At 40.6% G+C, this 917,500-nt stretch overlaps 3 protein-coding genes across 6 annotated transcripts in view; 2 read left to right on the top strand and 1 right to left on the bottom strand.

Annotated features, from left to right (window-relative positions):
• LOC128650146 (methanethiol oxidase-like) overlaps window positions 1-147,229 on the bottom strand; it is a 169,632-nt gene extending 22,403 nt beyond the window's left edge. The window contains exons 1-11 of one of the 2 annotated variants that reach the window (XM_053703868.1): window positions 147,206-147,229; window positions 67,764-67,817; window positions 67,160-67,272; window positions 66,721-66,906; window positions 42,826-42,946; window positions 38,819-39,001; window positions 38,559-38,740; window positions 17,901-17,979; window positions 16,329-16,450; window positions 1,254-1,346; window positions 1,024-1,142 (exon numbers count right to left, since the gene is read on the bottom strand). In XM_053703868.1, coding sequence (XP_053559843.1) covers window positions 1,024-1,142; window positions 1,254-1,346; window positions 16,329-16,450; window positions 17,901-17,979; window positions 38,559-38,740; window positions 38,819-39,001; window positions 42,826-42,946; window positions 66,721-66,906; window positions 67,160-67,272; window positions 67,764-67,817; window positions 147,206-147,209 — 1,256 coding nt within the window. In that variant the 5' untranslated portion in view covers window positions 147,210-147,229. Of the gene's footprint in view, window positions 1-1,023; window positions 1,143-1,253; window positions 1,347-16,328; window positions 16,451-17,900; window positions 17,980-38,558; window positions 38,741-38,818; window positions 39,002-42,825; window positions 42,947-66,720; window positions 66,907-67,159; window positions 67,273-67,763; window positions 67,818-99,171; window positions 99,197-147,205 lie in introns of those variants that run through there. The other variant, XM_053703876.1, reaches the window with a different exon arrangement.
• Window positions 147,230-280,948: 133,719 nt separating this feature from the next.
• RFX5 (regulatory factor X5) lies at window positions 280,949-777,837 on the top strand. Its single transcript, XM_053703857.1, has 11 exons — window positions 280,949-280,994; window positions 283,046-283,327; window positions 325,593-325,726; window positions 399,937-399,970; window positions 494,532-494,614; window positions 645,687-645,809; window positions 646,129-646,245; window positions 669,541-669,622; window positions 669,851-670,049; window positions 689,309-689,409; window positions 776,498-777,837. Exons 2-11 carry the CDS (start codon window positions 283,271-283,273, stop codon window positions 777,464-777,466), a joined length of 1,899 nt encoding a protein of 632 aa, XP_053559832.1. The 5' UTR covers window positions 280,949-280,994; window positions 283,046-283,270; the 3' UTR covers window positions 777,467-777,837.
• A 71,688-nt stretch (window positions 777,838-849,525) lies between these two features.
• PI4KB (phosphatidylinositol 4-kinase beta) overlaps window positions 849,526-917,500 on the top strand; it is a 126,259-nt gene continuing 58,284 nt past the window's right edge. Inside the window, exons 1-3 of one of the 3 annotated variants that reach the window (XM_053703827.1) lie at window positions 849,526-849,729; window positions 857,263-858,203; window positions 883,622-883,666. In XM_053703827.1, the coding sequence (XP_053559802.1) occupies window positions 857,289-858,203; window positions 883,622-883,666 (960 nt within the window). In that variant the 5' untranslated portion in view covers window positions 849,526-849,729; window positions 857,263-857,288. Of the gene's footprint in view, window positions 849,730-853,337; window positions 853,359-857,262; window positions 858,204-883,621; window positions 883,667-917,500 lie in introns of those variants that run through there. The other 2 variants (XM_053703836.1, XM_053703845.1) reach the window with 2 other exon arrangements.

Here is a 917,500-nt window from a genome sequence, read left to right as displayed (position 1 = left end):
GACGCCAGCAAGGTGGAGGTGGAGTACTGGTTTGGGCTGGTATCATCAAAGATGAGCTTGTGGGGCCTTTTCGGGTTGAGGATGGAGTCAAGCTCAACTCCCAGTCCTACTGCCAGTTTCTGGAAGACACCTTCTTCAAGCAGTGGTACAGGAAGAAGTCTGCATCCTTCAAGAAAAACATGATTTTCATGCAGGACAATGCTCCATCACATGCGTCCAAGTACTCCACAGCGTGGCTGGCAAGAAAGGGTATAAAAGAAGAAAATCTAATGACATGGCCTCCTTGTTCACCTGATCTGAACCCCATTGAGAACCTGTGGTCCATCATCAAATGTGAGATTTACAAGGAGGGAAAACAGTACACCTCTCTGAACAGTGTCTGGGAGGCTGTGGTTGCTGCTGCACGCAATGTTGATGGTGAACAGATCAAAACACTGACCGAATCCATGGATGGAAGGCTTTTGAGTGTCCTTGCAAAGAAAGGTGGCTATATTGGTCACTGAATTGTTTTTGTTTTGTTTTTGAATGTCAGAAATGTATATTTGTGAATGTTGAGATGTTATATTGGTTTCACTGGTAAAAATAAATAATTTAAATGGGTATATATTTGTTTTTTGTTAAGTTGCCTAATAATTATGCACAGTAATAGTCACCTGCACACACAGATATCCCCCTAAAATAGCTATAACTAAAAACAAACTAAAAACTACTTCCAAAACTATTCAGCTTTGATATTAATGAGTTATTTGGGTTCATTGAGAACATGGTTGTTGTTCAATAATAAAATTAATCATCAAAAATACAACTTGCCTAAAAATTCTGCACTCCCTGTATATATACACAGTACATACAAATACACACACAAACACATATATATATACAGTACATACAAATACACACACAAACATATATATATACCGTACATACAAATACACACACAAACATATATATACAGTACATACAAATACACAAAAACATATATATACAGTACATACAAATACACACACAATAGGAAATTCTTACTTGACCATATCAGGATAAAACTGCTTGTCCCAGACACTGTACAGTGAGGTTGTCACATAAAGTCTCTTCCCGTCCAGACTGAGCTGAATCATCTGAGGGCCACCATTAATCTTCTTCCCCTGATAAGCACAAACCATGGTTAAAAAAATGCAGAGATGGTGGAGTATAATAGAGGTAATATTTATGGCAGCTGGATGAGCTGGGGAGACTTTGTAATATTTGAGGTTTACCTTCACTACTAGTGGTTCAGGTTGCATTTTCAGCTCCTTGTCCTCCTTAACAATGACTTTACCACCTTTTACAATGCTGCCAGAGAGAAAGATCTGAAAACAAAGAACACGTCCGTAGCATCAACTTGATGTATTAGTTAGAATTTATAGAGTTAAAACATGTGAGCTGGGATAGGAACAAGGGAAGAGATAATGAGAGATGGGATAAACCGATTCCCAAACATTTTAGTCTATTAGCAAGTACATGGGGAATTTACTTTTTATTAGTCTTCATAAAATCCACAAACACTGCTATACAATGATTAGGTACCACAATACCTGGTACTACACTATATTGATACATCCAAAATACTAAAGACTTAGACACAATTTAGTGATAACAGAAGAAACATATTTAGTTAGTTTAATGTTGAAAACATTCTAGGTCCAGAAGCATTAACATTTTTTTCTTAAAGGAATAGTCTAGTCAAAATTAAACTTTATAATTCAGATAGAGCAGTGTCTCCTACACCCAGTCCTCAGGACCCTTACTCAGGCCAGATATTCATTATATCTTAACTAGAGCACAGGTGACATAATCAGCTCACCCATCAGATCATTACTTCACCTGTGCTCTAGTTAAGATATAATGAATATCTGGCCTGAGTAAGGGTCCTGAGGACTGGGTTTGGGTAACATTGAGATAGAGCATGCAATTTTAAGCAACTTTCTAACTTATTCCTAATATCAATTTTTGTTCATTCTCTTGTTATCTTTATTTGAAAAAGCAAAAAATGTAAGCATAGGAGCTGGACCATTTTTGGTTCAGAACCTAGGTAGAGCTTTCTGATTGGTGTCTAAATGTAGCCACCAATCAGCAAGCGCTACCCATGTGCTGAACCAAAAATGGGCCGGCTCCTAAGTTTTATATTCAAATAAAGATAGCAAGCGAACAAAGAAAAATTGATGATAGGAGTATATTAGAAAGATGCTTAAAATTGCATGCTCTATATGAATCATGAAAGTTTAATTTTTACTAGACTATTCCTATTTAATTTTTCAAGCAGAGGATGCTGCTTTATCCGTGCAAAGTTTCCTGATCGCCGGAAACAGAAGTTAAGAAGCAAGACCGCTTAAGCGTAAGAGCACTGCTCCTTAACTTCTCCGCCACCTTTAAGGTGGTGGACTGCAATGTGATGATTGACACCCCCTGCTAGCGGCCAATTGGCCTCGAATGTGCAGGGGACGGCATTGCAAAAGCATTTCACAAGAAATGCTTGTGCAATGTTAAATGTCGACAGCATTTAATAAATTGACCCCTTAGGCTTAATTCAACACATCTCCATTGTACATGAGAGAGAAAGTCTTTGCTAGACATAATATATTTCTGGATATACTTATCAAATATAATTAATACTATGTCTGAGAAGATTAGTAACTAGGATGTAGGAATGATTCAGTATAAATAACACTATATATCTATAGCAACTAATACATTTGTTATGTTGGGATAGCTTCCATCCAATAAATATTTAAAGCATGTTCTTTAAACGATGCAACCTGGTGGTAACTTCCAGACGGCTTTCAAATATGGCTGCAATATTGTGAGCTGCTCCAGATCTTAGACTCATTTATTAAATATCTTAGTTATCCTGTGAAGCCTTACAGATATCAAGTCAATAAGTATTACTGCACAGTTTGAAGCCATATTAGTATCTGTCAGCTACGATATGCTGGAGCTAAACCTGAGGCTTGCTCCTCTAAATCTACCCCCCCATCAGCAAAGCTCTTCTCTCTCACAGCATAGTACCAAGGTGTACTGTATTTCTTTGAGAATTGAATGGCACTCAAAATTCAAGAACTTGGAGAGACATGTTGTGTAATATTGGAGTAACAGTTTAATAAGCTACACATACTACTCGATACCTACTTTGGAGAAAGCTTGCAAGCCTGTGCTAATAAAGATGGTGATCAGAACCTAGAGTTTATACAGAAGAGACATTTAGCTGGCATTGCTGTAAGGTATTTCTCAGGCTCTATCAAGGAAAATTCTACAACAGAGAACCCGAATTATACACAGTCTCTAGAGAGGCCTATACTAAAAATATGCAGAGAGATGGGAGAACCTGGGGTTCCTACGCTAGAGAGCTCAAATTGTGTATGGGCTATGGAGGTAAAAAAACAGCATTGAGAATGTGTACAGAGGTGGGAGAGTTTAGATCCATCTGCTCTAGGGTCATTGTTTACATGAAAGAGATGATGTAGGTTGGTGATGTAGTTGACAGCCTCTCGTGTTCAGTAGAACACTTATAGTGGACACCTATCCTTCCCTTCTCAAGTTGCAGAGAGATTATGGGGCTCAAAGGCAGAACAATGCAGTCTCTGACATTGCATCCTCCCAGGGATTTTCTGGGACTCCTCTGTTCCAATATTACCACTACCTATGAGAATCTGTGGGTGGAAGATGCAATATTTTTATATCCCTTCTCAGGCAGATCTGATCCGAACATAGGAGTAGGCTTATTATGTGGACGCAATTACAGCTCCCCAGTTATTTACTCTATTTAATGTGGATTGCTGACCTTTTTCTCAAGGTTGGTCAAATCTGCAGTAGTGAGGAATTGACAGTTTGATATGCCTTTTTGTGACTTACCGTCAGAGATAAGTATGATTTATATATGCCGAGATCTCAATACCATGCAGAGAACTAGTTATCTAGTTATTTCTAAATGAGGAGTCCTAAACTAAACTTTGTCTCTGTTAATATATATAATCCTGTTGATGTTCATATTAATATAGACAGTGTTAAATAGGAGGCTACTGCATTTGTCTGCTAACACTACTTATAGTTAAATGTTTTCTTTATTGCTTGACATCAGGTTGCCATTTCTATTTTAAGATGCTATGGTTTTTGTAAGATTTATATGGGCCAGTTTACACTGCCATCTGTCTATATTTTCCCTTACTAGCAAGAAGCTGCTATAAAATTAACCACAATGGTGTTGATACCATATTTTAGCTGGTATTTGTGGGCTTATGGAAGCCTGAGCAAAATTTGATAGTTATTTTAATCGCTGAGTCATAGGTCAACATTCGGTATCAATCGTGCTCTATAATGTATATTTCCCGTTTTCTTTATCATAATCTGAATTCTACAGTTTGTAACCTATTCGGTTTTTCAACTTACAGTTTATGGTTTTTTTTCTAATGGTTTTAACAATGTTACTTTGTTAAATATATATGTTACTGGGTCCAATAGTGGCACATTTTGTTATTTTCCCCTAGTTTTCCCCACTTTCATCTGATTTATATTTGGGGTGGTCTAAGAGAGGCCATTGTTTTTTGTTGTTGTTTTTTTTTTAGTTACGCAGTAATAGCTTTATATGAAATAGTAGGAGATAAGCATGGAGTAGTCCATAATTCTGTGCTGTGGTCCAGTATAAGGACTGTGAGGTCGGACATGGAAAGTATGCTAACATATACTATCAAAGTGCTCATAGGAGAGCTGCTACTAAGACACATGAGTCAGAAAACCTTAAGAACTCGTTAAGGGGATCATTTCCATAACAACTCCATGTCTCTCTTACTTACTTGCGTAGTTAGAAGGTAGATATATGTCCACTAGTTGATGATGCATGGGGTCATGTGGTTAGTCCTTGGCAATACTTGGGTATTGATGAATTTATTTGTCCCCCAAGTAGACAATGGGCAAAAGAAGACAGACAGGAATATATGTGTATACTCTCTAAGGAAGTAGAACATCTGCCTAGTGTTTTATGGGGCTACGTATACCTATGTGTTGTATAAGCCAGCTCAAGTGGGAGAATAAAATTGCTGAATCATTTTGTAAGCTAAAAGAGTAGTGAAACATTATTATGCAAATCTAGCCAAATAGAGGAGTGAGTAACAATATACCCTGTATTGAACAATAACACAATCACCCAATTTAACTAATGCCAGTCCTGTGAACATTTACAGTGCTAAATGCATGAGCCAAGAATCCGCAGCTGAAAAGTAAGGTAAGTCTTAAAGGCTTTGATGAGTACAATACCAACTGATCCAGCTGGATCCTCTGCGCTCTATCTGCCATCTCCGGCAACCATCCATGGAGTGAGAGTTCATCATTCGCCAAGACATACTTTCTGTAGGATCAAGATATCCAGCTGCAGGTACGATAGTCTCCTCCAGACAATAATAGAACATTGGCAGCTGCCGACTCTCAGAGGTAAGTGCGGGCCCGCCATCTGCTACTACGCTGGCCTGGCTATTCCTCCTCTCGTCAGCGTAGATATACTTCTGCGATTGTCGCGTCACAGCACTAGGCTCTGCGACAGGATTTGGGGTTGAATGTTGCTGGATCTCGGCATAGCGATATTCAGCCCCCTCCCATGCTGTACTAGTCAGATGGCTGACATCCAGCTGCTCATGAGAAGGAGCTGTTACCATGTCTGTTCCATTAGCCTCCAATATAGGAACTCCTTTCCATGCTGTTGGGTAGAAAAAGTTGTCAGTCATAGCACCTATTATAGCAGGGAGCAAGGTATCCACCCACTCTAAATCTCTCAGAATGCGAGTGCATCTCCTGTGCCCTCTTCAGATCACCCCACAGATTTTGAATTGGATTCAGGTTTGGGCTCTGGCTTGGCCATCCCAAGACTTTAATCTTCTTCTGGTGAAGCTATTAATTTGTTGATTTTGATGTATGCTTTGGGTCGTTGTCATGCTGAAAGATGAAGTTCCTCTTCATGTTCAGCTTTCTAGCAGAAGCCTGAAGGTTTTGTGCCAATATTGTCTGGTATTTGGCTACCTTGATTAAGCCCCTGTTCCAGCTGAAGAAAAACAGCCCCAAAGCATGATGCTGACACCACCATGCTTGACTGTGGGTATGGTATTCTTTTGGTGATATGCAGTGTTGTTTTTGTGCCAAACATATCTTTTGGAATTATGGCCAAAAAGTTCAACTTTGGTTTCATCAGACCAGAACACCTTTGCAACATGCTTTTGGGAAACTTCAGATGTGTTTTTGCAAAATTTAGCCGAGCTTGGATGTTTTTTTTTCGTAAGAAAAGGCTTCCGTCTTGCCACTCTACCCCATAGCCCAGATATATGAAGAATACTGGCGATTGTTGTCACATGTACAACACAGCCAGTACTTGCCAGATATTCCTGCAGCTCCTTTAATGTTGCTGTAGGCCTCTTGGCAGCGTCCCAGACCAGTTTTCTTCTCGTCTTTTCATCAATTTTGGAGGGACATCCAGTTCTTGGTAATGTCACTGTTGCACCATATTTTCTTCACTTGATGATGACTGTCTTCACTGTGTTCCATGATATATCTAATGCCTTGGAAATTATTTTGTAAGCCAATCAATTGCATCAGCCAATAGGATTTTTTCAACCTTAATTCTGATTGGCTGATAGAATTCTATCAGCCAATTGGAATCTAAGGGACGCCATCTTGGATGACGACACTTAAAGGTACCTTCATTCAGCAAGAAGACGTCGGAAGAAGAGGATGCTCCGCGACGGATGTCTTGAAGATGGAGCCGCTCCGCGTCAGAAGGATGAAGATAGAAGATGCCATCTGGGTGAAGACTTCTGCCCATCTGGAGGACCACTTCTGCCCGTCTGGAGGACCACTTCTGCCGGCTTGCTTGAGGACACCTTGCCACTTGGATGAAGACTTCTCCCGGTAAGTGAATCTTCGGGGGTTAGTGTTAGGATTTTTTAAGGGTGCATTGGGTGGGTTTTATTTTTAGGTTAGGGCTTTGGGCAGCAATAGAGCTAAATGCCCGTTTAAGGGCAATGCCCATACAAATGCCCTTTTCAGGGCAATGGAGAGCTTAGTTTTGTTTAGTTAGGGTTTTATTTGGGGGGGTTGGTTGTGTGGGTGGTAGGTTTTACTGTTGGGGGGGTTGTTTTTATTTCATTTTCAGGTAAAAGAGCTGATTTCTTTGGGGCAATGCCCGCAAAAGGCCCTTTTAAGGGCTATTGATAGTTTAGTTTAGGCTAGGGGGGGGTTTATTTTGGGGGGGCTTTTTTATTTTAATAGGGCTCTTAGATTAGGTGTAATTAGTTTAAAAATCTTGTAATTTGTTTTTTATTTTCTGTAATTTGTTGTGTTTTTTTGTAATTTAGCTAATTGTATTTGATTTATTTAATTGTATTTCATTTAGGTAATTTATTTAATTGTAGTGTAGTGTTAGGTGTTAGTGTAACTTAGGTTAGGTTTTATTTTACAGGTACATTTGTATTTATTTTAGCTAGGTAGTTAGTAAATAGTTAATAACTATTTAGTAACTATTCTACCTAGTTAAAATAAATACAAACTTGCCTGTGAAATAAAAATAAAACCTAAGCTAGATACAATGTAACTATTAGTTATATTGTAGCTAGCTTAGGGTTTATTTTATAGGTAAGTATTTAGTTTTAAATAGGAATAATTTAGTTAAAGGACCAGTCAATACAGTAGATTTGCATAATCAACAAATGCATGATAAGAAGACAATGCAATAGCACTTAGTCTGAACTTCAAATCAATAGTAGATTTGTTTTAAATAAATTGCAAAGTTATGTCTATTTCCACTCCCCCAGTATAATGTGACAGCCATCAGCCAATCACAAATGCATATACGTATATGCTGTGAACTCTTGCACATGCTCAGTAGGAGCTGGTGACTCAAAAAATGTAAATATTAAAAGACTGTGCACATTTTGTTAATGGAAGTAAATTGGAAAGTTGTTTAAAATTGCATGCTCTATCTGAATAATGAAAGTTTAATTTTGACTTGAGTCTCTCTTTAATGATAGTAATTTTATTTAGATTTATTTAAATTATATTTGTTAGGGGGTGTTAGGGTTAGACTTAGGTTTAGGGGTTAATAAATTTAGAATAGTGGCGGCTACGTTGGGGACGGCAGATTATGGGTTAATAAATATAATGTAGGTGCCGGCGATGTTGGGGGCAGCAGAATAGGGGTTCATAAGTATAATGTAGGTGTTGGAGATGTCGGGGCGGCAGATTAGGGGTTAATAAGTGTAAGATTAAGTTGGTTTAGACTCAGGGTTCATGTTAGGGTGTTAGGTGTAAACATAAAATGTGTTTCCCCATAGGAATCAATGGGGCTGCGTTACTGAGCTTTACGCTGCTTTTTTGCAGGTGTTAGACTTTTCTCAGCCGGCTCTCCCTATTGATGTCTATGGGGAAATCGTGCACTGGAGTGCGGTATGCAGCACAATTTTGCTCTACGCTCACTTCTTGCCTTTTAACGCCGGGTTTGTAAAAACCTGTAATACCAACGCTGCAGGTAAGTGAGAGGTGAGAATAAACTGCAAGTTAGCAATGCACCCCTCTTACCGCAAAACTCGTAATCTAGGCGATAGTCTCTTAATGAACTGAGGGCACTTAGTGCTTTCGCACGCCCTACTAAGCTACTTTCCAGAAGATCCACAAGAAAGAAAAAGGTTTGTACGGTTTTACTCCGAGCACTTAGTGCAACTGCACGCTCACATAACTCAGCCAGACCTTTAATGAAAAGACAACAGTCCTGCACTGGTAATCCCAGAGAGGAATCACTTACGGATCCAAAGCTTCCCAAGCGAACAGGTCTGTCCTTTCAACACTTGGCCTGTCTTGCTGATTGAGCTGTCAAACATAGGCTTTAAATCCGATGACAGTGCCGACTGCACTGCATTGAAGACTTTGCTGCCTTGACACGATAATCTCTGTGATGTGTGTGAGATGTTTACTTCCAAACTCACGTGTTAACCATTCTTGGCTTCCAAACACTTATCCTGAGACTTGGAGGGACTCGGTACACAGCAAACCATCTACTTCTTACACCTGTGAGTTTTCCACTGCGGGCTGATGACGCATTTCACCCCTCCCCTTAAATAGCGTGTCATCCTTATTAAAGACATACATATACTGTTGCAACTATAACACAATGTTGCAAATTAGTCATATCTATTGCCTAAAGATTGAGCATGGCCTTTAAATTAGACTAAATATTATATCAATTGATTGCTTATTTACAGAAACTGAATACATTACTTTAAAAAATAACCCTTGATGGATTACTTTTAAAGTTCTTTGCCAACATTACAAAATCTAAACAAATAATCCTTATAATGAGATAGAAGGCACCTGAAAAGTTTTTGCAGAGTGTTCAAAGAAAACTTGCATATTCAATTTTATCATTTAAACCTCTAGGTGTTAATGTATTTAAGACATATATCCACTTTGCCTCCTTTTAGAGTAACACTCTGTCAATATTACCTCCTCTCCTTCTACTCTTAACATGTTCAATGCCAATCACTGATACATCACCCATGTTGGATGCATGTTTCTCAAGAAAATGTCTTCCTATTGGGCTATCAATGTTCCCATTTTTTATATTATTTCTATGCTCCCTGACTCTCTCTTTTATTTCTCTTGTGGTTTTCCCACATAGAAAAGGGGGCACGAGCAGTAAAGGAGATAGATCACCCCTGTGGTATTGCAAGTAATCTATTGTTTGATTTTAAATACATGATTTACATCCATAAAAAATGTCTTAGTTTTCATCCGACTACTGCAATATACACATTTCCCACAGGGGTGGCATCCTACTCTAGGCTGTGCAGCTGTTAGCCATTTTTTTACAGGAGTACCTCTCTCATACTCACTGTGAACCAGATTGTCTCTCAGGCTTAACACCTCACTGGTATCTCTGAGATAGGACGGCATTAATGTCAGGAATGGCTTCAAAAAGAAGTCCACATATTTACTGACATTTTCAGTAGGGCCTCCTATGTCAGAGATAATGGGTCGCCCTGGAGGCTTTTCCAAATTTTTATGCAATTTGAGTATACAGTAGAATGTGGGGAGGATTGGAAACTTTCGATACATAAATTGATGTTCTTTGGAGAAAATCAAACCTTCTCTTAAGGCATCATTAAGGATGAACAGGAGTTAATTGCAAGATTTTTTATATTTAGCTCTCTCAATCTGGATATACTGCTGAGGGTCACTTAACTGTCTCATAGCCTCATTTAGGTACAGAGTTTTGTCCATTATGACAACATTTCCTCCCTTATTGGATAATTTTATGACTATGTCATCACAATTCTTGAGTTCATTTAAAGCTGTTCTTTCTGTCTTACTTAGGTTATCGCAGACTATACTTGTGTTACCTATAGCCTGTATATCTTTCTCCACACACTTGACAAAGCTTTGAATGCTAGGAACTAAGCAAAAAGCTGGCATATGACAAGATTTATTATAGAAATTTGATTTCACTGGGAATCTGTCATCCTCCTCCATCAATGGTTCCTCTTGTTCTGATAAAAGAGAAACTAGGGTTTCTAAGGTTTCTTTATCTGCATTGCCCTCAAGGGCCCGGCCTTTTATTATTTGTTTTTCACTCCAAATTTTTTAAAAACTAATTTGCGAGCAAATAGTTTTATGTCTTTAGTGACCTCAAATTTATCCAGCCCTGTAGCAGGGCAAAATGACAACCCCTTAGATAGTACCCTAATATGATCATTATTGAGTGAAAAGGACGACAGATTCACCACAGTGAATTGATTCTCCTTTGGGGATTTTCCTATAATTGATCCAGTCTCTCCTGGTTCTTCGTCATCATGCGTGGATAATTTCTGTTGCCCCTGAACCTCCTGTTCCTTCCTCGTCTTGCCCTTCCATAGCGCATATCTTCTCTGGGGCCCACTCTATCCTCCTCTCCTTGTCCTACACTGAAAGGGGCCCCTGTGTTCATAGTTGCCCTTATATTCTGTGTGTTCTGATCTAAATCACAATCTGAGATGTCAGTTCCAGAATCATAATTCCCTCTTACTGATGGTGGATTATGGTAAATATACATTTTTCCTTTCTTAAAATAATCCTGATCTCTCATCAGTTTTCTTCTTTTCCTGAACTTAATTTCACTATGTAGTTTGTCTATACTTTTTTGGATATCTTTGTTCAATTTTTCAGAAGCAGGATCTTGTGCAAACACATTTACCTGTTCATAAGCTTTTAATTTCTCCAGTTTACTTGCAGCTAATCTTTTTTTATCTTCCTCTATCATGAGCTCCATGAGTTCTATTGTTAAGATAGCATTCCAATTTTTTAGTAAAACTCATTAGTAGCTTCTATACCTCTTAAATTCAGGCCGGGATAGCACTTACCGTAATTCGTGTTTTTTATTAATATAGTCCCATTGAGAGTGCTGCCTTGGTAATATTAATTATATATATATATATATATATATATATATATATATATATATATATATATATATATATATATATATATATACAAAAACTCTTCAGATATATATTGAAATATTTATTTAAGAATAAATAACATACGCCTAGATTTAGAGTTTTGTCGGTACAGACCCGCGTAGCTAACGCTGCTTTTTTTTCCAGCGCACCCTTAAGACAACGCTGGTATTTAGAGTTGTCTGAGTGGCTGCGTTAGGCTCAGAAAAGGGAGCGTTGAGCATAATTTAGCTCCACTTCAAACCTCAATACCAGCTTTGCCTACGGTAGTGGTAAGATGGAAAAACGTGCTCGTGCACGATATCCCCATAGGAAACAATGGGGCTGAGCTGGCTGAAAAAAAAAAGCAAAAAAGCAGCGTTCAGCTCCTAACGCAGCCACATTGTTTCCTATGGGGAAACACTCTCTAAGTCTGCACCTAACACCCTAACATGAACCCCGAGTCTAAACAACCCTAATCTTACACTTATTAACCCCTAATCTGCTGCCCCTGCTATCGCTGACACCTGCATTATACTAATAACCCCTAATCTGCCGCTCCGGACACCGCCGCAACCTACATTATAGCTATGAACCCCTAATCTGCTGCCCCTAACACCGCCGACACCTATATTATATTTATTAACCCCTAATCTGCCCCCCCCAACGTCGCCGCTACCTAACTACAATTATTAACCCCTAATCTGCCGACCGGACCTCGCCGCCACTATAATAAATGTATTAACCCCTAAACCGCCGCACTCCCACCTCGCAAACACTATAATAAATTATATTAACCCCTAATCTGCCCTCCCTAACATCGCCGCCACCTATCTACAATTAACCCCTAATTTCCCGCCCGCAACGTCGCCGCTACTATAATAAATGTATTAACCTCTAAACCTAAGTCTAACCCTAACACCCCCCCTAACATAAATATAATTTAAAACGAAATAATATTCCTATAATTAAATGAATGTATCCTTTTTAAAACTAAATACTTAACTATCAAATAAACCCTAATATAGCTACAATATAAATAATAATTACATTGTAGCTATTTTAGGATTTATATTTATTTTACAGGCAACTTTGTATTTATTTTAACTAGGTACAATAGCTATTAAATAGTTATTAACTAGTTAATAGCCACCTAGTTAAAATAGTTACAAAATTACCTGTAAAATAAATCCTAACCTAAATTAAAATTAAACCTAACACTACACTATCATTAAATTAATTAGATAAATTAACTACAATTAAATACAATTACATTTAATGAAATAAACTAATCTATAATACAAAAAAAACAAACACTAAATTACAGAAAATAAAAAAATATTACAAGAAGCTTAAACTAATTACACCTAATCTAAGCCCCCTAATAAAATAATAAAGCCCCCCAAATTAAAAAAATGCCCTACCCTATTCTAAATTACAAAGTAATCAGCTCTTTTACCTGTAAAAAAAAATACAACCCCCCCAACATTAAAACTCACCACCCACATACCCCTACTCTAACCCACTCAATCCCCCCTTAAAAAAACCTAACACTAACCCCCTGAAGATCTCCCTACCTTGAGTCATCTTCACCCAGCCGAGCCGAATTCTTCATCCAATCCGGGCGATGTGGTCCTCCATCCGGGCGAAGTCTTGATCCAAGCGGCAAAGAAGAGGTCCTCCATCCGGGCGATGTCTTCCTCCAAGCGGCATCTTCTATCTTCTTTCTTCCGGCTCCATCTTCAGACCGCCGACGCCGAACATCCACCTTCCCTGACGGACTAACGACGAATGACGGTTCCTTTAAGGGACGTCATCCAAGATGGCGTCCCTCGAATTCCGATTGGCTGATAGGATTCTATCAGCCAATCGTTATTAAGGTAGGAAAAATTGGATTGGCTGATTCAATCAGCCAATCAGATTGAAGTTCAATTCGATTGGCTGATCCAATCAGCCAATCGGATTGAGCTCGCATTCTATTGGCTGTTCCAATCAGCCAATAGAATGCAAGCTCAATCCAATTGGCTGATTGAATCAGCCAATCAGATTTTTCCTACCTTAATTCCGATGTATTAATTAGGGTTAATACATTTATTATAGTAGTGGCGACGTTGCGGGCGGGAGATTAGGAGTTAATAATTGTAGGTAGGTGGCGGCGATATTAGGGAGGGCAGATTAGGGGTTAATACAATTTATTATAGTGTTTGCGAGGTGGGAGTGTGGCGGTTTAGGGGTTAATACATTTATTATAGTGGCAGCGAGGTCCGGTCAACAGATTAGGGGTTAATAATTGTAGTTAGGTAGCGGCGACGTTGGGGGGGCAGATTAGGGGTTAATAAATATAATATAGGTGTCGGCGGTGTTAGGGGCAGCAGATTAGGGGTTCATGTAGGTGGCGGCGGTGTCCGGTCGGCAGATTAGGGGCTAAAAAAATGTATTAGAGGGTTTGCGATGTGGGGGGCCTCGGTTTAGGGGTACATAGGTAGTTTATGGGTGTTAGTGTACTTTGTAGCACAGTAGTTAAGAGCTTTATGTTCCGGCATTAGCCAATAAAACTCTTAACTACTGACTTTTTTGCGGTTGGAGTCTTGTCGGGAGAGGGTCGACCGCTCACTTCTTCCAAGACTCTAAATACCAGCATTAGGCAAATCCCATAGAAAAGATAGGATACGCAATTGACGTAAGGGGATCTGCGGTAGCCTCGAGTCGCGGAAATAAAGTGAGCGGTAGACCCTTTCCTGCCTGACTCTAAATACCAGCGGGCGGTGAAAAGCAGCGTTAGGACCCCTTAACGCTGCTTTTGACGGCTAACGCCAAACTCTAAATCTAGCCGATATTCTTCTATGTGAAGAACATTGGAATGTGAAATATTAAAGGGATATGAAACCCAAATTTTTTCTTTCATGAGTCAGATAGAGCATGCCATTTTAAGCAACTTTTTAATTTAAATGAGAAAGTTGCTTAAAATTGCATGCTCTATTTGAATCATGAAAGAAAAAAATTGAGTTTTATATCCCTTTAATAATTCATGTCGGGTTCAGTGTTCTTAAAGATACACAGCCAGGTTACCCCGCAAGTATGGGTGTTAGTTTTTTTTGCAGCTTTTGTGCTCCATTGAAGTCTATGGGGCCGATTTATTATAGTGATAGCGGACATGCTCCACTGTAGCTGATCATGTCCATTGCACATCGATACATACGCTGTCAGCATTTATCATTGCACAAGCATTTCTCGTGAAATGCTTTGCAATGCCACCCCCTGCACATTCGCAGCCAATCTGCCGCTAGCTGGGAGTGTCAATAAACCCAATCATATCCAATCATGCTGAATGCTATCCACCGCCTCAGAGGTGACAGACGAGTTAAGGAGCAGTGGTCTTAAGACCACTGCTTCTTAACTCCTGTTTCCGGCGAGCCTGAAGGCTCGTGCAGAAACAGATGCATATGAGGCTTGGTAAATCGGCCCCTATGGGAGAAGAAGTTAACGCGGATGTGATATTTTTTTGTGTGTGGGGTTTACGCTTGCAAACAAACTTTGTTTGTTTGCAAACAGGGATGCTAAATTGCGCTCCACGCGTAATCTATCCCTAAGACCTATATACACCCTAATCTTCATTTTCATTTTTTTTATTGAGACCATTATGACACTATATGTGATTCTAATGCTCAGTTCGGTCTTTACTTTTTTCTTTCAATTGATTTTTATATTTTTAGTTACCAATAAACTTAATTTTATATATATATATATATATATATATATATATATACTGTATATATATATATATATATATATATATATAATCCACACATTATACGTTGGTATTTAAAGTCTATTACATCACTAGATCTGTTTGCATCGACTTGACAAATTACATACCTACCAACATTTGTGCCTGGTTAAGAGGGACTCAGGAGAGGCCTGACACAATTGTGTGGGTGGACCCAATTTGGGAGGGGTGGGAATGTGGGTAGTTAGTGGAGGGTTGTGGGTGTGTTTGGGTAGTTAATGGGTGTGACTGAGCAGTTTGTGGGCATGTCTGGGTGCTCTGTATGTAGGGCTAAGAAAAATTCTGAAGATAGTGACATCTCAGAGGGACAGAGCTTAGAATCAGGGAATGTCCCTCTCGAATGGGGACAATTGGAAAGTCTGAAGTACCAATGGTTGTGACTACAATATCTTGAGTTGGTTTGACAAATATAGACTTTAGTTTTGAAGCTATTTTAAAAAGTACCATTATTTTTAAACTACTTTAAAAGCCCAAAATTAATTAAACCATCAAGGGGCCTTAACATCTTTCACAGAACCTGCAACATGGTCTAAATAATCACTATTATTAATTGACAGCTCAGAACTTAAGAGTAAAAAAATAATATTGGCTCTTACAACTGACGACATTGACCAGCTATTTCTAACCCCTGTCGCAATAACACTGGTACCTATATAAGTACTACTGTTACTGGCTAGTAAAAATAAACCACAACCTTTTACCAGTTGTTTACAATATCAAGCATTCCATGAACATAGTTAGCCATAAAAGTGATTTAAACCACTATTAACGATAGCGGGAATGTAGTTCTGAGGTATATTATCAATAAAAATGGTTTACTTTAGGTTTCAAAAAGTACTATATTTTAGAGTGCTGTTTAGGATTGCGATCGAGCACAACACCTAACTCACCACATGTAACAAGTGCACAATGAGCGTGCTAGTAGCTCTCCCTGCATTATCGGTTAAAAGAAAAGCAATAATATTATATTTATCTATTTATTTCAATTCCATTTGCTACTCATTAGTTTTCACAAGGCACATACATACCCACTGTATTTTCGTCATTACCACACTGTTTGGACTCACCTGCCCGGTCAGTTTGGGCTCTTTAGGGTTTGTGATGTCATACTGTCTGATGTCACCATGTAGCCAATTACTAAAGTAAAGAAAGCGATCATCCAGTGAAATGAGGATATTAGTGATCAGTCCTGGAAGGAGAAAGACATTGAAGGAACACACATATTTGAAGAAAGTCCCTAATAACCTATAGGGAAAGTGGGAAAAAATATAGGTAATATTCCTGAAACCCCTCTCCGAGTAAACCTATGTATCAGAGAAGGTAGTGCCTAATGCCAGACAAATTAGTAAAGTTTACAGGGAGAGAGAGAAAGAAGCATTATTGGGCACACTTAAAAGGTATATTACCCAGTAAAGTAGGGTGGAATGTATGTGTAGTGTATGTCAATGGTTAAAACATAACATTTATTAATGACTGTATAAAAAATATATATTGTGGACCATGCCACCATTAAAGGACCAGTCAACACTGTAGATTTGCATAAGCAGTAAATGCAAGATAACAAGACAATGCAATAGCACTTAGTCTGAACTTCAAATAACTACTAGATTTTTTTCTGACAATTTTAAAAGTTATGTCTTTTTCCACTCCCCCTGTACCATGTGACAGCCATCAGCAAATCACAAATGCATACACGTACCATGTGACAGCAATCAGCCATTCACAAATGCATACACACTTATTATTGCACATGCTCAGTAGGAGCTGGTGACTCAAAAAGTTAAAATATAAAAAGACTGTGCACATTTTGTTAATTGAAGTAAATTTGAAAGTTGTTTAAAATTGCATGCTCTATCTGAATAATGAAAGTTTAATTTTGATTGACTGTCCCTTTTATGCTAAAATATGACACAATAATTAAAAAATATATATAAAAAATATATTGGTAGCACTGCAAACTCTCCTATTATGGAGTAATCTCCAACACATCAATTACTGAGCTGTATATATTAGTATAGAGGTAACCTAAATAAATCCATAAACAGATATAGCTAGGGATAAGTGCGGTCTTGAAAATAGGGTAATAGTGCTATGTGGCGTTAGTCAAATGAGCACCAAGTCATATATAGATTCGCCTTAAGTAAAAGCTATTAAATAATTGCCAACAATTAGCAAATTACCAGCAGATGCGTTCGCACTGCTTCTCTCCTCTAATTGTTTAGTTTAAAAATATAGCTGGTAATTTGCTAATTGTTGGCCCATATTTTGGGCAATAGATATAAAATATATTTGGGATCTGTTAGCGGTTTTTGAAGAATAGTGCGGTGGCAATTATTTAATAGCTTTTACTTAAGGTGAATCTATATATGACTAGATGGTTATTATATAATAAAACAGAAAAAAAATATTTTCATTTAAAGTAAATTACTTCATAACTATATACAGTATAAAAAATATCATCACACGCACAAACAATGCAACTATATTTTACAGAGTGTTTCTTCACATTAATAAAGGTAAATGCATACACAACCAAACCATTATGTTACATGGTCCCTCCAGTTCCAGAGATTAGATCAATCATTAACTTTGCCTTCTACAACTGGAGATTAAAGCATTGTCCTTTAAACCTGACTCACCTGGCATTTCTTGCAAGGCCCATCCTTCCACCTTTTTGCTCTCCACTTTAATCACCTTGTCTGCTGCCCACTTGCCATCCTGTCGACAGAAGAGATTGCAAACTGATTCATCAGATCTTCACCTCTGAAGTGACAAGATTTGTTAATCACTCAACCAACACAATTTTAGCTCAGTCCCTAATCTTGTCTTGCCTTGATTAATGTAATCGCTAGGGATGGGCGAATGTTTCTAAAAATTCTAAATTTAAAATGAATTTTGATACATTCGTTCGTTTGAATCGAATTTCGAATGTTTATATAACATTCTAATATTCTATTTTCGAATTTTCGTTTTCGAATTTTTCAATAAAATTCGAAAATATTAGTTTGAATAATAGAATGTTTAGCTATGTATTCATTCAATTTCGAAATGTAATATTTGAATTTGAATGTGACATTCAAATTCAAAATAGTATTTCTAGTCTACAACTGTGTTTAATAAATGTAATATTCAAATTCGAATGCTATGATCGAATATGACATTCGAATTTGAAATAGTATTTCTAGTTTACAACTGTGATATTCAGTTTAAATGTGATATTTGATTTGAATGTGACATTCGAATTCAATATAGTATTTCTAGTCTAATACTGTTTTATAAATGTAATATTCAAATTCGAATGTGATATTGGATTCGAATGTGATATTCAATTCGAATGTGATATTCGATTTGAATGTGACATTCAAATTCGAAATAATGTTTCTAGTCTACAAATGTGTTTTATAAATGTAATATTCAAATTCGAAAGTGACATTCAAATTCGAATGTGACATTCAAATTCGAATGTGACATTCGAAAACTGTAAATAACATTCGAAAATCGAATTTTTAAGAATATTCGTTCTTATCAACATTATATTATGTAAATCGAATTTCTACTATAACATTTGAATTCGAATATAAACACATTCGCCAATCCCTAGTAATCGCCTCTTTTGTGTTATCCCAGTGCTTTGCCTCTCTCGAATCAATCATGAATACTGCCAAAAGAATCCTTTAGCCATTCCTCTGTCAGACCTCATAATTGAACCTTATACGCTACAGAATAAATTTGAAATACTGTCCTTATTTTACAAAACACTTTAAAGGAGCACACAACAGTGAATATCAAACTTACTTAAAAATATGTTTACAATATTATTATCAGTTATTTGTAGAACGCCAACAGATTCCGCAGCGCTAACAATATGCTTGCATTCGCATAAAATGATCACAAGTTTTGTGATAACTTCTCAAGTGCACTTGACTGACCAAACATACACCAGTAGGTTTTGTGCACACACATCCAACACTAAGTAAAAGTGTTGTGTCCCTTTATTTATTATGCACTAACCAATAATTCCGAACACCTACAATTTTTTCCTAACCCTCTTCTTCTACTAACTATTATTACCTCTTTCCCTCTTCCACCATTAACACTTATCTCATGCTATATCAGCACTGTGGAACACTCTTTAAAGAAGAAAAGAAAAAAACTTTTACCACGCTTTCCAAAAGATTAAACAATTGGGTATATTCTATTCCAGAAAAAAGGGAATAGGCAGCACTCCAGTGATCCTTGAATAAAAATGTATAATCCTTTATTTCACAGACGATAAAAACATGCACTCAAACAGCGATCACAATGGGAGGAGGAGGCGGAGTCCTGACATGTTTTGTGCCGTGCGGCACTTAATCATAGGATAGCTCCACACAAACATAGCACACCTTTTATGAGTGATTGTAGCCAATCACAGTTCTAAACACAAATGTTCCCTTGGAAACAACAAACAGGTATATGTGCACTATACATGTGTTACAAATATATGTAAAAAATCTATTAAAATCAAAATAAAAGATATAAAACTACATCTCTGATTAAAGGTTTTACAGATACATATATTATATCAAATTCTGATGGTCAGCCTAAAAATAACCCAAATTAAACAATCTTAAACAATCTTAGACAATCTTAAATAACCTCCACACAAAATCAACATGATTGTCGTTGTGTGGATTAATATTACATATGCATGTAAGCTTCTAATAGTTACTTTCTAATTGTATATACATCCAATTATATGTTTACCTATGTAGTGTCAAAGTCTAAATCACGCCCAACTACAATTTAATAGTGACCTGAAACTGTGACAATTGATACCGGTATACTGTTGTTAACAGATAATAGGGAAGCGAAATACCCAAAATTCATCTATATGACACCAAAAATTGATCAACATCAAGTAAAATCTTATTGGCATCTTGGTATCTTTTTATATTTAAATGCTTATTAAGAGTAACCACCAAAATTCAACTACTATTTTTTGTAAATAGTTCAAAAGAAATATGTTGTAACAACCCATATAAAGAATGGGGTATCTAGATACCAAACCCCCTATGGGTCAATATAATGGTTTCTTAAGGCCAGAATATATACATGTACCAACAAGACTATAAGATAAATATAATACGTTAATGCTACACAAGATTCCAAAAGGGGTTATTCTACGAAGTAGCTAATGTCCCATTCTTTGTTCAGTCCCAAAGGTGCCCTGGTATCCAATTTCCAGATCAAATTTTTTTTTTTTAGTTTTCAAAAAAGCTTTATTTAAACCACAATGTCATACATGAAATGCGATAAAAATAACATAACAAAGCTTGAGACATTCAGAGTAGCGAAATAACCTACAGTGTTGTAAACTGTCGGCTATACTAGTGCTAGTGTCACACATTTTATGTTATAACAATTGTTCATTGTTCCTTGCATTGTTGGGTTGAGCAAATATTGAGTTCAGTCAATACGGGGTTGACATATAGCAGATTCATGTCATACCAACAACAGGGCTAAACATTGCTAAAGTCCATTCTTGTTCCATAAACACAGAACCCTACTTATCTATATATTATATAAATAGCTAACAGAAAACAAACAACAGGGTTTTAACCATTCATGTCTCTACATACAGTAACTATAGAGAATAATTAGGTGAAACTGAACCACTTGCTTCATGTTCCTTAGTTTATGTTTGTGGTGTACCTCTGAATGTTAAGCTGCAGAGAAATGTTGTTTCCACATGAGTGTCATTAATTTGTGCGTTTCCGTGGTGCCTGATTGTAAGTGGTGGTATCTTTCCAAGTGGAGAAAAGTCTCCACTTGTGCTCTCGATTCCTCTACTGTGGGTATTGTGTTCGATTTCCAATGTTTGGGAATTAACAATTTGGCACTGTTAATCATTAGAGTAAGGAAGTGTTTGGCTATGTTATTGTTGATTTTGGGGAGAGACAGATATAGGAGGATTAATGGATCATTGGGTATTTGCTTTCCCATCATATCTGACATAGTCCCATTATATGTCTATCAATTTGGACCCATTGCTTGTGTGTGTTGTTTGTGCACCATTCTACTACATTTTGTAGGGCTATTGCTGTTTTGTACGTATAAATATTTGGAACACCCAGCCCTCCACTCTCTTTGGGCATATACATTGTTTGTTTAGCTATTCTTGGTTTAATTCCCTGCCAGATGATTTGTTCCACTAAGGATTGAATCTTAGATAGGTATTGATATGGGAGGTGTATAGGGGCGGTTTGCAGTAAATATAAGAGCCTGAGGCGGACATTCATTTTTATTACATTTATTCTGCCTATCCACGAAATGGATTTGCTCTTCCAGCTAGAAAGGTCTGCTATTAATGTAGTTTCTAGTTATATAATTAGCCTGGAATACTACTTTGGGGTCAGTCGCAAAAAAAGTATTTAAGTTTCAATCTTAGTATTTTTAGTGGCCAATTTTGTGTCAGTTGTTGAAACACTTTTTCATCATATGTTAGATTTAACATCTCAGATTTATTGGTAAATATTAGAAAATGAGATACTCTCCCGTAAATCTGAAATATTTCTAGTGTCTTTGGTAAGGACTTCTCCAGCTCTGTAAGTGTAAGTAGGACATCGTCAGCATACAGAGCAAGCTTGTGTTCTGTGTCCCCCACCTGTATGCCTTTGATTTGTGTATTATTTCTTATTTTTTGTGCCAGTGCTTCTATTGAGATCGCGAAAAGGACTGGAGAGAGTGGGCATCCCTGCCTAGTACCATTTCTAATGTAAAACTTATCTGACAGTATACCATTTACTTTAATCTTAGCCATAGGACAGGTGTATAGGGAGAAAGCATGTTGAATAAATTTGTCGCCAAATTTCATTTTATGCATTACTGCTTTTAGGAATTGCCAATTTACCCTATCAAAAGCTTTTTCTGCATCCGTAGATATCAGGACCGCCGGTATTTTGTTGTGCTTAACATGAGATATAAGTTGTAAAGCCATTAGGGTGTTGACTTTGGCTTCTCTCCCTGGGATAAAACCTGCTTGATCTGTGTTTATTAACTTGGGTAAAAACTGGTTTATTCTATGAGCTAAGATTTTAGCAAAGATTTTAACGTCCAAATTCAATAATGAGATCGGGCAGAAATTCTCAGGTCTATTTGGTTCCTTCCCTGGTTTCGGTATCTTTGAGAAAGCGCCAACCGGCATGAAACGCATCAGATGACGTCACCTGCATCCCTGTCTTTCAACAAGTTGTGAGTGTTTGTGTTTTAACACAGTTCCTGTGCGAACTTTTAATGCATACCAAATAAATTTTTCATGATTATTTTACCTAAGTGCTTTGTGCATAGTGTTTGAACCAGCTCTTATCCACTGCTACGAACTAGCACTCAAGAATACTGAGTCTAATCTTATGCTTTGTGGGAGTCCGTCTCCTTTTGATATACCTGGTTTCGGTAAGACAGTAAAATGAGTAATATGAACATGCTTTCTGGGAATCCATTAGTGTTCAGGAGTGAATTGAACATGTTTGCTAACGGAGATATTAGATGGTGGGGAAATGTTTTGTAGTACCTCATGCTAAATCCATCCAGTCCCGGACACTTACCACTTGGCATGGTCTTTATAGCTTTTTTTATTTCAACTACAGTTATAGGGAGTTCCAAGCTCCTGGTTTCCTCTGCCTCTAGTTTAGGTAGATTGAGATCTGATAGGAAATCCTCAATACTCTAATGTAGTTGCCTCCGGTATGTTATACAGCGATGTATAATATTTTCTAAATGTCTCTGCAATGCTTTTGCTATCCTTGTGTATAACCCCATGTGTGTCCTTAATGTAGTGGACATGTGTGGTGGTGAGTTGACGCCGCCTCAAGGCCTTTGCTAATGATGTGCCTGTCTTGTCCCTTACATCAAAGTATTTTTGTTTTAGGAAGGCGGCCTTTCTTTGGTATTCTTTTGTGAGGTAGTTCCTCAGGGAATGCCTGACCTGTGTTAGTGATGCTAGAATGTCTGTGGATTGCGGGTTTAGCTTGTGTTCTTTCTCCCAATATCCTATTTGAGCCAGTGTGGAGTTTAGAAATTGTCTGTTTTCTTTTTTTTCTCTTGCCTTCCTTGCTATAAGTTCCCCTCTGACTACACACTTGTGTGCCTCCCAGACAATCCTGTCAGATATGTCCTCCAAGCTATTTTCTTTAAAATAGTTATCTAGTGTCCTATCGATAGCTTGTTTAGTTAGTGGGTTTCCCAGCATATGTTCCCAGCATATGTTCATCTAATCTCCATGTATATGTTTTCTGTGGCATGTCTGGCCATTCCACTACACATTGTACCGGGGCGTGGTCCGTCCATGTGATGGATAGAATCTTAGAATCTGTAATCAAAGATAACCCTAGTTGATCCGAGAGTATGTAGTCTATTTTGGTAAACGTGTTATGTGGGTTTGAATAAAACGTGTAGTCTCTGGTGTGTGTGTTCATTGCTCTCCATACATCGTGTAGCTTCAATTGGTGTATATAGCTCCTAACAATCTTGATCACTAGTTTGGATGTGCTAGTGGACCCAGTAGATGTGTCTACCCGCAGATCCAACGGTAGGTTGAAATCCCCTCCCAAGAACAGTGTCCCCTTAGTATGGACAAGCAATGAATTAAATATTGTTTTAAATATATGATGCTGGTCTTTGTTTGGCAGATATATATTTGCTATGGTGACGACTGGTCTGTTAAATAAGAGGCCCACTAAAATTATGTATCTTCCATTTTTGTCTTTTTCTATGTACATGGATTGAAATTGGACAGAGTTTTTAAATAAGATGCCAACGCCACCTTTTTTGGATGTACGCAAGGCCAAGAATATGTTCCTATATTTGTGTGATAGTATTCTTGGCTCTTTGCCTCTCTTAAAATGTGTTTCCTGTATAAGCAGGATGTCACCCGTGTTTTTGTATAGGTCTCTGAAAACCATAGATCTCTTTTCCGGACTATTTAAGCCATTTACGTTCACTGTTGTAAGTGTAAGTGAGTACATGTTTGACATCTTTTCAGTTTTGATTACTCTAGAATTATCTGGTGTAGATATAAGTTCTTGCTCTGTTAATGTTCATTTCCCTGACTGATGTCTGGTATTCTAGTGTAATTTATCTATCCCAATGTCTTGGTGTATGCCCTGCATTCAGCACTATGCTTCTTTAATAGTATAATCAACAGAACAATATTCAGTGCTATCCTTGGAAGTGATGATGCTGACGGAGAATCCCCACCGATAAGGAATCTTCTGCTCTCTTAGTATCGATGTAACAAAGTGGAGTTCCCTTCTCTTCTGTAGCGTTGTCGGACAAAGATCCGCAAAAATCTGTATATGGTTGCCTGCATGAGTGAATTTCTGTTTCTGCCTGGCATGGCGTATAATTTCCTCTCGATCCTTGTGGTTAAGTCATTTTAAGATTATGTCTGGTGGAGCTTTTGGTGGTGGCTTTGCGCGCAAAGCTCTATGCGCTCTCTCTCAATGCAGACATCCGGGGAATCATTTTTACCTTTGAGTGTTCTAAACAGATCCTGGAGGCATCCTTCTATGGCATTCTGTTGTACTGATTAGGGAACACTCTGTATACGTAGGTTGTTACGCCTACCCCTGTTATCAAGGTCTTCAGCCCTTTCTAGCAAATGATGAATGGTCTCCTCCTGCTCCTAAGTTACCCTTGAGATATGCTGTATATCCTTAAAGGTGGTATTATGATTTTCCTCCAATGTTGAAACCCTGCTAGTAACTTTTGACAAATCTTTTTTAAGCTCACCATACCAGCCCTTGACTTCTCCAATGATTTCTTTTATATCCTCCTTTTTACACGAGGTTCTAAGATGATCCTTGGTTAGTGGGGTACTGTTTCCTGGTTCTATTGGTAACTTTTGTGGTGCCAAAGTTTCCTGAGCTGTTGTTTTCTCCATTTCTGTGTTTGTAGAGGACATATCTTGAGCTTTTAGATATTGATGAATAGATTTGGACTTGTTGTTTTTGTCTGGTCTATTCAATCTGTGGCCAGGCATGACCACAGCCAATAGCGTAGTTAAATGGGTTAGATTGTAATGGACAAGTAGTTGCCATAAACACTTGGGTAACGTTATAACAGGGAGCCTGCACGTATGACACACAAAATTATTTGTGCAGGAGATGCTGTAATTGCTTTTGTGCCTGCAATGCACACTGACTGCTGTATAGTGCTAAAGTTCTGGAACCTGCATGTGCACAGACAGATAGGAGGTATATTATCCTTATAGAGGTGCTGCACAACATGTGGGTATCTCTGTCTGTATATCTGCTAGTGGTTTCTTCACTAATGGTTTTTAGGACCCTTAGAGTTGTGCTTTTAGTGACAAGCAGCCTTCTGTAGCAATGTAATCCCTATCTGCAGCTTGCTACTAGTCTGTATGGTTGAGGGAGGCTAGTTTACAATAAGCCCTAGCCTATTTTCTTTATCATTTTCACCCCACTGCAGTTAAGGTATACAACCGGAGACCGCTCACCCCTCTTTCTGTAATCGCTCTCTGTGTGGGACCTTGCCCTCCGTGTATACCGCTCCAGCGGATCACTGCTTCTTTGTGGCCTGCTGTGCCCATTTATTACCGCTCCGTATAGCAGAGAAGGGTCCGGTAGTGTTATTTATTGCGGCCACCGCACTCAATGTCCTATGCCCTCCTCCACTCCACCTCCAATTTAATATCCATTGCGGAGCCCCCTCTCACCTCCTATTTTGTCCCAGGATCGCTAGATTTCCTTACCACACTGTGTGGCTGTGTCGGAGCGCCACCTGGGTGCCATGTCCATTGCTGTTGGCTGTGTGCGCTACGCTCCTGTAGCTATACTTCTCTGCAGGCTCCCTCTCCATTTGTGCTGGAGTTGATCAGTGAGCCCCCGTTCACTTTTTGTAATGGCCAAGTAGCTTTTTTTTATCTTGTTTGGGCAGTGGGGCCTAGGAGCTAGTGTATCAAGCGGCCATCTCCCTGTGCGGCCAAGCTCCACCCCCTAGACAGGATCTTATATCTATTACCACCTCTGAGTGGCTTTCTCGATATATCAATGACTCTAATGATAAATTTAGACTCATTTGTAAAGTGAAAACAGTTGAAATGCCGTGCTACACTAGAATCTTTATTATAGTTATTAATGTCTCTTTTATGCTCACCTATCCTTGACCGTAGTCAACGTGTCATTTGTCCTATGTATTGTTAATACAAAGCACACATTCTAAGAGATAAATAACAAAACTTGTGCTGCAATTAGCATAATGTTCAATTCTAAATTTTTCATTCGTTGTAAAGCTCTTAAAATCAACACCTGATTAAATTACTTTACAAGTGGCACAATTCCAGGACAGGCACTTGAAAATACCCTTTTAGATAACCAATTACTCTCTACTCTCCTTGAACTACTGTTAATCATACTTGGGGAAAGCCTGTTAGCCAAGGTAGGCGCCTTTTTAGAAACTAATTTGACTTTGTCTATCACATCTGACAGCACCTCATCTCCCTTCAAGATGAGCAAATTATTTTTATTGCTATTACACAACTCATCATGCTGTAATGAAAATTCTGTTGAAAAAACTATTGTTTCCTTATTAAATGTGCATTTTTTTGGTACACGACCATCTATATTAGAATTGATGATGAGCTGCTTTTAACATCATCTAATGTTTGTTGTAATATTGGTAAGTCATACCCCCTAGCACTTAATCTATTTATTAGTTTGTTTGCTTGAAGATCAAATAACTCATCCGAGTTAGTGTTTCTTCTCAGTCTGAAAAAACTGGCTTCTTGGTATTGATTTGATCAAGTGCTTGGTGTGACATATAGATGACTTTGGGGTATTTCTTTTCCCTGTTATCTGTTAACAACAGTATACCAGTATAAATTGTCACAGTTTCAGGTCACTATTAAATTGTATTTGGGCGTGATCTAGACTTTGACACTACATAGGTAAACATATAATTGGATGTATATACAATTAGAAAGTAACTATTAGAAGCTTACATGCATATGTAATATTAATCTACAGAACAACAATCATGTTGATTTTGTGTGGAGGTTATTTAAGATTGTCTAAGATTGTTTAATTTGGGTTATTTTGAGGCTAACCATTTGTAAGGACAACACAAACTTGTGAACAAGGAACACTATCAACTGAAGTATATCTTGGTATTTGTGACAAGTGGTTAACACTATCTACTACCAAGTAGATAGGAATTTACTGCTCAGCTTGATATAGCCTAAAACAAGCTTATTACATGCATCACAAGTGCATGAACAAAGCTGGCTAAAGGCAGCAACTTACAAAGTAATGGTAAAGAGGAAAATATTAACACAGTAAGGAAAACGGCTGTAGTCAGTGAGAATAAGAATCTTATAATAACAGCATCACTTAACAGGAGCAACGGCAGAATCTTAACTGGAAGATTTAACACATGTATCAATATGTGTTTTACTCATTACCTCCCGAGCAGGATAGGGAGCTGGGTCAGTGGAGCAGGCTAGTTATGCTGATTAGGCTCTGAACAGCTGTCCCTGGAGAGCAGTGCAAACTTGAAGTGTTCTGTCTGGAAATTCTCACAGCGTGATGTGAAAGCTGCAGGTACGCTGAGCAGATGCGGCCATGTCAGATGAGGTCACGACCCAGGAGTGTAGAGCAGAGACTGCTGTAGATAGGATCTAAAGTTAAAACACAAGGTAGCTAGATTAGCAACAAGGAGTTAACAAATCCAGACTGGAATAGGCTAGCAAACTATTGGAGACAACAAACTTCAATAAACCAGCAAGGAGAAACGACAGCTGGTAGGATTTATACAGATGCACTTAGTGGTTTGTGAGTAGATTAGTTAAGGTGGTAGTGAGGGATGATTGTAATGAAGTTTTAAGAGGAATAGGAAGATGATCCTGACATACTCCCCCCACAAAGAAACCACAGAGAGGTTTCATGGACCAGGTCTATCTGGATGACGGTTATGGAACTGTGAGACAAGACGAGGGGCAGAGAGGTTAGATGCGGGTTCCCAAGAGTCCACTGATGAATCATAACCGGTCCAATGTATGAGGTATTGGAGCTGTCCACAGAAGCGCCTGGAATCCAAAATACTGTCCACCTCATAATCAGTGTCTGGCAAAGGAATATCTTGGGAAGAAGCCTGTACTTGTGAAGAAGCTGAACAGGGTTTGACTAGGGAAACATGAAAGGTTGGATGAATGTGGAAAGTGAGAGGCAACTGTAACATGACAATGACAGGGTTCAGAACGGTGGTAACTGTGTACAGTTTCAAGTTAACAAGATCTGTGACTTGAGGGTTATTGGAGTAAGCTTTATGTAGAGGATCAAAATGAGGATGGTAACCATAATTAATGTAGAATGACGAGAACCCTGTACTGGTATTTGTGGAGTTATTGTATGCGAATTCCGCTAGGGATAGGAAGGAAGACCAGGTATCCTGTTGGTGTGAGCAATAACAACGCAAATATTGTATCAACCATTGATTAGTCCTTTCGCATTGGCCATTGGTCTGCGGATGATACGCAGTAGTCAGAGCTTAATGCATGTTGAGTGCTTTACATAAGGATCTCCAGAACCTGGAGGTAGACTGGGATCCCCTGTCACTAAGAACTGTTTTAGACAAACCATGTAGCCAAACTATTTCTCTAAGAAATAGGTCAGCAGTTTGTTGAGCAGACGGTACAGTTTTGGTTGGTAAAAAGTGAGCTACTTTTTAAAAGAAATCTACAATGACAAAACCTCCTGTATAGCCTTGGGAGTTGGGTAGGTCAACTATAAAGTCCATGGAGACACTGGACCTTGGTTGGTTTCCAATTGGTAATGGAACTAACATACCGACTGGTCGTTGGTGAGAGGGTTTAGAGGTTACCAGGAGGATAGGTGATCACAAAATCAAACAGGGAGAAGTAAAGGCTCCAGCAGAGTTGTTGCACTGATAAAGTACGGTTACTTTGGAGGTATTGGAGATTTTTGTGATCAGTAAGAATCACTATAGGGAGTAAAGCCCCTCCAGTAAATGTCTCCACTGATCGAAGGAGCTTTTGATGGTAAGCAACTCCTTTTCCACAACTGGATAATTCATCTTAGATGGAGTCATGAGCCTTGAAAAATATGCAACAGGATGTAGGGTGTCTTTCAAAGAGGATCTCTGGGACAGCACAAAGGCTATTGCATAGTCTGAAGCATGTACCTCAAGAACAAACTGGCATAAAGTGTCTGGTATTTGTAGGATGGGTGCAGTGACAAAACTTTGTTTGAGTTGGTTAAAAGCACACTGGCAATGTGCAGAACAATTGAAGGAACTATGGAGTTTCGTTAAATCAGTTAATGGCTTGCAGATGTTGGCAAAGTGAGGAATGAACCTCCTGTAAAAATTGGCGAAACCCAAAAAACGCTGGACCTCCTTTTTTGAGGAAAGCACTGACCAGTCTGTAACAGCTGAAATTTTATTTGTTTCCATACCAATACCTAAATGGTTAATGTGATACCCTAAAAAGGAAATGTCAGGAGAGTTGAAAGTGCATTTTTCTAATTTTGCATAGAGGTGGTGTGTACGTAGTCTGGAGAGTACAAGTCTAACATGGTTAATATGGTCTAACTGGTTACTAGAGTAAATCCGGATATCATCTAAGTACACAACCAAAAAGGTATCAAGGACATCACGAAAAATTTTGTTAATAAAATTTTGAAATGTAGCCAGTGCGTTACACAAGCCGAATGGCATAAATGTATACTCGTACAGGCCATAACGGGTCCTGAATGCAGTCAGCCATTCGTCACCGGCTCTTATTCTAACAAGGTTAAAGGCTCCTTGCAGGTCAAGTTTAGTGAAAAATGTTGCGCCACGGAACCTCTTAATCAGCTCGGGTATGAGAGGAAGAGGGTACCTGTTTTTCTTGGTACATTTATTTAATTGCCTATAATCTATTATAGGTCTGAGGGAACCATCCTTGTTTTTCACAAAAATATACCTGCACCAGCTGGTGAGGTAGATGGTTTGATAAAGCCCTTCTTTAGGTTATCGCTAATGTATTGCTTAAGGTGATCCAACTCAAGTTTTGATAGCGGGTAAATATGGCCATAAGGTATAGAGGCACCTGGTAAAAGATCAATAGGGCAATCATAATGGCGATGTGGGGGTAAGGTTTCTGCCTCTTTTTTATCTAAAACATCTAGGAAATCCTGATATTGTGTAGGTACTAGGGTGTGAGAAACCTGTAATATGTTTGAGGTAGGAAAACAAGTGTTTTAACATTAATGAGATGCTAGAGTAATTGTGAGGTTATTCCAGTGTAAAGTAGGGTGATGTAAGCGCAACCTGGTGATACCCAGAACGATAGGAAAGATAGGTGAAGATATGATATCAAATGGCAGTGTCTCAGTATGACCTTTGGTAATGGAAACCAGAAGTGGGACTGTTTGTTGGGTAACTGGGCCTGATGTAAGTTGGGAACCATCAATAACTTTCAGAGGCACTGGCATGCATTTCAAACAAAAAGGAATTTTATTATTTTTAACCAAATCAAAATCAATGAAATTGCCGCTGGCATCCGTGTCAATTATGGCTTCGGTGTGCACTCTGTGCTGGTCCCACTGAAAAGTCAAAGATAACATGATGTAAGAGGTAGGTGTTGATTTACCGTAGAGAGAGTGGAGTTTTCTTACCAGATTTCTGTTGACAGGGTAGGGCACTCCTTAATGATGTGGTTGCTGGCAGCGCAGTACATACACAAATTTAGAGAGCGTCTTCTGTTTTTCTCGTGAGGGGAGAGAGGTCCAAGTAGGAAACTGATATCCATGGGATGTTCAACATCTTTGTATACAGGAGAAGAACCTCTAGATGAAGATGAGCTGGCAGCGAGTTTCTCTAATTTCCGTTCTGTAATTCTCCTATCTAAGGTGACAGAGACAGAATATAGCTCTTCCAAATCTTCTGGAATACGGATTCTAGAGAGTTCATCTACAAATGCACTTAGTGGTTTGTGGGTAATTTAGTTAAGGTGGTAGTGAGGGATGATTGGAATGAAGTTTTAAGGAGGAATAGGACGATGATCCTGACACCATCAGAATTTGATACAATATATGTATCTGTAGCAGAGAGGTAGTTTTATATCTTTCATTTTGATGTGAATTAATTTTTTACATATATTTGTAACACATGTATAGTGCACATATACCTGTTTGTTATTTCCAAGGGAACCTTTGTGTTTAGAACTGTGATTGGCTACAATCACTCATAAAAGGTGTGCTATGTTTGTGTGGAGCTATCCTATGATTAAGTGCCGCACGGCACGAAATATGTCAGCTCATATTTGATTGACATATTTCTCACAATCAGAGGTCAGGGAAGTATGGAAAGGTCATACACTCCACACTAGAAGACCTGGTACACTTCATTTGTAATAAATAAATGATTTGGGTGGTATAGGAGTGGAAAGGCGTCATGCCATAAGAAAACACATTGCACTGCTTTTCATGTTAAGGTTTTTGCTCATGCTAAACTACAGTGTTTCCTGATAATAAAAATTAAAAGTACAACTCAAATCACACCTTCAAATCATATGACTCACACATTCGGCACTCTTCTTGTGAACCAATAACCAAACATGACCAAGTTTTGGGTACAAAAGGCTGCAGCCCGCATTTATTAAACAAACAAATGTTTACAAATAACACAACCACCTAACCAATGTGGTTACAAAAAACCCTGGGGTGCTGTCCATCATCCACCACACGTGCCTTCCACTGGCTGCTGCCAGGCACGCCCCCTTTTCTTAAACTCTCCCCATCGTCCGATGAGGTACCATTACCACATAAAACTAAGCCTGATAAGGCCAGCACCCGCCCCCAGCTGCGACTTCCAAATTCTTAAAACAGGGAGGGAGGGAGCTTTTCCCGCTTCAAAAGGGGAACTGATGCTGGCTTCCGCCTCACAACCCTCAATACTTATACCAGCTCCTCCTCCCCTAAACTCTGCCTAGCAACCCACTGCTATTGGCCTGTAGTGTGGTCACATGCCCCTGCTCTCAATTCATTCCTTCCGGGGCTTCTTTGACTCACACATTTGGCACTCTTCTTGTGAACCAATAACCAAACATGACCAAGTTTTGGGTACAAAAGGCCGCAGCCCGCATTTATTAAACAAACAAATGTTTACAAATAACACAACCACCTAACCAATGTGGTTACAAAAAACCCTGGGGTGCTGTCCATCATCCACCACACGTGCCTTCCACTGGCTGCTGCCAGGCACGCCCCCTTTTCTTAAACTCTCCCCATCGTCCGATGAGGTACCATTACCACATAAAACTCGCCTGATAAGGCCAGCACCCGCCACAGACCGACCTACCGTTGGACACCGCCCAACCGGGCTAAGGCCTTCTGTACCCCTTCTTTTAGGTTAAAATTAAATAAGTGCAACCCTACTTCGTTGAGATGCACCCCATCCTTAATAAAAAAGCATCTGCCTGATTCCCCTTCAAATTCAACATGGCGAATGCCAAAACCCCCCAACTGAGAAACAAAACCTGATAGCGTCCTGTTAACCTTTCTTCTGGATAAGTCCAGCCTCCTGACATCCCAAGCTGAACGCCATTCCAACCTTGTCTCAATTTCTGACCACACAATTATCACCTTCGGGAACAAAACCTTCAACCTACGCATGCCACCCTTCAACTGGTCAATCAAATCTTTTTGAGCCATAAACCCCAAGTCATTTCCTCCAGCGTGTATCACCAAAATGTCAGGAGGCTTGTACAGCCTGGCATACTTACTCACTGTAGCCACTACCCCTTCCCATCTGAGACCTCTTACCCCAAACCACTTTACCCCAACCTGTTCCCGAGGAAGTCCCAACTGGATTCCCCCTTCCTTTGTTGCTGCTGCCTTTCTCGCCCAGTAAATGAAAGAATGTCCAACTATCCAACACTGAACTGGACCTGTCGAGAAAAACAAAACTATACTATCATGTTTGGCCGAACATAACGTTTAAAACACCCCGACTTCCACCTACCCACCTTCTTCACAACTTCCTCACTCAAACCCAATTCATGCGCCTCAGTTGCCGCGCCTATTCTAAACGAATGGCATCCAAAGTCTTTGGGATCCACCCCTGCCACGGACAAAGCCCTCCTAAGCACCGCCCCAAACTGATATTTTGACAATGCTCCTCCATCCTCATGCCTCAGAAGAGGGCCCTCACCTCTTGGCCTGATCCTCAGATAATCCACCAGTGAACCTACCGGGCAACAAACACCCCCGATAGCGAATAACTTGATTGAGCGGCCCACACCCTCCTGATCTGTCTTAGATTTTCTAAGCCAAATAGACACTTCTTCCCTTGATATCACCACATCTCTCAACCCGATACCACCATTGTCCTTTCTATTGGCCCCTACCAATTCCAACACCCTAAAATCCCCGAAAAAAGCTAATACAAAAGCCACCCGGAACAAATAATACTCAAACTTCGAATTGCACACCTCCTCCAAAGCCCCAACTACCTTTAATAGTAAACCAAATACAAGTGGACGTCTTTTGTCCCCCACAGCTCCACCTCTACAAACACCTCTCACCGCCAATTTTACCCAAAACTCCTTGGTTAAATCGACCCAACCCATCAGCTTAAACAGAAAGGCTAACGCCGCCACCTGACGATTCACCATGGACTTTGACATCTTCGCCTCTTTCCATTCCTGCACCCAATCAACTAAGTACCACACCCATTCCTCTTTTGACAGCCTGATCCCATCCCTGTACAACCTACAAAACCACCGTTTCTATACTGGCATGTAAGCTCTTAACGTACTCTGGGCTAAAGCCCCTCTCGCCAATTTCAAACCTTTAAGAAGTCCATCTGCCACAATGCCCTTGGGCATTCCTCCCCATCCAACTTCGCCTCCGGGGCTGCTTCCCGAAACTTCTGCCACTGCAACCGGGAAAGAGAGTCAGCAATCACATTTTGCTTCCTGGGTACATGCACCGCCCGAAAAAACACATTCCCCCTCAAGCATTCCAGGACAAACACTCGGAGAAGCCGAATCACCGGCCTCGACTTTGCTGTCAACTTATTGATCGCAAATACCACTCCCAGATTGTCAGAGTGGAAAGTCACCTTCCTATCCCTCAGCTCACCATTCCATACCATCACAGCCACCACCAACGGAAACAATTCTAGAAACACCAAGTTCTTGGTTAAACCTTGTTCCCTCCATTCCTCAGGCCATGTATCCACACACCATCTGCCGACAAAGTATGCCCCAAAGCCATGGGCTCCTGAAGCATCCGTGTATAGGTGCAACACCTCATCCGATACCGGCCCCTCCTGAATGAGCGACCGCCCATTGAACTCCTCCAGAAACACCAACCACACCCTTAGATCCTCCTTCAAATCATTTGAAAGCCGGATCCTGTGGTGCGGTTCCTTCACCCCAACCGTAGCCAATGCCAGGCGCCTTCCAAACACCCTTCCAACTGGGATCACCCAACAGGCAAAATTAAGCTTGCCCAGTAGCGATTGCAACTCTCGCAACGACACTTTCACCTTCCCCAGCATCCCATTTATGACCTTTCTCAGATCTACCACCTTCTCCCAAGGTAACGAGCACTCCATCAAGACTGAGTCAATCTGGATCCCCAGAAAACTCAACTTAGTCACCGGCCCTTCCGTCTTTCCTGGTGCAATCGGAATCCCAAATTGCTCAGCCACTTCAACAAATGTTTCCAACAATGTTTCACAAACTCCAGAATCAGCCTCCCCCACAAACAGGAAATTGTCCAAATAATGGACCATCGATGACCTGCTCGCCTTTTTCTTCACCACCCATTCCACGAACGTACTAAATTTTTCAAAATACGCAGAGGATATGGAGCATCCCATGGGTAAACACAAATCCACAAAGAATTCCCCTTGAAATTGGCAACCCAATAAATGATGACACACCGGATGGACTGGTAAAAGCCGAAAGGCTGCCTCAACATCCACCTTTGCCAACAATGCTCCTACCCCCGCTCTCCTGACCACACTCACCGCCTTATCAAATGATGCGTAACGTACTGCAGTCAAAGACGGGTCAATCCCATCGTTAACAGACGAGCCCTTAGGATGAGACAGGTGGTGAATCAACCTAAATTGTCCCGCCGTCTTCTTTGGGACCACCCCTAGCGGGGACACCCTCAAGTTCGGGAATGGAGGGTCCCTGAAGGGGCCCGCCATTCTCCCCAGCGCCACCTCCTTATCCAACTTAACTTGAACCACCTCTGGGAATTGCTCAGCCGATTTCAAATTCCCAGGCACACCCGATCCCTTTGACCCCTCAAACGGGATACGAAACCCTGAACTGAAGCCCGTCAGTAACAGCTCCGCATCCCCCGCTCTACCCTTTGTCTTACCGTACTGTCTTAGCCACGGGGCCATCTCTCTTACCCTCTTCGGGGTCCGAGCCCGCAGCAGCACCCTCACCTCCATTCCCTTTTCCTTTCTGGAAACATTTTGCCCCAGAGTGCGCACCTCCGCATCCTGAGCACTCGTGCTTGTATTTGCACGCCCCTCCAAACCTACACACCCCTTCGTTAAACTGGAAGCAGAGGCCTTTTTTAATTGCCACCGCTGTGGCCCCCACGGCCGTTCCGCTAGCCCCCGTTCCTCCGCTCCGAAAGGACTGCCCCCTCAAAGGAGTCATCAACTCTAACCACACCCCCATCTCCCTGTCATCCCACCGCATCTCTGGTCGTACCGCCAGCCTCTGGCGGAACTGTTCATCATATCGCCACCAGGCAAGCCCCCCATATGTCCTCTGAGCCCCTGCTATTTCATCAAAATAACAAAACATAGCCAAACTCTGCTCTGGGAATTTCTCCCCAATCACGCTGGCTAATATGCAAAAGGCCCTCGTCCAGTTTGAAAAAGTTTTAGGTAATTTCCTCCACTTTTTCTTTCTCTCCTCCTCTTCCTTTTTGCCCTGTTCCCCCTTTGGATCCTCCTTTATCTCAATAAAGTGATCCAACGGCAACAATGAAAAAACCTCTACAAACTCTCGTTTCCATATCTTTTCTTTAACCTCTTTACTCAGATGGATCCCAAGCGGTCCTACCGAGCACAAGCAAGGCCTTCGCAAAGCTTGATCCGCCACAATTAACACTTCACAGCTTGTAACCGGCACCGACCCTCCTTTATCTCCCCCACTCCCCGAAGGGGTTCCCACCACCGGTACACTAACCTCCTTCACTGCCAGTACCCATGCTCCCGCTGCTGTCTCCACATCACTCCCAACCTTCCTTTTGTCTTCTAATTGAGCCACCAGCTCCTTCAGACCTTTCATCACCGTCTCATACACTCCCCCCAACTCTTCTTTTTTCTTCCCCCCCTGCAGGGAACCCGCCGTCTCACCTGGCGGCCTAGTCACAGGCTCCTGCACCACCATTGCAGCCTCTCTCCTTCTTTCCGCCATGTCACCTGCAGATCTTCTCCCCCTATCATCAATGTTATAAGACATAGAGATTTCCCTCCTTCGTGTATGTTCTCGATCTCTATCCCGCCTGCCCCATGTGGGGGACGTGTGCCTTTCCCGCTCCCTGTAGTCTATCCTTGGCGTCCGGGATCTCTCCCTCCGCCGTGCCCCTCTGCTCCTGCTCCTGTCCCTTCTGCTCTGTCCACATGAACCTCCACCTGATCTCTGTGAAGAATGATTAATATGATGTCTCTGCCCCCTAGTGTCCTCCCTCTCTCTTCCCCTACCCCTCTCTCGTTCCTCCCTAATCCCCTCAATTTCTCCCTCACTCTGAGTTACGTGTCCCCCCCCCAGGCACCAGTGAATTGAGCAGCTGCATTAAAGTAGCCATCTCTCCTACCTGTGCCGATCTCTCCGGTTCCGTCTGCTGTCCCAACTGCGACTCTTCGCCAGCAAAGTCACTGTAAGATTCATTCATCCACAGGACGTCCTCCTCCAGCTCCTGTAATGAAGACTGCTCCACAGGCAACCCCGGCCTTTCCACCGGGACGCCGTCCGACTCCTCCGGCTACCTCCACCTCTGGCCGTCACAGACCTCCCTTGTCCCAAAACTCCCCTCCTGTCATCCGGACTAAGCCGCACCGGCAGCTTTGACCGCCTCACCGGCCGACCGTACCGCTCCTGACCTGATGTCCCCGCTGGCTCGACTGTCGCCGTCCCTGCACCTGAACCGCTGTCCTCTGAAAAGAGCCTCTGCTGGAGCCAGGTAACACCTTTTTCCGCTACCAAGGTCCTTACCTGTTCCAGCAAAAGGCTCACGCTCTCCATTCTGGCTGTCAGCTTTTCCCGCTTCAAAAGGGGAACTGATGCTGGCTTCCGCCTCACAACCCTCAATACTTATACCAGCTCCTCCTCCCCTAAACTCTGCCTAGCAACCCACTGCTATTGGCCTGTAGTGTGGTCACATGCCCCTGCTCTCAATTCATTCCTTCCGGGGCTTCTTATACTTGTACACATTGAACACATGATCACCTATGTCTGTTTATACTTGCAATTAATTGTGTAGACAATTTTAAATATTTTATTAAATTATTCAAAATTATAAACTGCACACACCATAAACATATATTACTGATTACATTTAAAAACCTGCCTTCAATATTTAATCTGGCCATGTTTTACTGATACATTAACATCAATAATGTCCTGAAAAACTTTTTTTTTTTATTATAAATGTAATCACAAGCCTTATTTTCTTGTGTTATTTTTGTAGAAAGTCCCTTTTTAGCACATGCAACTAGCACATGGTTATACAGACATGGGACACACACACACAGGAGACAGATATGAGCTATATGACATGAAATAAACCTGGCTTCGTAGCTGGTAGTGCAATTGAATACTTTACTTGTCTACATTAATGTCCTGGCTCCAACTCTCTTTCCTGATGCCAAGTATCTAGTTATTGACCAGTAAAACCGGCTGGTTGGAGCACAGCCTTTGAAAATAGTAGCCTGTAATTGTTACTATAGGTTTTGGGCACAGTATTCTCAAGGACTGGTAATTTTGTTACTTAACCATACCTATTTTGTTCAGTAAAAATTCTATTAGTACATAGGCCTCATTTTTAATGAATGTAATCAATAAAAGTATTATTGTATTAATTTGTTACTATGCCATATTCTTTTTTTTTCCTAGTAACTGAATTTTTATTTGGTTGTACTCAGATATTTTTGTCCTAAGACAAATAAAAGACTAGTCAGGATATTTTTGCAAAACTCAAAATTATTTTTTCCAATTCTACTTTACCTCCTAACAGCATACACAGCTTTGCCCTCACCTTGCCTTTGTAGAAGTGGAAAACAGAGCTGCTTAGGGCACAACAAACAAAGCCTTGTTCTTCATTTGGATTATGGAGGAATTTGATCTCCAGTGGTATCAATCCATCTTGCCCCAAGTCCAGTGTCTGTATAAGAGTATGCTTGGTCCAATCCCACACATTCAAACTATGTCCATAGTGACCTAAAAGTAAAGACATCTTGTAGCAGCAGATTGAACAATCGTTTTGGGAGTTTGGTAACCTTCAGTCCACTTTCTTACCTGCTGCAACATCTTCTATATTAAACCCCTTCAAAAAGGCTTTGGGGGAACCCAATTCAGAGCTGATCATGACATTATGCCGTGGCTGGTACCAGAAATCATAGCCAAATTTTGCTAAATTGCCCTCTGCCTCCCAGTTTCCCTTCACCTCAAATGTCTCTCCATCCAGCAACACAAAACCACCTGAAATGGAAAAACACAACTAGAAATATTGCTGAAAATAGCACACAAAGAAAGAAAACCCCTGAATTACTATGACCTAGATTACGAGTTTTGAGCGCTATAGGGAAAATAAAGAACACCACAAAATTGGCGTTATTTAACCCCCTATAGCGCTGCCATTACAAGTTTAAAAAAACCCGGCTTGCGTGTGCGATATGGAGATTTTAAGCTCCATACCGCAGCCAAATACAAGCAGTGTTTTGACGTGTTTGTGCATGCTTTCCCCATAGACATCAATGGGGAGAGCCGGCTAAAAAAAAGCCTAACACCTATGATTGAGGAAACAAAAGCTTGGTAACGCAGCCCCATCTATGTAGAAAAAGAAAATACAGTTCAAACCTAACACCCTAACATAAACCCTGAGTCTAAACACCCCTAATCTGCCGCCCCTTAGATCGTTGCCACTTACATAATGTTATTAACCCCTAATCTGCTGCCCCCGACATCGCCGCCACCTACATAATGTTATTAACCTCTTATCTGCTGCTCCCGATATCGCCACCACCTAAATAATACTATTAACCCCTAATCTGCCACTCCCAATGTCACTGCCACTATACTAAAGTTATTAACCCCTATTCCGCCACACCCCAACATGGTCGCAACTATATTAAAGTTATTAACCCCTATTCTGCTGCTCCCCAACATTGCAGCAACTAAATAAAGTTATTAACCCCTAAACCTCTGATCTTCCACATCACTACCACTAAATAAACCTATCAACCCCTAAACCGCCAGCCCCCACATTACAACCTAAATTAAACTATATTAACCCCTAAACCTAACTCTAACGTAACCCTAGCCCTAACGTAACCCTAACCTTAACACCCCCTAACTTTAACATAATTAAAATATAGCTAAATTTAAATTACAATTATTAACTAAGTAAACCTATTAACCCCTAAACCGCCAGCCCCTAACTTTGCAACAACCTAAATTAAACTATTAACCCCTACACCTACCCCTAAACCTAACCCTAACACCCCCAAACTTTAACATAATTAAAATAGATCTAAATTAAATTTACCATTATTAACTAAATAATACCCATTTAAAACTAAATACTTACCTGTGAAATAAAACCTAAGCTAGCTACAATTTAACTAATAGTTATATTGTAGATAGCTTAGGTTTTATTTTTATTTCACAGGTAAATTTGTATTTATTTTAACAAGGTAGACTAGTTAGTAAATAGTTATTAACTATTTACTAACTACCTAGCTAAAATAAATACAAACTTACCTGTGAAATAAAACCTAACCTGCCTTACACTAAAACCTAACATTACAAAAAATTTTAAAAAAAATACCATTACAAAAAATAAAAAAACTATCATTACAAAAACAAAGAAAATTATCCCAAAAAATAAAGATTATTTCTATTATAATACCCTTTAAAAAAATAAACACCCCAAAATAAAAAATCCTAATCTAGAATAAACCACCAAGGGCCCTTAAAAGGGCCTTTTCGGGGGCCCTTAAAAGGGCCTTTTGGGTGGCCCTCAAAAGGGTCTTTTGTAGGGCATTGTACTGAGATAAACAGCTTTTTTGCTCCAAATAAAATACAAACATGCCCAAACACTATACAAACCCCCCCCCCAAACTACCAAGGGCCTTTTGGGGGGCCCTTAAAGGGCATTTTGTAGGGCATTATCCTGAGATAAACAGCTCTTTTACTAAAAAAAAAACAGCCCCTAAAAATATACATTACACAAAATAACAAATTAACAAAAATAAAAAAAAATATTTCTATTCTAATACCAATAAAAAAACACCACAAAATAAAAAAAACTTAATCTAGAATAAATTATTAATGGCCCTTAAAAGATATCAGCTCTTTAAGTGAAAAAAAATAAAAATACCCACTAACATTACAAACCCCCACGCCCCAAACACACAAAAAAATATCTAAAAAAGCTAAGCTACCCATTGCCCTGAAACGGGCATTTGTATGGGCTTTGCCCTTAAAAGGGCATTTCGCTCTTTTACAAGCCCAACTCCTAATCTAAAAAAAACCACCCAAAAAACCCTTTAAAAAGGCCTAACACTAACCCCTGATGATCCACTTACAGTTTTTGAAGTCCCGCTTCAACGATTTTCATCCCGACAAAGTCTTCATCCAGGCGGCCTTTTCAATCTTCATCCAGTCGGCTACGTCCTGATTCAAGCGGAGAGAAGTCTTCATCCAGGCGGCCTCTTCAATCTTCATACAGGCGGCATCTTCTATCTTGATCCCAGAGGCATGGAGCAGGTCCATCCTGAAGACGTCCGAAGCAGAGCATCCTCTTTATACGTCGTACACTGAATCTTCAATGCAAGGGACGCGATTCAAGATAGCGTCCCTTGCATTCCTATTGGCTGAAAAATTTGAATCAGTCAATAGGAATTAGGGCTGCTAAAATCCTATTGGCTGTTCAAATCAGCCAATAGGATTTAAGCAGCTCTCATTCTATTGGCTAATTCGAATTAGGGCAATGGGTAGCATAGGTTTTTTAGAAATAGGTTTTTTATTTTGGGGGGTTGTTTGGGTGGTGGGTTTTACTGTTGGGGGGTCTTTGTGTTTTTTTTTACAGGTAGAAGAGCTGAAATCTTTGGGGCAATGCCCCACAAAAGGCCTGTTGGTAGTTTATTGTAGGCTAGGTTTTTTTTTATTTTTGATCATTTCATTTGTTAATTTCCGTAATTTGGTGTTTGTTATTTTTTGTAATTACTTTGTCTTTTTTCAGAGTAGTGTTAGGATTTTTTTAATGTGTAGTTTAGTTTTATTTAATTGGTAGTTAATTTAATTTTAGTTTAATAATTATACTAGTTTAATTGTTAGTTTAAACTTAGTTTTTTTAATTTGACAGGTAAGTTTTAATTTAAATTAAGCTACAGTTAAGGGGGCGTTAGGTTTAGGGATTACTAGTTTAAATTAGTTTATTGCGATGTGGGGGGCTTTCGGTTTAGGGGTTAATAGTTTAGTTTAGTATATTTCGTTGTGGGAGGCTTGAGGTTTAGGGGTTAATAGGTTTATTATAGTGGCAGCGGCGTAGGGCTTAATAACTTTAGTATAGTGGGGGAAATGTGGGCGGACAGCAGATTAGGGGTTATTAAGTTTATTATAGAAGTGACGATGTTGGGGAGTGGCGGAAAAGAGGTTAACAATTTTTTTAAGTGGCATCGATATCGGGAGTGGCAGATTAGGGGTTAATACATTTATTATAGTGTTTGCGATGTGGGAGGGCCTCGGTTTAGGGGTTAATAGGTAGTTTATGGGTGTTAGTGTACTTTTTAACACTTTAGTTATGAGTATTATGTTACAGCTTTGTAGCGTAAAACTCATAACTACTGACTTTAGATGGCGGTACAGATCTTGTCATTTTAGGCTGTAACGCTCGCTTTTTAGCCTCACTGCAAATCGTAATACCGGCGCTATGGGAATCCCATTGAAAAACATCATTTTTAGGAGTGTGGGACTGACGTTGCGGTACAGGCTAAAAGGCTTGCAGTACAGCTATACCGACAAGACTTGTAATGGCGGCGGTGCTGTTTTAACTCTGAAAATACCATATTTTCAGCCTTAAAAGACGAACGCACAAACTTGTAATCTAGGTGTGAATTAATTATACCCTATTATACTCGTATATCAACTGCATTAGCCAATAGAGAAGAAAAAGGGTTATTTAGGGATATTAACATATGGGGAATAAAATGTTTGTCCAAATAACTTGTACTATAAAATAGCACCACATTTGTCAGTGCAAATTCTTCAGATGTTCCTAATTCATGTCCATTTATGGGCACCTTTGGCATTTCCTGATGGGTCCCCCAGGGCACTGATCATGATTTCCCCGCTACCAAGGCAGTGGGAGGTGTGCAAGTTAGCTAGTTTGCACTTTGAGAACACATCTTCCGGCTCCACAACCTGCAAATTCAAGGAAATAATCAAAACTATTCAGCCAAAAAAAAACAACACATATCTGCAGGGACAAAAATATTAAAATTCGATAAAGAATTGTGGTAATGTTAATTACCCAGCATATAAGAAACAGTCAGTTAAAAAAAAACTTCTATGATTGTTTCTAGTCAATTTAATAAATAAAAAGGGGCACAGATGGATGTAAAGAATGAGCATACAGTTTGAAAAAAAGGTTCCAATTTACTTCTGCTATCAAAACTACTTAGTTGTCTTGGTATTCTTTGTTAAAATGCAGTTATATCAAGTAGCAGATAGCAGCACTACCAATATTAAAGGCAAAGGCCCCTATTTATTAAAAGTCTTGCGGACCTGATCCGACAGTGCGGATCAGGTCCGCAAGACCTCGCTGAATGCGGAGAGCAATACGCTCTCCGTATTCAGCATTGCACCAGCAGCTCACAAGAGCTGCTGGTGCAACGCCGCCCCCTGCTGACAGGCAGCTGTCAATCCACCCAATCGTACTCGATCGGGTTGATTTCTTGCGATTCCTGTCCACTTGCTCAGAGCAGGCGGACAGGGTTATGGAGCAGCGGTCTTTAGACCGCTGTTTCATAACTGCTGTATCTGGCGAGTCTGAAGACTCGCCAGAAACATGGGTCGTCAAGCTCCTTTCGGAGCTTGATAGATAGGCCCCAATGTATTTATTAAGCCAAATATGTTGCTTTTAATATTGGCAGGGCCGCCATCAAGGGGTGAATAGGGTGACTCCTGTAAGGGGCCCAGTTAACCAGGGGGCCCCATGAGGTAAGCACAACTATTATTTTAAAAAAATATTTTTTTTTTCTCTACATTTTGGCAGCTACCAGAGGGTGCTACAGCAGAGTGCTATTGAGCGTGGGAAATGTCATTACAAGGAGTAAAGCATTAGCATTTGAGAGGATTTCTGAGTGTGTGCACAGTTTGAGACAGACTTGGCACTTCAGTTTGTACTGTGTGTGCCAGAGTCAGGCGGCAGATCACTTTTATTTGCAGAGTAGGTAGGACTTATTTATTAAATGTTTTTTATTTCTTTGTGCAATTTCAGATTGTAACTTCCACGTGGCAGTTGTGTGGTGGGGCCAAAGGTCCAAAAAAACACATTTTATTTAGCAATATGCAGCACTGTATTTATGATGGTTTGACATTGCTGTATAAATTCTATATTTAAAACCATGCAGAAATGTTTCCTCCTCAATACACAAATGTGTAGGTGCCATTTTGGCAGATATGATTTTTTTTTATTTATATATATTTTAATTACATTCCAGTTTACTGCCCTTTATGCAAGGACTTTCCAGATGCCAGGAGACATTTTATCTAAGATTGTTACATCTGCATCAAATGTTATACTCTCTGGCTAAGATTGCTCAGTGTTTGAATGAGACAGGTTAACTTAACACTGTTCAGTTTACACTACAGCTGACTCAATTTTGAAATACATACAAACAAGCCTAAATCCTGCATTTAACCAGATTTAATGGTATGAGACCTAGTGCCACAGTTTATGGTTCCACCAAGAGCATACAGAGTACAGCATTTTCAAATTCCATACTGATGACAGATGGGAACATTTGTACACCAGATTTGAAGTGGTGCTCTTGGTTGGGGAAAATGTGGGGAAAAATACCCCAAACATACGTCAACCTTTCAAAAGTACTTTTCTTCATCTACCCATTCTGACAGATCAGTAATGTACAATTTTGAATTCACAGAAGTATTTTTGTTTGCACATTTACAAATATGATTCTTTAAAAAGTGATCTCTTAAATTCTGCTTTTTTTTTTTTTTATCATGCATGTCACACACTGTTGATTTAGGGGATGGCAATGTGCAGAAATTTTATGTCTTTGTGCTTTTGTTGGTGTCTCTATGAGTGTGTATGTAATTTTTTTTCCGTGGATCTCTCTGTGAGGGTTTTTGTGTCTGTCTTTGTGCATTTTCTGTGGATGGACCTGTGAAGGGGTGTGTGTACGTATGTCTTTGTGTGTTTTCTGCGGATGTGTGTGTATGTCTGTATTTTCTGTGGGTGGGTGTGAGTGTGTATGTCTTTGTGTGTTTTCTGAGGCTGTCTCTGTGGGTGTTTCCTTGGGTGTATGTGCAAGTTTGTGTGTGTGTGTCCATTGTCTGTTCCTTTTTAGGACATTTTGACCTTACTACTGATTATTCACACCTTTCTACAGACTTTGAGACTAATGAGATCTTTCTGGAAGTCACCAATCCACCACTTAACCTTTAAATAATTGTTTAGGCAGTTCAGGGCCCTTACTTTCAGTCACTGCATGCTGTTGTCATAATATAGTTGGCATCTTCCTTGACAAAAAGATAATCAGAATTCCATATTTTGCCTTGTAAATCTCCCTTTTTGACAAAACTGTAGTCTACCTCATTACTTGTCAGGAAAATGTAAACAAGTGTTTAGTGTCTGTGTGGGTGTCTGTGTCTGAGATTGTTTGTGTGTTTCTTTGTGTGTATGTTAGAGTGGCTATATGTGAATCCTTATGTGTGTCTGTGTGTTTCTGTGTTACTACCTTTACAACATTTCCAAGTTTGACTACACTTAAAGGGACAGTCAACCCAAAAATCGTTTTAAGTTATATATATAAAGTTTCCAGAGATCATTATTTACAAATGTCGCCCAGTTTTGTAATATATTGCGTTTGCAAGTAAAATCACTTACTGTTCACGCCGCTGCCGTTTGAAAATGTCCATCTGGCCCCTCTCCTATTTCGTCATCAGTGACATCATCATCTTCTTGTGATCCCTGTAATTTTTCTATCGTCCTCGTAACCTGCTTTAGCGCATGCGCAATGCACCTATTGTACTGAAGGGGAACGAGACACAAATACTAGATACAGCTACCATTCATAGGACCTTAAAAGATGCAGGTTAGCAGCACACACTCTGCACAGAATACATTTTCTGTTTAACCTCAGGACTAAATATAGGGGAAACAAGAGTACAGTCGTCAGTAGAAATAAATAATGCATGGAAATAGGTAACAACCAATGAGGTTGGCCTGACAGGTAAGAAACAAGAGAGTCCAGTAAAGTGAAAGCTGGGACCCAATAATCTGTCTTGTGATTCTGTTTATCGTTCTTTAACATCTCTGTATTTTTACTGAACTCCTTGTCAATCTAGATTAGGACGGCAGATCTAGGCTACATTTTGCAACTATCAGAAGTGATTAGTGTGAGTTGATTGAAATCAGATCATACATCTCACTCTACGAGCAGCTCCCGCAAAAGCGCTCACTTCTGTTGCTCACAAACAGATAAGAAGATCACTCAGGGGGCGGAGCCAGCGCTCAATGGAGTCGGCTGCACGCGAGTGAGCTCCCGGATCCCGAAGGGCAAGCTATACAATCTAGTGCCCTAACCGCAACGGACCCATGGATTTCTAGATGCCAACAGCCACTGACCCTCGCAGGGACGTTACAGTATACCCGTGGCAAGAAACAAAGCATCCGGTGGACATACCGAGCCCGGACTAGGCCACGTGGGTAGGAGACCTCAGGGCTGCTGCTAACGGCCATGATTAGCTGACACGGACAAGAATCTCTGCCAGATCACAGCTCCACGGAGGCTTCAGGTAATGGGGCCACAGCTACTATACTTTTGCAGACTGGGGACACAACACAAAGAGTGACATTAATATAGCGGAAAGCAGCAAGGAGTATGCTGTTAGGCAATACGCCATTTTATTAATACCGATGAGTTAACACAGCGAAAAAAGGTACAGGATTATCTCGGCTCATGCATTGGGAAGCAGCATTTAGGATTGCAATTCTATAAAAAACCCTACACCGGGTTATTCATTGGCATCAGGGTCTTTTTGTAAGCTGGAAAGAACAGGCTTGAATGTACACAGCAGCAGCTGAGGCCTTATGATATGGTACTGTAATCCCTTTGTTGGCTAGGCATTTTCACCATTATGATAAGGAGCAAGAAAGAGTTATAACTGTCGAACTGTGTCGTGAAGATAGTACTATAGTTCAGCTATACACAATTTGCTAACAGCAGCTCCTGTCCCTTCATATAAAAACACTATCCCAGCACCATGTCTCCTAAAAAAGGAAACAAGTCTGATAAAGCAGCGAAAAAACAAACACCCTCTACACCCTCTGTTAACGATTTTTTCAAAAATGTAGATAATGTATCAGGAATACATAAAAAGCCTGCAATCAAGAGATTCATCGCTCTCTTCAGATTCAGAGGATGAGGCTCTGGACAATGCAATATCCATTCCTAGAGCTCTCCTTAAGTCACTGCCTTCTAAAAAGGACTTTTCTAATTTAGTGAGTCAAGTCAAGCAGTGCATCAGGGAAGAAATCTCAGAAATAAAAAAGAGCTCTCAGATGTGGGCCAAAGAGTGGAAAAGCTAGAGGGTGACACAGACTCGCTTACTGCGAATGTGACTACTTTTCAATCTCAGATTTCACATCAGGCAGAGGTCATTGCGCAGTTAGAAAACAAAGTCGATGACTTGGAAAATAGAAATCGCCGCAACAATGTCAGGATCAGGGGAATCCCTGAGTCTGTTGCCCCCTCTGCATTAGAGCAATATATACAAGGCCTGTTTTCATATTTAAAAGATGAAGATGCTGAGGTTACTGTTGCTTTGGATAGATTCCATAGAGCTTTGCGTGCCAAACCTCTGGGAGACCAGCCACCAAGGGATATCATAGTCAGAGTGACAAGCTACCCGATAAAAGAAAATATAATGAAAAAGGCTAGAGAGAAGCATCCTATAACATACAAATTGGATAAACTGCAAATTTTTGAAGACTTGACACCACTAACTCTTCAAAAAAGAAGGGATTTTCGCCCTCTTACAAGTAAATTAAGACAGCACAATATTCCATACAGGTGGGGCCATCCCTTTAATCTGCAGATCATGTGGAAAGGAAGAAGGTGGGTCTGTAATAATCCAGAAGATTTTGGAAGAATATGTACAGACCTGGAAATAACACCCCCTTCCTTGCAAGACATCACCCCAGCCTCTTCTACTACAGCTGGTCCGGCTCCGCCGCCTCTCCCACAGAGGCTTGAATGGCAGAAACACCAAACGAAGAATTCAGCCACAAGAGATCCTAAGATGCACAAGCATCTGATTGATGGACGATGACCTTCTAGAGGACTAAGTATATAAGTTATGTAATTTTTCTTGGTGATGTGCCTTGCCTTTTCTTGCAGTTCGAGTATGGTTCGGTCCTGACCGTTTACCAGCATAACTAACCTTAAAGTTAAGATAACTCATTCTGGTAATGTTTAAGCAGTTTTGAATACTACTGTCTGTTTTAGTTAACATAATGATAACATTGTTTGCCAAGTTGTAATTGTTGCCCGAAGGGGATCCTTTTCCCCTACCCTCAGAATTACCTTACTAGGTTTTCTTATGTGCACCAGTTGTATACTACAAATGTTCTGTTATTTTATGAGTTTTATTTATGTTATTTTAGCCCTACAGGCTCCCCAAGGAGAGAATCAGGTAATGCTGAATGTTTCTTTGATGGTTTTAGTGCATAATTTGCAACATGTAACATATCTTTGGTTCACGTTCACCACAGTAGGATGACTACACACACCTCACAGAATGTACAAGTAATCACTCAGAATGTGAAGGGTTTCAATTGTCCCAACAAAAGAGCTATGGGTATTCAGGACCTTAGAAAGAGAGGGGGGAAGATTTTAATGCTACAAGAGACGCATTTCAAAGCACACAAAATACCAAAGTACTTCTCTAGTCATTACACGCAACATTTCCACAGCACTAATGAAACAAAAAAATAAATGGAGTTAGTATCCTGTTGCATAGATCTCTACCCTTTCAACTTATCAAACTGGACAAAGATAGGGAGGGCAGATATCTAGGAATATCGGGCTTGCTATTTGGGAGGCCGATTACCCTGGTTAATGTATATGCCCCCAATCAAAGACAAGGTGCTTTCATATCAACCATCACTAACAAAATCATAGACCTAACTAAAGGGCCACTTATAATGGCAGGAGACCTGAATGCAACCCTAAATCCAGATATAGATTGCTCCAACCCCTCACTGCGTAGAAATTCAAAAGACCTCCGATCTATCTGGAGTAGCCTAAAAACACTCACCCTTCATGATGTATGGAGGTATTCACACCCTAATACTAGAGACTACACCTTTTTCTCCAACCCACAAAAAAGTCATTCTAGAATAGACTATATCCTGGTGGATCATCTAGCTCTATCCTTAGTTAAACACGCTAACATCAGCCACACCTCTTGGTCAGATCACTCTATGGTAAATTGTCTATTACACTGGCCGTCGATTCCCCTAAAGCCATTTAATTGGAGATTAGACGACTCTCTGCTACTGGATCCAACTCTAGTGGAAAAGTGCACAAACCAACTAGACTCCTACTTTACAATAAATAGCATCCCCGAAACTAGTAAGGCTATAGTTTGGGAAACACATAAGGCTTATATTAGGGGGGAATTTATTAAAATGAAAGCTCAGAAACTGAAACAGCAGTCTATTATCTATAAAAAGTTAGCGCAGGAGGTCTCAGAGGCAGATTTTCAACTGAAGCTCAATCCTTCAGACGCATCCTTATTAGCCAATCTGCATGATAAGCGCAACAAACTAAATGATCTTCTCCAGATTGAATCCCAAAGACTCCAGCTATTTCTAAAACAAAAATACTACACCGAAGGTAACAAAATGCTAGCCAGAGCCCTTAAAAAGCAAAAAATAAAAACTTTCATACATTCCCTTGTTTCTGAGAAAGGAAACAACATATCGATAGGTAAGGCATTCCACTCTTTTTACCACAAATTATACAATCTCTTCCCTAAAAGATCACCGCATAATCTGAAGTGTGAGGAATACCTAAAAGACATCCCCCTGCCCAAATTGAAACAAGCAGACATTGAGATACTGGAAGCCCAAATTACAAACACAGAAATAATTGAAGTCATCTGGGAAATGAAACCTGATAAAGCCCCTGGACCTGATGGTCTATCTAACCGTTACTACAAAACATTTGCCAAACAACTTATCCCCCACTTGTTGAATCTATTTAATGACATAACAGTTTCAAGCCAATTTCTGGACACAATGCTACAAGCTCATATCTCAGTACTCCCAAAGCCCGGTAAACCTCCAGATAGACCTGCCAATTTTAGGCCCATTTCATTGCTCAATGTAGATATGAAAATGTTTGCCAAGATTTTAGCTAATAGAATAAACAAATTTCTGCCTGACCTGGTACATGGTGACCAGGTTGGATTTGTTCCAGGGAGGGAAGCTAAAGATAATATTAATAAGACTCTCAACCTTCTAGACTTCCTTAAACACTCTAATATACCCTCAATATACCTCTCAACTGACGCGGAGAAAGCGTTCGATTGCTTAGATTGGACCTTTCTCCTGGCCACACTTCACAAATTTGGATTCCCCATGAAATTAATACAGCAAATTCAGGCCCTGTACCTCAATCCTTCGGCTCAGGTGTTAGTTAATGGCACCCTCTCAGAACCCTTTGAAATTCGTAATGGCACGAGGCAGGGTTGTCCCCTGTCACCCCTCCTGTTTGTACTATCTCTAGAACCATTGGCTGTTAAAATAAGAAACAACTTGCAAATCAAGGGTATCAATATCTCAGACCACGAGTACAAGCTGGCCATGTTTGCGGACGACGTCCTAATGACCCTGTCGTCACCGCTGACATCCCTTCGGGCAGTACAGACTGAACTGGAGAAATATGGGGCAGTTTCGAATTTTTCAGTTAATAACTTAAAGTCCGAGATATATCCCATTAATTTAAACGAAAAAGACCTTACCACCATTAAACAGAATTTCCCATTTAAAATTCAGGTAAAGGCTTTGCGCTATTTAGGCATACACATCACCTCAAATTTAGAAAACCTACGTAAATTGAATTATGGTCGACTGCAGGAGGAGTTTCAAGTTTTAGTCTCCTCATGGCTCCCAAAACACATATCATGGTTGGGAAGAATAGCGGCAGCTAAAATGATGCTGCTACCAAAAGCCTTATATGTAATGCAAGCCCTTCAAATCCCAGGTGTAGATACAGATATCCGCAAATTGCAAAATATTATGAATGCGTATATATGGCACAGAAAACCACCCAGATTAGCAAAAAACACCTTATACTCACGCAGAGAAGAAGGAGGCCTGGGGGTACCATGCCTTCAGGCTTATAAGCAGGCAATATCCTTAAGCAAAGTTGCGGAATGGTGTAGGCAAATATCCAACTAGAATCGCAACTGTTAAATGTCACTCAAATAGGTAGAATGTGTTGGGCCCCTCAGAAATTGTCTTGGTCCTTGCTAGAACTTTATCCGAATATAAGGGAGACATGGATGTGTTGGATCGCAATGCGCGACAAGTTGAACATTATCTCCACGACATATTCACCTTTGACCACTCTCTTATTCAATAAAGAACTCCCCATTGAACAAAGAGGGATAACAAAACAGGCTACACACACCTTAGGCATGTCAGACTTTCTCCCAATTTGTATGATGGTGGAGGGAGGGAAAATAACACCTAGGCAGACATTAGTGGAGAAAGGCTTTGACGAATTTAAACCATGGTTGCTTTACCACCAAACCAGGCACTACATACTCTCACACAGAAGAAAAGCAGACATGTTGAGGCAGTTGACTCCATTTGAAAACATTTGCACTTCACAACACCACCCAAAAAAAGTGATCTCACTGATGTATGGGCTTGTTCTTAGGTCTACCCTTCCACCCAGGCCCACCTATGTTCAAAAATGGGAGAGGGAGTTGAATAATGCCTTCTCCAACAAGACATGGATGTCCTGGTATCAGGCTACAGCCAGATCGGGTCATTCAGCAGCAGTCCTAGAAACTAACACTAAGCTTACTAGATGGTATTTAACCCCCGCTAAACTGAAACACATGTTCCAGAATGCAAACGGTAGATGCTGGAGGAGATGTGGTCTGGAGGGCACTATGCTTCATGTCTGGTGGAGCTGTGAAAGCCTGCGCCCATTCTGGGTTGAAGTTCATAGACAAGCATGTTTAGTAATTGGCACACAATTATGTCTTACCCCAGAAAGGATTTTGTTTAATGCAAACTTGGATATCCCATGTAAAATTAGAAGACACTTATATCAAATCATGATCAATGCAGCGAAAAAACTCATTCCCAAAAATTGGAAATCCCCTCACATCTCATCTTTAGCAGAGTGGAAAGCAATGGTAAAGAGCACACTTATACTAGAAAAGCTCCACTACTTTAGGATAGGGAACATACACCTCTACCATGACATGATCTTTCTTTGGGAACAGTACCTAAATGCCAGTTGATTTAATAAAAAAAAAAAATAAATAATATGAAACAGGGGGGGGGGGGGGTAAGGGGTCGAGATATATGATATAGGTAATTATATGCACGGGTTAAGAGTGGTATCTCTTCTTGTGGGTGCTTGTTCTGTTGCCTCTTTTTCGCACCTGTGTATATGTTATCACCAAAGGTCTGTTTATGGTAAAAATAATACGCTGACAACAAAGGACATTCCATGCAAGACCCCATCTGGGAAACCCCCTTGACATGTTGAGACTTGTTGCAATCTTTTCATGGACATTTCGAAGAAATAATATGCACATAGGAAAAACTGTTGCTCATAGCAGCACCTGAGAGTTCTATCTGTCTTATTGTTACTTTTTTGTTTGTTTCGTTAATTTTTGTTTTTCTCTCTGTAAAAACTCAATAAATATGAATAAAAAAAAAAAAAAAGAAGATCACTCAGATGAAATTTTTTTTTTTTTTTAAATATGGTCCTCCATTTCAAAATGATGGACTCCCCTATTCTATCTGCCAGTCTCTCCATCTGTACTGGCAAAAATATATAGTATAAGAATTATATTAAATCAATGCAGCAGTGTAAACAGAATCTTGCAAACTGCTTTTAATTTTCACAATTCTTAAACGTTTTCATCTGAGTGATCTTCTTATCTGTTTGTGAGCAACAGAAGTGAGCGCTTTTGCAAACGGGAGCTGCTCGTAGACCTGTTTTTCATGCATTATTTATTTCTACTGACGACTGTACTCTTGTTTCCCCTTTATGTTTCCCCTATATTTAGTCCTGAGATTAAAAAGAAAATGTATTGTGGGCCCCAAAATTTCTAGTGGCGGCCCTGAATATTGTTAGTGCTGCTATTTGTTACTTGATATCATTGGATTTAAGACTGTGGTTTTGGTCCTTCATAGCCTGCACACCTGATGAATAATACCCTGGTGCTGGATTTTATTACAAGACCAGAGACTCCTATTTTGCACATCTTTCTTTATACTACTCAATGCAGCTTTTAAAAGTAATGATACAGAAGAAAATGAATCCAACATTAAAACAATGAAGATAACAAAGAGTTTATATAGGTATCCAATGATGATTTGGATCGGTAGCTGCTGGAACCTTACGGTAACGTGCATCGATTTTAATCTAGCAAGTATCAGTTTTGCTTGTGACAGTTTTTGTGTGCACATTGGAACGTTATGTTTGGGCTAACTGTTGTGAGCTCATGAATATGTGTGCTTTGGCCTTCCTTATACGTTCCATATTTAAAATGCTGCCCTAAACTAACAGCTATAAATGGACATTTTGTGTTGATTATATACATCTGATGCTAACTACCATACTGCAGTATTAATGACAAGTAACAGAAACAAGTATTATTCACTCTATCACCAGCTGCTCGTTGCATGAGTAACGGCCCAGGTTTTAGCTCCAATTACCCACTGCATTTGTCCAAGAACTTTTGGTCCACTACTACAGTTTCGCCATTTCTTAAATGAAATGGATACTTTGGAAAATACAGAAAAAATGGACCAATAAGATGAGTCATAGCTTCCATAAACTGTCCAATACGTTCCCCAACTTCCTCTTTCTTTTGCTGCTCGCTGCAGATAAGTCATATTTATTGCTCTGTTTTAATGTGTTTTTATTTATCATAATAAAAATGTTTACTCTATAGCTTTTATTCGTTTTATCCACTTATCTTCCCCTTTTTCTGATACCTCTTTTCATGTTCATTTCTAGTTTAATTTTTATATAAATTTTATTTCCAATTTTATATTTCATAATTTTCTTGTTTTATGTTTTACTATAATCTACCGCCACACTACAGTTTGTTTTTCTGGTGTTTTTAATCATCTTTCATTAGCCTTGCCTAGTTTCCATTGTTCCTGATGCCTTTGACGGTTTTGTTCCGTCTCGTGCGGTTGCCCGCCATCTTGTGACGTCACCATCTTCCCGCCTCCTTTTTTCTCGCCCTCTGACGTTGTTTATATCTGTCCTCTAACATCATTGTTGACTCCTTCATAACGAGTGATGGTTAAAGATATTCTTTGCTTCTTGCTTACCTAAATAATTAAATTAGTTTCATTATAACCACTAGGTGGAGGCAAAACTTTACTGTTGGTTTTTTCTTGCAGACTTTGCTTATTCAGTCTGAGGGAAAGTTTATTCATAAAACATATATTTTTCTGTCATTTTGAATAACTGTTTTTCAGAGGTCTTTTACTGAAGTTCTTACTTACTACATTTTAATTCCAGTCATATTATTAATTGACAATTTTATTGTTAACATATATTTATTAATATATTTTTATTTATTCAATTTTTAAAAATGTCTCAAGTCCCTGAATCTAATGAACCTTTAACTGCACAGTCTGTGTAATTAATGATTGACAATTCTATGGGTAGATGACTCACATGTCAAACCTTTTGTCTCAACAGCCTAACCCTAAATCTATTTTTTTTTTTTTCAAAGTTTTTATTAGTATATTCAAGGAAATGGGCATAACAACAAGATACAATGATGTTTGATATACAGCATTATACACATTATATGGTCCAGACTTGTCGTCCGAACGTATAGGTAGAACAGGTGACAAAGAATGATGTGTTAAACAGAGATGACGTTATGTCCGGTCATACATTATTGTCTAAGGAGGAACATGGGTTTAAACATATAACTTGTGTAGATCATTAAGTCAGATAAAAAATGTTAACACAATATTAGCGTTATAATCATATAGAAATAAACTTTGACCTGACTATATTATCATGTCTGTGGTGTATCCTATAACTATTTATGTTTTCTTGTAGTTTTATATGATATTTATTATGTCGTCTATAAGGGCAATTGTGAAATCTTTATAAATATGTCTGGGAGGTAGAGGAGGACAGAGAAGAGAAAGAAGAATAGAAAATTGAACGTCGGGGAAGAGGGGAAAAAAAAAAAGGGGGCGGAAGGGAGGGGAAGGGAAGGTCTTTGTTCCCATCGGGAATCCAACTCAAGGGTACTGAGGACCTTCTTCTATAAAAAAAAAATTCCAGTACGCTAGCAGTAATTCGTGTTGGTCTAGTTTATGGATTTTTAGGTAATGATACCGCTCCAATGTCAAGAGGTCATCTACCTGGCTTTTCCATTCCTGTTCGGTGGGGATTGTTTGAGTTTTCCAATGTTTTGGGACAAGTTTTTTGGCTGCTGTTAGCATAATGAGTAAGAGTGTTTGTTTGCCTTGGCCTACTAGTCTGGGCAGAGAGCAGAATAAGAGGACCTCGGGTGCTGCGTTGATCTGCGTGCCCACAATTTCAGAGATTGTTTTGAAAACAATGGCCCAGAACCCCTTCAGGAGAGTGCATGACCACCATATATGAAGGAGGGAGCCCTCTTCGCCACAGGCCCTCCAGCAAGAGTTATTCAGTCTGGGGAACATTTTGCTTAATCTTATCGGGGTCAAGTACCATCGGCTTAACAGTTTCAGATGAACTTCTTGTACTGTTGCCGAGACCGATGAGCACTTGGTTAAAGTGAATGCCTTCTGCCAGGTGTTTGCGTCGATATCTTTATTTAAGTCTCTCTGCCAAGAGAGAGTATATGAGGGGAGAGTTGTGGGGGATGAATTAACAGTAAGTTTATATAACTTAGAGACCAAGTGTCCGGGGTAATTGTGTTGAATAGGTGTGCTTGGGTTTTCAGTTTGCCTTTATCTGTAATAAATTGAATGGTTCCTAATTCATAGGGTTTGGAAATTTTATTTCCCAAGCTGTGATAAGGGAGTTCCACATTCTCGATAATAGGGGTGAGTGAGGCAAATTTGGAAGAGATATGCATGCTGGTAGCTGTCAGTTTGTCCCATTCGGAAAGAATGTCTGCCGTGATTAGATAGTTTTGTAAATGTTTAGGTCTTTTCTGGTGGGGTGACCAAGCTAAGGTGGCCATATTGTTTAAGTTAAAGATGTTTCTGTCGATCTGTATCCACTTTTTGTTGTCACTGTTGTGTGCCCATTCTACTATATGTCTAAGTGTGATCGCGAGTCTGTAGGCCTGAAGATTTGGAACCCCCAATCCACAGTCTCTAGGTAAATATAGTGTTTTTTTCGGTGTTCTTGGTTTTGCTCCCGCCCAAATGTATTGTTCTATTATTTTCTGTAATTGAGTAACGTAGTTTTCATGTAATGGGATAGGTAGGGCTTGCATTAGGTAGAGTATCCGAGGGAGGACATTCATTTTTATAACTCCAATCCTGCCTAACCATGAAAGGGGTTTATTCTTCCAAGTGGAGATGTCATGAGTTATTTCGTTTTTTTAGGGTTATAATTCTGTTTAAATAGGTCTTGCACTGAAGTAGTCAGGTATATCCCTAAGTATTTCAGTCTATGTTGGGCAATGGGGAGATTGTATTTGTTTCTCAATTCCTGTACTATGTGCATTGGGGAGTTTATATTCAGGATTTCCGATTTGGTGATATTTAATTTGAAGTTTGAGAATTCTCCAAAAGTTGTTAATTAATTTAGTAGTTCTGGGATGGAGCTTTCTGCTTTGGTAAGTGTAAAGAGGATGTCGTCAGCATATAGTGCCTGTTTATGTTCTGTTTGCCCTATTTTGAGTCCTTTTATTTTGTCATTAATTCTAATTTTTTGCGCTAAGATTTCTATGGAAATGGCAAAAAGGAGAGGGGATAGGGGGTACCCTTGTCTGGTGCCGTTGTTGATGTCAAAGGGATCCGAAAGGGCTCCGTTCACTCTAATCTTAGCATTAGGATTGGATTATAGGGCAAAGGATAGGTTTAAGAAGGAGGCTGGAATTCCCATCGCAATCATTGCTTTACGCAGAAAAGACCAACGAACCCTATCGAAGGCCTTCTCTGCATCGGATGAAAAAAGGATCATGGGCGTCCCTGAAATTTTAGCGTGGTTTATTAATTGTGTAACTTTAAGGATATTATCTAGGGCTTCGCGTCCGGGTATGAATCCAACTTGGTCATTTGATATTAATTTCGGGAGGTATTTATTTAATCTATTGGCTAAAATTTTGGCGAGTATTTTCATGTCCGTATTGATTAGGGAGATTGGTCGAAAATCCTGGGGGCAAGTGGTTGGTTTCCCTGGTTTGGGGATTACAGTGATATGGGCCTCAAGAAGATTTTTGGACAAGACGGGGTTGACTCTTAGACTGTTAAACAAAGTAAGAAGATGAGGAGAAAGTATGTCTGTGAATTTCTTATAGTATCCTATAGTGTATCCGTCCGGTCATGGGCTCTTACCCGAGGGAGAGTCTTTAGTCAGAGGATTGGGGTCTTTAGTCAGAGGATTGCCACTAGCGTCAGAGATATTATATAGAGAACTATAATAGTTTCTGAAAGTGGAGGCTATTTGTTTATTACTCTTGGCTATGTAACCATCAGTAGTTTGTAGGAAGTGAATGTGTGTAGCTAGTTTTTTCCTCCTGAGGCACCGCGCTAGCAGTTTCCCCGGCTTGCTTCCCCCTTCATAATAATGTTGCTTTAAGTATAATGCGTTACGTTGGTGTATATTTGTTAGGAGGGTCTTTAAGTCTGTTCTAGCTTTGAGCAACTCGCTTTTAATATTTTCATTATTCACGTCTTGTTTGTGAGTTTTTTCAAGTGTTTGAATTTTATCTAATAATTGGGTATGTTTTTCTCTGGCCTGTCTGAGAATCTTTGTTTTTTGTTTTAATAGTGTGCCTCTTAGCACAGTTTTATGTGCCTCCCATTCACATTGAAATGATGTGGAGGTGTTTTTATTAATTGTGAAGTATTCTAAAAGGTCTCTTTCTATCTCTGCAAGGTTGATTGAATCGTCCAAGATGGAGTCATCTAGTCTACAAATCTTGGTGGTGATGGGGAGATCTGGCCATAATATGGAGCAGGTCACTGGGGCATGATCCGACCATGTTATGTTCCCTATTTTACATCTGTTATTTAGCGACAGGCAGTTGGCATCAGTGAAGATATGATCTATCCAAGAGTAACTATTGTGCGGAGGGGAGTAGAAGGTGTAATCCCTGAGTTCTGGATATCGTGAAGGGCGAGGTTGTTAAATGAGGTCTTAATTGCTTTTAGTACAACTTTAGGTACACACAAGGTCCCCTTGGAAGAGTCACTTTGTTTGGTCCAAAATTAGATTTGTTATTTTTTTTAAAAAGTTTTTGTGTGCTTGATTTGGGGCGTAGATATTCAGCAGTGAGAGTTGTTGACCAAAGAGAAGGCCTGTCAGAAGTATGTAATGCCCTTCGGGGTTCCTGACTGTTTGGAGAATCTGAAATGGAATGGATTTATGGATCATTATACCCACACTGCATTTTTTTTTTGGACCAGAGGCAAAACAGGCTATGGGAAAATTCGGGGTATTCCATTTAGGCTCTTTACCCCTTTGAAAGTGAGTTTCTTGGATCATAAGGATCGGGCTCTTGAGTTTAGAAAGTTCTCTAAGTGATATTGATCTTTTTCCCGGGCTGTTCAGTCCTTTTACATTTATTGATGTCATCTGTAAGGAGTGGTCTTGGAATCTGCTAGGTCTGTTAGTCATTGTCATAAGAGATGGAGAAGGGGATGGGGGAGGAAAAAAAAAGAGGGAACTGAAAAAGAGAAGGGTAAAGAAAGGAGAGAGAAAGTTATTAGGAGAGAGTGAGATTATAGTCTTTAAAGGTGAGGAGCAAAGAGTGAGTAGTTACTCAGAAGGTAGGTGAAATACCCATCTGAGAGTTGCAAGATTAGCGAGTCTCCTTCGCAGAACAGGTCTGGTTAAAGGAAAGAAAACAAGTGGGGGTAGTATCTCCTTTACCGGCAAGGAGAGGTATGTTATTAAATGCTGAATTGTCTGAAAGGCATATAAATAAAATGGGGAAGGGGTGAATATATAAGTGTGTTCATATGGGTGGACTACTTTGTATCAGTCTATTAACTCTTATGGGACAATATTAAGCTTTAGTTGTCTACAGGTGTGCTTAGAGGGTATTTAAACCTAAAAAACAGTGAGAAACAGGAAACATTCAACAAAAGGGTCTAATTACATAAGATTATTTCCTATATAAACTTATTAATGCATTTTAAGATCATCAGATATCAGTGTCAAACACCTAGATACAACCAATGCCATTAATTTCAAGGAGAAAGATAAAGACATTAAGGTATAATAAATAACAGTTTTATAACACGTTTCACAACAATCGGATGGTCCAGCATGATGGTTTTGAAATTTCTAAGTCCAGGTTAGTGTACTCTCAGGCGTAAGTTATTTTGTGTAAAGCGCTAGAGAGGAGGCAAATGGTTGCGCAGATCTGAGAAGAGTAAAGCTGCTGTTATGTGTAGTCAATCTTTTATGCATGTATCTTAGGGAATGTTCACTCTGGAGGTTCTTGTCTCATGTCGTATATGTGGTGGAGAATAACGGAGTGAGAGTTATAAAAGCAGAGTTTACTTCCTATGTGTGGAATGTCTTCTGTATAATATGGTGGTGTATGTTTTCCAGCGAGTAAATCTATTTGTCTAACTCCGCAGTATTGTCTATAGAGCGTGTGGTATATATACAGTAAATAGTTGTTAAACAAATGTAAGACTCAGAGCTGTAGTCTGGAGTCATGAAATAACAACAGTGCATAAACAGGAATAATAAATATAAACAATTTCAAGATAACAAGTAAAAGCAGTGTGTTATAACAAATAACAATTATAGGACAAGGTTACCAGCAGCCGGGGGAGTCATCCTGAGACTTCTGTGAGTTCTATGGGGAGGTAAGGGAGACCTCAAGTCTCCGAATAGTTATCAATATGTCCCAACGAGGCTAGGGGATAGTACTAGATGCAAAGGGGTACGTCCCATGGGCAGGTGTTGGTGAACAGGTGGTGGTGTGAATGTCTCCAAACAAAGTGGGGAGGGGTGCTGGTCACGTTGCAAAATTGGGTAAGGGGATACCCAGAGTGATGTATGATCCTTTATTTGGTTGCAGTCTGTGAGCTAGGGCGCCTCTCTTGTGAGCATTGTGCAGAGTCGGTAGTGTCTCTAAAGGCTGATGAGAGCGAGAGTTCATCATAGAAGTGTGTAGGGTCATCTCCGGGTTTGAAGATAGCTGTTTTATTGTTACATGTCGCGATTAGTGACACAGGGAATCCCCATCTGTACTGTATCCTATTTTTCCTAAGGATGGTGGTGATGGGACTTAGTTCTTTTCTTTTTAGGAGTGTTGTTTGGGAGAGGTCTGAGAAAATTTGTATTTCTTCGCCTGCGTGAAATATCGGATGTTTCAATCTTGCGTGTCTAATGAGTTCTTCTTTGTCTTTGAATCATAAGAATTTAACTATGATATCCCTAGGTGGGGCTTTGGGTGGAGGTCTCGGTCTTAATGCCCTGTGAGCCCTTTCCATAGGGATATCTTCTGCAGAAGGGTCTTCCCTAATAATTTTAAACAGGGCTTGGAGATAACCTTCAATAGCAGGGAGAGAGACTGATTCTGAGACTCCTCTTATTCGCAGATTATTGTGTCTGCATCTATTTTCTAAGTCTTCTAGCTTGTCAGCGAGACTGTTGATCTTATGGTCATGTTCTTGTGTGATAGATGAGGTTTTTTGAAGTTGTCTGTCAGTGGTTGTCTGTTTTTCTTCTAGAGCCACAACCCTTTGGTCGAGGACACTTATGTCCTTGTGGAGGTCGCTGAATAGAGATCTCATTTCCTGCATAACCTCCTTAATGTCCTCTTTTGAGGATAAATGCAGAATGTCATTTTTAGAAAGATACATATTATTACTGTGGTCCATAAGTTGTGTCTGGTTTGTTGAAGGTGCTGTGGGGACTGACATTTCACCTGTGGTGTTTGTGGCAGGGGCTACTGCAGGTTTAAGGCAGTGGTTTAGAGTTTTATTCGATGTCAGTTTGTCTGTCTTTGACTGCCTTTTGCAAGGCATCACATATGTAATGGAGCTGTGATTTAATTACAGGTGAGTGAGATGTACGTATGTCTCACCCCAGTCTCAATGAATTTTAATGTGGAGCGGTACTGAGGTTAGGTAGATTAATCCTAAGTAGCCTTCTAGGTGCCTATCCCTTCTTTCCAATGGTATGCGCTGTGTTATATGAGCGCTGCTTATAATGGGTGACAGTGTGTGATTTTATGCCTCTTTAGTGTTGTCCCCTCTTTTCTTCTATCCCCACTGAGCTGGAGAATTTATGGGATAGGTATAGTCTCAAACTTACTTGCGTTGCAAAACGTTTGTGCTGATGTCTCCTCCGGGTCTGTGTCTCCTTTCTTTATGTGCTGCGTTGGCAAAGAAAAGCAGCCCATGTGGAGTAAAGATGGTGACCGGGACGTCCTAGATGAGATGCGGTGTGGATGCAAGAAAGATCCGTGTAGTCACTGCTCTATATGTAAGTTTTTCTTGACCTTTGCAACTCAAGGTTTTTATGTCCTCTTAATGTAAGGAAGAGGGAGTTTCATTTGCTGCAGCCTGCTGATTTCCTATAGTCGGGTGTCTGCCGCAATAGCCGTCAGAGGATCGGTGGCTGTGTTAGCTGGAGAGTCTGATCGCGGGTTAGTAGCCCAAAGTTTGCCCAAAACTAGCAGTGTGATCTTGGGAGTACCCCCAGTTATTTAAGGGGGAAGTTATACTTTTACATGCCCTTCTTAGAGATATTTGCCGGATTTGGAGATGGGAGCTTTCTTAGAATGCAGCCATCAGCCTGCGTGGCTAAACTCCGCTCCCCTAAATCTATTTTTAAGAGAAAAAGACCTTGTTCTGTTTCGGTTTTGGCTAGTAAAAAAATTACTTTCTAAATCTCATCAGACACTTGCTGACACTTCAATTCCTGGCGGTAAAGGAAGAAAAACATCCAAAAAACCTTAACCTAATCCCAAAGGGTTACAAGTGGGATCAAAAAATACTGAGACTTTATCTGTTAAAAAACATAAAAAAGGGGTTTTATCCTCTAATTCTAATTCTTCTACTGAAGAATTATCTAATTCTGATTTTGAGGATTTATCCGATAACTTGTCCTCAGACTCAAATTCTCCTAAACCTAAAAAATTAAAGAAATCCCCCCAAAAATCTAAATCTTCTAAAAAAGAAAATTCAAAATGTTTTGATTGCCTTGGCAATCCTAGATTTTGTTCAGATGATCTTCATCATCCCAGATCATCTGAATGGTGTCCCTCTCTTGAAGTGGCCTCTTTTATTGACTTTCAATTAAAGTTTCCTCTAAAAAAAGTTGCTCGTAATAAAATGAGAGCAGAACACCCTCGTCCCCTTCTCCCCAACAACGCTTGTTTAACTCCCGAAATGACCCAAAAATTATAAAATGTATAGGATCCCCTGGTTATAGGGTTAAGAAAGGTATGGATATGGCATGGAAAACATGCAAGGACAAACTTTTAGATTCTGTTGGCGCTATTTCAAAACGTTTTGAAATTTCAGAAAAGGCTGTTATTGAGAATTCCCCTCTTGACCCCTTTTTGGTAAGAGAATGGGTTCAAATAATTCTCTCCTTTATAGGAAATACCAACACAGCTATGATTGTCGAACGTAGAAAAAATATTCTACGTAAAATAGACCCTAAAATTTGTGACAACGCCATAAATTAATTAGACTCTGACTCTAATGGTCTTCTTTTTGGGGTCATTTTTCTAAAAGACCTTAATAATTATATTAATGCATTCTCAAATTCAAATAAAGTAAGAACTTCAGTTCGTAAGATTTTTTTATCCAAGCAGTTTTTCTGACAGGGCCGGGAAAGGCAGAGGTCGCTTTCCTGGCCGCACAAATTATCAATCAAGACCTCAATTCCAATACCAACAACAATTCCAACAACACTTCCAACTATCTTTTCAAGATCCCTCTACTTTCCAGTTCTTCCCGTCTCGTTCCAGACCGTGGTTCCAAAGAGGTCAATGATCCCGGGCAAGATCTCGACCCCCTGCAAGTAAGTTTTCCCTTTCCTTCTTCCCTTCCTTCTTTCCCAGAAAATCTTGGTGGCAGACTCGCTTTTTTTATTCAAAACTGGAGTCTAGTAACCTCAGATCCTTGGATTCTTCAAACAGTTCAAGGTGTTTTCATAGAATTTTCTTCCCCTCCTGTCCAGATTGTAAGACCTCATCCCATTCTATTCTGAAAAGAGGATCAAATTCTTGTTCAGTCAGAAATTTCAACTCTTTTTAAAAAACAAGCCATTCAAATCACCAAATTCTCTCAGGATTTTTTCCTCAGCAATCTTTTTCTTGTAAAAAAGAAAAACGGTCAATTCCGTCCTGTCATAAATTTAAGGGAACTAAACGCTTTCATTTCCTATCATCATTTCAACTTTTACTTTTTCCTGTGGAGTTTACTTGCCTTCCTTTTGGCCTTTCTTAAGCTCCTTGGATTTTTACGAAATTATTAAAACCTGTTATGGCTTGGTTAAGACTCAGAGGAGTCCGTCTAATTATTTACTTAGACGATATTCTCATTATGAACCAGAGTTTCATTTCTCTTCAAAATCAATTATCCCTTACCATTTATCTTCAGGAGAATCTAGGTTTTATAATAAACAAACAAAAATCTGTTCTGATTCCTACTCAGTCCTTGATTTTTTTGGGTTTCACCATAGATACTTCCAAAGCAATTCTCAGTTTACCTTCGGACAAAATAAAAAATATCAAGAAAGAAATTTCTTGTACTCTCTCAGCTCAATTCACTCCTATCAGGAATATAGCCAGAATAGTGGGGTTACTTTCATCCTCTATTCAGGCTATATTTCCTGCTCCCCTTCAATATCGGGAATTACAACATCTCAAAATCTGCCATTTACAGAAAGGGTTTTCTTACTCTCATTTAATTCAACTTTCTCCAGAAGCCAAGGAGGAACTCTCCTGGTGGCTTTCTCATATGGAGGTTTGGAACGGGAGAGCTATTTTTGGCAATTTTCCAGACCTTATAATCTAATCCAACGGCAGCAAATCCGGCTGTGGTGCTCGTTGCGGCCCTTCTATCACAGGAGGGAAGTGGTCTCTGAAGGAGAAATGAATCCATATAAATTGTTTAGAACTGCTAGCGGGTTCTTTCGCTGTCTAGAGTTTTGTGAGGTTCGTTATCTAAACCGTTTGGAGGGTACGAAGTCCAGAGATCTGTCCAATATTACCAAAGATTTCATTTATCTGTGTTTAGACAGGAATATTTCTGTGAAAGCAGATTATATCCCAGGTCTTTCAAACACATCAGCGGATTGGGGCTCCTGCTTTCTAGTGGATTACAGCAATTCGAGACTCGCCAGAGGTATCTTTCTTTCTCTGTCTCACCTCAGAGGTCCCTTCATTCTCGATCTTTTCGCATCTCGTCTGAAATTCCAAATTCTCCCCTACTTCAGTTAGAGACCGGACCCAGAGGCAGCAGCAATCAATGATTTTCTTCAGCTCTGGCCTCCTCAAGGAGCCTATGCTTTCCCTCCCTTCTCAATGATTTTGAAAACAATTTGGGTAGTTCGCAGAGACAAAATTTCTCTTCTTCTACTAACCGTCCTTTGGCCGACTCAACCATGGTATCCTGCTCTTCTGGAAATGTCTTTCAAACTTCATATTCTTCTCCCTCATCTTCCACACTTGTTAACCAACCCAGAAGGAGTTTTTCACAATCTCATTCTTCAAGACTCCCTATGTCTCATCGCTTGATCAATTTCGGGGATTCCTCTCCTCTCGAAGGACTTTCTGAAGGAGCTAAGACTCTCATGTGAGAATCTTGGGCTCCAGGCACCCGAAAATCCTATTTTTATGCATGGACAAAGTGGTCTAGCTGGTGCATGGTTAGGAACTTGGATCCCCTTTCAGCGGATATAAGTCATATTATTAATTTCTTAACATCTCTTTTTGAATCTGGTTTAGCTTACAGATCTATCAATTTATATTGTTCTGCTATTTCAGCTAAATATGTCTTATTAAATAATTTTCCTATTGGTCAACATCCCCTTATTTGTAGACTTTTAAAAGTCATTCATTTTTGGTTTTTCAGCGTCAGACAAGAAAGAGGAAGTTGGGGAACGTATTGGACAGTTTATGGAAGCTATGACTCATCTTATTGGTTCATTTTTTCAGTGTTTTCCAAAGTATCCATTTCATTGGCTACTTATATTAACTCTGTGCTATCTTTATTGTTTTAATGTTGGATTCATTTACTTCTGTATCATTACTTTTAAATGCTGCATTGAGTAGTATAAAGAAAGATATGCAAAATACTCGTCTCTGTGTCTTTAATAAAATCTAGATTATACCTTCACAAAGTTAGGATAATCGGAATTACATTGGACTGTTTGTTAAAATGCAGTTAGGTAGGTTTAGGTGCGTGCATGTGTCAAGACCGCAATATGGCAGCAGTTTTTCAACAATACTTCTAAAGATTTTATAGATTTGCATTAGCACTAGATGGAAGCAGCGCTAGACACGTGCACACTACCTACCTAGGTATGCTCTTTAAAAAAGAATTATTTGAGAATAAAGTAAATTTACGTATAGAAGTAAACTGGAAACTTTCTTACATTGACTCTATCTGAATCATGCAAAAACTAATATGGGCTTCATGTCCCAATATCACTTAAAGTGATAGCAATGGTGCCCTAAATAATGCACTGCATGTGAAATATGGCAGCGTATACATCCGCACTCTTAGCCTGCCACCCTTCTCTAAACTAATGTATTTAATGTACACTTCCCAACATTCCTAGCTAGTATCAATGACTGGAATATTTATAGAGAAGGGAAATTGGAAAGTACAGGACAGTCAGAAGATCAAGTATTACTGTTGTGAAATACCTTGTCAAGTTCTGATCGAGAGTTTTATTTCTAAAAAACTGATAGGCCCAGAAGTAATATTATAGCCATTAATAAAATGGGTAACAAACAAACTTTATTAGACCTTATAACCAAATGACAGATAATTACAATTTCTATTAAAGGGACAGTGTACTGTAGCAGGAAATGCAGCTACTGTATTTGAAATGACAAACTAAGGTAAAGGATTGGTATGATCCATTTTACCTATGATGTGTATTAAATGGCTTACAATTAAATCATTTACCTTAGTTTGTCGTTTCAAATACAGTAGCTGCATTTCCTGATGAAAACTCCACTTACACTAAAAATGTCAATACAGCAGTAATGGCTCCACAAAAATGACATTAACCAGAAGCATCAGTGGGGGTGGGAGAAGCAGGGAGAGACGCAGAGTGCCCAGCCCTTTTTAAAGGGTGTTCCTGCACCAGCTTTAAATACAATGGACTCTTATCTGCTGCTTGCCTGAATACATTGCCCCTTTAACTGCTGTGTTTATCCATCTATATTTGTTTTGTTTTTTATTTCTGTGCACATTATTCTGATTGGAGGCTACACATTGTTTATCAATGAATAACTTGTAACAGTGTTGTTATCTGGCAGTGGCATTTCCATACCTTGTGAATACGAGGGGCTCGAGGGTCGGTTCCCACATCTATTACATAGACACGGGAAGACACAAGAGAAGGTAGGATCAGTTTGTTCCTGGACTTAGAAGGTTCTCCAAAGCAGCTGCTGCAGGCGTTCCAGCCGCTGTGGTGCAGCTCATCATTAAGGTTGGGCATTGGCAGGCGGTGAATAACCTGCAGAATAAGTCAAACTGATTTATTATTGCCAAAACAGATCTCCCTTCATGATTAAACTACATATCCCCTAAGATCACGCTCCAATGCTTAAATACATTGCTGCAAATTAAGCAGCTTGTTCAGATTATTTGTATAATTTTTAAGAAAACCTACGTTACAGAATTAGGTTTTCTACCTCTCTATAAAGCATGGGATGAGCTAGAGGTGTTTAATGTCCCTATAAGTGGCTAAGTGGTCTTTGGCTACTTACTTGTGAGTATGTTGGGGATTTAGGATCAACATCCACAGTGGCCAAGTAGTCAGGCTTATTTATGCCAGTGCAACTATAAATACAGGACAAGTAAACAATCTGCTCCCGTGGACCTGTGAGGAAGAAGAATCAATTTATCACTCAGATATACAAGAAAATACTTTCTTTATCACTAAAGGACTATAGACACTGAATGTAATAGATATATAGAGCAGGAGCATCCAATATAAGGAAACAGCAAAAACTAGAATGAAGAAGCAGAAACATAAAATACAATGAAAGGAGAGAAATGGGGAGAGAAAGAGAGAGGAAAGAGATAGAAGAAAGAGGAGGGAAAGATGGAGAGGAAGAGAGGAATGATACAGACAGAGATTTGAGAGAATGAGAGAGAGAAAGATGAGAGAAGAGAGGAAGAGGAGAAAGAAGTCAGAGAGAGATGAGAGAGAGCGCAATTATAGACTAAGAGAGGTTGGCAATGAGCATTGAAAACAAAAAAAATGAAGAGGCAGTAAGAACATGTGGGTAGTGACAGGACATGTGTAAGTTGGCAAGGAAAAGAGAGGACCTGGAATAAAGGAGAGAACAAGTAAGTTACTGACATTACCTTTCATTGCATCAAGAGGCGACTTGTAACCAGGACCACATAATTCACAGTTAGCTAAAGTGAGAAAAAGAACAGTCTATCAGAGTCAAGAAATAACAAAGCTGTTATAAACAGAGCTGAGCTCAGATGTTAGTGTGCACATTCCAAGACAGATCTGGAACATACTCTAGCTTAGAGCAAATTACTCTGCTAGCAGTGTCATTGGGTATAGAACCGAGCAATAGCCAGAGACCTACAGGATAATAAGTAAGCTGTATAGTTTCCAGAGTAAAACGGATCTCTGGTTAATTTTCTGAGCACTAATTGCTACCGCGAGCTCACGGTAGCAATAACCAGACGGTAGCGTTTCAATAACTTATGCTTGTGGTATTACAGCGGCCTCCAGCTAACTTGTCCCTAAGACATACCCAGCTCAGCAAAGCTGAGGACCAATCAAGCAATGGCAAATAACTATCGTTAAAATTACACCAACCCAAAGAGATGATTGAATTTGTATCATGTCCCACAAATGTATGGTAGAATACTAGGGCAACTTTTTATGTATCTAATTCTAATAAACATGGGACTAATCAAACTCTGATTATTGCTTTATTCTTTCTAGATAAAAAAAGATTAGTAATAAATTTGGCTTAGAAATTAATAATTTCGTTTGTGTTCTTACAAAAGAAAAAAGGATTTTTTTTCCGTGTATTACATGCAAATCTTGCCAACATTTCCAAAAAAAGAAAAGCTTTACATCCTTCATAACAAAATTTTTTATACAAAATCAATAAAACCATTAGGTGTACGTATAGGGATGTGGTCTATCTCATTGAATGTAAATGTGGGATCCAGTACATAGGATAGTCAGAGAGACCCATAAAGGAAAGAATAAGAGAACATATGAACTCGATTGAGAATATGGATTTAGAAAGAAACAAAGATCTCCCTGTCCCCAAACATTTTAAAATTTGTAACAAAGGAAACCTCAGTAATTTTAAATTTATAACAATAGATAAAGTAGAGAAGAACTGGAGAGGAGGTAATAAACACAGAACCCTATTGAGACTTGAAGCTAAATGGATAACTAACCCCGTAGGGACTGAATATAGATTTTGAGTTAGGGAGTTTTTTAACAGATTAAATACTGCAGTTTTTTAAAGTATTTTACAGATATATATATATATATATATATATATATATATATATTTATACTTGTATATATATAATTATATTATATAAGTTTTCTATATATAATCTTCTATATATAGCTGATCTGTAGTGGAGTGTTTAATTATTAGGCATAGTTTCTGCAGCCTAGCTTAGTATTTTCTCAAATACTTCAACATAGAAATAATAAACAGTAATCAATATAATATAAATAATAATATAATATAAATAATAAAAATAAAATAATATAAATAGTATTATCAATTTGTACTGCAGAGAATTGTACATTATCTCTATAAAACTAATGAAATAGTGCCATCTAGTGGTAGATGCTTTTTTTTGCTAGGTTAAATGTTTCTTAGTATCAGTGAAAACGCTCCTGAACTTTGAATGCATCTATAAGACTATTCTCTGTAACTATTATAAACTAAATATAATGAATTTGTTACATATAATTATTAAGAAACAAAAATATTAATTTGATTGCAAGGGAGAATATTATTTTTATCCCCATTGTGTGCAAAATCTCCTTTTCTTCCATTGTGTGCATAATGCCACATAATTCTTTTTACCCAATAAAATTAGAATTTTTATTTGTAAGAACACAAACGAAATAATTACTTTTTAAGCCAAATTTCTTATTAATCTTTTTTACCTAGAAAGAATAAAGCAATAATCAGAGTAAAAAGATTTTATCCGTTGTGAAAATATGAGCGCTATTCCAACAACATAAGAATACTATGGGGCATATTTTTCAAGCTTCGTATGGAGCTTGATGCCCCTGTTTCCACGCGAACCTTCAGGCTCGGCGGAAACAGAAGTTATGAAGCAGCGGTCTTAAGATACGCTACTTCGTATCATGTCCGCTCGCACATAGTTAAATATGCCCCTATATCTTTAAGCGCTCTCTTACTAAAATATGTTGCATCATCTGTGGGGAACTGTCTATTTTAGAAGAATTATTTTATCAAATTGTAAAAAGAATTAATTTGATACAGGAAATGTATTTAAAATCAATTTGGATATAGCATTCTAATTGAACAAGAACATTTGGCTAGAATTTACCACACCTCCATGACTCATAAGATAGCAATGTAAATTATCTTGGATCAAATGTGTCCAAAGATTACCACTTGACCAGGAAAAACCCCTGCTGTTTGTGAACACAGAAGAGAAACCCAGGTTGAGTCCCATTGTCTAGAAACTATTGTGAATAAACTTACAAACAAATGGGCCCTCACTCATATGTTAATGAGATGCCTGCTAGTCTAAGTGACCAACTCAGACCCTCCCTCTTTATACACAAAAGACAAATGTCTATTAGGAAAAGAAATGTTTAAATGTGAGAAGCTAACAGTCTGAATTGTGTGTATATATATATATATATATATATATATATATATATATATATATATACAGTATGTTATATCAAATTATATTCCAATGCTATACAAATAGATAACTGATAACCAGTGTATTTAATTGTAATGGAAGCTTCCGTTACTTTTGTACTTGGAGAGGAATGCAGGCCAGCCACCTCCCCAATGACTATGGACCCTGGAACTTGAGGGGATTCTATGATTTGTGAGGCAGGTGTCCAGTGTACATTTGGGGTACTTTTACCCTGGATTCAGGTTTAACCCGTTTCCACGAATTCCCAGAGACTCTAAGAACTGAAGAGCCTTGAAGATTCATGTGTTTTGTTGGAGTATAAGGTGACAGCCCAATCCAGCATTGTCTGCTGCAACCCCCCCCCCAAGACTCAGAGACTCAGAATGTTGAAACCTCCTGCTCTAATGCTGGGTCCCCCTGTTGTTATCTAATCTAGGTGTGAAGTGTCTTTTTGTTATTGTCTGAGTCATCCATTGTCCTTTTGTAAGTCAGGATGTGATTAGAATCTTGTTTAACTAACCATTGTCTGGTGTTTGTCTCATTGTATAATATTTGTTTCTATTGATTATGTAGTAACTACCCCCATTTGTTGGAAATGTATAAAAGCTGCGTTTTCTGTGCAATAAAGCAGTTCCTATTTTGACCCTCAAGCATTCAGTCTTGGCTAATGTTCTTGGGGGTAGCTATAACAACTTGCGTTATTCTAATAGCGGAAGGTATCCAGTGGAGGTTCATGGGTTGGCGTTTGGTGGCAGGAAGCTCACTTTAGCGGGTATACCCAGTCTGGGGTACCAAGATCCACTACAATAATGTACCACATATTTGAATGTATAGATAAGTTAAATATGGAATTAAGTATATGCAATATCCAGTATGATATGTATGTATGTGTGCCTATTTGTATATATATATATATATATATATATATATATATATGTGTGTGTGTGTGTGTATCTATCTATGTATGTACTTGATTTGGATGTGTATGTATTGTATATGAAGATATATACTGAGTACCTGACCAAGTATCTATCTAAATCATGAGGATTACATTTTAAACTGGTACATTTTAGTTAAACAAAAACAAAATATTGAATATATGGAGATTGATATATATATATATATATATATATATATATATATATAAATATATATATATATATATATATATATATATACAGTATATATACAGTATATATACATAAATATATATATATATATATATATATATATATATATATATATATATACAGTATAAATACAGTATATATATATATATGTATATATATATATATATATATAATATATCACTCTATGTTAAAACCTATGTATACCTCATTTTAAACAAGGTGACCATATGCACAAATGATAAGCCATAAAGACGTGAATACTTATTTAAGTATATTTGGTACATTTATGAAGTCTAGCTCACAGATTAGATAAATTAATATGTGTATATATATATATATATATATACATATATATATATATATATATATATATATATATATATATATATATATATATATATATATATATATAGAGAGAGAGAGAGAGAGAGAGATAGATAGATAGATATAGATAGATAGATAGATAGATAAAAACAAATAATCCTAAGAATAATAAAATATAAGAAAGTTACACAAGTTCAATTTATAGCACAACTCATCATCACCATCTTGTGGTGAATTAGTGAAAGTACAACCAGCTATACTTAGCATTGAGTGAATTTTTCCAAGGGGCTAATTAGCATTCATCCAATCAAAGCATTACAGATCCTCACACATCTGTGAATAGCTGTTGGAGATTGGGGCAGAGTTGTAGTTCAGGATAAATTGGGCCACTGAGCATTCACAAGGGACTCTGGGTTGCATGAAAGAAGGGTGGATACGCTGTCCAATTTTCATCTGAAACAGAATTTTGAATCCTGGTTGTATCCATTCTATATTTTGGTATCCTTGGAAACTTTTTGCCTGTTTTTGCTGTGGATTAAGAGATTTTGTGAAACCGGATGCAGAGAAAACACATAGCGTGATTATTGATAACCCAGGGCTTGGAGGAGCAAACATTTGGGGAAGTATAAAAAGTATATAATTATATTTAAACAGTTGTGGCATTAAGGAGGTGTGGATCTTTAGAATTGGCAGAGTCTTATTCAGCTGGAAGGTTTGTCACTTTTATGTCTGATGAGTGACTTTTGTTAGCTGGATCTCCAGCCAGGGCAGAAACAAGGTAATGTGCAGGAATTCCAGGAGGTATTTTTGTAGAGTTCCCCAATGTGGTTGATGCAGAAACAGACGCAGTGGTATGGGTAATGGATGTAGTTGGAGTTATACTCCCAATGACCATCTGTTTCAAATCAGCTACCATTTCTTGAAGTGTGTTAGAAACGTTTGTTTGTAGAATAGATGTATTCTCCATAGCTGGGTCATCTCCAGGGGTATCATACAGTTTGCTAGTGGAAGTATAATTTGTTCCCTTAACATCAGAGTCCATTTTAAACTTGGCTGTATCTCGACTTGATCCTCTAGGAGGTCTTACTGGACACCCTGTGATGCGGTGACCAGGTCCCCCACAATAGAAACAGAGGTTAAGTTGTCTTCGCCGTATTTTCTCCTCTTCTGTTAAGGGTTCTTTAAAACCTTTCCTTGTTTGGGAGGTAACTTTAGACAAGGTTTCGGTTGGGAGAGATAACATTTCCACCAGCTCTCTTTTAGGGTCTTCACATTCTGTCATGTTCTGTCTCAGGATATCATGTGAGAGCCTCATTGTCTGGAACAGTTGCTTTAAGGGAAGATTAGTAGAAGCCATACTGATTGAAAATGATAACAAATTTATTTAAACAACAAAATACTTTGATTAAGCAAATATTTGCAGAATCTTTAAATATACTACTCAGGTATGTTAAGACCACATACGGCAGGAGTGAAAATAAACAAAGTAAGCAGAGATGCAAATTCAAAAAAGGAAAGTCTTTCTCCTGGTAATAACTGAAATGTAAGATTTACACAAGGCAGAAAACAACTTGTAAACTGGTAACAGGTTTAAAGGTAAAGTATTTCTCCTGGTAATTGCTGAGTGCAGGAATTGCACAAGGTAGGAAACAGACTTGTGAACTGGTAACAGATTTAAAGGTAAATTCTTTCTCCTGGTTATAGCTGAGTGTAGGAATTGCACAAGGCAGGATACAAACTTGTGAACTGGTAACAGGTTTAAAGGTAAAGGCTTTCTCCTGGTAATACCTTGTAAACAGGTGCAAAGGTGAAGTCTTTCTCCTGGCAATAGCTGAGTGCAGGAATTGCATAAAGCAGGAAACAAACTTGTAGATTGGTAACAGGTTTAAAGGTAAAGGCTTTCTCCTGGTAATACCTTGTAAACAGGTGCAAAGGTGAAATCTTTCTCCAAAGAAGTACAGGAAACAGGTTCTGACTTGACAAAACAGATCCAATGTGAAGACAAAAATGCAGACTAAAAGCCATCCTTAAATAGGGAGGTTTTGCACAGGGTTAGTTCTGATTAATTCCAGAATTGAGAACACCTGTGTGTTGCACAGGTTTAAAAACAAGTAAGGCAAATAGTTATTTATCAGATCTTTTAATATCCATGCTATTGCTAGAACTGGCTGTGGCTCAACATGTAATCAAACAGAAATAGCAACCACAGAGCCACAGGTTCAAATCCCCACACAGCCCTTCTAGGCAGAATGCCTCCCAGACCTTTTCTTTTTCTTTTTAGTCTGGAGGCTTGGTTCATGACAGATTTGTACCCATAGGATCAAAGCAAAGTGTCGTAGCATATCTTATTTCATATTGTATCAGAGAGTTTGTTTTGTGAATAATTAAGTTGTATATCGCTTGTTAGTAGCTTGTTTAATGTTTAATAAATCTGTATACATTTTTCCAAACTGAACCCTTTTTGCTCCACAAATATAATTTGATGTGTTTAAAAATATATGACCTAAATAGAACTACTAAAAAAAAAGATAATACAAATACAGTATATGGGAGATTACTGATGAGACAATAGTAAATTATTTTGTAACATATATATATATATATATATATATATATATATACACTAACATGTTGAAGGTTACTGCCGAGATAGTTATAATTAATATTGTAATCTAAAATATACAACACCTTGGAGGCACGGCTGACAATCAGTGATATTTTTCACAGCGTTATTATTTTGTGTAGTAAATTAGTATTTTTACTAACAAAATTATATTGTACAAACAGTGATTTCTTAGAAATTAAACAAGCATTTTTATCTTATTTAATACCATACTAAAAATAGCTATGTCCTCAACAAAAAGTGATTCTAACATTTCAGTACATGATGAAAATGTGCCCTCCCCAAGATCCTCTGTTCATGAAATGGTTCAGGCAGGAACTCTTAAAATCAAAGCCATGAGCCACCTCATGGATAGGCTTGATATTGGGGATGATGTATACACGTATATTAAGGGGTTTAAGGCTAAGAACAAAGGTTTAGTTAAAGATATGTGGGTTGAAGATGGTGAATTATACCAAGTGTTACTGAAGCTTAATAAATGCATGGAATTAAGAGGACGTGATGAAATAATTTTCAAAACTTGGCTGATCCTAATGTATTTGAGCTGTGAGATGACTTTCCAAATGGAAGGACAAAACAGACAATTAGGACAGCTAAGGGGTGAAAATTATTCATTGCAAGAATTTGAAGAAGCCTTTGTTAAAGGAAAGTTAGAGATTCTAGAAGCTAATAAAAAGATTTCTGCATTAAATTAATATAATCAAAAAATTATGGCTAAATTAAAAACTTTAGAAGAAGATTATGAAAAATGCCAAAATGAAAAAAAAAAACGTTAAAAGCTAGATATCGTGGGGCTGAAAAAGAATATGAACAGGAAATAAATGAATTAAATTGACAAATCAACAGCTATAGGGAGCCTTTGAATAATAACACTAGTGCTGAAATTATTAACTCAGTTAAGGACTGGGTCAGAAGGGAGTTTCAAAATATAAGGCAGGAGGATAAACAAAAGTCCCCAAATTATGGCCCTAATTCAGACCCAGAGATATCTTTTCCCCTTAGGCAATTACCTAACTCTGAAGGACAAGATAATTATTACATCTCAGAGGAAGAGGTCAGTTACTATAGTGGGTCAGAAGGGGGGGGCTAGCTTCTCAGACAGCCCATATCAAAATGCACAGGTGAAATGTCAGCATAGTAAATATAGGACAGATAAAGGGTGCTCTAACTTAAACAATAAGATCCCAATGAAATCCGGTAATGAACTTAATAAAGTGTATGACACCCCTACGATAATCAAGTTCCTAAGTAAAGCAGTACACCCATTTTCCAAAAGGGGGACCACTTCCATAATTGATCATTTAGAGGCTTATGAAAATGCCTTAGCTGTATTAAATGTAAATGATGGGCAATTTAAAATTGAATTTCTGCCATGGGTATTTGAGGTTAAGCATCATAAATACTTTGCTTCACTAAAAGATATGAATGTTAGATCTTGGAGTGAAATAAAGCAACAGTGTAAAAGAGAATTCGGCCCATATCGTACAGCAACCGCAGCTAAGGCAGCGATATACAATTTGAAATGTGGCACAATCAGAGCCCAATTGAATTCCTTTCTACACTGGCCAAAAATTATCTGAAATTTGAGAGCTCAGAATGTGTTAACTTATTTTATGAAGCCCTACCCCCTCATATCAAAGTAAATTTGGCTAGAGACTTTGATGAAAACTGTTCATTAGATTGAAAGATTAGGGAAAGTACAAAATGATATGCCATACAGCAAACTAATGACCATGAGGATAAAAGAGAGAAAAAGCCCAATCCTAAAGTAGTGACTGAAACTAGGGTGTCACCTAGCCGCTCAATTTAGAATCCAAAAAGAAGATTTATGCAGAAATGGCCAGAGAAAATAGGCCTAGCCCACAAGGTTTTAAATCTGCCCCTTCCCCATCAAGGGCTGAGGCGCAGAAGGAATATACCCAAGAGGGGGGGGGGGGCATGACCAGATAATTAGGTATCCCCAAAGAGAAGAATACCCACAAGGTAATAGGTATCCCCGTAGAGGTAGATACAATAAGTGGTGCAGATATTCTGAGGGTAACAAGTCGCCCCAGTTAAATAGTGCACCCCAAGAAATTAACGCAAGACAAACTGAACCCCAGGGGCAACCACGCCAGGATAGAAACAGCGGCCCTGATTCTGAGGGGAACCAATGGTCTAGGAATCACTACTATGGGGCATCAAGAGATAGGCCCAGGGGTAGAGGTAACTTGTACAATCAAGTAGATCAGCTTAGTACGAAGCTAAATCGATTGAGCGAACAATTCGCTAATATGAGTCAAGCGTTTACGGCTCAGCAACCGAATAATACTTTTTTAGGGGTACAGCCAGTGGTCAACAGTGGGCCACAGGCACAGTCATAAATACTCAGATATTATCTGAGGGGAGAGAAATATCAAATGAAATAATGAATGTTAAAAATTATACTAATCAAATTCTCTCCCTACAGCCCAGCAACAAAAGGCCTGAATGTCATGACAGGTATCCCCAGTCTGGAAGTATTAATGACTCTTCTATTTTTCAGTTGTCCCCAAGCATTATTCCCACAGATGAACATGCAGAACAATCCCTACAGGAGGGAGTATCCCCTAACTGCAGTGCAGTATACAGGAAGCCCGTTATCCCTATTACAGAGGAGGCGGTTGATAAGGATTGTGCTTCGTCAGGTAATGTAATGATTCTAAGTAAACCTTGCGAAGTAGACCAATGTTTAAACATAATAACTTTATGTGTGAAATGGTAGAAACTGCAGGGAGATATTATGTATCAACTGAGATCCAGATTTCTGTTACTCACCCTATCATGCGATAAATTGATATTTGATCTTAGGCAACTATTCTATCCCACAGATACTACACACAGCTAGATGAGCTAACACCCCAAAAAACCTAAGTTAAGGGAATTTGATGTTTCACTAATAGGTGTTGGGGGTGACTCCCTCAAAGTTTGGGGTACGGCACGGTTAAAACTAAAGCTGTGGAACAGTGTCATAAGACACTCTGTCATTATAGTGGATCTGCCAACTGATCGTTTAATCATTGGTATTGATCTCCTGAAGCGATTAAGCACCATAATTGATTGCATAAATAATGTAATTTGGTCACAAGTAAAAAGACCTATTAATTATGAGCGATCCACCATGTCTCACACCAGACATAACTGTCACATGGTGGAAGAGAAGCCAGATGCTGTGGAGATTCAATTCAGGAATAACTCGATACCTTAAGTAACTATCCTGCAGATAGATGATCAGACTCCCCTAAGTGGCTCTGATGATCATACTTTTAAAATTCCACCTGGAAAGATAGCCAATATTTCCTTAGATGGCGAAGTATTAACAATATCTCTCCACACGGGGGACCCTAAATCCCCTAAAGGGGGAAAACATTAACAATTCCTCGCAGAAATTGTGAAAGTTAAAGAGGATCTATTTATCCCTATGCAAGTACATGACCTTGGGAAAACCTAGTATGCCAAATTGAGTTTAAAACAGGAAGCTAGCTATATAAGCGAAAGCTTATTAGCGCAGATAGCTGAACCTAAAGTGATTAAATATCTTTCTCCCCAAGACCATTGCGTCCACGGCCTGGATGACGGGTCTGAAAGCTATAATATCACAGCTAAATGTTTATCTATCTCTATAGGTAATAAATCAGCAAAGCACCTGTTTTTAGTTTTAAATACTCCCCATAATCAAATATACATTGGCAATGATCTCTTACATAGATATGCCATACAAATAGATTTGATTAACTCTTGCCTCTGGAGCAGGTTAAAGTGGGACCCTGAAGTATTCCAGGATGAAAATGCAGCCCTGAAATCTAATCAGCACTTACCATATGAGGTGAATATGCAGGTGTCTAATGATATTTTAATCCCTGCTGGGGCTGATAAATTTCTTTTACCCTTACAGGTAAAAAGGTGTCAGAGATTTAAAAACTTCTGAAACGGTAAAATGCATCTCCCATAGAGTGCAAAATCTGGGTATAATAATGACCCATACTCCCATGGTAAATATTGGAAATTATCCAATACATGTTATTGTGCATTACATGACCCCACAGGATATCACCTTATCCAAGGGAACTACCATGGGATATGCGCTGGAATCCAGTTATTACACTTTTGGATTCCAGAATAATATAATTGGGCTGAAGAACATTTAATAGAACAATCCTTTGCATCTACACCAGAGGGGCTATTTACAATTCAGTCTATTTATCCCTTCAGCTCAGAGGAAGGCATCTGTAAAATTGAAGAAGCCTCTCTAGTATTTGATCAGCCGATCAAAGCACAAGAATACCCCAATACCCAGAGTCATGGGGCAATGTAAATTACAATCAAGGGGACCTCACCTCTAGGTTGGAAGAAACCTATGAAATAGGACAGCCTGATTTCAACAAATAGTCGAAGAGCAAATATCTTTAGCTAATGGCTGTTCCAGTGATGATGAACGCCAACAGTTAAGAGAACTCCTGATACCAGAACATTTTTTCTATGGATTCTTATGACTGCGGGACTACAGACTTGCACATTGCAAGAATCCAAACAGATCTCAATGCACCACCTGTTTTTGTTAAACAATACAGACTTCCTTGCAGAAATCATAAGGAACTTGAAAGAAAGGGGTATTATCCTACAGGTGTGCAGCTCTTATAACAATCCTATTCTAGGTGTTCTTAAGCCCAATGGACAATGGCGTTTGCGTGCTGATTTAAGAAAGCTAAACAAACGAGTGTACATGTCTGGATGGCCTGTGCCCTATATTGACCAGTGCATAGCACAGATGCAAGGATCTAAAATATTCACTGCCATTGATTGTGCACAGGGATATTGGACCATAAAAGTACATGAAGAGGACCAGTATAAGCTTGCATTCTCATTCCAAAAGGTCCAGTATGCATTCCAAAGACTCCCATTTGGATACATAAATTCAGGGCATAAGGCTATGCCTGATGCACTGGAAAGGGGGATTTTATCTTATGTTGATGATAAGTTAATCAAAAGCACAGACTTTGAAAGACACATCACGGAGCTTAAACATGTCCTCAGCCAACTTAAAAGGGCAGGCGTCAAGCTATCCCTACAAAAAGCCCAATGGTGCCGTAACCGTATGAATTTCTTGGGACATGAAGTTACTTCTGAAGGGTTAAATCATCAGAAGAAAAAGGTGGAAGCTATAACAAATTCTAAAAACCCAACTAATTTAAAGGAATTAAGATCATTTCTAGGTATGACAAATTATCCTCGCAAATGTATTGACAATTATGCAGAATTAGCTAAACCACTGCTACATCTTCTAAAGAAGGATGCGAAATGGCACTGGAGTGAGATTTAAGAGACAGCCATAAGAGAGCTGAAGAGAAAACTCACTCAAGCACCTTGCTTAGCCTACCCTGAAGGCGGTAAACTTTTCTACCTGGTCAGGGTGGAATTAAGTTTGGCATAATTGGCTTAAGGAGATTAGCTAGGATTTTGGTAAAGATCTTAAGGTCTTGATTTATGAAGAATAAAGTTACAAAACTTGGTCAAATGGGGGACTAGTGTGTTTTTGAAGAGTTTATAATATTCCCTTGGGAAGCCGTCAGGACCCGCCGCTTTACCCGGTATCAAATATTAAATAGCCCCCAGGATCTCCATAGGGGATATTGGGGCATTAAGTGCAGTTCTTTGTTCCACCGTCAGCGAAGCCAACAAGCAGTCTCCAAAGAATGTTGCAGTCTGGTTCATTGTCCTTGCATTGTGAGTCACTTTTTTCCCATCGTATAGTTTACCATAAAAGTTTGCAAATGTGTCAACTACTTCCTAGGGATGGGAAGTCAAGATTCCTAGTTCCATTTCTATTATGTGTATTGCTGATGCCCTGCATCTTTCCCTGATCTTATGTGCCATAAATTTGTCTGGCGTATTCGCATAGACAAAGTATTGTGATTTGAGCCGATGTGCCGTTCTCGACACTTGTGAGTTAAGTATCGTTGTTAGGGTATGTTTTTTATCTTGTAGGATGCGTAATGTCGCTGTTTTTTTGGTCACTCTGTGTTGTCTCTCCAATGTTTCAATTTCTTTGTGGAGTTGGTCAAGTTGGCTCTGTTCTTCCTGTTAACTTTGGCTTTTACTTGGCTCAACAGTCCTCTAAGTGCTGCTTTATGAGCAGCCCATAAGTACATTGGATTTATTGTAGAGTCATTGTTAATCGTACAATATTCTGTCATGGAGCGTAGTATGTCATTGTGAGTCTGAGTGTTTTTTAAGAGTGTATTGTCATACGTCCAGGTCCTGCTTCTATTTGTATCTCTTAATCCCTCTAAATCAACTGAGATTACGGAATGGTCTGACCACATGTATGCGTATATGCTCGAACTGTGTAGCATAGGTTGAAGTATCTGGCTAATATATATGTAGCCTAATCTGACGTAGGGGTTATGAGCAGTGGAATAGAATGTAGTATTGGTGGTCGCACCATATAGTGTGTTCCATGTGTCTATCAGGGTATGTGGTGCAAGTGAGTCCTGTATTGTTTTGACTATGCGGTTGTGACAGTGGTTTTTGTGAGTCAGTGGCTTGTCATTTGATGGTTGGAGTAGAGTCATAGTTATGTTAAAGTCCCCTGCTAATATAATTTTGGTTTGTGACCACTGTGTCAGGAGATGGACAATGTCTGCAAAGAATGTATGTTGGTTGTCATTGGGGGCATAAATGTTACATAGGGTTACTTTCTAGAATGCGCCCTCTCACTATCAGGTATCTTCCGTCTGGATCCGCCGTTGTGCTGTCATGAAAGAAACTCACAGAAGAATGGATTAGGATAGAGACCCCGCAAGTGTTAGTGGGTGCCGTCGAATGAAAGTGTGTAGTGAAGTGTTTAGCCCAGTATTTTGGTATATTTTCCCTGAGAAGGTGAGTTTTCTGTAGAAACACCAGTTTGGCGTTCAGTGCCCTATACTGATTCATTGCCGTCCTGCGTTTAATATCAGTATTTAGCCCCCTAACATTATGGGATATCAATTTAATCTTAGTATTCATAGGTAATTGCACTATTTTGTTCTATTATGTACTGTGAATCGAGCTTGTGTGTGGAGGTCAGTAAGCAGATTATCTTACCCCAGGTCCCCTGGCCCAATGGGTTACCTTTCACCGTGTGGACTTGCTTCCTGGAGGAGTCGCTGAGAGGGGGAGAGAACAATAGGGATACATAACTAATTATTAAAAAATCAACATTTAACTGGTCCCCAACAGTGGGACAACTTGTTTGTAATACAAAGTAATTCAGAGTTCGAAAGTTTGCCACTCGACCCTATGCAGTGGGGAACAGGTATTTGCCCCCATTTCTGTACCTTTGTTGCGGCAGAGACCACGGAGCAGTCCCACCTCGATAATGTCTAAGGCAGTCAGTAGTAGTGAGGAAGCCTGTTTGACCCATGTCTCTGAATATTTTTAGATAAAAAGTTTAAGAGTGGTCAACTCCTCAGCCTTTTTTTTGTGTCCATAAACACCTGTCTCATATCTATAGGACTCAGTGGTGTGTCCTACAGCCCTTGAATCTGTGTCTCACTGAAGAGGTTAAAGAGAGCCACAATACCTCTTCTCTGGAATCATTTGTTTTTTGCCTCTTGTGGTTGACCTTCTGCCAGGACATTTGGGCGGTAGAGGTTGTGGTGGTACTTTTCTGTAGCAATGAAACATTTTGTTCCGGAAGGACCGGGGACTCCAAGCCCAACACCCTGCATACTTCCGGTATATCCTCCTATTCCTTGATGTTGATTGTTTTGGAGTCTTTTATGATGGTTAGAACAAAGGGGAAGCCCCATCTATATGGGATCTGCTGTTTTCGCAGAATGATGGTAAGTGGTCTCAGCGTGCCTCTCCGCTGCAGGGTGTGTAAACTCAGGTCTTGGTAGAACTGAATCACGTTCCCCTGGAATTTGAATTTTGGGTTCTTCCTTGAAGCTTGAAGTATTTTTTCTTTGTCTGGAAAAAAAGGTAAATTTGACAATTACATCTCGTGGGGGTATGCCATTTTTCATTTTAGCCTTGAGGGCTCTGTCTGCTCCTTCAACATGGAATGTGTACTTGGGAGGCGACCCTGTTATTTGGCTGAAGAGTTGTGCAATGTATGCTGGGATGTCTTTGCTAGCTACATCCTCTGGAACCCCTTTTAACCTGATGTTGTAACTGTTTGTGATATTTCATCTACGTTTTCCACCATTGCATCTTTTTGGTCCTCCAATATATCAATCCTGTTCCCCATATCTGTGAGGTCGGATTTAATTTTAGCTAGGCTAGAAGTCACGGAGGTATGAATTGAATCTATCTTCTCCCGTAGCTTTTCAAAATTATCCGCAATATCTTTCTTGGAGACCAGAGTTCGTAAGTCTGCTTTGGTGATAGGGGAGTGATCTTCAGTTTTTTGCACAGAGTTTTGATGTGATTCGTCTTCTGCTTCCACATCTTTATTGGTTTTAGATGGATGAGAAGGCTTAAAAAAAGAAGACATTGTAGAAGATGTGCCGGAGTTTGCTGTTTTATCTCCTTTCCTCCCTCTTCTAGTGGCCATTTCTCTAATAGGTTTAACACCTCAGCCTCTGGCTGCAGCTTGTATCAGTGATTCAGAACAGACATATATTTGGACCAAAGAAGACAAAGGACCTCACCTCCTCTCCTCCCAAGATATGCCGTTGTAGTTGATGAATCAAGGAGCAAGCGGCCTCTGTAGCTAGAGTTAGGGATTCGACAGAGTTGGAGTAATTATGGAAGTTGCATGGGTATCTTTCAGTGAGCCGTATTCATGTGACAGACAGGTGGGTCTCGCCGCAGCCCCGCTTTTTCCATATGGTGAGGCAGGTGTTCCCCAATATTTTTCCCTAGGGTCTTCATGTTAATTGCGTTAGGCCCAGAAAGTGACTCAGCCGACCCAATCAGTGATCAGTCTGTAGGGATCCTCAGTGGGCTGGTGTGTGAACCACTAATTGTCCCAAAGTGTCTCTGCAAAGCAGGGGACTTTTGACCTGTAGCAGGGTTGGCCTTAATTAAGTAGGGTGCAAGTTCGTCACATTTGCAGTGTTGGTCCCCTATCAAGCCAGCTTTTATAAGGCTTCTCTCAGTGTCTAAAGTCCTGTGCATGAGGAATTAAATATAAGGCCCGCGTCCTTCTGTGTAAAACTGACAGCCACCCCCAATGGACAGTTCAACAGCTTGTTATAGGAGTCTCCCAGGCCAAAAGTCAGGACCCCTAAATAAGGTGTTTTGGACGGGTTGTATGGCTTTCTGTGTGGGCCAGGTGTTTTTAATACAGCAGTGTCCACCTCCATGTGCTTTCGTTTCTTGGTGAGGCGTTCTATGCATGTGGGGCAAACTGTTGCGCACTTACTTATCTCCTAAAATGGTGGCGCTCCGTGTCTGTTTCCTCTGCTGAAGACTGCGGATGAGAGCGGGGTTTCAGCAGATGGCTGTGTGACTCCACCCGGTAAAGTTACCCTGTAGGCCCGGGTGGTGGGTAGATGTGGCTGCTCCGGGATGGTGTCTCCTCACATCTGATATGGGCAGAAAAGCTGTTGGGCCATGTGGCTTTGCTGCTTGATTAGGCCCGGTATAGGCCGCAAGTGTCAGCTGCAAGATGGGTTGCGCCACAGGCGCTTCTTTCCGTCTTACCTCCTCAAATTTTATCCAAAAAGTCTCTATTGGAAACCCGGTGTTATGGGATCCCTTCAGCTAGGTAATCTCTAGGTGTTTTGGGTGGTAAATACCCTTTTTAAAACTTTAATACTGTGTATACCACAGGAGCTCAGCTCAGGCACGTCTGTCCTCTTTGCTAGCTGGCTCCACCCCCCGATAGATTTATATTTAGAGGATCTTAGGAAAGCAATTAACACCCTGCTATGAGACATAGGCTGGGTATCTTTCAGCTCCTTCCTTTAAGTTGGGAAAGAGTGGCGGCGAGATTTAAATCTCTGGTGGTGAGAGGCAGCGTTTGGTTGCAAAAAGGAAATGGAGAACAGGGGGAGTCATGACAAGGCTGATGGGAGGGGCGGTCCACCACAGGTTTGCCTGTGTGCCCTTCCCCCATGTAGGTAGGCCAGAAGAACTCAGAAACCCCTAAGTATCATTTCCTACCGAGCAGAGAGCCCTCTGCAGTAGTCCAGAAGCCGCTGTCCTCTTGTTGTCCTGGGTTTTTTATAGATATTTTGATATGCCACCATAGTTGGGCTTGTCAACTCGAGTTATATATTTGTACTTAATAAAGTTTTTTATACCCACGAAAAGTGTGTCAGTTTCAATTATTTATTATTATGTTAGTTATTTAATATTATTTAAGTCGGTTAAGTCTTAGACTGGGGAGAGACTGTGTAGGCCTTTTACCCTTAAGTTAGTGTACGGACCTTTAATGGGCCTGTAGTGGGCTAAGGGTTAAGGCCTTAGGGAAAGGGACAGGAGAAGAGGTGGTGTATAGTTAGCAAAAGTCTTGCAGATCAGTGGGAGGCTTCCTACCTTTAAAAAGCCATGCTTTTTTTCATAATAGAGTTGTCCAGCCTCTTTCTCCTGTGATCCTGAAGTGAAAGGTTTCCCCCTCCCTCCCCTTTGCTGGAGGCACATAAAAAAATAGAGAAGCAACAAACAAAATCACAAATTACATAGAAATACTAGTTAACGTAATGGCGGGAACGGTTTTAATCAAATCCATTTGTGTAAGATCATTACTGTAATATAGGAACCTCCCTCGGATGACTAGCTGGTCTATGTGTCTAGTGGTCACCGAGCCTTATGAAGGAGAGTATGACACCCTAAGGCAAGAGGCAGCAACTGGTTGCAAAAATGAAATGGAAAACAGGGAGACTCATGGCCAGGCTGACGGGAGGGGCAGTCCACCACAAGTTCGCCTGTGTGCCCTTCCCCCCATGTAGGTAGGCCAGAAGAACTCAGAAACCCCTAAGTATAATTTCCTACCAAGCAGAGGGCCCTCTGCAGTAGTACGGAAGCTGCTGTCCTCTTGTTGTCCTGGGTTTTTTAATAGATATTTAGATATGCCGCCATAGTTGGGTTTGTCAGCTCGAGTTATATATTTGTACTTAATACAGTTGGCTGTGACGGCCTGTTTTTTTCTACCCACGAAAAGTGTGCAGTTTCAATTATTTATTATTATGTTAGTTATTTATTATTATTTAAGTCACTTAAGTCTTAGGGGCCTATGTATCAAAGGTGTTGCTGACCTGATCAGACAGTGCGGATCAGGTCCGCAAGACCTCACTGAATGCGGAGAGCAATACGCTCTTCGTATTCAGCAATGCACCAGCAGCTCACAAGAACTGCTAGTTCCACGCAGCCCCCTGCACACTCGCGGCCAATACAGGGAGTGCAGAATTATTAGGCAAGTTGTATTTTTGAGGATTAATTTTATTATTGAACAACAACCATGTTCTCAATGAACCCAAAAAACTCATTAATATCAAAGCTGAATAGTTTTGGAAGTAGTTTTTAGTTTGTTTTTAGTTATAGCTATTTTAGGGGGATATCTGTGTGTGCAGGTGACTATTACTGTGCATAATTATTAGGCAACTTAACAAAAAACAAATATATACCCATTTCAATTATTTATTTTTACCAGTGAAACCAATATAACATCTCAACATTCACAAATATACATTTCTGACATTCAAAAACAAAACAAAAACAAATCAGTGACCAATATAGCCACCTTTTTTTGCAAGGACACTCAAAAGCCTGCCATCCATGGATTCTGTCAGTGTTTTGATCTGTTCATCATCAACATTGCGTGCAGCAGCAACCACAGCCTCCCAGACACTGTTCAGAGAGGTGTACTGTTTTCCCTCCTTGTAAATCTCACATTTGATGATGGACCACAGGTTCTCAATGGGGTTCAGATCAGGTGAACAAGGAGGCCATGTCATTATATTTTCTTCTTTTATACCCTTTCTTGCCAGCCACGCTGTGGAGTACTTGGACGCGTGTGATGGAGCATTGTCCTGCATGAAAATCATGTTTTTCTTGAAGGATGCAGCCTTCTTCCTGTACCACTGCTTGAAGAAGGTGTCTTCCAGAAACTGTCAGTAGGACTGGGAGTTGAGCTTGACTCCATCCTCAACCCGAAAAGGCCCCACAAGCTCATCTTTGATGATACCAGCCCAAACCAGTACTCCACCTCCACCTTGCTGGCGTCTGAGTCGGACTGGAGCTCTCTGCCCTTTACCAATCCAGCCACGGGCCCATCCATCTGGCCAATCAAAACTCACTCTCATTTCATCAGTCCATAAAACCTTAGAAAAATCAGTCTTGAGATATTTCTTGGCCCAGTCTTGACGTTTCAGCTTGTGTGTCTTGTTCAGTGGTGGTCGTCTTTCAGCCTTTCTTACCTTGGCCATGTCTCTGAGTATTGCACACCTTGTGCTTTTGGGCACTCCAGTGATGTTGCAGCTCTGAAATATGGCCAAACTGGTGGCAAGTGGCATCTTGGCAGCTGCACGCTTGACTTTTCTCAGTTCATGGGCAGTTATTTTGCGCCTTGGTTTTCCACACGCTTCTTGCGACCCTGTTGACTATTTTGAATGAAACGCTTGATTGTTCGATGATCACGCTTCAGAAGCTTTGCAATTTTAAGAGTGCTGCATCCCTCTGCAAGATATCTCACTATTTTTGACTTTTCTGAGCCTGTCAAGTCCTTCTTTTGATCCATTTTGCCAAAGGAAAGGAAGTTGCCTAATAATTATGCACACCTGATATAGGGTGTTGATGTCATTAGACCACACCCCTTCTCATTACAGAGATGCACATCACCTAATATGCTTAATTTGTAGTAGGCTTTCGAGCCTATACAGCTTGGAGAAAGACAACATGCATAAAGAGGATGATGTGGTCAAAATACTCATTTGCCTAATATTTCTGCACTCCCTGTAGGCCGCCACCAGGAAGGTGTCAATCAAACCGATCATACTCAATCGGGTTGAATTGTGGCGATTCCTGTCCACCCGCTCAGAGCAGATGGACAGGGTTATGGAGCAGCGGTCTTTAGACCGCTGCTTCATAACTGCTGTTCCTGGCGAGTCTGAACACTCACCAGAAACACGGGCCCACAAGCTCCATACGGAGCTTGATAAATGGGCCTCTTAGACTGGGGAGAGACCATGTAGGCCTTTTACCCTTAAGATTTTGCTCTGTGTGACATGTTATAGCCATGTGGTGTCCAAATACTATTGTTTACCTGGGGAAAAGATTATGTTGAGGACACACATTTATTTGGATGGTTTATTTTTTTTGCAATAACCACCATAATAAATTTGTGTCCTCAATATAAGCAAGGAGAAAAATAAGCTAGCCAGCCTGGGTCAGTGTCTAAATGCAGAAAAGAATATTGTGTAAATATCACTTAATCTACTGCAGTGCAGCCTGTACAAAATGCTTATAAGCTTGGTTAGTGTCTAAATGCAGAAAAAAATAGTATGTAAATATCACCTGATCTGCAGCCTGTACAAAGCGGCTGACTAGTTTATTTTTATTTTACAGGCAAGTTTGTATTTATTTTAACTAGGTAGAATAGTTATTAACTATTTAATAACTACCTAGCTAAAATAAATACAAATTTACCTGTAAAATAAAACCTAACCTATGTTACAATAACACCTAACACTACACTACAATTAAATCAATTCCCTAAATTAAATACAATTAAATAAATTAAATAAAATTAGCTAAATCACAAAAAAGCCCCACTAAATTACATAAAATAAAAAACAAATTACAAGATCTTTAAACTAATAACACCTAATCTAAGAGCCCTATCAAAATAAAAAAGCCCCCCCAAAATAAAAAAAACCCTAGCCTAAACTAAACTACCAATAGCCCTTAAAATGGCCTTTTGCGGGGCATTGCCCCAAATGAATCAGCTCTTTTACCTGTAAAAAAATACAAACAACGCCCCAACAGTAAAACCCACCACCCACACAACCAACCCCCCAAATAAAATACTAACTAAAAAAACCTAAGCTCCCCATTGCCCTGAAAAGGGCATTTGGATGGGCATTGCCCTTAAAAGACATTTAGCTCTATTTCAGCCCAAAGCCCTAACCTAAAAAATAAACCCACCCAATACACCCTTAAAAAATCCTAACACTAACCCCCGAAGATTCACTTACCGTGAGAAGTCTTCATCCAAGCGGCAAGATGTCCTCAACGAAGCCGGCAGAAGTGGTCCTCCAGATGGGCAGAATTGGTCCTTCAGACGGGCAGAAGTCTTCACCCAGACGGCATCTTCTATCTTCATCCTTCCGACGCAGAGCGGCTCCATCTTCAAGACATCCAGCACGGAGCATCCTCTTCAAACAACGTCTTCTTCAGAATGAATATCTCTTTAAGGGTTTAGTTTAGGCTAGGGTTTTTTTTATTTGGGGGGGGGGGGGGCTTTTTATTTTGATAGGGCTCTTAGATTAGGTGTAATTAGTTTAATGATCTTGTAATTTGTGTTTTATTTTCTGTAATTTAGTGGGGATTTTTTTGTGATTTAGCTAATTTCATTTAATTTATTTAATTTAGGGAATTGATTTAATTGTAGTGTAGTGTTAGGTGTTATTGTGTGTTATTGTTGAAGTAATATCTAGATAGATACCGTGCACATTTCTGGAGCAGTACATGACAGGGAACTTTTTTTCCACCTACTGTTCTTGCAAATTTATAACATAGTTTTAAAACTGCTGCCATTTATTGCTCCAGTCATTTGCACATTCCTACACCTCCCTACTTGCTTATCAGCCCACCTGTAACCCCTATAAGCACCCCCTGTGTAACTTACGTAAGCCCCATTAGCACCCCCTGTATCCCCTATAAGCATCCCCTGTGTAACTCACGTAACCCCATAAGCACCCCCTTAGCCCCCCAGGCACGACAAGTCGGCGGCACAGGATGGACCAATTTGTAAATTCAATGTAGGTGGGCAAATCAAATGGAATACGGACCGATCAGATAATTCATAGGAAAAAAGCATTACTGTATTATCTGATTACTCCGTGTAGTCACTGTCTTGACAACCAAGGAATTGTTCGTGCATGCGCAATGAAGATTACAAGCCATAGAATTCCTCGACTCTTTGTTCTAAAATAAGTCACCTTAAACAGCTGTTTGGAGGAGGTTGGGCCTCTTGCGCATGTGCATTGAGCGCCACACACCTCCAACAGCTGATTTCACGTCACCGGAAGTGACGTAGTACCCGCATTCTTATGGTATACAACTTATCTTAGAATACAGGCCTTGCAGGCAAACAATTTCTTAATAGATGATTAACAAATTTATCTAGTTACTTCAAAACTAATTTTTTTCAAAAATAGGAGATCCCAAACTTTATTTAAATATGTCTGTGTTCATGCAATCCACAACAGGATACTAAGGGCGTGATCCGATAAAGATCGTAGTTTGTGGTGCAAGCGAGGGAACCCCCGCCGCCCGTAGTTTAAGCTCGCAACTCGAGCTATCCCATATACGGCGCCGTCAGATGCTAAAGTGCCGTAAGTCAGATAAACCAGCGATGTCCAGAAATCTGCGTAAGTACAAATTTCTGGAGTCGCCAGTGACTTACGGCACTTTAGAAACTGCCGGCGTCTACAAAACCTGACTAAGTTATGAAATCACCCGTACTGTCTAACACGCCTCCCAAACATAGCCCGACATGTCTAACCCTCTATCCGCTATCCCCCCTCACTCTCCTAATAATAAATGCATTAACCCCTAAACCGCCGCTCCCGGACCCCGCCGCCACCTAATAAAGTTATTAACCCCTAAACCGCCGCTCCTGGACCCCGCCACCACCTACATTAACTACCCCCTAATATGAGTTCCTACCCCGCCGCCAGCTATATTACCTACCCCCTAATGTGAGCCCCTATACCATCGCCAGCTATATTACCTACCCCCTAATGTGAGTTCCTACCCCGCCGCAAACTACATTACCTACCCCCTAATGTGAGCTCCTACCCCGCCGCCACCTACATTAACTACCCCCTAATGTGAGCCCCTATACCGCCGCCAGCTATATTACCTACCCCCTAATGTGAGCTCCTACCCCGCCGCCACCTACATTAACTACCACCTAATGTGAGCCCCTATACCGCCGCCAGCTATATTACCTACCCCCTAATGTGAGCTCCTACCCCGCCGCCAGCTATATTAAAATTATTAAACCCTAATCTAATCCCCCTACCCCGCCGCCAGCTACATTAAATAATTAACCCCTAATCTAATCCCCCTACACCGCTGCCACCTATATTAAATTAATTAACCCCTAAAATACTAAACTATCCCTACCACTAAACCTAAGTCTAACCCTACAAATAGCCCTGAAAAGGGCTTTTTGCGTGGCATTACCCCAAAGTAAACAGCTCTATTGGCAGCCCTTAAAAGGGCTTTTTGCGGGGCATGCCCCAAAGAAATCAGCTCTTTTACCAGCCCTTAAAAGGGCTTTTGGCGGGCATTGTCACAAAGAAATCAGCTCTTTTGCCTATAATCTAAATCCCCCTACACCGCCGCCACCTATAATAAATGTATTACCCCTAATCTAATCCCCCTACCCCGCCGCCAGCTACATGAAATAATTAACCCCTAATCTAATCCCCCTACACCGCCACCACCTATATTAAATTAATTAACCCCTAAAATACTAAACTATCCCTACCACTAAACCTAAGTCTAACCCTACAAATAGCCCTGAAAAGTGCTTTTTGCGTGGCATTACCCCAAAGTAAACAGCTCTATTGCCTATAATCTAAATCCCCCTACACCGCCGCCACCTATAATAAATGTATTACCCCTAATCTAATCCCCCTACACTGCCGCCACCTATATTAAATAGATTACCCCTAATCTAATCCCCCTACACCGCCGCCAGCTATATTAACTATATTAACCCTAATTATATTAGGGTTAATATAGTTAATATAGTTATTATATTATATATATTAACTATATTAACCCTAATTATATTAGGGTTAATATAGTTAACATCGTTATTATATATATATCCTATACTATAAAAGGCCAAGTGTGTGTGTCCGAAGCTGTCATGCGCAGTAGAGACAGCACGATGACAAACGCACCAAAAAAAATTCCCTACCCTATTCTAGATTAAAAAAGTTAAAGGGACACTGTACCCAAAAAATTTCTTTTGTAATTCAGAAAGAGCATGCAATTTTAAGCAACTTTCTAATTTACTCCTATTATCAATTTTTCTTTGTTCTCTTGCTATCATTATTTGAAAAAGAAGGCATCTAAGCTTTTTTTTGGTTTCAGTACTCTGGACAGCACTTTTTTATTGGTGGATGAATTTATCCACCAATCAGCAAGGACAACCCAGGTTGTTCACCAAAAATGGGCCGGCATCTAAACTTACATTCTTGCATTTCAAATAAAGATAGCAAGATAATTAAGAAAATTTGATAATAAAGAGCGTAAAAGAGAGGGGTGAGAGAGAGAGCGGAAAAGAGAGGGGGAGAGAGAGTGCAAAATAGAGGGGGAGAGAGAGCGCAAAAGAGAGGGGGAGAGAGAGAGCGCAAAAGAGGGGGGGAGAGAGAGCGCAAAAGAGGGGGGAGAGAGAGAGCGCAAAAGAGGGGGGGAGAGAGAGAGCACAAAAGAGGGGGGGGGGAGAGAGCACAAAAGAGGGGGGAGAGAGAGCACAAAAGAGGGGGGAGGGAGAGAGCACAAAAGAGGGGGAGAGAGAGCGCAAAAGAGAGGGGGAGAGAGCTCAAAAGAGAGGTGGAGAGAGAGAGCTCAAAAGAGAGGGGGAAAGAAAGCGCAAAAGAGAGGGGGAGAGAGAGCAAAAGAGAGGGGGAGAGAGAGAGCGCAAAAGAGGGGGAGAGAGAGAGCCCAAAAGAGGGGGGAGAGAGAAAGCGCAAAAGAGAGGGGGGAGAGAGAGAGCTCAAAAGAGAGGGGGAGAGAAAGCGCAAAACAGAGGGGGAGAGAGAGCGCAAAAGAGGGGGAGAGAGAGAGCGCAAAATAGAGGAGGAGAGAGAGCGCAAAAGAGAGGGGGGAGAGAGATCGCAAAAGAGGGGGGGAGAGAGCGCAAAAGAGGGGGGGAGAGAGAGAGCGCAAAAGAGGGGGGAGAGAGAGAGCGCAAAAGAGGGGGGAGAGAGAGAGCGCAAAAGAGGGGGGGAGAGAAAGAGCACAAAAGAGGGGGGAGAGAGAGCGCAAAAGAGGGGGGAGAGAGAGAGCAAAAAAGAGGGGGAGAGAGAGCGCAAAAGAGAGGGGGAGAGAGTTCAAAAGAGAGGTGGAGAGAGAGAGCTCAAAAGAGAGGGGGAAAGAAAGCGCAAAAGAGAGGGGGAGAGAGAGCAAAAGAGAGGGGGAGAGAGAGAGCGCAAAAGAGGGGGAGAGAGAGAGCCCAAAAGAGGGGGGAGAGAGAGCGCAAAAGAGAGGGGGGGAGAGAGAGAGCTTAAAAGAGAGGGGGAGAGAAAGCGCAAAAGAGAGGGGGGAGAGAGAGAGTAAAAGAGAGGGGGAGGGAGAGAGCGCAAGGGGTGGGACCGCTGTACCCTGCAAAAAATGGCCCGTGTGAACGGGCTTTAGGACTAGTTAAGTATAATAACCCTATCTAACTCTAACATCCCTAACTAAATTCTTATTAAAATAAATCTAATTAATATTAATATTATTAATTAAAATATTCCTATTTAAATCTAAATACTTACCTATAAAATAAGCCCTAAGATAGCTACAATGTAATTAATAATTACATTGTAGCTATTTTAGGGTTTATATTTATTTTACAGGTAACTTGGTATTTATTTTAACTAGGTACAATAGCTATTAAATAGTTAATAACTATTTAATAGCTACCTAGTTAAAATAATTACCAATTTACCTGTAAAATAAATCCTAACCTAAGTTACAAATACAGCTACACTATCAATAAATTAAATAAACTACAAATATCTAAACTAAGATACAATTAAATAAACTAAACTAAATTACAAAAAACAAACACTAAATTACAAAAAATAAAAAAGACTACAAGATTTTTAAGCTAATTACACCTATTCTAAGCCCCCTAATAAAATAATAAAGCCCCCCAAAATAAAAAAAATTCCCTACCCTATTCTAAATTTAAAAAGTTAAAGGGACACTGTACCCAAAAAAATTATTTTGTAATTCAGAAAGAGCATGCAATTTTAAGCAACTTTCTAATTTACTCCTATTATCAATAAGCTTTTTTTGGTTTCAGTACTCTGGACAGCACTTTTTTATTGGTGGATGAATTTATCCACCAATCAGCAAGGACAACCCAGGTTGTTCACTAAAAATGGACCGGCATCTAAACTTACATTCTTTCATTTCAAATAAAGATACAAAGAGAATGAAGAAAATTTGATAATAGGAGTACATTGGAAAGTTGCTTAAAATTTCATGCTCAATCTGAATCACAAAATAAAATTTTTGGGTACAGTGTCCCTTTAACAGCTCTATTACCTTACCAGCCCTTAAAAGGGCCTTTTGCGGGGCATGCCCCAAAGAAATCAGCTCTTTTGCCTGTAAAAAACAACCACAATACCACCCCCCAATATTACAACCCACCACCCACATACCCCTATTCTAAACCCACCCAAACCCCCCTTAAATAAACCTAACACAACCCCTCTGAAGATCTCCCTACCTTGTCTTCACCCAGCCGGGCAGAACTCTTCATCCGATCCGGGCGATGTCTTCAATCAAGCGGCAGAGAAGAAGTCTTCCATCCGGGCGATGTCTTCAATCAAGCGGCAGAGAAGAAGTCTTCCATCCGGGCAATATCTTCAATCAAGCGGCAAAGAAGAGGTCCTCCATTGGGGCGAAGTTTTCTTCCAAGCGGCATCTTCAATCTTCTTTCTTCGCTCAGCCAATCGGATTGAACTTGAATCTGATTGGCTGGAGTTGCAGTGGCGGTAAATATGCCTGTACGCTCCCTTTTTGGAGCCTAACGCAGCCCTTCTGAGAACTCTAAATACCAGCGTTGTTTAAAAGGTGCGGGGGAAAAAATACACGCGTAGCTAACGCACCCCTTTGGCCGCAGAACTCTAAATCTAGCCGTTAGGGTTTATTTTATAAGTAAGTATTTAGATTTAAATAGGAATATTTTAATTAATAATATTAATATTAATTAGATTTATTTTAATAAGAATTTAGTTAGGGATGTTAGAGTTAGATAGGGTTATTATACTTAATATATATATATATAATATAATAACAATATTAACTATATTAACCCTAATATAATTAGGGTTAATATAGTTAATATATATAATATAATAACTATATTAACTATATTAACCCTAACATAATTAGGGTTAATATAGTTAATATAGCTGGCGGTGGTGTAGGGGGATTAGATTAGGGGTTAATCTATTTAATATAGGTGGCGGCGGTGTAGGGGGATTAGATTAGGGGTTAATACATTTATTATAGGTGGCGGCGGTGTAGGGGGATTTAGATTAGTTGCAAAACAGCTGATTTCTTTGTTACAATGCCCCGCAAAAAAAGCCCTTTTAAGGGCTGGTAAAAGAGCTGATTTCTTTGGGGAAATGCCCCGCAAAAAGCCCTTTTAAGGGCTGGCAATAGAGCTGTTACTTTGGGGCAATGTCACGCAAAAGGCCCTTTTAAGGGCTGGTAATAGAGGTAATTACTTTAGGGGGATTAGATTAGGGGTTAATGTATTTAATATAGCTGGCGGCGGTGTAGGGGGATTAGATTAGGGGTTAATACATTTAATATAGCTGGCGACGGTGTAGGGGGATTAAATTAGGGGTTAATACATTTAATATAGCTGGCGGCAGTGTAGGGGGATTAAATTAGGGGTTAATACATTTAATATAGCTGGCGGCGGTGTAAGGGGCTCACATTAGGGGGTAGTTTAATATAGCTGGTAGCGGGGTAGGAGCTCACATTAGGGGTTATGTAATGTAGCTGGCGACGGTGTAGGGGGATCACATTAGGGGGTTATACATTTAATGTAGGTGGCGGCGGGGTCCGGTGGTTTAGGGGTTAAATACTTTATTAGGGATTGCGGCGGGGGATCGCGGTTGACAGGTAGATAGACATTGCGCATGCGTTAGGTGTTAGGTTTTATTTAGCAGCTAGTTTAGGGAGTTACGGGGCTCCAATAGACAGCGTAAGGCTTACTAAGATTTCTCCATTTTCGCCACGTAAGTCCTTACGCTGTATATTGGATACCAAACTGCGTGGGTTTGGTATACCTGCCTATGGGCCAAAAAACTATGGCCAAAGGCAGAAATATACGAGAGTAACTTCTAGGTTACGCCATATATAGGATACCAAACCCGCGCAAAATTCGGCGTCGCTGGCATTTGCGGGTGACGCTGCATATCGGATCGAGGCCCAGGGGGTCAATTTATGAAGCAGCGGATGCTGCTTCCGACCGTCTCCGCTTCAGATCCGCATAAACGGAAGTTAAGAAGCAGCAGTCACAAGATTGCTGCTCCTTAACTTGTCCGCCACTTCTAATGCGGCGGACAGCAAATAGCCCGATCGGATATGATCAGGTTGATTGACACCCCTTCTAGAGGCCAATTGGCTGCAAATTTGCAGGGGGTGGCATTGCACAAGCATTTCACTAGAAGTGCTTGTGCAATGAGAAATGCCGACAGCGTATGCTGTGTGCATTTATCGATGTCCGCTTGCATGTTAAATCGGCGCCATAGCTTCTTAAAAGGTAGTTTTTTGCTACATATAAGAGCATATTTTAAATTGCATATATTTTAAATGTTCATTTTTGTGCTGAATAAGACACGATTTGTAAGCCAATCAAGTGACAGGCACACAACCACCATTCACTGGCTGTTTTCTGCTTAGAAGGCGCTCCTGGTATACAAACTTAAAGGGACATCAAACACCTTCTGTTTTTGTATAAAAAATTTATTTTGTCCCAGTTCCTTAGAGAGGCCAAACTGCAGAAATTGTAACCAAGGTTTTAAAAATGCTCCAAACTGACAACCTGTTTATTTTGCAGCATTTGGAGGGTACAGGATTTACTTTTCAGCCTATTTTTTAAACAGAGATGTGTAATGTAATTTTGACTATGTGTTCAACCTCTTTGTGGCTGTTAAACAATCATTAAAGCATTTTATTATTAAACAAATGATCATCGCAAACTATCATACAATTTCATAAATATGTCACTTTTTTTTCTATCCCGTTTTCTGGCCCCCAGTATCATATGACAGATATCAGCCACTCACAGACTAGTATACATTATTATTATTATCAGGTATTTGTAGCAGATTCTGCAGCACTATAAACAAAGGCGGCATACAAGGCATAACATTTATAGGGATTAAATGGGTAGAGGGCCCTGCCGAGAGTTGTACTGTTGTTGTCGGCTCTTATGAAGGTGACCTACAAACAGCTGGGCTTATAGGCTTACATGTAAAGGGGTTCAAGGGGATAGCAATGGAGTTAGGAATATTTACTGTAGGTTGTATGCGTCCCTGAATAGTAGAGTCTTTAGGGAGTGCTTGAAGTTTTCTGGAGAAGTCCTGTAAATGGGAATGTGAGGTGGTAACATGAGAGAGAGAGTAAGAGATTGTGAGCAGAGTGAAGGGGATAGGAGGGAAAGTATCTGGAGACAAGGTCTGAGATGTAGGGGTAGCAGTGCACTTGAGGTCTTTGTCTGTTGGAGTGAGAATTGTGTGTTTAATCCTGGAGGCAAGAGGAAACCAGCAAAGGGGGTTGTCAGAGAGGGGCAGCAGATGAAGAGAGACGTGTAAGGAAGATGAGCCTGGCAGAAGCATTCATTATGGATTGTAAAGAAACTAGGTGGCAGCAAGGGAGACCAGAGAGGATGGAGTTGCAGTAGTCAAGGCTGGAAAAGATGACAGAGTAGATTAAAATCTTAGTTGTGTCTTGTGTAAGGAAATGTCTAATTTTATAGATGTTTGTAAGATGAAAGCAGCAGGCTTTAGCCAAGGACTGAATGTGAGGAGTGAAAGAAAACTCTGAGTCAGGTTTGATCCCAAGACATTGGGCATGTGGAGTAGGGGTAATGACGGAGCTTTCGACAGTTATAGAGAAATGGGGGGTGGAGATTTTGGAAGAAGGTGGGAAAATTAGGAGCTCAGTTTTGGAGAGATTAAGCTTAAAGGGACACTGAACCCAAATGTTTTCTTTTGTGATCGAGAGAGCATGCAATTTTAGGCAACTTTCTAATTTCCTCCTATTATCACATTTTCTTCATTCTCTTGGTATCTTTATTTGAAAAGCAAGAATGTAAGTTTAGATGCCGGCCCATTTTTGGTGAACAACCTGGGTTGTTCTTGCTGATTGGTGGAAAAATTCACCCACCAATAAACAAGTGCTGTCCAGGGTCCTAAACTAAAAATTGTATGGCTCCTTAGCTTAGATGCCTTCTTTTTCAAATAAAAATAGCAAGAAAATGAAGAAAAATTGATAATAGAAGTAAATTAGAAAGTTGCTTAAAATTGCATGCTCTATCTGAATCACGAAAGAAAAAAAATTGGGTTCAGTGTCCCTTTAAGGTAGTGAGAGGACATTCAAGATGAGATATGAGAAAGACAATTAGTGACACGGGTCAGAAAGAAAGGAGATAGGTCGGGTGCAAAGAGGTAGATTTGGGTGTTATCGGCTCACAACTGATCTTGAAACCTGTGGGACTTTATTAAGGAACCTAATGATGACGTGTAGATTGAGAAGAGGAGAGGACCAAAGACAGAGCCTTGCGGTACCCCAACAGAAAGTGGTAACAGGGCAGAGGAAGCCCCAGAGAAGGCTACACTAAAGGTACGGTTAGACAGATAGGAAGAGAACCATGAGAGAGCTGTGTCGCAAATGCCAAAGGATTGGAGGGTTTGGAGCAAAAGAGGGTGGTTGACAGTTTCAAAAACTGCAGACAGATCAAGGAGGATAAGCAGAGAGAAGTGGCCTTTCGATTTTTCTTTAAGTAGGTCGTTGGTAACCTTAATGATTGCTGTCTCTGTGGAGTAATGGGGAGGAAACCCAGATTGAAGTGGGTCAAGGAGGTAGTTTAATGTAAGGAAATGGGATAGGCGTGCATATACTAGCTTTTCAAGAAGCTTAGAGGCAAGAGGGAGTAGGGAAATAGGGCCGTAGTTGGAGGGGAAGGTTGGATCAAGAGAAGGTTTTCTTGAGGATAGGTGTGACCAGTGCATGTTTTAGAGATGAAGGAAATATACTGGTGCTAAAGGAAAGGCTGAAGATGTATGTGAGAATAGGTGTAAGGGTAGAAGAGAGGGAGGGGAGTAGCTGTGAGGGGATGGCGTTGAGGGGACAGGTAGTGAGGTGAGAGGACAGTATAAGGCAGAAACTTCTTCCTCGGTAACAAGGCGAAAGAGATACATTTATGGCTTTGTAGGTTTTGGATGATTGTGAGCTTTTGAGCTGGTGGGAGACTGGTAGTATATTGAGAGCTGATTTCATTTCTGATGGAGTCAATTTTGTTATTGAAGTGGCTGGCAAAATCATGAGCTGAGAGAGAAGCTGTATTAAGAGGTGGGGGTGGGCGGAGAAGAGTATTGAAGGTGGAGAACAGATGTTTTGGGTTTGAAGAAAGAATAGAGATAAGAGTAGAGAAGTAAAAACCAATACAAAGTATTAACAGCGCAACTGAGGATTATAAATGTTGACATTTGGGTTTAAATGACAATTTATGATTGTAGATTTTATAATATATATATATATCTAAAATCAAACAAAAGATAATAATAGTAGTAAAAAATAATAATGATATTAAAATATTATAAGATTAATTTAAAATAACCATAATTCATTTATATATATTTTTTACCACATTAAGGTAAAGAATCTTTAGGAAGTCCCAATTCAGATATAACTGTTAATACAGAATCCAGGGTTCACTCCAAGGTCCTTGATATGTGGGTTGCAACTGCTTTCAGAGGTGTGTTCCCGAACACTCTCTTATTCAAGGATCCTGTAGCAAAAAACAAAAGAAAAAAGCGCAGCCCCCATCAAGGTAGACGTTTTCAAACTTTTATTGCACACGCTGCAAATATTGCACTTACAAGATAAAATTAAAAACAAGCCTTGATCCCACTCAGGGGAAGAAAGTAACGAGTCCCAATCCAATGTGGATAACTCTGGTATTGTCCAGTATGTGGTTGCTCGTTCGCTCTCTCTATCAACGTTCCTTTGTTTTGGAGCCGTCCAAAGCTCGCCCCCAACACGTGTTGTTTGCACTTAGCAAACTTCCTGGTGTCATTTCCTCTTGAGAAAGTTTGCTAAGTGCAAATGAAACGCGTTGGGTCGGAATTCAGCCTGAGGAAACAGTACATGATACTGAGAAACGCGTAGCTGTGTTTTTAATGTGTTTAAATAAACACTTTTGTTGATACAAACTTGCTACATTGCTTTTTATTTGGATATCCCTGTTTGGACTAACTCTCCAAGTGCTGGAGGAGTTTTAGTGCCTATCCTGACATCCATACACCTTAATGTTGCTGGTGACTACTACCCTGGCTGCTGAGAGCTTTAGCCTGAGAGGAGAGTTTACCGGACAACTCTGAGGTTCCGGTCTGCCCAGTCAGCACTACATCTTGGTGCTTTTTAACACGTGAGTGCATTTGAGTTACAACTCTGAATTTGGTATACCAAACGGAATTATGCTATGTGGCGCCTTCTCTGTTTCTTTATAGCACTGCAAAGTTAAAGTACTAACAGTTCCTGCATGTGTCGGCCGACGACTGAATGAAGGTTCCTTTAAATGACGTCATCCAAGATGGCGTCCCTTCAATTCCGATTGGCTGATAGAATTCTATCAGCCAATCGGAATTAAGGTAGAAAAAATCCTATTGGCTGATGCAATCAGCCAATAGGATTGAACTGGCATTCTATTGGCTGATTGAAACAGCCAATAGAATGCCAGCTCAATCCTATTGGCTGATTGGATCAGCCAATAGGATTGAAGTTTAATCCTATTGGCTGATTGCATCAGCCAATAGGATTTTTTCTACCTTAATTCCGATTGGCTGATAAAGGAACCTTCATTCAGTCGTCGGCCGTCGTTTGAAGAGGATGCTCCGCGCCGGATGTCTTGAAGATGGACCCGCTCTGTGCCGGATGGATGAAGATAGAAGATGCTGTCTGGATGAACACTTCTGCCCGTCTGGAGGACCACTTCTGTCCGTCTGGAGGACCACTTCTGCTGGCTTCGTTGAGGACTTTGGCCTGGTTGAGTGAAGACGTCTCACGGTAGGTTGATCTTCAGGGGGTTAGTGTTAGGTTTTTTTTAAGGGGGGATTGGGTGGGTTTTAGAGTAGGATTGGTTGTGTGGGTGGTGGGTTTTGATGTTGGGGGGTATTTGTACTTTTTTTTTACAGGTAAAACAGCTGATTACTTTGGGGCAATGCCCCGCAAAAGGCCCTTTTAAGGGCTATTTGTAATTTAGTGTAGGGTAGGGCTTTTTTTTATTTTGGGGGGCTTTTTTATTTTGTTAGGGGGATTAGAGTAGGTGTAATTAGTTTAAAAATCTTGTAATTATTTTATTATTTTCTGTAATTTAGTGGGGGGGTTTTCGTACTTTAGATAATTTTATTTAATTGTAATTAATTGTATTTAATTTAGTTAATTAATTTAATTATAGTGTAGTGTTAGGTGTAATTGTAACTTAGGTTAGGTTTTATTTTACAGGTAAATTTGTCTTTATTTTATTGAGGTAGTTATTAAATTAATAAGTTAATAACTATTTAATAACTATTGTACCTAGTTAAAATAAATACAAAGTTGCCTGTAAAATAAAAATAAACCCTAAGCTAGATACAATGTAACTATTAGTTATATTGTAGCTAGTTTAGGGTTTATTTTATAGGTAAGTAATTAGTTTTAAATAGGAATAATTTAGTTAATTGTAGTAATTTTATTTAGATTTATTGTAATTATATTTAAGTTAGGGGGGTTAGGGTTAGACTTAGATTTAGGGGTTAATAACTTTAATATAGTGGCGGCGACGTTGGGGGCAGCAGATTAAGGGTTAATAAATGTAGGTAGGTGGCGGCGATGTTAGGGACGGCAGATTAGGGGTTAATAATATTTCACTAGTGTTTGCGAGGCAGGAGTGCGGCGGTTTATGGGTTAATATATTTATTTTAGTGGCGGCAATGTCCGGTTCGGCAGATTAGGGGTTCAAATATTTATTTTAGTGTTTGCGATGTGTGGGAAGGCTCGGTTTAGGGGTTAATAGGTAGTTTATGGGTGTACTTTTTAGCAGTTTAGTTAAAGGGACAGTCTACACCAGAATTTTTATTGTTTTAAAAGATAGATAATCCCTGTATTGCCCATTCCCCAGTTTTGCATAACCAGCACAGTTATATTAATATACTTTTAACCACTGTGATTATCTTGTATCTAAGCCTCTGCAAACTGCCCCTTTATTTCAGTTCTTTTGACAGACTTGCAGTTTAGCCAATCAGTGCCTGCTCCCAGATAACTTCACGTGCACAAGCACAGTGTTATCTATATGAAATACATGAACTAACACCCTCTAGTGGTGAAAAACTGTTAAAATGCATTCTGAAAAGAGGTGGCCTTCAAGGTCTAAGAAATTAGCATATGAACCTCCTAGGTTAAGCTTTCAACTAAGAATACCAAGAGAACAAAGCAAAAGTGCTGATAAAAGTAAATTGGAAAATTGTTTAAAATTACATGCTCTATCTGAATCATGAAAGTTTATTTTGGCCTAGACTGTCCCTTTAAGAGTTTATGCTACGGCGTTGTAGTGTAAAACTCTTAACTACTGACTTTTAAATGCGGTACCAGGCTTTGACAGTAGAGGGTCTACCGCTCACTTTTGGTCAGACTCGTAATGCCGGCGCTATGCAAGTCCCATTGAAAATATAGGATACGCAATTGACGTAAGTGGATTTGCGGTATTTCAGAGTCTGGCCAAAAAAGTGAGAGGTGAGCCTGTCATTTCAAGACATGTAATACCAGCGGGCGTTAAAAAGCAGCGTTGGGACCGGCCAACACTGCTTTTTAACCCTAACGCAAGACTCGTAATCTAGCCGTACATTTTGTGTCTTATTTCTGACACAATTTTAATAAAACATCATAAACATTTTGTGGGATATAAATATCAAACATTTTAAGAATAATGCAGCTACAGAATGTAATTTAATGGAAAAAAAACAAACAAACATACTTATAGGAACCATCATTAGGTAAATATTAGGCAAATATTACAATGATCTTAAAACTATTCATTTCTTTGTTGCATGTAAAATGTATTAGTTTTTTTTATTAAATTGTCCTTAAAAACAGTAAGGAATTAGTTGTGAATTTACTTCTAATTTATTATGAATTTAAAAATCTTAAATTATGCTTACCTAATAATTTTCTTTTCTTCTGAATGGGGACAGTCCACAGCTGCATTCATCACTTTTGGGAAATACAGAACCTGGCCACCAGGATGAGGCAAAGACACCCCAGCCAAAGGCTTAAATACCTCCCCCTCTCCCCTCATCCCCCAGTCATTCTGCCAAGGGAACAAGGAACAGTAGGAGAAATATCAGGGTAAAAAAGGTGCCAGAAGAACTAATCAAAAAGACTTTAAGGCCCACAGATAAAAAATGGGCGGGAGTCCACAGATGCATTCATTACGTTTGGGAAAACAATATCTAAGCTTATAGAGGACACTGAATGCAACGTGAAGGAACAAAAAGGCGGCCCAATCGGAGGGCACCACAGTCTGACACAACCTGGATTCCTGATAAAACAGAAGCAGGAAGAACAAAAATATGGAAGAGGACAAAGTAACTGCCCATCAATTAGAACCATAAGGATCCCAGTTAGAGATCACGCTAAATTCTGGACTCCACTGAGCACAAAAGTCTCTGAGGAGACCAAAGTCCCACTCTCTAGAAGTGGACAAGTAAAAACCTCTGCATGAACAATGGAAAGGGAAACAACAAACCAACTCCCACACCACATTTTCCCTAACTGAAAGAAGGGAAGAATCAGACAAGAAGGTCCAAAAGAACCTCCAGAAACAATCCCTGAATATTCAAGGACAAAACAGAGGGAGGTCCCTAGTATAACTCAAAAAAGAGCAGCTACCAGGCTGCAAGAGGGCAAAGACCCATAGAAAATACTCTACCGACGGAGGAGAGCAAAGAAAGGAAAAATTCCAGATCACCTCCTACTACTTTACCATATCAGCTAACTAGCACAGAGAAACTGAAAACTAGCACAGAGAAAAAAAAACGGGAGCAGAACAGGAATGGAATAGTAACATCCTTCTATGCCACAAGCAAATTTGCAGGCTTCCATTGAACAGGCAATCATACTAAACGTCCAACCAATCGGGTAGATTTAGAGTTCTGCGTTAGGGTTAAAAAGCAGCGTTAAGGGGTCCTAACGCTGCTTTTTAATGCCCGCTGGTATTTAGAGTCAGGCAGGAAAGGGTCTACTGCTCACTTTCTTTCCGCGACTCGAGGCTACCGCAAATCCCCTTACGTCAATTGCGTATCCTATCTTTTCTATGGGATTTGCCTAACGCCGGTATTACGAGTCTTGGAAGAAGTGAGCGGTAGACCCTCTACCGCCAAGACTCCAACCGCAAAAAAAAGTCAGTAGTTAAGAGTTTTATGGGCTAATGCCGGAACATAAAGCTCTTAACTACTGTGCTATAAAGTACACTAACACCCATAAACTACCTATGAATCCCTAAACCGAGGCCCCCCACATCGCAAACCCTATAATAAAATTTTTTAACCCCTAATCTGCCGACCAGACATCGCCGCCACCTACATTATAGCTATAAACCCCTAATCTGCTGCCCCTAACATCGCCGACACCTACATTATATTTATTAACCCCTAATCTGCCCTCCCAACGTCGCCGCCACCTACCTACACTTATTAACCCCTAATCTGCCAATCGGACATCGGCGGCACTATAATAAATGTATTAACCCCTAAACCGCCGCTCTCCCGCCTCGCAAACACTATAATAAATTTTATTAACCCCTAACATCGCCACCACCTACCTACAATTATTAACCCCTATTCTGCCGCCCCCAACGTCGCCGCTACTATAATAAAGTTATTAACCCCTAAACCTAAGTCTAACCCTAACCCTAACACCCCCCCCTAACTTAAATATAATTTAAATTAAACAAACTAAATTTACTATCATTAAATAAATTATTCCTCTTTAAAACTAAATACTTACCTATAAAATAAACCCTAATATAGCTACAATATAACTAATAGTTACATTGTAGCTATTTTAGAATTTATATTTATTTTACAGGCAACTTTGTATTTATTTTAACTAGGTACAATAGCTATTAAATAGGTATTAACTATTTAATAGCTACCTAGTTAAAATAATTACAAAATTACCTGTAAAATAAATCCTAACCTAAGTTACAAATACACCTAACACTACACTATCATTAAACTAATTAAATAAATTACCTACAATTATCTAAACTCAAATACAATTAAATAAACTAAACTATAATACAAAAACAAACACTAAATTACAGAAAATAAAAAAAAATTATAAGAAGTTTAAACTAATTACACCTAATCTAAGCCCCCTAATAAAATAAAAAGCCCCCCAAAATAATAAAATGCCCTACCCTATACTAAATTACAAAGTAATCAGCTCTTTTACCAGCCCTTAAAAGGGCTTTTTGTGGGGCATTACCCCAAAGTTATCAGCTCTGTTACCTGTAAATAAAAATACAATACCCCCCAACATTACAACCCACCACCCACATACCCCTACTCTAAAACCCACCCAAACCCCCCTTAAAAAAACCTAACACTTACCCCCTGAAGATCTCCCTACCTTGAGTCGTCTTCACTCAGCCGAGCCGAATTCTTCATCCAAGCGGGGCAAAAGAGGTCCTCCATCCAGTTGAAGTCTTCATCCAAGCGGGGCAGAAGCGGTCTTCCATCCGATTGAAGTCTTCATCCAAGTGGAATCTTCATCCATCCGGAGCGGAGCGGCAGCATCCTGAAGACCTCCGACACGGAACATCCATCCTGGCCGACAACTTCCCGACGAATGACGGTTCCTTTAAATGATGTCATCCAAGATGGCGTCCCTAGAATTCTGATTGGCTGATAGGATTCTATCAGCCAATCGGAATTAAGGTAGGAAAAATCTGATTGGCTGATTAAATCAGCCAATCGGATTGACCTTGCATTCTATTGGCTGTTTTGATCAGCCAATAGAATACAAGGTCAATCCGATTGGCTGATCCAATCAGCCAATCGGATTGACCTTGCATTCTATTGGCTGTTTTGATCAGCCAATAGAATACAAGGTCAATCCGATTGGCTGATTGGATCAGCCAATCGGATTGTACTTCAATCTGATTGGCTGAGTGAATCAGCCAATCAGATTTTTCCTAGATTTTTCCTAGATTTTTGTCCGGTCGGCAGATTAGGGGTTAATAAGTGTAGGTAGGTGGCGGCGACGTTGAGCGGGGCAGATTAGGGGTTAATAAATATAATATAGGTGTCGGCGATGTTAGGGACAGCAGATTAGGGGTTCATAGCTATAATGTAGGTTGCGGCGGTGTCCTGAGCGGCAGATTAGGGGTTAATAGTATAATGCAGGTGTCGGCGCTGTCGGGGGCGGCAGATTAGGGGTTAATAAGTGTAAGATTAGGGGTGTTTAGACTCGGGGTTCATGTTAGGGTGTTAGGTGTAGACTTAGAGAGTGTTTCCCCATAGGAAACAATGGTGCTGCGTTAGGAGCTGAACGCTGCTTTTTTGCAGGTGTTAGGTTTTTTTCAGCCAGTTAAGCCCCATTGTTTCCTATGGGGATATCGTGCATGAGCACGTTTTTCCAGCTTACCGCTACCATAAGCAGCGCTGGTATTGAGGGTTAAAGTGGAGCTAAATTATGCTCAACGCTCCCTTTTCTGAGGCTAACACAGCCATTCAGACAACTCGTAATACCAGCGTTGTCTTAATGGTGTGCTGGAAAAAAAAGGCTCGTTAGCACCACGGGTCATTACCGACAAAACTCTAAATCTAGGCGATAATAACTAGCCAACTGAGTAGCTAGCAAACTAGCACCAGGACAATCCTGTAAAGGAACCAGAGAAAAAAACTCAGAAAGCAGGGCGGACCAACTCCCCCCCCCCCCCCACACTAGAAAACGGGTAAGGAAGGGCAACACCCTGACCATAAGAAAGAACCAACTACCTGATAAGGGAAGGTTCCACTGCAAAGCCTCCCAACCAAAGCAAGGATCCTTCAGGAGACAAAATGCGTGGTCGATGCTCAAACAGAGCAGTCAAAAATCCTGACCCCTACTCCGATCGAACAGTCCTATCACAGAAACGACTGTAAAAGTCCCAAAGGACAAAGAGATTAAAAAACCATGCATCGACAAGGCCCAGAGATCAGATAAGGAATCTCCAACTATGAGTTTCTCAGGAAAGAAACAGGAAGAAGGCACCAACAGCCAGAGAGACTAACTCTGGATCCAGGATACTGATCCCCATTACTCCTCAGAAACCCAAAGGGAGGGTATACTGCATACAAGAGAAACCCTTGACCCACTGAACTCCTAGAGTCAGATAAGGAAATCTACCTCAGGAGAAGCCAACTAGATAGGCGCAGTAGACCAGATCCTTCCATATAGAAGGAAAAACAAAGAAACCCAGGAATAGTAGTAAAGAAATTCCCAGGAAAAACTCCTCCATTTCTCCAGAGAGAGAAAAAGAACCACCCCAGTAGGAACAAGGAGATTTCCCCAGGACCGGGAAAAAAAACCTGCTACTGAACGTCGGACAGATCCAAAACTATTAAAATCTTGAAATAAAAGTAACCTAAAAATGCCAAGTCAAAGACAAGGACTAGGTTAAAAAAATCGGACCCCCGAAACCAGGTGCCGGATCAAGACCAAAATCCCTGCGGAACAACCACAAAGTTAGGAAAATACATTTGCACCAAAGTTGATGCATACCATACCCCCATGGGGTCTTGAATTCTGATCTCTCATAATGCATCCCAGTGGTAGTCCACTCAGCCCCCTTAAAAGGCCTCAGAGACAACCCCCACAAGTCCAAAAACAAAGGAATGACCCAAAAGAGATCAGAACTCCAAGATTGAGAGATATGACAGTCTTGAAAGATCCCGTCCAGATCAACCCTCAGAAAACCTACAGTTCAAGCAATTAACGAATGAACTCCTATCAGTAGATGGCAAGAGAGACTGCATAACAATCCCCAGATGCCCAAGTATATAGGATCCAAAGGGGATACTGCAAGGAAAAAAAACGTCCCTACCCCAAAAGGCAAGGGTTAGCGAAAAGCAAAGCAATCCTCAAAAAAGAGGAGAGAAACACTGGCAAAAGAGATCTGTAAAATGGACAAACCAATCCACAAGGCATACCAATAGGGGGGAATAATCTCCCGCTACACCAGGTACTGGAGCTCTCCAATCATTGGTGCTGCGTTAGGAGCTGAACGCTGCTTTTTTGCAGGTGTTAGGTTTTTTTCAGCCAGTTAAGCCCCATTGTTTCCTATGGGGATATCGTGCATGAGCACGTTTTTCCAGCTTACCGCTACCATAAGCAGCGCTGGTATTGAGGGTTAAAGTGGAGCTAAATTATGCTCAACGCTCCCTTTTCTGAGGCTAACACAGCCATTCAGACAACTCGTAATACCAGCGTTGTCTTAATGGTGTGCTGGAAAAAAAAGGCTCGTTAGCACCACGGGTCATTACCGACAAAACTCTAAATCTAGGCGATAATAACTAGCCAACTGAGTAGCTAGCAAACTAGCACCAGGACAATCCTGTAAAGGAACCAGAGAAAAAAACTCAGAAAGCAGGGCGGACCAACTCCCCCCCCCCCCACACTAGAAAACGGGGTAAGGAAGGGCAACACCCTGACCATAAGAAAGAACCAACTACCTGATAAGGGAAGGTTCCACTGCAAAGCCTCCCAACCAAAGCAAGGATCCTTCAGGAGACAAAATGCATGGTCGATGCTCAAACAGAGCAGTCAAAAATCCTGACCCCTACTCCGATCGAACAGTCCTATCACAGAAACGACTGTAAAAGTCCCAAAGGACAAAGAGATTAAAAAACCATGCATCGACAAGGCCCAGAGATCAGATAAGGAATCTCCAACTATGAGTTTCTCAGGAAAGAAACAGGAAGAAGGCACCAACAGCCAGAGAGACTAACTCTGGATCCAGGATACTGATCCCCATTACTCCTCAGAAACCCAAAGGGAGGGTATACTGCATACAAGAGAAACCCTTGACCCACTGAACTCCTAGAGTCAGATAAGGAAATCTACCTCAGGAGAAGCCAACTAGATAGGCGCAGTAGACCAGATCCTTCCATATAGAAGGAAAAACAAAGAAACCCAGGAATAGTAGTAAAGAAATTCCCAGGAAAAACTCCTCCATTTCTCCAGAGAGAGAAAAAGAACCACCCCAGTAGGAACAAGGAGATTTCCCCAGGACCGGGAAAAAAAACCTGCTACTGAACGTCGGACAGATCCAAAACTATTAAAATCTTGAAATAAAAGTAACCTAAAAATGCCAAGTCAAAGACAAGGACTAGGTTAAAAAATCGGACCCCCGAAACCAGGTGCCGGATCAAGACCAAAATCCCTGCGGAACAACCACAAAGTTAGGAAAATACATTTGCACCAAAGTTGATGCATACCATACCCCCATGGGGTCTTGAATTCTGATCTCTCATAATGCATCCCAGTGGTAGTCCACTCAGCCCCCTTAAAAGGCCTCAGAGACAACCCCCACAAGTCCAAAAACAAAGGAATGACCCAAAAGAGATCAGAACTCCAAGATTGAGAGATATGACAGTCTTGAAAGATCCCGTCCAGATCAACCCTCAGAAAACCTACAGTTCAAGCAATTAACGAATGAACTCCTATCAGTAGATGGCAAGAGAGACTGCATAACAATCCCCAGATGCCCAAGTATATAGGATCCAAAGGGGATACTGCAAGGAAAAAAAACGTCCCTACCCCAAAAGGCAAGGGTTAGCGAAAAGCAAAGCAATCCTCAAAAAAGAGGAGAGAAACACTGGCAAAAGAGATCTGTAAAATGGACAAACCAATCCACAAGGCATACCAATAGGGGGGAATAATCTCCCGCTACACCAGGTACTGGAGCTCTCCAATCATTTATCTGATCCTCCCCCCTCGAAATGGAGGACTCTAGCTCCAGTCCAAGGACATCAGGAACAACAAACATACTGCCATCACAGAATTCTTAACCCCAGCAAACAACGTAAGCAATGCAGGGACCAAAAACTTAGGATTGAGTACGACCAACATCGGATGCCCCACCAAGATGATATAACGTAGTACCAACCTGATATCAAAGATAGAAGGGCCTCCTGTGACTCATAGAAAACAAGAAAAAAACAACCTCAGAACAAGAGGTAAGCAAACTGGGCCAGCCCGATGTCAAGGATACAAAATGTCTGATGTAACCTCAATGAACAGAGTGAACTAGTACCCAACCAGGACCAGCCTGCTGACTAGGGTACAAACAAACTGTTCAAGTATTAACTGAAAGTTCTAAACCCTAGAAGGGCTCCGACTAAACAAACAAACAAACAGCAAACAATAAAAGCTCTAAGGCTCAAATATTGACTCTAAACATTTGTATTTATTTATTGTCTTGCTTTTTGTGACTTCTGCCGGAAACAACAACCATTGCGACCTACATCACTAGTATCAAAATCCAAGAAAGGAGAAAAAAAGTTTCCGTAAAGGAAAGGCTGCAACAGTCTCGAGCACTCGAAATAAAAGAAACACATTCTAACCGGATCAAAAGAAAGTAAGGCTGCACCCGCAGGTGAATACCAAGAAGAGGAAAAGAAACACTAACAGAGCCAGACTGTCAGAGACCTGATTCCTCAAGAACTCATAACTGGGAATAGATACAAAGACAAAGACAATTAGGAGTATGATCCACATTCCTCCACTCGTCTAGCGCTGTTCACCATCAGAATCAGAATATTGAGGATCCGGTGGCAAATAAAGACTAAAGTCCTCCCAAGCCTCCAGTACCTGCCTCAACAGTACACGCAGGCACCACAGACTGACTCTAAAGGCAAAACTTATACCCGGTTGGGCATTAGAGAGCCCCGATCCTGAAGGCTGTACCCAGAAGCCTCAGAGGGAACCACTCCCCCAGAGGAAAGACCAGTCTCAACTGGCACCCCCAGGAAAAAAGGACATGAATAAGCTCGACACTGGCCCTCAAGAAGATGTAAATGCGCCAACACCACCAATATGGCCATGCGCAACCGAGCAGCAACCTCTGGTGGAAAGAAACCTCCTTTCTGAGAAGGGGTAATGGTATTTGGGACAACTGCCTGTGTAGGAACAGAAAAATCCAGGCAATGCACCTCCCGCAGTGGAGGCTCCTCTATAGGAGCACATGAACATGTGAACCCAGCCCATAGCCTTGCTAATTGAACAGCTTTCGGGGGGGGGTGAGAACCAGCCATCACTTGACACTCACACACTGAGAGCTGGGTGTCTGGGAGGAGGAGCTTTGTCAGCTTCAGAAAGTGTGGAGATGCTGAGAAGCTGCTCTATTAGTTAGCTGCTGTTAGGTATGTAAACATCCCACTCCCCACCTTACCCATGCGATCCGGTGCCCCAAATAAACTCCCTCCCTCCCCCTCCATGCGATCCTGTCCCCCCCACGTCTCCATTTATAATAGTAAGTAGCCTAACAGCATTAGATCTTCTCATGTTTTATACTTGTTAAGTCCTGTATCAATATGTGCAAGTGAAATGGGTGAACTAGTATCCTGTGACTTATAGGACCACTCAGCCTCACACCATACCTCGGATTCACTAAGACTGAACTTATTGGAATCCTGTTGTGCTCATCGTACTGAGGGTCTCTACTGTAGGGATACATAGAGAAACGGAGGCGTCACGCAACTTAGGTAGAGGTAAACAAGGGAGATAAGAAGTACAGGAGTACTTCTGAGATTCAGATTTCAGAGTAGTATTGGCTTGTGGTAATTTGCCAGAACATCATCATACAAACATCCCAATCAAAGTAAAATATATACAAGGCTCATACACCCCCCTCAAGGAGCCGCTCAGCGGATCAAGGTCCAGGACGGTCTGGGTTCCTTCGGTGGAATAACAACAGAAGATGAGGAGCAGACACATTGGTACAAGGCTCCCAGGAATCTTCCTCAGGACCAAACCCCTTCCAGCTGACCAAATACTGAAGCTAGTTTCGGAGGTAACGGGAGTCCAGGATGGAATCAATTTCATACTCCATATCATCTGTCATCAGTGGGGTATGTGTTGAAGCCTGGTTTACACCTCTGACCATACCATAAGGTTTCAACAGGGATACATGGAACATTGGATGTATCTTCAGAGAAGTGGGCAAGAGCAAAGTAACTGCGTTAGCATTGATTACCTTTACGATCTCATAGGGCCCTAAATAGAGTGCACCAAGTTTTTTGGTTGGTATTCTTAACCTGAGGTTCTTTGTACTCAACCACACTTTGTCACCAACTTTGTAGTCGGGAGGCCTTGAACGACGTAGATCGTAATGGCGTTTCTGTGAGGCTTGAGCCTCCTATAATACCAGTTTCAAAGAGGCAAATCCTTTGGCAATGGAATTCACTGTATCTGTTACAACAGGCATTGGAGAATCACTCAAGGAAACTGAGTTATATGTTGGATGAAAACCATAATTCACATAGAACGGTGTTGTTTTTGTAGAAGAATTAAGTGAGTTGTTATGAGCAAACTCGGCAGTAGCTAATAAAGTATGCCAATTGTCTTGCTCTAATGTACAGTAGCAGCGGAGATACTGTTCCAATGACTGATTAGTTCTCTCTGTCTGCCCATTGGTTTGTGGATGGTATGCGGTGCTCAGTCTTTTAGTTATATTAAGAAATTGACAAAGTTGATTCCAAAATCTAGAGGTAAACTGTGATCCCCTATCCGTGGTGATTGAATCAGGTAAACCATGCAGTTTTACTATATGATTCAAGAATAATGCATCAGTTTCAGAAGCTGTTGGGAGACCTCTATGTGGTAGGAAATGAGCCATTTTAGAGAAGAGATCCACCACCACTAAAATGGTGTTATAATTGGAGGATGGTGGTAAGTCTACAATGTAATCCATTGCAATGTCAACCCACGGTCTCTCAGGTATAGGTAGAGAAAGAAGGTATCCATATGGGCGATTATGCTGATGTTTTCTAGTGGTACAAACTAGGCAAGTTTGAACAAACCGAGTGACTGTGTCAATCATCTTGGGCCACCAATAAGTCCTCATTAACAGATGCAAGGTTCTGTGGACCCCAGGATGACCCGCTAAGAGTGAATCGTGAGCAGTGGCAACAACCTCCTCCCTGAGAGCTGGTGGAATGTATAATTGATTGGCATGATAGAACAGATCATCAGCATGTTTACTCAAACCAAGACGGTTTAGAGTTGGATCGAGTCTTTGTTGTTCTTTCAAAGCAGACTTAAAATTGTCTATTAGACAAATGATTTTATCCTCGGGTATAACTGATTGCGGAACTTCCTGTTTTAGGGTTTGGTAATATGTTAAGTCCTGTATCAATATGTGCAAGTGAAATGGGTGAACTAGTATCCTGTGACTTGTAGGACCACTCAGCCTGACACCATACCTCGGATTCACTAAGACTGAACTTATTGGAATCCTGTTGTGCTCATCGTACTGAGGGTCTCTACTGTAGGGATACAGAGAGAAACGGAGGCGTCACGCAACTTAGGTAGAGGTAAACAAGGGAGATAAGAAGTACAGGAGTACTTCTGAGATTCAGATTTCAGAGTAGTATTGGCTTGTGATAATTAGCCAGAACATCATCATACAAACATCCCAATCAAAGTAAAATATATACAAGGCTCATACACTCCACAGTCACACATAGATGTGTACTATAAATGCTGCTAGAATATAGTCACAATATGCAGGTATGTGTTCTGTATAAACAACTGACAGGTTAGGCAACGAATAAGGTATGCAGAAAGAATCAGTTCAAAGCAGGAGTAGTTGCTTAAGCCTAGAGAGGTAAGACACAGTATGTGGCAAAATTGGGAGTAGGTATTTAGATATGCTCTATGTATATATATATATATATATATATCACAGTTTTCAACACAGAGAAAGTTTGCACTAGACAAAGTAGGAAGTCTCCGTATTATTAGTGAACAGTCTATAGCTGAGTTTCATATGAAGGCTATATTATAAGGACCCAGGCAAGTATAGTACTGAAAGTTAGAAAATAAGGTATACAGACCAGGAATCTGGAGAGCACTGAACCAGGTAAGTGCGAGAGAGAGTCCGATGGAGCTGTGACAAGCAAACACAGCTTGAGGAGGGAGAGAGGTGCAGATGCTGAATCTGCAGGACCGGATGCCGGTTCTGACGTCACACGCTGATCGGAGCAGCAGGGGAAACGGCTCTAAGGAACAGCTTTGTAGTTCCAGGGTAGCTTGAGCTGGAATGGACCCCAACACCTTGAAGGCTGATCAGGATCACGGTAAGGTGAGAGGGAAACGGAGGGGATCCAAGCAGAGGTGCAGGGATTAGGCTAGGTGTCTTCACAGGCTCTTGAGAGTATCAAGTGCAACAAATTACCAAGCATAGATTAGAGTGAGGAGGAGCCTTAAATAGGGGTATGTACAGCAAGTCTTAAAGGGACAGTTCATATACCTGACATAGCCCTGACAATACTATAGGACAACTTACATTTTTGTAGCTTTGCTAAAAATAAAAAAAAATCCAGAGAGCTCTTATATTCAGAAATTGTTTATATTGTCAAGGTATTTGAAATATTATTAGATGATATACACAGGTATACTTATTATTATTTAATAGATCTGTGGCTGTGTACATCAAATAATTCATTTAATTTCTAAAAACTTCAAATGGCACTGTGTGAAATTTAGCCCCACTGTTTTTGGTTACATAGGATGAATCATAAAGGTAATATCAAAGAAGGATAGATTGTCAGATAGATGACCCCATACAGTGAGTGGGGACGGGGTGTCTGGGATCTGTCTTTGAGGCTTAATGAGATGCTCGCAATTTCAAGGAAATGGAAATTAGCATGATGGAGCCTCAAAAGTACATGCCCATATATGGGTTTCCTGCCCAAGGTGTAGCTGATCCATCTGTGAATATGTTTGAAGCTACAAACATGTTCAAGAAATTATAACTTTTTACAACTACTTGTAAAATGATCCCTGCTGTGTATGGAGACAATGAAAATTTGACCAGCAAAGAAACATGTTATAGTGTAACTACTTGAATTCAAATTTTTTTTTTATACAGCATGAAAATTTAAATAACTATATAACAATCTATAATCTGCTGGATTTTTTTATAATTTTAAACACTGCATAGAAATGAATGTGTGTATGTATTCATATATTTTGGAAGCATAGAATGTTTTAGGATTTAAAATGAGCATTCTAACAATTATCTCTTTCATTCCAGGCATCTAAGAAGTACATATCTAATTGATATTTTAAATGATATCCTGAATATTTTATCCTCTCAAAGAGATATACAGATATGAAATATTAATCTGTATGGAATAATAACCTCTGTATCGCTATATTTTTCAGACATATAATAACAAGATGAATGAATGTGGACCATATGAATATGAATATGGACCATAGACAAGATTCATGCATTCAGGATTTCTTAGAAATATAAAATATATTATATTCATGTTGGGAGGCAGTGCAGTACTGAATATGAAATATGCTGTGGTTTTTATATGAATATACATCAGGATTTTAAATGCTATTAATTTTGGAATAGTTAGCAGTATAAATTACTTTCATGTAATATGATATTAAAAAGAATACTGACGTTTCATATTAAAATAATCAGAAGGAATAATGTGACATAGCACAATACATTTGAACATTTAAATTATTAATGTAAAGAAATTATGGCATTTATTACACATTTTAAAGAAATATTTTTAAATGTTAGAAATGATTAAATGAATCTATTTGTTTGTCTGCTGCCCCGATGGCCAAAATCCGGTGTTGCAATGCAAGAATTACAACCAAAAGACAATTGGTTGCTAACAGAGATGCATTTTTCCCTAACAACCATATATCCCAGGTTGTCCAATCAGAAGGGACAAGGATACGTAAGGGCTATCCAATTCGTCAGTGATGGTACAAAACAAAAAGGGGTGGGGTAATATCACATGATAAAAACCCCAAGCATAGAAAAAGAAGGGGCTGTCTGTGTGCAAAAGCTGTGACTGATAAAAACTTGGCTGCATTATCTACAGTTACAAAAGGCATAATAGCTACCTTCTTTTCCACATGCAACAAAAACTCAATTTTGGTATTCTGAGACAAATTGGATAAACAAAGAAGTTTTTGGGAGATTGAACTACAATTTGGTTCAAACTGGTGACGTATGGTTGTTATAATTTTTTTTTATATTTTAAACAAAGGTAATTGGTAAAACCATAGTCAAATTGTTGCAATAAGTGATAGATTGAAGAGAGCAGTTTGTATTTTAGCTTATATTCATAGCCTGTATATTTTAACTAATCCTACATTTTAAGTTGTTTATCGTTGCAAAAAAAAAAAAAATTATATATATATATATATATATATATATATATATCTTAGAATTGGTTTTAATTTTAAGTAACTAAGAATTTGTTCCAGTTTAAATAAATTGACATTTAAAGTAACTGTTTACATTAAGAATATATGTACTTTTAGTATCCTAATTAGAATTGTATTAGAATCAATTGTATCTAAATAGCTGAGTACATTGCTTGAATGTTAGTAGCTGAATATATTGGAGTCTCATTGTGATATTTTAAATTCAACTCTGATTTGGGAGGCTATTGTGAATAAGGCAACCTTTATGAACTTTGCATAGCATATTTTAATAGATTTAAACGTGTATAGTATTGACTCATACTCTGGTTCCTACAAATATATTTCAATGTGTTTATAGATATCAACTAATAAAAAGAATTCAGGAATTTATATTATTAATTTTATGGTTTCTAGTATATGCATATTTATTAAGGGTTTAATTTAAAGAGAGATTATTAAATATATTGTGTTATAACCCTGCCATATATTGACAATATAAAAAGTGTTTTTTGTTTTACTTTAAACCCTCACGGCTAGATTTAGAGTTCTGCGGCCAAAGGGGTGCGTTAGCTATGCGTGCTTTTTTTCTCCCGCACCTTTTAAATACCACTGGTATTTAGAGCTCACAGAATGGCTGGGTTTTCAGTGCGTTAGGCTCCAAAAAGGGAGCGTAGAGCATAATTTAACGCCACTGCAACTCTCGATACCAGCGGTGCTTACGGACGCGGCCAGCTTCAAAAACGTGCTCGTGCACGATTCCCCCATAGAAAACAATGGGGCTGTTTGAGCTGAAAAAAAAACATAACACCTGCAAAAAAGCAGCGTTCAGCTCCTAACGCAGCCCCATTGTTTTCTATGGGGAAACACTTCCTACGTCTGCACCTAACACCCTAACATGTACCCCGAGTCTAAACACCCCTAACCTTACACTTATTAACCCCTAATCTGCCGACCCCGCTATCGCTGACACCTGCATATTTGTTTTAACCCCTAATCTGCCGCTCCGTACACCGCCGCTACCTACATTATACTTATGTACCCCTAATCTGCTGCCCCTAACACCGCCGAGCCCTATATTATATTTATTAACCCCTAATCTGCCCCCCACAACGTCGCCTCCACCTACCTACAATAATTAACCCCTAATCTGCCGACCGAACCGCACCGCTACTATAATAAATGTATTAACCCCTAATCCGCCTCACTCCCGCCTCAATAACCCTATAATAAATAGTATTAACCCCTAATCTGCCCTCCCTAACATCGCCGACACCTAACTTCAAACATTAACCCCTAATCTGCCGACCGGAGCTCACCGCTATTCTAATAAATTTTTTAACCCCTAAAGCTAAGTCTAACCCTAACCCTAACACCCCCCTAAGTTAAATATAATTTTTATCTAACGAAATAAATTAACTCTTATTAAATAAATTAATCCTATTTAAAACTAAATACTTACCTGTAAAATAAACCCTAATATAGCTACAATATAAATAATAATAATATTGTAGCTATTTTAGGATTAATATTTATTTTACAGGCAACTTTGTAATTATTTTAACCAGGTACAATAGCTATTAAATAGTTAAGAACTATTTAATAGTTACCTAGTTAAAATAATTACAAAATTACCTGTAAAATAAATCCTAACCTAAGTTACAATTAAACCTAACACTACACTATCAATAAATAAATTAAATAAAATACCTACAATTACCTACAATTAAACCTAACACTACACTATCAATAAATTAATTAAATACAATGCCTACAATTATCTACAATTAAACCTAACACTACATTATCAATAAATTAATTAAATACAATACCTACAAATAAATACAATTAAATAAACTAACTAAAGTACAAAAAATAAAAAAGAACTAAGTTACAAAAAATAAAAAATATTTACAAACATTAGAAAAATATTACAACAATTTTAAACTAATTACACCTACTCTAAGCCCCCTAATAAAATAACAAAGACCCCCAAAATAAAAAAATGCCCTACCCTATTCTAAATTTAAAAAGTTCAAAGCTCTTTTACCTTACCAGCCCTGAAAATGGCCATTTGTGGGCATGCCCCAAATAATTCAGCTCTTTTGCCTGTAAAAAAAAAAACATACAATACCCCCCCCAACATTAAAACCCACCACCCACATACCCCTAATCTAACCCAAACCCCCCTTAAATAAACCTAACACTAAGCCCCTGAAGATCTTCCTACCTTATCTTCACCATGCCAGGTTCACCGATCCGTCCTCCGAAGTCTTGATCCAAGCCTCCGAAATCTTCATCCAAGCCCAAACGGGGGCTGGCGATCCATAATCCGGCTGAAGTCTTCTATCAAGCGGCTGTAGAGGTCCAGAAGAGGCTCCAAAGTCTTCATCCTATCCGGGAAGAAGAGGAGATCTGGACCGGCAACCATCTTGATACAAGCGGCATCTTCTATCTTCATCCGATGACGAACGGCTCCATCGTGAAGACCTCCAGCGCGGATCAATCTTCTTCTTCCAACGTCCAACTGAAGAATGAAGGTTCCTTTAAGGGACGTCATCCAAGATGGCGTCCCTCGAATTCCGATTGGCTGATAGGATTCTATCAGCCTATCGGAATTAAGGTAGGAAAATTCTGATTGGCTGATGGAATCAGCCAATCAGAATCAAGTTCAATCCTATTGGCTGATCCAATCAGCCAATCAGATTGAGCTCGCATTCTATTGGCTAAGTCTTTTTGACTTTTTGTCACACAACTGGCTAAACAGTAAAACAGTGAAACAGTACTTCCATGAGACATTCTGACATTCAAAAACAAAACAAAAACAAATCAGTGACCAATATAGCCACCTTTCTTTGCAAGGACACTCAAAAGCCTGCCATCCATGGATTCTGTCAGTGTTTTGATCTGTTCACCATCAACATTGCGTGCAGCAGCAACCACAGCCTCCCAGACACTGTTCAGAGAGGTGTACTGTTTTCCCTCCTTGTAAATCTCACATTTGATGATGGACCACAGGTTCTCAATGGGGTTCAGATCAGGTGAACAAGGAGGCCATGTCATTAGATTTTCTTCTTTTATACCCTTTCTTGCCAGCCACGCTGTGGAGTACTTGGACGCGTGTGATGGAGCATTGTCCTGCATGAAAATCATGTTTTTCTTGAAGGATGCAGACTTCTTCCTGTACCACTGCTTGAAGAAGGTGTCTTCCAGAAACTGGCAGTAGGACTGGGAGTTGAGCTTGACTCCATCCTCAACCCGAAAAGGCCCCACAAGCTCATCTTTGATGATACCAGCCCAAACCAGTACTCCACCTCCACCTTGCTGGCGTCTGAGTCGGACTGGAGCTCTCTGCCCTTTACCAATCCAGCCACGGGCCCATCCATCTGGCCCATCAAGACTCACTCTCATTTCATCAGTCCATAAAACCTTAGAAAAATCAGTCTTGATATATTTCTTGGCCCAGCTTGTGTGTCTTGTTCAGTGGTGGTCGTCTTTCAGCCTTTCTTACCTTGGCCATGTCTCTAAGTATTGCACACCTTGTGCTTTTGGGCACTCCAGTGATGTTGCAGCTCTGAAATATGGCCAAACTGGTGGCAAGTGGCATCTTGGCAGCTGCACGCTTGACTTTTCTCAGTTCATGGGCAGTTATTTTGCGCCTTGGTTTTTCCACATGCTTCTTGTGACCCTGTTGACTATTTTGAATGAAACGCTTGATTGTTCGATGATCACGCTTGAGAAGCTTTGCAATTTTAAGAGTGCTGCATCCCTCTGCAAGATATCTCACTATTTTTTACTTTTCTGAGCCTGTCAAGTCCATCTTTTGACCCATTTTGCCAAAGGAAAGGAAGTTGCCTAATAATTATGCACACCTGATATAGGGTGTTGATGTCATTAGAACACACCCCTTCTCATTACAGAGATGCACATCACCTAATATGCTTAATTGGTAGTAGGCTTTCGAGCCTATACAGCTTGGAGTAAGACAACATGCATAAAGAGGATGATGTGGTCAAAATACTAATTTGCCTAATAATTCTGCACTCCCTGTATTAACCCCAATTCCGCCGCTCCCCAACATTGTCACCACTATAATAATCCTATTAACCCCTAAACTGCTGCCCATCTACAACAAAATATACTAAAATAAACTATTAACCCCTAAACCTCTGGCCTCCCACATCACTACATAAATATATTAACCCCTAAACTTAATCCTAATGTAACCCTAAGCCTAAGTCTAACTCTAACACCCCCTAACTTAAATATAATTAAAATAAATCTAAATAAAACTTACAATTATTACCTAAATAATTCCTATTTAAAACTAAATACTTACCTATAAAATAAAACCTAAGCTAGCTGCAAAATAACTAATAGTTACATTGTAGCTAGCTTAGGTTTTGTTTTTATTTCACAGGTAAGTTTGTATTTATTTTAACTAGGTAGACTAGTTAGTAAATAGTTAATACCTATTTAATAACTACCTAGTTAAAATAAATACAAATTTACCTGTAAAATAAAACCTAACCTGCCTTACACTAAAAACTAACATTACAATAAAAGAAAATAAATTAAATGAATAAAATACAATTATCTAAATTACAAAAAAATAAACACTAAATTACACAAAATAAAAAATGAAATTATCAAAAATAAAAACAAATTACTCCTAATCTAATAGCCCTATAAAAATAAAAAAGCCCACCCAAAATAAAAAAAAATCCTAGCCTACACTAAACTGCCAATGGCCCTTAAAAGGGCCTTTTGCAGGGCATTGCCCCAAAGAAATCATTTCTTTTACCTGTAAAAAAAATACAAACAACCCCCAACAGTAAAACCCACCACCCACCCAACCAAACCCCCTAAATAAAAATCTAAATAAACTTAAGCTAACCATTGCCCTGAAAGGGCATTTGGATGGGCATTGCCCTTAAAATGGCATTTAGCTCTTTTAAGTTGCCCAAACCCTAAGCTAAAAATAAAACCCACCCAATAAACTCTTAAAAAAACCTAACACTAACTGCCAAAGATCCACTTACAGTTTTCAAAGACCGGACATCCATCCTCATCCAGGCAGCAGAAGTCTTCATCCAAGCGGGCAGAAGTCCTCATCGAAGCAGGCAGAAGTCTTCATCCAAGCGGGCACAAGTCTTCATCCAGACGGCATCTTCAATCTTCATCCATCCGGTGCAGAGCGGGTCCATCTTCAAGACATCCGGAGCGGAACATCCTCTTCTTATGATCACCACTGGAAAAACAGAATTTATGCTTACCTGATAAATTACTTTCTCCAACGGTGTGTCCGGTCCACGGCGTCATCCATAACTTGTGGGAATATTCTCTTCCCCAACAGGAAATGACAAAGAGCACAGCAAAAGCTGTCCATATAGTCCCTCCTAGGCTCCGCCCACCCCAGTCATTCAACCGACGGACAGGAGAAAAACAGGAGAAACCATAGGGTGCCGTGGTGACTGAAGTTAAAGAAAGAATTTCATCAAACCTGATTAAAAAACCAGGGCGGGCCGTGGACCGGACACACCGTTGGAGAAAGTAATTTATCAGGTAAGCATAAATTCTGTTTTCTCCAATATTGGTGTGTCCGGTCCACGGCGTCATCCATAACTTGTGGGAACCAATACCAAAGCTTTAGGACACGAATGAAGGGAGGGAGCCAATCAGGTTACCTAAACGCAAGGCACCACGGCTTGCAAAACCTTTCTCCCAAAAATAGCCTCCGAAGAAGCAAAAGTATCAAATTTGTAGAATTTGGCAAAAGTGTGCAGGGAAGACCAAGTCGCTGCCTTACATATCTGATCAACAGAAGCCTCGTTCTTGAAGGCCCATGTGGAAGCCACAGCCCTAGTAGAGTGAGCTGTGATGCGTTCGGGAGGCTGCCATCCGGCAGTCTCATAAGCCAATCGGATGATGCTTTTCAGCCAAAAGGAAAGAGAGGTAGCAGTAGCTTTTTGACCTCTCCTCTTGCCAGAATAAACGACAAACAGAGAAGACGTTTGTCTGAAATCTTTTGTTGCTTCTAAATAGAACTTTAAAGCACGAACTACATCTAAATTGTGTAACAAACGTTCCTTCTTTGAAACTGGATTCGGACACAAAGAAGGCACAACTATTTCCTGGTTAATATTCTTGTTGGAAACAACCTTTGGAAGGAAACCAGGTTTAGTACGCAACACAACCTTATCTGAATGGAACACCAGATAGGGCGGATTACACTGCAGAGCAGATAACTCAGAAACTCTTCTAGCAGAAGAAATAGCAACCAAAAACAGAACTTTCCAAGATAACATCTTGATATCTATGGAATGTAGAGGTTCAAACGGAACCCCTTGAAGAACTGAAAGAACTAAATTCAGACTCCAGGGAGGAGTCAAAGGTCTGTAAACAGGCTTGATCCTGACCAAAGCCTGAACAAAAGCTTGAACATCTGGCACAACTGCCAGGCGTTTGTGTAACAAGACAGATAAAGCATAAATCTGTCCCTTTAGAGAACTCGCTGATAATCCCTTATCCAAACCTTCTTGAAGAAAAGAAAGGATCCTAGGAATTTTGATCTTACTCCATGAGAATCCCTTGGATTCACACCAACAGATATATATTTTCCATATTTTATGGTAAATTTTTCTAGTTACAGGTTTTCTGGCTTGTACCAGAGTATCTATCACAGAATCCGAAAACCCACGCTTAGATAAAATCTAGCGTTCAATTACCAAGCCGTCAGCTGGAGGGAAACTAGATTTGGATGTTCGAATGGACCCTGTACTAGAAGATCCTGTCTCAAAGGTAGCTTCAATGGTGGAGCCGATGACATATTCACCAGGTCTGCTTACCAAGTCCTGCGTGGCCACGCAGGAGCTATCAAGATCACTGAGGCCCTCTCCTGTTTGATCCTGGCTACCAGCCTGGGAATGAGAGGAAACGGTGGAAACACATAAGCTAGGTTGAAGGCCCAAGGCGCTACTAATGCATCCACTAGAGTCGTCTTGGGATCCCTGGATCTGGACCCATAGCAAGGAACCTTGAAGTTCTGACGAGACGCCATCAGATCCATGTCTGGAATGCCCCATAATTGAGTCAACTGGGCAAATATCTCCGGGTGGAGTTCCCACTCCCCCGGATGGAATGTCTGACGACTCAGATAATCCGCCTCCCAGTTTTCCACTCCTGGGATGTGGATAGCAGATAGGTGGCAGGAGTGATCCTCCGCCCATTTTATGATTTTGGTCACTTCTCTCATCCCCAGGGAACTCCTTGTTCCCACCTGATGGTTGATGTAAGCAACAGTCGTCATGTTGTCTGATTGGAATCTTATGAATCTGGCCTTTGCTAGTTGAGGCCAAGCCCTGAGAGTATTGAATATCGCTCTCAGTTCCAGAATGTTTATCGGGAGAAGAGACTCTTCCCGAGACCATAGACCCTGAGCTTTCAGGGAGTCCCAGACCGCGCCCCAGCCCACTAGACTGGCGTCGGTCGTGACGATGACCCACTCTGGTCTGCGGAAGCTCATTCCTTGGGACAGGTGGTCCTGGGTTAGCCACCAACGGAGTGAGTCTCTGGTCTTCTGATCTACTTGAATCACTGGAGACAAGTCTTTATAGTCCCTATTCCACTGTTTCAGCATGCACAGTTGTAATGGTCTTAGATGAATTCGCGCAAAAGGAACTATGTCCATTGCTGCAATCATCAACCCTACTACTTCCATGCACTGAGCTATGGAAGGTCGTGGAACAGAGTGAAGAACTTGACAAGCGTTTAGAAGTTTTGACTTTCTGACATCTGTCAGGAAAATCTTCATTTCTAAAGAATCTATTATTGTCCCCAAGAAAGGAACTCTTGTCGACGGAGACAGGGAACTCTTTTCTATGTTCACCTTCCACCCGTGAGATCTGAGAAAGGCCAGAACGATGTCTGTGTGAGCCTTTGCCTTTGAAAGAGACGATGCTTGTATCAGAATGTCGTCCAAGTAAGGTGCCCGAGTACCTTTGTGAAAATCCTTGGAGCAGTGGCTAGCCCGAATGGGAGAGCCACAAACTGGTAATGTTTGTCCAGAAAGGCGAACCTTAGGAACTGATGATGATCTTTGTGGATAGGAATATGTAGATACGCATCCTTTAGATCCACGGTAGTCATAAATTGACCCTCCTGGATTGAAGGTAAAATTGTTCGAATAGTTTCCATTTTGAACGATGGCACTCTGAGAAATTTGTTTAGAATCTTTAAATCCAGAATTGGTCTGAAAGTTCCCTCTTTTTTGGGAACTACAAACAGATTTGAGTAAAACCCCATTCCTAGTTCCACAGATGGAACTGGGTGTATCACTCCCATTTTTAACAGGTCTTCTACACAATGTAAGAATGCCTGTCTCTTTATTTGGTTTGAGGATAAGTGAGACATGTGGAACCTTCCCCTTGGGGGTAGTTCCTTGAATTCCAGAAGATAACCCTGAGAAACTATTTCTAGTGCCCAGGGATCCTGAACATCTCTTGCCCAAGCCTGAGCGAAGAAAGAGAGTCTGCCCCCTACTAGATCCGGTCCCGGATCGGGGGCTACTCCTTCATGATGTTTTGGTAGCAGCAGCAGGCTTCTTGGCCTGCTTACCCTTGTTCCAGCCTAGCATCGGTTTCCAAGCTGGTTTGGTTTGCGAAGCATTACCCTCTTGTCTAGAGGCTGCAGAGTTGGAGGCCGGTCCGTTCCTGAAATTGCGAAAGGAACGAAAATTAGACTTATTCTTGGCCTTGAAAGGCCTATCTTGTGGGAGGGCGTGGCCCTTACCCCCAGTGATGTCTAAGATAATCTCTTTCAATTCTGGCCCAAAAAGGGCTTTACCCTTGAAAGGGATATTAAGCAACTTTGTCTTGGAAGATACATCCGCTGACCAAGACTTTGGCCAGATCGCTCTGAGCGCCACAATTGCAAACCCTGAATTTTTCGCCGCTAATCTAGCTAACTGCAAAGCAGCATCTAAAATAAAGGAATTTGCCAACTTAAGTGCGTGAATTCTGTCCATAACCTCCTCATACGAAGTCTCTCTACTGAGCGACTTCTCTAGTACCTCGAACCAGAACCACGCTGCTGTAGTGACAGGAATAATGCACAAAATAGGTTGTAGGAGGTAACCTTGCTGTACAAAAATCTTTTTAAGCAAACCCTCCAATTTTTTATCCATAGGATCTTTGAAAGCACAATTATCCTCGATAGGAATAGTAGTGCGCTTAGCTAGTGTAGAAACTGCCCCCTCGACCTTAGGGACTGTCTGCCATAAGTCCTTTCTGGGGTCGACCATAGGAAATAATTTCTTAAATATAGGAGGGGGGACAAAAGGTATGCCGGGCTTCTCCCACTCCTTATTCACTATGTCCGCCACCCGCTTGGGTATAGGAAAAGCGTCGGGGTGCACCGGAACCTCTAGGAACTTGTCCATCTTGCACAATTTTTCTGGAATGACCAGGTTGTCACAATCATCCAGAGTAGATAGCACCTCCTTAAGCAGTGCGTGGAGATGCTCTAATTTAAATTTAAATGTCACAACATCAGGTTCTGCCTGTTGAGAAATTCTACCTGAATCAGAAATTTCCCCATCTGACAAAACCTCCCTCATGGCCACTTCAGATTGGTGTGAGGGTATGACAGAGCAATTATCATCAGCGCCCTCCTGCTCTACAGTGTTTAAAACAGAGCAATCGCGCTTTCTCTGAAATGCAGGCATTTTGGATAAAATATTTGCTATGGAGTTATCCATTACTGCCGTCAATTGTTGCATAGTAACAAGCATTGGCGCGCTAGAAGTACTAGGGGCCTTCTGCGTGAGCAAAACTGGTGTAGACACAGAAGGAGATGATGTAGAACTATGTCTACTGCCTTCATCTGATGAATCATCTTGGGCAACTTTAACCCTTAAAATGAGCCGTTTACAGTTTTAACCCCTCTACAGTCCCAGCTACAGCCTTTGCTGCGACTTTACCAAACCCAGGGGGGTATACGATACCAAATGAAGCCTTCTAGGAACCTTTTCAACCACTTCTAGACCCACACACATGCAGCTGCATGTCCTGCTCTCAAAAGTAACTGCGCAGTAATGGCGCGAAAATGAGGCTCTGCCTACTACATAGAAGGCCCTTCCTGACTGGGAAGGTGTCTAAACCAGTGCCTGACGTAAAAAAACGTTCCCCAAAGTTATAAAGTGTGAATTTCAACTTCAAACTGTATAAAATGCCCAAATAAAGCAATCGATCTAGCCCATAAAAGTGTCTACCAGTTTTATAGCCCATATTAAGCCCTTTATTCTGTTTGAGACTAAGAAAATGGCTTACCAGTCCCCATGAGGGGAAAATGACAGCCTTCCAGCATTACACAGTCTTGTTAGAAATATGGCTAGTCATACCTTAAGCAGAAAAGTCTGCCAACTGTTTCCCCCAACTGAAGTTATCTCATCTCAACAGTCCTATGTGGAAACAGCAAACGATTTTAGTTACTGCTGCTAAAATCATATTCCTCTCACAAACAGAACTCTTCATCTTTTTCTGTTTCAGAGTAAATAGTACATACCAGCACTATTTTAAAATAACAAACTCTTGATAGTAGAATAAAAAACTACAACTAAACACCACATACTCTTCACCATCTCCGTGGAGATGCTGCTTGTTCAGCAGGCAAAGAGAATGACTGGGGTGGGCGGAGCCTAGGAGGGACTATATGGACAGCTTTTGCTGTGCTCTTTGCCATTTCCTGTTGGGGAAGAGAATATTCCCACAAGTTATGGATGACGCCGTGGACCGGACACACCAATGTTGGAGAAATTAAGGTTCCCTTTAAGTGACGTCATCCAAGATGGCGTCCCTTACATTCCGATTGGCTGATAGAATTCTATCAGCCAATAGGAATTAAAGGGGAAAAATCCTATTGGCTGTTGCAATCAGCCAATAGGACTGAACTTTCATCCTATTGGCTGATCCAATCAGCCAATAGGATTGAGCTCTCATTCTATTGGCTGTTCCAATAGATGAGGACTTCGATGAGGACTTCTGCCCGCTTGAATGAAGACTTCTGCCGCCTGGATGAGGATGGATGTCCGGTCTTCGAAAACTGTAAGTGTATCGTCGGGGTTAGTGTTAGGTTTTTTTAAGGGTTTATTGGGTGGGTTTTATTTTTAGCTTAGGGTTTGGGCACTTCGTAAAAGAGCTAAATGCCCTTTTAAGGGAAATGCCCATCCAAATACCCCTTTCAGGGCAATGGTTAGCTTAGGTTTATTTAGTTTTTATTTGGGGGTTGGTTGGGTGGGTGGTGGGTTTTACTGTTGGGGGGTGTTTGTATTTTTTTTAACAGGCAAAAGAGCTGATTTCTTTGGGGCAAATGCCCTGCAAAAGGCCCTTTTAAGGGCCATTGGCAGTTTAATGTAGGCTAGGTTTTTTTTTATTTTGGGTGAGCTTTTTTATTTTGATAGGGCTATTAGATTAGGAGTAATTTGTTTTTATTTTTGATAATTTCATTTTTTTATTTTGTGTAATTTAGTGTTTATTTTTTTTGTAATTTAGATAATTGTATTGTAATAATTTAATTTATTTTATTTTATTGTAATGTTAGGTTTTAGTGTAAGGCAGGTTAGGTTTTATTTTACAAGTAAATTTGTATTTATTTTAACTAGGTAGTTATTAAATAGTTAATAACTATTTACTAACTAGTCTACCTAGTTAAAATAAATACAAACTTGCCTGTTTAATTAAAAATAAAACCTAAGCTAGCTACAATATAACTATTAGTTATATTGCAGCTAGCTTACGGCTAGATTTGGAGTTTTGTCGGTAATGACCCGAAAAGCTAACGCCGGCTTTTTTCTGGCTGCACCATAAAAATAACTCTGGTATTGAGAGTCCACATAAAGGCTGCGTTAGGCTCCAAAAAAGGAGCGTAGAGCATATTTAACGCAACTTCAACTCTCGATACCAGAGTTGCTTACGCAAGCGGCCAGCCTCAAAAACGTGCTCGTGCACGATTCCCCCATAGGAAACAATGGGGCTGTTTGAGCAGAAAAAAAAACCTAACACCTGCAAAAAAGCTGCGTTCAGCTCCTAACGCAGCCCCATTGTTTGCTATGGGGAAACACTTCCTACGTCTGCACCTAACACTCTAACATGTACCCCGAGTCTAAACACCCCTAACCTTACACTTATTAACCCCTAATCTGCCGCCCCCGCTATCGCTGACCCCTGCATATTATTATTAACCCCTAATCTGCCGCTCCGTAAACCGCCGCTTACATTATCCCTTTGTACCCCTAATCTGCTGCCCTAACATCGCCAACCCCTATATTATATTTATTAACCCCTAATCTGCCCCCCACAACGTCGCCTCCACCTGCCTACACTTATTAACCCCTAATCTGCCGACCGGACCTGAGCGCTACTATAATAAAGTTATTAACCCCTAATCCGCCTCACTAACCCTATAATAAATAGTATTAACCCCTAATCTGCCCTCCCTAACATCGCCGACACCTAACTTCAATTATTAACCCCTAATCTGCCGACTGGAGCTCACCGCTATTCTAACAAATGTATTAACCCCTTAAGCTAAGTCTAACCCTAACACTAACACCCCCCTAAGTTAAATATAATTTACATCTAACGAAATTAATTATCTCTTATTAAATAAATTATTCCTATTTAAAGCTAAATACTTACCTGTAAAATAAATCCTAATATAGCTACAATATAAATTATAATTACATTGTAGCTATTTTAGGATTAATATTTATTTTACAGGCAACTTTGTAATTATTGTAACCATGTACAATAGCTATTAAATAGTTAAGAACTATTTAATAGTTACCTAGTTAAAATAATTACAAAATTACCTGTAAAATAAATCCTAACCTAAGTTAGAATTAAACCTAACACTATACTATCATTAAATTAATTGAATAAAATACCTATAATTACCTACAATTAAACCTAACACTACACTATCAATACATTAATTAAATACAATATCTACAAATAACTAAAATGAAATAAACTAACTAAAGTACAAAAAATAAAAAAGAACTAAGTTACAAAAAATAAAAAAATATTTACAAACATAAGAAAAATATTACAACAATTTTAAACTAATTACACCTACTCTAAGCCCCCTAATAAAATAACAAAGACCCCCAAAATAAAAAATGCCCTACTCTATTCTAAATTACTAAAGTTCAAAGCTCTTTTACCTTACCAGCCCTGAACAGGGCCCTTTGCGGGGCATGCCCCAAGAAGTTCAGCTCTTTTGCCTGTAAAAAAAAACATACAATACCCCCCCCAACATTACAACCCACCACCCACATACCCCTAATCTAACCCAAACCCCCCTTAAATAAACCTAACACTAAGCCCCTGAAGATCATCCTACCTTGTCTTCACCTCACCTCACCAGGTATCACCGATCCGTCCTGGCTCCAAAATCTTCATCCAACCCAAGCGGGGGCTGGTGATCCATCATCCGGTGGCTGAAGAGGTCCAGAAGAGGCTCCAAAGTCTTCATCCTATCCGGGAAGAAGAGGCGATCCGGACCGGCAACCATCTTGATCCAAGCGGCATCTTCTATCTTCATCCGATGACGACCGGCTCCATCCTGAAGACCTCCACCGCGGACCCATCTTCTTCCGGCGACGTCCAACTGAAGAATGACGGTTCCTTTAAGGGACGTCATCCAAGATGGCGTCCCTCGAATTCCGATTGGCTGATAGGATTCTATCAGCCAATCGGAATTAAGGTAGGAATATTCTGATTGGCTGATGGAATCAGCCAATCAGAATCAAGTTCAATCCGATTGGCTGATCCAATCAGCCAATCAGATTGAGCTCACATTCTATTGGCTGTTCCGATCATTTTTTTCAAAACATCATTGCACCAGCAGTTTGCAGCCTCAGAGCAGACAGACCAATTATGGAGCAGCGGTCTTTGTTAAATCTACCCCTAAGTGTCTTAGTTATAGCATGCGTACATTGTATCAGGCTACCTGTAAATGACAATAGACTCTGCCATACATTGTAAAGTATTGTGTACAGTTGTGTAATGTAAAAAGTTTTTTTTATTCTGCAGTTTGTTTGCAATACTGGGTTTGTTCATTACATTTTTTTAAATGGTATATTTTTTATCCGATTAATGGGAAAAAATAATCGGAAATGTATTTTGACCTGAAAGTTACGTCATAAATGTACATTTAGTTTTCACAATTTATATATTGTGAACCCCCATTTAAATTACCAACGAGCCGCCACTGACCTCATGGGACACAGAATCTTCAGAGGCGGATGACTCCCAGACGGAGAGAAGAGCACTCTATTACGGCATACGGAGGTTAAATGATTTGGCTGGATTACCCGGGCCTCCTAGCAATCTAAGCAGGGAACAGAATCCGAGAAATCCTCCTCAGAAAAATCAGAACCCTCCATAACTTGACCGGGCAAATTTGGACAAAAGCAACTGGCACCTCACACCCCCAATGGCTGGGGCACTCACCCCCTCCTATGACCCAGACAAGTACAGGACAGACCCTCTCCACCGACACTCGGTTAGAATATGGAAATGGAGTACGAAAACGTGACCACTCTCGGTCACAAAGTGCAACCCACAGGCCAAGGAAAAGCGCGCCAGTCACTTCAAGAATTGCGTAAAATCACATAACAAACATGATTAAAGTCCCCCACTGTTCAATAACCCGCCTCAGGAGATATTAACCCTAGATTCCATAAAGATAAAGGAGTCCCACTGAAACCCTGTGTTCTATCATTACATTATATTCCCACAGAGAAAGGAAAATAAAAGATCTTACCATAATCTATGCGGTGGAACAGTAACACGGTCCTTCAAGTTTGACAGATAGTAGCGTCACTTCTGACATGGACTTGAGTGAAGAAAAGCAGGCAGCGAAACTAGTCAATGCTGATTGCTTATTGAGCTGTTAATATGAGCCGGGATGGTTTTGCAGAAAGACTATCCCTGCATCTCCGGACTCTAACTTTCATCCATGCTCTCACTGAGAGGCTGACAGGACTACTTAAAAAAACTGTCCAATCTCGACGAGTACTACCTTCCATAAGAGACTACTCCATAATCTTCCAACACTTCTCTGCCAACCTCTTGTGACGAAAGGCAAAGAATGACTGGGGGATGAGGGGAGTGGGGAAGTGGGGAAGAAATTTAAGCATTTGGATGGGGTGTCTTTGCCTCCTCCTGGTGGCCAGGTTCTGTATTTCCCAAAAGTAAAAATGAATGCAGCTGTGGACTCTCCCCGTTTTAAGAAGAAAATTTTAATTTTTTTTTAACGTAATAATTATTAAATATGTTCAAGTGCTGTTATTTAATAAGCATTATTGTAAATGTACTATCCCATCATGATTTTTTATATAAAAGATGACACCACAAATTGATATATATATGTGTGTGTATACATATATTCTTTTTAGGTTAAAACGGAGAGCGCCACACACTAAAAGAATTGCTTACTTAGTTGCAATCTGTTACATGTATGCAAGTCGCTTCTATATATATACTTACGGCTAGATTTAGAGTTTGGCATTAGCTGTCAAAAGCAGCTTTAAGGGGTCCTAATGCTACTTTTGGCCGCCCGCTGGTATTTAGAGTCAGGCAGGAAAGGGTTGAACGCTCACTTCCTTACCGCAACTCCAGGCTACCGCAGATCCCCTTACGCCAATTGCATATCCTATCTTTTCTATGGGATCTGCCTAACGCCGGTATTTGGAGTCTTGGAAGAAGTGAGCGGTAGACCCTCTGCCGACAAGACTCCTACCGACAAAAAAAGTAAATAGTTAAGAGCTTTATGGGCTAAGCCAGAATATCACCCATAAACTACCAATGTACCCCTAAACCGAGGCCCCCCCACATCGCCGCCACTGTAATAACATTTTTTAACCCCTAATCTGCCGACCGGACACCGCCGCCACCTTCATTATACCTATGAACCCCTAATCTGCTGCCCCTAACATCGCCAACACCTATATTATATTTATTAACCCCTAATCTGCCCCCCCCAACGTCGCCGCTACCTAACTACAAGTATTAACCCCTTAAGGACCAGCGACGTACCCTGTATGTCGCTGGCCTTTTTTTGGGACTTGATTGCTTTATAGCGTGGTCTTGCCACCAGCATTGAGACTGCTCTATTGCACAAAGCCTGCTGGAGGGAGGGAATTAATAGCGTGTTCTTGCTTGTGCTATTATGTCCTGATAAAACCCTTAACGACCATTGACATACAGGGTACATTGTGGTCATTAAGGGGTTAAACCATAATCTGCCGACCGGATCTTGCCGCCACTATAATAAATGTATTAACCCCTAAACCGCCGCACTCCCACCTCGCAAACACTATAATAAATATTATTAACCCCTAATCTGCCCTCCCTAACATCGCCACCACCTACCTACAATTATTAACCCTTAATCTCCCGCCTGCAACGTCACCGCTACTATAATAAAGTTACCCTAACACCCCCTAACATAAATATAATTTAAATTAAACGAAATAATATTCCTATTATTAAATAAATTAATCCTATTTAAAACTTAATACTTACCTAGAAAATAAACCCTAATGTAGCTACAATATAACTAATAATTACATTGTATTTATTTTAGGATTTATATTTATTTTACAGGCAACTTTGTATTTATTTTAACTAGGTACAATAACTATTAAATAGTTAATAACTATTTAATAGCTACCTAGTTAAAAAAATTACCTGTAAAATAAATCCTAACCTAAGTTACAAATACACCTAACACTACACTATCATTAAATTAATTAAATAAATTACCTACAATTAGCTAAAATAAAACACAATTAAATAAACCAATCTATAATACAAAAAAAAAAAAAAACACTAAATTACAAAAAATAAAAAAATATTACACCTTATCTAAGCCCCCTAATAAAATAAAAAAGCCCCCCAAAATAAAAAAAATTCCCTACCCTATTCTAAATTACAAAAGTAATCAGCTCTATTACCAGCCCTTAAAAGGGCTTTTTACGGGGCATTGCCCCAAAGTAACCAGCTCTTTTACCTGTAAAAAGAAAATACAAACCCCCCCAACATTACAACCCACCACCCACATACCCCTATTCTAACCCACCCAAACCCCCCTTAAAAAAAACCTATCACTAACCCCCTGTAGATCTCCCTACCTTGAGTCGCCTTCACTCAGCAGAGCCGAAATCTTCATCCAATCCGGGCGATGTGGTCCTCCATCCAGTAGAAGTCTTGATCCAAGCGGCAAAGAAGAGGTCTTCCATCCGGGCGATGTCTTCTTCAAAGCGGCATATTCTATCTTCTGATTGGGCATTGGGGGGGCAGATTAGGGGTTAATAAATATAATGTAGGGTTCAGCGAAGTTAGGGACAGCAGATTAGGGGTTCATAGGGATAATGTAGGTGGCAGCGCTGTCCGGTCGGCAGATTAGGGGTTAATAAGTGTAAGGTTAGGGGTGTTTAGACTCGGGGTTCATGTTAGGGTGTTAGGTGTAGACTTAGAGAGTGTTTCCACATAGGAAACAATGGGGCTGCGTTAGGAGCTGAACGCTGCTTTTTTGCAGGTACGCCTAATGGCGTATTTAAAACAGTGTAGCAAAGTTTAAAATGCTAGGTATAAACGATGCCTATCGATCCCCGCAAAACCACAATGTGTTGATTCACAGGATAAACATACGTTGTTTGAACACACAGAATAGGTGACCTGAGGAAGGGGCGTGAGCCTGAAATGCGTAGTGGTAACGTATACACAAGTCTGGCCAGGCAAGTGTTCACAGCTTTTTTTGCTCTATATTTGAACAGATTACTATTGTTTTTTTATTTATATGTTTTATTCTGTGTGTTCAAACAACGTATGTTTATCCTGTGAATCAACACATTGTGGTTTTGCGGGGATCGATAGGCATCGTTTATACCTAGCATTTTAAACTCTGCTACAGTGTTCTAAATACGCCATTAGGCGTTTGTTATGAGATGTGTTAGGGTGGAATACAACCATTTAATTGACACACCTATGTGATAACAATGTTTTAACAAACATTTTTGTTGATTCGTATTCATCAGATATGTTTGTTAGAAATATTTTTTAACGTTATTTTTCAATAAAAGAAAGCATTTTATCTATACATTGTGATTTCTGAATTTGTATATGATGTAGACAGCGCTGTTTATATATCATTAAACATATATATATATATATATATATATATATATATATATATATATATATACCAAAAGAATAAAATATATAAATATAAAAGGCATATTACAATATCTTGACTTGTTTTAGGGAATGGGTTAATTTTGTTTTGTTTCAGAGAAATCAATCCATGCATATAATAAAATGCACATCTGACCCTAGATTACTATTGTGCTTAAACCCTGAGCAGAATAACGCTGGTTAGCCAATCAGGAACAGCAATTGCTCAGTCACACATCACTGGCAATGTCCTGTGTAGGAACTTCAATGCTTGCATTTCCTTAGAAGGATTTTACCTATGAGATAAACCCTTTAAGGCGGTTGAACACATGGTTAGCTAGGATCAATAATGCAAAAATGACATGTTCTAAAATGCAATGTCACAATTAGTATGTCCCTTTAAGTACTGGCAGACTCATATGAGTGTTTCCCAATAATTTCTTTTGGAAAAACTTTCATGTATTTTTAAAATGAAAACACTGTGAACTAAGTCTAATTGACAATTATGTACAATTCTGTATTTCTTAAATTCATTTTGTGTAACATTCTCATTAGATGACCTGACTATTCCCTGGGTATACATTCATCATATCCTGCATGAGTATCAAGTGAGACAATGGTGTAGACAAGAAAACAATGCAATTCACTGGAACATGGTAAATTCTGAATTTACTAATACAGGTCAGATGAACACATTGCAAGCACAAGGGTATGGGTAGTTCTGGTGCCAGTACCATTACAGCTGAGACATGAAAGTAATCTAAATGCTGGCTGATTAAAGGGACATTATACACTCAAACACTCGCTGCTTGGAAGAAGACTTCACTGCCTGGAACAGGACCTTCTCCGCCGGTCTTCAGGACAGGTAAGGACCACTTGGGGGTTAGACTTAGGTTTTTTTAAGGGGAGATTGGGTGGGTTTTAGAGTAGGGGTGTGTGGGTGGTGGGTTGTAATGGGGGGGGATTGTTCTTTTTTTTACAGGTAAAAGAGCTGATTACTTTGGGGCAATGCCCCGCAAAAGGCCCTTTTAAGGGCTGGTAATAGAGCTGCTTACTTTTGTAATTTAGTTTAGGGTAGGGAAATTTTATTATTTTGGGGGGCTTTGTTATTTTATTAGGGGGCTTAGATTAGGTGTAATTAGCTTAAAATTCTTGTTATCATCTTTTTTATTTTTTTGTTTAGTGTTTTTTTTTTTGGTTTACTTAATTGTATTTTAGTTTAGATAATTGTAGTTTATTTAATTTATTGATAGTGTAGTGTTAGGTTTAATTGTAACTTAGGTTAGGATTTATTTTACAGGTAATTTTGTAATTATTTTAACGAGGTAGCTATTAAATAGTTATTAACTATTTAATAGCTATTGTACCTAGTTAAAATAAATACAAAGTTATCTGTAAAATAAATATAAACCCTAAAATAGCTACAATGTAATTATTAATTATATTGTAGTTATCTTAGGGTTTATTTTATAGGTAAGTATTTAGTTTTAAATAGGAATAATTTAGTTAATAATATTAATATTATTTAGATTTATTTAAATAATAATTAAGTTAGGGGGTGTTAGGGTTAGACTTAGGTTTAGTGGGTAATACATTTAATATAGGTGGTGGCGGTGTAGGGGGGTCAGATTAGGGGTTAATATTTTATGTAGGTGGCGGCGGTGTAGGGGGATCAGATTAGGGGTTAATATATTTTATGTAGGTGGCGGCGGTGTAGGGGGGTCAGATTAGGGGGTAATATATTTAATATAGGTGGCGGCGGTGTAGGGGGATCAGATTAAGGGGTAATATATTTAATATAGGTGGCGGTGGTGTAGGTGGGTCAGATTAGGGGGTAATACATTTAATATAGGTGGCGGTGGGGTCCGGGAGCGGCGGTTTAGGGGTTAATAATTAGGCTTATTGCGTTGGGGGGTTGTCGGTCTAGGGGTTAATACATTTATTGTTAGGAGTGAGAGGGGGGATTGCGGATAGAGGGGTATACGTGTCGGGCTATTTTTGGGAGGCATGTTAGACAGATAAGGGAGATTTAAAAGTTTAGTAAGTTTTTGTAGGCGACAGAAGTTGCTAAAGTACTTACACTTATTTCTGGACATCGCTAGTTTGTCCGACTTACGGCACTTTAGCAACTGCCGGCACCATATATGTAATACCCCGATGTGGGAGGTGAAACTACGGGAGGCGCGGGTTACCTCGCTTGCGCCGAAAAGTACGCCGTATATCTGATTGCGCCCCAGACTCCTAACCAAGCCCCAAAGTTTTATGAGAATACCATCAGCTACCTTCTCCAGCTTGCTCCTGTTTGTGTAAAGGGTCTTTTCATATTCAAAAGAAGGGGGAGGGGGAGTGTCTTATTTCCCTCTGTGGGCTTTCCAACTACCTTTTCAACAGAGCCAAACTGTTAGCTTCTAAGTAAGTTTTTAAACAGTTTTATACTGGATTTTTATATCAGTATCTGTGGATCTTATTCTTGATAGTAGTGTCTATTACATGTAGTTATATGAAAATGAGTGTATACTGTCCATTTAAGCACAGAAGATATAATAAATAATGTAGTGCAAGCTTAGTAAGAGGTCAATGTAAAATAGAAGTGTGAATGCATGATGTGTGATTGAAGTGGGGTACAGTGTAAGTGCAGAGGCTGTATGAATGTTGGTAGGATACAGGGTAAGTGCTGGCTGTGTTTGGGGTACAGTGTGAGGGCAGGCTGTGTTAATATATAGGCAGGGTACAATATGAGTGCAGGTTGTGTGAATGTAGCCAGGATAGAGTGTTAGTGTAAGTGGTATGAATGTAGGCCGGCTACAGTGTTTGTGTAAGCTGTGTGAATGTACATGGGTACATTGTGGGTGCAGATTGTGTGAATTTGGGGGGTACAGTGTGAGCACACTCTGTGTTTGGGATTAGTGTGAATGTTGTGGGGTAGTGTAAATGCAGGCTGTGTAAATGTAGGTTGGTACAGCTTGAGTGCAGGTTGTATAAATTTAGTGGGGTGCAGTATGAGCGCATGTTGTGTGAATATTGGAATACAGTGTGAGTGAAGGTTGTGTTAAAGTAGAGGTGTGCAGTGTGAGTGCAGGTTTGTGTTAAAGTAGAGGGGTACAGTGTGAGTGCAGGTTGTGTGAATGTAGTGTGGTACAATGTGAGTGTAAGTTGTGTGAATGTAGTGGGCTATGGTGTGAGTACAGGTTGTGTGAATGTAAGGGGTATCGTGTGAGCACAGGTTGTGTGAATGTAGTGGGGTACAGTGTGAGTGCAGGCTGTGTGAATGTAATAGGGTATTGTGTGAGCATAGGTTGTATGGATGTAGTGTGGTACAGTTTGAGTCCAGGTTTTGTGAATGCAGTGGGGTAAAGTGTGAGTGCAGGTTGTGTGAATGTAGTGGGGTACAGTTTGAGTACAGGTTGTGTGTATGTAGTAGGGTACAGTGTGAGCACAGGTTGTTGTGTGTATTTAGTGGGGAACAGTGTGGATGTAGCTTGTTGTTATGTGTATGTAGTGAGGTACAGTGTAAGTGCAGTCTGTGTGACTGCAGTGAGCAATAACAGTAATGTACAAGTGAGGCATGTAGTGTAGTGGGGTACAGTGTAAGTGAAGGTTGTTGTATGAATTTAGAGTGGTACAGTGTGAATGCAGGTTGTTTGTATGTAGTGGGGTATAGAGTGAGTGCAGGTTGTGTGTACGTAGTGGAGTGCAGTGTGTGAATGTAGTAGGTTACAGTGTAAGTGCAGGTTGTGTGTAGGTAGTGGGGTACAGTTTGAGTGAAGGTTGTGTGAGTGAAGGTTGTGTGTATGTAGTGGGGTACAGTATGAGTGCAGGTTGTTGTGTGTATGTAGTGGGGTACAGTGTAAGTGCAGGTTGTGTATAGGTAGTGGGGTACAGTGTGAGTAAAGGTTGTGTGTATGTAGTGGGGTACAGTATGTTTACAGGTAGTGTGTATGTAGTGGGGTACAGTGTGAGTGCAGGTTGTGTGTATGTTGTGGGGTACAGTATGAGCGCAGGTTGTGTGTATGTTGTGTATGTAGTAGGGTACAGTGTGAGTGCAGGTTGTGTGTAGGTAGTGGGGTACAGTTTGAGTACAGGTTGTGTGTAGGTAGTGGGGTGCAGCATGAGTGCAGGTTGTGTGTAGGTAGTGGGGTACAGTGTGAGTACAGGTTGTGTGTAGGTAATGGGGTGCAGTATGAGTGCAGGTTGTGTGTAGGTAGTGGGGTACAGTGGGAGTGCATTTTGTACGTATGTAGTGGGGCATAAAGTGAGTGCAGGTTGTTGTGTGTATGATGTGTGGTACAGTGTGAGTACAGGTTGTGTGTAGGTAGTGGGGTACAGTGTGAGTACAGGTTGTGTGTATGTTGTGGGGCACCTTGTGAGTGCAGGTTGTGTGTATGTAGTGGGGTACAGAGTGAATGCAGGTTGTGGGGTACAGTGTAAGTGAAGTCTGTGTGACTGTAGGGAGCAATATCAGCAATGTGCAAGTGAGGCAGTGTGAGTGCAGGATGAGATACAATATAAAAAGTGAGAGCAGACAACTGAAACATAAGTTAAGACTTCTTGAGCACAAAAGCAATGTGAGTATAACAATAACGTGTGTGTGCAGGTTTAGTGTAAACAGGTGGTATGGTCAAGCAGGTGACATGGGGCTCCAGTTATCATTCATATTCTCCTATATTTTTTCCGAAAAGCTCTCATGAGAAATAATTCCCCTATTTATTGTAGCCCTTTGTCATTTTGCTGCAGGGATTAACTGCACTTTGCACTTTGCCCTTTGCTCAACCCTGCATCACATGGTAGTGAGAGCCAATCAGAGGCTGGCAGTTTTTCAGAGACTTCCTGTGAGGAGAGTTTAGTCAGAGCTGTTCAGGGCTGCTGAAAGATGTGTGTGTAATTCTGCCTGGGATGATAAAGGCTGCATCCAGGACCCTGCATGCTGTGAACACTCAGCCTGATGTCACAGTAAGAAGCAGCTGCATTGGGACTAGAGTGAGCTGTCATTCCAGACTGTCAGCACTTAAGTGGAAATAAAGCATCCAGGACCCTGCATGCTGTGAACACTCAGCCTGATGTCACAGTAAGAAGCAGCTACAGTAGGACTAGAGTGAACTGTCATTTCAGACTGTCAGCACTTAAGTGGAAAAGCAAGCAGCAGAGAAAGCAGCCAGACCTTTTCTAGAACATTCTACAGGAGGATTCAGGTTGTGGAACAGTTACAGTTATCCCTCACACTAAACATATATCTGAAACTTACTAAGGGCCCCAACGTGCACCACCACAAGTGACTTTACTTAGCAGTGTATTTTGGGAAAAAGGGTACCCTGCAAAGTTTGGGACTGTTATGTTATTTATATGTTGTTCTATTTGCATTTAAATATATTCTGTGTTACTTTATAATCTGCTTCTGTTTATTATTGCATGTTGTGGGGAACTCATTGTCTCAGTGTTGTGGGTTCCCTGAGAATTGTTATCACTGAATGGAGGCACTGTATGTTACATTAATCAAGATGTCCCAGACTCCCTACTCCAGCAGAGACTTAGGTCATTCCTGTGAAGCCACAGCGTCAAAGGTGACCGTCCAACCTGTATCATTCTCACCAAAGATAGATAAGGAAGGGGTTACAGATGGAGGCACTGCTGAGATGAACTGGGACAGTAAGAAGTGTTTAAGCAAGACCCCTGTTCCATCACCCAGAGATGTTAGAGAGTGGGCTAGAATAATGAGTATTCCTCCCCAGAAGGTTGTGGCTGTGCAAACTCCTATTTGACTCATCTGGAGGAAGTTTATAGATGCCCTAAAACTGATCCCTGGGTTGGAAAACCCTGCCATAGTTCAGGCTAAGAAAACAGGAACTCATGGTGTGACCCTTGTTTAGGGGGATCAGGATATAAATCCAGAAAAAGGAACAACTAGAATCCCTATACCTGGAGCAGACCCTAAAGGGTGCCTGATAGTATACCCAGAAGGAGATTCTGACCACGAGGAGGGTGATGATTCTGACCTGATATTTCAAAATAGTGACAGTGAGTCTGAAGATGATTTAAATGTAAATGATTCTGAAGGCAGTTCTATAGTAAGTGAAAGGAGACTAAAGAATGATTCTCCTAAGCAAGAGATTTCTTCTCCCATAACAAATGTACTTAAACAATTAGCAGTGGAACTGACCCAAGCTCAACACATTCACAATTACAAGAGATTGAAGATTTTCTCTGGGATTGACCCTACTCCTGCTTCAAATCCTGGAGAGACACTACTTTGCAGCTTCTTAGAGAATGGGCTTGTTCTGAGGATGTGAAATGACAAAGGCTCATAGAAGGTTTAAAAGGTCCGGCCTTAGACCTGGTAAGACACCATCAAATTATCCATCCTCAAGCTTCTGCATCAGAGCTCCTTCAAATTATAATGACTGCATATGCAGAGGAAGAAGATGAGTTTGAGTTGAGAGAACGATATGCAAATACAATTCAAGTAAAAGGTGAAAAACTGTCTGCCTATGTTGTGAGAGTAGAACTCATAGTAGGAACATTAGTGGAGAAAGGGATCATTCCCGCATCTGAAATTGACAAATACCGGTGCAAACAGCTCCTTAGAGGAACACTACCTGGAGACTCCTGTGCAGCCACCTTGGAGAATCTTTTATGTATTAAAAAGGTTCTATCTTTTGCTGAAGAAATGAAGGAAGTAAGGACTATAGAGAAGACTCATCTTACTCATTCACGGATAAGAGCTCCTGAGAAATCCTCTGCTCAGGACAGTTCCCAGAAAATCAAAAGTACAAAAGAGAAAAAAAGAACCTCAACCCAGAAATTGTGAATCAATCAATTCAACTACCCAGGATAATAAACATGACAAACCTCTCAGGTGTTTTAGATGTAATGGACTTGGGCATATAGCATCCCATTGTACACATAAAGAAGATGTTCTTCAGGTTGAAACCTTTGTCACAGATACCTTACCCAAAAGAAAAGTTTCTAGAAAAAAAAGTGGACTCATTGGAAGAAGTGTCACATTAAGAGCCTGGAAACAGCTGCAAGTATCAGAGTTGGACCCAAGCCATTGGTATCACTTATGGTTGAGGGCATCCCAGCTTCTGCATTGCTAGACACTGGATCCCAGGTGACCATTATCTTCAGATCATTTTATGATGCTCACCTACGTCACTTACCTATTGCCACAGCTAAAGATGTCAGTTTATGGGGGCTAGGTTCACAAGCCTGTACAGTAGAAGGAGTAGTCATAGTGCAGATTGTCATCCCACAACTGAACACTGGAAAGACTTGCTCCATGGATGTGGAGGCTCTGATGTGCCCTACCCCTAAACAATCAAGTTTCTCCATTCTCCTGGGAACCAACACTAGTATGGTTCAAAACTTGTTTAGATCCTACTTGCATGAGGTAGGAAATGTAACCATTAATCAGTTGGCTGAATTGGAACCTGCCCTAAGACACGAATATCACAAATTAGCTCAAGAATCACTGACTGGGCAGTTCCATTACTGGGGCCCCCAGCCTTTGACTTTACGACCTGGAGAAATGAAATCTGTTAAAGCTGTACCCACCTTACAGGAGGGTATGATTAATTGTGCACAGATCTATTGTGTAGAATCTATTCCTGAAGAGGACATTCGAAAGGGCTGGATGATTATGCCTGAAGTCAAGGATTGGCAGAAAGGCACAACAGGCATTTTTGCAGTAACTGTCTGTAATCTGTCCCCAAGAGATGTCCATATTGATCATTGTCAAGAATTGGGAATCCTTCACCTCTTAGAGGAAATAACACCAATTTCTGCCCTTCCCATAGAACCAGCAGTCAACTCCTCAGGAGAATTGGAGTTTGATTTTGAAGACTCAGGTTTACCATTTGAATGGAAAGAGAGATTGCTTAAAGCTCTAAAAACCAGAAGAGGAGTCTTCTAAACTAAAGACATGGATGTAGGGTGTTACAGGAGTGCACAACATACCATAAGATTGACGGACTCTGCTCCCTTTCATGAGAGGTCTCGATGTATAGCATCACGCAATGTGGAGGATGTGAGAAACATCTTGCAAGAAATGGAAGATACTGGCATTATCAAAGAATCTAGAAGTCCCTATGCTTCTCCCATTGTAGTGGTGAGGAAAAAGAATGGCTCTGTGCGATTGTGTATAGACGATCAAACTTTAAATAAACAAACAATTCCTGACCAGTATACACTACCCCGAATAGAAGATCTACTGAATGCTCTATCTGGTAGCAAATGGTTTAGTGTATTGGATCTCCACTCTGGATATTATCAAGTTCCCATGAAAAAAGAAGACCAAGAGAAAACATCATACATCTGCCTTTTGGGTTTTTACCAGTTTACCCGTATGCCACAAGGGATTACCGGGGCCCCAGCAACTTTCCAGAGATTAATGGAAAAGACCCTTGGGGACCTTAGCCCAAGAGAGTGCCTTGTTTATCTGATGATATAATAATTTTTGGAAGAACCCCTGAAGAACATGAAAATCGGTTGCTGAGGGTGTTAGATCGATTGCAGGCTGAAGGTCTGAAGTTATCAGTTGACAAATGCAAATTTGCAAGAAGCTCAGTGACTTATGTTGGACATATAGTTTCTGCAGAAGGTGTGGCCACAGACCCAGCAAAAATAGAAGCAGTGGTAAATTGGCCAACACCAAAGAATATTGAAGAGCTACGTTCATTCTTGGGGTTCTGCGGTTACTACCGTCGTTTTGTAGAAGGTTATTCCAAGATAGCCATAAGTCTTCACAATCTTCTGAAATTGGAGCCTGGAGAGAATGCCAAGCAGAAGAGCCTGCATTCCAAGAAACCCATAGGAGATAAGTGGACTAATTCCTGTGAAGAGGCTTTTCAGCTACTTAAAAGTAAGATGACTGAAGCTCCTGTACTGGCATATGCAGATCTTGAGAAACCATTTGTGCTTCATGTAGATGCCAGCATGGAAGGGCTTGGAGGCATTCTCCACCAGGCACATCCTGAGGGGCTGAGGCCTGTTGCCTACATTAGTCGGAGCTTGTCTAAAGCTGAAAAGAATTACCCAGTGCAAAAAACTAGAATTTCTGGCATTGAAGTGGGCTATTGTAGATAAACTACATGATTACCTGTATGGTGCAGAATTTGAGGTGAGGACCGACAACAATCCCCTCACCTATATCTTGACCAGAGCTAAACTAGATGCCACTGGACATCGCTGGCTTGCAGCTTTGTCCAACTATAGCTTCTCATTGAAATACAAGCCTGGATCTACTAATGTGGGAGCTGATGCTTTATCTCGGAGACCTGGACTTCCTCCAGAGACAGATAAAGAAGATTGGATTGAAATTCCTGGCCCTGGAGTAAGGGCATTGTGTCAGACCTCTATCACTGAAGATGGATGGGTTAACTTTTCTGAATTGAGATGCATCGACTCACTCAGTTGTAGTGCTGAGGTAGTTCCAGAGGCTATGTGTTACCCAGTTAACCTGCCCCAGTGGACAAGCATCAGTAATGAGGATAAAAAACAAACTCAAGCTCAAGACCCAACAGTGGGCGCATTATTAAAAGCTGTTAAGAATGGGTGCCAAAAATACTTGAACTGTTTACCTGCTGAGTTGCAACAACTATTCAAGAGAGAATGGAGCCATTTCCGTATTGAGTAGGGACTTCTCTATAGGCTCATTCAATATCATGATCACCCAGGATGATGACAGTTGGTATTACCAGAAAAGTATAGAGGAATGGTACTAAGATCCCTGCATGACCAACATGGACACCTGGGGGTGGACAAAACTTTTGGATTGGTGCAAGATCGTTTCTTCTGGCCAAAAATGAGAGAGTCTGTGGAGAGGCATTGTCATAATTGCCGAAGGTGTATTCAGAGGAAAACTCTACCTATCCAAGCTGTGCCAATGGGCCACCTAAAGAGCTCTGGCCCCATGGATCTAGTCTGTATGGATTTTCTGTGTATTGTGACTGATTCAGCAGGAGTAGGAAATTTACTGGTAGTGACTGATCATTTCACCAGGTATGCTCAAGCTTACCCTACTAAAGACCAGAAAGCCACCACAGTTGCCAAAGTGCTATGGCAGAAGTTTTTCATTCACTACGGGTTACCTAGCCGAATTCATTCTGATCAGGGTCGTGACTTTGAAAGCCAACTCATAAAAGAACTTTTGAAACTGCTAAACATTGAAAAGTCCAGAACTACTTTACCATCCTGAAGGGGATGCTCTTCCTGGAAGGTTCAACCGTACAGTGTTGGACATGTTAGGGACCCTTAACGATACAGAGAAAAGAACCTGGAGTAGGCATGTTGAAGCCATGGTTCACGCATACAATTGTACAAGACATGAATCTACAGGATATTCTCCTTATTACTTGCTTTTTGGTCGAGAAGCAAGGCTTCCAATAGATCTTCAGTTTGATGTCTCTTCTAATGGAATGGCCCCTGTCCCACATTACCAGTATGTTTGCAACTTGAAACAGAGTCTACAAAGAGCCTAGGACCTGGCAGAGAAGGCTAGTTCCCGGATTAACGAAAATAACAAAAGACGTTATGACGCTAAAGTCAGGCATAGTGAAATTCAGCCAGGAGATAAGGTATTCCTTAAAAACCTAGGTATTATCGGAAAACACAAACTCGCTGACCGGTGGAAAGGCACCCTTTTTGAAGTGGTTTCCAAGCTTCTAGGACTTCCTATATACAAAATAAAAGGGCCTGAAGGCCGAATTAAGGCATGGCATCCAAATCATCTGTTACCTGTTGGTTAACCAGAAGTGAAGGAAGCAGATAATTCTAGTGAAGGAAACCATGACAATGCAGGTTTAGATCAAGAGTGGTGGACACCTCCTGATGCTCAGCCAGAAGCTTCTGACCCTCCTGTTGCTTCTCCTCAGTCAGATCTTAATCCTGAAAGCCCCAACTTCATCCCTAGATCTACTGACACAGATACATATTCTATGGGGAGACCTAGGCCTCAAGCTATAGCACCTTTTCCAAACAGAGCAGTGAGAAGATCTACTTCTGGAGAAATTCAACAGTTGCCACAAAGAGACTCAAGAGGAAGTCAAAGACATAGGCGTCCACCAAGATTATTCACTTATGACCGAGTAGGGGAACCCACATACTGGCAAGAGTCCCACTCCAAGGTCATACAAGTATTACATACCCTTGAAACCTTGAATACATTGTTAGGTACAGGAACACAGCTGTATTAGATTAGTTTGTTACTTGTGCCAGAGTGATGTTTAATTATTTAATGTATCTACCCTGCAAGTGGAAGGCAGGAATTTTACAGGGGGGAGAATGTAGCCCTTTGTCATTTTGCTGCAAGGATTAACTGAACTTTGCACTTTGCCCTTTGCTCAACCCTGCATCACATGGTAGTAAGAGCCAATCAGAGGCTGGCAGTTTTTCAGAGATTTCCTGTGAGGAGAGTTTAGTCAGAGCTGTTCAGGGCTGCTGAAAGATGTGTGTGTGATTCTGCCTGGGATGATAAAGGCTGCATCCAGGACCCGGCATGCTGTGAACACTAAGCCTAATGTCACAGTAAGAAGCAGCTGCATTGGGACTAGAGTGAGCTGTCATTTCAGACTGTCAGCACTTAAGTGGAAATAAAGCATCCAGGACCCTGCATGCTGTGAACACTCAGCCTGATGTCACAGTAAGAAGCAGCTACAGTAGGACTAGAGTGAACTGTCATTTCAGACTGTCAGCACTTAAGTGGAAAAGCAAGCAGCAGAGAAAGCAGCCAGACCTTTTCTAGAACATTCTACAGGAGGATGCAGGTAGTGGAACAGTTACAGTTATCCCTCACACTAAACAGATATCTGAAACTTACTAAGGGCCCCAACGTGCACCACCACAAGGGACTTTACTTAGCAGTGTATTTTGGGAAAAAGGGTACCCTGCAAAGTGTGGGACTGTTATGTTATTTATATGTTGTTCTATTTGCATTTAAATATATTCTGTTACTTTATTATCTGCTTCTGTTTATTATTGCATGTTGTGGGGAACTCATTGTCTCAGTGTTGTGGGTTCCCTGAGAATTGTTATCACTGAGTGGAGGCACTGTATGTTACATTAATCAAAATGTCCCAGACTCCCTACTCCAGCGGAGACTTAGGTCATTCCTGTGAAGCCACAGCGTCAAAGGTGACTGTCCAACCTGTATCATTCTCACCAAAGATAGATAAGGAAGGGGTTACATATCATTCAAAAATTCAGTTTGACTGTAAAATTCTGCTTCTCTGTTCTCACTCTCCTTGGAGAACATGTTCTCCAAAAAAAGGTTTACATTAGATCCTTTTAATCGTATTTCATATAGTTCTCATTAATTCTCCTACTTACAAATGTATCATTTATATTCTCCTGTGGAGGACTGAAAGTTCTCCTACAAGTTGCTTCATTAAAGTTCTCCATAACTACTGTGGAGAACAGTATTAGAAATCTATTCTCTACCAGTGTAGAAGCAGTTACACAAAAAAAAGAGAGTGCAAAAATTATCTATAACAAAGCGCAATAATAATGTTGGCGTGATAAAAATATATAATGGAGCACCAAAATTTTATCTATTGGAGCATAAAAATAAGATCTAAAAGAAGCACTAAAATTGAAGCACATGAAAATGTAGATCTATTTTCTTACTTGACAGTTTGCTGAAGAGGGGCATTTACAAATCTACTAGAAAGGCTGTAAAGATATTTCTATTAGTTTATATATGATTGACAGGGAGAATAGTTGCTTATTTTTGGTGATAAATAAGGAGAAGATACTAATCAGACTGGAGAAAATTATCATTAGTTCTCCTCAGCTCTCCTAAGGAGAAAAACAACATTTTTATGATAAATAAGGGCGCACATGTGTGCCTCTCCTAAGGAGAGCTGCAGAGCATTGATAGAAGAACAGAAAGGAGAATTCACAAAATTATGGATAAATGGAGCCCATGGTAGTAGAATGAGTATTATAAGTGTATGTAAATCTCACCCATCGTAGCTGTCTCCTGTTTCAGCTGCTGATCTCACCTTTCTAATCAGACTCTGATGTCCTCTCCTCTGATATACTCTGTGGGAGGGATAAGGGGAGGGGAAAGCAGCTCTGAGGGAGAAGTAGGGGGACTCTGGCTGTGCTACTGTGTCACAGGAGGAAGAGCAATTACAAAACCTAATGTCTGAGAGAGAACTTTGGCCGTGTTTCTTTTAAGAGAAGGGAGGCAAGAAGTGTGAGTGTCTGAGGTGTGTGTTAGACGGCAGCTCTTACTGCATAAATGTAGAATGTATTGTTTACTTACATATTCTGTCATGCAGCATGGGATATATATGCTGTGTTATTTGGGTTAAAGGGACAGTAAACACCTTAAGATTTGAATATAAAATGTTTAGTTATGTGTAGTAAAACTGCTTTGCAATATACTTTTATTATTTATTTTGCCTCCTTTTCATGCAAAGTAACTGAAAATTGCAGATAATTTTTAATTATAGAGCTAGAAATGCACCATGCTGCGTTTTCAAGGCTAACCATGCTACACATTTCTCACTAACTGTCTATAAATGATAAAAAATGCAAAAAATTATACTAACTTAAAGGGACATGAATCACATAATTTTTCTTTCATGATTCAAAAAGAGCATACAGTTTTAAACTTTCTAATTTACTTCTATTATCACATTTTCTTTATTCTATTGGTATCTTTTGTTGAAAAGCAGGGATGTCAGCTCAGTAGCACTATATGGCAGAAGTTTTACTAAAATGTTATCCATTTGCAAGACCACTAGATGGCAGCACTATTTCCTGCCATGCAGTGCTCCAGACACCTACCTAGATAAATCTTCAACAAAGAATACCATGGGAACAAAGCAAATTTGATAACTGGAAACTTTTAAAAAATGTTATGATTTGCCTCAATTTAAAAAAAGGGTATCATATCCTTTAAAGGGATGTTAAACAGTAAATCCATGCTAGACATAATAATGTATTCAAAGCAAAGATTAGAATAATATGTAGATACTTTTACAATTATGGTAGTTGTTTAAATATTGAGACTATAAAGTGTAAAGGTTTAGTTTCTATAAAATACTCTCCTTTTTATAAAGTAATGGGCACTGCCGGGTTTGAACTAGTTTTCTATTTATCTCTGTTTGTACAAACAAAGCTGTTGACACCCATTTTTTATTATCCTATGTTAAACATAGCATTGTTTGGATATTCTCTTCTATTGCCAGTTTCATATCTGTCCGTAATGGTCTTCAGCAGGGGAAAGAGATAAGGGGCAACCTAAGTTCCAACATGGTGGCACCCATTACTTTATATAAACTCAGTGGAATTTAAAACCAGATTTTCAGAGTTAAAGTACAGGAAAAGGGAACAAACTATCGCCTAGATTTAGAGTTCTGCATTAGCCTTTAAAACCAGCGTTAGGGGGTCCTAACGCTGGTTTTGGCCTACCGCTGGTATTTAGAGTCTTGTAGGTAAGGGTCTAACGCTCACTTTCCAGCCGCGACTTTTCCATACCGCAGATCCCCTTACGTCAATTGCGTATCCTATCTTTCAATGGGATCTTTCTAACGCCGGTATTTAGAGTCTTGGCTGAAGTGAGCGTTAGAAATCTAACGACAAGACTCCAGCCGCAGAAAAAAGCCAGGAGTTAAGAGCTTTCTGGGCTAACGCTCTTAACTACTGTGCTCTAAAGTACACTAACATCCATAAACTACCTATGTACCCCTAAACCGAGCCCCCCCCCCCCCCCCCCGCATCGCCGTCACTCTATTAAATTTTTTTAACCCCTAATCTGCCGACTGCACACTGCCGCAACCTACATTATCCCTATCTGCCGACCGAACCTCACCGCTACTATAATAAATGTATTAACCCCTAAAGCTAAGTCTAACCCTAACACCCCCCTAAGTTAAATATAATTTAAATCTAACAAAATAAATTATTTCTTATTAAATAAATTAATCCTATGTAAAGCTAAATACTTACCTGTAAAATAAACCCTAATATAGCTACAATATAAATAATAATTATATTGTAGCTATTTTAGAATTAATATTTATTTTACAGGCAACTTTGTATTTATTTTAACCAGGTACAATAGCTATTAAATAGTTAATAACTATTTAATAGTTACCTAGTTAAAATAATTACAAAATTACCTGTAAAATAAATCCTAACCTAAGTTACAATTAAACCTAACACTACACTATCAATAAATTAATTAAATAAACTATCTACAATTATCTACAATTAAATCAACTAAACTAAATTACAAAAAAAATCAAACACTAAATTACAAAAACAAACAAACACTAAATTACAAAAAATAAAAAAAGATTACAAGAATTAACAAGCCCCCTAAAAAAATAACAAAGCCCCCCAAAATAAAAAAATGCCCTACCCTATTCTAAAATAAAAATTTTACAGCTCTTTTACCTTACCAGCCCTTAAAAGGGCCTTTTGCGGGGCATGCCCCAAAGAATTCTGCTCTTTTGCCTGTAAAAAAACATACAAAAAAACATACAATACCCCCCCAACATTACAACCCACCACCTACATACCCCTAATCTAACCCAAACCCCCCTTAAAAAACACTAAGCCCCTGAAGATCTTCCTACCTTATCTTCACCACGCCGGGTATCACCGATCCATCCAGAAGAGGGTCTGAAGTCTTCATCCTATCCGGCAAGAAGAGGTCCAGAAGAGGGTCAGAAGTCTTCATCCTATCCGGCAAGAAGAGGGCATCCGGACAAGTAGACATCTTCATCCAGGTGGCATCTTCTATCTTCTTCCATCCGGCGTGGAGCGGGACCATCTTGAAGCAGCCGACGCGGATCCATCCTCTTCTAACAACGTCCTAAGTCCGAATGAAGGTTCCTTTAAATGACGTCATCCAAGATGGCGTCCCTCGAATTCCGATTGGCTGATAGGATTCTATCAGCCAATCGTAATTAAGGTAGGAAAAATCTGATTGGCTGATTGAATCAGCCAATCAGATTCAAGTTCAATCGGATTGGCTGATCCAATCAGCCAATCAGATTGAGCTCGCATTCTATTGTCTGATTAGTTAGAATAAAATTATATTTAACTTAGGGGGGTATTAGTGTTAGGGTTAGACTTAGCTTTAGGGGTTAATACATTTATTAGAGTAGCGGTGAGGTCCGGTCGGCAGATTAGGGGTTAATAATTGTAGGTAGGTGGCGGCGACATTGGGGGCGGCAGATTAGGGGTTAATAAATATAATATAGGGGTCGGCGGTGTTAGGGGCAGCAGATTAGGGGTACATAGGGATAATGTAAGTAGCGGTGGTTTACGGAGCGGCAGATTAGGGGTTAATAATAATATGCAGGGGTCAGCGATAGCGGGGGCGGCAGATTAGGGGTTAATAAGTGTAAGGTTAGGGGTGTTTAGACTCGGGGTACATGTTAGAGTGTTAGGTGCAGACGTAGGAAGTGTTTCCCCATAGCAAACAATGGGGCTGCGTTAGGAGCTGAACGCGGCTTTTTTGCAGGTGTTAGGTTTTTTTTCAGCTCAAACAGCCCCATTGTTTTCTATGGGGGAATCATGCACGAGCACGTTTTTGAAGCTGGCCGCGTCCGTAAGCAACTCTGGTATCGAGAGTTGCAGTGGCGTTAAATATGCCTGTACGCTCCCTTTTTGGAGCCTAACGCAGCCATTCTGTGAACTCTCAATACCAGAGGTATTTAAAAGGTGCGGCCAGAAAAAAGCCAGCGTTAGCTACGCGGGTCGTTACGACAAAACTCTAAATCTAGGCCTAAATCTAGGCGTAAGTAATGAAAGTATATTGCAATGATTTTTAACTACACATAATTAAAGATTTTGGGCCAGATTATAAGTGGAGTGCAAAATATCACTTTCGCTAAAGCAATATTTGCACTACACTTTGTAATACCAGTGCACGCAAAAGTGCACTGGTATTACAGGTGAGGTGCAATGCAAATGTGACTTGTGAAAGTGATTTAAAGCCAAGCATGGCACATGTTTATTTATTGAATAAAAACTGCTATGTGGGTACAACACTAAATGGTCTGTGGGTATGAAGGTTTTCTGAAAAACTGTTGATAGAAAACTTTGCTGTCAAACTGTCGGACATTTGCATTAAAGATGGAAGAGCTGGTGAAGGACTTGATGCACTTCAGTAGGAGACTAGTTGTTTGCTTGCTGCACAGGTTAGCAGTTACCAAGAAATAAGAGGCAAGACAAAGAAGTAAGCCACACGGCAAAGCAGCAGAAAGCAAAACCAAGAATTCAGAGCACCAAGGGTTAAGTAATATTATAGAAGGTCTCTAGGCAGAGCATGGTTCAGCAACAGGTAGTCAGTCCAATCTTTCAGAGATTCAAAGGGTTAAGCAATAGAGTAGTTATTTAGGCAGAGCAGAGTCAGCAGCAGGTAAACAGTTCAAACTTTATACACTAGAATAGGAGCATCCAAGAGTACACACAGCATAAATTATACTAGGGCAACTAAAGATTGAAGGAGGTTACCTTAAAAAAAGCACAGACTCACGGCAAGGAGGGTGCACAAGTGTGCACAGAGTCAACCAGAGCATCGCTCGCAGCAATGGCATCACTACCACGCGCCATACAACAACCTCCTGCAGCCATGGCAACAGCTGGAGGAGTGGAAGTGGCAGAACTAGGGAGTGGAGGTGGCGGCATGACAGGACTAACAAATGTCCAACAACAAGTATTGCTGCCATCTGCAGTTACCCAAACTATGGACAAAGAACAACACATAAAAATAAATTACTTTATGTATAAGAGAAAAGTGGCCACAGGAACAGTGGTCGGGGCTGCTAACCTTATGTCTTAGTGGGAAAATCTATGAGGATTTGTCCAACAGCCAGACCCAGGATTATAGCAGGCTGAAAAATAGATATCCTTACCTGCCTAGGAGTTACATTAGCAATTTGTGCCCAAAGGTTCAATAAATGGACTTATGATGAGGGTAAAAACCCAAGGGTGCAGATGTATGACTTGTTGATACTTGCACAGTAATGATTACATTCGGAGCTTAACTCAGCTACATAAGTTGTGGAGACAGTTGTGATGGATCGCTATCTCAGGACTCGGCCAACAGGACTTTCTGTACAGAGTTTGGGACATGGTGAGAAATGACTACCCAGATTTTCACCACAGAGATAAGGACAAAATGTGGATTTAGAGCCAGGCAGTGAATAAGAGTTACTTCTAGTATGCTTGGGTAATGAGACAGAACCCTCAGAAATTAATTATGCTCCTATAAGAGACATACAATTTCAAAACCTGGAAATCAGTCTAGTCATTTTCATACTGCCAGTGGGAAGACCATAGTTTAACAAGTGCAAGGGAAAATGTACAGATGATAGAAAGAACTATAAATTATCCTAATTTTAAAGTGAAGCATTTTCTTTATAGAGTAGCAATGATGAGACGGAGCAGTTGTTGGTTCCCAAATCCCACAGAAATATTTTCCTAAAGCGTGCTCATAGTCATGTGTTGGGGGGCATCTTGGAATTGTAAAAACCAGGTAGCTAGTACTTGCAAGGTTTTATTGGCCAGGTATTTTTTCTGCAATAGAGAGCTTTTGTAATTCCTGTCCAGAATGTCAGCAGAAAGCTTCATTTAAAGGTTTTCAGAACCCATTAGTACCTCTACCCATTATAGAAATTCCTTTTGAGCATATTGCGATAGATTTAGTAGGACCTTTACTTAAATCTACTAGGGGGCACCAATGTATTTTAGTTATATTAGATTATGTATCCTGAAACAGTACCTTTACAAAATACCTCTTCTAAAACTAAGAGTTGATGGTGGGCATACCAAAGTAGGGTTGCCACCCATCCCTTAAAATATGGAATTGTCCCGTATTTGAGAATAAAATAGCGCATCCCATTTTGAATCAATACGGGATGAGGTTTGTCCCGTATTTTCCTAGTTGTCGTCCTTGAGCCCACGCAAGGGCCGCCATTAGTGGGTGACTGGAGTCAGGGGCCCGGTTAGCCAGAAGAATCCCTGTGAGCCCGGTCAATCAAACACACTTACTGGGAGGCTGACCCAATGATCCTTGTGCAGTGCACCCGCACAGTGATTTTGTTGGCACTGGACATTTGTTAGTAACAACGTGCATCACAGGGGAAGTAATAGCTTTAGAGTCCCCAGGGCGCCAAAAACAGAGATAGGGGCGGCGACAGTAGCAGCGGTAGGTCAGTTTAGAGGGATCAACTAGAAGTCATTTTATGTCTGACTCTCTGCACAGCTACAAGGTATGGGCAGTTCAGCTGCAGGTCATCACTGCATCCTCAGTGCTTGGGGAGGGGGCAGCCCGGGCAGGGGATTTAATGTTGCTTAACTTTGTCTGGAGATGTTGGCACAGAGCACATGTAATCCCCATCCGCTTACATATTTACTATATGAATATATATATATATATATATATATATATATATACATATATATTACCTTGCAATTTGTTGTGAGGCCTCTTCCATGTTTCAAACCCTTCTTACAGCTGAGAGCAAATGGTACAGTTTAGTGAGAATAAGAGAATATGCTATTGCCCCAAGGGGTGTGGCCCCCGCTGCAGCAGGCGTCCCTTATTTTTCTGTATTGAAGGTGTCAACCCTATACCAAAGGGCTTCTTCCAGAACAGGGGACCCCTTTTATATCAAATGTAATTAAATAATTGTTTAAAATTCTTAAAATTAAAGGAACACTGTACCCAAAAATTTTCTTTTGTGATTCAGATAGAGCATGCAATTTTAAGCAACTTTCTAATTTACTCCTATTATCAATTGTTCTTTGTTCTCTTGCTATCTTTATATGAAAAAGAAGGCACCTAAGCTTTTTTCTTGGTTCAGAACTCTGGACAGCAGTTTTTGATTGGTGGATGAATTTATCTACCAATCAGCAAGGACAACCTAGGTTGTTCACCAAAAATGGGCCGGCATCTAAACTTACATTCTTGCATTTCAAATAAAGATACCAAGAGAATAAAGAATATTTGATAATAGGAGTAAATTAGAAAGTTGCTTAAAATTGCATGCTCTATCTGAATCATGAAAGAAAATTTTTGGGTACCTTGTCCCTTTAAGCAGCTTAGAATGTCAGTACATTACCCCCTAACTGACAGGCTGGTTGAGAGGTTTATTAAAAACACTGAAGGCTATCTTGCATAAAATGATAGACAAAGAAGACAAGGATTGGGATTGTTTGTTGCCATACCTCATGTTCTCTATTAGAGAAGTGCCTCACAAGGTTTTCGCCTATCAAGTTATTATATGGTAGACACCCCAAAGGTATATTAGATATCACTAAAGAGGCATGGGAGCAGGAACAAACGCCTCTCTGCAGTGTTATAGAACACATTGCACAAATACAAAAGCGAAAAGAAGCATAATGCCAGTGGTAAGAGAAAATATTGAAAAAGCACAGAAGGCCCAGGAAGTTAGTTACAATAGTAATGCAAGGCTAGGGGACATACAACCTAGGGATAAAGTTCTTGTACTGATCCCTACAGTTAAATGTAAGTTCCTTGCAAGCTGGCAAGGACCATATGAAATTTTTTGGGAAGGTTATGAGGTAAACTATGAAGTAAGAAAGCCAGGCAGGAGGAAGCCAGATCAAGCTTACCACATAAATGTAGTAAAACCCTGGGTAGAAAGAGAGGTTATAATGAGGGTACAAAACAAACCTACTCACAAAAGAATCAACTGGATGTACATATAAGAGACTCTGGCATCTCATCAGAATCAGGAAATTAGGGAGTTTGTTTCAGAAAATAGAGATGTTTTCTCCCCAGTTCCAGAAAAAACACATGTTCTTAAACATGACATCATTACTGAGCCAGGGAAAATGATTAACTTGAAGCCTTAAAGGGACAGTCAACCCCCAAAATACAATTACTGTATTCAATTACTGGCCACACAATTACTGCATCCATCCTTATTCTCAATTTGTAGTCCACACAGAATCGTTTTTTTAAAAATAGTAAATTATAGCCATTTTCTTCCATTGTCTTCTTCCCCAGAGCTTGTTTCAAATTCTCTCATGCCTGCCAAACTTGCACATTCACATTGTCTTTTTTTTCCAATACAGGAAGTGGTGGGGGTCATTTTTAGTGCTGCCCCAGTCCCACAGCTATTCCGGATGCTTATCAGTATCCGCTACAGTTCTGTGATCAAGCAAGGGCACATGATATATAAATGTTATAATAAATAATAATTAATAATTGTATTAAGTATATAGTACATTTAAACTATAATTAGCAGTTGATATAACCTAACTTTGTGGCTTTCAATTTAACAACTTGAATTTGAACCAGTGACCCAGAGGTACAAAAGGTACTGCAGATACTTTAGCTATCATTCTGGAAAAAAGCAAGCTAACAAAAGCAATAATACTGGGAAAAGTCAACAAGTCCCTAAAAGTAATGACGACTTGAAAGAACACCCCAAATCCATTCTGAAAAATAAACAAAAAAGAAAAGTAGTATTCAGTAATGATGGAGAGTCCACTGATTCAGATGTTACATCTAGGGGTACTGGGATTTCTTCCAGCTCCTCTATTCCCTCTTCTCTCTCTTCCTCCCCTCCCTCTCTTCTTCCTCTGCTTTTTTACAGGTGCCAGCGGTGGACGAACAAGAGAAGATCCAACGGACAGGTCGAATAAAAACAAGGAAAACAATTCCAAAAGAGAAAGAAGAAAGAGAAGATGGAGAAGCAAAAGGTCAAGTAAAGAACAAAAAGAAGAAGTGAAGTTACCAATTGAGTCATCTGTTGAAGAGACCTCAGCTGCATCTCCCTATGATCTAAGTGTGGTCAATATTTCGGACTATTCATTATCCAAAGAGGAAACTAAAGTCTTATCTAAAGGACTTGGGTTTGCACCCACTAACAAATTTTCAAGTTTTAATACATTGTTAGATGTGAACAAATTTGTACGCAAATTGTCTCTCAAAAGGTTTTTTGCACAGAATAGAACCAATGATATACCACCAAACAAAAATGTAGCAAGTCTTCAACATAATTCTAATGTTTCTCATTTAGCATTTCAGAATGCATGTGCTTTAACTACTCTAGAAGATCTATACTCAGATAATTATAATAATCAGGACTCCAATCCTCATCTAGTACCGAGACCCAACAAACATAATTCTGAATTTTATCCAAAGAATTCTAGGGGCCCTTTGGTAAATGCATTTCAAAAAGCAGTTCAGGCTGATATACTGCGGCTAGAAAGTGAAATTGGCAATAATGCTGCCTCCCCCAATCTCACATATAAAGAAAGACTAGCTGTTAAGTCTTTATGTGACAATAACAATATTGTTATACGTAATTCTGATAAGGGAGGCAGCATTGAAGTCATGAATAAGACCAGTTATTTCAGTGAAGCCTACAGACAGCTGTCTGACATAGGCACATACCGTCTATTGAACAGCAATCCCACTAATATCTTCAAACATAGTCTTAAACAACTAATAGCTGATGGTATTACCTTAGGAGTTTTTAAAGAACAAGACATGAATTCCTTGCTACCTGAAAATCCAATATGTCCCGTGTTTCACCATGTACCTAAAATACACAAAAGTTTAGATTCCCCTCCAGGTAGACCCATAGTGGCAGGAATTGGTTCCTTGTTTGAACCATTAGGAGAATGGTTAGATTCCATATTACAGCCTATTGCCACTTCCCAACTCAGTTATCTTAGAGATAGTTCACATCTTTTAAACACATTAGATGACATTAACTGGCAATCAAACTTCACTTGGGTTGTTATAGACATAACTTCCTTATACACTTCTATCCCGCAAAATTTGGGTATTCAGGCCGTTGAGTTTTTTCTACATAGGGACTCTAACTTGGAATCCCCCATTATTGAATATGTTTGTGAGGTATTGAGATTTCTTTTGTCGCATAATTATTTTTTATTCGACAATCAATACTATTTACAAACTTGTGGTACAGCCATGGGGGCTAAATATGCGCCCTCATTTGCTAACATCTTCGTTGCCTGGTGGGAGTTACTTTATGTGTATACGCCAATGAACCCTTGGTGTGAAGATATAGAATTACTGGTACGCTATATAGATGACCTTCTTTTCATAGTTAAAAAACCTATTGATGATACACTGTTTTATGAATTTATTGATTTTTGCAACAACAATGAAATGGGTCTAAAATTTACTGGGGTTTTTAGCAGAGTAAGTGTGAATTACTTGGACGTAACCCTTCAAATTATTGATAATCATATAGTGACCAAAACATTCAGAAAAACTACAGCTGGCAACACAATACTTCACGCCACCTCTCAACATCCACAACACCTTATTGAATCTATACCCAAATCACAATTTTTAAGACTTAGACGTAATACCAAATCTGATGAGATCTATGATCAGCAATCCATAGAACTCAGAAACAGATTAACTAGAAGAGGGTATAAGTTTCATAAGTTAGAAAAATGTAGAAAAATGGTTAGTACTCATCATCAAAATGTTCTACATACTAGGCCAAAGGAAAATAGCTTTGATGACTCAATAGTGTTTACGACTGAATACAGTCAGCAATATCAGGATATAATAAACATATTAAAAAAGCATTTACCAATACTAGCTACAGATGATGTACTTGGTGAATACATTCACAAATTTAAATTTGTCCCTAAAAAATCTAAGACATTGGGACAAATATTGTCTCCTAGTATGGTCAAGAATACATCCCAAGGTATGCCAAAAAACTGGCTGTCCAAAAAAGGTACTTATAAATGTGGGGCCAAAATTTGTTATGCGTGTCCTAACATCCTACAGGGTGACACCTTTCGCTGCTCTGCTGATAAAAACACTTACAATATAGATTTTTATGCTAACTGTTCTACTCAATATGCAGTTTATTTACTTACATGCAAACTTTGTTTCTGCCAGTATGTAGGCATGACATCACGTCATGTTAGAACTAGATTTAATGAACATATTAGGGATACTAAGAATTATGAATCTGACTCTGCTGTTGCTAATCACTTTAATTATGTTCATTTTTCTAATCAAGCAGAATTGGCTTTGCAAATCATAGATATAGCTATAGTTCCCCCAAGAGGAGGCAATAAATCCAAGATATTAGAGAAGAAAGAATTATATTGGATTTTAAAACTCAAAACATGCCATCCCATTGGCATGAATAGGGAATGCGATATCAGTTATTTTATTGATAACTAGATTATGTTAAATTATCAATGTTTGATATCTATGGCTTGTATTTCCCTCTTTATTGTTTCTTCCCTTTTTTTGTTAGCATAATATCACTGTGCATCAGCTAACTGTACAATGCTTTTACATTTGTTTTTTCTGCTAGCAATAACATAGAAAACCATACAAATTAATATTTTTGTAATCAATGGTGCAAATTCCTTTATCTTAAAGAATATATCTTTTCTCAACTTCATAATTCTCGGTTTTGAATTTTGTATCCTGATGCATTAAGTAGCTCCATTACTGGCTCTTACATTTAATGACTGTGTTCTTTGTAATTTTGTTTATCAACTATTAATTACAATTGTCCTGTATCTACCCAGAACCATCTATGTTTTTAACCTGTTTTTATCTGGCTGCTGAAGGGTTAACCTTTTCTCTGTTTAGCCTATAAATTGTTAAGGTTGTAACATAGACAACAGTCTATGAGTAAGCGCCACTAGGGGGCGCGAAACGCGTAAGACCTTGTTGTTCTGTTTCCCCTGCCTGTCAGTCTGCCTTTTTAATATGGCCAAGTGCCTTCAATAAAGACTTTGTTTTTTACTACTTACGCTTGTGGGTCTGTTAAGTAGTGCCTGCCGCCTCCTCTTCTTTTATAAAGTTCTTGTACTGATCCCTACAGTTAAATGTAAGTTCCTTGCAAGCTGGCAAGGACCATATGAAATTTTTTGGGAAGGTTATGAGGTAAACTATAAAGTAAGAAAGCCAGGCAGGAGGAAGCCAGATCAAGCTTACCACATAAATGTAGTAAAACCCTGGGTAGAAAGAGAGGTTATAATAAGGGTACAAAACAAACCTACTCACAAAAGAATCAACTGGATGTACATATAAGAGACTCTGGCATCTCATCAGAATCAGGAAATTAGGGAGTTTGTTTCAGAAAATAGAGATGTTTTCTCCCCAGTTCCAGAAAAAAACACATGTTCTTAAACATGACATCATTACTGAGCCAGGGAAAATGATTAACTTGAAGCCTTAAAGGGACAGTCAACCCCCAAAATACAATTACTGTATTCAATTACTGGCCACACAATTACTGCATCCATCCTTATTCTCAATTTGTAGTCCACACAGAATCGTTTTTTTAAAAATAGTAAATTATAGCCATTTTCTTCCATTGTCTTCTTCCCCAGAGCTTGTTTCAAATTCTCTCATGCCTGCCAAACTTGCACATTCACATTGTCTTTTTTTCCAATACAGGAAGTGGTGGGGGTCATTTTTAGTGCTGCCCCAGTCCCACAGCTATTCCGGATGCTTATCAGTATCCGCTACAGTTCTGTGATCAAGCAAGGGCACATGATATATAAATGTTATAATAAATAATAATTAATAATTGTATTAAGTATATAGTACATTTAAACTATAATTAGCAGTTGATATAACCTAACTTTGTGGCTTTCAATTTAACAACTTGAATTTGAACCAGTGACCCAGAGGTACAAAAGGTACTGCAGATACTTTAGCTATCTGTCAGTTCACCTGCTATGTACTAACCCAGGAATTATATGCAGTGTATACTTCTGCACGACACACAGATATGTAGGTTGTATAGTTTTTATATATAACATTTTAGGTGTGTTTGCCATTTAGATTTTTGGCATTAATAAGACGCACCAAATGGGTGCAGATGAAGTAAATGACTTCATGTGTGTTATTGTTTGTCCTTTGCTTTTTGGTCACATTGATTAGGGGATCCCTGTTTAATGCTATATATATTAATAATGTGGCTGTGTAGTTGATAGATGGATTTGTACAGTAAATGGAATGTATGGCTTGTTTAATCTGAGCCTCTGCTCCTGCACTCCGCGTGCACTGGTGTAGCAGAGAAACTTGAGCTGAGGGGCAGAAATGAACTGCTGTGACCAGTCATATATCATGTGTGCATGTCCCAGGGTTATCATCTGTTGTTACACTCCACAAGCTTGATTGTGGACAGGAAACACTATGAAAATGATCCCGCTGGCAACTGAGCATTCTAAAATTTACGGTGCAAGCTAACCCTTGTCAGCTCGGGTTACAGGCACACTTTAATTGACTTGTGAGCTATAAGCAGAGAGAGGCAAAGGATTTAAGAGGGAATGGCTCTTACCTGTTGCACAGGCAGTCCGTCGCTGAAATGGGAACCTTTACATAGTTCCATGAATAGAAAGGCTGCAAGCAACGATATAGACAAACTGCACATGCGCAATTGGCTGTAAACGCGCATGAGTCGTCTTGGCTGACAAACATGAGATTTGCGGCTGAAATCATTATCCAAGTGACGTAGATATAGGAGGAGTTTGGGATCCATGTTTTTCTCAAAACGGCAGTTTGCTTTTAAAAAAAAAATGTGATTCCGTGTGGACTACAAAGTGAGAATAAGGATGGATGCACTAATCGTGTGACAAGTAATTGAATACAGTAAATGTATTTTGGGTGTTGACTGTTCCTTTAAAGAATACTAGAGGCTAGAAGAGAGTAAGATAATGCAAAAGTAAGGAAGAGGCTAGACTTAAGGGTGATTGAAGTATCACAGAATGAATGTAATAATCCCATTGTTCTAGTGCCTAAGCCAAATGGTGAAATGGTGTAATGGTGTAATGATTTTCTTAAATTTAATACAATTTCTAAGTTTGATGCTTACCCTATGCCTTGGGTTGATGAATTAGGGCCCCCCAGATATTTAAGTACTTTAGATTTGACAAAAGGTTACTGGCAGATTCCCCTGACTGAAATTGTAAAGCAAAAAATGACTGCAGTGAGCAATCAAAACAGACTTTAAAGGGACAGTCTACTCCAGAATTTGTATTGATTAAAAATATAGATAATCCCTTTATTACCTATTCCCCAGTTTTGTATTACCAACACTGTTGTATTATTATACATTTTGCCACTGTGATTGCCTTGTATCTAAACCTCTGCAGACTGCCCCTTATTTTAATTCTTTTGAAAGACTTGTTTTTTTAGCCAATCAGTGCTGACTCACTTATAACTCCACAGGCATAAGCACAATATTATCTAATATGGCACACATGAACTAATGCCCTCTAGCTGTGAAAACTGTCAAAATGCAGTGAGATAAGAGGCAGCCTTCAACAGCTTAGAAATTAGCATATGTGCCTACCTAGGTTTAGTTTTCAACAAAAAATACCAAGAGAACAAAGCAAATTTTATGATAAAAACAAATTGCAAAATTGTTTAAAATTGCATACCCTATCTGTATCATGAAAGTTTCATTTTGATTAGACCGTACCTTTATCAGAAAGGTTGGTAAAAAGTGTTATATTGTTTGCTAGGCTATTCTAACTAGGTTAGTTAGGATTGCAGCATGTTTACTTTGCGTTCTAAAAGAGCTAGGCTTTTCTATTGTCATAAAGTTGTTTTTTAAATTACCTGTAAAAGTGATTTAAAGCCAAGTGTGGCACATGTTTATTTGTGGAAAAGAAGCTGCTCTTTTCTGCAATTTCAAGTCTGCAAATGTTTACACTATAGAGGATTGTGTTGGTTTTCCTGAAACCAGTTATCCCATGTGATTGATGTATCACAATATTTACAGTACATACACAGTAATATACATGATTAAATATTAAAATTGAATAAAAATTATTTTTCTTGTTTTCAGATTTTTGAGAGGAAAGAGCTCCAAAGTATATATACTTATGTATATATGTAAAAATTAGAAGATAGTTTGGCTTTTGAGAATTGAAATCTTAGTTCCAATTCTATTGCGAGTATATTTAATAATTATCGTTGGTGTAGACCCTCAAAGACAAAATTTAAATAAGATAAAAGAAAGAAAAAAGTGATGAGGGCTCGGGACAGTCCTATACAAAGCGAGGGGATATAGCACTCTTTTATTTAATCAAAATACATTTTATTTAAATAGATGCATCTATTTAAATAAAATGTATTTTCATTAAATAAAAGAGTGCTGTAAACCCCTCGCTTTGTATAGGACTGTCCTGAGCCCTATCGCGTTTTTCTTTCTTTTATCTTGTTTAAACTATGTATATACTAGTCGATAAGCCTACCCAGAGGGCAGTCTAATTATTTTTTAAGCTACAGATGTAGAAACAACCTATTTTGTAACTCTGTTTTTATATAAATATTTAAGCTACAGGTGTAGCAATACTGTAATTCTAATGGACAATTGTCTTAAATATATCAAAAAATATTTTCTATATAATAAACTACAGATATAGCAACACCCTATTTGGACAAACTACTGTCCGAAATAAATCCAAAATTTCTGCTCTTCAAATTATTTCTATTTTAAGTATACAGGGAGTGCAGAATTATTAGGCAAGTTGTATTTTTGAGGATTCATTTTATTATTGAACAACAACCATGTTCTCAATGAACCCAAAAAACTCATTAATATCAAAGCTGAATATTTTTGGAAGTAGTTTTTAGTTTGTTTTTAGTTTTAGCTATTTTAGGGGGATATCTGTGTGTGCAGGTGACTATTACTGTGCATAATTATTAGGCAACTTAACAAAAAACAAATATATACCCATTTCAATTATTTATTTTTACCAGTGAAACCAATATAGCATCTCAACATTCACAAATATACATTTCTGACATTCAAAAACAAAACAAAAACAAATCAGTGACCAATATAGCCACCTTTCTTTGCAAGGACACTCAAAAGCCTGCCATCCATGGATTCTGTCAGTGTTTTGATCTGTTCACCATCAACATTGCATGCAGCAGCAACCACAGCCTCCCAGACACTGTTCAGAGAGGTGTACTGTTTTCCCTCCTTGTAAATCTCACATTTGATGATGGACCACAGGTTCTCAATGGGGTTCAGATCAGGTGAACAAGGAGGCAATGTCATTAGATTTTCTTCTTTTATACCCGTTCTTGCCAGCCACGCTGTGGAGTACTTGGACGCGTGTGATGGAGCATTGTCCTGCATGAAAATCATGTTTCTCTTGAAGGATGCAGACTTCTTCCTGTACCACTGCTTGAAGAAGGTGTCTTCCAGAAACTGGCAGTAGGACTGGGAGTTGAGCTTGACTCCATCCTCAACCCGAAAAGGCCCCACAAGCTCATCTTTGATGATACCAGCCAAAACTAGTACTCCACCTCCACCTTGCTGGCGTCTGAGTCGGACTGGAGCTCTCTGCCCTTTACCAATCCAGCCACGGGCCCATCCATCTGGCCCATCAAGACTCACTCTCATTTCATCAGTCCATAAAACCTTAGAAAAATCAGTCTTGTGATATTTCTTGGCCCAGTCTTGACGTTTCAGCTTGTGTTTCTTGTTCAGTGGTGGTCGTCTTTCAGCCTTTCTTACCTTGGCCATGTCTCTGAGTATTGCTTTTGGGCACTCCAGTGATGTTGCAGCTCTGAAATATGGCCAAACTGGTGGCAAGTGGCATCTTGGCAGCTGCACGCTTGACTTTTCTCAGTTCATGGGCAGTTATTTTGTGCTTTGGTTTTTCCACACGCTTCTTGCGACCCTGTTGACTATTTTGAATGAAACGCTTGATTGTTCGATGATCACGCTTCAGAAGCTTTGCAATTTTAAGAGTGCTGCATCCCTTTGCAAGATATCTCACTATTTTTTACTTTTCTGAGCCTGTCAAGTCCTTCTTTTGACCCATTTTGCCAAAGGAAAGGAAGTTGCCTAATAATTATGCACACCTGATATAGGGTGTTGATGTCATTAGACCACACCCCTTCTCATTACAGAGATGCACATCACCTAATATGCTTAATTGGTAGTAGGCTTTCGAGCCTATACAGCTTGGAGTAAGACAACATGCATAAAGAGGATGATGTGGTCAAAATACTCATTTGCCTAATAATTCTGCACTCCCTGTATTTCTTTATATACAACATTTTTAGTAAAACAGGCATCAATTCCATTTATAAATTTCCCTTGTTCTTGTCCGTCTCTGACCTTAACTTTTACATCTGCAGAGCTTTTTACCCGTGAAAAAGCTAAATATAACTGTCCATGGCTAAAAACTGGCTCTGGCAAATAGATGACAACTCTAAATTTTGTCCTTGAGCTTTGTTAATGGTCATAGTGAATGATAATTTAACAGGGAATTGTCTTCTTCGTAATACAAAAGGAAGTTCTGTATTACTTGGGGCTAAGTCTTTTTGGGGAATGAAAACATTTTGCCCTTCAGCTGTACCTGTTAATAATTGTGCAATAATTAAATTTTCCCTCAATGCTTTCACAACCTATCTGGTGCCAATACAAAGACCTCTTTTGGTGTTAAGATTACGCAAAAAACGAATAATACTACCTATTTCAAGATTGAGTTTATGAACTGGCATTCCAGAAGGACCCAATTCATTTAAAAACTTAACTGGGTAATGTCAGTATATGGCCGGGTTATAATTCAATTTATTTAATAATTATTCTTTAATACAAACCCCAATAAAATGCATATACAAAACAATTAAAATCAATATTTTATTCCTAAATTCTTTATATTAGTTAAAGTTATAAACACATTGAATTATATTTATAGGAACCAGATTATGAATCAAACTATACAAACTTAAACTGTTAAAATATTCTATACAAAGATCATACAAATATACCTTTTCAAATGACCGTATTCACAATAATCTCCCAAATCAGAGTTGCATTAAAATACCACAATGAGATAACAAGGTATGGATTGTTAACTTTCAGACAAATATAATTAAGCTACTTAGCCCACAAATGATTATATACAACTCTAATTAAAACACCAGAAGTTATAAATTATTAATGCAAACAGCCAATTTATCTGAGCTTATCTACAATAAGGTAAATCCTAAAATATATCTGTAGAGCTGCAATCTGACTATAGTCTTAGAATACCTTTGTTTAAAAGATTAACAATATAGAACAGTCATACATCACCACATAACATCACCACATAACCAAATGATTATTCAGTTTCCAGAATTTCTTGTGGGTCATCTATGGAGGGTTTACTCAAAATTTGCAAAGGTATAGACCTCAAGAATTGTTAATCTTTCTTTGTTCAAGAATGTGTCCCCAAAAATGGCAGAGAATATACTTGGCACCAAAGCCTATGTATTTTTCTCTCCAAAAGTTATTGCTTCTTTGAGTCTGTCTGTATCCTCTTGTCTTAGAGTGTGCATCCCACTTTATCCAAAAATAAAGAAAGCCTCCTCCTTTTCCTTAATCACTCCCACAGAATTTTGATAGGCCCTCTGAGCTTGTCTTTCCATTGGCCCTAACAGAGCTTGTCTCTGATTCGCTCTGGGATCTGAAAATCTCATAGGCTATTTGGTTTGGCATATGTTTTAAACAGTCAATTCATTTGGGTGTCATACCAGTTTGCTGCAGTTCAATTATCTAACCTATTAGACACTTCCTTACACAAGACACAACTAAGATTTTAATCCACTCTCTCATCCTCTCCCACCTCGATTACTGCAACTCTGTCCTCTCTGGTCTCCCCACCTACCTCCTAGCTCCTTTACAATCCTTAATGAATGCCTCTGCCAGACTCATCTTCCTTACAAGTCGCTCTTCATCTGCTGCACCTCTCTGCCAATCTCTTCACTGGCTTCCTCTTGCCTCTAGGATCAAACACAAAATTCTCACTCTGACATACAAAGCCCTCAACTGCACTGCTCCCCCCATATCTCAGACCTTGTCTCCAGATACTCTCCCTCCCGTCCCCTTCGCTCTGCTCACAACCTCCTACTCTCCTCCTCTCTTGTCACCTCATCACACTCCCGTTTACAGGACTTCTCCAGACTGGCTCCCATCTTGTAGAACTCTCTGCCTCGCTCCACAAGACTCTCCTCTAGTTTTAAAAGCTTCAAATGCTCCCTAAAGACTCTACTGTTCAGGGATGCATACAACCTACGCTAACCTTTCTTTATACCAGTTCCTCTCCTCCATTGCTATCCCCTGAACCCCCCTAGCATGTAAGCTTAAGAGTCCAGCTGTTTGTTGATCACCTTCTCAAGAGCTGACTACAACAGTGCAACTCTTGGCAGGGCCCTCTACCCATTTGATCTCTATAACTGTTTTTTTGTACTCCGCATTTGTTAATAGCGCTGCGGAATCTGTTGGCGTTCTACAAATAATAATATAAAATGTTTATCAAATTCACTATTTCTTTATATTAATAAACCTGTCTGGTCATATATCTGTCTCATCTAATATAACTTAGCATGTATTTATAGAGGCCAAAGATGAACATACTTCCAGTGTTCTAGTCTTTTCATTATTTTTACTTAAAATAGAATTCCAGACGGCTCCTATATTCGCCACATAGCTTGATATTTGAAGCACTATGGATCCTGCCTTAATTGAGCCTATTAAATTTTAGATGATCGCAACTTTGAGCACCCGAAGCACATTCTAGGGCTGAGGCCTTTTATTAAACCCCCGGCGAGGTCCATCTGGGCCTTGTCGTTAGGCAGCACGCTGTGCTGAACTCAAAGCATCCAACCCCTAATCTGCCTGATTACAGATCTATGTTGAAGATTATGGAAGGGGCTACAGATATTTTGAGGGAGCTGAATGGTTTGTTAACGGAACATCACGCTACACTCGAGACTATTTTGCAAGAAGCATTCAGACTTGGGGACAACCACTTACTTCACGCAGCCACTCAGTGGGAGCCTGTATTGACAGAGAGGGAGAACGCTGACATTCTTGATGGCAATCTAAAACCCTGGAGCCCACTACCCACTCCTAAAAGATTGGCAAGGGACCTACAAAGTACTTTTGTGATACCCAATGGAGCGGCTGACAGTGACGGAGCTTTACAGCTAGACGGTGGTGTGATTTGTTACATTACCTGGCCGGGTGATTGTGTGACCACTACATTGGCGAGCCAACTACCTTTTATATTGCCGCAATGGGCTTTAGATCACATATCAGTGCGTTCTCCAGCGAGTGTCTTTTCCTGGAACATTTTGTACAATCAGCTGGAAGGAACGCACTGTTCTCATGTATTTATACTGCCTACCATCCTTCTTTATGCAGTGCCGCTACATTTACAATGGGATCCTGGCGGTATAATTCAAGAAGTTTTCTTTTCATCAGAGAGAGAGGCTGGTGTGAGCGGGACAACTTTTGTACCAGTGTAAATTCCATGGCTGTTTAACTTACCAGACACCCGTTTCCATTGGGTCCTGCTGCACTCTGGCTGGGTTCCTGGCAGATCGCACTGGTCTGATCCGTGTGACAATATCACTAGACTTTAAGGATACAACCCCCCTTATTTACCAATTCTGAGCCTAGTATCTGATATACTTAATATCCCAACTAAGATTTTATTATATAGTTGGCAATTGTTTTATTGTGAAAATGTGACCATGGTTCCCTTGTTATAACAAAATGTAAGCCAGTAATTCATGCCAGGCCACTTTAGGTTCTTATAGTGAACCTTTCAGAGTTAAATACCTAAGGCACGTTAATTGTCTCACATCTAGTAACATTTTGTGATCTGCTTAATGTTTACCGCCATCCATCTATATATGCATAATACTTTTTGCTCTTAACGATGTCCTGATTTAACATTGCTATACTGTTTATACCCACCGTCGTAGCCTTTAGGGCTACTTCTTCATACATTTCCTTACTAAGCGATATTATAGCCATTTTTTATGTTTCTGAAGGGATGTCAAGCTTAGTAATGTGGTAGGAGCTTATCATATGAGAAGTATATTATATAGTCATTGCGCCCTGTAGGTAATGTATTTTACTACTGAAGCTTCATTTGAGCAATGTGTATTATTTGTGCAAGAAAAGCTTTGTGGAGTCATAACAGTACTTACTACCTATACAAGGATATCAAGCTCAGCATTATAGTAGGAACTAATCATATGGGTACTACATTCTATAGTTACTGTCTCCTGTATTTCCTGTGCGTTTAATCTGTTTATTTTTAATGTTCATATAGCAACTCAAGGACCATTTATCCCCTATTTACAGGTCCCTCACATACTTATGTCTTATTTATTGCTTAACACCATATACAGTGATGTGTCCACTTCTTGAATGTTACATTACTTATGTACTTCTTTACTGCTTATTATAGAAAGTGTTTTTCAGCCACAGATTTATTTATGCTCTAGAATATATTACAGCTTTTGAACTTTACTTACACCTATAATGCTTTAGTGAACCATTTTAAGATTGTGTCTTGTTCCCAGCGGCCGGGGTGGCAGGACATTTATCCATCTCATTACTCCTTTAGTTCTTACTAACCATTTATAAAATCCCAATATGGGTGGATAGTTACTCTGGAACAAGTTCTAGGCATGATTTGTTATTTTAGACTTTGGCTGATTAATATGTAATTCACACTGGGTTGAGCAGTGGGGATTCCTTCTTTGTGGCTACCTTACATATTACCCCCTCTTATTTTTATAATAAGCTATATTCTTCAAGTTTGAAAGTAGCTACACCTCCTGTTTAGCTCTTTAAGGTTATATCCCAATTATATTTCGGGCAGAGTTTTACCTAAAATCTTTTAACGCTATCCTACCTTGTTAAAGTGTTAATCATAAATATAGTTTCAAAAAGTAAGAAAACAAGAGGTCCTTCATCTGGGGTCCATGAGTGGCCCTGACACATTAATGTTCACCTACCTTATATCATGGTTAATGCAACTGTGTGGTCAAAGAGTGGCCACTCAAATCATTTGGTGGGTAAACAGTTTAAGCAGCACTTACTGCCTGTACTGACAGTGTAAGTTGCCATTAATCATACTGTGCATTTCTATGCTTTGTTTTAACAGCCTACCCTGTAACAATTTATCTTCTCCTATATGTATGTTTTTGCAGCTACTAACTGTATGTTTTGAAAAGAACTTCAATAAAAAATATAATATAAAAACATAAAAAAATAAACATTTATACATTTATTATACAGCCATTTATCAAGCTCATTAAATATTTATCTGATATGTTACTGTTTCAGATCAATACATATATATATATATATATATATATATATATATATATATATATATATGTTTTTAATGTGATCTGAAATCTAGTTTCCCATGTCATACAGAGACTTAAAATCTCAGCTTGTCTGGGAGCTTGGCAGGGGATCATTCACACCTATATGAGATTAGCTACATCCTTTTTTTAAAAAAAACTGGTTCTTTTTCTGAATATATTTAAGCTTCAAAAGAAAATCCAGTGAGCCATGGTGTTAAATTATCACATGTCTCTGTTAGTGAAGGTTGGCATATGCTTCTCCCAGATCAGAATGTATATTGAGAATCTTCAAAGGGCTTCTGAGCATATTTTCCACCAAAACACAGAATATTCGGCTCCATCACCCTAGGGGTTTGTGCTGAATTAATGAGACCAATGCTCTCTTTTGAATCCTTTAGAGTTATTAGGTAGAGAGGGGGGGTCTGCTGTAGTTACCGTCTCACAACTAAATGGATCATTCCCTGCCCAAGACAAATCTATATACATTAAATTATATATATATATATATATATATATATATATATATATATATTATTTAATAACACTCACAGATATCCTGACATAAATCCCTCTTACAATTTCAAATAGATGTAGGACACATGTATTTGAATTGGCTTAAAGTCAGTAGTACTTGGTGAGTGTATTGACAGTATGCATTATAGACAGCCTTCTATTAAGAGAGTCCGTTATTTTTGAGCCCTTATGCTCATTAGCTAGGCATCTTTAAACTACAATATTTCTTTAGTGCATTTGGGGGTATGACATTTATCTCTCTATGACTTGTAGTTGGGATCTAGGATGGCACGCTCGCAACTGATTAATATGGACCCATTTATACAAAAAAGTATAGTTTTTAGGGATCCTAATTTTATAGGTGACTGGAGATAGTGTGTCTCTGTATTGGAGTGGTTAGATTTGTGTCCATAATTACTCTTAGTGTTTGAAAAATTAGGTCTGAAATTCTCAGTGTAATTATTATATGTGTTCCTATAATTTCTATTTTGTTCTCTTTTATGATTTTTATTCTGGACAATAGTCCAACTTTCTGCATCTAGACAACAGACTTGATTATTATTATAATCTATTTGGTCCCTCTGTAATTTTTTACTTTTACTTTGAACAATGTCATTTTGGTATTTGTCAGTACGTTCATTGATATCTTTGAGGATTTTTTCATATTCAGGGTTGTTCAGATGGACTAATAAGTCTTTCTGTATTTTTTCAATATTCTGACTGCATACATCTGTAAGTTTAAGTCTAGTGACTTTGTTTGTCCCATATTTAGAAGATAAATCATCCTAGGTTATATCACATTACACACACTGTTCTTTCATTATCGTTACAACACACGAGTTCTTCATCCAGCATTCAGAATTTCTAGTCACATGCGACTGCATCATTTGCACATTACATCTCCAATTTATTTCAGTCACACAGATCATATATCCGACTTCTTAGATAGCTCCATCTGTTTGACAATTACCTCTCATACACAAGGTCCCGAGTTCGAGTCCGGTCAGGTTTGATGAGGATTAGAGATAGGGTAATATATTATAGTTTTGTTATACAAGTGGCAGAGGTTTAATTTACTTCATGTCTATCAGCGTATTTCGCTTTAACATATTGTCTTTTCAAATAATTACAATTGATATCTTTGATGGATACAATCTTTCTAGGCAACGATCCACTCAGTAGACTTTCAAGCAACCAACAAAAATTTAGATACTTTTGATGTCTTTTGTAGCCGCATTGCCGCATATATTTATTTATATATTTTTCTATTACATTTCATGTTTTTATATTTTTATATACCTTTATTTACTCTGATTATTGTGATTTTCTGCAAATGGAGTTTCATTGTGTCTAATTGTCAAATGCAGTTTAATGAATCAGGAATTAGATCTTATATGTTATATAGAGATGACCTCTATTATTATATCCGGGTAAACTTTAGGTTTAAATAGGATCTGTTACCATACCTTATTATGCCTGATGAAATGGTCCTCTGCTGCCCGAGAAACGCGTTGCAAAAAGAAATAAAGACAACCTGTTTTTTAAACCACGACCCGGCTTTTTGTGGTACCTGTATCTGTTTATCCGTTTGACATACTCATCTAAAATCTGTGCGTTGACACAGCAAGTTTTCCGATACGGACTTTAACCTGAAACCAGCCTTTGGGAGAATACTCCTGCCTCCAGAGCACACACCTGGTTGTTTTGTTCGGGAGGATTCATGCTGTTATCCCTGATGCTACTATCCAGACTCCACGGGTCTCACGTCTGAGACCCCCAGCGTACTGACTGCTGGTTGTGAGCATCATGGGTATGTTGAAGCATGAGACCTCTGAACTTGGTGGGTGCCACCCATTGCTGGATGCCAGTTTTGGAGGTTCTAATTAACAAACCATCCTGTAACTTGAATTGTGATTTCATTAAGATTCTAAGATCTTCCTTTCCCATACTGTCCTCTTTTGAGATGGGGTTGCTTTCAGGATCTTCTATGTGTTTATAGAAGATGACTTCAATGGGGGTCTTCTTTTTGACTAGTGATCAGGTCCTCACTAGGAGAATCCTGACTCCATTGTACCAGGTTAGGCTCACTCTGTTGTTTAGCCTGGTTTCTGGTAATGGCTTCTACCTGAATTGCACCCATTAAGTGGTCGATGTTAAGGAGTTCTCCAGTTATGGCTCCTTGTTTGGCTAATGAATCCGCAAGATCATTGCCTTCCTTATCAGGACCTGAAACTCTGGAATGACCCTTTGTCTTTTTCCAGTGTATGGTTAACCCATTGGTCACCACTAGATTATCAATCTCGCTGAACAACTTGCCATGTTTGACTGGTTTGTTGTTAGTTTTCTGCATGCCATTTCTTTTCCAAGTTGGCAGGTATTCAACAAAACTGTCACGCACATATTTTGAGTCAGTAATGACCACAAATTCATGACTATCTTTTTCAATAGCCATTTCAATGATTTTTAGAACAGCAGTTAGTTCTGCAACTTGACTATATCTTGGTCCAATGTTGAAACCTACAGAAATATTTGGGAATCCATTTGTCCAAGTTATACCAATGCCAGGGACTAATCTGCAATCATTATCAATAGTGGCATGGTAAGAACAACCATCAACATATACCCAAGGTAATGTTTAACAATGGTCCTCATTGTATATTTTATACGGGGAAAGCAATTGTTCCTCCAGGAAATCATCTTCTACAAACTCTTCCCCATGATCCTTAGCAGTACAGTCGTGGAGCTCAGCAAGCCCCTGTGTGACTGGATTCTTTTTATTCTGCTGGTAGCGAATTTCTAAAGGCCAGCCTTATAAGGAAAGATCCAAGCTGTTATGTGGCTATTACACAAATTTCCATCTCTTATTCTCTCACTTTGCAGATATAGCAAAGGCTGGTGGGCTGTTTCTACAATAAATTTCTCCCCCTGTATATAGCTGCGGACATTTTGGAGAGCCCATACAGTAGATAAGAGGGCTTTTTTTGCAATCGCTACATTTTATTTCTACTGGGGATAGAGTTTGCTGGCATAAGCAATGACTTTGCTTAAATTATCATGCTTTTGGTATAAAACAGCACTCATGCTTATATCTGTGTAACCTTTTTCTAAGTAGAAAGGTGTACCACCTTCAGGGTATGCTAAGCAAGGTGCTTGAGTGAGTTTTCTCTTCAGCTCCTTGATGGCTGTCTCTTGAGTCTTACTCCAGTGCCATTTCACATCCTTCTTTAGAAGAAGTAACAGTGGTTTAGCTAATTCTGCATAATTTTCAATAAATTTGCGAGAATAATTCATTTAAAATAAGTCATACCCAGGAATGATCTCAATTCCTTTAAATTAGTTGGGTTCTTAGAATTTATTATAGCTTTCACCTTTTTCTTCTGAGGATTTAACCCTTCAGAAGTAACTTCATGTCCTACATTTACACGCGTGCGGCACCATTGAGCTTTTTGTAGGGATAATTTGACACCTGCCCTTTTAAGTTGGCTGAGGACATGTTTAAGTTCTGTGATGTGTTTTTCAAAGTCTGTGCTTTTGATTAAAACATCATCATCATAACATAAGGTCCCCCTTTCCAGTGCATCAGGCATAGCCTTATGCATGAATACAGCAAATTCATGTCCTAACTTTATGTATCCAAATGGGAGTCTTTGGAATGCATATTGAACCTTTTGGAATGAGAATGCAAGCTTATATTGGTCCTCTTCATGTACCTTTATGGTCCAATGTCCCTGTGTACAATCAATGGCAGTGAATGCTTTAGATCCCTGCATCTGCGCTAGGCACTAGTCAATATATGGCACTGGCCAGCCAGACATGTACACTCGCTTGTTTAGCTGTCTTAAATCAGCACACAATTGTCCATTGGGCTTAAGAACACCTAGAATAGGATTGTTATAAGAGCTGTGCACCTGTCAGATAATACCCCTTTCTTCCAGGTTCCTTATGATCTCTGCAAGAGAATCATATGAGGCTAAAGGAAGTCTGTATTGTTTAACAAAGACAGACGGTGCATTGGGATCTGTTTGGATTCTTACAATGTAGTCTGTAGTCCCACAGTCATAAGAATCCCTAGCAAAAATATCCTTGTACTTCAACAGTAGTTCTCGTAGCTGTCAGCGTTCATCATCACTGGAACAGTCATTAGCTAAGGAAATTTGCTCTCAGGGTAACCAGACACCCTAAGTAAATAATGCTCCCAAAAATATTAACGCTGAACAAGTTGAACGCCAAAGACAACTGTGTCAAAATAGGAACAATAGCTATGATTCTGAGGGTTCCCAAGGATCCAGGAATCAATACCCTGGGATATCAAATAATTGGTCTATGGGTAAAAATGGCTTGTCCGTTCAAGTGGGCGAAAATAAGTCAATTATGTACCCTATTTACTAATATGAGTCAATCTTTGATGGCTCAGAACCCTAACAAACCCTTTTTAGGGGTAGAGCCAGTGGTCAGCAGTGGGCCACATGTACAGTCATAAATACTGCAGCATTACCTGAAAGAGAGGGGAGAGATATACCAAATAAAATTATAAATGACAATAATGGTACTAATAATGTTCTTTCCCTAAAGACCGGAAAAGGACAATCTGAGCCATAATGCTTCGAAAAATAAATTTACAAATTCTGAGCTTTCAAATATGGGGTAATCTTTGGCCATACTGTATGCACTTTTTAGTACAGAAAGGAATTCTATAGGGCTTTAATTTGGGCCACATTTTAAACTGTATACAGCTATTTTCGCTGTGGTTTTGGTGCAATATTTCCCGAATTCTTTTCTGCACTGATGTTTTGTTTCACTCCAAGAATGAATATTCATATCCTTGAGTGAAGCAAAGAATTTGTAAGGTTTACCCTCAAACACTCAAGGCAGAAATTCAATTTTTGACTGCTCACTAGTAACCATCATTATGGATAAAGCATTTTCATATGTCTCTAAGTGGTCAATTATAGAAGTGGTTCCGTTTTTGAAAACTTTAGGTACTGCATCCTTTAAGAAAGTAATTATTTTAGGGGTGTCATATACCTTATTAGACATATTTTGGGCTCTCCTAGGGATCTTATTTTTGGGGCTGGAGCACCCCCTATCTGCCCTATATTTATTATGGGGAGACCCCTTACGTACATTAGTACTACGTGGGCTATTTTGATAGCTGGTTCCACCCTCTGACTCACTACCAGAGATTCTGTCCCCTTCCTCTGAGGTATAGCAGTTCCCTGAATTTATAGCATGAGGTCACTGTCTATTTGGAAAGTGTATTTCTGACCCAATAGGGGTCCTTTGTTTAAATTCTTCCCTAAATTTCTGCAGTTCCTTTCTGATGTATTCTTTAAGAGATTTAGAATTATCTGCATTGTCCTCATTGCTAATAGAGGGGTTTTCATTGTGACGATACAGCCTTTTTATATCACTTAATTCTCTCTGGCTTTATGTGAGTTCCTTATGCAAATCTTCTATCTGAGCTAAATTCTGTTTATATTTTGTAAGGTGGCCATGTTTTGGGCAAACTCATCAATTTTATCCTGGATTAGTACTGCCTCTTCCTCATCTAACCTTAATGAATAATTTTCCCCCCTCAGTTGCTCCAATTATGAATTTTGTACTTCTATTTTATTGTACATTTCATCGTTCTCATAGAGGAGCAGGCCCCAAGTTTTGAAAATTATTTTGTCACTTTTCCCCTGCTTTTGAGGTTGGCCCAATTTAAACAGCCCTTGAAATATTTCACTTGCGCCGCACCATATATCATTTGCAATATTTTTGGCCTTAGTCTTCAGCATCTTAATGTAAGCACCTAATTCTCCCTTAATATTTAATTTATTTTTAAGGTGAGAAATGGCTTCTGTTTTAAGCGTTTCTGCCTGACTAACAGGTGATTTTGGGGAACATATTTCAACACTATGTATAGAATTAATTGATTCACTTCTAGTAACAGACATTATTATTATATTGGCTTAGTATTTAGTTAAACTAAAACGCTAATACAATTTTGCCCAATAAGAGAAAAAAAAAAATTCAAAATTTTTGAAATATGAAACATTAATTTTTTAATCAATTTTTCAAAAAAATTATTTTAATAATATTTCAAGATATTAACATTAATTTTGAAATATTTGATCATAAAAAATCAATAATTTGTTGTTTTAAATCAATAATTTGTTGGGGGGTTTTTAAGATAAATTTTACAAAAAAAAATCCTCTTTTTTTTCTTTTTAATAATTTCTATTTACTAATAATAATCATCTACTGCAGCACCTCCAAATAATATGTCAGTATATGGCCGGGTTATAATACAATTTATTTAATAATTATCCCTGAAAACAACCCCCTAATAAAATGCATATACAAAACAATTAAAATCAATATTTTATTCCTAAATTCTTTATATTAGTTAAAGTTATAAACACTATGGCCCCAAGTTATCAAGGTCTGTCGGACCTGATCCGACAGTGCGGATCAGGTCCGACAGACCTCGCTGAATACGGCGAGCAATATGCTCGCCGTATTCAGCATTGCACCAGCAGCTCACAAGAGCTGCTGGTGCAACGATGACCCCTGCAGACTCGCGGCCAATAGGCCGCCAGCAGGGGAGTGTCAGTCAACCCGATCATGCTCAATTGGGTTGATTTCTGGCGATGTCTGTCCGCCTGCTCAGAGCAGGCGGACAGGTTATGGAGCAGCGGTCTTTGTGACCGCTGCTTCATATCTGCTGTTTCTGGTGAGCCTGCAGGCTCGCAAGAAACACGGGGCATCAAGCTCCTTTCGGAGCTTGATAAATATGCCCCTTGGATTATATTTATAGGAACCAGATTATGAATCAAGCTATACAAGCTTAAACTGTTACAATATTCTATACAAAGATCATACAAATATACCTTTACAAATTACCTTATTCACAATAATCTCCCAAATCAGAGTTGCATTAAAATACCACAATGAGATACCAAGGTATAGAAACATAGAAACATAGATATTGACGGCAGATAAGAGCCATAGGCCCAGCAAGTCTGCCCGACCTTACCTAACAGTATAAACTTATCTAGTTGGTAGGATAGCCTTATGCTTGTCCCATGCATTTTTAAAGTCCCCCACAGTGTTTGTTGCTACTACCTCTTGAGGAAGTTTATTCCATAAATCAATCACTCTTTCTGTAAAGAAGTGCTTCCTCAAATTACTCCTGAATCTACTACCCTTTAGCTTGAGCTCATGACCCCTTGTTCTTGAATTTTCCATTTTATGTAAAATACCCACAGCCTCAGTTTTACTAAACCCTTTAATGTACTTGAAAGTTGCAATCATATCACCTCTTTCCCTTCTCTCCTCTAAGCTATACATATTTAGGTCATTGAGCCTATCCTGGTAAGTTTTATTTTTTAGACCATGTATCATTTTGGTAGCCCTCCTTTGCACAGATTCAAGTTTGTTAATATCCTTCTGAAGATATGGCCTCCAGAACTGCACACAATACTCAAGATGAGGCCTAACTAATGATCTATAAAGTGGCATAAGAACCTTACTATTTCTGCTGCAAATACCTCTACCAATACATCCAAGAATTCTGATAGCCTTACTCGCTGCATTACTACATTGTTTACTAAGTTTTAAATCATCTGAAATAATAATTCCCAAATCCTGTTCCTCCTCTGTAACAGTCAGTAAAGTGTCATTGAGTCTGTAATTAACATTTGGATTTTTCTTCCCTAAATGCATTATTTTACACTTTGCTGTGTTAAACTTTAGATCCCAGTCGTTTGTCCAATCCTCCAAATGTTGTATATCACTTATCATTTTGTCTACCCCCCCCTGGAACATCCACTCTGTTGCAAATTTTTGTATCATCTGCAAAGAGACATACTTTCCCCTGTAGCCCTTTGCTGATATCGCAGATAAATATGTTAAATGATTGTTAACTTCCAGACAAATATAATTAATCTACTTAGCCCACAAATGATTATATATAACTCTAATTAAAACACCAGAAGTTATATATATTATTAATGCAAACAACCAATTTATCTGAGCTGAAATAAATTCTTATTTATCTACAATAAGGTAAATCCTAAACTATATCTGTTTAGCTGCAATCTGACTATAGTCTTAGAATACCTTTGTTTAAAATATTAACAATATAGAGCAGTCATACATCACCACATAACCAAATGATTATTCAGTTTCCATAATTTCTTGTGGGTCATCTATGGAGGGTTTACTGAAAATATGCAAAGGTATAGACCTCAAGAATTGTTAATCTTTCTTTGTTCAAGAAAGTGTCCCCGAAAATTGCAGAGAATATACTTGGCACCAAAGCCTATGTATTTTTCTCTCCAAAAGTTATTGCTTCTTTGAGTCTGTCTGAATCCTCTTGTCTTAGAGTGTGTATCCCACTTTATCCAAAAATAAAGAAAGCCTCCTCCTTTTCCTTAATCACTCCCAAATAATTTTGATAGGCTCTCTGAGCTTGTCTTTCCATTTGCCCTAACAGAGCTTGTCTCTGATTCGCTCTGGGATCTCAAAATCTCATAGGCTATTTGGTTTGGCATATGTTTTAAACAGTCAATTAGTTTGGCTGTCATACCAGTTTTAATCCCCTAGGGGGCAGCAGACAAAGACAAACAGTTTCATTCAAATATTGCTGCAGTTCAATTATCTAATCTATAAAATGTTTAACAAATACACTATTTCTTTATATTAATAAACCTGTCTGGTCATATATCTGTCTCATCTAATATAACTTAGCATGTATTTATAGAGGCCAAAGATGAACATATTTCCAGTATCATACTAGTAAGCAATTATACTGTAAATTATTTGGCTCTTCACAGAATCATTTCATTCAACATCCTGGCATTATATTGTATCTTAACGTGAACATAGTATATTTCATGTTACTAATAATTTTTGAGTGTATAGATTTATGTCTATGACCAATTTTCGTATGACATCTTGTTGTCTGAAAAATAAAGAAACAGATGTTATTTTAAAATAAACATTTATACATTTATTATACAGCCATTTATCAAGCTCAGCAAATATTTATCTAATATGTTACTGTTTCAGATCAATACATATATATATATATATATATATATATATATATATATATATATATACTGTATATATATATATATATATATATATATATATATATATATGTTTTAATATGATCTGTGTATTTTAAATTATTATGAGGATTTAGACATAATTTCTTTATCTGAAATCTAGTTTCCCATGTCATACAGAGACTTAGAATGTCAGCTTGTCTGGGAGCGCGGCAGGAGATCATTCACACCTATATAAGATTAGCTACATCCTTTTTTTAAAAAAAAAACTGGTTCTTTTACTGAATATATTTAAGCTTCAAAAGAAAATCCAGTGAGTCATGGTGTTTAATTATCACATGTGACTGTTAGTGAAGGTTGGCATATACTTCTCCCAGATCAGAATGTATATTGAGAATCTTCAAGCAGCTTCTGAGCATATTTTCCACCAAAACACAGAATATTCGGCTCCATCACCCCAGGGGTTTGTGCTGAACTATTGAGACCAATGCTCTCTTTAGAGGTATAAGGTAGAGAGGGGGGGGTCTGTTGTAGTTACCATCTCACAAATAAATGGATTATTCCCTGCCCAAGACAAATCTATATACATTAAAATATATATATATATATATATATATATATATATATATATATATATATATATATATTTATAACACTCACAGATATCCTGACAGTGATTATCCCTATCTTCCTCTGATTCATCATCAATGGAATCAGTACTTAAGTAAGTAGAGGTTTCACCTTTTAACAAACTCAAAACTTCCTCATTTATTTTATCAACATCACAATTTTTTGGATATAAAATGGCCATTTTTGAAAACTTAAAAGCATCAGAATCTTTTAACTCTTCACCAAAAATCTCATTTACAATGGAGTCTTTGCAGATCATTTGGGATGGAATTTCAAAGATGCCTTAATGAAAACCATGCTTGTTTGTCCATCTCCAAGCTTTAAAAGCCAAGAGCTAAACTCTGAATCAACAGATCTTACATTATTAGTCAGCTTCAAAAGTTTAAACTTATGCCAGTGTGGATTACATTTTATGCTGGCTTAAACTACAGGGAGTGCAGAATTATTAGGCAAGTTGTATTTTTGAGGATTAATTTTATTATTGAACAACAACCATGTTCTCAATGAACCCAAAAAAACTCATTAATATCAAAGCTGAATAGTTTTGGAAGTAGTTTTTAGTTTGTTTTTAGTTATAGCTATTTTAGGGGGATATCTGTGTGTGCAGGTGACTATTACTGTGCATAATTATTAGGCAACTTAACAAAAAACAAATATATACCCATTTCAATTATTTATTTTTACCAGTGAAACCAATATAACATCTCAACATTCACAAATATACATTTCTGACATTCAAAAACAAAACAAAAACAAATCAGTGACCAATATAGCCACCTTTCTTTGCAAGGACACTCAAAAGCCTGCCATCCATGGATTCTGTCAGTGTTTTGATCTGTTCACCATCAACATTGCGTGCAGCAGCAACCACAGCCTCCCAGACACTGTTCAGAGAGGTGTACTGTTTCCCCTCCTTGTAAATCTCACATTTGATGATGGACCACAGGTTCTCAATGGGGTTCAGATCAGGTGAACAAGGAGGCCATGTCATTAGATTTTCTTCTTTTATACCCTTTCTTGCCAGCCACGCTGTGGAGTACTTGGACGCGTGTGATGAAGCATTGCCCTGCATGAAAATCATATTTTTCTTGAAGGATGCAGACTTCTTCCTGTACCGCTGCTTGAAGAAGGTGTCTTCCAGAAACTGGCAGTAGGACTGGGAGTTGAGCTTGACTCCATCCTCAACCCGAAAAGGCCCCACAAGCTCATCTTTGATGATACCAGCCCAAACCAGTACTCCACCTCCACCTTGCTGGCGTCTGAGTCGGACTGGAGCTCTCTGCCCTTTACCAATCCAGCCACGGGCCCATCCATCTGGCCCATCAAGACTCACTCTCATTTTATCAGTCCATAAAACCTTAGAAAAATCAGTCTTGAGATATTTCTTGGCCCAGTCTTGACGTTTCAGCTTGTGTGTCTTGTTCAGTGGTGGTCGTCTTTCAGCCTTTCTTACCTTGGCCATGTCTCTGAGTATTGCACACCTTGTGCTTTTGGGCACTCCAGTGATGTTGCAGCTCTGAAATATGGCCAAACTGGTGGCAAGTGGCATCTTGGCAGCTGCACGCTTGACTTTTCTCAGTTCATGGGCAGTTATTTTGCGCCTTGGTTTTTCCACACGCTTCTTGCGACCCTGTTGACTATTTTGAATGAAACGCTTGATTGTTCGATGATCACGCTTCAGAAGCTTTGCAATTTTAAGAGTGCTGCATCCCTCTGCAAGATATCTCACTATGTTTTACTTTTCTAAACCTGTCAAGTCCTTCTTTTGACCCATTTTGCCAAAGGAAAGGAAGTTGCCTAATAATTATGCACACCTGATATAGGGTGTTGATGTCATTAGACCACACCCCTTCTCATTACAGAGATGCACATCACCTAATATGCTTAATTGGTAGTAGGCTTTCGAGCCTATACAGCTTGGAGTAAGACAACATGCATAAAGAGGATGATGTGGTCAAAATACTCATTTGCCTAATAATTCTGCACTCCCTGTATAGTTGATCTACTTCCGTATGCAACAACAGGAAGAGTTTGTCTGAAATCACCTCCAAGCAGAATAGTTTTGCCTCCAAAAAGTTTGTTGTTATTCATCAACTCTTGAAGGAGTTTGTCGACACATCTGAGTGCATCACTGGAAGACATGGTTGATTCATCCCTAATAATAATCTTTGCAGTATGGATCATTTGGGCATCATTAGATGTTTGCCTCATGAAAGAGGTTGAAGTATCCAACAAAGGAACTAACAACTTAAACTGGAAGTGGTATGTTCGTTCACCTTCAAGCAAGTTTGCTGCAATACCTGTTGAAGCAACTGGTAATGCTACCTCACTATTTCCTCTAAATGTCCTCAACAAAGTCTTGTATAGGTAGGTTTTACCACTACCACCAGGACCATCAAGGAAGTAACAACTTTGTGGTAAACTGTAATTTTCCAATGCAGCAATGATTTCTTCAAAACTTTCTCTTTGAAGGTCATTAAAAGATTCCTTCATTTGAACTCCAGTATAACTTTCAAAAGAAGCATCATAGAGAGCTCTGTGATTTTCAGGTAAATTGTTTGGAGGATTTGGTAAACCAAAATCTTGACATTTTTTTCCATGAACAATTAAAATATCCTGAATACCTCTAAGTGCATAATTCAAACAATTTTGACACTCTGGTGTGTGACCTGGGTGTCTTGAAAAGTCTTCAAACAGTTTTTCTTTGTACTTTACAAAGATTTGGTGGAGATGCTAAAGCACAAATATGAGCAAAAAGCTCTTTAAGCAGTCGAGGCATCATTTCACTTGCAGCTTTAGGAAGAGTTAAATCCCATGATTGATCATCTTCAAAAATACGTTTTTGAGCTGCTTCTTTAAATGTGTGAAATTGAACACCATCAACTGTTCGGATATCTTCAAAAGAAGTTGCTCCTTTAACATGAAGTAAAAGCAAGCATAAACAAAATGTCTCAACATCTGATATTAAACTTACAGAGTACATGCGACCAATAGTGTTATTTGCTCGATGTTTTACTCTTTTTTTCCATGTTGTTGTCTTTTGATGGAAAACAAAATGCTAAGGAATATCAGTGTAAAGATATGCATGAGCTGACAAATATTATTGGTTTAATTTAAACCAATCAGTCAAAGTTGTGTCTCTATAATGTATTCTTTCAACTGCAGTTTCAATGTTCTCCAGGAAGGTGAACTTGTAATTGCACAATCATATGATATTGATGGTGCATATGAAAGCCAAAAAACCGCCATGCTGCTTCTGGAGAACTAACATATCTGGAATCCATAAATGTTATCTCATCATGAAAAAGTGTTTCATGTTCTTTAATTACAATATTTGCACAGTCATGCCCTTTATAAATATATTTGAATATTATGTACTTTACACTTTTTATAGAATCACAGCTTTCAATATTAATATGGCAGTAGTATTTTAACCCCTTAATGACCACAGCACTTTTCCATTTTCTGTCCGTTTGGGACCAAGGCTATTTTTACATTTCTGCTGTGTTTGTGTTTAGCTGTAATTTTCCTCTTACTCATTTACTGTACACACACATATTATATACCGTTTTTCTCGCCATTAAATGGACTTTCAAAAGATACCATTATTTTCATCATATCTTATAATTTACTATAAAAAAATTATAAAATATGAGGAAAAAAATGAAAAAAACACACTTTTTCTAACTTTGACCCCCAAAATCTGTTACACATCTACAACCACCAAAAAACACTGTGCTAAATAGTTTCTAAATTTCGTCCTGAGTTTAGAAATACCCAATGTTTACATGTTCTTTGCTTTAGTTATAGGGCCATAAATACAAGTAGCACTTTGCTATTTCCAAACCATTATTTTTCAAAATTAGCGCTAGTTACATTAGAACACTAATATCTTTCAGGAATCTCTGAATATCCATTGACATGTATATATTTTTTTTTTAGTAGACATCCCAAAGTATTGATCTAGGCCCATTTTGGTATATTTCATGCCACCATTTCACCGCCAAATGTGATTAAATACAAAAAATCGTTCACTTTTTTACTAATTTTTTCACAAACTTTTGGATTCTCACTGAAATTATTTACAAACAACTTGTGCAATTATGTCTTAAATGGTTGTAAATGCTTCTCTGGGATCCCCTTTGTTCAGAAATAGCAGACATATATGGCTTTGGCTTTGCTTTTTAGTAATTAGAAGGCTGCTAAATGCCACTGCGCACTACACGTGTATTATGCCCAGCAGTGAAGGGGTTAATTATTGAGCATGTAGGGAGCTTTTAGGGATACTTTTAGCTTTAGTGTAGTGTAGTAGACAACCCCAAGTATTGATCTAGGCCAATTTTGGTATATTTCATGCCACCATTTCACCGCCAAATGCGATCAAATTAAAAAAAACGTTATATTTTTCACAATTTTAGGTTTCTCACTGAAATCATTTACAAACAGCTTGTGCAATTATGGCACAAATGGTTGTAAATGCTTCTCTGGGATCCCCTTTGTTCAGAAATAGCAGACATATATGGCTTTGGCGTTGCTTTTTGGTAATTAGAAGGCCGCCAAATGTCGCTGCATTTCACACGTGTATTATGGCTAGCAGTGAAGGGGTTAATTATGTAGCTTGCAGGGTTAATTTTAGCTTTAGTGTAGAGCTCAGCCTCCCACCTGAAACATGAGACCCCCTGATCCCTCCCAAACAGCTCTCTTCCCTCCCCCACCCCACAATTGTCCCCGCCATCTTAAGTACTGGCAGAAACTCTGCCAGTACTAAAATAAAAGCTATATTTGGGCTTTTTTTTTTTTTTTTTTTTTTGCATATTTACATATGCTGCTGTGTAGGATCCCCCCTTAGTCCCCAACCTCACTGATCCCCCACCAAAGAGCTCTCTAACCCTCCCCCTCTGCCTTAATGGGAGCCATCTTGGGTACTGGCAGCTGTCTGCCAGTACCCAGTTTAGCAACAAATGTGCCTTTTTTTTTAATAAAATGCCCTTTTCTGTAGTGTAGCTTTCCCCCCCCCAAAAAAAAAACCAACCCCCCACCCCTTCCTGATCCCTTAGTTGTTTATTTCTAAATTTAAAAATGTTTTTTTTTTTTACTTTTAACCGTTTTATTTTTCTGTAGTGTAGCGGTTCCCTCCCGCTCCCGCCACGTGCACGCGCGCGCTCCCGTCTGTTCCGCCCCCGATCCTGCCCCCCTTCCCTCCACTCGGCACATCGATGGCCGCCCACCCGCCTCCCAGACTTGCTCCCACCCACCAACGATACCGGCCACCGATGTCCGGTGCAGAGAGGGCCACAGAGTGGCTCTCTCTGCATCGGATGGCCAAGGGGGGTTATTGCAGGATGCCTCGATATCGAGGCATCACTGCAATAACCGGAAAGCAGCTGGAAGCGAGCAGGATCGCTTCCAGCTGCTTTCCAGACCAAGGACGTACGCCACACGTCCTCGGTCATTAACTGTATTATTTTTGAGGACGTGTGGCGTACGTCCTTGGTCATTAAGGGGTTAATGTCAAGTATGGGTTGTATGGTACAACCCAAGAGTTATCAAATTTTTTACCATTTATTTCAATTGAAACACTTTTTTTGCTTCTCTTGTAACCTGGATGACCATCTACATTGATCAAAGTTTCTTCTTGGAAAGATTTTGGAAATTGCTTAGAGCAAACACCATCAACCATACATGGCGATCTTAGATTATGCTCCCTACAGGGCCCATGTATCATGTGTTTGGTAACAATTGCATGTAACCGTGGATTGACTTTAATGTAAGGTATTTCTGAACAAATAAAGCTATCAATTACTTGTGCATTTTTAGACTTATCTTGTGCACATAATTTAAGCAAAATATGTGTATGAGGTAATCCACGCTTTTGATATTCAATTACATGAATTTTGGCAGCTGGTTTACCTAAAACATGTTTCTTTGTGATATCATCAAGAAGTTCTAGAAGTTTTAAATGAAAAACTCTTGCCACTAAATCAGGTCGAAATTCAACTGCTCTACCTTCTTTCAGATTTACAGCAATGTCAGACCATTTTGGGTTACATGTCATAGCCATGGCATCTTGGTAATTCTGTACCATGTTTCTGGGACTACCTTGGAATGTAGATGGAATACTTCCTGTATACTGTATACTTTTCAACCCTTAATTTTGACTGATTTTGTCTTCCATATTTTAAATTATTTCTGTTTTAACATATGCATCTACAAAATACTGCTGAGTCAATTTGCCAGCTCTCAGAAATGGGTCAAACTCGTGACGGATGGAAAGTATATATCCATAAAATTGCATTTGTGTGACCCTTTCTCTTAGCTTTGCTAAGGATTGAGTTCTTATATTTCTAACAATAGTAGGGTTGTAATTAATGGGACATTATACACTCATTTTTTATTTGCATAAATGTTTTTTAGATGATCTATTTATATAGCCCATAAAGTTTTTGTTTTTTTTATGTTTAGTTTTGCTTATTTTTCATTCTGATTTCATTCTGATTTTCAGACTCCTAACCAAGCCCCAAAGTTTTATGAGAATACCGTCAGCTACCTTCTCCAGCTTACTCCTGTTTGTGTAAAGGGTCTTTTCATATGCAAAAGAAGTGGGGGGAGTGTCTTATTTCCCATTTGCAGTGGGCTTTCCAGCTACCTTTTCAACAGAGCTAAACTGAGAATTTCTAATTACGTTTTTAAACAGTTTTATACTACATTTTTATATCAGTATCTGTTCATCTTATTCTTTATAGTAGTCTCTATTACATGCAGTTATATGAAAATGAGTGTATACTGTCCCTTTGAGTTTCATTTTAGGTGATCAACTTTGATTCCCAAAAGGGAAAAGAAGTGAATTACAGCATTGGCTCCAAATTTGGATCTAAAATACTTATCCTTTTTGGGGTTTTTTCATTGTTAGGACTTCGACAATTAATAATAAGATCTCGCTCAAGAGGAGGTTCACATCTGCATTTTGGAAAATAATAGCTACCTCATTACACCGAGGAGCATTATATCTATGTTGATCGTTTTTGCGATCTTGTACTTTTGCCATGGTCACAGTTGCAGGTGCAACACCATTTTGAGATGCATCTTCTAAACATAACAAAAACTGTTGATGACACAATTGTGTCCAACTCTAGGGGGCGCTTTACCAGTCGAAATTGTTACTTGTGTATATAATACATCCCATTAGGTTAATATACTTATTGTGTTAGATATGCAGATTCATAAAAAACATCAAATATAAAAAGCAAAAGATGCAGTGTGCACAGTAGTACACAATATGTCCATAGAATAATTATTCTTATCTGAGTCTTTGTTTGAAATTCCTGTGTGTTATATAAGAGTCCCAAATCCAGTCCTCTGTACTGATAGACTTGTGTTACAGCAGTGGATAGATAGTTGTAGTCAGGGCAGCTCTTCTGGCTGAAATCTTAACAGTTTCCCAGCAAACTGATCCTCCAGAGGATGTTGTGGCTCAAGTTTGCCAGGGATTGATCCAATAAAGCTCAGGCTTCCATGTTATAAGACATACTTTTTATTAAAAACAATAGTAAAAACCATTGGGTATGTACATTAGTCAAATGATAAAATGGTAAGTGCAACAGTTTGCAACGTGTTTCTCAGCTCAAACCTAGCTGTTTCATGCCTGCTGGGAAACTGTTAAGATCTCAGCCTGCGCCACTTACCACATTTGGTGCTGCTCCACTTGTGAGTATATTTTTACTCCTTGTCATTGATATTGGTGTTTGTCTATGCAGTATTACACTAGGAGGCACCTTCTTTTGTGAGCTTCATTCACAGATATCTTAGATCTTCTAAACATTCCTGTTCTACTTCATACAACATTTTACATGCTTCAGCAAAATGATTATTTTGAGTCATAAAATAACTCAACTCAGTCATTAATTCAGGGTTACAACTAGTATTTTCATCAATCATAAGGCGCTGTTGTGCAGCCTCATCTGGATCAAGAATATATAGTTGTGCAAACTTTCTATTATCCTCATTGGAAGGATGAAGTGATACAGTTCTGTGATATATTTGTCCATTAATTCTAAAACAGTAAGAGCCATAACCGAGGAGGAGGAGCAATATTCGCCCCCCATTTTTTTGAATGTTTAGGACTTCCTGTCATTAAACTTTCTATCAAAGAAGCAACTTTAATAGGTTCAATATTTACTTTTCCTTTGATGCAGTATTGAGTTAATAGTTTGTCTGCTGGCTGCTTTTTTGCAAAATGTACAGTATCACAGTTGGTGCATATAACATTTAGCTCTCCGCAGTTATGATGATCTAATGAATCATCATATCTTGCAAGTAGACATGTGCGTTTCGATTCGTTCCGAATCAAAATTCAGCCGAATTTGTTAAATACAGAGATTCGGATCGATTCAAATTTCCGAATTACGGTAGTACTGAATCTACCGAATAAAACCGAATTTGTTCGGATTTATTCGTTACATTCGGATGGCCATGGATTACACTAGTATTTTACAGTATATTAGGTTATATCACTCTGCTATGGGTTACACCTAACATACAGTACATAATACTAGTCTAATACACAGCACATCCCACCTAACACATACCAAAATTCTGAATTTCCGAATCGAACCGAACCGAATCCAGACAAATTTATTAGAATACGAATGAATCCAAAACGAATTAGAAACTAATTCATTCAAATTTTTCCAAATTAGAATCAATCCGAACCGAAATTCGAAAACATCCGAAATGATCCGAACCAAATTTTTCGGCCATGCACAAGTCTATTTGCAAGTGCTGCAATGTGTTGAGTATGTTTTGCCAAAATTGTACGATGGCGTTTAACATTACTTGTAGTGATGTAGCGAACCTAAAAATTTGGGTTCGCGAACGGAGAACTTGAACTTCCACAAATGTTCCCGAACCGGCGAACTGGGCAAACCGCCATAGACTTCAATAGGCAGGCGAATTTTAAAACCCACAGGGACTCTTTCTGGCCACAATAGTGATGGAAAAGTTGTTTCAAGGGCACTAACACCTGGACTGTGGCATGCCGGAGGGGGATCCATGGCAAAACTCCCATGGAAAATTACATAGTTGATGCAGAGTCTGGTTTTAATCCATAAAGGGCATAAATCACCTAACATTCCTAAATTGTTTGGAATAATGTGCTTTAAAACATCAGGTATGATGTTGTATCGATCAGGTAGTGTAAGGGTTATGTGTAAGGGTTACGCCCGCTTCACAGTGCGCAGTGTAGGTGATATACCTGCCCTGACCATGCTTTGCAGACCAGGTATCAGTGGTCAGATGGACCCTTGCCCCAACACTGTGTGCCAGACATGCCATTATAGCAGACTTATATGGCTTTGGCGTTGCTTTTTGGTAATTAGAAGGCTGCTAAATGCCACTGCGCACCACACATGTTTTATTCCCAGCAGTGAAGGGGTTAATTAGGGAGCAGCTTGTAGAGTTAATTTTAGCTTAAGTGTAGTGTAGTAGACAACCCAAAGTATTGATCTAGGCCCATTTTGGTATATTTCATGCCACCATTTCACTGCCAAATGCGATCAAATAAAAAAAAATTGTTCACTTTTTCACAAACTTTAGGTTTCTCACAGAAATTATTTACAAACAACTTATGCAATTATGGCATAAATGGTTGTAAATGCTTCTCTGGGATCCCCTTTGTTCAGAAATTGCAGACTTATATGGCTTTGGCGTTGCTTTTTGATAATTAGAAGGCTGCTAAATGCCACTGAGCACCACAGGTGTTTTATGCCCAGCAGTGAAGGGGTTAATTAGGGAGCATGTAGGGAGCTTGTAGAGTTAATTTTAGCTTAAGTGTAGTGTAGTAGACAACACAAAGTATTGATCTAGGCCCATTTTGGTATATTTCATGCCACCATTTCACGGCCAAATGTGATCAAATTTTAAAAAAACTTTTTCTCAATGAAATTATTTACAAACAGCTTGTGCAATTATGGAAGAAAAAGGTTGTAAAAGCTTCTCTGGGATCCCCTTTGTTCAGAAATAGCAGACATATATGACTTTGGCTTTCTGGTAATTAGAAGGTCGCTAAATGCTGCTGCGCATCACACGTGTATTATGGCTAGCAGTGAAGGGGTTAATTAGGTAGTTTGTTGGGAGCTTGCAGGGTTAATTTTAGCTTTAGTGTAGAGATCAGCCTCCCCCCTGACAACATCAGACCCCCTGATCCCTCCCAAACAGCTCCCTTCCCTCCCCCACCCCACAATTGTCCCTGCCATCTTAAGTACTGGCAGAAAGTCTGCCAGTACTAAAATAAAAGGTTTTTAATTTATTTATTTTTTTAGCATATTTACATATGCTGTGGTGTAGCATCCCCCCTTAGCCCCCAACCTCCCTGATCCCCCCCAAACAGCTCTCTAACCCTCCCCATCTGCCTTATTGGCGGCCATCTTGGGTACTGGCAGCTGTCTGCTATTATTTAACAGTCAAAAAAGTTTTTTTTTTAAATGTACACTACTGTTACAACAGATATGAGTGGTGGCACTGGGCAAGTGGGCACAGTATACGCTGTGAGCCTGACACACACGCTGGCAGGCAGGCAACTGCAATTAGATTACACAGGGAAAAAAAAAAAGCAGACTGATGTTCTAGCCCTAAAAAGGGCTTTTTGGGGTGCTGTCCTTGCAGCAGAGATCAGATGAGTCCTTCAGGACTGTAGTGGACACTGAATACACTAGCCTAGCTATCGATTTCCCTATTAAATCAGCAGCAGCTACACTGTCCCTCCTCTCACTAAGAATGCAGCTTCCAAATGAATCTAAAATGGATGCTGTCCAGGAGGTGGGAGGGTCTGGGAGGGAGGGTCTGCTGCTGATTGGCTGAAATGTGTATTCTTACTGTGATGTACAGGGTCAAAGTTTACTCAATGATGACGAATAGGGGGCGGATCGAACATTGCATATGTTCGCCCGCTGAGGCGAACGGGAACTATTCGCCAGCGAACAATTTGCGACATCACTAATTACTTGCACTAAGTTTCCTTTTATTTTCCCTTTCTATATTGCTTATGCTAAACTGTTTTTGTGTTTCTGATTGTACATTTTCTGAACGTGCTTTTCTATGAGCATAAGCATTTTTTTGTTGTTCTTTATGTCTCAGATTTTCTGTCATATTTGCTCTCTCTTTTCTGAACTGCTTTTTCTTCCCTTAAATGGGCCCTTTCTTCATCAGTTTTTTTTATTTTTATTTATTCTATCTCCCTCATTTAATTTCATTTTTGCATCAGATTGTTGTTCTAAAGATAATTTTCATTTAGGGGGCATGTTTTCTTAAAATTATTTTTATTTTTTTGATCTATATATTGAACCTACAGCAGTAGCAAAACCCTGACTTATATATATATATATATATATATATAACCAACAGGTATAGTGACAACCTTATCTGGATGGACTGTTTTTCTCAATATATGCCAAATATATTATAGATAATAACGGCTACAGATGTAGCAATGATATTTATTTATGTTATAATGTTACAGATATAGCAACACTTTATTTTGCAACACTGCTTTTATCTATATATATTATATATATATATATATATATATATCCTACAGGTGTAACGACACCCTTATTTGAATGGACTTTTGTCCTAAATATATTGAAAATATGTCATTTCTGATAAAGCTACAGGATATATAATAAAGCTACCAAAGTAGCAAAAAAGTATTGTGAAAACTGCTTTAATCTATATATATTTATTTCTACATGTATAGTAACAGCCTTTTTTATGTTCAACTGCCCTATATATATAATAAATATACCAGTTTAGGTAAAACCCTATTTGCCATACTTATTGAAAATGTATATAAATATATATATATATATATATATATATATATATATATATATATATATATATATATATATATATACATAACCAACAGGTATAGTGACAACCTTATCTGGATGAACTGTTGTCCTAAATATATGCCAAATATATGATATATTATAGCAACTATTTTTATTTATGTTATAATGTTACAGATATAGCAACACCTTATTTAGCAATGCTTCTTTTATCTATATACAGTATATATAAATTAATGTTCAGGTGTTGTAACACCTTTTTTTTGAGGAACTGATTTCCTAAATATATTTATGAAATATACATGTAATCTAAAGTTATATTTAGAGGACCTATTTGGACAGACTACTGTCCTTAATAAATAATTGTTTTGTAAATAATTATATAAATCTCTATGTAATATATATAATCTACAGATATAGATATTTTGTTTTGTTTTTATAAAAAACATACGGCTAGATTTAGAGTTCTGCGGCCAAAGGGGTGCGTTAGCTACGCATGCTTTTTTTCCCCCGCACCTTTTAAATACCGCTGGTATTTAGAGTTCACAGAAGGGCTGCGTTAGGCTCCAAAAAAGGGAGCGTAGAGCATATTTACCGCCACTGCAACTCTAAATACCAGCGTTGCTTACGGACGCAGCCAGCTTCAAAAACGTGCTCGTGCACGATTCCCCCATAGAAAACAATGGGGCTGTTTGAGCTGAAAAAAACCTAACACCTGCAAAAAAGCAGCGTTAAGCTCCTAACGCAGCCCCATTGTTTCCTATGGGGAAACACTTCCTAAGTCTGCACCTAACACCCTAACATGTACCCCGAGTCTAAACACCCCTAACCTTACACTTATTAACCCCTAATCTGCCACCCCCGCTATCGCTGACACCTGCATTATACTATTAACCCCTAATCTGCCGCTCCGTACACCGCCGCAACCTACGTTATCCCTATGTACCCCTAATATGCTGCCCCTAACACCGCCGACCCCTATGTTATATTTATTAACCCCTAATCTGCCACCCCCGCTATCGCTGACCCCTGCATATTATTATTAACCCCTAATCTGCTGCTCCGTACACCGCCGCAACCTACGTTATCCCTATGTACCCCTAATCTGCTGCCCCTAACACCGCCGACCCCTATATTATATTTATTAACCCCTAATCTGCCGTCCCCAACGTCGCCTCCACCTACCTACAATAATTAACCCCTAATCTGCCGACCGGATCTCACCGCTACTCTAATAAATGTATTAACCCCTAAAGCTAAGTCTAACCCTAACACCCCCCTAAGTTAAATATAATTTTTATCTAACGAAATAAATTAACTCTTATTAAATAAATTATTCCTATTTAAAGCTAAATACTTACCTGTAAAATAAACCCTAATATAGCTACAATATAACGAATAATTATATTGTAGCTATTTTAGGATTTATATTTATTTTACAGGCAACTTTGTATTTATTTTAACCAGGTACAATAGCTATTAAATAGTTAATAACTATTTAATAGTTACCTAGTTAAAATAATTACAAAATTACCTGTAAAATAAATCCTAACCTAAGTTACAATTAAAGCTAACACTACACTATCAATAAATAAATTAAATAAAATACCTACAATTATCTACAATTAAACCTAACACTACACTATCAATAAATTAATTAAATACAATACCTACAAATAAATACAATTAAATAAACTAACTAAAGTACAAAAAATAAAAAAGAACTAAGTTACAAAAAATAAAAAAATATTTACAAACATTAGAAAAATATTACAACAATATTAAACTAATTACACCTACTCTAAGCCCCCTAATAAAATAAGAAAGACCCCCAAAATAAAAAAATGCCGTACCCTATTCTAAAATTAAAATAGAAAAGCTCTTTTACCTTAGCAGCCCTGAAAAGGGCCCTTTGCGGGGCATGCCCCAAAGAATTCAGCTTACAATACCCCACCCCAACATTACAACCCACCACCCACATACCCCTAATCTAACCCAAACCCCCCTTAAATAAACCTAACACTAAGCCCCTGAAGATCTTCCTACCTTATCTTCACCACGCCGGGTTCACCGATCGATCCAGAGGAGCCTCCGATGTCTTGATCCAAGCCCAAGCGGGGGCTGAAGATGTCCATGATCCGGTTGAAGTCTTCATCCAAGCGGGAGCTGAAGAGGTCCATGATCCGGCTGAAGTCTTCTATCAAGCGGCATCTTCAATCTTCTTTCTTCCGGATCCATGTTCATCCCGCCGACACGGAATATCCATCTTCACCGACGACTTCCCGACGAATGACGGTTCCTTTAAGGGACGTCATCCAAGATGGCGTCCCTCGAATTCCGATTGGCTGATAGGATTCTATCAGCCAATTGGAATTAAGGCAAGAAAATTCTGATTCCAATCAGATTGAGCTCGCATTCTATTGGCTGTTCCGATCGGATCAGCCAATCGGATTGAACTTGATTCTGATTGGCTGATTCCATCAATTTTCTTACCTTAATTCCGATTGGCTGATAGAATCCTATCAGCCAATCTGAATTCGAGGGACGCCATCTTGGATGACGTCCCTTAAAGGAACCGTCATTCGTCGGGAAGTCATCGGTGAAGATGGATGTTCCGCGTCGGCGGGATGAACATGGATCCGGAAGAAAGAAGATTGAAGATGCCGCTTGATAGAAGACTTCAGCCCGATCATGGACCTCTTCAGCTCCCGCTTGGATGAAGACTTCAGCCCGATCATGGACCTCTTCGGCTCCCGCTTGGATGAAGACTTCAGTTGGATCATGGACATCTTCAGCCCCCCGCTTGGGCTTGGATCAAGACATCGGAGGAGCTCTTCTGGATCTATCGGTGAACCCGGCGTGGTGAAGACAAGGTAGGAAGATCTTTAGGGGCTTAGTGTTAGGTTTATTTAAGGGGGGTTTGGGTTAGATTAGGGGTATGTGGGTGGTGGGTTGTAATGTTGGGGGGGGGTATTGTATGTTTTTTTTTTACAGGCAAAAGAGCTGAATTCTTTGGGGCATGCCCCGCAAAGGGCCCTTTTCAGGGCTGGTAAGGTAAAAGAGCTTTTCTATTTTAATTTTAGAATAGGGTAGGGCATTTTTTTTATTTTGGGGGTCTTTGTTATTTTATTAGGGGGCTTAGAGAAGGTGTAATTAGTTTAAAATTGTTGTAATATTTTTCTAATGTTTGTAAATATTTTTTTATTTTTTGTAACTTAGTTCTTTTTTATTTTTGTACTTTAGTTAGTTTATTTAATTGTATTTATTTGTAGGTATTGTATTTAATTAATTTATTGATAGTGTAGTGTTAGGTTTAATTGTAGATAATTGTAGGTATTTTATTTAATTAATTTATTGATAGTGTAGTGTTAGGTTTAATTGTAACTTAGGTTAGGATTTATTTTACAGGTAATTTGGTAATTATTTTAACTAGGTAGCTATTAAATAGTTATTAACTATTTAATAGCTATTGTACCTGGTTAAAATAAATACAAAGTTGCCAGTAAAATAAATATTAATCCTAAAATAGCTACAATATAATTTATATTGTAGCTATATTAGGGTTTATTTTACAGGTAAGTATTTAGCTTTAAATAGGAATAATTTATTTAATAAGAGTTCATTTATTTTGTTAGGGTTAGGGTTAGACTTAGCTTTAGGGGTTAAAAAATGTATTAGTTTAGCAGGCAAGTTTGTATTTATTTTAACTAGGTACAATAGTTATTAAATAGTTATTAACTATTTAATAACTGCCTAGTTAAAATAAATTCAAAAATACCTGTAAAATAAAACCTAACCTAAGTTACAATTACACCTAACACTGCACTACAATTAAATAAACTAAATTAAATACAATTAAATTAAATTATCTAAAGTACAAAAAAACAAACACTAAATTACAGAAAATAATAAACAAATTACAAGATTTTTAAACTAATTACACCTAATCTAATCCCCCTAACAAAATAAAAAATCCCCACCAAAATAAAAAAGCCCTACCCTACACTAGTTTACAAATAGCCCTTAAAAGGGCCTTTTGCGGGGCATTGCCGCAAAGTAATCAGCTCTTTTACCTGTAAAGAAAAATTACAAATCTCCCCCCCAACATTAAAACCCACCACCCACACAACGAACCCTACTCTAAAACCCACCCAATCCCCCCTTAAAAAAACCTAACACTAACCCCTTGAAGATCACCTTACCGGGAGACGTCTTCACCCAACCGGGCCGAAGTCCTCAACGAAGCTGAGAGAAGTCTTCATCCAAGCCAGGCGAAGTGGTCCTCCAGACGGGCAGAAGTCTTCATCCAGACTGCATCTTCTATCTTCATCCCTTCCGGCGCAGAGCGGGTCCATCTTCAAGACATCCAACGTGGAGCATCCTCTTCATCCGATGGCTCTTCTGGAATGAAGTTTCCTTTAAATTACATCATCCAAGATGGCGTCCCTTCAATTCCGATTGGCTGATAGAATTCTATCAGCCAATCGGAACTAAGGTAGAAAAAATTGGAACAGCCAATAGAATGCCAGCTCAATCCTATTGGCTGATAGAATTCTATTAGTCAATCGGAATTGAAGAGACGCCATCTTGGATGACATCATTTATGTTTAAAAAAAATGTTATTGAAATTATAACATCATATAACATCACATCAATTTACCACCTGTATCACGAGCAGTTTAGTGGTAAGAGCATTATACAAATAGCTGGATTGAAGCTAACAGTTTTACATTTTACCAGGTGGCTTTGAGGCTTGTTTTCTCAAGGTAGCTTTTTAAGAAACTTATAACATAGGGTTTAACAAACATTTTTAACTATAACAGGATAAAAACAAGAAGACCCCAAGTTATACTCTAATAGTTTTCTCTGAAACACCTTGTATCTAACTTGGGTTAGAGATATTAAGGCCAGAGTGAGCCCAAGAAAGAAAGAAAGAAAAAAGAAAGGAAAAGGAAAAAAAGATCAGCGAGAAAATTTGATTGAGTTGCCGAGATTTGCTTCCCTGCCTGTCCCCCCTCACGGGCCAGCGGCTGTCAATACCATCTCCCATTTATCAAGGAGAAGGTTACATTTAAGTGCTAGGTCCTTTATTTAGTGTCCAATAAAACCAGATCTTCTCGAATTGTGTCTGTGTGTCTAGTACCTGTGATGCAGACTCATACATTCGGTATGTTAGGGAAATCCTATTTTGAACTTCTTCCCAGGGGGGGGCCGAAACCTTCCAGTATTTTGCAATACTCACTCTAGTAACTGTGCATATAATTCTGATGAGCGTGTTTATCTGTTTGTTAAATTTGGGAAGGGGTATGTGTAACAGTGCATGAGTTGGTGCCAGGCAGATAGTATTCTCTAGGACCGAAGTCAGAAGTTTTAGTCCGAATTTCCTGTATTTCCTTACATTCCCACCACATATGGTAATAGGAACCTATTTCCCCACATCCCCTGTAGCAATATTTGTTGTGACTAGTAGATACATGGGCTGTTTTAACCGGGGTCAGGTACCATCTGAACATGGTCTTGATTGTGTTTTCTCTCAAATCAGTACTCAGTAGTCCCTTACAGGCTTAATGGAACAAGTCGTCCCACCACCCCCTGTCTTTGTATATGTTTAGGTCAGATTCCCAGTTAATGAATAATTTAGACTTGTGTGGGTTTCCAAATGTTTGTATCTGTATGTATAGTTTGGATATGGCCCCTTTAGGTCTGTGGGAAGATTTGAGTAGTGATGTTTGGCTGAAAGTCTCTGGTGTATTTGCAAATCACAGAGTTAACCTGTAGGTACTGAAACCAGTGTAGCTTTATTGTATCGAGTTGTGTCTGTATCTGGTTAAATGTTTTGGGTTTTCTACCATCCATCCAATCTGCCACTCTGTACAGTCCCTTATTGGACCATTTATCAATTGTAAAATGTAGGTCTACAGGAGTTAGAGATCTAATTGGACGCACTAGTGTTTGGTTGGATAGTAAATTTTGTTGTTTAGTCAGGAAGGACCACATCTGAGATGTATGTATTGTAACCTGTGAGCCAGGTTTGTTTGATAGTTCTCTTGAGGGGTAATCCCTCCACAGAACATCGTCTGGATATAATGAATCTCTTAGCTTGGCCTCTAGGTCAATCCATTGGATGACATCATTTAAAGGAACCTTCATTCCAGAAGAGCCGTCGGATGAAGAGGATGCTCCGCGTCGGATGTCTTAAAGATGGACCCGCTCCGCGTAGGTGTAATTAGTTTAAAAATCTTGTAATTTGTTTATTATTTTCTGTAATTTAGTGGGGGGTTTTGTACTTTAGATAATTTAATTTAATTGTATTTAATTGTATTTAATTTAGTTAATTTATTTAAATATAGTGTAGTGTTAGGTGTAATTGTAACTTAGGTTAGGTTTTATTTTACAGGTACTTTTGTATTTATTTTAACTAGGTAGTTATTAAATAGTTAATAACTATTCAGTAACTATTGTACCTAGTTAAAATAAATACAAACTTGCCTGTAAAATAAAAATAATCCCTAAGCTAGATACAATGTAACTATTAGTTATATTGTAGCTATCTTAGGGTTTATTTTACAGGTAAGTATTTAGTTTTGAATAGGAATAATTTATTAAATGATAGTAATTTTATTTAGATTTATTTAAATTATATTTAAGTTAGGGGGGGTTAGGGTTAGGGTTAGACTTAGATTTAGGGGTTAATAAATTTAGTATAGTGGCAGCGACGTTGGGGGCGGCATATTAGGGGTTAATAAATATAGGTAGGTGTCGGCGATGTTAGGCCCGGCAGATTAGGGGTTAATAATATTTAACTAATGCTTGTGAGGCGGGAGTGCGGCGGTTTAGGGGTTAATATATTTATTATCATGGCGGCGATGTCCGGTTCGGCAGATTAGGGGTTAAACAAATGTATTATAATGTTTGCGATGTGGGGGGGGGCCCTCGGTTTAGGGGTTAATAGGTAGTTTATGGGTGTTAGTGTACTTTTTAGCACTTTAGTTAAGAGTTTTATGCTACGGAGTTGTAGTGTAAAACTCTTAACTACTGACTTTAAAATGCGGTACCAGTCTTGACAGGAGAGGGTGTACCGCTCACTTTTTGTCAGACTCGTAATACCGGCGCTATGCAAGTCCCATTGAAAAAATAGGATACGCAATTGACATAAGTGGATTTGCGGTAATTCCAAGTCTGGCAAAAAAAGTGAGCGGTACACCTGTACCTGCAAGACTCGTAATACCAGCGGGCGTTAAAAAAAAAAAAAAGCAGCGTTAGGACCTCTCAACGCTGCTTTTTAACCCTAACGCAAGACTCGTAATCTAGGTGTTAATATTTTAAATGTCTAAATGGCATGAGGAAGGGGTGTGGTTAGTCACGAGCGACACACGTGATTTGCAGTGAGCGAGAGAAGTGGTTTTCCACAAACATTCAGTGTTTGATTGACACTGACGTATATGTAAATTCCTATGCCCTTTAAATATTTTTGGAAGTTGTGATCAGCAATTTCCATAACTCCGCCCACACATAATTTATAATGTAACAATGCAGAGTTACTGTATCAATAATGTAGACACTAACACTGAAAAAATAAGCATTTATATCAATAATGTACAAACTGACACTTATACATACACTTCCTTTCGATACATATGGCTAAATTATTTAAAGTGTCAGTATGTACATTATATATATATATATTACAAATGCTTATTATTGTATTGTACAGTAAAAATTAATAACCGCTAATCCGAGAACCTCCACATCGCAATTTACCTAATACATGTAATATTAACCACTAAACCGCCAAATACGCAGATTGCAATATAAAATGTATAAATTAACTACTAATCTGCCATTTAAATAAACGTAAATAAACTAATTAACATATTAAATATTAAACTGCAAATAACCCATAACACAAAAGTCTAATTTAAACAATTAACCTATAATCTGCCAACCCACACCCAGAATGCAAACTATTTTTTCTAATAACTATCCCCCCTAACCTAACACCCCCATAAATTAACCCTAATTAAATTATAATTTTAAAATAATTAAAAACCTAATTTATTTTTAAAAATATCTAAATTTATAAAAAACAAAAAAAATCCTAAAATTACAAAATATTTAAAAAATCTAAGTTTACAAAAAATAATAAAAGCTACGATTACAAAAAATAAAAAAGACTAACATTACAGAAAATAAAAAAACTAATTACCAAAGTTTAAAAAATGAAACCTAATCCCTATGAAAATAAAAAAGCTCCCCCAAACAAAAACACCCCCTAATCTAAGAATAAACTACCAATAGCCCTTAAAAGGGCCGTTGTAGGGCATTGCCCTAAGTTTAAAAGCTCTTTTAAGAATTAAACATACTAAGACCAGTAACAGTAACCCCTCCCCCACCAAACACCCTAAAATAAAAAACCTAACACTAAAAAACCCTAAACTACCCATTGCCCTGAAAAGGGTATTTGTATGGGCATTGCCCTTAGAAAAAAATAAAAAACCTCCCAAAAATTAAAAAAAAAACTAACACTAAAGCCCCAAATAGATACTCAAGGGTCCTGAAGTCCGGCGGAGAAGATTCTCTTCCAGACGGGTCCATCATCTTCATCCACAACGAATGCGGCGTGGGGCGGAGATGCGGAGCGGTGTTTCCAGATGTGGCAATCCTCGGAGGCAGCAATGGTCCTTGGCGGTAAAGGTCCTTGGCAGCGGTCCCCGGCAGCAGTGCTCCTCGGAGGCATGGATGTTCTTCTTCATGCGATCATCCGTCGTACACTGAAGATTAAATCCAAGGTACCCCATATTTATAGGGGTACCTTACATTCCTATTGGCTGACATTTTCACATCAGCCAATAGGATGAGAGCAAGTAAAATATTATTGACTGGTGTACAGCCAATAGGATGAGAGCAAGTGAAATCCTATTGGCTGTTCACCAGCCAATAATATTTCACTTGCTCTCATCCTATTGGCTGGTGTGAAAATATCAGCCAATAGAAATTTCAAGGTACCCCAATAAATATGGGGTGCCTTGGATTTTATCTTCAGTGTGCAGCTGAGGATCACATGAAGAGGAACCTCCACACTGCTGAGGAGCACCACCGCTGAGGAGCACCACCGCCAGGGACCGCTGCCAAGAACAATCACCACCAAGGACCTTTGCCACCTTTTTTTTAAAGTAATGTAGTTGTTTTTTTTAAGTAATTAAGGGGTTAATCTAGGGGTTGTTAAGTTATGGGATTTAATATTTAAGTTATTTATTTGCGTTGTGGGGTTAGTGGTGTAGGAGTTAATAGTTAAATTAGATTAGTGCACTGGTGGTGGATGGCGGTTTAGGGGTTAATAGATTTATTTGCTTTGTAGGTTTGGCGGTGTAGGAGTTAATAGTTAAATTAGTTGACTACGTTGGTGGTGGATGGCGGTTTAGGGGTTAAGAACTTTTATTTGTTTAGAATCGGTCGATTAGAATTTTTACATATACTTATTGCAGGCGATTAGTTTTTTTTTAAATACCTGATGCGGGGGTATATACTTATTAAGAGTGATTAGTTTGTGTTTTTTTAATACTGAATGCGGGCAATTATTTTTTTTATATATATAGTTATTGCGGGCGATTAGTTTTTTTTTTTTAATACTTGATGCTGGCGGTTCGTTTTTTGTTTTTGTAATGCTCAGTTTGCCTTCACTGCATTCCTAGTGGATTCCGAAAATGGCACCCAGCTATTATTAAAATGGCACTCAGCTATTATTTGGCCTCACGCTGCCAACATTCCATTGAGGATGCGTGCGCAATTGCCTACGGCGACGGACATTACAAATGCAATTATAGTATAGATGTGTATACATGAGTATATATATATACCTTTTAACCCTTATAACTTTTTTAATACTTATATTAATATTTTTATTATTTAGTATATATATGAGTGTAACTGTTTATTTTAATGTATTTATGTAGTGTTTAATACAACATATTTTAGCCCTAACCCTTTATGCAAGGTCTTCAGTCGCGATAACGTATGATCGTAAATTTATTCGCATTTACTTTCAAATTCTTATACACATGCAAGTTAACTTTATCTAGCCCATAGTTGGAGGTTAAATGGAGATATGTAAATATGCCTACCCCTTAAAGGCTCTTATCCCCCAAGCTGTGGGTGAAAAGTTCCCTGTGTTCAGCTTTCTTTGTTTTACTGGCCCATCTCTAGGAGGATGGAGTGCTTGGTCTCGAGAGCGCTGGTTGCAGTGGAGAAGTACACACCAGAGAGTCAGACGGTGTCTTACTATCATGAAGGGTCTTTTTGTCAGGAGGGCGGAATTTTGTCCACTCTTCTGAGGTAATGTATTCCCAGTCTAACGCTGAGTTTTCATTGCAGCACAGATTTGGATTTTGGTTTACTCACTAAGGGGCAGATTATGAGTGGTGCGCGAGTTACGTGCAAGCAAAAATGGTGTTTATCGTCGCTGTTTGCGAGCCTCAGGTATAGCGCTCGTATTACAAGTTTAAAGTGAATGAAAATGTGTGAGTGCAATTGCAATTTACACTAGAATTACCACATCCTCAGAGCTCTGGTTATCTGTTTCGCGAAACAAAAAAAGTTGCACAAGACACATAAAAAATTAATTACAAAGTACAGTTACACTAATAATAACACTATTTAATTAAAAAAATTGAACAAGGGGGCGTAGCTTGCAGCCCGTTATGGCGGTCACATTGGAGTGAGCTTCGTGGCGGTTAAGGCTGAAACAGCACTTTTAGGAGAGCGAAGAAGCACCTCTAAGCCACAAAAGTTGGGAGTCAACTTCCCAATACCTGCTGTACCTCCGGATCTAGCTTTTAAACCTGTGCATCTTCTATCGCACAGCATTAGCCCTAACGCTGGTTGCTGCGCCATCAAGGCCTACAGGCGAGCGGATCGGAACAGAAGAGTACAAACGGCAACAGCACACATCGCCTATGTGCCGAAAAACAGCTAGAGGGTGATTTCCAACCGATAGAATGCATTACAGGTATGCTGTCTAAAATCTAACCCTGTCACTGTGAATGATGCGTCATTAAGGCCTAGAACTTCACTCAGTCACATCGTGAGGAGGCCGCATGAGAAGCCGCATTACAGATTACTCTAGCACACAGCTGAGGGTGGATTAACGTCTCACTATACACATTGCTTAACTTGCTGCATGTTATGTGACTGCCCAGACTCAAAACCTGCCCATGCAGATTAATGTCTAACAATATATTGCATATGTTACTTGGATGAACTATTTGCACTTTAACCATACCCTGAAAAGTTGAGAGTATGCAGTGTTTGAAGTAACTCTAACACATATATATCACAAGTTAACCCCTTCAACTACATGGATGGGACCCTGTTTCATGCCTAAAACATAAGAAATATCCAAATGAAACGAATATAGTTTGCCTGAGCAAATACTTTTTCATTCTATACAGTGCTGTTGACTTTGCAACATTCTCTATTCTATAAGGGATATTTTATCTTTATATTTAAGTGGCCTAGCAACAATATACAATCTATATTGACATCTCTTTGTCAGGAGACAATCAAATCATCTACCTACTGTATATACCTGAAGATATTAGCATGTCTGTGAGGAAAATGGGGAAAGCATCAAAAGGCTCAAAATGCTCTAAGAGCTCGCAGAATCCTAATATAATGAAAAAGTTCTATAAACCTCTTGAGGCTACTCGCACTCTTGTTACAGATACCCAAGATAATGTCAGCGATTCTGAGGAGTCCATACACTCATCTATTTCGACTGAAACCTCTAGACCTCTTACAAAAGCGGCTTTAAACTCCCTACCCATTAATGATGACTTTGCTGCTCTACTAACACAAGTCAGTCAGTTAATAAAAGATGGTCTCAAAGAGGTCAGGAAAGACATTAACAATTTAGGAGATAGAATAGAATATTTGGAAGAAGGATCAGAGCATGTCAACTCGGAACTTGAGATGTTTTCAAGACATTCATACCAACAAAATGTCACCATTGAGAATCTCCAAGCCCATGTCGAAGATAATAGAGGGAGAAGGCAAAACCTCAGAATCAGGGGCATACCAGAAACAATTCAGCCACAGCAACTGGGGGACTATTTACAAAGATTGTTCCAGTACATCACTGATATGGCAGAGTTTACTCACATACCCTTAGATCGGGCACATTGGGCACTTAGACCTCTCCCAAAGAATTCTGACCCACCGAGGGATGTGATTTTGTGATTTTGACTCCACATAAATCCCTGCTTCTACGCCCACTTACCCAATTTTAGAAACTTTGTAAAACTAACATCTCATTGAGAGGAACTCTAGCCTTGTCAAGACGTATATATCATGCATTGCCAAGATTTACCCAGTCATGGCAAGAAGAATTAAATACAGAAATTGCTCCAGAAAAATGGTATAAAATATTTGACTTTGCATTTAGGTCTTCTACGTCTACTCAAATCCTTGAAATAACTATAAGATCCCCTCGAGGTGGCATTTGACACTTGTTAGAATAAAGCTGATCTACTCCAGGCTATCCTCTAAGTGCTGGAGGGACTGTGGGGACATTGGAACCTTGTTACATGTTTGGTGGTCGTGCCCCTGTCTGCACCCCTTTTGGACCGCTCTTGCAAAGGCTCTGCAACCAATAGTTGACTCCACATTTAAATTCTCATATGACAATACTATTTAATGAGAAACCCAAGATCTCCTGTAAATGTAGGCTTTCCCTAATTCAGATCTGTATAAATGGGGCAAAATCTTTAATAGCAAGAAAATGGAAATCTAACATTACACCCACTATTTCAGAATTGAAGGATAGAACACATTATGCAAAATAGACAAGATCCGTTTCTTAATATCAAATTTTATTGGGAAACTTTACAAGCACATTGGAGGCAACAAACATAGCTTACACTTTCATCATTGGAAATGGTACAAACATGCAAGGTCGTAACCTCCCTTCCCCCTCCACCCTCTCCCTCCTTTTTTCTTTCTCATCTTCATCTTCTCTTTCTTTCTCTCTTTCTTCAGTTTTTTAAAATTGGTATAAGCCTAGTGGATGGCAGATGTTGACACAGTTTATCCTATGTATTAGATATCCAAGCGTTTAAATGCATCAGTTGTTTACAAGATGATGTTTACAGGCTTTTCTTTAAGCATATAATTGTCAATTTATTTTTCTCTCCAAAATAAGCCTGTGGAATGTGATCTGAAAAATATGTAATTTTCTGCTATGTATTCAGAATTTTCTCAAAAAAACCTATTTAAAAAAAAAATTGCACAAAAAAGTTTTAAGGGCTCAAAGATATGAGGTCTCAAGTGTTAGAAAAAAAAGGCAGTCAAAGGACTTGGAGACACATATACATGTCTAAATATATATATATATATATATATATATATTATATATATATATATATATATATATATATTACTATATATATATATATATATATATACATATACAATATATATGTACATATGTACTGTATATGTGTATAAATGTATTCACAGACATATATAAACATATAAACACATAAATACATACATACACACATACTGTGTATATATATAAGTGCATTAGAGCCCTTTGCAGTTAAGTAGATTAAAACATGTTAAAGCATATTTATGCAATATTAATTTTAAATAAAGTGGTATACTGTGTATTTACTGTAAATATTTCACATTCCAATGTTCTTCACATAGGGGAATATGTTATAAGTATTTATAAATAGATATTCCTATATATGTATATATCTATACCTATATATAATCATTTATGTATGTATATATCAACTTTTAATAATAGCGCTACCCAAAGCACATAAAAACCTTATTTCTAACAGAGTTAACGTTCGAGCAGGAGAGTTAAATACCCCTCCACTTGTAATTTGGATGAAAATGGGAAAGCAGCTTTTAGTTTGCCGAACTTTACTACTTCCCCACATATCTCAGGGAGTATGTATAATAATGCAGTCTATTCTTCCTTGGATGGTCTGTGTGTACTTGAGAGACATCGGTTTCAACTACACAATTATACAAACTCTCAGCTAAATAGATGTTCTGGATCAATACTTATTATTATTGCCTAATTCACTAACAGCTTGATAACAATGTTACAGAGTTTACTGTTTAATATAATTACACTTTATATGCATATACAGGATACTATGATAGTCTCATGCTGGAACATTTGACTAGCATAGTTTCTTTGTCTGATGGTTATGTGGGGAGTTCCTTACATACTTACTATTTTGCATTGTATCCATCAGTATTGTGCTATTTTGCTACTCCTATCCAATATATATATATATATATATATATATATATATATATATATATATATATATATATATATACTCTGTTTGGTTATGGTAATTTTACATTGCCTTATACTTCCTGCTTCCTGTTCCTACCTCTGACCTGGATGTAGTTCTATAGTTTAACACGATTCCTCACACTAACAGCTTGTAGTGTCTTCATTTCTATACATGAAACATAATGTCAGAAGTTGCTAGAATCAGGACTGAGCCTCTTTTTTGGAGCACAGCAGCTTTGGGATACAGCACAGTTTTGTGAGTTACAGCCTAAAACTGTTCTTTGTGGATTTTCTGATATTTATTTTCAATAAACTACTTTGGTGTGCATCAAAACGTCTACAGAGCACGTTGCTCACATTACAAAATCATTGCCTAAGTGTTGTATATAAACCTGGACCTGAAATGTACATTAGTGACACTCTTAGCAGAGCTACAGCACCAAGTGGTACACCTGAGAGTGCGCAACACACAGTTTGCAATGTTCAACAGGACCTGTATGTCCAGTTGCAGATTAAACATTCAGACTATTTAAATATCACAGACCAACGATTGCTCCAGATAAGACAGCACACAGAAATCGACGAGAGTATGCAGCTACTTAAGTATGTTGTTCTGAATGGCTGGCCAGATTCAAAGGCAGCGGTGCTATTAATTGTAAGAGAATACTGGATGTTCCGAGACAAAATTCCTAAATCATTAAGATTGAAGATATTGACATGTATTCATGCCAGTCACATTGGTGGAGAAGCATGCTATAGTCAGGCACAAGATACCCTATATTGGCCAACATGCAAAATGAGATTAGAGACTTTCAGCTAGATTACGAGTTTTGTGTTATGAGTGAAAAAGCCTCCTAATGCTGCTTTTTCCCTACCGCTGCTATTACAAGTTTCCGAAATGCCACAAAAATCACTGTCTGCGCTCAAATCCATAACGTAAACCTAGACCCAGTAGTTAATGATATATCGATAACAAAAACATCCACAAATCACTTCAAAAACACAAAGTACACTTACACTCATACAAACACTCGACAATATTTATTTTTTTTTTTTTTTTTTTTTTTTTTAAACAAATTTTTATTGAGGTTCTTTACCAAACATACAAGTATTGCTTTTCCGTACATAGTAAAAAGGAAAATAGGTTATTACAGAGTAAGCTGCCAAAACAAGATCACATAAGTACATAGTATAATTAAATGACAGATTACCTATTAGATATAATCAATAAACTCTGTTCAAACATGAAACCTGCTGTAAGATATAAGCAGCCACACAGGGACCGCCAAGATAATGTAGTACAATATAGGGCAGGAAAGCAGTAATGTGATAGGGCCACTCATGGACCCCTAATGAAGAACCTCTATTTTATGTTTTTAAAGCTATAATTAGGAAATATTGTAAATGATCAGGTAAATATCAAATATAAATTGAATAATGGTATAAGAGCTACTTAGAGATATATAGCAACAAGGTAAACCTCAGTGTAAGCTCAACATTTATATGAAAATTGCTTAGGAAAACCTTGCTTGTGAGAAAGGAAAATGTTACTAAACTAAATCCTGCTCAGCTTTGGAGGAAGTAGTGCCAATATGAGTTTATAATGCAAGACATAATTATAAAAAGGGGAAATAAGGTGTGGTATTGGCTAGAGAAACCACAGAATTCACTCTCCTAAAGTAGGAGATATATTAAAGTGGGGGGGGGGGAGGTGTAAATTAAGTATGGTAGACCAAATATTTAAAGTAAAGGCGCCATATCAAATCTAGGAGTTACACTTACTCTATGCTATATATAGGTATTCCATGGGTATATTGGATGCTGGTAGGTATATTGTGGGGGAAGAGGAGGTAGTAATGCAATATGCAAAGCGCTATAACTAATCTAGGAGAAGCCAGGGTATCTAGGAGTTAGAGGACATATAAGTAGGAGCTAGTAGAAAGATGCCTTACTCTGTATGTAAGAGCCTAGATGTTAAAGGCACCAAGCCTACCACTGGTTAGGGGGCTTATTTATTATAATGTGGAGAAAACAACTGTTTACGGTAGCACCTAGCTGGGGTCCAGCCCTCACCAAGGTTGTTGCCTTACTTTCTGGGTATCTGTCATAGGATAATAAAGAAAGAGGTTACTACTCCCCTCATAGAAGGCTAATTATGAGCAAATAGCTGTAACTGTAAGATAGATCTTCCGTCAAGAGGTTGCTGCTCACTAATCACAGATATGGTAACCTTGTATAATATATAAACATGACTCAACATTTATGCGCTATATTTGATGTTAACTCTGCAGAGGAAGAAGTACTAAGGATAAATATGCTTCCACCTCAATACAATGTTATAGTGAACAGAGTGGTCCGTCCTGTCTCGGCCGCCGACAGGCCAACTCACCAAACAGTAGTCCAGAAGGGGGAGCTAGGATGATCATCAAATACTGGAGACCCTCTGAGAATGCTAATAGTTAAAAATTAGTGAGCCAGCTAGCAGCATGGTCGTCATCATAGCGGCATAGTAAAAGGAGTAGTACCTGCTTCATAGCAGCATAACATGTAAGAGGAAGTGGCTTTGTAGGGACATATTATAACAACAGTGACAGATCTATTGCTAACAATGGGTTAATAACTCTGTGAGGCAAACAGTAATCACCAAACATAACAATGTTGACTCTTTGATAAAAAAGTATTAGTAAGGCGTGATATCCTTGAGTGACAAGTTTATCACCAAACATAATAATGTTGTCTCACTAATAAAAAAGTACCAGTGAGGCATGATACCTAGGAGTGACAAATTTTGGAGCATGTGCAGTCTCCATATATCAACATATACTGTATTGCTATATTCTCATCCTGTGAACACAGTCTACTTTAGTGCGAAAATGTAGTGACATCTGCAACTCAGTGAGCCACCTTGGCAGTAAAACATCAAACATAAAACATATGGTGGCTCAGACATGAAAGTACAAAAACGTATGCCCCCTTATTAAGACAATGTGCTCCTTATTGCAAAAGAGTGTCCCCCTATTCCCTGTTACCGCAAGTGTCTCTCTCGTTGGGAGCCCTGCAGCACCAGCAAAGTCTCTTGTTTATCCTACCCCAGTCGGCCAGGGTAACTGAGCTCCTCCACAGGGTCGATAGTAGTTACCGAAATTAATCTCCGGTAAAATGCCTCTTCTGCCGTATAGAGGAGTAACACCTATGACGCTGCGCTCTTCAGGCCCCTTCATTGCTTGACCAATATGAGTGAATGGCACAGCAAAATAGAAAGCGGGAGTTAGTCTGCAAAAGGAGACCATGTGGAGATGAGCCCTTGTCTCCGGTGTCCACACTAAACCGCTGCAGAGCATGTCCAACAGCGGGTCTTGTAATGCGAAGGTAGAGTTTAGTCCACAATCAGCTACACGCCACTCAAGCTCAGATTTAGTGTGGGGCAATGAGGGGGATCTCTGTGTTAGCTGTAAAGATGGCGGCGGCTGCGTGATGGTTAGAGCTGCTGCGCTCCTCTCCTCGTAGGCAAGTTGCCATGGCCCGGGACATTAGTGTAGTTAGCGGAAGGGCTAAATGCCGCAGCCACTGCCTCCAGTAAAGAATCGTTTATGCCCGGTTCAGTAAGTCTTGAAGTTGGGAGAAGGAGCTCGGCCATGCTTTCGCATACACAGCTTCTCCTCAAGAAGTAGAAAGCCTGGGTTGAAAGAGTGTAGATATTTAACGCTGTAGGGTTCCTCCAATAGTGCCCGGGTGGTAATCTTCAATGAATGTCTACAGAATAAAGACATAGGAGGATGTTGTCAATATCGAAATTAGTAAGATCGTGGTAGATATCAGGAGCTCTGAAGATATGCGTCCAGCTACTTTGGCGGTTGGCTCCGCCCCCCCCGACAATATTTATTTTTAATAATAAAATTTTTCATGTCAAAATAGAACGGATCAAAGTTACGAGATCTCGGTTGTTCGAAAAAAAATGCACAGAAACCCATTTTACATTGACTTACATAGACAGACGGGAACATACACTCATATAGCTTCATCTAACTACAAATATTATCACATACATACACAATTAGATACATACAAACAATATACAGCACATTACCTACACAAAACAGATTTTTAATAGGAAATTAACACGATTTAGCTGCTTTTTCACTCAAGAACATGACGTCACTCACTTTACCCTTAACACAAGTGTTGGGTTTTATTTCTATGGACATTTCTCTCCTCCATTGACTTCTATGGGGAAGACGTGCTCGTGCACGTGACAGGCAGATTTACCTAACGCACTTAAAATTTGCAGACTTGAAAACTCGTAATACCAGCGTTAGAATTGTGGTGCTAATTCATTCATTCTTGCGTTAGTCCCGCTATGACAAATCGATCAAGAAATTACTAGTTCCCTATGGAGTTATGGCTTTTACTTGTGTGAACATCACTACAACATCACATTCTTAAAGGAAATTACATTACATTAACTAGAAATCACTATCACCAATACGAAATCAGTTTACAGAATTAAATCATATTTAAACGGACAGAAAATTATTTTTTACAATTCAGTATTCACAAACAGTAGCCAATTGTAAACACGTCTCATTTACGTCTATTATAACATTTCATTTATTCAACTCATATGCTTGGATGAACACCATATCTACATAGGCTCAACAGATGATTGATGAATGCACATACATGCCTTTTGACATTGACTCATACATGTGCATTGATATTGAGGCAAAAAAAACACATATAAACAATGAACACATTTACATAATATAACTACATTGGAAGGTTGGTTAACATTGTATTCCCTCTCGGAATCACGAAAGATCAATTATGGATTTAGTGTCCCTTTAACATCACGATTTACTCATAATATAACATTAGGAATTATGTACAATAATAACATATCATTAGAACATATTACAGTTCTCGCTTTTTTTGAAGGAACAACAATTCTATACTGCTTTATATAAATGAACATATGTGGGAGAGAATCAGCATACATACATAGATGTACATAACACGCATCACACAACAACAAAGCACACATTTATCTTTTTTAATCAGCACACAAGAAGAATGATGAAAAATACAACAAGAGAATGAAGATTTGGAAACTACACAGGCAGGTTGATAATATGATGACATCATTCGAAGCTTCAACCATACAGATTACAGCATTTGGACTGTACCGCCCCTTTCACCAGTTTCTCACTCAATACTACATATATGTAAACAAGAGGGTTGGAAGATCTTCATTGTTATTGCGATTACAATGGGACGCGTAAAATATTGACATCTTGCCAATCACTTATATATGCAATATTATAGATGTCACCCATTACTTTATCGTTTTGCAACAATATTGCAGCAACATTGATCGATCAGATTCTATGCCATGTCTATGCACATTATACACAACTATGCACTTTAATTCATGTTAGCCTGGACGTGTGCTTTTTACTATAACATTGCGTTTAATAAGTATTTATTATGCATATGAACAAACATTACGAAGATGCACTGTATATGTAACATTTTACACTTTCACATTACGATTCATTGGGGGGAAATAAATTTCATCAAACACAAGAAAATCTGACCACTTTGAAAGCATTCGCGCTGCTGAGATACAATCAAGTGTATACAATCAGCAATTATTACGAACACGCTACCATTGGACATATTGCACTATAAATCCCCCAAACATGGCCAAAGCATCCCTTGTGATCGACATTGTATCAAATCACTTTTGTGTTTTTGCATACCTTGTTACTCCTTGTGTGTTTGCTCTGCTGTTTGGCTTTGTGCTGCTTAGCTAGGCAAATATGGATGATCCGCAGTTAGTTGGTGCTGGTGCACGAGTTGTGTACAACAGAATCAGGCGTGCTCTGCGTCTCCAAGAGAGACAAAGGGCTCATCTGGTTAGAGGTCCTCCTGTTCACAGGGTGAGGCCCACATTGAATAACATGAGCGACTTTGAGGTTTATGACAAGTATAGGCTCAATCGCAATCAGCTCATTAGCCTTTACGATGTACTTAAACCTCATCTGGAGCCACGTAGACTTATGCGAACTGCAATCCCTGGCATGACCAAGATGCTAAATTGCATACATGTCCTGGCCTCCAGAAGTTTTCAATCCGGAGAGGGGTACATGCATGGGCTGTCTCAGGGTACCTTCTCTGTGGTTTTTGACAACTTTCTGGACTCCATGGTACGAGTCAGTAAGTTTTACATAGGATTCCCTCAAAATGATGGCGATTGGAGGTGCCTGAAGAGGGAATTCTATGCAATAGCTCGAATGCCCAGTGTCTTGGGAGCAATAGATTGCACCCACATTGCGCTACATGCTCCAGCAGATGACCTGCCCTTCCGAAATCGCAAACGCTTCCATATTCACAGACCCACTTTCAGCTGACACTGCCCTCTGCTTCAGCTGAATTCTAAAGTATACTTACAACAAGTCTTTAAAGAACATTCACAGACCCACTTTCAGCTGACACTGCCCTCTGCTTCAGCTGAATTTTAAAGTATACTTACAACAAGTCTTTAAAGAACATTCACAGACCCTCTTTCAGCTGACACTGCCCTCTGATTCAGCTGAATTTTAAAGTATACTTACAACAAGTCTTTAAAGAACATTCACCGACCCACTTTCAGCTGACACTGCCCTCTGCTTCAGCTGAATTTTAAAGTATACTTACAACAAGTCTTTAAAAAACATTCACAGACCCACTTTCAGCTGACACTGCCCTCTGCTTCAGGTAGTCTTTGCAAGATAATTATCTCATTATATTTCTTCCCTGTTACTAATAATATGTATGTTGTAATATGTATTGGCTATCATTTTTATTCTGTATTTTAAAAGCATATTGGAGCACATTGATGGGCCATATATCTTGCTTGTATAATGGTTTAATTTTCCTCAATGGATACCTCTCTTATCTCTATAATTTGTGATATTTCCCTGTGTTTTCTGACTGTATGACCCCTAGCACCCTCCCTTAACTTTTTTTGCAGACCAATCTAACACTAATTTATCTCTCCCCCAGGTGAATTTTAAAGTATACTTACAACAAGTCTTTAAAGAACATTCACAGACCCACTTTCAGCTGACACTGCCCTCTGCTTCAGGTAGTCTTTGCAAGATAGTTACTCTCCCACCCTGCCCCTCACCCCACCCACCCCAGGTTCATTCCCTCATTTATAGATAGTCTCCCACACACCTTTCATTCTCCTAAACTGACAGCTGCAACACTAATCAGCACATCCTTCCATTCACTTAACCCTTTAGAATACATACCCTCTCTCCCTACAAATAGCTATATATCCCACATCAATAGTGTGTGAATATATATGTGTGTGTATATATATATATATATATATATATATATATATTTTATATTGTACTATTTTTGTTTTATTTTCATCTACACACCTCATAGCACTAACATGTATCAAAATATGACCATACTGATATTCGTGACAACCCTTTTCTCACTCCAATTTTGTTCACTTCATTACCGCCATAAGCACCCACCTCAAACTGGAAAACAAATTATCATACACCATGGCCTACTCTGTTGCTGTAACTTATCTGCTGAGTGCTGGTGGAGAGTTATAAAAAATAGCCCTCCTACCCCCACCTCACAAAATTATAAAGTATGCCATTCACTATATATCCAAACAAAAACTATGTCCAAATTCCTATTCCTTATGCTACTTGCCCTTGCAAATGATGTAGAGTCCAGCCCTGGTCCCCCAGCAAATTCCATTCCTAGCCTTCCAGCTAAAAAAGGCCTCTCCTTTGTGCACTGTAATATACGCAGCTTACTTCCAAAAATCGATGCACTGCAAGCTTGGTGTTTACAATACAAGCCAAAAATCATTGTAATCTCTGAATCATGGCTAAATGCAAAAATACCTGACTCTGCCATTGCAATACATGGGTATTCATGCCATAGAATTGACAGAGCAAAGAGAGGAGGCGGCATTGTAATTTATGTTGACAACTCCACAAAGTTCACCCCCATACAAAAATCTAGCTCTCCTGCCACCTTTGATTTCCTTTCTGGCAAAATTGAGATCCCGTGCAGTAAATCAATCATTGTTCCAGGAATCTACCGCTCACCTAGCTCCCCTGTGCATTCCATTTCAGACATAGCACAGCTCCTTAGTGAATCCATAACTCAAAAACCCAAAAAGTGAAATTTTGGTTTTTGGAGATTTTAACATCGATTGGCTGAATCCAAAAAATAACAGTTGTCACTCACTGTTTAAATCTTTGCAGCTAACGCAATTAATCTCCTCCCCAACTCGCATAAACATCAAAAGCCATAATCATACCTTGCTCGACTGGATTCTCTCCACTTCTCCCGACCGAATCCAGGAGGCAGGTGTTCTCCCTAACAATTTCAGTGACCACTGCTTAGTGTACTGTGTGCGCAAAATAAAGGCTACTAAATCCTCTCCCAAGGTTAAAATCACCAGGTCCTTCAAAAAATGTAATCTTCAATAATTTCTAAATTAGATCAAGAACCTCCCCTGGCACAGATTAAACCTAATCCCAGATCTAGACTCTGCAGTTGAATTCTTTCAGTCTGAACTCCTACAAGTTTGGAATTTACATGCACCGCTGCGTAAGGTGAGAGTAAAAGTGGCACACTTGAATAGGATCACAGCTGACCTCATTCAAATGTACCAATTTCGGCTCTATGAATGATCACTGTGTATATAGACAATGGCGAAATATATGTACTAAATAAACAAAATTGGTTAAGGCTAGGCACATATTTCTGTGAAAATCTGCACAATAATATATCTAACCCTAGAAAGTTTTGGAAACTCATAAGTAACTTACAAAATCCACCAATCCACTCCCAACCCTCCACTGTCAATGTGGATAACCAAAACCTGCAACTCCCCTTAAAAGTAGCAAATGCCTTTAACAATTATTTTGTCGGATGATCCACCACCCTGATTGACAAACTAATAAATGGCACGCATCCTGAAGCTACAAATGTGGATCAGGCCCAACTAAAACAGCAAAGACCCAATATAGAGAAGTTCAATTTTAGACCTGTACCCTTCAATGTCATTAAGAAACACCTCAATAATCTAAAAATGAAAAACCAGTCAGGACCTGATCAAATCCCAGCAATGCTGTTGAAGCTCGGTGCGCCGGCAATTGCTAAGCCTGTCACAACTCTAATTAACGAATCCTTGGTGTCTCAATACATACCCAAACTCTGGAAAACTGCAAGAGTAGTGACTATTCATAAAAGTGGGGAGTTAACCTTGGTTTCTAACTATCGCCCTATATCATTGCTTCCAGTATTGTCAAAAATCTTAGAAAAATGCGTCCATACGCAATTATGCGAGTATTATCAACTTTCTAACTATCTGACCCCTGATCAATCAGGTTTTAGACCGAATCACTCCACTACAACTGCCCTCCTAAAAGTTTGCAATGACATCCAAACTGGCATGGAACAAGGAGACCTAACTGGAGCTATTTTCCTTGATTTTGCTAAGGCTTTTGCAACAGTGGACCATGACATACTACTTCTCAAACTAAAAAACTGTGGTATTGTTGATCGCCCGTTAACCTGGTTTAAATCATATGTATCAGATCGATCACAATATGTCTCTGTTTCTAACAGTGACTCCCTCCCTCTCCCAGTCACGTGTGGTGTTCCCCAAGGTTCCATTCTCGGCCCCCTACTATTCACATTATTTATAAATGATTTGCCTAATGTCTGCAAATCCTCAACTGTACACATGTACACAGACGACACGGTAATCTATGCAAACAAATCTGATCTGCCGCAGCTTGAAGCAGTGCTCCAAGACCAGTTCACAGAGGTAGAAAAGTGGATCTCGAAAAACAAACTCTTCCTAAACACTGACAAAACTGTCACAATGATCTTTGGAACGGGACCTAAATTACAAAAATTACAAAATTCCCATCTTCGCATCAAAACAAAATCCAATTGTACGCTGACCACAGTCCACTCTTTTTTAAATACTTAGGTATGTTGTTAGACCCCAATCTATCTTTTGGACTCCACATAGAAAAACTTGCCTCTAAACTTTATCCAAAACTAGGTGCCCTGTACAGAAACAAATCCTGCCTCAGCCCTACAGTAAAGGAAAAGATTGTACAGCAAATGCTGATACCTATCTTGGATTATGGAGATATAGTATATGCACCTGCTCCGCAAACTCACCTTGATAAACTAAATACATTGTATAACTCGTTCTGACGCTTTGTGCTACAATGTAACTACAGGACCCACCATTGTGACATGCTAAAAGAACTAAACTGGCTGTCGCTGGAATCCAGGCGCACCCTCCATCTTTCCTGCCTTGTGTTTAAGAGCTTTTCTGGGAAGCTCCCACCCTACCTGAGCAGAATGCTCTCCCCTGCTATTCCCACCTCCTATAACCTCCGATCCAATAACAGCACGTTATTTAGCTTGCCTCAATACAAAAAGAAAGCAGCTCGATCCTCCTTTTCCTACAGAGCGCCACAATTATGGAATGACCTCCCTCACACTTTAAAAACTTCCCCAAGCCTAAAATCCTTTAAGAGCTCCCTCTATACATATCTCAAAACAGAATGCTCCTGTCACGGTTGATTAAATATTTTGTACCTGCTCTATGTTAAATGTTTGCATATATTGTGTATTATTATTGTTTTTGTATTTTATTGTACCCTATTGTATCAATGCAATGTTTTGTGGTCCCAGGACATACTTGAAAACAAGAGAAATCTCAATGTATCCTTCCTGGTAAAATATTTTATAAATAAAAAATAAATAAATATTCTCAATGTGCAGTTTGTTTGTGACGCACGGATGCGGATTATGCAGGTGTGTGCGAATTTCAGCGGGGCTTGTCATCTTGCCCGCATCCTCAGACAGTCGTCCCTGTGGCGGCAGTTTGAGGGCAGACAGTTTCCCCATGGATGGCTTGTTGGTGAGTACTTGTGCACAACATGGTTAATAAAACTTACCAGGATAGGCTCAATGACCTAAATATGTATAGCTTAGAGGAGAGAAGGGAAAGAGGTGATATGATAGCAACTTTCAAGTACATTAAAGGGTTTAGTAAAAACTGAGGCTGTGGGTATTTTACATAAAATGGAAAATTCAAGAACAAGGGGTCATGAGCTCAAGCTAAAGGGTAGTAGATTCAGGAGTAATTTGAGGAAGCACTTCTTTACAGAAAGAGTGATTGATTTATGGAATAAACTTCCTCAAGAGGTAGTAGCAACAAACACTGTGGGGGACTTTAAAAATGCATGGGACAAGCATAGGGCTATCCTACGAACTAGATAAGTTTATACTGTTAGGTAAGGTGGGGCAGACTTGCTGGGCCTATGGCTCTTATCTGCCGTCAATATCTATGTTTCTATGTTTCTAGTTAGACAATTGCCACTGTAACCTTCAATAAAGTTGTGTTTGTGTAATGTGCAAAATGTGCAGCTATAGGATGCGCTTTAACCATTTAATTGTCTCTTTCAGCAAATGTCTAGTTTTTGCTCCAAACAGATATGTAGCATGTCCTAGCTTAAATGTGCAGCTCTAGGATGCAATTTAACCATTTCTGTCTCTTTTAGCAAATGTCTCGTTTAGGCAAAATATGCATATGTAGCATGTCCTAGCTTAAATGTGCAGCTATAGGATGCGATTTAACCATTTATTTCTCTTTCAGCAAATGTCTAGTTTTAGCTCCAAACAGATATGTAGCATGTCCTAGCTTAAATGTGCAGCTCTAGGATGCAATTTAACCATTTCTGTCTCTTTTAGCAAATGTCTCATTTAGGCGAAATTTGCATATGTAGCATGTCCTAGCTTAAATGTGCAGCTATAGGATGCGATTTTACCATTTATTTCTCTTTCAGCAAAGGTCTAGTTTTAGCTCCAAACAGATATGTAGCATGTTATATCAGAAAGAAGAAAAAACTCCAAAAGCTAGATATCGATAAACGATAATGTTATAAAACAGTATAGGCTAGGATGCAGCACTATGCACAGTACTTATGTAAAACAGTAATAGAAGCATTTATTGGGTATACGTTAAAAGTCCACACATGAATTGTGCATTAACAAACTCACAAATTGCTGACAGACACAGGCAAAAATTACGTCACCTGACGTCGCTTTCTCAAAGATGATATGTAGCATGTCCTAGCTTAAATGTGCAGCTCTAGGATGCAATTTAACCATTTCTGTCTCTTTTAGCAAATGTCTCGTTTAGGCCAAATACACATATGTAGCATGTCCTAGCTTAAATGTGCAGCTATAGGATGCGATTTAAACATGTATTTCTCTTTCAGCGAATGTCTAGTTTTAGCTCGTTGGTACCGGTCACTGCTGGAACTTGAATGTCTCTTTCATCTTCCAGTGAAAGAGTGAGTCTATGAAGCTGTTCTTCACTAAGCAGATTAAGTTCTCTTTTGGATGTCCCACAGCATTGCATGAAGAGGAGACGCCATCTCTGATGGAATCTTAAAGGGACATTAAACACTTTGAGATGGTAATATAAAATGATAAATTGTATATATAAAACAACTCTGCAATATACTTTCATTATTTATTTTGTCCTCTTTGCCTGTAATTCCATTCTGAAATTGTAAGCTTTTCAGTTCCTGTTAGAAATGGAAGTGCAGAACACTGTTAAATCCAGCACAACCATTGGCTGCACACTCTAGTGACTTATTTATAACGGTCCCTAATTGGCCACAGCAGAGAAGGTAACACAAGTTACAACATGGTAGCTGCCAGTGTTTTATAGACACTAAAACTTTACACTTATTTTGTCACTTTTTAAACAACTAATGAAACTTTAAAAAATACATCTACATGTTAGTCATGGACTAATCTTTTCTTTAGCACAGTGGTGCAGGTGTTAAACAAACACTGTGTATAAGACCCTCAAAGTAAAATAAAAACTGTTTAAAAACAAGTTCGTGGGAACGTCTTAGTATAAATAAAAATGCTTTATTTTACAACACAACGTTTCTCGGTCTTAGGTGACCGTTTCATCAGATGTATATGATACACCTGATGAAACGGTCACCTAAGACCGAGAAACGTTGTGTTGTGAAATAAAGCATTTTTATTTTTACTAAGACGTTGTTCCCACGAACTTGTTTTTAAACAGTTTTTATTTTACTTTGAGGGTCTTATGCACAGTGTTTGTTTAACACCTGCACCACTGTGCTAATTTACCTACCGGATTAGGCTATCTCTACCAAAGCCTGCTAGAGCTAAGACCACATCTATGATCTGTGATCCTGTGGGGAGAGAAATACATTCGGTCTCCATCCGAATACCCCAAAGAGCGGATTAACAACTGCAAGAGTGGAAGTCAGCTGGACGACTCTAAAGGTTCCAGAAGGCGTTTGTGACACTTCTCAAGTGTCTGGGAGCTTGTAAGTACCAGCTATACTTGCGCATTTGAAGCTTGTTTATTCTACTGATCTTGCACTATGGTGGCGCCTTCTTTCTTATTTCAAATTTCTACAGATTCCTTCCTTTTGGGACACCAACAAAAGTCTTGAAGAAGTTGCAAGCCATCCTTTTACGGTTATTGAGATTATACCGAACTGAAATACTGTTGTTACCATTGGAGAACATTCATATATCACTATCAGCTAAGTTACTGAGTCCGTCTGGATATTATTAGTTGGTTTTGGAACTTTTAATCACATTTTCATTCACTGTGATTTTGTTGTAATTTTTATTTTTTAGGTTTAGTGAATCATTTATTCATCATATTTATCTCTATATATTTTTTTCTGGTGCACTGTTCGTACATTTGTTTTATATTGTTGTAATCTTTTCTTTGAATGCATCATTCTGTCTAGCATGTATTTAGTGTTTAATGTCCCTTTAAGACTTGCACTCACAAGGCAGGCGACACTCAGAGCTCTCCTTGTAGCTCTACTCACAGGTTCATGTTGGTCTCACGCTTCCCTCTCACCAGTGGCACAACGTATCCAGGACGAACCCCCAAAATGTTACTGGTCTCAAACATGTGACAATGAGAGGCAGTAACTGTAGAACAATGAGAAGCAAAAGCAGTTATTATTCTGGCTCTTTCTTTTCTTCATTTCCAATTCTAGCCAGAATGTCACTTGCCCCCTCATTACAGCATCAGGTGCCACCTACAGAACACCGTTTACAGAACTCATAGAAACTTCAAACAAAGAAAAGAAATTGTGTGGTGTATATTTTTAAATAGTTTCCACAGTCTAATTTCCAGTGCATCACACTAACAGGCCATGTTTTGAGGATATCTGAAATGGAGCACAGGTGAAATAATCAGATGATTAGTAAACATGGTTATTTTACCTGCTCTCATCCATGGTAATCCAGAAAACCTGGCCTGTTGTGGAGGCCTGAGGACAGATTTGAAAACCAGTGGTCTACACTGATTGGATGTTAGGAATAAAATTACATTTTGGCAGTGGAATAAAATGTAGGTTTAAAACTGGTTTATGCTAAAAACTGACATTTTTGGAAAGTATGTCCCTTTAAGTTCTACAAATTCAAAGATTTACTTTGTGTTACGTTAGTAACTTGGACCGATCTTTTTTTTTTTTTTAATGATCTCAGATAGGTCAGCATGCTAAGGCACTGTGGCTGAGCTCTGTAGCAACCCAAGGGTTGCAGGTTCGATCCCCGGCCACTCAGCCTTTCATCCTTCCGAGGTTGATAAAATGAGCAGCACCTTGAGACCCTTACGGGTGATCAGCCCCGCTTTACAAGTACCCAATACATAAATACATCTGTATGAAAACAAAAGTCACAATGTTCTATTATAATTCTAAAAACAACTATTTTACATATTTTAATTAAGAATGTGACATTTAAATGATTAAAATTGCACTTATAACAAATATTAATCAACTGTAGAGTAAATATATAAAATAATATAAACATGTTGAACAAACAAAAACATCATGCAACACAGGCAAATTCAAGCTGAACTGTAACCCTTTGGCTCCCAGAGAAGGCTGCAATGCATTTTGTAATAATGTGGCATAACCCTCTCTACAGCTAAGTGGTTAAAGATGTTGCTGCTTTAAGGGACATGGTAATAAAATGATTAAGAGTGAAAACATGTATCTAAACTAACTCTAAAGGTGTGATATAGCAACTTAACAAAGGGGATTGTCCTCTCAGCCAATCCCAAGGTTTAGACATAACAAGTTAAGAAGAAAAGCGCGCTACAAAAGCAATCACAGCCACCAATATTTTACTAAATTGAAACAGGAAATTAATAAAAACAGATCACATTAATACTCAAATTAGACAATAAATTCAGAAAAGCATTTTTTTGTAGAAAAAGAGGTTGAAAAGATATCCTTAATAAACCACTTATCCTATACTATAAAAGGCCAAGTGTGTTTGTCCGAAGCTGTCATGCGCAGTAGAGACAGCACGAGGACAAACACACCTGGCCTTAAATCCCTACCTGATCTGCCGACTGCAGAGCAGAAGCGCGTGCGGGGGCGTGGCCAATCATGAAGGGGGCGTGGCCTAGCGTGAAGGCCCCAAGGGTTGCAGGTTCGATCCCCGGCCACTCAGCCTTTCATCCTTCCGAGGTTGATAAAATGAGCAGCACCTTGAGACCCTTACGGGTGATCAGCCCCGCTTTACAAGTACCCAATACATAAATACATCTGTATGAAAACAAAAGTCACAATGTTCTATTATAATTCTAAAAACAACTATTTTACATATTTTAATTAAGAATGTGACATTTAAATGATTAAAATTGCACTTATAACAAATATTAATCAACTGTAGAGTAAATATATAAAATAATATAAACATGTTGAACAAACAAAAACATCATGCAACACAGGCAAATTCAAGCTGAACTGTAACCCTTTGGCTCCCAGAGAAGGCTGCAATGCATTTTGTAATAATGTGGCATAACCCTCTCTACAGCTAAGTGGTTAAAGATGTTGTTGCTTTAAGGGACATGGTAATAAAATGATTAAGAGTGAAAACATGTATCTAAACTAACTCTAAAGGTGTGATATAGCAACTTAACAAAGGGGATTGTCCTCTCAGCCAATCCCAAGGTTTAGACATAACAAGTTAAGAAGAAAAGCGCGCTACAAAAGCAATCACAGCCACCAATATTTTACTAAATTGAAACAGGAAATTAATAAAAACAGATCACATTAATACTCAAATTAGACAATAAATTCAGAAAAGCATTTTTTTGTAGAAAAAGAGGTTGAAAAGATATCCTTAATAAACCACTTATCCTATACTATAAAAGGCCAAGTGTGTTTGTCCGAAGCTGTCATGCGCAGTAGAGACAGCACGAGGACAAACACACCTGGCCTTAAATCCCTACCTGATCTGCCGACTGCAGAGCAGAAGCGCGTGCGGGGGCGTGGCCGATCATGAAGGGGGCGTGGCCTAGCGTGAAGGCCCCAAGGGTTGCAGGTTCGATCCCTGGCCACTCAGCCTTTCATCCTTCCGAGGTTGATAAAATGAGCAGCACCTTGAGACCCTTACGGGTGATCAGCCCCGCTTTACAAGTACCCAATACATAAATACATCTGTATGAAAACAAAAGTCACAATGTTCTATTATAATTCTAAAAACAACTATTTTACATATTTTAATTAAGAATGTGACATTTAAATGATTAAAATTGCACTTATAACAAATATTAATCAACTGTAGAGTAAATATATAAAATAATATAAACATGTTGAACAAACAAAAACATCATGCAACACAGGCAAATTCAAGCTGAACTGTAACCCTTTGGCTCCCAGAGAAGGCTGCAATGCATTTTGTAATAATGTGGCATAACCCTCTCTACAGCTAAGTGGTTAAAGATGTTGTTGCTTTAAGGGACATGGTAATAAAATGATTAAGAGTGAAAACATGTATCTAAACTAACTCTAAAGGTGTGATATAGCAACTTAACAAAGGGGATTGTCCTCTCAGCCAATCCCAAGGTTTAGACATAACAAGTTAAGAAGAAAAGCGGGCTACAAAAGCAATCACAGCCACCAATATTTTACTAAATTGAAACAGGAAATTAATAAAAACAGATCACATTAATACTCAAATTAGACAATAAATTCAGTAAAGCATTTTTTTGTAGAAAAAGAGGTTGAAAAGATATCCTTAATAAACCACTTATCCTATACTATAAAAGGCCAAGTGTATTTGTCCGAAGCTGTCATGCGCAGTAGAGACAGCACGAGGACAAACACACCTGGCCTTAAATCCCTACCTGATCTGCCGACTGCAGAGCAGAAGCGCGTGCGGGGGCGTGGCCGATCATGAAGGGGGCGTGGCCTAGCGTGAAGGCCCGTGAAGGGTGCGAAGCATAGCGTGAAGGAGCGTGAAGGGGGCGAGGCCGTGAAAGGGGAGAGAGAGAGAGAGAGAAGGGAGAGAGAGAGAGAGAGAGAAGGGAGAGAGAGAGAGAGAGAAGGGAGAGAGAGAGAGAGAGAGAGAGAGAGAGAGAGGGGAGAGAGAGGAGAGGGGAGAGAGAGAGAGGAGAGGGGAGAGAGAGAGAGAGAGAGAGAGAGAGGAGAGGGGAGGTAGAGGGGAAAGAGAGAGGGGAGAGAGAGAGAGAGAGAGAGAGAGAGAAGGGAGAGAGAGAGAGAGAGAAGGGAGAGAGAGAGCGAGAGAGAGAAGGGAGAGAGAGAGATAGAAGGGAGAGAGAGAGAGAGAGAGAGAGAGGAGAGAGAGAGAGGAGAGGGGAGAGAGAGAGAGGGGAGATAGAGGGGAGAGAGAGTGGAGAGAGAGAGAGAGAGAGGTTGAGAGAGGGAAGAGAGAGAGAGGGGAGAGAGGGGAGAGAGAGGAGAGAGAGAGAGAAGGGAGAGAGAGAGAGAGAGAGAGAGAGAAGGGAGAGAGAGAGAAAGGGAGAGAGAGAGAAGGGAGAGAGAGAGAGAGAGAGAGAGAAAGGGGGGGGAGAGTAGAGGGGAGAGAGGAGAGGAGAGAGAGAGAGAGGAGAGGGGAGATAGAGGGGAGAGAGAGAGGGGAGAGAGAGAGAGAGAGAGAGAGAGAGAGAGAGAGAGGTTGAGAGAGGGAAGAGAGAGAGAGGGGAGAGAGAGGGGAGAGAGAGAGAGGGGAGAGAGAGGAGAGAGAAAGGGGAGTGAGAGAGAGGGGAGATGGAGAGAGAGAGAGAGAGGGGGGGGGGGGAGATGGAGAGAGAGAGAGAGAGAGAGAGAGAGAGGGGGGAGATGGAGAGAGAAAGAGAGGGGAGATGGAGAGAGAGATAGAGGGGAGAGAGAGAAAGAGAGAGGGGAGATATAAAGAGAGGGGAGATAGAGAGGGAGAGAGAGTGCAAAAGAGAGGGTGGAAAGAGAGAGCACAAAAGAGAGGGGGAAGAGAGAGAGCTTAAAAGAGAGGGGAGAGAGAGCGCAAAAGAGAGGGGGGAGAGAGAGAAAGCAAAAGAGAGTGGGAGGGAGAGAACGCAAGGGGTGGGACCACTGTACTGCAAAAAATGGCCCGTGTGAACGGGCTTTAGGACTAGTAGGTTATAAAGGAGAGCTAATGAGTCCCAATGTGCAAGCTTGCAAAAACAAATGTTATAGCAAATGTAGAACAGAGTCTTGGGAAAAACTTTTCCATATACTTTCCAGCTATGCTGGTATCCAGAGAAGGAGTTGTAACCACTCAACCACAAATAATAAGAAAATGTTCTTAGAGGGACATAAAACAAGTTGGGATAGAGACAAAATATAATAATATGAACTTTAATTACTTTACCTGCAAATCTATACTGCAGTGCCTCGCATTAACCCTTTCTTTTTTTTATATATATTTTTTATTGAGGTTCAAAGTAAGGCATACATGAAATGAGAAACAAAACATAAAGATGATGATGTACAAGCTTAATATAGTTCAAATCTGTAAATAAGCAATATATTTCTGAGGAGAGATTTGAAAACATAATATACAGGTATAATGCCTAATATTCTAAGAGCCTCCTAACTGACACAGGAGGCCACTCTTGGACCTCAATTGTAATCTTATAATACAATATAGGAGGCTATTTCTAGCGATAGAGGCCACTTTTGGGTCTCCAAACAAGAACCTCATTTTCTGATTTTAATAGACTAGTGTTAGTATTATAATAAATGCGGCCACCTATATATATTAGAGGTATATATTAGGGGAAGATTATAGGGGATCATGTTATATACTTTATAAGCTAATAGTACATCTATCAAGATGATCCTGCAAGTCCTATAGAACCATCAGTGAAATGTCTTCATCTCAAATGATAGGGAGATCTAAGGTTAACCATATATACAGTCACAGGGCAACAGTTTGAGTACAGTATGAATTGTAACTGGGCATGCTGAGAAATGTAGATAAATATAACTCAGAGTGTAAGTATAGAGTGCATAAAAGAAAACAATAAGGCCATTAGGCTGAACATAACTGGAAGACTAGAGAGCTTATTGTGAGGCTACTGTAGTGCAACTAACTGAAGCTAAAGTTGAGTGCAATCTACTATTACTGTGTTATTGGTCTCAAGTATGCTACTGACATGACCATACAGCCGTATATAAGAATATAGCATTAATTCTACTGAGGACAAAAACTTAATAATTTGCAGCCGCCTCCATAAAGAAACTATTATGGTCAGAGCGCCCTGCCTCGGCCGCTGGCCGGACAGCACCCCAAGCTATATACATAATTAAGGAGGTCGGTATGGACAAATTACATCTCTATGTCATACTAAAAAGCCTCAAGTAAAAATATGGCTGAAGGAATCTGAATACTACTTAGAATTACTAGAAGCGTGACTGGAGAATAGATCTAAGTAACAGTAACAAGTCTAAAACAAAAAATGATGTGGAGACTTCAAAAAGCAAACAATGTTATACTTAAGGATAAGGAATATTTGAGGTTTTTAACCAGGTCATAACATATTGAACTGGTAAACAAACTTAGCCAAAGTTGCATTTAACCTATTCCTATTTTCAGCATATAAATCCCAGGGCGAGGAATCAAAGCCCGGAGGCAGAGTCTATAAGACAGTGGTGTGTCCGCTCTTCCGACGAGCTCCGATGGCCCTGAAGTGGGCTGGTCAATTACCCCAAGTCCAGCAAGCACCAATGACTTCTTTAACACAGAAAGGTTAACACATCGTTGACTGGTAAAAGTGTTCCGCTTTCCCTCACAGGCTTTGTTCCGATCCGCAACAGGCTCTAGATTAGAGTAAGTCCCAGTAGTTATTGCGTTGCCTTCTGTCTGGGCCACTACTAATTTTAAGCGTTCTTGCTTCTCCTCTACGCGTAACATGCAATCGGTAAGTTCAGTCATGCTTGGTTCATTTAGGCGTACTGATTTTTTCCCCTCCTCTGTAGCGAGTGACATCCAACTCTCAATCCGGTCCTGTGGCTCCCCACCCCGGGGTGGGCACTCACTTATGGCACTCCATGTTGTGGAGAAGGTGGTCATGAGACGCTGGAAGTGTTGGTTAATCAGGAGTTATAGCGTCGACCAAAGCCCTGTCACAAAACTCCATGTTATGATTGCGTGTAATAGAGACCCCTAATCTTCTGAATAATGCAATAGTTGGCAGGTGGTATAGTGTTCGGTAAAGCACATACAGTGCAGCTTCACGACAGGGCCAAAGGCGCCCTGCCGGGGGTTATAGTGAAGGCCGAGTTCTCAAAACGGCTCCAGGCACCGATGCCAGCAGCGATTCTTGCGGTTCTAGGCACAGTATTTGTAGCTTCCTGAGTGTAGGACAGTTTCTCTTAGACAAATATATGAATCGGTCTGCTGAAAGGTAAATTATTTTTAAATTATCAAAGAAAAGCTGTAGCAGCATGCAGCAGTGCGACTGATCATGGCCGCTGCCCGGAAGTTCCCCCCTAACCCTTTCTTTTATGTTTCTGAATTGTAAAGCTCTAACTCCCCCCACACATTTCCTTCTATGACTGTATCTATATCTATTGTGTCTTTGGTGGAATACAAAAATGCATAGGGATTATCTGCTGGAGCATACCTAGAAGATGTGAACTCAGTTGAAATACAATGCCTGAGTCCAAACACTTATAAGAGGAGTGGAGTTGGCTGCTCCAAGCAGCTTAACTATGTAATTAATTTTGCTTACTTTTGAAAATTATTTTAAAATACTTGCCAGCAATTTTTAAACAATTTTTTTTTATGCAAACTATTTTTAATTAATTAGCCCTTTTAGAAAATGCACAGATCTCAACCTGTTTTATGTCCCTTTAAGTACATGGTCAGAATCCAAACACAATCACAGTCATCCAAAGCTCACCTTCCATATCCAGCTAAGTGTTGGTACTTCTCTCACTTTCTTGTGGTCCACACTTGCTGATATGTACTCTTAAGGTGCAAAAGAGTGAAGCCTCCTTGGCGTCCCAACTCCACTCTGAGCAGTGAAATCTTGTGTCTCTGGTCACTTGATTCTCTCAACCAATCGGATTCTCTTTTCTCTGTGTTCACAACGGAACGGTTCAGATAAAAAAAAAAAACAGATAGCTCTGTATTAAAAAGTCAGGAACCTGCCCTGCTGCAATCATCAAAGTGTTTCAGCCACCTGTGGGCCTTTATCAAGATGATTTTATGTAGCTTATACAGGTTTATATACTCTCTGAAAGATAGTGGGAGTGGTTACGTGATGTCATTATTAATGATTGAAGGAAGCATAGCGTGTTTTGGTGAAATAGATACAAAATACTAATGCTAAAAAATCAAAGAATAATGTACTTCAGATAATGCAATATTAAACATAATATGTGGACTAGACAGCATTCAACATGTATATAGTTGTTAGCGTCGATTTGCTTGAAATATGTTTGTGTTTGTATCTGGTTATCGACTATTATAGTTTCAATATGCAAAAAATTAAATTTTTGTTTGCTTATTTCACTGGTGAATATTAAACCCAAATTGTTATTGTTCATATCTTCTAGGAATAAATGTAATAGTTCAACGTCTCCTTTCCAAATAATGAAAATGTAATCTATGAACCTTTTGTAAAGCACCATATTCGGCCTCCTTCAATGAAAGATTTTTCATAATGCCCCATAAACTGGTTTTGCATAACTTGGTGAGAAATTGGTGCCCATAGCTGTTCCTTTTAGTAATTTTAAAATTAAAATAGTTGGGAGCGGAGCTAGCCATCAGAGGGAGCGGACATATGTCTGTAGCTCCTCGGATAAATCCTTTTCAAATGTTAAAAAAAACTGAGAAATTGGCAAGAAGAAGATATTTTGCATAACTAAGAGACCCACAGGGCAACCTATATCCATTAGCGGAGTGATAAAATCCTTGCCACGCTTGTTAATGGAGGATTCCAGGAGGCAACATATTTCTGGGCCTATAATCAGGTAGGGCAGTGTGGACCCTCTTCCAGGGCTATTGCATACTTGCCACCTTAACAGAGAGTCCAATACAAAGTGAGGGAGTCCGTGTACCATCGGCTATAGCCGACTGCCAGCTGAGGGGCAAGGAGAAAGGGGCTGTTAATGGTGAGGCCTGAGACCGCCACGCAGTAATACTCACCGCACTGACATGGAGGAGGACATCTACGCCACCATACAGACTCTATTTGCTGAGTATGAGCAACGAATACTCAATAGATTTGATGGTCTAATCGCAAAGGTAGAAGCCGAGTGCACAAAAGAGAAGCTCATTGTGACTGCTATGGAGGAAGATGTAGATGTTGGTGCATGGCCTAGAGATGTGCAGCTGAATGCTGGGGAAATCTGCATCGTATCTGTTTTACCTAAGTTGAAGCAACCGCAGGATGGAAGTGTGGGAGAAACTGGTGGATCACCGGTCCTGCTGGACTGCAACTTGCTGATCCCTAAGATAAAAGCCTGTGTTAGCAGAGAGCTCTCCACCAGTGGCTCTGATATGGCAGGAATTACTGATGCTTGCCCCTGGAGGGGTTTACTGATTGCTACTGCTGCCTGGCATGCAAGCGGGAGGGGGGCTAGGGCCCGCGAGTATGGCCCTACTAATGTGTATGAAGAGTTGACAGCCTCCTGTCATAGCATTAACACAGAGTTTTTCATGGACTGGGGCCGTGAGAAAAGCTGCGCGCAGGTTTTGCTTATGGAAGTCACCTTTCATTCGATGACCCTGCAATGTGAGGGCTCTTGGCACTTTGAAGCCTGCATGAAAGACGGAGTCGGTTAATAACTTCAATATAGCAGTGGATGCCAAATGTTCAGGCTCAGTATAATATTTTGACTATTAAATATGCCTCTCACTGAGCTTAGACCTTGGACACATTAAACACTTATATTATAGTAGAAGCTGTGGAATTTACATTCATGAAGGATAATATCTGAAATTTTGTAGATTCTGTGTTTATACTCTCTCGATGTTTTGGCTAGGGGAAGGTTAGATATACAGTATATAAATATTACTTAAACTCCATTTCAGGTTCTCCAGCACTGTTCATATTGATATATTATACACATTTTCAACTTGTATACTAAAGGGGGATAACACTGTCTAGTTAGTAGTAGAAGGCAGAACATGTCATATTTTTTTTACAGTGGGAACTTCCTTGACCCCCCACTTGTAAAGGCTAAGGGGGAGAGGGATTATTCAGGTCTTCTTATGCACCTTGTTATTATTTTAGTTATATTATGGTTTATGGTTACCTATGTGTCTAAACTCAGGTATAGGCGTTTGCTATGTATAGGTAACTTATGTTTCCATATTTGCATAATATGCCATTTGTGCATATTTAACACCGTATCTGGCATACATAATCTCATAGGGCTAAGGTATCCAGCAGCAGCTATTTCCTTATGATATTCTGTATATATGACTGCCTCTCTGTCATCAGCGGCCGGGATGATAGAGTCGCAAAGGCTGCCTAGCACAACCCTTTTGATAAGATATTGCAGATGAATAAAATTGATATTCCTATTTTTATAGTTTTCTAAGACTTTTTTAATTCTTTTATCAAATAATTTCAGGTTTTCACCTTTTTTCATTCACTGGGAAAAAAGTAGATTTATTCTTTAAATCGGTGTGAATAAACTTACTCCCATTTACATTTGCTAGTAAAAGCAAAGGAGAGGCCCAAACTTAGTACCTTTTTCTCCATTTTACTGATGCTGAAGATCACCACCCAACCAACCCCCCCAAAAAAAAACTAACTTTAAAAAAAAAAAACTAAGCTACCCATTGCCCTGAAAATGGCATTTGTATGGGCATTGCCCTTAAAAGGGCATTTAGCTCTTTTAAGAATGCCCAAAACCATAATCTAAAAAAACCCAAAACAAACCTAAAAACGTTTTAAAAAACCTAACACTAACTCCCGACGATCCACTTACAGTCTCTGAAGTCCGGACATCAAGACAGCGAGAAGTCTTCATCCAGGCGGCGAGGTCTTCATACATCCAGACGGCGTCTTCTATCTTCATCCAGGCAGTATCTTCTATCTTCATCCCGGCGGTGCGGAGCGGCTCCATCCTGAAGACATCCGGCATGGAGCATCCTCTTCATACGGTCGCCGCCGTATACTGATTTTTTAATGCAAGGGAGCCTTTTCAAAATGGCGCCCCTTGCGATCCAATTGGCTGATTTGATTTTGGAAATTTAAATAAGCCAATAGGATGAGAGCTACTGAAATTCTATTGGCTATTCAAATCAGTACCTCCACACCTCAGCCGTAACTGAGATGCCTACCTGCTCACTAGCTCCTGCGGCTAAAATGACTGAGACTGTAATGCAGCAATTCCATATTGAGGAGAAAACACACAGCCCCAAAGCGACAACGCTCCAGAACACAGAGAGCGTTACGTAATTGGCAAAATGATCTGCACCACAGAGGGTGTGAAAAAATACACGCCACCTCCTCCTATAAGAAGCCGGCAAACTGAAGGACCTATAATCATTCAGATAAAATTATATTAAAGATTTCCAGCCTCCAAAAAGTAAGTTAAAAAACCTTTATTTGTTCACACAGGGTCCATAATACAGCAACAACATTTCAAACCAGCAATTGGTTCTTAGTCATGTATAAGAACCAATTGCTGGTTTGAAACGTTGTTGCTGTATTATGGACCCTGTGTGAACAAATAAAGGTTTTTTAACTTACTTTTTGGAAATCTTTGAATGATTATAGTGATACTGGGACTTGGTTAATCCCATTTCAGTGCCCCTTCTTGGAGAGTGTGCTGTCTTCCCTTGTGGATTTTGCAAACTGAAGGACCTACCCCAGTGTCTGAAATAGTGGCTAAAAATGGCGGTCGGATCACACTCTGATAGCGATCTTCTGACTGTCTTAAAAATAGCCCTTAGTCTCCAAGAAATAAGGAGACCTAAATGCTGGTATACACCCGACCAACAACACCACCAACTTTGATCCCGCCTAAGCCCAATAGGAGTTCAGTGCCCATTAAGTTAACCCCCTACACTATGAAGGAGATAACCCAGTCTCTTATCACACGCCTTAAAGGGACAGTACACTGTAAAATTGTTTTTATATTATTGTGTTTTCAATGAGTTGTTATACCAGCTGCAGAGTATGAAATGTATGAGAAATTGCATTTTCGAGTTTATTTGTGTATATGAAGAAGCTGGTTTTGTGCTTTTAAACCACAGTCTATTACAATGGGTTGAGCGTCAGGTAATATCAGGTCTCATTATGTTATAACTGTGTACACACACTTGCTTCCTTATCTTATTTTTGTCTGTAAAACCAAAGCTCAATCTTTAAAGAGAACAATGGAAAATTATCATTTTATTACTAACTATCCTGCACCCCACTGTGAGTGTAATTTCTTCTGCTGGCTGTGTCTACTTAGGCTTATCAATAGCCTAAACTCCAGTATATAAACTTTCAGTATAGGAGGAGATACCACAGGCTAAATCAGCTATTTGAAATGCTGAAATAAGGGTAAAGGAGCTACTTGTAAACAATGTAATACCCTCTAGCAGGTAAAATGAATAATTGGGAATAATTTAAAGGGGATACATTTTTGGGTGAATTGTCCCTTTAAGTGCCTGCCCTCTGCCTTATACAATCCCACTCTAAGGATTATGTTTGTCCCAATAAAATCATGCAGGTTGATATTAAAGGACTTTCTTCTGAATTTAGGATCTTCCTCTCCTTCCTCACGTAGAAGACAAAGGCACTTACCTGCTAATCTGCTGTCCGGAAGGAAGACAGCTCCCAGGCATGACAGGACATATCTTCCTCACAGAGGCCTGTGGACAAAGAAAGAACAGAGTAAGCCTACTCTGGCTTTCTATACTAGGCAGCAAAATGTTAGGAAAGCACAACAAGAGCCACCTTACAAGTTCCTAACTGCTTTAAAGCCACCACTACCCTACTGCAGAGAATAACGTGGAGTACAGCTAGACCCTAAAATATTGCTTGAAGTGCAGAATTCCAATTTTCTGTAGACACCAAAACTTCACCTCCTCTTGCACCAAAGGCTGCAAGAGAATGACTGGGGGTTGTGGGAAGGGGAGTGATACTTAGCAGCTTGGCTGTGGTGCTCTTTGCCTCCTCCTGCTGGCCAGGAGTGATATTCCCAACAGTAAATGATGAAGCAGTGGACTCAGAGTCACCATATTTTAGGAAAGAAAATTATTATAGATACTGTATATATATATATATATATATATATATATATATATATATATATATATATATATCATGGATTATTTAGCTTTTTTACAGCATGTATAATACTTTTTAATAATTATTATTAATATCAAGTTTGGGTAGCAGAAAGGGCCAATAAAAAAACTTTGAACATCAGGGGCTGTAACATTATAGGTACCCGACTGACAACAATCATTAGACACTAGTCACCTGGTATATATATATATATATATATATATATATATATATCACTCTACATGTTAGAGTCTTTACATCAGTAAGATGAAGAAATTATAGAAACAATAATATGAAAAATTACATTACAGTACAGAGTAAATAAACCATCAATAACATAAAAAAATTTGCTGCAAGAGTGTCCGACTAAATTTTTTTTTGCTTAGTTCCTGTAAGGATTCCAGTCCTGCTTTTACCTTTTGCTCCAACTCACCTCCCTCACCTGTACTTAAGGCATCACCACGCCCCAAACAAGTGCTTAGTTGTTGAGAATTGTATATCTAAGCTCAGTGCACTGTTTGCTATAAGCTATTATATAATAGAAGAATATTTACACTTGTTATTTCAATTCCTGGATTACAAATACCAGCTGCAGTTTGGTCCCACAAAGGATTGTTAATAACTTGTTACATTACAGTCTGAACGAATCCTTATTCAAGAACTTATACACTGTGTGCAGAATTATTAGGCAAATGAGTATTTTGACCACATCATCCTCTTTATGCATGTTGTCTTACTCCAAGCTGTATAGGCTTGAAAGCCTACTACCAATTAAGCATATTAGGTGATGTGCATCTCTGTCATGAGAAGGGGTGTGGTCTAATGACATCAACACCCTATATCAGGTGTGCATAATTATTAGGCAACTTCCTTTCCTTTGGCAAAATGGGTCAAAAGAAGGACTTGACAGGCTCAGAAAAGTCAAAAATAGTGAGATATCTTGCAGAGGGATGCAGCACTCTTAAAATTGCAAAGCTTCTGAAGCGTGATCATCGAACAATCAAGCGTTTCATTCAAAATAGTCAACAGGGTCGCAAGAAGCGTGTGGAAAAACCAAGGCGCAAAATAACTGCCCATGAACTGAGAAAAGTCAAGCGTGCAGCTGCCAAGATGCCACTTGCCACCAGTTTGGCCATATTTCAGAGCTGCAACATCACTGGAGTGCCCAAAAGCACAAGGTGTGCAATACTCAGAGACATGGCCAAGGTAAGAAAGGCTGAAAGACGACCACCACTGAACAAGACACACAAGCTGAAACGTCAAGACTGGGCCAAGAAATATCTCAAGACTGATTTTTCTAAGGTTTTATGGACTGATGAAATGAGAGTGAGTCTTGATGGGCCAGATGGATGGGCCCGTGGCTGGATTGGTAAAGGGCAGAGAGCTCCAGTCCGACTCAGACGCCAGCAAGGTGGAGGTGGAGTACTGGTTTGGGCTGGTACCATCAAAGATGAGCTTGTGGGGCCTTTTCGGGTTGAGGATGGAGTCAAGCTCAACTCCCAGTCCTACTGCCAGTTTCTGGAAGACACCTTCTTCAAGCAGTGGTACAGGAAGAAGTCTGCATCCTTCAAGAAAAACATGATTTTCATGCAGGACAATGCTCCATCACACTCCACAGCGTGGCTGGCAAGAAAGGGTATAAAAGAAGAAAATCTAATGACATGGCCTCCTTGTTCACCTGATCTGAACCCCATTGAGAACCTGTGGTCCATCATCAAATGTGAGATTTACAAGGAGGGAAAACAGTACACCTCTCTGAACAGTGTCTGGGAGGCTGTGGTTGCTGCTGCACGCAATGTTGATGGTGAACAGATCAAAACACTGACAGAATCCATGGATGGCAGGCTTTTGAATGTCCTTGCAAAGAAAGGTGGCTATATTGGTCACTGATTAGTTTTTGTTTTGTTTTTGAATGTCAGAAATGTATATTTGTGAATGTTGAGATGTTATATTGGTTTCACTGGTAAAAATAAATAATTGAAATGGGTATATATTTGTTTTTTTTTAAGTTGCCTAATAATTATGCACAGTAATAGTCACCTGCACACACAGATATCCCCCTAAAATAGCTATAACTAAAAACAAACTAAAAACTACTTCCAAAACTATTCAGCTTTGATATTAATGAGTTTTTTGGGTTCATTGAGAACATGGTTGTTGTTCAATAATAAAATTAATCCTCAAAAATACAACTTGCCTAATAATTCTGCACTCCCTGTACATCCTGCCACATTGTATCATCTCTCCAGGACTTGCTATATTGTTACCAGCAAAAGGATTCTACTCACTCCAGCTACGGTACTTGTAAAACTTGTTCATTACTTTGGAGCCGTTATTTTAAAGGCTATTACAAATGTCATATTTCACCTGAACATTCTTAAATTGAATTTGTCTCTGCAATAACTTCTAACTGTCACAGACGTCTGCCTTAACTTAAGGATACAATGACTTTATCATTAATTCCATACCGGGCCGCCACAGACTTTCTCTGACGTCACACAGCTGTTCATAGTTCAGCGTGTCGCACCCCTCTCACTACTCACTCAGGACTGTGTTCATTTTCATGCTGCCTAACAATACACAGCGAGTTGTGCCTCGCAGCAGGTCACGATCCTGTCAGCACCTGCAGCTCTGTCTATCTCATGTCTCTCACGCAGCAGTGGTTTAATCTCTGAAGATATCTCTCCTATATGGGCACCATCTATGCAAATGTTGAAAGTTATTGCTAAAACTATTTTCTCTTACAGAGTTTCATTACTTATATGGTATAACTACATTATATAACCATATAAAGACTTCCTCCAAATCTTTATAAATATCACTCTGAGTTAATACAGTCTATGCTGATATAATAGCCTGTACTCCAGTTGTGAAACATATATAATTTTATTAAACTCTGCAATTGTGATTCAAACTTCCAAGGAACCTGATATAACAACTAAGCCATATATTATGGATCCAGCAGAGCTTCCTCAAATTGTTTATAATTTAACACAAAGAGTTTATCAGCTCAGCCAACCCTTTAGAGAGCTACAACTAGAAAATGAGACTTTAAGAAAAGTCATAAAATATACTGTCTCTACTAAACAGAGCCTCCCTGACAACCAGTCAGAACCATTCATTGCACACCCAGATTTTTTCCATGGAGATAGAAATCTGTACCGTCAATTTAAAAATGCTTGTCTGCTTAATTTCACTCTTAAACCAAGGACATACCCAAATGATAGGGTTAAAGTCCTTACAATGATAAGCTATCTAAGAGGAGAACCCCGCATTTGGGCAGACACTCTCTTTGAGACGAATAATCCAGTACTCTCCTCATTTTCATCTTTCCTGGACATCATGGATGAATTATATTATGATGCTAAACTACAGTACACTGCTGAGAAAAAGATGAGGAACTTAAAACAAGGTATTAAACCTGTTGAAAGTTACATAACAGAATTCAAGCATTATTCTATTGACTCCCAATGGAACGCCATTGCCCTTAAAAATCAGTTCAGTCTTGGACTCTCTGATGCAGTAAAAGACGAATTAGCCCGAACTGAGTTACCTGAAACACTGGAAGGCCTTATGAAGCTTAGCAGGCAAATCGATAGGAGATTACGTGAAAGAAGATTTGAACGCCAATACCCTGAATCAGTGTATAAGAAGGATAAGGTTCCTATCCATCCCACCCCTAGCAGTTCTCATACAGGTTCAACCGCTGCTGAAGCAATGGATATAAGTTTTATCAGAGGACCTCTAACACCTGAAGAATGCATCAGAAGGAAGACTAGTGGCCTCTGCATGTATTATGCATCCTCATCTCATACTCTCAAGGATTGTCCTTCTTTGACACACAACAAGAAGTGTAAGTACAATACCAATCTTTCTATCCAGTCAAAGCATAACAAACCTCTTCATTGTTCTCTACTTCTCTCTCTACAGTGGGCAAATAAATATGTGACCATTCCAGCCATCTTGGACACAGGAGCACAAGGAAACTACATTGCCGCTCTCTGTCACCACATTAAAAACACACCATGAACATCTCACCTTTGATGTAATCACTTCTCCATTATTTCCTATAGTGCTTGGGCTAGCTTGGTTACAGCTACACGAACCAGTTATCAACTGGAAATCTTTAGACGTCCACTTAAATTCTGAATTTTGCCAACAAACCTGTCATAGAACCTTTTTCCACAGTATCTCTTCCACCTCTGAGACCCAGATACCAGAAATGTACAAGCAGTTTTCTGAAGTTTTCAGTAAGAAGGAAGCAGACACCCTTCCCCCACACAGAATCTACGACTGCCCTATCGAATTGAAACCCGGCACCACACCACCCACTGGGCATTTATACCCTCTCTGCCAACCAGAATTGGATCATCTGAAAACCTACCTTGATGAAAACTTAAAGAAAGGTTTCATCCACCCCTCAGTTTCACCTGCTGGAGCAGGAATGTTCTTTGTGCGGAACAAAGACCAATCTCTTCGTCCTATTATTGATTTCAGACAATTGAACAAAATCACCATAAAAAAATGATACCCCCTCCCTCTCATTCCTGAACTCATAGAGAGACTGAGGCATGCTCAGATATTTACTAAATTAGATTTGAGAGGGGCGTACAATCTAGTACGTATTCGAGAGGGGGATGAATGGCTTACCGCTTTTAGAACTAGGTATGGGTTGTTCGAATATCTAGTCATGCCTTTTGGCTTAACCAACGCACCCGCAACTTTCCAGTTCTTTATCAATGACATTTTCCATGACCTCCTTGACACCTGTGTTGTCGTGTACCTAGATGACATTCTAATCTACTCCACAAATCAAGAAGAACATATCAAACATGTTAGTTGGGTTCTAGCAAGACTCCAAGTCCATAGGCTCTACGCCAAATTGGAAAAATGCATTTTTCACACCAATAAAATAGAGTTTCTTGGCTACTCTATCAGCCTGAACAGGATTCAGATGCAAGATAACAAAGTGGAAGCAGTAAAATCTTGGCCCACACCTTCAACAAGGAAAGAACTGCAAAAATTCCTTGGGTTCAGTAACTATTACAGAAAGTTCATCCGCAATTTCTCAAAAATAGCGAAACCCCTGACCAAATTAACTAGTGCTAATTGTGTGTGTTTCATTTCCATGGTTATAATCACATAATTTTTTTTGGAGGCAAAACACTGCCTCACAGTGTGAAAACATAGTGGTAATTCAATCAGAGATATTTTATATTCTATTTTAAGTTAGATATTTTTATTGTTGATACCTCTCTCTCCCCCCTTTTATCTTGTTTACTTCAGCATTTTTGCGCACTTATTTCTCCTTTTTTCTACTTTTGATAAGGAACTTTTAGCCATTAAAAGAGCCTTTGAATTCTGGAGACATCTTCTTGAAGGTAAGTCCCTACCCATAGTGATTTACACAGATCACCGGAATTTAGAATATTTACAAAATAACAAAACTTTATCTGGATGTCAAGTAAGATGGAGTCTTTACTTCAGTCATTTCAATTTTCAAATTATGTATAGGCCGGGATCAAAAAATGGGAAGGCAGATGCACTCTCTCGAGGAGATTCACAACCTTTTTAAGAAGACTCGCCTACCAGCATTCTTCCCCCTACACGTTTTCTTGCGATATTATCTCAACAGGATAAGGAATATCAATCTGATTTATCATCAGAGGATCAAACCCTATTAGATAGTCTAAGCCTCCGGGATGGTTTCTACTTCCATGGTTCTAGACTATATATCCCAGAACGTTTCAGACAGAAAATAATCAAGGAACATCATGACCCCCCGCTAATTGGTCATCCAGGTATCAAACGCACTAATGAGCTTATTGCCAGAAGTTATTGGTGGCCATCAATGAAAACCAGTATAAAAGAATACATACAACAGTGTACAACCTGTACAGTGTCGAAACCAGAGAGAAGACCACCCTACGGGTATTTAATTCCTCAGGAACTACCAGAGTCTCCTTTGACTCATTTGGGAATGGATTTTATAGTCGACCTACCTCCTAGTTTAGGACAGACTACCATTTTAGTCGTAACAGATCATTTCACTAAAATGGCACATTTTATTGCTTATCATAAGTTACCCACTTCCATAGAAACAGCTTACTTATTTCTAAACCACATTGTGCATTACCATGGGTTACCATCCATCTTGACTACTGATAGAGAAACTCAGTTCAATTCACGGTTCTGGAAAGCTCTCACTAAAGCACTCCAAATTGATCAACGGTTAAGCACAGCCTTCCACCCTCAGACAAACGGCCAAACTGAAAGACTAAATCAGTGGCTTGAGCAATATCTACGTTGCTATTGCTCATATCATCAAAATAAATGGACTTCTTTTCTCTCCATGGCTGAATTTGCCTACAATAATACCATCAACAGCACTACAAATTACACTCCCATTTTCGCTAATTATGGATTTAACCCAAGATTCACTCTCCAAACTACCTCTACACATGAATCACCTTCTGTTGATGTATTAACGCAAAACCTTGCTGAAAATTTCCAACACTTACGAAATAACATCAAACATGCTCAGGCTTCACAGAAAAAATTCTATGATCTACGACGTAGAGCTTCACCCAAATATTCAATCGGGGACTATGTATGGTTATCAACCAAAAATATTAAAATGCACTTACCAAGTAAAAAATTGTCTGGGTTGTTCCTTGGTCCATTCAAAATTGTACATATCATCAACGAAAATGCAGTCCGGCTTGACTTACCTGATTCTTTGCCCATCCACCCGACTTTTCACGTTTCGTTATTGAAACCTTACCTAGGAGATAAGCCTGATGCACCTCTTTTACCCCCTTCTCCTGTACAACTAGGCACCGATGTCTATGAAGTTTATGATCTCTTGAATTCAAGACATTATAATGGGGAGTTACAGTATTTGGTACGTTGGAAGGGGTTCGCCCCAGAGGATGACACTTGGGAACCTCATTTACACATTAATGCTCCGAAGCTTATTTCTCGTTTCCATAGACGCTATCCTAATAGACCTAAATTCCAACCCGTGGTCGGCTTGCTTGAGGTGGGGAATCTGTAAGGATTCCAGTCCTGCTTTTACCTTTTGCTCCAACTCACCTCCCTCACCTGTACTTAAGGTATCACCACACCCCAAACAAGTGCTTAGTTGTTGAGAATTGTATATCTAAGCTCAGTGCACTGTTTGCTATAAGCTATTATATAATAGAAGAATATTTACACTTGTTATTTCAATTCCTGGATTACAAATACCAGCTGCAGTTTGGTCCCACAAAGGATTGTTAATAACTTTTACATTACAGTCTTAACGGATCCTTATTCAAGAACTTATACATCCTGCTGCATTGTATCATCTCTCCAGGACTTGCTATATTGTTACCAGCAAAAGTATTCTACTCACTCCAGCTACGGTACTTGTAAAACTTGTTCATTACTTTGGAGCCGTTATTTTAAAGGCTATTACAAATGTCATATTTCACCTGAACATTCTTAAATTGACTTTGTCTCTGCAATAACTTCTAACTGTCACAGACGTCTGCCTTAAATTAAGGATACAACGACTTTATCATTCATTCCATACCGGGCCACCACGGACTTTCTCTGACGTCACACAGCTGTTCATAGCTCAGCGTGTCGCACCCCTCTCACTACTCACTCAGGACTGTGTTCGTTTTCACGCTGCCTAACAATACACAGCGAGTTGTGCCTCGCAGCAAGTCACGCCCCTGTCAGCACCTGCAGCTCTGTCTATCTCATGTCTCTCATGCAGCAGTGGTTTAATCTCTGAAGTTATCTCTCCTATATGGGCACCATCTATGCAAATGTTGAAAGTTATCGCTAACACTATTTTCTCTTACAGAGTTTCATTACTTATATGGTATAACTACATTATATAACCATATAAAGACTTCCTCCAAATCTTTATAAATATCACTCTGAGTTAATACAGTCTATGCTGATATAATAGCCTGTACTCCAGTTGTGAAACATATATAATTTTATTAAACTCTGCAATTGTGATTCAAACTTCCAAGGAACCTGATAGTTCCCGAACCCCACCTGTTGCTTGATTAGGAAGTATTTAGGGCATCAAAGCTTTAGATTATCATGTGTAGTTGTAAAACTGTGTCATACTCTATAAACTTAGGTGTGTATATGAATAAACAACCAACAACTTATGTAATTATAATTTAGACCATTTCAATGCTATGTTGTGGAATGGCAAAATACTATCATCTGTCTAACCCACTACAGATCAGGTGGGTGTCACATAACCATACATGCAAATAAATTAGTAAAATGGTATATTGGTAGGGACTAAACAGCTGTCCATAAGTCTCATCTGAAGCTCATACTGGCCTTCCATCACCAACCCCTACAATACCTTGTGCCCCACAAATATTCTTAGGACTATCAAGGCTTCTATATGCAGGTGTTCTTTATGGAAGCCTGGAGCATCACCACATCTGAGATCACTTATAATCTGTAAGGCTGATTGATGTCTCCTCTGGAGAAATCACTATGAGCCCCAATACAGGATCTATAATTACATTATTTGAAACCAGCTCTGTTCTTACCCTCAGCTTTCACCATCGCAGTATCACTACGGGCTCTTCTTCTGCAGGTCCTTTGCACCTCTCCAGGACAGCTCTCTAGTTGGTGTGACCCTACTACTGCTAGGGCTAGACAAACAGGTTGAGGTCTTGTCTGAGGCTACTACTGCTTCTAGACTATCATAGCCTGGTATCTCCTCTAGCATAGCACTGGAATAGTTCTCATTTATATCTGGCTCCTCCACTGCACCTAGATCTTTACAATTAGCAAAGGAGTCTGCTTTTAAGATGTAGACCTCGAGATTCTGGTAAAACAATTCTCATTCATCTGATTCAGATTAATAAAATGTTCCTCCAACAACTCGCAAATAACTTCTTTAAATGCTTGTACACTGATGACATCTTCAATTGTGGTGCCACACTGCACAGCAACCTAGTCACCTGGGAGGAATGTGCGGCAGCCAAATGATCACATCAACTAAACAGCCAAGACTGAAATACCAGTGATCCTAAGGTCTTGGAGGCTTCTATTCACTTACCATTACCTAACTTAGACACCTATTTACCCTCCACGTTTACCTCATGTATTAAATAACCACACAGACACTGTAATTTTGGCGAAAAAATTGAAAGGTCACTATTTAATAATTTTTTTGCCAGCAAGTGGCAGTTTTAGAATTAGAGAGAAAAATTTCACTAGCATAAACAAATATTATAATTCTCATAAAATGCACTAGCATTGGCACACAATATGAACTTTGGGTCCCACGTATCAGGGGGAATACCACAAACCCCCCTGTGGCAGAGCAGGAGGGGGTAAGGAGAACCCGTGGCATAGCCCGCCCAGTAGATAGACCACCAGATAACCCCTCTAGGCTAGTACATGCCACAGGATCCTCCCATCCCCTCGCTGCCCCACCCACGTGCCAGAAACGAATTTCACCGAAATACCACAAAACACAGATCAAAACTAAAAAACAGATGCAAATAATCTTAAATTCCGGTTGGCGTAGACCACACGAGTCACCTGCCCCCTTCCATTGCAGCTGCACTCTTCCCCATAATGAGGAGCACGGGCGGTCTTACGTCGACTCACCCTTATAATCCAAAGTTGAGCCAGGAGCTCCTCGAAGACACGTTTTGCCGCCTCAGCGGCTGGCTCTGCCCCCAATAATATGCTATTTTAAAAAACAAAATTCCACGCTCTATCCAAATCATGAAAGTTGTCTATTTAAAAATTGTAAAACATATTAAACCATAACTAATATAATATAATATAGTAAATACAAGTTAATACTTTACACAAGTACACAATTTTTTGTATTGGATTGTATTTGGTATCACATTAGGCAAATACCCTTTGATGTTTGTTGTTTTTTTATCGTGTAAACTTTATACACACATCCAACAACGATCCTCAGAATTAAATTGATACTGGGCTACTGGGTTTATTGTGAATGGTGGTGTGATGAATTAAATTAAAGGTGCAGTAAAGTCAATATTCAGGAGCAGCAATGCACTACTGGGAGCTAGCTGGATACATTGGGTGAGCCAATGAAAATAGCATCCACCAGCTGCTCCTGAGCCTACCTAAATTTACTTTTCAATAAAGTAACCAAAAGAACAAATAAAAATGCCATAAACACAGTCATGTTGGTGTCTGTCTTTAGGCCGGGGCATGAATAGTAGTATATACTTCTAATAAATACGTCTCCAATGTAAATGTTAGTGGAAATATGTGAGTCTTAATCTGTGAGTATGATAATGCAATACAGTAAACATGGATAAAACGCAGAAAACCTTTTTTATTATTTATTCGTTTTAGCTAAAAGGATATAGCCTATAGGTAAACTAGTTTATTGTAATTTTTAATGCCCATCAACAAATCTTAAAAGACAGCGTGATAAGTGTAGCAATTATAGCAATGAGAAAGGTGTGGTAGGATTTGAATGCCCATCTATAAATCTTTAAAGGTTGGATTATAAAACAAGTAGCAAGTACAGCAATGTTTCCTAGGTATGCCCACTTGGTAATAAGAATGGATTACAGGAACACAAATGTGTTGTGTAATTTAGGACAATGGATAAAACAGGTTATTATTATTATTATTCTTTATTTATAAAGCGCCAACAGATTCCGCAGCGCTGTTCATAGGTAACAAAGATAAAAGGACAGTACAATATGAGACACCAGACAAAATTTAACAAACAAATACAGGAGGAATTGGGAGCCCTGTTCCTGTGGGAACTTACAATCTAAATGGATAGGAGGGTGAGAAACAGGAGGTGGGGACTGCAAAGGTGGGAATGATGTTAGTGTGAAGTTAGATGAGGGCAACTATTAGGCAAGTGGAATTCATTAGTTACTGATTTGGTTATAGGCTTCCCTGAACAAGAAGGTCTTTAGGGAGCATTTAAAGGAGGAGAGATTGGGGGAAAGTCTGACAGCTCGAGGAAGTGCGTTCCAGAGGGTTGGTGCCGCACAAGAGAAGTCCTGTAGTCTAGCATGAGAGGAGGTGATGGTAGAAGAGGCAAGGAGTAGATCGTTGTTGGATCTTAGGGGACGGGCTGGAGTATATTTGTTGATGAGTGAGGACAGGTATGGGGGGGCTGCATTGGTAAGGGCTTTGTAGGTCAGAGTGAGAATTTTGAATTTAATTCTGCTGTGAATGGGGAGCCAGTGAAGGGACTCACAGAGGGGTGCGGCAGATACAGAGCGTCGGGAGAGGTGGATTAGCCTAGCAGAGACATTTAGGATGGATTGAAGGGGGGAGAGGCGGGAGAGAGGAAGGCCAGTTAGTAGGTTGTTACAGTAGTCAAGCCGGGAAATTACTAGGGAATGGATTAGCTGTTTAGTAGTTTCAGCACTCAGAAAAGGACGAATTTTGGAGATATTGCGTAGGTGGTTGCGACAGGATGAAGAGAGCGATTGGATGTGGGGTATGAAGGACAGATTGGAGTCAAGTGTAACTCCTTGGCAGCGGACTTGGGGTGATGGGGAGATAATGGTGTCACCCACAGTGATAGTAATGTTAGAAACTGGAGTAGAATTAATTGTGGGGGATTAGAAGAAGCTCAGTCTTGGACATGTTGATTTTTAGGTGGTGAGAGGCCATCCAAGAAGAAATGCCAGATAAGCAGTCGCTGATGTGGGAAAGGACAGAAGGAGAGAGTGCAGGGGTGGATAGGTAGATCTGAGTATCATCAGCATAGAGGTGATAGTTGAAGCCATGGCTACTAATAAGTTTACCCAGTGAGGAAGTATAAATAGAGAAGAGTAGAGGGCCTAGAACAGAGCCTTGAGGTACTCCAACAGACAGAGGCAATGGAGAGGATGAGTCGCCAGCAAATGAGACAGAAAAGGACCTATTAGAGAGATAAGAGTGGATCCAGGAGAGGGCAATGTCACAGAGCCCAAGGGAGCTGAGAGTCCGTAGGAGGAGGGGATGGTCAACAGTGTCAAAGGCAGCATACAGGTCAAGTAAGATAAGTATAGAATAGTGGCCATTGTTTTAGCAGAAAGAAGATCGTTAGTAACCTTGGTGAGGGCAGTCTCAGTTGAGTGTTGGGGATGGAAGCCAGATTGCAGGGGGTCAAGCAATGAGTTTGAGGATAGGAAGTGTGTTAGGCGATCGAAAACTAGTTTTCCAGGAATTTAGAAGCTAGCGGAAGTAGTGATATGGGGCGGTAGTTTGCAGGAGAATTGGGGTCGAGGGAGGATTTTTTGAGGATGGGGGTGACCTTTGCATGTTTGAAGGATGATGGAAATGAACCAGTAGTAAGGGATCGGTTGAATATGTGAGTAAGAGCTGGGGTGAGGGTAGAGGACAGAGAAGGTATTAGATGTGAAGGGATAGGGTCAAGGGGGCAGGTAGTTAGGTGTGAGGAAGATAATAGGAACTGACTTCATTCTCAGTCGTTGGGGGGAAGGTACTGAGAGTGTTGGAGGGGGTGACCGGGGGTGGAGATGAAAGGTTGCAGTCTTGTGGTGGGATGTTACCTCTGATGGTAAGTGTTTTTTTGAAAAAGTAGTTTGCCAAGTCTTGAGCACTAAAGTCAGATGAGGGGGGTGGATGAGGTTAGAGGTTAGAGAAATACATTCCTAAAATGCTCAATACTGCTACTCCCTAAATAAACAAATGCTCCTCAAAGCATGTGTCAGATATAGCTAGTAAAAATAGAAACAAAAAGGGAGAGCGCTACAACGATAGCTGATTGAGAGAGCAATGTAGATGAGTTAAATAGCTGAGACTGTGGATCACTTATGAATAAAAGGTGTGCATACAAAATGACCTATATCTATATTCTGATGGTGGCTGATACGTAGATATGTGAGCAATGAGATATAAGGTGAAAACAAGAAGTGTGTAATGTGAGGATCTGAATCAAATAAATAGTTTATACCGAAAGAAGAATTATCAAAAGTTTTTACTTAATAAGCGCAAAAGAAATATGACATAGTAACAACAAAATTACAATAAAATGAGTTTAAAATGCTGTTTGAGAAGGAATTTCAAACAGTTGGTACCATCTTCGGTTCCATATGTAACTTAACAGCCAAGACTGCTGGAGCTTCCGGAAGCTCAGACGTATATATACGTTGTGCAGTACGATAGCCAAAGTTCAATTGTGACAGGCGGTGATACACACAGTGGGATCGCACTTCGGTTCCATAAGTAACTTAACAGCCAAGATTGTTGGAGCTTCCTGAAGCTCAGACGTATATATACGTTGTGGGGTATTATATCCAAAGTACAGCACAACGTATATATACGTCTTTTTGGGGGAAGGAGTTCAATTTGACATTTGAACAACGTGTAAAATGTTTCATTGTTGCAAGTGAAACATTATTGCAATATACATTCAATATTTATTTTGCAGCCTTTTGTTGTAAAATACATCTAAAAATGTGTTTGTTTCCCTTTCTCCCAGGGAGACTTGGGATAATACTTTTAGGCAATGTATGTGAGCTTTAGTTTACGTTTCCCTCCCTCCCTAAGCTTCTATGGTGTCACATGGTTTTAAAAGTTAGATTATCCATTTTGCATCAACAATCATGATAGGGAAACCATTCTTTGCAATAGTAACTAAATTGAATCAGTTGTAAACCACCTTAAGGAAATAAAAGAGTGCAGTCTACCGCAGTCTGCCTATGTGCAAACAAACACCTAGATTACGAGTTTTGCGTTAACAGGGGTGCGGTGCTAACAAGCAGTTTATGCTCACCGCTCACTTGCAGACAACGCTGGTATTACGAGTTTTTAGAAACCCGGCGTTAACCGCAAAAAAGTGAGCGAAGAGCAAAATTTAGCTCCACATCTTACCTCAATACCAGCGCTGCTTATGGTAGCGGTGAGCAGGTAAAACGTGCTTGTGCACGATTTCCCCATAGGAATCAATGGTGGAGAGCCGGCTGAAAAAAAACCTAACACCTGCAAAAAAGCAGCGTTCAGCTTCTAACGCAGCCCCATTGATTCCTATGGGGAAATATTTTTTATGTCTACACCTAACACCCTAACATGAACCCCGAGTCTAAACACCCCTAATCTTACACTTATTAACCCCTAATCTGCCGCCCCTGACATCGCCGCCACCTACATTATACTTATGAACCCCTAATCTGCTGTCCCCAACATCGCCGAACCCTACATTATATTTATTAACCCCTAATCTGCCGCCCCCAATGTCGCCGCAACCTAACTACATTTATTAACCCCTAATCTGCCGCCCCAACGTCGCCACCACTATAATAAAGTTATTAACCCCTAAACCTAAGTCTAACCCTAACCCTAACACCAACTAACTTAAATATAATTTAAATAAATCTAAATAAAATTAATACAATTCACTAAATTATTGCTATTTAAAACTAAATACTTACCTATAAAATAAACCCTAACCGCTAGATTTAGAGTTCTGGGGCCAAAGGGGTGCGTTAGCTACGCGTGCTTTTTTTCCCCCGCACCTTTTAAATACCGCTGGTATTTAGAGTTCTCAGAAGGACTGCGTTAGGCTCCAAAAAGGGAGCGTTAAGCATAATACCAGCGGTGCTTACGGACGCGGCCAGCTTCAAAAACGTGCTCGTGCACGATTCCCCCATAGGAAACAATGGGGCCGTTTGAGCTGAAAAAAAACCTAACACCTGCAAAAAAGCAGCGTTCAGCTCCTAACGCAGCCCCATTGTTTCCTATGGAGAAACACTTCCTAAGTCTGCACCTAACACCCTAACATGTACCCCAAGTCTAAACACCCCTAACCTTACACTTATTAACCCCTAATCTGCCGCTCCGTACACCGCTGCAACCTACATTATCCCTATGTACCCCTAATCTGCTGCCCCTAACACCGCCGACCCCTATATTATATTTATTAACCCCTAATCTGCTGCCCCCAACGTCACCGCCACCTACCTACACTTATTAACTCCTAATCTGCCAACCGGACCTCACCGCTACTATAATAAAGTTATTAACCCCTAATCCGCCTCACTCCCGCCTCAATAACCCTATAATAAATAGTATTAACCCCTAATCTGCCCTCCCTAACATCACCGACACCTAACTTCAAGTATTAACCCCTAATCTGCTGACCGGACCTCACCACTACTCTAATAAATTTATTAACCCCTAAAGCTAAGTCTAACCCTAACACTAAATTATAATTTTTATCTAACGAAATAAATGAACTCTTATTAACTAAATTATTCCTATTTAAAGCTAAATACTTACCTGTAAAATAAATCCTAATATAGCTACAATATAACGAATAATTATATTGTAGCTATTTTAGGATTAATATTTATTTTACAGGTAACTTTGTATTTATTTTAACCAGGTACAATAGCTATTAAATAGTTAATAACTATTTAATAGCTACCTAGTTAAAATAATTACAAAATTACCTGTAAAATAAATCCTAACCTAAGTTACAATTAAACCTAACACTACACTATCAATAAATTAATTACATACAAATACCTACAATTAAATACAAATAAATACACTAACTAAAGTACAAAAAATAAAAAAATAATTTACAAACATTAGAAAAAGATTACAACAATTTTAAGCTAATTACACCTACTCTAAGCCCCCTAGAAAAATAACAAAGCCCCCCAAAATAAAAAAATGCCCTACCCTATTCTAAAATAAAAATAGAAAAGCTCTTTTACCTTACCAGCCCTTAAAAGGGCCTTTTGCGGGGCATGCCCCAAAGAATAATGCTCTTTTGCCTGTAAAAAAAAAAACATACAATACCCCCCCCCAACATTACAACCCACCATCCACATACACCTAATCTAACCCAAACCCCCATTAAATAAACCTAACACTAAGCCCCTGAAGATCTCCCTACCTTGAGTCGTCTTCACCCAACAGGACACCGATGGACCAAAAGAAGACATCCGGAGCTGCAGAAGTCTTCATCCAATTCGAGGGACGCCATCTTGGATGAAGTCATTTAATGGAAACGTCATTCGGCGAGTAGGCGTCGGTAGAAGAGGACGGATCCGCGTCGGCTGGAAGAAGATGGCTCAAGATGGATGAAGATAGAAGATGCCGCTTGGATGAAGATGTCTACCGGTCCGGATGTCCTCTTCTACACGGATAGGATGAAGACTTCTGCCGCTCCGGATGTCTTCTTTTGGTCCATCGGTGCCCGGTTGGGTGAAGACGACTCAAGGTAGGGAGATCTTCAGGGGCTTAGTGTTAGGTTTATTTAAGGGGGGTTTGGGTTAGATTAGGGGTATGTGGGTGGTGGGTTGTAATGTTGGGGGGGGTATTGTATGGTTTTTTTTTACAGGCAAAAGAGCAGAATTCTTTGGGGCATGCCCCGCAAAAGGCCCTTTTAAGGGCTGGTAAGGTAAAAGAGCTTTTCTATTTTTATTTTAGAATAGGGTAGGGCATTTTTTTATTTTGGGGGGCTTTGTTATTTTATTAGGGGGCTTAGAGTAGGTGTAATTAGCTTAAAATTGATGTAATCTTTTTCTAATGTTTGTAAATTATTTTTTTATTTTTTGTAACTTGGTTCTTTTTTTATTTTTTGTACTTTAGTTAGTGTATTTATTTGTATTTAATTGTAGGTATTTGTATGTAATTAATTTATTGATAGTGTAGTGTTAGGTTTAATTGTAGATAATTGTAGGTATTTTATTTAATTAATTTATTGATAGTGTAGTGTTAGGTTTAATTGTAACTTAGGATAGGATTTATTTTACAGGTCATTTTGTAATTATTTTAACTAGGTAGCTATTAAATAGTTATTAACTATTTAATAGCTATTGTACCTGGTTACAATAAATACAAAGTTGCCTGTAAAATAAATATTAATCCTAAAATAGCTACAATATAATTATTATTTATATTGTAGCTATATTAGGGTTTATTTTACAGGTAAGTATTTAGCTTTAAATAGGAATAATTTATTTAATAAGAAATAATTTATTTTGTTAGATAAAAATTATATTTAACTTAGGGGGGTGTTAGTGTTAGACTTAGCTTTAGGGGTTAATAAATTTATTAGAGTAGCGGTGAGGTCCGGTCGGCAGATTAGGGGTTAATACTTGAAGTTAGGTGTCGGTGATGTTAGGGAGGGCAGATTAGGGGTTAATACTATTTATTATAGGGTTATTGAGGCGGCAGTGAGGCGGATTAGGGGTTAATAACTTTATTATAGTAGCGGTGAGGTCCGGTCGGCAGATTAGGGGTTAATAAGTGTAGGTAGGTGGCGGCGACATTGGGGGTGGCAGATTAGGGGTTAATAAATATAATATAGGGGTTCGCGGTTTTAGGGGCAGCAGATTAGGGGTACATAGGGATAACGTAGGTGGCGGCGGTGTAGGGAGCGGCAGATTAGGGGTTAAATTTTTTTATTAGAGTGGGGGCGATGTGGGGGGGCCTCGGTTTAGGGTTACATAGGTAGTTATGGGTGTTAGTGTACTTTAGAGCACAGTAGTTAAGAGCTTTATGAACCGGCGTTAGCCCAGAAAGCTCTTAACTCCTGGCTTTTTGCTGCGGCTGGAGTTTTGTCGTTAGATTTCTTACGCTCACTTCAGCCAAGACTCTAAATACCAGCGTTAGAAAGATCCCATTGAAAACATAGGATACGCAAATGGCGTAGGGGGATCTGCGGTATGGAAAAGTCGCGGCTGGAGAGTGAGTGTTAGACCCTTTCCTGACTGACTCTAAATACCAGTGGTAGCCCAAAACCAGCGTTAGGAGCCCCTAACGCTGGTTTTGACGGCTAACACCGAACTCTAAATCTAGGAGTAAGATAGCTACAATATAACTAATAGTTACATTGCAGCTATCTTAGGGTTTATTTTTTATTTTACAGGCAACTTTGTATTTATTTTAACTAGGTACAATAGTTATTAAATAGTTATTAACTATTTAATAACTTCCTAGTTAAAATAAAAGAAAATTCACCCATTAGCATCTAAATCATGAGGTATTCACTACAGCATGCTATTTATATTGCAGATACTGGCAAAAAAAGTTTTGTATTTTTTGTTATTACATAAATTACTAGGCATTCATTTAAGGTATTGCTGCACAACCTTCTGATAAAGTTTAGCTTTTACACTTCAGAGCAACCAATTTAAAGGGAATTCAGGAAAATCTTAGCTGCAAGCACACAAGAATGAGGAGAGATGGGGCACATAGGATGTTAATTATATTGCATTTGATTTCATTAACATATATCACTAGCCACCCTGCAATGCTTTGTGTTTAATCCCTGCAAATGGATTAAACACATAGGGAAATTACCATTCAGGAAGGGCCACACTGTACTGCTTGTCCTGAACAAACACACATGTATAAGAACTATAGGATGTTAATTATGCTGCATTTGACCTCATTAACATGCAACACTAACCACACTGAAATGCTTTGTGTTTAACTCCTGCAAAGTGGTTAAACACATAGGTAAATATCCACTCAGGAGCCACACAGTACGAGCGGACACGGCCCTGAATGAATGAGCAGTGGTGATTACCGATGCTGCTGATTAGGTGATCATCACTTTTCTGTCAGGACCAGCAGTGCTCTGTGTTTGAACCCCTTTGCAATAGCATTAACATTACATGGTCTTACAAGTTATGTAATTATTTTACTGTAATTGTTCTTTAATCTCCAACACGCATCTTTAAAGAGAAATTAAACACTTTCAGATTCTAATATAAAGTGTTTGCAAAAAAAAAGAAAAAAAAAAGGAAATGTATCAAAATCATGATTTTTTTTTTCGGTGGGGGCTGGGCATCCTGCATTCTTACACTGGGGCCCCGAGGATTCTAGTTATGCCTCTGTATGTGTGTGTTATATATATATATATATATATATATATATATATATATATATATATAATTTATGGCTTATTTCTGCTTCTCAGTGTCTGAGTAGCTCTATGTTTATATAGGTTTAGGCCATAAATCTGTCCACATCTTTAAGGAAATAATTAAGTTATCCCTATAAACTTTTTTCTTCTTCTTGTAAAGCATTCTTTTTAACCCCTGAATGCAGGGTCGGAAATACCATTGGGCAGCATGTGCAGTGGTACCAGGGCCCAAGAGCTGGAGGGGGCCCAAAAAAGACAGTCTATACATAGGTCTATGCAGATTCTGCACAATCCTAATGCAGGGAAGCCTTTTATTATGGCAAGTTGCAGGTCCATCTATCCTCAAAATCATTATATTGAGCAGAATCTATTTTTACTTTTGCTTTTTATTTAGTTACCTTGGGGGGGGGGGGCTTAAAAAATCTTGAACTAGTGCCCTCTGTTGAGGAGGTCCACTACTGCATACTAGTGCACACAACATAAAATGCATGAATTTACATGAATTCTGCACACAGTTAAGTTTGCTAGTTTGTTTAGGGACAGTAAAGTCAAAATTAAACTTTCAGATAGGGAAATCAATTTTAAACAACTTACCATTCCAATTTACTTTTATCATCAAATTTGCTCTGTTTTCTTGATATTCTTTGTTTAAAGCCTCTGAATTTTGACAGTTTTTCACAGCTTGACAGCGGTAGTTAATTTGTGCCATATAGTCAACATTGTGCTCACGCCTGTGGAGTTACTTATGAGTCAGCACTGATTGGCTAAAATGCAAGTCTGTCAAACGAACGGTCTGTCAAGGGGGTAATCACAGAGGTAAAAGTATATTAATATAACCATGTTGGGTATGCAAAACTGGGGAAATGGTAATAAAGAGATTATCTATCTTTTAAAACAATAACAATTCTGGAGTAGACTTTCCCTTTAAAAGTATGTTTAGAAAGGTTTATATGATTTGGGTTTATTATAGGGTTAAAAGCATATGATTAGACAAACATATGTATGTGTATAATGTTTTAAATGTTATCTCCAATAAAAAAGGTAGTTATTCTAGATTAGAAATGTCAAATTTACCCTCAAGATATACTTATTTAGGTCTCAGATTGGATTTATTATCACCATGGAATTTTGAAAGAAGTTCAGTATAAAATAGTGGTTTTACACATTTATAGAAATATAACACTAGTTTAAATCATAACTTCATATTTACTGTGTATGTATATATATATATATATATATATATATATATATATACACATACACACAGTGGGGGGTAGTTAGATGGAATCAGCCAATCAGATTGAGCTCGCATTCTATTGGCTGTTCCGATCAGCCAATAGAATGCGAGCTCAATCTGATTGGCTGATTGGATCAGCCAATCGGATTGAACTTGAATCTGATTGGCTGATTCCATCAGCCAATCAGAATTTTCCTACCTTAATTCCGATTGGCTGATAGAATCCTATCAGCCAATCAGAATTGAGGGGACGCCATCTTGGATGATGTCCCTTAAAGGAGCCGTCATTCGTCGTAGTCCGTCGGTGAAGAAGGTGGTTCCGCGTCGGCGGAAGGAAGATTCAAGACCCGGCTTGGAAGATGACTTCGCCCGGATAGAAGACCTCTTCAGCGCCTCTTTGAAGATGGCATGGGCCGGATCGAAGACTTTTCTTCAGCGCCGCCTGGATGATGACTTCATCGGATGGAAGATTTCTTCAGCGCCGCTTGGAGGATTAACTTCTTCCGCTCCGGATGTCCTCTTCAGTTCCATCGGTGGCTCGGCTGAGTGAAGACAACTAAAGGTAGGATGATCTTCAGGGGATTAGTGTTAGGTTTTTGTAAGGGGGGTTTGGGTTAGATTAGGGGTATGTGGGTGGTGGGTTTTAATGTTGGGGGGGGATGTATTTTTCTTTTACAGGCAAAAGAGCTGTTTTCTTTGGGGCATGCCCCCACAAATGGCCCTTTTAAGGGCTGGTAAGGTAAAAGAGCTTTGAAATTTATTTAATTTAGAATAGGGTAGGGCATTTTTTTATTTTGGGGGGGTTTGTTATTTTATTAGGGGGCTTAGATTAGGTGTAAGTAGCTTAAAATTGTTGTAATATTTTTAACATGTTTGTAACTTTTTTTTTTATTTTTTGTAACTTAGCTTTTTTTATTTTTTGTACTTTAGTTAGTTTATGTAATTGTATTTAATTGTAGTTATTTGTAGGTAGTTTATTTAATTAATTTAATGATAGTGTAGTATTAGGTTTAATTGTAACTTAAGTTAGGATTTATTTTACAGGTAATTTTGTATTTCTTTTAGCTAGGTAGTTATTAAATAGTTAATAACTATTTAATAACTATTCTAACTAGCTAAAATAAATACAAAGTTACCTGTAAAATAAATACAAATCCTAAGATAGCTACAATATAATTATTAATTACATTGTAGCTATCTTAGGGTTTATTTTACAGGTACGTATTTAGTTTTAAATAGGAATAATTTATTAAAGTATAGTGTAGTGTTAGGTGTAATTGTAACTTAGGTTAGGATTTATTTAACAGGTACATTTCTCTTTATTTTAGCTAGGTAAGCTATTAAATAGTTAATAACTATTTAATAGCTATTGTACCTAGTTAAAATAAATTGAAAGGTACCTGTAAAATAAATATAAATCCTAAGATAGCTAGAATATAATTATTATTTATATTGTAGCTATATTAGGGTTTATTTTAAAGGTAAGTATTTAGTTTTAAACAGGATTCATTTAGTTAATAAGAGTTAATTTATTTAGATTTATTTAATATTTAAGTTAGGGGGGCGTTAGGGTTAGGGTTAGACTTAGGTTTAGGGGTTAATAATTTTATTACAGTGGCGGCGGCGTAGTGGGGGGCAGGATAGGGGTTAATAAATTTATTATAGGTGGCGACGGTGTAGGGGGGGGCAGATTAGGGGTTAATAAATTTATTATAGGTGGCGACGGTGTGGGGGGGGCAGATTAGGGGTTAATACATTTAATATAGGTTGCGGAGGGTTCAGGGAGCGGCGGTTTAGGGGTTAATACATTTATTATAGTTGCGGTGGGCTCCGGGAGCGGCGGTTTAGGGGTTAATATGTATAGAGTAGCTTGCGGTGGGCTCCGGGAGCGGCGGTTTAGGGGGTAATAACTTTATTTAGTTGCGGCGGTGTAGGGGGGGACAGATTAGTGGTGTTTAGACTCTGGGTACATGTTAGGGTGTTAGGTGTAGACAGCTCCCATAGAAATCAATGGGATGTCTGTCAGCAGCGAACTTGTACTTTCGCTATGGTCAGACTCCCATTGATTCCTATGGGATCCGCCGCCTCCAGGGGTGGCGGATTGAAAACCAGGTACGCTGGGCCGTAAAAGTGCCGAGCGTACCTGCTAGTTTTTTGATAACTAGCAAAAGTAGTGAGAATGTGCCGCACTTGTGTGCGGAACATCTGGAGTGACGTAAGAATCGATCTGTGTCGGACTGAGTCCGGCGGATCGATGCTTACGTCACAAAATTCTACTTTTGCCGGTCTCGAGCCTTTGATAACTAAGGTGTATCAGCCTCGCCACAAATACGATGCGGAATTCCAGCGTATTTGAGGTTGACGGCTTGATAACTAGGCCCCAGTATCTCACAAAAGTGAGTACACCCTTCACATTTTTGTAAATATTTTATTATATCTTTTCATGTGACAACACTGAAGAAATGATACTTTGCTACAATGTAAAGTAGTGAGTGTACAGCCTGTATAACAGTGTAAATTTGCTGTCCCCTCAAAATAACTCAACACACAGCCATTAATGTCTAAACTGTTGGCAACAAAAGTGAGTACACCCCTAAGAGGAAATGTCCAAATTGGGCCCAAAGTGTCAATATTTTGTGTGGCCACCATTATTTTCCAGCACTGCCTTAACTCTCTTGGGCATGGAGTTCACTATAGCTTCACAGGTTGCCAATGGAGTCCTCTTCCACTCCTCCATGACAACATCACAGAGCTGGTGGATGTTAGAGACCTTGCGCTCCCCCACCTTCCATTTGAGGATGCCCCACAGATGCTCAATAGGTTTTATGTCTGGAGACATGCTTGGCCAGTCCATCACCTTTACCCTCAGCTTCTTTAGCAAGGAAGTGGTTGTCTTGGATGTGTGTTTGGGGTCGTTATGTTGGAATACTGCCCTGTGGCCCAGTCTCCAAAGGGAGGGGATCATGCTCTGCTTCAATATGTCCCAGTACATCTTGGCATTCATGGTTCCCTCAATGAACTGTACCTCCCCAGTGCCAGCAGCACTCATGCAGGCACAGACCATGACACTCCCACCAGCATGCTTGACTGTAGGCAAGACACACTTGTCTTCGTATTTTTCACCTGGTTGCCGCCACACACATTTGACAACATCTGAACCTAATAAGTTTATCTTGGTCTCATCGGACCACAGGATATGGTTCCAGTAATCCATGTCCTTAGTCTGCTAGTCTTCAGCAAACTGTTTGCAGGCTTCCTTGTGGGACGACAGCCATGCAGGCCAATTTGATGCAGTGTGCAGCGTATGGTCTGAGCACTGACAGGCTGACCCCCCACCCCTTCAACCTCTGCAGGAATGCTGGCAGCACTCATACGTCTATTTCCCAAAGACAACCTCTGGATATGACGCTGAGCAGGTACACTCAACTTCTTTGGTCGACCATGGCGAGGCCTGTTCTGGGTGGAACCTGTCCTGTGAGAAACTGCTGTATGATCTTGTCCACCGTGCTGCAGCACAGTTTCAGGGTCTTGGCAATCTTCTTATAGCCTAGGCCATCTTTATGTAGAGCAACCATTCTTTTTTTCAGATCCTCAGAGAGTTCTTTGCCATGAGGTGCCATGTTGAACTTCCAGTGACCAGTATGAGAGAGTGTGAGAGTGATAACACAAAATTTAACACACCTGCTCCCCATCTGAGACCTTGTAACACTAACGAGTCACATGACACCGGGGAGGGAAAATGGCTAATTGGGCTCAATTTGGACATTTCAACTTAGGGGTGTACTCCCTTTTGTTGCCAATAATTTAGACATTAATGGCTGTGTGGAGTTATTTTGAGGGGACAGCAAATTTACATTGTTATACAGGCTGCACACTCACTACTTTACATTGTAGCAAAGTGTCATTTCTTCAGTGTTGTCACATGAAAAGATATAATAAAATATTTACAAAAATGTGAGGGGTGTACTCACTTTTGTGAGATACTGTATATATATGGCCATATATTGCTTAAGCCAGCCACCAACTTACAAGGTGTCCTAACGTTGACTGGGCCTAACATAAGTGGATGTGCTGCAATTTTCTATTTTGTGTAATTATTTGGTTGGTTGCACCCCTAAGAAGTAATATAAATAAAATCATTTTGTAAGGTGTGCTGAACCATTTGCATTTGTATTTAAAGGAAGACTAACTCTCATTATAGTACATTGGAAGTGTTTATAAAGCCAGAGAGGCTCATTCTTAAATGCATAGTTAAAGCAGGAATGTTTCAGCCCAGAAAGGCAGCGCATTGCAGTGTTAGGACCAGTCAACGTCGGGACACCTTGTAACTTGGCGACTAGCTTAAGCAAAATATGGCCATATTGTGTGACTAAGATCCCAATTTTAAAATATGAGCTTAGGTGATTTTTTGCAATATTTAAAATGTTTTGATAATATAGAAGTGGATGTGCAGCAATATTCTATTTTGTATAAATATACTGTGTATATATATATATATATATATACATACACACACACACACAGAGAGAAATGCACTCACAGGAACGAACAACCAGCTCAATACCATTGTTAGCCTGTTCTATGGCGATTTACCACCTGGGCGCAACTTCTTTTAGCCCAGCAATGCTTTTCACAGAGTAGAACTTTCCTGTGGACTCCTTGCTCAGTGTGCTTAGAGGAATACTGCTACACCTCACTGACGAGGCCCAATGAAGGCCGAAATGATCGTCTGGGGTTGCTGTGTTCCTTGTTCAGAGAGGAATTGCCTGGTATTTCGGCGCTGGACTGACTGTAATAGGCGGGATCAGACTGATATACTACAGGAAAGTTCTACTCTGTGAAAAGCATTGCTGGGCTAAAAGAAGTTGCACCCAGGTGGTAAATCGCCATAGAACAGGCTAACAATGGTATTGAGCTGGTTGTTCGTTCCTGTGAGTGCATTTCTCTCTGTGTGTAGTTAGTCTCCCTATGGGAAAAAGGGGCAACCAGACGTGGACTCCTTGCTCAGTGTGCTTAGAGGAATACTGCTACACCTCACTGACGAAACCCAATGAAGGCCGAAACGATCGTCTGGGGTTGCTGTGTTCCTTGTTCAGAGAGGAATTGCCTGGTATTTCGGTGCTGGACTGACTGTAATAGGCGGGATCAGACTGATATACTACAGGAAAGTTTTACTCTGTGAAAAGCATTGCTGGGCTAAAAGAAGTTGCACCCAGGTGGTAAATCGCCATAGAACAGGCTAACAATGGTATTGAGCTGGTTGTTCATTCCTGTGAGTGCATTTCTCTCTGTGTGTATATATATATATATATATATATATATATATGCACATACATATATGTCTTTTATATGATGCATCTGTCCCACAAATGTGTATTGAATGTATCAGTACTGTACATGTACTTTATGTAGGTGGGAGAAGTGCGTGTCTGTGCATTAGTGTGTGTAAATCTGTGTCTCTGAATGAGGGTCTGATAGTTTTCTATGTGTCATCTGTGCCTGAGATTTGGAAAGTGTCAATGAGTGCTTGTATCTGTATGTGAATGCCCATTGGTGCCTATGTGTCTGTAGATGTCTATGGATGCCTGGGAGGAGGGAGAATTGAGAATTTTGAAATTTTGCCCTGGCGGACAGATTTTCTAGAAACGGCCCTGATTATATTATTTGATGTTTATTAAGTTAGAATACATGTGGGCCTCCTCTTTGTGTCTCATTGGCATCCGGTGATTATAGCATTCAAGGTGTTAATACGAGAGATCAGTAATTTAAATAGGAAAGCAACATGGCTTTAGGTGTGCATGAAAACTGCACACACTCCATGCAGCATGAAAAATAATAGGTAACGTGTGATCACTCGAAATGTAGGTTTACTTAGTTTAGAAGAAATTTTAGATGTCTTTATTTAGTTGTGAATCCGGTTCCGGTGTGTACAGACCTTCAATTCTACCAGCCTACATGGTCACTGTATTTTTAAAGAGGCAATGAATGTAATTAAAATCTTTTTTTTTAAATCAGTGGTTTAAAATCATTGCAGAAAAAACTGCTCAAAAGCTTTCTTCTAACCCCTGGAAAAAAAACCCTGGCTGGCACATTCCACCAGCCCTCATTTTTTAAGGAATGTAAACACTTTGAGATTACAATACAACATTTTAAATAAAGTGTAGTAAAACACCTTTGAAATTTACATTGATTATTTGCATCCTTTTTTAGAAGACAATTCTAAAATATGTACACTGTGCTGATATGTTAATTTATAATAAAGGGACAGAAAAGGCTTGTAATTACAAGGTGTTTTATGCCCCTTTAAAGGGACATGAAACCTAAAATGTTTCTTTCATGATTCAGATAGAACGTACAGTTATAAACAAATTTTCACCTTTACTTATAGTAACTGCAAAATGTCCCTCAGCACTGTCCTGTGGTGGGTCTGACTCCTGCTGGCCATGTTCTGTGGTGGGTTTTGTTGGCTATGTCCTGTGGTGGGTTCTGCTGGCTGTGTCCTGTGGTGGGTTCTGCTGGCTGTGTCCTGTGGTGGGTTCTGCTGGCTGTGTCCTGTGGTGGGTTCTGCTGGCTGTGTCCTGTGGTGGGTTCTGCTGGCTGTGTCCTGTGGTGGGTTTTGCTGGCTGTGTCCTGTGGTGGGTTTTGCTGGCTGTGTCCTGTGGTGGGTTTTGCTGGCTGTGTCCTGTGGTGTGTTCTGCTGGCTGTGTCCTGTGTTGAGTTTTGCTGGCGATGTCCTGTGGTGGATTCTGCTGGCTGTGTTCTGTGGTGGGTTCTTCTGGCTGTGTCCTGTGGTGGGTTCTGCTGGCTGTGGTCTGTGGTGGGTCCTGCTGGCTGTGGCCTGTGATGGGTTCCACTGGCTATGGCCTGCTGGCTGTGGCCTGCAGTGGGTCCTGCTGGCTGTGGGTTCTGCTGTGGCCTGCGGTGGGTCCTGCTGGCTGTGGGTTCTGCTGTGGTCTGCAGTGGGTCCTGCTGGTTGTAGGTCCTGCTGTGGCCTGTGGTGGATCCTGCTGGCTATGGGTCCTGCTGGCTGTGGGTCCTGCTGTGGCCTGTGGTTGGTTCTGCTGGCTATGGGTCCTGCTGGCTGTGGGTCCTGCTGTGGCCTGTGGTGGGTTCTGCTGGCTATGGGTCCTGCAGTGGGTCCTTCTGGCTGTGGTCTGTGGTGAGTCCTGCTAGCTGTGGTCTGTGGTGAGTCCTGCTGGCTGTGGCCTGCGGTGGGTCCTGCTGGCTGTGGGTTCTGCTGTGGTCTGCAGTGGGTCCTGCTGGTTGTAGGTCCTGCTGTGGTCTGTGGTGGATCCTGCTGGCTATGGGTCCTGCTGGCTGTGGGTCCTGCTGTGGCCTGTGGTGGGTTCTGCTGGCTATGGGTCCTGCTGGCTGTGGGTCCTGCTGTGGCCTGTGGTGGGTTCTGCTGGCTATGGGTCCTGCAGTGGGTCCTTCTGGCTGTGGTCTGTGGTGAGTCCTGCTAGCTGTGGTCTGTGGTGAGTCCTGCTGGCTGTGGCCTGCGGTGGGTCCTGCTGGCTGTGGCTTGTTTATATGTGTGTATGTATTATTTGTTTGTGAATATGTATATATGTGTGTATGTAGGGTTCCCAATGTCAGGGTTTTTCCCTGTTGTGTTTGCAATGTGCTGCTGGCAGCCATTTTACTCAACTCTCTTCCTGACTATGGTGCATTGTGGGGGATGCTACTCACTTCCTGCACTTCCTTTTATGGCCAGATTGGTGTGCATCATCCATGTGAGACAGGATGCAGTCTCAGAATTGTGATGTCATCACTTATTATTTAAAGGGCCTCTGTTCAGTATGCTTTGCCTTTGCGTTGTCTCAGACCTGTTTGTGAGAGTTCCTGTGTATTACCTGGCTGCCTGACGTCCTTCCTGGTTCCTGATCCCTGGCTTGTTCCTGACTCTGCTGTTTTCCTTGTTCCTGATTCCGGCTCGTCTGACTATTCGCTTTGGTTCCTGACTCGGCTCTTCTGACTACCAGCTCTGGTTTTGACTCCTGGCTTGTTATTTGACTTGTGGACTTTTTATTGTTTTTTGCTATTAATAAAGGTGTGATTATTTTTTGCACTTCTCATCTCAGTCTGATTCCTGGCACCCTGACAGCTAGCTCAATCCTATTGGCTGATTGCATCATCCAATAGAATTTTTCCTACCTTAATTCCGATTGGCTGATAGAATTCTATCAGCCAAACGGAATTCAAGGGACGCCATCTTGGATGATGTAATTTAAAGGAACCTTCATTCTTCAGTTGGACTTCGTTTGAAGAGGATGCTCCGCATCGGATGTTTTGAAAATGGAACCGCTCCGCGCCGGATGGATGAAGATAGAAGATGCTATCTGGATGAAGACTTCTGCCCGTCTGGAGGACCTCTTCTGGCCGGCTTCGATGAAGACTTCTGCCCGTCTGGGGGACCACTTCGCCCGGCTTCGTTGATGACTTCGGCCCGGCTGGGTGAAGACTTCTCAAGGTAGGGTGATCTTCAAGGGGTTAGTGTTAGGTTTTATTAAGGGGGTATTGGGTGGGTTTTAGAGTAGGGTTGGGTGTGTGGGTGGTGGGTTTTAATGTTGGGGGGTATTGTACTTTATTTTACAGGTAAAAGAGCTGATTACTTTGGGGCAATGGTATATATAAAAAAGTGTGCGCAAGAGAGCACCAAACTACTCCAACCCTAAAGTCAGTAAAAGTTTGGACTGTTTAAAGGGAAGCTGTGACTGGAGCAAACTCATCTTGAAAAAGCCCTGTAAGAGGGAGAAACGCGTTGATGATAAGCCACAGCTATCCTGTACTTTATACTATTCCTACAAGGACACTAATACCATGCTGAGAAGTACAAGGTTTTAAAGTCAAGTCTCCTGTGCTTTATGCCATTCTACAAAGAGCACTAAGACTGCACTGGGAAAGACACGGTTTCAAGCCAAGCCTGTTCCAATACTGAACATCAAAAGCTCGAGGACTGCAAGAGGTCTTGAAAGAGAGATTCAGCTGCAAGTCTCCACGGAGCTACAAGTTTAACCCTGCGTGCTGATTTGCACTAAGAGCGGGGATTTTTTTACTTCAATTATCTACAATATAGCGGCCGCTATACTCCGTTTGTCAGCGATCCTGACCAATAGGATCTCCTCTTGGAGACAACACCCCTGACCGGTGACGTCACAGGACACGCATACACCTCACGGAGGTGTTATCGGACCAACAGACTGAACTCTAGAAGGTAACACGTATGAATCTTACCTGGAACTGATCCTTTTTGATGTGATTTTTTATTTTCGAGGGGCCCATGTATTCTATTTAAGATAATACAGAGACTTAATCCACCATATTGGCAACAGCATTTATTTGTTTTTATGCTTTTATCCAATTGTATCGGAGACGTCCGATTTTAATTTCTTTACATTTATGTATTCTATCTTTGCAATTATGTATTCTATCTAATTGTTTGATTAAATACTTTGGCATAGCCATTTATATATTTATTATTGTGATTTACTGCCGCACCTTCAGCTTTTTTTAGCGCTTCTCCATAAACTTTGTTCTTTTATTACTTTGGGCAATGCCCCGCAAAAGGCCCTTTTAAGGGCTATTTGTAATTTAGTATAGGGTAGGGCTTTTTATTATTTTGGGAAGCTTTTTTATTTTATTAGGGGGATTAGATTAAGTATAATTAGTTTAAAAAAACGTGTAATTATTTTTTTATTTTCTGTAATTTAGTGTTTGTTTTCTCCAACATTGGTGTGTCCGGTCCACAGCGTCATCCTTACTTGTGGGATATCTCTTCCCCAACAGGAAATGGCAAAGAGTTCCAGCAAAGCTGGCCATATAGTCCCTCCTAGGCTCCGCCCACCCCAGTCATTCTCTTTGCCGTTGCACAGGCAACATCTCCACGGAGATGGTTAAGAGTTTTTTGGTGTTTAAATGTAGTTTTTATTCTTCTATCAAGTGTTTGTTATTTTAAAATAGTGCTGGTATGTACTATTTACTCTGAAACAGAAAAGGATGAAGATTTCTGTTTGTGAGAGGAAGATGATTTTAGCAGACAGTAACTAAAATCGATTGCTGTTTCCACATAGGACTGTTGAGATGAAGTAACTTCAGTTGGGGGAAACAGTTAGCAGACTTTTCTGCTTAAGGTATGACTAGCCATATTTCTAACAAGACCATGTAATGCTGGAAGGCTGTCATTTCCCCTCATGGGGACCGGTAAGCCATTTTCTTAGTCAAACAAACAGAATAAAGGGCTTAATATGGGCTAAAAAACTGGTAGACATTTTTATGGGCTAATCGATTGCTTTATTTGGGCATTTTATTCATATTTATACTGACAATTCGCATTTATAAACTTGGGGAACGTTTATTAAACGGCAGGTACTATGTTAGACACCTTTTCCAGTCAGGGGGCCTTCCTAGTTGTAGACTGAGCCTCATTTTCGCGCCATTACTGCGCAGTTGTTTTTTGAGAGCAGGGCATGCAGATGCATGTGTGAGGATCTGAAATTTGCTGGAATAGCTTCTAGAAGGCGTCAATTGGTATCGTATTCCCCTCTGGGCTTGGTTGGGTCTCAGCAAAGGCTATAGCTGGGACTGTATAGGGGTTAAATTTGTAAACGGCTCCGGTTCCGTTATTTTAAGGGTTAAAGCTCTGAAATTTGGTGTGCAATACTCTTAATGCTTTAAGACACTGATTTTTGAACAATTCCTTCATACTTTTTCACATATTCAGTAATAAAGTGTTTTCTGTTTAAAATTTAAAGAGACAGTAACGGTTTTGTTTTAAAACGTTTTTTGTGCTTTGTTGACAAGTTTAAGCCTGTTTAACATGTCTGTGCCTTCGGATTATGTTCTATATGTATGAAAGTCAATGTGTCTCCCCATTTAAATTTATGTGATAATTGTGCCATAGCGTCCAAACAAAGTAAGGACAGTACTGCCACAGATAATGAAATTGCCCAAGATGATTCCTCAGATGAGGGGAGTAAACATGATACTACATCATCTCCTACTGTGTCTACACCAGTTTTGCCCACACAGGAGGCCCCTAGTACATCTAGTGCGCCAATGCTTATTACCATGCAACAATTAACGGCTGTAATGGATAACTCCATAGCAAATATTTTATCCAAAATTCCTACTTATCAGAGAAAGCGCGATTGCTCTGTTTTAAACACTGAAGAGCAGGAGGGCGCTGATGATAATTGTTCTGTCATACCCTCACACCAATCTGAAGGGGCCATGAGGGAGGTTTTGTCAGATGGGGAAATTTCAGATTCAGGAAAAATTTCTCAACAAGCTGAACCTGATGTTGTGACATTTAAATTTAAATTAGAACATCTCCGCGCACTGCTGAAGGAGGTGTTATCTACTCTGGATGATTGTGACAACTTGGTCATTCCAGAGAAATTATGCAAGATGGACAAGTTCCTAGAGGTTCCGGTGCACCCCGACGCTTTTCCTATACCCAAGCGGGTGGCGGACATAGTAAATAAGGAGTGGGAAAAGCCCGGCATACCTTTTGTCCCCCCCCCCTATATTTAAGAAATTATTTCCTATGGTCGACCCCAGAAAGGACTTATGGCAGACAGTCCCTAAGGTCGAGGGGGCAGTTTCTACTCTAAACAAACGCACTACTATTCCTATTGAAGATAGTTGTGCTTTCAAAGATCCTATGGATAAAAAATTGGAGGGTTTGCTTAAAAAGATTTTTGTACAGCAAGGTTACCTTCTACAACCCATTTCGTGCATTGTTCCTGTCACTACAGCAGCGTGGTTCTGGTTCGAGGAACTAGAAAACTCGCTTAGTAGAGAGACTCCATATGAGGAGGTTATGGACAGAGTTCACGCACTTAAGTTGGCTAACTCTTTTATTTTAGATGCCGCTTTGCAATTAGCTAGATTAGCGGCGAAAAATTCAGGGTTTGCTATCGTGGCGCGCAGAACGCTTTGGCTAAAGTCTTGGTCAGCGGATATGTCATCCAAGACAAAATTGCTTAACATCCCTTTCAAAGGTAAAACTCTATTTGGACCAGAATTGAAAGAGATTATTTCAGACATCACTGGGGGAAAGGGCCACGCCCTTCCACAAGATAGGCCTTTCAAGGCCAAAAATAAGTCTAATTTTCGTTCCTTTCGCAATTTCAGGAACGGACCGGCCTCTAATTCTGCATCCTCTAAGCAAGAGGGTAATGCCTCACAACCCAAACCAGCCTGGAAACCAATGCAAGGCTGGAACAAGGGTAAGCAGGCCAAGAAGCCTGCCGCTGCTAACAAAACAGCATGAAGGAGTAGCCCCCGATCCGGGACCGGATCTAGTGGGGGGCAAACTCTCTCTCTTTGCTCAGGCTTGGGCAAGAGATGTTCAGGATCCCTGGGCGCTAGAAATAGTTTCTCAGGGTTATCTCCTGGAATTCAGGGAACTACCCCCAAGGGGAAGGTTCCACATGTCTCACTTATCCTCAAACCAAATAAAGAGACAGGCGTTCTTACATTGTGTAGAAGACCTGTTAAAGATGGGAGTGATACACCCAGTTCCAATAAAGGAACAAGGAATGGGATTTTATTCCAATCTATTCGTAGTTCCCAAAAAAGAGGGAACTTTCAGACCAATTTTGGATTTGAAGATCCTACACAAATTTCTCAGGGTACCATCGTTCAAGATGGAAACCATTCGAACGATTCTACCCACTATCCAGGAAAGTCAATTTATGACTACTGTGGATCTAAAGGATGCGTATCTACATATTCCTATCCACAAAGAACATCATCAGTTCCTAAGGTTCGCTTTTCTGGACAAGTATTACCAGTTTGTGGCCCTCCCATTCGGGTTAGCCACTGCTCCAAGGATTTTCACAAAGGTACTAGGGTCCCTTCTAGCGGTTCTAAGACCGAGGGGCATTGCAGTAGTACCTTACTTGGACAACATTCTAATACAAGCGTCGTCCCTGTCAAAAGCAAAGGCTCATACAGACATCGTTCTGGCCTTTCTCAGATCACACGGATGGAAGGTGAACATAGAAAAAAGTTATCTGTCTCCGTCGACAAGAGTTCCCTTCTTGGGAACAATAATAGATTCCTTAGAAATGAGGATTTTTCTGACAGAGGTCAGAAAGTCAAAACTTCTAAGCACTTGTCAAGTTCTTCATTCTGTTCCTCGTCCTTCCATAGCACAGTGCATGGAAGTAGTAGGGTTGATGGTTGCAGCAATGGACATAGTTCCTTTTGCACGAATTCATCTAAGACCATTACAACTGTGCATGCTCAAACAGTGGAATGGGGACTATACAGACTTATCTCCAATGATTCAAGTAGATCAGAAGACCAGAGATTCACTCCGTTGGTGGCTGACCCTGGACCATCTGTCCCAGGGAATGAGCTTCCGCAGACCAGAGTGGGTCATTGTCACGACCGACGCCAGTCTAGTGGGCTGGGGCGCGGTCTGGGAATCCCTGAAAGCTCAGGGTCTATGGTCTCGGGAAGAGTCTCTTCTCCCGATAAACATTCTGGAACTGAGAGCGATATTCAATGCTCTCAGGGCTTGGCCTCAACTAGCAAAGGCCAGATTCATAAGGTTCCAATCAGACAAAATGACGACCGTTGCGTATATCAATCATCAGGGGGGAACAAGGAGTTCGCTGGCGATGAAAGAAGTGACCAAAATAATTCAATGGGCGGAGGATCACTCCTGCCACCTGTCTGCGATCCACATCCCAGGTGTGGAAAACTGGGAGGCGGATTTTCTGAGTCGTCAGACATTCCATCCGGGGGAGTGGGAACTCCATCCGGAGATCTTTGCCCAAATAACTCAATTATGGGGCATTCCAGACATGGATCTGATGGCGTCTCGTCAGAACTTCAAGGTTCCTTGCTACGGGTCCAGATCCAGGGATCCCAAGGCGACTCTAGTAGATGCACTAGTAGCACCTTGGACCTTCAACCTAGCTTATGTATTTCCACCGTTTCCTCTCATTCCCAGGCTGGTAGCCAGGATCAATCAGGAGAGGGCCTCGGTGATCTTGATAGCTCCTGCGTGGCCACGCAGGACTTGGTATGCAGACCTGGTGAATATGTCATCGGTTCCACCATGGAAGCTACCTTTGAGACAGGACCTTCTTGTTCAGGGTCCATTCGAACATCCAAATCTGGTCTCCCTCCAGCTGACGGCTTGGAGATTGAACGCTTGATTCTATCGAAGCGTGGGTTTTCAGATTCTGTGATAGATACTCTGGTTCAGGCCAGAAAACCGGTAACTAGAAAGATTTACCATAAAATATGGAAAAGATATATCTGTTGGTGTGAATCCAAAGGATTCCCATGGAATAAGATAAAAATTCCTAAGATTCTCTCCTTTCTACAAGAAGGTTTGGAGAAAGGATTATCTGCAAGTTCTCTAAAGGGACAGATCTCTGCTTTATCTGTCTTACTACACAAAAGACTGGCAGCTGTGCCAGATGTTCAAGCATTTGTTCAGGCTCTGATTAGGATCAAGCCTGTTTACAGACCTTTGACTCCTCCCTGGAGTCTAAATCTAGTTCTTTAAGTTCTTCAAGGGGTTCCGTTTGAACCTTTACATTCCATAGATATTAAGTTACTATCTTGGAAAGTTTTGTTTTTGGTTGCAATTTCTTCTGCTAGAAGAGTTTCAGAGTTATCTGCTCTGCAGTGTTCTCCGCCCTATCTGGTGTTCCATGCAGATAAGGTGGTTTTGCGTACTAAGCCTGGTTTTCTTCCTAAGGTTGTTTCTAACAAAAATATTAACCAGGAGATAGTTGTACCTTCTTTATGTCCGAATCCAGTTTCAAAGAAGGAAGGTTTGTTACACAATTTGGATGTAGTCCGTGCTCTAAAATTCTATTTAGAGGCTACAAAAGATTTCAGACAAACATCTACCTTGTTTGTTGTTTATTCTGGTAAAAGGAGAGGTCAAAAAGCGACTTCTACCTCTCTTTCCTTTTGGCTTAAAAGCATCATCCGATTGGCTTATGAGACTGCCGGACGGCAGCCTCCTGAAAGAATCACAGCTCACTCCACTAGGGCTGTGGCTTCCACATGGGCCTTCAAGAACGAGGTTTCTGTTGACCAGACATGTAAGGCAGCGACTTGGTCTTCACTGCACACTTTTGCCAAATTTTACAAATTTGATACTTTTGCTTCTTTGGAGGCTATTTTTGGGAGAAAGGTTTTGCAAGCTGTGGTGCCTTCCGTTTAGGTAACCTGATTTGCTCCCTCCCCTCATCCGTGTCCTAAAGCTTTGGTATTGGTTCCCACAAGTATGGATGACGCCGTGGACCGGACACACCAATGTTGGAGAAAACAGAATTTATGCTTACCTGATAAATTACTTTCTCCAACGGTGTGTCCGGTCCACGGCCCGCCCTGGTTTTTTAATCAGGTCTGATGAATTATTTTCTCTAACTACAGTCACCACGGTACCATATGGTTTCTCCTATATATATTTCCTCCTGTCCGTCGGTCGAATGACTGGGGTGGGCGGAGCCTAGGAGGGACTATATGGCCAGCTTTGCTGGGACTCTTTGCCATTTCCTGTTGGGGAAGAGATATCCCACAAGTAAGGATGACGCCGTGGACCGGACACACCGTTGGAGAAAGTAATTTATCAGGTAAGCATAAATTTTGTTTTTTTCGTATTTTAGATAATTTTTTTAAAATTGTATTTAATTGTAGCTAATTTAGGTAATTAATTTAATTATATTGTAGTGTTAGGCGTAATTGTAACTTAATTTAGGATTTATTTTACAGGTAAATTTATCTTTATTTTAACTAGGTAGTTATTAAATAGTTAATAACTATTTAATAACTATTGTACCTAGTTAAAATAAATACAAATTTGCCTGTAAAATAAAAATAAACCCTAAGATAGCTATAATGTAACTATTAGTTATACTGTAGCTATCTTAGGGTTTATTTTATAGGTAAGTATTTAGTTTTAAATAGGAATAATTTAGTTAATTGTAGTAATTTTATTTAGATTTATTTAAATTATATTTAAATTAGGGGGGTTAGGGTTAGACTTAGATTTAGGGGTTAGTAACTTTAATATAGTTGCAGCGATGTTGGGGGCAGCAGATTAGGGGTTAATAAATGTAGGTAGGTGTCGACGATGTTAAGGGCGACAGATTAGGGGTTAATAAAATTAAACTAGTGTTTGCGATGTGAGAGGGCGGTGGTTTAGTGGTTAATATATTTTTTTATAGTGGCGACGATGTACTGTTTGGCAGATTAGGGGTTAAACATTTTTATTTAGTGTTTGCGATGTGGGGGGGGGGGCCTTGGTTTAGGGGTTAATAGGTACTTTATGGGTGTTAGTGTACTTTTTAGCACTTTAGTTAAGAGTTTTATGCTACGGCGTTATCCCATAAAACTCTTAACTACTGACTTTTAAATGCGGTATCAGTCTTGACAGGATAGGCTGTACCGCTCACTTTTGGTTAGACTCGTAATACCGGCGTTATGTAAGTCCCATAGAAAATATAGGATACGCAATTGATGTAAGTGGATTTGCGGTATTTTCAAGTCTGACCAAAAAAGTGAGCGATACACGTGTACCTTCAAGACTTTTAATACCAGCGGGCATTAAAACGCGGCGTTAGGACCTCTTAACGCTGCTTTTTAACCCTAACGCACAACTCGTAATCTAGCCGAAGGTAAATTGTAAAGGTGTATTTTTATGGTCTTTGTATAGAATATTATATCAGCATAAGGGTGTATAATTTGATTCATAATGTTTATAATTTTAACTTATCGTAAAGAATTTAGGAATAAATATTGATTTTAATTGTTTTGTATATGCATTTTAATTGGGGGTTGTTTTAAAGAATAATTATTAAATAAATTGTATTATAACCCGACCATATACTGACAGATTCTATAATGAAAAAGAGATAAAACGCTGAGATGCTGATATTATCTCTCCCTCTAGAAGTTCAAATCCAAGTGGTCTCCTCTTTTAAGAAATCAAATTGGTTCAATCAACAGATAATTAGAGGTATCTTCCTAGCTGGCTGGCAAAGAAGGAGTTAAAATTTATTTTCCCTCCCCTCTCCCCCTTGTTTTTCCCCCTCTCTCCACCCTCTCCCTTTCTTTTATAATCTAGTCCAGTGCTTGTGCAGATTGGCATCCCTTCCCCTACATGGATCTTTTCTCTTTTTTGTTCATTCTTTATTTTGGGGTTTTTGCTTTTCTTTTTCTTTCCTTTCCTGTTTGGTGGGTAATGCATGCAAGCTCAAGTGGTAATTCCTGTTTTGCTTCTGTAGACATGGGATTATCCACAATTTTTCTGTACTGAATACAACAACTAGTTTAGTTGTGCTTTAAGATGGTCTTACATGTCATCACATAGCAAGTGCCTTTATACATGGTTCCTCCCTTCAGGAGTTAAATACCAACTTTTTATTTACTCTGCTTTAAATGACCAAGTTGAGTGTACTGATAATCCTTGTATTATGTTTTTTTTTCTGTTTTCCTTCTGTGTATGCGATAAAACACAGATTATGGGGGCGTGGCTAGGAAGCAGCCATGATCGGTCGCAATTTATGAAGCTCCAAGAACATCTCTGACAATCTGTGGGAAATCATAGAGGACAATTCTCATCAAAGCTTACACCTAAGAGATCTGGCTAACTTACCTTCTAAGGAATAGAGTGATGCCAAAATAACTCCACTTAAGCCCTCTGTGGTTGGATCAAGTCCATTATGTGCCCAGGCAGAGGCCATCGTTTGTGCTCATAACACCCCTCCCTCCTCCAGCCTTCAGGGTTGGAGCAGCTCTTGGTCTGATGATATTAAATTTTATCTGTTAAAACATATACTTTACAAAACAAACAAACCCAGCACCTGATTTTCATGCTATGGAGCATATAGCTATTCTTCTAAATGAACTAACAACGTGACTAGACCAACATCACGAGGCCTGCATGAATACACTGAAGACTGCAGTTAGCTCCTCCTCAGATGTGGTACCTGCCATAACTTTACACGCAATCAATAATACTACTCTGTTTATTGGGAGCAATGCTGTATGGGCCCCGGCATCAACCTCTGGTTGCGGCAGGTACATTGCATTATCGCAACCAACTGAGGGGAGATTCTGATTATGGCAAAGCTCAGAAAGAAGCAAAGGAAATAATAGCAGCGACTCTTAAACACATCAGGTTCAAGGAAGTAACAGCAAAAATGGAGGTGTCTCGAGAGCTTACAGAGATACAAACTCAGGGTATATCACTTAGATCACTTGAACGGACTTCACTAATCTATTTTAGTCGAGTTTCTGATACACAGATCAATGGAGGTTCCGGACTCAGACAGATATGGCCATATGGTGACTCTCTACAGTCAGTACCGTGTTTTTTCAACACATCATTTCAGAATACTTTCCTGACTTTCTCATTCTTCACCAGATCTGATGTGGGGAAAATATTTACTGCCTTTAAAAGGATGCTTGTGCAACGTTGGGCTATAACGACCAGAATGGTCTGATATGCGTATACAGTCCTTGGACTCAAGTATTTAGAGACTATATGTATTTAACGTTCTTTATATATATTTTTTTTTTTATTAGCCACAGGGCTTGAGGTGGATATTATTTCGGATGACGACCTCAGGGTCAGAGAATTGGGGAATACTTATACTTTAAACATTGTGAATCTAATTTCATCTGTAAGATGACAAGTTCAGCTTTGACCACCAAGTCTAACAGTCTAATTTATATTGATGACAACCCCCTAATGTTTGTACACAAGCACACAGTCCACATAAGAGGCCTTATTTCTTATATTTGTAATTATGGCACCAGGAGTAGCCAAGCTTCATAAGTTATAATAATGATTACAACAGAATTATATTCACTTACAAGTTGAAATGTAGTCCTTAACTCTTGCTTGTCCCCAAAAGCTCTAGAACATTGAAACACCTCAATTTATAACCCAGGGCATCTAAATTGGATAGTGAGATGACTTTAATCAGATTAATCTCTAGTACAGACACTTAACTTCTCAAATTACATCTCAGCTTCATCAGTCTATGTACAGGCATAGTTTGTGCAAGTAATACCCCAGTTAACGCCTTGTTTGAATATAAGTCAGGGTACAATCCCCAATATACTCTGGAGTACCTTTAAAATAAAAATCTTGGTTTGCCGTAAACAGTTAATTCTACACACTTTATAAATTCCTCTACAACCACTAGCCTCATAGAAGAAACCCTTATAGTCTGACAGAGTACAGCATATCAAAAATTCAATTTTATTATAAAGTCCCTTCCAAGCTACTTCCTTCCTAAAATATGCTTCCATAAGATATATTAGTACTCCGCAAATTAAAATTCACAGTGTTCCAGGTGTCCGGTGAGCGATTACTTGTTATAATAACCCACAGTAAGAGATTTTACTAAACATACTTGATTCCAGAGTGGGTCTCATTTAAGTTGGTTTTGAGGTTTCATATATCCATTATATTCATAAAAGTTATGCCAGAAACTGTTTTTATCTTTCTAAAAATTAGGTTTTAAATATGCCTTTTTTAATACTCCATAAATTAAAATTGACAGTATTGCAGGTGTATGGTGAACGAATATTAATTATAATAACCCACAGTAAGAGATTTTACTAAACATACTTGGTCCTAGAGTGGGTCTCATTTGAGCTGGTTTTAATGTTTCATGCTTGTATCAGAAACTAACCCATCTTTATATATGTGCTAAGGCCCAAGAGTGGCCACTCTCATTGCTAATATTCCTCCTAGACCTCCTAGACATGTGCGCCGCTGAAAAAAAATTTAGTTTTGTTTCATTTTAAATTAGTTAAAAAATAATTTTGTTTTGGCAAATTAGTTTAGTTAAGTTTAAAAAAAAATTGTTTCGGCAAATTAGTTACGTTAAATCGGTTTCAGATCCGTTCGTTTTTTCGGATCCGTTAGTTTTTTCCGGATCCATTCTTTTTTCATATGCATTATTCTATTCTGAACTAAGTTATAGAATAATGCATATGAATAAAGAATGGATCCAAAAAAAGTTTTAATTTAACGTAACTAATGTGCCGGGAAATCGCCAACACTACCTAAACCTATTAACCCCTAAACCGCAGCCCCCCACATCGCCAACACTAACTAAACCACTAAATAAAGTTATTAACCCCTAAAGCACCATTCCTTGACATCGCCGACACTAACTAAACCTATAAACCCCTAAACCTCACCCCCCTACACATCGCCAACACTACCTAAACCTATTAACCCATAAACCGCCATTCCCAAATATCGCCAACACTAACTAAATCACTAAAAAAAGTATTAACCCCTAAACCGCCGTTCCCCGACACTAACTAAACCTATTAACCCCTAAACCGCACCCCCCACATCGCAACAACCTAAATTAAACTATATTAACCCCTAACCCTAACCTAACACCCCCTAACTTAAACATAATTAAAAAAGAGCTAAATTAAAGTTACAATTATTAACTAAATAATACCTATTTAAAACTAAATACAAACTTACCTGTGAAATAAAAATGAAACCTAAGTTAGCTACAATATAACTAATAGTTATATTGTAGCTAGCTTAGTTTTTACTTTTATTTCTGAAGTAAAATTGTATTTATTTTTACTAGTTATTAACTATTTACTAACTACCTAGTTAAAATAAATACAAACTTACCTGTGAAATAAAAGTAAAACCTAAGTTGCCTTACACTAAAAACTAAAATTACAAAAAATAAAAAAACTACCATTACAAAAAAATAACAAACAAAATTATCCAAAACAATAAAATTTTTCCTATTCGATTACCCCGTTTTAAAAAAAAACCAAAAAAAAAAACCCTATAATCTATAATAAACTACCAAGGGCCCTTAAAAGGGCCTTTTGTAGGGCATTGCCCTAAAGTTAAGAGCTCTTTTGCTAAAAAAGAAAATCAAACACCCCCTAACAGTATACAAACCCCACCCCCCAAACCCACAAAATAAAAATAAAGTTGTTAAACCTAATCTACCCATTGCCCTGAAAAGAGCATTTCTATGGGCATTGCCTTTAAAAGGGCATTCAGCTATTCTACTGCCCATTAAAAATAAAAAATGGCTATTCTTAAAAAAACAACCCACCCCAAAAAGAAAAAAAAAATAACAAACAAATAATTCAAAATAATAAAAATTATTCCTATTCTAAAAAAAAGAAAACACCCCAAAACAAAAGAACCCTAATCTATAATGAACTGCCAATAGCCCTTAAAATTGTCTTTTGTATGGCATTCTCCTAAAGTTAACAGCTCTTTTGCTACAAAATAAAAACAAACACCCCCTAGCATTACAAACCCCCAACCACCCCAAACCCACAAAATAAAGAGCCTAACTAAAAAAACCTTATCTATCCATTGCCCTCAAAAGGGCATTTGTATGGGCATTGCCCTTAACCCCTTAGTGACCAGAGCACTTTTCCATTTTCTGTCCGTTTGGGACCAAGGCTATTTTTACATTTCTGCAGTGTTTGTGTTTAGCTGAAATTTTCCTCTTACTCATTTACTGTACCCACACATATTATATACCGTTTTTCTCGCCATTAAATGGACTTTCTAAAAATACCATTATTTTCATCATATCTTATCATTTACTATAAAAAAAATTATAAAATATGAGGAAAAATGGAAAAAAACACACTTTTTCTAACTTTGAACCCCAAAATCTGTTACATATCTACAACCACCAAAAAACACCCATGCTAAATAGTTTCTAAATTTTGTCCTGAGTTTAGAAATACCCAATGTTTACATCTTCTTTGCTTTTTTTGTAACTTATAGGGCCATAAATACAAGTAGCACTTTGCTATTTTCAAACCATTTTTTTTTTCAAAATTAGCGCTAGTTACATTGGGACACTGATATCTTTCAGGAATCCCTGAATATCCATTGACATGTATATATTTTTTTTTAGAAGACATCCCAAAGTATTGATCTAGGCCCATTTTGGTATATTTCATGCCACCATTTCACCGCCAAATGCGATCAAATACAAAAAATCGTTCACTTTTTCACAAATTTTTTCACAAACTTTCAGTTTCTCACTGAAATTATTTACAAACTGCTTGTGCAATTATGGCATAAATGGTTGTAAATTCTTCTCTGGGATCCCCTTTGTTCAGAAATAGCAGACATATATGGCTTTGGCATTGCTTTTTGGTAATTAGAAGGCCGCTAATGCCACTGCGCACCACACGTGTATTATGCCCAGCAGTGAAGGGGTTAATTAGAGAGCATGTAAGGAGCTTTTTGGGGTATTTTTAGCTTTAGTGTAGTGTAGTAGACAACCCCAAGTATTGATCTAGGCCCATTTTGGTATATTTCATGCCACCATTTCACCGCCAAATGCGATCAAATTAAAAAAAACATTAAATTTTTCACAATTTTAGGTTTGTCACTGAAATCATTTACAAACAGCTTGTGCAATTATGGCACAAATGGTTGTAAATGCTTCTCTGGGATCCCCTTTGTTCAGAAATAGCAGACATATAGGACTTTGGCATTGCTTTTTGGTAATTAGAATGCTGCTAAATGGCGCTGCGCATCACACGTGTATTATGGCTAGCAGTGAAGGGGTTAATTAGGTAGCTTGTAGGGAGCTTGCAGGGTTAATTTTAGCTTTTAGTGTAGAGATCAGCCTCCCACCTGAAACATCAGACCCCCTGATCCCTCCCAAACATCTCTCTTCCCTCCCCTACCCCACAAATGTCCCCGCCATCTTAAGTACTGGCAGAAACTCTGCCAGTACTAAAATAAAAGGAAAATTTGGGCATTTTTGTGCATTTTGTTTTAGCATATTTACATATGCTTCTGTGTAGGATCCCCCTTAGCCCCCAACCTCACTGATCTCCCACCCAACAGCTCTCTAACCCTCCCCCTCTGACTTAATGTGCACCATCTTGGGTACTGGCAGCTGTCTGCCAGTACCCATTTTAGTGAAAATATGTTTATTTATTTAAAAAATTTCCCTTTTCTGTAGTGTAGCTTCCCCCCCCCCAATACCAACCCCCCACCCCTTCCAGATCGCTTAAATGCTTTTTTAAAAAAATGTTTATTTCAATTTTTAATTTCACTTTACTCCTAACTTTTTTTCTGTAGTGTAGCGGTTCCCACCCGCTCCCGCCCCGTGCACGCGCCCGCCCGCCACCCACCGTGCACGCGCGCGCACCCATGCGCGCCCCCGAAGGCTCCGCCCCCGATCCCGCCCCCCTCCACCTTCCAGATCTCACCGATGGCCGCCCACCCGCCTCCCAAGTCGGCTCCCACCCACCAACGATACCGGCCATCGATGTCCGGTGCAGAGAGGGCCACAGAGTGGCTCTCTCTGCATCGGATGGCCAGAAAGTGTTATTGCAGGATGCCTCGATGTCGAGGCATCACTGCAATAACCGGAAAGCAGCTGGAAGCGAGCAGGATCGCTTCCAGCTGCTTTCCAGACTGAGGACGTGCAGGGTACGTCCTTGGTCGTTAACTGACAATTTTTAGAGGACGTACCCTGCACGTCCTCGGGCGTTAAGGGGTTAAAAGGGCATTCAGCTCTTTTACTGCCCTTAAAAGGGCATTCAGCTCTTCTAAGATTGCCCATTAGCCTTAATCTAAAAAAAAAAAACACCCCAAAAAAACCTTAAAAAAACCTAACACTAACCCCTCTTTAGGTACTCAGTTACTGAAGTCAAGCTTGAACAATCTTGATCCCAGCCGCTCTGTCTTCCTCCAGGCGGCTCCATCTTCATCCATCGAGGGACCGGCATCTTCTTCATCCCTGCGGAGGCGAAGCGGTCGATGCATGGAGGCAGAGGTCCAGCAAAGGTCCATCTTCATCCAGGCGGCTCCATTTTCATCCATCGAGGGACCGGCATCTTCTTCATCCCTGCGGAGGCGAAGCGGTCGATGCGTGGAGGCAGAGGTCCAGCAAAGATCCATCCTCATCCAGGCATCTCCATCCATCGAGAGACCAGCATCTTCTTCATCCCTGCGGAGGTGGAGGTCCAGGCAGAGGTTCATCAATCTGACGTGGAGGTCCTCTTCATGCAATCGTCTGCCGCAAACTGAGGATTCAAATGCAAGGTACCCCTTTTATACTGAGGGTACCATTACATTCCAATTGGCTAAAAAAATTAATCAGCCAATAGAAATTACAGGTGAAACTCGAAAAATTAGAAAATCGTGCAAAAGTTCATTTATTTCACGAATGCAACTTAAAAGGTGAAACTAATATATGAGATAGACTCATTACATGCAAAGCAAGATAGTTCAAGCCGTGATTTGTCATAATTGTGATGATTATGGCTTACAGCTCATGAAAACACCAAATCCATAATCTCAGAAAATTATAATATTGTGAAAAGGTGCAATATTCTAGGCTCAAAGTGTCCCACTCCAATCAGCTAATTAAGCCATAACACCTGCAAAGGGTTCCTGAGCCTTTAAATGGTCTCTCAGTCTGGTTCAGTAGGAATCACAATCATGGGAAAGACTGCTGACCTGACAGTTGTGCAGAAAACCATCATTGACACCCTCCATAAGGAGGGAAAGCCTCAAAATGTAATTGCAAAAGAAGTTGGATGTTCACAAAGTGCTGTATCAAAGCACATTAATAGAAAGTTATGTGGAAGGGAAAAGTGTGGAAGAAAAAGGTGCACAAGCAGCAGGGATGACTGCAGCCTGGAGAGGATTGTCAGGAAAAGGCCACTCAAAAGTGTTGGGGACTTTCACAAGGAGTGGACTGAGGCTGGAGTCAGTGCATCAAAAGCCACCACACACAGACGGATCCTGGACATGGGCTTCAAATGTTGTATTCCTCTTGTCAAGCCACTCCTGAACAACAAAAAACGTCAGAAGCGTCTTACCAGGGCTAAAGAAAAACAGACCTAGTCTGTTGCGCAGTGGTCCAAAGTCCTCTTTTCTGATGAGAGCAAATTTTGCATCTCATTTGGAAACCAAGGACCCAGAGTATGGAGGAAGAATGGAGAGGCACACACTGCAATATGCTTGAAGTCCAGCGTGAAGTTTCCACAGTCTGTGTTGATTTGAGGAGCCATGTCATCTGCTGGTGTTATTCCACTGTGCTTCATTAAGTCCAGGGTCAACGCAGCCATCTACCAGGAGATTTTGGAGCACTTCATGCTTCCTTCTGCAGACGAGCTCTATGGGGTTGCTGACTTCATTTTCCAGCAGGACTTGGCACCTGCCCGCACTACCAAAAGCACCAAAATCTGGTTCAATGACCGTGGGATTACTGTGCTTGATTGGCCAGTAAACTCGCCTGACCTGAACCCCATAGAGAATCTATGGGGCATTGCCAAGAGAAAGAGGATACATGAGACTGAACAATGCAGAAGAGCAGCTGAAGGCCGTTATTGAAGCATCCTGGTCTTTCATAACACCTCAGCAGTGCCACAGGCTGATAGCTTCCATGCCATGCTGCGTTGAGGCAGTAATTGCTGCAAAGGGGGCCCAAACCAAGTACTGAGTACATACAGTATGCATGCTTATACTTTTCAGAGGTACGATATTGTTCTATGTGCAATCCTTGTTTTATTTATTGCATGTAATATTCTAATTTTCTGAGATTGTGGATTTGGGGTTTTCATGAGCTGTAAGCCATAATCATCACAATTATGACAAATCACGGCTTGAGCTATCTTGCTTTGCATGCAATGAGTCTATCTCATATATTAGTTTCACCTTTTAAGTTGCATTAGTGAAATAAATGAACTTTTGCACGATATTCTAATTTTTTGAGTTTCACCTGTAGAGCTGCTTAAATCCTATTGGCTGTTCAAATCAGCCAGTAGGATTTAAGCAGCTCTCATTCCTTTTGGCTGATTTGCATCAGCCAATAGGAATGAGAGCTGCTTAAATCCTATTGGATCTTCATCCATCGGTCCCTCAATGGATAAAGATGGAGCCGCCTGGATGAAGATTCTCACCCATGGATTTTGTTTAGAGTTTTTATAGCAGATATGTCTTTCCCTTAGGTATGGGTATACCCAAGAAAAAGGTCAGTTGTAGGTATGATGGAGTGATAACTTCTATCTTAAAAAAAACACATCAACATAAGCTCACTAGGTAAATATGGTAGGGTGGATGATGTGGCATTTCTTAAAACAAGCTGAGAACAAGCTGTTCCATGCATGTATAATTGGCTTGTGCACATGTTTAAAGCAGAATCATGAATCTGGAACCAAGACAAACCCAAAATTAAAGGTTGATCTGGGATTTGTATTAGTTCTTTGTGGAGTACCTGAAAAGGCTAGCAACTAGGAAATGTTTTGATTGCTACTATTCCAGAATCAAGAAGTTGTCTTCTACTAGTTGTATTTTTGAAGAGTGACTTCTTTTCTGTGGAATAATGCCTTATAAATATTAGCAAATGTAAGGTTCAAGAAAGTGCTGGCAGCACCAGAATAATTTGGTTGTTAATATGCTAATATCTTCTAGTCAGGGGCTTGTCTAAGACAGGTAGGATAATTTAAGAGCACGTGCCCTTTCACACCAAAATACACATGGAATCTCTGAGTCTTCCTTCTAAGACTTAGCTTAAAGGGATATGAAACCCACATGTTTCTTTCTTTCATGATTCAGATAGAGCATGCACTTTTAATTAACTTTCTAATTTACTCCTATTATCAGTTTTTCTTCGTTCTCTTGGTATCTTTATTTGAAAAAGCAGGAATCTACATTTAGCCATCAATCAGCAAGCGCTGAACCACATTCCTATTTTTCAAATAAATATATCAAGAGAACGAAGACAAAATGATAATAGGAGTAAATTAGAACAAATTGGGTTTCATATCCCTTTAAAGGGACATGAAACCCAATTTTTTCTTTCATGATTTAGAAAGAACATGCATTTTCAAACAACTTTCTAATTTACTTCAAGTACCTAATTTGCTTCATTCTCTGTATATCCTTTGCTGAAAAGCATATATAGATAGGCTCAGCAGCTGGTGATTGGTAGCTGCACATAGATGCCTCATGTGATTGGCTGACCCATGTGTATTGCTATTTCTTCAACAAAGGATATCTAAAGAATTAAGCAAATTTGATAATAGCAGTACATTGAAATGTTGTTTAAAATTTGTATTGTCTGCATGAATCATGATAGAAAAAAAATTGGGTTTAGTGGTGTGATAACCATATAGTACTGCAGCCCTATGGGTTCCACTTACTCAGTATGGGGGGAGTACTGTTGGAAAGGACAATACAAATATTGGGTTTCACTGGAATATTACATCTGCTACTTTCTCTTTTTTTTGTTGCCACTTGGAGTACCAAGATTTCAAATGGGTACATAGAGCTATAAAAATGGATGCTAATGTCCTAATTACTGTGTTTGCATTTAAAAAAATTCGTCCAGTAGGTGAATGAAAATTGTATTTCCATGATAAATGACAGTGTCACAAATAGACTGGCAATTAGTTATGCTTACCTTCTGTGCCCTCAGTTGTATGGAACGGACATATCTGTGTGGTGTGAAAAGTTGTTCATTACACTGCCAGCCCTATAAACAGACTTGTTCTTTCCCTGGCTGTTCTGACAGCTTCCAGGTTCCTTCCTGAATTTTGTGTATCATGAGTCAACCATGACTCCTGTTCACCCTATACTAACCATTGGGCTAAGCTCTCTAGCCAAGCTTCATAAAGTTCAAACTCCTCTGCCTAGTTCCAGAAATGATAGGCTTCAACACAAGTGTCAACTCATCTGTAAAGCATTAATTTGTGTCAGCACTAATCAGTGTAACCTACCTACCCACTGCCAAGCTTCTTTATTTCTTGAATTATTAGACCTTCTTTAGCCAAGATTTTCAGTTCAAGATTGGAGTCAAGTAACTGCTTGTTTTTTTGTTGTTGTTGCTATGAAGTATTCAGGATTTTTGTTTTCAATGTATCAATAGTGTTTCACAGTAACAATTTACTGTTTTACTTGGCAGCCCTGCTGCTAGATCATGTGTCGTTACGTCACGTCATTACTATATACATACAATTCACAATGTATCAATTTTAGGAAAAAATAAAACGTATTTGCTACTTGCCATCATGCAAAACACATGCAGTCAATACTATCATTGTTTAGTTAATTTATGTTTATTCATTGCATTGATAAAATGAAACCTGCTTATATTACAGATAACAATGTAACAAAGTTTGCTATACTGTAAAGTTGCATGCGTTGATCTTTTAAACTGGGCGTGGCCTATTTACTCCTCTACACATCAACTATACTCGAATGTTGTGACACAAAGCACACACCCTTTTTTCTGCGCGCCCTTGCTGGCTCTGACAATTTGCAAATCCATACTCTGTTGCTAAGGAGAAAAACAATAGTAGAGCCAATGAGGATTAACAAATTCTTGTTTCCGGGCAAACTATTGCATACGGACCAATCACATTTTGAGATGTGGAGAAAGTACTCTGTCCTGTCAACCAATAAGAAAAAAAGAAAAGGCGGAAGACTCCCGAGACGGCGGTAGGTTGATTCCCGGGTATTTTGTCCCCGTGTCCGTGGGTTGTGGTGATGGGTTACCAAAAGAGTGGGTCACATTACCAATCTGTTTATTCGTTTGATGGGGATAAATACGGTAGCAAGGTGTATACAAGTCATAAGACAGGAGGGTTGGGATTGAGGTCGTAATTAAGCTTCAGCAAGAAGCTATGAGGGGTAATTTAGCAGCAGGGACACACTTGCGGTGTAATAAGACATCAAAAGGTAGTCATGGAGACTGTTAGGCACTAGTCAGTGCATGTGTAAGGCAGTAGCAGTAGGGAGCAGATATAAGGAAGGGCGTAAATAAGTGTTATGCGGTAGGTGGCCTCAGGCTTATGCCAGCAGGAAGCAGACAAGAGGTAATTATATGACAGGGTAGCTGTGAGTTGTATTATGACAGCAGGGGGGCAGATTTATACAACCATTTGGAAGACATTAGAGAGCATAAGATTTAGGGCCAGTTGTAACAATGTAGCAGATGACACGTTAATAAAATAACATAAGGTTAGGACTTAGGGGACAAGCGTGAGTATGTTTAGGCAGTGGGGTACAGATATATGGATGATATCAAACGTATCAAAAAACGTACTTTTTGAATTTAAAACGTTTAGTAGAATGGTTTTCCTGTAAAAACAACAAAACGCCATGCACTTGGTTTAAAAATGTTACAATATTAGGAATCTTCTCCAGTCTCTTTTAAACGAACCCCTTTTCCAACCAACCTGTGGCGCACGCAAAGCCCACCTGTCAATAAGGCTAACCTGGGTCTGGCAATGACCCTTAAAGTAAGTTAGCAATTATAAAATCATATGCACAACATTTACTACATTATAAAGTGTGACAAATATGCAGTATTTACCCCAATGTGATCAAGTAACAGAACATTGATTAAAACTTTTTTCAGACACACACATAATTGATCTATAAACTCATTGACAGACAGTAACACAAAGCAGTTAACCCTTGGTGACTGGTAATGAAGCAAACCCATGCATAATTTTGCTGCCTATTCTTTAACCCATACAGAAAAAGAAGTAGCATGATAAATTTAGCCATTAAAGGGACATGAACCCCATTTTTTTCTTTCATTATTCATGGAGAGCATACATTTTTTCCCAATTTACTTCCATTATCTAATTTGTGTCATTATCTTGGTATTATTTGATAAGCATACCTAGGTAGGCTTAGTAGCTGCTGATTGGTGGCTGCACATATATGCCTCATGTTATTGGCTCATCCATGTGCATTGCTTTTTGTTCAACAAATTGATAATGCACAGGAATGGGGAGCAGTGCTAAAAATAGCAATTAGAGGACCTACTATGTGATATACAGTAGGTAATACGGGGCCAGATCTCCAGATCTGTAATGAAACAAATAGTGGTAATACATGTTAAAGTTATTCCATTAATTTAATGAATGCTTTCAGTAATGATAGTGCAATGCAGGATGGGAGATCTCCAATGAAATCTCTCAAAAGAGTGATGTATATGCCCTTAGTATACACTCAAGTGAAAGACAACTCTTAAGAAATAATGAAAATAATTTAATATGAATGATTATACAACAACAATAAAAATATTATTTATCCGGTTTTTCAACAAATTCATAAACAATTTGACTTGAACCAAATGGTTAAAAAAATCTGAAAACAGATGAAAAAAAAAGCGTTATTGATAGCAAAGTTCAAGTACCTGTCACATAATGTAGATCCCAAAGAGGGTGGGGAAAATCAGTTGTGTTCTCCAAATAGGAAATGTGTTCTTCAAATAACAGATACTCGGTCCAAAGTTTGTGAGTGGTGAGGGTGGGTAAAAACTAGGTTACCTTTTCTCCGCTCTGAAAAGTGGTGTGTAGATCATTCAATGTCCTTTGTGTCAGCCTGAAAAGCTGCGTGATTACACGGACATCCATTTTCCTATATGTTGAATGGATCTCCGTGTGGAAATAGAAGAGGATGTTGGTTGCATTCTGGGTTTTCGGTAGCCGTTAGTAATAGTCCTTTTATTTTCTTTTTTTTCCCTCATAATATAGCCGTTGCCGGTATCAGCCAAGTCAGCCTGTGTAGCTGAACCGGGAAATACAAAAGAATGCCAATCGGGGTACGCCTTTACGCGTTTCAGCTCTGAAAGCTTTTGTCTAAGAGTACTCTAACGGCTGCCGAAAACCCAGATTGCAACCAACATCCTCTTCTATTTCCACTCGGAGATCCGTTCAACATATAGGGAAATAGATGTCCGTGTGATCACACAGCTTTTCATGCTGACACGCAAGACATTGAAGGATCTACACACCGCTTTTCAGAGCGTCGAAAAGGTAACCTAGTTTTTACCCACCCTCACCACTCACAAACTTTGGACCGTAGTATGCTATTTGAAGAACACAATTCCTATTTGGAGAACACAACTGATTTTCCCCACCATCTTTGGGATTTACATTATGTGACCGGCACTTGGACATTGCTGTCAATAACGCTGGAATTTTTTTGCATCTGATTTTTAAATTTTGTAAAAAAAATTTTGGTTTTCAAAAGAGTTTTATTGAGATAAAGTAAGTTTTCACTTCAAAATTGAAAATAAAATAATGTTCTATGATAACTCTGTGTGCATGTGTGAAGAGGGTGTAGTTTAACAAGTTTTCCATTGTGGTATAACAACCTCAGTAATGTAGCTTGTGCTGTTTTAGCAGATATTGTAAGGTGACAAGTATCTGCTACTAAAACAATATAGTAAAAAAAAAGGTTATGCAGCTACTATAGCCTTTACACACCTAAACTTTTAAAAGTTATATCCTGCTGTTTTCCCCTCTGCAGCTCCGTCCGCAAACCGCTCAAGGGTAGTTATCTTTTGTTAGTAGGTTCAGATGTTATACGTGTGCTACATTTTCCAACATTTAGAATCAAACACAAGGAAAGAGGCGCCGTATGTGTGAATCTGAAACAGCCAACATCAGATAGAAAACATGTGCAGGGTACTCACAATATGAAAAGGCACTCCAATGTGCCAATAGGAGCAGGCTGGTATTCACAGCAAACCAGCTGGCTGAACAGGCAATCCAGGATAACCAAAGTGAGAGACTCAGAATCTGGATCCCACGATATGGAGACAGGAGCTAGGTGCAAACAAAGGCACACCACTGTGTGAATCTGTAGGAGTACACTGATAAATTCACAATCTGTACAGGGTACTCACATTCTGTAGCGACACTCAATTGGGCTAGTGGAAGCAGGCTGGTTTTCTCAGCAAACCAGCTGGCTGTATAAGGAGTAAAGCAGGAGCCTCCGCAGTCCTCCGGATAAAACAGGTAGCTCAGAAATAATCAATTTGGGATGAGGATATATGATTTAAAAAAGGTTTAATAAAGAATAAAAACAATTAAAAATACATATATCACTCATGTGCAGTATATAAGTGACATGCAACGCGTTTCTCGGAATCAACCGTTTCCTCAGGCTGATTCCGAGAAACGCGTTGCATGTCACTTATATACTGCACATGAGTGATATATGTACATGAGTGATATATGTATTTTTAATTGTTTTTATTCTTTATTAAACCTTTTTTAAATCATATATCCTCATCCCAAATTGATTATTTCTGAGCTACCTGTTTTATCCGGAGGACTGCGGAGGCTCCTGCTTTACTCCTTATACAGCCAGCTGGTTTGCTGAGAAAACCAGCCTGCTTCCACTGGCACAATTGAGTGCCGCTACAGAATGTGAGTACCCTGTACAGATTGTGAATTTATCAGTGTACTCCTACAGATTCACACAGTGGTGTGCCTTTGTTTGCACCTAGCTCCTGTCTCCATATCGTGGGATCCAGATTCTGAGTCTCTCACTTTGGTTATCCTGGATTGCCTGTTCAGCCAGCTGGTTTGCTGTGAATACCAGCCTGCTCCTATTGGCACATTGGAGTGCCTTTTCATATTGTGAGTACCCTGCACATGTTTTCTATCTGATGTTGGCTGTTTCAGATTCACACATACGGCGCCTCTTTCCTTGTGTTTGATTCTAGATATATTAACCTTTGGAGGGTGAAGATTGAGTGCTGCCTCTGGTTTTGAGAAGACGGATATTTCTACCTTATTTGAGCACCTAGGACTTTGATCTTGTCTTTCATCCAGGACCTAGGACTCTGGTATCTAGTAGTGTGCATACACACACCAATACCATATTTTGTCATATTTGTTATCTGTGTATTGATGGTTTGAAACATATATTTCTTGGTAGCGCCCCCTATTGGGTTTTTCCCTTTATTTTCCAACATTTCAACATATAATGCTTCCGGTATATTTGTCTAGTTGCTATAGTACGTAATTATCAACATATGAACTACCTTGGTTAAAAACTAAACACAAACAAAGCCATATTGTATTGTAAACTAATAATTATCAGTTACTCTCAGTGTCTGAGCAGGGTATGTAAAGGCATTAACTGATAGTTCATTCTTGATTTTTCAACCCCCCATGTCTGTCTGATCATGGAAACTATGTTTAGGAGAAGCTTGTGCGACTTCTTTGAGAAACTTGCCAGGCCGCAACATGTCTTGCAGGGCCAGTGTTCCCGGGTGTATAAGGTGAGATTGTGGGAGTTGTGGGACACTTTATGCCATTCATCTTGCCTGAGTCTAGAAACTTTACTATGGATGCCTCGTGGTAGTCGCCTGTCAGAATGCTATTGAACAGAGAGCTTGGCGGTTTGTCGCATGTTTCTCTCAAGGGGCCCCTCTGAACCCCTTCAGAGGTGTATCTCTGCTAAGCAGGATAGTTAAGTAGGAGTTGAGCGATATCAATTTACTATAAGTTCTCTTGTATAACCAGCGGATTATAAAATGATCAGCAGGAGCTCAGGGAAAGTGCGACCATGCAAGATCGTGTTTTGGACACGCCCCATATTTGAATTTTTTTTTTTTAACCACTTGGTCCTAGTCAAATTGTTTATGAATTTGTTTTTAACCTTTTAAAGCCCTTATGGCATTTTATTCCATCCTAACCGCACTGGGCTTTAGCGCCGTTAGGACGGAATAAAACGTCCTTGCCGTTTGGCTGTCCTGAAGCCAACAGCGTTTCCTGGATCTGATAGCAGTCTGGAGGGCGTGCCTAGCGTCATAGGGACGCCCCCCATGACCCGATCCCATAACTGAAATCTCACGATCGTGTGCACGATCGCAGGATTTTAATTTGTCTACATCGGAATGTTGTTCCGTTGTAGGCAAATTGACCCTGTCACGAAATGGTTACATTTGTTGAAAATCCGGATAAGTAATATTGTTTTTATTGTTATTGTATAATCATTCATATCAAATTATTTTCATTATTTCTTACAAGTTGTCTTTCACTTGAGTTTATACTAAGGGCATATACATCACTCTTTTGAGAGATTTAATTGGAGATGTCCCATCCTGCATTGCACTATCATTATTGAAAGCATTCATTAAATTAATGGTATAACTTTAACATTTATTACCACTATTTGTTTCATTGGAGATCTGGTCCCGTATTACATACTGTATATCACATAGTAGGTCCTCTAATTGCTAGTTTTAGTGCTGCTCCCCATTCCTGTGCATTGTGTTTCTAGATTAACACTTAGGGAGATTAGTGTTCTTTGGGAGTTCCAGCTATATTAGGGGTATAGTGTGAGGCAGACTATTGTATATTTCCTTTCAACAAATTGATATCAAGCGAATTAAGTAAAATAGATAATAGATATAAATTGCAAAGTTATTTAAAATTGCATGCTGTATCTGAACCATGAAAGAAAACAAATGGGTTTCATGTCTCTGCCGACTATAAGGCACCATATGTGAGAATTGAATCTTGAAAGAAAGAGGAAGAGTGTGCAGTGATTGGCTGCCATCTATGCAGTAGGCCAAATGTACACCTATCTGGAGGGATTGGGATAGCCAATGTGAGGCTGGGATCTCACTGCCCACAGACTAGGGCTTTAATGATGGCATCAAGAATATGAGTGTGGCATAAGCCACATAAAATACAGCTTGATAGGCTATTGGTTCAGATTGACTGGCTTCAGATTAAATTTTTTAGGCTTTATTGCAGTCTGGCACCCTGTATTTGTTGAACCTTGCCTACATCTATCACATTCCATGAAGTAGAATAAATAGGCCGAAGACAGTTTGGGTAGTAAGACATCATGATAGTCAGACATTACAGGTAATAATGTGAGTCAGAATCTAGCATGAGATTTATAAAGGCAGCATGGAGGAGTCAAGAACAATACTTGTAAGTCAATTATTATTATTGGTTATTTGTAGAGCGCCAACAGATTCCGCAGCACTATAAACAAAAGCGGAGTACAACAAAACAATTATAGGGATCAAATGGGTAGAGGGCCCTGCCAAGAGTTGCACTGTTGTAGTCAGCTCTTAAGAAGGTGATCTACAAACAGCTGGACTCTTAGGCTTACATGCTAAGGGGGTTCAGGGGATAGCAATGGAGGAGTGGAACTGGTATAAATAAAGGTTAGCGTAGGTTGTATGCATCCCTGAACAGTAGAGTCTTTAGGGAGCACTTGAAGCTTTTAAAACTAGAAGAGAGTCTTGTGGAGCGGGGCAGAGAGTTCCACAAGATGTGAGCCAGTCTGGAGAAGTCCTGTAAACGGAAGTGTGATGAGGTGACAAGAGAGGAGGAGAGTAGGAGGTTGTGAGCAGAGCGAAGGGGACAGGAGGGAGAGTATCTGGAGACAAGGTATGAGATATAGGGGGGAGCAATGCAGTTGAGGGCTTTGTATGTCAGAATGAGAATTTTGTGTTTGATCCTAGAGGCAAGAGGAAGCCAGTGAAGGGATTGGCAGAGAGGTGCAGCAGATGAAGAGCAACGTGTAAGGAAGATGAGTCTGGCAGAGGCATTCATTATGGATTGTAAAGGAGCTAGGCGGCAGGTGGGGAGACCAGAGAGGACAGAGTTGCAGTAATCGAGGCGGGAGAGAATGAGAGAGTGGATTCAAATCTTAGTTGTGTCTTGTGTAAGGAAGTGTCTAATTTTAGAGATGTTTTTAAGGTGGAAGCGGCAGGCTTTAGCCAATGACTGAATGTGAGGAGTGAACGAAACATCTGAGTCAAATGTGACCCCGAGATATCGGGCATGCGGGGTAGGGGTAATGATGGAGTTGTCAACAGTTATAGAGAGATTGGGGTGGAGAGTTTAGAAGAAAGGGGGAAAATAAGGAGCTCAGTTTTGGAGAGATTTAGCTTGAGGTAGTGAGAGAACATCCAGTTGGAGATGTGAGAAAGACAGTTAGTGACATGGGTTAGCAAGGAAGGAGATAGGTCTGGGGCAGAGAAGTAGATTTGGGTGTCATCGGCATACAAATGATATTGTAAACCTTGGGACTTTATTAGGGAATCTAGTGATGATGTGTAGATTGAGAAGAGAAGGGGACCGAGGACAGCGCCTTGCGGTACTCCGACAGAAAGTGGTGACGGGGCAGAGGAGGCCCCAGAGAAGGCTACACTAAAGGTACGGTTTGACAGGTAGGAAGAGAGCCACGAGAGGGCTGTGTCACAGATGCCGAAAAATTGGAGGGTTTGGAGCAAAAGAGGGTGGTCAACAGTGTCAAAGGCTGCGTACAGATCAAGGAGGATAAGCAGAGAGAAGTGGTCTTTTGATTTTGCTGTAAATAGGTTGTTGGTAAACTTAAAAATTGCTGTCTCTGTGGAGTGATGGGGACGAAATCCAGATTGCAATTGGTAAAGGAGGGAGTTTATTGTAAGGAAATGGGATAGGCATGCATAAGCTAGTTTTTCAAGAAGCTTTGATGCAAGAGGGAGGAGGGAAATAGGGTGGTAGTTGGATGGGGAAGTAGGATCAAAGGAATAGATAATGTAAGAAGCCACCAAAAGCAGAAATTAAAAAAGATAACAGGTTCAAATGATTTAGAAGTCAAAATTAAACTTCCATGATTCAGAAAAAAGGTCCATAAATTCCAGCACACTTCTGCAATCAAATGTACCCCTACCACTTGGACTCCTTTGTGGAAAAATAGTCAATATTCAGGAGAGCATATTGACAAAGACTCTGGAGTTTGTGTTTTTGTTAAAGGGGCAGTAAACACTTTGTAATTAAAAAATTTTTCCTGGCTTGCAATAAATTAACATACTGATTGTGAAACAAATGCATTAAAACATTGTTTACTGCAGTTGTTTTTCAAATAGCCAAACTCTACCCACTATTTGCTTTATTTGTAGGAGCCTGTCAGGGCTTGTTATTGGAGACGCAGCTAGAAAGATTTGTTACCAACAGTTCCACTGACTTCAGTTTAATATCTGATAAACTATGCTGAAGCGAATTAGAGGCAGATGTGTGGTATTATGACCCTGGGGAAGTCTCCCTAAGGGTTATGGGGAAACATGACATGGACTCCTTGCCCATTGTGCTTAGAGGAATATGGCTGCACCTCACTGACGAGACCCCAAGAAGGCCAAAATGATCTTCTGGGGTTGCCATGTTCCTTGTTCAGAGGAGGATTGCCTGTTTTTTTGTGGCTGGACTGATCTTGCTAGGCGAGATCAGGCAGATATACTTAAGGAAAGTTCTCTGTGAAAAGCACAAGTGAGGTAAAATAGGCTGCTCTTAGGCGATAACTCGCCATAGAACAAGCTATTGAGCTGTTGTTCGTTCCTAGTAGAGCGATTCTCTTTCTCTATTCATTTGTATTATGACCCTGGGGAAGACTTCCTAAGGGTGATGGGGATACCAGATGTGGACTCCTTGCCGAATGTGCTTAGAGGATTATGACTGCATCTTACTGACAAGGCCCACAGAAGGCTGAAACAATTGTCTGGAGTTGCCATATTCCCTTTTCAGTGGAGAATTGCCTGGTATTTCTGGACTGGACTGTCCTTGCTAGGCAGGATCAGACTGATATACTTCAGGAAAGTTCTCCTCTGTAAAAAGCACAAGTGGGCTAAAAGAGGCTGCTCTTAGGTGGCAACTCGCCATAGAACAAGATATACTGAGCTGTTGTTCGATCCCAGTAGAGCGCTTCTATTTCTGTATGCAGATATGTGGTAGGGTTAGGCTTGTAAAGCTTGACCTGTGCACTTCCAGTCCTCAGAATGCAGCTATCTGTTAAGTACAATTATGGAAGATATGTAGCAGGGTTAGACATGAAAAGTCTGCATTGTGCATTAGAATTAGAAACTCCACAATTGTGCATAGTAAAATAACACACTTAGTAATAATAATAATACCCTTTTGTTACTATTTTCCCCACCTTTCCAGTACTTCTGAAATTGTGAACTTTTCAGTTCCTGTTAGAAATTGAAGTGAAGAACACTGTTATCTTCCATACAGCCATTGGCTGTAAACTCTAGTGACCTATTTATAATAGTCCATAATTGGCCACAGCAGAGAAGGTAACCTAAGTTACAACATGGCAGTCTCATTGTTTTATAGACACTAAAACGTTACACTTATTTTGTCAATATTTAAACAGCTAATTAAACTTTAAAAAATACATCTACGTGTTATTCTCAGACTAATATTTTCTTTGAATGCATCATTCTTTCTAGCATGTATTAGTGTTTAATGTCCCTTTGAGATTTGGACTTTCTATTTTATATTTGAATACATTTAGATCCAGCAGTGATTTTACAAATTCTGATTATGTTTTGAAAGTTTCTGTGTTAAACACTTTAATTTTTGTGTTTCACAAATCATACTTTGTATATTTCTGCGAATCTATTAAAAATTACATTGCACTTTGTATTTTCTCTATTATAAAATAAGACACAGCTTCAGAAAGTGGAAGGGACACGGGAGTTCCCAGGGTATACCTGAAGCTCTCTCTCATTTTTTGTGTGAAATCCTGTAAGAATTTTACACAAACTGGCCTCACTGAATTATCTTGCCCGCTGTATTCACGTGAAGTTTTCTCAAAATTTATAATACACTTCTTTAACTGATAGAGCAGTAATATATACTAAACTAGTGGCACAATAAGTTAAATTGTAGTGAAAATATTTGAGTTTAATTTTTATTTGCTGCAATATGAGACTTTATATTAGCCTCATGTGTTCTCCGTTTAACTTCTCTCTCTCCTGTGAAATTCTGTATCCCAGGGAGCCTCATTACTTTCTTGGGAAGGTATCTCTTATCTCTCTGGGAGTTCCAGGTTATGCCGTATTTCTTAAAGAATTCAGTGAGTTCAGCCCCTGTGAAGTCTGCACTATAATTTCTCTCCAAACTAGAGAATTGTTAGTTATCAGGCCCATAGAAAGTAATGGAGCTCTCTTGGAAACTGAAGCTGACAGTTTTTCAGTTTTATTTTAAATAGAAGAAATACAAAGTGGAATGCAATTTGGAAAAGATACACACACATATATACAAAGTATGATCCTAATTTGTTAAAAGTTACACAGAAACTGTAAAAGCATAATCAGAATTTGTAAAATGACAATTCTAAATACACTGCTGTATACAAAATAGTGCAAAGTTTAAATGTATTAAAACGTAATCAGAATTCTATAGTAGTATAAAATACAAAGTGTAAATGCAGCACAACTGTCTTGTCATGCAGTGCTATATTGCAAAGTATAGCAAACCTTTTTAGAATTTCACTTGGGATTTCGCAGTGCTAGAGGATCATTTTATATAATCTCCTGTGAGCGGAGAGGTTTTTATAATCAGGCCCTAAGTATGGCCAACTGATTGTTGAGAGAGCAGCGCTAATCTGCATCCATAATAAACAGCACATAAAAACTGCTACTCAAATATCATCTGCTGCCCTTTTATGTGAGCTCCCTGAGCCTAGCTCCCATGCTCAGCCCTTCCTGTAGCGCTAATTGTAAACTAGAATGAACCACAAATAGTGCATATAGGTATATATATATATATATATATATATATATATATATATATATATATATATATATATATATATTTCTCCAACATTGGTGTGTCCGGTCCACGGCGTCATCCATTACTTGTGGGAAATATTCTCCCCCACAGGGAAAGGCAAGGAGAGCACACAGCAAGAGCTGTCCATATAGCTCCCCCTCTGGCTCCGCCCCCCAGTCATTCTCCTTGCCGCTCTGAACAAGTAGCATCTACCACGGGGATGGCGAGGAGTTTGTGGTGTTAGTTGTAGTTTTTTATTCTTCTATCAAGAGTTTGTTATTTTAAAATAGTGCTGGCTTGTACTATTTACTCTATAACAGAAAAGTGATGAAGATTTCTGTTTAAGAGGGCTATGATTTTAGCAGACAGTAACTAAAATCCATTACTGTTATCACGCAGGACTGTTGAAACAAGAGAACTTCAGTTGGGGGTAACAGTTTGCAGACTCATCTGCTTCAGGTATGACTGGTCTCCTTCTAACAACACAGGCTAATGCTAGATGACAGTCATATTTCCCCTCAGGGGAAAAGGTAAGCCATTTTTCTTTCACCTCAGCAAAAAAGATAACAGGCTTCCCCTTTTTGTTTTTTATGCTGGTAGACACTGTTAGGGGCAAAATCGATTGGTTTTTATTACAATATGATACCATTTGAAATATTTTATAAGCTCACATACACTGGGGAACGTTTTTTATTGATCTGGCTTGTTTTAGACACCTAAATCTAGTCAGGAAGGCCCCTTCACTCTAGTGTGCTGAGGGAGGAAGCCTCATTTTGGTGCTTCAGCTGCACAGTTGATTTACAAGGCAGTGCATGCAGATAGGGTCCTGTGGCTCAGAAAGTGACTCCAAAAGGCTTTTTTCTATGAATGGTGACCCCTAAGGAAGGTAAAAAGCTGCAACAAGGCTGTAGCAGGGATTGTAGTGTATAAAAACGGTTAAATCCAACAATTAGCTCCGGTTTGCTTGTTTTAAGAGCTAGAGTCTCCATATTTGCTGTGCAATACTTTCTAAGCATTAAGACACTGGGGTCCAAATTTCAGAAAAATCGGATATTGCCTTCATAGTTTTGAATGTTTTTTGAACATTCAGAAATAAATGTGTCATTTTATTATTTAAAGAGACAGTAACGTTTTTGTTTAAAATCGTTTTTATTGCATTGTTTGCCTGCCTAAATCTGTTTAACATGTCTGTTCCATCAGATAACCTATGTTCTGTGTGTATAGAGACAAATGTGGTTCCCCCTTCGAGTGTTTGTGATAATTGCACCATAGCGTCCAAACAAAATCAGGACAGGTCCGTTATTTTTCATAATGTTGCCCAAGATGATTTATCTAATGAAGGTAGTGGGGATAGCTCTACATCCTCTCCTTCTGTGTCTACACCAGCTTTGCCCGCGCAGGCGACACCCGCGCCAGTGCTTATTTCTATGCAACAATTATCAGTATTAGTGGATAATTCTATAGCAAATCTTTTATCCAAACTGCCAGCTTTTCAGAGAAAGCGTGATTGTTCAGTTTTAAATACAGATAAAAAGGATGAACAATCAGACGCTGACGATGCCTTATCTATTTTACCCTCGCATCAATCGGAATTGGCTGTAAGGGAAGGTCTGTCTGAGGGTGAAATTTCAGATTCAGGAAAAATTTCTCAACAGGCAGAACCTGATCTAGTGGCATTTAAGTTTAAACTAGAACATCTCCGCGCTTTGCTTAAGGAGGTATTAGCTACTCTGGATGACTGTGATTCCATGGTAGTACCAGAGAAGTTGTGCAAATTGGACAAATTTTTAGAGGTCCCAGTGCACGACAACGCTTTTCCAATACCTAAGAGGGTAGCGAACATAGTGGAAAAGGAGTGGGAGAAGCCAGGTGTACCCTTTGCCCCACCTCCTATATTTAAGAAAATGTTTCCCATAGTAGACCCTAGAAGGGACGCATGGCAAACGGTCCCGAAGGTTGAGGGAGCTGTTTCAACACTAGCGAAGCGCACAACTATTCCTATAGAGGACAGCTGCGCTTTCAAAGATCCTATGGATAAAAAATTGGAAGGATTGCTTAAAAAGATTTTTGTTCAGCAAGGGTTCATCCTTCAACCAGCTACGTGTGTTATTACTGTCACTTCAGCGGCGTCCTTTTGGTTCGAAGAACTAGAAAGGTCGCTCCAGAAAGATACTTCCTATGAAGAAGTCATGGACAGAATTCACGCATTAAAGTTAGCTAATTCCTTTATATTGGATGCCGCCTTTCAAATAACGAAATTGGCGGCGAAAAACTCAGGTTTTGCTATAGTAGCGCGGAGGGCGCTTTGGCTAAAATCCTGGTCGGCAGATGTGTCGTCCAAGACTAAGTTACTGAATATTCCTTTCAAGGGTAAGACCCTTTTTGGGCCGGAATTGAAGGAAATTATTTCAGACATCACTGGGGGTAAGGGCCATGCCCTCCCACAGGATAGGCCTTTTAAGGCTAAGAACAAGTCTAATTTTCGTTCCTTTCGCAATTTCAGGAACGGACCGGCTAATAACTCCACTGCCGCTAGATAAGAAGGTAACGCGGCCCAGCCCAAACCCGCTTGGAAGCCCATGCAAGGCTGGAACAAGGGTAAACAAACCAAGAAACCTGCTGCTGCTACCAAGACAGCATGAATGGGTAGCCCCCGATCCGGGACCGGATCTGGTAGGGGGCAGACTATCTCTCTTCGCTCAGGCTTGGGCAAGAGATGTTCTGGATCCCTGGGCACTAGAGATAGTTTCCAAGGGATACCTGTTAGAATTCAAGGGACTTCCTCCAAAGGGAAGGTTCCACCTGTCTCGCTTATCTTCAGACCAGATAAAGAAACAGGCATTCTTACATTGTGTAAGAGACCTATCAAAGATGGGAGTGATAAACCCAGTCCCCTCCGGGGAACAAGGTCTAAGTTTTTACTCAAACCTGTTTGTGGTTCCCAAAAAAGAGGGAACTTTCAGGCCAATTCTGGATTTAAAGATATTAAACAAGTTCCTCAGAGTTCCATCCTTCAAGATGGAAACCATTCGGACAATCTTACCGACAATCCAACAGGGTCAATTTTTGACTACTGTGGATCTAAAGGATGCGTATCTGCATATCCCAATCCACAAATCTCATCATCAGTTCCTGAGGTTCGCCTTTCTGGACAAACATTACCAGTTTGTGGCTCTTCCATTCGGTTTAGCCACCGCTCCCAGAATTTTCACAAAGGTGCTAGGGTCCCTTCTAGCGGTCCTAAGGCCGAGGGGCATCGCTGTAGCACCTTATCTAGACGACATCCTAATCCAAGGGTCGTCCCTTTCCAAAGCGAGGGCTCATACAGACATTGTGTTGGCCTTTCTCAGATCTCACGGGTGGAAGGTGAACATAGAAAAAAGTTCACTGTCACCGTCCACAAGGGTTCCTTTTCTGGGAACAATAATAGATTCTGTGGAAATGAAGATCTTTATCACAGAAGTCAGAAAGGCAAAGCTTCTAAAAGCTTGTCGAGTTCTTCATTCTATTCCTCAACCCTCCATAGCTCAATGCATGGAAGTAATAGGACTAATGGTCGCAGCAATGGATGTGGTTCCTTTTGCTCGAATTCATCTAAGACCATTACAGCTATGCATGCTCAATCAGTGGAATGGGGACTATACAGACTTGTCTCCCCAAATTCAAGTAGATCAGGTAACCAGGGACTCACTTCTCTGGTGGTTGACCCAGGATCACCTGTCTCAGGGAATGAGTTTCCGCAGACCGGAGTGGGTCATCGTCACGACCGACGCCAGCCTCTTGGGGTGGGGCGCGGTCTGGGACTCACTGAAAGCTCAGGGCCTATGGTCGCGGGAAGAGTCGCTTCTCCCGATAAACATTTTGGAACTAAGAGCTATATTCAATGCGCTCCTGGCTTGGCCTCAGCTAGCGGAAGCCAGGTTCATAAGATTTCAGTCGGACAACATAACGACTGTTGCGTACATCAATCATCAGGGGGGAACAAAGAGTTCCCTAGCGATGAAGGAAGTAACCAAGATAATCCAATGGGCAGAGAATCACTCCTGCCATCTATCTGCTATTCACATCCCAGGAGTAGACAACTGGGAGGCGGACTATTTGAGTCGTCAGACTTTCCATCCGGGGGAGTGGGAACTCCATCCGGAGGTCTTTGCTCAGTTAACCCAATTATGGGGCATTCCAGACATGGATCTAATGGCGTCCCGTCAGAACTTCAAGATACCTTGCTACGGGTCCAGATCCAGGGATCCCAAGGCGACTCTAGTGGATGCATTAGTGGCGCCTTGGTCGTTCAACCTAGCATATGTGTTTCCACCGTTTCCTCTCCTTCCCAGGCTCATAGCCAGGATCAAACAGGAGAAGGCCTCGGTGATTCTGATAGCTCCTGCGTGGCCACGCAGGACTTGGTATGCAGACCTGGTGAATATGTCATCGGCTCCACCATGGAAGCTACCTTTGAGACAGGATCTTCTAGTACAAGGTCCATTCGAACATCCAAATCTAGTTTCTCTGCAGCTGACTGCTTGGAAATTGAACGCTTGATTTTATCCAAGCGTGGGTTTTCAAATTCTGTGATAGATACTCTGGTCCAAGCCAGAAAACCTGTGACTAGAAAGATTTACCATAAAATATGGAAAAGATATATCTGTTGGTGTGAATCCAAAGGATTCTCCTGGAGTAAGATTAAAATTCCAAAGATTCTCTCCTTTCTCCAAGAAGGTTTGGATAAAGGGTTGTCAGCTAGTTCTCTAAAAGGACAGATTTCTGCATTATCCATCTTGTTGCACAAACGACTGGCAGCTTTGCCAGATGTACAAGCTTTTGTTCAGGCTTTGGTTAGAATCAAGCCTGTTTACAGACCCATGACTCCTCCTTGGAGTCTAAATTTAGTTCTTTCAGTTCTTCAAGGGGTTCCGTTTGAACCTTTACATTCCATAGATATTAAGTTATTATCTTGGAAAGTTCTGTTTTTGGTTGCTATTTCTTCTGCTAGAAGAGTTTCTGAATTATCTGCTTTGCAGTGTAATCCACCATATCTGGTTTTTTCATTCAGATAAGGTTGTTTTGCGTACTAAGCCTGGTTTTCTTCCAAAAGTTGTTTCCAACAAGAACATCAACCGGGAAATAGTTGTTCCTTCTTTGTGTCCGAATCCAGTTTCAAAGAAGGAACGTTTATTACACAATTTAGATGTTGTTCGTGCTTTAAAGTTCTATTTAGAAGCAACAAAAGATTTTAGACAAACCTCATCTTTGTTTGTCGTTTACTCTGGTAAGAGGAGAGGTCAAAAATCTACTGCTACCTCTCTCTCTTTCTGGCTGAAAAGCATTATCCGCTTGGCTTATGAGACTGCCGGACGGCAGCCTCCTGACCATATCACAGCTCACTCTACTAGGGCTGTGGCTTCCACATGGGCCTACAAGAACGAGGCTTCTGTTGACCAGATATGTAAGGCAGCGACTTGGTCTTCTCTGCACACTTTTGCCAAATTCTACAAATTTGATTCTTTTGCTTCTTCAGAGGCTATTTTTGGGAGAAAGGTTTTGCAAGCCGTGGTGCCTTCCGTTTAGGTAACCTGATTTGCTCCCTCCCTTCATCCGTGTCCTAAAGCTTTGGTATTGGTTCCCACAAGTAATGGATGACGCCGTGGACCGGACACACCAATGTTGGAGAAAACAGAATTTATGCTTACCTGATAAATTACTTTCTCCAACGGTGTGTCCGGCCCACGGCCCGCCCTGGTTTTTTAATCAGGTTGAAAATTTTTTCTTTATACACTACAGTCACCACGGCACCCTATAGTTTCTCCTTTTTCTCCTAACCGTCGGTCGAATGACTGGGGGGCGGAGCCAGAGGGGGAGCTATATGGACAGCTCTTGCTGTGTGCTCTCCTTGCCTTTCCCTGTGGGGGAGAATATTTCCCACAAGTAATGGATGACGCCGTGGACCGGACACACCGTTGGAGAAAGTCATTTATCAGGTAAGCATAAATTCTGTTATATATATATATATATAGGAATATCTGTTTAGAAATACATAGAACATATTCCCCTATGTGCAGAGCATTGGAATGTGAAATATATACAGTAAATACATATTATATCACTTTATTAATTATGAATATTGCATAAATATATTTTTACATATTTTCCTCTACTTAACTGCAAAGGGCTCCAATGCGCGCACACACACACACACACACACACACACACACACACACACACACACACACACACACACACACACATATATAAATGTCAAAAACGAGAGCACTCACCAGGACTGAGGACGAGGTTAGAATCCTCGAAACGTCACTTTGTCAAATAAAAGCTGTGATTGCTTTAATGTGTTAAGCCCTGGTGAGTGCTCTCGTTTTTGACATTTGTAAAAAAGGCACGCTGTGGCATTGGATGCACCCTGGGCGGTTATGAAACATTGATTGCAGAGTTCATTTGGAAATTTGTATATATATATATTTATATGTGTATATATGTCTGTAAATACATTTATACACATATATAGACATACATATCCATCTTTAGAGATGTATATGTATGTATCTCAATGTTAACGCCCTTTGCTTGCCTTTTTTTTTCCTAACACCTGAGACCTCATATCTTTGAGCCCATACAACATTTGTGTGCAATATGTTTTATAAATAATTATTATAAAATGTGTTGTTATAAAGGAAAGTGTAATGTATTTTTGATGTGTTTTGTAACACTTTGTTTTGCGAAGGATGTGGTAACCCGACAAGCGTTAACTTGAATTGCACTCAAGCGATTAGGTTTACTTTCAACTAATACCAGCACAATTTAAACTGCGTGCAAACGATTGCGAAAACCCGATATTGCTTGCGCGCTAACGTTTGTGCTCCACTTGTAATCTGGCCCATTATGTGTAATTTATATCTATGCCCAAAGGTTATTGGGCAATACTTAAACATGAATATTTGCATTAACAGTGGAGAACCTTTAGAGATGAGATCTATTGGTACCTGTTGTATGAGTAATATTTATGTATGCACATACGTTTATCTGGCAGATACTGAACATTTATTATGAATAGTTTCATTAACAATGTACACTCTGTATCCACTTTGTAAGTATACAAAGTCTCTGCTTATTCTGGACATGGATTTACAAGTCTAATGTGTACCTGTTGGTCTATATGTGATGCTTCTCTAGTTAGTAAGACCACATGAAAGGCTAAATATTTGTGAATGCTAACATATATACTACATATTGGTGTTTATATCATGTACAGATTTAGAACTTTGTAAAACTTATGTATAAGTTAATATATTTTAAGATTCACAAAAAAGTTTTCCTTACTTGATCAGTGATCCTATTGCATGTTGTCAATTATCATTCAGAGGTGGCAACCTTTATAAAGGAATTTGAAGTATATGGGAATAATTAATCCCAGTACCTGTGTCGCCTCAGGGTCAAGGGTTTCACCCCAATCTGTTTATTGTCCAAAGGGACTTACAGTTCTGTCCTAGATTTAACAATCCTAAACATGTTTGTCAAGGTTCCCATATCTATAATGAGAACTTTACAGACAAAGTTATCCTTTCTCCAGAAGGGTAGATTTATGGCTACTATAGATCTCAATGATGCATATCTGTTCATCCCTATACACAGGTATCACTTTCAGTTCCTGAGGTTTGCATATCTGCAAAAAACTGTCAGTTTGCCACTCTGTGTTGGGTACAATCATATCATAATTTAGGGCATTTCACTATATCTGGACGACATACTAGTGCAAGACTATTCCATGTCACTAACTATTGCTCATGCATACAAGCTTCTATTTTTCTTCAAGATCATAGTCAGAGAATCAATCCCTAAGGGCTCATTATATCCTGCTATAAGGCTAGCATTTATCGGAGTCGTAATAGACTCAATTATTATGCATCTAGTTCCTGACGGTAGTTTGCAAAGTAAAGCTTAAAGGGCCACTAAACCCAAAATCTTTCTTTCATGATTCAGATAGAGAATACAAATTTAAACAACATTACAATTTACTTCTATTATTTATTTTGCTTCATTTTTTATATATCCTTAGTTGAAGAAAAAGCAATGCACATGGTGAGCCAATCACACGAGGCTTCTATGTGCAGCAACCAATCAGCAGCTACTGCACATATCTAGATATGCTTTTCAGCAAAGAATATCAAGATAATAAAACAAATTAGATAATATAAGTAAATTAGAAAGATGTTTAAAATTGCATTCTCTCTCTAAATCATGAAAGAAAAAATGTGGGTTTCATGGCCCTTTAAGAGGGCATGTCTCTCCCTACAAAAGACTCCATTTCCATCAATAACTCAGTGCATGGAGATGGTGGTTCTTATGGTAACTGCTTCAGACGCAGTTCCTTTTGCCTCTTTTCACTGGAGACCTATTTGTCTATGCTACCTCAGTGGTCAAATTATTATCTACATTTAGAATAACAGATTGCTTTGGATTTCTCTATCAGAAAATCTTTATCTTGGGGATACAGCATCTTTCTTTGACCAGTCGGGCAACTTTCCTTCGTCAGTCGTGGGCAATTGTACTTACGGACACCAGTGTCTCAGGCTGGAGGGCAGTCTGGGCTTCTCGAAGAGCGCAAGGAGTTTGATCTCCTCTAGAGACAAGGTTTCCAGTTAAAGTTCTGAAACTTCTAACGATTCATCGGACTACTAAGACCTGGCCCCTATTGAAGGAGGACAAGTTTATCCACTTACAGTTGAACAATATCATGGCAGTGGTCTACATAAATCATCAACCCTCTAAGCACAGTTTACTGACCATGCAGGAAGTGTCTCGCAATTCACATACCAGGTGTACACAACTGGGAGATGGATTATTTCAGCAGTCAATCAATCTATCCTAGAGAGTGGTCTCCCTATCAGGAAACTTTCGATCCCTTAGTGATCAAATGGGGCTTACAGAACATAGATCTGATGGCCTCTCACTCAATTAAAAAGTTTCCAAGGTATTGTACGACATCAAGAGACCCAAAGGCTCACGATAGACACCTTGGTATGTCCATGGGATTTTCATCCAGCATACCTATTTTTTCTGTTTGTTCTTCTTCCAAGAGTCAGTGCTCGGATCAGACTGGAGTAAGCATCAATGATCTCAATTGCTCCAGCCTGGCCCTGCAGGACATGGTATGCGGATCTAGTGCAGATGCTCTCATCTCTTCCATGGATTCTTCCTCTAAGACAAGACTTATTGTTTCAAGATCCTCTTTTTTTTTTTTTCCATCAGGATCTCAAATCTCTAAATTTTAAATGGGCAGTAAAATCCAAATTAATTTTAAACAACGTTCCAATTTACTTTTAGCATCAAATGTCCTTGGTTCTCTTGGTATTCACTAAGGGATCGAAAGTTTCCTGATAGGGAGACCACTCTCTAGGATAGATCGATTGACTGCTGAAATAATCCATCTCCCAGTTGTGTACACCTGGTATGTGAATTGCGAGACACTTCCTGCATGGTCAGTAAACTGTGCTTAGAGGGTTGATGATTTATGTAGACCACTGCCATGATATTGTTCAACTGTAAGTGGATAAACTTGTCCTCCTTCAATAGGGGCCAGGTCTTAGTAGTCCGATGAATCGTTAGAAGTTTCAGAACTTTAACTGGAAACCTTGTCTCTAGAGGAGATCAAACTCCTTGCGCTCTTTGAGAAGCCCAGACTGCCCTCCAGCCTGAGACACTGGTGTCCGTAAGTACAATTGCCCACGACTGACGAAGGAAAGTTGCCCGACTGGTCAAAGAAAGATGCTGTATCCCCAAGATAAAGATTTTCTGATAGAGAAATCCAAAGCAATCTGTTATTCTAAATGTAGATAATAATTTGACCACTGAGGTAGCATAGACAAATAGGTCTCCAGTGAAAAGAGGCAAAAGGGGGGGGCGGAGCCAACCGCCACAGCAACAAGACGTGTCATTGCAGAGCTCCTGAAGCCTGATCATTAAAATATCAATTTATAACGTTCTAAGAACATATATCTTTTTATGTCCTACTCTTAATATATACTAGAGCATGGATTACATATCATGGGCCTAATATACAACATATTTACTTTGGAGACGACGCAGAGGTCCGCTATCCAGCTTAGACCGTGACGAGGAGTATGTCATTACATTTGAAACGCTAGACTTTCCCTCGATTGACTAACTTATCACCCGCTCCATCATCTAGCCTGTCAATAGTACCTCTACCGTACACTGAAAATGGAGGAGCTTTCTACACACCTTAAAGGTTTATTGCTAGGATTATGCAGTAAGGCTGACAGACAGTTTTATGGCTTGCGATCTCTCATCGCTGAACTGCGCAACCAAGATGGCGCCTCGCACCTAACTAGTTACGATCCCAATGTGGCAAGCCCAGCAGAAGAATTGTTGTCACCAACTCTGCTCGTTCAAGAACGAGCACAGGAGGGGAAAGACGGACAGGTCTCCACAAACACTGTAGCAGGGGCAGTGAGTTCTGACTCAATGCAATTACGCACAGACGACCCGTTGCTCTATACTACCGATTCTTCAGGACTAATGAGAGCTGTTCCGACCGCTACCGAGATACACCCCCAGCTCTCTCTATATCCCTACCTGAGATCACAAGAGCCCCCTATATCTAACAAACTCAAGTACTTAGAGGATGCAGGTGACTGCTGCGGACAAGTAATGGAGAATCCATACACTCTGCTTAAGATAGTTTCTGCCCGGGAGAGAGGAGACTGGGCAGCGGACATGGCTTTTATTTATGAGAGAAGTGTCCCCCATAGCTCCCCTGCACGGATGCACCGACCCAATACCAGAGTCCATCTTGAGGCCTTCAGGGGCTCCCAAAATAGCGACAGAACTGGAGTTGGTTAGAGAACTGACCTGCGGTCAAACGACTGATCCCTGGGGAGACTCGATAAGAACCCACCAATAACAACTTTTAACCCCCTTGGCTGATAGCCTCAATACTTGTACGGGCAATAAGTTTTGGCAAAGGACACGCAGCCATCAGTGGTGCTTACGTTCAGAGCTATACCCGGGACTTTTGTGGGCTGATTGCATTCACAAGTATCACTGTACAACAAAACGTTTCATTTAACACGCTTTGATTCTGGGTGCTTACGTTATAGTTTTATTACTGCTCCTTGCTCCCTCATTTTGTCTCCTAATTCACGGTATTCCTGTTAAGCAAAACAATTTAGCATGTATTTACCTTTTTGCTCCTCATATTGATCTATCTTGCATACTTGTTAAATGGTTAGTTTAATTCTCTATACGTTCTCGCAAAATCATTAGTGGTTTTTTCAGTGTATATATCACTCTACGCTGATGTATTTATGCCATAATGTTATATCTTCTTTATTAATGTACAATCTAACGCAGGTCTCAGTCAATCTCAAAAAATTGCTATGGTTTAATATTGTCCAAAGAGGTCAAAACAGTCTTGGCTGTTGTTTAAGAGAGTTAAAGACAGGTGATTAATATATTATGTCCATAAGCCAGCCGCTACTTCTCTCATCTCATAAAAATCCCCAATGTAGGATCACTGCAAAATATACATATATTTCTACTATAGGACACATGGTCTAAGCTTAAGTCAATGGGTCTACTTACAATGTATTTATGTAAATACACAAGTCTGACTATAGTTATATAACTTTCACAGATCCATGTAGAATAATTACACTCGGTACAAGATAATATTTAATAGGTAGCACTGCCTTAGGACCCCTATATAGCTACTCCTTATTGTGTTAAGATGTTACTGTCTGCCACTACATATTTCTAAGTAGCTTAACTCTCAATGGCACAACTAACTCATGTTTACAATGGCCCTGAGCACAGTGTGGTGTGCGCGGGCTCTTTTCTCTTGTGCATACAATACTGCATATAGCGCTCTTTAATTTTAACTAAGGGTCTGAACCAGTTCACACATTGTTTTATATATCGTATAGAATTTAAGGTTCCTGTCAGACGCATGATAAATTAATTGTACCCTAAGGATGTCTTTCAGCTAGTATTGTCTAAGCATATCTCCATATACCAAATATAAGTGCTTATTTGGAGCCCCTGGCTATTCTATATGTATACCTAGGGATCCAAGCTAAGGTTATTCTGCATCATTGTATATTTTACCTTAAATAGCCCTACAAGGAGCAGAGACTTAGAATTAGTTCTGTGAGTAACTCAGTAAGGCATGTCTCTTGACATATATATCACAACTAGTTACCCTGTATAATGCTATACTACGTAAGGTCAACATGTGTTTGATGTATTACTTATCTTGTTCTTTAAAGTTTACTGGAGGGGTATCTAATAGCGCGCCAATATACTGATATTTATATATCTTTTATTGTACTATGGCTATGTACTTTGAGAGGATATAGTTAATTGTACAGTTTATGTATTCCTATGCACCTAGGTCTAGGCACTGGCTTATATGTAACTGCAGCACTGATGGTACGCTTTTTAGTACACCTGTTTGCAGTCCAGATCCTCCACTGACATATCAGGCCTATAAATATTCTCACCTGCTCACTATTAATGTTTGCATTTCTATCTCATCTGTTTGCAGCTCAGATCCAACTTTGACATATCAAGTTTATAATAATTGAAATACAACAGCTACATATCATTAGGTGAGCTAACTAAGGCCTATTGGTAAGACGCCATGATACTTTCTATTAGATGTTAAGCTATATTTCCCATCTGATTATTGATAGGCTTATATAGCATTACTGCTCTCCATTTATAAGCGGCAGGCCTTCTTAGGCACGCAGCCCACTCACCCTTACTGTAAAGGGGAGTACTTTGTTGCAGTAACCAGTACTTGTTTTTGTCTGTATCTCATGCCTACCCATATATCAAGTATATTCAATACATTAATAAGTTGATGCGCACCAGTTGCTGATTATGAATCCCTGCCTACTTGTCTAACTTTACTATGACTAAAGCCAGCATATTTCCCTAACCTCACGGTCCATAGTACACAAGTCGTATTATAACAATAGTACTAAGTTTTTCTAAGCCCTGATAAAATTCCTTTACTAGCTATTATTGCCTCAACCTTATGGATATGACCATATTATTAGAGGGGAAACTTAACGACAGAGAATAACCTAATCTACACTATGACCCGCAAGATATAATTCTCTCCTGACAGGCCTGAGGTCTCTATGCTCGAGCACTCCTAAGTTCCCACCATGTACCTTAACCTATTTACACTCATATATGGCTCCGCCCTCCACCCCTTCCCCTATGTGTATAGCGGTGCTTACCCGCTGAATATCCCCTTCCCCCCTATATATCTCGGCCCAAGAGTGGCTGATACATATGCTAATTCTCCACAGGCTGATATCTTGGACCCAGATAATTCTTCCTCTATTTTCTATTGTACTGTGGAGATCATCCGTCAATAATATAACATAAAATGAAGTTCTATTTTATCTCGCCTAAACTATTGTCTATCTTCATATTAAGATCTGATATGTATTTATCTTGTTGCATGTGCATATTGCTTTTTCAATAATGCCTGTGTATAGACAATGTATTACTCTTTTTGTTGTAACTTTGGCCTTAGGGCGAATCTTGTTTGTTGATCTATGCTTTAACTTCAATAAAAAAACTATTTAAAATAAAAGAGGCAAAAGGAACTGCGTCTGAAGCAGTTACCATAAGAACCACCATCTCCATGCACTGAGTTATTGATGGAAATGGAGTCTTTTGTAGGGAGAGACATGCCCTCTTAAAGGGCCATGAAACCCACATTTTTTCTTTCATGATTTAGAGAGAGAATGCAATTTTAAACATCTTTCTAATTTACTTATATTATCTAATTTGTTTTATTATCTTGATATTCTTTGCTGAAAAGCATATCTAGATATGTGCAGTAGCTGCTGATTGGTTGCTGCACATAGAAGCCTCGTGTGATTGGCTCACCATGTGCATTGCTTTTTCTTCAACTAAGGATATATAAAAAATGAAGCAAAATAAATAATAGAAGTAAATTGTAAACTACGTAGGCTCATATGCTAATTTCTAAGCTCTTGAAGACTGCCTCTTATTTCAGTGTATTTTGACAGTTTTCCACAGCTAGAGGGCATTAGTTCATGTGTGTCATATAGATAACATTGTGCTCACTCCCGCAGATTAATTTATGAGTCAGAACTGATTGGCTAAAATGCATGTCTGTCAAAGGAACTGAGAAAGGGGGCAGTCAGCAGAGGCTTAAATATAAGGTAACCACAGAGGTAAAAAGTATATTAATATAACCGTGTTGGTTATGCAAATATGGGGAATGGGTAATAAAGGGATTATCTATATTTTTAAACAATTAACATTTTCAAGTAGACTGTCCCTTTTTAAAGGGACATTGTACACTAGATTTTTCTTCCCATAAATGTTTTGTAGATCATGCATTTATGTAGTCCATCTAGGAGTGTTTTTGTAACAATGTATAGTTTTGCTTATTTTTTAATAAAGTGCTGATTTTCAGACTCTTAACCAAGCCCCAAAGTATCAGATGTATACACGCGTTTACAAACTCCTGCTCTCTCTTCTCTGCACACTTTTGCCAAATTCTACAAATTTGTTTCTTTTGCTTCTTCGGAGGCTATTTTTGGGAGAAAGGTTTTGCAAGCCGTGGTGCCTTCCGTTTAGGTAACCTGATTTGCTCCCTGCCTTCATCCGTGTCCTAAAGCTTTGGTATTGTTTCCCACAAGTAATGGATGACGCCGTGGACCGGACACACCAATGTTGGAGAAAACAGAATTTATGCTTACCTGATAAATTACTTTCTCCAACGGTGTGTCCGGTCCACGGCCCGCCCTGGTTTTTTAATCAGGTTGAAAATTTTTTCTTTATACACTACAGTCACCACGGCACCCTATAGTTTCTCCTTTTTCTCCTAACCGTCGGTCGAATGACTGGGGGGCGGAGCCAGAGGGGGAGCTATATGGACAGCTCTTGCTGTGTGCTCTCCTTGCCTTTCCCTGTGGGGGAGAATATTTCCCACAAGTAATGGATGATGCCGTGGACCGGACACACCGTTGGAGAAAGTCATTTATCAGGTAAGCATAAATTCTGTTATATATATATATATATATATATATATAGGAATATCTGTTTAGAAATACATAGAACATATTCCCCTATGTGCAGAGCATTGGAATGTGAAATATATACAGTAAATACATATTATATCACTTTATTAATTATGAATATTGCATAAATATATTTTTACATATTTTCCTCTACTTAACTGCAAAGGGCTCCAATGCGCGCACACACACACACACACACACACACACACACACATATATAAATGTCAAAAACGAGAGCACTCACCAGGACTGAGGACGAGGTTAGAATCCTCGAAACGTCACTTTGTCAAATAAAAGCCGTGATTGCTTTAATGTGTTAAGCCCTGGTGAGTGCTCTCGTTTTTGACATTTGTAAAAAAGGCACGCTGTGGCATTGGATGCACCCTGGGCGGTTATGAAACAGTGATTGCAGAGTTCATTTGGAAATTTGTATATATATATATTTATATGTGTATATATGTCTGTAAATACATTTATACACATATATAGACATACATATCCATCTTTAGAGATGTATATGTATGTATCTCAATGTTAACGCCCTTTGCTTGCCTTTTTTTTTCCTAACACCTGAGACCTCATATTTTTGAGCCCATACAACATTTGTGTGCAATATGTTTTATAAATAATTATTATAAAATGTGTTGTTATAAAGGAAAGTGTAATGTATTTTTGATGTGTTTTGTAACACTTTGTTTTGCGAAGGATGTGGTAACCCGACAAGCGTTAACTTGAATTGCACTCAAGCGATTAGGTTTACTTTCAACTAATACCAGTACAATTTAAACTGCGTGCAAACGATTGCGAAAACCCGATATTGCTTGCGCGCTAACGTTTGTGCTCCACTTGTAATCTGGCCCATTATGTGTAATTTATATCTATGCCCAAAGGTTATTGGGCAATACTTAAACATGAATATTTGCATTAACAGTGGAGAACCTTTAGAGATGAGATCTATTGGTACCTGTTGTATGAGTAATATTTATGTATGCACATACGTTTATCTGGCAGATACTGAACATTAATTATGAATAGTTTCATTAACAATGTACACTCTGTATCCACTTTGTAAGTATACGAAGTCTCTGCTTATTCTGGACATGGATTTACAAGTCTAATGTGTACCTGTTGGTCTATATGTGATGCTTCTCTAGTTAGTAAGACCACATGAAAGGCTAAATATTTGTGAATGCTAACATATATACTACATATTGGTGTTTATATCATGTACAGATTTAGAACTTTGTAAAACTTATGTATAAGTTAATATATTTTAAGATTCACAAAAAAGTTTTCCTTACTTGATCAGTGATCCTATTGCATGTTGTCAATTATCATTCAGAGGTGGCAACCTTTATAAAGGAATTTGAAGTATATGGGAATAATTAATCCCAGTACCTGTGTCGCCTCAGGGTCAAGGGTTTCACCCCAATCTGTTTATTGTCCAAAGGGACTTACAGTTCTGTCCTAGATTTAACAATCCTAAACATGTTTGTCAAGGTTCCCATATCTATAATGAGAACTTTACAGACAAAGTTATCCTTTCTCCAGAAGGGTAGATTTATGGCTACTATAGATCTCAATGATGCATATCTGTTCATCCCTATACACAGGTATCACTTTCAGTTCCTGAGGTTTGCATATCTGCAAAAAACTGTCAGTTTGCCACTCTGTGTTGGGTACAATCATATCATAATTTAGGGCATTTCACTATATCTGGACGACATACTAGTGCAAGACTATTCCATGTCACTAACTATTGCTCATGCATACAAGCTTCTATTTCTCCAACATAGGTGTGTCCGGTCCACGGCGTCATCCTTACTTGTGGGATATTCTCTTCCCCAACAGGAAATGGCAAAGAGCCCAGCAAAGCTGGTCACATGATCCCTCCTAGGCTCCGCCTTCCCCAGTCATTCTCTTTGCCGTTGTACAGGCAACATCTCCACGGAGATGGCTTAGAGTTTTTTAGTGTTTAACTGTAGTTTTTATTATTCAATCAAGAGTTTGTTATTTTAAAATAGTGCTGGTATGTACTATTTACTCTGAAACAGAAAAGAGATGAAGATTTCTGTTTGTAAGAGGAAAATGATTTTAGCAACCGTTACTAAAATCGATGGCTGTTTCCACACAGGACTGTTGAGAGGAATTAACTTCAGTTGGGGGAACAGTGAGCAGACTTTTGCTGCTTGAGGTATGACACATTCTAACAAGACGATGTAATGCTGGAAGCTGTCATTTTCCCTATGGGATCCGGTAAGCCATTTTTATTACAGACAGAAAAAAAGGGCTTCACAAGGGCTTTTTAAGACTGTAGACATTTTCTGGGCTAAATCGATTTATATATAAACATATTTTATACTCCATAGCCTTGAGGAATTATTTTAATCTTGGGAATTTTGTAAAATAACCGGCAGGCACTGTATTGGACACCTTATTCTCTAGGGGCTTTCCCTAATCATAGGCAGAGTCTCATTTTCGCGCCTGTATTGCGCACTTGTTTTTGAGAAGCATGACATGCAGATGCATGTGTGAGGAGCTCTGATACATAGAAAAGACATCTGAAGGCGTCATTTGGTATCGTATTCCCCTTTGGGCTTGGTTGGGTCTCAGCAAAGCAGATACCAGGGACTGTAAAGGGGTTAAATATAAAAACGGCTCCGGTTCCGTTATTTTAAGGGTTAAAGCTTCCAAATTTGGTGTGCAATACTTTTAAGGCTTTAAGACACTGTGGTGAAATTTTGGTGAATTTTGAACAATTCCTTCATACTTTTTCGCAATTGCAGTAATAAAGTGTGTTCAGTTTAAAATTTAAAGTGACAGTAACGGTTTTATTTTAAAACGTTTTTTGTACTTTGTTATCAAGTTTATGCCTGTTTAACATGTCTGAACTACCAGATAGACTGTGTTCTGAATGTGGGGAAGCCAAGGTTCCTTCTCATTTAAATAGATGTGATTTATGTGACACAAAATTTAGAGAAAATGATGCCCAAGATGATTCCTCAAGTGAGGGGAGTAAGCATGGTACTGCATCATCCCCTCCTTCGTCTACACCAGTCTTGCCCACACAGGAGGCCCCTAGTACATCTAGCGCGCCAATACTCCTTACTATGCAACAATTAACGGCTGTAATGGATAATTCTATCAAAAACATTTTAGCCAAAATGCCCACTTATCAGCGAAAGCGCGACTGCTCTGTTTTAGAAAATACTGAAGAGCATGATGACGCTGATGATATTGGTTCTGAAGGGCCCCTACACCAGTCTGAGGGGGCCAGGGAGGTTTTGTCTGAGGGAGAAATTTCAGATTCAGGGAAAATTTCTCAACAAGCTGAACCTGATGTGATTACATTTAAATTTAAGTTGGAACATCTCCGCGCTCTGCTTAAGGAGGTGTTATCCACTCTGGATGATTGTGAGAATTTGGTCATTCCAGAGAAACTATGTAAAATGGACAAGTTCCTAGAGGTCCCGGGGCCCCCCGAAGCTTTTCCTATACCCAAGCGGGTGGCGGACATTGTAAATAAAGAATGGGAAAGGCCCGGTATACCTTTCGTCCCTCCCCCCATATTTAAAAAATTGTTTCCTATGGTCGACCCCAGAAAGGACTTATGGCAGACAGTCCCCAAGGTCGAGGGGGCGGTTTCTACTCTAAACAAACGCACCACTATACCCATAGAAGATAGTTGTGCTTTCAAAGATCCTATGGATAAAAAATTAGAAGGTTTGCTTAAAAAGATGTTTGTTCAGCAAGGTTACCTTCTACAACCAATTTCATGCATTGTCCCTGTCACTACAGCCGCGTGTTTCTGGTTCGATGAGCTAGAAAAGGCGATCAATAATAATTCTTCTTCTTATGAGGAGATTATGGACAGAATTCGTGCTCTCAAATTGGCTAATTCTTTCACCCTAGACGCCACTTTGCAATTGGCTAGGTTAGCGGCGAAAAATTCTGGGTTTGCTATTGTGGCGCGCAGAGCGCTTTGGTTAAAATCTTGGTCAGCGGATGCGTCTTCCAAGAACAAATTGCTTAACATTCCTTTCAAGGGGAAAACGCTGTTTGGCCCTGACTTGAAAGAGATTATCTCTGATATCACTGGGGGCAAGGGCCACGCCCTTCCTCAGGATAGGTCTTTCAAGGCCAAAAATAAACCTAATTTTCGTCCCTTTCGCAGAAACGGACCAGCCCCAAGTGCTACGTCCTCTAAGCAGGAGGGTAATACTTCTCAAGCCAAACCAGCCTGGAGACCAATGCAAGGCTGGAACAAAGGAAAGCAGGCCAAGAAACCTGCCACTGCTACCAAGACAGCATGAGATGTTGGCCCCCGATCCGGGACCGGATCTGGTGGGGGGCAGACTCTCTCTCTTCGCTCAGGCTTGGGCAAGAGATGTTCTGGATCCTTGGGCGCTAGAAATAGTCTCCCAAGGTTATCTTCTGGAATTCAAGGGGCTTCCCCCAAGGGGGAGGTTCCACAGGTCTCAATTGTCTTCAGACCACATAAAAAAACAGGCATTCTTGCATTGTGTAGAAGACCTGTTAAAAATGGGAGTGATTCATCCTGTTCCATTAGGAGAACAAGGGATGGGGTTCTACTCCAATCTGTTCGTAGTTCCCAAAAAAGAGGGAACGTTCAGACCAATCTTAGATCTCAAGATCCTAAACAAGTTTCTCAAGGTTCCATCGTTCAAAATGGAAACCATTCGAACAATTCTTCCTTCCATCCAGGAAGGTCAATTCATGACCACGGTGGATTTAAAGGATGCGTATCTACATATTCCTATCCACAAGGAACATCATCGGTTCCTAAGGTTCGCATTCCTGGACAAGCATTACCAGTTTGTGGCACTTCCGTTCGGATTAGCCACTGCTCCAAGGATTTTCACAAAGGTACTAGGGTCCCTTCTAGCGGTGCTAAGACCAAGGGGCATTGCAGTAGTACCTTACTTGGACGACATTCTGATTCAAGCGTCGTCCCTTCCTCAAGCAAAGGCTCACACGGACATTGTCCTGGCCTTTCTCAGATCTCACGGATGGAAAGTGAACGTAGAAAAGAGTTCTCTATCTCCGTCAACAAGGGTTCCCTTCTTGGGAACAATAATAGACTCCTTAGAAATGAGGATTTTTCTGACAGAGGCCAGAAAAACAAAACTTCTGAACTCTTGTCAAATACTTCATTCTGTTCCTCTTCCTTCCATAGCGCAGTGCATGGAAGTAATAGGTTTGATGGTAGCGGCAATGGACATAGTTCCTTTTGCGCGCATTCATCTAAGACCATTACAACTGTGCATGCTCAGTCAGTGGAATGGGGACTATACAGACTTGTCTCTGACGATTCAAGTAAATCAGAGGACCAGAGATTCACTCCGTTGGTGGCTGTCCCTGGACAACCTGTCACAGGGGATGAGCTTCCGCAGACCAGAGTGGGTAATTGTCACGACCGACGCCAGTCTGGTGGGCTGGGGCGCGGTCTGGGGACCCCTGAAAGCTCAGGGTCTTTGGTCTCGGGAAGGATCTCTTCTACCGATAAATATTCTGGAACTGAGAGCGATATTCAATGCTCTCAAGGCTTGGCCTCAGCTAGCAAAGGCCAAGTTCATACGGTTTCAATCAGACAACATGACAACTGTTGCGTACATCAACCATCAGGGGGGAACAAGGAGTTCCCTGGCGATGGAAGAAGTGACCAAAATCATTCAATGGGCGGAGACTCACTCCTGCCACTTGTCTGCAATCCACATCCCAGGAGTGGAAAATTGGGAAGCGGATTTTCTGAGTCGTCAGACATTTCATCCGGGGGAGTGGGAACTCCATCCGGAAATCTTTGCCCAAATTACTCAACTGTGGGGCATTCCAGACATGGATCTGATGGCCTCTCGTCAGAACTTCAAGGTTCCTTGCTACGGGTCCAGATCCAGGGATCCCAAGGCGACTCTAGTAGATGCACTAGTAGCACCTTGGACCTTCAAACTAGCTTATGTATTCCCACCGTTTCCTCTCATCCCCAGGCTGGTAGCCAGGATCGAGCAGGAGAGGGCATCGGTGATCTTGATAGCTCCTGCGTGGCCACGCAGGACTTGGTATGCAGACCTGGTGAATATGTCATCGGCTCCACCATGGAAGCTACCTTTGAGACGGGACCTTCTTGTTCAAGGTCCGTTCGAACATCCGAATCTGGTCTCACTCCAACTGACTGCTTGGAGATTGAACGCTTGATCTTATCAAAGCGAGGGTTCTCAGATTCTGTCATTGATACTCTTGTTCAGGCCAGAAAGCCTGTAACTAGAAAAATTTACCACAAAATATGGAAAAAATATATCTGTTGGTGTGAATCTAAAGGATTCCCTTGGGACAAGGTAAAAATTCCTAAGATTCTATCCTTTCTTCAAGAAGGTTTGGAGAAAGGATTATCTGCAAGTTCCTTGAAGGGACAGATTTCTGCCTTGTCTGTGTTACTTCACAAAAAGCTGGCAGCTGTGCCAGATGTTCAAGCCTTTGTTCAGGCTCTGGTTAGAATCAAGCCTGTTTACAAACCTTTGACTCCTCCTTGGAGTCTCAATTTAGTTCTTTCAGTTCTTCAGGGGGTTCCGTTTGAACTCTTACATTCCGTTGATATTAAGTTATTATCTTGGAAAGTTTTGTTTTTGGTTGCAATTTCTTCTGCTAGAAGAGTTTCAGAATTATCTGCTCTGCAGTGTTCTCCTCCTTATCTGGTGTTCCATGCAGATAAGGTGGTTTTACGTACTAAACCTGGTTTTCTTCCGAAAGTTGTTTCTAACAAAAACATTAACCAGGAGATAGTCGTGCCTTCTTTGTGTCCGAATCCAGTTTCAAAGAAGGAACGTCTGTTGCACAATTTGGATGTTGTTCGTGCTCTAAAATTCTATTTAGATGCTACAAAGGATTTTAGACAAACATCTTCCTTGTTTGTTGTTTATTCTGGTAAAAGGAGAGGTCAAAAAGCAACTTCTACCTCTCTCTCTTTTTGGATTAAAAGCATCATCAGATTGGCTTACGAGACTGCCGGACGGCAGCCTCCTGACAGAATCACAGCTCATTCCACTAGGGCTGTGGCTTCCACATGGGCCTTCAAGATCGAGGCTTCTGTTGATCAGATATGTAAGGCAGCGACTTGGTCTTCACTGCACACTTTTACTAAATTTTACAAGTTTGATACTTTTGCTTCTTCTGAGGCTATTTTTGGGAGAAAGGTTTTGCAAGCCGTGGTGCCTTCCATCTAGGTGACCTGATTTGCTCCCTCCCTTCATCCGTGTCCTAAAGCTTTGGTATTGGTTCCCACAAGTAAGGATGACGCCGTGGACCGGACACACCTATGTTGGAGAAAACAGAATTTATGTTTACCTGATAAATTACTTTCTCCAACGGTGTGCCCGGCCCACGGCCCGCCCTGGTTTTTTAATCAGGTCTGATAATTTATTTTCTTTAACTACAGTCACCACGGTATCATATGGTTTCTCCTATGCAAATATTCCTCCTTTACGTCGGTCGAATGACTGGGGAAGGCGGAGCCTAGGAGGGATCATGTGACCAGCTTTGCTGGGCTCTTTGCCATTTCCTGTTGGGGAAGAGAATATCCCACAAGTAAGGATGACGCCGTGGACCGGACACACCGTTGGAGAAAGTAATTTATCAGGTAAACATAAATTCTGTTTTTTCTTCAAGATCATAGTCAGAGAATCAATCCCTAAGGGCTCATTATATCCTGCTATAAGGCTAGCATTTATCGGAGTCGTAATAGACTCAATTATTATGCATCTAGTTCCTGACGGTAGTTTGCAAAGTAAAGCTTAAAGGGCCACTAAACCCAAAATCTTTCTTTCATGATTCAGATAGAGAATACAAATTTAAACAACATTACAATTTACTTCTATTATTTATTTTGCTTCATTTTTTATATATCCTTAGTTGAAGAAAAAGCAATGCACATGGTGAGCCAATCACACGAGGCTTCTATGTGCAGCAACCAATCAGCAGCTACTGCACATATCTAGATATGCTTTTCAGCAAAGAATATCAAGATAATAAAACAAATTAGATAATATAAGTAAATTAGAAAGATGTTTAAAATTGCATTCTCTCTCTAAATCATGAAAGAAAAAAAATGTGGGTTTCATGGCCCTTTAAGAGGGCATGTCTCTCCCTACAAAAGACTCCATTTCCATCAATAACTCAGTGCATGGAGATGGTGGTTCTTATGGTAACTGCTTCAGACGCAGTTCCTTTTGCCTCTTTTCACTGGAGACCTATTTGTCTATGCTACCTCAGTGGTCAAATTATTATCTACATTTAGAATAACAGATTGCTTTGGATTTCTCTATCAGGCTGGAGGGCAGTCTGGGCTTCTCGAAGAGCGCAAGGAGTTTGATCTCCTCTAGAGACAAGGTTTCCAGTTAAAGTTCTGAAACTTCTAACGATTCTTCGGACTACTAAGACCTGGCCCCTATTGAAGGAGGACAAGTTTATCCACTTACAGTTGAACAATATCATGGCAGTGGTCTACATAAATCATCAACCCTCTAAGCACAGTTTACTGACCATGCAGGAAGTGTCTCGCAATTCACATACCAGGTGTACACAACTGGGAGATGGATTATTTCAGCAGTCAATCGATCTATCCTAGAGAGTGGTCTCCCTATCAGGAAACTTTTGATCCCTTAGTGATGAAATGGGGCTTACAGAACATAGATCTGATGGCCTCTCACTCAATTAAAAAGTTTCCAAGGTATTGTACGACATCAAGAGACCCAAAGGCTCACGATAGACACCTTGGTATGTCTATGGGATTTTCATCCAGCATACCTATTTTTTCTGTTTGTTCTTCTTCCAAGAGTCAGTGCTCGGATCAGACTGGAGTAAGCATCAATGATCTCAATTGCTCCAGCCTGGCCCTGCAGGACATGGTATGCGGATCTAGTGCAGATGCTCTCATCTCTTCCATGGATTCTTCCTCTAAGACAAGACTTATTGTTTCAAGATCCTCTTTTTTTTTTTTCCATCAGGATCTCAAATCTCTAAATTTTAAATGGGCAGTAAAATCCAAATTAATTTTAAACAACGTTCCAATTTACTTTTAGCATCAAATGTCCTTGGTTCTCTTGGTATTCACTAAGGGATCGAAAGTTTCCTGATAGGGAGACCACTCTCTAGGATAGATCGATTGACTGCTGAAATAATCCATCTCCCAGTTGTGTACACCTGGTATGTGAATTGCGAGACACTTCCTGCATGGTCAGTAAACTGTGCTTAGAGGGTTGATGATTTATGTAGACCACTGCCATGATATTGTTCAACTGTAAGTGGATAAACTTGTCCTCCTTCAATAGGAGCCAGGTCTTAGTAGTCCGATGAATCGTTAGAAGTTTCAAAACTTTAACTGGAAACCTTGTCTCTAGAGGAGATCAAACTCCTTGCGCTCTTCGAGAAGCCCAGACTGCCCTCCAGCCTGAGACACTGGTGTCCGTAAGTACAATTGCCCACGACTGACGAAGGAAAGTTGCCCGACTGGTCAAAGAAAGATGCTGTATCCCCAAGATAAAGATTTTCTGATAGAGAAATCCAAAGCAATCTGTTATTCTAAATGTAGATAATAATTTGACCACTGAGGTAGCATAGACAAATAGGTCTCCAGTGAAAAGAGGCAAAAGGAACTGCGTCTGAAGCAGTTACCATAAGAACCACCATCTCCATGCACTGAGTTATTGATGGAAATGGAGTCTTTTGTAGGGAGAGACATGCCCTCTTAAAGGGCCATGAAACCCACATTTTTTCTTTCATGATTTAGAGAGAGAATGCAATTTTAAACATCTTTCTAATTTACTTATATTATCTAATTTGTTTTATTATCTTGATATTCTTTGCTGAAAAGCATATCTAGATATGTGCAGTAGCTGCTGATTGGTTGCTGCACATAGAAGCCTCGTGTGATTGGCTCACCATGTGCATTGCTTTTTCTTCAACTAAGGATATATAAAAAATGAAGCAAAATAAATAATAGAAGTAAATTGTAAACTACGTAGGCTCATATGCTAATTTCTAAGCTCTTGAAGACTGCCTCTTATTTCAGTGTATTTTGACAGTTTTAAACAGCTAGAGGGCATTAGTTCATGTGTGTCATATAGATAACATTGTGCTCACTCCCGCAGATTAATTTATGAGTCAGAACTGATTGGCTAAAATGCATGTCTGTCAAAGGAACTGAGAAAGGGGGCAGTCAGCAGAGGCTTAAATATAAGGTAACCACAGAGGTAAAAAGTATATTAATATAACCGTGTTGGTTATGCAAATATGGGGAATGGGTAATAAAGGGATTATCTATCTTTTTAAACAATTAACATTTTCAAGTAGACTGTCCCTTTTAAAGGGACATTGTACACTAGATTTTTCTTCCCATAAATGTTTTGTAGATCATGCATTTATGTAGTCCATCTAGGAGTGTTTTTGTAACAATGTATAGTTTTGCTTATTTTTTAATAAAGTGCTGATTTTCAGACTCTTAACCAAGCCCCAAAGTATCAGATGTATACACGCGTTTAAAAACTCCTGCTGACTCCTGTTTGTATAATCTGTCTTTTCATATGCAGGGGAGGGGGTGTCTGCTCTTCAGGTTTTCCAGACCCTTTTAGTGGGTGTCCCAGCTTCACCTAGTCAATAGTGCTAAACTGGGAGCCTTTTAAAAGGTTTTATACTGGATTTTTAGATCAGTTTCTGTGCATATTTTCTTCTTTATAGTAGTGTCTATTACATGCAGTTATATGAAAATTGGTGTATACTGTCCCTTTAAGTTGGGAGTAGCTAAGAGTGGGGATTTTTAATTTGGTGGAGTTATGTTAAGAATTAAGGGGTTAATTGCAGGGTTGTTTTCTAGCAGTTAAGGAATTTATTGTGGTTAGGGTTAAAAAAAAACAAAAAAAACAATGTACTGAAAGAGTTCCCCTTGTACTGAATTCCCAGTAATCTGTTTTACCTGCTGCAATACTGGCTATAGAATAGCTATGTAAATAGCATACAGCAGCAAAAACAGCCTCCCTGTGTGGGCAGGAGAAAGAAATAGATTTGTGTCCGTTTAATTTTAAAGGGTGTTCCTTCACCAAATGTGAATACAATGTAATGTTCACAGCCAGTTACCTGTGTAGTCTCTGTAACTTGTGTTTAAGTGAATGTAAACTTTGATGAAATAGTGCCCAGTTTTTAAAAATACTATTAAAAACAGGGGCACTTTAATTCATCAAAGTTTACATTGCAGTGGATTTTACAAATACTTACCTTCCTCTCCTGAAACGCCGGATTGCCGATCCTGCCGCCTGCCTCTTCCTGCTGTACTTACACAGCAATGACGAAACCGGCTTACTCCAATCACGGTCTCACCAGGTGGATGCTCCTGGGGGGGAAGCCGTAATTGGAGGAAGCCGGTTTCGTCATTGCTGATGAAGTACGGAGGACCTGCAGGTGGGGGATCAGCGATCCGGTGTTTCAGGAGAAGGCAAGTATTTGTAAAATCCGCTGCAATGTAAACTTCGATAAATGAAAGTGCTCTTGTTTTTAATATTATTTTTAAAAAACGGGTACTATTTCATCAAAGTTTACATTCACTTTAAGGGTTCATCTTAATTAAGGATTATTGTGTTTGGGGCTCAGGGGCCTAGCAGTTTGGGTATTTTTATTAGGTATGTGCAAATTCATTATTTGGATATTCATTTGTGAAATAAGTTCCAAATATGGCTGCCTGTAGCAACATTTGGCTGTTTTCAGCGCTAGATATATTAGTGTTTAAAATGTGCTGAATCACTTGAAAGTTATGCAGTTTAACTGTAAAAAGCTGACAACCAAATATCACCTGAACATCTCTATGTAAAAAAGGAAGGTATTTTACCTTAATTTTTTTTTTAGCTCACAATAGTAAGTGCTCTTTGAACTGTTATGCTGTACCTACTGTCAGCTTCATAATGAAAAAAAACCCAGACAATCAGCTTTATCAGGGCTAGCGTCACACTTTTGCTTTACTGTGATCTAATGAGATTTCACTGAAATCTCCAGATATTTCATAGTAAACTTCCTTAAACTGTGAAGGGAAATAACATGACTGTGCCTGCACTTACCTGATTGGCTAGTTAAAGTCCCTTTACAATTGGATGTGACTACTGAGGACATTTTGAAGTAAAATAACTTACTTTCTTTCATGTAATTGGCAAGAGTCAAGGAGCTAGTGACATATGGGATATACAATCCTACCAGGAGGGGCAACGTTTCCCAAACCTCAGAATGCCTATAAATACACCCCTCACCACACCCACAATTCAGTTTTACAAACTTTGCCTCCCTATGGAGGTGGTGAAGTAAGTTTGTGCTTGATTTTCTTCTGTGATATGCGCTTCTCAGCATTTTGAAGCCCGATTCCTCTCTGAGTACAGTGTTTGTCAGATGGATGTGAAGGGAGTATCACCTATTGATTCAATGGTTTTCCTCACAGGAAATCTTTTCATAGGTTCTCTGTTATCGGTCGTAGAGATTCATCTCCTACCTCTCTTTTCAGATCGACGATATATTCTCATATTCCATTACCTCTACTGATACTGTTTCAGTGCTGGTTTGGATATCTGCTATATGTGGATGGATGTCTTTCGGTAAGTATGTTTTCATTAATTAAGACACTCTCAGCTATGGTTTGGCACTTTATGTATTAATATAAAGATTTCTAAATATATGTACTGTACTTATATTTGCCATGAGTCAGGTTTATTTATATTTCCTTTTGCAGACTATCAGTTTCAAAATTGGGAAAATATTTAGGAAGTTATTTTTTCTTACCTGGGGTATAGTCTTTTCTTCAAATTGACTGCTTTTTCATTAAATTTCATGGGCAAAATTAGGCTCGCGAGGTCGCAAAATGCTGATATTTATTCTTGGCGCAAGAATTTTTTTGGCGCGAAGGTACGTTTGGTGATGCAAATTCGTCATTTCCAGCTTCTTAGTTGATGCCAGGTTTCTTTGCACAAGTTTGCTTCTGCCATGACGCGAGTTGCTTCATTTCCGGATGTTGTTAGAGCCAAAAAAAAATTAATTTTGCGTCATACTTGGCGCCAAATAATTTCATTATTTAAACCTCACTTCCTATATGCCTCTTGCCTTTTTTATGCTCAGAGGGCTATGCTGTTTGCAATTTTTCCCATTCCTGAAACTGCCATATAAGGAAATTGATAATTTTGCTTTATATGTTGGAATCCTGCTGCATGATAACAGTTCTACCAAAGCTAAATGTATCTGTTGTAAATTGGCAGAGATTATATCTCCGGCTGTAGTATGTAACAGTTGTCATGATAAACTTACATGCAGAGAATGTATCCATCAGTGCTAGTACAATGCCTGTTGTTCCTTCAACATCTAATGTATATGATATCCCTGTGAATATAAAAGATTTTATTGCTCATGCGATTCAGAAGGCTTTGTCTGCTATTCTGCCTTCTAATAAACATAAAAGGTCTTTTAAAACTTCTCATAAAGTTGATGAACTTTCAAATGACCGACAACATACTGAATTATCCTCCTCTGATGAGGATCTATCTGATTCAGAAGATCCTACCTCAGATATTGACACTGACAAATCTACTTATCTCTTTAAGATGGAGTATATACGTTCCTTGTTAAAAGAGGTGTTGATTACTTTGGATATTGAGGAATCTAGTCCTCTTGATACTAAAACTAGTAAACGTTTAAATTCTGTTTATAAACCTCCTCTGGTTACTCCAGAGGTTTGTCCAGTTCCTGATGCTATTTTTGATATGATTTCAAAGGAATGGGATAGGCCTGGTACTTCTTTTATTCCTTCTTCTAGGTTTAAAAAGTTGTATCCTTTGCCTGCAGCTAGATTGGAGTTTTGGGAAAAAATCTCCAAAGTTGATGGGGTTATCTCTACTCTTGCCAAACGTACTGCTATTCCTATGGAAGATAGTACTTCTTTTAAGGATCCTTTAGATAGGAAACTTGAATCTTATCTAAGGAAAGCTTATTTATTTTCTGGCTATATTGTTAGGCCTGCTATATCTATGGCTGATGTTGCAGCTGCATCAACTTTTTGGTTGGGAAGCTTAGCGCAACAGGAAACATTCTGATTTGTCTAGCATTGTTCGCTTGCTTCAACATGCTAATCATTTTATCTGTGATGCTATTTTTGATATAATCAAAATTGATGTTAAATCTATGTCTTTAGCTATTTTAGCTAGAAGAGCTTTGTGGCTCAAATATTGGAATTCAGTTTGAAACCTTCTTCAAGTTGGAATAAATCCAAGCCATTTAAGAAACCAAAGCCAGCCCCCAAGTCTGAATGAAGGTGCGGCCCTCATTCCAGTTCAGCTGGTGGGGGGCAGATTAAAATATAGATATATAGAAGTTAGATCTGTAGCAGTTAAAAACTACCCATGTTGGCAATGAGTTAAAGATTGCTTTCACTGGTACTGCTCCGGATACGGAGAACGATGCAGATTGGAGATGGTTCAAGTGCACAGAGTATAGTGCTATTAAAGTTCTCCTATGAGCGAGTTTGATAAGATATAGCAATTGTCACCTGTGAGACGCTTATTATCCTCAATAATAATAATATTAATAAGGTTGATCTCTATGGATAAAAACTGTTGTTGGGGATCCCTATTTGAGGGGTTAGTGTCCCATGATCAGACTAAACTATATACGTTTTTTTATTGTTGCTTGGTTTGACAGCTTAGTGATGTGGAGAAGAGGCGTATTCTGCAGGTGACGTATTGGTTATGGGAGTGGCATCCCTTCGATGTTATCGGGATGGCCCCGCTCCGGGTCTCATCAGATTGGAGTCTTTGGTGGCACTGATGCGTTTGGGCTCTAGGCGGGCGATGTTGCACAATCGTGGTGTTTGGGGAGGCATCGGATTTTCTTATGTTGGTGCCGTGTGTTGGTTGAGACGAGGGCGCATGTGTAGATAGGGGTGTGTAGCTGTTGACGTTTTTTGATTGGCCGGTTGGTCGGGGACAAATTAGCCTATCACTTGCACCCACGTCAGACGCCATACAATTAGGGATTATCTGTCGTTTTGCACGATCAGTCTGGGTGATTGCAAATAGTTAAAGTACAAAATTTGACCAGTATTAGTGGGATAATGTGAAAGGATCTACATTGAAATACTCGATATTGAGTAGAGAGACTTGGTTACGAGTTTATGAAAACATTATCTGTATGTCTGTGCTATATGACAAACACAGCAGAAAGATAGGTCTGAATGGTTTATATTAAATAGGATTGAGTGGCGAGCACTAGATGAAGTGCGGTCATATATATGTAGATGTGCACAGTTGATCCAGTGTGTATTTATAATAATAATAATAATCTATCTAATATATTATTCTCTCCCAATGGGGTATATTGTTAATTTATCCATCGTTCTAGTCTTTCCCATTGGGGTATATTATATCATTTTTATTGGGGTATGCTATGAGAAGTGTCCAGGTGCTTCAACTTATGAGCAATTAAACAAAGGGCTTTTGTGATTGGTTCTTTTTGTTTTATGGGGGTGGGGAGTTACAGGTAGCTCAGGTTTATTTAAGATGTGTGTTTAGAACAGAATACATGCCTGATGAAACAGTGTATACCGAGAAACGCGTTGCATGCTGTTACTCATAATGCATGAGTGATATATGTATTTTATAATTGTTTTTATTATTATTAAATCCATTTTTATCATATATCCTCAATTCTATTGATTATTATACTATCTGAGCTACCTGTTGATCCGTTATCCTGTCTGCTGTGGAGTATCCTGCTGCATATCTGACACAGCCAGCTGGTTTGCTGTGAAAGCCAGCCTGCCCCTATTGGCACATCTGAGTGCCTCTACAGAATGTGAGTACCCTGCACTGGTTGTAAACTGACTATTGGGTCCTTACAGATTCACACAGTTTGTGCGCCTTTTTGTTTTTTTTGTACCTAGCTCCTGAGCCTTATACTGCTGGACTGACTATCTACAGTCTGCTAAGATACACAGACTTCTACCTTACGATTCCCTGGAGTGCCTTGCACAGCTAGCTGGTGTGCTGTGAATACCAGCCTGCATCTACAGGCACATCTGAGTGCCTTCCTATATTGTGAGTACCCTGCACTTGTCCTTTCTTTTGATGCTGGTTGTCACGGATTCACACATACGGCGCCTCTTTCCTTATTTTTTATCTTATATTTCATGGTGTTCTTCTCATAAAGTCTCCTGGCATTCTTTTAGAATTCCTAGAATTTTACAGTTTCTTCAGGATGTTTTGGATAAAGGTTTGTCTGCAAGTTCCTTGAAGGGACAGCTTCCTGATATTCACTGTTTTGTGCAGGCTTTGGTCCGTATCAAGCCTGTCATTAAATCAATCTCTCCTCCTTGGAGTCTTAATTTGGTTTTGGAGGCTTTACAGGCTCCTCCTTTTGAGCCTATGTATTCTTTGAATATTAAACTACTTTCTTGGTGTTGTTCCTTTTGACTATCTCTTCTGCTAGAAGAGTTTCCGAGTTATCTGCTCTTTCTTGTGAGTCTCCTTTTCTGATTTTCCATCGGGATAAGGCAGTTTTGCGCACTTCATTTAAGTTTTTACCTAAAGTTGTGAATTCTAGCAACATTTATAGGGAAATTGTTGTTCCCTCTTTGTGTCCTAATCCTAAGAATTCTTTGGAGAGATCCTTACATTCTCTGGATGTTGTAAGAACTTTGAAATATTATGTTGAAGCTACTAAAGATTTCAGAAAGACTTCTAGTCTATTTGTTGTCTTTTCTGGTTCTAGGAAAGGTCAGAAAGCTTCTGCCATTTCCTTGGCATCCTAGTTAAAGCTTTTGATTCATCAGGCTTATTTGGAGTTGGGTCAGGCCCCGCCTCAGAGAATCACAACTCATTCTACTAGATCAGTTCCACTTTGTGGGCTTTTAAGAATGAAGCTTCAGTTGATCAGATTTGCAAAGCAGCAACTTGGTCTTCTTTGCATACATTTACTAAATTCTACCGCTTTGATGTATTTGCCTCTTCGGAAGCAGTTTTTGGTAGAAAAGTTCTTCAGGCAGCTGTTTCAGTTTGATTCCTCTGCTTATGAGAAACATTTATTTTTTTGGATGTGGATTTAGTTTTTTCAGCGGAAAATGGCTGTTTTTATCTCTCCCTCTCTAGTGACTCTTCTGTGGAGTACCACATCTTGGGTATTACTATCCCATACGTCACTAGCTCATGGACTCTTGCCAATTACATGAAAGAAAACATAATTTATGTAAGAACTTGATAAATTAATTTCTTTCATATTGGCAAGAGTCCATGAGACCCACCCTTTTTATGATGGTTAAGTTTTTTTGTATAAATTATATTTCCAGTTCCTTTTTTGATATTTTTTACTCCTTTTTCTATCACCCCACTACTTGGCTATTAGTTAAACTGAATTGTGGGTGTGGTGAGGGGTGTGTTTATAGGCATTTTGAGGTTTGGGAAACTTTGCCCCTCCTGGTAGGATTGTATATCCCATATGTCACTAGCTCATGGACTCTTGCCAATATGAAAGAAATTAATTTATCAGGTAAGTTCTTACATAAATTATGTTTTTTTACAGGAAAGTTCAGGTGATATTTTCTAGTAGGCTCTACTGCATCACTTTCAAGTGCTTCAATATTTGGGTGTCATGTCCCTTTAAGTGTAAAATATCATCTGGATTTGCACAGATATTTACTGCTACCCAGTGTATTTTATGATATTGTCTTCAATAAATATATATATATATATATATATATATATATATATATATATATATATATATATATATATATATATATGTATTTAAATTTAAGTGGATTTATTTACACTATTTTACTGCTTTTTGTGTTTTTTTTTGTTTTTTTTAAGATAGTTCAAACTAATAACCTGTGCCTATGGAAGTCCATAGTTCTGTGTCTTTATATAATATAATTAAAAAATTAAAAACTACAAATTTTTTTTGTCTAAACTGTGTTTGTGTATTTATATTTAAGGTAATTCTAGAAATTAGTAAAAGAGTACATTTATAATTGTCCCAAGGTTTAAATATGAGATTTCTACTTAAAAAAAAGTAGTTATCTCCGGATTTCTCTACTTCTGCCGTGTATTGCATTGTGATTGTTATCAATATTATAACTTTTTTTTTAGAATATTATGCAATCTCTGGCTTCTTTTTATACAATGATAATCCTCACTAGATTTTAACTGTTTGAGGTTTCCAGCAAAAATGTAAATGATAAATGTAAGAAAACAGTTCATTAAAGGGACAGTAAAGTGAAAATGGAACATTCATGATTCAGACAGAGCATGTCGTTTGAAATGTCTTTCTTCTTTACTTCTATTCTTAAATTTTCTTAATTTTGTTTTAACTCTTGGTTGGCTCAGAAGTATCAATGCATTACTGGGAGAACCAATACATTTTTATAATAGAAGTCAATTGGGAAGCTGTTTAAATTGCATGCACTATGTTAACCATGAACGTTTTTTATTTTGACTTTACTATCCCTTTAAGCGAAAACCTTATTTTCAATTCTGCAGAAATGTAATTGCTCTGAATTATTTAGAAAATATTTGCTTAGTCGTCTGTCTTTGCAGGCCCTTCTGAAGAGGGTGATGGCAGAGGACGTGTTATATGAAAAAATCTCTAAGAAAGGAGACTTAACATCTGGAGGCTCCCAGGGAGAGACTGAACCAAACAGCCTTCTGCAGAAATTGAAAAACAAAATCACGTAAGAATAAAATTACTAAACTGTATTTAATGAGTTAGTATCTTCTATGATGGTCAAATGTTGTGGATACTGGTGTTGAAATTATATGTATGGAAGGAGCAGAAGGCAAGGAGTCCAAAAGGCTTACAATCTGATAGTTGTGAAGGCAGCAAAATGTTAATATAATATAAATTCAAAATTGATATTTAGGTAGCTTCTTTGGTAAAGTAAATTCTAAACAATTTTCGGAGTATATTTTATTAGAGGAAAATCATTAAGTTGCATTTGCTGCTTTTAAATCTTTGGTGAGCTGTAACCACAATTTTAATAATCAGAAACTGCTTCTTTATTCTCTCCGCCACCTCAGATAGGGCAAAATAAATAACCTGTTCAGGGTGATTGACATGACCTGCTTTTATGCAATTTTGCCACGTGTGCTGCTGCATCACAAATGGCGATTGCAGAATCAGAGGTTCTCTTCTTGAGAAACTGTCCTTCTGCAATCTTGATAAATTTTCCTCCTAGTCCGATACTTTTCAAATCAGAAAAAGGACGTCCATCCCCAACCAAGCAGACATTTTGATAGAGGAGATCAGGCCATTACGGAGGAGGCTAGAAGTAAGTGACATTGGGCTGCAATATTTCCTAAAAGGCCTTAAATAATTTTGCTGTAACAAAATGTAAGGGACAAACAAAACAAAAACACATGTGCTGTATATGGATAAGACAGAAGACCCTACCAGCCTCTATCTACAGTATCTCCTCACTGGATATGCTTCACTAAGCATACATGAACCCACTGGAATCTAGAGCATCAGATCTCTGTTTTCACTTTAGGGAACCAGATCTCCCAAGCCTACTGTATGTTTCAGAGTAAGTCGCAAAAATAGAAAAACTTAACACACTTATATGGTGTATGTATGAAAAATAATTACAATTTAAATAGACCTGAAAAACAAATTGGCATATGGGCAATCAAGTAGTTAAATCAGTGTTGCATAACACACACTAGTGATTTAATCCCTTACTTGCCCTTAAATCACATGCAGCAGCCATTTATTGAGCCATTAAGCCTCCATGATTTTCCCCTCACTCAGTGGGTACAAACAAAACTAACACCATTTATTAAATAGCAAACTAGAAATTCTATATGCTAGCTAACTCTATTTCGGTACTGTTCCTTTTAGCCTAGACCACAGCTTGCTTGACAAATTTGTGTAAAATCTAGGAGCCAGACATTTTAAAGTTTTGACTGGGTGTAAATATGTGTATGTATGTGTGTGTGTGTGTGTGTGTGTATGTATGTATGTATGTATATGTATGTGTATGTGTGTGTGTGTATGTATGTATATATATATATGTATGTGTGTGTGTATATATATATATATATATATATATATATATATATATATATAATGTGTGTGTTAATGCATATTTAACACACAGGCAACTCTGGTAGGGGTCTTCCCATATGCTTTCCATGCAGGGGTTAAAAGGAAAGAGTTTGTTTTCAGGGGAACTGATTATAGCATGGCCCTGCCATTCATGGATCATGCTTTCAGTAAGTTAAAAAAAAAATCCTCTTAAAATTCAAAAATATGCAACATTAACAGAGCCACACAAAACCTGAGTTTCTAAAATGTTCTGAAAACATAATTATCTGATCTTTCATTGTTGTGCACTTTGAGCCCTACACATTGCTCAACTTGTCAAGTCTCACATCATCTTCTCCTCTCCCCACATAGCACATAATTATAGTAAAGTGTTTGTAAAATATGGTTCTGAGGCAGGATTATTGCAAGGGAACTGAAAAGACATGACTGCACTCCCTGTTATTCTACCTAACCAGTGAAGGCTCCGATTTTATAATAAAAAATAGAAAGAGGAGGGAGTGGCATAATCCCAAGGACAGTTGAAAGCTCACCTTTCTCACTCTGGGCTGAATTTTCAGCTTTCTAAATCCACCCCCCCCCCCCCCCTGCTCCTGTCAGGCACTGGAGTTCATCTGCAGGTACTTACTGAGCTAAACTGAACTGGTACTGGTAGAAGTGAGGCATTTATCACATCCACTTTACCGTTTTTTATGCTGTTATTGCAGGATTCTTTAACTATGCAGATATTTCATTGCACTTTCTTAAAGGGACACTCAATCAAAATTAAACTCTCATTATTCAGATAGAGCATGCCATTTTAAACAACTTTCCAATTTACTTCCATTAACAAAATGTGCACAGTCTTTGTATATTTAAACTTTTTTAGTCACTAGCTCCTACTGAGCATGTGCAAGAATAAGTGTGTATGCATTTGTGAATGGCTGGTGGCTGTCACATGGTACGTGTATGCATTTGTGAATGGCTGGTGGCTGTCACATGGTACGTGTATGCATTTGTGATTGGCTGATGGCTGTCACATGGTACAGGGGGAGTGGAAATAGACATAACTTTTAAATTTGTCAGAAAAAAAATCTACTACTCATTTGAAGCTCAGACTAAGTGCTATTGCATTGTCTTGTTATCTTGCATTTGTTGATTATGCAAATCTTCTGTGTTGACTGGTCCTTTAATATATGCCAAAGCCTGCATATTATCTTTGATATTTGATTGTCATGTGAATTATACTGTGAAATGAAAACCGTTCCATGGGCTTCCGCATAAATTTTTCTGGAGGGGGGCAAAAAAGTGATTTTATATATATATATATATATATATATATATATATATATATATATATATATATATATATATATATATATAATTTCAAACAGCTGATCCACCCACCTAGGGACAACTACCTGGGTGCAGTTATGTACAGATTTCCTCAAATGAAGTGCACTCACAGGAACATTTGGCTTTTTGAGATCCAAATGTTCCTGTGAGTGCACTTCATTTGAGGATATATATATATATATATATATATATATATATATATATATATAAAACATTATTCCAAAATCCTACTAGTCTTAGCTAACTAGTACACTCTACATTTTGAAGTCACTATATGCTAAACTTTAATAAACGTTCATACACTTCTTGTATGCACACAGATACATTGGCACTGTCACTCACATATACTGATGCACAATGAAACAAACAAGCTGACATAAAAATGGAATGGAATTTGTATTGAGGCAGCAGGAAAAATAAAATAATAAAAAAATATATATATATCACGAGCACACAAACACATATCCATACTTACCATTGTTTATTTATTTATTACACATACATAAAAGTAAAGTTTAGTCCATGCTCATAGGTCTTAAAAACATGCAATCAGCCAAAATAACCCACATATAGACACATTAACCTGTTTTCATATCACCTTATACTCGGCAGCATATGCACCAGGGTGCAAGTGATGTCTTAAAAAAGGATCCTGGAGAATGGGTCCCATCACAAACACCATACTGCCTTACAGCCTGTTTTTATTTAACTGCAAGTAACATTTTCTTAGGCTGCTGCAGGAAGCAATAAGTCCCAGAATTGTGTAGTCTAAGGAGTGGTTAAATGAGCATGCACACACAGAATTGTGTAGTCTAAGGAGTGGTTAAATGAACATGCACACACAGAATTGTGTAGTCTAAGGAGTGGTTAAATGAGCATGCAATTCAAATCCAATTTCCCTGTTTTTGTGTCATTTGTACTACAAGTCTCTCTTTGGTATGTGAACTGGGTCCCTGCATTAAAATCCTGCCAATTACCTGTTTTTGTGTCATTTGTACTACAAGTCTCTCTTCAGTATGTGAATTGGGTCCCTGCATTCAAATCCTGCCAATTTCACTGTTTTTGTGTCATTTGTACTACACGTCTCTCTTTTTTGCATTTGCCTGTAGTCTGTGTAATAATTTATGTATTTACTCTGCTCATCATGTCTTCATCTGTGATGTTCAAACCTTGCAAATATTTGTTATGATTCCTAATTTTATAATTTCACTAATGGTATAACCCCAGCCTCCCCCAAATTCTATTGTCTGTTATTTTTAACTTCTCACCTTGAATCAAATTTTCCCAATTGGCCTTTGACTGTCTTTGATCATGTCATTACCTAATTTATTGCATTCAGCTGAATGCTCTGGCCTATACATTTAACACTGCTTTTGGGAAAGCAATGAAGGTGTTAGCAATACAGGCTTAAGTAGCAGTATTGTAAGATCACCTGTTCACATCTCTTAAGTGAACATTTATAAGTGAGGCACAACAAATTATACAAGGATTGAACAAGTATTGGACAAGGGGTAAGGCAAGTTCTGTTTTTATACTGAGTTTTATACATTGACTATTTTGTAAAAATGCTAAATATCTTCATATTCCATTTTGCCACCTTTTGTCTGTTTAACAAACTACTTTACTCAATTACTCCTTACCCCTCACCACCTGCACTGCTCATTAGTCCATCTCTCTTAACCTCACATTACTTTTGTATTCATGAACTTCACACATTCCTAAAGACTCCCTCTCCCCCTTGCAACTCATCACAAAAACAGTCTCACTACTGCAAATCCGCATTTCATCTCATGTCAGTCTCCCTCTTGCCCTTACTAGGTGCTGGCAACATCTACCCTAATCCTGGTCCCCCACATTTTCCTTGCCCTGCACACCCATGTGTACCCTTCAATAGACTTCAAAAACAAAACTCTAGTAACCCTAATCTCATTCCTCTTGCATCTAAAGCCACCACCCCCTTCAATTGCGCACTTTGGAACTCTCGCTCTGTTTGCAACAAGCTCACTTCTATCCATGACCTCTTTATCTCCCACTCTCTCAATCTTCTGGCTCTCGCAAAAACCTGGCTCTCTCCTTCAGACACCGCTTCCTCTGCTGCACTGTCTTCATATTCCTTTTTGCCACCTTTTGTCTGTTTAACAAACTACTTTACTCAATTACTCCTTACCCCTCACCACCTGCACTGCTCATTAGCCCATCACTCTTAACCTCACATTACTTTTGTATTCATGAACTTCACACATTCCTAAAGACTCCCTCTCCCCCTTGCAACTTATTACAAAAACAGTCTCGCTACTGCAAATCCGCATTTCATCTCATGTCAGTCTCCCTCTTGCCCTTACTAGGTGCTGGCGACATCTACCCTAATCCTGGTCCCCCACATTTTCCTTGCCCTGCACACCCATGTGTACCCTTCAATAGATTTCAAAAACAAAACTCTAGTAACCCTAATCTCATTCCTCTTGCATCTAAAGCAACAACCTCCTTCAATTGCGCACTTTGGAACTCTCGCTCTATTTGCAACAAGCTCACTTCTATCCATGACCTCTTTATCTCCCACTCTCACAGAAACCTGGCTCTCTCCTTCAGACACCGCTTCCTCTGCTGCACTGTCACAAGGGGGTCTCCTCTTCAGCTACACTCCTAGGTCTGACAATAGACAAGGAGGTGGTGTTGGTATTTTACTTTCCTCTCGTTGCACCTTTCAACAAATATAGCCCTTCTCTTCCCTCACATTTTCTTCATTCGAAACACACGTTTTGCTTATTCTCTCCCCTCTCTTTACGCGTTGCAGTCATATACCGCCCCCTGGCTCTGCAGCTCTATTTATAGATCACTTTGTCGTTTGGCTACCTTACTTCCTTTTCTCGGATACCCCTGCCCTCATTCTCGGTGACTTCAACCTCCCTGTTGATAATCCCACTGCCTCCTCTGCAAATCAACCTCTGCAACTCACTTCCTCTTTTGGCCTGTCACAATGGACTGACTCGCCCACTCACAAAGATGGTCACTCCCTTGATCTGATTTTCAGCTATCGATGCACTATCTCAAACTTCACAAACTCACCTTTTCCTCTTTCTGACCACCACCTCCTCACTTGTAACATCACCTCCCTCCTTCTACCCCTCAGACTAAACTTCACAGAAGTATCAAGTCAATAGATCAGCAACAGCTCGCTAGCTCTGTTGAACCTCTTCTCTCTTCTATCCCCTCTTTTTTCCTGTCCTGATGAATCTGCCACTATAACTCCACCCTTACATCGGTCCTTGATAATCTGGCCCCACCTACCATAGCTCGGAAAACATACACTCATCCTCAGCCCTGGCATACTCCTCTGACACGGTACCTACGTAGATGTTCCTGTACTACTAAGCGACACTGGAGAAAATCTCGGAGTTCTGCTGAATTTCTTCACTATAAATTTGTCTTGAACTCTTACTATTCTGCCCTTAATCTATATAAGCAACATTACTTCTCCACTCTTATCTCTACTCTTTCTTCAAACCCAAAATGTCTGTTCTCCACATTCAATACTATTTTCCTCCCACCCCCACCTCCCACCACAACATTTCTCTCAGCTCAAGGATTTTGCAAGCTACTTCAACAACAAATCGACTCCATCAAAAATGAAATCAGCTCTCAACACACTACCGGTCTCCCACCCCCTCAAAAGCTCACAATCATCCAAAACCCACATAGCCATAAATTTAGCTCTTTTGCCCCTGTTACAGAGGAAGAAATTTCTGCCCTTATACTATCCTCTCACCTCACTACCTGTCCCCTCGACCCCATCCCCTCACAACTACTCCCCTCCCTCTCTTCTACACTTACCCCTATACTCACACACATCTTCAACCTCTCCCTCAGCACTGGTATAGTTCCCACATCTCTTAAACATGCATTAGTCACACCTATCCTCAAAATAACTTCTCTAGATCCAACCTCCCCATCCAACTACCGCCCTATTTCTCTACTCCCTCTTGCCTCAAAGCTTCTTGAAAAACTAGTATATGCACGTCTATCTTATTTCCTTACATTAAACTCCCTCCTTGATCCACTGCAATCTGGATTTCGCCCCCTTCACTCAACAGAGACAGCAATTGTTAAGGTTACCAACGACCTACTTACAGCAAAATCCAAAGGCCACTTCTCTCTACTTATCCTACTTGATCTGTCTGCAGCCTTTGATACTGTCGACCATCCTCTTTTTCTGAATACCCTCCAATCCATCAGCATCTGCGACACAGCTCTCCCTTGGTTCTCTTCCTTTCTGTCTAACCGTACCTTTAGTGTGGCCTTCTCTGGGGCATCCTCTGCCCCGTTACCTCTTTCTGTTGGGGTACCGCAAGGCTCTGTCCTCGTCCCCTTCTCAATCTACACTTCCTCATTAGGTTCCTTAATAAAGTCCCATGGGTTTCACTATCATCTGTATGCCGACGATACCCAACTCTACCTCTCTGCACCAGAACTATCTCCTTCCTTGATAACCCGTGTCACTAACTGTCTCTCTTATATCTCATCTTGGATGTTCTCTCACTACCTCAAGCTAAATCTCTCCAAAACTGGGCTCCTTATCTTCCCCCCTTCTTCTAAAATTTCCACACCACATGTCTCTATAACTGTTGATAACTCCATCATTACCCCAACCTCACATGCCCGATGTCTTGGGGTCACACTTGACTCAGATATTTCTTTCACTCCTCACATTCAGTCTTGGTCTAAAACCTGCCGCTTCCACTTTAAAAACATTGCTAAAATCAGACATTTCCTTACACAAGACACAACTAAGATTTTAATCCACTCTCTCATCCTTTCCCGCCTCGACTATTGCAACTCTATCCTCTCTGGTCTCCCTAGTTGCCGCCTAGCTCCTTTACAATCCTTAATGAATGCCTCTGCCAGGCTCATCTTCCTTACACGTCGCTCTTCATCTGCTGCACTTCTCTGCCAATCCCTTCACTGGCTTCCTCTTGCCTCCTGGATTTAACACAAAATTCTCACACTGACTTATAAAGCCCTCAATTGCATTGCTCCCCCCTACATCTCAGACCTTGTCTCCAAAAACTCTCCCTCCCGACCCCTTCACTCTGCTCATGATCTCCTACTCTCCTCCTCTCTTGTTACCTCCTCACATTCCCGCTTACAAGATTTCTCCAGACTTGCTCCCATCTTATGGAACTCTCTGCCTGGCTCCACAAGACTCTCCCCTAGTTTTAAAAGCTTCAAGTGCTCCCGGAAGACTCTACTATTCAGGGACGCATACAACCTACACTAAGTTTTCTATCTCCACTGCTATCCCATTAAACCCCATAGCATGTAAGCCTATGAGCCCAGCTGTTTGTAATCCATCTTCATAAGAGCCGACTACAACAGTGTTACTCTCGGCAGGACCCTCTACCCATTTGATCCCTGTAATTGTTTTTATATACCATCTATGTTCATATCGCTGCAGAATCTGTTAGCGCTCTACAAATACCTGATGATTATAATAATAAATAATAATAATAGTCTAAGGAGTGCTTAAATGAGCATATACACACAGAATTGTGTAGTCTAAGGAGCGGTTAAATGAGCATGCACACACAGAATTGTGTAGTCTAAGGAGCGGTTAAATGAGCATGCACACACAGAATTGTGTAGTCTAAGGAGCGGTTAAATGAGCATGCACACACAGAATTGTGTAGTCTAAGGAGTGGTTAAATTAGCATGCACACACAGAATTGTGTAGTCTAAGGAGTAGTTAAATGAGCATGCACACACAGAATTGTGTAGTCTAAGGAGTAGTTAAATGACCATTTTCAATTAGTTAAACTTTACAATCACTTTAAAAGCAAACTACAATACAAGACACTGATCAAGACAGTAAACCATGTTCTTTATACATACAGACCAGACAGTTTGTCTGATTTATGCTTATCTCCAGCAATATCTCAGAAATACGCATTTATTTACAAGAGCAACATAATCAGTGATTTTATAACAGGCTTACACATTATCCATTTGCTATGAAAGTTTAGTCCATGCTCATAGGTCTTGAAAACATGCAATCAGCTGCCAAAATAACCCACATATAGACACATTATCCATTTGCTATAAAGTGTTCCTTCTCTAGTAACATACAAACCAGTATAGAGGTGTCTGTTTTTATGCTTATCTCCAGTAATATCTCAGAATGACAAAATTATACACAAGTAGAGAACAACATAGTAAGTGATTTTATATAAGAGCACACTTACACATACAGAACAGTGTACAGCTTGTCTTTTTTATGCTTATTTCCAGCAATATGTCAAAAATACAAATTTATTTACAAGTAAAGAGCAACATGATCAGTGATTTTATATAAGAACAGGCCTACACATTATCCATTTGCTATGCAATGGTACTTCCTGCAGTAAGCAAGGGAGGGAAATAGCTGTACAATGTATGCTGGGAATTTGAATCCAGAACTGCAGTAGCACAATACTGAGAGACATCTAAAGAACTACACATTCCAGAATGCTTTGTAACTCCCAGAATACTGTGCTTCTTCCTCTGAAACTGAATTACTTTCAAAGCATTAAAATACATAGAAATGGACATTAAATTGTCTTTTTCCCCCTGAAGTTTTACTCCAGGTGGGAAGGAAAAATCTAGAGGGGGGCAAATGCCCCCTTTTGCCCCCCTTTTGTGGACACCCATGAACCGTTCTGTTATCCTTTTTTATTTTTGGAGTACCTCTTTCTATGGTCTGCATACATTTATTGAACACTTCTTGGGGATAACCCCTATATAGAAACTTTTTCTGTATTTCTAGCAGTCTCTCTTCTAACTGTGGCTTCTCTGTTCCTGTTAATCCTGAATAACTGACTTTTTGGAAGAGACTCTACTAAATTTCTTGGATGAAAACTATTAAAAGCTGATAGTGTGTTCTTATCTGTATCTTTGGTATAAAGATCAAATTCTAGATGTGCATCCTTTTCTTTTTAATGACACGATGAGTCCACGGATCATCTTAATTACTTATGAGATATTCACCTCCTGGTCAGCAGGAGGCGGTAAAGAGCACCACAGCAAAGCTGTTAAATAGCTCCTCCCACCCCAGTCATTCTCTTTGCCTACGTTAGTGTAAGGAAGTAGTAAAGTTAGTTGTTGGTAAACGATTCTTCAATCAAGAGTTTATTATTTTTAAAGTAGTGCAATATTGTACTGCTGTGTTCTAGGGTGTAGCTGTAGTCCATATCAGTTTCTTCAGTAGAGCAGTGGTGGCTTTAGAGCAATGGGAACTGGTGGGACATAATTCTTACTACGCCTCCCATATTGATGCTGCCCTACTTCTGAAAGACTGAGGGATCTTACTCAGTTTTTTTTTTCTTTATCACAGGTCCATAGGAGGGAGAGGACCTCTTAAACTTGGAGCTGCCTTCACTGTCGGGCAGATGAGGAGGTAAGTGCTAACCTAGTATCTGGGGGACTGTTCTCCGAAACGGAGGCACTTTACTTATGATGGGACAATAAAGAGTTTCATGGATGGGGACTTTATTAACAGTGTAGGCGCAGGCACTGGGGCTGAACACATTGGCTGTTGGTGGTTCTCATCTCCCAACGCTTTTAATAATGCATGCGACTGGGAGATGGCTGAATTTGGCACACCCACGATGGGCAGGACTAGAGGGAGAGCATTGCGCGGCCTTTTTGACGTTCTTTCTGTTCTGTGGTAACCGCGCACTTAGTATTGAAACTGCTTGTCTGAATTTCTACTTCACATCTCTGGTAGTGGGTGTAGAGCGGGAGAACAGCCAGACATTCATAACGAAGTTTGATGCCTGTGTTAACCTGCAGAGTTCCGGTTTCTACAACTACTGCCTATGTAGTTAGAGTTGTTTCTCTAATCAGGTAGGCACCTCAGCAAAGTACTGCTGAGGTATAGAGGCGTTCTTAGGGCTATTTCTATTTTGCAGTACATATAATAATAAGATTTAAAAAAAAAAAAAAATAGGCACCGGCTGGGCCACGCAGGTTTTGGTATGCAGTTCTGGTGGACATGTCGTCTCTGCCACCTTGGAGACTTTCGTTGTGGAAGGACCTTCTAATCAAGGACCCTTCCTACACCCAAATCTAGTCTCTCTGAAGCTGACTGCTTGGAGATTGAACGCTTAATTTCTTTCATGTAATTAGCAAGAGTCCATGAGCTAGTGACGTATGGGATATACATTCCTACCAGGAGGGGCAAAGTTTCCCAAACCTTAAAATGCCTATAAATACACCCCTCACCACACCCACAATTCAGTTTTACAAACTTTGCCTCCCATGGAGGTGGTAAAGTAAGTTTGTGCTAGATTCTACGTTGATATGCGCTTCGCAGCAGGCTGAAGCCCGGTTTTCCTCTCAGAGTGCAGTGAATGTCAGAGGGATGTGAAGAGAGAATTGCCTATTTGAATACAATGGTCTTCCTCTAGGGCAGAGCTTTCCAAACTTTTCATGTTGGTGACACACTTTTTAGACCTACATCATTTTGCGACACAGTAATTAATTCAGTTGTACTAGCAAAAATGAGGTTAAACTAACTTGTTTTAAAATATACGGACACATACATAAATTATATAATAATAATAATAATATGTATTTACAAGTCACAGTATGTATGTGCAAGAATTAAAAAAAAGTTTAATAACACCAATGGCTAATTACTATTTTAATGGCATTTATGAGGTTGATGGAATGAACACAATTTCTGAATATTTAGTGGAATATTAGATTCGCATTTTATCATCAAGCATTTTTAAGCTTCCATTTCCTATCCATATATCAAGAGCAGGAGCAGCAATGCACTACTGGGAGCTAGCTGCAAAAAAAACCCTCTGACTTCAGCTCAGCATTAAAGCTGCCGCCCTCAGAGCTCCGTGAGCCCTACTGACTACTGCCCGCGCTGCAAACACACTGCTGTCCCGCTCACTGACTACACATGCAGTCACAAGCCAATTAAGGAGACTACACGTGCAGTCAGGAGCCAATGTGCCGCCAAAGCCACCAATGGGAATAGTTTCAGTTCCCACTGAGCTGCGCCAATTGGTTAAGATGATCTCTGACCCACTAGGTATCAATCATGTGTCAACCATGTGATATGCATAGCAGGCAGGCGGAAAGTCAGAAACCAAAAAAAACATTAAAAAAATTTTATTTAAAAAAAATTGTGCTGAAGCAGGGACACACCTACACACTGCTGCCGACACACTAGTGTGTCCCGACACACAGTTTGGAAAGCACTGCTCTAGGGGATCTATTTCATAGGTTCTCTGTTATCGGTCGTAGAGATTTCTTCTCCTACCTCCCTTTTCAGATCGACGATATACTCTTATATACCATTACCTCTACTGATTCTCGTTTCCGTACTGGTTTGGCTCTCTACTATATGTAGATGAGTGTCCTGGGGTAAGTAAGTCTTATTTTTTGTGACACTCTAAGCTATGGTTGGGCACTTTATATGTAAAGTTCTAAATATATGTCTTTAAACTTATATTTGCCATGATTCAGGATAATCAGTATTCCTTCATTCAAACTGTCAGTTTCATTATTTGGGATAATGCATATGAATAAATATTTTTCTCTTGTTAAGTGTATCCAGTCCACGGATCATCCATTACTTGTGGGATATTCTCCTTCCCAACAGGAAGTTGCAAGAGGATCACCCACAGCAGAGCTGCTATATAGCTCCTCCCCTCACTGCCATATCCAGTCATTCTCTTGCAACTCTCAACTAACATGGAGGTCGTAAGAGGACTGTGGTGTTTTATACTTAGTTTATTTCTTCAATCAAAAGTTTGTTATTTTTAAATGGTACCGGAGTGTACTGTTTATCTCAGGCAGTATTTAGTAGAAGAATCTGCCTGCGTTTTCTATGATCTTAGCAGAAGTAACTAAGATCCTTTGCTGTTCTCACATATTCTGAGGAGTGAGGTAACTTCAGAGGGGGAATAGCGTGCAGGTTTTCCTGTAATAAGGTATGTGCAGTTAAAATATTTTTCTAGGGATGGAATTTGCTAGAAAATGCTGCTGATACCGAAGTAATGTAAGTAAAGCCTTAAATGCAGTGATAGCGACTGGTATCAGGCTTATTAATAGAGATACATACTCTTATAAAAGTGTATTTTAAAACGTTTGCTGGCATGTTTAATCGTTTTTTACATATGTTTGGTGATAAAACTTATTGGGGCTTAGTTTTTTCCACATGGCTGGCTTGAATTTTGCCTAGAAACAGTTCCCTGAGGCTTCCCACTGTTGTAATATGAGTGGGAGGAGCCTATTTTAGCGTTTTTTTTGCACAGCAAAAATTACAGACACAGACATCCAGCTTCTTCCTGCATGATCCAGGACTTCTCTGAAGGGCTCAAAAGGCTTCAAAAGTCGTATTGAGGGAGGTAAAAAGCCACAGTAGAGCTGTGGCAGTTGTGGCTGTTTAAAAAACGTTTTTGTCATTTGTTATTCCGTTTTTGGTATTAAGGGGTTAATCATCCATTTGCAAGTGGGTTAATCATCCATTTGCAAGTGGGTGCAATGCTCTGCTAACTTATTACATACACTGTAAACATTTCGTTAGTGTACCTGCATTTTTTCACTGTTATTTCAAAATTTGGGAAAATTTGTGTTTCTTAAAGGCGCAGTAACGTTTTTTATATTGCTTGTAAACTTGTTTTAAAGTGTTTTCCAAGCTTGCTAGTCTCATTGCTAGTCTGTTTAAACATGTCTGACACAGAGGAACCTACTTGTTCATTATGTTTGACTAACTCTCCCCACGTGTCAGACCCTTCGCCTCCCGCTCAGGGGACGCACGCTAATATGGCGCCAATTACATCAGGGACGCCCATAGCGATTACCTTGCAGGACATGGCTGCAATCATGAATAATACCCTGTCAGAGGTATTATCTAGATTGCCTGAATTAAGAGGCAAGCACGATAGCTCTGGGGTTAGGAGAGATACAGAGCGCGCAAATGCTGTTAGAGCCATGTCTGATACTGCGTCACAGTATGCAGAACATGAGGACGGAGAGCTTCAGTCTGTGGGTGACATCTCCGACTCGGGGAAACCTGATTCAGAGATTGCTAATTTTAAATTTAAGCTTGAGAACCTCCGTGTATTGCTTGGGGAGGTATTAGCTGCTCTGAATGACTGTAACACAGTTGCAATTCCAGAGAAATTGTGTAGGCTGGATAGATACTATGCGGTGCCGGTGTGTACTGACGTTTTTCCTATACCTAAAAGGCTTACAGAAATTATTAGCAAGGAGTGGGATAGACCCGGTGTGCCCTTTTCCCCACTTCCTATATTTAGAAAAAATGTTTCCAATAGACGCCACTACACGGGACTTATGGCAGACGGTCCCTAAGGTGGAGGGAGCAGTTTCTACTTTAGCAAAGCGTACCACTATCCCGGTTGAGGACAGTTGTGCTTTTTCAGATCCAATGGATAAAAAATTGGAGGGTTACCTTAAGAAAATGTTTATTCAACAAGGTTTTATTTTACAGCCCCTTGCATGCATTGCGCCTGTCACTGCTGCGGCGGCATTCTGGTTTGAGGCCCTGGAAGAGGCCATCCAGACAGCTCCATTGAATGAAATTATTGACAAGCTTAGAACGCTTAAGCTAGCTAACTCATTTGTTTCTGATGCCATTGTTCATTTGACTAAACTAACGGCTAAGAATTCCGGATTCGCCATCCAGGCGCGTAGGGCGCTATGTCTTAAATCCTGGTCAGCTGACGTGACTTCTGTGTCCTAGTGAGCTGCAAACCGATATCCATACAGCACAACTGATCTAGAGCCAGTCTGATAACCAGAAAACATCACACTGTAGGATTTAGACAGCGGAGAAGATATACATAAATCCTTACACTTTAAATCCTGCAGTGGCTCCAAACACCTTGACATATAAACAAAAAGACAGAGCAATACAACCAACTAACATTACAAAAAAGCCCTCAGTATAACGCTCTACAGCTAACCCAGATTCACTGTAATTCCTCTACACCTATATTTTAACATCTGCTCCTTTTACTAAGAAGTAACCCAGACACTCCTGTCAGCAACCAGCTATAACATAACAGAAGTATTATAGAGGGGTCTGCTCTCAACTCCCTCTCCTCCCCCTTTCCTGCCAGCCCAAAGTGGTGGTAGGTCATACCCCCTGAACCTTTCTCCGAGATAATCCTGTGAGGATACTTGCCCTGAGGAGAGGGGGATCACTGAATTATAATACTCTAAAACCAACCTCAAGGTTATAATACACTTAGGATAAGTGAACTTTAATAGACACAACGGGAACTGGGAAGTATATCTTTCAGCATACCCCAGTGCCCAACTGACATTAGCCCACCCCCTGAACTGCCTACAGAATAACATAACTTGGGGTTACATGTGAAATAGAATGTAAACAACACTTTGAACTTATATTGGGGGATCCGAAAGCTGTCTAATATAATGAACATAACATCAATATAAATCACATCATGTCCTGAAGACTGACATACACACCTCTTGTAATCCTAAATGAGCTGCCTACCTAAGAAAAACATCTAAAATCAAATCTGGGTCAATCCAAACACTATATAAGAACATATTCTGCACAACTTGTAGCCCGGCAGAAAACAGTTACTCTAGAGGACAGCAAAATTACCCCTTCTCATAAACACTACCACTTGTTTGGCTATATCTACTTTACGACAAGATGGCTTCTAAAAGACCCACCAAGGGAGACAAAACGATTAAAACGACGGCTGTGTCCACGTTCTTCAAGCCATCCCAGACAGCTAAACACCTGACAGACACAGAAGCGGAGGAGGAGCTGGACACTGACCGTCAGCAATCACCACAAGACAAAAGTCCGCTGACAAAAGCTGATCTCAGGAATTTAGTATCCAAACAGGACATTGCAGATAATTTTGATAAGCTATGGGAGAAAATTGATTCTATACACTCATCTGTGACCAATAGCCTTTCTGAAATCAAGTCCGATCTACAGGAAATGGGCAATAGGATTGAAACACTAGAAGATCAAAAAGGACTCCATGGTGGAACAAATGGATGAAATGTCCCAAACCATGTCCTCACAACAACAATTATTGGAGGAATTTCAGGATAAAATGGAAGATCTGGAAAATAGGAGTAGGAGGAACATTCGTCTTAAAGGAGTTCCAGAGGAAGTAAATCCTACAGAAATCCCAAGCTATCTTGCTCAACTCTTCACCCAAATTACAAATTCTCCAGCTGACTATGTCTTCCACCTGGAAAGAGCACACAGGGCATTAAAAGCTAAACCTAAACCAGGTCTGCCCCCAAGAGATATAATAATTAAACTAACCTTCTTCCCGGACAAAGAAAAAATTCTGCAGGCAGCAAGAAAACACCCAACATATAAACACCAAGGCAACGTCATACAATTTTATCAGGATCTCAGTGTCAGGACACTGCAAAGAAGAGGATACCTACGCCCTCTTACCACGCTCCTTAGAAAACACCATATTCCATATAGATGGGGGTTCCCATTTGCCCTACACATTATAAAGGACTCCAAAACAATCACACTAAAAGACCCAGAGGATATTCCTGAGATCTGCAAGATTTTATCATTGGAAGCACCCAATGCTCCCAAACACGACACCAAGTCAAGAAAAAAACAGAGACCCAGACAGGCATCCAGATTCTCTTAAATGGCAGACCTTCAGTCACAAAAAACAAAAAATAAAGGAAACAAGAGGGAAAATCTCCTAGATGATATCTTATTCATCTCAAAGATACAAAAACACAAAATCTACTTCTTTTGAAGCCTGAGAGGCAGCAGGATTGGCTGAATGAACAATGGTCAGAGATAACCCCCAGATCACCTTTAGAGCGTCTGAAACTACAGTTCTCTGGTATATTCCCAACTGTTACTCAGAGGCTCCTATTAAGTATTACTTACAAAAGTTACCAGATGTTATGGAAATATAATTTCCCCCAGGACAATTTAGCATAATATTAGTTCTTGTTTAATTTTATGATGCATAGCAGTTTACCTTCTAGAGGTCCTAATGTTGAGGACCCCGAAGTATTGTTTATTATGTTATTAACATTGTATTTCTTTCCTAGCTCCTTTCCCATTCCCAGTGACGACACAGCACAACCTACCAATTACACACCAGATCGACTACATTCGGTAATACCAGATTCACAACCCGAAGATTCACAGGTAATAAAATTCTCTTTGCACCAACTCAAATTAGACACTCTAACATGATCCCCACAATAAAACTAATATCCCACAATGTAAGGGGGACTAAATACTAATATAAAAAGGCGAATGGCGATGACACAATATACATCCTTACACGCCAACATTTTATTTCTCCAGGAGACTCATTTGCTCAAAGACAATATCCCAAAATATTGGGCAAAGAACTTTGATACCCATTTTCACTCAACAGCAACATCTAAGAAACGGGGCACATCCATCCTCATACACTTCTCACTTAATTTCAAACAAGAAGATATTATCGCAGACACTGAAGGGAGGTACATAATAGTAAAAGGTAGAATTTCGGATTCGGAGATCACCCTATGCAACGTTTACGCACCAAACGAAAATCAGCACAGCTTCTTTCAACATATTTCACACTTACTTACACAATGGTCCCATACCAAAATTTTTATAGCAGGAGATTTCAACATTACCATGAGGCCTATCAGTCCAACTGAATCTAAACCCTTAACTAATAAACAAAACAGACACAATCGCATTGTCAAATCAATACAGGAACATCTACTACCTCATTCCCTGATAGAAACCTGGACAACTTTATATGGCCTAACCAATGACACTACGTTTTACTCAGCACCACATAAATCCTATATTAGATTAGACTATATATACGTAAGCCAGATATTGCAACCTCTATTACATAACTCTCAGATACACGCTTGCGTATGGTCAGATCACTCAATCATTTCTCTACAGGTGGAGGGTTTGTGTGATCCAAACAGAAGTAAAACATGGACCTTTGATAAGTCGTACATTAGAAACCTCAAACACATGACAATGTACTTAAACTATTAACTGAATACTGGCATATAAATACAGATACAGCTACAAATCCAGGGATCACGTGGGCGGCTCATAAAGCAGTCTTAAGGGGGATACTCATTAAAGAAAAAACACTACAGATTAGAAAATATAGACAACAACTAAAACAACTCTATACTGAAATTGAGGAACTAGAAAGACGACACAAACACACTAAGACAAAGGCCACTCAAAAAGCTCTCCACTCGAAAAAAACAGCACTAGCTACACTCCTCCACTCACAAGCCACTAGAACAATACAACACCAACAATCACAATATTTCATTTTCGCAAACAAACCGGATAGATACATGGCACACAAAATTCGTGAACGCTGTAGGGCCTCAGTGATCTCCGCGATTGAGACACCTAACAACACAGTAACCTCACACCCACAAAAAATAGTAGACACTTTTGCAGCATATTACGGTAACCTATATGATGGGAACAAGGTTATACACAATTCAGAAACAGAGACACGTACCTCAACTTTCTTCAATCACAACTTGTTGCACACTATATCCAAAGAACAAATAGAATCTTTAAATTTGCCCATATCCACTAGGGAGGTATTAGGGGCTATCAAAGATCTTAAGCCGGGAAAGGCGGCGGGCCCGGATGGCTTTCCCGGCGAATATTATAAGTTGTTTAGAGTGACATTGATTCCACATCTTGTCAAACTTTTTAACTATATCATGGATGGGGGGGTCATTCCACCTGAGCTCCTGGCTGCAAAGATAGTTGTGATCCCCAAACCAGGGAGGGATCATAAAAAATGTCAAAATTACCGCCCAATATCCCTAATTAACCAAGATCTTAAGATATTTACAAAGATATTAGCAAACAGGTTAAAACATATTATACCATATATGGTCCACCCAGATCAGGTGGGTTTTATTAAAGGAAGCCCCAGATAATATTCGCAAAGTCGCCAACTTAATTCAGACCTTAAAAGAGACACGAACGCCTTCTCTGCTCCTATCATTGGACTTGGAGAAGGCGTTCGATAGAATTGACTGGGAATATATGTTCTTAGTAATGCATAAGATGGGGTTTGAAGGAGCAATCATAAAAGCATTAAGGGCTATTTATTCAGTACCAGGAGCTCAGGTCTCATCGGCTGGATACAAATCACAATCTTTCCCGATTCGAAATGGGACTAGACAAGGATGCCCTTTGTCTCCGTTACTTTTCGCTCTATGCATAGAGCCTCTGCCCGCCAAGATTCGCTCGCAAGTAGACATTTCGGGAGTTAAGATGGATAAGGTAGAACATAAGTTAGCATTGTTTGCTGACGATATTTTGTTGACCGTCACTAACCCCTTAGTATCGTTACCTAACCTTTACCAAACTTTAACAACATTCTCTGTCATTTCGGGATTTAAAATAAACGCAGAAAAATGCGAAGCCCTGCCTATTGCGATTCCCCAACAGACTCAGACATTATTAGAAACCAATTTTAACTTTAAATGGACGAAACATTCCCTAAAATACCTTGGAATTCACCTCCCTGCCTGCCCCTCACAACTATACAAAGTAAACTATATCCCATTGTTCAAACAAATTAGAAAAGATTTATCAAAGTGGAAAACCTATAAATTTTCATGCCTAGGTAGAGTGGCTGCGGTTAAGATGACTGCCTTGCCGAGGATCCTGTATCTCTTTAGAACGCTCCCTATCCAAATTGTAAAGGCAGATATAGACACATTACAAAAAGAAATATTAATGTACATTAGAGGAGACAAAACGAACAGGATAGCTAAATCAATCCTAACTAGACATAAGAAACTGGGAGGTGTTGGGGCCCCTAACTTAATGGAATACTACCATGCTGCCAGATTGGCGCAAGACAGCCTACTGTTAAAAAGAAACAAAGAGATTATCTGGCCTACCCTAGAAACAACACTAGGCAGATGGGGGGAAACTGATGCCATTATTTGGGATCCTGAGAGAACACAACCCAAACAAGAGTCATATAGGCCTTACACTACAAATCTTACAATATCCACTTGGAAATAAGCAAGAACCAAATACAACCTCATGCCACAATACTCCTTATACATCCCGATAAAATATATTTTACCCAGCGAACTCTGGGATCAGCTTCAGAAATGGGAAAATAAGGGTCTCTATAGAGTGGCAGACTTCATAGAGGGTGGAACTACACTTACATTCAATCAACTTCAGGAAAAACTGACCCCCTTGAAATTGAGATGGTACCTATACCTACAGATACACTCAGCCACCCAGTCATATTTGAAACATCCAAGAGAAAAGACTACCTCACCACTAGAACACTTTTGTAAATCGGAAGACCGAGACAAGCACGCTATTTCTATTTTTTATACAAACATACAGGCCTCGCAGATTAGTGCCAAAACCTCCACTATGGTGGCATGGGAAAGAGAATTGCACATCTCTAGAGAAATTAAAGAGTGGGAAATAATATTCCAAAATGCAGAAAAGGGACTCATAAGTGTAGACCTTAAGGAAAATGTAATTAAGACTATACATCGATGGTATCTTACACCCACAAGAACGGCTCATATGCACACACATGGAAGTGCCCTATGTTATAGAGGATGTGGAGAAATAGGAACATACAGGCACATGTGGTGGGACTGCAGAAAAATTACAGGGATATGGACACAACTATCCTCCTTTCTCAGTCGCATATTGAACGAAAATATAGATCTCACAATCCAACAGGCCCTCCTACATATACATATAAATAAACTTAATAAACATATCAACACATTTATTAGGATACTGTGTACAGTCACGAGGACTTGTATAGCCAGGCATTGGAAAACAGGTAGTCCAACCTGGACAGAGGTCTACAATAAAATTCAACATACATACAACATGTATGAGTTGGCATCACACACTTTGGACAATAGAGAGGTAGTCCTAGCGATATGGTATCACTGGATAGCTAAATAAAACATGGACACACAAGAATAACGATAGATATTTCATCTACTGCAGAACATATAACGAAAACCAACCGGAGCTGTGTCGTCACTCCCCCCCCCGTCCCCCCTCCCCTCTTCTATCCTAACTTATATAACTATGCCTTCTCAAGGCATTGTATCTCCTAAAGTTGATTTAGGTTGAGATAATGCAGTTAACTTTAGATTCCACGAAAAAAATTTAAAGTAACTCAACAAAAGACTAACATGGAAGCTAGATGTGATAATTGTTCTACCCCTTCAGAGAGACTACTCGATACCAGGGAAGATACATAGACAAGGCATCATTAGAAATAGATGACCTCTGAATACTAACACCTATCTTTTATTGAAGAATTTAAGAAGACAACATAATTTATGTAAGAACTTACCTGATAAATTCATTTCTTTCATATTAACAAGAGTCCATGAGCTAGTGACGTATGGGATATACATTCCTACCAGGAGGGGCAAAGTTTCCCAAACCTTAAAATGCCTATAAATACACCCCTCACCACACCCACAAATCAGTTTAACGAATAGCCAAGAAGTGGGGTGATAAGAAAAAGTGCGAAGCATATAAAATAAGGAATTGGAATAATTGTGCTTTATACAAAAAAATCATAACCACCACAAAAAAGGGTGGGCCTCATGGACTCTTGTTAATATGAAAGAAATGAATTTATCAGGTAAGTTCTTACATAAATTATGTTTTCTTTCATGTAATTAACAAGAGTCCATGAGCTAGTGACGTATGGGATAATGACTACCCAAGATGTGGATCTTTCCACACAAGAGTCACTAGAGAGGGAGGGATAAAATAAAGACAGCCAATTCCTGCTGAAAATAATCCACACCCAAAATAAAGTTTAACAAAAAACATAAGCAGAAGATTCAAACTGAAACCGCTGCCTGAAGAACTTTTCTACCAAAAACTGCTTCAGAAGAAGAAAATACATCAAAATGGTAGAATTTAGTAAAAGTATGCAAAGAAGACCAAGTTGCTGCTTTGCAGATCTGGTCAACCGAAGCTTCATTCCTAAACGCCCAGGAAGTAGATACTGACCTAGTAGAATGAGCTGTAATTCTTTGAGGCGGAGTTTTACCCGACTCAACATAGGCAAGATGAATTAAAGATTTCAACCAAGATGCCAAAGAAATGGCAGAAGCTTTCTGGCCTTTCCTAGAACCGGAAAAGATAACAAATAGACTAGAAGTCTTACGGAAAGATTTCGTAGCTTCAACATAATATTTCAAAGCTCTAACAACATCCAAAGAATGCAATGATTTCTCCTTAGAATTCTTAGGATTAGGACATAATGAAGGAACCACAATTTCTCTACTAATGTTGTTGGAATTCACAACTTTAGGTAAAAATTCAAAAGAAGTTCGCAACACCGCCTTATCCTGATGAAAAATCAGAAAAGGAGACTCACACGAAAGAGCAGATAATTCAGAAACTCTTCTAGCAGAAGAGATGGCCAAAAGGAACAAAACTTTCCAAGAAAGTAATTTAATGTCCAATGAATGCATAGGTTCAAACGGAGGAGCTTGAAGAGCTCCCAGAACCAAATTCAAACTCCAAGGAGGAGAAATTGACTTAATGACAGGTTTTATACGAACCAAAGCTTGTACAAAACAATGAATATCAGGAAGAATAGCAATCTTTCTGTGAAAAAGAACAGAAAGAGCAGAGATTTGTCCTTTCAAAGAACTTGCGGACAGACCCTTATCCAAACCATCCTGAAGAAATTGTAAAATTCTCGGTATTCTAAAAGAATGCCAAGAAAAATGATGAGAAAGACACCATGAAATATAAGTCTTCCAGACTCTATAATATATCTCTCGAGATACAGATTTACGAGCCTGTAACATAGTATTAATCACGGAGTCAGAGAAACCTCTATGACCAAGAATCAAGCGTTCAATCTCCATACCTTTAAATTTAAGGATTTCAGATCCGGATGGAAAAAAGGACCTTGTGACAGAAGGTCTGGTCTTAACGGAAGAGTCCATGGCTGGCAAGATGCCATCCGGACAAGATCCGCATACCAGAACCTGTGAGGCCATGCCGGAGCTACCAGCAGAACAAACGAGCATTCCTTCAGAATCTTGGAGATTACTCTTGGAAGAAGAACTAGAGGCGGAAAGATATAGGCAGGATGATACTTCCAAGGAAGTGATAATGCATCCACTGCCTCCGCCTGAGGATCCCGGGATCTGGACAGATACCTGGGAAGTTTCTTGTTTAGATGAGAGGCCATCAGATCTATCTCTGGGAGCCCCCACAATTGAACAATCTGAAGAAATACCTCTGGGTGAAGAGACCATTCGCCCGGATGCAACGTTTGGCGACTGAGATAATCCGCTTCCCAATTGTCTACACCTGGGATATGAACCGCAGAGATTAGACAGGAGCTGGATTCCGCCCAAACCAAAATTCGAGATACTTCTTTCATAGCCAGAGGACTGAGAGTCCCTCCTTGATGATTGATGTATGCCACAGTTGTGACATTGTCTGTCTGAAAACAAATGAACGATTCTCTCTTCAGAAGAGGCCAAAACTGAAGAGCTCTGAAAATTGCACGGAGTTCCAAAATATTGATCGGTAATCTCACCTCCTGAGATTCCCAAACTCCTTGTGCCGTCAGAGATCCCCACACAGCTCCCCAACCTGTGAGACTTGCATCTGTTGAAATTACAGTCCAGGTCGGAAGAACAAAAGAAGCCCCCTGAATTAAACGATGGTGATTTGTCCACCACGTTAGAGAGTGTCGAACAATCGGTTTTAAAGATATTAATTGAGATATCTTCGTGTAATCCCTGCACCATTGGTTCAGCATACAGAGCTGAAGAGGTCGCATGTGAAAACGAGCAAAGGGGATCGCGTCCGATGCAGCAGTCATAAGACCTAGAATTTCCATGCATAAGGCTACCGAAGGGAATGATTGTGACTGAAGGTTTCGACAAGCTGTAATCAATTTTAGACGTCTCTTGTCTGTTAAAGACAGAGTCATGGACACTGAATCTATCTGGAAACCCAGAAAGGTTACCCTTGTTTGAGGAATCAAAGAACTTTTTGGTAAATTGATCCTCCAACCATGATCTTGAAGAAACAACACAAGTCGATTCGTATGAGACTCTGCTAAATGTAAAGACGGAGCAAGTACCAAGATATCGTCCAAATAAGGAAATACCACAATACCCTGTTCTCTGATTACAGACAGAAGGGCACCGAGAATCTTTGTGAAAATTCTTGGAGCTGTAGCAAGGCCAAACGGTAGAGCCACAAATTGGTAATGCTTGTCTAGAAAAGAGAATCTCAGGAACTGATAATGATCTGGATGAATCGGAATATGCAGATATGCATCCTGTAAATCTATTGTGGACATATAATTCCCTTGCTGAACAAAAGGCAATATAGTCCTTACAGTTACCATCTTGAACGTTGGTATCCTTACATAACGATTCAATAATTTTAGATCCAGAACTGGTCTGAAGGAATTCTCCTTCTTTGGTACAATGAAGAGATTTGAATAAAACCCCATCCCCTGTTCCGGAACTGGAACTGACATAATTACTCCAGCCAACTCTAGATCTGAAACACAATTCAGAAATGCTTGAGCTTTCACTGGATTTACTGGGACATGGGAAAGAAAAAATCTCTTTGCAGGAGGTCTCATCTTGAAACCAATTCTGTACCCTTCTGAAACAATGTTCTGAATCCAAAGATTGTGAACAGATTTGATCCAAATTTCTTTGAAAAAACGTAACCTGCCCCCTACCAGCTGAACTGGAATGAGGGCCGTACCTTCATGTGAACTTAGAAGCAGGCTTTGCCTTTCTAGCAGGCTTGGATTTATTCCAGACTGGAGATGGTTTCCAAACTGAAACTGCTCCTGAGGACGAAGGATCAGGCTTTTGTTCTTTGTTGAAACGAAAGGAACGAAAACGATTGTTAGCCCTGTTTTTACCTTTAGACTTTTTATCCTGTGGTAAAAAAGTTCCTTTCCCACCAGTAACAGTTGAAATAATAGAATCCAACTGAGAACCAAATAATTTGTTTCCCTGGAAAGAAATGGAAAGTAGAGTTGATTTAGAAGCCATATCAGCATTCCAAGACTTAAGCCATAAAGCTCTTCTGGCTAAGATAGCCAGAGACATAAATCTAACATCAACTCTAATAATATCAAAAATGGCATCACAGATGAAATTATTAGCATGCTGGAGAAGAATAATAATATCATGAGAATCACGATTTGTTACTTGTTGCGCTAGAGTTTCCAACCAAAAAGTTGAAGCTGCAGCAACATCAGCCAATGATATAGCAGGTCTAAGAAGATTACCTGAACATAGATAAGCTTTTCTTAGAAAAGATTCAATTTTTCTATCTAAAGGATCCTTAAACGAGGTACCATCTGACGTAGGAATGGTAGTACGTTTAGCAAGGGTAGAAATAGCCCCATCAACTTTAGGGATTTTGTCCCAAAATTCTAACCTGTCAGGCGGAACAGGATATAATTGCTTAAAACGTTTAGAAGGAGTAAATGAATTACCCAATTTATCCCATTCCTTAGCAATTACTGCAGAAATAGCATTAGGAACAGGAAAGACTTCTGGAATAACCGCAGGAGCTTTAAAAACCTGATCCAAACGTATAGAATTAGTATCAAGAGGACTAGAATCCTCTATTTCTAAAGCAATTAGTACTTCTTAAGTAAAGAGCGAATAAATTCCATCTTAAATAAATATGAAGATTTATCAGCATCAATCTCTGAGACAGAATCCTCTGAACTAGAAGAGTCCAAAGAATCAGAATGATGGTGTTCATTTAAAAATTCATCTGTAGAGAGAGAAGATTTAAAAGACTTTTTACGTTTACTAGAAGGAGAAATAACAGACAAAGCCTTCTTTATGGATTCAGAAACAAAATCTCTTATGTTATCAGGAACATTCTGCACCTTAGATGTTGAGGGAACTGCAACAGGCAATGGTACATCACTAAAGGAAATATTATCTGCTTTAACAAGTTTGTCATGACAATTAATACAAACAACAGCTGGAGAAATAGCTACCAAAAGTTTACAGCAGATACACTTAGCTTTGGTAGATCCAGCAGGCAGTGGTTTTCCTGTAGTATCTTCTGGCTCAGATGCAACGTGAGACATCTTGCAATATGTAAGAGAAAAAACAACATATAAAGCAAAATAAATCAAATTCCTTATAAGACAGTTTCAGGAATGGGAAAAAAATGCCAAACATCAAGCTTCTAGCAACCAGAAGCAAATGAAAATGAGACTGAAATAATGTGGAGACAAAAGCGACGCCCATATTTTTTGGCGCCAAATAAGACGCCCACATTATTTGGCGCCTAAATGCTTTTGGCGCCAAAAATGACGCCACATCCGGAACGCCGACATTTTTGGCGCAAAATAACGTCAAAAAATGACGCAACTTCCGGCGACACGTATGACGCCGGAAACGGAAATGAATTTTTGCGCCAAAAAAATCCGCGCCAAAAATGACGCAATAAAATGAAGCATTTTCAGCCCCCGCGAGCCTAACAGCCCACAGGGAAAAAAGTCAAATTTTTGAGGTAAGACAAAATATGATAATTTAAAGCATAATCCCAAATATGAAACTGACTGTCTGGAAATAAGGAAAGTTGAACATTCTGAGTCAAGGCAAATAAATGTTTGAATACATATATTTAGAACTTTATAAATAAAGTGCCCAACCATAGCTTAGAGTGTCACAGAAAATAAGACTTACTTACCCCAGGACACTCATCTACATGTTTGTAGAAAGCCAAACCAGTACTGAAACGAGAATCAGTAGAGGAAATGGTAAATATAAGAGTATATCGTCGATCTGAAAAGGGAGGTAAGAGATGAATCTCTACGACCGATAACAGAGAACCTTATGAAATAGACCCCGTAGAAGGAGATCACTGCATTCAATAGGCAATACTCTCCTCACATCCCTCTGACATTCACTGCACGCTGAGAGGAAAACCGGGCTCCAACTTGCTGCGGAGCGCATATCAACGTAGAATCTAGCACAAACTTACTTCACCACCTCCCTTGGAGGCAAAGTTTGTAAAACTGATTTGTGGGTGTGGTGAGGGGTGTATTTATAGGCATTTTAAGGTTTGGGAAACTTTGCCCCTCCTGGTAGGAATGTATATCCCATACGTCACTAGCTCATGGACTCTTGTTAATTACATGAAAGAAATCTAAATATTATTAGAAACGAGTAGAGCATTGTAAAAGATATTATATTGGCTGAATTATTTGTTCCATAAGAATTGTTATACTGTTCGACTGCTTCCTAAACACCATGATGATGGAGATGCATGTAAAGGAATGTATGTTTGTAACTGTTTTATCATTTCAAAACAATAATAAAAAATATTCAAACATAAAAACAATATAAATTTTGGTCCACAGCACTCCTTTATTTAAAAAAAACTTTAACCTTATTTCATCATCATTAAAAACACAGCAACGTTTCGGAATTTCCTCCCTTATTCATGCTTAAAGGACCAGTCAACACAGCTGAATTGCATAATCAACAAATGCAAGATAACAAGACAATGCAATAGCACTTAGTCTGAACTTCAAATGAGTAGTAGATTTTTTTCTGACAATTTTAAAAGTTATGTCTTTTTCCACTCCCCTGTACCATGTGACAGCCATCAGCCAATAACAAATGCATACACGTACCATGTGACAGCCATCAGCCATTCACAAATGCATACACACTTATTCTTGCACATGCTCAGTAGGAGCTGGTGACTCAAAAAGTTTAAATATAAAAAGACTGTGCACATTTTGTTAATGGAAGTAAATTGGAAAGTTGTTTAAAATGGCATGCTCTTTCTGAATAATGAAAGTTTAATTTTGATTGAGTGTCCCTTTAACATTCACATTACTGTTTATTAGTCTTTTCAGGTCATTCTATTATTACACTCTGGTGCCATCTAGTGGTTAATTTCTTGCTTTTTATATATATTTTTTTTAAAAGGCTAGCAAAAAAAAAATCTTCACAATAAAAAATATATATACATTGTTTCTCATGTTACAATAACACTAGATTTCATTGTGTCAATTCAATGTAATCATAACACTGATGCAGCTTTAATTAATATTGAGGTTTCCATATTCTTATTAATCTATTGCAATACTGACCAATCAAACTCCCTATTTAACCCCTTAGGGGCCATAGTATCTAGTTTGTAAATCCAGAACATTTCCATTTGCTTCAACAGCTTTTCATGATTTGCCCCATTCCTTTGTGACCTTATGTGATCTATTATTTGCCACCTTAGTTGGCTGATTTGGTGCCCTTTCTCTAAAAAGTGGTTGGATACTGTGGCTTCTTTGTCCTCACACCTTATGTTGGAGCGGTGCTGGCTCATTCTTTCACACACTCTTCTAACCGTTTCCCCTATGTAGATAAAAAAAAACATGGGCATTTAATAAGGTATATAGCATATGTGGTTTCACATGTAAAGAACTTATTTTGAATTTATTGTCACTCCTGGGGTGTACAAATTCACTGCCCTTGATGAACGAGCTGCAGCTCAAACAGGGAAAACATCCCAACTGTTTTTTGCCTATAAATGTTTGTTCTTTCTTATTTTTGGGGCCCACATCTGATCTCGCTAGATGATCTCTTAGATTATTTACCCTTTCATATGCTGTTATTGGGGGATTCTTTAACTCTGCAATTGTTTCATTGCACTTTTTTGGACACCAGGGGCGCGATCCGATAAAGATCGTAGTTTGCGGCGCAAGCAAGGGAACCCCCGGCGCCCGCAGTTTCAGCTCGCAACTCAAGCTATCCTATATACGACGCTGTCAGAGGCTAAAGTGCCGTAAGTCTCACAAACCAGCGATGTCCAGAAATCTGCGTAAGTACAAATTTCTGGAGTTGCCAGTGACTTACGGCACTTTAGAAACTGCCAGCGCCTACAAAACCTGACTAAAGTTATAAAATCACCCGTACTGTCTAACACGCCTCCTAAACATAGCCCGACACGTCTAACATTTTATCCGCTATCCCCCCTCACTATCCGAACAATAAAATATGTATTAACCCCTAAACCGCCGCTCCCGGACCCCGCCGCCACCTAATAAAGTTATTAACCCCTAAACCGCCGCTCCTGGACCCCGCCGCCAGCTATATTAAATCTATAACCCCCTAATGTGAGCCCCTACCCCGCCGCCATCTATCTTACCTACCCCCTAAAGTGAGCCCCCTACCCCGCCGCCATCTATCTTACCTACCCCCTAAAGTGAACCCCTACCCCGCCGCCATCTATCTTACCTACCCCCTAAAGTGAACCCCTACCCCGCCGCCATCTATCTTACCTACCCCCTAAAGTAAGCCCCCTACCCCGCCGCCATCTATCTTACCTACCCCCTAAAGTAAGCCCCCTACCCCGCCGCCATCTATCTTACCTACCCCCTAAAGTGAACCCCTACCCCGCTGCCATCTATCTTACCTACCCCCTAAAGTGAGCCCCCTACCCCGCCACCATCTATCTTACCTACCCCCAAAAGTGAGCCCCTACCCCGCCGCCATCTATCTTACCTACCCCCTAAAGTGAGCCCCTACCCCGCCGCCATCTATCTTACCTACCCCCTAAAGTGAGCCCCCTACCCCGCCGCCATCTATCTTACCTACCCCCTAAAGTGAACCCCTACCCCGCCGCCATCTATCTTACCTACCCCCTAAAGTAAGCCCCCTACCCCGCCGCCATCTATCTTACCTACCCCCTAAAGTAAGCCCCCTACCCCGCCGCCATCTATCTTACCTACCCCCTAAAGTGAACCCCTACCCCGCCGCCATCTATCTTACCTACCCCCTAAAGTGAGCCCCTACTCCGCCGCCATCTATCTTACCTACCCCCTAAAGTGAGCCCCTACCCCGCCGCCATCTATCTTACCTACCCCCTAAAGTGAGCCCCCTACCCTGCCGCCATCTATCTTACCTACCCCCTAAAGTGAGCCCCCTACCCCGCCGCCATCTATTTTAAAAATATTAACCCCTAATTTAATCCCCCTACACCGCCGCCAGCTATATTAACTATATTAACCCTAATTATATTAGGGTTAATATAGTTAATATAGTTATTATATTATATATATTAACCCTAATTATATTAGGGTTAATATAGTTAATATTGTTATTATATTTTATATATATTAAGTATAATAACCCTATCTAACTCTAACATCCCTAACTAAATTCTTATTAAAATAAATCTAATTAATATTAATATTATTAATTAAAATATTCCTATTTAAATCTGAATACTTACCTATAAAATAAACCCTAAGATAGCTACAATATAATTAATAATTACATTGTAGCTATTTTAGGGTTTATATTTATTTTACAGGTAATTGGTATTTATTTTAACTAGGTACAATAGCTATTAAATAGTTAATAACTATTTAATAGCTACCTAGTTAAAATAATTACCAATTTACCTGTAAAATAAATCCTAACCTAAGTTACAAATACACCTACACTATCAATAAATTAAATAAACTACAAATATCTAAACTAAAATACAATAAAATAATCTAAACTAAATTACAAAAAAAAAAACCTCATTAAATTACAAAAAATAAAAAAAAGATTACAAGATGTTTAAGCTAATTACACCTTTTCTAAGCCCCCTAATAAAATAATAAAAAATTTCCCTACCCTATTCTAAATTTAAAAGTTCAAAGCTCTTTTACCTTACCAGCCCTTAAAAGGGCCTTTTGTGGGGCATGCCCCAAAGAATTCTGCTCTTTTGCCTGTAAAAGAAAAACACAATACCACCCCCCAACATTACAACCCACCACCCACATACCCCTATTCTAAACCCACCCAAACCCCCTTAAAAAACACAGTGACTGCTCCACAAGCTTTGTTAAATCTCAGAGACAATAGATATAACTCTCACATCAATGCCTTCTTCAGAATAATCTTTACAATAGTTAGAACTTCTATTGCTAAACACTGGAAGACAGGGGCCTCAGAATGGACGGAGATCATCAACAGGATTAACAGTATATACACTATGTATGAGACAATTGCTCACCTACAAAATAAGATGGATGCTTGTGGCAAAGTCTGGTTCTACTGGATAATGGGGAGATCCAATAATGCACCTGATTGACCTTTACAATGAGGGGGAACAGGAGACTATTTCATATATGAGACATCACTTAACTTAGGACATGGGGGTGGAGTCATGGAGGAGGAGGATGGGAGCTGAGCTTGCAGCGACCTATAAAGGTTATTGTTGTTTTTATTTCCCTTTTTTGTTTGTTTTTTGTTTTATTTTTTATTTATTTTTTCCTTTCTCCATCCACACATCTGTATGAGCTTTTGTTTAGATACTATAGTGGATAAAAAATTTGTTTAATAAGTTGCAATTAGACGGATTGCTGTGGGTCTTCTCGAGACACGGAACTTGTTCTGATATAATAGAGACTATAAATTGATAACACCCGGTGTTGGAGCGAAGAAAGAAGATTGAAGATGCCGCTTTGCTTGAAGACATCGCCGGATGGAAGAAGACATCGCCGGATGGAAGAAGACTTCACTGCCGCTTGATTGAAGACATCACCCGGATGGAAGAAGACTTCACTGCCGCTTGATTGGACATCGCCCCGGATCGGATGAAGAGTTCGGCCCGGCTGGGTGAAGACAAGGTAGGGAGATCTTCAGGGGGGGTAGTGTTAGGTTTTTTTAAGGGGGGTTTGGGTGGGTTTAGAATAGGGGTATGTGGGTGGTGGGTTGTAATGTTCGGGGGTGGTATTGTGTTTTTCTTTTAAAGGCAAAAGAGCAGAATTCTTTGGGGCATGCCCCGCAAAAGGGCCTTTTAAGGGCTGGTAAGGTAAAAGAGCTTTGAACTTTTTTAATATAGAATAGGGTAGGGAATTTTTTTTATTTTGGGGGGCTTTATTATTTTATTAGGGGGCTTAGAATAGGTGTAATTAGCTTAAAAATCTTGTAATCTTTTTTTTATCTTTTGTAATTTAGTGTGTTTTTTTTGTAATTTAGTTTAGATTATTTTATTGTATTTTAGTTTAGATATTTGTAGTTTATTTAATTGATTGATAGTGTAGGTGTATTTGTAACTTAGGTTAGGATTTATTTTACAGGTAAATTGGTAATTATTTTAACTAGGTAGCTATTAAATAGTTATTAACTATTTAATAGCTATTGTACCTAGTTAAAATAAATACCAAGTTACCTGTAAAATAAATATAAACCCTAAAATAGCTACAATGTAATTATTAATTATATTGTAGCTATCTTAGGGTTTATTTTATAGGTAAGTATTTAGATTTAAATAGGAATATTTTAATTAATAATATTAATATTAATTAGATTTATTTTAATAAGAATTTAGTTAGGGATGTTAGAGTTAGATAGGGTTATTATACTTAATATATATATATATATATATATATATATATATATATATATATATATATATAATATAATAACGATATTAACTATATTAACCCTAATATAACTAGGGTTAATATAGTTAATATATATAATATAATAACTATATTAACTATATTAACCCTAATATAATTAGGGTTAATATAGTTAATATAGTTATTATATTATATATATTAACTATATTAACCCTAATTATATTAGGGTTAATATAGTTAATATCGTTATTATATTATATATATATATATATATATATATATATATATATATATATTAAGTATAAGTAACCCTATCTAACTCTAACATCCCTAAACTAAATTCTTATTAAAATAAATCTAATTAATATTAATATTATTAATTAAAATATTCCTATTTAAATCTAAATACTTACCTATAAAATAAACCCTAAGATAGCTACAATATAATTAATAATTACATTGTAGCTATTTTAGGGTTTAGTATTTATTTTACAGGTAACTTGGTATTTATTTTAACTAGGTACAATAGCTATTAAATAGTTAATAACTATTTAATAGCTACCTAGTTAAAATAATTACCAAGTTACCTGTAAAATAAATCCTAACCTAAGTTACAAATACACCTACACTATCAATCAATTAAATAAACTACAAATATCTAAACTAAAATACAATAAAATAATCTAAACTAAATTACAAAAAAAACACACTAAATTACAAAAGATAAAAAAAAGATTACAAGATTTTTAAGCTAATTTACACCTATTCTAAGCCCCCTAATAAAATAATAAAGCCCCCCAAAATAAAAAAATTTCCCTACCCTATTCTATATTAAAAAAAGTTCAAAGCTCTTTTACCTTACACAGCCCTTAAAAGGCCCTTTTGCGGGGGCATGCCCCAAAGAATTCTGCTCTTTTGCCTTTAAAAGAAAAACACAATACCACCCCCGAACATTACAACCCACCACCCACATACCCCTATTCTAAACCCACCCAAACCCCCCTTAAAAAAACCTAACACTACCCCCCCCTGAAGATCTCCCTACCTTGTCTTCACCCAGCCGGGGCCGAACTCTTCATCCGATCCGGGCGATGTCCAATCAAGCGGCAGTGAAGTCTTCTTCCATCCGGGTGATGTCTTCAATCAAGCGGGCAGTGAAGTCTTCTTCCATCCGGCGATGTCTTCTTCCATCCGGCGATGTCTTCAAGCAAAGCGGCATCTTCAATCTTCTTTCTTCGCTCCAACACCGGGTGTTATCAATTTATAGTCTCTATTATATCAGAAACAAGTTCCGTGTCTCGAGAAGACCCACAGCAATCCGTCTAATTGCAACCTTATTAAACAAATTTTTTATCCACTATAGTATCTAAACAAAAGCTCATACAGATGTGTGGATGGAGAAAGGAAAAAATAAATAAAAAATAAAACAAAAAACAAACAAAAAAGGGAAATAAAAACAACAATAACCTTTATAGGTCGCTGCAAGCTCAGCTCCCATCCTCCTCCTCCATGACTCCACCCCCATGTCCTAAGTTAAGTGATGTCTCATATATGAAATAGTCTCCTGTTCCCCCTCATTGTAAAGGTCAATCAGGTGCATTATTGGATCTCCCCATTATCCAGTAGAACCAGACTTTGCCACAAGCATCCATCTTATTTTGTAGGGTGAGCAATTGTCTCATACATAGTGTATATACTGTTAATCCTGTTGATGATCTCCGTCCATTCTGAGCCCCTGTCTTCCAGTGTTTAGCAATAGAAGTTCTAACTATTGTAAAGATTATTCTGAAGAAGGCATTGATGTGAGAGTTATATCTATTGTCTCTGAGATTTAACAAAGCTTGTGGAGCAGTCACTGTGGTTTTTTAAGGGGGGTTTGGGTGGGTTTAGAATAGGGGTATGTGGGTGGTGGGTTGTAATGTTGGGGGGTGGTATTGTGTTTTTCTTTTACAGGCAAAAGAGCAGAATTCTTTGGGGCATGCCCCACAAAAGGCCCTTTTAAGGGCTGGTAAGGGTAAAAGAGCTTTGAACTTTAAATTTAGAATAGGGTAGGGAAATTTTTTATTATTTTATTAGGGGGCTTAGAAAAGGTGTAATTAGCTTAAACATCTGTAATCTTTTTTTATTTTTTGTAATTTAATGAGGTTTTTTTTTTGTAATTTAGTTTAGATTATTTTTATTGTATTTTAGTTTAGATATTTGTAGGTTTATTTAATTTATTGATAGTGTAGTGTATTTGTAACTTAGGGTTAGGATTTATTTTACAGGTAAATTGGTAATTATTTTAACTAGGTAGCTATTAAATAGTTATTAACTATTTAATAGCTATTGTACCTAGTTAAAATAAATACCAATTACCTGTAAAATAAATATAAACCCTAAAATAGCTACAATGTAATTATTAATTATATTGTAGCTATCTTAGGGTTTATTTTATAGGTAAGTATTCAGATTTAAATAGGAATATTTTAATTAATAATATTAATATTAATTAGATTTATTTTTAATAAGAATTTAGTTAGGGATGTTAGAGTTAGATAGGGTTATTATACTTAATATATATAAAATATAATAACAATATTAACTATATTAACCCTAATATAATTAGGGTTAATATATATAATATAATAACTATATTAACTATATTAACCCTAATATAATTAGGGTTAATATAGTTAATATAGCTGGCGGCGGTGTAGGGGGATTAAATTAGGGGTTAATATTTTTAAAATAGATGGCGGCGGGGTAGGGGGCTCACTTTAGGGGGTAGGTAAGATAGATGGCGGCAGGGTAGGGGGCTCACTTTAGGGGGTAGGTAAGATAGATGGCGGCGGGGTAGGGGCTCACTTTTAGGGGGGTAGGTAAGATAGATGGCGGCGGAGTAGGGGCTCACTTTAGGGGGTAGGTAAGATAGATGGCGGCGGGGTAGGGGTTCACTTTAGGGGGTAGGTAAGATAGATGGCGGCGGGGTAGGGGGCTTACTTTAGGGGTAGGTAAGATAGATGGCGGCGGGGTAGGGGCTTACTTTAGGGGGTAGGTAAGATAGATGGCGGCGGGGTAGGGGTTCACTTTAGGGGGTAGGTAAGATAGATGGCGGCGGGGTAGGGGGCTCACTTTAGGGGGTAGGTAAGATAGATGGCGGCGGGGTAGGGGCTCACTTTCGGGGGTAGGTAAGATAGATGGCGGCGGGGTAGGGGCTCACTTTAGGGGGGTAGGTAAGATAGATGGTGGGGCGGGGTAGGGGGCTCACTTTAGGGGGTAGGTAAGATAGATGGCAGCGGGGGTAGGGGTTCACTTTAGGGGGTAGGTAAGATAGATGGCGGCGGGGTAGGGGGCTTACTTTAGGGGGTAGGTAAGATAGATGGCGGCGGGGTAGGGGGCTTACTTTAGGGGGTAGGTAAGATAGATGGCGGCGGGGTAGGGGTTCACTTTAGGGGGTAGGTAAGATAGATGGCGGCGGGGTAGGGGTTCACTTTAGGGGGTAGGTAAGATAGATGGCGGCGGGGTAGGGGGCTCACTTTTAGGGGGTAGGTAAGATAGATGGGCGGCGGGGTAGGGGCTCACATTAGGGGGGTTATAGATTTAATATAGCTGGCGGCGGGGTCCAGGAGCGGCGGTTTAGGGGTTAATAACTTTATTAGGTGGCGGCGGGGTCCGGGAGCGGCGGTTTAGGGGTTAATACATATTTTATTTGTTCGGATAGTGAGGGGGGGATAGCGGATAAAATGTTAGACGTGTCGGGCTATGTTTAGGAGGCGTGTTAGACAGTACGGGTGATTTTATAACTTTAGTCAGGTTTTGTAGGCGCTGGCAGTTTCTAAAGTGCCGTAAGTCACTGGCAACTCCAGAAATTTGTACTTACGCAGATTTCTGGACATCGCTGGTTTGTGAGACTTACGGCACTTTAGCCTCTGACAGCGTCGTATATAGGATAGCTTGAGTTGCGAGCTGAAACTGCGGGCGCCGGGGGTTCCCTTGCTTGCGCCGCAAACTACGATCTTTATCGGATCGCGCCCCTGGTGTCCAAAAAAGTGCAATGAAACAATTGCAGAGTTAAAGAATCCCCCAATAACAGCATATGAAAGGGTAAATAATCTAAGAGATCATCTAGCGAGATCAGATGTGGGCCCCAAAAATAAGAAAGAACAAACATTTATAGGCAAAAAACAGTTGGGATGTTTTCCCTGTTTGAGCTGCAGCTCGTTCATCAAGGGCAGTGAATTTGTACACCCCAGGAGTGACAATAAATTCAAAATAAGTTCTTTACATGTGAAACCACATATGCTATATACCTTATTAAATGCCCATGTTTTTTTTTATCTACATAGGGGAAACGGTTAGAAGAGTGTGTGAAAGAATGAGCCAGCACCGCTCCAACATAAGGTGTGAGGACAAAGAAGCCACAGTATCCAACCACTTTTTAGAGAAAGGGCACCAAATCAGCCAACTAAGGTGGCAAATAATAGATCACATAAGGTCACAAAGGAATGGGGCAAATCATGAAAAGCTGTTGAAGCAAATGGAAATGTTCTGGATTTACAAACTAGATACTATGGCCCCTAAGGGGTTAAATAGGGAGTTTGATTGGTCAGTATTGCAATAGATTAATAAGAATATGGAAACCTCAATATTAATTAAAGCTGCATCAGTGTTATGATTACATTGAATTGACACAATGAAATCTAGTGTTATTGTAACATGAGAAACAATGTATATATATTTTTTATTGTGAAGATTTTTTTTTTTGCTAGCCTTTTAAAAAAAATATATATAAAAAGCAAGAAATTAACCACTAGATGGCACCAGAGTGTAATAATAGAATGACCTGAAAAGACTAATAAACAGTAATGTGAATGTTAAAGGGACACTCAATCAAAATTAAACTTTCATTATTCAGAAAGAGCATGCCATTTTAAACAACTTTCCAATTTACTTCCATTAACAAAATGTGCACAGTCTTTTTATATTTAAACTTTTTGAGTCACCAGCTCCTACTGAGCATGTGCAAGAATAAGTGTGTATGCATTTGTGAATGGCTGATGGCTGTCACATGGTACGTGTATGCATTTGTTATTGGCTGATGGCTGTCACATGGTACAGGGGAGTGGAAAAAGACATAACTTTTAAATTGTCAGAAAAAAATCTACTACTCATTTGAAGTTCAGACTAAGTGCTATTGCATTGTCTTGTTATCTTGCATTTGTTGATTATGCAATTCAGCTGTGTTGACTGGTCCTTTAAGCATGAATAAGGGAGGAAATTCCGAAACGTTGCTGTGTTTTTAATGATGATGAAATAAGGTTAAAGTTTTTTTTAAATAAAGGAGTGCTGTGGACCAAAATTTATATTGTTTTTATGTTTGAATATTTTTTATTATTGTTTTGAAATGATAAAACAGTTACAAACATACATTCCTTTACATGCATCTCCATCATCATGGTGTTTAGGAAGCAGGTCGAACAGTATAACAATTCTTATGGAACAAATAATCAGCCAATATAATATCTTTTACAATGCTCTACTCGTTTCTAATAATATTTAGATGTCTTCTTAAATTCTTCAATAAAAGATAGGTGTTAGTATTCAGAGGTCATCTATTTCTAATGATGCCTTGTCTATGTATCTTCCCTGGTATCGAGTAGTCTCTCTGAAGGGGTAGAACAATTATCACATCTAGCTTCCATGTTAGTCTTTTGTTGAGTTACTTTAAATTTTTTTCGTGGAATCTAAAGTTAACTGCATTATCTCAACCTAAATCAACTTTAGGAGATACAATGCCTTGAGAAGGCATAGTTATATAAGTTAGGATAGAAGAGGGGAGGGGGGAAGGGGGGGGGGAGTGACGACACAGCTCCGGTTGGTTTTCGTTATATGTTCTGCAGTAGATGAAATATCTATCGTTATTCTTGTGTGTCCATGTTTTATTTAGCTATCCAGTGATACCATATCGCTAGGACTACCTCTCTATTGTCCAAAGTGTGTGATGCCAACTCATACATGTTGTATGTATGTTGAATTTTATTGTAGACCTCTGTCCAGGTTGGACTACCTGTTTTCCAATGCCTGGCTATACAAGTCCTCGTGACTGTACACAGTATCCTAATAAATGTGTTGATATGTTTATTAAGTTTATTTATATGTATATGTAGGAGGGCCTGTTGGATTGTGAGATCTATATTTTCGTTCAATATGCGACTGAGAAAGGAGGATAGTTGTGTCCATATCCCTGTAATTTTTCTGCAGTCCCACCACATGTGCCTGTATGTTCCTATTTCTCCACATCCTCTATAACATAGGGCACTTCCATGTGTGTGCATATGAGCCGTTCTTGTGGGTGTAAGATACCATCGATGTATAGTCTTAATTACATTTTCCTTAAGGTCTACACTTATGAGTCCCTTTTCTGCATTTTGGAATATTATTTCCCACTCTTTAATTTCTCTAGAGATGTGCAATTCTCTTTCCCATGCCACCATAGTGGAGGTTTTGGCACTAATCTGCGAGGCCTGTATGTTTGTATAAAAAATAGAAATAGCGTGCTTGTCTCGGTCTTCCGATTTACAAAAGTGTTCTAGTGGTGAGGTAGTCTTTTCTCTTGGATGTTTCAAATATGACTGGGTGGCTGAGTGTATCTGTAGGTATAGGTACCATCTCAATTTCAAGGGGGTCAGTTTTTCCTGAAGTTGATTGAATGTAAGTGTAGTTCCACCCTCTATGAAGTCTGCCACTCTATAGAGACCCTTATTTTCCCATTTCTGAAGCTGATCCCAGAGTTCGCTGGGTAAAATATATTTTATCGGGATGTATAAGGAGTATTGTGGCATGAGGTTGTATTTGGTTCTTGCTTATTTCCAAGTGGATATTGTAAGATTTGTAGTGTAAGGCCTATATGACTCTTGTTTGGGTTGTGTTCTCTCAGGATCCCAAATAATGGCATCAGTTTCCCCCCATCTGCCTAGTGTTGTTTCTAGGGTAGGCCAGATAATCTCTTTGTTTCTTTTTAACAGTAGGCTGTCTTGCGCCAATCTGGCAGCATGGTAGTATTCCATTAAGTTAGGGGCCCCAACACCTCCCAGTTTCTTATGTCTAGTTAGGATTGATTTAGCTATCCTGTTCGTTTTGTCTCCTCTAATGTACATTAATATTTCTTTTTGTAATGTGTCTATATCTGCCTTTACAATTTGGATAGGGAGCGTTCTAAAGAGATACAGGATCCTCGGCAAGGCAGTCATCTTAACCGCAGCCACTCTACCTAGGCATGAAAATTTATAGGTTTTCCACTTTGATAAATCTTTTCTAATTTGTTTGAACAATGGGATATAGTTTACTTTGTATAGTTGTGAGGGGCAGGCAGGGAGGTGAATTCCAAGGTATTTTAGGGAATGTTTCGTCCATTTAAAGTTAAAATTGGTTTCTAATAATGTCTGAGTCTGTTGGGGAATCGCAATAGGCAGGGCTTCGCATTTTTCTGCGTTTATTTTAAATCCCGAAATGACAGAGAATGTTGTTAAAGTTTGGTAAAGGTTAGGTAACGATACTAAGGGGTTAGTGACGGTCAACAAAATATCGTCAGCAAACAATGCTAACTTATGTTCTACCTTATCCATCTTAACTCCCGAAATGTCTACTTGCGAGCGAATCTTGGCGGGCAGAGGCTCTATGCATAGAGCGAAAAGTAACGGAGACAAAGGGCATCCTTGTCTAGTCCCATTTCGAATCGGGAAAGATTGTGATTTGTATCCAGCCGATGAGACCTGAGCTCCTGGTACTGAATAAATAGCCCTTAATGCTTTTATGATTGCTCCTTCAAACCCCATCTTATGCATTACTAAGAACATATATTCCCAGTCAATTCTATCGAACGCCTTCTCCAAGTCCAATGATAGGAGCAGAGAAGGCGTTCGTGTCTCTTTTAAGGTCTGAATTAAGTTGGCGACTTTGCGAATATTATCTGGGGCTTCCTTTAATAAAACCCACCTGATCTGGGTGGACCATATATGGTATAATATGTTTTAACCTGTTTGCTAATATCTTTGTAAATATCTTAAGATCTTGGTTAATTAGGGATATTGGGCGGTAATTTTGACATTTTTTATGATCCCTCCCTGGTTTGGGGATCACAACTATCTTTGCAGCCAGGAGCTCAGGTGGAATGACCCCCCCATCCATGATATAGTTAAAAAGTTTGACAAGATGTGGAATCAATGTCACTCTAAACAACTTATAATATTCGCCGGGAAAGCCATCCGGGCCCGCCGCCTTTCCCGGCTTAAGATCTTTGATAGCCCCTAATACCTCCCTAGTGGATATGGGCAAATTTAAAGATTCTATTTGTTCTTTGGATATAGTGTGCAACAAGTTGTGATTGAAGAAAGTTGAGGTACGTGTCTCTGTTTCTGAATTGTGTATAACCTTGTTCCCATCATATAGGTTACCGTAATATGCTGCAAAAGTGTCTACTATTTTTTGTGGGTGTGAGGTTACTGTGTTGTTAGGTGTCTCAATCGCGGAGATCACTGAGGCCCTACAGCGTTCACGAATTTTGTGTGCCATGTATCTATCCGGTTTGTTTGCGAAAATGAAATATTGTGATTGTTGGTGTTGTATTGTTCTAGTGGCTTGTGAGTGGAGGAGTGTAGCTAGTGCTGTTTTTTTCGAGTGGAGAGCTTTTTGAGTGGCCTTTGTCTTAGTGTGTTTGTGTCGTCTTTCTAGTTCCTCAATTTCAGTATAGAGTTGTTTTAGTTGTTGTCTATATTTTCTAATCTGTAGTGTTTTTTCTTTAATGAGTATCCCCCTTAAGACTGCTTTATGAGCCGCCCACGTGATCCCTGGATTTGTAGCTGTATCTGTATTTATATGCCAGTATTCAGTTAATAGTTTAAGTACATTGTCATGTGTTTGAGGGTTTCTAATGTACGACTTATCAAAGGTCCATGTTTTACTTCTGTTTGGATCACACAAACCCTCCACCTGTAGAGAAATGATTGAGTGATCTGACCATACGCAAGCGTGTATCTGAGAGTTATGTAATAGAGGTTGCAATATCTGGCTTACGTATATATAGTCTAATCTAATATAGGATTTATGTGGTGCTGAGTAAAACGTAGTGTCATTGGTTAGGCCATATAAAGTTGTCCAGGTTTCTATCAGGGAATGAGGTAGTAGATGTTCCTGTATTGATTTGACAATGCGATTGTGTCTGTTTTGTTTATTAGTTAAGGGTTTAGATTCAGTTGGACTGATAGGCCTCATGGTAATGTTGAAATCTCCTGCTATAAAAATTTTGGTATGGGACCATTGTGTAAGTAAGTGTGAAATATGTTGAAAGAAGCTGTGCTGATTTTCGTTTGGTGCGTAAACGTTGCATAGGGTGATCTCCGAATCCGAAATTCTACCTTTTACTATTATGTACCTCCCTTCAGTGTCTGCGATAATATCTTCTTGTTTGAAATTAAGTGAGAAGTGTATGAGGATGGATGTGCCCCGTTTCTTAGATGTTGCTGTTGAGTGAAAATGGGTATCAAAGTTCTTTGCCCAATATTTTGGGATATTGTCTTTGAGCAAATGAGTCTCCTGGAGAAATAAAATGTTGGCGTGTAAGGATGTATATTGTGTCATCGCCATTCGCCTTTTTATATTAGTATTTAGTCCCCTTACATTGTGGGATATTAGTTTTATTGTGGGGATCATGTTAGAGTGTCTAATTTGAGTTGGTGCAAAGAGAATTTTATTACCTGTGAATCTTCGGGTTGTGAATCTGGTATTACCGAATGTAGTCGATCTGGTGTGTAATTGGTAGGTTGTGCTGTGTCGTCACTGGGAATGGGAAAGGAGCTAGGAAAGAAATACAATGTTAATAACATAATAAACAATACTTCGGGGTCCTCAACATTAGGACCTCTAGAAGGTAAACTGCTATGCATCATAAAATTAAACAAGAACTAATATTATGCTAAATTGTCCTGGGGGAAATTATATTTCCATAACATCTGGTAACTTTTGTAAGTAATACTTAATAGGAGCCTCTGAGTAACAGTTGGGAATATACCAGAGAACTGTAGTTTCAGACGCTCTAAAGGTGATCTGGGGTTATCTCTGACCATTGTTCATTCAGCCAATCCTGCTGCCTCTCAGGCTTCAAAAGAAGTAGATTTTGTGTTTTTGTATCTTTGAGATGAATAAGATATCATCTAGGAGATTTTCCCTCTTGTTTCCTTTATTTTTTGTTTTTTGTGACTGAAGGTCTGCCATTTAAGAGAATCTGGATGCCTGTCTGGGTCTCTGTTTTTTTCTTGACTTGGTGTCGTGTTTGGAGCATTGGGTGCTTCCAATGATAAAATCTTGCAGATCTCAGGAATATCCTCTGGGTCTTTTAGTGTGATTGTTTTGGAGTCCTTTATAATGTGTAGGGCAAATGGGAACCCCCATCTATATGGAATATGGTGTTTTCTAAGGAGCGTGGTAAGAGGGCGTAGGTATCCTCTTCTTTGCAGTGTCCTGACACTGAGATCCTGATAAAATTGTATGACGTTGCCTTGGTGTTTATATGTTGGGTGTTTTCTTGCTGCCTGCAGAATTTTTTCTTTGTCCGGGAAGAAGGTTAGTTTAATTATTATATCTCTTGGGGGCAGACCTGGTTTAGGTTTAGCTTTTAATGCCCTGTGTGCTCTTTCCAGGTGGAAGACATAGTCAGCTGGAGAATTTGTAATTTGGGTGAAGAGTTGAGCAAGATAGCTTGGGATTTCTGTAGGATTTACTTCCTCTGGAACTCCTTTAAGACGAATGTTCCTCCTACTCCTATTTTCCAGATCTTCCATTTTATCCTGAAATTCCTCCAATAATTGTTGTTGTGAGGACATGGTTTGGGACATTTCATCCATTTGTTCCACCATGGAGTCCTTTTGATCTTCTAGTGTTTCAATCCTATTGCCCATTTCCTGTAGATCGGACTTGATTTCAGAAAGGCTATTGGTCACAGATGAGTGTATAGAATCAATTTTCTCCCATAGCTTATCAAAATTATCTGCAATGTCCTGTTTGGATACTAAATTCCTGAGATCAGCTTTTGTCAGCGGACTTTTGTCTTGTGGTGATTGCTGACGGTCAGTGTCCAGCTCCTCCTCCGCTTCTGTGTCTGTCAGGTGTTTAGCTGTCTGGGATGGCTTGAAGAACGTGGACACAGCCGTCGTTTTAATCGTTTTGTCTCCCTTGGTGGGTCTTTTAGAAGCCATCTTGTCGTAAAGTAGATATAGCCAAACAAGTGGTAGTGTTTATGAGAAGGGGTAATTTTGCTGTCCTCTAGAGTAACTGTTTTCTGCCGGGCTACAAGTTGTGCAGAATATGTTCTTATATAGTGTTTGGATTGACCCAGATTTGATTTTAGATGTTTTTCTTAGGTAGGCAGCTCATTTAGGATTACAAGAGGTGTGTATGTCAGTCTTCAGGACATGATGTGATTTATATTGATGTTATGTTCATTATATTAGACAGCTTTCGGATCCCCCAATATAAGTTCAAAGTGTTGTTTACATTCTATTTCACATGTAACCCCAAGTTATGTTATTCTGTAGGCAGTTCAGGGGGTGGGCTAATGTCAGTTGGGCACTGGGGTATGCTGAAAGATATACTTCCCAGTTCCCGTTGTGTCTATTAAAGTTCACTTATCCTAAGTGTATTATAACCTTGAGGTTGGTTTTAGAGTATTATAATTCAGTGATCCCCCTCTCCTCAGGGCAAGTATCCTCACAGGATTATCTCGGAGAAAGGTTCAGGGGGTATGACCTACCACCACTTTGGGCTGGCAGGAAAGGGGGGAGGAGAGGGAGTTGAGAGCAGACCCCTCTATAATACTTCTGTTATGTTATAGCTGGTTGCTGACAGGAGTGTCTGGGTTACTTCTTAGTAAAAGGAGCAGATGTTAAAATATAGGTGTAGAGGAATTACAGTGAATCTGGGTTAGCTGTAGAGCGTTATACTGAGGGCTTTTTTGTAATGTTAGTTGGTTGTATTGCTCTGTCTTTTTGTTTATATGTCAAGGTGTTTGGAGCCACTGCAGGATTTAAAGTGTAAGGATTTATGTATATCTTCTCCGCTGTCTAAATCCTACAGTGTGATGTTTTCTGGTTATCAGACTGGCTCTAGATCAGTTGTGCTGTATGGATATCGGTTTGCAGCTCACTAGGACACAGTCTATTTATGTTAAATAATACAATACTTTATGTCATTGGTCATCCATTACTTGTGGGAATATTCTCTTCCCCAACAGGAAATGGCAAAGAGCACAGCAAAAGCTGTCCATATAGCCCCTCCTCAGGCTCCGCCCCCCAGTCATTCTATTTGCCGCTCTGAACAAGTAGCATCTCCACGGAGATGGTGAAGAGTATGTGGTGTTTAGTTGTAGTTTTTTATTCTTCTATCAAAAGTTTGTTATTTTAAAATAGTACTGGTATGTACTATTTACTCTGAAACAGAAAGACATGAAGAGTTCTGTTTAAAAGAGGAGTATGATTTTAGCAGCAGTAACTAAAATCAATTGCTGTTCCCACGCAGGACTGTTGAGCCCAGAGAACTTCAGTTGGGGGGAACAGTTTGCAGACTTTTCTGCTCAAGGTATGACTAGCCATTTTTCTAACAAGACTGTGTAATGCTGGAAGGCTGTCATTTTCCCTCATGGGGATCAGTAAGCCATTTTCTTAGACTCAGAAAGAATAAAAGGGCTTATTATGGGCTATTAACTGGTGGACACTCTTTAGGGCTAAATCGATTGTTTATTTTACAGACATCACTGGGGGAAAGGGCCATGCCCTCCCACAAGATAGGCCTTTCAAGGCTAAGAATAAGTCCAATTTTCGTTCCTTTAGCAATTTCAGGAACGGACCGGCTTCCAACTCTGCAGCCTCTAGACAAGAGGGTAACGCTTCCCAGACTAAACCAGCTTGGAAACCAATGCAAGGCTGGAACAAGGGTAAACAGGCCAAGAAGCCTGCTGCTGCTACCAAAACAGCATGAAGGGGTAGCCCCCGATCCGGGACCGGATCTAGTAGGGGGCAGACTCTCTCTCTTTGCTCAGGCTTGGGCAAGAGATGTTCAGGATCCCTGGGCACTAGAAATAGTCTCTCAGGGTTATCTTCTAGAATTCAAGGAACTACCCCCAAGGGGAAGGTTCCACATTTCTCACTTATCTTCAAACCAAATAAAGAGACAGGCATTCTTACATTGTGTAGAAGACCTGTTAAAGATGAGAGTGATACACCCAGTTCCAACTGTGGAACAAGGTCAGGGGTTTTACTCAAATCTGTTTGTAGTTCCCACAAAAGAGGGAACTTTCAGACCAATTCTGGATTTAAAAATTCTAAACAAATTTCTCAGAGTTCCATCGTTCAAAATGGAAACCATTCGAACAATTTTACCTACAATCCAGGAGGGTCAATATATGACTACCGTGGATTTAAAGGATGCGTATCTACATATTCCTATCCACAAAGATCATCATCAGTTCCTAAGGTTCGCCTTTCTGGACAAACATTATCAGTTCGTGGCTCTCCCATTCGGACTAGCCACTGCTCCCAGAATTTTCACAAAGGTGCTCGGGTCCCTTCTAGCGGTTCTAAGACCAAGGGGCATTGCAGTGGCACCTTATCTGGACGACATTCTAATTCAAGCGTTGTCTCTTTCCAAGGCAAAGGCTCATACAGACATTGTTCTAGCCTTTCTCAGATCTCACGGGTGGAAGGTGAACGTACAAAAGAGTTCACTGTCTCCGTCGACAAGAGTTCCCTTTTTGGGAACAATAATAGATTCTTTAGAAATGAAGATCTTCTTGACAGAAGTCAGAAAGTCAAAGCTTCTAAACGCTTGTCAAGTTCTTCTCTCTATTCTGCAGCCTTCCATAGCTCAGTGCATGGAAGTAATAGGGTTGATGGTTGCAGCAATGGACATAGTTCCTTTTGCTCGAATTCATCTAAGACCATTACAACTGTGCATGCTCAAGCAGTGGAATGGGGACTATACAGACTTGTCTCCAAAGATTCAAGTAGACCAGATGACCAGAGACTCACTCCGTTGGTGGCTGTCCCAGGATCACCTGTCTCAGGGAATGAGTTTCCGCAGACCAGAGTGGGTCATTGTCACGACCGACGCCAGTCTATTAGGCTGGGGCGTGGTCTGGGATTCCCTGAAAGCTCAGGCTTTATGGTCTCGGGAAGAGTCTCTTCTCCCGATCAACATCCTGGAACTGAGAGCGATATTCAATGCTCTCCGGGCTTGGCCTCAACTAGCGAAGGCAGGATTCATAAGATTCCAGTCAGACAACATGACGACTGTAGCTTACATCAACCATCAGGGGGGAACAAGGAGTTCCTTGGCGATGAGAGAGGTATCCAAAATCATCAAATGGGCGGAGGATCACTCCTGCCACCTATCTGCAATCCACATCCCAGGATTATCTGAGTCGTCAGACTTTCCATCAGGGGGAGTGGGAACTCCACCCGGAGGTGTTTGCCCAGTTGACTCAATTATGGGGCATTCCAGACATGGATCTGATGGCGTCCCGTCAGAACTTCAAGGTTCCTTGCTACGGGTCCAGATCCAGGGATCCCAATGCAACTCTAGTGGATGCATTAGTGGCGCCTTGGTCGTTCAACCTAGCTTATGCGTTTCCACCGTTCCCTCTCCTTCCCAGGCTTGTAGCCAGGATCAAACAGGAGAAGGCCTCGGTAATTCTGATAGCTCCTGCGTGGCCGCGCAGGACTTTGTATGCAGACCTGGTGAATATGTCATCGGCTCCACCATGGAAGCTACCTTTGAGACAGGATCTTCTAGTACAAGGTCCATTCGAACATCCAAATCTAGTTTCTCTGCAGCTGACTGCTTGGAAATTGAACGCTTGATTTTATCCAAGCGTGGGTTTTCTGATTCAGTGATAGATACTCTGGTCCAAGCCAGAAAACCTGTGACTAGAAAGATTTACCATAAGATATGGAAAAGATATATCTGTTGGTGTGAATCCAAGGGATTCTCCTGGAGTAAGATTAAAATTCCTAAGATCCTCTCCTTTCTCCAAGAAGGTTTGGATAAGGGATTGTCAGCGAGTTCTCTAAAAGGACAGATTTCTGCTTTATCTGTCTTGTTACACAAACGACTGGCAGCTGTGCCAGATGTACAAGCTTTTGTACAGGCTTTGGTCAGAATCAAGCCTGTTTACAGACCTTTGACTCCTCCTTGGAGTCTAAATTTAGTTCTTTCAGTTCTTCAAGGGGTTCCGTTTGAACCTTTACATTCCATAGATATCAAGTTACTATCTTGGAAAGTTCTGTTTTTAGTTGCTATTTCTTCTGCAAGAAGAGTTTCTGAATTATCTGCTTTGCAGTGTAATCCACCCTATCTGGTGTTCCATTCAGATAAGGTCGTTCTGCATACTAAGCCTGGTTTTCTAGCGAAAGTTGTTTCCAACAGGAATATTAACCAGGAAATAGTTGTTCCTTCTCTGTGTCCGAATCCAGTTTCAAAGAAGGAACGTTTGTTACACAATTTAGATGTAGTTCGTGCTTTAAAGTTCTATTTAGAAGCAACTAAGGATTTTAGACAAACCTCATCTTTGTTTGTCGTTTACTCTGGTAAGAGGAGAGGACAAAAAGCTACTGCTACCTCTCTTTCTTTCTGGCTGAAAAGCATTATCCGATTGGCTTATGAGACTGCCGGACGGCAGCCTCCTGAACGAATCACAGCTCACTCCACTAGGGCTGTGGCTTCCACATGGGCCTTCAAGAACGAGGCGTCTGTTGATCAGATATGTAAAGCAGCGACTTGGTCTTCTCTGCACACTTTTGCCAAATTTTACAAATTTGATACTTTTGCTTCTTCGGAGGCTGTTTTTGGGAGAAAGGTTTTGCAAGCCGTGGTGCCTTCTGTTTAGGTAACCTGATTTGCTCCCTCCCTTCATCCGTGTCCTAAGGCTTTGGTATTGGTTCCCACAAGTAACGGATGACGCCGTGGACCGCACACACCAATGTTGGAGAAAACAGAATTTATGCTTACCTGATAAATTACTTTCTCCATCGTTGTGTCCGGTCCACGGCCCGCCCTGGTTTTTTAATCAGGTTTGAAAAATTTCTTTCTCTATATACTACAGTCACCACGGCACCCTATAGTTTCTCCTTTTTTCTCCTAACCGTCGGTCGAATGACTGGGGGGCGGAGCCTGAGGAGGGGCTATATGGACAGCTTTTGCTGTGCTCTGTTGGGGAAGAGAATATTCCCACAAGTAATGGATGACGCCGTGGACCGGACACACCGTTGGAGAAAGTAATTTATCAGGTAAGCATAAATTCAGTTTTTTTTTTTTTTTGTCAATGTGTTTGGTGTTACTTCAGGGGAGCTTATTTATATCGTCACTGCTGTTGATATTAGGCAGTACGGAACTTTAGGGCACTCATTCAAAGTTTGAGACAGCTGTGATGTCTAGTTCCTGTTTTATAGCATATACGATTATGTCCACAATATCTAGGGGGTTCCCACTCCCTTGCTCTAATTGATAGGCAAACGGACTGTTGTAACTCATGGGCAACCAGGAGTCTCACAAACTCTTATAGCGCAGCTGAGCCTCTGCTTTCTGTTTCCCTGCTGCGTCTCTCACCGGAGCCAGTCCACACTGTCTCTTCCGGTTTTACTACTGTGTCGTCACAGAACAATGGCGCTTTTTCGCGCTCTTTTGCTCCGTACCGCCAGATACAATGGCTAATAAGGAGAGTGCCCCTGAATGATCCTCCAACTCACCGGCCCTTTCACTCGATCACCTCCTTTGCAGTCGGCAGGAGCTGATCAATATGTAGAATCCCCAGGTTCCGCTTCTGTAGATGGGTAGCTGTGGCGTCTGTTCAGTTAGCTCCCTCAATAGGGAGAACAGAGTATAGATTTCCCACTCCTCCGCTGCCACAGACTAACCAATGTCCCAATGTATATACTCAGTCTCAGAAATCTAACTGTAGCTCGCTTTTATATGGCAAAAGTAGTAAAAGTATGCAGGAGCTCAGTCAATCCACGTCTGTGCTTCTCTTAGGCTAGCTCCGCCCCCCATTTATATTGTTTTTAAAAGGACATTCTGAAGCAAAAATGACATGCTCTAATGTGCTAGTTAGTGTCAGTAATTCAAAAATTACATACTGTAACAATTTAGAGCATGCCATTTCTTTCATAAGATGGTGAGAGACCACGAACCATGCAAAGTCCAAAGATGGGTATAGCACTCACAGGGGAGTGTGCAAGCCACTCAGGGGAGCCACTCACTGCCCCAAACAGAGAAGCCAAAAAAACAAAAGATGGTGGCAGCACAACTTCTTTATTGGAGCTCAAACAAATGCAGAAACAGCAGCGACGTTTCGGGTGTGTAACCCTCATTCACACATCACACAACAGAGCTTTAATCCTTCCCAATTTCCCATGATTCCGTAGTCAATTTTTAGCCTCAAGCAATGTTATGGTGAAACTTGAAGTGCTGATTTACACGTCGATTTGAAAGGGGTTCTCAGATAAATGTGAGGTCCATTACCCACCCCTCAGAAAGCCGAGAACAGGACAGAGGGGTTGTAAAGGTAGTGAGAGTAAATCTTAGCTTAGTAGCCTGCAGTAGGTGTTGCTGGGATTCATCCTGCTGCATCCTCCTGTTGGCCTTGTTGGTGTACTCCTTATCCAGATCCTATGTCAGTGAATACTACACAGGATGGACTTTTCTACTGGAAGCAGGTCTCCTGCAGCTTGGTAAGCACGGAAGAGTGAGTGCTTGCAGTTAAGTAGGTATTTGCACTCTCATAGCCCACCGGCTATAAGCATTAACATGTACACGATTCACATAATCTGGGGACATAGTTACATACATCAGATAACACTACAAACAGTTTAAGCACTTTTAAACACATTAACTGTAAAATTGAGGTGCAGGTTTTAATACATACTAGAGCTCTAGTCCATTTTTGAAGCTGGGGAGCTAATTTTCTGAAGTTTCAGAACTTCCTTTTGTGCAGACCTCAGAGGGTTAACTTTTTCCCACCAAAACTGTACTCTTTTAATCCTTTCCCTCACAAACACAATGCAATCTCTACTGAGCGTTAGCATGGTAAGTACCCTTACTAACAAGAGGTTTGCATAAAGTTATAATTATTTAACCCTTTATTGAATCAAACTATAATTTTTTTTATATTTTAAAATACATTTTCTCTTGAAGAGACACTACCCATTTTTTACTGACTCCCTCTCAGGGACTTCAGTCTTTCATTGTGCTAATATTTGTGTGTTCTCCTGGGGGTATTAACCCGCTCTGTGCCTGTTATATTTCTGTGCTACTATCTAATTTTAGATTGCATGTTCTTTCTATTCTAAATCATTATGGAGCAAACTGGTGCAGATAAAGTATTAAGACATAAAGCTGATCTCTTACAAAGGGCGATCTACTGACAGTTTAACCCCCTTCTCATGTGTATGTGCTATGTAAGGAGGTGGTGTTGTGTCTCTACTCAGCTTTGTAACCTATTTGCTGAGTCTTTGTCTATTGCTATACAAAACAAAGAAAAGTGGAGTACGGATAAAAACAGAGATCCGTTTATTAACTCATGCAGGATCAGCACACGACAGGTAAGTAAAAAAACAAAGCCATAGGTAGAGAGACTAGGTCTTACATGTTTCGGCTGGATGCCGCCTTAGTCATAGACCTGTGTCTATTGCTAGTCAGGGCTATGCATTGTTGCACTGAGGGATTTGTTAGGGACTTCCTAAAACGTTTACTGTAGAATTTTTTTAATGTAGCCTAACATGAAAAAATGTGCCGAAACAGCAATCAATTACCACAGAACTTTGTACAAGCAAAGTTTATCACTGCCCAAACATATTCTAGAAGTTTCATGAGTTTTGGATTCCCAAACTGTAATTAAATTGCGAGTCAACGGATTCATCCTTTACTTGTGGGGGATATTATCCTTCCCTACAGGAAGTGGCAAAGAGCACCACAGCAGAGCTGTCTATATAGCTCCTCCCTTAGCTCCATCCCCCAGTCATTCTCTTTGCCTACTCTAAGTACTAGGAAGGGTAAAGTGAAAGAGGTGATACAATATTAGTTTTTAATTTCTTCAAGCAAGAGTTTATTTTAAATGGTACCGGTGTGTACTATTTACTCTCAGGCAGCAGATGGATGAAGACTGCTGCCTGGAGGATGATGATCTTAGCATTTGTAACTAAGGTCCATTGCTGTTCCCACAGAGGATTTGGAGTACATAAAACTTCAATGTGAGGAACGGTTTCATGCTATGCAGCAATGAGGTATGTTCAGTCATATTTTTCTGGAGAGACTGTGTATTTCAGAAAGGCTGACATTATACCCAGGAGGGTAAGGGTAAGCAGTAATCCTATAGCTAAAAGAAGGGCATTACTTAGCTTGCATATGGGGCCAATTACTAATATGGTTGACACTGAATGACAAATGTTTGTGAGCAAACATTTTTTTGTTGATTTGGGAGTGCTTTAACGTTTTTGTGGGCCATAAACGTTTTTTGGGCAATTTTATTAGGGCACACATGGCTTAATTTTCTGGTTTTAGACCCACATGGCTAGTTATAACCGCTCTGGTGCGGTTCTTTAAGGCTGAGGAAACATTGAGTGAGATGGGCGGGGCCTATTTTCGCGCCTCAGTTGCGCTGTTAGTTTTGTCAGTAAGCAGCAAGCTCTAACTCCTGAGGGCCCTGGTGTATGTTTTGGGCCAAATCGAAGCTTTTACCCCACACTTTCGATCCCTGAGGGCAGGTAGGGCCACAGCAGGGCTGTGGCAAGGTGCTGAGAGTGTTTTTTTCCGGATCTGGGCCTATTTTCGATCCGGTTTGGAAATTAAGGGGTTAATTGTTAAAAAAAATTGTGGTGCAATCTTAACTACCTATAGTGTGTCTACATCCAAAAGTTTGAAAAATTTGGTGCATGTTTAGGCTGTTTTGCAGAACATGTATGCTTTTTTTCTCTTAAAGGCACAGTACCGTTTTTTAAGATTGTTATTTTTTTCACTTAATAAAGTGTTTTCATGCTTGTTTGTAGTCATTACTAGCCTGTTCAACATGTCTGACATTGAGGAAAGTCAATGTTCAATTTGTTTAGAAGCCATTGTGGAACCTCCACTTAGAATTTGTCCCTCATGCACTGAAAGGTCAATAAATGGTAAAGAACATATTTTAGCTACTAAAAGTATGTTGCAGGATGATTCTCAGTCAGAAGAGAATCAGGTTATGCCATCTAATTCTCCCCAAGTGTCACAACCGTTAACGCCCGCACAAGCGACGCCAAGTACTTCTAGTGCGTCTAATTCTTTCACCCTGCAAGATATGGCCGCAGTTATGAATACTACCCTCACAGAGGTTTTATCTAAGCTGCCTGGGTTGCAGGGGAAGCGCAGCAGGTCTGGTGTGAGAACAAATAATGAGTCCTCTGACGCTTTATTAGCCATATCCGATGTACCCTCACAATGTTCTGAAGTGATTTGCTGGCTTAGGGAGAGATTTCTGACTTAGGAAATAAGTTCCCTCAGACAGATTCTGATATGACGGCTTTTAAATTTAAACTAGAACACCTCCGCTTATTGCTCAGGGAGGTTTTAGCGACTCTGGATGATTGTGACCCTATTGTAGTTCCAGAGAAATTGTGTAAAATGGACAGATTCCTAGAGGTTCCTGCCTACACTGATGTTTTTCCGGTCCCTAATAGGATTTCGAAAATTGCTACTAAGGAGTGGGATAGACCAGGTATTCCGTTCGCTCCCCCTCCTACTTTTAAGAAAATGTTTCCCATATCAGACATCGTGTGGGACTCGTGGCAGACGGTTCCTAAGGTGGAGGGAGTTATTTCTACCCTGGCTAAGCGTGCAACTATACCTATTGAGGACAGTTGTGCTTTCAAAGATTCTATGGATAAAAAATTAGAGGGTCTCCTGAAGAAAATATTTGTTCATCAAGGTTTTCTTCTCCAACCTATAGCGTGCATTGTTCCTGTAACTACTGCAGTGTCCTTTTGGTTTGAGGCTCTGGAAGAGGCTCTTCAGGTTGAGACTCCATTAGAGGATATTCTGGATAGAATTAGGGCTCTCAAGCTAGCTAATTCTTTCATTACAGATGCCGCTTTTCAATTGGGCCTTTCTGGACAAGCATTACCAGTTTGTGGCTCTTCCCTTCGGGTTGGCCACGGCTCCCAGAATTTTCACAAAGGTGCTAGGGTCCCTTCTGGCGGTTCTAAGGCCGCGGGGCATAGCTGTGGCGCCTGATCTGGACGATATCTTAATCCAGGTGTCAACTTACCAACTAGCCAAGTCTCACACGGACATCGTGTTGGCTTTTCTAAGATCTCACGGGTGGAAGGTGAACGTAAAAAAGAGTTCACTTATCCATCTCACAAGAGTTCCATTCTTGGGAACTCTGATAGATTCGGTGGACATGAACATTTTTCTGACGGAGGTCAGGAAATCAAAGATTTTATCCATCTGCCGAGCTCTTCATTCCATTCCTCGGCCGTAGACATAGTTCCGTTTGCTTGCTTGCATCTCAGACCACTGCAACTTTGCATGCTCAAACAGTGGAATGGGGATTATGCAGATTTATCTCCTCAGATAAATCTGGACCAAGAGACCAGAAACTCTCTTCTTTGGTGGTTGTCACAGGATCATCTGTCCAAGGGAATGTGTTTCCGCAAGCCAGCGTGGGTCTCAGGAGGAGACTCTCCTCCCAATCAATATTCTAGAACTGAGAGCGATATTCAACGTGCTTCAGGCGTGGCCTCAGCTGGCGTTGACCAGATTCATAAGATTTCAGTCGGACAATATCACGACTGTAGCATATATCAATCATCAGGGGGGAACAAAGAGTTCTCTAGCGATGATAGAGGTTACCAAAATAATTTGATGGGCAGAGACTCACTCTTGCCATCTATCAGCAATCTATATCCCAGGAGTGGAGAACTGGGAAGCGGATTTTCTAAGTCGTCAGACTTTTCATCCGGGGGAGTGGGAACTCCATCCGGAGGTGTTTGCACAATTGCTTCAGCAATGAGGCACACCAGAATTGGATCTCATGGCGTCTCGTCAGAATGCCAAACTTCCTCGTTACGGGTCCAGGTCAAGGGATCCTCAGGCAGTACTGATAGATGCCCTGGCAGTACCCTGGTCGTTCAACCTGGCTTATGTGTTTCCACCTTTTCCTCTCCTTCCTCGTTTGATTGCCAGAATCAAACAGGAGAGAGCTTCAGTGGTTTTGATAGCACCTGCGTGGCCACGCAGGACTTAGTATGCAGACCTGGTGGACTCTGCCACTGAGACAGGACCTTCTGATTCAAGGTCCTTTCCAGCATCCAAATCTAGTTTATCTGCGTCTGACTGCTTGGAGATTGAATGCTTGATCTTATTCAAGACGGGGTTCTCTGAGTCGGTCATAGATACCTTGATTCAGACTCGAAAGCCTGTCACCAGGAAAATTTATCATAAGATATGGCGTAAATATGTTTATTGGTGCAAATCCAATGGCTACTCATGGAGTAAGATCAGGATTCCTAGGATTTTGTCCTTTCTCCAAGAAGGATTGGGGAAGGGGCTATCAGCTAGTTCCTTAAAGGGACAGATATCTGCTTTATCAATTCTACTGCACAAACGTCTGGCAGATGTTCCAGATGTTCAGTCGTTCTGTCAGGCTTTAGTTAGAATGAAGCCTGTGTTTAAACCTGTTGCTCCGCCTTGGAGTTTGAATTTTGTTCTTAATGTTCTTCAAGGGGTTCCGTTTGAACCTATGCATTCCATAGATATTAAGCTTCTATCTTGGAAAGTTCTGTTTTTAGTTGCTATCTCTTCGGCTCGAAGAGTTTCTGAACTATCTGCATTGCAATGCGACTCGCCTTATCTTGTTTTCCATGCTGATAAGGTGGTTCTGCGTACCAAACCTGGATTCCTTCCTAAGGTTGTTACTAATAAGAATATTAATCAGGAAATTGTTGTTCCTTCTCTGTGTCCTAATCCTTCCTCTAAGAAGGAGCATCTATTGCACAACTTGGACATGGTTGGACTCGTCGTACCTTTATAGAAGAAAACTAAATTTATGCTTACCTGATAAATTGATTTCTTCTATGGTAAGACGAGTCCACGGCCCGCCCTGTCATTTTAAGACAGATTATATTTTTTTGATTTAAACTCGGTCACCTCTGCACCTTGTAGTTTCTCCTTTTTCTTCCTGTACCTTCGGTTAAATGACTGAGGGGTGGAGCTAAGGGAGGAGCTATATAGACAGCTCTGCTGTGGTGCTCTTTGCCACTTCCTGTAGGGAAGGATAATATCCCCCACAAGTAAAGGATGAATCCGTGGACTCGTCTTACCATAGAAGAAATCAATTTATCAGGTAAGCATAAATTTTGTTTCTCTTGTTAAGTGTATCCAGTCCACGGATCATCCATTACTTATGGAATATATTCTCCTTCCCAACAGGAAGTTACAAGAGTCCACCCACAGCAAAGCTGCTATATAGCTCCTCCCCTAACTGCCATATTCAGTCATTCTCTTGCAAGCCTCAACATAGATAGGAGGTCGTGAGAGTCTGTGGTGATTTATACTTAGTTTATTCTTCAATCAAAAGTTTGTTATTTTTAAATGGCACCGGAGTGTGCTGTTTATCTCAGGCAGTATTTGGAAGAAGAATCTGCCTGCGTTTTTCTATGATCTTAGCAGACGTAACTGAGATCCATTTGCTGTTCTCACACATTCTGAGGAGTGAGGTACTTCAGAGGGGGAATGGCGTGCAGGTTTTCCTGCAGATAAGGTATGTGCAGTAAAATATTTTTCTAGGAATGGAATTGACTAAGAAAATACTGCGGATACCGAAGTAATGTAAGTAAAGCCTTAAATGCAGCGATAGCGACTGGTATCAGGCTTATTAATAGAGATACATACTCTTATAAAAATGTGTTTTAAAACGTTTGCTGGCATGTTTAATCGTTTTTTAACGTACATTGGTGATAACACTGTAATGTTGGTATAGCCTTAAATGCAGTAAAAGCGACTGATATCAGGCTTATTAATAGAGATACATACTCTTGTAAAAATGTGTTTTAAAACGTTTGCTGGCATGTTTAATCGTTTTTTAACATATGTTTGGTGATAAAACTTATTGGGGCCTAAATTTTTTCCACATGGCTGGCTTAAATTTTGCATAGAAACAGTTAACTGAAGCTTCCCACTGTTGTAATATGAGTGGGAGGGGCCTAATTTAGCGCTTTTTTGCGCAGTTAAAATTACAAAATGAATTATCCAGATTCCCTCAGCAGTCCCATGAATACTACAGGACATTTCTAAAGGGCTAAAAAGATTTCCAAAATCGTTTATAGGGAAGGTAATCCACAGCTCTGCTGTGGCAGTTTTGTTGTGTCTGTTTTTAAAAACGTCTATGTCGTTTTTTTTATCTGTTTTTTGCATTAAGGGGTTAATCATCCATTTGCAAGTGGGTGCAATGCTCTGTTACCTTATTACATGTACTGTAAAAATTTCGTTTTACTGCCTTTTTTCACTGTTTTTCAAATTTTGACAAAATTTGTTTCTCTTAAAGGCACAGTAACGTTTTATATATTTGCTTGTTAACTTGATTTGAAGTGTTTTCCAAGCTTATTAGTCTCATTATTAGTCTGTTCTAACATGTCTGACATAGAGGAAGCTCTGTGTTCATTATGTTTTAAAGCCATGGTGGAACCCCATCTTAGAATGTGTACCAGATGTACTGATTTCATGTTAAACAATAAAGATCATTTTTTGTCTTGAAAAACATTATCACCAGAGGATTCTGTCATGGGGGTAGTTATGCCGACTAACTCTCCCCACGTGTCAGACCTTTTGACTCCCGCTTTAGGGACTCACGCTCAAATGGCGCCAAGTACATCAAGGGCACCCATAGAGTTTATTTTACCAGGGGATTCTGTCGAGGGGAAAGTTATGCCGATTAACTCTCCCCACGTGTCAGACCCTTCGACTCCCGCTTCAGGGACTCGCGCTCAAATGGCGCCAAGTACATCAAGGGCGTCCATAGCGTTTATTTTACAAGACATGGCAAAGGTGGTGAATAATTAGTCAGACTACCTGAAATTAAAGGAAAGCAGATAGCTCTGGGGGTAGATACAGAGCATACAGACGCTTTAAGAACCATGTATGATACTACCTCACAATATGCTTAGTCTGTGGGTGATTGTTTTGACTCAGGGAAAATGATTTAACCTGATTCTGATATTTCTACATTTAAAATTTATGCTTGAGAACCTCCACTTGTTGCTCAGGGAGGCTTTGGCTGCTCTGAATGAATGTGTACAATTGCAGGGCCAGAGAAATTGTGTAGACTGGATAAATAATATGCAGTGCCGGTGTGTACTGATGTTTTTCCAATACCTAAAGAGGTTTACTAAATTTTTTTTTAATAAGGAATGGGATAGACCAGGTGTGCCGTTCTCTTCCCCTCCTATTTTTTAGAAGAATGTTTTCTAATAGTTACCACCACACGGGACTTCTGGCAGACAGTTCCTAAGGTGGAGAGAAGAGTTTCTACTCTAGCTAAGCGTACCACTACCTCTGGCGAGGACAGTTGTGCTTTTTAGATCCAATGGATAAAAAATGTTTATTCAACAGGGTTTTATCCTGCAGCCCCTTGCATACATTGCTTCTGTCACTGCTGCTGCGGCGTTCTGGGTTGAGTCTCTTGATGAGGCTTTACAGTTAGCGACTCCATTGGATGAATATATTTGTCAAGCTTATGCTAGCCAATTCCTTTGTTTTCTGATGCCTTTGTTCATTTGACTAGACTAACGGCTAAGAATTCTGTTTTTTACTATACTGGCGCGCAGAGCTCTATGGCTTATATCATGGTCAGCTGTCATGACTTTAATAAATAAGCTACTTAACTTCCCTTCAAGGGGCAGACCCTATTCGGGCCTGGTTTGAAGGAGATTATTGCTTATATCACTGGAGGAAAAGGTCATGCCCTTCCTCAGGATAGGAATCAAGGGCCAAAAAATGTCTATTTTTCGTGCCTTTTAAAACTTCAGGGCAGGTGTGGCATCCACTTCCTCTAAGGCAAAGCAAGAGGGAATTTTTGCTCAGTCCAAGGCGGTCTGGAGACAATTGGACCTGGAACAAAGATAAGCAGGCCAAGGAGCCTGCTGCTGCCTCTAAGGCAGCATGAAGGAACGGACCCCTATCCGGTAACGGATCCTATAGGGGGCAGACTTTCATTCTTCGCCCGGGCGTGGGCAAGAGATGCCCAGGATCCCTAGGCATTGGAATTTATATCCCAGAGATATCTTCTGGATTTCAAAGATTCCCCCCCCCCCCAAAAAAAGGGGAGATTTCGCCTTTCACAATTATCTGCAAACCAGATAAAGAAGGAGGCATTCTTACATTGTGTACGAGATCCATCCAGTTCCAAGAGAGGAACAGGGACAGAGTTTTTACTCAAATCTGTTTGTGGTTCCCAAGGTGAGGGAACCTTCAGACCTATTTTGGATCTAAAGATCTTAAACAAATTCCTCAGAATTCCGTAATTTAAGATGGAAACTATTCGTACCATCTTAACTATGATCCAGGAGAGTCAATAGAGGACTACAATGGATTTGAAGGATGCTTATCCTCACATTGTGATGCATAAAGATCACCTTCGTTTTTCAGGTTTGCCTTTCTAGACAGGCATTACCAGTTTGTAGCTCTTTCCTTTGGGATATCTACAGCCCCAAGAATCTTTATGGAGGTTCTGGGGTCGCTTTGGCGGTCCTTAGGCCGCGGGGCATAGAAGTGGCCCCTTAGTTAGACGACATCCTGATACAGGCGTCAAACATCCAAATTGCCAAGTCTCATACGGACGTAGTACTGGCATTTCTGAGATCACATGGGTGGAAAGTGAACAAGGAAAGAGTTCTCTATCCCCAATCTCAAGGGTTTCCCTCCTGTAGAAATGAAAATTTACCTGACGGAGTCCAGGTTGTCAAAGTTTCTAAATTTCTGCCGTGTTTTTTCATCCCATCCGCGCCCTTCGGTGGCTCAGTACATGAATGAAATCGGCTTAATAGGTAGCGGCAAGGGACATAGTACCGTTTGCACGTCTACATTTCAGACCGCTGCAACTATGCATGCTCAGTCAGAGGAATGGGGATTACTCAGATTTGTCCCCCTGTTGAACCTGGACCAAGAGACCAGAGATTCTCTTCTCTGGTGACTATGTTGGGTCCATCTGTCCAAGAGTATGACCTTCCGCAGGTCAGATGGGACAATTGTTACAATGGATGCCAGCCTTTTAGGTTGGGATGCAGTCTGGAACTCCCTGAAGGCTCAGGGATAGTGGACTTAGGAGGAGACCCTCCTTCTAATAAATATTCTGGGAGTGATATTCCATGCTCTTCAGACTTGGCCTCAGTTAGCAACTCTGAGGTACATCATACTCAGTCGGACAATATACACGACTGTGGCTTACATCAGCCATCAAGGGGGAACAGAAGTTCCCTAGTGATGTTAGAAGTCTTACAATAATTCACTGGACAGAGACTCACTCTTGTCTATCAGCTATCCATATCCCAGGTGTTGAGAACTGGAAGGTGGATTTTCTAAGTCGTCAGACTTTTCTTCCGGGGGAGTGGGATTTCCTCCGGAGGTCAAGACCAAGCAGGAGAGGGCTTTGGTGTTTTTGACAGCGCCACGCAGGACCTGGTATGCAGATCTGGTGGACATGTCATCCTTTCCATCACGGTCTCTGCTTCTGAGACAGGTCCCTCTACCTCAGGGTCCTTTCAACCATCTAAATAGAATTAATCTGAGATGGACTGCCTGGAGACTGAACGCTTGATGTTATCAAAGCATGGCTTCTCCGAGTCAGTCATTGATACCTTAATACAGACATGAAAGCCTGTCTCTAGGAAATTTGAACATAGATATGGTGTAAATATCTGATTGTTATGAATCCAAGGGTTACTCATGGAGTAAAGCCTGGATTCCCAGGATATTATCTTTTCTCCAAGATGTTTTTGAGAAAAGGGTTGTCAGCTAATTCCTTAAAAGGGACAGATTTTTACTCTGTCTATTTTTTCGCACCAGCGTCTGGCAGGTATTCTAGACGTTCAGGCATTTGGTCAGGCTTTGGTTAGATCCAAGCCTGTGTTTAAAACTGTTGCTCCACCATGGAGCTTAAACCTGGTTCTTAAGGCTCTTCAAGAAGTTCCGTTTGAACCTTTTTTGTTCCATAGATATCAATCTTTATCTTGGAAAGTTCTTTTTGGATAGCTATTTCCTCGACTCGTAGAGTCTCCAAGTTATCTGTGTTACAATGTGATTCTCCTTATCTGGTCCTTCGTACGGATAAGGTAGTCCTGCGTACCAACCTGGGTTTTTTCCTAAGGTGGTATCTAACAAGAACATCACTCAAGAGATAGTTGTTCCATGCTTGTATCCTAATCCTTCCTCAAAGAAGGAACGTCTATTACACAATATTGGACGTGGTTTGTGCTTTAAAGTTTTACTTACAAGTTACTACAGTTTTCATCAAACGTTCACCTTGTTTGTTGTCTATTCTGGTCAGAGGAGAGGTCAAAAGACTTCAGCAGCCTCTCTGTCTTTTTGGTTAAAAAGCATAATTCATTTAGCTTATGAGACTGCTGGACAGCAGCCTCCTGAAGGGATTGCAGCTCATTCTACTAGAGCTGTGGTTTTCACTTGGGCCTTTTTTAAATGTGGCTTCTGTTGAACAGATTTACAAGACGGAGTCTTGGTCTGCGCTTCATACTTTTTCAAATTTAACAAATTTGATACCTTGCTTCTTCGGAGGCTATTTTTGGGAGAAAGGGTTTTTTTTGTTTTTTTTTACAGGCAGTGGTAACTTCCGTTTAAGTACCTGCCTTGTCCCTCCCATCATCCGTGTACTTTAGCTTTGGTATTGGTATTCCATAAGTAATGGATGATCCGTGGACTGGATACACTTAACAAGAGAAAACATAATTTATGCTTACCTGATAAATTTATTTCTCTTGTAGTGTATCCAGTCCACGGCCCGCCCTGTCGCTTTAAGGCAGGTATTTTTTCATTTGAACTACAGTCACCACTGCACCCTATGGTTTTTCCTTTCTCTGCATGTTTTCGGTCGAATGACTGAATATGGCAGTTAGGGGAGGAGCTATATAGCAGCTTTGCTGTGGGTGGACTCTTGCAACTTCCTGTTGGGAAGGAGAATATATTCCATAAGTAATGGATGATCCGTGGACTGGATACACTACAAGAGAAATAAATTTATCAGGTAAGCATAAATTATGTTTTTTTGCTTGCTTAATGTTGCTTAACGTACAAAAATTACCTTTAAAATCATTCAATTGCCACCAAATTTTCCACATTACAATATTCCAACCTCACACGTGCACCAATTCTAAAACTTTTAATGTAATTTGTTTAAAGGGACAGTACACTGAAACATTGTTTTTATATTAATGTATTTTCAATGACTTGCAGAGTATAAAATGTATGAGAAATTGCATTGTAAGGTTTATTTGTGTATATAAAGTAGCTGGTTTTGTGCTTTTAAAGCAAAGCCTATTACAATGGGTTGAGTTATCAGGTTATATCATATGTCATTATGTTATCACATTGTGTGCACACACTTGCTTCCTTATCTTATATTTGTCTGGAAAACTAAAGCTCAATACATAGAGAGAACAATGGAATATTATGATTTTATTACTTAAAGGGCCATAATACCCAAATGTTTAAACACTTGAAAGTGATGCAGCATAGCTGTAAAAAGCTGATTAGAAAATATCACCTGAACATCTCTATGTAAAAAAGAAAGATATTTTACCTCAAAAGTTCCTCAGTAGCCACCTCCCATTGTAAAGGATTTCTAAGCAGCATTTTAGTGTGTCTGTCCTGGGACATCTGAAGGGATGAGCATCGTGCACTCTCATATTATTTCACCAATCAGGTAAAGGAAGCTTACTATGAATTCTCATGAGAGTTAAGTCAAATCTCATGAGATCACAGTAAGAGTTCATGACCTCAGCACTGCTGATGCTGATTGGCTGCTGTTCATTTCTTCATTTTTTTTTTATTTTTACCTGCAGCTGGGAGCAGGTGAAGTATAACTTTTTACACAGAACTTACTCTGCTGAGCTGAGGAGATTGTGAGGTAAAATATCTTCCTTTTTTACATAGAGATGCTCAGGTGATATTTTCCTGTCAGCTTTTTACACTTATACTGCATCAGTTTCAAGAGAATTAGCATATGAGTATTATGTCCCTTTAACTATCCTGCACCCCACTGTGAGTGTAATTTCTTCTGCTGGCTGTGTTTACTTAGGCTTTTCAATAGCTGAGACTCCAGTATCAAAACTTTCAGTATAGGTTTGAAACCACAACCTAAAACGGCTATTTCAAATGCCAAAACAGGGGTAAAGAAGCTACTTGTAAACAATTTAATACACTCTTAAATGGGAGAACATTTTTGGGTGAACTGTCCCTTTAATGTAAAAAAGCACTTAATGAGACAAAAAATGCCTAAACAACAAGCAACGTTTTTCACTGCCCAAGACTAATCTAGAAGTTTCATGTGTTTTGGATTCCCACACTACAAATACATTTGTGTTTTAAGTGCATGTTTTTTGCTTAACGTACAGAAATGACCTTTAGTATCACTCAATTGCCACCACGTTTCACATTACAATATTCTAACATCACACAGGTGCACGGAAAAGTTCAGACCTTTTGGGTGAAACACGCTCCAAATTATACACATTTTACTCTTTCTGCCAAGTTTAAAACATTTAAAAGTGCTTAATGAGGCCAAAAAATGCCTAAATAACAATCAATTGCCACAAAACTTGGTACAAGTTTATCACTGCCAAAGCCTATTCTAGAAGTTTCATCAGTTTTGGATTCCCACACTACAAATAAATTGCGTTAAGCACATGTTTTTCCTTGTTTAATGATGCTTAAAGGGACAGTATACTGTAAAATAGTTTTTCCCTTAATGTGTTTACAATTGCTTTGTTTGCCAACTGCAGAGTAAAAATGTATGAAAACTAGCTTTTTAAGGTTTATTTGTGTATATTAATGCTCTGATTTTGTGTTTTGAAGCCACAACCTAATAAAATGGGTTGAGCTTGTAGGTATAATCTGATATTATTACTGTATAACATTGTGTAAATATACATTCTTCTTTATATTATATCTGTCCATAAAACAATCACCAGTACTTGGAGAGAACAATGGAAAATCAACATTTTATTACCTTATCTCTGCTAAATCCCACTGGGAGTGTAATCTCTTCTGCTGGCTGTGTTTACAAAGCTTATCTATAGCTTGGACCTGCGGCCACAAACTTTCAGAATAGGTGGGGATACCACATGCTAAATTAACTATTTCAAATGCTAATATAAGGGTAAAGGAGCTACTTGTAAACAATTTAATACACTCCAGCAGGTAAAGTGGATCATTGGGAACAAATTAAAGGGGAGAAAATTTTGAGTAAACTGTCCCTTTAAGATACAAAAATGACTTCAAAAAATAATTTACCTAAATTGACAGTGTGTTGCAGACTCATCAATCATTGATTTAGGGAGACACATTTCTACATTTGAATTGGGTAGTAAGCAATTTTTAGGGCTCCCCAGAGTTGGCCCCTGTTAGAACAACAGCCTTTCTGAGGTTTCAGTCAGACAATGTCAAAGCAGTGGCTTACATGAGTAAAAGTAGCCCGCATTCTGACTTCAACAGAACACCATCATTACATTCAGCAATCAATTGTGGACAATTGGGAAGCGGACATCCTCTGTCCTTGAATCAGGACAAGATTGTTATTCATTGGAGAAGGCCAGATATAGACCTCATGGGCTCTTGATTGTATTACAAGTTACCTATTGTGTGCAAAATCTTGAGATCCACAAGCGACTCTAATAGATAGATTAGTGGTTCCCTGGTCATTCAGTATGCTTTATATCTTTCCTCCTTTTGTTTTACTAACTAGGATAATAGCCAGGATAAAACAAGAAAGGGCCTCAGTAATCCTAAATGCCCTAGCATGGCCTCGCAGGACTTGGTACACAGACCTGGTACAAATATCCTCCAACCAGCTTTGGCATCTTCCTCTCTGGAAGGACAGTCTCTCACAAGTCCTTTTTTTTCCATAAAGATCCTTAAATCTCTCAATTTGACAGCATGGCGACTGAAGCCTGATTTTGTCTCAGAGAGGTTTTTCAGGTCAAGTGATTGTCATTTTGATTCAGGTTAGAAATCCTGTTACAAAATGAAAGTTTTCCTTTACTGGTGTTTGTCTAAGAATTTCTCTTAGAACTATTTTAGAATTCTTTGAATTTTTGCAGGATGGTCTGATTAAAGGGACATTAAACACCTCAAGATTTTAATATATATTCTTTAATTACATGTAGTAAAACAACTTTGCAATATACAGTCCTGGCCAAAAGTTTTGACAATGACACAAATATTAATTTTAACAAAGTCTGCTGCTTCAGTGTTTTTAGATCTTTTTGTCAGATGTTACTATGGTATACTGAAGTATAATTACAAGCATTTCATAAGTTTCAAAGGCTTTTATTGACAATTACATTGTTTATGCAGAGAATCAATATTTGCAGTGTTGACCCTTCTTTTTCAAGACCTCTGCAATTCGCCCTGGCATGCTGTCAATCAATTTTTGGGCCACATCCTGACTAATCGCAGCCCATTCTTGCATAATCAATGCTTGGAGTTTGTCAGAATTTGTGAGGTTTTTTTTTGGTTCACCCGCTTCATGTGGATTGACCACAAGTTCTCAATGGGATTAAGGTCTGGGGAGTTTCCTGGTCATGGACTCAAAATATCGATGTTTTGTTCCTCAAGCCACTTAGTTATCACCTTTGCCTTATGGCAAGGTGCTCTATCATGCTGGAAAACACATTGTTTGTCACCAAACTGTTCTTGGATGGTTGGGAGAAGATGCTCTTGGAGGATGTTTTTGTACTATTCTTTATTCATGGCTGTGTTCTTAGGCAAAATTGTGAATGAGCCCACTCTTTTGGCTGAGAAGCAACCCCACACATGAATGGTCTCAGACAGAATATCAGTCTGTTCCTGATGTTTTTCCTGGAAATAAGTGGCTTCTTTTCTCCAACATTGGTGTGTCCGGTCCACGGCGTCATCCATTACTTGTGGGAATATTCTCTTCCCCAACAGGAAATGGTAAAGAGCACAGCAAAAGCTGTCCATATAGCCCCTCCTCAGGCTCCGCCCCCCAGTCATTCTCTTTGCCGCTCTGAACAAGTAGCATCTCCACGGAGATGGTGAAGAGTATGTGGTGTTTAGTTGTAGTTTTTTATTCTTCTATCAAAAGTTTGTTATTTTAAAATAGTACTGGTTGTACTATTTACTCTGAAACAGAAAGAGATGAAGAGTTCTGTTTAAAAGAGGAGAATGATTTTAGCAGCAGTAACTAAAATCAATTGCTGTTCCCACGCAGGACTGTTGAGCCCAGAGAACTTCAGTTGGGGGGAACAGTTTACAGACTTTTCTGCTCAAGGTATGACTAGTCCTTTTCTAACAAGACTGTGTAATGCTAGAAGGCTGTAATTTTCCCTCTTGGGGATCGGTAAGCCATTTTCTTAGACTCAAACAGAATAAAGGGCTTATTATGGGCTATATACTGGTTGACACTCTTAGGGGCTAAATCAATTGCTTTATTTAAGTATTTTGTGCAGCTTTAAGTGAATTTTAACTTTGTTAATGTTGGGGAACGTTTTTAAGCGTCAGGCACTTGTTAGACACCTTCCCAGTCAGGAAGGGCCTTTCACTGTAGTAGGCAGAGCCTCATTTTCGCGCCATTATTGCGCAGTTTCTTTTGGATGCAGTGCATGCAGCTGCATGTGAGAGGGTCTGATTCTCATTGAAAAATGTTCCTGGAAGGCTGATTTGGTATCGTATACCCCCCTGGGATAAGTGAAGTCGCAGCAAACGCTGTGGCTGGGACTGTAGTGGAGTTAAAATTGTTAATTGACTAAAACGGCTCCGGTTTCCTCATTTAAGGGGTTAAAGGCTTGAAAATTGGGGTGCAATACTTTGCATTAAGACACTGTGGTGAAAATTTGGTAAAGATTGGATAATTCCTTCATAGTTTTTCACATATTCAGAAATAAAGTGTGTTCTGTTTAATATTTAAAGAGACAGTAACGGTTTTGTTTAAAAATGGTTTTTGTGCTTTATTACCCTGTTTAAGCCTGTCTAACATGTCTATACCTTCAGATAGATCATGTTCTGTATGTATGGAGGCCAAGGTGGTCCCCCCTTCAAATGTATGTGATAATTGTGCCATGGCGTCCAAACAAAGTAAGGACAGTACTGTCACATTTAGCAAGGTTGCCCAAGATGATTCATCAAATGAAGGAAGTAGGGATAGTTCTTCATCCTCTCCTTCTGTGTCTATACCAGTTATGCCCGCGCAGGCGACCCCTAGTACTTCTAGCGTGCCAATGCTTGTTACTATGCAACAATTGATGGCAGTAATGGATAACTCCATAGCTAATATTTTATCCAAAATGCCAGCATTTCAAAGAAAGCGTGATTGCTCAGTTTTAAACACAGTAGAGCAGGAAGGCGCTGAGGATAATTTATCTGTTATACCCTCACACCAGTCTGAAGTGGCAGTGAGGGAGGGTTTGTCAGAGGGAGAAATTTCTGACTCAGGAAGAATTTCTCAGCAGGCAGAACCTGATGTTGTGACATTTAAATTTAAGTTAGAGCATCTCCGCGCATTACTTAAAGAGGTGCTATCTACTCTGGATGATTGTGGCTCTTTGGTCATTCCAGAAAAATTGTGCAAGATGGACAAATTCTTAGAGGTCCCGGAGCACCCTGATGCCTTTCCGATCCCTAAAAGGGTAGCGGATATAGTGAGGTGTGGGAGAAACCAGGCATACCCTTTGTCCCTCCTCCAATATTTAAGAAATTGTTCCCCATGGTTGACCCAAGGAAGGACACATGGCAAACAGTTCCTAAGGTTGAGGGGGCAGTTTCTACCCTAGCCAAACGCACAACTATTCCCATTGAGGACAATTGTGCTTTCAAAGATCCTATGGATAAAAAATTGGAGGGTTTGCTTAAAAAGATTTTTGTTCAGCAAGGTTACCTCCTCCAACCTATTTCGTGCATTATTCCTGTCACTACGGCGGCGTGTTTCTGGTTCGATGAACTAGAAAGGTCGCTTAATATGGAGACTCCATATGAGGAGGTCATGGACAGAATTCACGCACTTAAGTTAGCTAATTCCTTTATTTTAGATGCCGCTTTGCAATTAGCGAGATTAGCGGCAAAAAATTCAGGGTTTGCAATTGTGGCGCGCAGAGCGCTCTGGCTAAAGTCTTGGTCGGCGGATGTATCCTCCAAGACAAAATTACTTAATACCAGAATTGAAGGAGATTATTTCAGACATCACTGGGGGAAAGGGCCATGCCCTCCCACAGGATAGGCCTTTTAAGGCTAAGAATAAGTCCAATTTTCGTTCCTTTCGCAATTTCAGGAACGGACCGGCTTCTAACTCTGCAGCCTCTAGACAAGAGGGTAACGCTTCCCAGGCGAAACCAGCTTGGAAACCAATGCAAGGCTGGAACAAGGGTAAACAGGCCAAGAAGCCTGCTGCTGCTACCAAGACAGCATGAAGGGGTAGCCCCCGATCCGGGACCGGATCTAGTAGGGGGCAGACTCTCTCTCTTTGCTCAGGCTTGGGCAAGAGATGTTCCGGATCCCTGGGCACTAGAAATAGTCTCTCAGGGTTATCTTCTAGAATTCAAGGAACTGCCCCCAAGGGGAAGGTTCCACATGTCTCGCTTGTCTTCAGACCAAATAAAGAGACAGGCATTCTTACATTGTGTAGAAGACCTGTTAAAGATGGGAGTGATACACTCAGTTCCAACTGTGGAACAAGGTCAGGGGTTTTACTCAAACCTGTTTGTAGTTCCCAAAAAAGAGGGAACTTTCAGACCAATCCTGGACTTAAAAATTCTAAACAAATTTCTCAGTTCCATCGTTCAAAATGGAAACCATTCGAACAATTTTACCTACAATCCAGGAGGGTCAATATATGACTACCGTGGATTTAAAGGATGCGTACCTACATATTCCTATCCACAAAGATCATCATCAGTTCCTAAGGTTCGCCTTTCTGGACAAACATTACCAGTTCGTGGCTCTTCCATTCGGTTTAGCCACTGCTCCCAGAATTTTCACAAAGGTGCTAGGGTCCCTTCTAGCCGTTCTAAGACCGAGGGGCATTGCAGTGGCACCTTATCTAGACGACAATATAATTCAAGCGTCGTCTCTTTCCAAGGCAAAGGCTCATACAGACATTGTTCTAACCTTTCTCAGATCTCACGGGTGGAAGGTGAACGTAGAAAAGAGTTCCCTGTCTCCGTCAACAAGAGTTCCCTTTTTGGGAACAATAATAGATTCTTTAGAAATGAAGATCTTCCTGATAGAGGTCAGAAAGTCAAAGCTTCTAAACGCTTGTCAAGTTCTTCACTCTATTCTGCAGCCTTCCATAGCTCAGTGCATGGAAGTAGTAGGATTGATGGTTGCAGCAATGGACATAGTTCCTTTTGCTCAAATTCATCTAAGACCATTACAACTGTGCATGCTCAATCAGTGGAATGGGGACTATGCAGACTTGTCTCCCCAGATTCAAGTAGACCAGGTAACCAGAGACTCACTCCGTTGGTGGTTGACTCAGGATCACCTGTCTCAGGGAATGAGTTTCCACAGGCCAGAGTCGGTCATTGTCACGACCGACGCCAGTCTATTAGGCGTCTGGGACTCCCTGAAAGCTCAGGGTCTATGGTCTCGGGAAGAGTCCCTTCTCCCGATAAACATCCTTGAACTGAGAGCAATATTCAATGCGCTCCGGGCTTGGCCTCAGCTAGCGAAGGCCGGATTCATAAGATTCCAGTCGGACAACATGACGACTGTAGCTTACATCAACCATCAGGGAGGAACAAAGAGTTCCTTGGCGATGAGAGAGGTATCCAAGATCATCAAATGGGCGGAGGTTCACTCCTGCCACCTATCTGCAATTCACATCCCAGGAGTAGACAACTGGGAGGCGGATTATTTGAGTCGTCAGACTTTCCATCCGGGGGAGTGGGAACTCCACCCGGAGGTCTTTGCCCAGTTAACCCAATTATGGGGCATTCCAGACATGGATCTGATGGCGTCCCGTCAGAACTTCAAGGTTCCTTGCTACGGGTCCAGATCCAGGGATCCCAAGGCGACTCTAGTGGATGCATTAGTGGCGCCTTGGTCGTTCAACCTAGCTTATGTGTTTCCACCGTTTCCTCTCCTTCCCAGGCTCGTAGCCAGGATCAAACAGGAGAAGGCATCGGTAATTCTGATAGCTCCTGCGTGGCCACGCAGTACTTGGTATGCAGACCTGGTGAATATGTCATCGGCTCCACCATGGAAGCTACCTTTGAGACAGGATCTTCTAGTACAAGGTCCATTCGAACATCCAAATCTAGTTTCTCTGCAGCTGACTGCTTGGAAATTGAACGCTTGATTTTATCCAAGCGTGGGTTTTCAAATTCTGTGATAGATACTCTGGTCCAAGCCAGAAAACCTGTGACTAGAAAGATTTACCATAAAATATGGAAAAAATATATCTGTTGGTGTGAATCCAAGGGATTCTCCTGGAGTAAGATTAAAATTCCAAAGATTCTCTCCTTTCTCCAAGAAGGTTTGGATAAAGGGTTGTCAGCGAGTTCTCTAAAGGGACAGATTTTTGCTTTATCTGTCTTGTTACACAAACGACTGGCAGCTGTGCCAGATGTACAAGCTTTTGTTCAGGCTTTGGTCAGAATCAAGCCTGTTTACAGACCCATGACTCCTCCTTGGAGTCTAAATTTAGTTCTTTCAGTTCTTCAGGGGGTTCCGTTTGAACCCATGCATTGCATAGATATTAAGTTACTATCTTGGAAAGTTCTGTTTTTGGTTGCTATTTCTTCTGCTAGAAGAGTTTCTGAATTATCTGCTTTGCAGTGTGATCCACCCTATCTGGTTTTCCATTCAGATAAGGTTGTTTTGCTGGTTTTTCTTCCAAAAGTTGTTTCCAACAAGAATATTAACCAGGAAATAGTTGTTCCTTCTCTGTGTCCGAATCCAGTTTCAAAGAAGGAACGTTTGTTACACAATTTAGATGTAGTTTATGCTTTAAAGTTCTATTTCGAAGCAACAAAAGATTTTAGACAAACCTCATCTTTGTTTGTCGTTTATTCTGGTAAGAGGAGAGGTCAAAAAGCTACTGCTACCTCTCTTTCTTTCTGGCTGAAAAGCATTATCCGATTGGCTTATGAGACTGCCGGACGGCAGCCTCCTGAACGAATCACAGCTCACTCTACTAGGGCTGTGGCTTCCACATGGGCCTACAAGAACGAGGCTTCTGTTGATCAGATATGTAAGGCAGCGACTTGGTATTCTCTGCACACTTTTGCCAAATTCTACAAATTTGATACTTATGCTTCTTCGGAGGCTATTTTTGGGAGAAAGGTTTTGCAAGCCGTGGTGCCTTCCATTTAGGTAACCTGATTTGCTCCCTCCCTTCATCCGTGTCCTAAAGCTTTGGTATTGGTTCCCACAAGTAATGGATGACGCCGTGGACCAGACACACCAATGTTGGAGAAAACAGAATTTATGCTTACCTGATAAATTGCTTTCTCCAACGGTGTGTCCGGTCCACGGCCCGCCCTGGTTTTCTAATCAGGTTTGAAAAATTTCTTTCTTTATACACTACAGTCACCACGGCACCCTATAGTTTCTCTTTTTTTTCTCCTAACCGTCGGTCGAATGACTGGGGGACGGAGCCTGAGGAGGGGCTATATGGACAGCTTTTGCTGTGCTCTTTGCCATTTCCTGTTGGGGAAGAGAATATTCCCACAAGTAATGGATGACGCCGTGGACCGGACACACCGTTGGAGAAAGTAATTTATCAGGTAAGCATAAATTCTGTTTTGATGCCCTTTTTGACACCAGGCCATCCTCCAAAAGCCTTCGCCTCACTGTGCGTGCAGATGCACTCACAGCTGCCTGCTGCCATTCTTGAGCAAGCTCTACACTGGTGGTACCCTGATCCCGCAGCTGAATCAACTTTAGGAAATGGTCCTGGCGCTTGCTGTACTTTCTTGGGCGCCATGAAGCCGCTTTCAAGCACCACCATCCTTTTAAAACTTCCAGTCTGTTATTCTAACTCAATCAGCGTGACAGAGTGGTCTCCAACCCTGTCCTCATCAATACTGACACCTGTGTTAACGAGAGAATCACTGACATGATGTCATCTGGTCCTTTTGTGGCAAGGCTGAAATGCAGTGGAAATGTTTTTTTGTGGATTAAGTTCATTTTCATGGCAAAGAGAGACTTTGCAATTAATTGCAATTGATCTGATCACACTTTATAACATTCTGGAGTATATGCAAATTACCATCATAAAAACTGAGTCAGCAGACTTTGTGAAAATTAATATTGGTATCATTTTTAAAACTTTTGTCCAGGACTGTACTTTCATTATTTATTTTGTTCTCCTTTCCTGTAATGTAAATCTTAATATTGTAGGCTTTACAATTCATATTAAACATGGAAGTGGAGACATAGCTATATTCCACACAGTCATTGGTTACACACTATAGTAAGCCATTGTAACCATTCCTAATTGGCCTCAGCAGAAAAGGTAACCTAAGTTACAATATGGCAGCGCCTACTGAGTTATAAACATTACGTTTACCTTTATTTTTTCAATGTTTAAACAACTAATATACTTTCTAAAAATACATGTATAAATTATTCCCCGGCTAATCTTTGCTCTGAATACATCATTCAAGCAATTATTTATTTAGTGTTTAATGCCCCTTTTAAGGGTTTATCAGCCAGTTCCTTTAAGGCCAAATCTCTGCCTTTTCAGTCTTGTATTACAAAGAAGATTTCGAGACTTCCTGTCAAGCCTTCGTTCAGGCTTTGGTCAGGACAAGAACGGTTATTAGGCACCTTAAAGGACATGAAATTCCAAATTTTTCTTTCATTATTCACATAGAGCATGCAATTTCAAATAACTTTAAAATGTACTTCTTTTATCTAATTTACTTTGTTCTTTTTGTATCCTTTCATAAAAAGGATACCCAGGTGGGCTCAGGAGCAGCCGTGCATTACAGGGAGCTAGGTGCTAACTAGTGGCTGCACATATATATGCCTCTTCTCATTGGCTCACTGGATATGTTCAGCTAGCTTCCAGTAGTGCATTACTGCTCCTTAAACAGAGAATACCAAAATAAAGTTGGACAGTTGTATAAAATTGTATCCGCTATCTAAACCACTAAAGCAAAAATGTGGGTTTCATGTCCCTATCACTTGGTTTTGAGGGTTATTCATGCCATTTAACCTAGGCATGGTCTGGATGTTCAACTGTTGTCTTGAAAGGTTCTCTTTCTCTTGGTTATTTCCTCAGCTAGAAGAGTATCTGAGTTTTCTGCTCTAGTTTGTGATTCTTCTTATCTGATTTTGTTCATCATGATAAAGTAGTTTTAAGATCAAACTACTCTTTCCTTCCCAAGGATGTTTCTTCTTAATACTTCAACCAGGAAATTGTATTCCCATATCCATGTCCAGTGCAAAAAAATGCTGAAAAAAGATTTCTTCATAACTTAGATGTAGTAAGGGCCTTGAAATTATATCTTCTAGTCACAAAATAATTCCAAAATCCTTCTCCCTCTTTTATCCATTTATCAGGTCCCGCAAGGGAGAAAAAGCTACTGCAATCACCTTGCCAATTTGGTTTAAAATTTGATTTTTGGGCTTTTATTGAACAGATTTGCAAGGCAGCTACTTCATCTATACATACCTTTACCAAATTCTACCATATTGACACATTTGACCCGGCTGATGCAGCTTTTGGTAGGGAAGTTCTGCAGGCCTCTGTGCCTGTGTAGTACCTCTATCTGCCATAACTGTTTTCCCGCCCTATTTCATGGTGGTCTCGTGGACATCATAGCTTGGGTGTAGGATCCTACATGTCATAGCTTATGGACATTTTATGAAAGAAAACAACATTTATGCTTACCTGATAAATTAATTTCTTTCTTTAATGATGGTGAGAGTCCATGAGATCCACTCTTGTTTTTTCATAACAGTTGGCGTTAGTACCAGTTTGCAGTTTGCCCTGCTTTTCCTTTCCTATTTCTTATTTTCTCTTGGCCAATACGTATGACTAAGGAATCATGGGAAAGTGGGAGGGATTAAAACTCTGTTGTGTGGGGTGTTTTGTCTCCTCCTGTAGTACTAGACTTTAAAGGGACATTAAACACTAAATACATTTTCTAAGCATAAAATTGAGGTTATTCCCCGCCTCCCTCTCGTCATGGGTGTCACCATGTTGAAATCTATCTTTCATTACATTCCAGTGCTGACCTGTGTGCACATGTGCAGTAACTCTCCTTCAGATACCTGCAATGTAACTTCCAAATTCCAAGGTTCCAAAATGGCGACACCCAAAATTAGAGGGAGGTGCATGACATGTGTTTAGTGTCCCTTTAATCCCACATATGTTGGCTCATGGACTCTTATCATCATAAAATAAATGAATTGTTCAGGTAAGCATACATTTTCTTTTTGTGTGTGAGACTACCCCTTTCATTAAAAATATAAAAGATAGTAACAATATTATTTGTAAATTGCTATAAATAATTAAACACATCCACAAGTACAAATTAAAAAGAAATGTTTTGCAAGTATTCACATAATCTACTATAGAAAACTACTTCTTACAGTTTTACAGAGACATGCAATGTTAATTTGGAGAAGTAGAAGCGTGCTCTTAGCTTTACATAATACTTTTTTAGTAATTATATTTAATGTGTTTCTGATACATTTTGGGGATAGTCTTGTATGAAAACATTCTCACCTGTCTAAATGAATACACATATCTAACTGTTAACTCTTCCCAATTATGTTTCAACAGCAAACCAGTGCAGATTAAAGTGGACAGTATACTGGTAAGTCTTTTCTGAAACAACTTAACCCATTTATGCTCTCTAAGAAAATATTATTATTAAAAGATTTATATATTACAAGTAAAGATTATATAGTGAGCCAGGAAGTAGCACTTTGTATAGTCGAGTACAAGCTGGAACTGTGTAAGTCCAGAAAATGGTATGTCCATTCAAGCAGAGAGTGCACGTTAAGACCAGAGCTCACTGCCAAGCTCCTAAAAAGGTGCAACTAAACAATATGTCCACAGCACTCACAAAAATACAAATTTATTTAAAGTAACATATCCAAAATATAAACAGCAATGTTTCGAGTAGTGTACCCCTAGTCATGCAGTCTTAACTGCATGACTAAGGGAACACTACCCGAAACGTTGCTGTTTATATTTTGGATATGTTACCTTAAATAATTTTTATATTTTTGTGAGTGCTGTGGACATATTGTTTTGTTGAAACTGTGTAAGGCCTGCAAATGGCAGCTAGCAAGTTTAAATTCTAAGTTGAATTTTAGCAATTTATAAAATAAAACATTTTCTTGGCTATTACTAGTGACAACTTTTTGGGGGAAATGGATAGAGCTGACCACTCCCCAAACTTACGGTATAAGATCCTCTTCCTACTCTTAGTTGTGTCCATCCAAGTGTGGTCAGGGATAAAAAAAATTATTTTTTAAGACACGATGAGTCCACGGATCATCTTAATTACTAATGGGATATTCACCTCCGGGTCAGCAGGAGGAGGCAAAGAGCACCACAGCAGAGCTGTTAAATAGCTTCTCCCTTCCCTCCCACTCCAGTCATTCTCTTTGCCTAGGTTAGTGATAGGAAGTGGCAAAGTGAGGCGAGGGCTGTTGCTTCCTCATGGTCATTCATGAATGAAGCTTCTGTGGAACAGATTTGCAAGGCTGCAACTTGGTCTTCTCTTCACACTTTTTCAAAGTTCTACAAATTTGACACTTTTGCTTCGGCTGAGGCCGCTTTTGGGAGAAAGGTTCTTCAAGCAGTGGCGCCTTCCATTTAGGTTCCCTGTCTTTTCCCTCCCGTATCATCTGTGTACTCTAGCTTGGGTATTGAATCCCATTAATAATTAACATGATCCGTGGACTCATCGTGTCTTAAAAAAGAAAAGAAAATGTATGCTTACCTGATAAATGTATTTCTTTTTTGACACAATGAGTCCACGGCCCGCCCTGTTTCTTTTAGACAGGTTGTGGGTTATGTAAACTGCAGACACCTCTGCACCTTGGTTTTTCTTTTCTCTTCCCAACTTCGGTCAAATGACTGGAGTGGGAGGGAAGGGAGGAGCTATTTAACAGCTCTGCTGTGGTGCTCTTTCCCTCCTCCTGCTGACCAGGAGGTGAATATCCCATTAGTAATTAAGATGATCCGTGGACTCATCGTGTCAAAAAAGAAATACATTTATCAGGTAAGCATAAATTTTCTTTTCTACCTACCTCTGTGCCCCTAGGCAGAACATGCTGTGATCGGAAATGTTATCACCGAAAATGCAGCATATCTGCAGAAAGAACGAGACACATGCAGGAGCTGTTTACGCTTTTGCTTTGCATCGCTGCTCCACATCAGGTTGTTCCCTGGCAGCACTTTGTAAATTTTTCTTAACACAGTGCACTCAGAGTAGAGCACTTTTTGAAGCAGCTTTTACAATTGCTTTATTCTTCAGTTAAATCAACACATTGTCATTGAGCTGGTGCTTTAGTGTAACTCCCTAATTTTAAAATGGAATTTAATTTCAAAATGACCTGCAGAAATGTTTTCACAAAAATAAACCTTATTGCAGAAAGTGAAAAAAAATTCTGCCTCTGTGTGGTGTGTTCAGTAGGGACTGCTGTCATTAACAGGCTGCATTGTGGTTGTAGTTTACTTCAGTATGGTGAGCTCCGGTGGGTGCCAGAATCAATGTTATGCTTGATGCCATGGGGTTACACTGTAAGGGTCACAGTAGTGTGCAAATGCTTTTTTCAAACACTGAGCATGTGCTATGCTGTGACTGCTGGGAGCCTGCTGCCTCTGTATCTTACACCGAGCTGGCATTTACTTCCACACCATAAATCTTAAATGGCAGTGTGTGCGTTTTATCTCTGTTTCAATCACTACTGATTTCAGGTTAACAGCGTATGCTAGATGTATTCCACTCATGTCTGATGTTATTTGGCTTCTTTTAGGTTTTATTTCTGAAGGCCATAGATTTGCAGATTTGTATTGTTTGATTTATTGTTTTTTAACACTTAGCCCACACTCAAACCCACTTGTGAACTCTGAACTAATTAAGTTTGGCAACATAAAAATGATGCTACTTATGTATTGGCAGGATCATCTTTTCTAATCCCACCGTTCCTGGAAATCCTACTAAATCTATGGATGAGCACTACTCTGATTCTCTGAAGGAGGAATTCTAAATTCTGATGTTTCTCATGTCTGTGCTTCAAAAAAGTCTTCTGCTCTCTTTGTGCTTATCAAGCCTATAAAGGAAACTTTGGGTATTTCTGTTATTTAAACTTCCACTTCCTTGGGCTGTTTAAATCTGAAATTAATTATTGGTGGAGTTCCCTATATCAGAAGTTGGTTTTTGGTTTTCTACAACGCCAAGGACAATATTTTGTCATCTTTCTGTCCTGGCAATAAATAAACCGCGCTACAGACTTGATGTTTGTTGCCTCCAAATGTATGTTAAGACATCAGAATGACAAACAGGTTATTCGTTTTTCCTCGTGGACTTTGCCTGGAGTATGGTGTCTGCTAAAACAACTATTTTAGATGGATAGTTCAAGCCATTTCTAGGTACTTTTTATCACAAACATTGTTCCAAAAGAGCTCAGGGCACACTCAATTAGGGTAGCGGCATCTTCTTAGGGTCAGGAGGTGGATGCAACCTATAAAATCTGTCACATTTTAAAGTCTCACACTTCTGCTAAATTAGGTTGGATGAAAGTTCTGTATATTTTGTTCTTTTATCCCCCTATTTTTGGAGCATCTTGCTCGTGAGTATTAACCAGGGAGAGCAAAGATAACTAGAAATTATTTAACACCGAATACAGCAATTCCTGTACATTTAATTTTTTTGTTATTAAAGATTTTCAACAAATACACACAAAACACATATAGAAAGAATATTTAACAAACCACTGCCGAGGTAAGCCGTACTATCAAAAGGACATGTTCATTTCAGAAACATAATTATGTAAACAGATAAATTTAAAAAAAACATCTAATAGGAAATCTTAAGATCCAGTAATATTCCAAAATGGTTTAAGTAAACATATCTTGTATTTAAGATGAATATTCCGTCTTGAGACACACTGCTAATCATTCTGTTCTCATATTGAGGATAAATATTCCTCACAAATAAACCTCATTGAATGAAAAATATCTGTACGCTTGGTTTGTTGGCAGCAATATTTTTTGAGAGATAACTCCTCTTATATAACAATGTTAGCATCAATTTGTTAATGTATAGGGTTTATTAACCCCTTAATGACCACAGCACTTTTCCATTTTCTATCCGTTTGGGACCAAGGCTATTTTTACATTTTTGCTGTGTTTCTGTTTAGCTATAATTTTCCTCTTACTCGTTTACTGTACCCACACATATTATATACCGTTTTTCTCGCCATTAAATGGACTTTCTAAAGATACCATTATTTTCATCATATCTTATAATTTACTATAAACAATTTTATAAAATATGAGGAAAAAATGGAAAAGAACACACTTTTTCTAACTTTGACCCCCAAAATCTGTTACACATCTACAACCACCAAAAAAAACCCCATGCTAAATAGTTTCCAAATTTTGTCCTGAGTTTAGAAAAAACAAATGTTTACATGTTCTTTGCTTTTTTGGCAAGTTATAGGGCCATAAATACAAGTAGCACTTTGCTATTTCCAAACCACTTTTTTTCAAAATTAGCGCTAGTTATATTGTAACACTGATATCTTCCAGGAATCCCTGAATATGCCTTAACATGTATATATATTTTTTTAGAAGACATCCCAAAGTATTGATCTAGGCCCATTTTGGTATATTTCATGCCACCATTTCATCACCAAAATGCGATCAAATAAATAAAATTGTTCACTTTTTCACACATTTTGTTACAAACTTTAGGTTTCTCTCTGAAATTGTTTACAAACAGCTTGTGCAATTATGGCACAAATGGTTGTAAATGCTTCTCTGGGATCCTCTTTGTTGAGAAATAGCAGACATACATGGCTTTGGCGTTGCTTTTTGGTAATTAGAAGGCCGCTAAATGCTGCTGCGCATCAAACGTGTATTATGGCTAGCAGTGAAGGGGTTAATTAGGTAGTATGTAGGGAACTTGCAGGGTTAATTTTAGCTTTAGTGTAGAGATCAGCCTCCCACCTGACACATTACACCCCCTGATCCCTCCCAAACAGCTCTCTTCCCTCCCCCACCCCACAATTGTCCCCGCCATGTTAAGTACTGGCAGAAAGTCTGCCAGTACTAAAAAAAAAGCTGTCTTTGATATTTAAAAAAAAAAAAAAAGGAATATTTACATATGCTGCTCTGTATTATCCCCCCTTAGCCAACTTCCCTGATACCCCCCCAAACAGCTCTCTAACCCTCCCCCTCTAACTTATTGGTAGCCATCTTTGGTACTGGCAGCTATCTGCCAGTACCCAGTTTATAGTAAAATCTTTGCTTTTATTATTTTTTTTTAATATTTTTCTGTAGTGTAGCTTGCCCCCCCCCCCAAAGACCAACCCCCTCCCAGATCCCTTAGATCGTTATAGTTTAAATATTTTTGGCCCTCAATGCCACTTTGTTTCCCCATCATTTTTCTGTAGTGTAGCGGTTCCCACCCGCTCCCTACACGTGCACGTACCCGCCCCCCCCCGTGCACACGCGCCCGCCCGTGCGCGCCCCCGGGGTTCCGCCCATGATTCCGCCCCCCCCTCCACATCATACGGCCCATCGATGGCAGCCCACCCGCCTCCCAGACTGGCTCCCACCCATCAACGAAACCGGCCATCGATGTCCGGTGCAGAGAGGGCCACAGAGTGGCTCTCTCTGCATCGGATGGCCAAGGGGGGGTTATTGCAGGATGCCTCGATGTCGAGGCATCACTGCAGTAACCGGAAAGCAGCTGGAAGCGAGCAGGATCGCTTCCAGCTGCTTTCCAGACCGAGGACGTACGCCATACGTCCTCAGGCGTAAAGTGTATTTTTTTTGAGGACGTATGGCGTATGTCCTTGGTCGTTAAGGGGTTAAATAAAAGTATTAAAGGATCGAATTTTAGCTTATACAATAAATCCAAATTTTTGAGAATGATGGTCTAGAAGAAGTTTATAGGTTAATGATATCCCCCTTCTGTCTGTGTTTGTGTATAGCATACTTGTTCAAACACTGTAAGTGACCTGTTAAGTTCCCTTTTGTCTGCACTATGAGAGAGGAAGTGGGAAAGCTGTAGGTAAGACTACCGGCTATTGAAGGTCGTAAATCCTTTATCTGTAATCTAATTTTTTCCCATTAGTTTACCATTTATTAAAACACTATAACAGGAAAAAAGTGAGTGCAGTGTCCCTGCCAGGTGGTTCTGTAGGTAAGTCTGTATTCTTAGGAGGGGCGTCAATGGAGACTGTATAGAGGATATAGTTTGTCTTAGTCATCAAGGTATCCCAAATTAGAAAACTTTCTTGGATTCATTTTGGTAATTCCAAAGCGAATTGCTTATTGGATTTACGAAGCCAACATGCTCCACCCAATCGGATACCATTAGTCAGCTGATTTTCTAGTGTCATGCAAATACAAATTATTTCCAGCCACCAAAAACTTTAAAAGGACCTTTATTCCTTATGCAGAGTCCATAGGAAAATAAAAAAGGTTTCAAACCTGTTATATAGGCTCTTAGTCTCTTTTATACTTGTTCACATCTCATTAATTAATCACAAGCTGAACTCTGCTGCCATCATGTGGTCACTATAATATATGCAAATATATATTTACCTGTATGATTCAGCTTGTATATAATGTGGTGAATTCTTTTACAGTCTTTGTGTTTACCACCTCAAATAGAAGTTTATTCCATGAATCCACCACCCTTTCTGTAAAAAAATACTTCCTCAAATTTCTCCCGAATCTGATACCCTCTAACTAGATTGTGACCCCTTGTTTTGGCATTTATTTTTTTGAAAAATGCTTTCAGCTTCTATTTTAAGTCCCTTCATATATTTGAAGGTTTCTATCATGTCACCTCTTTCTTTTTCAAGATACGATGAGTCCACGGATTTCATCCTGTATAAATAGCTCCTCCCAACCCAGTCATTCTCTTTGCCTGTGTTAGTTAGATAGGAGCTGGCAAAGTGAGGTGTTAGTGAAGATTCTTCAATCAAGTGTTTATTATTTTTTAAGTGGTGCCACTGAGTGCTACTTTGTGCTAGGGTGTAGCCTAGACCAGATCAGTCTTTTCAGTTAAAAGAAAAGCATTTGGTGGCTTTAAGGCAATGGGAACTTTTGGGACATAATTCTCACTGCGCCTCCCATATACTGTTGCTGCCCTATTCGGGGAAAAAACTTTGAGGGACCTTGCTCAGTATTTTCCTTGTTCTCCTCAGGTCCATGTGAGCAGTGGGACTTCACACGCCTGGGAGCTGCCTTTGCTGTCGGCAGCTGCTGAGGTAAGTGCCATTTTTTTTTTTATTTCTGGGCCGTAAGATATCCCCTTAGAGGATATTAAGAACTCAGAAGATGTGGCCACTCATATATGTATACAAGCCCTTTGAGCAGAGATGGGCTTTACTTAAGGTATGTTTTCCTTTAGACAGCACATGTTAAGATCTCCCGACGGTCCCATTATTTACATGCCGCCCTGGAGTTGGCTCTGTTGATATTTCCCTAGGCGGGATCATTGTCTCAGGCCTGGGCTCAGATTCCCCTTGTTTATTTATAGACAGCACATGTAAAAATCTCCCGGCGGTCTCATTATCTACATGCCGCCCGGGAATTGGCTCGGTTGATGTTTCCCTAGGCGGGATAATTGTCTCAGGGCCTGGGTTCCGATTCCCCTTGTTTATTTATAGACAGCACATGTAAAAATCTCCCAGCGGTCTCATTATCTACATGCCGCCCGGGAGTTGGCTCGGTTGATGTTTCCCTAGGCGGGGTAATTGACTCAGGGCCTGGGTTCACATTTCCCTTGTTTAATTTTGAACAGCACATGTAAAATTCTCCCGGCGGTTTCATTATTTACATGCCAGCCAGGAGATGGCCCTGTTAATATTTCCTTAGGACGGGACAATTGCCTCAGGGCCTGGGTTAGCTTTCCCTTGCTACTCTGTCACATCTCCCGGCGGTTACAGAATAGAGCAATGCCGACCGGGAGATGCCTAATGAACAATTTTGTTTCCTAATGGCCCTGTTAATATTTCCTTAGGACGGGACAATTGCCTCAGGGCCTGGGTTAGCTTTCCCTTGCTACTCTGTCACATCTCCCGGCGGTTACAGAATAGAGCAATGCCGACCGGGAGATGCCTAATGAACAATTTTGTTTCCTAATGCTTTAGGAAATGGGAGTTTTGGGGGTTGTTAAGTGTCCTTTTACTTTATTGTGCACTTTAGCTCTTCTGCCGGCGATTACAAAACAATTTCCGACCGGGAGATGCTGACATGGTTAACTTTTGTATACGCCCACGAAGGACGGTCCTTGGTGGTGTTTTTCACATTGTGCGCCTTTTGTTGTCTCCCGGCGGGTCCATAATTTTGCCACCGGGAGTTATCTGATGTGTTTAAACTTCTGAACTCTGTTTATCACACGTTATTACTCATCTCCCGGCAGTTCAATCAGATTAAAGACATGCCGACCGGGAGATGACTGAGTGGTAAATTCTGCATACGCCCACGAAGGGTGGTCTTTGCAGGTTACATTGCGCGCCTTTTTTTCTCCATTACAAGACAAGATATAATCCCCGTTCAAAGAGACCTTATAACATGACACATTTTTGTTCATCTCCCGGCAGGGCTTTAGTTCAATACATGCCGACCAGGAGATAGATATGTCAACACAGTAGGATGGTCATTGTGAAGTATTGCGCCCTGTCTCCCATCTCTATATGGATCATTTTGATAGGGATCGAAGGAGATGTGTTTTCCATATTTCAGCCGCAATGTAGTCTATTTATTAGTTACACACACCCTAATAGTCTTTGTGTTCCAGTGGGACTCTGGTTTATAGTTCATACTACTCAGAGGGAATTACTACTGAGGGGTATTGTTCACCTAGCAATATTTTATACGCTGTTTTGGCCCTATTTTCTGCAGCTTCTTAATAAGGAATAATGTTGTCCTTTTAAAATTTAAAGTGATAGCATCACATTTGCTAGTGTTGACTTTTATGTTAAATTCTCCTTCTAAGGTGACTTTTAGAAATCTGGTGACACCGGTCAATGCTTTCCGCATTTTTCTGCCTATAGCGTCCGCTATTTTTGTTCACCCACAGGCGGTGCTCTGCGGTTCCTTGCATAGGCATTGCTTTGATGTCCTTAGTAATGTATAGTTGCAACAATATTGATATAAATATGGGTCCGGTTCTGCATGTCAGAAATAAGATGCTCTTTTTGTAGTTTAAAGAGACAGTACGATAACAAGAAGAAGAAAAAAAAAAAAAAAAAGATTTTTGCAACTGTTTGATGTTATGTCATCCTTGGATAGTATGGTATAAAAACTCACTTAATTTAATATTAGCAGCGCCTTGAGACCCTTACGGGTGCTTAAACTACCGTCATGGGTGCGGTGACATTTTGTTTAGACAATCTCATTGAGTCGCTTTAGTTAGAGGCTCCCTTGGAGGAGATACAAGACAAGATAAAGGTGATGAAACTTGCTAATGCTTTTATTACAGCCGCTTCTTTGCAGGTCTTAAGCTGGCGAATAAGAGTTCGGTTTTCGACTCTAGCCCGCAGGGCCTTATGGCTAAAGCCTTGGTCCGCGGATCTGTTTTCTGTTTTACTATCTTTACAAAGGTAAGACCTTGTTCGATCCTGCTCTGAAGGAGTTCATCTCTGGTATCTTGGGAGGTAAAGACCATCTTCTCCCGCAGGATAAGAAGATTAATCTTAATTTTAGATTTGGCCTTCATTTTTATTCCTTTCGGAATAACAAAGGAATTGTTTCTCCTTACTTCGCCATGCAGGAATAACCTAAGCCTGCATGGAGGCCCAACCCTTCTTGGAAGTCCAAGCAATCCGAGAAGCCCGTTATTGGAACTAAGTCAGCATGAAGGGCATGCTCCCAATCCGAGGCCGGATCTGGTAGGGGGCAGTCAGACTTGGGTGCGGGATGTTTAGGATCCCTGGGCTTTAGAATGGTATCCCAGGGGTACAAGTTGGAATTCAACGATTTTTCCCCTATCGGCAGGTTCCTGCCTTCAAGTTGAAATGAGGGGCATTCTTACGTCGCATAGAGGATCTCCCTGTTAGGGGAAGTGATCGTTCCTGTTCCGGCACAGGAACAGGGTCATGGTTTTTATTCTAATCTGTTTGTGGTTCCCAATAATGAAGGAACCTTCAGACCGATCTTGGACCTCTAGAGCCTAAACGAAATTCTAAGAGTTCCGTCTTTCAAGATGGAAACGATACGTTCCATGTTACCGCTGATTCCAGAGGGTCAGTTCATGTTCATTACTCCAATCCTCAGGGGGGAACAAGAAGTTTCCTAGCGATGACAGAAGTATCCAAAATAATTCAATGGGCGGAGACCCATTCTTGTTGCCTGTCAGCGATCCACATCCTGGGAGTAGACACTTATGTTAGGGTCGGTGTTATGTTAGACCATGTTAGGGTCGGTGCCACTACTGTATAACATGTTTTAGATCAATTACATTATATTTTTATCCAAAAACAAAAATACAACTATATAAACATTAAGTGAAAAATGAATTGGTTCTCTCTCACCCTTTGTCTCTCAGGTGATTAATGTTATTTGTATTTTTAATATGGTTCATTGAGAAAGCTATGCATGTCGCTATGAAACACGTTTGACTCTTTATTACTTTAAAAGAAAAAAGCATCATACACAAAGTGGATGCTTTTACAATGCACCTGATGTTATATTGCTCCTTTGATTGCTGTCATATGTATTGTAACCAAGCTTTGCTGCTTATGAATTTTTTTAAGGGACTATTACCACCCAAAAACAAATTATTTTTGAATGTCTGAGTTAGTAGCAGATATATTAGATAAGCAGTGCAAATTTTCAAATTATGTGAAAGTTTTAAATAATTGAATAAAAATAATAATGAATTGTTTCTAACTGTAAGCTGCAACTCTTACAGGGATATGAAACCCAAAAAAGACAGAGCATACTAATTTTAAATATGTTTCCAATTTACTTCTATTATCAAATTTTCTTAGTTCCCACGATATTCTGTGTTGAAGTGATACCTAGGTATATATATATATATATATATATATATATATATATATATATATATATATATATATATATATATATATATATATACACACACACACACACACACACATATACATACACCGTTCAACCCTTCCCAGTCCAACACCATGTCATATACCATATCATATTAAAACACTTTTTAAACATATATTTCAATTAGGGATGCACCAATACCGATACTAGCATCGGGATCGGTGCCGTTACTGAGCATTTGCATGAATACTCATACTCGTGCACAATGCTCCGATACCGGCACCGATACTTTTGGCAAGGTGCCTACTCTGCCTGCTGTTTTGGCCAATTTCTACTCCCTTGCAGCATGCCTACTCTGTTACAGGCACAGCGCTGTGAGGGGAAAAAGAAGGGACGCAGGAGCCGTAAATTATGTCACTCCAGCCCCGGCATCATTACAGGTGTGCGAGGGAGCAGTGTGCTGGATGGTGCGTTGGATGTGCCATATAAGCACTAACAGGATCAAGGGCCAGCTACAGGACAGACAGATTAGGTAGGAAATCGATTGGCACTGCACCAACAACAGTGTTCTGTTCTAAGCCTGGTGCAGAACAGGACACTGTTGTTGGTGCAGTGACGATACCATGGTTGTACATGCAACTTTAAAGCTAGAGGATACATATTGCTGTGGAACTTTGCATTTTTGTGTACCATTCCAGCACAGACCTGTTTTATAATACTGGGATAAAGGTGGACACTGGATTATATAACGCTAAAATAACCCTTACCTAAAGTGCCTGAACACTTTGCATACAGAATGATGAAAGACAGTGCCGTTAATCACACTCCCTTATATTGCAATGCTCATAGATACCGGCTAGTGTATAGATCAAGCCTGGTGCAGAACAGGACACTGTTGTTGGTGGAGTGACGCCATGGTTTACATTTTACAATACTGGAAAAAAGGTGAATATAACCCTAAGGTGCCCCCTGAACATTTAGCAATGCATACAGAATGATAAAAGACAATATTATTAATTTTCTATAATCTCTTTGGAGAAGGATTATTGACTTTTGCTTGCTTGCACCTTAATATTTTCTATTAACTTATTCTAGCATTAAGAGGTGCCACTCAAACTATTTAAAAAAATATATTTCTTTCCTAAGACAGGGAGAGTCCACAGCGTCATTCCAATTATTAGTGGGATATTCACTCCTGGCCAGCAGGAGGAGGAAAAGAGCACCCCAGCAAAGCTTCCCTTACCCATAACCCCCAGTCATTCTCTTTGCCTCTGTCAATGGAGGACGTGAAGTTGGTGCCTGAAGATATTTATTCCTTTTTCGGGTACTTTTCCCTGCAAGCAAGGATTGGGGTTTAGCTGGGTCCACGTCAATCTCTTGAGTAAGAGTAGTGGTGACTTTTAGGCAGTTAGAAAGCGGCGATGCAGTCCTTGCTTTGTTTTATAACATATTTGTTGCCCTCGGTATAGAAAGCCAGAGTTGGTTACTCTGTTCTTTCTTTTTCTACAGGTCTCTGTAAGAAGTATGTGTCCTTTCACTACTTGTGAGCTGTCTTCCTGCCCGACAGCTAGATTTGCAGGTAAGTGCTTTTGTCTTCTAGGTACTGGAGACTTGCACATGGGACATTTATAATCCTTTAGTAAGGATTCTTTGGGGCAGTTTGCAGGCACTATTTGTATGTGATAAGAGACTAACGGCCTAGCAGGGCCTCTAACCTTAAGGCTATATGATTTTAATTTGATATAATTTCATGTGGGGAATGTTTTAAAATGTCTTCCGCTTCTGAGAACTGAGTGGTGTCATTTCTGTGAGTTTCTCTTGGTTGCGGCTGTGAGATATCATCTGGCCGACTGAAAAGTCCTTAGTTCGTTCAGTCTCTGAAGGTTATGGTAGGGCACCTCAGCTTCTGAGGTGTATTTATTTGCCTAGCGTTTTGAAGAAAAAACGTTTTTTCTTAAAGTGACATTCCTTGCTTTTTGGGCCTTTATCAGCTATGGATAATGAACAGGGGTCATTTCCTTTCGATAAATGCGTATTATGTTTGGAGGCCCAAATTGTCTTACCAATGCAATTTTGTTCCTCATGTTTAGAAAAAAACGTTAAAATGTAAGGATAAGTTACTTGTTTCTGAGCCTAATGTCTCAGAATGATGCTGTTCAGGCAGTGCCACAGCTTTCTCCTCACACGTCCCAAGCATCAACGGCTTCACATACAGTGCCCTGCAGTTCCTCTTAGCCTCCTGGAGGAGGTAATTCGCCAATAGATTTTGCCGCCCAGATATCTTCTGCGGTATCTGCGGCTTTAGGAAATCTAAACATTTTTCTGAGTTTAAGGTGTCTGTCCTGTCTGCTGCTGCCAGGTTGACCTCCCTCATAAGTCTGATGAGGAGGATACCTCGGTAGCTTCTGAGGGTGAAAACTCAGATTCGGACAGTATAAATCCTTTGACTGATTCTGAAGAAGTAAACTTCAGATTTAAGCTTGAACACCTTCGTTTACTGCTAAAGGCGGTACTGCCTACATTGGACGACTCCAATTCATCTGTTGCTGTCTACCCTAAGAAATCTAATACGCTTAACAGATACTATGATGTTTCTTCCTCTGGGAAATTGTGTTTCCTGTTCCAGACCGTGTGTCGGAGATCATTGCGCAGGAATGGGATAAGCCTGTGATACCTTTCTCCCCATCTCCCATTTTTAAAAAGATGTTTCCTGTTGTTGACTCCATTCTAGACTAATGGCGCATGGTGCCTAAAGTAGAAGGGGCTATTTCTACTCTGGCTAAGAGAACCACTATTCCTATTGAGGATAGCTGTTCTTTTAAGGATCCCATGGACAAAAAGCTGGAGGCTTATATAAAGAAAATGTATGTTCATCAGCTTCTACAATGGCAACCTGCAGTTTGTATTGCCACAGTAACAAGTGCAGCAACTTATTGATGCAATGCTTTGTCTGAATTGATTTTAGAGGAGACTCCGTTGGAGGAGATCCAAGATAGGATTAAGGCTCTTAAGCTAGCCAATTCCTTTATCTCTGATGCTAACATGCAAGTCATTAGACTAGGAGCCAAGATGTCTGGCTTCACTGTACTAGTCTGCAGGGCTTTGTGGCTGAAGTCTTGGTCAGCTGATGTTACCTCCAAGTCCAAGCTCCTGTTGCTACCTTACAAGGGTAAGACCCTGTTTGGTTCTGGTCTGGTCGGACATCATTTCTGAAATTACGGGTGGAAAAGGGGTCCTTTCTACCACAAGACAAGAAGAATATACCTAAGGGACGTCAGAGTTCTAATTTTCGTTCCTTTCGTAACTTCAAAGGTCAAAAGTCTTCCTCTCCCTCCTCTAATGAGGAGGAGTCCAAGTCCTCTTAGAGACCCAATCAGACTTGGAATAAGGGTAAGCAATCAAAAAAGCCCTCAGCTGAGACTAAGTCAGCATGAAGGGTCTACCCCCGGTCCAGGATTAGATCAAGTGGGGGGCATACTTTCCTTGTTTCTCCAAGCATGGATACGAGATGTCCCAGATCCTTGGGCTGTGGACATAGTATCTTAGGGTTACAAAATAGAATTCAAATCTCGTCCTCCCAGGGGCAGATTTCTCCTCTCAAGGTTATCTGCGGATCAGGTAAAAAGAGAGGCATTCTTAAGCTGCGTGCAAGACCTTTCCTCCCTGGGAGTGATTGTTCCAGTTCCAGTAAGGGAATAGGGTCTAGGATTCTATTCAAATCTGTTTGTGGTTCCCAAAAAAGAGGGAACTTTTCGACCCATTTTAGACCTAATTCGTTCCATTCTTCCTTTTGACCAAGAAGGTCAGTTCATGATGACCATAGACCTGAAGGATGGGTATCTTCATGTTCCCATTTACAAGGATCATCAACAGTTCATGAGATTTGCTTTTCTAGACAAGCACTTCCAATTTGTTGCTCATCCGTTTGGCCTTGCCACGGGTCCCAGAATTTTCTCAAAGGTTCTGCGGGCTCTTTTAAGGGAATTGCAGTGGCACCTTACCTGGAGGACATATTAGTTCAGGCACCATCTTTTCAACAAGCAAACTCTCATACAGATATCTTGTTGTCTTTTCTACGTTCCCACAGATGGAAACTGAATCTGGAAAATAGTTCCCTTGTTTCAGCTACATGAGTGTGTTTCTTAGGGACCATCATAGATTCCCTAACAAACTTTTCTCTTCTTGCCTCTCGCTACAGTCTACTGTTCGGCCATCAGTGGCTCAATGCATGGAGGTAATTGGTCTGATGGACATCATTGCCTTTGCTCGATTCCATTTGAGAGCTCTGCAGTTATGCATGCTCAGACAATGGAACGGAGACCATTCAGATCTGTCTCAGAGGATAGATCTGGACCAGTTGACATGAGACTCTCTCTCGTGGTGGATTTCTCAGGGCACATGCTTCCAGAGACCCTCCTGGGTGATTGTGACCACGGACACCAGTCTGCCTTAAAGGCTCAGGGCCTATGAACTCGGGAGGAGTCTTCTCTCCCCATAAACATCCTGGAGTTGAGAGCGATCTTCAATGCTCTGATGGCTTGGCCTCAATTGTCCTTAGCCCGGCTTATCAGGTTCCAGTCGGACAACATTACCTCAGTGGCTTACATCAACCACCAGGGAGGAACTCGGAGTTCCTTGGCCATGAATTAGGTGACTCAGATTAGTCAGTGGACGGAAGCTCACAATTGTCTTCTATCCGCCATCCACATCCCAGGAGTGGACAACTGGGAGGCAGATTCTCTGAGCAGACAGATATTTCATCCTGGGGAGGTGTTCTCCAGGTTAACCCTCAAGTGGGGGGGTGGAGTTTTTTTTTGACTGTTGAAGATATACATACAGTATTGTACAGTAAGGTAAATGCAGTCATATATCCTATATACAATGGATTGTAATAGAAATTAGTAATTGCAATTAACACACCGGAAAAAATGATAAACCTTCGAATAGAAGGCTAAGAAATACATGTTGTGTAGAATATAAAATATCACGTCAACCCTCATAATTTTCCAGCCCCCTTCAAACTAATGAGGCCACTTTTGGACCCCTAGGACAAATAAATTGGACATTAGGGGGACCATAATAATATGACGCCACTTATGTACCTCCAGAACGCTATTAAAACGTATCAACAATGAATATATATATATATATTAACAACAGATGTATCTAGGATATTGAGGCATGGCGCAAAATATAAAATTGAATCTGGAGACCTGTAAAGTTATATTGAACTTCTAGGTGCTGGCTAGGGGCTCTATAAAACTCAACCACAATCTCACGATACAATTATTGGGGAAAAGATGTGGGTAGATTAGTCAAGGGGTGCACTTCCACCAATCTGTTGTATAAATGGCTAACATGTTAGTTAAGACGTAATATATATATAAAAAAAGAGAGCTAGTGTTACTACGACTATAGGAGGAAATAAAACTCAAAAGGTATTCAAAATGTATCATTTGGGGAACTACACCGAGTATCATGTCTCGGCAGAACAGCTTTGATATGTATAGCATTATCCTGTCATTTGAGCATGGGCCCTATGCTCTACAACAGGGGACTGGTTTACATGATCTGATATGTGTCCCACTATGTAGATTGATTATCACAACATAATTGGATATAAGATAATAATAGAGGATAAACAACCCTGGATATCAGTCCACCCAATATGGTGCTATATGTCAAAAGCAAACTCAGCAGACTAGTTAACTGGGAGTATCAAAGGCAGAATAGGCAGAAATTATATATTGTGCAGCAATGAAGAGGGGAGATAAAAAAACAAGATGCTCTCAAAATAAATGATTACCTCATGTCTGTCACAATCTGAGCTGAGTATATAAACATGTTAGTGACATCACATCTGTGCAGGACAAAACTATGCCAGAGGGTTAACATACATGTCAAAGTACAGTTGTTCTCATAAGTTTACATACCCTGGCAGAATCTATGATTTCTTGGCCTTTTTTCAGAGAATATGAATGATAACACAAAAACTTTTCTTTCACTCATGGTTAGTGTTTGGCTGAAGCCATGTATTATTGATCAACTGTGTTTACTCTTTTTAAATCATAATGACAACAGAAACTACCCAAAAGTTTACATACCCTGGTGATTTTGGCCTGATAACATGCACACAAGTTGACACAAAGGGATTTGAATGGCTATTAAAGGTAACCATCCTCACCTGTGATCTGTTTGCTTGTAATTAGTGTGTGTGTATAAAAGGTCAATGAGTTTCTGGACTCCTGACAGACCCTTGCATCTTTCATCCAGTGCTGCACTGACGTTTCTGGATTCTGAGTCATGGGGAAAGAAAAAGAATTGTCAAAGGATCTGTGGCGAAAAAGGTAGTTGAACTGTATAAAACAGGAAAGGGATATAAAAAGATATCCAAGGAATTGAGAATGCAAATCAACAGTGTTCAAACTCTAATGAAGAAGTGGAAAATGAGACGTTCTGTTTGATAATATACTGCATTGATCTTGCCATCAATTCTGACCAAATTTCCTATGCCTTTGTAGCTCACACATCCCCAAAACATCAGTGATCCACCTCCGTGTTTCACAGTAGGAATGGTGTACCTTTCATCATAGGCCTTGTTGACTCCTCTCCAAATGTAGCGTTTATAGTTGTGGCCAAAAAGCTTAATTTCTCTTGTTAAGTGTATCCAGTCCACGGATCATCCATTACTTATGGGATATTCTCCTTCCCAACAGGAAGTTGCAAGAGGATCACCCACAGCAGAGCTGCTATATAGCTCCTCCCCTAACTGTCATATCCAGTCATTCTCTTGCAAGCCTCAACCAAGATGAAGGTCGTAAGAGGAGTGTGGTGTTTTATACTTAGTTTATTCTTCAATCAAAAGTTTGTTATTTTTTAAATGGTGCCGGAGTGTACTGTTTATCTCAGGCAGTATTTAGAAGAAGAATCTGCCTGCGTTTTCTATGATCTTAGCAGAAGTAACTAAGATCCATGGCTGTTCTCACATATTCTGATGAGTGAGGTAATTTCAGAGAGGGAATGGCGTGCAGGTTTTTCTGCAATAAGGTATGTGCAGTTTAATATTTTTCTAGGGATGGAATTTGCTAGAAAATGCTGCTGATACCGAACTAATGTAAGTAAAGCCTTAAATGCAGTGATAGCTACTGGTATCAGGCTTATTAATAGAGATGCATACTCTTATAAAAATGTAATATAAAATGTTTGCTGGCATGTTTAATCGTTTTTATATGTATTTGGTGATAAAACTTATTGGGGCCTAGTTTTTTTCCACATGGCTGGCTTGAATTTTGCCTAGTAACAGTCTCCTTAGGCTTTCCACTGTTGTAATATGAGTGGGAGGGGCCTTTTTTAGTGCTTTTCTGTGCAGATAAAAATACTGACAGAGACATTCAGTTTCCCTCTGCATGATCCAGGACATCTCTGGAGTGCTCAAAAGGCTTCAAAGTCGTTTTTGAGGGAGGTAAAAAGCCACAGTAGAGCTGTGGCAGTTGTTGTGACTGAAGAAAAAAAAAAGTTTTTGTCTTTTATTATTCCATTTTGGGTATTAAGGGGTTAATCATCCATTTGCAAGTGGGTGGCAATGCTCTGCTAACTGTTACATACACTGTAAAAATTTCGTTAGTGTAACTGCCTTTTTTCACTATTTCAAATTTTGACAAAATTTGTGTTTCTTAAAGGTGCAGTAACGTTTTTTTATATTGCTTGTAAACTTGTTTAAAGTGTTTTCCAAGCTTGCTAGTCTCATTGCTAGTCTGTTTAAACATGTCTGACACAGAGGAAACTACTTGTTCATTATGTTTGAAAGCCATGGTGGAGCCCCATAGGAGAATGTGTACTAAATGTATTGATTTCACCTTAAAAAGTAAAGATCAGTCTTTATCTATAAAAGAAATATCACCAGAAGATTCTGACGAGGGGGAAGTTATGCCGACTAACTCTCCCCATGTGTCAGACCCTTCGCCTCCCGCTCAGGGGATGCACGCTAATATGGCCCCAATTACATCAGGGACGCCCATAGTGATTACCTTGCAGGACATGGCTGCAATCATGAATAATACCCTGTCAGAGGTATTATCCAGGTTGCCTGAATTAAGAGGTAAGCGCGATTGCTCTGGGGTTAGGAGAAATACAGAGCGCGCAGATGCTGTAAGGGCCATGTCTGATACTGCGTCACAATATGCAGATCATGAGGACGGAGAGCTTCAGTCTGTGGGTGACATCTCTGATTCGGGGGAAACCTGATTCAGAGATTTCTAATTTTAAATTTAAGCTTGAGAACCTCCGTGTGTTGCTTGGGGAGGTATTAGCTGCTCTGAATGACTGTAACACAGTTGCAGTACCAGAGAAATTGTGTAGGCTGGATAAATACTATGCGGTACCGGTGTGTACTGATGTTTTTCCTATACCTAAAGGCTTACAGAAATTATTAGCAAGGAGTGGGATAGACCGGGTGTGCCTTTTTCCCCACCTCCTATATTTAGAAAAATGTTTCCAATAGACGCCACTACACGGGACTTATGGCAGATGGTCCCTAAGGTGGAGGGAGCAGTTTCTACTTTAGCAAAGCGTACTACTATCCCGGTTGAGGACAGTTGTGCTTTTTCAGATCCAATGGATAAAAAATTGGAGGGTTACCTTAAGAAAATGTTTATTCAACAAGGTTTTATTTTACAGCCCCTTGCATGCATTGCGCCTGTCATGGCCGCGGCGGCATTCTGGTTTGAGGCCCTGGAAGAGGCCATCCATACAGCTCCATTGACTGAAATTATTGACAAGCTTAGAACACTTAAGCTAGCTAACTCATTTGTTTCTGATGCCATTGTTCATTTGACTAAACTAACGGCTAAGAATTCCGGATTCGCCATCCAAGCGCGTAGGGCGCTATGGCTTAAATCCTGGTCAGCTGACGTGACTTCGAAGTCTAAATTACTCAACATTCCTTTCAAGGGGCAGACCTTATTCGGGCCTGGTTTGAAGGAAATTATTGCTGACATTACTGGAGGTAAGGGTCACACCCTTCCTCAGGACAGGGCCAAAGCAAAGGCCAAACAGTCTAATTTTCGTGCCTTTCGAAATTTCAAGGCAGGTGCAGCATCAACTTCCTCCGCTTCAAAACAAGAGGGAACTTTTGCTTAATCTAAGCAGGCCTGGAAACCTAACCAGTCCTGGAACAAAGTCAAGCAGGCCAGAAAGCCTGCTGCTGCCTCTAAGACAGCATGAAGGGAACGGCCCCCTATCCGGCGACGGATCTAGTAGGGGGCAGACTTTCTCTCTTCGCCCAGGCGTGGGCAAGAGATGTTCGGGATCCCTGGGCGTTGGAGATCATATCTCAGGGGATATCTTCTGGACTTCAAAGCTTCCCCTTCACAAGGGAGATTTCATCTTTCAAGGCTATCTACAAATCAGATAAAGAAAGAGGCATTCCTACGCTGTGTGCAAGACCTCCTAGTTATGGGAGTGATCCATCCAGTTCCCGCGGACGAACAAGGACAGGGGTTTTTATTCAAATCTGTTTGTGTTCCCAAAAAGAGGGAACCTTCAGACCAATTTTGGATCTAAAGATCTTAAACAAATTCCTCAGAGTTCCATCTTTAAAATGGAAACTATTCGGACCATCCTACCCATGATCCAAGAAGGTCAGTACATGACCACAGTGGACTTAAAGGATGCCTACCTTCACATACCGATTCACAAAGATCATCATCGGTTTCTAAGGTTTGCCTTTCTACACAGGCATTACCAATTTGTAGCTCTTCCCTTCGGGTTGGCTACAGCCCCGAGAATCTTTACAAAGGTTCTGGGCTCACTTCTGGCGGTTCTAAGACCGCGAGGCATAGCGGTGGCTCCGTATCTAGACGACATCCTGATACAGTCGTCAAGCTTTCAAGTTGCCAAGTCTCATACAGAGATAGTTCTGGCATTTCTGAGGTCGCACGGGTGGAAAGGGAACGAGGAAAAGAGTTCTCTATCCCCACTCACAAGAGTCTCCTTCTTAGGGACTCTTATAGATTCTGTAGAAATGAAATGTACCTGACGGAGTCCAGGTTATCAAAACTTCTAAATGCTTGCCGTGTTCTTCACTCCATTCCGCGCCCTTCGGTAGCTCAGTGTATGGAGGTAATCGGCTTAATGGTAGCGGCAATGGACATAGTGCCATTTGCGCGCCTTCATCTCAGACCGCTGCAATTATGCATGCTGAGGTCAGTGGAATGGGGATTACACAGATTTGTCCCCTCTGCTAAATCTGGATCAAGAGACCAGAGATTCTCTTCTCTGGTGGTTGTCTTGGGTACACCTGTCCAAGGGGTATGACCTTTCGCAGGCCAGATTGGGACAATTGTAACAACAGATGCCAGCCTTCTAGGTTGGGGTGCAGTCTGGAATTCCCTGAAGGCACAGGGATCGTGGACTCAGGAGGAGAAACTCCTTCCAATAAATATTCTGGAGCAATATTCAATGCTCTTCTGGCTTGGCCTCAGTTAGCAACACTGAGGTTCATCAGATTTCAGTCGGACAACATCACGACTGTGGCTTACATCAACCATCAAGGGGGAACCAGGAGTTCCCTAGCGATGTTAGAAGTCTCAAAAATAATTCGCTGGGCAGAGTACCACTCTTGCCACCTGTCAGCAATCCATATCCCAGGCGTGGAGAACTGGGAGGCGGATTTTCTAAGTCGTCAGACTTTCCATCCGGGGGAGTGGGAACTCCATCCGGAGGTGTTTGCTCAGTTGATTCATCGTTGGGGCAAACCAGAGGTTGGATCTCATGGCGTCTCGCCAGAACGCCAAGCTTCCTTGTTACAGATCCAGGTCCAGGGACCCAGAAGCGACGCTGATAGATGCTCTAGCAGCGCCTTGGTTCTTCAACCTGGCTTATGTGTTTCCACCGTTTCCTCTGCTCCCTCGACTGATTGCCAAAATCAAACAGGAGAGAGAGCATCAGTGATTCTGATAGCACCTGCGTGGCCATGCAGCATTTGGTATGCAGACCTAGTGGACATGTCATCCTTTCCACCATGGTCTCTGCCTCTAAGACAGGACCTTCTGATACAAGGTCCTTTCAATCATCCAAATCTAATTTCTCTGAGACTGACTGCATGGAGATTGAACGCTTGATTCTATCAAAGCGTGGCTTCTCCGAGTCAGTCATTGATACTTTAATACAGGCACGAAAGCCTGTTACCAGGAAAATCTACCACAAGATATGGAGTAAATATCTTTATTGGTGTGAATCCAAGAATTACTCATGGAGTAAGGTTAGGATTCCTAGAATATTGTCTTTTCTCCAAGAGGGCTTGGACAAAGGATTATCAGCTAGTTCCTTAAAGGGACAGATTTCTGCTCTGTCTATTCTTTTGCACAAGCGTCTGGCAGAGGTTCCAGACGTCCAGGCATTTTGCCAGGCTTTGGTTAGAATTAAGCCTGTGTTTAAACCTGTTGCTCCCCTGTGGAGCTTAAACTTGGTTCTTAAAGTTCTTCAAGGAGTTCAGTTTGAACCCCTTCATTCCATTGATATTAAACTTTTATCTTGGAAAGTTCTGTTTTGATGGCTATTTCCTCGGCTCGGAGAGTCTCTGAGCTATCTGCCTTACAATGTGATTCTCCTTATCTGATTTTTCATGCAGATAAGGTAGTCCTGCGTACCAAACCTGGGTTTTTTCCTAAGGTGGTTTCTAACAAGAATATCAATCAAGAGATTGTTGTTCCATCATTGTGTCCTAATCCTTCTTCAAAGAAGGAACGTCTTTTACATAATCTGGACATAGTCCGTGCCTTGAAGTTTTACTTACAAGCTACTAAAGATTTTCGTCAAACATCTACCCTGTTTGTCGTTTACTCTGGACAGAGGAGAGGTCAAAAAGCTTTGGCAACCTCTCTTTCCTTTCGGCTTCGGAGCATAATACGCCTAGCCTATGAGACTGCTGGACAGCAGCCCCCTGAAAGGATTACAGCTCATTCCACTAGAGCTGTGGCTTCCACCTGGGCCTTTAAAAATGAGGCCTCTGTTGAACAGATTTGCAAGGCCGCGACTTGGTCTTCGCTTCACACTTTTTCCAAATTTTACAAATTTGATACTTTTGCTTCTTCGGAGGCTGTTTTTGGGAGAAAGGTTCTTCAGGCAGGGGTTCCTTCCGCTTAATCCTGCCTTGTCCCTCCCATCATCCGTGTACTTTAGCTTTGGTATTGGTATCCCATAAGTAATGGATGATCCGTGGACTGGATACACTTAACAAGAGAAAACATAATTTATGCTTACCTGATAAATTTATTTCTCTTGTAGTGTATCCAGTCCACAGCCCGCCCTGTCCTTTTAAGGCAGGTCTAAATTTGAATTAAACTACAGTCACCACTGCACCCTATGGTTTCTCCTTTCTCTGTTTGTTTTCGGTCGAATGACTGGATATGACAGTTAGGGGAGGAGCTATATAGCAGTTGGGAAGGAGAATATCCCATAAGTAATGGATGATCCGTGGACTGGATACACTACAAGAGAAATAAATTTATCAGGTAAGCATAAATTATGTTTTTGGACTCATCACTCCAAATGACTTTGTGCCAGAAGGTTTGATGCTTGTCTCTGTGCTGTTTGGCATATTGTAAGCGGGATACTTTGTGGCATTTGCGTAGTAATGGCTTTCTTCTGGCGACTCGACCATGCAGCCCATTTTTCTTCAAGTGCCTCCTTATTGTGCATCTTGAAACAGCCACACCACATGTCCTGTATTTCACCTGAAATTATTTGTGGGTTTGTCTTTGCATCCCGAACAATTTTCCTGGAAGTTGTGGCTGAAATTTTAGTTGGTCTACCTGACCATGGTTTGGTTTCAACAGAACCCCTCATTTTCCACTTCTTTATTAGCGTTTGAACACTGCTGATTTGCATTCTGAATTCCTTCTTTTTATATCCCTTTCCTGTTTTATACAGTTCAACTACTTTTTCCCACAGATCCTTTGACAATTCTTTTGCTTTCCCCATGACTCAGAATCCAGAATCGTCAAAGCAGTACTGGATGAAAGATGTAAGGGTCTGTCAGAAGTCCAGAAACTCATTGACCTTTAATACACACACACTAATTACAAGAAAACAGATCACAGGTGAGGATGGTTACCATTCAAACCCCTTTGTGTCAACTTGTGTGCATGTTATCAGGCCAAAATCACCAGGGTATGTAAACTTTTGATCAGGGCAATTTGGGTAGTTTCTGTTGTCATTGTGATTTAAAAAGAGTAAACACAGTTGATTGATAATAAATGGCTTCAGACAAACACTAACCATGAGTGAAAGAAATGTTTTTCTGTTATCATTCATATTCTCTGAAAAATGGCCAAGAAATCAAAAATTCTGCCAGAGTATGTAAACTTATGAGCACAACTGTACATACAATCATATGAACAAATGTTAAAAAAACAAAAGCAAAAAAGGAAACAGAACTGACTAATTGTGCAGGCAGATGGTAGCATTAGATCAATATCCACAGGTACCCCAAATTGAACATACATATTGAAATCTTAAGCAGTCCTGTAATCTAAAACATCTAGCAATTTAACTAAGACCAAAGTCCTTCTTTCAACAAAAAAGTCATTAGGACCTGTTTCGAGTGGAAAAGGATTTTCTGATAATTAGGAGACTCCTGAGTAAGATTTCACTGCATAGTAATATGTTTCTTAAATGATAATCACCCTACTCCAGTTTTGAAATGGATGGTGAAGATAGGATTAGTGGCCCAGTTCAGTGATCGGTCTTTCCTGCCAGAATACAGGCTTAGTGTCATGAAGTGCTCACCAGTTAGTTTCCAAGTTGGCTGCTCCACCATCTGCCCTGGAATTGAGTTTGCAATTGCACAGTCCAAATAGTGGCACTTTGTAGGTAGAGAAGGCACATACATACATATATATATATATATATATATATATATATATACACATACAGTATATATATATATATATATATATATATATATATATATGATTGATGTCCATTGATCTTCACGGCTGCACTGCTTCCAGCATATTCACAGATCAGGAGATTCTCATTACTAGACTCTTTCCAGATCTCAGGAGTCTCCGCCATCGCCGCACTCTCCAGCCGCCACAGCAGCTCCACATGCCCGATCTCCCTCACCGGGTGACAGAACTCGGAAGGCATCGCAGAGGTAGGTAGTGGCAGTATGAGATGATCTACAGGGTCATCCTCCCGCATAACATCTGTCACAACCGATGGGGTCTCTGTGCTGCTAATTGCATGTTGTGCCAGCATCGGAGTAAACAAGACCTCAATGTCTCTGAGGAGACTGCGGAAGTGCTCCTCCATACCTTTACACAGCTCCTCCTGAATCAAATCGATCCTTGTCGCCATGGTAGTACCTTTCATACACCAAATGATTGTAGCTCAATATCCTAAGTAACTTTTATGCGCAATGCACTGTTCTTTATGCAGCTCACGTCGGCTACTATACCCGGATCTACCAGGGGGGTTAGGTGAAGGCCTCAAGCGCACACACGTTGCCACTGCAGACCCACCGTTCTAGTACCTCAGCACTTGAGTTAAAGACTTTTAAGCAGGTCTAGATGTTAATTAGGTTATTATTAGTTAATTCTTGTAATTCTTGATTATGGATGGAAATTTTATACACTGATATACAGCGGATTCATCAGTGAGTCCTCAGAGTGCTAGAGTAAGTTGGCCATCTTGGTCGCTTCCCGGAAGCGCCCCCTCGAGCATCTGTAATTCTAATAGCTCCTGCATGGCCTCGCAGGATCTAGTTTCAGACCTAGTGAAGATGTAATCTCTTCCTCCTTGGAGGTTACCTCTGAGAAAGGACCTTCTAACTCAGGGTCCTTTCCTCCATCCAAATCTCGTTTCTCTGAAGCTGACTGCATGGAGATTGAACACTTAGTTCTGGCTAAGCATGGGGTTGCTGAGTGAGTCACTGATACCGTGCTTCGGGCACGCAAGCCTGTTACTCATAAAATGTACCATAAGGTATGGTGTAAATACCTTTTTTTTTTTATAACTTTATTTTTATTATCAATAGGCATACAAGCGTCATAACCAACATATATTTCCACAATGAGTTACTACTCAACAAAAAGATCAAAAGTATACTCCGGAGACAGTAAAAGAAAAGTCTCTGAATCGTGATGTTCAGTTGGTAAATAGTTCCTGAGTTTTCACCCCTCAATGGGGGCAACATGTCTTCCTATTGCCTATTGAAAAGTTTTTTTTTTGTTTTTTTTTTAACTTTTAATCAAACCTTTGGTATCTACAACATCCCGTAGTCATCTTTCAGCTTCGGGATGGACGACAAAGGAAAGTAGAGAGAAAGCGAAAAGCATAAATCACATTAACATACATAGCTAACCATTGCTGCATTTTGTAGCTGAACCGTTAATATATACAGTGAGCTGATCACTAGGCATTCATACTCGTCTGACACTCATCGCACATATCCCTTTTTTCCGTCTCCTAGGCATTTGCCTCATCTATCCAAATATTCCATTCACCCCTAAGATTCGCTTCTAGCATATATACAGTGTTCTTAAGGGGGTACAGGATTTGTCTCTGGGTCGGGACATCTAGAAACCGTAAAAACAGTCTCCATTTACAAATAAAGCGTGCCACACGTGCATTAACATCAAAGAGAGTATCACATTGTTCACGTATCAGGTTCGTCAAGATCATTTGTTTAAGAAATGTGATGGACGGCGCTTCTTTATGGAGCCATTTGTGGAATACACATTTTCTAGCTATCAGTATGCTGTTAATAAAAAAATTCTTATCCTGTCCTGTAACCGTCAATTGGTCCAAAAATAGAATCTGCCTAGGGGTGAGGGTGATAGGTCTAGATGCTATTCTGGAGAGCTGAAAGATATTTGGCTCCAGTAAGATATTTGGCTCCAGTATCTGCGGATCTTGGGGCAATACCAGGTGTAGTGTAAAAAATCTGTGTTTGGATAAGAACATTTCCACAGACATTAGAAAAATCTTTTCCTCCATTTACTTAGTCTACTCGGGGTAAGGTAGTCTTGGTATAGCACGCGTATTTGAGACTCTCTAAAGTCTGCCGCCAGGGTTGCGGACCAGGTAAGGCTTAGGCTATTGTAAAGCGGCTTCGTGGAGGACATATCAGGGAATTTTCTACTCCATATAGCTAAGAGGTTAGATTGTGTTGTAGGGACTTTAGTTTGTATTAAGGTACTGTAAATAGAGTATATGGCAAAGTTATGCGTCAGAAACTGTACAATTGTTCGAGTTAGGGGAGATCTGTCCAAAACGACTCACAATTCTGTAAAATACCATTAATGTAATGTCGGATCTGAAAGTAAGCAAATCTATTAGTGTATGGAATTAAATATTTTCTACATAAAGCGTCAAAAGGTAGCACTGTTTTAGTATTATCGTCTAGTAATTTGCCTATGGTATCTATGCCCAAGGATTTCCAGGTGGTAAAAACAGTGTACATTGAGCCAGGCAAAAATCTAGGATTTCCCACAATAGGTAAATTTTTAGTGTGTCTTGGGTTCCAAGCCAAGGTCTTATTGATTGCTCTCCAACCCAAAAGTATGTCCCGAAACATCGGATGGTATTGGATAGCTGTTGGTAGCTCAGACAACGCGGCGTGCGATAGGAAGAGGGGGGACACCTGTGCAAGCGAAGCCTCTTCCATGTGAATACTGGAAAAGTGCTGAGTATTCAGATCCCAGTCCAATATAAACTTTGCCAAGGATGCCCAGTTATAATAGAGGAGATTAGGTAGGCCCAGTCCGCCCTTCAAATATGGAAGACATAGCTTGTGAGTGCCTATTCTGGGTTTGCCCCCTTTCCATAAAAAGGTCTGAAAAATGCCATTGAGAAATGAGATATCTTTCCGTCGCAATAAGAGGGGCAGCATCTGCATCGGGTAAAGGAGCTTGGGCAAAATCATCATTTTAACAATGTGAACTCTACCTGTTAAGGAGAGCGGTAAAATTTGCCAAGCAATCAGGTCGGTTTTAATTTGTTGGATAATAGGGGTGATGTTCTGTTGATACCATTGCTGTGGGTTAGCAGAAATGTGAATGCCCAAGTAGGTTAAGTGGGTAACTACCGTTCGAAAGGGGTAAGACATCACTGCATCCTTTGGTTTTCGATTTAACCATAAAATCTCTGATTTTGAAATGTTTATTTTATAGCTCGAGAATTCATCGAATCGAGTCCAATATTAGTGGAACATAAGTTTGTGGGTCTGCGACAAAAAGCAGCATGTCATCCGCATAGAGAGCAATTTGGAGTTTATGAGAGTTCAGATTGATACTGGGAAAAATTTCACGCAGGTAAATCGACCAACGGCTCTAAGGCCAGATTGAATAGGAGCGGAGAAAGTGGGCAACCTTGTCGGGTTCCCCTCTGAAGGTATACTGGTGAGGAGTAAAGGTTATTAATTAGTAAATAGGCTACCGGATTGGAGTAAATGTTTTTAAGAAAGGCAGTGAAATGACCTGATATTCCGAAGCCTTCCATGGAGTAAAAAAAGTGTGCCCACTCCACCCTATCGAAGGCCTTCTCTGCGTCCAGGGACAGCAGGAAGGCATCCAGGAGAGACTGAGTCGCTCTGTTTCGTTTTGCTAACCAGTAATGGGTTATCACATGAAGGACTCTCCGAATGTTAGCCACCGAGGATCGGTTAGCAGTGAACCCAGTTTGGTCCGAGTGCAGTACATGAGGGAGGAGATGTTTCAGTCGATTGGCTAGTAGTTTGGTCAGAAGCTTTTAATCGTCATTCAGAAGGGATATGGGTCTATACGAGTCAGGTAGTGTGGGATCCCTACCCGATTTATGTATGACTGTAATGTTTGCAGCAGAAAAATTAGCAGAGGGGGCGCCCTGCCCTGTAAAATAGTGGTCAAATAGCGTAGTTAGCGCTGGGGAGATCTGGTCAGATAAGAGCCATCAGGTCCAGGGGCCTTCCACAGAGCCAGTGATTTAATTGTTTGGAGTACCTCTTCCTGGAGGATTGGGGCGTTTAAATGATCCAACTGATCCGCTGTTATTTTGGGAAGAGTAATTTTATCCCCAAAAAATTTCTGCGCGCCTTCTTGAGTCGGTTGGGATCGGTACAATTCAGTGTAATAGTTTGTAAATTCTGCTACTATGTCAGCTGGATTGTTCGTTAGTTGGCCTTGGCTTTTGATGACCCCTCTATTTGCTTGTTTGATTTTGACTAAAGAGGCTAAAAACCTCCCAGATCTGTTACCATGTCTCAAAAAGTAGCCCTGATTTCTTTTTTCTTGACGTATTGTATTTTGCAACAAAAATGTGTCTCTCTCCCTCTTTGCAGCAAAGTAGGAAAGTCTATTAGTTGGGGTGGGGTGTTGGCAATAGCGGGCATAAGTTGTCGTCAGTTGTTCGGTGAAGTGTTCCTCTCTACTGTTGTGAAGGCGTTTCTGTTTAGTAAGGTATGCAATTATGTCACCTCTAAGGACCGCCTTGGCTGTCTCCCAAAAAACAGTAGGTGTGTCTATGTGTGATCTGTTATCGGTCACAAAGTCGTCTCATTGTCTCGTGAGGTACATGTTAAAGTCAGGAGATTTTATAAGATGATTCGGGAAGCGGAAAACTCTCTTGTTGGTTGGTTGGGGGGACTGTAAAAGAGTCAAAAAAATAGGGGCATGGTCAGATATGGTGATATCAGTAATTTTGGCGTCTGTGACCAGCAGTTCCAGAGATTCAGAGGTGAGGAAGAGATCAATTCGGGACAGAGTATTATGCGGTCTAGAGGCACATGTATAGTCCCCTGCCTGTGGGGTTACGTCTTCTCCAAATGTCTTGCACACCCAATGCAGTGTAAAAGGTGTCAAACACTCTAAGGGGAAATACTGTCATGTCTCTTTTAGTAGTGGTGGGGGCAGGGCTAGTCGGGTCTCTAAACCTATCCAAAGCTGGGTTAGGTGTCAGGTTGAAGTCCCCGGCAATGATAATTTTGGTGTCTAGAAATTTAGCTAGAGAGGTAGTGAGTTTGCGCCAAAATGTGGGTGCTCTTTGATTAGGGCCATAAACATTGCATAGAGTATACCAATCACCTTGCCATTTTAGTTTAATAATGATGAATCTCCCCTCGGGATCTATTATTAATTCATCCTTCTGGTACTCCAGGCCTTTACGGATAAGTATAGCCACCCCTCTGCTAGAGCTATTATAAGGGGCACTAAAGACTTCTGAAATCCATCTAGCTTTTAATTTATCATGTTCTAGGGCATTAAGGTGAGTCTCTTGGAGAAACATGATATGGGCCTGAGTTTTTTTAAGATACGTCAAAATAGTTTTCCTTTTAATGGGAGAATTAATTCCCCCCACATTCCAGGAAATTATTTTTACTGCCATCTAAGACCTGTTAGACATGGAATCTGAGAGTAAGGTGAGCAACCCTTACATACCTTTTTATAGAAAAATGCGGGGAGATGACTATATTGATATCTCTCACTATTGTCAGAGTCATGGCATGGAGCCAAATGCAGCAATAAATACAATAACCAGTGAAATAACATCATAAAAACAGTGAACAGTGTATAAACAGTAAAACTCAACATAATACAATACCAGTCCATGGCACATTCTTCTTGCGCCATAATTTAGGGCCTTTTGGTCAAGAGTGTAAGTCCTAACTTGCAGTTTGAAGAGGACCAGTCACCTGGCAAATTCAGCCAGGAGAGTCATTCCTAGATGGAGAGGAAGGAGCAGGTGGGTCAGTTTCCTGATCCAGAAAGTCTTGCGCTTCTCCTGGCGAGTCAAAGAACTTGAATCCTTTTGTAGTGCGTAGTTTTAGACGAGCTGGGAACATCAAGATGGCTTGGCGTTTTTCTTTATGCAGTGAGCTGCACAAAGGGGCAAACTCTTTCCTTTTCTTTGCGACTTCTGAGGAGTAATCTTGAAAGAAATAAAGTCTTTTATCATCATAAAGCAGCATCTGAGTCTTCCTGTAAGCTCTGAGAAGATGGATTTTTGATTGGAAGTTTAAATATTTTATCATCACTCCTCTGGGAGGTGTGTTTTTACCAGTCCCAGCTGGTCTGTCGCCTCCAATGTGGTGGGCTCTCTCTGCTTTCAGTGGTAGGTGCTCCGCCGGAACCTTTAGTAAGCTGGGAAGTGAATGCTCGGCAAAGTAGAGCAGCTCTGAGGGGCGAACAGATTCCGGTAACCCCACCAACCTGACATTGTTCCTACAGGAACGGTTTTCCAGATCATCAACTTTTTGTTGGAGATATATGTTCTGCTGAATCAAATCTTTAATCTAGGTTGCTGAGGAGTTATGGCTATCTTCTAGGTCAGAAATTCGCTGTTCAGCACCTGCCAGCCTAGAGTTGAATTGTTTCACCTCAGTTGTCAGAGTATCCATACCCTTCTGTAGATTATCCAGTTTAAACAAGAGTTAAGAATTGAGTTGTTGTTCTCCAACTGCAGATCCTGTGTCTGTATGAGGAGTTGTTAGCTTTACAGGCGAGGGAGATGAAACAGGGTCAGGAGGTGGTTTGGCTTTTTTGTCTTGCTGGGCCTTGCTTCTGTTAGACATTTTTAAAGTAGTTAAGTATTTGTCCATACAACTTCACAAATTGCACACAGCACGAATAAATTGCTCAAATGAAAATCTAAGACAGTTTGCATGTAACAGTGCAAAGCCCAAGTTCAGGGCAATTGTGTCCAAGTCCCTTCAGCAGTGAAACAGCAGCAGGAGAAATAAATGAGTGACTCTCTTCAGATTCAGGCCTACTAATTGCTTGATGGGCCCAGCAAGAAAATGTAAGATACACCTTATCCTCTTTCCTCCTTATCTTTATGAAGTATTGGCTGGCAAAGGTGGGTCTTTTTAGGTTAGAATATAACTCAGGCTATGTATGCTTATATCTGGGTGGTTGTCGGTGTGTCAGCGCCCACACAAGCTCCGCAAATGCACATCACCTTGAGTAAAACAGGGGGATCAGTGCTGTTCAGCAGGTAAGACTAATAAATGATTTATAACAGGTTATAAAAGTGCCTCCTACGACTTGTAGATGAACGTGGCGTAGTGTTAGACTGGTCCCAAAAATCTGAGGGCACCTTAGAAGGGTTAGTTGTCGCTGGCACTGCACTTTAGGGTGCTTTTAGCGAGTAGTTAAGTAAGGCTTTATATGTCGCCAGGTTAGTTTTTAAGGCGATTTAACAAAGTCACTGCTCTACAACATCTGTTGGAGGGTATTTCTACCTCCTCCTATATAGTTATGGCACAATCGAGAGCTATGTCGTCCCCACTTGTTTATATCCCTTGCGTTTATGAGGTTATGCGCTTACTGTAACTGCGTAGCAAGCAGCGGCAAAATGGCAGCCTTCCGCCCAGTAGCATCCAAGAGTGTTGCAGCTTCTCATGAGCGGTGGATCCTGTATCTCTCTTAGGTGAGTGTTAGTGCTGATTTTACAGCAGTGCAGGTTAAAAAATCTGTCTCTATCACAATCGCAGCGCAGCCCTGCCGCCAAGAGTATCGGTGTGTCCCGGTGGGGGAGTAGATGTCTCTGACTCCATGCGTATTGGTGTCCGGACAGGGTAGTATGGTCTCCTGTCAAGGTATTGTCGCTTCTGGGGCTAAATTAAGAGCAGTTTCTCTTGTTAAGTGTATTCAGTCCACGGGTCATCCATTACTTATGGGATATATTCCCTTACCAACAGGAAGTTGCAAGAGGATCACCCAAGCAGAGCTGCTATATAGCTCCTCCCCTCACATGTCATATCCTGTCATTCTCTTGCAACTCAACTAGATAGGACGTTGTGAGAGGTCTGTGGTGTTTTTTATTTCTTCAATCAAAAGTTTGTTATTTTAAATGGCACCGGAGTGTGCTGTTTGTTCTCAGGCAGTATTTGGAAGAAGAATCTGCCTGCGTTTTCTATGATCTTAGCAGAAGTAACTAAGATCCACTGGCTGTTCTCGCACATTCTGAGGAGTGGGGTAACTTTCAGAAAGGGAATAGCGTGTGGGGAATCCTGCAAACAAGGTATGTGCAGTAAATTATTTTTCTAAGGAATGGAATTGACTCAGAAAATACTGCTGATACCGATGTAATGTAAGTACAGCCTTAAATGCAGTAGCAACTGGTATCAGGCTGATGAATGTATGTACAATAAGTAATTTTCTAAGGAATGGAATTTGACTAAGAAAATACTGTTAATACTGAAGTAATGTATGAGCCTTAACTGCAGTAGAAGCGACTGGTAGCAGGCTTATTAATAACACTACCTAACTTTTAAAGTGCATAAAACGTTTACTGGCATGTTATTCGTTTTTTTGTGAGGTACTTTGGTGATAAATCTTTTGGGGCATGATTTTCCACATGGCTGTCGTTTATTTCTATATAGAAACGGTTAACTGAGGTTTCCCACTGTTGTAATATGAGTGGGAGGGGCCTATTTTAGCGCTTTTTTGCGCAGTAAAAATTCAGTTTCAGTCTTCCTGCTTCTTCCTCCTTGATCCAGGACGTCTCTAGAGAGCTCAGGGGTCTTCAAAATTCATTTTGAGGGAGGTAATCAGTCACAGCAGGCCTGTGACAGTGTGTTTGACTGTGATAAAAACGTTAATTGTTAAATTGATTATCCGTTTTTGGGTATTAAGGGGTTAATCATCCAATTGCTAATGGGTGCAATGCTTTGCTAACTTAATACATTTACTGTGAAAATTTGGTTCATTGTTATTTCAACTGTGAAGATTTTTTTGTGCTTCTTAAAGGCGCAGTAGCGTTTTTTATATTGCTTGTGAATTTATTTGAAAGGATTTTCCAAGCTTACTAGTCTCATTGCGAGTCTGTTTAAACATGTCTGACACAGATGAATCTGCTTGTTCACTATGTTTGAAGGCCAATGTGGAGCCCCACAGAAATATGTGTACTAAATGTATTGATGTCACTTTGAATAAAAGTCAATTTATATCTGTAAAGAATTTATCACCAGACAACGAGGGGGAAGTTATGCCGACTAACTCTCCTCACGTGTCAGTACCTTCGCCTCCCGCTCAGGAGCCAAGTACATCAGAGAGGCCCATACAAATCACTTTGCAAGACATGGCTGCTGTTATGACAGAGGTATTATCTAAATTGCCTGAATTAAGAGGCAAGCGCGATAGCTCTGGGTTAAGGACAGAGCGCGCTGATGATGTGAGAGCCATGTCTGATACTGCGTCACAATTTGCAGAACATGAGGACGGAGAGCTTCATTCTGTGGGTGACGGATCTGATCCAGGGAGACCGGATTCAGAGATTTCTAATTTTAAATTTAAGCTTGAGAACCTCCGTGTATTGCTAGGGGAGGTATTAGCGGCTCTGAATGATTGTAACACGGTTGCAATTCCAGAGAAAATATGTAGGTTGGATAGATACTTTGCGGTACCGGTGTGTACTGACGTTTTTCCTATACCTAAAAGGCTTACAGAAATTATTAGCAAGGAGTGGGATAGACCCGGTGTGCCTTTTTCCCCCCTCCTATATTTAGAAAAATGTTTCCAATAGACGCCACCACACGAGACTTATGGCAGACGGTCCCTAAGGTGGAGGGAGCAGTTTCTACTTTAGCTAAACGTACCACTATCCCAGTGGAGGATAGTTGTGCTTTTTCGGATCCAATGGATAAAAAATTAGAAGGTTACCTTAAGAAAATGTTTGTTCAACAAGGTTTTATCTTACAGCCCCTTGCATGCATTGCGCCTGTCACTGCTGCTGCGGCGGCATTCTGGTTTGAGTCTCTGGAAGAGGCCATTCGCACAGCTCCATTGGATGAGATTATGGCCAAGCTTAAAGCACTTAAGCTAGCTAATGCATTTGTTTCTGATGCCGTTGTACATTTAACCAAACTAACGGCTAAGAACTCCGGATTCAACATCCAGGCGCGCAGAGCGCTATGGCTTAAATCCTTGTCAGCTGACGTGACTTCTAAATCTAAATTGCTTAATATTCCTTTCAAAGGGCAGACCTTATTCGGGCCCGGCTTGAAAGAAATTATTGCTGACATTACTGGAGGTAAGGGTCATACTCTTCCTCAGGACAGGGCCAAATCAAAGGCCAAACAGTCTAATTTTCGTGCCTTTCGTAACTTCAAGGCAGGAGCAGCATCAACTTCCTCCGCTCCAAAACAGGAAGGACCTGTTGCTCGTTACAGACAGGGCTGGAAAGCTAACCAGCCCTGGAACAAGGGCAAGCAGGCCAGAAAGCCTACTTCTGCCCCTAAGACAGCATGAAGAGAGGGCCCCCTATCCGGAAACGGATCTAGTGGGGGGCAGACTATCTCTCTTCGCCCAGGCTTGGGCAAGAGATGTCCAGGATCCCTGGGCGTTGGAGATCATATCTCAGGGATATCTTCTGGACTTCAAAGCTTCTCCTCCACAAGGGAGATTTCATCTTTCAAGGTTATCAGCAAACCAAATAAAGAAAGAGGCATTTCTACGCTGTGTGCAAGACCTCTTAGTAATGGGAGTGATCCACCCAGTTCCGCGGACGGAACAAGGGCAAGGGTTTTACTCAAATCTGTTTGTGGTTCCCAAGAAAGAGGGAACCTTCAGACCAATCTTGGACCTAAAAATCTTAAACAAATTCCTAAGAGTTCCATCATTCAAAATGGAAACTATTCGAACCATCCTACCCATGATCCAAGAGGGTCAATACATGACCACAGTAGACTTAAAGGATGCCTACCTTCATATACCGATTCACAAAGATCATTATCGGTACCTAAGATTTGCCTTTCTAGACAGGCATTACCAGTTTGTAGCTCTTCCCTTCGGGTTGGCTACGGCCCCGAGAATCTTTACAAAGGTTCTGGGCTCACTTCTGGCGGTTCTAAGACCGCGAGGCATAGCGGTGGCTCCGTATCTAGATGACATCCTGATACAGGCGTCAAGCTTTCAAATGGCCAAGTCTCATACAGAGATAGTTCTGGCATTTCTGAGGTCGCATGGGTGGAAAGTGAACGTGGAAAAGAGTTCTCTATCACCACTCACAAGAGTTTCCTTTCTAGGGACTCTTATAGATTCTGTAGAGATGAAAATTTACCTGACGGAGTCCAGGTTATCAAAACTTCTAAATGCTTGCCGTGTCCTGCATTCCATTCCACGCCCGTCAGTGGCTCAGTGCATGGAAGTAATCGGCTTAATGGTAGCGGCAATGGACATAGTGCCATTTTCGCGCCTGCATCTCAGAACGCTGCAATTATGCATGCTAAGTCAGTGGAATGGGGATTACTCAGATTTGTCCCCTCTGCTAAATCTGGACCAAAAGACCAGAGATTCTCTTCTCTGGTGTCTTTCGCGGGTCCATCTGTCCAAGGGTATGACCTTTCGCAGGCCAGATTGGATGATTGTAGCAACAGATGCCAGCCTTCTAGGTTGGGGCGCAGTCTGGAGTTCCCTGAAGGCTCAGGGATTATGGACTCAGGAGGAGAAACTCCTCCCAATAAATATTCTGGAGTTGAGAGCAATATTCAATGCTCTTCTAGCTTGGCCTCAGTTAGCAACACTGAGGTTCATCAGATTTCAGTCGGACAACATCACGACTGTGGCTTACATCAACCATCAAGGGGGAACCAGGAGTTCCCTAGCGATGTTGGAAGTCTCAAAGATAATTCGCTGGGCAGAGTCTCACTCTTGCCACCTGTCAGCGATCTACATTCCAGGCGTGGAGAACTGGGAGGCGGATTTTCTAAGTTGCCAGACTTTTCATCCGGGGGAGTGGGAACTTCATCTGGAGGTCTTCGCTCAACTGATTCATCGTTGGGGCAAACCAGATCTGGATCTCATGGCGTCTCGCCAGAACGCCAAGCTTCCTTGTTACGGATCCAGGTCCAGGGACCCGGGAGCGGCGCTGATAGATGCTCTGACAGCCCCTTGGGTCTTCAACATGGCTTATGTGTTTCCACCATTTCCGATGCTACCTCGACTGATTGCCAAGATCAAACAGGAGAGAGCATCGGTGATTCTGATAGCGCCTGCGTGGCCACACAGGACCTGGTATGCAGACCTAGTGGACATGTCGTCCTGTCCACCATGGTCTCTACCTCTGAGGCATGACCTTCTAATACAAGGTCCTTTCAAACATCCAAATCTAATTTCTCTGAGGCTGACTGCATGGAAATTGAAGGCTTGATTCTATCAAAGCGTGGCTTCTCGGAGTCAGTTATTGATACCTTAATACAGGCACGGAAGCCTGTTACCAGAAAAATTTACCATAAGATATGGCGTAAATATTTATATTGGTGCGAATCCAAGAGTTACTCATGGAGTAAGGTTAGGATTCCTAGGATATTGTCTTTTCTACAAGAGGGTTTAGAAAAGGGCTTATCTGCTAGCTCATTAAAGGGACAGATTTCTGCTCTGTCTATTCTCTTACACAAACGTCTGGCAGAAGTTCCAGACGTCCAGGCTTTTTGTCAGGCTTTGGCTAGGATTAAGCCTGTGTTTAAGACTGTTGCTCCCCCGTGGAGCTTAAACTTGGTTCTTAAAGTTCTTCAAGGGATTCCGTTTGAACCCCTTCATTCCATTGATATTAAGCTTTTATCTTGGAAAGTTCTGTTTTTGATGGCTATTTCCTCGGCTCGAAGAGTCTCTGAGTTATCAGCCTTACATTGTGATTCTCCTTATCTGATTTTCCATTCAGACAAGGTAGTTCTGCGTACTAAACCTGGGTTTTTACCTAAGGTAGTTTCTAACAGGAATATCAATCAGGAGATTGTTGTTCCATCATTATGTCCTAATCCTTCTTCATAGAAGGAACGACTTTTGCATAATCTGGACGTAGTCCGTGCCCTGAAGTTCTATCTACAGGCAACTAAAGATTTTCGTCAAACTTCTTCCCTGTTTGTCGTGTACTCTGGTCAGAGGAGAGGTCAAAAAGCTTCGGCAACCTCTCTCTCCTTTTGGCTTCGTAGCATAATACGTTTAGCCTATGAGACTGCTGGACAGCAGCCCCCTGAAAGAATTACAGCTCATTCCACTAGAGCTGTGGCTTCCACCTGGGCCTTCAAGAATGAGGCCTCTGTTGAACAGATTTGCAAGGCTGCAACTTGGTCTTCGCTTCACACTTTTTCAAAGTTTTACAAATTTGACACTTTTGCTTCTTCGGAGGCTGTTGTTGGGAGAAAGGTTCTACAGGCAGTGGTTCCTTCCGTTTAAGTTCCTGCCTTGTCCCTCCCATCATCCGTGTACTTTGGCTTTGGTATTGGTATCCCATAAGTAATGGATGACCCGTGGACTGAATACACTTAACAAGAGAAAACATAATTTATGCTTACCTGATAAATTTATTTCTCTTGTAGTGTATTCAGTCCACGGCCCGCCCTGTCTTTTTAAGGCAGATCTAAATTTTAATTAAACTCCAGTCACCACTGCACCCTATGGTTTCTCCTTTCTTGTCTGCTTTGGTCGAATGACTGAATAGGACATGTGAGGGGAGGAGCTATATAGCAGCTCTGCTTGGGTGATCCTCTTGCAGCTTCCTGTTGGTAAGGGAATATATCCCATAAGTAATGGATGACCCGTGGACTGAATACACTACAAGAGAAATAAATTTATCAGGTAAGCATAAATTATGTTTTTTGGGGGGTTTGGAGCCTTAGTATCGTAGCTCCTAGTCCCGGCGACCGCTCTCTATGCCCGCCCACCGGAAGCGTGTAAATACCTTTTATTGGTGTGAATCTAAGGACTACTCTTGAAGTAGGGTCAGGATTCCTAGAATTTTGTCTTTTCTCCATTACGGTCTGGAGAAAGGATTGTCAGTCAGTTCTCTGAAAGGTCTGCATTATCTATTCTTTTACAGAAGCATCTGGCGGATGTGCCAGATGTTCAATCTTTTTGTCAGGCCCTGGTCAGAATCAGGCCTGTGTTTTGTTTGTTTTTTGTGTGTGTTTTTTAAAAAAAAGATTGAGATATTTGTCAGTTACAAACAATGATAGAAGTCCAATGACAAGCAAGAAAAGAAGTAAAAACAATGCACATATTGTATACAGTGAACTTACAGGTATAAATAGAAATTAATAAAACTGCCTAGATTAGGATACAGTATAGTATTTGAGTATATCCTGAACATGTATACGTTGTTAGCTGCTATCTTTCTAAACACATTCACAAGAAAAGTATATATGAGCACAGAGTTATAATAAAACATTGTTCAAGCGAAATTACAGCTTTATAAGGCTGCTCTCAATAACAGACTCAAATACATCTGAATCAAGTTCACTGCTCTGGTAGTAATCTCTCTATATAAAACTTCAAAAATAGCATATATGGACATATTCTTATATCTCTTTTCTATATATATAATATAATTATGTGGTAACTACTGAACTGGCCTCTTTTGGACCAACTTAAACACTAAAATCATATCTAATTGTAGTTACATAGGGACCACTCTGGGGCCACATGGTATAATTTATAAATTGAGCATATGATAATGCTTATATAGTGGTTGCTTATGGTGAAGAAAATAAAGAGTAAATATCAGTAACACTGAGTATAGTTTGGCAACCATTGCTAGATGTGAACACGGTAGAACATTTGATCTAGGCTGTAAAGGCTAGATTGAAACATTTTGGATGGTTGAGTCAAATGGCCCCTTCCGGTAGCTCCCACTTTTTAGTAGTTGACAACTCTATTAAATTTAGTATTAGAGCCTTACACACTGGATTACATACAGAATAGAATACAATACAATAAACCTCCCTATGGCTAAGGTATGACTTGTACCATAGTGAATATATATGTACTGAGAAAAGGGGAACACTCTTATATGAAACTCCTGGGCAGGGGAACAAAATGTATAGTTAACTCTAAGGGCACCCACTGTTTATGCAAAATTGACATGTACTATCTGACAGGTTGTGAATTCTAAAAAACCCAATTTGAGCAAGCTGTGTAAGACTCGCAGCCAAGTCCCATAACGAAGCATTAAACTAGAAAGTTATTGATAAATTGAGAGCTGAATGGCACATCGAGACAGACCGTACGTCTGGGTTCAAATGGAGTACTCAATCTTAGATAGTGTGACCGCACCTGAATTTGAGCAGGTATGAGAAACAAGTAACCCAGTCCCATAGCGAGGTATCAAACTAGAAAGTCCTCATTATTATATGGGGAACTGAATGGAATAACAAGACAGTCAGTATGTCTGGGTTTGTCAGAGTAAAGTTACCCAATCCCTAATCGAGTGATTTTAAGCTCTCTGCTGGTATCGCATGGGCTCAGGGTATTTCGGGGTATTTCCCTCGGAGAATCCGAGCCGCCTGGGTGAGTATATGTGATCGGGGTCGCATCTGTCTCTGCTGGAAAGAGCCCCCCAGGGGAGTTTAGGTCACCGGTCATCACCGGTGTTCTAATCAATGGATGACTCCATACAACGCTTCGGGTGGCCGGCCGTATCCACTCACTCTAGTAACTGCTTCCCCTCAGATGCTCTCCCACTCCTGGGAGTGATGATAACAGATGCCACGTCCAAGTCTCCATCTCTTTGGTGCCAAAAAATAGCTTCCTGCTGCTTCATGTGCGGTTTCTCCCGTGGAGCTGAAGTACACTGAATATTCTCTGCCATGCTGGGAAGAGGTTGCAAGTGGTTATGCTGTGTGTCAGGCGCCATTGCATCCCCCATTTGTAGCTCCGTTTTTGGTTGTTGCTGAGGGAGGGCTTTCGTTAGAGATATAAGGTGAGCAAAATTGTCCAATTTCTCTTTGGTGCTACAAAATACCTTCCTGCTGCTTCATGTGCGGTTTCTCCTGTGGAGCTGAAGTACACTGAATATTCTCTGCCACGCTGGGAAGAGGTTGCAAGTGGTTATGCTGTGTGTCACTTGCCATTGCGGCCGCCATTTGTAGCTCCGTTTTTTTGGTTGTTGCTGAGGGAGGGCTTTCGTTAGAAATATAAGGTGAGCAAAATTGTCCAATTTCTGAGCCAGGGTGGCCAAAAGGGCTTGTATAGTGTTGCATGATGTCTAATCCATGTCTTAGCTGATTATCCCCTTTACTGCCGGGAATAATAGAGGTGTGGTGCGCAGCTGCAATTAGGTGCCTTCTAATTACCAAAAAGCAATTGCAAAGCCATATATGTCTGCTATTTCTGAACAAAGGGGATCCCAGAGAAACTTTTACAAATATTTGTGTCATGATTGCACAAGCAGTATATTGAAACAAAATTGTCATTCACCCTCAGTCTGGCACGGCAAAAGCAAAGGCTGAAAAGCTGTTTATCGTAGTACACCTGTGCTACGCAAACGGATCACTGCTGACGTTGTAAACCGGAACCGCAAAACAAGCAGGACAGATGCATTGAAGCAGTTGCTGTTTTCCTAACCACAGACTAAACGGTTCAAAGCAAGGGAACAGACTTTGCAAGTAGACACTACAATAATACAACTAAAGAAAAAATATTTGACATTAGTCAAACTCTACACATATAAGAGATATATTGTGGAACCCAAAAAATACACTGGGACTGATAATCACTACTAAACTTCCAAATAGATACATATGTACCATGTCAAGTCTGTAAAAATTGTCAATATTTACTGTTGATTTACATATCTTAAGAAGTTATATATATGCATACTCTCCTAGATTTCGGCATCCAATAGGATTAGATTTTTATTTTAAATATTTTTTAGATATTTTAGATTATTTTAGATGTTAGGTCTAATGTATGAGCTGTAAATATTTATTTTTTGTGTTATATTAAATTCATGTTTTTACTACATTAGAATGTGTTATTTGTTAGACTTATAACGCTTACCCACACGGGTCTTAATGCCCTGCTGACATACCTAACTGGTGGTTAACCCTTCCATCTTTAAAATAACCCTTATAGCACTATCATTTTTATTTCATTTTTATTTCATTTATCTGAGCAACATATTATTGCATTTCATACTTTATATGCTTCAGACTGTTTAGGATGATTAACGGTCATCAGACTCTTTAGTATTACTATTAGATACAAGGTCTAATCACATAAGTATTTAGGAATATTGAGCAACATCAGATACTTATATAAGTACATAATTAACCCCACACTCTCTTAGCTTATAGCGCTATCCCTACCATTTCCACTTCTATTTACATACTAAGGTAATTTTTTTGAGGTTATATCACCTACACGGGGATTAGCAATAAGAGACTGAGTGTAGTATCTTTGAATTAACTCTAGATATTCCGTCTCATCCATGTCTTCACCTCCTAGTAATAGCAGTTAAATGGACCTGCTTTACTCGGCGAACCTGGTGGGTGGGGGGGGGGGGTTTCTGATGGCAGCCGCCGCCTTGCCTGTCCAGGAGTCCTGTTTAGTGGTTCTGTAGGTGTGATCTCCGTTAAATAGGTATAATTAGATTCAGTTGAGCTTCATAAAATCAGATCCATGAGAAAGGATTCTGGTTTTTAAGTTGGATATTGAATAATCACTGTAATCTCCTTATGAGATCTGGAGCTGTCAAGTTTTGCGTCTGGACATGGTGGCTGCTAGGACACGTCCCCCAGGCCTGTGTTTTAACCTGTTGCTCCTCCTTGGAGCCTTAACCTAGTTCTTAGAATTTTGCAGCAGGCTCCCTTTGAGCCAATGCATTCCATAGATATTAAGCTGTTATCTTGGAAGGTTTTGTTTCTTATCGCTATTTCTTCTACTCAGAGAGTTTCCGAACTCTCGGCTTTGCAGTGCAATTTGCCTTACCTTATTTTCTTCATAAATGGAAAGAGTTCACAGCTGCATTCATTACTTTTGGGAAATTCAGAACCTGGCCACCAGGAGGAGGCAAAGACACCCGAGCCAAAGACTTAAATACTCCTCCAACTTCCCTCATCCCCCAGTCATTCTTTGCCTTTCATCCCAGGAGGTTGGCACAGAAGTGTCAGAAGTTAGATTAGTCTCTTATGGAGGGTAGTATTCTTTGGCATGGGACTAGAGTTTTAAGTAGTCCTGTCATCAGTGGCGTATTTATGTCATTTAAAATTCTGCTGCCCCCCAAAGGTTTTAGGCCTTTTTTTCCCCACATAATATTTTTTTGGGTCAGTGTGTAAAATGTTTTTGTTTTGTTTATTCATAACAATTCAAAAGAAAATGGGCTAGCAAAACACTTGCATACAGGTGGGTTGAATTGCATGCATCTCATACCATTTTCTCCCTGAGAGAAGAGAGAGAAAAGAAGAAGGGGAGGGGAAAAAAGGGAGGGAAAGGAAAGCCGGAAGGGAGGGAGAGGGAGACAGAAGAGAAAAGTGGTGAGGGAAAGAAAGGAGGGAGTTGAGGGAGAAAGGGAAAGAAGGGAGAGAGGAATGGAGGGAAAGAAGAATACACTTTGAAACAATCACTGCCCTTTACATGCAACAAACATACACTAATTACCATTATTCAAGTAATGAAACTTTTAAAGTGTCCGTTTACTATTTACTCCATGGGTTCATGGATGCAGAGAAAGCTAGCTATTGGTAGCTAACATACATTAGCACTGAGAGTTTATGATTAGACATCACAAGCTGGACGCATACAATCTGTTAGTTACTAAGACCTGCAATAAGTACTGTGCTTGCAGACCCACCACATCTGATAAGGGGAGACAGCATATCGGCCCAAGGTCTTCTCCTCCAGCATCACCTTGGAAGCATATCCCCGGTCAAGTTTCTGTCAGGGTGCCAGGAAACAGACTGAGACAAGAAGTGCAAAATTAATCACACCTTTATTAATAGCAAAAAATAATAAAAAAGTCCACAAGTCAAATAACAAGCCAGGAATCAAAACCAGAACTGGTAGTCAGATGAGCCGAGTCAGGAGCCTAAGCGAATAGTCAGACGAGCAGGAATCAGGAACAAGGAGAACAGCAGAGTCAGGAACAAGCCAGGGATCAGGAACCAGGAGGGACGTCAGACAGCCAGGTAATACACAGGAGCTCTCACAAACAGGTCTGAGACAATGCAAGGGCAAAGCATACTGAACAGAGGCCCTTTAAATAATAAGTGATGACATCACAATTCTGAGACTGCATCCTGTCTCACATGGATGATGTACACCAGTCTGGCCATAAAAGGAAGTGCAGGAAATGAGCAGCATCACACAGTATGCACCAGAGTCAGGAAGAGAGGTGAGTAAAATGGCTGCCAGCAGCACATGGCAAACAGGTCAGGGAAAAAACCCTGACAGTACCCTCCCCTCAACGAACCCTCCCCCGCGGGAGGACAAAAGGCTTATTTGAGAAACGGGCATGGAAGGCACGGAGGAGGGCGGGAGCATGAACGCTCCTCCGGACCATAGCCCCTCCAGTTAACCAAATACTGTACGCGGCCCCTGGACATACGAGAGTCAATAATGCTGCTGACCTCATACTCCTCATGGTTGTCAACAAAGATAGGGCGGGGACAAGGCAACACAGTGGTAAACCGATTACAAACCAATGGTTTCAAGAGGGAGACATGAAAAACATTGGAGATGCGCAATGCAGGAGGAAGGTCAAGAGCATAGGCCACAGGATTAAGGACCAACAAAATGGGGAGCCAGTTTATTGGAAGGCACACAAAGGTTCAAGTTGCGGGAGGACAGCCAAACTCTCTCACCAACCTGGTAGGAAGGCGCGGACAGATGCCTATGATCAGTCTGGAACTTTTGGTGATGCATAGAACGATGAAGGCAATCCTGAATCTGCACCCACGTGGAACGGAGTAGCCGGAGATGCTACTCCAAAGCCGGAATACCCTGAGACATGAATGAACCGGGCAACAAGGATGGTTGAAACCCATAATTCGCCATGAACGGGGATAACTTGGAGGAAGCATTAATAGCACTATTACGAGCAAACTCTGCCCAAGGTAACAGTTCAGACCAATTATTGTGGTGATCTGAGACATAGCAACGGAGGAACTGTTCCAGAGCTTGATTAGACCGTTCCGCAGCCCCATTGGATTGTGGGTGATATGCCGAGGAGAAGGAAAGCTGGATCCCCATTTGAGCACAAAAGGAACGCCAAAATCTGGAGACAAACTGGCTACCCCGGTCCGACACTATCTCCTTGGGTAACCCTTGTAAACGGAAGACCTCACATGCAAAAATAGAAGCAAGCTCCTGAGTGGTAGGCATCTTCTTCAAGGGAATGCAATGTGACATTTTAGAAAAACGGTCAACCACCATAAGGATAACAGTATTGCCATTGGAAACAGGGAGCTCGACAATGAAGTCCATTGAAAGATGTGTCCAAGGACGCTCACCATTAGCAATAGGTTGAAGAAGATCCACAGGAAGACATCGAGGAGTCTTATTCTGTGCACAAACTGAGCAGGAGGCAACATATGCAGCAACATCAGAACGAAGAGCTGGCCACCAGAATTGTCGAGTGACAGACCAAATCATTTGGTTCTTGCCTGGGTGACCTGCGGCTTTAGGATAGTGGCAAGTTTGCAAAAGTTTAGTTCGAATTTTCTCTACAAAACACTTACCACTAGGTTTCTCAGGAGGTGCATTAGTTTGTGCAGCCAGGATCTCCTCCCCCAAGGGAGAAGTCAAATTAGTACGTATGGTAGCCAAAATATGGTCAGGAGGTATAATTGGAGTAGGTACAGACTCCTCCTTGGACAGAGGCGAAAATTGTCGAAAGAGGGTATCAGCCCTAACATTCTTACTACCAGGCAGGTAGGAGACCACATAATTAAACCGAGACAAAAATAGCGCCCATCTGGCCTGTTGGGGCAACAAACGTTTTGCTTCAGATAGATAAGTTAAATTCTTGTGTTCAGTAAGAATGAGCACTGGCACGCTAGTACCCTCGAGAAGATGCCTCCATTCCTTGAGTGCCAAAATTATGGCCAGTAATTCCCTGTCGCCACTTTCATAATTGCACTCTGCTGGAGACAATTTCTTAGAAAAGAAGCCACACGGATGCAAGGAACCGTCAGGCGTAGGACGTTGAGACAAGAGGGCACCTACTCCAGTCTCAGACGCATCGACCTCAAGAACGAAAGGCAGGACAGGGTTAGGATGAGCCAGAACTGGAGCAGCAGCAAAGGCAGTCTTAAGACTATCAAAGGCCTTAATGGCAGTAGGTGACCAATGGAGTGGATCATTCTCTTTACGGACCATGTCTGTGATAGGTTAGACCAAGGAAGAAAAGTTTTTAATAAATTTTCTATAGTAATTGGCGAACCCCAAAAAACGTTGAATAGACCGAAGACCAACTGGGCGAGGCCACTGCAGAACTACAGATAACTTGTCAGGATCCATGGAGAACCCTGCAACGGAGATAACATAACCTAGGAAGGTTACTTGAGTCTGATGGAACTCACATTTCTCGAGTTTACAAAACAGGCTGTTCTCACATAGTCTCGGAAGAACCGTGTAATATCAGAACGATGAGGCTCAAGTGTGGGTGTGTGTATGAGGATGTCTTCTAAGTACACCACAACACACTGTTGCAACATATCTCGTAGGACATCATTAATAAATTCCTGGAAAACAGCAGGAGCATTACATAGGCCAAAGGGCATTACAAGTTGCTCATAATGCCCGCTCCTGGTGTTAAATGCTGTTTTCCATTTGTGGCCCTCCTTCATCCTAACAAGATTGTACGCTCCTCTCAAATCAAGTTTAGTAAAGACCGTTGCTCCCTTGAGGCGGTCAAAGAGTTCCGTAATGAGTGGAATAGGGTAAGCATTCTTAATGGTAAGACGATTAAGACCCCTATAATCGATGCATGGTCTTAACTCACCACCCTTTTTCTTCACAAAGAAGAAGCCAACCCCTGCAGGAGAGCAGAATTTGCGGATGATCCCCCGCAACAGTGCATCGGCAACATACTCCTCCATAGCACAATTCTCCGCAACAGACAGAGGGTAAACCCGGCCCCGAGGAGGAATGGCTCCGGGTTGCAGGTCTATGGCACAATCGTAAGACCGGTGAGGAGGCAACGTACCGGCACGCACCTTGTCAAAAACGTCTAGGTACTCCTCTGGCAAATGAGATACCGAAGACGTGCACAAGACTTTAACTGGTTTCCGAAGACGAGTGGAAATACATTGCGGAGACCACAACAACATTTCGGACCTGCGCCAGTCGAGACTGGGATTGTGCTTTTGGAGCCAGGGATAACCCAGAATAACCGGAAAATGCGGAGAGTTTATCACCTGTAACTGGAGGGTTTCAAAATGGTGAGCCACATCAGCCATGGATAACAGAGCAGTTTCATGAGTAATGAGTGCGGACTGAAGGGGCCTGCCATCAATGGCCTCAATAGCAAGCAGAGCGGACCGAGGCAAAACAGGAATGGAGTGCTTTGATACAAAAGCACTGTCAATGAAATAGCCCGCAGCACCGGAGTCAACAAGAGCCTGGGTGACTATGGAGGAGTCCACCTAGGAAAGGACAACCGTGACTAAAGGTTTCTCCTTTAGCGGTTCCGGGAACAAGGATAAACCACCCAAGGTCTGCCCCTGACAGGACCTTAGGTGTGAGCGTTTCCCGGCCGTGTAGGACAAGACTTCAAAAGGTGGCCCTGTAACCTGGCCCTGTAACCCACAATAGAGGCAGAGCCCCTTCCTCCTCCTAAAGGCCCTCTCCGCCGCGGAGAGACGCGTGAATCCCAACTGCATCGGCTCAGTAGTACCTGGTGACTCTGGACCAAGAGGCATGGGAGGAGAGGGAGGCATGGGTAGGAACGAACACGTAGGAGACAACGGAACAGGAGGCTTCCGCAAGCGCTCCTTGAAAGAGGGCCTCTCACTTAGTCTGATGTCAATTAGAATCAAAAAAGACACAAATGACTCGAGATCTTCTGGTAAATCTCTGGCAGCAACTTCGTCCTTAATCGCATCAGAGAGCCCATGAAAGAAGGCGGCAACAAGGGCTTCATTGTTCCAACCTACCTCTGCTGCAATCATACGGAACTCAATGGCATACTGAGCAACAGATCTTGTACCTTGCTGAATGAACATCAAATACCCTTCTAAAGGAGGCCACAAATTCAGGGTAATTTGAAATCACAGGTTTATTAGTCTCCCACAAGGGATTAGCCCAGGCAAGAGCTGTGTCAGAGGGTAACGAGATGAGATATCCCACCTTAGCTCTGTCAGAGGGATACTCCTGAGGTAACATCTCAAAGTAAATGCCCACCTGGTTCAAAAACCCTCTGCACTGATTAGGATCGCCTCCATATCGCTGAGGTAGAGGTGCAGAACCGGACATGCTCCTGGTAGGACTAGGTGCAGCAGTGGAAACAGGAGCAGCCATAACTTGCAGGACACTTTGGTCCAAATGTGCAGTGCGAGTCAGCAGGGTTTGCAGGGATAGTGCAAATTGATCCAAACGGCGACATCCATGCTGGAAATTATGGCAGGTAAAGGTGGATTATTAGCACCATCAGGATTCATGGCCCTTGCGTAATGTCAGGGTGCCAGGAAACAGACTGAGACAAGAAGTGCAAAAATAACCACACCTTTATTAATAGCAAAAAATAATAAAAAAGTCCACAAGTCAAATAACAAGCCAGGAATCAAAACCAGAACTGGTAGTCAGACGAGCCGAGTCAGGAGCCAAAGCAAATAGTCAGACGAGCAGGAATCAGGAACAAGAAAAACAGCAGAGTCAGGAACAAGCCAGGGATCAGGAACCAGGAGGGACGTCAGACAGCCAGGTAATACACAGGAGCTCTCACAAACAGGTCTGAGACAACGCAAGGGCAAAACATACTGAACAGAGGCCCTTTAAATAATAAGTGATGACATCACAATTCTGAGACTGCATCCTGTCTCACACGGATGATGTACACCAGTCTGGCCATAAAAGGAATTGCAGGAAATTAGCAGCATCACACAGTATGTCAGGAAGAGAGGTGAGTAAAATGGCTGCAAGCAGCACATGGCAAACAGATCAGGGAAAAAACCTTGACAGTTTCTCACCAAGAACGCTTCCACTGCAAAAATGCCTGTGGCTCTAAATAACGGTTTACAGGAGCACTGCCTGTAGAGAGCGACCTTAATCAGCACATGTGCCTTGTCTTCTCTGTAAAAGCCTGCACTTTATCGCTCACTGTACTGTTTGCTGGCTTATAGAGAGAGGATAGGAAAGATGTGCTGCCCCTCCCAAATCTACTGCCCTAGACACAGGCCTTGTTGGCCTAGGCCATAATACGTCCCTGCCTGTTAGTCTTTCAATGAAAGCATGGATGAAAGTTAGAGTCCTGAGATGCAGGGAAAGTCTTTCTGCGAAACCATTCTGACTCATATTAACAGCTCCACAAGCAATCAGCATTGATGAGTTTCGCTGCCTGCTTTCTTCCCTCAAGTCCATGGCAGAAGCGATGCTACTATCTGTCACACTTAAAGGGCCGTGTTCCTATTCCACGGCGTAGATTCCGGTAAGATCATTTTTTATTTTACTTTCTTCATGAAATGTTCTGTATTACAGATGTTTTCCCAAGGGGCTACCACCTCGCGGGACTAACTTATAATACAGGGTCTCAGTAAGGCTCCTTTTGTATCTTGGAATCAAGGGTAATATCTCCTGAGATGGGGTTATTAAACAGGCTTTTTTTTAAAATCATGTTTGTTATATGATCCAACCTGCTTATGTGTAGTGTTATTTCGGCTCATGGCTTGTGGAACATAACGGCTTTTGGAAAGTGACACGACCTTACGGTCGGGCGTGCTTTTTTTGGCCTATACGGTTCACCTGGTGATCGGGCGTGGTCACGTTTTTGGGCTCCATTTCCGCATTCCTGACCGTGTGGCGATAGAGAAATTCTGGTCTGCTGGTGTCTGGTTCATAGGAGGTGGTAAGTGCCCCAGCCATTGTGGGCGTCAGAGGCCGTTTAGATTCTTTAGTCCACTTTTTTGTATCAATATCCTAGTTATGGAGGAGTTTGATATTGTGGAGACGGATGTCTTCTTTCAAATTCTACTCCTTGCGCAGAATGCGTATTGCCCCGGATGTTACTAGCCTATCAGTTATGTTCTAAATGCCGTATTACAGTGCTCAATTCCTCGGGATCGGGGAATTAAGGGCACGCTGAGCCATCCGCCTCTTGGGCTTCTGTCCTCTGAGTGGCGAGTTCCCTTTTCACCATTTCTTACTACACATGCAGGTAACACACTTTGCTTATCCTTCTCGGGAAGGTGGCTTGTTCCCACCTGGGGTTTTCAGCACAATGTCACATGTCCATTATTTTGGAGCTGGCGAATCTGCAACTTCCAGAAAGTTGCTTCAGATATTGTTAGTGTTCTGTTATCCGAGGCTCCTCAGGCATGGGATGGCCTGTTCAGCTCTCTGGGGGAACGACTGTCCCTGAGGCTTCAGGGGGTTAACCTTCGGGGCCGGATTTGTCTTTTGCTCCGCCGGGGGTATACTGTGCTTCTCAGTATAGACTGGCGCGCCTTCGTGATATATTGAAGCACACTTTGGCGTCATTGGAGGATCCCATCCTTACTGGATCTGAGAATTCTCGGTCTTCTTCTTCGAATAGCTTTCAGTAATAGATATAAGGGGATGAAGTATTCCTCTTATAGGCTTATCTGTTGAGTATCTTTTTCCAGTTCTGAGCTTGGAAGAACAGGGTCCCTGTTGGGGCGTCTGTTCTTATTGGGCGATAACATACCTTTTTTTTACATGCCTTTTTTTAATCACTCCGGTTAGGATAATTGTTTTATTTTTCCTTCAGGAATTTTATTTTCTGGAATAGATACTCGTGACCTTTTAATCGCACTGTTTACTTCTACGGAAGTTTGTTCTAGAATGTTTATCTGCCATTTAGTCTCCCTCTGGGGGTGAATATATGAGGCCTATGGTTCTTGGTTGCAGGTTAGTCCTGCTTGGGTTCAGATCCTTCTGTCCCTATTTCATACTTGTGGCGTCTGTTCTGCCGGGCTGATCCGGTTAAGGCGTCGAGTGCTTCACATTATTATTATTCTTGTTATTAATTTACAAGTTCTGCTGAGCATTCTGGAAGAACCTAAGGGTTTGTGTGTCATGGAGGATTGGTTCAGTCCTCATTAGCCTTTTTAGCTGGTCTGGGATTCGGTGGAGTTCCGCTGCGACAAACTCAGTCGTTTCCGATGTCTGTCGGGACTTAGAGTGTTCCTTCCTGCGAGGGTGAAGGTTTGGAGGATTTAGGGCCTCCTTGCCTTTTAAAGGCTTTTTGGCCGTTATCCTTCGCGGTTTAGCTGCCTTCTGGGAGGGCCTGTGGAGTTAGTTTTTTCCCTATCGGGGACGATAGGCTGTGTTGTCTCCTTCTCCAAGCTTTGCTTAGGGTTTTTTTTCTGCCGGGGTTGGGATGCTTTGCATTCTTTTTCCTTAGGTAGGTTCCTCTGGTTCTCTGAGGTGTTTATGGAGACGTTTAGGGGCATGGCGTCGCCTCGCGGTTAGCTCTAGCCTTGTTCTACTCCCTTTTCAGACGATTTGGTCCTCAATATTTTCCCTTGGTCTTGGATGTCTTGGTGTTGTTCTGCACGCCTTTTGGGCTCTAGAGTCTTGTAGCGACTCTGTTGTGCTCTAGCTCCTTTTGGAGTGTTGGGCTCCGGCAAGGGTTATTCTCTTCCTTTGAGTTGGGAATTTTCGAGTGACTCTTGTTTTCTGTTTTTCCGGGTTAGTCCGGTCATTCCCCTGTGAGGTCTTTTTTCAGACGGGGTATTTGTGTTCCTTGGGGTGTGGTTGGTCCCACACATTTCTGGGCTCGGGCCTATGGTTTTGTCTTGGATCTTTCCGGATGTCCGGAAAACTTATGATTCTGTGGCTGGTTCAGTATGTTCCAGTTTTTCCAGGGAACCTTGGCTATGACTTATGGCCTAGTTAGTTGAGCTGCTTGCAGCTTGGCCAGGATCTGTGCGTTTTTTCTATACACTCCTTTTGGTCTGTCCTGTATTTTGAATGATGGGTGCTCTCCTTCATGGGATTTCTTCTGTGTTTCGTTGTGTCTGGATGATTTTCATTCAGCTTTTGTTTTCTTCAGGCTACGGCTTCCTGTTTGGGGCTTGTGCGCTGTTGTTCTCTGTGCTCTCCCCCTTGGTGGGGGTAGTTTTGTTCTCCTTTAGGAGGGGGACTTCCCTCTCTCGGGAAGTTGGCTGTCCTGTCTTTTGGGCAGGTGATTGAATATGGTATTTTACCCTATAGTGGGTTGTTCTGTTCCATCTGCGGAGAGTGAAGTCTCGGTGTTGAGACTGTCATTAGTATTGTGCTAGGTCTTATGGCATTCTACTGCATTTCTCCGTTCAACTCTGAGGTTCTCTTGGGAAAGACTTCTGGGTTGGCACCCAAACTCTATTGGGCTGGCTAGGTCCGTCTCATTCTGTCCTTTTTCTGGGCCGGAGATTGGGGTCTTTTTGTTCCCCTGCTTGTTAGATCTGCCTGTCGCTGGGCTGGTCTGGTGTTGGAGCAGACTCTGGGACCTGGGGTTAGTTTTCGGGTCTTGAGGTACGGTGAGCCACTTTGAGGTTTCAGTGCTTCTCCATGTTCCAGTTACACAAGTAGCTTTGGTGGCTTGTGGATAGCCTGTTATGTGTCCACTGTTCAGTGGATGTTTCGCAGTTTGAAGGTGGGGTTGGTTCTCTGATCTGGTATAATGGTTAGAGCAACAGCTTAGGTCTTTTGACAACTCAGGTTTGATTCCCATTTCTGGGAAGTGTACTTTTATCAAATCTACTTCAGCTGCTTTTTACTTACTCTGCAAGTATTTTGGTTTACAAGTCATTTCATGCAGGTGTTTTCTATCTGGCTTTGCATCACATATTTTGGCTCTTGCGACTTGAGGACTTCATCTTCAGTTGTTATTTAGGGTGCCTTTGCACTGTAATCAGATAAGTTTTCTTCTATTTGCAGACCCCGGTCCTAATCTTGTGGTTTATGTAGTCTTTGGGGTCTGGGCGTTGCCTCCCCTTGTTTCTCTGGACTGGTTTTTGGTCTCTGTGAGCTTGACTTGGTTCTGGAGTTGTCTCCGGTATCCTTGTCTGGTTTCTCTGTGTTCTCTTCCTTTGGGAGTTTACAGTAGTTGATCCCTTTTTCTTGTAAGGGGTGTGTTGTGGGGGACAGACTGCTGGGCGATAGTGTCTCCCAGAGGCGTGTTTTGGTCAGTCGAGTCTATTTCTCTTGTTAAGTGTAGTCAGTCCACGGGTCATCCATTACTTATGGGATTATATCTCTTCCCCAACAGGAAGTTGCAAGAGGATCACCCAAGCAGAGCTGCTATATAGCTCCTCCCCTCACATGTCATATCCAGTCATTCTCTTGCAACCTAGCTAAAGATAGGTCATTGTGAGAGGGCTGTGGTGTTTTAAACTTAGTTTTATTTCTTCAATCAAAAGTTTGTTATTTTAAACGGCACCGGAGTGTGCTGTTTGTTCTCAGGCAGCATTAGAAGAAGAATCTGCCTGCGTTTTCTATGATCTTAGCGGATGTAACTAAGATCCACTGGCTGTTCTCATACATTCTGAGGAGTGAGGTAACTTCAGAACAGGGGAATAGCATGCAGGGCCCCCCTGCAAGGAGGTATGTGCAGTAAATTATTTTTCTAAGGAATGGAATTGACTGAGAAAATACTGCTAATACCGATGTAACGTAAGTTCAGCCTTAAATGCAGTGGTAGCGACTGGTATCAGGCTGATGAGTGTGTGTGTGTACACTGAAGTATTTTTCTAGGGAATGGAATTTTACTCAGAAAATACTGTTAATACTGAAGTAATGTATGAGCCTTCACTGCAGTAAAAGCGACTGGTAGCAGGCTTATTAATAACACTTCATAACTTTACATATTCAAAACGTTTACTAGCATGTTAATCGTTTTTTGTGAGGTACTTGGTGATAAAACTTATTGGGCATGATTTTTACCACATGGCTATCGTTTTTTCTGCATAGAAACAGTTTACTGAGCTTCCCCACTGTTGTAATATGAGTGGGAGGGGCCTATTTTAGCGCTTTTTTGCGCAGTAAAAATTCAGTCACAGTCTTCCTATTGCATTCTCCATGATCCAGGACGTCTCTACAGAGCTCAGGGGTCTTCAAAGTTCGTTTTGAGGGAGGTAATCAGTCACAGCAGACCTGTGACAGTGTGTTTGACTGTGATAAAAACGTTAATTATTACAATTGTTATCCGTTTTTGGGCATTAAGGGGTTAATCATCCTTTTGCTGGTGGGTGCAATCCTCTGCTAACTTTATACACTTACTGTAAAAATTTGGTTGCTATAACTAATTTGGTTCATTGTTATTTCAACTGTGACAGCTTTTTGTGCTTCTTAAAGGCGCAGTAGCGTTTTTTATATTGCTTGTAAATTTATTTGAAAGTATTTTCCAAGCTTGCTAGTCTCATTGCTAGTCTGGTTAAACATGTCTGACACAGATGAATCTGTTTGTTCACTATGTTTAAAGGCCAATGTGGATCCCAATAGAAATTTGTGTACTCAATGTTTTGATGTCACTTTAAATAAAAGTCAAACTTTGCATGTAAAGAGATTATCACCAGACAACGAGGGGGAAGTTATGCCGACTAACTCTCCTCACGTGTCAGTACCTTCGCCTCCCGCTCAGGAGGTGCGTGATATTGTGGCGCCAAGTACATCAGGGAGGCCCATACAAATCACTTTGCAAGACATGGCTACTGTTATGACAGAAGTATTATCTAAATTGCCAGAATTAAGAGGTAAGCGCGATCACTCTGGGGTAAGAACAGAGCGCGCTGATGATGGGAGAGCCATGTCCGATACTGCGTCACAATTTGCAGACCATGAGGACGGAGAGCTTCATTCTGTGGGTGACGGATCTGATCCAGGCAGACTGGATTCAGAGATTTCTAATTTTAAATTTAAGCTTGAGAACCTCCGCGTATTGCTAGGGGAGGTATTAGCGGCTCTGAATGATTGTAACACGGTTGCAATTCCAGAGAAATTATGTAGGCTAGATAAATACTTTGCGGTACCGGTGTGTACTGACGTGTTTCCTATACCTAAGAGGCTTACAGAAATTATTAACAAGGAGTGGGATAGACCCGGTGTGCCTTTTTCACCCCCTCCTATATTTAGGAAAATGTTTCCAATAGACGCCACCACACGGGACTTATGGCAGACGGTCCCTAAGGTGGAGGGAGCCGTTTCTACTTTGGCTAAGCGTACCACTATCCCAGTGGAGGATAGCTGTGCTTTTTCAGATCCAATGGATAAAAAATTAGAAGGTTACCTTAAGAAAATGTTTGTTCAACAAGGTTTTATCTTACAGCCCCTTGCATGCATTGCGCCTGTCACTGCTGCGGCGGCATTCTGGTTCGAGTCTCTGGAAGAGGCCATTCGCACAGCTCCATTGGATGAAATTATGAACAAGCTTAAAGCTCTTAAGCTAGCTAACTCATTTGTTTCTGATGCCGTCGTACATTTAATCAAACTTACGGCTAAGAACTCCGGATTCGCCATCCAAGTGCGCAGAGCGCTGTGGCTTAAATCCTGGTCAGCTGATGTGACTTCTAAATCTAAATTGCTTAATATTCCTTTCAAGGGGCAGACCTTATTCGGGCCCGGTTTGAAAGAAATTATCGCTGACATTACCGGAGGTAAGGGCCATGCTCTGCCTCAAGACAGGACCAAATCAAAGGCTAAACAGTCTAATTTTCGTGCCTTTCGTAACCTCAAGACAGGAGCAGCATCAACTTCCTCCGCTCCAAAACAGGAAGGAGCTGTTGCTCGCTACAGACAGGGCTGGAAAGCTAACCAGTCCTGGAACAAGGGCAAGCAGGCCAGAAAACCTGCTGCTGCCCCTAAGACAGCATGAAGTGAGGGCCCCCTATCCGGAAACGGATCTAGTGGGGGGCAGACTTTCTCTCTTTGCCCAGGCTTGGGCAAGAGATGTCCAGGATCCCTGGGCGTTGGAGATCATATCTCAGGGATATCTTCTGGACTTCAAAGCTTCTCCTCCACAAGGGAGATTTCATCTTTCAAGGTTATCAGCAAACCAAGTAAAGAAAGAGGCGTTCCTACGCTGCGTACAAGACCTCTTACTAATAGGGTGATCCACCCAGTTCCGCGGACGGAACACGGGCAAGGATTCTATTCAAATCTATTTGTGGTTCCCAAGAAAGAGGGAACCTTCAGACCAATCTTGGACTTAAAGATCCTAAACAAAGTACTAAGAGTTCCATCATTCAAAATGGAAACTATTCTAACCATCCTACCCATGATCCAAGAGGGTCAGTACATGACCACAGTGGACTTAAAGGATGCCTACCTTCACATACCGATTCACAAGGATCATTACCGGTATCTAAGATTTGCCTTCTTAGACAGGCATTACCAGTTTGTACCTCTTCCCTTCTGGTTAGCTACGGCCCCAAGAATCTTTACAAAGGTTCTGGGCTCACTTCTGGCGGTACTAAGACCACGAGGCATAGCGGTAGCTCCATACCTAGACGACATTCTGATACAAGCGTCAAGTTTCCAAACTGCCAAGTCTCATACAGAGATAGTTCTGGCATTTCTAAGGTCGCATGGGTGGAAGGTGAACGTGGAAAAGAGTTCTCTATTGCCACTTACAAGGGTTCCTTTCCTAGGGACTCTTATAGATTCTGTGGAGATGAAAATTTACCTGATGGAGGCCAGGTTATCAAAACTCCTAAATGCTTGCCGTGTCCTTCATTCCATTCCACACCCGTCAGTGGCTCAGTGCATGGAGGTAATCGGCTTAATGGTAGCGGCAATGGACATAGTACCATTTGCGCACCTGCATCTCAGACCGCTGCAATTGTGCATGCTAAGTCAGTGGAATGGGGATTACTCAGATTTGTCCCCTCTGCTAAATCTGGATCAAGAGACCAGAGATTCTCTTCTATGGTGGCTTTCTCGGCCACATCTGTCCAAGGGGATGTCCTTTCGCAGGCCAGATTGGACGATTGTAACTACAGACGCCAGCCTTCTAGGTTGGGGCGCAGTCTGGAATTCCCTGAAGGCTCAGGGATCATGGACTCAGGAGGAGAAACTCCTCCCAATAAACATTCTGGAATTAAGAGCAATATTCAATGCTCTTCTAGCTTGGCCTCAGTTAGCAACTCTGAGGTTCATCAGATTTCAGTCGGACAACATCACGACTGTGGCCTATATCAACCATCAAGGGGGAACCAAGAGTTCCCTAGCGATGTTGGAAGTCTCAAAGATAATTCGCTGGGCAGAGTCTCACTCTTGCCACCTGTCAGCGATCCACATCCCAGGCGTGGAGAACTGGGAGGCGGATTTTCTAAGTCGCCAGACTTTTCATCCGGGGGAGTGGGAACTTCATCCGGAGGTCTTCGCCCAACTGATTCATCGTTGGGGCCAACCGGATCTGGATCTCATGGCGTCGCGCCAGAACGCCAAGCTTTCATGTTACGGATCCAGGTCCAGGTCTGACAGCACATTGGGTCTTCAACATGGCTTATGTGTTTCCACCATTTCCGATGCTTCCTCGATTGATTGCCAGGATCAAACAGGAGAGAGCATCGGTGATTCTGATAGCGCCTGCGTGGCCACGCAGGACCTGGTATGCAGATCTAGTGGACATGTCGTCCTGTCCACCATGGTCTCTACCTCTGAGGCAGGACCTTCTGATTCAGGGTCCTTTCAACCATCCAAACCTAATTTCTCTGAGGCTGACTGCATGGAGATTGAACGCTTGATTCTATCAAAGCGTGGCTTCTCGGAGTCTTTTATTGATACCTTAATACAGGCTAGGAAACCTGTTACCAGAAAAATTTACCATAAAATATGGCGTAAATATTTATATTGGTGCGAATCCAAGAGTTACTCATGGAGTAAGGTTAGGATTCCTAGGATATGGTCTTTTCTACAAGAGGGTTTAGAAAAGGGTTTATCGGCTAGTTCGTTAAAGGGACAGATTTCGGCTCTGTCTATCCTTCTACACAAACGTCTGGCAGAAGTTCCAGACGTTCAGGCTTTTTGTCAAGCTTTGGCTAGAATTAAGCCTGTGTTTAAGACTGTTGCTCCGCCGTGGAGTTTAAACTTAGTTCTTAACGTTCTGCAAGGCGTTCCGTTTGAACCCCTTCATTCCGTTGATATCAAGCTGTTATCTTGGAAAGTTCTGTTTTTGATGGCTATTTCCTCGGCTCGAAGAATCTCTGAGTTATCTGCCTTACATTGTGATTCTCCTTATCTGATTTTTCATTCAGACAAGGTAGTTCTGCGTACTAAACCTGGGTTCTTACCTAAGGTAGTCTCTAACAGGAATATCAATCAAGAGATTGTTGTTCCATCATTGTGCCCTAACCCTTCTTCAAAGAAGGAACGACTTTTGCATAATCTGGACGTAGTCCGTGCCCTAAAGTTTTATTTGCAGGCAACTAAAGATTTTCGTCAAACTTCTTCCCTGTTTGTCGTTTACTCTGGACAGAGGAGAGGTCAAAAGGCTTCGGCTACCTCTCTTTTTGGCTTCGTAGCATAATACGTTTAGCCTATGAGACTGCTGGACAGCAGCCTCCTGAAAGGATTACAGCTCATTCTACTAGAGCTGTTGCTTCCACCTGGGCCTTTAAGAATGAGGCCTCTGTTGAACAGATTTGCAAGGCTGCAACTTGGTCTTCACTTCACACCTTTTCAAAATTTTACAAATTTGACGCTTCTTCTGAGGCTGTTTTTGGGAGAAAGGTTCTACAGGCAGTGGTTCCTTCCGTGTAAAGTTCCTGCCTTGTCCCTCCCGTCATCCGTGTACTTTTAGCTTTGGTATTGGTATCCCATAAGTAATGGATGACCCGTGGACTGACTACACTTAACAAGAGAAAATATAATTTATGCTTACCTGATTAATTCATTTCTCTTGTAGTGTAGTCAGTCCACGGCCCGCCCTGTTTTTTTTTTTTTTTTTTACGGCAGGTCTAAATTTTAATTAAACTCCAGTCACCACTGCACCCTATAGTTTCTCCTTTCTCGTCTGGTTTCGGTCGAATGACTGGATATGACATGTGAGGGGAGGAGCTATATAGCAGCTCTGCTTGGGTGATCCTCTTGCAACTTCCTGTTGGGGAAGAGATATAATCCCATAAGTAATGGATGACCCGTGGACTGACTACACTACAAGAGAAATGAATTTATCAGGTAAGCATAAATTATATTTTTCTGCGGTCTCTAGCGAGGCTTGTGACCTTCTGTGGGTCAGTGTCCTTTTTCAAAGATTTCTCTGCTTCGGAAGAACCAGGTTTTTTGCTGGGTAGGGGTTTCAGGCCTGGTGCCCTCAGAATGGGCCGCCTTTTGTACCCTCCCGTTTTTGCATTCAGTGTCCTCTATAGCTTGGGTATTGTTTTCCCAAAAGTAATGAATGCAGCTGTGGACTCTTTCCATTTATGAAGAAAAACAAAAATTATGCTTACCTGATAATTTTCTTTTCTTCAGATGCAAAGAGTCCACAGCTCCCCGTCCGTGTTTTTATGTGGGGCGGCCGTAATTTTTGTTGTTCTGGCACCTTTTCACCCTGATATTTCTTCTTCTGTTCCTTGAGGGAAGTGGGAGAAGTATTTAAGCCTTTGGCTGGGGTGTCTTTGCCTCTTCCTGGTGGCCAGGTTCTGAATTTCCCAAAAGTAATGAATGCAGCTGTGCACTCTTTCCATCTGAGGAAAAGAAAATTTTCAGGTAAGAATAATTAGCTTTTTCATGCGGATAAGGCGGTCCTTCGTACTAAATTGTTTTTTGTTTGTTTTTTGAATCAGCTTAATTTAGAAGGTTATGAAGTTAAAGTTACAGGTTGTGGAGACACAGCTCCAAATTAGTACAGACAAGGCGAAACACAATACGTTATGTTTTTAAGCTAATTCAATTTTATAAATAACTTAACTCTGGACTGGAACAACCAACGCACACCCAAGTAATTTGTCTCTCGAATTAATAAATATAGCAGAAAATATAGGAAATACCAAGGGCCCCCATGCATTTTCATATGGAGGAATGATCAACAAATCAAATATACCCTCCTCCCAACATGGCCAATATCAAACACCAGACCAATCTAGCTATCTTTAAGGTATGTTTCCCATATTGTTAGGATTTCCGAATATACACCCATCCTGTCGTGTTTTAAATAATAGAGCTCTTCGAGGTGAATTAGTTCAGATACCCTTTGTACCCACATTTCTATTGTGGGAGGGTACTTTTGACCTCCAGTTTTTGGCTATCAGAAATTTTATACTATTTGACATTATAAAAAATAGTTTGAGAGAGGGTTTATGTCTTATTTTAGGGGGTTTGTTTAATTGCCAAAGTAGGGGATCTAGAGGGAGTTGCATTTCAAGTATGTCCTCTATTTCAGATATAACATATCTCCACAGGTTTTGAATGCTCGTGCACCACCACCACATGTGAGCCATTCCGCTATTGACATGGCCATAAATTGTTTTTTTTTTTTTTACTAAGGTGGTTTCGGATAGAAATATTAGAGACACTGAACCCAATTTTTTTCTTTTGTGATTCAGATAGTGCATGCAATTTTAAGCAGCTTTCTAATCTACTCCTATTATCAAATTTTCTTCATTCTCTTGGTATCTTTATTTGAAAAACAAGAATGTAGGTTTAGATACCGGCCCATTTTTGGTGAACAACCTGGGTTGTTCTTGCTGATTGGTGGATAAATTCAACCACCAATAAACAAGTACTATCCAGCGCCTAAATAAAAAAATTTCTGGCTCCTTAGCTTAGATTCTTTCATTTTCAAATAAAGATAGCAAGAGAATGAAGAAAAATTGTTAATAGGAGTAAATTAGAAAGTTGCTTAACCCCTTAATGACCGGACCATTTTTCAGTTTTCTTACCCTTAATGACAATGGCTATTTTTAAATTTCTGCAGTGTTTGTGTTTAGCTGTAATTTTCCTCTTACTCATTTACTGTACCCACACATATTATATACCGTTTTTCTCGCCATTAAATGGACTTTCTAAAGATACAATTTTTTTCATCACATCTTATAATTTAATATAAAAAATATATAAAATATGAGGAAAAAATGGAAAAAAACACACTTTTTCTAACTTTGACCTCCAAAATCTGTTACACATCTACAACCACCAAAAAACACCCATGCTAAATAGTTTCTAAATTTTGTCCTGAATTTAGAAATACCCAATGGTTACATGTTGTTTGCTTTTTTTGCAAGTTATAGGGCAATAAGTACAAGTAGAACTTTGCTATTTCCAAACCACTTTTTTTCAAAATTAGCGCTAGTTACATTGGAACACTGATATCTGTCTGGAATCCCTGAATATCCCTTGACATGTATATATTTTTTTTTAGAAGACAACCCAAAGTATTGATTTATGCCCATTTTGGTATATTTCATGCCACCATTTCACTGCCAAATGCGAGCAAATAAAAAAAAATTGTTCACTTTTTCACAAATTTTGTCACAAACTTTAGGTTTCTCACTGAAATTATTTACAAACAGTTTGTGCAATTATGGCACAAATGGTTGTAAATGCTTCTCTGGGATCCCCTTTGTTCAGAAATAGCAGACATATATGGCTTTGGCGTTGCTTTTTGGTAATTAGAAGGCCGCTAAATGCAGCTGCGCACCACACGTGTATTATGCCCAGCAGTGAAGGGGTTAATTAGGGATCTTGTAGGGACCTTGAAGGGTTAATTTTAGCTTTGACTGAACGGGAGTCACCGTGATAATACTATCACTGGGCTCCTATAGGAGGCGCTAAAATCTAGTATAGACAATAATACAGTATTAGTGAATAAAAATGTAGAAAACGGCTGGCATTGGTACAAATGACAATATTTTACACTAGTGTGCCAGCATGAATAATAGATTGTGAAAAATGAACAATGAACAATATAAAATAAAAATATATAATATATACGAATCAAATGGTATATGCAACCCAATCTGGAAAGTCCAGCAAGACTCTTCAAATGTCCATCAGTGCTTGAACAGGCTGCTCTCTGTCTTCACCCAACTGGATGATGTATTAAACGAGGCGGCACTCTCTTGTGCCAGTAGAAGCAGGCTGGTTTTCAACAGCAAACCAGCTGGCTGTGTGTCTCCCAAATCGATCAGGAATGCTTATCTCCTTGGTGTCAAACACCGGCTAAAATACTGCAGTGGAAGGAGGAGGGAGGGCTATAGTGCCCTTAGGTTACTGTGATGGGGATAATAACACCAACGCCAGACTTATGTAAAAGTTAAAAATCAGTCTTTTTATTATACACAATAAAAATACCAAATGGTATAACAGATTACAGCTGGGTGATGACAAACTATCTCCCCATGGACCATACAAAATAGCGACGCGTTTCTCGGGGAACACCCCGTTTCCTCAGGCTTGTATGTATGTTGTATGCATAAATGCCCTTTATATAGGGCTTAGTAACCTAATATTCAGATGAATCCTCCCCTTCCTTTATCCGAATTAACCTATCATGTCCTTCCTTTCCAAACACTCCCCATTGTTGTGGAGTTGTAACAATAATTAGTTCTAATCGTATATCATGATTGAAATAAATATCATACAAATTCATATGCCTATGTGTCCCTAATAGTAATATGTAAAAAAGCACTTGGATCGTTAATAACCGATCTCGATCTCAATATAATTGTAATGTGCAAACTGGACATTAGTTCCAAAACATAACCAATAGGGTTACAGCTATATCGGGGGCCTGTTCCCACATTGCGATCCCATTGGTTCCACTATCGGTTGTATGGCATTGCAATCCCATTGGTTATGCCATGGACTGTGTATTGTGTTGTCATGACGTAATGTCATGTGATCAGTAGTGTGGCTGATAGCTGTAACATAATATTGTAATGACGTAATGTCATGTGATCGGGGGTGTGCCCAATTGCTGTTGCCGTCGTACCGACATCACTACGGAATGACGTATGTTCACCTGATCACTACGACCCAAATTTGTGTAGTTTATAGTATTATGGTTGCTAAGGGCGATATAATTACGCCCATATCTGAATGGGGAGCCAGTGACCAAGCGCCACCATAACCCATATCCTGCTATTGGACAAAAGTATATCGCTGGTATCTAACCAACAGTAATATGTAAATACTATAAATTAGTAAGTGTATTAGACTAGTAATAAGACTAACAATTATGAATCTAAGACAATCCTACATAGATATGGAAAATAAATTAGGAGTGTAACAATAAAATTAATTTATCTTATCAATTGGTGAAATTATAAAACTAGACTACAGAACTACAGGGTACACTATAATTAAGTGGTATTACGAGGTCAATGTGTTGCCCTAATACATAGTGTTGTGTATAATTTGAAGTTGATAACCATCTCTTAAATATTAATAAAAAGAGAAGGTGATCGCTGACTAGTAAACAGTACTCCAAATATCAAAATAATAAGTGTGATATGAAATTATCTGTGTAGGTGACTTGTATCCCCATTGGAATAATGTGACATACAGTGTGCTGGGGATATAAGTGTATATCAAGTTGCAAAGCTATATCCAAGAGTGAATTATATTTAAATAATTATCAAAAGGTAATAGTGTTACCCCCCTATGATCCCTGGGGGTATATATAGATAAAATATATATGTAAAGAGGTGAAAAAAGAAAGGTCAAAATGTTGTGATTAGAATACATTGTGTAGGATGTGCTTAGTCTAAAGTAATAACTATAATAACAGTTTCCCTATAGGTAACAATTTTCTATGGTAAAGGTTGTAATACTTGTATATGTGAACCAACAACAATGGGGTGTCGAAAAGTCCAGCTCACAAACTGCTCATCTAGCCTTACATTTATTCATACCTCTAACCATACATGTATTGATTGTAGCAAAGTCTCACATATAAATATGAATATGAACAAATATATATTTACACAAATGCTGCAGAGTCTATAACCTCGTTGAGGCCAATGGGAAATAGACTATTGAATTTATAGATCCAATAGGTTTCCCTTTGTCTCAATTTGGAAAACCTATTGTACAAATTGCTAGGGGGGATTTTTTCCAATGGAGTAATTTTAAATGGACATTTACCAGGAATATAACTATTGCAGATATGCCTAGAGACACTATGTTTCAACGATCTAGATTCAATATTCCTCAAATGTTCACTCCATCTGATCCTGATCTTTCTACAGGTCCTACCTATATACTGGATCCCACATTGGCAGGACAATGCATATATTACATAATTGGAATCACAGGATAGTCGATTTTTGATAGGTATTAACTCTTTTGTATGGTTAACTAATATATCACTGTGACCATGTGTTATATATTTGCACATGTGGCATCGTTTCTTCCCACATCTAAAAGTCCCTATTTTACTAAAAGTGTGATTATTATGAGTCTGATCTCTCGGTCCTATGATATCAGTAGCTTTCCTTTTAGACATCACCACCTTACTAGGTGCTAGTTTTTGTTTGTAAGTAGGGGCTCTCTTAAACACTAATTTAGGTTGTGGTGGAAGTGTTTTCTTCAGTACAGGGTCTTTGAGAAGGATCGGCCAGTGTTTCTTAAGGACTTTATTAATGATTTTATGGTTAGAGTTGTATTGTGTAATAAACAAAGGTTGTTTATTGGCAAAAGTTTCCTTATCTCTGTCTAATGATGTGGCAGAGGATAATAATTGTTCCCTATGTAGATTCTTGGCTTTCTCATAGCCTTTTGTGACTAGTTCTGCAGGGTATCCTTTTTCGATGAATCTACATTTCAGGATCTGCGATTGATGTTTATATTGGTCAATAGTACTGCAGTTTCTTCGCAGTCTGCAAAACTGACTATAAGGAATATTAGTTTTCCATTTTGTTAAATGGTTGCTTGAGAAATGTAGGAAATTATTACAATCCACCTTTTTAAAAAAAGTGGACGTGGAAATATTCTCTTCTAGATCCCAAGATAGAATGACATCAAGAAATTCTATGTTTTCTTTTTGTAGATTGTGAGTAAAACTAATACCCATATTGTTATCATTTAGATGGGATACAAAATCTAAGGCTTCTGATTCTAAACCATCGAAAATAAATATCAGGTCATCTATATAACGGCCATAGAACACCAGATTGCCCCTCCATTGCGAATTATATATGTAGTGATCTTCATAACAACCCATAAAGAGGTTGGCAAAACTAGGGGCAAATCTGGTGCCCATGGCCGTTCCCCTGATCTGTAGGTAAAAGGAATCAAGAAACTGAAAATAATTGTGTTTTAGAATAAAATTGATAAGGGAAATCAGGTATTCTTTTTGGTTTAGAGGCATGTATAAATCTCTATTCAAATAGTGCAAGGTTGTATTAATCCCCAGATCATGGGATATATTCGAATAAAGTGATCCAACATCACATGTGAGCCAAAGGTACTTCTTGTTTTTATCTAATTGCACAAGAGAAAGCTTATTGAGCAGGTCTTTGGTGTCCTTAATATAGGATGGTAAGGTAATGACATACCTCTGTAGGTAGATGTCAATATATTCTGACAATCTGTCGGTGATGCTGTTCATGCCAGCTATAATGGGCCTGCCAGGAGGCTCTATTTCATTCTTGTGCAATTTAGGTAGATGGTAATAAAAAGGTGTACTCGGATGGTCAGGGGTTAGGTATCTTTTCTCTTTTTTGTTTAGAATCTGTGAGTTAAAGCCTTTTCTCCAACATAGGTGTGTCCGGTCCACGGCGTCATCCTTACTTGTGGGATACTCTCTTCCCCAACAGGAAATGGCAAAGAGCCCAGCAAAGCTGGTCACATGATCCCTCCTAGGCTCCGCCTACCCCAGTCATTCTCTTTGCCGTTGTACAGGCAACATCTCCACGGAGATGGCTTAGAGTTTTTTAGTGTTTAACTGTAGTTTTTATTATTCAATCAAGAGTTTGTTATTTTAAAATAGTGCTGGTATGTACTATTTACTCTGAAACAGAAAAGAGATGAAGATTTCTGTTTGTAAGAGGAAAATGATTTTAGCAACCGTTACTAAAATCCATGGCTGTTCCACACAGGACTGTTGAGAGGAATTAACTTCAGTTGGGGGAACAGTGAGCAGTCTTTTGCTGCTTGAGGTATGACACATTCTAACAAGACGATGTAATGCTGGAAGCTGTCATTTTCCCTATGGGATCCGGTAAACCATGTTTATTCAGAAAGTAAATAAGGGCTTCACAAGGGCTTATTAAGACTGTAGACTTTTTCTGGGCTAAATCGATTCATATATTACACATATTTAGCCTTGAGGAATCATTTAATCTGGGTATTTTGGTAAAATAATATCGGCAGGCACTGTTTTAGACACCTTATTCTTTAGGGGCTTTCCCTAATCATAGGCAGAGCCTCATTTTCGCGCCGGTATTGCGCACTTGTTTTTGAGAGGCATGACATGCAGTCGCATGTGTGAGGAGCTCTGATACATAGAAAAGACTTTCTGAAGGCATCATTTGGTATCGTATTCCCCTTTGGGCTTGGTTGGGTCTCAGCAAAGCAGATACCAGGGACTGTACAGGGGTTAAAGTTATAAACGGCTCCGGTTCCGTTATTTTAAGGGTTAAAGCTTCCAAATTTGGTGTGCAATACTTTTAAGGCTTTAAGACACTGTGGTGAAATTTTGGTGAATTTTGAACAATTCCTTCATACTTTTTCGCAATTGCAGTAATAAAGTGTGTTCAGTTTAAAATTTAAAGTGACAGTAACGGTTTTATTTTAAAACGTTTTTTTGTACTTTGTTATCAAGTTTATGCCTGTTTAACATGTCTGAACTACCAGATAGACTGTGTTCTGAATGTGGGGAAGCCAGGGTTCCTTCTCATTTAAATAAATGTGATTTATGTGACACTGAAAATGATGCCCAAGATGATTCCTCAAGTGAGGGGAGTAAGCATGGTACTGCATCATTCCCTCCTTCGTCTACACGAGTCTTGCCCACTCAGGAGGCCCCTAGTACATCTAGCGCGCCAATACTCCTTACTATGCAACAATTAACGGCTGTAATGGATAATTCTATCAAAAACATTTTAGCCAAAATGCCCACTTATCAGCGTAAGCGCGACTGCTCTGTTTTAGATACTGAAGAGCATGAGGACGCTGATGATAATGGTTCTGAAATGCCCCTACACCAGTCTGAGGGGGCCAGGGAGGTTTTGTCTGAGGGAGAAATTTCAGATTCAGGGAAAATTTCTCAACAAGCTGAACCCGATGTGATTACATTTAAATTTAAGTTGGAACATCTCCGCGCTCTGCTTAAGGAGGTATTATCCACTCTGGATGATTGTGAGAATTTGATCATCCCAGAGAAACTATGTAAAATGGACAAGTTCCTAGAGGTCCCGGGGCTCCCAGAAGCTTTTCCTATACCCAAGCGGGTGGCGGACATTGTAAATAAAGAATGGGAAAGGCCCGGTATACCTTTCGTCCCTCCCCCCATATTTAAAAAATTGTTTCCTATGGTCGACCCCAGAAAGGACTTATGGCAGACAGTCCCCAAGGTCGAGGGAGTGGTTTCTACTTTAAACAAACGCACCACTATACCCATAGAAGATAGTTGTGCTTTCAAAGATCCTATGGATAAAAAATTAGAAGGTTTGCTTAAAAAGATGTTTGTTCAGCAAGGTTACCTTCTACAACCAATTTCATGCATTGTCCCTGTCACTACAGCCGCGTGTTTCTGGTTCGATGAACTAGTTAAGGCGATCGATAGTGATTCTCCTCCTTATGAGGAGATTATGGACAGAATCCGTGCTCTCAAATTGGCTAATTCTTTCACCCTAGACGCCACTTTGCAATTGGCTAGGTTAGCGGCGAAAAATTCTGGGTTTGCTATTGTGGCGCGCAGAGCGCTTTGGTTGAAATCTTGGTCAGCGGATGCGTCTTCCAAGAACAAACTACTTAACATTCCTTTCAAGGGGAAAACGCTGTTTGGCCCTGACTTGAATGAGATTATCTCTGATATCACTGGGGGTAAGGGCCACGCCCTTCCTCAGGATAGGTCTTTCAAGGCCAAAAATAAACCTAATTTTCGTCCCTTTCGTAGAAACGGACCAGCCCCAAGTGCTACGTCCTCTAAGCAAGAGGGTAATACTTCTCAAGCCAAGCCAGCCTGGAGACCAATGCAAGGCTGGAACAAGGGAAAGCAGGCCAAGAAACCTGCCACTGCTACCAAGACAGCATGAAATGTTGGCCCCCGATCCGGGACCGGATCTGGTGGGGGGCAGACTCTCTCTCTTCGCTCAGGCTTGGGCAAGAGATGTTCTGGATCCTTGGGCACTAGAAATAGTCTCCCAAGGTTATCTTCTGGAATTCAAGGGGCTTCCCCCAAGGGGGAGGTTCCACAGGTCTCAATTGTCTTCAGACCACATAAAAAGACAGGCATTCTTACATTGTGTAGAAGACCTGCTAAAAATGGGAGTGATTCATCCTGTTCCATTAGGAGAACAAGGGATGGGGTTCTACTCCAATCTGTTCATAGTTCCCAAAAAAGAGGGAACGTTCAGACCAATCTTAGATCTCAAGATCTTAAACAAGTTTCTCAAGGTTCCATCGTTCAAGATGGAAACCATTCGAACAATTCTTCCTTCCATCCAGGAAGGTCAATTCATGACCACGGTGGATTTAAAGGATGCGTATCTACATATTCCTATCCACAAGGAACATCATCGGTTCCTAAGGTTCGCATTCCTGGACAAGCATTACCAGTTCGTGGCGCTTCCTTTCGGATTAGCCACTGCTCCAAGGATTTTCACAAAGGTACTAGGGTCCCTTCTAGCGGTGCTAAGACCAAGGGGCATTGCAGTAGTACCTTACTTGGACGACATTCTGATTCAAGCGTCGTCCCTTCCTCAAGCAAAGGCTCACACGGACATAGTCCTGGCCTTTCTCAGATCTCACGGATGGAAAGTGAACGTGGAAAAGAGTTCTCTATCTCCGTCGACAAGGGTTCCCTTCTTGGGAACAATAATAGACTCCTTAGAAATGAGGATTTTTCTGACAGAGGCCAGAAAAACAAAACTTCTAAACTCTTGTCGGACACTTCATTCCGTTCCTCTTCCTTCCATAGCGCAGTGCATGGAAGTAATAGGTTTGATGGTAGCGGCAATGGACATAGTTCCTTTTGCGCGCATTCATCTAAGACCATTACAACTGTGCATGCTCAGTCAGTGGAATGGGGACTATACAGACTTGTCTCCGAAGATACAAGTAAATCAGAGGACCAGAGACTCACTCCGTTGGTGGCTGTCCCTGGACAACCTGTCACAAGGGATGACCTTCCGCAGACCAGAGTGGGTCATTGTCACGACCGACGCCAGTCTGATGGGCTGGGGCGCGGTCTGGGGATCCCTGAAAGCTCAGGGTCTTTGGTCTCGGGAAGAATCTCTTCTGCCGATAAATATTCTGGAACTGAGAGCGATATTCAATGCTCTCAAGGCTTGGCCTCAGCTAGCGAAGGCCAAGTTCATACGGTTTCAATCAGACAACATGACGACTGTTGCGTACATCAACCATCAGGGGGGAACAAGGAGTTCCCTGGCGATGGAAGAAGTGACCAAAATCATTCAATGGGCGGAGACTCGCTCCTGCCACCTGTCTGCAATCCACATCCCAGGAGTGGAAAATTGGGAAGCGGATTTTCTGAGTCGTCAGACATTGCATCCGGGGGAGTGGGAACTCCATCCGGAAATCTTTGCCCAAATCACTCAACTGTGGGGCATTCCAGACATGGATCTGATGGCCTCTCGTCAGAACTTCAAGGTTCCTTGCTACGGGTCCAGATCCAGGGATCCCAAGGCGACTCTAGTAGATGCACTAGTAGCACCTTGGACCTTCAAACTAGCTTATGTATTCCCGCCGTTTCCTCTCATCCCCAGGCTGGTAGCCAGGATCCATCAGGAGAGGGCGTCGGTGATCTTGATAGCTCCTGCGTGGCCACGCAGGACTTGGTATGCAGATCTGGTGAATATGTCATCGGCTCCACCATGGAAGCTACCTTTGAGACGAGACCTTCTTGTTCAAGGTCCGTTCGAACATCCGAATCTGGTCTCACTCCAGCTGACTGCTTGGAGATTGAACGCTTGATTTTATCAAAACGAGGGTTCTCAGATTCTGTTATTGATACTCTTGTTCAGGCCAGAAAGCCTGTAACTAGAAAAATTTACCACAAAATATGGAAAAAATATATCTGTTGGTGTGAATCTAAAGGATTCCCCTGGGACAAGGTAAAGATTCCTAAGATTCTATCCTTTCTCCAAGAAGGATTGGAGAAAGGATTATCTGCAAGTTCCTTGAAGGGACAGATTTCTGCCTTGTCTGTGTTACTTCACAAAAAGCTGGCAGCTGTGCCAGATGTTCAAGCCTTTGTTCAGGCTCTGGTTAGAATCAAGCCTGTTTACAAACCTTTGACTCCTCCTTGGAGTCTCAACTTAGTTCTTTCAGTTCTTCAGGGGGTTCCGTTTGAACCCTTACATTCCGTTGATATTAAGTTATTATCTTGGAAAGTTTTGTTTTTGGTTGCAATTTCTTCTGCTAGAAGAGTTTCAGAATTATCTGCTCTGCAGTGTTCTCCTCCTTATCTGGTGTTCCATGCAGATAAGGTGGTTTTACGTACTAAACCTGGTTTTCTTCCAAAAGTTGTTTCTAACAAAAACATCAACCAGGAGATAGTCGTGCCTTCTTTGTGTCCGAAACCAGTTTCGAAGAAGGAACGTTTGTTGCACAATTTGGATGTTGTTCGCGCTCTAAAATTCTATTTAGATGCTACAAAGGATTTTAGACAAACATCTTCCTTGTTTGTTGTTTATTCTGGTAAAAGGAGAGGTCAAAAAGCAACTTCTACCTCTCTCTCTTTTTGGATTAAAAGCATCATCAGATTGGCTTACGAGACTGCCGGACGGCAGCCTCCTGAAAGAATCACAGCTCATTCCACTAGGGCTGTGGCTTCCACATGGGCCTTCAAGAACGAGGCTTCTGTTGATCAGATATGTAGGGCAGCGACTTGGTCTTCACTGCACACTTTTACCAAATTTTACAAGTTTGATACTTTTGCTTCTTCTGAGGCTGTTTTTGGGAGAAAGGTTTTGCAAGCCGTGGTGCCTTCCATTTAGGTGACCTGATTTGCTCCCTCCCTTCATCCGTGTCCTAAAGCTTTGGTATTGGTTCCCACAAGTAAGGATGACGCCGTGGACCGGACACACCTATGTTGGAGAAAACAGAATTTATGTTTACCTGATAAATTACTTTCTCCAACGGTGTGTCCGGTCCACGGCCCGCCCTGGTTTTTTAATCAGGTCTGATAATTTATTTTCTTTAACTACAGTCACCACGGTATCATATGGTTTCTCCTATGCAAATATTCCTCCTTAACGTCGGTCGAATGACTGGGGTAGGCGGAGCCTAGGAGGGATCATGTGACCAGCTTTGCCATTTCCTGTTGGGGAAGAGAATATCCCACAAGTAAGGATGACGCCGTGGACCGGACACACCGTTGGAGAAAGTAATTTATCAGGTAAACATAAATTCTGTTTTTCCAATAAGGTGTTAAGAATTTTTATATACTCTGTGGTTGGATCATACTTTAGTTTAGTGTAATAATTGGTATCCTCTAGAATTCTACAGGCTTCTTTTACATAGTCAGAATAATTCTGCAGCACTATGCCCCCGCCCTTGTCAGCCTGACGGATGACCAGGTTTCAGATTAATTTTAGCTTTAGTGTAGTGTAGTAGGCAACCCAAAGTATTGATCTAGGCCCATTTTGGTATATTTCATGCCACCATTTCACCGCCAAATGCGAGCAAATAAAAAAAAAAGTGAAATTTTTCACAATTTTAGGTTTCTCACTTAAATTATTTACAAACAGCTTGTGCAATTATGGCACAAATGGTTGTAAATGCTTCTCTGGGATCTCCTTTGTTCAGAAATAGCAGACATATATGGCTTTGGCGTTGCTTTTTGGCAATTAGGAGGCCGCTAAATGCTGCTGCGCACCACACTTGTATTAAGCCCAGCAGTGAAGGGGTTAATTAGGTAGCTTGTAGAGAGCTTGCAGGGTTAATTTTAGCTTTAGTGTAGAGATTAGCCTCCCACCTGACACATCCCACCCCCTGATCCCTCCCAGACAGCTCTCTTCCCTCCCCCACCCCACAATTGTCCCCGCCATCTTAAGTACTGGCAGAAAGTCTGCCAGTACTAAAATAAAAGGTGTTTTTTTTTTTTTTTTAATTATTCAGCTGTGATGGACCCCTGCCTTAACCCCCAACCTCCCTGATCCCCCCCAAACACCTCTCTAACCCTCCCCACCTACCTAATTGCCACCATCTTGGGTACTGGCAGCTGTCTGCCAGTACCCAGTTTTCCCCAAAAAATAAAGTGTTTTTTTTTTATTTTTAAATGTTTTTTTTTCATTTTTTCTGTAGTGTAGCTGCCCTCCCCCAGTACCCCCACCCCCCTAACCCTACCAGATCCTATTATTATTAAAAAAATTTTACTGTTTGCTGCCCCCCTCCCTCTTACCAAAATTCATTGGTGGCAGTGCCAGTGATTGCTGCGCGCGCGCGTGCACGCACGCAGCCCCCCCCCCCCGCACGCTCCCGGCATCCGGCGTGCACAATGCACTTGAAGGAACCGGATGCCGGGTAGCGATGGGCCGCCCACCCTCCTCCCTGTAAGCTCCCACCCACCAACGAAAGGCCCCATCGCTACCGGTGCAGAGAGGGCCACAGAGTGGCTCTCTCTGCATCGGATGCTTTTTAAAGGGTATTGCAGGATGCCTCAATATCGAGGCATCACTACAATACCCTGAGAGCTGCTGGAAGCGATTGCGATCGCTTCCAGCACTCTCTTAGACAACTGACGTACCAGGTACGTCCATTGTCACTAACTGCAAGTTTTTGCAGGACGTACCTGGTACGTCAGTTGTCATTAAGGGGTTAAAATTGCATGCTATATCTATCTGAATCACAAAAGAAAAAAATTGGGTTCATTGTCCCTTTAATCAGGAAATTGTTCTTCCTTCTCTCATAAGGAACGTCTGTTGCATAACTTGGATGTTGTGCGTGCTCTCAAATTTTACCTACAGGCTACCAAGGATTTTCGCCAGTCTTCTGCCCTGTTTGTTTGTTTTTCTGGAAAGCGTAAGGGTCAGAAGGCTACTTCTACTTCTCTTTCCCTCTTGTTGACAAGTATGACTCGTTTTGCTTATGAGACTGCTGGACAGCAGCCTCCTGAGAGAATTACAGCTCATTCCACTAGGGCTGTCTTCTCTTCTTGGGCTTTCAAAAATGAAGCTTCTGTGGAACAGCTTTGCAAGGCGGCAATATGGTCCTCTTTGCATACTTTTTCCAAATTTTATACTTTTGCCTCAGTTGAGGCCTCTTTTGGGAGAAAGGTTCTTCAAGCAGTGGTGCCTTCTGTTTAGGTATACCTGTCTTCTTCTCCCTCTCTGTTTATTCCGTGTCCTCTAGCTTGGGTATTGGTTCCCACTAGTAATTGGAATGACGTTGTGGACTCTCCATGTCTTAGGAAATAAAATAAAATGTATGCTTACCTGATGAATTTCTTTCCGGACATGGAGAGTCCACGACCCCATCCTTAAGATTAGACAGTGATTTTTTACTAAACCTCAGACACCTCTACACCTTTGTGTTATCTTCTTTTCCATTTCCCTTCGGCTGAATAACTTGGGGTTATGGGTAAGGGAAGTGACACTTATCAGCTTTGCTGGGGTGCTCTTTGCCTCCTCCTGCTGGCCAGAAGTGAGTATCCCACTAGTAATTGGAATGACGTCATAGACTCTCCATGTCCGGAAAAAAAGAAATTTATCAGGTAAGCATATATTGTATTTTTATGTGGCAGCAAACAAAAATATTGTATACTTGGCAAACTTATAGGGACAGCAAACACCTTGTAATTGAAAGACATTTCTGTTGTCTTGCTATAAACAAACATACCAGCCAGGTTTAATAAAATTTACAAAGGAACATAGTTACATGCTGCACTCCTTAAAAAGAACTTGCCACTAACGTTTAAAAATGAATTATTCTAATTGCTAGATCGCCTGTTAATAATGTTATACTGCTAGTTCTTTTCGTGCACAATTATGTTACTAGTCAAATGTAATCTAGCCCATAGCGTTGTTCCCCATGATTAAACAGTGCACTGGTATATTTTATACTGTATTTGCACTTTTGGTTGGTTGTGATATTTTACATTTGTTATGTAATATTTATTGTTGCTTATTATATTAATAATATTTTATTAATATTTTATTTAACATGTTCTGTGAAGTTTTTACAAATAAAACAGGTGTTATATATTTCATAATGTCTTTTGAGTTACAGTTCTTCATATAAAAAAGCTACCTTGAATTATTAGTTAGTTTGTAATACTGTATTGGGCATGGGAAACTGTCACATGACCATAAAAAAGTATCAGTAATTGGTATCAGCGAGTACTGAAAAAAAAAGTATCGGTACTTCTACTCAGTCTTAAAAAAATGGTATCAGAGCAACCCTATTTTTAATATTAAACATATATATTAATTTACACACCCACACGTGGGTGCGTGGGTGTGTATATATACTGTATGTATGTGTATATATATATATATATATATATATATATATGTGTGTGTATGTATAAATATATATATATGTGTGTGTGTGTTATAATTATTTTAATGTTTTACATGTGTTTAGTTATACTTTTATTCTAGCCCTAACACTTTACTTCAAGCTAAATTTTTTAGCGGTTATGTGTTGCATTAGTGTTACACATAACTCTCACAACTTGTAATATGAGATATATTTCTTTCATGTAATTAGCAAGAGTCCATGAGCTAGTGACGTATGGGATATACATTCCTACCAGGAAGGGCAAAGTTTCCCAAATCTCAAAATGCCTATAAATACACCCCTCACCACACCCACAAATCAGTTTTACAAACTTTGCCTCCTGTGGAGGTGGTGAAGTAAGTTTGTGCTAGATTCTACGTTGATATGCGCTCTGCAACAGGTTGGAGCCCGGTTTTCCTCTCAGCGTACAGTGAATGTCAGAGGGATGTGAAGAGAGTATTGCCTATTTGAATTCAATGATCTCCTTCTACGGGGTCTATTTCATAGGTTCTCTGTTATCGGTCGTAGAGATTCATCTCTTACCTCCCTTTTCAGATCGACGATATACTCTTATATATACCATTACCTCTACTGATTCTCGTTTCAGTACTGGTTTGGCTTTCTACTACATGTAGATGAGTGTCCTGGGGTAAGTAAGTCTTATTTTCTGTGACACTCTAAGCTATGGTTGGGCACTTTTATATAAAGTTCTAAATATATGTGTTTAAACATTTATTTGCCTTGATTCAGGATGTTCAACGTTCCTTATTTCAAACAGTCAGTTTCATATTTGGGATAATGCATATGAATAAATCAATTTTTTCTTACCTTAAAATTTGATTTTTTTCCTGTGGGCTGTTAGGCTCGCGGGGGCTGAAAATGCTTCATTTTATTGCGTCATTCTTTTTTACCGGATGTGGCGCCATTTTTGGCACCAAAAGCATTTAGGCGCCAAATAATGTGGGCGGCTTTTTTGGCGCTAAAAAATTTGAGCGTCATTGTTGTCTCCACAATATTTAAGTCTCATTATTTATTGCTTCTGGTTGCTAGAAGCTTGTTCATTGGCATTTTTTTCCCATTCCTGAAACTGTCATTTAAGGAATTTGATCATTTTTGCTTTATATGTTGTTTTTTCTATTACATATTGCAAGATGTCTCAGATTGACCCTGAATCAGAAGCCACTTCTGGAAAAACGCTTAACTGAGTTTCAGTTCTACCAAAGCTAAGTTCATTTATTTTAAATGTTATAAATGTTTATCTTTAGCTATGGTTTGTAATAAGTTATTATGATATACTTTTACATGCAGAATCCATTAGTATTTATGCTTTATATATTTCCATTCTTACATCTTATGTACAAGAAATATTTAGAAGATTTATAAGAAATATTTTTCTGATTCTATTTTAAAGGCTTTGTCTGACTTCGTGCCTTCTAATAAAATTCTTAGGTCTTTTTCACTTCTTTTTTAATTATTTAAGTTTCAAATGACCAACAACATACTGATTTATCCTTCTCTGATGATGTTTTTTCTCTTTCAGAAATTTTCTTCATCAGATGTTGACACTAACAAATCTACTTTTTTATTATTTTTCTATTATTAAAGTACATTTGTTCTTTGTTGAAAAGGTGTTGATTATTTTGGATATTAAGGTAACTAGTTCTTTAAGACTAGCTGACACTATTTCTGCCTATTTATTTCTTCTGTGTTTTCAGAGGTTTTCTTTCCAATTCCCCATTCTAGGGAATGGAATAGGCTGAGAATTTTCTTTTATTCCTTCTTCAAAGGTTTTAAACTATATTCTTTGCCAGCAGTTAAATTCAATTTGGAGGGTTCTCCAATTTATTGGGGCTATCTCTACTTCTACTAATTATGCTATTGTTTCTATAGCAAAATAGTATTTATTTTCCTTTAGATAGTTGTATCTTATTTATGGAAAATTATTTAGTTTCAGGTACTTTTCTTGGTCCTGTGATTTATTTGGATATTGCAATTGCTTCATTTTTTCTGTTTACTTTAAGATCAAGTATCAGATTATGATTTATTTTAGCATTGTTAAGGGACAACATTTACTAGACTAGGTGCTATTGCATTTGTCTTGTTGTTTTGCATTTATTGATTATGCAAGTCCACTGTTTTGACTGGTCCTTTAAACTGGACTATCATGCTATTAATTTCATTTGTGTCTTCATTTTATTGAATATTTTCGCAAATGAGGGTTAATCTATGTCTTTAGCTATTTTAGCTAGAAGAATTTTGTGATTTTTTTTAAAAAAAAATCAAAAATAAAATCCATATTTCTTTTGTTCTAAGATAATCAATTATTTGTTTTATAATTGGATTCAATTCTTAACTGTTACTCTGGGCTTCAAGATTGAGTTCTAAGACTAAAACTTTAAGCTTATATTAGTTTGGTTGTTCTTATTAAGGAACGAATTCCTGAGTTCTTTCCCAAGTAACATGTTTATAATTAGGGTTCGAAATCAGCTCCCTAATATTGCAATGTACGTGCCGTATTCCAGCTTGGCTGGTAAGGGGCAGGTTAAGACTTCTTTGAAATTTATTTGGTTCTATTTTGTCCAAATTTCTTTGATTTTATTCCAGTAAGGCTAACACTTTCTTTAAGTGTGTTTCTGTCCTATATATTTTGGGTACTGTTGAAGCATGGCTGGACACCCATGGGGTTCAAGCGCTGCTCAGACCTGGAATCTTCTGGGAACCGGGTTTGGAGTTTTATTCAAATTATTTTGCCTTTTTATGGTCATTGATAGCATTATTTGTTTTCATTAGATACAATAAATGCATATTTTCATTTTTCTGTTTTCATTCAGATTATTTTCTGAGGATGCAGAATCTCATATGATTCACTTGCTCTTCAGGACATAGTTAGAGGATCTTTTTTTCGAAAGCTCTTGATTCCTCAAGGCATAATTCTATTGGGTTCCGTCTGTCGGTACCTTTAGTCTCTATTATTTCCTTCAGTTGCTATATATGCATAGAAGTTTTAGGTCTTATGGCCACAGCATTGGATTCAATTCCCTTTGCTCATTTTCACTAGAAAGAACCTTTCCTGTCTTTTATGAGTGTTGTTTCTTCTAGAACATGGTTGGAGGATCAATTTACCAAAAAGTTTGTTGATTCCTCAGACAAGGTAACCTTTTTAGGTTTCCTGATAGATTCAGTGTCCTTGACTCTGTCTCTGACGGACAAGAGATGTCTGAAATTGGTTTCAGCTTGTCGAAACCTTCAGTCTCAATCTTTCCCTTCGGTAGCCTTATGCATGGAAATTCTAGGTCTTATGACTGCTGCATTGGACGCGGTCCCCTTTGCTCGTTTTCACATGCGACCTCTTCAGCTCTGTATGCTGAACCAGTGGTGCAGGGATTATACAAAGATATCTCAATTAATATCTTTAAAACCGATTGTACGACACTCTCTGACGTGGTGGACAGACCACCATCGTTTAGTTCAGGGGGCTTCTTTTGTTCTTCCAACCTGGACTGTGATTTCAACAAATGCAAGTCTGACAGGTTGGGGAGCTGTTTGGGGGTCTCTGACAGCACAAGGGGTTTGGGAATCTCAGGAGGTGAGATTACCAGTCAATATTTTGGAAATCCATGCAATTTTCAGAGCTCTTCAGTCATGGCCTCTTCTAAAGAGAGAGTCATTCATTTGTTTTCAGACGGACAATGTCACAATTGTGGCATATGTCAATCATCAAGGAGGGACTCACAGTCCTCTGGCTATGAAAGAAGTATCTCGAATTCTGGTATGGCGGAATCCAGCTCCTGTCTAATTTCTGCGGTTCACATCCCAGGTATAGACAATTGGGAAGTGGATTATCTCAGCCGCCAGACGTTACATCCGGGCGAATGGTCTCTTCACCCAGATGTATTTCTTCAGATTGTTCAAATGTGGGGACTTCCAGAAATAGATCTGATGGCTTCTCATCTAAACAAGAAGCTTCCCAGGTATCTGTCCAGATCCAGGGATCCTCAGGCAGTGGATGCATTGTCACTTCCTTGGAAGTATCATCCTGCTTATATCTTTCCGCCTTTAGTTCTTCTTCCAAGAGTAATTACCAAGATTCTAAAGGAGTGCTCGTTTGTTCTGCTGGTGGCTCCAGCATGGCCTCACAGGTTTTGGTATGCGGATCTTGTCCGGATGGCCACTTGCCAACCGTGGATTCTTCCGTTAAGACCAGACCTTCTATCACAAGGTCCTTTTTTCCATCAGGATCTCAAATCCTTAAATTTGAAGGTATGGAGATTGAACGCTTGATTCTCAGTCATAGAGGTTTCTCTGACTCTCTGATTAATACTATGTTTCAGGCTCGTAAATCTGTATCTAGGAAGATATATTATCGAGTCTGGAAGATTTACATTTCTTGGTGTTTTTCTCATCATTTTTCTTGGCATTCTTTTAGAATTCCTAGAATTTCACAGTTTCTTCAGGATGGTTTGGATAAAGGTTTGTCTGCAAGTTCCTTGAAAGGACAAATCTCTGCTCTTTCTGTTCTTTTTCACAGAAAGATTGCTAGTCTTCCTGATATTCATTGTTTTGTACAACCTTTGGTTCATATAAAACCTGTTATTAAGTCAATTTCTCCTCCTTGGAGTTTGAATTTGGTTCTGGGGGCTCTTCAAGCTCCTCCGTTTGAACCTATGCATTCGCTGGACATTAAATTACTTTCTTGGAAAGTTTTGTTTCTTTTGGCCATCTCTTCTGCTAGAAGAGTTTCTGATTTATCTGCTCTTTCTTGTGAGTCTCCTTTTCTGATTTTTCATCAGGATAAGGCGGTGTTGCGAACTTCTTTTAAATTTTTACCTAAGGTTGTGAATTCTAACAACATTAGTAGAGAAATTGTGGTTCCTTCATTGTGTCCTAATCCTAAGAATTCTAAGGAAAGATCGTTGCATTCTTTGGATGTAGTTAGAGCTTTGAAATATTATATTGAAGCTCCTAAAAATTTCCGAAAGACTTCTAGTCTATTTGTTATCTTTTCCGGTTCTAGGAAAGGTCAGAAGGCCTCTGCCATTTCTTTGGCGTCTTGGTTAAAGTCTTTGATTCATCATGCTTATGTCGAGTCGGGTAAAACTCCGCCTCAAAGGATTACAGCTCATTCTTCTAGGTCAGTTTCTACTTCCTGGGCGTTTAGGAATGAAGCTTCGGTTGATCAGATTTGCAAAGCAGCAACTTGGTCTTCTTTGCATACTTTTACGAAATTCTACCATTTTGATGTGTTTTCTTCTTCTGAAGCAATTTTTGGTAGAAAAGTACTTCAGGCAGCTGTTTCAGTTTGATTCTTCTGCTTATAATTTCATTTTTTTTTTTTTCTTTATAAGATTTAAACTTTGTTTTGGGTGGGGATTATTTTTCAGCGGAATTGGCTGTCTTTATTTTTTTTTTTTTTCTTTTAAAGCTTTTTTATTGAGGAATATGCATCACAACAAATATTACAACATAAATGTCCAGGGACTATACATGTATACATACAATACTTTTGTTGTATCAACATCGTGAGTGTATACATTATTGGTGAACTAAAACATCTGGAATGAGCATATCAGAATTAAAATATAATGACATTTACATAAACCTCATTTTCAGTTATTATGAACAAACCTAAATGTAGGGACCGGGGTAAAATTTCAGTCCCATACATGAGCTCAACTTTCTATAAACTTCATAGAGTCAGTTCGAAAATGCCTTTCAACACACTTCTACTAGTGACCCTAATGCGGATTCCCAGGCGGGGGAGATTTTCCTTAAGAGGGTGGAGAGGGGGGGGGAGAGAGACACGGGTTAGGGCATAGCATATTATGGGGGGGGGGTAGAGGGTGAGGGGGAGTGGGAAAGGGGAAGGGAGGAAGATGGTCAGGCTTTGACAATAAATTCAAGAAGGCGGGAGTCGTCCATTACCCACTACATTATAACTAGGTATGGGAGATTGAATGCGTTAAGGTGGGTGGTCGGGGATTATCTCATGTCTACATGTTGAACTATGATTTCCCTGGTAAGTAAACCAAGGCTCCCAGATCTGCCAATATAGGTCCTCTTTGTCCTTATTAAAATAGAAACTTTGTTCCATTTTGGCGTATATCTGTATTATGGATGTAACAGTTGAAATATCTGGAGGGATGGTCTGCTTCCAGGCCCTTGCTATTGCCAGTTTCATGGCCGCTAGGACAAAGATGATCAGTTTGGAGACATGGGTTGGAACGTTGCTTGGAAAGATGTGCAGAAGAGCTATTGCGGGGGTGAGTGGGATAGAGAGCCCCAGGTTGGTACAAAGGTTAGCTATCTGACCCCACACGGGTGCGAGTGTTGGGCAGTCCCACCATACGTGTATATCTGAGCCTCTTTGCATGCATTCTCTCCAGCACAGAGGGGACGTTGTAGGAAATATTTGTGACAGTCTCGAAGGGGTGTAGTACCATTTCAGAAATAGCTTCATGTAGGCCTCCACGGTGTTTGCACAGTGAACCGTCTTTTTAGTTAATGTCATAGCTGTGCGTAGGTCCTTATCTGTAATTGGTCTGGATAAGTCTCCCTCCCAAGCCCTTAGTTGCCAGGGTCTGTCTCTGTTAGTGGACATCTGTAGGAGGTCATAGTGAAACGATATGAGTCTAGGAGTTTTGATAGGAAGCTGCCACAGTTTTTCCCAGTTAGTCAGGGGTCTATTTAGAGTCTTGGTGAATCCCCAGGATGTCATAAAAGTGTAAAGTCTCGAATATTCAAAAGAGACCCAAAGAGGGGGTTCTGGGATAATTGTTCCGATAGTATGTGGAGGGAGTAGAGTACCTGCGGGGTATAAGTGGGAAATCGAATGCAGGCCCCACTCACACCATTGTAGGACATGTGTGTCAGGTAGAGCTGTCAGCAAAGCTGACAGGGAATGAATGGGGGACGGATGTGGGGCAATGTCACGTAGGTTTCTAAGGTGATGCCAAACTTTTAGAGTATCTCTAACAATGGCGTTTTTTAGTCCCAGATCATCAAGGCAGTGGCTAGGGATCCAGGGTAAGTCCGCCAGCTCTAAGCCCAAAGGAAGGGCTAGTGCTTCTATATTTTTCCATCCCTGTGGTTCTCCTTTATTTGCCCATGCCATGATATGTGATAACCTGGTTGCTTCATAGTAACCACGTATGCTAGGCATTGCAACCCCTCCATGTTCATATTTTTTTTGTAGTATTTTCGCCGCAATCCGAGGTTTAGATTTGCCCCAAATATAACGTTGTCCAAGAGATTGGAGCTTGTCTATCAAAGCAGTGGGGACATTTAGTGGGATGCAACGAAAATAATATAGGATTTTAGGCAAGATCGTCATCTTAAAAGATGCAATACGACCCAGCCACGAAATCTCTTTAAGACTCCAGGAAGAGGTGAGCTCAGTGACCTCTCTGATAAGATCTGTGTAGTTAACATTGATCACCATTTTCGGATCCGGACCAAGTTGTACCCCCAGATGTCGGATAGTGGTTCGTGACCATCGGAAGGAATATGATGTTTGTAATACATCCAATTCAAAGGTTGGAATGCATACCGGCAGAGCCTCCGTTTTGGAGACGTTAACTTTGTAGTAGCTGTGAGCTCCAAACTCGGCGACAATATCAAAAAGTGCCGGCAGGGAGCCTATTGGGTTCGTTAGAAATAGTGTCACATCATCCGCGTATAATGCTATTTTCTTCTGTTATGTGTGATCAGTCCACGGGTCATCATTACTTCTGGGATATAACTCCTCCCCAACAGGAAATGCAAGAGGATTCACCCAGCAGAGCTGCATATAGCTCCTCCCCTCTACGTCAGTCCCAGTCATTCTCTTGCACCCAACGACTAGATAGGATGTGTGAGAGGACTATGGTGATTATACTTAGTTTTTATGACTTCAATCAAAAGTTTGTTATTTTACAATAGCACCGGAGCGTGTTATTACTTCTCTGGCAGAGTTTGAGGAAGAATCTGCCAGAGTTTTTTACTATGATTTTAACCGGAGTAGTTAAGATCATATTGCTGTTCTCGGCCATCTGAGGGAGGTAAAGGCTTCAGATCAGGGGACAGCGGGCAGATGAATCTGCATTGAGGTATGTAGCAGTTTTTATTTTCTGAATGGAATTGATGAGAAAATCCTGCCATACCGTTAAAATGACATGTATGTATACACTTCAGTATTCTGGGGATGGTATTTCACCGGAACTACTCTGCTAAAGGTCACTAATACTTTTAATAACTATTTATCATGTTAAACGTTTTTGCTGGAATGTAGAATCGTTTACATTGCTGAGGTACTGTGTGAATAGATATTTGGGCATTATTTTCCACTTGGCAGTTTTTTGCTTGTAATTGTGACAGTTTCGTTTCTCTTCACTGCTGTGTGGGAGAGGGAGGGGCCGTTTTTGGCGCTCTTTACTACGCATCAAAAAATTCCAGTCAGTCACTTTTATTTTTCCTGCATGATCCGGTTCATCTCTGACAGATCTCAGGGGTCTTCAAACTTCTTTGAAGGGAGGTAACTTCTCTCAGCAGAGCTGTGAGAATTCTTATAGTGACTGTGCATAAAAACGTTGCTTTGTACTTTTTATGTCAAATTTAATTATTGTTATTTTACTAATGGGAACAAACCTTTGCTAAGAGTTGTGTTGTTTTAAAGTTTGATGCTATAACTGCTTTTCAGCTCATTATTTCAACTGTTATTTAATCGTTTAGTACCTCTTTGAGGCACAGTATTTTTTTGCTAAAAAAGATTATAACCAAGTTGTAAGTTTTTTGCTAGTGTGTTAAACATGTCTGACTCAGAGGAAGATATCTGTGTCATTTGTTCCAATGCCAAGGTGGAGCCCAATAGAAATTTATGTACTAACTGTATTGATGCTACTTTAAATAAAAGTCAATCTGTACAATGTGAACAAATTTCACCAAACAGCGAGGGGAGAGTTATGCCGACTAACTCGCCTCACGCGGCAGTACCTGCATCTCCCGCCCGGGAGGTGCGTGATATTATGGCGCCTAGTACATCTGGGCGGCCATTACAGATAACATTACAAGATATGGCTACTGTTATGACTGAAGTTTTGTCTAAATTACCAGAACTAAGAGGCAAGCGTGATCACTCTGGAGTGAGAACAGAGTGCGCTGACAATGCTAGGGCCATGTCTGATACTGCGTCACAGCTCGCAGAGCATGAGGACGGAGAGCTTCATTCTGTGGGTGACGGTTCTGATCCAAACAAATTGGACTCAGATATTTCAAATTTTAAATTTAAATTGGAGAACCTCCGTGTATTACTAGGGGAGGTCTTAGCAGCTCTTAACGATTGTAACACCGTTGCAATACCAGAGAAACTGTGTAGGTTGGATAAATACTTTGCGGTACCGGCGAGTACTGACGTTTTTCCTATACCTAAGAGACTAACTGAAATTGTTACTAAGGAGTGGGATAGACCCGGTGTGCCGTTCTCACCCCCTCCAATATTTAGAAAGATGTTCCCAATAGACGCCACCACTAGGGACTTATGGCAGACGGTCCCCAAGGTGGAGGGAGCAGTTTCTACTTTAGCTAAGCGTACCACTATCCCGGTGGAGGATAGCTGTGCTTTTTCAGATCCAATGGATAAAAAGTTAGAGGGTTACCTTAAGAAAGACAAAGCCAAAGCTAAGGCTAGACAGTCTAATTTTCGTCCCTTTCGGAATTTCAAAACAGGAGCAGCATCAACCTCCACTGCACCAAAACAGGAAGGAGCTGTTGCTCGTTACAGGCAAGGCTGGAAGCCTAACCAGTCCTGGAACAAGAGCAAGCAGGCCAGGAAACCTGCTGCTGCCCCAAAGACAGCATGAACCGAGAGCCCCCGATCCGGGACCGGATCTAGTGGGGGGCAGACTCTCTCTCTTTGCCCAGGCCTGGGCAAGAGATGTTCAGGATCCCTGGGCTCTAGAGATCATATCTCAGGGATACCTTCTAGACTTCAAATTATCTCCCCCAAGAGGGAGATTTCATCTGTCAAGGTTGTCAACAAACCAGATAAAGAAAGAAGCGTTTCTACGCTGCGTACAAGATCTGTTATTAATGGGAGTGATCCATCCGGTTCCGCGGTCGGAACAAGGACAAGGGTTCTACTCAAACCTGTTTGTGGTTCCCAAAAAAGAGGGAACTTTCAGGCCAATCTTAGATTTAAAGATTCTAAACAAATTCCTAAGAGTTCCATCGTTCAAAATGGAAACTATTCGGACAATCTTACCCATGATCCAAGAGGGTCAGTACATGACCACAGTGGATTTAAAGGATGCTTACCTTCACATACCGATCCACAAAGATCATCACCGGTACCTAAGGTTTGCCTTCTTAGACAGGCACTACCAGTTTGTAGCTCTTCCATTCGGACTGGCTACGGCTCCAAGAATCTTCACAAAGGTTCTGGGTGCCCTTCTAGCGGTACTAAGACCGCGAGGGATTTCGGTAGCTCCGTACCTAGACGACATTCTAATACAAGCTTCAAGCTTTCAAACTGCCAAGTCTCATACAGAGTTAGTTCTGGCATTTCTAAGGTCGCATGGATGGAAAGTGAACGAAAAGAAGAGTTCTCTTTTTCCTCTCACAAGAGTTCCATTCTTGGGGACTCTTATAGATTCTGTAGAAATGAAGATTTACCTGACAGAAGACAGGTTAACAAAGCTTCAAAATGCATGCCGCGTCCTTCATTCCATTCAACACCCGTCAGTAGCTCAATGCATGGAGGTGATCGGCTTAATGGTAGCGGCAATGGACATAGTACCTTTTGCACGCCTACACCTCAGACCGCTGCAATTATGCATGCTAAGTCAGTGGAATGGGGATTACTCAGATTTGTCCCCTACTCTGAATCTGAATCAAGAGACCAGAAATTCTCTTCTATGGTGGCTTTATCGGCCACACCTGTCCAGGGGGATGCCATTCAGCAGGCCAGACTGGACAATTGTAACAACAGACGCCAGCCTACTAGGTTGGGGCGCTGTCTGGAATTCTCTGAAGGCTCAGGGACTATGGAATCAGGAGGAGAGTCTCCTTCCAATAAACATTCTGGAATTGAGAGCAGTTCTCAATGCCCTTCTGGCTTGGCCCCAGTTAACAACTCGGGGGTTCATCAGGTTTCAGTCGGACAACATCACGACTGTAGCTTACATCAACCATCAGGGAGGGACAAGAAGCTCCCTAGCAATGATGGAAGTATCAAAGATAATTCGCTGGGCAGAGTCTCACTCTTGCCACCTGTCAGCAATCCACATCCCGGGAGTGGAGAACTGGGAGGCGGATTTCTTGAGTCGCCAGACTTTTCATCCGGGGGAGTGGGAACTTCATCCGGAGGTCTTTGCCCAAATACTTCGACGTTGGGGCAAACCAGAGATAGATCTCATGGCGTCTCGCCAGAACGCCAAACTTCCTCGCTACGGGTCCAGATCCAGGGATCCGGGAGCAGTTCTGATAGATGCTTTGACAGCACCTTGGAACTTCAGGATGGCTTATGTGTTTCCACCCTTCCCGCTGCTTCCTCGATTGATTGCCAAAATCAAACAGGAGAGAGCATCAGTAATTCTAATAGCACCTGCATGGCCACGCAGGACTTGGTATGCAGATCTGGTGGACATGTCATCCTGTCCGCCTTGGTCTCTACCTCTAAGACAGGACCTTCTGATACAGGGTCCATTCAAACATCAAAATCTAACTTCTCTGAAGCTGACTGCTTGGAAATTGAACGCTTGATTTTATCAAAACGTGGTTTTTCTGAGTCGGTTATTGATACCCTGATTCAGGCTAGGAAGCCTGTTACCAGAAGGATTTACCATAAAATATGGCGGAAATACCTATACTGGTGCGAATCCAAAGGTTACTCCTGGAGTAAGGTTAGGATCGCTAGGATATTGTCTTTTCTACAAGAAGGTTTAGAAAAGGGTTTATCAGCTAGTTCATTAAAGGGACAGATTTCAGCTCTGTCCATCTTGTTACACAGACGTCTGTCAGAAAATCCAGACGTCCAGTCCTTTTGTCAGGCTTTAGCTAGGATCAAGCCTGTATTTAAAGCTGTTGCTCCACCATGGAGTTTAAACTTAGTTCTTAACGTTTTACAGGGTGTTCCGTTTGAACCCCTTCATTCCATTGATATAAAAATGTTATCTTGGAAAGTTCTGTTTTTAATGGCTATTTCCTCGGCTCGAAGAGTCTCTGAGTTATCAGCCTTACATTGTGATTCCCCTTATCTGATTTTTCACTCAGACAAGGTAGTTCTGCGTACTAAACCTGGGTTCTTACCTAAGGTAGTCACTAACAGGAACATCAATCAAGAGATTGTTGTACCATCCTTGTGTCCAAATCCTTCTTCAAAGAAGGAACGTCTTCTACACAATCTGGATGTAGTTCGTGCCCTCAAGTTCTACTTGCAGGCAACTAAAGATTTTCGCCAAACTTCTTCCTTGTTTGTCGTTTACTCTGGACAGAGGAGAGGTCAAAAAGCTTCTGCTACCTCTCTCTCTTTTTGGCTTCGTAGCATAATACGTTTAGCCTATGAGACTGCTGGACAGCAGCCTCCTGAAAGAATTACAGCTCACTCCACTAGAGCTGTGGCTTCCACTTGGGCCTTTAAGAATGAGGCCTCTGTTGAACAGATTTGCAAGGCTGCAACTTGGTCTTCGCTTCATACTTTTTCCAAATTTTACAAATTTGACACTTTTGCTTCTTCGGAGGCTATTTTTGGGAGAAAGGTTCTTCAGGCAGTGGTTCCTTCTATATAATGAGCCTGCCTATCCCTCCCGTCATCCGTGTACTTTTGCTTTGGTATTGGTATCCCAGAAGTAATGATGACCCGTGGACTGATCACACATAACAGAAGAAAACATAATTTATGCTTACCTGATAAATTCCTTTCTTCTGTTGTGTGATCAGTCCACGGCCCGCCCTGTTTTAAGGCAGGTAAATATCTTTTAAATTATACTCCAGTCACCACTTCACCCTTGGTTACTCCTTTCTCGTTGATTCTTGGTCGAATGACTGGGACTGACGTAGAGGGGAGGAGCTATATGCAGCTCTGCTGGGTGAATCCTCTTGCATTTCCTGTTGGGGAGGAGTTATATCCCAGAAGTAATGATGACCCGTGGACTGATCACACAACAGAAGAAAGGAATTTATCAGGTAAGCATAAATTATGTTTTCACAGCCTCACTGCCAAGTTGGACACCTCTGATTGCGCGTGATTGCCTAATAGCCTGAGCCAAAGGTTCAATGGCCATGGAGAAAATTAGGGGTGACAGAGGGCACCCTTGCCTAGTGCCATTAGTGATATGTATGGTCGGAGAAGCAAATCCCAGACCTCTAACCGTTGCAGAGGGGTAAGAGTATAGAGCTTGTATTGCCGTGATCACTACGTCAGGTATGCCAAATTGGGCGAGCGTGTACCACAAGTATTCCCATCTGACCCTGTCAAACGCTTTCTCTGCGTCTAGTGACAGGGCCAGCATGGGTATCTTCAGCCGGGATGACTCTGTAAGTATGTTCAACATTTTCCGAGAGTTGTCTGGGCCTTCCCTACCGAACGTGAACCCGACCTGGTCCGTGTGGATCACCTTTGGAAGTAAGCTATTAAGGCGGTTAGCCCATAGTTTTGCATAAAGTTTAACATCGCCATTTATTAACGAGATTGGTCTATAACTCGTACATAACGAGGGGTCTTTGTCTGGTTTAGGAATGGGCAGGATCACTGCCTGTAAAAATTCTTTATGAAATGAACCTGCCTCTCGGGCTTCGCAGAAGACCCTCAAGAGGATCTTGTTTAGTTCTGTTTTGAACAGTTTGTAAAAGGCTGCCGGGAAGCCATCAGGACCTGGAGCTTTGTTATTCTGAGTATGCTTGATGGCTAGGTTAAGTTCCGTGAGGGAGAATGGAGCTTTAAGTGTCTCTCTATCATCCTCTGGGAGAGCCGGCAAACCTAGGCCCTGCAAAAAGTCCACAACCTCCTGTGCGGAGGATTCCTTGTTAGCCATTGAAGGCTTAAGATGATATAGTTCAGAGTAGTAGGACGCAAACGTCTCTCCAATTTCTTTGGGTGAGAAGACCGAGGTAGTGTCTCTTTTGAGTGACAGAATTCTAGCTGCCGCTGTTCTGCCTTTTAATTTGTGAGCAAGAAGGGTCGAAGCCCTGTTACTTTGACAGTACATCAGCTGTCGAAATCGGGCATAGGAGTCTTTAACTCTCTGTAGTTCCCTATCCGCCAGTTGTGCTCTTAGTTTCCCAATCTTATCAGCCAGATCTGTAGTTGGAGAATTTTTATTCTCTTGTTCTGCAGAGCGTAGCTCAACCATGAGGAGACCCAGAGGTAGACCGGCTTGGCGTCGTAATATTGTCTTTCTTCTGATACATATCCCTCTTATGTATGCTTTCAAAGCAGCCCATACTGTTTGAGGGGACATATCTGGGGTCTCATTTATTCTCAAAAACTCTATAATAGAGGCTTGAAGTAAGGCTCTAAAGGTTTTATCCTGGAGCATTTGTTTCGGGAGTTTCCAACTAGGTCTAGACTCTGTGGTGAAGTCTGTAGAGAGAGTAAACGTAAGAATGTCATGGTCCGACCAAGGGCAAACCCTAATATGTGACATTAAGACTTTATTCAGGGTCCACGAGTCAGTGAAGAAATGGTCAAGTCTTGAGTATGAATTATGGGGTCTGGAAAAGTATGTATAGTCTCTGTCATCGTGGTGGAGCGCCCTCCAAATGTCGTATAGATTATGCTGGATAATGTATTGTCGAAATTTATTAGCAGTGGTTATAGAGTATGCGTCAATTTTTTTCCCTTTCTGAACTTTCTTATCTAGTAGGGGATCCCAAATCATATTGAAGTCGCCCCCTAGGATTGTCGTTCCCGTCCTGTGTTTCTCAATTTTGACCAGTATCCCTTTCAAGAATTTAGATTGTAATTGATTTGGGGCGTATATATTGGCAAGGGTAAACAGGATACCATTTAACCTGCAGTTAAGCAAGATGAATCGTCCCTGATTATCTTTCTCTGCATGGATATGTTCGAAATGTAGGGATTTATGTATGGCAATTGCTACACCTCTTGTTTTCTCAGTATGGGAGGCTAGGACCACTATAGGATATTCAGGGGTTCTGTATGGGTTCTGGGTTGTCGCAAGCCAATGAGTCTCTTGCAGAAATACAACTTGTACTTTCAGAGACCTCATGATATTGGTAAGCATGCTTCTCTTTTCTTGTGAATTAAGTCCTTTGACATTTAAAGTTGCAAAGGAAATACTATTTGAAGTCGCCGCCATCTTTAAGTTTAGGAAGGGTAATGGGGGGGGGATAGGCAATAAGGGACAAGGAAAGGGAGAGGAATTAGGTATGTAACTCACCCCGCCTGGGTCTGCGCACCTGAATGTGGCACTTGATGAACTCTAAGTTCAACGTTCGTATTAGTGGGCAATACCAACACCTGGGGTGCAATGAGAAAAAAGTAAAAGAGAGAACGTGAAAATGTTGAACAAAAGAACTGGACAAACAACTGTTGAACGCAGACAGTACAAAGTAAGGCTATAGGTTTGAGCCAATCGTAATTGTATGAATTGGGTGAGATTTAATAACTGTAGCCAATATGGTGAACCACTGGATCACCAAGAGGAGAAGTGTGTCTGAATACAAAACTGACTTCTCCAGTCCCCGTACAAGGGGATAGCACAAATATATTTGCGTATATGGAGGGGGGGGGTTAGTACAAGTACGTGACTTGTAGATGTAGATTGACTGTCATTGGGGGAGTATGAACAAAAAGAACAAACCATTGTCTTTACAACAAACTGAATAACATATTATCTTTCTATTAGCATAGTGATAGATATCATTAGTGTTATGAAATACACCATGTTTTCTACTATCCCTAGGAATAATTCAATTTAGCAACAAGTAAATGTTCAAGGGAGGTCTAGCTACCTGGATAGTATAATGGGGTAGGGAGCACCCTTGAGTCCCAACCGCGAGGAGATAATTACTTAGGAAATCAGGTATCTCTGGGTAAACAGCCCCTCCTTCACGGGGAATCCCGGGTCGCCCTACACCATTCAGATAATGAACAATTAACACATGATAAATATATTCAACCATATATACATTTTGCTCAATTTCAGATGGAGAAACATTGTGGTAACAGGAGTTGTTAGGTGTAAAGACCAGAGCTATCTATCTCTCATTTAGTATACTTTTGGAGTCCAGGAGTGAAATCTAGAGCACTAGCTCGGATTCTTGTGACCTGTGGGGTGTCTGTACGACTAGGTTTCTGCGATGATTGAGCCGTGTTCGTGGTTTCAGAGCAGTCTCTAGAGGTCGAAGAGTTTGCTTCTGATCGGGGTTTAGCTGAAGTTAGGCCCCAACTCTGTAGCAGGTCAAACCCCTCTTTAGGGGTAAAAATTGTGTGAGTCTCACCATCTTTAGAAACTATGAGCCTTGTTGGGTATCCCCATCTATATCTGACATTATCCGCTCTTAGGATCTGGGTAATATTCCTGAAGGATCTCCTTTTCTGCAAGGTGTAACTGGAGATGTCCGGGAATACAGTAATTTGGAGGAATTTATCCGGGAGTTGAGGTTTATTAACCAGTTCTCTCAGTATCTTCTCTTTATGGGTGAAGAAATGAATCCTAGCTAGGACATCTCTGGGCTTGTCTTGGGAAACAGATCTAGGCCGTGCTACTCTGTGGACTCTGTCTAACAAGAGGCCTGGTGGATCCAAAGAAGGTAGCAGGATATTGCAGAACTCCAAAACATAAGACTCCAGTTCTTGGGGGCCGATTTCCTCTGATATACCACGAAATCTCAGGTTATTTCGTCTGGAGCGGTCCTCCATATCGGCTAATTTTAACTCCAGATCAGATATCTGTATCGCTAGGTTTTGAGAGTAAGCTTGTAGGTGGGCATGATCCACAGCTAGGTCTTCTTGTTTGCGTTCTAAAGTTTCAGTGCGTTCTCCTAATGCCCCAATTTCTCTACGAAGCTCAGCTGTAGAACCTTTAATTTCTTTTGTTAGCGTGTCTTGAAGGAGGTTCATACGTCTGGTTAGGACATCAACAATGTTGGCAGACAGAGCATCCGGCATAGGGGATTGAGAGTCCATGCTGCCCTCAGATTCGCTGCCTTCCAGTGCAGAAGCTGATTCCCTATACATTTGGGATTTCCCAGCGTTGTGATTCTTAAAATGATCTGCAACTGTTTTCCGGGGTGGGTGGGACGGTTTTGATTTTCTCTTAGAAGCCTGGGACATATTTTAGAGCCTGTTTTCCGTGTCAGACCAGTGTGGTTGAGCCTTCGCTCTATAGTATAGAGAATAGTAAGTAGGACAATGGTGAGGAGTGTCTAACTAAAGTCCCCCTGACGTCAATCTTGATTTAGGCGGCCATTTCCAGCAGGTTGTTTACTGCCAGAGTGGATTCTGTGGGTATGCCCTTGAGTATGAGTAGATCCCAATCAGTCCGCTGCTGAGGTCAGCAGAGCGAAATTCTCAATGTACACCCTCTCCAGGGGAAATTACCCACACTGGGTCCAGACGGAGAAAGGAATGGGGGTATGACCTACTGTGACTGCGCACAGCAGGAAAGGGGTGGAGAGAGTGCTCAAATTGTTGTAGTGGTGAGCTTCTGGTCTTTAACACCTAGTGAAAAATAACATCTCTAGACCTGTAAAACAGTGATACATTTGAGAGGACAAAGTGCCACCTTATACTATATATCTGTGGAAAGGTAACCTCCTATAGTAATAGGTCTGTAATGAGAGAATTAAGGTTAGGTTAAACATTAAACATTATGAACCAGGTATGTAACCTAAAACATAAAAAATAGATGTTAATAGGGAAACACAGATTTTGTAGCAGTAATGTTACCCAATTCTGAATAGTGCACCAAGCAGGATGTGCCAATTAGTGTAGGAAAAGTCCACAGCCAATAGGTTATCACTTAATTCAGAGGGATAAAGGGGTACAACACCAGGAGAGAGGGTGGGCAGACAAACTATTCCCTCAGAGAGTTGGATTAAATACTGAGGCGTGGATGTTGGGACCTAGGTAGGTTGGATCTAGATGATGCAGAAGTCTAAACTAAGTGATTCAGGTGTCTAAACCAGTAGAATTTATCCCCTGTCACCGTGGCTATATTACTGATTCTACACACAGCAAGGAAGCTCTATACATAGCAGGTAAATTATACATTGAAATACTTAACAATATATAGATACAATTCAAACTCAGAAGGCTATCTGAGTACAGGGCAGGTACAGCTTATAGTCCCGGGATTGCAGTTAGGTAGTAGGTAGATGAATGGCACAGTCACCTAGGTGTGCAGGACGTTGCCCTCTAGTTTAATCTATCAATACTGCTGTTCATAGGAGAAAGTCCATTAGATCCATAGTGGGCACTATCATAAAGCGTGCAATCTGGGGGGAATAATGTTCATCAATAGGCTTTGATTAAACAACCAACCAACTTTTCTGTTGCAGTGGGGTTAATAGCAAGGCTGGGCTGGCTCTCTCACATAGTACCTGGAGGATATATGTAGACGGCACCTCTGCCGAAGGTGTGGTGGCTGAGAAACAGAAAGGGTGTCTTTGTTATGTGCTAAACTTTACGTGGCCCAGTGTGAGTGCATAATCGGTTGGCTTAGAAAATAGTTACAGTTTATGAGGCCGGTAGACTGATATAAAAAGTCTGTTATGATGCAACCTGATAATGGAAGCCCTTTTTCTGGTAGTCTGGGCTATCCTTTTAGAGTTCTAAACAGCAGGGTTTGATTGTGTAAGGTGTAGATACGTGCGCAAGGCACTCTTACCCTGGTCCGTCCTAGGCCCACTGCAGAGGAAGGGCCGGTGTGAGGCCGCAAGATGGCGGCGATTCGCGCCCTGAGGGAAATGGCGCACTTTCAGATTAAAGTTCTCCGTCAGGTTTTTACTGCGGATCGATGGTAGCTTCGGCTTGTAAGGCGGGGTAAGCGGCCAGCTGGTATAGGGTAACGGCCCAAATCAGGCCCAGATATCGAGACTCACCACTTGATGCCTATCGCCTGAGTCCTGGAGTAGCTGCGGCCTGACCCGGAGCGGAGCCCCGGCCCTCCGGGTAGTCACAGCGAAGAAAGATGTGTCAGCCGATCGAGCGATGTCACACTTCAGGTAGTGGGAGCTCTCCTTATGTCAGCTTCTCGTGCGCGCTTAAATCTGCACCAAAATCTGCGGTCCGGGCCACAGGTAAAGTGTCAGTCCGACCTGTGTCAGCAGGAGTAAGTCATCCTCAGGAGTAACCTCTGACTCCCACGGGGGGCAAAAAGTCTCCAATAATGCCCCAGAGCGGAGCCCCGACCCTCTGGGGACTTGGGATTATCGCCGGTTAGCTTTGCACGGTTTCTCAGAGACCAGTTGCCTCCCGTGCTGCTTGCGCTGGTAGGGAAGCCTGCAGATTTTCTTGTTAAACAGATGTTCTTTTCACTTTGTTCTTATGCCACTTGATGTTAGTGCGCCTCTGGGTGCCAGGGATAGTGAAGTTTCACCCTTTTTAGATAATTCGGGCTATTAATTATTATTTATAAGGCAGAAAACAGGGAGAGCTCACAACTCATGCTGCCATCCTGTTCAGCGGTTAGCTCCGCCCCCCTGGCTGTCTTTATTTTATCCCTCCCTCTCTAGTGACTCTTGCGTGGAAGATCCACATCTTGGGTAGTCATTATCCCATACGTCACTAGCTCATGGACTCTTGCTAATTACATGAAAGAAAACATAGTTTATGTAAGAACTTACCTGATAAATTCGTTTCTTTCATATTAGCAAGAGTCCATGAGGCCCACCCTTTTTTGTGGTGGTTATGATTTTTTTGTATAAAGCACAATTATTCCAATTCCTTATTTTTTATGCTTTCGCACTTTTGTCTTATCACCCCACTTCTTGGCTATGCGTTAAAATGATTTGTGGGTGTGGTGAGGGGTGTATTTATAGGCATTTTGAGGTTTGGGAAACTTTGCCCCTCCTGGTAGGAATGTATATCCCATACGTCACTAGCTCATGGACTCTTGCTAATATGAAAGAAATGAATTTATCAGGTAAGTTCTTACATAAATTATGTTTTAGCACACCCACGCTATTCATTGAAAACATAGGGCGCTAAAGAGATATTGGACATGATAAACATTCTCTGGTAATTCTGTTTTACTATTCACTTGTAATACTAGATTTGCACTATTCTGAGTGCGGGTCAGCAATATTGATTGCGCCTCCTGTGCTTTCAATAGAGCTTCACTTGTAATCTAGGCCTATGTATTTTCATCAAAAACATTGTAAAAATAGCAAGATTTAAAGATTATACTAAATATTTCAACTGTTTAAGCATAGACCTATGTAGTTTTTAAACATTTTGTTTTAGTCAGTTGGTTTGTTATGCAAAGTTAAAATTTGTAACAGAGATCACTTTAAAAAAGCGTAAACAACTAAATTGTATGAATTAAAATATATTGCAGTATATTGTTCCTATTCAAATTTCAATTGCACTATTGTGCATTGTGAACTTTACTATGATTTCTATTTAATTTAACCTTTTGGATTCTGAGTGAAGTTTATTATACAATCATTAACAACATTTCTATGATGTTATATTTGATCTTTCTATGATGTCATATTTTATCTCTACAGCTAGATGTGCAGAAACTCTCGGATTATGATAAACTGTACCTGTATCTACAACTGCCTCCAGGACCCAGTTCTCCAGAGAAAAGGTAATACACTAAGCTCACATTTTAGGGGAAAGTAAGTTATCACCAAAGTTATTGAAATCTTCAAGATTTAGAAATCAGTGGTTATGTGATAGAGAGGACTACGTTTTATCCAGATCTGTTCAATTTGCATAATCTTGTTATTGGACCGACTGTATAAAGGAACAATACCTGTAGTTGTGGAAGAAGCAAGAAATGGAAGGCAAATCAGATGGAGACTGTAGAATAGCAGGCCAGAGTATAAATGATGACGGTGAAGCAGCAATAAGAGTATATAAACCCAATCCATTGAATGGCAAACAAGGAAATTTAAACAAGAGATGCTGCAAGTCTAGCACAATCTGGTATATACGTGGAGTCTATTAAAGAGCAAACAGGGTTGATGGAAATTGAGACACTGCAAGGCTGGAGAATTCTTGCATATTGTTAAGAGCACAGTTCAACAAGCTAAGCAAGGTAATATGTGTTCTCGTGTGAAGGGGGTAAAGTTGTAGCAGTATACAATAATAGGAAGGATCATTTACAGTAAGGGCTAGATTACAAGTGGAGCAGTATTTTACACTCCCGCTCAACTGTTGCTCTAGACTTAATCTTTTCTTTCATGTAATTAGCAAGAGTCCATGAGCTAGTGACGTATGGGATATACATTCCTACCAGGAGGGGCAAAGTTTCCCAAACCTCCTATAAATACACCCCTCACCACACCGACAATTCAGTTTTACAAACTTTGCCTCCCATGGAGGTGGTGAAGTAAGTTTGTGCTAGATTCTACGTTGATATGCGCTTCGCAGCAGGCTGAAGCCCTGTTTTCCTCTCAGAGTGCAGTGAATGTCAGAGGGATGTGAAGAGAGTATTGACTATTTGAATACAATGGTCTTCCTCTAGGGCAGGGGTCAGCAACCTTCGGCTCCCGGATGTTTTGTAACTACATTTCCCATGATGCTCAGATAGCCTAAAGAGTGTCTCAGCATCGTGGGAAATGTAGTTCCAAAACATCTGGGAGCCGAAGGTTGCTGACCCCTGCTAGGGGATCTATTTCATAGGTTCTCTGTTATCGGTCGTAGAGATTTCTTCTCCTACCTCCCTTTTCAGATCGACGATATACTCTTATATACCATTACCTCTACTGATTCTCGTTTCAGTACTGGTTTGGCTAGCAAAAACTATATGTAGATGAGTGTCTTGGGGTAAGTAAGTCTTATTTTTTGTGACACTCTAAGCTATGGTTGGGCACTTTATATGTAAAGTTCTAAATATGTGTTTAAACTTATATGTAGATGAGTGTCTTGGGGTAAGTAAGTCTTATTTTTGGTGACACTCTAAGCTATGGTTGGGCACTTTATATGTAAAGTTCTAAATATATGTGTTTAAACTTATATTTGCCATGATTCAGGATAATCAATATTCCTTCATTCAGACTGTCAGTTTCATTATTTGGGATAATGCATTTGAATAAATATTTTTTTCTTGAAAATTCCTTGAAAATTTTCAATTTACTTTTTTTCCCTGCGGGCTGTTACGCTCGCGGGGGCAGAAAATGCTTCAATTTATTGCGTCATTCTTGGCGCAAACTTTTTTGGCACAAAATTTTGACATTTCCGGTGCCGTAGTTGATGCCGGAAGTTTTTTTGTAGTTACGTCTTACGCATGTGTATTCAGACGTTTTTTTGCGCCCAAAAATGTGGGCGTCGTTTTCGGTGTCAGAGGATGTGGCGTCATACTTGGCGCCAAAAAATATGGGCGTTGTACTTGGCGCCAATAATGTGGGCGTCATACTTGGCGCCAATAATGTGGGCGTCATACTTGTTCCACTTTTTTCTCACATTGTCTCTCTTTTTTGTTGCTTCTGGTTGCTAGAGGCTTGTTTATTTTGCATTTTTTCCCATTCCTGAAACTGTCATTTAAGGAATTTGATAATTTTGCTTTATATGTTGTTTTTTCTATTACATATTGCAAGATGTCACAACCTGACCCTGGATCAGAATCTACTACTGGAAAGACGCTGCCTGATGCTGGTTCTACCAAAGTTAAGTGCATTTGTTGTAAACTTTTGGTAACTGTTCCTCCGGCTGTAGTTTGTGTTAGTTGCCATGATAAACTTTCCAATGCAGATAATGTCTCCATTAGCAATAATCCTTTACCTGTTGTTGTTCCTTCAACATCTAATGTTCAGGATGTCCCTGTTAATGTAAAAGAATTTGTTTCTAATTCTATTAGGAAGGCTCTGTCTGTTATTCCTCCTTCCAGTAAACGTAAAAGGTCTTTTAAAATGTCTCATATTTCGGATGAATTGTTAAGTGGCCGCCATCATTCTGGCTTATCTGTTTCTGATGAGGATCTATCTGGTTCAGAAGATTCTGCCTCAGATATTGATACTGATAAATCTTCATATTTGTTTAAGATGGAGTTTATTCGTTCTTTAATTAAAGAAGTGTTGATTGCATTAGATATGGAGGAGTCTAGTCCTCTTGATACTAAGTCTGCTAAGCATTTAAATTCAGTTTTTAAACCTCATGTAGTTATTCCAGAAGTTTTTCCAGTCCCTGATGCTATTTCAGAAGTGATTTCTAGGGAATGGAATAGTCTGGGTACTTCATTTACTCCTTCTCTAAGGTTTAAGAAATTTTACCCTGTGCCTTCTGATAGATTAGAGTTTTGGGACAAAATCCCCAAAGTTGATGGGGCTATCTCTACTCTTGCTAAACGTACTACTATTCCTACGGCAAATAGTACTTCCTTTAAGGATCCTTTAGATAGGAAGCTTGAATCCTTTCTAAGGAGAGCTTATTTATGTTCAGGTAATCTTCTTAGACCTGCTATTTCTTTGGCTGATGTTGCTGCAGCTTCCACTTTCTGGTTGGAGGCTTTAGCGCAACAAATATCAGACCATAATGCTTATAGCATTGTTAAACTTCTTCAACATGCTAATAACTTTGTTTGTGATGCCTTTTTTGATATCATTAGAATTGATGTCAGGTATATGTCTTTAGCTATTTTAGCTAGAAGAGCTTTATGGCTTAAATCTTGGAATGCAGATATGACTTCTAAGTCAACTTTGCTTTCTCTCTCTTTCCAAGGTAATAAATTATTTGGTTCTCAGTTGGATTCAATAATCTCAACTGTTACTGGGGGGAAGGGAGCCTTTTTGCCTCAGGACAAAAAATCTAAAGGCATATATAGGGCTGCTAATCGTTTTCGTTCCTTTCGTCAGAATAAGGAGCAGAAGCCTGACCCTTCCCCTAAAGGAACGGTCTCCGTTTGGAAACCTTCTCCAGTCTGGGATAAATCCAAGCCTTTTAGAAAGTCAAAACCAGCTCCCAAATCCGCATGAAGGTGCGGCCCTCATTCCAGCACAGCTGGTAGGGGGCAGGTTACGATTTTTCAAAGATGTTTGGATCAATTCGATTCACAATCTTTGGATTCAGAACATTGTTTCACAAGGGTACAGAATAGGTTTCAAGGTAAGGCCGCCTGTGAGAAGATTTTTTCTCTCACGCATTCCAGTAAATCCAGTGAAGGCTCAGGCGTTTCTGAAATGTGTTTCAGACCTAGAGTTGGCTGGGGTAATTATGCCAGTTCCAGTTCTGGAACGGGGTCTGGGGTTTTACTCAAATCTATTCATTGTACCAAAGAAGGAGAATTCCTTCAGACCAGTTCTGGATCTAAAAATATTGAATCGTTATGTAAGGATACCAACATTCAAAATGGTGACTATAAGGACTATTCTGCCTTTTGTTCAGCAAGGGCATTATATGTCTACACTAGACTTACAGGATTCATATCTTCATATTCCAATTCATCCAGATCATTATCGGTTTCTGAGATTCTCTTTTCTAGACAAGCATTACCAGTTTGTTGCTCTTCCGTTTGGCCTAGCAACAGCTCCAATGATCTTTTCGAAGGTTCTCGGTGCCCTTCTCTCTGTAATCAGAGAACAGGGTATTGCGGTATTTCCTTATTTGGACGATATCTTGGTACTTGCTCAGTCTATACATTCTGCAGAATCTCATACGAATCAACTTGTGTTGTTTCTTCAAAGACATGGTTGGAGGATCAATTTACCAAAGAGTTCCTTGATTCCTCAGACAAAGGTAACCTTTTTGGGTTTCCAAATAGATTCAGTGTCCATGACTTTGTCTCTAACAGAAAAGAGACGTCTGAAATCAGTTTCAGCTTGTCAAAACCTTCAGTCTCAATTGTTCCCTTCGGTAGCATTGTGCATGAAAATTCTAGGTCTCATGACTGCTGCATCGGACGCAATCCCTTTTGCTCGTTTTCACATGAGACCTCTCCAGCTTTGTATGCTGAACCAGTGGTGCAGGGATTATACAAACATATCACAATTAATATCCTTAAATCCCAATGTTCGATCTTCTCTAACTTGGTGGTTGAATTACCATTGTTTAATTCAAGGGGCCTCTTTTGTTCGTCCAACCTGGACTGTAATCTCAACAGATGCAAGTCTTTCAGGTTGGGGAGCTGTATGGGGATCTCTGACAGAGCAGGGGGTTTGGGAATCTCAGGAGGCGAGATTACCAATCAACATTTTGGAACTCCGTGCGATTTTCAGAGCTCTTCAGTTCTGGCCTCTTCTGAAGAGAGAATTGTTTATTTGTTTTCAGACAGACAATGTCACAACCGTGGCATATGTCAATCATCAAGGTGGGACTCACAGTCCTCAAGCTATGAAAGAAGTATCTCGGATACTTGTATGGGCGGAATCCAGCTCCTGTCTAATTTCTGCGGTTCACATCCCAGGTGTAGACAATTGGGAAGCAGATTATTTCATTCGCCAGACGTTACATCCGGGCGAATGGTCTCTTCACTCAGAGGTATTTCTTCAGATTGTTCAAATCTGGGGACTTCCAGAAATAGATCTGATAGCCTCTCATCTAAACAAGAAACTTCCCAGGTATCTGTCCAGATCCAGGGATTCTCAGGCGGAAGCAGTGGACGCGTTGTCGCTTCCTTGGAATTATCATCCTGCCTATATCTTTCCGTCTCTAGTTCTTCTTCCAAAAGTGATTTCCAAAATTCTAATGGAACGTTCGTTTGTACTGCTGGTGGCTCCAGCATGGCCTCACAGGTTTTGGTATGCGGATCTCATTCGGATGGCTAGTTGCCAACCTTGGACACTTCCGTTAAGACCAGACCTTCTCTCTCAAGGCCCATTTTTCCATCAGGATCTCAAATCATTAAATTTGAAGGTATGGAAATTGAACGCTTGATTCTTAGTCATAGACGTTTCTCTGACTCAGTGATTAATACTATGTTACAGGCTCGTAAATCTGTGTCTAGGAAGATTTATTATTGAGTCTGGAAGACTTACATTTCTTGGTGTTCTTCTCATAAATTCTCCTGGCATTCTTTTAGAATTCCTAGAATTTTACAGTTTCTTCAGGATGGTTTGGATAAGGGTTTGTCTGCAAGTTCCTTGAAAGGACAAATCTCTGCTCTTTCTGTTCTTTTTCACAGAAAGATTGCTAATCTTCCTGATATTCATTGTTTTGTACAGGCTTTGGTTCGTATCAAACCTGTCATTAAGTCAATCTCTCCTCCTTGGAGTCTTAATTTGGTTCTGAGGGCTTTACAGGCTCCTCCGTTTGAACCTATGCATTCTCTGGATATTAAATTACTTTCTTGGAAAGTTTTGTTCCTTTTGACCATCTCTTTTGCAAGAAGAGTTTCTGAGTTATCTGCTCTTTCTTGTGAATCTCCTTTTCTGATTTTTCATCAGGATAAGGCGGTGTTGCGGACTTCATTTCAATTTTTACCTAAGGTTGTGAATTCTAACAACATTAGTAGAGAAATTGTTGTCCCTTCATTGTGTCCTAATCCTAAGAATTCTCTGGAGAGATCTTTACATTCTTTGGATGTAGTAAGAGCTTTGAAATATTATGTTGAAGCTACTAAAGATTTTAGAAAGACTTCTAGTCTATTTGTTATCTTTTTCTGGTTCCAGGAAAGGTCAGAAGGCTTCTGCCATTTCTTTGGCGTCTTGGTTAAAGTCTTTGATTCATCATGCTTATGTGGAGTCGGGTAAGTCCCCGCCTCAAAGGATTACGGCTCATTCTACTAGGTCAGTTTCTACTTCCTGGGCTTTTAGGAATGAAGCTTCTGTTGATCAGATTTGCAAAGCAGCAACTTGGTCTTCTTTGCATACTTTTACTAAATTCTACCATTTTGATGTTTTCTCTTCTTCTGAAGCAGTTTTTGGTAGAAAAGTACTTCAGGCAGCTGTTTCAGTTTGATTCTTCTGCTTATAATTTCAGTTTTTTTTCATTATAAAGATTAAAACTTTTGATTTTGGTTGTGGATTATTTTTTCAGCGGAATTGGCTGTCTTTATTTTATCCCTCCCTCTCTAGTGACTCTTGCGTGGAAGTTCCACATCTTGGGTATCTGCTATCCCATACGTCACTAGCTCATGGACTCTTGCTAATTACATGAAAGAAAACATAATTTATGTAAGAACTTACCTGATAAATTCATTTCTTTCATATTAGCAAGAGTCCATGAGGCCTACCCTTTTTTGTAGTGGTTATGATTTTTTTGTATAAAGCACAATTATTCCAATTCCTTATTTTTGATGCTTTCGCTCCTTTCTTATCACCCCACTTCTTGGCTATTCGTTAAACTGAATTGTGGGTGTGGTGAGGGGTGTATTTATAGGCATTTTGAGGTTTGGGAAACTTTGCCCCTCCTGGTAGGAATGTATATCCCATACGTCACTAGCTCATGGACTCTTGCTAATATGAAAGAAATGAATTTATCAGGTAAGTTCTTACATAAATTATGTTTTTGCGCGTCGGGTGGCGCTCGTGTTATAAGTTGATATTAAACTGTTTTCTCTTGCACACTAACCCGGCATGCGTAAAAAGCACCCTACTCCAGCCCAAACCCAATATAGAAAGTGTTTGGGTAACTATAGAAACTGAAGGGAAACAGGTGATTAGAATAGGAGTAGTATATAGACCACCATTACAGGATGAAGCATCAGACAATTTATTAAAGATTAAATAGCCAAAATTACAATGAAGGGCAACGTTATAGTAGTGGGAGACTTTAATATGCCTGATGTAGACTGGGAAGTACCTGTTGCCAAATCAACTAGAAGTAATTATATATTCTGGAATCTTTACAAGGGGAATCTCTTGAGCAATTCGTAAAAGAACCAAAAGGAACTATATTAGATTTAGTACTTACAAACAGTGATATGGTATCTGAGGTGTCTGTGGGTGAGAACTTAGGCTCTAGTGATCATCAGTTTGTATGGTTTAATATTCAGGCAAAGGTACTGTGCAACCATGGTCTAAAGTCTAAGACTTTTGTTTTACTAACTGATTTTTCTTACATGGGCAGATACCTAGATGAATCTCTAAAAGGGATGGCACAGATTACAGGAGTACAAGAACAGTGGGAACACTGTATTAGCCTTGTTTGTAAAAGTAAAAAAAAAGAAAACCAATATGGTTTTCAAGAGAAGTAGCACATGCAGTTAAGACAAAAAGATAGTCTATAAAAAATTCAAACTCACTGGCTCAGAAGAGGATAAGGAAAAATGGAGAACCCATCAAAAAATGACAAAGCAGTTAATCAGAAAGGCTAAAGCTGATGTAAAAAGAGAAAATAGCACAATCTGTAAATAACGGTGACAAAACCTTCTTTAGATATATCAGTGAAAAGAGAAAAACTAACAGAGGGATAGTTAGACTCAAGAATTATGATAGAGTAGTGGAAGAAGATAAACAAATTGCAAATTGTTTAAATGATTACTTTCTTTCCTAACATATGGTGAGTCCACAACGTCATCATTTAGTGTTGGGAATATCACTCCTGGGCAGCAGGAGGCAAAGAGCACCACAGCCAAACAGTTAAGTATCACTTCCCTTCCCACAAACTGCCAGTCATTCTCTGTGCCTTGGTGCATGGAAGAGGTGAAGTTTTAGTGTCTGAGGAAATTGGATTTCTTTTACTTCAAGCAAGATTTTTAACTAGTTTAGAAAGCTAGAGTAGGTTTACTCTGATCTTTCCCTTCAAAGATTGGGTCACGTTAGTCTCTTCAGTAGGGCAGTGGTGGCTTTAAAGCAGTTAGGAACTTGTGAGATGGGCCTTGCTGCGTTTTCCTAACATATTTGCTGCCCATGGTATAGAAAGCCAGAGTAGGTTTACTCTGTTCTTTCTTTTTTCTACAGGTCTCCGTGAGGAGTGGCATCCTCTCACACCGGGTAGGCTGTCCTCCTGCTGGACGGCTAGATGCAAGTAAGTGCTTGATCTTCTATGTTTGGGTGACATGCACTTCTGACAGATTTATGCTGCATTATATTTGGGACATATATATCCTGGGGAAGGATATTCTTGGCAGGACGCAGGCACCCATGGTGACTAAAGGAGACTAGGGGTTAATACTTTATGGGTTAACCTTTTAATACTTTGTATTTGTGATTCCTATATCGGCAATATGCTCTGCACTCTTAATAGCCTCATTTGTATTGTAAGAGAGGCACAATTATGTTTACAATGTACTAGAGGGGTGCTGACAGTAATATGAAGAGGTGCAAATGTTTTACTTTTTTTTTTTCAGCGAGGAGGCTCTCGCTGAGTTTTGTGTGTTTTCTTGGCTGACAGAATGAGGCGCACAGATTTAGCTGCACAATTCATTTCTGTGCCGTGTTTGTTCGTGCCTCCTTCCTTTGTATGGCGGCAAAGCGCCATTTTCGTCTCTCTCTCTCTCTCTGAGCCAGTTATGTGACCACGCCCCCTTTTCTTCTCCGACATAACGAAGCGAGGTATGTTTTTCACATGGATTCAGTTAGATGTCCCAGTTAGACAAGCATAACCCAGTGACCAATAGAGGGTGTTAAAGTTATAAAATTATATAATAAATGGCTCTGCCATCAACAATTCAAGTTCCCTAGAGAAGGGTTCATAAATAAAGTAAATTTCCACTGATGTTTGGTTTTAATTCAAGCCTAATATTTGAGACACTTTTTTAATGATCCTGGAACAGAGGCCTGTTCCTTTTAAATGTATGTGTTTGTCTCTTGAGATACAGAATATAAACTTCCAGGTGTGTCTCATACCCTTCTGTCAGGTATATAAGTAATAAATACCAGGACATGGTTGGCTCTATGTTTATTAATATAGGCTGGTCATGCCTTGGGGCACATTTTGTTTGACATATACAATTCCGTGCTGCATAACTAATTGTTTATCTCTGAGCCAAGGTTTTTTTCTCCAACATAGGTGTGTCCGGTCCACGGCGTCATCCTTACTTGTGGGATATTCTCTTCCCCAACAGGAAATGGCAAAGAGCCCAGCAAAGCTGGTCACATGATCCCTCCTAGGCTCCGCCTACCCCAGTCATTCTCTTTGCCGTTGTACAGGCAACATCTCCACGGAGATGGCTTAGAGTTTTTTAGTGTTTAACTGTAGTTTTTATTATTCAATCAAGAGTTTGTTATTTTAAAATAGTGCTGGTATGTACTATTTACTCAGAAACAGAAAAGAGATGAAGATTTCTGTTTGTATGAGGAAAATGATTTTAGCACCGTAACTAAAATCCATGGCTGTTCCACACAGGACTGTTGAGAGCAATTAACTTCAGTTGGGGGAACAGTGTGCAGTCTCTTACTGCTTGAGGTATGACACATTCTAACAAGACGATGTAATGCTGGAAGCTGTCATTTTCCCTATGGGATCCGGTAAGCCATGTTTATTAAGATAGTAAATAAGGGCTTCACAAGGGCTTATTAAGACTGTAGGGGCTAAATCGATTCATTATTAACACATATTTAGCCTTGAGGAATCATTTATTCTGGGTATTTTGATATGATTATATCGGCAGGCACTGTTTTAGACACCTTATTCTTTAGGGGCTTTCCCTAATCATAGTCAGAGCCTCATTTTCGCGCCGGTATGGCGCACTTGTTTTTGAGGACAGCATGGCATGCAGCTGCATGTGTGTGGAGCTCTGATACATAGAAAAGTCTTTCTGAAGGCATCATTTGGTATCGTATTCCCCTTTGGGCTTGGTTGGGTCTCAGCAAAGCAGATTCCAGGGACTGTAAAGGGGTTAAATATAAAAACGGCTCCGGTTCCGTTATTTTAAGGGTTAAAGCTTCCAAATTTGGTGTGCAATACTTTTAAGGCTTTAAGACACTGTGGTGAAATTTTGGTGAATTTTGAACAATTCCTTCATACTTTTTCGCAATTGCAGTAATAAAGTGTGTTTAGTTTAAAATTTAAAGTGACAGTAACGGTTTTATTTTAAAACGTTTTTTGTGCTTTGTTATCAAGTTTATGCCTGTTTAACATGTCTGAACTACCAGATAGATTGTGTTCTGACTGTGGGGAAACCAAGGTTCCTTCTCATTTAACTATATGTATTTTATGTCATAAAAATTTTTTAGTAAAAATGATGCCCAAGATGATTCCTCAAGTGAGGGGAGTAAGCATGGTACTGCATCATCCCCTCCTTCGTCTACACCAGTCTTGCCCATACAGGAGGCCCCTAGTACATCTAGTGCGCCAATACTCCTTACTATGCAACATTTAACGGCTGTAATGGATAATTCTATCAAAAACATTTTAGCCAATATGCCCACTTATCAGCGAAAGCGCGACTGCTCTGTTTTAGAAAATTCTGTAGAGCATGAGAACGCTGATGATATGGTTTCTGAAGGGCCCCTACACCAGTCTGAGGGGGCCAGGGAGGTTTTGTCTGAGGGAGAAATTTCAGATTCAGGAAACATTTCTCAACAAGCTGAACCTGATGTGATTACTTTTAAATTTAAGTTGGAACATCTCCGCGCTCTGCTTAAGGAGGTGTTATCCAATTTGGATGATTGTGATTATCTGGTCATTCCAGAACCACTATGTAAAATGGAAAAGTTCTTAGAGGCCCCGGGGCCCCCCGAAGCTTTTCCTATATCCAAGCGGGTGGCGTACATTGTTAGTAAAGAATGGGACAGGCCCGGTATACCTTTAGTACCTCCCCCCATATTTATAAAATTGTTTTCCTATAGTCGACCCCAGAAAGGACTGATGGCAGACAGTCCCCAAGGTCGAGGGGGCGGTTTCTACTCTACACAAGCGCGCCACTATACCCATAGAAGATAGTTGTGCTTTCCAAGATCCTATGGATAAAAAATTAGAAGGTCTGCTAAAGATGTTTGTTCAGCAAGGTTCCCTTCTACAACCAATTGCATGCATTGTCCCTGTCACTGCGGCCGCGTGTTTCTAGTTTGATGAGCTAGGAAAGGCGATTATTAGTAATTCTTCTTCTTATGAGGAGATTATGGACAGAATTCGTGCTCTTAAATTGGCTAATTCTTTCACCCTAGACGCCACCTTGCAATTGGCTAGGTTAGCGGCGAAAAAATTCTGGGTTTGCTATTGTGGCGCAGAGCGCTTTGGTTAAAATCTTGGGCAGCGGATGCGTCTTCCAAGAACAAATTGCTTGACATTCCTTTCAAGACCAAAAATAAACCTAAGTTTCGTCCCTTTCGCAGAAACGGATCAGCCCCAAGGGCTACGTCCTCTAAGCAGGAAGGTAATACTTCTCAAGCCAATCCAGCCTGGAGACCTATGCAAGGCTGGAACAAAGGAAAGCAGGCCAGGAAACCTGCCACTGCTACCAAGACAGCATGAAATGCGGGCCCCCGATCCGGGACCGGATCTGGTGGGGGGCAGACTCTCTCTCTTCGCTCAGGCTTGGGCAAGAGATGTTCTGGATCCTTGGGCGCTAGAAATAGTCTCCCAAGGTTATTCTCTGGAGTTCAAGGGGCTTCCTCCAAGGGGGAGGTTCCACAGGTCTCAGTTGTCTTCAGACCACATAAGAAGACAGGCATTCTTACATTGGGTAGAAGACCTGCTAAAAATGGGAGTGATTCATCCTGTTCCATTAGGAGAACAAGGGATGGGGTTCTACTCCAATCTGTTCATAGTTCCCAAAAAAGAGGGAACGTTCAGACCAATCTTAGATCTCAAGATCTTGAACAAGTTTCTCAAGGTTCCATCGTTCAAGATGGAAACCATTCGAACACTTCTTCCTTCCATCCAGGAAGGTCAATTCATGACCAAGGTGGATTTCAAGGATGCGTATCTACATATTCCTATCCACAAGGAACATCATCGGTTCCTAAGGTTTGCATTCCTGGACAAGCATTTCCAGTTCGTGGCATTTTCTTTCGGATTAGCCACTGCTCCTAGGATTTTCTCATAGGTACTAGGGTCCCTTCTGGCGGTGCTAAGACCAAGGGGCATTGCTGTAGTACCTTACTTGGACGACATTCTGATTCGAGCGTCGTCCCTTCCTCAAGTAAAGGCTCACACGGACATTGTCCTGGCCTTTCTCAGATCTCACGGATGGAAAGTGAACGTGGAAAAGAGTTCTCTATCTCCGTCAACGAGGGTTCCCTTCTTGGGAACTATAATAGACTCCTTAGAAATGAGGATTTTTCTGACAGAAGCCAGAAAAACAAAACTTCTAGACTCTTGTCGGATACTTCATTCCGTTCCTCTTCCTTCCATAGCGCAGTGCATGGAAGTGATAGGTTTGATGGTAGCGGCAATGGACATAGTTCCTTTTGTGCGCATTCATCTAAGACCATTACAACTGTTCATGCTCAGTCAGTGGAATGGGGACTATTCAGACTTGTCTCCGAAGATACAAGTAAATCAGAGGACCAGAGACTCATTCCGTTGGTGGCTGTCCCTGGACAACCTGTCACAAGGGATGACCTTCCGCAGACCAGAGTGGGTCATTGTCACGACCGACGCCAGTCTGATGGGCTGGGGCGCGGTCTGGGGATCCCTGAAAGCTCAGGGTCTTTGGTCTCGGGTAGAATCTCTTCTACCGATAAATATTCTGGAACTGAGAGCGATATTCAATGCTCTCAAAGCTTGGCCTCAGCTAGCGAGGGCCAAGTTCATACATCAACCATCAGGGGGGAACAAGGAGTTCCCTAGCGATGGAAGAAGTGACCAAAATCATTCTATGGGCGGAGTCTCACTCCTGCCACCTGTCTGCTATCCACATCCCAGGAGTGGAAAATTGGGAAGCGGATTTTCTGAGTCGTCAGACATTGCATCCGGGGGAGTGGGAACTCCATCCGGAAATCTTTGCCCAAGTCACTCAACCGTGGGGCATTCCAGACATGGATCTGATGGCCTCTCGTCAGAACTTCAGAGTTCCTTACTACGGGTACAGATCCAGGGATCCCAAGGCGGCTCTAGTGGTTGCACTAGTAGCACCTTGGACCTTCAAACTAGCTTATGTGTTCCCGCCGTTTCCTCTCATCCCCAGGCTGGTAGCCAGGATCAATCAGGAGAGGGCGTCGGTGATTTTGATAGCTCCTGCGTGGCCACGCAGGACTTGGTATGCAGATCTGGTGAATATGTCATCGGCTCCACCATGGAAGCTACCTTTGAGAGACCTTCTTGTTCTAGGTCCGTTCGACCCACTCCAGCTGACTGCTTGGAGATTGAACGCTTGATCTTATCAAAGCGAGGGTTCTCAGATTCTGTTATTAATACTCTTGTTCAGGCCTGAAAGCCTGTAACCAGAAAAATTACCACATAATTTGGTATATCTGTTGGTGTGAATCTGCAGGATTCCCTTGGGACAAGGTTAAGATTCCTAAGAGTCTATCCTTCCTTCGAGAAGGATTGGAAAAAGGATTATCTGCAAGTTCCTTGATGGGACAGATTTCTGCCTTGTCTGTGTTACTTCACAAAAAGCTGGCAGCTGTGCCAGATGTTCTAGCCTTTGTTCAGGCTCTGGTTAGAATCAAGCCTGTTTACAAAATTTTGACTCCTCCTTGGAGTCTCAACCTAGTTCTTTCAGTTCTTCAGGGGGTTCCGTTTGAACCCTTACATTCCGTTGATATTAAGTTATTATCTTGGAAAGTTTTGTTTTTGGTTGCAATTTCTTCTGCTAGAAGAGTTTCAGAATTATCTGCTCTGCAGTGTTCTTCTCCTTATCTGGTGTTCCATGCAGATAAGGTGGTTTTGCGTACTAAACCTGGTTTTCTTCCAAAAGTTGTTTCTAACAAAAACATTAACCAGGAGATAGTTGTGCCTTCTTTGTGTCCTAATCCAGTTTCAAAGAAGGAACGTTTGTTGCACAACTTGGATGTAGTTCGTGCTCTCAAATTTTACTTAGCAGCTACTAAGGATTTCAGACAAACTTTGTCTTTGTTTGTTGTTTATTCTGGTAAACGGAGAGGTCAAAAAGCAACTTCTACCTCTCTCTCCTTCTGGATTAAAAGCATTATCCGTTTGGCTTATGAGACTGCCGGACGGCAGCCTCCTGAAAGAATCACAGCTCACTCCACTAGGGCTGTGGCTTCCACATGGGCCTTCAAGAACGAGGCTTCTGTTGATCAGATATGTAAGGCAGCGACTTGGTCTTCACTGCACACTTTTTCTAAATTTTACAAATTTGATACTTTTGCTTCTTCTGAGGCTATTTTTGGGAGAAAGGTTTTGCAAGCCGTGGTGCCTTCCATTTAGGTGACCTGATTTGCTCCCTCCCTTCATCCGTGTCCTAAAGCTTTGGTATTGGTTCCCACAAGTAAGGATGACGCCGTGGACCGGACACACCTATGTTGGAGAAAACAGAATTTATGTTTACCTGATAAATTACTTTCTCCAACGGTGTGTCCGGTCCACGGCCCGCCCTGGTTTTTTTAATCAGGTCTGATAATTTATTTTCTTTAACTACAGTCACCACGGTATCATATGGTTTCTCCTATGCAAATATTCCTCCTTAACGTCGGTCGAATGACTGGGGTAGGCGGAGCCTAGGAGGGATCATGTGACCAGCTTTGCTGGGCTCTTTGCCATTTCCTGTTGGGGAAGAGAATATCCCACAAGTAAGGATGACGCCGTGGACCGGACACACCGTTGGAGAAAGTAATTTATCAGGTAAACATAAATTCTGTTTTTTAGGATGATGCGGTTTAGGCAATGCCACAGTTTTCTCCTTTTACGCCCCTAGCCTCAATGGCGTCACATGCAGTGCCCTGCCGTTCCTCTCTATCTCCTGGAGGAGTTATTTGCCTGCTGAATTGCTGCCCGGATATCTTCTACGGTATCTGTGGTATTATCTGCTTTTCCTATACTAAGGGAAATCGCAAGAGGAACATTAGAGATTCAGATAGTATGGTTTCTGTTCCGTCTTCTGCTACTCAGGTTGCCTTCCTCATAGGTCTGATGAAGAGGATACACAGGTAGTTTCTGAAGGTGAAACCTCAGATTTGGACAGTATAATCCCTTCATCTGATGCTGAAGTGGTATCCTTCAGACTTATGCCTAAACACCTCGTGTATAGTTGAAGGAGCTTTTGGCTACTTGGGACGACTCCGATTTCTTGTTGTCTACCCTAAGATCAATTAAATTTAATATTTTCTGGGATTCCTTTGTAGAAGTTTTTCCTGTTCCAGACCGTGCAAGGGGATTGTTTTCGCAGGAATGGGAGAAGTCAGAGATTCCTCTTTCCTGTCTCCTGTCTTTACCAAGATGTTCTACTGTTGCTGTCCCTATTAAATATCTTGGCGCACAGTGCCTATAGTAGAAGGAGCATTTCTACTCTGGCTAGGAGACTTCAATCCCTATAGAGGCTATCTGCTCCTTTAAGGATCAATGGACAAGCTGGAAGTGTATATTGCAGTTTGTATGACCACTGGATCAAGTGCGGCATCCTTTGGGTGCAGCGCCTTGTCTGATACCTCTTTAATAATTACTTCTTTGGAGGAGATCCAGGAAAGAATATGTATCTTCAGCTAATTCTCCCCTTCTGTTGCTTCCATGCAAGTCATTTGTCTGGGAGCCAAGATGCCCATTTTTGCTGTACTAGCACTCAGGGCATTGTGGCTCATATCTTGGTTGGATTTTCTCCAAGACAAAGCTTTTGGCGCTCCTTACAAGGGTGAGATGTTGTTTAGTCCTTGTCTGACAGAAATATTTCTTGCGGGTGGAAAAGGGTATTTTCTACATCTAGCTAAGAAGCATGGACCTTATGGGTATCAGAGTAGAGTTCTACTGCTGAGTTTAATTCAACATGAAGGGCTTGCCCCCGATCAAGGATTGAATATCTGGGGGGGGGGGCTTAATTTTGTTGTTCTTTAAGCGTAAGGATCCAAGATGTCCCAGTTAGACTGTGGTCATTGTATCTCAAGAGTTACTAATACCTTCCTTCCTGAGGCAGGTTCCACCTTTCATGTTTATCTGCAGTACAGATTAGAGAGAGGCAATTTTGACTTGCGTTTGGACTTCTAGACTTAAAGTGTCTCTGCAAGTTTTTTCAGGGTACGTCCTTTGACTTGGAAACCTTTTTGTTTCTTTTTTACTTGGGTCAAGGAATGTCCGTTCATCCGACCATAGACCTAAAGGATGCGTATCTTCAATTTCCTGAGATTTGCTTTTCTGAAAGACTTTTTCAGTTTTTCGGCCTTGCCATGGTTCCCTGATTTATATCCCTCTGGGCAGTGATCAGGTTTTGGGGAATTACAGGGGCGCCCTTTCTTGACATTTTGTTTCAGGCGCCATAATGTGAACAGATAAACTCTCATTCGGAGATCTTGTTGTCTTTTCCATGTTTCCTAGGATGGACAGTGAATCTGGGAATGAGTTCCCTTATTTCAGCTACAGGGGTAGTTGTCTTGGGGACCATATTTTCCCTATCTTTGGTAATTTTTCTGGCAGAGATGAGAAAATCAAAGATTCTCTCCTCTTACCTTCTCTGAGTTTAATGTTTGGCTCTTAGTGGCTCAACGGAAAGAGGTACTTGGTCTAATGGTTGTCTCCATAGACGTTTCCCTTGTTTGGTGTCATTTGAGAGCTCTGCAGTTATGCATGCTCAGGCAATGGAATGGGGACTGTGCAGATCTGTCTCAGAGGATAGATCAGGATCAGTCTGCAAGATATTGTCTCCCATGGTGTTTTTCTCAGGAACATCTGTTTCAGGGCACATGCTTTCGGAGACCTTCCTGGGTGATTATGACCACAGACGCCAGCCTGCGTCTGGGACTCGTTTCGGACGCAGGGACTATGGACTCGGGAGGTGTCTGCTCTCTTCATAACATCTTGGAGTTGAGAGCGATTTTCTATGCTCTGATGGCTTGGACTCAGTTGTCCTTAGCCCGGTTTATCAGGTTCCAGTCAGACAACATAACCTCAGTGGCTTGCATCAACCACCAAGGAGGAATTCGAAGTTCCTTAGCCATGAAGGAGGTGGCTCGGATTATTCAGTGGGCGGAAGCTCACATTTGTCGTCTATCTGCCATCCACATTCCAGGAGTGGGCAACTGGGAGGCGAATTTCCTGAGCAGACAGGCTTTTCACCCCGGGGAGTGGGCACTCCTTGCGGAGGTGTTTTACAGCTTAACCCTCAAATGGGGGGTGCCAGAGCTGGATCTGATGGCATCTCGGCCAAGCTTCCAAGGTACGGTTCAGGGTCAAGAGATCCACGGGCCACTCTGATAGATGCTCTAGCGGTTCCTTGGGATTTCAGTCTAGCATACCTATTTCCTCCGTTTGCTCTCCTTTCACGAGTCATTGCTCGTATCAAACAAGAGAGAGTTTAGGTCATTCTAATAGCCCCTGCATGGCCTTGCAGGATCTGGTATGCAGACCTAGTTGAGATGTCTTATCTCCCGCCTTGGAGATTGCCTTGAGGAAGGACCTTCTAATTCAGGGTCTTTTCCTTCAACCAAATCTCGTTTCTCTAAAGCTGACTGCTTGGAGATTGAACGCTTAGTTCTGTCTAAGCGTGGTTTTTCTGAGTTGGTCATTGAGACCATGATTCAGGCTCGCAAGCCTGTTACTAGATAGAGATATACCATAGGATATGGCATAAATATCTTTCTTTGTGTGAATCCAAAGGCTACTCTTGGAGTAGGGTCAGGATTCCTAGAATTTTGTCTTTTCTACAATAAGGTCTGGAGAAGGGTTTGTCAATCAATATTCTGAAGGGTCAGATTTCTGCATTATCTTTTTTGTTGCACAAGCGTCTGGCAGCCGTGCCAGATGTGCAATTTTTTTGTCAAGCCTTGGTCAAAATCAGGCCTGTGTTTAAGACTGTTGCTCATCCTTGGAGCCTTAACTTTGTTCTTTAAGTTTTGCACCATGCTCCGTTTGAGCGATTCCATAGATATTAAACTGTTATCTTGGAAGGTTTTGTTTCTTATTGCTATCTCTTCTGCTCGGAGAGTCTAGGAACTCTCAACTTTGCAGTGTGATTCGCCTTATCTTCTCTTCCATGCTGTTAAGCGGTTCTTCGTACTAAGATTTTCTTCCTCAAGTGATTTTGGATAGTAATATTAATCAGGAAATTGTTTCCTTTGTTATGTCCTAATCCTTCTCATAAGAGAAGTTTCTCTGGGAAAACGTCAAGGTCAGAAAGCTACTACTGCTTCTATTTCTCTCTGATGAGAAGTATAATTCGTTTTGCTTATGAGACTGTTGGTCAACAGTCTCCTGAGAGAATTGCGGCTTTTTCCACGAGAGCTGTCTCCTCTTCTTGGGTTTTCAAAAATGAAGCTTCTGTGGAACAGATTTGCAAGGCTGCAAATTGGTCCTCCTTACATACTTTTTCCAAATTTGATACTTTTGCCTCGGCTGAGGCTCCTTTTGGGAGAAAGGTTCTTCAAGCGGTGGTGCCTTTTGTTTAGGTCTGCCTGTCTTGCCCCTCCCTAGTCATCTGTATCCTTTAGCTGGGGTATTGATGACGTCGTGGACTCGTCATATCTTAGGAAAGAAAACAAAATTTATGCTTATCTGACATTTATTTATTTCCGGATATGGTGAGTCTACGACCCTGCGCTTTGTTTTAAGACAGTTATTTTTTTTTTACTAAACCTGAGGCACCTCTACACCTTTTATGTTACTCCTTTTTCTCCATTAACCTTCGGTCGAATGACTGGGGGTTTGTGGGAAGGGAAGTGATACTTAACAGTTTGGCTGTGATGCTCTTTGCCTCCTCCTGCTGGCCAGGAGTGATATTCCCAACAGTAAATTATGACGTTGTGGACTCACCATATCCGTAAATAAATACATTTATCAGGTAAGCATAAATTCCTCCTGCTATGCGCATCTCCAATGTTTTTAATGTCTCCCTCTTGAAACTATTGTTTTGTAATCGGTTTACCACTGTGTTGCCTCGTCCCCATCCTATCTTTGTTGACAACCATGAGGAGTATGAGGTCAGCAGCATTATTGACTCTCGTATGTCCAGGGGCCGTGTACAGTATTTGGTTCACTGGAGGGCCTACGGTCCGGAGTAGCGTTCTTGGGTTCCCTCCTCTGATGTTCATGCTCCCGCCCTCCTCCGTGCCTTCCATGCCCGTTTCCCCAAAAAAGCCTTTTTTCCTCCCACGGGGGAGGGGTCGTTGAGGGGAGGGTACTGTCAGGGTTTTTCCCTGTTTTGTTTGCCATGTGCTGCTGGCAGCAATTTTACTCACCTCTCTTCCTGACTATGGTGAATTGTGGGGGATGCTGCTCATTTCCTGCACTTCCTTTTATCGCCAGACTGGTGTGCATCATCCCTGTGAGACAGGCTGCAGTCTCAGAATTGTGATGTCATCATTTATTATTTTTAGGGCCTCTGTTCAGTATGCTTTGCCTTTGCGCTGTCTCAGACCTGTTTGTGAGAGCTCCTGTGTATTACCTGGCTGCCTGACGTCCTTCCTAATCCCTGGCTTGTTCCTGACTCTGCTGTTTTCCTTGTTCCTGATTCCGGCTCGTCTGACTATTCGCTTTGGCTCCTGACTCGACTCGGCTGACTACCAGCTCTGGTTTTGACTCCTGGCTTGTTATTTGACTTGTGGACTTTTTATTGAAAAGTAGACACCCTAGGGTATTTCAAATGCTGGTATTTTAACACTTTCCATGCACTAATTCTTTGTCAAACTATTAGGCAGTCATTTTTTGTGTGTTATTTTTCACACACATTGTACTTTAGACATGAATTCTCAGCTCCTGTTATGTGTTACTGCCAAAGAAGACCCCAATATGTGTTCACCAACATCTCCTGAGTACAGTGATACCACCTATGCATAAGTTTCTTGGCTTGTTCGGGGGGTGTAATGCCAAATGTCCAACATGCGTTTGTGATTTTTTTTTCACATTTAACATATTTTCTTTGCCTATTGTCTTTTTGGGGGTATTTTAACATACCCCAATTTATTTGTTTCCATGAATGTGCATATTTTTGAAATTTTTGAAATGTTGACACCCCAAGGTATTGTATATGGTGTGCTTTGATGCATTTGAAGTAACTGTTTTAGCTAAAAAAAATTGGAGAAAGTGTATGGTGGCATTTTTTCAATTTTCATTTTTACACACACATTGCTTTTTGACTATGATTTAGGAGAGACTGTTGTAAGTTAGTGCAAAAAAATACTTCAGGTTGTTTTCTGCTAGGCACCCTGAGTACACCTATGCCCCCCATGCATAGGTTTGCCAGGATTTTGGGAAGGTTATGTTACAATTTTATGACTTGTGATTTTAGTTATTAAGTGAGAGTATTTCTTCTGATAGGCCTATCTTTAGTTTGGGGCCTATTGTAAACCCCACTTTTATTTATTGCCATGAATGTGCATATTTTTGAAATGTTGACACCCCAAGGTATTGTATATGGTGTGCTTTGATGCATTTGAAGTAACTGTTTTAGCTAAAAAAATTGGAGAAAGTGTATGGTGGCATTTTTTCAATTTTCATTTTTACACACACATTGCTTTTTGACTATGATTTAGGAGAGACTGTTGTAAGTTAGTGCAAAAAAAATACTACAGGTTGTTTTCTGCAAGGCACCTTGAGAACACCTATGTCCCCCATGCATAGGTTTGACAGGGGTTTTTGTAAAAAAAAAAAAAAAGAACAGCCCCATTTTAGAAAAAAAAATATATTAGTGAAATGTAAAAATCTGGCACATTAAAAGTAAAAAAATAACAACAAAAAATTTAACCGTAAACATAACAAAAAAAAAATAACAGCAAATGTATTTATTTTTTAAAAATTGACCATTGTATGGTACCGCTTGAAGCAGTCCCCAATGCAGAGTCCAGGCTGTCCAGGGCAATCAGGACAGTGATATACAGTGTCCCTTCTCTGCCCCCTCTTGGTACAGACTCTGCATTTTTTTTGTGGTCTCTGCTTTGCGGCAGTAGGGGGGATTTTAAAAATAAAATGAGTAGCCCCAACTCTGCTCTCTCCCATCACCGCCCGGGGAGCAGGTGCATCATGGTACAAAATCCCCGAAATGATCTGGAGCTGAAATTGTAAAAAAGTCTGTTTCATTCCGGGGTTTGCTTTTTTGAACAACAAAAAAGCGTTGTGGGTTGCAATCTGCATTAGGTAAATTGCAACCTTTTTGTACCAGGCCCTTGTCTTCCGCATAATTAGGTAGGGCTGCAGCAGCTGATCTGCCAGATCAACCCCACCCATATGTCGGTTATAAGACTTGATGCACACTGGCTTCCTTATGATCTCAGCTCTGCCACGTACAGAGACCGCCACCGTCCTCTCTGTGTGGATGGTGGTAAGAAGGTATACATCCTTCTTGTCTCTGTACTTAAGTGCCAACAGCTCCTCTTGGCGCAGAGCTGAGGTCTCCCCCCTTCGTAGCCGGGTGCGTACAAGTTGTCCTGGGAAACCTTTGCAGTTCTTTTTAATAGTACCGCAAGCTACTGTATCAAAGCAATACAGTAGCTTGAACAAAAGGACACTTGTATAATAATTGTCTAAGTACAAGTGATACCCTTTGTTCATTAGGGGTAATATCAGGTCCCAGACAATCTTGCCAGTGGTTCCCATATGTTCTGGGCAACCTGGAGGGTCAAGGTGGCTATCCTTTCCCTCATACACCCGGAAGGCCTGAGTATACCCAGTCTCGCTCTCACAGAGCTTATACACCTTTACCCCATACCTGGAGCGCTTGGAAGGAATATACTGCTTGAATCCCAGCCTTCCCTTATACTTCATCAGGGATTCATCAACGCATATATTCCTTCCAGGTGTATAAGCCTCTGCAAACCTGGCAGAAAAGTGGGTAATCAGGGGGTGGATTTTATACAGCCTGTCAAATTGGGGATGCTCCCTAGGGGGGCACAGGCTGTTGTCGCTGAAGTGCATGAAATGAAGAATCATTTCATATCTCTGCCTCGACATACTCTGGGAGAAAATGGGGGTAGAGCAGATGGGGCTACTGCTCCAGTAGGAGCGAACGGAGGGTTTCTTTATGACGCCCATCAGCATAGTCAATGCCCAGAATTTTTTAAATTCTGGCACATTGATGGGGGCCCATTGCTGCTTTGCCAAATATGTTTCAGGCTTTGCAGCACGGTACTGATGGGCATATAAATTAGTTTGGGCGACAATGTTCCCCAATACATCATCACCCAGAAACACCTCCAGAAACTGTTGGGGGCCAAAACCTGCCACATCTATATTTATGCCAGCATTTGCTGTGAAGGGTGGGATATCTGGCCTCTGGAGATGAGGCGTTACCCACTCTTCAGCGGCAATGGCAGCAACACGCCTCCTTCTAGCAGGGGCACTGGCAGGGGGGCTAGCAGGGGGGCTGGCAGGGGGGCTAGCAGCCACAGATACATCACTATCAGTTGAGACTGCATTTAATGATGTATCTGAGCATATGGCAGGGTCAAAATTGGGGTCTGAGTCAGACATAGAGGCATTTGACTCTGACGCAAGGATGGCATACGCCTCCTCAGCACTATATCTTTTCTGTGACATTTTTGTATCTGTCACAGAAAACCAAAATTAATTAATTAACTAAATGGCCTTTGGTTTTTTTTTAAAAAAAGTACAGCTATGCTAATGCCAGTGATTTATAGTGATCACTGGCAAGCTAGGGGTTAAATACTCTTTAAATTAAATTAAATTAGCTAAATGGCTCTGAAAGGAGCCTTTGGGTTTTTAAAAAATTACAACAACAAAAATTAACCCCTAAAAAAATGCACAGACAGCAAAAAAGTACAGCTATGCTAATGCCAGTGATTTATAGCGATCACTGGCAAGCTAGGGGTTAAATACTCTTTAAATTAAATTAAATTAACTAAATGGCCTTTGGGTTTTTTTAAAAAAAAGTACAGCTATGCTAATGCCAGTGATTTATAGCGATCACTGGCAAGCTAGGGGTTAAATACTCTTTAAATTAAATTAAATTAGCTAAATGGCTCTGAAAGGAGCCTTTGGGTTTTTAAAAAATTACAACAACAAAAATTAACCCCTAAAAAATGCACAGACAGCAAAAAAGTACAGCTATGCTAATGCCAGTGATTTATAGCGATCACTGGCAAGCTAGGGGTTAAATACTCTTTAAATTAAATTAAATTAGCTAAATGGCTCTGAAAGGAGCCTTTGGGTTTTTAAAAAATTACAACAACAAAAATTAACCCCTAAAAAAATGCACAGACAGCAAAAAAGTACAGCTATGCTAATGCCAGTGATTTATAGCGATCACTGGCAAGCTAGGGGTTAAATACTATTTAAATTAAATTAAATTAGCTAAATGGCTCTGAAAGGAGCGTTTAGGTTTTTAAAAAATTACAACAACAAAAATTAACCCCTAAAAAATGCACAGACAGCAAAAAAGTACAGCTATGCTAATGCCAGTGATGTATAGCGATCACTGGAAAGCTTAGGGGTTAAATAGTCTTTAAATTAAATTAAATTAGCTAAATGGCACTGAAAGGAGCCTTTGGGTTTTTAAAAAAAAAATACAACAACAAAAATTAACCCCTAAAAAAATGCACAGACAGCAAAAAAAAGTGCAGCTGTGCTACTGCCAGTGATTTATAGTGATCACTGGCAAGCTAGGGGTTAATGGCTCTGAAAAGAGCCTTTGGATTTTAAATTTTTTAACAAATAAAAGAAATAAATCTCTCTCTGCTGAAATACAGGTCTCTCTCTCTCTCCAACAAAATAGCAAGTGAGGAGAGGGAGGGAGATCCACACTGATCAGAGTCAATATTTACAAATATTGACCTGATCAGACAAATGGGAGATTTTATTATTATTTTTTTTTTTTTTCTAAGAAGGCTCAGATTGGGTGACCCTAGCTTGCCCCTATGGTGAGACAGGCTAGGGACACCCCCAGAGGCCCCATGATGCACCGGGCATCGCCATTTTGGAAGCCTCATGGGGGAGGGGGGGGGCTATATGTGGGGGCTTTTTATTTTATTACCGTTTTTTTTTTTTTTTTTAATTTTATTTAATTTATTTACTAACTAAGTGCCTCGACCCACCGAGGCACTTAGCACACTAGCAGAGCATCGGAAGCGTGTCCGATCGCTTCCGATGCTCTGCTGCACTGCCGGGCTCCACGTGGAGCAAAACCGGAAGTGATCACTCAAGGGGGAGTGATCAATCCGGTCCCGGCACTCCGTAACAGCACTGCAGGGATGCCCAGACATCGAGGCATCCCTGCAGTACTGTAATAGTGCCTGGAAGCGATCTTGATCGCTTCCAGCACTCACTTTAGCCGAGGACGTGCAGGGTACGTCGTCAGGCGTTAACTGCCTTTTTTTTTCAGACGTACCCTGCACGTCCTCGGTCACTAAGGGGTTAAACATATTGATGTAATATCACTGTCTAATTTCAGGTTGTGTAACATCTATATAAACTAGGGTGCTTTGTGGTGTCCTGCTATACAGATGCTGAAGGGTTAATAATTTAACCCTTGCATGCTTATTTCGGTACTTGCTGTAAGGGTTCTTTCTATGCCAATTATGTGCCTGATGATTTAAAAAATGCTAGGATTTACCATCACTAAAAATAAAGGCCACCTTCATTCATCAGTCAAAAAAAAGCTAAGCCTAGTTTCTCTGGCAACCCATAGCACTGATCATTTTTTCAATTAGGTGACGTTTCCACCTCTTAGCCAATAGCCATGCATGCCTATCAAATACAGAAAGTAGAAAGATATACCAGAAGTTATTGGATGTGAGACAATGTATTCCACTCTAATCCTCTGGTATAACTTCAGTGTTTCTTTCCTAAGATATGGAGAGTCCACAACGTCATCAATTACTGTACTAGTGGGAATATCACTCCTGGCCAGCAGGAGGAGGCAAAGAGCACCACAGCAAAGCTGTTAAGTGTCACTCCCCTATCCATAATCCCCAGTCATTCTCCTTGCCTTTGTCAATGGACAAAAAGCTGGAGGCTTATTTGAAGAAGATGTATGTTCATCAAGGTCTTCAATGGCAACCTGCAGTTTGTATTGCCACTGTGTCAAGTGCGGCATCTTTTTGGTGCGACGCCTTGTCTGATTCAATTTTGGTAGAGACTCCTTTGGAGGAGATCCAGGACAGAATTAAGGCTCTAAAGCTAGCCAATTCTTTTATTTCTGATGCCACCATGCAAGTTATTAAGCTGGGAGCCAAGATATCTGGCTTCGCTGTACTAGCTTGCAGGGCGTTGTGGCTAAAATCTTGGTCAGCGGATGTTACTTCTAAGTCAAAGCTTCTGGCGCTTCCTTACAGGGGTAAGACCTTGTTTGGACCTGGTCTGGCAGAAATAATTTCTGACATTACTGGTTTAAAAGGCAGGTTTCACCTCTAAAGATTATCTGCAGACCAGATAAAAAGAGAGGCATTCTTGAATTGCGTTCAGGACCTTTCTTCCCTGGGAGTGATAGTTCCAGTTCCTGTAAGGGAACAGGGTCTAGGATTCTATTCAAATCTGTTCATGGTTCCCAAAAAAGAGGGAACTTTTCGTCCTATACTAGACCTAAAGTGTCTCAGCCAGTTTCTCAGGGTACCGTCCTTCAAAATGGAAACCATTCGTTCCATTCTTACCTTGGTCCAAGAGGGTCAGTTCATGACAACCATAGACTTGAAGGATGCATATCTTCATGTTCTCATCCACAGGGATCATCACAAGTTCCTGAGATTCACATTTCTAAACACTTTCAGTTTGTGGCTCTCTCATTTGGCCTTGCCACAGCTCTCATAATTTTCTCAAAGGTTCTGGGGGCTCTCTTGGCAGCGATCAGGTCTCAGGGAATTGCAATGGCGCCCTACCTGGATGACATATTGGTTCAGACGCCATCTTTTCAACAAGCAAACTCTCATACAGAGACCTTGTTGTCTTTTCTATGTTCCTACTGATGGAAAGTGAATCTGGAAAAGAGTTCCCTTGTTCCAGCTACAAGGGTAGTTTTCTTAGGGACCATAATAGATTCCCTATCTAGAATAATTTTCTGACAGAGGTCAGAAAATCCAAAATTCTTTCCTCTTGCCTCTCTCTGCAGTGTACTGTTCGGCCATCAGTGGCTCAATGTATGGAGGTAATTGGTCTGATGATTGCTTCAATGGAAATCATTCCCTTTGCTCGATTCCATTTGAGAGATCTGCAGTTATGCATGGAGGCAAAGAGCACCACAGCAAAGCTGTTAAGTATCACTTCCCTTCCCACAACCCCCAGTTATTCTCTTTGCTTTAGGTGCAAGGAGGAGGTGAAATTAAGGCGTTTTTTTACATTGAATTTAAAAAATAAATAAAAATAAAGATTTAATTTCTTTCATGTAATTAGCAAGAGTCCATGAGCTAGTGACGTATGGGATATACATGCCTACCAGGAGGGGCAAAGTTTCCAAAACCTCAAAATGCCTATAAATACACCCCTCACCACACCCACAATTCAGTTTTACAAACTTTGCCTCCCATGGAGGTGGTGGCAAAATGCCTATAAATACACCCCTCACCACACCCACAATTCAGTTTTACAAACTTTGCCTCCCATGTTTGCCTCCCAAGTTTGTGCTAGATTCTACGTTGATATGCGCTTCGCAGCAGGCTGAAGCCCGGTTTTCCTCTCAGAGTGCAGTGAATGTCAGAGGGATGTGAAGAGAGTATTGCCTATTTGAATACCATGGTCTTCCTCTAGGGGATCTATTTCATAGGTTCTCTGTTATCAGTCGTAGAGATTTCTTCTCCTCGACGATATACTCTTATATACCATTACCTCTACTGATTCTCGTTTCAGTACTGGTTTGGCTATCTACTATATGTAGATGAGTGTCTTAGGGTAAGTAAGTCTTTTTTCTATTTATGACACTCAAAGCTATGGTTGGGCACTTTATATGTAAAGTTCTAAATATATGTGTTTAAACTTATATTTGCCATGATTCAGGATAATCAGTATTCCTTCATTCAGACTGTCAGTTTCATTTTTTGGGAAAATGCATATAAATTTTATTTTTCTTACCTTAAAATTTTCAATTGACTTTTTTCAAAAATTGCGGGCTGTTAGGCTCGCGGGTTCAGAAAATGCTTCTATTTTTTGCGTCATTCTTGGCGCGAGACTTTTTTGGCGCAAAAATTTCGTCATTTCCGGCGTCATAGTTGGCGCCGGAAGTTTTCACGTAATTGCGTCATTTTTTTGACGTAGGTGTATTGCGGACGTTTGGTTTTTTTTTTGGCGCCAAAAAATATGGGCGTCATTCTTGGCGCCAAAATATGTGGGCGTTATACTTGGCGCCATTTTTTTTCACATTATTTCAGTCTCACTTTTTAGTTGCTTCTGGTTTTCTAGAGGCTTATTTCATTTTGCATTTTTTCCCATTCCTGAAACTGCCATTTAAGGTATTTGATAATTTTGCTTTATATGTTGTTTTTTTCTTTTACATATTGCAAGATGTCACTACCTGACCCTGGATCAGAATCTACTTCTGGAAAAGCGCTGCCTGATGTCGGTTCTACCAAAGCTACGTGCATTTGTTGTAAACTTTTGGTAACTGTTCCTCCGGCTGTAGTTTGTGTTAGTTGTCATGATAAGCTATCCAACGCTGATAATATTTCCATTAGTAATAATCCATTACCTGTTGTTGTTCCTTCAACATTTAATGTTCAGGATGTTCCTGTTAATGTTAAAGAATTTGTTTCTAATTCTATTCGGAAGGCTCTGTCTGTTATTCCTCCTTCTAGTAAACGTAAGAGGTCTTTTAAAACTTCACATATTTCAGATGAATTTTTAAATGACTGCCATCATTCTGACGTATCTATTTCTGATGAGGATCTATCTGGTTCAGAAGATTCTACCTCAGATATTGACACTGATAAATCTTCATATTTGTTTAAGATGGAGTTTATTCGTTTTTTACTTAAAGAAGTGTTGATTGCATTAGATATGGAGGAGTCTAGTCCTCTTGATATTAAAACTACTAAGCGTTTAAATTCAGTTTTTAAACCTCATGTAGCTATTCCAGAAGTTTTTTCAGTTCCTGATGCTATTTCAGAAGTAATTTCTAGGGAATGGAATAGTCTGGGTACTTCATTTACTCCTTCTCCAAGGTTTAAGAAATTGTACCCTTTGCCATCTGATAGATTAGAGTTTTGGGAGAAAATCCCCAAAGTTGATGGGGCTATCTCTACTCTTGCTAAACGTACTACTATTCCTACGGCAGATAGTACTTCGTTTAAGGATCCTTTAGATAGGAAGCTTGAATCCTTTCTAAGGAAGGCTTATTTATGTTCAGGTAATCTTCTTAGACCTGCTATTTCTTTGGCTGATGTTGCTGCAGCTTCAACTTTCTGTTTGGAGGCTTTAGCGCAACAAGTGTCAGACCATAATGCTTATAGCATTGTTAAACTTCTTCAACATGCTAATAACTTTATTTGTGATGCCATTTTCGATATCATTAGAATTGATGTCAGGTATATGTCTTTAGCTATTTTAGCCAGAAGAGCTTTATGGCTTAAGTCTTGGAATGCAGATATGACTTATTAGTCAACTTTGCTTTCTCTTTCTTTCCAAGGTAATAAATTATTTGGTTCTCAGTTAGACTCAATAATTTCAACTGTTACTGGATGGAAGGGAGCCTTTTTACCTCTGGATAAAAAATCTAAAGGCAAATATAGGGCTGCTAATCGTTTTCGTTCCTTTCGTCAGAATAAGGAACAAAAGCCCGACCCTTCCTCTAAAGGAACAGTTTCCGTTTGGAAACCTTCTCCAGTCTGGAATAAATCCAAGCCTTTTAGAAAGTCAAAATCAGCTCCCAAATCCGCATGAAGGTGCGGCCCTCATTCCAGCACAGCTGTTAAGGGGGCAGGTTACGATTTTTCAAAGATGTTTGGATCAATTCAATTCAAAGTCTTTGGATTCAGAACATTGTTTCACAAGGGTACAGAATAGGTTTCAAGGTAAGACCGCCTGTGAGAAGATTCTTTCTTTCACGTATTCCAGTAAACCCAGTAAAGGCTCAAGCGTTTCTGAAATGTGTTTCAGATCTGGAGTCAGCTGGGGTAATTGTGCCAGTTCCAGTTCTGGAACAGGGCCTGGGGTTTTATTCAAATCTGTTCATTGTTCCAAAGAAAGAGAATTCTTTCAGACCAGTTCTGGATCTAAACATATTGAATCGTTATGTAAGGATACCAACATTCAAGATGGTGACTATAAGGACTATTCTGCCTTTTGTTCAGCAAGGGCATTATATGTCCACAATAGACTTACAGGATGCATATCTTCATATTCCAATTCATGCGGACCATTATCAGTTCCTGAGATTCTCTTTTCTAGACAAGCATTACCAGTTTGTTGCTCTTCCTTTTGGCCTAGCAACAGCTTCAAGGATCTTTTCGAAGGTTCTCGGTGCCCTTCTTTCTGTAATAAGGGAGCAGGGTATTGCGGTATTTCCTTATTTGGATGATATCTTGGTACTTGCTCAGTCTTTACATTCTGCAGAATCTCACACAAATCAACTTGTGTTGTTTCTTCAAAGACATGGTTGGAGGATCAATTTACCAAAGAGTTCCTTGATTCCTCAGACAAGGGTAACCTTTTTGGGTTTCCAAATAGATTCAGTGTCCATGACTTTGTCTCTAACAGAAAAGAGACGTCTGAAATTTGTTTCAGCTTGTCGAAACCTTCAGTCTCAATCTTTCCCTTCGGTAGCTTTGTGCATGGAAATTTTAGGTCTCATGACTACTGCATCGGACGCAATCCCTTTTGCTCGTTTTCACATAAGATCTCTTCAGCTTTGTATGCGGAACCAATGGTGCAGGGATTATACAAAGATATCACAATTAATATCCTTAAATCCCAATGTTCGATCTTCTCTGACTTGGTTAGATCACCATCGTTTAGTTGAAGGGGCCTCTTTTGTTCGTCCAACCTGGACTGTTATCTCAACAGATGTGAGTCTTTCAGGTTGGGGATCTGTGTGGGGATCTCTGACAGCTCAGGGGGTTTGGGAATCTCAGGAGGCGAGATTACCAATCAACATTTTGGAACTCCGTGCGATTTTCAGAGCTCTTCATTTCTGGCCTCTTCTGAAGAGAGAATCGTTTATTTGTTTTCAGACAGACAATGTCACAACCATGGCATATGTCAAATATCAAGGGGGGACTCACAGTCCTCAGGCTATGAAAGAAGTATCTCGGATACTTGTATGGCCAGAATCCAGCTCCTGTCTAATTTCTGCAGTTCACATCCCAGGTATAGACAATTGGGAAGCGGATTATCTCAGTCGCCAGACGTTACATCCGGGCGAATGGTCTCTTCACCCAGAGGTATTTCTTCAGATTGTTCAAATCTGGGGGCTTCCAGAAATAGATCTGATGGCCTCTCATCTAAACAAGAAACTTCCCAGGTATCTGTCCAGATCCAGGGATCCTCAGGCGGAAGCAGTGGATGCGTTGTCACTTCCTTGGAATTATCAACCTGCTTATATCTTTCCGCCTCTAGTTCTTCTTCCAAGAGTGATTTCCAAAATCGTAATGGAGCGTTCGTTTGTACTGCTGGTGGCTCCAGCATGGCCAGACCTTCTGTCTCAAGGCCCATTTTTCCATCAGGATCTCAAATCATTAAATTTGAAGGTATGGAGATTGAACGCTTAATACTTAGTCATTGAGGTTTCTCTGACTCAGTGATTAATACTATGTTACAGGCTCATAAATCTGTGTCTAGAAAGATCTATTACCGAGTCTGGAAGACTTACATTTCTTGGTGTTCTTCACATAAATTCTCTTGGCATTCTTTTAGAATTCCTAGAATTTTACAATTTCTTCAAGATGGTTTGGATAAGGGTTTGTCTGCAAGTTCCTTGAAAGGACAAATCTCTGCTCTTTCTGTTCTTTTTCACAGAAAGATTGCTAATCATCCTGATATTCATTGTTTTGTACAGGCTTTGGTTTGTATCAAGCCTGTCATTTAGTCAATCTCTCCTCCTTGGAGTCTAAATTTGGTTCTGAGGGCTTTACAGGCTCCTCCATTTGAACCTATGCATTCTCTGGATATTAAATTACTTTCCTGGAAAGTTTTGTTCCTTTTGGCCATCTCTTCTGCTAGAAGAGTTTCTGAGTTATCTGCTCTTTCTTGTGAATCTCCTTTTCTGATTTTTCATCAGGATAAGGCGGTGTTGCGGACTTCATTTAATTTTTTACCTAAGGTTGTGAATTCTAATAACATTAGTAGAGAAATTGTTGTCCCTTCATTGTGTCCTAATCCTAAGAATTCTCTGGAGAGATCTTTACATTCTTTGGATGTGGTAAGAGCTTTGAAATATTATGTTGAAGCTACTAAAGATTTCAGAAAGACTTCTAGTCTATTTGTTATCTTTTCTGGTTCTAGGAAAGGTCAGAAGGCTTCTGCCATTTCTTTGGCATCTTGGTTAAAGTCTTTGATTCATCATGCTTATGTAGAGTCGGGTAAATCCCTGCCTCAAAGCATTACGGCTCATTCTATTAGGTCAGTTTCTACTTCCTGGGCTTTTAGGAATGAAGCTTCTGTTGATCAGATTTGCAAAGCAGCAACTTGGTCTTCTTTGCATACTTTTACTAAATTCTACCGTTTTGATGTTTTATCTTCTTCTGAAGCAGGTTTTGGTAGAAAAGTACTTCAGGCAGCTGTTTCAGTTTGATTCTTCTGCTTATAATTTCAGTTTTTTTTTCATTATAAGATTAAAACTTTTTGATTTGGGTTGTGGATTATTTTTTCAGCGGAATTGGCTGTCTTTATTTTATCCCTCCCTCTCTAGTGACTCTTGCGTGGAAGTTGGGTATCTGCTATCCCATACGTCACTAGCTCATGGACTCTTGCTAATTACATAAAAGAAAACATAATTTATGTAAGAACTTACCTGATAAATTAATTTCTTTCATATTAGCAAGAGTCCATGAGGCCCACCCTTTTTGTGGTGGTTATGATTTTTTTGTATAAAGCACAATTATTCCAATTCCTTATTTTTGATGCTTTCGCTCCATTCTTATCACCCCACTTCTTGGCTATTCGTTAAACTGAATTGTGGGTGTGGTGAGGGGTGTATTTATAGGCATTTTGAGGTTTGGGAAACTTTGCCCCTCCTGTTAGGAATGTATATCCCATACGTCACTAGCTCATGGACTCTTGCTAATATGAAAGAAATGAATTTATCAGGTAAGTTCTTACATAAATTATGGGTTTTTTTATGATTTAATTCCGGGACCCTGGCACTTAAGTTGGTTTCCTATCTACACCTTTTTCTGGGACTAGTATTCTCCTGAGTTCAGGAGGAATCAAACAGGCTGGCAGGGCACTGTGGGCATAGTTCTAAGAGAAAGGTGGTATGAGAAAGGCTTTTATTCAAATTTATTGGTGGCTCAGTTACAAGGGATACTTGCTCTGTGTGTTAGTATGCTGGCCGTAATGGTGTGCGTTACATATGGTCTCCGGTACATTTTTATCATTTAGTATGGAGACCGGCCGTAGTGCTGTAATGTCGTCATAGGGACGGGTCCTTCTTCCCCAGATGTGGCGCGTGCTTTCTCTTGGTGCCTTTTCTCTTTGAGAGAACGATCTTCAGAGTTCCGACTGTGTTTATATTCATTAAACTGCAATATGGACCTAGAGCCTATATCTGCTCAGGACTGCAAGCTTTGTTTACAGGCTCAAGTTGAACCACCCTTGCCTTTCTGTAGTTCTTGTGTTGAAAGAACTTTATTACACAAAGATAAATTGTTTGATTCTGAGCCACCATTCTCTCAAGGGGATGCTGTCTAGGTGATGCCACAGCCTTCCCCTCAAGTGTACCAAACTGTGCCATAATCTCTCACAGTGCCCTGCGCTTCTTCACTTTTGAAAGCTGAAATTGCGTCCCAGGTATCCTCAGCGGTATCTGAGGCGCTAGCGGCCATCCCTATGCTACAAGGGAGGCATAAGAGGAAGATTATTGATTCGGATAGTAGGGTATCTCATCCGTCTCAGGTTAACCAAGTTGCTCTTTCCCATAGGTCGGAAGAGGAGGATACTTTGGTAGCCTCTGAGGGTAAACTCTCAGATTCGGATAGTGTAAATCCTGCTTCTGATGCTGAAGTGGTTTCTTTCAGATTCAAGCTTGAGCACCTTCGTGTTTTACTAAAGGAAGTTTTAGCTACTTTGGACAACTCCAATATGCCTATCGTGGTCAACCCTAAGAAGTCAAGTAAATTAAATAGATACTTTGATGTTCCCTCTCCTGGGGAGGTGTTCCCAGTACCAGACTGTGCCACGGAGATTATTACCCGGGAATGGGAGAAGCTAGGAATTCCCTTTTCCCCCTCTCCTGTCTTTAGAATTTTTTTTCCGATGGCAGACTGTTCCCAAGGTGGAAGGGGCTCTTTCAAAGATAAAAAGCTGGAGGCCCTTTTGAAGAAGATGTATACTCATCAAGGGTGTGCATTGCTACAGTAACCAGTGCGGCTGCCTATTTGTTTGAGTCCTTGCAAGCTGACACCCCTTTGGAGGAAATTCAGGACAGGATAAAGGCTCTAAAGTTAGCCATTTCCTTTATCACGGACACTTCCTTGCAGGTCATTAAAATATCTGTTTTTGCTATCTTGGCGCGTAGAGCGCTATGGCTTAAATCATGGTCTGCGGATGTTTCTTCCAAATGTAAACTTTTGGCTATTCCTTAAAAGGGAAAGACCTTGTTCGGGCCAGCATTGGCAGAAATTATCTCCGATATTACGGGAGGTAAAGGCTCTTTTCTGCCTCAAGACAAGAAGAACAAGATGAGGGGACACCAGACTAATTTTCGTTCCTTTCGTAACTTCAGGGGTAAGTCTTCCCCTGCCTCTACCAAACAGGAACAATCCAAGCCCTCTTGGTAGCCTGGTCAGTCTTGGAACAAGGGGAAGCAATCCAAGAAACCTGCAGCTGAATCCAAGTCAGCATGAAGGGGTTGCCCCCTATCCGGGATCGGATCAAATGGGGGGCAGACTCTCTGTTTGAGCATGCTTGGGAGCGAGATATCCCAGACCCGTGGGCGGTGGACATTGTTTCTCAGGAGTACAATTTAGAGTTCAAACTTTTCCTCCCAGAGGCAGGTTCCACCTCTCAAGATTATCTGTAGACCAGATAAAAAGAGAGGTGTTCTTGAACTGTGTGCAGTACCTACCTCTTGGGAGTGATAGTGCCTGTACCAAGTCAGGAACAGGGTCTCGGGTTTTACTCAAACCTGTTTGTGGTTCCCAAAATAGAGGGAACCTTCAGACCCATTCTAGATCTAAAGTTAAACAAGTCCCTCAGAGTACCGTCCTTCAAGATGGAGACTATGCGCTACATTCTGCCCTTGATTCAATTCAAGAGGGTCAATTCATGACTAACATAGATCTGAAGGATGCGTACCTGCATGTTCCCATTTACAGGGATCATCACAAATATCTGAGGTTTGCTTATCTAGACAAACACTTTCAATTTGTAGCGCTTCCATTCGGCCTTGTTACAGCTCCCAGAATTTTCTCAAAGGTCCTGGGAGCTCTATTGGCAGTAGTTCAGTCTCAAGGAATTGCAGTGGCGCCTTATCTGGATGACATTCTGGTTCAGGCGCCATCCTTTCAACTAGCAGAATCTCATACAAAGACGTTGTTAGTGTTCCTTTGTTCCCACGGTTGGAAGATCAATCTGGGGAAAAGTTCCGACTACTCTGGTTCCGACTACAAGAGTGACCTTCTTAGGAACCATTATAGATTCTCTAGCTATGAGGATTTTTCTTACGGAGGTCAGAAGAGCCAAGATTCTGTCCGCTTGCCTGTCCTTTCAGTCAGCGGCACGACCATCAGTGGCCCAATGTATGGAGGTAATCGGGTTAATGGTGGCATCCATGGACATAGTTCCGTTTGCGCGGTTCCATTTGAGGCCTCTGCAGCTATATATGCTCGCTAAGTGGAACAGGGATTATACAGATCTATCTCAGGTTGGGGTGCCGCCTGGAACTCGTTGAAGGTGGAGGGACTTTGGTCGCAGGAGGAATCGGCTCTCCCCATAAACATTCTGGAGTTGAGAGTGATCTTCAATGCCTTGATGGCTTGGCCTCACCTGGCCTTAGCCCAGTTTATCAGATTCCAGACGGACAACATAACCTCAGTGGCCTACATCAACCACCAAGGGGGAGCTCGGAGTTCCTTAGCCATGAAGGAGATGGCACGGATCATCCAGTTGGCGGAGGCTCACAATTGCTGTCTATCTGCCATCCACATTCCAGGAGTGGACAATTGAGAAGTGGATTTTCTGAGCAGACAGACTTTCCATCCCGGGGAGTGGGAATTCCACCCAGAAGTGTTCTCCAAAATGGGGGTTACCAGAAGTGGATCTGATGGCGTCTTGTCAGAACTCCAAGCTCCCAAAGTACGGTTCGAGGTCGAGAGAGCCTAAAGCCTTTCTGATAGATGCTCTGGCAGTTCCTTGGAACTTCAGGTTGGCATATCTGTTTCCTCCGTTTGCTCTCCTTCCGCGAGTCATCGCTCGGATCAAGCAAGAGAGAGCATCAGTGATTATAATTGCTCTTGCGTGGCCTCGCAGGATCTGGTATGCAGATCTAGTAGAAATGTTGTCTCTACCTCCGTGGAGACTACCTGTCAGGAAGGACCTTCTGCTTCAGGGGCCCTTCCTTCATACGTATCTCGTTTCTCTGAAGCTGACTGCTTATGGATTGAACGCTTGATTTTAGCCAAGCGGGGTTTTTCAGAATCGGTCATTGAAACCATGGTTCAGGCTCGTAAGCTTGTTACTAGAAGTATTTACCATAAGATATGGCGTAAATATCTTTATTGGTGTGAGTCTAAGGGATATTCTTGGAGTAAGGTCAGGATCCCAAAGATTTTGTCGTTTCTCCAGGAAGGCCTTGATTTCTGCTCTTCCCATTCTGCTTCACAAGCGTCTGGCGGACATGCCGGATGTCCAATCCTTTTGTCAGGCACTGGTCACCTTGGAGTCTTAACCTTGTTCTTAAAGTTTTACAACAGGCTCCGTTTGAACCTATGCATTCCATAGATATTAAGTTGTTATCTTGGAAGGTTTTGTTTCTTACTGCTTTTTTTTCTGCTCAGAGAGTTTCTGAACTCTCAGCTTTGCAGTGTGATTCCCCTTATCTCATATTTCATTCAGATAAGGCAGTTCTCCGTACTAAGTTTGATTTTCTTCCTAAGGTTGTTTCGGACAGGAATATTAATCAGGAAATTGTTGTTCCTTCTCTCTGTCCTAATCCTTCTCACAAGGAACATCTGTTACACAACTTAGACGTTGTGGGTGCTCTTAAGTTCTATTTGCAGGCTACAAAGGACTTTCGTCAGTCTTCTGCTTTGTTTGTTTGCTTTTCTGGAAATCGTAGGGGTCAATAAGCTACTGCCACTTCTCTTTCTCTCTGGTTGAAAAGTATTATTTGTTTGGCATATGAGACTGCTGGTCAGCAGCCTCCTGAGAGAATTACAGCCCATTCCACCAGGGCGGTGTCTTCTTGGGCCTTCAAGAACGAGGCCTCTGTAGAACAGATCTGTAAGGCTGCAACTTGGTCTTCTTTGCACACTTTTTCTAAATTTTATAAATTTGATAATTTTGCCTCGGCTGAGGCTTCTTTTGGGAGAAAGGTTCTACAAGCAGTGGTGCCTTTTGTTTAGTTTACCTGTCTTGTCCCTCCCTTATCATCTGTGTCCTCTAGCTTGGATATTGATTCCCAACAGTAAATGATGATCCCGTGGACTCACCGTGTCATAAGAAAGAAAGCAAAATGTATGCTTACCTGATAGATTTCTTTCTTTCTTGACACGGAGAGTCCACGGCCCTCCCTGTTTTTTTCAGACAGTTTTGTTTATATAAACCTCAGGCACCTCTGCACCTTGTGCTACTTCCTTTCTCTCCTTTTCCTTCGGTCGAATGACTGGGGGTTGTGGGAAGGGAGGTGATACTTAACGGCTTTGCTGTGGTGCTCTTTGCCTCCTCCTGCTGGCCACGAGTGATATTCCCAACAGTAATTGATGATCCCGGGGACTCACCGTGTCTAGAAAGAAATACATTTATCAGGTGAGCATGGTTTTTCATGCTGATAACGCGGTTCTTCGTACTAAAGTGGGATTTCTCCCTAAAGTGAATCAGGAAATTGTTGTTTCTTCTCTAAGTCCTAGTCCTTCTCATAAGGAATGTTTATTACATAACTTGGATGTTATGCATGCTCTAAAACTCTACCTATAGGCGACTAAGGATTTTCGCCAGGCCTCTGCCCTGTTTGTTTCTCTGGAAAGCGTAAAGGTCAGAAAGCTACTGCTACTTCTCTTTCTCTCTGGTTGAGAAGTATGATACGTTTTGCTTATGAGACTTCTGGTCAGCAGCCTCCTGAGAGAATTACGGCTCATTCCACGAGGGCTGTCTCCTCTTCTTGGGCTTTCAAAAATGAAGCTTCTGTGGAACAGATTTGCAAGGCTGCAACTTGGTCCTCTCTGCATACTTTTTCCAAATTTGATACTTTTGCCTTGGCCAGGGCTTCTTTTGGGAGAAAGGTTCTTCAAGCTGTGGTGCCTTCTGTTTAGGTCTGCCTGTCTTGTTATCCCTCCCTAGTCATCTGTGTCTTCTAGCTTGGATATTGGTTCCCACTAGTAATTGATGACGTTGTGGACTCTCCATATCTTAGGAAAGAAAACAAAATGTATGCTTACCTGATAAATTTATTTATTTCTGGATATGGAGAGTCCACGACCCCACCCTTAAATTTAAGACAGTTATTTTTTTACTAAACCTCAGGCACCTCTACACCTTTGTGTTATTCCTTTTTTCCCATTTTCCTTTCGGTCGAATGACTGGGGATTATGGGTAGGGGAGTGACACTTAACAGCTTTGCTGTGGTGCTCTTTGCCTTCTCCTGCTTGCCATGAGTGATATTCCCACTAGTAATTGATGATGTCGTGGACTCTCCATATCCGGAAAGAAAGAAATTTATCAGGTAAGCATAAATTTTGTTATCAATTCCCTCAGCCTCTCTTAAGGGGATAAACCCTCACACAATATCCCCTATATAAATGCAAATGTAAACAAGCTATGAGAATCTCACAATCAATATACTCTAAAAAATGGGAGAACAACCACCAGTGGTAAAATAAAACTATAAAATTCAATAAAAAAATCCAATAAAAAGTTCCATTATGGCAGAATATTCTGGGTTTGTAGATTATTCAAATAAAATCCAATAAAGTGTTGAATAAGACCTAACAGTGCGAAGCTCAATATTTTGTATTCAGTCTAAAGAAGCCACTTTTAATGGTATTTCACACAACTCCACAACCAGTTGGGCCGTTTCTTCCCACGGAGTTCCAAATTGGGCAACTACCACCCTGTGCTTACCTTACACAGTCCCTGGTGTTCCGGCTTATATTTTACCCCTATGGTGTATCAGCCGCACCTTCTCGGCGTTCTGTGTTGTCTTCTGTTAGGTATAGTACTCCTGTGTATTTCGGAGTTGGGCTGTTTCCGCTCCGTGTGAATGCAGCGTCTGACCTAGAAGTCACGTGATCCTCTTTGCGGCCAGCTATTGGTTAAGTGTGCTACCAGCTTCAGGATAATGCTTCTTAGCTTAGTAGTGAAGCCACAACAAAACAAAGGCACCTTTTCATTAGTTTTTGTTTTGTTTGTTTTTTAAACGCTAGGATTTATCATCACTTTAAAGGTATACAAAACCCACATTTTTTTTTCTTTTATTCAGATAGAGCATGCAATTTTAAGCAACTTTCTAATTTACTCCTATTATCAAATTTTCTTCGTTCTCTTGCTATCTTTATTTCTTCTGTTAAGTGTGATCAGTCCACGGGTCATCATTACTTCTGGGATATTACTCCTCCCCAACAGGAAGTGCAAGAGGATTCACCCAGCAGAGCTGCATATAGCTCCTCCCCTCTACGTCACTCCCAGTCATTCTCTTGCACCCAACGACTAGATAGGATGTGTGAGAGGACTATGGTGATTATACTTAGTTTTATATCTTCAATCAAAAGTTTGTTATTTTAAAATAGCACCGGAGTGTGTTATTACCTCTCTGGCAGAGTTTGAAGAAGAATCTACCAGAGTTTTGCTATGATTTTAGCCGGAGTAGTTAAGATCATATTGCTGTTCTCGGCCATCTGAGGAGTGAGGTAAACTTCAGATCAGGGGACAGCGGGCAGATGAATCTGCATAGAGGTATGTAGCAGTTTTTATTTTCTGACAATGGAATTGATGAGAAAATCCTGCCATACCGATATAATGTCATGTATGTATACTTTACACTTCAGTATTCTGGGGAATGGTACTTCACTAGAATTACACTGTAAGAAATACATAAAGCTGTTTAATAACTAGAGATTATGTTTAACGTTTTTGCTGGAATGTAAAATCGTTTTCATTTGCTGAGGTACTGTGTGAATAAATGTTTGGGCACTATTTTTCCACTTGGCAGTTGCTTAATCTGTTTTTCTGACAGTTTCTGTTCTCCCTCACTGCTGTGTGTGAGGGGGAGGGGCCGTTTTTTGGCGCTTTTTCTATGCATCAAATATTTCAGTCAGCAACTCATTGTATTCCCTGCATGATCCGGTTCATCTCTACAGAGCTCAGGGGTCTTCAAAACTTATTTTGAGGGAGGTAATTTCTCTCAGCAGAGCTGTGAGAATTATAGTTTGACTGAGATAAAAAACGTTTATTCTGTAATTTGTTTCCTGCTTTCAGAATTTGTTATCTTTGCTAATGGGATTAAACCTTTGCTAAAGTTGTGTTGTTTACAAGGATTGAGGCTATAACTGTTTCAATTTATTAATTTTCAACTGTCATAGATCTTCTGTGCTTCTTAAAGGCACAGTACGTTTTAATATATTCTAATTGAATTGTATTTCCAAGTTGCAAGTTTATTTGCTAGTGTGTTAAACATGTCTGATTCAGAGGATGATACCTGTGTCATTTGTTGCAATGCCAAAGTGGAGCCCAATAGAAATTTATGTACTAACTGTATTGATGCTACTTTAAATAAAAGTCAATCTGTACAAATTGAACAAATTTCACCAAACAACGAGGGGAGAGTTATGCCGACTAACTCGCCTCACGTGTCAGTACCTACATCTCCCGCTCAGAGGGAGGTGCGTGATATTGTAGCGCCGAGTACATCTGGGCGGCCATTACAAATCACATTACAGGATATGGCTACTGTTATGACTGAGGTTTTGGCTAAATTACCAGAACTAAGAGGTAAGCGTGATCACTCTGGGGTGAGAACAGAGTGCGCTGATAATATTAGGGCCATGTCAGACACTGCGTCACAGGTGGCAGAACATGAGGACGGAGAACTTCATTCTGTGGGTGACGGTTCTGATCCAAACAGACTGGATTCAGATATTTCAAATTTTAAATTTAAACTGGAAAACCTCCGTGTATTACTAGGGGAGGTGTTAGCGGCTCTGAATGATTGTAACACAGTTGCAATACCAGAGAAAATGTGTAGGTTGGATAAATATTTTGCGGTACCGACGAGTACTGAGGTTTTTCCTATACCTAAGAGACTTACTGAAATTGTTACTAAGGAGTGGGATAGACCCGGTGTGCCGTTCTCACCCCCTCCGATATTTAGAAAAATGTTTCCAATAGACGCCACCACAAGGGACTTATGGCAAACGGTCCCTAAGGTGGAGGGAGCAGTTTCTACCTTAGCTAAGCGTACCACTATCCCGGTGGAGGATAGCTGTGCTTTTTCAGATCCAATGGATAAAAAGTTAGAGGGTTACCTTAAGAAAATGTTTGTTCAACAAGGTTTTATATTGCAACCCCTTGCATGCATTGCGCCGATCACGGCTGCAGCGGCATTCTGGATTGAGTCTCTGGAAGAGAACATTGGTTCAGCTACTCTGGACGACATTACAGACAGGCTTAGAGTCCTTAAACTAGCTAATTCATTCATTTCGGAGGCCGTAGTACATCTTACTAAACTTACGGCGAAGAATTCAGGATTCGCCATTCAGGCACGCAGGGCGCTGTGGCTAAAATCCTGGTCAGCTGATGTTACTTCTAAGTCTAAATTGCTTAATATACCTTTCAAAGGGCAGACCTTATTCGGGCCCGGGTTGAAAGAGATTATCGCTGACATTACAGGAGGTAAAGGCCATGCCCTGCCTCAGGACAAAGCCAAGACTAGACAGTCTAATTTTCGTTCCTTTCGTAATTTCAAAGCAGGAGCAGCATCAACTTCCTCTGCACCAAAACAGGAAGGAGCTGTTGCTCGCTACAGACAAGGCTGGAAACCTAACCAGTCCTGGAACAAGGGCAAGCAGACTAGGAAACCTGCTGCTGCCCCTAAAACAGCATGAATTGAGGGCCCCCGATCCGGGATCGGATCTAGTGGGGGGCAGACTTTCTCTCTTCGCCCAGGCTTGGGCAAGAGATGTTCAGGATCCCTGGGCGCTAGAGATAATATCTCAGGGATACCTTCTGGACTTCAAATACTCTCCTCCAAGAGAGAGATTTCATCTGTCAAGATTATCAACAATCCAGACAAAGAAAGAGGCGTTTCTACGCTGCGTACAAGAGCTCTTGTTAATGGGAGTAATCCATCCAGTTCCACGATCGGAACAGGGACAGGGGTTTTACTCAAATCTGTTTGTGGTTCCCAAAAAAGAGGGAACTTTCAGACCAATCCTGGACTTAAAGATCCTAAACAAATTCCTAAGAGTTCCATCGTTCAAGATGGAGACTATTCGGACAATTTTACCTATGATCCAAGAGGGTCAATACATGACCACTGTAGATTTAAAAGATGCTTACCTTCACATACCGATTCACAAAGATCATTATCGGTACCTAAGGTTTGCCTTCCTAGACAGGCATTACCAGTTTGTGGCTCTTCCATTCGGATTGGCTACAGCTCCAAGAATCTTCACAAAGGTTCTGGGTGCTCTTCTGGCGGTACTAAGACCGCGGGGAATCTCGGTAGCTCCATACCTAGACGACATTCTGATACAAGCTTCAAGCTTTCAAACTGCCAAGTCTCATACAGAGTTAGTGCTGGCATTTCTAAGGTCACATGGATGGAAGGTGAACGAAAAGAAAAGTTCACTCGTTCCACTCACAAGAGTTCCCTTCCTGGGGACTCTTATAGATTCTGTAGAAATGAAGATTTACCTGACAGAGGACAGGCTAACAAGACTTCAAAGTGCTTGCCGCACCCTTCATTCCATTCAACACCCGTCAGTGGCTCAATGCATGGAGGTAATCGGCTTAATGGTAGCGGCAATGGACATAGTACCCTTTGCACGCTTACACCTCAGACCACTGCAACTGTGCATGCTAAGTCAGTGGAATGGGGATTACTCAGACTTATCCCCTTCTCTGAATCTGGATCAAGAGACCAGAAATTCTCTTCTATGGTGGCTTTCTCGGCCACATCTGTCCAGGGGGATGCCATTCAGCAGACCAGACTGGACAATTGTAACAACAGACGCCAGCCTTCTAGGTTGGGGTGCCGTCTGGAATTCTCTGAAGGCTCAGGGACAATGGAGTCAGGAGGAGAGTCTCCTGCCAATAAACATTCTGGAATTGAGAGCAGTTCTCAATGCCCTCCTGGCTTGGCCCCAGTTGACAACTCGGGGGTTCATCAGGTTTCAGTCGGACAACATCACGACTGTAGCTTACATCAACCATCAGGGAGGGACAAGAAGCTCCCTAGCTATGATGGAAGTATCAAAGATAATTTGCTGGGCAGAGTCTCACTCTTGCCACCTGTCAGCAATCCACATCCCGGGAGTGGAGAACTGGGAGGCGGATTTCTTAAGTCGTCAGACTTTTCATCCGGGGGAGTGGGAACTTCATCCAGAGGTCTTTGCCCAAATACTTCGACGTTGGGGCAAACCAGAGATAGATCTCATGGCGTCTCGACAGAACGCCAAGCTTCCTCGTTACGGGTCCAGATCCAGGGATCCAGGAGCAGTCCTGATAGATGCTCTGACAGCACCTTGGGACTTCAGGATGGCTTACGTGTTTCCACCCTTCCCGTTGCTTCCTCGATTGATTGCCAGAATCAAACAAGAGAGAGCATCAGTGATTCTAATAGCACCTGCGTGGCCACGCAGGACTTGGTATGCAGACCTGGTGGACATGTCATCCTGTCCACCTTGGTCTCTACCTCTGAAACAGGATCTTCTGATACAGGGTCCCTTCAAACATCAAAATCTAACTTCTCTGAAGCTGACTGCTTGGAAATTGAACGCTTGATTTTATCAAGACGTGGATTTTCTGAGTCAGTTATTGATACCTTAATACAGGCTAGGAAACCTGTTACCAGAAAGATTTACCATAAGATATGGCGTAAATACCTATATTGGTGTGAATCCAAAGGTTACTCTTGGAGTAAGGTTAGGATTCCTAGGATATTGTCTTTTCTACAAGAAGGTTTAGAAAAGGGTTTATCTGCTAGTCCATTAAAGGGACAGATCTCAGCTCTGTCCATTCTGTTACACAAACGTCTGTCAGAAGTTCCTGACGTCCAGGCTTTTTGTCAGGCTTTGGCCAGAATTAAGCCTGTGTTTAAAACTGTTGCTCCACCATGGAGTTTAAACCTTGTTCTTAATGTTTTACAGGGCGTTCCGTTTGAACCCCTTCATTCCATTGATATAAAGTTGTTATCTTGGAAAGTTCTATTTTTAATGGCTATTTCCTCGGCTCGAAGAGTCTCTGAATTATCAGCCTTACATTGTGATTCTCCTTATTTGATTTTTCATTCGGATAAGGTAGTCCTGCGTACTAAACCTGGGTTCTTACCTAAGGTAGTTACTAACAGGAATATCAATCAAGAGATTGTTGTTCCTTCTTTATGCCCAAATCCTTCTTCAAAGAAGGAACGTCTACTGCACAACCTGGATGTAGTCCGTGCTCTAAAATTTTACTTACAGGCAACTAAGGAATTTCGACAAACGTCTTCTCTGTTTGTCATTTACTCTGGGCAGAGGAGAGGTCAAAAAGCTTCCGCTACCTCTCTTTCTTTTTGGCTTCGTAGCATAATTCGTTTAGCTTATGAGACTGCTGGACAGCAGCCTCCTGAAAGAATTACAGCTCATTCTACTAGAGCTGTGGCTTCCACTTGGGCCTTCAAGAATGAAGCCTCTGTTGAACAGATTTGCAAGGCTGCAACTTGGTCTTCGCTTCATACTTTTTCCAAATTTTACAAATTTGACACTTTTGCTTCATCGGAGGCTATTTTTGGGAGAAAGGTTCTTCAGGCAGTGGTTCCTTCTGTATAAAGAGCCTGCCTATCCCTCCCGTCATCCGTGTACTTTTGCTTTGGTATTGGTATCCCAGAAGTAATGATGACCCGTGGACTGATCACACTTAACAGAAGAAAACATAATTTATGCTTACCTGATAAATTCCTTTCTTCTGTAGTGTGATCAGTCCACGGCCCGCCCTGTTTTTAAGGCAGGTAAATATTTTTTAATTTATACTCCAGTCACCACTTCACCCTTGGCTTTTCCTTTCTCGTTGGTCCTTGGTCGAATGACTGGGAGTGACGTAGAGGGGAGGAGCTATATGCAGCTCTGCTGGGTGAATCCTCTTGCACTTCCTGTTGGGGAGGAGTAATATCCCAGAAGTAATGATGACCCGTGGACTGATCACACTACAGAAGAAAGGAATTTATCAGGTAAGCATAAATTATGTTTTTTTTTTTAAAAACAGGAATGTAAAGCTTAGGCGCCGGCCCATTGGTTCAGAACCTAGGTTATGCTTGCTTATTGGTGGGTAAATGTAGTCACCAATAAGCAAGTGCTATCCAGGGTTCTGAACCTAAAATAGGCTGGCTCCTAAGCTGTACATTCCTGCTTTTTGAATAAAGATAGCTTGTCCTACCTGGTCTGTGATAACAACAGATGCAAGTCATTCAGCTTGAGCAGCTGTCTGGGGGTCTCAGACAGCACAAGGAGTTTGAATTTCTCGGGGGGCAAGGTTGCCTATCAATGTTTTGGAACTCTGTGCACTCTTCTGGGCCCTTCAGGCTTGGCCTCTTTTGAAAAGGGAGCCTTAGTTCCGTTTTCAGACAGACAATATTACAGCAGTAGCTTATGTCAATCGTCAAGGGGGAACTTGTAGTTCTCTAGCCCTGATAGAAGTAACTTGGATATTCTCTTGTCCAGAAACTAATGCCTCATCACTGCGATTCACATCCCAGGTGTCAACAACTGGGAGGCAGACTGCCTCAGTCGTCAGTCCCTACATCCTGGAGAGTGGTCTCTCCACCAAGATGTGTACCTAGCGAGGTCCAGTGATCCTCAGACAGAAGATGTTCTATCATTTCCCTGGTCTCTCCAGCCTGCTTATATATTCCCCCCCCCCCCCGACTCTACTCTCCAGAGTGATTTCCAAAATAAAAATTGAAGTCATTTGTAATCCTAATAGCCCCAGCGTGGCCACGAAGGATTTGGTATGCGGATCTGGTCCGAATGTCCAGTTGCCTGCCTTGGTTTCTTCCTCTAAGGCTAGACCTTCTGTCTCAAGTTCCCTTTTTCCATCCAGATCTAAAGTCTCTTGATGGCATGAAAATTGAATGCTTAGCTCTCAGTTATAGAGAATTCTCTGACTCTGTGATCAGCACCATGATTCAGCCTTGAAAGCCTGTTTCTAGGAAAATGTATCACAAAGTTTGGAAAACTTATATTTCATGGTGTAACAACCATGATTATTCCTGGCATTCTTTTAGAATTCCTAGGATTCTTTCAGTTTTTGCAGAATGGTTTAGATAAAGGTTAATCTGCCAGTTCTTTGAAAGGACAAATCTCTGCTCTTTCTGTATTATTTCATATGAAGATTGCTAACTTTTCTGATGTTCATTGTTTTATTCAGGCTCTAATCCGGATTTAACCTATTAGGCCTATTTCTCCTGTTTCTGAATTGTCTGCTCTCTCTTGGGAGTCTCCTTATCGAATATTCCGTCAAGATAAAGCTGTTTTCTTTCATGTAATTAGCAAGAGTCCATGAGCTAGTGACATATGGGATATACATTCCTACCAGGAGGGGCAAAGTTTCCCAAACCTCAAAATGCCTATAAATACACCCCTCACCACACCCACAAATCAGTTTTACAAACTTTGCCTCCTGTGGAGGTGGTGAAGTAAGTTTGTGCTAGATTCTACGTTGATATGCACTTCGCAGCAGGCTGGAGCCCGGTTTTCCTCTCAGCGTGCAGTGAATGTCAGAGGGATGTGAAGAGAGTATTGCCTATTTGAATTCAATGATCTCCTTCTACGGGGTCTATTTCATAGGTTCTCTGTTATCGGTCGTAGAGATTCATCTCTTACCTCCCTTTTCAGATCGACGATATACTCTTATATATACCATTACCTCTACTGATTCTCGTTTCAGTACTGGTTTGGCTTTCTACTACATGTAGATGAGTGTCCTGGGGTAAGTAAGTCTTATTTTTGTGACACTCTAAGCTATGGTTGGGCACTTTTATATAAAGTTCTAAACATTTGTGTTTAACCCCTTAATGACAACTGACGTACCAGGTACGTCATGCATTAACAAGCAGTTAATGACAATGGACGTACCTGGTACGTCAGTTGTCTAACAGAGTGCTGGAAGTGATCACAATCACTTCCAGCAGCTCTGAGGGTATTGCAGTGATGCCTCGATATGGAGGCATCCTGCAATACCCCTTTACAAGACTCCGATGCAGAGAGAGCCACTCTGTGGCCCTCTCTGCACCGGTAGTGATGGTGCCGATGGTGCCTTTGTCCGGTGGGAGGAGGGAGCGTGCGCGTGCACGATGCACGCGTGTGCACGTGGGCGCACGTGCACATGCACGCATTAGCCACACTGACAGCAATGAAAAAGGAAGGGGAAAAAAAGTTATTATTTTTTTTTTTTACATTTAAAAGGATCTGGGAGGGGGAGGGGGTGGGGGTATTGTGGGGGGGCTGCTACACTACAGAAATAATTAAAAATAAAAATAAAAGTTATAAATAAAATTAAAATACTTTGGTTTGTGGGGCCAAACTGGGTACTGGCAGACAGCTGCCAGTACCCAAGATGGCGGTAATTAGGTAGGGGAGAGGGTTAGAGAGCTGGAGGGGGGATCAGGGAGGTTGGTGCTAAGGCAGGGGTCCATCACAACTAAAATATTTTATAATTTTTATTTAAAAAAAAAAAAAAACTCTTTTATTTAGTACTGGCAGACTTTCTGCCAGTACTTAAGATGGCGGTAACAATTGTGGGGTGGGGGAGGGAAGAGAGCTGTTTGGGAGGGATCAGGGGCTGGGATGTGTCAGGTGGGAGGCTGATCTCTAAAATTAACCCTGCAAGCTCCCTACAAGCTACCTAATTTAACCCCTTCACTGCTGGGCATAATTCACGTGTGGTGCGCAGCAGCATTTAGCGGCCTTCTAATTACCAAAAAGCAACACCAAAGCCATATAAATCTGCTATTTCTGAACAAAGGGGATCCCAGAGAAGCTTTTACAACAATTTCTGCCATAATAGCACAAGCTGTTTGTAAATAATTTCAGTGAGAAACCTAAAATTGTGAAAAATGTAAAGTTTTTTTTTTATTTGCTCGCATTTGGCGGTGAAATGGTGGCATAAAATATACCAAAATGGGCCTAGATCAATACTTGGGGTTGTCTACTACACTACACTAAAGCTAAAATTAACCCTACAAGCTCCCTACAAGCTCCCTAATTAACCCCTTCACTCCTGGGCATAAAACATGTGTGGTGCGCAGCGGCATTTAGCGGCCTTCTAATTACCAAAAAGCAACCACAAAGCCATATAATTAAAATTAAAATTTAAAAATTAAAAGTGAGAAAGAGGGCGCCACATAGCGTGATACTGTTGTTACAGGTTCAGAAGGCAAAGAATACAAAAAGGCTTACCGAACAGCTCTGCACCGTTCTGTGACCGGTGCTATCAGGCAGACTAACACTCTCAGTGGTTAGCACACTGGGTGGCCTCGGATATGGTGCAGACAGGTGGATCTCAGCGTTACTAAATTAGCACACTGGGTGGCCTCGGATGTGGTGCAGACAGGTGGATCTCAGCGTTGCTTGATTAAAGCAAATCTCTGCAACATGTATACTGCAGCCTCCAATGGGTTTTAGAAATAAAATACCTCTCCAGGTAAGGTAAATGATCGTGAGAGACAACTTCCGTATAATAAAGTTAAAATCTTTAATCAATCCAGGTTTTTGCTACGCGTTTCTAGACCGATGGTCTTTTCCTCAGGCATAAAAACAAAGGATATATTTACAAACACATTGCAACCTTATATACAGGTGAATAAAAAACGGAAGTTGTCATAGTTTCAAAAAAGAGACCAATCGTGGCCAAACAAACCCTGTGAATCTTATCAGCATTGATTGTAAAATCTGTAGACTGATAGTTAGTGTCAATATATGTCACAATATAGTTAAAAAATGTTTCTAAACTGTTTCGAATATCTGTCACCGATTTTTAATATTGAATATGTAAAGTGTGAAAAAATGACTATAGTTGTTTCTCACAGTTGTATGTGTATGAGAGTTGGTATATGTATAAATAAAACATATTTGGATGTGAGATATTTAAAAAGAGCATGTGGTATTATTTAGGACTGTTGTGAATAGCGTAAAATGTAATAGAAAGGAACGTAATCTGATTACAAAAGGGAATACAGTTAGTACAAGAATTGGGCTCGATATTGATAATTTAATTACGAACCTCACGGCTATGGAAATTAATACACTATAGTTTTGAAAGTATGTGTATATAAATGGTCTGTGTATAATAGTCTTCAATATTTCTCTGAAATTAATTCATCAGTGTATTATCTTTTTTGATAACATGTAGATCCAAAATTTATTGAATTATCAATAGGAAAAGTGTTGTGATTCCAAATAACAATAGGAATAAATTGTTAAGGAATAGATTGTTAAGTATGATGTACCAAATGAATACAAAACAAGTTAAAAGTTGATAACCTGTAGTTTAGTTAATGATTGTAACGGTACCTAGTTTTTGCGCCAAAAGTACAAAATTATATACCTCATTGTAAGTGGAATATGTGTGTTTACCACTCCATCTGTTGTGCAATATATATTATTAATGTCAAGCAATGCATGTTTTGTTATTGCATATATTTGCCATTCTGTGTATTATGGATAGAAGAATACTTGGTGAGTGTACGGAGTATTATAAGTTTCTGTTATGCTAAAATTGTGGGAGCTGAGTCGTAAACTGATAAGGCTAATAATATTCTCCAATATATAATGTCCAGCTGAACATTACATTAATATGTAATGAGAAATAGACCCAATTAAAGTGCCACTAATCACTATGATTGTTATGTTGGTTTATAGTATATTAATAAATTTTAATCTAAATCCGAGTGTGAATGTTATTGATAGTCTTTGATCTTATCGGTTATGGATATCAGATTTAGGTGTGTTTATTAGTGTTTCTGGATGTTAATTGAAGGCTGCTAGATCTAGGTTCGCATTTAAACCTTCAGGAAATAGTGTTTTTAACTTAAAAATCCAGAAGGTTTCTCGTTGTCTGAGTTTATTGGTTCTATTATAATCTACTGACCTGGGAATAAAATCTATGGGAATAAATTTGAAAATGTGGGGGTTGCCTTGGTGTTTTGTTAGACAATGGGTTGGAACACTATGTTTGATTTTCGTTTTCTTGCAATATTTGCAGTTGCGAAAATGTTCCCCCCATCTTGTCTTGGCTTTCCTGGAGGTGCGGCCTATATATTGCAGGCCGCAAATGCACTCTAATAAATAAACGACAAAAGATGTATTGCAATTATAAAATCCCTGAATGGGATAAATGTCTCCGGTGGTATGAGATTTGAAGGTTTTAGTGCCGTGTTTGATATATTGACAGGACTTACAACCAGTTCTTCCGCATCTATAAACTCCCTGTAGCCCAAAAATACGAGCCCAATTCTTGTACTAACTGTATTCCCTTTTGTAATCAGATTACGTTCCTTTCTATTACATCTTACGCTATTCACAACAGTCCTAAATAATACCACATGCTCTTTTTAAATATCTCACATCCAAATATGTTTTATTTATACATATACCAACTCTCATACACATACAACTGTGAGAAACAACTATAGTCATTTTTTCACACTTTACATATTCAATATTAAAAATCGGTGACAGATATTCGAAACAGTTTAGAAACATTTTTTAACTATATTGTGACATATATTGACACTAACTATCAGTCTACAGATTTTACAATCAATGCTGATAAGATTCACAGGGTTTGTTTGGCCACGATTGGTCTCTTTCTCCTGTTAAGTGTAGTCAGTCCACGGGTCATCCATTACTTATGGAATATTTCTCTTCCTAACAGGAAACTGCAAGAGAATTACCCAGCAGAGCTTGCTATATAGCTCCTCCCCTCACCTGTCATACTCAGTCATTCTCTTGCAGCCTAACTAGATAGGAAGCTGTGAGAGATCTGTGGTGTTTTTTAACTTAGTTTATTTCTACAATCAAAAGTTTGTTATTTTTAAATGGCACCGGAGTGTGCTGTTTATTCTCAGGCAGCTTTAGAAGAAGAATCTGCCTGGGTTTTTTTTCTATGGTCTTAGTAGACGTAACTAAGACCCACTGGCTGTTCTCATCTGAGGAAAAGTGAGGTAACTTCAGAGAAGGGGAATAGCATGCAGGGTCCCCCTGCAACAAAGAGGTATGTGCAGTAAATTATTTTCTGAGGAATGGAATTGACTGAGAAAATACTGCTGATACCATTGTAAAGTAAGTTCAGCCTTAAATGCAGCGATAGCGACTGGTATCAGGCTGATGTGTGTGTGTGTGTACACTGAATGTATTTTCTAAGGAATGGAATTGACTCTGAAAATACTGTTAATACTGAAATAATGTATGAGCCTTAACTGCAGTAAAAGCGACTGGTAGCAGGCTTGTAAATAATAATACATAACTTTTAAATGTATGTTTAAAACGTTTACTGGCATGTTAATCGTTTTTTGTGAGGTACTTGGTGATAAAACTTTTTGGGGCTTGCTTTTTACCACATGGCCATCTTTGTTTTCTGCATAGAAACAGTTTCTGAGCTTCCCCACTGTTGTAATATGAGTGGGAGGGGCCTATTTTAGCGCTTTTTTGCGCAGTAAAAATTCAGTCACAATCTGTCTACTTCATCCTCCATGATCCAGATCGTCTCTAGAGAGCTCAGGGGTCTTCAAAATCCATTTTGAGGGAGGTAATCAGTCACAGTAGTCCTGTGACAGTGTATTTGACTGTGAGAAAAACGTTAATTATATAATTGTTATCCGTTTTTGGGTACTAAGGGGTTAATCATCCATTTGCTGGTGGGTGCAATCCTTTGCTAACTTAATACATTTACTGTGAAAATTTGGTTGCTATAACTATTTTTGTTCATTGTTATTTCAACTGTGTCAGTTTTTCTGTGCTTCTTAAAGGCACAGTAACGTTTTTTATATTGCTTGTAAATTAATTTTGAAAAGTATTTCCAAGTTTGCTAGTCTCATTGCTAGTTTGTTTAAACATGTCTGACTCAGATGAATCTCTTTGTTCACTATGTTTAAAGGCCAATGTGGAGCCCAATAGAAATTTATGTACTAATTGCATTGATGCTACTTTAAATAAAAGTCAATCTTTACATGTAAAGAAATTATCACCAGACGACGAGGGGGAAGTTATGCCGACTAACTCTCCTCACGTGTCAGTACCTGCGCCTCCCGCTCAGGAGGTGCGTGATTTTGTGGCGCCAAGTACATCAGGGAGGCCCTTACAAATCACTTTGCAAGACATGGCTACTGTTATGACAGAAGTATTATCTAAGTTGCCAGATTTAAGAGGCAAGCGCGATAGCTCTGGGTTAAGGATAGAGCGCACGGATGAGATGAGAGCCATGTCAGATACTGCGTCACAGTTTGCAGAACGTGAGGACGGAGAGCTTCATTCTGTGGGTGACGGATCTGATCCAGGGAGACTGGATTCAGAGATTTCCAATTTTAAATTTAAGCTAGAGAACCTCCGCACATTGCTAGGGGAGGTATTAGCGGCTCTGAATGATTGTAACACGGTTGCAATTCCAGAGAAATTATGTAGGTTGGATAAATACTATGCGGTACCGGTGTATACTGACGTATTTCCTATACCAAAAAGGCTTACAGAGATTATTAGCAAGGAGTGGGATAGACCTGGTGTGCCTTTTACCCCTCCTCCCATATTTAGGAAAATGTTTCCTATTGACGCCACCACACGAGACTTATGGCAGACGGTCCCTAAGGTGGAGGGAGCAGTTTCTACTTTAGCTAAGCGTACCACTATCCCGGTGGAGGATAGTTGTGCCTTTTCAGATCCAATGGATAAAAAATTAGAGGGTTACCTTAAGAAAATGTTTGTTCAACAAGGTTTTATTTTACAGCCCCTTGCATGCATTGCGCCTGTCACTGCTGCGGCAGCATTCTGGTTTGAGTCTCTGGAAGAGGCCATTCGCTCAGCTCCATTGGATGAAATAATGAACAAGCTTAAAACACTTAAGCTAGCTAACGCATTTGTTTCTGATGCCGTTGTGCATTTAACCAAACTTATGGCTAAGAACTCCGGATTCGCCATCCAAGCGCGCAGAGCGCTATGGCTTAAATCCTGGTCAGCTGACGTGACTTCTAAATCTAAATTGCTTAATATTCCTTTCAAAGGGCAGACCTTATTCGGGCCCGGCTTGAAAGAAATTATTGCTGACATTACGGGAGGTAAGGGCCATGCTCTACCTCAGGACAGGGCCAAATCAAAGGCCAAACAGTCTAATTTTCGTGCCTTTCGTAACTTCAAGGCAGGAGCAGCATCAACTTCCTCCGCTCCAAAACAGGAAGGAGCTGTTGCTCGTTACAGGCAGGGCTGGAAAGTTAACCAGTCCTGGAACAGGGGCAAGCAGGCCAAGAAACCTGCTGCTGCCCCCAAGACAGCATGAAGAGAGGGCCCCCTATCCGGAAACGGATCTAGTGGGGGGCAGACTTTCTCTCTTCGCCCAGGCTTGGGCAAGAGATGTCCAGGATCCCTGGGCGTTGGAGATCATATCCCAGGGATACCTCCTGGACTTCAAGACTTCTCCTCCACGGGGGATATTTCATCTTTCAAGGTTATCAGCAAACCAAACAAAGAAAGAGGCGTTTCTACGCTGTGTACAAGACCTCTTACTAATGGGGGTAATCCACCCAGTTCCGCGGACGGAACACGGGCAGGGATTCTATTCAAACCTATTTGTGGTTTCCAAAAAAGAGGGAACCTTCAGACCAATCTTGGACTTAAAAATCCTAAACAAATTTCTAAGAGTTCCATCATTCAAAATGGAGACTATTCAAACCATCCTTCCCATGATCCAAGAGGGTCAGTACATGACCACGGTGGACTTAAAGGATGCCTACCTTCACATACCGATTCACAAGGACCATTACCGGTATTTGAGATTTGCCTTCCTAGACAGGCATTACCAGTTTGTAGCTCTTCCCTTCGGATAATCTTTACAAAAATTCTAGGATCACTTCTGGCGGTACTAAGACTGCGAGGCATAGCGGTGACTCCGTACCTAGACGACATTCTGATACAAGCGTCAAGTTTTCAAACTGCCAAGTCTCATACAGAGATAGTTCTGGCATTTCTGAGGTTGCATGGGTGGAAGGTGAACGTGGAAAAGAGTTCTCTATTACCACTTACAAGAGTTCCCTTTCTAGGGACTCTTATAGATTCTGTAGAGATGAAAATTTACCTGACAGAGGCCAGGTTATTAAAACTTCTAAATGCTTGCCGTGTCCTTCACTCCATTCCACACCCGTCAGTAGCTCAGTGCATGGAAGTAATCGGCTTAATGGTAGCGGCAATGGACATAGTACCATTTGCGCGCCTGCATCTCAGACCGCTGCAATTGTGCATGCTAAGTCAGTGGAACGGGGATTACTCAGATTTGTCCCCCCTACTAAATCTGGATCAAGAGACCAGAGATTCTCTTCTATGGTGGCTCTCTCGGCCACATCTGTCCAAGGGGATGACCTTCGCAGGCCAGATTGGACGATTGTAACAACAGACGCCAGCCTTCTAGGCTGGGGAGCAGTCTGGAATTCCCTGAAAGCTCAGGGATTATGGACTCAGGAGGAGAAACTCCTCCCAATAAATATTCTGGAGTTAAGAGCAATATTCAATGCTCTCCTAGCTTGGCCTCAGTTAGCAACTCTGAGGTTCATCAGATTTCAGTCGGACAACATCACGACTGTGGCTTATATCAACCATCAAGGGGGAACCAGAAGTTCCCTAGCGATGTTGGAAGTCTCAAAGATAATTCGCTGGGCAGAGTCTCACTCTTGCCAACTGTCAGCGATCTACATCCCAGGCGTGGAGAACTGGGAGGCGGATTTTCTAAGTCGCCAGACTTTTCATCCGGGAGAGTGGGAACTTCATCCGGAGGTCTTTGCTCAACTGGTTCGTCGTTGGGGCAAACCAGATCTGGATCTCATGGCGTCTCGTCAGAACGCCAAGCTTCCTTGTTACGGATCCAGGACCATGGACCCGGGAGCGGTGCTAATAGATGCTCTGACAGCCCCTTGGGTCTTCAACATGGCTTATGTGTTTCCACCATTCCCAATGCTTCCTCGTTTGATTGCCAAGATCAAACAGGAGAGAGCTTTGGTGATTCTGATAGCGCCTGCGTGGCCACGCAGGACCTGGTATGCAGACCTAGTGGACATGTCGTCCTGTCCACCGTGGTCTCTGCCTCTGAGACAGGACCTTCTAATTCAGGGTCCTTTCAACCATCCAAATCTAATTTCTCTGAGGCTGACTGCATGGAGATTGAACGCTTGATTCTATCAAAGCGTGGTTTCTCGGAGTCGGTTATTGATACCTTAATACAGGCTAGGAAGCCTGTTACCAGAAAAAATTACCATAAAATATGGCGTAAATATTTACATTGGTGCGAATCCAAGAGTTACTCATGGAGTAAGGTTAGGATTCCTAGGATATTGTCCTTTCTACAAGAGGGTTTAGAAAAGGGCTTATCTACTAGTTCGTTAAAGGGACAGATTTCTGCTCTGTCTATTCTTCTACACAAACGTCTGGCTGAAGTTCCAGACGTTCAGGCTTTCTGTCAGGCTTTAACTAGGATTAAGCCTGTGTTTAAGTCTGTTGCTCCGCCGTGGAGCTTAAACTTAGTTCTTAATGTTCTTCAAGGCGTTCCATTTGAACCCCTTCATTCCATTGATATCAAGTTGTTATCTTGGAAAGTTCTGTTTTTGATGGCTATTTCCTCGGCTCGGAGAGTCTCTGAGTTATCTGCCTTACATTGTGATTCTCCTTATCTGATTTTCCATTCAGACAAGGTAGTTCTGCGTACTAAACCTGGGTTCTTACCTAAGGTAGTTACTAACAAGAATATCAATCAAGAGATTGTTGTTCCATCTCTGTGTCCTAACCCTTCTTCAAAGAAGGAACGACTTTTGCATAATCTGGACGTAGTCCGTGCCCTGAAATTCTATTTGCAGGCAACTAAGGATTTTCGTCAAACTTCTTCCCTGTTTATCGTTTACTCTGGACAGAGGAGAGGTCAAAAGGCTTCGGCTACCTCTCTCTCTTTTTGGCTTCGTAGCATAATACGATTAGCCTATGAGACTGCAGGACAGCAGCCCCCTGAAAGGATTACAGCTCATTCTACTAGAGCTGTGGCTTCCACCTGGGCCTTTAAAAATGAGGCCTCTGTTGAACAGATTTGCAAGGCTGCGACTTGGTCTTCGCTTCACACTTTTTCAAAATTTTACAAATTTGACACTTTTGCTTCTTCGGAGGCTATTTTTGGGAGAAAGGTACTTCAGGCAGTGGTTCCTTCTGTTTAATGTTCCTGCCTTGTCCCTCCCTTCATCCGTGTACTTTAGCTTTGGTATTGGTATTCCATAAGTAATGGATGACCCGTGGACTGACTACACTTAACAGGAGAAAACATAATTTATGCTTACCTGATAAATTCCTTTCTCCTGTAGTGTAGTCAGTCCACGGCCCGCCCTGTTTTTACGGCAGGTCTAAATTTTAATTAAACTCCAGTCACCACTGTACCCTATGGTTCCTCCTTTCTCGTATGCTTGGTCGAATGACTGAGTATGACAGGTGAGGGGAGGAGCTATATAGCAAGCTCTGCTGGGTAATTCTCTTGCAGTTTCCTGTTAGGAAGAGAAATATTCCATAAGTAATGGATGACCCGTGGACTGACTACACTACAGGAGAAAGGAATTTATCAGGTAAGCATAAATTATGTTTTTTTGAAACTATGACAACTTCCGTTTTTTATTCACCTGTATATAAGGTTGCAATGTGTTTGTAAATATATCCTTTGTTTTTATGCCTGAGGAAAAGACCATCGGTCTAGAAACGCGTAGCAAAAACCTGGATTGATTAAAGATTTTAACTTTATTATACGGAAGTTGTCTCTCACGATCATTTACCTTACCTGGAGAGGTATTTTATTTCTAAAACCCATTGGAGGCTGCAGTATACATGTTGCAGAGACGCTGATTTGCTTTAATCAAGCAACGCTGAGATCCACCTGTCTGCACCACATCCGAGGCCACCCAGTGTGCTAATTTAGTAACGCTGAGATCCACCTGTCTGCACCATATCCGAGGCCACCCAGTGCTGATAGCACCGGTCACAGAACGGTGTAGAGCTGTTCGGTAAGCCTTTTTGTATTCTTTTCCTTCTGAACCTGTAACAACAGTATCACGCTATGTGGCGCCCTCTTTCTCACTTTTAATCTTTAGAAATCTTCACGCCGAAGACCAGAGGAGCTTTGCCGCTGACATCTTTTTGCCATATACTGGTTTTGACTTTCTGCCCGATTTCACGGGAGCCATATGGTTTGTGCACAGTTTTAACATTTTGTATTCACCCAGCGCACCCCGTTCTAGGTTCCCCTCGGGGTTCTTGGTTTGACAAAGCCATATAAGTCTGTTATTTCTGAAAAAGGGGATCCCAGAGAAGCATTTACAACCATTTGTGCCATAATTGCAGAAGCTGTTTGTAAATAATTTCAGTGGGAAACCTAAAGTTTGTGACAAAATTTGTGAAAAAGTGAACTTTTTTTTTTTTTTTATAACATTTGGCGGTGAAATGGTGGCATGAAATATACCAAAATGGGCCTAGATCAATACTTTGGGATGTCTTCTAAAACAAAATATATACATGTCAAGGGATATTCAGGTATTCCTGACAGATATCAGGGTTCCAAAGTAACTAGCGCTAATTTTGAAAAAAAGTGGTTTGGAAATAGCAAAGTGCTACTTGTATTTATTGCCCCATAAATTGCAAAAAAAGCAAAGAACATGTAAACATTGGGTATTTCTAAACTCAGGACAAAATTTATAAGCTATTTAGCATGGGTGTTTTTTGGTGATTGTAGATGTGTAACAGATTTTGGGGGTCAAAGTTAGAAAAAGTGTGTTTTTTTCCATTTTTTCCTCATATTTTATCTTTTTTTTTTTTAGTAAATTATAAGATATGATGAAAATAATGGTATCTTTAGAAAGTCCATTTAATGACGAGAAAAACGGTATATAATATGTGTGGGTACAGTAAACGAGTAAGAGGAAAATTACAGCTAAACGCAAACACTGCAGAAATGTAAAAATAGCCATTGTCATTAAGGGTAAGAAAATTGAAAAATGGTCTGGTCATTAAGGGGTTAAACATTTATTTGCCTTGATTCAGGATGTTCAATATTCCTTATTTCAGACAGTCAGTTTCATTATTTGGGATAATGCATTTGAATAATCAATTTTTTTCTTACCTTAAAAATTTGACTTTTTTCCCTGTGGGCTGTTAGGCTTGCGGGGGCTGAAAATGCTTCATTTTATTGCGTCATTCTTGGCGCGGACTTTTTTGGCGCAAAAAAAAAAAATTCTATGTATTTCCGGCGTCATACTTGTCACCGGAAGTTGCGTCATTTTTTGACGTTTTTGCGCCAAAAGTGTCGGCATTACCGGATGTGGCGTCATTTTTGGCGCTAAAAGCATTTAGGCACCAAATAATGTGGGCGTCTTTTTTGGCGCTAAAAAATATGGGCGTCATTATTGTCTCCACATTATTTAAGTCTCATTGTTTATTTGCTTCTGGTTGCTAGAAGCTTGTTCACTGGCATTTTTTCCCATTCCTGAAACTGTCATTTAAGGAATTTGATCAATTTTGCTTTATATGTTGTTTTTTCTATTACATATTGCAAGATGTCTCAGATTGACCCTGAATCAGAAGATACTTCTGGAAAATCGCTGCCTGATGCTGGATCTACCAAAGTTAAGTGTATTTGCTGTAAACTTGTGGTATCTGTTCCTCCAGCTGTTGTTTGTAATGAATGTCATGACAAACTTGTTAATGCAGATAATATTTCCTTTAGTAATGTTACATTACCTGTTGCTGTTCCATCAACATCTAATACTCAGAGTGTTCCTGTTAACATAAGAGATTTTGTTTCTAAATCCATTAAGAAAGGCTATGTCTGTTATTCCTCCTTCTAGTAAACGTAAAAGGTCTTTTAAAACTTCTAATTTTTCAGATGAATTTTTAAATGAACATCATCATTCTGATTCTGTTAATGATTCCTCTGGTTCAGAGGATTCTGTTTCAGAGGTTGATGCTGATAAATCTTCATATTTTTTCAAAATGGAATTTATTCGTTCTTTACTTAAAGAAGTCTTAATTGCATTAGAAATAGAGGAATCTAGTCCTCTTGATACTAAATCTAAACAATTAAATAAGGTTTTTAAATCTCCTGTAGTTATTCCAGAAGTTTTTCCTGTCCCTGATGCTATTTCTGAAGTAATTTCCAGGGAATGGAATAATTTGGGTAATTCATTTACTCCTTCTAAACGTTTTAAGCAATTATATCCTGTGCCATCTGACAGATTAGAGTTTTGGGACAAAATCCCTAAGGTTGATGGGGCTATCTCTACTCTTGCTAAACGTACTACTATTCCTACGGCAGATAGTACTTCCTTTAAGGATCCTTTAGATAGGAAAATTGAATCCTTTCTAAGAAAAGCTTACTTATGTTCAGGTAATCTTCTTAGACCTGCTATATCTTTAGCGGATGTTGCTGCAGCTTCAACTTTTTGGTTGGAAGCTTTAGCGCAACAAGTAACAGATCATAATTCTCATAGCATTGTTAATCTTCTTCAACATGCTAATAATTTTATTTGTGATGCCATCTTTGATATCATTAGGGTTGATGTCAGGTATATGTCTCTAGCTATTTTAGCTAGAAGAGCTTTATGGCTTAAAACTTGGAATGCTGATATGTCTTCTAAGTCAACTTTGCTTTCCCTTTCTTTCCAGGGTAATAAATTATTTGGTTCACAGTTGGATTCTATTATTTCAACTGTTACTGGGGGGAAAGGAACTTTTTTACCACAGGATAAAAAATCTAAAGGTAAATTTAGGTCTACTAATCGTTTTCGTTCCTTTCGTCACAATAAGGAACAAAAGCCTGATCCTTCCCCTACAGGAGCGGTATCAGTTTGGAAACCATCTCCAGTCTGGAATAAATCCAAGCCTTTTAGAAAGCCAAAGCCAGCTCCCAAGTCAACATGAAGGTGCGGCCCTCATTCCAGCCCAGCTGGTAGGGGGCAGATTACGATTTTTCAAAGAAATTTGGATCAATTCGATTCACAATCTTTGGATTCAGAACATTGTTTCACAAGGGTACAGAATAGGCTTCAAGATAAGGCCTCCTGCAAGAAGATTTTTTCTTTCCCGTGTCCCAGTAAATCCAGTGAAGGCTCAAGCATTTCTGAAATGTGTTTCAGATCTAGAGTTGGCTGGGGTAATTATGCCAGTTCCAGTTCTGGAACAGGGGCTGGGGTTTTACTCAAATCTCTTCATTGTACCAAAGAAGGAGAATTCCTTCAGACCAGTTCTGGATTTAAAAATATTGAATCATTATGTAAGGATACCAACATTCAAAATGGTAACTATAAGGACTATTCTGCCTTTTGTTCAGCAAGGGCATTATATGTCCACAATAGATTTACAGGATGCATATCTGCATATTCCGATTCATCCAGATCACTATCAGTTTCTGAGATTCTCTTTCCTAGACAAGCATTACCAGTTTGTGGCTCTGCCGTTTGGCCTAGCAACAGCTCCAAGGATTTTTACAAAGGTTCTCGGTGCCCTTCTGTCTGTAATCAGAGAACAGGGTATTGTGGTATTTCCTTATTTGGACAATATCTTGGTACTTGCTCAGTCTTCACATTTTGCAGAATCTCATACGAATCGACTTGTATTGTTTCTTCGAGAACATGGTTGGAGGATCAATTTACCAAAAAGTTCATTGTTTCCTCAGACAAGGGTAACCTTTTTAGGTTTCCAGATAGATTCAGTGTCCATGACTCTGTCTCTGACAGACAAGAGACGTCTAAAATTGGTTTCAGCTTGTCGAAACTTTCAGTCTCAATCTTTCCCTTCGGTAGCCTTATGCATGGAAATTCTAGGTCTTATGACTGCTGCATCGGACGCGATCCCCTTTGCTCGTTTTCACATGCGACCTCTTCAGCTCTGTATGCTGAACCAGTGGTGCAGGGATTATACAAAGATATCTCAATTAATATCTTTAAAACCGATTGTACGACACTCTCTGACGTGGTGGACAGACCACCATCGTTTAGTTCAGGGGGCTTCTTTTGTTCTTCCGACCTGGACTGTGATTTCAACAGATGCAAGTCTGACAGGTTGGGGAGCTGTTTGGGGGTCTCTGACAGCACAAGGGGGTTCGGAATCTCAGGAGGTGAGATTGCCAATCAACATTTTGGAACTCCGTGCAATTTTCAGAGCTCTTCAGTCATGGCCTCTTCTAAAGAGAGAGTCGTTCATTTGTTTTCAGACGGACAATGTCACAACCGTGGCATATGTCAATCATCAAGGAGGGACTCACAGTCCTCTGGCTATGAAAGAAGTATCTCGAATACTGGTATGGGCGGAATCCAGCTCCTGTCTAATTTCTGCGGTCCATATCCCAGGTATAGACAATTGGGAAGCGGATTATCTCAGTCGCCAAACGTTACATCCGGGCGAATGGTCTCTTCACCCAGAGGTATTTCTTCAGATTGTTCAAATGTGGGGACTTCCAGAAATAGATCTGATGGCTTCTCATCTAAACAAGAAGCTTCCCAGGTATCTGTCCAGATCCAGGGATCCTCAGGCAGAGGCAGTGGATGCATTGTCACTTCCTTGGAAGTATCATCCTGCCTATATCTTTCCGCCTCTAGTTCTTCTTCCAAGAGTGATTTCCAAGATTCTAAAGGAGTGCTCGTTTGTTCTGCTGGTGGCTCCAGCATGGCCTCACAGGTTTTGGTATGCGGATCTTGTCCGGATGGCCACTTGCCAACCGTGGACTCTTCCGTTAAGACCAGACCTTCTATCGCAAGGTCCTTTTTTCCATCAGGATCTCAAATCCTTAAATTTGAAGGTATGGAGATTGAACGCTTGATTCTCAGTCATAGAGGTTTCTCTGTGAAATAAATGTGATAACAAAAATCATAAAAGGAAAACCAAATAAAGTTCTGAATAAAGGATATGTCTGTGTCCTCTGGATGAGTTTTTCAGCTTGTTAGCATTCCTCAGTGAGATCCCATAAAAAAGGAAACAGAAAATTGCAACATAGTGTGAATCTGTAATGGCACTTTGAGGAAGTAGTTGTTTTGTAACAAATGACTACTCACATTTGTTGGAGCTTTCCACTAAGCTCAAGGATATGCGCACTCCCACTTTATACTGATGGGAAAACAGTACACTAGGCAAAACTTGGATACAAATTTATTTTAAAATATATAAAAGCGTCACATAAGCCTTGATAACACCACAATGTAAGGGTACAAAAGCAGATATGCTGTAATAAATGCTTCAAATCGCCAAACTTGCAAAGAGGTAAATGGATCAGCAGGAGTGTGACCGCCGAAACCAAAACCTCTTTAGTAGCAAGACAGTAGCGCTAAGCCCCCAGGTGTCCTGGCTAGTGTAGAGACGTGATAAAACTCAATATAGAACTGTTCTATATTGAGTTTTATCACGTCTCTACACTAGCCAGGACACCTGGGGGCTTAGCGCTACTGTCTTGCTACAGTAGCGCTAAGCCCCCAGGTGTCCTGGCTAGTGTAGAGACGTGATAAAACTCAATATAGAACTGTTCTATATTGAGTTTTATCACGTCTCTACACTAGCCAGGACACCTGGGGGCTTAGCGCTACTGTCTTGCTACTAAAGAGGTTTTGGTTTCGGCGGTCACACTCCTGCTGATCCATTTACCTCTTTGCAAGTTTGGCGATTTGAAGCATTTATTACAGCATATCTGCTTTTGTACCCTTACATTGTGGTGTTATCAAGGCTTATGTGACGCTTTTATATATTTTAAAATAAATTTGTATCCAAGTTTTGCCTAGTGTACTGTTTTCCCATCAGTATAAAGTGGGAGTGCGCATATCCTTGAGCTTAGTGGAAAGCTCCAACAAATGTGAGTAGTCATTTGTTACAAAACAACTACTTCCTCAAAGTGCCATTACAGATTCACACTATGTTGCAATTTTCTGTTTCCTTTTTTATGGGATCTCACTGAGGAATGCTAACAAGCTGAAAAACTCATCCAGAGGACACAGACATATCCTTTATTCAGAACTTTATTTGGTTTTCCTTTTATGATTTTTGTTATCACATTTATTTCACTTTTTTTTTTCTTTGTGATATTTGGTATATTTATTGTAATCATAGAGGTTTCTCTGACTCTGTGATTAATACTATGTTACAGGCTCGTAAATCTGTATCTAGGAAGATATATTATCGAGTCTGGAAGATTTACATTTCTTGGTGTTTTTCTCATCATTTTTCTTGGCATTCTTTTAGAATTCCTAGAATTTTACAGTTTCTTCAGGATGGTTTGGATAAAGGTTTGTCTGCAAGTTCCTTGAAAGGACAAATCTCTGCTCTTTCTGTTCTTTTTCACAGAAAGATTGCTAGTCTTCCTGATATTCATTGTTTTGTACAGGCTTTGGTTCATATAAAACCTGTTATTAAGTCAATTTCTCCTCCTTGGAGTTTGAATTTGGTTCTGGGGGCTCTTCAAGCTCCTCCGTTTGAACCTATGCATTCGCTGGACATTAAATTACTTTCTTGGAAAGTTTTGTTTCTTTTGGCCATCTCTTCTGCTAGAAGAGTTTCTGAATTATCTGCTCTTTCTTGTGAGTCTCCTTTTCTGATTTTTCATCAGGATAAGGCGGTGTTGCGAACTTCTTTTAAATTTTTACCTAAGGTTGTGAATTCTAACAACATTAGTAGAGAAATTGTGGTTCCCTCATTGTGTCCTAATCCTAAGAATTCTAAGGAAAGATCGTTGCATTCTTTGGATGTAGTTAGAGCTTTGAAATATTATGTTGAAGCTACTAAACATTTCCGAAAGACTTCTAGTCTAATTGTTATTTTTTCCGGTTCTAGGAAAGGTCAGAAGGCCTCTGCCATTTCTTTGGCGTCTTGGTTAAAGTCTTTGATTCATCATGCTTATGTCGAGTCGGGTAGAACTCCGCCTCAAAGGATTACAGCTCATTCTACTAGGTCAGTTTCTACTTCCTGGGCGTTTAGGAATGAAGCTTCGGTTGATCAGATTTGCAAAGCAGCAACTTGGTCTTCTTTGCATACTTTTACTAAATTCTACCATTTTGATGTGTTTTCTTCTTCTGAAGCAGTTTTTGGTAGAAAAGTACTTCAGGCAGCTGTTTCAGTTTGATTCTTCTGCTTATGATTTCAGTTTTTTTCATTATAAGATTAAAATTTTGTTTTGGGTGTGGATTATTTTCAGCGGAATTGGCTGTCTTTATTTTATCCCTCCCTCTCTAGTGACTCTTGCGTGGAAGATCCACATCTTGGGTATTCATTATACCATACGTCACTAGCTCATGGACTCTTGCTAATTACATGAAAGAAAACATAATTTATGTAAGAACTTACCTGATAAATTCATTTCTTTCATATTAGCAAGAGTCCATGAGGCCCACCCTTTTTTTGTGGTGGTTATGATTTTTTTGTATAAAGCACAATTATTCCAATTCCTTTTTTTAATGCATTCGCACTTTTTTCTTATCACCCCACTTCTTGGCTATGCCTTAAACTGATTTGTGGGTGTGGTGAGGGGTGTATTTATAGGCATTTTGAGGTTTGGGAAACTTTGCCAAACCTCAAATAAATTATTTCCTCACACCACATTAATAGGGAAATTTTTGTTATCTCCTTGTGTCCTGATCCAAAAAGTTTTTACTGAACGATCTTTTACATTCTTTGGATGTTTTTAGAACATTGAAATATGTTGATTTCAGACAGACTTCTGGTCCACCAGACCTTTGATAAATATCCCCCTATATATTGAGTTTGTCATAAAAGACATATTTATTTTTGGGTTATGGATTAATTTCTCAGTGAAAAAAGCTGTTTTTCTTTTAATCCCTCCTTTTATTGTTACTCATGGACTTCCACATCTTGGGTATTAGATCCCATATGTAACAGCTCGTAGACTCTCTCGCTACCTATATGAAAGAAAACATATTCATTTCTTTTATGGTGGCAAGAGTCCACGAGAGCCCCACGAGCAAATCTTTTCCTGCTCCTCATTTTGGCTTTTACTCCTCCTAATCACCTTACCACTTGGCTATACATCAAACTAAGGTATGAGTGAGGTAGTAGGGGTTTTATAGTCTTTTGAGGTTTGGGAAACTTTGCCTCCTCCTGGTAGGAATGTATAGCCCATACGTAACAGCTCATGGACTCTAGCCACTGTGAAAGAAATTAATTTATGAGGTAAATTATGTTTTTTGGACTATTGCTTGCATATAACCATTGCAGCAGTGCACTACTGGGAGCAAGCTGAGCACATCTTGTGAGTCAATGACAAATGTGTGTAGCCACCAATCACTAATGGTGGGTTGCTGTTGCTGAGGTTATGTACACTTTCTTTTCAACAAAGATAACCAAGAGAACAAACTAAATTTCATAGTGGAAGTGAATTTAAAAATTACATGCTCTTTCAAAATCATTAAAGATTGCATTTGACTCTCCTATCACTTTAAGCAATCAGTATGGCTAAATTATACTACTAGTATTTAATGAGCTTGTTTTGGGGGTCCATGGAATATTTTTTTCAAATGTTGGCAACTATGAAGCAGGTGAAAGTAGACTTCTAGGATATTGATATATACTGAGCCATTGGGGAAAGGAGAAACCTTGACACACAGATTTTGATGGTATATAAGAACAAAGAGGCCTATTGAGCCTGCTCATATTTATTTATAAAGTTCCTAGGACTGCCTTATGCATATTTTAGGCATTCTTGACATCTGTTAAAAGGGCATTAAACTTAAATTTTAATCTCACTGTCAAATTTTTAATTAAGGAAAACAAAACAAAATTGCAGTATACTGAGCCTGTAACATTCTATGCAGTTGGATCACATAACATGCTTATTCACATAAGTCCCAAATTGTACACCGACATGGGTTTTCACAAATCTTTTCAAGTAGAGTGTACTTGAACTGCTCTTTATTTGCAAAACCTTGTAAACTAAGTTAACAAATAACATTGCAGTGGTTAAAGGGACACTGCATTGTAATTTTACCACCAAGGGCCAGATTACAAGTTGAGCGCACAATATTGATTCTGCGAAAGCGATATTAGCGCTTAACTTAGTAATACCAGCGCTATTACAAATGAGGTGCAATGTGAACGTGACCTTGCGCGCTTCCATAGGCTCCAATGGGAGATACGGCATGAGAACTGGCGCAGCGAAAGGGGTAAGTCACACAGCAATGTGCAGCAAATATAAATATATATGTATATAAGCACTTCCCCATAGATAACAAAGTAAAGGCACTTTAAAGTGCCATTTTTTTTTCTATCACTCCACATCCGTCAACTTTCCGCCCTCATAACTGCTTCTTGCAGTTATTTTATTAAAAAATAAAAATGCTCATTTTTTATTTTTTTTATTATAGACTACACATTTATACAATTAACCAGAAATCTGATCCCTGGCTAATTTTATGAGCGCTAATTGCTACCGCAACCTTCCAGTAGCAATAATCAGTCACTTGTAATGGCTGTTTATTTATCGCGTGCCCGTTTGCAGCCGCACAATAAATTAGCTTTCCACTTGTAATCTAGCCCTAAATGTGTTATTAATTTCCTTCTATTTACAGTGAGCGTCCATAAGAACATTCATAACCTATGGGACATACTCTACCTGGCCACCAGGAGGAGGCAAAGACACCCCAAACCGAGCATTAAATATCCCTTCCACTTCCCCTACCCTCTCAGTAGTTCTTTGTCTAGTGTCGTGGAGGTAGGCAGAGAGAGGTGCTCTACAGAAGGGTTCTACAAGCTGTGGTGCCTAGTGATTAGGACTGCCTTCCCTACTTTTTCCCTCCCGAGCATTCGTGAACTCCATAGCGTCAGGAATAATGCACAATCATATATTGCAAGTGGGAGTTAAAAATGGTTTACTGGAGAAGCTTAACATGGTCGACTTTTTTTTAACTTGCCATCTACTTTGAATGTAAAGCGCAGGATGTGCTATTATCACCTACCTGAAGTAATGTGTTACACGCTTGAAAAAATAAAACGGCAAAAATATAATAAACATATGTTATTTAACTTATATTTAAATGTATTAATTGCAAAATAGAGGTTTATTTATTACTGAAATAAATGTTTTAAAAGTGATTTAAAGTGATATATGATAGGGTGCTGGTCTGGGAAGGGCTCAAAGGTGTGTATGTATATGTGTTTATATGTATGTATGTATGAGTGCAGTGTTTGTCACTTATTTCAACACAAAACCATACTATAAACTTAAATGAAGAACTCTGCTACTTTAATGGAGGTTTAGCATACCTTCTGCTTAGCGCTCAAGCAATAGCCAACATTATTTTTTCAGCTCATCCCCATAAAAGTGTATTAGGAGCAGGATTTAGCACATCGGCAATATTCGACGATGTTAGCGCACCCTAGGCTTTGACTAGACTGCTAATTTATTACTTTCAACACGTAATATGTGTGCAAAAATAAAAGCGCAATTCATTTTTCTTGAGCAGTGTTATCTCACAAAAGCACTGATATTTTTGTGCTCCATTTATAATCTAGAAACAGATTTTACAGTACAGTTTTAATTGCTGAAATATACTATGAGTTAAAAAGGACATTCCAGCAAAAGTTAGAATCCCCATGAATAGAAGCATTTTTGTAATATACATACATTTAATTAAGTATGCGCCATGCACAAACATTTTTAACACAGCACTGGCTCAGAGCGCCCAAGATGTTTTTACCATCTGGTAATGATTTAATTTGTTAATTGCTGACATGATACAAGCTCCACTGGTAGTCTGAGCAGCTGCTGTATTTAAAATGCTTGTGCACGGACTATATTTAGCTATGCTTTACATGCATAAAATAGTGATAACTTTTACTAGAAGCATTTTTGCCAAAACATGTATATTGAAAATATGTTTCTATTCAAAGATGTAATTAATCTATGTGCATTTACATTTTGACCGTAATGTCCCTTTGTGCACATGCAAGCAGTTCTTAGGTAAAGAGTACATTTTAGCCAGAATTCTTCACTCTGGATGTCCTATTACCTCATTGTCCCCCTATTCCAATGCATAAGTTTTCATAAGAAATCAATGAATGCTAGCTCAGGTGATTTCTGTTGTTGTTTAATAGGCCTTTGCAATCCATTAGAACATTGGTTGTTAGAATAAGTAAACTGCTCAAATGATGGTAATGATTTAACAGGAAGACCTGGTCAGACACAAAGAAAACTTAAAGGGACATTCGGGTCAAAATTTAAATGAACATACGTAGCTGAATTACATCTATAAATAGAAATATATTTGCAATATACATATATTGGCAAAAATGGTTTTATCATGCATTTTAAATATTGCAGCTACTCAGAGTGTCAGTAGAGCTTGTATCATGTCAGCAATTAACAAATTGAGTCACTAAAACATTATATAAGCACCTTAGAATCTTTAAACAAGTGCTGTGTTTAAAATGCTGGTGCACAGAGAATATTTAAAGGGACAGACAACACCAGAATTTTTGTTGTTTAAAAAGAAAGATAATCCCTTTATTACCCATTCACCAGTTTTGCATAACCAACACAGTTATATTAATATACATTTTACCTCTGTAATTTCCTTGTATCTAAGCTTCAACTGACTGCCCCATTATTTCAACTATATTTTGACTTGCATTTTAGCCAATCAGTGCTCACTCCTAGGTCACTTCACGTGCATAAGCTCAATGTTATCTATATGAAACACATGAAATAATGCCCTCTAGTGGTCAAAATGCATTCAGATTAGAGGCAGTCTTCAAGGTCTAAGAAATTAGCATATGAACCTCCTAGGGAAGTTATTTATAATTACATTCCCTATTTAAATCATTAACTTTTTTTTGGACTTGACAGTCTAGACCCAATATTGTGGCCTGTTAGGGAGGCCTGAGGATAGGTTTGAAAACCAGTGCGATAGAGCATACAGTCTTAAACAGCTTTCTAATTGACTTCTATTTTTCAAAGTGTCTTCATTCTCTTGGTATCCTTTGTTGAAAATAAGGGAGGTAAGCTCAGGTTCATGCACATGCTGCCATCTAGGTCACTGGATGGCAGCACTTTTTCCTGTTTTGTAGTGCTCCAGACATGTGCATGCTACCTACCAAGTTTTTTTAACTACCTACTTGGGTATCTCTTCATCCAAGAATATCATGAGAACAAAGTGAATTTTATAATAAAAGTAAATTGGAAATTTTTTAAAAATTGTATGATCTGTTTGAATCGTGAAATAAATTTTTTGGCTTCATATCTTTTTAAGATTTTTAAACATTTGTATCACAATTGAAAATTCTAAAGTCTGTGTTTTACGTTGTGTACAGGTGTTACAGTCTGAATTATCTTAATGTGAAACCTTATCCATATGTGAAATCACTTGAAAGTAATACAGCATATCTGTAAAATCTGACTACAAATATCACATGAACATCTCTATGTAATGAATGAAGATTTTTTACCTAATTTTTAACTAACCAGAGTATGTGCTCTGTGAGCAGCTATCCTTCAGCTACTCTTTTTTACTGCCATTTGCATGAGGGTGGGCGGACAGCTAATCAGCATCATTAGTTCACACTTCTTTTTACTGCAATTTTGTTGTCTTTTTCCATAAACTTGCATAGTTTTATAGTAAGCTTCCTTTAACCCCTTCGGGACCGAGGACGTGCCAGGAACGTCCTACAAAAAAATACCCTTAACGATCTGGGGTTTAATGCGGTGGAAGCGATTGTGATCGCTTCCAGACACTTTTAAGGTATTGCAGTGATGCCTCGATATTGAAGCATCACTGCAATACCTTTTTTACCCACCATGGTGCCGATCGTTGGTGGGTGGGAGCAGCTGCAGGGAGGCGGGTGGGCGGCTCATCGCTGGCGGATATAAGGCAGAGGGGGCGGGATCGTGCAAGGGAGCATATACTATTTAGCATATGATGGCAGACGGTGATCTGAGCGCAGGAGCCGCTCAAACAGTATTGCAGTGATGCCTTGATGTTGAGGCATCCTGCAATACTGTTCCTGACTGCTGGGCACCATTTTGATCGCTCCCATGGAGTGATCACTTCCGGTTTGACTCCACGTGGAGCCCAGCAGTCAGGCAGAACATCAGAAGCCATCAGTCAGGCTTCTGATGCTCTGTAAGTGTGCTAAGTGCCTTGGTGGGTCGAGGCACTTAGTAAAGTATAGTAATAAAAAAATAAAAAAAATAAAAAATAGCCCCATATAGGCCCCCTCCTCCCTCCCCCATGTGGCTTCAAAGATGGCGATGCCCAGTGCATTATGCGGCTTCTGGGGGTGTCCCTAGCCTGTCTTATCATATGGGGCAGGCTGGGGTCATCCAATCTGAGCTTGCTCTATAATTTAATTTATAATAATAAAATATCCCATTTGTCTGATCATGTCAATATTAGTAAATATTGACACTGATCAGTGTGGATCTCCCTCTCCTCACTTGCGTTTTTGTTGGAGAAAGAGAGAGATCTGTGTTGAGAGAGAAAGAGATTTATTTTTCATTTTTTTCTTAGTAATTTTTTGTGAGACCCAAAGGCTCTTATCAGAGCCATTTAGTTAAATTAAATTTATTTTTTTAGTAATTAACCCCTAGCTTGCCAGTGATCACTATAAATCACTGGCTCTTGCACTAAAGCACTTTTTTGCTCTGTGCATTTTTTAGGGGTTAATTTCTTTTAGTAATTTTTTGTGAGACCCAAAGGCTGTTATCAGAGCCATTTAGTTAATTTAAATTTACATTTTGTGTTGATTTTTTTTTTTACTAATTTTTTTTCTCTGTGACAGATACAAATAAATCATGTCACAGAGAACATATAGTGCTGAGGAGGCATATGCCATACTTGCGTCAGAGTCAGACGCCTCTATGTCGGACTCGGACCCCAATTTTGACCCTGCCATATGTTCAGATACATCATTAGATACAGTCTTAACTGATAGTGATGTATCTGTGGCTGCAACCCCCCCTGCTAGCCCCCCTGCGAGCCCCTCTGCCAGAAGGAGACGTGTTGCTCCAGCTGCCATTGCTGCTGAAGGGTGGGTAATGCCTCATCTCCAGAGGCCAGATATCCCACCCTTCACAGCAAATCCTGGCATAAATGTGGATGTGGCTGGATTTAGCCCCCAGCAGTTTATGGAGGTGTTTCTGGGCGAAGATGTATTGGGGAACATTGTTGCCCAAACTAATTTATATGCCCATCAGTTCCGTGCTGTAAAGCCTGACAGTTATTTGGCAAAGCAGCAATGGGCCCCCGTCAATGTGCCAGAATTTAAAAAATTCTGGGCGTTGACTATGCAGATGGGCATCATAAAGAAACCCTCCATCCGCTCCTACTGGAGCAGTAGCCCCATTTGCTCTACCCCCATTTCTCCAACATTGGTGTGTCCGGTCCACGGCGTCATCCTTACTTGTGGGATATTCTCTTCCCCAACAGGAAATGGCAAAGAGTCCCAGCAAAGCTGGCCATATAGTCCCTCCTAGGCTCCGCCCACCCCAGTCATTCTCTTTGCCGTTGCACAGGCAACATCTCCACGGAGATGGTTAAGAGTTTTTTGGTGTTTAAATGTAGTTTTTATTCTTCTATCAAGTGTTTGTTATTTTAAAATAGTGCTGGTATGTACTATTTACTCTGAAACAGAAAAGGATGAAGATTTCTGTTTGTGAGAGGAAGATGATTTTAGCAGACAGTAACTAAAATCGATTGCTGTTTCCACATAGGACTGTTGAGATGAAGTATGTGAGGATCTAAAAATTGCTGGAAAAGCTTCTAGAAGGCGTCAATTGGTATCGTATTCCCCTCTGGGCTTGGTTGGGTCTCAGCAAAGACTATAGCTGAGACTGTATAGGGGTTAAATTTATAAACGGCTCCGGTTCCGTTATTTTAAGGGTTAAAGCTCTGAAATTTGGTGTGCAATACTATTAATGCTTTAAGACACTGTGGTGAAATTTTGGTAATTTTTGAACAATTCCTTCATACTTTTTCACATATTCAGTAATAAAGTGTTTTCTGTTTAAAATTTAAAGAGACAGTAACGGTTTTGTTTTAAAACGTTTTTTGTGCTTTGTTGACAAGTTTAAGCCAGTTTAACATGTCTGTACCTTCAGATAAGCTATGTTCTATATGTATGAAAGCCAATGTGTCTCCCCATTTAAATTTATGTGATAATTGTGCCATAGCGTCCAAACAAAGTAAGGACAGTACTGCCACAGATAATGAAATTGCCCAAGATGATTCCTCAGATGAGGGGAGTAAACATGATACTACATCATCTCCTACTGTGTCTACACCAGTTTTGCCCACGCAGGAGGCCCCTAGTACATCTAGTGCGCCAATGCTTATTACCATGCAACAATTAACGGCTGTAATGGATAACTCCATAGCAAATATTTTATCCAAAATGCCTACTTATCAGAGAAAGCGCGATTGCTCTGTTTTAAACACTGAAGAGCAGGAGGGCGCTGATGCTAATTGTTCTGTCATACCCTCACACCAATCTGAAGGGGCCATGAGGGAGGTTTTGTCAGATGGAGAAATCTCAGATTCAGGAAAAAATTCTCAACAAGCTGAACCTGATGTTGTGACATTTAAATTTAAATTAGAACATCTCCGCGCACTGCTTAAGGAGGTGTTATCTACTCTGGATGATTGTGACAACTTGGTCATTCCAGAGAAATTATGCAAGATGGACAAGTTCCTAGAGGTTCCGGTGCACCCCGACGCTTTTCCTATACCCAAGCGGGTGGCGGACATAGTAAATAAGGAGTGGGAAAAGCCCGGCATACCTTTTGTTCCCCCCCCTATATTTAAGAAATTATTTCCTATGGTCGACCCCAGAAAGGACTTATGGCAGACAGTCCCTAAGGTCGAGGGGGCAGTTTCTACTCTAAACAAACGCACTACTATTCCTATCGAAGATAGTTGTGCTTTCAAAGATCCTATGGATAAAAAATTGGAAGGTTTGCTTAAAAAGATTTTTGTACAGCAAGGTTACCTTCTACAACCAATTTCGTGCATTGTTCCTGTCACTACAGCAGCGTGGTTCTGGTTCGAGGAACTAGAAAAGTCGCTCAGTAGAGAGACTCCATATGAGGAGGTTATGGACAGAGTTCACACACTTAAATTGGCTAACTCTTTTATTTTAGATGCCGCTTTGCAATTAGCTAGATTAGCGGCGAAAAATTCAGGGTTTGCTATTGTGGCGCGCAGAGCGCTTTGGCTAAAGTCTTGGTCAGCGGATGTGTCATCCAAGACAAAGTTGCTTAACATCCCTTTCAAAGGTAAAACTCTATTTGGACCAGAATTGAAAGAGATTATTTCAGACATCACTGGGGGAAAGGGCCACGCCCTTCCACAAGATAGGTCTTTCAAGGCTAAAAATAAGTCTAATTTTCGTTCCTTGCGCAATTTCAGGAACGGACCGGCCTCTAATTCTGCATCCTCTAAGCAAGAGGGTAATGCCTCACAACCCAAACCAGCCTGGAAACCGATGCAAGGCTGGAACAAGGGTAAGCAGGCCAAGAAGCCTGCCGCTGCTAACAAAACAGCATGAAGGAGTAGCCCCCGATCCGGGACCGGATCTAGTGGGGGGCAGACTCTCTCTCTTTGCTCAGGCTTGGGCAAGAGATGTTCAGGATCCCTGGGCGCTAGAAATAGTTTCTCAATGTTATCTCCTGGAATTCAAGGAACTACCCCCAAGGGGAAGGTTCCACATGTCTCACTTATCCTCAAACCAAATAAAGAGACAGGCATTCTTACATTGTGTAGAAGACCTGTTAAAGATGGGAGTGATACACCCAGTTCCAATAAAGGAACAAGGAATAGGATTTTATTCCAATCTGTTCGTAGTTCCCAAAAAAGAGGGAACTTTCAGACCAATTTTGGATTTGAAGATCCTAAACAAATTTCTCAGGGTACCATCGTTCAAGATGGAAACCATTCGAACGATTCTACCCACTATACAGGAAAGTCAATTTATGACTACCGTGGATCTAAAGGATGCGTACCTACATATTCCTATCCACAAAGAACATCATCAGTTCCTAAGGTTCGCTTTTCTGGACAAGCATTACCAGTTTGTGGCCCTCCCATTCGGGTTAGCCACTGCTCCAAGGATTTTCACAAAGGTGCTAGGGTCCCTTCTAGCGGTTCTAAGACCGAGGGGCATTGCAGTAGTACCTTACTTGGACGACATTCTAATACAAGCGTCGTCCCTGTCAAAAGCAAAGGCTCATACAGACATCGTTCTAGCCTTTCTCAGATCACACGGATGGAAGGTGAACATAGAAAAAAGTTCTCTGTCTCCGTCGACAAGAGTTCCCTTCTTGGGAACAATAATAGATTCCTTAGAAATGAGGATTTTTCTGACAGAGGTCAGAAAATCAAAACTTCTAAGCTCTTGTCAAGTGCTTCATTCTGTTCCTCGTCCTTCCATAGCGCAGTGCATGGAAGTAGTAGGGTTGATGGTTGCAGCAATGGACATAGTTCCTTTTGCACGAATTCATCTAAGACCATTACAACTGTGCATGCTCAAACAGTGGAATGGGGACTATACAGACTTGTCTCCAATGATTCAAGTAGATCAGAAGACCAGAGATTCACTCCGTTGGTGGCTGACCCTGGACCATCTATCCCAGGGAATGAGCTTCCGCAGACCAGAGTGGGTCATTGTCACGACCGACGCCAGTCTAGTGGGCTGGGGCGCGGTCTGGGAATCCCTGAAAGCTCAGGGTCTATGGTCTCGGGAAGAGTCTCTTCTCCCGATAAACATTCTGGAACTGAGAGCGATATTCAATGCTCTCAGGGCTTGGCCTCAGCTAGCAAAGGCCAGATTCATAAGGTTCCAATCAGACAACATGACGACCGTTGCGTATATCAATCATCAGGGGGGAACAAGGAGTTCCCTGGCGATGAAAGAAGTGACCAAAATAATTCAATGGGCGGAGGATCACTCCTGCCATCTGTCTGCGATCCACATCCCAGGTGTGGAAAACTGGGAGGCGGATTTTCTGAGTCGTCAGACATTCCATCCGGGGGAGTGGGAACTCCATCCGGAGATCTTTGCCCAAATAACTCAATTATGGGGCATTCCAGACATGGATCTGATGGCGTCTCGTCAGAACTTCAAGGTTCCTTGCTACGGGTCCAGATCCAGGGATCCCAAGGCGACTCTAGTAGATGCACTAGTAGCACCTTGGACCTTCAACCTAGCTTATGTATTTCCACCGTTTCCTCTCATTCCCAGGCTGGTAGCCAGGATCGATCAGGAGAGGGCCTCGGTGATCTTGATAGCTCCTGCGTGGCCACGCAGGACTTGGTATGCAGACCTGGTGAATATGTCATCGGCTCCACCATGGAAGCTACCTTTGAGACAGGACCTTCTTGTTCAGGGTCCATTCGAACATCCAAATCTGGTCTCCCTCCAGCTGACGGCTTGGAGATTGAACGCTTGATTCTATCGAAGCGTGGATTTTCAGATTCTGTGATAGATACTCTGGTTCAGGCCAGAAAACCGGTAACTAGAAAGATTTACCATAAAATATGGAAAAAATATATCTGTTGGTGTGAATACAAAGGATTCCCATGGAATAAGATAAAAATTCCTAAGATTCTCTCCTTTCTACAAGAAGGTTTGGAGAAAGGATTATCTGCAAGTTCTCTAAAGGGACAGATCTCCACTTTATCTGTCTTACTACACAAAAGACTGGCAGCTGTGCCAGATGTTCAAGCATTTGTTCAGGCTCTGGTTAGGATCAAGCCTGTGTACAGACCTTTGACTCCCCCCTGGAGTCTAAATCTAGTTCTTTCAGTTCTTCAAGGGGTTCCGTTTGAACCTTTACATTCCATAGATATTAAGTTACTATCTTGGAAAGTTTTGTTTTTGGTTGCAATTTCTTCTGCTAGAAGAGTTTCAGAGTTATCTGCTCTGCAGTGTTCTCCGCCTTATCTGGTGTTCCATGCAGATAAGGTGGTTTTGCGTACTAAGCCTGGTTTTCTTCCTAAGGTTGTTTCTAACAAAAATATTAACCAGGAGATAGTTGTACCTTCTTTGTGTCCGAATCCAGTTTCAAAGAAGGAACGTTTGTTACACAATTTGGACGTAGTCCGTGCTCTAAAATTCTATTTAGAGGCTACAAAAGATTTCAGACAAACATCTTCCTTGTTTGTTGTTTATTCTGGTAAAAGGAGAGGTCAAAAAGCGACTTCTACCTCTCTTTCCTTTTGGCTTAAAAGCATCATCCGATTGGCTTATGAGACTCCCGGACGGCAGCCTCCTGAAAGAATCACAGCTCACTCCACTAGGGCTGTGGCTTCCACATGGGCCTTCAAGAACGAGGCTTCTGTTGACCAGATATGTAAGGCAGCGACTTGGTCTTCACTGCACACTTTTGCCAAATTTTACAAATTTGATACTTTTGCTTCTTCGGAGGCTATTTTTGGGAGAAAGATTTTGCAAGCTGTGGTGCCTTCCGTTTAGGTAACCTGATTTGCTCCCTCCCTTCATCCGTGTCCTAAAGCTTTGGTATTGGTTCCCACAAGTAAGGATGACGCCGTGGACCGGACACACCAATGTTGGAGAAAACAGAATTTATGCTTACCTGATAAATTACTTTCTCCAACGGTGTCTCCGGTCCACGGCCCGCCCTGGTTTTTTAATCAGGTCTGATGAATTATTTTCTCTAACTACAGTCACCACGGTACCATATGGTTTCTCCTATATATATTTCCTCCTGTCCGTCGGTCGAATGACTGGGGTGGGCGGAGCCTAGGAGGGACTATATGGCCAGCTTTGCTGGGACTCTTTGCCATTTCCTGTTGGGGAAGAGAATATCCCACAAGTAAGGATGACGCCGTGGACCAGACACACCGTTGGAGAAAGTAATTTATCAGGTAAGCATAAATTCTGTTTTTCTTCCAAAGTATGTTGAGGAAGAGGTATGAAATGATTCTACATTTCATGCACTTCAGCGACAACAGCCTGTGCCCCCCTAGGGAGCATTCCCAGTTTGACAGGCTGTATAAAATCTGCCCACTGATTACCCACTTTGCTGCCAGGTTTGCAAAGGCTTATACACCTGGAAGGAATATATATGTGTATTAATCTCTGATGAAGTATAAGGGAAGGCTGGGATTCAAGCAGTATATTCCTTCCAAGCGCTCCAGATATGGAGTAAAGGTGTATAAGCTCTGTGAGATCTAGAGTGGGTATATTCAGGCCTTCCGGGTGTATGAGGGAAAGGATAGCCACCTTGACCCTCCAGGTTGCTCAGAACATATGGGAACCACTGGCAAGATTGTCTGGGACCTGATATTACCCCTAATGAACAAAGGGTACCACTTGTATTTGGATAATTTTTATACAAGTGTCCTTTTGTTCAAGCTACTGTATTGCTTTGATACAGTAGCTTGCGGTAAGTTTCCCAGGACAACTTACACACACCCGGCTACAAAGGGGGGAGACCTCAGCTCTGCACCAAGAGGAGCTGTTGGCAGTTAAGTACAGAGACAAGAAGGATGTGTACCTTCTTACCACCATCCACAATGAGAGGACTGTGGAGGTCTCTGTACGTGGCAGAGCTGAGAGCATAAGGAAGCCAGTGTGCATCAAGGCTTATAACCGGCATATGGGTGGGGTTGATCTGGCAGATCAGCTGCTGCAGCCCTACCTAATTATGCGGAGGACAACGGCCTGGTACAAAAAGGTTGCAATTTGCTTAATGCAGATTGCAACCCACAACGCTTTTTTGTTGTTCAAAAAAGCAAACCCCCGGAAAGAAACTGACTTTTTTACAGTTTCAGCTCCAGATCATTTCAGGGATTTTGTACCAAGAGGCACCTGCTCCCCGGGCGGTGATGGGAGAGAGCAGAGTTGGGGCTACTCATTTTATTTTTAAAATCCCCCTCTACTGCCGCAAAGCAGAATCCTCAATAAAAATGCAGAGTCTGTACCAAGAGGGGGCAGAGAAGGGACACCACCTTTTACTGTCCTGATTGCTCAGGACAGCCTGGACTCTGCATTGGGGACTGCTTCAAGCAGTATCACAAACTAGTACATTTCTTTTTTAAGACACAATGAGTCCATGGATCATCTTTATTACTAATGGGATATTCACCTCCTGGTCAGCAGGAGGAGGCAAAGAGCACCACAGCAGAGCTGTTAAATAGCTCCTCCCTTCCCTCCCACTCCAGTCATTCTCTTTGCCTACGTTAGTGATAGGAAGAGGTAAAGTGAGGTGTTAGATTAGATTCTTCAATCAAGAGTTTATTATTTTTAAAGTAGTGCCAGAGTGTGCTACTTTGCTCTAGGGTGTAGCCGTAGTCCATATCAGTCTCTACAGTAGAGCTTTTGGTGGCTTTAAAGCAATGGGAACTTGTGGGACATAATTCTCACTGCGCCTCCCATACTGATGCTGCCCTGACTAAGAAAACCTGAAGGATTTTTATTCAGGATTTCCTTTCATTCCAGGTCCATGGGAGGGAGATGATCTCTTAAACCTGGGTCCTGCCTTGCTGCCAGGCAGAAAATGAGGTAAGTGCTAATTTTTTTTCTGGGGGTAGAGATCTCAGAGAAAGTTTGGGCACTTTCTAAAATTTACATTTAACCTCATTTAAATTGGATTCAGATTCTCCTAGTTTAACAGGGGACATTAAGGCAGTTGGGACGCAGGCACTGGCATGTTTTTCATTCCCGGTCTAATAATAAGACTGACTGGGTGAAAGAGTCACTATATCTGCACACATTTACATTTGGCTTGCATTGTAGTCTCCTACAGATGGAGCATTAATACTCATTAGACATGTGGAGTTGTCTACAGGCTTAGAGGGCTGTGCGATGCTTATGTATCATCAGGTGCACAGAGGAGTCTCTACTCATGCTGGAACTAAAGGGCTGAGCAGTTTAGAGGAGTGCAGGCACATGTTGCTGTTCGGTTTGTCTGCTTGATCCCTGGGGGCTATAGTGTGATAATGGCGACCGGGAGATGACATGTTTTCCTCTTTGTTCATGTACCCTACCGTTACCACGATAGAGATGGAGCTTTATTTTTTATTTTTCCCTTCAATGAGGTCTTGACTTTGCTACCGGCGCCTTTACTTAGTACAATGGCGACCGGGAGATGACTTGGGTGACGCCCATGAGGGGCGGAGTTGTTAAAAAACGGCACCAATGTTTTTTTTCCCCCTCCTGTCAGTTATGAGTATAATCTAGGAGTGGAGGGTGGCGCCGTATAGAAATCCCTTCCTTTCTGTCACTTCCGGTTATCGGAAGACACAAAGGAATTTCTGTCTAAATGTTTGCGTTTCAGTCAGCGCTATGCATAAACAGGCTGTCTGTCACTTCAGCTGGTTTAGCTGAGGTATAGATAGAGTATTGTCGTTCCTCTCATACATCTTAGACATGTTTGTCCTAGTGAAAATAAAGATGTTACCTTTTAACATTTAAAGGGACAGTATCACTTGCTATATGTTGATTTTTATTAGCAACTGGTTAAGTTTTAATTTTATTATTCTGCTATATGTAAGGCAGGTTAATTAAAGATGTGTACATTAATTTTTCTATCTCACATGCAGTGCCATGCGGTTACTTGCAATTTCCATCTGGAATTGCTACACAAAACATTGCTTCTTTAATGTCATGGCGATGTCTATGAACAGCAATATGGCATGCTGATTTAGCTTGCTTTTGCACACAGAAATAAAAAGTTACTTTTAAAATTTAAAGAGACAGTAACGTTTTTTATGTGTCAATTTTTCTGAACCTACTCCTTCTAAGGTGTTTGCTGTTTAGGAGTATGTGGACAATGGTCCATCTATGCCACTTATTTCTCTATAGTGTCCCACAAAATTTTTATGGTTCACATGCAGTGCCCTGCGCTTCCTTTCACACTCCACCCGGAGTTATCCTGCATTTCATGCATTATATGTTTTTACCACGTGGTAGAAAACATTACTAGAGGAATTATTATCAATCATGATTGATTCAGTAGTTGCTATTCCGAATGGTTCTTCCCTGTTGCATGAAAGAGAAAGATGTTTCGGGATTATCTGAGAGAGAATTCTCAGACTCAGATGAATAATGTCTTTATTTGATCCTGAGGTTGTTTTTCTTTCAGTTTTTAGCTTGAACACCTCCATTTGTTACATTATGAGGTTTTTAGCTACCATGGGCGACTCCGACACTACTGGTGTAATCTATCCTAGTGCGTCCAGTAAGTTATAAGGAATGGAAGAGACGTATTCCCTATATTTAAAAAGATGTTTCCCATAGCCGACTCAGGAAGGAGTAGTTTCCAGCTTAACTAAGAGAACTACTATACCCTTAGAGGATAGTTGGGTTTTTCAAGGGTCCTATGGACAAAAAAGAAAAATTAGAAAAGGGTTGTACACCAGGGCTTCCAATACCAACCAGCTGTGTACTTTGATACCGTCACTAGTGCGACAGCATATTGGTTTGATGCGTTGTCTGATGCTACTAAGTCGGAAACTACCCTGGATAAGATCCAGGATAGGATAAAAGCTTTCAAATTGGCTAATTCCTTTATTTCAAATTCTTCCCTTCAAGTTATCAAACTGGGAGCATATATTTCAGCTTTCTCTGTTCCAGCTCACGGAGCCTTATGGTTAGAGCCTTGTTCTATGGATGTATGCTCTAAGTCTTCGTTTTTAGCGATTCCTTACAAGGGGAAGACCTTGGTGGGACCTGGCTTGATGGAAATAATCTCTTTTGAAATTTACATTTCCTCCGAGAGTCAGGTTTCTGCTTTCAAGATTATATGCAGATCAGATAAGAGGAGAGGGGTTCTTACACTGCGTAGGAGACCTTTCAGTCCTGGGAGTGATTGTTCCAGTTCCAATACAGGTATAGGGTCTGGGTTTTTTATCCCAACCGGTTTGTGGTTCCCAAAAAAATAGGGAACCTTCAGACCACTTTTTAGATCTCAAGAGTCTAAACAAATTTCTTAGTGTTCCGTCCTTCAAGATGGAAACTATTCGTTCCATCTTCCCTTGATCCAAGAGGGTCAATTTATGACAACAGTGGATTTAAAGGACGTGTACCTTCATGTGCCATTCACAAGAATCTTCTCTTCTAAGGTTCTAAGGTTTGCCTTTCTAGACAAACACTTCTAGTTCGTGGCTCTTCCTTTCAGTCTTGCCACAGCTCTGGGATCGCTGTTGGCGGTGCTTCAATTACGGGGCATTGCAGTGGCGCGCTATCTGGATGACATCTTAGTCCATGCGCCATCCTTACAGCAAGCAAGATTTCACACAGACATTTTGTTATCCTTCCCATGATCTCACTGGTGAAAAAGAAGGTAGCCCCAAGCACAAGGGTAACTTTCTTGGGAACCATAATCGTTTCCATATTAATTAGGTTTTTTCTGACAGAATCTCAGAAAATCAGAGATTATCGATACTTGTCTAGTCATTCAGTCCACTCCTCGGCCTTCAGTGGCTCAGTGCATGGAGGTAATCGGACTGATGGTGGTGGCAATGGACACCATCCTGTTTGCTCGGTCTCATCTCAGACCTCTGCAGTTAAGCATGCTCAGGCAATGGATCGGAGATTATACAGATTTGTCTTCTCGAATACTACTGGAGCAGGAGTCAAGGGACTCTCTTCAATGGGGTTGTCTCTAGATCATCTTCCCCAGGGAAAATACTTTCGCAGACCATCTTGAGTGATTGTGACAACAGACGCCAGTCTTCTAGGGTGGGGAGCAGTTTGGGGCTCCCTAAGAGGTCAAGGGGTTGGACTCAGAGTCTGTTTTTTCCTATAAACATTCGGGAGCTGAGAGCGATCTACAATGTTCTTCTGGTCTGGCCTCAGTTAGCTTCGGTCCAGTTTATCAGGTTCCAATCGAACAAGATAATGTCAGTAGTTTACATCGATCATCAGGGAGGAACGAGGTGTTCCTTAGCGATGACAGAGGTATCCAATATAATTCAGTGGGCGGAGGCCCATTCTTGCTGCCTGTCGGCGATCCACTTCCCAGGGGTGGACAATCTGGGAGGTGGATTTCCTGAGCAGACAGACCTTTCATCTGGGGGAGTGGGAACTACATCGGGAAGTGTTCTCCAGCTTTTTCCTCCGTTTGATTTTCTTCCTCGGGTCATTGCTCAAATCAAACAGGAGAGGGCTTCAGCGATTCTCATAGCACCGGCTTGGCCTTGCAGGATTTGGTATGCGGATCTGGTGGAAGTGGCATCTCTGCCACTTTGGAGACTTCCGTTGAGGAAGGATCTTCTGTTTCAGGGACCTTTCCTCCTCCCAAATTTAGTTTCTCTGAAGATGACTGCTTGGAGATTAAATGCTTAATCTTATCCAAGCGGGGATTTTCTGACTCGGTCATAAAGTCCATGATGCAGGCTCGTATGCCTGTGACTAGAAGGATTTACTATAAAATTTGGCGTACATACCTTTATTGGTGTGAATCCAAGGGCTACTCATGGAGTAGGTTTAGGATTCCTAGAATTTTTCTTTTCTCCAAGAAGGTTTGGAGAAGGGTTTATCGATGAGTTCCCTAAAGGGTCAGATCTCGGCTTTGTTTATTTTGTTACACAAACGTCTGGTGGATGTCCCAGATGTTCAACCTTTTTGTCAGGCCTTGGTCAGGATCAGGCCTGTGTTCAAACCAGTTACTCCTCCATGGACTCTTAATTTAGTTCTTAAGGTTATTCAAGGGGCTCCGTTTGAGCCTATGCATTCCTTAGATATTAAGTTGTTATCTTGGAAGGTTTTGTTTCTTGTTGCTATTTCTTCTGCTCGGAGAGTGTCAGAACTCTCGGCATTGCAGTATGAGTCTCCTTATCTTATTTTCCATCCACGATAAGGTAGTTTTTGGTACTAAATTAGGATTTCTTCCTAAAGTAGTTTCTGATCGGAACATTAATCAGGAGATTGTTGTTCTTGTGTCCTAATCCTTCTTCTCACAAGGTGAGACTGCTGCACAATTTGGACGTGGTTTGTGCTTTTTAGTTTTGCCTGCAGGTGACTAAGGACTGTCGTCAATCTTCTTCTTCGTTGGTGGTTTTCTCAGGAAAACGCAAGGGACAGAAAGCTACGGCTACTTCTTTTTCTTTTTGGGTATCATATGTTTTTGCATATGAGACTGCTAGACAGCAGCCTCTCGGGAGAATTTTGTCTCATTCCACGAGGGCTGTTGCTTCCTCATGGGCGTTCAAAAATGAAGCTTCTGTGGAACAGATTTGCAAGGCTGCAACTGGATCCTCTCTTCACACTTTTTCAAAGTTCTTCGAATTTGGCCCTTTTGCCTCGGCTGAGGCCATTTTTGGGAGAAAGGTTCTTTAAGCAGTGGTGCCTTCCATTTAGGTTCCCTGTCTTGTCCCTCCCGTATCATCTGTGTACTCTAGCTTGGGTATTGAATCCCATTAGTAATTATGATGATCCGTGGACTCATCGTGTCTTAAAAAAGAAAAGAAAATTTATGCTTACCTGATAAATGTATTGCTTTTTTGACACGATGAGTCAACGGCCCGCTCTGTTCTTTTAAGACAGGTTGTGGGTTATGTAAACTTCAGACACCTCTGCACCTTGTCTTTTCCTTTCTCTTTCTAACTTCGGTCGAATGACTGGAGTGGGAGGGAAGGGAGGAGCTATTTAACAGCTCTGCTGTGGTGCTCTTTGCCTCCTCCTGCTGACCAGGAGGTGAATATCCCATTAGTAATTAAGATGATCCGTGGACTCATCATGTCAAAAAAGAAATACATTTATCAGGTAAGCATAAATTTTCTTTTTTCTTTTTTTTTACCTTTGTCGTTGTGTTTTTTTTTTTTTTAGGTGGTGGGGGGGGTTTGGTTACGTTTACTGTTACTGAGTTTGTTTGTTTGTTTTATTTTTTATAAGTTCTAAAATTAGTGCTGTATTTTACCAAAACCCCTGTCTAACCTATGCATGGGGGGCATTGATATACTCAGGGGGTCTTGCAGAAAACAACCTGGAGTGTTTTCTTGCAATAACTTGCAACAAGCTCTCCTAAATCATAGTCAAAAAGCAATCACCTAGATTACGAGTTTTGTCTGTAATGCTGAGCAGTTTTCCCTCACCGCTCACCTACAGACAACGCTGGTATTACAGGTTTTTTTACAAACCCGGCGTTAGCCGCAAAAAAAGTGAGCGAAGAGCAAAATTTAGCTCCACATCTCACCTCAATACCAGCGTTGCTTACGGTAGAGGTGAGCAGGTAAAACGTGCTCGTGCACGATTTCCCCATAGGAATAATTGGGGAGAGCCGGCTGGAAAAAAAACTAACGCCTGCAAAAAAGCAGCGTAAAGCTTCTAACGCAGCCCCATTAATTCCTATGGGGAAATACATTTTTTGTCTACAGCTAACACCCTAACATGAAACCAGAGTCTAAATACCCCTAATCTTACACTTATTAACCCCTAATCTGCCGCCCCCGACATTGCCGACACCTGCATTATATTATTAACCCCTAATCTGCCGCTCCGGACATTGCCGCCACCTACATTGTACTTATGAACCCCTAATCTGCCGCCCCCAATATCGCTGACACCTACATTATATTTATTAACCCCTAATCTGCCACCCCCAATGTCGCAGCAACCTACCTACACTTATTAACCCCTAATCTGCCGCCCCCAAAGTCACTGCCACTATAGTAAAGTTATTAACCCCTAAATCTAAGTCTAACCCTAACACCCCCCTAACTTAAATATAATTTAAATAAATCGAAATAAAATAACTATCATTAACTAAATGATTCCTATTTAAAACTAAATACTTACCTATAAAATAAACCCTAAGCTAGCTACAATATAACTAATAGTTTTAGGATTTATTTTTATTTTACAGGCAAGTTTGTATTTATTTTAACTAGGTATAATAGCTACCTAGTTAAAATAAATTAAAATTTACCTGTAAAATAAATCCTAACCTAAGTTACAACTACATCTAACACTACACTATAATTAAATAAATTACCTAAACTAAATACAATTAAATACAATTTAAAAAAATTATCTAAAGTATGAAACCCCCCCACTAAATTACAGAAAATAATAAAATAATTACAATTTTTTTAAACTAATTACACCTAATCTAATCCCCCTAATAAAATAAAAAAGCCCCCAAAATAATAAAAAGCGCCCCCCAAAATAATAAAAAAGCCCTACCCTATACTAAATTACAAATAGCCCTTAAAAGGGCCTTTTGCGGGGCATTGCCCCAATGTAATCAGCTCTATTACCTGTAGAAAAAAAGTACAATACCCCCCCAACATTAAAACCCACCACCCACACACACATCCAACCCTACTCTAAAAACCCACCCAATACCGCCTTAATAAAACCTAACACTAACCCCTTGAAGATCACCCTACCTTGAGAAGTCTTCACCCTGCCCAAAGCGGTCCTCCAGACGGGCAGAAGTCTTCATCCAAGCCGACCAGAAGAAGTCCTCCAGACGGGCAGAAGTCTTCATCCAAGCCGGCCAGAAGAGGTCCTCTAGACCGGCAGAAGTCTTCATCCAAGCCGGCCAGAAGAGGTCCTCCAGACGGGCATAAGTCTTCATCCAGGCGGCATCTTCTATCTTCATCCATCCGGCGCGGAGCGGCTCCATCTTAAAGACATCCGACGCGGAGCATCCTCTTCAAACGAAGTCCAACTGAAGAATGAAGGTTCCTTTAAATGACGTCATCCAAGATGGCGTCCCTTGAATTCCGATTGGCTGATAGAATTCTATCAGCCAATCGGAATTAAGGACTTTGAAGAGGATGCTCCGCGTCGGATGTCTTGAAGATGGAGCCGCTCCACACCGGATGGATGAAGATAGAAGATACCGTCTGGATGAAGACTTCTGCCCATCTGGAGGACCTCTTCTGGCCAGCTTGGATGAAGACTTCTGCCCGTCTGGAGGACCACTTCGCCCAGCTTCGTTGAGGACTTCGGCCCGGCTGGGTGAAGACTTCTCAAGGTAGGGTGATCTTCAAGGGGTTAGTGTTAGGTTTTATTAAGGGGGTATTGGGTGGGTTTAGGGTAGGGTTGGGTGTGTGTGGGTGGTGGGTTTTAATGTTGGGGGGTATTGTACTTTTTTTGTACAGGTAATAGAGCTGATTACTTTGGGGCAATCCCCCGCAAAAGGCCCTTTTAAGGGCTATTTGTAATTTAGTATAGGGTAGGGCTTTTTATTATTTTGGGGGGCTTTTTTATTTTATTAGGGGGATTAGATTAGGTGTAATTAGTTTTAAAAAATTGTACTTATGTTATTATTTTCTGTAATTTAGTGTTTTGTTTTTTTCTGTAATTTAGATATTTTTTTTAAATTGTATTTAATTGTATTTAGTTTAGTTAATTTATTTAATTATAGTGTAGTGTTAGATGTAATTGTAACTTAGGTTAGGATTTATTTTACAGGTAAATTTGAATTTATTTTAACTAGGTAGCTATTAAATAGTTAATAACTATGTAATAACTTTTCTACCTAGTTAAAATAAATACAAAGTTGCCTGTAAAATAAAAATAAATCCTAAGCTAGATACAATGTAACTATTAGTTATATTGTAGCTAGCGTAGGGTTTATTTTATAGGTAAGTACAGGTAGCCCTCCGTTTACGCCGGGGTTAGGTTCCAGGAGGAATGGTTGTAAATCGAAACCGTTGTAAATTGAAACCCAGTTTATAATGTAAGTCAATGGGAAGTGAGGGAGTTAGGTTCCAGGAACCTCTCAAAATTGTCATAAGTAACACCTAATACATTATTTTTAAAGCTTTGAAATGAAGACTTTAAATGCTAAATAGCATTATAAACCTAATAAATACATTGTATCAACAAACTAAGTTTAATGAACAAAAACATTTGCTAAACATCACCTAATAAAATAATTACACAACAGACTGCATTATCATCAAACTAAGTTTAATGAACAAAAACGTTTTTTACTTGCATTTTTCTGAAATCAGTTCTCTGCATTGTTAGCATGTTAGATAATATTGGGTCTGACTCTGCACCTATTCTATGCATTTCAATCTGCAGTGATTAAGCAGTTAACCTCACCTGAAGCTGCTGGACAGGAAGATAATAGGGAAGTGCCTGCTAAATTTTGCTCAACAGATCTGGTCTGATCTGTGTACACAGATCAATTAAAGGCTGTTAAGTTGCATAACTTTGCTGCAAAACAAGCGGACAGCTCCACCTACTGGTTATTTTAATTAGTGCATCGCTTTCCAAAAGCTTTTCAATAGCAGTCACATGACTGAAAAAAAAAAAGGTTGTTATTCTGAAACGGCGCAAATTGAACCGGCGTAAACCGAGGGCCACCTGTATTTAGTCTTAAATAGGAATAATTTAGTTAATGATAGTTATTTTATTTCAATTTACTTTAATTATATTTAAGTTAGGGGGGTGTTAGGGTTAGACTTAGATTTAGGGGTTAATACATTTAATATAGTTGCGGCGACGTTGGGGACGGCAGATTAGGGGTTAATAAATGTAGGTAGGTGTCGGCGATGTTAGGGACGGCAGATTAGGGGTTAATAAAATGTAACTAGTGTTTGTGATGCGGGAGTGCGGCAGTTTAGAGGTTAATATATTTTTTATAGTGGCAGCAATGTCCGGTTCGGCAGATTAGGGGTTAAAATTATTTTTTACTGTTTGCGATGTGGGGGGGGGGGGCTCGGTTTAGGGGTTAATAGGTAGTTTATGGGTGTTAGTGTACTTTTTAGCACTTTAGTTAAGAGTTTTATACTACGGCATTAGCCCATAAAACTCTTAACTACTGACTTTTAAATGCGGTACCAGTCTTGACAGGAGAGGCTGTACCGCTCACTTTTTGGAAGACTCGTAATACTGGCGTTATGCAAGTCCCATTGAAAATATAGGATACGCAATTGATGTAAGTTGATTTGCTGTATTTTCGAGTCTTACCAAAAAAGTGAGCGGTACACCTGTACCTGCAATACTCGTAATACCAGCGTTAGGAAAAAAGCAGCGTTGGGACCTCTCAACGCTGCTTTTTAAGGCTAACGCACAACTCGTAATCTAGCCGATTGTGTGTGTAAAAATGAAAATTGAAAAATTACAACCATACACTTTGTCCATTTTTTTGGGCTAAAACGGTTGCATCAAAGGCCATCAGAGCACTCCATATACAATACCTTGGGGTGTCAACTTTTCAAATATATACACTTTTATGGCAATAAATAAAACTGGGGTATCAGAAGAAATACTCGAACTTTCAATTCAAATTACAAGTAATACAATTGTAACTGAACCTTCCCAAAATCCTGGCAAACCTATGCATGGGGGGCATAGGTGTACTCAGGAGGTCTTGCAGAAAACAACCTGGAGTGTTTTTTTGCAATAACTTAACAGTCTCTCCTAAATCATAGTCAAAAAGCAATGTGTGTGTAAAAATGAAAATTGAAAAATTACCACCATACACTTTCTCCATTTTTTTTGGCTAAAACGGTTGCATCAAAGGCATCAACGCACTCCATATACAATACCTTGGGGTGTCAACTTTTCAAATATATGCACATTCATGGAAAGCAAATAAATTGGGGTATGTAAAAAGACCCCCCAAAAAGACGATAGGCAAAGAAAATACGTTAAATGTGAAAAAAAATCACAAACACATGTCAGACATTTGGCATTGCATCCCCCAAACAAGCCAACAAACCTATGCATAGTTGGTATCACTGTACTCAGGAGATGTTAGTGAACACATATTGGGGTCTTCTTTGGCAGTAACACATAACAGGAGCTGAGAATCCATGTCTAAAGTACAGTGTGTGTGTGAAAAATAACACAAAAAAAATGACTACCCAAAAGTTTGACAAAGACTGGTGGTTGAATTAGTGCATGGAAAGTGTTAAAATACCAGCATTTGAAATACCCTAGGGTGTCAACTTTTCAAAAATATATGGTTTGATGGGGGTAAATTACATTGGCTGGCTTCAGAAATGTCCTAAATAGGACAATGGTGCATGGGATGTGAAAATTCCAAGTTGAAAAACTGGAATGCGCCCCCTACAAATAAGGCCTTTTAGCCCCCAGAGAACCAAACACACGTATACATCGGTGGTATCACTGTACTCAAGAGATGTTGTTGAATACATATGGAGGTGTTTTTTGGCAGTAACACATAACAGGAACTGAGAATCCATGCCTAAAGTACTATGTGTGTGAAAAATAACACACAAAAATGACTACCCAAAAGTTTGACAAAGACTGGTGGTTGAATTTGTGCATGGAAAGTGTTAAAATACCAGCATTTAAAATACCCTAAGGTGTCTACTTTTCAAAAATATATGGTTTGATGGGGGTAAATTACATTGGCCAGCTTAAGAAATATCCCAAATAGGACATGGGTGCATGATGACAGATGTGAAAATTCCAAGTTGAAAAACTGGAATGCGCCCCCTTAAAATAAGATCTTTTAGCCCCCAGAGAACCCGACACACCTATACATGGGTGGTATCACTGTACTCAGGAGATGTTGTTTAACACATATTGAGGTGTTTTTGGCAGTAACATATAACAAGAACTGAGAATCCATGCCTAAAGTACAATGTGTGAAAAAATAACACAAAAAAATGACTACCCAAAAGTTTGACAAAGACTGGTGGTTGAATTAGTGCATGGAAAGTGTTAAAATACCACCATTTGTGTCAGGGCTGCACATTTCCTGCACTTCCTTTTATGGCCAGACTGGTGTACATCATCTGTGTGAGACAGGATGCAATCTCAGAATTGTGATGTCATCACTTATTATTTAAAGGGCCTCTGTTCAGTATGCTTTGCCCTTGCGTTGTCTCTGACCTGTTTGTGAGAGCGCCTGTGTATTACCTGGCTGTCTGACGTCCCTCCTGGTTCCTGATCCCTGGCTTGTTCCTGACTCTGCTGTTCTCCTTATTCCTGATTCCGGCTCGTCTGACTACTCGCTTTGGCTCGTCTGACTACCAGCTCTGGTTTTGATTCCTGGCTTGTTATTTGACTTGTGGACTTTTTATTATTTTTTGCTATTACTAAAGGTGTGATTATTTTTGCACATCTCGTCTTAGACTGATTCCTGGCACCCTGACAATTTGAAATACCCTAGGGTGTCTACTTTTCAAAAATATATGGTTTGATGGGGGTAATTTACATTGGCTGGCTTCAGAAATGTCCCAAATAGGACATGGGTGCATGATGACAGATGCGAAAATTTCAAGTTGGAAAACTGGAATGCATCCCCTAAAAATAAGGCCTTTTAGCCCCCAGAGAACCCGACACCTATACATTGGCGGTATCACTGTACTCAGGAGATACTGCTGAAGTCACCCTTAACGTTCTCAGTAAAGGTATTCTTAAATTGCTATTTTGTCAAAAAATCAACCCTTTTTTTTTTTTTTTTTTTTCTTCAAACTTTGGAATAGCTTGGTGGTAAAATGGTTGTCAACATACCCCATGTTTAATACCTTAGGTTGTCTTCTTTTAAAAATATATATATATGTGAAGGGTTATTCAGGGATTCCTGACAGATATCAGTGTTCCAATGTAGCTATCGCTATTTTTGAAAAAAAAAATGGTTTGGAAATAGCAAAGTGCTACTTGTACTTATTGCCCTATAACTTTCAAATAAAAAACATGTAAACATTGGGTATTTATAAACTCAGGACAAAATTTAGAAACTATTTAGCATGGGTGTTTTATGGTGGTTGTAGATGTGTAAGAGATTTTGAGGGTCAAAGTTAGAAAAGGTGTATTTTTTTCCATTTTTCCTCATATTTTATCATTTTTTATAGTAAATTATAAGATTTTATGAAAATAATGGTATCTTTAGAAAGTCCATTTAATGGCGAGAAAAACAGTATATTATATTTGTGGGTACAGTAAATGAGTAAGAGGAAAATTACAGCTAAACACAAACACCGCAGAAATGCAAAAATAGCCTTGGTCCCAGACGGTCAACAAATTGAAAAGTGGTTTGGTCACAAAGGGGTTAAAGTAAGGAAGGATATAAAGCAACATTACCTGTGTATGCCAGATACACACTCCCTAAGTCCTGGGACAAGTATCCTGTGTATAATATACATCTGTTATCATGGTTTTCAACATGTCTATAAAGATAAAATTGCATACTAACTGCAGAAGAGCTTAAAGTATGTCCTGTTTACAATGAGAAAATAAATATACACTATATGGCCAAAAGTATGTGGACACCTGAGCATCACACTTTTATGAGCTTGTTGGACATCCCATCCCAAAACCAGGGACATTAATATGGAATTGCCCCCTCTACCTTTGCAGTGGGGTTGAGGTCAGAGCATTGTGCATGCTACCTAAGTTGCTCCACACCAAACTCGTCAAACCATGTCTTCATGGACCTTGCTGTGTGCACAGAGTCACAGTCATGGTGGAACAGTAAAGGGCCTTCCTTAAACTGTTGCCACAAAGTTGGAAACATGCCACTGTCTGAAATTTATTTGTATCCTGTAGCATTAAAAGGACCCTTCACTGTAACTAAGGAGCCTTGTTCAGAACCTGAAAAACAGCCCAGACCTTTATCCCTCCTCCACCAGACTTTATAGTAGGTACTATGCATTGTGGTAGGTAGCGTTCTGCCGGCATCCACCACACCTAAATTCTTGCAAGACCGTGAAGTGTTATTCTTCACTCCAGAGAATATTTTTCCATGGCAGCGTGCTTCACACCTCCAGCCGACTCATGGCATTACACATGTTGATGTGAGGCTTGTGTACAGCTGTTTGGTCATGGAAACCCATGAAACTACTGACAAATATTTCATGTGCTTATGTCGTTTCCAGAGTCAGTTTGGAACTGTATAATCTGTTGCATCACTCATTACAACTAATTTAAACACGCTACGAGCTACAACACTAAGCAGCCCCACTCTGTGAGTTTGCATGGTCTGCCACTTTGTGGCTGGTCTGTTGTTGCTCCTAAACCCTTCACAGTAATAGCACTTACAGTTGTCCAGGGCAGATCTAGAAGGGCAGAAATTTCACAAACTGACTTGTGGCAAAGGTAGCATTCTATGACAATGCCTCATGTAAAAGTCACTCTGCTTTTCAATACGACCCATTATCATATTCAATATATATTGAGGTAAATAAAGTCCTGGGTGTGCAACCGCTCTGAGCCGCTGCTTGTACCCCCCCGGGGGGACTGTGTTTTAACTGTAAATATATATGTATATGCTTTTTTTACATATATATTTGTGTTAATATGTGTATATACACATATAAACACATAAATATATATGTATATATTCATATACATATATATTTTTAATTTGCTGCCCTACGCTGTGTGACTTACCCCCTGCGCTGCCCTCTGTGATTTGCATTGTCTCATGGCATTAGAAAGAGGCTGAAAAAAAAAAGGCAAGTCCAGCACTCCTGCCAATGGGTGCAAGCTGAAGGGCACTATATTCACCCCAGCAATATCAGAAAAGTCCAAAACTGCAGCACTCCAAAGTATCAAAAAGACTTTATTTCAACAGAGCAACAGGCAAAAAAATCCACAAAGTTTTGGTTAGCAGACCTTAATCATGTGGTTTACAGCATACATACAACATATTTCCTTTATACCCAATAATGGGAGGAGCTACTAGTAACCTTCATAAAGTAAATTTGCTTTTACTACTATATACAGCTGAGACCTGGCTCTGTGAAGCCTTGGCTCTGAGATTCAAAGTGTCTCTGAATTATAAGTAGCCGAGTTAAGAACTGGAGTTAAATCCATAATGCTATCATCTAGAATGCTCTACTAACAACATGAAGCATTGTTCTAACTATTCATCATCTCATCTCTCCACAGGTATGCATTTCCTTCTCTGCATTTTTTGCCCTGGTTGTTATCCCACATCCCTTTAATGTTTTTTCAATATACTGGTATGCATTTCCTTCTCTGCATTTCTTGCCCTGGTTGTTATCCCACGTCCCTTTAATGTTTTTTCAATATACTGGTATGCATTTCCTTTTCTGCATTTCTTGCCCTGGTTGTTATCCCACGTCCCTTTAATGTTTTTTCAATATACTGGTATGCATTTCCTTCTCTGCATTTCTTGCCCTGGTTGTTATCCCACGTCCCTTTAATGTTTTTTCAATATACTGGTATGCATTTCCTTCTCTGCATTTCTTGCCCTGGTTGTTATCCCACGTCCCTTTAATGTTTTTTCAATATACTGGTATGCATTTCCTTTTCTGCATTTCTTGCCCTGGTTGTTATCCCACGTCCCTTTAATGTTTTTTCAATATACTGGTATGCATTTCCTTCTCTGCATTTCTTGCCCTGGTTGTTATCCCACGTCCCTTTAATGTTTTTTCAATATACTGGTATGCATTTCCTTCTCTGCATTTCTTGCCCTGGTTGTTATCCCACGTCCCTTTAATGTTTTTTCAATATACTGGTATGCATTTCCTTCTCTGCATTTCTTGCCCTGGTTGTTATCCCACGTCCCTTTAATGTTTTTTCAATATACTGGTATGCATTTCCTTCTCTGCATTTCTTGCCCTGGTTGTTATCCCACGTCCCTTTAATGTTTTTTTCAATATACAGGTAGTCCTCAGTTTACGCCGGGGTTAGGTTCCAGAAGGAATGGTTGTAAATCGAAACCGTTGTAAATTGAAACCCAGTTTATAATGTAAGTCAATGGGAAGGGAGGGATATAGGTTCCAGGCCCCTCTCAAAATTGTCATAAGTAACACCTAATACATAATTTTTAATGCTTTGAAATGAAGACTTTAAATGCTAAACAGCATTATAAACCTAATAAAATAATCACACAACACAGACTTCACTTGCATTTTTCTGCAAACAGTTCTTTCTATGCATTCCAATCTGGACAGGAAGTTATTGTTCCTTTGAAATCTGCTCGATACCTCCGGTCTAGTTAAACTGATTAATTTCAGCTTGCTTGTTTTTGCTGCAACACAAGCGGACAGCTCCACTTACTGGCTATTTTAATAAATGCACTGCTTCTCAATGCTTTTCAATAGCAGTCACATGACTGGAAAAAAAGGTTGTTATTCTGAAACGGTGTAAATTGAACCGTTGTAAAACGAGGGCCACCTGTACTGGTATGCATTTCCTTCTCTGCATTTCTTGCCCTGGTTGTTATCCCACGTCCCTTTAATGTTTTTCAATATACTTGTATGCATTTCTTGCCCTGGTTGTTATCCCACGTCCCTTTAATGTTTTTTCAATATACTGGTATGCATTTCCTCTGATGTCTGAATTTATGACTTTTTCTGTATAATTGTTATCAGCTCCATTGTATAATTTCTGCGTGCATCCCCCAGCCATCTGCTTACCCCCCTATCTAATTTACAAGTGTGTAACTCCAGTCTACCTAACTAGTCTACTTGTAACACAGCTGCCTTGAATCAAATCATTCCAACCCTAATTTGACTACTAAATACAGCTGAGACCTGGCTCTGTGAAGCCTTGACTCTGAGATTCAAAGTGGCTCTGAATTATAAGTGGCCGAGTTAAGAACTGGAGTTAAGAAACTGGAGGGGAAACCTCACCAACAGGTAATCCTCACTAACTATATACCTGTACAGTGCTCTTTATGTCCTTTCTGCTCTTTCTGTCTGCCATCTTCCTAAAACTCACTGCATGCCCTTATAACATCAATAATCCCCACACTATCCTTATCTCTCCCTCCCTTCTTTCATCCCCTATGCTGTCCTCTCATGAACTACTCTGTTTCCTTAGAATTACTTCCCCATCTAACTTTCCTGTGTCTAGTCATACCCGCTCCTACAAGTCTCACTCTCACCTTCTGTCACTCTCACTGCTACTACTGCTTGCTTCTGGTGACATCTCTCCTAACCCTGGCCCTGCAGCAATCACCACACTCTTACACTCTCGCTCAGTCCCCCACAATACAAACTCAAGGTCACGCAATCCCAACAATCTCATCTCCATTAACCCACAGCGCTTATCACCTCTCTTTTCTTGTGCCCTCTGGAATGCACGCTCTGTCTGTAACAAATTTACAACTGTTCACGACCTGTTTGTTTCTAACGCTTTCAATCTTCTAGCAATTACTGAAACCTGGCTTTCTTCCTCTAAAACATTGCTTCTATTGCTGCTCTAACGCACGGCAGTCTCCACTTTAGCCACACACCTAGGCCAGGTGAGAGATATGGTGGCGGTGTTGGAATCTTACTGTCCCCCACCTGCTCCTATCAGCACCTGCATCCTCATCCATCTCTCTCCTTCTCCTCCTTTGAAGTCCACTGCATCCACATTTTCTCCCCCCACTCCCTCAAGGTGGCAGTTATCTATTGCCCCCCTGGACCAACCTCCCAATTCCTCAACAACTTTGCTGCCTGGCTTTCTCACTTTCTCTCTACAAATACACCTGCTCTAATCCTAGGGGACTTCAACATCCCCATTGATAACCCATCTCTACCCCTGCTGCCTCTAAACTTCTGTCACTCACAAACTCATTTAGTCTCTCACAATCCACCCTATTCCCTACTCACCGTGACGGACACTCTCTTGATCTGGTATTCTCCTACCTCTGCTCCCCTTCTGATGTCACCTGTCGCCCATTTCCCATCTCAGACCACCATCTGCTCACCTATAATCTCAATGTACAGGCTAAACCTATTTCTACTCCCCGCCTCCGGCACCTGTAGAAATCTGCACACTGTGGATCCTCTCCAACTTTCTAACCTTATTCAAAAACGCCTTCCCCACACTTCCACGGTATCCTGCCCTGACCTTGCTACAAGCCACTATAACAATACTCTCTCCTCTGCACTCGACACCCTTGATCCTCCACAAATACGCAAAACCCCGCGTCGCCAGCTCCAGCCCTGGCACTCTCAGCAAACACGCTATCTACAAAAATGCTCCTGTGCTGCTGAACGTGACTGGAGGAAATCCCGCTCTGAACCAGATTTCCTACACTATAAGTTCATTATTTATTCTTACTCCTCTGCCCTTCACTTAGCCAAGCAAAACTACTTCTCTTCTCTCATATCTTCTCACTCCTCAAACCCTAAACGTCTCTTTTCCACTTTAAACACTCTCCTCTATCCACCTGCACCACCCCCCTCATCTGACTTTAGTGCTCAAGACTTGGCAGACTACTTTTTCAACAAAACACTTACCATCAGAAGTAACATCCCACCACAAGACTGCAACCTTTCATCTCAGCCCCCGGTCACCCCCTCCAACACTCTCAGTACCTTCCCCCCAACCACTGAGAATGAAGTTCCCTAATATCTTCCTCACACCTCACTACATGCCCCCTTGACCCTATCCCTTCACATCTAATACCTTCTCTGTCCTCTACCCTCACCCCAGCTCTTACTCACATATTCAACCGATCCCATACTACTGGTTCATTTCCATCATCCTTCAAACATGCAAAGGTCACCCCCATCCTCAAAAAAACCCTCCCTCGACCCCAATTCTCCTGCAAACTACCGGCCCATATCACTACTTCCGCTAGCTTCTAAAGTCCTGGAAAAACTAGTTTTCGATCGCCTAACACACTTCCTATCCTCCAACTCATTGCTTGACCCCCTGCAATCTGGTTTCCGTCCACAGCACTCAACTGAGACTGCCCTCACCAAGGTTACTAACGATCTTTTTTCTGCTAAAAACAATGGCCACTATTCTATACTTATCTTACTTGACCTGTCTGCTGCCTTTGACACTGTTGACCATCCCCTCCACCTACGGACTCTCAGCTTCCTTGGGCTCTGTGACATTGCCCTCTCCTGGATCCACTCTTATCTCTCTAATAGGTCATTTTCTGTTTCATTAGCTATGGCTTCAACTATCGCCTCTATGCTGATGATACTCAGATCTACCTATCCACCCCTGCACTCTCTCCTTCTGTCCTTTCCCACATCAGCGACTGCTTATCTGACATTTCTTCCTGGATGGCCTCTCACCACCTAAAAATCAACATGTCCAAGACTGAGCTTCTTCTAATCCCCCCAACTAATTCTACTCCAGTTTCTAACTTTACTATCACTGTCGGTGACACCACTATCTCCCCATCACCCCAAGTCCGCTGCCTAGGAGTTACACTTGACTCCAATCTGTCCTTCATACCCCACATCCAATCGCTCTCTTCATCCTGTTGCAACCACCTACGCAATATCTCCAAAATTCGTCCTTTTCTGAGTGCTGAAACTACTAAACAGCTAATCCATTCCCTAGTAATTTCCCGGCTTGACTACTGTAACAACCTACTAACTGGCCTTCCTCTCTCCCGCCTCTCCCCCCTTCAATCTATCCTAAATGCCTATGCTAGGCTAATCCACCTCTCCCAACGCTCTGTATCCGCCGCACCCCTCTGTGAGTCCCTTCACTGGCTCCCCATTCACAGCAGAATTAAATTCAAAATTCTCACTCTGACCTACAAAGCCCTTACCAATGCAGCCCCCCATACCTGTCCTCACTCATCAACAAATATACTCCAGCCCGTCCCCTAAGATCCAACAACGATCTACTCCTTGCCTCTTCTACCATAACCTCCTCTCATGCTAGACTACAGGACTTCTCTCGTGCGGCACCAACCCTCTGGAACGCACTTCCTCGAGCTGTCAGACTATCCCCCAACCTCTCCTCCTTTAAACGCTCCCTAAAGACCTTCTTGTTCAGGGAAGCCTATCACCAAATCAGTAACAAATGAATTCCACTTGCCTAATAGCTGCCCTCATCTAACTTCACACTAACATCATTCCCACCTTTGCAGTCCCCACCTCCTGTTTCTCACCCTCCTACCCATTTAGATTGTAAGTTCCCATGGGAACAGGGCTCCCAATTCCCCCTGTATTTGTTTGTTAAATTTTGTCTGGTGTCTCATATTGCACTGTTTTTTTATCTTTGTTACCTATGAACAGCGGTGCGGAATCTGTTGGCGCTTTATGAATAAAGAATAATAATAATGTTCAATAAGGTAAACGGTTTCCCCAAAGATCAGGCTGTATATTTAAAAGAGTATATATATCTCATATTATATTACAAGTCTTTTTGATACTTTGGATTGCTGCTGTTTCTGATACTTTTCTGAGAAAGAGGCTCCTATTGGAGCCTATGGAAGTGCCCTCATGTGAGCGCAAGCTTCCAGGCAATGCAAACACGAGGTCGCATTCATATTGCGCATAACTTGTAATACCAGCGCACATTTTCGTGCCCTGGTATTACTGAGTGGAGCGCAAATATCTTGCTCGCAAAAATGCAATTTTGCGTTCCACTTGTAATCTAGGCCATTATCGATGGCGTGCCCGTTTACAAAATGTTGTTGGTATGGTGCTGCACTTTGTACTCCTCATCCAACATCTCATTCATACAGTCTCCTTTTACTCTGGTATTATATGTGGCACTGCTAATAAATAATGCGTTTGTTAGATCCAAAGCAGAGAGATCTTTAAAAGCAGTAACTGTATTTACTCCTTGGTATGCATATCTGTGGCGCAAACATAATATAAATCTGATTTTGCATGATTGAGCTAACACTCAGATGAAGCATACATTATCATTGATCTGTAAGGAAAATCTTTACTCAAGGTGTCTCAATATTAAAAGGACAGTCTAGTCCAATACAAACTTTCATTATTCAGATAGGACATGCAATTTTAAACAACTTTCCAATTTACTTATATCACCAATTTTGCTTTCTTCTCTTATTTTTATTTGAAAGCTAAATCTAGGAGATTCATTTGCTAATTTCTAAGCCCTTGAAGGACACCTCTTAGAACAGGGCATTTTGACAGTGTTTCATATATATAACACTGTGCTCATGCACATGGAGTTCCTAGGAGCCTGCACTGATTGGCTAAAATGCAAGTCTGTCAAATTAACTGAAATACGGGGCAGTTTGCAGAGGCTTTGATACAAGATAATCACAGATGTAAAAGGTGTATTAATATAACGGCATTTGCAGAATTTGTTGGCGCTTTATAAATAAAGTATGATGATGATAATTGTTGAACAGAATGTGAGGTACTTGGGACTCTTTCATATTTGGTGGCCCTGTAAACATATATTTCTTTCATGTAATTGGCAAGAGTCCATGAGCTAGTGACGTATGGGATATACAATCCTACCAGGAGGGGCAAAGTTTCCCAAACCTCAAAATGCCTATAAATACACCCCTCACCACACCCACAATTCAGTTTTACAAACTTTGCCTCCTATGGAGGTGGTGAAGTAAAGTTTGTGCTAAGATTTCTACGTTGACATGCGCTTCCAAGCATTTTAAAGCCCGATTCCTCTCAGAGTACAGTGAATGTCAGAGGGATGTGAAGGGAGTATCACCAATTGAATGCAATGGTTTTCCTCACGGGAGATCTATTTCATAGGTTCTCTGTTATCGGTCGTAGAGATTCATCTCCTACCTCCCTTTTCAGATCTACGATATACTCTCATATACCATTACCTCTACTGATAACTGTTTCAGTACTGGTTTGGCTATCTGCTATATGTGGATGGGTGTCTTTCAGTAAGTATGTTTGTTATTACTTAAGACACCCCAGCTATGGTTTGGCACTTTATGCATTTATATAAAGTTCTAAATATATGTATTGTACTTATATTTGCCATTAGTCAGGTTCATGTATTTCCTTGTGCAGACTGTCCGTTTCATATTTAGGGAAAATTAACATATTAAGAAATATTTTTCTTACCTGGGGTTTAGTCTTTTTTTCAAATTGACTACTTTTTTTCTTGCAAGTCTTTCAGGTTGGGGAGCTGTTTGGGGATCTCTGACAGCACAAGGGGATTGGAAATCTCAAGAGGCGAGATAACCAATCAATATTTTAGAACTCCGTGCAATTTTCAGAGCTCTTCAGTTTTGGCCTCTGTTGAAGAGAGAATCGTTCATTTGCTTTCAGACAGACAATATCACAACTGTGGCATATGTCAATCATCAGGGTGGGACTCACAGTCCCCAAGCCATGAAAGAAGTATCTCGGATACTTGCTTGGGCGGAATCCAGCTCCTGTCTAATCTCTGCGGTGCATATCCCAGGTGTAGACAGTTGGGAGGCGGATTATCTCAGCCGTCAGACTTTACATCCGGGGGAGTGGTCTCTCCATCCAGATGTGTTTTCTCAGATTGTTCAGATGTGGGGTCTTCCAGAGGTAGATCTGATGGCCTCTCATCTAAACAAGAAACTTCCCAGATACATGTCCAGGTCCAGGGATGTTCAGGCAGAAGCAGTGGAATGTGCTGACACTTCCATGGTGTTATCAACCTGCTTACATTTTTCCGCCTCTAGTTCTTCTTCCAAGAGTGATCTCCAAAATCATCATGGAACAATTGTTTGTGTTGCTGGTGGCTCCAGCATGGCCCCACAGGTTTTGGTATGCAGATCTTGTTCGGATGTCCAGTTGCCAACCTTGGCCACTTCCGTTAAGGCCGAACCTTCTGTCTCAAGTTCCATTTTTCCATCAGGATCTCAAATCATTAAATTTGAAGGTATGGAAATTGAATGCTTAGTGCTAAGTCATAGAGGTTTCTCTGACTCAGTGATTAATACTATGTTGCAAGCTCGTAAATCTGTCTCAAGAAAGATTTGTTATCGAGTTTGGAAGACTTACTTTTCATGGTGTTCTTAGAATTCCTAGAATTTTACAGTTTCTTCAGGATGGTTTGGATAAAGGTTTGTCTGCAAGTTCCTTGAAGGGACAAATCTCTGCTCTTTCTGTTTTATTTCACAGAAAGATTGCTAAACTTCCTGATATTCACTATTTTGTACAGGCTTTAGTTTGTATTAAGCCTGTCATTAAATCAATTTCTCCTCCTTGGAGTCTTAAAGGATTACTTTCTGTTATAATTTTTAAGCTAAACAACTAACATATTAAAGTTAATAAACATTAATTAAAACCTACTGACCAATATTTTCTCCAAAACGAAGTTTCATAACGTTCTAAAAGTTATATATTTTATTCGCCGATGATGTCACGTTATCCTGCCCACTATTTTCAGCACTGCATGTTCAAAATACTTAAACCAATAACTTTGTGTTTAAAGCGCCATTTTGAAACCTAGGTATTGTAAACGGATTGGTACAGAGCAAAGGATACCCACGGAGTGGGTTTGGAAAACAATTAAATTTGCAGACAAGATTTCTGATATACGGTAGAGATATGTTAATGAAATGCTATTGATAAAAAGCGTATTTGGGGTAGTTAGTTAGTAACAGGCATAGAAAATATTTACTTACAGTGGCCCTTTAATTTGGTTTTGAAGGCGTTACAGGCTCCTCCATTTGAGCCCATGCATTCTTTGGACATTAAACTACTTTCTTGGGAAGTGTTGTTCCTTTTGGCTATCTCTTCTGCTAGAAGAGTTTCTGAGCTATCTGCTCTTTCTTGTGAATCTCCTTTTCTGATTTTTCATCAGGATAAGGCGGTTTTGCGGACTTCATTTCAATTTTTACCTAAGGTTGTGAATTCTAACAACATTAGTAGATAAATTGTTGTTCCTTTCTTGTGTCCTAATCCTAAGAATTCTTTGGAAAGATCCTTACATTCTTTGGATGTGGTAAGAGCTTTGAAATATTATGTTGAAGCTACTAAAGATTTCAGGAAGACTTCTTGTCTATTTGTTATATTTTCTGGTCCTAGGAAAGGTCAGAAGGCTTCTGCTATTTCCTTGCCTTCTTGGTTAAAGCTTTTGATTAATCAAGCTTATTTGGAGTCGGTTAAGACCCCGCCTCAGAGAATTACAGCTCATTCTACTAGATCAGTCTCCACTTCATGGGCTTTTAAGAATGAAGCTTAAGTTGATCAGATTTGCAAAGCGGCAACTTGGTCCTCTTTGCATACATTTACTAAGTTCTACTGTTTTTATGTATTTTCTTCTTCAAAAGCAGTTTTTGGTAGAAAAGTTCTTCAGGCAGCTGTTTCAGCTTGATTCTTCTGCTGATGTTTTAAGTTTTTCTTGTCATTGAAAGAATAAACTTATAATTTGGGTTGTGGATTATTTTTTTCAGCGGAAAATGGCTGTTTTTTATTTTATCCCTCCCTCTCTAGTGACTCTTGCGTGGAGTTCCACATCTTGGGTATTTCTATTCCCATACGTCACTAGCTCATGGACTCTTGCCAATTACATGAAAGAAAACATAATTTATGTAAGAATTTACCTGATAAATTCATTTTTTTCATATTGGCAAGAGTCCATGAGGCCCACCCTTTTTATGGTGGTTATGATTTTTTGTATAAAGCACAACTATTTCCAAATTCCTTTGTTGATGCTTTTTACTCCTTTCTTTATCACCCCACTACTTGGATATTCGTTAAACTGAATTGTGGGTGTGGTGAGGGGTGTATTTATAGGCATTTTGAGGTTTGGGAAACTTTACCCCTTCTGGTAGGATTGTATATCCCATACGTCATTAGCTCATGGACTCTTGCCAATATGAAAGAAATTACTTTATCAGGTAATTTCTTACATAAATTATGTTTTTTTGTATAGATTTTTGTATAATCTATATTTAAAGGGACAGTAAAGTCAAAATGAAATGTTAACTATTCCGATAGTCCATGCATTTTTAACAACTTTCCAATTTATTTGCTTTGTTCTCTTGGTATCCTTTGTTAAAGAGTACACTCAGGCGCAGCAATACACTACTGGGAGCTAGCTGAACACATCTGGTCTGCGACCACAAATCACCAGCTAGCTCCACCAGTACTAGTAGTGCTTTTTTTATTGAATAAGAAAAACAAGTTATCATTGACAAGATAATCTGTTATCAACACAGTTTACAAAGTATACACAATCAGCAAAAAAAACCCATCAAGTTTAGAAGGATATCTAGGTGAAATTTTTAACGATACATATGTTGCAATAAATATAATCCAATCCAGATCTTGTCTGGGCTACAGTATAAAGAGTACTAGTTGTGCTTTGCTGCTCTTGAGCTTACCTAGGTATGATTTTCAATAAAGGATACCAAGAGAACAAAGGAAATTAAAAAGCTCTATCCATGAAAGTTTAATTTTGACCTCCAAAGTGGGAGTGGTGGGTCCCTACACTATGGAATATTGGTTTGCAAGGAAGAGGAAGGAATTAGTCCCTACGCTACAGAAAAAATATGGATTGGAGGGGGAGGTGGGTCTCTAAACTACAGGAAAATATTGATCGCTGGGAGGGGTAGAGGGCGAGTGGGAACTCTACACTACAAGGGAAAAAAGTAATCATTTGTTACTGGCAGACTGGCTGCCAGTAACAAACATGGCTGGGTGCAGAGGGAGGGGGAAAGGTTAGATATCTGTTGGGGGCAGTGAGGAGGGATCCCTACACTACAGAAATGAATAAAGAAATAAAAGTTGAAAAAAAAGCAACCATTAACTGCATACTGGCAGACTGTCTGCCAGTACCTAAGATGGTGGTGACCAGTGATGAACATACTATATATCATTAATAGTGATGTCGAATAGTTCCCGGCGAACATAGCATGTTTGCGTTCGCCGTGGCGGGCGAACATATGCGATGTTCGATCCGCCCCCTATTCGTCGTCATTGATTAAACTTTGACCCTGTACCTCACAGTCAGCAGACACATTACAGCCAATCAGCGGCAGACCCTCCCTCCCAGACCCTCCCACCTCCTGGACAGCATCCATTTTAGATTCATTTGGAAGCTGCATTCTTAGTGAGAGGAGGGACAGTGTAGCTGCTGCTGATTTAATAGGGAAATCGATAGCTAGGCTAGTGTATTCAGTATCCACTACAGTCCTGAAGGACTCATCTGATCTCTGCTGTAAGGACAGCACCCCAAAAAGCCATTTTTAGGGCTAGAACAGCTTTTTAAAAATCAGCTTTTTCTCTTGTAAGGTGTATCCAGTCCACGGATTCATCCATTACTTGTGGGATATTCTCCTTCCCAACAGGAAGCTGCAAGAGAATCACCCACAGCAGAGCTGTCTATATAGCTCCTCCCCTAACTGCCACCTCCCAGTCATTCTCTTGCAGCTCTCGACAAGGGAAGCAGCTAGAGAGATGTGGTACATTAATGTAGTTTATCTTCAATCAAAAGTTTGTTATTTTCGAATGGTACCGGAGTTGTACTATTTTAGGCTCAGGCAGAAAGTGGAAGAAGAGTCTGCCTGTGGTCTTTGATGATCTTAGCAGGTTGTAACTAAGATCCATTGCTTTTCTCACACATAACTGAAGAGATGGGTAACTTCAGCTGGGGGAATAGCGTGCAGGGTCTCCTGCTCTGAGGTATGTGCAGTTTTAAATTTTTCTAGAGAAATGATAAGCTAGAAAATGCTGACAATACCGGATTTTTTTAAGGTAAGCCTGATTACAGTGATTTAATAACGACTGGTATCATGCTTGCTGTAAAGGGTAATATTTTTATTATTTACTCACATTACTGAATAGATATAACGTTTGCTTGAGGTGTATAAACGTTTATTTCATATTGGTGATAAAACTTTATTCTGGGGCCCAGTTTTTCCACATGGCTGACTAGTTTTTTAAGGCCCTCTCACTGTGAGTACAGATTGGGAGGGGCCTATTTTCCATTAGTTTTTGCAGCTTGAGACATCCAGCTTCCCTGAAGGAGTCCCCTGAACATATAGGACCTCTCTAAGGGGTTTTTGTACCTTCCAAAGTCGTTGTATGGGCAGGTAGGGCCACAGTAGAGCTGTGGCAGTTTGTTGTGACTGTTTAAAAACGTTTATATCGTTTTTTTGATCCGGTTTTGAAACTAAGGGGTTAATCATCCATTTGCAAGTGGGTGCAATGCTCTTTCAGCCTATTATACACACTGTAAAAATTTCGTAAGATTTACTGCTTTTTTCACTGTTTTAGCAGTTTCTGTGATTGTTTTTATTTTTTTGCTTGTTCACAGTTATTAAAGTGTTTTCCAAGCTTGCTGGTCTCATTACTAGTCTGTTTAAACATGTCTGACATAGAGGAAACTCATTGTTCATTATGTTTAGAAGCCATTGTGGAACCCCCTCTTAGAATGTGTACCAAATGCACTGATTTTACTATAGATTACAAAGACCATATTCTGGCTTTAAAACATTTATCACCAGAAGAAATTGACAAGGAGGAAGTTATGCCGTCTAACTCTCCCCACGTGTCAGATCCTATAAAACCCGCTCAGGGGACGCCAAGTACATCTAGCGCGCCCATTGCGTATACCTTGCAAGACATGGCGGCAGTTATGAATCATACCCTTACAGAGGTATTATCTAAACTGCCAGGATTGCAAGGAAAGCGAGACAGCTCTGGGACTAGAATAAATACAGAGCTCTGACGCTTTAGTAGCTATCTCTGATACACCCTCACAATATAATGAAGCTGAAGCAGGGGAGCTTCAATCTGTGGGTGATTTTTCTGATTCAGGGAAGATACTTCAATCTGATTCTGATATGTCTACATTTAAATTTAAGCTTGAACACCTCCGCGTATTGCTCAGGGAGGTTTTAGCAACTCTGGACGACTGTGACACTATTGTAGTCCCAGAGAAGTTATGTAGATTGGATAAATACTATGCAGTACCTACTTACACTGATGTTTTTCCAATCCCTAAAAGGTTTTCTGAAATTATTACTAAGGAATGGGATAGACCAGGTGTACCATTCTCTCCCCCTCCTGTTTTTAAAAAGATGTTTCCTATAGATGCCGCTACACGGGACTTATGGCAGACGGTCCCTAAGGTGGAGGGAGCAGTTTCTACTCTAGCTAAGCGTACCACTATCCCTGTCGAGGACAGTTGTGCTTTTCTAGATCCAATGGATAAAAAATTAGAGGGTTACCTTAAGAAAATTTTTATTGAACAAGGTTTTATCTTACAGCCTCTTGCATGCATTGCCCCAGTCACTGCTGCCGCTGCTTTCTGGTTTGAGTCCCTAGAGGAGGCTCTACAGGTTGAAACCCTGTTGGAAGATATTATTGACAAGCTTAGGGCCCTTAAGCTAGCCAATTAATTTGTTTCTGACGCCGTTGTTCATTTAACCAAGCTAACGGCTAAAAATTCAGGTTTTGCTATTCAGGCGCGCAGGGCGCTATGGCTTAAATCCTGGTCAGCTGACGTGACTTCAAAGTCTAAACTTCTCAACATTCCCTTCAAAGGACAGATCCTATTCGGGCCTGGACTGAAGGAGATCATTTCTGACATCACTGGAGGAAAAGGTCACGCCCTTCCTCAAGACAGGTCCAACAAATTAAGGACCAAACAGTCTAGTTTTCGGCCCTTTCGAAACTTCAAGAGTGGCGCAGCTTCAACTTCCTCTAACACAAAACAAGAGGGAACTTTTGCCCAGTCTAAGCCGGTCTGGAGACCTAACCAGGCTTGGAACAAGGGGAAACAGGCCAAGAAGCCTGCTGCTGCCTCTAAGACAGCATGAAGGAGCAGCCCCCGATCCGGAAACGGATCTAGTAGGGGGCAGACTCTCTCTCTTTGCCCAGGCTTGGGCAAGAGATGTCCAGGATCCCTGGGCATTGGAAATTGTCTCCAAGGGTCATCTTCTGGAATTCAAAACCTCTCCACCAAAAGGGAGATTTCATCTCTCACTTTTATCTGCAAACCAGATAAAGAGAGAAACATTCTTACATTGTGTTCAAGACCTCCTAGTTATGGGAGTGATCCACCCAGTTCCGCAGGAGGAACAGGGACATGGCTTATATTCAAATCTGTTTGTTGTTCCCAAGAAAGAGGGAACATTCAGACCAATCTTAGATCTCAAGATCTTAAACAAATTTCTCAGAGTCCCATCCTTCAAGATGGAGACTATTCGAACCATCCTTCCTATGATCCAGGAGGGTCAATACAGGCACTACCAGTTTGTGGCTCTTCCCTTCGGGTTGGCCACGGCACCAAGAATCTTTACAAAGGTTCTAGGGTCCCTTCTAGCTGTCCTAAGGCCGCGGGCTATAGCAATAGCCCCTTACTCAGACGACATTCTGATACAGGCGTCGACTTTTCAAGTTGCCAGGTTTCACATGGACATTGTTCTGGCATTTCTGAGGTCACATGGGTGGAAAGTGAACAAAGAAAAAAGTTCTCTATCCCCTCTCACAAGAGTTTCCTTCCTAGGAACTCTGATAGATTCTGTAGAAATGAAGATTTACCTGACAGAGGCCAGGTTGTCAAAACTTCTAAATTCCTGCCGTGTCCTTTATTCTACTTCTCGCCCTTCAGTGGCTCAGTGTATGGAAGTAATCGGCTTAATGGTAACGGCAATGGTCATAGTGCCATTTGCCCGCCTACATCTCAGACCGCTGCAACTCTGCATGCTCAGTCAGTGGAATGGGGATTACACAGATTTGTCCCCTCTACTAAATCTGGATCAAGAGACCAGGGATTCTCTTCTCTGGTGGTTATCTCGGGTCCATCTGTCCAAGGGTATGACCTTCCGCAGGCCAGATTGGACAATAGTAATGACAGATGCCAGCCTTCTGGGCTGGGGTGCAGTCTGGAACTCCCTGAAGGCTCAGGGCTCGTGGACTCAGGAGGAGACGCTCCTTCCGATAAACATTCTGGAACTAAGAGCGATATTCAATGCTCTTCAGGCTTGGCCTCAGCTAGCTGCGGTCAGGTTCATCAGATTTCAGTCGGACAACATCACGACTGTAGCTTACATCAACCATCAAGGGGGAACAAGGAGTTCCCTAGCAATGTTGGAGGTTTCAAAAATAATTCTATGGGCAAAGGTTCACTCTTGCCATCTATCAGCTATCCATATCCCAGGAGTAGAGAACTGGCAGGCAGATTTTCTAAGTCGACAGACTTTTCATCCGGGGGAGTGGGAACTCCATCCGGAGGTGTTTGCACAGTTGATTCAACTTTGGTGCAAACCAGAACTGGATCTGATGGCGTCTCGTCAGAACGCCAAGCTTCCTTGTTACGGGTTCAGGTCCAGGGATCCCAAGGCAGCGCTGATAGATGCTCTAGCAGCGCCTTGGTCTTTCAACCTGGCTTATGTGTTTCCACCGTTTCCTCTGCTCCCTCGTCTGATTGCCAAGATCAAGCAGGAAAGAGCTTCAGTGATTTTGATAGCTCCTGCGTGGCCACGCAGGACTTGGTACGCAGATCTGGTGGACATGACATTCTTTCCACCTTGGACTCTGCCGCTGAGGCAGGACCTTCTACTTCAAGGTCCCTTCAAACATCCAAATCTAATTTCTCTGCCTCTGACTGCTTGGAGATTGAACGCTTGATTTTGTCAAAACGTGTTTTTTCCGAGTCGGTCATTGATACCTTAATTCAGGCTTGAAAGCCTGTCACCAGGAAAATCTATCATAAGATATGGTTTTAATATCTTCATTGGTGTGAATCCAAGGGTTACTCATGGAGTAAAGTCAGGATTCCCAGGATAATGTCTTTTCTCCAAGAAGGATTGGAGAAGGGATTGTCAGCTAGTTCCTTAAAGGGACAGATTTCTGCTATGTCTATTCTTTTGCACAAGTGTCTGGCGGATGTTCCAGACGTTCAGGCGTTTTGTCAGGCTTTAGTTAGAATCAAGCCTGTGTTTAAACCTGTTGCTCCGCCATGGAGTTTAAATTTAGTTCTTAAAGTTCTTCAAGGGGTTCCGTTTGAACCTCTGCATTCCATAGATATCAAGCTTTTATCTTGGAAAGTTCTGTTCTTGGTAGCCATCTCTTCGGCTCGAAGAGTTTCAGAGTTATCTGCCTTGCAGTGTGATTGCCCTTATCTGATCTTCCATGCAGATAAGGTAGTTTTGCGTACCAAACCTGGGTTTCTTCCTAAGGTGGTATCCAATAAGAATATCAATCAAGAGATTGTTGTTCCGTCACTGTGTCCTAATCCTTCTTCAAAGAAGGAACGTCTATTACACAATCTTGACGTGGTTCGTGGTTAAAGTTTTATTTACAAGCTACTAAAGATTTTCGTCAAACATCTGCATTGTTTGTTGTCTACTCTGGACAGAGGAAAGGCCAAAAGGCTTCAGCAACTTCTCTTTCTTTTTGTTTAAGAAGTATAATCCGCTTAGCTTATGAGACTGCTGGCCAGCAGCCTCCTGTAAGAATTACAGCTCATTCCACTAGAGCGGTGGCTTCCACATGGGCCTTTAAAAATGAGGCTTCTGTTGAACAGATTTGTAAGGCGGCGACTTGGTCTTCGCTTCATACTTTTTCTAAATTCTACAAATTTGATACTTTTGCTTCTTCGGAGGCTATTTTTGGGAGAAAGGTCTTACAGGCAGTGGTGCCTTCCGTTTAAGCGCCTGCCTTGTCCCTCCCTTCATCCGTGTCCTATAGCTTTGGTATTGGTATCCCACAAGTAATGGATGAATCCGTGGACTGGATACACCTTACAAGAGAAAACAAAATGTATGCTTACCTGATAAATTTATTTCTCTTGTGGTGTATCCAGTCCACGGCCCGCCCTGTCATTTTAAGGCAGGTGTTTTTTAATTTTTAAACTACAGTCACCAATACACCCTATAGTTTCTCCTTTCTCTTGCTTGTCTTCGGTCAAATGACTGGGAGGTGGCAGTTAGGGGAGGAGCTATATAGACAGCTCTGCTGTGGGTGATCCTCTTGCAGCTTCCTGTTGGGAAGGAGAATATCCCACAAGTAATGAATGAATCCGTGGACTGGATACACCACAAGAGAAATACATTTATCAGGTAAGCATAAATTTTGTTTTTTTTATTTTCCTGTGTAATCTAATTGCAGTTGCATGCCTGCCAGCGTGTGTACATTTAAAAAAAACAACACTTTTTTGACTGTGAAATAATAGCAGACAGCTGCCAGTACCCAAGATGGCCGCCAATAAGACAGATGGGGAGGGTTAGAGAGCTGTTTTGGGGGGGATCAGGGAGTTTGGGGGCTAAGGGGGGGATGCTACACCACAGCATATGTAAATATGCTATAAAAAAAATAATAAAAATTTAAAAAACTTTTATTTTAGTACTGGCAGATTTTCTGCCAGTACTTATGATGGCGGGGACAATTGTGGGGTGAGGGAGGGAAGGGAGCTGTTTGGGAGGGATCAGGGGGTCTGATGTGTCAGGTGGGAGGCTGATCTCTACACTAAAGCTAAAATTAACCCTGCAAGTTCCCTACAAACTACCTAATTAACCCCTTCACTGCTAGCCATAATACACGTGTGATGCGCAGCAGCATTTAGCGGCCTTCTAATTACCAGAAAGCAACGCCAAAGTCATATATGTCTGCTATTTCTGAACAAAGGGGATCCCAGAGAAGCATTTACAACCATTTGTGCCATAATTGCACAAGCTGTTTGTAAATAATTTCTCCAACATTGGTGTGTCCGGTCCACGGCGTCATCCTTACTTGTGGGAATATCTCTTCCCCAACAGGAAATGGCAAAGAGTCCCAGCAAAGCTGGCCATATAGTCCCTCCTAGGCTCCGCCCAACCCAGCCATTCTCTTTGCCGTTGCACAGGCAACATCTCCACAGAGATGGTTAAGAGTATGTGGTGTTTAGTTGTAGTTTTTTTATTCTACTATCAAGAGTTTGTTATTTTTAAATAGTGCTGGTATGTACTATTTACTCTGAAACAGAAAAAGATGAAGAATTCTGTTTGTGAGAGGAAGATGATTTTAGCAGACAGTAACTAAAATCGTTTGCTGTTTCCACATAGGACTGTTGAGATGAAGTAACTTCAGTTGGGCGAAACAGTTAGCAGACTTTTCTGCTTAAGGTATGACTAGCCATATTTCTAACAAGACTGTGTAATGCTGGAAGGCTGTCATTTCCCCTCATGGGGACCGGTAAGCCATTTTCTTAGTCTCAAACAGAATAAAGGGCTTAATATGGGCTATAAAACTGGTAGACACTTTTATGGGCAAAATCGATTGCTTTATTTGGGCATTTTATACATGTTATGCTGGTAATTCACACTTATAAACTTGGGGAACGTTTTTTAATGTCAGGCACTGTGTTAGACACTTTTTCCAGTCAGGAAGGGCCTTCCCAGTTGTAGGCTGAGCCTCATTTTCGCGCCATTACTGCGCAGTTACTTTTGAGAGCAACACATGCAGATGCATGTGTGAGGATCTGAAAGTAGTTGGAAAAGTTCCTAGAAGGCTTCATTTGGTATCGTATTCCCCCCTGGGTTTGGTAAAGTCGCAGCAAAGGCTGTAGCTGGGACTGTAGAGGGGTTAAAACTGTAACCGGCTCCGGTTTCGTTATTTTAAGGGTTAAAGCTCTGAAAATTGGTGTGCAATACTTTGAATGCTTTAAGACACTGTGGTGAAAATTTGGTAATTTTTGAACAATTGCTTCATATTTTTTCACATATTCAGTAATAAAGTGTGCTCTGTTTAAAATTTAAAGAGACAGTAACGGTTTTGTTTTAAAACGGTTTTTGTGCTTTATTGACAAGTTTAAGCCTGTTTAACATGTCTGTACCTTCAGATAAGCTATGTTCTATATGTATGAAAGTCAATGTGTCTCCCCCTTCAAAATTGTGTGATAATTGTGCCATAGCGTCCAAACAAAGTAAGGACAGTACTGCCACAGATAATGAAGTTGCCCAAAATGATTCATCAGATGAAGGGAGTAGACATGGTTATACATTATCTCCTTCTGTGTCTATACCAGTTTTGCCCACGCAGGAGGCCCCTAGTACTTCTAGCGCGCCAATGCTTATTACCATGCAACAATTGACGACAGTAATGGATAACTCCATAGCAAATATTTTATCCAAAATGCCTGCATATCAGAGAAAGCGCGATTGCTCTGTTTTAAACACTGAAGAGCAAGAGGGCGCTGATGATAATTGCTCTGTCATACCCTCACACCAATCTGAAGGGGCCATGAGGGAGGTTTTGTCAGATGGGGAAATTTCAGATTCAGGAAAAATTTCTCAACAGGCTGAACCTGATGTTGTGACATTTAAATTTAAATTAGAGCATCTCCGCGCACTGCTTAAGGAGGTATTATCTACTCTGGATGATTGTGACAACCTGGTCATTCCAGAAAAATTATGCAAGATGGACAAGTTCCTAGAGGTTCCGGTGCACCCCGACGCTTTTCCTATACCCAAGCGGGTGGCGGACATAGTGAATAAGGAGTGGGAGAAGCCCGGCATACCTTTTGTCCCCCCTCCTATGGTCGACCCCAGAAAGGACTTATGGCAGACAGTCCCTAAGGTCGAGGGGGCAGTTTCTACTCTAAACAATTGCACTACTATTCCTATCGAGGATAATTGTGCTTTCAAAGATCCTATGGATAAAAAATTGGAGGGTTTGCTTAAAAAGATTTTTGTACAGCAAGGTTACCTTCTGCAACCCATTTCGTGCATTGTTCCTGTCACTACAGCAGCGTGGTTCTGGTTCGAGGAACTAGAAAAGTCGCTCAGTAGAGAGACTCCATATGAGGAGGTTATGGACAGAGTTCACGCACTTAAGTTGGCTAATTCTTTTATTTTAGATGCCGCTTTGCAATTAGCTAGATTACCGGCGAAAAATTCAGGGTTTGCAATTGTGGCGCGCAGAGCGCTTTGGCTAAAGTCTTGGTCAGCGGATGTATCATCCAAGACAAAATTGCTTAATATCACCTTCAAGGGTAAAACTCTCTTGGGCCAGAATTGAAAGAGATTATCTCAGACATCACTGGGGGAAAGGGCCACGCCCTCCCACAAGATAGGCTTTTCAAAGCCAAGAATAAGTCTAATTTTCGTTCCTTTCGTAATTTCAGGAACGGACCGGCCTCTAATTCTGCATCCTCTAAGCAAGAGGGTAATGCTTCACAGACCAAACCAGCCTGGAAACCGATGCAAGGCTGGAACAAGGGTAAGCAGGCCAAGAAACCTGCTGCTGCTAACAAAACAGCATGAAGGAGTAGCCCCCGATCCGGGACCGGATCTAGTGGGGGGCAGACTCTCTCTCTTTGCTCAGGCTTGGGCAAGAGATGTTCAAGATCCCTGGACGCTAGAAATAGTTTCTCAGGGTTATCTTCTGGAATTCAAGGAACTACCCCCATGGGGACGGTTTCACATTTCTCACTTATCCTCAAACCAAATAAAGAGACAGGCATTCTTACATTGTGTAGAAGACCTGTTAAAGATGGGAGTGATACACCCAGTTCCAATGGCGGAACAAGGAATGGGATTTTACTCAAATCTGTTCGTGGTTCCCAAAAAAGAGGGAACCTTCAGACCAATTCTGGATTTAAAAATCCTAAACAAATTTCTCAGAGTACCATCGTTCAAAATGGAAACCATTCGAACGATTCTACCTACAATCCAGGAAGGTCAATTTATGACTACCGTGGATCTAAAGGATGCGTACCTACATATTCCTATCCACAAAGAACATCATCAGTTCCTAAGGTTCGCCTTTCTGGACAAACATTACCAGTTTGTGGCCCTCCCATTCGGGTTAGCCACTGCTCCAAGGAATTTCACAAAGGTACTCGGGTCCCTTCTAGCGGTTCTAAGACCAAGGGGCATTGCAGTAGTACCATACTTGGACGACATTCTAATACAAGCGTCGTCCCTTTCAAAGGCAAAGGCTCATACAGACATCGTTCTGGCCTTTCTCAGATCTCACGGATGGAAGGTGAACATAGAAAAAAGTTCTCTGCCTCCGTCGACAAGAGTTCCCTTCTTGGGAACAATAATAGATTCTTTAGAAATGAGGATTTTTCTGACAGATGTCAGAAAGTCAAAACTTCTAAACGCTTGTCAAGTTCTTCATTCAGTTCCACGTCCTTCCATAGCTCAGTGCATGGAAGTAGTAGGGTTGATGGTTGCAGCAATGGACATAGTTCCTTTTGCGCGAATTAATCTAAGACCATTACAACTGTGCATGCTGAAACAGTGGAATGGGGACTATACAGACTTGTCTCCAGTGATTCAAGTAGATCAGAAGACCAGAGATTCACTCCGTTGGTGGCTAACCCTGGACCACCTTTCCCAGGGAATGAGCTTCCGCAGACCAGAGTGGGTCATCGTCACGACCGACGCCAGTCTAGTGGGCTGGGGCGCGGTCTTGGAATCCCTGAAAGCTCAGGGACTATGGTCTCGGGAAGAGTCTCTTCTCCCGATAAACATTCTGGAACTAAGAGCGATATTCAGTGCTCTCAGGGCTTGGCCTCAGCTAGCAAAGGCCAGATCTATAAGATTCCAATCAGACAACATGACGACTGTTGCTTATATCAATCATCAGGGGGGAACAAGGAGTTCCCTGGTGATGAAAGAAGTGACCAAAATAATACAATGGGCGGAGGATCACTCCTGTCACCTATCTGCGATCCACATCCCAGGAGTGGAAAACTGGGAGGCGGATTATCTGAGTCGTCAGACTTTCCATCCGGGGGAGTGGGAACTCCACCCGGAGATATTTGCCCAGTTGACCCAATTATGGGGCATTCCAGACATGGATCTGATGGCGTCTCGTCAGAACTTCAAGGTTCCTTGCTACGGGTCCAGATCCAGGGATCCCAAGGCGACTAGTGGATGCACTAGTAGCGCCTTGGACCTTCAACCTAGCTTATGTGTTTCCACCGTTTCCTCTCATTCCCAGGCTGGTAGCCAGGATCAAGCAAGAGAGGGCCTCGGTGATCTTGATAGCTCCTGCGTGGCCACGCAGGACTTGGTATGCAGACCTGGTGAATATGTCATCGGCTCCACCATGGGGAAGCTACCTTTGAGACAGGACCTTCTTTGAGACAGGACCTTCTTGTACAGGGTCCATTCGAACATCCAAATCTGGTCTCCCTCCAGCTGACGGCTTGGAGATTGAACGCTTGATTCTATCAAAGCGTGGATTTTCAGATTCTGTGATAGATACTCTGGTTCAAGCCAAAAAACCGGTAACTAGGAAAATTTACCATAAAATATGGAAAAGATATATCGGCTGGTGTGAATCCAAGGGATTCCCATGGAATAAGATAAAGATTCCTAAGATCCTTTCCTTTCTACAAGAAGGTTTGGATAAAGGATTATCTGCGAGTTCTCTAAAGGGACAGATTTCTGCCTTATCTGTCTTACTACACAAACGACTGGCAGCTGGGCCAGATGTTCAAGCATTTGTCCAGGCTCTGGTTAGGATCAAGCCTGTTTACAGACTTTTGACTCCTCCCTGGAGTTTAAATCTAGTTCTTTCAGTTCTTCAAGGGGTTCCGTTTGAACCTTTACATTCCATAGATATTAAGTTGTTATCTTGGAAAGTTTTGTTTTTGGTTGCTATTTCTTCTGCTAGAAGAGTTTCTGAGTTATCTGCTCTGCAGTGTACTCCGCCCTATCTGGTGTTCCATTCAGATAAGGTTGTTTTGCGTACTAAGCCTGGTTTTCTTCCAAAGGTTGTTTCCAACAAAAATATTAACCAGGAGATAGTTGTACCTTCTTTGTGTCCGAATCCAGTTTCAAAGAAGGAACGTTTGCTACACAATTTTGATGTAGTCCGTGCTCTAAAATTCTACTTAGAAGCTACAAAAGAGTTCAGACAAACATCTTCTCTGTTTGTCGTCTCTTCTGGTAAAAGGAGAGGTCAAAAAGCAACTTCTACCTCTCTTTCCTTTTGGCTTAAAAGCATCATCAGATTGGCTTATGAGACTGCCGGACGGCAGCCTCCTGAAAGAATCACAGCTCACTCCACTAGGGCTGTAGCTTCCACATGGGCCTTCAAGAACGAGGCTTCTGTTGATCAGATATGTAAGGCAGCGACTTGGTCTTCACTGCACACTTTTGTCAAATTTTACAAATTTGATATTTTTGCTTCTTCGGAGGCTATTTTTGGGAGAAAGGTTTTGCAAGCCGTGGTGCCTTCCGTTTAGGTAACCTGATTTGCTCCCTCCCTTCATCCGTGTCCTAAAGCTTTGGTATTGGTTCCCACAAGTAAGGATGACGCCGTGGACCGGACACACCAATGTTGGAGAAAACAGAATTTATGCTTACCTGATAAATTACTTTCTCCAACGGTGTGTCCGGTCCACGGCCCGCCCTGGTTTTTTAATCAGGTTTGATGAATTATTTTCTCTAACTACAGTCACCACGGCACCCTATGGTTTCTCCTATTTTTTCCTCCTGTCCGTCGGTCGAATGACTGGGGTGGGCGGAGCCTAGGAGGGACTATATGGCCAGCTTTGCTGGGACTCTTTGCCATTTCCTGTTGGGGAAGAGATATTCCCACAAGTAAGGATGACGCCGTGGACCGGACACACCGTTGGAGAAAGTAATTTATCAGGTAAGCATAAATTCTGTTTTCAGTGAGAAACCTAAAATTGCGAAAACATTTTTTTTTAAATTTGATCGCATTTGGCGGTGAAATGGTGGCATTAAATATAACAAAATGGGCCTAGATCAATACTTTGGGTTGTCTACTACACTACACTTAAGCTAAAATTAACTCTACAAGCTCCCTACATGCTGATGGGCATAAAACACGTGTGGTGCGCAGTGGCATTTAGCAGCCTTCTAATTACCAAAAAGCAACGCCAAAGCCATATAAGTTTGCTATTTCTGAACAAAGGGGATCCCAGAGAAGCATTTACAACCATTTATGCCATAATTGCATAAGTTGTTTGTAAATAATTTTGTGAGAAACCTAAAGTTTGTGAAAAAGTGAACAATTTTTTTTTATTTGATCGCATTTGGCGGTGAAATGGTGGCATGAAATATACCAAAATGGGCCTAGATCAATACTTTGGGTTGTCTACTACACTATACTTAAGCTAAAATTAACTCTTCAAGCTCCCTACATGCTCCCTAATTAACCCCTTCACTGTTGGGCATAAAACACGTGTGGTGCGCAGTGGCATTTAGCAGCCTTCTAATTACCAAAAAGCAACGCCAAAGCCATATAAGTCTGCTATTTCTGAACAAAGGGGATCCCAGAGAAGCATTTACAACCATTTATGCCATAACTGCATAAATTGTTTGTAAATAATTTCTGTGAGAAACCTAAAGTTTGTGAAAAAGTGAACAATTTTTTTTTATTTGATCGCATTTGGCGGTGAAATGGTGGCATGAAATATACCAAAATGGGCCTAGATCAATACTTTGGGTTGTCTACTACACTACACTTAAGCTAAAATTAACTCTACCAGCTCCCTACATGCTCCCTAATTAACCCCTTCACTGCTGGGCATAAAACACGTGTGGTGCGCAGTGGCATTTAGCAGCCTTCTAATTACCAAAAAGCAACGCCAAAGCAATATAAGTCTGCTATTTCTGAACAAAGGGGATCCCAGAGAAGCATTTACAACCATTTATGCCATAATTGCATAAGTTGTTTGTAAATAATTTCTGTGAGAAACCTTAACTTTGTGAAAAAGTAAACAAATTTTTTTTATTTGATTGCATTTGGCGGTGAAATGGTGGCATGAAATATACCAAAATGGGCCTAGATCAATACTTTGGGATGTCTTCTAAAAAAAATATATACATGTCAAGGGATATTCAGGTATTCCTGACAGATATCAGGGTTCCAATATAACTAGCGCTCATTTTGAAAAAAAGTGGTTTTGAAATATCAAAGTGCTTCTTGTTTTTATTTCCCTATAACTTGCAAAAAAAGCAAAGAACATGTTAACATTGGGTATTTCTAAACTCAGGACAAAATTTAGAAACTATTTAGCATGGTTGTTTTTTGGTGGTTGTAGGTATGTAACAGATTTTTCAGGGCCTGCCAGGGCACAGTGTCACACCAGTGCAACTCATATCTGGTGTAACAGTAGTGTACATTAAAAAAAAAATACAATTTTGACTGTAATAGATTGAATAGCAGTTAGTTGTCTGCAAGCGTGTGTCAGGCCTACAGCGTCTACTCTGCCAACTTCTGCCAGTGCACAGTGCCACTCATATCTGTTGTCACAGTAGCTTGCAAGCATAGTACCACTAATCGAAAAAAAAATGAGAGGCAGAGGCAGGCCACCCCACAGGGGCCGTCGTGGTCGTGGTGCTGTGATTCCCTTTGGCCCTAGAATAATGCCCAGTGTTCAGAGGCCACGTACCCTGAACTCGAAAAGTTCTGAGGACATAGTTGACTGGCTAACACAGGACACCCAATCTTCTACAGCTTCCGCTCGGGACCTTGACGCACCATCCTCCTCCAGCTTAGCTTCGGGCACCTTTCAAGTTACCACTCGCCCGCCTGCCGCCACCACCAACACTAGCACCACAGCCGCTTCACTTGATCTGTCAGAGGAGTTATTTACACATCAGTTGGAAGAAATGAGTGATGCGCAACCATTATTGCCAGAGGATGTAGATAACAGGGATATGTCTCAGTCAGGCAGCATTACACACATGGACGTACGGTGTGATGATGATGATGTTGTACCCGCTACGGGAGTTTGGTCTGTCACTTTGAAGCGGGCGTAACCCTTACACATAACCCTTACACTACCTGATCGATACAACATCATACCTGATGTTTTAAAGCACGTTATTCCAAACAATTTAGGAATGTTAAGTGATTTATGCCCTTTATGGATTAAAACCAGACTCTGCATCAACTATGTAATTTTCCATGGGAGTTTTGCCATGGATCCCCCTCCGGCATGCCACAGTCCAGGTGTTAGTCCCCTTGAAACAACTTTCCCATCACTATTGTGGCCAGAAAGAGTCCCTGTGGGTTTTAAAATTCACCTGCCCATTGAAGTCAATGGCGTTTCGCCCGGTTCGCCGGTTCGTGAACTTTTGCGGAAGTTCGTGTTCGCCGTTTGCGAACCCAAAATTTTATGTTCGCGACATCACTAATCATTAATAGTGTGATGTTCATGAGTGAATCAGAGGAAACACATTGCAATAAATACATACATAAGGATGACCCTATATAATCATACCTTATATGACAAACCCTCCATTATAAAGCTTCATAGCTATTATATATCACAATCTTAGCTATAGAACCCAAATGCCAGTTGATCTGTAACTTCCCAAACATACCTTAGATGTCTGTTATTACAGTGCTGCATCCTTGCGACTGGTGTACAGTATCTCACAAAAGTGAGTACACCCCTCACATTTTTGTAAATATTTTATTATATCTTTTCAAGTGACAACACTAAAGAAATAACACTTTGCTACAATGTAAAGTAGTGAGTGTACAGCCTGTATAGCAGTTTAAATTTGCTGTCCCCTCAAAATAACTCAACACACAGCCATTAATGTCTAAATAGTTGGCAACAAAAGTGAGTACACTCCTAAGTGGAAATGTCCAAATTTGGCCCAAAGTGTCAATATTTTGAGGGGCCACCATTATTTTCCAGCACTGCAGTGTGCGGCGTATGGTCTGAGCACTGACAGGCTGACCCCCCACCCCTTCAACCTCTGCAGCAATGCTGGCAGCATTCATATGTCTATTTCCCAAAGACAACCACTGGATATGAGGCTGAGCATGTGCATGTGCACGCAACTTCTTTGGTCGACCATGGCGAGGCCTGTTCTGAGTGGAACCTGTCCTGTGAAACCGGTATGGTCTTGCCCACCGTGCTGCAGCTCAGTTTCAGGGTCTTGGCAATCTTCTTAAAGCCTAGGTCATCTTTATGCAGAGAAACAATTCTTTGTTTCAGATCCTTAGAGAGTTCTTTGCCATGAGGTGCCATGTTGAACTTCCAGTGACCAGTATGAGAGAGTATGAGAATGCTCCCCATTCACACCTTAGACCTTGTAACACTAACGTGTCACATGACACCGGGGGAGGGAAAATGGCTAATTGGGCCCAATTTGGACATTTCCACTTAGGGGTGTACTCGCTTTTGTTGCCAACAGTTTAGACTTTAATGGCTGTGTGTTGAGTTATTTTGAGGGGACAGCAAATTTGCACTGTTATACAGGCTGTACACTCACTATTTACATTGTATCAAAGTGTCATTTCTTCAGTGTTGTCACATGAAGAGATATAATAAAATATTTACAAAGAAATGTAAGGGGTGTACTCACTTTTGTGAGATACTGTATATCCTGAAGACAATATTGTAGGTAACATCACAGTCATGTGACTACAGTGTGTGTGACCACAACTATGCCGTGCCAAGTACTGTATTCCTTACATAGCTCCAAGAACATTAGATAATGCTAATCTGCAAATATACAAAAACATAATTTATGCTTACCTGATAAATTCCTTTCTCCTGTAGTGTAGTCAGTCCACGGGTCATCCATTACTTATGGGATTATATCTCCTCCCTAACAGGAAGTGCAAGAGGATCACCCAAGCAGAGCTGCTATATAGCTCCTCCCCTCTACGTCATACCCAGTCATTCGACCGAAACCAAACGAGAAAGGAGAAACTATAGGGTGCAGTGGTGACTGGAGTTTAATTTAAAATTTAAACCTGCCGTAAAAAACAGGGCGGGCCGTGGACTGACTACACTACAGGAGAAAGGAATTTATCAGGTAAGCATAAATTATGTTTTCTCCTGTTAAGTGTAGTCAGTCCACAGGTCATCCATTACTTATGGGATACCAATACCAAAGCTAAAAGTACACGGATGACGGGAGGGACAGGCAGGACCTTTACACGGAAGGAACCACTGCCTGAAGAACCTTTCTCCCAAAAACAGCCTCCGAAGAAGCAAAAGTGTCAAATTTGTAAAATTTTGAAAAGGTGTGAAGTGAAGACCAAGTTGCAGCCTTGCAAATCTGTTCAACAGAGGCCTCATTTTTAAAGGCCCAAGTGGAAGCCACAGCTCTGGTAGAATGAGCTGTAATTCTTTCAGGAGGCTGCTGTCCAGCAGTCTCATAGGCTAAACGTATTATGCTACGAAGCCAGAAGGAGAGAGAGGTAGCCGAAGCCTTTTGACCTCTCCTCTGTCCAGAATAAACGACAAACAGGGAAGAGGTTTGTCGAAAATCTTTAGTTGCCTGCAAATAGAATTTCAGGGCACGGACGACGTCCAGATTGTGCAGAAGTCGTTCCTTCTTTGAGGAAGGATTAGGGCACAATGAAGGAACAACAATCTCTTGATTGATATTCTTGTTAGTGACTACCTTAGGTAAGAACCCAGGTTTAGTACGCAGAACTACCTTGTCTGAATGAAAAATCAGATAAGGAGAATCACAATGTAAGGCCGATAATTCAGAGACTCTTCGAGCCGAGGAAATAGCCATTAGAAACAGAACTTTCCAAGATAACAGCTTGATATCAATGGAATGAAGGGGTTCAAACGGAACACCCTGTAAAACGTTAAGAACTAAGTTTAAACTCCATGGCGGAGCAACAGATTTAAACACAGTCTTAATCCTGGCCAAAGCCTGACAAAAAGCCTGAACGTCTGGAACTTCTGACAGACGCTCGTGCAAAAGAATGGACAGAGCTGAGATCTGTCCCTTTAACGAACTAGCAGATAAACCCTTTTCTAAGCCTTCTTGTAGAAAAGACAATATCCTAGGAATCCTAACCTTACTCCATGAGTAACTCTTGGATTCGCACCAATGTAAGTATTTACGCCATATTTTATGGTAAATTCTCCTGGTAACAGGTTTCCTAGCCTGTATTAAGGTATCAATCACTGACTCCGAGAATCCACGCTTTGATAGAATCAAGCGTTCAATCTCCATGCAGTCAGCCTCAGAGAAATTAGATTTGGATGTTTGAAAGGACCCTGAACCAGAAGGTCCTGTCTCAGAGGCAGAGACCATGGTGGACAGGACGACATGTCCACTAGATCTGCATACCAGGTCCTGCGTGGCCACGCAGGCGCTATTAGAATCACCGATGCTCTCTCCTGTTTGATCCTGGCAATCAGTCGAGGAAGTATCGGGAAGGGTGGAAACACATAAGCCATGTTGAAGACCCAAGGTGCTGTCAGAGCATCTATCAGAACCGCTCCCGGGTCCCTGGACCTTGATCCGTAACAAGGAAGCTTGGCGTTCTGGCGAGACGCCATGAGATCCAGATCTGGTTTGCCCCAACGCCGAAGCAGTTGTGCAAATACCTCCGGGTGAAGTTCCCACTCCCCCGGATGAAAAGTCTGGCGACTTAGGAAATCCGCCTCCCAGTTCTCCACGCCTGGGATGTGGATCGCTGACAGGTGGCAAGAGTGAGACTCTGCCCAGCAAATTATCTTTGAGACTTCCATCATCGCCAGGGAACTCCTTGTCCCTCCCTGGTGATTGATGTAAGCCACAGTCGTGATGTTGTCCGACTGAAACCTGATGAACCTCAGAGTTGCTAGCTGAGGCCAAGCCAGAAGAGCATTGAGAACTGCTCTTAATTCCAGAATGTTTATTGGAAGGAGACTCTCCTCCTGAGTCCATGATCCCTGAGCCTTCAGGGAATTCCAGACAGCGCCCCAACCTAGTAGGCTGGCGTCTGTTGTTACAATCGTCCAGTCTGGTCTGCTGAAGGGCATTCCCCTGGACAGATGTGGCCGAGAAAGCCACCATAGAAGAGAATCTCTGGTCTCTTGATCCAGATTCAGCATAGGGGACAAATCTGAGTAATCCCCATTCCACTGACTTAGCATGCACAATTGTAGTGGTCTGAGATGCAGGCGCGCAAAAGGTACTATGTCCATTGCCGCTACCATTAAGCCGATTACCTCCATGCATTGAGCCACTGACGGGTGTTTAATGGAATGAAGGACACGGCAAGCATTTAGAAGTTTTGTCAACCTGTCTTCTGTCAGGTAAATTTTCATTTCTACAGAATCTATAAGAGTCCCCAAGAAGGGAACTCTTGTGAGTGGCAATAGAGAACACTTTTCTACGTTCACCTTCCACCCATGCGACCTTAGAAATGCCAGAACCAACTCTGTATGAGACTTGGCAGTCTGGAAACTTGACGCTTGTATCAGAATGTCGTCTAGGTACGGAGCTACCGCCAGAAGAGAGCCCAGAACCTTTGTAAAGATTCTTGGAGCCGTGGCTAACCCGAAGGGAAGAGCTACAAATTGGTAATGCCTGTTTAGGAAGGCAAACCTTAGGTACCGATAATGATCCTTGTGAATCGGTATGTGAAGGTAGGCATCCTTTAAATCCACTATGGTCATGTATTGGCCCCTTTGGATCATAGGTAAGATTGTCCGAATAGTTTCCATTTTGAACGATGGAACTCTTAGGAATTTGTTTAGGATCTTTAAGTCCAAAATTGGTCTGAAGGTTCCCTCTTTCTCCTGTTAAGTGTGGTCAGTCCACGGGTCATCATTACTTCTGGGATATTAACTCCTCCCCAACAGGAAGTGCAAGAGGATTCACCCAGCAGAGCTGCTATATAGCTCCTCCCCTCTACGTCACCTCCAGTCATTCTCTTGCACCCAACGAATAGATAGGATGTGTGAGAGGACTGTGGTGATTATACTTAGTTTCATACCTTCAATCAAAAGTTTATTATTTTATAATAGCACCGGAGTGTGTTATTCCTTCTCTGGTAGAATTTGAAGAAGAATCTACCTGAGTTTTTTCTATGATTTTAGCCGGCGTAGTTAAGATCATATTGCTGTTTCTCGGCCATCTGAGGAGAGGTAAACTTCAGATCAGGGGACAGCGGGCAGATTAATCTGCAAAGAGGTATGTAGCAGCTTATTATTTTCTGACAATGGAATTGATGAGAAAATTCTGCCATACCGATATAATGTAAACTCAGCCTTAAATGCAGTAGCAGCAACTGGTATCAGGCTGTCATGTATGTATATTTTACACTTCAGTATTCTGGGGAATGGCACTTCACTGGAATTATACTGTATGCATAAGACTTTAGCCTAATTTGCAGGGACTAGCAACAGGCTTTTTAATAACACTTAATTTATTTAATGTTAAACGTTTTTTGCTGGCATGTAAAATCGTTTAATTTTCTGAGGTACTGGGTGAAAAAATGTTTTGGGCACTATTTTTTTCCACTTGGCAGTCGTTTTATTTAATTTATGACAGTTTACTGATCTCTCTCACTGTTGTGTGTGAGGGGGAGGGGCCTTTTTTGGCGCTTTTGCTACGCATCAAAAAATTCAGTCAGAAGTTTATTGTCTTCCCTGCATGATCCGGTTCATCTCTACAGAACTCAGGGGTCTTCAAAACTTGTTTTGAGGGAGGTAATCACTCACAGCAGAGCTGTGAGATTGTAGTTGACTGTGATAAAAAACGTTTATTTCTATATTTTTTTTCTGCTATCAGGGTTAGTTATCCTTTGCTAATGGGAGCAATCCTTTGCTAAAATTGTGTTTTTTTTGTTTTTTTTTTTACAAAGATTTGATGCTATAACTTTTCAGTTTATTAATTTTCAACTGTCATAATTTTTTCTGTGCTTCTTATAGGCACAGTACGTTTTCATATTATAGTAAATTACTTGAAAAGTATTTCCAAGTTGCTAGTTTATTTGCTAGTGTGTTAAACATGTCTGATTCAGAGGAAGATATCTGTGCTATATGTGCTAAAGCCAAAGTGGAGCCCAATAGAAATTTATGTACTAACTGCATTGATGCTACTTTAAATAAAAGTCAATCTGTACAAATTGAACATATTTCACCAAACAACGAGGGGAGAGTTATGCCGACTAACTCGCCTCACGTGTCAGTACCTGCATCTCCCGCTCGGGAGGTGCGTGACATTGTAGCGCCGAGTACATCTGGGCGGCCATTACAAATCACATTACAGGATATGGCTACTGTTATGACTGAAGTTTTGGCTAAATTACCAGAACTAAGAGGTAAGCGTGATCACTCTGGGGTGAGAACAGAGTGCGCTGATAATGTTAGGGCCATGTCAGACACTGCGTCACAATTTGCAGAACATGAGGACGGAGAGCTTCATTCTGCGGGTGACGGTTCTGATCCAAACAAACTGGATTCAGATATTTCAAATTTTAAATTTAAGCTGGAAAACCTCCGTGTATTACTAGGGGAGGTGTTAGCGGCTCTGAATGATTGTAACACAGTTGCAATACCAGAGAAAATGTGTAGGTTGGATAAATATTTTGCGGTACCGTCGAGTACTGACGTTTTTCCTATACCTAAGAGACTTACTGAAATTGTTACTAAGGAGTGGGATAGACCCGGTGTACCGTTCTCACCCCCTCCGATATTTAGAAAGATGTTTCCAATAGACGCCACCACACGGGACTTATGGCAAACGGTCCCTAAGGTGGAGGGAGCAGTTTCTACTTTAGCTAAGCGTACCACTATCTCGGTGGAGGATAGCTGTGCCTTTTCAGATCCAATGGATAAAAAGTTAGAGGGTTACCTTAAGAAAATGTTTGTTCAACAAGGTTTTATATTGCAACCTCTTGCATGCATTGCGCCTGTCACGGCTGCAGCAGCATTTTGGTTTGAGTCTCTGGAAGAGACACTTGAATCAGCTCCATTAGATGAGATTACACACAAGCTTAAAGCCCTTAAGTTAGCTAACTCATTTATTTCGGATGCCGTAGTACATTTAACTAAACTTACGGCTAAGAATTCCGGATTCGCCATTCAGGCGCGCAGAGCACTGTGTCTAAAATCCTGGTCAGCTGACGTTACTTCTAAGTCTAAATGGCTTAATATACCTTTCAAAGGGCAGACCTTATTCGGGCCCGGGTTGAAAGAAATTATCGCTGACATTACAGGAGGTAAAGGCCATGCCCTGCCGCAAGACAGAGCCAAACCTAAGGCTAGACAGTCTAATTTTCGTTCCTTTCGTAATTTCAAAGCAGGAGCAGCATTAACTTCCTCGGCACCAAAACAGGAAGGAGCTGTTGCTCGCTACAGACAAGGCTGGAGACCTAACCAGTCCTGGAACAAGGGCAAGCAGGCCAGGAAACCTGCTGCTGCCCCTAAGACAGCATGAATTGAGGGCCCCCGATCCGGGAACGGATCTAGTGGGGGGCAGACTTTCTCTCTTCGCCCAGGCTTGGGCAAGAGATGTCCAGGATCCCTGGGCGTTAGAGATCATATCTCAGGGATACCTTCTGGACTTCAAATCCTCTCCCCCAAGAGGGAGATTTCATCTGTCAAGGTTGTCAACAAACCAAATAAAGAAAGAGGCGTTTCTACGCTGCGTACAAGATCTTTTATTAATGGGAGTGATCCATCCGGTTCCGCGGTCGGAACAAGGACAAGGATTTTACTCAAATCTGTTTGTGGTTCCCAAAAAAGAGGGAACTTTCAGACCAATCTTGGATTTAAAGATCCTAAACAAATTTCTAAGAGTTCCATCGTTCAAAATGGAAACTATTCGGACAATTTTACCCATGATCCAAAAGGGTCAGTACATGACCACAGTGGATTTAAAGGATGCTTACCTTCACATACCGATTCACAAAGATCATTACCGGTATCTAAGGTTTGCCTTTCTAGACAGGCATTACCAGTTTGTAGCTCTTCCATTCGGATTGGCTACGGCTCCAAGAATCTTCACAAAGGTTCTGGGTGCTCTTCTGGCGGTACTAAGACCGCGAGGAATTTCGGTAGCTCCGTACCTAGACGACATTCTGATACAAGCTTCAAGCTTTCAAACTGCCAAGTCTCATACAGAGTTAGTACTGGCATTTCTAAGGTCGCATGGATGGAAGGTGAACGAAAAGAAGAGTTCTCTCTTTCCACTCACAAGAGTTCCCTTCTTGGGGACTCTTATAGATTCTGTAGAAATGAAGATTTACCTGACAGAAGACAGGTTAACAAAGCTTCAAAATGCATGCCGTGTCCTTCATTCCATTCAACACCCGTCAGTAGCTCAATGCATGGAGGTGATCGGCTTAATGGTAGCGGCAATGGACATAGTACCCTTTGCACGCCTACATCTCAGACCGCTGCAATTGTGCATGCTAAGTCAGTGGAATGGGGATTACTCAGACTTGTCCCCTACTCTGAATCTGGATCAAGAGACCAGAAATTCTCTTCTATGGTGGCTTTCTCGGCCACATCTGTCCAGGGGGATGCCATTCAGCAGGCCGGACTGGACAATTGTAACAACAGACGCCAGCCTACTAGGTTGGGGCGCTGTCTGGAATTCTCTGAAGGCTCAGGGACAATGGAATCAGGAGGAGAGTCTCCTACCAATAAACATTCTGGAATTGAGAGCAGTTCTCAATGCCCTTCTGGCTTGGCCCCAGTTAACAACTCGGGGGTTCATCAGGTTTCAGTCGGACAACATCACGACTGTAGCTTACATCAACCATCAGGGAGGGACAAGAAGCTCCCTAGCAATGATGGAAGTATCAAAGATAATTCGCTGGGCAGAGTCTCACTCTTGCCACCTGTCAGCAATCCACATCCCGGGAGTGGAGAACTGGGAGGCGGATTTCTTAAGTCGTCAGACTTTTCATCCGGGGGAGTGGGAACTTCATCCGGAGGTCTTTGCCCAAATACTTCGACGTTGGGGCAAACCAGAGATAGATCTCATGGCGTCTCGACAGAACGCCAAGCTTCCTCGTTACGGGTCCAGATCCAGGGATCCGGGAGCGGTTCTGATAGATGCTTTGACAGCACCTTGGACCTTCGGGATGGCTTATGTGTTTCCACCCTTCCCGATGCTTCCTCGATTGATTGCCAGAATCAAACAGGAGAGAGCATCAGTGATTCTAATAGCGCCTGCATGGCCACGCAGGACTTGGTATGCAGATCTAGTGGACATGTCATCCTGTCCACCTTGGTCTCTACCTGTCATGATCCTGTCTAAAACTGTGCCTTTAATTCAGGATCTCCTCCCTTGTCTGTTCTCTATTTAAGACACACCTTCTCCTCACTGCATTGCTTGATTATTGCAGTCTGAGGATTGTTTGATTCATCCCTCTTCAAGGATTCAACAAGCCAAGTATCAGTTAAACCTTAACTCCTTTTTGGAAATTCAAGTCTTATTATTGATATTATTGTTCTATTGCTTTTCATCACCACAACTACTTGTCAATTTGAATTTAAGCATTTCTAACCTCTCAAGCTTTTTCTACCATTGCAGTATATTCAAACACAGATTGAGGCGGGACTTCGCCTCAAGCGTGTATGCCCTGTGACGTCACACGCCGCAGCACAAGCTGTGCTGTCGGCGCGTCTCTCTCCCCACACACGCTGAATACTCAGCTCAGAGCCACACGCATAAACAAACAGTCGTGCCGACTTAAACCAAAAAACCCTAAGGATTTAAGGTATGTACATATCATTTAAAAGTTAAGCAGCTTTATTTTGAGATCTCCAACGTTTTCCAATAAATGCTATCCTCTCCACCTCGTAACTAAAGAGACTGTTAATCATCTATTGCCGGTCAATACGAATGTGCATACATTAAACTCCAATTTGTTGACAAAACATTCACTATACATCTTACTCATTTATTTTATAATTCTTTGGACCTTATACTAATGTTTTATTACAATAAGACAGAACAGAGAGTACCATAGATACCAGTCATTCTTATGTCAAGTTATTATTTAATTTGAGTCTCCCTGACTGACAAAATTTCAGATCAGAGAAATATACATAAATCACTTATCCTACAGAAATTTTGTTCTCATTCAGGTTCCCTTTTACCCAGTCATGATATAAGGGAGAAAATGAAAACAAACACTCAGATTAATGGTGAAAATAAACATTATTTTAATAAAAATAAATGTATTCTTCACAGAATAATCAAGCCTATAAAAAGAATAAAAATTACCCTCAATTTCAGGTTAATCATGGATCTTCTAGAAATGTCCACACACATATCTTCACTGAATCAAAAGGTGGATATACTAGCCCAAGGATTATCTGAAATAAAGAATGAGAACAGTAATTTGAAAAGGATTCTTAATGAATTTATGTCCCAAAAAACCAATGAATTACCTGAACCACATGTAAATCCCCCCATACCATTTAGTGGTGATCGCACAAAATTTCGCGAATATAAAAATGCATGTTTGTTGCTCTTTTCATTAAAGCCCAGAACATACCGAACCGAAAAAATAAAAGTATACACTGCTATATCTTATCTCTCAGGCGAACCTCGTGCATGGGCTGATAGGTTCATTGAAAGTGAAGATCCTTTACTTAACTCACTTGATAATTTTTTCCTTACAATGGCAGTTTTATATGATGACATAAATAAACAACAGACTGCAGAACAAAAGTTGAGATCCCTGAAACAAGGGAAAAGGGCAGTGGAGGATTATATAGCTGATTTTCAGCTATGGGCCACTGACTCACAGTGGAACTCGGTTAGTTTAAAAAATCAATTCCGAATAGGCCTTTCGGAACACCTGAAAGATGAACTTACAAGGGTAGAGTTTCCAGAAACATTAGAAGCCCTCATAAAACTGAGTATATCCATAGATAGGAGATACCGAGAAAGAAAGTCTGAGAAATATCAACTAGAAGGAACACATAAGAAGCCTTATCAATCCTATTCTGAGAAAGCCATAACCACTCCTGTTCCAATGGAGATTGGAGCTATACGTGGACCTTTATCTCAGGATGAGAAACAAAGAAGAAGACTAGCCAATTTGTGTCTATATTGTGCTCACAAAGAGCATGAAGTCATTAATTGCCCTCTCCTTCTACGCCAAAAGAAGGGTAAGTTACTTAAAGTTTGTCTCTCTAAAGAACAAAGTAAAACATGTCTCCTTGAAATAAATTTGTCATTACAGTGGGATCTTCAACAAGTGCAGATCGAGGCAATCGTTGACTCAGGAGCTGATGGTTTATTTATAGATGAATCAGTTGTACAATTAAATAAAATACCAATCATGCAGAAAAAATCTCCTGTTTTTGTAAGGGTTATAGATGGCACACAAATACTAAAGGGCCCAATCACCCATCAGACAATACCACTCATGACAATCACATCTGACGGTCATAAGGAATTCTTAACTTATGATATTATTCCAAGATCCATACATCCAATAATTCTAGGATACCCTTGGTTACAGAAACATAACCCATCAATTGACTGGTCACATAATCAGATCACTTTTACATCACAATTTTGTCTAGACACCTGTTATCCATATTTGACAATAGGACATTTGACATCAACTCTACCCAAAGATTACATAGAGTTCAGTGATGTTTTTAATTTAAAACATGCTGAAACACTTCCACCACATAGGCATTTCGACTGCCCGATAGACACTAAACCAGGCATAGAAATACCTTCAGGAAGAATTTTCCCTCTTTCACAGAAAGAACTAAAACATCTGAGGGAATATTTAGATGAAAATCTTAAAAAAGGTTTTATTACTCCCTCATCTTCACCAATTGCTTCAGCAATATTCTTTGTGACAAACAAAGATGGGTCACTAAGACCGATCATAGATTATCGAGCACTAAATGCTGTCACCATTAAGAACCGTTATCCATTACCACTCATCCCAGAAATAATTGAACGCCTTCACGGAGCTACCATCTTTACGAAGTTAGATCTAAAAGGCGCATACAATTTAATTCGTATGAAGGCTGGTGATGAGTGGAAGACAGCATTTAAAACTAGATACGGTTTATTCCAATATAATGTAATGCCATTCGGCCTTACGAATGCCCCAGCTACATTCCAATTCTTTATCAATGAAATATTTAAAGAATTGATGGATGTATGTGTCATCGTGTATCTGGATGATATTCTCATATATTCGAAAAATTTATCAGATCACAAAAAACATGTCAGATGGGTTTTATCAACCCTAAGAGACCACCATTTGTACGCTAAGATGGAGAAATGTCAATTTCACAAAGATACCATCAAATTTTTAGGGTATATCATATCACCCAAAGGTATACAAATGGATCCAGAGAAATTAACAGCTATAGCTAACTGGCCAAAACCTACATCAATGAAATCACTACAGAGGTTCCTCGGATTCACAAACTTTTATAGAAAGTTTATCAAAAAATTTTCAACTATCGTTCAACCTTTAACTCAACTAACTGGGAAACAAAAATATATATGGGATTCAAAGACAGATGAAGCATTTCAACAGCTAAAGAAAGAATTTACTACTGCACCAGTTCTGAGGTTACCAGATCCTGAACTTCCTTACACATTGGAGGTTGACGCATCAAATGTAGGAATTGGTGCAATATTATCACAATCAAGTCCTACAGAATCATTTCTTCATCCAGTAGCATTCTTTTCTCGTCGACTAACACCTGCAGAAAGAAACTATACAGTTGGAGATAAGGAGTTATTGGCAATGAAGTCAGCTATGGAACATTGGAGACACCTACTCGAAGGAACCACACAACCATTTCAGGTATTTACTGATCACAAGAATCTCCAATATCTCAAAAAGAATAAAACATTATCCTCACGACAAGTTAGATGGGCTCTTTTCCTCGATCGATTCAACTTTACCCTAACACATATACCAGGAACTAAGAACACAAAAGCTGATGCCATTTCCAGGTCATTTGAGTTAACTGAAGAATCTGAAAATATGACTCAGATAATTCCTTCCACGAAAATAATCGGTGCCACAAACTTAGTAACATCTGACTTGTATCAAGCACAAATTTCTGATTCAGAAATACCTCCTATATGTTCACCTGACTCTGAGTCAGGACTCTACTTGTACAAAGAAAAAATTTACGTACCAAACTGTTTGAGAGAACAGATCATCCAACAACACCATAATACTCCATTAGCAGGTCATCCAGGAATTGAAAAGACATATGAGTTACTCAAAAGGACTTATTGGTGGCCACGAATGAAATTGGCGGTACAAGATTATATACTTAATTGTCAAATTTGTGCAACCAAAAAGAAGGAGCATCACAAACCATACGGATTGTTATGCCCACTACCAGTACCACAAAGACCTTGGGATGTTATATCCATGGATTTCATTGTGGATCTACCATTATCACATGCTCATACCACTATAATGGTAGTAGTGGATCATCTAACAAGGTTAGCTCATTTTATTCCCTTGAAAAAGGTACCAACTGCCATGACTACAGCAACAGTATTTAATGACCACATTGTCAAGCTTCATGGTTTACCAGCATCAATTGTATCAGATCGAGGTAGTCAATTTACCTCAAAATTTTGGAGATATTTATGTCAATCTTTACATATCACACTGCGGTTCACCACAGCTTTTCACCCGCAATCGAACGGTCTCACGGAGCGTTTGAATCAGACTCTGGAGCAATATCTCAGATGTTTCATATCAACACAGCAGACAGATTGGTACACTCTGTTGCCAACCGCTGAGTTTGCTTATAACAACTCTGTTAATTCCTCCACTAAGGTAACTCCATTTTTTGCCTCATACGGTTTTCATCCTAGATCTTACCCCAACACTTTATCATCTGACCAATCACCCTCTGTCTCTTCTTACACAGAAAGTTTAAAACATGTCTTGGTATCACTACAAAATCATTTGAATGAGGCAAAGAGGTCTCAGAAAATTTATTATGATAAAAAGAGAACACCAGCACCTAAGTATCACCTTCATGATCTGGTTTGGTTATCCACAAAAAACATTAAACTTCCGGTACCCTCCAAAAAATTGGCTGATCAATTTATTGGTCCCTTCCCTGTTGTCAAAATCATTAATGACAATGCAGTGACCCTGAAGCTACCACCGGATTTGCGCATCCATCCCTCCTTTCATGTTTCCCTTCTCAAACCCTACAGGGGGACAGGGACTCCGCAGCCTCTTGTCTACAGACCAGCGTTACCCGATCCTCTGGACTATGAGGTGGATAGAATATTGGATTCCAGACGTCGTAGAGGAACATTGGAATACCTGGTTCACTGGAAGGGTTATGATGATAGTGAAGATTCTTGGGTTCCGGTTCGGGATCTGTCTGCACCAGATCTATTGGCGGATTTTCACTCGTCTTATCCTCTGAAACCTGGACCCCGATCTCATGGGGGGGGTTCTTGACGGGGGGGATCTGTCATGATCCTGTCTAAAACTGTGCCTTTAATTCAGGATCTCCTCCCTTGTCTGTTCTCTATTTAAGACACACCTTCTCCTCACTGCATTGCTTGATTATTGCAGTCTGAGGATTGTTTGATTCATCCCTCTTCAAGGATTCAACAAGCCAAGTATCAGTTAAACCTTAACTCCTTTTTGGAAATTCAAGTCTTATTATTGATATTATTGTTCTATTGCTTTTCATCACCACAACTACTTGTCAATTTGAATTTAAGCATTTCTAACCTCTCAAGCTTTTTCTACCATTGCAGTATATTCAAACACAGATTGAGGCGGGACTTCGCCTCAAGCGTGTATGCCCTGTGACGTCACACGCCGCAGCACAAGCTGTGCTGTCGGCGCGTCTCTCTCCCCACACACGCTGAATACTCAGCTCAGAGCCACACGCATAAACAAACAGTCGTGCCGACTTAAACCAAAAAACCCTAAGGATTTAAGGTATGTACATATCATTTAAAAGTTAAGCAGCTTTATTTTGAGATCTCCAACGTTTTCCAATAAATGCTATCCTCTCCACCTCGTAACTAAAGAGACTGTTAATCATCTATTGCCGGTCAATACGAATGTGCATACATTAAACTCCAATTTGTTGACAAAACATTCACTATACATCTTACTCATTTATTTTATAATTCTTTGGACCTTATACTAATGTTTTATTACAATAAGACAGAACAGAGAGTACCATAGATACCAGTCATTCTTATGTCAAGTTATTATTTAATTTGAGTCTCCCTGACTGACAAAATTTCAGATCAGAGAAATATACATAAATCACTTATCCTACAGAAATTTTGTTCTCATTCAGGTTCCCTTTTACCCAGTCATGATATAAGGGAGAAAATGAAAACAAACACTCAGATTAATGGTGAAAATAAACATTATTTTAATAAAAATAAATGTATTCTTCACACTACCTCTGAAACAGGACCTTCTGATCCAGGGTCCCTTCAAACATCAAAATCTAATTTCTCTGAAGCTGACTGCTTGGAAATTGAACGCTTGATTTTATCAAAACGTGGTTTTTCTGAGTCAGTTATTGATACCTTAATACAGGCTAGGAAGCCTGTTACCAGAAAGATTTACCATAAGATATGGCGCAAATACTTATATTGGTGCGAATCCAAGAGTTACTCATGGAGTAAGGTTAGGATTCCGAGGATATTGTCTTTTCTACAAGAAGGTTTAGAAAAGGGTTTATCCGCTAGTTCCTTAAAGGGACAGATTTCAGCTCTGTCCATTCTTTTACACAAACGTCTGTCAGAAGTTCCGGACATTCAAGCTTTTTGTCAGGCTTTAGCTAGGATCAAGCCTGTGTTTAAAACTGTTGCTCCACCATGGAGTTTGAACTTAGTTCTTAATGTTTTACAGGGTGTTCCGTTTGAACCCCTTCATTCCATTGATATCAAGCTGTTATCTTGGAAAGTTCTGTTTTTAATGGCGATTTCCTCGGCTCGAAGAGTCTCTGAGTTATCTGCCTTACATTGTGATTCTCCTTATCTGATTTTTCATTCAGACAAGGTAGTTCTGCGTACTAAACCTGGGTTCCTACCTAAGGTGGTCACTAACAGGAATATCAATCAAGAGATTGTGGTTCCATCTTTGTGTCCTAATCCTTCTTCGAAGAAGGAACGTCTGCTACACAATCTAGATGTAGTCCGTGCCCTGAAATTTTATCTACAGGCAACTAAGGATTTTCGACAAACGTCTTCCCTGTTTGTCGTTTATTCTGGTCAGAGGAGAGGTCAAAAAGCTTCGGCTACCTCTCTCTCTTTTTGGCTTCGTAGCATAATACGGTTAGCCTATGAGACTGCTGGACAGCAGCCTCCTGAAAGAATTACAGCACATTCTACTAGAGCTGTGGCTTCCACTTGGGCCTTTAAGAATGAGGCTTCTGTTGAACAGATTTGCAAGGCTGCAACTTGGTCTTCTCTTCATACTTTTTCCAAATTTTACAAATTTGACACTTTTGCTTCTTCGGAGGCTGTTTTTGGGAGAAAGGTTCTTCAGGCAGTGGTTCCTTCCGTATAAAGAGCCTGCCTGTCCCTCCCGTCATCCGTGTACTTTAGCTTTGGTATTGGTATCCCAGAAGTAATGATGACCCGTGGACTGACCACACTTAACAGGAGAAAACAAAATTTATGCTTACCTGATAAATTCCTTTCTCCTGTAGTGTGGTCAGTCCACGGCCCGCCCTGTTTTTTATGGCAGGTAAAAAATTTTTGAATTATACTCCAGTCACCACTACACCCTTTGGCTTCTCCTTTCTCGTTGGTCCTTGGTCGAATGACTGGAGGTGATGTAGAGGGGAGGAGCTATATAGCAGCTCTGCTGGGTGAATCCTCTTGCACTTCCTGTTGGGGAGGAGTTAATATCCCAGAAGTAATGATGACCCGTGGACTGACCACACTACAGGAGAAAGGAATTTATCAGGTAAGCATAAATTTTGTTTTTTTGGGAACCACAAACAGATTTGAGTAAAACCCTTGTCCTTGTTCCGACCGCGGAACTGGATGGATCACTCCAATTAATAAAAGGTCTTGTACACAGCGTAGAAACGCTTCTCTCTTTAACTGGTTTGCTGACAGCCTTGAAAGATGAAATCTCCCTTTTGGAGGAGAAGCTTTGAAGTCCAGAAGATATCCCTGAGATATGATCTCTAACGCCCAGGGATCCTGGACATCTCTTGCCCAAGCCTGGGCGAAGAGAGAAAGTCTGCCCCCCACTAGATCCGTTTCCGGATCGGGGGCCCTCACTTCATGCTGTCTTAGGTGCAGCAGCAGGTTTTCTGGCCTGCTTGCCCTTGTTCCAGGACTGGTTAGGTTTCCAGCCCTGTCTGTAGCGAGCAACAGTTCCTTCCTGCTTTGTAGCTGAGGAAGTTGATGCTGCTCCTGCCTTGAAGTTACGAAAGGCACGAAAATTAGACTGTCTAGCCCTTGGTTTGGCTCTGTCTTGAGGCAGGGCATGACCCTTACCTCCAGTAATGTCAGCGATAATTTCTTTCAAACCGGGCCCGAATAATGTCTGCCCTTTGAAAGGTATGTTAAGCAATTTAGATTTAGAAGTCACATCGGCTGACCAAGATTTAAGCCACAGCGCTCTGCGCGCTTGAATGGCGAATCCTGAATTCTTAGCCGTAAGTTTAATTAAGTGTACTACGGCATCGGAAATAAATGAATTAGCTAGCTTAAGGACTCTAAGCTTGTCTGTAATCTCATCCAATGTAACTGAGTCTTCCAGAGACTCAAACCAGAATGCCGCCGCAGCCGTGACAGGTGCAATGCATGCAAGGGGTTGTAATATAAAACCTTGTTGAACAAACATTTTCTTAAGGTAACCCTCTAACTTTTTATCCATTGGATCTGAAAAAGCACAGCTATCCTCCACCGGGATAGTGGTGCGTTTAGCCAGAGTAGAAACTGCTCCCTCCACCTTAGGGACCGTCTGCCATAAGTCCCGTGTGGTGGCGTCTATTGGAAACATTTTCCTAAATATAGGAGGGGGAGAAAAGGGTACACCAGGTCTATCCCACTCCTTGTTAATAATTTCTGTAAGCCTTTTAGGAATAGGAAAAACGTCAGTACACGTCGGTACCGCAAAATATTTATCCAGCCTACACATTTTCTCTGGAATTGCAACCGTGTTACAATCATTCAGAGCCGCTAATACCTCCCCTAGCAATACACGGAGGTTCTCAAGCTTAAATTTAAAATTTGAAATGTCTGAGTCCAGTTTACTTGGATCAGATCCGTCACCCACAGAATGAAGCTCTCCGTCCTCATGTTCTGCATATTGTGACGCAGTATCAGACATGGCTCTAATATTATCAGCGCACTCTGTTCTCACCCCAGAGTGGTCGCGTTTACCCCTAATTTCTGGCAATTTAGATAATACTTCAGTCATAACATTAGCCATGTCTTGCAAAGTGATTTGTATGGGCCGCCCTGATGTACTTGGCGCCACAATATCACGCACCTCCTGAGCGGGAGACGAAGGTACTGACACGTGAGGAGAGTTAGTCGGCATAACTTCCCCCTCGTTGTCTGGTGAAATTTTCTTTACATGTACACTTTTATTTAAAGTAGCATCAATGCAATTAGTACACAAATTTCTATTGGGCTCCACATTGGCCTTTAAACATATTGCACAAAGAGTTTCTTCTGTGTCAGACATGTTTAACAGACTAGCAATGAAACTAGCAAGCTTGGAAAATACTTTTGAAATAAATTTACAAGCAATATAAAAAACGTTACTGTGCCTTTAAGAAGCACCAATAAACTGTCACAGTTGAAATTACAATGAACCAAATTTGTTATAGCAACCAAATTTTCACAATAAATGCAATAAGTTAGCAAAGGATTGCACCCACCAGCAAATGGATGATTAACCCCTTAATACCCAAAAAACGGATAACAGAATATAAACGTTTTATCACAGTCAAAAGCACAGTCTCACAGGTCTGCTGTGAGTGATTACCTCCCTCAAAACTAGTTTTGGAGACCCCTGGGCTCTGTAGAGACGTCCTGGATCATGGAGGAAGGAATAGGAAGGCTGTGACTGAATTCTCACTGCGCAAGAAAGCGCCAAAATAGGCCCCTCACACTCATATTATAACAGTGGGGAAGCTCAGTAAACTTAATTTATTCATAAATAAACGACAGCCATGTGGAAAAATAATGCCCAAAATTTTTTTATCACCAAGTACCTCAGAAAAAAACGATTAACATGCCAGTAAAACGTTTTAAAATAAAATTATGAAATGATACTAATAAGCCTGCTGCTAGTCGCTTTCACTGCAGTGGGGGCTCAAATATAAGTTAAATGTATACAGTATTTTCTTAGTGAAGTTCCATTCCCCAGAAATACCTCAGTGTAATATACATACATATCAGCCTGATACCAGTCGCTACTTCTGCATTTAAGGCTGCACTTACATTATATGGGTATTAGCAGTATTTTCTCAGTCAATTCCATTCCTTAGAAAATAATATACTGCAACATACCTCCTTGCAGGTGAACCCTGCCCGCTGTCCCCTGTTCTGAAGTTACCTCACTCCTCAGAATGGCCGAGAACAGCAAATAGATCTTAGTTACGACCGCTAAGATCATACACAAACTCAGGTAGATTCTTCTTCTAATGCTGCCTGAGAAAAAACAACACACTCCAGTGCTGTTTAAAATAACAAACTTTTGATTGAAGATATAAAAACTAATTTTAATAACCACAGTCCTCTCACACGTCCTATCTATTAGTTAGGTGCAAGAGAATGACTGGGTATGACGTAGAGGGGAGGAGCTATATAGCAGCTCTGCTTGGGTGATCCTCTTGCACTTCCTGTTAGGGAGGAGATATAATCCCATAAGTAATGGATGACCCGTGGACTGACTACACTTAACAGGAGAAACAGTTTATAATCAAATAGAAAGCTCACAATAATAGAATAGAAAGATATTTACTTCAAAAACATCCTAAAAATCTAAATCTAAAATCTCAATATAATCAAAAGTAAACATTATATTGTATGGGATTAGACTAACCCAATCACCTAACTCGATATACTAAAATATGAAGTTGATTAAAGCTTAATATACAATAATATATCTGATGTATTAAGTATATTAAAACAAATGACTGACTCATTATATAACATAGCTGAGTATACAATTATTGATGTAGTGTAGTTGTAAGGAACTGTATTTTAAAAACTATGTTCCACTCAGTCTCACACAGTGGCCTCTATTTAACAAAGTCTGCCGTACCTGATCCGACAGTGCGGATCAGGTCCGCCAGACCTCGCTGAATGCGGAGAGCAATACGCTCTCCGTATTCAGCATTGCACCAGCAGCTCACAAGAGCTGCTGGTGCAACGCCGCCCCCTGCAGACTCGCGGCCAATGGGCCGCCAGCAGGGAGGTGTCAATCAACCCGATCATACTCAAATGGATTGATTTCCGGCGATGTCTGTCCGCCTGCTCAGAGCAGGCGGACAGGTTATGGAGCAGCGGTCTTTGTGACCGCTGCTTCATAACTGCTGTTTCTGGCGAGTCTGAAGGCTCGCCAGAAACACGTGCCCAGAAGCTCACTACGGAGCTTGTTAAATGGGCGCCAGTGTTTGAACCAGAAAGTATTATTAACTGAGGTTCTGTTATGATCCTTGGCTGAGGGAACTACTATGGGTTAACTTACTTAAATGCAGTATATAACACACAGATATCAGCAGAGTTCAGTTTCTTTTGCTGAATGTTTATGCAAAGAAAGTCAGTATATATTATTGTTCTAGAGGATCAGGCACAAGTAGTTGGAATAGCTCATAGGCCAAGTATGAGAGAATATGCATGCAGGCAAGTATATAATGTTGAAGCTTAAAGGGACAGTCTAGTCAAAATTAAACTTTCATGATTCAGATAGGGCATGTAATTTTAAACAACTTTCCAATTTATTTCTATTATCTAATTTGCTAAATTCTTTAGATATCCTTTGTTGAAGAAATAGCAATGCAAATGTGTGAGCCAATCACGCGAGGCCTCTATTTGCGACAACCAATAAGCAGCTACTGAGCATATCTAGATATGCTTTTCAGCAAGTGATATCAAGAGAATGAAGCAAATTAGATCATAGAAGTTGTTTAAAATGACATGCTCTTTCTAAATCACGAAAGAAAAAATTTGGATTTCATGTCCCTTTAACCCCTTAGTGACCAGAGCACTTTTCCATTTTCTGTCCGTTTGGGACCAAGGCTATTTTTACATTTTTGCGGTGTTTGTGTTTAGCTGTAATTTTCTTCTTACTCATTTACTGTACCCACACATATTATATACCGTTTTTCTCGCCATTAAATGGACTTTCTAAAGATACCATTATTTTCATCATATCTTATAATTTACTATAAAAAAAATGATAAAATATGAGGAAAAATGGAAAAAAACACACTTTTTCTAACTTTGACCCCCAAAATCTGTTACATATCTAAAACCACCAAAAAACACCCATGCTAAATAGTTTCTAAATTTTGTCCTGAGTTTAGAAATACCCAATGTTTACATGTTCTTTGCTTTTTTTGCAAGTTATAGGGCCATAAATATAAGTAGCACTTTGCTATTTCCAAACCATTTTTTTCCAAAATTAGCGCTAGTTACATTAGAACACTGATATCTTTCAGGAATCCCTGAATATCCCTTGACATGTATATATTTTTTTTTTGTAGACATCCCAAAGTATTGATCTAGGCCAATTTTGGTATATTTCATACCACCATTTCACCGCCAAATGCGATCAAATACAAAAAATTGTTCACTTTTTCACAAATTTTTTCACAAACTTTAGGTTTCTCACTGAAATCATTTACAAACAGCTTGTGCAATTATGGCATAAATGGTTGTAAATTCTTCTCTGGGATCCCCTTTGTTCAGAAATAGCACACATATATGGCTTTGGCGTTGCTTTTTGGTAATTAGAAGGCCGCTAAATGCCACTGCGCACCACAAGTGTATCATGCCCAGCAGTTAAGGGGTTAATTAGGGAGCTTTTAGGGAGCTTGTAGGGTTAATTTTAGCTTTAGTGTAGTGTAGTAGACAACCCCAAGTATTGATCTAGGCACATTTTGGTATATTTCATGCCACCATTTCACCGCCAAATGCGATCAAATTAAAAAAAAACGTAAAATTTTTCACAATTTTAGGTTTCTCACTGAAATCATTTACAAACAGCTTGTGCAATTATGGCACAAATGGTTGTAAATGCTTGTCTGGGATCCCCTTTGTTCAGAAATAGCAGACATATATGACTTTGGCGTTGCTTTCTGGTAATTAGAAGGCCACTAAATCCTGTTGCGCCTCACACGTGTATTATGGCTAGCAGTGAACGGGTTAATTAGGGAGTTTGTAGGGAGCTTGCAGGGTTAATTTTAGCTTTAGTGTAGAGATCAGCCTCCCATCTGACACATCCCACCCCCTGATCCCTCCCAAACAGCTCCCTTCCCTCCCCCACCCCACAATTGTCCCCGCCATCTTAAGTACTGGCAGAAAGTCTGCCAGTACTAAAATAAAAGGGTTTTTAAAAAAAAATGAATTTTTTTTTTAGCATATTTACATATGCTACTGTGTAGGATCCCCCCCTTAGCCCCCAACCTCCCTGATCCCCCCCAAAACCGCTCTCTAACCCTCCCCTCTGCCTTATTGGGGGCCATCTTGGGTACTGGCAGCTGTCTGCCAGTACCCAGTTTACAATAAAAAAATGCTTTTTTTTTGGTTTTTTTGGTTTTTTTCTGTAGTGTAGCTTCCCCACCCCCCACAGACTAACCCCCACCACCTTGCTTATTGTTTAACATTTTTTTTTTAATATATTTTTTATTTCCCATTTTCTGTAGTGTAGCGGTTCCCACCCGCTCCCTCCCCGTGCACGCGCCCGCCCCCACCCTCCCGTGCACGCGCGCGCGCCCGTGCGCGCCCCCAGCCACCCCCGCCCACGATCCCGCCCCCCTTCACATCCACATGGCCATCGATGGCCGCCACCCGCCTCCCGGTCCGGCTCCCACCCACCAACGCAGGTAGCCACCGATCTCCGGTGCAGAGAGGGCCACAGAGTGGCTCTCTCTGCACCGGATGACTTAAAAACGTTATTGCAGGATGCCTCCATATCGAGGCATCACTGCAATAACCGGAAAGCAGCTGGAAGCGAGCAGGATCGCTTCCAGCTGCTTTCCACACTGAGGACGTGCAGGGTACGTTCTCAGGCATTAACTGCCTTTTTTCTGAGGACGTACCCTGCACGTCCTCAGTCGTTAAGGGGTTAAGTATCACAGCCACAATATAATTAGCAAGCAGCAGATACTTAATAATGAGAGATATGCATGCAGGCAAATATAGACTGTTGAAGCACAGGTATCACAGTTACAATATAATTAGCAAGCAGCAGATACTTAATAAGCATAGAAAAAGTCTACTGGTTTTAGTATAGCAGCTGATACTTATTAAGCATAGAACAAACAAGTAAACAACTTCAGAACTGCAGAGATGATAGTAATCACTGAAATATAGTCCCAGAATCTTCCACAGCTTGATTTAATCACAGTAGCAGAAATTAATAACATATATGTGACTGAGTTCAAGATATACCTCTTCCTGGAGGAGTAGTGGTGTATTACTCACGAGTTTATCAGTAACACTGTCAGCAAGGTGAAAACAGCAGTGCTGTGGTGATGAGACTGAACAGTTTGTGTAAGGCTTCTGGTTTGACAAACCTCAGAGTTGAGGGGGAACATCAGCAGAGCAAAGAAATCCTTTGGCAGCTTGTAGTAACACACAAGAGAGATGTGTATTCACTATTCAGAAGAGAGCAGGAGATCTGTAGAGCTCACAGCAGTCAGTAGGCTTGAGTAGTCACAACAAGGAAGTGCAATTGTAGCACACAGCTGCAATGTAGAGAAAAATTACCAAGCAATGATGGGTATGAGGAGGAGCCTTAAATAGACTGAGCAGCAAAGATTTAAAGTGACAGAACACAATATGATTAATTCCTTACATGACTCCCCCTCAAGGAGACCGCTCAGCGGTCAAGGCCAGGGTCTGTCTGGGTTCCGTCTATGAAAAAGCGAAATGAGACGTGGTGCTGATTGGAAGCGGGTTCCCAGGAATCCTCATCCGTGTTGTACCCCTTCCAATGTACAAGATATTGGAGTTTGTTACCTTGGTAACGGGAATCAAGTATGGGATCAACCTCGTACTCGAGATCTTGAGAAACTGGAACAAAACGGTCATCTTTTCGACTAGAAGTTCTTAAATCATGAAATGATTTGAGCAGAGATACGTGAAATGTAGGATATATTCGGTAGGTACTGGGTAAGTTCAAAATCATTGTATTGGCATTGACTACCTTTACAATCTCAAAGGGGCCAATAAATAACCCAGCAAGTTTTTTTACTAGGAACAGCCAATTTCAAAAATTTAGTTGACAACCATACCTTCTCGCCAACCTGGTAGTTAGAAGCCTGACGGTGTCGTAAGTCTTAATAATGTTTCTGCTTGTTCTGAGAGATTTGAATATGTTGTTTTACTTCTGTAAAACCCTGGGCAATGGTGTTGATTGTCTCATTAACTAGTGGAATAGGTGTCTCAACACGTGGATCAGGATGGAAGCCGTAATTGGCAAAAAATGGGGAGACACGAGTAGAAGTGTTAACGCAGTTATTATATGCAAATTCCGCTCTAGGAAGGAGAGTGGCCCAATTATCTTGCTGAGATGTGCAATATCAGCGAAGGTATTGCTCAAGTGATTGGTTGGTTCGCTCCGTCTGGCCATTGGTTTGTGGGTGATACGCTGTGCTCAGTCTTCTCTCAATGTGAAGAGATTGACATAGTAGTGTCCAGAATTTGGAGGTGAACTGCATGCCCCTGTCGGAAGTTATAGTGTGTGGAAGACCATGTCATCTTACTATATGGTCCATGAAAAGGTTAGCAGTTTCTGAAGCAGTTGGTAAGGTATGACAAGGGACAAAATGAGCCATCTTAAAAAATAAATACTTCCAAAACATATTGCAACTTAGGATCTGGGAGTTGTAGTATAGGTGCTGATGAAAATCGATTTTTAAGAAGCAGAAATGAATGATCAGCCTCTGCTGACCATTTGAATTTTTTATCCCCTGTGAGGGCTGTTAAGGGTTTGGCTATTGTAGCAAACTCCTTTATAAATTTTCCATAGAAATTGGCAAACCCTAGGAAACGTTGCACTTCGACCTTTGAAGTGGGTGTAGGCCATGAGGTTATGGCCTCAACCTTTTGGTCCTGCATCTCTAAACCTGAAGGTGAGATCCTATAACCAAGGAAGGAAATGGTGTCTGTGTTAAAGATGCATTTACCCAATTTAGCGTAAAGATGATGCTCACATACTCTAGAGAGTACTAGTTTGACTTGTTGGATGTGATCAGATAGACTATTTGAATTAATGACAATGTCATCGAGGTAGATGACCATGCAGACATCAAGTAAATGCCTAAATATGTCGTTAATGAGACATTGGAATGTGGCTGGGGCGTTGCACAGACCGAAGGGCATCACAGTATATTCAAAGTGCTCCTATCTCGTTCTGAAGGCCGTGAGCCACTCGTCTCCGTCTCTAATCCTAATGAGATTGTAGGCTCCATGCAAGTCTAACTTAGTAAAAATGGTGGCACCCTGCAAGCGTTCTATCATTTCAGATATGAGGGGCAAAGGGTACCTGTTTTTTTTAGTTCTTTTGTTTAATTCCCTGTAGTCAATGATAGGCCGTAGAGTATGATCTTTTGTTCCTAACGAAGAATATGCCTGCCCCAGCTGGCGATGTAGAAGGTATTATAAAACCTTTGGCTAAATTATCATCTAAATATTATTTAAATGCCTTAGTTCTTGTTCTGCCAAAGGGTAGATATGAAGGAGATGGGGAGGTGGAAATGAGGCACTAGAGATAGCACTAGGGGTTAAAAGTACTATGGATAAAGTGATATGTTACTATTATATTAGTGTGTATTTATTGAGTTAAAGGCTTGTGGATGTTGAAATCACATCAGATTAGATAATTAGCAACAGGTGTAAAACATATAAAGGTCTTGTAAATGTTGAAATCACTAAAGAACTAGTGACAAGATGTAATTATTTACCCCCCTTTTTTTTCTTCATTTTTTTTCTTCCATAAATAACAAAGGGTAGATATGGCCATATGGAATGGTACAACCAGGCAGTAGTTCAATGGGGCAGTCATATGACCTATGTGGGGGTAATGACTTAGCCTCAGTTTTATTGAAGACTTCAGCATAATCCTTATAGCAGGGTGGAAATTGGACTTCACTAACTTCACTGGTGAATAACAAAGAATGTGTAGGGAAACACAAGTTACTGCAGTAATTTGAGTTAAAGGTGATACTGGAATTTTTCCAAGAAATAGATGGTTTGTGTGTCTGTAACCAGGTGATACCCAGTATAATTGGGAAAAGAGATACTGGAGTAATATCAAAACTACACAATTCAGTATGTCCAGAGTCAGTGATGATAGTGAGTGGTACTGTCTGGTGAGTTATAGGTCCTGTAGAAATAAAACAACCATCAATAACACGTATTGCTAGTGAATTGGATTTTTTTATTAAGGGAATATTATTAACAAGGGCAAATGAAAGTGTTCTCTGCGGAACTAAGATGGAGTGCACTATTTCCTCCCTTATTGATATTTTTCAGCCCGTGTTTGACTCCCTAACGGCTGCTATGGATGTACTGCTCTGGGAGACACGAGAGTTTCGAGCAAATGACAGCATAAAAACTTCCCCTACCGGGGTGAGAGTGCCGCTACAGATATCAGCTGGCAAGATGCAGGCAGAAGAGGCCTTTTCAGCGGCACCCATTTTGGACACCAGCATGGCATTCCCGGTGAGAAATACAGGCTGTGTCAAAGCCCTAACACAGATGAGCGACCGGGCTGCTGGGGAGACTGGAATAGTTAGCGAATGTCAAACGCATCACCCCACTGATGTCACTGCAGACCTTGTCTACTTGTCGGGAGACTGGCCGCTTTGCCTGAGGATGGAGACTAATGACTCTGCACACACTGTCTCTTGCTTCCCCTGGCACTATATTCAGACCGCGAGTAGCTTCGGCACGAAGGTTACTGTCTCTGGCCCCACAGGTTTTGCTGCTGACTCTCCTCGGCTCTATGCCCCTATATATGGCCCCTTGCTGTGCCTCAGCCTTAGATCAAAAGACAGGCTGCACCCACCAAAAACTGGAGTGGGATACGGGAGGTACTTCCTGGCAGTCTCAGAACGCAGTGGAATCGGCTGAGCCTAACGGACATTTTCCTTTTCTTCACCAATGTGGTGTGTAATTGTTTAGTGCCTCTACATTCTCTACTGCTTATATTAAATTGCCATCAATGAGTTCATCACTGCTCTGGGTTGTGGTAGGGCACTAATTAAGGTAGTTACTTTATTTTGAACAGTTAATATGACCCTTTATATCACCTAATTTTTCTGGATATCTGCATTATATAATTGCTATGCATTTGCTAACGAACTGTACCGGTTATATAAATCTCCTGGACATTAATAGAGCTGAGTAGTTTTCTGACACAAATTTTTCTATTACAGCTTTCGGTTTTACTTACATAAAGGTAATTTCAGTGTTTTATATTTGAAGGAGAATACCTCAAAATTGCTTCATCTCAAATGTATGTGTATTTGAAACAAAGTGCATTAACCAATTATTATAGTCACTGCAATGTTGGGAGACAATTGTTACTTACTCATTAACCCCTATGATTGCGCGGGCACTTTTCCCTCACTTACTCTATGAGCTGCATAGGCAAATAACTGCCTGCTTGTACATACTCTCGTTTTAAAACAAAAAAATCTCATACATTTCGGAGAACTGACAGTTATGTATACCAGTTGTTGGAGCTTCAGTGTTATAAGTCTATAGAGCTGTTGCAGTGTAATAGCGTGTGGGGTGATCTCCTGATCAAAAGAGATGTAACGCTTAACAGATTCCTTTCAAGGATAACCTTAAGGTATATATATCATGTCATCCATGCTTTATTGATGGTGTTCACCCTCTCTCTGCTCATGTAGGAGCTGGATGATATCCTTTGCAGCAGTCAGGTATCCTACCCACCCCCCTCAGGTTTTGGAATTTCTCAAGCCATAACGCTAAAGAGATGGCACCAGCATTTTATCTGTGACATGCTGCCTGCAATTTTGATTAATATGTGCTTCATTATCCTTTTAAATATGCACCTAATAATAACACTTTGTATGAAGTAAAGTGTATTTGATGACTTGGTTTATCTCATGTAACGTTGTAAGAACATGCTGTTGCACTTCCTAAGGCTTAGCTTCAAGGGCAACACTATACATATCTTATGTTAATATTCAGATAATGCCCAGTTTCTTGTACTGTACACACATCTTACTTCTACAGTATAGCCTAGGCATTAATATAATTAGTTATGGATCTTGTAAGTTTCCCAAGTAGAACTCCACCACTTCTCTCCACTTGTTAATATTTTGACTAATGTTTTGCTTTTGTTCTGTTTTGTTTTATTCATTTTTATTTTTGTTCTGTTATTATTCTAAAATTAAGAAACACGGGTCCAATATTAAATGGTTTAAGGCTAGTTTTGCATAGATTCTGCATAAATTTACTTCATATAGTAACAATGTTCTGTATTCAGACGTGTGCAGCCCATACACACATAAGAGTAATATCTATCATAGTTAACCTCTTATCTGTTTGGTATGCTAAAAAAAGACTCTACAAGGATTACAATAGGTGATTTCAGTTTTGTGAATAGAAATGATCACATTCTTTTCTCTCTGTATCGGCAATAACAACTGTACCACCTTTGATAGTATATTGATGTTAGATTTATGGCACTTATTCCAGAATGTGCAATGTAATATATTTGTAACTCTACCTTGTACGTGCATACATATACTTTCCTGTACCTGTGTTTCTTTAATAAAAAGAATAAAAAAAAAAAAAACAAGGGCAAATGATTTATCCATTAAGTTACTCCAATAACTTTGGATTTCATGTCCCTTTAAGTATCACAGCCACAATATAATTAGCAAGCAGCAGATACTTTATAATGAGAGATATGCTTGCAGGCAAATATAGAGTGTCGAAGCACAGGTATCACAGTCACAATATAATTGGCAATCAGCAGATACCTAAAGGGCCACTAAACCCAAAATATGTCTTTCATTATTCAGATAGAACATACAAATTTAAACAACATTACAATTTACTTCTATTATTTATTTTGCTTCATTTTTTAGATATCCTTATTTGAAGAAAAAGCAATGCACATGGGTGAGCCAATCACATGAGGCTTCTATGTGCAGCAACCAATTAGCAGCTACTGAGCATATCTAGATATGATTTTCAGAAAAGAATATCAAGAGAATTAAACAAATTAGATAATAGAAGTAAATTAGAAAGATGTTTAAAATTGCATTCTCTTTCTAAATCATGAAAGAAAAAAATGTGGGTTTCATGTCCCTTTAATAAGCATAGAAAAAGTCCACTGGTTTTAGTATAGCAGCTGAAACTTATTAGGCATAGAACAAGCAAGTAAATAACTTCAGAACTGCAGGGTTGATAGTAATCACTGAAATATAGTCCCAGAATGTGGTGATGAGACTGAACAGTTTGTGTAAGGCTTCTGGTTTGACAAACCTCAGAGTGGAGGGGAAACGTCAGCAGAGAAAAGAAATCCTTTGGCAGCTTGTAGTAACACACAAGAGAGCTGTGTATTCAGTATTCAGAAGAGAGCAGGAGATCTGTAGCGCTGACAGCAGTCAGTAGGCTTGAGTAGTCAAAACAAGGAAGTGCAACTGTAGCACACAGCTGCAACGAAGAGAAAATGGATGGGTATGAGCAACAAAGATTTAAAGTGACAGAACACAATATGATTAATTCCTTACAGTAGTGTGCCCACATCAGAAAATAAGATACAGAATTCTTAAATTTATACATAGCCAAACATCAAATTAAATCAAATTAAATAATTATAAATTGTGACATTCATATCTATTGAAAAGAAACGGACTTAAAGAAAACAATGCCACTCCAAAACAGTATTCAAACCTTTTGTTTGGAGTGTGTTCAAAAAGAAAATTCATCTTGCCTCCACTTGTAGCAGAATCTTATTTCTATCACCCCCACATTTCAAGTGGAGCACTTGATCTATGGTCAATCATAGGTCAGCAATCCGTCAGCTATGATTACGGCTGAGTGCCGAAACATGTAAGCCAATTGGTGTCATGCCTGTCTCACCTTTTTGCTCCTTTTCTGTTGCCCCTGAACGCAATTTTTTAATTGTGTTTAATAAAGCTGTTTTTACTCTACATTTCTACGTGGGATCCTCTGCCTTTTCATTTTTGCTAATTGCTGCACCAGATTGTGGATCCTACAGTCCCTGTGCTTCTATGTTGCAATCCCAGGTGAAGCAGCCCCGCCCCCCAGCAAGCCACGCACGCACACGTCGGTGAGAAACTTTGGCCCTGGCGTTGCCTGGAACACTGCCAGAGGCTACGGACCTTCTACCGCCTGTCAGGAGACTGCGCTTAAAGAAAGGGAGAAAGCTGATCTGCTTGCCGAAGTCAAATACCGGCCTGTGTGCTCACAGTCTCCCCTGGTATAACGCATCTAGTCCCACACAGACGGATGGTCGATCCTCCGGTTGGGTGGAGTATCCAGGATAGGGGTGAGTGGGGTTTGTGGACGGAAGTCCCGGGACCAACAATATACCAGGCTACCTTGCTCATTATATTATATTGCATGTTTGGGAGTGTACCAACTCTCTCCTTTTTCTTTATAAAACTTGAAGAACCTTATAAATAATACTGTGTAAAAATTCACAAAGTTGGAACGGGTCTGTACATTTTTCTCACAGACCATATGCCCACACCTACCGCTCAGATCCACAGTGTTTACAGCCTCTGCAGTTGAGGGCCTTTGATTAATATTTCACCTAATTTATTTTCTCCTATGCATAAGTATCTGTCCCTAACAGAGGAGGAGCTCACTACCCCACAGACTACACTATATAAGTCTCATGAGATGACCATATTGCCATCTAGTTGTTAATTATATTAGTTCGCAACTAGTAGATGTTGATTATATGTTTCTTTATAGAGTTTGCCTTTTTTCTTTTTTTATTTATATATGTATAACAGACGCCTGAAATACCCAGTTCTTAAGGTTAATTGGCGGGTGACCTAACTATATGTACTATATATTATTTACACTTGCATATTCATACCCCCCAACTTCTAGTTAGACGTGCACTTTTCAAGGTTATTATTTGGGCCTAAATTTATTTTATACTATGGCCTCTAGTTATGAAGGTCTGTCGGACCTGATCCGACAGTGCGGATCAGGTCCGACAGACCTCGCTGAATACGTCGAGCAATACGCTTGCCGTATTCAGCATTGCACCAGCAGCTCACAAAAGCTGCTGGTGCAACGCCGCCCCCTGCATACTCGCGGCCAATGGGCCGCCAGCAGGGGGGTGTCAATCAACCCGATGGTATTCGATCTGGTTGAATTGCGGCGATGTCTGTCCGCCTGCTCAGAGCAGGCGGACAGGTTATGGAGCAGCGGTCTTTGTGACCGCTGCTTCATAACTGCTGTTTCTGGTGAGCCATTCGGAGCTTGATACATATGCCCCTATAGCTTTCATAATTAAGTGAAAAAGAGTTTTTTTCATATGAGACCCACAAGTGGTCTCCTTTATTTCAGGATACCTTCCTGTATTAGTATTATTAGTTTGTTTGAGGTCCAAGAGTGGCCTCCTGAGTATCTTGGAAGGTTTATACTCTGTCAGGCATGTTACATATGTGTTGTATCTTAGTTTTGTTTCCTAATGCTTCATGGATATTGTAACTAGCTTAAATGTCACTATTGTAAATTTCTTGTATGCCTTTAATTTAAACCTCAATAAAAAAAAAATATCAACCTGAGGCTATACACTATATGGAAGCTGACTTTGTGCTAATAGATCATATGCCCCATATCACTGTCATAGCACTTAGCCAGTGCAGCGTTTGATTGAGAGTGCACAGGATGTATGAGCATCATATGTGTGTATACTTACGAAAACGCTTTCATTGGAAGCATGTTTACAAATGCAAGTATTTTGCAAATTTATTCTAGTCACAATTGAATTTCATTCATGCAGCTTTCAAGGTTGATCATTATGGTCCGTAAACTGTTTTTGAATGCTACTGTGAATATAAGGAAGACTTAGGGGGCAATTTATCAAGATGAGGCGGACAGGGGCACACATATGCGCCCCTGCCCACCGCAGCTCGGCTCTGGTGGGCTGAATTCCCCTGGCGGGAATTCAGCATTGCACACGAGCGCTATTTTGTGCCAATCCTGCCCGCGCACAGCCAATCACGCACGTGCAGGAGCTGTCAATCTCCCCGGTCGGACTAGACGAGGGAGATTAAAATTCGCCACCTAAGAGGTGGTGAAAGGGAAGGGAAGCAGGGGTCTGATGACCGCTGCTTGCTAAATACTGCGTGCAGGTTCTTTTGTGAGAACCTGCAGTCGTAGGCAGGCGAAAGCCTGCCAAAGTGCTTGATAAATCGCCCCCTTATTAACTCTTTAGTTTCTTTCCGTTTCTAAAATGAAACAGAAAGCTTTGAAGCATCTTTAGCCAGTTTTGTTAGCTTTGCATAAGAGCTCCTAAAGAAAGCTTTATAAAGTATAAGCTTATTCCACAAGGGCCATGGATTAATCACAGGCAAATGAAGCCCCTGTTCAAAAAATTGTATAAAGTTAGTCTTACAATTTTCCTTACATGCATCACTATTTTGGAACAGCCCTCTTTATTTTTTTCTGTCTGCATGTTCTAGCTTTACTAATGTTAAATGAAGCCAGCAAGAAGGGATTATGTATATGGGGAAACACACATTCAATGTAACCATATTCTCATTCTATTACAGTAACCTGGACCTAGGATGTGTGAGCACAGCAGAGCATATGCATGCCTGCACTTGGATCCGTAACCACCTGGAAGAACACACAGACACATGTTTACCCAAACAGGATGTGTACAATGCATACAAGTAAGTAGATCAGTGGGTGTTGCAGTGCTATTTTCTAGGATGGGCATGGGGTGACATCACAACTTAATGGTTGTGTACTATGAGCTTTGAGACTTGTGGTATGGTATGAGAATTGGTCCAAAAGGCTGTCTTTTATCTTGCCCATTGATCTTATAATACAGTTAAACAAGCTGCTAAGTCTAATACAGTTAATCTGCAGAACAGTAAAAATGTGTATTTCAGTAAAGTTGTCTCACATAACTGATGCTGCAGACTGATGACAGGAATTTTGTTATAAAACAGGAATATAAATATCTCAATTTCTGTCTTGTCTTCACAGGCGATACTGCGACAATCTCTGTGGGCGGCCTCTCAGTGTGGCCAATTTTGGTAAAATTATAAGGGAGATATTTCCAAACATCAAGGCAAGGAGGCTAGGGGGAAGAGGACAGTCCAAATATCCTTTCTGCATAAATGCCTAAAGTTACTTTCCTGTACATCTGCATCAAGCAAAAAGTTTCTTGTTTTGCTTTTTTAATTTCATATTTAATATTATTGGCACTTAGGGACATTCCAGTCAAAACAGAACTGCACATAGATTAATTAATCTTTGAAAATAAGCATATTAGTAATATACATGTATTGGCAAGAATGCTTGTAATAAAACTTATCACTGTATTAGAGTTAACATGTTTCTCTGCACATGCATGTGAAGCATAGCTAGATATTCTCAGTGCACACGCATTTTAAATACTGCAGCTGCTCAGACTACCAGTGGGGCTTGCATCATATCAGCAATTATCAAACTGAGTCATTACAAGATGGTACAAGCACCTTAGGCTCTCCTATCAAGTGCTGTGTTTAAAATGCTGGTGCACGGTGCATACTTAAATACACCTTTTAAACAGCTAAAGTTTTTATTAGAAGTATGTTTGCTAATACATGTTTATTACAAAAATGATTCTACTCAAAACTGAAATGCATCCATGTGGATTCCAATTTTGGCTGGAATGTCCATTTAAAAAAATAATTTTATATATATATATAATAAATATATATATATATATATATATATATATATATATATATATATATATATATATATATATATATATATATATATATATACTGTATGTATATATGTATATATATATATATATATATATATATATATATATATACACACACATACAGTTAGATCTGTAAATAATTGGCCACTGACACACGTTTTATTTTGTCTGTTTACCAAAGTAAATTCAAGTTACTGTTAAATAATGAATATGGGCTTAAAGTGCTGTCTCTCAGCTTTAATTTGAGATTATTCACATCCAAATTGGAAAAAGGGTTTAGGAATTGTAGCCCCCTCTTTTTCAAGGGACCAAAAGTAATTCGATAAATGACTCAAAAGCTGTTTCATGGGCAGGTGTGGGCCATTCATTCATTATTTCATAATAAATTAAGCAGGTCTGGAGTTGATTCCAGGTGTGGCATTCACATTTGGAAGCTGTTGCTGTGAACCTACAACATGCGTTCAAAGGAGCTCTCAATGCTAGTGAAACAGGCCATCCTTAGGCTGCAAAAAAAACAAATCCATCAGAGAGATAGCAGGAACATTAGGAGTGGCCAAATCAACAGTTTGGTACATTCTAAGAAAAAAAGAACGTAATGGTTAGTTCCTTCAACACAAAAAGGCCTGGACGTCCATGGAAAACAACCGTGGATCCTTTCCACGGTAAAGAAAAATCCCTTCACAACATCCAGCCAAGTGAAGAACACTCTCCAAGAGGTAGGCGTTTCCATCTAAAGGGGAGGAGAGTCCACGGCTTGATTCATTACTATTGGGAATTAAGAACCTGGCCACCAGGAGGAGGCAAAGACACCCCAGACAAAGGCTTAAATACCTGCCCCACTTCCCTCATCCCCCAGTCATTCTTTGCCTTTCGTCACAGGAGGATGGCAGAAGAGTGCCAGAGTTTCGGAGTAGTTTCTTATGGAGGGTAGTACTATTCGCAGTGGGACTGGAGTTTTAAGTAGTCTTGTCAGCCTCTCAGTGAGAGCCTGGGCGAAAGTTAGAGTCCGGAGATGCAGATAGAGTCTTTCTGCCAAACCATCCCGACTCATAGCTCCATAAGCAATCAGCGTTGACGAGATTCGCTGCCTGCTTTCTTCACTCAAGTCCATTTTAGGAGCGAAGCTACTAACCTGTCACACTTGAAGGGCCGTGTTCCTGTTCCTCGGCGTAGATTCTGGTAAGATTGTTTCATTTTTTATTAATAATGATAACATAGAAGACAGGGTCACAGTGTGGTGCCTTTTTATCTTTACAGAATCAAGGGTTAATATTCCTGGAAGGGGAATTATTGAACAGGGGGGGTTATACATGATATTGTTTATTGTGTCATTGCTGCGTTATGTGCGAGATGAGGCTCTAGCAATGTGTGGAACTTTCAGGTTACTTGCAGAAACTTTGCACAGCCATTTTTTGGCGCGTTTTTCCCTAGTGCAAGGGCGGTTCTGCCAGGCATTCCATGTGATTGGGTGTGGCTATCTATCCTTGCCATTGATCTGTGGCGCAGGAGACGTAGCGGTTTCTGTAGTCCGGGTCTTAGGAGGTGGTGAGTGCCCCGGCCATTGTTGGTATAAATGTGCCTTTTTAATAAATAAAGTTAGTCTAACCAAGCGCGCAAGCGATGGAGGAATCTGACATGTTGGAAGGCTCTCCTTCTTTAATAAAGTCTCATTCTTGTGTTTATTGTGAGGAGGTTCTGGTAGATAAGCCTGCTCAACTATGTTCCACATGCCTTGATAAAGTTACAACATCTAAATGTGAACGGATGTCTAGTACTACTGAGCCGTCCACCTCTGAGGTTTCTTCGTCCCGGGAGGTGCATTCCCTACATTCATCTCCGATTGCACATGCAGCGCCCCCGGGGTCCAACCGTTACTCCTTCTGGAGAGATTCGTTGGCGGTCAGACTTTGCGGACCAACTGGAATTGGCGGTTTTGAAAGTGATCCATGCCTTACCACGTTCTGCTAAGTGCAAGCGTAGGGTTTATCATAGCGACCCGGCCCAGGGTTTGTCCTCGCTGATGGGAGATCCAGAGGCTCTATACGATGACGAGGCCCACTCCGACTCTGCGGAGGAGGCCTCTTCTGGGTCGGAGTCCATGTCATCTAAACCTCCAACGGCGGAGGAGCCTGGTTATAGGTTTAGGATCGAGAATTTGCGCTACTATGGCAGGTGCTTGCTACTCTGGAGGTTCTGGAACCTAAGATACCGGAGAAACCTGCGATTCCTAAGCTTGACAAGGTATACGAGGACAGGGTAGTTCCTCAGTCTTTGCCTGTTCCCGTTAAGATGGCTAATATTATTAAGAACGAATAGGAGTGATTAGGTTCTTCCTTTTCCCCTTCTTCTTCCTTTTAAAAACTGTTCCCCATTCCGGACTCTCAGCTTGAGCTGTGGGGGACCATCCCTAAGGTGTATGGGGCTATCTCTACGCTCGCGAAGCAGACGACTATTCCCTTTGAGGATAGTTTGTCGTTTAAAGAGCCCATGGATAAAAGCTGGAAAACATGTTGAGTAAGATGTTTCAGCACACAGGGTTTGTTTTCCAGCCAGTAGCGGCCATTGCGGAGATTGCTGGAGCTGCAACATATTGGTGTGAATCCCTGTATGAAATGGTCGAGGGGGAGACATCCATCAACGAGATACAGGAGAAGATTAAGGCACTGAAGATCGTCAATTCTTTCATCTGTGATGCCAATATGCAAATTATTTGCCTAAATGCTAAGGTGTCAGGTCTTTCTGTTTTAGCGCGCAGGGCTCTGTGGCTAATATCTTGGTCTGCGGACATGACCTCTAATGCGAGGCTGTTGTCCTTGCCTTTTCAAGGAAAGATCCTGTTTGTTCCAGGATTGGATTTGATTATATCCATGGTTACGGGAGGCAAGGGAGCTTTCCTACCGCAGGATAAGAAGCCTAAGCCTAAAGGATCTACTTTTCGTCCCTTTCGTGCGGACAAGGCCCAGCGCCAGCAACCCGCCGCAAAAGCGGACCAGTCCAAGGGATCTTGGAAGCCGGCTCAATCTTGGAACAACTGTAGTGGGAAAACAGGAAGGCGCCAATAGGGTGATAACGTTTGAGACCCTAACAGGTAAGTATGAGAAAAAAGGGTACTCACAAGTAGGGCGGCACTTAGACGTGCCAAACCAAGCAGACCGGGACCTCAGCGTCGCCCGGAAGACTCAATAAGGCAACAACCAATCGTCAGGCCGGACCAAATTCCGTGTGGCCAGTCAGGAACACTGGATGCTGCCACACCTCTCTCTTCGTATGCCGATTCCAAACACTGGCAAGAGGATAGGAGATAGGGATATCACGTGTGAAGCTCTCCCGATTACCGAGAGTTTAGTTACCACACGCCAACAAACTGGATAACGAACTGGATAGAGGAAGGAGCAAACTCCAGCAAAGTTACTTAAACAAATTTATTAAAAAGTTTAAAAACAATGCATAAAAGCAACGCGTTTCTCGGCTACACAGAGCCGTTTCATCAGGCTGTTATACATATTCTAAAATGCCTACTGCTTTAAACACTTCCTCTAACCAATCAAAACCATTGAAATTTACACACCCCTCCCCACCTCAGCGTGCGTGTCAATCTCAGCTGATATGGAGAGTGTATGGAATCATAAGCGTGCCACTTGATATTGGCGATTTTAATATCGTCTTACAGATAGTGTCTGTTCTAGTTAGACACTATATTAATGGTCTCATCACTATTATGAGCACATACAATTAAAGCAATGTGAGTAAACAGAATAAATAAGTAAATTTGGGCTTTCATTTCAGGCTTAGATACACATTACACATTAGCTTTTTATCGAAACTGAACTGACATGAAATGTTACTCCTTATTACAGACTTGCAAATCAAACTGTTTGTATAGTTCGCCAATATAATACACAATAATTACTCAATCCTAACAAAAATTAATCTAAACCAAACAAATACACAATAATAGATAAAAAATATATATATATATATATATATACCCTATACACCATACATAACTAAAATTACACTATAGGAAAAAACTAATTAGCTATCGAAAGCTGCCAGATCAATATTGGCATTGAGACCTGATGGATTTAGAGTCTGAAGCCTATAAATCCAAAAAGTCTCTCTCTGTCTAAGTCTATAGAAACGATTGTAAAAGTCTGATCTTGGAATATGTTCAATGGGAGTTATTTGTAAACAATGTAGGTTACCACTATGTTTGGTGTTACAGTGTCGCGGTACACTATGTAATTTGTAGTTCTTTTTAATGTTTCTAAAATGTTCAGACCATCTGATGCTCAAACGTCTACAGGTGCGCCCTATGTATTGCAGCCCACAAATACAGGACAGTAAATAAATCACATAATTCGATGCGCATGTCATCCGATCGCTCATTTTATAAGTTTTAGAAGTCGTATTTGATTTAAAGGTATCTACGTTATGTGTTATATAGTGACACATTTTGCATTTCTTGTGATTACATTTGAAACTACCCTTTCTTTGTATTTTGCAAATGGTGTCATTAGTGATATTGTTACTGATCAAGTTGGTCCTGTTTTTAACCACTTTACTAGGTGCCAAAATTCTTTTCAAATTGGGTGCTCTTTTGTAAATAATAGTGGGTTTATTGTCTAGTAGTGGGCCTAAAATAGGATCTTTTAGTAGAATTTTCCAGTGTTTCATAATACTCCTTTTAATTATGCTATGATTGCAATTGTATTCAGTGATGAACTTAGTCCTATTACCCATGCCTACCTGAGTATGTGTGTCTACTATCTTTTTCTCAAAATATTTTTTTCTGTCATCATTTTTTGCCCTATTAAAGGCACTGGTGATGATGTGTGCTGGATATTTTTTCTCTTCAAATCTATCTTTGAGGATTTTACTTTGCATCTCATAGTCTATTAGACTGCTACAGTTCCGGCGAACTCGCTTGAACTGCCCATATGGTACATTTCTTTTCCAAGGTAGGTAATGATTGCTTGTGAAGTCTAAATAACTGTTGCAATCAACCTGCTTAAAGTGAGTACTAGTCGAAATCCTCCCCTCCGTGAAACTTAACTCTAAGTCTAGAAAAACCACAGTCTTAGAATCTATTGTGCTAGTGAATTTCAAGCCCTTGTTGTTACTATTCAAATGACTCACAAAGTCTTCGGCCAACAGTCTATCACCTTTCCACACCACAACCAGATCGTCTATGTATCTGCCATAGTACACCAGGTTCGCCCCAAACGCAGAGTTGTATACATATTGTTGTTCAAATGATCCCATAAAAAGATTGGCGTAACTTGGGGCGAACCTGGTGCCCATGGCCGTCCCTTTTGTTTGGAGGTAGTAATCATCCTGATAGACGAAATAGTTGTGGTGTAGGATAAATGAGATCAATGACAAGATGAAATCTTTCTGTGTATCTGGTAAATAAATGTCTGTTTCTAAATAGCTTGAAATCGCTTGTAGTCCGAGACTATGTGATATATTCGAATAGAGGGCTTGGACATCACAAGTGATCCAAGTGAGGTCTTGTGTAATATTAATCTGTTCAAGTTTGTTTATAAGGTCTGAAGAGTCTCGTATATAAGATTCAAGACCAACGACATATTTTTGCAGAAAGAAATCGACATATGAAGATGCATTGTCTGTCAGGCTGCCTATTCCCGATATTATCGGGCGGCCCGGAGGGCATTTTGGGTCTTTGTGCAGCTTCGGTAGATGATAGTAAAATGCACGATTTGGCTCTATTGGAATAAGATAATCTTTTTCTTTTTTGGTGACAATTCCTTCTTTAAAAGCACCTTCTACTAAATCCTTTAAAGTCGCTAAAAATTTGGAGGTCGGATCAAAAGTCATTTTGGTATAATAATTTTTGTCATTCAGGATCCTATCGGACTCAATAAGGTAGTCCTCAAGGTCCTGAATGACAATCCCTCCGCCTTTATCGGCTTGTCTAATCACTATGGATTTATTCTTTTTTAACATTTCTAGGGCACGTTTCTCATTCCCAAACAAATTCCCTTTACCATTGATACCCTTCGGTAATTGATCAAATTCATCACTCACCAGCTGCCTGAAAATCTCTATATGAGCATTATTGGCTAGTTTTGGGGTAAAATTGGATTTGTTCCTCAAACCTGTATGTACAAAGCCTTCACATAATTGATCAAGTAGAGAGTCAGGTTCATACACCGGAGTTATCTGATTATTAAGCCTAGAATCCATTGAATCTGTCAAAATTGGTCTATTCCCATCATCTTTATTTCTCTTTTCTGCAAAATATTTCTGCATCGAGAGTTTTTGTGTGAACCTATTCAGGTCAACAAAAAGTGAAAACATGTTATGTGCATTTGACGGGCTAAAGGAAAGCCCCTTACCTAGAACCCTAATCTCATCGTTGGTCAACGAATGGGAAGATAAATTATAGATCCCTTTACCTAGGGTCTGTAGTCGTGCCTTTTTGAGGGCTGTGTTTCTTCCTCTGCATCCTCGTTTATGTGAGGTCTTTTTCCTTTGTATGAGGGAGTCAGGCTGACTACAGGCTCTAGGTAGCTCGCGATCTTTTTTTGTTTCCAGACTGGTGGTCTGGGACGTTGATCTAAAAAAAGTTGTTGTGAAGTTGCAGATTGTGGTATGTTGTTAGCTTCACTGTTATCAAAAGATCTTGTGTCATATTCATGTGGATCTAAATTGTTGAAAGCTTGGAACCTATTAGAGGTGCTTGCTTCAATAAAATCATAATCTCTCCTGTCTTGAGGGGATTCAGAGTTATTCTCCGCTAATCTAGATCTTAGATGGATTTGTTGGTTTTTGGGAGTGAACTTCGTGTTATACAATTGTTCATTATCATGGGTTTTATATCGATTAGACTGTTCAAAAGGGTTATTTGCCCTATTAAATTGTTGTTGATGGTATCTTATATCCTTATTCTGCCCATATGGGGCAGAATAAGAAGGTCTATTCTGGGACCAATTTTGCTGGTATGTCTGATGAGAATAATCTGGGAATCTGTGTTGATAATGTTGGATGGGTCTATAGTCCCTATCCTGGTGGGGTATTGATTGTCTGTTGTTATTATGCCAATTATTAGAATTGTTTTGATAGTGATTTTTGTTTTTATTTCTATTCCTATTTTTGTGATGGTTCACTATCGTCCACCTATCTTCCTGTTGTGTATTGGGTGTAAATGAGGCAGTGCCCATAGTACCTATATTCATCTTCTGTCCCTCATCTATATGGTTTATCACATTAGATGTTTCTATCTGTACTTTCTTTTTATTATATGTATATACTTCACCTTTCAGATAATCTTCAGTGTCTCTAGCTAATTTCCGATTTTTAATCTCCATCAATTCTTTTTGATAGCTCTCAGTTTTTTGCAAAACTAAATAATTGAGTTCTTCGTATTGTTTTGTGTTTTTGAATTTCTCAAGGCTTTGTTGGACAATTTCTATTTCCTTAGAAATAGTGTCCACTAAAGACTTGCGATATGTAATCAAAATTTTCATTAAAGTCACGGAACACATGGTCAGTGTTTCATCCCACTTGGTATTAAGGGACTGATCATCCTTAAAAGAACAACTTTTAAAGACTCTGAGGCCTCTCGGAACTAAATTTGAATCTACGTATTTTTGGAGCATTTCTGCATCCAACCAGTGTCTACATTCATCATTAGTTAAATCCTCTAATTTAGCAAACAAAGTATGAATGGGCATATTTTCAATTGCAACATCTTCACTCGGGGCCACCCCAATGGAACCCACATGTGAAACTAATAATAACCTCTTATTTTGTCTTTCGTTAATAGACAACATAATGAGGCTATAGATACAAGTGTATGTGTTGGTAATGTAAGAATATGTAAGAATATGTAAATCAAATCCTATGTGCTCAATCTCAAATAAACCAAAAATGTATATGATGTGATCTATCCAAAAAAGTGAAAATCATATAGAAAGATCTTGAATGATATAAAAAATAATAAATATCAAGTCACTTCTAGTGTTATCAAAAGGTATGAAAATAATGTGTATAGTGATAACTAAATAAACCAACTTAAAATATATAAGTGGGAGGTGTACCTCAATACATTAAAAAAAATAATACTAATCTGAGATATGCCTTAAATTATTTGGAATAGTCAGTGCTTGCTATAGTATAATCATAGATAATATAGCTATGTGATAAATTCAAAATAAACTTGCCCTCAAAATATTTAGCAGATTAGAACTACAATCATGACTCTGTAACTGTGAACGTCTACTATATATTCCTACACTAAGTGTACTATAACAATGGACACCCGTTTAGGTTAAACGTTAGAAAGTCCAACTAAATATACGTGATTCATAATAAGCCAAAAAACATAATAGTGATAACAAAATTATAACTATATCATAATACACAGGGAAAATAGCCCCAAGTTGGTGCAAAGCCCTCCAACGGAACTAGGCCCAGATATGCTAATGGTTTTAAGCACACGATTTTAGGCAAATGGTTAATGATATTATTAAGCTATTTTTAAGGTAGATGAGTCCTTATCAAATATACAAATATACTTATCAAAAGTAAAGTCTTTAATAGGAGACCTGGCAGCAACCTCGAGCTGGAGACAGCGACACTTGATGGAAACAAGAAATCAAAACAAAAGCAGTTCTTGATGGAGGTGCGCCTAAGGTGACGTAAACGAAAGTCAGTGCAAACAATCCGATGTGAGGCCGCTCATCGATGATTACTACCTCCAAACAAAAGGGACGGCCATGGGCACCAGGTTCGCCCCAAGTTACGCCAATCTTTTTATGGGATCATTTGAACAACAATATGTATACAACTCTGCGTTTGGGGCGAACCTGGTGTACTATGGCAGATACATAGACGATCTGGTTGTGGTGTGGAAAGGTGATAGACTGTTGGCCGAAGACTTTGTGAGTCATTTGAATAGTAACAACAAGGGCTTGAAATTCACTAGCACAATAGATTCTAAGACTGTGGTTTTTCTAGACTTAGAGTTAAGTTTCACGGAGGGGAGGATTTCGACTAGTACTCACTTTAAGCAGGTTGATTGCAACAGTTATTTAGACTTCACAAGCAATCATTACCTACCTTGGAAAAGAAATGTACCATATGGGCAGTTCAAGCGAGTTCGCCGGAACTGTAGCAGTCTAATAGACTATGAGATGCAAAGTAAAATCCTCAAAGATAGATTTGAAGAGAAAAAATATCCAGCACACATCATCACCAGTGCCTTTAATAGGGCAAAAAATGATGACAGAAAAAAATATTTTGAGAAAAAGATAGTAGACACACATACTCAGGTAGGCATGGGTAATAGGACTAAGTTCATCACTGAATACAATTGCAATCATAGCATAATTAAAAGGAGTATTATGAAACACTGGAAAATTCTACTAAAAGATCCTATTTTAGGCCCACTACTAGACAATAAACCCACTATTATTTACAAAAGAGCACCCAATTTGAAAAGAATTTTGGCACCTAGTAAAGTGGTTAAAAACAGGACCAACTTGATCAGTAACAATATCACTAATGACACCATTTGCAAAATACAAAGAAAGGGTAGTTTCAAATGTAATCACAAGAAATGCAAAATGTGTCACTATATAACACATAACGTAGATACCTTTAAATCAAATACGACTTCTAAAACTTATAAAATGAGCGATCGGATGACATGCGCATCGAATTATGTGATTTATTTACTGTCCTGTATTTGTGGGCTGCAATACATAGGGCGCACCTGTAGACGTTTGAGCATCAGATGGTCTGAACATTTTAGAAACATTAAAAAGAACTACAAATTACATAGTGTACCGCGACACTGTAACACCAAACATAGTGGTAACCTACATTGTTTACAAATAACTCCCATTGAACATATTCCAAGATCAGACTTTTACAATCGTTTCTATAGACTTAGACAGAGAGAGACTTTTTGGATTTATAGGCTTCAGACTCTAAATCCATCAGGTCTCAATGCCAATATTGATCTGGCAGCTTTCGATAGCTAATTAGTTTTTTCCTATAGTGTAATTTTAGTTATGTATGGTGTATAGGGTATATATATATATATATATATATTTTTTATCTATTATTGTGTATTTGTTTGGTTTAGATTAATTTTTGTTAGGATTGAGTAATTATTGTGTATTATATTGGCGAACTATACAAACAGTTTGATTTGCAAGTCTGTAATAAGGAGTAACATTTCATGTCAGTTCAGTTTCGATAAAAAGCTAATGTGTAATGTGTATCTAAGCCTGAAATGAAAGCCCAAATTTACTTATTTATTCTGTTTACTCACATTGCTTTAATTGTATGTGCTCATAATAGTGATGAGACCATTAATATAGTGTCTAACTAGAACAGACACTATCTGTAAGACGATATTAAAATCGCCAATATCAAGTGGCACGCTTATGATTCCATACACTCTCCATATCAGCTGAGATTGACACGCACGCTGAGGTGGGGAGGGGTGTGTAAATTTCAATGGTTTTGATTGGTTAGAGGAAGTGTTTAAAGCAGTAGGCATTTTAGAATATGTATAACAGCCTGATGAAACGGCTCTGTGTAGCCGAGAAACGCGTTGCTTTTATGCATTGTTTTTAAACTTTTTAATAAATTTGTTTAAGTAACTTTGCTGGAGTTTGCTCCTTCCTCTATCCAGTTCGTTATCCAGTTTGTTGGCGTGTGGTAACTAAACTCTCGGTAATCGGGAGAGCTTCACACGTGATATCCCTATCTCCTATCCTCTTGCCAGTGTTTGGAATCGGCATACGAAGAGAGAGGTGTGGCAGCATCCAGTGTTCCTGACTGGCCACACGGAATTTGGTCCGGCCTGACGATTGGTTGTTGCCTTATTGAGTCTTCCGGGCGACGCTGAGGTCCCGGTCTGCTTGGTTTGGCACGTCTAAGTGCCGCCCTACTTGTGAGTACCCTTTTTTCTCATACTTACCTGTTAGGGTCTCAAACGTTATCACCCTATTGGCGCCTTCCTGTTTTCCCACTACAGATTTTCTAACCGTTGACATACGATAAAGAAGAGCGGCCTCACATCGGATTGTTTGCACTGACTTTCGTTTACGTCACCTTAGGCGCACCTCCATCAAGAACTGCTTTTGTTTTGATTTCTTGTTTCCATCAATCTTGGAACAAGTCTAAGCAGAGCAAAAAGCCTGCCGAGACAAAATCGGCATGAAGGGGCGGCCCCCGACCGGTCTCCGGATCACGTAGGGGGCAGATTATCTCTATTCTTAGACGCATGGTTGCAGGACGTTCAGGACCCTTTGGTTCTAGAGTGGTCTCCCAGGGTTAAAGGATAGGGTTCAGATCCCATCTGCCCGAGGGCAGGTTCCTCCTGTCAAACCTGCCTTCAAGACCAGAGAAGAGAGAGGCCTTTCTAGAGTGTGTGTGAGATCTCGCATCTCTCGGGGTTATCGTACCAGTACCCCTAGCAGAAAGGGGTCTAGGGTACTATTCCAACCTTTTTGTGGTTCCAAAGAAGGAGGGCACGTTCCGCCCGATTCTGGACCTAAAGTGTTTAAACAAGTTTCTGAGTGTTCCATCGTTCAAAATGGAAATGATCAGATCTATTCTGCCCCTAGTTCAAGAGGGACCGTTCATGACATCTGTAGACTTGAAGGACGCTTACCTTCATGTGCCAATTCCCAGGGACCACTTCAGGTTCGTAAGATTTGCGTTTCTGGACCAACACTTCCAGTTTGTGGCCCTTCCTTTTGGTCTGGCGACGGCCCCGAGAGTCTTCACGAAGGTTCTGGGGGCGCTGCTTGCAGTGGCCAGATCCAGGGGCATTGCAGTGGCGCCTTACCTGGACAACATCCTAGTTCAGGCGCCGTCACTCGGCCTCACAGAGGATCATTCGAGGGCTCTTCTTTTGCTCCAATCTCACGGTTGGAAGCTCAATGCAGGAAAGAGTTCCCTGGTTCCAAGCAACAGGGTGGAGTTCCTGGACACGGTAATAGACTCTATGTCCATGAAGATATTTCTCACAGCGCAGGAAGCTTGCGTCCACCTGTCTTGCCCTTCAGTCCTCCACAAGCCCGTCGGTGGCTCAATGTATGGAGGTGATAGGTCTCATGGTGTCAAGCATAGATGTCATCCCATTCGCCAGGTTCCATCTCAGACCTCCTCAATTGTGCATGTTGAGACAGTGGAACGGCGATCATTCAGATCTATCACAGCTGATATCCATGGATGCTCGGACTCGGAACTCCCTCTCTTGGTGGATTTGTCTGGAGCAACTGTCCATGGGGACATCCTTCTTGAGATCGTCCTGGGAGATTGTGACCACGGACGCCACTCTGACAGGATGGGGAGCGGTTTGGGGTGCCAGGATGGCACAAGGAAAGTGGTCCAGGGAGGAGTCTCTCCTGATCAACATCCTAGAACTACGAGCAATTTATAATGCTCTGAAGGCATGGTCTTCTCTGGAGTCGGTCAGTTTAATCAGATTCCAGACCGACAACATTACCTCGGTGGTTTACATCAACCATCAGGGGGCTACGAGGAGCTTCCTCGCGATGAGAGAGGTGTCTCGGATTCTGGAGTGAGCGGAGTCTCATGACTGCTCGCTCTGAGAGATTCACATTCCAGGTGTGGACAACTGGGAAGTGGACTTTCTCAGCAGACAATCCTTCCATCCGGGGGAATGGTTTCTTCACCCCGAGGTGTTTGCGGAAATTTGTCTCAGATGGGGAGTGCCGGAGATAGATTTCATGGAGTCCAGACTCAATTGCAAGCTACCTCGATACAGGTTGAGTCTTTGTTGTCAAACCCAAATCTGTAAAAGTATTTCCTGTTCCAGATCGCATGTCTGACATTATATCTCAGGGATGGGATAACATGAGAATGATGCAAATTTGATAATGGAAGTAAATTGGAAAGTTGTTTAAAATTATATATTCTATCCAAATCATGAAAGAAAATGTTGGGGTTTCCTATCCCTTTAAGAAAGATGTTTCTTCACCAAGGTCTACAATGGCAACCAGTTGCTAGTATTGCAGCGGTCGCTGGTGCGGTTTTGTACTGGTGTGACTCCTTATCGGATTTGATTTTGGAGGACACAGGATCAAGGCTTTAAAGCTGGCTAATACCTTTATCTGTGATGCCAGCACGCAAGTGGTCCATTTGGGTGCAAAGATTTATAGCTTTGCCATGCTATCTCGCAGAGTTATGTGGCTAAAGTCTTGGTCTGCTGACGTGGTGTCCAAGTCAACTTCTGTCTCTTCCCTTTAATTGTAAGACTTTATTTGGTTCTGGTCTGGCTGAAATCATTTCCATGGTCACAGGTGGAAAGGGAGCTTTTCTGCCAGAGGATAAGAAGGTTAGACCTAAGGGTCTCCAAACTTCTAATTTTCATCCCTTTCGCAACTTCAAGGGACAAAAATCATCCTCTTCTTCCAAACCTGAACAAACTATAAAACCTCATGGAGGTCTAACCAGCCTTGGAATAAGGGTAAGCAATCCAAGAAGCCTTGCTCTGAGAACAAATCAGCATGAAGGGTCTGCCCCCGATCGAATCTCGGGTCATGTAGGGGGCAGGCTTTCCTTCTTTCAGCAGGCTTGGATTTGCGATGTCCCCGATCCTTGGGCAGTGGATGTAGTCTCCCAGGGATACAGGATAGGATTCAAATTTGTCCTCCCAGAGGCATATTTCTCTGCGGTTTGCCTTTTTGGACAAACACTTCCAATTTGTAGCCTTACCTATCGGCCTACCCACTGCCCCTCAAATCTTTACAAGGGTTTTAGGGGCTCTTCTGGCAGTGGCCAGATCTCAAGGAATTATGATGGCACCATACCTGCATATCTTGGTTCAAGCGCCATCTTTTCATTTAGCAAGATTCCATACGGATTCTCTGTTGTTGATTCTCCGCTCTCACGGTTGGAAGGTGAATCTGGAAAAGAGTTCTTTGGTGCCAGATACCAGGAAGATTTTCTTAACGGAGGCCAGAAAATCCAAACTTCTTGCTGCCTGTCTTTCTCTTCAGTCCTCTGTCCGTCCCTCAGTGGCACTTTGTATGGAAGTTATTGGTCTAATGGTGGCTTCCATGGACATTATTCCTTTTGCTCATTTCCATCTGAGACCTCTACAGTTATGCATGCTCAGAGAATGGAACGGAGACCACTCGGAACTCTCTCAGAGGATAGTCTAAGACATCCGGCCGAGAGATTCCCTGTCCTGGTGGCTCTCTCAGGACCATCTGTCCCAGGGCACATGCTTCCTGAGACCATCTTGGGAGATTGTGACTACGTATGCCAGCCTTTTAGGCTGGGAAGCAGTTTGGGGTTCCTTAAGAGCTCAGGGAATTTAGACTCAGGAGGAGTCTGCCCTCCCAATAAATATCCTAGAGTTGAGAGCAATCTTCAATGCACTGATAGCTTGGCCTCAACTGAGTTTGATCCGGTTTATCAGATTACAATTGGACAACTTTACTTTGGTGGCGTATATCATCCACCAGGGAGGAACACAGAGTTCCTTAGCTATGAGGAAGGTGACTCGCATTCTTCAGTGGGCGGAGTCTCACATTTCTGCCATCCACATCCCAGGGGTGGACAACTGGGAAGCGGATTATCTTAGCAGACTTTTCATCCAGGGGAGTGGGCCCTTCATCAGGAAGTATTCTCAATGATAACCCTCAGGTGGTGTGTTCTGGAGTTGGATCTGATGGTGTCTCGTCTAAACGCCAAACTTCCAAAATACGGCTCAAGATCAAGGGATCTGCAAGCAACTCTGGTCTACGCTCTGGCGGTTCCATGGGACTTCGGTCTAATCTACCTGTTTTTGAAATTTCCTCTGAGGAAGGACCTTCTACTTCAGGGTCTTTTTCTACATCCAAACCTAGATTCTCTGAAGCTGACTGCATGGAGATTGAATGCCTAGTCTTGTCTAGACAAGGTTTTTCCAAAAAGGTTATTGATACCATGATTCAGGCTTGTAAGCCGGTAACTTGCAAGTTTTACCATAAGGTGTGGCGTAAATACCTTTACTGGTGCAAATCTAGGGGTTTTCCTTGGAGTGAGGTGAGGGTTCCCAGCATTTTGTCTTTTCTTCAGGAGAGCATGGAGAAGGGCTTGTCAGTCAGTACTCAAGGGCCAGATCTCTGCCCTTTAGATTTTTTTGCATAAACGTCTGGCCGACATACCAGATGTTCAATCTTTTGTTTAGGCCTTGGTCAGAATTAGGCCTGTGTTTAAGTTTGTTGCTCCTCCATGGAGCCTTAATCATGTTCTTAGGGTTCTGCAGCAGTCTCTGTTTAAGCCTATGCACTCTGTTGATATTAAGTTATTGTCTTGGAAGGTTTTGTTCGCTATTTCTTCTGCTTGTAGAGTCTCAGAGCTTTCGGCTCTACAGTTGTGATCCCCCTTATCTTATTTTTCATGCGGATAAGGCGGTCCTTCGTACCAAATTGGGTTTTCTTCCTAAGGTGGTTTTGGACTGCAATATCAATCAGGAAATTGTCGTCATTCTGTCCTAATCCTTCTTCTCACAAGGAACGTCTGTAGCATAACCTGTATGTCGTGCATGCTTTGAAGTTCTATCTGCAGGCAACTAGGGATTTTCGACAATCTTCAGCCATTTTTTTGTGTTTTCTGGTAAACGTAAGGGCCAGAAGGCCACTTCTACTACTCTTTCTTTTTGGTTGAGAAGTGTCATTCGGTTGGCCTGAGACAGCTGGACAACAGCCTCCTGAGAGGATTACGGCTCTTTCCACTAGGTTGTCTCTTCTTCCTGGGCGTTTAAAAATGAGGCTTCTGTGGAATAAATCTGCAAGGTGGCCACTTGGTCTTCGTTGCATACTTTTTCCAAACTCTACAAATTCTATGTTTTTGCCTCTGCTGAGGCTTCTTTTGGGAGGAAAGTTCTTCAAGCGGTGGTGCCTTCTGTTTAGGTACGCCTGTCTTTTTCTCCCTCCCTTCCATTCTATGTCCTCTAGCTTGGGTATTGGTTCCCACTAGTAATTAGAATGGATTTGTGGACTTTCCATGCCATTGGAAAGAAAACAAAATTTATGTTTACCTGATAAATTCTTTTCTTTCCTGGCATGGAGAGTCCACGACCCACCCTTATTTAAATTTTGAGACAGCTTTTTTTTTTTTAAAACTTCAGACACCTCTATACCCTTTGTGTCCTCTTCTCTTTCCATATTCCTTCGACTGAATGGCTGGGGGATTGTGGGAGGATACTTAAAGCTTTGCTGGGGTGTTCTTTGCCGCCTCCTGGTGGCCAGGAGTTGAATTCCCACTAGTAATTAGAATGGATTTGTTGACTCTCCATGCTAGGAAAGAAAATAATTTATCAGGTAAGCATAAATTCTGTCATTTACGGACCTGTGTGTGTAAAAAAATATATATATATATATATGTGTGTGTGTGTGTGTGTGTTCCTGTATTGAAAAAAAAAAATGTTTTATACTTACCAATAAAGCAGTGAAATATCTGGTTATCAGACACTGAGCAATAAGCCGAGTTACAGGTACACTTGCCGTTAGCTTCAAAATAATAATAAACAACTTTAACTTAACCTTTTTCATGAAATAAATATTTTTAACATTTAAATAGTGTTCTTTCATATGCATAATATACTTTTTTTACATTTTCTGTTATGCAGTTAACAAGCAAGCTGACATACTATAACAAATCATTTTTTTTGTTTTCATCTACAACAGAATTTCTACATGTTTTGAGTAAAGCTGAAGATTAAAATTTATAGTAGCTGCACTGTGAGAGGGTAAATTCATTTCTTTTATGTAATTGGCAAGAGTCCATGAGATAGTGACGTATGGGATATACAATCCTACCAGGAGGGGCAAAGTTTCCCAAACCAAATGCCTATAAATACACCCCTCACCACACCCACAATTCAGCTTTACAAACTTTGCCTCCTATGGAGGTGGTGAAGTAAGTTTGTGCTAAGATTTCTACGTTGACATGCGCTTCTCAGCATTTTGAAGCCTGATTCCTCTCAGAGTACAGCGAATGTCAGAGGGACGTGGAGAATATCACCTATTGATTGCAATGATTTTCCTAACGTGGGTCTTTTTCATAGGTTCTTTGTTATCGGTCGTAGAGATTCATCTCCTACCTCCCTTTTCAGATTGACGATATACTCTCATATACCATTACCTCTACTGATAACTGTTTCAGTACTGGTTTGGCTATCTGCTATATGTGGATGGGTGTCTTTTTTGGTAAGTATGTTTTTATTTCTTAAGACACCTCAGCTATGGTTTGGCACTTTATGCATTTATATAAAGTTCTAAATATATGTATTGTACTTATATTTGCCATGAGTCAGGTTCATGTATTTCCTTTTGCAGATTGTCAGTTTCATATTTGGGGAAGTTAATATTAAGAAATATTTTTCTTACCTGGGTTTTAGTCTTTTTTTCAATTGACTACTTTGTTTCAAATTGCGGGCTGACTTAGGCTCGCGGGTGCGCCAAATGCTACACTTTATTGCGTCATTCTTGGCGCGAGAATTTTTTGGTGCGAAAGGCACGTCCGTTGACGCTAGTTCGTCATTTCCGGCATCGTAATTGACGCAGAGGTTTCACACAGGGTTGGGTCATTAGTGACGCGAGTGTGTCATTTCCGGACATGGTTGGCGGCAAAAAAAATTTAAGTTACGTTGTGCGTCATACTTGCCGCCAAATTTTTTTCATTATTTATTGCCCCATTGCTTTTGCCTCTTGCCTTTTTCTAGAGGGCTATGCTATTTGCATTTTTTACCATTCCTGAAACTGTCATATAAGTTAATTGATAATTTTGCTTTATATGTTGTTTTTTCTTTTACATTTTGCAAGATGTCTCAATCTGATCCTGCCTCAGAAGTATCTGTTGGAACATTGCTGCCTGACATCGGTTCTACCAAAACTAAATGCATTTGTAGTAAAATTGTGGAGATTATATCTCCTAATGTCATTTGTATTAGTTGTCATGATAAACTTTTACATGCAGATAGTGTGTCCATCAGTAATAGTACATTGCCGGTTGCAGTTCCTTCAACTTCTAATGTACATGATATACCTATGAATTTGAAATAATTTGTTAAGGATTCTATTCAGAAGGCTTTGTCTGCATTTCCACCTTCTAATAAGCGTAAGAGGTCTTTTAAAACTTCTCATAAAGTTGATGAAATTTCAAATGACCGACCACATAATGAATTATCCTCCTCTGATGAGGATCTATCTGATTCAGAAGATCCTTCCTCAGAGATTGACACTGACAAATCTACTTCAAATCTACTTATTTATTTAAAATGGAGTATATGCGTTCTTTGTTAAAAGAAGTGTTAATTACTTTGGATATTGAGGAAGCTAGTCCTCTTGATATTAAAACTAGTAAACGTTTAAATTCTGTTTTTAAACCTCCTGTGGTTACTCCAGAGGTTTTTCCTATTCCTGATGCTATTTCTGATATGATTTCTAAGGAATGGAATAAGCCGGGTACTCCTTTTAATCCTTCTGCAAGGTTTAAAAAATTGTATCCTTTACCTGCAATTTCAATAGAGTTTTGGGAAAAGATCCCCAAAGTTGATGGGGCTATTTCTACTCTTGCTAAACAAACCACCATTCCTATGGAAGATAGTACTTCCTTTAAAGATCCTTTAGATAGGAAGCTTGAATCTTATCTAAGGAAAGCCTATTTATATTCAGGTCATCTTCTTAGGCCTGCAATTTCTTTGCAGCTGCTTCAACTTTTTGGTTGGAGAATTTAGCGCAATAAGAATTGGATTCTGACTTATATAGCATTGTTCGTTTACTACAACATGCTAATCATTTTATTTGTGATGCTATTTTTGATATTATCAAAATTGATGTTAGATTCATGTCTTTAGCTATTTTAGCTAGAAGAGCTTTGTGGCTTAAATCTTGGAATGCTGATATGACATCTAAGTCTAGATTATTATCTCTTTCTTTCCAAGGTAATAATTTATTTGGTTCTCAGTTGGATTCTATTATTTCAACTGTTACTGGGGGAAGGGTTTTTTTTTGCCTCCGGATAAAAAACCTAAGGGTAAATCTAAGGCTTCTAATCGTTTTCGTTCCTTTCGTCAAAATAAGGAACAAAAACCTAATCCTTCCCCAAGGAATCTGTTTCCAATTGGAAGCCTTCCTCAAATTGGAATAAATCCAAGCCTTTTAAGAAACCAAAGTCAGCCCCTAAGTCCGCATGAAGGTGCGGCCCTCATTCCAGCTCAACTGGTAGGGGCAGATTAAGGTTTTTCAAGGATGTTTGGGTAAATTCTGTCCAAAATCAATGGATTTAGAGCATTGTCTCTCAGGGGTACCGAATAGGATTCAGAGTAAGACCTCCTGTGAGAAGATTTTTTCTATCACGCATCCCAGTGAATCCAGTAAAAGCCCAGGCTTTCCTGAAGTGTGTTTCAGACCTGGAGGTTTCAGGGGTAATCATGCCGGTTCCTTTTCAGGAACAAGGTCTGGGGTTTTATTCAAATCTATTCATTGTCCCAAAGAAAGAAAATTCATTCAGACCAGTTCTGGATCTGAACATTTTGAATTGTTATGTAAGAGTACCAACTTTCTAAATGGTGACTATAAGGACTATTCTGCCTTTTGTTCAGCAAGGACATTATATGTCTACAATAGACTTGCAGGATGCATACCTTCATATTCTGATTCATCCAGAACATTATCAGTTTCTCTTTTCTAGACAAGCATTACCAATTTGTTGCTCTTCCATTTGGCCTAGCAACAGCTCCAAGGATCTTTTCAAAGGTTCTGGGTGCCCTACTCTCTGTAATCAGAGAAGAACAGGGTATTGCGTTGTTTCCTTATTTGGACGGTATCTTGGTACTAGCTCAGTCTTTACGTTCTGCAGAATCTCACACGAATCGACTAGTGTTGTTTCTTCGAAAACATGGTTGGAGGATCAATTTACCAAAAAGTTTTTTGATTCCTCAGACAAGGGTCACCTTTTTAGGTTTCCAGATAGATTCAGTGTCCATGACTCTGTCTCTAACAGACAAGAGACGTTTGAAATTGGTTGCAGCATGTCAGCACCTTCAGTCTCAGTCATTCCCTTCAGTGGCTATGTGCATGGAAGTTTTAGGCCTCATGACTGCAGCATCGGACGCGATTCCTTTTGCTCGTTTTCACATGAGACCTCTCCAGCTTTGCATGCTGAATCAATGGTGCCGGGATTATACAAAGATATCACAATTAATATCCTTAAATCCCAATGTTCGACACTCTCTGACGTGGTGGTTAAATCTCCAGCATTTAGTTCAAGGGGCCTCTTTTGTTCGGCCAACCTGGACTGTGATCACAACAGATGCGAGTCTTTCAGGTTGGGGAGCTGTCTGGGGATCTCTAACGGCACAAGGGGTTTGGAAATCTCAAGAGGCGAGATTACCAATCAATATTTTAGAACTCCGTGCAATTCTCAGAGCTCTTCAGTTTTGGCCTCTGTTGAAGAGAGAACCGTTCATTTGTTTTCAGACAGACAATATCACAACGGTGGCATATGTCAATCATCAGGGTGGGACTCACAGTCCCCAAGCTATGAAAGAAGTATCTCGGATACTTGCTTGGGCGGAATCCAGCTCCTGTCTAATCTCTGCGGTGCATATCCCAGGTGTAGACAATTGGGAGGCGGATTATCTCAGCCGTCAGACTTTACATCCAGGGGAGTGGTCTCTCCATCCGGATGTGTTTTCTCAGATTGTTCAGATGTGGGGTCTTCCAGAAATAGATCTGATGGCTTCTCATTTAAACAAGAAACGTCCCAGATACCTGTCCAGGTCCAGGGATTCTCAGGCGGAAGCAGTAGATGCACTGACACTTCCTTGGTGTTATCAACCTGCTTATATCTTCCCGCCTCTAGTTCTTCTTCCAAGAGTGATCTCCAAGATCATCATGGAACAATCATTTGTGTTGCTGGTGGCTCCAGCATGGCCCCACAGCTTTTGGTATGCGGATCTTGTTCGGATGTCCAATTGCCAACCTTGGCCACTTCCGTTAAGGCCGGACCTACTGTCTCAAGGCCCGTTTTTCCATCAGGATCTCAAATCTTTAAATTTGAAGGTATGGAAATTGAACGCTTAGTACTAAGTCATAGAGGTTTCTCTGACTCAGTAATTAATACTATGTTACAAGCTTGTAAATCTGTCTCTAGGAAGACTTATCGAGTTTGGAAGACTTACATTTAATGGTGTTCTTCTGATAAATTCTCTTGGCATTCTACATTTTACAGTTTCTCCAGGATGGTTTGGATAGGGGTTTGTTTGCAAGTTCCTTGAAGGGACAAATCTCTGCTCTTTCTGTTTTATTTTACAGAAAGATTGCTAATCTTTCTGATATTCACTGTTTTGTACAGGCTTTAGTTCGTATTAAGCATGTCATTAAATCAATTTCTCCTCCTTGGAGTCTTAATTTGGTTTTGAAGGCATTACAGGCTCCTCCTTTTGACCCTATGCATTCTTTGGATATTAAACTACTTTCTTGGAAAGTGTTGTTCCTTTTGGCTATCTCTTCTGCTAAAAGAGTTTCTGAGCTATCTGCTCTTTCTTGTGAATCAACTTTTTTGATTTTTCATCAGGATAAGGCGGTTTTGCGGACTTCATTTGAATTTTTACCTAAGGTTGTGACTTCTAACAACATTAGTAGAGAAATTGTTGTCCCTTCCTTGTGTCCTAATCCTAAGAATCCTTTGGAAAGATCCTTACATTCTTTGGATGTGGTGAGAGCTTTGAAATATTATGTTGAAGCTACTAAAGATTTCAGGAAGACTTCTAGTCTATTTGTTATATTTTCTGGTCCTAGGAAAGGTCAGAAGGCCTCTGTTATTTCCTTGGCCTCTTGGTTAAAGCTTTTGATTTATCAAGCTTATTTGGAGTTGGGTCAAGCCCCGCCTCAGAGAATTACAGCTCATTCTACTAGATCAGTCTCCACTTCGTAGGCTTTTAAGAATGAAGCTTCAGTTGATCAGATTTGCAAAGCAGCGACTTGGTCCTCTTTGCATACATTTACTAAAGTTCTTCAGGCAGCTGTTTGAGTTTGATTCTTCAGCTGATGTTTTAAGTTTTTCTTTTCTTCATGAGAATAATTTATATTTTGGGTTGTGGATTATTTTTTCAGCATTTGGCTGTTGTTTATTTTTATCCCTCCCTCTGTAGTGACTCTTGCGTGGATTCCACATCTTGGGTATTGATATCCCATACGTCACTAGCTCATGGACTCTTGCCAATTACATGAAAGAAAACATAATTTATGTAAGAACTTACCTGATAAATTAATTTCTTTCATATTGGCAAGAGTCCATGAGGCCCACCCTTTTTATGGTGGTTATGATTTTTTTTTTATATAAAGCACAATTATTTCCAAATTCCTTTGTTGATGCTTTTTACTCCTTTCTTTATCACCCCACTACTTGGCCATTCGTTAAAACTGAATTGTGGGTGTGGTGAGGGGTGTATTTATAGGCATTTTGAGGTTTGGGAAACTTTGCCCCTCCTGGTAGGATTGTATATCCCATACGTCACTAGCTCATGGACTCTTGCCAATATGTAAGAAATTAATTTATCAGGTAAGTTCTTACATAAATTATGTTTTTTCAAGTGTAAATAGCCAGATAAGTCTCTGCTGCTGCTCTAGATATGAATGTCCTGTACATTAATTTCCTTAACAAAGTAAAACATACTGTTACAGTGGTTTACGAAGAAAGAGTATGGTGAGCATGCCTCCATTACCAAGCCTTGACCTGAAGATGACAGAAAGTGTAAGGCTATAGAAACTGTGCCCTCTATCATCACTATCATTCTCAGCTTCCCCTGTCTGTAGCTTGTTTTTTTTCTCAGCTTGTCAACCTTTTCTTATTCTTCAACCTCTCTATTTTTATCTTATTTCTTATCCTTTTCCCTCACATATTAGTGTCCATATTAGTTATTGTGATGTTACTTTGTTTCTAGGACTGTTTTAATACAATTTTCTCCCCCTTTATTTGTAGTCTGAGTTGACAGACCTGGTGCAGTCATACAATAATGATGTGATTAATGCTGCCTGCGCTCTAATCTGTAACTGGGCAGAGAAGATCCTCAAGCGCTCTTTTAACAACGTAGTGGAAGTGGCTCATTTCCTTATTCAGCAGCACATCATTAATCCCCGCAGCGCGAATGCAGAGCTGGTCCTCTCCATGGTCCTGTCAGGTGCTTATTCCAAATTGTCTTCTTATGTTGTTTAGCAAACAAAGTAGACATATTTCTTTCCTATGACATGGAGAGTCCACAACGTTATTTCAATTTCTAGTGGGATATTCAACTTCTGGCCAGCAGGAGGAGGCAAAGAGAACACCAGCAAAGCTGTTAAGTGTAACTTCCCTTACCCATAATCCCCGGTCATTCTCTTTGCCTCTGTCAATGGAGGATGAGCGAAGTTGGTGTCTAAAGATATTTAATACTTTTATGGGTACTTTTCCCTGCAAGCAAGGATTGGGGTCTAGCTGTCAATCTCTTTAGTAAGAGTAGAGGTGGCTTTTAGCAGTTAAAAGGTGGCGAGGTAGTCTTTGCTTTACTTTAAACATTTTGCTACCACTTTGTAGAAAGCCAGAGTTAGTTACTTTGTTCTTTCTTTTCCTACAGGTCCATAACAGGGAGTGAAGTGCCTGTCACACCTATGTAGCAGCATCTGTCCTGCAGCTGGATCTAAGGTGCCTTTGCCTTCTAGGTATTGAAAGACAGCAGCACTTAAGAGGTTAAATCCTCATATGGATCCCAACTGGGACATAGATATCCTTATTAGTTAAGGATTCATAGTTTGAATGGATATGACACTGTATGGGTTTCTGTGAGAGACTTATATTTTATTAATTTGGCTGGGGGACTCATAACCTTTATTGTGAATTGATAGAGGAAAGATGCTACATTCTGATTAAATCAGCAGAATGCAGGGCACTATATTAGAGTATTTATGTGATCTGACATATTTAGATCAGTTTCAGAGAGGCTTATTTACATAACGGTAAAGGAAATTGTGAGCTTACTTTTTTGCGCTCTTCTCGTGTCGCAGTTAGTTTTTCGATATTCTCACATGACGCCTGCACTTCCGGTATATCGGAGCAGAGCTTAGTGAGCTTGTATCGCATTGTGGAGCTCTGTCGGCTTTAGTTTTTGTCATTTTTCTTATCAACGGCTCATTCTGTGCTGAAAGGAGAAGATCCTTACAGGAAATTCTCACTTCCTCTGACTAGTGGGGTACAATCCTGTCTGGTAGGAGCTTCAGACAATCTGAGGTTGCTTTGAAGGATCTTTTTATTGCTCTTTAAATTTCTAATAAAAAAAAAAAAATCCAATATTATTTAATAGCTGAATTCTGTAATTATGGAGGTAAATCCATCTATGTCTGTTGATAAATGCTTACTATGATTAGAGGCTCAAATTGTTTTGCCAATTCAATTTTGTTCCTGATGCTTATCTAAAACTTTAAAATTTAAAGACAAATTACTCCCTTCTGAGCCAAATGTCTCTCAAGATAATGCTGTGAGTGACAAGCCTCAGCTATCTCCTCAAACGTCCCAAGCCTTAATTGTTTCCCATACTGTGCCTTCTGTGTTATCTCAACCTCCTGGGGGTGTTTATTTACCTGGGGATTTTGCCGCTCAGATTACTTCTGCAGTATCGGCGACTTTGTCAGCTTTCCCTTCTTCAGGTAAGCGTTAGAGGAAATCTAAATATTTGTCTGCTAGTAAGGCTTCTGACCCCTCTAATTCTGCGCTGGTCAACCTTTCTCAATTTTCTGATGAGGAGAATACTTCAGTAGCTTCTGAAGGGGAAATTTCTAACTCTGACACTGGTGGCGAAATTTTCAGAATCTGAAGAGGTTAATTTTAGATTTAAGCTTGAACATGTCTGGTTACTACTGAAAGAGGTTCAAGCTACTTTGGACGACTCTGAACTTTTGGTCTTCTAAATTGGATAGAGTTTATGATTCTCCATCTTCTGATGATGTTTTTCCTGTTCCTAGGAAAATATCTGAAGTTATAGCTCAGGAATGGGATAAGCCAGGGGTTTATTTTTCCCCTTCCCCTGTTTTTTTTTTCTTTTTCCCCTGTTGCTGACTCTATTTGAGACTCATGGCACACCGTACCTAATGTAGAAGGAGCTATCTCTACTCTAGCTAAAAAGATCTACCATTCCTATAGAGGATAGTTGTTCTTTTAAGGATCCAATGGATAATAAGCTAGAGGCATATTTAAAAAAGATGTACATCCATCAAGGATTACAGTGGCAACCTTTGGTGAGTATTGTTACGGTTGCGGGAGCAGCATCTTATTGGTGCGATGCCCTGTCTGATCTTATTTCAGAAGAGACTACGGTAGAGGAGATCCAAGATAGGATCAAAGCTCTTAAACTGGCCAATACCTTTATCTGTGATGCCAACATGCAGGTAATTAGACTGGGAGCTAAAATGTATAGCTTCACTGTTCTAGCTTGCAGAGCTCTGTGGTTAAAATCTTGGTCAGCTGATGTTTCTTCAAAGGCCAAGCTTTTGGCTTTACCTTATAAGGGTAAAACTTTGTTCGGGACTGGTCTGGCGGAGATCATTTCAGAGATTATGGGTGGAAAGGGATCTTTCCTACCTCAGGACAAGAATAGACCTAAGGGTCATTCTAATTTTCGTTCCTTTCGCAAATTTAAAGGACAGAAGTCCTCCTCTCCAAACCAGACCAATCCAGGTCCACTTGGAAATCCAGCCAGCCCTGGAACAATGGAAAACAAAACAAAAAGCCTTACGCTGACTCTAAATCAGCATGAAGGGTCCGCCCCCGATCCAATGTTGGATCAGGTGGGGGGCAGACTTTCTCTTTTTCGACAGGCTTGGATATGCGATGTCCCAGATCTATGGACTGTGGACATAGTATCCCAGGGTTACAAAATAGGATTTAAGTCTTGCCCTCCAAGGGGCAGATTTCTCCTGTCAAGGCTATCCTCAAACCAGGTAAGGAGGAAGGCCTTCTTAAATTGCGTAAAGGACCTATCCTCACTGGGAGTTATTGTACCAGTCCCTCTAGAGGAACAAGGTCTAGGATTCTATTCAAATCTATTTGTGGTTCCCAAAAAGGAGGGAACTTTTCGTCCCATCCTAGATCTAAAGTGCCTCAACAAATTCCTCAGGGTTCCATCCTTCAAGATGGAAACTATTCGTTTCATTCTTCCATTGGTTCAGGAAGGTCAGTTCATGACGACCATAGACCTGAAGGACACGTATTTACATGTTCCCATTCACAGGGATCATTACCAGTTTCTAAGGTTTGCCTTTCTGGACAAGCATTTCCAGTTTATTGCCCTTCCGTTTGGTCTTGTCACAGCTCCCAGATTATTCACAAAGGTTCTGGGAGCCCTATTGGCAGTGATAAGAATTGCTGTGGCGCCTTATCTAGACGACATCTTGGTTCAGGCGTCATCTTTTCAACTAGCAAAATCTCTTACAGAGATGATGTTGTCTTTTCTACGTTCACATGGGTGGAGGGTGAATTTGAAAAAGAGTTCTCTAGTTCCAACTACAAGAGTATGTTTTCTAGGGACAATCATAGATTCCCTGTCCATGAAGATTTTCCTGACGGACGTCAGAAAGTCCAAACTTCTTGCCTTTCCCTCCAGTCTGCTTTTTGTCCATCAGTGGCTAAATGCATGGAGGTGATTGGTCTGAGGGTGGCTTCCATGGACAATCATTCCTTTTGTTTGGTTCCATTTGCGCTGCTGCGGCTTTGCATGCTCTGTCAATGGAACTGAAACCATTCAAATTTATCACAGAGGATAGATCTGGACCCCCTAACAAGAGACTCTCTCCCGTGGGTGGATTTCACAGAAACATCTGTCTCGGGGCACTTGTTTCCTGGGACCTTCCTGTGTGATTGTGACCACGGACGCCAGCCTGTCAGACTGGGTAGCTGTTTGGGGTTCTCTGAGAGCTCAGGGCCTGTGGTCTGTCTCAGGTAGAGTCTTCTCTTCCCATAAACATCTTGGAGTTGAGTGCAATCTTCAATGCCCTGTCAGCTTGGCCTCAATTATCTTTAGTTCGGTTTATCATACATCAACCACCAGGGAGGAACTTGGATTTCTTTGGCCATGAAGGAGGTGACTTGCATTCTGCAGTAGGCGGAAGCTCACGATTGTCTCCTATCTGCCATCTACATTCCAGGAGTGGACAACTGGGGGACAGATTTTCTGAGCAGACAGACTTTTCATTCTGGAGAGTGGGCTCTCCATCCTGAAGTGTTCTCCAGGATAACCCTCAGGTGGGGGGTTCCGGAGTTGGATCTGATGGCGTCTTCTTCTTTTTGTCCTAATCCTTCTTCTCGTAAGGAACGTCTTTTGCATAACTTGGATGTTGTACGTGCTCTAAAATTTTACTTACAAGCTACTAAAGATTTTCGCCATTTTTCCTGTTTGTTGTTTTCTCTGGAAAGCATAAGGGTCAGAAAGCCACTTCTACTACTAGAATGACGTTGTGGACTCTCCATGCCATAGGAAAGAAAACAAAATGTATGCTTACCTGATCAATTTCTTTCTTTCCGGGCATGGAGAATCCACGACCTGCCCTCTTTTTTCATTATAATTTGGCAGTTTTTTTGAGTAAACCTCCCTTGTAAACACCCTTGTGTTTCTTCTTTTTCCATTTTCCTTCAGCTGAATGTCTGGGGATTATGGGTAAGGGAAGTTACACTTAACAGCTTTGCTGGGGTGCTCTTTGCCTCCTCCTGCTGGCCATGAGTTGAATATCCCACTAGTAATTGGAATGACGTTGTGGACTCTCCATTTAGTTTTTTCTGTTTTCCCTCCAAAGCCAGAAACACCAGCCTCTCCTATTCAGAAACACGTGCTCCCCCCCCATTAGAATTTTAATTTTATTCTTCCTTCAGAAAATCAGACATGCCTACCTCTTTCCTATTATCCTTGCAAAAAAAAAGTTACACCTCCCACCCAAAATCATGAGCATCAACCTATCCAGATCACAAACTCAGAAAAAAGTGGAATAATGACTGTATCCTGTTTTCTGCCCATAATAACATGTTTTTCCATTCCCTAATAATGACACACCTGTCTCTACACTGTGCACACATATCTTTATCTGTCCTAATTTTATAACCTTAAACTGTGTGACCTCTCATTATTTCCAGACCTGCTTGTTTAGCCCCAACCATACCCCACATTACACCCACATGTCCTTTTAATTGTTCATTCTCTGGGGTAGAAAGAAACATTTTATGTCACCAATTAAAAAATAAAATGTATTCTTACCTGATAAAATGTTTTCTTTCTTGGTAGTGATAGTCCACAAAATCCTATTCTTACAAATGGGAATACATCACCTGGCCACCAGGAGGAGGCAAAAATACCCCAACCAAATCATTCAACTATCCCTCCTACTTACCCTTCCCTACCAGTAGTTCATATCCGAGGATAGGGAAAAGTAAGTGAGATACAAGGGGAAAGAGGTGCAAACTGGAACTGCCGTCAATCACAATAAAAAAGGCAGGTTTGTGGACACTCACTACCAAGAAAGAAAAGAATGTATCAGGTTAGAATACATTTTCTTTTCTTTCTAATGGTAGTAATAGTCCACAAAATCATATTGATACAAATGGGAATCTATATCCAAGCTGTGGAGTCCACCATAAAAAAAGATTAATAGGCAAGGCAGTTACCTAAACACTAGGCACCACCGCTGAAGAATCTTTCTGCCAAAAAAAGCCTCTGCAGAGGCAAAAACATCAAACTGGTAAAATGTTGTGAACGTATGCTAAGAAGAACAGGTAGCAGCTTTGCAAATCTGTTCTACCAAAGCTTCATTCTTGAAAACCCAAGATGTAGATACTTAATGTGTGGAATGATCAGAATAAGATTCCTCATAACCACAGAATATATAATAACTCCAAGAAAACTTACTCTTGTCTGAGGTACAAGAGAACTCTTTTCCAGATTTACTTTCCAACCATATCTCTGAAGATACCAGAGAAACCTCTCTGTGTGAGAGGCCGCTAACTGAGAAGATGGAGCTTGAACCAAGATATCGTCCAGGTAAGGAGAAACGGCAATGTCCTTCAGTCTGACCACTGCTAACAGGTTTGTTTCTGAGCCATAGCTAGACCAAAGGGAAGGACCGTTAATTAAAAATGTTTGCCCAGAAAGGCAAACCTGAGATTCTAATGATGATCTTGATGGATTGGAGGATATGCATCCTTCAAGTCTACCCTGGTTATAAATTCCTGGAGGACAAGAGGGAGAATAGATCTGATTGTTTCCATTTTGAAGGAGGGTACCCTCAAGAACTTGTTCAGACATTTAGGATCTAGGATAGGACGAAAAGCGCCTTCTTTCTTTCCAATGGCATGGAGAGTCCACAAATCCATTCTAATTACTCGTGGAAATTCAGAGGCGGCACCTCTGTTTAAAACATTGAGTTGAGGCACCGCACGCTGTTTTCTGTGAGCTCCGAAATGGAGTATTTAGACCCTCTAGCAACCAGCGTAAGTATGCTGGTGACAGAGGTACTGGCCACGGCTCTATCTCTGAGTATTAGGGACTTCTGGAAAACGTCTCATGGTCTAGTGGTTCTTTCCTATACCCTTGAACTGAATGGTCACGAGTTTGACCCAGACATGAAGAACTAATAGATTTGGCCGTATGTGGGGCTTAAATTAGGATCCTGTTCAACACTGGAGCTCCTGTTCATGTGTATGGGTAGTAATTTATTTCTCTATGTCAGGCCGCACTGCCGCGGACCTCTTAATATATTAAACTACTATTATTCTGAGACATACTTAGAGCTTCCCTCTCCTATGGCGCTGATCGCTTCTAATGGTGTCAAGTGTGGTGCACTGATTTTGTAGCGGATCACTATGCGTCTCTTTTTTATTTCTCTGCACTGTATAGACAGCACCGTTTTAAAGGGAAACTGAACCCAAATGTTTTCTTTCGTGATTTAGATAGAGCATGCAATTTTAAGCAACTTTCTAATTTACTCCTATTATGTATGTTTCTTCATTATCTTGCTATCTTTATTTGAAAAAGAAGGCATCTAAGCTTTTTTATTGGTTCAGCACTCTGGACAGCAGTTTTTGATTGGTGGATGAATGTATCCACCAATCAGCAAGGACAACCTAGGTTGTTCACCAAAAATGGGCTGGCATCTAAACTTACATTCTTGCATTTCAAATAAAGATACCAAGAGAATAAAGAACATTTGATAATAGGAGTAAATTAGTAAGTTTCTTAAAATGTCATGCTCTATCTGAATCACGAAAGAAAAAAATTGGCTTCAGTGTCCCTTTAAGTATCTTACTTGTTGCGCCGCATCTCTTCCCGCCATTGGCAATGTTTTTGGCGTGCTTTGCGTGCTACCATTGCGAGACTGCTCAGCATAACTAACTATATGCCTTTTCTCTTATTTCTCTATATGGTTTATTTTATGATGGCAGCCGTAACTGTGAGTTACACCATAATCCTTTCTCTTGGAAGTGAATTGAAAGAGATTTGATTAGGTGCAGATATTTCTAGGAATATATGCAAGAGTGTATGCCTTTTATTTCCCTATGTGTGGTGTCCTGAGATACGGACTTTATGTGTGAAGGATGTAGACTGCTGTTTTTTATTTCAGTCAAAAGATTGGTCTCTCCTTTTCGCTGAATTTCCTTAATGTCTCCTGCCATCTAGTAGCTGTTTTTGTTACTGCACCTTGTGAACATTCTGTTTTTCTTTATCCTCATTAAATGCTGATATCAGAGACACAGACGTATACCTATCAATATGTCCCTGTCTGATAGCTATAGACTATGATATAATGATCATCATATATACTTTTCTCCTGTTGTTCATATTTTCCCCTTATCTCTGCTCTGCAGATTATTATTCTTATCAGGTATTTGTAGAGCGCCAACAGATTCCGCAGCGCTATAAACATAGGTGGTTTACGAAATAACATTTACTGGGATCAAATGGGTAGAGGGCCCTGCCGAGAGTTGTGCTGTTGTAGTCAGCTCTTATGAAGGTGAACTACAAACAGCTGGGATCATATACTTACTTGCTGAGGGGTTCAAGGGAATAGCAGTGGAGATAGGAAGGTTAGTGTAGGTTGTATGCATTCCTGAATATTAGAGTCTTTAGGGAGCACTTGAAGCTTTCAAAACGAGGGGAGAGTCTTGTGGAGCGAGGAAGAGAGTTCCATAAGTTGGGAGCCAGTCTGGAGAAGTCTTGTAAACGGGAATGTGAGGCGGTAACAAGAGAGGAGGAGAGTAGGAGATCATGAGTGGCGCAAAGGGGATGGGAGGGAGAGTATCTGGAGACAAGGTCTGAGATGTAGGAGGGAGCAGTGCAGTTGAGAGCTTTGTGTGTCAGAGTGAGAATTTTGTGTTTAATCCTGGAGGCAAGAGGAAGCCAGTGAAGGGATTGGCAGTAAGGTGCAGCAGATGAAGAGCAGATGTTTACTGGTATTGAATGCATGTTTCTTTTTGCAACATGAATTATCCTGAGGACTGATTTTTATAGTTATCCTTGTCCTCTATATATTTTGGAGAATGAGATTTTCTCAGTATTGAAACTGCTTCATGTCGGTTGCAGCGTATTAATTTACGTATTGGTTAATTCAAGATTTTGTGAATTGATTTGTCACACTAGCTGTTTGATTTCACAACGCAGGTATTTTTGATTGTGTGTACTATAATATTCCGGAATAACGTCACTCTAATAGTTTTGTGCTGGAGTGTGTTTATATAGGATCACCCTCCTGTTTGCAACCTTTCATGAGGTCTGAACCTGAGGTATACAATATGTTTATGTTTAATAATGATCTTTTCATTGGTTTATCCCTATACTTTCAGGTCTAAGTATCTTCTAAATTTTGTTATAAGCAGAATGTCTGCTTCTCTTTTCTCTTGTCTTCCAGACATGTTCAGTGTATGGTTTGGGGATTTATTTAGATTTTCATGATTCCTATATTTCTGCAGTATAATATATGATAGATTTTATCATAAGCATTATGTCTGCTTATTTTATCTTTTGCCTGCTGTGCATATTAAATATGTTTTTAGGGATTATTATCATTTTCATGTTTTATCCCTATTTGTCTGCATTAATAATGTATACAGAAGATTGTTATAAGTATTATGTCTGCTTATCTTTTGTATGCTGTGCATATTGAATGTATGTTTTGGAATATTAACGTTTACTTGGTTTATCCTTTTCTTTATACAGTAAACCATAGGATAGAGATTGCTATAAGCATTATGTCTGCTTATCTTAATCATTTTCTGCTGTACATTTGCAGTATTCTGCTGTGCATATTTAACATAGGAATATAATCATTTACTCTATTTATCTCTATCCTTTTTCAGTGGAGGTATATACTTGATATTGTTATAAGCATCATATCTGTTTATCTTTCTTTCGCTGCTATACATATTAGATATATGTTTTAGGGACTATTAACAGTAGTTGTCCCTTTCTTTCAGTAGAAGAAACTTTTCTGAAATTGTTATAAGCATTATGTCTGCTTATTTTAATTTTTTTCTTCTACGTTGCCTTTAAGGTGCATTTTTTAGGGCTGGTTAGCTATGTTATCCCTATCCTTTACAGTAGAAATATCTCTTCTCTTGCTTATATGCAGTCTTCTGCTTATTTTTCCTTTGTCTACTGTACATATTAAAGAACATATTAGCATTTAAATATTTTATCCCTCTGTCTATAGTAGAGGTATATATTTGCTATTGTTTTAAGCTTTGTTCCTGCTTACTTTATCTTCCTTAATATGTGCCATTAGGGATGTTAACATTGGCTTTTTATCCCTATCTCTTTTGAAGTAGTTTTTCCTGGATATTGTTATAAGCATTGTGTCTGCTTATCATATGATTTTTCTACTATTCAGGCTAAGGGGATTTAAGCATTTAAAGGGACAGTCAACACCTGAATTTTTGTTGTTTAAAAAGAAAGACAATCCCTTTATTACCCATACCAAAGTTTTGCATAACCAACACTGTTATAGAAATACACTTTTTACCGCTGTGATTACCTTGTATCTAAGTCTCTGCAAACTGCCCCCTTATTTCAGTTCTTTTGACAGACTTGCATTTTAGCTAATCAGTGCTCACTCCAGGGTAACTTCACGTGCATGAGCTCAATGTTATCTATATGAAACACATGAACTGATGCCCTCTAGTGGTCAAAATGCATTCAGATTAGAGGCAGTCTTCAAGGTCTAAGAAATTAGCATATGAACCTCCTAGAATTAGCTTTCAACTAAGAATACTAAGAGTACAAAGGAAAATTGGTGATAAAAGTAAATTGGAAAGTTGTTTAAAATTACATTCCCTATTTAAATCATGAAAGTTTTTTTTGGACTTGACTGTCCTTTTAAATGTTTTATCCCTTCTTTCTACCATAGCTTATGTATTTTTCAGTTTTTCTTATTGCAAAGCAATATTGCATATCTTTCTTATATGGGGATAGTTTTGATCTTGGCTGACAGCAAGTAATCACAGTGAATACATCATTCTGCAACCAGCTGTAGTAGCCTGAGAATTAGCTTAGCTGCCTAGCAAGCGGAAGGTTTGCAGTCAAGATCAACTGCAGCTACTTGCACCTTGATTGGGTGCTCATAAGCTGTTTTCTCCTGTTAAGTGTGGTCAGTCCACGGGTCATCCTTACTTCTGGGATATTATCTCCTCCCCTACAGGAAGTGCAAGAGGATTCACCCAGCAGAGCTGCTATATAGCTCCTCCCCTCTACGTCACCCCCAGTCATTCTCTTGCACCCAACGAATAGATAGGACGTGTGAGAGGACTGTGGTGATTTTAATTAGTTTATTACCTTCAATCAAAAGTTTGTTATTTTATAATAGCACCGGAGTGTGTTATTCATTTTCTGGTAGAATTTGAAGAAGAATCTACCTGAGTTTTTTCTATGATTTTAGCCGGAGTAGTTAAGATCATATTGCTGTTTCTCGGCCATCTGAGGAGAGGTAAACTTCAGATCAGGGGACAGCGGGCAGATTAATCTGCAAAGAGGTATGTAGCAGTTTATATATTTTCTGACATGGAATTGATGAGAAAATCCTGCCATACCGTTATAATGTAAACTCAGCCTTAAATACAGTAGATGTATCTGGTATCAGGCTGTCATGTATGTATATTTTACACTTCAGTATTCTGGGGAATGGTACTTCACTGGATTTATACTGTATGCATAGACTTAACCTAATTTGCAGGGACTTGCAATAGGGTTTTAAATAACAATTAATTTATTGAGGTTAAACGTTTTTTGCTGGCATGTAAAATAGTTTATTTCTCTGAGGTACTGGGTGAAAAAATGTTTTGGGCACTGTTTTTTCCACTTGACAATAATTTTGTTTAAATTTAAACAGTTTACTGATCTCTCTCACTGTTATGTGTGAGGGGGAGGGGCCATTTTTGGCGCTTTTACTACGCATCAAAAAACTCAGTCAGAGGTTCATTTTCTTCCTGCATGATCCGGTTCATCTCTACAGAACTCAGGGATCTTCAAAGCTTGTTTTCAGGGAGGTAATCATTCACAGCAGAGCTGTGAAGATTGTAGTTGACTGTGATAAAAAACGTTTATTTGTATATTTTTTCTGCTGTCAGGGTTAGTTATCCTTTGCTAATGGGAACAATCCTTTGCTAAAATTGTATATTTCTTACAAAGATTTGATGCTATAATTTATTTATTTCAACTGTCATAATTTTTTCTGTGCTTCTTATAGGCACAGTTCGTTTTCATATTATTGTAAATTACTTGAAAAAGCATTTCCAAGTTGCTAGTTAATTGCTAGTGTGTTAAACATGTCTGATTCAGAGGAAGATACATGTGCTATATGTGCTAATGCCAAAGTGGAGCCCAATAGAAATTTATGTACTAACTGTATTGATGCTACTTTAAATAAAAGTCAATCTGTACAAATTGAACATATTTCACCAGACAACGAGGGGAGAGTTATGCCGACTAACTTGCCTCACGTGTCAGTACCTGCATCTCCCGCTCGGGAGGTGCGTGATATTGTAGCGCCGAGTACATCTGGGCGGCCATTACAAATCACATTACAGGATATGGCTACTGTTATGACTGAAGTTTTGGCTAAATTACCAGAACTGAGAGGTAAGCGTGATCACTCTGGGGTGAGAACAGAGTGCGCTGATAATATTAGGCCATGTCAGACACTGCGTCACAGGTGGCAGAACATGAGGACGGAGAACTTCATTCTGTGGGTGACGGTTCTGATCCAAACAGACTGGATTCAGATATTTCAAATTTTAAATTTAAGCTGGAAAACCTCCGTGTATTACTAGGGGAGGTATTAGCGGCTCTGAATGATTGTAACACAGTTGCAATACCAGAGAAAATGTGTAGGTTGGATAGATATTTTGCGGTACCGGCGAGTACTGATGTTTTTCCTATACCTAAGAGACTTACTGAAATTGTTACTAAGGAGTGGGATAGACCCGGTGTGCCGTTCTCACCCCCTCCGATATTTAGAAAAATGTTTCCAATAGACGCCACCACACGGGACTTATGGCAGACGGTCCCTAAGGTGGAGGGAGCAGTTTCTACTTTAGCTAAGCGTACCACTATCCCGGTGGAGGATAGCTGTGCTTTTTCAGATCCAATGGATAAAAAATTAGAGGGTTACCTTAAGAAAATGTTTGTTCAACAAGGTTTTATATTGCAACCTCTTGCATGTATTGCGCCGATCACGGCTGCAGCAGCATTTTGGTTTGAGTCTCTGGAAGAGACACTTGAATCATCTACACTAGATGAGATTACACACAAACTTAAAGCCCTTAAGTTAGCTAACTCATTTATTTCAGATGCCGTAGTACATTTAACTAAGCTTACGGCTAAGAATTCCGGATTCGCCATTCAGGCGCGCAGAGCACTGTGGCTAAAATCCTGGTCAGCTGATGTTACTTCTAAATCTAAATTGCTTAATATACCTTTCAAAGGGCAGACCTTATTCGGGCCCGGGTTGAAAGAGATTATCGCTGACATTACAGGAGGTAAAGGCCATGCCCTGCCTCAGGACAAAGCCAAAGCTAAGGCTAGACAGTCTAATTTTCGTTCCTTTCGTAATTTCAAAGCAGGAGCAGCATCAACTTCCTCTGCACCAAAACAGGAAGGAGCTGTTGCTCGCTACAGACAAGGCTGGAAACCTAACCAGTCCTGGAACAAGGGCAAGCAGGCCAGGAAACCTGCTGCTGCCCCTAAGACAGCATGAATCGAGGGCCCCCGATCCGGGACCGGATCTAGTGGGGGGCAGACTTTCTCTCTTCGCCCAGGCTTGGGCAAGAGATGTTCAGGATCCCTGGGCGTTAGAGATCATATCTCAGGGATACCTTCTGGACTTCAAATCCTCTCCCCCAAGAGGGAGATTTCATCTGTCAAGGTTGTCAACAAACCAAACAAAGAAGGAAGCGTTTCTACACTGCGTACAAGATCTTTTATTAATGGGAGTGATCCATCCGGTTCCGCGGTCGGAACAAGGACAAGGGTTTTACTCAAATCTGTTTGTAGTTCCCAAGAAAGAGGGAACTTTCAGGCCAATCTTGGATTTAAAGATCCTGAACAAATTCCTAAGAGTTCCATCGTTCAAGATGGAAACTATTCGAACAATTTTGCCCATGATCCAAGAGGGTCAGTACATGACCACAGTGGATTTAAAGGATGCTTACCTTCACATACCGATTCACAGAAATCATTACCGGTATCTAAGGTTTGCCTTTCTAGACAGGCATTACCAGTTTGTAGCTCTTCCATTCGGATTGGCTACGGCTCCAAGAATCTTCACAAAGGTTCTGGGTACTCTTCTGGCGGTACTAAGACCGCGAGGAATTTCGGTAGCTCTGTACCTAGACGACATTCTGATACAAGCTTCAAGCTTTCAAACTGCCAAGTCTCATACAGAGTTAGTACTGGCATTTCTAAGGTCGCATGGATGGAAGGTGAACGAAAAGAAGAGTTCTCTCTTTCCACTCACAAGAGTTCCCTTCTTGGGGACTCTGATAGATTCTGTAGAAATGAAGATTTATCTGACAGAAGACAGGTTAACAAAGCTTCAAAATGCATGCCGTGTCCTTCATTCCATTCAACACCCGTCAGTAGCTCAATGCATGGAGGTGATCGGATTAATGGTAGCGGCAATGGACATAGTCCCCTTTGCACGCCTACATCTCAGACCGCTGCAATTGTGCATGCTAAGTCAGTGGAATGGGGATTACTCAGATTTGTCCCCAACTCTGAATCTGAATCAAGAGACCAGAAATTCTCTTCTATGGTGGCTTTATCGGCCACATCTGTCCAGGGGGATGCCATTCAGCAGGCCAAACTGGACAATTGTAACAACAGATGCCAGCCTACTAGGTTGGGGCGCTGTCTGGAATTCTCTGAAGGCTCAGGGACTATGGAATCAGGAGGAGAGTCTCCTTCCAATAAACATTCTGGAATTAAGAGCAGTTCTCAATGCCCTTCTGGCTTGGCCCCAGTTAACAACTCGGGGGTTCATCAGGTTTCAGTCGGACAACATCACGACTGTAGCTTACATCAACCATCAGGGAGGGACAAGAAGCTCCCTAGCAATGATGGAAGTATCAAAGATAATTCGCTGAGCAGAGTCTCACTCTTGCCACCTGTCTGCAATCCACATCCCGGGAGTGGAGAACTGGGAAGCGGATTTCTTAAGTCGTCAGACTTTTCATCCGGGGGAGTGGGAACTTCATCCGGAGGTCTTTGCCCAAATACTTCGACGTTGGGGCAAACCAGAGATAGATCTCATGGCGTCTCGTCAGAACGCCAAGCTTCCTCACTACGGGTCCAGATCCAGGGATCCGGGAGCGGTTCTGATAGATGCTCTGACAGCACCTTGGACCTTCAAGATGGCTTATGTGTTTCCACCCTTCCCGATGCTTCCTCGATTGATTGCCAGAATCAAACAGGAGAGAGCATCAGTGATTCTAATAGCACCTGCATGGCCACGCAGGACTTGGTATGCAGATCTAGTGGACATGTCATCCTGTCCGCCTTGGTCTCTACCTCTGAAACAGGACCTTCTGATCCAGGGTCCATTCAAACATCAAAATCTAACTTCTCTGAAGCTGACTGCTTGGAGATTGAACGCTTGATTTTATCAAAACGTGGGTTTTCTGAGCCAGTTATTGATACCTTAATACAGGCTAGGAAGCCTGTTACCAGAAGGATTTACCATAAAATATGGCGTAAATACTTATATTGGTGCGAATCCAAGAGTTACTCATGGAGTAAGGTTAGGATCCCAAGGATATTGTCTTTTCTACAAGAAGGTTTAGAAAAGGGTTTATCCGCTAGTTCCTTAAAGGGACAGATTTCAGCTCTGTCCATTCTTTTACACAAACGTCTGTCACAAGTCCCGGATGTTCAAGCTTTTTGTCAGGCTTTAGCTAGGATCAAGCCTGTGTTTAAAACTGTTGCTCCGCCATGGAGTTTGAACTTAGTTCTTAATGTTTTACAGGGTGTTCCGTTTGAACCCCTTCATTCCATTGATATCAAGTTGTTATCTTGGAAAGTTCTGTTTTTAATGGCTATTTCCTCGGCTCGAAGAGTCTCTGAGTTATCTGCCTTACATTGTGATTCTCCTTATCTGATTTTTCATTCAGACAAGGTAGTTCTGCGTACTAAACCTGGGTTCCTACCTAAGGTGGTCACTAACAGGAATATCAATCAAGAGATTGTTGTTCCATCTTTGTGTCCTAATCCTTCCTCGATGAAGGAACGTCTGCTACACAATTTAGATGTAGTCCGTGCCCTGAAATTTTATCTACAGGCAACTAAGGATTTTCGTCAAACGTCTTCCCTGTTTGTCGTTTATTCTGGCCAGAGGAGAGGTCAAAAAGCTTCGGCTACCTCTCTCTCTTTTTGGCTTCGTAGCATAATACGATTAGCCTATGAGACTGCTGGACAGCAGCCTCCTGAAAGAATTACAGCTCATTCTACTAGAGCTGTGGCTTCCACTTGGGCCTTTAAGAATGAGGCTTCTGTTGAACAGATTTGCAAGGCTGCAACTTGGTCTTCTCTTCATACTTTTTACAAATTTTACAAATTTGACACGTTTGCTTCTTCGGAGGCTGTTTTTGGGAGAAAGGTTCTTCAGGCAGTGGTTCCCTCCGTATAAAGAGCCTGCCTGTCCCTCCCGTCATCCGTGTACTTTTGCTTTGGTATTGGTATCCCAGAAGTAAGGATGACCCGTGGACTGACCACACTTAACAGGAGAAAACAAAATTTATGCTTACCTGATAAATTCATTTCTCCTGTAGTGTGGTCAGTCCACGGCCCGCCCTGTTTTTTATGGCAGGCTAAAAAATATTTTGGATTATACTCCAGTCACCACTACACCCTTGGGCTTCTCCTTTCTCGTTGGTCCTTTGGTCGAATGACTGGAGGTGACGTAGAGGGGAGGAGCTATATAGCAGCTCTGCTGGGTGAATCCTCTTGCACTTCCTGTAGGGGAGGAGATAATATCCCAGAAGTAAGGATGACCCGTGGACTGACCACACTACAGGAGAAATGAATTTATCAGGTAAGCATAAATTTTGTTTTTTTATTTTTTGTTTTATTGCTGTGGCTTGTATTCCTTCTTTGGGTCTACCTGTAGCCCAATGGTAATCCTCTGCAACTTTATTTACCAGCCCTGGGTTCTATTCCTATTTTAGTCGTTATCTGAGATGAAGAAATCAGGAGTATGTACTATTAAGTATCTGTAATTCTCCATGATTGTCGGAGGGCTATTTCTCTTTCTTGGGTAACAGTTTCCCTCCCTGGAATTGAGGACTGCTCCTGCCTCTATCGGGGGATGGTCCTAGACTAACCAACGTAAATCTCTCTGACCTGTTGGCTTGTTCAGGTCCACCAGTTTCAAGGCAGCATGCTTCTTGAGACCTTCCTGGGAGAGTGTTTCCACAGAGGCCAGCCTTCTGGCTAGGGAGCAGTTTGGGGTCCATTAGGAGCTCTGGGAATTTCGACTCAGTCGGAGTCTCTGTCCTTCCTATAATTATAAAGTGTTGAGAGCTGGATTCAATGCCCTGATAGTCTGACCCCTTCTGAGTTCGGTCCAGTTTATCTGATTTCAATCGGAAATCTTCTTTTGGTGGTTTATTTCAACCATCAGGAAGGAACATAGAGTTCCTTAGCTATGGACGAGGTGACTTGCATTCTTGGAGTTACTCTTCTGCCAAATTTCTGTTTTCCCGTCCCAGGTGTGGTCAAATGGGAGGAAGATCCCTGAGTAGGTATATTTTTCTCCCTAGGGTTCAGATAGCTTCTTGTCTAAGCTCCTAGCTTTCCAGATTGGATCCAGGTCAAGAGGTCCGCAAGCAGTTCTGGTGGGCTTTTCTAGCTGATTCTTCACCCAAATCTGAGACTGTCTACACGGATATTGAGTGTCTAGTTTTCGTATATGCAAGGTTTTTCTAAGGGTTATTGTCCATTGATCCAGGCTCGTAAGCTGTCCTTTGTAAGAATCCTTAAGGTTTGGCGCTCTTACCTTTTCGGATGTGAATCTCGGGTTTTACAGTGGTGTATCGACAGTGTACCCCGTATTTTGTCTTTCTCCAAGTAGGTCTGGAGAAGGGTTTGTCTGTTAGTTATTTTATAGGTCAGATTTCTGCCCTTTCTGTTCTGTTACATATATATTTGGCAGATCCATCAGATGTTCAGTCCTTTGTTTAGGCTCTGGCCAGAATCAGGCCTGTGTTTAAATCTGTTGCTCCTCCCGGGAGCCTTCTTCTTATTCTCGAATCTGCATCAAGCGCAGTTGGAGCCTATGCATTCTATTTTTAGTTTTGTTTGTGTTACTCGTAGAGTCTCAGACTTTTCAACTCTACAGTGTGATCCTCCTTATCCTGTTTTTCACAAGTGGATAAAGCGGTTCTTCGTAACAAATTGGGATTTCTTTCTACTGTGTTTTTTTTTACTGCAATTCTGTTCAAAATTATTGTTCCTTCTTTTCAGAAAGAACGTCTTACTCAACCTGGATGTAGTTTCGTGCTCTGCATTTCTTTTTCCAGGTTACTGAAGATTTCGGTCAATCTTCTGCCCTTTTTCTAAGTTTTGCTGGCAAGCAACGAGGCTTCTTTAGCGCACATTTGCAGGCGCCCGCTTAGTCCTAGTTACATTCCTTTTCCATGTTTTTGCCTCAGCTGGGGCTTCTTTTGGGAGCAATGTTTTTTAGATGGTGGTGCCCTCAGTTTAGGTCCGCCTTTTTTGTTTTTCCCTCCCTTCCATTCTATGTCCTCTAGCTTGGGTATTGATTTCCACTAGTAATTAGAATGGATTTGTGGACTCTCCATGCTATTGGACAGAAAACAAAATTTATGCTTACCTGATAAACTCTTTTTTCTTTCCTGACATGGAGAGTCCACGACCCGCCCTTGTCTATATAGGACGGCTTTTGGTCTAACTTCAGGCACCTCTATACCCTTGGTGTCTTCTTCCCTTTCAGTATTCCCTCGGCCGAATGACTGGGGGTTATGGGAAGTGGGAGGGATACTTAAAGCCTTTGCTGGGGTGTTCTTTGCCTCCTCCTGGTGGCCAGGAGTTGAATTCCCACAAATAATTAGAATGGATTCGTGGACTCTTCATGCCAGGAAAGAAAATAATTTATCAGGTAAGCATAGATTATTCATTTTTCTGGAAAAACAAAGAGATTTGAGTAGAACCGCTTGCCCATTTCTCCCACAGGAACTGGAACAGTCACCCCATAGACTGATTATCTGAAATGCACTGAAGAAAAAAACGCCTTTTTTCTGGTCTTTTTGAAACTTGGGACAAGAGAAACCTGCCTCTTGAGATTGAGACCTGAAGCCTATCCTGTAGCCGTGGGAAATAATCTCCTGTACCCACGGGTCCTGGATAGGAGTCCAAATTTTCCATCTCTGCCTACCTCCTAGATGAGGCAAAGAACTACTCGGAGGGAAGGGGAAGTAGGAGGGGTAGTTGAATGCTTTGGTTGGGGTGTGTCTGCCTCCTCCTGGTGGCCAGGTGATGTATTCCCATTTGTAAAAATACGATTTTGTGGACTCTCACTACCATTAGAAAGAAAGATTATTTCTTACAGATTATACATTACACTAAAAATTAAAACAGATTTTTTTTCTGTTTCTCTAAAGATTGGGATCTTAGACAGATTATTACTATGCTGTACTACAGACAAATATATGCAGAGCAAAATAGAAATTTTATGTTACTAGCTTTGAGTGGCATATTATACCTGCTGTATTTTTTTCAGAACTGTTCCACACTAATTTAAGAAAATTACTAGCTGGTCCCTGGCATTTGAAAGGCTAAGAATCATTGTCCAATAGGATTTTCATAAACTGCTCAAGAATTGAAGAATAGTAAAGAGAGATACTTATCACTGTAATATTTTTCATAAATAGAAAACTCTCAAAGCAGCAACCCTAAAACACAGAAGCAGCCTACAGAGGGAAATAAGAGGCCTGGAACCCCTGAAGTTGGTGGCACAGATGCAGCTGCTAAGGTGAGCTGCTTTATATATGTAAAAATAATTTCCTGTGTTATAATTTCATTTCACATTAAAGTTTATAGCAGTGTTTGTCATTACTCCTATGTTCCTAGCTTATGCATATCTATGATCCACTTATTAACAGGATATTGTATGTATGTATTGGGTACTTGTAAAGTGCGGCTAATCACCCGTAAGGGTCTCAAGACGCTGCTCCTTTTATCAACCTCAGAAGGATGAGAGGCTGAGTGGACCTTGCCGGGGATCGAACCTGCAACCCTTGGGTTGCTACAGAGCTCAGCCACAGTGCCTTAGCATGCTGACCAACTATTCAGAATTTATAGGAGCCCCCACATTCTCCACTTATCCTTTCTAACTTTCTAACTCCTGTTTTAGATAGTGCCTTGACTGAAAAAGACATGTCTCAAATTGTTTTACCTCTCAGCATTTAGTTAAATAGTTATATTATACACAAGTTATTTGAAAAAAAATCAATAAAAAGTTTTTTACTGATACATATTTGTCTTCAGTTTACTATAAAATTGTACACTTTAAATGCCAGAGAAATAACTTGCTGGCCTGTTACCCTTTCAATAAAAGACGGTGAGTGTCCACAAGATCCCCACATGTGGAATTACTTTCCCTGTACTCTAGGAGGAGGCAAAACACCCATACATTCAACAGCTTTGCTCCACCCCATATTCTCAGCAATCCCCTAGCCTACCCAGTGCTCTTATCTTCATGTCGTTGATAGGGGTTCTTTATCCTTATTGAGGACCATATGATCCCTCAGAATGCCTTCTAAACAGAGGGAAAAGAAGGAGTTCAGCTGGTAATCTTCTTGCAGTGGGAGATGTCATAGTCCCATACCTCACTGTACAGAACGAGGTTTGACTAATAATTATAACAGGTTAACAAAAAAACTTTTTTTAGTTTGAACTAATTTAGGATATTTAAATCCCATAGGTTTTCATGAATTGGCTCTAGTTTTTGATATAAGGGATACCCCTCAAATTATTATTTCTTTTACAAGATATGACGAGTCCACGGATTTCATCCTTACTTACATATCGCCTCCTGGTCAGAGGGAGGAGGCAAAGAGCACCACAGCAGAGCTGTATATATAGCTCCTCCCTTCCCTCCCACTCCAGTCATTCTCTTTGCCTGTGTTAGTGATAGGAAGAGGTAAAGTGAGGTGTTAGTTTAGATTCTTCAATCAAGAGTTTTTTATTTTAAATGGTACCAGTGAGTACTATTTCTCCTGTTAAGTGTAGTCAGTCCACGGGTCATCCATTACTTATGGAATATATCTCTTCCTAACAGGAAACTGCAAGAGAATTACCCAGCAGAGCTGCTATATAGCTCCTCCCCTCACCTATCATACTCAGTCATTCTCTTGCAGCCTAACTTACCGATTCACAAGGACCATTACCGGTATCTGAGATTTGCCTTCCTAGACAGGCATTACCAGTTTGTAGCTCTTCCCTTCGGATTAGCTACGGCTCCAAGAATCTTTACAAAAATTCTAGGATCACTTCTGGCGGTACTAAGATCGCGAGGCATAGCGGTGACTCCGTACCTAGACGACATTCTGATACAAGCGTCAAGTTTTCAAACTGCCAAGTCTCATACAGAGATAGTTCTGGCATTTCTGAGGTCGCTTACAAGAGTTCCCTTTCTAGGGACTCTTATAGATTCTGTAGAGATGAAAATTTACCTGACAGAGGCCAGGTTATTAAAACTTCTAAATGCTTGCTGTGTCCTTCACTCCATTCCACACCCGTCAGTAGCTCAGTGCATGGAAGTAATCGGCTTAATGGTAGCGGCAATGGACATAGTACCATTTGCACGCCTGCATCTCAGACCGCTGCAATTGTGCATGCTAAGTCAGTGGAACGGGGATTACTCAGATTTGTCCCCCCTACTAAATCTGAATCAAGAGACCAGAGATTCTCTTCTATGGTGGCTTTTTCGGCCACATCTATCCAAGGGGATGACCTTTCGCAGGCCAGATTGGACGATTGTAACAACAGACGCCAGCCTTCTAGGCTGGGGAGCAGTCTGGAATTCCCTGAAAGCTCAGGGATTATGGACTCAGGAGGAGAAACTCCTCCCAATAAATATTCTGGAGTTAAGAGCAATATTCAATGCTCTCCTAGCTTGGCCTCAGTTAGCAACTCTGAGGTTCATCAGATTTCAGTCGGACAACATCACGACTGTGGCTTACATCAACCATCAAGGGGGAACCAGAAGTTCCCTAGCGATGTTGGAAGTCTCAAAGATAATTCGCTGGGCAGAGTCTCACTCTTGCCACCTGTCAGCGATCTACATCCCAGGCGTGGAGAACTGGGAGGCGGATTTTCTAAGTCGCCAGACTTTTCATCCGGGGGAGTGGGAGCTTCATCCGGAGGTCTTTGCTCAACTGATTCGTCGTTGGGGCAAACCAGATCTGGATCTCATGGCGTCTCGTCAGAACGCCAAGCTTCCTTGTTACGGATCCAGGTCCAGGGACCCGGGAGCAGTGCTGATAGATGCTCTGACAGCCCCTTGGGTCTTCAACATGGCTTATGTGTTTCCACCATTCCCGATGCTTCCTTGTTTGATTGCCAAGATCAAACAGGAGAGAGCTTCGGTGATTCTGATAGCGCCTGCGTGGCCATGCAGGACCTGGTATGCAGACCTAGTGGACATGTCGTCCTGTCCACCGTGGTCTCTGCCTCTGAGACAGGACCTTCTAATTCAGGGTCCTTTCAAACATCCAAATCTAATTTCTCTGAGGCTGACTGCATGGAGATTGAACGCTTGATTCTATCAAAGCGTGGCTTCTCGGAGTCTGTTATTGATACCTTAATACAGGCTAGGAAGCCTGTTACCAGAAAAATTTACCATAAGATATGGCGTAAATATTTACATTGGTGCGAATCCAAGAGTTACTCATGGAGTAAGGTTAGGATTCCTAGGATATTGTCCTTTCTACAAGAGGGTTTAGAAAAGGGCTTATCTACTAGTTCGTTAAAGGGACAGATTTCTGCTCTGTCTATTCTTCTACACAAACGTCTGGCTGAAGTTCCAGACGTTCAGGCTTTCTGTCAGGCTTTAACTAGGATTAAGCCTGTGTTTAAGTCTGTTGCTCCGCCGTGGAGCTTAAACTTAGTTCTTAATGTTCTTCAAGGCGTTCCATTTGAACCCCTTCATTCCATTGATATCAAGCTGTTATCTTGGAAAGTTCTGTTTTTGATGGCTATTTCCTCGGCTCGAAGAGTCTCTGAGTTATCTGCCTTACATTGTGATTCTCCTTATCTGATTTTTCATTCAGACAAGGTAGTCCTGCGTACTAAACCTGGGTTCTTACCTAAGGTAGTTACTAACAGGAATATCAATCAAGAGATTGTTGTTCCATCTCTGTGTCCTAACCCTTCTTCAAAGAAGGAACGACTTTTGCATAATCTGGACGTAGTCCGTGCCCTGAAATTCTATTTGCAGGCAACTAAGGATTTTTGTCAAACTTCTTCCCTGTTTGTCGTTTACTCTGGACAGAGGAGAGGTCAAAAGGCTTCGGCTACCTCTCTCTCTTTTTGGCTTCGTAGCATAATACGCTTAGCCTATGAGACTGCTGGACAGCAGCCTCCTGAAAGGATTACAGCTCATTCTACTAGAGCTGTGGCTTCCACCTGGGCCTTTAAAAATGAGGCCTCTGTTGAACAGATTTGCAAGGCTGCGACTTGGTCTTCGCTTCACACTTTTTCAAAATTTTACAAATTTGACACTTTTGCTTCGTCGGAGGCTATTTTTGGGAGAAAGGTACTTCAGGCAGTGGTTCCTTCTGTTTAATGTTCCTGCCTTGTCCCTCCCTTCATCCGTGTACTTTAGCTTTGGTATTGGTATTCCATAAGTAATGGATGACCCGTGGACTGACTACACTTAACAGGAGAAAACATAATTTATGCTTACCTGATAAATTCCTTTCTGCTGTAGTGTAGTCAGTCCACGGCCCGCCCTGTTTTTACGGCAGGTCTAAATTTTAATTAAACTCCAGTCACCACTGTACCCTATGGTTCCTCCTTTCTCGTCTGCTTTGGTCGAATGACTGAGTATGATAGGTGAGGGGAGGAGCTATATAGCAGCTCTGCTGGGTAATTCTCTTGCAGTTTCCTGTTAGGAAGAGATATATTCCATAAGTAATGGATGACCCGTGGACTGACTACACTACAGGAGAAAGGAATTTATCAGGTAAGCATAAATTATGTTTTTTCTCAGGGTAGACAGCAACCGGGGAAATCTTCATTCAGTGACTCCCATATTATTTGCTGCCCTGATGATGATGGTCTTAGCAAACATTATCTAAGACCCTGCTTGTTCCCACAGATTGGCTGAAGGTGTTGAAAAGAGCATCTTCATTGTGTGGGACCACGTCATGCTGCGCTCAGCATTGAGGTATGTGCAGTCATTTGCTTCTGGGGAAACTGAGATATATCAGAACAGACTGACATTTATTCCCTATACCGGGGAGGGGTAATCAGTATGCACAGAGATCATGAATGGTGTGCCTGGGGTTCCCCTCTCTATTGGGTGCCATCAACTGTGTTTTTTCAGTAAACTGATGTGTGCTTCACCCAGTGGGTATACTATGTTGTGGGCTTGACGCTGGGAGATTGCGGATTTGTTCCCCAAGGGTTCTAACATTATCTGTGGTGAAACTTATGACAGGACAGGGGAGTGTATTGTTTATTTGAGGGGCACATTGGTGGTTCTCTTTATTATGGTTTACGTGGTTAAACCGACATTTTTTCTTCCCATGCGGTTTCCTTGTCGGGGACTTAATTTATGCCCACGATGGGCAGGGCTTAGCTTTGCGCACTTAGCCGCGCAGTTGTAATCCAGATCCTCGATCGGCAGCAGGTCTCTGGGCTCCGGTGTGGCCTAAGTCAGTTTTTTGTATGCAACTTTCACAAACAGGCTTGGGAGCGCCGCTCACGGAGTATTCAGTGTCTCGTGGGGGCAGGTAGGCGCCGCAGCAGAGCTGTGGCGAGGTGCAAAGTTTGTTAAACCCTTACGCATAGCTAAACTGGGCAGACAGAGTAAAATTTACTAAAGGTCTTATAGTGCTCCCTATTATTACATAGGTTTATTGTGGAGCAGAAAAATTATTGCGGTTTTATTTTTTAAAGACACAGTATGCTTGTTTTTTTCAAAAAAAATTCTATAAGTTTTGGCTTTCAAAATTATTTTTAATTAAGTAAAAGACGATCAATATTGCTATTGCTGGTTTGTTTGTCATTGCTGAACTTCAGGAAAGTACATGTTCTATGTGTTTAGATGCCAATGTGGAACCCCCTATTCCTTTTTGTCCCTCATGTACTGAGAGGGCTTTACAATGTAAAGAACAAATTTTCTTTAATGCAAGTATGTCTAAGGATACTTCTCAGACTGATGAGACTCAGGGTATGCCGCAACTTTCTCCCCAAGCGTCACAACCTTTAACGCAAGCCCAAGCGACACCGTGTTTCTCAACCGCGTCCACTTCATTCACTGTGCAGGATATGGCTACAGTTATGTTATCTGCTCTTACAGAAGTTTTATCTAAGTTGCCAGTGTTACAAGGCAAAGGCAGCAGGTCAGAGGACCATGTGGTCCCTGCGACTTCTGATGCTTTAATGGCTATCTCCGATATACCTTCCCAGGGCTCTGAATTGGGGGGTAGGGAGGCCCTGTCTGAGGGGGAACTGTCTGACTCAGGAAGTGCATTACCCCCGACATATTCGGACCTCATGTCCTTCAGATTTAAACTTGAACACCTCCGTCTTTTACTGCGAGAGGTTTTGGTGACTCTGGACGACTGTGATTCTATTGTGGTCCCACCAGAGAAATTGAGTAAGATGGACAAATACTTAGAGGTCCCTTCTTATTCCGATGTTTTTCCGGTTCCTAAGAGAATTTTGGAAATTATTGCTTGGGAATGGGAAAGACCGGGTATCCCGTTCTCCACTTCCCCTATTTTTAAGAAAATGTACCCTATACCCTATAGCTGACACTGTTCGGGACTCTTGGCAGACGGTCCCTAAGGTGGAGAGAGCTATTTCTACCCTGGCGAAGCGTACGACTATCCCTATCGAGGACAGTTGTGCTTTTAAAGACCCCATGGATAAGAAGTTGGAGGATCTTCTCAAAAAACTCTATATTCATTAGGGGGTTTTATTGCAACCAGTGGCCTGCTTTTTGGTTTGATGCTCTAGAAGAGTCTCTTAGAACTGAGACCTCTTTAGAGGAAATACAGGACAGAATTAAGGCGCTGAAGCTGGCTAATTCTTCTATTAAGGATGCTTCCTTTCAGATCAGAGCTGCTAAGAGTTCGGGATTCTCCATCTTAGCACGAAGAGCTTTATGGTTAAAATCTTGGTCGGTGGATGTGTCCTCTAAATCCAAGCTTTTGGCTATTCCTTTCAAGGGAAAGACCCTATTCGGGCCTGATTTGAAAGAAATCATTTCTGACATTACGGGAGGTAAGGGTCATCTCCTCCCTCAAGACAAAACATCTAAACAAAGATGACAGAGTAATTTTCATTCCTTTCGTAATTTGAAAGGAATCCCCCCTTCCTCTTCCGCTAATCAGGAAGGGAATTATTCACAAGCCAAGCCCACCTGGAGACCCAACCAGGCTTGGAACAAGGGTAAACAACCCAAGAAGCCCGCTGCTGCTCCCAAGACAGCATGAAGGGGTGGCTCCCGATCCAGGACGGATTTGGTAGGGGGCAGACTTTCTCTCTTTGTCCAGGCTTGGATAAGAGACGTTCAGGATCCCTGGACACTAGAAATCATGTTCAAAAATTCCTCCCCAAGGGGAAGGTTTTTTCTTTCACGATTGTCTGTAGACCAGATAAAAAGAGAGGCGTTCTTACGTTGTGTAAAAGACCTCTCCACTATGGGAGTAATTTGTCCCGTTCCAATACAGGAACAGGGGCAGGGGTTTTACTCAAATCTTTTTGTGGTTCCCAAAAAAGAGGAAACGTTTTGACCCATTTTAGATCTCAAGAGTCTAAACAAATTTCTCAGAGTTCCATCCTTCAAGATGGAGACTATTCGGACAATTCTTCCATTGATCCAGGAGGGTCAATATATGACTACCGTGGACTTAAAGGATGCATATCTTCATATTCCTATCCACAGAGATCATCACAAGTTCCTGATGTTTGCTTTTCTGGACAAACATTTTCAGTTTGTGGCCTTTTCTTTTGGGTTGGCCACGGCACCCAGAATCTTCACAAAGGTTCTAGGGTCTCTCTGGCGGGTCTCTCTGGCGGGTCTCAGGCCATGGGGCATTGCAGTGGCGCCTTATCTAGACAATATTCTGATCCAGACGTCGTCTTATCAGCGGACAAAGTCTCATACCGACATGGTTCTATCTTTTCTAAGGACTCACGGGTGGAAGGTGAATCTAGAAAAGAGTTCACTAATTCCACAGACAAGGGTTCCTTTCCTGGGAACTCTGATAGACTCTCTATCCATGAAAATCTTTTTGACGGAATTCAGAAAGTCAAAGATTCTGAATACATGCTGATCCCTTCAGTCCAATCCTCGGCCATCAGTGGCTCAGTGCATGGAGGTAATTGGATTGATGGTGGCTGCAATGGACATCATTCCGTTTGCTCGTTTTCATCTCAGACCTCTACAACTGAGCATGCTCAGACAATGGAATAGCGATTATGCAAATTTCTCTCCTCAAATAGATCTGGATCAGGAGACAAGGGACTCTCTTCTTTGGTGGTTGTTGCCGGATCATCTGTCCCAAGGGACGTGCTTCCGCAGACCCTCATGGGTGATAGTGACAACGGAAGCCAGCCTACTAGGATGGGGTACAGTTTGGAATTCCCTGAAAGCTCAGGGTGTGTGGACTCGGTCAGAGTCTCTACTTCCCATCAATATTCTGGAATTGAGAGCAATATTCAGTGCACTTCAGGCCTGGCCTCAGTTGGCTTCGGCCAAATTCATCCGATTTCAGTCGGACAACATCACGACTGTGGCTTACGTCAATCATCAGGGAGGAACAAGGAGTTCCTTAGCGATGATAGAAGTATCCAAGATAATTCGGTGGACGGAAGCTCACTCTTGTTATCTGTCAGCAATCTACATCCCAGGAGTGGACAACTGGGAAGCGGATTTTTTGAGCAGACAGACGTTTCATCCGGGGGAATGGGAACTCCATCCGGAGGTCTTTGCCAACCTTATTCTCAGATGGGGCAGACCGGAGCTGGATCTTATGGCATCTTGTCAGAATGACGATCCAGGTCCAGGGATCCTCAGGCCGAACTGATAGATGCCTTGGCAGTGCCTTGGTCGTTCAACCTAGCTTATGTGTTTCCACTGTTTGCTCTCCTGCCCCGGGTGATTGCTCGAGTCAAAAAGGAGAGGGCTTCGGTGATTCTCATCGCTCCTGCGTGGCCTCGCAGGACTTGGTGTGCCGATCTGGTGGACATGTCCTCTCTGCCGCTGTGGAAGCTTCCATTAAGGCAGGATCTTCTCATTCAGGGACCCTTTCATCATCCGAATCTAATTTCTCTGCAGCTGACTGCTTGGAGATTGAACGCCTGATTTTATCTAAGCGAGGGTTCTCTGATTCGGTCATAGATACTTTGATCCAGGCACGTAAGCCTATTACTAGAAAGATTTACCATAAGATATGGCGTAAATATCTTTATTGGTGCAAATCCAAGGGCTACTCATGGAGTAAGATTAGGATTCCTAGGATTTTATCTTTTCTCCAAGAAGAATTGGAGAAAGGGTTATCAGCAAGTTCCTTAAAGGGACAGATTTCTGCTTTGTCTATTTGCTGCACAAGCGTCTGGCAGATGTTCCAGATGTTCAATCCTTTTGTCAGGCTCTTACTAGAATCAGACCAGTGTTTAGACCAATTGCTCCTCCTTGGAGTTTGAATTTAGTTCTTAATGTTCTTCAAGGGGTTCAGTTTGAACCTATTCATTCCATAGATATCAAGTTCTTATCTTGGAAGGTTTTATTTTTGGTTGCTATTTCTTCTGCTCGCAGAGTTTCTGAGCTTTCTGCATTACAATGTGATTCTCCTTATCTTATATTTCATTCCGATAAGGTGGTGTTACGTACCAAGCCTGGATTTCTTCCTAAGGTTGTTTCTAACAAAAATATTAATCAGAAAATTGTTGTTCCTTCCTTATGTCCTAACCCTTCTTCTAAGAAGGAGCGTTTGTTACATAATTTGGACGTAGTCCGTGCCTTGAAGTTCTGCTTGCAGGCGACTAAGGATTTTCGTCAAACATCTTCATTATTTGTTGTTTTTTCTGGGAAACGTAGGGGTCAGAAAGCTACGGCTACCTCTCTTTCTTTTTGGCTGAAGAGTATCATCCGTGTTGCATATGAGACTGCTGGATAGCAGCCTCCAGAACGAATTACGGCTCATTCCACTAGGGGTGTGGCTTCCTCATGGGCTTTTAAAAATGATGCTTCTGGAGATCCGGTGGGAGGAGCTCAAGTGTAAGGTCAGGTAGACACCTGCTCTGTAACTCCTAATGAGCTATTGGCAGCGGGAAAGCGTGCTGAACACCCCAGACCTGGGGCGGCTTATTCAAGCGAATTGTATCCGGCTACCGGTTCCCAAATAGTGCCAAGTTATCGCACTGAGGTCTGCATATTGGTTACATGGTCTGATTCTATGTTTGAACTCCAAGAGATGCAAGCCTTTGTCATGGACTATACCTCTACAAGTGTCTCTGGGAAAGAGCAACGCTACCTGAAAGTCTAAAGCACCCCTGGTGGAGCTGCGGCGAGAAAAGAACAGGTATCACAGTATACATCTCTTCCCAGACTGGTATTGAGCCTAAAAACTATAATGGCACCTGCAAATCTACTTGAGCAGTAGGTCTCGCATTCTTAGTCATTTACACTTTCGCAATATAACTGCACAGCTCATCCGGAATTCACTTACATGATTCCGGAATCCCTGGACAGGTGTGTCTGTGACTTTCTGAGAGTGGCTTAGATTGGCCTGACTGCAGCGGCACCTGGGAGAAGATCGAATTGGGCGGCCCCTGAATCCATGGATTAGCTGGCCTTTGCTTTACCTGGAGGTCCGGCACATCATATGGCGGAGTGAATTTCATTTGAACCTCTTGAAGTTTACCGCCGGAAGACACAGGAACCTACTGTGAGTCTCTTAGCCCAGCCAACACAGAGCAGCAGAGGTGATCGCCACTAAGGTCTTCGGTCTTCCACCTCCTGGGGTTCCGAGAGAGAGGCTCTTCATTAAAAGTCCGGCAACACTCTCTTCATCTGGGGGGCTGCTTGTGAAGTGGCCTCAGTCAGAAGCTGTTTATTTGTTCCTGTAGAGGAAGGCCAGAAGCACGATTATACTCTCTTTTCCAGTACGGGTATTCCTCCCTCCACCGATGCTGCAAGGGGGGGCACCGGACTATTGCGCTGAGTAAAGATCTTACCTTGAATTTTAACAGTCGGAGCTATCATCATACCCCCACGGACTGGGGTCAGGTACATTTCCTATGCTTTGGGGCAATCTTCCTATTTTTGTCCATGTTTGCCTAATGTTTGCCAGGACTGGCTCATAGAAACTTTGGCCACTGACTTTACATAAATAAAGTAAAAGAAAGGGAGAAGGGAAGGGAGGGGAAAGAAACAAAAAAAAATGAAATGTATAACTGCATAATAATATATAATGTATAATCTGTAACTGGCTAATCAGATTGGATGTTGAAATTGACACAAATTTGCTAAATTTTATTTTTACTATATAATAATATAACTGAGCAAAGGTGAATACAACCTATATGCAATAGAGCTAGGAACCTTAACTTTTTTTTTTGTTTGGACACTCATCTTTAGAAATAATAGTCCTAGTCTGTTCTCACTACTAGATAAGCTTGTACATAAAACTAAATCTTGTGGTTGAATGAGTCTACCTCTAATTTATAAGAGGACAATTTAATAAGTTCTGTATTGATAAAGGGATACTAGTATTGTTTAAACCAGAAATATCTTAATTATCCAGTAGCCCATCTAAAGCATCAAAGATAAGCAGGGCATCTGAGCTCTGATAGATACTAAAGTAAACTCAAATAAAAAATACTCTGGCAAGTCCCAAACTAACGCCTAGATTTAGAGTTTTGCGTTAGAAGGGGTGCGTTAGCTACGCGTGTTTATTTTCCCCCGCACATTTTAAACAACGCTGGTATTTAGAGTTTTCTGAAGGGCTGCGTTAGGCTCCAAGAAGGGAGCATACAGGCATATTTACCGCCACTTCAACTCCCAATACCAGCGTTGCTTATGGACGCGCCCAGCTTCAAAAACGTGCTCATGCACGATTTCCCCATAGGAAACAATGGGGCAGTTTGAGCTGAAAAAAACCTAACACCTGCAAAAAAGCAGCGTTCAGCTCCTAACGCAGCCCCATTGTTTCCTATGGGGAAACACTTCCTAATTCTGCACCTAACACCCTAACATGAACCCCGAGTCTAAACACCCCTAACCTTACACTTATTAACCCCTAATCTGCCGACCTCGCTATCGCTGACCCCTGCATATTATTATTAACCCCTAATCTGCCGCTCCGTACACCGCCGCAACCTACATTATCCCTATGTACCCCTAATCTGCTGCCCCTAACATCGCCGACCCCTATATTATATTTATTAACCCCTAATCTGCCCCCCCAACGTCGCCCGCTACCTACCTCCACTTTTTAACCCCTAATCTGCTGACCGGACCTCACCGCTACTATAATAAATGTATTAACCCCTAATCCGCCTCACTCCCGACTCAAAAACCCTATAATAAATGTTATTAACCCTTAATCTGCCCTCCCTAACATCGCCAACACCTAACTTCAAGTATTAACCCCTAATCTGCCGACCGGACCTCGCCGCTACTCTAATAAATGTACTAACCCCTAAAGCTAAGTCTAACCCTAACACTAACACTCCCCTAAATTAAATATAATTTAAATCTAACGAAATAAAATAAATCTTATTAAATAAATTAATCCTATTTAAAACTAAATACTTACCTGTAAAATAAACCCTAATATGGCTACAATATAAATAATAATTATATTGTAGCTATTTCTCCAACATAGGTGTGTCCGGTCCACGGCGTCATCCTTACTTGTGGGATATTCTCTTCCCCAACAGGAAATGGCAAAGAGCCCAGCAAAGCTGGTCACATGATCCCTCCTAGGCTCCGCCTACCCCAGTCATTCTCTTTGCCGTTGTACAGGCAACATCTCCACGGAGATGGCTTAGAGTTTTTTAGTGTTTAACTGTAGTTTTTATTATTCAATCAAGAGTTTGTTATTTTGAAATAGTGCTGGTATGTACTATTTACTCAGAAACAGAAAAGAGATGAAGATTTCTGTTTGTATGAGGAAAATGATTTTAGCAACCGTCACTAAAATCCATGGCTGTTCCACACAGGACTGTTGAGAGCAATTAACTTCAGTTGGGGGAACAGTGAGCAGTCTCTTGCTGCTTGAGGTATGACACATTCTAACAAGACGATGTAATGCTGGAAGCTGTCATTTTCCCTCTGGGATCCGGTAAGCCATGTTTATTACGATTGTAAATAAGGGCTTCAAAAAGGGCTTATTAAGACTGTAGACTTTTTTTGGGCTAAATCGATTGATTATTAACACATATTTAGCCTTGAGGAATCATTTTATCTGGGTATTTTGATATAATAATATCGGCAGGCACTGTTTTAGACACCTTATTCTTTAGGGGCTTTCCCAAAGCATAGGCAGAGCCTCATTTTCGCGCCGGTGTTGCGCACTTGTTTTTGAGAGGCATGGCATGCAGTCGCATGTGAGAGGAGCTCTGATACTTAGAAAAGACTTTCTGAAGGCGTCATTTGGTATCGTATTCCCCTTGGGGCTTGGTTGGGTCTCAGCAAAGCAGATACCAGGGACTGTAAAGGGGTTAAAGTTCAAAACGGCTCCGGTTCCGTTATTTTAAGGGTTAAAGCTTCCAAATTTGGTGTGCAATACTTTTAAGGCTTTAAGACACTGTGGTGAAAATTTGGTAAATTTTGAACAATTCCTTCATGTTTTTTCGCATTTGCAGTAATAAAGTGTGTTCAGTTTAAAATTTAAAGTGACAGTAACGGTTTTATTTTAAAACGTTTTTTGTACTTGTTATCAAGTTTATGCCTGTTTAACATGTCTGAACTACCAGATAGACTGTGTTCTGAATGTGGGGAAGCCAGAATTCCTATTCATTTAAATAAATGTGATTTATGTGACAATGACAATGATGCCCAAGATGATTCCTCAAGTGAGGGGAGTAAGCATGGTACTGCATCATTCCCTCCTTCGTCTACACGAGTCTTGCCCACTCAGGAGGCCCCTAGTACATCTAGCGCGCCAATACTCCTTACTATGCAACAATTAACGGCTGTAATGGATAATTCTGTCAAAAACATTTTAGCCAAAATGAACACTTATCAGCGTAAGCGCGACTGCTCTGTTTTAGATACTGAAGAGCATGACGACGCTGATATTAATATTTCTGAAGGGCCCCTAACTCAGTCTGATGGGGCCAGGGAGGTTTTGTCTGAGGGAGAAATTACTGATTCGGGGAACATTTCTCAACAAGCTGAACCTGATGTGATTGCATTTAAATTTAAGTTGGAACATCTCCGCATTCTGCTTAAGGAGGTATTATCCACTCTGGATGATTGTGACAAGTTGGTCATCCCAGAGAAACTATGTAAAATGGACAAGTTCCTAGAGGTGCCGGGGCTCCCAGAAGCTTTTCCTATACCCAAGCGGGTGGCGGACATTGTTAATAAAGAATGGGAAAGGCCCGGTATTCCTTTCGTCCCTCCCCCCATATTTAAAAAATTGTTTCCTATGGTCGACCCCAGAAAGGACTTATGGCAGACAGTCCCCAAGGTCGAGGGAGCGGTTTCCACTTTAAACAAACGCACCACTATACCCATAGAGGATAGTTGTGCTTTCAAAGATCCTATGGATAAAAAATTAGAAGGTTTGCTTAAAAAGATGTTTGTTCAGCAGGGTTACCTTCTACAACCAATTTCATGCATTGTCCCTGTCGCTACAGCCGCATGTTTCTGGTTCGATGAGCTGATAAAGGCGGTCGACAGTGATTCTCCTCCTTATGAGGAGATTATGGACAGAATCAATGCTCTCAAATTGGCTAATTCTTTCACCCTATCCGCCACTTTGCAATTGGCTAGGTTAGCGGCTAAGAATTCTGGGTTTGCTATTGTGGCGCGCAGAGCGCTTTGGTTGAAATCTTGGTCGGCTGATGCGTCTTCCAAGAACAAGCTACTTAACATTCCTTTCAAGGGGAAAACGCTGTTTGGCCCTGACTTGAAAGAGATTATCTCGGATATCACTGGGGGTAAGGGCCACGCCCTTCCTCAGGATCGGCCTTTCAAGGCAAAAAATAAACCTAATTTTCGTCCCTTTCGTAGAAATGGACCAGCCCAAAGTGCTACGTCCTCTAAGCAAGAGGGTAATACTTCTCAAGCCAAGCCAGCTTGGAGACCAATGCAAGGCTGGAACAAGGGAAAGCAGGCCAAGAAACCTGCCACTGCTACCAAGACAGCATGAAATGTTGGCCCCCGATCCGGGACCGGATCTGGTGGGGGGCAGACTCTCTCTCTTCGCTCAGGCTTGGGCAAGAGATGTTCTGGATCCTTGGGCGCTAGAAATAGTCTCCCAAGGTTATCTTCTGGAATTCAAGGGACTTCCCCCAAGGGGGAGGTTCCACAGGTCTCAGTTGTCTTCAGACCACATAAAAAGACAGGCATTCTTACATTGTGTAGAAGACCTGTTAAAAATGGGAGTGATTCATCCCGTTCCATTAAGAGAACAAGGGATGGGGTTCTACTCCAATCTGTTTATAGTTCCCAAAAAAGAGGGAACGTTCAGACCAATCTTAGATCTCAAGATCTTAAACAAGTTTCTCAAGGTTCCATCGTTCAAGATGGAAACCATTCGAACTATTCTTCCTTCCATCCAGGAAGGTCAATTCATGACCACGGTGGATTTAAAGGATGCGTATCTACATATTCCTATCCACAAGGAACATCATCGGTTCCTGAGGTTCGCATTCCTGGACAAACATTACCAGTTCGTGGCGCTTCCTTTCGGATTAGCCACTGCTCCAAGGATTTTCACAAAGGTACTAGGGTCCCTTCTAGCTGTGCTAAGACCAAGGGGCATTGCTGTAGTACCTTACTTGGACGACATTCTGATTCAAGCGTCGTCCCTTCCTCAAGCAAAGGCTCACACGGACATTGTCCTGGCCTTTCTCAGATCTCACGGATGGAAAGTGAACGTGGAAAAGAGTTCTCTATCTCCGTCAACAAGGGTTCCCTTCTTGGGAACAATAATAGACTCCTTAGAAATGAGGATTTTTCTGACAGAGGCCAGAAAAACAAAACTTCTAGACTCTTGTCGGATACTCCATTCCGTTCCTCTTCCTTCCATAGCTCAGTGCATGGAAGTGATCGGGTTGATGGTAGCGGCAATGGACATAGTTCCTTTTGCACGCATTCATCTAAGACCATTACAACTGTGCATGCTCAGTCAGTGGAATGGGGACTATACAGACTTGTCTCCGAAGATACAAGTAAATCAGAGGACCAGAGACTCACTCCGTTGGTGGCTGTCCCTGGACAACCTGTCACGAGGGATGACATTCCGCAGACCAGAGTGGGTCATTGTCACGACCGACGCCAGTCTGATGGGCTGGGGCGCGGTCTGGGGATCCCTGAAAGCTCAGGGTCTTTGGTCTCAGGAAGAATCTCTTCTACCGATAAATATTCTGGAACTGAGAGCGATATTCAATGCTCTCAAGGCTTGGCCTCAGCTAGCGAGGGCCAAGTTCATACGGTTTCAATCAGACAACATGACAACTGTTGCGTACATCAACCATCAGGGGGGAACAAGGAGTTCCCTGGCGATGGAAGAAGTGACCAAAATCATTCTATGGGCGGAGTCTCACTCCTGCCACCTGTCTGCTATCCACATCCCAGGAGTGGAAAATTGGGAAGCGGATTTTCTGAGTCGTCAGACATTGCATCCGGGGGAGTGGGAACTCCATCCGGAAATCTTTGCCCAAGTCACTCAGCTGTGGGGCATTCCAGACATGGATCTGATGGCCTCTCGTCAGAACTTCAAAGTTCCTTGCTACGGGTCCAGATCCAGGGATCCCAAGGCGGCTCTAGTGGATGCACTAGTAGCACCTTGGACCTTCAAACTAGCTTATGTGTTCCCGCCGTTTCCTCTCATCCCCAGGCTGGTAGCCAGGATCAATCAGGAGAGGGCGTCGGTGATCTTGATAGCTCCTGCGTGGCCACGCAGGACTTGGTACGCAGATCTGGTGAATATGTCATCGGCTCCTCCTTGGAAGCTACCTTTGAGACGAGACCTTCTCGTTCAGGGTCCGTTCGAACATCCGAATCTGGTTTCACTCCAGCTGACTGCTTGGAGATTGAACGCTTGATCTTATCGAAGCGAGGATTCTCAGATTCTGTTATCGATACTCTTGTTCAGGCCAGAAAGCCTGTAACTAGAAAGATTTACCACAAAATTTGGAAAAAATATATCTGTTGGTGTGAATCTAAAGGATTCCCTTGGGACAAGGTTAAGATTCCTAGGATTCTATCCTTCCTTCAAGAAGGATTGGAAAAAGGATTATCTGCAAGTTCCCTGAAGGGACAGATTTCTGCCTTGTCTGTGTTACTTCACAAAAAGCTGGCCGCTGTGCCAGATGTTCAAGCCTTTGTTCAGGCTCTGGTTAGAATTAAGCCTGTTTACAAACCTTTGACTCCTCCTTGGAGTCTCAATTTAGTTCTTTCAGTTCTTCAGGGGGTTCCGTTTGAACCCTTGCATTCCGTTGATATTAAGTTATTATCTTGGAAAGTTTTGTTTTTAGTTGCAATTTCTTCTGCTAGAAGAGTTTCAGAATTATCTGCTCTGCAGTGTTCTCCTCCTTATCTGGTGTTCCATGCAGATAAGGTGGTTTTACGTACTAAACCTGGTTTTCTTCCAAAAGTTGTTTCTAACAAAAACATTAACCAGGAGATTATTGTACCTTCTCTGTGTCCGAAACCAGTTTCAAAGAAGGAACGTTTGTTGCACAATTTGGATGTTGTTCGCGCTCTAAAATTCTATTTAGATGCTACAAAGGATTTTAGACAAACATCTTCCTTGTTTGTTGTTTATTCCGGTAAAAGGAGAGGTCAAAAAGCAACTTCTACCTCTCTCTCTTTTTGGATTAAAAGCATCATCAGATTGGCTTACGAGACTGCCGGACGGCAGCCTCCCGAAAGAATCACAGCTCATTCCACTAGGGCTGTGGCTTCCACATGGGCCTTCAAGAACGAGGCTTCTGTTGATCAGATATGTAGGGCAGCGACTTGGTCTTCACTGCACACTTTTACCAAATTTTACAAGTTTGATACTTTTGCTTCTTCTGAGGCTATTTTTGGGAGAAAGGTTTTGCAAGCCGTGGTGCCTTCCATTTAGGTGACCTGATTGGCTCCCTCCCTTCATCCGTGTCCTAAAGCTTTGGTATTGGTTCCCACAAGTAAGGATGACGCCGTGGACCGGACACACCTATGTTGGAGAAAACAGAATTTATGTTTACCTGATAAATTACTTTCTCCAACGGTGTGTCCGGTCCACGGCCCGCCCTGGTTTTTTTAATCAGGTCTGATAATTTATTTTCTTTAACTACAGTCACCACGGTACCATATGGTTTCTCCTATGCAAATATTCCTCCTTAACGTCGGTCGAATGACTGGGGTAGGCGGAGCCTAGGAGGGATCATGTGACCAGCTTTGCTGGGCTCTTTGCCATTTCCTGTTGGGGAAGAGAATATCCCACAAGTAAGGATGACGCCGTGGACCGGACACACCGTTGGAGAAAGTAATTTATCAGGTAAACATAAATTCTGTTTTTAGGATTTATATTTATTTTACAGGCAACTTTGTATTTATTTTAACTAGGTACAATAGCTATTAAATAGTTAATAACTATTTAATAGCTACCTAGTTAAAATAATTACAAAATTACCAGTAAAATAAATCCTAACCTAAGTTACAATTAAACCTAACACTACACTATCAATAAATTAATTAAATAAACTACCTACAATTATCTACAATTAAATCAACTAAACTAAATTACAAAAAAAACAAACACTAAATTACAAAAAAAAACACTAAATTACAAAAAATAAAAAAAGATTACATGAATTTTAAACTAATTACACCTACTCTAAGCCCCCTAAAAAAATAGCAAAGCCCCCCAAAATAAAAAAATGCCCTACCCTATTCTAAAATAAAAAATTAACAGCTCTTTTACCTCACCAGCCCTTAAAAGGGCCTTTTGCGGGGCATGCCCCAAAGAAAACAGCTCTTTTGCATTTAAATAAACATACAATACCCCCCCAACATTACAACCCACCACCCACATACCCCAAATCTAACCCAAACCCCCTTTAAAAAACCCAACACTAAGCCCCTGAAGATCTTCCTACCTTATCTTCACCACGCCGGGTATCACTGATCCGTCCAGAAGAGGCTCCGAAGTCTTCATCCTATCCGGCAAGAAGAGGTCCAGAAGAGGGTCCGAAGTCTTCATCCTATCCAGCAAGAAGAGGGCATCCAGACCGGTAGACATCTTCATCCAGGCGGCATCTTCTATCTTCTTCCATCCGGTGCGGAGCGGGACCATCTTGAAGCAGCCGACGCAGATCCATCCTCTTCTTCCGATCAGCCAATAGAATGCAAGCTCAATCTGATTGGCTGATTGGATCAGCCAATGGGATTGAACTTGAATCTGATTGGCTGATTCAATCAGCCAATCAGATTTTTCCTACCTTAATTCCGATTGGCTGATAGAATCCTATCAGCCAATCGGAATTCGAGGGACGCCATCTTGGATGACGTCACTTAAAGGAACCTTCATTCGTCGGGAGTCGCCGGAAGAAGAGGATGGATCCGCGTCGGCTGCTTCAAGATGGTCCCGCTCCGCGCCGGATGAAAGAAGATAGAAGATGCCGCCTGGATGAAGATGTCTACCGGTCCGGATGCCCTCTTCTTGCTGGATAGGATGAAGACTTCGGACCCTCTTCTGGACCTCTTCTTGCCGGATAGGATGAAGACTTCGGAGCCTCTTCTGGACGGATCGGTGATACCCGGCATGGTGAAGATAAGGTAGGGAGATCTTCAGGGGCTTAGTGTTAGGTTTTTTAAGGGGGGTTTGGGTTAGATTAGGGGTATGTGTGTGGTGGGTTGTAATGTTGGGGGGGGTATTGTATGTTTATTTAAATGCAAAAGAGCTGTTTTCTTTGGGGCATGCCCCGCAAAAGGCCCTTTTAAGGGCTGTTAAGGTAAAAGAGCTGTTAAATTTTTATTTTAGAATAGGGTAGGACATTTTTTTATTTTGGGGGGCTTTGTTATTTTTTTAGAGGGCTTAGAGTAGGTGTAATTAGTTTAAAATTCATGTAATCTTTTTTTATTTTTTGTAATTTAGTGTTTGTTTTTTGTAATTTAGTGTTTGTTTGTTTTTTGTAATTTAGTTTAGTTGATTTAATTGTAGATAATTGTAGGTAGTTTATTTAATTAATTTATTGATAGTGTAGTGTTAGGTTTAATTGTAACTTAGGTTAGGATTTATTTTACTGGTAATTTTGTAATTATTTTAACTAGGTAGCTATTAAATAGTTATTAACTATTTAATAGCTATTGTACCTAGTTAAAATAAATACAAAGTTGCCTGTAAAATAAATATAAATCCTAAAATAGCTACAATATAATTATTATTTATATTGTAGCCATATTAGGGTTTATTTTACAGGTAAGTATTTAGTTTTAAATAGGATTAATTTAGTTAATAAGATTTATTTTATTTCGTTAGATTTAAATTATATTTAACTTAGGGGGGGTGTTAGTGTTAGGGTTAGACTTAGCTTTAAGGGTTAATACATTTATTAGAGTAGCGGCGAGGTCCGGTCGGCAGATTAGGGGTTAATACTTGAAGTTAGGTGTCGGCAATGTTAGGGAGGGCAGATTAGGGGTTAATAAAATTTATTATAGGGTTTTTGAATCGGGAGTGAGGCGGATTAGGGGTTAATACATTTATTATAGTAGCGGTGAGGTCCAGTCGGCAGATTAGGGGTTAAAAAGTGTAGGTAGGTAGCGGCGACGTTGGGGGGGGCAGATTAGGGGTTAATAAATATTATGCAGGTGTCGGCGATGTTAGGGGCAGCAGATTAGGGGTACATAGGGATAATGTAGGTTGCGGCGGTGTGCGGTCGGCAGATTAGGGGTTAAAAAATTTTAATAGAGTGGCGGCGATGTGAGGGGGGCCTCGGTTTAGGGGTACATAGGTAGTTTATGGGTGTTAGTGTGCTTTAGAGCACAGTAGTTAAGAGCTTTATGAACCGGCGTTAGCCCAGAAAGCTCTTAACTCCTGACTTTTTTCTGCGGCTGGAGTTTTGTCGTTAGAGTTCTAACGCTCACTTCAGCCAAGACTCTAAATACCGGCGTTAGAAAGATCCCACTGAAAAGATAGGATACTCAATTGACGTAAGGGGATCTGCGGTATGGAAAAGTTGCGGCTGGAAAGTGAGCATTAGACCCTTACCTACAAGACTCTAAATACCAGCGGTAGGCCAAAACCAGCGTTAGGACCCCCTAACGCTGGTTTTGACGGCTAACGCAGAACTCTAAATGTAGGCGTAAGTAAGAAATTGCTAGTCATGATATAGAACTCACTTCACGGAATAGCTAATTTACACATTTTTTGGTACATATTCACGCCTTTTTTTTTGCTTTTTCCCTCATCTTACAATTCACTCCCCTTAATATTGCGGTATAAACATCCCACAAATCTTGCCTTTTTTATTTTTTTTTCATTATTCTTGTGCACTCACTAGTATATGGATAAATTCTTTATCACTCACACTAAAACTCCTCCCTCCAACATGGCTTTGGGGGGGAGGGAGAGGGGGAAAAGAAAAAAAAAAGGAGAAAAAAAAACAATAAGTTCCTTCTTACTATCCCTCCTATTTATATTCATACCTTATTAGCTATGTATCCAATTTGAAGGTACTGATCCATCTAAAGTCAATTCTAAAAAGGGTATGGAATCTTGGAAAGGGGATAGAATATGATATTGGACTGTTATAGGTTCTCTGTAGATATACTCTTTCCACTTCTTGAAGAATGTAATAACCTGTTTATCTACCCCTTTATCCAATCCTATTATCTCTAGCATGATCTGACTTCTCATCTGGTTTATGAATTCAGTTATAGAGGGGGAATTTCTCTGCTTCCACATTTTACATATGTGGTTTCTTGCGATCAAAATCGCTATGTTTATAAATAGTCTGTCTCCTATATTTTGCGTCGAATACAGAAAAAATATATGTTGTGCTTCCAGTTCTATCGTATTTCCTACTTTTCTATTAATCCAGTATTGGATTTTACTCCAAAATTGCGCAATCTTTGGGCAGCCCCATAGGTAATGCAATAGGTCCGCATTTACCTTATGACATTTAGGACAAACCACCTGGAGTTGAGACCATTTAGCAATTCTGGCTGGGGTTAGATAGAAATTGTTAATTACCTTATATTGGGACTCTCTTAAATTAATTCTATCCGTTGCCTCCATTGTTCTTTTTAGGCTATCTGTTATGTCATTATCTTGCACTTGTGGAAAGTGAATTGCGTATTTCTGTTTAATCTGATTAACATGTAATTCTCCTTCCTGAGTCATAATGTACTGATACCAAATTGATATTGATCTGATACCTGCTTTATATATAGTGATACCTGCCTCAATGTTTGTTTGTGCCCAGTTCTCACCAAACCTTTTTTCATACTCATTTATAAGATGGCGAACCTGCAAATATGCGTAGAGATGTTGGGATGGAAAATTATAATCGCTTGCCAAATTTGCAAAGGATCTGATTGGCCCTGTATGTGATTCTCTCAGCTGTGATACATATATCAGCCCCTTGCTTTTCCAAACATGGAATAACTTATTGCTATATCCTGGTAAAAAAAAGCTGAGCTACCACAGATTGGAAGCAATCTGGAAATCTGGTATTCTGCCCCCAGTAATTTACAAAATTTCTGCCACACGAACACTATATTTGCAATTGTAGTTAATCTACTTATATTACTTGGTAATTGTTTATATGGATGGTGGAGCACAGCCTGCAGATTGAATGGTTTGATTAATTCCGTTTCATGATCATAATATGTAACATAATCTGTTCTACTGAGCCAATCTACCCCAAATTTGACCAAGGAGACTATATTATAATATTTTATGTTAGGACACGAGAAACCCCCAAACTGCTTCTCCTGAACCAGCTTACTGAATGCAATACGTGAGGTCCTTTTCCCCCAAATAAAGAAAGCACATTCCTTATTATACCTATTAATATCTTTCTTCTGCAATAACAAAGGAAGATTCTGTAATAAGAATAAAAATTTTGGGAATATAATGGTCTTTATGACATTTATGCGAGCCGAGATAGATAGATAGTATAAATTCCATTTTGCTAGATCATGATGTAAATTCTGAAATATCTCTTTAAAGTTGAGCTGATACCAATGTGCCGGATTCTTGCTGATCTTGATTCCTAAGTAATTAATACTTTGCACTTCTTTGAACATATCAGAGTAGCTATTTCTGTTTTTTATAATCCATAAAATTTCTGATTTGCTGATATTAATTTTGTACCCAGAAAATGAACTGAATGTACTTAATATCTTCATAAAACGTGGTATACTCTGTCTCGTATGTTGTTAGAATATTAGTAAATCATCTGCATATAGAGATATAGATACCTTCTGTTTCCCCAACCAGACAGGTGGAAGGATCTTTCTTAGATATATAGCTAATGGTTCCAGTGCATTATCAAAGAGTAATGGTGATAGGGGACACCCCTGACGTGTTCCTTTGCCCAGAATAATATTCTGTGATAGCTCACCGTTAATAAGAAGTTGGGATCTAGGTTTATTATATACTAACCCGATCAGGTCGACCAGGGCGCCGGAAAAAACAAACTTTCTTAACGAGTTTATTAGATGATCCCAGATAATTGAGTCAAAAGCCTTTTCCGCATCCACGGTATGTAATGCTATGTCTTCACCCTTATATTTATTTCCGGCATCCTGGTCGACCCGATAGAGGTAGTCTACGGTGGTAAGGACTCTGCGCATATTTCGAACTGAGTTTCTCCCTGGAATAAAACCTGCCTGGTCGGGGTGTATGATATCCCTGATTGATTTTTTAATTCTATCCGCTATTAGGGACATTAGAATTTTATAATCTTGGTTTAGGAGTGAGATCGGGCGGTATGACGCTACATTGGTTGGGTCCTTCGCATTTTTATAAATCAGAGTCACTACTGAGTCGGAAAAGTAGTTTGACTTCATATCCTTCTGAAGATAATATTGATTAAATAGTTTAGTTAGAGTGGCAGATATCTCTGCCGCCATAATTTTGTAAAATTCTGCCGATAAACCGTCTGGCCCTGGGGCTTTACCGGATTTCAACTTTTTTGTCTAAAATTTCTAGCTCGGTAATAGGAGCATTAATAATCTGTAACGCTTCCTGTGAGATTTGAGGGATATCTAGCCCCAGCCAGAATTGCTCTTTTTGCGTCTTATTCACCTCCTCCCTGGCATATAGATTGCTATAATAATCAAAGAATATTCTTCTAATCTCATCTTTATTGGTGGAAAGTTTCCCTCCTGATCTGATGGCAAGGATTTGGTTTGATTTTTTCCTGAATTTGACCAACCTGGCCAGATGTTTAGCCGAAATACCCTGGCAGCCCTGAAATGTGGCCCTGTTCTTTAACTCTTCCTGCGCTCCGATCTTCTTTAAAAAACATTCCCTTTCCACTCTTGCTACTTTATATTTGTCCCAGTTGTCCTTATTGGGAGATCTAAGGTATCTTACATAATTGTTTCTAAGTTGATTTGATAGCTGTGTTTCTCTTTCTCTGTTTTTCCTACTTCTTTTAATCATATATGCTTTCACCTCCCCACGGATAACCGCTTTGCCTGCTTCCCAAAACACCTCAGTTTTATTGGCATACTCCCTGTTTTGTGTGGAGTATTCTCTCCATTTTTGCTTTAACCAGTTTACAAAGTGTACATTTTTTTTCATATAGTGAGGAAAGCGAAAAGTATTAGCTGCTTTTTTGGGGGGGAGTATTCGACACAATCCTTATACCAGCAATCGCGTGATCAGATAAGATTATCTCCGAAATTTGTGATTCGATTTGATTTCTCATGACCTGCTCCTCTAGTAGAAACATATCAATTCGGGAAAAATTTTTGTGAGCGCCTGATTCGCAGGTAAATTCACGAGCGTCTGGATGCTGAATACGCCATACATCATGTAGTTTTAATATACGAGTAAAGCTCTGCAAATGCTTGGCATCCCTATAATTGGCCGCTCTCCGACAAATTTTATATCTATCTAAATCCGGACACAATGTGCTATTAAAGTCCCCTGCTACGATCAAATTCTGCCCAATATATGGGGATAGAACCTTTTTCACCTTTTCCCAAAACTTAATGTTCCAATTATTTGGGGCGTAAAGATTACATAACGTCCAAATCTTATAATCTATTGTTAGTTGCAACACTATATATCTCCCTCCTGGGTCTAGTTCTTGCTTATTTATAGTGTATGATAAATCCCTTCCCATCATAATCGCTACACCCCTCTTACGTTTCTCACATGGTGTTGCAATTATTTCAGCTATCCAGTTTGTTTTCAACTTTCCTATCTCTGCCTTTTTAAGATGTAATTCTTGGAGGAGTATGATATCTGGCTGATGCTTCCTGGATTCCTTAAGAACATTTTTGCGCTTAATGGGCGATGTTATTCCGCCCACATTCCAAGAAATTAATTTTAATGAACTATTCATTTATTCTATATTTATTCATTTGCTTCTGGGAGAAAAAAAAAAAAAAACACTTGGGTCCCCCTCCTTGCAAGACTTGCAAGCCCTAGTTATAAGTATCTCTGAAGCTTTGACACCAAAATTCGATATTCTTAAAAATGAAATTAAACAGGACATACATGCATTAACAACTGAAGTTCGTCAGTTTTCAAACAGGCTAACAGAGGCTGAACAAAGAATCTCTGACCTAGAAGATAATATGATAGGACATAACACCAAGTTAGACACTATAAACTCCAAACTCACAAAAGTTCAGTCAAAATTAGAAGATCTCGAGAACCAGGCCAGGCGTAATAACTTTAGAGTGATTGGCATACCAGAAGAAAAACAATATGAAGATCTAGATAAATTACTAACGGTAACACTGTCACATCTATTACAAATCCCTCAATCGCATCCACGAATAGTGCTAGAGAGAGCGCATAGATTAGGCTGGCAAACCCCAGAGAAAGAGAATTCTAGACCCAGACCAATTATTGCCAAAGCCCTTAATTATCAGGACAAACTTTTATTATTACAGTATTTTAAGAAAAATCAGCCCATATTTCTTGGGGGAGCTAAAATTATGCTCTTCCAGGATTTTTCAGCAGAGACCTCCGTCACCTCTGCTAAAAGAAGGGACCTGGCCCCAATATGTACCAAGCTAATAAAACAGGGTCATCGGGCTACTCTTATCTATCCAGCAAGGTTAAAAATAACAATTAACAACAATATGCATTTCTTTGAATCAGCCCGGGATGCAGAAAGTTTTATATTACAACAGTTCCCTTTGGAACAAGATAGGGTCCAAAATTAGTATTTTCTCAAATATTCAATTCAATAAATAAATTAGGCCTAGGAGTTGACATTGGTAGCAAAGGCTGTTATGAGGGTCTTGGCAGTCACACAAGTCTTGGACCATGTAAATTTTCTCTTTTTTTTTTTTCTTTTTTTTTCTCTCTCTTTCTTTTCTTCTCTTCTCTTCTCCTCTTCTCCTCTCTCTTCTTCTTTTTTCTCTTCCTCTCCTCTTTCTCTCTATTTTCCTAGGGTCTCTGAGTCATTCCAGCATTTTTGTTTGTGATGATAGATATGATAAACGGTTTTAAATTAACCTCTTGGAATATTGGGGGTATTACTTCACCTATTAAACGTAAAACAATAATAGCACACCTAAGAAAAATAAACACAGACATTGTCTTTTTGCAGGAAACTCATCTAAAAGTAGAAGAAGTTCTTAAGCTCAAATGCTCCTGGGTCAACAAAGTCCTTGCCTCTCCCAGTATCCAAAGAAAGGCAGAAGTAGCGATTTTATTAGGAAAAAAGATAAAATACCAAGTCCTCCATACTAATGCGGATCCAGAGGGGAGGTTCCTAATGGTAAAAATTAAAATAGATAAGACACTATATACACTATGTAACATTTACGTCCCTAATGTTTTCAACTTTCCCTTTTGGGAAAAACTTCAAGCTAATATAATGTCGTATACAGAAGGTCTTCTAATACTAGGAGGGGACTTCAATATGGCGCCGCAATACCCTCTAGATAGGTTAAGGCACAAGAGCTCCTCTCTCAGAACCAAAAGAGACAACTTAGAATCCAAAATGTTTCTTAAGCTTTTCCAGAGCCTCAGGGTTAGAGATATATGGAGGATGCATAACTCAGATTCTAGGGACTTCACTTGCCTCTCTAAGGCGCATAAGTCACTTTCAAGAATTGATTTGTTCCTTTTAGATGAAAGGCAATGCAAACTAAGACTGGCTGCGAAAATTCTTCCTATTTGTATCTCGGATCATGCTCCAGTGTCTCTAGATTTTCATCCTAGTAGTCCTGTCCCAAGATATTCCAGATTCTATTTTCAAAAATATCTAACTTCAGAGCTTAAATTTAAAAACTGGCTTAATACTAAATTTCAAGGATATACCTCCTTTAATCAAGAATATACTAATCGCCCCATGATTTTCTGGGAAACTGCAAAAGCAGTTTTAAGAGGTGAGATCTTAGCTTACATTATAAGTAGGACAAAGAAACTCAAGATCAGGGAAAGGGAAATTATGAAATCCATCTCTAATTCATATAACGCTTATCTTTTAGAAAAAACGCCTGGAAAATGGGCACGCTACACTCAAGCATTGAAGGAGAGGGACTCTTTTATTTTACTTAAGACCTCTCAGAGGGATCTGAAATCTCAAGCTAAAATGTATAGACATGGAAATAAGACAGGAAAACTTCTTGCAAAGTTAGTAAATAGAGACAAAAGTTCATCAGTGATTGATTCACTACAGATAGAAGACAAAATCATAACATCATCTGAAGATCTTATGCATTCTTTTTCAGAATATTATCAGGATTTATATTCACTGAAAACCTCGAATTTTCATGAGAGAGAAACTTTTTGGCATAAAATTGTTTATAATACTGTATCTGCAGACTTAGTTGATTCCCTTAATCTTCCTATATCTAAGCTTGAGATTTCAAAAGCAATTCAAGATCTTTCCTTAAACAAAGCCTCGGGCCCTGATGGCCTTCCCAATGAATTTTATAAAATACTCTCCACAACAATATTTCCATATCTAGCTTCACTATACAATGAAATTTATATAAAGGGCAATACCCCTCCACCCAGTTTTGCCGCATCATACACTACCCTAATTCTCAAACAAGGTAAGGAGCCTGATAAAATATAATCATATAGGCCTATTGCATTGTTAAATGTGGACTATAAAATAATGTCTTCTATATTAGCCTCAAGGCTCCAATTACTCCTCCCCAACATTATACATAAGAATCAGGCAGGTTTTATACTCAAACGAAACTCTTCAGCCAAGATAAGGGAACTCTTTCTTACCATAGATTACTTTAAAAATGGGATAGGGGTGGAGAGGGGGGAAGAGGGGGACACCCCTGACTCTGCCATTATTTCGATAGATGCTGAGAAAGCCTTCGATTCAGTCCACTTTGATCATATACCATATTCTCTCCAACATTTTGGCTTACATGGTAACTTTCTTAATTTTGTTGATAACCTACATAAATCAGCTTCTACTAGGATCTTAGTTAATGGTCTGATCTCCTCAAATATCTCTCTTAGGAAAGGTACTCGTCAGGGGTGCCCTCTCTCCCCTCTCCTCTTTAATATCTCTATTGAACCTTTGGCCATTTATGTTTGACAACATCTTGACGGCATCAAGATTGGTAAGAAAGAGATGAAAATTGCATTGTATGCAACCCTCAATTTCAAGCCGGTCTTCAATCTTTTCCCTTTCAAAGATGGGAGGCTTTAGGTTTAAGTAAAATTTCTCAACTATTAGATTTTGATAGGAAGTATATAAAAACTTTTGGTTCTTTGAGAGAGGAGTTCAATCTCTCCCATAAGGAGTTCTTCGCCTACCTACAAGTAAGTCATTTTGCCTTGAATTTAGTAAATACTTTTGGCTGGAACTGGACAGTGGGGACTATAGAAAAATGGCTTTATGTCAATTTCTCCTAGTTATCTAAACTTAAGCTCTTTAAAAGGTAACCTTAACTTGGAAAAAATTTCCGTTAACTGGGCAGCAGCCTTATCACAAAACCCTGGGGACATTAGTCTAATTCAATTCTCAATATCTGAGGTCTCACAAATTACCCTCTCTTCTTCTTGGAGAGAATCACATATAAAATTATTACTCATGACCTTTTTTACCCCCGAGAAAGGTGCTAGGTGCGGGAGTTCCGATTTGAATTCATGCCCTAGATGTTCCTTACCTTCAGCCAATCTAACACACATGTTCTGTAAATGCCCAAATATTCAACAATTTTGGCTGAAACTACAATTTTGGCTCAAGACACTGGGAATCTCCCCTCTGACCTTATCATTAGTACACATTGTCTACCTCTGGAAGGACCTGGAGGACCGATCGATAAATACCAAAATTGTTAATTTAGCCATTTTAGCAGCAAGATACCTAATTCTTAAAAAATGGAAAAGTAGGGCCACCCCCAGCATCCAAGAGGTTAAAAATTGTCTCAAAAAACAATGCATTCTTGAACAGATCGATACTGACTTAAACGACAAAAATGATGTTACATTATTCTTTAGAAAGAGGTCAGTCTTTATTAAATCTTTCCCCCCGAGTGAAATTGATTACCTAATTTACCCATTTAGAAATACAGAATTAGTCTTGCTCGGCCTATGGTAATAATCTGTCTTCTGTCACTGCTTTCTCTCTTTCTGTCTTTTTCCTTTTTTTTCTTTTGCTTTGTTTTGTTTTGTTTTGTTTTTATTCTTTTTGTTAAAAAAAAAAAATAATAAGGGAAAAAAAAATATTTCAACAGAAAATTACAAAGATTATGGGATACGAGTTGAAATCACATAACAAGACTATTATGGATTTAAAAAAGTTTATAAATATCAGAGTGTTTCTTCTTTATTTTTTGTATTTACTTTAATAGGTATAATAGATTGTGCTATGTGCATTGATGTTCTGTTTTCAACTGTTTGCTTACTTTTTATTCTTTTTTTTTTTTCTCCTTTGAAATTGTATGTATAAATCTGTTGAAATATAATAAAAATATATAAAAATTATGCTTCTGTTGAACAGATTTGCAAGGCTGCAATTGCAAGGCTGCAACTTGGTCGTCTCTTCACACTTTTTCCAAATGTTATACTTTTGCCTCGTCCGAGGCTGTTTTTGGGAGAAAGGTTCTTCAAGCAGTGGTGCCTTCCGTTTAGGTTCCTGTCTTGTCCCTCCCTTTCATCCGTGTCCTATAGCTTTTTTATTGTATCCCATAAGTAAGGATGAAATCCGTGGACTCGTCATATCTTGTAAAAGAAAAGGAAATTTATGCTTACCTGATAAATTTATTTATTTTACAATATGAAGAGTTCACGGCCCACCCTGTCATTTTCTAAGAGAGGTCTTTATTTTTGTTAAACTTCAGTCACCTCTGCACCTTGGCTTTTCCTTTCTCTTCCTAACTTCGGTTGAATGACTGGAGTGGGAGGGAAGGGAGGAGCTATATATACAGCTCTGCTGTGGTGCTCTTTGCCTCCTCCTGCTGACCAGGAGGCGATATCCCATAAGTAAGGATGAAATCCATGGACTCGTCCTATCGTAAAAGAAATAAATTTATCAGGTAAGCATAAATTTCCTTTTTATCCCAATACGACCTATGGCTGCTTTCATATGCAGCAGGGTTTGGTCTGTCTTTTTACTCTGTAACATTGTTTTTACTGTACTCTTTAATCTAATCGTATCTTTAACATTGTTTTGCAAGTTTATCTATACCAAAATTGGTTAATCAGGCATGCTCCTGCTGAGTAATGTGGTCCAGTTCAGAACGAATCAGGCTTTCATCTGCCACAAAGTTTAAAGGGACAGTCAACACCAGCATTATTGATGTTTAAAAAGATAGATAATCCCTTTATTATCCATTCCCCAGTTTTGCATAACCAACACAGTTATAATAATACACTTTCTTTCTAATGACACGGTGAGTCCATGGATCATCATCAGTTACTGTTGGGAATATCACTCCTGGCCAGCAGGAGGAGGCAAAGAGCACCACAGCAGAGCTGTTAAGTATCACCTCCCTTCCCACAACCCCCAGTCATTCTCTTTGCCTAAGTTAAGAGCAAGGAGATGGTAAAGTTTAGCTGTCTGAAAGAAGATTCTTCAATCAAGATTGTATTATTTTGAAGCAGAGCAAGATTGTCCTGCTTCCTCCTGGGGTTTAGCCGTAGCCCATGTCAGTCTCTTCAGTAGAGCAATGGTGGCTTTTAAGCAATTGGGAACTTGTGGGGTATAATCCTCACTGCGCCTCCCAAATAGTTGTTGCTGCCCTATCCTTAAAGCCTGATTAGGATTATTCAGTCTTTTTTTGTTTTCCACAAGTCTATGTGAGGAGGTGCGCCTCTCAAACCAGGTGAGCTGTCCTCCTGCCTGACGGCTAGATGCAGGTAAGTGCGTTGGTTTTCTATGTCTGGGGGACTTGCACTTAAGGGTTAAAGGACTGCAACAATATTTGGGACTTTTATATCCTTTATGGAATATTCAGGCAGGACGCAGGCATGTGACAGGAGACAAGTACAGCTTCAGGGGTTAATACTTTGATTATAGTATCCTGAATGAGGGTTTTTAGTGATAGTATTATCACAAAATTTGAGGGTTTGCTGCCGTTTTTATTATGGCATTAATGTAGCCTTTGAGGGGTTAAAGTTTCCTCTAGCGTGCTTTGCAAGCCTATATTTTATTTCATATGTATGAGGTTTGGGGATAAACTCTTTGTAAGATTGTATTATCTTTAATTTTGGGACTGTTTGTGAGATGCCTTTTCGTTTTTCTTGAAGGTCTAATGGAGTGGCGCAGTTGTTATTATTTTCAGTTTGTGTTAAGAATGAAGCGCAATGTTCAAGAGAATTTTCGCGCTTCATTTGTATGTTGTTGCCTAGTCTCCACCTCCTTCACAGTGAAGGAGAGCGACACCATTTCAGCTATAGTTGGATCAGGTCATGTGACCCACACTTTCTTAACTGCTCCGTCGGAGATCGGAGCAGCGTTGGACTCGGTCTGTAACCAGAGAGCTCTGGTCAATTTAACATTCCATACAGTAATAGAGGAATGTTTTTAGAGTCCTAAGTTTTTTTCAGAATTACAGCTAATGTGCATCAAGTTTTACACTGCATTGCTTAATAAATCATGTTTTCCTTTATCCAATGACATAGAATATATTTAAACTTATTCTATAGAGTTTGTATCTCTGTACATAGGGGTAGTCATCCTGGATGGGGAGTTATTCCAGGCTAGTAGTGTGATCTTAGTGTTATGTTCTTAAAGTTTTATAGTACTTTTTAATGTAACATTTAATTTGTAATTTTTTTGTGGCATTTGTTCAAGTGTCTGTACCTTAGAAGCAAATGGTTATTAACAGGCACTTCAGGTACATTTTGTTTGATTTTTGACTATAACACACTGTGTTTTAAACTTTGATGGTCATTTTTCTTAAAAGTTATATACCACTTTGGTTAGTGGTAGAATAAATTTGTATTTGGAACAAGGATAGCTTAGGACAACATTTGTTTGGAAACATTTATGTCCATTATATTTTTTTGAGGGCAGATTGTTGTGGTAAACTTTTATGTCCCTCATATTAAAAACAATAATTGTTGAAAAGATGAAATTTATTTTTCTTTGAGCCTCTTGTTTCTCAATACAAGATTGCTAGAGGTTTATACTTTTTAGCCAGAGCTAGGATATGCTCTCCTAGGCCTAGATTTAGAGTTTGGCGGTAGCCGTGAAAACCAGCGTTAGAGGCTCCTAACGCTGGTTTTAGGCTACCGCCGGTATTTGGAGTCAGTCAGGAAAGGGTCTAACGCTCACTTTGCAGCCGCAACTTTTCCATACCGCAGATCCCCTTACGTCAATTGCGTATCCTATCTTTTCAATGGGATCTTTCTAACTCCGGTATTTAGAGTCGTGTCTGAAGTGAGCGTTAGAATTCTAACTACAAAACTCCAGCCGCAGAAAAAAGTCAGTAGTTAAGAGCTTTATGGGCTAACGCCGGTTTATAAAGCTCTTAACTACTGTGCTCTAAAGTACACTAACACTCATAAACTACCTATGTACCCCTAAACCGAGGTCCCCCCACATCGCCGCCACTCAATTAAAAATTTTTAACCCCTAATCTGCCGACCGCCACCTATGTTATCCTTATGTACCCCTAATCTGCTGCCCCTAACACCGCCGACCCCTATATTATATTTATTAACCCCTAACCTGCCCCCACAACGTCGCCGCCAGCTACCTACAATAATTAACCCCTAATCTGCCGACCGCCACCTACGTTATCCTTATGTACCCCTAATCTGCTGCCCCTAACACCGCCGACCCCTATATTATATTTATTAACCCCTAATCTGCCCCCCTCAACGTCGCCTCCACCTGCCTACACTTATTAACCCCTAATCTGCCGAGCGGACCGCACCGCTACTATAATAAAGTTATTAACCCCTAATCCGCCTCACTCCCGCCTCAATAACCCTATAATAAATAGTATTAACCCCTAATTTGCCCTCCCTAACATCGCCGACACCTAACTTCAAGTATTAACCCCTAATCTGCCGACTGGAGCTCACCGCTATTCTAATAAATGTATTAACCCCTAAAGCTAAGTCTAACCCTAACACTAACACCCCCCTAAGTTAAATATAATTTAAATCTAATGAAATAAATTAACTCTTATTAAATAAATTATTCCTATTTAAAGCTAAATACTTACCTGTAAAATAAACCCTAATATAGCTACAATATAAATTATAATTATATTATAGCTATTTTAGGATTTATATTTATTTTACAGGTAACTTTGTATTTATTTTAACCAGGTATAATAGCTATTAAATAGTTAAGAACTATTTAATAGCTAAAATAGTTAAAATAATTACAAAATTACCTGTAAAATAAATCCTAACCTAAGTTACAATTAAACCTAACACTACACTATCAATAAATTAATTAAATAAAATACCTACAATTATCTACAATTAAACCTAACACTACACTATCAATAAATTAATTAAATACAATTCCTACAAATAAATACAATTAAATAAAATAACTAAAGTACAAAAAATAAAAAAGAACTAAGTTACAAAAAATAAAAAAATATTTACAAACATTAGAAAAAAATTACAACAATTTTAAACTAATTACACCTACTCTAAGCCCCCTAATAAAATAGCAAAGACCCCCAAAATAAAAAAATGCCCTACCCTATTCTAAATTACAAAAGTTCAAAGCTCTTTTACCTTACCAGCCCTGAACAGGGCCCTTTGTGGGGCATGCCCCAAAGAATTCAGCTCTTTTGCCTGTAAAAAAACACATACAATACCCCCCCCCAACATTACAACCCACCACCCACATACCCCTAATCTAACCCAAACCCCCCTTAAATAAACCTAACACTAAGCCCCTGAAGATCTTCCTACCTTATCTTCACCTCGCCGGGTATTACACCGATCGGTCCTGGCTCCAAAATCTTCATCAAACACAAGCGGGGGCTAGACATCCATCATCCGGCGGCTGAAGAGGTCCAGAAGAGGCTCCAAAATCTTCATCCTATCCGGGAAAAAGAGGCGATCCAGACCGGCAACCATCTTGATCCAAGCGGCATCTTCTATCTTCATCCGATGAGGACCGGCTCCATCGTGAAGACCTCCAGCGCGGATCAATCTTCTTCCGACGACATCCAACTGAAGAATGACGGTTCCTTTAAGGGACGTTATCCAAGATGGCGTCCCTCGAATTCCGATTGGCTGATAGGATTCTATCAGCCAATCGGAATTAAGGTAGGAAAAATCTGATTGGCTGATGAAATCAGCCAATCAGAATCAAGTTCAATCCGATTGGCTGATCCGATCAGCCAATCAGATTGAGCTCGCATTCTATTGGCTGATCGGAACAGCCAATAGAATGCGAGCTCAATCTGATTGGCTGATCGGATCAGCCAATCGGATTGAACTTGAATCTGATTGGCTGATTCCATCAGCCAATCAGATTTTTCCTACCTTAATTCCGATTGGCTGATAGAATCCTATCAGCCAATCGGAATTCGAGGGACGCCATCTTGGATGACGTCCCTTAAAGGAACCGTCATTCTTCAGTTGGACGTCGTCGGAAGAAGATTGATCCGCGCTGGAGGTCTTCACGATGGAGCCGGTCCTCATCGGATGAAGATAGAAGATGCCGCTTGGATCACGATGGTTGCCGGTCTGGATCGCCTCTTCTTCCCGGATAGAATGAAGATTTTGGAGCCTCTTCTGGACCTCTTCAGCCGCCGGATGATGGATGTCTAGCCCCCGCTTGGGTTGGATGAAGATTTTGGAGCCAGGACCGATCGGTGTGATACCCAGCGAGGTGAAGATAAGGTAGGAAGATCTTCAGGGGCTTAGTGTTAGGTTTATTTAAGGGGGGTTTGGGTTAGATTAGGGGTATGTGGGTGGTGGGTTGTAATGTTGGGGGGGGTATTGTATGTGTTTTTTTTACAGGCAAAAGAGCTGAATTCTTTGGGGCATGCCCCGCAAAGGGCCCTGTTCAGGGCTGGTAAGGTAAAAGAGCTTTGAACTTTTGTAATTTAGAATAGGGTAGGGCATTTTTTTATTTTGGGGGTCTTTGTTATTTTATTAGGGGGCTTAGAGTAGGTGTAATTAGTTTAAAATTGTTGTAATTTTTTTCTAATGTTTGTAAATATTTTTTTATTTTTTGTAACTTAGTTCTTTTTTATTTTTTGTACTTTAGTTATTTTATTTAATTGTATTTATTTGTAGGAATTGTATTTAATTAATTTATTGATAGTGTAGTGTTAGGTTTAATTGTAACTTCGGTTAGGATTTATTTTACAGGTAATTTTGTAATTATTTTAACTATTTTAGCTATTAAATAGTTCTTAACTATTTAATAGCTATTGTACCTGGTTAAAATAAATACAAAGTTACCTGTAAAATAAATATAAATCCTAAAATAGCTATAATATAATTATAATTTATATTGTAGCTATATTAGGGTTTATTTTACAGGTAAGTATTTAGCTTTAAATAAGAATAATTTATTTAATAAGAGTTAATTTATTTCGTTAGATTTAAATTATATTTAATTTAGGGGGGTGTTAGGGTTAAAGTTAGACTTAGCTTTAGGGGTTAATAAATTTATTAGAGTAGCGGTGAGCTCCTGTCGGCAGATTAGGGGTTAATACTTGAAGTTAGGTGTCGGCAATGTTAGGGAGGGCAGATTAGGGGTTAATACTATTTATTATAGGGTTATTGAGGCGGGAGTGAGGCGGATTAGGGGTTAATACATTTATTATAGTAGCGCTCAGGTCCGGTCGGTAGATTAGGGGTTAATAAGTGTAGTTAGGTGGAGGCGACGTTGGGGGCGGCAGATTAGGGGTTAATAAATATAATATAGGGGTCGGCGATGTTAGGGCAGCAGATTAGGGGTACATAGGGATAATGTAGGTGGCGGGGGTGTACGGAGCGGCATATTAGGGGTTAAAAATAATATGCAGGGGTCAGCGATAGCGGGGGCGGCAGATTAGGGGTTAATAAGTGTAAGGTTAGGGGTGTTTAGACTCGGGGTACATGTTAGAGTGTTAGGTGCAGACGTAGGAAGTGCTTCCCCATAGGAAACAATGGGGCTGCGTTAGGAGCTGAACGCGGCTTTTTTGCAGGTGTTAGGGTTTTTTTCAGCTCAAGCAGCCCCATTGTTTTCTATGGGGGAATCGTGCAAGAGCACGTTTTTGAAGCTGGCCGCGTCCGTAAGCAACTCTGGTATCGAGAGTTGCAGTGGCGGTAAATATGCCTGTACGCTCCCTTTTTGGAGCCTAACGCAGCCATTCTGTGAACTCTCAATACCAGAGGTATTTAAAAGGTGCGGCCAGAAAAAAGCCAGCGTTAGCTACGCGGGTCGTTACAGACAAAACTCTAAATCTAGGCGCTAGTTTGTTGCAATATGAGTCTCATGTCTCCCAGGATGATGCTGTTCAGGCTTTGCCATGGCTTCCCCTTAAATGTCCCAAGCCTTTATGGCGACACATGCAGTGCCCTGCGATTCCTCTCAATCTCCTGGAGGAGTATATTTGCCTACAGATTTTGCAGCTCAGGTATCCTTGGCGGTATCTGCTGCTTTGTCTGTTTTTCCTTTCTTATAGGGAAAATGCAAGAGGACTTTAAACTTTTTCAGATAGTAAGGTTCTGTTCCACATTCTACTACAGAGATCGCTCTCTCGCCTCAGTCTGGTGAGGAGGACTTGCAGGTAGTTTATGAGGGTGAAATCTCAGGTCTGGGCAGTCTAATTCCTTCATCTGATGTTGAAGTGATTTCCTTCAGATGTATGCTTGATTACCTTGTGTATTATTAAAGGAGGTTTTTGGCTACTTGGACGACACTGATGCTTCCTTCGTTTTCAACCCTTGAAAGTGCTATAAAGTAGTTAGGGATGTTTTTCCTACTGTCTCCAGTCCTTCCAGGGATTCTCCTATTGCTAACTTCTTGAATGCATGGTGTCCTATGTAGAAGGGAACTTTTCTACTTAGGTGAAAGCTTGCTGGGGTCAGAACCCAAAGGTCGATGGATCGTTACCATCCTCTAAGGGCTGAAGGTTAATTGTTCTTTTAGAGCAATGCCTTGTCTTATTAGATCTATTGCAGTTTTTGTCTGTGTTTTGTCTGTGTTTACGAAAGGTCCTAGATCCCTATGGGGCTGTTTATATAGTACTCCAGGGTTTTCGAGTTGGAATTCAACCCCTTCCTCTCAGGAATCTCAAGATTATCTGCAGTCAGATAAGAACTGAGGTGTTCTTGTAATGTATTCAGAATCTTCCTCCCTAGGAGTGATTGTCCAGTTCCAGTTTTGGAACAGGGGTTTTCTATAATTCCATTCTGTTCGTGGTTCCAGAGGGAATTTTTTGTCCTAATTTAGAACTTAATTGTCTAAACAATTTCTCAAAGTACTGTTCTTCAAGATGAAGACTATTCGCTCCATTCTTCCTTGGTGCAGGGGGTCAGTTTATTATGACCTTAGACCGAACGGATGCGTACTCTCAGGTTCCCATAAAAGGGTTCTTCTGAGATTTTTGAGTTTTACTCTCTTACCAAACTTTTTTCAGTTTGTGGTTAAACAATGGCTTAATAAGCTAGAAAGCTTCACACTGTGTAGACATGACTTGCTGCAGTGTCGAAACTGGTTAGTGTTAGGACCAATCTATATGGGACACCTTGTAAGTGGTCACTGGCTTAGCAGAATATGATCATATTGTGTGACTAAGATCCCATTTCATTTAAAGGCATTCTTTACAGCAAAAAAAAAAATTTGCAGCATAATTATAAGTCAATATTATTGCGAGATGTTAATCCCAATTTTATTTGAACTATGTAAGTATATTTAGCAGATAGAAGTATATTTGTTTTTGCAGCTCAAATATAAGCCAATATTATTGTGAGATGTTTATCCCAATCTTATTAGAAGCTATGTAAGTATATTTGGCAGACAGAAGCATATACAAATATGCCATTAAAGAGTGGACTTAAGTGATTGGATGTGCACCAATATTTTTTGTTGTTTTGTAATTGTTTTGGTCACTTTGGTGCACTCCCATAATATGTGTGTTAAGATTAATCAGTCCTTTTGTGGTGTGCTTAACCAAAAAAACCCTTTGTTGTAACATCTAAACAATGGCTTTGCCATAGCTTTTTGAGTTTTCTCAAGGATTCTGGGATTGCAGTGGCCGACCTATTTGTTTAGGCGACATCCTTTTTCTAGTAAATCTCATTTGACTGGCTTCAATCACGTTTGGAATTGGAAAGAAGTCCACGGATCATCTTAATTACTAATGGGATATTCACCTCCTGGTCAGCAGGAGGCGGCAAAGAGCACCACAGCAAAGCTGTTAAATAGCTTCTCCCTTCCCTCCCACTCCAGTCATTCTCTTTGCCTGCGTTAGTGAATAGGAAGTGGCAAAGTGAGGTGTTAGATTAGATTCTTCAATCAAGAGTTTATTATTTTTAAAGTAGTGCAAGATTGTGCTGCTTTGTCCTAGGGTATAGCCGTAGTCCATATCAGTCTCTTCAGTAGAGCTTTGGTGGCTTTAGAGCAATGGGAACTTGTGGGACATAATTCTCACTGCACCTCCCATATTCTGATGCTGCCCTAACCCAGAAAAACTGAGGGATTTTACTCAGGATTTTCGTTTATTTACAGGGCCATGGGAGGGAGATGACCTCCTAAACCTGGGAACTGCCTTGCTGCCAGGCAGAAGATGAGGTAAATGCTAACTTTATTTCCGGGGGTAGAGGATCTCAGAAAAAGTTTGGGCACTTTATTAATTTAGACCTCATTGAACTTGGACTCAGATTCTCCTAGTCTATTAGGAGACATTTTGGCAGTTAGAACGCAGGCACTGGGTGACGTGTCTCATCTCCTGGCGGTCTCATCTAATAATAGAGCCGACCGTGAGATTTTATATTGAGTTGTTGCATTGAATGTGACAGAGTGTGTGCTCTAAGGGTTGTCTCTGTCATGTAGAGCTATCGGACTGAACAGCTGTTTAAACTGAGGCTGTTCAGTCTGTTCTCTTGCTCCCGGTAGCTATACTTAGACAATGGCGACCGGGAGATCACATATGAGCTTTTGTTTATTTAGGTGGTAAACTGTTGATCACAGTGTGAGTGTTTCCGTAATAACAGGCTAAGCAGCTTTTATTTGAAAGTGTAAAATTTAACCTTTTGTTCACGGTGCCTTTACTTAGCCCAGAGCTTTCCAAACTTTTCATGTTGGTGACACACTTTTTAGACCTACATCATTTCCCGACACAGTAATTCAGTTGTACTAGCAAACAGGAGGTTAAACTAACTTGTTTTAAGAGATACGGGCACATACATAAATTATATAATAAAAAAATGTATTTACAAGTAACAGTATGTATGTGCAAGAATTAAAAAAGTTTAATAACACCAATAGCTACTTACTATTTTAATGGGATGTATATGAGGTTGATGGGATGAACACAGTTTCTGAATATTTGGTGGAATATAAGATAAAGACACTTGCATTTCATCATCAAGCATTTTTTAGCTTCCCTTTCCTATCCTTATATCAAGAGCAGGAGCAGCAATTCACTACTGGGAGCTAGCTGCAAAAAAAAAAAACACTTTGACTTCTGACTTCAGTTCAGCATTTAAGCTGCTGCCCTCAGAGCTCTGTGAGTCCGACTGACTACTGCCCGTGCTGCAAACACACTGCTGTCCCACTCACTAACTACACATGCAGTCACTAAACAATCGAGGAGACTACACGTGCAGTCAGGAGCCAATGTGCCACCAAAGCCGCCTATGAGAATAGTTTCAGTTCCCACTGAGCTGCGCCAATAGGTTAAGATGATATGTGACCCACTAGGTATCAATCACGTGTCAACCATATGATGTGCGTAGCAGGCGGAAAGTCGGAAACCAAAAAAAAAAATTAATTTAAAAAAATTTGTGCTGAAGCAGGGACACACCTACACACTGCAGCCGACACACTAATGTGTCACAACACACAGTTTGGAAAGCACTGACTTAGACAATGGCGACCAGGAGATGGCTTGTGATACGCCCACGAGGGGCGGAGCTTTTAAATGGCGCCAATGCTTTGCACTTCTTCCTCCTATCCCTTCCTCCTATCACTCCTATCACTATAGCAAGGAGTGGAGGAATTTAAAATTAGAATGTGCGCGTTGCAGAAGGCACTTCCTTCCTAACACTTCCGGTTATCGGAAGAAACTGAGGAATTCTTGTCTCAGTTCTTGCGCTTAAGACAGCGCTATAGCAAGGGCAGATTTGTGTAGAGAGGCTGTCTGATGCCTCAGCTGGGTCAAGCTGAGGTATAGAGAGAGTTTAGCAGTACTGAAATTGCTCTCATACATATTCAGTCATTTCTGACTTCATAAAAATAAAGAAGTTACTCTTTAACATTTAAAGAGACAGGAACGCTTGCTATATGTTAATTTTTATTAACAACAGGTTAAGTCTTTATTCAATTATTCTGCCATATGTGATTGATTAAGTAAGTGTACATAAAATTTTATAACACGTGCAGTGCCCTGCGGCTCCTTACAAATTCCATCTGGAGTTGCTGCGCAAGACATCGCTTCTTTATTTAATTGTTCTGCCATAGGTGAGGCAGATTGATTAAGGAAGTGTACATTACATTTTCTAACACACATGCACAGATATGGCGATATCTGTGAACAAAGAAGTAAAGTTTTTGATAAGTTCTGCAATGTTTGCATGCTAATTTAGCTTACCTATGCACACAGAAATAAAAAGTTACTTTTTAAAATTTAAAGAGACGGTAATGTTTTTTATGTGCTAATTTTGTTAAGGAATCCAGCTGTTTATTTCTGTAATTCATCCTTTATGATTCAAGCTGGTCCAAGAGGCCCTGCTAGAGGTCTCTTGTTTCAGGCTTGGATTCCAATGTGGTTCTACCAATACACTTCTATTTATCATTTATTGAGAAATCTTTAATTGATAAGGATAGACTTGTTCTAAACCTACTTCTTCTAGGCGCATACTGCCTAGGAGCCTAGTGACAATGGTCAAATATACCACAAATTTCTCCTAAGGTGTGCCAAGAAATTTATAGCCCACATGGAGTTGTCCTACTTTTAATACAGTGTCTGTTTTTTCCCACGCTGTTGGAAAAAATGTGCATGAATAGAATAGTGTGATTGACTCAGTTGTAGTTATTTCAAATGTTTCTTCCCTGTAACTAAGGAGGAAGATAGTTCTGTAGTACCGGACAAGGTATTCTCAGTCTCGGATGAGGTGAATACCTTTATCTGATCAGGAGCTTGTTTTTCCTTCTGTTTTAGCTTGAACACCTCCATTTGCTTCTTGAGGAGGTTTTAGCTACTCTGGATGGCTCCGACACCAGTAGGTTATTCTAATATTATGATGTACCCTTCATCGTGGAACTATTCCTGTACCAGATAGGGCTATAGGGGTTTTCCCCTTTGTTTCTCCTACACTTAGAAGGAAGGAGATACCCAGGGGAAATTAGAATCTGCACGTTGATCTAGAGTCTTTTAACATAAAGGATAGTAGTTCCTTCAGGACTCTATGCAGATGAAGGACCTTACGATTAATAGTTAGAGGGTCTACATTGTCAACCTGCGGTTGGTGTGACTACTGTTTCCAGTGCGGCGACGTACTGGTTTGTTGCGTTGTCTGTTTCTATGGACAGACACCCCTCTCGCAGGAATAGGAGAAGGGCCATTAACTGAATAGGCTCCTTTAATGTAGTATAGTGAAAAGGAAATAAGAGATAATTTCGTTTCGCTTGAGATCCCTAGGGAAATTCTTTTATTCCTCTTACCAAGCACGGAGACCCTATCTGACTAGAATAGGGGAAATCAGTCTAAGAAGCTTGCTGCTGACACAACATGAGGGGCGTGCACCCGACCCATAAGGGAGCAGGTTCTCCTCAATCAGTGTGTGGTATCCCACTGAGGAATACAAAAGGCGCGCTGTTATGGGCAGGGTGGAAAAATAAGGCTGATAGTATATAAATATTTGAATTTTCACAAAAGCAATGAAATAATAAAATGGTACAATTGTGTATGTATAGTAATAATATAGTGATCCAACAAATTGAACTGCATATGAATATTTACTATGTCCTTTATCGAGTGACTCTGACTCGGCTGATGACTGTAAGAGACCATAGTGTGATATAGTTTTATGCAAAATGGTTTAGATCTGTAGCGGTGATGTGCTTACCAGATAATGTTGATCTGTAGCGGTGATGTGCTTACCAGATAATGTTGATGATTATTCCGTAATTACAACACAACACACCTTTTTTTACTTCTGAAGGTTATTTGCAGATTTTACGTTTGTTATCAATGGGTTTTCTGACACAATTATAAATGTTGATGATCATTTCGTAATTATAACACAACACACCCCTTTTTTTACAACACTTGGTTATGATATATTAACCACCTTTTTTCTCACATATTATTCACATTTTTCTTCTTCTATTTCTAATTAACACATTGCTAAAATTATATCGATAACCATTGTCAGTAATATTTTATTTTTTCGAGACAATCCATTTAGGATTCCACATTTATCTGATAGACGATAAGGGTTAAAAATCACACAAGCCGTCTAATTTAGAAAGCATATAGATTTATCAGCACTGATTACAGACAGAACTGACCGTGCTTCTGTCTCAATAAATCATAGCTGTTCACACACACAATACTCTGGTACTTACAATCATCCTAGACTCTAACAATATTGAATGAACAAGAATATACTAACATCAACACACCCATACTGTCTTATTGACGAGACAAAATACAATTAGCAGTCTAATACGAGATTCATTAATCCATACTGATGAGCTAAAATACAATTAGTTGTCTAAACAGGGAATTCACATACTTTTCGAATTCATAGGTCGGATCGGACTACTCGTCTGCCATCAATATACTACAATATCCTACATACACAATCATTAGACATTCACTATATTATTTCATACACCAAAACACAAGACATTTACATTCACATAATCTTCAATAACACAGATCAAACAAGAGCATACCGAAACAGGCACACTTATACATCTCTCTGTACAAAAACAGCGAGACATCACACTATATTTCTCATTACAGCTTTTAGACCTCTTAAAATATGCAATCAAAAGAGGAAAGAAGCTCCAAACGTATGGGGTTTAATTTTTCAAAGGATATTTCAGTAGCAGAAGTTTTATCAGAAACACATGATATAAAACCCATGAGAGATCTCTTCTACTGGTGGGATTTAACCACCTTGGAAAAGTATTTGGAAATCAATTATATACCCAGAGGCCTAAGATTATTAAAACATTGCTCATTTAAAGAGGATCCAGAAATCTTAAAAAGATGGTATGAAGCCTTAAATGAATGCTCTATCAAATTAATCAAAATTCTTATAGACCATAGAAGGAAACTTTACAGTCAGAGCAGCAACAACATAGAAAAGATCCAAACTGATCTCAAGGTATATCAACAAAATCCAGATTATACCAAAATTAACAAAGACATTAATGAAAGAACTGATAGATATCAGGAGAGTTTAGTAAACATTAAAAATAAAAAACTGCAGAGAGATCACGAAGACTATGTCAATGATTGTGTGTACTCTTTTAATCGTCAGAATGACACACAAGAAAATAAGAACAGTCACAATAATACTCAGAATGAATGGAAAGTGGTTCAATATGGAAAAGGTAAAAAACCAAGAGCCCCTCCAAACCAGAGGAACACTACTAACTATCAAAGGCAGCCAGAGAACCATTACACGCATCACATTAGTCCAGAAAATGGAAACTATTGGCATTACTCTGGAACACCACATACAGGTCATAACAATAGACAATCATGGACTAATAACAGAAGACACAATAATACTCCTAACCACACACATCAACACACACAATATGATAATCAACATGGTCCTTCACAACGTCAATCATATCAATCACGGTCCAATAACAATCACAACAGACATCACATCTCACAAATACAATCACATCCAACTTACCAATCATACCAAACTCAGCAACATTACAACCATAGACCAGAACCTCAACACACACACCAACCGGAAAGAATACAATTCAATTCTAACAATTATCACTCCGACATGTCAAGAAATTTTGCAGAGCGATAATCACAATCGGACCATAATTCACCCAGCTATAATTCACCCAGTTATAACTCATACAAATCACATCACATGGGGCCTAGAATTAACAATTCTAGTAACCAACCCAATAACACATACCAAAAAGGACATCAGGAATACTATGAACATCCAAATAGGTATAGTGTTCTGTCTTCAGAACATACAAGTCCAGCCTTAGACTCAGAAATCCCTAGTACGAGTAGTAACAATCCATCCCTTTTTTTAGGGTTAGGTCCCAAATTGAGGAACGAAAGCCCCCCAATAAGAGCAGGCAAAAGACCCCACACTTTAGAAAGCGAGGCTCCAGAGGCAGAGCCCTTGCCACCAAGGAAAAGAAATTATCCAGACTAGACCAAGGGATCTTTAATTTATCAACCCACAAACTATCTATTCCTGAAAAAAGAGTTCTTAAACAGGGACTATCCTTCTGTCCACCTAACACACCTAAAATGTTTGACATTTTTGTAGATCTCAACAATTTCACACGAAAATTGACGCTACAAAAATATTTCGCTAATAAAAAATTAAAATTTAGCAAAATAGCTGACTCTCATTCACAACTAATACTAACTGATTCTATGCCATCTAACAAAAATCTAACATGTTTATATTCAGAAACAGATGATTTGACCACCCATCTGTTTGATGGATACATACACTCAGATGTTAAAAACAAGTCGAACTTCAATCCCACCAATGTAAAAAAGGATCATATTGAACTCTTCCAAAACATGGTTTTGGAAGACTTTGACAAATTATTATGCTCTAAAAAACAAAAGAGAAACTACTCTTCTATAAGCCACCAGAAAGCCATTTTTAGTCTACAGAACAATCCAAACATCATAATCCGCGATGCTGATAAAGGCGGCGGAATTGTGATTCAAGATTTTAAAGATTATATTAGTGAGGCAAATAGGATATTGGGGGACATAAATTATTACAAAATTCTACATAAAGACCCAACAGAAACATACTCATTATCATACACAAAACTTATAGAGAAAGGCTTTTCTTTAAAGATCTTAAATAAGAACGAAAAAGATTTTCTCAAAATACAAAACCCTAGTATAGCCCATTATTACCATTTACCAAAAATCCACAAAAACAAAAATAATCCACCAGGGCGCCCGATTATCGCTGGAATCGGCAACCTTACATATAATTTGTCATATTACGTAGATCAATATCTTCAAAAGTATGTAATCACATTGCCATCATACATTAAGGATAGTACACATCTGCTAGAACTTTTGAATAACATAAGCATAGAAAATAAGGATCTACTATGGATCACATGTGATGTCAGTTCATTATACTCTAACATTTCACACACTTTAGGTTTACAAGCCATTTCACACTTCCTTAAGAAAGACATCTATTTATCAAACCAACAATGTGATTTCATTCTAGAAAGTATTTCATTTATATTACAACACAATTATTTTATTTACCAGGACAATTTTTATTTACAGACTAAGGGCACGGCCATGGGGACCAGGTTCGCCCCAAGTTTTGCTAACCTTTTTATGGGCCTTTTCGAAGAAAGGTATATATACTCTGCAAACTTGGGGACGAGCCTGGTCTTCTATGGCCGTTACATTGACGATCTCATCTTCCTATGGGAGGGAGACAATATTACGGCGGTCAACTTCATTGACCACCTCAATCATAATGACATGGGCATTGAATTTACAGCTAATATTCAACCATCCAATATTGAATATTTGGATCTTTATTTGAGCATTAATAACAATCAAATCAAATTGAAAACATATTTCAAAGATGTTGATAGTAATAGTTTCCTCAATTATAACAGCAATCACCACAAAAAGTGGATACACAACGTTCCATATAGCCAATTTCGAAGGATTAGACGCAATTGCACAGACCATAATACATTCTTGGAACAGAGCCAGATTCTATATAACAGATTCTTGGAAAAGGAATATCCTCCGCAGTTACTCGACAAGTCTTTAGAAAGAGCATCCAAACTTAACAGAAATGACATTTTTACCCATAAAAAAGACAATAGTCAATCTTGTAACACAACGACAAAAGACACACTCTTTATAACTCAATACAACTCAGATTTCCGTAAAATAGAACATATATTATACAAACACTGGCATATAATTCAAAGAGACCCCATTTCTTCTGTTAAGTGTGATCAGTCCACGGGTCATCATTACTTCTGGGATATTACTCCTCCCCAACAGGAAGTGCAAGAGGATTCACCCAGCAGAGCTGCATATAGCTCCTCCCCTCTACGTCACTCCCAGTCATTCTCTTGCACCCAACGACTAGATAGGATGTGTGAGAGGACTATGGTGATTATACTTAGTTTTATATCTTCAATCAAAAGTTTGTTATTTTAAAATAGCACCGGAGTGTGTTATTACCTCTCTGGCAGAGTTTGAAGAAGAATCTACCAGAGTTTTTGCTATGATTTTAGCCGGAGTAGTTAAGATCATATTGCTGTTTCTCGGCCATCTGAGGAGAGGTAAACTTCAGATCAGGGGACAGCGGGCAGATGAATCTGCATAGAGGTATGTAGCAGCTTTTATTTTCTGACAATGGAATTGATGAGAAAATCCTGCCATACCGATATAATGTCATGTATGTATACTTTACACTTCAGTATTCTGGGGAATGGTACTTCACTAGAATTACACTGTAAGAATTACATAAAGCTGTTTAATAACTAGAAATTATGTTTAACGTTTTTGCTGGAATGTAAAATCGTTTTCATTTGCTGAGGTACTGAGTGAATAAATGTTTGGGCACTATTTTTCCACTTGGCAGTTGCTTAATCTTTTTTCTGACAGTTTCTGTTCTCTCTCACTGCTGTGTGTGAGGGGGAGGGGCCGTTTTTTGGCGCTTTTGCTACGCATCAAATATTTCAGTCAGCAGCTCATTGTATTTCCTGCATGATCCGGTTCATCTCTACAGAGCTCAGGGGTCTTCAAAACTTATTTTGAGGGAGGTAATTTCTCTCAGCAGAGCTGTGAGAATTATAGTTGACTGAGATAAAAAACGTTTATTCTGTAATTTGTTTCCTGCTTTCAGAATTTGTTATCTTTGCTAATGGGATTAAACCTTTGCTAAAGTTGTGTTGTTTACACTATAACTGTTTTCAATTTATTAATTTTCAACTGTCATAGATCTTCTGTGCTTCTTAAAGGCACAGTACGTTTTTAATATTATTCTAATTGAATTGTATTCCAAGTTGCAAGTTTATTTGCTAGTGTGTTAAACATGTCTGATTCAGAGGATGATACCTGTGTCATTTGTTGCAATGCCAAAGTGGAGCCCAATAGAAATTTATGTACTAACTGTATTGATGCTACTTTAAATAAAAGTCAATCTGTACAAATTGAACAAATTTCACCAAACAACGAGGGGAGAGTTATGCCGACTAACTCGCCTCACGTGTCAGTACCTGCATCTCCCGATCGGGAGGTGCGTGATATTGTAGCGCCGAGTACATCTGGGCGGCCATTACAAATCACATTACAGGATATGGCTACTGTTATGACTGAAGTTTTGGCTAAATTACCAGAACTAAGAGGTAAGCGTGATCACTCTGGGGTGAGAACAGAGTGCGCTGATAATATTAGGGCCATGTCAGACACTGCGTCACAGGTGGCAGAACATGAGGACGGAGAACTTCATTCTGTGGGTGACGGTTCTGATCCAAACAGACTGGATTCAGATATTTCAAATTTTAAATTTAAACTGGAAAACCTCCGTGTATTACTAGGGGAGGTGTTAGCGGCTCTGAATGATTGTAACACAGTTGCAATACCAGAGAAAATGTGTAGGTTGGATAAATATTTTGCGGTACCGGCGAGTACTGAGGTTTTTCCTATACCTAAGAGACTTACTGAAATTGTTACTAAGGAGTGGGATAGACCCGGTGTGCCGTTCTCACCCCCTCCGATATTTAGAAAAATGTTTCCAATAGACGCCACCACACGGGACTTATGGCAAACGGTCCCTAAGGTGGAGGGAGCAGTTTCTACTTTAGCTAAGCGTACCACTATCCCGGTGGAGGATAGCTGTGCTTTTTCAGATCCAATGGATAAAAAATTAGAGGGTTACCTTAAGAAAATGTTTGTTCAACAAGGTTTTATATTGCAACCCCTTGCATGCATTGCGCCGATCACGGCTGCAGCGGCATTCTGGATTGAGTCTCTGGAAGAGAACATTAGTTCAGCTACTCTGGACGACATTACGGACAGGCTTAGAGTCCTTAAATTAGCTAATTCATTCATTTCGGAGGCCGTAGTACATCTTACTAAACTTACGGCGAAGAATTCAGGATTCGCCATTCAGGCACGCAGGGCGCTGTGGCTAAAATCCTGGTCAGCTGATGTTACTTCTAAGTCTAAATTGCTTAATATACCTTTCAAAGGGCAGACCTTATTCGGGCCCGGGTTGAAAGAGATTATCGCTGACATTACAGGAGGTAAAGGCCATGCCCTGCCTCAGGACAAAGCCAAAGCTAAGGCTAGACAGTCTAATTTTCGTTCCTTTCGTAATTTCAAAGCTGGAGCAGCATCAACTTCCTCTGCACCAAGACAGGAAGGAGCTGTTGCTCGCTACAGACAAGGCTGGAAACCTAACCAGTCCTGGAACAAGGGCAAGCAGACCAGGAAACCTGCTGCTGCCCCTAAAACAGCATGAATTGAGGGCCCCCGATCCGGGATCGGATCTAGTGGGGGGCAGACTTTCTCTCTTCGCCCAGGCTTGGGCAAGAGATGTCCAGGATCCCTGGGCGCTAGAGATAATATCTCAGGGATACCTTCTGGACTTCAAATACTCTCCTCCAAGAGAGAGATTTCATCTGTCAAGGTTGTCAACAATCCAGACAAAGAAAGAGGCGTTTCTACGCTGCGTACAAGAGCTCTTGTTAATGGGAGTAATCCATCCTGTTCCACGATCGGAACAGGGACAGGGGTTTTACTCAAATCTGTTTGTGGTTCCCAAAAAAGAGGGAACTTTCAGACCAATCCTGGACTTAAAGATCCTAAACAAATTCCTAAGAGTTCCATCGTTCAAGATGGAGACTATTCGGACAATTTTACCTATGATCCAAGAGGGTCAGTACATGACCACTGTAGATTTAAAAGATGCCTACCTTCACATACCGATTCACAAAGATCATTACCGGTACCTAAGGTTTGCCTTCCTAGACAGGCATTACCAGTTTGTGGCTCTTCCATTCGGATTGGCTACAGCTCCAAGAATCTTCACAAAGGTTCTGGGTGCTCTTCTGGCGGTACTAAGACCGCGGGGAATCTCGGTAGCTCCATACCTAGACGACATTCTGATTCAAGCTTTCAAACTGCCAAGTCTCATACAGAGTTAGTACTGGCATTTCTAAGGTCACATGGATGGAAGGTGAACGAAAAGAAAAGTTCACTCGTTCCACTCACAAGAGTTCCCTTCCTGGGGACTCTTATAGATTCTGTAGAAATGAAGATTTACCTGACAGAGGACAGGCTAACAAGACTTCAAAGTGCTTGCCGCACCCTTCATTCCATTCAACACCCGTCAGTGGCTCAATGCATGGAGGTAATCGGCTTAATGGTAGCGGCAATGGACATAGTACCCTTTGCACGCTTACACCTCAGACCACTGCAACTGTGCATGCTAAGTCAGTGGAATGGGGATTACTCAGACTTATCCCCTTCTCTGAATCTGGATCAAGAGACCAGAAATTCTCTTCTATGGTGGCTTTCTCGGCCACATCTGTCCAGGGGGATGCCATTCAGCAGACCAGACTGGACAATTGTAACAACAGACACCAGCCTTCTAGGTTGGGGTGCCGTCTGGAATTCTCTGAAGGCTCAGGGACAATGGAGTCAGGAGGAGAGTCTCCTGCCAATAAACATTCTGGAATTGAGAGCAGTTCTCAATGCCCTCCTGGCTTGGCCCCAGTTGACAACTCGGGGGTTCATCAGGTTTCAGTCGGACAACATCACGACTGTAGCTTACATCAACCATCAGGGAGGGACAAGAAGCTCCCTAGCTATGATGGAAGTATCAAAGATAATTCACTGGGCAGAGTCTCACTCTTGCCACCTGTCAGCAATCCACATCCCGGGAGTGGAGAACTGGGAGGCGGATTTCTTAAGTCGTCAGACTTTTCATCCGGGGGAGTGGGAACTCCATCCGGAGGTCTTTGCCCAAATACTTCGACGTTGGGGCAAACCAGAGATAGATCTCATGGCGTCTCGACAGAACGCCAAGCTTCCTCGTTACGGGTCCAGATCCAGGGATCCAGGAGCAGTCCTGATAGATGCCCTGACAGCACCTTGGGACTTCAGGATGGCTTACGTGTTTCCACCCTTCCCGATGCTTCCTCGATTGATTGCCAGAATCAAACAAGAGAGAGCATCAGTGATTCTAATAGCTCCTGTGTGGCCACGCAGGACTTGGTATGCAGACCTGGTGGACATGTCATCCTGTCCACCTTGGTCTCTACCTCTGAAACAGGACCTTCTGATACAGGGTCCCTTCAAACATCAAAATCTAACTTCTCTGAAGCTGACTGCTTGGAAATTGAACGCTTGATTTTATCAAGACGTGGGTTTTCCGAGTCAGTTATTGATACCTTAATACAGGCTAGGAAGCCTGTTACCAGAAAGATTTACCATAAGATATGGCGTAAATACCTATATTGGTGTGAATCCAAAGGTTACTCTTGGAGTAAGGTTAGGATTCCTAGGATATTGTCTTTTCTACAAGAAGGTTTAGAAAAGGGTTTATCTGCTAGTTCATTAAAGGGACAGATCTCAGCTCTGTCCATTCTGTTACACAAACGTCTGTCAGAAGTTCCTGACGTCCAGGCTTTTTGTCAGGCTTTGGCCAGGATTAAGCCTGTGTTTAAAACTGTTGCTCCACCATGGAGTTTAAACCTTGTTCTTAATGTTTTACAGGGCGTTCCGTTTGAACCCCTTCATTCCATTGATATAAAGTTGTTATCTTGGAAAGTTCTATTTTTAATGGCTATTTCCTCGGCTCGAAGAGTCTCTGAATTATCAGCCTTACATTGTGATTCTCCTTATTTGATTTTTCATTCGGATAAGGTAGTTCTGCGTACTAAACCTGGGTTCTTACCTAAGGTAGTTACTAACAGGAATATCAATCAAGAGATTGTTGTTCCTTCCTTGTGCCCAAATCCTTCTTCGAAGAAGGAACGTCTACTGCACAACCTGGATGTAGTCCGTGCTCTAAAATTTTACTTACAGGCAACTAAGGAATTTCGACAAACGTCTTTTCTGTTTGTCGTTTACTCTGGGCAGAGGAGAGGTCAAAAAGCTTCTGCTACCTCTCTTTCTTTTTGGCTTCGTAGCATAATTCGTATAGCTTATGAGACTGCTGGACAGCAGCCTCCTGAAAGAATTACAGCTCATTCTACTAGAGCTGTGGCTTCCACTTGGGCCTTCAAGAATGAGGCCTCTGTTGAGCAGATTTGCAAGGCTGCAACTTGGTCTTCGCTTCATACTTTTTCCAAATTTTACAAATTTGACACTTTTGCTTCATCGGAGGCTATTTTTGGGAGAAAGGTTCTTCAGGCAGTGGTTCCTTCTGTATAAAGAGCCTGCCTATCCCTCCCGTCATCCGTGTACTTTTGCTTTGGTATTGGTATCCCAGAAGTAATGATGACCCGTGGACTGATCACACTTAACAGAAGAAAACATTATTTATGCTTACCTGATAAATTCCTTTCTTCTGTAGTGTGATCAGTCCACGGCCCGCCCTGTTTTTAAGGCAGGTAAATATTTTTTAATTTATACTCCAGTCACCACTTCACCCTTGGCTTTTCCTTTCTCGTTGGTCCTTGGTCGAATGACTGGGAGTGACGTAGAGGGGAGGAGCTATATGCAGCTCTGCTGGGTGAATCCTCTTGCACTTCCTGTTGGGGAGGAGTAATATCCCAGAAGTAATGATGACCCGTGGACTGATCACACTACAGAAGAAAGGAATTTATCAGGTAAGCATAAATTATGTTTTTAAAACACCTAGTGAAAGATAAACCCAAAATAGTGTATAGGAGAGCCCCAACTTTAAGAAGCAAACTAGCTCCGAGCAAAAAAGTGAAACACATTCAAGATAAAAGTAAAAATCAGACTCAGACACGGAACAAAGGAATATTTGGTTTATGTGGGATGTACAAATGTGGCAAATCGGGGTGTGGGACATGCAAAATTATTAAATCTGGTATAAAAAATTTTAAATCCACAGTAACAGGAGAAAATTTTCAGATCCCTATTTTTTTCAATTGTGAATCCTCCTATACAGTATATCTTATGGAGTGTATTTGTGGCCTCCAGTATGTAGGTCGTACATCTAGAAAATTGCGCACCAGGTGGGGGGAACATCATCGCAATTGTAAAAATTCCAAGAAAAAGAACATCAAACATAGCATACCCCACCATTGCCTTACAAAACATAATGGTAATCCATATATCTTCAAATACATCCCTATTGATTTCGTCCCAAAAAACAATGATTACAACAGATTAACTAAACTCAGACAACGTGAGACTTTTTGGATCTACCGATTGAAGACACTATATCCACAAGGACTAAATGCCAATCTGGATTTGGCAGCTTTCAATTGATAGATCCAATAATCATTAACACCAGGACTATCCCCCCCCCCCCCCCTTTTCTACCATCTCTGGTCTTATCAACTACTTTTACACATATCAGTATTCTTTTTTAACACCTAATCATCAGGTTATATTATGATTATATTAATATTCTTTCCAGAGTCAACCTCTTCCCATCATCTTTTTTTGCTATCAGGTACCACACTAACATACCTACCCTTAGTTCAGCACATTTCCTTTTTTAAATACATTCCAACCAAACCGGATATACCATACAGCATATCAATACTACATACACACTAATACAATACACACACCATACACATTTTCACCATACTTCATACATACATTCATCAGACTCAAACACCCATCACCCACACTGGCCAGTACACACCTATTGATAAATACATTTAGCAAGTATCCACCTAAAAGTAATTATATAAACACCACATTCATATTCCAGCATTGCAACATTAAACTCATCTCCACCATACACTATCGTTATATAAACACCACATTCATATTCCAGCATTGCAACATTAAACTCATCTCCACCATACACTATCGTTATATAAACACCACATTCATATTCCAGCATTGCAACATTAAACTCATCTCCACCATACACTATCGTTATATAAACACCACATTCATATTCCAGCATTGCAACATTAAACTCATCTCCACCATACACTATTATTCACCAATCATTCGTATACAGTACTGATAAATATATCTATAAAAATAATATCACAGATACATTTCTGGCTCACAAAATTAAGTTCTGTGACACTTTTGATAATGACATATTCTAAATAATTCTAAGAGCCCACCATAATTTAAGGATTTACTTTATCTGGTGCGTACACATATTTTTATAGTTATATACATCATATTCACATGAGCAAGTAACATTAAATAATGCAACATCTGCATAAGTCCATCTAACACTCATCTACTAAATTCTTTAAGAATATAAAAGTTACAAAAGATTCGTAGTGAAGTGAATATATTAAAATTACGTAAGGTGCATCAAACATTTTAATTTTTTCACAAAATCTTTTAATACACCTCTACCAAAATTCATCAAGAAGACAAAAGTTAGAAAAGATTCATAGAGAAGTGAATACTTAAAATTAAATACATTGTTTTATTATCTTCAGTACATTTTACTGTTAAATCATATATAACAATCATAGACTCCAACATTTCAACAGAGTCCAAAAAAATTTGATATTCCGTTATATGGATAACTCATATTAAACAAATAATCTTAGAAGGTTCTCTGGGTTTATATACTTTTTTAAATACTTTATTCTAACCAATCAATATGCAAATATGTTTTTCTGCCATATGTAAGCCGTGATTCCATGACATCACACGAGCTTATTTACAAAATTGTTATTACCGAGTTTAATCACACACTGACGTTTTAGACCATACAACAGCGGAGAGTTTATATTAATTCTTGAGCAGACATCAATTATACACTCGGTCACGATGTCTTATACATCACTATACAATAGCAAAGAGTCCATAGGAAATCGTGAGCTGACATACAAAATTGCTCTAATCACGAAGCAAAACATATATTCTACACACCATTTACAATAATCTTCCTTTTGCCTCCTAATAGCCACGATTTCTTACTAAAGACTCGAGCCGGTCTATGAAATAAACTAATTACAATTTAAATATTTAGAATAATACTCATTTCATACACAATGTTTATAACATTTTAAAATTTCAGGAGATAAATTGTTTCCATAAATTGTTTCCATATATAGATATATTTTTTATTAGGTTTAGCAATGCTGACAAAGCTGGGGGATTTACACAGCAGTTTTTCACTTTGCAGTATTTAGCAATTACAATTTGTGTGCTGTTTTATACGGACCAAATTCACTATAATTGTAACAGCTGTGAGCCTTTGACCGGCCCTTCAGTTGAATCTTGCAATGTATTAACATCCAGCTTCTACATGTAATGTCAACAAAATTTCTCTTTAATTGTAACAGCTGTGAGCCTTTCATTAACCTCTCAGTTGGAGTTTCTTTCATGTAATTAGCAAGAGTCCATGAGCTAGTGACGTATGGGATATACATTCCTACCAGGAAGGGCAAAGTTTCCCAAACCTTAAAATGCCTATAAATACACCCCTCACCACACCCACAATTCAGTTTTACAAACTTTGCCTCCGATGGAGGTGGTGAAGTAAGTTTGTGCTAGATTCTACGTTGATATGCGCTCCGCAGCAAGTTGGAGCCCGGTTTTCCTCTCAGCGTGCAGTGAATGTCAGAGGGATGTGAGGAGAGTATTGCCTATTTGAATGCAGTGATCTCCTTCTACGGGGTCTATTTCATAGGTTCTCTGTTATCGGTCGTAGAGATTCATCTCTTACCTCCCTTTTCAGATCGACGATATACTCTTATATATACCATTACCTCTGCTGATTCTCGTTTCAGTACTGGTTTGGCTTTCTACAAACATGTAGATGAGTGTCCTGGGGTAAGTAAATCTTATTTTCTGTGACACTCTAAGCTATGGTTGGGAACTTTATTTATAAAGTTCTAAATATATGTATTCAAACATTTATTTGCCTTGACTCAGAATGTTCAACATTCCTTATTTTTCAGACAGTCAGTTTCATATTTGGGATAAATGCATTTGTTTCAATCATTTTTTCTTACCTTAAAAAATTTTACTTTTTTCCTGTGGGCTGTTAGGCTCGCGGGGGCAGAAAATGCTTCATTTTATTGCGTCATTCTTGGCGCAGACTTTTTTGGCGCAAAAATTTTTTCTGTTTCCGGCGTCATACGTGTCGCCGGAAGTTGCGTCATTTTTTGACGTTTTTTTGCGTCAAAAATGTTGGCGTTCCGGATGTGGCGTCATTTTTGGCGCCAAAAGCATTTAGGCGCCAAATAATGTGGGCGTCTTTTTTGGCGCTAAAAAATTTGGGCGTCATTTTTGTCTCCACATTATTTAAGTCTCATTATTTATTGCTTCTGGTTGCTAGAAGCTTGTTCACTGGCATTTTTTTCCCATTCCTGAAACTGTCATTTAAGGAATTTGATCAATTTTGCTTTATATGTTGTTTTTTTCTTTTACATATTGCAAGATGTTCCACGTTGCAACTGAGTCAGAAGATACTTCAGGAAAATCACTGCACAGTGCTGGAGCTACCAAGCTAAGTGTATCTGCTATAAACTTTTGGTATCTGTTTCTCCAGCTGTTATTTGTATTGCATGTCATGTCAAACTTATTAATGCAGATAAAATTTCCTTTAGTACTGTTACATTACCTGTTGCTGTTCCGTCAACATCTAATTTTCAGAGTGTTCCTGATAACATAAGAGATTTTATTTTTTAAATCCATTAAGAAGGCTATGTCTGTTATTTCTCCTTCTAGTATACATAAAAGTCTTTTAAAACTTCTCTTTTTTCAGATGAATTTTTAAATGAACATCATCATTCTGATACTGATAATGGTTCTTCTGGTTCAGAGGTTTCTGTCTCAGAGGTTGATGCTGATAAATCTTTGTATTTGTTCAAGATGGAATTTATTCGTTCTTTACTTAAAGAAGTGTTATTTGCATTAGAAATAGAGGATTCTGGTCCTCTTGATACTAAATGTAAACGTTTAAATAAGGTTTTTAAATCTCCTGTAGTTATTCCAGAAGTGTTTTATCTCCCTGATGCTATTTCTGAAGTAATTTCCAGGGAATGGAATAATTTGGGTAATTTATTTACTCCTTCTAGACGTTTAAGCAAATTATATCCTGTGCCATCTGACAGATTAGAGTTTTTTGGGACAAAAATCCCTAAGGTTATGGGGCTGTCTCTACTCCTGCTAATGTACTACTATTCCTACAGCAGATAGTACTTCATTTAAGGATCCTTTAGATAGGAAAATTGAATCCTTTCTAAGAAAAGCTTACTTATGTTCAGGTAATCTTCTTAGACCTGCTATATTTTTAGCGGATGTTGCTGCAGCTTCAACTTTTTGGTTAGAAGCTTTAGCGCAACAAGTAACAGATCATAATTTTATAGCATTATTATTATTCTATAACATGCTAATAATTTTATTGGTGATACCATCTTTTGATATCATTAGAGTTGATGTCAGGTATATGTCTAGCTATTTTAGCTAGAAAAGCTTTATGGATTAAACTTGGAATGCTGACATGTCTTCTAAGTCAACTTTGCTTTCCCTTTCTTTCCAGGGTAAATAATCATTTTCGTTCCTTTCCTCACAACAAGGAACAAAAGCCTGATCCTTCATCCTCAGGAGCGGTATCAGTTTAGAAACTATTTCCAGTTTGGAATATATCGAAGCCTTATAGAAACCTATAGCCAGCTCCTAAATACCTATGAAGGTGCGGCCCTTATTCCAGCTCAGCTGGTATGGGGCAGATTACGTTTTCTTCAAAGAAATTTGGATCAATTCCGTTCTTAATCTCTGGTTTCAGAAACATTGTTTCAGAAAGGTACAGAATTGGCTTCAAGTTAAGGCCTCCTGCTAAGAGATTCTTTTCTTTCCCGTGTCCCAGTTAACACAGCAAAGGCTCAGCATTTCTGAAATGTGTTTCAGATCTAGAGCTGGCTGGAGTATTTATGCCAGTTCCAGTTCTGGAACAGGGGCTGGGGTTTTATTTTATCTCTTCATTGTACCAAAGAAGGTCAATTCCTTCAGACCAGTTCCGGATCTATCATTATTGAATCGTTATGTTAGGATACCAACATTCAAGATGGTTACTGTAGGACTATCCTGCCTTTTGTTTAGCAAGGGCATTATATGTCTACAATAGATTTACAGGATGTGTATCTGCATATTCCGATTCATCCAGATCACTTTTAGTGTCTGAGATTCTCTTTTTAGACAAGCATTACCAGTTTTGTGGCTCTACCGTTTGGCCTAGCCTCAGTTCCAAGAATTTTTTTCAAAGGTTCTCGGTGCCCTTCTTTCTGTAATCAGAGAATAGGGTTTTGGTATTTCCTTATTTGGACGATATCTTGGTACTTGCTCAGTCTTCTCATTTTCGAAGAATCTCATACGAATCGACTTGTGTTGTTCTTCAAGTTCATGGTTGGAGGATCAATTTACCAATCAGTTCATTGATTCCTCAGACAAGGGTAACCTTTTTAGGTTTCTAGATAAATTCAGTGTCTATGACTCTGTCCTTGTCAGACAAGAGAAGTTTAACATTGATATCAGCTTGTCAAAACCTTCAGTCACAATCATTCCCTTTGGTAGCCTTATGCATGGAAATGTTGGGTCTTAGGACTGCCGCATCAGATGCGATCTCCTTTGCTCGTTTTCACATGCGACCTCTTCAGCTCTGTATGCTGAACCAATGGTGCAGGGATTACTCAAAGATATCTCAATTAATATCTTTAAACCGATTTTACGACACTCTCTGACATGGTGGACAGATCACCATCGTTTAGTTCAGGGGGCTTCTTTGTTCTTCCGACCTGGACTATAATCTCAACAGATGCAAGTCTTACAGGTTGGGGAGCTGTGTGGGGGTATCTGACGGCACAAGGGGTTTGGAAATCTCAGGAGGTGAGATTTCCGATCAATATTTTGGAACTCCGTGCAATTTTCAGAGCTCTTCAGTCTTGGCCTCTTCTGAAGAGAGAGTTGTTCATTTGTTTTCAGATAGACAATGTCACAACTGTGGCATACATCAATCATCAAGGAGGGACTCACAGTCCTCTGGCTATGAAAGAAGTATCTCGAATTTTGGTTTGGGCGGAATCCAGCTCCTGTCTAATCTCTGCGGTTCATATCCCAGGTATGGACAATTGGAAAGCGGATTATCTCAGTCGCCAAACGTTGCATCCGGGCGAATGGTCTCTTCACCCAGAGGTATTTCTTCAGATTGTTCAAATGTGGGAACTTCCAGAAATAGATCTGATGGCTTCTCATCTAAACAAGAAACTTCCCAGGTATCTGTCCAGATCCCGGGATCCTCAGGCGGAGGCAGTGGATGCATTATCACTTCCTTGGAAGTATCATCCTGCCTATATCTTTCCGCCTCTAGTTCTTCTTCCAAGAGTAATCTCCAAGATTCTGAAGGAATGCTCGTTTGTTCTGCTGGTAGCTCCGGCATGGCCTCACAGGTTTTGGTATGCGGATCTTGTCCGGATGGCCTCTTGCCAACCGTGGACTCTTCCGTTAAGACCAGACCTTTTGTCTCAAGGTCCTTTTTTCCATCAGGATCTGAAATCCTTAAATTTAAAGGTATGGAGATTGAACGCTTGATTCTTGGTCAAAGAGGTTTCTCTGACTCTGTGATTAATACTATGTTACAGGCTCGTAAATCTGTATCCAGAGAGATATATTATAGAGTCTGGAAGACTTATATTTCTTGGTGTCTTTCTCATCATTTTTCTTGGCATTCTTTTAGAATACCGAGAATATTACAATTTCTTCAGGATGGTTTAGATAAGGGTTTGTCCGCAAGTTCCTTGAAAGGTCAAATCTCTGCTCTTTCTGTTCTTTTTCACAGAAAGATTGCTATTCTTCCTGATATTCATTGTTTTGTACAAGCTTTGGTTCGTATAAAGCCTGTCATTAAGTCAATTTCTCCTCCTTGGAGTTTGAATTTGGTTCTGGGGGCTCTTCAAGCTCCTCCATTTGAACCTATGCATTCATTGGATATTAAATTACTTTCTTGGAAAGTTTTGTTCCTTTTGGCCTTCTCTTCTGCCAGAAGAGTTTCTGAATTATCTGCTCTTTCTTGTGAGTCTCCTTTTCTGATTTTTCATCAGGATAAGGCGGTGTTGCGAACTTCTTTTGAATTTTTACCTAAGTTGTGAATTCCAACAACATTAGTAGAGACATTGTGGTTCCTTCATTATGTCCTAATCCTAAGAATTCTAAGGAGAAATCGTTGCATTCTTTGGATGTTATTAGAGTTTTGAAATATTATGTTGAAGCTACTAAGTCTTTCCGAAAGACTTTTAGTTTATTTGTTATCTTTTCCGGTTTTAGAAAGGCCAGAAAACTTCTGCCATTTCGTTGGCATCTTGGTTGAAATCTTTAATTCATCTTGCCTATGTTGAGTCGGGTAAGACTCCGCCTCATAGGATTACAGCTCATTCTACTAGGTCAGTTTCTACTTCCTGGGCGTTTAGGAATGAAGCTTCGGTTGATCAGATTTGCAAAGCGGCAACTTGGTCCTCTTTGCATACTTTTACCAAATTCTACCATTTTGTTGTATTTTCTTCTTCTGAAGCAGTTTTTGGTAGAAAAGTACTTCAGGCAGCGGTTTCAGTTTGAATCTTCTGCTTATGTTTTTCATTAAACTTTATTTTGGGTGTGGATTATTTTCAGCAGGAATTGGCTGTCTTTATTTTATCCCTCCCTCTCTAGTGACTCTTGTGTGGAAAGATCCACATCTTGGGTAGTCATTATCCCATACGTCACTAGCTCATGGACTCTTGCTAATTACATGAAAGAAAACATAATTTATGTAAGAACTTACCTGATAAATTCATTTCTTTCATATTAGCAAGAGTCCATGAGGCCCGCCCTTTTTTGTGGTGGTCATGATTTTTTTGTATAAAGCACAATTATTCCAATTCCTTTTTTTATATGCTTTCGCACTTTTTTCTTATCACCCCACTTCTTGGCTATTCGTTAAACTGAATTGTGGGTGTGGTGAGGGGTGTATTTATAGGCATTTTAAGGTTTGGGAAACTTTGCCCCTCCTGGTAGGAATGTATATCCCATACGTCACTAGCTCATGGACTCTTGCTAATATGAAAGAAATGAATTTATCAGGTAAGTTCTTACATAAATTATGTTTTTACAATGTATTCTCATTGGTTTAAAATTCTTTGTGACAACTTCCGTTTTAGTTAACAAATGTGTATATAATGTCAGAATATGTAACACATTTCATCCGCTTTGATATCTGATGAAACGACCCTTGGAGGTTGAGAAACGCGTTATAATAAAGCCTTTTAAAATTCTTTTAATTCTGGAAGTTGTATACATCATTTTATACAATATTACTGAGTCAAAATCTTAAGTTACAAAACAAAGATTTGCTCGCAGCTAATACTGAAGATTCTTTTTGGAGCCCACAGCCTGAAGGAAGAGCCCCAGGAAAGACTCATTTTGGCAGTATACTAGCCACTGATTTAAGTGCTAGCAGGCGAGACAGTACTGGTCACAGCACAGTACAACATTATCTGGTAAGCACATCACCGCTACAGATCTAAACCATTTTGCATAAAACTATATCACACTATGTGGCGCCCTCTCTATCTCCTTTTCTCCTCAATCAGGTTTGGTTTTTGTGATCATTATCCCTGGGTGTTCAAGGGATACAAATTAGAGTTCAAGTCTGTCCCCTCAGCGGTAGGTTCCAGCTTCAGGATTATCGACTGTGGCGCCCTCTGGACAACATTCTAGTCCAAGCGCCATCTTTACAACAAGCTAGATTCCTCACGGATATAGTGCTATCCTTCCTGTGGTTTCTCAGGTGGAAGGGAAAAGAGTTCCTTAGTCCCAAGCACAGGGGGGAATCTTTCTTGGGATTCATAATAGATGCCATATCAATGGAGATTTTCCTGACAGAGGTCAGGAAATCAAAGATTATCAATACTTGTCTAGTTCTTCAGTCCACTCTCGGCCGTCAGTGGACCAGTGCATGGAGGTAATGGGGCTGATGGTGGCGGCAATGGACATCCCGTTTGCTCTGTTCCTCCTCAGACCTCTGCAGTTAGACATGCTCAGGCAATGGAGCGGAGATTATGCAGACTTGTCTCCTCGAATAACTCTGGAGTAGGAGACAAGGGAGTTTCTTCAATGGTGGTTGTCGCTGGATCATCTCTCCCAGGGAACCTGCTTTCGCAGACCATCTTGGGTGATTGCGACAACAGACACCAGCCTTCTCGGGTGGGGAGCTGTCTGGGGCTCCCTAAGGAGTTTGGACTTAGTCAGAGTCTGTCCTTCCTATAAACATCCTGGAAATGAGCGATCTTCAATGCTCTTCTGACCTGGCCTCAGTTAACCTCGGTCCAGTTTTTCAGGTTCCAGTCGGATGGCTTACATCAATCATCAGGGAGGAACGAGGAGTTCCTTAGCGATGACGGAGGTAACCAAGATAAGTCAGTGGGCGGAGGCCCATTCTTGCTTCCTGTTGGCGATCCACATCCCAGGGGTGGACAACTGGGAGGCGGACTTTCTGAGCTGGCAGATATTTCATCCGGGGGAGTGGAAACTCCATCTGGAAGTGTTCTCCAGCCTGATTCTCAAGTGGAATCAGCCGGAATTAGATCTCATGGCTTCTCGACAGAATGCCAAGCTCTCGAGATACGGGTCGAGGTCCTGGGACCCCCAGGCGGAACTGATAGATACTCTGGCGGTTCCTTGGACCTTCAGTCTAGCATACCTATTTCCTCCGTTTGCACTTCTTCCTTGGGTCATTACTCGAATCAAGCAGGAGAGGGCGTTGGTGATTCTCATTGCTCCGGCTTGGCCTCGCAGGATTTGGTATGCAGAACTGGTGGACATATCATCTCTGTCACCTTGGAGACTTCAGTTGAGGAAGGACCTTCTAATTCATGGGCCATTCCTTCACCCAGATCTAGTTTCTTTGAAGCTGACTGCTTGGAGATTGAACACTTAATTTTGTCCAAGCGGGGTTTTCTAACTCGGTCATAGAGACCATGATTCAGGTTCGTAAGCCTGTAACTAGTAAGATTTAACATAAGATATGGAGTAAATATCTCTATTGGTGTGAATCCAAGGTCTACTCATGGAATAGAGTTAGGATTCCTAGAATTTTGTCTTTTCTCCAAGAGGGTTTGGAGAAGGGTTTATCGACGAGTTCCCTAAAGGGTTAAATCTCGGCCTTATCTATTTGGTTACATGAACGTCTGGCGGATGTCCCAGATGTTCAATCTTTTTGTCAGGCCTTGGTCAGGATCAGGCCTGTGTTCAAACCAGTTACTCCTCAATGGAGTCTTAATTTAATTCTCAAAGTTCTTCAAAGGGCTCCGTTTGAGCCTATGCATTCCTTAGATATTAAGTTATTATCTTGGAAAGTTTTATTTCTTGTTGCTATTTCTTCTGCTTGTAGAGTGTCAGAGCTCTCGGCATTGCAGTACGAGTTTCCTTACCTTATTCTCCATTCAGATAAGGTAGTTTTACGTTCTAGATTAGGATTTCTTTCTAAGGTTGTTTCTGATCGGATCATTAATCAGGAGATTGTTGTTCCTTCTTTGTGTCCTAATCCTTCTTCTCAAAAAAGAACGACTTCTGCACAATTTGGACGTGGTCCGTGCCTTTAAGTTTTACCTGCAGGCGACTAAGGACTTTCGTCAGTCTTCTTCTTTGTTTGTGATTTTCTCAGGAAAACGTAAGGGACATAAAGCTACGGCTACTTCTCTTTCTTTTTGGTTGAAGAGTATCTTACGTTTGGCATATGAGACTGCTGGACAGCAGCCTCCCGAGAGGGTTAAGGCTCATTCCACAAGGGCTGTTGCTTCCTCACGGGCATTCAAAAAATGAAGCTTCTGTGGTACAGATTTGCAAGGCTGCAACTTGGTCCTCTCTTCACACTTTTCCAAAGTTTTACGAATTTGACACTTTTGCCTCGGCTGAGGCCGCTTTTGGGAGAAAGGTTCTTCAAGCAGTGGTGCCTTCCGTTTAGGTTCCCTGTCTTGTCCCTCCCGTATCATCTGTGTACTCTAGCTTGGGTATTGAATCCCATAAGTAATTAAGATGATCCGTGGACTCATTGTATCATAAAAAAGAAAAGAAAATTTATGCTTACCTGATAAATGTATTTCTTTTTTGACACGATGAGTCCACGGCCCGCCTTGTTCTTGTAAGACAGGTTGTTGGTTATTGTAAACTTCAGACACCTCTGCACCTTGGTTTTTCCTTTCTATCCTTAACTTCGGTCAAATGACTGGAGTGGGAGGGAAGGGAGGAGCTATTTAACAGCTTTGCTGTGGTGCTCTTTGCCGCCTCCCGCTGACCAGGAGGTGAATATCCCATTAGTAATTAAGATGATCCGTGGACTCATCATGTCAAAAAAGAAATAAATTTATTAGGTAAGCATACATTTTCTTTCTTTCTAGGGTCCTTTTCGGACAGAAGTGTTATCTAGGAAAATGTTTTTTTCTTTTTCTCTGTCCTTTTCCTTCTTTCATGAAGATCAGCTGTTGCACATCCTAGATGTTGTGCAAGCATTTTATCTACTTTCTCTGGAATTTTGTCAGTCTTGTGCATTGTTTTGTTTTGTTTTTCTGGATAAACATAAATACCGGAAAGCTTCTTCCACTTTTCTTTTCTGGTTGCGAAGTGTTAATCATAGGGCTCATAAGCTTACAGGACAACAGCCTCCTGAGAATATTTAGCCCCCTCCACTAGGGCGTGTCCTCTTCTCGGGCCTTCAAAAATGAGGCTTCTATGGAACAGTTTTTTCTAATTTCTATTAGTTTGATCTTTTGCCTCGGCTGAGGTTTCTTTTGGGAGAAAGTTTTTTTCAGGCAGAAGTGCCTTCTGTTTGAATTACCTGTCTTGTCCCTCCTGTATCATATGTGTCCTCTAGCTTGGCTATTGATTTCCAAAAGTAATTGATGATGATCCGTGGACTCACCGTGTAATTAGAAAGAAAACAAAAGTTATGCTTACCTAATAAATTTCTTTCATTCTTGACACAGTGAGTCCACGGCCCTCCCTGTTTTCAGACAGATCCTTTTTATATAAACCTCAGGCGCTTCTGCACCTTGTGTTGTTTCCTTTCTCTCCTTTTCCTTCAGTCGAATGACTGGGAGTTGTGGGAAGGGAAGTGATACTTAATAGCTCTGCTGTGGTGCTCTTTGCCTCCTCCTGTTGGCTAGGAGTGATATTCCCAACAGTAATTGATGATGATCCGTGGACTCACCGTGTCAAGAAAGAAATACATTTATCAGGTAAGCATACATTTAGTTTTTTATCTCTGTGATTACCTTGTATCTAAGCTTCTGCAAACTGCTCCCTTATTTCAGTTCTTTTGACAGACTTGCATTTTAGCCAATCAGTGCTTACTCCTAGGTAACTTCACGTGCGCGAGCATAATGTTATCTATATGACACACATAAACTAACGCCCTCTAGTGGTGAAAAACTGTCAAAATGCGTTCACATAAAAGAGGCGGCCTTCAGGGTCTAAGAAATTAGCATATGAGCCTACCTAGGTTTACCTTTCAACTAAGAATACAGAGAGAACAAAGCAAAATTGGTGATAAAAGTAAAATGAAAAGTTGTTTAAAATGACATGCCTTATTTGAATCATGAAAGTTTATTTTAGACTTGACTTTCCCTTTAAGGCTTTTTACCTAAGCATTTTCTTTTACAATTTCCAGTTCACATTTGTCTTTTGACTCCTAAAAAGTTGTTATAGACTCCCAACACCAATATTTCTGTACTGTTTGACATAATTCTTATTGTAGTTTAACTGAAACATAGAAAAGTAAAATAGATAAGCATTTACTTGACCTGTTGCAACACAATATAGTTGTAACTGTGTTATCCCTTTATTTCTCTATATTTTTGTTTTGAAATAAATAGAATGGGGTAGAGAGAAAAAGAGAGAGATTGGAGTGGAAAAGAAGAAGATAGAGTTAAAGGGACACTCAATCAAAATTAAACTATCATTATTCAGATAGAGCATGCCATTTTAAACAGCTTTCCAATTTACTTCCATTAACACAATGTGCACAGTCTTTTTATATTTAAACTTTTTGAGTCACCAGCTCCTACTGAGCATGTGCAAGAATAAGTGTGTATGCATTTGTGAATGGCTGATGGCTGTCACATGGTACGTATATGCATTGGTGATTGGCTTATGGCTGTCACATGGTACAGGGGGGAGTGGAAAAAGACATAACTTTTAAAATTGTCAGAAAAAAAAATCTACTACTCATTTGAAGTTCAGACTAAGTGCTATTGCATTGTGTTGTTATCTTGCATTTGTTGACTATGCAAATCTACTGTGTTGACTGGTCCTTTAAGAGACAATGGAGAAAAAAAGACTGAAGAGATATGAGAGAGGGTAAAGAAAGAGTGTAAAGAGAAGATATGGCCTGAGAGAGAAGGGAGAGGTTAAAAAGAGAGACTGAAGAGAGGAGGGAGCCAAGAAAGAGAGTTAAGAGCGAGAAGGGAAAGATGATAATTATAAAAAAATCTCCAGGTCTGCTATGACTGTCAGCACTCTCTGCATTCTCTCAGTTCAACGACTTCCTTTTTCTATCCAGCTGTTGTCTTCCCCAGAACTAGTTCCTGGTTTATTAACAGCCGGGCCACAGCCCAGTACCAGGCCTTGACAGCCCTCCTGGTGGGTCACGACTCACGACCTGAAATGCCCCCACTGCAAGCTGTGACAGGCCTGACACTCCACACATAAATACATAGAAGGCCTGTCAGAGTGCCAGTGCACTTGTGAGTGTGTACTGTGCACATATAGCAGTAGTTCATTGGGAGGACAGCGTGGGACAAGGAGCAGATAGGACTGGACCTGTGCAGTTTTTTGATACCAGCTCTCTCACACCAATGAATGTATATATTTTCTTCCCCCATTTACAACAATGCATTGATAATATACACACATACACACATACTACAGGGTCCTGGACACATCCGGCTAAAATTTACCGAGTCACTTGGGTTGAGGACCACTGTTAATGTTTCTAACTGCTATGCACTTATTTTTGTTAATTTATTACTGTATGTAGCATTATTTAATTTGTTATGGTATAATATAAAAACAATATTACAAAATGTTTCACAATAGCTAAACATATGCAAAGAGGGTTTGAAGTAGTGGGATTAGAAGTGGCGAGTAACATTTTGTCCTGGCTTGTAGCTTAGGACTTGAAATTTTGAGCCTTGTATATATATATATATATATATATATATATATATATATATATATATATATACAGTATATACATACAATATCTCACAAAAGTGAGTACACCCCTCACATTTTTGGAAATATTTTATTATATCTTTTCATGTGACAACACTGAAGAAATGACACTTTGATACAATGTAAAGTAGTGACTGTACAGCCTGTATAACAGTGTAAATTTGCTGTCCCTTCAAAATAACTCAACACACAGCCATTAATGTCTAAACCGTTGGCAACAAAAGTGAGTACACCCCTAAGTGAAAATGTCAAAATTGGCCCCAATTAGCCATTTTCTCTCCCAGTGTCATGTGACTTGTTAGTGTTACAAGGTCTCAGGTGTGAATGGGAAGCAGCTGTGTTAAATTTGGTGTTATCACTCTCACACTCTCTCATACTGGTCACTGGAAGTTCAACATGGCACCTCATGGCAAAGAACTTTCTGAGGATCTGAAAAAAAAAATGTTGCTCTACATAAAGATGGCCTAGGCTATAAGAAGATTGCCAAGACCCTGAAACTGAGCTGCAACCCGGTGGGCAAGACCATTCATCGGTGGGCAAGACCATACACTCAGTATCTCACAAAAGTAAGTGCACCCTTCACATTTTTGTAAATATTTTATTATATATTTTTATGTGACAACACTGAAGAAATGACACTTTGCTTCAATGTAAAGTAGTAAGTGTACAGCCTGTATAACAGTGTAAATTTACTGTCCCCTCAAAATAACTCAACACACAGCGATTAATGTCTAAACCATTGGCAGCAAAAGTGGAAATGTCCAAATTGGGCCCAAAGTGTCAATATTTTGTGGGGCCACCATTATTTCTTTCATGTAATTGGCAAGAGTCCATTAGCTAGTGACGTATGGGATATACAATCCTACCAGGAGGGGCAAAGTTTCCCAAACCTCAAAATGCCTACAAATACACTCGTTTAACTGGGGATGGAGAGGGAAAGGAAGTGGGTTATAATTCTTAAATTCAAGGACTAAATCACTTTATATAATACTTATAGTCCCAGAATCCCAGAACCTTATGCAATAATATACATGGAAATGTACAAATATGTGTGCAGAGAGATTTGCAACACAAAAAAAGAAAGACTGCAGGTTGCTGGATTATATAATGATTCGACCCACTATAGATAAAGGTCAGACAAATAAAGGATAAGTAAATATATGGATCAAATCATCCAAACATGCTCATTTATACTAAATAACTTTATTGGTGAAAAATATTTAAAAGTCCGACTGGACTCATACACATGCACACACACACATACAATTAAAACTAGCTGGAACTCAGGTAATATAATTGGTATATCAAATAGCACTCTAAAACTCAAATTTTATTAACTGACAAGGGATCTTGACTGTTATAGTATTTTAATATTGATCCCTGGTAGTATATGATGGGCTATAGACAGCAAGAAATAACTGCTGAATTAGTTAGTCCTCCCTAAAGGCAAGTCTGCACAAAGCAAGATGGGCAAAACACTATATAATTCGATGTGCTGGGTATTAGTGCATTAATTAGCTGTCCCTGCACATCCTTAAATGTCTAAGTGTTTTATTCCCAAACTAAGTGAAGGTTGCACTATAATTATTATTCTCAGTATTGTTACTGGTAATAGTTAAGTTGTCAGTATATAGGGCCCATAGATATTAGGTATAAACCTTAGATTCAAAAATCAAATATGGTGAGTGCCTCTTATTAGATCACCAGTATAGCAGTTGCTGTGTGTAACCTGCTGCTCGGGGTGAATATATTGAAATAGAATAGCATAAATCGATGTTATTTGCTACAAACTGACAAGCGTTGCCGCAAATGTATCCAATGTATCAAAGGGTCACTGAAAAAATTATAGGGCATGAAATATACAAAATTCCCCAGTATCCAGACAAAACGATCACTATTGATCATATGATTTTAACAAGTGCAATATTGGTTTACATAACGTTAGAGTCAGAGATATATCTATATGGTAAAATGTCTAAATTCGTTAGCATAATGTTTATCAATCCACCAGTTTATATCTGAATCACGAATGTAATTTTAGCACATTGCATAGTAGTGCTTTGTCAGCTAGTCTGAATACTGTGCAGTTAAACCGCTTTGATAACGTAAGCTTATGAATTTTGAAATCTGACCCCTACTATTCGCAGGAGAAATACCACATAATTGCTTAGAAATATCCCATTACAAACAACTAACAAAGTTTAGTAGGAAATAAAGAAGGACTAAGCTACCAAAAGGTCTCTTCTATAGCGGAGACCTGATTACTTTTAACTGTCTATAGATATTCTGCATATATTGAGAGTGCTAAGGCTGAGTCAGCAAATTAAAAAATAGAGGTTCAATAACCCCGTGTATTTTAGCTAGAAGAGCTTTATGGCTTAAATCTTGGAATGCTGATATGACTTCTAAATCGACATTGCTATCTCTTTCCAAGGTAATAAATTATTTGGTTCTCAGTTGGATTCTATAATTTCAACTGTCACTGGGGGGAAGGGAGCTTTTTTGCCTCAGGATAAAAAATCTAAGGGTAAATTTAAAGCTTCTAACTGTTTCCGTTCCTTTCGACAAAATAAGGAACAGAAACCTAGTACTTCCCCTAAGGAATCTGTCTCCAATTGGAAGCCTTCCTCTATCTGGAATAAATCCAAGCCATTTAAGAGATCTAAACTAGCCCCCAAGTCCGCATGAAGGTGCGGCCCTCATTCCAGCTCAGCTGGTAGGGGGCAGATTAAAATTTTTCAAGGATGTTTGGATAAATTCAGTCCAAAATCATTGGATTCAGAACATTGTCTCTCAGGGGTACAGAATAGGTTTCAGAGTAAGACCGCCTATGAGAAGTTTCTTTCTCTCACGCATTCCAGTGAACCCAGAGAAAGCGCAGGCTTTCCTGAAGTGTGTTTCAGACCTGGAGTTATCTGGGGTAATCATGCAAGTTCCTTTTCAGGAACAGGGTCTGGGGTTTTATTCAAATCTGTTCATTGTCCCAAAGAAAGAAAATTCATTCAGACCAGTTCTGGATCTAAAAGTCTTAAATCGTTATGTAAGAGTACCAACATTCAAAATGGTGACTATAAGGACTATTCTGCCTTTTGTTCAGCAAGGGCATTATATGTCCACAATAGACTTACAGGTTGCATATCTTCATATTCCGATTCATCCAGATCACTATCAGTTCCTGAGATTCTCTTTTCTAAACAAGCATTACCAATTTGTTGCTCTTCCTTTTGGCCTAGCTCCAAGGATCTTTTCAAAGGTTCTCGGTGCCCTACTCTCTGTAATCAGAGAGCGGGGTATTGCGGTGTTTCCTTATTTGGACGATATCTTGGTACTTGCTCAGTCTTTACGTTTTGCAGAATCTCACACGAATCAACTAGTGTTGTTTCTTCAAAGACATGGTTGGAGGATCAATTTACCAAAAAGTTATTTGATTCCTCAGACAAGGGTAACCTTTTTAGGTTTCCAAATAGATTCAGTATCCATGACTTTGTCTCTAACAGACAAGAGACATCTGAAATTGGTTGCAGCCTGTCGGAACCTTCAGTCTTAGTCATTCCCTTCAGTAGCTCTGTGCATGGAGGTTTTAGGTCTCATGACTGCAGCATCGGACGCGATCCCCTGTGCTCGTTTTCACATGAGACCTCTTCAGCTTTGTATGCTGAACCAATGGTGCAGGGATTATACAAGGATATCACAATTAATATCCTTAAATCCCAATGTTCGACTATCTCTGACTTGGTGGTTAGATCACCATCGTAGTTCAAGGGGCCTCTTTTGTTCGTCTAACCTGGACTGTGATCACAACAGATGCGAGTCTTTCAGGTTGGGGAGCTGTCTGGGGATCTCTGACAGCACAAGGGGTTTGGAAATCTCAAGAGGCGAGATTACCAATCAATATTTTGGAACTCCGTGCGATTCTCAGAGCTCTTCAGTTTTGGCCTCTATTGAAGAGAGAGCCATTTATTTTTTTTCAAACAGACAATATCACAACTGTGGCATATGTCAATCATCAGGGTGGGACTCACAGTCCTCAGGCTATGAAAGAAGTATACCGGATACTTGTCTGGGCAGAATCCAGCTCCTGTCTAATTTCTGCAGTCCATATCCCAGGTATAGACAATTGGGAAACGGATTATCTCAGTCGTCAAACTTTACATCCGGGAGAGTGGTCTCTTCGCCCAGATGTGTTTTTTCAAATTGTTCAGATGTGGGGGCTTCCAGAAAAAGATCTGATGGCATCTCATCTAAACAAGAAACTTCCCAGGTACCTGTCCAGGTCCAGGGATCCTCATGAGGAAGAAGTGGATGCATTGACACTTCCCTGGAGTTATCAACCTGCCTATATTTTTCCGCCTCTAGTTCTTCTTCCAAGAGTGATTTCCAAGATCATCATGGAGCAATCGTTTGTGCTGCTGGTGGCTCCAGCATGGGCACACAGGTTTTGGTATGCGGATCTTGTTCGGATGTCCAGTTGCCAAACATGGCCACTTCCACTAAGGCCAGAACTTCTATCTCAAGGTCCGTTTTTCCATCAGGATCTCAAATCATTAAATTTGAAGGTATGGAAATTGAACGCTTAGTGGTTAGTCATAGAGGTTTCTCTGACTCAGTGATTAATACTATGTTGTAGGCTCGTAAATCTGTTTCTAGAAAGATTTATTATCGAGTTTAGAAGACTTACATTTCATGGTGTTCTTCTCATAAATTCTCTTGGCATTCTTTTAGAATTCCTAGAATTTTACAGTTTCTTCAGGATGGTTTGGATAAGGGTTTGTCTGCAAGTTCCTTGAAAGGACAAATCTCTGCTCTTTCTGTTTTATTCCACAGAAAAATTGCTAAACTCCCTGATATTCATTGTTTTGTACAGGCTTTGGTTCGTATGAAGCCTGTCATTAAATCAATCTCTCCTCCTTGGAGTCTTAATTTGGTTTTGAAGGCTTTACAGGCTCCTCCGTTTGAGCCTATGCATTCTTTGGACATTAAATTGCTTTCTTGGAAAGTGTTGTTTCTTTTGGCCATCTCTTCTGCTAGACGAGTTTCTAAATTATCTGCTCTTTCTTGTGAGTCTCCTTTTCTGATTTAACATCAGGATAAGGCAGTTTTGCGGACTTCATTTAAATTCTTACCTAAAGTTGTGAATTCCAACAACATTAGTAGGGAAATTGTTGTCCCTTCTTTCTGTCCCCATCCTAAGAATTCTTTGGAAAGATCTTTACATTCTTTGGATGTGGTGAGAGCTTTGAAGTATTATGTTGAAGCTACTAAAGTTTTCAGGAAGACTTCTAGTCTATTTGTTATCTTTTCTGGTTCTCAGAAAGGTCAGAAGGCTTCTGCCATTTCTTTGGCCTCTTGGTTAAAGCTTTTGATTCATCACGCTTATTTGGAGTCGGGTAAATCACAGTCTCAGAGGATTACAGCTCATTCTACTAGGCCAGTTTCCACTTCCTGGGCTTTTAAGAGTGAAGCTTCAGTTGATCAGATTTGCAGAGCAGCAACTTGGTCTTCTTTGCATACATTTACTAAATTCCACCATTTTTAGGTTTTTTCTTCTTCAGAAGCAGTTTTTGGTAGAAAAGTTGTTCAGGCAGCTGTTTCAGTTTCATTCTTCTGCTTATAATTTCAGTTTTTTTCTTTTCCATTATAAGATTAAAATTTATGATTTGGGTTGTGGATTAATTTTTTTCAGCGGAATTGGCTGTCTTTATTCTTTATCCCTCCCTCTCTAGTGACTCTTGCGTGGAGTTCCACATCTTGGGTATTGCTATCCCATACGTCACTAGCTCATGGACTCTTGCCAATTACATGAAAGAAAACATAATTTATGTAAGAATTTACCTGATAAATTAATTTTTCATATTGGCAAGAGTCCATGAGGCCCACCCTTTTTATGGTGGTTATGATGTTTTTGTATAAAGCACAATTATTCCAATTCCTTTGTTTATGCTTTTTGCTCCTTTCTTTATCACCCCACTTCTTGGCTATTCATTAAACTGAATTTTGGGTGTAGTGAGGGGTGTATTTGTAGGCATTTTGAGGTTTGGGAAACTTTGCCCCTCCTGGTAGGATTGTATATCCCATACGACACTAGCTCATGGACTCTTGCCAATATGAAAGAAATGAATTTATCAGGTAAATTCTTACATAAATTATGTTTTTCCAGCACTGCCTTAACCCTCTTGTGCATGAAGGTCACTAGAGCTTCACAGTTTGTCACTGGAGTCCTCTTCCACTCCTCCATGACAACATAACGGTGCTGGTGGATATTAGAGACCTTGTGTTCCCCCACCTTCCGTTTGAGGATGTCCCACAGATGCTCAATAGGGTTTAGGTCTGGAGACATGCTTGGCCAGTCCATCACCTTTACCCTCAGCTTCTTTAGCAAGGCAGTGGTCGTCTTGGAGGTGTGTTTGGGGTCGTTATCATATTGGAATACTGCCCTGCGGCCCAGTCTTCCAAGGGGTGGGGATCATGCTCTGCTTCAGTATTTCACAGTACATGTTGACATTCATGGTTCCCTCAATGAACTGTTGCTTCCCAGTGCTGGCAGCACTCAAGCATGGCCAGACCATGACACTCCCACCACCATGCTTGACTGTAGGCAAGACACACTTGTCTTTGTTCTCCTCACCTGGTTGCCACCACACACTCTTCACACCATCTGAACCAAATACGTTTATCTTGATCTCATCCGACCACAGGATGAGGTGTTAGAAAGATTCTTCAATCAAGAGTTTATTATTTTTAAAGTAGTACAAGATTGTGCTGCTTTGTTCTAGGGTGTAGCCGTAGTCCATATCAGTCTCTTCAGTAGAGTATTGGTGGCTTTAGAGCAATGAGAACTGGTGGGACATAATTCTCACTATGCCTCTCATAGATTTTATGCTGCCCTGATTGTGAAGATCTGAGGGAAAATAAAGAACTCAGTCCTTCTTATTCCACAGGCCTATGTGAGGGTGAGGACCTCTCAAGCCGGGTGAGATGCCTTGCTGTCGGGCATTAATCAGGTAAGTGCTTACTTTATTTTTTTCTGGAGGTGACACAGTTTTCACATCAGAAAGAGTGGGCACTATATTTACTTGAAGGAGAAAAGGGTTGACAGACTCTTTAGTCTCATATGGGACAGTTATTTCACCTTAGTATAGGAGAATTATTAGGCAGAGTAGCAGGCACTGGGGCTGGGGATGCTGCGTGAATAAAACTTTTTGGTGGTTCCACTAAACTCCCGGCGTTTTTTACACAGTATAATACTGACCGGGAGGTTGTTTACAGAGACGCCCACGAGGGGCGGGGCTTAGTGTAGTGGGTTTGTTAGCACTGCGTGCCATTTCTCTCACACATACGGAGGTGACTCAGCTACAGGCCAACTAGAAACACTTGGTTTTATAAGAACAAGCGTTTCTAGGAGCGTTTTTCTTGCATCCTTTTCCTGCTACTCTACGGATCATCTCCTGTCATAATGGGACATATCTCCGGTGTTATGGGAAGGTAGGCACCTCAGCAGACAGCTGAGGTGTAGAAGTGTACTGTTTTTTTGGCCAAATTATCGTTTTTAAAGCATTCTGCAGTTTAAATGAAAAAAGTTACAGTTTAATTCTTAAAGGGACAGTAACTTTTTTTGCAAAGTTTAATTTTATTAAAATATTTACTTTTTAGTTGCTACTCCTGGTCATTAAGAGTAATAATGGACCATGAGGCGTTGCAAATGTCACCTGCACTTTGTTTTGATGCCAATGTGGAACCACCAATCACTTTGTTTGTCCCTCTTGTATTGAAAGGACTATAAGTTACAAGGATAACATTTTTTCTGAGCCATCACTCTCTAAGGAGGATGAGGGTCAGGAATCTAATGACAATATTCATTTTATGCCGCAGTTTTCTCCCCAAGTGTCCCAAATTTTGCCGCCCTCACATGCAGTGCCCTGCATTTCCTCAGTAGCTCTAGTTGGGGTTACTTTAAAAGACATCGCTTCTCTCATGTCTGCTACAATTTCAGATGCATTGTCTGCCTTTCCAGTATTGCAGGAAAAGTGTAAGAGAAAAATCAGACATTCAGTAGGTGAGGTTTCTGACGCAATTGTTGCTATTTCAGATACCCCCTCCCAGAAGCCTGAGGAGGGGGATACCGTAGTAGCATCTGAAGGAGAAATTTCAGATTCGGACAGTGTAATTTCTCTTCCTGATACTAAAGTTGTATCTTTCAGGTTTAAGCTACAACATCTTCGTCTACTACTTAGGGAGGTTTTAGCTACCTTGGATGATAGCGACTCCAGATGTTTCCCATAGCCGACTCTGTTAAGGAGGCTTGGCAAACAGTCCCCAAAGTGGAAGGAGCCATTTCCACCTTAGCCAACAGAACTACTATTCCCATAGAGGATAGTTGTGTTTTCAAGGATCCTATGGACAAGAAACTAGAAGGATTACTCAAGAAGATGTATGTACATCAAGGCTTACAATGGCAGCCAGCTGTGTGTATTGCTACCGTCACTAACGCGGCTGCATATTTGTTCAATACATTATCTGACGCTATCAGAACAGAGACTTCTCTGGATGAAATCCAGGATAGGATAAAAGCTCTTAAATTGGCTAATTCATTTTATTTTGGATTCTTCCCTTCAAGTTATTAAACTGGGAGCAAAGATTTCAGGTTTCTCTATTTTAGCTCGCAGAGCCTTATGGTTAAAACCTTGGTCTGCGGATGTGTCCTCTAAGTCTGAGCTTTTAGCAATTCCTTACAAGGGAAATACCTTGTTTGGACCTGGCTTGACTGAAATTACCTCTGATATCACGGGAGGTAAAGGTCATCTTCCTCAGGACAAGAGAAACAAACAAAAAGGACGACAAAGTAATTTTCGTTCCATTCGAAACTTCAAGGAAAATTCTTCCTCCTCTGCCTCCAAACAGGACCAACCTAGACCTTCATGGAGACTCAAAAACAATCCAAGAAGCCTGCTACTGAGTCAAAGACAGCATGAAGGGTCTGCCCCCGATCCGGGACTGGATCTTGTAGGGGTAGATTTTCCTTCTTCGTTCAGGCTTGGGTTCGAGATGTTCGGGATCCCTGGGCAGTAGAAATAGTGACCCAGGGATACAAACTAGAGTTCAAAAGTTTTCCTCACAGAGGCAGGTTCCTGCTTTCAAGATTATCTGCAGACCAGACCAAAAGAGAGGCGTTCTTACATTGTGTAGGAGACCTCTCCGATCTGGGAGTGATTGTTCCTGTTCCGATACAGGAACAGGGTCTGGGATTTTATTCCAATCTGTTCGTGGTTCCCAAAAAGGAGGGAACCTTCAGACCAATTTTAGATCTCAAGAGTCTAAACAAATTTCTCAGAGTACCGTCCTTCAAGATGGAAACTATTTGTTCCGTTCTCCCTTTGATCCAAGAGGGTCAATTTATGACAACGGTGGATTTAAAGGACGCGTACCTGCATGTTCCCATTCACAGGAATCCTCACAAGTTCCTAAGGTTTGCCTTTCTGGACAAGCACTTCCAGTTCGTGACTCTTCCTTTCGGTCTTGCCACAGCTCCCAGAATTTTCACAAAGGTTCTGGGTTCGCTGTTTGCGGTGCTTTGGTTAAGAGGCATTGCTGTGGCACCCTATCTGGACGACATCCTAGTCCAGGCGCCATCCTTACAACAAGCAAGATCACACACGGACAGGGTGTTATCCTTCCTGCGATTTCTCGGATGGAAGGTAAATTTGGAAAAGAGTTCCTTAGTCCCAAATTCAAGGGTATATTTCTTGGGAACCAGAATAGATTCCCTATTGTTGAAGATTTTTCTGACAGATGTCAGTAAATCAAAGATTTTCGATACTTGTCTAGCCCTTCAGTCCACTCCTTGGTCATCAGTGGCTCAGTGCATTGAGGTAATAGGGCTGATGGTAGCGTCTATGGACATCATCCCGTTTGCTCGGTCCCACCTCAGACCTCTGCAGTTAAACATGCTCAGGCTATGGAACGGAGATTATGCGGACTTGTCTCCTCGTATACTTCTAGAACAGGAGACAAGAGATTTTCTGCAATGGTGGTTGTCTCTGGAGGATGGGGCTCTCTAAAGGCTAAGGGGGTGTGGACTCAGTCAGAGTCTGTTCTTCCTATAAACATTCTGGGACTGATAGCGATTTTCAATTTTCTTCTGGCCTGGCCTCAGCTAGCCTCGGTAAAATTTATCAGGTTCCAGTCGGACAACATAACTTCAGTGGCTTACATCAATCATCAGGGAGGAACGAGGGGTTCCTTAGCGATGACAGAGGTATCCAAGATCATTCAGTGGGTGGAGGCCCATTCTTGCTATCTGTCGCCGATCCACATCCCAGGGGTCGACAACTGGGAGGCGGACTTCCTGAGCAGGTAGACCTTTCATCCGGGGGAGTGGGAACTCCATCCGGAAGTGTTCTCCGACCTGATTCTCAAGTGGGGTCAACGGAATTGGATCTCAGGGTATCTCGACAGAATGTCAAGCTCCCGAGATACGGGTCGAAGTCCAGAGACCCCCAAGCGGAATGATAGATGTTCTGGCGGTCCCTTGGACCTTCAGCCTAGCATACTTATTTCCTCCGTTTGCTCTGCTTCCTCAGGTAATTGCCTGAATCAAGAAGGAGAGGGCATTGTGATCCTCATTGCACCAGCTTGGCCTTGCAGGATTTGGTATGCAGATCTGTTGGACATGTCATCTCTGCCACCTTGGAGACTTCCGTTGAGGAAGGATCTTCTAATTCAAGGGCCCTTCCTTCACCCAAATCTAGTTTCTCTGAAACTGACTGCTTGGAGATTGAATGCTTAATTTTATCCAAGCTGGGTTTTTCAGATTTGGTCTTAGAGACCATGATTCAGGCTCGTAAGCCTGTAACTAGAAAGATTTACAATAAGATATGACGTAAATATCTCTATTGGTGAGAATCTAAGGGCTACTCACGGAGTAGTTAGGATTCCTAGAATTTTTGGGATCCCATTAGTAATTAAGATGATCTGTGGACTCATCATGTCATTAAAAAGAAAAGAAAATGTATGCTTACCTGATAAATTTATTTATTTTTTGACACGATGAGTCCATGGCCCGCCCTGTTCTTGTAAGACAGTTTTTGGGTTATTGTAAACTTCAGACACCTCTGCACCTTGGCTTTTCCTTTCTTTTCTTAACTTCGGTCGATTGACTGGGGTGGGAGGGAAGGGAGGAGCTATTTAACAGCTCTGCTGTGGTGCTCTTTGCCGCCTCCTGCTGACCAAGAGGTGAATATCACATTAGTAATTAAGATGATCCGTGGACTCATTGTGTCAAAAAAGAAATACATTTATCAGGTAAGCATAAATTTTCTTTTTGTTGCCAACGGTTTAGACATTATTGGCTGTGTGTTGAGTTATTTTGAGGGGACAGCAAATTTACACTTTTATACAAGCTGTACACTCACTATTTTACATTGTAGCAATGTGTCATTTCTTCAGTGTTGTCACATGAAAAGATATAATAAAATATTTACAAAAATGTGAGAGGTGTGCTGTCAGGGTGCCAGGAATCAGACTGAGACAAGAAGTGCAAAAATAATCACACCTTTATTAATAGCAAAAAATAATAAAAAGTCCACAAGTCAAATAACAAGCCAGGAATCAAAACCAGAACTGGTAGTCAGACAAGCCGAGTCAGGAGCCAAAGCGAATAGTCAGACGAGCCGGAATCAGGAACAAGGAGAACAGCAGAGTCAGGAACAAGCCAGGGATCAGGAACCAGGAGGGACGTCTGACAGCCAGGTAATACACAGGAGCTCTCACAAACAAGTCTGAGACAACACAAGGGCAAAGCATACTGAACAGAGGCCCTTTAAATAATAAGTGATGACATCACAATTCTGAGACTGAATCCTGTCTCACACGGATGATGTACACCAGTCTGGCCATAAAAGGAAGTGCAGGAAATGAGCAGCATCACACAGTATGCACCAGAGTCAGCTAGATAGGTGCGTAAAATGGCTGCCAGCAGCACATGGCAAACAGATCAGTGAAAAAACCCTGACATGTACTCACTTTTGTGAGATACTGTGTGCCCCAAGGCAGAACATAGTGCGATCTGCGATGTCATTGCAGAAAATGCAGACTGTCTGCAGAAAGATTGAGCCTTACATTAGGTGAAGCGTTCAGGATTTATTTAATTTTTTATTTAAATTGTAAAAAAAAATTCAGCTTTTGATATTGTACTGGTAGTGGGGGGGTGGGGTCAGAGCGGGAACCTCACTGACAGGCAGTTAGCGCAGGAGGAACACTGTCAGACAAAGTGACTCGGTCAATCAGTGTGAGGAGCGTTGCTGGCGGCTGCAGACAGTCATTGTCAGAGTGAGCTTATTAGCGGTCCGGACAGGCTGACTGACAGTGACAGCTGCATCCTCATTTGCACCTGCTCCTTTTATTCCCACATTCAAAAGATCCAACTTTCTTGTTGGTCTGTAATAATGGGGGATGTGGGGGGATGGGGGGGTTCAGAGCAGGAACCTTACTGAGACACTGACAGGCAGTTAGTGCGGGAGGAACACTGTCAGACAAAGTGACTCGGTCTATCAGTGTGAGGCACGTTGCTAGCGGCTGCAGATAGACACTGTCAGAGTGAGCTTATTAGCGCTGCAGCGGTCCGGACAGGCTGACTGACAGTGACAGCTTCATCCTAATTTGCACCTGCTCCTTTTATCCCCACATTCAAAAGATCCAACTTGAAGCGTTATCTCAGGTAAAACTGAATCTTTCTTGTTGGTCTGTAATAATGTGTCATCATGTCTTATAAATCCCATTTGATGGTATAGTTAATGCAGAAATAATATGTGGGTTATGGCTTATATTTCTATTAGTGAGGACTGAGGAGCATATGTTTGCGTTGAGGGATTCAGGTGTTATTCTATCACGTCCGATTAACTGAAAAACAGTACACCACTTATACAAGTGGTGTGTCTCTCTCTTTGCACCTGGAAAAATACAATAATCCTTAATGAAAGGGATTTAAAGATGCTCTGTATTCACTTATTGGTAATTAATATGCATACATGGGTTCTCAGAGAAAAAAAAAGTATGTAATGGAAGGAAACAAAAAATAAAATGCCCTTTAAAATCAGTTCAGTGGCATAATATGCAGTATGATAAATTTGCTTTTTGTACACATTTTTTTTCTTTTCTAAAGTATCATTGATATAAAAAAGTTAATAAAGTGATTGTTTTTTAATATACAGAGAACCAAATTCCAGTGGGAGGCATATGTCCCCTTCCCATCCAGATGCCCATGTGCACATATGCATAAAAAATAAGCATTAAGCCAAAGAGCACATGTCTGCATGGGAATTGTATAGATTAATATTGACTCATATTTCGTAAAATAGGGTATCCAGTCCTCAGGAGCTCCAGATATTAGCTGTATCTCTATTTGAGAATAGATGAGTTAGTTTAGTCATTTTCATAGGTTCTACAGTGAGATTCCAACATTGTGTCCTGTTTGTAGCCATCAAAGACTTTATTTAGTATACCACTGTGTACATAGTGTGTGTATATATGGTGTGTGTGTGTGTGTGTATGTATATGGTGTGTGTGTGTGTGTATGTATATGGTGTGTGTGTGTATATATGGTGTGTGTGTGTGTATATAAAAATGTATATATAAGAAACAGTGAAGTAATATACAATTATTGTTGTACCATCCAGTATACTACTAGCTGGTTAGTGCTGGATGCCGGTTATGTAAATCACAACAAGAAAAAAGGGAGAGAAGCATCCCCAAATCACACATACAAAAACACCAGTTTCTCTTGTTAAGTCAGTCCACGGGTCATCCATTACTTATGGAATATATCTCTTCCTAACAGGAAGCTGCAAGAGGATCACCCAAGCAGAGCTGCTATATAGCTCCTCCCCTCACATGTCATATTCAGTCATTCTCTTGCAGCCTAACTAAAGATAGGTCGCTGTGAGAGGTCTGTGGTGTTTTTTAACTTAGTTTATTTCTACAATCAAAAGTTTGTTATTTTAAATGGCACCGGAGTGTGCTGTTTGTTCTCAGGCAGCATTAGAAGAAGAATCTGCCTGCGTTTTCTATGATCTTAGCAGACGTAACTAAGATCCACTGGCTGTTCTCATCTGAGGAGTGAGGTAACTTCAGAAAAGGGGAATAGCATGCAGGGCCCCCCTGCAAATGAGGTATGTGCAGTAAATTATTTTTCTGAGGAATAGAATTGACTGAGAAAATACTGCTGATACCAATGTAAAGTAAGTTCAGCCTTAAATGCAGTGATAGCGACTGGTATTAGGCTGATGAGTGTGTGTACACTGAATGTATTTTTCTAAGGAATGGAATTGACTCTGAAAATACTGTTAATACTGAAATAATGTATGAGCCTTAACTGCAGTAAAAGCGACTGGTAGCAGGCTTATTAATAACAATTCATAACTTTTCAAATGTATGTTTAAAACGTTTACTGGCATGTTAATCGTTTTTTGTGAGGTACTTGGTGATAAAACTTATTGGGGCATGATTTTTACCACATGGCCATCTTTGTTTTCTGCATAGAAACAGTTATCTGAGCTTCCCCACTGTTGTAATATGAGTGGGAGGGGCCTATTTTAGCGCTTTTTTGCGCAGTAAAAATTCAGTCACAATCTGTCTACTTCATCCTCCATGATCCAGATCGTCTCTAGAGAGCTCAGGGGTCTTCAAAATTCATTTTGAGGGAGGTAATCAGTCACAGCAGACCTGTGACAGTGTGTTTTGACTGTGATAAAAACGTTAATTATTAAATTGTTATCCGTTTTTGGGTATTAAGGGGTTAATCATCCATTTGCTGGTGGGTGCAATCCTTTGCTAACTTAATACATTTACTGTGAAAAATTGGTTGCTATAACTATTTTGGTTCATTGTTATTTCAACTGTGACAGCTTTTTGTGCTTCTTAAAGGCACAGTAGCGTTTTTTATATTGCTTGTAAATTTATTTAGAAAAGTATTTCCAAGCTTGCTAGTCTCATTGCTAGTCTGTTTGAACATGTCTGACACAGATTAATCTCTTTGTTCACTATGTTTAAAGGCCAATGTGGAGCCCAATAGAAATTTGTGTACTAATTGCATTGATGTTAATTTAAATAAAAGTCAATCTTTACATGTACAAGAAATTATCACCAGACAACGAGGGGGAAGTTATGCCGACTAACTCTCCTCACGTGTCAGTACCTTCGCCTCCCGCTCAGGAGGTGCGTGATTTTGTGGCGCCAAGTACATCAGGGAGGCCCTTACAAATCACTTTGCAAGACATGGCTACTGTTATGACAGAAGTATTATCTAAATTGCCAGAATTAAGAGGCAAGCGCGATAGCTCTGGGTTAAGGACAGAGCGCGCGGATGAGGTGAGAGCCATGTCAGATACAGCGTCACAGTTTGCAGAACATGAAGACGGAGAGCTTCATTCTGTGGGTGACGGATCTGATCCAGGGAGACTGGATTCAGAGATTTCTAATTTTAAATTTAAGCTTGAGAACCTCCGCATATTGCTAGGGGAGGTATTAGCGGCTCTGAATGATTGTAACACGGTTGCAATTCCAGAAAAATTATGTAGGTTGGATAGATACTATGCGGTACCGGTGTGTACTGACGTGTTTCCTATACCTAAAAGGCTTACAGAGATTATTAGCAAGGAGTGGGATAGACCTGGTGTGCCTTTTTCCCCTCCTCCCATATTTAGGAAAATGTTTCCTATAGACGCCACCACACGAGACTTATGGCAGACGGTCCCTAAGGTGGAGGGAGCAGTTTCTACTTTAGCTAAGCGTACCACTATCCCGGTGGAGGATAGTTGTGCCTTTTCAGATCCAATGGATAAGAAATTAGAGGGTTACCTTAAGAAAATGTTTGTTCAACAAGGTTTTATCTTACAACCCCTTGCATGCATTGCGCCTGTCACTGCTGCGGCGGCATTCTGGTTTGAGTCTCTGGAAGAGGCCATTCGCACAGCTCCATTGGATGAAATTATGAACAAGCTTAAAGCACTTAAGCTAGCTAACGCATTTGTTTCTGATGCCGTCGTACATTTAACCAAACTTACGGCTAAGAACTCCGGATTCGCCATCCAAGCGCGCAGAGCGCTATGGCTTAAATCCTGGTCAGCTGACGTGACTTCTAAATCTAAATTGCTTAATATTCCTTTCAAAGGGCAGACCTTATTCGGGCCCGGCTTGAAAGAAATTATAGCTGACATTACGGGAGGTAAGGGCCATGCTCTACCTCAGGACAGGGCCAAATCAAAGGCCAAACAGTCTAATTTTCGTGCCTTTCGTAACTTCAAGGCAGGAGCAGCATCAACTTCCTCCGCTCCAAAACAGGAAGGAGCTGTTGCTCGTTACAGGCAGGGCTGGAAAGTTAACCAGTCCTGGAACAAGGGCAAGCAGGCCAAGAAACCTGCTGCTGCCCCTAAGACAGCATGAAGAGAGGGCCCCCTATCCAGAAACGGATCTAGTGGGGGGCAGACTTTCTCTCTTCGCCCAGGCTTGGGCAAGAGATGTCCAGGATCCCTGGGCGTTGGAGATCATATCTCAGGGATATCTCCTGGACTTCAAAACTTCTCCTCCACGAGGGAGATTTCATCTTTCAAGGTTATCAGCAAACCAAATAAAGAAAGAGGCGTTTCTACGCTGTGTACAAGACCTCTTACTAATGGGGGTGATCCACCCAGTTCCGCGGACGGAACACGGGCTAGGATTCTATTCAAATCTATTTGTTAGTCCCAAGAAAGAGGGAACCTTCAGACCAATCTTGGACTTAAAAATCCTAAACAAATTCCTATTATTCGAACCATCCTTCCCATGATCCAAGAGGGTCAGTACATGACCACAGTGGACTTAAAGGATGCCTACCTTCACATACCGATTCACAAGGATCATTATCGGTACCTAAGATTTGCTTTCCTAGACAGGCATTACCAGTTTGTAGCTCTTCCCTTCGGATTAGCTACGGCTCCAAGAATCTTTACAAAAGTTCTGGGCTCACTTCTGGCGGTACTAAGACCGCGAGGCATAGAGGTGACTCCGTACCTAGACGACATTCTGATACAAGCGTCAAGTTTTCAAACTGCCAAGTCTCATACAGAGATAGTTCTGGCATTTCTGAGGTCGCATGGGTGGAAGGTGAACGTGGAAAAGAGTTCTCTATTACCACTTACAAGGGTTCCCTTTCTAGGGACTCTTATAGATTCTGTAGAGATGAAAATTTACCTGACAGAGGCCAGGTTATCAAAACTTCTAAATGCTTGCCGTGTCCTTCATTCCATTCCACACCCATCAGTAGCTCAGTGCATGGAAGTAATCGGCTTAATGGTAGCGGCAATGGACATAGTACCATTTGCGCGCCTGCATCTCAGACCGCTGCAATTGTGCATGCTAAGTCAGTGGAACGGGGATTACTCAGATTTGTCCCCCCTACTAAATCTGGATCAAGAGACCAGAGATTCTCTTCTATGGTGGCTTTCTCGGCCACATCTGTCCAAGGGGATGACCTTTCGCAGGCCAGATTGGACGATTGTAACAACAGACGCCAGCCTTCTAGGCTGGGGCGCAGTCTGGAACTCCCTGAAGGCTCAGGGATTATGGACTCAGGAGGAGAAACTCCTCCCAATAAATATTCTGGAATTAAGAGCAATATTCAATGCTCTCCTAGCTTGGCCTCAGTTAGCAACTCTGAGGTTCATCAGATTTCAGTCGGACAACATCACGACTGTGGCTTACATCAACCATCAAGGGGGAACCAGAAGTTCCCTAGCGATGTTGGAAGTCTCAAAGATAATTCGCAGAGTCTTACTCTTGCCACCTGTCAGCGATTTACATCCCAGGCGTGGAGAACTGGGAGGCGGATTTTCTAAATCGCCAGACTTTTCATCCGGGGGAGTGGGAACTTCATCCGGAGGTCTTTGCTCAACTGATTCATCGTTGGGGCAAACCAGATCTGGATCTCATGGCGTCTCGCCAGAACGCCAAGCTTCCTTGTTACGGATCCAGGTCCAGGGACCCGGGAGCGGTGCTGATAGATGCTCTGACAGCCCCTTGGGTCTTCAACATGGCTTATGTGTTTCCACCATTCCCGATGCTTCCTCGTTTGATTGCCAAGATCAAACAGGAGAGAGCTTCGGTGATTCTGATAGCGCCTGCGTGGCCACGCAGGACCTGGTATGCAGTCCTAGTGGACATGTCGTCCTGTCCACCGTGGACCTTCTAATTCAGGGTCCTTTCAACCATCCAATTCTAATTTCTCTGAGGCTGAGTGCATGGAGATTGAACGCTTGATTCTATCAAAGCGTGGCTTCTCGGAGTCGGTTATTGATACCTTAATACAGGCTAGGAAGCCTGTTACCAGAAAAATTTACCATAAGATATGGCGTAAATATTTATATTGGTGCGAATCCAAGAGTTACTCATGGAGTAAGGTTAGGATTCCTAGGATATTGTCCTTTCTACAAGAGGGTTTAGAAAAGGGCTTATCTGCTAGTTCGTTAAAGGGACAGATTTCTGCTCTGTCTATTCTTCTACACAAACGTCTGGCTGAAGTTCCAGACGTTCAGGCTTTTTGTCAGGCTTTAGCTAGGATTAAGCCTGTGTTTAAGACTGTTGCTCCGCCGTGGAGCTTAAACTTAGTTCTTAACGTTCTTCAAGCCGTTCCATTTGAACCCCTTCATTCCATTGATATCAAGCTGTTATCCTGGAAGGTTCTGTTTTTGATGGCTATTTCCTCGGCTCGAAGAGTCTCTGAGTTATCTGCCTTACATTGTGATTCTCCTTATCTGATTTTTCATTCAGACAAGGTAGTTCTGCGTACTAAACCTGGGTTCTTACCTAAGGTAGTTACTAACAGGAATATCAATCAAGAGATTGTTGTTCCATCACTGTGTCCTAACTCTTCTTCAAAGAAGGAACGACTTTTGCATAATCTGGACGTAGTCCATGCCCTGAAGTTCTATTTGCAGGCAACTAAAGATTTTCGTCAAACTTCTTCCCTGTTTGTCGTTTACTCTGGACAGAGAAGAGGTCAAAAGGCTTCGGCTACCTCTCTCTCTTTTTGGCTTCGTAGCATAATACGTTTAGCCTATGAGACTGCTGGACAGCAGCCTCCTGAAAGGATTACAGCTCATTCTACTAGAGCTGTGGCTTCCACCTGGGCCTTTAAAAATGAGGCCTCTGTTGAACAGATTTGCAAGGCTGCAACTTGGTCTTCACTTCACACTTTTTCAAAATTTTACAAATTTGACACTTTTGCTTCTTCGGAGGCTATTTTTGGGAGAAAGGTACTTCAGGCAGTGGTTCCTTCTGTTTAGTGTTCCTGCCTTGTCCCTCCCTTCATCCGTGTACTTTAGCTTTGGTATTGGTATTCCATAAGTAATGGATGACCCGTGGACTGACTACACTTAACAAGAGAAAACATAATTTATGCTTACCTGATAAATTTATTTCTCTTGTAGTGTAGTCAGTCCACGGCCCGCCCTGTCTTTAAGGCAGATCTAAATTTTAATTAAACTCCAGTCACCACTGCACCCTATGGTTTCTCCTTTCTCGTCTGCTTTGGTCGAATGACTGAATATGACATGTGAGGGGAGGAGCTATATAGCAGTTCTGCTTGGGTGATCCTCTTGCAGCTTCCTGTTAGGAAGAGATATATTCCATAAGTAATGGATGACCCGTGGACTGACTACACTACAAGAGAAATAAATTTATCAGGGAAGCATAAATTATGTTTTATTTAAAAAAAGATGCCACCTTCCCCAGTTACAATAATAAATCTCATCCCTAAATAAATTAGCAAACCATCAAAAATGGTCAGAGGTATATTGTATGCCTTCTCTCAATTAAAAAAAAAAAAAAAAAAAGCTTGAAGAAGAGCTTAAATTATCAGATTACTATCACCAGCAAGCTAGCAGTGAGCAATAAATACCACCAAATACAAGGTATGCTTCCTTTTTGAGTTAGTGAAGCACCTAAGAAGCGGTAGATTGATTTTGCTTTTGGGAAATTTAAATTTGGGGGTTTTTTTGGAGTTACATACTTTTATGTATTACCTGTTGGTGATATTACCTCACAAATTTATATATGATATTTATTTAAAACTAATTTTACTGTGTGTAGTTGTGTGTGCTTCTCTACGCTTTGCTTGAGGTAGAAATCATCTGTCCTAATTTGACAACAATGTTTGGACCATAGTAATTGTTGTGTTAGATAGGAATTTCTCCTTTTCTGGAATATAAAGATGTTTATACTTTTAGTACAAAGATTATTTTTGTAATAACAACTTCTAACATTTCTTCTCTACATTTAGAATAAGAAGAGCAATAATCTGCAACCTGTTAGCCCCCAGCCAGTAAAGAAGCGGCCATCAGAACCCCAGAAAACAGCCGGTAGTCCACAGGTGGATGCCCTTGTAGCTCGGCTTCCAGTACTTTTGCCCCGTCTTCCATCTGAAAAGATTTTGAGTTCCAGCCCTCCTACTATCCGATTTACCCCTCCAATACTAGCTCCAAAGATAATTCCTGGTTCTGTAAAAGTTTCACCCTTACCCTTTGCTGCTGTTCCTTCCAGTGCACCCCTAGCAGTGACAGCTGGGATAAATGGGACTGGACTGGTATCTCAGTCTGTGACACCTCCAGTCATTAGCATGATCCTGCCAGAAAGGGTCAGCTTGGAAACTCAACAAATTATCAAGCCCTCTCACAATGGCACCAAAGAATGTTTGTTAGGGGCTCGTGGAGCAGAAAGCAAGGGTTCAAAACGACCTGTAGTGTCCCCTTCTGTGGGCTTTGGGGAAGCACCTTCAAAAAGAAAGAGAGGCCGTCCCAGGAAATTGGACAATGCACCAAAAAATCACACCAAACCACCTTCCCAGGGGGATCTAGTAGTAGAAAAGATCCAGGAGGGAGAAACTAAGGTTGCTGAAATTAAGGACTCTGCCATAGCAGATCTACAAGTTGCAGCCACAGAAATATCCACAAGCTTACATTCCCAAACAAAAGAGAAGCTGAACGTTGGAGGCATAAATGTAAAATCTCCAAATCTCTCAGAGCCCTTCAGACCTCTGGAGCAGCAGGAGGTACCTTCTGTAGGGGACAATTTAAGAGTTACTGTAGATGCCGTCCCTATTCAAGTGAGTGTGATCCAGGATGGCAGGCAGAGGATGGCACGGGAAGGAGAAAGTGAAAAAAGGCATAAAGTCCCACAGGAAGTGCCTGACACAGGACCAGACAAAACAGTATCGACTTTTGGTACTAAACAGTCTGTGCAAATTCTCTGAGCTCTTCCTGTTAAAAGAACTCTAAATTTTGCACACCTTCATGAGCAGACAAACTTTTGTATTATTGTGTCCTTTTCCCTTACACAATGCATTAAGGGCCCACAGTAAGCTAAAAGAGGAACCTGCTTAATTAAAGGGTTAAATATATACCCCAAGGTAGTAAACAGCCATAATTTGTCATCTGCATTGCTTTTGTTGCTAAATGCTCTCCACATCATTATATATTGTATATACTCATATAAACAGCAATTTATTTCCTGCCATGCTAATGCCAGGCAAAGAGGAGGTTTATTCCCTACTACATACCTCTTATTCTCAGTGTTAATAGAAATGTGCTATCATCCATTCAATAAATTAATTGTTTGTAATTATTTGTGAGTTTTCTACATTGACTGCTTTTTTGGTGTTATTCCAACAAATTATATTTCTTTCTTATGACACGATGAGTCCACGGATCATCATCAATTACTGTTGGGAATATCACTCCTGCTCAGCAGGAGGCGGCAAAGAGCACCACAGCAAAGCTGTTAAATATCTCCTCCCTTCCCTCCCACCCCAGTCATTCTCTTTGCCTACGTTAAGAGCAAGGAGGTGGTAAATTAGGTGTTAGAAAGATTCTTCAATCAAGAGTTTATTATTTTTAAAGTAGTGCAAGATTGTGCTGCTTTGTCCTAGGTTGTAGCCGTAGTCCATATCAGTCTCTTCAGTAGAGCAGTGGTGGCTTTAGAGCAATGGGAACTTGTGGGACATAATTCTCACTGCGCCTCCCATATACTGATGCTGCCCTTACCCTGAAAACCTGAGGGATATTACTTAGGACTTTCGTTCATTTCACAGGCCCATGTGAGGGAGAGGACCTCTCAAACCTGGGAACTGCCTTGCTGTCAGGCAGAAGATGAGGTAAGTGCTCGCTTTTTTTTCTGGGGATAGAATGAAAACTCAGAAAAAGTTAGGGCACTTTATTTTTTATATGGAACAGACCTCATTGAAATTAGGCTTTTTATAAAAGAGGTATAGATTCTCCTAGAGACTTAGGAGACACTATGGGCAGCTTGGACGCAGGCACTGGTGCTGAATTTTACATGTGAGTCACACCTCCCGGCGGTTTCATAACTAATAATAGCCGACCGAGAGATTTCTTATTGACACGCCCACAATGGGCTGTACTTCAGGAAGCAACATTTGAGTGAGGTGGTTTCACTGATAACTTATGGCATACGGGCTAAGCAGCTGCCTAGAAAGCTGAAGCTGGTCAGTCTGTTAATCATTCTCCCGGTGGTTTAACTTCAGCAGGGAAAGCCCTATAAAATGGAGACCAGGAGATTGCAATTGAAACACCCACGATGGGCGGAGCTATGTGTGGCGCCAATTTGAGTTGCGCACCACTTTCCTAGCACTTGCGATTTCAGAAGGAGCGGAGGGTTTTAATTTAACCGGTGTCAGAAGGGCTGGCAGGCACCTCAGCAAAGTTATGCTGAGGTGTAGAGGGGTTCTGCATTAATTGTGTACCTATTCAGCCATTTCTGCACACATAAATAGAAACTTACGTTTTAAAATTTACAGAGACAGTAACGTTTTTTTCTGTGTTAATTTGTATTAAAAAAATGTAAGACTTATTTGATTAATCATCCATATATGAGTCAGAATGGACCAAGAGGCCCTGCTAAGTGTCAACTTATGTTTTTGATACAAATGTGGAACCACCAATCCCTTTTTCTGTTCCTTATGTTGTGAGAGAACTTTAATTATAGGGAATTTTTTTTTATTTTTTTCTGAGCCAATTCCTGCTAAAACGGATGCTGTTCAGGAGGCTATTGACAATGCTCAATATTTGCCGCAAATTTCTCCTCAAGTGTCCTAAAATTTTATAGCCCACACATGCAGTGCCCTGCGCTTCCTCTCAAACTCCACCTGGAGTTACTTTGCAAGACATCGCTTCTCTAAGGTCATTGTCTGCTTTTCCCATGCTGCAGGGAAAGAGCTTGAGGAAATGTATTTAATCAAATGAATAACGTTGCTGATACAGTAGTAGCTATTCCGAATGTTTCTTCCCTGAAGCCTGAAGAGGAAGATACTTCGGTAGTATATAAGGGGGAAATCTCAGACTCAGTCTGTGTAATACCTTTATCTGATACTGAAGTTGTTTCTTTCAGGTTTAAGCTTGAATACTTCTGTTTGTTACTTAAGGGGGTTTTTGCTACCCTGGACGTCTCCGAAATTACCAGCGTAGTCAATCCTAATAAGTCCAGTAAACTATACAAAGATTTTGACGTGCCCTCCTTGGTAGAAGTAATTCCTGTACCAGATAGGGTTACAGAGATGATTGCGAAGGAATGGGAGAAACTGGGTATCCCCTTTTCTAAATTTCTTATTTTGAAAAAGAAAAGAAAAAAGAGGATGTTTCCTATAGCAGACTCTATCAAGGAGTCTTGGCAATGGTACCCAGGGAATGTATGTACGTCAGGGTTTACAACAACCTGCGGTTTGTATTGCTACTGTCACCAGTGCGGCGGCATACTGGTTTGATGCGTTGTCTGATTCTATTCGGACAGACACTCCTCTTGATGAAATCCAGGATAGGATAAAGGCACTTAAGTTAGCCAACTCCTTTATTACAGATGCTTCCCTTCAGGTTATTAAAGCTGGGAGCTAAGATTTCAGGCTTTGCCATATTGGCCCGCAGAGCGTTATGGTTAAAATATTGGTCTGCGGATACCTCATCTAAGTCTAAACTTTTGGCGATTCCTTACAAGGGGAAGACCTTGTTTGGACCTGGTTTGATGGAGATACTTTCTAATATTACGGGAAGTAAGGGACATTCCCTCCCTCAGGATAAGAGAAATAAAAAAAAAAAGGACGTCAGAGCATTTTTGGTCCTTTCGAAATTTCAAAGGAAATCCTTCCACTCCTATTTTCCAAGCAGGAGCAGTCTAAGCCTTCCTGGAGACCCCGTCAGTCTTGGAATAGGGGAAAGCAATCCAAGAAGCCTGCTGGTAAATCAAAGACAGCATGAAGGGCCTGCCCCCGATATGGGAGGACAGTGTATCCTAGGGATACAAACAAGAGTTCAAGACTTTTTCTCCCAGGGGCAGGTTTCTGTTTTCAAGATTATCTGCAGAAAGAGAGAGGTGTTCTTAAACTGTGTATGGAACCTCTTCGACCTGGAAGTGATAGTTCCTGTTCCAAGGGAACCTTCAGACCAATTTTAGATCTCAAGAGTCTAAACAAATTTCTCAGAGTGCCATCCTTCAAGATGGAATCTATTTGTTCCATTCTTCCTTTGGTCCAAGAGGGTCAGTTTATGACCATGGTGGATTTAAAGGATGCTTACTTGCATGTTCCCATACACAAGGACCATCTCAAGTTCTAAGGTGATAATAGGAGTAAATTTCTAGACAAACACTTCCAGTTTGTGGTTCTTCCATCGGCCTTGCCACAGCTCCCAGAATTTTCTTAAGTGTTCTAGGAACCCTGCTGGTGGTGCTCCGATTGCGGGGAATTGCAGTGGCACCTTATCTGGACTATTTTATGGTTCAGGCGCCTTCCTGTTAATAAGCAAGATCACTCACGGAAATGGGGTTATCTTTCCTGCGGTCTCACGCATGGAAGGAATATTTGGATTAGTTTTCTTGGAGAACTATAGTACTTTCCTCATCAATGAAGTGTGACAGTAGTCAGGAAATCAAAGATTTTCGATTCTTGCCTAGCACTTCAGTCCTCTCTTCGGCCATCAGTGGCCTGTGCATGGAGGTAATTGGGCTGATGGTAGCGGCATTGGACATCATCCCGTTCGCCCGCTTCCACCTCAAAACTCGGCAGTTAAAGCATACTCAGGTAGTGGAACGAAGAGTATGCAGATTTGTCTCCACGGTTACAGCTGGAGCAGACAACAAGGGATTTTCTACTTTGGTGGTTGTTTTAGGATTTTCCCTCCCAGGGCACCTACTTTCGCAGTTCTTCCTGGGTGATTGTGACAACAGATGCCAGCTTTTTGGGCTGGGGAGCAATGGACTCAGTTAGAGTCTGTTCTACCCATAAACAATCTGGAATTGAGAGCAATCTTCAGTCCCCTTCTGGCCTGGCCTCAGTTAGCTTCGGCCTGGTTCATCAGATTCCAGTCGGGCAATATAACCTCAATGGCTTACATCAACGTCAGGGAGGAACTCAGAGTTCTTTGGCCGTGACAGAGGTAACCAAGATCATTCAGTGGGCTGAGACCCACAATTGCTGTCTGTCATTGATCCACATTCCAGAAGTGGACATCTGGGAGGCGGACTTCTTCAGCATGCAGACCTTTCTCCCGGGGGAGTGGGAACTCCATCCGGAAGTGTTTTTCCAGCCTGATTCTCAAAGGGGGTATGTTGGAATTGGATCTCATGGCTTCTCGATGGAATGCCAAGCTTCCGAGGTACGGGTCGAGGTCAAGGAACCCTCAGGCTGTACAGATAGACGCTCTGGTGGTACCTTGGATTTTCAGTCTTGCATACCTATTTCCTCCGTTTGCTTCTCTTCCTCGAGTTATGGCTCGAATCAAGCAGGAGAGGGTGTCGGTGGTCCTCTTTACATCGGCGTGGCCTCGCAGGGTTTAGTATTCAATCCTAGTGGACATATCTCCTCTTCCACCTTGGAGACTTCTGTTGAGAAAGGACCTTCTATTTAACAAGGACCCTTCTTTCATCCAAATCTAGTTTCTCTGAAGCTGACTCCTTGAAGATGAACGCTGTATTTTATCCAAGCGTAGATTTTCAGAATCAGTCATTGGGGGGTAGTTATCAAGCCGTCAACCTCAAATACGCTGGAATTCCGCAGCGTATTTGTGGCGAGGCTGATTCGCCTTAGTTATCAAAGGCTCGAGACCGGCAAAAGTAGAATTTTGTGACGTAAGCTTCGATCTGCCGGACTCAGTCCGACACAGATCGATTCTTACGTCACTCCAGATGTTCCGCACACAAGTGCGGCACATTCTCACTACTTTTGCTAGCTATCAAAAAACTAGCAGGTACGCTCGGCACTTTTACGGCCCAGCGTACCTGGTTTTCAATCCGCCACCCCTGGAGGCGGCGGATCCCATAGGAATCAATGGGAGTCTGACCATAGCCCATCATCGAGGATGGCGTCCCCTCAATTCCGATTGGCTGATAGGATTCTATCAGCCAATCGGAATTAAGGTAGGAAAAATCTGATTGGCTGATGGAATCAGCCAATCAGATTGAGCTCGCATTCTATTGGCTGTTCCGATCAGCCAATAGAATGCGAGCTCAATCTGATTGGCTGATTGGATCAGCCAATCGGATTGAACTTGAATCTGATTGGCTGATTCCATCAGCCAATCAGATTTTCCTACCTTAATTCCGATTGGCTGATAGAATCCTATCAGCCAATCGGAATTGAGGGGACGCCATCTTGGATGACGTCCCTTAAAGGAGCCGTCATTCGTCGTAATCCGTCGGTGAAGAAGGTGGTTCCGCGTCGGCGGAAGGAAGATTCAAGACCCGGCTTGGAAGATGACTTCGCCCGGATAGAAGACCTCTTCAGCGCCTCTTTGAAGATGACATCGGCCGGATCGAAGACTTCTTCAGCGCCGCCTGGATGATGACTTCATCGGATGGAAGATTTCTTCAGCGCCGCTTGGAGGATTAACTTCTTCCGCTCCGGATGTCCTCTTCAGTTCCATCGGTGGCTCGGCTGAGTGAAGACGACTCAAGGTAGGATGATCTTCAGGGGATTAGTGTTAGGTTTTTGTAAGGGGGGTTTGGGTTAGATTAGGGGTATGTGGGTGGTGGGTTTTAATGTTGGGGGGGGGGTTGTATTTTTCTTTTACAGGCAAAAGAGCTGAACTTTTTGGGGCATGCCCCCACAAATGGCCCTTTTAAGGGCTGGTAAGGTAAAAGAGCTTTGAAATTTATGTAATTTAGAATAGGGTAGGGATTTTTTTTTTTTGTGGGGGTTTGTTATTTTATTAGGGGGCTTAGATTAGGTGTAAGTAGCTTAAAATTGTTGTAATATTTTTAACATGTTTGTAACTTAATTTTTTATTTTTTGTAACTTAGCTTTTTTTATTTTTTGTACTTTAGTTAGTTTATGTAATTGTATTTCATTGTAGTTATTTGTAGGTAGTTTATTTAGTTAATTTAATGATAGTGTAGTATTAGGTTTAATTGTAACTTAAGTTAGGATTTATTTTACAGGTAATTTTGTATTTCTTTTAGCTAGGTAGTTATTAAATAGTTAATAACTATTTAATAACTATTCTAACTAGCTAAAATAAATACAAAGTTACCTGTAAACTAAATATAAATCCTAAGATAGCTATAATATAATTATTAATTACATTGTAGCTATCTTAGGGTTTATTTTACAGGTAAGTATTTAGTTTTAAATAGGAATAATTTATTAAAGTATAGTGTAGTGTTAGGTGTAATTGTAACTTAGGTTAGGATTTATTTCACAGGTAAATTTCTCTTTATTTTAGCTAGGTAAGCTATTAAATAGTTAATAACTATTTAATAGTTATTGTACATGGTTAAAATAAATTGAAAGGTACCTGTAAAATAAATATAAATCCTAAGATAGCTAGAATATAATTATTATTTATATTGTAGCTATATTAGGGTTTATTTTATAAGTAAGTATTTAGTTTTAAATAGGATTCATTTAGTTAATAAGAGTTAATTTATTTAGATGTATTTAATTAATATTTAAGTTAGGGGGCGTTATGGTTAGGGTTAGACTTAGGTTTAGGGGTTAATCATTTTATTACAGTGGCGGCGGCGTAGTGGGGGGCAGGATAGGGGTTAATAAATTTATTATAGGTTGCGGCGGGTTCATGGAGCGGCGGTTTAGGGGTTAAACTATTTATTTAGTTGCGGAGAGGTGCGGGATCAGCAGGATAGGGGTTAATAATTTTATAATAGAGGGCGACGGTATAGGGGGGGCAGGATAGGGGTTACTAGGTATAATGTAGGTGGCAGCGGTGTCCGGGAGCGGCGGTTTAGGGGTTAATACATTTATAAGACTTGCGGCGGGGTCTAGGAGCGGCGGTTTAGGGGTTAATACATTTATAAGACTTGCGGCGGGGTCTAGGAGCGGCGGTTTAGGGGTTAGTAACTTTATTTAGTTGCGGGGGCCTCCGGGGGCGCCGGTATAGGGGGTAGAACAGTGCAGTTTAGTGTGAGTGCTTAGTGACAGGCTAGCAATAAAGCTGGGAAAAAGCCGAAGGGCAGCGAGATCGGATGAGTGATAACTGTCACAGTCCGCTGCTCATCGCCCCGCGGCTTTTTGACAGCTTTATTTGATAACTTAGGCGAACGTATTCAAGGTCCGCGGCGGCGAAGGTAGGCGAGCTTAGGCGGACGTATTGGGCCGGCGAAGCCAGAAAAGTAGACGGCTTGATAACTACCCCCCATTGAGACCATGATTCAGGCTTGTAATCCTGTGACTAGGAATATTTACCATAACATATGGCATAAATAGTTATACTGGTGTGAATCCAATGGCTACTCTTCGAGGAAAGTTCGGATTCCTAGCCTTATGTCCTTTCTCCAAGAAAGTTTGGAGAAGGGATTCTCTGTAAGTTACCCTAAAGGGTCACATAGCTACTTTGTCTATTGTGTTACATAAACATCTGGTGGATTCCCAGACATACAATCGTTTGGTCATGCCTTGGTCAGGATCAGGCTTGTGTTCAACTCAGTTACTTCTCCTTGGAGTCTTAGTTTAGTTCTTAAGGTCCTTCAAGGGGCTCATCTTGAGCCGTTGCATTCCTTAGATTTCAAGTTGTTATCTTGGAAAGATTTGTTTCTTGTTGCTATTTCCTCCGCTCATGGAGTCAGAGCTCTTGGCTTTTCAGTATGAGCCTCCTTACCTTATTTTTCATCGGATAAGGTGGGTTTTTTACGTACTAAATTAGGGTTTTTTCCTAAAGTAGTTTCGGAACGGATCTTTAATTAAGAGATTGTGGTTCCTTCCTGGTATCCTAATCCTTCTTTGCAGGTACGTGCCTTATGATTCTTTGTACAGACAACTAAGGAATTTCATCAGTCTTCTGTTTATCGTTAAAGACAGTAGGCTACGGCTACTTCTTTACCTTGTGGGCATTCAAAATAAAGCCCTTTATGGAACAGATTTGCAAGTTTGCAACCTGGTCCTCTCTTCTCTTTTTCAAATTTCTATAAATTTGACTCTTTTGACTCGGCTGAGGTCTTTTTGGGAGAAAGGTTTTTTTCAAGCAGTGGTGCCTTCCGTTTCGGTTTCCTGTCTTGGCCCTCCCTTATGATCTGTGTACTCTAGCTTGGGTATTGATTCCCAACAGTAATTGATAATGATCCGTGGACTCATTGTGTCATAAGAAAGAAAACAAAATTTATGCTTACCTGATAAATTTATTTATTTCTTGACACGATGAGTCCACGGCCCCCCCTGTTATTTAGACAGGTTGTTAGTATGTTATAAACTTCAGTCACCTCTGCACCTTGTTTCTTCCTTTTGCTTCTTTACTTTGGTCGAATGACTGGGGTGGGAGGAAAGGGAAGAGATATTTAACAGCTTTGCTGTGGTGCTCTTTGCCACCTCCTGCTGGGCAGGAGTGATATTCCCAACAGTAATTGATGATGATCCGTGGACTCATCGTGTCAAGAAAGAAATACATTTATCAGGTAAGCATAATTTTTTTTTCTCAGTAACCTCTAAACATTTAGGGCTAGATTACAAGTGGAGCTCTAAATTATTGCTCGCCCACAAATGGGCAAATTTGCGGGCGTGCGAAAATTAACCAGCCATTACATTAGCGCTCAGAAAATTAACCAGAGATACGATCTATGGTTAGTTTTCTAAAAGTGCCCCAAATGACCTAAAAAAAATAATGAAAAATGTAGACTGAGATCTACAGGCATAATATGCTCAGATCATTCTGATACCAATTGAAAGGAAACTTGATATATGTTCCAAGAACGCCCCTGTTCAGTACATAGCCAGTGCTGTGTCTTCAGATCATCTTGTCATGGACTTCATAGCACTTGTGATGGATCATTTCAGATCAACTTACCTTAGCAAAGCGCTTTAGATCTTTAGTACCTAAGTAACACAAGCTATGTTCTTATAGGGTAGATGTTTATGTGATGAATGCATTTGCCATTATCACCTATGAGAGTTAATAGGAGCTGTGCATTCAAGGGACTTTGGGGGCTCATATACACAAGGTAGATTTCCAATTTTTATGTCATTGGATTCTGATGAGTAAGGGGCAACCTAGTGAAGCACTAATTGGCACAAAGCTTAGTCTTTATACTGCAGATGTTTATATGAGAAATGTATCTACCATTATCATCTACAGAGTAGAAATGGGCAGTGCATTCAGGAGGCTCCTTAGGGTCTTATCCCCAAGATAGGGTCCTAAATTTGATGTCATTGTATTCTGCTCAGTTGGGGTTATTCTAGGGTAGTAGTCACTAAGTTACACAAAGCTTAGTTTTTATAGAACAGATATGATGTATCTATTAGCTATTATCACCTATGAGTGGGGATAGGAGCAATGCTTTCAGGGGGCTCCTGAGATATATTATCCCTAAAATAGAGTCCTAACTTTGATGTAATTGGATACTGTATTAGTCATTAAGTGACGCAAAGGTTAGTTTTTTAGGAAATGTTTATATGTATGTATTTACCAATATAACCTATGAATGTGGATAAAGAAAGTATATTCAAAGGTCTTCTGAGGGTTCATATCCCCAAGACACTGAACCCAGATTTTTTCTTTCGTGATTAAGATAGAGCATGCAATTTTAAGCAACTTTCTAACTTACTCCTATTATCACATTGTCTTCATTCTCTTGGTTTCTTTATTTGAAAAGCAAGGATTTAAGTTTAGAAGCCGGACCATTTTTGGTGAACAACCTGGGTTCTTGCTGATTGTTGGATAAATTCACCCACCAATAAACAAGTGCTGACCAAGGTGCTAAAGCAAAAATTGGCTGGCTCCTTAGCTTAGATGCCTTCTTTTTCAATAAAAATAACAAGAGAACGAAGAAAAATTGACAATAGGAGTAAATTAGAAAGTTGCTTAAAATTGCATGCTCTATCTGAATCATGAAAAAAACCAATTTGGGTTCAGTATTCCTTTAAGTGTGATGTCATTGGATTCTACTCAATCAGGGGTATGCTTGGGTAAAAGTGACTAACTGACACATAGCTTAGTTTTTATAGCCCAAATGGTTATATGATGTATGTATTTGCCATTATCACGTATTATAACAAAAAATGTTAAGTATTATTTTAGAGTTCTAAATTATTTTCTCAGCTATACAAAATTATTTTAAGACACAAAATTGGTATGGGGGTTCTTATGGGAGCTACTAACAATACTGTTTGTCTATGGACCAAAAGGGGGGCTATATTTTGGTGTCCAAAAGAATTTTTCTTTCATAACTCAGAGCATACAATTTTAAGAAACTTTCTAATTTACTCCTATTATCACATTTTCTTCATTCTCTTGCTATCTTTATTTGAATAAGCAGGAATATAAGCTTACGAGCCAGCCCATTTTTGGTTTAGCACCCTAGATAGCACTTGCTGATTGGTGGGTACATTGAGCCAACAATCAGCAAGCTGTACCCAGGTACTGAACCAAAGATGGGCCAGCTCGTAAGCTTACATTTATGCTTTTTCAAATAAAGATAGCAAGAGAGCGAAGAAAAATTGATAACAGGAGTAAATTAGAAAGTTGCTTAAAATTGCATTCTATGGCCTCTATTTAACAAGGTCTGGCGGACCTGATCCGACAGTGCGGATCAGGTCCGCCAGACCTCGCTGAATACGGAGAGCAATACGCTCTCCATATTCAGTATTGCACCAGCAGCTCACAAGAGCTGCTGGTGCAACACCGCCCCCTGCAGACTCACGGCCGCCAGCAGGGGGGTGTCAATCAACCCGATCGTACTCGATCGGGTTGATTTCCGGCGATGTCTGTCCGTCTGCTCAGAGCAGACGGACAGGTTATGGAGCAGCGGTCTTTGTGACCGCTGCTTTATAACTGCTGTTTCTGGCCAGTCTGAAGACTCGCCAGAAACACGGGCCGTCAAGCTCCTTTCGGAGCTTGATAGATAAGCCCCTATATCTGAATCATAAAAGACAAAAATTGTGTTCAGTATCCCTTTAAGCCAGGCAGCAGGCATGCTTCAGCTCTGTTTATAAACATTGGTACAATGTTTCATACCCTCAAGCTACTAATTTATATTAATTTGTAGCTTTACTATGACAATGCAACACACCATTTACTGGTGCATCTACTACTGAGGGCTGAGAAAATACACAGCAGAGATAGATCACATGGGCACGCTAACAGTATTAAAGGGACAGATCACTGTACGAGTACACACACAAATCTGCACACAGTCTTAAAGGTACAAATCACAGTAGGCACACACTTTCTGTGCCAATCTTTAAGGGACAGATCACAGTGCGTACACACACACACAACATGCATATGATTTATTAATATGAATAAAGAGATCTACAGTACATGTAATGGATGCTTTTTTTTTCTTGATTAAGTTAAGTAGTACAATGACAAGTATATTGTTGGCACACTAGAATGTATTATATTCTATATATATATACTGCTTGTAACTGTAAATATAAATTGAAAGTGATGTTTTTCAGCAAATGGAGGACAAGTTAATTAAGGAGTTTAAAGTGTGGTGGGAGAAGAAATTATAGGAGAAATACCTTACCCTGGACATAGTGCCTAGGGGTTTAAGACTTAAGAAGTTCCCCACCTTTATTGTTAAAGATTTCAAAGCTGAATGGAATGACATCCTGTCGGATTGTTCGAAGAGGCTAATGTATCTAAGAATTCTGCATTAGGAAAAACAGCTTAATGAGATTAGAGAAGAGATTCAAAGGGAGTTTAATAAATTTGTGGAGTGACAGAGAGACAGAACACAGAGGGAGAGAAAGAAAGTCTGATTCCAGTCTTAGGGTCTGCTACCATGGAATTTGTATCAACCCCAGCGATGAGGGATTCTAACAATCTGAATCAGACTTTGGGTTCAGATGGTGCCAGACCTAAGACAGGACTCTACATTAATAAAAATGTTTCTTCTTTAGTTGGGTATAGGGATATGCCCCAGCAAACAACTTTTATTAGATCTGAGAATCAAGAGAATGTTTTACAGAACCCTCAAAAATCAGGAAGAAGGCCTCACAAGAGAGGGTGGAAACGCAAGAAAGAACCGCTACACAAAATAATAGTGAGAAGAGGGCTGACATATATTTCAATGAAGCACAATATTACCTAACTTTATTACATTTAGAGATGGATTCTAGGGGTCCTAAAGGGGAGGTTGGAGTTGGCTATAAGGACAAATCTTCCTTTTATTCAACTCTAGTTGTCAAGTCTAGATGGAATTTTTTGGAAATCTTTTTATAAAAGAGTTGAAAAAGAACTTAGTTCCCTGCACAATAATCTTCCTACATTTCATGGTAATTTGACTAAGAGGGAGAAAGCTGCTATAGATAGTCTGAAGAGTAATAAGGATATTCTTATATGACAAAGTGACAAGGGTGGAAGTATAGTAGTACTTAAAAGACGCCTTGAGGCAATTAGGAGAGGAAGAGTTTATTTAAAATTAGGCACTGATCTTCTGTTTTCCAGAAAAGACTCTGGGCATATTTTGAATGAGGGAAGGGAACTGGGGATTTTTGATTAATCTACCTGTGAATATTTAAATGTACAAAAGCCCAGGATCCCAATATTTCACCATGTGCCAAAGACCCATAAGTCATTGGAGAATGTTCAGGGAAAGCCATTTGTCTCAGGAATTGGCTCCTTTTTGGAGCCACTGAGTGAATGGTTGGAGCAGGAACTGCAACCTCTATTGTTCCTGCTTCCCTCCTATGTAAGAGATACCAAACATTTGCTAGGGATGTTAGATCAAATAAAATAGGAACCCTTTTATACTTGGTTAACCATCAATGTGGTGAGCTTAGACTCCAGTACACCTCTGGATCCTAACATTAAGAACCAGGATTCCAGAAGGTTTGAATATAGAGTCAGATGTTATTAACTGTTGGCAATAAGAAAATGAGATATAATAGATTAATTATAACCTAGATAGAAGTATAACATTAACCTGACCCTTGAGGGACACATAGGGGCCGATTTATCAAGAGCAGGAGCGAGCTACATTGAGTTTAATGGCGCGACCGGGCCAGCTGTGACTAGACAGCGTGCCGCTATGTGCATAGGTAAATAACAGACCTGCTCAGTAGAGCCAGGATTCTATGTTCTTGCTAAAAATTATTTGAAATACTTTGTTTTATAAACTTGGCGCTAAAATAATGTTATATAGTTCTGCACTATGTACAGAATTATATAACATTATTGTGTATGTTTACTGCCCATTTAAGCTTTACATTCCTGCTTTAAATAAAGATAGCAAGAGAACGAAGAAAATTGATAATAGGAGTAAATTAGAAAGTTGCTTAAAATTGCATGCTCTATCTGAATCACGAAAGAAAAAGATTTGGGTTTAGTATCCCTTTAATGGCTTTTTCTCCTGTTAAGTGTGGTCAGTCCACGGGTCATCATTACTTCTGGGATATTATCTCCTCCCCTACAGGAAGTGCAAGAGGATTCACCCAGCAGAGCTGCTATATAGCTCCTCCCCTCTACGTCACCTCCAGTCATTCTCTTGCACCCAACGAATAGATAGGATGTGTGAGAGGACTGTGGTGATTTAATTAGTTTATTACCTTCAATCAAAAGTTTGTTATTTTATAATAGCACCGGAGTGTGTTATTCATTCTCTGGTAGAATTTGAAGAAGAATCTACCTGAGTTTTTTTCTATGATTTTAGCCGGAGTAGTTAAGATCATATTGCTGTTTCTCGGCCATCTGAGGAGAGGTAAACTTCAGATCAGGGGACAGCGGGCAGATTAATCTGCAAAGAGGTATGTAGCAGTTTGTTATTTTCTGACATGGAATTGATGAGAAAATCCTGCCATACCGTTATAATGTAAACTCAGCCTTAAATGCAGTAGATGTAGCTGGTATCAGGCTGTCATGTATGTATATTTTACACTTCAGTATTCTGGGGGATGGTACTTCACTGGATTATACTGTATGCATAGACTTAACCTAATTTGCAGGGACTTGCAATAGGTTTTAAATAACAATTAATTTATTGAGGTTAAACGTTTTTTTGCTGGCATGTAAAAACGTTTATTTCTCTGAGGTACTGGGTGAAAAAATGTTTTGGGCACAATTTTTTCCACTTGGCAATAGTTTTGTTTAATTTAAAGCAGTTCACTGATCTCTCTCACTGTTATGTGTGAGGGGGAGGGGCCATTTTTGGCGCTTTTACTACGCATCAAAAAATCTCAGAGGTTCATTTTCTTCCTGCATGATCCGGTTCATCTCTACAGAACTCAGGGATCTCCAAAGCCTTGTTTGAGGGAGGTAATCATCACAGCAGAGCTGTGAAGAGTGTAGTTTACTGTGATAAAAAACGTTTTTTTGTGTATTTTTTCTGTGCCAGGGTTAGTTATCCTTGCTAATGGGAACAATCCTTTGCTAAAATTGTTTATTTCTTACAAAGATTTGATGCTATAACTTAGTTATTTTCAACTGTCATAATTTTTTCTGTGCTTCTTATAAGCACAGTTCGTTTTCATATTATTGTAAATTACTTAAAAAGCATTTCCAAGTTGCTAGTTAATTGCTAGTGTGTTAAACATGTCTGATTCAGAGGAAGATACATGTGCTATATGTGCTAATGCCAAAGTGGAGCCCAATAGAAATTTATGTACTAACTGTATTGATGCTACTTTAAATAAGAGTCAATCTGTACAAATTGAACATATTTCACCAGACAACGAGGGGAAAGTTATGCCGACTAACTCGCCTCACGTGTCAGTACCTACATCTCCCGCTCGGGAGGTGCGTGATATTGTAGCGCCGAGTACATCTGGGCGGCCATTTCAAATCACATTACAGGATATGGCTACTGTTATGACTGAAGTTTTGGCTAAATTACCAGAACTTAGAGGCAAGCGTGATCACCCTGGGGTGAGAACAGAGTGCGCTGATAATATTAGGGCCATGTCAGACACTGCGTCACAGGCGGCAGAACATGAGGACGGAGAACTTCATTCTGTGGGTGACGGTTCTGATCCAAATAGATTGGATTCAGATATTTCAAACTTTAAATTTAAGCTGGAAAACCTCCGTGTATTACTAGGGAAGGTGTTAGCGGCTCTGAATGATTGTAACACAGTTGCAATACCAGAGAAAATGTGTAGGTTGGATAAATATTTTGCGGTACCGGCGAGTACTGATGTTTTTCCTATACCTAAGAGACTTACTGAAATTGTTACTAAGGAGTGGGATAGGCCTGGTGTACCGTTCTCACCCCCTCCGATATTTAGAAAAATGTTTCCAATAGACGCCACCACACGGGACTTATGGCAAACGGTCCCTAAGGTGGAGGGAGCAATTTCTACTTTAGCTAAGCGTACCACTATCCCGGTGGAGGATAGCTGTGCCTTTTCTGATCCAATGGATAAAAAATTAGAGGGTTACCTTAAGAAAATGTTTGTTCAACAAGGTTTTATATTGCAACCTCTTGCATGTATTGCGCCTGTCACGGCTGCAGCAGCATTTTGGTTTGAGTCTCTGGAAGAGACACTTCAATCATCTACACTAGATGAGATTACAGACAAACTTAGAACCCTTAAGTTAGCTAACTCATTTATTTCAGATGCCGTAGTACATTTAACTAAACTTACGGCTAAGAATTCCGGATTTGCCATTCAGGCACGCAGAGCACTGTGGCTAAAATCCTGGTCAGCTGATGTTACTTCCAAATCTAAATTGCTTAATATACCCTTCAAAGGGCAAACCTTGTTCGGGCCCGGGTTGAAGGAGATTATCGCTGACATTACAGGAGGTAAAGGCCATGCCCTGCCTCAGGACAAAGCCAAACCTAGGGCTAGACAGTCTAATTTTCGTTCCTTTCGTAATTTCAAAGCAGGAACAGCATCAACCTCCTCTGCACCAAAACAGGAAGGAGCTGTTGCTCGCTACAGACAAGGCTGGAAACCTAACCAGTCCTGGAACAAGGGCAAGCAGGCCAGGAAACCTGCTGCTGCCCCTAAGACAGCATGAATCGAGGGCCCCCGATCCGGGACCGGATCTAGTAGGGGGCAGACTTTCTCTCTTCGCCCAGGCTTGGGCAAGAGATGTTCAGGATCCCTGGGCGTTAGAGATCATATCTCAGGGATACCTTCTGGACTTCAAATCCTCTCCCCCAAGAGGGAGATTTCATCTGTCAAGGTTATCAACAAACCAAATAAAGAAAGCAGCGTTCCTACGCTGCGTACAAGATCTTTTATTAATGGGAGTGATCCATCCAGTTCCGCGGTCGGAACAAGGACAAGGGTTTTACTCAAATCTGTTTGTAGTTCCCAAAAAAGAGGGAACTTTCAGGCCAATCTTGGATTTAAAGATCCTAAACAAATTCCTAAGAGTTCCATCGTTCAAGATGGAAACGATTCGAACAATTCTGCCCATGATCCAAGAGGGTCAGTACATGACCACAGTGGATTTAAAGGATGCTTACCTTCACATACCGATTCACAGAGATCATTACCGGTATCTAAGGTTTGCCTTTCTAGACAGGCATTACCAGTTTGTAGCTCTTCCATTCGGACTGGCTACGGCTCCAAGAATCTTCACAAAGGTTCTGGGTACTCTTCTGGCGGTATTAAGACCGCAAGGAATTTCGGTAGCTCCGTACCTAGACGACATTCTGATACAAGCTTCAAGCTTTCAAACTGCCAAGTCTCATACAGAGTTAGTACTGGCATTTCTAAGGTCGCATGGATGGAAGGTGAACGAAAAGAAGAGTTCTCTCTTTCCACTCACAAGAGTTCCCTTCTTGGGGACTCTGATAGATTCTGTAGAAATGAAGATTTACCTGACAGAAGACAGGTTAACAAAGCTTCAAAATGCATGCCGGGTCCTTCATTCCATTCAACACCCGTCAGTAGCTCAATGCATGGAGGTGATCGGCTTAATGGTAGCGGCAATGGACGTAGTACCTTTTGCACGCCTACATCTCAGACCGCTGCAATTGTGCATGCTAAGTCAGTGGAATGGGGATTACTCAGATTTGTCCCCCACTCTGAATCTGAATCAAGAGACCAGAAACTCTCTTCTATGGTGGCTTTATCGGCCACACCTGTCCAGGGGGATGCCATTCAGCAGGCCAGACTGGTCAATTGTAACAACAGACGCCAGCCTACTAGGTTGGGGCGCTGTCTGGAATTCTCTGAAGGCTCAGGGACTATGGAATCAGGAGGAGAGTCTCCTTCCAATAAACATTCTGGAATTGAGAGCAGTTTTCAATGCCCTTCTGGCTTGGCCCCAGTTAACAACTCGGGGGTTCATCAGGTTTCAGTCGGACAACATCACGACTGTAGCTTACATCAACCATCAGGGAGGGACAAGAAGCTCCCTAGCAATGATGGAAGTATCGAAGATAATTCGCTGGGCAGAGTCTCACTCTTGCCATCTGTCTGCAATCCACATCCCGGGAGTGGAGAACTGGGAGGCGGATTTTTTAAGTCGTCAGACTTTTCATCCGGGGGAGTGGGAACTTCATCCGGAGGTCTTTGCCCAGATACTTCGACGTTGGGGCAAACCAGAGATAGATCTCATGGCGTCTCGTCAGAACGCCAAGCTTCCTCGCTACGGGTCCAGATCCAGGGATCCGGGAGCGGTTATGATAGATGCTTTGACAGCACCTTGGACCTTCGGGATGGCTTATGTGTTTCCACCCTTCCCGATGCTTCCTCGATTGATTGCCAGAATCAAGCAGGAGAGAGCATCAGTGATTCTAATAGCATCTGCATGGCCACGCAGGACTTGGTATGCAGATCTAGTGGACATGTCATCCTGTCCGCCTTGGTCTCTACCTCTGAAACAGGACCTTCTGATTCAGGGTCCATTCAGACATCAAAATCTAACTTCTCTGAAGCTGACTGCTTGGAAATTGAACGCTTGATTTTATCAAAACGTGGGTTTTCTGAGCCAGTTATTGATACCTTAATACAGGCTAGGAAGCCTGTTACCAGAAGGATTTACCATAAAATATGGCGTAAATACTTATATTGGTGCGAATCCAAGAGTTACTCATGGAGTAAGGTTAGGATTCCAAGGATATTGTCTTTTCTACAAGAAGGTTTAGAAAAGGGGTTATCCGCTAGTTCTTTAAAGGGACAGATTTCAGCTCTGTCCATTCTTTTGCACAAACGTCTGTCAGAAGTTCCGGACGTTCAAGCTTTTTGTCAGGCTTTAGCTAGGATCAAGCCTGTGTTTAAAACTGTTGCTCCACCATGGAGTTTGAACTTAGTTCTTAATGTTTTACAGGGTGTTCCGTTTGAACCCCTTCATTCCATTGATATCAAGTTGTTATCTTGGAAAGTTCTGTTTTTAATGGCTATTTCCTCAGCTCGAAGAGTCTCTGAGTTATCTGCCTTACATTGTGATTCTCCTTATCTGATTTTTCATTCAGACAAGGTAGTTCTGCGTACTAAACCTGGGTTCCTACCTAAGGTGGTCACTAACAGGAATATCAATCAAGAGATTGTTGTTCCATCCTTGTGTCCTAATCCTTCCTCGAAGAAGGAACGTCTGCTACACAATCTAGATGTAGTCCGTGCCCTGAAATTTTATCTACAGGCAACTAAGGAGTTTCGGCAAACGTCTTCCCTGTTTGTCGTTTATTCTGGCCAGAGGAGAGGTCAAAAAGCTTCGGCTACCTCTCTCTCGTTTTGGCTTCGTAGCATAATACGATTAGCCTATGAGACTGCTGGACAGCAGCCTCCTGAAAGAATTACAGCTCATTCTACTAGAGCTGTGGCTTCCACTTGGGCCTTTAAGAATGAGGCTTCTGTTGAACAGATTTGCAAGGCTGCAACTTGGTCTTCTCTTCATACTTTTTCCAAATTTTACAAATTTGACACTTTTGCTTCTTCGGAGGCTGTTTTTGGGAGAAAGGTTCTTCAGGCAGTAGTTCCCTCCGTATAAAGAGCCTGCCTGTCCCTCCCGTCATCCGTGTACTTTTGCTTTGGTATTGGTATCCCAGAAGTAATGATGACCCGTGGACTGACCACACTTAACAGGAGAAAACAAAATTTATGCTTACCTGATAAATTCCTTTCTCCTGTAGTGTGGTCAGTCCACGGCCCGCCCTGTTTTTTATGGCAGGCTAAAGATTTTTTTGGATTATACTCCAGTCACCACTACACCCTTGGGCTTCTCCTTTCTCGTTGGTCCTTTGGTCGAATGACTGGAGGTGACGTAGAGGGGAGGAGCTATATAGCAGCTCTGCTGGGTGAATCCTCTTGCACTTCCTGTAGGGGAGGAGATAATATCCCAGAAGTAATGATGACCCGTGGACTGACCACACTACAGGAGAAAGGAATTTATCAGGTAAGCATAAATTTTGTTTTTTCTTCTTAAATGGAAAGAGTCCACAGCTGCATTCATTACTTTTGGGAAATAAGAACCTGGCCACCAGGAGGAGGCAAAGACATCCCAGCCAAAGGCTTAAATTCTCCTCCCCCAGTCATTCTTTTGCTTTTCGTCTCAGGAGGTTGGCAGAGACGTGTCAGAATTTTTAACTTTTTAATTTTTGTTTTTGTCTCTTATGGAGGGTAGTACTCTTTGACATGGGACAGGAGTTTTAAGTAGTCCTGTCAGTCTCTCAGTGAGGGCCTGGATGAAAGTTAGAGTCTGGAGATGCAGGAAACTGCGAAACCATACCGACTCATGTTAACAGCTCCGCAAGCAATCGGTGTTTGTCGAACTTCGCTCCGCTGCCTGCTTTCTTCTCTCAAGTCCATGGCGGAGGCGATGCCACTAATCGTCACACTTGAAAGGCCGTGTTCCTGTTCCACGGCATTGATTCCGGTAAGATCGTTTCATTTTACTTTATTCGATGTACTGTATTATGAATGTTTTCTGTGTGGTTATCACCTCACAGGTTTATTTTATAACATAAGGGTCTCTGTTAGTATCTTGGAATAGAAGGTTAACATCTCCTGAGGGGGGATGTTGGACAGGGGGGTTTATAATCATGTTTTATATGTGATTCAAGCTGCTTATGTGTAAGATTTATGGGCTCGTGGTTTGGAACTTTAAGGCCTTTTGGTAGTGACGCGGCCTGTTGGCATGCTTTTTGGACTATTCTAGTCCGCAGGGGTCTGGTCTTAGGAGGTGGTGAGTGCCCCAGCCATTGGTGGTGTCAGGTGCCGTTTTTGTTTTGTATAGTCCATATTCCTATATCCTCTTTACAGTTATGGGGGATGCTAAAGCTGAGTTTCTGATCATTTCAGATTCAGTTTCAGAGGGTTCTGTTACCAGAGACTATTATGATATCAGATTCTGTGTCCCGTGACGAATCCGGTTTGGCCTTGTTGACTCCTGTCAACCAGTGTTGTTCCATATGCCATATGAGAGCACCCGGTTCCTCTGGCTCAGTTTATGGTTTTTCCACGAGGGGTGGCATGTTCCCCCCGAAGGTGCAGCATGTTTTCGCTTGCAGATCTTGTTGGCGCTTGATCGTCTGCAGGGTCCAGACGTTTCTTTGAGAATGTGCTCGTGCCCTATTGTCCCGGGGGTTCCACCTTGGGGGGGGGCATCCACAGCCTGAGGGTGCTGTTCCGGAGTGTTGTGCCTTTTGGTACCAGATTGCACGCCTTCGCGTTTTGCTCAGACATCTGTTTGACTTATTGAGTGATCCTGTAGTTCTCAGATATGGGAATTTTCAGTCTGATAGTCCGAATGGTACAACTCGTTAGACATGTGAGGATGAGGTAATCTCCTATTGTCTTTCCCAGTTTTGACAAGTAGGGCTCCATTTAGTTGGTCCTACGGGTAGGCCTGTCTTTTTTGGGCGTTAACCTTCAGGTTGCCTTTTATTTTATTTTGAATATGATGGGATGTCTTATTTTCGTTTGATTCCTTTGGGAACCTTCTGGGATCGATACTCTTTGTTACTTCTTCGTAAGTTGTTTGGACATGTTAGTTCTATGTTTAATAATGTCTGTTTTCCTTTTTTCCCCTATGTGGGAGAATTTATGTAGCTTGCCGGTTAGGACCCGGGGTACAGGCTTGTCCTGTCGGGTTCGTTAGGTTTTGTGGCTGTTCAGACACGTGGCGCTGCTTCTGCTGGTTCGGTAGTAGCGCTGAGTGCTCAGGTTATCACTGTTTTTTATGTTCCACTAAGCATTCGAGAGGACCTGTGGGTTAACGAGGCGGGAAAGGATTGTGTACGTCTTCTTATAGCCTTCAGTCATGAATGTCTGGGCAGGGGAGGGTTCCGGCTGCGTCCCTCCATTTGACATCTGATTTCATCAGAACCTAGAGTTCCTTCTCCTTGTGGGAGGGGGCTGGCGGGCATAGTGCCCTGTGGCTACTGGTTGAGTGGTTTGGCTTTCAATTTTTAGGCCCCGGGATGGTCCTATGGGACCTGATACAACAGCTTGTAGGGTTTGTCCAGCACACCTTTAAGGGGGTGCGTGTCAGCTGTTTCTAGTGTTTCTAGAGATGGCTCTAACTCTAGGCTGTGTAGGGTCTGTCTGAGTTATGAGACCATGGGTCTTTTTCCATTGTATCCGGGTGGATTAGATCTCCTTTTGGGGATCTGTGTTCCGGACATTGGTCTGTCCTTGTGGGGACTTGTTTAGCTAGGGTTTTTCCGGAGCCAGGAAGGTGTAGCACCTTTTCTCTCCCCTGTGTCCTCGGCCTATGTGGAGGTGACGGGGAGACTAGTCCTGCTAGTAGGGTTTTGGGAACTTGAGGTATCCCATTGGTTGTCCTGTGACCTGGTGCAGTCTCTTTGTTTGACTTCTGGCCTTGCTCCTTGGAGAGTTGGACTTTTCTAGGGGTGGTTCCTTCATTTGGTAGGAGCTTTCAAGTTTTCTGCACTATCCTGTTTTTCTGGATATGCTCCATTCCTTTTGTCTGGCCTTTTGGCCAGTCGGGGTGTTTAGTTCCAGGGTATAGTTGCCTGAACTATTAGGTATCCGGACCTGTTTTTTCTTCCTGAGTCTTTCTCTTCTGGGCTTTGCTCCTGTTCCAGTTTTTTTTTTGGGATCGCAGGGCTGGTCGGGATGTTCCACGTTGTTGGGAAATGGGACTATGTCCTTGTTCCATCTACCTGACCGGGTCAGGGTTGGCTCGGTCTATTGGAGTATACTCCTTGCCATAGAGTAACCCATGTCATCTGGGGTTAGCTGGGTGGCTTGCGCCTCTAGACTGGTGGGTTTCTACCCAGCTGCTGGTGCTGGATTACAGTCTTCTGGTGTGCCTTAAGGTCGCATTCCCCAGTTGGTTTGCCAGGATACCCGTGGATTCTCTGCTCTGCAGGCAAATGGGTTGACTGTGCCTCTGTCAAGCAAACTACTTGTGGTCCTTCTAGGACGTTTGCAGGGGATCTTCTCCTGTTTAGCCGGTGGCTTCGGGTCTTGAGGGCGGTTTTTGCCTTCTAGCTTCTTCCCCTTTTTCTTTAGGGGATCTTCGTTTCTTCGGGAGGCGGAGTCCTTACTAGGGGCTTCTCCTGGTCGGGAAGTGGACAGTGGACTTGGTTCTACCTGGAATCTTGCTAGTTCCATGTCAGACTGAGACCTTGTTTTGATAGATCCTTGGGTCTATGGCCTTGTCTTTTTTTCAGAATCAGGTTGTCCTTGTACTCTGGGGGGATGGCTGTACCATCTTGGGCTCGTTCATGTACCAGTTTCAGGATTCTTTTGTTTCCCTATTTTGGATTCCTGTGGCTGGGTTGATCCAGCTGAGTGTGGATCTGCAGGCCAGGACATCTGAGCAGTTTATGAGTCGCAGTCTCCTCTGGAGGTTGCACTGTGTCTATCATGATAGCTCAGTCTCCTAGGTGATGGTGTTTCCTTTCTCCTTGTTCCTTTGACAGGAGAGGGTGTATTCTTCCTTCGGGTTCTGATGGGATATTCTCCTCTCGGGGGGCCTCGATGGAGGCTTCGGGTTCCCCTCTTTAGGGACCTGTGAGTAGGTACGGCAGCTTAGATTGCCTGGAGTGGGCCCTCTGTCGAGGGGCTGTTTTGTGCGGACTGTTTTCTTGAGGACCGCTTCCGTTCCTTGCAAGCTTTCTTTGTGTCGTCCTGTTTTGGACTCTGTGTTTATATACTCAGGGTTTTTGCCTGGGTCTATTACACGCTTTTCACGGTCGAATACTTTGGTGTTCTAGGGACTGGCACTGGGAGAACTTTTAGCTCTCTTTTAGTTGCATCCATGCTTGCAGGATGATGGAAAGACGGCTTTTCTGTCTCCGTGCCCGGTGGTACCCCGGGTTTCGCTTGGTATCAGCGTGGCCTCCTTCCCTGTTTGGGTCTCTGTGAGCTGGGCCCACTTTTGGAGGTGTTCTTTTCTTTCGTGTAATTGGCAAGAGTCCATGAGCTAGTGACGTATGGGATATACAATCCTACCAGGAGGGGCAAAGTTTCCCAAACCTCAAAATGCCTATAAATACACCCCTCACCACACCCACAATTCAGTTTTACAAACTTTGTTTCCTATGGAGGTGGTGAAGTAAGTTTGTGCTAAGATTCCTATGTTGATATGCGCTTCTCAACATTTTGAAGCCTGATTCCTCTCAGAGTACAGTGAATGTCAGAGGGATGTCTAGGGAGTATCACCTATTGAATGCAATGTTTTTCCTCATGGGAGATCTATTTCATAGGTTCTCTGTTATCGGTCGTAGAGATTCATCTCCTACCTCCCTTTTCAGATCGACGATATACTCTTATATTCCATTACCTCTACTGATAACCATTTCAGTACTGGTTTGATTATCTGCTATATGTGGATGGGTGTCTTTTGGTAAGTATGTTTTCATTACTTAAGACACTCTCAGCTATGGATTGGCACTTTATGTATTTATATAAAGTTCTAAATATATGTATTGTTTTTCAGTATATTTCCTTTTGCAGACTGTCAGTTTCATATCTGGGAAATGCTTTTTTTAGGAAAAATGTATTTCTTACCTGGGGTATAGTCTCTTTTTCAATTAACTGTCTTTTAAATTCGCGGGCAGAATTAGGCTCGAGAGGGCGCAAAATGCCAAAGTTTATTGAGTCATTCTTGGTGCAAAGTTACTTTCATTGGCGCAAATTCGTCATTTCCGCCGAGTCCTTCACAAAGTTGCGTCCTCTGTGACGCGAGTGTGTCATTTCCGGACGTTTTTTTGGCGCCAAAAAATATTTTTCTGTTTGTTGTGCATCATACTTGGTGCCAAATATTTTCCTTTTTTAAGACCCCATTCCTATGTGCCTCTTGTCTTTTTTCTCTATTAGAGGGCTATGCTGTTTGCATTTTTTCCCATTCCTGAAACTGCCATATAAGGAAATTGATAATTTTGCTTTATATGTTGTTTTTTTCTCTTACATTTGCAAGATGTCTCAATCTGATCCTGTCTCAGAAATCACTGTTGGAACCCTGCTGCCTGATAACAGTTCTACCAAAGCTAAGTACATTTGTTGTAAACTTGTGGAGGTTATATCTCCTGCTGTGGTTTGTATTAGTTGTCATGATAAACTTTTACATGCAGAGAATGTATCCATCAGTAGTAGTTCATTACCTGTTGCTGTTCCCTCAACAGCTAATGCAAAAGATATACCTGTAAATTTAAAAGAATTTATTTCTGATTCTATTCAGAAGGCTTTGTCTGCCATTCTGCCTTCTAATAAATGTAAAAGGTCTTTTAAAACTTCTCATAAAGTTGATGAAATTTCAAATGACCGTCAACATGCTGATTTATCCTTTTCTGATGGGGATCTATCTGGTTCAGAAGATCCTGCCTCAGATATTGACACTGACAAATCTTCTTATTTATTTAAAATGGAGTATATTCGTTCTTTGTTAAAAGAAGTGTTGATTACATTGGATATGGAGGAAAGTAGTCCTCTTGATATTAAAACTAGTAAACATTTAAATTCTGTTTATAAACCTCCTGTGGTTATTCCAGAAGTTTTTCCAGTTCCTGATGCTATTACTGATATGATTTCTAAGGAATGGAATAGGCCTGGTACTTCTTTTATTCCTTCTTCAAGGTTTAAAAAATTGTATCCTTTGCCAGCAGTTTCGTTAGAGTTTTGGGAAAAGATCCCCAAGGTTGATGGGGCTATCTGTACTCTTACTAAACGTACTACTATTCCTACGGAAGATAGTACTTCTTTTAAAGATCCTTTAGATAGGAAACTTGAATCTTATCTTAGGAAAGCCTATTTATATTCAGGTCATCTTCTCAGGCCTGCAATTTCTTTGGCTGATGTTGCAGCTGCTTCAACTTTTTGGTTGGAAACTTTAGCTCAACAAGTATCGGATCATGATTTGTCTAGCATTGTTAATTTGATTCAACATGCTAATAATTTTATTTGTGATGCCATTTTTGATATTATCAAAATTGATGTTAAATCTATGTCTTTAACTATTTTAGCTAGAAGAGCTTTGTGGCTTAAATCTTGGAATGCTGACATGACGTCTAAGTCCAGATTGCTATCTCTTTCTTTCCAAGGTAATAAGTTATTTGGTTCTCAGTTGGATTCAATAATTCCAACTGTTACTGGGGGGGAATGGAGTTTTTTTTGCCTCAGGATAAAATACCTAAGGGTAAATCTAAAGCTTCTAACCATTTTCGTTCCTTTCAACAAAATAAGGAACAGAAACCTAATCCTTCCCCCAAGGAATCTGTTTCCAATTGGAAGCCTTCCACAAATTAGAATAAATCCAAGCCATTTAAGAGATCAAAGCCAGCCCCCAAGTCCGCATGAAGGTGCGGCCCTCATTCCAGCTCAGCTGGTAGGAGGCAGATTAAGATTTTTCAAAGATGTTTGGATCAATTCGGTCCAAAATCAATGGATTCAGAGTTTTGTCTCTCACCGGTAAAGAATAGGATTCAGAGTAAGACCGCCTGTGAGAAGATTTTTTCTCTCACGCATCCCTGCAAACCCAGTAAAGGCTCAAGCTTTCCTGAAGTGTGTTTTAGACCTGGATTTATCAGGGGTAATCATGCCAGTTCCATTTCAGGAACAGGGTCTGGGGTTTTATTCAAATCTATTCATTGTCCCAAAGAAAGAAAATTCATTCAGACCAGTTTTGGATCTAAAAATTTTGAATCGATATGTAAGAGTACCAACTTTCAAAATGGTGACTATAAGGACTATTCTGCCTTTTGTTCAGCAAGGGCATATGTCCACAATAGACTTACAGGATGCATATCTTCATATTCCGATTCATTCAGATCACTATCAGTTCCTGAGATTCTCTTTTCTAGACAAGCATTACCAATTTGTTGCTCTTCCTTTTGGCCTAGCGACAGCTTCAAGAATCTTTTCAAAGGTTCTCGGTGCCCTACTCTCTGTAATCAGAGCGGGGTATTGCGGTATTTCCTTATTTGGACGATATCTTGGTACTTGCTCAGTCTTTACGTTCTGCAGAATCTCACACAAATCAACTAGTGTTGTTTCTTCAAAAACATGTTTGGAGGATCAATTTACCAAAAAGTTATTTGATTCCTCAGACAAGGGTAACCTTTTTAGGTTTCCAGATAGATTCAGTGCCCATGACTTTGTCTCTAACGGACAAGAGACGTTTGAAATTGATTGCAGCCTGTCGGAACCTTCAGTCTCAGTCATTCCCTTCAGTAGCTTTGTGCATGGAAGTTTTAGGTCTCATGACTGCAGCATCGGACGCGATCCCCTTTGCTCGTTTTCACATGAGACCGCTCCAGCTTTGTATGCTGAACCAATGGTGCAGGGATTATACAAAAATATCACAATTAATATCCTTGAATCCCAATGTACGACACTCTCTGACATGGTGGATAGATCACCATCGTTTGGTTCAAGGGGCTTCTTTTGTTCGCGCAACCTGGACTGTGATCACAACAGATGCGAGTCTTTCAGGTTGGGGAGCTGTTTGGGGATCTCTGACAGCACAAGGGGTTTGGAAATCTCAAGAGGCGAGATTACCAATAAATATTTTAGAACTCCGTGCAATTCTCAGGGCTCTTCAGTTCTGGCCTCTGCTAAAGAGAGAACCGTTCATTTGTTTTCAGACAGACAATATCACAACTGTGGCATATGTCAATCATCAGGATGGGATTCACAGTCCTCAAGCTATGAAAGAAGTATCTCGGATACTTGTTTGGGCGGACTCCAGCTCCTGTCTAATCTCTGCGGTTCATATCCCAGGTATAGACAATTGGGAAGTGGATTATCTCAGTCGTCAGACTTTACATCCGGGAAAGTGGTCTCTCCACCCAGATGTGTTTTCTCAAATTGTTCAGATGTGGGGTCTTCCAGAAATAGATCTAATGGCATCTCATCTAAACAAGAAACTTCCCAGGTACCTGTCCAGGTCCAGGGATCCTCGGGCGGAAGCAGTGGATGCGTTGACACTTCCTTGGTGTTATCAACCTGCTTATATTTTCCCGCCTCTAGTTCTTCTTCCAAGAGTGATCTCCAAAATCATCATGGAGCAATCGTTTGTGTTGCTGCTGGCTCCAGCATGGCCTCACAGGTTTTGGTATGCTGATCTTGTTCGGATGTCCAGTTGCCAACCTTGGCCACTTCCAATGAGACCGGACCTTCTGTCTCAAGGTCCATTTTTCCATCAGGATCTCAAATCATTAAATTTGAAGGTATGGAAATTGAACGCATAGTGCTTAGTCATAGAGGTTTCTCTGATTCAGTGATTAATACTATGTTAAAGGCTCATAAACCTGTTTCTAGAAAGATTTATTATCAAGTTTGGAAGACTTACATTTCATGGTGTTCCTCTCATAAATTATCTTGGCATTCTTTTAGAATTCCTAGAATCTTACAGTTTCTTCAGGATGGTTTGGATAAAGGTTTGTCTGCAAGTTCCTTGAAAGGACAAATCTCTGCTTTTTCTGTTTTATTACACAGAAAAATTGCCAAACTTCCTGATATTCACTGTTTTGTACAGGCTTTGGTTCATATCAAGCCTGTCATTAAATCAATCTCTCCTCCTTAGAGTCTTAATTTGGTTTTCAAGGCTTTACAGGCTCCTCTATTTGAGCCTATGCATTCTTTGGACATTAAACTACTTTCTTGGAAAGTTTTGTTCCTATTGGCCATCTCTTCTGCTAGAAGAGTTTCTGAATTATCTGCTCTCTCTTGTGAATCTCCTTTTCTGATTTTTCATCAGGATAAGGCAGTTTTGCGGACTTCATTTAAATTCTTACCTAAGGTTGTGAATTCTAACAGCATTAATAGAGAAATTGGAGATACAAATGAAACCTGCTCAACGGAGCGCCCCTGGGGTATGTAAAAACAAATCCTGAGAATATGATAGGCACTAATAGAGTGAGGGTATATGTGAAAAAATATAAATGATATCCTAGGCGGCAAGCAAATATTCCCAGTGCGTCTGCACACGCACAAAATAGCAACAGTCCATCCAATGTAGGGAAAAATAAGCGCTCCAAGCCCACAGATATATAAAAGTTCAATTTTATTCCAAACTTGTTAAAATCATACAAGATAGATTAAAAAGTGGTAAGCACAGTAGTGCAAAAACAGGTTGTAGAACAGGTGCAAAAAACAGCAAACGTTTCGTGCTCCATGCACTTGGTCCACTTTTTAATCTATCTTGTATGATTTTAACAAGTTTGGAATAAAATTGAACTTTTATATATCTGTGGGCTTGGAGCGCTTATTTTTCCCTACATTGGATGGACTGTTAATAGAGAAATTGTTGTCCCTTCTTTGTGTCCTATTCCTAAGAATTCTTTGGAGAGATCTTTGCATTCTTTGGATGTGGTGAGAGCTCTGAAATATTATGTCAAAGCTACTAAAGATTTCAGGAAGACTTCTAGTCTATTTGTTATCTTTTCTGGTTCCAGGAAAGGTCAGAAGGCTTCTGCCGTTTCTTTGGCATCATGGTTAAAGCTTTTGATTCATCAATCTTATTTGGAGTCGGGTAAAGCCCCGCCTCAGAGGATTACAGCTCATTCTACTAGATCAGTTTCCACTTCTTGGGCTTTTAAGAATGAAGCTTCACTTGTAAACAGAGAGGGGGGGTTAGCGGAATTATATAACAGCAGGTAATTTCATAGTATAACTGTACTAATGTAATAGGTTCATAACTTTAGGAGTACCACTAGAATTATTACCTGTCGTGGATACTAAACAAACAGAACATCACAACTAGCTAAACTAATTGTAAAAAGGGTTATACAATTGAGTATAGAAGGATTAGATCCACAATATAATATATCTGTTAACTCTGCATTAAGATTCACTTTCATTCATACAAAGGCCCCTATTTATCAAAGGTCTTGCGGACCTGATCCGACAGTGCGGATCAGGTCCGCAAGACCTCGCTAAATGTGGAGAGCAATACGCTCTCCGCATTTATCATTGCACCAGCAGCTCACAAGAGCTGCTGGTGCAACGCTGCCCCCTGCAGACTCACGGCCAATGGGCCGCCAGCAGGGGATGTCAATCAACTTGATCGGGTTGAATTGTTTTAATTCATGTCCGCCTGCTCAGAGCAGGTGGACAGGGTTATGGAGCAGCGGTCTTTGTGACCGTTGCTTCATAACTGCTGTTTCTGGCGAGCCTGCAGACGAGCCAGAAACACGGGGCATCAAGCTCCATGCAGAGCTTGATAGATAGGCCCCATAGTTATCTTTAAAAGAAAAAATCTCAGTCACAACCAGAATAGATCAATCATCCAATAGCTTAGGCTAAATTTAAAAACACTTAAACCAGGTTGGTTTAAATTATAGATCCACCGCAAAGATACTTATAAATAGTAACTATCAGCCAACAGTGAAAATAAAGTTAAGTAAACTAAGCCCTTACAATCCGAGGGCTAGATTTAAGCTTATAATTATACTTATTTTTTAGCTGTAAGGCTGAAGTAAGTAGTACTGGTATATCAGTTAGCTAATATTAAACCATGATAAGCAGTTAAAACAAACAACAAGGAGAGACAGAGCTGCTCCTGTCGGACCCCCTTTAGGGTTTTGGATTTATTTTTTTCAGCGAATTGGCTGTTTTTATTTTATCCCTCCCTCTCTAGTGACTACTGCGTGGAGTTCCACTTCTTGGGTATTGCTATCCCATACGTCACTAGCTCATGGACTCTTGCCAATTACATGAAAGAAAACATAATTTATGTACTTACCTGATAAGAGTCCATGAGGCCCACCTCTTTTTTATGGTGGTTATGATTTTTTTTGTATAAAGCACAATTATTTCCAAATTCCTTTGTTGATGCTTTTTACTCCTTTATCACCCCACTACTTGACTATTCATTAAACTGAATTGTGGGTGTGGTGAGGGGTGTATTTATAAGCATTTTGAGGTTTGGGAAACTTTGCCCCTCCTGGTAGGATTGTATATCCCAGACGTCACTAGCTCATGGACTCTTGCCAATATGAAAGAAATGAATTTACCAGGTAAGTTCTTACATAACGTATGTTTTTTATATTAAGGGACTTTTGTTATGTTCTGTAAAGATATGTGGTAGAACAGGTGGTTAATAAGTTTAGGTACCTAGTATCCGCTATAGTAGGACCACTCAGCCTCACACCAAACCTTGGATTCACACAGATTTAACTTACAGGAATCCGGTTTTGCTCATTGAACTGAGGGTCACTACTGCAGGGTACAGAGTGAAAACGGAGCTGTCACGCAACCAGGTTACAGGATGCCTGTATTTCAACAGATAGGAGGAGTATCTATAGATAGAGTAGGTAGTTAATCAACTAATTACTTAGTGATTAAATGATATAGCTGACACATATACAAAGAAGACAGGAAGTGAAATGGAATGTAATACAAACAGATGTAGTTCAAAGAGATGTTGTAATTAGGCCAAAATGTATTTGTTAGGAAATCAGCACTTCAGGGAATATCATATGTAGTTAGAATGATATTTTGGATTATGTTATCAGATATAGATTATGCAATGATAGGATAGTAACAAACGATAAGTCACTTAGTTAGGTTCAAGGTGGTCACAGCAAATGATGTTAATCAAGCAGCAGTTCAAACAGAGTAGGCAAAGTAACAGGCAGTTGAAGTTAATCCTGCATTTTAGTGATAGTAACAGTCATTGAATACAGTGCTTAAGTAGTTTGCTTACTTGAGAGACATAATGATATCCAAATAGAGTAATAAAATATACAGACCAATTCCTGATGGTTATTTGGAAGGCTAAGTCAGAGCCAGATGAAAACCTTACGGTATCCTGAATGCTTGTTTGTAGAAAGGACACAGCGCGGTACACGCGCTGCAGACACGCTGAGATGCCGGGTGTGACGTCACAGCCACCCGGTGTAACAGTTAGGGAATTGAAAGCAGCTCCTTTGGTTCCTAAGAAACTGCAAGTAATAGAATAGGCACACCGGGACACAGCAATGAAGGATTAATGTAGGCTGCAAAGTTTCAAAGCAACAAGTAAGAAATCCCCACAGATTGAGGAAAGGGCTAGGTGTCTTCAGAGAGGAGTCACATAAAGTAACTGATTCAAATTACCAAGCGAGGAGCATAGAGAGGAGGGGCCTTAAATAGGAAAAGAGGATTCAGAATTAAAGGGACAGGATTGTAATAGTGAATACCCTGACAACTTTTCAGTTCCTCTGTCCTCATTTGCCTCGTCTCTTTGAGGATTTCGGCTGGTTTCCCCTTCATCTGTGGGGGGTGATTGGTGGGGGACCGTCTATGGGCGACGGTGTCTCTTGGTGGACTGTTGACTCAATTGAGTCCGTTTTGCGGTCTCTTGTTTGGCTCTGGACTAGCTGAGAGTCAATGTCATTGGTGCTTTTCCTTTAAAACCTTTTTTCTAGGCTTCGGTTGAAGCGGGATTTTTTGTGCGATTGAGGTTCAGGTCTGGTGCCCTCAGTAGGGGCTGCCCTTTGTACCCTCCCGTCTTGGCATTCAGTCTCCTCTATAGCTTGGGTATTGGTTCCCAAAAGTAATGAATGCAGCTGTGGACTCTTTCCATTTAAGAAGAAAAACATAAATTATGCTTACCTGATAATTTCCTTTTCTTCTGATGGAAAGAGTCCACAGCTCCCCACCCGTCATTTTCTGTGGGGCGTCCTTATATTCTTCTGGCACCTTTTAACCCTGATATTTCTTCTACTGTTCCTTGTTCCTCGGCAGAATAACTGGGGGATGAGGGGAGTGGGAGTAGTATTCAAGCCTTTAGCTGGGGTGTCTTTGCCTCCTCCTGGTGGCCAGGTTCTTATTTCCCAAAAGTAATAAATGCAGCTGTGGACTCTTTCCATCAGAAGAAAAGGAAATTATCAGGTAAGCATAATTTATGTATATACAGGTAGTCCTCAGTTTACGCCGGGGTTAGGTTCCAGAAGGAATGGTTGTAAATCGAAACCGTTGTAAATTGAAACCCAGTTTATAATATAAGTCAATGGGAAGTGAGGGAGTTAGGTTCCAGGCCCCTCTCAAAATTGTCATAAGTAACACCTAATACATTACTTTTAAAGCTTTGAAATTAAGACTTTAAATGCTAAACAGCATTATAAACCTAATAAAATAATCACACAACACAGAATATATAATTAAACTAAGTTAAATGAACAAAAACATTTGCTAAATAGCATTATAAACCTTATAAAATAATCACACAACACAGACTTCACTTGCATTTTTCTGCAAACAGTTCTTTCTATGCATTCCAATCTGCACTGATTTATAGACAGGAAGATCTTGTTCCTTTGAAATCTGCTCGATAGCTCAGGTCTGGTTAAACTGATTAATTTCAGCTTGCTTGGCTTTGCTGCAACACAAGCGGACAGCTCCACCTACTGGCTATTTTAATCAATGCACTGCTTCTCAATGCTTTTCAATAGCAGTCACATGACTGGAAAAAAAGGTTGTTATTCTGAAACGGTGTAAATTGAACCGTTGTAAACCGAGGGCCACCTGTATATATATATATATATATATATATATATATATATATATATATATATATATACATATATATATATATATATATATATATATATACATACATATATACATATACATACATACATATATATACATACATATATATACATACATATATACAAAAAGATCAGCAAGTAAACCTTATCCAGCAACCCCATATGAAACCTATTAATCAAATAAATATAGGAACCGTCTCCCTCCCAAATAGACACTACCAAGGATGTCTGGTAAATGATATGTTATTTATTAGTATTCTTAATCATGTGCAAAAGTGTACAAAAAGAAAAACCATACATTAATTTGTCCAGAAGGCAGGGGTACCCAGAACAGTATAGATATAATATATTAAGCCGGCAAGTCGACATATAAGTATCTACATATGAAAAGTTACTGAAGCAAGCTTCCACATGAACCGTCCTTGTAATTGGACTGCCACTTGCAAATACACGGCAACTGCATGCAAAAATACAGCAACTGGCTATTCCCAAAAGGACTCCTTCACTCCCTATGTGGCCTGATAGAGTATATCCAAGCGGGCTAGCAAACAACCATTATTGGGGGCATATATGATAGTTCACATTTCATCCAATACTTCGTCCCATACCCTTACTTATTACCATAAAGTAAGTTGACTGATGCCAAAAGAGACAGATACACAGATGATTACGGTAAAGAAATAACAGGTTAAAGACCACACAGCGCTTTTCCTTTTCAGCGTCTCCTTCGTGTTACCTGTTCTGATGAAATAGCCGTGTTCACCCCCTAGGCCATGAAGCTCCGCTTATCATACATAGGTATGTAAATTAACCGTCCATGGCTCAGATAAGGAGACTTACAAAGGGTTCCTGGGTGCAGAATTGAGTAAGAACGCTGTAATTCCAGCCAGCGTGGAAGTCGGCAACAGCCGATACAGACTTTGCCACACGTGTTTCTCCCTATGTCACTTGGGGTTTCCTCAGGCACAATTAATCGATAGCTATTGCATAGATTCAGACCTATTTACCGTGTCTCCCACAGGTGAATTAATCGTTGATTACTTCATTGCACATGAAACAAAAAAAAGTTTTTTTGTTATTCATAAACATTTTGCTACAATATTACAAGTCTCTTACTAACCAGCATCCTTAATCAGTGTACCAAACTTTTTCTGTTTCATGTGAACTATCATATATGCCCTCAATAATGGTTGTTTGCTAGCCCGCTTGGATATACTCTATCAGGCCACATAGGGAGTGAAGGAGTCATTTTGGGAATAGCCAGTTGCTGTATTTTTGCATGCAGTTGCCGTGTATTTGCAAGTGGCAGTCCAATTACAAGGACGGTTCATGTGGAAGTAACTTTTCATATGTAGATACTTATATGTCGACTTGCCAGCTTAATATATTATATCTATACTGTTCTGGGTACTCCTACCTTCTGGGTAATGAATGAATTGCATATGCTTATATTTTGGACCAATTAATGTATGATTTTTCTTTTTGTTCACTTTTTCACATGATTAAGAATACTAATAAATAACATATGATTTACCAGACATCCTTGGTAGTGTCTATTTGGGAGGGAGACGGTTCCTATATTTATTTGATTAATAGGCTTCATATGGGGTTGCTGGATAAGGTTTACTTGCTGATCTTTTTGTATTTTTATATTATTCTCTAAACCTCCAGGCACCTTGGAGTCCACATTCATATTAAAATATTGTGGGTCCTTGTCCATAGCCATAATATCCAGGGACAGCTGGTACTATATATATATATATTATATATATATATATATATATATATATATATATATATATATACACACACACACACACACACACACACAGTACTGTGCAAAATTCTAAGGCCACCATTAACCCCTTAGTAACCAGACCATTTTTTTAATTTTCTTACAGTTAAAGGGACATTATACACATTTATTCTTTGCATAAATGTTTTGTAGATTATCTATTTCTATAGCCCCTAAAGTTTTTTTTTTAAATGTGTAGTTTTGCTTATTTTTAATTAAGATTGCTCTGATTTTCAGACTCCTAACCAAGCCCCAAAGTTTTATGAGAATACCTTCAGCTACCTACTCCAGCTTGCTCCTGTTTGTGTAAAGGGTCTTTTCATATGCAAAAGAAGGGGGAGGGGGGAGTGTCTTATGCAGTTATATGAAAATGAGTATATACTGTCCCTTTTAGGACCAGGGCTATTTTTATACCGTTTTTCACGCCATTAAATGGACTTTCTAAAGATACAATTATTTTCATCATATAATATCATTTACTATAATTTTTTTTATATAATATGATGAAAAAATGGAGAAAAAACGCACTTTTTCTAACTTTGACCCTCAAAATCTGTTACGTATGTATCTACAACCACCAAAAGCACCCATGTTAAATAGTTTCTAAATTTTGTTCTGAGTTTAGAAATACCCAATGTTTACACGTTCTTTGCTTTATTTGCGAGTTATAGGGCAATAAGTACAAGTAGCACTTTGCTGTTTCCAAACCATTTTTTTTTTTCAAAATTAGCGATAATTATGCAGTATTAAAAACAGAAACAAAATCAGAAGAAAACAGCTTCTATAGGCTAAAATGGCAAGTATTTAGTGTGACCTGTGAATTATTTTTATATTTTGTGTACATATTTCCTGTATTTTCTGTTTGTATCTTAATGAAGAGACCGAAAAATAAATATGGATGGTCATTAAAACTTTGCTAAAACAACAAATCTAATGGCGGCCTAAGACTTTTACATAGTATTGTATATATACAGAAATTAATTGGTTTCAAGCCTAAGTCTTATAGATAGTGATGTCGCAAACCTAAAATTTTGTGTTCACGAACGGCGGACGCAAACTTCCACAACTGTTTTCGCGAACGGGCGAACTGTCATAGACTTCAATAGGCAGGCGAATTTTAAAACCCACAGGGACTCTTTCTGGCCACAATAGTTATGGAAAAGTTGTTTCAAGGGTACTAACACCTTAACTGTGGCATGCCGGAGGGGGATCCATGGCAAAACTCCCATGGAAAATTACATAGTTGATGCAGAGTCTGGTTTTAATCCATAAAGGTCATAAATCACCTAACATTGCTAAATTGTTTGGAACAATGTGCTTTAAAACATCAGGTATGATGTTGTATCGATCAGGTAGTGTAAGGGTTACGCCCGCTTCACAGTGACAGACCAAACTCCCCGTTTAAAGGGACAGTCTACACCAGAATTTTTATTGTTTTAAAAAGATAGATAATCCCTTTATTACCCACTTCCCAGTGTTTCATAACTAACACATTTATAATAATAATATACTTTTAACCTCTGTGATTATCTTGTATCTAAGCCTCTGCAAACTGCCCCTTTTTTCAGTTCTTTTGACAGACTTGCAGTCTAGCCAATCAGTGCCTGCTCCCAGATAACTTCTCGTGCACGAGCACAGTGTTATCTATATGAAATACGTGAACTAACACCCTCTAGTGTTGAAAAACTGTTAAAATGCAATCTGAAAGAGGTGGGCTTCAAGGTCTAAGAAATTAGCATATGAACCTCCTAGGTTAAGCTTTCAACTAAGAATACCAAGAGAACAAAGCAAAATTGGTGATAAAAGTAAATTGGAAAATTGTTTAAAATTACATGCTCTATCTGAATCATGAAAGTTTATTTTGGCCTAGACTGTCCCTTTAACGCACCGCAAACAACCGCAAACAGTCCATTTGCACAATCGCAAACTCCCCATTTGCACAAGGTTGGATACCAAGCTAGCCATGTCCCGTTCCTTGTCCTCACTGATGTCATTGAAGGTCTCTTCCTCCACCCAGCCACGTACAACACCAAGGGTCCCTGAAAGGTGACAACAAGCCCCCTGGGACGCCTGCTGTGTTTGGTCTTCCACCTCCTCAAAGCCACCTTCCTCCTCTGACTCCTCTTCTTCAGACTCCTCTCTCTGCGTTGCCTCTCTCTGCGTTATTATAAGGTGTGTTAAGTAGTACTATTCCTATCAGTTTAATCCCTGTTACGTCCCCTATCAGGGGACGTGTATATGGCATCGATTTTAGGAACCGGGAGATGGAAAAAGATGCTTGGTCGGTCCTCCTACTTCAAATTTGGGGCACTGCGCGTGCAATCTAATGTGCCACCAGATAGGAGTGGTGTGTTAAGTAGTACTATTCTTATCAGTTTAATCCCTGTTACGTCCCCTATCAGGGGACGTGTATATGGCATCGATTTTAGGAACCGGGAGATGGAAAAAGATGCTTGGTCGGTCCTCCTACTTCAAATTTGGGGCACTGCGCGTGCAATCTAATGTGCCACCAGATAGGAGTGGTGTGTAAAGTAGTACTATTCTTATCAGTTTAATCCCTGTTACGTCCCCTATCAGGGGACGTGTATATGGCATCGATTTTAGGAACCGGGAGATGGAAAAAGATGCTTGGTCGGTCCTCCTACTTCAAATTTGGGGCACTGCGCATACAATCTAATATGCCACCAGATAGGAGTGGTGTGTTAAGTAGTACTATTCTTATCAGTTTAATCCCTGTTACGTCCCCTATCAGGGGACGTGTATATGGCATGGATTTTAGGAACCGGGAGATGGAAAAAGATGCTTGGTCGGACCTCCTACTTCAAATTTGGGGCACTGCGCGTGCAATCTAATGTGCCACCAGATAGGAGTGGTGTGTTAAGTAGTACTATTCCTATCAGTTTAATCCCTGTTATGTGCCTTTTTTTTGGTTTGGTTTTTGAAGCCACAGTGCAGCACCAGAGGCCAGAAAAATTAGGCATGTACACATGCCTGAAAAATTAGGTATTGTTGCAGCCGCTGCTGTAGCAGCGGCCAGAAAATTTGATGTTTGTTTCCCAGGCAGAAAGTGCCCTAAAACATTGCGGCTTGAACTCTAGTTGGTGGCGGATAAGTCACGCAAGTCATCCGGCATTCAGAGATAAAATACAGCAGCCTGTGGACCATTTTTAGCCCAAGGCAGCTCATCTCATCAGGCCTTTTTTAGTCGAATGTATCGCCCACTGTCAGTCCCTTAGGGATCCATCCCTCATTCATCTTAATAAAGGTGAGGTAATCTAGACTTTTTTGACCTAGGCGACTTCTCTTCTCAGTGACAATACCTCCTGCTGCACTGAAGGTCCTTTCTGACAGGACACTTGAAGCGGGGCAGGCCAGAAGTTCTATCGCAAATTGGGATAGCTCAGGCCACAGGTCAAGCCTGCACACCCAGTAGTCAAGGGGTTCATCGCTCCTCAGAGTGTCGAGATCTGCAGTTAAGGCGAGGTAGTCTGCTACCTGTCGGTCGAGTCGTTCTCTGAGGGTGGACCCAGAAGGGCTGTGGCGATTAGTAGTAGTAGTAAAAAGCTCTGCATGTCCTCCATCAACAACACGTCTGTACAGCGTCCTGTCCTTGCCGGCGTGGTCGTGGGAGGAGGAGGATTAATTTCACCTCTTCCCCTGTTAGATTCCCGTTGTGCTGTGACATCACCCTTATATGCTGTGTAAAGCATACTTTTTAATTTATTTTGGAACTGCTGCATCCTTTCCAACTTGCGGGAATTCGGTAACATTTCAGGCACTTTATGCTTATACCGGTTGTCTAGTAGCGTGGACACCCAGTACAGGTCGTTCTCCTTCAGCCTTTTTATACGAGGGTCCCTCAACAGGCATGACAGCATGAAAGACCCCATTTGCACAAGGTTGGATGCCGAGCTACTCATGTCCCGTTCCTCGTCCTCAGTGATCTCACTGAAGGTATCTTCTTCCCCCCAGCCACGTACAACACCACGGGTACCAGATAGGTGACAACGAGCACCCTGGGATGCCTGTTGTGGTTTGTCTTCCTCCTCCTCCTCCTCAAAGCCACATTCCTTCTCTGACTCCTCTTCCTCACAATCCTCTTCCAGCGTTGCCGCAGGTCCAGCAAGCGATGCTGATAAAGCTGTTTCTGGTGGTGATGGTGACCACAACTCTTCCTCTTCCTCTTCACGCTCATCTACGGCCTGATCCAGCACTCTTCGCAGGGCACGCTCCAGGAAGAAAACAAAAATGGTATGATGTCACTGATGGTGCCTTCGGTGCGACTGACTAGGTTTGTCACCTCCTCAAAAGGACGCATGAGCCTACAGGCATTGCGCATGAGCATCCAGTAACGTGGCAAAACAATTCCCAGCTCCGCAGAGGCTGTCCTAGCACCCCGGTCATACAAATAGTCGTTAACGGCTTTTTCTTGTTGGATCAGGCGGTCGAACATTAGGAGTGTTGAATTCCAACGTGTCGGGCTGTCGCAAATCAAGCGCCTCACTGGCATGTTGTTTCGCCGCTGGATATCTGAAAAGTGCGCCATGGCCGTGTAGGAACGCCTGAAATGGCCACACACCTTCCTGGCCTGCTTCAGGATGTCCTGTAAGCCTGGGTACTTATGCACAAAGCGTTGTATGATCAGATTACACACATGTGCCATGCACGGCACATGTGTCAACTTGCCCAATTTCAATGCCGCCAGCAAATTTCATGCTTTGCAGACCAGGTATCAGTGGTCAGATGGACCCTTGCCCCAACACTGTGTGCCAGACATGCCATTACTTCCTTTTGCACAATCGAGTACAGGTTGGGGATTGCCTTTTGTGCAAAGAAATTTTGGCCGGGTACCTTCCACTGCGGTGTCCCAATAGCTACAAATTTTTGGAACGCCTCAGACTCCACCAGCTTATATGGTAAAAGCTGGCGGGCTAAGAGTTCAGACAAGCCAGCTGTCAGATGCCAGGCAAGGGGGTGACTTTGTGACATTGGCTTCTTACGCTCAAACATGTCCTTGACAGACACCTGACTGTGGGCAGATGAGCAGGAACTGCTCAAGGCGAGACACAGAGTGGCGGATGGTTGAGAAGGGGCAAGGAGGACAGCAGTGGTTGATGTGGCTGAAGATGCTGCACCAGGAGGAGGATGGCGGCTTTGAGTTTGTGTGCTGCTTGTACTCATATGTTGATCCCATAGGCGTTTGTGATGTGCGATCATGTACCTTCGCAAAGCAGTTGTACCTAGGTGGGTGTTGGACTTCCCACGACTCAGTTTCTTTTGGCACAGGTTGCAAATGGCATCGCTGTTGTCAGAGGCAGACACAAACAAAAAATGCCACACTGCTGAGCTCTGCAATGATGGCATTCTGGTGGTGGCAACAGCATGCGTTGATTGGCGTGCTGTCTGGCTGACCCCGGGTGCCGATGCATGCTGTCTGACTGTGCCACTAGCTCCTTGCGACGACCTCCCCCTCCTTCCAACTCGTCTCCTCCTCCTCTCTGTCTCCCCATCTGAACTTTCCCCCTCTTCTTCTTCTCTTCTAGCGGGCACCCACCTGACATCCACGGACGCATCGTCATCATTAACCGCTTCACTTGTATCTGACAAGTCAACAAAGGAAGCAGCAGCGGGTACAACATCATCATCATCACACCGTACGTCCATGTGTGTAATGCTGCCTGACTGAGACATATCCCTGTTATCTACATCCTCTGGCAATAATGGTTGCTCATCACTATCACTCATTTCTTCCAACTGATGTGTAAATAACTCCTCTGACAGATCAAGGGAAGCGGCTGTGGTGCTAGTGTTGGTGGTGGCGGCAGGTGGGTGAGTGGTAACTTGAGAGATGCCCGAAGCTAAGCTGGAGGAGGATGGTGCGTCAAGGTTCCGAGCGGAAGCTGTAGAAGATTGGGTGTCCTGTGCTAGCCAGTCAACTATGTCCTCAGAGTCAGAAATGTTCGAGTTCGGGGTATGTGGCCTCTGAACACTGGGCATTATTCTAGGGCCAAAGGGAATCACAGCACCACGAAAATGACGGCCCCTGCGGGGTGGCCTGCCTCTGCCTGTCATTTTTTTTCCGATTAGTGGTACTATGCATGCAAGCTACTGTGACAACAGATATGAGTGGCACTGTGCACTGGCAGAAGTTGGCAGAGTAGACGCTGTAGGCCTGACACACACGCTTGCAGACAACTAACTGCTATTCAATCTATTACAGTCAAAATTGTATTTTTATTTTTTTTAATGTACACTACTGTTACACCAGATATGAGTTGCACTGGTGTGACACTGTGCCCTGGCAGGCCCTGAAATGAACACGTGTGAAGGAAACTGACTGCTATTATTTAACACAGTCAAAAAAGTGTTGTTTTTTTTTTTAAATCTACACTACTGTTACACCAGATATGAGTTGCACTGGGGTGACACTGTGCCCTAGCAGGCAGGCACTTAAACGCACACGTGTGAAGGAAACTGACTGCTATTATTTAACACAGTCAAAAAAGTGTTGTTTTTTTTAAATCTACACTACTGTTACACCAGATATGAGTTGCACTGGGGTGACACTGTGCCCTGGCAGGCAGGCACTTAAACGCACACGTGTGAAGGAAACTGACTGCTATTATTTAACACAGTCAAAAAAGTGTTTTTTTTTTTAAATCTACACTACTGGTACACCAGATATGAGTTGCACTGGGGTGACACTGTGCCCTGGCAGGCAGGCACTTAAACGCACACGTGTGAAGGAAACTGACTGCTATTATTTAACACAGTCAAAAAAGTGTTGTTTGGTTTAAATGTACACTACTGTTACACCAGATATGAGTTGCACTGGGGTGACACTGTGCCCTGGCAGGCAGGCACTTAAACGCACACGTGTGAAGGAAACTGACTGCTATTATTTAACACAGTCAAAAAAGTGTTTTTTTTTTTTAAATCTACACTACTGGTACACCAGATATGAGTGGTGGCACTGGGCAAGTGGGCACAGTATACGCTGTGAGCCTGACACACACGCTGGCAGGCAGGCAACTGCAATTAGATTACAAAGGGGAAAAAAAAGCAGCCCTAAAAAGGGCTTTTTGGGGTGCTGTCCTTGCATCAGAGATCAGATGAGTCCTTCAGGACTGTAGTGGACACTGAATACACTAGCCTAGCTATAGATTTCCCTACTAAATCAGCAGCAGCTACACTGTCCCTCCTCTCACTAACAATGCAGCTTCCGAATGAATCTAAAATGGATGTTGTCCAAGAGGTAGGAGGGTCTGGGAGGGAGGGTATGCTGCTGATTGGCTGGAATGTGCCTGCTGACTGTGAGGTACAGGGTCAAAGTATTACTCAATGATGACGAATAGGGGGCGGATCGAACATCGCATATGTTCGCCCGCCACAGGAGCTTTTTGCCGGCGAACAATTCGCGACATCACTACTTATAGAATATTGGTTTCTCAATTCTACTAAGGGTATGCTGGTAGGTTATAGATACTCGAACTTCCCAACAGGCATATGATTTATTAATATGAATAAAAATATCAAGAGATCTACATGTAATGGATGCTTATTTTTCCTTGATTCAATTTTTTCTTGATTAAGTTAGTATATTGTTGGCACATTAGAATGTATTATATTTTATATATACTGCTTGTAGCTTTGTAAATATAAATTGAAAGTGAACGCTTTTTTGCAATTGCACGGCTAACCCCCCCCCCCCCAATAAATCAATATCAGCCACTTGCAAAGTAATTTCAGTGTTATTGCTGCACAAATCCTGAGACCCGATTTATCCTGGTGTCTGAAAGCTTCTTCCATATGTCCTGTATTTCCACAGCACTTCAAGTCTTTGTTAAGAGGACGAACCATTTATGAAGATACGTTCTCATTTGTCCCTTTAGGCGGGGATCGGATTTTTGGATGCTCCCCCTCTGTTCTCTCCCTCTGTGTTCTCTCTCTCTCTCTCTCTTTTGTCATGCTCTCTATGTCAGGGTTCTTCAAACTGTTTCCCCCAAGACCCAGTACCATGATACCACATATGGTCTGATATTTTCTGAAGTAATATACAAGATAGCTGCAATTCCTGATTGTAAAATATTGTAAAAGGCAATAACACACACACTCTAATACAACACACACTCTCCTACAGGACACACACAAGTCACAACGCAATAAACATGGTGTTGCGACCCAGTAATGGGTTCCAACCTGTGGTTTTTTTAAGAACCCTGCTCTATGTCAATGTTCGAGTGAGTGTATATGTTTTATTACCTTTACAACATTTTCAGGTTTGACTACACATTAAATAAATAAAGTGTGCACATATTTTAGTCACTTGGCCAAAAAGGTTTTTTTTTGCGTGCACAGTGATAAAAATGTTTTTTTTGAGGTAATCGTTACCTCTGTTTTGCTTTATATGTCTCTTTAAAGGGACATTAAACCCCAAAAATTTTCTTTCATTATTCAGATAGAGAATACAATTTTTAAAAAGTTTCCAATTTACTTCTATTATCAAAAATGTTTCATTTTCATGTTATTCTTTGTTAAAGAGATACCTAGGTAGGTAGCATGCACATGCCTGAAGCACTACAGTACAGGAAATAGTGCTGCCATCTAGTGCTCCTGCTAATGTATAACATTGTTGCAAAACTTCTGCTATATAGTGATGCAGACACGTGCACACTCTTGAGCTTACATTTCTGCTTTTCAAATAAGAATAACAAGAAAACTGTCAGGGTGCCAGGAATCAGACTGAGACGAGAAGTGCAAAAATAATTACACATTTATTAATAGCAAAAAAATTATAAAAAGTCCACAAGTCAAATAACAAGCCAGGAGTCAAAACCAGAGCTGGTAGTAAGACGAGCTGAGTCAGGAGCCAAAGCGAATAGTCAGACGAGCCGAGTCAGGAGCCAAAGTGAGTAGTCAGACGAGCCGGTATCAGGAACAAGGAGAACAACAGAGTCAGGAACAAGCCAGGGATCAGGAACCAGGAGGGACGTCTGACAGCCAGGTAATACACAGGAGCTTTCACAAACAGGTCTGAGACAATGCAAGGGCAAAGCATACTGAACAGAGGCCCTTTAAATAATAAGTGATGTACACCAGTCTGGCCATAAAAGGACATGCAGGAAATGAGCAGCATCACACACTATGCACCAGAATCAGCAAGAGAGTTGAGTAAAATGGCTGCCAGCAGCACATGGCAAACAAAGCAGGGAAAAAACCCTGACAAAAAAAGAAGAAAATATGATAATAGAAGTAAATTAGAAAGTTGTTTAAAATGTTATGTTCTATCTAAATCATGAAAGAAAAAAATTGGGTTTTATGTCCCTTTAAGGCTTTGCTATTTGGCATTATTTTCTGTGCCCATCCTATATAATAAAAGGCCAAGTATGTTTGTCCGAAGCTGTCATGCGCAGTAGAGACTGCGCACAAGGACAAACACACCTGGCCTTCAAGACTGCAGACTCAGAGTTAGTAGCGTGACGGGCCGCCGGGCGTGACGTGGGCGTGAAGTGGGCGTGGCATGTCATGGGCGGGGCCGTGCTGGGCCATTCGGAGAGCTCAAAAGAGGGGGGATAGAGAGAGCAAACGAGAAGGGGGAGGGAGAACAAAAGAAAGGGGAGAGAGAGTTCAAGAGGGGAGATAGAGAGAGCAAAAGAGAGGGAGAGAGACAGCAAAAGAGAGGGGGAGGGAGAGAAAAAGAAAGGGGAAAGAGAGGGAGAGAGACAGCAAAAGAGAGGGAGAGAGAGAGAGAGAGACAGCAAAACAGAGGGGGAGGGAGAGCAACAGAAAGGGGAGATAGAGAGAGCAAAAGAAAGGGAGAGAGACAGCAAAATAGAGGGGGAGGGAGAGCAAAAGAAAGGGGAGAGAGAGAACAAAAGAGGGGAGATAAAGAGAGCAAAAGAGAGGGGGGAGGGAGAGCAAAAGAGAGGGGAGAGAGAGATCAAAAGAGGGGAGATAGAGAGAGCAAAAGAGAGGAGAGACAGCAAAAGAGGAGGATGGAGAGAAAAAGAAAGGGGGGAGAGAGAGATCAAAAGAGGGGAGATAGAGAGCAAAAGAGAGGGAGAGAGACAGCAAAAGAGAGGGGGAGAGAGAGATCAAAAGAGGGGAGAGAGAGATCAAAAGAGTGAAGATAGAGCAAAAGAGAGGGGCGATGGAGAGCAAAAGAGAGGAGAAAGAGAGAGCAAAAGAGCATAAGATAGGGGGGAGAGAAAGAGCAAAAGAGATGGGGGAGAGAGAGCAAAATAGAGGGGGAAAGAGAGCAAACGAAAGGGGATAGAGAGACAGCAAAAGAGAGGAGGGAAAGAGAGCAAAAGAAAGAGGAGAGAGAGCAAAAGAGGGGGGAGAGAGAGAGCAAAAGAGAGGGGGATAGACAGCAAAAGAGAGAGGGAGAGAGCAAAAGAAAGGGGGAGAGAGAGAGCAAAAGAGGGGGGAGAGAGAGAGAGCAAAAGAGAGGGAGAGAGAGCAAAAGAGAGGGAGAGAGAGCAAAAGAGAGGGGGAGAGAGAGTGCAAAAGAGAGAGCAGAAGAGAGGGGGGATAGAGAGCAAGGGGTGGAACCGCTGTACTGCAAAAATTGGCCCGTGTACACGGGCTTTAGGACTAGTAGTATATATTATGCCTGAACAGTAGTTATTGGAATGGACCCTTTAAGTCTCTGTGTAAAGCACAGTGGAAATTGTGTGTAACCCTTTAAGACTATTTTGTGGAGTGATATTGTCCTTTAAAGGATGTGTGTGCTGTGTTGTGCCTGTACTTATCCTCGTTAAGACTGTTTGGGTGTCCATATAGCGTGATCTGTCCATTTACAGGCTGTGTTCTTTGTGGGTGCTAGTCCCTTGAAAGGGACATTATACACTCATTTTTTCTTTGCATAAATGTTTTGTAGATGATCTATTTATATAGCCCATAAAGTTGTTGTTTTTCAAAAAATGTATAGTTTTGCTTATTTTTAAATAACATTGCTCTGATTTTCAGACTCCTAACCAAGCCCCAAAGTTTTATGAGAATACCGTGAGCTACCTACTCCAGCTTGCTCCTCTTTGTGTAAAGTGTCTTTTCATATGCAAAAAAAGGGGGAGGGAGGAGTGTCTTATTTCCCACTTGCAGTGGGAGTAGTAGTAGTGTCAGTTATATGAAAATGAGTGTATACTGTCCCTTTAAGAGTGCTTGCATGATGTGGGCTGTCCTTTTAAGACTGGCGCACATTGTGTATGTGTGCATACAACACACCTTTGTACCTTTAAGACTGTGTGCAGATTTGTGTGTGCGTTCTGTGATTTGTCTCTTTAAGACTGGCGCACATAGTGCGCGTGTGCCTACTGTGATTTGTACCTTTAAGACTGTGCAGATCTGTGTATGTACAGTGATCTGTCCCTTTAAGACTGGCACACGTGTATGTGTGCCTACTGTGGTTTGTACCTTTAAGACTGTTAGCAGATTAGTGTGCACGCATGTACTGTGGTCTGTCCATTTAAGACTGGCACACACTGTGTGCCACCTGTGATTTGTCCCTTTAAGACTGTGAAGATTTTATCCGAAAAAGTATCTAACTTTATGCGGTTGTACATTTTTGTTTATGTTTCCTGTGGTTCTAGAAATGTATCCAAAATGTGGGGAAAACAATGTGTTGGAAGAGTAGTCACAAGTATTAGTATATGTAGCAGTGCTGTGGATACAAACTCTTCAACACAACCAGTATATCACTTATTATAGACCTCCATATACTTATTCATACTTGGGAGGATGTATATTCCATGAGGATTTCCCCTGCCTCTATGGGGGTATATATTTGAAGACTCACGGCTGTTCACAAACTGTGACCCTAAACGTAATATTCAACACGACTCCTTAGAAAACAGTATACATCAAGGCACATACCTGCCGTCCTCCCTGGACTCCTTAGGCATTCACTCGGGGCAGCCATAGGAAACACCGCTCCTCTCTGAGTGTTAAATGCTCCTGTCCTGTCGAGAACTCCGGGCCGTGTCTTGAACCGCCTCCAATGGCGGTAAAGCCGAAAGAGCTTTCCTCCTAATACGATCCTTGGTGGTGTGTATGCTCTGCGGTCAAGACCCGGTTAGTACCCAGCGTCTGTGCTCACTTCAGGGATGGCCAATAAATATAGACAAGTTTAGAAAGCAGAGGAGCTCAGAAAAGGGTATGATGCAAATAAAATTGTGTTTATTTACCGGTAGCGCAGTAGCTCTGCATGAGTGGCAAATACACGAGTGAAAAAGTAAATACACACAACGTGGAGGGGATGGTCACCCCGGGGTTAAGATACTGGAAAAATCATGCAGACTGTGAACAAACAGGTAAACGCATTTCAGCTCTTAGCCTTAGTCATTACCTGATTAAAAACATGTACATGGTGCTTTATAAAACAAACAGCCCGTCTTCCCATTGGTCATCCGGGACACAACCCCTTCATGGAACAGACCTATGGGTGAATTCATTCAGAATGACAGCTACAAACACAGTATCGTAAATAACATATGAGGATAATATGAACAAAACTCTAACCCTAAGAGCACAGCATATTGTATATAAAGACTAAAACAAGCTTTTCAGTCCAACTTCAACAGACTTCCGTGCAGCCCGATGGAGACTTGTCCACGCCCACTGAAACATAGTATGACAGTTAGTTAGCATAACATCCCTAGTGAGCTGCCTACCGGTCTAAAATCTGATGCTGAGTGTTTAATAATTATGCAGCCCAATCTAGGAACCAGGTTAGAGAAATGCAAAAAAATAAATGTACATATGGAGTTGAATTTGAATACCTAGCAAACAATCCCCATAATTACCAGATTACTGTCTAGAGTGACCGTTAAGGTATACTGCTGTATCTAAACAAGCTGGAGGGAAGTATAAGGATCAAAAGTGAGATAAGATATGTACGTATGCTGGCCATACGGCCCCCCTGATTTGCATACATGCCACACCACTACTCCAGTGATTACTGGGCTAGTGGGTAACGCAAGATCTCTCCACAGCCCATTCAAGTGGTGCAAATCAAGGAGGGTCAGTATGACCAAGGAAATACTATGTGACTGAGTGGAGGGATCCTTTCTATGGTGGTCCAAGTGAAGGTTGTAATGTTTTTCTGGTGTAGTCCTGAGAAGTGTTGTATTAAAGGAGTGGTAAGTACACCTGCTCTTATGTCAGCTAGGTGTTCCTTAATACGGGTTCTGGCCTCCCTAGTGGTTGGTTAGCCCTACCTACTGAAGAGAACAATTTCTGCAGTTAATAGGTTAAGGGTTTAAGATACTCTTACAAGAAGAACAGATCAATTGGCAACATAGTGGCACCAACTAGGCTCAAAAAGACAGGTAATTCCACCTCCTCTTGGTTAAGTTGCAAGGGCACCTTTCGCTGCCACCATCGCACTTGTGTGGCATGCGAGAGGTTGGCCACAGGGGAACATTTTAGCTCATTGACCACTGGTCAAATATTCCAGATAGACTCCTGTCTCAATTGCAGGTCTACTTATGTTGTATATGTTATTAACTGCAGAAATTGTTCTCTTCAGTACGTAGGGTTAACCACTAGGGAGGCCAGAACCCGTATTAAGGAACACCTAGCTGACATAAGAGCAGGTGTACTTACCACTCCTTTAATACAACACTTCTCAGGACTACACCAGAAAAACATTACAACCTTCACTTGGACCTTCATAGAAAGGATCCCTCCACTCAGGGGGGGACTGGACAGAACACGCAAGCTAGGGGAGAGGGAGGCCTTCTGGATCTTCAAGTTGAGGACCAGGGTTCCAGAGGGCCTTAACTCAGAGTTTGATCTCATCAATTTTTGGTGAGACTCAGCCTGATTGTCGATGTTGGCTGAGAATATGCCCCATTTTGTGGTTCTGTCTGCCCCAACCTGAGTGGTTATGACTCTTGTCAGTATCCAATTGAGCACCCCAGTTAGGTTAATTGTGATTGGCTTTGCCCTTATCCTCCATGATTACCTAACCAGCCTTTTACGGTCAATCTTTAGTGTGATGAATATCAGTAATTTAAGGAGTCACATAGTATTTCCTTGGTCATACTGACCCTCCTTGATTTGCACCACTTGAATGGGCTGTGGAGAGATCTTGCGTTACCCACTAGCCCAGTAATCACTGGAGTAGTGGTGTGGCATGTATGCAAATCACGGGGGCCGTATGGCCAGCATACATACATATCTCATCTCACTTTTGATCCTTATACTTCCCTCCAGCTTGTTTAGATACAGCAGTATACCTTAACGGTCACTCTAAACAGTAATCTGGTAATTATGGGGATTGTTTGCTAGGTATTCAAATTCAACTCCATATGTACATTTATTTCTTTCATGTAATTGGCAAGAGTCCATGAGCTAGTGACATATGGGATATACAATCCTACCAGGAGGGGCAAAGATTTCTACGTTGATATGCGCTTCTCAGCATTGTTGAAGCCTGATTCCTCTCAGAGTACAGCGAATGTCAGAGGGTTGTGAAGGGAGTATCACTTATTTGAATACGATGATTTCCCTAATGGGGATCTATTTCATAGGTTCTCTGTTATCGGTCATAGAGATTCATCTCCTACCTCCCTTTTCAGATCGACGATATACTCTCAATTTACCATTACCTCTACTAATAACTGTTTTAGTACTGGTTTGGCTATCTGCTATACAGGGAGTGCAGAATTATTAGGCAAATGAGTATTTTGACCACATCATCCTCTTTATGCATGTTGTCTTACTCCAAGCTGTATAGGCTCGAAAGCCTACTACCAATTAAGCATATTAGGTGATGTGCATCTCTGTAATGAGAAGGGGTGTGGTCTAATGACATCAACACCCTATATCAGGTGTGCATAATTATTAGGCAACTTCCTTTCCTTTGGCAAAATGGGTCAAAAGAAGGACTTGACAGGCTCAGAAAAGTCAAAAATAGTGAGATATCTTGCAGAGGGATGCAGCACTCTTAAAATTGCAAAGCTTCTGAAGCGTGATCATCGAACAATCAAGCGTTTCATTCAAAATAGTCAACAGGGTCGCAAGAAGCGTGTGGAAAAACCAAGTCAAGCGTGCAGCTGCCAAGATGCCACTTGCCACCAGTTTGGCCATATTTCAGAGCTGCAGCATCACTGGAGTGCCCAAAAGCACAAGGTGTGCAATATTCAGAGACATGGCCAAGGTAAGAAAGGCTGAAAGACGACCACCACTGAACAAGACACACAAGCTGAAACGTCAAGACTGGGCCAAGAAATATCTCAAGACTGATTTTTCTAAGGTTTTATGGACTGATGAAATGAGAGTGAGTCTTGATGGGCCAGATGGATGGGCCCATGGCTGGATTGGTAAAGGGCAGAGAGCTCCAGTCCGACTCAGACGCCAGCAAGGTGGAGGTGGAGTACTGGTTTGGGCTGGTATCATCAAAGATGAGCTTGTGGCGCCTTTTCGGGTTGAGGATGGAGTCAAGCTCAACTCCCAGTCCTACTGCCAGTTTCTGGAAGACACCTTCTTCAAGCAGTGGTACAGGAAGAAGTCTGCATCCTTCAAGAAAAACATGATTTTCATGCAGGACAATGCTCCATCACACGCGTCCAAGTACTCCACAGCGTGGCTGGTAAGAAAGGGTATAAAAGAAGAAAATCTAATGACATGGCCTCCTTGTTCACCTGATCTGAACCCCATTGAGAACCTGTGGTCCATCATCAAATGTGAGATTTACAAGGAGGGAAAACAGTACACCTCTCTGAAAAGTGTCTGGGAGGCTGTGGTTGCTGCTGCACGCAATGTTGATGGTGAACAGATCAAAACACTGACAGAATCCATGGATGGCAGGTTTTTGAGTGTCCTTGCAAAGAAAGGTGGCTATATTGGTCACTGATTTGTTTTTGTTTTGTTTTTGAATGTCAGAAATGTATATTTGTGAATGTTGAGATGTTATATTGGTTTCACTGGTAAAAATAAATAATTGAAATGGGTATATATTTGTTTTTTGTTAAGTTGCCTAATAATTATGCACAGTAATAGTCACCTGCACACACAGATATCCCCCTAAAATAGCTATAACTAAAAACAAACTAAAAACTACTTCCAAAACTATTCAGCTTTGATATTAATGAGTTTTTTGTGTTCATTGAGAACATGGTTGTTGTTCAATAATAAAATTAATCCTCAAAAATATAACTTGCCTAATAATTCTGCACTCCCTGTATGTGGATGGGTGTCTTTTGGTAAGTATGTTTTTTATTACTTAAGACTAGTGATGTCGCCAATAGTTCGCCGGCGAATAGTTCCCAGCGAACATAGCATGTTCGCGTTCGCCGCGTACGGCGAACATATGCGATGTTCGGTCCACCCCCTATTCCTCATCATTGAGTAAACTTTGACCCTGTACCTCACAGTCAGAAGACACATTCCAGCCAATCAGCAGCAGACCCTCCCTCCCAGACCCTCCCACCTCCTGGACAGCATCCATTTTAGATTCATTCGGAAGCTGCATTCTTAGTGAGAGGAGGGACAGTGTAGCTGCTGCTGATTTAATAGGGAAATCGATAGCTAGGCTAGTGTATTCAGTGTCCACTACAGTCCTGAAGGACTCATCTGATCTCTGCTGTAAGGAGAGCACCCCAAAAAGCCCTTTTTAGGGCTAGAACATCAGTCTGCTTTTTTTTCCCCCTGTGTAATCTAATTGCAGTTGCCTGCCTGCCTGCCAGCGTGTGTGTCAGGCTCACAGCGTATACTGTGCCCACTTGCCCAGTGCCACCACTCATATCTGGTGTAACAGTAGTGTACATTTAAAAAAACAACACTTTTTTGACTGTGAAATAATAGCAGACAGCTGCCAGTACCCAAGATGGCCGCCAATAAGGCAGATGGGGAGGGTTAGAGAGCTGTTTTGGGGGGGATCAGGGAGGTTGGGGGCTAAGGGGGGATGCTACACCACAGCATATGTAAATATGCTAAAAAAAATAAAAAAAATTAAAAACCTTTTATTTTAGTACTGGCAGACTTTCTGCCAGTACTTAAGATGGCGGGGACAATTGTGGAGTGGGGGAGGGAAGGGAGCTGTTTGGGAGGGTTTAGGGGGTCTGATGTGTCAGGTGGGAGGCTGATCTCTACACTAAAGCTAAAATTAACCCTGCAAGCTCCCTACAAACTACCTAATTAACCCCTTCACTGCTAGCCATACACTTGTGATGCGCAGCAGCATTTAGCGGCCTTCTAATTACCAGAAAGCAACGCCAAAGTCATATATGTCTGCTATTTCTGAACAAAGGGGATCCCAGAGAAGCATTTACAACCATTTGTGCCATAATTGCACAAGCTGTTGTAAATAATTTCTGTGAGAAACCTAAAATTTCGAAAAAATTTAAGTTTTATTTAAATTTGATCGCATTTGGCGGTGAAATGGTGGCATGAAATATACCAAAATGGGTCTAGATCAATACTTTGGGTTGTCTACTACACTACACTTAAGCTAAAATTAACTCTACAAGCTCCCTACATGCTCCCTGATTAACCTCTTCACTGCTGGGCATAAAACACGTGTGGTGCGCAGTGGCATTTAGCAGCCTTCTAATTACCAAAAAGCCAAGCCAAAACCATATAAGTCTGCTATTTCTGAACAAAGGGGATCCCAGAGAAGCATTTACAACCATTTATGCCATAATTGCATAAGTTGTTTGTAAATAATTTCTGTGAGAAACCTAAAGTTTGTGAAAAAGTGAACAATTTTTTTTTATTTGATCGCATTTGGCGGTGAAATGGTGGCATTAAATATACCAAAATGGGCCTAGATCAATACTTTGGGTTGTCTACTACACTACACTTAAGCTAAAATTAACTCTACAAGCTGCCTACATGCTCCCTAATTAACCCCTTCACTGCTGGGCATAAAACACGTATGGTGCGCAGTGGCATTTAGCAGCCTTCTAATTACCAAAAAGCAACGCCAAAGCCATATAAGTCTGCTATTTCTGAACAAAGGGGATCCCAGAGAAGCATTTACAACCATTTATGCCATTATTGCATAAGTTGTTTGTAAATAATTTCTGTGAGAAACCTAAAGTTTGTGAAAAAGTGAACAATTTTTTTTTATTTGATCGCATTTGTCAGTGAAATGGTGGCATTAAATATACCAAAATGAGCCTAGATCAATACTTTGGGTTGTCTACTACACTACACTTAAGCTAAAATTAACTCTACAAGCTCCCTACATGCTCCCTAACTAACCCCTTCACTGCTGGGCATAAAACACGTGTGGTGCGCAGTGGCATTTAGCAGCCTTCTAATTACCAAAAAGCAACGCCAAAGCCATATAAGTCTGCTATTTCTGAACAAAGGGGGTCCCAGAGAAGCATTTACGACCATTTATAGCATAATTGCATAAGTTGTTTGTAAATAACCTCTGTGAGAAACCTAAAGTTTGTGAAGAAGTGAACAATTTTTTTTTATTTGATCGCATTTGGCGGTGAAATGGTTGCATTAAATATACCAAAATGGGCCTAGATCAATACTTTGGGTTGTCTACTACACTACACTTAAGCTAAAATTAACTCTACAAGCTGCCTACATGCTCCCTAATTAACCCCTTCACTGCTGGGCATAAAACACGTGTGGTGCGCAGTGGCATTTAGCAGCCTTCTAATTACCAAAAAGCAACGCCAAAGCCATATAAGTCTGCTATTTCTGAACAAAGGGCATCCCAGAGAAGCATTTACAACCATTTATGCCATAATTGCATAAGTTGTTTGTAAATAATTTCTGTGAGAAACCTAAAGTTTGTGAAAAAGTGAACAATTTTTTTTTATTTGATCGCATTTGGCGGGGAAATGGTGGCATTAAATATACCAAAATGGGCCTAGATCAATACTTTGGGTTGTCTACTACACTACACTTAAGCTAAAATGAACTCTACAAGCTCCCTACATGCTCCCTAATTAACCCCTTCACTGCTGGGCATAAAACACGTGTGGTGCGCAGTGGCATTTAGCAGCCTTCTAATTACCAAAAATCAACGCCAAAGCCATATAAGTCTGCTATAATGGCATGTCTGGCACAGAGTGTTGGGGCAAGGGTCCATCTGACCACTGATACCTGGTCTGCAAAGCATGGTCAGGGCAGGTATATCACCTACACTGCGCACTGTGAAGCGGGCGTAACCCTTTCACTACCTGATCGATACAACATCATACCTGATGTTTTAAAGCACGTTATTCCAAACAATTTAGGAATGTTAGGTGATTTATGCCCTTTATGGATTAAAACCAGACTCTGCATCAACTATGTCATTTTCCATGGGAGTTTTGCCATGGATCCCCCTCCGGCATGCCACAGTCCAGGTGTTAGTCCCCTTGAAACAACTTTTCCATCACTATTGTGGCCAGAAAGAGTCCTTGTGGGTTTTAAAATTCGCCTGCCTATTGAAGTCTAAGGCGGTTCGCAAACATTTGCGGAAATTTTTATGTTCGCGACATCACTACTTAAGACAGCTCAGCTATGGTTTGGCACTTTATGCATTCTTATAAAGTTCTAAATATATGTATTGTACTTATATTTGCCATGAGTCAGGTTCATGTATTTCCTTCAGCAGACTGTCAGTTTCATATTTGGGGATTTTAAACATTTTAAGAAATGTATTTCTTACCTGGGGTTTAGTCTTTTTTTCAATTGACTACTTCTTGCTATTGCGGGTATTAGGCCCGCGGGTGCGTCAAATGCTAAACTTTATTGCGTCATTCTTGGCGCAAAAAAATTTTTGGCACAGAAAAAGACGTTTATGATGCAACTTTGTCATTTCCGGCGTCATACGTGACGCCGAGACCTTTCACACTGCGGCGTCATTAGTGACGCGAGTGTGTCTTTTTTGGTTATTTTTGGCGCCAAAAAAGTTTACGTTACGTTGTCGCCAAATTTTTTTCATTATTTCAATACCCCATTGATGTTTGCCTCTTGCTTTTTTCTCTATCAGAGGCCTATGCTTTTGCATTTTTTCCCATTCCTGAAACTGTCATATAAGGAAATAGATAATTTTGCTTTATATGTTGTTTTTTCTCTTACATTGAGCAAGATGTCCCAATCTGATCCTGCCTCAGAAGTTTCTGCTGGAACATTGCTGCCTGACATCGGTTCTACCAAAGCTAAGTGCATTTGTTGTAAAAGTGTAGAAATTATTCCACCAAATGTCATTTGTAATAGTTGTCATGATAAACTTTTACATGCAGATAGTGTTTCCATCAGTAATAGTACATTGCCAGTTGCAGTTCCTTCAACTTCTAATGTACATGATATACCTGTAAATTTTAAAGAATTTGTTTCTGATTCTATTTTGAAGGCTTTGTCTGCATTTCCACCTTCTAATAAACGTAAAAGGTCTTTTAAAACTTCTCATTTAGCTGATGAAATTTCAAATGACAAGCAACATAATACTTTATCCTCTTCTGATGAGGATCTATCTGATTCAGAAGATCCTTCCTCAGACATTGACACTGACAAATCTACTTATTTATTTAAAATAGAGTATATGTGTTTTAAAATAGAGTATATGCGTTTTTTATTAAAAGAAGTGTTAATTACTTTGGATATTGAGGTAACCAGTCCTATTGATGTTCAGTCTAATAAACGTTTAAATGCTGTTTTTAAACCTCCTGTGGTTTCCCCAGGGGTTTTTCCTATTCCTGAGGCTATTTCTGATATGATTTCTAGGGAATGGAATAAGCCAAGTACTTCTGCTATTCCTTCTTCAAGGTTTAAAAAATTGTATCCCTTTACCAGCAAAATCTATAGAGTTTTGGGAAAAAATCCACAAAGTTGATGGGGCTATTTCTACTCTTGCTAAACGTATCACTATTCCTATGGAAGATAGTACTTCCTTTAAGGATCCTTTAGATAGGAAGCTTGAATCCTACCTAAGGAAGGCCTATTTATATTCAGGTCATCTTCTCAGACCTGCTATTTCTTTGGCTGATGTTGCGGCTGCCTCAACTTTTTGGTTGGAGAATTTAGCGCAACGAGAATTGGATCGTGACATATCTAGCATTACTCGCTTACTGCAACATTTTAATAATTTTATTTGTGATGCCATTTTTGATATTATCAAAATTGATGTTAGATCCATGTCTTTAGCTGTATTAGCTAGAAGAGCTTTGTGGCTTAAATCTTGGAATGCTGATATGACATCTAAATCTAGATTACTTTCTCTTTCTTTCCAAGGTAATAATTTAATTTGGTTCTCAGTTGGATTCTATTATTTCAACTATCACTGGAGGAAAAGGAGTTTTTCTGCCTCAGGATAAAAAACCTAAGGGTAAATCTAAGGCTTCTAGCCGTTTTTGTTCCTTTCGTCAGAATAAGGAACAAAAACTCAATCCTCCTCCAAAGGAATCTGCTTCCAGTTGGAAGCCTTCCTCAAATTGGAATAAATCCAAGCCATTTAGGAAACCAAAGTCTGCCCCTAAGTCCGCATGAAGGTGTGGCCCTCATTCCAGCTCAGCTGGTAGGGGGCAGATTAAGGTTTTTCAAGGATTTTTGGCTAAAATCTGTCCAAAATTATTGGATTCAGAGCATTGTCTCTCAAGGGTATCGAATAGGATTCAAAGTAAGACCTGTGAGATTTTTTCTCTCACGCATCCCTGTAAATCCAGTAAAAGCTCAGGCTTTTCTGAAGTGTGTTTCAGACCTGGAGTCTTCAGGGGTAATCATGCCAGTTCCTCCTCAGGAACAAGGTTTGGGGTTTTATTCAAACCTATTCATTGTACTAAAGAAAGAAAATTTGTTCAGACCACTTCTGGATCTGAAAATTTTGAATTGTTATGTAAGAGTACCAACTTTCAAGATGGTGACTATAAGGACTATTCTGCCTTTTGTTCAGCAAGGACATTATATGTCCACAATAGACTTGCAGGATGCATACCTTCATATTCCGATTCATCCAGAACACTATCAGTTTCTGAGATTCTCTTTTCTAGACAAGCATTACCAATTTGTTGCTCTTCCATTTGGCCTAGCAACAGCTCCAAGAATCTTTTCAAAGGTTCTGGATGCCCTACTATCTGTAATCAGAGAACAGGGTATTGCGGTATTTCCTTATTTGGATGATATATTGGTACTAGCTCAGTCTTTACATACTGAAGAATCTCACACAAATCAACTAGTGTTGTTTCTTCGGAAACATAGTTGGAGGATCAATTTACCAAAAAGTTTCTTGATTCCTCAGACAAGGGTCACCTTTTTAGCTTTCCAGATAGATTCTGTGTCCATGATTCTGTCTCTAACAGACAAGAGACATTTAAAATTGGTCGCAGCATGCCGGCACCTTCAGTCTCAGTCATTCCCTTCAGTGGCTATGTGCATGGAAGTTTTAGGTCTCATGACTGCAGCATCGGACGCGATCCCCTTTGCTCGTTTTCACATGAGACCTCTACAGCTTTGCATGCTGAATCAATGGTGCAGGGATTATACAAAGATATCACAATTAATATCCTTGAATCCCAATGTACGACACTCTCTGACATGGTGGATAGATCACCATCGTTTGGTTCAAGGGGCCTTTTTTGTTCGGCCAACCTGTACTGTGATCTCAACAGATGCGAGTCTTTCAGGTTGGGGAGCTGTTTGGGGATCTCTGACAGCACAAGGGGTTTGGAAATCTCAAGAGGCGAGATTACCAATAAATATTTTAGAACTCTGTGCAATTCTCAGGGCTCTTCAGTTTTGGCCTCTGCTAAAGAGAGAACCGTTCATTTGTTTTCAGACAGACTATATCACAACTGTGGCTTATGTCAAACATCAGGGTGGGATTCACAGTCCCCAAGCTATGAAAGAAGTATCTTGGATACTTGCTTGGGCGGAATCCAGCTCCTGTCTAATCTCTGCGGTGCATATCCCAGGTGTAGACAATTGGGAGGTGGATTATCTCAGCCGCCAGACTTTACATCCAGGGGAGTGGTCTCTCCATCCAGATGTGTTTTCTTAGATTGTTCAGATGTGGGGTCTTCCAGAGATAGATCTCATGGCCTCTCATCTAAACAAGAAACTTCCCAGATACCTGTCCAGGTCCAGGGATGTTCAGGCGGAAGCAGTGGATGCACTGACACTTCCTTGGTGTTATCATCCTGCTTACATCTTCCCGCCTCTAGTTCTCCTTCCAAGAGTGATCTCCAAAATCATCATGGAACAGTCTTTTGTGTTGCTGGTGGCTCCAGCATGGCCACACAGGTTTTGGTATGCGGATCTGGTGCGGATGTCCAGTTGCCCGCCTTGGCCACTTCCGTTACGGCCGGACCTACTATCTCAAGGTCCGTTTTTCCATCAGGATCTCAAATCATTAAATTTGAAGGTGTGGAAATTGAACGCTTAGTTCTAAGTCATAGAGGTTTCTCTGACTCAGTGATTAAAACTATGTTACAAGCTCGTATATCTGTCTCTAGAAAGATTTATTATAGAGTTTGGAAGACTTACATTTCATGGTGTTCTAATAAATTCTCCTGGCATTCTTTTGGAATTCCTAGAATTTTACAGTTCCTTCAGGATGGTTTGGATAAGGGTTTGTCTGCAAGTTCCTTGAAAGGACAAATCTCTGCTCTTTCTGTTTTATTTCACAGAAAGATTGTTATACTTCCTGATAGTCACTGTTTTGTACAGGCTTTAGTTCGTATTAAGCCTGTCATTAAAGCAATTTCTCCTCCTTGGAGTCTTAATTTGGTTCTGAAGGCGTTACAGGCTCCTCCATTTGAGCCTATGCATTCTTTGGACATTAAATTACTTTCTTGGAAAGTGTTGTTCCTTAAGCTATCTCTTCTGCTGGAAGAGTTTCTGAGCTATCTGCTCTTTCTTGTGAGTCTCCTTTTCTGATTTTTCATCAGGATAAGGCAATTTTGCGGACTTCTTTTCAATTTTTACCTAAGGTTGTGAATTCTAACAACATTAGTAGGGAAATTGTTATCCCTTCCTTATGTCCTAATCCTAAGAATTCTTTGGAGAGATCCTTACATTCTTTGGATGTGGTAAGAGCTTTGAAATATTATGTGGAAGCTACTAAAGATTTCAGGAAGACTTCTAGTCTATTTGTTTTATTTTCTGGTCCTAGAAAAGGTCAGAAGGCTTCTGCTATTTCCTTGGCTTCTTGGTTGAAACTTTTGATTCATCAAACTTATTTGGAGTCGGGTCAGGCCCCGCCTCAGAGAATTACAGCTCATTCTACTAGATCAGTTTCCACTTCGTGGGCTTTTAAGAATGAAGCTTTAGTTGATCAGATTTGCAAAGCGGCGACTTGGTCCTCTTTGCATACATTTACTAAATTCTACCGTTTTGATGTATTTGCTTCTTCGGAAGCAGTTTTTGGTAGAAAAGTTCTTCAGGCAGCTGTTTCAGTTTGATTCTTCTGCTTTTGATTTAAGTTTTTTTATTTCAAAGATGAAATAAACTTATTTCTTTCATGTAATTAGCAAGAGTCCATGAGCTAGTGACGTATGGGATATACATTCCCACCAGGAGGGGCAAAGTTTCCCAAACCTCAAAATGCCCATAAATACACCCCTCACCACACCCACAATTCAGTTTTACAAACTTTGCCTCCCATGGAGGTGGTGAAGTAAGTTTGTGCTAGATTCTACGTTGATATGCGCTTCGCAGCAGGCTGAAGCCCAGTTTTCCTCTCAGAGTGCAGTGAATGTCAGAGGGATGTGAAGAGAGTATTGCCTATTTGAATACAATGGTCTTCCTCTAGGGGATCTATTTCATAGGTTCTCTGTTATCGGTCGTAGAGATTTCTTCTCCTATCTCCCTTTTCAGATCGACGATATACTCTTATATACCATTACCTCTACTGATTCTTGTTTCAGTACTGGTTTGGCTATCTACTACATGTAGATGAGTGTCCTGGGGTAAGTAATTCTTATTTTTTGTGACACTCTAAGCTATGGTTGGGCACTTTATATGTAAAGTTCTAAATATATGTCTTTAAACTTATATTTGCCATGATTCAGGATAATCAGTATTCCTTCATTCAGACTTATTCTTGGCGCCAAAAATGTGAGCGTCTTTTTTGTTACACTTTTTTCTCACATTATTTAAATCTCACTTTTTCATTGCTTCTGGTTGCCAGAGGCTTGTTATTTTGCATTTTTTCCCATTCCTGAAACTGTCATTTAAGGAATTTGATAATTTTGCTTTATATGTTGTTTTTTCTATTACATATTGCAAGATGTCACATCCTGACCCTGGATCAGAATCTACTACTGGAAAGACGCTGCCTGATGCTGGTTCTACCAAAGTTAAGTGCATTTGTTGTAAACTTGTGGTAACTGTTCCTGTGGCTGTAGTTTGTGTTAGTTGCCATGATAAACTTTCCAATGCAGATTGTGTCTCCATTAGTAATAATCCTTTACCTGTTGTTGTTCCTTCAACATCTAATGTTCAGGATGTTCCTGTTAATGTAAAAGAATTTGTTTCTAATTATATTAGGAAGGCTCTGTCTGTTATTCCTCCTTCCAGTAAACGTAAAAGGTCTTTTAAAACTTCTCATATTTCGGATGAATTTTTAAGTGACCGCCATCATTCTGACTTATCTGTTTCTAATGAGGATCTATCTGGTTCAGAAGATTCTGCCTCAGATATTGATACTGATAAATCTTCTTATTTGTTTAAAATGGAGTTTATTCGTTCTTTACTTAAAGAAGTGTTGATTGCATTAGATATGGAGGAGTCTAGTCCTCTTGATACTAGATCTGCTAAGCGTTTAAATTCGGTTTATAAACCTCATGTAGTTATTCCAGAAGTTTTTCCAGTCCCTGATGCGATTTCAGAAGTGATTTCTAGGGAATGGAATAGTCTGGGTACTTCATTTACTCCTTCTCCAAGGTTTAAGAAATTGTACCCTGTGCCATCTGATAGATTAGAGTTTTGGGACAAAATCCCCAAAGTTGATGGGGCTATCTCTACTCTTGCTAAACGTACTACTATTCCTACGGCAGATAGTACTTCCTTTAAGGATCCTTTAGATAGGAAGCTTGAATCCTTTCTAAGGAGATCTTATTTATGTTCAGGTAATCTTCTTAGACCTGCTATTTCTTTGGCTGATGTTGCTGCAGCTTCAACTTTCTGGTTGGAGGCTTTAGCGCAACAAGTATCAGACCAATGCTTATAGCATTGTTAAACTTCTTCAACATGCTAATAATTTTGTTTGTGATGCCATTTTTGATATCATTAGAATTGATGTCAGGTATATGTCTTTAGCTATTTTAGCTAGAAGAGCTTTATGGCTTAAAACTTGGAATGCAGATATGACTTCTAAGTAAACTTTGCTTTCTCTCTCTTTCCAAGGTAATAAATTGTTTGGTTCTCAGTTGGATTCAATAATTTCAACTGTTACTGGGGGGAAGGGAGCCTTTTTGCCTCAGGACAAAAAATCTAAAGGTAAATATAGGGCTGCTAATCGTTTTCGTTCCTTTCGTCAGAATAAGGAGCAGAAGCCTGACCCTTCCTCTAAAGGAACGGTTTCCGTATGGAAAACTTCTCCAGTCTTGAATAAATCCAAGCCTTTTAGAAAGTCAAAACCAGCACCCAAATCCGCATGAAGGTGCGGCCCTCATTCCAGCACAGCTGGTAGGGGGCAGGTTACGATTTTTCAAAGATGTTTGGATCAATTCGATTCACAATCTTTGGATTCAGAACATTGTTTCACAAGGGTACAGAATAGGTTTCAAGGTAAGGCCGCCTGTGATAAGATTTTTTCTCTCACGCATTCCAGTAAATCCAGTGAAGGCTCAGGCGTTTCTGAAATGTGTTTCAGACCTAGAGTTAGCTGGGGTAATTATGCCAGTTCCAGTTCTGGAACGGGGTCTGGGGTTTTACTCAAATCTATTCAAAGAAGGAGAATTCCTTCAGACCAGTTCTGGATCTAAAAATATTGAATCGTTATGTAAGGATACCAACATTCAAAATGGTGACTATAAGGACTATTCTGCCTTTTGTTCAGCAAGGGCATTATATGTCTACAATAGACTTACAGGATGCATATCTTCATATTCTGATTCATCCAGATCACTATCAGTTCCTGAGATTCTCTTTTCTAGACAAGCATTATCAGTTTGTTGCTCTTCCGTTTGGCCTAGCAACAGCTCCAAGGATCTTTTCGAAGGTTCTCGGTGCCCTTCTCTCTGTAATCAGAGAACAGGGTATTGCGGAATTTCCTTATTTGGATGATATCTTGGTACTTGCTCAGTCTTTACATTCTGAAATAGATGGAAGTGGTCACAGCGCCAAAAGGCCTAAGGGTATATATACACACAGACGTAATGAGGTTAGACTGAGTGCTAAATGGATTTTATTATATACAGTTAAGACTAGTTAAAAACAAAGTAATAAAAGCGGTATACCTGATTTCCTACGTGGAAACCTATAACATAGAAGCTTAACAGCTGTTAAGGGAGAACTGTTACATTACTCCCGCTAGCAACAATATTAAAATTGGTCAAACAGAAAGTAATAAAAAATAATAAACCATAATACAATATATAAAAGCAGCTGTTCACTGTTGACCCTGCCCCGAATGGTGGGTAAAGGTGTGTGAGGAGGTGTATCGATACGTGGGTGAGCACGGTGGAAAACCACCTCCTATTTCAAGCCGTTAAATAGTGGCAGCAAGGTTGCTGGTGGCACTATTTAAAGAGGCTGTGAAAAAACTGAAAAGTAAAGTGCTAGATTTATAGCACAATAGAAATCAGTATACAGTTATGGATCCATATCTGAAGATTGGCCGCGGTATAGATCTTGAAAATGGAGTGCTTGACATACGCCGCACTCAAATTAGAATCTATGGCACCGGGTCCTGGCCAGTGTTGAAATGAAGTCAACAATAACTCCGTGTGAATGTGATAACAAAAATGGGCTGGTTGTGTGACAAACAATAGAACAAGTGAATAAGTGCGATTCAAATAAGCAATGGAAAATGCTGGCAATATATACACAAATCTTGTACAATGCTGGCAATAATTACACAAACAATGTATTAGAACTTATATAAATACTTGTAAAAAATCCATATGGATATCCCAAAAAGATAATATTAAAATAAAAATGGTGTTCAACAAAGGATAATAATGGGCACTGCAGTGAAAAAATGTCAGTGAAAAAAGATGTCAGTGAGAAAATGTCAGTGAAAAATATCTATATGGTGGCACTAAAAAATCCAGAGGAACTCCTATTCAGCCGAAAATTTGTGGTGAAATTTTTTTTTTGATGGTTAAAGGAAAAAATGATGATTAAAAACAAATTGTAACCAAGTGTCAGTGAAAAATTAACAAACACATTGTATCCAATAATGAATCAAAGATGTTCCATTGTGGGTTTTTTCAAAGTGAAAAGTGATGATAACTGGAAAAGGATTGTCCAAAGTAATCCTTTATGGAGCTCAGCTGTTTCTATGATTTTATCGTCGATCCCTAAAATCAAAAATAAAACATAGCGTAGCAAAATTTTTACAAGTTGAGAATAGTTAGAAAGATGCTTACCAATGGGTCGTCTACGCGTTTCGGTCCTCGCGCTATGTTTTATTTTTGGGATATCCATATGGATTTTTTACAAGTATTTATATAAGTTCTAATACATTGTTTGTGTAATTATTGCCAGCATTGTACAAGATTTGTGTATATATTGCCAGCATTTTCCATTGCTTATTTGAATCGCACTTATTCACTTGTTCTATTGTTTGTCACACAACCAGCCCATTTTTGTTATCACCTTCACACAGAGTTATTGTTGACTCCATTTCAACACTGGCCAGGACCCGGTGCCATAGATTCTAATTTGAGTGCGGCGTATGTCAAGCACTCCATTTTCAGGATCTATACCGCGGCCAATCTTCAGATATGGATCCATAACTGTATACTGATTTCTATTGTGCTATAAATCTAGCACTTTACTTTTCAGTTTTTTCACAGCCTCTTTAAATAGTGCCACCAGCAACCTTGCTGCCACTATTTAACGGCTTGAAATAGGAGGTGGTTTTCCACCGTGCTCACCCACGTATCGATACACCTCCTCACACACCTTTACCCACCATTCGGGGCAGGGTCAACAGTGAACAGCTGCTTTTATATATTGTATTATGGTTTATTATTTTTTATTACTTTCTGTTTGACCAATTTTAATATTGTTGCTAGCGGGAGTAATGTAACAGTTCTCCCTTAACAGCTGTTAAGCTTCTATGTTATAGGTTTCCACGTAGGAAATCAGGTATACCGCTTTTATTACTTTGTTTTTAACTAGTCTTAACTGTATATAATAAAATCCATTTAGCACTCAGTCTAACCTCATTACGTCTGTGTGTATATATACCCTTAGGCCTTTTGGCGCTGTGACCACTTCCATCTATTTCAGTTTCTGTCCTTTTAGGGGATTGGTTAGACCCCTTTTGTGTTTCACAGCTTAGGGTTTATCTTAGCGCTGCAATACCACATATATCTTCTTTGACTAACAGTCTTTACATTCTGCAGAATCTCATACGAATCAACTTGTGTTGTTTCTTCAAAGACATGGTTGGAGGATCAATTTACCAAAGAGTTCCTTGATTCCTCAGACAAGGGTAACCTTTTTGGGTTTCCAAATAGATTCAGTGTCCATGACTTTGTCTCTAACAGAGAGACGTCTGAAATTGGTTTCAGCTTGTCGAAACCTTCAGTCTCAATTGTTCCCTTCGGTAGCATTATGCATGGAAATTTTAGGTCTCATGACTGCTGCATCGGACGCGATCCCTTTTGCTCGTTTTCACATGAGACCTCTCCAGCTTTGTATGCTGAACCAGTGGTGCAGGGATTATACAAAGATATCACAATTAATATCCTTAAATCCCAATGTTCGATCTTCTCTAACTTGGTGGTTGAATCACCATTGTTTAATTCAAGGGGCCTCTTTTGTTCGTCCAACCTGGACTGTGATCTCAACAGATGCGAGTCTTTCAGGTTGTGGAGCTGTATGGGGATCTCTGACAGCGCAGGGGGTTTGGGAATCTCAGGAGGCGAGATTACCAATCAACATTTTGGAACTCGTGCGATTTTCAGAGCTCTTCAGTTCTGGCCTCTTCTGAAGAGAGAATCATTTATTTGTTTTCAGACAGACAATGTCACAACCGTGGCGTATGTCAATCATCAAGGTGGGACTCACAGTCCTCAAGCTATGAAAGAAGTATCTCGGATACTTGTATGGGCGGAATCCAGCTCCTGTCTAATTTCTGTGGTTCATATCCCAGGTGTAGACAATTGGGAAGCGGATTATCTCAGTCGCCAGACGTTACATCCGGGTGAATGGTCTCTTCACCCAGAGGTATTTCTTCAGATTGTTCAAATCTGGGGACTTCCAAAAATAGATCTGATGGCCTCTCATCTAAACAAGAAACTTCCCAGGTATCTGTCCAGATCCAGGGATCCTCAGGCAGAAGCAGTAGATGCATTGTTGCTTCCGTGGAATTATCATCCTGCCTATATCTTTCCGCCTCTAGTTCTTCTTCCAAAAGTGATTTCCAAGATTTTACTGGAGCGTTCGTTTGTATTGCTGGTGGCTCCAGCATGGTCTCACAGGTTTTGGTATGCGGATCTCATTCGGATGGCCAGTTGCCAACCTTGGACACTTCCGTTAAGATATAAAATAAAGAGGAGCGCTAAAAAAGCTAGGTACAAAAAAGTCTATAATAAACTACGATAAGTAAAAAGTTTATTAACATAGGAAATACATACTTATAAATATAACTAATAATAAAGAGTATGTGTTGTGAAAGTGCCGTGCTAGCTAGTGTAAGGACTGCAATAGTATTAATTATGAAGAAATACTAAGTATAAGGAATTCCTTATAAGTTATGTAGTGCGTGCTAAATATAAAGTGCATATATTAAGTGCATGAAGTTAAATAGGTACACCAATAAACTTTAAACAATAAAAACAGAATCCCAATTTTAAGAACGTAAATGTGTGGCCACACATCAATTTTAAAATAGTTCAAATAGGAGATGATAATTCGAATAGTCCAGAAGGATATGAATAAGTATATATCTAAGTTGGAGTCCTTTCCAAATATTAGATAAGTCTCTTTTCAAAGAAGACCGTTAACTGGACAAAAAAGTCATATTCAATATTCACTTGTTTCAATTAGAAAAGTCTTAGACTGATGTTAATACGATGACCCCCACTTCTCCTCTTACCGGACCTCCGTTTGTTGGCGAGTTTTTTCTTCTGCCGTGCAGCTGCGGACCTTTCTTTCTCCGCTCTTGGTAGATTCTGAGCACCGGACTTCGGCGTCTACGCAGCGTCAGCACGTTCAATCCCCGATCACCTGAATGCTCCAACAACCAGGATTGGCTCTTCAGTATGGGACTCTTGGAAGAAACGGAGTGCGGGGGGGGTGCTTTGAAATCGTATCCTTTGTTCAAAAAAGATGATATGATGGGTACAGTGCACTGTTACCAATAGCATCCACAAGTACTGATCCTCAATTACGCGTTTCTGCGCTAGCTCATGCGCCTTTATCAAAAAGACTTCATACTGGTGGATGCAATGTCTGATATTTTTATAGTCAATGGTCTCCTTCTTTGAATTTGGATTGGTCCAGAGTAATTGTTAATTATTATTCCGTGTGAAAATTAACTCCTTGGTGTTATTTATTTTCTTTTCTAGGAGGGATATATACTTGCTAAGAATAATTATAAGGTATTAATATAGTCAGATATTAGGGATTATTTGTACAGATTACAACATAGATAAATATATGTGAATAAATTAAAGATCCTACTGGAAAAAATATAAATAAATAAAACAAATAAAACTAAGAGCCTGTTATCACCATATTGGATTACTATACTTAAATACTTATAATATCTAATAAGTTAACATGAAAATGTATACATATAAGATAAAATAGTAGGTAAGTTGAAAAAACCTTTTTGTATCTTATTTTAGGCTAAAAAAGGGAACTAGTTAGTGTTTATAATAACAGAATTAAAAATATAAAAATATAAATAGTATGAATAATATCTAATCAAATTGTGTACTCCCAGGTATTGGGTTCTTATCTCGGAATATAAAATAGGAATGTAAAAAATATATGAATGTAAAAAATATATATATATATAAATTATTTTTTATTTATTATGTATGGAAATATATGTCACTTGTAGTTAGATAAATGGATTCAGATCAAAATCTGCATTTAATCCATTAGGTGTAAGTGATTTGAATTTAAATATCAATTCCGCTTCAGCTCGTAGTAGATCTTTCTCAAGTACTTCACCTCTATTTTTTGTTAATTTTTTAATTCCCCAATATTTTAGATCTGTTGGTTTCTGATTGTGGACCTCCTTAAAGTGTTTTGACAGTAAGTGTTTTTCATTGCCCCATTTGATGTTAAGGAGGTGTTCACGAATTCTGTCTCTTAATGGTCTACTCGTTTCTCCCAAGTACTGAAAATCACAGGAACACTGTATCAAATATATAACATTCCTGTCTGTACATTTTATATTTTCATTGATAGAATGAATGTATTTACTTTTAGTTGACGAGACTTTTTTGGTTTTCTTACTGAACTTGCAAGATTTACATGTAAAACATGGAAAGAAACCTTGATTTTTTTGTCCTTGTAGATCTAAATCAGATTTTATTTTTTTATTAAATTGACTTGGTGCTAAAATGGATTTAAGGTTTTTTGATCTTCTATATATAATAGAAGGATGTTCTTCTATTAGATCACTTAGTAGGGGATCTTTTCTAACTAAGTGCCAGTGTTTATTAAGGATTCGACGAATCAGTTTATGATCTTGACTATAATTAGTTATAAATGAAGGTCTGTTAGATCTCACTTTATTCATATTCTTTTTGTTTACAGTTTTTTTAACTAGTAATTCTGTTCTATTACATTCTTTTGCACTAAATTTAGCTTCCCTAACCTGATTTGTGTCATATCCTCTATCCAAAAAAAATTTCTGTAGTAATTCTGCTTGTCTTTCGTAATCTTCCTCAGTGGTGCAGTTTTTTCGAATTCTTAGGAACTGGCCTTTTGGAATATTTTTTATCCATGTCTCAGAATGGCAACTTTCTTTATGGACATAATTGTTAGCATCCACAGGTTTAAAATATGTTTCTGTAACTATTTTGTTGTCAATAATTTTTATTTTTACATCTAAAAAATTAATGGATACCTTACTACACTCATAAGTAAAATTGAGGCCCCACTCGTTTAGGTTAAGATCTTCAAAAAATAAATCTAAAAGTTCTAAATCCCCATCCCATATAATAAATAGATCATCTATAAAACGATTGAAGAGCACAAGGTTTGCACCCCACTTCCGTTAAGACCAGACCTTCTATCTCAAGGCCCATTTTCCCATCAGGATCTCAAATCATTAAATTTGAAGGTATGGAGATTGAACGCTTGATTCTTAGGCATAGAGGTTTCTCCGACTCAGTGATTAATACTATGTTACAGGCTCGTAAATCTGTCTCTAGAAAGATTTATTATCGAGTTTGGAAGACTTACATTTCTTGGTGTTCTTCTCATAAATTCTCTTGGCATTCTTTTAGAATTCCTAGAATTTTACAATTTCTTCAGGATGGTTTGGATAAGGGTTTGTCTGCAAGTTCTTTGAAAGGACAAATCTCTGCTCTTTCTGTTCTTTTTCACAGAAAGATTGCTAATCTTCCTGATATTCATTGGTTTGTACAGGCTTTGGTTCATATCAAACCTGTCATTAAGTCAATCTCTCCTCCTTGGAGTCTTAATTTGGTTCTGAGGGCCTTACAGGCTCCTCCGTTTGAACCTATGCATTCTCTGGATATTAAATTACTTTCTTGGAAAGTTTTGTTTCTTTTGGCCATCTCTTCTGCTATAAGAGTTTCTGAGTTATCTGCTCTTTCTTGTGAATCTCCTTTTCTGATTTTTCATCAGGATAAGGCGGTGTTGCGGACTTCATTTCAATTTTTACCTAAAGTTGTGAATTCTAACAACATTAGTAGAGAAATTGTTGTCCCTTCATTGTGTCCTAATCCTAAGAATTCTCTGGAAAGATCTTTACATTCTTTGGATGTAGTTAGAGCTTTGAAATATTATGTTGAAGCTACTAAAGATTTTAGAAAGACTTCTAGTCTATTTGTTATCTTTTCTGGTTCCAGGAAAGGTCAGAAGGCTTCTGCCATTTCTTTGGCGTCTTGGTTAAAGTCTTTGATTCATCTTGCTTATGTGGAGTCGGGTAAGTCCCCGCCTCAAAGGATTACGGCTCATTCTACTAGGTCATTTTCTACTTCCTGGGCTTTTAGGAATGAAGCTTCTATTGATCAGATTTGCAAAGCAGCAACTTGGTCTTCTTTGCATACTTTTACTAAATTCTACCATTTTGATGTTTTTTCTTCTTCTGAAGCAGTTTTTGGTAGAAAAGTACTTCAGGCAGCTGTTTCAGTTTGATTCTTCTGCTTATGATTTCAGTTTTTTTCATTATAAGATTAAAACTTTTTAAATTTGGGTTGTGGATTATTTTTTCAGCGGAATTGGCTGTCTTTATTTTATCCCTCCCTCTCTAGTGACTCTTGCGTGGAAGTTCCACATCTTGGGTATCTACTATCCCATACGTCACTAGCTCATGGACTCTTGCTAATTACATGAAAGAAAACATAATTTATGTAAGAACTTACCTGATAAATTCATTTCTTTCATATTAGCAAGAGTCCATGAGCTAGTGACGTATGGGATATACATTCCCACCAGGAGGGGCAAAGTTTCCCAAACCTCAAAATGCCCATAAATACACCCCTCCATGGAGTCCATGAGGCCCACCCTTTTTTGTGGTGGTTATGATTTTTTTGTATAAAGCACAATTATTCCAATTCCTTATTTTTGATGCTTTCGCTCCTTTCTTATCACCCCACTTATTGGCTATTCATTAAACTGAATTGTGGGTGTGGTGAGGGGTGTATTTATGGGCATTTTGAGGTTTGGGAAACTTTGCCCCTCCTGGTGGGAATGTATATCCCATACGTCACTAGCTCATGGACTCTTGCTAATATGAAAGAAATGAATTTATCAGGTAAGTTCTTACATAAATTATGTTTTTTGTTTTGGGATGTGGATTAATTTTTTCAGCGGAATATGGCTGTTTTTATTTTTATTCCCTCCCTCTCTAGTGACTCTTGAGTGGAAGACTCCACATCTTGGGTATTGAAATCCGATATGTCACTAGCTCATGGACTCTTGCCAATTACATGAAAGAAAACATAATGTATGTAAGAACTTACCTGATAAATTCATTTCTTTCATATTGGCAAGAGTCCATGAGGCCCACCCTTTTTATGGTGGTTATGATTTTTTGTATAAAGCACAATTATTTCCAAATTTCCTTTGTTGATGCTTTCTACTCCTTTCTTTATCACCCCACTGCTTGGATATTCGTTAAACTGAATTGTGGGTGTGGTGAGGGGTGTATTTATAGGCATTTTGAGGTTTGGGAAACTTTGCCCCTCCTGGTAGGATTGTATATCCCATATGTCACTAGCTCATGGACTCTTGCCAATATGAAAGAAATGAATTTATCAGGTAAGTTCTTACATAAATTATGTTTTTTTCGCATTTCTCTAACCTGGTTCCTAGAGTGGGCTGCATAATTATTAAACACTCAGCATCAGATTTTAGACCTGTAGACAGCTCACTAGGGGGGATGTTATGCTAACTAACTGTCATACTTTGTTTCAGTGGGCGTGGACAAGGAAAGTCTCCATCGGGCTGCACGGATGTCTGTTGAAGTTGGACTGAAAAGCTTGTTTTAGTCTTTATATACAATATGCTGTGCTCTTAGGGTTATAGTTTTGTTCATATTATCCTTATATGTTATTTACGATACTGTGTTTGTAGCTGTCATTCTGAATGAATTCACCCATAGGTCTGTTCCGGGGGGCTGTCCCGGATGACCAATGGGAAGACGGGCTGTTTGTTTTATAAAGCACCATGTACATGTTTTTAATCAGGTAATGAGTAAGTCTAAGAGCTGAAACGCGTTTACCTGTTTGTTCACAGTCCGCATGATTTCTCCAGTATCTTAACCCCGAGGTGACCATCCCCTCCACGTTGTGTGTATTTACTTTTTCACTCGTGTATTTGCCACTCATGCAGCGCTACTGCGCTACCGGTAAATAAACACAATTTTATTTGCATCATACCCTTGTCTGTGCTCCTCTGCTTTCTAAACGTGTCCTGTGGTTCTACTTTTCGTTCTTTCAGAATATTTAAGACTCCCTTTTCCTCTCAGATCATATTTCTCGTGGGCAGTTTCACTTTGAAATTTCCATACCAGTGTACTCCACAGAAAAGTTTGCCAGCCAGGTGGGGGAAGTGTAATACTTTGCAATATTATGTATTGCTGTATTGTGACAGCCAGGGTTGCATTTTCTGTTACTGAAATGTGACTTAAAGGGATATAAAACCCCTTTTTTTATTTCATGATTCAGACAGAGCATGTAATTTTAAGCCACTTTCTAATTGACTCCTATAATTTTTTTCTTTCTTCTTTGGTATCTTTTTTTGAAAAGCAGGAATGTAAGCTTTGGAGCTGGCCCATTTTTTGTTCAACACCTGGGTATCGCTTGCTGATTGCGCTACCTTAGGGTGCTGAACCAAGAATGGGCCGGCTCCTAAGCTTACATTCCTGCATTTCAAATAAAGATACCAAAAGAAGAAAGAAAAAAATGATAATAGGTGTAAATTAGTTGCTTAAAATTGCATGCTCTATCTGAATCATGGAATATTTGGGTTTCATATACCTGTAAGCTATTGAAAGCAGAAAATAACTGCATAATTTAACATAAATTGATTTAATAATTTGTGCAACAAACGTTAAAAAATATTTAATATCATAATTGTAGCTTAAAGTTTACTTAAATTTTACCCAGGTTGTCGGTAAAATCAGATGGGTGGTGCACAAAATACTGCATACATTTTGTTTTTAGCTTTTGAGTGGGAACCTCGGCATTTGGGAAAAGTAGATACAGATAAAGCCTCTAAAGCTTTATTTATATAGAAAAACTTTTTGGATATCTGTGATTGTGACTACGAGATCTGTAAAGTAAGCAGTGTAGATAATACAATCCCCAATACAGATAACTCATACTTCTAAGCAACTTCAGGATCTGATGTAACACTTCAGCAGTACCGTCGCACAGCACTCTATGGTAAGTTTCCGGCGGCGCTCTGCACGTTTCCGCACTCGTTGGTTCCCAGGGGAAACAGACGCTCTGCGCTGTCACTGCGCTTGCGGCAACTCTATGGTGTTCCGTCTATCTCTATGGTCCCGTGGCCGCATCGGTATCCTGTGTTAGCAGAGGAGCAATTGGACATGGGGGAGGGTTTGGGGAGGGCTGGGATGCTGTATTGTGACAGCCAGGGTTGCATTCCCAACATGGATATGGTGGTGTGAAGCCGGGAGACAGGTGAGAAGAGAAACTGGCCAGAGTGATTCAGGTGCTGGGGAAGAGATTGATGTAAGAGATATAAGGAAGAAAATGAGAGATGATTGAGACGAAGATGGGAGCGCGTGACAATATTAAGGAATTGCCGACAATGGCAGAACGACTTTGGCTAGCAATAAAAAAAATGTCCAGAGATTGAGGGTATTGCTTCTAAAGTGCAGGGGGCATGAAGGGTGGGCGACAAATAGCAATCAGCTGAGATCGAGACAGTGACAGATTGAATGTTTGGTTTATGAGAAGAAATGATTAAAGGAATAATGCGGATGAAGTAATATAGAGAGAATGAAAGTGAAATCGACGTTAGATAGAACAAATTGATGTATTACGTTCATGGAAAGGGAAAAGCTGGTAGGATAAATAATTGTCAGACTGGAAAGATATATTATTTAGGGGGGGAAGTGAGAACCGAACGAGTAAGGCGAGAATTATCAGAGAGGGGTTATTTGAGTAAAGGGTGATAACTTGTAGATATAAGTCAGGAATGAGAGTGGGTAAAAGTGGAAAACAGAATGTGGTTAAGGGTGTGAAAACTGCGGAACAGGGAGAGTGATGGAGAGACTGGGGTAAAAGAAGTGGATACTTTTGTGAATTAAGAAAATGCTGTGTTGTAGAGACTAAATGGATGAGGGAGTGAGACGTCAAAATTTTAGAGAGATAATTGGCTGACCGTAGAGACACTAAGACAGTTGGAGACCAAGGGTGAGGGAAACTAAGAAACCCGTCTACATCAGAATTCAACATAGCCTCCTTTCCCTATATCATGCACTTTGGCAACACTTACTATATCAAATGTCACACCATTCATTCTGAAAGTAACAATGGTGAGGAAGGGAGACTGAGAATATGGGAGAAGCATTAATGGAGAGTGAAAGCTTATATACTCCGTTTGTAGAGCTTCCAGACAGTTTAAGAGGAATTAGCGAGGGATTGTTTTCTTGTTGTTTTTTTAACTTTTCAAGAATGGCAGCAAGAAGACCAGGGGATAAGGGAGGAAGAAGTGAGAGAGGTTAGAAGGCAGAAAAATAGGAGCTTGGTGGAAAAACCTAAGAGAGAAGTTTGTAAGAATGCATGACAAACATTTTGGGAGTTAAGAGATTTCCTTAAGAATTCAAAGATCCTTAATATATTTCTTAAAGATATTTAAAGATCTTTAAGATATTTCTTCACTTTGATGCTATTATGCAGAGCTAGTTCATTTAGAGGTGCGCCATGCTGTAGTGAAAAGTTTTCCTAAAATAACATAAGAATTTGGAACATTTAGCTAATCTTAGAGATCTTTACATTTTTGTAGTGAATGTTTTTGATAAGCACAAGATGGGTGCTTGAGGAGTGAGCAAGGATATAAAGCATGCGTGCACTATTCTTTTTTTGCCAAAAAAGAGCCTTAAAGGGACATTAAACACTAAATAAATGTTAGATAGAATGATGCATTCAATGAAAAGATTAGTCTGAGAATAACATGAAGATGTATTTTTTAAAGTTTCATTAGTTGTTTAAACAGCGACAAAATCAGTGTAAAGTTGTAATGTCTATAAAACAATGGGAGCTGTCATGTTGTAACTTACCTTCTCTGCTGTGGTCAATTAGGGACAGTTATAATAGGTCACTGGAATGTGCAACCTATGGCTGTGTGAAATATGACCGTATTCTGCACTTCCATTTCTAACAGGAAATGAAAAGCTCACAATTTCAGAGTGGAATTACAGGAAAAGGGGGCAAAATAAATGAGTGTATTGCAGTTTTTTTTATATATATGATTTATCATTCTATATTACCATCTTAAAGTGTTTAATGTCCCTTTAATTCATATTGTAGTTCTGTATGCCTCAGGAAGTCATTTTATAGGTGTTATTCTGTATAATGACCATGTCTTTTTTTTGTTTCATATTTTGCTAGTGCAGAATGGTCAAAATAAGCGTTATTGATGTTAGAGCATTTTATTATTACAGACTGTATCTTTAAAGTGCCAGTAAACCTAAAAAATAATGTTATATAATTCTGCACATAGTGCAGAATTATATAACATTATATGAGTGCGAGCTGCATTGAGTGTAATGGCGCGGCCGGGCTGTTACTAGATAGCTGGCCAGATGCGCTCTGAGGGACAACCAGACCCGCTCAGTAGAGCACAGAGGGCGGGTCTGGAAAACCCTCTATTAAAAAAAAAAAAAAAAAAAAAGTTCACCGGATATATTATGTTCTATAAAGCTAGCACTCATATAATTTTATATAATTCTGCACTATATGTAGAATTATATAACATTATTTTTTAGGTTTACTGGCCCTTTAAGTCAGCATCTAAAGATTTGCTTGCTTTAGAATACTGTTTTCAAACCTGTCCTCAAGCCTCCCCAACAGGCCGGGTTTTAAGGATTACCTGGGATGAGAGCAGTTAAAATAACCAAATTTACTAATCGGCTGAATATTTAATCTGTGCTCTAGTTCAGATATCCTGAAAATGTGGCCTGTTAGGGAGGCCAGAGGACAAATTTGAAAACCAGTGCTTTAGAAAATGGACCAACTCATAGTTAACCAACCTGCTCTAAGTTCAAATGCTTATTGGCTTTTATTTATTGTTAACATCTTTTGGGAGCTGTAATGATCGTTTTTGCTCATGATCACTTTAGCTAGACTTCATGCACGTTAAGTATTTCCACGTTGTCTTTTGATAGATATACAATTACTGTTTAAAATAGAGATCAGGGTCTGCATAACCAACACTGTTATAGAAATACACGTTTTACCTCTGTGATTACCTTGTATCTATGCTTCTGCAAACTGCCCCCTTATTTCAGTTCTTTTGACAGACTTGCATTTTTTCCAATTAGTGCTCACTCATTAGTTTTAAACTTTAGATGTTGCCAGTGCTTTTTTTATTTTTTATAAATAGAACTGCAGTATATTAATTACATAAAAAAATAAAATTAAAAAAAACAAACCATCCTATCATTTATACATTTTAGCTCTGTACACTGATTATGTGAGTAAGAGGATCTACGTTGCAATCTGAACTTTCTCCTATTGCTTCTGCGTCAGCAAAGACAGGAAATATTGTGTAAAACTAGAAATAATATTGCTCCTCCCTACTCTCCAACCCCCATCCATGCCTAGATGTAGAATTGTCATAGAAAGAAAAGAAAAGGCTAAGTTTTCTGGAGGTGTGTTGATGAGTTTAAAAAGATTTGTGTTAAGCAAACAGTGAAGCTTCAGTTGCTAAGATTCTGCAAGAGGAATGACTCAGTTTTTGTGCTGTTCAACTGTTCAGCAAAGCTTTGGGTCTTAAAGGGACATGGCACACTATATTTTTCTTTGCATAAATGTTTTGTAGTTGATCCATTTATATAGCCCATCTGGGAGTGTTTTTGTAAAAATGTATAGTTTTGCTTTTTTTTTTTTAAATAACATTGTGCTGATATTCAGACTCCTGATGAAGACCCAGGTCTACAGAGTCTGACTGTAGCTGCTCCTGTTTGTTTAATCTGTCTTTTCACATGCATGGGAGGGGGGTTCTGCTCTTCCTGATTTCCCAGCCCCTTTCACTGGGGGTCTCAGCCTAACCTCATCAACAGTTCTAAACTGGGAGCTTCTAAGTAAGTTTTTAAAAGCTTTTATACTGGATTTTTAGATAAGTACTGGTATCTGTGCATATTCTTCTTTATTGTAGTGTCTATTGCATGCAGTTATATGAAAATTAGTGTACGCTGTCCCTTTTAATTATGCCACAGAAAAGGCTATGCAAGTGTTGCTAAAGAAAGGCAGTAGGAATGTTAAACATCAAACATTAATGTCTGTTTTTCTTCCGCTGGCAACAGAGCCAGGTTTATGGTAGGCCAAACATTGGCACGTGAAGTACATCTTTTTTGGCAGGGACTCCCACAGAGGCATTTAAAGTTCACTGTTGAATACCTAATTTAAAGGGAAGCTATGCTGTGGAATGTCATGTTGTTTGGGTCTTTAGTTTACATTTCCTGCAAAGTCAATTTATTTATATTGTATTTGGAAATTGGCAGGTACAGTTTGGGCTCTGCAGCAGTATGTTTTGTGTCCGAGAATGGTGCACTAGTTTAAGTGAGAGAGCTGTACATATAGTTTTATTTTGTAGCACAATTCAATGCAGTTTGTTAGATGATTACAAATCCAGGAGAAAAAAATGCCACCATACTGATAATCTGTTAGTCCTATTTTTTTCTTTTAAATCAAATTTGCCCAAAAATTCTTTGTTAAAATACTGGAACCCCTGCCACAAAGAATTTACAATCTTTAGATATTATGAGCATTTACAGTCTGGTTTATTGTCATTCTTGACACACACAAAAGCCAAACATTTACAAGGCTGAAGTAAAATTCTATGAGCCATATCTCTGAATTTTCAAGCCTCATTTTAGTGGGACCTAGCTCGTACTCTAGTTGCATTATGTAGGTCCCTAATGTGCCAGGGAGCTATAATTTAGAAATGTAATGACTGCCCCTGAGCAAGCACCTAAAACCTAGTTATAATTTGTGAATGCTTGCTGTAAGAGACTAGTCTAGTTGTATTATGCAAAGTAGCATGACCCTCCCTCTTGCCAATTGTGTTGTGGGAACTCTGGCTTCAAGAGGTTGCCCTCTAGTAGTGTTGCAAGGACCCAGTACATAAGCTAATAATCATATTTGTGATTCCCTACATCAAGAGGTTAACATTTTTCTGTAAAATTGTGGTCCATAATGCAACTAATTAGCTAGTTTGTGTCTAGTGTGCTTGTTTGACAGCTGTGGGTTTGAGTTGTTGCTTTAATTAGGATTTGACGTGTCCTTAGAGACAGGCATCTACACCTAGAATATTTTACTTGATTTTATATGTATAATTGTATTTTGTATACAAGAAACATTGTCTGGCTCATAAGTGTGATAACAAATGTCAAACCCTGGGCTAGTAATTTAGTTTTGGTGACTGCATCTACATTATGCATTTGTCTCCTGTGTTGTCACAGTATATTTCAATCCCTGCTTTTAGTATATAAATGGTTAATATGTTTTCCATTCCCTGTCACTGACCTGGATACCTGCATGGTGATGTTTGCTGAATGCTCAGATATCACTGTTACTAAAACAAACTTTTCCATGTAACTGTACACTCCTTAGTGCTAATGCATTGTTCTGTTGTTCTGAATACGTCTCTGGTCTGTGTGTAAGATAAACATGGTCTGCACCATTAAAGTGATGGTAAACTTCAGGTCCGGAATCTTATACATATTTTTCAGGGACTTTAACTGATCACTTCTAATAAAGATGTGCAGTAACATACTTTTTAATCTAGCCGTGCCATTCTAATACGCTGCGCTCCAGCCGCCCACTTCAAAACTCATATTATTTGTGAGCTAGCTGTTCAACCTGTTCTCCAATTGGCTCTCTAGCTACAAAAAAAAAAAAAGTGACGTGTGGCTAGATCACCTATTGGTGAACAGTTTAAAAAATATGAGGTTTGAAGTGGGCGGCTGGAGCACAGCGTATTAGAATGGCACGGCTAGATTAAAAGTAAGTTATAGTGCATCCTTTATTAAAAGTGATCAATTAAAGTCCATCTAAAACTTTGCTTAGGTTCCGCACCTGGTTTTAAAACATGTACTGTTTGCCATCATTTTAATGTATCAAGCTTTGAGTGTATTGTACAAAGCAAATTATGCAGATCACACAGGACCTTTATGCTTCTTAGTGTTTTCAGTAATAAAGTGCGTCTTCCCTACAAGATCTATACTTTCTGCTTTGCCTTGTAAATGGTCTCTTGCTTTTTTTGTGCTTAATGTGGTTGCACATTAGAGGAGTGACTGCGTTGTGCAAGAACTCTTCCAGTGTGCACACACTGGTGATGAAACGACTGCTCTGCTCACTCCCTACCTCGCAGCTGTAAGATAAAATGTTAAATATTCAAAGCCTGGCTGGCCTGAAGTGGAAGAGGCAGGTGTGTGAGTGGGATCCGTCCAAGACTTTTCCATCCAGTTGCGTCAGAGATTTTCCTAGATCTCTTCAGAACATTTAGCAATATCATTTGCAGCCATTTTATGCTTTCAATTATGCTTTAACCCATTGGCTGACAGAGGGCTGCAAGGTGTTGCTGTAGTGTGCGAAAGCTTTGGAGCCATAAATGTATGAATATGTTTACTCTTTTCAAGTAGCTTTTATTTGCATTGTTGTTAAAGGGGTATGAAACTCCCAAAAAACATATTTCATGATTCAGATAGAGCAGGCTATTTTGCACAACGTTCTAAATTACTTCTATTGTCAATTTTACTTAATTCTCTTAGTATCTTTTGTTGAAAGGCATGGCATATGCATATATTTCTGGACCACTATATGGCAGCAGTTTTGCAAGAATGTTATCCATTTGCAAGAGCACTAGATGGCAGCGCAATTTCCTGCCATGTGGTGCTCCAGATGCCTACCTAGGTATCTCTTCATCACAGAATATTATGGGAACAAAGCAAATTTGATCATAGAAGTAAATTGGAAACTTTTTAAAACTCTATGCTCTGTCTGAGCCACAAAAGAACATTTTAGCATCCTTAGTGATACATAATAATAAAAGTTTACTTCTTTCTTTTATATATTTTCAAATGATGTGGTTTAAATGGATAAATACACCGAATTTCTAAAGATTTTCAGTATGACTCATTAGGTTTATGCATTTTTGTCATCACTTGCTTATTGTGCATAGGCACACGCTTGTTCGCGTCTTTTATTTACATGACGCTGTCCTTGGGATGGGTGAATGTAATGTGTGTAAATCCCAGCTCAGCAGAAAAGAGCAGCTGTGCTTGGATGAGGCAGCTTTCCAAGACTGAGAAACTGGGTCCTCCTCCTTTCACTTCCCTTTTATCTTGGTTCCTTTATGTTATGCTGTTACTGTATTTTTTGTGTGGTGAGCGCAGAGCTGACTCATGCCTCAGACATGCACTAAAAGTGTGTTTTATCGCATAAGTTACAAAGATGAAGAAGTATTTAGGATCCTTCAGAACTGTTTTTTTTTTTTTCTTTTTTTTCTTTCTCTTGCATGGTCGATAATCTGATTCCTTAATTAGATCAGGGGTGTCCAACTATATCTTGAGATAAATTATCTTGACCAGAATGAGGGAAACTAAAATTCTAAAAGCAAGTAGTTGTATCACTTCTAATTCTCGGCTTACTTTATTGCATATACAAAAAAAAAACAATCTTTCCCCTTATAGTTTGTTTTCTGACACCCTGTAAGTTGAGATGAATTACAAGTGCTACAGCTACTTGCTGATTGGTCTTTGTTGGCTTTTGGTCCAGAGCCCCTTGTTAACGTGCCCATTCCCAAAAACACAAATATTCAAATTCCGATTTGCAGTCCTCTAGGTCAGAAGCTGTATACTCATTGATCCATTATTGTCAACAAGTATGTTTAGACCTCTAAATAATTAGTGTTTTGTACATATAAATTATAGTTAATTTTTTATATTCTTATTCAGTTTTTAAGTAATACTTGTTTCATTTCAGATTTGAGTTGTGAAATCAGCAGTGAGATGGGAGACACCATGGTGGAACCACTGTCCTCTAATCTCTCTGAGCAAGCCTTGCCCTTACAGAATAATGGCGGGAGCCCACTCTGTGTCATCACAGAGGGTGTCATGGAGTTATCTTTAGTGATAGACCCTGATGTAGCTCAGAAAGCTTGTCAAGATGTTCTGGAAAAGGTCAAACTCATGCATAGCCCATCTGTGGAGAGCTTGGATAAAATAGATGGATGTGACTCAAGTGACACAGGTGAACTGGCAAATGGGGGTGCAAGCATGGAATCGGGTCCCACTATTACAGCCTCCAGAATCTGTGAAGAAGATGAATCTCAGATTGACATCAATAGTGTGAAGAATGCCAGGAGGCGACAGAAAAACAACTCTGCCAAGCAGTCCTGGTTGCTGCGTTTGTTTGAATGTAAACTTTTTGATATCTCTATGGCCATCTCATACTTGTACAACTCCAAGGAACCTGGTGTCCAGGCATATATCGGCAACCGGCTCTTCTACTTTAGAAATGAAGATGTGGATTTTTTTCTTCCACAACTCCTTAACATGTATATTCACATGGATGAGGATGTTGGGGATGCTATAAAACCATATGTCGTTCACCGTTGCCGGCAAAGCATCAATTTTTCATTGCAGTGTGCCTGGCTTCTGGGTGCCTACTCCTCTGACATGCACATTTCCACTCAGCGCCATTCCCGTGGAACCAAGCTCCGTAAGCTTATACTCTCAGATGAGCTGAAGCCAGCTCATAAGAAGCGAGAACTGCCCCCACCTCTAAGCCTAACTCCAGACACTGGTTTGTCCCCCTCCAAGAGGACCCACCAAAGGTCCAAGTCTGATGCTACTGCCAGCATAAGCCTAAGCAGTAACCTGAAGAGGACAGCCAGCAACCCAAAGGTGGAGAATGATGATGAGGTGAGACATAAGAAGGGAAACAGGGTTATACATTTTAAATTACAAGACAATATTTTTTTACATTCAAGGCTCACTTTTTACTAAAATATTCTGCATCATATATTGAAAATGCTTTATAGTAATGATCCCCTGGCCGAGTAGTGATTATAATGGGATTAAAGAGACATGAAAGTCAAAATTACGCTTTCATGATTTAGATAGAGCATACATATTTAAAGGGACTTTAAACACTTGTCATTAGGTTGTTTGTTTTTTTTTATTCATAATGTTTCTTTTGTTTTTTTAAATGTAATTTGCTATTTATTTTTATTATATGTTTACTTTTTTTTCTTTTTTTACATTTATTTCACTTTCTGACCGCTCCGTGCAGACATGGCAGAAAGTTATGTGTAGACAAACCTCCCAGAAGTCTCTGCTTTGCTGTGAGCGCGCACGTCTGTAGAGTTGTAGACAGCACACTGAGCACAGCATGACTAAATCTACAGTGATTATCTTAGTGTTTTTCCCTAAATAGTATCTTTTGAACTGGCCTCATCTGTAAGCTAATAATTCATTATCATTTTTTAAAAACAAAATGTATTTACCCTATTTTTTAATCTTACTTGTAGTGCGAGTGAAAGAGGGACCGCCCAACACACTGCTCAGGGAGCCAGCTGCTGTCTCATAAATATTACCCCTCTGTTTTTTCTATCCAAGCTCCCGGAGTCCCGCCCAGTTTATTGCACATCTTATACAGCTCACGCTCTCTGTGCATCTCAGGTTATGTGACATTATAAATTGATGTACATAGAACAGAGCACTGTGGCTGATCTCTACATACTCGTAACACAAAACAAATAAAGCATCCCCTTCCCTACACTATCTTTTAGGATCTTTGGAATGCCTGCTAAATAGACAAACCACTGATGCGGTCACATAACCTGAGATGCACAGAGAGCGTGAGCTGTATAAGATGTGCAATAAACTGGGCGGGACTCCGGGAGCTTGGATAGAAAAAACAGAGGGGTAATATTTATGAGACAGCAGCTGTCTCCCTGAGCAGTGTGTTGGGCGGTCCCTCTTTCACTCGCACTACAAGTAAGATTAAAAAATAGGGTAAATACATTTTGTTTTTAAAAAATTATAATGAATTATTAGCTTACAGATGAGGCCAGTTCAAATGATACTATTTAGGGAAAAACACTAAGATAATCACTGTAGATTTAGTCATGCTGTGCTCAGTGTGCTGTCTACAACTCTACAGACGTGCGCGCTCACAGCAAAGCAGAGACTTCTGGGAGGTTTGTCTACACATAACTTTCTGCCATGTCTGCACGGAGCGGTCAGAAAGTGAAATAAATGTAAAAAAAGTAAACAAATAATAAAAATAAATAGCAAATTGCATTTAAAAAAAACAAAAGAAACATTATGAATAAAAAAAACAAAATAACCTAATGGCAAGTGTTTAAAGTCCCTTTACTTGGTATGCGCATGCAAGTGAAGAAGGGAGTGTGCATTGACTATCGCATAGAACGTGCGTTACAACATGTCAGCCAGCACTGCATTCAGTAGGCGGTGGTTTAGGGGTATTATTGAAAAAAAAAAAAAAAATGTGCAGATGCTAAATAAAGAAATAAAGAAAGAAATAATATATAAAACAAAGCAAAATAGATTAAAAAAAAAATATAATTACATTAAAACAGATGGTGTTTAGGGTCCCTTTAAGACACTTTTAAATTCACTCCTGTTATCAACTTTTCTTTGTTCTTTTTGCGTTCTTTGTTGAAAAGATCAGCAGCAATGCACTACTTGGAGTTAGCTGATGATTGTTGGCTATGCACATTTGTCTTGTCAATGGCTTACCAGATGTGTTCAGCTAGCTCCCAGTAGCACATTGCTGCTCTGCAGCTGACATTAACCATGTATTTAATCCCTTTGCAGGGGTTAAACACACAGTTATATGCAAGCAACAATGAAATAATAAAATGTTCATATTACAGCATTTTCTATTTGCACTTTTATGTACCTTTAAAAAATACAATTGAGCTTCTTGTATTTCCCTCATGTACAGCAGGTTATATCTATAGTTTATACTAATTTTATGTTCTTGGTTGTTATTTATCACTCTAAAGGCTGTGACACACTGCAAGCGGAGCGGTGTACAGCGTGTAGATGCAGCTGTGCGCGCTCAGTGTGTCCTGCCTTTTCATCTCTGAGCACTCTGCTGCGTCAGGTCGCGTAGCTGAAATAATTGAACTTTAGAAGCGATGCAACGCGGTGCGAAGCAGCTGTATCGCCTCGCGCCGCATCGCTTGCAGTGTGTCACAGCCTTAACACTTTTTAAAAAAATTTACTCTCTTTTTAACTTAAATTTGTATTTAAAAATGTGTCTTATTCATCTTTTACACTTTAAAGCAGTGTTTCTCAACTCCAGTCCTAAGGACCCTTATATCTTAACTAGAGCACAGGTACAATAATCAGCTGATGGGTGAGAGCAGGTTAGTAACCATGGTTACTGATCAGCTGATTATTTCACCTGTGCTCTAGTTCAAGTGATGGCAAACTTTAAAGGGACATTAAACACTAAATACAAGCTAGATAGAATGATGCATTCAAAGAAAAGAGTACTCCATGACTAACCTGTAGATGTATTTTTTAAAGTTTCATTAGTTGTTTAAAAAGTGATAAAATAAGTGTAACGTTTTAGTGTCTATAAAACACTGGGAGCTGCCATGTTGTAACTTGTGTTACCTTCTCTGCTGTGGCCAATTAGGGTCAGTTATACATAAGTCACTAGAGTGTGCAGCCAATAGTTGTGCTGGATTTAACAGTGTTCTGCACTTCCATTTCTAACAGGAACTGAAAAGCTCACAATTTCAGAAAAAAAAAAAAGCCTATGTAGAGAGTGGGTGGGACTGCTCTATACATCCCAGCCAAAAGATGAAATGAAAGGGGGGGGGGGCGCGCGGAGGGACAGACAATACCAATTAGGATTATATACCTTTTATTATAAAATATATATATATATACACTTAAAAAAAAATATGTAGTTTTACTTGCAAACTAATATATTTGTATTGCAACGTTCTTAAAGTCTGAATTTTACCATCAATTTAAGTTATAATGAATATATGGCCTGATAAGGTTCCTGAGGTCTAGAGTTGTGAAACACTGCTTTAAAGCATGGCTGATTGTTGGCATATAATGGTTGCTTTTAAAGATATGTTGTGGGTCTTGTGCCATCAGCATTTTGATAAGTGTATGTAACTTTTGCCACTTCTACCAGCAATTATTGTGCCTGCTATATACACAGTGACTAATGTTTCAAGTGATTGAAAGATAAGGAATATAAATTTATCATTAAGTCTGCCTATCTTTGGAGGGAGTGGCAGGTCCCTACACTACAGCAAATGATTTGTCAGGGAGAGGGAGGGATGGGTCCCTACACTACAGAAAAAATATGATTGGTTGGCAGGGGAAGGTGGTTCCCTACTCTACAGAAAAAAGGCTCATCGTTTGGTAGTGGGTGGTGATCCCTACACTCCAGGGAAACAATATAATAAATAGTAAAAATATAAAAAAAAATGCACTAACAAATATGGTGGGGAACAGAGGGGGTAGGATTAGAGAGCTGTTTGAGGGGTATCAGGGAGGTGGGAGGGATCCCTACACGAGGGGTCTACAAATCAGTTTAACGTTTATGATTCAGAATATTTAGGAGTCGCACATTTTTATGAGCCAGTCAGTGGTATTTGTATATAGATATATGAAGAATGACCAAAAAACTTAGGAGCCAGGGGTAGAATTGTTCCTGGATGTCAAGCTCTACCCTACACTACAGAAAATAAAAATAAATAGGTATGTGCATTCGGGTGCTTTGTTAGCTTGTGGTGTTAACTGCTTTTCGGAGCTGGATTCAGGGCCGTCTTTAATATTGACTGGACCCTGGGCAAAAATGTTCTTGGCCCCCCCCCACCCCATGCAATTTCGCTGTCCACCCCAACATCCCACAAAACAACTAAATCAATTTATTTTATAAAGAAAAAAATATTAGCCCAGCAGTGAATCATCCACTGCTGGGCTAATTTTTTTTTAAATGAAATAAATTGCAATATGTGAAACTGGACCTAAGCAGTGCTAATAAGTAAATAAATATATAAATTCCTCTACTATGGATTCATTTAATATGCTTTTGAATGTGATTCTGGTATGAGGTTAGCTGGTTAAAGAGATTTAGGGCAGCCAACAGGAGCAAAGCAAGGTAAAGACTGAGGAGGAAGCATGGAGGTGCAGACAAATATAAGTTTACTGACTGGAACAGCAGAACTACTATGGGAAGCTGTAAACTCTGAGAGAGAAAACAAAAACTATAAAAATAAACCTTACATTTAATGTGTGAAGTATCAGCATGGCACTATACATCAGCCACAGCAGCACATGTCCCTTCTTTGCTAGGAACAAGTCCCCTCTCACCCTGTACTAGACAATGCTGCATGGGGAGGGGCATGTGTGCACTCACTTATTCTTCTCACTGTCACCTTTCTACAAAGCACTGTTCCCCTAACACACTTCAGTTAGTTGATCTTAGGGCCACAGCAGAAATAGCAGGGCTAAGGGGACCAGTAGACTGGATGTTGTCTGCCCAAGGCTGCATGGATACAGTGAGACAAGTCACACAGCCTCAAGAGAGCAGTGTGTGCAACTGCACAGATGCTCAAATTCTCACGTTCCTGCCGCTCCAGCTTTCTGCTGCATGTCAGCCCTACCCAGAAACAATCCCCACTATCAGAGCAGTTACCTGGTAACAGTGGTAACCCCAGCAGGACCTTTTCTGATGCAGTGGGAATGGCTGTATGCCGAGTTAGGGCTTAGCATTCAGTGCTGCACAGTGCACATCTAAAACAGCACATGGCAATAGCTTGGCATGTCACATGACACCGGCACGGTCTGGCACGGTTTCTCACAAATAAACAAAAGATGCCAAGAAAACTAAAAAAATTAGATAATAGAAGTACATTGAACATTTTAAATTGGATTTCATGTCCCTTTTATATTTTGTTTTTTTATTTTTTATGATGGTAGCATGGAATACACCAAAATGGGCCTAGATACCTTGGCTTGTCTACTTAAAAAATATATATATAGTCTTGGGGGTCAGTTTTGAGTTTTTGGGCAGTTCTGCTATACCAAAAGAAATTTAATGACCTTAAAATGATAAATAAAAGTAAGTATATATTATGTTTGGTCTTAGCTGCATTAGAGGAGACCAATTAACAAATTTGGAGAAAAAAAAATCTACAGTTAGAAAGCTACATGTTTTTATGGATTGTGATAATTGGGAGAGATATACAGGTGAAACTCGAAAAATTAGAATATCGTGCAAAAGTTCATTTATTTCACTAATACAACTTAAAAGGTGAAACTAGTATATGAGATAGACTCATTACATGCAAAGCAAGATAGTTCAAGCCGTGATTTGTCATAATTGTGGTGATTATGGCTTACAGCTCATGAAAACCCCAAATCCACAATCTCAGAAAATTAGAATATTACATGCAATCAGTAAAACAAGGATTGTACATAGAACAATATCGGACCTCGAAAAGTATAAGCATGCATACTGTATGTACTCAGTACTTGGTTTGGGCCCCTTTTGCAGCAATTACTGCCTCAGTGCGGCGTGGCATGGAAGCTATCAGCCTGTGGCACTGCTGAGGTGTTATGGAAGACCAGGATACTTCAATAGCGGCCTTCAGCTCTTCTCTGTTCGGTCTCATGTCTCATCTTTCTCTTGGCAATGCCCCATAGATTCTCTATGGGGTTCAGGTCAGGCGAGTTTGTTGGCCAATCAAGCACAGTAATCCCACGGTCATTGAACCAGGTTTTATTGCATTTGGCAGTGTGGGCAGGTGCCAAGTCCTGCTGGAAAATGAAGTCAGCATCCCCATAGAGCTCGTCTGCGGAAGGAAGCATGAAGTGCTCCAAAATCTCCTGGTAGACGGCTGCGTTGACCTTGGACTTAATGAAGCCCAGTGAACAAACACCAGCAGATGACATGGCTCCCCAAATCAACACAGACTGTGGAAACTTCACACTGGACTTCAAGCATCTTGCAGTGTGTGCCTCTCCATTCCTCCTCCATGCTCTGGGTCCTTGGTTTCCAAATGAGATGCAAAATTTGCTCTCATCAGAAAAGAGGACTTTGGACCACTGAGCAACAGACCAGGTCTGTTTTTCTTTAGCCCAGGTAAGACGCTTCTGACGTTGTTTGTTGTTCAGGAGTGGCTTGACAAGAGGAATATGACATTTGAAGCCCATGTTCAGGATCCGTCTGTGTGTAGTGGCTCTTGATGCACTGACTCCAGCCTCAGTCCACTCCTTGTGAAAGTCCCCAACACTTTTCCTGACAATCCTCTCCAGGCTGCAGTCATCCCTGCTGCTTGTGCATCTTTTTCTTCCACACTTTTCCCTTCCACATAACTTTCTATTAATGTGCTTTGATACAACACTTTGGGAACATCCAACTTCTTTTAGAATTACTTTTTGAGGCTTTCCCTCCTTATGGAGGGTGTCAATGATGGTTTTCTGCACAACTGTCAGGTCAGCAGTCTTTCCCATGATTGTGATTCCTACTGAACCAGACTGAGAGACCATTTAAAGGCTCAGGAACCCTTTGCAGGTGTTATGGCTTAATTAGCTGATTAGAGTGGGAGCCTAGAATATTGCACCTTTTCACAATATTCTAATTTTCTGAGATTGTGGATTTGGGGTTTTCATGAGCTGTAAGCCATAATCACCACAATTATGACAAATCACAGATTGAACTATTTTGCTTTGCATGTAATGAGTCTATCTCATATATTAGTTTCACCTTTTAAGTTGCATTAGTGAAATAAATGAACTTTTAGAGTTTCACCTTTTGAGTGTGTGTGTGTGTGTGTGTGTGTGTATATGTATATATGTGTATATATATATATATATATATATATATATATATTTTTGTCGCTATGTTTACAATATATTCTTTTTAATCCTGTGAATAAATATCTAGCTATATTTCTGTTTTAACAGAGTGATGGCAAAAAATGCTAAAAAAATTCTCTGGTACTTTGGGAAAGTGTTTTTTCTCTGAAATTCCCTGTAACGAAGGGGTGAATTCACTAATTTAAACTTGGTTTTGTTTTAAGGACTATTATTACTGTTATGTCAGGGCTCCCCTGATGTAAATTATAATCTTGCATCATTTGACATATGTATTATATCCTGCTTTTGTCTGCCCTAAATTTTTGTTGAACTGATGATATTAAATTCTGTTTAAATGCTGTTTGTTTTTGTTTGTTTTTTATGAGCAAGCAAAACAATACTATTAAAAAAAAAAAATAATCCTTTATTAGAACCAGCATACCATTGTTTCTAAAATGGCTATTGGTGCACAGTAAAATACGTTTTCAGCTTTGGCATCTTCTAGGAAAAAAGTAGCGGGCGCAGAGCCACTCCTGTAACCTTTGCTGCTGCACTTGGACACACAATAACCAAACGCATTACTATGCTCCACCTACCTTTCGTTCCTCTTCAATTTACCTGCACAATGAAAGTGAGTGACAGCATACCATGCATGAGTACCAGGAGCAGGTAAGGGGGCAGTCAATGGATAGTTTTTATACCCTCCCCCCCCCCCCCTCACACATATGATTTTGACCCCTCTTGAGTCTTAATTGTTTGCATCAGAGATGTTGGCATTTCCCTCTTCTCTTGCAATGGGTTGTGATAAGATTGGGATCTAGCCTCTCATTTATATGTTCTTTATTACTAAACTGACTGTTGGAAACTGGTATTCTGTTTGCCTGGTAGTGTTTACTGAGGAGACAAGTTTTTTTCATAGGTATAGTATGTGTTTTGTTTAAAGCTATGTTAAAGGGACAGTATACTGTAAAATTGTTTTTATATTAATGTATTTTCAATGACTTGTTATACCAGCTGAAGAGTATAAAATGTATGAGAAATTGTATTTTCAGGTTTGTGTTTATGAAGTAGCTGGTTTTGTGTTTTTAAACCACAGCTATTACAATGGGTTGAGCTTCAGGTAATATCATATCTCATTATTTTATCACTTTGTGAACACACACTTGCTTCCTTATCTTATTTGTCTGGAAAACCAAAGCTCAATACTTAGAGAACAATGTAAAAATATTATTTTATTTGCATCCCACACTGTGAATTTAATTTATTCTGATGGCTGTGTTTACTTAGGCTATTCAATAGCTGAGACTTAGGTGGGGATACTACCTGCTACTTTAAATGCCAAAATAGGGGTAAAGGAGCTACTTGTAATAACGCCAGCAGGTATAATGGATCGTTGTGAACAATTTAAAGGGGAGACAAATTTTCGGTGAACTGTCCCTTTTAACCCGTTTTGCTGTTGATCTCATCTTACTGGTCAGCAGTGGATTAAAAGTGTTTTTTGTTGTGTTTTTTTTTTTTTAAATCATTTTGTTGGCTGTATATATATGTTCCATAGAGGAAGCAAAGGGGGATGGATGTCTAAACAGTGTCCTGTTCCCCATGTCTTGCTTCCTCCCTAAGTGTTTATATTTCCTTTGACTTGTAGTGTGTGTGTTATAGAAGTGTTTGCATTTCCAACAAGCACTTTAAATTAACAGCATTGCTGCTTGCATTCTCTCGCCCCACATACAGTAGCAGGTGGTTAGAGAATTTAACAGATCCTCTGCCTGGTGCACTGAGCACTGGATACCCAGCTCACAATGCTGCCCGCTGTTGAATTCTTCATTGTTTGGACTCTGACACAATGTGAAATTGAGACCTTCTGTGGGAAGTTCCCCGAGAGCCTACATACTTGCTATGAATGGTGACAGGAGAGATTTCCTTTTCCTGCTTCTAAGAAGTCACTGTCTTATTCCTTGGGGACATGCCGGCTATCCCTGCCAGCACTTGCTACCCCCGGTCTTAACCATTTTTTCACCTACACCCATCCCTCATAACAAACTCATTCAGTTATTGCTGCTCCCAGCTGCATTAGGTTTTTTGTTTTACGCACGTCATATGAATGCAACCGTTTAGCAATGCCTGGATTAATAACCTTTAATAAACTTAAGTCAATCTTCCTTTAATTCTACTTAATTTATATATATATATATATATATATATATATATATATATATATATATATATATATATATATATATATATATATATATATATATATATATATATATATATATATATAATAATGTGTTAAATATCCCTTTTATTTCAAACATCCCTTTTATTTCAAACATGTTTGTGTGCACTAAATTGTATTTGGCAACATAGATTAGATGATTTAATACAATTTTTAGGTAAAGTTTTTAAAAGTTTGTATCATTTTCTTTCGATACGTGGTAGTTGGTATTTCCTAAATAATTTAAACACACAGGTTTTTGGGCCCATGTTTTTCATCAGTTCACCTTCCAAAATACCAAAATTTAGGATTCTATACCTTTTTATTATTTGATATAAATTGGTAATAGAAAATTAGAAGGAAAACATTGGCATTTTTAAAATAAGGTGTTCTAAGATTGTAGTTGCCGCAGTAAAGACCAGATAGCCACCTGAACATATGACCCACTAGTTTGAACAAGTGAAATCCCCTCTTTCTCCAACATTGGTGTGTCCGGTTCACGGCGTCATCCTTACTTGTGGGATATTCTCTTCTCCAACAGGAAATGGCAAAGAGTCCCAGCAAAGCTGGTCACATGATCCCTCCTAGGCTCCGCCCACCCCAGTCATTCTCTTTGCCGTTGCACAGGCAACATCTCCACGGAGATGGTTAAGAGTTTTTTGGTGTTTAAATGTAGTTTTTATTCTTCTATCAAGTGTTTGTTATTTTAAAATAGTGCTGGTATGTACTATTTACTCTGAAACAGAAAAGGATGAAGATTTCTGTTTGTAAGAGGAAGATGATTTTAGCACAGTAACTAAAATCGATTGCTGTTTCCACACAGGACTGTTGAGATGAAGTAACTTCAGTTGGGGGAAACAGTTAGCAGTCTTTTCTGCTTAAGGTATGACTAGCCATATTTCTAACAAGACCATGTAATGCTGGAAGGCTGTCATTTCCCCTCATGGGGACCGGTAAGCCATTTTCTTAGTTAAACATAAAAGAATAAAGGGCTTAAAAACTGGTAGACATTTTTCTGGGCTAAAACAATTGCTTTACTAGGCATATTATGCAGATTCTAACTAATTATTGGTATTATAATCTTGGGGAATGTTTAGAAAAACGGCAGGCACTGTCTTGGACACCTTTTTCAGATGGGGGCCTTTCTAGTTATAGACAGAGCCTCATTCTGGGACTGTATAGGGGTTAAATGTAAAAACGGCTCCGGTTCCGTTAATTTAAGGGTTAAAGCTCTGAAATTTGGTGTGCAATACTTTTAATGCTTTAAGACACTGTGGTGAAATTTTGGTGAATTTTGAACAATTCCTTCATACTTTTTCACATATTCAGTAATAAAGTGTTTTCAGTCTGAAATTTAAAGTGACAGTAACGGTTTTATTTTAAAACGTTTTTTGTGCTTTGTTGACAAGTTTAAGCCTGTTTAACATGTCTGTACCATCAGATAAGCTATGTTCTATATGTATGAAAGCCAATGTGTCTCCCCATTTAAATTTATGTGATAATTGTGCCATAGTGTCCAAACAAAGTAAGGACAGTAATGCAACAGATAATGATATTGCCCAAGATGATTCCTCAAATGAGGGGAGTAAACATGATACTACATCATCCCCTACTGTGTCTACACCAGTTATGCCCACACAGGAGGCCCCTAGTACATCTAGTGCGCCAATACTTATTACCATGCAACAATTAACGGCTGTAATGGATAACTCCATAGCAAATCTTTTATCCAAAATGCCTACTTATCAGAGAAAGCGCGATTGCTCTGTTTTAAACACTGAAGAGCAAGAGGACGCTGATGATAACTGTTCTGACATACCCTCACACCAATCTCAAGGGGCCATGAGGGAGGTTTTGTCTGATGGAGAAATTTCAGATTCAGGAAAAATTTCTCATCAAGCTGAACCTGATGTTGTGACATTTAAATTTAAATTAGAACATCTCCGCGCACTGCTTAAGGAGGTGTTATCTACTCTGGATGATTGTGACAATTTGGTCATTCCAGAGAAATTATGTAAGATGGACAAGTTCCTAGAGGTTCCGGTGCCCCCGACGCTTTTCCTATACCCAAGCGGGTGGCGGACATAGTAAATAAAGAGTGGGAAAGGCCCGGCATACCTTTTGTTCCCCCCCCTATATTTAAGAAATTATTTCCTATAGTCGACCCCAGAAAGGACTTATGGCAGACAGTCCCCAAGGTCGAGGGGGCGGTTTCTACTCTAAACAAACGCACTACTATTCCTATCGAAGATAGTTGTGCTTTCAAAGATCCTATGGATAAGAAATTAGAGGGTTTGCTTAAAAAGATTTTTGTACAGCAAGGTTACCTTCTACAACCAATTTCATGCATTGTTCCTGTCACTACGGCAGCGTGTTTCTGGTTCGAGGAACTAGAAAAATCGCTCAGTAAAGAATCTTCATATGAGGAGGTTATGGACAGAGTTCAAGCACTTAAATTGGCTAACTCTTTTGTTTTAGATGCCGCTTTGCAATTAGCTAGATTAGCGGCGAAAAATTCAGGGTTTGCTGTCGTGGCGCGCAGAGTGCTTTGGCTAAAGTCTTGGTCAGCGGATGTGTCTTCCAAGACAAAATTGCTTAACATTCCTTTCAAAGGTAAAACATTATTTGGACCTGATTTGAAAGAGATTATTTCAGACATCACTGGGGGAAAGGGCCACGCCCTCCCACAGGATAGGTCTTTTAAGGCTAATAATAAGCCTAATTTTCGTCCCTTTCGCAGAAACGGACCAGTCTCTAATTCTGTATCCTCTAAGCAAGAGGGTAATACTTCACAACCCAAACCAGCCTGGAAACCAATGCAAGGCTGGAACAAGGGTAAGCAGGCCAAGAAGCCTACCACTGCTACCAAAACAGCATGAAGGGATAGCCCCCGATCCGGGACCGGATCTAGTGGGGGGCAGACTTTCTCTCTTTGCTCAGGCTTGGGCAAGAGATGTTCAGGATCCTTGGGTGCTAGAAATAGATTCTCAAGGTTATCTCCTGGAATTCAAGGAACTACCCCCAAGGGGAAGGTTCCACAGGTCTCAATTATCTTCAAACCAAATAAAGAGACCGGCATTCTTACATTGTGTAGAAGACCTGTTAAAGATGGGAGTGATACATCCAGTTCCAATAAGAGAACAAGGAATGGGATTTTATTCCAATCTGTTCATAGTTCCCAAAAAAGAGGGAACATTCAGACCAATTTTGGATCTAAAGATCCTAAACAAATTTCTCAGGGTACCATCGTTCAAAATGGAAACTATTCGAACGATCCTACCTACTATCCAGGAAAATCAATTTATGACTACCGTGGATTTAAAGGATGCGTACCTACATATTCCTATCCACAAGGAACATCATCAGTTCCTAAGGTTCGCTTTTCTGGACAAGCATTACCAGTTTGTGGCACTTCCATTTGGATTAGCCTACTCCAAGGATTTTCACAAAGGTACTAGGGTCCCTTCTAGCGGTTCTAAGACCAAGGGGCATTGCAGTAGTACCTTACTTGGACGACATCCTGATTCAAGCGTCGTCCCTGTCAAAAGCAAAGGCTCATACGGACATCGTCCTAGCCTTTCTCAGATCTCACGGATGGAAGGTGAACAAAGAAAAAAGTTCTCTGTCCCCGTCAACAAGAGTTCCCTTCTTGGGAACAATAATAGATTCCTTAGAAATGAGGATTTTTCTGACAGAGGTCAGAAAATCAAAACTTCTAAGCTCTTGTCAAGTACTTCATTCTGTTCCTCGTCCTTCCATAGCGCAGTGCATGGAAGTAATAGGATTGATGGTTGCAACAATGGACATAGTTCCTTTTGCACGAATTCATCTAAGACCATTACAACTGTGCATGCTCAGACAGTGGAATGGGGATTATACAGACTTGTCTCCGACGATTCAAGTAGATCAAAAGACCAGAGATTCACTCCGTTGGTGGCTGACCCTGGACAATCTGTCACAGGGAATGAGCTTCCGCAGACCAGAGTGGGTCATTGTCACGACCGACGCCAGCCTAGTGGGCTGGGGCGCGGTCTGGGAATCCCTGAAAGCTCAGGGTCTATGGTCTCGGGAAGAGTCTCTTCTCCCGATAAACATTCTGGAACTGAGAGCGATATTCAATGCTCTCAGAGCTTGGCCTCAACTAGCAAAGGCCAAATTCATAAGGTTTCAGTCAGACAACATGACGACCGTTGCATATATCAATCATCAGGGGGGAACAAGGACTTCCCTAGCGATGAAAGAAGTGACCAAGATAATTCAATGGGCGGAGGATCACTCCTGCCACTTGTCTGCGATCCACATCCCAGGAGTGGAAAATTGGGAAGCGGATTTTCTGAGTCGTCAGACTTTCCATCCGGGGGAGTGGGAACTCCATCCGGAAATCTTTGCCCAAATAACTCAATTATGGGGCATTCCAGACATGGATCTGATGGCGTCTCGTCAGAACTTCAAGGTTCCTTGCTACGGGTCCAGATCCAGGGATCCCAAGGCGACCCTAGTAGATGCACTAGTAGCACCTTGGACCTTCAACCTAGCTTATGTATTCCCACCGTTTCCTCTCATCCCCAGGCTGGTAGCCAGGATCAATCAGGAGAGGGCCTCGGTGATCTTGATAGCTCCTGCGTGGCCACGCAGGACTTGGTATGCAGACCTGGTGAATATGTCATCGGCTCCACCATGGAAGCTACCTTTGAGACAGGACCTTCTTGTTCAGGGTCCATTCGAACATCCGAATCTGGTTTCCCTCCAACTGACGGCTTGGAGATTGAACGCTTGATTTTATCAAAGCGTGGGTTTTCAGATTCTGTAATAGATACTCTGATTCAGGCTAGAAAGCCTGTAACTAGAAAAATTTACCATAAAATATGGAAAAAATATATCTGTTGGTGTGAATCTAAAGGATTCCCATGGAACAAGATAAAAATTCCTAAGATTCTATCCTTTCTACAAGAAGGTTTGGAGAAAGGATTATCTGCAAGTTCTCTGAAGGGACAGATCTCTGCTTTATCTGTTTTACTTCACAAAAGACTGGCAGCTGTGCCAGATGTTCAAGCATTTGTTCAGGCTCTGGTTAGGATCAAGCCTGTTTACAGACCTTTGACTCCTCCCTGGAGTCTAAATCTAGTTCTTTCAGTTCTTCAAGGGGTTCCGTTTGAACCCTTACATTCCGTAGATATTAAGTTATTATCTTGGAAAGTTTTGTTTTTGGTTGCAATTTCTTCTGCTAGAAGAGTTTCAGAGTTATCTGCTCTGCAGTGTTCTCCGCCCTATCTGGTGTTCCATGCAGATAAGGTGGTTTTGCGTACTAAGCCTGGTTTTCTTCCGAAAGTTGTTTCCAACAAAAATATTAACCAGGAGATAGTTGTACCTTCTTTGTGTCCGAATCCAGTTTCAAAGAAGGAACGTTTGTTACACAATTTGGACGTAGTCCGTGCTCTAAAATTCTATTTAGAGGCTACTAAAGATTTCAGACAAACATCTTCCTTGTTTGTTGTTTATTCTGGTAAAAGGAGAGGTCAAAAAGCGACTTCTACCTCTCTTTCCTTTTGGCTTAAAAGCATTATCCGATTGGCTTATTAGACTGCCGGACGGCAGCCTCCTGAAAGAATCACAGCTCACTCCACTAGGGCTGTGGCTTCCACATGGGCCTTCAAGAACGAGGCTTCTGTTGACCAGATATGTAAGGCAGCGACTTGGTCTTCACTGCACACTTTTGCCAAATTTTACAAATTTGATACTTTTGCTTCTTCGGAGGCTATTTTTGGGAGAAAGGTTTTGCAAGCCGTGGTGCCTTCCATTTAGGTGACCTGATTTGCTCCCTCCCTTCATCCGTGTCCTAAAGCTTTGGTATTGGTTCCCACAAGTAAGGATGACGCCGTGGACCGGACACACCAATGTTGGAGAAAACAGAATTTATGCTTACCTGATAAATTACTTTCTCCAACGGTGTGTCCGGTCCACGGCCCGCCCTGGTTTTTTAATCAGGTCTGATGAATTATTTTCTCTAACTACAGTCACCACGGTATCATATGGTTTCTCCTATATATATATTTCCTCCTGTCCGTCGGTCGAATGACTGGGGTGGGCGGAGCCTAGGAGGGATCATGTGACCAGCTTTGCTGGGACTCTTTGCCATTTCCTGTTGGGGTAGAGAATATCCCACAAGTAAGGATGACGCCGTGGACCGGACACACCGTTGGAGAAAGTAATTTATCAGGTAAGCATAAATTCTGTTTTTATATGAGGTGTATTTTATATATGTGTGTATTCTATTCTGCCTTTTAAGGGTTGCAGTTTAAAGTCTTTATACCCCACCATACAGTAAGTTTGTTGGTTAGGTGATTGCCATTTTTGTGGCAATCAACTGCTTATGACAGAGGTATGACCCCAAATTGGAAATATAGGGCTCACATCTTTCCAAAATGAGGTCTTCTGCTCTCTAGTGTGGCTTATCAGACATAGCAGGGAAATAACAACAAAAAAAAACTCTTCACGGTAAGCAAACACCTCCCTTGTGCCTAGATCGGGCAAGTTCTCACATTTACCATGGTGATCAGCTTCAAATTAGATTGGCATGTGAATCCTCATTCATAATATGTGAATTCCCTTCCTGCCTTAAAAAAGGGAGTTGTTTTAATCAAATTAAAGGGTTTATGGGGGCTATGTATTCCTGGTTTTCAGTGGGACATGTTTTTAATCCCCATTTTTAACAGTGATCACCTACATCCTATTTTTAGAAGTGGCTTATTCCCTTTTTAAATAAAGGGTTACATTTCATTTAAGGTTAAATAAGGGGAGACAGTAGCCTCTTCCACCTCAGCCAAACTGCAGGCACTTTATTAATGCTCCAGAACCTTCCTAGGTATGCTATTCAAAAAAGGATACTTGGAGAACAAAGCAAATTTCCTTATAGAACTAAATTGCAAATATGTTTACATTTGCATGCTCTACCTGAATCAAATTGTTCAAGTTTAATTTTTTTACTGTCCCTTTTAGACTGCTGACCTTTGAACAACTAGGTTGATGCATTCAGCAGTGGCAGAGCAGCCCCTGAAGACAATGACAGGTTGTTTGCATCCACCTTCTGTGAGTAATGCGGGCAAGAATGACCTGTTGTGAAGCATGTGCAAGGGATTAAGCAGCTGACAAAAGTTCATAGTAGCACATTTAAAGGGGCGTGCTAATGTAAAAAGAACATGCTATATTTTTTCAGAGAATGTTACTTTTGCTTTAGTTCTCTTGCTTACTTTTTTAGCACCTGTAGAGAGGATAAACCCTAGCTGAAATCAGGAGCACATTGCAACTCCAGAGAAGGACACAGCTGATTAACTAATTACATGTGTATGCTGTTCTTCGCTGCCATTTCCCGGCTGTGTCTTGTTCAGTGTATTGCAACTTTACAGCGTTTTAAAGGGACACTGAACCCACATTTTTTATTTTGTGATTCAGATAGCGCATGCATTTTTAAGCAAATTTCTTATTCACTCCTATTATCTATTTTACTTAGTTCTCTTGATGTCTTTATTTGAAAAAGACATCTAAGCTAAGGAGCCAGACAATTTTTGGTTCAGACGCTGGACAACACTTGTTTATTGGTGGGTAAATGTATCCACCAATCAGCAAGAACAACCCAGGTTGTTCACCAAAAATGGGCCGGCATCTAAACTTACATTCTTGCTTTTCAAATAACGATACCAAGAGAATGAAGAAAATTTGATAATAGGAGTAAATTAGAAAGTTGCTTAAAATTGTATGCTCTATCTGAATCGCAAATTAAAAAAATTGGATTCAGTGTCCCTTTAAGTATCACTGATCTGCAGTGTGTGTATATACCTGGTGCAGTGACTTGGTCCTCCGGTCGCTATAAACAATAGCCTGAATGTAGCTGCTGCTTATGAACCAGTTATGCTGTGCAGATTATTGGTGATGAGTTCCATCCTCGTGTCATTAGCTGGAGCATGTGATCCCCTCACATCCTGTCTGTCAGATCAGCTCTGCCTCCTTATATCATCTGAGTAACCTTCGTACACACTCTCGGCAACTGACCAACCACATGTTGTTGGCACAGCTGACTCAAGCTGCCAGCCGAACAGGTCACATGGGACTAGCTGAACTAATTAATGTATTCTATGATTATTATTACAGTTAATATTATTGCTGTAATTATTGTTTTTGTAAATAAAATATTTGCAACAAATATAACCTATAAAAAACTTGCATTATATATATATATATATATATATATATATATATGTAATCTGTCTATATATAGAGAGATTGATTTTATGAAAGTTAAGTTAAAAACTACATATTGTTATTTTTAAAACTAACAAGCAGTGTATATTTGTCCAGCACAGGAACATCCTGTTTTCATTAATAACCTCTTTTTAGATGTAACAAAAAACACTCTCCTTAACCGGGGGGGGGGGGGGGGGGGGGTGGTAGTGGTCAATTCAGATGCAGCAGCCAAAGCCTTAAGGGGACATTATACACTCATTTTTTTCTTTGCATAAATGTTTTGTAGATGATCTGTTTTTTTTTTTTTTTTTTTTTTCTTTTTAAATGTTTAGTTTTGCTTATTTTAAATTACATTGCTCTCCTAACCAAGCCCCAACGTTTTATGAGAATACTGTCAGATACTTACTCCAGCTTGCTCCTGTTTGTGTAAAGGGTCTTTTCATATGCAAAAGATGGGGGGAGGAGGGAATGTCTTATTTCCCACTTGCAGTGGGTTTTCCAGCTGCATTTTCAACAGAGCTAAACCAGGATCTTCTAAGTAAGTTTTTAAACAGTTTTATACTGGATTTTTATATCAGTATCTGCTTCTTATTCTTTATAGTAGTGTGTATTACATGCAGTTATATGAAAATTGGTGTATACTGTCCCTTAAGAATAATCCAGGAGAGACTTTCTTTGCATAATATTATTTGCAATATTATACACAGTGCAAAAGAGAAATATAATTTCTCTTGTAAGGTGTATCCAATCCACGGGTTCATCCATTACTTGTGGGATATTCTCCTTCCCAACAGGAAGTTGCAAGAGGACACCCACAGCAGGGCTGTCTATATAGCTCCTCCCCTAACTGCCACTCAGTCATTCTCTTGCAACTTTCGACAAGAAAGGAAGTATCAAGAGAAATGTGGTGACTTAGTGTAGTTTTACCTTCAATCAAGAGTTTGTTATTTTTAAACGGTACCGGCGTTGTACTGTTTTTCTCTCAGGCAGAAATTAGAAGAAGAATTCTGCCTGGAGATTTGATGATCTTAGCGGTTTGTAACTAAGGTCCACTGCTGTTCTCACACATAACTGATGAATATGGGAAAACTTCAGTTGGGGGAACGGCCTGCAGATTACCTGCTTTTGAGGTATGTTCAGTATTTTTATTTCTAGAGAGAGGAATAAGTTCTAGAAAATGCTGACAGAGCCTTGTGTATTTGAGGTAAGCCTGATTCAGTGATTTAATAGCGACTGGGATCATGCTTACATAACGGGGTAATACTCATGTTAATATTCATATTGCTTAGTGACAAAACGTTTACATGATTTCAAATAAATAGGACGTTTTTTTTTTTAAGGGAGATAAGTCTTTATTTGGGGTCTAGTTTCCACATGGCTAGTCAGATACTCCTAGGAGTATTTTCTTAAGGCCCCTCTGACATCCAGTACATGGTGGGAGGGGCCTATTTTAGCGCTCTAACTGCGCAGTTTTAATACAGACTGAGACATCCAGCTTCCCTAGAAGAGTCCTCTGGCATCTGAGAACCATTTCAAAGGGGTTATTTCTGCACAAAATCATATTTAAGGGCAGCTAGGAGCCTCAGCAGAGCTGTGGCATATTGCTCAATTGATTTTTAACGTTTTTCAATCCGGTTTGGGGCCTAAGGGGTTAATCATCCATTTGCAAGTGGGTGCAATGCTGCTTTAGTCCCTTATTCACACTGTAAAAATTTCAAAGATTTTACTGTATTTTTTCACTGTTTTGCAGTTTAAGTGCTAGTTTTTTTCTCTTAAAGGCACAGTAACGTTTTTGTTTAATTGCTGTTTCACCTTTATTAAAGTGTTTTCCAAGCTTGCTTGTCTCATTACTAGTCTGTTAAACATGTCTGACATAGAGGAAACTCCTTGTTCAATATGTTTGGAAGCCATTGTGGAACCCCCTCTTAGAATGTGTACCAAAATGTACTGATATTTCTATAAACTATAAAGACCATATTATGGCTTAAAGATTTATCTCCAGGGGATTCTCTGACTGAAAAGAGGGAGATTATGCCATTTAACTCTCCCCATGTGTCAGAACCTATAACTCCCGCTCAAGTTACGCCAAGTACATCTAGCGCGTCTAATTCTTTTACCTTACAGGACATGGCGGCAGTTATGAATGCTACCCTCACAGAGGTATTCTCCAAACTGCCAGGGCTACAAGGAAAGCGAGACAGCTTTGGGGCTAGAATTAATACAGAGCTTTCTGACGCTTTATTGAATGTGTCCGATATACCCTCCCAATGCTCAGAAGCCAAGGCAGGTGAGCTTCTATCTGTGGGTGACATTTCAGACTCAGGGAAGGCGTTACTTCAGTCTGATTCTGAGATGACAGCGTTTAAATTTAAACTTGAACACCTCCGCTTATTGCTTAGGGAGGTTTTAGTGACTCTGGATGACTGTGACCCCCCCATGTGGTTCTAGAGAAATTGTGTAAAATGGACAAATACTTTGCAGTACCTGTTTACACCAATGTTTTTCCAGTCCCTTAGAGGTTTTCGGAAATTATTACTAAGGAATGGGATAGACCAGGTGTGCCGTTCTCTCCCCCTCCTGCTTTTAAAAAGATGTTTCCCATAGATGCCACCACACGGGACTCGTGGCAGACGGTTCCTTAGGTGGAGGGAGCAGTCTCCACCCTAGCTAAACATACAACTATCCCCGTCGAGGACAGTTGTGCTTTCCTAGATCCTATGGATAAAAAATTGGAGGGTCTCCTTAAGAAAATTGTTATACATCAAGGTTTTATTCTTCAGCCTCTTGCATGCATTGCCCCAGTTACTGCTGCAGTGGATTTTTGGTTTGAGTCTCTTAAGGAGGCCCTACAGGTGGAGACCCCGTTAGACGATATTCTAGACAGGATTAAAGCTCTTAAGTTAGCTAACTCCTTTATTTCTGACGCCATTTTTCATTTAGCCAAGCTAACAGCTAAGAATTCAGGTTTTGCCATTTTGGCGCGTAGGGCGCTATGGCTTAAGTCCTGGTCAGCAGACGTTACTTCAAAGTCTAAGCTTCTTAACATCCCCTTCAAGGGACAGACCCTATTCGGGCCCGGTCTGAAGGAGATCATTTCTGATATTACTGGAGGAAAAGGTCACGCCCTTCCTCAGGATAGGTCCAATAAGTTAAGGACCAAACAGAATAATTTTCGTTCCTTTCGAAACTTCAAGAGTGGCGCAGCTTCAGTTTCCTCTAATGCAAAACAAGAGGGAAATTTCGCCCAGTCCAAACCAGTCTGGAGACCTAACCAGGCTTGGAATAAGGGGAAGCAGGCCAAGAAACCTGCTTCTGCCTCTAAGACAGCATGAAGGAGTAGCCCCAGATCCGGGACTGGATCTAGTGGGGGGCAGAGACTCTCTCTTCGCTCAGGCTTGGGCAAGAGACGTCCAGGATCCCTGGGCATTAGAGATTGTTTCCCAGGGTTATCTTCTGGACTTCAAAGCTTCATCTCCAAAGGGGAGATTTCATCTCTCACAATTATCTGTAAACCAGATAAAGAGAGAGGCATTCTTATGTTGTGTTCAAGACCTGCTGGTTATGGGAATGATCCACCCAGTTCCAAAGCAGGAACAGGGGCAGGGCTTCTATTCAAATCTGTTTATAGTTCCCAAAAAAGAGGGAACTTTCAGACCAATCTTGGATCTCAAGATCCTAAACAAATTTCTCAGGGTCCCATCCTTCAAGATGGAGACTATCCGAACCATCCTCCCTATGATCCAGGAGGGTCAATATATGACTACCGTGGACTTAAAGGATGATTATCTCCACATTCCGATTCACAGAGATCAGGCAATACCAGTTTGTGGCTCTTCCCTTCAGGTTAGCCACGGCACCAAGAATCTTTACGAAGGTTCTAGGGTCCCTACTGGCGGTTCTAAGGCCATGGGTGATAGCGGTGGCTCCTTACCTAGAAGACATTCTGATACAGGCGTCGACTTTTCAAATCGCCAAGTCTCATACGGACATTGTTCTGGCTTTTCTGAGGTCTCATGGGTGGAAGGTGAACGAAGAAAAGAGTTCTCTCTCCCCTCTCACAAGAGTTTTCTTCCTAGGAACACTGATAGATTCAGTAGAAATTAAAATTTTTCTTACAGAGGTCAGGTTATCAAAGCTTCTAACTTCCTGCCGTGCTCTTCATTCCACTTCTCGGCCGTCAGTGGCTCAGTGTATGGAAGTAATCGGCCTAATGGTAGCGGCAATGGACATAGTTCCGTTTGCCCGCCTACATCTCAGACCACTGCAACTTTGCATGCTCAATCAGTGGAATGGGGATTACACAGATTTGTCCCCTCTGCTAAATCTGGATCAAGAGACCAGGGATTCTCTTCTCTGGTGGTTCTCTCGGGTCCATCTGTCCAGGGGAATCAGTTTCCACAGGCCAGAGTGGGCTATAGTCACGACAGATGCCAGCCTTCTGGGCTGGGGCGCAGTCTGGAACTCCCTGAAGGCTCAGGGTTCGTGGACTCGGGAGGAAGCCCTCCTTCCGATAAACATTCTGGAACTAAGAGCGATATTCAATGCTCTTCAGGCTTGGCCTCAACTAGCTGCGGTCAGGTTCATCAGATTTCAGTCGGACAATATCACGTCTGTAGCTTATATCAACCATCAGGGGGGGACAAGAAGCCCCCTGGCAATGTTGGAGGTTTCAAAGATAATTCTATGGGCAGAGGTTCACTCTTGCCATCTCTCAGCTATCCATATCCCAGGAGTAGAGAACTGGGAGGTGGATTTTCTAAGTCGGCAGACTTTTCATCCGGGGGAGTGGGAGCTCCATCTGGAGGTATTTGCCCAGCTGATTCAACTATGGGGCAAATCAGAAGTGGATCTGATGGCGTCTTGTCAGAACGCCAAGCTTCCCTGTTACGGGTCCAGGTCAAGGGATCCCCAGGCAGCGCTGATAGATGCTCTAGCAGTGCCCTGGTCCTTCAGCCTGGCTTATGTGTTCCCACTATTTCCTCTCCTCCCTCGTCTGATTGCCAAGATCAAGCAGGATAGAGCTTCAGTGATTTTGATAGCACCTGCGTGGCCACGCAGGACTTGGTATGCAGATCTGGTGGACATGTCATCCCTTCCACCATGGACTCTGCTGCTGAGGCAGGACCTTCTACTCCAAGGTCCATTCAAACATCCGAATCTAATTTCTCTGCGGCTGACTGCTTGGAGATTGAACGCTTGATTTTATCAAAACGTGGTTTCTCCGAGTCGGTCATTGATACCTTAATTCAGGCTTGAAAGCCTGTCACAAGGAAAATCTGTCATAAGATATGGTGTAAATATCTTCATTGGTGTGAATCCAAGGGTTACTCATGGAGTAAAGTCAGGATTCCTAGGATATTATCTTTTCTCCAAGAAGGATTGGAGAAGGGTTTGTCAGGTAGTTCCTTAAAGGGACAGATTTCTGCTCTGTCTATTCTTCTGCACAAGCTTCTGGCAGATGTTCCAGACGTTCAGGCGTTTTGTCAGGCTTTAGTTAGAATCAAGCCTGTGTTTAAACCTGTGACTCCGCCATGGAGTTTAAATTTAGTTCTTAAAGTTCTTCAAGGGGTTCCGTTTGAACCTCTGCATTCTATAGATATCAAGCTTTTATCTTGGAAAGTTCTGTTTTTGGTAGCTATCTCTTCGGCTCGAAGAGTTTGAGTTATCTGCCTTACAGTGTGATTCTCCTTATCTGATATTCCATACAGATAAGGTAGTGTTGCATACCAAACCTGGATTTCTTCCTAAGGTGGTATCTAATAAGAATATCAATCAGGAGATTGTAGTTCCGTCACTGTGTCCTAATCCTTCTTCAAAGAAGGAACGTCTATTACACAATCTTGACGTGGTTCGTGCTTTAAAGTTTTATTTACAAGCTATAGTACTAAGGATTTTCATCAAACATCTGCATTGTTTGTTGTCTACTCTGGACAGAGGAGAGGCCAAAAGGCTTCGTCATCTTCTCTTTCTTTTTGGCTGAGAAGCATAATCCGTTTAGCTTATGAGACTGCTGGCCAGCAGCCTCCTGAAAGAATTACAGCTCATTCCACTAGAGCGGTAGCTTCCACATGGGCTTTTAAAAATGAGGCCTCTGTTGAACAGATTTGTAAGGCGACGACTTGGTCTTCGCTTCATACTTTTTCTAAATTCTACAAATTTGATACTTTTGCTTCCTCGGAGGCTATTTTTGTGAGAAAGGTCTTGCAGGCAGTGGTGCCTTCCGTTTAAGTTCCTGCCTTGTCCCTCCCTTCATCTGTGTCCTAAAGCTTTGGTATTGGTATCCCACAAGAAGGGGTCTGTGAGAACCCCCTGAAACGTCAATAAATTTTGTTTTATATTTATATATATATATATATATATATATATATATATATATATATATATATATATATATATATATATATATATATATATATATATATATATATATATATATATATATATAAAACACATATACACCCAGCACTCACCAGCTAGCTCACAGCTAAGATAAACTCACAACTGGAAAGGTTAGTTACCGTATCTGGCCAAATGGGAAAAGCTCAGGCACCACGTCAAGGTCCTTTCCACTGCCCGAGTCCCTAACACAGCCACACCATGCGAGCTTACAAAGCCAAACAAACTGAGAACAAAGAAGGGGGTGCACAGGTGGATGTAATCACCCAGAGAAATACAAAACACGGAAAGGAACTGCACTCCAAGACCAGGTACACATACCAGCCCTGGGTGCTAAATAGCACTCCAAAAATGCTGTGATGTCACCAGAGCCACAGGCAGTTAACCCCAGTAATATATATATATATATATATATATATATATATATATATATATATATATATATATATATATATATATATATTCAAAAACAAAGAGCACTCCAAAGGTCTTGTATAGATAGTATAGTCACCTTGTCACCTTTAATGTGAACGCTTTCGGGTCAGAATGATGAATTAAGCAGGCACACCATTCTTCTAGTTAAAAAGTCCAAGTTTATTCGTCAAAGTTAAAAGGAAAAGAAGTAGTAACAAACAGCTTAGGCAGCAGTTGTGTCTGACATGTTTCGGCCAGTGGCCTTAATCATAGACATAATTAAAACAATATGTGCAGTTCGCGGTTTAAAACCACATCCGCAAATTAATCGTGCAGCCCTTAAATTTATATATATGATAATAATTGTTCAAAATATAATTAAATATATATTGTAAGATTATATTTTTTATATGTGTTTTAAACCACAATTAGATATGGATTATATGTTTACAGTGGAAATGGCTATAGTATAACAATCAGGAAATGGGTGGTACTTCTGCATTTGGTGACTTACTCCTACATTGGAAATATGACCATGTAAAACACAAAGTAATAAGGATTATTATATCGGTGTGCATTTTTGTTATACAGGGTCTGAGCAGAGCACAGCGATAATGTGAGGCAGTCAGATAGAAAGAACCAGGGACAAAAGACACTTCATTCTGTGTAACGCACAACCTGCTGTGGTAATGCAAAGATCTGGGATCGACTGACTATGCTCCTGTTAATGTCAGTGCAGTTTCTGAACCTTAGATAAAGCCTAAGAGGTCTAACCACAGCCAGCACAAAAGGCACTGCTTGTTATAGAAACAAACAACACAATAAATACATATTTGTTGCTCAGGTTTCCATTCTTCACCAAAGAGAAACTCCTGTAAGTAGATGATCAGTTAAGTACGTGTTGTCATGTTCTACTTTTAGTGCACCTGTGAATTAGAGAAATATTTACCCATGTGATATCCTTTATTTAAGGGTCTGAATGTGTAGGTTACTCATTTTTACAATTACATAGGAAACTCTGATTAGCTCTGGCAAGGTTAAAGGTATTTTGTTTGCAATAGACCAGAACACTTTGCTTGTGGCTGCTCCCTGAGCCTGGGGTTGGTTTGAGATGAATGTGTCATTGTGACGTTGGTGGTTTTAAACATGTTGCCTTTTTCTCCCCTTTATCCTCCTCCTGCCTTTTCACCTCCTGTCCACCCCTCTTTCCCAGGAGCTCTCGTCCAGTTCGGAAAGTCTCGATAGGTCGTTCTCCTCCGTAAGTGGCCAGTTTTTATGTAATTGGCGCTGGGTCTTACTGGCTTCTATCCTTTTACAGCAGCAGCATTTCCTCTGTGGGGGGAAAATATATAAATGGGATACCCATCTCATATTCATGTCTATCCTTGCATTCTGCACGTTTACAGACTGGCTGCCCCTTCAATAAACATAAAATCTGTAGTGTGCATTAAAGGAGCTTTTAAGTAATGGTTGAGGTCTCTGTGATCACAACAGGAGCTGCAATGTTAAATTTCTAAAGCATATGAAACTGGGAGAGAGCATTGTAAAAGCTCTCACTCATTTAATATGACTCCACACTGGCATAGCAGTAATGGTTCTGACAGAGCTTCTGATCATTATTTTTTGGAAAGCCCCATAGATGTGCACATTATTAAATGCCATACACCTTGTTTGCAGCCTACCCACTGCTGTGGATGCCATTTAATTCCAAAGTTCCATTGCATCTCCACATCCCCTTTGCATGTCTTGCCACTGCTCCCCTCTGCATGCCAGCTTTTGCAGAAAAAAATGCGGCACCTGCTGTCCAAATTCTGTGATCCCAGAATGGGCACCTGCTGTCCAACTTCTGTGATCCCAGAATCTTACATTTATATCATATCCTGTTGTAATCTAATTCTCTGGTGTTTCCAGAGACCCAATTTTAGAAATCAAATTTAAGCTAAAAGTTTATTTTCATTTAAAAGGTAATGTAAAAAAGAGTCTTGCAAGCATTTTGTGTTATGTCTCTAAGACTGCTATACTTTACGTTATTTTAAGTTTTTGCTTGTTGACTAGCAAAACATTTATGGTTGATTTTCTGTTATGTTTAATAAAATATTTCCTTTTTTTGTCCTTTTGTTCTTCTCAGTTTCACATTTTACTGTATTTAGTTATAGTGTTAACGTTTGATCTGCTCATGAGGCAGACCTACAAGAGAAGACCATAGTCCATTTTCTTCACTGTTTGAAAGAAGAAGCTTATTTTTATTTTAGAAAAAAAACAAGATAATTGTGATTGCTACCTTTTTTTGTTATCAAGTGATCATACATAAAAATGTTTTGCTAGTCTACAAATTGGAATATGTTGTTATATTTACTACAACTTGTCTTAGAAACATGACTGTTGGCTAAAATAAAGAGTACAAATGTTGTCCCTTTTTCCCCATATTTTTAAGCCTTTGACCTTTTATCTGTTTCCCATATTTTTTATACTCCAGATATAACTTATCTGTGCCTTGTTGCATTTTTTTAAACTTAATTAGCCTCTTCTAACAATAGTTTGCAGTCATTCCATTAGCAATTTAAATTAAATTAAATGTTATTAAATTAAAGAAAATGAAATTAGAATCTTAGTACCACATTTAGTCAGACTGAAATCAACACTGTAAATCAATTGGTAGTATGAATACTATTTTTTTTTTTTTGTCATACAGTACTATGACATTGAAATACTTAATTTAGATATTTTTTTAAATGAACACTGATTTTGTCAGTTTTTTCTAAACCAAATGATTTTAAAATATTTTCTAAACCAATTGGAAATGCCATACTGGGCTCTGTTTCTGAATATTCTGTCAGAGGGCAGAGGAAATGCTGTTTCATTTTTTTGCAAATTGGTTGGGGTTTTTTTTTCTGTACAATCATTTTTTCTTTATCTTTATAATTATTAATTTTTTTTCTAGTAAATCTTTGATTTTTCTTCTTTCTCATGTTTTCACCGTCTTTCAGTTTTACCCGTACATTTTTGTTGCCGTAATCTATAATGTAGAATTAGAATCTGAAAACTAACAAACTGTATGCTGGAAAAAATTAAATCATGAAGAAAAATGTACAAAATACTTCTACATATAAACATATGAAAAATATTGACTGAGTTTTAAATAAATGTTTCTATCAGAACTAGTTTGTTACTGCAAATAAAGCTCTTTTGCCAATTTAAATTGACTTTTCCCATAGCCTCTGTAAATAATTTAGGAGTAAAGAGATTTATAGGATCATTTGTATATTATGAAAATGACCCTTTCTTTCTAATGACACAGTGAGTCCACGGATCATCATAATTACTATTGGAAATATTACTCCTGACCAGCAGGAGGAGGCAAAGAGCACCACAGCAAAGCTGTTAAAGGGACATGAAACCCCAAAATGTTCTTTCATGATTTAGGTAGAAGATACAATTTTAAACAACTTTCAAATTTACTTCTATTATCTAATTTCTTTCATTCTCTTGGTATCATTTCTTGAAGGAGCAGCAATGTGCTACTGGTTTCTAACTGAACACATGGGTGAGCCAATGACTATGTATGTATGTATGTATGTATGTATGTATGTGTATATATATATATATATATATATATATATATATATATATATATATATATATATATATATATATTTATTTCTTCTGTTATGTGTGATCAGTCCACGGGTCATCATTACTTCTGGGATATAACTCCTCCCCAACAGGAAATGCAAGAGGATTCACCCAGCAGAGCTGCATATAGCTCCTCCCCTCTACGTCACTCCCAGTCATTCTCTTGCACCCAACGACTAGATAGGATGTGTGAGAGGACTATGGTGATTATACTTAGTTTTTATAACTTCAATCAAAAGTTTGTTATTTTACAATAGCACCGGAGCGTGTTATTGCCTCTCTGGCAGAGTTTGAAGAAGAATCTACCAGAGTTTTTACTATGATTTTAACCGGAGTAGTTAAGATCATATTGCTGTTTCTCGGCCATCTGAGGGAGGTAAAAGCTTCAGATCAGGGGACAGCGGGCAGATGAATCTGCATTGAGGTATGTAGCAGTTTTTATTTTCTGAATGGAATTGATGAGAAAATCCTGCCATACCGTTATAATAATCGGCTAGTTCTTTAAAGGGACAGATCTCAGCTCTGTCCATCTTGTTGCACAGGCGTCTGTCAGAAAATCCAGACGTCCAGGCCTTTTGTCAGGCTTTAGCTAGAATCAAGCCTGTGTTTAAAACTGTTGCTCCGCCATGGAGTTTAAACCTTGTTCTTAACGTTCTACAAGGAGTTCCGTTTGAACCCCTTCATTCCATTGATATAAAGTTGTTATCTTGGAAAGTGTTATTTTTAATGGCTATTTCTTCGGCTCGGAGAGTCTCTGAGTTATCAGCTTTACATTGTGATTCTCCTTATTTGATTTTTCATTCAGATAAGGTAGTTCTGCGTACTAAACCTGGGTTCTTACCTAAGGTAGTCACTAACAGGAACATCAATCAAGAGATCGTGGTGCCTTCCCTGTGCCCGAATCCTTCTTCAAAGAAGGAACGTCTTCTACACAATCTGGATGTAGTTCGTGCCCTCAAGTTCTACTTGCAGGCAACTAAGGATTTTCGACAAACGTCTTCCCTGTTTGTCGTGTACTCTGGTCAGAGGAGAGGTCATAAGGCTTCGGCTACCTCTCTCTCCTTCTGTCTTCGTAGCATCATTCGTTTAGCCTATGAGACTGCTGGACAGCAGCCTCCTGAAAGAATTACAGCTCATTCTACTAGAGCTGTGGCTTCCACTTGGGCCTTTAAGAATGAGGCCTCTGTTGAACAGATTTGCAAGGCTGCAACTTGGTCTTCGCTTCATACTTTTTCCAAATTTTACAAATTTGACACTTTTGCTTCTTCGGAGGCTATTTTTGGGAGAAAGGTTCTTCAGGCAGTGGTTCCTTCTGTATAATGAGCCTGCCTATCCCTCCCGTCATCCGTGTACTTTTGCTTTGGTATTGGTATCCCAGAAGTAATGATGACCCGTGGACTGATCACACATAACAGAAGAAAACATAATTTATGCTTACCTGATAAATTCCTTTCTTCTGTTGTGTGATCAGTCCACGGCCCGCCCTGTTTTTTAAGGCAGGTAGATATTTTTTAAATTATACTCCAGTCACCACTTCACCCTTGGTTTCTCCTTTCTCGTTGATTCTTGGTCGAATGACTGGGAGTGACGTAGAGGGGAGGAGCTATATGCAGCTCTGCTGGGTGAATCCTCTTGCATTTCCTGTTGGGGAGGAGTAATATCCCAGAAGTAATGATGACCCGTGGACTGATCACACAACAGAAGAAAGGAATTTATCAGGTAAGCATAAATTATGTTATATATATGTGTGTGTATATATATATATACAGCCACCAATCAACAGCTAGGACCTAGGTTCTTTGCTGCTCCTGAGCTTACGTAGATAAACCTTTCAGCAAAGAATAACAATAGAAGGAAGCACATTAAATAATAGAAGTAAATTGGAAAGTTATTTCAAATTGTATTCTCTATCTGAATCATGAAAGAAAAAATTTGGTTTTCATGTCCCTTTTAAATACCACTCCCTTACCCACAACCCCCAGTCATTCTCTTTGCTTGTATCAGTTGCAAGGAGGTGGTAAAGTTAGGTGTCTGATTCTTCAATCACGAGTTTATTTTTTTAAGCAAAGCAGGTTTGCTTTGTTTTTTTGGGGTGTTACCGTAGTCCATGTCACTCCCCTCAGTAGAGCAATGGTGTCTTTTAAGCATTTGGGAACTTGGGGGGTATAATCCCCTCTGCGCCTCCCATGTAGTTTGTGCTGCCCTTCTTTTAAAAAGTCTGAGTAGGTTTACTCAGTCTTTTTTTTTTTTTTTTTTCACAGGTCCATGTAAGGAGTGTTGCCTTTAAAACTTTGTGAGCTGCCCTGCTGCCGGGCAGATTGTTATAGAGGTAAGTGCTGTTTTTTATTTTCTGAGGTCAGAAAGTCTGGCTCTTAGGGGGTTAATTTATTCCTGATTGTGTGCAGGTTTTTTTTTAACTCATGACAGTATTGTGGGGCACTGTTGAGGATTTGGATGGCAGCTGAGGCTGTTTTGGGCTCTGTTTTAAGGGTGTGTTACATTTTCACTCCTTGTTGGGTTCTTGTGTGTGTTTGTAAAACGGGGCAGTAACGTTTTATTTGGCTGTTAGGCTCAGTGCAGGCAGAATTGCAAGAGGCACTACGGGTTTACAGTTTTTTTCTCCCGGTGGCGTTTTTTTACTGTTTGTAGCTGTCATGCCGTCCGGGAGGTTTTGTAGACTCCCACGATGGGGGGAGTTTTGTTTGGCTCGAGTGTTGTGCGCTCTTTCAGTGTATGTTTGAGACGGAAGTGAGAGGTTGTTCCGCTGCTGCTCTGGTGCTACGTTGGAGCGGTTTTGTGGAGAGTGAGTTCCGGATCGTTTGGGAGTCTGTGCCTACTCCGGTTGGTAGGATTCTGGTTTAAGCACCTCAGTTGGGCTTGTTAAGGTGTAGAGATGTTAGATAAGGGCTCAGGGTGGTTTGTTTTTGGGCTCTTCTTTTTTATTAACGTTATTTAAAGGGAAAGTAACGTTTGATTTTTGGGGCAATTTTTTCTGTCACATTTAATTAATTTTTTGATTAATTCGTTGTTTAATTTGTTAATATGGACCAAGAGGACTTGCAAGCAGTTACTTGAAATTTATGTCTAGATGCTAATGTGGAGCCACCTATCCCTTTCTGTTCTTTTTGTATAGAGAGAGTGTTACAGTACAGGGATAGGCTTTTTGATTCAGAGCCTTCTTTTTCTAAGGAGAATGTTGTTCAGGAGTCTCCTGTTCAAGCTATACCGCAGCTTTCTCCTCAATCATCCCAATCTCTATCCTCTTCGCATGCAGTGCCCTGCGTTTGGTCTCAGATTGTTTTTTCTTTGCAGGATATGGCTACTCACATTTCCTCTGCTGTATCTAAAGCTTTGTCTGCTTTTCCTGAGTTGCAGGGGAAGCGCAAAAGGAAGTATAAGGTTTCTGATTCTGTTGCAGTTATTTCTAATGTTTCTTCCCATAGGTCTGAGGAAGAAGATACTTCAGTAGTGTCTGAGGGTGAAGTTTTGGACTCTGATAGTGTAATTCCTTCGGCTGATTCTGAGGTTGTTTCTTTCAGATTTAAGCTGGAGCACCTCCGTTTGTTACTCAGGGAGGTTTTGGCTACCTTGGATGACTCTGATTCGACGGTCATAGTTACTCTCAAGAAAGCTAGTAAACTTAACAAGTTTTTTGAGGTCCCTTCTTTGGCAGAGGTTTTTCCTGTTCCAGATCGTGTTTCAGAGATTATTACACAGGAATTGGAGAAACCTGGAATTCATTTTTCCCTTTCGCCTATTTTTAGGAAGATGTTTCCTATTTCGGATTCTATTAAAGAATCTTGGCAGACGATTCCTAAGGTAGAAGGAGCTATTTCCACTTTGGCTAAGAGGACCACTATTTCTATTGAGAATAGCTGTTCTTTCAAGGACCCCATGGATGAGAAGCTGGAGACTTTGCTTAAGAGGATGTATGATCACCAGGGGTTCCAATGGCAGCCGGCTGTGTGTATTGCTACGATTACCAGTGCGTCTGCATATTGGTTTGATGCCTTGTCTGATTCTATTGATTCTATTCAACAGGATACTCCTCTTGAGGAGATTCAGGATAGAATTAGGGCTTTAAAATTGGCTAATTCTTTTATTGTTGATGCTTCTTTGCAGGTCATCAAATTGGGTGCAAAGATTTCTGGCTTTGCTGTTCTGGCACGCAGGGCTTTATGGTTAAAGTCCTGGTCTGCGGATGTTTCATCTAAATCTAAGCTTTTATCCATTCCTTACAAGGGTAAGTCCTTGTTTGGGCCGGGTTTGGCTGAGATTATTTCTGATATTACTGGAGGGAAGGGGCATTCTCTCCCTCAGGATAAGAGAAATAAACAGAAGGGACGTCAGAATAATTTTCGTTCTTTTCGTAACTTCTCTGGTAAGTCTTCCTCCTCTAAGCCCACTTGGAAGTCCAATCAGTCCTGGAGCAAGGGGAAGCAATCTAAGAAGCTTTCTGCTGACTCAAAGTCGGCATTAAGGGTCTGCCCCAGATCCGGGATTGCATCGTGTGGGGGGGCAGTCTGTCTTTTTTCGCTCAAGCCTGGGTTTGAGATGTTCCAGATCCCTGGGTGGTAGATATTGTATTCCGGGGATACAAGCTGGAGTTCAAGACTTTTCCTCCCAGGGGCAGGTTTCTTCTATCCAGGTCATCTGTAGACCAGATAAAAAGAAGGCCATTCTTAAGTTGTGTTGAGGATCTTTCCGATATGGAAGTGATGGTTCAGGAGCAGGGTCTAGGTTTCTATTCCAATCTGTTTATTGTTCCCAAAAAGGAGGGAACTTTCAGACCCATTCTAGATCTCAAGTGTGTAAACAAATTTCTCAGAGTTCTGTCTTTCAAGATGTATTCAGTCAATTCTTCCTATGGTTCAAGAAGGTCAATTCATGACTACGGTAGATCTGAAGGATGCGTATCTGCATATTCCCATCCACAAGGAACATCACAAGTTTCTGAGATTTGCTTTTCTAGACCAGCATTTTCAGTTTGTGGCTCTTCCTTTTGGTATTGCAACAGTTCCCAGGTTGTTCTCAAAGGTCCTGGGTGCATTACTGGCAGTTCTCAGATTGCAGGGGGTTGCGGTAGCTCCTTATCTGGACGATATTCTAGTTCAGGCGCCATCTTTTCAACAAGCAAGCTCCCACATGGAGTTGTTGTCTTTTCTCCGCTCCCACGATTGGAAAGTGAATTTAGTAAAAAGTTCCTTGATTTCGACTACAAGAGTGGTATTCTTGGGAACTATTATAGATTTTTTAGAAATTAAGATTTTTTTGACAGAAGCAAGGAAATCAAAGATGTTCAATTCTTGTCTTGCTCTGCAGTCCTCTCATCGGCCGTTAGTGGCCCAGTGTATGAAGGTTGTTGGTCTGATGGTTTCAGTCATGGACATCATTCCATTTTCTCGGTTCCATCTCAGGCCTCTGCAGTTATGCATGCTCAGACAGTGGAACGTGGATTATACAGATCTGTCTCCAAAGATTGTTCTAGATCAGGCTGCAAGAGATTCTCCTCCGTGGTGGTTGTCTCAGGATCTTCTTTCCCAGGGTACCTGTTTTCGGAGGCCTACCTGGGTGATCGTGACCACGGATGCCAGTTTGCTGGGTTGGGGAGCTGTCTGGGGTTCGTTGAAGGCTCAGGGTCTGTGGACCCGGGAGGAATCAGTTCTTCCTATAAATATCCTAGAGCTGAGGGCAATCTTCAATGCTCTTCTGGCCTGGCCTGGCCTCAGTTAGCTTCAGCTTAGTTTATCAGGTTTCAGTCTGGCAACATTGCGTCAGTGGCTTACATCAATCATCAGGGAGGAACTCGGTGTTCCCTGGCCATGATGGAGGTAGCCAAGATTATGCAGAGGGCGGAGGCTCACAATTGTGCGATCCACATTCCAGGGGTGAACAATTGGGAAACGGATTTTCTGAGCAGACAGGCGTTTCATCCGGAGGTGTTTTCCAGCTTAATTCTCAAGTAGGGGAGAGCCGGAGCTGGATCTCATGGCATCTCGGCAGAATGCCAAGCTTCTGAAGTACGGATCAAGGTCAAGGGATCCTCAGGCTGTACTGATAGATGCGTTAACAGTTCCTTGGAACTTCAGTCTGGCATACGTGTTTCCTCCTTTTGTCCTTCTTCCTCGGGTTATTGCTCGGATCAGACAAGAGAGGCCATTGGTGATTCTCCTTGCACTGGCGTGGCCTGGCAGGATCTGGTATGCAGATCTGGTGGAGATGTTATCTCCAATCTCGTTTCTCTGAAGCTGACTGCTTGGAGATTGAACGCTTGATTCTATCCAAGCGTGGTTTTTCTGAGGCGGTTATTGAGACTATGATTCAGGTGCATAAGCCTGTGACTAGAAAGATCTATTATAAGATATGGCGTAAATATCTGTATTGATGTGAATCCAGAGGCTATTCTTGGAGTAGAGTCAGGATTCCGAAGATTTTGTCTTTTCTCCAGGAGGGTCTGGAAAAGGTTTTATCTGCTAGTACCCTGAAGGGTCAAATTTCTGCTTTATCTATTTTGTTGCACAAACGTCTGGTGGATGTGCTTGATGTTCAGTCTTTTTGTCAGGCCTTGGTTAGAATCCGGCCTATGTTTAAGTTTGTGACTCCTCCTTGGAGTCTTAATTTAGTTCTTAGAGTTCTCCAACAGGCTCTGTTTGAGCCTATGTATTCTTTGGATATTAAAGGGACAGTCTACACCAAATGTTTTCTTATTTAAAAAGATAGATAATCCCTTTATTACCCATTCCCTGTTTTTGCATAACCAACACAGTTATATTAATATACTTTTTACCTCTGTGATTACCTTGTATCTAAGCCTTTGCAGACAGCCTCCTTATCTAAGTGCCTTTGACAGACATGCAGTGTAGTCAATCAGTGAAGACTCCTAAATAACTTCACGGGAGTGAGCACAATGTTATCTCTATGACACATGTGAACTAGCACAGTCTAACTGTGAAAAACTTTCAAAATGCTCTGAGCTAAGAGGCGGTTTTCAACTGTCTAGAAATCAGTTTGAGCCTAGCTAGGTTTAGCTTTTCAAAAATACCACCAAGGGAACAAAGCAAATTTGATGATAAAAGTAAATAGGAAAGTTGTTTAAAATTGCATGCCCTATCTGAATACTGAAAGTTTAGTTTTGACTAGACTGTCCCTTTAAGTTCACCTGGAAGGTTTTGTTTTTGGTTGCTATCTCTTCAGCTCGAAGAGTTTTGGAGCTTTCTGCATTGCAATGTGCGACTCTCCTTTTCTTATTTTTCATTCTGTTAAGGTAGTACTTCATACTGCATTAAGTTTTCTTCCCAAGGTTGTTTCTGATAAGAATATTAATCAGAAAATTATTGTTCCTTCTTTGTGTCATAATCCTCCTCATAAGGAACGTTTGTTACATAATCTGGATGTAGTTTGTGCATTGAAATATTATTTGCAGGGGACTAAGGATTTTCGCCAGACTTCTTCTTTATTTTTGTTTTTTTATGGGAAGCGTAAAGGTCAGAAAGCTACGGCTACTTCTCTTTCTTGTTGGTTGAGGAGTGTTATTCACTTGGCATATGAGACTGCTGGTCAGCAGCCTCCTGAGAAAATCACGGCTCATTCCACAAGGGCTGTTTCTTCTACTTGGCTTTTAAAAATGGAGCTTCTGTAAATCAGATTTGCAAGGCTGTCACTTGGTCATCTTTACAAACTTTTTCTAAATTTTACAAATTTGATACTTTTGCTTTAGCTGAGGCTGTTTTTGGGAGAAAGGTTCTTTAAGCAGTGGTGCCTTCTGTTTAGGCCAACTGTCTTGCCCCTCCCTTATTATCCGTGTCCTCTAGGTTGGGTATTGATTCCCAATAGTAATTATGATGTTCCGTGGACTCGCCGTGTCATTAGAAAGAAAATTAAATTTATGCTTACCTGATGAATTTGTTTCTTTCTTGACACGGTGAGTCCATGGCCCGCCATGTATTTTCAGACAGTTTTTTTGTTAAACCTCAGGCATCTCTGCACCTTAGATTACTTCCTTTATCCTTCCCTTTGGTCGAATGACTGGGAGTTGTGGGTAAGGGAGTGGTATTTAACAGCTTTGCTGTGGTGCTTTTTGCCTCCTGCTGGTCAGGAGTGATATTCCCAATAGTAATTATGATGATCCGTGGACTCACCGTGTTGAGAAAGAAACAAATTTATCAGGTAAGCATAAATTTAAAAAAAAAAATTTGCACATAAGATTTTTATGTGTTTTTAATAAATGTGTTTGGAACATTAAAACTTAATTTGAGTCTTAAAGGACCAGTCAACACAGTAGATTTGCATAATCAACAAATGCAAGATAACAAGACAATGCAATAGCACTTAGTCTGAACTTCAAATAAGTAGTAGATTTTTTTTCTGACAATTTTAAAAGTTATGTCTATTCCCACTGCCCCTGTACCATGTGACAGCCATCAGCCAATCACAAATGCATACACACGTACCATGTGACAGCCATCAGCCATTCACAAATGCATACACACTTATTCTTGCACATGCTCAGTGGGAGCTGGTGACTCAAAAAGGTTAAATATAAAAAGACTGTGCACATTTTGTTAATGGAAGTAAATTGGAAAGTTGTTTAAAATGGCATGCTCTATCTGAATAATTAAAGTTTAATTTTGATAATCTGCAGCACGTTTTGTTGGTACTTTGCTGATCTTTTATTTGAAATCAAGAATAAGGCCTTTCTATGATGCAGACGGGGGAATTAATTAAATATTGATTGATAAGTGACTAATTTAAATGAGTGATCACTTACCCATCTAACATGCTGGTTCAGCATTTGGATAGGTAATTAACTTCACTACTGGACTCTTCCCCCCCCCCCCCCTTCTGTAGGGAAATAAAATATATAAGGAGAGAAACTTGAATAAGACCTCAGGTAGATGATCATATACACCACTTTTCACCAAAGGATTTCTTTGTAAGGGTGGTGACACCAATTTCCTTTTATGAAGCGCATGAATAGGTATCTCTTCTAGTTAGCAGGTAATTGTGGTAGACATAGCACACACCTCTCTACCCCAAGGCAGAACATGTCATCCAGGTAGAAAATGCAGCATGTCTACAGAAAGAACAGGCCAAATGCAGCACGTTTTCTTTAAAATGCTGCTCCACATCAGGCTGTTCTCTTCAAACAACGTTGTGCCTTGGCTGCGCTGTGAATGTTTTCCATAACAGTGCAACCAAATATGGAGCAGCACTACTAAGCAGCAGCCCATTGATTGATGACTGTTTCTCAGGGAATTTTTCTTTTATCACATGGTGAGTCCACAAGTCATCACGTGTGGGAGTTCCCCTCTTGACCACTAGGAGGAGGCAAAAGATACCACAACACAAGAGTTTTAAATCCATCCCGCTTCCAATGATCCTCTGTTATTTTCGATTGTATCCTTGATAAGGAGTGAGGTGAAAGTGAAGTGCAGATCTACTCCTTATTGAGAGAGACCTCTAACCAATCTGAGGCCCATTTCCTTGCTGTACCCTGTCGTTCAAAGGGGTAGACAAGGTGTTATCAGCCAGTCAGTAAAGGATCTTTACTCAGTAAGAAATATTACATGCAGGTGAAATGTGGACCAATCCACTTGTTTACAGTTCACTACTCCTTGTGGGATCCACGGCCCTCCCCAGGTAAAATGTGGATTTATACACCAATGCCCTGGGTTGTAGATGCTGTTACTGTTTGGATTGTTGGCATCATACGTGCTCCGCCTAGGATGGACTTGTCTGCTGTAAGCAAGTTGCTGCAGCCAAGGTAAGCACAGTGGACAAAATGCTGACAGGTAAGTACTTTGCACCTTTATAGCCCACCATCTATTAGTATGAACATGTAGACATGCTTCACATAGTCTAGGGACAAATAGTTGTACACCATACACCTTATATTAGCAGTTTATAGCACTTTTAAAAATGTAGATTTTTTTTTTTTAAAAGATTACCATTGCTTGAAATTTAGAGTCGCCTGTTTATCGTGCTCAAAAGTTACTTCTGAGCTGTACACGCTGTATGTTCCTTCACCTGCACTGTTTCTCATCTCCTTCAAACTCTTGGCATTAGAAGTGGAGGTTACTCAACGGAGCTTGGTTTAAAATTTGGGGTACACATAGCTCAGGCCTCTGGTATGTCACCTCACCTTTTAGAAAGGAGACTCTTTTGGGAGGCTTGAGAGAGATCTGTTTAGGATTCCTGGGTATTGAAAATCATTTACCAGGTGTATCAAATAAGCCTTTGTTCAAGACCTTCTCATGAAAGATTCTTTTTGTCTCGAATGTCTTCGAGATCCTTTAAAAGACCAAGTTTTTTTTGGCCTCTGTAGGAGATCTGGAATTAATTGGAGTAATTGCTCCAGTTCCAACTACAGAATTAAGCCCAGGGTTTTATTGAAATTTCAAAGAAAGAGGGTACTTTTTGGCCTGTTTTGGATTTCAAAATATATTGAACAAATTCCTAACCTTATTTAAAAAAAATCTGTTGGTTTTACTATTCAGAGTGATATTTGGAATTAAAGAGATATGAAACCCAATACATTAATTTTGTTATTCAGACAGAGCATACCATTTAAAAAAAAGTTTCCAATTTACTTCTATCAAATTTGTTTCATTCCCATGGTATTCTTTGTTGAAGAGATACCTAGGGAAGGCACCTAGAACACTAAATGGCAGGAAATAGTGCTACCATCTGGTGCTCTTGCAAATGGATAACATTATTGCAAAACTGCTGCCATATAGTGTTTCAGATATGGGCCAGCTTCTAAGCATGTCCCTTTTCAACAAAAGTTAAGAAAGAGAACAAAAAATAGATAAAAGAAGTAAAATTACAAAGTTGCTTCAAATTGCATGCTCTATCTGAATCATGAAAGAAAAAAAGTCTGGGTTTCATATCCCTTAACGACCAAGGATGTGCAGGGTACGTCCTACAAAAAACGGTTGTTAATGACCAAGGACGTACCCTGCAGGTCTTCAGGGTTTTCAAGTGTTGGAAGCAATCGTGATCACTTCCAGTCACTTTCAGGGTATTGGAGTGATGCCTCGATATTGAGGCATCCTGCAATACCCTTTTTTAAGCATCTGATGCACTCTGTGGCCCTCTCTGCATTGGCCTGCGATGGTGCTGATCGTTGGTGGCATGGGAGGGATACGGGGGAGGCGGGTGGTCGGCCCATCGCTGGTGAAGTTCTGGATCTTGTTCCTGCAGTGCACACGAGTAGGCGGGTGCTACATTAAGTGCACTGCTAATGCTATGTATGGGAAGGAGGGAGGGGGAAATAAATGTTGGGAAAGGGATTTGGGAGGGTATTGAGGGGGGCAGCTACACTACAGAAATTTTTTTTTATTTTTTTTTATAAAAAAAAGGCATTTTTCTCCAACATAGGTGTGTCCGGTCCACGGCGTCATCCTTACTTGTGGGGATATTCTCTTCCCCAACAGGAAATGGCAAAGAGCCCAGCAAAGCTGGTCACATGATCCCTCCTAGGCTCCGCCTTCCCCAGTCATTCTCTTTGCCGTTGTACAGGCAACATCTCCACGGAGATGGCTTAGAGTTTTTTAGTGTTTAACTGTAGTTTTTATTATTCAATCAAGAGTTTGTTATTTTAAAATAGTGCTGGTATGTACTATTTACTCTGAAACAGAAAAGAGATGAAGATTTCTGTTTGTAAGAGGAAAATGATTTTAGCAACCGTTACTAAAATCGATGGCTGTTTCCACACAGGACTGTTGAGAGGAATTAACTTCAGTTGGGGGAACAGTGAGCAGACTTTTGCTGCTTGAGGTATGACACATTCTAACAAGACGATGTAATGCTGGAAGCTGTCATTTTCCCTATGGGATCCGGTAAGCCATTTTTATTACAGACAGAAAAAAAGGGCTTCACAAGGGCTTTTTAAGACTGTAGACATTTTCTGGGCTAAATCGATTTATATATAAACATATTTTATACTCCATAGCCTTGAGGAATTATTTTAATCTTGGGAATTTTTGTAAAATAACCGGCAGGCACTGTATTGGACACCTTATTCTCTAGGGGCTTTCCCTAGTCATAGGCAGAGTCTCATTTTCGCGCCTGTATTGCGCACTTGTTTTTGAGAAGCATGACATGCAGATGCATGTGTGAGGAGCTCTGATACATAGAAAAGACTTTCTGAAGGCGTCATTTGGTATCGTATTCCCCTTTGGGCTTGGTTGGGTCTCAGCAAAGCAGATACCAGGGACTGTAAAGGGGTTAAATATAAAAACGGCTCCGGTTCCGTTATTTTAAGGGTTAAAGCTTCCAAATTTGGTGTGCAATACTTTTAAGGCTTTAAGACACTGTGGTGAAATTTTGGTGAATTTTGAACAATTCCTTCATACTTTTTCGCAATTGCAGTAATAAAGTGTGCTCAGTTTAAAATTTAAAGTGACAGTAACGGTTTTATTTTAAAACGTTTTTTGTACTTTGTTATCAAGTTTATGCCTGTTTAACATGTCTGAACTACCAGATAGACTGTGTTCTGAATGTGGGAAAGCCAAGGTTCCTTCTCATTTAAATAGATGTGATTTATGTGACACAAAATTTAGAGAAAATGATGCCCAAGATGATTCCTCAAGTGAGGGGAGTAAGCATGGTACTGCATCATCCCCTCCTTCGTCTACACCAGTCTTGCCCACACAGGAGGCCCCTAGTACATCTAGCGCGCCAATACTCCTTACTATGCAACAATTAACGGCTGTAATGGATAATTCTATCAAAAACATTTTAGCCAAAATGCCCACTTATCAGCGAAAGCGCGACTGCTCTGTGGCGCGCAGAGCGCTTTGGTTAAAATCTTGGTCAGCGGATGCGTCTTCCAAGAACAAATTGCTTAACATTCCTTTCAAGGGGAAAACGCTGTTTGGCCCTGACTTGAAAGAGATTATCTCTGATATCACTGGGGGCAAGGGCCACGCCCTTCCTCAGGATAGGTCTTTCAAGGCCAAAAATAAACCTAATTTTCGTCCCTTTCGCAGAAACGGACCAGCCCCAAGTGCTACGTCCTCTAAGCAGGAGGGTAATACTTCTCAAGCCAAACCAGCCTGGAGACCAATGCAAGGCTGGAACAAAGGAAAGCAGGCCAAGAAACCTGCCACTGCTACCAAGACAGCATGAGATGTTGGCCCCCTATCCGGGACCGGATCTGGTGGGGGGCAGACTCTATCTCTTCGCTCAGGCTTGGGCAAGAGATGTTCTGGATCCTTGGGCGCTAGAAATAGTCTCCCAAGGTTATCTTCTGGAATTCAAGGGGCTTCCCCCAAGGGGGAGGTTCCACAGGTCTCAATTGTCTTCAGACCACATAAAAAAACAGGCATTCTTGCATTGTGTAGAAGACCTGTTAAAAATGGGAGTGATTCATCCTGTTCCATTAGGAGAACAAGGGATGGGGTTCTACTCCAATCTGTTCGTAGTTCCCAAAAAAGAGGGAACGTTCAGACCAATCTTAGATCTCAAGATACTAAACAAGTTTCTCAAGGTTCCATCGTTCAAAATGGAAACCATTCGAACAATTCGTCCTTCCATCCAGGAAGGTCAATTCATGACCACGGTGGATTTAAAGGATGCGTATCTACATATTCCTATCCACAAGGAACATCATCGGTTCCTAAGGTTCGCATTCCTGGACAAGCATTACCAGTTTGTGGCACTTCCGTTCGGATTAGCCACTGCTCCAAGGATTTTCACAAAGGTTCTAGGGTCCCTTCTAGCGGTGCTAAGACCAAGGGGCATTGCAGTGGTACCTTACTTGGACGACATTCTGATTCAAGCGTCGTCCCTTCCTCAAGCAAAGGCTCACACGGACATTGTCCTGGCCTTTCTCAGATCTCACGGATGGAAAGTGAACGTAGAAAAGAGTTCTCTATCTCCGTCAACAAGGGTTCCCTTCTTGGGAACAATAATAGACTCCTTAGAAATGAGGATTTTTCTGACAGAGGCCAGAAAAACAAAACTTCTGAACTCTTGTCAAATACTTCATTCTGTTCCTCTTCCTTCCATAGCGCAGTGCATGGAAGTAATAGGTTTGATGGTAGCGGCAATGGACATAGTTCCTTTTGCGCGCATTCATCTAAGACCATTACAACTGTGCATGCTCAGTCAGTGGAATGGGGACTATACAGACTTGTCTCCGACGATACAAGTAAATCAGAGGACCAGAGATTCACTCCGTTGGTGGCTGTCCCTGGACAACCTGTCACAGGGGATGAGCTTCCGCAGACCAGAGTGGGTCATTGTCACGACCGACGCCAGTCTGGTGGGCTGGGGCGCGGTCTGGGGACCCCTGAAAGCTCAGGGTCTTTGGTCTCGGGAAGAATCTCTTCTACCGATAAATATTCTGGAACTGAGAGCGATATTCAATGCTCTCAAGGCTTGGCCTCAGCTAGCAAAGGCCAAGTTCATACGGTTTCAATCAGACAACATGACAACTGTTGCGTACATCAACCATCAGGGGGGAACAAGGAGTTCCCTGGCGATGGAAGAAGTGACCAAAATCATTCAATGGGCGGAGACTCACTCCTGCCACTTGTCTGCAATCCACATCCCAGGAGTGGAAAATTGGGAAGCGGATTTTCTGAGTCGTCAGACATTTCATCCGGGGGAGTGGGAACTCCATCCGGAAATCTTTGCCCAAATTACTCAACTGTGGGGCATTCCAGACATGGATCTGATGGCCTCTCGTCAGAACTTCAAGGTTCCTTGCTACGGGTCCAGATCCAGGGATCCCAAGGCGACTCTAGTAGATGCACTAGTAGCACCTTGGACCTTCAAACTAGCTTATGTCTTCCCGCCGTTTCCTCTCATCCCCAGGCTGGTAGCCAGGATCAATCAGGAGAGGGCATCGGTGATCTTGATAGCTCCTGCGTGGCCACGCAGGACTTGGTATGCAGACCTGGTGAATATGTCATCGGCTCCACCATGGAAGCTACCTTTGAGACGAGACCTTCTTGTTCAAGGTCCGTTCGAACATCCGAATCTGGTCTCACTCCAACTGACTGCTTGGAGATTGAACGCTTGATCTTATCAAAGCGAGGATTCTCAGATTCTGTCATTGATACTCTTGTTCAGGCCAGAAAGCCTGTAACTAGAAAAATTTACCACAAAATATGGAAAAAATATATCTGTTGGTGTGAATCTAAAGGATTCCCTTGGGACAAGGTAAAAATTCCTAAGATTCTATCCTTTCTTCAAGAAGGTTTGGAGAAAGGATTATCTGCAAGTTCCTTGAAGGGACAGATTTCTGCCTTGTCTGTGTTACTTCACAAAAAGCTGGCAACTGTGCCAGATGTTCAAGCCTTTGTTCAGGCTCTGGTTAGAATCAAGCCTGTTTACAAACCTTTGACTCCTCCTTGGAGTCTCAATTTAGTTCTTTCAGTTCTTCAGGGGGTTCCGTTTGAACCCTTACATTCCGTTGATATTAAGTTATTATCTTGGAAAGTTTTGTTTTTGGTTGCAATTTCTTCTGCTAGAAGAGTTTCAGAATTATCTGCTCTGCAGTGTTCTCCTCCTTATCTGGTGTTCCATGCAGATAAGGTGGTTTTACGTACTAAACCTGGTTTTCTTCCGAAAGTTGTTTCTAACAAAAACATTAACCAGGAGATAGTCGTGCCTTCTTTGTGTCCGAATCCAGTTTCAAAGAAGGAACGTTTGTTGCACAATTTGGATGTTGTTCGTGCTCTAAAATTCTATTTAGATGCTACAAAGGATTTTAGACAAACATCTTCCTTGTTTGTTGTTTATTCTGGTAAAAGGAGAGGTCAAAAAGCAACTTCTACCTCTCTCTCTTTTTGGATTAAAAGCATCATCAGATTGGCTTACGAGACTGCCGGACGGCAGCCTCCTGACAGAATCACAGCTCATTCCACTAGGGCTGTGGCTTCCACATGGGCCTTTTTTACTTTTACTTTTGCTTCTTCTGAGGCTATTTTTGGGAGAAAGGTTTTGCAAGCCGTGGTGCCTTCCATCTAGGTGACCTGATTTGCTCCCTCCCTTCATCCGTGTCCTAAAGCTTTGGTATTGGTTCCCACAAGTAAGGATGACGCCGTGGACCGGACGCACCTATGTTGGAGAAAACAGAATTTATGTTTACCTGATAAATTACTTTCTCCAACGGTGTGTCCGGTCCACGGCCCGCCCTGGTTTTTTAATCAGGTCTGATAATTTATTTTCTTTAACTACAGTCACCACGGTATCATATGGTTTCTCCTATGCAAATATTCCTCCTTTACGTCGGTCGAATGACTGGGGAAGGCGGAGCCTAGGAGGGATCATGTGACCAGCTTTGCTGGGCTCTTTGCCATTTCCTGTTGGGGAAGAGAATATCCCCACAAGTAAGGATGACGCCGTGGACCGGACACACCGTTGGAGAAAGTAATTTATCAGGTAAACATAAATTCTGTTTTTTAGCAAACTGGGTACTAGCAGTACCCAAGATGGCGGTAAATAGGTAAAGGGAGGAGGGTTAGAGAGCATTTTGGGGGGGATCAGGGAGGTTAGGGGCTAAGGGGGGATTAAACACTGCAGAATAATATATAAAAAAAAAAAAAAATTATTTATAAAAAAGCCTTTTATTTTAGTACTGGCAGACTTTCTGTCAGTACTTAAAATGGCGGTGACAGTTGTGAGGTGGGGGAGGAAAGAGCATTTAGCGGCCTTCTAATTACCAAAAAGCAACACCAAAGCCATATACTGTATGTCTGCTATTTCTGAACAAAGGGGATCCCAGAGAAGCATTTACAACCATTTGTGCCATAATTTGGCAGTGAAATGGTGGCATGAAATATACCAAAATGGGCCTAGATCAATACTTTGGGTTGTCTACTAAAAAAAATATATATACATGTGAAGGGATTTTCAGGGATTCCTGATAGATATCAGTGTTACAATGTAACCATCACTTTTTTGAAGAAATTTTTTTCTTTGTTCTCTTGCTATATCTTTATTTTAAAAGCAGGAATGTAAAGCTTAGGAGTCAGCCCATTTTTGGTTCAGAACATGGGTTACGCTTGCTTATTGGTGGCTAAATGTAATCGCCAATAAGCAAGCGCTATCCAGGTTGCTGAACCTAAAGTGGTCCGGCTCCTAAGTTTTACATTCCCACTTTTTAAATAAGGATAGCAAGAGAACGAAGAAAAATTGATAATGGCAAATTAGAAAAGTTGCTTCAAATTGCATGCTCTAGCTGAATCACGAAAGATTTGGGTTCAGTGTCCCTTTAAAGAAAAATTGGGTTTAGTATTCCTTTAAGTAGGAACAGGCCTCAGCAACTATGATTCCTCCAGTGTGGCTTCATGTGATTTGGTTTTTACCTTTTGGTTTAGATGTCCTCCTGCCCACCTTGGAGACTTTTTTTTTTTTTCATAGGAAAGATCTTCTCTATTAACGTCCTTTTTCTTTTTTTTTTTAAATTCTCAAAATTTGACAGTATGGGGATTGAATGCTTATTGTTGTCTCAGAGAGGTTTTTCTTGGAAGGTTAACACCTTAATTCAGGCTAGGAAATTGTTACTAAACATTTATCTTAAAGGGCCATAATACCCAAATGTTTAAACACTTGAAAGTGATGCAGAATAGCTGTAAAAAGCTGACTAGAAAATATCTCCTGAACATCTCTATGTAAAAAAGAAAGATATTTTACCTCAAAAGTTCCTCAGTAGCCACCTCCCATTGTAAAGGATTTCTAAGCAGCATTTTAGTGTGTCTGTCCTGGGACATCTGAAAGGATGAGCCTGTGAACTCTCATATTATTTCACCAATCAGGTAAAGGAAGCTTACTATGAAATCTCATGATGGTTAACCCCTTAGTGACCAGAGCACTTTTCCATTTTCTGTCCGTTTGGGACCAAGGCTATTTTTACATTTCTGCGGTGTTTGTGTTTAGCTGAAATTTTCCTCTTACTCATTTACTGTACCCACACATATTATATACCGTTTTTCTCGCCATTAAATGGACTTTCTAAAAATACCATTATTTTCATCATATCTTATCATTTACTATAAAAAATTTTTATAAAATATGAGGAAAAATGGAAAAAAACACACTTTTTCTAACTTTGAACCCCAAATTCTGTTACATATCTACAACCACCAAAAAACACCCATGCTAAATAGTTTCTAAATTTTGTCCTGAGTTTAGAAATACCCAATGTTTACATCTTCTTTGCTTTTTTTGTAACTTATAAGGCCATAAATACAAGTAGCACTTTGCTATTTTCAAACCATTTTTTTTCAAAATTAACGCTAGTTACATTCGAACACTAATATCTTTCAGGAATCCCTGAATATCCATTGACATGTATATATTTTTTTTTAGAAGACATCCCAAAGTATTGATCTAGGCCCATTTTGTTATATTTCATGCCACCATTTCACCGCCAAATGCGATCAAATACAAAAAAATTGTTCACTTTTTCACAAATTTTTTCACAAACTTTCAGTTTCTCACTGAAATTATTTACAAACTGCTTGTGCAATTATGGCATAAATGGTTGTAAATTCTTCTCTGGGATCCCCTTTGTTCAGAAATAGCAGACATATATGGCTTTGGCATTGCTTTTTGGTAATTAGAAGGCCGCTAAATGCCACTGCGCACCACACGTGTATTATGCCCAGCAGTGAAGGGGTTAATTAGGGAGCATGTAAGGAGCTTTTTGGGGTATTTTTAACTTTAGTGTAGTGTAGTAGACAACCCCAAGTATTGATCTAGGCCCATTTTTGGTATATTTCATGCCACCATTTCACCGCCAAATGCAATCAAATTAAAAAAAACGTTACATTTTTCACAATTTTAGGTTTCTCACTGAAATCATTTACAAACAGCTTGTGCAATTATGGCACAAATGGTTGTAAATGCTTCTCTGGGATCCCCTTTGTTCAGAAATAGCAGACATATATGACTTTGGCGTTGCTTTTTGGTAATTAGAATGCTGCTAAATGGCGCTGCGCATCACACGTGTATTATGGCTAGCAGTGAAGGGGTTAATTAGGTAGCTTGCAGGGTTAATTTTAGCTTTAGTGTAGAGATCAGCCTCCCACCTGAAACATCAGACCCCCTGATCCCTCCCAAACATCTCTCTTCCCTCCCCTACCCCACAAATGTGGTGCTCTTTGCCACTTCCTGTTAGCAGGAGGATAATATCCCACAAGAAAAGGATGAATCCGTGGACTCGTCTTATCTTATAGAAGAAATAAATTTATCAGGCATGCATACATTTTGTTTTCTTTCATCAGGTGTGAGAATCCACGAGTCATCAAACGTGAGAATATAAATCAAGGCAGTGATGCCCATGAGATCACCACAAAATGTGTGTGTGTGTGGGCATTACAAAAAGCCCAAGAAGTGGCAACTATTCTAATAAAATACACAGTAATGAGCTCGGGGGGAGCTTTACCTGCAATCAAACATGTATGAATTAAAAGGGACATTAAAGGTGGAAAACGTTCTGAAATGATTTATCTTTGTCTCATTTTTTTTACATCACAGAAACCTGACATCTTAACAGGGGTGTGTAGACTTTTTATATCCACTGTATATACCGATTGTCATTGGCTCACACATGTCTTCAGTTAGAAATCAGTAGTGCATTTCTGCTCCTTCAACAAATGATACTTGAATGAAACAGATTAGATAATATAAGTAAATTAGAAAGTTGTTTAAAATTGTATTCTCTATCTGAATCATGAGAGAAAAATGTTGGGTTTCATGTCCCTTTTAATTCATACATGTTTGATTGCAGGTAAAGCTCCCCCCAAGCTCATTACTGTGTATTTTATTAGAATAGTTGCCACTTCTTGGGCTTTTTGTAATGCCCACACACACACAAACACATTTTGTGGTGATCTCACTGCCTTGATTTATATTCTCACGTTTGATGACTCGTGGATTCTCACACCTGATGAAAGAAAACAAAATGTATGCATGCCTGATAAATTTATTTCTTCTATAAGATAAGACGAGTCCACGGATTCATCCTTTTCTTGTGGGATATTATCCTCCTGCTAACAGGAAGTGGCAAAGAGCACCACAGCACAGCTGTCTATATAGCTCCTTCCTTGACTCCACCCCCAGTAATTCTCTTTGCCTACTCTAAGTACTAGGAAGGGTAAAGTGAAAGAGGTGATAAAATGTTAGTTTTTATTTTCTTCAACCAAGAGTTTTTTTATTTTAAATGGTACCGGTGTGTACTATTTTCCCTCAGGCAGCAGATGGATGAAGACTTCTGCCTGGAGGCTGATGATCTTAGCAGTTGTTACTAAGATCCAGTGCAGTTCCCACAGAATGGCTGAGGAGTACTTAAGAAACTTCAGTGTGAGGAACGTTTTTCATGCTATAAGCAGTGAGGTATGTTCAGTCATTTTTTTCTTGAGAGACTGTGTTATTTCAGAATTGGCTGACAGTATCCCCATGAGGGAGAGGGTAAGCAGTAATCCTAAAGTATAAAGAGGGGTGTTACTGAGTTTGCATATATGGGCTAAATAAAAATGGTTGACACTGATGTTTGAATGTTTGTGGGCAAACGTTTGCATGTTTGGGAGTGCAGTTAACGTTTTTAAAGGAGAGACGTTTTTATGCTTTATTTAAGAAGGGTACACATGGCTTCATTTCTGGGTTTATGAACCCACATGGCTAGGTTTTTAGACCGCTCTGGTGCGGTTAATTTGGGCTGTGAGGCATCAAGTGAGATGGGCGGGGCCTATTTTCGCGCCTCAGTTGCACAGTTGTTTTTCTCAAGCAAGCTCCAGATCTGGTGGGCCTTTGTGAGCTGTATTGGGCCAAAACGAAAGTTTAACCCGGTTTTACAGACCCCTGAGGGCAGGTAGGCGCCACAACAGGGCTGTGGTGAGGTGCAGGGGGTGCTTTTCTCCAACATAGGTGTGTCCGGTCCACGGCGTCATCCTTACTTGTGGGATATTCTCTTCCCCAACAGGAAATGGCAAAGAGCCCAGCAAAGCTGGTCACATGATCCCTCCTAGGCTCCGCCTTCCCCAGTCATTCTCTTTGCCGTTGTACAGGCAACATCTCCACGGAGATGGCTTAGAGTTTTTTGGTGTTTAACTGTAGTTTTTATTATTCAATCAAGAGTTTATTTTAAAATAGTGCTGGTATGTACTATTTACTCTGAAACAGAAAAGAGATGAAGATTTCTGTTTGTAAGAGGAAAATGATTTTAGCAACCGTTACTAAAATCGATGGCTGTTTCCACACAGGACTGTTGAGAGGAATTAACTTCAGTTGGGGGAAACAGTGAGCAGACTTTTGCTGCTTGAGGTATGACACATTTCTAACAAGACGATGTAATGCTGGAAGCTGTCATTTTCCCTATGGGATCCGGTAAGCCATTTTTATTACATAAAGAAAAAAAGGGCTTCACAAGGGCTTTTAAGACTGTAGACATTTTCTGGGCTAAAACGATTTATATATAAGCATATTTTATACTTCATAGCCTTGAGGAATTATTTTAATCTTGGGAATTATGTAAAATAACCGGCAGGCACTGTATTGGACACCTTATTCTCTAGGGGCTTTCCCTAATCATAGGCAGAGTCTCATTTTCGCGCCTCTATTGCGCACTTGTTTTTGGGAAGCATGACATGCAGATACATGTGTGAGGAGCTCTGATACATAGAAAAGACTTTCTGAAGGCGTCATTTGGTATCGTATTCCCCTTTGGGCTTGGTTGGGTCTCAGCAAAGCAGATACCAGGGACTGTAAAGGGGTTAAATATAAAAACGGCTCCGGTTCCGTTATTTTAAGGGTTAAAGCTTCCAAATTTGGTGTGCAATACTTTTAAGGCTTTAAGACACTGTGGTGAAATTTTGGTGAATTTTGAACAATTCCTTCATACTTTTTCACATTTGCAGTAATAAAGTGTGTTCAGTTTAAAATTTAAAGTGACAGTAACGGTTTTATTTTAAAACGTTTTTTGTACTTTGTTATCAAGTTTATGCCTGTTTAACATGTCTGAACTACCAGATAGACTGTGTTCTGTATGTGGGGAAGCCAAGGTTCCTTCTCATTTAAATAGATGTGATTTATGTGACACAAAATTTAGAGAAAATGATGCCCAAGATGATTCCTCAAGTGAGGGGAGTAAGCATGGTACTGCATCATCCCCTCCTTCGTCTACACCAGTCTTGCCCACACAGGAGGCCCCTAGTACATCTAGTGCGCCAATACTCCTTACTATGCAACAATTAACGGCTGTAATGGATAATTCTATCAAAAACATTTTAGCCAAAATGCCCACTTATCAGCGAAAGCGCGACTGCTCTGTTTTAGAAAATACTGAAGAGCATGAGGACGCTGATGATATTGGTTCTGAAGTGCCCCTACACCAGTCTGAGGGGGCCAGGGAGGTTTTGTCTGAGGCTGAAATTTCAGATTCAGGGAAAATTTCTCAACAAGCTGAACCTGAGGTGATTACATTTAAATTTAAATTGGAACATCTCCGCGCTCTGCTTAAGGAGGTGTTATCTACTCTGGATGATTGTGAGAATTTGGTCATTCCAGAGAAATTATGTAAAATGGACAAGTTCCTAGAGGTCCCGGGGCCCCCCGAAGCTTTTCCTATACCCAAGCGGGTGGCGGACATTGTAAATAAAGAATGGGAAAGGCCCGGTATACCTTTCGTCCCTCCCCCCATATTTAAGAAATTGTTTCCTATGGTCGACCCCAGAAAGGACTTATGGCAGACAGTCCCCAAGGTCGAGGGGGCGGTTTCTACTCTAAACAAACGCACCACTATACCCATAGAAGATAGTTGTGCTTTCAAAGATCCTATGGATAAAAAATTAGAGGGTTTGCTTAAAAAGATGTTTGTTCAGCAAGGTTACCTTCTACAACCAATTTCATGCATTGTTCCTGTCACTACAGCAGCGTGTTTCTGGTTCGATGAACTAGAAAAGGCGCTCAATAAAGATTCTTCTTATGAGGAGATTATGGACAGAATTCATGCTCTCAAATTGGCTAATTCTTTCACCCTAGACGCCACTTTGCAATTGGCTAGGTTAGCGGCGAAAAATTCTGGTTTTGCTATCGTGGCGCGCAGAGCGCTTTGGCTAAAATCTTGGTCAGCGGATGCGTCTTCCAAGAACAAATTGCTTAACATTCCTTTCAAGGGGAAAACGCTGTTTGGCCCTGACTTGAAAGAGATTATTTCTGATATCACTGGGGGCAAGGGCCACGCCCTTCCTCAGGATAGGTCTTTCAAGGCCAAAAATAAACCTAATTTTCGTCCCTTTCGCAGAAACGGACCAGCCCCAAGTGCTACGTCCTCTAAGCAAGAGGGTAATACTTCTCAAGCCAGCCTGGAGGCCAATGCAAGGCTGGAACAAAGGTAAGCAGGCCAAGAAACCTGCTACCAAGACAGCATGAGATGTTGGCCCCCGATCCGGGACCGGATCTGGTGGGGGGCAGACTCTCTCTCTTCGCTCAGGCTTGGGCAAGAGATGTTCTGGATCCTTGGGCGCTAGAAATAGTCTCCCAAGGTTATCTTCTGGAATTCAAGGGGCTTCCCCCAAGGGGGAGGTTCCACAGGTCTCAATTGTCTTCAGACCACATAAAAAAACAGGCATTCTTACATTGTGTAGAAGACCTGTTAAAAATGGGAGTGATTCATCCTGTTCCATTAGGAGAACAAGGGATGGGGTTCTACTCCAATCTGTTCGTAGTTCCCAAAAAAGAGGGAACATTCAGACCAATCTTAGATCTCAAGATCCTAAACAAGTTTCTCAAGGTTCCATCGTTCAAAATGGAAACCATTCGAACAATTCTTCCTTCCATCCAGGAAGGTCAATTCATGACCACGGTGGATTTAAAGGATGCGTATCTACATATTCCTATCCACAAGGAACATCATCGGTTCCTAAGGTTCGCATTTCTGGACAAGCATTACCAGTTTGTGGCACTTCCGTTCGGATTAGCCACTACTCCAAGAATTTTCACAAAGGTACTAGGGTCCCTTCTAGCGGTGCTAAGACCAAGGGGCATTGCAGTAGTACCTTACTTGGACGACATACTGATTCAAGCGTTGTCCCTTCCACAAGCAAAGGCTCACACGGACATTGTCCTGGCCTTTCTCAGATCTCACGGGTGGAAAGTGAACGTAGAAAAAAGTTCTCTATCTCCGTCAACAAGGGTTCCCTTCTTGGGTACAATAATAGACTCCTTAGAAATGAGGATTTTTCTGACAGAGGCCAGAAAATCAAAACTTCTAAACTCTTGTCAAATACTTCATTCTGTTCCTCTTCCTTCCATAGCGCAGTGCATGGAAGTAATAGGTTTGATGGTAGCGGCAATGGACATAGTTCCTTTTGCGCTAATTCATCTAAGACCATTACAACTGTGCATGCTCAGTCAGTGGAATGGGGACTATACAGACTTGTCTCCGACGATACAAGTAGATCAGAGGACCAGAGATTCACTCCGTTGGTGGCTGTCCCTGGACAACCTGTCACAGGGGATGAGCTTCCGCAGACCAGAGTGGGTCATTGTCACGACCGACGCCAGTCTGGTGGGCTGGGGCGCGGTCTGGGGACCCCTGAAAGCTCAGGGTCTTTGGTCTCGGGAAGAATCTCTTCTCCCGATAAATATTCTGGAACTGAGAGCGATATTCAATGCTCTCAAGGCTTGGCCTCAGCTAGCAAAGGCCAAGTTCATACGGTTTCAATCAGACAACATGACGACTGTTGCGTACATCAACCATCAGGGGGGAACAAGGAGTTCCCTGGCGATGGAAGAAGTGACCAAAATCATTCAATGGGCGGAGACTCACTCCTGCCACTTGTCTGCAATCCACATCCCAGGAGTGGAAAATTGGGAAGCGGATTTTCTGAGTCGTCAGACATTTCATCCGGGGGAGTGGGAACTCCATCCGGAAATCTTTGCCCAAATTACTCAATTGTGGGGCATTCCAGACATGGATCTGATGGCCTCTCGTCAGAACTTCAAGGTTCCTTGCTACGGGTCCAGATCCAGGGATCCCAAGGCGACTCTAGTAGATGCACTAGTAGCACCTTGGACCTTCAAACTAGCTTATGTATTCCCGCCGTTTCCTCTCATCCCCAGGCTGGTAGCCAGGATCAATCAGGAGAGGGCATCGGTGATCTTAATAGCTCCTGCGTGGCCACGCAGGACTTGGTATGCAGACCTGGTGAATATGTCATCGGCTCCACCATGGAAGCTACCTTTGAGACGAGACCTTCTTGTTCAAGGTCCGTTCGAACATCCGAATCTGGTCTCACTCCAACTGACTGCTTGGAGATTGAACGCTTGATCTTATCAAAGCGAGGGTTCTCAGATTCTGTCATTGATACTCTTGTTCAGGCCAGAAAGCCTGTAACTAGAAAAATCTACCACAAAATATGGAAAAAATATATCTGTTGGTGTGAATCTAAAGGATTCCCTTGGGACAAGATAAAAATTCCTAAGATTCTATCCTTTCTTCAAGAAGGTTTGGAGAAAGGATTATCTGCAAGTTCTTTGAAGGGACAGATTTCTGCCTTGTCTGTGTTACTTCACAAAAAGCTGGCAGCTGTGCCAGATGTTCAAGCCTTTGTTCAGGCTCTGGTTAGAATCAAGCCTGTTTACAAACCTTTGACTCCTCCTTGGAGTCTCAATTTAGTTCTTTCAGTTCTTCAGGGGGTTCCGTTTGAACCCTTACATTCCGTTGATATTAAGTTATTATCTTGGAAAGTTTTGTTTTTGGTTGCAATTTCTTCTGCTAGAAGAGTTTCAGAATTATCTGCTCTGCAGTGTTCTCCTCCTTATCTGGTGTTCCATGCAGATAAGGTGGTTTTGCGTACTAAACCTGGTTTTCTTCCAAAAGTTGTTTCTAACAAAAACATTAACCAGGAGATAGTCGTGCCTTCTTTGTGTCCGAATCCAGTTTCAAAGAAGGAACGTTTGTTGCACAATTTGGATGTAGTGCGTGCTCTAAAATTCTATTTAGATGCTACAAAGGATTTTAGACAAACATCTTCCTTGTTTGTTGTTTATTCTGGTAAAAGGAGAGGTCAAAAAGCAACTTCTACCTCTCTCTCTTTTTGGCTTAAAAGCATCATCAGATTGGCTTACGAGACTGCTGGACGGCAGCCTCCTGAAAGAATCACAGCTCATTCCACTAGGGCTGTGGCTTCCACATGGGCCTTCAAGAACGAGGCTTCTGTTGATCAGATATGTAAGGCAGCGACTTGGTCTTCACTGCACACTTTTACTAAATTTTACAAATTTGATACTTTTGCTTCTTCTGAGGCTATTTTTGGGAGAAAGGTTTTGCAAGCCGTGGTGCCTTCCATCTAGGTGACCTGATTTGCTCCCTCCCTTCATCCGTGTCCTAAAGCTTTGGTATTGGTTCCCACAAGTAAGGATGACGCCGTGGACCGGACACACCTATGTTGGAGAAAACAGAATTTATGTTTACCTGATAAATTACTTTCTCCAACGGTGTGTCCGGTCCACGGCCCGCCCTAGTTTTTTTAATCAGGTCTGATAATTTATTTTCTTTAACTACAGTCACCACGGTATCATATGATTTCTCCTATGCAAATATTCCTCCTTTACGTCGGTCGAATGACTGGGGAAGGGGGAGCCTAGGAGGGATCATGTGACCAGCTTTGCTGGGCTCTTTGCCATTTCCTGTTGGGGAAGAGAATATCCCACAAGTAAGGATGACGCCGTGGACCGGACACACCGTTGGAGAAAGTAATTTATCAGGTAAACATAAATTCTGTTTTTATTGAAATAAATGTTTTGTATTTTTCTGTTTTTTCCTGTAAGGGTTAAGTATTCATTTCCTTGTGGGGCAAACTTAGCTGCAGAATTGGGATGCTTCTGCAGTTTTGGAAAAATTGTATGCTTTTTTCTCTTAAAGGCGCAGTACCGTTTTTTAAGATTGTTATTTTTTCACTAAATAAAGTGTTTTCAAGCCTGTTTGTGGTCATTACTAGCCTGTTTAACATGTCTGACATTGAGGAAAGCCAATGTTCCATGTGTTTAGAAGCCATTGTGGAACCCCCACTTAAAATGTGTCCCTCATGTACTGAAAGGGCCTTACATTGCAAAGAACATATTTTAGCTGATAAAAGTATGTTGCAGGATGATTCTCAGTCAGAAGAGAATCAGGTTTTGCCATCTACTTCTCCCCAAGTGTCACAACCTTTAATGCCCGCACAAGTGACGCCAAGTACTTCTAGTGCGTCTAATTCTTTCACCCTGCAAGATATGGCCGCAGTTATGTCTACTACCCTCAGAGAGGTATTATCTAAACTGCCTGGTTTGCAGGGGAAGCGCAGTAGGTCCGGTATGAGAGTAAATGCTGAGCTTGTTACTCAGGGAGGTTTTAGTGACTCTGGATGACTGTGCCCCTATTGTAATTTCTCCAGAGAAATTGTGTAAAATGGATAGATATCTAGAGGTTCCTTCTTACACTAATGTTTTTCCGGTCCCTAAGAGGATTTCGGACTTTGTTACTAAGGAATGGGATAGACCAGGCATTCCGTTCTCTCCCCCTCCTACTTTTAAGAAAATGTTTCCCATATCTGACTACATTCGGGATTCGTGGCAGACAGTCCCTAAGGTGGAGGGAGCTGTTTCTACCCTAGCTAAGCGTACAACTATACCTATTGAGGACAGTTGTGCTTTCAAAGATCCTATGGATAAAAAATTAGAGGGTCTTCTAAAGAAAATATTTATTCATCAGGGTTTTCTTCTGCAACCTATAGCGTGCATTGTTCCTGTAACTACTGCAGCTGCTTTTTGGTTCAAGGCTCTTGAGGAGGCTCTTAAGGTTGAGACCCCATTGGATGAGATTTTAGATAGAATTAAGGCTCTCAAGCTAGCTAATTCTTTTATTACAGATGCCGCTTTTCAACTGGCTAAATTAGCGGCAAAGAATTCAGGTTTTGCCATTTTGGCGCATAGAGCGTTATGGCTTAAGTCCTGGTCTGCTGATGTGTCATCAAAATCTAAGCTATTACCTATTCCTTTCAAGAGTAAGACCCTATTTGGGCCTGAACTGAAGGAGATCATTTCCGACATCACTGGAGGAAAAGGCCATGCCCTTCCTCAGGATAAGACAAATAGAGTGAGGGCCAAACAGAATAATTTTCGTTCCTTTCGAAACTTCAAAGGTGGTCCCACTACCTCCTCCCCTGCCACAAAGCAGGAGGGGAATTTTGCTCTATCCAAGTCTGTCTGGAGACCTAACCAGACCTGGAATAAAGGTAAACAGGCCAAGAAGCCCTCTGCTGCTACCAAGACAGCATGAAGGGGCAGCCCCCGATCCGGGACCGGATCTAATGGGGGGCAGACTTTCTCTCTTTGCTCAGGCTTGGGCAAGAGACGTTCAGGATTTCTGGGCATTAGAAATTGTGACCCAGGGGTATCTTCTAGAATTCAAAGATTCTCCTCCAAAGGGGAGATTTCATCTTTCACGGTTGTCTGTAAACCAGACAAAAAGAGAGGCGTTCTTACGCTGTGTAGAAGACCAATATACTCTGGGTGTAATCTGCCCAGTTCCAAAAGCAGAACAGAGGCAGGGGTTTTACTCCAATCTGTTCGTGGTTCCTAAAAAAGAGGGAACCTTCAGACCGATTTTAGATCTCAAGATCCTAAACACATTTCTCAGAGTCCCATCCTTCAAGATGGAGACCATTCGAACTATTTTACCAATGATCCAGGAGGGTCAATATATGACCACCGTGGATTTGAAGGATGCGCATCTTCACATTCCTATCCACAAAGATCATCACCAGTTCCTCAGGTTCGCCTTCCTGGACAAGCATTACCAGTTTGTGGCTCGGGTTGGCTACAGCTCCCAGAATTTTCACAAAAGTGCTAGGGTCCCTTTTGGCGGTTCTAAGGCTGTGGCGCCTTATTTGGACGATATCTTAATTCAGGCGTCGACTTACCAACTAGCCAAATCTCACACGAACATCGTGTTGGCTTTTCTAAGATCTCACGGGTGGAAGGTGAACGTAAAGAAGTGTTCACTTATCCCTCTCACAAGAGTTCCATTCCTGGGAACTCTGATAGATTCGGTAAACATGAAAAATTTTCTGACGGAGGTCAGAAAATCAAAGATCTTAACCACCTGCCGAGCACTTCATTTCATTCCTCGGCCGTCAGTGGCTCAGTGTATGGAAGTAATTGGACTAATGGTAGCAGCAATGGACATAGTTCCGTTTGCTCGCTTGTATCTCAGACCACTGCAACTATGCATGCTCAGACAGTGGAATGGGGATTATGCAAATTTATCTCCTCAGATAAATTTGGATCAAGAGACCAGAGACTCTCTTCTTTGATGGTTGTCACAGGATCATCTGTCCCAGGGAATGTGTTTCCGCAGGCCAGCATGGGTCATAGTGACGACGGACGCCAGCCTATTGGGCTGGGGTGCAGTCTGGAATTCCCTGAAAGCACAGGGTGTGTGGACTCAGGAGGAGGCTCTCCTTCCAAAAAATATTCTTGAACTGAGAGCGATATTCAACGAGCTTCAGGCATGGCCTCAGCTGGCTTCGGCCATATTCATAAGATTCCAGTCGGACAATATCACGACTGTAGCATATATCAATCATCAGGGGGGAACAAAGAGTTCTCTAGCGATGATAGGTTTCCAAAATAATTCCATGGGCAGAGACTCACTCTTGCAATCTATATCCCAGGAGTGGAGAACTGGGAAGCGGATTTTCTAAGTCGTCAGACATTTCATCTGGGGGAGTGGGAGCTCTATCCGGAGGTGTTTGCACAATTGATTCATCAATGGGGCACAGTAAAATTGGATCTGATTCTGATGGCATCTTGTCAGAATGCCAAACTTCCTTGTTACGGGTCCAGATGAAGGGATCCCCAAGCAGTACTGATAGATGCTCTAGCAGTACCTTGGTCATTCAACCTGGCTTATGTGTTTCCACCATTTCCTCTCCTTCCTCGTCTGATTGCCAGAATCAAACAGGAGAGGGCTTCAGTGATTTTGATAGCACCTGCGTGGCCACGCAGGACTTGGTATGCAGACCTGGTGGAAATGTCATCTCTACCACCGTGGACACTGAGACAGGACCTTCTCATTCAAGGTCCGTTCCAGCATCCAAATCTAGTTTCTCTGCGGCTGACTGCCTGGAGATTGAACGCTTGATTTTATCTAAGCGGGGATTCTCTGAGTCGGTCATAGATACCTTGATTCAGGCTCGAAAGCCTGTCACTAGGAAAATTTACCATAAGATATGGCGTAAATAGTTTTATTGGTGGGAATCCAAAGGCTACTCATGGAGTAAGATCAGGATTCCTAGGATTTTGTCCTTTCTCCAAGAAGGATTGGAGAAGGGGTTATCAGCTAGTTTCTTAAAGGGACAGATATCTGCTTTATCAATTTTACTACACAAGCGTCTGGCAGATGTTCCAGACGTTCAGTCGGTTTGTCAGGCTTTAGTTAACCTGTTGCTCCGCAATGGAGATTGATTTTAGTTCTTAAAGTTCTTCAAGGGGTTCCGTTTGAACCTATGCATTCCATAGATATTAAGCTTCTATCTTGGAAAGTTCTGTTTTTAGTTGGGCTCGAAGAGTTTCTGAACTATCTGCATTGCAATGCGACTCGCCTTATCTTGTTTTCCATTCCGATAAGGTGGTTTTGCGTACCAAACCTGGATTCCTTCCTAAGGTTGTTACTAATAAGAATATTAATCAGGAAATTGTTGTTCCTTCTCTGTGTCCTAACCCTTCTTCTAAGAAGGAGCGTCTGTTACACAACTTGGACGTGGTTCGTGCTTTGAAGTTTTACTTGCAAGCGACCAAAGATTTCCGTCAAACATCTTCTCTGTTTGTTGTCTATTCAGGAAAACGTAGAGGTCAAAAAGCTACGGCTACCTCTTTCTTTTTGGCTGAAAAGCATCATCCGGTTGGCATACGAAACTGCTGGACAGCAGCCTCCTGAAAGGATTACAGCCCACTCTGTTAGAGCGGTGGCTTCCACATGGGCTTGGTCTTCCCTTCATACCTTTTCCAAATTTTCCAAATTTGATACTTTTGCTTCTTCTGAGGCTATTTTTGCGAGAAAAGTTCTTCAAGCAGTGGTGCCTTCTGTTTAGACATCTGTCTTGTCCCTCCCGTTCATCCGTGCCCTGTAGCTTTGGTATTGTATCCCACAAGTAAAGGATGAATCCGTGGACTCGTCGTATCTTATAGAAGAAAAGTAAATTTATGCTTACCTGATAAATTGATTTCTTCTATGATACAAGTCCACGGCCTGCCCTGTCATTTTAAGACAGATTATATTTTTTATTTTAAAACTTCAGTCACCTCTGCACCTTTTAGTTTATCCTTTTTTCTTCCTATACCTTCGGTCGAATGACTGGGGGGTGGAGTTAAGGGAGGAGCTATATAGACAGCTCTGCTGTGGTGCTCTTTGCCACTTCCTGTTAGCAGGAGAATAATATCCCACAAGTAAACGATGAAT

The sequence above is a fragment of the Bombina bombina genome, chromosome 1 (assembly GCF_027579735.1).
Source record: "Bombina bombina isolate aBomBom1 chromosome 1, aBomBom1.pri, whole genome shotgun sequence".
Taxonomy (NCBI): domain Eukaryota; kingdom Metazoa; phylum Chordata; class Amphibia; order Anura; family Bombinatoridae; genus Bombina; species Bombina bombina.
The sequence above is the reverse complement of the archived record's forward strand: the minus strand, read 5'-3'. Positions and strand labels throughout refer to the sequence as shown.

Bases quoted from the DNA above. Each gene is read 5' to 3' on its own strand.
- RFX5 (XM_053703857.1), top strand. From the start codon at position 283,271: ATGCTGACACGCAAGACATTGAAGGATCTACACACCGCTTTTCAGAGC. The intron at 494,615-645,686 runs GTAATACACTAA...ATTCTATTACAG, and splicing joins CCCAGTTCTCCAGAGAAAAG to TAACCTGGACCTAGGATGTG. The intron at 646,246-669,540 runs ATATCCTTTCTG...ACAAAGTAAAAC, and splicing joins GGGGGAAGAGGACAGTCCAA to ATACTGTTACAGTGGTTTAC.